Source organism: Gopherus flavomarginatus, chromosome 11 (genome assembly GCF_025201925.1).
Source record: "Gopherus flavomarginatus isolate rGopFla2 chromosome 11, rGopFla2.mat.asm, whole genome shotgun sequence".
In the NCBI taxonomy this organism is placed as follows: domain Eukaryota; kingdom Metazoa; phylum Chordata; order Testudines; family Testudinidae; genus Gopherus; species Gopherus flavomarginatus.
In genome coordinates this window covers 28587498-29740930 of record NC_066627.1, presented here as the reverse complement: position 1 = coordinate 29740930, position 1153433 = coordinate 28587498, and the positions used below count along the sequence as shown (strand labels likewise).

The window sequence follows — 1153433 nt, the reverse complement described above, 5'->3', positions numbered from 1 at the left end:
AATTCCCTGACATTGGTGACTCCTATTTAATTTGTGATCCACTATAGCCACCAGAGATCCTTTTCAGCAGTGCTATCTCCTAGCTAATTATTCTCTATTTTGTATTTGAATGTTTGATTTTTCTGTCTTAACTGACGTACTTTGCACTTGTTTTTATTGAATTTCATCTTCTTGATTTCAGACCAATTCCCTAATTTGTCAAGGTGATTGAGAATTCTAATCCTGTCCTCCAAAGTGCTTGCAACCCCTCCCGTCTTGGTGTCATCTGCAGATTTCATAAGTATACTCTCCACCTCATTATCCAAGTCATTAATGATTAAGAGTGCGTGTCTCTTTCTGATCCACAGATAACAGCAGTCCATAAGAGTATAAAATGTATTCAGAAATCATATTTATTCAAAGTGGAGTCAAAAATTGTATCCCAAATTGTTTGAAGTGATCTTTAATGGCAGCTTCTCGGCATGATGCCGAGTTTCAATTTATGGTAACATTTCTTTTGAGAGCATGTCTCTGTCCTGAATGACTTTGTGCTGATTACATTGAAGCAGCAAATTATATTTGTCCAGAGCTCAAAACTTCCAGCTATTAGTACTCCTTGTAGATTATGATTACTTTTTGTAAATCAAGGTTTGAGACTGTACTTTCAATCTATTTTTTTTGTCCATCAGCTTTTCCCTTGCAGAAAATCTTGCTGGAAAGTATTCTGGGATATACTTCTGAACCCCCAGAAAGAGGAAAGGGAAGGCAAACACAGGTTTACAGACAGTGTCATCAAATGGCAGCATGGTGCAAGCATAAGAGGGAAGAACGTAGTGGCTCCCGTGCTATTTGCCAAGCCTAAAGCAGGTAAGGGAAGAGGCACTTTCCTGCGGCAACCAAAGGGATTGCAGTCTTGCAACAAGGTCAACAGAAGCACTCACTGCCTTTGGCTACAACACTATCAAATGGATAAGAGTATGGGGCCCCAGAGGTAAAGCTTCAGTATGGGGCCCCAGAGGTAAAGCTTCAGGTAATCAGGGAGTTCTTCATTGTCTTCACAGTGGTCTTTCCATGGCAAGCAGATGAGCACGCTCCGAATCTACTGTTGCCACTTCATGGCTCTGAATATATGGCGCCCATTGGGAATTTGCAACCAGGCAAAATTCTTTGAGAAGTGCTCTGTGGTAGACAGCATGCTCAAGTGATACTTATGAAGAAGACAGGACAACCTCCCACCCTGAACTCGAGAGATCCTCAGCAGAGCCAGTAAATGAGGTGAAATAGGAACCATTCCCAAACCAGAAATTAAAATGTAGTCATTTTGAGGTTCACCTCATGTTCATTAGAAAGAAGATATACCCAAGTTCTGCTAGTTTAATACTGGTGCTGTTTCTGTGCTCTTTCTAATTTCAGTGCCCTCTTTGATCTTATCTATATTAGCTTCTCTTTCAAGTCCAAATACAGCACAAACAGGAATCTCATTGCCCATGTGAGTTACACAATACGGGACAAAGCACATGCGCTCACCAGGTATTCTTTAGGCTGCTATCACCTTTGCATTGCTAACAGAGTTATCATTAGGGCAAAGGTCAGTGGCTTTTGATTCCAAGAGACCCTTGCTTCTAATGCAAAATCCCTACCCGCAACAGTAAGATGCTCCTATTCCAGTGGTTTTCAACTTTTTTTCATTTGCAGACCCCTAAAAAGTTTCAAATGGAGGTGCAGATCCCTTTGGAAATCTTATACATTGTTTGCAGAACCCACGGGTCCACGGACCACAAGCTGAAAACCACAGTCCTATTTTAAGGCACTGAGTGTTAGTGAGATGGGCTAGGTATAAGAATGAGCACAGGCAACACAGTAAAATCCCTCTGTGAGGGATTGTAGATGATTTGTGCACTACTCCAGCCAAGACTCCTGTGATCTCTCCATCTAGGAGGTGAGCCGTTCAAGGAAGCTTATGGCTGGCAGAGCCGGTAACAGCTCTGCTAAACTTTCTCTGCTGAAGAATTACTATTATGCATCAGTGAATGAGTGACTGCTTAGCGTGTAATTACTTCTCCCCAAAAGGTGAAAATGCTGGAAAGGTCTTAAATAGTTTTGAGGCACTGTGCAGCACCATCGTTCTTTAAAAAGACTGCAGCTAAAGAAGTAAGTTATTTTGAAATAAAAAGAAGCATAAGAACAAAATGAGGTAACAGTTTAATGCACCATTCTTTAGCCTCTGGAGATGTGGATTCAAACTTTGCTTGGGTAACTCACAGGAAAATCTGATCATCTCAGTTTATTCGCTTGTGGCCAGTTAATGGTCTCTGATCAGGAGGCCCCTAGGACAGGAATAGCAGGGATATTATAGGAATAAATGGTAAGTGGACCAGATCTGCTGCTGCTGTAAATCAGGATTACTCTAGCACTGGCTGCAAGAGAGCGATGCCATTGTACACCAGTGAGGAACTGGCTCAGGTGTGTTTTAAATAGCTCAGAAGAGAAAGCTTGTATTTAACATAGCTTGAGCAAGTATTATTTCTTCCTCATTTTGCGGGAGCATTAAACACAAAGCTTTGTACTTCATGCTCTCATTCTGTGTCATATTTAACAGACTGGAGAATAAGTTACTATTTGCTGCCCACCAGCCTCCTGCAATGCACCATTCTTTTCTGACTGCCAGTTTGGGCAACTTTAATATTTTAAAATCATAAAACACCATCTGCTTCCCACAAAAAAATGGACAAATCTTGGGTCAGTTCCTCAGTAGCTGGAAACTGGCAAAGCTCCATTGACCTCAACAGAGCTGCAGCCCCATATGATCAGTGTCTACATTATTATTATTTATGTTCCAGTAGCACCAAGAATCCAGGGCTCCCTTGTGCTAGGTACCGTGCAAACTCAACAAAGGCAGTCGCTGCCCTAAATAGCTGATGTTTGCTGGTTCTGAGTAGGTTAAATTGCCTAGAAGCATTGTTGCAGTAAATTCCCAAAAGTTGCACAATGTTCCTAGCTTTTGTGAGATTATTGGGTATCTCATGATATTTGGTATTTTATTTAAAGTCCCAGCTTCTGGAGTCATGTGATTACAAGAGAATGGGAACATAGGACATTGTGCTGGAAGGGACTTCTTGATTCCTGAAGTCCAGTCTCTTGTTGTCACAGAAAACTCCATCATATAATCCCATTCATAAATTTATCAAGCTCCCTGTTATAGACCCTCCCTCTTCTGAGGGTTAGAAACCTAATTCTCATTTCCAGCCTAAATGTATTCCTGGCCAGTTTATCCCCATTTGTTTCTGTGCCAACATTGTCCTTTAACTCTTCTCTCTCTCTAGTATGTTTATGTAACCCATACACCTTCTGGGTGTGGTGTTCTGTCCCATCTAGTGGCATCGAGACCACTGAGAGAGAGAGAAAGAGAGTGTTAAATAAGTCTGCTCTACAGCCTTTGCTAACAGGCAGTTGGCTTTTAGCTCGTGGTAGAGGTTCATACACTAAGCTCCAGAGGTCCCTGGTTAGATCTGGCCCGCTGACAACCAGGGTCTGTTGACATTACATTTATAGACAGCAATCTCAGGCTCTTTAAAATAAACCCAAACTCCTAAATTGTTATTGTTAGCCCACAATAATGGGTGTGGATTGAAGCTTGAGAACATCATACCTAAAGGCTCCAAAACCAGAAGACCTATTGCCATGAACGTGAGTGCTTAAAGCCAAGGACATGCTTACGTGCTTTGTTGGATGGAGGCACAAATCAGAAGAAAATCAGGCCAAATAATCAAAAATATGTTCCCAACCAATTTCGTCTGTCATTTGACGGCTAAGTTAGTCAGGGCTTGCTTTTGTATTTTTTTATTTATACAGTTCAATAGAGGGAAAAATAATGTTCACTAAACTAATTACATGTTGGATTTCCCTCCAACAATCAGTGAATACATTATTTTTGAGTAGTTTTTGTATTCATTTGAGCAGCGGAGCTTGGGACAAAGGCTGTTCTTATGAGATTTCAGCAACAAAGATGTTTGGCTAGTTGAGGTTAGGGCTGAAAAAGCATCTATACTTTTGGCTGAACCTGTGGACTTTGATGGTTACCACCAGTAGTAACAATTACCTCTCTCAGGCCAATGTAAATGAACGGTGAGAGCACAAATGGAGTTGTTACTGCTGACACTTATGTTGAAAGGCTTCTTTTATCAGCCCCTCTCTTCCCTCTGCAGCAAACTTTGTCAATGAAGGTCACTTTCACAACCACACCAAATGCAGCATTTGCAAACCTGTCATGAGGAAGACTAGACAGATGATAGCTCTATTAGACTGACGTATGACATTCTTCTAGGCCAGGGGTAGGCAACCGATGGCACACGTGCTGAAGGTGGCACACAAGCTGATTTTCAGTGGCACTCACACTGCCCGGGTCCTGGCCACAGGTCCGGGGGGCTCTGCATTTTAATTTAATTTTAAATGATGCTTCTTAAACATTTTAAAAAATGTATTTGCTTTAGATACAACAATAGTTTAGTTATATATTAAAGACTTAGAGAGAGAGACCTTCTAAAAAAGTTAAAATGTGTTACTGACACGCAAAACCTTAAATTAGAGTGAATAAATGAAAACTCGGCACACCACTTCTGAAAGGGTGCCGACCCCTGTTCTAGGCAAAGATAAATGTACTTTTAAAGTTGTTTAACGTTAAAGGCATGCTTGCCTTGAATGAACAAGATGCTTGGGTGCTTCAGGATATGAGGTGCATGTACCTACTCTAACCCACTGAAACTCTCTATCAAGTTCAGGCCATTTCTGATCAGGATCCATGGACTCCTCTCCCCACAGTCCTACTATGGTACACCACCTGTGAAGATCCAGCAGCTTTGGTTTTCTCTTTGCTTGACCACTTCTAGGATGCTCTTTACATTCCATGCCTGGTAATCCTAGGGCACAATAGTCAAAATAACAATGCTGATGCTTTGCTTTTACTCATTTGAATTTAAATTTAAGTGGATGCTGCCCCAGAGCTGAGCTGATGTCTTCAAAGGTGTGAGGGCACAAAGGGGTTTAACACAGGAAGAGGTTTCTGGAAGAAAATCCCTCAAAAGTTAAGCTGAGTTTTGGTGGAAGGGCCAAGCTTTTAGAAAATGGAGCCAAACTTCCGAGTGTTGCCTACTTCTATCATCACCAAATTGACCTTCCATTGCAAACAAATACTGATAACAATTGATCATTGCTTGAAAGTCAGTTACAGTTCAGTTAAACCATAAACTCATAGACTTTAAGGTCAGAAGGGACCATCATGATCATCTAGTTTACCTGCACATTGAAGGCCAGAGAACCTTACCCACCCACTCCTGTAATAAACCCCTAACCTCTGTCTGAGTTACTGAAATCCTCAAATTATGATTCAAAAACTTCAAGTTACAGAGAATCTGCCATTTACATCAGTTTAAACATGCAAGTTACCCCTGCCCCGTGCTGCAGAGGAAGGTGACCCCCTCAACCACATGACCCTTAAAACCTCCCAGAATGACTGCAAAACTGTCAAGAAAAGTAATAATAAAGGCTACACTTGCCTGGCTTAAATTGAAAATTTGATGAGCACCCCTACTGTTTTCTACAGTTACATGTGTATTAAGTGACAGCCACATATCCCTTTAGAAATGAAACACAGACACCTGCCACATATTTTGTAGGGGTTTAGCAACCCTGAAGGCCTCTTTAAAAATGAGAAATTAGCAATTTGAGGACCACAGTCTTCTTGTAGCCTCTTAGTTTCTACTCCCCTGCCCCCGCCGCGGGCCTTTTGTCTTCATGTTTGAAACCATATTTCACAGGCTATTAAAGTTTTTCTGTGGGGGCTTGGTTGGATGGGATAGTTGCAGACTCTGTGAGAGATCTGTATCTTTCCTTCCTGATCAAAGATGAAGCCAGCACCTCAAGAGTAAGCTGTGGAGTATAATAGCCTGCAAAGGTCAGAGTGGAATCTAAGTGTTGGAATCAGAATGGCCCCAGCTGAGTCTGAAATCAGCATCCTGTGGCCTGTGCTTGTCATGAAACTTTCAGGTCATTTTTTATTTGCTTTGAATCCACCAGGAATCAGATTCATAACTGAGCTATTGAGGGTATCTCAGAATGGAGTTGGGGAAACCCATTAAGACCAAACATTAACGTTTAATAGCTGCACAATGGCTTTGCATAACACACTTTAAGGTCTTTTAACTATGCAGGAAAAACCACTAGGTTTAGTTTTCCTCTATGGTACTGAAGCATTAACTGTTTTTGTTGCATGAAATGCATATAACACAGATATGTTAGATTTCAAAGGCATTGTGTCTGAGATGGACCAGACAAAGGGGTGGGGCAATGTAAAGGTTTTATTAGCACTTCTTTAGCAAGATCTTTATGGCTTTGCCAATCACAGCTGAAGTGCTAACCCCACATTTCTGCTGGTAAAATGTTCATACTACTCACCATCATCATAAGTTCAGTAAATGCCACATGATAAACAACAGTTACAGGACTGTTTCGGAGAGCTATACAAAATGTTAAGACTATTTATTTTGTCTCCCTTCCTGTAAGGTGTCTTTATCATGGGCTGAATTGTAACCCAGTGTAAATCAATGTAGCTCAACTTGCTGAGGAGCTCATGAATCCAGTTCTGCAGGTCTCAGAGAAAGCCATGTAAGCCTCATGAAATTACCCAACATAGCTTTTCTATATATAAAAAGATCACAACTTTAGCATTCTGGGCTAGAAATGAGTGTCAGTCTCAATAGTTCAAAACTCTTCAGCCAGATTCCCCAGCTGCTCCAATGAAGTCAAAGGAGCTACATTAACTCACACTTGCTGAGAATCTGGCTCACTATTTCTAGCCCTTTGGGGAGAAGGAAAATTATTTTTAACAGGTGACAGATGTTGATGGGGTTTGAAATGTTGGGATAAACTCTGGGGAGAGAGAGATGAGTAAACTGAGGGCAGGTGAAGTGGTCACAGCTGCATAATAAATACATTGACCACATGATTCCACAATTCACAACACGGGGGCAATGACCAAATGTTGGGAACCAGGTTAGAGCTCCCAGTTGAGGTGAAGTGGGATTAGACAGAGTTGCAAGGGATGTTCTCGGTGCCCAGATCTGTCTGGTCAGAGCTCCAGCCAGGGTGGAGGGACCGTGCACTCTGACTACAACTGACTGGGCTGGATGGTGCACCTCTTGGGAAATGAGGAACTCCACTTGTGCATCAACAGAGAAGTCATCAGTCATACTGCCATTATAGCACTGCCCAGCATGCGGGAAGTTGGATGGTGTGCGCCATTCAGCTGTAGGTGTGGGCTTCTGGATTTGCACCTGGGGATGGAATGCTTTGGTGGATGGTCTAAAGTGAGGAATGCCAGTGAACCAAAGTGCTAGTAACATCTTATGGTTGGTGGTCCTTGCAGTTAGGCCAGATAAACTGCCTACTATTTATGCCACCTTGTTCTGGTGTGGGTGGGAAAGAGAATTAAGGCAGAACCCCATCCGAATGAGTTAACTTGCCCTTGAACTCTGTTAATAAAGCTGACGCCAATCAGCGTGTGAGCGGGTGGCACTATCTACCTTGTACACAGAGATATACTAACGAATCTACACTGCACTTCAGCAGCAGAAAAGTGTGTGGCTTTCCAATTACTGCTGCCCTTTATGTGTTTTGTTCCTTATGCATTAATTTAGATGAGCTCAGAGATGTTGGATTAGCCTTGAAAATAGTGTAATGAATGCAGGTTAATTTAGTTAGGTTCAGTATTTGTGATTCACCAGCTCTATTTTGTACTGTGTTTCTTGATCATTGAATGTGTGTCTTGAGTTTCAGTTTATCGTTATATCTATTTTATGATATTTTTAGTATGGAAGATAGTTATGACTCCAAGAATAGAATTGTCCTATACCCCAAATAAATACACACACGTGTGTCCATCTATATTATGTGTATATAATAAGAATCATTTCATACAACACTGAAATATAGACTCATTTCTGGGGTGAAGCAACACAACCGTATCACAGCCTAAAGCAACACTACACACAGTTGAATCCAAGAAGCAGAGCTGGATATTTGTACTTACAAACCCCTTGGCCCTGAGACCACTGGTTTGGAGGGGACATGAAATGTAAAGAAGAACCTCAGTTTTTTATTCTAAACTCATTTCATTCTAAGCCTTTCAAACTTTATTTTGCAAAGTTTGTCTTGGAAATGTAAATTGATATAAATCAATGTAAAACCCATCCCTAGGAATAAGCTACTTCTGAAGCAGGAGGTTGGGAACTAAAAAAAATGTTCCCTCCTCCCCACACACATATATCGAGTTTTGGGGCTAAAGGAGTCTGTAAAGTTTGGGCTGTATCCCGAAGCATTTTGTCAGTAACCCAGTATTGCCAACCCCGAGCATTCAAAAATCATGACTCTCAAAATCATAAGCGTGGCTTAAAAGTTATGAGATTTTTTAAAAAAATGGCTTGTGATGTATGGCCAGAGAGGTAATGGTTGTGTTTTTGTGTATTTACATATGTATGAGTAGGGTCAGCAAAATGTAATCCTCAGTTTCTGTCTATGCTGTATGTATTCTGATAGTTCGGAGATCAAAAGCACATCCCAGCATTTAAATGAATTGTAAACATGGAATATCTTGGTATTCATCTCTCTTTGAAATGTAATGTGAATGGTGAAGGAACAAGCAAATTGCCTTATGTTAATTTGTATAGCTAAATACTGATGGGGGACCTCCTTCAAAGTCATGCTAATTACCATTTGTTCCCCCGAGGAACTCCAATTTATCAAAAAGACATGGAATTGTATAAAACATCCTTGGTCCTGATTCTGTCATATCAGATCTGCTTGAGGCTTCATACAGGGTAATCTTATGTCATAAGGACTGAGATCCCAGTCCTAAACTGGAACACCCTGTAATGACGTTAGGCTAAAAACCTATGGACCATTTCTGCTATGAATCTGAACCTTAATTAATTGAACTTATGTCTGTATGTATTATTGATCTTTTAACCATACTCTCTCTCTGGTTTTTTAATAAATTTTAGTTTAATTACTAGGAATTGGCTGTAAGCGTGTATCTAGGTAAGATCTGGACTATTCTGTAACCTGGGAGGTAATGTGTCCCATCATTTGGGGTTGGTGGAACCTCTTCTTTTATATGATGAAATAAGATTTCAGAAATCATCATATTTGACTTAGGTACCTGGATGGAACTGTGTTGTTTGGACTTCTGAGTAACCAGTGAGGTAATAAAGAAGCTGTTTTATGCTGGTTTGGTGAATCTAAGTATTGGAATATCCACCAGCTTTTGGGGGATTGTCTGCCCCATTCTTTGCAGTTCACCTGAATTGAGTGACCACAGCTGGCCCCCACTGGGACCCCGGTCATACGGCTTCTTTTCCTTTGTCTTCTTGTTTCTGAGACAGTAGGATGCACTCGGGTCATGTTTTCATGGTCTTTTTCTTCCCACCATCACATGCCACCAGAAGCTGGGGCTTTATGAGAAACATTAACCATCATGAGAGCTGGCAACCAAGCTAAACCACTAACACTGTGACCATTTGCACATGGATGGTCACTGCACACTGGGACACAGAAGGTCACAGACAGGACGTGCTATAACTTGAGAGGAAGAAATGTCAGTGGTGGGGAAACAAGTGCAGTGGAACTAAATAAATCTATGCCTACATCTCAGCTGCATGAATGTGAGCACACATACTTTTTGGCTGCAATTTTGCCTACTGCTTTATAAAATGTATACCCCCAAATGCATGAAAGCTACATGGTGCCTTTGACCCACCCATAGATCTTGCAACTCCCATTGGTATCAACGGGAGATGTGTATTTAGCTCAAAAGTTACATGTGGGGTAAAAGCAGGGCCGGTTTTAGGACCTGCAGGGCCTGATTGGAATACCCGGCAGTGGTCTGGGTCTTTGGCGGCACTTCGGCGGCAGGGGATCCTTCCCTCGCTCTGGGTCTTTCGCGGACCCCCCCGCTGCTGAAATGCCACCGAAGACCCAGAGCAAGAGAAGGACCCCCTGCCGCCGAAATGCCACTGAAGACCCAGAGTGAGGGAAGGACCCCCCCACTGCCGAAGTGCCGCGGAACATGCAGACCGCCGCCGGGTGAGTAAAAAAAAATTGAAAATTAAAAAGGTGCTTAAAGTGTGGGGCCCTCTGAGGTGCGGGGCCCAATTCCAGTGAATTGGGCAATCGGCCTAAAGCCAGCCCTGGCTAAAAGTCTCTGGGTGGAGAAGAGGATGTTAATTTAGGAAAGACCTATGTCCCCCATTTCTAATTTTAGCACAGCTAACAGTCACCAGCCTTGAGTTATTCCTCACATCTCCAACAGCCACACTTCCAGGACATATTGCTATTTTGATAGAACCTCTGGACATGAGTCTAGGAGAAAATTCTCTCCGGCATTAACACTCTTACCTTATCTTACTCAGTATCGGTAATCGGTAGATGGAGGATGAAAGCTTAATAATTTTGAAAATAGAATTTTAAATTCGCTTTTCGCTTTACTTTAAGTTTGTTTTCCTTAATTTCCATTTCTTGGAGGGAGTTGCTGTATTTCTAGGTTACAGTTTGTCATGTCCTGAAATACTTTGCCTAATGTAGAATGACACTCAGTGGAGGAATTTATGAAAGGAAAAAGAAGAGACTTCAGGAACTGTAAATTGCTCTCTATGGAGTTTTGAGTGACTGAAATTTGCTAGGATCCTTTGAAGGTTATGTACATTTCCTAGTTGAATTGAAGTGGTTTCCAGACTTGCATAGTGAGTAATTTATTTAACAGAATCAGTCTTGCAAAATGACATAATCCTAAAGCCAAATCCTGCAGATCCTTGCTCTTGATGTCATTGAGAGACCTGGGGAAGTTTTATCTGAGTGATGACTGCAGAATCTGCCCTAGGAGATGCTTGAATAAATGAAGTTGCTTTTGGCTCTCACTGGGCTCAGCCATTCTTCTGTTGATGACAGCCATTCTCTAACCTATTCCTAGTGAAAGGTCTCCTTATTACCACACGTGAAATGACATGCTGAATGATAATCCAGAATGGGAACCATGCCAAGTACCTGCAGTCAAACCCCACAAAACTCACCCGATATCTGGCTTTTAGAAGCACACAATGGAGAGCGAACATTTCAAGAGAACCTGGACTCAGTTTCAACTGGGCTAGGTCCCTAAAACCAGTCTGACTCTCAGTTCTTGGCCCATAATGGGAAGAGCACAGGATGATGCCTGAATTGTGCAAGTGCTTCCTTAGGTGGGCATGGTCTTTGTATTAAACCTTGAATAATGGATCCTTGCACACTTTGCAGGCTTCTTGCACTTTGAGGGCTGTGGGTATATTTGTAGTCTCTACGCAAAACCTCGTACAGCTCAGTGCTTTCATTTGAGTTTAGTTTAAACTAGAAACTCAAAGAGAAATTTATGCACCGAGCAGCCACATGTTAAGAACATAAGAACTGGGTCCCCCCTTAGTCGTCTCTTTTTTAAGCTGAAAAGTCCCAGTTTTGTTGATCTCTCCTCATATGGAAGCTGTTCCACACCCCTACTCATTTTTGTTGCCCTTTTCTGTACTGTTTCCATTTTCAATACTTTTTTTTTGAGATGTGGGGATTAGATCTGAATGCAGTTTTCAAGATGTGGGTGTACCATGGATTTATATAAAGGCAATTATATTTTCTGTTCTTATTATCTATCCTTTTCCTAATGATTCCCAACATTCTGTTAGCTTTTCTAACTGCTGCTGCACATTGAGTGGATGTTTTCAGAGAACTATCCACAATGACTCCAAGGTCTCTTTCTTGAGTAGTAACAGCTAATTTAAACCCTCATCATTTTATATGTATAGTTGGGATTATGTTTTTCAACGTGCATTATTTTGTGTTTATCAGCATTAAAGTTCATCTGCCATTTTGTTGCCCAGTCACCCAGTTTTGTGAGATTCCTTTGTAAAACTTCACAGTCTGCTTTGGACTTAACTGTCTAAAGTAGTTTTGTATCATCTGCAAATTTTGCTGCCTCACTGTTTAGCCCTTTTCCAAGATCATTCATGAGTATGTTGGTCATTACTGGTCCCAGTATAGACCCCTGGAGGACACCACTATTTACCTCTTTCCATTCTGAAAATTGATCATTTATTCCTCCCCTTTGTTTCCTGTCTTTTAACCAATTCCTAGCCATGAGACCTCCCCTCTTATCCCAAACTCAAGAACCAGTTTAGCCACCCCTTTGAGAACTGAAATTGCTGTACCTCACTCAGCAGCCACCAGATCCTGTTTTAGCCAGTGGAAGTTGGTAACAAGAGAGAGAAACTCTCAGCCAAGTTTATCTCCCTATTTGTCTTACTGCTACGACTGACCTGTCATTACTCAGAGGTTCTTTATCACCGACAATGAGGTAGTGTCTCCAACTGGTGGGTCAGGTTATGCTCTGATGGTCCCAAATAAACCTATTTTTCATTTGAAACCTTGACCCAGCTGCCCAGCAGGTCTGCACTGGAGGTTGATCAATGATCTACCCCTTTTGTTTTGTGATGTGAAACCATCCTGACTCTTTCAAGGCCAAGTAGAAAAATGTTTCAGCCTGGCTGGGGGAGGAACTGGAAGATATGGCTAGAGTTTATACACTACTGGGCTAGTGGCCGTCTTGGTGCTATGCGTCACTAAAATGCAAGAGGCATAAATTTGATTCCGGTGTCTGGACTCTGAGCTGAGGCAGTGGGTGCAACATAGGGTAAGCTGGGAAAATGAAACACCACTCCTGAGAGCCTCTAAGAGCCAGCACATCCCCACTTGCAAGCACTGAGTCTGTGTGTAACAAAGGAAACCCTTTTTTTTACTGAAAGGGACCCAGCATTAATTTGGGGAATAACCGCAACCATAATCCAAAAGCATGTCACCATAAGCAAGCGCCTTTCCTACAAGATGCTGGGCAGTGCTCTTTGCCTCAGTTTCCTGCTTTGCAGTGTGAAAGTCTGAGGAAGGAATGGCCCTTTACCACATCACTCCCCTTTCCCTCTGCTCCCTCCCATTCACAATGTGTTGTTCTTGGTCAGTGAGGACCCAGAGTTTAGAGGAGCATTCATGTGGTTTCACTTCCCACTCGTAAAAGGGGCAGGGGAGCATGTGAGCCATCTCTCTGCTATGGCCGCCACCTCTGCAATTGGCTCACTGCTGCTCTCTCTGTCGCTGCATGCCACCGTACTCTTGCTTTCACAAGTCCAGATTGTTTTGCTCTGCAGCAACCCCTCTGGCAGGTCAAAGAACAGCCCTAATGGATCACAATGGGAGTCACACCAATTCTAAATCAGCTGGAGGCACGTTCACTCCCAGCTACGCCTCCATGGTATAAGTCAGAGAGCTCTTGACAGAGAATGCTTGAGGCAAGGGGCCACATTTTCCAAAGAGCCTCTTAAAAGGCAGCAACTAGAAAATGTTCCTGTGCACCCATTTGCATGTGCAAGCTCACTGTATCAGCACTTACGTGCACAGTTTCCTAATTTTGCATATGTTGGTGTCTGTTTGCATGTAACTTGATCAAACAGACAGATTTTTTGGCATGCATACATTGCAGACAGAGTTTAAGAGGAGGCTTCTTTAGATACCTGAGGCCTTAATTTCTCAATCTGCCTCTTATCTATAGTGCAGCTTGATCATATGATGCAAACCTAATAAGGTATCAAGGAGGATGGGATGCAGTCTCTCACACCCTCTGCCCCTCGGATTGAGAGGCACAAGGCCATCTTTGCTAGGTACAGCTTCTGGGATTTGTTTCAAATGTTTCTGTGGCTCCAACTTAAACTTTGAAGTGTCAATTTCCTAATACTAAAATATTGCTAGGATGTGGCGTGTGTGTGGGTGAAGTTCTCAGAAATGTAACCTTTAAAATGTATTGGCTTTTCTTCCTGGAGAACACAATGAATCCACAGTTACTTATTTTTAAATGAATAGCCTGGTAAAACGAAAGACATCTTGACTCAAACCATTTTTTAAAATTACTCACAGAGATGTCAAGGGTGACTATTGACAAGCAATGCTGGAGAGATGCTTGCTTCATTCACATTTCACTAGTTTTGTGAGTTGAGTAGGTGAAGGATAAAGAAAGATTAATAGAGATGATTTTGGCAGATTAGTTAATGAGACATTTAACTTCCCTTCTCTCGCCCCCTTCCTTTGGATCTTGCAAGCAGTTCTTTGCAAGGACTTTTCTGCCAGTTCTTTGCAAGTTACAATTCTGAGCTGTGAAGAGAACTGGATTCATATGGCAGAGAGCAAATCTTCATAAGAGTCACTGTGTTTCTACACCTGTCATTTTTGTGGGCCAATAATTAATGCCATGCGGGATTTGAAAACAAATGTTATAGTTAGGAAAATAATTGTTGGTGAGGTTTGTTCATTTCAAGCAGCATTTGCTCTATGCCCCAGCACTCATACCAGGGATAGCTCTTCTCCTGACATAGCTCTTGTGAAATCCGCCTAAGGCATTGTTCAGAGGAGATGGGTTTTTATATATGTTCTTCATCTTGACAGTGAACGGCCTTTACTGCACAAACCCTACAATTAAATGGAAAAGAAAAGACCTTACATGACGTTTGTATCTTTTAACTTAAAACACAACTGTACTATGTGTGCCTATTAACATTTTTTCTGCTGCAGCTACTTGCGAATTCAAGTAGTTTTTGGCTTAAGACCCTAATCTGGCCCAGCAGAGAAGCAAACATGCTGTTACAATATATAACAGCCCTCTGCTTTGTGCCACTTTTCCCTCCCTCTGCGAATACATGCTATGATCACTCATTAAAGAACAGGATTTTGATATGCTAATTTCTAGTATCATTAACTATACCCACTGGTCCTTGATCACCCAGCTTTTTCTTTTGCAAGGTTCAACTTGTCTGACCTAATCATGCACTTTATCCAGCAGCCTCCTGAGGCCAATGAATCAGGGTAGTATGAAGACAAGAAGATAGTCAGTATTAACCAACCACCAGCCACAAAGAGGGTGATAGCATCCATGCCCACAACAAAAGGAACCTTGTTATACAATGATGCAGACTAAGACCTGAAAATGGTTTAAAAGGACATTGTCAAGAAGTGATGTTTCTGGCCCTAATTCTGATCTCATTTATGCCACTTTCACTTCAGTGTCTCTCTACTGACTTCGGTGGAGTTGCACCTGATTTATGCCAGCATAGGTGAAACCAGAATCGGGCCTTCTAGGTTTTTTCCTCCATTGTTTGAGATGACTATTCAGAACTTCAGAAGATTATGCTCTCAGTGATACAGGTGTAAAGCCAGAGTAATTCCATTAATGTCGATGGAGTTAGTCCTGGGATTTAAAAGCATAGTCGCGATGGAGTGGGCAGAAAATGGGTCTGGGTGCCAGGAAAACTGGGACATGTTCCTGACTCAGTCACCGACTTATTATGTAATATTTGGCAAGTTATTTACAGATACGTTTTCTAATGTAGCCACTGATTTGGAATGCCTGACTTGAAATAGTTTGGACCTGATTTGCAGAAGTGCTGAGCAACTGCAGCTCTCAGGTATTTCAGATGGAGCTATGAATGCTTAGCTGGCCACTCAAAAACAGTGGCTTCCTCTCCGAGGCATCACCAATGGCTGTGTAGGATGCTACAACAAGTTTGACTCAGCTTCTCCGTTTCATGCCATCAGTCATTTAACTGTGTGTCTCCCAATTTCTTGTTATGACCCTGGCCCCCTTGACGGGGCCCTTATTAGTCTCTGCCCTTTGAAACTAGATTGGCAGACAATACCGAAAACGCAAGTTTCAAGTATCTGGCTTTCAGAATTCGCGCAAGTGTGTAAATGGAGGACAGAATTAGAGCTAGGACAATAAATGCCTGGCTCAGATGGAGAGAGAGAAGCGGTATAGTATGTAACAGGAGGATATCAATAAGATTAAAAGGGAAAATCTATAAAATTGTGGTCTGCCCAGGTATGATGTATGGGGCTGTGTTGGGCAACTGAGAAGAAACAGGAGTAAGTGATCTGTTCCATGGAAATGCGAATGCTGACATGGATGAGTGGTGTAAGCAAGAAAGACAACATGCAGAATTGGTCTGTTAGAGACATTCTCAAGCTAAATACCCCTAACGGAAAGAATGAGGGAGTGCAGGCTCAGATATTCGGTCATGTGATGCATGGTCCTGACAACTCTGTGAGTAAGAGAGTCCAACAGATCAAGACTGAAGGAAAAAGGCAGAAGTGGCCGTGAGCCTCTGAGCATGGGTCAACAGACATGGGCTTGTGGGGCTTGTGCCATGGAGCTAAACCTAGCTAAGGAGATGGTGCTTTTCATTAGTGGCTCATGCTGGAGCTCGGGCTCTGAAGCCCACTGCCTTCCCTAGGTTTCAGAGCCTGTGCTCCAGCCTGAGCCGCAATTTCCACACAGCTGCACCATTGGACGAGCCCCAGTCTGTCAACCTGGTCTCAGGGACCTACTGCCAGGGGCTGTGTGGACATACCGAGAGAGGCCAACCCAAGAGGAAGTGGTGGGATGTCATGTTAACATGTGGTGTGAAAGAGGACAGGGCATTGAACAAAACACTTTGGAGGGAGAGGATTTGTAGAGTGGACCCCATTTGATGGGATTAATACAAAGAATTAGAGCCGGCCGGGAATTTTCCAGTGAAACATTTTTTCCCTCAAACCAAAAACAATCAATAATGGTCAAAATTAAAACCCGATTTTCCAGAATTATTGAAATGAAATATTTTGATTGACTGAAAACTTCACATACTTTTGGATTTTCAGTTCACACAAATTTTCAATCTCAAGAATTTTCACAGCTCAGGAAAATCATTTCCTGCCCAGTTCTATCACTAGTTTAATCATATGGCAAGCTCCCAATCATTTCCCCAACTTACTTTTAGGAGGGTCACAAGCTCAAATTATTTTGGGTAGTGCTGGTTGCAGCCAGCATTCAGATAACTGAATCAAAGAATGAGCTCTGACTATCTCATACAGTAGCATAGAAATGATTTATGCATCTTGTTAAATCCATCCATATTTGGCCAGACATGCAGATCTACATATCCACACTGAGATCAAGTGCAGCAGACATGCAGGTCTATATATCCACACTGCCTGGGGGATGACAAAATGCTAGTGGATTAACAGCTAAGCACAGGTGCCACGCTCAGCTCTTTAGACACTTATGCTTCTCCGAGGTTTGGAGATGTGCATGTTAGACCTGAGAGCAGAATTTGGTCCTCTGACATAAAGACACTTTTACAGAGTCACAAAGATGCACACAGAGGCTTATATCATCCCTTCTGCTGGGTGGGGTGCAGACAACGAAAGGATCAGAGATCCCTTTCAAAGGGACAGGAGTCAAGGCAACGGTATCTTCCTTCCCTCTAAACCCAAGGATGCTCCTCTCTAAGGGTACTGCATGATCAAATCTCCAGGGAATGTGACTGCACCTCATGGCAACATCCCACAGTGGAATTATGGGGAAATTCCTTTGGGAGTAACTTCCAGAGAGTCCTGTGATTTTTGCATCCTTAGAAGTGAGCAGGATGGGGTTAGGCAATGGCATTAAGTAGAAGGCTACAGCTTCCTGCTTCCTAAGAAAGCCATGTTGCTAAAGTTGACAAGACATCAGCAGTAGCACAGAAGGGCTGTCCATTTATCTGGATGCATGGGCCACACTCTGAGATCTATAGGATCTCACCACAATTCTAGATAAATGTTTATGGCTGGAGGACCTAGCCCCTTATCCCTCTCTCTAGTCTTTCCAGTCCCCTTCCTTTCCAGGGTGAAGATGCCTTAAAGATGGCATGCATTGCAACTTCCACAATGGCTAGTATAACCCTACCTCTCCTGCAGGATTTTCTTCTGGAATGGGATGATCTTGCCCAGAATTCCCAGGCAAAATAACATTATTGAGAATGGTTTCAGAGTTGTAGCTGTGTTAGTCTATATAATCAAAAACAACAAGGAGTCCTTGTGGTATCTTAGAGTATGTCTATACTATCTGCCAGATCGACAGGTAGTGATCGATCTTTTGGGGATCGATTTATCGCATCTAGTGTAGATGCGATAAAATTGATCCCTGATCACTCTGCCATCGACTCCGGAACTCCACCGTGTGCGAGAGGTGGAAGAGGAGTTGACGGGGGAGCGGCAGTGGTTGACTGCTGCCATCCTCACAGCCAGGTAAATCGACCTAAGATAAGCGGACTTCAGCTACGCTATTTGCGTAGCTGAAGTTGTGTATCTTAGGTTGACTCCCCCCACAATGGTAGACTTAGCCTTAAAGACTAACAAATTTATTTGGGCATAAGCTTTTGTGGGCTAAAACGCACTTCATCAGATGCATGGAGTGGAAAATACAGTAGAAAGGTATAAATGCAAATTAGCCACCTTGATTACATTGAACTCATTAGCAATACAAAAGTGGTTTTCCTCCCTTCTTGTCAACTGTTGAGAATAGCCCACTTCCACCTTAGTTGAATTGGCTCGTTAGCACTGACCCTCCACTTGGTAAGGCAACTCCCATCTTTTCATATGCTGTGTATATTTATACCTCTCTACTATATTTTCCACTCCGCACACCTGATGAAGTGGGTTTTAGCTCACGAAAGTTTATGCCCAAATAAATTTGTTAGTCTCTAAGGTGCCACAAGGACTCCTCGTTATTATTGAGAATGTAGCCCTTAGGGTTCTGTATAAATAATGGCTGCTTAGATTTCTTTCTTTATATCTCCTTTTAGACCCTAAAACAAAAAAGTTCAAATTCAGAAGTATTTGCGAAAACAATGACAGCCATGTCTTAAAGCAAATCAAAATTGAGACCTAAACTGTTTTGCAGAGTGTGTGAGTGAAAGCTAGAATATTGTACTTGCTTATTTCTCCTAATTCTAAAGATGCTCCAATCATGGCCTTCAGTCACATGTACACACACCACAAAACCACATCTACATCCAATGGAACCAAGATCAATCAATAAAAACAAGGAATCGGACCCCACAGGCCCTCCAGGCACCATCTCAGGCAGTGCTGAGAAGATAGATGTTGCAATGTTCACGGAAGGTCATAAACCCAAGTCTGTCAGACCAAGTGGAGAAGTGAATTCCAGAATCAAGGCCTGACCTGCCACCAGCCCTGCAGAGTTTTATCTGAATACTGTCAAGTGAGAATATGCCAGCTGATCTCATCTAGCAGATTGGATCATTGGAAACCATAGGACAGAGGTTGTCTCTAAGATATCAGTCTCCAACCAGACTGACTCAGGCCAATCTTCTCACACAGTGTGTGTATACAGTGTTTAGCACAATATGTCCTTGATCCCAGATTGGGGCATTTAGGCCCTAGTAGAATCATAGATCATAGAATCATAGATTATTAGGGTTGGAAGGGACCTCAGGAGATCATCTAGTCCAACCCCCTGCTCAAAGCAGGACCAATCCCCAAATGGCCCTCTCAAGGATTGAACTCACAACCCTGGGTTTAGCAGGCCAATGCTCAAACCACTGACAATACAAATAAATAATAACAGGACTTTGTTAGTCAAACTACCTTTAGTTGCCCCTTGAACCTAATTAGAAGTCAGTGCAGTTTTTGGAGTAGAGCTGTAATGTGTTTCATGCATTAAATATCATTAAGCAAACACATAGCCAAATGGTACTCTAGCTAAATGTCTGAGTCGTCTTCAAAAGGTAACCCAGTGCAATGAACATTGAGGTAATCCATTCTGGAGGCGAAAAAGAGCTGGATAATATTAAATGTGCTTTTCTACAATGCTCCAGAAAATAGCTATTTTCTTATTTCACAATACAGAACACCAAAGATAAAGCCACTGGAAAAGGCACTTTAAACATTCAAGGAGTAATCTTTCTCAATTTACTATTTATATAGTTGATCTTTTTGATTGAAAATTTCTCCTCCAAAAAACCTGCATTGTGCATCAGAATATTGCTTTCACTTACCTTTCAGGTTGTTTGAACACTGTCATCTATTTTAGTAACAACAAGCTATACATCGGGTGGATTGGTTTTTGTCATTTTTCATTTAAAATCAGCATAAATCTTTACTGTTTACCGAAGTTCCTTGCTTCACTCCCTTTGTTGCATATGCTTACCATCTGGCTGTAACCAAAACCATTTTTTGGCTACTGTCTACAAATAACACCATTCCAAATATAAAATACACCATGCCTCAAAAATAGATAAATATATATAAATAAAATAAAATAAAATAAATGAGATTCTAATGAACTGGAAGATTTCCTGGGAAAATGAACATATCTTTCAGATAGCCATGACTCAACTGAAGAAAAGAGAAATCCATAGAGGGAATATATACTATTGTTACATGAGATAGTGTGAAAAGTACGGTAGGCAATAGATTTGAAGCAGTTATGAATGGAGTGAGTTTTAATGACTGCAAAACACCAGGGGCCATAATCTCAACTACACCGGAGAAGTATTCAGTACAGCTCGGGAATGAGGTGTAAAGGTCGGTTTCTGATCCCTGAGAGTTCTAAAGTGTTGAAGGCTGGAATGTCATGGCCTTGGTAATGCTGTGCAGGCTGATCAGTGCTTCTGTCCTTGGAGCTCCAATGTTATCAGTATTAGCAGATAGTGCAGCCTGCTAATTCAGCAGACCTTGATGTTACTTGTAAAGAAAAAAAAAAACCCAGGCACAATTTGGTGACAAAGGCACTTGGCCAGGTTTATTGCCTTCAAGGCACAGTCTTACAGGTGCACACGAGTGCCCAGTGGCAAGGAGTGGCTCAGGAATTTCTGCTGTCCCCTCGGCCACACAAAGGATCAAGGTGGGGTATCCTGACATTTATAGATTGAGACAAATAACTGGAATAAACAACTTATGTACTACCTTATGTGTTTCATGACATCTGTTTGTTTCCTCCCCTTTTTCCTGATATCTGGGATGAAATGTTCCTATTCATTATTCTGTCAAACCATCTTATCTTGTACTAGATTGGGGTGTACCTGTACAAGCCTTCTGAAAGGTATTTATGCAAATATTTAGTGTGTTATTTTGCCAAGACCAGGCCTACTCTCATTCATAGCCTTTGGTTCAGACCTCAGGTCTTGCAGCAGGCCCAGTGCTCCAGGTACTCTCCACTATACTGAGCTAGTTCCAATCATTTGCATAATGTAGAGCAGCCTCTTGACTGCTCTGTGTTATGCCAACTGCCAACAAGCCCCAGGAACTATTTCAGATTAGAGTGCAAGGGCCTTTAATGACGTCCCATCTTACCTTGCCTCATGACCCACACTGAGACAGGGGATGGCCTAGTGGCTGCCATTTAAGACAGGTTAATATCTGCTTTGTGCTATCACCATGGTCTTAGATTCCATTTGTTTAGGTCAGCTCACAATTTGTGGGTGTGAGCATTATCTAGTAGTTAGAGCATGGGCTTTTTTTTGGGTGTGTGTGTGCAGAGAGATCTGTCCGCTGTGTATCACCTTTTTGCCATTAGAGCAGCACAAAGGGGTCACAAGAATCTGGACTGACATCCACACAGCTGGGCTAGAAATGGAAAAAGAACAAGCCCTCTCTCATGAGATCTGCAATAACATCTTGCTTGAAACTGGGCCAGAAAACCTTAGAGAAAAGTCTTCTGGTGTTTGGCAAATAGAGAAGTTCACACTATGAGATAAGAAATGTTATTTTAAAGCTTATAACAAGGTATTATAAAGAATTACAAACTAGAGCTATATATTTATGTAGCTTAGTGTTATTTTAACTCACTTTGATCAATGCCGGGCTCCTATCTAATGTATTAAAAATTCTATCAAAGATAGTGCTTATTCAGTGTGAATCTCACTTAGAAATAGATCTTCAGGTGATACATTCATGATGAGCTCTTTTAAAGAGGGTCCAATATATCTCTCAAAGACGTTTGGGGAAAAATGCTTTGAGGTGATACCATGCTGCATCAATAGCTAAATATCATGAGCTTAATCTCATATTACAGTACAAGTCAAGCATTGTGTTGGTTTTATAAAATGCCACGATTTTATATGAAATGACAAAAAGATCTCAATGAAATTTGGAATGGGTCCAGCCAGGGCAGATAAAAATAAGAGAAATCTTCGCAGGAAATTGGAATGAAACCTGAACTGAACTTTTCCTGTGTTTCTATAAAATGTTAACCACTTCTCTCCGTAACTTTTATTGTTTGTAGAGCTCTGTACTTATAGATTCCAGCTGGAACTGGTAGCTGAAGTATTTACACACAGCAAAAAAGCCTATTCTTGTGGTGTCTCCAGAGTCATTTTGCAGACCTAGGAGATTGGGATAATCCAGAGAAACATCTACCATTTGAGTGCTTAGTCAAACTGGACCTCCAAACATCTGAGCTTTGCAATCATTTATAGCCAAGACACTAAGACTGAAAGATGCAATTTTTACTCTCTCTTCAAAACCAGCCAAGGCAAAGCACACACAGGATTGGTCTGTTTTTTAAAAGAGGCAGTGCTATTTGTACAACATCATGCTTCTCTGTGGGTCACCAGTGGTAGGCTCAAACCTGCAGTCACTGGATATTAATGCATGAGCCTCTACTGCATGAGGTGTGTTAGCCACACCTGTAGCAAGCTCATGAATTTCTATAGGACCTAGCAGAAGCGGACAGAGAGCTATACTGAGCTGGTGAGGGGCTTACATGTATAGAACACAAGGATATTTTTGATAGGTGTTATAGATAATCACATAGCCAAATGCATATATGTTGGGAGTATTTGGAGAAGAAATAATCCAGCATTTGGAAAACAAATGGTTAAAACTCTGTGCATTTACTGATTGATAACGAAAGAAGATGCCAAATCTGGGACAGAGCTGTATCTAAAAGCACAGTCTAGGAGTAACTCTGGGAGCCATTGTGCCTTACAGAAAATTCTCTGATGAACAATCCCTCCCCTGCTCCCTTTTTGTTCTGGGGTGGAATAGCTGGGGGAAATAAATTAACTGAAAAGATACAGTTTTCTAATTGACCAACTAGAAAGGTCCGACCCAGATTGACAGGTCCTGTAGTTGATTACCATTGTGTACAATCTGCACACTTAGTGGTATGCAGAATGCTTTGGATGGGAGATGTTAGGGTGGACCAAACTCACTCACTGGTTTACCTAGGTGGTATCTAGACAGCAAGGGCTGCTTAGGGTTGTCAGTTATGGCTGGACATCTTCCTGGAGGTTTCATCACATGACATAATCTTTAATTAAAGATTACTCTTTAATTCCTGGACTCTCCAGGATAATCCTGGAGGGTTGGCCTAACCGTAGCTTCACACCAGATGTGTTTGCAAGATTCAGGTAGGATTTATTCAGCCAATCAGTGGGAATTTTAGCCCCTTGCTCAACCAAGTAAAACAAAGGCACACTCTTGCTCTCTACATGCAAGACTCTTTGCATACCTGCATCCTACTGTCGTTCTGTTGCCATCTGTGCCTTTCACTGAAACCCACCACAGAGTGAGGCAAAGAAGTTGTTTTGCAAGAAAAAACATCTCCCATCCAAAGCATTCTGCATACCACTAAGTGTGCACCTTGTACACAATGGTAATCAACTACAGGACCTGTCAAGCTGGATCGGACCTTTCTAGTTGGTCAATTAGATTTGAATGAAAGAATTATTTTCTCAATACCTTGCATTGTTAAAAAAAGCAATGGCGTAATTAATAACACATTCATCAGTCCTGCTGGTAATTGTTTTCAAAGAACAAATAGAAAGAAAAATGATTACTTTTAAAATGTTCAACCACATTTCAGGCATAGGTCACAAACCAAATGAGGTTGGTGATCTCAGTCCAGTCCCGGCCTGTGGACATTCATCCCCCACCCAGTGTTGCTGTGCAGCTCAGGAGAAACTCAGGACAGGGATGGCGGCAGGGTTCTTTGTGAGTCAGAATGGAAACGCATCAGAGAAGTGCGGGGGAAGCTCACGCAATGCCAGGCTGTTGTCAGCACTTAAAACTACTCTCTGGAGCATCAAAATGTACTCTATTTGAAAAGAAAAATGAACAAAAGACAGAGAATAAATAAAAAAAAATTGTTGCTTGAGCTTGCAGTTTGGTAATCCCCTTCCTTGCGACAGCAGCCATCAAAAACAGATTTATACAGAATTATGATGGGGTGGGCAGACCCCTCTCTGGATCTGGCAAGGAACTGGTTAAAACCCTGCCATGAGCAACAAGTGGCACAAGTCACTGCTCACCTATACCTTGTCTGCCATTATCCTCTCATGCACAGGCACTGACATTTTGTTTTTGCTCATGAGTGCTTTTAGCCTTCCAGTTTCACTGTGTACCATGCACGTGCTCCTCCCACCTACATGTGGCTTATGGGTGCTAAGTACCCCCTATTTTTTCTCAGTGGGGACTTGAACCCCAGAGCACCCATGGAGTCGGTGCCTATGCTCTCATGCGTATTGTTGAAAATTATTTACATTAGAAATGCCATCATGAAGAGAGAGTCATTCACACTTAGGGAAATAATCCTGCTGCACTTCCTCTGCTGGAATAATTGTCTTGTGTTTGTCCACTCATGGCACCCTGCATTAGGACCAGGGCAGATTGAGAGGTATCCCATTTTCTATTGGTGTAAATGGCCATGCATGCCAGAGATGCAGTGGAATGAGAAACATTGGGATGGGGTGGAAAGATTATGGGGTTATGAATCTCAACATGTCCAAGCTCAAAAAATGACTTTATGCTTTTGATCATAACATTATGACATGGCCCTGATGCACTGTGGTGCAACATAATGATTTTTCATAGACTCAAAAAGAATTTCAGGCCCTTTATAAGATTAGCGCCATCCTGGCAAAAAATTTGGGAAAGGGTGCAAGCTAGACTATAACAAGTAAGCCCCATCTGTTTCCAGATTATGAAGACTCTGCCTGAAGGAGGCTTTACTGTGGCTGAACAAAATCTTTACACTTTGGAGGTTTGGACTTGAACTGGGCAAAATGTTTAGCAAAAAATTTTTCATCTGAAAATGCAGATTTGGCAACACCGAGACATTTAATGAATTCATCTTAGTTTTGCCAGGTTGGTCATGTAAACAATTCCAAAAGAGTCAGAAAAATGCTTAGTTTCAACGTTATTAAAACAATGTTACTATTATTTATTTCAAATAACTTTTTTGTTTTGAAATTTCCTTCAATTTTATTTCTAAAAATTAAAAAATGTAAAAAATGCTCAAAATTGAAACAAAATATTTCCTCTTGGGTTGTATAAAATGTTTCATTTAACCCCAATTTTTTATTAACCAAAAACATGAAAAAAATAGTTCTTGGGTCAACACACAATGAATTTTTAAAAATAAATGTCAGAATTGCTAGCAAACTAAAAAATCAGTTATTCACAGCGCTCTAGTTTGGACTAGAAAGCCTTAAAGGGCCAGGATATATTGTACACTGTTTTCATTCAAGTCTTTTTGACCTCACTCAGGAGTCAATAAAACATCCTTTAAACTAGCATAGTCTTCTAACAACTGATTATTCTTGTAAGAGGAGATTTTGTTTTCTGAATCTTTTAAACAGATCTATTTGTTCCCCAGGGGGTTCATGTTGCATATTATTCCAGCTTGCAGATTTATTTTATTGTTGTATTCTGCGATGATAACTTAAAAAGGCTTCATTGTATTTCTATAAATGTCAAGTTTTGCATTCAGGGCAGGTACTGAATAGAAAAATCTGTTCCTGCAGTGAGGTTTTATAATTAGGAAACTCTAATAAGATATTGAATAATGTTTAGTGCAGCAGTCAAGAAACCTTTTGCACTGTAATAACTACAACTTTATTGAATATCCAAGCATATCAATATTAGACAACCATGCAGTGCATGCCACTAGATGGTGCTCTTGTTTTATATTATCTGTCCACAGACACAGCATAGGTATAGCTTCACAATTCATAAATTCCTTATTTGTGAGAGAGCCTTCCAAAAGGCAACACCGGTGATACATAAGTATTTTATGACCCATTACAGATGTCTGCATGCAGCTACCCTACTAATCCTTGTGGACCGCCAGTGAATTGTGATGTCATCTGGAAGATACTAATGCTCTGAGTCTTTATAGGGCAGACACATCAACTTTTCCACAGCTGTTATTACATTAATAGAAAGCTCCATCTCCTGGAAATGATAGTCTAGGAAACTACAGTGCGCACACAAAAAAATGTAAAACTAAATTACACCTATAAAACACTGCATTTAGCTCTGTATGAGAGATACCATTACCTCTTGCCAGGGGTGAAGGTGTCTGCTGTCAAAGCATTTGCTATCCCCTTGGATCGATAGACGTGTGTCACAACAGCCTTGCACAATTCTGCACAGTTCAAACAACTAGCTACTTCAGCAAGCAGATAAAATAGCATTCAGTTTGATTTTATTATCATCATTGAAATAAATGTCAAGCTGCTCTGTGAATTTCCATGATAATTTTGCAAGGCTGCTGCAAAATGACTGATCAGTCAGCAATCTTTATTCAACTGCTTGTTATACACTTTCACCACTAGATTGCACCTTTGCCATGCACACATGCCCATGCTTGCCTGCTCTGTCTGTCTCTCTCTCTTACATACACAGTACAGTAATTTTGTGTCCAGCTAAATATGGGCATTCCATTTTTGCAGGGGAAGGGATGACTACACTGCTAAGCACTGATGCCTTCATTCATCTACTCACGGGGTCTAACAACATATTTTAAGTTACACCAATTACAGCTTGTGGCTTTGGGGCCCAGTTTTGCGAGATGCTGTGAGTCTTCTATTCTGACCTCACAGGAGACCTCACCACTTTGCAGGATTGATCTGTGAAACAACTACTATTCCTAAGGGTCAAATGTATAGGTGAACTCTGCCCAAGGGGCCCAATCCAACACCCACTAGCTGAGAATTAGATGGGGCCTTTCACAATAGCATGTACTGACAAAGGTCCAAGTGAATGAATGATTCTTGTTGAATCAAGAAGCAGGCATTTAGAATCCAATTATATTCTGTGATAAAGTCCTGGTTTAATGTGTGTGTATATATATAAAATATATGAGCAAAACTGGTATCATAATGTGCCTGTCTGGCTGAGCATTAAAAGGATTAAAGAAAAAAAAAGAAAAAGAAAGCTTCTGCATTTTCCCCTGTACTAATTGAATTTCTGTCCATAACATTTACAGACTTAAAGAAGCGACTGCATAATTACCATTTTTTCCTCGATTTTTTTCTTCTCTCTATTTAAAACTCATTGTATTGTGTCATTTTATAGAAGCTGGGAATAAATCTTTTGTCAACTCCATTGCATTATTATGCAAAGTACACAAAAAGCATTGGAATAAAACAATCCAAGAGAAACTGAATGCTGTTTCTTTCAGAGGCTTCCCAGTCTACCTCATTAGAAAGCTTCCAAGTTTGCTAACATGAACCCTTTTTCAGAGACAGGTCCTCATCCTCTACCATTGATCTTAAAGATTGTACTGTAGGATGCTAATGTCTGCTGGAGGGATGTGTATTTCCTTAGAGAAGAGAGGCTTGATGATGTACCCATTAATTACACTGGTCTACAATTTTTGAGAAGTCGTCTGCTTCAGAGATAAAATGTGATATTTATTATGTATTTTGATGTGCTGAATTAAAATACGACAATTAAAACAACTGATTGGCTACTGTTTCTAAGATATTTAAGTTTTTACATTTTATGTCTGTGTATATTGTGTAGATAGTAGAGTTTTAATCATAAATTGTAAACCTAGGTCTTTTCATGTGTTTATGGTTGCTTTACATGATAATAGTTCACCTGTCCTGTTTATGTAACACTTTAAAAATCAGCAAAAGGGTTATATAAATAAAATGTATTATGAAACAAAAGGCAAAAAACTATTATGTACATAGTTTAGTCCTATTCAGTGTCTACTCGGCGCTTCTTGGCTTGTCTCTTGTATTCATTAAATGGAGCATCTCTTGTCACTGTCCGGCAATAGTCTGCAAGCATTGATGGGCTCCATTTGCCCTGATAGCCTGCCAGGAGATTTCACTGCTGTAATCTGGAGCCCAACAGCTCTGCCTTACTCTTGGGTAGTTCCAAATCCCTGACAAGGTCATTCAGTTCACCTTGTGTTATGAGGTGTGGTTCAGAGGAGGAGGATGGGAGAAAATATGGGTCCCGTGACATTGATGGTTCAGGATCAGAAGTTTCATCCTCTTCCTCTTCCTCATCTGACTCAAGTGAGAATGATTCTGGTGCATCAGGAACTCAGTCCTGGGTTAGGGGTTGTTATAAAATTGGATGGGCTGGGTTCTGTGGCCTGCCTTGTGCAGAAGGTCAGACTAGATGATCATATTGGTCCCTTCTGACCTATGAGTCTATGAGTCTATGAACCGGCAGTCCTTCTCCGTGGGGTACTGGGTGTATAGCTGATGGAATGTTTGGATAATGCACAGTCCACTTTTTCTTTGACATACTTTTCCCAACTAGAGGCACCATACAGAAGTAACAATTGCTGGTATGATCTGTTGGCTTTCTCCAAATCATTGGCACTGCAAAAGGCATAGATTTCCTTTTCCTGTTCAACCACTGGCGAAGATTTGTTGCACAAGTGTTGCAGCATATGTGTGGAGCCCACCTCTTGTCCTGATCTCCAATTTTGCAGCCAAAATAAAGGTGATAGGCTTTCTTAACCATAGTGGTTAGACTGTGCTTTTGTGATGCAAAAGTCACTTCACCACAGACATAGCAGAAGTTATCTGCACTGTTCACACAAGTACGAGGCATCTCTGCTCACTTTGGCTAAACAGAAATGTGTCCCTTTGCAAAATCAAACACTGACAAGTAAGAGAGCATGACACTGTATGATTTCTAGAGCTGATATAGGGCAATTTGTTTAGCAGAGTGATGTAAGCTTCATTATGATTGCATCATCCATGACTTCTAGGAATAACATGACGCAATTCATATCATGTATGACGCAATACCAGCTTCAGATTGCATCATTCATTGTTTTGCCTCAAAAGCAAGTACTGTCCAAACCCAGTCATAGATTTATTCATAGATCCAGTCAAAGATGTATTTTAGTCATTTCTGGTTTAAATTGAGATCCCTTCCCTTTATAACTCACTTATCCTCCGCCATTCCCAAGTCAAGGGTCGTATATACTGACCCAATAGCATATCTTGAAAACTAGAGCCAATCAACAATTTTAAGCATCATTTTTGTTCTGAGTGACCCAGAATTAGTAAAGTTGGACTACATTTATTTCAGAAGCATTTTGGCTGTAGAGCAGTGTTATCATTTTAGAATTGAGCATGAAGGAGTTTCTGAGCTCTGTCAAGATTACTTGGCACAAAGAGAGAGGTCAATTTCAAATAAACACTCCTCAGGGTAAGCTATAAGGGTTCCAAGAAAGATAGTTTGGTAAAAATACATGTACCGAAATATTTTTACAGAATGAAACTCTATAGGTATCCAGGAACCATTCAGTTCCTTCAGAAATCTAGGCATTGACATAGATTGGAACTAATTTGATTGGCTTTGAATGAAAGCTGAGATCTGGAAGGTCAGACCTGCTCTACACCTAAAACTTAGGTCACCCTAGCTACCATACTCAGAGGTGTGAAAAACTCACACCCCTGAGAGACATAGGAAGCAAATCTAAGCCCCAGCATAGATACAGCTAGGTGGACGGAAGAATTATTCTGATGACCTAGCTACTGCTTCTCAAGGGGGTGGATTAACTATGGTCAGGGAAAATCCCCTTCTGTCTCTGTAGCAAATGTCTGTACTAAGGGCTTGTATTCACATACCACACTACAGTAGCTACTGTAGTACTTCCATGAAGATGCTTCTTTATTGATGAGAGAGCGTCTCCCATTGGTATAGTTAATTCACCTCCCCAAGAGGCAGTTGACCAGAGAAGCTCTCTGGTTGACATAGCACTGTCTACTTGGTGGGTTAGGTCAGTATAATTATGTTGCTCAGGGATGTGGATTTTTCATACACCTAAGTGATGTAGTTATACCAATACAGGTCTGTAGTGTAGACATGGCCTAGGGCGCTACAGTAGCACAGCTGCAGTGGCGTAGCTGTGTCACAGCACTGTCTGTAGTGTAGACAAGCCTTTAGGCATTATCCCTAACTCATAGTGCTCTGTACTGAAGAAGCAAAACCAAGAATTTTTAAACTAAACATGAAGTGCAAAGAGCTTATGTAAATACATTAGAGTGTGAATTTACTCATAACAGAGGCTTGTTAACATGGTTGGAGTAGGGCATCGTGCTGCCAATGTATCAGCGGGATGGAGTTAACCAACTTAATTAGGTTGTGCAAAGTACAAAGAAAGGTTTTAAGAGAGAGCGAGGCTGCTTGGCAGACCTTCTGCAAGATGACGTAAGGCAGCTGGTAGAAAAGCCTAGCCACCCCCTGGAAGATTGATGGAAAGTTGTTTGTTTTTTGTTTGCTTGCTGTCAGGTGCTGCAATGGGCTCACCAATTGGCAAGAAAGTGCTGGAGCTCAGGTGGACCCACCATCAACACTGCTTTCACCTTCTGGGTTTTTTTTTTCCTTTTGTGAAAAATTTCCCTTTCCTTTGGGGAAAAAAATTCTCAGCTATGCTTTTAAAAAGGTTACCAGCAAGAGGTCACCAGCATCTGAACAGTTATGTTCTAGCTCCCATTTTCTATCCCATAGATTTGCAACCTGAGTGATCACAAAAAGGTGCCAAGGAATTGCAACTACCCTGTCCTTCCTATATTGCTAACAGGGAGAGAAAGCCTAGTATGGAAGAGGTTGAGAACCACTACACTATTCCTCACTGCGCCTGTTCTTAAACAGTTTTGCTCAGTTCCTTAAAACCAAGTCCTCTCCAAATACCATGTGCACCCCGTAAACCACTGTAGGACTGGTGCTGAACAACTCCCCTGATGCAGCCTGGATACAGATACGAAAGGATTCTCATTGTCCGTGGACTGGTGGTAACACGTGGTTGGAAGTGGGTTCATGGCAGTCTAGGGTATTTATTATTAGATCTATTATTGATGGCGATGATTGTGCTTCTGTGCCATGTTTTGGTGCCGAAGCACTGTAGGGTATGTAGGGAAGCAAACAGCCAAGAGTATAAGGTTTTCAGATGGCCAGGAATAGCACCCTGGTTTGAGGCAAGGACAGGCAATGAACAAGCCCACAGAAGGGAAAGGGGAAAGGAACTTGGCTCTGTCATATGGGTAAGGAGTAAAACGAGAGAAATGGGAGGCAGTCCCTGATTTTGCATCCCACATACCAATATGGGAACATTGCATATGATTTTCATGATTATCTGAAAACACATTAAAAACAATATTGGACACCATCCAACAACCTATCCATACAGCCAGTGCAAACACACAATAAACAAGACAGTGGCTGCTGATACTGTATGTGCAATGATGGGCCCAGTTCTGGGGGCCTACACAAGGCAGAACTTTCCATTTTTTTTTCAACTAAAACATTTGGTGTGTTAAAGTAATTGGGTTCTCAGTGACTCATTGTATCACAATCACTGACATGTCTTTTACATCAAGATGGCCCTGAACCAACCTGCATGAGCTTCAAGGAAGTTCTGACCCCATTTGAAGCCCGTCTCTACACAGACTAATATAATTACTAAACCAAAAATCCTGCCACTCCATTGTCTTGGAGGAAGGTCAGAGGGATGGACATGCTATTAATATGGACACAAAGACATTCTTATTTAGATGATTTTTGCAGCCGCTTGTTTCCATGGGAAAATTTGCACCCACATTTTTTTTGCACCCACACAATGACTTCTGGGCACACATCTGAGTGTTTGCACCTCCGACAATCCAAACTGAACTCTGAAGCAGGTAGTAATAAAGGGCCAGACTGTGAGGGGCAGTGCATGAGTGACTCATCCAGGAGGCATCTGCAGAAGCTCTGCACCTGAGACAGGTCCAGTGCTTCTGATAGCTCAGGGGAAGCATTTCTCCTTGGGCAACACAGTACCACTGCTGGCATTAGCCGCATGGAGTACTTGTGCTGCACACGCAGATGGCAAGAACTGGGATTATGCCCAATCACTGTGCAGAAACACAAAGTGGGGAAGGGTTATGGCACATTTTCCATCTCCTCTCCCTGTGAGCACCACATGCATTCTTACCCAATAAGTGAACACACTGGATATTCATGACTCCAGCCACAGAGGTGAGGTGGAGCCAAACCATGAAGTGGACTTTGCCAAGATCCACTAATGGCAGCTGCTGGTACTGGTGTATAATCCTAGCTGGAGGTATGTGTAGGAAGCAGAGATGCTGGTGCCATTGTTTCTACGGAACTGACTTTCACCTTACTTGCCTCTACTGTCTTCTGTTCTTAAACCATGGAACTCTAGCTATACATAGACTCCGTCCCTACCTGTGTGGTGCTGCTTCGTCCATTGCTTAAGAAAACTCAGAAGGACCTTGAAACCTGAAGAGTTTGCTGCCTTGTTTTCTAAATACTACCTCTGCCGCTTTGCCCAGTCTTTCTAGTTATACCTCCACTCAGCCACTCATCCAAAGCCACACCTCCCTTGTCTTCATTCACACCCTTAATAAATAGTATTTTACAATTACTGTAGCACCATTGGCTAAGGAACCTCAAATTAGATTAATTAAACACCAACCTTAAGCCTCACATCATTATAATAATACATGCCACTTCTAGTCTATAAAGCTTTCCATCTGAGGATCTCATAAGGACTTTAGAGACATTCTTTTAGCCTACCAATGCCCCTGTGAGGTGGGTAATTACTATTTACCCCACGTTACCTGCAGAAAACTGAGGCACAGAGACATTAAGTGACTTGCATAAGGTCACAGGTTATTTGATGCTGAGCTAGGACTAAAAGGACAGATTCTCAGTTGGTGTAAATGGAGTCATCTGAGGATCTAGCCCAGAGCCCAAGTCTCCCAAGCCCAAGTCTCCCAAGCCCAAGTCCTGGGTTTTAACCACATGCTGTAAAACAGTGGCTTTCAACCTGTGGTCCACGCACCTCTGGGGGTCTGCAGACTACACTTAAGATTTCCAAAGGGGTCCACACCACCATCTGAAATTTTTTAGGGGTCCGCAAATGAAAAAAGGTTGAAAACCACTGCTGTAAAACATTAATGAATTACGCCTGATTACGCACTCCTGTGTATTAGGAAAAACACTCCAATATTTGTTGCTATTTATTATGTAGCCCACTGGTACAGCTGTGTATGGGGGGGTATACAAACGCTGTGTGCATCAGGAATGGGTTACTGGGCTGCTCAAGGCTCAGTCAGACCCACCCCGTACACCTGAAGTGGGTATCCAACTGCGAGGGAGAAGCTAAAAAGGGACAGTTCAGCTCAGTTGGTATTTGGCTGGGAGGCAGCTCTCATTGTGGGAGTGCTGGTTGGCTGGGAGCAGCATCTGAGGAAGATTACTGCATATCAGAACCTCCTTGAGAGAGGAGAGTCTGCTGAAGACTGAGCCCAGGAGGGATGAAAAATTGTTTATTGTGGAGTGTCTGGAAAGGATAGAACACTTGTGATCTTGATGGAGGGCTAAGTCACACTGATCCAGAAGGTGTTGGAAGCTGGATGGATCAACTGAAGACCAAGAAGGGAAACAGAGGCAGAACCACTGCTACCAAAAAGCAGGAGTACAGGGAAAGTGGGTGGCCACTGAATGGTTGTGAACATTTGTTCAGATTCCAAAGGGCTGTTTGGTTTGACTATGTTCATACTCCTTTCATTCACTATTTCAGACAGATTTGTTTGGAGACTAGCTATTGGTCACGTGAATGGCAGTAGGTGCAGGAGACAAAAGTGTATTTGTTACTGCCAGTCGTTCAATTGTTTTTCACCATAATTCTCCTGTTAACACATTTTCAATCATCTGATCCAGGAGCAGAAATAATACCTGTTCCTTCAGTGACAGCTTGCACATTCCATACGACTAGCGAACAATCAAAATGAACATCTCCTGGACAACCCATAGGTGGAGAAGTTATTTATCCCAAATGTTCAGTGACTAGTACAGCTTGTTGGAAAGAGTTAGTTCAGGTCTGTGGGAAATTTCAAGTTCAAAAAGTTTCATTCCAAATTGGAAAGAGAGCCAAAATTTTGAAAATTTTCACAAAATGAAAATTCCTAATTTTGTTTGATTTGGAACAATATAAAGGTTTTGTTTGCTAATATTAAATAATAAAAAAGTCAAAATGAAATAAATTGAATCAGTAAAAGTTGAAATGTGACATTTTTACCTTATCAAAATCAGTCAGTTGAAAGAATTCATTTTGATTTTTTTCCCATTGAAAACTGTTGAAATAGACACGTTCCTGTTTGATTTTGACAACTGCATTTTCCAACTGAAAACTGTTCCATTAAAAAATTGTTGACCGGATTTAGTGAAGACTTACAAGTTCTGGGCCCAATCCTGTTCTCAGTTACATCAGTTTTGCACCAGTAGAACCCCATTCATGTAACTGGAGTTACTCCTTATCTACACCAGTATGAATTCATAATCAGGCCCAGTGACTTGAAGAAATTCAGGTTTGTTTCCTGAACAGGAAAAAGTGATACATTCATTGGATAATTTATTCACCATGAATTATTCAACCTGCTCTTGTTATTGCTTTGCCATATGGGTTTGTGTTATACAGTATATTTGATTTTATCATACAGTCCTTGAAATTAGGTAGGAAAAAGACCTAGCTCAAACCCACCATCCAGTGTGAGATTATTTTTGACACTATATAGAGTGCCAGATTCTCAACTGGTGTAAATCAGCACAACTCCATTGATACTAGTATAGTAATTTAAGGTCTGTATCTTATAAACATTTCCCACTGAAAGCAAGAAGAAAAGCCTAGCATATTGATGGCCATAACTTTATTAGTTCTGCATATTTGTATTTTAGCTGAGGATTTTTGCTTCAACAGAGGAAGTTATTTTAAGTGTAGAAAAAAATATACTTTGTATTCATGTTACTGAAGAAGTAAGAAATGCAGACCAATTTTGGGATCTCTCTGTGCATTTGAGGTGTGAGATGACACTGCAGAGTTTATTTTTGCCTAATAAAAATTAATGGCCAGAGCCTTAGCTTGTGTAAATCAGCTTCAGTGGAACTCTGCTGATGTGCCTAAGTGTTTTCCATAATGAGCTCTTTCTGAGCCCAGGCTTGCTAATGGAGGTGGAAATTATATACCAGTGTATGTGAATGCTCACAATCAAACGTGGCTATAAGGAAGGCAACCTTTTGTATTTAAAAATACGATATTTATTGCAATTAGTGCATCTTCCAAGTTGTTGCTAATTAGCTGTAGTGCTTAGTGTGCAGCTGATTGAGGAAGCATCAGTGAAGGCTGCATGAGCGGAGCAAAGCAGAGGCTTCGTTAGGTAAGTTTCTCTCTGTCTCATTCTTACCTGGTGGTAGCAGGGCGGTGACAGCAGCTCAGAAGGTGAAGTCTATGCTCCAGGGAAAGAGGAAAAATGTCTCCCTCAAAGGGAAATGAAACAAGAAGACTATAGAAACACAGGTCAAATCCTGAAGTCCATCCTTAGGCCAAACTCCTGTTGACTGAATAAAGACCAAATGATTTGGCCCCCAACAAGTAGGGTTACCAGATAACAACTGTGAAAAAACAGGACAGGGTGAGCGGTAATAGGTGCCTATATAAGAAAAAGTCCAAAAAACAGGACGGTCACTTTAAAAACGGGACATCTGGTCACCCTAACAATAAATAAATACTTTCCTTTGAACCTGTCTTCTGGCCTAAATGAATCACTTAACATTATGGAAACCCAAGAAAGTAGCTTCAGAAATACTGTTTATAGTAAACAGGTGGGTTAAGTGAGAACTAACGCAAACCAAACTGCAGGGTTTTTTTTATTTTTGTTTTTTGTTTTAAATCCTCGTTTTGCTTTTTGCAGCTGCCTCTGCCACTAAAAGGCCATTTTCGAGGTGTTCTGGAGTCCACTAGATGCAGGAAGCATGTTCTCATGAGTTTGCAGATTCAAGAGCTTTGTGTCATGCAGACCAGATGCAGGCTTTTGTGTATAAGTTGAAAAGCACTGAGTTAGCGTAAGAAATGTATGTAGGATAAGAAGGAAGAAGGGAGGTCTTACACCACCACCAAGAATAGGAAGACTATTGCAGCTTTCTCAGCTGTTACAGACTGACAATGTACTGTCATTGCTACAAATGATGGTAGTTATCCATAGATTTGGTTAAGTGCAGCTTGTAGCACTGTGATCTTTCTACACAATGTAGACACTCTAATGGAGAGTCATCTTTAGTAGGTGACCTTTCATGAATAAACAGCTAAGCACTATGCTGTCAGGTCTTGATAGTTTCTGGGGTTTGCACTTCCCCTTGGATTTCATCAGGGGCCTTAAGACGTGGGAGCTATCCAATAAGCAAAAAAAATCAAGCTGTCTCCATCACTCAAACAGTCAAGCCAGCCTGCTTTGTTCACTTGCATCCCATATACATTTGTTATTTGAATTGCACACATAATCCTAACATCTTGGTGAATCATTTCTTCCAGCTTTTTTTTTAAGCTAATGAGAGAGATTTCTTCATTCCTTATTCAGTTTCAAAAGCAAGGAAGATTCATTGAACTCAGGCAGATTCTGGAAATTTACTAATGAAGATCTTTACACAGGGTATTTCAGAGGAGCAGACATTTGCCAGTTTAAAAACCAGGCCCTATGATGTGAAGGAAACAGCTGCCCCTGATCTTCTTATTCTGGTTTTGTTCAACTTGTTTGAAGTCTGTAATGAGGGACAGTCACTTCATAAAACTGATCTAATGGGAACTTTGATCTCCGTTAGGAACTAGTGCTCAGTGAAGAAGGAATCAGTATCAATAACACACTTCATGTTAATTTCACATTAGCGATGTAAAAATGATGATTTACCATTCCCTTCCACCCCATTTAGCCCGTTTTTCAACAAACTCACCAGTTCATATGAATTAGTGTCAAGTGCCTGTTGTTGTCGCCAACGTTCTCTTAATAAATTGCATGTCTGTTGATATTTAAGATAAAATATAGAGACTGGCATCTGGTTTCTTGCATCTCAGTAGCAACTCACTGCAATGTCTTATGTCAGAAGGATGCCAACAACTACTTGTTCCTCCAGGCAGAAGAGATGGGGAACATCACTAGTATGATGTCCAGGAGCAGTTTATCCTGCAGGATGCCTGAACAGGTGCGGGGTCAGGGGCTTGAGCAGTACCTAGAAATGCTTATTCTGAAATACCAGTTCAGGAGAGCAATGAGAGGCTGTAGGGGTGGGGAATGTGGAAAGACTGGAGAAGAGCAAGAGGAAAAATGCAGACTCCTTTGAAGATCACCTGCCCTACTTGTAGTGATCACGTCTCATCTCCTATCTCATTTTGTGTCATCTCCATGCCTCCCCTTTTATGACCATGATGGGGAAGATGCTACACTTTCCCCCATATTCAGAAAGCTGCTAGCTTCAACTTGCTGGAAATCATTATCCCACTCATATGGTCCCCTTCTCACTTGCTCATTTAATAAAAAAAAATGAATTCTATAGCCATTGTGGGACAAGATTTTTCATCAGCCTCAAGCTGGATGATACTTTTGTGTTCACAACTCCCAGCGTCCTAAAAAGTGAGCAGACACCATTTTCTGAGTGCAAAATCTGCATTAGTCTATCCAAATGGCAAAGAGTAGAAAATAAACCTTACAGGAAGAGTACAAACTTCTTTCAAGAAATCTTGATCCTCCACTAGCTATTAAAACATGCTTGAAACTTCATCACAATGTGCAATCATTAGAGCATTACCCTATGACTACATTAAAATCTTCCTGTGCAATAGATCTGCTCCATGTGTGTGTGATCAGGCACATATTTGCTGATGTTACTGACAAAATCAAACTTTTATTACTTTTTTTTGATTTCCCTTATTCCACCAGAGCCAATACAGCTATGGGTGAGTGAGCTGAATTCTATTCTAGTGTATTCCTCATCCACAGAACTGTCACAGCTGAAGTTCTGATCTCAGAGCTTTCATGACCGAGTCAGAAATAATACAGCTTGGTTTTCAGATCCTAGGGTGAGTCTGCAGCAGTGAAAAATAGAAAAATACTATCTTTTGTATGTGCAAACTGAGCAAATGTGATAGGCAGAGCTTCACAAGCAATAAACACAGGACCCCCTTGCCCCTCCCAAATCCATTTTTACAAAGTCGCTTTTCAGAGTAGAACTGCACTTTCAGTGATTTTTATAATTTTGAATCATTTCATTACTTTCATAGCTTCCTGAGTAAATGTATACAAAAAAGAAATATGAGTGTTTAATGTTTTGCAAGCTGCTGCCAGGTGTACTCTTTTACAGTCCATTGCAGTGGAAATTGGAAGATTGTTTTTTCACCTCGGGGCAAAAATAAGTAAATCTGGCACAAACTGTAATATATGGGAGGGAGAAAATGGTTTCTTTAAAAAAACAGTAAAGTAGCACATAAAAATAAACAGTTGTTTCAAAACACAACATTGCCGCAGCAGATTTTATTCTTTGTTCCATCAAGGTGCAACCCTTGGTGTATTTCCTGCTGATCTGTTATTCCTGATAAATTATTGAGACAGAAAAGATATGTTCTCCTCCCAACTAGCTCAGGCGAATCATTAAGTGCATAAAAGCCTTTCTACTATTATATCTGAACCTGAAATCATCTTTGAAAAACCAGTGTGGCAGATCTGCTTTTAACACAGATTTTATATGATTTGCATTCTTTCTGGTCCTCTCTTGGGTTTGGGGAATTTTTCTCATTGTTCGTAGGGGCTTTTTTGGTTGGTTGTTTTTAGAGTGTGTTGAATTATTGAAAAAACAATCAAATATTTATTATATAATCAATATTACGTTTGGGTACATTGCTGCTTATTTTGTACATCGACAGAAAGAACTGCACGGTCTGCAGTATACTGAGATGAGGCTGATGGTGATGTAATCAGCTGGGAATTGGATGATGAGATGGTCACAGGCTGGACAACAATTATCCTTTCAGGTTTGAGAGTATTTAACCTGATTGGGAAGAGCTGGCTCCTTTGCTTCCGAGTAAACAGAGTTAGAGCAAAGGATGCAGATGCGCTGGGCTCAAGGCATACCTTGTAGCTCAAATGGTCTTGTGCCAGACTAAGCTATGTTACCACTAGAAGAGATGTAGGGAATGCCTTCTGACACAGATGTACTTAGCACTGTTACCACTAGCATAGACAGATGAGATTGCATCACAGAAGGTATTTCTTAAGTTGTTACTTTCCCCGCTGCACAAAAATATATATGCACACAGGTGAACTACATAGAACATGTGACAGGCAGTGGGGTGTATTATTGAAATAGAACCAAATTCCTTTTTTAAATCTGTCTTTAAACAAGAACTATGTAGAAAAAAAGAGGTCTGGAGACTTAGGAAGTAACAGAATTAAAATCAAGTAAGGGAATCCTTGGGAAATTTAAAATACATACAAAATGAGATAATCTAGATTATATGCATTTTAGGATGTTAAGGAAATTAACACAGGAATTCACTGACTAGACTAATTTCTGAGATAAAAACCATGGGTATCTGGGGAGATACAGGAAGAATGGAAAAGACTGGCACCAATCTTCAGAAAAACAGAAGAAGAGTGATCTTGTGAACTACCATCCCATAAATGTAACTTCTAAGGGTATGTCTACATTATGAAATTATGTCGATTTTATAGAAGTCAATCTTTAGAAAGCAATTTTATACAGTCAATAGAGTATGTCCCCACTAAACGCATCAAGTCGGAGGAGTGCAGCCTCAATACCATGGATAGCATCAACTCATGGAGCAGTGCACTGTTGGTAGCTATCCCACAGTCCCCGCAGTCTCTGCTGGGGGGGAGTTCTGGGTTAAACTCCCAATGATTAATGTAGCAAAAATATTGTTGCGGGTCGTTTTGGGTACATGTCATCAGTCTCCCCTCCCTCCCTCCCTCTCTATGTGAAAGCAATGGCAAACAATCATTTTACGCCTTTTTTTTCTGGGTTACCCATGCAGACACCATAGCACAGCAAGCATGGAGCCTGCTCAGCTAACCACTGCTGTTGAGAGCATAGTAAACACCTCCCGCATTATCCTGCAATATGTGCAGAACCTGGCTAGGAGCCACCAGCATGAGGATGATGAGGACATGGACACAGACTTTCCTGAAAGCCCAGGATGTGACAATTGGAACATCATGGTGGCAATGGGGCAGGTTGATACAGTGGAAAGCCTATTCTGGGCCGGGCAAACAAGGACAGCCTGGTGGGACTGCATAGTGTTGCAGGTATGGGATGATTCCTAGTGGCTGTGAAACTTTTGCACGCGTAAGGCCACTTTCCTGGAAATTTGTGAATTGCTTTTTCCTGCCCTGAAGTTCAGGAATACCAAGATGAGAGCTGCCCTGACAGTTGAGAAGCAAATGGCGATAGCTCTGTGGAAGCTTGTAATGCCTGACTGCTACTGGTCTGTCAGGAATCAATTTGGAGTGGGCAAATCTACTGTCGGGGCTGCTGTGATCCAAGTAGCCAAGGCAATCACTAACCTTCTGCTGGCAAGGGTAGTGACTCTGGGAAATGTGCAGGTCACTTGGATGGCTTTGCTGCAATGGGATTCCCTAACTGTGGTGGGGTGATAGACGGAACGCATTACCTATCTTGGCACTGGACCACCTTGCCAACCAGTATGTAAACTGCAAGGGACACTTCTCAATGGTGCTGCAAGCACTGGTGGATCACAAAGGATGTTTCACCAACATCAACGTGGGATGGCCGGGAAAAGTGCATGTCACTCCCATCTTTAGCAACTCTGGGCTGTTTGAACAGCTGCAAGAAGGGACTTACTTCCCAGACCAGAAAATTACTGTTGGGGATTTTGAAATGCCAGTAGTTATCCTTGGAGACTCAGCCTACCCCTTGCTTCTATGGCTCATGAAGCCATAAACAGGCATCCTGGACAGTAGTAAGGAGCAGTTCAACTATAGGCTGACAAGTGCATAATGGTGGTAGAAAGTGCATTTGGACATTTAAAAGCTCGCTGGCGCTGTTTTCTGACTAGATTAGACCTCAGCGCTACCAATATTCCCATTGTTATTGCTGCTTACTGCGTGCTCCATAATATCTATGAGAGTAAGGGGGAGATGTTTATGGCAGGGCGGGAGGCTGAGGCAAATTGCCTGGCTGCTGATTTTGAGCAGCCAGACACCAGGGTGATTAGAAGAGCACAGCCAGGCACGCTGTGCATCAGAGAGGCTTTGAAAACCAGTTTCATGACTGGCCAGGCTACAGTATGACAGTTGTGTGTGTTTCTCCTTGATGCAAACCTGCCCCCTTTGTTGATTTTAATTCCTTTTAAGCCAACACTCCTCCCCTCTTCGATCACAGCTGGCAAAGGAAATAAAGTCATTACTGTTTTGAAACCATGCATTCTTTATTAATTAAAAAACAGTGAGATAACTAACAAGATAGCCTGGGTGGGGTGGGGGAAAAGGGGAAGAGGGAAGGACAAGGCCACATTGCTTATTGTAGCCACACTACAAATCAAAACTGTTTAAATGACAGCCTTCTGTTGCTTGGGCCATCCTCTGGAGTGGAGTGGCTGGGAGCCCAGAGCCTCCTCCCCAGCCCGTGTTCTTGGGCGTCTGGGTGAGGAGACTATGGAACTTGGGGAGGAGGGCAGGCAGTTATAAAGTGGATGCAATGGTGGTCTGTGCTCTTGTTGCCTTTCCTGCAGCTCCACCAGACACCTGATCATGTCCGTTTGCTCCCTCATTAGCCTCAGCAGCGTCTCTTGTCTCTTCTCATCATGCTCACTGTATGCTTTCCTGGCCTCTGTCACTGTATGCCTCCATGCATTCAGCTGTGCCCTATCAGTGGGGGAGGACTGCATGAGCTCGGAAAACATGTCATCGTGAGTGTGTTTTTTTCACCTTCTAATCTGCGACAACCTCTGGGACGGATATGATAGGGGGAGCATAGAAACATTTGCACCTGTGGGGGGATAAAAAGGGAGAGCAGAATTTAAGAAGATACATTTCTGAGAACAACAGGGAGACTCTTTCACAGTGAATCAAGCAATTCACAGCAGACAGCACATGTGCTTTAGGTACAAGATTGCATTTTGCCTCTTATTTTGAGCACCTGCTGGTATGGTGACACATCACACATGGCTAGGCAACAGAATTTGGTTTCCAGGCACACATGGTAAGCCAAAGGGTACACGGGGTTGGCTTCTTCTGCCTTCATAACATGTGGGAATGGTTTCAAACTGCAGCTCCCTCCTTTCCCATAGCAAGCAATGCTGGTTGGGGTTGCAATTTAAAAGGAGGGGCTGCGGTTTTCGGGTGGATGTGCAGCACACCCCTCCCCCCATCCCACCGTGGGGCTATTCTCAGGGATGGTCCCTTTTAGCCAAGGGCAAACAGCCCAGCATGAACAGGGTCCTTTTACTGTTCCCTTACAAAAATTCCCCTATTTCAACCAGGTGACCATGAATGATATCACTTTCCTGAGGCTAACACAAAGATATAGACAGAATGTTGCTAGAATGTGACCAAAACCCAGGACCATTTGCTGCCATGCTTTGTACTGCAATGATTCCAGACTACTTGCTACTGGCTTGGTGTGGTAAAGTGTCCTACCGTGCAGGACGAAATAAGGCAGCCTTCTCCAGAAATCTTCTGCAAAGGCTTTCAGAGTACCTCCAGGAGAGCTCCATGGAGATGTCCCTGGAGGATTCCCGCTCCATCCCCAGACACATTAACAGACTTTTCCAGTAGCTGTACTGGCTGCAAATGCAACCCAAGTCTTCAGGGCAAATCAGACATTAAACACAATTGCTTTTAAACCCTATAGTGTAATTACAAGTGTGCACTCACCAGAGGTGCCTTCTCTGGCTTCAGGGTCCGGCAACCCACCTTGGGAGGGTATTGACTCCGAGGTGATGAAAAGGTCCTGGCTGCCAGGGAGAACAGATTCTCTGCTTGCCTGCTGTGCATTCTCTTCCTTCTCCTCCTCCACCACCTTTTCCTCATGCACAAAATCCTCCTCCATGTTGTGTGAGACTCCCCCCTTGCAGGTGTCCACAGACAGTGGTGAGGTAGTGGTAGCGTCCCCCTGTAGGATGCCATGAAGCTGATCATAGAAGCAGCATGAATGGGGCTCTGACCCAGAGCAACCATTTGCCTCCTTTGTCTTCTGGTAGGCTTGCCTGAGCTCCTTAACTTTCACGCGGCACTGCTGTGTGTCCCTGTTGTAGTCTCTCTCCACCATGCCCTGTGCGATTTTGGCATGTGTATTAGCATTTCTTCTTTTTGATTGGAGTTTGGCCTGCACAAATTCTTCTCCCCATACAGCAATCAGATCCAGTGTCTCTCGTTTGGTCCATGCTGGAGCTCGTTTGCAATTCTGGAACAGCATGGTCACCTGTTCTGCTGAGCTCGCCACGCTGACCAAAGAGAAAATGAAATTCAAAATTTCCCAAAGCTTTTTCTGTGTACCTGGCTAGTGCATCGGAATTGAAAGTGGTGTCCAGAGCGTCACATTGGAGCATTCTGGGATAGCTCCTGGAGGCCAATACCATTGAATTGCATCCACACAACCCCAAATTCGACCCAGCAAGTTGATTTTAGCGCTACTTCCCTCCCTGGGGAGGAGTACAGCAGTCGATTTTAAGACCCTTTTGGTCGACAGAATGGGGTTGGGTTGTGTAGACGTATTGCTTATAAAATCAACCTAACGCAGCTAAATTCGACCTAACCTTGTAGTGTAGACCAAATTGAAACAAATATTAAGAGATAAAAATCTCTTTAAACTGGGTGGCTTTGTAATTCTATTTTAATAAGTATTGGGTTTGTCTGGAAAATTGTTTTTTTGTACAAAAGTTAGTAGCTGAAGGGACTGTGATGGGTGTAGTCTTACGTGCATTTTAGAAAAGCATTTGATGCAGTATCTCATGAAATCTTAATCTCAAAATGAATTAAAACTGCCTTTGATATGAACACTGTAACATAGACTGAAAGTTGACTCAAGGCCCCTAAAAATAATAATGATACATGGCAACATGTTGAACTGCGGGAAGTGGTGTTTAGTGGGACAACGTAGGGCTGAGTAATTTCAGCCTAGCCATCTTTATTAGTGATGTAGAAGAACGCGTGAACAGCATGTGAATGACACTACATTGGGAGATGCCATGAACTCCAGTGGTGGCAGAGATACAGAGGGATTTGGAGACATTAGAAGAGTGGGCTGAAAACGACAAAATGAGATTCAGCTGTGGAAAAATGAGAGCTGACACAACTGGGACCTCATCTGACTTCCACATGTCAACAATAACTGAGTGGCAATGTGCACTGTCAGGTAGTGGATTACATCAAATCAGGAGACCTGGCTTCTTGTCCAGGCTGTGCCGCTGACTTGCTGTATAACTGCCAGCAAAGTCACTTTGCTTCTCCTGTTCCTGTTTCCGTTTGTACCCTTGTCTAGATAGAGTACAAGCTCCTTGTGACAGGCAGTCTCCCTAACTCTGTATACATGCAGTGCCTAGTACAATGGAACCCTGAACTCGGCAGTAGCACAAGATGATGATGAAGGTTGGGCCTGATGCACCACACCAACAATCTAGCACTCTGAGGCATATGTAATGCAGCCCTCATTTCTGCCAATCATTTTAGGGTCAAATTGAGTGAGTACAACTAGATTTAAGTCAGTGGAGCAACACCTGTTTAAACCGAGATTGACTTTAGCCCCTATACTGTATTTTTAAGTACACACCGGGCATGAAGGAGTATGAACGGGTAATAGTTCATGCATGAGAATATATTTGCTGCTTTTTATTGACTTGTTTTAGATATGCTCCCCATTTAGTTGTTACATATATGAGAGTGAGCTTACTTGTGTGACTCCCTAATAGATCCTGGGGGGGAATGATGTCCCTATTTATGCCTTGGAGTCAGATTGGCACTTATTCATTTGCCTTCTGGAAAAACCAAACTATCCTCCCCTTTGGCAGAATCCAAACCAGATGGGAATAGAGCCAGCAGTAACTTGCCTCATAAATATGAAGTATGGACCAAGGTGTGAAAAGGTACCAGGGAGTTATATTATAAAGCAGTGCTGTTGTTCTGGGATTTGGGTTTTTTTTTTTTTAATAAGCCCACTGCACTAATAAATCTGTACCTGAGATAGAGTCATCCATTTCAGGGTTAGAAGAGAAAAGACATTTCAGGGAGTTCTGGGGTGAACAGAAATAGCACAGTTCAGTACAAATAAGACAGAGGTGAGCATCAATTATGCTCAAAGGAGATTGACTTGAAAGATGTTGTTCATTTGTACAATTCACAAGGAAGTTCCACCCCTCCCCTGCTGCCTAGCAGGTTCATATATGTTGAAGAGTCTGTATGTGCACAGCTGCTTCCTTGTCCACACACAATGTGTCTATTGACAAACGCTGACCTTTCAACGGCAGCTACTATATGTGAGGCCATGATCTGGGTCATATACCAGGAAATGACAGTCAGAGAGAGATGCTGTCGTGCTCACCAGTGCTTTTCACTGCTCCATTTCCACCAGAGGGGAGGAGTAACCGAACTCACAATGCACTATACAGAGCTAGGCCTCAGCTCATGCCACCCACCCTTCCCTCTTTTGACTGAATATTGTCAGCTGCCACAGCCCCCAGTCCCACATACCACTGACTGATGTGGGGACTCTTTGGCACAGCCCTCACAACAAGGCTTTGATAGGGCAGAGAATGCAAGGCTCCAGGCAATGGAAGAGTGGAGGTTTACTTGCTTTCCTTCACACAGAAAATAGCTGCATGTTGAAGACCCCTTGGAATTTGTCCATAGCCAAAAAAGGCTCATCTCCATGCCAAGAAGGACCACTTGTGGAGGTTACCGGAATGACTATCCCCAACAGGCAGCATGAGATTCATAGCTTGGCCAGAAGGGGCCACTTAAATGGAATTCCACCATTAGAACCACATGTAAAGCACTGAGGCTATCCTCTCTAATGTTCCTGGTCTGAGCTCCCCAGCTGACGGAGCTCTCCTTTCCCACAATCAACCCCCTATCTCATACATCACCACATGTGAGTACTAGGCTACTTGTCTGGTGCTGAATGTGCTTTATCTTACTGCATCATAAACCATGGCTAGACACAGCTGTAGTTTCCTGCTCCAGCAACTTTTATGGAATCTCTCATTTTGGTGCCTTGTTCTAAATTGTAAATGGCTGCATGTCCCCATTGCTCATTAGCAGGCCAAGAGGAACGGCTTTTATAGACCGATGTGTTGAACAAATGAAAGACGTCAAGGAAACTTAAAAACACATCCAGCAAATTTACAGTGTGAACATTAAACATACTTTTATAAAGTGCAGCTTTATTTTTTGGATCCACATTCCTGTGACAGCAGGAAGTAGGGTTATCAAAATATACTGGCTAAATGAGAACATTTAACAGTGTCAGGTTTATTGGCCGCATCTCAATGACAATGCAAAGCACACTGGGTATTTTTGCAGACTGTCATGCAGTTTCCAGTTTCTCTCTCTAACATGGAGTTTATGAAGCAAATAAACATTTTCCTTTGCTTGTCCTGTGGAGACTAGATAGCTTCATTTTGATTTATTATACTCTCCTAGAAAGGGAAGCTAATTGCTAAAGATTTCAGAGCTCGGAGCAAGGGGTTGTCAAGGTGAAGTGTTTGAACATCATGGAAAGATCCCTCTGTATTTCACATCAGAGCTTCAAAGCAACTGAAAAAGAGCTGGGTTCTACAGTATCCCACTCCCAGTTTTCACAAGACTAAGTGTATGGCTCTGGAACTGGTGGAAACTGACCTGACCTCTGTCATGTGATATGGTATCACCAGCAAGCCTGACCATTGCTATATGACAAGGGAATGGAAATAAACAAGTCTTGTATCAGCATTCCTGCATGTCCTGCCTTTATTACACACAAGACTAAGGACATGTGGGGAGACAACACTGTAGGAATGTTTACTCAGTTCTTGACCAAACAGGACTGTGAAGGGGCAGAGAGGTCCCACATCAGCAATGAGGAGGTTAAGGAGGCCTACAGGTTCCTCACTGGCAATGGAAGGGTGAGAGAAAGCCTGTGGACCCTGTTGATCCCACCCATTACACCTGCAGCCAATGTCAGGCTTTCAGTGGGCCTACCCCAGTTCAGCGCTAATCGGGAGAATGATGAGCTCTGCTTCTCTTGGTGGGAGACAAGCCTGGTTACAGCCATGAGATGGGTAGGATTGAAGGGCACTTTGGCCAGAGGACCATGATTATATTGGATCTTGTTGGAACAGAGACATATCAGCAGACACCTGCCACTCTCTGACTTGTGCCCAGCAACCCAGGTACATGATGAATTTAGGAAAGCTGCTTGTTCTTTAATATAGTGTGGGCTCGATTGAATCACCTACGGGAGGACTTCAAATATGGACCTACCTAAACAGCGTCTAACAAGGTTTGGTTGCTCACTGTGGACAAGGCCAGCTGGTGCTAGAACTAGAGCTGTGTGAAATTTTTCTTCTGAAACTTTTTTCAGGCAAAAAACACACATTTGGGAACAACTGAAACATTTCACAAATTTGCATTGATTTGGGTGAATTGTTTCAGTTAAAAAAATTCTGAAGAAATCTATGTTTTGATTTTTTCAGTTATAAATGACTTCTCATTTAGAAGTTTCTGTTTTTTATTAAATTATTAAGTTTTTAGAAAATGCTTGAAATCACACCAAAATGTTTTTTGTTCATCCCAAAACTATTTTCCAACTTTTCAATTTGCCCCCATATTTTGTTTTCAGGTGAATCCAAAATGAAAGTTTTTTTATTTTTACAGACTTGCCAGTTAATTAAAATACTCATTATTCTCACCCCTCTACTTAAAACCACCCTTTCTACAAACCAAAGGCTTTTTATGTAGCAGTGACAACTGCAGTTCAGGTGTCCCTCCCCAATACTCCACCTTTATACCTCAACTCTGAGCTGAAAGGGATGAAAGATTAGGCATGGTGTGGTCAGTTATTGATCAATCTATTGATATTGCCAAAAAGGGAGCAAACTTAGTTAGCTGGATTTATGTTTTGAAGACTTATTTGCTAGCACAGTAAGATTTTTCCTCTCTGTAAACAGAGCTGGAAACCTGATTTTCCTGGGGGGAAATGGCTTTGCTGTCAGGGCCACGTTTTTCTAATTAGTGGATAAAAGTGTGCAAGCAATTGCCTGGCAGTCCGGGGCACCACCCAGTAATTCAACTTCAAAACTCAGGATCAGATCTGGTAAGGTCTATCACCCACCTCCTTTGACTCACCCAACTCCAGCCCCTAAACCCTTACTCTTCCCCCCCAGGATCTACCCCAATCTCTTCCCTCTTCCAGGGTCTCCTCCCCACAAACACCTTGATTCCACTTCACATCCCAAGCCCTAATTCCCACCTTTCACCCTTCTTGTGGTCCTCCACCAGCCCATAATTCTAGTTACACTCCTGCCCCAGAAAACAGAAGACCACAATAGGCTGCAGCTTTGCTGTTCTAGTTAGCTCACAAAGCTGCTACTATTTGGTATAATTTTGGGAAACCTTTCTAAAAATTCTTTAGATTCTCTCCTTCCCCTGCCACTTGAGACGCCAAGTGGCACCCCTGCTGACAGTTAGTATGACTGCATAATTAAATTGGGTAATGGCATATGCAACTGGCCATGAAGTACATAATTGTCCCCATTTTCCCATGCAATCACAGTAACTGCATGTGCAAACTAGGCAGAAGTGTGTCTATGAATTAGCAATTGTGCATAACCAGCAGTTTAAAACACCATGACCTAATTTCTCTAAGGGTCTAACACTGGTCTGGAGGTCATGAATGTATGGAACAGCACCACTAGGTTTGTGGTTATGAAGATGGTGGGCTTTAAATGGAAGAAAATATTTTTGGCAGAAGTTGTCTATCAAAGAGCAGTAGTGAGCAGAAGGACTGCAGGGCTGGAAAATTTTTTGATGACCTGGAGCCAGGCACTCATGCTATGATGATGAGTTTGATATAAAGGTCCAGATCAGGGAGAAGATACTGGGTTGCCTTTACATATCAAGGCTTCTGAGAAATGGTAAGAGCACCTCAGCCATGTAAGCATGCAGGATTCCATTACATTTGATATTTCCTTAGACCAAACAGAAGGCCATACTGCCTGATACAGAGCCCTTGATTAATTTCCCCTAACAGTGCTTAACAACTTTTCAATGAGGATTACATTTTGACATTGAACACAAACAGGTAAGTCTAGTTATTCGGCCATAACACAGGCCCTGATTCCACAAAGGGGTTAAGCACATGCTTACTTTGCATTCAAGTCCTTGGGTTTACTCATGTGCATAACTGCTGTGCAAAGCAGGTCCGTAGGCAGGAGGGCTACAAGAATGGCAGAAGCAGGGGAAGTTTGCCTTTCTTGAAACTCTAGAACATTTTAAAAAATATGGGGTTTCACAAAACTTTTTGACATTTTACAAGAGGCTTTTCCCCCTCCAACAATTATTTTTCCAAAGTACACTTATTTTTTTTTAAAGGGCCCATTTCTGGCAGGCTTTGTTTTGCAGATGTAACCTTTCTTCAGAGAGTATATGATCATACCAAACATCACCTCTACAGAATCTGTGCCTTTGACTGTATGTATCGTTATCTCCTTTTGTCTCTCTAGAGCTGTAAGGAGCTAATACAGCCACTTAAACCACTGAATAGTTTAACTACAGAAAACATCAAATATGTCTGCTTCATGCATAAAAGGAATAGGCACCATTTTCTTTGCAAGAAAGCACGTTTTATGGCACCCAAAAAAAAAAAAACAGGTAGATGCTCTGGATTCACTCCATAAGGTGGCAAGTTGTAGCCTTGTGCTGTTTGAAAATGCATTACTCACATTCACACCAACACTTTGCTGCTAGGGCAAGAAGAAAACATTTGGCTGCTGGCCCAGCTGGCAAAGCCCCATTAGCTGAGGGTAAAGCAGTGGGTGGAATTGCGTCTCTGGAAAGCAGCTCCCCCCACATCCTTGGTGCAAAGCCAGCTCTGAAGTATAATATATTAGATTGTTCTGTGTTTTCCATTTTTATTTGTAAAATATATATCAAATCTGGGCATGTTTTCTCTGTTTATTTTCCAAACATTAAAACCAGGATGAAATTGGGTTAAAAAATCAGGAAAAATCGAGGAAAACAGAAAAACAAAAAACTTTTCATAATATACACATTTTACTACAGTAGAATTGAAACTTTTTTTAATGTATAAAGGTATTTTTTGTCTCTCTCTGAGCTAGCAGTTTGCGTAGCACTCTCATAATTTTCTTCAAAGTATCCTCACTCATGTTGAGCCTATTGCAGTCTTGGAGGTAGTCCAACTTTGAAACTAAGCACTTTGCATTGGTGGATCCAGGGGGTACACTCAAAGTTTGCTGTGCCACTTTGCTGAACTTGGGAAGTGTGTTTTCATAACTGTTCCAAAAAGCCAGAACATTAGTTTCACATTGTCACAGTTAAACATGTTCATGTAAGTAATAAATTCCCCTTTCAGATTTGAAATTTCATCTTTAATGGCAAACGGTTGAAACACTGTGATATAATGGTCATAGTCTGCTGCAAAATTCACTTTGAGGACGGGGTGCAACACATGGGTGACATTCCAAAAAGAATCTTTGGCACCAAATGCTTGGGGTTCAGATTATGGGCCATGGTCATCTCTCATGTCTTGCTGAGCATTGTGTTGAAGGTTTTAATGCTTTTTTGGTTCCCTTGTGTGGCAGACTTGGAAGAATTTCCAGAAACAGCTGGGTTTTCTTGCTGTATGTTTCTTCTGCAGCTTTTGTGCTCCATTCAGCTGAGATTTTGGTTGTCAGGAGCCGGTAAACATCTGTATTGGCAAACATGTTGGCAGTAGCTGAAGAAAACTCCAGTATTTTCTATGTGTCGCACAGTGATTCCAAGTTTTCAGCAATGAATGTTACCTTGGTGCACAGAATCTGGCAGTCATTTTGGTTATTTGCCAGTCTCTTCAGAGTTTCTGCTTTAGAACCGACAAACTCAGGATGATCTAGGAGACGCATTAGCATAGTCCACGCATTATTTACATGACAGGCAATGAAGTACAAGCTCATTCACTGATGTGGCACAACAAGGTTAGGTAATCGGCAGTCAGCTCTGCACTCATCTCACACTGTGTAAAACCAAGTCTTCAACTTGCTTGTATGCTTGAAAATGGCCCTGAATCCCGTAATGCAAAATTTCACATCTTTTATTGCTTCTATCGCAGTAGCTGCTGACAGCACAACGTTAAATCAGATGAGCAAGACAAGCAGTATGTAGCAGCTCCAATTCCTGATTGAGTTTAATCTCCTGTGCAAACTTAGCCATGTAGGAAGCAGCATCCATGTTAGTTGTGGCCACATTTTCCCAAGCTCATTGGTACATCTCAAACATGTCAATTATTGCTGTGTCAACAAAATGTGTGTCAGTAGAGGGGGTGAATGTCACAGCAGCTCAAAACAATGCAGGTTTATTCCAAAAATGAAAACAAAAGGCCAAGAATCAGATGGTCCAAAGCATCAGGAGACTGGTCAAAAATCAGAGTAGACACTACATTTCCATAACATTGTTCTGTCTGTTTAGATCAGGGATCGGCAACCTTTGGCACGCGGCCCATCAGGGACATCTGCTGGCAGGCTGGGATGGTTTGTTTACCTGCTCTGTCCGCAGGTTTGACCGATCGCAGCTCCCACTGGCCATGGTTTGCTGTTCCAGGCCAATGGGGGCTGCAGGAAGTAGTGGCCAGCACATCTCTCGGCCCATGCCACTTCCTGCAGCCCCCATTGGCCTGGAATACTAAACCTGTGGATGCTGCAGGTAAACAAACTGTCCTGGCCTGCCAGCGGATTTCCCTGATGCCAAAGGTTGCTGATCCCTGGTTTAGATACTAATGACTCATCGTTTTCTCTCAGATACTTACAAGTGAAGTTGTCTGCAGTAGGAATGGTTTTTGTTACTGAACAGTATTGCCGCATAAAGTCACCAATAGGTCCCTCTGCAATTAACAGTGGTTGCCCGATAAAACAAAGAACGCACAAATTCATTGACACAATTGTGCTGTGTCCGTTCTTTCATTAAAGTCCCAGTGAAAGCTTCTGATATTAACCATTTATCTCAAAGCTCACTTTTTTATTTAAGGGATTGTCTACACTGGCAATTATCAGCCCTGCAACTTTCTCACTCAGGGGAGTGAAAAAACACCCCTCTGAGTGCAGCAAATTGCAGTACTGTAAAGCGCCAGTGAGGTGGTTTTTTTAGAGCGCTGGGAGAGTCGCAACCACACCAGGTATGTTAAAGTGTACTCAGCTGCCCATTACTAATTAGCTCAAGGAAAGCCACCTGGAGCACCTAATTGCTCCCATGTGTAGTTCAGAGGGTCAGCATGGGCCATGATCATTCTAGAAGGGTCAGTGGCTCCTTGACATAATCATAGACTACAGTCAATCACTTCTGAATATCTGCAGCTCCCTACCTATAGGCTGCGTGGCCATCCTTCCCTGTCAATCTCTGAGGGAGACCACGCCTCCTTACTGTCACCTACCTGTAATGGTGAGCTCAAAAGGAGGGAATTAGTTGCACCTAGTGCTTCAGCCCTCCTGCTGGGCAGAGCAGTACATCAGTCTATGAGCCCTGGGCCCTCAGTCAGGGTGGGCCGGCAAACAGTTAGCAAGCTCTGGCCTGCAATCAGGACAGAGTGGTTAAGCAATCTATTAGTCCCGGGCCCTAGGTCAGAGCAGGGAAGCAAACAGTAAGCTCTAGCAAGGGTGAGTGCCCATACACTCTAGGGGCTGAGGTTGGGGTGAGCCCCAGCAGAGTTCAGGGGCTCAAGTAGGATACCACAGGCCTCCTGGCCTAAGACGGGGGTGCTGCCAGCCCAAGGGTGAGGTGGCAGGGAGTAGGGGGACATGGGCCCACCCGACTTCATTGCATCCCAGCCCAGGGCCCTAACAGTGGTGGATCGGCCCGCTAGTGCATCAGCAGGGATCCGCTCACAATGCGCTGACCTAGGATCAGGCCAGCACTTAACCAGAGAGTCATCTATTTCCTCTGGGCTACTTCCTACATCCCTGGGTTTTGGTACCTAGTCTATAACATGGGGATCCTCTAGCTTCTTGGGGAGATCTGGCCAGTCCTCAGCATGGCGGGGCTCTTCTGCAGGTTCCAGCAGCCGATAGGATGCATCTGACTCCCTTGGCAGTTCCAGCCCACCTGAGCTGCAGGGCCTACCTTTTCTACTTCTGATTCCTGTCCTGCCCTCCCACATCTGGCAGGGCAGGCATGATTTTCCTGGTTCTACTCACCAAGGTCTGTGTTGTGGTCCCTTCCTGTCAACCTCTGAGATAGGCCACACCTTCTCGCTACACAACCCCTTCCTCAATTCATTCATAAAATATACCTTGGTAGTAACCTTGCAATTCTCATTTCTGTTTGCATATGCAAAACCTTGCACTTCAGCTGATCAAGTAGCAGAAAAAAGTTGTTTGAATAGCTTTTGTTTAATATATTGTTTGATTAATAGTAGTGAAATTTACCAAATAGTATAGTCTCTGAGTATTATTCAATCAGCTGTAGAGCTGGAGAGATAAAATATGATTAACTTTCAGATAATGATTCAACAAAGAGCTATGAAATTCAGCTGATAGTGTTCTCCAAATGTGACTCAAGTAGCTCCAATATGCACATGTGACACCAGTGATTAGTTGTTCAGCCACTAGTTTAAATTTTGTCCCCCTGTGCCCTCAAGACACAAAGCTGCCCAGTCCCCAGGTTGGAAGATTCATAGTTTGGAGATCCAGGCATAGTTTAGCTAACTGCATCTCATTTATTTTTTAATATGTTCTACAAGTATGATAGTCATACTTCAAAGTTCCAAAACTCAATTTACAACCAGCAGCATATATAGTTTTCAATCTCTATGCTCCCATGTAACCCAATCATAACTCTTAAGTGCATCACGTTCAGGGACATAGACTTATTTTAGTCCTACAGTTACATGCTACACAAATTGGATGTCCCTTCACTTATTGCTGAAAACTATTTACATCAGAAACAATTCTGAAGCTGAGTTTATAGAAAATTCATACTAATCCCACAGCGTTTCAAGTTTCCTGCATGACTATTTTTGACTCACAAAAGTGACTCTGCCCCCTTGATCCTCCTCCAAGGTTCTCCAGCTCTGCTACAAGAGAGATTGTGGGCAATTGTATTAGCTGCATTGAAAGACTATGCAGGAACCTAGCACCCATAATATATTGGTTCCTCCAATGAATGAGTTCACAAGAGAGACAAAAAGACTAAGGGGAAAAGCAGAAAATGCTTGTTTTACCTCTGCCTGTAGATCAGCCACCTGAACTCTGCAATGCAGCCATTAGTCAAAAACCTTACAGGCATCACTGATGGCTGTGGAACAGGGATATGATCTAACATTGTGCATCCCAACTTCTCCTTGACCTTGACAAACAGTTATGGGAGAGCTATTCTATGTGCCACAGGATCTGGGCTTTGCCCTGCAGCCAACACAATAATCGTAAATATTTTGTCTGTCTCATCTTCCTGGGAGACAGCCAGAATGAAGCTCAAGTTCTGACCGACTCACTCACCTCTAATAGTCACTGCTATAACTTCCAGATTGCTATGCAGATAAAGATACACTTGGCTTTGTGTTACATTTCCACTACACAGTCTACATCCTGCCATATGGGTCCCAACAGAACACTACTACTTCCTCCAGTGTTCTTTAAGTCCCTATACTGCAAACCCCTTGATGTGCATTTACTCTACAGTACTTTTTGTTCCTATTTTCTTTGTCTAGTTTCTTTTGCATTAGCATACAGACAACTTCGAAACTTCTCAACTGACCTATTTTCTACTCAGTTTTTTCCTAGCCTTATTTCCTGAGTTATTTCCCTCATCATTTCCCCCCTCCTTAGGCCTTTTGTTCTCAGTTTATTCATTCCTCTCTGTCCATCCATATGCTTATTTCATGCACTGTTTCCTTCCCCTCTTGTTGCTTCTAGAAACACTCCCCCTAATCTGTTTGCTCTTCCTACCCATCCATTTATTTTTAAACTCTCCCTGTCAGCTCTGTTTGACAGCACTACATGGCATGCCTTCTGGTTATAGGCAGGCCCTACCAACAATTTCAAAGAGACATCCTTTGATCAACATACCTTTCCTCATTCCCAGCCTTTATAAAGCAGCACCCTATGATGCTCAGGATATACAGCTAATCCAAATCTATTTGCAAAGCATGGAAACATATAGGTGCAAAATGTGAGCTCAAGTGTGCATACAATTTGCTCATGCAATTACAAAAATTGTGCATACAAAATGTGGACTATTTTTTGGTATACCATTAACCTGCAGAAAGATATCCAAGTTTTCAGACAAGCATTGTAAAGTGGAGGGCCCAAAATCCCATTACTACTAAACAAGACTGAGGCTGCCTCTTACTAAAAGCTGACTCCTTAAGGAGTGAGGTTTTGTTGCAGAAGACCATCTAGATTGAGGCATTCTACCATGGTCCACACTATCCACTGGATCAGAGATGAGCCAAATACCAGGTTCATATCAGAGATGGAGAAGCAGAGCTATGAAGCAAAGAAGTGAGAATGGCATCAGGAATCTTGCCCCTCTCAGTACTGACATCACTGTACATGCACGACCCATAATATATTTTAGCAATAAGACAATTTTCAATGCATTTGGCTCCAATAAGCATCTAAATGTCCAGATATTTATCCAAAACTCTTCAGCCAGATGGAAGATTTGTTTTGATCATGAGGTGATGATCTAGGTCTGTCTTTACAATTTTATCTGATACTGTTTGTCCATCACTCATTGTCTTCCAAATCCGATGACCAAAGAGATACCTGGACACTTACTCTTCACTGAGCATCCAGAGAATGATTAACAGTTACAGACCAGACCACAATGACTATGACTCTCAGGCCCTTCAGGAAGGAGTATAAAAGATATCTCACCTACCTTGTCTCTCTAATATCCTGGGACCAATATGACGACAACAACACTGCATAGAAGAAAACAGTGGCAGAGATACTGATAAATAAATCCAATGTAATTTGTAAAGCCTAGATAATATGATGATGGGCATCATATAAGAACATGAAATTATTATTATTATTATTATAGTAGCATCCAGGGGCCCAACTGTACAAATACATAACAAAAAGCCTATTTCTCCCTGCCCTGAGGAGCCAATCTAAGCAAGTAGAAAAGAAGGAAGGAAGGAAGGAAGGAAGGAAAGATAGGAAAGATATACGAAGGTAGTAGAATAACATGCAGCCTGGCTACAACTCCCAGATATCAGGGGATGTGACATAGAGGCCTATTGGTGGTTCACTATTCTGTGTCAGCAACTCTTGCCAGGCCTGACATACTCACTACACCTAACACACTGTTGTCATGACATATACCCAAAAGGTGGCCTCTAATATAGTCATTGGAAAACTAATAACTCACTGCTCATTAATATTCTTGTGTGACATATATATGGGGTGCATGCAAAGGACTAGAATGTTCTATGCTGATAAAGTATGTTCTTAAAAATGTGTTTGCCAAGCCATCCATAAGCTCAGTCTGTCCTAGACAAAGGAACATATATTTGCTTATTTGACCAGCCTAGTCGTCAAGCAGAGACAACGAAGGCACATTTCCATGCCAGGTAAACAAAGCCATCAGGAGAGCTAGTGGGGAAAGATGACCACCTAACTATCTTGACAGGGGATGGAGATTGCCCCCTCAGGAAGCCTTCCTGCCTCTTGAAGCAGGGTCAATGAACTTTGGGAAGACATAAGTGAGAGAAAAAGCCATTTTGGCATCCATCACTTGAAAAAGTCAAAGAGCCAGAACTCTTGATATCACAGAACACTGAATCCTTCAACCAAGGGGGTTGAAGTCTCTGGGAACTGAGTTTAGGTGAGAAACCTGCTTAGAGAAAGATTGTAATGAGAGTAAATTAATTTTTCATTTTAGAAGCATATTTTTACTTTTGTTTGCTTGTCAACCCTTATCTTTATTCCTTATTACTTAATATCACTTAATTCTATGTCCTTTTGTTAAATAAACTTGTTTTACTCTTACTATAAACCATTTCAGTGCTGTGGTTGAAATAGGAGTGAATGTCAAACTCCAGTTAAATTATTAAGCTATGGTGTGTTGTCTCTTTAAAGGAGCAATGAACTTCTGTGAGTGTGATATCTCTGGGGAACTCTGGGGTTCGCTGTTTGTTACCTGCAAGGCAAGGTTTGGACTGGCAAAGTCTTGAGGAATTTGCTGGCAGGGCAGACAAGGTGGTGTGTCAGGGTTTTGTCACATGGCTTAGCAGTAGCAAAACTCTTACTTGCTGAGGCTGAGAGGGTAACACAGTAACACACAATTCTGGGCCCCCCAGCTGATTGTCACAGAGGCCCACTAAAAATAAATATAGAAGTGAATAGGCAATGGGATGGGGGAAGAGGTATGAATCCCACATGTGAGTCACATATGTATCCCTATAAGATATGCACTTCTCTGGTGGATGATTACCTCCAGCACAGCTGATTTTTAAACACAACCACCTTTTTAATTGCCTTAGTCTTCATTTACTCTGAATCCTGCAGCAGACATCATTAGGGCATAAACAAGGCCTCACTTGCTCAAGGCTAGTCTGCACTAGTATGTTGCTCAGAACAGACCCACTTTGACTATATTAATGTGCACTAGGGAACTTTTAGTGGTGCCAGTTAGTGTGCAACATGCTAGTATGGACTAAAATTTATACCCCTGTGATCTAGACTAAAGTATTGTGTAGACAAGCCCTTAGTCTAGGCCAGAGGGTCTCAAACTGGGGTTCGGGACCCCTGAGGGGGTCACGAGGTTATTACATGGGGGAGTCACAAGTGGCCAGCCTCCACCCCAGATCCCACTTTGCCTCTGGCATTTATAGTGGTGTTAAATATATTAAAAATGTTTTTAATGTATAAGGGAGGTTGCACTCAGAGGTTTGCTGTGTGAAAGGGGTCACCAATACAAAAGTTTGAGAACCACTGGTCTAGGCTAGGCTGCTCTTTGCATGTCATCTTTGCTGTTAAGCCCCATAAGATTTCCCTCTCTTGAGTTCCATTTGGAGGGACTTATTGGATTGACTCCTTTTGCATGCTCCTTCAACTGCCCAATGGCACTCCTACTATAGCAGACAGACATTTTGCCTTCATTTTTAATGCAAGTATCAAATATTTCTATCTTCTTTTCTGGGTAACTTTGGAGATAAGGGATTGCTGTTGAATCTTGGCATTTGTTACAGATTCATTCCATTTAATAGCTAATATTTTTCTAAGGAATTTGCTTTCTAAGTAATGTTGGTCTGTAAATTTGGTGGATTTCCAGCTTTCGCATCAGTATGTCAAGGTGGAAATAACATCTCAGTTGAAGATTTGTAGTTTAGTCTTTGAGTTGGAGACTTTCAATTACACCGTCTCATTTAAACTAGTAAATGCAGATGCTGCCTTGCAAATTCATGACATTATTGCTGGATATCCCCATTGGCGTGCACGTTGCTGCCAAAGTATGTATTTGGTTCACTTCATGTATTCCTTTGCCTTCCAAAGTAATGCTTGAGTTGTCACTTGCTGGGGTTTTCACTAGATTATTTTTTATAGCCTCCTTCACTTTGTTTGTGATGTGAGGTGTTATGATGGTGAGTTCTGGATGTTAAGTTTCTTTGCCAAAGTTAATAGTTCCTTGTGGTGTTGTTCTGTTTAGCACCTCTTGGAAGTGTTCTACCCATCACTCTTTGTTCTTTCTGTTAGTCTTTCCTTGTTTATCCTTGACAGACATCTGGCTGGTGTAAATGTGCAAAGACCTTCTTGAGCCAATAAAGTGTTTTACTATCACCACTTTCAGCAGCCACTTAGGCTTCTTTGGTGATGTTATCTCGTATTTTTTCTCATCACTTGGCATGCTGCTTGTTTACTGTTTTGTTCTTTGTTTTATACATATTGTTTGTTGCTTTTTTCGTTGTTTCTGAGGAGTTAATGCATGTTTTGTTGTGTTTTCTTTCTTTCACACAGTTCTATCTCTCCTCACTTACACAGACTTTAAGTTTGCTTTTCTGGAAACCAGCTACAGTTGTTCTGGTGTCATACAGCTAATGCCATGATGTATAAATGTTGTCCTCTTGTGGGGTATCTAAGTCTTGCAGTACCTGAAATCTGTTCTTCAGTACAATTTGAAATTGCTGCTGTAATGTCTTGTCTTTTGGCCTTTTGTTGTCAATTTTCTTGGTGCTTTTGGCGGTTTTGCTTTTCTTGAGTTTAATTTGCCACACAAATCATGGTTGCCTCCAATATCAGCTCCGCTTTATGCTCCGATATCCTGAGATGCTGATCTAAATTTCCACCCAATACCTAAGTGGTCAATCTGGTTCCTGGTGACTCCATTGGCAGAAGCTGTAACTTCATGAATATCTTTGTGTGGAAATAGTGTTCCACCAATTATGAGCCCTGACACCAGCCACAGTTCTACCAGCCTTTCACTGTTCTGAGTTTGGGAACCAAGGTGGTGCTTGCCCATTGCTTTCTTTACTCCATTGTTGTCATCCCCAGTCTTGGCACTGAAATCCCCCATCACTCAGCGGGAGTCATGCTTAGGAATAGCCTCAGAGTTTGTAGGCAGCTGTAGAATTTACCTTTGATCTCATCATTGTAGTGTCTCTTGGTGCATAACTTGGTATAATTGTCATTATTGTCATGTATCATCTTTGAAACCTAGCTCAGAGCTATGGCTGTTAATTGGGTTCTAGTCTGTGAGCTATTTTTCTGAAATATTTAAGAGTTATCATACTAGAATATTGTGCTAATAGCAAATTAATCCATACAACAGAAAACAGATTTCAGACTCAGTACAAACTTTGGGGTAAATATTCATCCTATGAACGAAATCTCTCTGGCAAGGGGAGAGGTAAGTGCACTCCCAGAGCAGCAGTATCAGGAGACATCATGTCTTTGTATGTCTCCTGTGAACCAGGGGAGTAACATGAGCAGTAGATCTTGTGATACTTGTGAAAAGGCATAGCCAGTGCTGTGACACTGGTGTAGCAGGGCCATTGTCTCCACTTAAACACATCCCTTCTGAGCTCAAAGCAGAGCTATCTGACATCCTTCCTGATTCTGTTCCCTAGTCCCTGGTGATCCACTGTGGCCTGTGCAAATCTAGCACAGCGGTATAGGCATAATTTGGCCCTTCAATATTTACCCTGCCTTAGCAGTTGAATGATTGATGCACAGCCTCGTTTCATAAGCCTGTGAAAGTGTTTTCAATAAAATACAACTTTGTTATAATTTACAGATTGTTTGTGACCTGTTTAGTGCTTAACATAATCTAGTCCCATCCAATCAATCACAGCTAAACACTCTGAATCAAGTCCAATTGGCTTCAAGTAAAAACTTTGAAATAAAAAGAAACACTTGCAAGGAGAAACAGTGTCCTAAATTCATTGTAAAACATATTAATAAGAAACTGCACAGGGTAAATGTATTGGTAACAATATATGTGCCTTTTCAACGTTAAGGGTAAAATTCAGCCTTGTAGAGAGGGCCAGTACAAGGGTTTAAGTGGGCTTTATGCTGGCCCTCCAGACGAGGATGAATATCACTCTGCATCACTAGTTCAAATCAAATTCACAGTAGTAGCCAATGAAAGCGGCTACTCAGCTAACAATTGTTTTGTTGGCCTATGTGTAGCAAGCTGTTTGCCTCCATCCAGTTCCAAAGCACAGAACCTCACCATATAGCACACTGTTTTGCAGTCTTAGGAGAAGGCCAGATAGAGAACCATCCACTGACCCTTCAAGATAGCCGCTCAGAACTGTAAAGGTACTTTGGCTGGGCAGCAGGGAAAGGATGTGCATAGTAGGTTCCTGTGCTGCACCTATTCTGCTGATAGAGGATTTCCATTTCCTGTATGGTAGATCGAGCACTTTTCCCCATCACTGAATTATCATTAAAGAAATACACATCAGCTGAAGCTGCTTATGCAGAGTCTGCCCTTACTTGGCTATTACTATCTACCTCACATCCACAAAACCTATTTATAGTGTACAAGGGATACATTTTATTCCTGTGCATCAGAGAGCACAGTGCAAAGCAGAACAGAACAAGAAGCCGTCCCACAAGAAGTGCTGATTTAATTCAGTTTTTCTACACTGAGGAGTGGCCGGAGGGAACCGCAGAGATGTACTCCAAGAACACACCATTGATTTGAACAATGCACATTAACGGTTGTCCAGTGCTGAAGCACTTTGTGGAAGCCATCCTGCCATGGTAATGAGCACCTCTGAATTTAGCCAAGTGTATTTAGTTTTCAGAAGAGTAGCGTAAGTCATCTTTATTGAATATAAATATAATTTAGTTTTAACATATTGCTCTGTGCTTGCGTTATTATCTTCAGTGGGCTTGAAGAAATAAATTAGACGGAAGCCTTTATATTTGACCTGTGACATCAATACACACCATGGACAGATTCCAAAATCTTATCATCTTTGGCAGGGCTATTAAATTATAATAGTGAACAAACCTCTTAAGAAATGAAAAATGCTTTTGGAGCTTTGACCTTTACATTTCTATTCACAAAGAGTCCAGTGCAAATGGGAAATGCTGATCAAAATCCAGTTACTTTAATCTACCCGGGTGTCCTTTCTGCAGAAGAAAAGAACAAAATGTATCTTCTTGCCTATGAGCCCTTTGAATCTCAACACTGTCTCCCTGGCACAGTGAGATTTGGGGTTGGAAAGGCGCTGCTGCTTTCTTTAAAGGGAGGCCATGTGAAATGAGCAAGAATCACAGAATTTGTAAAAAATCCTGGAAATAAGCGCATAACTTGGACAAATCCAGATATCTGTTGTTTTTTTCACAAGTGTTCTGTGTTAACAGATATGTAGAGATACATGCACAAGTCTTAAAATGTTGCAGAAAAAACATCTACCCCAGTTTTTTCTTCAAAATGAATTGAAGCACTTTCTGTGTGAGTTGGATTTAGCTGAAATTGGTATTTTATACATTTTTAAGCCAGTGTGTTTAGATCTTGGTTGTTTTCTCACTTCTCCCACCACAGCTTCTGTCTTCACATTATCATTTTTCCTTTTCAAAAAATTGCACATCATCCTCTGTGCAACATGTTGCAATGTTCTGAAGCCTGTGAAGTCACAAGGGGAATTAGATGAGGAACAGAGGACAGAGTGTGGAAACTAGATCTTGAGGTTATATATCAGCTGGAGTGGAGGGCATAAAGAAAGATCTATCTAGGAAAATATGCCAGTGTACTGAAAATGGTTTTTGGCACTTAGTGATTCTGCATCTATTTTTCTACCCCCGCTCCAAACAGGCGTTAAAATATTTAGCTGCTTGTGCACTAGTGGAAGGGACAAATCCATTTTCACTCCTTTACAGGAAGCAGAACAGACATCACACTCCATGCTGTCTCTATAACACTTTCTGGAATAGGGCTGGAAATGATTTTATCTCATCAACACTAGTGTACCAGCTAAGCTTGTTGTCAACATCATTTTTTAACAAAGCAAGACTCTATTGCTGACAATTATTTTCAGCATTAGACAATTTTACTAGTGTAGATGGACCTGAAAAGCAGAGGTGAAACTTAAGTTCATAAGTGCAACTGGACAGAGTCACACTCTAACTTCATCATCCCCTCTTAAGTCTTAGGCCTGGTCTACATTACGATTTTAGGTTGAATTTACCAGGGTTACCTCCATTAAAGCCTGGACCCATCCACACGATGAAGCCCTTTTTTTCGACTTAAAGGGCTCTTTAAATTGATTTCTTTACTTCATCTCCGATGAGGGGCTGAAATTGGCCTTGCCAGGTCGAATTTGGGGTAGTGTGGATGCAATTCGACAGTATTGGCCTCTGGGAGCTATCCCAGAGTGCTCCATTGTGACTGCTCTGGACAGCACTCTCAACTCTGATGCACTGGCCAGGTAGACTCACGAACTTTTGAATTTCATTTCCTGTTTTACCAGTGTGGCGAGCTGATCAGCACAGGTGACCATGTAGAACTCATGCAGAGCTCATCATCATGCTGTGCACATTGCTGGGGCACATTGCCCGGCCCGTATTTTGTGAGAAGTCTATGTCCATGTCTATGTCTTTATCACTCTTGTCACTGCACTGTTATTGCCTCCTTGCCTGGTTTTGCTTTTGTAGCTTCTGGTTCTGCACTGAAAAAAGGCGCGAAACAATTGCCTGCGGTTGCCCTGATGGAGGGAAGGGCGACTGACGACATGGCTTACAGGGAATTAAAATCAACAAAAGGGGTGGCTTTGCATCAAGGAGAAACACAAACAACTGTCATACAGAATGACTCTTCAAGGATTGAACTCAAAACCCTGGGTTTAGCAGGCAGTTGATTTCACAAAACAAATCGGGTCAGTTTCTTGTTTTGATCCATTCCATCTATTTTTTACATGTTAGGCTGGCAGCAGAAAGTGCAGTACAACTGCTAGCCTTCGTCACCTCTTGGGTGCTCGGCAAAAGATGCTGCTTTAGGATTGCTAGCCATCGTCATCTGCTGGGTGTTCGGCAGACGATGCTGCTTTACGAGTGCTAGCCATCGTCATCTCCTGGGTGCTCGGCAGAAAATAGGAATGACCTGGCTGAGTCACTCCCATGTCTGCACAGGTGCCCTGAGGTCAGCTAAAAAGAGCACCCAGGAGTACAACAATGATAGCTACCAATCATAATGCACCGTCTGCTGCCAAAAGGCAATGAGCTGCTGCTATGTAGCAATGCAGTCCCAAGTCTGCCAGCACCCAGGAGACGTACGGTGACGGTGAGCTGAGCGGTCTCCATGCTTGCCATAGTATGGCGTCTGCACAGGTAACCCAGGAAAAAAGGTGCAAAACCATTGTCCTTCGTTGCTTTCAAGATGGGAGGGAGGGAGGGTGGGGGGGCCTGAAGACATGTACCCAGAACCACCCGAGACACTGTTTTTGCCCCATCAGGCATTGGGATCTCAACTCAGAATTCCAATGGGCAGCGGAGACTGTGGGAACTCTGGGATAGCTACCCACAGCTACCCACAGTGCAATGCTCCGGAAGTCGACGTTAGCCTTAGTACTGTGGACGCAGTCCGCCGACTTAATGCACTTAGACCATTTTGTGTGGGGACACACTCAATCAACTGATTAAAAACTATTTCTAAAAAACTGACTTCTATAAATTCAACCTAATTTCGTACTGTAGACATACCCTCAGTTATACAGTAACTCCTACAGCAGAGCTCCCCAAACTTTATACTGTGCCCTCTCTACTCCTTCAGGGATTAATGTTCCATGCATGCCCCTTTCCCGCACTAAGAAATAGTATTTCTGCAGATGCCTGGGAGCCCACCCTGGCCATACCCCGCTTCTCTCCAGCTCACAAGCATGCCCTGCCCACACATGCTCTGGGTGGGCAGCCCCACAGACTTCTGAGTGCCAAGTTGTGCCCCTCTCCTTGGGCTTCTGCCCCAGGACTCCCCACAATCACTCACAGGGTGCAGGCTTCTCAGGTCCCGGCACGATCACCAGCATTCATGTGCTGGAGCCTGTGCAGGCAGGGAGGTTCTACCTCTCGAAAGAAGCACATGCAGATCAGCCTCTGGAGAGGAAGGCAAGCTAGACCAGGGCTGTTCTCAACTCCTGTGCAGGAAGAGGTCACATTCCCTGGCTCCTTAGCTCTCCCTACTCCTTATTCTTTCACCCCAGCCGTAATAGCAGAAGTTGGAGCCAGATCCTCAGCTAGGGAGAGGAATTTTTATTTTCTCAACACCATTTTGAAGAAAGAAAAAATTCTTAACCAGTCTGGTCTTTGCACCTCTTAATAACCTTGTCACTCCTGCCCCCAGGATGAACACCACAGTTTGAAAACCAATGACCTAGATAATGAAGAGGAATTTCTGGATAGTGTAAGATGCCTTATGAGAGTAATGAGAGTGGGGCACACTGAACAACAATGTCCTCCTATAGCCTAACCTAATCCCATGTTACTTTTTAGTTGGAGGAAGTCCTGACATTTAAAGAAAGGAAATACAATTTAGGTGTTTGCCATTAAAGGTCAAGTTTTCAGCAAGCTTCCATCACTGCAGCACAAAAACTTGGGGGCACAAAAATTTTGGATGTGCAAGAGCCCCCATATTGACATGTGCAGACCAAGTAATTGCATGCACTGATGCTTTGACTGGAACTCTGTATGTCTAATGGGTAAGTGTGGGCATACATACTCATGTAAGAGCTTGTGTTTGTAAATTAATATGTCCTCATACACCACAGATACAACTGAGGAGGCTTCGTATAAATCAGGGGTCTGCAACCTTTCACAAGCGCTGTGCCGAATCTTCATTTATTCACTCTAATTTAAGTTTTCGCGTGCCAGTAATACATTTTAACGTTTTTAGGTCTCTTTCTATAAATCTATAATATATAACTAAACTATTGTTGTATGCAAAGTAAATAAGGTTTTTTAAATGTTTAAGAAGTTTCATTTAAAATTAAATTAAAATGCTGAGTCCCCAGACTGGTGGCCAGGACTCGGGCAGTGTAAGTGCCACTGAAAATCAGTTCCCGTGCCGCCTTCGGCACCTGCGCCATAGGTTGCCTACCCCTAATATAAATATTTGCCCATAAAATATGGGCAGCAAATGGTTAACAGGTGCAAGCCTTGTCTGTGAGCCAGACAGTCAAAATAAAGCACCCCTGCTGCATGAAAAGTCTAATGTATGTTAATTGAATGCCAATTGATTAAATATATTCATTGCGGTTTCACATCTAGGTCATAAGTAATGTATCTATCACATACTTGTTAAACCTCATTAAATAATTGCCAAGTGATATTTAATATGCAACAAGAACCCCCTGAAATCCAACTAAAATGTATTCTTACATCCATTTTGGACAGTTCATGTTCTTCAGCTGATTCACTTAGCCTAAGAAATAAAAAGTCAATGAAAATATTAAATGTGATTTTTTTAGCAGAGCTGCATGGAATAGAAAATTCTGTTGCACTGAGTACAAGATACTCCACTAAGTCTGGTAACCAATATATATAATATCTTCACATATATTCACCTGATACTATGCTGAGAACAGGGATGAATCATTAACAAGCCTTTCTCAGAAACATGGGGTCAGAGTTCTACAGGACTGGAGGGAGAAAATTAGTGCTTGGCCAGAGGGAATAACTAGAAGATTTTTAGAAGAGGCAGGTTACTGGAGTCTGAAACTTTCCTTTTATTTTCAGAGGTGAAAAATCTTTGCTAACCATCTGATCTTGTGCCAACAGATAGAGAATGCCTTCCCTCTGCTTGTCCATTTTGAATAATTGATAATACTTTGCACTTACAGGGTCTTGAGTGAAAAATGGCAAGACATCCTATCAACATTAAATAAAGGCTGACAGCACCCGTGTGAGGTAGCTACTTGACAATATATATTTTTTCCCATATAAGGAGGAGTGAGTAAAACTGAGGCACAAATAGTTTAAGGGTATGTCTACATGGAAAAAAACCCGAACACTCACTCACGCACCCTATGATGAGTTTCAGAGTCTGGCTCAACTGACTCAGTGTTGTGCTATGGGCTAAAAATAGCTGTGTAGTCATTCCCGCTCAGGTAGGAACCCAGGGTCTCAGACCCCCCCTCCCTGGGTTTCACTGCTGAGGAGACTGGAGAGTGCTCAGAAGCGAGTGAACTATACTAGTTTACTTTAAGGATAATGTGGGGCTAGACCCCTCTGCCCCAGCCCAAAGGGACCTGAGGTCACTGACGTCCTCAAGCGGGCAGTACTGCAGGCGAGCCACTTTAGATTGTTTGGCCTGTAGGGACCATGCCCCAAACTGAAGGGTAATAGATAGGAAGTAGTCCAGGGCAGTAGACTTAAACTTTCTGCTGGGAGGACCCTTCCAGTGCTAATTCTCACAGGGCCCTGGCCTGGGACCTGGTGGAGAGGGAGGGCCTGGGTCTCCCTATCCCCTTCAGGGCTGAGGCACTGATATGGGTGGAGGCCAGAAGATTCCTGGCCTAAAGTCAGGAACCAAGCACCTCTGCCACCCGGTCAGGTGGCTTGAAGTCAGGTGTGCTAACCTCTAGGCTGGCTGGCCCTCGGAGCACCCTCTCATGGGCTCATTACAACAGCCATTAACTCTCCTTTGTCCTACGACTGTAGAAGTGTTAACTGATCACTCCTCATTGAATGGTCGCTTACCATTCGTGTTAACTCCTTATGCAGCTAGCTGTGACACTGAAAACCTTTCCCAGGTCTGGTCTACACTACAGAGTTAGGTCGATGTAAGGTAGCTTACATTCACCTCCATGATAGGCACAGAGTCAAGGTCAATATAGTTAGGTCGATGCAGTGTCAGTGTAGACACTGCATTGCTTATGTCAACTGTTACTGCCCCACACTGACAGTACAATCAATACAAGTACTCCTGGTGAAGACACATGCCTTTGACACAAGGAGCAAAGTGTAGGCACGCACAAGCCATGTAATTACTATGGCAACGGTATACCAATGTAAGTTAGGTTGACCTAGTTTGGTAGTGTAGACATGGCCCCAGACCTGCAGAAGAACTTTGTGTAAGCTCAAAAGCTTCACAGAGGTTGATCAATAAAATATATTACCTTACATACCTGGTCTCTCTAATATCCTGGGACCAACTCTGCTACAACATTGCAAGGAATAATTATTGTATGTCTACAATAGTAATTAATATGCCCACTCTCCATAAAAAGAGCTGCAGTGAATCCTTAGTTCACAGAAGTTAGGAACCCTTAATTCAGAGATAATATATCTATTCCTCTGTAAATCCAAGTCACATTTTTACCTATTGCCTTTAGAATTTCTCTTTTGGTGGTCATTTGCTGTACATCACAAAGCCGAGTTTGGACAGCAAATGCCTTTACTACAAAGACAGAAGAAATAGCTCTCTTGTTCTCTTCAGGCTTGTCCACAGAAGTTATTGCAGTTTCTCTGCCTCATTTAGTAAAGCCCGAGAGGGAAGGTAAAAAAAATACAACTTCTTATGAAATAGTAAATAAAACAGGATGGAAATTTATTTCTGTCACTTTACTGGCAAAAGAAATCATAGATAAATGAGGTTACAGTGATGGGAAGTAGGAACGTGGGTAAGGGAAGGCAAAAAATTCTCTTCTAGACTGAAGAATGAGTATGGGACTTTAAAAAAATGTGTTAAAATGGTAGCTTCATAACACTCCAGAGATGGGCTAAACAGGTACAGCTTTGGTCAAGCAATTTCAGACACCTGGAGCTTTTTGGTGCTCACTTGTCTTCCCAAGCATTGAGCACTATGGCTCCTAGCCTGCAAGCTGCAACCCATGGGCAGAACACTGCAATGACACAGAGCCCCACTGACCCTGGGGGTGGGGATCTATTTCCTGGTGGAGGTGGTACAATGGCAAAGGAAGCACCCGTTCTTAGCTCTCAAATGGGGAGGGGTCTATTTAGAGGAATAATGATTGTTATCAAAATGATCAGCTGTTATCCTATTGGCAGGCTAAAATGAATGGGTGACTAGCTCTAGAGCTGGGCAAATACAACAAAAGAAGATTTTACAAACATTCATTCAGAAGAGGGAAGAGTGGAAATTGTCCATGAGCTATTCACCATGGCTACCTATAGGTTGAACTATGTTCACTTAAGCCATTACTTAGTGTTGAACAATAGACCCCATTCTCCTCTTACCTCAGAGGGACTTCACTGTAGTCATAGTTCAGAGAGTGGTTAAGTGACAAAACAAAGGGTAAGGAAAAGGTCAATAGTGGGATGCCCGAAGGATCTGTACTAGAACCGGTGCATTGTTAACCCACTTTTCTAGATTATTAATACATGTTCAAGTGGCCAAAGGAACAATTATTTGGATTGTTACTGGTAGATTCACACAGTAAAGAACTTAAGTAGTTGTAGAAAATGCTTCTGAAATGGACAGTATGATGACAGAACAAATCCAGTGTAGATAAATTCACGGTGATGCACAGTGACGGGAACAAACGAATGACTTGAAAAACTCATACAGATTGTTAGTTTCTAAATTAACTGTAACCACAAAGGAAGAGATCTAGGCATCACTGCCAGCAGCTTAACGAAATATCTATTCAGTGTGCAGTGGTGGTCAAGAAAAAGAGCAAACAAGATGTTAAGTTTTATTAGGAAAGGGTTAGACATAATTCAGAAAATATTACATCTCATCATGTACATTGTGTTCAGTTCTGATCACTCCCATTTTAAAAAAGGATATAGCAGAAATAAAAAATGGTCTGGGGAAGGTCAATGAAAATGATTAGAGGCATGAAAAACTGCAGTCTAAGGAGAGATTAAAAAGATTAGAACTAGGTATCTTAGAATGAAAGGAATAAGTGGTGACAATAGACAGGTATATAAAATAATGAACAGTTTAAAGATGGTAAGTCAACAGCTGCTATTACTAGACCAAGGGACATAACATGAAATTAAAAAGCAACTAGTTTAGAACTGACATACAGAAATTCTACAACACAACTAACTTGTGTGTAGTGGGCAGTTACCCCACTCCCTGAGAATTTAGGCTGCAGCAGGCCAGTGGACCTGTGCAGATGAACAGCCAATAAGAAAAGGGCTTATTGGGAGCCAATCAGGGCCCAGATTGGAGGTAGCTAATCAGGGCCAGGCTCAGCTATATATAAAGGCTGCCCAGAACAGCAGCAGGCAGTCTGTCCCAGGCCTTTGAGAGGGGAATATCTCTCTAGAGTGGGGAGACTAGCACCAGGAACAGCGCAGTGCTGGGAAGGCTGGGGGGAGCCGAAAGGAACTCCAGCCAGGTGTCTGTCAGGCTGCAGACCTAGCTGGTGTGAGGGGCCAAAGAGGAAGCAGCCCAGGGATGTGGACAGACAGAGGGAGAAAAGGAGGGCAGGATGGCTGCCACTAGAGGGTCCCTGGGTTGGGACCCAGAGTAGTGGGCAGGCTTGGGGTCCCCCCCTGCCTTACACCCAGCTGATGGGAGTGGCTGTCTGGGGCTGCACCAACCCCCTGCCAAGAGGGGGGTGACTTTGGGGGTGCAGTCACCCACATTGGCCAGCGTGTAGAGAGGCAGCTGATTGAACTCCCCCTTCCCCCGTCCAGCACAGCAGTATTCAACAAAAGATTGTACTTTTAGGTAGTGTTGCAAACTCTCAAGATTTTATCCCAAGTGTTGCAATTTTTGATGCATTTCTTAAAGCCCAGCTTCTGGAATCAAGATATTACATCACAATCTCAGCCATCATTTAAAACAAAAAATAAGTTCATAACCCTCCTGGTTGCAGATAAAATGTTGAAAATGTGAAGCAAGTGCAACCTAAAGGCTCATAGACCAGAAGGCAAATTAAAAAAAAAAACCAAATTATTTTTCAAAAATAAAACATTTTTTGGAGCCTGCCTCAGGATCTTGGAATAATACAGGGTGACAATACTGTTTATATAAATAACATCCACAGTTACATTGGGTATGGTACAAAAAAAAATGGATACAGGATATAAATCCTCAGTGCTTCATGGCCTGAGCCAATTACTAACTGGCCAAGGTTAGGAAGAAACTTCCCATAAAGACACATGAGTCCATTAATAGGTTTTGAAGCTGTGAGTACTGGGTAGTTTCAGAGACAAGACAAGACACAAAATGGATTCTAGGTCTGACACCCTGTTTGTTTCTAAGGTGAGGTTGTATTTTCTTCTTTTTCCTTTTCTTTCTTCTGACCAAAGGACCAGTGTAGGCTGCTCCCTCAGCCCAGGAAGGAGAGCAGGCTGTGGTGAGTGACACCACATCCCAAGTCTGCTTCAGGACACTTTTTCTCAGATCTTCATCTTTTATGTCTTCCAAATAATACAAATTTAGCACACCAATCATCCTGTCCTCAATGTCCCCTGCAGCTTTTTTTTCCAGTCTTCCTACAGGTCATCTTCCTGGGACTCACCCTGTGCCAGAGCCAGTCAGTTTCTTGTAGCTCTGCAGCCCAGCTGAGCTACTTGATAGCTTTTATAAGGACTTAATCCATCAGTGATCAGTCTCAGCTGAGAGGTAGCTAATCCATCAGAAGTGAGGCTGGGTCCACCTCCCCTTAAAGAGTCAGCCACCCTGTGATAACCAGAGCCTTTTCCTAATAAATGAACAGGAGCAGGATCTGATTTTTTTTTTATTTCAAAATACTAGTATTGGCTGTATCTGCAGTTCTTGCCCTTCTAAGTTTTACTTAAAAACCCCCCAGTGTCTGACAGTGGCATTTTCATTTGTGCTTGGCTTGTTGCCCAAATTACCCTAAGCCATCCATCCATCCTTGCACATAAAGGAAAGAATCACTGTCTGGAAATTACTGCACATGGGCCAAATTCAGAGGCAACATAAGCATGGCTTAAGTTATATATCTGTAAACCTTTTCTATTCAGTTTCTCATTGTGCCAAGCAGGTGGAAGAGCAGGAGGTGAGGCAGGAAAAAAAATCAAGAGGAGAGTGAAGGATCTGATAGGCCCATCTTCCATCTGTTCAATCCCATTCTTGTGCCTGCGCTTTGCCGGTGCAAACATCTGTGAGCACATTGACCCCTAATATTTGCATATATATAGAATTGATACATACAAAGCCATAGGAGCCAATATATTCTGAAGGTACAAGTTCTAAGACCTGAATGCACTAGGGAGACCAGATGTCTTGATTTTAGATGGACAGTCCCGATATTCGGGTTTTGTCTTACATAGGCACCTATTACCACCCACCTGTCCCCATTTTTCACACTTGCTCTCTGGTCACCCTAGCATGTGCACATGTATAGCAATTTCTACAGCAGACTGCAAAGTTCATGAGACAGAATGGGTTTCTCAAATTGTGTGTGCTCACTTATGGAGAGCAGGTAGAAATACACAAGTCAGCTTTCTGCTGGATCGCTTAGTCCTCGCCCCACAGTGACTGTTTCTGTTCCACTCAGTCATGTCTTCTTCTTCTTTAACATGCAAATTACACTCACCAGGACTTACTGATGCATAACTTTGGTGCTGATACCACTACCAGTGTGAGATAAACAGAACCATGCTGACCTTATAAAAAGTTAAATATATAAACTACATCTGAGTTTGTCTTCATGTTCCCACTATTCCCAGTATTATAGATGTACCGACCTGGCCCTGTTTGTATATTTATAAAGTAACTTCTATAGCATTGTAGCAGCAACACTCCAGGCTGTGCATTTCCAGAGAATTGTTGTATTTGGATGGTTAATCACTTGGCCTTTGGCCTCTTGCCTTACAATTCCATTTGACGTGTCCTATAATTCCTACTTGGAGAGCTTTATTACTTAATTATGCTACCAGGGACTGCAATCTAACATGCCAGCAGTCTCTCCTGACCACACCCACCTCATACACTCAGCAACAAATTCTTCCTTTCAATCAAGTTATTCAGCAAATTTGCAAAGCAAAGCAAAGAACTGCAGAACTTTGTGTTTTGATCAATGTTATAACTGTTGACTGTTTTCAAAAAATCATTCCTCTCCTCCTCATCCCATATTCTTCTCCAACTATTCTCGTTTCAGAGTGTTTAATTTCAGACTTTTCTAAACTACATAGTCACATTTCCCCACACTGGCACAAAACAGCTTACTCGCCTCATCCTTTTTAATGTGTCACCTACAAACAAAGCAGGAGGCAACCAGAAAAGCTGTTGGCTTGTTTGAACATCTGCCTGATACTTCTTAGGCTGCTTACAGAACACTATGAGCTGCCGAACTTTTTCCTCTGATAGAGCAGCCACTAACCCTCTTTATGAAAGTGAGAGCAGCCCCGAGGGTGCACTGATTTATGGCACCTTCCCAAGAGCTCCATAATCCAGAGAAACCCAGAATCTCAGCAGTATGAATCCCCTTTCTACCTCCAACACCCCCTCTGCACCAGGGCTTGAAAAGATCCATATAAGTGTAAGCAGTGTCAGGATGAGCTCTACCCTGACATCTGGTGGAAAGAATTTCAGAGAGTGTATTTGCATAGGCACGCCTATCCCATCCCAGGCTGCCGAGCTGTGGGACTGCTTTGTGACAGAAATGACTCAACCTCAGTTGAGTGGTACTTGCTAGACAAGGGACATGGGTTCCAAAACCCAGTGAACTGAGAGAGGCTGGGGACAGGTATCTGTGCCTGGTGGGGCAGTCTCCTTGTGGAGCCAGAAGCACCAGTTCCACCCCCTCCTTTCTCCACTGTGGAATGTCAGAGTTGATTTTTTTTTATTCCCTCAAGAATTTAGATACAGGTTACTGAGCTGAACCCACTTTGGGCTAATGGTGCACTAGCACTGGGGCTCCCCTACAAAGAGCTGAGATCACTAAGAGTTGAAATCACTAAAGAGCTGAAATTACTGAGCTGAGAGCACTGAGTACTGTGTCAACTAGTGGGGGAGCCTGAAGCTATACTGTGGAACAGAGCAGCTGGCGGAGTGGAGCAGTTTGTGGAGATGGCTGGAGCGGATCACGGGACAGCTGGTGGAGCGGAGAGGCTGGCAGAGCGGAGTAGCTGTGGGACAGGTGGAGCGGCCCACAGAGCGAGCAGAGCCGAGCAGTTTGCAGGGAGAACTGGAGCAGCTCATGGAGCAGAGCAGCTGGTGGAGCGGAGCAGTTTGTGAGGACGACTGGAGGAGCAGCGTGGTGCGGCTGGTAAAGCGGAGCAGTTCGTGAAGAAGGCGGAAGCAGAACCCACGGAGAGGCAGGGCAGTTGGCCCCGGACCACGTAAGGTGCCCCTTTCTACCCAGGCTGGGGGGAGGAACCTCTACAGATAAACTCTCGAACTCTGGGATGGCATTGACCAGAGACTTTTGGGGTTGTTGGACTTTGGAGTGATTGGACTTAAAACCCTAAGAGGAAAAAGGACATTGCCAAACGTACTTGGAGGTGGGTTTTTGTTTATGGTTTGTGTTATAACCCTGTTTGTGGTGTTTCTCCAATGGGATGCCGCATTGATTCCTTCCTTTATTAAAAAGATTTTGCTACATTCAGACTCCGTGCTTGCGAGAGGGGAAGTATTGCCTCCTAGAGGTGCCCAGGGGTGTGTGGTATGTAAGTGTCCCAGGTCACTGGGTGAGGGCTCAAGCCGGTTATGCATTGTGTTACTGAAACGGAACCCCTGGATACTGAACCCGGCCCTTGTTGCTGCCAACTCAGAGGGGCAGAAGGGTTACATAAGAAACTATGCTTCCCCGAAGGGAATTGTCCCCCTGGCCCTTTGCAGTATTAGGGGCTGGGGCAGGAGACAGAATTAGTTCCCTGATGTTCAGTATTGAGCACTATTTGCTGTGTACTCTTTGGGTCTGATTTCCTCCTGATTTACACCAATGAAACCGAGAAGTGACATCAAAGGTGTTTCATGAATGTAAAACTAGCATAAGAGGGAATCAGGCCTTCTATCCTTTATCTCAGCAGCTATCTAAAGGTTTCTATAGTGCTGTAAGAACTATCATCCATATTAAGGATCAGCTCTTTCAAGGGCAGGATTAAAAATGACCAGACTGTTTGGTCTCCTAACTTTAGATGACTCATCCAACCGTTGCCTTGAATTTCAGCAGGAAATTTGGATTCTGGCCTTCCCCCTTGAACTATCCAGTAGCAAGCAATCTTTCTCCCCCCGAATGCCATCTGGGCTTTCAATTAAGTTTTCCTTGTAGACCATTGCAGGGATTTTACTAGTGGGGAAGTGGAAGAGTCCTCTGGAAATTTGTTTATTTAGTGTTTCTGAAGAGTGACCATTTCGCACAGAACCATGCTGACAAGGACACAAAAGCACAAGATCTGAGTTTTCATGCCCCATTCACATTGGAGTTTTCTTCCCGCTGACTTCATTGGTATTGCATATAGGTACTGTACTGTATCCTCAAGATGCTTCCAAGGAACATCAGGGCATCTCTCTTAGTTAGACAGCTCCTTGGGTTCCCCAAAATATCCCTTCATTTCTCCTGAAACCCTCGCTTATGTACTGAACAGATGCTGACTAATGCAAAAAGTAGGAGAAGTGGTCTGTGTGCATTATTTCTCTTCATCAGGGCATCTGCATTGAGAGATTGTTGGTCTGGAGGGATCAAGTTCTATTCTTACAGGGTGGAAGTCCACTCAACTTAATAGAACCAGTGTGAAAAATTTATAAAGGAGAAAGCTTCTGTTTAGTCCCATGGTGATTCTCTGCAGCAATCTGTAGATACTCATGTGACTGCTGGACAAAAGTAAATGTATCTGAACAAAGGCCATGAGTTGAAAAAGTGCTTTGTAGACAAACCGGGGGCCCTTTAATTACTTCTTGTGAATTTTAGCATCTCCGAGAGGCAATACTGAATGGTAGCCAGATCCAGGGATCGTGCACGCAGATGGCGCACCACTTCTTTCCCCGTCTATTCCTAGCCTGCACTTCTCTGAGCACTATTCAACAGGATGTGGAGATAGTTTTCAGTGAGACCAGTAGGGGGAAAAATCTAATGTCTTTAAAAATTAGCTGTAGGTAATTGTGAGACCAGAAACACAAATATGCATTAACCCTAATTATATGGTTATCCCATTGGTCTCACTATAGCATAGAGTAAAGGCTGTTTGGGTGCTTAACTGTGCATTTCTGTACCTTAATGTGTTTGTGTTTCTTTGAAGTTTTATTTTAACTCTAAATTGCCTAGGGTTATAATGCTTATTTTGGGAATAATTACATCTCTGTAATGTCTTTTACCTTAAATTACTGATATGTACTCAACCTTAACATAGTATAGACTCCCAGATAACTGAGGACTTCAGTGAAAGACATTTATTTGCATGACAGTATATGAGAGAAATATGCCTGCCAGTTAGATTATTTTGAAGTTTTGGCTTATTTCATTTGTTTAAAATAAGATACGAGACAGCTGTGTTGTGGGATAGAAACACAGCTTGGGTGAAGGCTCACAAATCACAAGGCTGACTCAGGGAAGCTGGCAACACATCAGTAATGATGTACATGAGCTACACATGATGGGTTTACAACAAAATATTTAATCATCCTCGGTCTGTCTGGCAAAAGGATAGCAGTTAAATCAATGCCTATCCAATTATTCCTGGACACATCACCAGCTCTTTTCTATATCACTATAATCAGTTAATGACAAAAAAAAACCCACGAGAGATTGGTTTCTCTCATTTGTGTATTGATGCACTTCGTGTGAGCAGCACATTATGCACACTGCATTGTGCATCTTACTTGAAAACACAGGAATGTGTAGTTCCTAACTGTGCTCCATTTCTTAGGCTAAATAACAAGCATGTTTGGTGGAATTCCAAAGAGCTTCTTCAAATTAGTTATAGTCTGTGCTGAGAAACCAATTAGTCCAAGGTTTGGAATGTTCTGTTAGATTGCAACACTTGCTAGATTGGGATCATAGTGCACTGCCTGGACAAAAAGGTGTACGTTTTTATTATTCTGTAGTGGAGCAATAGAATGTATTCAAACAAAAAAGGCAGGATAGAAAAAGCCAATTCTGTCCAAATGCCGACTTCCATCTTAATGTCACATCAAATGGAAAGAAATACAGGAAAGGAGACTCGAAGATGAGGTTTGCCCATCACCAGAGGATATAAGATAGAAACAGGAATGGACTCTTCTTTGATTTAATGTATCCCCAAGGTCATAAATGCAACTGTAACAGTCAATACCAATCAGATTAGTGTAATGTATGATTCAGTGATTATGATGGTGAATTTGTATATCAACTGTGAGGCAGCTGTGATCCTCCTGAACTGCTACTTGGGGCTGACACACAGCTGAGGCAGTTATACAAAAGCTCTAGCTAACGCTTCCCATGTCACCTATGTATAATTACATCTTTTTATTCTGTGTACATGGATACATACTTGAATATAATTGTTCTGCAACTGAATAATCATCCCGGTTGTTGACTTCAAAGCATTTTAAATGGTAATAATAAAAGGAATGTTTTTTATTTGATGATCCCAAACGCTTTACAATACTACCTAATTTGGTCTTACTGCAGAATAGCTCATGTATAGGTATCACTTTGCCCACTGATGGAAATGGAGCTGTCTGCACAATGCAACATAGCAGCTGTGTAATGGGTAAAAAAATGCATAGTTAATATTTTCTTCAATTAACAGCCTTCTCTCTTCTTCAAAAAGGGTCCATGACTACCTTCCATTTCCACCCCCTTCACATTGTTTCATTTTTCAGTGTTATTCAAGAAATTATTTGGTGACTAGTTCCTCATTTTTTCCTTGGGCTTTTAGGAAATAAATGGAGGCTGGAGATATTTAAGTGTATATGGGAAATCCTTTCAAATAAGCAGTACAATCTAGCAGAATATATATGGAATAGAAGCCTAGAGATGGGTGCCTGTCAGTAGGGTTACCAGCCCTCCCAGTTTTGCTGGGAGTCTCCTGGAGGTTACCGAATGCAAACTGGGAGATTTTAGCCTGCTAAAAGTCCAGTGGTGCAGCGGGGCTAAGGCAGGCTCCCTACCTGCCGTGGCACCGCACTTCTCCCAGAAGTGGTGAGCTTGTCCCTGCAGTTCCTGGAGGGTACAGGGGTCTCTGCACACTGCCCCTGCTCTGAGTGCTGTCTCCACAGCTCCCATTGGCCGGGAACTGTGGCCAGCAGGAATTGTGGGGGTGGTGCCTATGGGCAGGGGCAGTGTGCGGGGTCTCCTGCCCTCCCCAGGGGACACAGGGGCGTGTTGGCTGCTTCCATAAGTGGCAAACGGAAAAGGCAGCACATGGAGCCCCTTGGCCCCGCTTACATCCTTGGTCTCAGAGTCTTCCTAGTAGGAGCCTTTCACACCCTCTGCAACCTCCCCTAATTCCTGTACCCCCACCTGCTTTCTGGAAGCTTCTTGCTGCTCTTTATAAGGCAACCACCCTAATCTCTCCCAAGTGTGGCTCATTCTGTATTCAGCATTGGCTAGTCCCAGCTCTCCCAGCCTTAAGGGGTGAGTCACCCTGTTACAGTGCCTATAGATTTTTTTTAATGGAATACATACATTGTTAATGGGCAGCTCACTGAGTATTCCCTATCCAAGATTCAACCTATATGTTTTAGTTTTGATTGGACATATAGGGCACATGGTATTGTTTCCATTTCCTGATTGGATGTCTATGAGCTCAAAATTAACTTTTCATGAATGTTGCTGCCAATACATTTGCTAGATTATTCGGAGAAAGTGGACACATGAGGTGCATGAGGTTGGCAAAGCAAATTCAACGCATCTTGGTGGACTTTTGTCTTAATTATTTGTGCATACTATAGCTATAGGCCAATGGATAATAGCCTAATCATAATGCCCTGCAATACCAAGTTGGAGGCCTGTGTTTAATTCTTGATTCTTCAGTTTGTCCAAGGGATAATGAGACATTAGAGTGTTGTAAAGGGAACATTGTGCATTTTGGAGCAGGAGGTAATGCCTTGAATCCCTCACTGACCTATTGCTGAACATTAAAGAACAGCATTGATGGGCTCTGAAGGGGAATTCCATGCATCCCTGTTCAGTCAAAAGCATGGTGGCTTCAACACAGGACTTGAGGAGGTGGGGGAATGGGGGGAATGTGATAAGAGGATCCACAGGGCTCTAAAAAGACACAAAGTACTTGAAGATTCTAGGGTGGAATTTAATGTACAACTGACCAACACATGACATGTATGAATAGATGAGCTGATCTGCTGTATACAGTCTGATATGGAAGAGTATTATGGTAATGCACATAGAGTGGATGAGACTTGGGAGGGGGGTTATTCCTATTAAAAGGAACTTGCTAGGTTATTGGTTTTATTACATTTAAAAGAGCAGACACATCAAATCTTTATAGCGTCTGGTCCGAGTTTGCTCCATAGTAAATCATTTTATACAGTGACTCACAAAACCTTTCTTGAAACTAACTCAGTTTAACTGGCTTGGATATGGGCTGTCTCTTATGAACTGAAAAGTGCCAGAAAGACCATAAATATTGGACAATACCATATCTTGTTAAGGGAAGCTGTCCATAGGGGTGTTTCTGAGACTTTTTCAGGTCCAGTCTTATTTAACAGCATCATTAATGATCTGGAAAAAAAGATAAACTGCACATTAGCATCATCTGTGAATTTAATTAAATTGGAAGGTGTTGCAAACATCAATGAAGACAAAGAAATAGCTATGAGGGGAACTTGAGTGGTTAGAAGTATGACAAAAATAGCTAAATGAGATTCACCTGGAAGACTATGCATGATGATATATATAAAATCCAGGACAGAGACTCAGTGGGAACAGCTGATGCTGAAAGAGCAATCTGATTGATATTGAAAACTCAATCATTTTACAAGGCAGCATAGCATCAAGCCAAAGTGCTTTAGGTTGGAATGTGCAGACACATTGTAATGGACAAAGGAAGCAAGTCTCGTCCAGAAGATACTGGTGAAGTTGTGCCTAGAATACCACATTCAGCTCTGACCATCTCAATACCAGGAATATATTGACAAATTGAAGGGAATTCAGAGAGCAGCAACAGAAATTAAGAGCTTTTCTCATAAACACGGGTAGAAACTACATTGGAATAACTTTTCTATGTCACAAATGAAGTGGGGGAGTGGAGAATATGGTAACTGTCAACTAGTATTTGGACAATGTAAACATGAAGGCGGGACAGGATTTGTTTGGGGGAATCTACAGAATGCTAACTAGCAGTAATGGGAAAACACTGGCTGAACATCAGGATCAGTGTTCCAATAGTCAGATCCATTAGTTCTGTGGAATGGGCTCTCAAGAAAAGGGGTGAGTAATTTTAGAATTGTATAGACAAAGAACTGGAGAATATATTATGCTGTAGAGAACACTGCAGAGGATAGAATCCCTCTAGCTCTAGATACACTGTTTGTAAGGGCAGAGTTTTTGCCAGGAATTTAAATTAGGGTGTGTGTATTCAAAAATAGAGGGGATGGGGTGAAGACCAATGAGTGGTGAGACCGTTAGGGTGAAGGGGGGCTGTATGGCACCATAGTAAACACTGAAAAAAGTTTCCAGCCATTTTATTAGATTTAACTCATGTTTTTAAATCATCACACAAATTAAAGCGGGCTACAAAAGCCTACTAAGAAGCACTATATCTACATCCTTCTTGGTTTCTTGTTATAATTTTGCACAACTCTGTTGATGAGCATTCATTTTTGGTGGCTTCTCGTGTGTCCAGTACTTCCAGTCCTTCATGGTATGCTCATGATCAGGCAGAAGGCGACTTCTTTCAGAATACAAAATTCTATTCAATGAGGGGGAAAAAATGCTCAATTGTAGCAGTTGTGACTGGGAGCAGAAAGAGTGAATTCCTACTTCTTTCATCCCAGGAAACAGCACGAAAAATGAATCAAGCCACTAGTGATGATAAAGAAGAAGTTGAAGTCAAATCTTTGTATGATATTCCACTCTATATTCAAATTCTCTATTTTGTCCTGATCACATGGCAGCCCCATTGCATGCAGTGCCTCACTTCACTCAACTGTTAGTGTTTTATAAGACAGGCATCTGTAAAAGCTATGTAGAGGCTGAGTAGAATCCAAAAGTTGCTGTTGTAGAGATGTAAGAATCAAGTCTGTGTGCTCTACTTTTTCAGCTGGCTTAGCGAACATTTCTTGTCCTCTTCATTTAAGGAGTTAATACAAGTGCCCTAATTAGTCAACTTCTGAACGTAAAGCTTTGCTTCTTCCAGTATGTTTTCAATGGATATCCCTCTGATTGATTCAAGTGTAGCTTCTGTTGCTGCACAGAGATCTACTACTGTTGTAGCAGATGCCTGGATGGCTTTGTTTAATGACTCAAGTGGTTTCAACGGTAGACTTACAAGAGAGAATGGTGATTGTCTTCTCTGAACTTGATAGCAAAAGTATTCCATCAGCCTCACTACTTAGATCCATCCCATCTTGATAGATACTTTCCAAAGCCAATAATAATGGTTCCAGTAATTTGAAGACGACAGGCAAGGATCGCTCATGAGAATGCCAGCAGGTTTTCCCTGGTTGGACTAATTTGAACTTCAGTCCCAGTGTATCTTCTATATTTTTCAAGATGTTCAGTCCTTTTGGACTCTTTTTAAAAAAAGAGTACAATGAAGACATTAAATTTATAGCTTTTTAAATGCCTTTTGAAGATTCTGCAGTTAGTACTAGTGCTAGTTGGAGTAGATGGCCTCTGCTGTGTATTGGAGAGATTAGCATTACACTTTTCTCTGAGCAAAGCTTGTACTCCACAATGTCTTCCAGAGTAGTTTGCAGCTCCATCAAATGCACAAGCAGCCATCTCTCTGGGGTTCAATTTACAAGCATTTAACTCTAAGAGGTGAGTTGTCAGAGATGCAGCCGATGTGTCACCTATAACTTGAACATCTAGAAATTCATCTACTGGCCTATCACCAATATCAAGATAACATATGCAGTGACTTAATGCTTGACACCCAGTTGCATCGGTGCATTCATCAACCAAGTATGCACATTTTCTGAATGCGGTGAGAGAGTTCTTTATTTTTTCAACTGCTGAATCTTTCACTGTTGCACTGCATGCTTCTAACCAGTCAGTTGAGTTTCTTGCAGAAAGATAGTGAGCATTTGCTGGTCTTGGTTGGAACCAGAGTCCAACTTCAGGATTAACAAATGACACTGCATTTAACATTGGCCTCCAGTTTGTAGTGTATGGTATCTCTTTCTCAAAGAGAAGGTATGATGTGACAGTCCTGTGTATTTGAATAAACTGTGTTGTGTCTCCAGCATTTTTAACAGCCTCATTAAGTACTTCTAAAATTGGCTTTGACAATGATTGGCTTATAAGGCTTGCAGCATGTCGATGTAGTCCAGAGGATTGATGTTTTGCAGTCATTTCACATAGTTTGTCAGCATTAGCTTGGCTGGTTTGTCTGGTAAACCAAGCTCTTCCACTTTTACTACATAAATCCATGGTATGCTCACATCTTGAATACTGCGTGCAGTTCTGGTCACCCCATCTGAAAAAAGATATGTTGGAGTTGGAAAAGGTACAGAGAAGGGCAACTAAAATGATTAGGGATATGGAACAGCTTCCATATGAGGAGAGATTTAAATGACTGGGACTTTTCAGCTTGGAAAAAAGAGGACTAAAAGAGGGGATTTGATAAGAGGTCCTATAAAATCTTGACTGGTGTGGAGAAAGTGAATAAGCTCCTTCACATAAAACAAGAACTGGGGTAATCAAATGAAATGAATAGGCAGCAGGTTTAAAACAAACAAAAGGAAGTACTTCTTCACACAACATACAGTAACCTGTGGAACTTTTTACCAGGGGATGTTGTGAAGGTCAAAACCAGAACTCCGTTAAAAAAAAAACTAGATACGTTCATGGAAGATGTGTCCAACAATGGCTATTAGCCAGGATGGGCAGAGATGATTTTAAAAAAATGCTCATATTCCTCTCATCTTAATTTTAAATAAGAACATAAGAATGGTCAGACCAGTAGTCCATCTTGCCCAGTATTCTGTCTTTTGACAGTAGCCAATAGCAGATGCTTCAAAAGTAATGAACAGAACAGGGCAAACATCAAGTTATCCATCCCCTGTGAACCACTCTGAGCATCTGGCAGTTAGAGGCTTAGGGATACCCAGAGCATGGGGTTGCATCCCTGACCATCTTGGGTAATAGCCAACGATGGACGTATCCTCCATGATATTATCTAATGCTTTTTTGAATTCAGTTATAGTTTTGGCCTTCACAACATTCCTCTGGCAATGAGTTCCACAGGTTGGCTGTACATTTTGCAAATAAATACTTCCTTTTGTTTTCAGCCTGCTGCCTATTAATTTAATTGGGTGACCCCTGGTTCTTGTGTTATGGGAAGGGGTAAATAACACTTCCTTATTCACTTTCTCCACACTATTCAGGATTTTATGCACCTCTATCATACTCCCCTCTGTCGTCTCTTTTCCAAGCTGAATAGTGCCAGTCTTTTTAACTTTCCCTCATATGGAAACTGTTCCATACCCTTAATTTTTGTTGCCCTTCTCTGTACCTTTTCCATGTCTAATACATCTTTTTTTAAGATGGGGTCACCAGAACTGCATGTAGTATTCCAGTCATGGACATATCATGGATTTATATATTGGCATTATATTTTCTTATTTCTGTCCCTTTCCTAATGCTTCCTAACATTGTTAGCTTTTTTGACTGTTGCTGCACATTGAGCAGATGTTTGCACAGTATGATCCACAATGACTCCAAGATCTCTTTCCTGAGTGGTAAAAGCTAATTTAGACCATCTTTTATATGTATAGTTGGGATTATGGTTTCAATGTGCATTACTTTGCATTTATCAATATTGAATTTCATCTGCCATTTTGTTGCCGTCACCCAGTTTTGTGAGATCCCTTTGTTGCAGTCTGCTTTGGACTTGAGTAATTTTGTATCATCTGCCAACTTTGCCACCTCACTTTTTACCCCTTTTCCCAGATCATTTATGACTATGTTGAACTGCACTGAATGTTAGCATGTTTTTGTTCTATAGACCTCATGAAAGCAGTGAGTCTGAAGAATCTGAATAATAAAAGTAGAGTGGATTGAGATTGGAAGCGTATTCCCCATAAACAAGGCAGCAAATGAAAATATCAAAATGAGACTGAGAAAAGGTACAACTAGTAGCAGGAAGTGAATGAGGAAGAACACTATCAACGCCATGCTCTTAGAGATTCTGTTTGCCAGAATCTGGGAGTGGACAACAGGGAATGGATCATTCAATAAGTACCATGTTCTGTTAATTCCCTTTGAAGCACCTGGTTTTGGCCACTGTCGGAAGACAGAGTACTGGGCTAGAAGGACTATTGGTCTGATCCAATATGGCCATTCTTATGTAAAAATTAATTATAATAAAAATGTTTAGTACAGAAACTCCCAACACCAGCCAAAATTGAGCATTTGGGCAACACAGCTCTGTCTGCTGGATACCTGGGCAGAGTAGGTAAGTTCATGTAAATACAGTCTGGTCCTGAAGCCTTCCCTCACCCCCGGCTTATCACTGTGAAGAGAGAACTCATTCAGACCTTGCTCATAAATCACAATTTTAAATTATTAGGTTGGCCAACATTGCCAAAACTAATGTGCCAACATTGTCAGAAAAAACAGCTGTGTGAAGAGGTTAGTCTTTGTTCATACTTTTCAAAGCTATTATACTTTTTCAGGTACAAGTATTTTATCATACACAGAAAATGCTTTTAAAGTGTGTATTAATGTTTCAATTTCAATTCAAATTTCCAACCAATGACTAAACTGGCAACAGTGCATGTAACTAGTTGACCACTGAGAGAGTGTTGGGGGAATTTGGTGGGGGGAAGGGGAGAGTGTAGGGAAATCCCTGTGTAGGGGTGAGAATGAAGTTGTTCTGGAATAAAATGCCTTGAATGCGTGATGGAGTGTGCTCCCCACACTCACTTGAAGGGACTAATGTAGGCCAGATGGACCAATTAACCTATTAGGCTGCAAACTGGGGAATATTTAGGCTGAGAGAAGAGCCCTAGTTAAGGGGAGCTCACCTGTGCAGGAAGAGGTGGGGCTTCTATAAAACCAGGGAGCTGCTAACAGAAAGGCCACTGCAGTTAGTTTCCTGGGGCTGAGAGAGAAAGGGAGTTAGTTCCAAGAGGAGAGGTTTGTCTAGCAGACCTGAGAGATAAGGGTTTAGCTAGAAGGGTGGAGAATGTGAGCTGGTAGGAAGGTTTGCGCTAGTACATACCTTGACTGCTAGAGATGAGTCCTCTGGACTGTATCCCAGAGTAGAGGATGGGCCTATGTTCCCTGACCAGCCACTGAGTGAGTGGTGCAATCTGAACAGTGAATTTGGAGGCTGGCCAGGGCTAGATGTTCTAGTCATTGAGGGAGTGACCCAGCCAGGGTAGTGGACTAAGGACTGCTTGGGACAGTGAGGAAGAAATTGATAGTACCCCAGAAGGGGAGGACTCTTATGACTTGGCCAGAGAGCTAAGCCACAAAGATGAGGCGTGGCAATTCCTGAGGTGCAAGAGAGGGGCTGCAGACTGAGAAAGCAAGATAATGGACTGAGGAACTCCAAGAAGAAAGTGTCTGGGTGAAAGAGCTAATCCCCAGAGCATTCAGGAGGAAACACCCTCTAGCAGTGAGTAGAGACCCCTGTGATAGACTGTAAGACAGTTTCCCTATATACTGTTTTTTTTTTTTTACTTTATACAAACCAGGACAGCATCTAATCTTCCAATCCTGCTCCCCTTCCCTCCCCATCCCACCTATGCCTCACCCCATTAGAGGTGAGCTCTGTGTGATGCAGGGTGTGCACTGTCCCCAGACATCAATCGCTGCTTGCTTGTCCAGAGAGACTGCACTGGTTCCCATGATTGTAGGCTGGACTTGCAGTTCTATCATACAGAAGTGGCTGGCAGCTGGTAAAACTGTGTGCAGACAATCATATGGCTTACACAGTTCTTGCACTGTGCTGAAAGATTAAAAAGGTTAATTAATATCATGTACAGGAGCCAGATTCAATCCCTATTGTATCTCCCCATTCACTTTATTACGTTTACTTTATTCCTGCTCTGTTGCTGTACCTTTGTGCCCTCTGCTGTGTGTACCAAATCTTATTGACATTTTAATATTAAATTATTATGACAAGAAGATATTCCATTTGCTAAGTAATTTGTTTTATTCAGCAGAAAACTGGAAGCTGCAGAAAAACCATTATAAAAGATTAAGATAGTGGAGTAATACTGACTGATACAATATACATTATTATTTTGTCGGCAGCACACCCAGCTCTCCTACTAAAATTTTAAGTGATAAAGCCAACAAGTTAGACAATTAAATCTTTGAGACCGAAAATAGTATTAACCACAAAAAATTAAGATTCAGGCACAGTTAGAAGTTGTGGGAAAACATGTGCCAGAGAAACCGGAACAAGACTCATGAGGGGAATGGCAAAAAACTAGTGGCCAAATTGTGATTTCAATTAAACTAGTGTATATTCAGAATGATTCCAGTCAAGATAAATCATGTGAGTTATTTCTGGTTCCCGCCAATGTAACCAACAGCTGCAGTTGGCCTATTGAATCTATAATTTCACTGGCAGAAATGTAGCTGGATTCGTAGTGGCCAGCGTGACCTGTGATGATATTATTTAATATTTGCAGTACTGTAGTGCCTAAGAGCCCTAATCATGAGATTGTTTTATTGGTTCAACTGAACAAATGTCCACAGAGCAGCAGCAGCACAGGAATTCTACACAGGATCACATCAGTAGTTCATTTAGTACCAAATCTGGGCTAACCGTAGCTAGTACTAGAAGTGCTTACCAGGAATAGGTAAAAGTAACCCTTCTGTTAAGTCTGTCACACTGTACCCAATGGAACAATTTCTTCTCCTTAGTCCGTATTAGAGGTTGCCTTATGCCCTGAGACATTGTCCATCAGTGCCACAGTTGATATTGACTTGCCCACCTTTGTTCTCAGTCTAAACAGTGAGACCAACAGACTGGATCATGCAGCCTAACCCACACTCCCTTTCTCCACAGTGGTCACTTAAAAAGAAGTTCAGGCCCCCTGGCAATGCAGCCAGAAACTGGAGAAACTGATGCTGTCATTAGAGTGTGAGCTCTTTGGGCAAGGGGTCATCTTTCTGTGCACTGTTTGTACAGCACCTAGCACAATAAGATCCTGATCCGTGAGTGGGGCTGCAATACAAATAATAAATTGCCCGTGATGTTCATCAGCACGGAGTTCTCATTAGTAAGGATAAACTGGCTATGGCATTTGTTTTCCTTTTAAGATTGTGAGTAGCAGGCTTGGTAACCCTCACTGATTCTAAAGCCCCACATTGTCTTTATGAGGGTCTGGAGCTTTTTCTATTTAAGATGAGTCAGGATAAAAGCTATCCCTTAGTTATCATGCATTCCACTAATTAAAGGGGAATAGAAATGACAGGAATGAGTAACTCTGCAAGTGACTGGTCATAAATACATTTAACTATGAATTCAGGGCCAAATTTGGAGGTCCTTACTCAAAATTCCCGCTGGCTTGGGCACTTCACCCAGATTAAAGGACTGTACAGTTTGACTTCATTTCAAATTTCATTTTTGATCTTTTGCAATTAGTGACTCTCAAGTGAGTGCAAACATACCTTTTTTAAACAAAAAATGTCTTTAAATCATATAGTTTGCAAGACAGAAGTAGCAAAAGATGTTGTCTAAAGGACAATTCATAATAAACAAGTTTTATCCAAAAGTTACCCTTCACTAGACTAAAATGGAATAGCTTTAGTCTAGTGATACTGTGTAGTTAATAACACTTAAATATAGTTCCTTATACTCCCCCCCTCATTATTTAATCCCCTTCACTCTGATTGGTTCTGAGGATCTGCAGTGTATACAATTATGAAAATAGAATGCCTCTCATGTGTACAAGTGATCTCCTCAATGCGGAGGTTCTCAACCATCTTATATCTTTCACAGTCACACACAGTTGTAAAACTTCCATTTTAATTTGGATACCTGTCCATCTGGTGGTGATTCCAACCTCTCTGCATCTGTGTAGAGACAGCTGCCATTTTTCTACTCCATTGCTGCAGCTGGGAAGATTTTCACGCACTGTGCACAGATGAAGACTTGATTTTTGCCCGTGTGTGTGTTTTTCTTGTATGTAATCTGAATGATTGTTTCTGAAGAGTCCTAACCTTCAGTAACTTCAAAGGAAGTTTGAGGGAGCTCAGCACTAGAGCTGGTTGGGAATTTTTGTCCCTTTTTTTTTTTTAAATTAGAAAATGCTAGTTCATCAAAACCAGAACCTTTTGAAGAAACATCTCTTTCCTTGGGATAGTTTCTCAGGCTCAGGATGGAATTTTGAGAGAGGAGACACCAGAGTAGCCAAGATGCAGAGATGGGACTTGAATCTTTCTCCCCCACATAAGCCCTCCAACCACTGGGCTATCAGCTATTTTGGGGGGAAGATAAGCTCTCTGCGTCTCATTTTTTCAACACTTTTTTGTGAATTTCTTGGTTTTTGTGCCAGTGTGAGGCTTGAAATTTTGTTTTAATTCCAATTTTTAATGGAACAGAATTACTGTTTTCAGGCTAGCTCTTTTTTCTAAATAAAACAGCTTTGCTTTTAGGTGCACAAATATGCGTTTAGTTGCTTAACTCTTGATAGTCAAGGTTAAAGCTATTGGCCGATATTTTTGTTTTCATAAAAGATTCAAGGTGTTGATTTGTTTGTAGCCACTACAGCCTGCTTATGAAGTGGACATGTAGATGGTTTTGAAATTCCACTCAAACATATTGAAAGCAGTAAAAATAATAATTCATGTATAGTACTTGCACCTAAGGATCCCCAAACATTTCACAAACGCACACTAAGTCTCTGTGCCACCTTGTAAGATGGGTGTTCTGATCCCTGTTTCATAGCCAGGGAAACAGTGCAAACCAGAGAAGTGACTTGCCCATGCAGTCAGCAAAAGCAGAATCAGGAAAACAACCCAAAATCCTTGCCCCTTGGTCCCTGGCATTGACCCACATTCCCTCATCCAGCAAAGAAGCATCTGTTAAAGATTATGCTCTAGCTGTAAGTAAAGCTCTTGCTTTTGGTAATGTTTTGCCTGTTTCTAGAGCTAATGCAAGCTCGTAGCTATTTGAGAAATAAAGAGCTACTGAACGTGGTTGTTAGAGAATGGATGGATTACTATTAAGCTTATGATCCTGCAGTGACACTGCCAACGTCCGCAGCTACAGTTTCCTTTAAGATATACTAATTTTTGTATAAAGAATAATTAGTAAAATATTGTTTCCTTCTGGCACATTAACCTAAAAAAGCTATAAGAATTGCAATTTAAACATATGTAACTCTTTCACCACGGTGTCTCTTGAGAGACAGGTTTGCTATTGGCTTTCTGGAGTGAAGCAAGCAGCAGAATCACTCTTGATTTTCACAGCACATTTGTAAGCTTATCTTAGACACAGAATTCTTTGTTCGAATGGACTTGAGGATGCACAAGAGAAGGGGCTATTTTACACCTTTTTTTAAACTGGCAGAGGAGTTGCCTTTACAGGGGTCTGATTGGCATGCAAGACTGGAAATGGAATACTGGAAGTTTTCCATCTCTATCAATGGTGTGAATCCAGGAGAAATTGGAAGAGGCGGAGGGCCAGGCTCTCAGCTGGTGTAATCGTGGAAATCAATGCTACAAGAGCTGAGGATATGGCTCTGAGGTTAGCCATCATTTGATGATTGTTAGCTGGCTCCAATACAGTGAGTTGGTGGTCTGAGCTCAACTTCTGTTCACATTTTTTCTTTTTTTTGTTCAGAAAGGCACCATCATGACTGATACTCTTATTAGCCATCTCAACGTGGCCAAGGACTGAATGGGTCATGGAGGCAAACTAACCTTTCATCTCTGAAGGTAGTTCTACCTGTCAGGATTGATGAAGGCAAGGCAGCAAGAGGAAATCTTTCACTCTGCTGCTTGTCTCCAGAGCTTGCTGGCCATCATAAGTACTAAAAATGTGTAAATATAAAAGCAGATGTAGGAGAGAAACCCTGGAGAGTTAACATCTCTTGGCACCAGGAATTGGTGCACTAATTCACATGAATGGGATACCATTCACAGAGCTGCATACAAAAAGCTTTCCAAAGTGCACAAGTGAGAATACATTGACTTTGTTTCTAGATGTATGTAACTATACTATTAAACAGCTTATATCTTATCCTAGTAAATAACTATTTTAAAGCAAGCAACTTAACACTTCTATTGCAGTAGCACCGAGAACCAGGTAAAGGCTTAATAATGCTGGGCATCTACAAACCTACAGTGAATGAGTATCTTAAGTCCAAAGAGCCTACAGTCTAGAAGACAAGACATAATAGGTGGATGAAACAAACAGGTGGGTGGAGGGTAAGGAGGACAGGGTAACAAAAATATTTTTGTCATGGACTATATGCACAACTCATAGCTAATCAGTAGCAGTAATCACAACTTGTTACCTGCCTAGCAGCAGGACTGGCTCTAGGCACCAGCAAACCAAGCATGTTCTTGAGGCAGCACAATTCCAAGAATGGCATTCTGGCCACCTGTGTCTATTTTATTTTTATTTTTATTTTTTTTTTACTTTGCTAGTTCTCTCAGAGCTTGGGGCAGCAAAAAACCTAGAGCCGGCCCTGCCTAGCAGTTATCATATGTCAGTTTTATGTATGCTTCATGGTAGGAGAGCTTTAAGGAAGGATGGTGGTGGTCTTGTGGAGTTGCTTTTCACCACATGTAAATTGATATATTTTCTGCTAGTCCTTTCAATACACTCTTGCAGAAGCCACCACCCTCTTTCTTCCTGAACTTGTGGTATAAGGTGTGAGAGCATTGCTGTGTTGCTGCTTATATCCTGAGCAGTTTGGTTAGATGTGATGTGTTGCTTTGTGCAAAACCTTCTGTGAAATGTATACATTTGAGTTGGGAGATGTGATTCCCAGCTCATGTGGATGTGTGTGTGCTAGCCCTATTCAAACTAGCATGCTAAAAATAGCAATGTAGCCAAAGTAGCCTGGGTGGTGGCTTGGGTTAGCCACCCAAGTACATATTCAAGGGATCTGGGCGGCAGCTGCAACCTGTCCTATCCCAACTACACTCCTATTTTTAGTTCACTAGCTTGGGCAGAGCTAGCATGGGCATGTCTATGCCAGCTGGGAATCACACCTCCCAGCTAAAATGTAGACATACCTTCTGTTGCTTTGTCATGAGACTGTAAAGCCTATGTAGCCAATCCATAGGAACATAATGAAGTGAATGTTTTAGATGATCTGAGCCATGTGGAAGATAAATTGTATACTAGAAATTAGCATGAGCTGCAAAGTTCAGAGCCTGATCTGGACATGAATTTTTCTAATCTGAGATGGCATTCAAGATCTAGTGGCTTGTTAAAGATGAGTGCTGTTCTGGATCTGAAAGAGTAGGGGTTATCAGGTTGGGCCCAGCTCAGCTAAACCCTCTAAGAAAGTCTTTAAATACAAAGCACAAGCGCCACAAGTACAGGAAACAGACTAGCTCAATAACCTACAAAGATGACATTTCCTGGGTCAAATGATGGGTACATTTCCTACAAGGAGTGAGATCTTGCATGGGTCCCAGGAACCTGGTCTTCATCCCATTCACAAAGCTTCCATTACTTTAATGAGCACAGGAGTGGGCCCAGTATGTGCTACTTACAGTTATCACATCTGCCTGGTTCTTGATTAGTGACACAATGGATGGGTGTAACAAAACTCATTTAAAGGACTCATGGTGGGTTAGAAATTAATGCTCATCTGTGGTAGTGTGTCTGGCAGGGATATTTTGTTCAAGACTTGTGTGGAAATGTTTCCACCACAGTCAACGAGTCATGCTTGGCTATCTCCAGAATTTATCCTCCCAGGGCTATGAATGGAGCCAAAGTGTCTGACTGGCTGAAGTCAGGTTCCAAGCATATATTTATTAGGGTGACCAGATGGCAACTGTGAAAAATCAGGACAGAGGGTGGGGTAATTGGAGCCTATTAAGAAAAAGACCCAAAAATTGGGACTGTCCCTATAACGTTAGGGTGACCAGATGTCCAAATTTTAATGTGATGAAGAATTTTCTGTTTTCTGATATGTCAGCAAGAAAAAAGGGGCTTCTATTAACAGTAATTAATGTTTATCTAGGAAATATGAAATGGTGATAATGACTATTATGACATGTTGCCCCTCTTTCCAGGGTGCCATCTGATGTATTGGGGTACCACTAAGCCCACCTGTTCCACCAGCCTGGGCTCCCTTACACTGTCCAGCTGAACCAGGGCCTCAAGCCTCCTCAAGCACACACAGGTAGAGACAACCAGCTGCAGAAAGACACAAACACTGAAATCAGCTCTGCACGGGAAGACTCAGCTAGGGAATTGCCCAGCACTCAACTACATACCCCCTCTGGGGTGTAAACCCAAAATGGTATTCTTATGCTGCACAGAAAACTGTACGGTGTAAGCTCATGAAATTAGGGCCAAGTGCATGTGTGCCAGCCCTCTGTAAGGGATAAGGTATAGCCCCATGACCCCTAGAAGAGCATGTGGAGATTGTGCCTGACTGAGGCACAATATCTCATAGGGCTTCCCAAAGTACAAGCAGGGGTGCACAATCTGCTCTCACTACCAACTTGGTGGTTCCATCCACTGCAAAGGTGTCTGGGGCCAGGATCTCATCTCCTCCACTCCCTTTCTGGTATCTTGGTCCCTGGGTGTAGAAGGGGCAAGCCACCCTTACATATCTGAGCCGAAGGACTGCTATTGCGGGCGACTCTTGTGTAACCAGGCAAGTGATGGGTTTGATTCTTATGCAGCATTCCTGTGATTGTGCAAGGACCATTCAGAGTCTGGCACTGTAATGAGAATCCCTCAGTATTTATACACCCCTAACTGAGTCAGCAAGGATGGTGTTTGTGATGGTTTGGATCACAGAAACCCCCTTGGGGCTGCCAGGTGCTGTGCCAAGACTACTTCTGCCCCTGCTTTCCCTGCCATCTTGGGACTCCAGAACCCTGCCTGGTTGTGCCAGACAGGCTTGCCAGCCACAAACAGAGACCGAGGTCTGAACCACGTCCCACAAACTGCAGGCTTAACTGAAAGCAGCTTAAGACATGTTCCTGTCTCTACAGTCAGATTCCCAACTCCTAATGGGGTCCAACCCCCAAATAAATCCATTTTACCCTATATAAAGCTTATGCAGGGTAAACTCATACATTGTTCGCCCTCTATAACACTGATAGGGAGAGATGCAGGGCTGTTTGCCTGCCACCCCCCCCCCCAGTATTAATACATACTCTGGGTTAATTAATAAGTAAAAAGTGATTTTATTAAATATAAAAAGTAGGGTTTAAGTGGTTCCAAGTACTAATAGACAGAACAAAGTGAATTACCAAGCCAAATAAAATAAAACACGCAAGTCTACACATAATACAGTAAGACAATGATTATAGATGAAAACCTCACCTCCAGAAATGTTTCAATAAGCTTCTATCACAGACTGGATGCCTTCCTACTCTGGGCACAATCCTTTCCCCTGGTACAGCCCTTGTTCCAGCTCAGGTGGTAGCTAGGGGATTTCTCATGATTGCTGCCACTTTGTTCTGTTCCACCCACTTATATCTCTTTTGCATAAGGCAGGAATCCTTTGTCCCTCTCTGGGTTCCGAACCCGCCTTCGAAATGGAAAAGCACCAGGTTAAAGATGGATTCCAGTTCAGGTGACATGATCACATGTTGCTGTAAGGCTTCACTACCCACTTGCCAGTACATACGTATACAGGAAGACTTACAAGTAAAACAGCCATCTACCAACACTTGTCCTGGTTAATGGGAGCCATCAAGATTCTAAACCACCATTAATGACTCTCACTTTGCATAATTACAATAGGCCCACAGAGTTGTATTTCATATTTCTAGTTTCATATACAAGAATGCTACATTCATACAAATAGGATGAACACAGTCAGTAGATTATAAGCTTTGTAATGATACCTTACAAGAGACCTTTTGCATGAAGCATATCCCAGTTACATTATATTCACACTCATTAGCATATTTTCATAAAATCATATAGAGTGCAACGTCACAGTGTTCATATGGAATAAACAAATCCTTACAGCTAACAAGTTAATGAGAAGTTACATAGGGTGAAAGGGATTCAACAGGTGACCCAGTCTGGCTGGCAGCAGTGGGGCCCAAGTACTGAGTGATGGACACATTTAATATGGTTGTGAGGTATGGGACATTATGTGCTGTATTAATAGTTGCTTCATTTTTATTGATCTCTCAAGCCTCATCCTTGGCAAAAAAAAAATGTCTACGGCAGAGTAAACAATATCCTAACAGCCTTATCTTAATTGAACATTAAGGATATTCATGCAGCCAGCTCACGGCTTTGGCTAGTTCAACATTTTGGATAGTGTAAATCCTCACATTATTGTGATTAGCATTATTCTTAGGGTGGACTTTTTATAATTAGCTCTTTATTTCTTTAACTGTATTTCTTCCTGTATAAGTGAGACGCATCGATGATATTTTTTCATCCTCTGGACAGGTGACCTAAACTCCCTCAGATTTCTATCTCACCTTCAACAACCACCACCATGAAACTTTAGAACACTCCCATACAAGTATCAACTTCATAGACATCAGCATCAGCAAGGAACCCTACAACTTGATATAGTCAAAAATCCCATGGATCCTTATACTCACACAGATCCAATAACCACCCCAAACACACCAAGAAATCTGTTATCTACAGCCAGGATCTCATACCACAGAATATGCTGCAAGAAGAAAGTTGGGGACATACACCTTAAGTCACTTAAAACTGCCTTCACCAAACAAGAATGGTACACCAGAGAAGTAGATCGCATCATGGAACGGGCCACCCAAATATCCCGACAGGACCTAAATAGACATAAATAACGCTGCACCCTAGTTTTCACCTACCTTCCCATCCACAATGGAACCCATATGCAGTATCGTTAAACAATTGCAGCTCACACTGAAAGAACTTTTTTTTTTGAGCTTCCTCTTTTGGCCTTCAAAGAATACCCCCCTATCCTGAAACTCATCATCCAAAGCAAGCTCCTCACAGACCAGGACCAACCAACTCAAAGTGGCACCAGCACCTGGCAGAACAACAGATATAAAACCTGTAGCCAATCTCTACTCCTATGATGATCAACACACCTTTCAAGATCCGTGGGTATCACACATGCCTATCACAGCATGTAATGGCCTCATCCAGTGAACTAAATGCCCCAATAACAACTCTGTGGGTGAAACAAGTCAATCTCTACACTCTCTCAAATGAGCTCTCACGGAAAAATGATTAAAGACAACAACACCCTGTCACTTGTGGGAGAACATGTTTCACAAAGCGATCACTTTGTATCTGACCTCTCTGTCCTCATCCTCTAGGGAAACCTGCACAACACTTTCAAAAGATGAGCCTGGGAGCTTAAATTAATAACTGCTAGACGCTAAAAAATCATGGACTGAACAAAGACCTTGGATTTATGGCTTATTACAACAAACTGTAACCCACTAATTGCACATTCTCCCCAGCTTTTTTTCTCCTTAGTCTCTCTCTAGTCATAGGGGGAAACTGGCCACTTCACTTTGAATGCTACCTGGAAATATATGCTAACTACCTATGCTAAACAAGCTGCTTCATCTTATATTTAGCTGTGACACTGAGTGCATTTCCCAGATCCGAATAAGAGCTTCGTGTAAGCTCGAAAGCTTGTGTGTCACCAGCAGAAGTTGGTCCAATAAAAGATATTGCCTCATTCACCTTCCTTATAAACATACTCTGCTTTCTTATGTGGCTTCTAAAAACTTGAAACTGTCATGGACTCACAGGGCTATGTAAGCCCCTACCACATTCTAATACACTCCCACTGTGCTGTCGGGGTGACTTTCTGTAGGCCATTTCTCTATGCCAATTACTTAGGCTTAGCAGCTTCCTGGTTTATTAATCTTCCCCTTTCCTCTTGCCAGATCCATTCAGACATCAGATATCCAGTTTGTCATGTCATAGGTGTCCCTATGGTAGTGATTTGTGATTTGAGCTTTACAAAAATATATACTGACGGCAGCATTACTGTAAAAGTCTATTTTTTTCGTCCTGCATGTTTGCCCCAAGGGCAATTTATAGAGCTGTTTTTTGTCCACTTCCTCCCTCCCACACATGGTGGAAATAATATGATACCTTAGATTGTGCCATTTATACGTCCACACCCAAAGAAAATGACAGAATCTTGGAAGTTACATTCCCTTCTGGTTCTTTGGGTCATTCTACAGAGGAGCTACACCAAGAATCTTTTCAGGATGTGGGCTGTCCAGGATGAAGTTAAAGCCCAATATAATACTCTCCTTGTTGCCATAGATGTTGACTAGGCTCATACTTTTTTAGTGTTTTATCAAAGCACTGGAGGTCATATTTTTTCCAACTTTGTGCTGAAGCTGTGCACAATAAATCCTGTATGTTCTTGCACAAGCAACTATATATACAAAAATGCATGTATGCACACAGAGCAGGTAGTAACATGATACTCAGGATTCCAGAATTGGACTCTAATTATACAGATGTGGATTTGACATACACTGTTGCCTCTGTTGCACATGAATGGGCATAGGATTGTGGGCACAACTTAGATTGCAAAGGGGGTATTGTGCTCCCAGGATCTGTGCATGAAGAACATGCTCTGCTGCAAAAGGGGGTTGGCAGGGCCAGCTACCCTTTCCTGTAGACCTCATGGAGGCCTCTGCTAGTCTGTGGAGCCATATATGCATGTGGACTTGTGGGGATTAGGGGTGCACTGACTGGGAAAAGGGAGGGAGCTATGGAGGATGAACATAGTTTCTCCTGCTATGTCCAGTAAAGGTTCCCAGGAAAGGCTATTCATCCTGGTGCCTATCATCTTAGATATCTCTTCTTCTGCTCCAGGGGCAGGGATTCCTCTTTCAGGAACATCCAGAGACACCTGGAGCCAGAAGAGGCTTTGGTCTCATGGCTCCATCTGAGCTGCAGTGCCATGGGCACAGAGCCTCTGTGTGGATGGCTCTGGGCTTCCAGGGATCCTCCAAGTGTGAGGACAGGCTCACTCATTCTGCGTATGGCAAACTGTACCCCACATCTACTTACCCAATCCTCTCCCATTATATTATTATTATTCCCAGACTCTTCTTGCATTTCCTTTCCTGTCATTATTGCTAAACACAATAATCTTACTTGTATCTCATGTCTTTTAAAGCGTTTTACATAATATTACACAGAGGAATTGCTGGCAGCTTTCCTCTCCAACAGTGTAGGAAGTTCTGTCTAAGAACACGGTGAGAACTCCCTTTTCTTTTTATATCCAGGTAGAGAAGGCAAGAGCTTTTTTTTTTTTTTTTTAAAGTGAAATTTAGCATTGGTAAATTTCATAATGCCAAAAGGTACAAACACTTTGAAGTAGGTTATAAATAGAGAGAACTGGTATACTGCAGGCAGCAATGCCCTAAGTGTCTTTATACTGTTCCAACCCACCCAGTTCTGAAGGGACCATCTTTAGAGTACAAAGGCTAGCTCATTATCCATATTCATTTAATCCTTCTTTACCCACTGTGGCTGCCAATGCATGCAGAATGTTAACATTGGGTTGAGCATTCACAAGAGGTCATTGCACATTAGTAAGATGTCCTTGCACGCACAGGTCACAAGAGAGTTTATTCTTCACCTTGGGTGAGCACTGAGTATTCCTACATGGCAGAGCAGAGCTTTATTAGGATGCCCCATACCATGATTTGTCATTGTATTTTCATTTGGAAAGATGGGGTGGGTGAGGGAGGATTGTTTAATTTTTCTTGCATTAAAGCCAGTAAAGGAAAAAAGCAGTGGAAACCTCTGAGAAAATTGCACTACTAATCATATTTTCGTAAGCAACCTTCTGTACCATTACAGTCACACAGTATATTCATAATTTGGTTTATATGAGCAACAGTTTAAGTTGAAGAAAATTGGTTTCCTTTTCAAAATGTCATGTTTCTCATTTTCTCTCAAATCTCAGGCTGTTTCAAGCTCTTATCAGCCTTTAAATCACTGGAAAACATACTCCGTAATTAAAATGCTGTAAATCCTCATGAATCAATTTAAGTTTTTTGATTTGTAATAAGACACATTTAAATAAAGCTGAATGCTTGCTAAAATATGAGACGATAAACACAAGTGCAGAGTAAGGAGAAGATGGGGAGGTGGTACAGATCTGAGAACCAGGAATTTCTCTAAGTGACATATTTCTATGCACCCCCACATATGAAGTGTTATCCCTTCTGGTTGGAGATCCTCTGAATCTGAAAGCTTCGCTATTATCCTACTGCTTTTAGCTCCTTCCTTCTGGGAATCATGCACGGCAGCTTTCTGACTGGAGAAAATTAGATGAGGACTGTTTAAGTATGTCCTCAGAACCAGTTCATGCTTCTCCTCATTCAGCTAAAGGTCATCTGATGCCATTATGACACAGGGGCATGTAGAGATGTCCATCTACAAGAGGGCTGTGCCTCAGAAAGTGTCCAGCTTGGAGCTACATTTTATGCAAAGATTCTGCCCTCTGCCCCATCTCTTAGTAACAAGTGCTCCTCACCGAAGTGGTCAGGTCTGCTGGCAGGTCCTGGAATGAGGTGGACATGACGCTCAACCTTCTTGCCTCCCCTCTTGAGCCCTTCGGAACAGTTAGAGGTCCTACGGCTTCCTTCCAGGCATCCAGTGGAGTGTAGGGACTGCAATTGTTCCTGATATCGTTCACCCTTCCTCTTCTGCACTCACATAAAGGACAGATACTAACGTCAAGTGTCCAGAGGTTCTCATTGAGAGGAAAGGCCTGTTTTAAAAGATTTTAAAGCTCCTATTCAGGGGCACAGTGTTGTACCCATGACATTTCTACAGCAGAGGGCTAGGACTTTATGCAATAACCAGCACACTACTGAGAGGCACCATATAATTTCTTCAGTAATGATCTGATCAGGGAGATAATAGGACTAATGAAATTTTCAGATACTGAACTGGAAGAAATTGCCAACACCACTGAGTCCAGGAAATTACAAAGCTTGAGAGAGCAGCTGCGTTGCCCCCAAAATACTTGCCAGATATACAGCATTTTTCATCCATACATCTCATAATCCTTTAAAAAGGCGATGGTGCATCTTTTTGCCCATTACATCTATGGGATAGCGTCTGTGTATCTCATAGTGACAAGAAGTCAGTGACAGTGCCACAAATACAATTAATTTCTCCTTGACTCCCAGTCAGGGCCGGCTCTAGCCATTTCGCCGCCCCAAGCACGGCGGCATGCCATGGGGGGCACTCTGTTGCTCGCCGGTCCCACGGCTCCGGTGGACCTCCCGCAGGCGTCCCTGCGGAGGGTCCACTGGTCCCGCGGCTCCGGTGGAGCATCCACAGGCACGCCTGCGGAGGGTCCACTGGAGCCGCCTGCCGCCCTCCCGGCGAATGGCAGAGCACCCCCAGTGGCATGCCGCCCCAAGCACTTGCTTGGCGTGCTGGGGCCTGGAGCCGGCCCTGCTCCCAGTCTAGTGTCCTATCCGCTGGGCCATGCTGCCTCAAAAGGAATTTATTTAGAAAATCACCCTCTCAAAATTGGGCTGATTGCAGAAAAGTTAGGGCAGGTAGCAAAATTTCCAAGATACAACATGGCAGCTAAGTGAGTTTCTACAGTGAGCGAAGGTAGTGGTGGGTTCTGCAAGGATCCTTGCAGAAAAAGAAAATGGGTCACCACTTTAGAGGGGAAACTGAACTGCAGAATAGTGAGTGCTAGGCTCAAAGGATCTTCTACCATCAATCCTGAGTGACCCGATTAGAGCTTGACAGGTCGATCCAGAGATCCAAGCACTAATCAGGAGGCTCATTGCAAAGACACAGTTGCAGTAGTCAGTGAGCCTTGTCATGGCCGCATGGGGAGCAAGGGGAAGGCATAATAGAGGTACCTCTTTCCCACAGAAATAGAATGGAGGGATGGGAAAGACATGAGGGAAGAGGGGGCCCCTATAAAACAAGAATGAGGTAGAATGGATAGATTCACTCTCTTAGTAATTTGGGCAGAATAGGACATGAAGGTGGTATCCCCTGGTATCCCCCAGTGTGTAGTATTCACACCCTCCTCCTATGAGCCAGAAAAGCAATGGGCAGTACCTCAGCATCTGATTATCTGGGCAAGGATTAGTATCTGACATCACACTTCCCAGCAGTCAGGAAGGTGGCAGTCAGAATTCCCTGGGAGGGAGGTAATCACATGACTACTCCTCCCATGCGACACATTATTTTAGACTGATGACAGCTGAGACCCATGCAGTACACCTCTTCCCCAACCCCTGCCTCTCAGGCTGACACATGGCAGCACCTATGAGAAGGCCTTGGGGACAGAGCTGTAGCAAATATTTGTAAGGTTTGGGTAGTGATAGAGTAATTAATCTGAGGAGATGAGAGATGAGTCAGCATTAGTCTGAGCACTCAGAGGTTGAGGTAGGGTGGCCAGATGTCCCGATTTTATAGGGGCAGTCCTGATAGTCAGGACTTTGTCTTATATAGGGGCCTATTACCCTCCCACCCCACCCTGGTCCCGATTTTTCACACTTGCTATCTGTTCACCTTAGAGATCTTTAAAATCTGACAGAGCTGGGGTCTCTATTCAATCTTAATCCACCCTTGATGTTTTTGAGTGGACTAGCTGTGTGGGAGGTGTTACAGGTCGCTTGACTAAGGGAGTTAGTTACATGTTGTACAAACAACAGTGTAATTAAATTTTGCTGCTGTAATGGGGTGGAGACTGATCCAGTGATCAGACCATGGACTGAGGAGAGCTGGGTTCAGGTCCCAGCTCTGCCATAGTTTAGTGGTGTGACCTTGAGCAAATCACTTAGCCTTTCTTTGCCCAAGTTTACTGACTTCAAAATAGGGATAAAAGGACTTCTGAACCTCCCAAGGGTGTAGGGAGGATAAAAACACTAGGGACTGTGAGGTGCTCAGATCCAGATACTCAAAGGCATTAAGTTAGGACTCTAAATACCTTTGAGGCTCTGGACTCTAGAGACTGCGCTAATGGGTGCCATAGGTACATAACGATTCTCAGATTAAAAAGCTGTTTATTTGTAAACATTTATTACTATGAGAGGTAGACCCAAGGTATATAGGTTCTAAACTTCTCCAAAGCTTGGTGGTATTTGGTCTGGGGTCTGGGTTTGGTCCCAGCTGTAATTATGAGAATAGGATGATGATTTCATAGCTTTTGAAAACCATTGCCAACAAACTGCTGATACTTAGGAGCTCCTCTATGCCATATTGGTCTACAATTCACTTCCCTTAATCTACAATATGTAATATGAAACAAAGATGATTTTAGAGGTGTTACAGAAGTCCATCACACCACTTATCCAATTATTGGAAATGATATTTAGATTTATTCATCCTGTGTAGCTGCTTTCAGACTTATATCTGATAGAATAAGCGAAAATAAATTAAAATTAAGCCAAAGAAAAATAAAACTGAAAGAAACTCAGCCCTGATCTGCAGAAAAATATTTATTCCATATAATCATAGGTGTAGAGAGCTGCCTCTGAGGCAGGTATAGTAACAGGAAGGATATGAGGGTCATGCAAGATGCAACCAAAATATAAAGATGCCACCCTTGAGGGAAATGAAACAATATTTCCAAAAGTGTCTCTCCATGAAAAGCCTCAGGGCTTTTCACTTATCCCTAGCTCACCCCTCTCAAATTTTCTGGGTTGGCAGAACCAGAGCCCAGAATAAAAGCCCATGGAGATTCTAGTCCTTCTTGGAGGTAGATTTCTAAAAAAAAAACCCAAAACCAAAACCCCACACCTATAAAAGGGAAATGCAGGATACTGAGGATAAGGGAATATTAAAGCTAAACTTCATATGAAAGAAATTGAATTTTCCTGGAAAGGAATGGAGACCAGGATCCTTTAATGTTTCTATTAAACTGCAATAAAGTCCTGTCCTCCCAGGTTACAGGAAGTTGACAGACTCTCTGCATATGGATTTCTCTTCTCCCGCCAGCACTAGACTGGATGAAAACCCAACAGTGCATTCTGTTAAGGAGCTTATTCATACAATTAGGTTTAATTGTCAGCCGTTTGGATACTTAAAATGAAAACAAAACCTGGCTCCATTTCTGAGCCTTAGATACACCTGCAGCCTGGGAAGTTTCGGATGGGTTTTAAAATTAGAATCTTGGTGGTGTTAAAATGCCACAATAGCTTACAAAAACACAAATGCTACAGAAGCACTGAGCACTTTACAACTAGATCTAGGAACCCAATCAGCAGCCAGTCTATATAGCCCATTGATTCTTTTAAACAGTAGAAAGGTTCCCCGATTTGAGAGTTCAGTAAATGCACCTAATTCCATCTCCCCAACTGAGATTGGCAATGCGGTCCTTTTTGCAGCTCACCTGAAAGCATGCATCTTCAATACTACATGTTGATTGCAGGCTTCAGAAAACTTCCTTGGGATGAATACACATACTATATACATATGGATAAACATTTTAGACTGAAATATATTAAATTTTGCAAAGATCACCAGATTGTTATATAGATAAGGTATAATGCAATGCTCATTTCAGTGGCAGTATAGAGAATACTAAAAGTACTGAGCTACATAGCAATTGATGAAGAGAAAACTAAAAACTATTTAAAGGGAAATATATATACGTGTATATATTACATATACATAGGCTTGGAAGGATTTGACTTTCATCAGTAAAAGCTGATAAATGTTGATTTCACCATGCACACACAAACCAATAAATGAACATTTCCAATGATGATGATTGGAATTTACAGATCGTCGAAGTACGAAAAAAGCTGCTTGAGAACTTCTTAGAATTAGAATCCAGCGATTTAGACCAGTGGTTCTCAAAGCTGGTCCACCGCTTGTTCAGGGAAAGCCCCTGGCAAGCCGAGCCAGTTTGTTTACCTGCCTCGTCCTCAGGTTCGGCCAATTGCTGCTCCAACTGGCTGCTGTTCACTGCTCCAGGCCAATGGGGGCCGTGGGAAGGGATGCCAGCACATCCCTTGACCCGCATTGCTTCCTGCAGCCCCTGTTGGCCTGAGACGGCGAACCATGGCCAGTGGGAGCCATAATCGTCTGAAACTGCGGTTGCCGCAGGTCAAGAAACCGGCTCGGCCTACCAGGGCTTTTCCCTGAACAAACAGTGGACCGGCTTTGAGAACACTGATTTAGGCTTTTGAATTAGGTTTGTTACAAGTGGACTAGTGAATGAATAGTAAAAACAGATATGATCTGTTGATTTAAGGCTATTTACTTTGTATATTTTGAAATGTGATGTTGACAATTTATATTTTAATAATTTATAAAGCTTTAGCTTTTTTGAATCTCAACATCTAGTCTCATTAAATAATTGTCTGATCCCCCTATAATTTCCCTCAACTGTGAAAATTTAAATTGATACGCACTGAAAAAATGCCTTAAACAAACACTGATGTTATCTGCCAACACTGTTTTTTAAAAATTGAATTCTACCACACCTACATATACAAGAGCAAGCGTGCCCTGGCTGTGATGTGAGAAGAAGGTGTTTTTAATATACATTTGGGATGACTGCATTACTCAAGTGGTTTCTCCATTAGTAATTTAATACACATTTCATACAATCCTCAGTTTTACTGTTGCTTCCTCTGTCACACGTAGTTCTCACACTGAAGTGACTGAACACTTGAGAATATCAATCCAACACCCCTCAATTCGTCTTAGAAAGGCACCAAAACAATTCAGTGTTTTCAGTTCTTTTGAAACCATTTTCTCCCCAGGATTTCTAGTGCCTTTGGAAGGTGTTTGACTGACAGCACTGATTACTTAAATCTTTTATCTATAGAGGAGGAACAGCATGGACAATAACAGTGCCAGCTTCCATCGCACACAAACAACCCTACTTCAGGGTGTCTCAACTCTGATAATAGCATCTGTCCAAAAGGAAAGGCAAGTTCAAGCTCCTCGCTGATCTATTTATTTAGGGCTAGATTGTGACCCCCCCCCCTTGCTCAAAACTGGTGAGCATTGACTCACGATCAGTACCATTGACGTCAATGAAACTATTCATGTAAGCAAGAACCTCACAGCCTGGGCCTTAGCCTTCTATACTGGGCATCAAATGATGGGTTTACGATGTGGATGCCTGTGGGACTGAGACTGCTAAACTCATTGCATCTAACAGGAAATGTAGTGTTTAAACGTATGCTGTAACAATCACTGAATAGATTCAGTCCCCTTTTAGAAACAAAATTTCAAGAATAAGAAAAAATTTCAGCTGAGCTTTACCTGCCAATGATTGTACTGCCAGCTCATTTGGTAGAGTAATTAACTATCAAGCAGAAATAATTATAATAATTATGGGACATTTGAGATTCCTCTTCATTTGCCTTCATGAAATATAGGTTACATAAATGAATTTCTTTCATACGGAAGAGGGCACAGTGTAGTTAGAAAATAGGAAATTCTAGCCATTCTAATTTTAGTCTGATCACAGAAGTAGGCAGCATAGGGCAATACTGCAGTATTTCCTATGCCACTGTGTGATAAGGTTAGTGCTGGGAAAAGGTTGTATTCTGATGGCAACCACTCTTAGTTGCAGTGGCATGATACCTAGGTATAAATGGATTTTGTCTTACCCCATACCTGTACTTGCTTCAGTAGAAAAGATGAAGACTGTGCACTACATGGTAGTCTTGGTCACAGATGCTTGCAGTGGAATGCTGCTATGAACGCAGACAGCGGGATTTTGGGTTGCTTTAAGAAGCTTTGTGAGGTAGTGTAAATGAGGTGTGTGGGAGGGTGGGATAGGGGGAGGAGATTAACAAATCCTGTACAAAGCACTAACAAGAGCAAACAACATTATTATGTTCATTAGTGAACTCCTCCAGACCAGGAAGATGTCAAACCAGAGGGGATTCAAAGAAAAGCACTAGAAGTAGTTGAGACTGGAGGGACTGATATACATGAAAAGTTTTAAAATAAGTAAATTCAATCACGATGAAGGCCCCAAATTCAGCAGATCGCTTAAGCATGTATGTAAGTCCCATTGGCTTCAGTGGGACCACATGTGTTTGAAGTTAAGAATACATGTAAGCACTTGCAGGAGTGGAGTTTTAGAAAAGGAATACAACTTTCTGTGACTATTTGGAGAAGGTGAGGCTGATGTGGAAAACAGGCCTTTTACTGTGCTCCAAAGACATTACCAGGAGTTGTAATGGAATGAATCAAAAAGTGTAATACAAAGGTATAATGGAACAAAGGAAAAGTTTGATCAGGAAGAGCTTCTTGACACTGAAATCTACTAGCTAGTAGAACAGAGCTCCAAGAGTTAAAAATAAAAACTTATTCATGTGAGTGAGTACAAACTGGACAGAACCAAGCACTGGAACAATTCCGAGCTGTGTGGGTGAGAATAGAGAGGAGAGCTAAGGTCACCCCACAGGTAACCTTTTTCTCTTGATCCATGATTCTGTATCATATATGATATTTTTTGCTGTGACACAAGCCGACCTAAATCTTCCCTTTCTGGCCATCCCCAGTCACTGCTCAGATTGGCCGTGCTACTGATCAACTCCAGCTATGACTTGCCCCAGTTGCCCTTTCCACTGGAAAGAAGCGAGTAGCTCATGCTTCTGGGAGCAGTGCATCTTCAAAGCAGAAAACGTGGGCACGGAAGTCTAAAAAAAAGTTGCAAGTCAAGTTGAGCCCAATTCCAAGAGAACAACCTAATAAAGAAAAGTGAATAATACCTACCAAGAGGCCAGCACTTGTGTTAATTCACTGACTTGTTTACTTTTCTCCAAGAGAAGCTCCTGGATCCCATTATTATGCAAGGGAGGCTCAGGTGGCCTTTTATTTGTTTATTCCCAATAGCCCCCATTATACTGAGGCCTGGTGGTTTTGTGCATATGTCAGGCTAACAGTGCTGCCATTATTCCCTTGAATGTCTGGGTTTATTGAATCCTCCACGGGATTCAAGCAGCGGAGAAGATAACAAAAAGATCCATTTCCTACAGGTAGAAGAATAAATGCATTTAAAATGAGTCTAGCATCACCACAAAAGTATTAATTCTGGCAGAATTTATCCCTGCACCAAATATAATGAAAAAGGAATCAGAAAGTATCAATGAGAAAGCAAATTAAAGTAACCAGCTACAGTTAATATACAAGCTCAGCTGCCCTATTTTTAATGCTTTTTCTCCTATTCAGTTTCAAATGCACATAATTAATTATTGCATTTAATCTATGTTTTCCCTCCAGAGCTCACGCCAGGAGAAGGGGAAAAAGTATATGGCTTCCTGTCACACACAATCTCTAGGTGCATGTGCCATAACATAGCTAGTAATTAAGATGTAATTGGAAAGAAATTAATTGCTATAGGTGTGTAATTAGCACTGCCATTGATTAGGTATAGTCAAAAATCACTGTCTATACATGAGATATTGATTGCTACTCTTTTTTTGTAAATGTAATTGTAATTATAGCTTTGCATTGCTAGGTCTTTTAATTGCTGTAAATTTCCAGTTGAAGCAAGAGATTAAATCTTTGTACAAATTTTAAAATGCCTGAAATAAGGAGAAGTGTGACACCATCACTTTCATTTGTTGCTATGAAGGTTTTAAATAGAATACTAAGTAATGTCACACTGTTTCCTTGATCAGATCATAGCTGCTGTGCTGTAATCCCCAAATCACAATCATATGAGCATAGCACTTACTGGACTTGAGAACATTTTTCCAAAGGACCTCCAGAAACAAGCTTGTATATTAATGCAGTGCAGCCCCAATACTGAGACAGCTGTGCTACTGCAAAGCCAAAAATGCTGCTAGTGAGCGATTGTGCCCATTCTAACAAGTGCACATGCAGCTACATCTTAAAAAGTCCTTTTGAAAATCTGACCATATAGGGCTGTAATTTCAGCAGGGGGTGCTTGTGGCATCAGAAAGGGTGACTTACTCCTTTTAAGGAAATACTGAGAATTATAGTGTGCAGACAATACACACACACACACACTGATTGCATCATGCTTAATTAAAACAATTTCCCTGTCTGACTCTTCCTCAACTCTTCCCCCCCCCCCAGCCTTTTCCTATTTAGTGCACACAGTTTTGGTCCTTTTATTACCTTCTCACCCTTTATAACTAACTTAAAGACTAAACAATAAGAGCAGTTGGGAATTCGGTGGCTTCGTAATGGGCTATGGAGTTTTACAAGAGGTCATGTGACTTGTCCAAGGTCACATCAAGTCAGTGGTAGGGCTGAGAATAAAATCAACGGGCCCCATTCTCCAACTGCAGGATAAACCGCAATGGGAGTTACACGGACCCTGCAGTACGAGGAGCAGTCCCTGTGAGTCCTGGGTCACAGTCCCTTGCTCTAAACTTTAGCTTGGACTTTCTCTCTTATCACCAGTTACAGCATGAAAGATGAACTTCAAGAACCCTCTTGTCCCTATAGGTCTTCTCTCCAGGTCAGAGATGAAGCATACCAGTGGGGCTAGGTGGGGAAGTTTGCACTGATGCCATCTGTGCTGTACCTATTCTGTGGATAAACAGATTTCAATCTCCAGCGCTGCTAATCCACGGATCAATTCCGTTTTACCAAAAACTGAAACAGAAAAAATGTCAAAACTTATTTTCTATAAGCATGTTGCAGCTTCCCAGGCATTATAATGGACTTCAGTTATTAAACTGGATAGAAGCTTGTTTCCACCTCATCCTGCTTAAGACCATGGTTCCATCAACCCAAGCTGGACTGAACTCCAGATACAAATAGGAAGGGAGTTAGAGAGATAAGGTGGGTGACGTAATATCTTTTATTGGCCCAATTTCTGCTGGTGAGAGAGCTGAGCTTTCAAGCTTACACTGAGCTCCTCTTCAGGTCACCATTGAGCTCTCCTGCAGGCTACAACAACACTGCATAGAACTAATAGGAAGGATGGAGGGTTTCTGGAGCTGTTTCTTCACCCCTCATCAGCAAATTTAGAATAAAGTTTGAACTCATCGCTTTCAGCTCTGTGAGTTGCCATGGTTGCAGCAAAGACATTCTAAATGTGGGAGATTATATAATCAGTCAGAATGACTATTTATACAAAAAGTTTAATTTAAACAAAAAAAAAAGTCTGCTGAACAGTACATGATACTTTGTCACTTTCCATTCTAGCACAGGGAAGCTGCTGTACCATTGCTGGTGTTATATCACAGCACCAGCATATTTGCTCTTCAGATCATATTTATAATACATCCAAAGCCTTAAAAAGCCTTGACAAAGGTAACTGACCTATGCATGTAAACAAGATAGAGGTGTAATACTTTTTTTATTGATGACAATTTTATTTTACCTGGATGAGCAATGTATATGTTAGAACGTCAATATCTCTCCTATGGGCAGCCATGAGACTATAACTTCAGCATCCTTTAGACTTTAAAAACTTTCCAGAAAGGGTCTCATTCTCTGTATAGATCATCCTATGAAATTCTGTAGAAGAGACTAATATATCTTCTATATAATTTAGGAGGTATTAAATTATTTATAGGTGGTGATGCTGTAGTATCTAGTAGATGAGATTCTCTATAGGTGATAACTTCATTTCTTCTATAGGATTTCATAGGAGAGTTGAGAAACCCTACAGGAAAGCTCTCATTGTCTGTCAAGAGTATAGATCAGAGTCTGTGTTGTGCCTGAAGGAGAACAGCACAGGGCTGAAATGCAGAAGAAAAGTGGCTTTAAGCCAACTTTGCACCTTCCCACCTCTGGGCTGCTCTAAGGTATTCCCAGGACTGCCTGTGGCTAGCAATACAAGCCAGAATGGCTCTAGCAGCATGTGCCACAGCCCTGCCTCTCAGGGTATGTCTATCCTGACATTAAACACCTGGAGCTGGCCTGTGCCAGCTGACTTGGGCTAACAGGCTCAGGCTAAGGGGCTGTTTGATTGTGGTGTCACCATTTGTGCTTGTGCTGGAGCCTGGGCTGTAGGGCCCTGTGAGGGGAAGGTCCCAGAGCTTGAGCTGCAGTCCAAGTCTGAGTGGCAACACTTCAGTTAAATAGCCCCTTAGCCTGAGCCCTCTGAGCTCAACTCAGCTAGCAGAGACCAGGCACGGGTGTCCAATTGTGGCCAGGTCTTGAAGGTAACATAGGGCTGACAATGGCAGTTCAATACAATGGCAGTTCAATTGGTAGAATTCTCTGCTACCCCTTATACCCATCACAGCAACCTCGGGGCTCATGTGAGAAGCCCTCCCTGTAGATTGTCCCTAGTAATTTGTACAAAATCCTTTTGCTTTCATCCTTATTCCAAGTTCTACAGGGTATTTCTCCATAAGGGTTAGCTGTTAACCAGTTCCTTGCCAGGGAGACATAAAAGATTTTACCTCTGAGAAGTGCAGAGTGCCTAGATCTTTGCCAAGTGTAACGAGGCTTGTTTTCCTGTAGCTTGTTCCCTCACATGGCCTTATCAGTAACCATCGCAGGCTAGAGAGCCCCAAACAAATTGCTTTCATGCTTTTACAGTATAGAATGGGTGTTCCCACATTAACTCTTGAATGCCTATGGTTTGGAGGGCGGGGATAGCATTCTTCTTGTAAGCATTAGCACGGACTCTTGGGACTTTCTGCCCCGTGGCAACAAGCATTTGGAGCAACTCAACCAAGTTGACATTAGTTCTTGGCATCAATCAATGGAATCATTAGTTTGAACAGTGGGGTGTTTTTCTCTCCCCTGCCTTCCAGTTTCTGTGATGATAAACCTTCAGCAGAGCTACAGTTCTGCACTAAGTGACAAAGAGAAATGGGCTGCATAACTGTGGGTAGCAAGGACAGAGGAAAATGTTTGTTGCAGGCACAAAAACTATATTAAAAAATGCTAAGCTTGTGTAAGGAAATTCAGTTAGAGGAGAGAGATGCATAGCACAATACCTCTCTACCCAACAGGCCATGGAGGAGAGAGCGCCTCATTGCACCCTTTACTGAATTGCCAGTCTTTTATTACCTCATATCACATCCCAAATGCTTGGAGATTGACGTTAGAGTGTGAATGGTTTTTTCTTTTAGTTGAGTTGGGCTAAAAAGCTGGTGTTTGGACTCTGGTTCCAGTATTCAGAGCAAACTTGTGCTGAGATTCAGATGAAGCATCAACGGCACCACACTTCTCATGTGATATTTCTGCTACCTTCTACAGCTTTTGAAATTTATCTGGGGAACAGACGCTGAGGGTTTTGAATGGTGGAAGGACGGTCAGATTGGCAATTCCAGTTCAGGCCCATTTCTAGGTTAGTTTTGTAAATAGCAAGCAGCCAGGACAAATTCTCTGAAGAGAATTAGTACAGCCCATCCTGGATGCTTAAAAATGGAAATTTTGGGGGTGATCAAGATTCAGGTGCATGCCATGACTTTCTTTAACAAGATTGTGATGGGGTGCATAGGCCCCCTTAATTGGTTGGCAGGGAGAGGGTTAACTTTCTCGCAGGGAATGAAAACATCACAGTTGCCTGCCGTTACTGCAGGGATTGCTGGGGATTCCAGCTACAGAGAGTTACTAAATCTCAAGCAGAAAGAGGAGTGAGCGTTGGGTAGCCACTCCCTGTGGTTTGGGCCATTCTAAGGGTTAGGTCCTCTGTCATAAACAGATAGCTAAGGGTTAATGTCTCTTTCACCTGAAGCACCTGACCAGAGGACCAATCAGGAAACCGGATTTTTTCAACTTTGGGTGGAGGGAATTGTGTGTCTGAGTCTTTTGTCGCCTGCCTGCTTTCTCTGAGCTTTGGAGAAGTAGTTCTACTTTCTAATCTTCTGTTTCTAAGTGTAAGGACAAAGAGATCAGATAGTAAGTTATATGGTTTCTTTTCTTTGGTATTTGCATGAATATAAGTGCTGGAGTGCTTTGATTTGTATTCTTTTTGAATAAGGCTGTTTATTCAATATTCTTTTAAGCAATCGACCCTGTATTGTATCATCTTAATACAGAGAGACCATTTGTATTTTTCTTTCTTTTTATATAAAGCTTTCTTTTAAGACCTGTTGGAGTTTTTCTTTACTTCAGGGAAATTGAGTCTGTACTCACCAGGGAATTGGTGGGAGGAAGAAATCGGGGAGATCTGTGTGTTGGATTTGCTAGCCTGATTTTGCATTCCCTCTGGGGGAATAGGAAAGTACTATTTGTTTCCAGGATTGGAAACAGAGAGGGGGAGTCCCTCTGTGTAGTTTCACAGAGCTTGTGTCTGTGTATCTCTCCAGGAGCACCTGGAGGGGGGAAGGGAAAAAGGAGTATTTCCCTTTGTTGTGAGACTCAAGGGATTTGGGTCTTGGGGTCCCCAGGGAAGGTTTTTCAGGGGGACCAGAGTGCCCCAAAACACTCTAATTTTTTGGGTGGTGGCAGCAAGTACCAGGTCCAAGCTGGTAACTAAGCTTGGAGGTTTTCATGCTAACCCCCATATTTTGGACGCTAAGGTCCAAATCTGGGACTAAGGTTATGTCATGAGTGGCAGCAGGTGGGATATAGACAGAATCCAGAAGCCAGTAGGAATATTATATTTTTCTTTTCTCTGCTAAGGGCTTTTTACTAAGGGCTTTTTAGCAGAGAGAGAAACAGTTGGTTTTAAAAGGGAACCAGAGAGAATTTTTTTTTCTGCTCTCTCTGGCAGTTTGTGGCTTGCATGTTAAGCGAGAAGCCATTACCAAACTGTTAAGGGTCTTTTGTCATGCAATAGCCCTCCCATTAGGAGGCAAGTACCAGCAGTTATATGCATGCAAATAAAGTGGTTTTTCTGGTTTCCTTTCATTGAACATTAGCTAGAGAGAGAAAAGGAAAAAAGCACTGTTGCTAGGCAGACTTCAGGAGGCAACAGAACCTGCAGTTCAGAAGATAAACACCGGAGGGCACCCCAACACAAGAAAACAGGAACCATGACTTCTAAGGCAAAAATTGAGGCTGAAGAACAAATCAAAGAAGCTGAACACAGGCGACAGATGGAGATGAAAGAAAAGGAAGAAAGCATGAAACTGGCAGCCTTCCAAAGAGAACAGGCAGCCCAAGAGGCAGCACACAAGAGAAAACTAGAAGAAGAAGAGGTAGCCTACCGAAGGAAACAAGCAGAAGAAGAGTTGGCCCACAGAAGGAAGCAAGAAGAAGAGGAGGCGGCCCACCACCGAGAAATGGAAAAACAACAAAAAGAAATGGAAAAACAACAAAAAGAGAATGAAGAGAAGGAAAAACAGAGAAAACATGAACTGGACTTGGCAAAAGCTGGGCTGCCTGTGCCAGCCAACCCTAACAACCCGGCGCCAAATATTGCTCCACAGCACAGGAAATTTCCCACCTACAAGGCAGGTGATGACACCGAGGCCTTCTTGGAAAATTTTGAAAGAGCCTGTCTTGGGTACAACATCCCCGAAGACCAGTACATGGTAGAATTGAGGTCACAGCTCAGTGGACCTTTAGCAGAGGTGGCAGCTGAAATGCCTAAGCTGCAAATGAATGACTATAAACTTTTTCAAACCAAGGCCAGATACAGAATGGGGATAACCCCAGATCATGCCCTTCGGCGCTTCAGAACCCAAAAGTGGAAACCAGAGGTGTCATTTCCCAAACACGCCTACTACATTGCAAAAAACTATGAGGCCTGGATAACAGGAAACAACATTCAAACCTTGGAAGAACTGAACCTCCTAATACAAATGGAGCAGTTCTTGGATGGTGTTCCTGAAGACATCACACGGTACATACTAGATGGAAATCCCAAAGATATCGCTGAGGCGGGGGAGATTGGAGCCAAATGGATGGAACTGGCAGAAAGCAAGAAAGCTACTGTCAAGGGGAACGATTACCCCAGGGGGCACACAGACCATAAACCCTACAACCGAGGACAGCCAAAGACCCCACATACCACCCAAGTAAAGCCACAGATACCCTACCCTTCAACCTCACCAGTCTCCAGTAACTCACCTCGGCCCAGTGACCCATCAGATGGAAGATGCTTTAAGTGTAATGAACTGGGACATATCAAGGCCAAGTGTCCCAAGAACACCATGCGAGTGCAATTCATTACACCACCATCACACCAAAGATCCCCAGGCCCGGATGCCTCTCAAATACCCTTGGAGCGAAGGGAAAATTTGAGAGTGGGCGGAAAGAAGGTTACTGCGTGGAGAGACACGGGGGCACAAGTGTCAGCTATCCACCAATCCTTCGTTGACCCCAAATTCATCAACCCAAAGGCCAAAGTTACAATTTACCCCTTCATGTCACAAGCTGTAGACTTGCCTACAGCTCAACTGCCTGTCCAGTACAAAGGCTGGTCAGGAATGTGGACTTTTGCAGTCTATGACAATTATCCTATCCCCATGCTACTGGGGGAAGACTTGGCCAACCAGGTGAGGCGGGCCAAGAGAGTGGGAATGGTTACACGTAGCCAAACCAGGCAAGCTTCCAGACCCATTCCTGTTCCTGAGCCGTCCACAGACGCCCCGTCTGTGTTACCAGAGACCCAGACAGAGGTAGTGGATCCAGATTCCATGCCAACCACTGAAACAGCCACAGCATCTCCAGTCCCAGGCCCGGAACTGGAACAGCAACCAGCCCCAGCAAGTGCAACCACATCTTCAAACTCAACGCCAGAGGGCGCCAGCGAGCCAGAACTGGCAGAAGCACAAGACAGCCATACCCAAAAGGCTCAGCCAGAGCCTGAAATAGCCTCAGGTGCACCAGCGGAGAGCGGTACACCAGCAACGGAAACAACCCCATCACCTACATCGCTTCCAGAGGGACCAAGCCCAAGTCCACAGTCTGAGGAAGAACTGGTGACCCCAGCCTCAAGGGAACAGTTCCAGACTGAGCAGGAAGCAGATGACAGCCTTCAGAAAGCTTGGGCGGCGGCACGGAGCACCCCACCGCCTCTCAGCTCTTCTAATCGATCCCGGTTTGTTATAAACCAAGGACTTTTATACAAGGAAATTCTTTCTGGTGGACACCGGGAAGAATGGCAGCCGCAAAAACAGTTGGTGGTTCCAACTAAGTACCGGGGGAAGCTCTTAAGCTTAGCCCATGATCATCCCAGTGGCCATGCTGGGGTGAACAGAACCAAAGACCGGTTGGGGAAGTCCTTCCACTGGGAGGGGATGGGCAAGGACGTTGCCAAGTATGTCCGGTCTTGTGAGGTATGCCAAAGAGTGGGAAAGCCTCAAGACCAGGTCAAGGCCCCTCTCCAGCCACTCCCCATAATTGAGGTCCCATTTCAGCGAGTAGCTGTGGATATTCTGGGCCCTTTCCCAAAAAAGACGCCCAGAGGAAAGCAGTACGTACTGACTTTAGTGGACTTTGCTACCCGATGGCCAGAAGCAGTAGCTCTAGGCAACACCAGGGCTAACACTGTGTGCCTGGCCCTAACAGACATCTTTGCCAGGGTAGGTTGGCCCTCTGACATCCTTACAGATTCAGGGTCTAATTTCCTGGCAGGGACCATGGAAAAACTGTGGGAAACTCATGGGGTGAATCACTTGGTTGCCACCCCGTACCACCATCAAACCAATGGCCTGGTGGAAAGGTTCAATGGAACTTTGGGGGCCATGATACGAAAATTCATCAACGAATTCTCCAATAATTGGGACCTAGTGTTGCAGCAGTTGCTGTTTGCGTACAGGGCTGTACCACATCCCAGTTTAGGGTTTTCACCATTTGAACTTGTGTATGGTCACGAGGTTAAGGGGCCATTACAGTTGGTGAAGCAGCAATGGGAGGGGTTTACGCCTTCTCCAGGAACTAACATTCTGGACTTTGTAAGCAACCTACAAAGCACCCTCCGACACTCTTTAGCCCTTGCTAAAGAGAACCTAAAGGATGCTCAAGAAGAGCAAAAGGCCTGGTATGACAGACATGCCAGAGATCGGTCCTTCAAGGTAGGAGACCAGGTTATGGTCTTGAAGGCACAACAGGCCCATAAGATGGAAGCATCATGGGAAGGGCCATTCACGGTCCAAGAGCGCCTGGGAGCTGTAAACTACCTCATAGCATTTCCCAATTCCTCACTAAAGCCTAAAGTGTACCATGTTAATTCTCTCAAGCCTTTTTATCCCAGAGACTTACAGGTTTGTCAGTTTACAGTCCAGGGAGATGATGCTGAGTGGCCTGACGGTGTCTACTACGACGGGAAAAAAAGACGGTGGCGTGGAAGAGGTGAACCTCTCAACCACCCTGGAACGTCTGCAGCGGCAACAAATCAAGGAGCTGTGCACTAGCTTCGCCCCATTGTTCTCAGCCACCCCAGGACGGACTGAACGGGCATACCACTCCATTGATACAGGTAATGCTCACCCAATCAGAACCCCACCCTACCGAGTGTCTCCTCATGCCCAAGCTGCTATAGAACGGGAGATCCAGAACATGCTACAGATGGGTATAATCCGCTCATCTACCAGTGCATGGGCATCTCCAGTGGTTCTGGTACCCAAACCAGATGGGGAAATACGCTTTTGCGTGAACTACCGTAAGCTAAATGCTGTAACTCGTCCGGACAACTATCCAATGCCACGTACCGATGAGCTATTGGAGAAGTTGGGACGTGCCCAGTTCCTCTCTACAATAGACTTAACCAAGGGGTACTGGCAAGTACCGCTAGATGAACCTGCCAAGGAGAGGTCAGCATTCGTCACCCATGCGGGGGTGTATGAATTCAATGTCCTTCCTTTCGGCCTTCGAAATGCACCCGCCACCTTCCAGAGGCTGGTAGATGGTCTACTAGCTGGACTGGAAGAATTTGCAGTTGCCTACCTCGATTATGTGGCCATTTTTTCAGACTCCTGGCCCGAACACCTACTACACCTGGAAAAGGTCTTTGAGCGCATCAGGCAGGCAGGACTAACTGTTAAGGCCAAAAAGTGTCAAATAGGCCAAAACAGAGTGACTTACCTGGGGCACCAGGTGGGTCGAGGAACCATAAACCCCCTACAGGCCAAGGTGGATGCTATCCAAAAGTGGCCTGTCCCACGGTCCAAGAAGCAGGTCCAATCCTTCTTAGGCTTGGCCGGATACTACAGGCGATTTGTACCCCACTACAGCCAAATCGCTGCCCCACTTGACCGAACCTGACCAAAAAGACCCAGCCAAATGCAGTTAAGTGGACTGATGAGTGTCAAAAGGCCTTTACCCAACTTAAGGCAACGCTCATGTCGGACCCTGTGCTCAGGGCCCCAGGACTTTGACAAGCCATTCCTAGTAACCACAGATGCATCTGAGCGTGGTATAGGAGCAGTGCTCATGCAGGAAGCAACAGATCACAACTTCCATCCTGTCGTGTTTCTCAGCAAGAAACTGTCTGAGAGGGAAAGTCACTGGTCAGTCAGTGAAAAGGAATGCTATGCCATTGTGTACGCCCTGGAAAAGCTACGCCCATATGTTTGGGGACGGCGGTTCCAACTACAAACTGACCATGCTGCACTAAAGTGGCTTCATACTGCCAAGGGGAACAACAAGAAACTTCTTCGTTGGAGTTTAGCTCTCCAAGATTTTGATTTTGAAATTCAACACATCACAGGAGCTTCTAACAAAGTAGCTGATGCACTCTCCCATGAGAGTTTCCCATAATTCAGTAGTTAAAAAGTGTTCTTAAAATGTAGAAGTCTGTTAGTTATATACTTAGGAGTATATGTAAAGGTGTATGTGTTGTATTAATCTGTTTATTTTCAAGTTCTAGAAGGAAATCGCCGCCAGTGAGCTTCCCCACTGTCTGCAATTTGGGGGGCGTGTCATAAACAGATAGCTAAGGGTTAATGTCTCTTTCACCTGAAGCACCTGACCAGAGGACCCATCAGGAAACCGGATTTTTTCAACTTTGGGTGGAGGGAATTGTGTGTCTGAGTCTTTTGTCGCCTGCCTGCTTTCTCTGAGCTTTGGAGAAGTAGTTCTACTTTCTAATCTTCTGTTTCTAAGTGTAAGGACAAAGAGATCAGATAGTAAGTTATATGGTTTCTTTTCTTTGGTATTTACATGAATATAAGTGCTGGAGTGCTTTGATTTGTATTCTTTTTGAATAAGGCTGTTTATTCAATATTCTTTTAAGCAATCGACCCTGTATTGTATCATCTTAATACAGAGAGACCATTTGTATTTTTCTTTCTTTTTATATAAAGCTTTCTTTTAAGACCTGTTGGAGTTTTTCTTTACTTCAGGGAAATTGAGTCTGTACTCACCAGGGAATTGGTGGGAGGAAGAAATCGGGGAGATCTGTGTGTTGGATTTGCTAGCCTGATTTTGCATTCCCTCTGGGGGAATAGGAAAGTACTATTTGTTTCCAGGATTGGAAACAGAGAGGGGGAGTCCCTCTGTGTAGTTTCACAGAGCTTGTGTCTGTGTATCTCTCCAGGAGCACCTGGAGGGGGGAGGGAAAAAGGAGTATTTCCCTTTGTTGTGAGACTCAAGGGATTTGGGTCTTGGGGTCCCCAGGGAAGGTTTTTCAGGGGGACCAGAGTGCCCCAAAACACTCTAATTTTTTGGGTGGTTGCAGCAAGTACCAGGTCCAAGCTGGTAACTAAGCTTGGAGGTTTTCATGCTAACCCCCATATTTTGGACGCTAAGGTCCAAATCTGGGACTAAGGTTATGTCATTCTCCTCATAGACACAGGGGAAAACTGGGGCACAAGGAAACTCCACATGAACAAGGACTGTGAAAGCCTGTTGAATTTCATGTTAGTTTTGTCCGTGGAATGCCATGTTCCCTTATTTGCACTCAAATCCTGGCATGTTTGTCCCTTATCTGGACATGGCTCACCTTACCTGCCATATGAATCAAAAGAAAGAGGCCTGCAACTTTTTTTCTTTTTTAAATGAAGTCCATTTTGCCTTTTGTGAGCATAAAGAGGAGAAGAGGGTTATATTTAGAATTCCCAAGCCGACTGGGCAGATTCTGTTCCAGTTTTCTAAAATAAAAATCCCTCCTGAGCAGACACCTTGTTTCTTCCCAAAGCAAGTTTCCACAGCTCTGTTATAAATCTCAGAAAATAGGAAAGCTGGCCCCTCAGCTATGGTTTCATGTCGGCTATTGGCACTACAAGGCAAATGGTGATTAATGATATGTTTTCCCATACACAGAGCAGCCACATACTTACTGTCTGAAACACTCATTTTAAAGCAAGGGATGTACAATAGCAACAGAACGAGTATCTCTCTAGGAGGGCACAATGTGTGCATCTCCTCTGTAGCAGGCTGCAAGCAACGCAGAGGTCAAAAGGGCTGCAGTGTGTAGACAGGCAGAGATGTTGGAAGTTTAAAGGAGCAGTACACAGAAAACAAAATAATCAGTTTCAAGCTACTGGGACATGTGACTTTGTTAAATCTTTGGCTATTTCTGTTTTCTATTGAGACAAATAGCTTTTAATGCTAGTATCACAGTCCCATCAGCTCTTTCCCAATCACCTATAACCTTCTTGCTAGACTGAAGACAGGAATCAATTGTAATTAATACGAAAAGGACTCCTAAGTATGGTTACTGGACATGAGAAGGCCTTTTCCCTAGCCACCCCTCTAGCTTTGAGTCTTCCTAAATCTTGGCCTGGACTCAGTCAAAGAAGGGACTCTGACTGCATTACACCCTAAAATCCAGTTTTACATGGGGATTGTCCTCCCCTACACCAGCAGCCTCTGCTCCCCACATCTGTTCCACCGCTGCACCTCCCAAACAACTCCTGTTCCCCCACCATCCTGATTTATGTATTGGGAATCTATTCACTGCAAAAACAGATGTGTTCGTAACTCAGGTTAGCTAACTTGGGTTAAAATAGCTGGGAAGACACAGCAATTTGGCTTTTAAATCAGTTTAGCATCAACCCCTGGCTCACCAAAGGCTTTAACTCAAGCTGCTGACCTGAGTTAAAGGACAATTTGCTGTGTCTTCCCAGCTATTCAAACCCAAGTTGCCTAACTCTAGTTCATTAAGAACACAATTTGTCTTCCCGTGGAGACATATTCATAGAGAGATTTCTCCTCATTTTCCCTGCCCCCAGGCATAGTTTCCATTGCTGCCCCTCTAAGCCACTATCCACCATTTAAAACAGCAGCTGCAGACCTAGGAGTGGGAAACAACTTTAAAAACCTTGGTTTAAAAAACAAGTAGGGAGGGAACTGTCTGCTTTCTAAGAAGTATTACACACATTATCTAACCCCCTCCCAACTGTACTCCGGCCTTCAACACAGAAAGGCAGAAAACTAGTTGCCAGATGATTGACAGGTCCACTGCAAATGAGAGCTGGTAGCCTGGCCATACCATGATTTTAGTTAGTTCCTTATTGTGTTATGAACTGGTGCTATACATGTTAAGTTAATCTCATCTAGATCATTCCTTCCCATGCAGAAGCTCTCATGTATTCACTCCTCTGCCTAGGTGTTAATTACTCTCTGCAAACCGTCATCATTTAAGCACATTCTCTTCCTGCGGCTCTGCCTGTTTGAGGTGTGATGCTGTGGCTCTTTCACGTGGTATACTAAAGCTTACAGTTGTGCTTGGTGGAGCTACAGCCTCACACTCGCTCTGTGAAAAGCACAGCCAGGGTAAGCTCAGTCCAAGATCAAAGTAAGATTTTTTTTCTGACTGACAAGGGCTTGCAAATGTCTCAGCACCTGAAAAATCAAGCTGTGCTTGTTCTGCTTAATACATCATCATTAACCTTCACCAACAATAAAACAGAGGCTCCATTTTAGCTGACATGGTGTCAATTTAGTTGCTGTAATGGATGTGAGCTTCTATGTCCATCCACCAAGAGCAGCCTTCTATCAACTGGGGAAAAAAATGAAATTCTGGGAGCAGAACCCAGCTGACAGCTAAGCCAGTGATGTATGAGGCAGAAGAGAATGCAGCTTGCTCCTGCACAGCTCTATTGATTCTACAACTTTGACTAGGCAGACAGTAAAACCAACCTGAAAGGACTCAGAGGAGCTCAGGGGTTCAGGTGTGATTTAAAGCCACAGTCCATGCCTCTATAGCGGCTAGCGGCAGAGCTCATGCAGATCAGTTCTTGAGCTCAGAGACCTGCAAGTACTCCCAGAGTACTCCCCCCATGGCACCAGGGTTCAAGGTGAGGAGGGCTCCTTGCACTTTCTCTCCCATGCACTTGCATGTAGGGCCAGACTTGAGCAAGTCCCTATGGAATCAATAGCTGCAGTAGCCACGTTGCTATTGTTATCACCTCCCGTCACTGGGCATATGAAAGACTTGATCGGTCTGCAGGAATGTGCTGTCCATTATCCACCTCCTACTGTTTAATTTGTACTCTTCTCTAACTGAGGAATCAGAGGTTTCAGGAATAAAGCTATCTATCAGGAGTGCTCTCCGATGTACTGATCCCATGCTCAGGGATGTAATATGCATCCTAGGGTACATCTTCACTACCCGCTGTATCGGAGGGTAGCAATCGATTGCTCGGGGATCAATATATCGCGTCTCATCTAGACGCAATATATCGATCCCCAAACGTGCTTATATCGATTCCGTAACTCCACCAACCTGAACGGAGTTGCGGAATCGACAGGGGGAGCCATGGACATCGATCCCAGGCCGTGAGGACAGTGAGTAATTCGATCTTAGATTCTTCGACTTCAGCTACGTTATTCACGTAGCTGAAGTTGCGTATCTAAGATTGATTTTCCCTTGTAGTGTAGACCAGCCCCTATAGTTGTTTCCTTTTTTCTTTTTCAGTATTTATACAATGAAGTACAATTAAAACAGTATAAAAACAATCATTTAGAGTGCCAGATTCTAGCTGGCACCTGACAGAGTCAATACCACCAGTCCTCAAACAAGCACACTACATGCTGCAGCCAGAATCTGTCCATACTATCATAGAGACTAAGATAGTACATCGTCTAAGCCCAATAATGTCCCTTTCATGTTCTATTTCTGCTTGAGCAGGGATGGCTGTCAAGGTGAGAACATAAAGGTCATTGACCAGTCAGGGCAGCCCTCTATATCAGTGATATTCAGGCTCATGAGCCAAAAGTGGCTTTTTAATGTGTTTCCTGCAGCGCTTTACAGCACATATTAAAACACCATGTTATTTAATTATTAAGAAATTAATTATAATAATTATTCAATGTTAACCAATCAGGCTGCTTTTACTATGCTATTAACCAATTGTAGTTGATAAAATAACAATCCTTAGCCAATCATTTTGCTGTGAGAATAATATATAATCTATATAAAGAGTAAATGAATCAGTGAATTCACGCTACTGTGGCTCTTTTGAGTAATGTTGATCGCTAATTTGGTTGCTGAACCACTGAGGGCTGAGTATCACTGTTCTATATAATATTTAGCTTTAGTATAGCATGCTCAGCCACAGACTTCAGTGTTTTTTAAAATAGGGAAAGAGTCTTTATCCTCCAGGAGTGGGGAAACGAAGGCATGGGACTTACCCAACATCACATAGCAGATCAAAGCAAGTGTTGGAGACTGCACCTGGATCCTGCTCTGTTGGTCCTATCTGCCAGGCAATGTTGCCAAACAGTTTAAAATAGGCTGAAATGTGTTGTTATAGACTAGCTATTGAAAAGTGCAGAAATGCTGTTTGTTTAGGAACAAACTGCAAAGAGAAAAAGTGATATTAATGTAATAGATGGTTTGCTACAAATTGCACACCATGTTCTAGCATTTAATGTGTTCACATTGCAGTGGTCATTACCTCAATCTTAACTGACTGTTGAAAGCAAATACTTCCAAGAGTAACATTTCAGACCTGTACCAGCACATTTTGTTTTCTACACAATAATGATACCCTGAATGACTGCTTCCATAGCTGTCTTCTCCAGAATGATGTTACAAGAATATATTGGATTCTTGTGTGCATCTCTGCTGCTGTCTGATTGTGTACTTCTGGTTCCAAATGAGGTGTGTGTGGTTGAGCGGTCAGTTCATAACTGTGGTGTTCATAACTCTAAGGTTCTACTGTATATACACAGACATCTTTCACAGAATACTTTCTTAACATCCTGAACTATTTACACAGACAGCCTTACATTTTATTTTCTTCATATTTTCTACTGTTCTTTGGTAGCCAAATTTCATCTTCCACCCCCCTCAGATTCTTCTTTCTGGTGCAAAAAGCACTTCTGTAGCCCAGAACTCCAATACATGACTGCTATGTTAAAGTCCCAACCTGGCACGAGTTGCAGGGATCTCACAACATGAAGTAAGTGGGGCGAAGATCCTTTGGCAGCCTTGAGGGATTTAGGTGGGTTTTTTTAACTTTTGTTTGTTCACTTTAATATAGATTTCAGGCCACTTCCTTTAAAAGCCCTTTCAGAGGCTTAAAAGAATTGGACTGTACAATAGAAATAATCTTCATTTATTTACAGACCCATTGCTCCTGGGGAAAAAAAGCTCAAAGAGAGTCCAGTTCACCTGAGTCATGGGGCTACAATTCAAGGAATGTAGTGCTAAAAAGGCAAGTTGCACTGGATTAGACAGATATAGATGAAGCGTTAACCTTAAACCAAGGGGTCTATTCCTGTCTCTGGTACTGAAGCATGAGGGTGGCCCTTAGCCCCTACACTGTCTTGTGTTTTCCTGTGTTTCTCAATTATTTATGTGGATCTAGGCAATACACTACAACCAAGTCAGGAAATTAACCTGATCTCCACCGGTTCTCTACAGCCTTTGTGTGGCTTCAGAATGCCATCTTTCAAGTACAAGTACCTAGAGAGACAAGGTGGGAGAGGTCAGATCTTTTATTAGACCAACTTCTGTTGGTGAGAGAGACCAGCTTTTGAGCTTACAGAGCTCTTCTTCAGGTCTCGAAAGCTGCATGCTCAAAAGTTGGTCTCTCTCACCAACAGAAGTTGATCCAATAAAAGATATGACCTCACCCACCTTGTCTCTCTAATATCCTGGGACCAACACGGCCACAACAACGTTGCATATAAGGACAAGTACTGACATTCTACTGGAATGCCAGACTCTCAAAAGTCAAGTCCCAGGTTCCTGGGGGCAGACTTTTTCCCCGATATGCACCGTGTACAATGAGCAGCACAGAAGCTGTTCAGTTGTGTTTCTCGAAGACTATAAGCTAATTTCCAACCCAGAATTGCATCTACTTCCCCACCAATTGAGTTTGGATCCATATTTATTTTGATTTCCCACCACAGACCCTAGATGAACAAAGAGACAACAAAATCACTCATTCCTTTTGGGCACCACCCCTTGTTCAATAGCTGACCCTGATGTCTATTCACATTTCAAGAGCCACATTTTCTAAGGGTATGTCTACACTGGCAGAGTTACATCACCGACAGTTACAGCACCGCTCAGAGAGCACTGAAGAGAAACTGCTGTAATGTGTTCACACTGTCAGCTGCCTGAGCAATAGCAGCACTTGCAGCAGTATTCAGAGCGATGCACTCTGGGCAGCTATCCCACAGAACATCTCTTCCTCTTCTGCTGCTAAGAGTTGTGGGAAGGCGGAGGGGATTGTGGGGCATTCTGCGTCCTGTCTCAGTGCCCCATGATGCATTGCTTCGCATCCCAGCAATCCCCATGCTTCCGTCTGCATTTGGTGCCATCTTTCAATGGTTTGTGTACTGCGTGCTCCACCTCTTCAGTCTGCAGGAATGGATCCCACACTGTTGACCAATATGTTGCTTGCTCTCAGTAACATGTCATGAGTGGAAGTGGAGTTATTCCTTAAACTACAAAGGAAAGAGGAGTTCGACATTGATCTCACCATACATAATAGCTATGACACAAGATTGCTTGTGGCATTCACGGAGGTGCTGACCACAGTGAAGCTGCTTTTGGGCTCGGGAAACAAGCACTGAGTGGTGGGATCACATCGTGATGCATGTCTGGGATGACGAACTGCAGAACTTTTGGATGAGGAAAGCCACTTTCATGGGACTGTATGATGAGCTCATCCCAGCCCTGCGGGGCAGGGACATTAGAATGAGACCTGCTTTGTTGCTGGACAAGAGTGGCGATTACACTGTGGCCAGGGCTATTAGAGGGGTGCAGCGTGGGGCCAGGGCTATTAGAGGGGTGCAGCATGGGGCCATAAGGATCAGGGATGCCTTGAGGCAGCAATTTGCAGCTGAAATCCACTAATATTTGTTGCTATGCTTGGGAGTGCAGTGCTTGTAATGCTAGGAGATGTTTGTGATTAGTGCAGATGCTGCACTATGAAGGTTTAAGAAAATTGCCTCTTGCTTTGCAGGACTGTTTGCTTTCTATTAATGGAATAAAGATTGCTTTTAAATCAAAACAATTCTTTTATTAAAAAACTACAAAAAATACATCATCACTGTGGGGGATGGGGGAAGGGAGGGTCCCTGGAGGAGGTGAGGACTTGGGATGGTTAAAGATTTGTGTATGTCCAGGTATCATATGCAACCTTGTCCTTTGGAGTATAGTGCAGTGAGTATTGTACTTCAGCAGGGCTAAACTGCAGAGGGACGGGTGTTGAGTGCAGTGGGTACTGGGAGTCCCCAGGGCTGGACTGTGACAGGGCAGGAGTGGAATGCAGCGGGTACAGACTGGATCCAGGAGGTTGATAAGAGTGTGTTGGCAGTGTCTGGGGGACACATGGGAAAGAGTTTTGCAACAGCGGCTGCAGAGGAGGGTGGGTGTGGAGCTGCTCGGTTTGCAGTGCCAGTAGTGCCTGGAGCATGTCCATAACATTTAAGAGCTGCTCCATGGCTTCATTCTGACATGTCACGTTCTCCTTTTGGTCCCTCTTCTCGCTGTCCCGCTACTCCTTCAATTCTTGTTTTTCGGCCATGGAGAGCACCATGACATCACGCAGAAAGTCCTCTTTAGTTCTTCATGGCCACTTTCTAATTCTGCGCAGCTGTTCAGCCAGTGATAACAAAGAGGCTGGGCTCCAAAGGTCATATCTGTGAAGCCAAACTGCAGCATTTTACAAAAGCAGTATTGTTTGCAACACACAGACCACTGATTCAGTCATTTAAAACACAGCCACGATTCACATACTTGTTGCTAACTGGCTGACTCCAGGCAAGGTCACATGAGCTACAAGCCCCCCCAAATGGTGAGTAGCCGCAGGGGCAGGGGAAATCAGTGTTCCAGGACCGTACTGTACACAGGGCATGTGGCTCTTGTGGGGAGCCAGCACTGTAGGGGGTGGACTTATAATCATTACTGTCCCCCCATTTTCCACAGGCTGTGTTCATTATGGAAGATATCTTGCAGCTGAGGGTGAGCAGGGAATCAAGGGAGGGTCTTCTCCAAGACTGTGTCTTCCGTTCTGGCCCTTATGTGGCTCCTCTGTGTGCAGCAATGGTACCCTCGCCAGTGACGGCAGAGTGGTGCAGGAAAGTTATCCTTAATGGGGAAAGAAACAAAGCAGCTCTGCCAAAGAACCTGCAGCAGCGAATTGCCCAGTATCTCCATGAGAGTTTCGTGGAGATCTCTGAGGCAGATTCCCGTGAAGTGAGGAACATCCCGTTCCACTGCTCAGACTAGGCATGTGGTGGTACGTGCATCATGCAGACACAAGTCTGCTTTCTGCAACCCTCCTGCCCCCAACAACTCACTTCAGCAATTCCCAGAAACAAAGCCACTTACCAGGAGCCTACTCTCCTGTTTGCTCTTCGCCAAGATCCAATAGCTGTGACTGGTAAGCCTCCTCCAGGGTAGAGAAGAGCTCCTGGCTGCATGCATCTCTGACCTCTGAGTCATCCTCTGCCTCTGGGTCTCCCTCCCCCTCCCCCTCCTCATCCAAGATTTCCTTGTCCTGGCTCGGTCCACCCTTGATTGGCATGCAAGCCACCAAAATATCTATAGTGGCCTTCACAGTAGAGATGGGGTAGCCACCGAGTATCGCGTCCAGCTCATTGTAGAACCGGCAGCTTGTGGGTGCAGCACTGGAGCAGCGATCTGCCTCCCATGCCTTGCAGTAGGTGGTCTGCAGCTCCTTCACTTTGACCCTGCACTGCAGTGTGTCCCGGTCATGGCCCCTTTCTATCATGCATTGTGAAGTCTGTCCTACAGCTGGAGCGCAGCTGAGACTGAACATCCTCCTCTCCCCATATGCTGATGAAGTCAAGCAGCTCGGCATCGCTCCAAGCTGAGGATCACTTGGTGCATGGAACATGTATGGTCACCTGGAAAGATGCATTGAGAGCACTGCATGCTTCAGCAAGCAAACAGGAAGAGGACTTTTAAAATTCCCAAAGAATTTAAAGAGTGTGGCTCACGGTTGGTCACCTGAGGGCAGGGCAGTAGAGTTCAAATTGATGACCGTGGAGGTGAGAACAGGCATTGTGGGATACCTCCTGGAGGCCAATCACAGCATTGTAATTGACCAGGGTGTCTACAATGGCACCGCGGCGCTCTAGCCCCAGCACAGAAAGCTGTATGCCTTTCAGGGTGTTTTTTTTAACAGTGCTGCAGCTGTGCAGTTTCTGTGCACTAAGTGGGCTGGCAGTGTGTACACCTCGGGAGTTACACTGCAGAAAGCTGCTTTACTGCACAGAAACTTGCCAGTGTAGACAAGGCCTAAGCGTATAAAGAGGCCCCTGCACTCTGTATTTGTGGATAAGTAGTAGGTGTTGCTGTCTCTTGTGATTATGTAACAGGACTTCCAATGTTCCTTAAAGCTCCAGCTCTTAGAGTCACTGGATTAGGTGAGAATCTTGACTTTCATTTAAAAAAGTTTCTGGTCTGCAGAGTTGCAGGGAAAGGCTTATAAATATGACACTTAAAGTCTCAAAAGCCAGGAATGAGGAACCCCCACCCCACAACAATGTAGTAGTTTTAAAAATTATGATTTTTAGGACAATCTCATGGCTTTTGCAAATTGACATGATTTGGAAGTTGGGAGTTGGCTATAATGCCACGGCACTGTATATATGCCACCAGGTTATGTTTGCAACTGTGAAATTTTTGCTTGCAGATTCCTTACATCCACACCCATTGAACACATGAAAAAGTGCCTCTCAGTTGTTTATTCTGCACAAAACTCATTGACAGTTTGCAATGGTACATTCTTGGGCTCAGGGTGCTTAAGTTACGGTAGGGAAAGAAAATCAATGGACCAATTCTCAGCCTCTGAGAACTTGCTAACAAAGTTATCACCTGATGACAGCAGATGTAATTAGGTTGTATAACTACATGCCCCTATTAACTCACCTGCAGGTTGGACTAATAAAATGAAGGAGAAAGGGGAAAAAAGGGTAGAAGGCAAGTAATCATTTCAGGCATGTGCAGTATCTCTCATGTAGTATTCAATACTTGGTGCTTCTATAGCGCCTTTCATTCGAGGGAAACAATGTATTTGCAAACGTTGCTGAAAAAAGCCTCTCAACATCCTGTGAGGTATTTAAATTGTGACAAAATGTCCCCCCACTGGATGGACTCAGAACTGCTTAACTTATGCATCAGAGGCTTGATGCTACCAACAGCTAATGTGGCATCTTTTCTGGCTCTAGTAGAACAGGAAGATCCATGTCCTGGTCCCACTGGCACTTTGGAATTTCCACGGCATGCAGCATTAACCTCACATCCATATAGCCTGAGGTAGCCATGTCACACTTAAAGGGTTAACTGCACCTTTATCCAACCCTGTGTGGTCTGCTCCAAAAATGCCCAGTCAGGTCTTGAGACTCCTGCTGTCACCTAACTTTGTGTAGGGACCCTTGTCTCACTGTCTTCTGACTGGGGGTTTTATGGCTGCCTAGCTCCCTGCCTTACACTGTAATATCTCGAGCAAGCCAGTCTGCTGTAAGGCGAGCAGCTGTGCCTTGCTTTCTCTCAAAGGGCTTCGAACAGTATAGTGCCGCCAGTTACAAGTTACCACACAGCTCTTCCTAAGCAAGCACATTTATTCTTAAGGTAAAAGCATTCCAGAGAAAACATATAAAAACAATAAACAGATTTAAACACACTCTAAAGGTACCAGAAGTCACCCATTAATCTTACGGGTTGCTAGTAGGCCAAAGTCTTTCCAGGCCTTCCATAAGGGTGATGGCTCCCCTTGGACAGAAGGTCCTGTTGATGTGCTGGATCAGAAAGAAGGCCCTGATTCAGTTTGAAACAAGCTTTTTATATCAAAACTCCTTCCATTATCTGCAGGGTCTTTGGAAAATCTGATTTGAACCAATACATGCAAGCTTCCTCGGGGTGGTATCTCTCTGCAGGTGTTTACAAACTGTACACCATGTTCTAGTATTTAATGTGTTCACAGGTTTTGTTTTCTGGAGGAGTTGTGGTAATTCTCCCCTCTAGAGTTGCATACAATCCCTGGTGCACAATGATAAATAAACTCAGCACAATATGGTCCTCAAAGCTGTTGAATGGGATTGCAATAGCTGTTATAAGCCACAGATTTGTTGTAATATTACCCCCCGTTTTATAGCTGTGTTAACTAGCAAAAGATTTGCCAGTACTTAGAATTTGACTCAGTGGCAGAGGTGAGGAATTGAACCTCTGATTCTTGACTCTGAGTATCCACTTTTCTCTTACTGTAGGTTATTAAATATTTTGAAGTCCTCAGTACTCCATTTGCAAAGGGTTAAGCAAATATCAGCCCTCTGGTGATAACTGGGCCTACATATTTACTTTAATTTTCAGCTAAATTGTAGAAAGTATATAAAAGTTTGTAAAATGTTACTTTCCATTAACGTTTGCTATTCTTGGTTATTGTAAGTCAAATTGCTTTCAGTAATGAATTTTATAAGCAAGTGCAAAATACCTAGACAAAGATACTTAATTAGTCCAAACAAAGGGACTACGATGAACTACTTCGAGGACTATGTTGAAATCATGCTAAGTAAAAACAGATATAGAACTGGAAATTAATGAACCAAAACTGATGTGTCGACATGTCATTATCTGATTAAAATATGACCATGTAGATCATTGTTGCTACCACTATTATTTAATTGCACCAAATCTTGTACTAAGTATGTCAAGTAAGGTGTCTATGGAAAGGTTATGATTTGCTGAATATGATTATCCTATTTGTATGCATGCATCATTTTAGTATTTGAAGTTGTGAGTATTGGCTCTATACCTGTATTTCAAAGGTGTTTGTTTCTGGGTAACAGCCACAAGGTATTTAGCCTGCACATCTTGAAGGAACTGTTCAAGTTGAATGGCCCATGAAGGAACACTTAACTCACAATGGACAATGGAAGACACCCATCCACACCGGATGGACTTTCATGTGAATGTTCTAACTAGAGTGTGAGTGGTGGCCCCTGCTATGACTCAGCTGAGCATGTAAGAGCATGTGACAAGACCATGTGACACTAAACTGCATCTTGTTACCTGTATTTTTCCACAAGCTGTGCGGAGGGTTTTGTTTGAAACACGGAGTTTCCCTCAGAAGGCCCTGGAAACAGCTCCATTTTGCCTCTTTGCCGCTCAAACTCTGGACTATGAACTTATACCAATGGGAGCATTTTAACCAAGGGACTGAGGACCTCCCAATGATTTGGGAGCAACCAGAGACTTAACACGCCAGCAGTTTATACTATCACGGCTACAAGCTTGATCCAAGAACTGTGCAATTACTGTATGTATTTGATTCCTTTAACTCATTTTAATCTTTCTTTCTTTTTCTTTCTTTCTTTCTTTCTTTCTTTCTTTGTATAAACCTTTAGAGTTTAGATACTAAAGGATTGGCAACTGTGTGATTATTGGGTAAGATCTCAGTTGTATATTAACCTGGGTATGTGGCTGGTTCTTTGGGATCAGAAAAACCCGTTGGTTGATGAAATCGAGGGATGTGATCATTCCCCTCTATTCGACATTGGTGAGGCCTCATCTGGAGAACTGTGTCCAGTTTTGGGCCCCACACTACAAGAAGGACGTGGAAAAATTGGAGACAGTCCAGTGGAGCGCAACAAAAATGATTAAGGGGCTGGAGCACATGGCTTATGAGGAGAGGCTGAGGGAACTGGGATTGTTTAGTCTGCAGAAGAGAAGAACGAGGGGGGATTTGATAGCTGCTTTCAACTACCTGAAAGGTAGTTCCAAAGAGGATGGATCTAGACTGTTCTCAGTGGTACTAGATGACAGAATAAGGAGTAATGGTCTCAAGTTGCAGTGGGAGAGGTTTGGGTTGGATATTAGGAAAAACTTTCTCACTAGGAGGGTGGTAAAGCACTGGAATGGGTTACCTAGGGCGGTGGTGGAATCTCCTTCCTTAAAGGTTTTTAAGGTCGGGCTTAACAAAGCCCTGGTTGGGATGATTTAGTAAGGGTTTGGTCCTGCTTTGATCAAGGGGGTTGACTAGATGACTTCCTGAGGTCCCTTCCAACCCTGATATTCCATGATTCTATGAAATTGGTTTTAAATAACCACTCACCATTAAGTTTAGTGGTTTTGGTGGTGATACAAGGACTGGAATACCTGAGGAGAGTGCATTTCTGACTTCTTGTTAGCCAGTGTGGTGAGACATAAGTTTACTTTAGTTGCTGGATTGGTATATCTCATGGAAGAATAACCACCAGCTTTGAGTATCAGAGGGGTAGCCGTGTTAGTCTGGATCTGTAAAAGCAGCAAAGAGTCCTGTGGTACCTTATAGACTAACAGACGTATTGGAGCATGAGTTTTTGTGGGTGAATACATGCATGCATCCGACAAAATGGGTATTCACCCACAAAAGCTCATGCTCCAATATGTCCACCAGCTTTGAGGTGTATCTGCCCTATTTTTCAACAGTTTTGTCCTGAATTTGGTATTCTCGGTTGTGACCCACTGAGGCACGGTGACAGTTACTAGGTCTGATTGGAGAACAAAATAAGGGGGGATGGGCTATTCTACTCATCACTCCTTCTTTGGGTCCTTGAAGAAACTTGGTGGTGGTGGTGGGAAATATAGAAAGAACAGATAAAGGCTACTGAAGCAAGTTTCACCATCATGGCTGCACCCCCACTGTCTCTTGGAAGCCCAGGCTTTTGTCACCCTAATCCCCAAAAATGTCGTAACCAGATTGAGCCAGAAAGAGGGACCCAAATGACATCACCACCTCTGCTGGCTCCATCTGAATCCCAAACACCAGCGGGGATGAAATGGGATTGCAGCAAAATTGACAGCTCCAGCCCATTTCAACCAACTTCTTTTCTTTTTCCCCCAAAGGTCAGTTTTTACCATCTTTGATACCATCTAAAAGACTGTCAAACAAAGGGTGCTCCTTCTCAACGTCTCTCCAGCCACAAGGAAAGGGAACAAAAAATGTTGTTAAAATGATAGCCTTACTTACTACTTTACATTTCAAAAGCTTAAACAGTTTTCCCTTCTTTTCTGTATCTTTAATAAAAGATTTAAAGGATTTTTAATGGTGTATTTGCCATGGTACTAAGGAGGCTGAGGTCTCCATATACCAAACCATAGACTTTGTTTAACACTATTTAATATTGGACAGTGACTAGGTTATGTTAACACCTTTGGCCCATATATTTCCTTTAAATTAACATAACAGCCTCCTCCTATTATGAATTGGTTCTATTTTCTTATGCCCCATCTATTAATGAAGCACCATGTCTGTTACTTTTCTGTTGATGTCAGCTTCATATACAACATATTCCAGAGAAGCACCTTTTTCTTCATCACTGTCAAGTTCTGCCCGTTCATATCTCGGCAACTGAATTTCATAATTCTTAACTCTTTTCTCTCATGTCTAGAGCTTTTTCCCTCAAACATATCTTGCACATTTCGCTGCAGTGTTTTGATTTATTAACATTTAGTGCTTCTAGTGTGTGACATTACAGTCTATATGATTTTATAAAAATATGCTAATAAGTCTATTTATATAAAGGTAACACTCTTGTATCTGAAACTAGAAATATGAAATATAACTCTGAGGCCTATTGTAATTATGCAAAGTGTGGGCCGTTAATGGTGGTTTGGAATCTTGATGACTCCCGTTAGCCAGGACAGTTGACTGACTGTTTGCAGGCAGGCCTTCCTGTGAGTCAGGCTGGGAGGAATGAAGACTTGGGGTCTTACAGTGACAAGTGATCATGTCATCTGAACTGGAATCCATCTTTAACCTGGTGCTTTTCCAGTGAGGAGGGGTGGGAACCCAGAGGGACAAAGGATTCCCATCTTATGCAAAAGATATATAAGGGGTGGAACAGAAGGAGGAGAGGAAAGCCATCATGAAGAATCTCCTAGCTACCACCTTAGCTGTAACAAGAGCTGTACCAGGGGAAAAAATTGTGCCCAGGTGTGGAAGGGGTCCAGTCTGAGGAAAAAACTTACTGAAGCATCTCTGAGGGTGAGATTATCTGTATTCAGTTTGATTAGACATAGATTTGCACATTTTATTTTATTCTGCTTGCTGACTTCCTTTGTTCTGTCTGTTACTACTTGGAACCACTTAAATCCTACTTTCTGTATTTAATGAAATCACTTTTTACTTATTAATTCACTCACAGTATATATTAATACCTGGGGGAACAAGCAACTGTGCATATCTCTCTAACAGTGTTATAGAAGGTGAACAATTTATGAGTTTACCCTGCATAAGCTTTATACAGGATAAAATGGATTTATTTGGGTTTAGACCCCATTGGGAGTTGGGCATCTGAGTGAGACAGGAACACTTCTGTGAGCTGTTTTCAAGTAAACCTGCAGCTTTGGGGCAAGTAATTCACACCCTGGGTCTTTGTTGGAGCAGATGGGAGTGTGGGGTGTTGGGGTCCTGAGCTGGCAGGGAAGGCAGGAGCAGAGGTTGTCATAAACAGACAGCTAAGGGTTAATGTCTCTTTCACCTATAAAGGGTTAACAAACAGTGACCTGCAAACACCTGACCAGAGGACCAATCAGGAGACAAAATACTTTCAAATCTCGTGGAGGGAAGCCTTTGTTTGTGGGTTTTGGGTTTGGCTTTGTTCTCTCTGGGTCCTGGACGGGACTAGAGGTGCAACCAGGTTTCTGCCAATCTCCATGCTACAGTCTCTTATCTATTCAGAATTGTAAGTAAGAAAAGGAGGTCATAGTCTTTTAATTTGTTTTTTTTTTTCCATTTGCATATGTGTACTTGCTGGAAGTAGCTTAAATTGTGTTTCTGCTGGAGAAAGTTTCTTTCTATTGTTTATAGTTAAAAGACCCTGTAACTTTTTACCATCTAAAGTGCAAAGATAAACCTTTTACTTTTTTCTTTCTTTTTTATTAAAAGTTTTGCTTTTAAGACCTGTGTGATTTTTTTCTCCTAGTTAAGGTTCAAGGGAATTGGTGGGGAGAAGGGAAGGATAAATTTTCTCTTTGTGTTAGATTCACGCAGCTTGAATCTGTACGGCCTCTGGGTGAGGGGGAAGGTAACACTCCTCTCAGTGTGGAGATTCAAGAAGTTGAATCAGGTGATCTCCTAGTGTTCCCAGGGCGGGAAGGATCTGGGAGGAAGAAGGGAGGGGGAAGGGAATGGTTTATTTCCCTTTGTTGTGAGACTCAAGGAATTTGGGTCTTGGGACCCCCAGGGAAGGTTTTTGGGGGAGACCAGAGTCTATCAGGCGCTCTACTCTAAGTCCTGATTGGTGGCAGCCTATCAGATCTAAGCTGGTAATTAAGCTTAGGGGAATTCATGCTAGTACCCATATTTTGGACGCTAAGGTCCAGAATTGGGAATTATACTTGACAGAGGTAGTCTTGGCACATCAGGTGGCAGCTTCCAGGGGGTTTCTGTGATCCAACCCGTCACATAGTGTTTTACCAATTAAAAGCATTTTACAAACACTAACTGACTCTCACACCACAATTGTGACGTGCATGATCATCCCCATCTTACAAAGAAGGGGAATGAGGCTAAAATTTGCGGTAGTGGGCTGTAATTTTGGGTGTTTCAATTTCTGGGTTTGTAACTTGGAACACCTACAGTCTGATTTTCAGAGGTGCTAAGTACAGACAACTTTAATCAGATCTGGGGGTATTTTGTTCTTCCGGAAAAGAGAGATTTCAAGCTGGGCACCCAGACCTGAGGTACCCCAAATTAATTTATTCTTATGACTTGGCCAAGTCCATACTTTGTGCCAGAGCCAGGATTTGAACTCCGGTACTCCTTGTTATCAAACCCAAACACTACCCACTTTTAATATAATAGTTACTTTGCCGTTATAGAATAACTTTATGCAAAAATCTCATTAACTATCACACTCTACTTTCTGACTTTCATTTATATTTTCTTATTGTTACCAGTTCTCCACAGAAACTCACTAACGTTTCAGCTGGGGTATGCTCATGTGCCCTGAAAAGTTAGATTGTTTCCTAGTATTGTCTGTATTGCATTATGGGATCCTGTAGTTCAGTTTATAATATCTCATATTTTCCTTCACTATTTTTTCCCAGATTCTCTGGGAGAGAAATTCTACTTCTTATTCATTTTATTAGTAGGTTTATTTCAGTGCAAAATAAGGCTCAGTTTCCCCAGTGGAAAAAAAAATCCTTTGCTTGTAGTGGAACAAGATAGTTCAGATACCTATTAGCCAAGAGACATTAGAAAGGTTGTTAATGTTCCTTTTTTTCAGGAGGAAAAATCCTCAAACTTGTTTGTAAAAAAACAAAACAAAATCTCAGCCATTGTACAACTCACAATGACACTAGTCTTTTGGGTTATTATTGTAGAATGTTATTTTATTAAGGGAATAGTTGCGAGGAGAATCAGGGAGTTTTGGGTGAAGGGATGGTCTTACAGAGAGCTAGAGAGGGCATCTTGGGAGTTTCAATGTTAGTGAGCAGTAGTGGATTGGGAATTTGAGGAAAAGGGAACTATTAGTGCAAGCAGAGAAGCAATAGGAATATCAAGTCTGTGGCATTATTTTGTCAGAAAGGAATTCTGCACCAAATGGAGCCTTACCCTTCACAATGCCCTCTGCCATAACTGGGGGCTTCTTTCCATATTGATTTCTTTCACTTGCCTTACAAGTGTCTGACCATCTAAGATACAACCTCTGCAGCTGTCTGTATTTTTCCTGAGACCACTGAGCTCTTTTGTACAACTGCAGAGCACGCTCTTCATCTAGCACATTCTCATTCTTACTTCCTGCTCTCACCATGGATCCCCACTAACTCCTCTTCTGAGTCCTGTCTGTCTCTCAACATCAGAGGTGGTTTGACAACTATATTTTGCTTAAATTCAAGGCACTTCTTTACAAGCCTATGTCTTTGAAAAAGCATTCATTGAGCAAACCATGGAGTCTCGAAAGCAACCTGCCCAAGCCCAACCACTCTCTTCTTTGAGTTAAAGTTGTGATGTTATAAAGTAGATCTCATGTATAGAGAACTGAATGTAACTTTTGTCTCTGCCTTGGCTCCCAAGAGCTCTTAATACAGTGCAATTTCCTTTCATTCAAAAGCTTTCTCCGAGGTGGTGCATGCTTTACCCAGAGTGAGCTTCTGTGCATTCTTCTTCCTCAATACTTCATTAATCACACAGAGGAGGTCTGTTGTGGAGAATCCTGACTGAAAAAGTCTGCCTGTGCCTATTCTCCTGTTTGATCCAAAGTGGGAGTTAATGGCTCAGTGTCTTTTTAGGGGTGTGTGTGTGTGGGGAGGAAATCTACAAAATTCAGCTCAGATTGCAATTGTTGACTCTGCAGATTCAGTAGACTAAGAGCTTTAGCCTGTGTTTTTCAACTGTTTTATTAATAGTTTTTCATTGTCTGCTTCTGGCAACCTTCGCTCTTACTTAAAGAAGTGGCTTAGAGATGTCAAACTCTGACACTTGAACAGTCACTTATTTTATAAATTTTAGGCCCAGATTTTCAAGTTTACAGGTGAGCAATTGCACATACACAGGCCCTGATCCTGCTGACAGCTATATATGCTTAACTTTATTCTTGTGAGTAGTCCCACATGAGCAAAATTAAGCATATACATAACTGTTTGAAGGATTAGGGCCATGCTTATAATGAAATGCACAACTGCTGTGATGGACATGGCTAAATAGCTACTTAGCACATCTAATTACCCATATTTTTTTAATTGCAAGTACAAAAGGTGTAAACACAATTGTGTGTACTTCTGAGGGTTTTATTTTATATTTTTCTGCATTGATAAAGATTGACCTTCTGCACACACAAAAATTTGCTTTGTGTGAAACTTAGAGACCACATGTAAAGATTTACACCTTTCATTTCCAAGTATCCAAAAGCAAATTACAAGACAGATACATCACCTATGAGATGTTTGCACTTTCATCCTTGCGTTGGTAGTTTCCTTTTCATGCCACTGAAGATGTTACATCCCAGAGTTGGTTGCACTTTACCACATGCAAGATTTGAATGGAGTAGCACTGTAGCATTTAGTTGTCAGAGATATGGGCCTTATCCTATTGATGAAAGTGTCATATGTCAGGGCCGCCAGAAAGAGAGAATCTGAAGATTCTGGGTGAGGGGAGTTGCATTAAAAAGAAGAGGGAACTAAGAATGTGGAGAGGCAGCCATAGGTTAAGAAAGGAAAGAAGGCATCAGCTGGAAGAAGGGGAGTGGGAGAAAGCCTGTGTGTAGCTCTTGACCCCAAAGTAAGAGACTATAAACATGCCTACTAGTTATTCCTGTGCCTTCGCCTAACTGATGCGGTAGAGAGGCATTAACGCCAACCCCAAGTGTTCAAAAAATCTTGAGTAAGGCCTCAAAAAATAAAGTGCTAGATTTAGTCAAGAGATATTTAAAAATAAATTTTGGTTTCTTTTTGGTTTTTGAGTTTGTAGAGTTCATGTTTTCAAGCTTTTCTCCACAGAGGGCTACAAACTTAACATGAAACCTGAGAGTCTTATGTAATCGCATGATTCCAAGAACTGGGCAATAAAAAACAAACAACCCCTTCCTCCCCCTCTAAAGCCCCCCCCCCCAATATCGTGACATGGTATCAGATAATAAAAATTGGCAATTCTGGAAAGGTGGCCATGGGGTGGGTGTACCACCAATTCTAATGGGAATAACCTACTAGGATTACCATGTTAGTTGGATACGTTTCTTCTGTCGATCTGTTTTATAGTGGGTCCATAATATCGGCATCAGAAGAAGGGCCCTGCCTCTCGAAATCATATTCACAGCTCTGACACCTTTACTGCCAGTAGAGTTGAGTGTTTTTCACATTCTCAGGAGACGATAAGTTTTGGATACATAGACAGAAGATCTCACACTAGGACCAGGCAGAAAGTCATAAACACTGCAATAGAACATATGTACACTTTCATTCCTGCTGACAGAGAAAGAAAAACTGGTTTATGACTCCAGTTCTCAGAAAAAGCGGGCTGGGCTGGGCCAGTGGCCAGGACCCTGGCAGGCTTCAGCGTGCCATTAAAAATCCTGCCCGGCCCAGCCTGCTCTTCTCTGCCCCCCACCCACTGCTCTCTCCTGTGAGGGCAGAAGCTTGGTCCTGCCACCTGCTGCTGCAGTGCAGCTTCTACTGGCAGCCAAGCTCCCTCCTCCCCTGCCTCTTCCCCCAGCATGCTGGGTTCCTGCCCCTCTTCCTCTCCCTCCCTGTGGCTGAACAGCTGATGGCCCTGGAGAGGGAGGGGGGAAGCAGAGCCGGAACCACAGCCACAACGTGCTCACTGCTTCAGAGAAGAGGCGGGGACGGGGCCTTGGGGAAGAACGGTGGAATCAAGGCATATCCCCTTAAGCCCCCTGTTATGAGCCACTCAAGACAAGGGGCTGGGAGCATCCCCATGACTCCAGTCCACATCCCCTTGCCCTGACCCCTGAACCCCCCACTCCCCGAGCCCTCTGTCCTGAGCCCTGCACCCCCCCCCAGGCCCCTGCCATGACCCCTGAATGGTGAATGGAACCCCAGGCTGGCAGCAGGCTGAGTGGGCCAGTGGCATAAGATCAGCATTGAAATTTAATCTTAAATAAAGCTTCTTAAACATTTTGAAAACCTTGTTTACTTTACATACAACAATAGTTTAGTTATATAATATATCGACTTATAGAGAGAGACCTTTTAAAAAACGTTAAAATGTATTACTGGCACGCGAAACCTTAAATTAAAGTGAATAAATGAAGGCTTGGCACACCACTTCTGAAAGGATGCCGGCCCCTGGACTAGATAATCACAGTGGTCCCCTTCTGACTTTGGAATCTATGATGAACTGTGGAGACCTTTAGAAGTAAATTCAAAGAGACTGCACATGCAAACATAGCCAATTGACTGGTGGTTAGGGTAGTCCTGAAGGATGTAACTGGCTTGGGTTCAAGTCTCTACTCTGTCTGATTCAATGCAGGAACTATAGTCTGCATGCCTATAACCTTGAGGTATAGAATCAGTCTCTCTAGCTCAATGACCGTTTAATTATTTATACAAAGTGAAACCCCTCCAACAGGAGCTCTTTCTTCCCCAATCCTGGACCTGAGGAGTCTTGACAAAACTTTGGGTGAACCAGGAACGTTCCCACGCAGTTTCAGTTTTGATGCATCAGCATTTTCTGACAAAAAGTTCATCGAAAAAATTCCCAACTAGCTCCAGTGTTGGGGAGAATTAGTGTTTGAGGTGTTCATGTTAAGGAGATAAGGGCCATAGAGGAATATATAATGACCAGTCTCATGTCAATTATAGAATGCTCCCATCCAGTGCTTGCTATTTTAGCTTGCCACCTTATAACCACAAGGGACTAAAGCTGTCTCATTTGGAAGTTATCTACTTATTTTATAAGGCACTGGCAGCAACAGTAAGGTGGAGAACACTGCACCATAAAGGCAAATTCCATAAGGCTTTCCCTCAAGTTATAGAGACAAACTATGCAAAGTCACTTAGTATCTGCATCTATGAAGCAATTGCCAGTGAGCACCCTTCAACTTTGATACATGTGGTCACTGTGTTTAAAGTGATGCCATTGAGCCTGAAGGAGGATGGCCAGGTGTCCAGTTTTTGACTGGAAAGTCCGGTCAAAAACGGGACCGGACAGTGCCCAGTCAGATCTACTGACTGGACACCCAAAGTCCAGTTACTGTGGACAGGGAAAGCAGGGAGGTGCTGGGTCATCACCCACACCAATGCCTACTCAACCAGGGCCGCCTCCAACCTACATTGGCCGTTGCAGCTCCTAGCCCTGGTGAAGCAGGTGAGTCCCTCCTAACTCGGGCAGGGTGGGGTGGGGCATAGGGGAAAAGCAGCGAGTGATGGGGACATGAGGGGCAGAGAAGTGAACAGGGGGCAGGGTCTTGGGGGAAGAGGCAGGGGAGGGGCAGGGCCTTGGGGGGAAGAGACAGGGCGGGGAGATAACAGCATTCCTGCTGGAGTGTCGAGTTTTTAAAATATTACAAAGTTGTCAAGCTAGCCTGAAGTCTGGTTCAACACAGCTTACTTGACCCTGGCTGGTGCATAGTTATCTCAGTCTTTGAAATGCTCATTGTCAGACCAAAATTTCTAGAATGAAGGTATCTTTGTCTGCAAATGCTGCGCTGAGTGGCTTATAAGTGCAGCAGTACTCTGCACGCACCCACTAGTCCCAGAGCTGTGCACACACACCAGTCAAGGATAAGGATGCACAAACAAAGATGTTTTGGAATGATAGGGCATCTGTACACATTGCGACTTGCTTAAGCAAAAAAGAACCTTGTCCGTTTTGTCTTTGTTCAGAACGGAAGGGAGAGAACAACTGTTTGCCAAGAGGCAAAAGACAGAATTAGCATAGTCAGGGGGAAATATTCTTGCATCTGAGCTTTAAACACAATGGCAATTACATCCTTGCTTTCATCAGTGGTTATAGAGATAACAGTGAAGAGCCACTAAAATGATGAAAGGGCTGAGAAATTTATGAGGAAATACTGAAAGAGTCAAATATGTACAGTATAGCTGGTCTCATGGATAACTAAGGGCCTGATCCAATGCCCGTTCAAGACAATGGAAATCTTCCCTTTGACTGAGGCACAGGGTCAAACCTTATGGGGGGGAAATATGATAACACTGTCCAAGATTTTCAAGGGAGTAAATGCCACAAAGGGGAGTTGTTTAGCATGGTAAAAGGGGATATATCTAGAAATAGTAATATTACATTAAAATAGGATTTTTCCCTAAGCCATAAGAGGGTGTCGGACAGATAAGAGGCTGTAGCTGAGGCAGCATAAGTATACATGCTACAAATAAAAGAATTGTACTTTGTTAAATAATTTGTAAAGGTTGTCAGTGTACTAGCAACAATTCTGTTTACGTACGTGCTGGAGTTTTTTAAATTCCAAATTGTCTCTGAACTAGAAGAGAAAGGGTTGAAGTTAGTAGGGAATTTAAAAACCACTGAAGTCAATCGTGTCTGGAAGTTTTCAGCTGCATATCAAATTTCAACACCATCATGTTTTTCCTATTGGGTTGCAGATTAGCCTCAGGGGAAGCCTCTTCACTTGGAATATTTAAGATTGGACAGGTCAGAGAATTAGAAGGTAGTGTGGAGAAGAACGGTACACAAGGGTATGGATTAGATGACCTAATAGAGCTTTCACTGAGGTTGTGGGCAAAATTAACTCAGGACCTGTGACAGCTTCTGGCAAAAGGTTCCGTGTGGCAGAAAGCCAGAGATACAGAGACGTTAAGTGATTTGTCCAGTGCTGCAAAAAGTGAAATTCACCCTAGTGCAGGCCTTCAGCACTAGGGTGAATTTAATCCTGTGCAACAAGGCACATATGGCAGATAAACCTAGTGAAGAAGTGGCAGAATTGGAAAATAACCTCTCTCTTTTTACCACAGTCCAGTTCTCTAGCTACGAAAGATCTCTGAGTGGCAGAGTCTGTCTAAACATTTAATATCCTTTTAACTGTTAGCAACATATAATTTGAATGGCCTGACAATCAGTGTTGGAAGCAGCTATTTGCATGATGGGAAACAAGCTAGTGCCGCTTCTGTCTACTCAGCAGGAAGTTTTTATGATGTTCCATCCCAGGTCATCAATTTAGTATCCTGCACTTAGATACCCTGCAAATAAAGAGACATGTAAATTTGATTTAGCTTCTGGGTGTAGGATACATGTAAGTGTCAAGCCTTCTAAGAAAATTCCAAGGGGGGTTGTTTATTTTTGGTAAATGCATTCAATCTCCAACCTTTGAGATCATGGAATAAGGAAGATGAAGTGGTAAAGCCAGTGAGATGCATATTGGCAAATGCGCTAGAAATTTCATAAAGTCCGTCAATATAGGCTATTAGTCCCAAATCAGATTTGATCCATCAAAAGAGATGTCAGAAAAAAGAAATGCAGAGCTTGCTGATTTTTAAGCACAGAATATTTACCCCAAACATCCATCTCAACATGCAAGATAGAGACTGAAGTACTGTCACTATTTCAGCTGTCATTTTTCAATGACACATGTCACTAAATTAGTTAATAAATATAAGCCAAATTCACCCCTGACTCTAATGGCATTATGCTAGGTTTGAATTTAACCCATGGTTCATACTAAAGAAATTCTGCTGTGGAGGTAGAATACCCCTTCACTAGCCTCACCCAAGCAAAGTGTATTACAGGTACAGTTAAAAACACACGAGGTATGTGTAAGCAGAGTCAGGATGAGCTCTACCCTGACATCTGGTGGTGAATTATGGCAAGTGCGGAAAAGAATTTCAGGGGCTGATCGTGTTTGCATAGGCACACCCACCCCGCTTGGCATAGCCCATGGCAGCCTGGGATGGTTGCTTTGGCAGCTGTGGGATCCCCAGTTTCTTTGTTGTTGGGGCGGGAGGAGTGGAGTGTTGTCACCCTGATTGTGTGGATGAGGAACTGTGAAACTGCTTTGTGACAGGGAGTCTCACCATCAACTGAGTGGCACTCGCTAGACAAGGGAGTGGGCTCCTTGTGTGAGCCAGAGGCACTAATTGCACCTCCTCTTTTCTCCACTGTTGAATATCTGAGCTGATTTTTGATTCCTTTAAGAATGTAAGTTACAGTTACTGAGCTGAACTCACTTTGGGCTAATGGTGCACTGGCACTGGGGCTCCCCTACTATGAGCTGAAATCACTAAACAGCTGTGCTAACTACTGGGGGAGCCTGAAGCTATATTGCGGAGCAGAGTAGCTGGCAGAGCAGAGCAGTTTGTAGGACAGTTGGAGTGCCCACGGAGCGAGCGGAGCTGAGCAATTTGAGGGGATGGCTGGAGCGGATCACAGGATGGCTGGTGGAGCAGAGCAGCTGGCAGGGCGGAGCAGTTTGTGGGACAGTTGGAGCAGCCCATGGAGCGAGCGGAGCCGAGCAGTTTGTGGGGAAGGAGGAAACAGAACCCCACAGAGAGGTAGGGCAGTTGGCCCTGGACCATGTAAGGTGCCCCTTTCTACCCAGGATGGCGGGGGAGAGGGGAAACCCCTGCAGATAGACTCTTGAACTCTGGGACTGCACTGACCCGGGACAGAGATTTTTGGGTTGTGGGACTTTTGAGACTGTGGGTGATTTTGGGGTTGCTGGACTCAAGAGCCCAGGGAAAAGGACACGGCCTAGTTGAGGTGTTTTCCCAATTTAATGCTGTGTTGTTTATCTCATGTTCTTAAACATTTTCTGCTACACTGAGACTCTGTGCTTGCGTGAGGGGAAATATTGCCTCTTTGAGGCGCCTAACGATGTGTGTGTAAGATTTTCCCAGGTCACTGGGTGGAGGCTCAAGCTGGTTTGCATTATGTTGTAGGGAAGGGACCCCTATGTATTAAACCCGGCCCTTGCTGCTATCAGTTCGACCTGCAGAAGGGTTACATATGCAAAAGCACCATTATCGGGACTCTCTGTTCTTATCCTCCTACGCAGTTCTCTGTATCCCCATTAAGATTATTTTGGCTGGGGGTGGAAGTGTGACTTAGTGCCTGGTTGTGATGTATAATATATTAACTGGTGAGAACTTTCAGACAGTTATACAGATGACAACAAAGGGGGACCTGGACTACAAGCCCAGTCCTTCATCTGCAGGAACACAGGCCTCTATCACACAAGGTTAAAGGGAAATTCTTGTGGCTCCTAGTAGATCATATTTTGTCTGTGCACTCACCATTAGAGGGCAACATCTCTTAGCCATTCATTCACAAGTCAGTAACACCCTTACCAGCCTTCCTCCCCCTGCTCCAGCTCTGGCCTGCAATGATTCCCCTACAGAATAGCTTCTTCCATGCATTTAGAGCAGTCAGAATCAAGGATGAACACTTATTTCCTGTGCTCTCTTTTTTTGGCTACAGCCTCTGGAGTGCACACTTGCAGCCTGAATTACTCTGAACTTTAAGTATTTGTGTAGGGATTGCTGTATTAATTTAGATGGAATAAATGGCCCAAAGGCATTAGCATAACCCAGTCACTGTCCGACATTAAACAGTGTTAAACATGGTTCAAGATTTGATATACAGGGACCCAGGGCTGGCTGCAGGCACCAGCTTATCAAGCAGGTGCTTGGGGCGGCCACTTCGGAGCGGGACAGCACTTTCACGTGTTTGACGGCAATTCGGAGGAGGGTCCCTCACTCCTGCTCGGAGTGAAGGATCACCTGCTGAATTGCTGCAGATCACAATCACTGCTTTTTTGTTTTTTGGCTGCTTGGGGCGGCAAAACCCTTGGAGCCAGCCCTGCAGACACCTCAGCCTGCTTGGTACATTATGGCAAACACACCATTAAAAATCCTTTTTATTAAAGATACAGAAAAGAGGGGGAAACAGTTGAAATATTTGCAGTGTAACATACTAAATATGGCATTTATTTTAACTTTCCTTGTTTGCTTTCTTTTTAGCTAGGGAATGTTTTAGAAGGAAAAACCCTTTGTGTGATGGGGTCTTAGATGGTATCAAAGACAGTAATAACTGTCCTGTTGGGGAAAAGAGAAGAAGTGAGTTGAGATGAGCTGGGGCTCTTGTTCTTGGTGCTGCTGAAGTCTGATCCTGTTTCATGTCAGGTGGTAGTAGGGATTCAGCTGGAGCTGGTAGGATGGTGATATTGTCTGGATCCTCTTTGGCCTGGTCTGGTCAGCACATCTCTCAGGATCAGGATGACGAACACCCGGAGTCATAGGAGGCTAGGGGTAGCAGCCATGATGGCGAAGCTTGTTCCATTACTTTCCATCTGTTCTTTAAGGACCCTGTAGTGGGGCAACTGCCCCACTTCAGTAAAGAGGGGTAAAAAGCAGCCCCGGAGAGGACTGCGGCTGGGGAAAGGTTAGGCTGATTGGGAAAGGAGCCACAGCTGGTCCTATAAAAGGGCTGTGACCCAGGTGCTCAAAAACAGTCTCTTTCTAGCTTCTGAGATAGAAGGACCTGGCTGCCTAGGAGCTGAGAGGGTACCTGAACTGGAGCAGTGCTGGGGAAGGGCAGAGGGATCGGGGGGCTTCAGCCTGATAAAACCCCAGGCTGCAGGCCTTGCTAAAAATAAGCCTCTGATGGTGTGGTTGGGTCCTGTGATGGTGTTGCTAGAGCATCTGAAGAAGTGGGGTTTTTACCCACGAAAGCTTATGCACAAATAAATCTGCTAGTCTTTAAGGTGCTACTGGACTCCTCATTGTTTTTGTGGATACAGACTAACATGGCTACCCCTCTGATAGCTGTATACAGACACTGTGCTCTCAATAGAGAAATATCAGTGTGTGTCCAACACAACAAAGCGCTGAAGGACTTTGCCACAGGGAACTTAGCCAGCATGCTAAGAAACTTCTTCAGCATATGCATAGTTTACTGTATATAAGACACTATATAGATACACACATTTGTTCTACTTTGCAGGGAAGGAAAGCTAATAACTGATGGTATCATGAAAGCTGAGATATTTAATGCCTATTGCTTCAGTCTTCACTAAAGAGGTTAAGGATGGCCAGAAAACTTGACTATGAGGAAAATTAAAAAAATAGGCATGTTTAGTCTTGAGAAAAGAAGACTGAGGGACATCTGATAAGTCTTCAAATATGTTAAAGGCACTTACAAAAAGGATGAGGTCCACAGGGATCAATTGTTCTCCATGTCCACTGAAGGTGTGACAAAAAGTTATGGGCTTCATCTGCAGCAAGGGAGAGTTAGGTAAGATATTAGGAAAAGCTTTCTAACTATAAAGGTAACTTAAACTCTGGAAAAGGCTTCCAATGGAGGTTATGGAATCCCAATCACTGAAGGTTTTTAAGAACAGGTTGGAGTAATATCTATCAGGGATGGTCTAGGAATAATTGGTCCTGTTTGAGCACTGGGAGCTGGGCTAAATGACCTCTTGAGTTCCCTTCCAGTCCTGTATTTCTGTGACTCTATATAGAGCCTTGAGATTTCCCTTGTATTTGGCATGCTGTAGTCAGAACTCAGAGCAGTGGGGAATGGATCTTTGTCTCTGTCTTTTGTAAGAGTTTATTAAAATAAGATGCTTTCCATAAATCAGTTTTTACTTTCTGTAAGCCCAGCACCTTTACCACTGTGAAGGGAAAGCAGGCACTTTGGAACTTAGAACCTGGCTCAGGAAAAAGTGAGATCCATTTTCTGGGGTGTCATTCTACCTTTTTAGTCCCCTGTGAACTAGGGTAGTACCTAAAGGTGTCCTTCAGCAATTCATACGCTCAAATAAATTTGTTAGTCTCTAAGGTGCCACAAGTACTCCTGTTCATTTTTTTTTTAAATGGGATTGTGGAGTGCAATAGATCACAGTACCCAACCACAGCTATTAATCAGGCTGCAGCACTGGGGGAGCAGTAGCACTCTGCAATTCTGAGCTCCATGTCTGCCAGGCCACCAGCTGAAATCATGCCATGGAACACTCTAGATGCTTTTTTGAGTCGGTCAGATATCACTATGGAGACCCTCACTTCCATTGTCAGAGATGTTAAGTTATTTTCTTGCTTGGGTAAAGATTCCCCCATAGAGAGGATATTCCTCTTGTCAATGGAAAGGACCATGTTTATTCCAAGAAACAAAACAAAATAAGACTTCTCACCTGCAGAATTTCTGATGACATACAAGAGTTGTTTGTTAAGCCTGGCTATGATCCATGCTTTGCCACATGCAAACAGTCAGTTTTGCAGACTCTTGAGATAGTTTTCACACTAATCAGAAGCCCACAGCCTGTTAGCTTAAGCTCAGTTCCCTCGCCTACATATTAGTAATAACATTACTATGTAACAAGATGCACTTTCTGGTTCCTGAAGAAGAAAAGAGATCACTTCAAATCCACTTCCTCTACTCCATATATCAGAGAAGGGCTGTTAAAGCATCTGCTTGAGAAAGAGGAGCAGAGAATGACTTTGGGAAGGACAGCCTTCACTGAGGGTCATAGGCTTGGGTAGAATGCCAAGCTGGAAAAACGTGTTTGATGCTCATGATCATTTTTCATTTTTTGTTATAAACATGATTTCTTAAGGAAGTTGCTTTCCTGGTGGCAGCTCTTCTCTGCTGCCTCTTCATCACTTTAGTCCCATATGATACTGCAGGTGCTTAATTTTTGCATGCAAATATTATGACTACAGGCAGCAGTTGTATGCAAATGAGGTTTGTGTACATGTAAAGACACTAATTATGCAGTTTTGAAAGTTAGCACATGAACAGAAAGGTTTGTATTATCACACGTATATATTTGTGTAGTACTGGATATAACTGGGCAACAGGGCTGAAAGGGCATGTCAAAGGATTCTAAGTAGAACTTGGGAAAGGGAAAAGGGAACTTTGTGTGATTGAAAATGCATCCATAGATTTGAAAACTAGGACCTAGGAATGTAGCAATATGTACCTGTGATGAACCCATTTAAATGAAAACTAATCATAAATATCACCAATCCACCTTTTTGCAAATGACATTATTGCACTCCCTGATCCATAGAGCTGACATTAATACATATTTATACTATTGCTTAATGAATAACTGATTAAGGAATACAGCTGCCAAGTGAATGCATTTGTTGCTAATCAAATGGTACTATTAAGACAGATAATCAGACCTATTAGAATTTATTCATTCAGCAGATAAACCTTTATACCACAGTCTGTTAATACAATGTATAGTACAAATAAAATTAATCTGAAAAAGCCAAGTCCTGAGTTTGTCAGAGCTTTGCTAAGGTAAATAGTTTGCCCAGGGATAGAATTCACGTCTGGGCAAAATCCTACAGTTCTTACAGATGACCAGTAAACACTGTCCACTACTTAAGTCCTAGCTTAAAGGTGAATTTCACCCTAAAAGAATGCTCAAGACAAGAATGTATAAGGCTGTGCAGTGGAGATTTCACTGGGGTATATAATTGCCCATCTCATTTGCTAGTGTACTTAATTCAGCTTTATATATTACAATGTTAAGTAGGTTGTTGGGGGTGGGGTGTACATTTTGTGATGTATTAATTCTAGAACTCCTATTCGGAAGAATTATCTGGTATTTACTGTTTCTAGGCCATTTTGCCCAAAGAAAATCTAACAGCAAAATTGGTCTAATAGCTTTTTTAAAGGATTACAGCAGGCTGGAAATGACAGGGTAGCCTTTTGAATAACTGCAAAATTGTGTTTACGAGGGACCTACAAAATATTCATAATAACATTCAAGAGCCTTGAAATGTTATAAGGCTCGCTTTGATTTTAATTTTGCAAAAATTTACTTTTTTTCTCTCAAGAACAGGACCATTTGCATGCAAGCCTTAGTGTGTAGCATTTTGAAATTCACAGCTGAAATATTGTTCTGATGAAGATTCATTTTCACATCGAGACATGAAGCATTTATGACTGCTTCATATGGCTGCAAACCATCATTTATGAAAGTTTTACACAGTGGAAATATGGGGGCCATGAAATAGTCTATAATGAAAGGGCAAGAATTTTTCTCCAAAAGGCCCTGATTCAGCAAGGTACATAAGCATGTGTGTAACTAATTGCTTCAGTGGGACTATTCCCATGCTTAAGTACCTTGCTGAATCGGGGTAATTTGGTGAAAAATTCAGCGTTTGCACACAGCCAAGTGTTAAGGGTTTTAAACTCAACATGTATCTCTTTATGCAACAGTCCCTGTTCCCTTGCATAAACTATTGAATCAGGCAGAGGGGCCACTTTGGCTCCTACTCATCTCATACTCTTTCACCTGATATGTATTTTCTGATGGGAATAAAGGGAAATATTTATGCTTCAGAGTGTATTCACTGAACATGTCAGAATAAAGAAGCCGCTGCTGAGTTTACTTGCATCTGTCAAGCAGGACGAAAAACAGAAGGGAAAAAAAAGAAGATATCTGCTTTTGAGAGTTTCAAGTTTGTGACTGATCAGTGCAAGATCTCAGCTGACAGGGGATTTGAGTGGCTTTGCTCTCTACTTTGCATCCACTTAGCCAGTACCCACTCCACCAACCAAGTGTGTGACTAGGGATGGAGAAGGGCACGAGTGGATGAAGCCTTGACTTCTCTTCTCTCTGTCTGTGGGGCTCAGCAGGTGAAAGAGAGGGCAGGAAAATTCAGATCCTTCCAGTGAAGGGTTGCAGTGAATTGCTTACCCCCAGTGTAAATAGGGGAAGGAATCCTGACTATCAGTTCTTTCCCACGGCTGCTCCAGGCATAAAACAGCAGGGCCACACCTGTTCCACGCAACAGAATATGAAGGCTTAATCAAGCTCACCATGAACTGCATTTTATCATGCACTTTGACCCCCTCACCTGAAATCTGCCCATTAATCCCTTGCTGCTGGATTAGTTCTAAGAAACCTCAGAGCAGCTTCAAAGACCTGCTTGGGAAATGTCTTCTCCATGTGCCCTCCCCAGACTGAAAATTTCCCTGAAATTATACTGGGTCTGAAGCACAGGATGAAAAGGTTTTAATCCTAGCTCAATGATAGGTTTAATGTCCAATATCACACATCTTATAAGGGGTAGAAGTGGGAGCATTATCCCATTGGCAAGTTAAGGTTCCAAGATTCCCAGGGGGCCACACTAGTATTTGCCCTGGTGTGGCATGATGTATCAGACCCTTAAAAATCTCAACACGATTCTGTAATGAAAAACTATTCGGAAGGATTTTTAAAGTGGGATCAACTTATTTTCCCAATCCCCCACAGATCTGTACTATTGGACTCTCAGTAACTAAGGGAATCTCTTTGTGGGTAAAGGGATAGGAAATATATTGTAACCCCCAGCTGAATATCCAGCCAGCAGAAGGCTCCATAATGCTGAGAGAACAGGGAAAAAGGAAGTAATGTCCTGCAGTCATACAGACCATGCTCAGGAGAGAGCCAGAGGTTGCCTGAGCAATAGGCCAGAAACAGCCACCTGGGAGCTGGTTGCAGAGGGAGGGCTGGATAGCAGGCAGCCTGGAAGCCGGGACTGAAAGCCAGGTGGGGAAGCAGCCTTTTGCTGGCAGAAAGCAAGCAGTAGGACACAGAGGAGCAGACCAAGGAGGCCCCACAGGATGCTGTTACCCTTACACTTTGTACTGGCCTGTCCTTAGGAGTTATGAATCCTTGGCTTGAGCTTTTCTGTAATTACTGAAGCAACTGTGCCTACGACATTTGCACCTTTTACTTCCTGGCCACCCGACTACAACAATCATGTGTTACCATAATTTAATGGAATTTTTATCATGAGCTTGCCCACCCCTGCCTTCTACAGGATTGAATCAGAACTGCTCACTTGTGTGTCATAATGGCTACCAGGGCCAAGCTAATGTGTGGCATGGTCCTGAATCTCTTGCCTCACTTTTCTGACAGCCTTGAAAGGAAGAAAATGCAAGTTGTTGCCTGGAGAATTTTCAGATTACACTATGTTGGCTCCAGCTCCAAGTACAGCTGCTCGTGTGCTCAGCAGGGGGGCTGTGCAGGCTGTATGCTGCACCAGAAGCATGGTGGCAGGGACACTAAGGGCAGGTCAGCCATCTTCCCTGTGCTCTGAACGCTCTCCATCCTAGCACCCACCAATTTGAAGCTGCCAGGGAGAGGAGGTGGTGATTGCAGCCAGTTACTTCAGGGCCTTACCAATCGAGAGGTGAAACAGAATGGGACACAATGGGCAATGGGGCAGGAGTACAGGCAGGGGGTAGGTTGGTTTGCCTTGATCGTTTACTCTTCAGCCTTATCACTCTTGAGTGCACATGTGCTCTCCCCCACACTCTCTCTCTATGATCCCCCTTGAGCTGCTGGGGATGCTCCCAGTGGTCACTCCCCAGTTGCAGTTTAGCTCAGTTATTCTACTCCTGAATAAGCTCTGTGCACAGAAACAAGACACTTTGCAATGAGACAAATGGACAAGATAAGTCTTTCACATTCTAGCTGTTCATTAATCTCTGCACCTGTTTCCTGTAGCACACATGAAGGAGGTGCCTACGGCAGGTCAGGACACTCTTCCCCATTAGCAGTAGAAGGCTTATGACACACAAGAGAGCAGTTCTGGTTCAACCCTGTAGAAGGCAGGCGTGGGCACTATCATGAGAACAATTCCATTACTTAACGGCAACACATTATTGCTTCCCCCTGATTCTCCCCAGTGAAATATTTCGTTTTTCAGGTTCAGTTGCTGAAAACCAAAATGTGTCCAGTTGCTGAAAACCTGAACGTCTGTCCTGACAAAATCCCAGAAGTTTAACAAATATGGATTCCTCTGTTCCCTCCCCCCACCCCCAACTTTCAGCTTTTTGTCAGTCATTTTTCATTTTAAAAATTGACTGGCTCCATTTGGTTTGAGTACAGTGTGGCCTAATGGGAAGAGGTTTGGGTACCGATGCTTCAGCTCAAGTGTCACTGGTGGAACAGGAAGACCTGCATTCTGAAGGTGTTGGGAAAGGGGCAGAGGTTTTTGTTCTTTAGAGAAGCTGGCAGAGGTTGAAAGAGAAAACACACAGAAACAAGCAGAGGAGTGAAAAACAGCACTAAAGAGGTTATACATAGTTTTTAAATGTCTGAGCAAACAAGCTGTACTTATATCGTTAGGTTATGTAACACCAAGATATCATTACCCTCGGCCTCTCTCCTTTCCATTGGTTATGTCCACTTGTGCTGTCTTAAAGTAAATGCAAGCCCTTTGGGTCAGAGACTGCCTCTTGCTGTAGGTTTGTACAACACCTAGTACCATGAGGGGCAGATCCAAATAGAGCCTCTGGCTGCTACTGTAATACAATTTCAGGCTCCACGATCCAGTATGCTAGAGTCAATTTTCTTATAGATTAGTGTTCTAGTTTTTCAGGAGAATATATGCAATTAGAGAAGATTAATAGTTTCAGTTCAATTTTCAGTTTCATTTTAGCTCAATCATTTGTAATCAGCAGGTCTCATTGTGCAGGATCATTACAACTGTCAGGTTACTGGATGAGCATAGATTTGTAATAACTCTCACACTCCTGGTCTGAGCAAATAGGTGCAGTTTTGCCTCCCTGGAGCCTACAGAATGTATTTCAATTGGCTGTCTCCCATGGAGGAGAAACATGCAAGATAGGGCCTACAAAACTGCATAAGTAGCAACTTTGTGTAAGTTATTAAATCCAAAATGATGATCAGCACAGCTTTAGCAAAATGACTAAAACAAATGCACCATCTAAACAGTTTGCTCTGCTCTGCATTGACGCTCCTAACTTGAAATGAATCTCTCTAGACCTGAAGGCTATTTAGAAACAGCTGATGGTGCCTATAATGAGGCTTCCAATCTTAGTCTCCAAACTGAAATTAAACATATTTTTTGACATGTTGACATTAATTTGAACTGTTGTAGCTGCTAAAAGGGTTTATTTTTCAAGCATTTTTAATAGAATTTCATGGGAGAGGGTCTCTCCAGTTTCGGAAGAGCTAGAGAGGGGCTGCTGAGCAGCCGTCATGGCAAAGGTTAATTTGCAATTGCTTTTCTTGTCAGAACTTTTCGTGAATTGCATTGCTACTTGCAAACTGGATATTGCAATAGCTGATACTACACTGAGAGATGGAGGGCTGGCTAATGCACTAGCTTTTCATTTTTGGAGAGCAATGTTCAAATCCTGTTCAGCTCAAAAGCAAATGAATGTAATGCTTTCATCCTAGTCCCTACATTACACATTTAGGCTTGTTAAAAAAGTCATTGCAGAAAGTGCAGTTTCTGCTACAGGTATTTTTAAACTCAAGGTAGAATAAAAGTGTTTGGCGTATTAACACAACTGCCCATATTTGTAGTGTTTTGTTCTAGCCAGTCCCTGACAGAAATGATTGCAAAATTCATCAATATAAAGTAACTAGAATACAGTGGTGGATGCAGCCACGAGCAATTCAGCAGCTGCGAACTAGGGTTCTAGCTTGCTAACAGCACTATTTACTTGGTTCTACAAAAGGCCGGCACCAGCCGACCAAGCACGTGCTTGGGGCGGCACCTTGGGGCAGGGCAGGGCGGCGCTCAGGTGTGGATGTGTTGTTGTGCGTTTGGTTTTTTGGGGGCGGCAAAAAAGTGAGAGCCGGCCCTGGTTCTACAGTATGCTGGTGGGGCAGTTCATGGATGGATCCTGGATCCAGGGGAACTGAGTACTAGTAAATCTTCCAGTGTTATCTGAAATTCCACTTTGGCAGAGATTGGGTTGGAAAATATCCCACCAAGTGTTACGACCAGAGGATGGGCATCCCCTGCACTGAGCGGAGGCCAGTCTCACAGATGATCCCTGTTTGGCAGCACGAAGAGGGTGGGTGCAGCTAGATCACGAGATAGGGTCAGCAGATGCTCTGCTGTTTAGGTCTTCTGGATCTGGCTCCTGCAGCAGGGTTGCCAAGGGTTACTTCAGTTAGGGAGCTAGAGTAACCTCAGTGAAGTGGTTCCACAGCCAATCCATACTCTGGGGAGTTTGCCTCCCTGCCCTCAGAAGATGCCCAGCCCACTGCTTGGGATGGAAGTGGAGTCTTGGGGTCTTGATCTGATATGACTCACTCAGGCAGTTCAATAGTCAACAGCCAGACTCTGACATTTTTCCATTGATGAGTTTCATAAGTTACATGCTACTGTTTTTGCTCCCTGACAGGCGTAACTTACCAGCACTCTTGGGTTATAAGACAAACCTATCTTTCTCAAGCAACTGCTTAACTGATTAACCATACAACCTACCTTAGGGTTCCTTTAATTTTGATTGCTTGATGAAAGAAAAGGGCTCAAGATTTGAAATTAGTTTTATACCAAGCAGCAGAGACCACCCCCCCAAAGCAAATACAGTACAGTACTGTGTTAAACGTAAATTAAGAAAAAGGAAAGCAGCATTTTTCTTCCGCATAGTACAGTTTCAAAGCTGTATTAAGTCAATGTTCAGTTGTAAACTTTTGAAAGAACAACCATAACATTTTGTTCAGAGTTACAAACATTTCAGAGTTATGAACAACCTCCATTCCTGAGGTGTTTGCCCCTGGTCTGACCCTTGGTCCTGACTGCTGTTTTGGGATCCTGACACGTATTCAGTTTTAAAGCTACTTTGCAACCATCTTGATTGGAACCTCTTCCAAAGACACTAACAGTAACTCTGTGACAATCTTTAGAGCCCATACACAAGCATGTACGCTTCCTTACTAATTAGGAACTCAGTTTCAGGAAGTGGTCAGTTGATTCATTTGGGTAATCACTCAAGAAAAAATCTGTGTGCCCCATGTCACCAGATGTTTGCTCAGCTATTGCTCACAGCAGGAGCTGACATTGCAAACACAGGAGGAGCCAAGGATGGACATGACTATAGTCTCTTCCTGGGGCACTAATGGTAACCCAAATTGCTGGTAAATAGAAAGAGACAGTTATCTCAGGTTGGCACCTTTAAGTACTTGATGTCACCCAGTAGGACTCCCAAGGAGCCAGCCCAGGACCTCAGTCTTCTACCTTCTGGGTATCTTTGTTTTCTGGAAATGATGTGTTGAAGAAGACAGGCTGCTTTATCCTATTCCTGCTATGTGGTCCAACTTGGTTCCTCTTCTTGGAGGTGATGGCATGGACCAGTCAGATGGTGACTCATACCTTTGAAGTGTCCAACTGTAAGGATAAGGCCTTTGTCTGCAGCCATATTGTAAAGCCTAATACCTAAGGCCTTCGTCTGCAGTCAGATTAAAAGAGCAGCCAAGCAGCAGCCATTGGCTGAGAAGCAGGAAGTCACATCCTCACATTCCATCTAAATTACATTAAAACAATGTAATATCAGGCTGTTAAGAAGCAGACCCTGTCCTAATGGCACCCACTATCACTAGGTAATCAAACAGATCTTAAGATGATTAAAGAAAACTGTCAAGAAATCACTTATCAATAGTTGTGGTTGTGAAATCCTCATTTCTTTATTGTTTTGTCATTATGATTCTCACTTCCCTATTGTTTATCAGTATGTTCTCTGTCAGGTTCTTTAATTGTTTCTGTCTGCTGTAAAATTAATTTTGCTAGGTATAAGTTAATTAGGGTAGTGGCATATAATTGGTTAGAGAATTATGTTAGGATTGGTTAGATAGATTTCAACCAATGATTGCTTAAGGTATAGCTAAGCAGGACTCAAGTTTCACTATATAAACTTGGGTCCAATAAGGAGAACAGTTGGGAAGAGAAGGAGAAGGAGGAAAGTCCTGGAAGAAGAACTCACTCCTAAGATCAGAGCTGTTAAGAATCCTCCGCACGACTATGATGTGCAGCAACTAGGACCCAGAGGAGACCAGCCTTGCCTGGCCAACAATTGGTTAAGGACTGGATGAGTAACCAAATAAAAAGGTGATTGAGCTAGTCAGCTGAGGACAATTAAAAGAGAAGGGAAGAGGCAAAATAGGGAGGGGAAGGCCAGAGAAACCCAGGCTCTTAGGAACATGAGATCTTGCATCCTATGTCTATGGAGAAGGTAAAAGACTTATGCAGTGGGATAGATGAGGAGTTTTATAGCACACTGTAAATAAAGCATGTGGTGTATGTGTGGACTGTTTGCAGAGAGGAATGCAGGATGAGGAAGGCTGCCCTGTGCACCCTCCATACTCTTTGATGCTCTTTAAGCTTGTTTTAACAGTCCATTTATATAACGCAAAGTTGCTGCAAGAACTGTTTTCTCCAGCAGGCCAGAACAGCTGTAAAATCTTCCATTTCTGTTCTTCTTGCTTTAACAACAATGGTGCAACCTTGGTATATATGGCTGAGTTGAGTCTGCATGTTAACCGAACACTCTGACTCTTTTCACTCTGTTGTCAAGTGTCCTTAGAAACATGTATTTAGTTTCAGTTCCTTTTATTTACTGCTGCTTTCAGATCAAGTGAATTTCACTAACTTGATATGATAAGCATGTTTGATTGCAAACATTGACTTTACTACTTCACTTTAGCACTTAAACTAAAAGAAATCAATATGAACAGACCGCCTTTCTTTCCTAACAGGATTACCCATGGTTCGGATTTTTATTCTGTTAGACCTCTGTTTTATCTCTTCTAAAAAGCCTTGATGACTGGGCAATTCTCAAATACTAACAGTTCATAATTGTAGGGCGTTAGTTACTACAACTACGTGAACTCCAAATACCATTGTAAAATCTGCAGTTCAGCTTTGCTTCCAGCAATCAAGCATTTGCAGTTAAAACTCACTTTTCATTAGTATTTGTGCCAGTACGTGTCAGTGGGATGCAAAAATGGCTGCGTACGTGGCTGAATTACATTTGTCTTAAATTTGAATATTTGTGGAATGTTGGTTTGACTTTCTCATGGGTCTAATAATGGCAGATAATTGGGGGGTTTTTTTATTAGCAGTGCATAGCACTAAAGTTGAAGGGGAAAGAGGGACTGAAACAGAAGGGTTCTACCCTAGACCTCTCACCTGCGCCCATGTGGAGCGCCATTGATTTCAATCTGAATCCACCCATGTGCAGGCATCTGCTTATGCAGATCAGATTGCAGATTTGGGGCATTTACTATTTGCCTGGTGTAGCAGGGTGGATCCCTGCTCCTGCCCAGAAGGGGTTAAAAAACAGCCCTGAAAGGGGGCTGTGGCTGGGGAAAGCAGCCTTTAGGCTGCTTTGATTGGGGAAGTGGTTGCAGCTGGGGTCACGCCCCAAACAGGGCCTTATAGGAGGGCCAAGGAAGCCAGAAGAAAACAGTCTCTCTCTGACTGGAGAGGGAGACAGGCCTGGCTGCTTGGGAACTCACCCAGGGGACCTAGAGGAAGGCAGGGCTGGGGAAAGGCCTTAGGAGCGGGGAAGCCCTAAGCCAGCAACTCCCCAGGCTGTAGGGCCTAGTTCTAGGCCTCCTAGGTACTGGGCTTATAGAGGGGCAGCCAGAGGGTGGGTAAAGGCAGCCAGTCCAAACCCCGTTGCCTATGATGAGTGGCTGATACTGCAGTCTGCCCCAGTGAACGGGGGCTAGATGGAGACTGGGCAGTAGCCATCTACTGAGGCAAAGTGGGGATAGAGGGTGGGGGTCCCCTGGGAAGGGGAAACCCTCAGAGAAAGGGGTGACTGCTTGGGCGCTGCACTCCATGTAAAAGGGCACCGGGTCCAGGGAGGGACTCAGGGCTAGAGGACAGGCAGATCACCGGCCTGCAGAGGGCGCTCCGGGCTGGAAACGGAGCTAATTCCCCGAAGACACCAGCAGGGGGCGCCGCAGGGGTGAGTCAGCCAGTTTACACCTGGGTTGAAATTTCAGACTGGCTCAAAATTCTCTAGCTAGAGTAGCAGCAGATTAGAGACTGCTTAGACCAATCATCTTTATGGTCAGAGTGATGCAGGGTGCCGCTCTGACAGCTCTTGACACAATATAAGAATGGATTTATGCGAATGGGATTTGGCTCTTATTTTTGAAGTGTAAATTTCACCAAGTGAGGATTTTTAATCATATACAGTTCAGCACATGTTCAATAGCTTAACTATTCAATTCTTTAGATTTTTTTTTTTATAGGTTAGATCACTAGATACTCTGCATAAGTTAAGCAATACCCCATGCTTCAATTAAAACCAGTCACTTATTTATAGGAGCCCCAATACTCCCACAAAACAAACACACCAGATGACAATAAAACTCTACGTCAAATTCCCCTGTGTCTCCATCCCATCAACCTAGCTGATATTCTAGTGTATCTGTATTCTCAGACTTTACACCATAATCTAATTCTGAAAAAGAAAAACAGTCGTCTTGACCAAAGCATAGATGGATGAGCTTTGATCCACTCCATAGGTGGATGTGATTCACGCCTATACATATTGTAAAACCTAACACTGTTGAACAGGGTTCCCCAAGACACCATCTCTCTCTTTATGAGGGAGGGACTGATCTGACAGCATTTAGGTAATCTGCTGATGTTCAAGGGGGCAATTCTGCAGCAAGGCAAGAAGTATGTCAGGAGATCAAAGCCCAAGTAGCAGTTTTCCTTGACGCTTTCAACAGCCCCAGCCCCATTAAGGCTGCTAGGATTTTCTGGGAGTACTTGTAGCCAGTAGTCCTATTCCCTTCTATACAGAGGCAGATGCTTAGGAGGCACTCTTCCTACATGGGTAGGTCGGGTGCTATTTTGTGGGGAAAGGAAGGGCATAGGGCTCCAATCATTCCCTGTAGGGTACCCTTGAAAGAGGAGGGTGCACAAGTCTGTATACTTAATACGGAACTCTGGGATGGGGTGGATCTTGATCCTGCCTGTCCCCCATTCTGGCAGTAGGGATCCCCCTGTTCTACTCTCCTTCGCCCCATAGCTTCCCCATAGCTGTATCCTCCTCCTCATACTGTTGTTGACCTTGCTTACCTCCTCTTAACAGCAATGCTAGTGCAACTTAGCTCTGTTGGTGCACCATGTCCCTTTTGGGATTGAAGGCTTTCAGATGGCAGATCAATGTGGAGTTGTGCAGCTGGGAGCCAGGTCTGATACTAGCTTTTTTGAAGGGAGACGGCCTCAAACCCCTTCCTTTCTAACAGTTCCCTTTCCTGCTTCATCAGCCCCAAGACACCCTGAGAGTGTAATTTCGGGCTAGTAATACAAAGAATGATTCATATAATATCCTGCATTTCTAACAGTATTCATTATCCCCAAACACTTTACAAACATCACATACTCCTCTCCAGCTATATGCTGGAATCACTTAACCAATTAGTGATATACAGCCACCTCCATGTGGAATGGAACAGCTGGTCATTAGTGCATGACAACACTATATAAGGCCAGAAGGGACCATTATGATCATCTCATCTGGCCTCCTGCATAACAGGCCATAGGTTTCACCAAGTGACAGGACACCAAGAATGCCATGTTCAATTAGCCCTAAACAGGAATTTGTGGAGAGGGAACGTGGTTGGCCAAGAGACAACTTAGGCAGGATTTCAGGGTTTACGCCTCTGCTTTGGCAGCAAAAATGCTGCAAGCGTCGCTGCTCTTTCATTAAATGCTGCGAACAACTGAACTGTTTAGCTGTGCTCAGGACAACAGGTAATGCAGCATCTACCACTTTCTTGGTACTGCTTGGTTCAGTACTCAGAGCAGCAGCATCTACTAAATCATCCGCACCGCTTGTGATTTTTATGCCAAGGCTCTCAAACTTTTATGTTTTACCAAGTACCGAGCTTGATGCTGAGCTTGATTCCCCTCAGTTTTCATGAGACCGGCTGGGATGGTCCCGGGCAACTAGACTATGAATTGTTCTACCCCACCTTACTGCCACACAAGCTCTGTCATGGCCTTTTCACATGCTGTATGTTTCTCTGCCCTTCCCTGTGTTCCCTGCATAACATTAATACGCTGGGCAGAGTAGAATGCATTATGGCTTGGTGTCCAGATGTTAGGTCAAACCTGCAAGACTAGCAGCAGAAGAGAGGTGGGGGAGAAATAACCATCCTTCTCCTGGCCAGGAAATTGAATAAACATGACTGGGAAGTGATAAGAAGAGAAATGAAAATAGATGCAACACAAATTGTCATTTTGCAAAATGACTTTTCAACAGGGGACTGCTCTGAATACATAGTGACACTGTGCAGATGATTCTTGGCCTGTTAAATAACAGTTTTTTCTTTATATTTATTGCTCTTGAGTTGAGCATGACAGTTTTATTGCTTTCAAACTGGCACATTATGAAAAGAAAGTAAATAGGTCTATGGAATCATGGCCACTGTATTCCTGCTTAGGGGGAAAACAGTCTTTCGGTTTGCCACATCTGAAAAGAAAAGACAGTTCTCACTCAGTGTTTTAGGGCAGTTCTCCGTCCCCCCTCCACCTTAAACAGTCTGGATTTGTTTTGCTTGTACAATTAGGCAATCACAGTTGATCAGATTTGCATCAACTGCATTATATCTTCTAAAAGCTAACTCAATTGATGGACAAAGGAGGGAACAGCCTGTTTATTTGTAGAAGCTGAAAAATATTCTGCCTATGCCATATACGCTGAAAAAGTATATTCGAGTTGGCCTTTTATTTTAAATTCTTTGAGAGTAGATATATGGCTAAGGCACTTGACATTATAATAGAGTTCAAGCTTCTGCTATTTTCTATTATCCTTGGGACAAAAGCAAACAAAATCCCTTATATGGCATCATGTAAGAATGTATTCCTCTGAAGTAATTGTGTGCATTTCTTGTATGTACCCCCCTACCCCTCCAACCTATACAAATTAGAAGAACAATTGCCAAGGTTTCTATGGCATTTATTTAGACCAAGCCATTTCTTTCCTGACAAATAAATGCAATTATGGTCACAGCAGCATTGCAGAGGACTCATGTTACCTTCTTATTTACTTTGTTACAAATCTCTCAAGAACAGATAACACTATCTCCTTTTATTGGTTGTGATTTGAATTTAATGAGTTGGTTTTCCCTCACTTCCTGTCGGTCAGTTAAGAGCAGAAGTGATTTTTTTCCGCCTCGATATATACTTGCCCTCAATTTTTTCTTTAATCTCCAGCTGTGAACTTCTTACAGCCAGTATTTCTTGGTAGGCCAATGAGTGCAAACAATATCCCTGTGATGGAAGTAGCTGGTAATGCTGCCAATCTAAAGAAGTGGAATCTCACAAAGCCAATACTTATCCATCATCTTACCAGTGGCTGAGTAGCACAGCTAGTTTGTGGATAAAAAGCCATTTCTAGTTCCAGTGTGCCCTTTCCAACAACACAGTACTTCTGAGTCAATCCTCTGAAAGTCTTGTAGAACTAGGATGGAATTACCTGCACGAAATACAGCAGCCAAGAGTGTGGGGGACTTGCTGAGTAATAATAGCAAGACTGTTTTCCCATCTGTGTTACTAATAGTCAACAAATTTAATTGATGAAAACCCTACCCCAGCTTTTAAAGCTAGATGATAGTCTGTAAGAGGCGAAGGTTTTCTCAGTAGCTACCTAGTTATGCAGATATTTGAACATGTTCCCTGTTCTACACAGCTTCTCCTTTCTTCACAGGTCATTGCAAGTCTATACACGCAGCCCACATAACTAGAACGGGTGGGCAGAATGAAACATGTTTGAAAGCAAGCTTCTGTGGGCCAGGTGGCACCATGGGTCAGTGTTCTTCTGTTTTATCTCTGGAGTCCTAGGTTCAAATCAGGGGCGGCTCCAGGTATTTTGCCGCCCCAAGCACAGCTGGCAGGCTGCCTTCGGCGCCTTGCCTGCGGGAGGTCCCTGGTCCCGCGGATTCAGCGGCACGCCTGCGGGAGGTCAGCCAAGCCCGTGGGACCCAGTGGACCGTCCGCAGGCATATCGCTGAAGGCAACCTGCCTGCCTCCCTCGCGGCATCCGGCAGAGCATCCCCCATGGCTTGCTGCCCCAGGCACGCGCTTGGCGTGCAGGTGCCTGGAGCCGCCCCTGGTTCAAATGCTACTCTGGTCTCAATTAAAAATGATTTGGTGGATCTTATCCTCATCTCTAGCTGGGTACTTGCTCACACCCCTGAATAAGCTGGTACAACTGGCAGGCTGTACTCAGAAGAGGTTTGCAGGGCTTAGCTGGTAGATGTGTGTCTCAGACCACTGACAAAATGCCCTATGTGAGAGATACATGCAGGAAGGCAACATTTCTGCAGGGTACATTACTAGCTACACACTGCCTGGTTTGAATGGGGATCTTGGTCTCATTTTCATAGATACCAGATCTATTGTGACAAAGAGCAAGCATTTCTCTTGTGTCAGAAGAGGAAAAACCAATCCAAATAATAGCAGTCAGCTCAGGGGTCTCTTTCCAGTAGATTGTGAAAAAAGGCCATGTTGCCACACTTGTAAATATGAGTGAGAATACTATTTATTTGTATTCTGGAAGCCCCTGTAATGGATTGGGATCCCATTGTTCTAGGTGCTGTACAAAGACAGAACAAAAAGACAGTCCCTGCTGCAAATAGCCTGTGATCTAAGTATAAAAGACAGGAGGTGACAGATGGGTATGGACAGGTTGACCGGAGAGTGCAATGAGACAATATTGATCAGCAATTGTCTCAGTGCACCAGCAGCCCAATCAGGGTCAAATTTTCTGTAGACCTCATGGGAGAGGAGAGTTTTAAGGAGGGCAATGAGTTAGTTTAGAGGTGAGGGGCAGTATATAGTGCTAACCAGCTTGTTTCAAAGTTTTGGTGCCTCTCAGTTTGCTGTCTTTCAATAACATTTGAGTTTATTTTCAGTCAAGAAGGAAAGAGAGCTCATTTTCCTTATCTCCTGACACATTACTTTCAATTATTTAAAACACTGGGTTTGCTTAAGAAAGGATGATGCTGTAGCCAAAGATATTACTTGAATAAGGATTTTGTCCTTTGTCTCACTGCATTAGTTGATTTTAAAGAGTATAGGAAACTTCACCTTGCGCTTTGCAAGGGCTAATGCAGGCTCATTTTACTGCTTTTTATGCTATGACTTTTCTAACCTCTATTGCTATTTCTTGGCTTTAAAAATATTACAGTATTACCAGCCCCAAAAAGTCATGAAAGGCCCCCAAATAATGAGATTGATGGGATGTTTTAGAAAGTAATTTTTTTTTCTTTTATGTGCTTCCTGGTTTGAGCCTTTTGGATGCATTTGGGATGCATTTCCAAGGACTCCTCAGCAATCATCAGGGCTAGAATCTTTTACAATGAAAGCTTACATTCTCATGCAGTCTGTCTCCAGGAACTGGGGATTTAAGTCAAATACCCATTATCACGGGGCTCGATAAAATCGAGACGGTTGGTACCATAAAATTATTTCCAGCTAGAAGTGAGATTCAGCATAGGTTTACACCAGTGTAGGGCTCCATGAAGAATAGACCATCAATAGTGGGAAGAAGTAAAGCAATTGCAATCCCCTTCTGCTTGTGGGGAGATTTAAGAGTCCAGGGATGCTCAAAGGGTAGGGGGCCTAACCAGCAAGGACATGGCCATGTCAGCTGGGGGATGTGCCAAATTAGAACATCCTTTCATCAGCCTCTGCTGTGGGCTTCTATGAAACTGCAGGTGAAAACTAAAGTTTGTACCACATCTGGCAGTAATAGCTTACAGTGACTCTACTCTAGGTCATGATGGACCTTGGTGGTGTGGAAAGGTGCAATTTGCATCTCCCCGAGCGACTACTAGAGAATCTGTTCCCAGATTTGCAGCTGTGTGGTATCAAAATAATGAATTAGTCGGTTCCTCTTGTTATCTTTGCAAGCACTTATTGGGGAAAGCGCTTCTGTCCCCAGAGAAAGGATCATCCTGCTCTGCATAGGTCAGGCTGGGCAGGAGCAATTTAGAATTTCAGTCACATTGATGGAATCACAAGAGATCAAATCCAACAGCTTGCTGAAGGGATGCAGGGAAAATGCAAAAGCAACAGAAGACGATCTGTTTCAGAATCCTTATCTATTTTCAGACCTGCTAGACAGGAAACATTCCAGGATAGAATTCTTCTCCCCTACATACTACAGCTGCCATGGATTCATGGAGAGAGATTGCGGATGTGAGAAGAAGCACAAAGAACAGAGTCCTAAAAGCCCATCATCCTTTCCTGCTGCTAGCTAGTGAATATGTTCTACAGACTTCTAGACACTAGCCATCCCTGTTTCAGCATGAGACTCTTTTTTTTTAGATCATTTTCAGCCACCTGTATTGCTGGATCTTTTTAGTTGTAGATTCAGTGCAATAGTAAGGGTGATGGTCTATAAATATTACTCAGGGGTAGAGTTTGACCCTGAGCAAGCTGACATTTATTTGGAATATTTTACAAAAAAGAAAAGTGGATTAAAGCTATTGGGTGGGAATATTGCAGGCCTTTACCTCAGCAAAGAGTTAATCTGAAGGGAGGAAAAGGGAATGTTGCCATTATTTCCGATGTCCTCCTTACCCGTTGCATGTCCTGGTTTTGATACCAGTGACCACAGTGTTGCCAACTCACAACTTTAAAAAAAGACACCAAATTATTGTGAGACTCGCCATAAAGATCCAATTCCCAGAGTTTTGTGACAGTGAGAATTTCAGCTTGTATTTGAAGAAATACCGTAAGTTTCTACCCTCTTAGTAATGGAGAAAAACTGGAAAACGTGACTTGTGTACATCCTAAAGGTTTAAAAACCTGAAGGTAAATAAACTCAGTGTTTTTCTTTGTGTGTGTTTGTGTTTTAAGTTTTCTCACAATTTTTTGTGAAATCTGACCCATGATTTTTTAATGCTTGCAGTTGGCAAAATAATTGATCATACACCAGTAAAAACAAATAACACAACTTTTATCAATCTTATCATTACGCTTATTCCAAAACTAGTACACAATCCACATGCTTGTATTGCAGCAATTGTCTTGAGGTTTTCAGTCTAACAAGGGGAGAGAAACAGTGGGGAGGAGATGCGGATTTTTGTTGAAACCTGTGCCTCTCCATGTGTGCAGAGAGTGCGGCAGGACACTTAAAAGGGTCCTGAGGCATAGAATGGAGAGAGTGGTCGGGGTGAGAAAGAGGGTGATAACTACTGGGCATGCTCAGTTTCTGTTTCTGAAACTGCAGGGGGTTTCCAGTAAGGGTAACCAGTGTAGCAGGGATATAAATATAGAACAAGTTGGAGACAAACCTGCGGACTCAGCAGCTGAACAATTCAAGACTAAGGTGTATATGTGCAGTGAGAGCTGTGTCCCAGAGCCTGTGCTAATTTGGATACAGGTTACACACTCCTTTTTTTACTGGATGCTGAGGAGATGGCAAAGTATTGACTCTGGGACCAGAACTGATGCTATCTGTAAGGCTCTTCAAACTGCTTTCACTGAGGAGGCTCTAAGGGGCTTGGAGGCGAAACTATTGAACTGCCACTCTCTTCTGCATCTGAGTCCAGGTGACACACATGCATTTTTGATGCCATGCTGCAGGGACTGAGGTCCTATCTCTGAAGATCAGAGAGGGGTGTAATTGTATGGATGCTAAGATATACTTTGCACTGAAAGTTATGTAATAGCAACCAAATGAGAAAAGCTATATGGGAAAACACAGTGTTGCCACATGAGCATTTACAATAAGTTTTCCCAAGTATTCCAAGTGCTGGCTGCAGATGTTTGTGTAACTGTAAGATGTTATTCCATAAGAAATTGTATGGCACCTCTCTTGGTGGCTTAACTCTCGGTAATACTACTTTTTTCAAGTCTGGAAAGGGCTGAGCCCTGGGCTTCTCCGATTCAAGTCTATGCTTCAACAGAGAATAGGCTGAGGTGCATTAAAACGGGGAGTGTATTAGTTATACGTTATTTACATTACCTTTTCACCCTGCAAACTCATTGTGTGCCCACTCAGACTTGCATCAAAATACAATTACAGCCAATTTAGTTACTTTGCTTCCAGTTTCCACGTAGACAAGGTCATATCAAAGTGAGAGAAGTATATTGCTGAAATGTGTAGTATTGGAGCCTATAGCAGTTCTACACCAGCATAACTAAATTGATGTCACTGGAGTTACTGCTGATTTATGCCCGTGTAAAAAAGGGTGGATAATCAGGCTTCAAGTTTAACCAGTAGGGCCTGGACAATAAGTTTGCTGTCTGAGCATTGAGTATAGGAATCTACATCCTGACCCTACAGGGAGATGGACTTAGTGATGCAGTAGATGTTCTCCATGTCTGCTATAATTTTATGTTCCAAGCTAAGAGCCAAATGCTCCTCCCATTTATGTAGTCGGTATTCCTCTATAAGACCATTATGTTGCTGTAATTTGATGAGTTCAGTACTGCTTATAGTGGAGTCTAGAGCAAAAGCTTGGAGAATCACAGGCTAATAGCTTCTGCAGATCTGCTACGGATATTAAACTTACACCTGTCTGAGAGTGGATTTGCCTTCTGCAGGGCAGTAGATCTGTGGTAAGAATACTAAAACTGAAGGAGGTAAAATCCTCTTAACTCCGTCTGCAAGGGGAGTGTTCTTCATGGCCAGCTCAGTGATCCAGCAAAGAAGGAGATTATCTCCACAACCCCTACCCTTGCAATACCCGATGGGATATCTGTGTCCTAGGGAGCACACTAAAACACAGACCTAGTTGTAGTCTGCTGTTATGCAGTAGGAAGACAGAGTCTCCTTACACATGCTCTCTTATGCACCTGTGAAGCAGCCTGATGCTATCAAATCCAACTATAAATGTGACTAGAGGGAAATGTGTGGCAGCTTATCATTATTGTGGGCAACTGTTTGAGAGATTTTAACTTTAACAACTATTAATACTGCAACAACTCCAGCCGGTCAGTGGGAGCGGCAGGTGCTCAGCACTTCTGGAAGTCAGGCCATTTAAAGCTCTTGAAGGACCTGATCTGAAGCTCACTGAAGTCTGAGCCAGTCTTTCCACTGATTTCAATGAGCCAGAATCTGTAGCAAGAAAGATACAGAACTTTACAGAAAAGACGCACCAATCAGATAGCTGTGAGCCAATAAAACTGCAAAGGAAAAAGGTAAACAAAAACCTAATGGCATGTCATTTGCATTGCCAAAATTATCACTGATTAATAGACTTGAGGATGCAGCAAATGCCCAGCAGTGTCAGAAACAGACTGAGAAGCTTCAGACACATTTTGGATGTGCTTGCTAGTGAGAAACCTAAAACCAAGTCATATTATTGCTACAATGTGGGTGAAGTGGTAAGTGACACTGAGGATTCATTGCCCAACTAAATTCTGGCAGGTATGGTCCCCTGGAGAAAGCCCTTAGTGTTTTGGCTGACCACTTCGCTCTCAAAAGCACTATATGGAATTTGGATCATTTATCTTCATGCAATCAAGACAGGCCCCAGATGAGACATTAAATGATTTTTATGCCGAAATAGGCCAAGAAGCACTGGCATGCAATTTTTCTGACTTGGATCTTGAGAGCAAACCACTAATTGTGCAGTATTAATCAAATAAGCTCTGCAGCAAAGCTCTTAACAAGCCACATGGGGCAGACTTTTCAGCAGTAGTTGGGCATTGGATTCTCTGGTTTGCTACGGCCACTCTGCACCAGTGGCAGAAGTTGAAGCAGCAGAGGGCCTATTTTGACATCCAAAGGGGAGGGGCTACCAAGGATCACTAAGCCACAGCCAATTCCCTGCAACCACCATGTGCCACTATGTCTGTGTGAAGAAGCATATCCTGAAAGTGACAGAGCCATGGGCCCTGCGAGTGGTGAGCTGCATACAGTCTGAGTACGCTAACTGGCACACAAACTTCCAGTCAGAGTAGACTAGACCTCATGAAGTCAAATTTGGGTTAGAAAATATTTGCTGACAGTATAGCGGGACTGTATCCCCCACCACCTGGGATGATACTCATTTTATCCAACAATTTTGGGAGAGAGTCAAGTGTGCTGAGGAAAACCACATCATGGCACAATGCCTAATCTAGAGGTTAGAATTCAAACCAAGACAGGAAAACTAACATCCATTCATCAGGAACTAACCAGATGCACAGACATCAGGCTTGAACTCCTAGCTGGTTAGGCAACGGCTGTAAGAGATGGTGATACTCACTCTGAGGGAGCTTTTAGCACCTACAGCTTTGGAAGAGCTAGCCTGCAATCAGAACAGTACAGGCAGCAGAAGAGACTTCTATTTCTCTAAGCTTACTAGCAGCATTATGTGAAATATGCTCATGTCAAAGAATGAATAAGTAGTGAGTAGGGCTGGCTAGGAAACAAGATTTCTGTTTCAGATTTTTTTGAAGCAGATCTTTTTGAAGTTTTTTCTTGTTAAGAGAGAGCGATTCCCTCTCCTCTCCCCCAAAAAATCCAATAACCCAAGGGTTAGGGTACTCTGTTGGGATGTGGGAGACCCAAGTTCAAGTCCTTTACCCTAGATCAAGCAGAATAGGGAGTTGGGCCCGGGTTTCCCACATCCTTGTGAGTACTTTCTTCAAAAACAGGTACATTTCTGCTAAAAACTTTGGTTTTGATAAATCAACATTTTCTGACAATTTTGTCCAAAAAAATTCACAGGCAGCTCTTGTAGTAAGGCTTTGAAGAGAAGATAGCAGAAGCCAGACTTCAAGCAGTTGCAGAGAACAGAAAAAATAGAAGGATGCACAAAAGAACAGAGTAAGGAGATGCTAAAACAATTCATGTATGCAGTGTTGTTTGTAGCCATGTCCATCCCAGGATATTAGACAGTGACTTTCCCAGACTTAACAAAGAGCTCTGTATAAGCTCAAAAGCTTGCTTCTCTCACCAACAGAAGTTGGTCCAGTAGAAGACATTTCCTCACCTAACTTCTCTCTTTAGAACATTCAGACACTCAAGATCTTATCCTGGTGCTAATGAGTATTAACTCTGTTGAGGTCCATGGAATTACACGGGGATAAGTGAGAAGAGATCAGATCCTCAGAATCACGCAAAGATCTTGTGGCAAACAAAAATGAAACGTCTGCAGGAAGAACTCTGGTTATGCACTATCAAGTACAGCAGAGAAGAAAGAGGACCAGAAAGACGATATCCTGTCACAAACATTCAAGGACAGAGGTAAACAAAACCAGCTAGTTTTTTCAATAAGAAAAGGTTGCATAAAATGAGTGAAATCCCTGCACATCTGCTGATGTTAGAGCATAGCAAATGATAGCCGGCCACAGGAAACCTTTTAAAGCAATCTCCTTAATAAGTTGATGGGGAATTTTTTTCTTTTAAGCAGAAAACTTAGATTTTTCTGTGAGGAGGATGGTGGTGGTGGTCAATTTCTTGGGGCGTAGGGGAAAAGGAAAGATTTTCCAACCAGCTCTATTAAGGTTTTCAGCTAAAAATTGAGTTTGTCATCCAAAACAAAAGTCGGAGGGAAAGCAGACACTTCCCATGAAAACTTTTGTTCAATCAAAACCTCAGTTTTGGGCGTACTGAATGTTAGAACATTTTTTACCTGTCGTACTCTTAATGGTCTTTCAGAAAGAAACCAGAGTCTCTTGATTGTGACAAGAGGTAAGGCAAATAAAAGTGCTGAAAGAGAAGCTTCAGAACTGGCATGGTGACAGTTTTTATGGTAAAACTAGCATAAATTATCCCTTGGTGTTTGGAGTACTGGAAGAGGGATGCAATGAGTGAGCCTTTTTAAGACCACTAATCTATTTTAACCTAGAATCCCACCAGAGCTGATAGTGGAGTCTTGTGAGAAGACAAAACTCCACTACACACTGTGTATGGTTGAAAGCCCACCATGTGACCAGCTGCATAAGTTTTGTTACAATATCCAAGTAAAACATGAAAATTTTGACATCTTCTTGCCTTTCCACGCTTTACAAAATTTGTTTTTGAGTTTCAAGAATAGGTTCATACAAGACACTGAAAGTTTTGCTCAAAACTTGACTGGTTGTTTTGTTTTCATATTCAAATCCAAAACTAAGGTCAGCATAGCTTGGGTTCCCTTGCCCAGAGCTTGTGCAGCGCTAGTCACTTTTAGTAACAGCAAAATGTCGTGGCTGGACAGCTGTCTATTGTGCACTTGTATGAACCTCATTATTTTATAAGAGTTTTGGATCTCTCTTGATAACTTAGTAAAGTGGGGTTTGTACACAACAGTTTGAAGCTCTCAGTTTGTGGGAGATTTCCAAGAACAATCAGTTATTTCTTGGTCCCTGTTCCACTTGAGATGCTGAGAACAAATATCCTTTAAGTATTTGCTCTTCTAGTCATGGCTGAAAAAACATGGAGATTTATGTAAATAATGTGCCAAAAAAGCTAATTATACTTTTTCAATTTAAAAAAAAACCCTAGTACCTCCCTCTGCTTTATGGGCAAAGTTTTGGGCCAGTTCCTAGTGGGATTTGAACCTGAATGTATCTGAGATTACAGTTTAGCACATAAGAAGCAACATTGTTAGGAAGAAACTTAGCATGGACTCATTGAGCCAAATTCAATCGAAGTTGTGCTGGAGAGGAAAAAATAGCCTAAGAAGTAAAACAAGGACCAATAGGCCTAAAGTGCAGATATAAGTTATCATATATAAAAATAGCACCATATTGCTTACCTGATTTGCTTCCTAAGCTCAAATCTCCTCCCATTCTATGATGTAAGCAACTCCTGTTAATCTGAGTAAATATTATTTGCAGCCTGTCTAGCTGTGAGGGTGAGGAAGAGATAACTGAGCACCCGGTGTGCTCTCCTGATAACACCTACTCGCTACAGTGATGAAACTAAGCTGTTCATCAGTAAAGCCAATACAGTTAGTGTGTGGGAACCTATCAAATAACGGATGTTTCTTACCCCACTCTGTTTACTTTTGCAGTATTAGGCATAGACTAATAAAACCCACGAATACAGAGACAAATGCAACTAGTGGCAAATGGCTGTTCATTAAAGTCCTCCAAATAGGGTGGCCTTAAATAAATGGAGACATTCAGTCTGAGACCATGAAATGTACAGAAACTTCCCTACTTTCCACAGAGTTGATGCTCTGACTCATGAGACCATTTCCAGACGAGCTCAAAAAATAATTTGCTGTGCATTTCATTCCCCCGCCCCGGTAAGTTGTCTAACAGAATACAAGTCATTTATTATGGGGTCGCAATAGCGAGGTCATAAATTATCAGAATTTTCTGTTTTTTACAGGTCTGTACCTGAGTGTCTGACCTTTTTTTCAGAACCCTGCTTTGTAAACATTGTAAAGAATTTGAACAGAATTTCAGCTAATTATTGTGTGGAGAAAGAATCCCAGCTTGTTTTTATTAAGAAATTTGGGAAAACTAAAATGCTGGAAAAGCCCGATATTTTTTTTTCAGTGCAGTGCACATTTACTGCGACCTGAGCAGTAGCATTGTAACATCATAGATAATCAGCCACTCATCACTCACTCACTTCAGTTCATTTGCATATTTGAGGACGGTCACTGTTGCCTGATTGTCATGGCATTGACTGCTTTTGATAACCGATTTCCTTCAGACTACCATAACATTAAAACAAAGATAGGGTCATGGGAAGCAATGCAATGAAAACAGACAGAGGTTAGATAAGCTCCTGCTGTGCTCCTTTGGGTTTGTCCTGTGATAAACTGCACTGTTTTTCCCCAAAGGATAATTGTTTTACTTTCCTCAAAACAAGATTACATTAAATTAAGATACAAAATTCTAGCTCCTTTTCATGTATATTTTATATGCTTCTGATATCAAGGATTATGGCTTTCTGAATATTTACCTTAATAATTGTTTTAATTTCCTGCTTTTATATTAAGTCCCTACTCAGTTTTCTGTTACATGATTTTTTTAAAGTCATTTAGAACTTGCAGTAAAAGTGAAGTTACATTTTCAGATGTTTTTGTTTGAATACAGTTTACTTTAGTACTTGCAATATATTGTTCAACATGACACAGAGTGGTGAAATACAGAGATTCTGCTTCACAAAGATGATGATGGCACTAAAGTATATGTTGAAGATAACAGTAGCGCACACACAAAATATTTTTTATATTTAAAAAATCCAAATGAAATTCACAATAAACTTTGTTTAACGTTTAACGTTAGCTAACGTACACTCTCATCCATAAACAATACAAAGTTAGGGATTAAAATGTTGTGAAATCAAGCACTCTCGAATTAGAAAATGCAGGATGAACATAGCCCATTCCCTCTGAAGCATCTGGCACCAGCCACTGTCAGGAGACAGGATATTGGGCTAGATGTACCATTGGTCTGACCTAATATCGCCATTCTTATGTTAAATTTAATTCAGACAGTTTCTGTATTATGATACTGCCTTTAATGATATGATCCCATAATCTTTTTTTTTACCACGAGACCCTTACCTCTTTCAGTGCACAGGACTGATCTGCTCTTGGGATGAGTCAGGGTTGTATATAGAAGGAATTGATTTTTATGCCTCATTTATTGCACAAGTTGGATGGTTTGTAGTGGATGAGGAAGGGGATGGTAGGAAGAGAAAGGATGATCTTGTACAGGGGTCGGCAACCTTTCAGAAGTGGTGTGCCGAGTCTTCATTTATTCACTCTAATTTAAGGTTTCGAGTGCCAGTAATACATTTTAACATTTTTAGATGGTCTCTCTCTATAAGTGTATAATATATAACTAAACTATTGTTGTATGTAAAGTAAATAAGGTTTTAAAAAAGTTTAAGAAGCTTCACTTAAAAGTAAATTAAAATGCAGAGCCCCCCCTCCAGACCCAAAGCCAGGACCTGGGCAGTGTGAATGCCACTGAAAATCAGCTTGCGTGCCACCTTCAGCACGCATGCCATAGGTTGCCTACCCCTGGTCTTGTAGTTAGGGCATTTGAATGGATTCAGTCCCTGCTTCTATCATCAAGCTACTGCTGGGCAAGTCGTTTTCACCAGACTTTTCACAGGTAGACCCTTCACCATAATACATGCACACAAGAGGACTGAATTAGGTTTGTGGATGGGCAACATTTAGTCCGATATTTCCTAACTTGTGAGTGATTGGTTGGGTTTTTTGTTTGTTTGTTTTTTTCCCCCCCCCTCAACTTTTTTATTCTTCAGAATCACTAAATTTGTATTATTTATGTATAATATATAATATCAGCTCATTTATTCTTGTGGATTTGTATGAGGAGATCTTGGCAAACCAATAAAGTCCCTGAAACCACTATTGCTCATTGCTAAAAGTAGCCAAGTCAGCAGGCCATAAATTGGCTATGCAGCGCCCTTAGCTTAACCAAGGCAAGAGGGGAGGGGGTTTTGGGTGCCACAGACAGGGCAGCTTGACCTCGCATCCTTCCTGCTAAGAATGTTGAAATTGCTGATATATGTATTTTAGAAAAACAGGAGGCTTGTCTATAATGTCCCCTTAGGAATGTGTCTGTCCGGGTCCCAAGGCATTCACACTCTGGAAAAAAAAAACCATCTGGTAATTGATGACCATAAGAAAACCTCTTGCTTGACCTTTAAAAACTGCTTGCTTAGCAAGTTTTCTTTAAGTGATATGTCATTGTATTACTAATGTATAAATAAGGGGGTAAAGTTTGAGGTAGGTGGACTCTTCAGGAAGGTTTCTTCAGGGACACTCCCTCTGGACACATCTTGGGGTCCCCACTGGCAGATTGAAGTTTGACCAATGGAGGCCTGTTGCTGTGCCACTCGAGAGCCACACTCAGCTTCAGTAATTATCGAGGGTTGGAGGTATTTTACTAACCTGTTGCAGACGTGTGTAAGTGCTTGAGACTAAGTAAAGTTTAGCTTTAAGTGAAACAACTCCTGTGTCGCCCTGTTTGTGCCAGCCATATATCGGTCAGACAGCCGTATCTCCCTTGATTTATTTCCTGACACCACCTGGCACAGAGTAAAAGTTACCAAGAGCTTTGGGTTGAAAGAACAGATTGAGAGTGCTTGTTTTTTAGGGCTAGTTTATTGAAAGAGTTTAAATGTGACAATAGATCAGCTGTTTGGCAGGGTTATCAAAATATTCATTTCTTGATCTGATATTTGCTAAATATTGATCTTTCTTGATGTTATGGCGGCAGTAGTTTACATTATCCACTATGGAAACAGAAATGACATCACGTCATTTTATGTAATAGAATAATACAACAATATGAACAGTGACTTTTAAAATCCAATTCACTTTTGAAGTGACTAGATCAGTAGACTTATGTCTTCTCTCATTCATTCATACTGAAAGTAATCAAAGCTGCTTTGGCACTCACTTTCTTTTTATGTTGAAGTTTAAAACAGTTTTGGAGTGTAATTTACAGCACAGCTCCTATGCTCTATTCCAGTCTGAAATAATTAAGAAATTATTATGGTCAATATGATGGTACTATGATTGAATGCATTTCAGTGGCTAGTTGCATTAGTGATTCTTTAAGGATTAGAAGCCTGATGAAATACATAGATCAGGGCTATGATTTAATCTTTTTCTTATAAAAAAATCTTAGGGTAATAAACCTCAGAAACAAAATCATTTTGACAAACCTGTCTAGCTCTCATATTGTGTTAAGTTTGAGACCATTATCTATGGGACACTGCTGTGATATTGGGGATGGTTGAAAAGGCACCTCTATATCTGAAAGTTTAAGGCTTGGAACTGAGTAAGAAACTTTTCCTCTTTGTTTGTTAGAGTGTATCCCAAATGTACTAATTTCAGTAAATCTACCTGTTAACAAGTCAATTGAATCATCTGAGAATCTCTTTTATGAAGTCAGTGTACATCTGTCTCAGCCACTGTACTGAAAAGGATTAAATTTGTGACTATCTACCAGCTCTCACAATGGAATTACAGTATGCATCAGCACTCTTTTTCAAAAGAAACCAGAAAGTGGTATTAGCAATAGAACTGAATTTGGGGTGAGGTATGAGGAGTGGAATCTTATGTCAGTGGCTGAGAAAGATCTTTAAAGCAGGTCTTTAATTAGGTCAGAAGAAATAGCCTTATCATTTCTAAGTTTCCTTCTTGAATCTGTCCAAGACTGGTAGCAATTGAAAGTTCTCATCTGATAGCTTTTTTCGGTGGCCTGTGTGAAATGAGTTGGTGGTCTCAGTCCAGTTCCTAATGGAGAGGTAGCTGCTACATACTGATAAAGTCTTATGACCTCCTCTGGTGGCTTGGAAGATAAATCAACTAACAGAGTTATCCCTTTAGCTCAGGAATTAAGTGGTCTGAGCCATGGTGCTGCAAGTACAGGGTATGTACCTTGATAATGAGCCATGTGAAGAGTCATTAAATCAGTGGTACAAACCTGCTGTAATGTTTGTTATTAATTCACACTCTTATTGGTAGCCTCTTTTGAAGCTAAGGTACAGAAACAAAAGTGCCTTTTCCTACCCAAGAGGATCCTTCTGAGGCATGATGAGGACACTGGTAATGAGTGGTAGAGCACCTCTTGTAACTCTGCCTATGTTGGCTGCCCTCTGGATATTGGGGTTCATTTTCCAGAGCTGTCTGGCAACTTTAACCAGTATTTAACTTGCCAACACTGTTAGTCGGGGGAACTTGCTACCAAAAGGAAAAGGAAGCAGTATCTGTCCCAAAGGATTGAATTTCTAAAAACTCAAGACAACTTTCTCATGATGGTTTGTCTGGGGCTGGAGCCAGACTCTCACTTGATTGAGAAACTCCTGCCCTCTTGGGAATTTCAGATGTGCCTGCGGGGAAACCCTCCCTGAATGGCTGCCTTCCTCACTGTCCTGGCTTCTGGGGAAGAGACCCCATCAGAGTTGCTGCAGGAAACAGGCAGAGATCTCTCCCCTCCCCTCAGGAACAGACACCATTGTCACAGGGAGAGAGGAGGTAGCAGAGGGAGGCTTGGGAAAGGGAAGAGAGGGGCGAAGAGGCCCTGGAGATGACCCCCAGCCACATCACCAGCTGAATGGGGAAGAAGGTAACCCTGCTGCAGGAAAAAATAATCTTTACATGCCCTTTACCTGGCACAGTTTACTTTTGCTTTGTGTTGATAGAGTCACAGCTCTGCCAGCTCCATATCCTTGCTCCTCCACCTGTGTATGTGTGGTGAGAAAGCATAGCAGCCTCACAGGTCTGCCTCCCTACCAGGTTGTAACCCATGCTATGGACACATATGGTAAGCCATGATCTTACCTCATAATAAGGAACACTTACAGAAAAGAAAATAGACAGTAGGCCCTAATCTATTGTTACTCAAGTAATTAATTGTCAAGATTCTACTGACTTCATCTGCAATAAGTTTGGACCAACAATCTAATGATTCTGAAGTAGAGCTGGGCACATAATGGATTTTCTCAGTTCATTTGCAGTTCTGGAGGGAAAAAAAGTTTTGGAGCTAACCACCACCCCCCCCGCCCATTCAGAAAATCAAAGTCTGGCGAGGGGAACTGTTTCGGGTTGAATGAACCCTTCCATTCAAACTGAAACAAAATGTTATTTTGAGAGTGTAATTTCTAACAGAAAAAACAATTTTTTTAAAATATAAAGCTTATTGTTAAAAAAAACGATAGGGGTGGATGTGGAGTAGTTTGTGTTTTATCTGGAACTAGTCAACAAAAGACACTGAAATGTTCTGGTGTAAGCCAATTCTGCCTTTTTTTTTTCTCCAAAAAGTATTCGGTGAAAACTTTATGCCCAGCTCCAGCCAAAATTGATAAATAAAAAAAATTATAATCTGCAGAAAACTCTATTGAGCCAAAACACAATCAAACATTGAAAACATACACTGATATGAGAGAGAGAGCACACCAAGCAATTGCTGTATGGTATAATATATCCACACAGGAAAGCAAATATTGCACTGTGCACAACATACTGCAACATTAGGAGCTTGCAAGTTTTCTATTTCCCAGAAGCAGAGAGACAGTTAAATTTTACAAATAGCTACATAAGGAAAATAAGAGATGGAATTAGGTTCTCATCAAATCTTCCTCTGAGCCTTGCACAGCGTTCCTCTTTTGGCCCTCCATTTGACTTTCCTATTGGCACCAATGAATTGCTTTGAATGGTTGTAAAAAGAGAAGTGCCCCTTGGACAGAAAATGTAATCTTGCCAAAGATAATATGGACACACAATTTAAGGGGAACATAATCAGTTTTTTACAGTTAAGTCTCTTCCTGAGTTTTTGTAGCTCTAGAAATATCAGAAAAGATAGGTAGCAGGAACTTGGGGGAAGGGAGGGAATATACTCTTTCACTACCTCATTTTCCCATAGTGGCTACTTTTAAAGGATCTGGACTCTTAGTGGGTATGTGAGAAGGCTGAATACATCTTCAAGGCAGTTGAAATTTATTTCCTAATGGCAGTAATAAGACTTTTTAGACTTTCCTATGGTGAGACCTAGCACCTGGAAGCTGGCAGCTGTTCTCACATTTCTGTCTTCCTGGGTAGTAGTTTTACCTTTTATCACTTCACATTTTAAGACTGTGGAGCTACCAAATATAGTCTGTAACATTTGAGTGTCCCTGGGGAATTTCAAATGGTCTTATTCACTATGCATGTCTGAAGTGTGCTTTAAATAAAGCAGACAAGGAACATATGAATCAATTTTTACCTCCAGCATCTGGATGGCTTGTAGAACGGACCCCACTTAGATATCAGTGTCTTCAGAAAGCCCTGAAGTTGACTGTCTCTTCCAGGGAACTGTGGGAGTATTTGAATATGCCACCTTATTATTAACTTGCTGTTGTTACTTTGACTCTACAAGAGGCTGCTAATGCAGTCTCATCTTACCTTTCTCCTAAGGGTTCAGGCTTATGTGGAGCACTTGGATATTATGGTAATGAAGTCCATCAAAGTACCTGGACCAGTAGATGATGGGATCAGCTTCTAACAGGCTCCAGCTGGCTTTCTTAGAGGTACCCCTTAGGAAAGAATAGCATCAGGTGTCAGAAATCAGCCTCAGCAAGCTCAGAGCTTTATTAATAAATGACAAATCCACTGTTAAGAAAGCGCACAGAAGGGGCAACACACAAGAGTGATAAGCAAACAGCAGGTGAGTTGATATAGACAGAGAGAGATTTAAATAGCATTAACCTAAGCAAATGGAAAAAAAAGCTTGTTTACATAGAGTGGGAGCCTACCAGTAAAATCAGACAAAAAGGCCAGCTTCCACCAAGCACTGAGGGGCAGATCCTTGGCTCCTCGTAAGTCCCTTCTGTGCCATTGCAGTGGTGCAAAGGAGACTTGAAGCTGCTTTATAACAGATTCCCCAAGCAGGACACAGGGCTGATGTTAACTGCCCTCGAGCTGCCCCAACTAGCATCCTATGTCCCTGGTCTAAGGGCATTCCTGTGTGGACTGGAGGGTGGGGGAAATTGTGCTGAGATGAGAGGGTACATGGCCAGAGTGCAATGGTGGATAGCAGAGCAGCTTGTCCAACGCTTCTGAAGTCGGGCCGGTATTCCAGCTAAGCTGCTTGATGCACTGATCCAAGAAAAAACACTTCTAGGGAAGTAATTCTGATTTTTGTTGCCATCCACTATGGCACCACATGCTGGTTTGAAATGCAGATCTGTAGTAAGTCACATCATAACTCTGGAAAGTGGAGATGTCATAGGCTGGCCCCACCTAGAGCATCATCTTGCAGCAGGCTGCAGCATGACTGCTACATCTGCCTCTGTTTTCCCTTGGAGAGTCCCCAATAATTCCACCACAAGCTTTCTTGCCTTCATAATACCCCTCCTTGGGGTTCATTTATTACCAAAACATAATGTAAAGAGCTCAAAACATCATCCCCAACATAAAGTCTATTTATCACCCCTGTGCATATAGCTCTTAAAATCCCAGAATATCAAGTTCCTCAGTGCTCCATGCTCCATTGTCTTCCACTAGCCCTGGCTTTTCGCTGGTCCTCTGCCAGGACAGCATCCCAAGTTCTACCAGCTAGATTACAATCCTGGGGGGGAACTGCTGGTCTCTCTGTTAAGAGATCATCCTCACCAAGGGAGCATCCACCACTCTACGTGCCCTCTAACTGTTCCCCTGGGTCCAGTGCTCTAATGTGGAGATGACAGCAGATAAATCCCTCTGCTGTTCCCCTGCCTTCAGCCCTTTCCAATCCTTCGCTGCACCTCCGAAGTCAGACAACCCCCTCTGCTGCTCTCCTGCCTTCCCCAGGAACTTCCTACAGCTTCCTTTGGGAAATCCTCCGGTCTCCTGGCCTCTGGCAGCTCTGACCTGCCAATCTCCTGACTTTCTCCTCTGCCGCTCCTGACTGACCAGACAGGTCTCACCTCCCTTTTTCCTGACTGACTCTGGCAACCCAGAACTGGGTCTCCCTTCGCTCGGGAGAACAGTTGGAGTGAACCACTGGCCCTGCTCCCTCTTAAAGGGCCAGTGTCACCTAGTAACACGACGGTTACCTTTGCCAGCTGTTATGAGTCTGTAAGTGTGGTTCAATGTGGTGCACACTGACTTCAGTGCACAGTTCAGAGAGGAAAATTGAAGGCATGCCATGCTCTGATGGGTTTTTTTCTTCTTCACCAGCGATTGAAAAAGTTTTCTGCATTGATTGATGTCTCTATTCTGAAATATTGATTGGATGTGTTTAAAACAGTCAAATAAAATGAAGTAGCATTGGGTTTGGTACAGATTGAAAAATTTATCTCTGTGATCAGATCACACTGCATTTTCTCTACTGTTTTGGTTTGACCTGGCATTTAAAACCCCTTTAAGTTCCTTGGCTAAAAGGCCAGAGCACATAGGCCAGATGTGTTCCTGGAAGTCTTTAAACAAACTATCACATGTGGCAGGAAATAGGCATCTCAGAGACCCTTCCATGATCAGAGGTGAAGCTGTCAGCGGAGAAAGGGATGTTGCCTCAAGAAAGTGGGGATCAAATGTTCCTGGAGAATAAAAATGACCACCGTTTCCTGAGAAATGTATCCTGTTTACAGAGCTCTTAATCTTTACCTTCACTCACACTCCTGAAATAATGTGTGTAACTTAAAGGAGGTGCCATTCCTAATGAAAGAGTTCCTGGGGAATTTGGTGAATAATAGTAACACTTCCCCGTATACTAATACCAGGGCTATGATATAAAAGCATTTCACAAATATGAGAGAATTAGGACTCAGAACATCCCTGTGAGAGGTATTATACTTGCTCTACAGATGGGCAAATTGAGGCATAAAAAGGTTAAATGACTTGTCCAAGCTGGACTGTTAATGAAGAGGTGCCTTTTAAATAGGGTTACCACCTTTGAAGTGTAGCCTCCCCCCAAAAAACCCAACACCCATCCTTGCACAAGGCAAGCGTGCTGTAACCCACCCTCCAACCACAAAGCAACTGTGCAACCTCCCCACTCCTTCAAAAGCCATTTATAATATGTAGAGAGAGAACACCTATAGATAAGCTTGATAACATCATAGATAACAAATGGGCATTTGTTTTAGAAGCCCATTTTGCCAGTGAGTCTTTGTAGCCTGTTTTGTTTAGCCAGTTATCATCGAATGTGCAGTTTCTGATGTGAGGTTTTTTTTATAGAGTGTAGTAGGGTCACTTGCGCCATCGCCCATGTCTTCCATTATTTAATATGCCTTGCACATCTCCTCACTCTTGCATGATTCAAAGCCTCTCTCACACACATGCATGATGTGCTTGCGTGTTGGTGATTAGACAGCTGCTGTATTTTCAACAGTTTTGATGTGTTATCGCTTAAAGTATGAAAGTGGAAACAGTGCAGCCTCTTTAGCTATACACAGAAACTTTTAATATTAGATATCCCAGTGTATTATGATAATAAATCAAATCTTTTGACCCATGTAAAAAAACCTGGCAGATTAAATTATTTGTCTGGCAACTGGCAAATCCATAAAAAACCCAGCCAGGTGGTAACCCTACTCATAAAGTCCTGGCCCTTGAAGGCACGGAATTTCTGGGAGTTGTGGTCCCCAGGTGGGTGAGACTGTAGAATGACCCAGGAGAGGAGTGAAGCAGAAAAAAGAACCTGGGGCAATGCTCCATGGGTGTAGGTAGGAAGTTGGTACCAGTTTCTGTTTAGTGGCTTCAAACTGGGGCTTGCAGCAAGGTATCTTGCCTTTAGTCCCCATATCAACAAGGGGAAGACTGGGGCAGACCTATAAGCTGGTGGGCTGCAAAGGACTATCAACTGACCCTGCTTGGCCCATTGAAAAAACTCTCTAGCTTAGGAAGAGCAAATTGTTTCCCCAGTTGACACAGGGCTGCTCAAATTGTTGAGCTGGGGTAGAGCGGATGAGTGCTGCTGAGAGAGGTAGTGTGGACACCTCTGCATCAAGAGGTTCAAAGAGACTTCTGGAATCCAAAGAGAGGAAACACTGTTAAGCTCAGACCTCACTGGCCGGCTTTGCTTTTTTTGTCAAAGGTTTGGATCTGTGTTTGCATTGTGTTGACCTTGAACAGGAAGGACACTTACAGAGGTTTGGCTGCAAGGCTAAACCCCAAATCACCAAGCCATTGGCAGATACTTCAGACCACTAACTAAAGAAGGGGAAAGTGAGACAGCAGTGCCAGAAAGATAAGAACCTGTTGCAGTCAGTTACTGGCACAGAACAATGGAGAACTGATTCCCATTTCCTGGCTGTTAATATTTAACCTATGGAATCCTTCTATAGTATTGAGGCACTAGATACAGAAATAAGATTCATATAGCAAATTGTCCTCAAAGAAACCTACTTTCTTGATTCAGCTGCTGTTACTTAGTGGGTTAGAATGCATGTTGCTCTTTTTTTCTATTCTGGCACACCAGACCACAGCATCTGCAGAAGGCTAACCCTTAGAAGCATATGTTGGTACCTGTAATAGAAAGAAACAGGAAAAAAAAGTGCTTTTTTTTTTTATGAAGCCTGAACTCTCTGCTTCAATAGCCTCTCTAGTTCAGTCAGGCTTGAAACATATAGGCACGATGGAAAGGCAGGAGTCTGCACTGCTGCTATTCCTCTGCTGTGACTCAGAAGACTCCAGGGCTGCCAGTCTGATGCCATCTACCATTATTACTAACTCCACTCTGAAAACGCAATGAAATATTTTTGGCAAACATTTCATGTGAACACCAAAAGTTGCTAACAGTTATGAATTTTGATAAGGGAGGAATCCAGGATGAAGGAGTGGGGTGCAGGACTCTGTCTATGCATACATGTAACAAACGGAAAGGTACAGCTTGTTGATGGAGCACCACAAATCATTATTCACACCCAGTGTTTTTTATACTAGATGGGATAGGTACTAGACAGCTAGGTGACTGGACTGCTGACCTTCTTATCCCTCATTTGAGAAATGGGCACAACAGCAGAAATGGTCACAGGATGCTGAGCTTCTGCTGCATAAATGCTGAGGCACACCCAGGATTTACTTACAAAAGGATGGATGTCTGGCATGCGTCTGACGAAGTGGGTATTCACTCACGAAGGCTTATGCTCCAATACACCTGTTAGTCTATAAGGTGCCACAGGACTCATTGTTGCTTTTTACGGATCCAGACTAACACGGCTACCCCTCTGATACTTTACAAAAGGAGTAACTGATCCTGTGCCATTGCAAAATGATTGTTTCTTGTGTACAAATTTAAGTATAGTCGGGAATTGCAGGTAAGTGAAAAGTTTGTCATCAATAGCATATTCATCATGGTAAACACTGCTACTCTTGCAAATAGTGCCTGGAATCTCTTATGGCCACTGACATGATCTCTCATTTGAAAGACTGCCAGTAGCACATTGCCTCTTCATGTAATGCTAGGCTATCACTTCAGTACTGACTCCAGGGGAAGAATGTCCAACGCTATGGTAATTCCGATAGCACCTAAGAGTTCCTTTTAAGATCTTATCTTAGCCTTGACCTGCCTACCAGTGATTAACCTGCACATTGAGGGATCACAACATGTGGTGGCATGGCTGCACTTTATGTTAAAGAACAGAATTACTCTTCTCTAGTTACTTAGCATGTCGTGTAGCTTGACTAATCTTTCTATGGCAGCCAATACAGTAAATACAGCATTTCATTCCTCAGTGTGTGAAATAATTGAAGATTTGCCTTTAAGATTAGCTTCTTTGCTACAACAACATGTAATGTTTTTCTTTCTAATGGCCATGATGTCCTTGGAATGGATCTTCTAGAATAAACAAGGATCTGAAATTAATCAGCTGAAAAAAGTAAGATCTCCTGCAAACCTTTTAAAAGGAGTAGTCCATCAGTCCAGCTTTGGGGTGGATTTGTAAGACAGCAGAGGTGACTATCTGCAATAAGGGTATCTATATGTGCAATAGTCCATTATATTCAAAGATGACTTTAAATATGTCTGAATGTTGGCACAATAGTGACGATTCCTGATAGGTTAATTTATCCCATTACAGAGTGTGCACTAGGCTCTAAGCCTTTCTTGAGCCCCACCTCAGGACTTTGAATAGGACAGTGATCTCAAGCTTAACATAGCTGTATTCACAGAATGTTCCTGGAAACCATCAGTGGTCAGAACCTTGATTTTATACCACCTGCTAGCTACAGATTAAAAAAAAATTATCAAATACAACTTCATTTAATCAGCAACGTGGTTGTTCCTAATAGGCAAGTATAGGATATAAACTGGACACTGGGAAGTTTAGACTTGAAATTAGATGAAGGTTTCTAACCATTAGAGGAGTGAAGTTCTGGAACAGCCTTTCAAGGGGAGTAGTGGGGGCAAAAGACATATCTGGATTTAAGACTAAGCTTGATAAGTTTATGGAGGGGATGGTATGATGAGATAGCCTAATTCTGGCTATTAATTTGGCAATTGATCTTTGATTACACTGGTCTACAATTTTTGAGAAGTCGTCTGCTTCAGAGATAAAATGTGATATTTATTATGTATTTTGATGTGTTGAATTCAAATATGACAATTAAAACAACTGATTGGCTACTGTTTCTAAGATATTTAAGTTTTTACATTTCATGTCTATGTATATTGTGTAGATAGTAGAGTTTTAATCATAAATTGTAAACCTAGGTCTTTTCATTTGTTTATGGTTGTTTTACATGATAATAGTTCACCTGTCCTGTTTATGTAACACTTTAAAAATTAGCAAAAGGGTTATATAAATAAAATGTATTATGAAACAAAAGGCAAAAACTATTATGTACATAGGTTAGTCCTATTCAGTGTCTACTGGATGCTTCTTGGCTTGTCTCTTGTATTCATTAAATGGAGCATCACTTGTCACTGTCCAGCAATAGTCTGCAAGCATTGATGGGCTCCATTTGCCCTGACAGCCTGCCAGGAGATTCCACTGCTGTAGTGTGGAGCCCAACAGCTCTACCTTACTCTTGGGTAGTTCCAAATCCCTGACAAGGTCATTCAGTTCACCTTGTGTTATGAGGTGTGCTTCAGAGGAGGAAGATGGGAGAAAATGTGGGTCCTGTGACATTGATGGTTCAGGACCAGAAGTTTCATCCTCTTCCTCTTCCTCGTCTGACTCAAGTGAGAATGATTCTGGTGCATCAGGAACCGGCAGTCCTTCTCTGTGGGGTATTGGGCGTATAGCTGATGGAATGTTTGGATAATGCACAGTCCACTTTTTCTTCTTTGACACACCTTTCCCAACTGGAGGCACCATGCAGAAGTAACAATTGCTGGTAGGATCTGTTGGCTCTCTCCAAATCATTGGCACTGCAAAAGGCATAGATTTCCTTTTCCTGTTCAACCACTGGCAAAGATTTGTTGCACAAGTGTTGCAGCATATGTGTGGGGCCCACCTCTTGTCCTGATCTCCAATTTTGCAGCCAAAAGAAAGGTGATAGGCTTTCTTAACCATAGTGGTTAGACTGCGCTTTTGTGATGCAAAAGTCACTTCACCACAAACATAGCAGAAGTTATCTGCACTGTTCACACAAGTACGAGGCATCTCTGCTCACTTTGGCTAAACAGAAATGTGTCCCTTTGCAAAATCAAACACTGACAAGTAAGAGAGCATGACACTGTATGATTTCTAGAGCTGATATAGGGCAAGTTGTTCAGCAGAGTGATGTAAGCTTCGTTATTGCATCATCCATGACTTCTAGGAATAACATGATGCAATTCATATCATGTGTGACGCAATACCAGCTTCAGATTGCATCATTCATTGTTTTGCCTCAAAAGCAAGTACTGTCCAAACCCAGTCATAGATTTATTCATAGATCCAGTCAAAGATGTATTTTAGTCATTTCTGGTTTAAACTGAGATCCCTTCCCTTTATAACTCACTTATCCTCCGCCATTCCCAAGTCAAGGGTCATATATACTGACCAAAGAGCATATCTTGAAAACTAGAGCCAATCAACAATTTAAAGCATCATTTTTGTTCTGAGTGACCCAGAATTAATAAAGTTGGACTACATTTATTTCAGAAGCATTTTGGCTGTAGAGCAGTGTTATCAGCAGGTAAGTATGCCCAGAGGTCTGTGATGGGATGTTAGATGGGGTGGGATCTGAGTTACTACAGAGAATTCTTTCCGGGGTGCTGGCTGGTGAGTCTTGCCCACATGCTCAGGGTTTAACTGATCGCCATATTTGGGGTCAGGAAGGAAATTTCCTCCAGGGCAGATGGGCAGAGGCTCTGGAGGTTTTTCGCCTTCCTCTGCAGCATGGGGCACAGGTCACTTGCTGGAGGATTCTCTGCAGCTTGAGGTCTTCAAACCACAATCTGAGGACTTCAATAACTCAGACATAGGTTAGGGGTTTGTTACAAGAGTGGATGGGTGAGATTCTGTGGCCTGCATTATGCAGGAGGTCAGACTAGATGATCATAATGGTCCCTTCTGACCTTAAAGTCTATGAGTCTATAGTCTGCAGGCAGCAATGAGTGACTGTCCCTCTTCTGCACTGACAGTCGAATGACTGGCTCTACACGGCTTATTTGCACTAACATATTGTTATTGTAATAGGACATTGTCACTAAAAACTCGTTCTTTAAAATAAATAGTTTGTCTTCACTGCAGCTTTAACTTCCGATAACTTAGCACTTAAATAGTTGCAATTTTTTATCCAAGGCCCTCAACACAATTTACAGATACTAAAAGTAGTCCTTCAGCACTGGACAGGGGAAAGTAGTATAAACATTTGACAGGAGGGTAAACTGAGGCAGGTATTAGCATCTATTACTTGTCCTGTCTCTGGCTCCTTGTGGCCTTAAACAAACTAAGCATCCTGGCTGACACCTTGACCTCTGCTCACTCCATTTTCCCAGGCTAAATAGCAAGGTGGCCCTGTTCTTGACAGTGGGTTGGATTTAATAAAAATGATCTATAGGTGTGAGGAGCACCTGAATGGGCTGCATGCCTTGAAACTTCCTCCAAAGCCCTTGTGACAATGTTTTATGGATATGATCCCTTAAATATAGTGGGTTTAATACACCTACATGGATAAATTAACAAATATGGATGAGGACTAAAGACTCATAATAAATTTGCAGAAGTGACTGATCCAGGCACAATAGATTTTTCTTTATCCAGTACAAACAATACAGTGTTAAGGCCAATGTTCGCTGTCTTGGAGTTAATGTTAAATATGCAGCCACCACTCTGATTATTAAGGAATCTGTTTTTATTCAGCAGTATTGTGTAAATGCTTGAGCTCCCGTTGGCAAAGGGGTGGGGTGGGGAAAGCAGCGTAATCCAGGTCAAGAGCTTTCTTGTTAAGTGCACTCCTTTACTTTTGTCATAATGAGAGGCAAACTGGCACATGCAGGTATGTTGAGTGCTTCAGTTACTCTTCAGATTCAAGTTGCCTGGAAAGAAAGTGATTATAGCAGACAGAAATGTTCATCATCAATAGCTTCCTGTAGTGTGCAAATCTCCTGTTGGACTATTTGGTTGCATGGAGTGGAAAGTGTTTAGTTTTCCCCTCAGTTATGCAGCATCAAGTCACACAGGGGAAAGCGGCTACTCTATGTTCAGATCAGATGGATGTTGTTCAAACCTCTACAGAGTTAGGCCTTGTCTACACAAAAAAGTCAAGATGCCCCAGCTCTATCACTCGAGGTGTGAAAAATCTGATTTACCCATATGAAAACATCAGAAGGGAGCACACACACACAAGGGAAAATGAGTCGCGGGTCCACTGTATACAGCAGTCTGGTACCCCTTGTCATAACCTATTCCCAGATTTGGACCTTAGCGTCCAAAATATGGCGGTTAGCATGAAAACCTCCAAGCTTAGTTACCAGCTTGGACCTGGTAAAAAACCATATAAATCACCATCTTATCTTTTGTACTTACAACTGGGAATCAGAAGATTAGAAAAGCAGGAGGAAAAATCCTCTCATAGCCGAGAGAGTACAGGCAGAAGACAAGGAACAAAAGACTCATACACAAACTTCCCTCCACCCAGATTTGAAAAAGTCTTGTTTCCTGATTTGTCCTCTGGTCAGATGTTTCAGATTACTCCTTTCCAGGTAAAAGAACATTAACACTTAGCTATCTGTTTATGACACGCCCCCCAAATTGCAGACAGTGGGGAAGCTCACCGGCGGCGCTTTCCTCCTAGAACTTTAAAAGAAACAGATTAATACAACACATGCACCTTTACATATACCACTAAGTATATAACTAACAGACTTCTACATTTTAAGAACACTTTTTAACTACTGGATTCTGGGAAACTCTCACGGGAGAGTGCATCAGCTACTTTGTTAGAAGCTCCTGAGATGTGCTGAATTTCAAAATCAAAATCCTGGAGAGCTAAACTCCAATGAAGAAGTTTCTTGTTGTTCCCCTTGGCAGTATGAAGCCACTTTAGTGCAGCATGGTCAGTTTGTAGCTGGAACCGCCGTCCCCAAACATATGGGCGTAGCTTTTCCAGGGCGTACACAATGGCATAGCATTCCTTTTCACTGACTGACCAGTGACTTTCCCTCTCAGACAGTTTCTTGCTGAGAAACACGACAGGATGGAAGTTGTGATCCGTTGCTTCCTGCATGAGAACTGCTCCTATACCACGCTCAGATGCATCTGTGGTTACTAGGAATGGCTTGTCAAAGTCCGGGGCCCTGAGCACAGGGTCAGACATGAGCGTTGCCTTAAGTTGGGTAAAGGCCTTTTGACACTCATCAGTCCACTTAACTGCATTTGGCTGGGTCTTTTTGGTCAGGTCGGTCAGTGGGGCAGCGATTTGGCTGTAGTGTGGTACAAATCGCCTGTAGTACCCGGCCAAGCCTAAGAAGGATTGGACCTGTTTCTTTGACCTTGGGACAGGCCACTTTTGGATAGCATCCACCTTGGCCTGTAGGGGGTTTATGGTTCCTTGACCCACCTAGTGCCCCAGGTAAGTCACTCTGTTTTGGCCTATTTGACACTTTTTGGCCTTAACAGTTAGTCCAGCCTGCCTGATGTGCTCAAAGACCTTTTCCAGGTGTAGTAGGTGTTCGGGCCAGGAGTCTGAAAAAATGGCCACATCATCGAGGTAGGCAACTGCATATTCACCCAGTCCTGCTAGTAGACCATCTACCGGCCTCTGGAAGGTGGCGGGTGCGTTTCGAAGCCCGAAAGGAAGGACATTAAATACATACACCCCCGCATGGGTGACGAATGCTGACCTCTCCTTGGCAGGTTCATCTAGCGGTACTTGCCAGTACCCCTTGGTTAAGTCTATTGTAGAGATGAACTGGGCACGTCCCAACTTCTCCAATAGCTCATCGGTGCGTGGCATTGGATAGTTACTGCATTTAGCTGACGGTAGTCCACGCAAAAGCGTATTTCCCCATCTGGCTTGGGTACCAGAACCACTGGAGATGCCCCTGCACTGGTAGATGAGCGGATTATAACCATCTGTAGCATGTTCTGGATCTCCCGTTCTATAGCAGCTTGAGCATGAGGAGACACTTGGTAGGGTGGGGTTCTAATGGGATGAGCATTACCTGTGTCAATGGAGTGGTATGCCCGTTCAGTCCGTCCTGGGGTGGCTGAGAACAATGGGGCGAAGCTAGTGCACAGCTCCTTGATTTGTCGCCACTGCAGACATTCCAGGGTGGTTGAGAGGTTCACCTCTTCCACGCCACCGTCTTTTTTGCCTTCGTAGTAGACACCGTCAGGCCACTCAGCATCATCTCCCTGGACTGTAAACTGACAAACCTGTAAGTCTCTGGAATAGAAAGGCTTGAGAGAATTAACATGGTACACTTTAGGCTTTAGTGAGGAACTGGGAAATGCTATGAGGTAGTTCACAGTTCACTGTTCCCAGGGGCTCTTGGACCGTGAATGGCCCTTCCCATGATGCTTCCATCTTATGGGCCTGTTGCGCCTTCAAGACCATAACCTGGTCTCCTACCTTGAAGGAACGTTCTCTGGTATGTTTGTCATACCAGGCCTTTTGCTCTTCCTGAGCATCCTTTAGGTTTTCTTTAGCAAGGGCTAAAGAGTGTCGGAGGGTGCTTTGTAGGTTGCTTACAAAGTCCAGAATGTTAGTTCCTGGAGAAGGCGTAAACCCCTCCCATTGCTGCTTCACCAACTGTAATGGCCCCTTAACCTCGTGGCCATACACAAGCTCAAATGGTGAAAACCCTAAACTGGGATGTGGTACAGCCCTGAAGGCAAACAGCAACTGCTGCAACACTGGGTCCCAATTATTGGAGTGTTCGTTGACGAATTTACGTATCATGGCCCCCAAAGTTCCATTAAACCTTTCCACCAGGCCATTGGTTTGATGGTGGTACGGGGTGGCAACCAAGTGGTTCACTCCATGAGTTTCCCACAGTTTTTGCATGGTCCCTGCCAGGAAATTAGATCCTGAATCTGTAAGGATGTCGGAGGGCCACCTACCCTGGCAAAAATGTCTGTTAGGGCCAGGCACACAGTGTTAGCCCTGGTGTTGCCTAGAGCTACTGCTTCCGGCCATCGGATAGTAAAGTCCACAAAAGTCAGTACGTACTGCTTTCCTCTGGGTGTCTTTTTTGGGAAAGGACCCAGAATATCCACAGCTACTCGCTGAAATGGGACCTCAATTATGGGGAGTGGCTGGAGAGGGGCCTTGACCTGGTCTTGGGTCTTTCCCACTCTTTGGCATACCTCACAAGACCGGACATACTTGGCAACGTCCTTGCCCATCCCCTCCCAGTGGAAGGACTTCCCCAACCGGTCCTTGGTTCTGTTCACCCCAGCATGGCCACTGGGATGATCATGGGCTAAGCTTAAGAGCTTCCCCCGGTACTTAGTTGGAACCACCAACTGTTTTTGTGGCTGCCATTCTTCCCGGTGTCCACCAGAAAGAATCTCCTTGTATAAAAGTCCTTAGTTTATAACAAATCGGGATCGATTAGAAGATCTGAGAGGCGGTGGGGTGCTCCGTGCCGCCGCCCAAGCTTTCTGAAGGCTGTCATCTGCTTCCTGCTCAGTCTGGAACTGTTCCCTTGAGACTGTGGACTTGGATTTGGTCCCTCTGGAAGCGATGTAGATGATGAGGTTGTTTCCGTTGCTGGTGAACCGCTCTCCACTGGTGCACCTGAGGGTATTTCAGGCTCTGGCTGAGCCTTTTGGGTATGGCTGTCTGTTGCTTCTGCCAGTTCTGGCTCGCTGGCGCCCTCTGGCGTTGAGTTTGAAGATGTGGTTGCAATTGCTGGTGCTGGTTGCTGTTCCAGTTCCGGGCCTGGGACTGGAGGTGCTGTGGCTGTTTCAGTGGTTGGCATGGAATCTGGGACCACTACCTCTGTCTGGGTCTCTGGTAACACAGACGGGGCGTCTGTGGATGGCTCAGGAACAGGAATGGGTCTGGAAGCTTGCCTGGTTTGGCTACATGTAACCATTCCCAATCTCTTGGCCCGCTTCACCTGGTTGGCCAAGTCTTCCCCCAGTAGCATGGGGATGGGATAGTTGTCATAGACTGCAAAAGTCCACATTCCTGACCAGCCTTTGTACTGGACAGGCAGTTCAGCTGTAGGCAAGTCTACAGCTTGTGACATGAAGGGGTAAATTGTCACTTGGGCCTTTGGGTTGATGAATTTGGGGTCTAAGAAGGATTGGTAGATAGCTGACACTTGTGCCCCCGTGTCTCTCCACGCAGTAACCTTCTTTCCGCCCACTCTCAAATTTTCCCTTCGCTCCAAGGGTATTTAAGAGGCATCTGGGCCTGGGGATCTTTTGGGTGATGGTGGTGTAATGAACTGCACTCGGTTGGCGGTCTTTGGGCAGTTGGCCTTGATATGTCCCAGTTCATTACACTTGAAGCATCTTCCATCTGACTGGTCATTGGGTCGAGGTGGGTTATTGGAGACTGGTGAGGTGGAAGAATAGTGTGTCTGTGGCTTTCCTTGGGTTGTAGGTGGGGTCTTTGGTTGCCCTTGGTTGTAGGTTTTATTGTCGGTGTGCCCTCTGGGGTATTCATTCCCCTTGACAGTAGCTTTCTTGCTTTCTGCCACTTCCATCCATCTGGCTCCAATCTCCCCCGCCTCGGTGAGATTTTTGGGTTTTCCATCTTGTATGTACCGTGTTATGTCCTCAGGGACACCATCCAAGAACTGCTCCATTTGTATGAGGAGGTGCAGTTCTTCCAAGGATTTAACATTGTGTCCTGATATCCAGGCCTCATAATTTTTCCCAACGTAGTAGGCATGTTTGGGAAATGACACATCTGGTTTCCACTTTTGGGTTCTGAAATGCCGACGGGCATGATCCAGGGTTATCCCCATTCTGTATCTGGCCTTGATTTGAAAAAGTTTATAGTTGTTCATGTTCTCCTTAGGCATTTCAGCTGCCACCTCTGCTAAAGGTCCACTGACCTGTGGCCTCAATTCTACCATGTACTGGTCTTCAGGGATGCTGTACCCAAGACAGGCTCTTTCAAAATTTTCCAAGAAGGCCTCGGTGTCATCACCTGCCTTGTAGGTGGGAAATTTCCTGTGCTGTGGAACAAGTACTGGAGAAGGGTTGTTAGGATTGGCAGGTTTTGTTGCTTAGCCTTTTCTAATTCCATGGCCTGTCGGTGGGTCTCCCTCTGGAGTTCTATCTGTCTTCTGTAGGCTGCCTCTTCTTCTTCTTGTTTCCTGTGGTGGGCTACATTTTTGGCATCTTGTTCTTTTTGTAGCCTTTCCATCTCTTGTTTGTGAGTTGCCTCATCTCTGGCCATTTGTGTTCTTAGCAGTTCTATCTGTTTTTCCATTGCTTCCAGCTGTACTGCATCTGGTTTTCGTGACATCCTGTTTTCTTGTGTTGGGGTGCCCTCCGGTGTTTATCTTCTGAACTGCAGGTTCTCTGCTGCCTCCTGGGGTCTGCCTAGCAACAGTGCCTTTTTCCCTTTCTTCCTCTAGCTAATCTTTTAAATGTAAAGTAAACCAGAAAAACCACTTTATTTGCATGTGTATTGCTGGATACTTGTCTCACAATGGGAGTACTATTGTGTGACAATAGACCCTTAATAGTTCCTTAATGGTTCCTTGCTTAATATGCAAGCCACAACTGCCAGAGAGAGCAGAAAAAAAATTCTCTCTGGTTCCTTTTAAAACCAAACCCTCTCTGCTAAAAAGCCCCTAACAGAGAAAAGAAAAATATAATATTCCTACTGGCTTCTGGATTCTATCTATCTCACCACTGCACACCATGTCATAACCTTTTCCCAGATTTGGACCTTAGCGTCCAAAATATGGGGGTTAGCATGAAAACCTCCAAGCTTAGTTACCAGCTTGGACCTGGTAAAGCTGCCACCACCCAAAAAATTAGAGTGTTTTGGGGCACTCTGGTCCCCTCAAAAAGCTTCCCTGGGGACCCCAAGACCCAAATTCCTTGAGTCTCACAAAAAAGGGGAATAAACCATTTCCCTTCCCTTCTCCCCTACAGGTGTTCCCTCCCTGGGTTCCTGGAGAGATACACAGAAGCAAGCTCCGTGAGTCTAAACAGAGGGACGCCACCCTCCCTGTTTCCAGTCCTGGAAACACAAGTACTTCCCTCTTCACCCAGAGGGTATGCAAAGTCAGGCTTGTAAATCTAACACACACAGATTTCCCCCTGACTTCTTCCTCCCACCAATTCCCTGGTGAGCTACAGACTCAATTCCCTGGAGTTCCCCACCAAAGAAAAACTCCAACAGGTCTTAAAAAGAAAGCTTTATATACAAAGAAACAAAAAAAAAACATAAAAATGGTCTCTCTGTATTAAGGTGACAAATACAGGGTCAATTGCTTAAAAGAATATTGAATAAACAGCCTTATTAAAAAAGAATACAATTCAAAGCACTCCAGCAACTACACACATGTAAATACAAAAAAACCCAAACCTATCTTTGTACTTACAACTTGGAAACAGAAGTTTAGAAAAGCAGGAGACAGAAATCCTCTCACAGCCGAGAGAGAGTACAGGCAGAAGGCAAGAACAAAGGACTCACACACAAACTTCCCTCCACCCAGATTTGAAAAAGTCTTGTTTCCTGATTGGTCCTCTGGTCAGGTGTTTCAGGTTACTCCTTTCCAGCTAAAAGAACATTAACCCTTAGCTATCTGTTCATGACACCCCTACAATAGGCTAAACTGACACTTCGATCAAGCCCCACCCCAAAAATTGGGGTGTGCTTGGTTCTGGATCTGAGTTTTACGGCGTGGGTCCATTTTAAAAAAGTCCTTTTTACTTCCTTTGGGGGGTTATCTATGTTCTCTGTGTTGCAATCATTGAGGTTGCACATTTGGTAGCAATTCACAATAGCAGGAGATAGAGCTATTCAAAATGGTCGCAATGACATTTAAAATCAGGTGAAATTGACTCCACTTCCTTGTTACAGCTAGAGACCAAGGCCCCACTCCTGAAAACAATAAGCATGTGCTTAACTTTATTTACATTAGTGGTTCTGATCTCAGGGGCACTACTTGGCTCACTTGTATAGGAGCAGGAATTAGGTGATAAACTTGTGTCAGAGACTGGGACATGGGTAGTCATGCCTAGTGGTAGGGATTGGAGCAGGAGTCAGCCAGGATTAGGAGCCCAGGATCAGAAATTAGAGCTAAGAGTCAAAAGCAGGTTACCTGGGAGTGAGGCAAGGCAGAAGCAGAGCAAGAAACAAGCAAGCATAGAAACTAATACAACCATGGGCAAATGCTTTGATTAGCCAGCCCCCTGCTGCTGGTCTTAAGAGCAGGTCTGCTGATCCCCCTCAGCCAGTTGGGTGGTCTGACCAATCAGGTGATTCTGCAGCAAGTCTTCAGTTGTGCACTAGGGAGGTGGAGCTAGCTGGTCCGAGGCTCAGCTGCAAACCCTGATTCCTGACCCATGAATGCTCTCAACCTTGTGTGCAGTTTAACTTAGTCTCAACATGTAATAATCAATTAGATGATTTAGAGTGAAGCACCCATAGTGTACTGTGTAAGACAGACATGTTCCCTGCCTCAAGGAACACACAACCTGAGTAAGATCCTACAGGATTTGAAAGAACTCTTCTTGTCCTGGCTGTCAGCTAGCAGCACTGTGTCACACCTCACCCAGACAGACTAGATACACATTCTTCATATGTAGTACAGTAATAATGATCTTGTTGTAAGGAGCCCTGTGACAAATTGTATTTATCATGCACTGTTGACTGCCTCACTAGCATTCCACTGCCCAGTAATCCATTTCCACACAAGCCATCTGTAACCTTCCAGAATATTTAGTTAGGTGTGTATTGTTGGACACCTACAAATTCTATGGGTGCAAAAATTGCCTATGTCAATTGCTCCCATGAAATGGAGCTTGGTTTCTGAAAATGTAGGCCTGAGAGCATAAAATAAACAATCTGAACACCCCAGAACATTTTTGGGGGGGTGGGTTGAAATTCAAATGTACCGAGAGTCCATGTCATCTCATTCTAGGGTTCATCTAGGTCAAGGTTTCTCAAACAGGGGTCGCCACTTGTGTAGGGAAAGCCCCTGGTGGGTCAGGTCGGTGTGTTTACCTGCCCCGTCTGCAGGTCCATTTCATCAGAAAGTTCCCGACCACCTCTAGGATCTACAGCCTTATTGCACACTGCTTACCCTCCCCTCTTCTGTGGGCCTCCTCTTTTGTACTGAACTGTTGATCTTTCTCAGATGTTCCCAAGCTATAAGTTATGGACTACTGGTGGTCCACGAAATGTTTGCTGATGGGATGTGGAGGGTTGCATGACCACATGATACTGATTCCTTTCTTCCAGGGGTGATCAGTACCACTGGGAGTGGGAGGGAATGTGCCCCCATGAATCTCTAAGTTAAATATGCTCCACACTATCCAAAGTTTGGGAACCCCAATCAAGCTGTCTTCTGTACAGTAATTGGAACTAAATAACTGAGAGGGTTGTGGGAACTGTGCATGAGCCTTGTGGGCACAAGGGAATTATCCAGAGTGAAAAATATTTTGACCTGTTGGTGCTTTCCAAAAGGCAAAAAATATTTTCAGAAGTACATTTATAAGTCAGATACTAATCCTCCTTGGAGGGGAAGGTTCATTTGTATGAAAGAGGGACACATGCTCTAAATTTTGCAGTGATAAATGCATTACAAATGGGACTAAATGGCTGGTAAGATTATTCTCCCATCCCCCCTCAGTTTGAACGCTGTTAAGTACATGTCTACTTTTTCACACCAGTTCGTTAGTGTGCTGCCTCCTTCTGACTGCTCAGAGGGCAAGGGAACCTGTCATGATTTCTAATGATATCTCACATGATTAGAAAAAAATTACTTATTTGGGATACATATGTTAAATGGAGAAATAACACATTAGTGTTTCTAAAGATGTGAAATCATCAGGAAAGATCCAGTGATCAACCTATTCCTCTCTATCTTTTGTATAGTATATTTTTACATAAAGGGCACTCTAAAGAAATATTAGTACCGTAGTCAGGTTTTACACTGGAGCAAGCAATTGGAAACTTTTATATATTCCATTGCCATTTTCAATTAAAGGTAAGTTTCTTTCTGACTACCTCTGCCCATGGGGGAAAAGAGATTTACTATAACAAGATACTAGGAATCTTGTTTAATCTAATTAGACTTCCTTTAAAAAAAGCAAGAAAAAGTCTTTCTGTAGCATTAAAAAGAACTAAAAATGAAAATAGAACTATAGACCAAATTCAACGTTAGTGTAATGACATGTCACTTCACTGATGTCAAAGGAATTTCACCAAGGCTAAATTAGTCCCTCTGTCTTGTATCCAGCAGTACCTCCAATTAGTTATTGAGGAAGCAGTTGCAATTTCCCTACACTACACGAGGCTGCTAAATGTCTAGATCACTGGGCTACCAAAGCTGAGATGAAGGTAGAGGAATTAGAATTGGGCTGTCTGAAGTAGGACTGAGTGCCGCCATTAGTACTGTATTATGGCAGTGTCTAGAAGCCCTAATCAGGAGTGGGGTCCTGTAATCCAGGGCATTGTACAAGCAAAGACATTCCTGGATAGGCAAATGTATCTAAGGGCTTGTCTACTCTATCTGCTGGATCAGTGGGCAGCGATTGATCCAGCGAGGGTCGATTTATCGCATCTAGTAGCAACTGCTGAGTGCTCTCCCGTTGACTCTGGTATTCCACCAGAACAAGAAGCACAAGCGGAGTCGATGGGAGAGTGTCAGCTGTCAACTTACCGCAGTGAAGACACCGTGGTAAGTAGATCTAAGTACATTGACTTCAGCTGTGCTATTCATGTAGCTGAAGTTGCATATCTTAGATCGACCCTGCGTGGTAGTGTAGACAAGCCCTAAGTTTGATTTGTCTCTGCATAGGTGTATGGTGTTTAGATCTATATTGAATGCCTTCTATACAATGTTATGTCTCTTCTATTGTTTTCTGCTAAGGGTACGTCCAGACTACCCACTGGATCGGTGGGTAGCGATCGATCTATCGGGGATTGATATATCCAGTCTCATCTAGACATGGTATATCAATCCCTGAATATGCTCCCATTGATTCCGGAACTCCACCAGGGCGAGCGGCAGAAGCGGAGTCGATGGGGGAGCTGCGGCCATCAATCACGCGCTATGAGGATGGGAGGCAAGTCGAAATAAGATATGTGGACTTCAGCTACGCTATTCCCATAGCTGAAGTTGTGTATCTTACATTGATACCCACCCCCACCCGTGTAGACCAGGCATAAGTCTAATCAACAGTGTAATAGAATGCTAAGCTATATTATACTGTTCAGCCACTAGGTTATGCTGTGTGTAACATACCTCATTTAAGCTAACCTCAGCCTTGCCTGGCAGTACATTAAAAGATCTCATACTGAACACATCTGGCATATACTTCCCAGAGAAGGCAGCTCTGTAATCAGTCCATATCAAGTACAGAAGCCTGATGTGCCAGTAACAGTCCTTCAACTTATTGTGTACAAGGCATACATGACATGGTGTCAGGAGTAAACTAGTGCCAGAGAACAACAGAAACTGAAGGAACAAAGGAACAAAATCTGCAGGATATCATCAATATGTCACTCTTCAATGCCCCAATGAAAGTCAGCTTTGACAAATCTTCATAAGCAACAGATTGAAAGCCGTACTTTGCAAGATTTCAAATGGCTATATAACTCCATAAGGAAACTTAAGATATATAGGTATGCTTCTTCATTTATCCTATGGGATCCATGCAGAGTGTATCTTTAAATCCTTTTACTGAAGTCAGTCCCAAAGATGACCATGAAAAGGTTCTGACTACTTTTTATCTCTGAGTAATGTTGTTTTTGAAAATGTCTGTTTTCAGTGGAGAATTCAAAAAGACCAGGGGGAAATGTGAAATATTTCTAAGAACTCTGCATGCATTGACTGAAAACTGAGATAATTTTTTTTTGTTTTGGAACTGCAAAACATGAAGATATCAGAGACAGGTTGGTTATTGGGTAATCTTTGACAGCAGCTACAATTAAAAACAGATTTAATCCTACACCCAGCTATTCAAGTAGCACAGCAGTCTGATCAGGTGAGACAGCAAAACCAGGAGCAACTTGTCAAACTTGAAAAACAAGAAACTAACTTAGAAGCTGTTAACAGACATAGTATGAATGCTACTAGCCATTACCATAAAACCTCTGAAGCCAGAAGAGAGAACTCCTAGGCTAAAAGGGACAAATTCCAGTCAAATATCAAAATCTTTCAGTCTAAATTTACAAGGTTTGGAAAAACTCATCGTGAAAGAGATGTGTGTCCAGTCAAAGGTGAAAGGTGTACTAAATGCACAAAATATGCACATTATTGCAGCTGTTTGCCACAGCAAAGCAGCCAAGGAATTGACTCATATTACAGACAATCAAGAGCCATTGATTCTGAGATCATCACGTGTGATGAGACAGAGCCTACTTGAACAGAGAAACTGAATATTCATGGAAAGACACAAACAACTGAGAAAAATAGAATCTATACATTTCAGGTGACTGAATCAAAGACCAACAAGCTTCTGAGCTGCAGTGTGCTGCACTATATGCTGAATCATACAGTGTACGAAGACCTCCACCAGACAGACCTTGGATGTGATTAGCTGCAGATTTATGCAAACTCAGAAGACATATTTACTTGATCATAATGGATGATTTTTCTGGGAAATAGTGAACTTGAAAGACATAACATGTCTGACGAAGTGAGAATATTCTGTAATTTTATTTAGTCCTGGTGGCTTTTGGGGTAGACTAAGAGACAGAGGTGTGAGTGTCACCTAGTTTTCTGGACCTTAATCCCCATGTCAATGAAGCATCTGAGAAAACAATGGCAAATCCAATTTCCCAGATGTTGACACTTAGCAACCAACAACCCAGAGGGATATGGACTTTACCACTTCTCCTTGGAGAAATGCTGTTCAGTCTCCCTAACTCGAGAACAAAGGACTGGGAAGGTATGAAGTGGGGGAAATATGGCTGCTGCAAGGAGGTGGGGCTCTCGCCTGGAATCAGATGAAGGGGCAGATACTGCTTAAACCAAAGGGTTTGCTACAGCTTGGCTGGGCTCTTGGCTAACCAGAATGGACTCTCTAAATCAGTAGTTTTCAAATGGTGGTATGTGTACCCCTAGGGGGTATGCAAGAAAAATTCTGTAATGGCAGACAGCACGCTTTATTTAGTAAGACTTGGCAATCTAATCATAGCTATATTAGATGGGAGTATGCAGTAGGCCACATTATTTGGAAAGGGGTACGCAGCCTAAAAAGTTTGAAAACCACTGTTCTATACTACCCTAAGAAATTCCTATGCTATGTTCCAGTTAACTAATAAACCTACTGTTTTGACAACGCTGTCCTAGTGTCACTGCAAATGCTTGGCAAGGTGCATTAATCCCAGAACAGTGGACAAGTCTCCATTAGGAGTCTGCCAAAGATGGACTCACTGAGCAGAGTTCAAGGTTTGAAGCAGGAGTGCTGCAGGCCCAGAGGTCCAGCCTAAGGAGGGGATGAAGCCATATGAATTACCCTGGAGGAAAAGTGAGACCCCTAGGGCATCTGGCACACTGATGGGGTTTCTCCTAGGAACTGTTCCAAAGTAAGGGCCATAGCACCGATCCTGTGGATCTGTGATAACATGTTGCAGTGTTATCAAGAAGCTGAAGCTCACTTGGTATTCTAGAACAACTAGTGATGGACAATGGACCACAATTCATTGCAGCAGAAATTGGCATTCTGAATTAAATATGATTTTGATCATATTACTAGCATCCCACAAGTGAATGGAGAGGGTCAGAGAGCTGTGCAGGCAGCTGAGAAAATCTTACAGCAGGAAGATTCATTCCTTTCTCTTCTGAGTTACAGATCAATACCAACAGCAGCTACAGGATATGTCCAGCACAACTCCTGATGGGAAGACAATTCAAAATTACTGTTCTGACTCAGATTCTTTTCCAATCTCCAAGTGGTCAGACATGAAGAAAGTAGCCAAATTGGCACAAATAAGGCCCAAAGAGCTTATGAACACTTTTACAACAGATGACACTCGGAGAACTGCTGCGTCTAGAACTTGGTGACAGTGTTTGTGTCAAAATGGTTTGTGAAAAAAGATGGACAACTTCATCTGTTATAAAGAAAAATTAATCACCCAAATCATATGTGAGCAAGACATACAGTGGAGAGTTTGACAGAAACCATCTACATCTACAGTTTTTTCCTCTGAAAGAACAATCAACAGAGCAAACTCTACAGATGGCAGATGAGGAACAAGAAGAAGACTCAAGGATGCCAGCCACAGCCAGTTGTTGCAATTAATGGACATCCAGATGACCAAGTTGCTACATGGTCAGGTTGTGTAATTAGAAAACTAGTACAAGCCAGAGACACTTAAGAGACCAAACTGTACTTTTCAGGGCTGATTCCTCACTCTGGCACTTCAAGTGCAGAAGGTGGGGGCCCGCAAGCACTTTAAAAATTAATACTGGCCACTCTAGGCTGGTATTAAACTCCCAAGGTCATAGCTTCTCTCTGACCTTGGATGAGTAAATGCTGCCACCACCCAAGTGCAAAGAACCCCGCCTCCCCCTTTGAGAACTCAGGAAGGAACACTTGGGAATTCCTTCCCGTGGGGTACCCTCAAGCCTTTCACCCCACCTCTGGGGAAGAGCTGAGAAAAAAACAAAGGAAATCAACTGTTGCCGCCAGCTAATTAAACAGCATATGCACAGACCTCTTAGGGATACAAAAATCCAATCCTGTTCTTCAAAAAGGTAAACTTTATTAAAAACTAAAAGAAAGGAAATATATTTGGAACTTAGGCTTTTGCTAGATTTTAAAAGAGCAATTCCAGAAATGAAGCACCCAAAATAGCTTTCTTGTGGGTTCAGCTTAAAGGTTACAAGCAAACAAAAGCATCTGGGGTTAGCACAGAGGAGTCCACAAGCCAAGAAATAAACAGAAATAAACCTAATCGTGTCTTTCTAAACATTCCCTGTCCCAATGAATCCTTCTAGGTATGGACGATGAATTTTCATACCTGGTCCAAACTTTACACAGCATTTCAGCTGCCCCCCTCCCACTTCTCTTCAGCCTAGAGAGAGCAACAGAGAGACAAAGCGAAAGCCTTTTCCCCATTTTAAAAAGTTCTATCCTTTCCATTGGCTCTTTTGATCAGGTTCCTACTCCCTTTTCTTTGCCAGGGGGCTTTTTAACCCTTTACAGGTAAAGAAAGCAGCCACCAAGAGGGAATTTAGAGCTACCTGTCTGGCTATGTGTCCATAAAAGGGAGCTCCCCCCTTCATTTATCACAGTACTGAACTTCAAAAATAGTATGATAGTGAACATTTGTAAATGAGTGAGATGTAATGAAGTGCTAAATTGTATTATGTTATTTAGCCACTTGGTGGCACTGTAGGTATCATAACTTCTTTAAGTTATCCTCAGCCATACCTGACAGTACATTAAAAGATCTTATACTGAGCACACCTGATATGTGTCTATATCTCTGAGAAAGAAGGTCTGTATTCAGTCTGTATCTGTTAGTAGCAGTCCTCCACCTACCACATACAAGGTGTAATGACAAACTGTGGGGGGGGGGGGGGGAATACTTTTAGTATATTAAAACTGGAAAGATTTAAAAAGTAATGATCACTTACCAGGGGGAAATCTAAAGCTCTTTGAAGTCAGTAGGAGACCTTCAGCTGACTTTAATGCGATCAGCATCCATCCCAACATCACAAACTGGACTGTGAGCTAAAAACTGAGTAACTACCCACATTATTTGTCCAATGTTAATACGCTAAAATAGTAGGAGGCTCTCCTATTTCTATGTCTGGTCTCTAGATAGATAATGCTCATGTGATTGTCAAAGTTTTAATTATAAATGATAATGTATCGTGTTTCTTTAGCAACGGAATCAGGCTATAATGCTGGTGGTGGAATACATACTCTGAATTATATGGATTGTATTTCAGCATCTCTTGTTTGTAATTATTAGGGCAGCTCAGTACTGGAGTACACCAATCCCCTAAGGTACCAATAATGTGTCATCTGAAGGCAGGGACTGTAGCTGCTTCAGCAGCTAGGCCTTTTAGGTGCTAATCCTGGTGGGTCCCAATAACACAGGGGTTCTCAAACTGGGGGTTGGGACCCCTCAGTGGGTCGCAAGGTTATTACATGGAGGGTCACGAGCTGTCAACCTCCACCCCAAACCCCACTTTGCCTCCAGCATTTATAATGGTGTTAAATATATTTTAAAAAGTGTTTTAATTTATAAGGAGGGGTTGCACTCAGAGACTTGCTATGTGAAAAGGATCACCAGTAAAAAAAAGTTTGAGAGCCTCTGCAATAACAACTCAGACACATGGCTAAGGGAAAGGGCCTTTTACTAGGGCTGGCAGGAAAGGGAGAGATTGGGGTTGGGAAGGAATTTCCCCCAGGTCAGGCTAGCAGTGACCTAGGGTGGGGACTGGTGTTGTCTTTCTCTGCAGTATGTGGGCGTCGGTCACTTGCCAGGTTTATCTGCATATATCTCACTTAATCATTTCCCTGCCATAACAGAGGCCTTAGGTGCTGGTGTATCACATCCCCTCCTACTCCCTTTTGCTGTGGCACATGTAAAGTCTCCTGTGGACTTTAATACTTTGGTCTTATTTTGGTTGTTGGATTTAGTGTGCGGGTGCGGGGTAGGTTGCTGGCCTGTGATACAGGAAGTCAGACTGGATGATCTGGTGAGTCCTTCTGGCCTTCAACTCTTGATAAATACCACTGATACAGAGATTTAAACTGTTACGATGAGAAATAGTGGTTCTTGGACCCCTGGAGCAGTTCAGTTGAGGTTTAGGCTTTGCAGGCCTTGTGCATGGTGTCCCCTTTCCATCTCAGTCTCTATTCAAGCTAATAGGAGCTTGCGAGTTTCCAGGCCAGGCTCAGTTTGGGTTTCTGGAGTTGAGTACTTAGACTACATCTACACTTGGAGCTGAGAGTGTGATTCCCAGCTTGCACAGACATACTCGCACTAGCTGGCATCGAGCTAGCTCTCTAAAAATAGCAGTGTAGCCATGGCGACATGGGCAAGCTGCCCCGAGTACGTACCCACAAGACCATAGACTCATAGACTTATAGACTCATAGGTCAGAAGGGACCAATCTGATCATCTAGTCTGACCTCCTGCACAAGGCAGGCCACAGAACCCCACCCATCCAATTTTATACAACCCCTATCCCAGGACCGAGTTATTGAAATCCTCAAAAATGGTTTGAAGACCTCAAGCTGCAGAGACACCACCAGCAAGCGACCCGTGCCCCACGCTGCAGGGGAAGGCGAAAAACCTCCAGGGCACCTGCCAATCCGCCCTGGAGGAAAATTCCTTCCCGACCCCAAATATGGCGATCAGCTAAACCCTGAGCATGTGGGCAAGAGTCACCAGCCAGCACCCAAGAAGGAGTTCTCCGCAGCAACTCAGTACCCATCGCATGCAACATCTCCCCGCAGACCATTGAGCAGACCTGTCTGGTGGTAATTCAAGATCAATTGCCCAAATTGACGATCCTATCATAACATCCCCTCCATATACTTATCAAGCTTTGTCTTAAAGCCAGGAAAGTCTTTTGCCCCTACTACTTCCCTCGGAAGGCTATTCCAGAACTTCACTCCCCTAATGGTCAGAAACCTTCGTCTAATTTCAAGTCTAAACTTCCTAATATCCAGTTTATACCCATTCGTCCTCGTGGCTACATTAGTACTAAACTTAAATAATTCCTCTCCCTCCCTAACGTTAACCCCCTTGATATATTTATATAGGGCGAGCATATCCCCCCTCAGCCTTCTTTTGGCCAGGCTAAACAAGCCAAGCTCTTTGAGTCTCCTTTCATAAGGCAGTTTTTCCATTCCTCGGATCATCCTCGTAACCCGTCTCTGAACCTGTTCCAGTTTGAATTCATCCTTCTTGAACATGGGGCACCAGAACTGCACACAGTATTCCAGATGGGGTCTCACCAACGCCGTATACAACGGTACTAACACCTCCTTATCCTTGCAGGAAATACCCCGCCTGATGCATCCCAAAATCGCATTTGCTTTTTTAACAGCCGTATCACATTGGCGACTCATAGTCATCCTGCTATCAACCAGTACCCCAAGGTCCTTCTCTTCCTCCGTCGCTTCCAACTGATGCGCCCCCAACGTATATCCAAAATTCTTATTATTAATTCCTAAATGCATGACCTTGCACTTTTCACTATTGTATTTCATCCTATTTCTATTACTCCAGTTTACAAGGTGGTTCAGATCTTCTTGAATAGTATCCCTGTCCTTCTCCGTGTTAGCAATACCCCCCAGCTTCGTGTCATCCGCGAACTTTATTAGCACATTCCCGCTCTTTGTGCCAAGGTCAGTAATAAAAAGGTTAAATAAGATCGGTCCCAAGACCAATCCTTGAGGGACTCCACTGGTGACCTCCTTCCAGTCCGACAGTTCACCTTTCAATACGACCCTCTGGAGTCTCCCCTTTAACCAGTTCCTTATCCACCTTACAACTTTCATATTCACTCCCAGCTTTTCCAATTTAACTAACAGCTCCCCGTGCGGAACCGTGTCGAACGCCTTACTGAAATCTAGGTAAATTATATCTACCGCATTTCCTTTATCTAAGTAATCCGTCACCTTCTCAAAGAAGGAGATCAGATTGGTTTGGCACGATCTACCGTTAGTAAATCCATGTTGCAGTTCGTCCCAATTACCATTGACCTCTATGTCCTTAACTACTTTCTCCCTTAAAATTTTTTCCAAGACCTTACATACTACAGACGTCAAGCTAACAGGCCTATAATTACCCGGATCACTCTTTTTCCCTTTCTTAAAAATAGGAACTACATTAGCAATCCTCCAGTCATACGGCACAACACCCGAGATTATCGATTGCTTAAAAATTCTCGCTAACGGGCTCGCAATTTCACGCGCCAGTTCCTTTAATATCCTCGGGTGGAGATTGTCCGGGCCCTCCGACTTCGACCCATCAAGCTGTTCAAGTACGGCCTCTACCTCAGTTGCAGTAATATCCACTTCCATATCCACATTCCCGTTTATCATCCATCCATCATCGCAAGGTTCCTCACTAGTCTTATTAAAAACCGAGGCAAAGTACTTGTTTAGATGTTGGGCCATGCCTAGGTTATCCTTAACCTCCATTCCATCCTCAGTGTATAGCAGCCCCACTTCTTCTTTCTTTGTTTTCTTCTTATTTATGTGGCTGTAGAACCTTTTACTATTGGTTTTGATTCCCTTTGCAAGTTCCAGTTCAATGCGGCTTTTAGCCTTCCTCACTTTATCCCTACATGTTCTGACCTCAGCAAGGTAGCTTTCTTTACTGATCCTGCCTTCCTTCCACTCCCTGTAAGCTTTCTGCTTTTGTCTAATCCCCTCTCTGAGTTGCTTGCTCATCCAGTTTGGCCTGCAACTCCTGCCCATGGTTCTTTTCCCCTTTCTCGGGATGCAGGCTTCCGACAGTCTCCGCAGCTGCGACTTAAAGTAATTCCAGGCCTCCTCCGCATTTAAATCCACTAATTCCTCCGTCCAATCCACTTCCCTAACTAATTTCCTTAACTCTTTAAAATTAGCCCTCGAGAAGTCAAAAACCCTAATCGCAGATCTACATTTGTTTATCCTTCCATCTAGTTTGAACTGAATCAGCTCATGATCACTCGAACCAAGGTTGTCCCCTACCACTATTTCTTCTAGGAGGTCCTCACTGCTCACCAACACCAAGTCTAGAATGGCATCCCCTCTCGTAGGTGCTTCAACTACTTGATGAAGAAATCCATCCGCTATCACATCCAGAAAAATCCGACCCCTATTATTCGTGCAAGTACTCGTCCTCCAGTCTATGTCCGGGAAGTTGAAGTCCCCCATAATCACACATTTCCCCTTTGTGTTTACTTCATTAAAGACATTAAAGAGGTCTCTATCCATATCCCAATCCGATCCCGGCGGTCTGTAGCACACCCCAAGCACTATCTCAGGGGAAGCTCTAGTTGCTTTTTTACCCAGCGTGATTTTTGCCCAGACGGACTCCGTGTTATCCATTCCATCGCATCTTATTTCGCTACATTTAATTTCATCATTGATGTACAAGGCTACTCCCCCACCTTTGCCTTTCTTCCTGTCTTTTCTGAACAGCACATAGCCTTCAATACCCGTGCTCCAGTCATGAGTACTATTCCACCAGGTTTCGGTAATCCCTATAATATCCGGCTTGACTTCCCGCACGAGTAACTCCAGTTCCTTCATCTTGTTACCTAGGCTCCTCGCATTAGTGTACAAACCTTTTAATTTTCGGCGTTTGGCGTCAGTGACATTCTTTCCCCCGTCGTGCACAAACTGTCTGCCACCAGCATCACCCGTTACTCTGGTTTCTACTCCACTATTCCTCCTTGGATCAAATCTTGGGGCCACAAGGGTATCCCCGCTCACTTTGTTTACTTCCCTCTCCAGGTTATGTTCTGGCGTGGAGATCTCCCGAACATTTCCCAACCATCTCCCCCAACTTTCTAGTTTAAAGCCCTCTTGATGAGGTCGGCGAGCCTCCATCCTAGAATCCTATTTCCCTCCTTGCTGAGATGAAGTCCATCCTGAGCAAACAGTCGTCTATCCGTAAATGCGTCCCAGTGACCGTACATACCAAAGCCCTCCTTATAACACCACTCCCTGAGCCATCTGTTGATCGCCATAATCTTGTCCCTCCTTCGTCGCCCCGCTCTAGGAACCGGCAGAATCCCACTGAAGATCACCTGAGCCTCGATGTCTTTAAGCCTCTTCCCCAGTCTGAAATAGTCCTCCTTGATACTGTCCAGTGAGTAACTAGCTGTATCGTTCGTTCCCACATGAAGGATAATCAATGGATTTTTTCCCGCTCCCGCTAAGATCGTATTCAGGCTCAAGTCCACATCCTGTATCTTAGCCCCCGGCAGACAGCACACTCTTCTGTTCTCCCGATCCGGTCTAGTTACAGGCCTGTCTACTCTTCTCAGTAGAGAGTCTCCAATCACGTAGACTTGCCTTTTCCTGGTGACAATGCGATTCTCCGGTCTATCCCCCACAGCAGCTGGCCGTGATTCCTCCCGATTTGTATTCGACCTCACAATCCTCCTAGGGCTCGTACTTGATGTCGCCTCCACTGACTGCTCCCCTCCATCTGCAGGACTAGCTGCTTGCCTCTTCTTCCTTGCCGTAACTCCTTCAGCAGCCCGCTGTGTTCCATCTTCATTTCCCAACTCAGCAAACCTATTCCTGAGTTCTATTTGTCCATCGCTGGCCCGTCTTATCCTTTGTCTGGTTCTCCTAGTGACATGCTTCCACCGTCCACTTTCCTCACCCAGCAGTCCCTCCTCAGAATCCTTAGGTCCTGCTTTTGTCCGCACGCCTGAGCTTGTCCCCTGTGCCTCATCATGTCTGTGTTCCATCATCTGCTCAAATCCCCTTCTAAACTCAGCCAGAGTTTCCACTTGCATCTCCAGTCCCCTTACCTTTTCCTCCAGCAGCTCTATGAGACGGCACTTCATGCAGATGAAACTCCTTTCAGGTGCTCCTTCTAGGACCATGTACATGCCGCAGCTGCCGCACCCAGTCATCCTCAGTGTGTCTGCACCTGCTGCCTCTGCCTCCATCGTAGCGGTGCAACTCTGTGCCTGGCAATCCACGCCTCACACCGCACCGCAGGCCACCGACCAGCGCAGGGCTGCCTCTTCCCTGGTCTGCCTTCCCGGTTCCTCTGCCTTGCTCTCCCCTGTAACCTCCCCCTGGAAACTCCCACTGAAACTCCCCTGTTAGCCGCTCTGTTCGCTGGCTCCTGTGCCGCTGCCTGAGTGCCTGGCTCCTTATATAGGACCCCTAATCAGGTAAGCCCCGCCCCCAACTCAGGGCTCAGCCTCGCTCTCAGCACACAGCCCCTAGCAGCCTGCACACACACTCACTCACACACAAACACCAGACGCGTTTGTACTCAGGGTGGCTAGTCCGTGTCACCGTTAGCTGCTACTCATGCTACCGTGGCCACACTACTCGGTTTAGCAAAGAAGCTCAGTGAGAGCTAGCATCAGTGTGTCTGCTGATGCTCCAAGTGCAGACGTAGCCTTAGTTCATGGCAAGGTGGAGTGTAAATCTACCCCACACTAGCCTGCCTGCACCATCCCACGTTGAAATTGGAACAAATAAAAGTGCACTAGGGAACTTCTAGTGCATGGCAGCAGGGTCCACACAGAAACGTAGTTAAGGCAGGCTACTGTGGAGAAGACTCATACCCCAACTTGCCACAAACTAAGTGTTCCTGTAGATAAGTGCTTAGTGTCTCTCACTGATGCTCCTTTGCACTGGCTCTCTGCCTTGTTGCTGCTGCTACCCCATAAACCACACACACAGCTGCACCCAGCTGCTGTAACATCCGTCAGTCACAACCTGTTCCACATGTGACTGTGTATGCAGTTTCTTGGGGTTTTTTCTGCCTCTGGCTTCTCTGCAGTTCCTGGCTAGCTATGCGGCTGCTGCTTTTCCAAACGTGCCCTAGTCGTGCCCTGGTTGAGGACCCTTCCTTCTACTTGGCCAAGGGCAAAGGAGAGAGCAGTGAGGCCCTGGCTGACAGGAAAGTTAGGCCCTGCTTAGCAGATCCATCCCACTCTGATGGACACACAGAGCTCACTCACGGCGGCAGCAAAGGCTTTTCCAATTTTAACTGCTCAGAGTGGTGGGCTGTTTGGGGAATCTGACCTCATTAACTGCTGCAGAGCTATGTCTTCCTCTGCAGCATTGTCCGCCTTTTCAATTAGAATTTAGGCTGATATGCCCGGTGGAGTTTTTGCATGTTTCCTACTAGTTAAGAGGGTATAGTTACCTACACTTGAGGATTAATTCCTGGTGATGGACATAAGGAAAATGCCCTTATGGCTTGTTAGACTTTTTCAGAGACTTTATTGCTCTTGCCTAATATTTTGACGTGTGTGTTTCTTACTCTTAGAATTCCAAGAGGTGTGACTGGCTCATGGCTACTTGCTTGAGCAGTAATGATATTCTGCTTGGCACCATACAATAGACAGACAGTTCTTGTGCTGAAGACTGTATAGTCAAAGCAGACCCAGAAGATGGGACACCCTGGGAAGCCGAAGAGGGACGGCTGATGGGCAGGGTCTGTCTTTGAGGTAACAATCGACTCTTTTGTGGGCATTGCAAAAGAGATGAGAATTTGAGGACTTAATCAGAGGTTGCTAGTAGAGCTGGGGTGGTTTAAATAGCCTATTCACTCACAAGTGTTGTTTCGGCTCAACCAAAACTAGTCACAAATGCTGGTCAAATTCAGCAAAAATATGAAAAAATATTATTATTATTTAAATCTACAAGTTTGATTTTTACATTTTCATAACAAAATGTTTTGGCTCTTCATCTTGAAATAATGTTTCATTTTGAAACAGCTGGGTTTATGTAAAAAAAAACCCCAAAGCTACAAAAACATCTGGAAACTAAAGAGAAGGTTATGTGTGCATTCAAGCTGGAGGTGTAATTTCCAGCTCTAGTAGGTGTCCATGTGTTAGCTTTATTCAAGTTACTGCCCTAAAAATAGAAGTGTAGCCACCCCAAGTACAATCCCACATGGGAGTCTAGGTACTTACTTGGGCAGCTAGCCCATCCTGCTGTCTGCACCTCTGCAGCTACCCTGCAAAGGTAGTGCACACATACCTACCCGCGTTGGGTTTTCTTTGGTTGTTTGCCCCAAATGAAAATGTTACCTGGCTCAATTCACATTGGAGACACAGGTAGACAAGTGAAAAAACATTCCTTTGTCTAGGACAGGCTGGGCTTATGCAAAGAAAAAATAATACAATAGGTTTTTTAGTTTGTTATAGAATTTAATCACACCTGTAATACTTCCATTAGAGAGTTAAGAATATAAGAGGTCCCAATTGGATGCTTTTTCTGAGGGACCCTAAATTTCAACCCTCAGAAATATGCATTCCTCTAAAGATATTAGTCCCAATTCTCTCCTGGGTTAAGGCTGCTGCGTGCCATTCTGTCAGGGTAAACACAGCCCTAAAGCTGGGGAAGCCAGCCACGGAGGAAGACCCCAGTGGAGGGGATCCTTTGACATAGATTGTGGAAAGTGAGCTAGAGAAGGTGATGTGGCTGTGGCCAGACTGTATCCAGGCTAAACCTGGCCGTCATAATGGTCATTTGGGATCATTGGAGCTGGTCTAATTTAATAAGGCCTTCAGGCCGTGCTAAATTATGCCAGGGACTAGATCATTTTTCAGCTAGCCTACAACAAAGGTAGTGCAGTAGCAGAATCCTTGCACCTTTTTGCTGAGTTGAGTAGAGTGTGCCTCTGTGACAGCTAAAGATCTGGGCCATTGCTTGGCTGACTTGTTCCCATTACCCTAGCCCTGTTTCCTGTATCATTTGATGTGAGTACTGAATGCTTCTTTAAAGTGACTCTAGCAACCTTTGTTGTACACTGCAGACAGACACCAGGTGTTATTTGAATGGATCTCTATACTTGATTTGCACTTGGACTAGTGCTGTTCCTGCATCCTGCCAGAGGGCGGCACAGGGCCACTGAGATCTTTCTAGTACCCTTGAAACCAGGCATGAATGAGATCTCCATTCCTAGTATTTATTAGTGTGCTCTATTCCAGAATATTTTATAGCTTTTCCATCAGATATGTTTCAAATGATTCTGCTTCAGCCAAACAAATTGTCCAGGCTTAATTTCCGAGAAATCATTGTCAAAATTGCTGAACCAGTTTAATTCTAAAGCATATATTTATACGGAGCTGCGCAAATCACATCACCAAGTAAGATTACAAATGGGAGGGAGAAAAAAATTTAATCAGAAATGAGATTAGATTTGAAAACGTAGTGTTAGTGATTGCTGCCGAGGCTCAGAGAGGCTGTAAAGTCATATATTTTGTTAGCAGGTCTCAGAATAGTTAGCTTGAGGAAGCTCCAAAGAGCACATATGCCCTTGTGCTGAGGGTGGGAGAATGAGGAGGTGGCTGAATACTGGGATGTTGTTATTTCTAGCAAGATGCTGATAAAATTTGTGTCGTGGAGTGAAGCAGAGGCAAGAGCAAGGGAATGACTCAAGGTGTATTCTGGGGACAAGTTGGAAAATAGGATGCGATGGAGGGGGAAGAGTTAATTCATTTTAAGTTATGTGCCTGCATCTGGTGCTTGGGTGGAAAATGGACTCTCTCCTCTTTTTATTAGTGAGTAGACTCCTGGCAAATGTGCCTCCAGGGTGACCAGCAGCAGGCCCTGCTTTCTGAACTGATGACTCTCCTCCAGGGCCGGCTTCAGGCCACAGCGCGCCAAGCAAGTGCTTGGGGCAGCACGCAGCGGGGGACGCTCTGCCGGTTGCTGGGAGGGCGGCAGGCAGCTCCAGGGGACCTGCCGCAGGCAAGGCTGCGGACGGTCCACTAGTCCCGTGGCTCCGGTGGACCTCCCGCAGACATGCCTGTGGCAGCTCCACCGGAGCCACGGAACCAGCTGACCGTCCACAGAAACGCCTGCAGGAGGTCCACCAGAGCCGCGAGACCGGCGAGTGGCAGAGTGCCCCCCGCAGCGTGCTGCCGTGCTTGGAGCGGCAAAATTGCTAGAGCCGGCCCTGCTCTCCTCTGAGGGACAGGTGGCCTGCAGTAATAAAAGGAAAAGGGAGGTCTTAGCAAAAGGGTGTTTCACTACGCTTTTTTCAAGAAGAGTAGGTATACTTCAGTCCTGGCTAAATTCCAATAGTAAATCTGATCTATACCTAAAAGTCCCCAGGCAGTTTCAGTTGGACAGAGTCTTCTCCTTGACTTTCTGCTCTCAGCTGTTAATAACTTACACTATGGCAGCACCCTCAGTTGCATTTTGGAACCCTGTGTGGCTGGGCGGTGTACAAATGCATAGGAGCCCAAGGTCTCCTGCACATTGACCAGCCTGTATGGAGGAGGATGGTTGGCCTGATGCAGGAAGTGGGAGGGGACCTGCCCCCACGCTGATGTCGGGTGCTGTGGAGCAGCTAGGAATTAAGGAATTCATGTAAATGTGCTGCCCACTCTCACATCCTCCAAGGTTTATGATGCATCATGGAAAGATACAATAACAGCTCATAATGGAGAACTGAGCAGACTTTTTTCCTAAACACTTCCAAGCCAACGTCTAATTGATGTAAGCAGCAGAGGGGGAAGCAAGGCAGAGTAGCATGTCCTCTGACTATAGATGATTCGTGTGTGCTTGATGGGGCACTCATCTCCTTCACAGTGCAACTCTAAAGTCAATTATTGCTAAAGTTTTAAGGTAGGGTGCATAGCATTGGTTCTGATGTACCATATATACTTTCTCTGCAGCCATAAAGAAGCTATACTGTCCACACACACACAAAGGAAAAATTAAAATGTTAACGGAAAATCTGAAGTGCTATTGCTTCTTAGTAAAGTGAGTAGCTGTATGTTGATTGGAAGGGGAGATTTCTTCCATTGCATGAGAATGGACCCTTTCCCACCTGTTGCCTTTGGCTCCCAGAAATAACACCACAGAAAGGTAGAACCAAATTCATCCCTATTTTCCACAGAGTTATAGCTGGTAGGAATTTGATGTCTAAGTGTGCAATATTGTGAAAGAGTGTCTACCCCACACAGGACTGAGCAGGGATAAGGTGCCAGGTAGGCCAGTTAATGCCACAGGCTGCATCTGGAGCAGGAGCCAGGGAGCGGGAGATTAATTAGGAACAGGTTCACCTGTGCAGAAACTGGCAGGGCCTATAAAGCCAGGTAGCAAGCTACAGACTGGGCTGCTTCTGAGAAAAGGGCAGTCACTCCTTGGAAGATGGAGGAGCCTTGGGGGGGCTGCTGGGAAAGGCTGAAGGAAAGCAGTCAGCAGTCACTCCCTGGGAGGAGGGTTTTGGAGCTAGGACACCCAGAGAGAGAAGGGGAACCAGGTGTGGTAAGCAGGGGTGAGGGCTAAGAGAGAAAAGCCCAGAACTGCTGAGCTGAGGGTCCCTGGACTGGAACCTGGAATAAAAGGTGGGCCTGGGTTCCCCTGCCAGCCACTGAGGGAGTGGTATGAAGGGGCAGTGGAAGGGAAGATTGCCTAGGACTGCAAAGGTGAGGGAATTGTGCTCCCTCGGAAGGAGGAACATAGAGTGAGCTGGATGGAGGGCTTAGTCACAAAGAGGACACTGTGGTTCCTGGGATGAGAGAGGAGCAGCAGATGAGTCAGAGTGTCGGTGTGCAAACATGGGTGGAGGTGTTGGCCATAAGAGCTAATCCCCACAGTGACCAAGAGGAGGTGCCAGACTGGTGGGACATGGAGCACCCCAGGACAAATGCAATTAAAAATCAGGCAGGAGTGAAATACCTGGCCTACTAGCATTGGGTGTATATACTAATTGGTCATCCAAATCATTAAAAATTATGCTTTGTGTCATGCTGCTAATCACTTAACAGGAAGGACATTTATCCAGTTGCCTTCTTCCAATCCGCTGTCTCCAGGAATATAGTGATGAAAAGAGGAGGAGTGAGACAAATCTTGTTAAGATGCTCTGGGGCTCTTGCTTTCTTGGATCCTCTGCCTGTTCCCCCTAAACATTTTATTTTTAAAAATGACTTTTACCCCAGATCACTTTTTCAATTACAAACAAACAGCACCATTGAGATGCATCCACCAACCAGTAGCCAGCCAGCTCTACAGAAGGACAGGAAATTTTGGCCAAGGATACCAAGATAAACCCTTATCTTTACAAAAATAAAACTAATACTTGGACCTCAAAGAATTCTACCAAGCAGGGTAAGAATAGTTATACCTATATTACAGATAGGCAAACTAAGGCACAAGGAGATGGAAGTGACTTGCCAAAGGCCACACCAAAAAATTACTGGTTGTCTGGTCAGGTCTCCTGATTTCCAGATCAGTTCACTCGATCAAGTATCAAGGGATCTTCAAAATGCACACAGAACAGATAACCGCTCTTTTAAAACCTTATTAGGCAGACTCCAGCTCATGAAATTATATGGAGCTCTGCTAATTTACCTTACAAGGAAGAAGTGCTGAATTGACGTGATGGGAATTGAATCTGTGGTTCCACAGAGACTAGCTATTTGAAAGCTAGATGGCTGGGCCACGCAGCTAACATAACATAGTCTGTTCTGCAGATGAGTCACCACCAGTATCCTGCAAAGAGATGTGCTCTTGTGGCACAGAGTTCCCACTTATTTTTGTCAGGCAGCCAGAATGAGATTATTTTAAAGGCCCAAGAGACTGGACTCTGGGGTTTGTCATCAGTGTTGCTGTGTTTGTTTGGCAGCCAGCCACTAGCGCTGAAACTACAGGGTTCCTCAGCTGGTGTTCTTCAGACGAATTAAACAGCAGGCAATGATAGAGAAAGTAGAAGCAGCAGTATCAGGTAGGTGCCCCTCTGATTCTGGTTTGCTTGGTGAACCAGAAGATCCTACAGAGCCTTATGACAGTGGAAGTAGCTGTGATCAGCTCTGTTGAGACAGTTTCCCCCCTCCCCCTTCCCCCCACCCCTTTCCTATTATGTTTGAGATGGGAACTGGGCTGTGTTCCAGACCTGTAGCCTGTGGCAATGGGCTGAGGAGATAAGAATTCACTGAAATATAAACACAACAAAGTGTGTAGGAAAAATTGAAATGACAAACTTCTTAAAGTGGAACTTTCATAATTGGAAACACTTCAAACTGTATCGTCTTTTCAGATAAATCCAGTCACTTTCCACACTCCTTTCCTATCTTCTCTTGGCATGTCTGCACTTATCAAAGATGTTTGTTTAAAAGCAAAAGTTTTCTTCTTCCTCAGCAAGTCCTTTCATTTTACTTGATTTTTTTCAGGAAAGTCTTAGAGCCAAACTTACAAACACAGTCACTAAGTATCCAGACTTCTGCGTGCAGATGGCACCTGAGTTAGTTACTTAGAGCTCCCTTCTAAAATGTTTGCACGTCATGCAAGTTGTTACCACTCCTATTGCACCATACATCTGCATGGTGTTTTACAGGCAAATGCCTTACTGTCCATATTTATGGTAACTGTATATGCATACATTAAATATGCAATTGTACTCATTTAAAAATGTGTTTGCACTGTTGTAGGCGTGTTGGTCCCAGCCTGTTAGAGAGACAAGGTGGGTGAGGTCATATCTTTTATTGGACCAACTTCTGCTGGTGAGAGACCAACTTTTGAGCATGCAGCTTTCGAGACCTGAAGAAGAGCTCTGTAAGCCCAAAAGCTAGTCTCTCTCACCAACAGAAGTTGGTCCAAGAAAAGATACTATCTCACCAATCTTGCATTAAAAGTTTGGCATTTAGATACCTCACTTGCACATACAAATACTATTTGCAACTGCAGATTTGGGATTTTGCACATGCACATTATTTTGCATCTACAACAGCATGTTAAAGGTTCAATTGGTTGAGCCTTGAAAATTTCAGTGCTGAAAATGTGGTGTCACAACTGCTTCTAGGCCAACACTTTCACATCTACGGTGAACAGAGAATTGGCTAGGTAAATGGTGAGCTGAGATCTCTGCTTATTTTATAAAAATTTGTTTGCTTTCTGTCTCCCTCCTTTCCCATCCCTCCAATTTGTTTCTCTTCCAGCTATTTTGTCATAACCTAGATTGTGGGCTCTATGGGACAGAGATTGCACAAGGTGCTGCACACAATGCAGCAGACAATGAGGATCTGATTTTTGACTAACACCTGCAGCCATGTAATAGCAACAGCAATGGTGACTTCATTGCTAGGTACTTCGTGTTATAGGTATTTCTATGATGATCTATAGTGCTCATCAACACAATGAGGTAGGGAAATATGCCCATTTTACAGATGGTGAAACTGTGTTGAAGGTAAGAATATACCTGAACACTTGCTTGAAACTGGAACCCCATGTTTTAGAGATTTTAAAAGACTCTTCTCCTTCCAGGTGGGACCAGAACTAGATGAGTTGACACGCCACAAGGCACTGGCCATGGGAGATATCTGGCCAGTACAGAACTGTCTAAAAATCTCACAGGATCTTCTCCTGAAACTTCCAGCCTGAGTTATATAGTTTAAATAAGCTTCAGGTAACATCCCCTACTCTTACAGGCCATATTGTCCAGTGACTTATGTAGAGGAACTGGAATTCAAGATCTGTGTTCTTCTACTGACCCTGACATTCACTTGTCATGTGGCTACGAGCAAGTCACTTAGGACTAGATTCACAAAGACATTTCAGTATGGGGACACTCAGCATCACCATGCCTAACTTTTGGGTGCCTAGGAAATGACTGTGATTCACAAAGCCTGAGTCTGGTGCCTAGGCTTCCTGTACAATGAATGGGAAGAGAAAGGTGCTGCAGAACGGGAATCACAACCACCAGCACGCTAGGTAGTTCGTTGCCTAAGCTAGCCAATGGGAGGTGCCAACTTGCGGGGATAAGTGCTAAGTCCCACCCCTCTCTTGGAGATAACTTCCTAAGTCTGGGCTTCTCCCCTTCAGATGCGGAGGAGGACTTGAGCTGGAGGTCTTCCACGTCCTCTAGGCTAAAAGTTATGAGGGAGGTGGTCCTCTCCCTCCTGCAGCTTTTTATGTAAGATCATCTATAGGGGCCTGAACTGGTAGGCAAGTCTGAGCATGCTTACCGGATCCGGTGAGTTAGGCAGATGAACACTTATCTTTCCCAAGTTCATTAATCAATCTGGGGCATAGAGGTCTGGGTGCCTGGAGTAGGGCTACAGCACACACATGTAGAGGCAGAAACATGCATCCGACGAAGTGGGTATTCACCCACGAAAGCTCATGCTCCAATACATCTGTTAGTCTATAAGGTGCCACAGGACTCTTTGCTGCTTTTACAGATCCAGACTAACACATCTACCCCTCTGATACTTGATCAGCACCATGGGAACTTTTACTGCAAATATGGAAGTGCAAAGTGAGTTTGGGGACTTCTAGCATTTAGTGGCAACTGAGCTGGGCTTTCGTGAATCCCGGAGGTGCCTAAAGTGGCAGTGAGGCACCTAAGCTCTTTTGTGAATCTAGCCCTTAACCTCTCCATGCCTCAAATTTTCAATCTATCAAATAGGGTGGGTGGGTGACAATTTATCCACCTTTAACTATCTAAACTCTTTGTGGCTTATCCATACCTACTAACTACCCCTTTTTTCCAGGTGTCCTGTACTGGAGAGAGCAAGCTTGTTCATACCGAAGTACCTCTTAAATATATTTTTTAAGTCTGGGAGTAGTTCATGTAATAAATATTCTCCCCTCCGCCATATGCTTCTCCTTCAGGACTGGTTCAGATAAGCATCTCTGAAAACTACAGAACTCCATTAGGGCGGTGGGTGCAGCAGGACACAGATAACAGAGTACTTGCCCTAGTCAAACATTGGAGATCCATATCCCTTAACTGGGATGTATTCATACGTCAGTTACCTCATTGCTGTTCCCTTGCATACCACCACATAGTGTTCAGTGGGATCAGAGGTGGTTGAGATGATTCACGTGCTCAAGAACATGTATAATACACACCAACCAATGTTCTGTTGCTGGGGGGTGGGGGGAACGGGAGGAAAGAGGTGTGAATGTGTGTATTTGCTTGATCATGCTGATTTGATGGAACACCATCAGCCTGACAGAGTTCTTTATGACAAGTCAATAGCTGGAATAGATTCAGTAAATTTTCCAAGCCCTGTTGCCAAGAACACATTATATACTCATCTATTGTTAGACTCCCCAGGTTGTAAGTATTGCCAATTGTGCAAAGCAGGTGACCCTGTGTAGTTCTGTAATGTCATTCCATGCTGTTGCGATTTACAAATAGCAGATGTAAGTGGTAATATCTGTTAGAGATACAATGCAATTTTTGCTTTTATATCAGAAGAATAATAAATTTGACGTCCATTAAAGGCTCTGTTACATATATACCTTGCCATTGTAGAGCAGGAAGGCACCTTATTTAAAGTGTACAGAAATCATACAGCCCAGGTTCAGTAGACTCAGCCACATTTTTGTTGGGAGAGAAATGACAGGGTGAAATAATCCTGACATTTTATGAGTGAATAGACGGTAATAAATGTATGTTATAACAAGAGCACACTGATACTCTTCTCCTCTTGCTGACATTCAGTGATGCTTTGAAGACAGCAGAAAGCTTTGCTTTGAATCCCAAGCATATCAAAATTAGATAATTTTTAAAAAAAAGCCTCCAAATATACCTTATCCTCAAGCGGTTTTTATTAAGGATGCTAATTGCCCAGACCTTGACTAATTCGGGCTGTGCTCTGCTGCCGGATTAGTCTCCTTTGCATCTTCTGAAGTAAAGCAAGGCAAAAATTAAAGCAGAAGATGTAAGTACTCCTTTAGTGCTTTATATTGCAAATGCCATTGGAAATCTGATATAGCCTCAAGTCATGGCATGGATGGATATTTACATATAATAGTGTTTGTAACTGTATGCTCATATTTGTACCTATGTATGTTTGAGTCCATAGACACAGAACACATGTTTATATAAAACATAGATGTATACTGAGACGTTGCACTCCATATGATTCTGTGAAAATATGCTAATGAGTGTGAATATAATGTAACTGGAATGTGCTTCCTGCAAAAGGTCTCTTGTAAGGTATCATTACAAAGCTTATAATTTACTGAGTGTGGTCATCCGATTTGTATGAATGTATCATTCTTGTATCTGAAACTAGAAATATGAAATATAACTCTGAGGTCCTACTGTAATTATGCAAAGCATGGGCCATTAATGGTGGTTTGGAATCTTGATGGCTCCCATCAACTAGGACAACTGACTTTAGAGGGCTTTGTTTACTTGCAAGCCTTCTTGTGAGTCAGGCTGGGAAGAATGAAGGCTTGGGGGTCTCGAAGGACATGTGACCATGTCACCTGGTACTGGAATCCATCTTAAACTTGGGACTTTTCCATTTAGAAGGAGGGGTGGGGATCCAGAGAGACAAAAGATTCCCACCTTATGTCAAAGGAGGTGGAATAGAACACAGGGGGCTGCAGTCATGAGAAATCTCCTAGCTACCACCTGAGCTGGAACAAGGACTGTACCATGGAAAGGATTGGGCCCAGACTAGAAAGAAGTCTACTCTGTGAAAGAAGCTTATTGGAACATCTCTGAGGGTAAGATTTCGTATGTATTCAGTTTCCTACTGTATTAGGCTTAGACTTGCATGTTTTATTTTATTTTGCTCGGTAATTTACTGTATTCTATCTGTTATTACTTGGAACCACTTAAATCCTACTTTTTATATTTAATGAAATCAGTTTTTCCTTATTAATTAACCTAGCTCAAGTAATTCCTGGGGGAGCAAACAGCTATGCATATCTCTCTATCAGTGTTATAGAGGGTGGACAATTTATGAGTTTACCCTATATAAGCTTTATACAGAGTAAAATGGATTTATTTGGGGTTTGGACCCCATTGGGAACTGGGTATCTTGGTGCTCGAGACGGGAGCACTTCTTAAGCTCTTTTTCAGCCTTGGGGGACTTGGTTCAGACCTGGGTCTGTGTTTGCAGCAGGCTAGCGTATCTGGCTCAAAAAGACAGGGTACTGAAGTCCCAAGCTGGCAGGGAAAACAGGCTCAGAGGTGGTCACAATACATCAGGTGGCTGTCCTGGGGCGGGGGGGGGGGGGTTGTGACCCAACCTGTCACATATACAATTTATCTTTATGCCATACTGCAGCTTTGTATATCTCTCACATACAGATATCCATTATTCATATGTTTATATATGGCGGGAGGGGTAGCCGTGTTAGTGTGGATCCACATGCATCCGACAAAGTGAGTATTCACCCACGAAAGCTCACGCTCCAATACATCTGTTAGTCTATAAGGTACCACAGGATTCTTTGCTGTTTTTATACAGTACATAGCTAACATAGGCATCAGTGTACCTTTCAGTCTTACTACACTATATACATCTAAGTGTGTAAATAAACCAACATAACCACTCTCTGATGTATGAATATGCAGTGTCATCAATATGTACATGATATGTATATACTGGCAATTCTAGAATACACAAACTGCTTACTTGTGTGTAAAGTATATGTATGTGAACCACGGACAAAAGGCACTCTGAAGTGTAAGTGACTCTTGTCAGATATTTTTCTTGCTTTATTTCCTTAAGGTAGCCTTCAGCCTCTACTTTTAATGTCTTTGATTAGTGTCTTGCATTTCTATATCTAATGTTTTAATATAGAAGATTCATTTTCAGTTGATATTTCTCAGCCTTAAACCAAACCTAGTCACCATATAAACTTTCCTGTAATCCTACATCTTCGATTTTGGATCTGTTTCACATAATTTATTAAATGTTTCTTTGGAGAATAACCCTGACTACCAGACTCTTTTCAATTGCATTAGCCTTTAATGGAGGAGGAAGTATCCTAGAAATCTTCAGCTGAAAACAGTCTCTTATTACCTCATGCAAATAATCCAGACCTGGATTCTGGAAAACCTTACAGTCACGGACATTATAGAGATTACTAACTACTAACATATTGCTGGCCATGAATTTTACCCAAGTTTAGCTCTTCGTTGTTCTTTAAATGATTATTTAAGTGGATAGTTTTTGAAAGATGACATGATTCCAGAGAATGTACTATATATTATAAAGTTTTGCAATTTATATTTCAATTTTAATTCTGCTCTAAGCTCTATCAATTTAACTGGTGGCATATCTTGCTACTTTTTTATGGAAAAGGTACTAATTAAAGATACAGCACAAATTCAATTCATTGTCCGCTGATCTGCACTAACTTTGCTGGGCACCCACAGCATCTAATCTGGATTCCATAGGCAATTTTGTCTCCATACTGCTTGGATCAATGCCAGCTGTGGCACTTTTTATTTCCTGCAATCCTCAAAGGCATGTTTGTCTTCTCTTACTATTGCAGTACACTGAGGCATCTCACCCACTTTCGCATCCTGGTGGCTTTGGGGAAAGGTCTGCAGGGAAGGAAATTCTGCTGTGTGATACATAATGCTGGATATAACAGAGGGTAGAAATGATATGAAGACGAAGATGTGAAAGGCCCTTAATATCCTGCCCTTGCAGGAGGATGGATTTGTAGCCCCCTGCATTAGAGGACAAATACACTTTCATCTTGTCTAAAAGCTCAGACATCCTCACAAGTTAGGACGCAGGTGAATTATCGAAGAATAATTATCCTTCTCCTCCTCCAATTCAGCAGCATATAGGAGAGTGTCTTACAAGCTTCAGGACATGATAGGCTGTTTAAAGGAAATATGGGCTCCTTATATTGCTTGCTCAGGCACAGTGAGAGCACACTGAGTTGATTTATTCTGAAGGGATTGTGAGGAAGATAAAAATATTAATGTTGTGCTTATTTGTACGGCCTCTGTGCATGTGTGCGGAGTGAGTGACTCATGAGAATGGAGAGCTGTCAATCTGATATTCTATAGTAGGTCCAGTGGGACAAGTTTTCAGCCCAGCCCTAACAACTCACCCATTTATGCAGGTGCAAATTTGCTCCTGCAGCTTGTCATTTTAGTCCCTGATTTGCTGATAGACATAAATGACTGAGAGGATATAGAGATATGGGTGTGCCCCTAGAGAGATCCCAAAGCCATGATGCACCCTGCCTCTTGAGTGCCTATAGCCAAATGGTGAATTTTGGGGGGGAGCTTTTGAGTGAGTGCAGGATCACCATCTCTGCTGGGATGGACTCGTGTATAGTTGAGCTTGGTTATCTTCAGATCCATAAGAGGCCGAGCTACTGCGAGGAGAGTTCTGCTCTGTGTATACTCAATAATTATACTGTAGTTGGTTCTGTTTGGTATTGCTAAACAATCTCCATGGAGGAATTGTCCTTCAGGACAGATGGACATTGGTATATTGGTTTTATGGCTGCAGAAGAACCCTACAGAAATAAACCTGGAAGCAGAGAGGCCTCCCTAACTCTGTGTTTCTGCATTTGTGCATGCCCTGGTTCTACCATAGTGACCTAGAGGGTATGACAACAGGTACCATTTTTTTTAGTCAAATAATTTATTTTTATGGGTGCAAATGGTTCAGTGTCACCTAGTTCATCTTCAGCTGGAGAGGCAGGTCATGGCTTCTAATATGTATTAACTGAAACCATTTTTCAAGGAATATCCACCTGCTTTAATTGCCAAAACACACTTCTAAAAAATACCAATCTTAGATCAAACTTACTTCTGCCACTAAAGAACCATGCAGGAAAAGGGTTCACAATTCTTGAGCATGAACACTCATGCGCAATCGACAGCTTTCTCATGTGTAAACGCCATTCATGCATGTAAGCTGACCAGCACACAAAGGACAAAATCCATGTGTGAACACCCAATGTCATAGGTGCACAGAGGCCACATTTTGCAAACATGGTACTTAATGCAGAAAGTATCAACGAGTGTGTTTTATCAGCTTCACAAAAAAGATGAAACGTGATCCTTTATCAGCAGCACAGTCTGTTGATGGCAAAAGATTGAAACAACTGCTCATCTACAAGCTGAGAACAAACCTTGTGTAGTATCACAGCTGAGGGATGAGGGGCGAGAGGAGAAGTTGTTGTAGATCTGAGGCATAATTCCATTAGGAGCACATTTTTACCCACTGAAATCTACTCCTGTTATAATGATCCCCTTCCTCAGTCCTGCTCAGAAAGGATAAGTGTTTAGGGAATGAAGGAACATGAATGGACATCTCTGAAATAATCCTTTGAGAAATTAATTAGTCAGTGTTTGTAATTCACTTGAGCCACTCTCAGATGAAAGGTGCCATGGAAGAGTAAAATATTACTATAGGAAATACCCTGAACGGAAAATATTGTATGTATAAATGACTGATTTACATTGATTTACATATGATTTGTTCCTTGTTTATTTAGTTTAAAGGCTGTTTAAACCAAAATTTAAAAATCACTTTACATAATGTGTAAATTAGAGCTGACCAAACTATGCACTGAGAATAATTTATCCAATTAATTAAGTCCTTCCCTTCCCTTCCCCTGTTCACGGGTTATTTGTGAACAGACATTGGACTTTACAAATGTATCCATTCTTCATAATTAGCTGAACACCTTGGGAAAGATCCTCAGTTGGTTTAAATGTGTGTGGTTCCAGTGATGTCAATAGAGCAACACAGTTAATACCAGCTCAGGATCGGTCTCTTTCTGCAAATAATTTTCAGCCTCTGGGTTTGAAAACTCTTATTCCATCTCTTTGCCACTGGTTATTTACAAAGTGTGATTAGTTATCTAAGCCACTTGGTATTCTTCTGGCTCCTAGAGATTAGTCAATAACTAGAGGTGTTTTCTGGAATGGCTGAGGATGTCAGATGAGAAGGCCTGTGGAAAGGCAGAGGTCCAGAGTCAGGTGTTGCCTGGATTGAACCTCAAGATGGGGAATGAGCTTTTGAGTTTGGATCTCTGATTACTGCCCTCTTACTTCTGGTGAGTCAGCCCTAGTTTACCCAGGATTAGTTATCTACTCGTGGCAGAGGAATAAGTTTCATTAGAGATAGGAATGAAACAAAAATGACTGTCACCGTGGAGCAGCAGCAATTGTACATAGAATCTCAGAGTTGGAAGGGACCTCAGGAGGTCATCTAGTCCAACCCCTGCTCAAAGCAGGGCTAATTCCCAGACAGATTTTTGCCTCAGATCCCTAAATAGCCCCCTCAAGGATTGAATTTACAACCCTGCATTTAGCAGGCCAATGCTCAAACTACTGAGATATCCCTCCCCGCAAGATTGATGTTATAGAAGCCTAATTTTCAAACCCCACTTTCAGTTTCCCTTAATAAACATTGCATGTCTCATCCCAGGGCATGATATCAGGTTTGGAAAATGTCTAGAAAGCAGTTTTAAGACCTCCTTTGGGCCATTCCCCCGCTGCACTAGAAACTGGGTTCCATATGTTAGTTGCTCAAGACTGTAATTAATATAGTTCAAAATAACAAATTAACAAAGACTATTTATACTTAAATAAACCTACAGCACAATGTAATCAGCACTTTCCATAATACCAAACATATCAATCATTCCAGTTCTGTTCATAAAAATACCACCAACACATGCGCACTGACAAATATGTGCAACTGACACCTACCTCAGTATTCCAAGAAATATACAAAATCAACAGTGCACATCCAAAACTATATTTATATTACAGGAGACGATGAGGTGAGAGGTGGGTGGATGGTGCAAGTGTGGTGTGGTGATAGTTGGGGATAAAGAATATGCTTACTCCTTAGGGCTTCTCCAGTGGGAGAGGAAGGGGAGAAAATACTCATTCCTTATCTCTGCAAGATGGCTATTGTCCTTTCAATCTGGTTGTCACTTTCTGTGCATTAAGACTCCCCTCTTTGGAATTATACACTTAATCTATGTGGTCCTTGCCCGCATTTTCTCACACTGTGCGAGTATAAACCCAAGCATCTTTGAGCCAAACATTTGCCCTCCCAAGATGCTAGTAAAACTCTGTTGCTTTGGGATTTTGTAACTCTTCCTTTAAGTGATGGCAGGGAAATTCGGTGAAATACTTTTCATGTGAATAAAAATGTGGGTAAAATGGTAACATTAGTGAATGCAATATACTGTTCAGACCTGCAAGATTTTGATGGGGGAAGTGGTCTTTCATAACAGGTCTATATCACTTTAAAAACTAAAAGTGAAGCTGGATTATGCCAGGACGAATATAGAGGGGTTTGGTGTTCCTTTATATTGGTGTAAACAAGGAGTAGATCCATTGACATAATCAGGGTAAACTGGTATAAGGGAGACAAGACCGAAGCAGAGAAAGAGGGTGATATATGTGGTGCCAAAGTATAGTCACAAAGTTCAGAACCTGATTCAGGATCAGAACTTTTTCAAAGTTTGAAACTGTTATGAGCTAAACCAAAACCACATCCTCACAAGTGGACTTAGCTGTGAATTTTGGATCTAAATCTCCCTGGTGTTTTTAAGCATATTTAGATCCAGAGTTCTACTCCATCGCTACTAAACCATGTTTCTCTCTAATTAATAGATTCATAGAATTTAAAGACAGAAGGGACCCTTAAATAATCTAATCTGATCTCCTGTATATCACAGGCCATTACATTTCACCCAGTTGTCCTCATTTTGAGCCCCATAACTTGTATATGGCTAGAACATATCTTCCAGAAAGTCATCCGATATTGATTAGCTCGTTCCAGAGATTAATCATTCTCACTGTTAAAAATTATTATTTCTAACTTGAATTTGTCAGCTTTCAGTTTCCAGCCATTGGTTCTTGCTATGCTTTTCTGCACTATGAGTCTTTTAGTACTGGTATTTTTCTCCCTGTGTAGGTACTTATACCCCATAATAAAGTCACCACTCAATCTTCTTTTTATAAGCTAAACAGACTGAGCTATTTGTCTCTCACTGTATAAGGCATTTTCTCCATCCCTCAAATCATTTTTGTTGCTCCTTTCCTGCACGCCTTCCACTTTTTTCAATATCCTTTTTAAAATGTGCAGACCAGACCTGGGTGCAATATTCCAATATCTGTCTCACTAATGCTGTATGCAGAGATGACATCCTCTCTCTGCTCTACTCACTCCTCCCCTGTTTATGTATCCAACAATTCCATTAGGTCTTTTTGTCATGGTATTAGTGTGCATTCATGTTCAGTTGCTTGTCCACTATAACCCCTAGATCCTTTGCCACAATTGCTTTCCAGGACGCAGTCCCCTGCATTTCTTCTATCTCATTGTGTAACTTTGCATTTGACTATATTCGGTTGCATTTAGTTTGAATGGGCCCAGCTTACCAAGTGATCCCTCTGATGACTGCCCTGTCCTCATAATTAATTATCACTCCACCAGTCTTTATACCACCCATGAATTTTCTTAGCAGTGTATTTATATTTACTTCCAAATCACTAATGAAAATGATGAATAGCATTGGACCTAATATCCATCCCTGCAGAACCTCACTAAGGAAGAAAACCCTTTGATGATGATTCCTGATTAATGATTACTTTTTAAGATCTGTCAGTTAGCCAGTTCTTAATGCACTTAATGTCTGATTTACTGATACTGTGTAGCGCCAATTTTTAAATCAATGTTGTGCAATACCAAGTCAAATGCCTTACAGAGTTCTAAGTATATTGCATCTACTCAATTACCTTTATCAACCAAACTTGTAATCTCCTCAAAGAATGAAATCAGGTTTATTTGACAAGACCTATTTTCCATAAAGCCACATTAATTATATTCTTATCGTCTAATTCTTTTTTCAGTTGAATCCCCTACCAGCTTTTCCATTATCTTGTTTAGGACTGATGTCAGTCTAACCAGTCTGTAGTTACCCGGATCATCTTGCTTGTCCTTTTTGAATACTGGCACAACAGTAACACTCTTTCAATCTTCTGGAATTTCCCTGTGTCATGGCTACAGGGAAACCTGCACTACAGACCCCTTTTACTCCCTTTTGAATACACCCCTTAGATGATCAGACTGGCTTCCTGCACCTCATTCTGCGTGAAACCATGTAATCTTAGACTGGATCTCTGCCCTCATTCTAGGTGGAATCATATGGTCTAACCACTCTTAGACTGGATCTCTGGGCACCCTCCACCCCTTTTCCCAGCCATGTTATCACAACAGGTCCAAATGTGTTGCATACCTGAAAACCCTTTCATGCCAGGGTTTTGTGACCAGTGAACTGTTTAAAATGACTCCAAAAAACAGCATCTTCAAAACAACATATTATTTATTCATTTCCCTAAAGGTGCAAAGCCCATATAGCAATGGGTAAAAACAATAAAAAGCCTAGATGCATAAGTCTAACTCTTTCTTGCCAGCTCTTGTAAGTTCCCCTTAGCCAGCCAACCCCCACCTCTGTCTGGCATGAGTGTCATGTTCACAGCATCCTCTATCTGTCTCTGTGTATCACTGCATGCCCCATATTCATAAAAATAAGATAGATATTTCCCAGTTTGTCACATCCTGGCATTATAAGGTTTATTAATTCAGATCAGCAGACTAGATAGCACCTCAGCCAACTGATTATCTCTAGTAGATGTTTAGCATTCTGGCAGGGTGGACTAGATCCGGTGGCCCTCCGCTGGAGGCTTTGTGGCCCAGCGTCACCCTGCCCCAGAATAGAGTAGAGAGAAGTTCTCGAGGCAGCCTAGAGTGGCTGCAGAGGAGTGGCCAATCAGAGGGGCTGCTGGAGTAATCAATAAGGGGCCAGAAGTGCCAGATAAAAGGTAAGCCATGGAGCAGAGCCTTCAGTTGATGTGTGGAGCTCAAGGCATGAAGACTGAGTGACTGGCTGGCTGGAAGAGCACCAGTACCACAGGCAGCTCACTGTGGAGCACTCACTGCAGGTAGGACTGATGCCAGGGAAAGTTGCTGAAGACCCGTGGAAGGGGAAGCAGAGGACGAAGGAGGGACAGAGCCAGAAGTTGGGGGCGGAGGTGCACTCACAAGAGGTGGGTGCTGATCCCATTACAAGCATCCTCTTTGGTTATTAATGGACTGGAAAGTATTTAATCGTCCTCATGTGATAAGAGCACATCATCCTGCTTCTTTCCAAAAAAGAAATATTTATTGAACACTGCTGCCTCTTTTACATCATTATTAACAATTTTACCATTTCCATCTAGTAATGGACCTGTACCACTGCTGGGATTTATTTGTTCCTAATACACTTTTTAAAAAGTCCTCAGTCCTGCCAGCCATGTCTTTTGCTTCCCTTACCAATTTTCTATACTTAAGCAATATAAAGTAGATGTTATCTGTTTTTCATAATTTTTTTCACTTGTTCCATTGCTTTTTTATTTCTAATTTCTGTCTACACTGAAGAAGATGGACTTGTATGCAAAGTTCTCCTCTTTCTTGAATAATTTACGGTGTAACCATGTGAAGGAAGCTAATGAAGTCACTCATATGGGAGGGCAAGCAGGATGTGGCCCAGTATCTATAAAGTATTTGTACACTTAAGAGCTAAATATTGATAGGCACCATTGAAAATTTTACTCAGTATCTGCAGTAATATGTGACCTAGGAATTTAAGGCTGGGATTTTGAAAGGAGACTAAGGGAGTTAGATGCCGAACTCCCATTGGAATTTAATGGACATTAGATGCTTAACTCCTTTGAAAAACTTGTCCTAAGTCCTATTTCTGGGTTCTATTCTCAGTTCTGCCACTGACTCCTAGTGTGATCTAGGAGAAGGAACTTAACTTCTGACTGTCCCAGTTGTAGGGGAAGTACAGTATAGCTGCCCATACCTTGTGCAGCTTATTTCATTAATATTCCTAAAGTGCTTTGAGATCCTTGAATTTGGGATGCTACATGAGTATAAAGTATTGCCCTAGATAACTAGGATTTTTGCCCTCCATAGGAAGTGGCTCTATAAATGGACTAGTGGGAAGGAATCTCTTCCGCTGGCGGAGGCAGTGGGAACTGTGTGAAATATTCCTCAGCAGGAAGCCACTCTTACACCTATTACTGTAAGTTTGCAATGTTCCCAGCTGGGAGATCCCTGATTATACAGCTTTTGGATGTTGTGCTTTTACAACTTCACTTGCCAAGCTATCGATTTTTACCGCAGAGACATAACAACAGGTTTATTTTTGGCTTTAACTAAAAGCAATTACTGCAGCTACCAAAACACTGTGCACTGAAATTCAAACATTCTACTTCAGCATTTGTGAGCCAAATTCATCTCCGGTGTAGCTGAAGTCAGTGGAGTTACACCACAGGTGAGTTTGACTATGTACAGTGGATGCCTGGTACCTGCTTTTGTGAGAGAAGGGGTGGGATGTTCTGCCCTGGGTGTGCACTGTAGCTCATACTTATTGCTTAGGAGATTCCAGCAACCGCATGTGTCTCTCATCCAGGGTGTCACATTTACAGGGCTCGATGCATCTCTGTCCTCTTCCTGCTCTCTCCAAATGTACCTACTCAGATGCTGGGCTTTGTAGTTTTACCTAGCCTGAGATGGAATTCTGCAGTTCTTCCACTCTTGGACAAGGCCCTGGGTTACAGTACCTTGCGTACCAACCCTGCTTACCCAGCAGGTCCAGTTCTGACACTTGTGGTTCTTCCCTTTGGGAGTCTGTGAGCAGTGGTGTACAGTGACAAAGCAGTCTTCCTAAACAGTGTATCATTTCCTTTAACAGTAGGAACAAAACATTTAGAAAAGGAAGGATTTTAAAACAGTCTACATGTCTGTCTATCTTGCCTAAAGGGTCAGCCTCGCCTGATGGTCATTTAGGCAGGTCTAACTTCTTCAGAACCCTCCAGTGGGGTGTGATGTGTAAAAGTGGGTTCCCCGAACGAGAGAGAGAGAAACACCTTTTTACCCCTGATGTAGTGCTTTTGATCTTGCATTCCCAGGCCTTTTCCTGTCCCTTCACAACTCATCTCTTTATACAGAACAGGTTTCAGAGTGGTAGCCATGTTAGTCATGTACATTGGCCAAACCGGACAGTCTCTACACAAAAGAATAAATGGACACAAATCAGATATCAAGAATTAAAACATTCAAAAAACAGTTGAAGAACACTTCAACCTCCCTGGTCACTCAATTACAGACCTAAAAGTCGCAATACTCCAACAAAAAAACTTCAAAAACAGACTCCAACAAGAAACTGCAGAACTAGAATTAATTTGCAAACTGGACACCATTAAATTAGGCTTGAATAAAGACTGGGAGTGGATGAGTCATTACACAAACTAAAAACTATTTCCCCATGTTAATTTCCCCCTTCTGTTACTCACACCTTGTCAACTGTTTGAAATGGGCCATCCTGATTATCTCTGCAAAAGTTTTTTTTCTCCTGCTGATAATAGCCCACCTTAATCAATTAGTCTCATTAGAGTTGATATGACAACACCCATTTTTTCATGTTCTCTGTGCATATATATCTTTCTACTGTATTTTCCACTGCATGCATCTGATGAAGTGGGCTTTAGCCCACGAAAGCTTATGCTCAAATAAATTTGTTAGTCTCTAAGGTGCCTCAAGTACTTCTCATTCTTTTTGCTTTACAGAGAAGTAACTTATCTGAAGCCATTCTCTTTCCTTCCTGCTTGTTTTTCCTTACAGCCCCCTCTTAAACTATCCCAATATATTCATACAGCAAACTATCTCAATAACGAGGTCAATGTCCAGTATTAATAAATGATTATGGAACAGCTCCAATTGCCAATGATTCTTAAACGTCTTCATAATGTGGGCAACCTCTTCAAAAAGAAATTGTCTTCTGGACACTTCTCGTCCCATTAGCAATCACACGGACAACTTATTCATAGTACTCTATGATTTCTGTGGCAACTACAGCAGTCGCTTACATGGAAAACTGTTGCTATATATTTTTATCTGTCTTAATTAACTGTAGCTGTTTTGGAAGGAAGGAAGGATGAGAGCCAGCACCCTGTGTCCAGCTGGCCCTCTGTGGAAAGCCAGCAAGTGCTGTGGGCCTCAGGTACTAAAATTATCTTCTGCGGGTTCTCACACTGCACATATCACTATAGCATCTGCATTCTTCTCTGGTGCATTAAGGACAGTTTGCTCATGAAGTAAATGCATGAGAAGATAAGCATACCCAGCATGCATTCGTGCCCCTTTCTTTTTCCTTAGGCATCCAGTATGCAAGCATGTCCTTGCTCTGCTAGCACTTTGTAGGCAAATAGATATATTTTTCCACAGGCAGTTTCACTTCGCAAATGACCACCCAGGATATTCATGATATAGACTTCCTTTAATTGCAAGCTTCCTGCCCCCACCACACTTTGTTTAATCCCATCCTTTCTTATCCTAAAGCAGCTGTGGGTGCTGCACTTACCCTGCAGCCTTGAAAGAGGCTATTCCAGATTCGTCTAAGCAAACAGCCTTCTGCACAAGTCATGGTCTCTTCTGGTATCTCTGTGACACTAGCTGTTGTATCCAACTTTCCCAGCCCTCTCGAATCCAAAACGTAAGAACTTGGAGGTCTCCCTTATCAAGATGGCATCATGTGAGGCTGGCCCTGATTCTTTCCCCCCTTCCCATCTCACTGTTGGCATATCTGAGGTGGGACTGCTTCTAGAAAATACAGCAAGTAAAAGGAATTACCCTACTCCTCACCTCCTGTTGCTGCTCTTATACTTGCCTGGATGTTTGCAGGCAACACTTGGATCATTTTGTAAAGGAGATGAGAATGTGACCTATGCAGTTCACAGTTTTCTTGATGATGGCACTGGTTTATGGTACCGAATTGACAACTCTCGTGACTTTATTGTGATGTTTGCAGTGTTTGGTATCTTTGTTAAAGCCCCAGCTCCTGGGATCATGTGATGACACCTGGATCTGAGCGTGCTTGCTTGCTTTCTGTACACTTCTAGCTCAATCCAGAAGAAATCACATTGATCTTAAAATCATTTTAATAATAATCTCACCATTTGGAGGCCTGGCATGATTTTTGAAGGCTTGGAATTGGCACTACTGAGGGTATGTGTTTTTTGGAGTGTGTGTGTGTGTGCGCGCATGGGTATGTCTGATACACTAGTCTGTAGTGTTCTTGCCCATGATGGCAGGAAGCCTGAAAGGATGTATCATTTTTTCTACTTCTGATGGCTACTTATGGAGATTAAATGATAGCACTGTCACTTTTTGGATCAAAGTATCAGTGGTCAAATCCAAGATGGGGACACATTCTGTATCCTAGTGTCCCATTAGGGATCCATTCCAATCTCATTGGTATCACTGGCAATACTCCCATTAACTTTTCTAGTGCAGACTCAAGCCATATGTGGTTTGAACTGCAGAGTAGCCTGAGGCTACACACAGGAATGTACACATTGCTAATGTTTGTTGGAAGTCTTGAGAATTCATCCAACTTTATTTGCTGACATTATTAAACAAACTGATTGAAGACTGCATTTGTGACTGTTCCAGCTTATCGTTTCATTAAATATTCTTGTTTGCTGGCAGTTATCTGAGAAATAGCAAATTTTAAGCAATTGTTTATTTGCAGGAACCAAATTTTGAACTTGGCAGCGAGTATTCATACCTGCTGTGTGATTCAAATTATGTCCATCCGATCCAGGAATAAACACACCTATGACCTCTACGCAATTAAAATTAACCAACGGAGTTGAACTTCAGATAGCCAAGACTCACAACAAGCTGCTCTCAAACAACCTGCAGAACTGTTATTGACAGAACTCACTCACTGAATAATTTAAAAGAACAAAATCCTGAAAATGGTCAGTTGCTCATGGACAATTCAAACTGAGGCAGAATATTTCAAGTTAGCTTGGCTCTGCTGGTCTTACGGCTTCAGAAGAAGAGAGAACTATAAGTGTGGTCAGTGGTTTGTGTGGGATTCTGGATTGGGAGAGAATTAATAGCACTGAAATAACTGCAGTTGTCATGCTTTCATTCTAAGCACAATCTCATGGAATGGGGCACTGAGAGATCTTGGGAATATTTTCAGGTCTGCCACATACTTCATTGGTGACCTTAGGCAAGTCACTTAACCCCCCCGTTTCCCCATGTAGCGGGGTGGTCCCCTGCTCCTGCCTTGAAGGGCTTAAAGCAGCCCAGGAGGAGGGCTGTGGCTGGGGCAAGAAGCCTGGGCTGATTGGGGAAAGTAGGCTCACCTGGGGCCATGCCCCAATCAGGCCCAACTGGCCCCTATAAGAGGCTGTGAGCCAGAAGCCCAAAAAGTCTCCCTCTGCCTGTAGAGGGAGAAGGGCCTGGCTGCAGGGAGCTAGAGACAGGATACCTGAGTGGAGCAGGGCTGGCAAAGGCAGAGGAGCTGGGGCGCTCCAGCCTGGAAAGCCCCAGGCTGTGGCCTAGCACAAGGCCAACAGGTACTGGGGGTTGCAGAGGGCAGCCCAGGGGTAGGCCAAGGCAGCAGGTCCAGACCCAACCTTGCCAGTGATGAGTAGGCTAATACTTCTGTCTGCCCCAGGGCATGGGGGCTAGACGATGACTGGCAGTAGCCTGATACTGAGGCCAGGTGGGGATAGTGAGTGGGGGTTCCCCTGGGTAAAAGGGCACCTGATCCAGGGAGGGACATGAGGCCAGAGGACAGGTGGATCACCGGCCTGCAGAGGGTGCTTTGGAGCTGGAACCGAGCTAATGCCCAGAAGTAACCGCAGGAGGCGCTGCAGGGGTGAGTCCGCTCCTCTATACCCCACCTTTGAGAAAGAGATAATAGTACTGTTCTCTCCCAGGCAGGGTTATGGTGAACATAAGGGCATTAATGTATGTCAAGGGCTTAAGTTCAGAGGAAGGTGCTATATTAGTGCAAAAGACAGGTAGGTGGATATGCAAGGTAGGATGCTGAAAGAGAATTTGAATGCTTTGTTTAAAAAGGGGAAAGTGTAATGGTCACACCATCTAGTGGCTGGAGGCCTGAGAGAAGAGATCAGCTGCTGCTACAGAGAGCACATACAATGTATTTTCTATTAAGACTGATGCTTTTGGATACAAAGATCTCTACTATGGTCCCAGTAGGAGATTGAATCTTCACAAACCCTTTGAAAGCACAGCTACTTAGTAACTTCCCCAGCTAAAATCTCTGCTTCCAACTTCCAACTGCTCAATTTTATTTTTAAAAAATGACCCTATGCAAATGATACAGAAATTTCACCAGTAGCTGAGATTCACATCAAATTCCTGTGGCTAATTACATAGGCTTTTTGCTAAAAGTTCTGATTAGGAATCATTCATATGTCCTTAGAGGTCTCCGAAACATTTAGTATTCATGGTAAATATATTACTGTGTGTCATGAAAGAATAACTTTAAAGCAAAGCCTGGTCAGCTGTTTAATAATTTACTGATCATGATAGCTAGGAGAATAGCTAATAACTAACGAGACTGGCTTTCAAATAGAAAATGAATTCAGGTAAGAGGAGTTTGGGTTTTTTAAATGAATCATAATTAAAATTAGAGAAACATTTGGTTATTATGGCAGTTCTGGATTGCTTTACAAGCACTTCCAAAGCTAAAGACTTTTTGTGTGATTATTTAGGAAACTGTATAGCCCAACTCACTTATTACACAACTCAGATTTAATATGAGCAATTCTCTTTCAATATTTGTATGGAGTCAGCCCTAAACCAAGTATGTTTCACAACTATTTCTTGGCCAAGTGAAGTGAGGTCTAACATGAAACTCAGTGGCATTTATCTGTGTGTCTCTAATGTGAGAACTTTTGAAAACTGTCTGATCAATTCCAAATTGCAGAGCATGTCCCATGCATTGGTGGGAAGAATCCAATTGATTCTGGTAATAATTAGAGAACTGAAGAGGCTGGATTTCCACACAGTGACTATAGGGTGCTGCAGAAACATTGTAACATCAGAGGTAATTCAGCCAGTCATCATGCCCTCCCTCCACTTTTATTTGCATACTTCAGTTCCATTGGTTGAAATGAGTCAGCAAATGAAACTGCAGGTCAGGACTGAGATGCTTTGACAGACTTGGTGGAGAGGCCCACAGGCATTCAGTGTTAGAATAGCAGTGGTTGCTTTAGATCAGGGGCTATGTTGGCTGAGTGCGATTGAGGAGGAAGATTTGCTCTGTGGCTCCCTCCATACTATGTCAGGCTCAGGCAATATCACTTTACCTTTGCTCAGTCAAAACCATCAACTCATCTAAACAGGCCCATTTGGTACTGCAGGTAGATAGATTCATTTGCCTGCAGCACAAATGGGCACTGTCAGCGAGGGAGATGACCAAGTGTCAGAGGGCGACTGCCCCTTTAAGGGGAGCAAAGGTCAGCCTACCTCAATTCCATGGTGTGTCCCTTTAAGGTTCCCAGGACTTTTAGAGCCGACAAAGGTCTAGGGAAGGTGTTTGCCCTTTTGACCCAAGCGGCTAATCAAAAATTCCAATCTAGTAGGTTGTTCCCATTAGGAAGAGAAATTGGTGATTGGCATTTCGTTGTTTTGTTTATTTACAAAGAATATACAAAGTTCTGTATCTCTGAACTGAAACCAGACACCTCTGTGTTCTTGGGGAACCAGGGTGCAGTATCCAGCCTGACTCATGAAAGACACCCCGCCCCCCAGCCTCTGCTTAAACCAAAACCCATCAGAGAAAAAAAAACTTGCAGAGAGCAGTGAAGGGCATTGGGAGACACACCTAGACCCCTCCTGACAAGGGTGACAAGATTAAGACATCTCCATTAGCATACAGAATGGAGAGCAGAGACAACTCCCTTTGCCTCATCTGCATGAAAGATGGGACAGAAAGACATCTCAATTACATACAGAATGGAGAACCAAGAATCACATTGAATTCTGGGACCAGAAAAAGCAGGGAAGCACTGCATCATGGGAATCTCTGCTCCAGATGCTAATGAACCTATGTCTGCACACACCCAGCTCATCAGACCAATTCTAGTAATGAATCCTTAACTGATATCCAAATAGTGAAGCAGCCTAGTTGCATTGTGAGCTCCCTGGAAGAAAACACCACCCATAGCCAAGAGTGATCAGCTCCTTTTGCCTAGCCTAAAGAAAACCCTTGAGTTATCAGCTTACCTATAAACAAATCTATTGTTCTCCCTTGAACAATTGTATTTTCTCTACAAAAATCCCTACTCACCCTCCAGTCAGTGTTTTAATGCTTAGATCCAAACCCTGCATCAGTTCCACTGGGACTCCATACTCTCCTGACTGATCATGCTGGGGACTCTGCCTGCCTCCTGCCCTCAGGACCTCGGCTACCAGGAAACCCCGACCAGTTCAAGCTTCAGGGAACGGTGAGATCCCCTTCTCTCTCTCTCTTCATTTTTCCTTTCTACCTTAGGTATTAACCTTTAATAATCAAGTATCAGAGGGGTAGCCGTGTTAGTCTGGATCTGTAAAAGCAGCAAAGAATCCTGTGGCACCTTATAGACTAACAGATGTTCTGGAGCATGAGCTTTCTTGGGTGGAGCATGCATTTCGTGGACATGCATCCAACGAAGTGGGTATTCACCCACGAAAGCTCATGCTCCAAAATGTCTGTTAGTCTATAAGGTGCCACAGGATTCTTTGCAACCTTTAATAATGTATGTTATGTTGGTTTAGCCTCCTTGTGTAGTTATCACTAGTATTCAATAAATAACTTGTATGGTTAAGCTGGTTGCTTCTCTCTCTCTTGCTGAACCTTACTCTTTTGTGTTTTTAGCTTCCTCCATTTACTCTGCATCAACACTTCTTTTACCTTAGCTAAAGATCCCTGCAGCACCCAGAATACTGTGGGGTTTGCTCATCAAGTAGGTTAGTGCCAGTACAATTGTGTTGTGAAGGTGGGGATAGGGACATGCTGAATCTGGTACACATAAGAGTAACAGCTTGAAAGTGCTGCTTGACCCAGTCCATGGAGCCCAGGGGCATATAAGGAGAGTTAGCATGAAAGTGCTGTTTCATCCAGCCCAGTGAGTCCAGGGACATATAAGGGGTCAGCTTGACAGCGCTGATTGACCCGGTCCGCTCAGACTTGCCCTGTTAATGTATGTGTGGGTGGGTGTGTGCTCATCCGGTTTTGGAGCTGGAAAAACCTAGCCCTGGGGAACCTAGGTCCTGCAGGATAGCTCCATTGGGAGGGGACTTGCAGAAGGAGGAAGTAGGGCTCCATATGAAAACACAAGTGACACAAGCAGTACATTGATAGAATTACAGAATCCCCTTTCCCAGAAAAGTAACCCGAATAAATGAGCATTCCCCAAAGTAACGGGCAAATCTGGTAACAGAACACAGAATTAATCAAACAGTGGGAAACAGCTTCTTTTGCTTACAGGCCCAAGCTGCTTGTCAGCCAGCATCCTTAACTCAAAAACCTCTCCCTGGATTCTTCCAGGGTCAAACACTGTGCTTTCAGCTGCTCCTTTGGGCTGTCTGTGTGGCTTTCTTGCTCTGCCCCTGAGTGTCTGTCTGGTCTGTCTCTGTTTCTGTGTGTTTTCCCTATATGCACACCCCTCAGCAAACCCTCCTCCCACCCACTCAGTCCAAAACTTCAGGATGGGTTCACAACCCCTTTTGTCTTAGCTGGGGGGCTTAGAATGAACTTAACCTGACAGTTATGGTAATTGAAGGGTGCATTCACATCCAGGGTCAGAGGTTTGTGGACCCATGCAGTCACCAGTTCCTCTCAGCATAACTCAAGGGCAGAAGCAGGTGTTGGAATGGCTCAGGAGCCATTGGGCAAACTGCTACAAACCAGGGCACAAAACCCAAACTGGTTGTGAGTTCTGAACTGAGATTTCACCAACCAAGTTTCAAGTGTGAACTCCTCAAGCTCTATTACAGCCTTTACAGAGTCACAGACAGAACTCTTGGGCATTTCAGACTATTTTGCCACCCAGGCTATCCAGTCTTTGTGATAGATGGTCCCTGATCCCCAAAATCACAATATTCAGGTTACTCCTAGACCCAAAGGGCTATTCACTTACCTCAGGTCAATTGCACCTTAGATCCTATACCAAAGACAACACATGTAGCCAATCCTATAATAAAATGACCAAAGATTTATTAACTAAGAAAAAGAAATGTGAATTGTTTACAAGGTTAAAGCAGATAAACACACATACACACACATGAGTTATAACCTTAGGTTCCAAAATGCAAGAGAGGCTGATATATCGAGCTTGTTTATTACATCCTGTAGGGGTAAGCCAGTCTACGAAGCTGGGGATCCCTTGCTTATGCTTAGAAATCTTGCCCTCCCGAAGTCCAAATAGCACAGAAATCCAGTTTCTTCCTGTCCTGGATTTTTATTCCCTTCCCTCAGAGTTCAGGCTGATGGGATGAATCCACATGCGCCCTTCTTCATGGGTATGGGGGGAACAATTAACAAAGTCTTTGTTCTTTGAAGTTTCACAATAGTTTGTTTGGTTTCAGCGGGCCTTCTTGGTGGGCAGGACCTAACCCCTTCTGTAGGAAGCCAGCATTTTACATCAATTAATGCTCCTTTCTTGTTTGTTTGACTTAAACATTTACAGAGGTTTATAATGCAAACATTCAATATAACCTTATACTATGGGTTACAGATGTTATAAGTGAGATTACTACATGCAGCATCCTACATGCATTTCATAAAGTCTGAACATATTCTTATAAACCTAACATCTATTTTAACAATGCTTACACACAAGTGAGTCAGACCTGTTTCCAGCTACAAATTTTTCAGTTTTCTAGGGGGCCTTGGCGTGAGCTGGCACCTGGTCTGCTAGAGTCATACCCACACAAGGGGGAATTCTGGTGTGAGAGTAAGTCATTGAAAGGAAGACAGAAGGAACAGAGAGCAAGCTGCCTGCAGAGCTACCTCAAGCCACAGAGCAGCAGCCAGAGAGGCTCTGGGGCAGCACCCATTGACACGAAGGCAGGGCAGAAGGCTTAGCGTTTAAGATTAGGGTTGTTGGAGGGAGTAAATGATGATTGGCTAAGTTGCCTTTGATGTCAAAATGCTGCTACTCAAGCTCCTCTGTCTGTAGCATCAAATGGGCACTGTCGAGCGGAAGTTGTTAATAAGAAGCTGATAAAACAATAAAGAGAAGAAGGAAAGTGGGTTAGATGACTTGACAGTAATGTAGTAGGAAGAGGGCCTGAAACATAAGCCCATGAATCAGAGGCCTGGTATGAGGCCTGAGGCCTGGGCTAAAGTAGTCAAAAATTTGCTGATATAAAGCAAAGTTAAGTTGTGAGGAAGAGGCAGGCCCTGCTCACAGAATTTGGCAAGCATAGGGCTGATACTGCACAAACACATATTCCTAAGAGGTGCTTGGCATAAAGCACTCATGCAAGCACATTCCAGAAGGGTGGTACCAGAACACCCTGATAAACACATTCCCCAAAGATAGCAGGAAAATTCTGACACATCTTAAGGATAAGGTCAGGATAACAGCATGATGAATAAAGATGTTTTTGATTGAACCTACAACCTACGAAGCAATGGGTGGCTCCCTAACACGTCAGAGGGTGGCACCCTGATATGTCCAGGGTGATACGTAACTTGTTTGTATCGGTATATAAAGATGTAGCTCAGAGAGAGTGTCTTTGTCCATATGAGGGAGCAGTGGAAAGTCCTGCCACTGACTGAGCTGCATCCATTGTCACGGGCATACATGTGCTAGTGTATCTGTAACCATTGAGCCAGGGCATTAGCACTGTGCTCCGTTAGCAATAAACCTGGCCAGATGCCATCACTACTAAACCAAGTCTGATGGTCTTATTGGGCAGTTTGATCAGAGCCTGCTGTACAGGCTATCTGGCCAGAGCCAGTGCAGCACGCAGCCGAACATCTAACCACAAGTAACTGTGCCAGAATCCTGCAAAATTGCTACAGAGGACTGAATTTCTGCCCCTCCCACCAGCTGCCAACTCTGCCTGCCTAAGCAATAAAATATCTGATTCTCTAGTCCTCACAGGAAAATATGGCCCTATTGGAATTTAAGAACACTGAAGTATCTTGTAAGCATATCGCTAAATAATTCTTAAAAGGGCGGGTAAAGGGGGGAAGCAAATAACAATAATGCTGATGCATATGGTACTCTACAATTGCAAAGTGATGTATAAAGAGTATCTTGATCCTGTATAGAATATCAGTGTCTGTCAGAAGGGATCTCAGGAGGTCATCTAGTCCAACCCCCTGCTCAGAGCAGGACCAATCCCCAACTATTTTTTTTGCTCCAGATCCCTAAATGGCCCCCCTCAAGGATTGGGCTCACAACCCTGGGTTTAGCAGGCCAATGCTCAAACCACTGAACTATCCCTCTGAGGTCCTATATTAATATATAATAAGAAAAACAAATATTTCATACCATGATGTCTACTTACAATAGAATCTACAGGGAAATTTACATCAGCTTTGAGAGTCTCTCCTTAAAAATAGATCTTCTGGGATCTGGCAAGTCCCTTATAAGCATTCCCATAGGCTCCTGCACTTTCTTGAATGTGTATGTAATGTATGTGATACATTAGTCATAATTCACTGACAAACTGTCATTCTGGGGTTGGTATTTAGCAAGCTGTATAGTGGAGAAGACTTGAATCTCCTGTGAAGAGTCAACTATGCCTTCCTTATGTAGAGCCAAAAAGACTTAAGTATAAGGGATGTTTTAGAAATAGGCGAATCACCTAGAATAAAATAAAAGGTGACATGGGCCCTCACAATACATTTGAACAAGAATGTTTTAGATTTAAAAGGTGGGGTGTTTTGTTTGTTTGTTTGTTTTTTTCATTTCACTAATGTCTTGGGGCTTGCGTTTGACCACTGCATTTCTTTTTTCCAGGCAAATCTAAAAAGTAGTACAAAAATGTTGAACTTGTTTACATGATATTTCCAGAGTGTCTGGAAACAGGAAGAAAGCCTGCTTTTGTATCTGAAAAACTGATCTCAAAAACTTGCAAGAGTATTGGACACATTAAGGTAAGATTCAGAAGATCATCCAAAGTCTGTCTGGTGCTTCTCTGAACCATTCCAGTAAACTTTGATTTTGTGAATTTGGTAACTTGTGAATGTTAATGCAATTTTTTGTGACCTACAATGTGCAGATATTACAATTTATCTTGAGTACCATCTACTGGTAGTTTTAATTCTTATCAGAACTGGAAATGTGTGAACTACGCCATACAGATGCCTTATCTGGAAGTTAGATGTGTGCTCAAAGAGTGAAAAATAAACTGTTGTTCACAGTTAGCTGCAAACCTCTAGGTTTTTGTCTTTCTTTTCCTTATATGAATGAGAATAAGATCTTCAACTACAGTAGGTAGGACTAAAATTACCAGGATTCTTAATTCTCTTGCCTCAAAGAATGAAAAGGGGAGTAAGCTGGAAAATCCCCAATGACCTAGAGTTAACAATGAGATTCCCTATAGGGGTCTGGTCTGACAATCCTTAGGTCCTTGCGATCCTATATTTCTCCTGCTTCCTACTAAACGTCTGCCATATATAAACATGTTCTGATGTTGTCCTCCTAGTATTTGGCTTGTAGGAATGAGGACTTGGAGGAAGCTTTGCTGGTGCAATGGAGTACAAGTTGTAAGCACTGCATTAATGTGCAGCTGGTACCAGGCAGGAAGGATTCATCCTAGAAAAGGCTGGTGCTCCTCGTTCTTGTGTCCTACAGTGGTCTGCCAGATCCTGCAGATTTGAGCAGCTCTTTCCTATTTTGGGACCTTATTGCCCCCTTCACCATGATATCTGAGTGCATCACACTGTTTAATGTAGTTGTCCTCACAGCCAATCTTTGTGATAGGGGAACACCATTCCCATTTTACAGATGGGGAAACTGAGGCAGAGAGACTCATGTGACACTACACCCCATATTCTTCATAGAAATATTGTTAAGATATGAATATGGCATAACTTAGATATATTTTATGCAGGATGGGTCATGTAAGGTATCATTGGAAAGGTTGTAATTTGCTGAATGTGATTATCCAATTTGTATACATATATCATTTCTGTATCTGAAGTTAGGAATACTGACTATGTAACAATTACAATTGTGTGTGTACTTGGCGAACACCCACCACACAGTAGGCAAACAGCCTAAATGGGCCATTTAAGAAAGACCGTAGAACTTTGAAGATGCTAATTCCCCACCTTCCTGGAAGCTTTCTGGGTTGTTGCTTTGACACTGCAGGGTCATCTGATGATGTCACCTGTTAACGGAAGTACCACCTTGGACAATGTTGGTATTTTTCCGCTGGAAACAAAGGATTCCTGCCTTATGAAAATCCTGCTTAAGGCTGGGAAATGAGTCAATCAGGGCTCTTTTCCATTGCCTCCTCGCCCAAGAATGAAGACTGCTGAAAGCACCTGAGGAGACAAAGGAACTAAGCTGGAGAAAGGCAAGCGCTGACTCCAGGCTGAGACAGGGGTCTAGTCTGTAAAGAGAAATAACTGGAACTCTAAGCTGCAGAAACTCTGAAACCTGCCTAAAATGACATTTAAGGTGAGAAAATTACATTTTGTAACCTGTTTCTTTAATGAATTAAACTTAGGTTGCGTGTTTTATTTTATTTGCTCAGTAATCTGCTTTGTTCTGTTTGCTATTCCTTATCATCACTTAAAATGTACCTTTTGTAGTTAATAAACTTATTTCTTCTTTATATCAAAACCCAGCTTGTGCAATTCATATCTGGGGTTGGAGGGAAGCTGTGCATATCTCCCTCCACATTGAGGGAAGGAGCAATTTTTATGAGCTTACACTGTACAGCTCTCTCTATACATTGCGAGACAATATAATTTTGGGTTTACACCCCAAAGGAGATGTGCACGTGAGTGCTGGCTAAAGTCCTGAGGTGAATCCTTCCACACAGAGCTGATTTCAGTCTGTTTCTGGAGGTGGGTGTGGCCTTACCTGTGTGTGTGTTAGAGAAGGCTTGAGGACCTGGCACAGCAAGGATAGAGTGAGGAAGCCCAGGCTGCTGGAACAGATGGGCTCAGAGGAACCCCAGAACATCTGGTGGCACCCTGAAAGGCCAACCCATCACAACTAAGACCCAGATCAGAAAGTTAGGAGACTAAATACCTTTGAGGATGTGGGCCTCAATGACTTGCTAAAGGTCAGTCTGTGGTGCAGAAGACAACCTAAACTTGTTTTTTCAAATCCCAGGTTAGCATCCTAAATGCTGTACCATCCTTATGTGGATGACCTCTGCCTATGGGCATGTCCTCTCTGGCTGCACACCTGGGGTCACCACAAACCTGGGTAGAAAGTGGCATAACCCTGTACTAAACCAACCCATTCTGAGTTCCTGATGTTTGATTGTTATTGTTGTGGCAGAGTTTGATATCAATTCACCGTCTGTACTCTACATAAAGCATTCAGATCAATAATTTTAGGCAGACAAAATTACTCTGAACTTTTTGGGCTCACAAAATTCTTTTGAGCAGCTGCAGTCTACAATTCCGAGAACAGCTATTTCTCCCAATTGTTCCACTACCCGCAGAACGTTGTGATAGTTCATGTCCAGAAATGTCAAGCATGGCTTAGAAGGAAATGCATCTTTCTAAGAGTTTGTGGTTGATAGAGAAGCTGCTAACAGCCCACACTGTTTTGGGATTGTATCTTCACTGTACTAAGTCTTCAGCCGCAGTTGATCAGGCTGAAGCACGGAGATGTAATTTCTCCTTAGGATTCCTGATGCAACAAGTGACTGAGGAGGAACCAGATCCTACCATGTTTGCTGAGCATTCCCGTGAGCATATGGCATTGTGCTGCCCATCTATCACCTCACAAGTGCAATGGTAGGAGGACCAGAGAGGGGACAGGATGAATGAACTATGAAGAACACAGGCACAAAGGAGTGCTTGGGCTGATGAGGAGGATCAGATATTCAAGAGAGAGTCTACTATTCTACTCCTAAACAGGTGACTTCAGCATGCTGAGCTGCCACTGAATGTAAAAGGCCATCAGCCGTTTTAGTGAAAGCCATTTGACAATGAGTTGAAATGAAAAAATGAATGGCTGACTTATTTAGTACCATATGATATAATAAAGCTGAATAATTTTACCACTGCCAATAGCATTTGTACTTACATGATCTGAGATAAGAATAATCAAATCACATGCTTCAGGGCATAAACTGATCACCTGAGAGGCTTGGAGAAATTTATTCCCTTTTTCCAGCTACAGCATAGCACATTAGGTGCATTATGGAGAGTTTCTACCTTCCTCTAAAGCAATGCTGAGCAGTTGCCAAGGGTAGATACTGAACTAGATGGGACAAATGGTCTGACCCAGTCATGCTAATCCTATTGCTCTAGTATGGGCCTAAGCTTTCTAATAGTAGAGTAAGTCAGGGCCTTAGATGGAAAACAATTGCCAAGACAAAAATGTTGAATCTGAACAACAGACCCTTTTAATGATGGAAAAATGAGACAAAAGTCTCTGATCCATATACATCTAGAAGTGTGCATTAACCGATATATCTACCAGTAGGGACCCACACAGGAATTCTGCTTTAGCTCCTAGGTAGCTAGGTCAGAATTCCTAGTTTTGAGATTGCCGTTCATATATGAGATGAAATCCATGTATAAAGGATTAGAAAATCTGCCTTATAGTGACAGACTCGAGGAGCTCAATCTAGTTGGTTTAACAAAGAGAAGGTTGAATGACTTGGTTACAGTCTATATGTATCTACTTGGGGAACAAATATTTAATAATGGGCTCTTCAATCTAGCAGCGACAGCTAGAACACAATCCAGTGGCTAGAAGTTGAAATAGACAAATTCAGACTGGATATAAGGCATAAAATGCTAACAGTGAGAATGATTAAGCATTGTAGCAATCTACCCAGGGTCAGGGTGGATCTTTCATGACTGATCATTTTAAAATCAAGAGTGGATGTTTTTCTAAAAGATCTGCTCTAGGAATTATGTTGGAGAAGTTATATGGCCTGTGTTATACAGGGCAGCCTAGTTGATGACAACTGGCCCTTCTGGCCTTGGAACCTATGAATATTTCCTCAGCTACCTGTTCTATTACATTGATACCAATACAGGTAAAGTTATTTTCAGCCTTCTCTCTGTGGTCTCAGTGATTCAATTTTGGGGGCAGTAGTGGTGTGAGGCAGACAGTGAGCAAACCAGCTTCATTACCTAGGGGTCACCATTCCTTTTGGTTAAGGTCAAAGTTACCATGCATCCCAGTTTAACCCAGATAGTCCCTATTTCACATATGGTGACTCAGAAGCTTCTTTCAGAACACCTGAAATGTTGGGAGCTTACAGAGTAATAATCTACATTTTTTATAACTACAAAATATCTGTTCAAGAACTGCTATATTGAGCAGAACTTGCTCAACGGTCACCAGAAACCTAGCGTCCGATGGGATGAAGTTCAGTGATGCACAGTGCTTGGAGTAAAATATCAGATGTGAAGAAGCAATCAAAGCTGTTGCTGACTTCCTCAACTCTTGCTCGGTGTTTTGTAAGGAAGTAATCTGAACTGTAAAAATGTCTCCATAGCACATGAAGGTGAGATTGTAGCATGGATAAGCATACCCACATTAATTTACTCTAGCTAGCATGGGTACCAATAGTAATGAAAAGGTTGTGATATGGATTTTAGTGCAGGCTAGCAACTTGAGTACGTACCTGGGGTCCCCATTGAACCAGATAGTTCATGCTGTCATGTCTTCACTACTATTTTTACCTGCCCTAGCTAAATTAAATCTAGCGTGGGTATGCCTACCACACTACGATCTCACCTTTATCTATGTACCCTAAGTTCCTGTGAAAAAAATCCTCCATGCAAAGAGATATGCACATGGCGGTGGTAAGTCAGAAGATGGTAGCAATGATACCAACATGAATTTTTTAAAAGTGTTTTTAAATGAATACTTTATGTCATGGTTTTTGAGTTTGAAAATATGCTCTTCTGAATAATTTTTTGACGTTAGCTTAAGTGGAAACACTTATGGAGTGGTGCATTTTTTTTCCCCTTTGCTTTTGCTAGTGTCACAGAACCACAAAGCTATGCAAGAGTAGATTGTTTTGTGCATCATCAAAAACATTAACCAAATTCCAGATGCAAAAATCTTTATTATTTGTTAAGATGCATGAACCTACTTAACATTCTGATCCCAAGATAAGTTTGTATGTGTCTGTGTATGGGATACCTGAACAATATTTCTCTACTTAGATCAAATTTTATCTGGAAATACTTGCGGGGCAATCACAGAACCCCTCAATGCTGTATGCACAGAGCCAGTATGCAGGAAGACCCTCTTTAAAGTCTTGAATTCACCACCTAAGAGAGAATTTAGATTCTGACACTTTGATTACTACCACTGAGTATTTTGCAACTAGCTAACTTAATTCTGGTTTGCCATGCATTACTGTTTATCTGTCCCTACATACAGTATTAATCTATTGCTATTTCTGCTACACAGCATTGTCCAAGAGTAATGACTAGATCTGAGTTATTTGGCATTCCATGTAAAGAGGCACTGTGTTACTCTAAAAGTGAACTTGTATTTCTGAATGATTGATGGTTGATTATTAACTCTGCCCTTCCCCCCCAAAAGGAACTTGTTAATGAAAATGATGCATAAAAGATCAATGCAATACGTCTGACATTTATTAATGATTTCATCTCAGATTAAAAGAGACAGCTGGTATCTGTATTTATGCACATAGCTGCAAATACGCTGACAACTGTGTGGGAGTGGAAGACAGAGAAGCAACGACTTAGAAGGGTGGTGGTTGCAGGCAGCTGGTCAGAGGTCTTCTCCCTATTGATATTCACACTGTTGGCTCCCTATCAACTGTGTAATAGTGAGCTTTTCCTTTATATGGTGTGTGTATGTGTGCGTATAAACAGCTTAGCCTTTGAGATGCCTTGGAGAGTCTGAAGCCAATACTACATGGGGACCAGGATTTTCTGAATTTATTTTTAAGTTTAAAAAAAAAGGGAAAATAACTGTAATAAAAGCAAGTAGGAGTTTGGAATGTTACAACTGATGCAAGGAAGATGGTGCTGGGTTTAAACTCCCCAAAGAATATGCACAGGTAACATGCTAAACACAAGTGTGAAGAGACTCAACTTACAATTTATACGTCAGAAATTGTAGTGTGCTCTGAACTCTTGCAGTATGAGGGGACGTCTGCCTACACCCCCCCCCCACCGCCAAAAAAAAATATCTAGTAACCTAGTTAAAAAAGAGACACTGGATGCAATATAGTGCAAAAATGAAAAATACAAGCTGTATCTATCTCTTTCAGTGCAAATAGAATGATACGGAGGATTCCACATCCTGAATCAGACAATGGTTAGAGGTCCAGTATACTGCCTTCAATGAATGCTACATGCATCAGTGGAAGATGAAAACCTCTCTTTAAACACCTGATCCAGTTTGCATTGTAAAGTAGGGACAGAATTCCGTTTTGGCATCTGGAGTTTTGCCATGAGATCTGATTATCCTCTTACTAGGCAAAACCCAACCCTGTGATGTACTAGTTAAGGAACAGATAGGGAAGCCTTTCCCCTTTCTCTTGGCCATATAAAGTAATCAGCAGGGTGTCTCTCTAATGCTGAAAATTATTAGGAAAAGGAACCATGTCTTACAGTGGCTGGGAAACCAGTGTCCAGTCCCCTCCGCCAGCCAGTTTGCACACATGTTGCTGCTGTACATCTGTTTGTAACACACAGTATTTCGGATGAGATGAACAGACTTAGACTTTTGCAGACTTTAAAAAAAATATCAAATGTGTCATGCAGACACATTTCAGGCAATGGGTTGCTTGCTAAATGTAGTGTCTGCCATGGATATTTTCTGTTACCTACACTCTGTGATAGTCCCTTCAATCACCTGGCATTGTTTCTGTTCCCTGAGCATGCTCAAAGTGTGGGTGAGTAAGTTATGAAAAGAAGAGTGCCATCACATCCCTGGGACTTAGCTTCTCATGGAAAAGGCGGGAGCCATTTGTGGAGTCAAGGGGGGTTAAGCCAACAGGATCAGGAATATTTTAAGGGCTTATTTTTAATCTTTTCCTTTCTGAGCTACTTGAGCAATCTCTTGCCTGAGCCATTGCTGCTAGAAAAGTTAGGCTAATGTAATATATTCTGACATGATAGGGTCAGATTTAAAACTACTATTTTGGGGGTCATATTCACAAAATAATTGCATATAGCATGTGTGATCTCAGCTGGTAAGGGTGAAGCCAGAGCATTGCCTGGCTTTTTAAATTTCCTGTATGGTAGGTCATGACCCTAACTGCACAGGATACAGTTGCATATCCTTATCTGTCTTGATGTTTTAGTCAGCATTAGCGACAGGACTCTGCCCTGGGGCATGGGAACATGACCTTTCACCTTGCGCTTTAGTGGTAAGCACTGAGGTAGATCATCAGCTGGTGTAAACTGCTGCAGTTCCATTGACTCTAATGGAGCTATGCCACTTTGCACTAGCTTTTGATCAGTTCCTATGTTCCATTACATAGTAGACATTGGTGTGCAAATACATTTACTAAATTCACTTACCTCCAATATCCTTTCACATGTTACTATGGAACATAACTTCCAGAATATTTGCCAAAAGAAAGAGGGAAGTGATACAACCTACCAGTAGACTCGTAGACTTTAATTTCTGAAGGGACCATTATGATCATCTAGTCTGACCTCCTGCACAATGCAGGCCACAGAATCTCACCCACCCTCCTGTAATAAACCCCTAACCTATGTCTGAACTATTGAAGTCCTCAAATAATGGTTTAAAGACTTCAAAGTGCAGAGAATCCGCCAGCAAGTGACCCATGCCCCACGCTGCAGAGGAGGGCGAAAAACCCCTGGGGCCTCTGCCAATCTTCCTGTGAGGAAAATTCCCTCCCAACCCCAAATATGGCGATCAGCTAAACCCTGAGCATGTGGGCAAGACTCACCAGCCAGACACCCAGGAAAGAATTATCTGCAGTAACTCAGATACCATCCCATCTGACATCCCATTACAGGCCACTGGGCATATTTACCACTAATAGTCAAAGATCAATTAATTGCCGAAATTAGGCTATCCCATCATACCATCCCCTCCATAGACTTATCAAGCTTAGTCTTGAAGCTAGTAAAAGTGGCAGTCAGGTAAATTCGATGCTTTGAAGCGGTATTTTCTAAAGAGTTCAGGGATGGATTTTCAAATGCTAGGCACTGATAGACCCTTGAAGAACTCTGTGTAAGCTTGGAAGTTTGTGTCTCTCACCAACAGAAATCGGTCCAATAAATGATATTACCTCACTCACCTTGTCCCCTGGCACTGATAGAGACACCTAAACTAAGGGTCAGTTTTTCCAAAAGTGCTGAGCATGTTGCAGGTCCCAGTTTGTGCTCCTCTGAAAATTTGGCCCTACCTATGGTTGCTGAACTCTACTGAAAATTGGCTCTATAGTCATCTGTCGACTTCCATCTTGTGCGAACATTGTGCCAGTCCTTCCCCAGGAGAAGGGGACAGGAGCATGATAGAAGCATGAGTGTCGTGATGGGGAAGAAAAAGACTTAAAGGAGGAGGAAGGGCTCCTTGAACTAATATATAAACCCTATAACATGCTCTCTATGTGGTTTTCCTAGTGCTGCAGATACCCAGAATCAGCAAGGAGGCTACTTCTGCTGCTGTCAGAGTTCATAAATATTAATTTTTGGACCTTAATTTGTGCATGAAGACTTGGTCATATAAAATTCAATCATTGCCCGGATGCAGGGCACATGTCAATCAATTGTACTTTGTATTGCTATAGAACAGACACACAGGGGCAGTGTGAAGCAGATTGGATAAAGGATGGTGAATGTGTCCGCACCATTTCAGTGAGGGAGGGGAGGGGTCTGTCAAACCTTAGTCCCAGATTTGGACCTTAGCGTCCAAAATATGGGGGTTAGCATGAAAACCTCCAAGCTTAGTTACCAGCTTGGACCTGGTTCTTGCTGCCACCACCCAAAAAATTAGAGTGTTTTGGGGCACTCTGGTCCCCCTGAAAAACCTTCCCTGGGGACCCCAAGACCCAAACCCCTTGAGTCTCACAACAAAGGGAAATAATCCTTTTTCCCTTCCCCCCTCCAGGTGCTCCTGGAGAGATACACAGAAGCAACCTCCGTGAATCTAAGCAGAGGGAATCCACCCTCTGTAATTCCAGTCCTGGAAACACAAGCACTTTCCTCTTCACCCAGAGGGAATGCAAAGTCAGGCGAACAAATCCAACACACACAGACCTCCCTCTGACTTCTTCCTCCCACCAATTCCCTGGTGAGTACAGACTCAATTTCCCTGAAGTTTCCCAGTAAAGAAAACTCCAACAGATCTTAAAAAGAAAGCTTTATATAAAAAGAAAGAAAAAAATACATACAAATGGTCTCTCTGTATTAAGGTGACAAATACAGGGTCAATTGCTTAAAAGAATATTGAATAAACAGCCTTATTCAAAAAGAATACAAATTAAAGCACTCCAGCAACTATAGACATGTAAATACATGATCTCTGTACTCACAACTTGGAAACAGAAGATTAGAGAGCAGGAAATAGAAATCACTCCTCATAGCTGAGAGAAAAGCAGGCAGAAAAAGACTCAGACACAAACTCCCTCCACCCAGAGTTGAAAAAATCCTGTCTTCTGATTGGTTCTTTGGTCAGGTGTTCAGATTACTTCTTTCCAGGTGAAAGAGATGTTAACCCTTAGCTATCTGTTTATGACAGGGTCAGGAGAGGAAATAAAGACATTTTGAGTGACTTCTTCTCATTCATCTCTTTACAAGTTCCATGGACCAAGACACTCAAGGGAAAAGCGAATGAGAGGAGAAAAGGTCTTCCACCGACCTGGAACTTGTGAAAGTTGAGTTCAAATCCTCATTTTCTTCCAAACTTCCTGTGTGACTTGGAACAAGCTATTTATGCACCATTCAGGGACTTCAATGGCACTAACCACATGCTTAGTTCAACACTTGTTCATGGAATCTGGGCCTTAATCTCTCTCTGGGTCTCAGTGCCCCATCTGGAAGGTGGAAATAATACTTCCTTTGTTTGTTTTGTCATGTTAGACTGTAAGATCTCTGGGACAGGAACTGTCCCTTACTGGGCATATCTACAGCACCTACTGCAATAGGGTCTTGATCTTGGTTTCAGCGTTTGGCTGCTATTGTAATACTAACAATATGGATCTGTCAATAAACTGCCTATTTCTTCAGCCTATCAGCCTTCTTTAACTTTTAAAACAATTATCTGAAAAGGTGGTATTACTGAAAACAATGTTTTTAACCATAAACTCTGGATGTCTTTAATGAAACACTGTCAAGTTTGCCAAATGAAGGTTTGTTTTTTTTTAAATTCTAAAGCACGAGACCCATAAAAATGTAACCTACTGAAAAATTCCAATGAGCATAACTATTCTTAAATGAACAAATGTTCCCTTGCAGCACTAATGAACCTAAAAGTGAAACTGACATCATGGAGTGTTTTCTTTAAAATGAGGAAAATGCAGAAAGTAAACAGCCTAAGCAATAACAAGAAAATTGGAGTTTTAAGATTTTCCTACTTAATCTAAAACTGCATTAGTGCTGGACAAATATGCCTGACAATATCTGAAATGGTCTCTGTAAAAAACATTTTCTAAATTATGTGGAAGTTTTGCATTTATTCAGCTACAACTGTACATAGACAATCACTACAATTATTTAAAATCCACTTTACTTCCTTCATGTAGGGGTTTTGCAGCCTCAGAATAGTAGCATGACAAGTAGAACCACAGTGCTTCTTAAGTAGGTCTTTATTAAGGAAAATATCTGTTGCTACTGGCAAACAGATTTCCACACAACGACTTCCAGCTTTGTCTTCCTTGCTTACTAAGCACCACACTCTGTTTTAAGCTCTGTGCAGCTGATAATGGCCGAATAATATATGGCAAGAAAACAATCATTACAAGGAGAAAGAGTTGGAGGTGAAGTTTGAGCTAGAGTGGGCTGGCTGCATCTCTTATTGCACAAAGAGGTATGGTAATAGGAGAAGAGATGGCCTGGGAGAAAGAGAAAAGTACTGTCTACTCCCTGGGGAACTCCCGATGTCTCTTCCTCATTTAAAGCCAAGCTCTGGGCCAAGGAGCTCCTCTTCCCCTGGATGCTGCTGCTATGGCTCTTCTTGCTGCTTTTCATCGTCCCACTACTGCTCTTAGTGCAGATGCTGCTCCCTCTCAGGCTGGAAGGCTTTCCCCATCAGCCTCTCCAGTTTCTGTGGTACTGAGGTGTCCACTCTATTCTCATCAGGAAGGTGGCTCACCAGCCTTTCACAGTAGTTCTGGCCCCTACCTCCCAGCATCTACCTATCTGTTAAAGCCATGAGTTTGGAAACTAAATTATGGGGTGTCTTAATTTGGACATACATATGCATTCACTTCACTTACAGCATGCTAGGAAATCCTCTAGTTCCTTGTTCCTCCTCCCTCCCAAAACCCCACTACTTCTGACCTTGAATCTATCCCCCATTCCACTCCCAGTACTCTTTGAACTGGTGCCCCCAGGGATCCTTCCCCCACAACCACCTCTCCATCTCTGTTTCCCATGTTCTCCCTTCAGATTCTTCTCTTTGCTTTATGTGCACCTTTGAATTCCAAGTCAAGGGCAGCGTACCATTTTCCTGGATCCAGGGAAGGGATAATCAGTGCCCAGTGTGCCATGCAGAACTTCATTGCCTTGAGCTATTTGTTGAGCGTCTGGCAGGGGCGGCTCTAGGAATTTTGCCTCCCCAAGCACGGCAGGCAGGTGCGGGAGGTCCGCAGAAGCCGTGGGACCAGCGGACCCTCCGCAGGCAAGCCGCCGAGGGCAGCCTGCCTGCCGCCCTTGTGGCGCCCGCAGAGCGCCCCCGGCGGCTTGCTGCCCCAAGCACGAGCTTGGCGTGCTGGGGCCTGGAGCAGCCCCTGGCATCTGGAGGTGGAGGGTGAGTCTGAGACCTGCCCTGGCTTTGGTATCTGAAAGTATCAGGAATAAAGCTTGCACCAACTAGCGGAAGGGGATATGGGGAATTCTGCCAATGAGTTACATTTGCAAATAGTCCCTGCCTGCCTTTTTGCCATCTTGCTTTGTAGCAATGGAGGGCTCTCTACTTCACTCCCACTGTGAAGCCTTCTTCAATAAAGGCAGGATTTTCCCCTTTCTGTGCCCACAGCTTCCAGTATGAGTCCTCATGTAATTGTGCAGAAGCCTTTTAAACCCCAGATCCAGTATGTGACTCTCTCAGCCACCTGCTCTGAGTTCCTTACTATACCCTGCTGTGTCAGTTATGTCCTTTGAGTTGTTTAAAAGTTCACTGGTATCAATTCAATTGTTCGCTCCCTTTGTTCTCTTTTGGGATGGGGCAAAAAAGAAAAGATCGTTTCCAGCTGTGCTCCCCTGGGAAGATCCGGTACAATTAGCTAAAGCTATTGTGCCCTGTGTGCATTAATGTGTGTTGTTAATCCAGGTCCCTGGCTAAATGTCTGCAACCCTCCCAGAAAGGTGGCATGCAAGTGAATGGGGGTGAGGAGAGGAGGCTACATAGAAATGTCACTACTGATGCAATTCTACCCCCTACTGGTTATCCATGGAGTGGTACAGCCGCTTGATTAAAAGAGCTGTGTCAGACTAAAGAGAAAACAGGTTGTTCAGTAGGGGGAAACCAGAGAGGGGGATAGAGGACCTGGGGAGGGGGTCAGCTGAACAATTAACAGCATTCTGAGAATCAGCGTGGAAGCAGAGCTCGACTGAACCTGGAGTGTTTTGACTCCATGCGCACACACAGGCACCACAAGGCAAAACACTGGAGTTTCTCTGGAAAGTTCAGTGACCGTCCAAAACAATCTCCTGTCGAGTTCGTGATAAAACAGTCACTTCACGACGGGCGAGACTCATCGCTTTCATTTGCTTTGCCAAGCCCAGATCGGATGGAGGGTCAATAGCCACATGTGTTTTAGGTCTCGTCTCCGCCGATGCAGGGTATCGGGGGAGGGAAGGAGACACCTACTTTTTTCATTTAAAAAATGAAAGGCGACTGGGGGAGGTAATTTGCAGAGTCATGTGGAAGCAGAGTCATCGTTTTAATTGCGTATGTGTGTGTGTGTAAAGCTCGTGTGTGCAGCAGTACGTGGTATGATTAGGGATTTAGCAGCCAAGTCTATCCTAAGTTAAGTGAATAATGATGAAAATTACTGTTTCCAGCTGAAAATGTCTGTGAGGCATTCATAAGAGCTGATCGAATAATGGACCCCCTGAACCCTGCAGTTTGGCTCACGCTTCTCGCCCTAGCAGGGGGTCTCCTCTTCACTTCCCATCTCAGGGCTGGCTTCACGGTTAACCACAGTCCCAGTTCTTTTGCTCATGGGAGATATTTTGCATTGACCCCCAGAAACAATGCACGAGCTGGAAACCTAATTTGCTTGCAACATGTTGCCCCTAAGTCCCTGCAAATAGGACACAGCTGAGCAGCAAAATGGATCAAACAGTTTGATTCAGGAAAAATACCCTCCGATTTCTCCTGCTCTGTATTTATTGTTGTCAATTCCTAACCCCGGTTTGGTGCAGGAGTTTTGCTGTTCCTTCAGGGCAGAAGGTTCTTAATTACACTGATTTCCCTGTGGGTAACCCTGGACCAAAGCCTGGAGTGCAGAATGGGTGTAGCTAGCCGAGGTCGTTTGAAGTCTGGTTAGTGACGGTGTGGAGGAGATGTCTGAGAAGAGGAGAGGAAGCGGCAGGCTTTAAGACTCAGGGGAAATCTCTCGTCTCTGTCTCTCTCCCCCTCCCCCTGCTCTCCCTCCCCCTTCTTCAATCAGTTTGTGCTACTCATCAGATCAGGATAGCAGCTTCAACGTGGAGATACATCTCCAACTCTCTGATGTACCAATGCAGGGGATATTTGCCAGGCACACAGAGAGACAGCTGCACTGCTACAGCGGGAAGGGAATGTGAACTCAAATAAAGAATGAACCGGATTGCCACTATTGTGTTTCTGGTGCAGCTGTTACAAAAAGCAGAGGGGCAGGTCTTCCCAGGTGAGTTCATCCATTCTTCACTTGTTCTATAGGCAGCTCTCGTGAAGGCTTTCAACTTAACCGGGGGCAGGGAGTGAGCCCGCGATGAAGGGGTGGCAATGCGCTGCAATGTGTGTGCTGGGGGCTGGATTGTGTGTGGACATTCTGTCCGGGGTTAAGTTTGCCTTTTTGCAGTGATTTGCTTGCTTTGCTTTGATCTTCGCGTGCATCTTCTCGGTGTGATGGGTTAAATACAAGAGCTGGAAGAGCGCTGGATGCAATGTATTGAATTATGTGGGATCTGCTCTACCCTTTCTTCTACCCTTTTCCATCTCGAGCTTTTCTTCTAAAGGATCCTGGGCTGCAAAGACTAGATTTGTCTCTTCAAAGCCCAGTGGATGGCAAGGAAAAGAGCAATCTTATGAAAAGTCCTTTAGAATGAGGGTTGTCTTCAAAGTCATAATACTGCCTCAGCACTAACTCGCTCTTTAAAGGGTTTATTTCGTTTGCTTGCCTCCACGGGAGATGTAGGTTTTATATACATGTGTATTCTCTCTCTCTCGGGGAGGGGTATGTTTCTTTAAAAGTTGTGGCTGGTGTGAAATGAAAGCTCCCCTTTCATGCTTGGAGTCAAGACAGTTGAGTCCTTTTTATAGTAAACAGTTGTTTTGAATCAAAGGCAAGGGTGAGCCTTGGGGGAAACGTGCCCCCCTCGTTGCAAGGCACTATACGGTACCTTTAAACCAAAGTCGGGCAACACTTTTTAGAAGTTCAATGGCAGCTTTGCTCCCTGCCCTGCAGAGTTTGGATAACTTTCTCTGGCTGGCTGAGGTACTTGGACTTCTTCTTTCACACTTATGAGGGATGTCGGTTATTTGAATCTGTAGGGAGAGTGTTTTAGAGCAGAGACTGTGTGTAGCCTAATAGTAGCTATCTATCTCTTCCCCTTTCCCTAGTTCCTTAGGTACACCAGGAATTCCTTCAAGGTGATAGGTGTCCATTGAGCTAGTTTTCTGCCTCTTTCTCCCTTTTGCAGGTGGATCAAAAGGGGAGGGGTGATTTCTACTTTCCCTGGTGATGTTGAATCAAAATTCTTTGGCTTCAGTTAGCAAATCTTTAGAACAGACGCACACACCCTGCCCCTCACCCCGTATTTAATCTTTAAGATGAGTAAAGACAACTTCCCTGCTCCTAATTGCCTGTGTGGACTGGAGATGATACATCTCACCCATTGAGGCTTGGCTATTTGCATTCCAACCCTTCAGCAGGGGTGCCCAGGACGCGGAGGATTAGTACTCCTTACATGGTGAGGAATTAAGATGCTAAGGGAGATCAAATGACTTCTATCCGGCTGCTTTAAGATATACATTTTGGGCAGCTCAGCAAATGGGGCCGCTGCAATCAGACCCATGTGTAAAGCTGAAATAAAGGTGGTTTTTTTTTCCCATTGCGAAATCGTTTTAAAGAAAGTTTGGGGTGAGTCGGTAGAAGAGCTCCCATTCAGCTCTGTGAGGTACAGGAGCAAATCAATCCCATGCTGTTTAATAACAAATGTATATTTAGATTGCTAGGCAACGGTCCATGTTATCAGATTTATTAAAAACCACTGGGAAATGTAACCCGGCTAAATAGCTCCTTTCATGAGTAAAACTATATATGGAGCTGATGGTATTTTTTCTGTTTTTGAAATACCCATTTTTAATGACTGTTCTGAATGTGATTTCAGGATATATAGGATTGGGGTTGACATAAACTGGGGCTAAACCCTAGGCTTGCGTTCCCCTTTGAATCACTTAGCTCGCATGCTTAGAAAAAAAAGATTTTCGTGGAAGGGAGACGTAGGTATTGGAGCGAATCCATGATACCGTAAAAGGCGCAGAGCAAATGGCTAATCCTTTCCAAGCCAGGATGGAAATATTCCATTATCATTGTTAGCTAAGTGGGGAAGCTAGTGTTTGATCTGCCTGATTGTTAATGTCAACTTTCACCTCCCACTTTAATGCCTGCCTTGCTGTTCGGAATGAGAAAATGATCTTATTTACACATAGAAATATGACAGCCGAGTCACTTCCATGAATGAGGTTATATGGAAAGTGTTGCTTCTTTTTTGATTACATTTAGCGGCTGAGTTCTTAATGCCCTGTAACCAATTTGCACAGCTAATATTCTGAGAATAAAAGCAAATGTGCAGAATGTCCACGCACCCTGCCCCTCTGTTGGATTTCAATTAAGGATCAAGTTGTGGGAAAGATTCCGGTTGTTGTATCCAGCGCACTTCTGCCGTCTTCCATCAGATGGTGCTGTCTTCATAACTATTCGGATGCAAATACCGCTTGACTACTAGCTGATGGAACGATTTTTTAATGCTTAATGTGTTTATTCAGCAGCCTTTTGTTAAACATTCTGAACAGTCATTGTGCGAGAAATGGGCTGCTTTTGTTTGTTTTTTCTGTATGGGAACACATGTAAAAAGGGGGAAGCCAAGAGTTCAGTGTTCAAGGCAAAACAACATTGAATCCCTTCCTGTCGTGCCGACTTACTTTCCCATGCTGCACCATAAAACTTAGTATCAGAAATACTGGTGGAAATATAACACATGGTTACTGGTTTCCTGCTTGTCCACTTGTTTGATACTGGGGGGCGTTTAAAATCCCTTTGTTGGCCCTTCTCCTTAATACAGTTGTTGGGTTGCTCTATTTGTAGCATTTTTCCTCCGCTTCTCTCACCAATTATTTTTAGTTGCACACAGTTTCGAACACATTCTTTTATTTATAACACTGCAGATCTGCTCTTGGGGTTTTAACCTCTCTTCTTGCTATAGGTTCCAAATCTAATTAATTCTACCTGCTTTTCACTAGAATACACAGCAGTAAAATCCCAAGTGTATGCTGATCCTCATTTCAGAAGATAAGGGACTTTCCTTATGGGGAAATACTTTCCCGTAAAATACCTGTGTGTGCACGGCACGTTTTCTTCTTCTTTTTGACATATGGAATTATCCCTACAACTGTCTTGTGCTCTTTGATATACTCTTCTTATTGCGTGTGGAACCCTGCAGATTTACAACCTTGAAATAACAACATTCAGGGAAAAACTGGGATAGTAGGTTGCATGGGGATTGTTCCCCTGAACACAATGGCCACATTAGTTTGACACTATTGTTTCTCTTGATGGCAATCTTGATTATATCACAGACGTCCTACCTTTTAGCTTGCTTTGCTATAGTGGAGCTCTTGAGCATTTGGACCTGTGTGAGGTGGATGTTTGCAAAGATTGATGTCAGATCATAAAACAAAAACAACAAATGTTGTATTAGAACATGGTGTACGTGGGGAAAGTGAAAAGGGGGGAGGCTGGAGAGAGATTTAGGGGTGATTAATTCATTTACTAGCAGATATGTAAGCAGATTAGTAAATTGACAGCGAAAAATGGATTTTACAGCATAAGCTACTCTGTGTGGCAATTGTTAACAATGTAGCCATTTAACTCACTAATCACTTCCCGCTCCCCCTGGGGAACTGTTAGCAGCACAGTTCAACTTTATTTTCCTTCCTGGCTGGCTTGATTTCTCTCCCCCCACGCCCCAAATAAATGAACAATTTATATTAAAGAAGGTACTTTTTCCACAGCCACAATGAAAAATCTTTGTGTGGTAAAGCCCAGCTAGTTCTCAACCTCCACATCAGAACCTATTGTTTCTTTTGGAAATGCCTAACATCATCTACACCCCACTCCAGCCTGTTTCATTCATCTTAAATTTTAATTGTAGAATCCTGCAGTTTCCTCCTTGTATAGTCCCAAATCCCTACGGTTTACAGTAATGTTATGGGAATGGTTTTGGACAATTACTGTAGATCTGTTCAGTCTACTTAGCCTTGAAGGATTATTCCCTAGATCAGTATCTCTTCATAATTTTCCTTGTATTGTCTTTCAACGCTCATTATTTTTATTTTATTATTTATTATAATTATTAGGAATGTAATGAACCATTTGCTTTGCTGCTGTGGTTATTTTATTATCTCATTAATAAAGAGATAATGAAAAGAACAATTGGTGAGTGTTGCTTTTTGAGCTGAATAGGATGCACTGAATATAGGGAAGAGTGTGGTTTTATATGGCTCTGGATACTGATGTTTGAACATTTTAACCCTAGGGGCTAAGTAAACACCTTTAACTCTGTTTGAAGTCAGCATAACTTGGCATTTCTGAATATCCGGCAAAAGGTGTCTAAAATCAAGCACCCAAGATCTGAGGTGATTTGAATTAATTATCTCTGGGATTATTCACTCATCTGAAAAATAAGAGTGATACTTGCCAATGATACTCCAGAAAGAGGTGTTCTGAGATCTGATCAATATTCCAATACCTTCTGTGATCTGTGGCTGAAAGGAGGTTAGGGAGTGTGTATGCTTATGCAAAGTATTTGTACTATCTATAATAGGAAGCAAAGTGATGCATTTCCCTGTAATTCTTTGGATGCAAGCAGCTCCAAAACTGCTGCCTCAACTTTCTGTAATCAAGTGGTTTGAAACCTTGCATGTCAGCATAACTGCAGATGAAGACTTTCTTACTGAAAATTTGAAGAAGAGAGCCAGTTTCTCAACCCATGGAAGTCTGCACACAACTGAAGGTCTGGTCTGGATTGCACAATGTGAGATTTCCTTCATATTTTTAATGCTGGCTTGGAAGCTGTGAGTTTCACCTCCATGAAGTGTACAGCTCTTATATTGAATATGTTTGGCATTAGCTGACCTTCAGTTGTAATTCCAGACTAGACTGCAGTGTGTCCTGATTTTACTGTACATCATAGCATTGATACTGGGCAGCACAGATTGGTTCAAGTCCTCCAGTTTAAATAAGCCAAAGAATTCCTTTTCCCATTGAAGCATTCTTCTCCACCAGTTCTATAGCCTTTGCTAAACTTTCCCTGTGGTAGCCTCTGGCAGCACATCTCATCACCATTTAAACTCTACTTGGGTAGAATTTCACCTGGTTGGCACCTGCTCCTTTCAAGACAACATTACTTTTCGGTTTATGCATCCTCAGCCTTTCTGGATATAGACCTTCATTTTCTAAATGCCATTCACCCTCCACCTCCTTGGTCACTCCCTTGAAACATTGTAGAGCCCATACTCTCACTGGTGAAGACTGACTTACATGGTGAATGGGTCTGTGCCCATGAGTAAGGGCATCACAATCTGTCCCTGTGTCAGGGTGTAATTATATGTGTGGTGTAAGTCTATGATAAACTGCTGCTGTTCATTATTGCAAACTCTCAAGATTGTTTCTTCATGGTAATGAGACAACTCCTCTGTCTTAATCAGACCATACATCTTTTAATCAGCCCCACTTGTTTTTTATGTCTGATCAATGCATGCTATCTATCATATTGTTCTGAAATATTGGATAGACTACGGTCTGGCTCTCGGGGCATTATGCATTTTAGAAGAGAGATTATGATGAATCACTTAAGGTATTTAAAGTCCTTTGGAAGGTCTGAGGCACTAAAGAAGTAAAGTGTTATTTATTATCTAGCATTGCACTGGGGAACCAGAAAAGCAAGAGCAGCATGGACCTTTATGCACCTGTGAGGAAGGCTTAGCAAGCAGAGAGGCAGAAAACCCCAACAAGAATGAGCCTATTTGACACCCGGTCTCCTGCTTTTCTCATTCTTTTTTAATTAGTCCCTATAAATTAATTCAGGGCCAGCCACTTGGTTTCTTGTTTACTGCTGGGACTGTGGGCTTGGGACTTCAAGTAGAATCCAGATGAATTGTCTCACAGTTCAGAATGGTGCAGTGGTTATAAAATGACTGAGCTTCTGAACTAGTGCACGGATTATAAGGAGGTAGAGTCTGGCTCTATCCCTTGGTATTTTGAATTCCATCTTCCAGAAGGGCTGTGGAATTTGATGGCTGATGATGTGCGTGGCATGCACAGTCCAGTGAGGCTGCCTGAACGGCCTACAGTTCCTGGCTGAATAAAGATGTCCGAGGACATTGCTTTGAGCGTTACTTTTCGTAAAGAGATCCCATGCTTTGTACTTTGCTGTCAGATGAAATTTCTTCAGATCTGACTTCACAAAGGAAACAGTGGAGTTTACCATGGCTGCTTCTCGTTAACAGGCTTGTCATGATCTTGGATTCACACCAAGATAGTGACGATATGTAAAATCTCAGGGAAGAGCTCCTGGCTGCAAGTGAGTTGGCTGCAACTCATGCTTTTAAAGGTGTACATGGATCAAAGGCAAATTGCTAGCCTGCCTGCCCTCCATAATGTTGTAAAGCAAAGCTTACTGTAGTGTTATCTTGGGCCCTGATCCTTCTCTCCTCTCCTTGAAGTTGTGGGGGGAGGGAAGAGGGAAATTCCAGTAATTTCAAGGGGAGCAGGCCTCTGAATGGAACTTTGGATATCTTTGCTGGAATTTCATGCTTTTGACTCTTGCAATCCCACAGGGTTAGGATTTGTTATTTAATTGCCTCATGTCACAATTCACCAGAATTAAAGCCAGGCACTCTGGTAATGCCAGCAGAAGACCCACAGATGTGCAAACAGGGCAGCTATATTTTGCACATTGATGTTCAGGGTTGTCTCATTAGTCAAAGCGGTGGCATTATTAACACTTTTTTCATTATTAAAGGAAAGGATGAAAAGGGTGAACTCTCATAGGGAGTGTTTGAATGGTTGAGTCACCTCGCGGAGGCAAGAGGAGAGGGGATTGAAGTAACTGACATCTCGTAGACGTATGTTGGATTGGAATCACAGCAGCATTCACTATGTGAGCAAAGAGAGTGTTCCCATTAGCCAGATGGGAAATTGTTCCCCATGACACTTCATTTCTTCAGGACACAGATTTTCTGTCAACATTCACCCACTTACATGGTAACAGCATAGAGTTTATTTTGTTTTTTCGATATGGTTTGACATGAATTAAATGTTTTGATAAGAGTAATTATTACTTTCAAAGTTGTTTTGGAGGCCCTGTGACAGAGAGTCATGTACACTTGACACATCTGTTGTTCAAAAAAATCACTTGCTTCTTACTTTGAATCAAGGTATACAACCATCACTAAAGCCTAAAATATATTCTGTAGTTAGATGGTATCTGAATGTACTAATCTGGCAAGTGGAGTTGCTACCTTCCTCTCAACACAGCATGTGTACGTGCATATCCCCACCCCATCCACAATAAGTTAATGCCCAAAAGTTTCCTTGCTGTGGGTTTCATTTTGCTGCTTAAGAACAATGGAGCACAAACATTACCTTAAACTGGCTATTTTTAGGTTTTGCAGGAAAGCCTTCCTGACTTATTCATGAGCCTCTTTTGTATGACTCTCCAAATCAAATCGGTGGTTGGATCTAATGAGACCTACCTGCTCTTCTTGACAGGCTAGCCTAGTATCTCCCCCCTGCCCCCCTCCCAAGTCCTAGAATGTGAAGTAATGACATTACCATGTGATCGTCCCTCTCTTTTACAGCAAGAGCTGAGTGAACATTCATAGCAAATAATTTATTTGGTATACATCTCCTCTTTTCCTGTGCATGAAAGGTGGTAGAACTACAAGTGTGAACAATGGGTACTGGGCTAGATGAACAATTAGTTTGACCCAGCGTGGCCATTGTTATGTTCTTGTTCATTGATGCAGTTCTAACAAATATTCAAAATGTTTAGATGCATGCTTAAAAACAATACTGTGGGACGCAGTATTGATGCTATTTGGAGGTTTGTCAGCATCTAAACAAGATCTCCCACTTTTTGAGATTTACATAAGTCAGATGCTGTCTGTACTGATGAGAGGCACTGAAAGACTGGAGAAAAGCAAACATGGTACCAATTTTCGAAAATGAAAGAAGATTGATGCTCACAATTAACATCTCATAAAACTAACTTCTATCCTTAGCAGAATAATACTGAGAGGGGGAAAAAAAAATTCAATGCTTTATTGTGCGAGGTACCCAGTTCTGCTGTGAGATGCTGACTGTACCCTTAGCTCTCACTGACTTCAATATAAATTTTGGGTACCTGCCACCTTGCAAGATTGAGCCCCTTGAGAGTATTAGCAATAAGCAGTGTGGGGTTTGAATAAATCCTTGTAAAGCAAGCCTGATTGTCTACTTTTTTTGTTTTAAGGTACAAAGGCAGCACAATAGGTGTATTTGAATTTTAGTGAAGAATTTGATTCTTTTCCCCCATAACAATATTTTCAATTGTGTGAAGCTGTCTATTGGAATGTTGCAAAGAATACACATAGGTCCAGGTCCTATGTATCATCTTCGTTAATGCTCTGGAAGAAGTAAACAGCATGTTTCATTAATTTTGCCAGATACCTAACTGGGAGGGTTGCAAACACTAATGAAGATGGAGAAATAATAACAAGGTGCCTAGAGAGGTTGGAATCATAGATAGAAAATAACTAAATTAGCTCCAGCTGGGGGAAATGAAAATTACTGTAATGTATCCATGGGAAACACACACTTATATTCAATGTGTGGGTGGGAACCTGAAAGGTGTTAGTGCTGGAACTTAGATGTGAGAGTGCACAGCAATTTAGACATGACTATGCAATTCAATTTAGCTGCAAAAAGCAGCCTGTACAGTTTTAAGCTACATACCCAAGAGGGAAAAATAATCCTCCACTATGTGATGGTTGTGTCACTGCCCCTGAAAACATTGCCTTCAGCACTGGGAACCATGTTACCATAATGAAATTGACAAATTAGAAGCTCTGAGTATGTCAAAATGATCAGGGGGCTAGACTTTTGAGGAAAGAGTAAAAGAACTAACTGTTTAACCTGGCTAAGTAATAGCAGAGGGTGGGATGGAGGGGGAATAACTTGGCAAATATTTGAAAGATCTGAACACCAAGGAGAGAGAGAATAATTATTTAATAGGCATGTAGAGTAACGGGATAACATAAACAAGGGAAAATTTAGGCTGAGCATCAGGAAAATCTTGACACTGAGGTGGGTAAGGCTGAGGTAGTGGCAACCCCATGGCTTTGGACATTTAACTTTAGATTGTTTGAAAGAGTAGAATATGTAAAACAGGGAACAATTCTGTCCTTACTGGGGAATTAGACTGAAATATCTGCAATAACAAACCAGCATGGTTGAACCATGAATAGAGAAGGCAAATTTAATGAAGAACTCTTCAGTGTCATTCTTACAATTAAGGGGGATTAGGAACAGCAAGAAATATGCTATTTTGTTAACAAATATGATGATGAACAACACCTTCCTGCTGTCATTTCAACTGTTTTAATTCACCTGATCTGAAGTCCACAGAGGGGACAGTGGGAGTGTGTCCTCTGACATCAGTAGATTTTGCATCAGGCCAACAATTTCCTCTGTTTATCCACTCATGCACTATGTATCCTACATACACAGACTATGTTAAGGGAACATGTACACCCTTAATTCAGACCCCTTATGCATATGCATTATTACAATATCCTCTTAATTACATGAGTACATAGTATTTTTTCCCACAAGCCCCCTGCCTCATTCAGTGCATTGGATGGACCTACTGTAGCGATGAATCAGGGTTGTGTAGTGAAGGAGGCTATTGTCTTTAAGACCCATTTCATTTGTTGCAAAACATGGAAGCTGTGTAGTGAATGCGGCGATGATGGCAGGAAGAGAATGGAGAGTCCTTGTGTGATGCCTGGCAAGTCACTTAAACGAAACTTTCCATGAGTGGTCATTAATTGCGTGTTCCTCATTTTCTGGGTGCCTGGTTTGATACCTTAGGAGCTGATTTGCAGAAGTGCTGAGTGCTCACAGCTGTAAGTGAAGTCAGTGGGAGCTGCGTTTGAACATATAAATGCTATATAATGCAAAGTCTTCTGAGGAAACCAAGGGGCCTCAAATTGGGGATCCAAAATTAGTGGACAGTTTTGACTTTCGTTTCTTTATGCCTCAATTCCCAGTCTGTAAAATGGGGATGGTAATGCCCCTCTCCTCAGAGGAGTGTCATGCAATTAAATTAGTGAATGCCTGTGAAGCAAGCACCCAAGAAAAACCCAGGAAGAAACGAATTATTCTGTCCTCAGAGCTGGATTTGAATGGTTTGTGGTATATAAGACATAAAATCCCACATTAAACAATGAGGATAAAACAGGATATTGAATTGCTGCTCTTTCAATGAGAACAGTCCATCCTGTACACTGAATGAGCAGGGCTCCTGTGGAAAAACTAGCAAGTGAGCATGTATTTAAGTACTGTATTAATGCCTACACATGTGGTGGGGATGGGGCAGGGGGTGGTTTAATTAAGATGACATACGAAATCTTAATTCTGGCATTTCCTAATTTTTGAGTGCTCAACTTTGCAGCTTTAACTTTCTTTTAACATAGTGTGTTTTTTTTGTTTTTTGTTTATTTATAAATATATTTATAATATGATACAGAAAGATCCTGTTTGTTCGTTTTTAACTAAGAATTTTCTACATGACACCTCATAGTGTGACCGTTTTTATATCCTTTGCCAACATCTTGCATGCAATTAATGTCATCCTGTGTTTGTTCACCTTCGCTGCAATTGTAGAAAGCTGTAGGGAAAAAACAGGGCTACTGCAATTAAATTGAGCAATTGATTATTCAAATCCCATTAAAGAACAAAAAAGAAGCAAGAAAACGGATTGTGTTTGTTTCATCGGCTAATTCAAGGGGACTCAGGTCTTCAGAAAACTAACTCTAATTCTATTCCTTTTCTGTTATTGTTTTGAGCATTTAAATTATTGCCACAGTAAGGAGTGCAAATAATGAGTTATTTCCAAACTTGTTCTTTCATTTTATATCCTCAGGCTCCCAATTCATTTCCTTTGTTCTCTTATTCTCTTTTACGACCAATATGTAATATCCATCCCTTCCTCCCCCATCCAGTGTGTTTTGTGTAATGCCCGTTGATTGCTACCATGTTATGTTCTAGAAAGGAGCTGTGTTATAGCAGCAGTGGGGTGTGCCTGGTACTCTTATCACATGCACCTACTAAATATACAAATAAGTCCATGTCCTAGGGCCATAAAGGTGGTTGAATTTATTTAAGTATCCCTTCAAATTCTTCTGTTCGCTACAACAATAGCAGCGGGGCTGGGGTTGGGGGCGGGAAGAGCAGAATGGATCCGAATTCAACAATTAAAGCATTTGTTTGTAACTTTTTTTTTTTCCAAGCAAGATCTACTGCTCATGGGAAAGAAAATTTCTAGTGACTCCTTCACTAAAACCGTATTTGTTCAGATACTGGGCTGTATTGTACCTCCTTTGTGCCACACTGTCAGTTCAAAGCGGCATTAAAGCTGGCATGACTAGCCATGGGAGGATCGTTCCAGTGTAGGGGGAGCCTCTGATGTTGTCGAATTGCTGTAACAGCTCTTACGCTGCTTCACTACTCCTTGTTGGACATTAGCTGCCACAGTTGCTTCTTGGAGTTTTGGGAAGATTTGTTACAAGTTAGAGAACTCTCTAGTGAAGATGTGGGCCAGTAATTTTGGTAACTTGTCTGATGCTTGCGATAGAGTAGATCACTAAGGGTATGTCTACACTGCACTAAAACATCTGCAGCTGGCCTGTGTCAGCTGACTCAGGCTGTGAGGCTTAAAAATTGTGGTGTAGATGTTCAGGCATGGGTACAAGCCTGGGCTCTGGAACCCTGCCAGGCTGTGTTGCATGTAGATTTTTAACTCTTACTGGTACAGTACTGAACCCCCGCCCCCACCTCGCCTCAAAAAAATGTTCTGGGAATGTTCACAAAAAAATGTTCCCTGTCCTCCGGTGGGGCTGTACAGACTTCAGACAGGAGACGTAGCTGTGTGGAAGGGCTAGGGGGCGGGGCTGGTGGTGGTACAGCTGTGTCAAAGGAGCTGCCTGCATGGGGCGCTGGCTCCTGGGAGCAGCGGCCCCACGCTCTGTTCCTTTCACTGCTGGGGTTCCCAGGAGAACCCTGCAGTTCAGTGGATACTGATTTCTATCCACGGATATCCGCATCTGCAGGTATAAATTTGTATCTGTGCAGGGTTTTGCAATTAATTCTTGAAAATCTGTGTCTCTGGTATGCTGTACCAGCAATAAATGTCTTAATGGTATGGAGTACCTGATGTACCAGTTTACTTGCACCACTGCTGCCATGTGGGAGGTCCCAGAGCCCAGGCTCCAGCTCAAGTCGGAATGTCTATACTGCAACTTTATAGCCTTGTAGACTGAGCCTCCATGAGCCTGGGTCAGTTAGCACAGGCCAGCTGCCAGGTGTGTTGTGGTGTAGGCATACTAAGGGATTCAAGGAATTGCAGTGGGTTAATGCAGCCTCACCTCTGCAGATCTGGATTCAGCTATGATTTAGGTCACAACAGAAATAAAGGGTGTGGTGTTCTGGAGATTTGTCCACATCAGAACAATGACAATGCAACAACATCCATTCCTATATGCTTGATTGTCTTTCCATTCTGGAGGCCCAGGGTTGGAACAAAGAATGGTGGTGACTGAGAGGTACTAGTAGTCTTACTCTGTGCCTTTGAGAGACGAAGGAATGGAATAGCGTGGGGAAACGCAAGTTAGGATAAGTGAAATTTGGGGCATTTATAGGGTTCTTGACCTTGACCCTCCCCCCCCCCTTTAGTCTCATTATGAATACCTTTGTTTAATTTTAACAGAATAAATATTGACTTGCTTCTGCTGTATTAAAATATTGTGCACCATTAACACCTCTCTCTTTTAGACCAATTGCCTTAATTCCAAAGAGATCCTGGGGGAAGAAGGTAGCGTTTACACCAATATTATATATCACAACTAATAAAGTTCAAGCACATTATCTATGATATATGTAATTACATGGGGGACAACGATTAAAGAGTAATACATTCCAGATGAACATGAATCAAGATTCCTCTTCACCTCCCTTTTCCCAAGTCTCACTTTACAGTACTTCCCCATTAATTAGTCTTTCAGAATTAAGTCTATTACATCCTTCTCTGTGTTTCCAGTTTACTTAGGAGGATCAAAGATTTCTCTGACTTATAGTGCTTGGGTTTTGTAATCTCACGGGTGAAAATGAAACCTGGTCTTTTTTAGCTGTTTTTTCAGGTTTTGAAAGAGCAACCTATTGAACATGGCATATACAAACTGGGTGAGAAGCATGCTTCTTCATAAGACTTCCTGTTTAAAGGAGTTTCCACACGGTGTGAAGCAAACCACAGTTGCATATAGGTAAGCAATGTTTAGAATTGGAAGCCCAGGTTTCTGCCAATCTCATCACCTTCAGCAAGTAAATCTTTTTGCACCTTGGTTTAGCCTTTTGGAAATAGGATATATATTGCTGGGACATTGTTTTTATTCTCCAACAGTGGTAAATGCTGGTTCTTCAGAAGAAGTTACAGGTCTCTGCTGATGTCCATGGGCACAGATCCAATGAAATCAATGGCGCTGAATCCATTGACACTAGTAGAAAATTTGGCTCATGAGACCCACATAGTGCATCTAATCGTGCCATATTTTGTGATGATGTGGGGTTTTTTTCCTCATCTCAGCTGGTGATCAACTTATACATTGAAGCATGAAGGTCCTGTAACTCTGTCTTGGTGCTAGCATGGGCTGGAAGTTGTCTGCCCCAAAATGGTATCCATAAAACTATAGAGAACTGGGAGGGATGTTTGGGGCTCGTCCTGGAATTTGAGGGTAGTCTGTGTGTTTACAGAGCTTACTTTAGGAACGTGCCAATAGTGCATGCACACATGGCTCCCTCTTGTCTCTGTGGCCCTCAGAAGGCCAAAGTATCTGAGGTCAGAGTGATAATGATGTCTGTCAGCTCTTGCCTTTCAGACAGGTGGGAGATGGAAGGGAGGAAAACAGCAATAGCCACATTGGGAGCCACTGGGGGAGCAGTGGCAACTTCACAGGAAGCCTCATAGAGTGGGGAGCAGTGGAAACCTCTTAAGGAGGGGGGTGTCATAACATTTTTCCCATATTTTGGACGCTAAGGTCCAGATCTGGGTGTTAGCATGAAAACCTCCAAGCTCAGTTACCAGCTTGGACCTGATAACGCTGCCACCAGCCAGGGATTTTATACAGTGCCTAGCTCACTGTGGTCTCCCCAAAACCTTCCCTGGGGGACCCCAAGACTCAGATTTCTTGAGTCTCACAACAAAGGGGAATAAACCATCTCCCTTCCCCCTCCTCCCCTCCAGGTGTTCCGTCCCTGGGTTCCTGGAGAGAGATACAGAAGCAAGCTCCGTGAATCTAAACAGAGGGACTCCACCCTCCCTGTTTCCAGTCCTGGAAAACACAAGTACCGAGATAGCTAATCTCTCTTCCCCCTTTCACCCAGAGGGTATGCAAAGTCAGGCTTAGTAAATCTAACACAAAGAGATTTTCCCCCCTGACTTCTTCCTCCCACCAATTCCCTGGTGAGCTGCAGACTCAATTCCCTGGAGTCCCCACTAAAGAAAAAACTCCAACAGGTCTTAAAAAGAAAGCTTTATAAAAAGAAAGAAAAGGACATAAAAATGGTCTCTCTCTATTAAGGTGACAAATACAGGGTCAATTGCTTAAAAGAAAAATGAATAAACAGCCTTATTCAAAAAGAATACAATTCAAAACATTCCAGCAACTACACACATGTAAATACAAAAGAAAACAATATAAACCTTATTGTCTTACTATTTTTGTACTTACAACTTGGAAACAGAAGATTAGAAAGCCAGGAGACAGAAAGATCACTCTCAGAGCCGAGAGGGTCAGACACAAGACAAAGGACAAAGAACTCACACCCAAAACCTCCTTCCACCCAGATTTGAAAAAGTCTTGTTTCCTGATCGGTCCTCTGGTCAGGTGTTTCAGGTTACTCCTTTCCAGGTGAAAGAGACATTAACCCTTAGCTATCTGTTTATGACAGGGGGTGAGCACAGGAGCTTCACTGAGGGAACTTTATGGGGTGGCAGACTTGAGCATAAGTGTTTTGGGTGGGGAAGTGGAGGAGGGGGACTGAAGGAAATGAAGCTCTCCCATCCCCAAGAGGGGATTCTTGCACTTCCTCTAACAATGTTAGACAGGCCTTGGCTACACTGGCACTTTACAGCGCTGCATCTTTCTCACTCAGGGGTGTGAAAAAAACACCCCTCTGAGTGCTGCAAGATACAGCGCTGTAAAGCACCAGTGTAAACAGTGCCACAGCACTGGGAGCGCGGCTCCCAGCGCTGCAAGCTAAACCCCATGAGGATGTGAAGTACGTACAGCGCTGGGAGAACTCTCTCCCAGCGCTGGCGCTGCGACTACACTCACACTTCAAAGCGCTGTCGCGGCAGCGCTCCCGCGGCAGCGCTTTGAAGTTTCGAGTGTAGCCATACCCTGAGTTCTTATGTGTAGGACCCTGAACTGAGTGTGTTGTGTAGATGCATTCCCTCCCTCCCTCCCTCCCTTGGTGCAGAACTGTAATTCGCTCTGTGAGGCTGGGCTGTATATGGCAACTGCTGCCTGCAGGAACAAGTTGAGTACAGGCTCATGCTGATTTTGCAACATGGCTATATGCCCATGCTGGGGACACAGTTTGGGTAGGTGCTGGAGTCCATCTCATCCCAAGGATGATGTTTAGCAGGCAGCAGATATGTGCTGGTAGAGCAGATTTTGACTTTCAATAGGTTTGCAAGATGTCCTTTTAAGAAGGACGCTTTGATTGCAAGCACACGAATAGTGGTAAATGGAAGTTTTGAAAGGCTGTTGAGAATGGATTTTAAGGTGAGACCATGCCTTTAATTTGTGCCTAACATACTTCTACACTGCAGCCGAGAAAAAGGTTAATGCATTTCTTCTGGACATTGGGGCACTTTTATAATGGACCAAGGTTATTCTTCTGTTTTGTCAAAAAATAAACAGAAATTTGTGTGCTTTACCATCTACCGCTTTATTCAGAGACACTCCCCTTCAGCTCTCCGAATAAATGAAGTGTTAGTCTGACATCTGACCTGCCTCCTTTCCTCTCCTCCTCCAAATAACTATGTGGCTCCTGTTATCTCTATATTTCCATCATCTATATTTTATGTGGCGTGATAGAGATGCCTATAATTAAAGTTGGCTAGTGCCTTCTATAAGTACAGATCGCTAACGCTTGTAAAGATAGCTATTTCTCTCAGGGTTGTTGGTAATAGAATATTTATATTTTATCTACACACACACACACACACACACACACACTACTTTTTTTTTTCCCTGTAGATCAATTGATCATGTATATTTAGTCAATATAAAATATATATATTTTTTCTCCTGGATTATAGTTGGAGACAATCGATGTGCAGGACACTAATTCCCAGATGTTTCATGTCTTGCTAGATTTCAGTGTGTATTGTCAAATTTTTGGCTTTGCTGAGCAAATTGGCATATTCTATTAGCTCAAACTGATTTACTGTCTCGGAGCCGTCCGCTTGGCACAAAAAGGTAATATTCAGTGTGTCTGTGGGGATTATGTTAACATCTCCGGAAAAATACATTCCGTTTTTTGGTGGTGGAAATAAATGGGAAGGAAAAACCATTTATTACTGAAATGCTGACATTTCTAGTCAATGTTAGTTCAGAGACCATAGGACAGACTTTCAAGAGAGCTGGGCACTCCCAGTGTGGGGGAGATTTTCAAAAGAGCTGAGTTTTTTTGAAAATCTTACTCAGTTATGGATGCTCAACTCTCTTACCAATCTAGAGCTTAGTGTCCAGGTGGCTTTTGTTGGTGGAACTACATTGCAGATACATATGTGGAAATTCTGCAAACAGAAAAATTTAATCAACGATCTCAGCTGGTCTGTGGAATGTTGAATTACTTAGTGTTGGCTGCCGTTCAGCTTCTTCACCATACTCTTTTATTGAAAGTGCTTCTACAAGGCAGAGGAGGTTATTTGCTACATACAAGGGAAAAATTGTAGAAAAACGGTTTTGCTATAGTATTGCTGGGGGTTACCTTTTTTTATTTTATTTGCTCATGACCTAGAAACAGTGGAGGATCTTTTAAAGGGGAAAAGAAGCATGTTCTTTCAGTCCCAGATTTAGAATTAACGAGGGGAAAACTTAGAAAGTGTAAATTACTCCATATTACCTATTGGCTGTCAATCCAAGACCATCTCTCCTCATCCCAGATCCAGCTTCCATATAATTGCATTTGACTGCACCTTGTTCTATTCATGTGTGACTTCATTTGTACTTTTGGTTCCCAGTACTTTTTTTTTCTATTACATATTGTCTTTAATTGAAACCAGCTTTATTCTCTGAAATATCTGAGTATCTTCCAGTTCTCGTCTGCTTCCCCTGCTTGATACTATTTTATTACATTTAGATTTGCTAAACTACAATCCTGCGAGCCGTGGTCTGCACAGAACACATTTAGTAATAGCTTTTGCTATGCACACTGAACAGTGGGAAGAAAATCTATTTGAAGACCGGCCAGGCATTGGCCTAGCTTCACTGCTGCTACTATGGCAAGCATTGGGATCTGTACCGGTGATGCTTCTCTTTTGTTGATGAGTGGGGTTGGGTGCCTCTGTGCAGGTCTGAATATATAGGAGCTGTCATATAATATCACATCAGCGGTCCATCTAGTCCAAAATCCTGCCTGTGAAAGTGGTCAGTATTGAATGCTTTCGAGCAGTTTCTCTCAATCTTTTTTTTTTTTTATACCTGAAGCCAGCTTGCTGCCTTCCTAAACTGTGTCAGGGACATGGACCAGCCATTGAGAAACACTGCTTTAGAGGAAAGTGCAAGAAACCCTTAAGAAATTTTCTCACTGAAGTTAACAGAATATTCCAGGGCTTCCCAGAGTGGGGGGCAAGTGGGGCAATTTGCCCCAGGCTCTGCAGGGGTCCCCTCGAGAATATTGTATTCTATAGAATTGCAACTTTTTTTATGGAAGGGGCCCCCAAAATTGCTTTGCCCCAGGCCCCCTGAATCCTCTGGGCAGCCCTGGAATATTCTAGCTACAGTGCTACTCCTTCATTTGTGGAGCCTACCACACATTTATAAGTGTTCTGCAGGTGTTTGGTTTGTCACTTTTCCCTATATGTGATCAAGGATCCTGGCTAGCCTGCTTCCAGTACTTTGGAAGAATTTAACAGAACATCACAAGTTTTGTTCCTCACCCAAGTTTGAAGCATCTCCAAACCAGAGCTAAGCAAACTAGTCACTGTCAATTATTTATGCAATGAGTTTTGCCTTTTCTTTCTGTTCACTATTCATCTCCAAGCAGACTTTTAAATATTTTTTACAAAATAATTTCTATTTGTAATTGTTCGCCAAAAAGATTATGTAAACAAATTTCAGCCTGTGGGTTGTTTGCAAGCAGTTAACTCTGACCCTTTTGGGGTGCTGTAGTTATCTTAGTCACATGCTATTGTTTCTGCTCACTAATTGGATGACTAAGAACTATTAAACAAAGCTCTTACTTGTGGGCAAATACTCTTGTTCACCTGTGAATATGGATACTTGTAGAAATAAGTCATTCTGAAAACACTTAAGCAAGCCAAAACTTGCTCTAGGCCAGCTAGTAGAAATAGGTCTGGACATGGTCAAAACCAACAGGAGTTGGAAATGTCAATAAATGTTTGCGATCACCATGTCACAGCTTGCACCTAGCTCTAGCCCAGATGTTGGATACTCTCTATTTGTAACACTCTCCCCTTTCTATCACTCGTCGGATCAGAAAGCATCTTATCAGTATTTCCCAAACTAGGGTAGCTCCGGATTAGTCTAGGAGAAGCACAAAGCAGAAGAGAACATTGCATAGGCCTGGGTCTGTCCCTCTTCAGTGCAAGTATACATCTTGGACCATGGGTAAAGCAGGAGGTGGCTCTTTAAACACTATCCACCTTCTGTCCCTGATTGCGTTGGAGGCCTTAATGAAGGTGGCCACAGAAGTATTTCATCTGTACACGGCTGCAGGATCAGCTAGCAACCCATAGGCCCAAGCTGCTTCAGTTTTCTTTCATGGCTCTCTGCTCCCCTGGAAGAGCATGTGTTTGCTTCTCCATGCAGCCACCAATGGTGAGTGGTTTGTAGCTTCTTCCTGCATGGGGAAAATGGATGGGGCAACCACAAAACAAAGGATTAAATATTAGAAAGAGGAAATTGAGAAAAGCTGAGCAGAGGTAGAGAAGTACAGGAGAGAGTAAGTGAACAAGAAAATAATGATGGCAGCAGCTGAAGTAGGGCATAAGATGGGGAGACACTGACCCACCAGTCCATCTGAAAGGTTGGAAACCACGGCCGTACACTTTGGGCTGTGTGCTTTCATAAAGGGCCAGGAAAGGAATGGCCTTTATATCCCTAAGAAATTGGAAGAGGGCTGGGACTAGCATTTCTTAACTGTGCTGCTTGATGACTTGCTGTTCCATAGCTAATTTAAGACCTCCTCCTTCAAAGATTTGGTGGTGCAAGCAGCACTTGTACAGACTTTAAAAGAAATGTTTTCCTCAGTTGAAAACTGCTGTGCTGAGCATCTCACTTTTCCCTAAATGAATTTTGAAAGCTGCCCTGGTTTGGCACCTCCTGTCCAAGCGGTGTGTTTGGGTGGGAGGCAGATGTCGTCCTCGTTGATAAATGGACTGAGACTGAATTTATCTGTAAAGCCACTGCAGCGAATCCTAAATCTGGTGGTTGGTAGAGAGGGAGGAGGTAGCAGGGAAACAGGAAAGGTTGTAAAAATGAGAGAGAAGGCAAAAAGCCAAAGGGAAACTAAATGTATTGGATGCACTGGATTGGATAATTGAGAACTGGAGAGCTATTTATTTGTGGTCTTGCCATTTTACTTTGTGATGCTGATTGTTACTAGGAAGGGACACAAGTTGTGATTGCCATTATATTAGGAGGAGGATAGTGCATGTCTTGCATCCAGTCTAAACATAAATTTGAGGTGTGTCTCAATTTTAACAGAGTAGAGGTAGAGAGTCAGTGCAAAGAATACACCTGGGGTGAAATTTTGACCCCATTGTAGTCAATAGGAATTTTGCCATAGACTTCAATAGGAACAGGGTACGCCTATACTACCCCTATCGACCCAGATTGGTGGGTAATGTTCGATGTATCGGGGATCGATTTTATTGCATCTCATCTAGATGCAATAAATCGATTCCCAAATCGATGCCCGTACTCCACCTCAGCAGGAGGAGTAAGTGGAGTCGACGGGGGAGCCACGGCGGTCACCTCACCACGAGGACAGCCAGATAAGTCAAACTAAGATACTTCGACTTCAGCTATGCGAATAGCATAGCAGAAGTTGCGTATCTTAGTTCGAACCCTCCCGCTAGTGTAGCCCAGGCCTCAAAGTGCTTTATACAGTACCACCTCCAAGGGATAGCTTTCCAAAGTATGGTGGTAGCTAATTCATCAGCTTTTAAAAGAAGGATTTACCACAGACTCTTCTTGTCTTTTTTCCTCCTTCTGGTAGGTTTATTTCCTATAGTTGTTGCAAAAGGTAGAGGAAAGTCTATCTTGTGTTTTATCCACACAAGGTGTTGCAGCTTACTATGGCAGCATTCTTGAAAGCCAAATTCTGTAAGAATTATGTAGCAGTGTGATAGCAGGTGATTATAATGGACTATATCTTTTTTGCTTATAGGTCAGTGTGTCTGAGATTCCAGTTGTAAAATTACTTTAAATTATTTTTGCCCCTTTTTAATAAGAAGCCCAGAGATACAGTACTTTTGTTTAATGACCCCTGACCTCTGGTAATGCCCCTTTCCTGATATTTATTAGGGGCTCATGTACATTCTCTGCAGTTCAGACTACGGGGATATGAATAGAAGTGCACACCAAAGTACTGTGCTGTAACTCCTCCCTCTGGATGCTGCAGGTGCACACGAAAAGATTCCTAGTTGTCTTCTTCTAACAGGGTAGTCCTGTTCAAACAGTAGTCTGAACTCAGGGGCAGTGTAGACATACTCTAAATCTGTTTAGCAATTGATATAAATTGCTGCAACAATCTTGTGTGCACATGATCATTTTAGTTGGAGTGACTTATATCTAGAGCCTGTTGGAGAAATGTTGGCTGAACCATATTCTGTCAATTGCAGAGCTTAGTGAAATCAAATTGATTTCACTGGAATTTCATATTGGAAGAAAATGGGAGGGGGGAGGGAGGAGAGGCATTCCAATGATCTTGAAGCATCTCATTGAAATCTCATTCCAAAAAGTTTGAGCTATTTAACTTTGAAATGACTTTTGTATTATGTTTATATACAATCCAAAATAAAAAGTTAACATGAAAATGAAACTGTTTTGTCAAAATGAAATGGCTTGATTGACCTAAAACAATTTTTTCTTTTCCAGAATTTCCCTTTGCATGGAATTTTGAAATTTTTGGGTTTTGTTCCGAATAGAACAAAGCCAGATTTTGAAATCTCAAAATCCTTTGCAAAAGGTAACTTCTGCTTAGCTCTGCTTATCTCAAGTTAGCTTAACTTGATAAGGAGTTCAAATCAGAGTGCCCACAGAAGGGCTTGCACTGATTTAACTATATCGGTGTCTACACCAATTGAGTTAAATGGTACAATTTTCACATGCAGCTAAGGCATTAGATTTCTAGGGCTAAATTTTCAAAAGCACTCCTTAATTTTGTCTCCAACATTTTCAAGTGCATTTACTGCATGTCCAAAGCCTGAGAATGGGTAACTGGGCATGCAGATTGTTAAGCTGGTGATGTTACAGTTAACTGCTTTATGCATGCTAAATGGATATATTTGCACAAGCAAACAGACATATTTGTAAGTATGGCAGGTGCAAATTAAAATGACCTTTTGAAAGCATGCCCTTGGAAGGGGGAAATAGCCCCATAATAATAATAAAGAGCAGCACCCTATTTTTCAGATGCCTCAGTGGGTTTGGGGGCGGGCAGACTGAACTGGAAACAAACTGGGCTTTAAAGACAACTTGGTTGTGAATTTTGGGTTGTTTCCTGAGACATCGCTCATCTCCTCCCCCCCCCCCGCATTCTTATCTCTTACCCAAAAAGAAATTTTTTCAAATTCTGTGCAGAAAATCAAAAGTAGCAACTTTTAGTTTCTTTTTGTTGCTTGAGGATAGTATTCCACACTAATGAGCTTCTGCATAAAAAATATCGATCCCCTTGCTCAGAAAACAAGGCCACAATTAAAAGAAACACCCTGTAGCCTATTATGTGCTTCATCTTTCTCATTCCCCTCCTTTCCCAAAAGCCAGAAGTGATTTGAACCAAATTTTCATTTTATTTTAATGTAATGAAATTTTAAACTGCTTGGACTGTTCAGGATCCCCAGAATCAACTATATTTTCTTTAGCTTTTTTAAAATCCCCTTTGTCTTTGTTAATTTAGGAAAGAGAAAGCAAAGCTGTGATTCTGTGTGTGTACATAGTGTAATGCAGAACTGATTGTTGTGTTGAATGGGGATGAAAGGTAGGGAAGGCATTGAAGCCCCTGGGAGGTTCTTAAGAGGTCATTTTAGTTCTAATGGAGTTTTTTTAATTGATTAAAGACCTCTTAAGTAAGCTCAATGACTGCATTTTGAATTCCTTTTATTATTAATTATTAAAGGTAAATTACAGCGCTTGAGAGGCTGTGGAGAGAGGATAATTTAATGAAATAGACCAGTATCAATTTGGGCAAGGTAATTATTTAAGGAGGTTGGGACACTTAGAGCATTCATTTAAAGTCAATTAATTAAACTGAAATCTGCCTTGGCCTGTCTTGCCCTTTTGCTATTGCTTGAAAATAAAACCCAAGTGGAATTTTGGGCGGGGTCAGCTAGTCTCATAGGAAGTGCTGGCCTGTCTCAGTTTGACTCATTTAAAGGTCTTACCTTTTTAGTTGCTGGGATGTTCAAGGGTTTGATCCAAAGCTCCGGCTGACTTGCATGAGCACAATCGGTGTGGATGCTACTACACCATTTGCGGCTTTGGTTAACATAGATGAGTCCTAGTAGTTTTTTTGTTTTGTTTTGTTTTTCCAATCACTCTTTCAGGGTCTTCTATCATGAGCCTGATGTCTTTGTTTAGAGACAGCAGCTGGAATTGTTATTAACAGCTGAACAGGTCACCCATGTGCTTCTCAATGTAAAGGTCCCCAGTTCAACTCCTAGCAAGAGATGCCTTGTAGTGTGTTGATTTGTGATTCCTCGTGCTCTGTCAATATTTGTTTTTTATTTTTCATCTGTTGGATTATCGGCTTTCTAAGAAAAATAAAGATTTGTTCTTCCACATGTGTGTTGTGAGAGCGGCTGTGATTGTTTTTTTCAATCAAGCACCCTAAATGCATTCAACTGTGCTTTTCAATTCTTTTGATGATACTTTTTGTATATTAAATACCAATGTATTACTAAGTGTTTGGATTTTGACAGGAGGGATGGATTAAAGTGTGGGTGTTTCTACCACGTATCTTGTGATTTAGGCCCTGATTCTGCAAAGATTTAAGTATATGCTTAACTCTAACCATAAGAGCAATTTCATAGGTGTCAGTGTGTCATCTGCCGGTTGTAAAGTTATGCATGTGCTTAAGTATTTGAAGGGCCTGAGGTTTATTTGGCAGCCACGATAATCCTATTTAGGCTATATTCATATTCATTGCAAAAATGAAAAACTGTCAATATCTCTTGCTAACTACTATGGCAAAGAACTGATTATCCTGCACTGCTTCCATCCCCACATGTGCACAATAACAAACACCCACTGAGCTATGACCCTTTTCAGCTCTAAACTAGATGAAACAGATGTGTTCTACAGGCTGCCAGACTTGGACTGTAGTGGGCCTCACAATGACTTTATTTGGCTCTGTTAAAGTGCCTATCTAAGTCTGTAGGCATTTTACCATTTTTAAAATATATAATACACTGCATCAGTTGTGAATTGTTCTGACTGCCCAAACCTTAACATGATATTTACCCACCTCCATAAATAAGCCCTAAATTGACCACGATAAAAATCTTTAACCCTTTCTCTCCTCCAAATTGCTGGGCATTGATGCTGGTGGTGATGATAGAGACTGAATTCCAGAGCGGTGAGGTGCATGTATGTGTATATCCAACCTCTGTTACATGAAGCTCCATATCCAAAACAGTGTCAGCCCTTCAGGACCAGTATTGGGCTTCTTTGGGGGGGGGGGGGTGGGAGGGAGACAAAAGGAGCCTTTCTTTCCATTTGTTACCCCTATAATACTCAGGGTCTGACAAAATCACAGACCCCATGGACTGCTGAGCACATGGACTACTCTATTCTAGTGCCTCCTTGAGTGTAAATCACCACAAAGCAGCTGTGAACGTGGAGAAGAGAGCCAATACTACTAACGGGAGAGTGGTGCGTAAACACTCCTCTTATCTGTCTGGGAGCTCCATGATGGTTTCTTGCCTCTCTGAGGCACAACCCTTCTCACAGCTTTCCTAGGGGTATTATATTTTTGCCTGGCCCCAAATACAGGCCAGTGTCTGCAAGGCACAGTCAGGCTCTCAATGTCTATTAACTGATGAAGTTGCAGCAGAATTATCAGAACATGTCCCCTGTGTCATTTAGATACCCTAGGCCATGCTGTGTAGAATATTACTGTATATTTACTATTAGGGCTTGTCTTCACTACCATGCTACATGTAGTGTGTCTAATGAAGATGTGCTATGTCGACAGGAGACCACTTTCCCATTGACATAGCTTCCGCCTCTTGTTGAGGAGGAGTGATTGTCAGTGAGAGAGCATGGTGTAAACAGTGCTTTAAGTAGATGTAACTTACATCACCCTGGAGTGTGTGTTTTCACACCCCCGAGCATCGTAAATAACATCGACCTAAGCGGTAGCGTAGACAAGCCCATAGGAACACAGATTCAGCAGTTGATTAGTGTGTGTATGTATGTGTGCATGTTTGTATATATCACATTTAAATAAAGAATTAATGTCAGGTAATAACTTACCTTACTGATTCTGAGGATGCAAGATCTACTTTATATGGAGCCCATCACTGTGTCTCTGGACACTTTACAAATGTTTACAAATGACGTCAATTATGCTGGGCCCAAAGGCCCAGAAATAGCAGCTGCTCCAGTAACAGAAAGAAAAAAAGAGAATCCAACATGGAAGATCTGTCAGGACAAGCGTAACCACAATGAAATAACACAGACAGAAAGGCCGTACCTTGGCAGCTACAAACAGTCTTCCCCCAATGTTAAGAATTTCCCTAAAATGAATATGAGAAATTTTGGGGTTGCTCTGGGGCTTATGGGTCATGTTTGTCCTGAGGAACTCTAGATGTTCTTAATATAAATACCACAAAAGGGAATGGGAACTAAGCAGCCAGGACCCAAGCAGGCACTGCCTCCCTCAGCAGGTTGCCTTTTACCTGTAGTTGTCTTCTGGGTTTAGGGGGCAGTGGAGGTATGCATAGGTACACATCATGTTTGGAAGGGCACTTGCTGTCACAAGTCACTGAGAGCTTGAATCAACTGGATTTTCCAATCTATGCAGCTGTACAAAATCAGAACTTTTTCTCTTATTTGCAGATTATCAGTCTTGCCCCTTAGAAAATAGGGCCAAGATTAAAAGAAGCATGCCGTAGCCAGTGAAAAATATCTTTGAGTACTCAGTGGATACAAGTGAGTTCCAGGACTTCTTGTTTTTTAAATGGTGCAAGTGCTCAAGATGCTTCTACTACCCCACAGCTATTTTGCCCACAGCGAACTTCTCAGTTTGTACCTCTGGAGTAGCTACTACTGTGTAGTTCTTGAGGATGATGTTCACCAAGTGAAGAGTTGCTTTTCAGTCCAGGACAAGACCACGGCCTGGAGGGACACAATTGTTCTCCAGACTTGGGATAAACAGTTGTGGCTACATACTTCAGAATGGAGAAAGCATTTCTGTATATCTGCCTTGGAGTACAGCACAAGAATAGGTTTAATGAAAATTACAGCCCAAACACCGTGGCATAGTTAGGGGAGATACAGCACTGTTGGTATTTTCACTGCTGTTAATCTCAGTGGTTCCATTTTCTAGTGTAAACACAGCTTTGAGTCCAGTAGTCTGAAGATACCACATTTCATCCCCTTTTGGGCATTGGTTATTTGCTTAGAGCAGTTGTCACCATGCCTCTGTGGGTCACAACTGAGAATACCAAATTCAGGACAAGCTGCTGGGAAATAGAGCAGACACGCCTCAAAGCTGGTGGTTAATCTCTCATGAGATATACCAATCCAGCAAAAGTAAACTTCTGTCTCACCTCATTGGCTAACAAGAAGTCAGAAATGCAACCTCCTTAGGTATTCCAGTCCTGGATTCAGCACCCAGACACTAGATTTAATAAGTGGTTATTTAAAACCAATTTAATCAAACAAAAGGTTGTTCTGATCCCGAAGGACTAGCCACAAACCCAAGTCAATATATAACTCGGATCTTGCCCAGTAATCATGCTGTTGCCAAACCTTTAGTATCTAAAATCTAACAGTTAATTTAAAAAAGAAAAAAAGGTGAGAGTTAAAATTGGTTAAGTAATCAAATACATACAATCAAGGCAATGTTCTTGGATCAGGCTTATATCAGTGATGAAATACATTGCTGGCTTGTTAAGTCTCTGATTGCTTCCAAATCATTAGAAGGTCCTCAGTCCTTTGGTTAGAATGTTCCCATTAGTATAAGTTCATAGTCCAGAGGTTTGAGCAGGAAAGAGACAAAATGGAGATGTTTCCAGAGCCTTTGATAACTTCTGCGAAGTGAAGGAAAAATCATTGTTCTCACTGTGGAAAATGACAGGTAACAAGATGGTGTTTGGAGTCACATGGCAAGTCATATGTCCATGCATGCTTCACTTAGACATAGTAGAAGCCACCCACCCTACTCCAGTTAGAACATTCACAGGAAAGTCCATTCAGTGTAGATAGGCATCTTCCATTGTAAATTAAGTGTGTGTTGATGGGTCATTCAACTTGAATAGTTTCTTTACAATGTGCTGGCTAAACACCTTGTTGGTGTTACCACTGGAGCAAACATTTGAAATACAGGTACATGGTTAATAATCATAACTTCAGATACAAGAATGATACGTGTATATACAAATAGCATAATATTCAGCAATCATAACCCCTTGGGTGGCAGGCCAGTCCTCGCCCACAGGCAACCTGCCAACCTGAAACATATTCTCACCAACAACTGCACACCGCACCATAGGAACTCTAGCTCAGGAACCAATCCATGCAACAAACCTCGTTGCCAACTCTGCCCACATATCTACACCAGCGACACCATCACAGGACCTAACCAGATCAGCCATACCATCACCGGTTCATTCATCTGCACGTCCACCAATGTAATATACACCATCATATGCCAGCAATGCCCCTCTGCTATGTACATCGGCCAAACTGGACAGTCGCTATGGAAAAGGATAAACGGACACAAATCAGATATTAGGAATGGCAATATACAAAAACCTGTAGGAGAACACTTCAACCTCCCCAGCCACACTATAGCAGATCTTAAGATGGCCATCCTGCAGCAAAAAAACTTCAGGACCAGACTTCAAAGAGAAACTGCTGAGCTTCAGTTCATCTGCAAATTTGACACCATCAGCTCAGGATTAAACAAAGACTGTGAATGGCTTGCCAACTACAAAACCAGTTTCTCCTCACTTGGTTTTCGCACCTCAACTGCTAGAACAGGGCCTCATCCTCCCTGATTGAACTACCTCATTATCTTTAGCTTGCCTGCATATATATACTGCCCCTGGAAATTTCCACTACATGCGTCTGAGGAAGTGGGTATTCACCCACGAAAGCTCATGCTCCAAAACGTCTGTTAGTCTATAAGGTGCCACAGGATTCTTTGCTGCTCTAACCCCTCCATAGACACCTTACTTGACATACTTTGCACAAGATTTGTTGCAATTATATAACAGTGGTAGCAGCAGTGACGTATATGGTCATATTTTAATCCGATAACATCACAGCAGTCAAGAACAGGCATGCCCTTGTTTTATGTTTAGCATGTGTAGATGTTAACGGGAGCGATGCAGGAGTCTCTGCTGGAATAGGAAAATGGGGCCTTGGAAGCATAAAAGGCAGCTTCCCAGAGGCAAAGTTGGAGATGTTAATACAGATGATGGCCTCCATTTTTAACAATGTGAATTCAGGCTGCTGCTGAGATGGAGGCGTTTTTAATTCACTTCCCAATATAGGGAATCCATTGCTACAGAAAACCTAATTTGTTCAGAGAACATAGCAAATCTTGTTTAGACACATTTTGCTTTGAGTAGCGGATGAGAACTTTCTTTTTGTAGTTTTGGACGAAACTTTAGTGCCTTTAAAAGACTGAGCTCTCTCAATAGAGCCAAGGAGAAGGTGAAAAAGGGCAGTGTACTTAGACTGTGATATAATTTCTGCCTCAGTGCTCTATTTATTCACCATAATGCAGCCCTGTGTTTCATGGAGAGCTGGGTTCAAATCTAAGTCTCTTAGCCTGCATTAGTTACCTACTGAATATGTAAAAACTAGTCCACAGGGTAACGTAACATTGGTGATCGTCCTCCAAACAATATCAACAGCCTTATTTTAGCATATAGGGTAGTTTTTACACATCCATTAGGCAAGCAGTGCAGGGCAAGAGATGCATTACTCTTAAAAAATTTAATGTAGATTTTAACCCAGCTCTTCACAGAAGAAAGAAGTAGTGCTTTAACAATCTGACTCCATTAAGCACCTATATCCTTGGCCTCTCAGCCAAAATCTAGTTTGTACAATCACATTCTGCTTGCACACATTCTGTTTTTTTGATCAGATACGGTATTCCTCCTCAATCACTGTCCTACATTGGTGCAGCGTAGGTTGTGCATTGTTAACTGCTGTTTTCCGCCCTAGATGTGGCTGCATTTTAGTAGAGGCTGAACTGCTTCTATTGTGGCATGTTTTGTAAAATGCTTTGAGATATTTTGAGATAACTATTTAAAAATTGCCTGTCAGTTTTTAGTCTAATTACATCACAGACCTAATCAAATGTGTAACTGCTGCGCCAAAACTTCAGCTTTTAATAGGTTTATTCCTTTGATAAATTTGACATTTGTTTTTTTCATGGCATGTAGCGAAGGCCCTAAATTTTAATTTATATATTTAAGGTTTTGTAAAAACCAATACTGATAAAACTGTTTTCCATGATTGTAAAAATGCATTCAATGGTAATATTTCTCCCCAACTCCCAAGTTAGGCATTAAGCTTAAATTTAATTTAAGCATTAGCCCAAACACTGCACCTTTTATGTGAGCATTTGAAAGATGACTTGCTTCACTTTTGCAGTAAGGGCTTGTATTTGACTTAATATCTTGACTTCATGATAATTTGGCCATTGTAGGATTAGCCTCCTCTTGCTTCCCTTGGAAGCAATAAGCCTTTTGCCACTGACTTTAATGGGAAGTAGGCCAGTGCATAAATGCAGAACACCTGTTCCCTGATGTGTATCTATACTTATGAGAATATCAGTATCTTAAGGACTGCCTTCCTTTTGCTCCCCACTCTCCTCATTAATGTGAACAGAAGGTACTGTAATAACTAAAATTAGCAAGATTTAGTGAAAGGATTTTATCCTTTTCATGAAAAGATTTGCAGCCTCCTGGTCATACCCAGCAATCTCGCAGAGATTTATCTTAATAGGAAAAAAGCAAAATGTTCTCTCTGTCCCAGCTGGACTCCTACAAAACAATGAAAGAGGTGAGAATATGCCCCCAACTATCTCTGCTTCTGAAATCTACTTCTTTTAGAGGTTCACTGTCTCTTGTATTGTACCTGCTGGGGCACTGTAGGTATATTTTACAACTTAGATTGTAAGGTCCTTGGGCTGGGGCAAAGACTGGCTCTACACTTATCTTCAGTGTGACAGGCTCACCCAGGTAGAGAAATAGCAGGAAGTATTGTAAGTGATAATTGCTTTCTGTAAGTTTTCAGAGCAACAGTGTGACGAGTGCTCCTGGTTTGTGATGTGGTTAACTAATTTCATTTCAGTTTGGTAGGAACTACTGGCCGCCTCCTTTTGTATAAAATGTTTCTGGGTTTATTTCTTTGTCAGGTGACCTTTTCAAAAAGCCTTAAAATTGTACTACTTCTCTGAAGGGCCCATCCTTCGGGGTGCCGTGTACCCTAAACTTCTACTGACTTGTACCCTTGGATTGACTTCCATGAGAGTTTTGGAAGTGCCCAAGATTTCCCAGAAAGTGCTCAGCACCTAATGGAATCAGGCTGCAGTTAAATCCAGTAAAAACATATTGCTTTAAAAGGGAAGATTTTCTCAGGTTGCAGTCTGAAAATTGACAGGGCTGAGAGTACTTGTCACCATTTTTTTTTTTAAAGTGAGATCTTGATATAATCAGAGAAGTCAATCTGTCCTCTAGAACCTTGGTACCCAGAGACTGGCGTTCCAATCTCACTTGCTGTCTTGCTTCTTGAATGAGCAGGGCAGCATTTCTGGGTAAAGCTCATCTGTGCAGAGAGAGAGATTTCTCATGGGTAGATAGGGGAGGGGTGCGGCTGGTCATAGAGCTGTGGAACAAACTCTTACAGGAACTGAGGAACATCACAGACCTGACTAACTTCTGCTGCAAGTGCAAGGCAGGCTTATTCAACCTACCTTCTCTAATATAAAGATCCTTAAAAAAATCCCCCCAAATGAAACCCTAACAAAACAGAACACACTGCTGTATGCACAATTCTCTCCCTGGGGAGAAGCTGAGAGAGAACAAATCTTGCATAAGACATTAGTCACATCACTTAATGCACTATTGGAGGTGTAACGAGGCGGTGTGGCTCCCCTCCTCATCTGGGAGGGTCGAGCCCCTCAATCATCCATAGGGGCAGGGCCTCTAAGCGGAAGTCCCGCCCCCCCAGAGGGTCAAGCGGCGACCTGGAAGGATAAAAGCCGGCCCTCAGCCCTCAGTTGGGGGCCAGCCACCGTCAGGAGCAGACCTGTCTGCGGGAGCTCCTGACTGGGAAGCTGCTGAGGCCGCAGGCCGGTGTCCGGACTGGCCAGAACTTCCCCATACAACGAGGAGCTGCCGGAGCCGCCCCGCCCCTGTTGCGGCCCTGAGGAGCCCCCGGAACAGGCCTGGCCGGACTTCCCAGAAGAGCTGCTGGACCTGCTGCCCAGCCCTGGCCGTGAGGAGCCGATGTGATGGGATGTCCCCGAAGCAGGTCCCATGAACCAGGTAGGCTCGGAGGGGGATACTGGAAGTAGCCTGGGAGCAGCCGACCCGAGTCAGGCTGCAGATCTCCCAATGCCCATGGCAGTGTGTTGCAGTCAGGATCCCCACTGACCACCTGCAGCGGTGATCACCGCTACTAGGGCCCCGGGCTGGAACGCAGTGGAGTGGGTGGGCCTGCGTTCCACCTGCCACCCGTAGCCGGGTGGCAGATTCCCCCTCTTCCCGGCCGAAGAGGCTAGAGCTGTTTATAACTGTGTTTGGTGCCCCACCCAAACCAAGGGCTGGGCCCCCTCTGACTTTGCCACTGCTCTGCCCTGCTCCAAAGGGCCAGAGCTGCTATAACTGTGTAACTGGTGCCCTGCCCGAACCAAGAGCTGGGCCCCCTTTGCCTGTGCCACTGCTCGGCCCTGTCCCAAATGGCCCGAGCAACCCGCACTCCTGCCAGCCCGCCCTGAACCAAAGGGCCGGAGCTGGGATAACTGTGTATTGTTACTCAGCCCCGCAGCAGAGGGTCTGAGCCCCGAACTGACTGTATATTGTTGCTCAGCCTTGCAGCAGGCAGCCTGAGCTCCTAATTAACTGTGTGTTGGTGCCCACCCGAACCAAGGGCCGGGGCCCCGTTGACTGTGCCACTGGCCGGCCCTATTCACAGGGAGCGACTACCCGCGCGGTGAGCAACAGTGCCGAGAACCAAGACCCGCAGGCGACAAGTCGAGGCCGGTGTGGCTCCCCTCATCCGGGAGGGTCGAGCCCCGGCGAGTCTCGCTTACAGAGGGTACTCAGACACTATGGTGATGCAGGCAGGGCATTATAAGAACCTATATAGAATATAATTGCTGAGAGGGGTGACGTACAGTATTTATATTTATAAACCCGTGGAAAGATCTCTTCTAGACTGTGGGGAATGCCCTTATTTGGGTTCACAAAGGAGCTTTGCTTGAGTGTCCCTGGCTTTATGAGGTTTGTGGATGAAGATGGTTTGTAAGACAGTGGGAGGTGGACAGAGCTTTATGAAAGGAGGAGGAAGCATCCCTCCTTTCCACATGTTCTGCTTCGGATCCTGGATTTTACAGTCTAAGTAGTCTTGTGGGGTATAGGATAGAGTTGAAAGGTAGCTATGTAACATCTGGTGAAAACTTTTAACCTATCGTACACTGGCCAAACGTAAGGCAGGGATGGCTGTGCTAGAAGTGATTCAGCTGTATGCATTGTGACAGACCCAGGCCAGTGAGGTACAGGAGTCTGGTAGAGGGCAAATATACTGGTCACTGGCTGAGTAGTTTTCTGTTCCCTGAGTGACCAGAGCAGGGGCTGCACTAGAGTAATCAGGAACCTGCTAGAAACAATTAAGGCAGACAGGCTGATTAGATCACCTGCAGCCAATCAAGGCAGGCTAATCAGGGCACCTGGGTTTAAAAAGGAACTCACTCCAGTCAGGCTGAGGGAGAGCAAGAGGAGAGGAAGTGTGTGTGAGGAGCTGGGAGCAAGAAGTGCAAGGAGCTGAGAGTGAAAGGGTGTGCTGCTGGAGGGCTAAGGAGTACAAGCGTTATCAGACACCAGGAGGAAGGTCCTGTGGTGAGGATAAAGAAGGTGTTTGGAGGAGGCCATGGGGAAGTAGCCCAGGGAGTTGTAGCTGTCATGCAGCTGTTACAGGAGGCACTATAGACAGCTGCAATCCACAGGGCCCTGGGCTGGAACCCGGAGTAGAGGGTGGGCCCGGGTTCCCCTCAAACCTCCCAACTCCTGATCAGACACAGGAGGAGTTGACCCAGACTGTGGGGAAGATCACTGAGGTGAGCAAATCTGCCAATAAGCTCAGGATCCATCAAGGTAGAGGAGGAACTTTGTCACAGCATGTATACAGCTGAGGCACAAATGGGATCCAGGTAGGCTAGCTCTGATTGTTCTGACTGTTTATATTGTAGTCTCTACATTAAACATGGTAAACTAACATAATCTGCACACCTTTTTGCACTGAGGGACACTTTATGGCACCACAGACAACTTGATCAACAGAACGAGAAATGTGAAGAGATCAATAACTGTAGACAATTCTTCTGATCCACGCAGAGGCAAAGCACTAATTGTTTGTTTAAGAAGAAGAGTATGGACACAGCAGTCGAGAGATGCTCTGCTTATGCACGTTAGATAATAAAGTAACCTGAAATGTCTTTTGCCTGAATCAAAGGCAAACAGTAAATCAACAAACTGTGGCATGAATCCCCTCTGAAGGAGGAGGCTGTGAAGCATGCAAATGAATATCGGAGTCATGCAAAATAAGCTGTCTACACAAGAGATAATAAAACCGGTGATCTTAATCAATCAAAGAAATGAAGTGTCTTCAATCTCCATTGTGTACTTGGCTTGCAAGATATCACATAGGAACCAGGAATGTCAGAGCATGACAGTGAGCGGGGGTGGGGGGCATCTCCGCTAGTGCTGGGGCCATCTCAGAAGCATTGGCAGTTGAATGCAGACAAGTGCCTTACATTTTGGATGCTTATCAGGGCTACTTGGGCCTCTGATGTCTGCAAAATTCCATTAGAGGCTTTCTCCTGATGTTTGTGGTACGTGATGCTTCTTGTCAGGCTAGAGATACTACATGAGAGAGGCTATTTTCATAGGCTGTCATCATCCTGCCACTAAATCGGAGAATTTTGTAGTTCACTTAAGCAGAAGCAAGATCAGGTCCAATACTGTGACATTTCCATTTCCAGCTGGAAGTGGAGCACGATAGAAGAGGACCGGAAGCAAATGCAGCTAACTGAAATTGTGTGTGAACATCTTAACATTTTTTGGTGTTTTGGTTTAGTTTTGCAGTTGGTTCTAGTCATCTTAGATCAAAATTAGTTTGCCTGTCCCACAAAGAGCACAAATGCTTTGTCCCAGCCAAACGAACATGTCAAAGTCTACTCTCAATGGGGATGTGAAGTAGAGGGACTCACAAAACAAACCGATATTACAGGATCCAAACACCTGCCTTTAAAAAAAGCAGGCAAGGGCAATATGAATGAAGTTGATGCTTATGAAAGAAGTCACAGCACCTGCTCTTACGTGACGTTAAGGCACCGCCTATGCCAGAGCTAACAGTCCTATGCTCTCATGCCAGTGCAACTAAATTCTGACCTGCAGCATCCTCTGGGCCTCTGCTCAGTTAAACTGCATGGCATATTTTGTGGTGTGGACTGACATCCAGGAGGAGTTAGAATAAGCCCAACCTACTTATTTCCCTTTTTTGGGAAACAAAATTTGAACCCAGGTCTCTAGGCATCAGTACTGATCACTATTGGATCTTGGCTATAACTTTATCCCACTGCACCCATTATAGTTAGATGTTGATGGTTAACGATCAAGTTCCATGTATACATTTGTGACTTTTAATGTTACTATTTTGGTTTACTTTAATTTTGAGGGCTTTTTGGAGACAGAGTCTAGGTAATCCCATCATGCCTACCTAAACTGCCTCTGCAACTTGACTTGAAATATGGTATTTTTACTTCCATATCTGTATAGTCATGTAGCGTTACTGTGCACAAAACCAGCGGGTTTCCACTCCAGAGGCAGCTGTGCTTCTGTGATGGTCAAAGTGATTCTTATGTATGTGGCATATTTCTAGAGCTCTTTGTTATCCTCTGCAATGAAAAACTCTATACATATATATTACTGTACTGTTATGTAGGTGTGTTATGCAGGCACTATGTGTGTCTAATAGTATGACGCACTCAACCATATACTGCAGCCTTGGCAAAACATTCTACTTGCCCAATTGCTGAAGGCTAATGTGTTGTTTTAAATAAAGCAAGAAAATAGGTATTTTCATTATCATCACCCATGGAAAAGACAGTTGAGTAGATTTTGTTTGCGTTAACAATTTTTTGTGACATTTTGCATGGCATACTCAACAAAACTTGAATAAGTGGAAGGCTTGTCTACGTAGAAGTCTGGTACAGACTTGAGGATTTGGTCCACAGTATATAAGCATGTGCAGTTGTGTATTTACAGATATGAATGTGTATAATACTAGTGTGCAGAAAAAAACGTTCCCAGATAGTTAAGTTTAGTGCTGTATGATCTCACTCTGCATTTAAATGATTAGCTGTCAAAATTGATGATGTAGAGACAGGCTGCAGTGTAATAAAAATGTTGTTGAAATTAAAACACTAGCAGGATTCAGCATGAGTCATTCTATAAATAACTTATTATGAAAGGTACAAAGATGTTTCTCTTAGCAAATTTAAAATAATCATTAGAATCCTTCAACAGATTGATGTTAATTGGATTGAGAATTAAACAGCTTTGTATGAGTGCAAAGTTAATTAATAGCTCATTACTTTTTTAATAAGGCAAATTCATTTGGAAATAAAAGAGATGCCATGGTTTTTATCACAGATTAGATGTTAGATTGGGAATATTACTAGTTTTGTCATGGGGTGAGAGTAGTTTTTAACTAAAACTCATAAGGAGCGGACAGTGTCAAGGGAGACTAGAATAACCTCATCTCATCCAAACCCTCAAGGACACAGTGATGGGGGAGCACATGTTCCTTAACACCATGTTTTGTTGATGGTGAATTTAGCACTTATGAAAGTGATACACCGAAGAAGGCTGTGTGCATCTCCAAAAGCCGGAAGTTTTGTGGCAGGTAAACTGAAAAACAGATGCTTTCCCAAAACCCCATCCTGTTTGTTCAGTGCAAGTTCTTCTTTCTCCTTCCTTGACCAATTGTTGTGCCCCTTCCCTGTATTTCTAATACAGATAACACATTGTTGTCCCAACTCTCCTACCTAACAGGTCCTCTCATTGCCTGCTCCCTCTTCCCTCAGGAGTGCCTGATGGGAGATTTGGGAAGAGAAAGATGGGGATGGGGTTTGGTCTGAGATTTGGACTAAGCATCAAATCTTGGTTGGCATTTTTGCTCAGTTGACCCTCTCCTAAAGCTTCTGGCATTAATTGATGTCAAGCGGACTGCAAGGGGAGGCTCTGTGCAAGCATATCCCATATAACTTTTTAAACGCACTTCTGTCCTAACCTGTGCAGTTCCTACTAATCGAGTTCTGGACTTCTCTAGGGAGAAATTGATCAAATAGGGAAATAGTCTTGTGACATGGAGAAATGCCACCAATGGCTTAGGTATCCAAAAGTGAATGATTGTTGTGTTAACAATTGCACTTCCTACCTACTATAGATCAGACTTCTTCTCAGTATTGTATGGGCTATGAGTTTTATTCAAGACACACAACCAACCCATACTCCCTAAAAGATGGGCATTTGCTTTGTGATGCAGAGATCTTAATATGCATGTAACATCTATTAACTGGAGATGAGTGTCACAGTTACAGGGAACTTCATCTTTTTCCCCTCTCCATGGTCCACTCCAAGAGGGTCCAGTCAGGTCTCCAGCTTTCACCTGTCTCTAGGTAAGGACCATTGTTCCTCTCCCTGCTGACCAAGGTTTAAGGCTGCATAGCTCCCTGCCTTACACTGTGATATCTCCAGCAAGCCCGTCTATTGAAAGGTGAGCACCTGTCCTTTGCTTTCTCTCCAAGAAAAAGTATATTATCAGCAGTTAGAAATTGCCACCCAGCTCTTAGTATCGTCGGCGATCCCTTGAGGTCAAGGTTAATCTCTTTCACAGGTTTTATTTTTCATTGGTCCTTCGGTGACTGAGGAGTCCAATCCTTGAGCCAGAGGCTGGTTGGCAGACATTGCAGGTGGTGGTGGTGGAAGACAGGGTTGGTCCGCAATTGCTGCATGACCATTGTCTTTCCTTTCTGTTCTGTTTTTGTGACCAGGGCAAGGTGATTTTCCTCAAAAATGGACATTCCCTCTCTGACAAGTCTTCGCCAGTTACCTCCTATCTTGGGGTTCTGTCTCTGTGTGTGTGTGTTGTGAACGTCACATCTCTTGATGTTTATCCTGAGCGTGTCTTTAAAGCATTTCTTTTGGCCTCCCCATTTCCTTTCTCCTTTGGTGAGTTGAGCATACAGCAATTGTTTTGGTAAGCGTAAATCAGGGGTACACATACAGTGCCTGCCCCACCTCAACTGGTGCTGGATAATCAGGGCCTCAACACTGAAGATGTTGGCCTCTGTGAGGACACTGACATTAGTGTGATGATCCTCCCACTTTATGTTGAGGATCTTCTGAAGAAAGTGCTGGTGCTGGCTTTCCAGGTTTTTGAGGTGTTTTCTATAGGTCACACAAGTCTCACAGCCATAGAGAAGAGTTGGGATTACTACTGCTTTATAAACTAAAAGTCTAGTATGTGTTCTGATGTTGTGATTGTTAAACTCCCAAAGGCTCAGTTTAAAGTCAGCCTTTTCATACCAAAAGCCGTTTCTTTGTTTGAATCTTTGGAAAACCCAGTTTGGGAATAGTATATGCAAATATCTGCAGGGGGTGGTATCTCTCTAGAATTTAATCTGTTACCTTAATTTTCCCCTCCATCCACCTTTTGTTTTTTCTGGTTCCTGGAGGAGCTGTAGTAACCCTTCCCCATGGAGTACAAAATAGTTGTACCTGAACCATTCATAAATGTAATACAATGGCCCCCCAAGATACTGTGTGGGGTTGCAATATTTCTGAATGTCTCCATCCCAGAATCCTGGATCTGACCAACTCCAAGCTGTGGGTTGTTTTGCACGATCTAGTTTTTAAGGCAACTAATAATAACTAGTACATTTTAACTACTTTTTAATTCCGCCATAGCAGAGATGAGTATATACTATCTAGCCTGGTGCCAAATGTCTTTTCATATGGGCAAAGTATTTTTTTGGTGGGGAGAGGAACCAGAAACATCTGGATATTTCATTTCATGAGTGTCTTCGTTCTCTTCTCTGGTTGTAGTTAGCAAAGCTAGTTTCCAGTCACGTTGAAAGATGAGTAGTGCTTTGTATAATTCACTAATATTATTTGTTTTTAAAATCCATTTTAATTCTCTCTTTCCCCTAGCGAAGTCACAGATACAATCACCATCTGCTTTCTTCTTCCTATTTTTTCTAGATTCTAAGAAATACAATACGCACAGAACCCAACCAAGTGAAAACTCCATTATGATGGTCATAAAGAAACTATTAACCTCATGTCATCTTTGAGAGAAAGGAAATCCCCTTATGTCATCTTAATGTAGACTGCCCTACTGTCTCTTACTTCATGGGTTTCATCTACATAGTAGGAGCAACCAATCAGTTACAAAGTTACTCTTCACAAATAATAAGTAGAAGTGGGCCGAGAGAGTGGCTATGGGTGCCCTGTTGGAGAATAGCACATATTTGGGTTCCAAGTTGATTGAGGCAGGAGAAGGGTTCTTGATCGTTGTATTTTGAGCATTCTTCTTGATGGCCAGTATACAGAATGGCACTGGCATCTGCCTTTGAGAGCACTGTCCCCTGGTTTTCCACGGGCTATGGCTTTTGGAAGAAGTGAGGCGATTCAGTGGTGATGAATTAGAAGTGTTGGTGAAGGGTTGCAGGCCTAACATCTTTAAAGAGCAGTAGGAGTCTAGGTGGAGAATAAGAAGCAGTGGCCGAAGAAACAAAAATCCTATTTTCATGCAAAAGTCTCAAGTAAAAACAAGAAAAGACATGCCCAAACAGAAAGAGATGCAGCTCTGTCCCTGTATCGACTCTTGCCTCATTGAAATCTCTAGAAAGACCGTGGACCTTTCATGCTTAGAGTCCTATCAGCTGATAAACATGAGACACTATGTTTAAAATACTTTTGTCATCTGCACTATTCAGGATTTCCTCTGCCACGGATTTACTGCCTCCCAGAGTGAATCAATTTGTCCAGTGACCTCATAGCTCCCTAGTGACCAGCAATTTGAACTTCAAACCTTGGCACTCAAAAACCCCTCAGACAGAACATACAAAGGAAACTTACAAAAAATACTCCTGAGATCTGGAGTTTAGTAGTTTAAAAGTGCTTAAAAACTCCCAAGACTTTCTTCTTTAAAAAAAAAAAAAAAAAAAAAACTCAGGAAAAGTGCCTGAAGCAAGAGCTCAGTGACGTGGAATATAGTTTTCATACTTTCCTTTCCAAAGGAGGACATTCACGCCTTTGGACTTTCCTATACTGGTCTGAGGCCTGCAGCACAAACCAGTCAGTATTAGAGGTGACCCTGATTTGAGACTCTTGAGTGTAGCTGCATCAGAAATCTTAGCTGGATTCGCTTCCCAGTTTGATTCAGTATCATCACAGGCTACTAATCAGCATTGATTTCAATGGCAGCCAGGTTATAGGGAGGGTGATATGGCTTGAAGATCCAGATTCCTCCAGACTGGTGCTCAGTCCCTCAAGTTTAAACCACCCCTGCAAACACAGTGTGTCCTTAACACCTTGAACTCTCTGAAATCCTTCATGACTTTATCCCCCGCCACATAGTGGCCTGAGGAGCTGTTATATCCTGATGTGATAATCCACAGGACTAATTGCCCTCTAATGTGGCTCCATTTTTACCCATTAATTTGTTGTTTTACTTCACGGGTGGAGAAAGAAAATAGTTCAGAGAATTGAGATGCACCTTCAGGTATGACTGTCCAATTAGAGCAGGGAGGATTACAGCTTGGTATTAAAAGTGAATGTATCCCTGATTGGTGCTTGAGGCAATGGCAAAGCAAGCACCAAGGAGCTGGGTAATGCATTTCTTGCTGCTTTAAGAGAGACAGTAAGGGGATCAAGATCATTTGAAGATTCAGATCTGGGCTTCAGTTAAATAATTTGCTTATCGCCATGAGACTTGCAAACAAAACAGAATAAATCCTTTTGATTGGATGGTCCCATTCCAAGGTGCAGGGGTGGGATTTAAAGGAGTTTAAACTGAAAGTATTAGTTTGTGAATGAAATCATTTAGGGGTGGAGTCTTGGGTCTGGAAAAATGATGGCCTTAAAATGGCCAGAGATAGCCACCGGAGAATTTCCCTTGTATGGGGAAACTCTGCTGTTAGAAAGCTGGTCTACTGTTTCCTATGCCAGCTGTACCCCCTGCCCTAGTGCCAAGAGTGGGTAGGGGTTGTCAGGTATTCTGGAGGTGGGCTGTACATGATGGTGTGGAGTTCTACTATGCCTGATCCTCCATTGGCATAAGATCAATGGTCTTTACACCAGTGATGGAAGTTAGATTAGGTCTCTGCTGCTTTGATGTCTGCCAGGGCCAGGTGGCTAAGAAAATGCAACAGGAAATTTCTGGTCCATTGGCTCCTGGCTGGCATGGCACTTGAGAGCATGCAGCATCCTTTTGGGAAGTGTTTGGCATGCCATGGGAACTAACCTTCTCCTCCTAGGAAACCAGGTGCTGTTTTAAGCAGAAATGAAAGTGACCTTTGTCCTGTTTCACTTTCTGATCTGAGGCCTTGAAGGGAAGAAGGAAGCTAGACTCTGCCTAGGCAAGTTAACAAGTAAAGTAACTCTGATTGGCAGGAAAGTTGGAAAATACCTATGGGGGTGACCAGTCTGCTTCTGTGAAGTCTCCCAGTATTGACTCATCATTGGAGAAGCAGCCTGATGAGCTGCAATCCAAGTAGTCTGTCAATTTAGGGTCTGAGAGAGACCTTCCCTTATGGCATCTTAAAGGGCAAGATGATTACCTAAATAAGCAAAATATTGTGGTGTCAACCCTCACAAATAAACCATTTTCGTAAGGTTTTTTTGTTTCTCTTGCATTTTGTAATTGAGTTTAAACTGTGTTCTAAGAGCAATACGTCAATCCCTACATATGCAAAACTCCCATGTGTTTCAACAGGGCTAGAGACTGAAAATAGGGTGTGAGAAAATGTTGTCCTATAAGTGTAAATCACTTTAGTTGCATGTGCTGGTTTTTAAATGGGAAAATTGATGTATCCTATTTGAAAGTAGCATCTAGTGTTTTCCATTCTATGACTGCTGTACCCCATGGAACCTGTTGGACACCAACTATATGACGTGTGTGCAGGCTCACTCTCATAATATACATTTTGTGTTGGTGCAGATACTGCAATATCTATTTCATTCCTTTTATTTGGGAGAATTTCATTTTCCAAATGGTATTTCAACTTTTCAAGAGAAATTGGTAAAGAATTTGTAATGTGTCTCTGTGCCCAAAGCAAAGCATCTTTTAAGATGATGAATAACTGGGAAGATGAAATTTGCACCCTCTGCAGACTCTTCCGCCCACGTATCTCCAGCTGCACATAAATCTAGGCATATCTTCTCCCGCTCCAGCCTTGCTTCAGGATGATTTGGTAGCTTTACCCTTTTTAGAAATGCTTTAAAGCAATCCTATTTTATATCTGTGAATGTAGCCAAAACAAGGTTTGGTCATTAGGTAAAAGTTTTGCCCTTTCTGTGTCTCTGACTACTTTTTTCACACATTGTCAAGGTCCATTCACAACTCCAGGGATTTATAATCTACCGTTGAAAAGGAAGACCTAAAACTGTTGCTACTGTTGTCACATACACAGATGAAAAACTCAATGAATTTAAACTAGGGCTGTGTCCTTACTTCACATCACAGGGGGAGTTACAGGGGATGGGATCAAGTGTCGCTTTAACTTTGATTTCTCTAGTTTATTTTGTGTCACAAAGCAGATGCTATTTAAATGTACATTTTATTTATGGCAAATGACTTTTTTCTTTTAAAGCAATAGTTTACAAAAGAAAGTAAAGAATAATAATTAGTGATGGATAATAATAGTTATCAGAGTTTCAACTTGGATAAGCAACCAAAAGTTCAAAGTTTAAATACTTTTCCAAAGGTTAGCCCAATCTCTCAGGACTGCAAAATAGGACTGAATCAGTAGGAGTAAATAACATTGGAAGTTGCCCCATGGCCCTTTCACAGACATTATTACAAGTTCTAGTGAACGAACTATCTAGGCAGTTAAACGTTGGAAATGTTTATCATCAGTTATGATGCTTTTGTTTTAGAAGAGGAGTATGCTGCCAGTAAAGATGCCCTCTGTCTGAGCTGCTATCCTCTTCTGATTATCACTGTGCAAGCAATAAAATGGTACATAGTGTCCAAACATTCTAGAGTAGACATGATTGTCAGCAGTATGTCCGCGAGTGCTTGCAGGATTGAGCCAGAAGGTAACAATGGAGGGTGAAAGTTGTAGAATGGCATGCAAGCAAAAGAAACTGTCAGTTCCATAATATGTGTTCTAAGATCTGTTTTGTTGCGACGAGGGTGAGGGTTGATAGGCCCTGTGGAAGATTAAAACAAGTTGTATTTTCAAAGGGAATTAAATGGCTTAGAAGAGGGAGAGAGGCAGTTTGCCTCAAGTAAATACTTTTTTAGGTTTGGTTAGATACCAGCTTAAACATTTTCAAAAGATAAATTATTCAGCTGCTTAGCATACGTACTTTGGGATGTTTCAGATGCATATTTTAGTCTATATATTATTTACCTGATAAGTCACAACAGTTTAATAAGCATTTCAAAAACAAGTGCTATGGCTGCTCTTCCTGCACACAAGAGACTGTGTTTACTCTTTGAAAACACTTCTGGTTTTGTCTAATATATATTTGTTAGGCTCTTTTTTAAAGTATGGATTGTTTTTTAAAGGGAAAACAACCCAATTGGTACCATACAGATAATCAAAGACTTCACTGTCCAGACTAACAGGTATGGCTTGGGCACTTCTCATTGCCTTGCCAATATGTCTCAGACATGAACTGGAGAAACCATTTCTACGGCCGAGTGGGGCATTAAGTCTATCAAATCCTTGGCCTCCCTACTGAAGCTTACCAGCAAATGTGGCGGATTTTGTCCTGTGGACCCTTGTCCACTAGAAACTCAGCTGAGACCGTCAACACTTCTCATGTAGGTCACCCATCAGCCCTTGGATGGCAGTAACTAATGTCCTGAGTTGGATATGAGCCTGAGATGAAAGACTACAAAACCACTCGGGGGAGGGATAGCTCAGTGGTTTGAGCCTTGGCCTGCTAAACTGAGGGTTGAGAGTTCAATCCTTGAGGGGGCCTTTAGGAAACTGGGGTAAAAATCTGCCTGGGGATTGGCCCTGCTTTGAGCAGGGGGTTGGACTAGATGACCTCCTGAGGTCCCTTCCAACCCTGATATTCTATGATTCACTGCTAATCTTCTGATAATATCTACATATTTAAGGTACTTACATGGCTCCATCCCTGTAGTAGCTGAGCAACTCACAATCTTTTCAAAGTATTTATCCTCACAGCACCCTGTGAAGTGAGAATTACTATCCCCATCTGAACTAAACCACAGAGAAACTAAGTGACCTGCCCAAGGTCTCACAGGAAGCTTGATGCAGAACAGGGACTTGAACCCAGGTCTCTCAAGTCCTAGGCTAATGCCCTTATCACTGGACCATCCTTCCTCAAGGTGTCTGAATTAAGGATCTTTGATCTGAGAAACCTATGTATAAAGAGTTCCTTGTTTATGGCTTATTGTCTGGCTTCTACTTTCTGTCTGTATAGAACAACAGACCTGCATGTTCGAAAGTCCTCACAAATTCTTGTAGGGGGAAGCAGAGGGGATTTCTATTTGTACTTTTTTTTAAGTTACATTTTACAATGAAATACTCCAGTCATTTTCACTTCTGTTTTGGGGGGAAGGAGGAATATGGCAGTTCAGCTGTTTCTCCTTCTAAACATCTGCAAGCGAATTTCTGGTTTGTGTTCCGTTCTTGATGACATTAGTCCCTGTGCAGAGGGCTAGTGCAAAGCATCTGCACCACCCGAGACCTCAAGCCATGGTGTAAGTGGGACAGTAGTGATGCACAGGTTTTGCATAGGGTGAATTTCATGCAAAGAGAAGAATTGTTCATGATATTATTCATGTTTGGCATTAGCACATCTTGAGTATCAAAAAGGCATTATGGTCTCCATTATGGACAGTGGCAGCTCTCAGTGAAAACTGTAGGTGGACACTATAACTTTGCAAATGTCCATTACCTTGCGCACTTTCAGAAGTGCTTGCGGTTGCTGGCAGACTGTTCGTTAAGTCCTGCTACTGTTGCTACTTTGGAGTTGCTTACTGAACGTGAACATTTTATACTGTGCAATGAGGGCCACTGGACCAGCTGCGGTACATGGATGCTTCACATGGAAGAGCTATTGTGTTCCGTTCTTATTTTTCTGAATGGGGCAGTGCCCAAGTGGTGACAGAGCCTCAATGATTGTGGGCCAAACCCCGGACACATTGAAATTTAAGATAATGGATAAGAGAATTACTTGATATACGTTTTACTTTGCTCCCTTAGTGTGTGTGGGGGGGGAGTGCTTTTCCTCCTTAAGAATGTCACTCTGAAGGAAAACCCAGCCAAGCTCTTGCATGATACGGTACAGCAAATTTGCATAACTGAGTTTTATAAAACTTCTGTAAAATGGGGGGCTGTTTTGGAAAAGCTGGCATAAAGTTGGCCATAGCAAAGCAATTGGTCTTGTCCAGGCATTGAGGATGCTTGTAAAGAATTACTTATCCTTTCACAGGCTTTCCCTTTTCAATTTATCCTCAAAAATGTTTGCCATTTGGTGTAACAGGCCCTCATGCCTTCAGTCGTACAACCCTTCTCCTGTGTGATTTTTGTTTTAAAATGCATTTGGGCGTTCAAAGCTGAGAACAAAACAGATGCTAATTTATCCAGTCTGGAAGGGGAACTGCCTCCCTCCCTCTTCTCCAACACTGAATTCCCCACACTGCTGTCTATGCCTGAGTGAACATGTGCATTTATACATATTTAGTGCCACTGACAAGATGGCTAACCTGTGTTTGATGAAACTTTGACATTCTCTCTGCCCTCCGCAGACATCTGGTTCCTTCTAGGGCATTGGATGATTTAGGGATTTGAGCTACCTTGTCTCTGCATCTGGAGTAGCTCCATTGCAATTCAGGCAGGTGCAGCCAAGGCTCCCTGCATTTTTACAAATAGGAACTACACAGCTGAGTGGCACAAACAGGCCAATTGATATAAGGCAGCTCACAGCAGGGCAGTGGTGGTGGGAGTGCTTAATGGTGTCGTCTTATGGAAACTATTTATTTCCGCACAGAGCAGGTCTGACCACCTCGTTATAGGACGGCTGATTTATTTATTTTTTTTTTTCACATGGACTTTCTCAGGGTGGTTGCTGCAAAGCTTGTTTCAGCTTTGTATCTAGTTTCCAAAGGGTAATCTCTTGCAGCAACTAGAACACCTGCTGTGATCTTGTTCTGCAAAACGCCAAGTTCCTTTATATGTCACTGAACAATGAAGGTATCCTCAGCAGCCCTCGCTGTTCCAATAATGGGAGCAGTAAAAGGGAAATGTGTGTGCAGTGTTGGGATTCCCAGGGGAGGTTCAGTTTTATGGAGTGTGTGTCTGAGGGGGGCATACAGGTGCTAAGTAGATCTTGAATCCCGAGCTGCATTTCTGAGAAAACCCAGCTTACCTCTAACTAGGCCCAGACCCCTTGGTTCTCTCCTGTAACCTTTGAGGAGGCAGGAGCTAACCCAGAAGTAAATGCTGTGCTTAGCAATGAACCAAAACTATGATCTGAGTAGAGACAAACCTTTCAATCAGTAATGATGGCAATTCAGGGGGGCCCTCTGGGAAGTCACCCCTACCCACCACTAGCAATAGCACAGTGCACCCAGAGCCAGATATCTAAACATATAGGTGAATACTCTCTAAAACAATCAGAGTCCAAACAGCCCCCCCAGCCGGTCTCTCAGTCCCAAACAAGCCAGCTTCTGCCCCTCGTGCCTGGTGCTTGAGCATGGTGCAAGCTTAGCAATTGATCTTTGATTATCAGCAAGTAAGTATGCCCAGTGGTCTGTGATGGGATTTTAGATGGGGTGGGATCTGAGTTACTACAGAGAATTCTTTCCTGGGTGCTGGCTGGTGAGTCTTGCCCACATGCTCAGGGTTTAACTGATCGCCATATTTGGGGTCGGGAAGGAATTTTCCTCCAGGGCAGATTGGCAGAGGCCTTGGAAGTTTTTTGCCTTCCTCTGCAGCATGGGGCACGGGTCACTTGCTGGAGTATTCTCTGTAGTTTGAGGTCTTCAAACCACAATTTGAGGACTTCAGCAACTCAGACGTAGGTTAGGGATTTGTTCCAGGAGTGGGTGGGTGAGATTCTGTGACCTGCATCGTGCAGGAGGTCAGACTAGATGATCATAATGGTCCCTTCTGTCCCTTAAAGTCTGAGTCTATGGGCAGGGGAATCAGTTTCTGCTGCATTATTTGGCAACTGTCACTGGGCTAGTCAGGACTCCTCTGCTCCATCAAGGATGCTCCTGTCACCTGGCTGAGACTGTGCCCTGCGGCTGCTCCGCTAACCCCAGATTCCTGCTGACCTTGGTCCTGCTGCTTCCAGCCATAGCAATGTTCCAGCTTCACCATGTGTGTCCTTTGCCTTGCCTTGCCCCAGTCAGTGAGGGCCAGCTTCCATTTCTGCCCCATTCCCCCATCAGTCATGGCTCCTGTGGGGAGAGCTGATCCTTCCACACTGTGGCTACTGAACATGTGTAAGGAAGATATTTTTTTCATGCAAATGTTCAACCTTTTAAACAACAGAAGTCTCATCAAGATGGACTGGTGTGCTTTGGCCATCTTGATCAGCTTGGCTCATTTTCCACTGTGCAGGGGAGGAAGGGATGGTCTTGTAATTAAGACTCTGGGCAGGGAGACAGAAGGTTTAGATTCTATAACTGGTTCTGACACTGACATGCCACATACTTTTTGGGTAGTCACTCGTCCCCTAATTTTCAGCAGTGACCTTTAATGTGAGTCTCTTTTCTCAATGCTCAACTTTGGTCACAGGTAGCCTGATGCAGAGGTTTATCTAGAACTAATGTAAGACGACAAAATGTGAAACTTTTTTTTTTTGTTAAAATTTGGAGGTTTTTATATGTTTCCAGACAGGCTTTAGGGTTTTTTGCTGACTTAACCTGACAATGTAGGGGTTCAGCCCTCTGAAGCTCAGGCTCTAAGGCCAACATATTTGGATTGGCTTTTGCTCCGGCATTTGGATGCCTATTTTCATGGAATCCCAGGGTTGGAAGGGACCTCAGGTGATCATCTAGTCCAACCCTCTGCTCAAAGCAGGACCAATCCCCAGATCCCTAAATGGCCCTTTCAAGGATTGAGCTTAAAACCCTGGGTTTAGCAGGCCAATGCTCAAACCACTGAGCTATCACTTCCTCGCCCCTTTTTTAATAGAGAAAAGAAGAAACATTCCTTAAGCCAAACTTTACATACTTGGGAGGGAGGGCAGTGATCAAACATGGACAATTTCAGCCCAAAATATGAATATTTAGGACACTTCAAGCACATGGAAATGGGTTTCCAACTGAAATTCTTTTGCAACCTTATCTGTAGCAGATGTTCAGAAGCCTACTCAGTAGAAGATCAACCTTTAGTGTGATGTTTGCTGTAGTAGTAGTAAGAAATATTAGTAATGCCATCTTCTACAGTTATGGAGCACACAGTCTCAATCGGAGAAGCCACTTTGATGAAAAAATCTTTGCTTAAAAAAGGCCCCAGTAAAGTGCAATTCTCTTGTATTTAGATTTATTTCACATTGGCCCCAATCTTGCAAATACTTGTGCACTTTAGTACGGAGAGTGGTCCCATGAAATTAATGGGGCTGCTCATGATAGCAAAATTAAGTGTGTGCGTAAATGTTTATAGGACACTGGGACATCCCCAGGTCCTAAGACCAGTCAGCCACAGCTTTTGTCCTTCAGCAGAATTTGTAGTGTAGTAAATAGACTAAAGTCTGGGAAGTTAGATAGACTAATTGAGTCAGTTGCTGGGGATGCTGTGTCTTCTCTCACGCGAGAGTGTGTTGCTGCTTCTTTTGTTTGCCCCTTTTTTTTAACTGTAAACAAATTTCATCTGGAATTTTGGCAGCCAAAATATAAATAAATTAAAGATTATACTTATTTTAAAAATACTACTTATCTTTCTCCATCTATTGCTGTCTTAGAGTAAACTAAATTTATGAGGTTTATAGCCTTACAGTTCTAAAGCATCGATAATATTTCCCTTGCAAGACAAAAGTAGGGCAGAGCTTACTGTGTGTGTTGTGTGTGTGCGTGCGTGCATGTGTCTTGTGGATAGAGGGAAATGAAATCTTCACATTTTCAAACTGTTCTGTTGTGTTCTTCTGAACTGAGAAAAATCCAAAGGACTATTTATGCCCCTTCCATACCTTATTACTGCAAAATTATATGTACTGTATATTTTGTAGCTGAGGAAATAAGTTGTACTTTCTATATAATAAACAAAATAGAAATGTGACAACTTATAATGGCTTTTTCATTAAGTACTTTTGGGCTTGCTTCATCTGTATAGTTCTTTGCAGTGCTTTCCCCTCTTTTGCCATGTTCCTGACACTGGTACTGCTTAAACATTTCTTTAGGTCGATCTCTTTGTTTTTCTTCAGCTGCAGCATTGTGTAATTTGGATGCATCTGTTCAGTTCCTTTGCGACCTCCTCAGAGCTGTCGCTACAGCTGTGGAAGTGTGTGAAAATAGATCGACTCTTAAAGAAAATACGTGGGTTAAGATAGAGAGAGCCAAGTGCTCTTCAATTTAATTAACCAATTTGGGGCCTGATTCAACAAAGTACCGAGCACCTTCAAATCCCAGATATTTCACTGGGAATTGAAAGAGCTCACCATATGCTAGGGTCAAGCCCTTAAACAGCCAATGCCTTGCATGTTGTTTTTTTTGTGGAGGGGCCAGGCTTTTCCTTCCTGAATCTATATTTTCTCTGTGTGTGGGTTTGTCTGTCAGTCTCTATATGGAAGGATGACCTAATAAGTAAGTTGCTAGCCTTGGACTTGTGGGAGCTGGGATCAGTTCCCTGATCTGTCATAGATTCCTTTTGTGACCTTGGGCACGTGTTTCTGTGCCTGAGTTTCCCCACCTATAAAATCACTTCCCTACCTGAGTAGGAGTGTGGTGAAGATAAGTACAGTAAAGATTGTGAAGCACTCCGACACTACAGTAATGCAGGATCATGCACGTCCCTTGGATAGATGCTGTATTCCATGTGTGGGGCATTGGCTAGTCCCATGAGGGACAGGACTCGGAGGGACTGAGTATATTATCTTTCACTTGTGATGTACACTAGAATAATTGAGATCAGGACCATGCTCTTGGAGATTGGGCTGTTGCCAGCCTAGAAGCTTCAGCTCCAGAGATCTGTGCCTGAAATGGCAACTCTATGCCAGTGGAAAGAGACATGAGCAGTTGATAGGTGTATAAATACACAGGCTCCCCTCTTCTTATTGGAGTGTCACTGTGTTTTGAAGTAAAAAGTGTATTTATAAAATTAGTGCAATGGCAGGGAAAAGCTATTTATTTATTAAGGCAGACCCCAGTGTTAACTTTCTCAGGTTTTATAAAATATTCCTGCACCCAAAGGCACAGTCATGGTTAATTGCATTTTTGTACCTGTGCAGGTGAGAGAGAAAATAAACACACTCTACACTATAAAGTGAATGTGAGAGCCCTCCCCTTTGTGAGAAGCCGTCAGAACTACTGACAGACAGATCCGAGTGGTGTTCCACTGCTCTAGCAGTTACGCTGGGAAGTGCCTTTTTCCAGGGTCCTGGAAAACTGATACAATAGGGGTCTCTAGCACATTGGACTATTCCTTCATTGAGAAAACAGCAAGACACAGAATTCAGGCTGGCTGTAAGTTTTCACAGGGCCTCGTGCAAAATAACATAAGGTATTTATTCCCCACCTATGACTGGGCTCCCCCAACTTGTGTGTATGCATTACTTTGCCGCTTACCACCAACACTCTTACTTGCCTCTGCTCAGGCTGTTGCGATTGCCCAGCAATACTTGTCTGAGGTGAGGGCCAAGTGGCAGAACTGAATTATAACTTACCAAATTGGGGAAGTCACTGACTGGCTCACACTGGAGTCTAGACACTATGCCTAGATATTACAGTGATTGGTACTTTGGAAACATTTGGTAGGTCCTCAGCTCTGGCCTAGGCAAGCACCTGTTGGAGAGAGCAAGGGGATTTTAAATTACCTTTGTGATATCTTGATCTAGGGGGCCTGCAAGCCATCTGCCCAGCAACTGGTGTAAAGTAGAGCAGCCTTGGGGCAGCTCTAAATTATGCCCAGCTCTCTCTGGCCCTCATGAAGTCCTCTAGCAGTGAGAGATTACCTGCATTTGCCCCCAGGAACACCCACCACCTGCTAACTAAGACTCTCTACAAATCTTATTTTAAGCACCTTTCATCCAAAGAATCGCCAAAAACTTTACAAACTGCTGCATATATTTGTGAAGCTCACTTCTCCAAGCATCACTGAAGTAGGAGCTATCTGAGTGAAACATAGCTCCTGTTTTGGCTGCCTAGAGCAGCACTACCCAACTAACTAGGACAAGCAGATATGAACATGATAGCATAACTGAAACCATGGGGGGAGGGGGGACTTAAGAGGATTGTATGTAGGGTTGGCACTGTCTGGGTTTAACCCGGTCAGTGTGACTTTTGGCTTGTGTGTCAGGGTGCCATTTAGTGTGGCCAGGGGCCCAGTTTTCAACTGGAAAGTCCAGTAAAAAAGGGCACCTGGCAACCCTAACAAACCAAAAGTCTAGTTACCTCAGGGCAGAGGGAGGCACCAGGTCATTAACTTGTGCCAACTCCTCCTCAGTCAGGGCCGCTTCCTACCTGCAGGCAGGCTTCTTGAGATGATCCATTGAGTGATAGAGGAGAGAAGGAGAGGAGCCATTAATAGGTCTTAGGGGGGAAAGGTGAGGCAGGGCCTTGGGGCAAAGAGGCAGGGCAAGGGCAGGTTACTAACAATTAGGTGTCAGCCCTCCTTGTATGTAACTATTCAAATGAATTCAGCAAGGACTGACTTTGTGGCTAACATCACTACTTTCCCAAAAGGAGAAATAAAGGATATTTTAATGGCTTCAAGTGATTAGGACCCCTGCCTTGCCACTCATCTGAAGTATGATGGTTCGGTCGTTTTAATTATGTGTTGCCTTATGACTGCCTTTTACAATCTGCTTTCAAACTGCCTGCCCCAGCCATTGTGTTGGCTAAATGTGCCCTTCCATATTCCCTTCTGTCTCGAGGCCCTCATTCCCACAGGCTGCATGTCTATGCAGTCGTGTTAGCTGGGTGGCCTATGCTTACTGCATAGTGTGGGTGAGCGTGGTTGCGAGTTCCAGAATTAAGTACTAATTAAGTTCCTGGACACGAATCACTTCACAAACTCCACTTAAAGGATTTGTCTAATTGACTGAGGAAATAGTTTGAAATGGAAGAACATTTCTTTTCATTAGTCTTCAAATGAAGTGCAAATTATAGAACTTTGAAGCCTCCATATTTCCTAAAGATAAAAGCTTGAAAAAAAATTGGGAGCTGAACTTTGTTTCAAATTGGAAACAAATGCATTTTTACGTGGGGAGGGGAAAAGTTTGGGCAATTTTCTGCATGGATAATTTGAAAGTGGTTTAGTGAAGGCGGGCTTTCACAATTCAAAGTCACAGCCTGGAGAGTTTTTCTTTTTTCTTATTCTTTTTATGGAGATGGGCCTGACTGGGGAAGGGGGAAAAGAAACTCTCTGGACTCAGTAGACACCTTGGGAACTGAGCTGAGATTTGCAACCCTGGGGCTCTGCCCTCCTTTCCATGGTTGTGGGAGGGCCCTTTGCAGGGGATCTGTTGTGATACCAGTGTGGGGTGGTGGGTTTAGTGTGCAGGGCCACTGTTTATAGGCCAGTAGAAGAGCTAAATCGAATAGATGATGGGTATGTAACCCGTGTGTGGCAACATGTCATACAAGCTGGAGAGTGGCCAGATATGGGTCGGCTGCTGAAAGGGTGGGGGCAGGACCATCAGCTGCTGTACTATTCCTGCCCCCCTGTTATCTTTCCCTCTCAGACATTGGAGAAGCATAGAAGACCCTCCGAAAGTTACTCATGTCATGGGGTTAAAGTAGTCTCCTTAGAGTTGCCTCATAGTCACTCTGCTACCTGGAATATGGGTGAGTTTCCCCCACCACCTTTTCATACCTCTTACATGTCTTCCCAGTCCCCATCCTAGTTATGTGTGTTGGGGTACTGGGTTCTGGACTTGACCGCTAATATAAATTCAGGATAGTCCTGGCAGCTTTGTTGTGTAGTACTATCTGCCCTGTGCTTTGGGGGCAGGTGTGTGCACAGGTTTCCTTCCATGTGGGCAACTTGCCAAGAATCAGAGAACCATATCTAAATTTCATATATGTTCACCTAGATACTTTCCCTCGGATTAGAATTCTCTGTGTGCTTTCCCTCGGGTTATCTGTGTGCTTTTACATTATTAGAGCACCATCAGTGCTCTTTGCAAGATATATGAGGCAAGATCCTTGTAATGTACATATTCCATAATGTGGTGGACATCAGGTAAGAAAAAGACACCACACTCAGTGGGTTCTCTTGTTAAGTTGTTTAATGTACTGGCTTGTACACTATTCAAATGGTAATTGACCTTGTGCTATATATTCAGTATTACACCTGTTAATAATAAAGCACTTTTGATTAAAGGCACTGTACAAACAAATAGAATGCTTCATAAAGCAACACAGAACTAGCACACTGAGGTTTATAAATGAATCCTATTTGTACAAAATGAATGAGCAACAGGTGCATTTTTAAGCTTCCTACAGTATTTACCTTTTCTCTCACATTTTGGCCATTGCACACTGAAAGAGTCTCATGAAACTGTTCTATCACAAAAGTATAATCAAGCCAAGCAGTGTGCAGGACTGAGCCTTGTTCATGAAGCTTTTTCTTAGCCCCAGGATGAGATTAACGGTCCTGATCACAGGAGTAAAACCATAAAACCTTTAAATGAAAACCTGAGACCAAGGAGTGTGGTGAGGGAAGATACAGAGACCTCCTCTTGGAAGAATGAACTTTGAAGAGGAGTGAGCACCCTAAAAACTATTAATCCTTCTGAGGAAAGAGATCCAATAATATATATTAAAATATTTTGGGTCAAAATATCCATTGATGTAACTCAGCTGATTTTTGTGGAGTGACTTCAGGGCTTAATTTGGCCATATACCTCTATCTCCCCATGATGTGCACTACAATAGGGAGGCTTACTTGTGGACTGGAGAGCCTGGGGCTAAGCTGGTCCCAGTTATGGGATGACCCCTACCTGAGTGGGATCAGGTGATGCCCATGTGAAAAGAGCAGAAAGTACTGTAGAGTGACCTCTGGCCATGAGGGGGCACCCAGGTTGCAGCCAGCTGTATTACATGCGCACACAGATCTAGTACATACCTTAATAATATATTTTGAAAATACCATTCTTTGTGATAACCCCTCTTTCCCTTGTCCCCCTTCCCCTTCCCTGTGTCATGCTCACAAAGAATAAACTCAAACAAGAGAAGTCTGACATGTAAACTTTGGTCCATACAATAGGAGATGATCTGTGCTGGTGGGCAGGGGTATACGCTTTCCCATTCCAAGACCATACTGCACAAATGACAGAGTGAAGCTCTGTGAAAATAAGTATTTTGCCACCTTCTGACTATATCCCATTCCTGGCTTGAGATGCCATGTGCAGAGCATCCCAGGTACAAACATTGTTTTTTCACCTAAAGTGAGTATGTTATTTGGGTAACTGTAAAGATAATGATTTTTTGCACCTTTAAACTTCCACAAGGAGCAGTATGTTTGTTTGATTAAATCCCCCAGACTCTGGAAAATCTGCATCCACCTTGGTAAAAGCCAGACTATCTGGTTACTGTATTGGTGCATCCATTCCATACAAGTTATATTTCTGTACAGTGCCGTAATATGGTGCTGCATATGGAGTACATTTGTAACCTATAGCTAAAACTCTCGGGGGAGGATATAAATCCTATGGGGTTTTTCTCTAGAAAATGATATAAATTGACACACTGATCATCTTTAACTTGCTACTCACAGCAGCTGGAAACCTCAGCTGGTCTGACTTCACTGAACAATGCCAATATGACAAGCACAGGTGATGTGGGAGCCTTCTGAGTGGCACTGGTATTTTATAGAGGGAGGATCCCTTTGAAGTAGACTTGAACTTGGGGCTAGGAGGTGAGTCTGGTAATCAGCTTACAGAATAGCTTACAGAACCCAGGGCCTCCGAACAAATAAGTGCAGAAGCTGAAGATGGAGTATCATACTGCGCTTTCCAGCAACATTTGTTATCCTCCAAAGAGTATGAAGCCCTCCTCCTGACTCTGGGCCCCATAATGCAACATGTTCATGGGCACACAGCATTGCACCAGCTCTCATGTATTGCCTTAAAGCAAAGATGAAAGGTACTTCCCATGGAGAACAGGGCTGCAATATTTGACTTGGCACAGATAAAAGGGAATGCTTTGTTCTTTCCCCACACTGTGTGGTGCTGCTTTTTCTTGAAGAATGGTCAAGGAACCGAGCTGTTCAAAACAAGATCTTGGGAAAGGAAAAGCAATAGGGCCTGACTCACACTGCGTTTATACTGGTTTCACAGCACTGCTACTTCTTTGATTTCAATGGTGTTGCTGCTTCTGGTTTACGCCAGTTGCAATGGAGATCAGAATTAGGCCAATATGTTGTAAATCTAAAGTATATACTCAGTATGCGTCTTGTGATTTACTGTTAATTCTGTTGAGATTAAACATGATTTCAGTACTCTGATTCTAGGACTTCCCTTTTGTGATAATGACTTGCATTTATTAACTGCCTTGTATCCAAGAACTGGGTATGCCCATTCACTATCTGTGGGTGAACTTCATTTCCACTGTCAGCTGGTGCAACTCTTTCAGTTTCTGCTGAGATCAATCCGTTTGCATCAACACTGATTTAGTGCATGCATGAGCACACACATCTATCATATAAAAATATACACCATATCTATACAGGTGATAGCCATGTGATACATTTAACCAGGGCCACCCAGAGGATTCAGGGGATCTGGGACAAAGCAGGAGAGTGGACATGTACTCACCGGGCAGCACTCTTGAGTCAGCGGTGTGGCAGCCGGTCCTTCACTCGCTCTGTGTCTTCGGCAGCACTGAAGGACCTGCCACCGAAGACCCGGAGCGACTGGAGGGCCCCTCGCCACCGAAATGCTGCCAAAGACCTGGACCGCTGTCGGGTAAGGAAAGGGATTCTTGGCCAGGGCTTGTGGGGCCAGGGCCTGGGGCAAATTGCCTCACTTGCGTGTGCCGCCCCCCCCGCTCCTGCCGGCCCTGCATTTAACATATGCCTGTTTAGTGTGGCTCATAGCAGTGCAATTCATCACAAGTTGTGACCTACTCCCAGGGACCTATTCTAATATTCCAAATCCCTGAACAGCTCCAGGCAGCTGCCATTTAACAACAACAACAACAACAAAATTCCTCCTCCTTCAGTCCCCCCAAAAATGGAATCTCCCTTGAATTACACCTAGCCTGGGACAAGCAAGATTCAATCCTGGGCCAATGACAGCTTTGGCAGAGATGATGATGTTACCCAGATTTGATATCCACATTTTAGGATTCTGTAGAGCTAGAAACAGCACAAGGGGGAGTCCTAGCTTCCTAACAGAACACCGCACTTCATTCTAGCTCTGAAAGGGCCTGAGATACCGGATTTGAAAGTTTTGTCACCACTTCACCCATCAGTGACATAAAGTCACCCTGGGATGTAACATGGCAGCTATTCACCGGTGCCTCGTAATCCTAGTGCTAGAAGCTTTGTGATATATTTTGCAAGTCCCTTTGTACCCATTCCAAATGGGAAAGAGGGCCTCCAGTTTTTCACTTCTAGAGATTTTAGATTATGATCTGGTCTGGGTCACAAGTGAGGCCTTTGATTAATGTTGCCACATTTCTCTAGCTGCATTGCTGGGTTACTCTTCAGACTAGATGTGACATAGCTGCTACAGGAGATTATGGATGCTCTGTAGAGAGATGCAAGGGAGTAGCCTTTTGGTATGCACGTCTCAAATTGCAAGTAACGCCTTGTCTGGAGCAGGTTGCATATTGCATGTTGAGATGAAGATTTGTGGGCAGTTTTGTGATAGACTAACAATCTGAAAACCAGCAGGGGAAGAACTCCATAGCTTGGGGATCAGCTTAATGCTACGACCCTGGGCATTGGAGCCTGACCTTCCTAAAGGCATTATCCTTCCTCTCCTATGCAGCTACTCATATAGTCCTTCCCCATAGCAGCTGAGGACAAAGTTGTGTTGGACTTGACTTAACTCATTCACCAGGAACCAGATAGTGTCACTGCATCCTGCCCTAGGGGTTTTATTAGGTACAGTGAAATAAAATAGAGTAAAGGAATGTTAAGGCTGAATATTAAGGGAAGAGCTGTCTGTGTTGAGACCTAGATGTGGTGGACTAGTCTTCCAAGGGATGTGTGGGGGAAATCCTATTTCCTGAGTCATTTAACACTGAAGTGGTCAGAGCACTACAATATATTCTGTAGGGAAAACTCTGAACATGGACAGAGATGGATTCTCAGTTTCCGGCATGTGTAATGTCTTTTGGTTTATCCATCTCTCAAAATGAAATGGATACCCCAGATCCCAAATATCCTTACGAGTCTTTGCTTAGTCCCTGCACACGTACAACCCCCCCTGACATTACAGCAGGGCTGTGGAAGAGAAGCCCAAATGATAAACTTTTGAAGAGCTATTGATGGTCTTTTGGAGCTGTAACTTCCAAATAAAAAGTTGATGTTCAGGTTGAGTTTTTATTTATTTTTCATGTGAATTTAACTGACGCCAAACTCTTGTGTTCCTGAGAAGTAACAGATGATATGAAATGCCTGGGTCTTTCCATTCTATCCAATAAATATGCTATGGGTGTCTTAGGGCCTTTTCCAGCCTTGAGAGAGCAGCTGTTAGTCCTCTGTAGTGCCATGAAAATGTAACATCGATATGAGTACTAATTGTTTGTTTGTTTTATTTACAATTGGGCAAAAATTAGTAAGTTTTCATCCTATGATGATCCTATTCAGAGAGAGAAAACTGCTCTCAGAGGAACTCTTAAAGAAATAACTACTCCGTGCATTTTTGTTTCTTCTCTCATCATGCAGTCTTTAAAATATATGATCATATAACTCTGGATAATGTGACATGTCATTGAACCACTAACATACTGTAATAAGGGAAAGTAAGTACCATTTTAAAATCCTTGGATGTCTATATGCAATATTGTGTACTTATATTGTGAGACTTCAAATGAAAGTATGAATGCAGAGGAGGGGCAGAGTTAAGTTTGGGCATCTGGAGAATTTCTTATTGGTCCAAAGTGTATATTTCAGCATTGTGACATTACCCAGGGTACAATCTGGACTGATGAACAGCTGTGTCCCCTCAATTCTCCAATCTAGGGTGCTTCTAACACTGCTTCCTTGTCAGAGCAACCACTCCTGGTCTGCTTACACTCAGCCTCCATCATGCAAGCTGCTCCCGGTTATATTGTATGAGTAATATAGCTAGCCACCATTGAATTACACTGAAGAGTAACACCAGCACAATCCCAGTCCCTGACTTTCCCCCAGAAATGTACATCTTGTACTGCCCAGCTCTCTCCTGGACAATACAAGCTCATACAAAGACTGTCATTTTATTAATAGAAAATGATATGCACAAATCCTGTGATCCCAAGTGAAGTTTCCGAAACACTTCAGTCCAAACACACTGGTTTAGATAAAACAATAAAACCAGTTTATTAATGACAAAAGTTAGATTTTAAGTGACTACAAGTAATAAGCCATAAAAGTCAGAACGTTACAAGAAATTAAAAGTAAAATGCAACTAATGCCTAATTTAACAAGCTAAGTCAAGCCAAAGCAAAGATGTCTCACCACATGTTTCAGCAGTCTTACTGACTGAACTTCTTTCGGTCAGGATCCCTCCCCTAGTTCAAAGCTGTTTGTTTTGTTCTTCAGGTGTTGTAGTTGCCCTGGGTAGAGAGACTGGAGGAATAATTTGGAGCATCTCCTCTCTCCTCTTATCGTTCTTTCTCTTCTTTTGAGAATCTTCTCGAGCTGATCTCTAGAGATTAAAAGCTTTGTGAATGGGAATCCCCAGATGTTTTTGTCAAGATGTAGATTTTCACCCACATCCTCCCTCCTGCCAAAGAATGGCACCGTAACCAGGTGATGGTCATTTGATTTTGTTGACAGCTGCTGAGGCGTTGACTAACCTTTTGTCTCTGGGGAATTGGTTTGTGGCTGCTCCCCACAGACTTGGAACATGTCTTAGTAGTAACATACAGAAGAATCTTGGAACTTTACATGCAGCGTTGACACACACATTTTACCAGGAAATTAATGATCAGCAAATTGAGTTTTCAAATGAAACCTCACAAGGCATACGTTGAACAAAATTTATCATAGTCTTTGTAAAAAGGGATGAACATAAGGGTACAGACTGTCACAAGCATCCAAAAGGCCCACAGTGGGGCCAGCTCATGTGACTTTATCACAAGTTGCATGATATTTCATCATTTTTCTTAATTATATGGCTCCAAGAGCCATGGTTTTATTTGAGAATATCTGCTTTTATAGTTTTTTTTTTTTTTCTAAGCAAGTTTCTAGACCTAATGGTTGTGGAGAACAAAGCTTGAAAACATTACTCCTAAAGGTTTTCAAAACAGAAGACATATAGACATTTAAAAATAAATAAATTAAATAAAATGTTTTAGACTGTAAGTTCTTTGGGGGCAGGAATTATTATGCTCTCTGGACAGTGCTCAGCTCCATGGGGCCTGACCAGGTGGAGGTCTCTGGGTTCTACCACAGTATAACTGTTAACACATTTTAAAATTTAATATTTAAGATAATCTCATTATTTTGAAGTGGGCTCACTCATGCTGTTTGAACACTTGGGGTTGGGAATATAGGGGTCTGTCTCAGTATAATAGAGAATAGGTGCCTTAAATTCAGCGACCTTTGCTGATTCAATTGTAGGCAATGTGGAAAAATTAGGCCTTTAGACTGATTGATTGTGACAGGAGTTCTGGAATCCTCTGGTGCCTATCTTTCCCTCACTCCCCTTGCGTCTAGGGTTGCCAACTGTCTAATCGCACAAACCCAAACACTCTTGCCCCACCCCTTCTCCAAGGCCCTGCCCCACTTACTCCAGCCCCCCTCCCTCCATCACTCGCTCTCCCCCACCCTCCCTCACTTTCAGTGGGCAGGGGGTTGGGGTGCAGGAGGGAGTGTGGGCTCTGGGAGGGGGTTTGGGTGTGGGAGCAGGCTTCAGGCTGAGCCTGGGACAGGGGGTTTGGGTATGGGAGGGGGTGTGGAGTGCGGGCTCTGGGAGGGAGTTTGGATGCAGGAGGGGGCTGGGGCAGAGGGTTAGGTTGCGGGAAGGGGTTCAGTGTGCAGGCTCTGGCTGGGTGGCACTTACCTTGGGTAACTCACAGAAGCAGCAGCATGTCTAACAGCAGCTCCTAGACTCAGGGGTGGCCAGGCGGCTCTACGTGGCGTGTGCTGCCCTTGCCTAGGACCCACTGCCAGACATGCTGGCTGCTTCTGGGAGTGGTGCGGAACCAGTGCAGGTAGGGGGCCTGCTTTAGCCCTGCTGCGCCACTGGACTTTTAGCAGACTAAAATATCCTAGATTGGCTTCCATCATCTCCAAGAGATCAAGCGCAATTCTGGGAGGGTTGGTAACCCTACATGTGTTGGCTTCAATGGGAGTTAATTATACTTTGTGAGTGGGAAGAATCAGGCACCAGAAGTTCAAATAATCGTAACAATTAGATTGTAGACATGTACCTATAATTATATAATATTCAAAGGCAAACTGCATAAAGATGGAATTCAGGTTGAATGCATGTATCAGTAACTTAGAGGTAAAACCCCATAAGGATGTAATTATTCTGACACCATGTATTACAAACCCTGGAAATTCAGAGTTAAGGTTGCACTTGAAAGAAATCCAGAAACGTTAAGGTGAAGAAATGCACAATTGCTGCACTGTAATGTTAAGTTCCTGGTGCCGTGTGTCTCATCAGTATAAGGCGAGATGAAAGAAACGCTAATGTTCCTTTACCGAAATGCTCAACAGTCACTCTGTGTTCCAGCTTCTGCCCACTGATTGGCTAGATTGTTGCAAACAAACACTGCTTGTCTCCAAGCCATATTTTAAAGGGTAGCACTGGAAGCTCTCCTGACTTCTGGTAGCTGTGAGGAAATTGCAGTGAATTGCTTTCAGTTCCATTCAGACAGAGATAGGTTCTATAGGTGGTGCTTCATGTTCTGCCCTGGGGGCCTGGGTATGCAATTGCAGCAGGTTATGAATGGCCTTTTGTTGATGTTACAATCTCCTTACATGGAGTCTGTCCAGTTAATAAGACATAATTGCACACTTTGTTCTTGTATAGCTTCATGGCAGAAACTCAGTCCTTATTCAACACATCCTTTCTGTTTCCTTAGAAGCTCAAATCTTGTTTTTTCTTCTTTCTTATAATACAAAGAAGCTCTCCCTTTCTTTGGATCTACAACCAGAATGAGACAACTATAATGCAAAAACTACTGTGAGGTTGGAAATGGGTGTATTCAGTTTACAGAATTTACTTTAATCTTGCAAGGATTGGGTTAAGTACAAGGGAAAAAAATTGTTTAAAAATATTTGTACTTACAGTATGCACTACAGCACTTACGTTTTGCAGTAGCATAAAAATGTGACCATAATATTCCCACAGAGAAGCTGTTGTTTACTGTACATACAGTCAGAACATACAATGTAGGTGGCCGTATACCTACACAGATGCAACTGTTAATCACCTAACCCATGTACAGGAACATAACATGCGACCTTCTGCTTTAGAAACACAGGCCTCTGCAATGTGAACTAAAGGAGACTCTCCATTAGTTGCTAGTAGTTTTAAAGTTTATGATGCTGTCTTTGTATGCCTGTAGCCACTGACAATCTCATTGATCAGACCTGATTCAATGTGGCGTTAACACCATGAAGTGTGTGGCCCTGTGTAGGAATTGGAGGACCAATGCGTGTAGCAAGATGCACTGTAATAAAGTTCCAAGTTTAGAGGCTCTTTAAGTCTGGAGACTGTCTATTGTTCTCTGCCTCCGAACATAACATCAGAAGAGCTTCAGATCCCTTTCTGCAACATGTGAGTACAGACAATTAAAAAAAATAAAACAAAAACCACCCCATCATACTGTGAGGAGAGGTAAGTTAGTGGGAGTTTTGAAAATCAAGAAAGATTTCACCGATGGTAAAAACAAACAAAATATGAGAGATGAATCCAAGAAGCTTCACAGAGTTCAGAATTTTATAGAGGAGTTACAAAATAAGACTGTTAACATCCACAACTCCCTTTGCATTCCCAGCTCCATGATGTGCCCTGATACCCTTGGTGGGGAAAGTCAAAGAAGAATAGAAGATGCGGGGATTATTTCTGACTGGTATGAAGTAACAGTCTAGTAGCAAAATTCTCTTTTTGGTATGAACTGCAAACAACTTAATTAAAAAGAATGCATGGAGAAACACGCATGCTTCCTGCAGTCGACAAGATGTTAGTTTTACAATTTGGAGGCCAGAGTAGTCTAAAAGTTAGATTCCAAAGCAGGTTTCTAGCAAGTTTCTTCTGAAAAAAAAAAATTGTATAACTAACTATACTCTTCACCCTGGTTACAGGGCATTGCTTTAATCTGCTCCTATTTGGCATATCTTTAAACCCAGAGTGTTTTCAAAAGAAGATACGTTTTATTGTATCTGGTTTGTCTGGAGTCCTTGCCATGCAGATGGGAGGTGGAGAAAAGAAGATTGAACATGATGAATTATTATGTGTGGTTCTGAGATGCTTCCAATAAACTGACTTCACCCTGAAATGAGAGGGAAAAAAATTGGGAAGGAGCTGATAATATCTGTAAGGAATAGACTTACCAACAGCAGATGCAGGCTGATCCAGATGAACTAAAGGGGCTGCTGCTATACTTGGGCACCAGGACATTTCCAGTTGAACACCATTCGTTTAACAAAGTTAAAAGCATTGAGATCTTTTAAATGGTCATAATAAGTGCATCCTGTGGAGTCTACAACAGAAAATCTTTGAGAAGAAAAAACTGTTGTCTCCACCTGTTTTGACTCAGTACACTCTCCAACAAGAGTGGCAACTGGTGGATCTTCATTTTGGCTTAGGAGCATTGTTTCTACAGAGCAACCAGTAGGAAACCAGATACCTGTTGCTTTTATAGCAAGAAGACTTGCAGAACAGAGCTATGGCCCAGAGGAAGTTGTAGCAGTGAGTTGAGTCTGTGAATGACTAAGGACATTTAGTTTAGGCTTCTTTTAAAATGGAAACAGACCATAAGCATATAGTGATGGCCCTCTTGCGTTCATATTCAGCAAATGGTGGCATTTCCCACTGCCACTCCCTCCTGAGAGACACAGGTTCTAATTGTCTGTTGCAATTTTCTTTCAAAGTCAAACACATCCCAGAAAAGGCACTTATAGCAGCAGCAGGCATTGGATCCAGAGCCTTGAATGAACTTTTCATTATCCTTGAGAGAGAGAGAGAGAGAGAGAGAAATCAAGGTCTACAACGACTTTGTGTAGACAGCAATTCCAGCATCAGCCAGACAACTTCAGCAAAGTAGAGATGCACAACTAAAGAGCCTTGCCCGAAATCTGACTCTATCCTGTTTGGCAGAGTCAGATAAAAGAAGAAACCTGGTACCATATAGGATTCTGGTAGTGATCAGATCAGTATCATGACAAATACTCCTATTATGAACAGGAACTATGTGCAGAAATATAGAAGTAACACTTCCTACTGCTCCCTATAGCTGCAGCCTGTGACTGTTCTGTCCTGGGCTTCCTTGCTTTTCCCCCAGCAGTAAGTGTGTCCCAGGAAACTGAAGACTGCATCTAGAGTTCACAGGATGTGTGGCATCTCTACCCATCCTAACTTATTCTGTAGCATAGCAGCTACAGGGCCTGTCAGTTGAGCTCAAGCTGTAGAGACTTATGCTTCTATCAGTTCAATTGCTTTGTCAGCCAAGATACAGCCATCACAAGAACGCCGCTTGGAAGACTGGTAATTCTGATTAAAATACATGATAGTTAGAAAAGGGGCTATCTATATTCAAGCACTGAAGAGAAATCGGTTTAAACAGTTTTGAGAGCAAGACTTCATTGAAGCTGAAAATATCCAAAAAAGCCTTCGATCCTCCACCTGCTATAGAAATTTAGGAAGCATTGTAATGAGGACTGGAACAAAAGTCTAGAGGAGGGAATGCTGGATTCAAGGGGTTTCTTTCCTAGTAACCTGGTGCTGAGCCCATTGTTCTCCCTCACTACCAAGGGAAGGGATAGCAATAGTACACAGGCCAGCAGAGCTGGCTGCACTGTATGAGTTGAGGACTTGGATATGTGCAGTCTCATTTCTCTTACTACAGGGTGAAGCAGCTTGCCTAGCTGATGCTTGTGACTTTTATAAGACAGGACATTAACCCTGAGGCCACACGTTATTGTTAACAAAGACAAGGAGCCAATGTAATTGAAATACATTCCCAAGAGCACAGTGTGTTCAAATAAATGGCATCTAATAACACATAACATGCTTAAGCATAGCATGACCTTGATCTTCACTCCAAGCAAGCTTGCCTGCCCTATGGTGGTTCACCGTATTCCTTACTAGCCTCTCTTTCAGTCTCTCTTCCTATTGGCTTTTTAAACATCCTCTCTAATTAGCATACACTTAACATAGAGAATAACATTCTCATTATAGTGCTGTAGCTGTGCATAGCACCTTATAGACTGAAAAAGACATGCTGCTACCCAGAGCAGCTTGCAATCCAAGTGACCATTAACAATGAACTCTTGAACATGCTTTTGGCAAGATGGCCCACAGAGTATTTGCCATCACTGAGAAAGGTGAGGGCTCAGTGGTCAGAATGGAAAAATGACATTGCCCAGAATAGAGTAAAAGAGAGAGTACGGTAGGATCAGCCTTTACATGGGACTAGGTTGAGCAAAAGAGCCCACATAGTGTACCTGCGTCAGGTAGATTGCTAATTATGGTACTAAAGTGTGTGTGAGAGAGAGAGAGACCCACAATCAAATCTGGCAAAATAAATCCAGTCATTCTTCCAAAGTGATGTCTTGTCTTGCCTTCATTAGAGCTGTCATATTTCCTAGTTGACTGGGAGCTGGTTGGTTTTTAAAGGGGAGCTTAAAAAATATTTTACCCAAGCAGACATGACAGCCAGGCAATGAGTTATTGAAGCATTTAGACAGCCAAAACAAAAGAGATGTGATCTTCCTGTCTGACACAGAGAAATGGCACTGCCTGGTATGAAAGCAGCTTGGCAACGTATAAAGACATAAAACCCTTGGTGTCAATGATATCAGCTTAAAGAACTAGTGCTGGCTTTTCCAGACCGTGGAAATCGCTAGTAGATGCAGTTTTTCAGAAGGCTTATGTCAGGGGACTGTAAAGAAGTAATCTGTTTTGAATAAGCAGTTTTTGGATGGTCTCATAATGGCTGCACACCTGCGAAATGTTCTCTGTGTGCATATTGGAAGCTAGTCTGCCAATGCTGTTTACAGCGAGTGATTCAACCCATGTTAGGAACTATCAGGAACACCTTGAATACTGTGTCCAGTTCTGGTTGCCCCCCTCTCAGAAAAAGGTATATTGAAATTGGAAAAGGTTCAGAGAAGGGCAACAAAGATGATCAAGTGTATGGAACGGCTTCCGTATGAGGAAAGACTAAAACTAGGGCTGATCAGCTTAGAAAAGAGATGACTAAGGGGTGGATGTGGTAAAGTCTATAAAATCATTAATGGTGTGGAAAAGACTAATAGATCCGTGTTACTTAGCTTTCACTGTAATACAAAAAATGGGGATCTTCCAATGAAATTAATTGGCAGCAGGTTTAATACAAACAAGAGCAAATACTTTTTCTCACAATGCACAATTAACCAGTGTAACTTATTTACATGGGATTTGGTGATGGCTAAAAATATAACTGGGTTCAGAAAAGAACTGGATAAATTCATGAAGGATAGGTCCATTAATGGCTATTAGCCAGGATGGTCAGGGGTATAACACCGTGCTCGAGGTGATCCTAAAGATGAATCACTCCAGGTGCCCTGTTGTATACCCTCTCCCTGAATCTCTAGTACTGGCCACTGTAGGACACAGGTTGCTGGGCTAGATGGACTATTTGTCTGGTTTAGTATGGCAGTTCGTGTATTCTCTCTTTGGTGGTGATTGCGGAAAAGGGGGAAAACTTCATTTTAAGAATAGCTTTATGATCTTTTAGTGTTATGGGCTATGGGGCTGTAGGCCTGGCAAACTGGATTTTAATATCTATCAGAGGAATGGATTAAATCATCTAATACTACTTTCCCATCTCTAATAGCTATCATCCCAAAATGTTTCGTAAACACCTTTGTTTACAGTGGTTACCATTTTTTAAAAAATCAACAGTTATCAACAATTAACACATTATATTATAAGCTCTTCAGGATGAAGACAGTATTTTACTATGTTTTTGTACAGTGCCTAGCATAATGGGGCTCCAGTCTTGGTTGAGGTTTTTAGATGCTAACATAACACACGCAAATAATGACAATAGTCACATTATTCTTTACACTCAAGTGGATAATAATTAGGGGTATCTCATGAAATTTATTGCAAAACAATCTTTTTTTAAATAATAAGACCACCGTACAGCACATTCTTTAAAATAACTTGCAGACTGTATAAACTTAGCACTGAAGATTATCAGTTAATTTATTTCTTCTTCCTACTTAAATATGCAAAGTTGCTAAAGACTGTCTTTGCCTTAAATATCCCTGGGCTTCTTTTGTCCTAATTTATTCCATATTTTCAATTAGGCTGAAGGTTGTCAGAAGAGAAAGTTACATCTATCTCTCTCTGCTCTGTTTTGGAGTAAAACAGACTCTTTTTTTCCCCTAGATCAGATAAAAGCCCCTATGGTGGCATGGCAAATCCCATAGGTTCTCATCTCACAGTTCTTACCCTGCTGAAGTCAGTGGAAGTTTTGCCTTAGTAGCAGGATCAATCTCTGAGTAACGGGATGCATGAAGGGGCCCAGAGGGGTTAGCCACAGATGATCATGGGTATTTGGAATCCTGGGTTGTTTAGATTTTTCAAGCAACAGAAAATACAATACCGAACCTGAGAGGGGCGAAATGAAAGAAGGAAGAGAAGAATAGAATACTGGGGCTTGATTCCACTTGCTCATGCCAGTAACTCCACTGGAATCAGTGCGGTTAAACTGGTGTAAGTGAGCACAGAATGAGGTCCTTGCTATCGAGAGATCCCTTCAGCTCCCAGAAAGCCTGCTAAAAAACTCCAGTACAAGGAAACTGTTTGTTTTGCATTCAGGGAACTGAAGGAAGGATCAGTTTAAGGCACTAAGCCTGTCTTGGCCTTCAGATGTAACCCTACTGTGCATTATTTCAGGTTCACAACTCCTTCATTATTGTTTAATCTTCTGTTTGAGTTGTAACTCTCTGGGAGATGAGGATTCATTCGAATTCTTGAAAAATCCTCATGGCTGATTCATTGTCACCCACACTAGCTATTGATGAATTAATTATAAGCTGAGATAATGGATAAGAACAGTGTGAAATGCAGGGATAGAGTCCCTACAGAGGGCGGGGGAGGGGAGGGAAGAAAGGGGACAAGAAGTAAATGAAGACTGATGTAAGATCTAGTCAGAAGTACAGGCCTATGTTAATTCCTCGATAGATATATTATTTCTTTGATTGAGTAGATCCCTAGTTCCCAATCCTACATTGTACTAAGTGCTCCCTTCAAGGCGTGGAGCGTCCTCGGTTCTCAGTGACTTCCAGGTGATGATACTCAGCCCTTAGCTGTTGATAAATGTCCAGTCATTGGAGAGCCAAGAAACTGCCTCTTCACAAGGGGCTGACTTTTTTCATTCTGCAGGCTGACTCTCATGATGTGTCTCTTGATATCTCTTCAGTTGCAGATATTGCCCTAATTTATATAGGTAAAGCATTCCTGTGAGATGCTAAGTGGCCTGAACTCTGTGATATGAGCAGGATTTGAGGATACTCAGCACTGCACAGAAATACTCGGCATCTTGCAGAATCAGGCCTATAGGGAGCACAGAACAGATACAAAGGCCAACATTTTCCAACAGGGCCACTGACTCCGAGTGCCTCACTTTTCAGGCACCCAACTTGAGATTTTTAGAAAGACTGAGCGCTTTCGACTCCAGCTGAAGTCAGAGGGAGTGTCGGGTCCTTGGAAAATCAGAGATGCAGTCTAAAAACTGGGCACTTAAAATTAGCAGCTACTTTTGGAAAATTTGTTCACAAGAGATTTGTGGAGAGGAGAATTTAGCCTTAAATTTAGTAGGCTTAACATTTTTGTGGGTATTTTTTTTTGTGTTGTTCCAGAGTGACTGTGAATGTCTTTTGTTTATATAAGCAGCAAGTGGGTTTCAGATCCTGGTGGGTCATGTATTATAACAAACTACCAAACATCTATATTCAACCTTTAAAAATTAATTACCGCATGTAGTATTTACTATGTGAAGGCAGGGTACTTGCATGGTAATCACTGCAGAGTAAATATATCTGTCTTTGGTGTACAATAAATTAATAACACTTGCTGAGCTAGCTGCCTGCTGTACTTAGTTATTGTTGCAGAGGCTGATTTTTTTTATTTATGTTTTAGAGGTGGTGTTATCAGGGTATCCTGGGACTGCAACTGGAGTTGTGAGGACTCAACACTGCTGAAAATTAGGCCTGCAGTATCTAGAATTTAATAAACAGGTGTATATATATTTTCCCTCCTCACTGAGGAGGTGCTGAATTCAGGAAGCCGGGATTAGAGCAAAGCCCCTTTTGCAATCCCCTGCTCCATCAGATGGGGAGAGAAGCAGAGAACACAAATCTCCAGCTTGGGCCTTTGGTGCCAGGTTTTTTGACAGTTTAGTCATGACTCATAAATTCAACCGTTCTGATAAATAATTTACTGTGAGGACTCAGAGTCTAGCCTTGCTGCTCTGAAAGGGCGTGCTGCCTGGATTAAATTCTGAACATGTCACCGGAGGCACAAATAATCTCTCCCCTCTCTTCCTCCCTCCTGCCATTCTATTTTGAATACAGCAGACATCCGGTTTTCCAGATGTCAGAGCATGAGCCTTTACCATCTCTCTGTCCAGTCAGTGGTCACACTACATCTTTGTCTGTCAAAGTGACAGCAAGAGGCAGCTAGTGTGAGGAGCTTGCTGATTACTACTGTTCTTAGATCTTGGGAAGAAGAGGAAAAAACCTTGCTCCTGTCTTTTCAGTGATTTATATTTCTCTGTGCTGTCGTCTTCACTGACAGGGCCTGAAAGAGAAATGGACAAACTGCGATGGTCCACAAACAAGGACCTCTATTTCCTCTATTTTGCAATTTCTCTCTCCCTCCAACCATTCCTCCTCCCTCCCCCCGCCCACATTTCTACTCCTAAATATCGTCAGAGGTGCAGTTGAGAATGCCTTTAATGCTTTGCTGGCCAGGCTTGCGTGGGACTGTGAAACTTTGATGGTATTAATTAATATCATTAAGATGATATTGCCTCATCATTTTTAATGTTAAGCCTAAGGTAATAGTTAATGGTGCTGACTGTATTTTCATAAAATTACTTGTAGTAATTAAGGAAGAAATGCAGAGTGTGTGGGGAGTTCAGATGTGGAAAGCTACAAAGAAATCCAAACCTAGCTTCAGTGCAATGGCTCCGTTGGTGGGTTTTTTTGTTTGTTTGTTTTTTGGTTGATCATCCTCTTCATCTCCATGATCTTCATCCTTGGTCATGTGGTTTGATAAGTCTGTGCATTAGTGTTCTCCAGCTCTTACACCTTAGCCCAAGAGACCAATTCTGCACTTAAAGTACACAGGTGTTGCTCCCATCAACTCTCAGGCAGTAGCATTGATGTAACTGAGCACAGAATGGGCCTGTAGGTGTTCAAAAAAAAAAAAGAACAGAATGGGTCTGATTCCCCCTGCTCAAAGAACAATTAACCCTAACTTGTTTGCAGTATTTTGTGGTGGTGGTGAACAACACAAAAATCTGAGGATTGGTTTTCCATTCCCATCCCTCTTTCCCAGGAATGCTCTTATTTGCATACAGCTGCTAATACAAGTGTGTGGGGGAAATGTCCCCCAGACTTGCCAGAGATAGTGTATCATTCCTTTTTGGATCCATAATAAGAATGGAAACTCAGATATGAGCTGTGGCATGAGATGGGAGGGAGGGGGCAAATTTTTGGCCTGAATCACATTTGAAATTATTTATGGAGCTATTTGCTTCTGGTCTTCCTCTCGCTATTCCTGTGATTAAAAATTGGGTCATTGTAAAGATTGGATCATCACTTACTCTTTAACACTGATCCCCATTCCTTCTACAGTCAGCTGCTATAATTTTGCAGACTCCTAGACTGATCAAAGGGTGAATGGCATTGTCACACTGTACACATTGGCCAACAGGCAGCATATTTTCCTTTCCATATCATTTTCCTACCAACAATGGCAAGGCATCCTTGTTAGCAGCCATGCACACATCACTACCTTATCTATCTAGGTTGGATGTTACTGTGCCCATGATTTCTTGTGCCACCTGCTCTGTATGGGGAATAGTGGCTTCACTTTGGGTCGCAGTGCTACAGGGCAGCATGTACTGAAAAACCAGAAAGCATTTTTCCAAAGCCCTTGTTTATCCTGGGTCTGATCCTCTTCTTGCTTATGGTGGAGTAAATCAGGAATAACTCAAGTCAATGGCATTAAGCTGGTATAAGTGCATATCTGACTCATATATTTCTCTGCTGTGAAGCCTCTTTTTTTCGCACTGGAAAGATCTATATGAAGTGAAGGAAGATGGGTAGAAAAAAGAAGGTTCTCCAATTTGAATCAGGATAGTTAATACCAAGCAACGAGGCCAGTGGAGATGGAAAGAGTCATATTCCCATTTATTTCAGTCCACACCCCAAATATTAATGCAAGTATCGCCACCTACTCCTTACCCCAAAGCTGGAGCTCTAACCATCCTGCTTCATTTCAATGCTGGTGCCTCATAACAGAAGATGCACCTCTCCCAAAGTGATCTCTGCTCATTTGTGGGCACATAAGTTTAGGAAAGGAACATAAGGTCTCCCATGCCAGATTAAACCATTGCTTTCTCCAGTCCAGTATCTTGACCGAGTGTGACCAGTATTTGAGGATATGAAGAGAGGCAAACAAACCTCAGTAAAAATGAGTCAGTTGTATAATACTGTATGTTCCTATATATATATATATATAAAGTTCCTAACTGTCAGGGTAGTTAAACACTGAAATAGATTGCCTAGGGAAGTTGTGGAATCTCCATCTCTGGAGATATTTAAGAGTAGGTTGGATAGATGTCTATTAGGGATGGTCTAGACAATATTTGGTCCTGCCATGAGGGCAGGGGACTGGACTCGATGACCTCTCGAGGTCCCTTCCAGTCCTGAAGTCTATGAGTCTATGTGCTTGGTATATGTTGTCCTGACTCCTCTTATAATCATCAGGCCCTAAATGATGTCTCTTAGTATTTAATTGGAGGATATGGCACAGTCTCCACTGGTAGACACCACTCAGAGTTTCTCGGGCATTTAGCTTAATTTGGGAAGTGCGAGATACTACTGAGCAAGGAAGGGGTAGTTGTGCCTTTTGGATCTCCCCTCTTTTTAAAGTAGGATGTCTGCTTCAGAAAAACAAACTTCTTAACAAACTCCAGTAGCTGGTAGACAAGGTCCTTGGGAAGAAAAATCTAAGGGAAAAATGTTTTCAGGAGAACTTGCAGTTTCTCAAGGACACAATATTAAAGGTGCAACTGCAAACTATTTGAATGCAAAGGAAATATAAGAATAGTAAGAGGCCAATATGGTTCCATCAAGAGCTCTTTATTGACCTGAAAATAAAAATTAATCTTGCAAAAGTGTAAATGTGGGTGAATTGCTAAAGACAAGTACAAACAAATAGTACATGCGTGTATGGGGACAAAATCAGAAAGGCTAAGGCACAAAATGAGTTACACATAGCAAGGGACATGAAAGACAAGGTTCTATAAGTACAATAAAAGCTTTTTTAAATCTGGCATGTTGGGGGAATAGAGAGTGCCGGTAAGTGGAAAAATTCCAGTTAACTAAGAGGGAGGGAGTGTGGGTATGGGAGGGGGTGCAGGGTTGGGGTGTGGGAGGGGGTGTGGGGAGCAGACTCTGGAAGGGAGTTTGGGGTGGGAAGGGGCTCGAGGCAGGGGGTTGAGGCATGGGAGGGGTTTTGGAATGCCAGATCCAGGGGGCACTCACCTCACGCTGCTTCCCGCAAGTCGCGACCTGTCCCTGCTGCTCCTAGGTGGATGCGCAGCAGACAGCTCTGTGTACTGCCCCCACCCTGTCCCGAGCACTGGCTCCACAGCTCCCATTGGCTGGGAATCATGGCCAATGGGAGCTGCGGAGGCAGCTCCTGTGGGTGGAGGCAGCACACACAGTTGCCTGCGGCGCCTCTGTCTAGGAGCAGAAGGGACAGGTTGCCACTTGTTGGGAGTTGCCTGAGATGAGTGCCCCCTAGATCTCACACCCCAAACCCACTCCTGCACCCAAACTCTCTCCCAGAGACTGTGTCCCACACCCCCCGACATGGCTGTTCCTCCGCCTAGAAGCAGCAGAGACATGCCGCTGCTTCCAGGGAGCCACACGGAGCCAGGTAGGGAGCCTGCACTAACTGAACTATAAACTGGACTTCCTATGAAGATTAGAAAAGCTGGTTTATAGCTTTCTGGTTGGTACAGGGCCGGATAACACAAACTTACTGTAAATTGGAAGCAACAAAATGATGAAGGAAAGTGTAGAGGTTCTTTATTTAGGGAGGAAAAGAGATCGTAACAGACATCTAGAAGGCAGATGTGTTTAATGCCTATTTTGCTTGTCTTCACTAAAAAAGGTAAATTGTGACCACATACTTACCTCAGTTAAGGTTAACAACAAGGAAGAAGGCCAACAGCAAGACAAAATAGGGAAAACGGGTAAAAGAAAATTTTAATAAGTTAAATGTATTCAAGTTGGCATGGTCTGATAAAATTCATTTAAAGGTGTGGAAGCAATCTTGAAACCATTAGCAATTATCTTTGAGAATTTATGAAGGATTTGTGAGGTTCCAGAAGACTGGAAAAGGACCAACATAATTCCTGTCTTTAAAAAAGGGGAACGAAGAGAACCCGGGGAGTTGTAAACTAGTCAGCTTTACTTCAATCCTGGAAAGATAGTGGAACAAATGATTAAATAATCAGCTTGTAAGCACCTTGAGGATAATCGGGCGGTAAGTAATAGCCAATGTGGATTTGTCAAGAGCAAGTCATGTCACATCAACTTAATTTTCTTCTTTGACAGGGTTACTGGCCTTAGGGATTGGAGGAAGCTGTAGAAGTAATATATCTTGATTTTTATAAGGCTAGTACCATTCTCGTAAGCAACCATGGGAAATGTGGTCTGGATGAAATTACTATAAGGTAGGTGCAAAACTACATTTAAGAAGGAAAAATCAAATGCACAGCTACAAAATGGGGAATAACTGGCTTGGCAGTAGTACTGCTGGAAAGGAGTTGAAGGTTAAAGTGGATCACAACTTGAATGTGTCAACCATGTGATGCTGTTATGAAAAAGACTAATGTTGTTTTAGGAGTGTTGTGTATAAGACATAGGAGGTAATTGTCCCACTCTACTCAGCACTAGTGAGGCCTCAGCTGGAGTATTGTGTCCAATTCTGGGCACCAGACTTTAAGAAGTAGGTGGACAAATTTGAGAGAGTCCAGAGGAGAGCAACAAAAATATAAAAGGTTTAGGAAAACTGACCTATGAGGAAACGTTTTTTAAAAAAAAAAACAAAAACCACAACCCAACTCTGGGCAAGTTTAGTTGTGAGAAGATGACTGAAGAGGGACCTGATAATATTAAAATATGCTAAGAGCTGTTATAAAGAGGATGGTGATCAATTGTTCTCCATATCCACTGAAGGTAGGACAAGAAATAATAGGTTTAATCTTCAGCAAAAGAGATTCGTATTAGAGATTGGGGAAAAACTATCTAATCATAAGGATAGTTAAGCACTGGAATAAACTTCCAAGGGATGTTGTGGAATCCATCTCTTTAGAAGTTTTAAGAACAGGCTACATAAATACTTGTCAGGGATGGTCTAAATATATTTGGTCCTGCATCACTGGCGGGGGCTAGACTAGGTCCCTTACATCCATAATTTTTTACGATCCTGTTCCCTGGATTCCATGGGAATTATAAGCCTGCAGTGTTGTATATCTCCTGTCCTCATTTCCTTTCAGCTTCCATTGTTCCCCATATTACATCACTGTGTACAGTAATAACTTTGAAAACTGCAATGGTTAAACAATATACTTACTCTGGAGGCTTTCTGGGTCAAGAATTTTCAATGCTTTTGTCATAAACAGATAGTTAAGGGTTAATGTCTCTTTTACCTGTAAAGGGTTAAGAAGCTCAGTAAACCTGGCTGACACCTGACCAGAGGACCAATAGGGGGACAAAATACTTTCAAATCTTGGTGGAGGGAAGTCTTTGTTTTTGCTCTTTGTTTTGGGTGGTGTTCGCTCTCGGGACTGAGAGGGATGGGACATCAATCCAGGCTCTCCAAATCTTTCTGAATCAGTCTCTCATGTTTCAAACTTTTAAGTAATTAGCCAGGCAAGGCGTGTTAGTCTTATGTTTGTTTTCTCAACTTGTAAATGTTTCTTTTAGCTGGAAGGATTTTTACCTCTGTTTGCTGTAACTTTGAACCTAGGGCTAGTGGGGGGTGGTCCCTCTGGTCTTTAGGAATCTGACTACCCTGTAAAGCATTTTCCATCCTGATTTTACAGAGATGATTTTTATCTTTCTTTAATTAAAAACTTTATTTTTTAAGAATCTGATTTTTTTCTTCATTTTAAGATCCAGGGGGATTGGGTCTGGACTCACCAGGGATTGGTGGGGGGAAAGGAGGGGGGATGCTTAATTCCTCCTTGTTTTAAGATCCAAGGGGTTTGAATCCGTGTTCACCAGGGAAGTGGTGAAGCCTCTCAAGGCAACCCAGGGAGGGGAAAGTTTTGGGGGGACAGAAAGTGCCCCAGACACTGTAATTCTGGGGGGTGGCAGTGTTACCAGATCTAAGCTAGTAATTAAGCTTAAAGGGTCCATGCAGGTCCCCACATTTGTACCCTAAAGTTCAGAGTGGGGAAAAAACCTTGACAGCTCTGGAATGAGATTGCTCTTTTATCCTTCTGTAACAGGAAGGAGAAACAGGATGCACCTGCCCAACCTTGAGAGAAACTGCACTCGTTGAATATTCAAACCTTGTCTCTTTGCTTTGTTTTGGAATCATTTATTGGTATTTACAGATTCATCAGATGTTCTCACTGTCTGCTTCAGCACTGACAGTTTTTGGAAGAGAGGGCAAAGAAGACAATGAAAGGCTTCATGTTGTCCTGCTTGGTGCACATCAACCAAAACATGAACCAATATAATCACCAGAAAGGACATGGTCATTCAAAAGCAGCTTCCAAAATACAAGTAGTGACTGAGTGCCTGGGATAAACCACACTGATAATGCCAAAACTCAGGGCAGACCACAAGAAGTTGAGCAGACAATCCTCAGATCTGGTGTTTTATTCTATAATTAGATTCACCACACCGATAACAAGAGTTTCTGCTATACCACACGAGTGAACCAGAAGCCAAACACAGTCCCCTTTAGGCATTCCAGCCCTAGGCTCCCATCCAGGTAACCCAATCTAATATAGCAAGAGGTTATTGAAAATCCATTTCACCATATGTGAGGTTCTTTCTAATCCCAAAGGATCAGGAACATATCCCCAGGTCACTATGAATCTCAGATCTTACCCAAATATTACGCTGTCAGCCAATCCTTAATAACTGATGAAAGATTTATTAATGAAAGAAAAGGAGAGTTATAAATGGTTAATAGATCATATACCTACAAATGATTGTAAAGTCCTTGTATCAGGTTTGAAGCAGTGATGGAATAGACTGCTGGCTTGTGAAGTGTCTCTGGTAACTTCCAAAAGATTGGAAGGTCTTCAGTCCATAGTTCAAGATGCTCCTTTTAGTTGTAAATCCACAGTCCAGAGCAGGAAAAGAGGCAAAATGGAGATGTTTCAGGTGTCTTTTTACATTTTCTGCCATATACATAGAAATGTACTATCCCAAACAAAGCCCACTGCCCCTGTCTGTGGAAAGTTACTGGCCAAGAGAGAATCCAGGGTCACATGAGTATATCATATGCCCCTATGTGTTTTGCCAAATCACAGGGGATGGCTATTGGTTCCTTGCTGTCTGAGGCATCTGCAGGAAGACCTACTGGGAGGGATGAGTTTCTTCAAGAGTCCATTGTGAGAGTGGAGTGTGACTGATAGGCTGTCAGCACATAGCTGTCTAGCCCTAATGAAAATTCTCTCTGGTGGGTGTCACTCAGGGATACAACACAGGTTTAAGATATAAGTACATAGCCAATATTCATAACTTCAGATACAAAGATGATACATGGATTTAACCAGGATAATCATACTTGATAGATTGTAACTTTTCCATTGACACCTTATATGATACACTTTTTACAAGATTTACAGTAATTGTATAACCATGGTGTCATCTTTAATCAAACAGTGTCACCCAAGTTACTTTACAGTTGTTATACTAGAGCTGGTCAGGGATTTTCTGTCAGAATGTTTTCTGGTGGAAAATGCAGTTTTTGCTCATTCAAATTGTTTGTTGGGGAAAATCTTAATTTTGCTAAAATCTTAAAATGAAATTTAGGTTGGTTCAACCCATATTGGAATATTTCATTGTGTTGAACTGACGTGAAACATTTAGTTTTGAATCAGTTCAATAAGGCAATTAAATTGTATTTATCTAACAGTTTGTTGTCTTATGGGAGTTGTAATTCAGGCCTCTATTTTCCCCTATGGGCTGAGCTCCAGGGAGGATTACATCTGCCATAATGCAATGTGTATTTCCCTGTGGTCAAGCTTTTCATAGAAGTCACACAAGTGTCAGTCATTATGGGAGATGTTGTCTGCCCAGGAAGCCTGACCAACAGAGGAGAATGGGGCATCAAGCTCCAAAACTACAAGTCCCATGAGGTAATGTGCCACAATGGGGAAATGCAGTTTTAATGTTGAATTGACATGAAACAAAGCATTCTGAGTCAGTTTAACAACCCCAAGTCAAATATTTTGATTTTTGGGAATGTTTAAATGTTTCCTTTTTCAAAATCTCAAAAGGTTTTGATTCTTACAAATTAGTGGGTTTTTTTGGAAATTCAGTTTTTCATCCTGGCTTGGATGAAAACCAATTTTGAAATATTTAAATTTCCCATGGGATGGAAATTCCAAATTTCAATCAGTCCTACTTATAACCTAGCAGAAAATGCCCTCATCTTTGTCTGTCTGTTATAAATAAACCCACATGGTTAGTGAGAAAAGTAAACTAGAGATGAGTGGCCCCTTATTAAATGTTGGTCCCACATAAATAATTAGGGGACAAACTCCGGCTTTTTTTTTCTTTTTTTTTTTTTTTAAAAGAGCCTCTTCCTTTTCAAACAGAAACTAAGTCTGAACATTGATCTGCATTTCTTTCAGAGCTTACTAACTTTCCCTTTTATTATCAGGAGTAATATGAGGAGAAGGCACCAGATTGAGAGGCACAAGAAGTGGGTTCTGTTACCAGCTCTGCTAGTTATGCTATTTGACTTTGGTCATGCTACTTCTTCATTTCCCTCCTCTCTGAAATGGGATGATAGTACTTACCTCAGAGGAGTGCTAATTTGTTAATCTTTCTAAAGTTCTTTGAAATCTGCAAAAGGAGATGCTGTTGAAGTAGAAGGAATGCTAGTGAAGTGTATTTGTTTCGGGTGGGATTTTGAAAAAGATTTAACAGTGGCTTATTTCTGTTTCACTTTAAGAAGATAGCAAAACTCCCATTGACTTTAATGAGACTGGAATTCAGTGTATTTTGAGCTTTTTAAAAAATCCCACCCCTAATGTCTATTAGATACACAATAAAATGTAATCTTTAACAAATAAGACAAGTGGAAGGGAAAAGCATTTTCATCTCAAGTTTCTAAGAGTATTTCACACAGTAGAGGGTAAGGAATAATTGACAGTGTCCCTTTAGGTTATTGAGTTGGCTTAGACATCAAATACACAGATGGGTCAGACTGGGTCAGGAAAATGCTGTCTAGGCATATTGGGAATAGTTTTAACATTCATTGCACTGATCGCAAAGTCACATCTCCTGAAATTAACATAAAGGTAGAAAGCTGACCCAGACAGTCTCTTTTCACAGTCAGTGAGTCAATAGGTGAGTCAATAGCAAGGTGTCTGACACACCACCTCTGTCAGGTTTAAGCATGGCGATGGGATCTGTGAAGAGACAGATATGACTAATATTGCCGTGCTCCCTGCTCCACATCTTGTCACACCCCCAGTTGCCTGGGGAATGGCCAAAGCCTTTGCCACAAGGCCAGGAAAAGTTCTGATTAGATTCCCCCTCCCATCCCCCTGAAATGAATGATGCAGATGGCATAGGTTGTAAATTAAGAGCCCATTGCCATCTCTTCTGATTACAGGTGAGTCTCATCTTACGCTGGGGTTATATTCTACTGTTAGTGTGTAAAACGAAAATCGCATATAGTCAAAATTACATTGAGTGTAATGACGGGTACAGTGTTAAATTGTTGTTTTTCTCTTGTTTTTGCTGACCGTGCAAAGCTGAATTCACGCATGTTAAATGCGCTTAAGAGGAGACTCGGCTGTATTGCAGCTGGGGATGAGATATGGAGACTTGTGTCTTTAAATTCAAAGTCTCTGTCTTGACTCTAGACTAGCTTGGTAACATCTGAAAGTCATTACAATCTGACAGCTCTCTGGTGTCCTATGCAAGAATTATTTATTGACTCATTTATTTTGATTTTAAAAAGTGCACCTGTTCAATGCTCTGTTGTTCTGGCTTGCATTCTGTTGATAGTGACCTGTGGTGCATTAAACCATGTAACCGTGAATTCTTTGCTTTTGTGCATATTGCACCTTTAAATTGCTAAGAACTCTGCTGTTTGTCGAAACAAGCAACTGTTTTGAGAGGCACAGTATCTGCATCTTATTACAAGTGGGAGAGAGAAGTACTGGTGCTCTTGCAACCCACTGGACAATGTGCATTGCAGATCTCTTGCTGTGCCCAATCAGCAGAGGATGTGAGTTTGTTACAGCCCTAACTAGGGAGCTGTGGTTCTTTAGCTCCAGTTGTAGCAGTCCGTTCTCTTAGCTCTGGACATCTCCAATTCAAGTCCTAGTGTTTCATCCATGATGGTGACTCTCTTATGGAGAATTTACTTCATTTATATTTGTGCTTCTCCTTTCATCTGAAACTTATCATTTTATATTGAAAGTAAAGCTTTGTTCCTTGCGTATGGTAACCAAACACAGACAAGTGGCCATATCATATCAATTGGCACTAATTGGCAGTGTCAAGGGAGATGTCGTCATAGACTGAAAAGACCAGAGAGAGTGAACTCCAATGTAAGTTTAACCCCAGCTGCAGGTCACAGTTGAGACACATTGGTGAAGCTCCATGGAGGAGCTTGTATTGCCCTTTACATTTCACGCCTTTTCAGCACATAAGTAGAGGATGTTAGTGCTTAGGTTTGTCAGTGTCATCACAGCACCTTCCATCAGCACTAATTCATCTTGAGCAAAAATAGCCTGATATAGTTTTGTGTGTTTGCCTGTTGGATGCATTGTAAGTGTGGGTCATGTATAGTGAATAAATTTGGACAGGCCAGGATGATACTTATGCTAAACTGGCTGGCTTCAGCCTTGTCTTTGCTCATTATGGGTGTTGCCTTGCTGACTTCTCCTTATGTGAATGTGCTTAATAATGTTTACAGCTGTTGTCTAGGACCAAGGTGAAGAGTTGTTCACGGAATGTACTGAGTTGAAGGCTATTACGTAGATAACTTCCTTTTATCATTACAACGGACACACAAAAGATATGGCCAAAAAGTCTCTTTGGGAAAAACAGGAAAGCCCCTGCATTGAGTAAGGGATGAAAGGCCTGCGCAGTCGTCATAAACCAGTTTTGAAAAAGATGGAACGTGCAAATAGAGTGGGCAGCAAAAGTTAAGTAAACTGAAGCATGTGCATACTATATGGATTAGGTAAAACTTAATGCTGAATGTTGATTGGATGGTTATACAATGTGAAACGTGTGTGTATGTCAGAGTGTAAGGGGATAGTTAGACCCCTGTAGGAGAAACCTATTGTGACCTGCCTATGCATCAGGAGAAGGTAACTGATCACTATCTCTGCATATATCAGCCATTCATTGCTTTTATAGTAATAGTAACTGCAAGGCCATATTTTTAGTTCTAGTAAAGGTTTAAATTAATAAACCTAAATATCTGAGCCCCAAGTGTGCAGTAAATCTCACTCAACATTTCTGAGAGGCCTGAAGTACAGATGCTCATTTCATTGGTAGCACATGACAGAATGTCATGATGAAGTCCTTAATACAAAATAAAGATGATGGGCCAAATCCTGGGGTAACTGTGTAAGATGGCTTTAAAAGTAATACAGTGATAAGTGGGGGCAAAAGAATCTAAACAACTGTAACTGACACACTAAGTTGTTAAATGAATGTGTCTCAAGGTCATAGTCATGTTAAAAGTTAGCATGGATGTTCATTCCACAGACACCTACCTCACGATTTTCACTATACTATTAATGATCAGTGTTGTTAGTTTACTCCATATTTTTGCTTTTGGAAGGAGGGTAGGGTGAGGAACTCTACAGAACTAGTGAAAAACAGCAAAGAGTCCTGTGGCACCTTGTAGACTAACAGATGTATTGGAGCATGACCTTTCTTGGATGAATACCCACTTCGTCGGATGTGTGTATGAAGTGGGTATTCATACATGAAACCTCCTACTCCAATATGTCTGTTAGTCTATGAGGTGCCATAGGACTTTTTGCTGCTTTTACAGATCTAGACTAACACGGCTACCCCTCTGATAGTGGAAAAACAGTCTTCCAAGTTCAGAAAAATTTTCCCCAGAAGCTTTCTCAGGAATTCTATAAATAGATTAAATCTGTTTAAAATATTCAAAACAAAAGTAAAAGCTCTTTCTCTTCTCTGAAAGTACTGCATAAATAAACCCAGAGTGTTGCAGAGCTGTGACATTGCTAAGAGATTTTAATGTATTATCTTTGTAACCTTTATGAGCTGTCATCAACTGAGGAGCACTTATTCCCAAGGCATTATCTGTACAGTTCTTGAGGGCAAAAAAAGAAAATGAGGGAAAAATACAAAATAAGCCTAATCAGGATAAAGAGGAATATGTTAGATGAGTTATTGAATAAGTGCTGGAGCTGCCAGAAGTTTACTATTAAGGGGAATATACCCAAATGTAATGCATGTTTATTTTTAAGGAACCCTGCAACCTGTTTTATTCTACAGTGCCGTACATACTGTACAGTACATATGCAGCATCTTGCTCTTCATCAAAAATAGTCCATAACAGAACCTCCTTTTAATACATTGTGACTTTTTTCATATTAATTTTTGGTATGGTCCTAAAGTTTAAATTTCCTCTGCTGAGTTGTCCTCTCTTGACCCCTCCCAGGCCTGTCAATTTTTCAGATGAATTTAGTGCTCATTAAATGTGGTAGATTGAAGCCCTGGAGACAGACAGACTGAAGGATCTGTTTGTCTGCATAACAGGTACAGCAGGGACAGAAGAAGTGTTCTTCCCCACTGGACCAGTGTTACATCCACCCTGACCTGGGTCATCCACGGCTGACCTGCTGTAATTGTGTTTAGTTGATTGTTCTGTCTAGTGATTTGCATGATGGCACAGAACAGGCAAAGTGTTTGTCACCTTCAGAACTGAACCAGGAACATTCTAAGAGTTTCTCTTTTTTTGTTTGCATGTACAACTTGCATGCTCAAAGCTAGCATTTGAGTGTAGAAATGGGCAGCGGCATGTGCAGTTAGGTAACACTAGAGCATCCAGTTTACTCTAACAAATTCTTGTTGTTATGCACAAATGTTGGTTATTCCCACTGGATAAATGCAGACCTATTTGGTGCTTGCAAAAAACAGAGACCCTTTAAACTATGGCCATGTATGTTATGCCACTTCACTGATCAACAGGTTGCTGTTTTATTTATTACTTGCTGTCTTGTCAATTGTATCTTAACCCAGGGATTCACAAACTGTGGGCCATGGCCCAAAAGTGGGCTGTGAAACAGTCCCAAGCAGTCCGACAGCACAGTCATGGGTGGCTTGGGGGGGGGTGGCATTGCAAAACATACAGCAATGTAGTGTCAGCCAGCAATGGCCCTGCCCAGGGCCGGAGGAGCCCAGCGCCCCTGGAAGGTGCCAGAGGGTGAAGCAGAGCTACTGGGTGGGTGGTGAGTGAGAAGGTGGTGGCTCTCAGGGTGGCTGGAAGGTTCACAACTTTTCCTGCTTCAAGTGGCTGCACCCCACAATTCATGGCTGTTGGGCCCTGTGATGACCCTCCCCCATTCGCCCAGGAACCAGTGCTCACTAGTGTTGCTCTGTTTCTGCCTGGGCAATACCATGATCAGGACCACCTCTGCCTAGGACTGTGTGGCCCCTGAGCCCTTCCCTCATTCCTGGGCAGGGTGTGCTTGGATAATGGGTGGCTGATTGGGGCAGGGCCACCAGGTGAAGAGCTCAAGACACTCAGTGGGCTGCTGAGGTGAAGGGTGTCAGTGGGGGCTGGCTGTTCACCCTCTTGCTGTCCCTGATCCCTGCTGAGGTGAGGAGCCATTCATGCCCGTATTACCCTGACAGATATGTGGCAGCTTGGCAGCAACTTGCCTGATTTTCCCATTTGATCAGCCTGAGGGGGACGATAGCTTACCTGCCTGGTGGGCAAGGTGGGAGGGGGCACTATGAAACTGTACACTTTTTAGAGGTTTGGCTCCCCCCCCCCCAAACAACTTGAGTTATGTCCCCCTCCCTTCTAGGCAGACCCCCCTCTCTTATCCTCAGTCTCCCCTCCTGGAAAGCAGTGGAAATAGTGGGCTGGAGAGCCCATTGCTGCTGCACAGGTGGGCCTCAGGGGAAAACATTTGGGAACCTTTGGGAAATTAACCTCCAAGTTCCAGGAGCCAAGAACAGCAACATCAGTAGCATCTAGCTGTAGGAAAAATAGACCCAATGCAGAAACATAGTATTTGCCATAATACTTCTAATACGCTAGAAGTCAATTGTGCAAAATAATTCTTCCCTAACCCTTCAGTGATCACTTTCTTCCCAAAACCATGAATAGACTTTTCTCAGTTTATAGAACTATAAAATTTGATGGCCATAACGTTATCCAACCCAGCCAAGGTATTAGACACAACCAATTATTTCACTTGATAGATTCACTTATTCTCTAGAAGGTACAGCTACTACTTTAATATCTGATAAAAGTACTTAGCACTTATAGCACTTTACATCTTCAAAGCCCTGTAAAAACATTAATATGAAAGCCACTAAGGATGGAAAATAAATGAAGTACATACAAACTTTTACTTAGAAGGGTAAAAAGCCTTTCATGGGCTAATGGAAAGTTAGGCTTATTTACTCAGTGCATCTTTTATGACAGCATAAGTTTGTCCCACACAAACAATTTGTAGGAAAGTCTTTTCAAATAAGCAGAGATCCATGGATCAAACCTCTTTTTTCCCCTTTGGAAGTATTTGCAGGCTCTTTTCTGGTTGGTCATCCTATACATGCTAACTCATTGTCAGTGCCATTAAAATTTAATCTGATGGGGCAGGTGCCTATTTTGGAGAGTTCCAGCTGTAACTAACAGAAACCAGAACTCAGTTCTTATCATTCCATCAAAGGCCTTTGTTACTGAAGAAAGGATAAGAATTGTGAGGCTGCTTGCATTTTTAACGTTCAATGTCAAAAGGAGGAGGCAGATGATGTTTCTCAATTACTCGCAGATTATCCATCACAGTGGCCTGGCAGAGAGTTACATAATCTCCTTCTGGACCACTCTCTGTCATGAATCAGTTACTTCAGAGACCGTTGCCTTGGCATCATCTCAGAAAGTGAGAGAGGCTGAGCTAGAGATCTCAGAATAAGTCTGGAAGTTCACTTCATTCCAGTGAACAACAAGTGCTGAACCAGTGTCCTCATAAAGGTCCTCCTTGAAAAGCCAAGCACCTCACAGAAGTCTTGGACTTTGCAAGCACCTAATAGTTCATAAATGCTGATCCAATGATGTCCTGATGGCCTGTACCTTGACATATACCAAGCAAGCTAAGGAGCTGATCTAGTCCTCTCGCAAAGACATGTCCCATGACAGAAGCACATTGTGTGAACTGTGCATACAGTTACAGGATCCAAAGAGACATCACTAGCCGGCTAAATCTAGGGGTTTTACTTGTAGCGGTCTCCATGACCAATAGTCTCCATCAGCTAGTTTATTTGCTTCTCTCCTGTTTGCAGGTCTCCTCATTGTCTTACAGAATGGCAGTTTTATAAATTCTTCACGGCACTAAAGGCTAATATACCCATCCAGGTGTTTTTACCTTGCACACCACTATGATAGATCATAATTTCTCTGCCTTGACCATAAATCATGTGTGGGCCAGTTTTCTAATTCTTGTTGGTACAGACCCGGAATTTGAGGGTATAGGGTTTAGTTTGGGGGATGGAGGCTAAGTTCATGTGTGGTGGTAGGTTACATTGGTATTGCAGCTTAATAAGCACTATAGGCAAATAGTCCCTGCCCCATCAATCTTCCCTACCTATCTTCCATGGAGTTTTGAGCCATACCAAGTGTAATGTTGCGTTGTGTGTGATACATCTGAGAATGCCAAACTCAGAATAGACTGATACAGATAGGACAGACACACCCAAAACTGGTGGTTATTCTAATATTAGATTCACCAAAGCAGTAACGAGTGAGCTCTTGTGTCACCACACTGGTTAACAAGCAGTCACAACACAGTCTCCCTTAGGCAATCCAGTCCTTCTCACCACCTAGACACTTGGTCTTTATGATGAGAGGTTATTGAAAACCAGAGTTGTCATATGTAAACTTCTTCCAATCCCAAAGGATCAGCCACTTCCCTAAGTCAATGTATAACTCAGATCTTACCCCAAAATCATGCTTGTAACTAAAAGCTAAAGATCTAATTATATAAAAAGAAGAGAGTCATTAAACAGTTAAGAAATCTTATACATTACAATTGATTTGTAGAGTTTTTGGGTCAGGAGCATAGCAGTGGTGTTAAATCTGCTAGCTTTCAAAAAGTCTCTCTGGAAACTTCCCAAGATTGGAAGGTCCACAGTCCATTGTTCAAAATGCTCCTTTTAGTTAGAAATCCACAGTCCAGAGGATTGAAGCAGTAATGAGGCAAAGCAGTGATATCACAGCTTGCAATTTATAGTTCAACTCATGTGCATGGAAAGTTACTGGCCAAGATGAAGTTTTAGGTCTCATGTCATCATCGTATGTCCTTACATGTTTTGCTGAATTACAGGGGTAGCCATTGGCTGCACATTGTCTGAGGCATCTGTAGGAAAAGCTCCCTGAAGAGCAGGTTTCCTTTCAGTGGCCCATCATTACATGGATGGCCTGTCCACCAGTGATAGTTAGTCTGAAAGTAAATTTGGATGGAGGGATAGGGGGTGGGGTGTCACCCAGGACAGTGTTTTGAGATACAAATATATAGCTAATATTCATAACTTTAGATTCAAAGGTGATATATGCATGTAAACAGGATTATCATACTTAGCAGGGTACAACTTTTCCATGATATCTTACATGACATATTTTTGTATCCATTTTAGTAAAACTTTGTAATACATCTGAGGAAGTGGGTATTCACCCACGAAAGCTCATGCTCCAAAACGTCTGTTAGTCTATAAGGTGCCACAGGATTCTTTGCTGCTTTTATAATATTGGTGATACATTAATATGTACAGTATCTGGTTATCATTCCTTCTATGCAGGGTCACATCAAGTGCACTATCAACACTTTAACTAATAGGCCTTATTTAGTAAGAAACATAGGCTTTTCCCTAACAGCACTCATAAGTTAATCACCACAGCCTAAATTTGGTTGTCCCTTCATCCTCCCACACACACTGTCATTCACAGAAATAGCTTCTAGCAATGTCTTGGGAATTCTAGAATGGCCAGAGCTATCCAATGTAGTATTATGTAAAGAGGCAAAGGGGTTAGAGAGGATATGGAGAGAGACGCAAGCTGTGCAAAGTCCATAAGGTGGGGATCTGTAAGCTCTGTCCATCTCTGGCCACACCACTTTTGTTAACAGCAAGTCACAGAGAATGAAAATGTTGCACCAACTAGATTAATTAACTGATATCAAGGGATCTTGCCACCTGTGCAAACTTTTAAGAGCAAGGACCCTATATTTTTAGCCAATTCCTTATCACTTTTTACCTGGTGCCCATTCAAAGGTGTTATTTAATCCAAAGGATTTCACAGGAGTTAAATTAATGCCAACAAATCCTCCTGTGGATGACTCCTGTTCATGAATGCTGTCAGCCATGTTGCTTCACACCAACTGAGTTCCTGAGCCATTTTTCACAGCTAAAGGTGGCCATGTTTAAAAGTGAATCAAGGAGGGTCAGGACATGCAGCTTTAAATCCATGGCCTGTGAACCTGAGAGCACCAATACTACACACTGTTATTATCAATACACCCTGTTTTGCTGCCTTTGACTATCGGGGTCACTCTTCCCAGCCTACTTAAGGTGTTCAAATACTCCATGATCCAGAAAGGAACTGAAAAGTCTCTTCTCTTCCCAAATGCAACATATGCTGAATTCCTCATAGGTTTGTTTAGTTAAAAAAACAAAAAACAAAATACAAATTAACTCATTAATCTTTCTTTAGTAAATACCCCTGTAAAAGCAGCAAATTTCATATTCACACATAGTTTCATTATTATGGTAATGACTTTCAATTTATAACTAATTAATGCTGCTCAGTACCTAACATACCCTTTATTAGCAGTAGCAAGTAGAGAATTGCTGAGTGTATGGTTGTTGCTGGTCCTAGTATTGACAGATGAACTACCTGGCAGCAGCTGTTTTGGGGGGGGGAGGGGTAAAATGGGGGGATTGTCACATTTAGGGCTCTTCTAACCTGCAATGGATATAGCGAGTCTCATGTTGCTGTGATTTGTAGGGACGAATGTGGGTAGCACGAATGTCTGGTAGTAATTAAGAAGAGTAACAAAATCTAATAGAGTGATCTGAATTGGAAAGGGGCATGTGGAATGATGAGGTTGAAAGGAAGGTGGGTGGGAAAGAGGAGGAAATAGGATAATTCCATGCATAGACGCTCTTTGATCTTGGGTATAATTCAAAGCGGCCTAGTCCCACTGCAAGTGGCATTAGATAAGAGCATCATATTCCCAGGGTGGATTTTACTGGCACTACAAAGTAATTAGCTTTTGCCTGTTTGTAATGTGAACATAAACAGGTACCCATAAATTAATTAAATAAAGATCCCTGTCTTCCTCCTATATTAATTAGGGATTCATCTCCCTCCTGGATCAATTATAGGCTCATCTGCCACTGGATTAGCTGAGGGGGTTTTCTTTTCTTCTTTTTTTCATCACTGAGATGTGCTTGAACTGAAATGTCTGGCACTGAGTGTAGCTCAAAAGGCTTTGAGACCCACTTTCATTCAAGTGACAATCAGACATTTGGAAGATTATTATTTAAGGGCCGGATGGTTCCTTCGAGGAACCAGCTGGTGTTGAGGGGCCTTCATGCTGCCCTATGGAGATATGCAGGAGACATTTGCATTGGGGACATGCAGTTGCTCCCCAGAGAGCAGAAAGTGGACATGCTTTGTCAACACTTGGAGGGTGAATGCCCATCTCTACTGGCTGGAGTAGAATGGAAATCCAGTCTATAGCCACATTGGCATGGCTTGTGTCTCTGCAAGATTGCAGGGAGCAATCATGCTCTCAGGAGAGCTCAGAGACTGTAATTGTACCTGTGTGCTGGGCGACAGGACAGGAAGATTTCATAAACTTGTCTCTTCACCCCTGCACACCTGGAGAAAGTTGGGCAAACTTGGCTCTAATGGTCTCTTGGCCACACTAAACTGGGTCAGAAATCTCCCATGAAAAGACTTTTCTGAGATTTTTCACTACTTGCTAATCATTTTTCAGCTGGGCAATCAAGGCTGTACATGCTTCTGCAGATATGACTTGTTGAGAAGTATCATGATTTCATTTGATTTGCTTTACTTACTTGCCAGCATATTCTTGGCTGTCTTTGCTGTAGTCAATTGCTGTACTTCTAATGTTGTTTCCTGATACATTTTGTTAGAGTTCCTAACTGTGACTGTCCCTGTACAGTTTTGTGGCTGGAAAAACAACTTTAATCTTACACTAGTGGATTGTGTCATCTTGTATGTTTTCAAATACCAGCAGTGGTTTGGGATGGGAATTGTCCCAAACAACCAGGAGGAATAAAATGATGAAGGAAGAGAGGGGAAGTGGATTAAATAATTGACTAAAGGCCTCCTGGATGTAACATAGGTTTTGACTCCCCCCCCCCCATGGCTACTCTTGGTAGGTGGAGACAAAGGAGGAAACATTGAGGGCAAAGCAGAGAAGAAAGAGAATGGTAAAAAAGAGATGTGTCAAATCACTGTTCTGCAACAAAATGGCTATTTGTTCACATGCCGTGTTGAGAACCACTTGCTGTTGGTCACCTCTTGGGGTAAATGGAAATTCATCTGGGGGAACTGATTGCTGTATTGATGTGCCTTGGCCATTTGTTTGCAGGTGGCTGCTCTTGCTCTGTTATTTCAAAGGCTGTGCTGCAGGTGTCAGTAATAACACCATTCCTTTTTTAGGGCTGTAATAATAGGCTAGTAGCCATTAAAACACTCAGTGGACTACACACTAGCTTCGTAATAATTCACTAGAAGGAGCAAGCATGGCTCAGCGAGAATTGATGGATAGGTGAGAATTGATGGATAGGTGCTTAGTGTGATTTCCTGGCATGTACCTTGTTTTCAAGTGTCAGAGCCTGACAGTAAGACTACAGAATGGGGCTCCTGTAATGGCTTTCTGAAATGCTTCTCTCTCGCGTGTGCACTTTCCCAACCAGTCACAAGATGGGGGATTATGGAATTACTGGGAAGTGGTGTGATTAATCTGGCTGGAAGGACGGCTAGGGAACTGATATAATCCTTGGTGTTTGATGTGGGGGATGCATGGATTAGAGGCCTTGGGGAAAACAGAAAGGGAATCAGAGTGGATGGCTCATTGGCCTCGTAATACCCCCCACACTCTTGACCTCAAATGCACAGTCCTTGATTTTAGTTGCTCCTTCAGTCGAAATGATGATGCTCAATAGTGATTCGTGTTGCTCTTAACTTTACAGCTTGTGCCATGTAACACTAATGTAAAGTGTGTGGTGGTCTCCTCTAGAGGCTGATCTACATAGAGAATTATAGCCTGCTACCGATGCATCTTAATAGATTTACTCTTTTAGCATAAATAGTAGAGGTCTGTGCTATGATGCTGCAGGTCCTGTATTTAAATTAGGGCTGTCAATTTAATTGTAGTTAACTCAAGCAAGTAACACAAAATAAATTAACTAGATTAAAAAAAGTCACAATTAATCACAGTTTTAATCTCACTGTTAATAGAATACCAATTTAAATTTTATTATAAACATTTTGGGATTTTTTCTACATTTTCAAATATATTGATTTCAATAACAACACAGCATACAAAGTGTACAATGCTCACTTTTTACATTACATGCCATGCAAACGCCTGTTCTCACTTTCAGGTGACGTTGTAAATAAGAAGCGGGCAGCATTATCTCCCATAAATGTAAACAAACTTGTTTGTTTTACCGATTTGGCTGAAAAAGTAGGACTGAGTGGACTTGTTGACTCTAAAGTTTTACTTTCTTTTGTTTTTGAGTGCAGTTCCATAAAAAATAAATAAATTCCACATTTGTAAGTTGTATTTTCACGATAGAGATTTCACTACAGTACTTATTTGAGGTGAATGAAAAATACTATTTCTTTTCTTTTTTACAGTGCAAATATTTATAATAAAAATAATATAAAGTGAGCACGGTACACTTTGTATTCTATATTGTAATTGAAAACAATGTATTTGAAATAAATAAATTTAAATTGCTATTCTATTATTGTCTTGCCATGTTTATTACACTGTTATTGATCACTGTAATAACCTTAGTCCCAGATTTGGACCTTAGCGTCCAAAATATGGGGGTTAGCATGAAAACCTCCAAGCTTAGTTACCAGCTTGGACCTGGTACCTGCTGCCACCACCCAAAAAATTAGAGTGTTTTGGGGCACTCTGGTCCCTCTGAAAAACCTTCCCTGGGGACCCCAAGACCCAAATCCCTTGAGTCTCACAACAAAGGGAAATAATCCTTTTTCCCTTCCCCCCTCCAGATGCTCCTGGAGAGATACACAGACACAAGCTCTGTGAAACTACACAGAGAGACTCCCCCTCTCTGTTCCCAATCCTGGAAACAAAAAGTACTTTCCTATTCCCCCAGAGGGAATGCAAAATCAGGCTAGCAATCCAACACACAGATCTCCCCGATTTCTTCCTCCCACCAATTCCCTGGTGAGTACAGACTCAATTTCCCTGAAGTAAAGAAAAACTCCAACAGGTCTTAAAAGAAAGCTTTATATAAAAAGGAAGAAAAATACAAATGGGCTCTCTGTATTAAGATGATACAACACAGGGTCAATTGCTTAAAAGAATATTGAATAAACAGCCTTATTCAAAAAGAATACAAATCAAAGCCCTCCAGCACTTATATTCATGCAAATACCAAAGAAAAGAAACCATAGAACTTACTATCTGATCTCTTTGTCCTTACACTTAGAAACAGAAGACTAGAAAGTAGAACTACTTCTCCAAAGCTCAGAGAAAGCAGGCAGACAGACACAAAGACTTAGACACAAACTTCCCTCCACCCAAAGTTGAAAAAATCCGGTTTCCTGATTGGTCCTCTGGTCAGGTGCTTCAGGTGAAAGAGACATTAACCCTTAGCTATCTGTTTATGACACGCCCCCCAAATTGCAGACAGTGGGGAAGCTCACTGGCGGCGATTTCCTTCTAGAACTTGAAAATAAACAGATTAATACAACACATACACCTTTACATATACTCCTAAGTATATAACTAACAGACTTCTACATTTTAAGAACACTTCTTAACTACTGAATTCTGGGAAACTCTCACGGGAGAGTGCATCAGCTACTTTGTTAGAAGCTCCTGTGATGTGTTGAATTTCAAAATCAAAATCTTGGAGAGCTAAACTCCAACGAAGAAGTTTCTTGTTGTTCCCCTTGGCAGTATGAAGCCACTTTAGTGCAGCATGGTCAGTTTGTAGTTGGAACCGCCGTCCCCAAACATATGGGCGTAGCTTTTCCAGGGCGTATACAATGGCATAGCATTCCTTTTCACTGACTGACCAGTGACTTTCCCTCTCAGACAGTTTCTTGCTGAGAAACACGACAGGATGGAAGTTGTGATCTGTTGCTTCCTGCATGAGCACTGCTCCTATACCACGCTCAGATGCATCTGTGGTTACTAGGAATGGCTTGTCAAAATCCGGGGCCCTGAGCACAGGGTCAGACATGAGCGTTGCCTTAAGTTGGGTAAAGGCCTTTTGACACTCATCAGTCCACTTAACGGCATTTGGCTGGGTCTTTTTGGTCAGGTCGGTCAGTGGGGCAGCGATTTGGCTGTAGTGTGGTACAAATCGCCTGTAGTATCCGGCCAAGCCTAAGAAGGATTGGACCTGCTTCTTGGACCGTGGGACAGGCCACTTTTGGATAGCATCCACCTTGGCCTGTAGGGGGTTTATGGTTCCTCGACCCACCTGGTGCCCCAGGTAAGTCACTCTGTTTTGGCCTATTTGACACTTTTTGGCCTTAACAGTTAGTCCGGCCTGCCTGATGCGCTCAAAGACCTTTTCCAGGTGTAGTAGGTGTTCGGGCCAGGAGTCTGAAAAAATGGCCACATCATCGAGGTAGGCAACTGCAAATTCTCCCAGTCCAGCTAGTAGACCATCTACCAGCCTCTGGAAGGTGGCGGGTGCATTTCGAAGGCCGAAAGGAAGGACATTGAATTCATACACCCCCGCATGGGTGACGAATGCTGACCTCTCCTTGGCAGGTTCATCTAGCGGTACTTGCCAGTACCCCTTGGTTAAGTCTATTGTAGAGATGAACTGGGCACGTCCCAACTTTTCCAATAGCTCATCAGTACGTGGCATTGGATAGTTGTCCGGACGAGTTACAGCATTTAGCTTACGGTAGTCCACGCAAAAGCGTATTTCCCCATCGGGTTTGGGTACCAGAACCACTGGAGATGCCCATGCACTGGTAGATGAGCGGATTATACCCATCTGTAGCATGTTCTGGATCTCCCGTTCTATAGCAGCTTGGGCATGAGGAGACACTCGGTAGGGTGGGGTTCTGATTGGGTGAGCATTACCTGTATCAATGTAGTGGTATGCCCGTTCAGTCCGTCCTGGGGTGGCTGAGAACAATGGGGCGAAGCTAGTGCACAGCTCCTTGATTTGTTGCCGCTGCAGACGTTCTAGGGTGGTTGAGAGGTTCACCTCTTCCACGCCACCGTCTTTTTTCCCGTCGTAGTAGACACCGTCAGGCCACTCAGCATCATCTCCCTGGACTGTAAACTGACAAACCTGTAAGTCTCTGGAATAGAAAGGCTTGAGAGAATTAACATGGTACACTTTAGGCTTTAGTGAGGAATTGGGAAATGCTATGAGGTAGTTTACAGCTCCCAGGCGCTCTTGGACCGTGAATGGCCCTTCCCATGATGCTTCCATCTTATGGGCCTGTTGCGCCTTCAAGACCATAACCTGGTCTCCTACCTTGAAGGACCGATCTCTGGCATGTCTGTCATACCAGGCCTTTTGCTCTTCTTGAGCATCCTTTAGGTTCTCTCTAGCAAGGGCTAAAGAGTGTCGGAGGGTGCTTTGTAGGTTGCTTACAAAGTCCAGAATGTTAGTTCCTGGAGAAGGCGTAAACCCCTCCCATTGCTGCTTCACCAACTGTAATGGCCCCTTAACCTCGTGACCATACACAAGTTCAAACGGTGAAAACCCTAAACTGGGATGTGGTACAGCCCTGTAGGCAAACAGCAACTGCTGCAACACTAGGTCCCAATTATTGGAGAATTCGTTGATGAATTTTCGTATCATGGCCCCCAAAGTTCCATTGAACCTTTCCACCAGGCCATTGGTTTGATGGTGGTACGGGGTGGCAACCAAGTGATTCACCCCATGAGTTTCCCACAGTTTTTCCATGGTCCCTGCCAGGAAATTAGACCCTGAATCTGTAAGGATGTCAGAGGGCCAACCTACCCTGGCAAAGATGTCTGTTAGGGCCAGGCACACAGTGTTAGCCCTGGTGTTGCCTAGAGCGACTGCTTCTGGCAATCGGGTAGCAAAGTCCACTAAAGTCAGTACGTACTGCTTTCCTCTGGGCGTCTTTTTTGGGAAAGGGCCCAGAATATCCACAGCTACTCGCTGAAATGGGACCTCAATTATGGGGAGTGGCTGGAGAGGGGCCTTGACCTGGTCTTGGGGCTTTCCCACTCTTTGGCATACCTCACAAGACCGGACATACTTGGCAACGTCCTTGCCCATCCCCTCCCAGTGGAAGGACTTCCCCAACCGGTCCTTGGTTCTGTTCACCCCAGCATGGCCACTGGGATGATCATGGGCTAAGCTTAAGAGCTTCCCCCGGTACTTAGTTGGAACCACCAACTGTTTTTGCGGCTGCCATTCTTCCCGGTGTCCACCAGAAAGAATTTCCTTGTATAAAAGTCCTTGGTCTATAACAAACTGGGATCGATTAGAAGAGCTGAGAGGCGGTGGGGTGCTCCGTGCCGCCGCCCATGCTTTCTGAAGGCTGTCATCTGCTTCCTGCTCAGTCTGGATCTGTTCCCTTGAGGCTGGGGTCACCAGTTCTTCCTCTGGAAGCGATGTAGGTGATGGGGTTGTTTCCGTTGCTGGTGAACCGCTCTCCGCTGGTGCACCTGAGGGTATTTCAGGCTCTGGCTGAGCCTTTTGGGTATGGCTGTCTGTTGCTTCTGCCAGTTTTGGCTCGCTGGCGCCCTCTGGCGTTGAGTTTGAAGATGGGGTTGCAATGGCTGGTGCTGGTTGCTGTTCCAGTTCCGGGCCTGGGACTGGAGGTGCTGTGGCTGTTTCAGTGGTTGGCATGGAATCCGGGTCCACTACCTCTGTCTGGGTCTCTGGTAACACAGACGGGGCCTCTGTGGACGGCTCAGGAACAGGAATGGGTCTGGAAGCTTGCCTGGTTTGGCTACGTGTAACCATTCCCACTCTCTTGGCCCGCTTCACCTGGTTGGCCAAGTCTTCCCCCAGTAGCATGGGGATAGGATAATTGTCATAGACTGCAAAAGTCCACATTCCTGACCAGCCTTTGTACTGGACAGGCAGTTGAGCTGTAGGCAAGTCTACAGCTTGTGACATGAAGGGGTAAATTGTAACTTTGGCCTTTGGGTTGATGAATTTGGGGTCAACGAAGGATTGGTGGATAGCTGACACTTGTGCCCCCGTGTCTCTCCACGCAGTAACCTTCTTTCCGCCCACTCTCAAATTTTCCCTTCGCTCCAAGGGTATTTGAGAGGCATCCGGGCCTGGGGATCTTTGGGGTGATGGTGGTGTAATGAATTGCACTCGCATGGTGTTCTTGGGACAGTTGGCCTTGATATGTCCCAGTTCATTACACTTAAAGCATCTTCCATCTGATGGGTCACTGGGCCGAGGTGAGTTACTGGAGACTGGTGAGGTTGAAGGGTAGGGTATCTGTGGCTTTACTTGGGTGGTATGTGGGGTCTTTGGCTGTCCTCGGTTGTAGGGTTTATGGTCTGTGTGCCCCCTGGGGTAATCGTTCCCCTTGACAGTAGCTTTCTTGCTTTCTGCCAGTTCCATCCATTTGGCTCCAATCTCCCCCGCCTCAGCGATATCTTTGGGATATCCATCTTGTATGTACCGTGTGATGTCTTCAGGAACACCATCCAAGAACTGCTCCATTTGTATGAGGAGGTTTAGTTCTTCCAAGGTTTGAATGTTGTTTCCTGTTATCCAGACCTCATAGTTTTTTGCAATGTAGTAGGCGTGTTTGGGAAATGACACCTCGGGTTTCCACTTTTGGGTTCTGAAGCGCCGACGGGCATGATCTGGGGTTATCCCCATTCGGTATCTGGCCTTGGTTTGAAAAAGTTTATAGTCATTCATTTGCAGCTTAGGCATTTCAGCTGCCACCTCTGCTAAAGGTCCACTGAGCTGTGACCTCAATTCTACCATGTACTGGTCTTCGGGGATGTTGTACCCAAGACAGGCTCTTTCAAAATTTTCCAAGAAGGCCTCGGTGTCATCACCTGCCTTGTAGGTGGGAAATTTCCTGTGCTGTGGAGCAATATTTGGCGCCGGGTTGTTAGGGTTGGCTGGCACATGCAGCCCAGCTTTTGCCAACTCCAGTTCATGTTTTCTCTGTTTTTCCTTCTCTTCATTCTCTTTTTGTTGCTTTTCCATTTCTCGGCGGTGGGCCAACTCTTCTTCTGCTTGTTTCCTTCGGTAGGCCACCTCTTCTTCTTCTAGTTTTCTTTTGTGTGCTGCCTCCTTGGCTGCCTCTTTGGCTGCCTGTTCTCTTTGGTAGGCTGCCTGTTCTCTTTGGTAGGCTGCCTCTTTGATCTGTTCTTCTCTTTCTTTCATCTCCATCTCTTTTTGTTTTATTTCCAGTTGTCGCCTGTGTTCAGCTTCTTTGATTTGTTCTTCGGCGTCAATTTTTGCCTTAGAAGTCATGGTTCCTGTTTTCTTGTGTTGGGGTGCCCTCCGGTGTTTATCTTCTGAACTGCAGGCTCTGTTCCCTCCTGGAGTCTGCCTAGCAACAGTGCTTTTTTCCTTTTCTCTCTCTAGCTAATGTTCAATGAAGGGAAACCAGAAAAACCACTTTATTTGCATGCATATAAGTGCTGGTACTTGCCTCCTAATGGGAGGGCTATTGCATGACAAAAGACCCTCACAGTCTCTTAATGGCTTCTCGCTTAACATGCAAGCCACAAACTGCCAGAGAGAGCAGAAAAAAAAATTCTCTCTGGTTCCCTTTTAAAACCAACTGTTTCTCTCTGCTAAAAAGCCCTTAGCAGAGAAAAGAAAAATATAATATTCCTACTGGCTTCTGGATTCTGTCTATAACCCACCCACTGCCACCATGTAATAACCTTAGTCCCAGATTTGGACCTTAGCGTCCAAAATATGGGGGTTAGCATGAAAACCTCCAAGCTTAGTTACCAGCTTGGACCTGGTACCTGCTGCCACCACCCAAAAAATTAGAGTGTTTTGGGGCACTCTGGTCCCTCTGAAAAACCTTCCCTGGGGACCCCAAGACCCAAATCCCTTGAGTCTCACAACAAAGGGAAATAATCCTTTTTCCCTTCCCCCCTCCAGATGCTCCTGGAGAGATACACAGACACAAGCTCTGTGAAACTACACAGAGAGACTCCCCCCTCTCTGTTCCCAATCCTGGAAACAAAAAGTACTTTCCTATTCCCCCAGAGGGAATGCAAAATCAGGCTAGCAATCCAACACACAGATCTCCCCGATTTCTTCCTCCCACCAATTCCCTGGTGAGTACAGACTCAATTTCCCTGAAGTAAAGAAAAACTCCAACAGGTCTTAAAAGAAAGCTTTATATAAAAAGGAAGAAAAATACAAATGGGCTCTCTGTATTAAGATGATACAACACAGGGTCAATTGCTTAAAAGAATATTGAATAAACAGCCTTATTCAAAAAGAATACAAATCAAAGCCCTCCAGCACTTATATTCATGCAAATACCAAAGAAAAGAAACCATAGAACTTACTATCTGATCTCTTTGTCCTTACACTTAGAAACAGAAGACTAGAAAGTAGAACTACTTCTCCAAAGCTCAGAGAAAGCAGGCAGACAGACACAAAGACTTAGACACAAACTTCCCTCCACCCAAAGTTGAAAAAATCCGGTTTCCTGATTGGTCCTCTGGTCAGGTGCTTCAGGTGAAAGAGACATTAACCCTTAGCTATCTGTTTATGACAATCACAACTATTTTTTATTTCACAATTAATTGTGATTTTTTTTTAAATCATCAAACACACCTAATTCAAATCCTACTGAAGATCTTTAGAGGGGGGAGATTGAAATTTGCACTGAAAAGTTACATCGTCACAACACTCCCTAAACTCCCATAGTGCTGTCCCAGCAAGCCCCTAGGCTGATAGCAAAGCCTGGCAAATCAGAGAAATATAGGGCTGGAAGGGACCTTGAGAAGTCAGCAACTCCAGCCCCCTGTGCTGAGGCAGGACCAAATTAACCTACACTACTATCCGTGACAGATGTTGGTCCAGCTGTTTTTTTTTTAAACTTCTTCATGTGACTAGTATTCCAGAACCTCCCTTGGAAGCCTATTCCAGAGCTTAACTACCTTTATAACTCCGTTTTTTTCTAATATATAACCTAAATCTTCCAGATTAAGGCCATTACTACTTGTCCTACCTTCAGTGGACATGGAGAACAATTGATTACTATCCTCTTTTGTAACAGCCCTTACCATAGACTCATAGAAGTGTAGGACTGGAAGGGACCTCAGTAGGTCATCTAGTCCAGTCCCCTGAACTTAGGCAGGACTAAGTAATAACTAGACCATTCCTCAGGTGTTTGTCTAATCTGTTCTTAAAAACCTCCAATGACAGAGATTCCACAGCCTCCCGAGGCAATTTGTTCCAGTGCTTAACTACCCTGACAAGAAGTTTTTCCTAATGTCCAGCCTAAACCGCCCTTGCTGCAATTTAAGTCCTTTGCTTCTTGTCCTGTTCTCAGAGGTTAATGAGAACAATTTTTCACCTTCTTCCTTGTAACAACCTTTTATGTACTTGAAAACTGTTATCAGGTCTACCCCTTAATCATTTTTTCTCAAGAATGAACATGCCCAGTTTTTTAACCTTTCCTCCTAGCTCAGGGTTCTGGCAGTCAGGAGGCCAGAGTTGTAATCTCAGCTCTGGCAGGTAACTCTCTGAAGTTTGAGAGTTTGACTTTGATTTGATTCAAGTTGGGGTGCATCCATCAGATTGCTCCCCCTCTTTCATCTTTGAGTTTGATTTAGTCTTGATAAATTTGGGCTAGAGACACAAAAGATCTGATGCCTGGTGATGCTCAGGATCACCGTGCCTCATTTTTAGGCACCTAGAAAATCAAACTGATTCACAAAGCCTGAGTTTGGTGCTTAGGCTTCCTATCCAGAGAAGGGGGAGTGAGACAGGTGCCCCAGAATGGGAATCCCAAAAGCCAGCATGTGACCCAGCTCTTTGCCTAAGCTAGACAATGGGATGCCAAGGTGCACTGTCTGTCAAGGTGCCTATCCTGAGTCGAGGCTCCAGGGAGATACCTCTCTTTGCTTGGGATACCCAGCTCTAAATCCTCTCTTGGGGTTGGGCGCCTATGCTATTCTAGCAGCAGCAGCTCTTGTTCCCTCAGTTTTTGGCCCAGTGATTAGAGTGCTCATGTGGGAAACCCCTGGTTCAAGTCCTTTCTGCACCTCAGTGGGAGAAGCCATTTGGACAGGGATCTGCTCCATCTCAGCTGAATGTCCTAACCACTGGGCTATGGCATATTCTGACCTGGGGTTCCTTTGGCCTCTCCTTTTGAAGCAACTCCACCGTGAATGAATAAATGAAAGAATCACTGGGCCAGAATGAATGAGTACGAGAATCACTCTGCAGCCTGGTGGTTGGAGCACTCACCTAGGAGGTGGGACACCCAGGAGCTGGTCCCCCTCCTCCCATAATTTTTGAAAAACATTTATCCACAGGGCAACAGCTTCAACAGGAGAGATTGAAGAAGCCCACATCGGAATAGCCCAGTAGTTAGAGCACTCCCCTGAGAGGTGGCAGATCCCTCTTACAATCTCTTCTCTCCCTCAGATGGAGGGGGGACAGGAACCAGTCATCTCCGACATCCCAGGTGCATACCCTATCCTCTTGGCTAAATGCTGAGGGAGCTCCTCTACCCCCACCTTTTTCCCACACAACCACTTTGTGTTAGTTTGTCTATAGGGGATTGACCTGATAGGCAAGCTCTGAGCATGCTTAACTGGATCAGGTCCCGCAGGTTAGTTAGATGGAGGGACACGTACCTTTCCTGGTTTGTGCAACACTCTGGGTCTTGGGCATCTGGACCCGTGGCCTGGGGCTGCAGTGTGCATGCATAGAGACAGAAACATAGGCACCTAGGGAACTCTTCCTGCCAAAATATAGGCACCAAGTGAGTTTTGGCTCCTACACATTTCAGTGGCAGCTGAAGCCTTGTGAGGCCTGATTTTGGGACTTAGGCATCTAAAGTGAGAGTGAACATAGCCCGTTGTCACTATTTTTCACTTGCTATTGAGGAGGGGGGAAGGGGAAAGGACTCTAAGTTGCAGGCTGAAAACTTTTAACAGAATGTCCTAAAGGAAGGCCAGGTTCCAGGACTACTGACCTGGATGTGGTGTCTCTCTTTAAGGCACCGTGTTTCAAATAGAGGAGGTTTCTTTTTCACACAATAAGATACAGAATTGGATGTATTGAAGTGGACACAATTAACATATCTGTTCTTACCGCAGTGTGTAGATCCAACTATCTGTTCCTATGCTCTCTTCTGATGGAAAATCACAGCATCTGAACTTGTGCACGTCAGAGATTGTGGAACAAATTCAGTTGTCAAAATGAAAGTGCTAATTGAGTGAACTTACTGGAAGCCATCTCTGAAGAGTCTGCAATTATACTCAGCAAAGGAATCCTACTTAGGAAGGACATAGCCAAGGATGAATAGGCCAGAAATTTGACTTATTTTTACAGGGAGAGTGGTCCCATCATAATGCTTTTTTTTCTTAAACTTGAAGAGTTTCACTAGGTACATCTTTAAAATAGATTTCTTAATGCAAGTTGTATATTAGGATAAATGTCAGTTCAGCTGAAGTGTTGGTGTTCTTATCACTGTGTCATTTAACCCAGCTTATAGGCAGTCTTGACTGCACTGTGGTAGAAGTGAATGTGCCCTTTTTGTGGTAGTGCTACCACTGGTATAACAACAAGAATGGGAGAATTTTACAAAAGCTGAGTGTGAGCCAGGCACAAGATTGTGTGGCCAGGCACAACCTTGCAGTAGGGAAACGGGAAGTCAATGAGGTTGCTGCTCCTTCTCTTTTGTTGAGAAACCGCAAATGTTCATTTTTTTTTACTTGTGACCCGCTGTAATGAAGACGTGAACCTAGGTATCCCAAGGTATAATGGCTATCAGGTTTAGGCCACTGTGTCACCCATTTCCTGTGTGGCTGTATCTTGCAACATTTTTATCTTCTTTATCACAAGGAATGTGAACAGGAACTTCTAGATCCCTATACACATACAAAGTGCTGCTGTCCTGGACTGATCTCTGGGAGTTTTTGAGTTCACATTTGGAGTCGATGCTTGGCCAAGTTCTTATCTCCAGGAATTAATCTAACAAATCAGTTTCTGCAGGCTCCTTAGCCATTTGCTGCCTCACAGTGTAATTGTGCATGATTCTCCCTCATTAGATAGCAATATTTACCTCTGGGAAATGGGGCTTTGAAACACAAGATGAATTAAATTGAAACTTTGGCAAATGTCACTGCATTTAGCAGCTCTGAAATAAGAGCTCTTTTCTCCGCAACTAGGAGTGCATGTAAGTAATGGGAAACATCTGGGCTTTGTGTCATAGGCTTGATGCTGTGAATTACATCAGGAGGAAATGGCAGATTTGGCTGCAAGGATTTGAGGGAGGAAAGAGTTTGTTTCAATAAGAATTAAATAGAGTTTAATAGCTGAGTTGCAGTGTACCATACAGGAGCTGCATAGCACTAGCTGAGTGCTTTTGAGATGTGAAGAAGGTACTTTGGCAGGAAGATATAATAATGCCTGTTTGCAAGTCCAGGCAGGCACCTGAAGTTGTGTTTTAAGGTGTACACATCTGTGATTCTGACTCCTACATGACCAATGAGCTCATCTGTGCATGAACTCAGGAAGAAATCTCCAATTTTAAACCTTCAGGACACGGTTATAGTCCTTTTCTCTACCCCAGCAATGGAATAATAAAACCTTAGTACTTGGAGGGGGAGGAAGGGAATTCCCCCTCCTCTAAAGTTTTTTGTAAAAGTCCTTGCTCTGCTCACCCCATGGCCTAGTCATTTTTTTTCTTTTTTTTTTTTTTGGCTGTCTCTGTATATTTCTCCTGCTTGACACACTGGGTTCCCATCTCCAGAGTTCAGGCCTGACAAGTTAATGAACCGTTTGAGCTCCAGTAACCAACTATCTCTGTTTAAGCTGAATAATGCAAGCCACAGCTGTCTGTGTTCCTGTAATCAGCACAGATTGGGTGGGGAACTGGAGAAGTTAAACTTATTGAAATGAACAGGCCTAGCTTGTCAGCAGAAGGCTTGTAAGACTGATGGGTTTATGTACAAGAGTGTGACTGATAGTTTTTATATTCCAGTCTGTTAATACCTCTCTTCACCCTGAGCTGTTGTCTGGAACAGTGCTGGGGCTGTGGGCACCAGAGGGAGAATGGGACATGGAAAGAGGAGGAAATTTCCTCTGGGAGTCTAATAGCTGCTCTGCGTTAGCGCTTCATATGTAGCTCTTGTAATGTTGGTTTTTATTTTATTTTATTCCAACCCTGATATTTTTTTCCTGTCTTCCAGAGTTACCACATTTATCTAGGTGGGGAGAAATAAAAGCAGATGGGCCATGGGTGAGCCCCTTTACAACTTAAAAAAAAACTTACTGCTATAGCTGATGGGTGGATGTAGCGGGAAATACACTTTAAAAAAAGCAAGGCTACATGGAGACAGGAGGTTTGAAGTGCAGCCTCCAAATTGGGGAGCCGCAAATATTCCATTTTGACTATCAGCAGCGTGGTGTCTGTTCTCTGCCTCGAAACTGCGTGTTGTGGAACAGGTGCATGGGGTGTCCTGTCTAGAGGAAGCTGAACTCCGGTACAAACTTAATACTGTTTATTAGCAGAGTTAAAGTACGTAACAGCACGGGCATCCAGCGTACCATGCTGTACTCTGTCATTGCTGGGGATCTCAACATGGCTGTGGTCCTAGAGAAGCACCCCACTACAGAGGATTGGCCTTAAGGACTTATGGATAATGCATAAACATGTGCAAAAGTCTTCCTGATGGACAATGCAGTCATTGATATGCAAGTCTGCTGTGCACTTGGAGTGCTCTCAATTTTTTTTTTTTAAGTCACTGGTACTAAATCTTTCAATTTAATCAAGGCAGAGATTTAGCTTCTGATTCCTATGGCTGGGTGTTTAATCACATGTCTACTTCCCAATTAGAGAATCGCAACAGGATGCGCAAGCCCTTTGGAAACCCAAGTGGAGAACTCTCCTGGTCCAGAAACTCCTTCACTGTCTCTGATGACCCTATCCCCAAAGATGGGGAGGGGGAAAGAAGCCACCTGCAGAGGTTAATTAGACTCAACTGCTTCCCTCCCTCTGCTCTGATTATGTGAGAAGGGAAGGCAGTTGGGCTTGTGGCTTTCTTGAGGAGAAGGAGTGTTGGGGAGAGAGACTGAGGAAGAAGACAGGTTTGTGTAGCTGGGTTACTTACTACTGGGGCAAATAATTCTGGTTTCTTATGTCTTTTATTCTTTATTTAGAGTTGAGGAAAACTGGGAATAGATTTTCTGAGCCATGCTCCAGCATCTGTGAGACCTTATTTATTTGCAAAGCTGAGGTTGCTGTAAAGCATCTAAATAAAAACCAACCATGGAAAGGGATGTTTTACCTCTTATTCGTGGTAACATTTCATCTCATTGATCCATTCCCCATCTTCACTCTGATCAGAACATTTCTAATTTGGGCAGACAAAGAACTGCAAGCTGCACTAACAAAACTTTCAGCTTCAGGCGCAATAGCTTGTCTGTCAGCCTGTAGATAAGTCACCTCAAGTCTTGTCATCTCACTTTTGCTTTCATGTATAGTACATAAAATTAACCAGGCAAATACTGTATTAGTATTAGTCACTGAACTGCCCTTGTGGGTCAGCAGACATCTCCATTTTGCTTTCAGTCTCTCAAAAACTCTCTCTACTGGTATCAGCCACTCTCACTACCCTGCTTAGTTGAAGCCTAAGTGTGGTGCAAGGAGGCACTGTATAGTAGAAGAGGTTGGAGTTTGGATGGATATAAAATCTAGGCTCTGGCTACAACTTCTACCAATTGACATGGTTTCATTGAAGTCAATGGACCTATGCTGGTTTATAACAGCTGGTCTTTAAAGAACAGTGACAGTTTTCATGATAACTGAGTTGATGGATTTAATGCTTTGGCCAAATTTCAGTGTGAGTAAATAAATTTTTGCAACTGTAGGGTCCTGATCCCTGAGGTGCCTGATTCTTAAATGCCCTCAATACTCACTGAAGTCAATGGGATTCAAAGCACTCACCTTTTTGCAGGGACTGCTCAGCACTTCACAGGATCAAGCTTAATATCCCCGCTGTTGATATGACAATCTTCTTCACTTCTTATCCTAAGCTGCTGTGGACTGTTAATAGATCATTTTAGAAAGCACTCTGGGATCCTTTCAGGTGAAAAGCATTATGAGCGTGTACCACAATTGTAATGTAATATTTTACTGACGCAAGAAGAAAGCATAATTTGAAATTGAGATTTGAAGTGAGCCAGTGTCCACGAGGGATCCAGCATGCTTCAATAAATCAGCTTAAATATCTGAATATTCTGAAGCTCTCACTTCGTTTGTTACACTCATTTTAACGCTCTTCCAGGCCAATGTGCATTATTATGTTTCTTGCATTTTAGATGCAAAGCAGCCTGTTTTAAATACAAATTAGTCTGAACACAATCCTCTTACCTTTTTTAAAATTTTTAAAGCCCGGATTTGGAGTTTAGGCTCATTAATATTCACAAACACTGCTTAGTTAAGCCTGCTTTAATTTCTCTGTGTGCTTTGTAAACATGGATTACAGTGATGTTTGAATCTGCATGCCAGATTTTTGAGTATTGTGTAAATTCTGGTCATTATCATGGAAAAATAAATAACTAAAAAATGCTTAATACCCACCTCACTTCCCCCACCCCCAACCTTTCCCCAAGCTCCTAGGTTTCATTATGGCATCGTGGGAATGTTTAATACCATTTTAGCAGGTGGGATTTCCGATTTCACTGTGCAGAGATATTTCTTGGTCTTGGAATCCCAAAGGAGGAGGAAGCGTTTTGGTCTCCAGGTAAGGCCTTTGGCAGGTTTTAATGATAGGGGAATGAAACCTTTTCAATATGGAAAGTGAAGCTAGCCTTGGTTGTTGAATCTTCCACTAAACTCTGACACTTGTAGGTATTCATTACCAACTTCAATTACCCTGGCTAAAAATGTAGCAGCCTTTTCTAATTACATTCTGATCCCAGAGGTCGTCTTTCAGCAAACACCTTTAGTCACAGCCAGTGTCTGGATGCAGACTCAGGTAAGCATTACAGACCGATAATCCGTAGTTCTTTTTCTGTTTAATTTTCAGTGAGTTGAGCGTTCCTGACAAGTGGCAGATTAAACAATCCTAGAGACTGCAGTCCAATATTTATCCTTAGAAAATCAACAGCTTGGGCAGCTGGAGCACTGAGTCTGGGAGCTGCCCTGATGATGTGCCTCAGACCAGGCCTGCTAAGTAAATCACCATGAAATAACTCTTCGGTCTTTGATTTCTCTCTTATGCTGCCAGCTGTGAAGTTGGGTATTTGCCTGCTAGGAGTGGGACTGAGATTACTGGCTCATTTCAGATAGGCACCGCCTCCAGATAGTGACCAAAAGCTATTACTGTTGATAGGTGACCATAAGTCCCATTTTGGCCCAGATTATCCCTTTTTTTTAAGCCCTGTACCAGCCGTCATGACTTTTGGCAAAGGTGGGCATTTGTCCTGTTTGCTCTTGCCCACATGATCAGTAGGGAAGAGCAAATGGGACAAATGCCCACTTTTAATTAAAAAAAAAAAAAAGAGAGGAGTGTGCAGGAATGTGTGGCGGGTTAGCAGAAATGCCAGCGTTCCAGCAAATGAGGGCAGGCAGGGTTCAAATGACAGCCTCAAGAGTGGGGTCTCGGATGAGCAGCTGGGACCAGCCCTGCAGAAGGGGTGGGGAGTGGCTCGGGCCAGCCCCGTGCGGTGTGCAGTTTCCCCTTTGGGAAATATGGTCACCCTAACTATTGATTCAGGCTGATCTGAACTCCTGATTGAAAGGTGTGAGGCTCTGTATCCATTTTTTTACTTCTTATAACCATCTGGGCTCCCAAGCCATAGCTTCAAGGAAGAACCATTTGTTTTTGACACTGGCTCACACGTTGACCTGCAGAATTTCTTCCAAGTCAGATGTGTGCATGGCTTTAGTAATTCTGGCTTTTAGGCTTATGGTTAGTTTCCCATGTTCTGTCTCCTTTTTGCTAGAGATGTGGAGGCCCTAGTATTGCATTTTATTCTTGGCTGGAAAGACAGTCCATGCCATTGCTAGTTTCCACAGGATTGGTCAGGAGACAGCTCTTTGAGGTTGAGCCACTCAGTAAACAGCCTTGCATTCTCTGATATAGCCAATATTTGTGATAGATTTCTGTATCTTGGGAGTGTAGCATCTAGGAGACTCCCATAACCAGGTCAGCTGATGCTGAATAAACAGCAGAATCGGAACAGTTAATTTCACTGGAACCAGACCAGATGGGCACCGTCTCGATTCCTTCCTCCCCATTGATGTCTTCCAGCATGGTTGTTATTCCAGTCAATAGTTCCCCAGCTGCATCACCGCCCATGACCTACTAATAGACTCTCTACCTTCTCTGTGTCTTTCTAACAAACTTGTAGCACTCTCTGCTGCTGACCCTTCAGTAGGTTTTCTCTCTCTCTCCTCTTCATGACCAACCTGAGTATAAAAACCAAATCATGGGGCTTAACCAAAGAGCATTGTAAATGTTAATTCTACAGTGGTAGGACCCAGTAGAGGGACTATTGGCATTGCTTGCCCTTGAAATGAGATCTTCATGGAGAATTTGGGAGGACAGTGACAGGAGAGCCATGGCATTGTGAAGAGTGAGCAGCAGGGAGCTACTTATACTCCAGCTCGAGAAAGGTTTGGATAAGTCCTTAGGGCCACATCCTGACCTGGCATAAGCTGATGTTCCTCCATTACTGTCATTGGAGCTGTGTTGATTTGCAGCAGAGGAGAAATCTGGCTTTGAAACTTCTAGATGCTTATGTGAACCTCTGTGCCCTTTGGAATTCACTTCTATGAGTCGTCAAAAACACTAAGCCTGCTACTAGACAGAATTCTGTACATTAAAAAATAACTCTCAGCCAGTGGTATGAGAGAGTTCTTGTTCTTTCTCACTGAATGTCTCAGATGTATAAAATTGCACATTCCCCTAACAGCTTTGACAAGACAGCTCCTGTACCCCTTAATTTCATGCATTTCCTGATTTATCTGTCAGCTACATTTCAATTTAGCTAGCAGAGGTAAGGAACAAACCTGTAAAACAAGCCTAGCATCTTCACAGACGATATTATTATGCCAGCATAATAATAAGCATCCATGTTTGTTTTGTAATATGCTTTCAGAAAATAGTTGTGTATGTATATCTATATATAGATACATGTGCACACATAATGTGTAATTTTTCTAGCAATCAAGTATGGCAGCTGGTGCATTTAGACAATAGAAAACAATTCATAAGAATATATGAATTGCAGACCAGTAGTTCTAGTGCAGTATCCCGTCACTGAGATTGACCAGCGTCAGATTCATCACAGGAACACGTAAGAAACTCTGCCAATAGGGGAGGTTTCTGCCTGGCCTTTGTAAGTTAGAGATTGGTTAATGATTGTCCTGAAGCATCTGTGTGTATATATCTTTGAAACTTCTTAAAAATCCTATTTAATGGAACTATGGATTTTCTCATTATCCATGTAAGTATCTAATCCTGTTTAGAATCAATGGCAGTATTCAGTCTTTGTTCATATTCTGATTTAATAAATCATTGGGAATGGGGAAAAAAGCAATACCAGTTTATTTGAAGTGCATCTGCTCAGCATTAAGGCTTCCAAGTTTTTGCATTAAGGGATGCTCTCTCAAGATTGGTAAAGCAAACATTTAGCCTGCTTTAAAAGTGAGGATAACTTGCATGCAGGGTTCTGATCATAACTTCATAGTTTTAAAGACAAAGAGTGAACACAAATAATTGACTTGTTGTAAAATAAGCCATGCACCAGTTAAACCCTAAGTGGCATGAAATTTGTTTCTCTAATTGCAGATGTCCTGCCATCTAGGAAATGGTGGTTGGGTGTTTTTTTGCTCACCCTGTCCACTTTGTTACTCTGAACAAATACAGTTACAATGAATCCTGCTCCCTAGGGATTCCTGGAATACTCGAATTCTTGTAAATTTCAATGCAATGTCTGTTCATGTGAATGAAGAATGTGGACACAAGTGGTGCACCTTGAGACCAATATTTCTGGTTATGTCCCTTAACAGATTTCCTTTTAAAGTGATTTGTTTTTTGCTACTGGAAAATAATTGCCAATTTCTTCACTGGAGTCGTCACTGAGACCCTAATCCTGGAAGCCACTGTGCAGAGGCAGACCTTCTGTGCCTGCATTGAGACCCACTGACTGCAATAGGGCCCTGTGGGCTACCCACGTGTTGCAGCTTTATGATCAGGGCCTAAATATGGAAAACAAAATACAACATCGAAAGGCAAATTCCCCATCTCTGATTATACAAAAACTCAGCCTCTCGAAGCTAGTCCCTGAGGGGTGACCATTGTGTGCTGATCAGTGACCAGTGACTCAAGGTGTATAAAGGAAAGAGTGAATTATTCATGATGGTTCTAGTTCTGCATCTGAGTTAGTTATGAACAAATAACCATGGGGAAAACCCAGTTTTGGGTTTTGTAGGGTTGACGCTCACCAGAGCCTGAGGCTGGAGTTAGGGTGACTTTGAGCAAGCTCTTCAGTGTGTATGTAGGTTCTTTTTTTGGTTTTTAATAGTTTTCCCCTGTAATGCGTTCACCTTAAAGATAAATGTGCTTGCTCATGAAGAGCTGCGTGGTAACTTGTAGCTGCAGGCCATTATGGGTTTGTAACCTCTGCAGTGAAAGCAAAGGGCAGATGCAGTCTGGCTTGCTGGAGATATCACAGTGTAGGCAGAGAGCTGTGCAGCCTGAAAAATCCCTGATCAGGAGGGAGAGATCTGTGGGTCTCTGCCTAAGAGAGGTGATGGCTGGGGAGCTGGGACTCTAGAGTGGGTGTCCTTGTGGGACCACGGAAGATAATTCAGGCACAGTTTCCATGAACTGCAACACTTACTTACAATCTAATTTCCCAGTCCTACAAACACTTATAACTTAACTTTAAACATGTGAGTAACCCCATTGCCTTCGATAAGATTACTTACATGCTTAAAGTTAAGAGTGTGAATAAGTGTTTGCAGGCCGGGGGTGGATGCCTGCTGCTGTTGATTGAACTCTAAGGCTTTGATGCTGCATTCTCACATGAGTGATTTCTGATGATATAGTCATCGAATATTGTGAAAGAGAAAATAAAGTTCATGGAAAATGATTCCTATGGTTTTTATGGGATCACTGGCCATTCAGTCGCTCAGATAAGTAGGCTGTAATGCTGAACACAGTTTGCTTTTGAAACAATGATAGACCCTCCATATCCTCCCTCAGCTAAAGAAGATAAGAACTGCTCAGTTAAGAAACACTTAACAGTGGTTCTGCCAGGGCTTTTCTGGCAAAGTAGGACAGTAATTTCAGAACCAGACATTTGAGAGAACCCATTTTACTTATGACAAACTGCCCCCCCCCCGTTATCTTAAGAAACACTCTTTTCCTTGAACCTACTTATATACATTTATGCAAAACTCTTATTTTGAAAGTTGTAGTCCCCAACCATCCTGATCCAGTTTGCTTGATTCACATCTTGCAGCTTTAAACTAATGATGTCCCTTAAGGTGGCCAGGCTTCCTAAACGCTGTCATCGGAGCAGTATTTCTGCTCATGAATTCGCCTTATCGGGGATTATCAAACCCTGAGCAGGCTGCACTGGAGATGAGAATGTTGCCTGGATGGAGGGGAAGTTGAAAGGTGTGAGATTGAAGTGATTAATTTTTTCATGAGAGAGTCACAGAATCATAAGACTGAAAGGCCCTCGAGAGATCATCTAGGCCAGTCCCCTGCACTCATGGCAGGACTAAGTATTATCTAAACCATCCCTGACAGGTGTTTGTCTAACTTGCTCTTAAAAATCTCCATTATTGGAGATTCCACAATCTCTCTAGGCAATGTATTCCAGTGCTTACCTACACTTTCAAGAAGTTTTCCCTAAAGTCCAGCCTAAACTGCCCTTGCTGCAATTTAAGCCCATTGCTTTTTGTCCTATCCTCAGAAGTTAACAAGAGCAATTTTTCTCTCTCCTCTTTGTAGCAACCTTTTACGTACTTGAAAACTATTATCATGTCCCCTCTCAATCTTCTTGTCTCCAGACTAAACAAACCCAGTTTTTTCAATCTTCCCTCATAGGTCACATTTTCTAGACCTTTAATCATATATGCTGCTCTCCTCTGGACTTTCTCCAGTTTGTCCACATCTTTCCTGAAATGTGGCACCCAGAACTGGACACAATACTCTAACTGTGACCATATGAACGCAGAATAGAGCAGAAGAATTACTTCTCATGTCTTGCTTACAAGACTCCTACAAATACATCCCAGAATGATTTTTGCATATTTTTTTGGCAACAGTGTAACACTGTTGACTCTCATTTAGCTTGTGATCTGCTATGCCCCTCTCCACTCCTCCACCCCCATCCCTTTCTGCAGTACTCCTTCCTAGGCAGTCATTTCCCATTTTGTAGATGTGCAACTGATTTGTTCCTGAGTGGAGTATTTTGCATTTGCCCTTTTGAATTTCACCCTATTTACTTCAGACCATTTCTCCAACTTCAACAGAAGTTGGTCCGATAAAAGATATGACCTCACCCACCTTGTCTCTCTAATATCCTGTTACCAACATGTCTACAACAACACTGCACAAACAATATTAGCAGAGTTATTCCTTGTCAATATGTTCCTAGTTATCAGTGTCACTCCAGTCAATCAGTTGACCCCAGTTATTGCTTCATTAACATTTCCTTTTCAAACAGGGTGATCAGATGTCCTGATTTTATAGGGACAGTCCTGATTTTTGGGTCTCTTTCGTATATAGGCTCCTATTACCCCTCCACCCGCATCCCGATTTTTCACATTTGTTGTCTGGTCACTCTATTTTCAAATGGCTGTCTTTCTCCTCCCAAGTTTTCTCACTAATACTCTACTCCCAAGGAATCACTTATTTCTTTTCCTCTTCCCTCTAATAATTGGAGATATATCAATCTCCTAGAACTGGAAAGGACCTTGAAAGGTCATCAAGTCCAGTCCCCTGCCTTCAAGAGTTTTTTTTGCCCTGATCCCTAAGTGGCCCCCCTCAAGGACTGAACTCCCAACCCTGGGTTTAGCAGGCCAATGCTCAAACCACTGAGCTATCCCTTCCCCCCGTAGTACCATTCTATTTACCCATCATTTCTGTTAGCTATGAACCTTTGTCTCAGGTTTTTAAAACTCCCCCTGCCCTTCTCTGTACCTGTTCAAGACTCCAACAAATTTCTTATTTTCTAGGTTTTACCAAACTCTGAGTATTTGCACTGATGGCCATTGAAACTGTCTTTCCAAGTCCCTGTGACTTTCCTAATATTTCTATCAAGAAAATGGATTTATGTCTTTGCCAAGCTTGTTGTTTTTAAACCTCAATATTTTGTTTTATGATTTCACGTGGATTCACACAAGGCATTGTGCTCAGCAGATTATCCTCTCTTTTTTTAATGCCCAAAATGTTTATAAGTTGACAAATGGATTTGGGCACCAGAATAGTCACTATGAATTCATAGTTTAAGGCAAGAAGGGATGAGTAGATCTAACCAGACCTCCTGCATATCACAGGCCTTAGTCCTACTTACATGTACTTCACAGAAATCTTGTTTTCACCCAGTTTACCCCTTCACTGAGCCCAAAAATGTGTTTGACTAAAACACAATCTGGGTTTGGCTAAAGCCTATCTTTCAGAAAGGCATCCTGTTCTGATGTGAAGATATCAAAAAATGGAGAATCCACCGCTTCCCTTGGTAGTTTGTTGCAGTAATCACCCTCATGGTTAAAAAAAAAAGTAAAAAAAAAAATTGTGCTTTACTTCTAATTTGAAATTGTCTGACATTCCAGTGAGCAGCAGCTGTGGACTTGACAGAATAGTGTTTCATGAACTTTCCCTGAGGTGTTTGTAATAGCATTTAACATCTGTGGACCACTCCAGGTTGCCAAGATCTTACAAGCACACAGTGAGAGAGTGTGTATGTAACGCATACGCCATTTTTGTACCAGAGTTGATGAGTTGCATGACGATGGGGTTTTTTATAACATGGATATTTTCGTATCCCAGTAGATAGCAATCTTACTATGCCTTAGAAAATAAGAATGAACACTTTTTATGGTTCCCCTTCTCTGATCTTTCTTTGCCCAAGCATCCAGTTGTGTATGTGTGTAAATATACTAATGTTGTTTGTTGCACCTTTCACTGCCTTTTCCATTCTGACTGACTGACTCAGCATCAGGCTATCATTCTGTGCTATGGCCCGGAAAAAGCGATTGGAGAAGTAGCACTAGACTCAGGCAAACGCTATGTGCACCTGTGGGTCCTAGAATGGAGGGACATAATTGAGCACTGATGGAATGTCAATTGAAAAGCTCATTACAGAATTATTGACTTAATAAATGCAAAATCTGCAGTTGAGTGGCTTTGGGGGATCCTTTGGATTGTGCATTAATTGTGTTAGACGCTAAAGCGGGTAAAATACTGGAAAAACTTCTGTGATAACAAAGTTGTTCATTTCAAACACGTTTGTACTACTTTTTAAATTCATGCACAGTTTTTTTTTCTCGTGTGCAGTTTGAGGGACAGGTTGCTCTTCATATGACTGCCAAAATTTGGAGGCAGTAAAGGAGATTTTGGCAAGATTATTCACTTATCCTTTTTTCCATATGGTGGGGCTGGGAAATGCCCAGCAGAGCTACTGAGGAAAGCCTGTTAGTGCTGAAGGAAGGCAGTGAAGTGTTCACAACTCCTGTATTCTTTTTTGTAAGCAGCATCAGAAGTTGCAGGAGACCCGGCAAGCTGGAGAAAAGAGCACCCTGAGCCAAGTTCTGGGGGAGATGAGTCAGCAGACCAGATGAGTGAAAAATGGTGCAAAAAATTAGTCTCATTTTTCTTTAATTGAAATATTGGGGGGAAATATTTTGATCAGTTTAGACAGCAGTGCTGGGGAGAAAGACAGGCCTGAACAGAGTGAGGGTGTATGTGTATGTAATATGTTACAGAGTGATGTTTTGTTTTTATTTTCACAAAGTACAATAAGCACCTTATTCATGGGTGGCGAAACAGATTGATTCATATCATCATGATTATTGAAGAGAACATCTACGCTGCAGTCAGGAGGTGTGATTGCAGCAGGTGTGGCCAGACCCAAGCTAGCTTTAATCAGGCTACCTTGGGTACCAATGGTAGGAAAGCTGCAACAACATGGACATCAGCACAAACTAGCCACCTGAGTAAATTCCCGAGGTCCCAAGTGCAGCTGCACAACCCGTTCTGAGGCCTGTGCTGCTGTGGTTTCAATGCTATTCGTACTCATGCTTGTTTGTTTAATGCTAGCTCAGGTATGCCATCACGTGCTACCCATACACGCCTTGGCAGTGTAGCTATACCCTAGAAAGAAAAGGCAAGTTCTATGCCTACCTGCATGGTGGAACACTGACCAAGGTATAGGGGCCACAGCCTTGGTTGGGGCATTTGCATCCTGCTGTAATACAAATAATATCTTGAGGAAGAGATGGGAGAGGGTAATGTTTCCCCAAACCTTTGAAAGCTGAGCCTCCAATTCATGAAAGCAAAGCTACGGGGTTGTCTTCACAGTGAGTGTTAACTCAAGTGATCTACGCCCCTCTAGAGAGAGCCTACCTCGAGTGAGAGCGGCCAAACTGCAAAACAATATTCAAGCTGCAGAGCATTTGTATAAGCAGGCCAGAGTAACTATGTCCCCACTGCATTACCAGCTTCAGTTTCAGCAGCTGTCACGCTTCACCTCCCACCCCCTGACAATGGTTAAGTTTAAAGCATTACTTAATTTGACTTCTATCAGAGGGGTAGTCGTGTTAGTCTGGATCTGTAAAAGCGGCAAAGAGTTCTGTGGCACCTTGTAGACTAACAGACGTATTGGAGCATGAGCTTTCGTGGGTGAATACCCACTTCGTCAGATGCATGTTGGATTAATTTGACTTGTGTGTGGACAGGAGTCAGGTTAGGGGCAACGCATGTTGTACCTTGAGCAAACACTGCAGTGAAGACAAACCTGACGGTGCCCCTCCACAATCCTGCCATGTGCTACTAGGGTATACCTACAATGCATTGTAAACCTGGATCTGCAGGGCATGGGTTTCTGGACTGTTTCCAAGCCTGTCCTTGTGTGTCCACGTTGCATTGTAATCCTGGGCTCACAATTGTGGGACTCAAGTCTCACAGCTGTGCTAACAAGTCCATACTGCACTACCCAGATCTTCTGACTCAGGTCTGCAGGTTGACATGCATCTACACTGCCAAATTACAGCACTTTGGATCGGGAACACAGCGGAACTCAAGCTTTGATCCACTCCCCTAGCAGGGTTGTAGGATCTGGACTGCGAGTGATGCTGACTTGAGTCAGACTTATTTGTGTGTGAATGGAAGAGAGGCTTTGGCTCAAATCTGATTTAGAGCCCAGAATTTATGTGCAGTGTAGACATACCCTTAAAGGCTAACCTGACGTGAGTAGTCTCTAGAGTAGATTGTATAGAGGTTCACAGAAGTTAAGGCCAGAAGGGGCCATTGATTTCAATGGGAGTTAGGAACCTAGGTTCTTTTGAAAATCCCACTAGGTGCCATCTATATCTTTAGACAACTAGCTCTCTGTAAAAATCTGACCCTTGGCTTTTCTGTGCTTCAGTTTCTCATTTGTCTCATTTTCTGGTGCCATCTATATCTTTAGACAACTAGCTCTCTGTAAAAATCTGACCCTTGGCTTTTCTGTGCTTCAGTTTCTCATTTGTCTCATTTTCTGTGCTTCAGTTTCTCATTTCTCATATCTCAGGGATAACGGCACTTCCTTACCTCACAGAAGTGTTTGTAGGATAAAGAAAGTGTGAGATGCTGAAATACTACTGTAATGGGGGGGCACTTGATGGAGCGGTTCACAATTCAGAGCTATTGTTTCAGGCTCTTTGCAGACTCAAGCAGTCATCATTGCATTGGTCATACTTTGGGCCATATTTTCAAGATTTTTTTTCTGCAACCATCACAGCTAGAATCTTATTCATTTTTTTAAAATGAGAGTTGAGATTCTGGAGAGAAATTGAGAGTCTGTTTTTGCCACCCCTTCTGGGAGTGGACATGCCTCCCATTTTGTGAAACACTGGTATAGAGAATGTTTTAGAGGGATGGAGTCATCCTAGGAAAATACTCACAGGGTATAGAGCAGTTGGGCTTATTTTGTTTCATGGGAATGTATCTGTCACCATATCCTGCCCCACTGAAGTCATTGGGGGTTTGCCACAAACTTTACTGGGGACAGGTTTGGAGGAATAGTAAGTAAAATCACCTAGTCCATTGAAGAGTTGCATGTCTGTCTGTACTCTGTATATGTCAACATTGTATTGTGCTAGTATCTTGTCGTATCTGACATCCCCTGAGATGGGCTTCTCACTGTCCCACTAAAATAATTGGGAGCCAGAGGGAGGTTCCCTCAATATCACAGACAAACTCAGTAATGGTCATTAGCTGCCTCTGTCTGTCATTTTGTTTGTGCATGAGACAGAATCTCTCTGTATTTTGTGTATGGGTGACAGCTGTGTATCTTATGTTACTGGCCTTCTCAGGAAATATTCTGGACCATTCCTACATTAACTCCTTCTTGATACTACCTGAAGCGGAAGTATATTTTTCAAACATTTGAAAGCATTTCTCTTTGTTGGATATCAGCCCATAATGTGTTTAAGTTGAAGTTGTGTTGAAGCTATCATCTTTATTTATATTTCACCTGTCAGTCAAATCAACATCCTTAATCTACTTGCCCATAGGAGGCAGAAAAAGGAATCAAATTGCTTATGCGTAGGTGTTACTGACTTGATTGGCACATATAATGGAAACAGACAGGTGGTGTTCTTTTTCTGATAAAGAACTTTGCCAGTATGATCTCAGGTAGTTCACAGAACGATGTAATTTCCTCTTTCAAAGGGCACACACCCCATCAGATTTTATTTATTTTGTCGTTGTTATTGTCAGAAGCAACAGGAAGGCTGGCTCCTTTTAAAATACTTCAGGAGCAGATGCTGCGGTTGCTATTTCAGTTGTCAGTCTTCCTGGTACTATCGTTGTAATGACACAGTTGACTTCTCTGGGAACTAAAAGGATGAGGTCTTTTCTGGAAAAGAAAATTTTCGTGTGGCCTAGAGGTTAGATCATATTACAGATATGAAAGAATGAATGCTTATTTGCTAGTAATCTTAAGAAACAAAAGAAACTTCTTTTTAAAATCTTTATCTCCCTGTTGACTCGTTTAAGACTTAAATGTGACAGTGATGAGTGCTACTGAAAACACTCAAATAGAGTGGAAACTAGGAAAAGAACACAGAGTGAAAATTGAACGTCTGGAGAATAGTTATAGTATGCCTTTCAACAGCCCTTCCTGTGCACCGAATGGAAATAGCAACCAAAGGTAGGATTTTCAAAAGCACCTAATACTGTCCTACTGAAATCAAGGATAAAACTCCCATTGGTCTTACTGAGAGGAGAGTCAAGCCAGTGATGAGCACTTTGAAAATCCCAGCCTGAAGGTCTCTGGGTATATGGAGAAAGGAAATTTAAGTCCCTTGTTTTTATAGTGGTTCACTTTATTCAAAGCCATAGCATCCATTTCTCAATCCATCATATAGGCAACCAATTCTACAATGTTCTTCCTCTATCTGAAATCAATACCTGGCACAGATTTCTTATACAGAAGGTTCATTCTGAACTTCATTATTCTTCTTATTACATTCTTAAAAGATCACTGTTATTCCTTATGTATCCAATATTATACCACAGAATAGGCACACAAATACGAAGAGTTGATTGTAAGACGGAACTTTTTTGAGTAGTGAAACCTAGACTGCCCATTCTCAAAGTGTGGTCAATGAAGAACAGTCTGTTCACATGGCATGATCTCTCTTCTTATTTTCATCTGCTAAACTACATTAACTAATAGAAAAGTGTTCAGCGGATTTTTCACTAACACTGCCTTTCTGGTCCAGTATTGGATTAACTGACTGGGGTTCAATTCCTGGCTTCCTGTGTTGTCTTGAGGAAGTCAGGCCCAGATTTTGAAAGGTATTTAAGCTTTGCTCTGCTCAGTGTTGCAATGACTAGCAGATTTAGGAGCTTAAATCTAATTTTCAAAATGGATTTAAGCACTCGAGTCTAAATTCTATCCACAGCCAAAGTGCCCATTAGGAGTTTGGTGCTTCTGAAAATCCCACTAAGTGCTTAAATGCATCTTTAGACACCTAAATACCTTTAAATTTGGTCTTTATTCTCTCTTTACCCCAGTCCCCCATCTGTAAAATGAGCATAATAGCACTTCCTCTGCCCCTCAAGGCATGTTGTGATGATAAATATATAGTGTAAGGCACCCAGGTACTAAGGTAATGGGAGCCATATAAATACCTACATATCATCAATAGATTCTGTGTATGCAATGGCTGCAAGCTGCCAGAGGAATGTGACAAGGTAGCCTTCACAATTAGGAACTGGAGAAGGGTCTATGAGACAATATCTGTCATAAACAGATAGTTAAGTGTTAATATCTCTTTTACCTGTAAAGGGTTAAACAGGGAACCAAACACCCGACCAGGGGACCAATCAGGAGACAAGATGCTTTCAAATCTCGGTGGAGGGAAGCCTTTGTTTGTGTTTTTTGGGTTTTGCTTGGGTCTCTCTGGGCTCTGAGAGTGACCACACGTACCTACAGGCTCTCTAATCTTCTATTCCAATTTTGTAAGTACAAAGGTAAAAAGGCGGTACAGTCTTTTTATTTGTTTTCCTTTATTTGCAAATGTGTAGTTTGCTGGAAGTATTTTAAATTGTATTTTGCTGGGGGGGGAGGCTTCTTTCTAGTTTCTATAAGCTGACAGACCCTGTAACTTTTTACCATCTAAATTGCAGAGATAAACTTTTACCTTTTTTCTTTCTTTTTATTAAAAGCTTTGCTTTAAGACCTGTCTGATTTTTTTTCTCCTAGTTAAGGCTCAAAGGAACTGAGTCTGTGTACACCAGGGAATTGGTGGGGAGAAGGGAAAGAGAGCAGGGGGGAGAAGGGAAAAGTGAATTTCCTCTTTGTTTTAGATTCACGGAGTTTGAATCTGGGTTGCCTCTGGGTGAAGGGAAAAGAGGAGAGGGGAAGGTATTCCTCTCTGTGTGGTGATTCAAGGAGTTTGAATCATGGTGATCTCCTAGTGTACCCAGGGCGGAAAGGAGCTGGGAGGAAGAAAGGAGGGGGAAGGGAAATGGTTTATTCCCCTTTGTTGTGAGACTCAAGGAATTTGGGTCTTGGGATCCCCAGGGAAGGTTTTGGGGGAGACCAGAGTTTATCAGGCACTCTACTCTAAGTCCTGATTGGTGGCAGCACTACAGGATCTAAGCTGGTAATTAAGCTTAGGGGAATTCATGCTAGTACCCATATTTTGGACGCTAAGGTTCAGAATTGGGAATTATATTATGACAATATCTCATTAGAATGTGCTATGGAAAAGTTTGACAGTCCTCTGCTCTAGGCAATCCTTGTGTTAGTCCAGCTTCTGTTGCTTCCACTGTCTTGAGTAGAAAGACTAAGGCCCTGACCCTGTGCTGAAAACTGCATGCAGCTACACCACCTGTGCTTGAGTGGATCCGTCCCTATAGTAACAGAGGTAGAGGTAGATACAACTCCAATCATATCCTTTATGAAGCTGCAATCCTTTCAATGATGTCCAGTGGTTTAAGCTGACCTTTTAAGGTGCGGTTTGTAACTTTACATTCCCTCAAAAAAATCCTTTCCAAAATTATTGTTTCTAGAATGAAGTTGCAGAACGTTAAAAATATCAGCAACATGATAAACATGAACATCCTCTTCCATAGGCCTCCAGTCAGCCAATCTCCATGAGTGCTTTGAAAGTAGGAAGAAGGTGACTTATTCAGGCTGTGAAAATGCAGACCAAGAAGTAGGAGGCAGAAGCTAGGGAACCGAGCTGCTAATGGCAGGAGAAAGAAGATTGCGTAGTTGGGGCCCAATCCAATTCCCGTTGAAGTTAGTGGGAATCTTCATGCTGACTTGAGTGGAATTTTTGAATCACGTCTTTACACAAGGGATTATTTTCAAGAAGATGCTATAAAATTCCAGTTAATATGGGGTCTGATTTACTGTTCAACTTGCTCCCAGCGAGTAGTTCCATGTGCATTCCCGGGACTACTTGCATAGGCGAGATGAGCAGAATGAGTCTTCTAATCTTTTGAGAGTATTTGCACTCCAAGGCTGTCTTAATACACTAGGATGATTCCCATAAATGTGAAGCTGGAAAAAAGACATCAGTCTTTGATGGCTTGGGCTGTTAGTGAACCCCAACTGATTATACTTCTCCATCCTCTTATGCTAAGTTTTTAATGGCTTGGTTTTGTTTCCGCAAATTTTACATGAATGTCTTAGAAGGTAAACCAAACATTGTTTGATAACTTTATGGATTCTTTTTTACAAGTTTGAGGATGTGTGTCAGAAATCAAAGATGACCATGAGCACACTCAGAGGCTTGCTATGTGAAAGGGGTCACCAGTAAAAAAGTTTGAGAAGCACTGAACTAGACTATCATCAGCCCTTTTACACTCTTTCTATGTTGGTAAATTTCTCCTATCAACCCACAATGCCTTTACTATACTGTGTCTTCTAGTATGTTCTTACTATAAACCCACACTTCAGATTTCTTCCATTATTCCTGCATTTTCATTTTTTTACAGGCTTCCTGATCATCACAAATCCGCCTTAGCTTAGTGTATTGTGAATATAGAAAACTTTTTTTTAATGCTTCTGGATCAGTACAAACATAATTGTGTTTATCTATTTAATGAAAAAACAGCTTTAACACACATTAAATATGAGAAATCAAACATTTAGAAAATGCAATATTAAGGCTGAACAGTAAATTCTGCATTTAGTGATACTCCAGTAGTCACCTACTGTTGACAATCCCTCCCCCGCCTCCCTTGTGATCTGATCAGCTCACTAAATGACTTTTCTTTGAACACTGCTACAAGCAGTTCTACTTTATTTCCTTCCCATATTACTGTTCTGACTATGAGTCTGACCATGTAATGAACTCTGCATGAGCAGATCTCTGCACCTGAGTGGAGTCTCATGGGTGTGAATGGGGATTCATTCACTGTGGGATCACGGTCTCTGCTGGGAACTTTCTTTGACGGGACACTCTCATATGCTCCAGGTTCTAGAAGACTTTGGAAATACAAGCAATCTATTGGCACAGATTAGATTCACCTACCGCATCCTATAAGAAATGAAAAAATTGACCTTACACAGCACTGTCCCTTCTTTTTGAACACATTTCCTGCTCTTCCTGTGCTGACATCAGTGTTCTTTTCACTATGGTTAAGTGTGCAGCTGTAATAAACTCTCAAGTAAAACAGGACACACCAGCTGCTGCTCAGCGATGAACTTTTCAGTGGATTTTTTTTAACAGAGAAACTGACTTAAGATGACTGTTGCCAGACCATAAATTTTAATCTAGGCCAGCATTTCTCAAACTGGGATCTGCAGAGGTACTCCAGGGGGTTCCTGGGAGCCTGCTGATCAACCCCCTGCCTCTCTCAACTTCTCCCCCTCCCTCCCATGTCCGGCAGTGAGAGGGAGAGGGAAGAACGGTGACAGGGTGTGCTTAGGCAAGGGGGCAGAATCATGGCCATGGCTGCCGTCCCTGCTGATCAATTCCTCCCAATGCCTCCTGCATGCTGGGGAACAGCGGTTCAGCAGTGTGCAGGAGGTGCAGGGAGGGAGAGGAGGAACGAGGATGGGGCACACTTGGGGGAAGGGGTGGGAAGAGAAAGAGGAGGGGGAGCGTGTGGGGTGGCGCAGGGGCAGGAAGAGGTGGGTGGGGTTGGGGCCTTTGGGGGAAGGGGAGAGGAGGAGGAGGGGGGAGGGGTGGTGCAGGGGCAGGAAGAGGTGTGTGGGGTTGGGGCCATAGGGGAAGGGAAGAGGAGGAGGAGGGGGAGGAGTAGTGTAGGGGCAGAAAGACGTGGGTGAGGTTGGGGTCTTGGGGGAAGGGGTGGAATAGGGGCAGGGCTTGGGGCTGAGCTGGGGGACTCTGAGGTCTGAAAAATTTTAAATCAAAATGGGGGTCCTCAGCTTGCTTAAGTTTGGGAATGGCTGATCTAGATTAAGTGCATCATTTTATACTCTGAAAAGCCAAATAGAATCCTAATACTTAACAGAATTGAACTGAATATATAGCTCTCGTATTGGTTTTAGAAAGCTGGTGAATACCCAAACAGTTAAAAATAATTTCAAAACAACAGACCGATATTTTGCAGATGGACTCACAAAATCCTAACCAGCCACTGCTGATCCATAAATGCAAGAGCTGTCAAGGGTTGAGTTGAATGTTTAGTACAGCTGTATGTGTGTGTATAGTCTAAAATATGTGTCAAGGAGCAGAGAGGTCTTACGAGATGTTACTGGGATCTCAGGCTCATGCAGGTGTTCTAGATTTTGGTGATAAAATGTACTCAGCTATTCTGGGAATGGGAAAAGGGAGACTACCAGGAAGAAGACTATTGTCCAAACCCAGGGCTTCGCATCTGGGTGAGAAACCCTGCACGGTAGAATATTGTGGGAGTGGTGGTGTGTGAGATAGGTTGGATCACAGAAACCCCCTTGGGACTGCCACCTTATGTGCTGGGACTACCTCTGAGCCTGTTTTCCCTGCCAGCTTGGGACTCCAGTACCTTGACTTGTTTGATCCAGACATGCTAGCCTGCTGCAAACACAGATCCAAGTCTGAACCATGTTCCCCACAAGTTGCAGGCTTAACTGAAAACAGCTTAAGAAGTGCTCCTGTCTCCAGCACTCAGATACCCAATCCCAATGGGGTCCAAGCCCCAAATAAATCTGTATAAAACTTATAAGGGTAAACTCATAAATTGTTCACCCTCTATAACACTGATAGAGAGAGATACACAGCAGTTTGTCTCTCTCCACCCCCAGGTATTAATACATAATCTGTGAATCAATAAGTAAAAAGTGATTTTAGTAATACAAAAAGTAGGATTTAAGTGGTTCCAAGTAATAACAGACAGAACAAAGTAAATTACCAAGCAAAATAAAACAAAAACACACAGATCTAAGCCTAATACAGTAGGAAGCTAAATGCAGGTAAATCTCACCCTCAGAGATGTTCCAATAAGCTTCTTTGACAGACTAGTCTCCTTCCTAGCCTGGGCTCAATCCTTTCCCCTGGTATAGTCCTTGTTCCAGCTCAGTTGGTAGCTAAGAGATTTCTCATGACTGCAGCCCCCTTTATTCTGTTCCACCCCCTTATATATCTTTTGCACAAGGCAGGAATCCTTTGTCCCACTTTGGGTTCCCACTCCTTCTTCTAAATAGAAAAGCATCAGGTTAAAGATGGATTCCAGTTCAGGTGACATGATCACATGCCACTGTAAGACTTCCTGTATACCTGTGTGCTGGCAAGTGGGTAATGAAGACCTTACAAGTAAAACAGCCATCTGCAGTCACTTGTCCTGGTTAACGGGAGTCATCAAAATTCCAAACCATTAACAGCCCACACTTTGCATTATTACAATAGGACCTCATAGTTATATTTCATATTTCTAGTTTCAGATACAAGAATGATACATTTATACAAATAGGATGAACACACTCAATATATCATAACCTTTGCAAAGACACGTTAAGTGGTATATCTAGCATAAAACATATTCCAGTTATAGCATATTTACACTCATAAGCATATTTCTATAAAGCATTATGGGGTGCAACGTCACACTGTGTTTGTGTTGCAGTACTGCCCAGGACTCCATTATGCTAGGCACTGTACAAAGACAAAACAAAAAGAGGGCCCTTGCCCCAAGGAGCTTACAATCCAAGTAGAAGACAACAGGTAGATGCAGACAGATGGGTGACACAAGGAAATAATAAGTAGTATTGGTCAATATTACATCTTAGTGTGTTTTTTCTGTGACTGAGATAACAAGTTCTCCCTATCCCAGAGGATCTTGCAGGAGGCTGTCCTTTTTCTGCTTAACTGCTTAAGCAATGCATATGTGTGAATGAGTTTAAGATGCAGTGAGTGATGGGAAAAGTGCATGAAATTCTGTAATGTTCCCTGTGAAATTCCTATTTCATTTATCCGGCTTCTCTCTCTCTCAAGACTATGAATTTTATCTTTTATGAAGACAAAGTGTTTCTGTACAGGTTTGGGGAAAACAATAGGCCATGCCTGCCCTAAGATGTTTGTCTGGAAAGCTGTCCCTTTAACTGCAGATGCTTGTCTCTTCTGCCTTATAGTCAAGGTTAAGCAGCTACTGAAAATCCCAGGGCTTCCCTGACTGTGAATGAATGTATCCGTACTTTCTGTGTGGGGTATATATTTTCCCTTGCTGTCACAGGCATGCCACTTCCTGCTTGATGTATAGCAAAGCTCCGGATGGTTATAGTGGGAGAAGGAGAGGAGGACAGGGAGGGATAGAGAGGACAGAAAACCAAAAGCAGCTAAAGTTCTCCTATTTCACATACCAGTTCTCTTCTTTGGGGAGAGCAGCACATTTTAAAATGTGCAATATGATATTCTTCTTATAACCATGTGAGCAGAATGCCATGTCACTGGTCCCGCTGCCATTTGACTGGTCCCATCCTCAAAATGGAATTCTATTTTGTTGTCACCATTAATAAGGTATTAGTTAGAGATGGGTGAAGTGGCTTGGAGGGGGAAAATAACCCTGTTCCCTCTACATGTATAATCACTCTACCCCGAACATGTTCCACATTCTTTAAACAAACCTTTATGAAGTCAATAAGCTGTTTAGGTATCTGCTGTGACCCATTTCCCTCCTACAATTATTTAAATTTTTTGGCTCTGCCTTTGCCCACTTCTGTGCCCCAAAGCCAAAATGCTCCAAGGCAAATTCACAAATAATACAAAAATATCTGTGGTGAAGGTGTTTCCTGGATTTGGGAGAACCTATCTCATAAAATTACCAGCTAAACTTCTGACTCAATAAATATGTTTGCCAGATTCAGACACTTAGCCAGTGACAGTCCCCTCAGGGAGGCTGGACTCAATTGTGTTTATTTCCAGAAGGTCACCTCAGTTTGACAAATCTCTTGATTTGATTTCAAGCTTTCCAAGGTGGGGTACTTCTGTCTCATGGATCTTTTGAAGACAAATACATTAGACATTGTGAGGCACTTAAATACTATGGGAACAGGGACCAGATAAGTACCTCAACTGAAGAATGACACAAAGGGGTTTCTCCAGCTTGTGGAGCAGTTGTCTCAGCAGAAAATCCTCCTTTCCATATATTACAGGTGATAGAAGATTGCTTTTAACAGTGTCTTGGAGCCAAATTCTTCTCTTTAGGTAGACTGGGAGCAAGGTCCAGAGTTACTCTAGAAAAATGGAGTTATTCTGGAGTTGTAACGAAGAGCAGGGTTGATCCCTCCCAATGCACCTTCCATGTGTACAAGAAACGTACACATTTTAGACTTACTGTTGAAGTTTTATGATTCTGTTTTAAAGCAGCCATTTAACACAAGCCAACCATGAGGAAATGAGAGAGTGGCTGCTGTTTTTGTTTGGTTCCTAGGGAAACAGTCCATTGACGTGCAGGGAGAGCACTCGACAGCTCACCTAGAGACTTAGGAGCTCTCTAGTGCAGCATGTCTATAAAACCCCCAATGACTGTATCACAGAGCTATCAAAAATGACTTTCACTTTTCTGGCTGCATTTTTGTCACTCATACTCTTTGAATCAAAGGCCTAGGGACTGAGAGCTGTCTGTATTGCTGCTGCTGCTATATCGCCTTACGTTTCAGTTTGATCTGATGCACTTCCTGTTCCCCTTACACGGATTTCATGTCTGTTAAGGACATGGGGGTAAGTGGAATAGAGTTTGCATAATATAGTGTTCAAAGGATTCTGTATTCTTATCCTTTGTGGTAAAGTTTAGATTTATTGGTGTTTAGAATAATAAATTGTGTATTAAAATAACAATGATAAATGTTGATACAGCAGCTCCCCTTTTAATTTCCTGCACTTTTCTAGGAACCTTAATGTCAAAGAATGCTCTTTCCCTTTGCCACACTGGTTCTTGACCTGAAGACCATTCCCAATTACATTCTCTGCACCTGGATGTTCATTGTTTTCCCCTTGGTTTTCTACACACATGGACAATGTTTCTTTCCAATATTCAACCTCGTTGCATTCTCCCACCTTGGCTAGGGTTCATATTGATATATTTCCCAGGAGCACGATTCCAGGCTTGCTTTGAGATTCAGCTAGCAAGAGGCTCTAACAAAGTGAAGGACTTCCATTTGCACACTCAGGGTAAATGCCCATAGATCCTATGTAAAGCAGCTGAATTAAAATATTTCTCTGCAATATGAGGTGAGCCTTCCTTTCTCTAATCCCCTGGCTCATTTATTCTCCTCTTTGGAGATGTCCTATTTCTCAGTGAGACTCTCTCTAGAACTCCTGTAAATTATGCCTCAGGTGTCAGGGATAGCTAGGATTATGTTAGGACTGTAGTCAGCAAGTTCTGTTGCTTTGGAGAGCACGGGCCCTTCCCTTACCTCTTCTTCTATAGCATGCCCAGAATTCTCTGTTGCTCTGAAGAAGTCTTGAGGAGCAACCAGTCCTGGGCTTTTCTTTATTTCATCACATACAAACAAAAAAGTACAGCAGGAGACCACTGAAGACACAGGTACCTAATGAAACTTTGACAATACCCCACCAATATCACTCTGTGTCTCTGGGACTCAAACCCACCGCCAAATGGATCGTGTGCTGTTCGTGCCTAGAAACCAGGCCATAAATAATTAACAAAATGGATGACCTTTTTTCAAATTTTGGAACTGTCAGTACTACTTATATTGTAATTCTATAGCTGTGGGCTAAAGTGGAGACTAATATTGAGGGAGGACTAGTTACTTTAAACAGCTGCTCAGCAGAATGTTCAAAACTAACTTTTCTCATGACTGGAATTGCTTTTTTACATTGGAATGACCACACACACGACCTATCCTCAGTGTATTATCTCATAATGTCAAACAGCACGTGAGACCATAACTTAGTGCATTTAACTGTGTTCCTTTGACATGTGGTGGTATCTTTGACACTTTCCAAGCTCTAAGTATCCTTCAAGTGGTGTAACTTGTGTTGCTATTCCATTTAATTCTGAATGCCCAGAAATACTGGTTCGCTTTTTATTTTCCCTCTACCTACCCTTTTTTCGGGTGTGATGTAGGGCCTCAAGAAAATGAGGACTCAATAACAGGAGACTCAATAACAGGCTGAGAGGCCACCTATGCAGGTCTGTCAGTACATCTCAGTCACCACCTGCAACACACACTAGTTTCTACTCTCATTTTGGGCTTGATTTATCAAAAATGCTAAGCTCTGATTAAAGTCAATAAGAGCTTCAGGAGCTGATTTCCTTAGGAAATAAAGCTACCTGTGGATGTAGACTGTCCATGGTGCTGAATTGTCTGGGAGTTTTAGACTGCAGACATACATATATATATCTCCAGCAAAGCTAGGAACATCCAACTTATTCTACCTGTGACTTATCTCAGACCTATAGATGAGAGACTAATCCTTTAATAATTTTCTTCGCCTTTTAGCCCTCAGTAAATATGGTTATTTATGTGACGTATGCAAACTCACTGGAGAAATTTTGCTTCAAGATGATGCAGCAGGCATTTTGATTTCTGCTACTTTAAATCCTCCTTTTGAGATGAAGCAGCTCAACATATTGTGCCCTGGAACACAGAAAATATTATGAAGTAGCCACTGGGACATATTTGGGTGAAGACTTTCTGGCTTCAGTAACCATGTAAGGTGTTTTTCTTTTCTTTTCTTTTTCTATTCTCTTTTATTTCAAGGCTTACTGAGTTTTTCAGTCAGTTTAGCCTAAAGCAGAAAATCTATTAATTTAAATTACCCAGTTTGGAAATAGAATCTTGAATAATAATGTTGCCATTTAGAATTGCTTTGATTAACTACATCACCATTTTGAAGTCTGGGATATAAAAAAAATCACTTATTTTGTGATGAGAATTTTAATTATTTTCTATCTCTTTGGGGAAAATGCCGTTAAGTATTGGAGATCTGCCTGTCAGGTTACATGTACCTGGAAATACTCTGACAAAATGCATAGGTGGGATTTAAATATGTTTTTGAGGGAACATTTGTTTACACACTACCCAAAACAACTTCTCATCCTGGAAAAATAATCCAGGTTGAGGTTTCTTTTGGACTATAGAACAGTAGGGTTTAAATATTATGTTCTTTAGATTGTTGCATATTTTATATAAACCTTCCTTTCCAAAGTGCCCTACAAAAATGTATTACATATGAGTTCTTTCACCCCCTACTGTGCTACAGGAACCCCTTGTATTGAAAGCAGTATCCAAACAACAAATAGCAAGTGAGCGAGGGTTAAAGTTGGCCAGGGACACTGGAACAAAGCTGTACTCTTTCAAGATACAGTGTTGATATTTAAGGACAAACTTGAGTCCTTTGCTCAGATTCTTTTTATGCCCATCTTTTTGCATTGGTTATGGAAAAGTTTTACATGCAGTTGAATGCACGTGCATCTTTTTGTCTGGAAATCAAGTGGTAGGGTACCCAACTCCTTGACGTCTGCACAGATGAAGATATTGCATGTAAAAAATGGGCATGTGGCCATTTCTGCATGCATAGACTCTAATGCAGGCTAAAACCAATACGTTAATATCAATGCAGAAGAAGGAGGATGGCTTTTAAGGTCTGAACCGGAAGTCACCCATGTAGTGAACTGCACTGGACTCTCCAACTATTTCAAAAGATTCAGCACTTAAGCTGAATTGGATAAAACTTAAACTTCTGGTTTCTGGAATCTTAGGCATTTCTCATCTAAAGCCATTCCCTCCAGTTTAATGAGATATGTGCTACTTAAAAGTAAAGAACTCATTCACTAAGTGGATTTCATCATCATGTGTGAATGAGAATTGGTGGCATTACACTAAGCTAAGATGGAATTTTTGCATCCTCATTTCCTTGAGATCACTTCCTGTCATTTATATGCAGTTTCTGAAGTTAGAGACCAGAGTGTTCTCTTTTGCCATGTTTTTTTTCTTTTCAATTTTTCTTTTGCTGCCTGTACTGACATTTACAAACTGATGTCATTATCATGATTTTTTTTTTCAGATTTGTCAGTATATGTGACTATAGTAGCACTTCAACAAAGCTGTAAATTTTCATCATCTCCCAAAATGTTTGGAGCAGACTTTTGCTCTGTCTTTCTGTTTTGTCTATTTCCACTGTTTATGTATGTCAATGTGTTTGATCTTTCTTTTTGCTTACCTCTCAGTTCCCATGTTATACCTTTTTATTTAAGTAATTGCATTGGCTACCTGTTTTCATTTAAAGATGATATTTAAACTCTAATCACAATGTTCTTTATTCTACACCTCCCTCTTAACTTGACCCAAACTGCACAGGTTATGAGCTCGCTCATGCCTGACTTGGATCAGACTCTCTTCTTTCTATGTCATCTGTGTTCTGCACTATTTCCAGGAAAGGGCCTTTCTGCATCTGGCACCAAGCTGGTTGAATGACCTTTCTTTGGATCTTCATATACTCTTGTTATTTTTAGGGTCAGATTTGTGACTTTTCAGGAGTCCATATTAGGTGGTTGTCATACGTGTATCAGGTTTGCTGTTCGGCTTGTATAAGTCCCCAGTCTTGCAAGTACTTTGATGTGCATAACTTAACTTCAGTGGGAATATGCACATGAATAAAGTCACATAAAAGATTGTGTTTGCAGGATCAGGCCTACTGCCGATTAATAATTTCCATAGGTAAGAGTTTGTGTGTGTGATGGGTCAGGTTATTTTTATTTGGATTACTGCAGCAGAAGGCCCCAACCAAGATCGAGGCCCCAATGTGCTACACATAATGAGAAACAGTCCATCTCCTGAAGACCTTCCAATCTAAGTAGACAAGACAGATAAAGAGTAAGAGGGGAAACAGAGTAGAATGACTTGCTAAAGGACACAGAGCAGGTCTGGGAATAGAACCCAAGTCTCCTTTGTCCTAGTTGAGTCCCCTAGCCCCTGGACCACGCTGCTTTCTGTGAGAGCTCACTCCCAGGTGAAACTAGAACTGAATTGGTCCTGGATTCTTGTGGGGACATTAGCAGGAATAACCATTTGTGACATGACATTGTTCTGAGGCAACCAACATAATGAAAGGTAGAAAGGATTTCCCCATTTCAGCAGATTGTGCTGCCTGAAGTAAGGTAGCAGGATTGGAGAAGGGGAATAATTTTACACTAAGTGTTACTTCTGCTGATTCTTCTGGAGTTTATCTAGCACTTAGAGAAAATCTAAAAGAAATCTTAAGTGGCAGTCATAGCATCTGCCAGAAAATAACACTGTTCACGAGGCATTCAAGAGGAAAAGCAAATATACTCCATGCTGCATTGTACTGGTGTGGAGTGAAAAGAACTGCAGGAGGCTTGTGGCTGTATCTTTCTGTAGAGTCAATAAGGATCTTTGATAAAAGGAAGGGGTGTGTGTGTATATATAGAAATGTTACAGAATAAAATATTACCTATGGAAGAGGTAATATTCTCCATTCTTTTTTAAAAGAATTGTGGCTTGGGAGATGGATAGCAGCTCAGGCACTGAGGCATGGATTGGAAGGTTTCAGATACAGCATTATTTGCCTCCAGCTGTATAACAGCCAGCGACCAAAGAAGAGTTCAGGGTTACCTTCCACTGAGGATAGCATGCATGCAGGTTATACAAGTCAGCTGGCTCTTACTATAATGAATATTCTTCTCTTTAGACTCATATTGATCTCCAGCTTACACAGACGTTGATTTTATCCTACTTTCATGTATAACTTCTTTACATGAGAAATGCTGCATTAAATTAAACTCTTGGAAAGTGCTATATATTTCAAAGAGAAATTCTTACCATCTTTGTTTTTAGCATTGAGCACTGTTATTGCTTTTCCTCATTTTGGGTCATAAGTAGTAGAGAGAGAGTGCACCTATTGCTGTGGGTTATCTTCTCCATCCCGTGGCCAATACCAGATTGCTCTTTATATATTCTTCAGTGCTTTGTCCAGCCTAGTTTTAAACAACTTAAGCAATGGGGCTTCCACTACTCTCCTTTGGTGAGTCATCCCTTAACTAGAGCCTGATTAAGCCATGTGTGTTGATGAGCCACTTCTGTGCTAGACTCCAGCCAATCTACAAGCCAGGAGCTGGTCTGGTGACTGAGAGCAGGTATGAAAGTCTTCACAGGAAACACAGTAGCTCAGTATGCTCAATATCACTTTGTGGCTTGGAACTCTCCCCTGCCTAAGAGTGGCAACAGATGCCACAAGCCTTGGCCTGCTCCAGCCTTGCTCTTGCTCCAGCCATGTTCCTAGTCCTTGTTCCAACTCCACTCTGAGCTCCTGATCTTTGGCTGTGGCAGCTGTCTGACCACTAGGCCTGACCATTGTCACATTTAAAGCTTGGCAGGTTGAAAACCCCAATGTGACTATAACAGGGTTCAAAAAAGGCCTAGATAAGTTCACAGGGGATAGGTCCATCAATAGCTATTAGCCAGGATGGTGTCCCAAGTCTGTATTTGCCAGAAGCTGAGAATGGGTGACAAGGGATGGATCACTGGATGATTACCTGTTCTGTTCATTCCCTCTGGGGCACCTGGCATTGGCCACTATCAGAAGACAGGATGCTGGGCTGGATGGACCTTTGGTCTGACCCTCTATGGCCGTTCTTATTTCTCACTGTAATCAGCAGCTGTGGCACCAAAGGGGAATCCTGAAGCTTCATTGCCACTGCTTTATCTCTCCCCCTCCCTTTTAAATGCACAGGAGTCTATGAGGGGCCCTTTTGTCCCCTAATTGAAGCAAGAAAGCACTTTTTTTGTTCTGAATTATCTAGCTTTGCTGTCTTAGTCTTCTGCTCCAGGCAAAAGTCTGTGTTATGCTCCATTAAGGACAAGCAACACTTCCTTCCTTCCTCCCTCCCTCCCTCCTTCCTTTGACCCTCCTCCCACCCACATTCAGGAGAAATCAGCAACAAACTTAAATTAGCCTGTTTTGCAACGCTCTACAAATGGCTGGTGACTTGTCAGTTTCCATCCATCAGTGGTTTATATGTTGTGCGAGAGAATTCCAGATACAAAAAAAAAAAATCTGTATTTCCCTATAGTGAATAACATACACATTTAGGGGGAGATTTTCAAATGAATCTAACAGAGGGAAGCGCCCAAATTCTTAACTGCCCGAACTCCCTTAGGTTCTATAGAAAATCTTCCCCTTTGGTTGTACTCTATGGCCTCACCAGGATAAACTGTCTTCCTCTATAACCTTGTCTGCCTTATAAAATGTTACCATAGCTGAACATATCTGTTAGCTGATATGATGCTGACCACATCTTACTGATCAGTGCAGATTAGGACAAATTGTGGTTAGCATCATCTCGGTTAATAAGGGTTAGACCCATTTTAAACATGGAAATGTTTTGTAATGTAGACCAGGCCTAAAGCATCGCAAATGAAAAGGGGTCTCCATGTTTTTTTGCCTGGGGCAGGAGGGAGAGAGAAATAATTATTTAAAGGGCCGGTGGAGGTTGGTGTCCACCCCCACTGATAGCCACAGACTCAAAGTGATCTTATCACGCTCACACTGATAGGGTTGGGCTGGTGCATCAGACCCTTCTTTAAGGGAAATTTCATCACATCAGAGCTGTGAAGTCATGCCAGATCTAAAAACCACCACTCGTATGTAATGCAGCTGGGAGGAAAGCAGTCCTGTTTGGCTGACTGCTGAGAAGGCTTAATTAGCACAATTTCTTTGTCAAGGCTGTTACTGCTTTCTGCACAACACATGCTCCATGCTCTCATAAATCTATTTGCAACAGCAGCATTTGCAGAGCTGGAATTCTACTTCTGATGTCACAGAGCAGAAATTTCTCCGGAAGCAGGTTTCTTCTGCCAAACCTGCAAATAACCACAATACAAGAGGACCAGATTTTCAGGCCATGCTTCTTCCTTTCACTGAGGTCCAGGAGGGCGGTGATGGGCAATCACTCCTTCCCATGAGTCGTCATATGAAGGATCTTGCATGGTTCTTTCTGGGAGGAGAGTTGGGGTAGTAAGCAGAAAATACCAGTAAAACTATGTCTACACCAGGGGAATGTACCACTTTCATCATATGGTATAGCTAAAGTGGTACGACTTGTATACGTAGACAAAGCCTAATTATAACGCTCTATTGAAGCAAACATGGCTTTAAGAGCCTAACTTGAGGGATCTTAGCCGGGTTTGAAAATGTTTGGCTATGATCTGTGTGCCATATATAGCCCAGTGTCTAGTTCCAGTGATTGTTTCATTTGCAGGCATGTATGTGACGTTTCGGGCACACTCATACTACGCATCCTTCTTGATCTCTAGGCACATCTGCATTTTGAAAACCACAACCAGTCCCGAAATCTGAACCATAATAAAAGGCTCCCTCCTCACCTTTCCACACACCCAAGCTTCACAAAAGCAAACCCTCCCTGCTCAGTCCCGCCCACCCAGGAAAAGGTGTAGCAAATGAATAAGCCATTTTGGGGGCAGCTGAACCATAGGAGATGTGAATTCCACGGCTGAGGGCCTTTGCAGGAGAATGGTCGGCACTGTGCCCTTGATGTACACATCCATGGATTGTCAGTTTGATCGCTTTTGCTCATCTCAACAACCAGGTGACAGCCATGGCCGGCCTAAGGGAAAAATGGCACACTAGGTGAACTTGTATTTTGTCCCCTCTGGTCCCTCTGGGTACAGCACCCCCCCATTTCCCCTGGCACCTGTGAGTGCTCCTCATTGCCCCTGGCCCCATGAGCTCCCCAGGCTCCTCACCCCCTTTTCCCCAGCCCCACACTGTGCCCCCTCTACCCCTAACCCCTGCACCTCCCCCCTCCTGTGCTCTTGTGGGGAAACTGACCTGGATCCATGGAGCAGCTGGAATTGTTGCTTGCTCCCCTCCTTGAAAGCTGCACCTTTGTGCACGCATAAGAGGCTGTGGGATGGGGAGCAAAGAGTAATGTCAGAGCTCCCTACATCTAGGTCACTTTCCCCACCTGGGCTGCATAAGGGGAGGACAGGAGAGCAGCAGCCTAGGTGGGGAAAGTGACCTGAATGCATGGAGTGCTTCATATAGCTCCTTGCTCTCCCCACTCACAGCCCCCTAGGGAGATGCGGAGGAACTTTGGAGAAGCAGTGTCTATGCGTCACTGCTTGCCTCCCCACCATGTTCCTCTGTCAGAGGAAGCCAGGAGAAATATGGGTGCTCTATGCGTGCAGCACTCACCTGCCAGCCGGGAGCAGCTTCTGACTCCACGCTGGCAGTGCACACATCTGTGCTGCCGCACGGCACCCCTGAGTGCTCACTCGGGTGGCCCACCCCTAAGACCAGCACTGGTGACAGCATTAGGAGTGAAGCTGGATTCTTCTGTCTCTAACAGACTTCCCTAGGAGTAAGCAAACTGTTTGGCTTAAAATTGAGCCCCTTCCCCCTTTTGGGGAAAAACTTGATTAATTTACAGAAATAAAATGTTCCTACTCAGACCAGGTTTCTGAATCCTGAAAAGTCCCTGAGTTTTGCAAAACCTCAGACTTTGAGGTCTAGCAATCCCTGTTTCATATATAAAACCAGTACCACTTCAAATAAAATGTGTTTTTGTCTGGGGCACCTGGCCAGTGGACCCGAACAGATAACTGTCATGTTCTTGTCATTCTCCAGAGGAATAATTTATCGTTTCTCACCTTCAAAATGCTTTATGATTATTACCTACTGCATGCCCCCCACACACCCCAAGGTACTGTAGGGAAGTAAGAATGATCCTCTTCAATTTACAGACAGAAGAGCTAAATCACAGAGGGGAAGTGTCTTAGAATCATAGGACTGGAAGGGACCTTGAGAGGTCATCTAGTCCAGTCCCCTGCACTCATGGCAGGACTAAGTATTTCTAGACCAGTGGTGGGCAAACCTGTGGCCCGTTGGGGTAATTTGAGAGACAATTTGTTTATATTGACTGTCTACAGGCACAACCATCCATAGCTCCCAGTGTTCCCGGCCAATGGGAGCTGTGGGAAGCAGCAGCCAGCACATACCATGCCTGCAGATGACGCTGATGGGCCGTCTGCAGGTTGCCCGCCACTGATCTAGACCATCCCTGACAAGTGTTTGTCTTAAATCTCCAATGATGGAGATTCCACAACCTCACTATGCAATTTATTCCAGTGCTTAACCCCCCTGACAGTTAAGAACGTTTTCCTAATGTGCAGCTTAAACCACCCTTGCTGCAATTTAACCCCATTGCTTCTTGTTCTATCCTCAGAGGTTAAGAACAACAATTTTTCTCCCTCCTTGTAACAACCTTTTCTGTACTTTAAAACTGCTATCATGTCCCCTCTCAATCTCCTGTGGGCTTCAGATCAGGCCTCAGTTGCCATGTGTGGTATCAAGTTGAGTTTTCATTGTTTGTTTTTCTATTTGTTTTACCTCCCTTTAATTTTTAAGAATCACTGGAATGGTGCAGTGTATGTATGGTTCAGGAATGACTGAGTTGCCTGGTTTTCTGTGAGCATTGAGAGAGGTTTTCTTTGTCCTGACTAGTGGTGATGATGAGAGGAGACTGGTTTTGCTTAGCTGGTTTGTGAGAAGTTCCACTGTTTTGGCTAGCAGTTATAAACTCCCTGCAGACACAGAAACACTATTTATAAAGGAGGAAAACAGACATAAAATATGACAATAGTATCACACTCCAGGATTGTGGGAAGCAATGAATGAAAAACGTATGTAGTTATGCACAGTGCCATCATTCACTTGCTCCGTGATATAGGCCAGGGGTAGGCAACCTATGGCACGTGTGCCGAAGATGGCATGTGAGCTGACTTTCAGTGGCACTCTTACTGCCCGGGTCCTGGCCACCAGTCCGGGGGGCTCTGCGTTTTAATTTAATTTTAAATGAAGCTTCTTAAACATTTAAAAAACCTTATTTACTTTACATACAACAATAGTTTAGTTCTATATTATAGACTTATAGAAAGAGACCTAAAAATGTTAAAATGTATTACTGGCATGCAAAACCTTAAATAAGAGTGATTAAATGAAGATTCGGCACACTACTTCTGAAAGGTTGCCGACCCCTCATATAGGCCTTTGTCTATGAAATGCTAATGAGCGACCTTTGCTAATTTATAAACTTTTACTATTTAATAATAATAAAAAACCCCATAAATGGCGAGCTCTCTATCCCATGAGTGTCCTGAATTGTTCTGTACTATCTTAGTGGCATGGATCCTGGTAGACAGGCACCCTGGCTCTGCATTACAAAAGAGGAACATGGTATTACTGAGAAATGAAGTGAGTTTTTATTAGTGTGGGGAATTCAGGCTACTCCATAAGGATTCTCCAGTAGTGGAGTTGGCCCTTTGTCTTTGCTAGCAGGACACTTTCCTGAAGGTGATGGTTCTAGTCCTGTCCCAGATGTCTCCCTATAAATTAGATGGATACTGTCTGGGCTTTTATTTATAGCTTTAAGTTTCAATAAAATCCCTCTCTCCTGACCAGTTTAGTCCATTTCCATTTGGATGGTATTGATTTACTCCTCCCCTTTTCCGGCTCTTATTCTGTGGCTTACGGAGCACAAGAAAATGTGTCTGAGTTGTTTACTTTACCTTTGTGGCCAGCTTCCTTAAGGAGAGAGCCTTGTCCAGAAATGAGTGTCAGGCCTGCACAAACAAAGTTGATTACTTGTGGGTTTTTGAATGTTTTCCACTACCCCTCTAGAAGTATTTTTGAACAATATTTATAATGTATAGAATTCAGAGGATAGCAGCTCTGTGATGAGCAGTGTCTCTCTTTTTAGGGCTCCCATAGCCATGCCCCTTCTCCATTGCCCTGATATAATGAAATAGCATCAAACTAAACAGCGGGACAGAAGGGGCACCAGGGTTCATGAAAATTGAGAGAAGATAGAAGGATCCCACTGGAGCTTGATTTGCTGATGGGAATTGCACTTAGTAGCTAATGAAGGATTCCGTAGAAAGATGGCAGCATCTGAGAGGAGAGGGTGCTGGAGAAACTATTCTCCCTTTCTCCTGAAATTTGTGTGTATGTCGGGGTGGTTCTCCTTCAGCAGTCTGTTTGGCTACTGTTTGGTTTACATTGGGTAGCCAGCACTGGGTTTGAATTCTGACAACTGGGTTTTATTGTGCTTTGTGGATTTCCTGAACAATAAAAGGGGATTTTCATTGTGGCTTATTGGAACCTCTGCTGACCCGTGGGAGGGAACTGGAACCTGGAACTGGAACCTCTGACATGTCTTCCCTGCAACCTCTTCCTCTATGGCCTTCCTGGCTCTCACCTCAGTCCCCATCCAGTCTATTCAGATTGCTACCACAAAAGACGATGTCTTCGCCTACTATTCTGATCAGATCGGACCTCTCTTCATAATCCCAATTGCCTTCTGCTTCAAACACAAGCTGCCAGGCCCATACCCCAGCTGATATTTTTGCATTCATTTCTCTTCCTTTCTTGTTGCCTACACTATTCCCAAGCTTCCTGCCAACCCCTTAGTCCTTTTCCTGCTTCCTGCATCCTGCTTTTTCTGTATTATCCCATTCACTTACAACTCTGTCCCTAGCCCTGTTAACCAAGCATCGTCCCTGGCCTCATTCAGGTCCCTTCTTCAAACTCCTTTCTTCTGTGCACTGTTGTTACTGATTACACATTGATAAACCAATCCAGTATGAAAAAGCAAGCAAGTGATCTTCTATTCTTTGTTCTACATATCTGAGTTGGAATACACAATGCAACATTGCGAATGGAGGGCACCATCTGTGCACTATTTAGTTCTTCATGAGCTGCTATTTACCACTACTCACTACAAGAACAAAGAGACCGCCACAAAAATTAGAAGGCAATGCATTTAGAACTGATGAAAGGAACATACAATTAGCTTGTGCAATGTCACAAGATATATTTGGGAAAGCGTTTACTAGGACTGAAAGGATTCAACATTTATATGAATATACAGAGTTAAAATATCTAGGATGAAATTCTATATGGAATATAAACCCTTTGTTCTTTAGGACATCAGCCAATCATTCGCTGCTTGGGGTTAGGAACAGACTTCTTCCCCATGGACCTGTTGTTGCATAATTTTCCTTTGCAAGGTTTCCTACACCCTCCTCTGAAGCTGATCCCTGCTGGAGGCAGGATACTGGACTAAATGGTTCACTAGTCTGATACGCTTATTTTAGTTTATTTAAGTACATTAATTAATTGGTCATAAAATTGTGCTTTCATCAGTAGGGAAACATGAGTGATTTACAATCCATTGGAATAATACATCACATGTACTATAGAATTTGATCTAGTTTCTCGCTTTCTGAATGACTCTCTATGGTTACGCTACTTGCATAGCAAAGAGTCCCCGGGGTAGCACTATCCAAAGGGAATTTTTTTAAACTCATTATGACGCGTTTTCCTCTTTGGTCAGCAGCTGGGCGTCTTGCTGATTTTGATGAGGACACATGCCATATATCTATAAAAAACCCTATTCTCACCTCCCTCCCCCTCATTGTCATGGCAGCAAAGGGAGGTTGCTGCTAAGAAGGGGTGAAGGTTACTAAATCCCAGTGCTTATAAATATCAGATGAGACCAGAAGAGTAGGAATTGAAGCTGAGACTAAATAACACAAGGCCCGGCATGTGTACTATGCGCACAACCCTCAAACATCAATCTTTGTACGTTGACAGAATTTAATATTTTTCTTCCGCTTTTTACTACAGTATTTCTGTTTCTATAGAAACCAGGGATTATGCAGGCCAATAAACTACCCTGGAGGGAACTGGAGACAGAACGAAGCTGGTACTGACGGCACCATACAACAAATTTGCATATGATTTTCTAGCTCTGCACTCTAGACTAGGATATTAGGCCTCAGTTCTACAGGTTACTCCATGCAGGTGGTTCCCTGCAATTGAGTAGGGTATCTTAGAAGTGTGGTTATTTCACTGTCTGGGTAACAAGTTCCATTGATTGAGAACTATGTGGCTTGGGATCTAAAGGAAGGTAATTGGTGCTTCTGCTTCGGAGTAAGCTGAGTAAATGGAGGGGGGCAAAAAGCAGTGTCCTGTTAACCCTACGATATTGCACAAATGGTTAGGTCATTGGAGGGACAGAAAGTGGGTGTTCTCTCCTGAAGCATTAACTATTCCATACTATGGATGCAGACTTGGTCACAATTGTCTGATCACTTATAGTAAATCTGATGTTCTTCAGACTGAACCTTTGATCAAAATCTAATAAATTATGCAGGGACATCCATTCCCTGCTAATGTTGCATATTAACATTGTCCTCAGGCCTTAAAGAGTGTAGAAACAGGCTAAACCTAAAAAATTGTGCTCCCCATTCCACCACTGCAGTCATCAGGGTCCCTGACGTTTACATCAGACCTTCAGCCTCCCAAATCAATGGATTCTTGTGTTATCTGTTGAGCTAGGGGAAGGAAAATGGCCACTCATTTTTCCTTCTGATGGTTACTGTAGACAGCCAGTGAGATGCTTTGCTGCTGATGTTGAGGGGAAAACTTTCCATGAGAATGACTTTGTCAGCATTCAGACTGGGTATCACAACTGCCCCAGCAGATCTGGGCTGTCAGCATTGGGATATATTGTCAGATTGTTTTTTTTTTCCCTCTCTCTCTCCTTTGCATGTCTCCCTAGTGGTCTTAGCATTTCTTTCCAGCATCTCATCATCTTCCTGACAGTTCCTTTCAACAGGAGACTGGAAGAAAGGGAGAGGAATTTTAGAATGTGAAATCTACAAATTTTACCCTTGGCTCTCACATTTTATCCTAGAAAGAACATACAGCTCTGCTGTTTGTTTATAGCATGAATGACTAGCTGGGATTTTGCAAGTGGTGTGTTCTTATACTGATGTTGTATTTTCAGACTGTAGTTTCCCCCATGCGATTGGGCGTGGCATCAAAAGTGGAATTTTCTTGTTTGGCTTTTGGTTTTATTGTCCGTGCATTGTGAATGAGGTGTAGAATGCAGTGCCTGGCAGATTAGTCTGCCTGTAGAAAGGAGATTGTGGTTTTGGTAGAAAATGAAAAACATGTCATGTGATCAGGCTTTCCTGCAGGGGAAAGGAGGAAAAAAAACCAATTAGAGAGTGAGATGCAAAGATATGCTCCCAGAAGCAAGATTCAGTAGCAGGTCTGACTAGATGAGCTCACATGGTCTTCACAGCTTCACTACAGCAAAGCTGGCTACATAGCAGCACAGTTGCACCATGCCTCTGTATGTTATGTAGCACTTATCTTTCATTTTTTAGTGAGAGGTGAACCTCAGTTTTATTCTAGCTAAGCACCTGAAGTATTAGTGCAGTACCTGAATCTCTTCAAAGTTGGGCTACAAATTTCATGAGATCAGACTTCCTGGCTCTGGTGGAGCTGTAGATACCTTGAGAACCAAATTCATCAGGTAGAATTGGTTTGTCCATTTCCAGTGGCAGACAAATTCTGAAGGCACAGAGGCCAGTATGAAATGTTTCTAAGTAATACCACCAAATGAATAGAGATGGAGTGGTTGTGGGCAGTGGGGACCAGGGCAAAATCTCCTTACCCAACACTTGTGCAGACTTCATCTGTGAACACTTCTCTGCTACTGTTCTGTTGTCCTGGACCCAGACTAGATTTTTGGGTTCCCTCCAAAACTCGCTAGAGCAGCAGCATCTGGCCCTCTGCTCATTTCTTCCTCTCAGGTGGTGGGGGGAACCTTTAGACTACATATTCTGTCCTAGGAGCATGTTCTCCTAATGCTACATCTACACTACAAGCTATGGGTATGATTTCCAGCTTGCAAATGCGTACTATCACTAGCCCCATGAGAACTAGTGCAAGTATAAATAATAGTATAGCTATGGTAGCACAGGCAGTGGCAGCAAAGGTACGGCTTACCTGTGCTGAGCACAAACCCTCCTCAGCACTATGGGTACATGGTCAGCAACCCTGCTATTGTGGCTACGCAACTGTTAATACGTGCACTAGCTCTTACTGAGGCAGTGCATATCTGTGTATGCAAGCAGGGACTATCCCCTTCCATTTATGCTGCTTCGTCACATAACCATAGTATAAAGGGATAATGATTGACTTGAGCAAATGGTGTAAAACTTTGTGGTGAAGAAAAGAAATGGGAACCTGGTACTTTTCTAATTAGTGCAGGATCAGTTGACCAAATAACCCCTTTCACTGCCCCCCTCCCCACTCCCACATGTTCAGGGTCTTGTGTATGGGTAAAGCTGACTATCATTGCTCTCAAGAGCAAGAGGTCACTGATCCTACAGAAGAGAGACATGCAGAGAAGTTACAGTTCAGTGAGTAAAAGGTGAAACAGTGTCTTAAATATTCACGTACATCTCCACTATGTGCTTGACAGGTCTCATGTGCTTTTTGACCCGTACGCAGCTGGGAAACCCCCTTTGCTGCCGGTTGAAAGTGACATGGTGTTGAAATGGCTGGAATGCCTTTGCAAGCATTAGCTGTCCATGTGAATTTGGGAAACTTGTCTTATAAAAGGTCTTAAACTGCAGCTTTTTTCAAGGTGCAGTATGTGACTTAAATCTCTTGTGGATTACACGGTGAAAGTGACAGGCTAGGAGTGGACCGGATTGCTAAAATAGTGTGCTGCGATGAAGTGCTAAATGCCGCCTTTATCACTAGCCTCTCGAAAAGCCTTCTCTTTAAGCTGCTGAGAGATAAGTGCAGGTTATACCTGGGAAGCTATGATAAACGCTAATTAGGATTTTTTAAAATTTGCTGCTCTGTTTCTAATGCAAGAAGAGGAAAGCAGATTTGTGCTCGTTTAATGGAGGAGACTGCGATGGAGCTAGTAAGCAAAATGCAATATTAGTCTGCCTGCAAGAGGGGGAGAAGTCTTTCCTTGCTTCCTAAAGGAGCCGTCTAAAATGTGCATCTCTCATTAACACAAAAAAAGCTTTGTTTAGTTACAGTTAAGGTTGCATCAGGATGCACTTTGCCCACCTACCTTCTGTAAGGCATGGAAATAACATGGAAAAGTCTCCAGCATTCTTTGCCACCTTCAGTGTTGCCTCCAACACTAAATTAACACACCTTAGGAAGTGCACTCACCTCTGTCTCCAACCCATACCAAAAAGCAAATACTTATGCCAACTTCATCCAATTCACTTCTTTGTGCAAATCCTTGGTGACCTCTGTTACAGTTCAGGGTGGATTGCACCAATGTCCCCTGTCTCGGTCTCTGCATTCCCCGAGCTTTTGACCTCTTTTGGAGCAAAATCCTGTGATTCTCTGACTCTTACACCTAGCCCTGGATTACAGACCTCTGTGTACCTCAGCCTGCCCAATTTAGATTCTGTACCTGCAGGTTTGCCCTCCGAGAGCTTTGATTAGCAGTATATACAGAGTGACCAAGCATTCTTTTCAAGGCAGTATTCTTTGTTGAAAGTTGAAGTGTTCTCTGACTGGTTTTTGAATATTATAATTCTTGACATCTGATTTCTATCCATTTATTCTTTTGTGTAGAGACTGTCCAGTATGGCCAATGTGCATGTACAAAAACCAGTCAACCTTCAACCTTCCTAATCACTCAATTACAGATCTTGGTCTCAATACTCCAACACAAAAACTTTGAAAACAGACTCCAATGAGAAACTGCAGAACTGGAATTAATTTGCAAACTAGACACCATTAAATTAGGCTTGAATAAAGACTGGGAGTGGATGGGTCATTATACAAAGTAAAAACTGTTTCCCCATGCTATTTTCCCCCTACTGTTACGCATACCTTCTTGTCAACTGTTGGAAATGAGCCATCCTGATTATCACTACAAAAGTTTTTTTTCTCCTGCTGATAATAGCTCACTTTAATTAATTACTCTCATTACAGTTGGTATGCCAACACCCATTTTTTCATGTTCTCTGTGTGTATATATATCTTCCTACTGTATTTTGCACTGCATGCATCTGATAAAGTGGGTTTCCGCCCATGAAAGCTCATGCTCAGATAAATTTGTTAGTCTCTAAAGTGCCACAAATACTCTCGTTCTTCTTGCTGATACAAACTAACACGGCTACCACTCTGAAACCTGTTTTCATACAGTACATATTTCCGTAACCCAAACATACTTATCATCATCATTGCAGATCAGTTTCAGAAGAACAACCATTACTGTACAGATAAGTAATCATTTTTTTGTGATCCAGTGGCTTCACTGGAGCTAACAGTATCATTGTTTTAATGTCAGTTACAATTGTGTCTTCTGAAATCCTGGCTTGCAGCCTTAAGTAGTGGCTGATACGTTATCAAGATAATTCCATCACTACCCTTAGTTTGTCTTCAGCAACATTATGCTGACCTAACTCTTAGGCTACAGTTATACTTTGTGATCAGTTGCACTGTTCCTGAGAAGGTTGATATTGTAACAATATTGTTCAAAACTAACATCTTAAATAACTATTGATGCAAGCAGAGTTGCAACTTTTAACAAAAGATCTTTGCTAGGAGTAGACTGGAAGAATCACATATATTTAATTTCATGCTTCAGACTGTCATGATGCTTTATGAAGGGATCCCAAGAAAAAGTACGAGACAATAGAAAAAATCTAGTCAAAAGGCATGTTGAAATAGTCAAAACTGACTTATTTTATCAACACTAACTCCCATAGAAAATTCAGGCAGTTCATAAACCACAATAGGCATTTGCAGTTGATCTTCTAATTCAAAATATCTTTTATAGACCTTTTACACACCGTTAAAATGGAAATCCTGCTCAGCCTCAATTTTTGGCAGTGCTACAACACACTATCGTAAGGAAAGATTTTGTACAAACTGTCCCATCAAATGGTTTACTTTGGTAGAAAGTTTGGCCTTGAGAACAGGAGAACTGGATCAGGGCACAAGCTAATAGAGGAGCATTTGGAAAATTTTCAGCGTTTTGAAATTGACAAGATAGGGAGATTCCAAACTTCTCTCTCTCTCTCTCTCTCTCTCTCTCACATACACACACACAGTAAAAATGGGAGCAGGAATGAATATAATTTTGCTCTAGAATGCTAGGATGGTGCATATGTTCTGTTGCTCAGAACACAAATTGAGATGGTTTAAAAAGCAGCTCCAGGAGCTGACATGTAACATCAACTGTTGTTGTTTATTATTATAGCAGATGCTGAATCCTCTTGATTTTTTTCATAAAAAAAATGAGATATGAACATATTTCTATAGCTTGGTTCCCAAAATCCAAATTACCCACTAATTTCACAATTCTGAATTCTACGCTCAAAATTTCATGCAAAAAGACAATGAGACATCTTTATATTCAAGGTTTTTGAGAACATATTTGCACTCCCACATAGTGGCACTCCTACATTATAATATAATCTATGCACATCAGGTTAGGCACCGAGAAGCCAGGGGTAATATGTGGTCTGAGTCCACCTACTGAAGGTTAATGGAGAACTACACCAGGTTCTGCACCTAAATCTACCTCCGTGTGGTGCAGTCAGGGCACATGGCCAGCTGAAGATGCCAAAGCATTGACAGCTGCAGTTGTTCAGCATCGGGGACGAATTGCCATACCTTTATTAGAGCATAGGTTGCTCTCCTTGAGCATAAGTGGGTATCAGGAGGAGGGAAGCATGAGCTGGCCCACGATGACTGATCTCTTGCTGCTCATCGGGAGACAGGCTCATCCTGCTGATGTCCTGCATATGATTGGGCTGCCTATAGGCACAGAAGCAGCTGATATTGGAATTTCTGCTGCTTCATAACAAGTGAGCACCCACTCTGGCTTTACTATTTTACTGTTGATCTTCCCACTGTAAGATCATCATCTTTCCAGGTTCTAGCATAACATTTCTGTGCAATTTCACGTGTAAACTAGCTTAGACATAGCAAAACTGCAAGAGGCTCTGTAGCTGGATAATTAGGTGACCTACTGGAGATTAGAGACCATCACTATTCCATGCAGCCTTCAGGCCCCATACACTCAGCCACCCAACAACCGCCTCATAGAGGTACCTCATGTTGTCTACTTATGGACAAGAGAATGTTCAATTGCTCCCTCCCTACAGTAAATGGTAGTGCTTGGTTTATGCTGGCATTTCCATCATTGCTACTGATGATGGAGCATGACTGGTGTGATGCTGTGGAGGGTCACCCAGACCAGTAAGAGGTTGTCACCATCTGCCCTGTAATCCTGGGCACATCTGTGCTGATCAGCTTTGTCTCAGAGGCTTGACATCAGTTGTTCACTTTCACAGCACAACAGCATCTCCGTGGCTTTCACTAGCCTGGTCACTACATGCAGGGTGTCACCAACAGTCCTGTAGTGCCAAGTCCCTCTCACTAGACCCTTACAGAAGTTATCTAGTTTGCTGCTTCCAAGGAGACAATGCACACCAGCCTGCTAGATTAGGTGCTGATTTTATCCTTTTATAAAACCAGCTCAGTGGTGTATATTAAAGTAAAACATATTTAATAACAATAAAACCTCAATTTAAGTGATAGGGAGTAGAAGGAACAGGGATAAAGATCGTTACAAACACACACAAGTAAAAATACCCTTCTAAGACTAAAGTCTAATTTAAAAAATGAGAGGTCTTTTGTTCAAATTAGTTTTCTCAACGCAGTTATTACTCTAGCATGGCTGGTCAGGCTTTAGCTAGGATCCAATACAGAGCCAAAAGCATTTGGTTTCTTTGTCTCCTCGGGTGAAGGATGACAAAATTGGCTCCCCCTGCCTCCACTTATATTTTTCCAAAGTTCATTGGTCTCATTTCAAGAGGCAGGAAGGCTTCCTGGGGGTGCAATCTCCATCCCTCATGGAGATTAAGAGGTCATCTTCCCCCACTTGCTTGCGTGATGACTTTGTTTACCTTGAATGCAAATGTGCTTGTTTTTATCTTAGATCCACTGTACTTAATTTACACTGGAGAGACCATCAAGCCTGCAAAACAATAGCCCAGTGTTTCTCAAACTGGGGTTGCTGCTTGTGTAGGGAAAGCCCCTGGCAGGCCGGGCCGGTTTGTTTACCTGCTCCGTCTGCAGTTCTGGCCGATCGTTGCTCCCACTGGCTGCGGTTTGCCGCTGCAGGCCAATGGAAGCTGCTGGAAGCGGCACAGGCCAAGGGACGTACTGGCTGCTGCTTCCAGCAGCTCCCATTGGCCTGCAGTGATGAACTGCGGCCAGTGGGAGCCACAATCAGCCAGACCTGCAGACAAGGCAGGTAAACAAACCGGCCTGGTGTGCCAGGGGCTTTCCCTACACAAGTGGCAACCCCAGTCTGAGAAACACTGCAATAGTCTTTTGTCTAGGACAGGATGTGCTTAGGCACTGGCTGCCAAACACATTTGAGGAACATATTTCCAGCACAAATCTATAATTCTTTATACACTGCCTGGACATATCCCACACTGCTCATGAGTATTATCGCGTGTTACCAGTTTGCACGAGACACACCTTACACAACACCTGTTAGATACAGATTATGATGGCACTGAGTTGTGGCAAATGAATGTGTCAGGCCTGATGAGCGTTATTGTGTGGGGTGCCCTCTGCCAGTTGGCATTCAGGGGCTCCCTGGGTCACAACCAGTAATGTAGGGAATCTTTCGCTAGTGACTGCAGGCTTAAAGGTGAGGTAAATTTGTTAGGCTGAAACTAAGTGCTCTGCTGTCCATAAACTCCAGCACCCTTTTCATTTCAGTTGTGCTGCTTGAGTTTGAGAAACCACCTCCCACTTCAACAGCTGAGGTTATAGGATTGCAAAAATCAACACAGCTGCATGGTTTTCTCTCTACAGAGGTTCAATGTATCCTAATGTTTTCCAATGTACATGCTCCCTCCCTCATTTTTATATGGTTGTGAGTTTGCTTTTAAAACCATTTTTTTTCCTCCCAAGCTTAACTGCATATTTACATGCTGAGCTTGTTTCAAAATTGAGCTGCTTAGTGGAGGAAGAAAAGACTTTTAAGAACATCCTCTAACTGGATGGATTTTTGTACACACTTTCCAACTGAGTTCACCTTTTGCTAGAACTCAATTAGTAATAAGTTTAGGCTGAGAAGTGACTGTTTTGAGTGGATGAAACTGTCATTTCAGAACTGAAAATGTTTTGAAACCTTCTTAGTATTAAAAACCAGTGTGCCCTCCAATATATGTGTGTTACTGATAAAGCTCTTCTTTTTAGGGGCCTGATCCAAAATGCACTGAAGGCAATGGCAAATCAATGGAATTTAAATCAGATTCTTGAATAAGATGTCTAACCTCTAGTCAAACATTGTTTTTCCCTTGAATTACACGATCCACAACCCACTGAAATCAATGGCTGTCCTACAGATGCAGTCTTTCTGTTGACATCAATAGATTGGTGATTCAGTCCTTAAAAATGATTGAGGAGGGTTTCTGTAGCTCTGCTTTTCCTCTGCTGCATCTGCTGTTCCCTGGTGCTTCTGCTTTTCTGTTCTCCTTTCTTAGCGTGCTGGGGCAGCTGCTGCTTTTGTTTTTGGTATATGGCTAAGACAATCTTGCATTAGTGTTATGATCTATATCTAGTCTTTGTGCATATAATAGTACCATGGATATGAATAATTTTCTGTAAAAACCTCAAGAAATACAAACAATAAAAATGCAGAGAATATCAGCTTTGTCAGAATGTTATAGTTTGCAAGAGAGTGACCTTGATAGTCTTTGCTCATACAACTCTTGAATAATGCCAGTGATTGGAGAGAGAGAGAGACTTTTAAAATTACAAGAAAAGTATTCAATTGACAACCTTGGAATAGGTCTGAGCATATACTTTGCAACAAAAGTAGTTGATGAATTTTGTCTTTTTCCTCTGAGTTGTCTACAAAGAGATCACAACATTCTCAATGTTTTTGCTTGAGAATTGGCATATTTGTTCAGCTAAAAATTGTTGCCTGGCCTATATTTCACAAAAGAAGTTTGTATTTGCAATCTTAAATTTTCACCAAGTTGATTAGTCACATGGTATTATTTCCCTGACTGAATAAAAACCAGTACAGCCAGTATTGTAAATTGAATTTTTATTTCAACTGAACATACATTCTGAAACATCCTTTCAGCAAATATTTGTGCATTAGAAATTAACATTTTCTTCTAATGAGCAAAGTGTGCCAGTGATAATAGGGTTAGACAATACCATGCCTGGTATCAGTGAAATTAGAATCAATATTGCTGCCAAGATTTTACACAGTATTTGACACTGTTTGCTTACTTGTTACAGTGGAGAACTCAGAAATGTTTTATTTATTATAAATAACATATGTCCCTCATTACATCTGTTGGATATTACCTTGCCTGAATGCATAGGGCTAGATCAAAAGGGGTTGTTAAAGGAGCCACAAAAGGCAAAACTATGGCCTAGATAAGGAAGTCTCCTCAAACAATAGCCAGGTTTATAACCATGAAAAGTGATTACTCAGCCCTGACTCTGGGCACAGTGCTGTTTGCAAAGGCTGAGACTCTGGAGATCAAAAAGACATTGATCTGTTAAAGGTGCCCCTGGCAGAACAGGAGGGGGGAAGTTGTCAGCTCAGCTGGAAGCTGATATAGAGATACACACAGAGAGTAGGCTTCAGTCTGACCCAGAGACCAAGAAACATGGTCTGCAGGAAGCAGTTTACAGCTTGGTCCTGGAGATAACAGGGCAGACATCAAGGCTAAGCCATGTCTACTTTGCATTTGAGAGGAATGCCAGGCATAGGTAAGACAGTATGTGTGTAGGACTCCGTTACTTTTAAACGGAGTGGTTGGACTGTGCAGGCCCTGTCCCAAAGAGAAGTGGGGACACAGCCTGCTACCTGAAAAGGGGTACACTTGGGGTTCTGGAAAAGGGGTGTCAGAAGGGGCAACCTACCCAGGGACCATGACAGTTACCATGGTGGTAACAGTTTTGCTTTATTAAGTTTTAGTCTTAGTCTCTACAAGTCCTGATGAGCTGCTCTGGGAGGGTGAAGATTTTGCCTGGGTTCTCATTTCTTAATCAGGCAGATCTAAATGCACTGTTGAAATAATTAACAGACAAATATAGAATATGCTGGTTTAACAACAAAAATTGTTCAGATAGTCCTCAGAGAATCCCCAGAATGAAGTCCACAACCATAACACAAGCTCATACTCAGCCTGGTCCTTCTGCCACACACGGAGCTCTCCTTCTGTCCCAGTCTGTCCATCCAAAGCCACTAGACCCAGCCCTTTCTGGCTGGAGCTTGGAACCAGTCTTTTTTTCTTCTATCACTGACACCCAACAGTTTCTGCAGCTCTTTATAAGGAATCTCCCGATCCAACTCAGGGGTATGCACAGGTTCCAGAATTCAGGGCAGCTTTCCTTACCTTGATTATTGGCTCCAAGTCCTGTACTCCTTTCCATCTCCCCAATCCCTGTAGAGATGAAGGTAGATGGTGGCAGGTCCATTTCTTCCACTTTCCAGTAATTGGAGGTTGCAACTGCAGATTGTCTCATCCTCTCCTACCAGAGGGGATGTGGAGAGCTGGTTGGTGTATGCTGTCTTTTCACTCCCAAAGGTGCAGTATGCATTAAAGCCTTTATTCCCATCCATCCTCATGCCATCAGGAGCTGGCCCATTGGACTGAGTGATAGCATCCATTTGCAGATAGTATCTCTGCTAGTTTTTGCTGCTCAGAACTGATGTCGGGAACCTCTCCAAACACATTATGGTGGAGCATTCACAAAGTATATTTTGGAGGGAATCAAGCAGAACTGAGTCTTGGTAGCACTGACCAAACTTACTAGTGTCACTAGAAATATTTAAAGGGTTGCCGTTAGCAGTGAAACCCATCACAGTGGCTTTATGCAAACACATTTTTTAAAAAGTATGTCGATTTAAATGTATTTTGGATGTATCAACAGTAGCAGTGCATGTCGATTTTTACCTCAGTGAGGTACGAAGTTGTGATGCTTACTACTTGGATTTGCTCCAGATTTCTGTGGATAATAGTAAAGTGGGACCAAAGATCATTTTGGGTTGCTTATATTGCCTGCACTACTGGAAAGAGATGTCCCCTACAAGCTACCCACAGGCCATGCTCAGCCTTGCCACTGGTTCTCTTTAGGCTTAAAGAGCTTGAAGCTGTTTGCAAAACAGATGAGAGAAAAGCTGCTGATGTGTATAATTTTTCTTTCTTTTATGCAGACTGGGAAGGTTTCTAGTAGCATTTAGATATTTGTAAAGAGCCCTCTGCTGCTGTGGAGGATTGCCAGAAACAATGCAATTCAGCTGAAAAACAAATTGGAGAATTTCCCCTTAACTTGTGTTTTTCTTTTGCATACAGGCAGAATACACCTGTGCAAACTGCTAAATCCTGAGCAGCACTTTACGATTCTCACAAACCCAGAAATGAGTGTTCCTGGTGCTTTCAGGGATCCTCAGAGCATTTTTTAAACTCTCATGTATTAAGTTTCAAAGCACCTCTTTTACAGGTGGGAAACAGAAGCAGAGAGGCCTTAAGTGATTTAACTGCATGATTATCAAGATTATCCTTCTTCTCAGCAACTTGCTATTTAATCTCTGGTTTTAGCAAACCAAACCATGTCAGAGATGCTGGGTTCAGGGCCGATGCAACCATTTAGGTGACCTAGGCGGTCGCCTAGGGCACTGGCATTTGGGGGGCGCCATTTTCTTCAGCAATGACTGTGGCGGCCGGATCTTCGGCCACCCCAGTCAGCGCCGGCATTTAGGTGGAGGGCACTGGGGCAGGGGAGCGCAGGGAGGGTCGCCTGCAGCAAGTAAGGGTGGGGCGGCACGCAGGGGAACTCCCTGCCCCAGCTCACCCCTGCCCTGCCTCCTCCCCAAGCACGCCGTGGCTTAGGTGCCGCAAGCCTGGGAGGTGGGAGAAGTGAAGCAGCCACGGCGTGCTTGGGGTGCTTGTGCGCGGAGCAGGAGTGAGCTGGAGTGGGGAGGTGCCTCAGAGTGGGGGGTGGGGAGCTGCTGCAGGGGCGTGGGGTGCAAGGTGGAAGTTTTGCCTAGGGCATGAAACATCCTTGCACCGCGGCCCTGGTTGGGTTACTAGTTGATGTCTTCTTTAGAATGCACAGAATGTTTTAGTGAGAGTCTTCCCATACCAAGTGTTTTAGGAATCTTCATTTCTCTTTCATGACTTACTCGTAGTCACTCTGCACTAAGTAATCGACCAAGTCGTGCAAACCCTTGCTGACTTGAGCAGTTGCTACTCACGCACATGAAGATTTGCAGATTGGGAAAATGCAGTCTACAGTCACACTGCAGCTTGGAACACTTTTTCTATTGCAACTTTTATGCAGAATCACAGCAAAGCTTTTGCAAAAAGATTGTGTGGAGAAAAAACACATTTGGGCATGCAGTCGTGCTTGCTTTCTATTTGGCAGTCGCTTGTTAACTTTTATCCCTTGCATAATATAGCAGATGAAACCTCACATAGTATACCTTTCGCAAACAAATAAGCTTCTCGATCATACCCTGGGATAGGTAAGTGTTCTATTTTACACATGGATAATCTAAAGGCCCAGAAAGACTAAAGTGACTTGATCAGAGTTGTACAGCAAGTTAGTGGCAGAACCATTCTCTCCATTCTAGAGGCAGACCATGGCATGGCATTGTTCATACATGCAGTGTTGTGACATTTTGTTTTCTGGGGGAGGAGGGGAAGAAATGTATTCTTTTTACTCTTTACATTACCCTTGCATCATATTTCCTGTGCTTTGGACTGGAGAGACATTGGCTGTACAATAATTCTCTGTAACGCTCTGTATCAATTTCTTCCAGCCCGCTGGGGAAAACTGATGCTATTTAATTTGGAAGATGGTGGTTTAAGGTCACTTGTTTTCCTTCAGAACAATAAAGTTCCTCCTCAGAGAAATTCGTGAATCACAGGATCAACTCCTTGCTCGAGTGCTCCAAGTGTAGGGGAACATTTCTACAGATGCAAAGGCTTCATGTAGTCCAGGAATGTAGGGGAGAGGAGGAGCAACTTGTTTCCATATTGCAGCTGGAGTAATTGTGGGGAGGTGATATGATATTCCTGAGAAGTACAGCTTTCTTAATTTCATGCCGGGGCTGGGAACAGTGCAACAGGTGTGAATGGACAGTGATTATTTCCCAGCACCTCTCTCTCTCCCTCTTTTCTTTCCAACTGATGCTAACAGTTGTAGGTGCCAGTGGCATGAAGTGAGCTCCGCTAGTAATGGCAACAATCCAGATCAGTGTTTTACACTCATTCTATGTCTTTGCATCTCAGTACCACATGATGGATGTCTCTGGGGGTTACTCACTGACAGCAGCTGTTGGTTGAAATTTTTATCGGGCCTTTGGTAATTAAAACTCAAGGATCTTCAGATATTTAAGATCCATTAAAATGAAGTAACAGATGTTTAGATTGGCGCAAGGCAGGGCAGAGGGAGCATGAGAGTTGTAAGTGAGCCAGTGTTGCAATAGGAGCAGAGGATGGTTCTGTTTGAGACAGTGGTATGAATTACCTTCATGAGATTCACACTTGCATAGGATCTTCTCATTACAGCCCCAAATCTAGCCAGTGTCAGTCATCCTCAAATTCACTACAGGAACCCTTTCTGCTGGTTCCAAAGAGGTGCCAGTGGAATTGGTGCAGTGGTATTCTGGGCATTCTTGCAACCAGTTCCTCTACATATGTCAGGTCATTGAGCAAATCCACTTCAGAAGAACGGAGTTCATTCTCCAGCAGCTATCTTCCAAGGGTGGCTCTACCTTTCAAGTTTTACTGGCATAACTGTGTGTGTTGGGGTATGAGTTTTTGCCAATCGTTATGCTCCTAAAAGCTGAATGTAGTTGCAGTTATCAGTATAGCTTATTTCAGTTTTTGAAGTCAATTAAGCTATGCTGGTATAACTGCCTACACAAGGGGGTATTTCTATTTTAATTAAAGTGGCAAAAAGTCCAAGTGTATGTAAGACTTAGGTATTTTTAGTGTGTATAACACAGTGAGGACCAGATTCAGACTGGTGCTTCTGGACTCTTCTAAGATAGACTAAGTGACCGTGGAAGCTAGCACTGCATTGTCCTATGGACCAAGTGTTGGAAACTCCCTTAATACTTTTGTTAGTGTTTATCTGACATGCCTAAAGTACTTTACCAATATCTTTAAGCATCATTAGCCCCATTTTATGGGCAGAGATACTAAGGATATGCAGGAAGTCTTAAGCAGAGCCAGAATAGAACCCAAGTCACCTGAGTCTCAGTTCAGTGCCCGGTATCCTCTCTACTATGCTAGAGCTGTTTGAAGCTGGAACACTTCCTCTACAACTTCTTGTGTAAATAGTTGACATTTCTGATTATTTTGCATCCCTTGACTAGGAATATCAGAAAGTATTGCTGTTGAGCAATGGAATACTGTGTGCGCGTGCGCGGGTGGGGCGAGGAGGGGAGGGACAGCATACAGACAGCATGTGTGGTTGAAGGTTATGGTTCATGTCCATTGACTAAGCTGTATGGTCCAGGACTGGAATAGGGAATTAATGCTGCAGTTCAATCTCTGAGGTGCTTAGACAGCTGTGTGTGGGGAAACTCACAACACAGTGTGCGCCTGGCTTTCTACTACTAAACCACACTTTCCCAGGCATTGAAAGATCAAACTGAAACACCCTCCCCCCTGATTTTAAAGCAACAGCTCACAGAGTAGAAAAAATGCAATTAAACACCAATTTTTAGTAGGGCATGTGCACACTGGGAACATTTGTTCATTTACAGCAGTGACAAAGCCACTGGCCTCAAACTCACTGCAATCTAATTTTTTCCTCTATTAACTGTTTCTGCAGTTGACTCTTTAGCTGAACTTTGCAGCTCCTTTCAATTACATTAAATTCACGGTCGTGATTTTGCAGCTGAGAAATGCCTGCTAGAAAATTGCAGCACACCCAAATGTGGCAGTTCACTGAAGTCTCACAGCTTGGCTTCTGCACTGTATAGGGGTATTTGAGACAGAACAGATGGAGTATGGAAATCCAGGCCTTGGAGAGTGAGGAGCAGTGCATTGTCCCAAGAGCTCCCTCTCAGTGCAGATGTAGTAGGGGAAATGGGGGTTGTATGCTTGTGGGGCTAACAAAGAGAATAAGGGATGATTAAATCATTGTCATTTTAAGTGTCAGCCATAAGGGATCCCATCAAAAGTACATTAATTTAACTCTAAGTTCCAATAAGTCAGGTTAGAGTCATCCCTTCAGAAAATCCACCTAAAGAGTAAAAAGTCTTCTGGTTGAAACCCTGGGATTGAGATCTAAACAAACTACTCCAGTTATGAAAGGGACTGAGCATTATAGCTCAGTTCTATGATCACTGAGTTACCAGTCACCCCTCTTCCTGCCAGATTTAAACAAAGGGAGGAAGATTACCCTTCACTTCCTCTGGCCAGTAGCAAGTGAGAAGAAACCAAAAACCCCACATTAAAAACCAGCCACTATTTAGCTGTTTCCCATTCTTTAACGGAAAGCTCCCTTGCTACCTGTGTTACAGTAGCATGTACCTAATGCCAGACAATACTATACAAATATATATATATAAAAAACTGCACTTTATAAGCTCCTTTCATGTGACCTAAAATTGAGCCTGCTAGCTGCCAGAAGGGTCCTGTGACTACTTCTGATTTCAGAGAAAGTTTTTCCAGAAAAACTGCCCTGAGTTTAGAATAGCCAACTTTCCACTCTGAGACCAGGGAAACTGAAAGGAGGGAAGCAAGAAGTTAATTCTTCAGTGTGCGGCCTGTGGCTGGGTGTTTTTCTGTTGAAGTTTTGTATTAAAACACCCTATTGATTTACATGTAAGGATACATTTAAGTTAGCCTTCAAACATATCTATGTAACATAACATATGGTCAAACATACTCCCTGAGTTTCTGCATTGAGGTAGCTTGCTCCATTCCTCCTGTCTCTACCCTCTTCCTTTGAGGAATTTAACGTAAGCCACTAATCAGAGTTTAGTAGCTGCAAGCTCTAAACACTTGCTGTCATAACTCTCCTACTCAGATCTGAACCTTAGAGTTCAGAACATGAGAAGCTAGCATGAAACCTCCAAACTTAATTACCAACTTGGATCTGATATCGCTGCCACCAGCCAGAATTCCAGTGTCTGGCTCACTCTGGTTTCCTCAAAACCTTCCCTGGGGAACCCCAAGACTCAGATGCCCTGAGTCTCACCACAAAGGGAAATAACCCACTTCCCTTCCCCCTCTTTACCTCCTCCCAGATTTCCCCGCCCTGGGGACCCTAGGAGATTCTCTGCTTCAAGTCTTTGAAACACCACACCGAGAAATCAAATATTTCTCTCCCCTCACCCAGAGGTTATGCAAATTCAGGCTTAGTAAATCTAACACAAAGAAATTCTCTCTTCCCCCCTGTCTTCTTCCTCCCACCAATTCTCTGGTGAGCTGCAGACTCAATCCCCTTGAGCCTCCACTAAAAAAAAAATCCAACAGGTCTTAAAAAGAAAGCTTTATATAAAAAGAAAGAAAAAGACATAAAATGGTCTCTGTATCAAGGTGACAATATACAGGGTTAATTGCTTAAAAGAAAAAATGAATAAACAGCCTTATCCAAAAAGAATACAATTTAACACATTCCAGCAACTACACACATGTAAATACAAAAAAACAATATAAACCTATTGTCTTACTATCCTTGTACTTACAACTTGGAAACAGAAGATTAGAAAGCCTGGAGATAGAGAGAGCACTCTCAGAGCCAAGAGGGTGACCGAACCAGAACAAAGAACTCACACCCAAACTTCCCTCCATCCAGTTTTGAAAATATTTTGTCTCCTGATTGGTCCTCTGGTCAGGTGTTTCAGGTCACTGTTTGTTAACCCTTTTATAGGTGAAAGAGACATTAACCCTTAGCTATCTGTTTATGACACTTGCTCACCTAGACAGACATTGGCCTTTGAAGTGCGTGCATTTGTTTGCATCTGTATAATGCAGGTGCATGTATGTACATCTGAAACTTTGTTTGCGGCAAGGCTGGATATCCAGCTGCATATGTACTCCTGTACACGTTAAATGTGTGCAAATGGCTGTACATTATTTAGAAGCAAATTTACACCATATGTCTCACTCATGTGAGAATGACAGAAGCAGCAAGACAACTTTACTATTTTGGCACCTGTTGGTGGGATGCTTTCCTGTAGTCTGAAGAAACCAGTGGTATATTTTATATAAATGCACAGTTGAGCCTCATAAGGACAGAAATTGATACATCCTTCTATAAGACAGGTGATGTTTCCTAAGAAAAAGTTGGGAAAACTAACCAATATTGAGCATGGAGTTAGAGTTCCTTTGACAGAAGGTGGATGTTTGCTACTTGGAAGAGGGGAAACAAAATCTATGATCTCTGAGGTGTTTCTGTCTCTCTGTCTCTCCTTCCACCCCCACCCCCACGAATGGCTGTTCAGTGCAGCACATTAAACATTTGAGACATAAAGGGAAGGCAGTTTATCCATTAGCTTCTGATTTTTCTTCAACAAAAAAGACCTCCTATTATTGTTTTTCTAGCTCACCTTTAGTGACATTATGGACCTTATTGTCAGCCTACTATTCAATAAGCCTTTTTAAAATCAAGTTTGGGTTGTAACAATTATTTGCTTAGTTATTAGGGGGCACAATGTCATCCTGACATCTGGATGTCTATTTTGAAGAGGTATTAAAATTCTTAAAGGCTTAAATGACATGAATTTTACCCAGTTCTCTGTGAGGGGAAAAGAGATGCCAGTTTGAAGGCCCTGTAGCAAAGCTGCCACTCCAGCATGCTCCCTTATGTCCAGATATAGTTCTGCAACAACTTTTGCTTCAGTTTTCCCCACAGTCCTTTGGCCTTCTCCAGTCATAGCAGTGACTTGGCCCTCTGGCTGGGCCACGTGACAAAGTCCAGCCTCTTTCTAGGGCCTTAGAGCCATTCACCAAAGAATAACAAATGTATATATAAAAATAATCCCCAACCTTCAACCTAGGTAGGCTCAGCTGGCAGCCATCTTGTTGCAAGCCTACCTCCACTGCTCTAGGCTGCCCTCCTGTATAACCACAGACTTCCATGCCTTGATCAGCTCCACAAAGCAGGACTGGCACACTCCGTGCCTCACTCAGGAGTTCAGGCAGGCTACTGCATATCAAGGCTCCTGTCTCCAATCAGGCTTCCAACTCACCACTGGAGAAGCAGCTCTCCTCTGCTTTGTTCTCCTTCCTCCTTCTCAGCCTTCTTTCAAACTGCTGCTTGGAGAGAAGGAACTCCCCGGCTCATCTCTTCTGGTGTGCCCCCTCCAAGTTGACACACTTCTGGTGTGCTCCCTCTTTATGGAACATCCATCTCCCCCCAGCAGGGCTTTGTTTCTAATAATGCCTGGCCCACTTCCATGTGCCATCAGGCAGATTAATTTGTTTTTCAAGTTCATATTAACCCTTTCATGAGGTGTGTAGGATAAGCACCCCACCTCAGGTCCCTTAGTAGTTTGTTAATCTGGGAAGGGTAATACTGCCCTTTAGTGCAGCCATGTGCTTTGCAATGGACAGATTGCAAGGAACAGGGGAGATCAGTTAGATCCATGCATTCGAGATTCCTGTGATGTTACTGGATACCTGGATGTGACACAGCTGATGGACAGTAAATTAAAAATGCATGCACACTTGTCAGCAATTTTCTATGTATTCAGTATTGGTTTGCAGCTAATTCTAACTTTGGTTGTTTAGCTCCACCATTTTAGAATGCTGATGTACCAGTCATGGACTTCACTGTTAAAAGTACATTTCATATTAGATTTTCTTTTACATGGATTCCATCAATGTGCTACATAGCCTTATTACAGTAATGAGGCAACCCTAGGGGGCCATTGTTGGGAATGTAATTGCAGAGCAGAGGCACTCTCATATCTGTGCATAAGCTCTGGCTGGTTATCTGTGATCTCATGCCCCATGGTGTACTATTGCTTTGCGTAGAGCTGGCACAGAAACCTAACACATTGACATTGGTAGATTTGCTTTTCTGTATTTTGGCCTGTATGAGTCATTCAAGTATAGCTTCAAACACTTAGGCATATGTAGCCATTTGATGCACGAAGACAGATATTTTGCCTTTCTTTGCTCTTTTTGAAAGGAGGTTTATTTCCATTTCACAGAAAGTGCCATGAGTAATGTTCCAAAATGTGTGGGGATGAGGTTGTTCTTCTGAAAAGTTAATAAATCCATAGCAATTCTCATAATTTCTCCCCTCCTTTTTGTCTAGCTGGTCCAAAGACTGTCCATATGAAATGCTAGGAAAATATGCTATAAGAAACAATCATACACAAGTGGGATAGATTAGCTGATCTTCCAGGGCTAATTTCTATGGATTTTCAAAAGAGCAGAAGGCCAGAATCATGTACTTAAACTGCAGTTTTTGCACAAGACATGTCTAGCTGTCTATCTGGCCATTTGTGCCTATAAATATCCCATTTGCAAATAGTTACAGTATTTATGCAGGTGCTCCCAGGGAAACCTAGGATAAGACTGCTCTGTTTCCCAGAGATGTATATGCAAACTTGAGGGAAGGCAAAGATGGCTTTAAGTAACTTTTGTGTGCTCTCTCTCTCTCTCTCTCTCTCTCCCCCCCTCTCCTGGATGGGTGCAGATCCAAGGATAATTTACAACAGATACTGATCTGTAGCCCTGAAGGCTTTCCCTCCTCCCACTCTTAGCACTCCCCCACACCAGGGCTTGCAAGCATGGGCATCTGGACAGCATATGTGCAACTCTTCCTCTGCTGGGGAAGCCCCTCCCAGGGCTTGTATAATTTCCATTTGCTGCACCTGTTCACATTTATATAGTGCTCTTTATCTCAGTCAGTCTATAGCTGTCAGCCCTAGCAATAGCTTTTCATTAGTGCAGTAGTATATACTTGTGCAAGTATGGGAGGAATTTGGAGATACTCCTCTGAAAATCATGAAGTCAGCCTTTGGAGGAGTTCCATGTGGAACTGTCCGCCCTAGGGTTCCCTTAAGAAACCAGCATTACAGTTGCCCAGAATTGTCTTAAGTACATTTCAGAGAACTTTTCATGAGAAGTGAAGTGTGCCTTGGTTTATTTGGGGATAGATTTTACAGCCATATCTTCTCACACACTTCACTCCAGAGGATTCCCTCTGTCTCAGAAGGATGAAGGGCTAAGTCAACATGGCTGGCATGCAAAGGTGTAGGTCCAAGAAGCATAGTTTGGGAGAGAAAGGAGAGTTTTAAGTGCAAAGTGGATTTTATCCTGAAAATTTCTAAACACATTTGAGAAAATATGGAAGGGCTTAACCCCTTTTGTAAAAAGAGAAATCAATCTTAGATTAGCAACAAAATTCAGTTTAGAGGCTCTTTAAACTGGGATGCAGTCAATCTGCTGACACTTAACCAATATTGAAGGAACATATTCTAATCCTCAGTATAGTCACTAATACCACACCAGTATCTTTCATTATGAATTTTGTGTTTCCAGGAAACGCACATTTTAATCACAACAATGTAAATTGTTTAAGGAATGCTCCCTATTTCGGGGCTTCCCTTGCAGGTATCTGTGCTACTCTCAGTATCTGTTACCATAGCTCTGGGCTTCTCTCAGTCAGAGAGACCTGTCTCCTCTGCTGTCTCTCCACAACTGAGTTCCTTCATTCTACTTATTGTGGCTAAGCTTTGCCCCGTCTGACCAGGTGCCAGTTAGCTACTCGTGTCCCACATGCAGAGCATGACTAACTGGGTGCATTTGCTACCCTTGCATGTGATAGGGGTTAAGCCTCATTGCAACTGGACGTAGGATTTTTGCTAAAGGTATGTAAATCCTGTTCAGTCTATCATAGATCCTTTGCCCATTTCTACTTGGGTTATGTGACCCTAGCTAGTTTCTAGGAAATTCACTAACTAGATAATGATTGTTTTGAAAAAGGTCCAAGCAAGCTTATTTTCTCTGTGAAGATCTCTGCTTTCAGATAAAGCTTTAATTAAATTAAAGTTAGTAGTAGAAATCTTTCAAATTTACTAATGGAAAATCTGTAATAATTGGAAACAAGATAGGATGGTAACTTATACAGAAATGTAGTCCTGGAATACCAGAGTATATCACAGTTGGGAAGGTGTTATCTAAGGCACCAATGTTGTTAAATGTTGTGCCTGTCAAAAGAGGTTTCCTAAAAATTTAAATAGCTTACCCCTTTTTTGAAAACAGCAAGCATGTTAGCCAGCATGATCTTGAGCTTAATGGACATGAACAGGATTGTAAAAATCTCTCAAGATTCAGTGGAGGCAAAGACAAGCTTGTAATAACCCATCATTAATTAGTTTTATTAGTAACTCATGTCTTCATCACTGAGGTTTCATGTCCACAATAGTTATTTTAAATCTGATCAAATCAGTTGGAGACTTGCCTGAGGAAAGACTTTAGAGCCATTTATCCTGATTATATTTTTCTCATCCTTTCTTCTCTCTCTGTAAACACCATTTCTGTCTGCAAACACATTGGAGATCAAATCCAGTTTAATGATTGCCCAGTTTCATTAAACAGTCCTGATCTTAAACATTATCAGTGTGATACTGCAGTGATTGGTCCCCTTGTCTGGACATTAATATCAAAGTGCACTTTCTAGGAGGGGTGTGTGTGTGTGTGTATAAAACAAAACAAACAAAAAACGAAGGGAAAATTGATCCCTATTTCAAATACACCTAAGGTTATCCTAACCTTGAAGTACAGGACCAAGAGCTATAGCTGGCTTTCGGAAGAGTCCCTGTTATATTGCATTATGGGCTGATAGGAGGGGATGAGCTCTGGAGCCAACTTACTGTAGAATTTTTGCATCCACACTATGGAATAATGTAGGATTAGTAGCTAGGGCTATAGATGGGATTAGATACAATCCAACATGTTTTTAATACATACGGAAATGGGCCCTGAGCAGGAGGGGGAATATGTTTTCACTTGGGCCAAAGCCCAACCTCTTAATTTGGCCAACAGGTTCCTGGTAACCAGCCCCACCTAACATGAGCTGTGTAGAGTCCTAGAGTTAGACCAGTGGTTCCCAAACTTGTTTCACCGCTTGTGCAGGGAAAACCCCTGGCGGGCCAGGTCGGTTTGTTTACCTGCTGCGTCCGCAGATTCAGCTAATCACGGCTGCCAGTGGCCGCAGTTCGCAGCTCCAGGCCAATTGGAGCTTCTGGAAGTGTTACGGGCCGAGGGACGTACTGGTTGCCACTTCCAGCAGCTCCCATTGGCCTGGAGCAGCAAACCTGCGGACACAGCAAGTAAACAAACTGGCCCGGCCTGTCAGGGGCTTTCCCTGCACAAGTGGCGGAACAAGTTTGGGAACCACTGAGTTAGAAGGTACCACAAGGGTCATCTAGTCTAATCCTCTGCCCAGATGCAGGATGACACTTTCAGATTCTTTATAGCTTTTGGTGTAGAGCTAGAGAATAGTGGAGGGGAAGAATCGGAGCAGTGATGTGAGGTTGCAGCAGGGCAGGAGTTGGGAGAATATTCTGCACCCTATGCCAACCTTTGCCACTTAGGGTTGTATTCCCTGGTGAGAGGGTCTGAATAGAGAGGACTAGGCTGTACCGGACAGACTGGGAGTGGATGCAGAGGTAGGGAAGGGACTAACATGAAGCCAGTGCTGCCTCTGGCTGGTTAAATGATTGTCAAGGAGCCAGAGGCAGTGGAAGGGGGTGGGGGAGAGCAGGGCTGTAGAACCTGGGTGCTGTGAGAAATAATTTTAACAGAGGAAATAAATTGCATCAAAACTTCCTCAATGCCGAGTTCAGCTACACTCAAACCTTTGAAAACCAGGAAATGAAGAATCAAGGTACACACCAGCCCCGCAATGCAGCCTTAAAATTGTCCTATTTGAGTAATGTCTCAACTTTGCAATAAGATGCCTGCTAACCTCTGTACCCTTACAGATGCTACAAACCACTCTGGGAACAGATCACATGAGCGCTGTAGGATGAAGTCTGTCCTCATCTTTTCTATGGCTAAACTCAGGGTTAGGTCCAGATGTAGCGAACAGGAGATGCCTGTGCCCCAACCCTGAGCCTGCTCCCCACAAATCACCTAGGACTTGTAAAATGCTACCACCCTTATTAGCCTTGCCCGGAGGCTTCCTCCTGAGACATTTTCTTCGATACTTCACTGACTCCAGACACCAGTAATATATACCACAGAGCCGACAGTCCCGTGACAAGATGATCCCTGTGTGCTGCTACTGACACAACCTACTTGCCACTGAAGTGAGGCCTTGATGGTACGAGTGCATCCTTTGTCATATCAGGGTCCCAGATCTGCCAGGCTGCTCCAGCTGATCCCCCCCCTCCATTCAGTACAGCTACACTAACACAGCAAATGCAGCTGGAGTGCATGCAGATAAATGCTGCAATTCAAATCTGTGGAACAACACAAACAATGGCATCTTCTCATAGTCCCCAATGTCCATTTATGAAACCAGCATAACTGGTTTCCCAGTGGCTATTGCCAACTCCAGGGGAAGAGTTGAGGTTGTGGTGCTGGGGTGGCATGTACCTTTATTTTCATTTCCTAGCATTCAGAGTCTCAGCGTAGCAGAAACCTCAGCACTGGAAGTAAATGGACTTTAATGACTTTGTTAACCTAGAAAGAGGACCATTCCAAAAGAATGATTACTGAGATATATTTTGCCTGATTTTTATTCTAGAGGTTAGAATAACTAATGTATTCACTAAATCAATGTGCATACTTTTCTTGCATTTGAGTGCAGATGAGTTTGTGTCTGCATATATTTTCCTTTCTCCTCCCTATCCTGAGAAAAACTGAAATGGAAAGGAAAAATGTACCATTGAAGCAAAACCCGGGCTGCACAGTTGTCTCTGGGCTAAACTTAACAAAGTATAACTCCCTTACAGTTTTCCAGGTCTCTGTGTTTATTCTCTTTACTCCTTATGCTAACGAGATCAGAATTCCCAGTTAAGTATAGCCTTTCCTTGGTCCATATTCATCTTTTTCACAATTCTGAGAAATATGAATTCTTGTCACAGATGATTGTTTCCACATGCAATTAAATTAAAATTTTAACCCAACTGGGATCTGAGCTTCAGGTTTCTGTTCAGTTATCCTATTTATCTAATCTTAATATAATCCTAAAGGACTCTAATATCGTCATGTGTACCACACTCATCTCTTTGGTATCAGATAAGAGAATGCTCACGTCTCCCACCCCTCAAATGAAATGCTAAAAAGAGTGGGGTTTCCTCATTAACATTTGGCCATTCAGCATTCTTGGATGTGGTATTTCAGTCATTTAGCTTTTAGATTCTTCCCCCATTTCCCTTCAAACCTACCACAGACACTAATACCTTGGCGCTAAGCAAATGTAAGTTCCGCAACTAAGTTACACAACTTACATAGCTAAAGTCAATGTAGTTTATGTTGGCTTAGTGCAGTTTAGACACCGCATAATGTCGGTGAGAGATGCAGTCCTGTCAGCATAGCTTCTGCCTCTTGTGGTGGAGTACTGAAGTCAATGGGAGAGTGCTCTCTCATTGACTTATTGCATCTTCACCAGATCCATTAATGCTCCTGGATTGATTGCAGCAGCGCCGATTTAGCCTGTAGTGAAGACAAGCCTTGAGGCCCAGCTCCTCAAAGGTATTGAGGCTCCCAACTTCCATGAATTTCAGTTAGGCCTTTGGATTTCAATGAAAGTTAAGAGCGTCAGTACTTTTGAGGATCTAATTCTCCCAGTACGGATAATTTACATGCAAAGTTTCAAAGCTGACATTTTAAACTAGGATTAAAAATGGTGATCAGAAAATGTATGAAAAATTGTAGAATCCTAAAATCTTCCTTCAAAAGTCACTTTTTGGACTGAAATTTAGCATTAGAAATTTGAGGCCCAAAAGAAAAAATGCCCTGAAGTAGGGAACTTCAAATGGGAAACTTTTTGCAAGCTGAGCTATATATTTTGCTACCCAGTGTGTGTTGTAATACACATGCAGCATGGACAGAACTGTCATGATCAGTTTCTAAGTGAAGTCTAAGCTGAACATGAATTGTGAATAAGCAAATACATTTAAAAATGTGAATCACTTACTGTAAATTAAAAACCTGAGCAGATAGTGTTGAGTTGTGCAAAACACACCAATTGATGGTTGCTTCTTGTCAGCATAAATGGATGAAGGCAAACATCCTCAAACTCCTTAATGAACTGAACAACAAGATTGCAGCTGTGAAACAGCTGGAATTAGCCTGAAGGTCATGATTGTAAATTACACTGGTCTACAATTTTTGAGAAGTCATCTGGTTCAGAGATAAAATGTGATATTTATTATGTATTTTGATGTGCTGAATTCAAATATGACGATTAAAACAACTGATTGGCTACTGTTTCTAAGATATTTAAGTTTTTACATTTTATGTCTATGTATATTGTGTAGATAGTAGAGTAAACCTAGGTCTTTTCATGTGTTTATGGTTGCTTTACATGATAATAGTTCACCTGTCCTGTTTATGTAACACTTTAAAAATCAGCAAAAGGGTTATATAAATCAAATGTATTATGAAACAAAAGGCAAACTATTATGTATATAGTTTAGTCCTATTCAGTATCTACTCGGCGCTTCTTGGCTTGTCTCTTGTATTCATTAAATGGAGCATCTCTTGTCACTGTCCAGCAATAGTCTGCAAGCATTGATGGGCTCCATTTGCCCTGATAGCCTGCCAGTAGATTCCACTGCTGTAGTCTGGAGCCCAACAGCTCTGCCTTACTCTTGGGTAGTTCCAAATCCCTGACAATGTCATTCAGTTCACCTTGTGTTATGAGGTGTGGTTCAGAGGAGGAGGATGGGAGAAAATGTGGGTCCTGTGACATTGATGGTTCAGGACCAGAAGTTTCATTCTCTTCCTCTTCCTCATCTGACTCAAGTGAGAATGATTCTAGTGCATCAGGAACCAGCAGTCCTTCTCCGTGGGGTACTGGGCGTATAGCTGATGGAATGTTTGGATAATGCACAGTCCACTTTTTCTTCTTTGACACACCTTTCCCAACTGGAGGCACCATGCAGAAGTAACAATTGCTGGTATGATCTGTTGGCTCTCTCCAAATCATTGGCACTGCAAAAGGCATACATTTCCTTTTCCTGTTCAACCACTGGCGAAGATTTGTTGCAAAAGTGTTGCAGCATATGTGTGGGGCCCACCTCTTGTCCTGATCTCCAATTTTGCAGCCAAAATAAAGGCGATAGGCTTTCTTAACCATAGTGGGTAGACTGCGCTTTTGTGATAAAAAAGTCACTTCACCACAACATAGCAGAAGTTATCTGCACTGTTCACACAAGTACGAGGCATCTCTGCTCACTTTGGCTAAACAGAAATGTGTCCCTTTGCAAAATCAAACACTGACAAATAAGAGAGCACGACACCCGTATGATTTCTAGAGCTGATATAGGGTAATTTGTTCAGCAGAGTGATGTAAGCTTTGTTATGATTGCATCATCCATGATTTCTAGGAATAACATGATGCAATTCATATCATGTATGACGCAATACCGGCTTCAGATTGCATCATTCATTGTTTTGCCTAAAAAGCAAGTACTGTCCAAACCCAGTCATAAATTTATTCATAGATCCAGTCAAAGATGTATTTTAGTCATTTGTGGTTTAAATTGAGATCCCTTCCCTTTATAACTCACTTATCCTCCGCCATTCCCAAGTCAAGGGTCATATATACTGACCCAATAGCATATCTTGAAAACTAGAGCCAATCAACAATTTTAAGCATCATTTTCGTTCTCAGTGATCCAGAATTAGTAAAGTTGGACTACATTTATTTCAGAAACATTTTGGCTGTAGAGCAGTGTTACCTGTGATTTTGTCACTGGCCATAGCTAGCTGAGGGCATTTCAAATGGATGGATAGAAGGAACAGAGGGGAACAGAGGAAGCATGATCAAGACTATCTGGGTTTAAGTATGTGTCAGCAAACTGGGCAAAGGTGTAAATTGTTGCATCTTGCTCTGTCCATTGACAATACACCTTCACCCCGATATAACACAACCCGATATAACATGAATTCAGATATAATGCGGTAAAGCAGCGCTCTGGGGGGGGGTGGGGCTGTGCATTCCGGAGGGTCAAAGCAAGTTCTATATAACATGGTTTCACCTATAATGTGATAAGATTTTTTGGCTCTCGAGGACAGCATTATATCAAGGTAGAGGTGTACAAATGTTTCCTCTACAGTTATTGGATTTTTTTTTCTTCCCATTGCAAATTTTGAGATGTCTCTATAGAAGTAATTGAATTTTTCTTAATATTATAGTATGCTTTTTTCCCCTTTTTTTTTTCTCTCAGCTGCTGCCATGCTTTAATATAAAGTTTAGGATAAATTAGCATCCAGGTCTCTTCTGAACATGTGCCATGGATCAAACATTTTAGTGGGAGCTCCATAGTTGGTTGTACTTAAACACTCTCTGTTGCCTATCTGAGCTCACTTGCATATCACAACCAGGGAAGTTTGTTCAACAGGAAAGAAGCTCACTGTATTTTGAAGAGTTCATATCTACTGTTAGATTAGGATCTATTTGTTTGCTCTTGGCACATATTGTAGTTTGTTCGTTTTGCTACTTTCCCCGGAGAATTTACAAACATCCACAACACACAAGTCTGGAGGCCAAAAGTGAGCAGAGCTTTCCATCATTCCCATGTTCATGTCATGCTGCAGAAGAGACCTGGGATCTCAGCTCACCCTACTTCTGCTGTGATCCCCAAACAGCATTCTGAGTAGTGCCATGCAAATGGATGTTATGGGGAAGTTGGAGGCACAAATAATGAAAATACGATGGAACAAATGAGCTAAAAAACAAATGAGCTAAAAAAATCAGGATGCCAAGATAGCAGAGCTTGTCTCTGGCTCCTTTTTGGTCCCTCACTGTCTGACCTGCTGTGACCAGGTGGCATTCTAACTCCCTTAAGCTTTGCAGCGTTTGCTGCAGAGCCTGACCCTTGACCTGCTGCCAGTCCAAATTAGCCAGTGCATGCCCAGAGTCTCTGAAAACAAAACAGCTGGTAAACCAAAATCCTTTCAGGGTTGACTTGTTCTTTGTACATTGAATAAAGATCCTAGCTTACTTGAGAACACTTAAAAATGTGTTTATAAATACCCTTCAGGCTGTACTTAATGTAAATTCAATAGCAAATGTTAGATAAGTACCAGCAATGAGTACAGGAATATTTACAGAGGCTTAACAACCCTGTAATAAATAAATGTACAAACCTATAGCTATAACAGTTGTTAAACTTCAATAAATATATTTTATACAGCCACCCACTAGGATTAGCTTGCAATAACCACTTTATTAAATCGAACAAGATGCAATAAACATCACAACTCAGTGTGTGTTGTTATTAAAAACTAATTGACTAAGAAAATCACATTGTTGATATTCAACAACATGCTGGTTATATTTTTAAACAGGCTTCAGACATTTGACTGGTACGTAGCTAATATTTGACATTTGCATTACTACAGCTAAAACTCAGTCTGTTGAGACTTGTACAGTGCTAGAGCCCTAATGACACCTGCTCTTCTAAATTTATTTATTTTTAAACCCTCAATATTATTCAGAGGATATCAATTTGCAGCATGGAAGTCTTCAGCAGGAAGAATTTAAGGCATTAGGATGGCAACTTAAGTGTGGCTGAGTTATTGGCTGTGTTGCGAGCTGCCATTCACCCAGAGCAATTCAGTCAAGTTCAAGAGAGACTAGGTGGGTTTTAACCTTTCATTGAAAACCACAAGAGAATCCAAATATGTGCTACAGTACAGCAAGTAAATAAACTCACTCCCTTCTCACTCTCTGCTGGGTGATCCAGCAAGACAGACCAGTTGCAGGCAGATAGACTGTAAACAGGAACAAAGATTTGTCTTCACTCCACTAACAGAGAAGCTCTTAACACTCCCTTCTATATGCTAGGCTATTCATGCACTCTGTGACATGCATGTACACAGCATGTCCAGACAGGCCCAACGATGGCTCCCCCTATTGTCTACTGGAGAGCCCCGAGACAGGCCCACACCCTTAGATGTTCCTGTGTCCCCAGAGTGAGACACATTTAAGAGTGTGGGCCTGTATCGAGGCTCTCCAGTAGGAGCAGGTGACAAGGATCATCAAGGATCTTAGATTTTTACTTCCCTTCTGCAAACCTCTGGATCTTTTTGTGAGCAAAAGTACAAAATTGTATTGCTAGCATGGGGAACAGCCATGTTAGTATGGATTTAACTATGCTAATACCGTTGTTTAAACTTCAGGGAATGCTCAGTCTAAGCTAGAGGTTTCCAAAAACCTGAGCAGACAAAGGCTGAGTGGAAGCCTCCTGAAATAAATGGGTGGCTTTTTCTAAAGGCCTCACCACATTGGACTAATGGCTGACTAATTGTTGACATTAATGGGAGCAGAGTTAAGCCCATGCTGTGCACTTTTGAGAGAGCCACAAAGCACTGTGCTTCTCTGCTAAAAAACCTAACTAGATCCCTTGTGAAGCTTTCATGTCAGAAGATAAGACCTCAAAAGAGGAGAACTTGTTTCTACCATGTCTACTGGATTTCCAGAAAAGCCTCCTGGAAATGCCCCCATTTTAAGCAATCAGCTGCATGCTCTTCTCTGAAGCCCCCATGGTAAAGCACAACTAATACAAGAAAGACTGTTTTCCATGTGGGAGCCCTGACTGCATTGCAAGAATACTGCTTTTTAAAGGTGAGAAGAAAGAAGATAGAGATGTGACAGGTTGATGCATATGTTTTGGAATCACTGAAAGTGTTCCGTATGAGAGAATTTATTTTATTCATAATCGAGGGCAATATGAATAAATTAACACCAGGGCGTCTTGTTTAAAGTTCAACAAGGCAATTTTCTTGCTCCTAACTAAAATAAATATAATGTATAGAACCCTCAGAGAGGTAAATATAGCTATGGGAAGTTGGTTTAACAGCAGCCCAACTCAAGGAAATTAGCAAGAATTATAGTTGGGATTTAAATAACAGTGCAGAATGGGCAGCTAGCTCATGTAGCATCATTACACAAAGCGAAAATGAAGAATTACCATAGGAAATATTGGCAAAGATCCCTGTGCACCAGATGCTGTCAAAAAGTCCTTCTGCATTTGGTTGAAAACATCACAAGTATAATGTGGTAAAAAATAATCCTTTCTAGGGTATGTTGCATGGTCAAACCCAAAAGTTTCCACATGTTTAGAGAAGAGCAAAGCTTGGGTGCAGATCTTGTAGGTACAGTGACTGTGCAGCAAACTGCTCTGGTAAGGCCAATACAGTCAAACATTAATTGGCAACTCTATTTAAACATAAAAACTATAAAGTGGATACTGGAGCACGGTCCAGCATTATTCCAAGAAAAATATATACAGTAATATTATAACTAAGGAAAGGATACAGAAATGTAAGGAAAGCAAGACTTATTCTCATAGTTAGGCCATAAGAATAGTAGTAAGCAACTGGTGTAAAGTTTTTTTAAAACCACTATTATTTAACTATCCATTTAGTAAATGCAGAAGTGCCACCTCTTTTAGAGAACAGGTTTGCTAGCTGTAAAATGTTACAGAATCAAATAGAGGCAATGTTAGAAGAATTCTCCGATGTTTTCCAAGACCCAAGATGGCTGAATGGAGGCCACCAGATTGGGATAGACAAGTCAGTAACATTAGTTGTCCATCTACCAAAAAAATGCCATTTGCTTTAATAGTTAAAGTGAAAACTGAACGTAATATGGAAAGATAGGTTCTACCTTTTCAGTAATTCTTCCACTGGGTTATATGGATGTGCATAAATCCCCACATTTAAATAAAGCAATAAGATGTTACCATTGAACCACTAAGGTAGTGACAGCTAAGCTGTCAGAAGCAAAGATATTCTTAGTATTAGAAGCAGGACGTGCATTCTGGCAAGTGAAGTAAGATGAGTCGTGCTCTAAGTTTGTCACTTGGACGTTATACATTTAAACAAATGACATTTAGTATTATGCTCCTGAGGTGTTTGAAAGTAATTTGAGAGATTCTTGATGGATTACTAGGTACTTAAGTTGTAATGGATGATGATTCAATTTGAACTAGGACTCTCAAAGAATACAATGAAAGACCTAGGGAAGCTTTGCAGAGAAAGAGAGTGAGACCCCTAACGGTGAATTGAAGAATTAAAAATTGGTCTAACCAGACATAAACGGAGCATAGTTTAATTGCTTCTTCAAATATAACAATAATAGCTATAAAGTGGATCTACATAGATTTGAGGACGATCAACATTTTGGCAAAATCCATTCCAAATCTGTGGTCAATAAGCTCTCAAGGGAGCTGCTGGAATAGGATCTTGCCTGTCATTGGGAAGACAAAAAACAGGCATTTGAGCAGGTCAACATTGTTTGACAATACACTAGTTTTAAAATAAGATTTAACTAAGCCAGGCACCATATCAGTAGATGCATCATTCACTAGGTCAGGGGTTGGCAGCCTCTGGCACGTGGCTCACCAGGGTAAGCACCTGGCAGGCCAGGCCGGTTTGTTTACCTGCCATGTTGGCAGGTTCGGCCAATCACGGCTTCCACTGGCCACGGTTTGCTGTCTCAGGCCAATGGGGGTGGCAGGAAGCAGCGTGGGCCGAGGGATGTGCTGGCTGTGGCTTCCCGCCACCCACATTGGCATGGGACGGTGAACCACGGCCAGTTGGAGCCGCAATCAGCCCGAACCTGCCAACGCGGCAGTTAAACAAACTTAAGTCCCCTAGTTCCCTTCTGAAAATTTCAGCCTAAATTATGGATGGCTTCCTATTAATAAACCATGCAATAAATGGGTGATTATGACCCATAGCAAATTGCTGGGCATGGAAGACCAGATTTCTGATTGTTGACATCAAACCCTTGTTTGTAAGTGTGGAATGTCATGAATATGCCAATACCTGTGGTATGAGTTTGAGCACATGATTTCCTCATCAAAATAGTCTGAGCAATATGATGGCCAATAGAGTTCTTCTGACAGCAAAAACAACAACAACAAAACCTATTAAATTAAGCTAACTGTGTGACAATAAAAATACATATCTAGCCTGGTGGTAGTTCTACAAACACACCAGGTGAACTGCCTCATCACTGACTCTGGACAGTTGAAGAGTTTTACTTCTTACACTCCCTCAGTCACACAAGCCTACACTCAATATCTGGCTTAAAAAAAAATGAAACAAAGTTTACTAAGGCAGACAGGCAAACCGTGACCAGACTGACAGCTGAGCAACCAGTCCCCCTGAGAACTGGTGATCACAGCCAGGAGCCAGCAAGAGTTATCACTGCCAAAGAAGAGCCATGATCAGACTTTATCATAAGCGAATGGTCAAGGGTATTGGAGAAACCATTGAGATTTACTTCAAACATCACAGTGTACTGGATACCTGGAAAAATAAGTGACTGCTAAATTCATCAAGGAACAAGTAGTGAGGGAGGCAACAGGTATCTGTTTATTTGGGACGATTGTGGACTCCAGAATTGTTGAGATCACCAAATGCAGAGAGATTGGCGACTCCAGCAATGCTTAATTTGCCAAGCCCAAATAACCCAGCCAAAGCTTCAGTATAATTAGCCTAAAATGAACCATTAACGTGGCCAGAAAACCAGCTAGATACCTACAGGACCTAAATAGACAGATCTTGAAACAGAGTTCAAAGTACATCAGAGGATATAAGAATAGATATCTGGTTACTACTAGGGAATTGATTGCTGATATCTATGTTAAGCCTGTGAGCATGCCAGTGAACTAGATGTGTCCACACATCTGAACAGACTCTCATCTGAGTGCTTTTTGCAGCCCACCTGCAGCCCATGTGCTTCCTGAATAGTTATGCCTGGAATTTTCAGAACAGATTAAGGGTGGTTAAGTGCCCAGCTCTCACTATGTCTCACTGGGAACTGGATATCTAACTGCTTTAGGTCCCCTTGAAAATCCCAGCCCCTGGTGTCAAGCTGAGGAGGGCTGGATAGAACTCGTCCATTCTGTATTTAGAGCACTATTTGAGAATAACAACCCCTTTCCCCCCCCTTCCTTAAGTGCTTAGTGTATTCACTGCAGTATCATGATCATCAAGAACTGAGCCTAAACCTATATGAACTGGTCCAGCAACAGCAAAAACAGGTTAGAACCATTTTGAACCAACCTTTGGAAGTTTGCATTATTTTTGGAAATCTTTTTGCATAAATTGTTGCATAAAATACATGGTTTCCTGAAGGTGCTTTGATACCATACAAAAACATGACATGCTCTTACTTAGGGTATTTTTCTAGTGCCAATTTAAAATAAATTTAAAAACAAAACTGCCATTAATGGCCTTAATATTAACCTACTGCTATCTAGATTGTTCTCTCATTTGATAGCTCTTGAGTCGAATTCCCCTTATAAAACTTTTGATTTTAGGGAAATCACTGCTACTATAAATGGCTGCTGCTTCTCTAGCTTGTCGGTAAGATGTCTTTTATCCTCTTCAGGAAGTCGGCAGACCTTCCTTGTCCCTACCTTGACCTGCCTCTACTGAAACTTTTGTTTTGAAATTTTTGTTTTTGAGGGAAAACTCCCACTCACTCCTCCTTATGACCTTCAAAATAGGAGGCAAGAGAGAGTGTTTCACTAAAACAAAATGTTCCTGTTCCATCTCTACAGAACTCCGCATGCCCCATTCTCAGATAGTTGCTCATTAATTTCTTTAAACCTCTTCCCTTAAAAGCCTTGCAGTTTGTTTTAAGCTGTGACTGATGGTACTTTGAATCCAACTATTGCTGACTTTCATTCTCCTTGTGACATTACTCCTCAAGAAATGAAGACTTCCTTTCGGCATCAGCTCAGTAGAGTACGTGTTCGCTCAATCGGTCCATGAAGATAAACTTACTAACAATACTTTATTTACCTGCCAAAAAAAGGTCCATTAGCTGTGATGAGTAAACAAGTAGAATTATGCGAGAACGAGTCGCCAGCCTATTTTAAAATCTTAGCACTGTTTGCAGGAACATAAAATTTTCCTCTCTGACTTTGGTCACAGGTCCATCAAATCTCATATTTTGTCCTTGCAGTGGCCATTATGTGACTTTTTAGAATGAGGTGAGTGCCTGCCCCTGCCCTATAACACACTTGGGGCCTGAACCAAACCCTTTAAAATTCAGTGGAAATCTTTCTATTGACTTCAATGGACTTTGCATCCAGCACTTAGCCTACTGGTCTGACTCTGTACAGTGGTGTCAAAGGGGAAAATAAAACATTAATCCTGACGCCAGCGGTCATAAGTACACTCTCTGGGTTTCTTCTCCCTGAATGGCAGGAGAGGACAATAAGGTCAATTTTCCCATCCCTGGTGGAATCCATCCCCCTTTCTGGATATGGTAAGTCATCTGTGCTCAAGAAAGATATTACTAGAGAGAATACTCTTTTGGGGAACTGGAGATGCAAGTCAGATCGACATTCTGAACATGCCCAAACTTTAGGTATGTTCAGATGTAGGTTTCTGGTACAGGTCCATTTCTTTTTGGAGTATCCTAGAATGCACATGCAGGATTAATTACTCTTAGAGTAGGATACACTGGGCTGTCCTCCAGGGATTTGTCCAATATATGCTCTAAGTGACTTAGGTCAAACACTCTATGCATAGTTCCAAATTCAACTCTTTAAAGCCTCTTCTTTATTCTACAGCCCTATGGCTGTCTATGTTGCATGAAGGATGCTGTATCAAATATCAGTTGTCTAAAGCCCCTGAAGTGAGTCATGGAATAAATTTGTATATATTAAAAATAACAAAAATCTCTTCCAATAGACGTTATTGCTCTAATAGCCCAAGTACATCTCCTCTGGCTCTGTGAACATGAGCATGTTGGGAGGAGAAAAAAATTAATGGTCAAAGAGAACAATCCTATTCTTGTTCTAAAAGTCCTATGGTACATCAGCAGTAGCTCCCTGCTACAGGATTTGCCCCTTCCTCTATCCTCATTCTCTATGCTCTTGCAAAGCTGTGGAGAGCAAAAATCCCATTTTCCTCTAGGGAAAGCTTAACAACTTGTACTCCAGGTAAATTTTTCCCTTTTAGATCTGCTCTGTGCATTCATATACTCCTAATATTTGTTAAAACGGGGAAAATATAAAGTAAATAAGTGTTTATCCCAAGAGGAAAGACCTGAAGCAGGAACAATGAGACTGCTGACACTCTTTTTCTTGCTTGCTTTCTTTCTCCGCTGGGGATGATGCAAATGCTTGATCAAGTGATGCCTGATCCCATGTTGTTCCTGTGTGCAATAAGATGCACTGTAGATCCAATGAGCCTTCCCCTTGTTTTTTTAAATCCCTTTTAAAGGTATTGTTTCTATCTGGTGAGTCCATGACTGACATTGGATGACTTTATAAAACATTCCACTAATTGTATTTGTTAAAAGAAATAAATCAAACACTAATTGAAATGTGCCCTGCTATTATTTTTGCTTAGTGAATTAGATATAATGGCGTGAAGTCCTTTTTATCGTATTTGTGCACTTATTTAAACACCCCCCTGGCACACACATCTGCAAATTCAATTATATATTCAAAGAAAGCATTCAATTTATGCAAGGCTGGTTTACATTTAATCCAGGGGCAAGACTCAGTAACTGATGATAGGTCTGCTCAAAATTAATTAGCATCACTCAGATGAGCAGTAGCATTGTTACAAGCCTGCAGTGTAAAGCAAGGGGTTATTTTAGCCTTCCTGTGTGTGCCATTATTTGCTTCGATATGACCCCTTTTGAATCAGGAAGGCTGTTTCATTGCTTGTTTGGGTTTCTATTTTTGCTAGCAAGTGGTCACTCATTGCACATGTTGCATCTGGCCAAGCTGAAATCATTTCAGTTTCCTTTTCCCCTGTCCCACTTTTGAGCCACAACCTCCAGTGTTACTTTTTAGCTGATTGGAAGAAGGGGCAGGTAGAACCGAAAAGCTGCCTTTGCTCTTCCTGAAAGCCTCATCATTTTTAACACTTGGCATGAGCTTTCTGTCCGCATGTGGATATTTTCACCTTTTGTGAAATTACTTTGTGGGGTTTAGCCCTGTGTCATAGTTAAATTCTAACTTGGGTAATTCTGACTTTCCAAATTCCTCTCTGTGTGGTGAATCTAATATTCTCCACTTTAGCTCTTCACTTGTGGGATTAATTTCACTGTGGCTGTTAGGGAGATGCTCTGTTTCACCTCTGAGCTACTTATACTTCAGTGAAGGGTGACAGTGTGTCTATAGAGGGATCATGCCTGTATGGGGCCTCACAGACCAATGTACTTAGATGTGGCTAGCTGAAGTCCATGTTTAGGTGCTTACACAAATGGCCTGGTTTTCAGAAGTGCTATGTTCAGAACTCCCAATGTCACCTGTATAAATCAGGGCTGAAATTGGTCTGCAGCCTGCATTTCCATGGAAGAGTCCTAATCTGGGCAGAAATTGTTATCCGTTCCCTTCCCCTCACCTTTTCTCTAGGAAACCCAAGCATATTATTCTTTCTGTGGTATAATGCTGAAACCCACCAGCAGGGGGGCTTGTTGCCAGGGGATTTAACCTGCAGATAGTGGGTTGGTGTATAAATTGTGGCGACTCGAAGAACCACTCACGTCAGCACTATGTCTGTCATGCTCATCTAACAGGATTTTTAAAAAAATCATCTTACTCTCTATTATTTTAAATCATGGAAATGTACTATATAATCCTGCATCCAACGAAGTGGGTATTCACCCACGAAAGCTCATGCTCCAATACATTTGTTAGTCTATAAGGTGCCACAGAACTCTTTGCCGCTTGTATAATAGGTTTATTTCTTTTGCTTACAAAACCTCACAAAATAATAATAATAAGAATAAAATGCTTTTATATAGCACTTTTCACCAGTAAACTCAAAGTGTTTTTACAAAGGAATTAAGCATCATTATTCCCATTTTACAGATGGGGAAACTGAAGCAGAGACAAGAAGTGACTCACCCAGCAGACCAAGCCAGGAATAGATCCCAGTCCAGTGTTCCGTCCACTAGGCTACCCTGCCTCCACTCTCCCAGTACATTATTCCAAGCCTCCTTCCTTCCCCCCCCACCCAAGAGGTCTTTTCCTTTAGGACAGGTATTTTGAGGGTCTGATTCTATTCCGAGGATTGACCACATGGAAATTCTTATTCAGAGCTGCTTCTTGTCTGCAGGGGCAGCTCCAGGCCCCAGCACACCAAGTGCATGCTTGGGGCGGTATGCCACATGGGGGGCACTCTGCCAGTCACCGGGAGGGCAGCAGGCAGTTATCCGGTGGACCTCCCGCAGGCATGCCTGCGGAGGGTCCGCTTGTCCCGCGGCTTCGGTGGAGCCACGTGACCAGCGGACCCTCTGCAGGCACGCCTGCAGGAGGTCCACTGGAGCCGCGGGACCGGCAACCAACGGAGTGCCCCCTGCAGCATGCTGCCATGCTTGGGGCGGCGAAATGTCTAAAGCAGCCCCTGCCTCTCTGTAATATCCACCACTGTAGTTACGAAAGTTAGTTTACTGATTTTTGGGGCTATAAAATCAACACCAGTAAGAGAGCGTGAGCTGGACTGTTTTTGACAAAGGCAATGCAGTTACAGAGCTGTCACAGGGGGCATAAGTTGAATGTTTTAAGGTTGTATTGGCATAACTGAGGATATTATTTAGCGTGTGGAATTTTTATTTCAAGTGATTGCATGGGAAGTGAAAGCCAGCTAGATTCCAATCTCAGGTTGAATGTGCAGGGCTGGTAGTTAGAGAAAGACATTTGTACTTGTAAAGAACATATTGAATCTGGACTTACTGAGCTGCAATGAGCATCATGCCACTTTCCAGTCATGGTTCAGAGACTTGAGTTGTAATGTAGTGCCACACACAGAATTCTCTCTTTCAAAAAAAGAAGCCCCCACCTCTAACTTACAGATCTAAACTAGGACTGCCACAGCTATTAAATACTATAGTGTTCTATGGTGACTGGTCCCAACATTTTAGCACCCCTCTCCTCATTCTCTGGCTGCGGGATTGCTCCTTCATCCCTTTCATTCAATGGATTCTCCTTTCCTCCCTTTGGTTCAGTGGGGGTACCAGAAGGCTCTGTCCTTGTTTTCCTCCTCATCTCCCTTTACAAGCCATATCTGAGCAGTTTAGTCACAGAAACAGTTCTATCAAGTTTATGCTGATCATTCACAAAGCTGCTTTTTTTACCTGAAATCTGCCTTCCTCCTTCCAAACCAAAACTACAGTCTGTTTTTCTGACTCCTCTTGGATGTTCAGTCACCAACTGAAATTTAAACGTAAACGGTCAAAGTGGAACCTAGTGATCTTTTGCCCAATAGCCCTCTGCTCTCTCCTCTCTAACATACTGGACCCCACCAACATCTGTCACTCAGATCCATAGTCTTTGCTCCATCTTTGACCGTACCCTGTTTTGATCCATACATACAGCCTGTCCCTGTCTTGCCATTTCTTCCTATGGAAGATCTCCAAGATCCAATCTTTCTTCTCTACCCTTACTGCCAATCTCTAGTCCAAGCCTTGATCTTGCACATTGATTACCGTAATATCTCCTCTGGCCTCTTTGCCTGGAAATTCACCCCATGAAGTCCATTCAAGATGCTTCTATTGCTAAATTAATCTTCCTCGCTCATTGCTTTGACTGTTATCCCATCTTTTCAGATCACTGCAGGAGCATCTGCCTCTTCAAACACAAATGTCTTATCACCCTTACCTATCCAACTAGCACCTTCAAACGTCCTCTCACACTGCTGTTTATGAGTGGAAAAGTTCCTAGTTAATTTCTGAGAAGCCATCACCTTATTCTCCTTGGAGTTCCTCCTCAAAGTTCACCTCTTCCACAATGCATACAGTCAGATACAACCTGATCATGACAAGGCAGTTAGGCAAATTGGAACTATTGCTCCTGTTGAGTAAAACTTGCACACATCATGTTTTGCACCTTCTCCCATCCTCCCTCCCTCAGCTTTCTCATTTGCCTTCTCTACATTCTTTCTTTTTGGATTTTGGGGCAGCAACTGTCTTTTTTTTGTAGTTGTTGTGTGTGTATATATATATTTGTACAGCACCTGATAAAATAGAGTCTATGCTGATTGAGGGATCTAGGCAATATTGAAATAACTGTCTAGCAACACCATTGCTATTTTAAGATTTCAGTCAGCTTGGGCAGTGAAATGAGACCAGTAAGTTTCTCCTTATGCTCCTCTTTTGCTAGCACAGTGCTGCTGTGTTTGAGGTGCCCTATGCTATAGGAGAGTTCTAATTGCTCCCCTTCCCCCATCAGAAAAAAGTAATTGGTTCATATTAGGTTTTGTAGATTTTTTTTTTTATTACAAAACATGTTACCCCTTAAAATACTTTGGTCCTTTAATACAAAATAATGGGTTGATGCTCATTATAGTCTGTCATCGAGATCAGCAAAGATGAAAATCAACAAGATGAAATTCAGGAAAGACAAGTGCAAAGTACTATGCTTAGGAAGGAAAAATCAAGGAAGGAAGGAGTCAGGGAACATCTCTATGTAACTAATTCTCCCAGGCGAGGTAGGGTACAACTGGTGGGTTGTCTTGCAGAACAAGTTTAATATTGTTCTGAATAGCACTGGGTTACTCTACACATCCTCTGAACTACAGAGGTGTCAAAGGAGCACAGCTGACTCGAAGACCTATGTCAGCATAGCAACAGAGCCAGCCTTGCTTGCCTGTGTGGTAGGGAAAGGTGAAGCAGTGCAGAGTCAATGTTACTATGGGTAAGGCCTACAATACCTGGGACGTTCTAATGGGTTCATTGCTGACGCATATTTGGCAGGCCAAGTAGGGCGTGGGTTCCGAGAAGGGGATGTGCATGGGAGCAATATAACTGGGACAAAACAGAGCTCATGCTCCAATACGTCTGTTAGTCTATAAGGTGCCACAGGACTCTCTGCTGCTTTTTTTGGGACAAAATAGTGATTCTCTAATAAGGTGGGAATTCTCCATCAGGACCTCATCAGGGCTGGCCTCTGCTTGACCCTTCTATAGTTGACAGCTGTCAGGCATACGTATCAGGAAGATGCTGCACAACTGTAGCCTTTCCTAACATTCAAATTATTTCCTCTTGCATACCTCTATGAAGATGGGAAGTATGGCTCTTTGTTTACTCGTCATTAAATAGTTTATTTTGCAGCTACATCTAAGCTATTCTCTCCATTATTCTTTCTTGTTGAGGAGTTCACATGTTTTCATATTTTCTTGTTACCTATTCAATGGGAGAATGGTTGGTTGATTTGTACAATGACTGTCCAGCTCTTCTGGTGTATAGGAAGAGAAGAAGCTCAATTGAGAGAGATCTGGGAATTGCTGTAATTAACCAGAACAGATGTAGCATTCCCAGAGAGAGAACCTTGATGAGTGGAAAGATAATATTCTGTTGAATGTGGAGTCCTTCTTGTAGGTATAAATTGCCTATTTGTTCATAGAACTCTAAGGAATGAATAAGCTTTTTGCCTAAATAGAATATATGCTAATTAAAGTCTAAGTGATTATTTTCAGAGTGGTAAGTGATTATTGTGAGTCATGATCTAGAAGCCTCCTCTTCATAAATTCATTCCCAGCATTTCATTTTGCAATGCTGGGTAGTGCTGGTCAAATACCACACACGTTATTTATGTTCAGGCATGACAAGTTCATTCCATTATTCATGGGGGTCTTTTTATTCACAAGTGTTCAGACAGCTGCCAATTTATTTACGACAGTTAGCCAATTCCAAGAATTTTACAGATTGCACTATAAATGATCATTCAGCCAAATGTTTGCACTGGATCATCTGCTATTTGCTTGTTGTTTGTTTGCCATTTTCTGTTTGTTGTTCTCTCATTTTTAAAAAGTTTCAGTCCATCAGGAAGCAGAAATACTTGTGACTTAAATGACAAGTAATAACATGCTGCAAACAACAGAATGCAAATGATCCAAGTGAACAGTTCAAAGAGGAAGGCTGGACTTGTATATATGGCACCAGACTGAGGTTTTGGAGATGTGGGTTCTGTTCCTGGCACTGCCACCTAAGGCTGAGCGTTAAGAGAAGCCCGTTTGCTGAAGCTGTGAGTGTGCCATGTGCCAACAGCTTTATAAGTGAATGCAGAGATCAAAGACAGCATGAAGACACAATACAATAAGAAAACTATATTCTCTATAAAAGATAGAGAAACTGGAAATCAATACTTTATATTATTTTTATTCAAAAGCAAAATTTGAAATGGATTTTTCTGAAGGTTACCCCCGAAAGGAAAGTTAATTCATGCTGTGAGGATGATGAAATGGAGTCTTCTGGTGAAGGAAGCCTCATGCTGGTTTATTCCCCTGCTGATGTTTGTTTAAATGCAAATTGATCTGTTTCCTGTAATCTCTTCCCCTTGCCATGATGCTGAGTGATTATCTCCTCTCCTTGTTGGCCTTATACTCCTATTTACCTTCTGTGTAAATTGCATTCCCATTGTCTCTTAATGTACCTTCAAAATATCTTCCAGAAACCACATTCCTTTGTCTTGGGTGAGGTAACTTTAGCCCTGCGTGGCAGACACACTCTGATAACATAACCTTGAATATGTGTGTAATTTTGGGTTTCTCCTCCATCCGTGATGCAATAATTAAGGCTGAGAATTTGTCACAGAGGTCACAGAAGTCAAGGATTCCGGATTCCTCCACCAGGCGCACTGTCTGCTGCTGGGCCAGTCTCAGGTCCCCACACCTCCACTGCATGACCCCACTGAAGGCGTGGCCAGGCAGCTCTGTGCGCTGCCTCTGCCCAGAGCACTTGCTTTGCAGCTCCCATTGGCCAGGAACCACGCAGAGCTGCCTGGTCACACTTCCATCTAGCAACTGAGCAAGGGGGATGTCGTTGCTTCTGAGGAGCCCCCGCAAGTAAGCGCTGCCCAGAGCCTGCTTCACCCTGTCCAATGCCCCAACCCCCTGCCCCTCCCACACCCAAACTCTGCTGCTGTTGGGGCGAGAGAGGAGGTGCGAAGGCAGGTAGGGAGCCTGTTGGCCACTGCCCTGCCCCCACCCCCCCAGCAACATCAGGGGTCCCGGGCTGTGCACTGCCATCCTCCCCAAGCAGCTGTGCCACCCTCCCCCAGCACCTGCCAGGACCCTGGGCAGTCCCCCGTTCCCCTGCCAAGTTTTATTCACTGGTATTTTTAGTAAAAGTCATGGACAGCGTCATGCGCTGTGATTTTTTGTTTAGTGCCCATGGCCTGTCCCTGACTTTTTTACTAAAAATATCCATGACTGAAACGTAGCCTTAACAATAATATCAGTGATCAGTATGGTGTTAGCTTTCTACTTATATCTTACATGACACCTTCTAGTAGCAGGTTATGACATTAGTGAGTTGGGATACATTGAATGGGTCGGACAAGCTGAAATGCAGTACCAGATAACAGTGAGTCCCTTGCCCTGGGATGCTGTTAAGGTCACAGTATGCTACAGCAAAAAATGTGAAATTTACAATGGTAATACCTTGCTGCAGCAAAGAGGGGATATACCAGGAGTAGGCAACCTATGGCACGTGTGCCGGAGGTGGCACACAAGCTGATTTTCAGTGGCACTCATGCTGCCTGGGTCCTGGCCACTGGTTCTGGGGGCTCTGCATTTTAATTTAATTTTAAATGAAGCTTCTTAAACATTTTAAAAACCTTATTTGCTTTACATACAACAATAGTTTAGTTCTATATTATAGACTTAGAGAAAGAGACCTTCTTAAAAACTTTAACATGTATTACTGGCATGTGAAACCTTAAATTAGAGTGAATAAATGAGGACTCGGCATACCACTTCTGAAAGGTTGCTGACCCCTGTATTATACTGTGCCATGGTAAGGGTTGACTTTAATGGGCTCCCACTACAAATTGTTACTTCTTGGCATTGGGTCAAACAATTGGCTCATCACATCCTTACCTATGGCACTAGAAAGTTGAAAGGTAAGTAAATGTGAGAGATGTAGTCTTGAAATCATCTTTTAATCTTGCACTACTGAATGTTTAAAAGTGTAAATGAAGGGAGGGCTTGAGAGTTTGCACAGTGAAGCCATGGTTAACATTTGCCATATGAATTTCTATTCCTCCCTCCTATCTGAACATCTGGTTTTTAAGCTCTGTAGCAAGGAAACAGTTACTGTGGTTCAGACCTGAATCCTCATGCTCATGCCTGAAATGCCAGACTGTGGTTTAAATTCTTAAGTCATGAGACTGAATCTAAGGTAATAGCCCTAACTAACAGCAGCACAATCGGAGATAGAGAAAATAAGATTTCCCTCCTCAACCCCCCCACCCAAAAAGTGGGTGTTTGATATCCAGAAGTCTTTACTGGATATCCTAAAGCAAATACAGAAATCTAATGTGCCAGACATTCATTTTGCATTTTGTTTTTCCTTCCAGAGTTTATATAAAAGCACTGATGTAAATGAAATAACATAATGAGACAGAAGTAATTAATGGACAGAAATATTTATTCAGCTCTCTTGCCCTCAGGTGGTTGTTCCTTTGATGAACACTACAGTAACTGTGGCTATAGCGTGGCACTGGGGACCAATGGATTTACCTGGGAGCAGCTCAACACCTGGGAAAAGCCAACGATGGATCCTGCTGTCCCGACTGGTATGTATGGAGCATGCAGAACAGGGAAGGCCATTAACAGAGTGTTAGTATTTGGATGGGATTTCCTGTGAGAATTTTTCTACATGTGAGCTTTGTGCTGAATTGTATGGGTTGGAATTCATCCATTTATATGCAACTGGCTTTTGTGTTAAAAGTAACCAAGTAGAGAAATGCATAACAACTAGAAATGGGGAAAAAACTGGGACAACTTGGCAAACATAGACATTTGGCATTATTTTGTCAGACCATGAGCGAAGTGTGTTGGATCCATTTTATTTCAACCCTCACTTGCGGAGAGAGGTGAGTTTCAGAAAAAAAAATGGCCTAGGGTTTGGCCAGTCTTTGGACCTGCTCTGGAGAGATGCAAAGTGCTTTTTTTTTCTGGGTGAAGCCAGGGGAGATGAAAGTGCTGAGCATGTCACTGGAGGTGCTCAACACCTTGCAGGATCGGTCTCTTCGGGAAGTTCAGGGATGTCAGACTTTCTAACAGCTCATTACACTTTAACGTCAGTGCTGTGAACTAGCAATCTGTGGTGTTTGGGTATACAGTATAAAGGTGACAAATGCTGGTTCCCTGTGAAGAATGAACTAATGGGAGAAACTGGACCTGGACCCACCCTGACTAGTCTTGGGTTCCAGGAGACAAATTGTGTTCCAGTATTTGAGAATGCCAGCAGAGATAGAGACTAATAACATAAGTTAATGATTTATTAGTGGGTACAGACATTTAAGTCCGCTGTTTTTCGAGGATATCTAAACTGGAAGTTCTTCTCTGGAAAGTTGTCTGATGCTTCAGCATCATGCCCAGAAGTACGGCTTCCTCTTGGCGGTTAGAATCTGGTAAGCTAGGCTGTCAAATAAGTACTTTCCCAGGTACTAGTGATTTTGGGTGTTCAAATAGACATTTATAAAGGTACCTGATTTTTAGGGAGTGTTCTGCAGCCACCTTCTGAAAATCAGCCATGTTAGAGGTGTAACATTTGACACCCAAAACCACTGGTCATTTTTGATGGTTTTGGTCTCTGATCCATTTTGCCAACACAAGAGTTCGTTGTTTCCACTTATTGCATTGTGTTTTGACAAGGTAAGCATGAGGAAAATGGGCAAAATTAATCCAGAATGATGTCCAATAGGGATTTTTATCCCTGCCGTGATTAGAATGAGGGGGACTACAGCTCCCACTCCTCTGCTAGGGGAAGAGCAAAGTCCCCAACAGCTCTTTCTTTGTTTTGGTACAGTCATAGCGCCTCATCCTGTTTGTCTACTTCAGTCACTGGTGTTGAGGCCAGTTCTCATCTCTGTGCACAGCTATTGCCATTAGAAAGTAAACATGCCATAGCAGCCCCAATGACTGAGCAATTCCTCCGTTGCTTCCAGTTTTCATTTATGCCCTGGTTGCATCTTGTTTTCAGTTTAGATTCAGTACCTGTACAGCACTCACCACACCTGATCTGGGCATGCTACTGTAGTACAAATAAATTGTGATACGAGATACAGCAGTTCTCCCATTCTAACTGCAAGGAAATATTGCTTTATTTGGATATGACTATGCATAATTGTTAGTAAAGTAGTTAGTAACTTTCTCCTGGTAAACATGCTATGCAATCGTGCAAGACCTATTTTCAGTCTGGGACGCTTTGGCACCCAAAGTGGGACATCTTGTTCTGTACTCATGCTGGAAAAGTTGGGCCAAGTATCTCTCTACTTATAGACTTACACACATTGGAGTCCTATTTAAATCCATTTATAGATAACATAACCCTCAACGATGCGTGTGTGTCCATGCACACAAACAAACGAAACCATGGTATTTTTAAGAGCAGAAGAAAAATTAGCACTATACCATTGTATTTTTTGTTACCATGATGGTATTTTAGGCCATATCCTAGCTTTACAGCAGGAGGTACCACATTGTGCAATCTTTGGTGGCATCAGAGTCCATGGGAAGAGTGACTTTTACTAGATGGGTACAAGATTTGTTCATCAATAGTACTTTTTATGTCTGCTTTCATGCGGTGGCAAGGTGTAGCACCACTCTACTCCAGCCTGGATCAGCATTTCCGTGATCAATACTGTTTTTATGTACATTCTGTGTCTGGTTTCCTGAACACCAACACGCCCACTGACTTCAGCTGGAGCTGCGAGTGCTCTTCTCAAACAGATGCTTAATCTATTGTGATTTTTATTTCCGTGCTGAGACTCTGCTACAAGGGTCTCCATCCAAGGACAAGGTAATGGGAGAATTAAGATCCCAGATGTCGGGTGTTTTATTAAATAAATAAATGTTATCTTTTAAAAATCTGACAGAGATAAGTCATGGGCTACCCATCCACTGATTTAGGTAGGACTTCTAGTCCACCTCGCGTTGTAGCAGGAGAGATTATAACAATCTTCCTTAACAGACGGATGCCTAATCAAGCCTTAATATCCCCAGTGAGGGGGATTTTGCTGCCTTTTTGCAACTTGTTCCACTGACTATTTCAGTGTAAAATTTTTCCTACTTCTTAGCCTCAATTTTACATTTTGTGTCACCATCACATTATTTCTTGTTCTGTTCTTGTTGACTAGTGAGATCAGTTGCTGCCCTCTTTATAACCTCCCTTTATGTACTATAGACAGTTAAGCCTTCATTTCTCAGGACTCAATGTGACCCAATCCTTTTTAATCTTTCCTCACACGGTATGTCTTATTTCCCTCCCTATGCCCTCAAGCCTGTTTTCATTGCTCTTGCTTTCCTCTCAGCTCTCTCCAGTGTATGTGATGTCTTTTTGGAGTCGTTGCCCAAAACTGAACCCTGTGTTTACCAGGCATTGATTCAATACTCCATAGGGCAGCACTGGCAGGACAATGGTTTCAACTCTATTCTACATGAATTGGCCACAGAAAACAAGCCTATTCTATTGCTTCTCCTTCTCCTCCAACGCAGGGTGACATGCAGTCTCTGCCCCCCTCCAACTTCCCTCTCCCTTCTTAAGTACTAGTATTGGATGGTGCTCGAGGAATACAGTCCTTGAGCTTATGAGATGCATGTGTACACCTCTGTGTGTGTGTTTCTTAGAGGCAAACATTTCTGTAAGAAAAGTATCCTGCATTATGGTCAGCCAGGCAAAAATAAAAGCCTTTTACCAGACTGTGACACTTGCAGCATTCCCAGCACCTTGGACATGTCTGGCCTAGTAACAGCCAAATCATAATAATAATGAAAGTATTTAACATTTTGTGGGTTCAAAGCGCTTTACAAGCATTAACTAATTAACTCCAGAGGGAACCTAACCAGGGCTGATTAGAGTGGAGTAATTACTTTAATTGTATTATATACGATTCCACTATGAATACAAAATCAATATGGCATGCACTTTTTGCAGCAGTGTCACATTGTTGACACTGATTAAGTGTTAGATTTGCTATTACCCCTGGTTCATTCTGTGGAGCTATTGCATTCTCCTTTGAGTGATTATGCACATATTCATTCCAGTACTGGTGTGTGTGCACCCAATGCACGAGTCAGAGACTTTTGCCAGACGTACCAGTAGGCGGTATGTGCACCAATCTCTTTGTGTGCCCATCTGAGGGCATAAATGGGGCAAGTCTGCCATCTTCCTCTCAGTTCCTTCTCACTGCCTGTTACAAGAGCGGGAGTTCCCCATGGCGTTTGCTTCAATTAGCCAGCATTTCAAATTTCCCTACCAGGACTAAAAATCAGAGGGATTTATGCCTGGAAGTTCACCTTCTGAAAGAGGCATTGCATCCCATGTCAGAACTGAGTCCTGACCATGAGGTAGCAGATTCTGAGTCCATGACAAGCATCCCCCTCCCAACTTCCCACAATTCAAAGTGACAGTTTGATGCTGACAAGCACTTAAAGCCTGGGTCTTCTCCTTTCAAGACTTCCAGTAAGCCCTCTCGTACCTTTTCAAGGCACCACAGACAGCATTCACCAGGCCTGTCTGAGGTTTCACTGTAGACTCAGGCTCCTTTGGGGCTATCAGGACCAGTTTGTTCACCTTTACCAGATACTTCATCATCATTCCAGGCCAATCCAGTCTATTTCAGCATCGCTAGATGAACACTTACCTGTTTTGGTGCTCTCTATATTCTGTGGGCTTTCTTGCTTGCAAGAGATCTTCTGTGTCTTCCCCTACCAGACTCTCCATTGCCACAATCGACTTTGGTTAGGGGAACTTCAATGTCTTCGGCACCGCCTGCATGAGCAGCACCTTTGGCACACTTGTGTTGCTGGCGTCTTTGACATCATCCGCAGTCAGCAGCATGTCTGTGCTCCATCATGCCAGCAGTGCTCACCTCATTGGCATGCTGACTGCTTCAACCTTTGCTTTCTTTGGATCCCTGGGTGTCTCCCATACCCATATCACCTCAGAACCATAAGGCGATCTCTCCTCCCTTTTCTGAAGAAACTTATCTTTCTTCTTTGGACTCTGAAAAGGAGGAATCTGCATGACCTTCATGATCTTTTAAATCCTCTTACAGATCTAGTACCCAGGTTACAGGTCCTAAAGATCACTGTGGGTGTCTCAGACATTGCACTGTCCCCCATGGCCTTATTGGTCTTGGGTTGCGCCACGGCTTTCTAGACCTCCATCACAATTTCAGTCTAGGAGGAGGTTTCCCCCTCGGGTTCAGGGTTCTGCCATCATTCCTCCACCCACTGAATTGGATCCTATGGAGGAAGGAGAAATAATGGAGGAACCCCTAGAGGTTCCCCCCTGTAATTTTATCTTGGACAAGTGAAGCCCTCACCTTAGAATTGACAGCTGCCTTCCAGAGGACTTCAGTGTTTTTCAAGACCTGATGTGGAGAGTGGCCACTTCTCAGCCTGCGCTCTTAGGGTTTGTGCAAGAAAACCTGCACAGCTTCTGTGGTGTTATACAGATCCCTGCCCTGGGAAGGGTTGCCCACCCCATTAGTGAAGCTTTGTTAAAGCCGGTGAAAAGTCTCTGACCCCAACCTCTGTACCACCTATGGCCAAGTAGGTGGACACAAGTTCCTCAGCAGCACTTTGATTTTTAACCAATCGGTTTCTGATTTCTTGGTGATTACAGCTGCTAATGAGTGATCTGAATAGTCTATCCTAAAGCTGCTCCCAAAGTACAAGGCTTACAACAGACTGGATTTACATGGCCAAAATGCATATTCCACCACGGTTTTTCAAAGAAGAGTGGCCAACATCAAGTAGTCTTGTTTAAATATACCTTTTATTAATTTCTTTGCAATTTCTAGACGTGCTGAGAAGAATGTAGGGAACAGTTCCTAGCTCTGGTTTTGGAAGGGCACCTGACAGCGTGAACATCCCTTCTGGCAGCCATTGACGACACCAATACCAGGGAAGGAGAGGAACTGAATTATTTAAGCTCAGTACCAATATGGACACAAGAACAAATGGATATAAACTGGCCATCGGGAAGTTTAGACTTGAAATTAGATGAAGGTTTCTAACCATCAGAGGAGTGAAGTTCTGGAATAGCTTTCCAAGAGGAGCAGTGGAGGCAAAAGACATATCTAGCTTCAAGACTAAGCTTGATAAGTTTATGGAAGGGATGGTATAATGGGATAGCCTAATTTTGGCAATTAATTGATCGTTGTCTATTAGCGGTAAATATTCTCAATGGCCTGTGATGGGACACTAGATAGGGTGGGATCTAAGTTACTACGGATGATTCTTTCCTGGGTGTCTGGCTGGTGAGTCTTGCCCACATGCTAATCACCATATTTGGGGTCGGGAAGGAATTTTCCTCCAGGGTAGATTGGCAGAGGCCCTGGGGTTTTTTTTGCCTTCTTCTGCAGTGTGGGGCATGGGTCACTTGTTGTAGGATTCTCTACACCTTGAAGTCTTTAAATCACAAGCTGAGGACTTCAATAGCTCAGACATAGGTCAGGGGTTTGTTACAGGAGTGGGTGGGTGAGATTTTGTGGCCTGCATTGTGCAGGAGGTCAGACTAGAACAGGGGTTGGCAACCTTTCAGAAGTGGTGTGCCGAGTCTTCATTTATTCACTCTAATTTAAGGTTTCGCGTGCCAGTCATACATTTTAACATTTTTAGAAGGTCTCTTTCTATAAGTCTATAATATACAACTAAACTATTGTTGTATGTAAAGTAAATAAGGTTTTTAAAATGTTTAAGAAGATTCATTTAAAATTAAATTAAAACGCAGAGTCCCCTGGACTGGTGGCCAGGACCCGGGCAGTGTAAGTGCCACTGAAAATCAGCTTGTGTGCCACCTTCGGCATGTGTGCCATAGGTTGCCTGCCCCTGGACTAGAAGATCATAATGGTCCCTTCTGACCTTAAAGTCTATAAGTCTATGATATGACTTTGCATTCAGAGGCCACCACTGTCTTCATGGGCTTGCAGCTGCAACTGCAAAAATGTTTTCATTTATTTTAGTCGCTGCAAAAATAGTAAGCTGTTTTGTTGTCTGTCGCTTCTGCTCCACGCTGGGCTTCATTCATTACGTTAGTGCAGTGTGAGTCCCCCTACAGCAGTGGCAGATGCTTCACCCGAGAGGCAGATTCATCCCCACAGAACAGCACATAGTGTTTGCTGTGCCATCTTCCCCTTTGGATCCTGATGGAGAAGGTAGCTTTAAAGTGAGACTAGGTCTCTGTAGAAATGCTATTATTGGGAGCTGCCTGGAGGATACTCTAATTCGCTTCAGGGCTAGCTTAAGGCAAGCTAGGGTATGGCTACGCTGCAGTTAAAAACCTGCAGCATTGAATCTCGGATCCCAGGTCAGCTGACTCAGGTTTATGGAGTTTGGGCAACGGGGCTAAAACTTGCAGTGAAGATGTTGCAAGGTGTCAGAGCCAGGGCTTCAGCCCAAGCCCAAATGTCTACCCTGAAATTTTAGAGCTCTGCGGCCTGAGAGCCAGAGTCATCTTACTTGGGCCAGCTACACCCATGCTGCAAGTCTTTTACTGCCATGTAGCTGTATACCTAGATACATCATCACATGAGCCCCCTATGCCTCGCACCTCGTTTGGAGCGGCAAAGGCCACCCAAACAAGCTGGTGTGTGGCACAGCCTGCCACTGTTCCTCTTTGTTCAGATTGGACCTCTCTTCTGTGAGAGGTAGAGACCGGAGAAAAAGCTTCCTCCCCTCAGGTGTGGCAAAGATAGGGCAGGGGTACCTTTCTCCTCCCAGAAGGACAATTCTCCCGTTTGAGTGACAATAGATGACTTTCTGGGCTTCCACAGGGAATGCACACATCAGGGCGATCGTCCATTATTGCTGCTTGAGTGATTAATCACCCAGTCTGAACATTCAAATGTGCATTTCACACATGTGATTACATACCATCACATGCATGATTTAGAGCCAGCAGAGAAAATTTTCCTTTGACTTAAACCCCACTGACTTCACTAGCAGTGAGTGAGGTTTAATTTAGGAGAGGGTTTGGCCCACTAAGTCACCATGCGTATCCCCTTGTAGAGAGTCCAATCCATTGGATTCTGATGGAATATACCGTATCTTTTGAAAGCTCCCACCCAGCCCTTCCTGCTGGGGTTATCACTTCACATTGGTGTCCACTGTCAGATGAGGAGGATGTTCTTCAGTGGATGAGAAACTGGTGCTAGGCAAACTAAACACATTGTACCTCTAAGCACAGTTCATGCATTTGTTTTTGCCTTTTTTCTTCAGGCTGGATTGGATGCCAACAGGAGTTCAACACAACATTTGTACTTTTCAAAAGCAATGCAATATAAATTAACATTTTTTCATATCTGAGTGTATTAATTCTTGCTTACAAGGAATTACACAAACAAACTTGTTAAAAGAACAAATTAGAATCCTGCTGTGTATATGATGAATCATGATGCAATTTCTCATCTGCAATGGAGAAAGAAATCTGCCTCAGCTGTCTGTATGTGGTGTGTTTTTTATTATTATTTATCTTTTTCAAGGGAAATTACTCAGTATGAGTCAATTTTCCCCTTACCAAGTAAATAGTTTAGTTTACAGTTTTGATATTGAAATAAAAATTCTCAGCCTTGGAATTCCAAGCTGAATGGGATTTTTCTGGAAGCACACAGCATTCACTAATAAAGGGACAAATTCTCTGCTGAAGTAATTTGGCACAGCTCCATCTAAATGGATGGAATTGTGGCAATTTACTTCAACAGATAATTTGCATTGTACTGTCTGTTACCGGAGTCCCATCACTCTCCCTGAAAACCTTGTTTGTTTTCTCTTAGTGCCCCACCTCCCTTTACTTCCAGCTGGGAATAAAGACAAGTGGCATTTAATTCACAAACATCTTCATTAGCTAACATTAATGGGTTGACTTAAAATTTCCAGAAGGAAAATCCTCTTGTCTCTTCATCCTGTTGTGTTTAAAGCATTACAGACATTCCCAATGAATGCCTGCTGAGCCCTTTGTCTTTTGTACTGTGTGTGCTGCAGTAAGTACAACGGGCCAAATTCACAGCTGGCATTTAAGTCATTGGCAGTGTGCATGTTCCTGCCAGCAGTGAGTTTAGTTCAGTGAGTGTCTGAGAGAATGAGCAAACGTGATTGTGTGCAGTGTTAAAGGCTTTACTGGCATGGATTTCAGATGACCACAGGAGTTTCAATAAAAATTTGTGTGCCAGTTTACCATACATTCTATTTTGCATCTCTTAGAGAAAAGATACCTTTATAATGTTTTTAGATATCTCCCCCTAAATACTGATACTTTATGTATTCTTCACTCTCTAAAGCCAGGTTCTTCTAATATGTAGAGTTCTGTAGTGCAGATCCTAGAGGAAAGGAAAAAAACCCTACAATATATTGTAGAAACAATATTATTTGATTAACTCTCAACCACATTAATGAGATAATATTATACTCAGTGAGCAGATATGTAACCATAACTCATGAATGAGTGTCCCTCCAACTATGCTGTTTTAGGGCATTGCCACTGAGGCATGTGTACACAATTCAGAGAAACAAATTAGCATGAAAGATATTTCTTTATTTAAAAAATATGTGGGGTACATTTGTACAAATGTATTGCACTGTTATCTAATATTTGTAGTAGTTCTGTTTACACGTTTGCGTCTAGTGAGAGATCTTGTATAATAATTGTGGTAACTATGTCTCCTTCACTAAGCAAAAGCTGTTTTTTTAGATAAATGTAATTTGCACATGCTAATGTATTTGTGGGGTAATCCTCAGGAGCATACATGTTACAATAAATCATGGATTAGTGGCTATTCAACTCGCTGCTTTAGGACATTGCATATATTAATTGATAATGCATTGCAGTGACAGTGGTTGCTGCATACAGTCACCCTAAGGTACAAGGTACTCCAGAGAGCTTGGTACCTTAAAATCCAGACTTGTTAAGTCTCGCTGCATCTCTTGCCTAATATTCTTGAAGGGATTTTCTATCTAGATATTGTGCTCCAAACACTGCAGATGCAGGAGACTCTTAAGGGGATTTGCAGTGTTGCACAATTCAAGATGACAAACAAACAGGTACAATATTCTGCTTCTGACCTTATAAAAATGATTTGCTGTTCTGAAAGTGAGTCATCCTGTAATGGCAACGAATTGGATGATAGTGACTTTGTGCTAGATCATGCTGAGAGTTGCTCTGAGAAGTAAGACCATGTTTCCATTGATTGTTCATCAAGTTCATCTTCAATAATGAGGAGCTCTTATTACCAGCACAGTTTCTACGTGGAGTAAATGTATCCTGCAGCCTTCATAGAGTAAGGAGGACATGCGGAGGCAGGAAGCATAGCACTGCAGTACTCGGTGAACTGAGCCAACTTGCCACTGTCCCCAGCATGGACTGTGATTCCATGAGTGGCAAGAGTGGTAGAATGTGGGGTTTGTCTCTGCGAGCGGTTCATTGCAGACCATGCCGGGATGTTATCCATGAACAGTCAGGTGTAAGAGGTGATTCTCAAAAAGATACATTGGTAAAAACATTGGCGCTTTTCCTCACAGAAGACATTTTCCACATTTGTGATGAGAGAGATTTAAAGAGGCAGATTGCATATGCTGAGAATGGAATGACGGCAATCCAGACAAAAACAAGGAATGGAAACTGCTCAACAAAACCAAGGTGAAAGCTTACACTGACCTTCTAATTCTGGCTGATGTGTATCAGGGAATCATAAAGGCCTGGAGGGATTATGGAATCCACACTCAGAAGTCCCTTTCTTCTGGGCAACAATGAGCCTGTAGTTATTCAGACTATCGCTTGGCACCTGCAATTTGACAACAAAAACATGAGAGAATAATGGAGACCATCAGCCAATCTGGCTACATTTTGTGATGTATAGAGAGTGTCTGTACAGCAATTGATAAAGTTTTATACTCCTGGAGCAGACATAACTGTCAATGAGCACCTGGTGCCAAAAATGGACATTGATGTCTAAAACATAGTATATACCAACACGGCAAAATATGGTATCAAGATCTGATGGTGGTGTGATACTGTGACATTGTATCCTCTGAATGGAGAGGTATTCCTTGGAACAACCTACATCACAAAGAGAAATGACAAAGGTGACTGCATTATGAAGGAGATGGTTTAGCCCTGATTTAAGACTGGAAGAAACATGGTTGCGTATACCTTCTTCACCACTATTTAGCTTGCTAAAGATCTACTCATCGAAAAATGTGACCAATGTTGGAATACTGTGATGAAAGAAGTCAGTATGTTCAGTGAGATGCAGCCACATTGAAGCTGAGAAAAATTGTCATCAGTGTTTGGGTATGTGGGCCATTCACCTGGTTTCCTGTGTTCCAAAGAAGGGGAAGTCAGTGGTAATGCTATCAATGATGCATCATGACAAGATTGTAGAAGGAGACAAAAATTCTCCTAATTCTCCACTACAGTGACACTAAAAGTGGTGTCAATAACATGTACCATCCTGCAAGAACGTACTCCTGAGGGGAATGATGAGTAGATGCCCAATGGCTCTTTCCTTCAACATACTTAATGTTGCTGGCATTGCAAGTTGTATTGTCTGAGTCAACAACAATCGTGCTTGGCACCATGTTGACCAAAACAAACAAGGCTCTTGTTCCTTGTCAATCTAGGAAAAAGACTCATAGATGCACATATAAAGAGAAGAATCTTTGATACCCATCATCTCACCAAGCCATCAAAGGAGCACTCAAATCCTTCGGCTACCATCGAAAACCAGCCATCATGGGACCATTTAGCCAACTTGACAGTGGATGTTGTTACATTTTCCCAAGGTCAGCTGACTGGAAGGAACCACAAGCAATGTGGAGAATGCAATGAATCAGTATGCACTGACCATTTCACATTGATACTGTTGTGCAAAAACTGAATATAGGCTCTCACTGAATGATACTTCTGCTAGTTCTTTCAATTTGCTAAAGTTTTTTTTCATCTAAAAACATGAAATAATTGTTCTTGGTTTCTTAATGCATTTGGGATACAAACTTCCCTCACAACACAATTAATGGAACTTTTTTCTTGACACTGGATGAAGGTTAAGGTATTTTATCTCATATATGTGTTAAAAAGCCTATACCAATGGAAGAGGCAATTCCTCATTTTGTTTCTAGGCTGATAGGTTGAGAAATTAGATCTTATATTTTTTACTGGTCCAGGATTGAATATTTTTTCTGGGTCTTGGACCAGTGTAAATTTTAGAACGGAATTCCATAATTTGGGACAAGTGAGAAGTGGTAAATAATTCACTGGTAGTTTGCAGCTATCAAGCACTTTCTTAACTGTATTACCTTCACTCTGCTCAGTGAGCAATCTCATCAGGATTGTTCCAAAACTCTGAGCAGATCTCACCAACCTGTTTTTTTTTTTTTAAATATCACCTGGCACAGTGGTTCTCAAAGCCAGTCCGCTGCTTGTTCAGGGAAAGTCCCTGGTGGGCCGGGCCAATTTGTTCACCTGCCGCGTCCGCAGGTGGCTCCCACTGTCTGCGGTTCGCCACTCCAGGCCAATGGGGGCTGTGGGAAGTGGCACAGGCTGAGGTATGTGCTGACCGCCCTTCTCACAGCCCCCGTTGGCCTGGAGCGGTGAACCGCTGCCAATGAGAGCCACAATTGGCCGAATCCGTGAACACAGCAGGTAAACAAACTGGCCCGGCCTGCCAGGGGCTTTCTCTGAACAAGCGGCAGACCAGCTTTGAGAACCACTGATCTAGCACATGGACATCCCCCTCAACTTATGTGATGTGAGCTGGTCTTTCTGTAGACAGACCAGTGTTCTCTACCCCATACAAGCAAAGGTCTTTTATGCTCTAGTCACACCCCTCCCCTTCTTTTTTGTGTACAATTAAAGATGTTTCAGTTTACTGTTTGTTTTTTAACTTTACAGATTCATGAGTGAGTGTAGTGCTACACAGGGAACATGACGACAGGTTTCAGAGTAGCAGCCATGTTAGTCTGTATCCGCAAAAAGCATAGGAGTACTTGTGGCACCTTAAAGACTAACAAATTTATTTGAGCATAAGCTTTCGTGGGCTACAGCTCACTTCATTGGATACATGCAGTGGAAAATACAGTAGGAAGATTATATATACACAGAGAACATGAAACAATGGGTGTTACCATACACACTCTAACGAGAATGATCAGTTAAGGTGAGCTATTACCAGCAGAGGAGAGAGAAACTTTTTGTAGTGGTAATCAAAATGGTCCAATTGCAGCAGTTGACAAGAAGGTGTGAGGAACAGTGTGTGTGTGGGGGGGGAATAAACATGAGGAAATAGTTTTACTTTGTGTAATGACCCATCCACTCCCAGTCTTTATTCAAGCCTAATCTAATGGTGTCCATTTTGCAAATTAATTCCAATTCAGCAGTCTCTCGTTAGTCTGTTTCTGAAGTTTTTTTGTTATAATATTGCAACTTTTAGGTCTGTAATCGAGTGACCAGGGAGATTGAAGTGTTTTCCAACTGGGTTTTGAATGTTAATTCAAATCAGACTCACCTTAACTGATGACTCTCATTAGAGTATGTATGGTAACACCCATCGTTTCATGTTCTCTGTGTATATATAATCTTCCTACTGTATTTTCCATTGCATGCATCCAATGAAGTGGGCTGTAGCCCACAAAAGTTTATGCTCAAATAAATTTGTTAGTCTCTAAGGTACCACAAGTACTCCTGTTCTTTTTACAGGGAACGTAGGTTTTTTAATGTTATGTCAGGCATTACCAGGTGGCACTCTTACACATACTCTTTCAAGTTTTTCTTAATGTGTGAGCAAGTTTTGATGGTTGGGAAGACAAGCTGTGTTAGTTTTGGATTAGGCAGAGTTGTATTGCAAAGCAGCTTTGGGAGAGGGGCTGCTTTGTGAGCAGCAAGAGAATTTGCTGTATTCCTCAGGCTCTGATTGTCTCAGCTGACCAGAGTTGCCCATGGGAAACCCAGCTTTAGTGTTAGGCTGATATTCCTTTAAGAATAGATTGTCCTGCATGCTCTTTGAACATCTCTTGTCAGAACTGGTGTATCATCAGTAAAACAAATTACATGCAGAGCATTCCCAGATTGTCACTGATTTCCCTTGAACTAAAAAGCCAACATGCAAATCCTCAAACCTCTGCTACTGCCCTGAAGAGCAACACTGGTGTCAGAACTGAACAATGGTGTTAGAGGAAGAGGAAACATCTTCATATGGACCAAGCTTAGATTTATATAGGAGCTAACTTTGCCCAGACCCCTCACTCCCACCAAGTAATACCTTATTCTGCAAATAAGCCAGTTGATATTAAACTATCCACAGAGTAATATAATTCTTGACATGAGTGAGGGTGTTAGACCCTTTAGGGTACATCTACACTGCAATAAAACCCCTCAACACTGACTCTCAGAGCTTGGGTCAGCTGGCTTATGGGTCTCGGGCTGTGGGGCTAAAAGATGCAGCATAGACTTCTGGGCTCGGACTGGCACCTAGACTCTGAGACCCTCCCCCCTCAAGGGTCTTACAGCCTTGGCTCGAGCCTGAGCCCGAACATCTAAATTACAACTTTGAGCCCCATGTGCCCAACTCAGCTTTCCCGGGCCAGCCACAGGTCTTCTACTGTAGTTTAGACATACCCTTATATTTTTTGTGAGTGTCTCATAAGAGCTTCCAGTATTAAAGGCAGACATTTATTACAGAGATGAGATATCAGAAGAGCTGGCCATTAATATTTCAGTGCATTTAAGATGCACTCTGGTGAAGAGGGGGAAATTACATTTGAATTTTCACTAGTTTGCAGTTCTCACACTGACTGTAAAATTAAAATGTCCTCTTACACTCCCTGAAGAGAGGTCAAGGTCAATGACATGTCCTGTGTATACTTCAATGGCACTTTTGTAATTAAGTCATACTTCACCCAGTCTGCCCACTGATAATCTCCCAGAATATGTGGGAGATACAGAGATGTATTGTCAAAGGAATCTGAAAGAAAGACTTCTGGGGAGGTTTTAATGGCCCAGAATGAATTGCTGTCCTCAGGGGTCCATACAAGCACCATATCCTAGCTGTGCTAAATGGTGCATTTGAACTATTGTCAGTCTTTCCTCCTCCTCTGTGAACACTATCAGGAACCCAGCACCCCTGGCTGTGAACATTAACACCTTACCATTATCACTATTAGCCGGACCCTAACACTCTCAGGGGCACTGCTGTAATGACATGACAGGGCTGGGAGAGAAGATATGAAAGCCACACACCCCATATATTCTTCCCTTATGGGTCCAGTCCTTTAAGGTGCCAGTTTCCCTCAAAAAGAACAGGAGTACTTGTGGCACCTTAGAGACTAACAAACTTATTTCAGCATGAGCTTTCATGAGCTACAGCTCACTTCTTCGGATGCATGGAATGGAACACACAGACAGAAGATATTTATACATATAGAGAACATGAAAAGGTGGAAGTACGCATACCAACTGGAAGAGTCCAATCAATTGAGATGAGCTATCATCAGCAGGAGAAAAAAACCCTCAGAATCCATTGACTCCAGTGGGAGCTGAGGGCTTTCAGCACCTCACAGGCTAACCTCTGCACCTCTCTAAAGCAAGCTCCATGAATCTAATAGCAGCTATTTCACTGTCCAATCCCAATGGTCCTTTGAAAGAGCTTGGGTTTGCTGTGTATATATAGAACCAAGAAATGGTGTAATTCAGCCATATAGAGAGGTGTGAACACTTTGGGTTTCTAATTAAATTCTCCATAAATTATTTGGGGTGATGTTGGGTGGGGGGTTGGGATGAGAGAAGCCTTTTGTTTTATTTCCATATGAAGAAATTGTTTTAAGAATCTTCAGCAAAGTAGACTTGATTTGCCACTTTTATTCTAGCACTAAACCTTTGTAACTGCATTGAAATGAATAGGGTTGCTCTGGTATAACACTGAAGCAACATATCAGTGAATGAGGCCCTGTCTTTTAAATACTTATCCCCAAAGTCCCTTTAAAATAGAGATAAAGTTGAGAATAATATTGCCCCTTTGCACACATTAATATATTATAATTCACAACAACAGAAACCTTAGCTGCTGGAAACTCAGGTAATTCACAATTTATTTTGCAATGTTGGTCTCAGTTCTGCCTGTAGACACTTTCGTCTATAATCTGGAGATTTCTCCAGTTACCAAGTTAAGGGCCTGATTTTGATATGAGCTGCATACCCACAACTCCAACTGAAGACAACAGAATCTCAGCACTATTGAAAATGAGTACCCAGGCTTGCATATTTGAATGCATGAATTACTGTGCTATATTCTCTATGTATTTATTTATTATCAAGTCATTTATAGTGTACAGACCAGAGAGGTTTCCTTTCCTGAAGGGATTCTAATCTGATCTGGATGTTGTCCTACATCATCCTGTCTAAGGGAAGTTGAGAGAACTGTTGATGAGAAGGAAGAAAGTGCTGTTGGGGGAAATGGGCCTGAAGGAGGAGTGTGCAAGGCAGACATGGCCTGGTGGATGAGGGCAGTTCACCGTTCGTTGACAAAGCTGTAAAGCACGAGGGCTGGAAAGAGTATAAAGAACAAAAGAGGGAGCAGATGCAAATGAGACTTTAGCTAGAGCAGCAAGAGGAGGACCATTTACTTAGCTAAAACATGTTGGATAGACTTGAAGAGGTAGAGTGGAGAGGCAGGAAGGCCTGGGAGAGGAGAAGGTTATTTGTTCATGCAAGTAATGACTTAGGGAAGGATAAGGGTTTTAGCAATGAGGAACAGGCAGATTCTAGTGATATTGAAGAGGAGGAGTCAACAAGAAGGGGAAGAAAGAGAAAGCATCAAAAGTAACCAGAGGCTGTAACCTCAGAAAATAGAGTCAAGTATCAGAGGGTAGCCGTGTTAGTCTGGATCTGTAAAAGCAGCAAAGAATCCTGTGGCACCTTATAGACTAACAGACGTTTTGGAGCATGAGCTTTCGTGGGTGAATACCCACTTCCTCAGATGCATGTAATGGAAATATCCAGGGGCAGGTATATATATGTGTGTTAGCAAGCAAGCTAGAGATAACGAGGTCAGTTCAATCAGGGAGGATGAGGCCCTGTTCTAGCAGTTGAGGTGTGAAAACCAAGAGAGGAGAAACTGGTTCTGTAATTGGCAAGCCATTCACAGTCTTTGTTCAATCCTGAGCTGATGGTGTCCAATTTGCAGATGAACTGAAGCTCAGCAGTTTCTCTTTGAAGTCTGGTCCTGAAGTTTTTTTGCTGCAGGATGGCCACCTTAAGGTCTGCTATAGTGTGGCCAGGGAGGTTGAAGTGCTCTCCTACAGGTTTTTGTATATTGCCATTCCTAATGTCTGATTTGTGTCCATTTATCCTTTTCCGTAGAGACTGTCCAGTTTGGCCGATGTACATAGCAGAGGGGCATTGCTGGCATATGATGGCGTATATTACATTGGTGGATGTGCAGGTGAATAATATATGCCATCATATGCCAGCAATGCCCCTCTGCTATGTACATCGGCCAAACTGGACAGTCTCTACGGAAAAGGATAAATGGACACAAATCAGACATTAGGAATGGCAATATACAAAAACCTGTAGGAGAGCACTTCAACCTCCCTGGCCACACTATAGCAGACCTTAAGGTGGCCATCCTGCAGCAAAAAAACTTCAGGACCAGACTTCAAAGAGAAACTGCTGAGCTTCAGTTCATCTGCAAATTGGACACCATCAGCTCAGGATTGAACAAAGACTGTGAATGGCTTGCCAATTACAGAACCAGTTTCTCCTCTCTTGGTTTTCACACCTCAACTGCTAGAACAGGGCCTCATCCTCCCTGATTGAACTGACCTCGTTATCTCTAGCTTGCTTGCTAACACACATATATATACCTGCCCCTGGATATTTCCATTACATGCATCTGAGGAAGTGGGTATTCACCCACGAAAGCTCATGCTCCAAAACGTCTGTTAGTCTATAAGGTGCCACAGGATTCTTTGCTGCTTTTTCAGAAAATAGAGAAGTGGATTTGGATAGAGAATACATGTAGGAGGAATAAGCAGCTGAGTTTTGGAGGAGATATCAGTGTTGGAGATACATACCTGACAGAAGGCATGGCTGAAAATAGAGGTCTGGGGGATATCTGTACAACGGTGGTTGCTAAAACAAAGGCAGCAGATCAGGTTTTTGATAAAGTAAAGTGAGGAGAGAATCATGGGGGACGCTAGCAGATAAAGGAGGAGAGGAGGATGAGGAGCCGTGAAAGGAGATGCTGAAGAAACAGTCAGCAGGTTGAGAACCACCAGGAACAGTCATGGAAGGCCAAGGAAGAGAGCATCTGAGGAAGAGAGAGTATTTAACAGAATTGAAAGCAGTAGTTGGACAGAAGTGCAAGGTCCACAAAGTACTCCTTGGTTATAGCTAGGCACCCCATTCATTTCATTGGGTGTTAACTCTGAGCCTAATGACAACACTTGAAGTATCACCATTAGCCACTTCATTGCTTATCATTTTAGCAGATAGGATGGGGAACGGGATGAGTTGAGAGTTGTTGTGGGGAATGAAATGTAAAAGAGGGAAAGTGGAGAGAGAAAAGTTGACAGGACAGGGAGAGTAACAGGCCAGGAATGGTGAGTGTCCTAAAGAGGAGCACATTTTTCCCACTGAGAGATGCTGAATGTGACAATAAAGTACATGCATAGCTAACTTTAGTTACTGCATAAAGACCTTATTCTATTCTTGGCCTCATACAAGGTTCACATTGACATATGTGGGAGATGAGTTTTGGATTACGTAATGTCTTCAATCAGAATTATTTGCTGTAGACCACATGCAAAAGTGGAATTTACCCCTGTACAAGTGTCTGATATCATGGACCAGAAGACAATGCAAGCACCTGTTTCATATCATACATGATCCTGAGAAGTTACTAAGCATGCTTTAAAGCATCATATGAAGCTATCAATGGCACTTTAATATAAAGGAAGGTAACGTTTTCATGTCATCTGGATGAGATCTTCTCTGCTCTGGATCTTTAGTACATTGGAGAAAAACTTAGCTGCATGAGAGAGCCCTATGCTCAGGATATGCTGTGTTATTTTCACTTTTCCACCGATGCCCTTGTGGCTGTCGGTACTCTCTGCAAAACAAGCTTCATGATGTGAGGTTTAAATGTCGTTTCATGAGAGCTATCCAGGAGCAGGGCTTATAGGAAGGAGTGATGAAGACAACTACTTTGCAAATTGCCATCCCTGTGACTTTGGGGACAGAGTGTTGTGGTTTAGAGTCACATTTCTCTTGGCAATGGAAAAAGTGCTGCTGCTGCTTAACTGGCAGTGACAGGATTATTGGCTTCCCAAAGACCAGGGATTCTGGGATAACAGCGCAGGCTGAACAGGACCTGGAAACAGGAATCCACATCCCAGGTTTTGTGGGAGAAACTGGGATTCTTTCAATGTCTACAGTACTTAAATTCACTGCAGTACCTCAAGTCTGTTCGTATCTGTAATATTTATAGCATAACTTGCGCCAAGGATTAAGTAACACGCCTCACCATAAAAGAGTAAAATCTTCCTAGTATGTAGGGGCAAATTTCAACAGCCTTAACAGATAGCGTTTCTATTTAGGAAGCCCATTGAAGTCACTGGAAGCCCACAGAAACCCTTTGACTTCAATGGGAGCTGGATCTGGCCTCGAACAAGAACTCTTTCTTGCAATGGATTGGTTTGATTAATAATGTAGATCTTTTCCCCTCTGGAGATGAGAGATGACCCTGTGACCTGCATCAAAACCACCACTCAATTTGGCAGCATGATGCCAATTAGGACTGGTGTAGTGGCAAGTGCTGTAGTACCTAACTGAGATGCAAGCTTTACACAATATTTATCCTGGCACTATAACTTCCTCACTATAGAATTGATTCAATGTCAACTGAAATCAATGGGAGTCTTCATTGACTTCAAAATGCATTGGATTGGGGTCTGTAACAAGCCCAAAGTTTTCAAACACTCCATTATTTATTTAAAAGGATTCATTTTGGCCTGATTTCTGTGGTACTGAGCACTCTCAGCTCTTTGATTGCACAAGGAAACTGTTCAGAACTCTGAAAAATCAGGTCAGTTGTGAATAGCAAACTAAAATATTTCCTATGCTGGATACTTAGTTTACAAGTCTTCATTGTATTTGTGCATGTTTCTTTTGGGCATATGGAAGATATATTGTTTTAGCAAGACTGTTTTCCAGGAGTTATTGGTATGTGTGGAAAAAAGAGCTTATAGCAACAATGCTCCTATTTCCTCAAGGGAAAAAAAAATTGTATGAGTTTCCTGCAGTAGGCAACCCACCCAGTCCTTAACCGTGCACCCCTTTCATAAGTGTTCTGGAACTGTTGTGGCTATAATCCTCTGAGATGGAGGTTGTAATATAGTAAATTATCACTTATTCTGCAGTCTTGACTAGAAAAATAAATGCAATTATGTGTATGAATGTTGAAAAATGAAGCCAAGTAAAGCAATTCTGTGTATTTGAGTGGAGTTTTCAAATGAAAAACTGTATTCAATGAATTCTAATGGACTCTTTCTCTAGCATATGTTTCATTATGTGATCTTTCTGAATTAAGTGAACAGCTGTAGCAAATGGCACTAGCCAAATGAGAGATGGAATTTAAAGGCAAGGCACATTTTCAGGCTGTGAGCATAGTCCCAAGTGGAGCTGCTGGCTGTGCCTCATTTTCACTGGTTGATTGTTCTGGAGTCTTGTAGCAGTTTGTGTAGAATGTGACTCATACAGAGGGTTGATGTCACAGACCATCACTATTAATTATTTATTTGTATTAGCCTAGCACCTAGATGCCCTAATTATGGCCTCTGACCCCATTGTGCTAGGCACTGTACAAACACAGAACAAAAAGGCTGTCCCTTCCCCAGAGAGGTTACAGTTTAAATCCATGGAAGCAGCATTTTCTTCTGGTCACTTCAGCATTATTTGCAGCTTTGGTGTAGATCTGGTATAGTCTCTCATATATTCCTTTTGCAAGGGATGCTGTGATTAAATGCTTCACGTCCTGCCTGAGTTAGACTAAACAAAACAAACTGTTCAACATCTTTTAAAAGCCAACTTTATATTTTTTGTGAAGTTTGCTCAGAAAAATTATGAACTTCCACTCCTGAAACAAAACCTGGTGACCGTTTATTAGTAGTTTCCTTGCCTTTTGCATACTGGAGATGAAATCATTTTAGCAGAACCAAGTTTAAATATGAGCCAGGTAAGCAGTGTTTTATCCCTGTCTGAACCATTTGGAAACTAGCATAGGTTTAAGACTTTATGCAATGTAATCTTAAAATGGTTTAACTCAGTTTCTGTTAACACAGTTTTATCCCCAATGTAGATAATTCAGGATACTGGGTAATATATGTAAAAGTTTCATATAAAGGTTTGTCTCATATTTCTTATGTGGTATTACTATTGGTTCATTCTATGCATTTCCCACAGATCAGGATTTTGTAATTATTATAGAGATTTTTTCTTTAGTTAATTATAGCTGATAGGGCTGCTTTGAAATGTTTGTACATGTGCAATATGGAGAAAGATTGGTGTGAACATTAGAGGTCTAGTAAAAGTTTCCTTGCAGCTTTGCATTCGTATGTTTCCTCCTCTCCTACTTCACAGCTGTGACTGTGTAGAAACCTCATCCACCACTCCGTGCCTGAAATCACCCTTCATCCTCCACAACACATGATGCCCCTGTTTTGGGAGTCAGTGGTTTCTGCACTCAGCTGCTGGAAATACTCCCTGAGGGCCATAGGAATCCCCACACTGTCTTCCTCACTTTTCAAAATATGCTGGTCACTATGAGGGTAATAGGTCTGTGCCAGCACAATCAGAAGGTTAGAATGGAGCTACTGGAGTAAACGCCAGCATTGTCCTTAATCTGCAGCATACACCATGTAGAATGTACAATGGAGAGAAAGGACCTCCTGGTTCATCCAGGCTCTCTTGCTCAAATGCAGGACTATCCTTGCACTGAGACCCTAACCAAATTCTCCTTGGATCATTGCAGAGACTCCCACTGACTTCTATTGGTGTAGGTTTGGGCCCTGAGCCCATTTGATGTGTTGTCTAGTCTGCTCTTCAACACTTGTAGTATGGACACAGCAATGAAAAAAGCATTCTGGCAAAGCCTGTCGGAGGGTGGGAGGGGAGAACAAAATTAAATTAAAGGCAGGTGCACCTCCTGGAAAGTCTGGATTTAACAGCTGTAATTCTCGCACTTCAGTGTATTTTAAGACGTATCAGAACAAGTGCTTTATACATTGAACATTAGTGTGTTTGGAATTCTGCTACACTGTCCTATATGTGTTCTTTTACCACATTTGTCACCATGGTATCTGAGGCCCAGATCCTCAAAGGCAGAGTCACCCAACTCTCTGATTTCGATGGGATATAAGTGCCAAAATACTGTTTACGGTGTGGGCCCGAGTGCCTTCCAGAGTTACGGTAAGCAAAGTGACTAACATTTCCATTGGGTAATTGCAAATGACAAGTTACCTCCCCTTAAAGTAAACAAATGTGCCCCATAACCCAAAGGATTTACACGTTTGTAGATTCTCTCTTCTGACACACAGGAAAACTGTTATTTTTTTTTCTGTTTCCAATGTCCTACTCACTCTTTTCTCCTTTCTTTCTAAAGTATATCTTGATAACTTTCGTTCTTGTTTTGCATGTCTTCAGTTTTTGTCTCTTAATCTGCACCAGTGATCTGTGCCAGTGACGAGGTGTCAGATGCTAAGTATTGAGAGTCTACACCTAAAACTTAAATCAATTTACCTATGCTGTTCAGAGGTGTGAAAAATTCACCCCCCTGAGAGAGATAGTTAAGCCAACCTAAGTCCTAGTATAGACACCGCTGGGTCCACAGAAGAACCCATTCCTTGGCAGTAATAGAGTGTCTGTACTGCAGCGACACAGCTGTACCTGTGCCACTACAGTGTTGCTAGTGTAGCCATAACCTGAGAAATGAAACTTGATTGCCACACTAGCGTGTGGGCAACAGACATTAGTTTACAATAGTTTTTAAAAGTATTTGGGCTTGTCTACATCACAAAGTTGCAGCGCTGGTGAGGGGGTTACAGCGCTGCAACTTAGGAGGTGTACACATCTGCAGGGCATCACCAGCGCTGCAACTCCCTGTTTGCAGCGCTGGCCGTACTCCCGTTTTGTCTGGTGTAGAGGATCCAGCGCTGGTAATCAAGTGTAGACACTTACCAGCGTTTTTCTTGACCTCCGTGGAATAAGCAGGTATCCCAGCATACCTGAGGAAGCCTCTCTGGTAATCAAGCAGGTCTCCTTCCCCGCGGTTTGCTCCGGTGTTCTCCGAATCCCCCCCCAAGCGAGTCTCCTTCCCCGCGGTTTGCAGGGGGGTTCGGGGAACGCGAGAGCAAACCGCGGGGAAGCAGGTCTCCTTCCCTGTGGTTTGCTCTCGCATTCCCCGAACCCCCAAGCAAGCAGGTCTCCTTCCCCGCGGTGTGCTCTCGCGTTCCCCGAACCCCCGTGCAAGCAGGTCTCCTTCCCCGCGGTTTGCAGGGGGGGTTCGGGGAACGCGAGAGCAAACCGCGGGGAAGGAGACCTGCTTGCACGGAGGGGGATCGGGGAACGCGAGAGCACACCGCGGGGAAGGAGACCTGCTTGCTCGGGGGTTCGGGGAACGCGAGAGCACACCGCGGGGAAGGAGACCTGCTTGCACGGGGGTTCGGGGAACGCGAGAGCACACCGCGGGGAAGGAGACCTGCTTGCACGGAGGGGGATCGGGGAACGCGAGAGCACACCGCGGGGAAGGAGACCTGCTTGCTCGGGGGTTCGGGGAACGCGAGAGCAAACCGGGGAAGGAGACCTGCTTGCACAGGGGTTCGGGGAACGCGAGAGCAAACCGCGGGGAAGGAGACCTGCTTGCACGGGGGTTCGGGGAACGCGAGAGCAAACCGCGGGGAAGGAGACCTGCTTGCACGGAGGGGGATCGGGGAACAGGAGAGCAAACCGCGGGGAAGGAGACCTGCTTGCACGGGGGTTCGGGGAACGTGAGAGCAAACCGCGGGGAAGGAGACCTGCTTGCACGGAGGGGGTTCGGGGAACGCGAGAGCAAACCGCGGGGAAGGAGACCTGCTTGCACGGAGGGGGTTCGGGGAACGCGAGAGCAAACCGCGGGGAAGGAGATCTGCTTGCAGGGGGGTTCGGGGAACACTGGAGCAAACCGGGGAAGGAGACCTGCTTCCCCGCGGTTTGCTCTCGCTTCCCCGAACCCCCCTTGAAGCCGCCCAACAGCGCTGCAGTGTGGCCACATCTAACACCACTTGCAGCGCTGGTTGCTGTAAGTGTGGCCACTCCGCAGCGCTGGCCCTATACAGCTGTACTAATACAGCTGTAACAACCAGCGCTGCAAAATTGTAGATGTAGACATACCCATTGTTTCCACTAAATCCCTTTGTGGATTCTGGGATTGTTGGAGACAGCTCAGAGTTCAGATCATAGAATCATAGGACTGGAAGGGACCTCAAGAGGTCATCTAGTCCAGTGCCCGGCACTCATGGCAGGACTAAGTATTATCTATACTATCCCTGACAGGTGTTTGTCTAACCTGCTCTTAAAAATCTCCAATGATGGAGAGTCCACAACCTCCCTGGGCAATTTATTTCAGTGCTTAAGCACTCTGTCAGTTAGGAAGTTTTTCCTAATGTCCAACCTAAACAGTCCTGGATGCAATTTAAACCCATTGCTTCTTGTCCTATCCTCCAAAGGTTAATGACAATGCTTTTTCTCCCTCCTCCATGTAACAACCTTTTATCTGCTTGAAAACTGTTCTCATGTCCCCTCTCAATCTTTTCTTCTTCAGACTAAACAAACCCAGTTGTTTCAATCTTCCCTCATAGGTCATGTTTTTTAGACCTTTAATCATTTTTGTTGCTCTTCTCTAGACTTTATCCAGTTTATCCACATCTCAAATGTAGTGCCCAGAACTGGACAGAATACTCCAGCTGAAACCTCATCAATGCAGAGGAGAGCAGAAAAATTACTTCTCATGTCTTGCTTAGCATTGCTGCTAACACATCCCACAATGATGTTTGCTTTTTTTGTAACAGTGTCATACTGTTCACTCACATTTAGCTTGTGATCCACTATAACTCCTTCCTAGACAGTTATTTCCTATTTGTATGTGTGAAACTGATTGTTCCTTCCTAAAAGTGGAGCACTTTGTATTTGTCCTTACTGAATTTCATCTTATTTTCTTCAGACCATTTCTCCAGTTTGTCCAGATCATTTTGTATCTTAATCCTATCCTCCAAAACAGTTGCAACCTCTCATATTGAGCAGAACTGGACCCAGAACCGATCTCTTTGAGACCCCACTCAATATGCCCTTCCAGCATGACTGTGAACCACTGATAACTATTCTCTGGGAACGATTTTCCAACTAGTTATGCACCCCCTTATAGTAGCTCCAACTAGGTTGTATTTCCCTAGTTTGTTTAAAAGAAGGTCATGTGAGGCAGTATCAAAAGCCTTACTAAAGTCAAGATATACCACATCTCCCACTTCTCCCCATCCACAAGGCTTGTTACCCTATCAAAGAAAGCTATCAGGTTGGTCTGACATGATTTGTTCTGGACAAATCCATACTGATGGTTACTTATTGTCTTATCTTCCAGGTGTTTGCAAATTGATTGTTTAATTATTTGCTCTATTATTTTTCCAGGTACTGAAGTTAAGATGACTCATCTGTAATTCCCCATGTTGTCCTTATTTCCCTTTTTATAGACTATACTTCCCTTTTCTAATCCCATGGAATCTCTTCCGTCTTCCATGACTTTTGGAAGATAATCACTAGTGGCTCAGATATCGCCTCAATCTGTGCCTTGAGTATTCTAGGATGTATTTCATCAGGCCCCGGTGACTTGAAGACATCTAACTTGTCTAAGTAATTTTAACTAGTTAGATGTCTAACTGCAATATTGCAGTCCATATCAGACATTCCTGACTTCCCCCACTGCCACGTCTATTTTGTTGTTGAAGTTTGTTCTTGTTTAAATGTATAACCTTATGGGATATTTGAAAAAGGCACCACAATCATAAAAAGTGTTTTATGTAAGCCCTTACGAATCAGAATGCCTCATTTTGGAGAACCTGTAGTTATCCAAGATGGAGACTGATGGGGGACAGATTTTTTTAAGGTGTTTAAATTAATCTGTGCTGACTGACTCCACAACCTGGTGAGTGGAGCTCTTATGCCCACAGTCCTCAGTTTCTAAATCACTTTTAAAATGTCTCATGTTGCTCTTAGTCCATTTTATGATTTTATATGGCAGCTGCTATCATTGTGGTATCTAAGCCTAACAACCTTCCCCTCTCCCATTCATGTCTCTGTGTTCTCCTTCAGTCAGCTTTTCCTTTTCTATTCAGCCCTGTTTGCTCCTTCCTCCTCTTTTCCCTATGCCCTTTGCTTCTCATTCCCCATCACTTTATGCCTCAGCTGCTGCCTCTCATTTACTGTACACATCTTCCTTTCTATTTCTTCTGTACATCAGGAACCCAGTTTCTTCCTCTAGTCCACAGGAACTAACAGCTAGCAACCAATGGCCAGATTTTCAAGAGAGCTCAGTGCCTGGATGCCCCATCAGCTCCCATTGGGAAGCCCCATCTCTCCTTCCTTCCTCATACTTCAAGATCCTTTCTGCCTCGTTTCCTCTAACACCTCATTCCCCTCATCTTCACGAGTTCCATCCCTCATAAATCTCTTTCCTACTCATTTCCAAGTCTTTGCTCACCAGTCTCAGGAGAGACATTAAGGGGAGGATAATCATATTTATCTCAAGTTTCCAAGAAATCATAATCTTACCTTTATAGTGCAGCTGCATTGGTGCAGAAGGCATCCTTTAAATGAGTAATAGAACCAGGATTTCAAAGTCAGTTTGCTTGTTTTCATAACATGATCTTAATTCTACAAGGGGGAAGAAAAGATGATTTAATCTAATTTAATTTTGCTCTTTGAGAGAAAAAAAGAGAGATCCCTTGGCCAGCTGCTGCTCTGAGCAAACATTGGAGCATGCAGGCTACAAGATAAGCTTTGAACTTTATCAAATCTCTTGGCCGTGCATGCTAATGAGTGCTGCTGGGAGACTTCTGAAACTTTTGCCCCTGATTGTATTAATTAGTGTGCTGCTTCCCAAGTAGCAAAGCCTTTGAGTGAGCTGTAACTACAAAATTAAATAAGTACAATTACACAGAGGGCCTCCTGCAACCCCACTGCTATTGTATTATAGAGCAATGTGGACTCCAAGGTTACGAGTCTGGCCTAGCTAAGGCTTTATGCAAATGGAAGTAGTTCCAAGGTTTTCTAAAAATCTTGTAGCAGTGGGAAATCTCTTCTGTTCTGTCTGCTTATTTGTAATAGGAGGAGAGAGCTTTGAAAAGAGGGCTTCTGCTCAGTATACAGGAGCCTCTCTCACAAAAGAGAGGTCCTCCAGGCTTGGGGATTCCCTTGGAGCATCAGTCTTCAGGAGACTTTCTCCTGTCGTGATTTCCTTTTGTTTTACAGAGGAATTCTGCCAAAGCCCGTCCCAGTCCCCCTCTCTGGAAAAAGAGGCAGCATATTGTAATTGAATCTAACTGCTGGATGCCAGGGGCTCTTAAGCCAACCACATCTAGGCAAAGCTAGGTCACTTGGGCACACTCCCAGGCCCAGGTGCAGGTCCTCCCTATGTCTGACACCCTTTGGGAGCAGTGGACCCCTGGAGTCTGGCCATCTCTACCCTGGAATCAGTGCCTCAGCTCTCCTGAGCCCCCAGTTGTTTAGACATCAGAGTCCACCTGCCTGTGGAAGCTCTGGTTTCTAGTTCGCTCCTTCAGGGACAATGGCAGGAAAGCAATGAGCACAGGCTTAGCAAAGGAGTTTCTTAAGAAGGCACACTGAAGTGTCTGATTCAGAGTAGCGTTACAAATCTATGGAAAACCACCAACTCTTGAATGCACACCTCTGATTTTACCCACTCTGGGAGTCTTGGGTTTGGTCAGCATCCTTAGGCTAGACCCTTCCTGCCTTATCGCTCCTTAGTCTGGACTTCTTGTGTGTGAGAGTGATTTGGCCCATTTCTCAGCACCACCTTTTAAACTAGTCCGTTCCTTTTGTGCCGATTTGCTTTAGCTGGGAAATCCAGACTCTAGCCCATGTTTTCAGGCTTCAAGAGGGTCATTCAGAATCAACGGTCCTATCAGCAGAAAACCCATTGGTCAGCAGGGAAGAGCCAATCTACCTTGACGCCTTTCATTGTTAGCCCTCTTCAAGCTGTCTCACACCTCAGCATGAGCAGGACAGTGTCCAGAATAGATTGCCCTCGTCAGGGCCGACTCTAGGTTGTTTGCCACCCCAACCAAAAAAAAATTGGCTACCCCCTACCCCAGCCCTGAGCTCTCACCCACCTCACTCCCTGCTGCTCCAGCCCTGGGCTCTCTCTTCCTCCCCCAACCTGCACCCAAACAGTTGCCTTCTGGACATTGGGAATAGACTCTTTTTTTACTCTGATACAGAATTTGAACCAGAGAAAAGGAGAAAAACCTTACTATCAAGGTGAAAAAAATAACATCTTTGCTAGACATTTCCTTCAAATTCATTCATCGATTCCAGGGCCAGAAGGGACCATTGTGATCATCTAATCTGACCACCTGTATAACACAGGCCAGAGACCTTTCATCAAATAATTCCTAGAGCAGTTCATTAATAGAACTGTCAATGATGGTAAATTGTTGCAATAATTAATTACTCTCACTGTTAAAAATATACACCTTATTTCCAGCCTGAATTTGTCTAGCTTCCACTTCTAGCCATTGGATCATGTTATACCATTTTTTACTACACTGAAGAGCCAATTATGAAATATTTGTTCTTCATGTAGGAGATACTTAAACTGTAATCATGTCACCCCTTAAACTTTTCTTTGTTAAGCTAAATAGATTGATATAAGGAATGTTTTTGGTTTTTTTCCAAATCCTTAAATCATTCTCATGCCTCTCTTCTCTGAACCCTCTTTAATTTATCAACATCCTTCTTGAATTGTGGACACCAGAACTGGACACTGTAGTCCAGCGGTGGTTGCACCAGTGCCAAATAGAGGTAAAATAACCTCGCTACTCTTACTTGAGATTCCCCATTTTATGCATCCAAGGGCATTAGCCCTTTTGGCCATAGCATCACACTGGGAACCTGTGTTCAGAAGATTATTCACCACAATCCCCAAATCTTTTTTCAGAGTCACAGCTTCACAGGAGAGAGTCCTCCATCATGTAAGTATGGCCTACATTCTTCGTTCCTAGATGTAGACATTTTACCCCTGTTAAAATGTATGTTGATTGGTTGCAGTGAGTTTGAGCGCAATCTAGATTGCTTGGTAATCTGTGACCTGCGCTCTCCATTATTTACCAGTCCCTGGATTTTGTGTCATCTTCAAACTTCAGATATTATTTTATGATTTCTTCCAAGTCATTAATAAAAGTGTTCTATAGCAAAGGGCCTGGAACCGATCATTGCTGGACCAGACTACAAATACACCCAATCAGTGATGATTCCCCATTTACAATTACATTTAGACCTCTGTTAGTCATCTTTTAATCCATTTAACGTGTGCCACGCTAATTTTATATCTTTCTAGGTTTTTTAATCAAAATGTCATGCGGTATTAAGTCAAATGACTTACAGAGTCTAAGTATATTACATCAATATTATTACCTAGATCAACCAAAATTGCAATTTCAGCAAAAGAAATATTGTTAGTTTGACAGGATCTACTTTGCATAAACTCAGGTTGATTGGCATTAATTATATTACCCTTCTTTTAATTCTTTATTAATTGAGTCCCATATCGGCCGCTGCATTATCTCGCCTGGGACTGATGTCAAGCTGACAAGCCTATAATTGTCCAAGTCATCCTGCTTGCCCTTTTAAATATTGGCACATTAGCTTTCTTCCAGTCTTCTGGAACTTCCCCAGTGTTCCAAGACTTTTTGAAAATCAAGAGTAATGGCCCCGCAAGTTCCTCTGCCACCTTTTAAAACTCTTGCATGCAAGTTATCTGGACCTGCTGATTTAAAAATGTCTATGTGACATTATTGATATAATCTGGGACCATATAGAACATGGTTGCAACCAAGCTCCTGTAGTGGCACCAAATCTTATGTAAAGGGGATCATATAAGGTGTCTAACTCCAGGTTATGGGTTGCTGGTTATGATTATGCTGTCTGTATGCATGTGTCATTTTTTAGTTGAAGTTATGAATATTGGCTCTATACTGTCTGTACTTCAAACTTATGCTATGCTTCTGGGTGACATCCCAGACAAGTTGGTGTTAGCTCTGCCTAGCCTGCTTGATGGCCCATTAAGGGCCATCAGCTATACAATTGACCCATTGAGAGAAGGCAGATATGCCTTGTAACTCAGCAAAGTATGCAGGAACTTGCCCATGTGTCTCCAGACTCCATTTTGCTGTAATTTTCCACAGTAAGAACAAAGAGGTGTTCTTACACATGGAAAAGACTATAAAAGGCTGATACCTCATCTCCATCTTGTCTTCAGTCCTGCTTCTTACCTCTGGAGGGACTTTGCTACAAGCTGAAACTCTGAACAAAGGACTGATGACCCATCCCAGTGGGGGCTGTACTCCAGAAACTTGATTTGAACCTGCAGTTTACTCCATCACTGCTACAGGCCTGAACTAAGAACTTTGCCATTACTGTATGTAATTGATTCCATTTAACCAATTTTAGCTCTCATATCTTTTTCCTTTTACGAATAAACTTTTAGATTTTAGATTCTAAAGGATTGGCAACAGTGTGATTTGTGGGTAAGATCTAATTTGTATATTGACCTGTGTCTGGGGCTTGATTCTTTGGGATTGAGAGAACCTTTTTCTTTTACTGGGGTGTTGGTTTTCATAACCATTGATCCCCATGACGAGTGGCACTGGTGTTGATACTGGGAAACTGGAGTGTGTAAGGGAATTGCTTGTGTGATGTGGGGTGAGACCAAAGTCCTCTTTGTCTGGTTTGGTTTGCCTTAGAGGTGGAAAAGCACCAGCCTTGGGCCGTAACTGCCTTGTTTAAGCAATTTGTCCTGAATTGGCACACTCAGTTGGGTCCTGCCAGAACCGGCTTCGTTACAGTCTCTCTTTGCTGTTTCTTCTTCAAGCATGTGCTCATGTCTATTCCATTCTAGGTGTGTGCATGCCCACATGTGTGGCTGTCAGAGATTTTTGCCTTAGCAGTATCTGTAGGGTTGGCTGTAGTGCCCTCTTGAGTGCCGTGCTCATAGGACGATCTATTAGGCACTGCCAGCCCTCCCAGTTCCTTCTTACTGCCCCTGGTGGTTAGCTGCAGTGCCTTTTTTCCCTTGCTTTGTAAGGGCTAATGGCTCTTCTACTTTGTTTTTCGAGCCTTAAGGCCCTGTAAATTGTTTACTGTAGTTAAGTAGTTAAGTAGTGTTGTTAGAGAGAGAGTCCCTGCTGGGACTCTGCCCCAGGCAGGATGTTCCCCAGTCTCTGAGGCCTTGGCTACACTCACACTTTACAGCGCTGCAACTGGGGTGTGAAAAAACACCCCCCTGGGCGCTGCAAGATACAGCGCTGTAAAGCGTCAGTGTAATCAGGGCAGCAGCGCTGGGAGCGCGGCTCCCAGCGCTGCACGCTACACTCGTAAGGGATGTGGTTTACATGCAGCGCTGGGAGAGCTCTCTCCCAGCGCTGCTGCTCTGACTACACTCACACTTCAAAGCGCTGCCGCAGCGCTGCCGGGGCAGCGCTTTGAAATTCCAGATGTAGCCATACCCTGAGTTTTGAGCCTTGCTCTGACTGTAACAGGCCTATGCCTGTTAGTGACCCCCAGAGCAGCTGCCTCAAATGCTTGGGGGTATCACATGTGACGGAGACTTGTTGCATTTGTAAAAACTTTCATTCCAGAATGCAGAAAGAGCAAGATTTCTGTTTGAGAGCCCTCTTTATGGAGGCTGCTCTTTGCCCGCTGTCCAAGCCTTCCCAGCCAGACTCTGCCCCTAGCACCTTGGCCTTGGTGCTCAGTGCACTCCCAGCACCGGGCTTTACCCAGCAGCACTCCCCTTTTCCGGTGCCCAAGAAGAGGTAGAAGAAGAGTGACTCCCCGGCATCGAGCAAGGAAAGCAAATGACCCTGTTCAGGCCGACAGCCCACACCGGAGCCACATGGGGCTCCATAGCCCGCCAGTGGTCTGCCACCAATTCTAGGGAGCAGTAGGGGTCCCAAACTGGTGGCAGTGCCGATGCCTTCCCAGGCTCTCCGGGTGCCCAGAAAGCAGAGGCCTCTACTGGCGCTGCCAGCACCATGTGTGTTGTCACAGCAAAGGCTCGCAGTGAGGGCAAGCCAGCCATAAAGTCATCATTACTATAGTATGATCCTACTGTACTTCTTTCAGGAATGTGGATGAGAATAAAACACCTTTTTCCTTTTAAAAACTCCAGCTCATTTAGTTAATTGAATTAATCTTCAAGGTGCTGTCTTGATCCATTGCAGGAATAAGCAATGGGAGAGGAAAAAAGGAAAATCTGTAAGTTTCATCAGTAGTCACAAGAGATAGTGGTTTACTAATTGCCCTTTGCTGTTTCCTGACAGTTTGCATCACTTATTAGCAACACAATCTGTCTCGAGACACTAGTGCTCTTTGTATGTAAAGAGGTTGTAACAAGAATGCAATGATAGCAAATAAATTGTCAATAATAAAGATGTTTCCTATGACACCTGGAACTTCTGAATATATTTTTGTCATCAAGCAGACCTTGTATTCCTGCCTCTCTTCCTCACCACATTTTGGATTACAATGTGTACTGAGAAAGGAGATTTTAAGTTCTAATCCATTAGAATAAAATGCAATGTGGAAAAAAGTCTGTAGTGGTACTGGTTGGAACAGAATAGAGTAATGCCACAGGGTAGCTAGTGTCTGAAGATACACTAGGCCCTGAGCAGGTGAGTCCAATCCAGCCCTTTGATGAGGGCTTGACTACATTTGGGCCTACAAAGGTTTGCTGAGCTTAGTTGGAAGGAGGGATTGATTGAGGCAGGTTGTGCTTGGGGAAAGAAAGGAATAGTGGAGTGGAGGTAACTCCAATGGTGTCTCCCCTGTAGCCAGGTGATAGCCTTGAGACTGCTGCAGAGCCAGCCAGAACTGGGAACCTGGCAGAAGCCCCTGATGGGGGGTGGAGCTGAAACCTGAAAGTAAGGACTGAGTTAAAAGATGGGTTGTTTTTTTTTGTTTTCTGGCTTCTGTAAAGAAAATCAATCTCCTTGCAAGACTGGGTGTAGTAGCTTCTATTTTGGAGCTGTGGAGAAGCTAGGTTCGGTGACCAGTAGTGTTGGGTTTTCTTTCTGTCATTTTTCTAGCTCCAGAATATTATTATTTAAAAAAGGCAGTGGTAAAGGCCAGTCATGCCATGAGTGCGTAGGCAGCAGCTGCAGGCTCAGTATTTATTTATACAGTTTAGGACATTAGAACCTGTGTGGTTGCCTTTAGTTAGGGTCTCTGCACCTAGCCTGGGTAAAGATTGGTTGTAATTCTAGCAGCCCTTGTGCTTGATGGAGAACAAGGGTCGCTTCTAACTTGCAACTATAGGATACATCTACCCCAAACGGAAAGGGAAGAGGGCATGATACCTGGAAAGATAACTGGGACAGATTATTAAACAATCTGTTTGTAAGCACCTAGAGGATAATAAGGTTAAACAGAGTAGCTAGCATGGATTTGTCAAAAATAAATCATGCTAAACCAGCTGTTCTCAAACTGTGGGTCGAGGATCCCAAAGTGGGTCGTGACTCTGTTTTAATGGTGTTACCAGAGCTGGTGTTAGACTTGCTGGAGTCCAGTGCTCAGCTGAAGCCAAGCCCCACCATCCAGGGCCGAAGCCTTTGGTATGATACATTCATGATTCCACGGTATTCCAGGGTCACGGGGCTCAGGTGGGCTCAGGCTTCAGTCCCCCCTCCTGGAGTCATGTAGTAAATTTTGTTGTCAGAAAGGGGTAATGGTGCAATGAAGTTTGAGAACCCTTGTGCTAAACTACCCTAATGACAGGGTTACTGGCTAGTTGGGGGAGATGATGAGATTTCAGTAAGGCTCTTGACAGTCCCATATGACATTCTCATAATAAAATGAGGGAAATCAGGTCTAGATGAAATTACTGTAAAGTGGGTGCACAACTGGTGAAAGATTGTATTCAGAGAGTAGTTATCAATGGTTTGTCGAACTAGGAGATCATATCTAGTGGAGTGCTGCAGGGGTCAGTCCTGGCTATGGTACTGTTCAATATTCCCATTAATGATTTGGACAATGAAGTGGAGAGTATGCTTATAAAAATTGTGGATGACACCAAGCTGGGAGGGGTTGCAATTACTTTGGAGGGTGGGATTAGAATTCAAAACCAGCTTGACAAATGGGAAAATTAGTCTGAATTCAACAAGATGAAATTCTATAAAGACAAGTCAAAATACTACACTTATGAAGGAAAAATCAAATCCACAACTACAAAATGGGGAATGGCAGGCTAGGTGACAGTACTGCTGAAGAAGATCTGGGGGTTATAAGAGCTCACAAATTTAATATGAGTCAACCATGTGAAACAACTGCGAAAAGGGCCAGTATCATTGTGAGGCATGTTAACAGAAGTGTTGTATGTAAGACATGGGAGGTAATTGTCCTGATCTGTTTGTTATTGGTGATGCCTCAGCAGGAATATTCTGTCCAATTCTGGGCACCATACTTTAGGAAAGTATGTGTAAATTTGGGGAGTCCAGAGGAGAGCAACAAAAATGATAGGTTTAGAAACTTGACCTATGAGGAAAGCTTAAGAAAACTGGGAATGTTTAGACTGGAGAGAAGAAGACTAAGGTGGGACCCAGTAAGTCTTCAAATATGTTTAAGGGCTGTTATAAAGAGGATGGTGATCAATTATTCTTCATATCCATGGAAGGTAGGACAAGAAATCATGGGCTTAATCCCTTAAGCAAGGGAGATTTAGGTTAGGTATTAGGAAAATCCTTCTAAATATAAGGGCAGTTTAAGCTCTGGAATAGGCTTCCAAGGAAGGTTTTGGAATCCCCATAGGTTGGACAAACACTTGTCAGGGATGGTCTAGGTTTACTGGGTCCTGCCACAATGCATGGGGCTGGACTTGATGTTTTCTCAAGATCCCTTCCAGTCTGACATTTCTATGACTATGCACCACTCCTGCGTTGACTTCTGGAGAGGAAACAACACTCATGGTAGCACCTATCTCCTTTGGGGACACAGCAAGCTGGAAAGTGCCAAAACAATTTCTGTAATCTTGAAGTAGAATTCTTCCCAATCCTTATGCCCCTCGGGACAGTGTGGCTTCACGTCACCCATGTGGTTTGACAAGAACACTAGTCTAAACACCCAATACTGTGGGATTTATAATTTCCACCCTGTCACCCCTCTTCTCCCCAGAGACAAATGGACAAGATCTTAGCTAAGAATATCATGTGTAGTACTTGATTTTTCTCATATTACGTAGGAGGAGGAGCACGGGGCCTGTGACTCCCATCCTGCAATGGAATTTAACTCCGACAGTCCGTAGTGTCAGTATCAGATGAATGCATCACCAGCAGAGGCATGCTGATGTGGCCAAGATTTTTTAGACATAGGTGCCTAAAGGTCAGCTTCTCAATGAGTTTTTTGATTTTCAAGAGTGCTGAGCACCCAACAATTTCAAAGTCTGGGAGTTTCTGGGTGCTCAGCATTTTGTAAAACAGGGCACTTATGTAAAGCTTAAATGTGGCTTGAGGCTTCTATTTTTGCCAGCCTTTGCCTAAAGCTCAGGCTTTAGGAGGGCAAGCGAGATTGACAGAGAAGAGAGAGAAGACAAAACTCACTATCACCGAACTCTGAGAATATTTGCAGCTGGAGTTCTAAGGATATTCTCTGGATTCATTTTGTACACCATGCCAGTTTTGGCGCACAGAGCCAGTAAGGCAAATACGGTATATTTCTTTATCTCTGCACAGAGCCATAGTAGAATGAAATAAATGGAGAAAAAATGTTATAGCTTTATAGCTACGTGGTAAGCCACGGAATGAGTCAGGATGCCAGCCCTACACAGTACCTAACTGAGAAGAGTACAGCAAATTTGTTCTTTGCTATGCAGGTGTCCTTATTACACAAGCAGATACTGTTACGTGTCATAGAGTCGATCTCCAAGTGCTTAGCAGTAAAATCATTATTGCTTTACCCCCCTTTTTTTTGTCCCTTAAGAGTCTGCACACGTTTTCAAACAGAAAAACTTTTACCTGCAATTCTCCAATATATTACCTTATTCAAGGCTCTGAGGACAGCACCCTCTGTTCTGAAGCTATTTTCTCCACTATTAACAGAGACAGAAGAGCCTGTGTTATATATCCCTCCAGACTCCGACCATTCCCAGCATGGCCTCCTAAAAGGTAATAATCCCCTTATTTAATTGTTTCAGTGGGACAGGTTTGCATTACCCCATGTAATAGCCTCTGTTTTTCTTTGAAGTAAAGATGAACTTTTTAAGGTCTCTCTCTTTCTTTTCTGCTTTTAGTTTTCTTGAAAGAAATGTTATGTGAAATTAAAGACAGGAGTTGTGATTTTCCCTGTTTGTTGGTTGGCTGGTGTGTGGATGTTTTTTGGTTTTTTTTTGTTTTTTTGGGGGAGGGGGGCATTCTAGCCTTGGAACCTTAACAATTAGCGTGAATAAATCCAGCTCTTTAAAGTATATGGGCTTTCTTTCCCTGAGACTCTTTCCTTTTCCCCCCATGACTACCTACTCTCTCACAAAGTAGTCGGGAAGGTGCATACAACTGACCCATTTAGCCTAATAGTCGTCATGGTAGCCATAATTCACTTGTGGATGTAGAAAACTGCCCCAGTCCCCTGTGTGTGCGTTTGTGCATGCACACATGTGCCTCGTGTAAAAGCTTTTCATTTTAAAGAGATTCCGTTTGGTGCATTGGAGCCTAGCATCTTATCAGTTTATTTTCCATTAAAAATCACTGAACGTATTGATTGCAAGCAAGTGCAGAAAGTTCTGCCTGTCCTGGTTGTTAATGGCTGAAAGGTGTTACCACAGGGTTCTTTGACTATGTATTGGTTGTCCTACTCTAATTCCTAGCAGGTAAGTGTTGTCATCATAGCTTTGCATGTAAGCAGTTGTATCTTGATCCACAGCTGAGGATGTATCTCTGGGATAATGAGGGAGAAACTCTGCCTTACTGCTGACTGTGCTATAATTAAGCAGAGATCTTTAGTCTTCCTCGCTCTTAGTTCAGCAGCTTTTACTACTTCATAAGATACCACTAAAATATAGATAGCAAAGGGATGCCAGATAGTTTTCCAGCTTTCTTTACCATGATCTCCATTTGCTGTTGCCTGTGATTGCCCACTACCAGTTGTTGTTTTACAGAAGGATTGGGTTATTCATTGTATTTTTTAAAAACTAAAAAGTTTTTAGATCTTCCACTGAAACAGCAAATAGAAGTGACTTTTTTTCATTCTTTTTTTTTTAAACTAGTCCCAGCTGTAAATAACTTTAATTGCCAACCAACATTCAATAAATGCTGGAGGAGGTGATACCCTACATGGAGACTTTAATCCAATCCAAGAGTTTACAGGCTGTGTGGATGCCTTATTTAAGTGACACTCACTGCCTGATCTTAAGGTCATAAAAGCAAGTTATAAAAATCCAGATCTGCAGAGACTGATTTTATTACAGCTAACCTTGTATTCTTGAAAAGTTCTACCTCTGAGTTTATAAGGTTTTCAAAATCGCCTTTAGGAACAAGAGAAATTCTGAGAGCTCAGCTTATAGCAGGTTTTCAGAAGTGTTTGCTTTTCTGTATCTTAATACAACCAGGCTGGCCTAGCTACAAAACATAACTGACAGTTCTCCACTTCCTTGCACCTTTTTGTAGTCATTTGCACTTGTGCAAAGTCAGTGTAAAACACCAGCATAGTAGCCCCGTGCATACATTTTGCACAGGGATAAATGACAACACAAAATGTGAGGCAGTGGAGAATTAGGGTCTACGTGTACAACACAAGAGATCCTCCTTTTGGGAATGACCCTGAGTTACTACAGGCAGTAGAAGTTTTGTTATCAATTCCATTGAGCATAGGATCAGGCACCTAAAGAATAACCATTGTGAATGAGCTGCATGAGGTGTAAGGACATAATGCTCAGATCCTCAAAGGTAGTTAGGTTCCTAACTTTCACTGATTTCAGTGGAAGTTCGGAGCCTACATATCCATGAGGATCTGGGCCTATAGTTTCTTGCCAGTAGAGTTCTATTCTGTGGCCATTTCAATTTTAACATAGTTTAAATATATGTATGTAACTTTAGCGCCCTCGTGGCCAAGATGGAGTCTGCTCTGCAGGCAGCCATGGCCAAGAGAAGGCATGCGCAGGAATGCAGCAGGAGAAATCCCTTCCACCCCAGAGGCACCTGTTCCAATCCCGCCCCCGAGTGAACAGCCCCCCCCCACAGGAAAAGTACAATGGATATAACAAAGGGAGATATTTATTTACAGAGGGATGAGAGGAGAAAAACAACAAGGGGAAATATAGGGGGAGCAGTAGAACAGGGCTGCATTCAAACCAAAGCCCCATGGGCCCAGTGGTAGCACAATCTGAAAGGGCAGACACTGAGCAATGTGTCTGCACACAGTATTCAGGAGTCCTGAGCAAGATTCCAGTCCAGTGCTGAGTCTTGGGTGCTCCTGATCGACTTCGGCACCAGTGAACTCTCCTAAGCAAACCCCTCCGGTGCCCTCTTCTGCAGCTCTCTGCAAAGCCACATAGAGTGACCACCTCCCCACTTAACTAGCTACAGCCTCCTTCCTTGTTCCCAGTGCAGAGTCACAAACCCTAGTACTCACAGCCCCACGCAGCACTGGACAGCCGTGATACTGGATCCAGCTCTGGCCTGTCCTCCTCGGGCGATTCCTCCCTGGCACAGGGCTGCTCCTGGCTCCTGTCCTGGGCTCTCCCCGATCAGCCCTGTCCTGCTCAGGCCTCAGGCAGGTTCTCCCTGCTTCTCTTTTCCAGGGCCTGCCGGCTGCCTCTCCCCCGGAGTTCCAGGGCTGCCCCCTGGCGTTTTTCTCCTTTTTTCTTACTTTCCCCCTCCCCGCTGGGAAAAAGATTTAAAGGGGCCATGCTCTCTAAACCCCAAAGGGGTTACATGTATATATATTTGATGTTTAACCTTTGCAAAGAAACATGTTAAGAATTCCTAATAGTGCTTTGCAATTCTATAATGTTTCCCATCAAAGGAGTACAAATGAATTTACATACAATAATGCTGCAACAGAAAAATTTCATTTTACATAGTCCCCTTCCATCAAGGCACTCAGGTGGCCATGCAAGAGAATAACAGGAAATCCATCATAATAAAATACATCCCTGTACAGTAGAATTACACAAACTAGGGAAGGCATCAGGTTGTTAAAAAGGTAAAGGAACTGAATAAAAAGAGAAGATGGTAAACGTAGGGTCAGCAAAGGCTGAGAAGGGAACAAAGGAGTTTAGAAAATAATTAAATGAATTAGATTTTAAGGGGCAGGCATAGTTCCATGCTTAAAACTTCACAAACAAAACATTTAAGGTTCCTGTTAGTAGGCAGGCTTTTGAGGACGTGGCCAGTCTTTTTGTTCTGTGCTTGTTCAGTGCCTAGCACAACGTGGTCCTAGTCTGTGACTAGGGCTGCTAGCTGCTACAAGAATACAAATATTAAATAACTGGTTTCACATATGCAAGTAATAACAGTATTGTCCTGATTATAGCTGAAGAGACTGAGGAAGGAGGAGGTTAAATAACTTGCCTATGACCCTCACATCTCTTAACTCCTATTGCTGTGGCTAAACATCAAGACCATCCTTCCTAGCATTTACTAGACAAAACTGAAAATAAAAGATTAAGATCTTTTTATTTATTGATGGGAAATTAGTAAGATCATAGAGAGACTGACCACAGCATCAGAGTGCCAGTCATGGAACTCAAATGATACAAAAATTCAAGACAGGAAAAAGCTATGTGGTGAGGATAATTTTACTTAGCACGTTATTTCAGGTTAAGGATTAGCATTTCAGTGTGTGTCAAATTTTCCAGGTTAAGCTGTTGGAGTAACAGCAGATTTTAGTTTGGGGAAGAACTAAATTTGAGTTTGGAATGAGATGAGCTGAGTAACTAAGGAACAGCTGAGATGTACTAGTGAGTCTCCGACTTCGATGGCCTCCGGCAATTAAGTTTCTCACACACATGGAAAATGTGTGGTTGGCCTAGCGACCTGAATGCATTGGCAGCTTTGGATCTGTGATCTGATGGAGTCACTGAGGCAGAGACACCCTGCTAGTGTCAGCAGCAACCCAATTCCAGGGCGCTTGACAAAGCACAACAGGGGCCTCTAGGAAACATCAATAGATAAACAGAATATATCAAATACTAAATTGAGAACAAGGGGATGGACAGTGTGAGGGAAAAGATCACAAGCTGCACTAGTCGGCCTACTGAGGCTTAAATCATTCCCTCAGTCTGACTCCGCTCCGGGCTGTCAGAGAAAATACTACGTACTACAGGATTGGTTATTTCTGCAGTAAAAAACCCCCATTCTCTCTGTTCTTTCCTTAAAGATTTTTTAAACTAAGATCAATACTAATAGGCAAACAAGCATAGCAGTAACAGCCATTAAAAGAGGGAGCATTGGGTAACAGTAAAAAGATCTGTGCAGATGTCAAGTCTGCCTCTATATACCTAGAATAATGGTAATAACAGGCTACATTTCTATAGTGGCTTTCATCTCAAATTATCCCACGATGCTTTGGAAATGGTGCAGTAATAAATAATGAGAATTTCTAAACATCAGAGTGATTTCACAACAAATCCTCGCAGCTACCTTGTAGCATACCTAAGTATTTTCATTCCCATTTAGAGAAGGGGAAACTGAGGCAGGAGAGGCTAAGAGATTTACCCAAGGATATAGGAGTGAAATGGAAGCTAATATACTTCGATAAGTTTGACTTGCTCTTTATATGCCAGTGATTTCTCCTAGAATTCCAAACTTCTGAATGCAGTGGCTATTAAACAAAGACACCAACAACCAAGAAACAGCCTCCAAAATAAGTATATCCCCTGAAATTAACACTAATTTGAGCTGTAGGATGCACAGGACTCAAATGTTAAAATAGGTGGCCATTGTCTTGAATTAGTCCTTTCTTTGCAATGCTTCTATCCTTTATATTTTCAGAAATGTTGTGGCTAGGCGCTTGGTCTCATTTAGTTGTAACTGGTTCAATGAGACACATTTCTTCTACCTGACAGGGGGAAAATCAAGGCATCCTTGTGAGGGTATCTGAGTGACTTGGGGTCAATGGGATGTATGTATAGAGCGGACATGGTTCGTTTCTGGTCTGTATGTGGGGCATGGAGCCTAGGGGTCTCTTACCAAGGGTGAATGGGAGTATTCAGCTCATAGTGGGCGAGGTCATTGTGCTGACTTCCTTCCCCTGCCCCCATGTTCAAACAATAATCCACATTGGCATTTCAACCCAAGTGCACATTGGTTATATACCATACTCCTTTGCTTTTCAAACTCTCTTTTCTGTTTGAATTTTAGTTTCCAGAGCCATAACACAGCATGCTTATGTGAGGGGTAGAGAAGTTCTCTGCTACTCTTTTTAATTCCAAATTGACGGGGCCTGGAGATGGAGTGTGGAGCCTGCAGGCTCTGAAGTTGTCTTCTTTGGAGGCTTTGATCCTCTTCTCCACCTCTCCCCTACCACCTTCAAACAGGAGAGAGAATTTCCCCATAGTAAATCTAAAGATACTGAGTGTGTTTTATTTTCATGTTTACAGTCAGTGCACTTTGAACTAGAGAAATTGGAAGAAAAAATGGATTATTTTGATGGGAATAGAAATTCTAGGAAGCAGAGGATAGGGGATCTGAATATTAAAATCCAAGAGACTGTATAGTCGCCTTCCTCAGTGGGCAAAGGGGAAAGGAATCTAGTGGATCTGGATTAGGAGATCAGGGAAGGAAGACCTCAAACTCAAAAGTATTTAGGCACCTAACTCCCATTGGGAATTACTTCCTGCCTCCGCAATATTGTTTCCCCACTTATCAGATCTTCCATGTTGACTCTGTGGGATTTGAAATGCACGAAGAGGGTGGGGAGGAGAGTAGTTACACTCCATGATATCTATCAGAGTTTCTCCAACTTGTGGAACTTTGGTAGGTAAATTAATGCTGACACCTGTAATATTAACTTACCCATTTCACCACCTGTTCCCTGGAATCTCCCCCGGGTGGCTGTCGCAAGGGAAGCATTTCCTAGGGGATCTTTTCTGTAAAGAGGTAAGGCGGGCTAGGAACTAGTGTAGAGGTCTGGGGCCTCTGTGCAGATGACTCTGCTTTCACGGATACCTAGGGAAAGCTCCTTGCTCTCAGAGCTGATAACCCTATTAATTCTGCATGTGGCAAACTTGCAATGTTTCCTGTCCTCTCCATGTGAGTGGCCTGTGCCAGTGTTGGGCCGCACAATTGGGATGTATGCACTCAATAAATTCTAGGAAATGTGAGCCCTTATTCTGTAAGGTTCTGAGCACCTTCCAGTTCCATCCAAGTCTATAGCAGCAAAGGGCCCATTTACATCGCCGAAGAGACGTAGTCTGTATTAAGCACTAGTACTGTGTACTCTAAATAGGAGTTCCTGAGAAATGAGTACAGCAGTAGTGTGACTGCTTCAGACTATCAAACTACAGCTGAAGGGATTGTTTTGCCACAGACTTGTTGAGAGAAACCCTGGGATAGAGCTCTGCAATAACAGTACTTTGCATTCCCTGCTAAAAGGGAGACTGGCAAGCAAGGAAAAAGGTATAGATGCTAAAGCATGAAAATTGGGTGCATTCATGGGGTTTTTTCTGCTCCCTTGAAAGTCTAAGGCAAAATTTTCATTGATTCCAGTGAGTGAAAGATTAAGCCCATAATCTCTCCAGCTATCAATTCACAGAGATTTTGCTATCTCCAAGGTAAAGCAGATTTTGAAAAAAAGTGATTTATCAAGGGTATAGAAGACATTAATTCCTTGATCTAGTTCAGGTCACTCAATTGTGTCAAAGATTTATGCATTTGAAAAAGGAATTCAAAGGATGAAAGTGGCATTGCTTCCACTTTTCACCCTGCTTAATTGTGGTTTCAGATTTTTCTTGTCCTGATTGTGATGAGGCAGAGGTCAGGGAGCTATCTGATCCAGTTCACAGGGAATGAGACTGATCACGAATCCCTTTCAGTTGATCTGGATGCAATAAAGTCTGTTTAATCCTCTCGTAGTTGTTTAGACTCTGAGTTAGAATTTTTTTTTCTCCTCTTTCTTGTTCTCAACATAGAACACAAGGACTTCACAAGAAGTCTGTTTATAATCCAATATCAATTGCTTTTTCATTTTTGTATAGCTGTATTGTAACATTGAATTTGTCTGTAGCTTTGCTTTAGCACCTTTGAGGAAGTTAGAAAGGAGGTCAAAATTAGACTTGCCTGTTAACATTTCCAACAGTGCTTAAGTGATGTGGGCTCTTAAATCCCATTTTCAAAGGTCACTTAGGTCCTTAAGAATTTAAGGCTCATTGATTGTCAGTCTGCCTTAGGAGCCAAAATCATGTAGGTACTCTTGAAAAAGCTTACCCATAAAGTAGAGATTTACAACCCTATGGAATCTGTGTTGAGGGGCTGAGCACATCCAGTGAGGTGTGGGCATTACAGCAAGAGGGCACTAAAGGTGTTCACCATGTCACAGGCCTAGGATAACAGACAACAACACTGGGATTGAGCTCAGCAAGTTAATTTCAGTAGTTTGATGTAGAAGAGAGCAGTAGATACAAAAGCAAAATATCTGGAGGTAACAACAATGAGTAGATTTCTCCCTCCTCCCCCCCATTAAGTGAATGAGTAAATCAAGCATCAAGTTTGGCTTTAAATCTAGATGGACTCGTTAGGCAACAGAAAATAGAGAAGGAAAATAGCATGATTGAATAACAGAGTATGTGATGGAACATGTAGATATTAAAGAGCAACTAAGCTATTGCATAACGGTGACCACAATCTAACTAGGTGCAGCCTTTTTATTTAAATTGAATGTAGTGATTTTATATTAAACTACAGTGGGTTAAGCTCCTGTTGCTACAGTTTCAAGTGAAAATCACATCTATTGCTTTTCTCAAATTTGGAGACTCCAGGAACACAGGACGAACAAGGATAGAGACCGCAGATACAAACGCAAGTACAAAGTCTTATCTGTACTACACATTTTATTAAAGCAATAAGTAAAGTTACAATCACCCGTACATATATAAATTCTACAAAACAAGATGCAATGACTATTATGATAGTTATAGTCACAGCCTCAAAGATATTCTAGGATAGATCTCTCAACAGATGATCATTGATAGAAGGGTGGTTCCTGCTGGGGTTTCCTGTGGGTCTTCCCTTGGGGCAGTGGTCTCCAAACTTTTCAAGGTCATGTCCCCCCCCCACCCTTGGGGCCAGGAGTGGGGCTATGGCTGGGGGTGGGTTTAGGGGCAGGAGTGGAGCTGCAGCCGGGCTGTGGTAAGGGGCCGGGGCTGAGGGCAGGGCCAGAGCAGACTTGGTAGTAGAGTGGGGCTAGTTGGTGCTCTCTCCCTGCCCCCTATGGGGGCTGGCCCAGGCCCTGCTGTGCTTCCCAAATGTTCCTCCGTGCCCCCGTAGGGAGGCATGCCCCACAGTTTGGGGATCTCTACCTTGAGGTCTTCTCATTTTACCCAGAAAGGAAACCTCTTTTATATTGTTGTTCTGACCACACCTAACACCTTGTGCAAATACGTGAGGGTTTCAGCTCTCTTTTCCTCATCTGTACTTCCATGCCCCATGAATGTTAGGGTGCCCCATATTTTTCATAAGTTGTTTTCTTAGTTCTCCTTCTCATTAGCATGTGTGCACAATCCATGTCCATGGTAACATGCAGTCAAAGCAGAACTTTCCATGATGTTATAATCAGGTCTTTATGGTCTGTTGCAGTCCATTTTTCCGTAACATCACCTATTGTCACATTCTTTCCAGTAGTATTCCAACCTTAACAGCATAGGGTTATGCCTCGGTCACCCATTCCCGTCACACATTTTTAAGCCTATGGCCTAACATGACTAAACTAAACTCTTACAGGCCTCAGCTCATAGGCCTTGTATTTCATTCTGTGCTTTACTTATATGCCTAATAAACACTCATCAATCCTACATACTTGTCAATCTTATACTGCTGTATATGAAGTAGCATGTGAGTTGACCATAACTCTAAATAATACAATGATAAATGGATGATAAAATGAACTAATTGGCTACGTAGGAGTACCAAGAATACTACCCCCTGAGAACAGAGATATTTGTATTGCTATGAAGAGCTATTTTAACATATACATTTATGAAGGGATCCATATGAAGTCTTTAAAATACAGACCTGTAAAAAAAAACTGCAGGGTAGGAGATGATTGTTAGGTGAACTAGTAAAGAACTGACTTTGATATCAAAGACAGTGTCTAAATATACATAGAAGCAGTTTGGAATGAAAGGAGGTGATTACTGTGGTGCCACAAGGAACATTCTGAGGACTGATTGTCCGATTTTTGTAAAGCAATGACTCAGATGAGAAAAATCTGTAGTTAGGTGATGAAAATAGAAAATTCAGATTTCAGGGGACAGGCCGTAAAATCAAAGGAGGAAGAACAAACAAAATAACTTGTGTAGATGAGCAAATGACTTGGACAATTCTAGAGAAAGAAATGTAAGAGAATAAGGCTGTAACAAACAGAAAAGCAAACAAGAGGATACAATCTTAGTTGTACAGTTAAAAAAAATGGTTAATGGAAGGATCTGAGGTCTTCAGTGCATTGCTTAGCACCATTAAAACATAATACATAATCAACATTCTGGAATGAATAAACAGATCTAGCAAACATAAGCTGAAGGATATTATTCTAGGTCTGTCTACAGGGCTGTTGAAGTCACTGTGATAGGTTGTGCTTACTATCATACAGAAGGGCTACTGCAGAAGTAGGGATAGAATGGAATGATTTAGGGTCTTGAGGATCTAAGGTTATTGGGAAGGTTAGGGAACTTCTTCACAGTGGCTTAGGTGGAAGCTGAGAGGACAACCAAAAACATAGGGAAAGTATTCTAAAGAGAGGGTAGAAGTGGTAGCATTTGCACTAGAAAACCAGAACGTGCAATGGGAGAATCCTGGTGACTAAGGACTAATTGTGAGCCCCCTGCACCAAGATGTGAAGATTTGTTTGAGAGACAGATGAAATTCTCTCTCAGCTCCAGCAGTTCTGTGTAGGGTAAGAGGGCTGGAATAGTGTAAACAGCCTCTAAAAACCCTGGATCCAGCTAGGGGAGAATCCTCCCAGGTCATGCATTAAGGAAGACATGAAGACCTCTTGCAAGCCCTGGTGTGGTGGCGCTGCTACCCACAGGTGGGTGGGAAGAGGCTGCTGTGATTTACATAGCTCTGAGAGATTATCCAAGGCTGTGTCTGCACTTTGAGCTGAGATTGCAATTCCCAGATTGAGGAGACATACTCATGGAGTCTGTGCTTGGGGTGGAGGCAGCAAGCAAAGACCCCCTGGACACACCTCCTCTTAGGAGCCACTGCTGGACATGTTGGTGCTTCCGGGAGCGGTGTGGGGCCAGGGCAGGTAGGGAGCCTGCCTTAGCCCCACTGTGCCACTGGATTTCTAGCGGCCTAAAATCTCTCGGATTGGCTTCAGTAGCCTCCAGAAGATAGGGCCTGATTCTGGGAGACTCGCAGCCAATCCAGGAGGGTTGGCAACCCTACCCTGCAGCCACGAGGGCTGACTTAATCCAGGGTGGGGTATGAACTGGTAGCAACCCCAGTTGTCCTGGGAAACTTGGGGAGGGCTGAAGATTCATGTTTGGGACTCTTGTTTACCCTGGAAGGCCCAGGGAGACCATCTTTTAGGGTAACAAAGGCAGTGAGTACATCCTGGTTGTGGATCAGTTTTTTAAATGTCTGTTAGACTTATGCTCACTTACTTCTTGTTATAAGTAATAGGCCAGATCCTCAGCTAGTGTTAATTGGCATAGCTCCACTGACTCCTTTAGATCCATGCCAGCTTACATAAACTGAGGATTCAATCTGTTGTTCTTTAAGAGCATGATTTTGTTGACTGCAACTGTATTTTCACACTCAGGGAAGTTGTTTCCCCAGCTTTGCACCCCTTTATCCATCTTGCTGTTCAGGGGCCATCACTTTCTAAAATACAAGCAAATAATTTAAATGATGATACCACTTCACTTTATAGTACATAACAAACAACCGTTCTAAACATATAAACAACTCTAAACCAACTGTATGACATGGTCAAGCCAAAAAGTAATTAAAGAAAAATAGTTGATTTAAAAAGTGGAGTTAGTGAAATAGTGAGAGGAGGAAAACAAATGCAGTATAAATATTTGTATCAAGTGATTTGACTGTTTCCATTGCCCAAGAGAAATTAATGACTTTAGTGGTCAGCATATGTCCCTGTTTTATTTAGCTTTGTGTAATCTGTTGCTTTGTTAGATTTGTTTCTGTTTAATATCTACATACACTATATGTAATATACAGTGATTGGAACTGATCCTTAAATAATTAATTAAAATTAATTGGGTAGTACTATGTGGACATTCAGAAGACAGTCCATGACTCAATTGTTTGTGGTCAGTGACCCTTTCATAGACTTTAAAGTCAGAAGGGACCATTATGATCATCTAGTCTGACCTCCTGCACAATGCAGGACACAGAATCTCACCCACCCACTCCTGTAACAAAGCCCTAACCTATATCTGAGTTATTGAAGTCCTCAAATCGTGACTTAAAGACCTCAAGGTGCAGAGAATACTCCAGCAAGTGACCTGTGCCCCACGCTACAGAGGAAGGCAAAAAACCTCCAGGGTCTTTGTCAATGTGTCCTGGAGGAAAATTCCTTCCTGACTCCAAATATGGCAATCAGTTAAACCCTGAGCGTGTGGGCAAGGAAGTTAGAAAGTCAGAGGGGGAAAGAGAGTTTCCTTCCCTTTACCCAGAATACTTTTACTCTAAATAGAAGGGTTTATTCATTAAGCACTCAAACATGAGAGTGAATTACTTGGGGCTAGTTTGTGCAACACAGTCTCTTCAGTTGGGCTATTTTTGTTAGAATATCTAATCCTTACTCAGTTTGGTAAGCAGTATTTAGTCCTCACATTGCTGTCATTTATTTATTAAATAATAATACTTTTGCTATAATTTGAGGGACCAGTATTTCTAATTAGCTTCCTGAACTGTGCCCTGAGAATTTGACTGAAAAAATCCACATTGCACAAATGCTCCCTGGAGTGTGCCACAGAGATCTGGGATTTGGGAGCACAACTGAGTGCTCTTGCACATTTGCCATGGACAGTTTAAGAAGTTGCTATGAAAATTTGTTCCAAGTGTGAAAAAGTCTCAAAGGAGTACTGGGACTGTGTTTAAGCAACCTGTGGCGATGGAGTATGTTATAGGGTGAAACCACCAAGTCCCTGTTTGCTTGCACCCCACTGCAGGTGTGTGGAGTTAAATAAGCTAGTATCTTGATTTACTGAGCCACCTGGCCTCTCTGACTTTATATTTTCAATGGAAAATATTTCGTTATTTGGAGCTCTTTGTCCTCCAGATCTGTGTTGCACCAGAAAGTGCACAATAAGATGTCCAAGATAATGACTTGGATGTGTGCTGTACTGGATATGTATATTCAGCTGAGTGTCCTTTTACTTAACTTGTGACTTTTTATTGCTCCAATCAGCGCAGAATTCACTTTTTTGCAATTCTGCACAAAAGGTAGAAATGCGGTGTGTAGTTTCTCTTAATCATCTCATCCATTCAGCCTGTTGAAGCAAGCTATCAAAGGCTGAATCCATTTCCATCGGCAGGAATTAAGTTTCTTTAGGGGTTACGGTTTACCACACACAAGTACGCTATATTGCTTCATTCAGATAAGACTTACATAGATTTAATTGAACTATGTTGCTCTTGGGGTTTCCCTGTGCTGTTTGGTATCATATGTTGTTGGGAACTCAGGCTACAATAAAAAAACCTCCAAACGTTGAGTGGAAAAAGAGTTGCATCAGAAAAATAAAATGTTACATATGAGATGATACATTCTATGAGTTTTTCCAAAAGTGGGAGTTGGAAGTTACTAATTAATCCTTTAGAGCCAGCTGGAATATTGTGGAGGCATTGGTAGATCTCTACCAATGGAAATAAGGTGGAAAGTTAACAGTGATTATAATTTACCACTGGAACAACTTATCAAAGGTTGTGGTGAATTCTCCACCACTGGCAATTTTTAAATCAAGGTTGGATGTTTTTCTAAAACATATTCTCTAGGAATTATTTTTGGGATGTTCTCTGTCCTGTGTTATCCAGGAGATCAGACTAGATGATCATAGTAGTCCTTTCTGACCTTGGAATCTCTGATCTATAGTTAAAGTTGGATTCAGTTTTTCACTTAAAATAGACATGAAATCACGATGACACCATTGTCTCTAAGGGTAGAGATTTAGTCCTGGACTGAGCCATTTGGCTTAGAACTCAAGTAACGTGTACAGTAACTATGCTTCCCTGGGAAAGAAACGTCACCAAGAAGTAAAGCCCTGCTGTAGCAGATAGTGTTCTAAAGTTAACAGAAAATCATCTCCTCTTCAGCATATCTCCTAAAATGAGCAGGAGAGGAGCTAATGCAGGATCAAAGAGACATTAAACTGTTAATAACCCTAGCCTGGAGAGGAAGAGGATGAGCAGACGGCAGTGATCGGACACTGTGAATGCTTCAAGGACTGTGTTTCTTCCAGGCCAGGAGCAGGGGTGTCTGGGTTGAGTAGAATTTACAAGGACTTTCAAGGAAATAAAGTTTAGGTAAGACCTCGGCGAACAGCTCTGTAGTGGGGCGCTGCCCCAAAGCATGTCCTTTTGTGTCTCTGCAGGTGCATTTTGCTCAGCATCCACTCAGGTTCTTTCAGTCAATTTCCCATACCACATTGGTTGAAAACACATATGTCCTTTGTTGAGGGCCTGGTTCATTAACTCTTTCCACAGAGTGTAAACTAACCTCTTTAGCTGCTCAAGTTTATGCCCCCTGTGGGTTAGTATTAAGACTCCTGGTAGGCTTTCCTTGCACCAGCTCTCCTCCCAGAGCTGAGTTTTACTTCTGAGAATCCCTATCTCTTAAAACAGGAATCTCCAGTTTTCCTCCTTGGAGCTAGAGTTGTGACTTAGGCTAGCTGTAGAGCCTCAGACAGGTCTTCCTACTACTGTGTCTCTTCCCTAATTAGGGCTTTCACCTTCCATCTAGGAGAATGCAGCAAACGGACCTTCTGCAGGCATTTCTCCCTAATATAAATGAGGAAGCAACATATATGCTGGTCCCCTTCTCAAAGCTCATTCCAATTGGTTGGGAGAGTGTGGAACATTCCCCCATCCACTCTGTAAGGATCCTGATCATGGGCCTTTAAATAAACCATACTGGGTTTTCCTTCCAAGCACTGCATATTCCTGGGACCGCTTCTGCTCTACCAATGCCTCCTATTTCCTAGGTCCTTCCTTACTTCTAAACTCTTGAAGGGGCCACACTTTGTGGGTGAATAAATAAATTGTGTTTTGAAGAGGCTGTTTGTGAGTCACTTTAATCAGCTACTGGTCATAGGCTCCTGGAGGGAAAATTGTTCACAGGTGCCAGGTGGAGTTGGGCCTATCATATTATTGAGGTAGGTAAATGGGGGGACTGCAACCCAAAGATCTAGTCAGAGTGGTAAGACCACCTGGTTCCATCCAGAGAGATGTGAGGGTAGCAAAACTGGCTACCAGAGGGGTGTACTGAGAGAGATAAAAGGAGTCTAAAGCACAGCTTACCCTGTAGCCTTGACACAGGTAAATGGCTACGAGACTCAAGAACCAGGTAGCTACTGGTTCTCATCTTAATGTCATGTTAGTGTCAGACATTGATGGGGCAGATGCTACAATTTTCAACATGCTATGGGCCAAACTCTCAAAAGGGACCCAAACATGCTCTCCAGTTTTACAAGTACAGTGACTTTCAGGTGTGAATGTTACTTTTCAGAATGTTAGCTGCCTGCTTCAGTGACTTGCAAAAGCACTTGTAGTAGGCCATGTTTTGCGTTTAGGCTGTTAAACATAATTTCAGTGATACCAAGTAATATTTTTATTTACTTCTGCAGGCACTATTGCTGTATACTATCAGCTTCCAGGCATTCCACTGAGTAATATGAACAGGTCTCCTGGCAGGAAGACCTTAGCAGCTCATTGGACTCTCAGATATAGGGTGCACCAGTGCAAAGAGGACAGTATGGAAAGGTTTAAAGGGGTTCTGTAAAGTAGGTTTTAGATCCAACATGTTAACCTATATTAAGGTAGTGGGGAATATTCTCCAAATATGACGTTTTAAAAAGCCAGTCAAAGCACCAGTCTGATCCAGAATTTTTAGTTTAAAAAAAAAAATCCTTAAAGGCAACTTCATATGTGATGTCCAGGCGATACATTTGATGTGCCTTTCTTTTTTGTGCAGCAGCAGTTTACTCCCTGTACATATTAGTCCTAGAGCAGGGCCAGAATCTATGATGGTGTTGATATACAGTCCAAGAAAGAAAGAAAGCCATGCCTATTTCACACATGGAAGCATACTCCTAACTCCTGTGAGCATCTGTTGCAGTTATGGTACACATATGTATAGAAAGAAAAACATATCTAGAGTGTCCACTGTCCAAATATTTCTGTGGCCACTCTTGTGTCAGTGACCCTGCATTTGGCCTGTGTACAGTTTCTGTAATGTTAATCACTTTTGGTGTATATGGAACATCATCAAATTGGGGTGCTGTCAAAGTGTAAATATCAGAACTAGAGATGGGTAGATAGTGGGAAATTATTCACAGCCATTTTTCTTGAGTATGATTACATTTTTTATTTTTTTTTTATTTGGCCCTGATCAAGCAAATAAGGTGCATATTCATGCACATTTGCAACAATGAGTTTATCTTTGCCTGAAGGCTGCATAATGGCTTTTTCTTCAAAAATAATTCCTCTACTTGCGTTTGAATATTAGGATTTGTTATTCATCCTAGAAGTAATTGTTCCTTGCTCATAAAGGTTGCATCATATAATCGGAGGAGGAATTATATTTTGTTACTTAGGTAACCGACACTCACCACCCTGACTAACAGAAACAAACAGTTATTAGCAACCCCTGGGCTGAAACATACAGGATTCAAACTACTACAAATGCCAAATAAATTCACAAATGTCAGTCTGGCATAGTGGATAATTCACAAATGGGGAAAGTCTGCATTTGTTGAATAAACAGTTGGCTATGAGTAGCTTGCCCAGTTCTAGTCACAACACATTCACAATCTTGTATAATTATCTCTTTAAAAAAAATTTTTTTAAACAAATAACCTTTTTTTTGTTTTCATTTAATTGAACAGACAAGTCAGGAATTCAGCTGGCAGTGGCACTCCTCTGCCAGTATTTTACAAGGAATTGAAAGGTTGACCGCTGCTCTGTTTTGTTCAACAGATGGTGTAGCAACAACAACAACAACGAAAAAGGAGATAGTTAATGTCACTGTAGCCATTGACATTGATTCACCAAGATCCTGCTTCCATATGTGCAGATGAAAAGGAGTGCAAAGGATTTGCAAACCAATTCATTACAAGAGTCTGTGGCGCAATATGGCATGGAAAGCCAATCTGGCATGGATAACCGGGCAGACTGCAGACTTTTTAATGCTTAAATGCTTTTCTGTGCAAGTTGTTTCTCTCAGCAGAGAGAATCGATACAGACTGTTCTGACCAGGAAAGAGAGACATAATTTATTCATCTTTCCAGGTGTGGGCTCCTTCTAGCCAAGAACATCAATGCCTCTATAAAATCTGAAGTGGCTATGAGCTATGTTTGTTCTTTGCACTCATTGTGACAAGCAGAAGGATGGAAGGCTGGAGGAAGAAGAAAAGCAGCTGTCAGCAGAGAGCATAGAACTAGCAGGAGTATTCAGGTGGCTGAAGCATTTCTAATGCCTTATCACATGCTTTATGTTGTTATATCAGAGTATTCATCAAGATAGGAGGGTCTAGGGTTTTTGTTTTTTTTTCTCCTTTGAGCTGCATCTGTGGTACAAACCAGACTTGCATTTCGTACCAGCAGAGGGGGCATGATGGCACGGAGCTGGAGGACAGTGTGCTCTGAAGTCTCTGGCGTATGGCTCCAGCCAGTGTAAATTAGAGCAATCACACACTGGTTCTAATTTACAACAGGGGCCACTTTGAGCCCAGGATCGAGCATGGTGGAAAAAGCATTTTGGAAATGCCTTTACCTCTCCACATTCACCAAGTATGAACACAGTGCATGTGAGGATGCAGCCCTAGGTATTGGAGAGGGACCACATTAACATATGACTTGTGTAGGGCAAAATGCTGAGGAACAATCTGGTGTATTAATTTGGTTGGAATAAATAGACTCAAAGAGTTAAAGACCCTATCACTGTACAGGACTACACAGTTCAACATGGTTGGGATTTTGGGTATAGAAACCTTGACCTGCTTAGAATCATAGATTATCAGTGTTGGAAGGGACCTCAGGAGGTCATCTAGTCCAACCCCTGCTCAGAGCAGGACCAATCCCCAACTAAATCATCCCAGCCAGGACTTTGTCAAACTTGACCTTAAAAACCTCTAAGGAAGGAGATTCTACCACCTTCCTAGGTAACCCATTCCAGTACTTCACCACTCACCTAGTGAAAAAGTTTTTCCTAATATCTAACCTAAACCTCCCCCACTGCAACTTGAGACCATTACTCCTTGTTCTGTCATCTGGTACCACTGAGAACAGTCTAGATCTATCCTCTTTGCAACCGCCTTCCAGGTAGTTGAAAGCAGCTATCAAATCCTCCCTGATTCTTCTCTTCTGCAGACTAAACAATCCCAGTTCCTTCAGCCTCTCCTCATAAGTCATGTGCTCTAGCCCTCTAATCACTTTTGTTGCCCTCTGCTGGACTCTTTCCGATTTTTCAACATCCTTCTTGTAGTGTGGGGCCCAAAACTGGACGCAGTACTCCAGATGAGGCCTCACCAATGTCAAATAGAGGGGAATGATCACATCCCTCATTCTGCTGGCAATGCCCCTACTTATACAGCCCAAAATGCTGTTAGCTTTCTTGGCAATAAGAACACACTGTTGACTCACATCCAGCTTCTCGTCCACTGTAACCCCTAGGTCCTTTCCTGCAGAACTGCTGCCTAGCCATGCGGTCCCTCGTCTGTAACAGTGACTGGGATTCTTCCATCCTAAGAGCAGGACTCTGCACTTGTCCTTGTTGAACCTCATCAGATTTCTTTTGGCTCAATCCTCTAATTTGTCTAGGTTCCTCTGTATCCTGTCCCTATCTTCCAGTGTATCTACCACTCCTCCCAGTTTAGTGCCATCTGCAAACTTGCTGAGGGTACAGTCCACACCATCCTCCAAATCATTAATGAAGATATTGAACAAAACTGGCCCCAGGCCTGACCCTTGGGGCACTCTGCTTGATACCGGCTGCCAGCTAGACATGAAGCTTAGCCCCATAACAATTGCCATTAAAAAAATTATTAAAGATACCTTTCAGTAAAGATACACCAAAAGAAGAAAACCTGTTAGAGCATTTAAAATGTAAAGTATTAAGTAAGGCTTTTATTTTAACAATATTCCTTATTCCCTTTAGCTGTAGAATTATGAGAAGGGAAAATCCTCTGTTTGACAGTCTTTTAGATGGTATTAACTGAGATTTTTAGATAAAAATGAAAGTAAGTTGAGATGAACAGGAGCTGTAGTTGATTTGTCTTCAAGAAAATGGGATTGGACTTTAACAACAACAAGACAAACACACACAAGGGAACAAAAATTTAGCAACGAGAGAAAATGTAGATTCTGTGTTTAGTGCTGACCCTTACTGGTAGTTTCCTGCTGGAGAAACTTCGCAACCTGGCAAACTCGTACCAATGTCAGGCTGTTTAGGATATTGCTTTTATCAGCCTTTTTGGTCAAGGACTCATAGCAGTGTTGCAAAATATGCAATCTTGGATGGCTAAGCCAAACCGTTTACTGAACAAGGGAAAAAGAAGAGATAAAAAAGAGAAGAGATCAGGTGACGAAGACACACAAGGGAGGAGGTGACAGCATGAACCCAAGTCTCACATTCTGGGTGCTGTGTGAGACCTAGCCTAACCCAGGAGAAGTGGCACTTTCACTGGTTTCCTCTTTCTGATCCAGTGTGGTCAGGATGCCTTTCAATATAAGGATGGATGGTGTTACGGTGGATCCTGAAGTATTAGAAGATGGTGGCAGACATGATGGTGAAGCTCACTCCCTCCATTCAGCTCATCTCTACCATTTGACCCCCTCCCCCGCAGCAACTTTTTTAAAGACCCCAAAAGGGGTCTTCCCTTCATCGCTCGCTCTGATTTCCGACACACCAATTTTGATTCTTTAATTTTTTATTCTGTTCTTTTATTTACTAGACATGATTTTAGTACAGTCCTTGGGATGTATCGATTAACCTTTTACTTTGGCTTCAGTTTTTTTGTCTGTAACTTTTGCTGATTTTTATAAACAATTTTACATAACTGCTAAATTAGACTTTTGTTACTTTGGACAACTTAGAGCCCAGGTCTCTGTGCAACAAATCCCACATGTGACGTTGGAATTGGTGTATTGATATTCCAGTAGCATCCCTGACCAGGATATTCTATTGCTAATCTAAAGCAGCTTTGTTGCTACTATTCCTAACAGCCCTGTTCCCCAAATATGTAAAAATCCCCATAAAGACAAGACCAACATCTATACCTACACAAACCTTCACTGCAGCACATACTTGGAAAAAAAAAAACCCAATACCAATACTCATACTAATTATTCCTGTAAATTCAACCCTGGGGTAATGTGCTTGGGCAATTCTGACTCTCGAACACTGGTCCTGCCAAACAGTCTCCATTATTGAGGGCACCAAAAATGTACACTGGGTGTAAATGCACATTTAGAGCAACTGTACACTGCATCACCTAGCTTACGGTCAGTGAAGTTCCCGTGAACTGTTGGATGATTTTAGGTGGAAGAGACAGTGTTTTGTGGTGAACGTGTTGTCTGCTTGCTTGCTATTTTTAGGGCATTTACTGACAGGGGAAAGGCTGTTCCCTTAAATGGTGTACCAGCACAATAAACCATCAGGGAAACATCTCTAACTACATATCAGAGGAAAGGAAATGTTGAAGTTTATGGGGATCCAGGTGGCCTTCAGACTCTCTGCTCATTTAAAACATGTTGCAGCAACGAATTGTCCAGTGCTGCATCTTCAGAAAGGTGGCAAATCTATGCTGAATACTCAGTAACTACTCAGTTTCTCTCTCTTAGGAATACCACTCTCTAATTGCACATAAGGGATATAAATCCTCATGTTTCAGATGGTACCATTAGCCACCTGGCTTTAAGAAGAAATGTCTTCCTAAGAGCAGTTTATTCTATGTCTGTTATGAAGTTTCTTGTACTTTCTTTGGAAGTATCAGGGATTGATCATTTCCATTGGTATAATCTGGTATGGCAATTCCTGTGTTACTACATTAATGTAGGTAGAGTGTAACCTTAGCAGCTTTAAATGGAGTAAAAATAATTCTCACCTGGTCTTAATACTCACCCCATCTTTTTCTCATATATGTTGCATTTAAACCTTTGCAGCTTACAGAAGAATAGAGTTGTTATTAGGAGACTTCCCGGAATGGACACCAATGGTGTGTCCTTTAGCTTTGTGACTTATACATTATAATCTGAGGGACTTGCATTGCTAAAATGACAAGCTTTGTGCCTAATGCATAAAATAGTTTTAACATTTCAGGTAACTAAAAGCTCTGTATCTCAGCTTTCCATGTTTGGAGAGGCCCACATCCCCCCAGATGGGGGTACACACTCCTACCAAGTTTGGAAGGTAAGAGTGGAAACTAGAGAACTGTAGGCTCTATTTTTTTTCTGCACGAAAACCTGAACACACTTCAGTTTCCCCCCTAGAAACAGACAGACGTTTAGTTCACTAGAATGCATTGATTCAAAAATATAAGTTGTGAAATGCACTTTTTCAGAGTGATCTTTGTGCAATTTGTCATACATAGTGTCTGTCTTTCAGTGTCTTTACTTCCTCCTTCTTTGAATATGTTGTGGTCCACTTCTGTTTTGATACCAGATACATAAGTAAAGAAACTGGATATTTTTTTGTGTGTGAGCCCTGTAGCTAGAATTTTATAAATCCTTTTAGATTTCCTCTACATTGTATCCTTACGTGCCTATACAGCACCAGGAATATCAGTGGTATTAAATATTAATGTCAGCACAGTTGAGTATAGATTTAGGATTTGATTTGGAAAAATGCACCCTAATTTTGCAAGTGCAAATATGCACTTACAAGTAATTGGTTTATTTTTGCATATATTTTAAGCACAATTGGTGGGATTTTTGCCATCTAATTATCTGATTATGTATATTAATTGGGCACACGGCTGAACCCTATCATTCTCCATGTGCCCCCAATTAACTGAAGGAACAGAAATGTGGAGACAACTGACCACAGCCTCAATTTTTTGTGCTTGCAAAACTAGAGCTGGGTTGAAGACCTCTGCATAATTGAAATAGAATAGAAGCCATATTTAAAGATCTTTCTTGTCCCGCTCTAAATAGCGTTTGTCAAAGGCTTTAGGTCAGTGTGGCTAGAACCACAGGAAGTACACCCCTGCAATCAGTTCTGAGTTCCCAGCATCAGTGCATGTGCATTGTCTGTCTGGCACAGCAGCATTGTTATCCAGGGAAATAGCTACCAGGGCTATTATATTGATAGTGTGACCACCTGACTGCCTAGATATTTATTCTACCTCTTTGTGAAATGTGGTGGAGCTTTCCAATTAGTGGTACTTGTGTTTTCCAGGCTTCCTGAATGTTTGATCTCTAACATTGATATATTTATGAAGTGGACCTGTCATCCTTTTGGGTTCCTAAACCAGATAAACAGCAGTTGGGTTGAGGAAATGTGTTTTACACTGAACAAATACTAAGTGGAAGTATGTAGGAGAAACTAAGTACTCTACTCTAATGACCCAGATAATTCAGATAAGATTGAGGATATACGACTTGGTAGAAACCTGGGTCTTGCATAGTAATTTGATGGGCAAACTGCTGCATGTGGAGTCTAAACCATTCTGCAAACAATGTATCTGTACTCTGCTGTTCCTCCAAATTAGTCCCCCTGATATTAGCTGTGAGACAGGAGAATAAAAGCTGTTTAACAGGAGAAAAATTACCTCTGTCTTCATTCAGTTCCTGGACATTGTGCTGACTAAAAAGTCTGCATGGTTGCTTAAAATAAAATTGTTCTAATGCTGGATCTGAAATTTGTAGGAAGAGATTAGACTATCATAAAAAGTCTGAAGAGATCTGGGAAAATCTTTTTTGGTGCTGTATTTAGAGTGTACAACACTTTAAGATCAAGTCTAATAAGGAAGTCCATGTTGAAAATACAACTCTAGTGAATGTTACCAGCCTTTTTAGTGGAATATTCTGAGCCTTTGCCATACCAAGAAGCAGCATAATTGGATGTGCTCTAAGCATGAGCTGCAAGCAGCGAGTGTTTAAAATGGAACGATGCATTTTAAATGGACTGCCTGTAGGTTTGGAAATTGGATTCTTCCTCACAGTATAAGGAGGCAAATTTACAAAGTAAATTGTGAAAAGGAGCCTGCTCAAATTCCATCCCTCCAGTGGCTTGTATCATGATGCCCCATATGGCAAAAGTAATAAACGAAATGAAGGGAGAAGAGCTTTGGTTTTTTAAATGTAAAAATTACATTTATATCTACAGCCAACAGTGATCCACCCTGGGTAAATCCCCTACCCAACCACTGATAATGTTGTGTTTTTATAGAGCCATTCAGGGGTTATGATTTAGAACATTAATATTTCAATTATACTAGACAAAGCATCTCTCAGCATGTTGTGTATAATATTTCTGAGTGTATTCTGAACAATGTAGCTGATTGCTCACAGAAAGAGAATTTTCCATCCATATACAGAACATCATTGCCTGGTTAGCTATGAGTATTGTATTTGGTTTATTTTATCCACCTTCCTGGGAAGTTCAAAGGATCAATGACCTGGTTCAGGGAGCAGGTTCCTTGTTCCTATGCAGCCTGCCACTTCATAAAATAACTATTCATTGAAGATAGCATGTGTTTCCTTATGTTGTCTTTGTAGGAAGCATTCGAATTGTCCCAAATGCTGGACTGTGTAACCACTGAATCTGACAGGCTGATTGTTAAGGTGGATGTGATACAACATCCTATTATTATTATCCACTCACATGCATTTAGGGCCTGTGTGATGGGTGAGGTGGAATAAAGGCATTATCACAATCAATCTGGAATGATTGCATTCCTCAAGGGCCAAAGCCATGAATCAGCTATGCAGGATATCCCAAACCAGTGCCTATAAAGTGTCTAAGAAACAACACTTTACCATATTCTCAATGTATCACAGATGCTGCAAGGAGTTGAGGGTGGCGGGAGGGGGTAGGAGGAACAACAAAACAAAACATCACCTTTAGGAATTGTTTAGATTTAAATTTTCTAGTTTGGGGTTTATTATACCTTCCTCCACCTGTTAAACCAGGTTCCTTATTCCCCCCAGCAATTCTGGTGCTGACAGAAAGGATCCTGGCCCTAACGTGATGATGTAGCTGGAGTTTTGTTATTAGCAATTAACAAACATGATAAAGTGGACACCATTTAAGAGGTCAACACTAGTCTATTTAGAGTCCTCAGTTAGTTCTCTAAATTGTGTGACTAACAGGAAACACTTGGGTGGACAATCTATGGTTATACAATGGCTAACTCTTTACTGGTGACCAATCTACATGTATCTCTAACCAATTGCCGATCAATAAAATGATTTGAAATGAATGTATTTAATTGAGAGACACTAGCTACATCATGAAATCTCATTGTCTCAAATATACATTCAGTTCTTATCATTTCCTCTGACTTCTTGTCTCCAAGGCTGCCTTGTTGCGTGTGATCAGAAAATGAAAGCAGTGCTAAGTCTGGCTTAAAATATGGATGTGGGACATTCTGAGCTGCTTTCCCTAGGCAAAGGTGGTTCAGGTTAAAGTAACCTGCTGATGCTAGTGTTACCTATCTTCTGCGAAGAGCAGGAAATATTGCTGAACAGAGATATTTGACAAATGCTTTAAAGATTTTGTTTTTTTTAATCTGAATTTTGCTGGATAGCTTTTGCATGAAGAAGTCTCAAGGCTATAATTACTCTGGGGAAATATCAGCAAATCCATCTGTATGATTTACATTTTTTAATTTAAAAAAAGCTATATTTGTGCTACATTATACTTACAAGTTGGGTATCTTTTTTGTTTAATATTTGGTTTGAAATGGAGAGGACAACTTCAAAATGTTAAAGGAACTAATGTCAGCAATTTACAGATTCCATCAGCAATAGTAGAGGTAGGATATTAAAGAAACCCAGCCTCCCTTCACATGTAGGGAGAATGTGGTCTCAGTGTAAATCTGGAGTAACTCCACTGAGGTCCAGTGATTCCAGAACTCTTGCATCTCCAGAACTGGACCGGAAACCTTGTAAACAGGATACCCAATTTTCTGCTTCCACTTCTAGCTGGGACCCAAAATGAAAAGCCAAACAAAATCTTTCCCAACTTGTCAGAGTCCCAATCAGTTGTTTGAATAGGGTTCCAGAAGTGGACAAATATTCAAGATTGGGGAGGTGGGACTTAATTGAGACTAATGATAAATTATTTGTTCCCCTGGTGTTAAATTTACAATAATATGTTACACGAGAGCCTAACTCCAAAATGTGAGTCAGAATATCTTTGGCCATGGGAGCTATCTGCAATGCAGACATGGATTACACAGGTAGCTTCTGATTTTTTTATAACATGATAACAAAACTCCAGATTTGAAAACTTTAATGGGAGTTGAAATCTAATCCCAGTCTAGACTTTACCACTAAGGCTTATCTGTAACACAAGTGTGTGAGTAAATGGAAAGATTGCTGCCAGACATTCAGAAAGTTAGTCATGGTCTGCATGAATTATTAATATTTTCTAATTAATCAGAAACAAAACTTGTAAAATGAACATTAGTTTATTCAAAGAATGTAAAGGATGTGTTTTACTCAAATATAGTTAATCCTGGTGGGGAACACTTGGATTTCTCTCATTTGGCATCGCTCTGGAACTAATGGGAGCTTTATCAGTTGGTTTCAATGAGAGCAGGAGCAGGCTCCGAGAAAGCTGTTCTCTGTGAGTATTTTGGTTTGAGCTCATTCTGTTCAAGCTGTTTATGAACTTGTCTCAAATGCAGCATCTCACAAAATAGTGGGGAAAAGTCTGACGAAATTATTGCTTTCCTTGAGATACGCCCCTGCCCATTCCTTTTTGAATCGGTCATAATTCTGATTCCAAAAACACTACTGAAGTTCTTGAGTTTACCCGTTAGCCATCTTTCATTCTTATCTTTAATTACCTCAAAACCCCACTCAAGTATTCTGTAGTTTAAATTGTTATGAAACATCATAGTTGGAATTATAATGTTTACGCCAGAGCATACAATGAATTTGCATCATCAAATATTTCTTGTCTGATTGTGATTAAAATGTATAACCTCCAAAAGATGTCTAATAACTGTTTATTAAACGACCATGGATTTTAATACAGATAATTAGTGGATTAGAAATGAGTAAGTGTTCAGACAGCGAGCGTCTTACCACTGGCTTCAGTGGAAGCGGAATTGGGCCTGTACAACAACTGTGACCAGGGTTCCAGGGAGGCCACACTGAAATTGCTCAATTAGGACAAACTGCAAAGAATGGGGCAGACAATCCCCAGAACCGATCGTTATTCTAATACTTAGATCCTGCCAAGTTAGTGACAAAACAGCTTCTACAATACCTTACTGGTTACACAGAAGCCAAAGCACAGTTCCCTTAAAGCAACCCAGACTATGGGCTTTAACCCAGACTATGGGCTTTCACCCAGACAACCAAGTCAAATGTAATGAGGATTATTGAAAATCTTGTTTATCATATAAAAGGTTCTACCAACCCCAAAAGATTGGACACATTACCTACCAAATTAATGAATATTCCAGATTTTACCTAAAAACACGCTTACAGCCCCTCCTTTAGTATCTAATAGCTAAAGGTTTATTTATAAAAAGAAAAAGGTGAGAGTTAAAATTGGTTAAAGGAATCAAATACATACAATAATTGCAAACTTCTTGGATCCATCTTGAAGCAGTGATGGCATAACTGGTTGCTAACTGGTTCAGTGTCTGGTTACTCCCAGTTAATTGGAAGGTCCTAAGTCCCTTAGTTAGAATGCTCCCATTAGCATACGTCCATAGTCCAGAAATCGGAGCAGGAAAGAGACAAAATTGAGATATTTCCAGGGCCTTTTATAGCTTCTGCTATGTAGAGGGAAACTCATTGTCCCAAACAAAGCCCTTAGCATAGTTTGTGAAAAAGTACAGACACACAAGATGGAGTTTGTATCACAGGGTATAATCACAAGCCCTTACATGCTTTGATGAGTCAGGGGCCATGTCTACATCTAAAACTTTGCAGCGCTGGTTGTTATAGCTGTATTAGTACAGCTGTATAGGGCCAGCGCTGCAGAGTGTCCACACTTACTGCTAGCAGCGCTGCAAGTGCTGTTAGATGTGGCCACACTGCAGCGCTGTTGGGAGTGATGCATTGTGGGCGGCTATCCCACAGGGCACCTCGTCCCACAGCGGCGCTGGGGCTTGTGGGAAGGGGAAGGAAGTGTGATTGTCCTTCTGCTTCCTGTTCCTGTTCCAACGGCCAGCGTTGCTTTGGTACACATGCGGAGCACTGTGGCAGCATTGTGACTCTAAAGCGGTTTTTTCTGCATTATCTTTCAAGAATGGATCCTCAGGTACTGAATACCTTACTAATGACTATTGCCAGCACATCTCGCCTTACTGTGGATCTAATCCTTAGGCTGCTAAATGTGCGTGTGACTGACATTGAGGAGTCGGACGATGGTACTGAATCGCATCAATATGCAGACAGTACAATGCTAGTGGCAATAACAGACGTGCTCTGCTCCGTGGACCGGCGCGTTTGGGCTCGAGAAACCAGCACTGAGTGGTGGGATCACATCGTCCTGCAATAATGGGATGACGAGCAGTGGCTGCAGAACTTTCGTATGAGGAAAGCCACTTTCATGGGATTTGTGATGATCTCGCCCCCAACCTGTGGCGCATGAACACGAGATTTAGAGATGCCCTTTCTGTGGAGAAGCGGGTGGCTATTGCAATCTGGAAGCTGGCAACTCCAGACTGTTTCCGATCTGTGGCGAACCAGTTCGGAGTGGGAAAGTCCACCGTTGGAATGGTGCTGATGCAAGTTTGCAGGGCCATTAATGGAACACTGACAAGAAGAACCGTGACTCTTGGGAACGTGCAGGACATTTTAGATGGCTTTGCAGAAATGGGCTTCCCTAACTGTGGAGGGGCAGTAGATGGGACGCATATTCCTATTATCTCTCCACCCCACCTGGCATCGGAGTATATTAATCGCAAGGGGTACTTCTCTGTGGTTCTGCAAGCGCTTGTGGATCACCGTGGGCATTTCACTGACATTTACTCTGGATGGCCTGGAAAGGTGCACGATGCACGCATATTTAGGAACAGTGCCCTGTTCAGGAGGCTTAGGGCCGGGACCTTTTTCCCAGATCACAAGATAACAGTAGGGGACGTGGAAATGCCCATCGTGATTCTGGGAGACCCCGCTTACCCATTAATGCCATGGCTCATGAAACCATATACAGGGAAGCTTGACAGGAGCAAGGAACGTTTCAACTACAGGTTGAGCCGCTGTAGAATGACTGTGGAGCGTGCTTTTGGCCGTTTGAAAGCTCCCAGGCGCAGTCTGTTCGGGAAGCTAGATTTGATGGAAAGCAGCATTACCGCAGTTATATCCGCGTGCTGCACCCTCCATAATATTTGTGAAGGGAAGGGTGAAAGGTTCAGTGAGGAATGGACCTCCGAGGTTAGACGTTTGGAGAATGAGTTTGCTCAGCCAGAGAGCAGGGCTAATAGGGAGGCCCAGGAAAGGGCTTCAAGGATTAGGGATGCTATAAGGGAGCAATTTGATGCTGAGAGCCAGCAGTAATGTTTGGTGCATGTGTTGTGCTTTGCTTTACCTTGCTGTGTATAATTAACCATTTCTGTCACCAATAAAACATATGGAAAGAAATACAAACCAAAACCTTTTATTTGTCATACAGTAAAAAACAGGTAAGGGGGTATGGGTGGTTCACAGTACATTCAGAGGTTTTACTATTTCCTATTTTACTCAATTGTAACCGTCTGATGCAACTCACCATTACTTTGCTGCAGAATGATGGGGGTGGAGTGCGCTGGGTAAGAATTAAACATATCTTGGTTACTAGGTGATGTTATAGGTGTTGGGGGCAGCTGATGATAATAAGGAACTGGGTGCTGCATAAAGCTATTTTGAGGATACACAGGGGGACAAGGAACAGTGCTTTGGGAAGCCTGTGGGTTAGCACGGTATATATTTGCCTGCATGGCTACAAGAGACTCAAAAGACTTGGTTTGGCGAGACAGGAGTCTCATCATCTGCCTGGCTATTCTTTTGGCAGACAATTCCTGTCTCCTGCTTTCAGTCAGCCTCCATTCCTGTACACTTTTTCTCCACTCCTCAGTCTTCCTACTTTCCCTGTTGTAGTGGTTCAGAACGGTCTTGATCAGCTCCTCTTTTGATTTCCTAGGATTGCGCCTCAAATTCTGCAATCTACGTGAGGCCGGTGACACAGCTGCATTACTCGAGTTGCCTAGAAAAAATAGAGATAGAGACATGTAATACACAGGGGCATCATTGTTTATTATCAACTTTTGAAGGACATTGGAAACTGTAGGTAGCATCCCTCTCACATACCTCACATAACACTGTAGAGTTCAAGAAAGCTAAGACATGTCTAGCAATGGGGTGAGTACTTTTGCTTAAAATTCTCCCATGTTAGTGGGATGCCTTGGTTCCTGCTCGGAAGGGGGGCCGGGTGAGGAAAAAGCACCCCGCAGGACACGGTTCCCGCTGGGAAGGGGGGGTGGGGGACGGACAGAGCACACCGCAGGGCAGGCTTCCCGCTTGGAAGGGGGGTGGGGGACGGACAGAGCACACCGCAGGGCAGGTTTCCCACTTGGAAGGGGGGGTGGGGGACGGACAGAGCACACCGCAGGACACGGTTCCCGCTTGGAAGGGGGGGGTGGGGGACGGACAGAGCACACCGCAGGGCAGGCTTCCCGCTTGGAAGGGGGGTGGGGGACGGACAGAGCACACCGCAGGGCAGGTTTCACGCTTGGAAGGGGGGATCGGTGAGGAAGAAGCACCCCGCAGGACACGGTTCCCGCTTGGAAGGGGGGGTGGGGGACGGACAGAGCACACCGCAGGGCAGGTTTCATGCTTGGAAGGGGGGATCGGTGAGGAAAAAGTACCCCGCAGGACACGGTTCCCGCTGGGAAGGGGGGGTGGGGGACGGACAGAGCACACCGCAGGGCAGGCTTCCCGCTTGGAAGGGGAGTGGGGGACGGACAGAGCACACCGCAGGGCAGGTTTCCCGCTTGGAAGGGGGGGTGGGGGACGGACAGAGCACACCGCAGGACACGGTTCCCGCTTGGAAGGGGGGGTGGGGGACGGACAGAGCACACCGCAGGGCAGGCTTCCCGCTTGGAAGGGGGGTGGGGGACGGACAGAGCACACCGCAGGGCAGGTTTCACGCTTGGAAGGGGGGATCGGTGAGGAAGAAGCACCCCGCCTGGATGCCTACGTGCTGGGAAGGGCAGGGGGGGGGTGGATTGGGGCAGAGGAAACAGACCGCCTTGCGCTGGGGAGCCGTGCTTCTAGCTACCTGCCCTCAATTATCCCTAAACTATCCACAGGCTTTCATAATGCCAGACATATCACTGCTGCGTGTTACCAAGGAAGAGCGGGAGGGTCTTCTACAGGAATGCAGATACCGCCCTGGCCCCTATGCAGCTCGCCTGTGTGCGGCCATGGTCCCCCCACCCCTCGCTGCACAGTGGATCGGACGAGTTAGCCTGACCGGGACAGGGACCACGCTGGCTCTACCTATAAACTTGTTAAAGCACATTGCCCAAGATCTAGCTGCAACTTTTCAAGAGATTACTCAGGCAGATTACACAGATGTCATAGATCACATCAATGGGCTATTCCACGTTTAGGCATGCATGCAATCAGCCATAACGAAAATCCTGCTATCACAAAGCATTGCAATCTACTTACCACGAGCACGATCCTCAGCTTCCTCATCAACGTCCGCTTCCAGCTGCTGTGACTGGCTAGTCTCCTCAGGACTGGAGAAGAGCTCCTGGCTGCCTGTGTCCTGAGACTCCGGGGTGTCCCCCTCAACGCCAGTAGCATCACTGTATTCATCCTCTACACCATCCCCCACTTCTCCCTGCTCTGAACTCTCCATCGTGCTCCTAGGATTCACGGTGGGGTCACATCCAAGTATGGCATCCAGCTCCTTGTAAAACCTGCAGGTTGTGGGGGCTGCTCCTGAGCATCGGTTTCCCTCACGGGCTTTGCAGTATGCACTCCTCATCTCCTTAATTTTTACTCTGCATTGCAAGGCGTCCCGTTCGTGGCCCCTTCTCAGCATGGACTGCGATATCTGACCATAGGTATCGTAGTTTCTCCTTCTGGAGCGCAGCTGTGTTTGAACAGCCTCATCTCCCCACACACTAATTAGATCCTGCAGCTCTGCATTGGTCCATGCTGGGGCTCGTTTGTTGCATGGAGGCATGGTCGCTGAATGATTGATTGATTAATTGCACTCCACGCCTGACTGAGCAAACAGGAAGGTGATTTTTGAAATTTCCCGGGGCATTTAAAGGAGGGGTCAGGTGAGCACAGGGCAGAGGAGTTTTCTTGATTACCAGAGAGGTATCCTCAGGTATGCTGGGATACCTGCTTATTCCACGGAGGTCAAGAAAAGCGCTGGTAAGTGTCTACATTGCATTACCAGCGCTGGATCACCAGCGCTGGATCCTCTACACCTGAAACAAAACGGGAGTACGGCCAGCGCTGCAAACAGGGAGTTGCAGCGCTGGTGATGCCCTGCAGATGTGTACACTTTCAAAGTTGCAGCGCTGTAACTCCCTCACCAGCGCTGCAACTTTCTGATGTAGACAAGCCCAGGGTAACCATACCCATACTCTGACTAGAATGTCCTCAGGAAGGTCCATCAGGTCTGGATAAGCTTCTTTCATTTTCCATTGTGAATTAAGCGTTCTTTGATGGGCCATTCAACTTGAATAGTCTCTTCACAATGTGCTGGCCAGCCTAGGAGCAAACTGCCTTGTGGGTGTGACCACAAGCAAACATATTTGAAATACAGGTACATAGCCAATATTTAAAACTCCAGATACAAAAATGATACATGCGTACAAATAGGATAATCATATTCAGCATATCATAACTTTTCCAAAGACATCTTACATGACATACATTTTGTACAAGATTTGTTGCAATTATATAACAGTGGTAGCAACGGTGCCTTACATGGTCATATTTTAACTAGATAATGTGACAACAATACAAGGGAATCCACACTGTGATATGAGATTGAGGCCAGGATTAGATGCTTTGTGTGGCTGATCTAGGAAGCACAAGCTTTCTATCCATCTGTGAGCTAAAGAGCCAGAGCTGCATTAGCTGCTTATGTCCTGAAGCTTCATTCAAGGCTGTAGAGAGAGCTGCACCGCAAGAGGGACCTCTTGGGTGAGATTTCATGGCCCATAAAGGGTGATTAATGGGAGTACATTTTAGGGGGAGAGAGACCTGTATTCTAGCCAATAAGTGTCATTTGAAATATGAAAATTCAGTCCAAGTGAAGCTGATACAAGGGGATGTAAGGTGAGCTTGAAACGAGGGCTGAGGTAATATGAGGAGCAAACAAGACCCAAACATAAGGCACTCCTAAGTATATTGGAAACATGAAACCCGCAAGATAATTGGTGGGTCAACAGGACCATCAGGAAATAAGGATCCGTGGGCAAGAATATGGATTCTGAAGGAAAGTGAACTGATTTATTTACATGTTATTCATCCTTGAGAGTATTAGTCCTACCTTGGGGCTACTCTTTTAAGGCTGTCAGGGTGAGGCACTGTCAGACTGAGGTCTCAGGATGTTCTTCTGCAAAAGGAAAATCGTGCTTCTCTAATCTACTGAAATTATTTGAATGTCAGTAACATGGTGGATAGAGAACTGATGGATCTATTTGGACTTCTAGAAAGGCTTTGAAGTCCCTCTCAAAAAGCTATTAAACAAAGTAGTTATGGGGTGAAAGGTAAAATTCTGTTCAGGATTAGAAACTGCTTAAGAGAGAACAAACAGTCAGACAGCAAGTAGTCAAATTTTAATCTGGCAAAAGATTAACAATTGGTGCCATGAAACACCGGCTCCATACTAGGGCTGATGTTTCATATGGTAAACAATGATGTGGAAAAGATAATCAGCAGTGAGGTGGGAAATTTTGCAGCTAATGCCAAATTTCTTAAGAAAGTTTCTCTCCAGTTCCTCAAAGACTAATATCTCTAGTGCAATTAAAAAGCATAAAGGTGTTGATATTGGAAGGAATATGTTGAGCGGCTCGTACACACTGCTAGGTTCTAAATTAACTGCAGCCACTCAGGAAAAAAGATTTATGTGGACAGCTGAGTGAAAACCTCTGTTCAATGCCCAGTGATGTTCAAAAAACAAACAATGTTAGGATTTCTTATAGAGATAGAAAAAAATGGGGCTACTTAATTTGAAAAAGTCTGAGGGAACGTTATAAAAATAGGCAAAATTAACAGTATAGAGAAGGCAAATTGGGTACACCTGTTTATGTATCATACTAAAACAAGGGGATAGACCATGGATCTGAAAAGCTACAGATTTAAAGCCAGCTAAAGAAAATACTTTTTCATGGCACATACATAACTTTGGGAATTTATTTCTCCCAGTTTTCACTGACTAAATGTAGGTAGCAGGATTCAAGAAAGTAATAGACGTATGTAGATAGCAATTGGATAGATGAATGATAATGGATTTATATGATCACTTACAACTGAATAGATTTTAAAAAACAAAAAAAAAGTTAAGGGATATAGATTCATATTTTTAAGGGCTTAAGTCTATTGCTGAAGGACTGTTGTTAGTGGGGGAAAAAACAAACACGATGGCAACATTGGCTTAGTCTCATTTTAAAAAAAGTGATTTTCCTTATCGGGATGAAGAATTGTTAGTACTGATCAGAGCTGGTAAATATGTGAGCAGATACTATAGAAGCTTCTTCCTCTCATGATTTTGCAATACAATTAGCCCTGGCCTGCTTTAGCCTCTGCTTTTGTGGCCCTGGCTTGCTCTTCTGAAGAAATTGCTAGTCCTGTCATGTTGTGAGGTGGCTTGTTCTGCAGACTACTAAAGGTGATGGATGAGAGCTCTGTCTTCCTTGAGCCAAATGCTGTTCTCTGTTACGCTGTTGTAAATTCAGAAAGCACAATTGACTTCAAGGGCGACTGAAATAATGCTTTGGCCCATTTTCACTTTAACTGAGCTCAGCAGAGTTGAGACCCTGATTTGGACACTTTGATGTATAGTCTCCCTCTTCATTTTGAATTTTGGGCCTTTGTTCTGTTCTGTTAAATGTGGTAAAATATCAGTGACCCATAGCTGCAAAATCCTGAATCAGATTTAAGAGGTAAAATCTGTTTCCTTTTATGAGACTTGGCCTGTTATAGTTTCCTTTTGCCATGTTTAATATGCTTTCCTGTCACAAACATAAAAGGTAAGAATCCATCCAGTATTTTGTATAAAGCACATAGAGTGCTCCTGTATGACAGATTTGAGCATTTTGCAAGGATAAGTGGACTCATAAATGTAACTTCTCAAAATAGCATTGTGCCATCAACAAATATGTAAAAATACCTGAGAAATCTGCAATTTTATCATTAAAGTACTTGTTCCATTTTAGTTTGACTTTCTAATGGAGGTCCAGTATATTGACAAAATCTTGGGAACTGAACAAATTGCAGTCCGGCTGTGGTATTTTCCACTGTCACAGGATCTTAAACAACTATAAGGTGAAATTTGCACCACAGTCCACCTCTGGTAGGCATCCGCTATCACTAATGGCCACTTTTGAGGTATTCCTGTACTTCAGAGTACAAATTAGTTCAACCTTTAGGGACAGTGTCAGGTCTAATCTAGCTGCACAACTTCAGTTTTGAATTTGTTTTTATTAAGTGTAAAGTCAGTACTAAGGTAACCATGTTTTCCTGTAACTTTGGGAGGAGAGAGAAATTCTAAGAAACACAGTTTGCGCAACAACTAAACATTCCAGTGCGCTATTGGACACACAAGCATTCTAGAATTCTATTAGTGAACAAGAACCTAAAACTGAATTTGAGTACGAATTGCTTATAAACAGTGAATCTTAATAGCCTTATTTTCATCATTTAAGTTGGGGAAAATGAAAAAGGGAAGCTCAACAAAACAGTGAGCATAGATTTTTAAAATCAACTTTAACCTCAGGAGGTCTTAAAATAGCTTAAGTAATTTGTTTCTTTAACAAAATTTCTTTAAAGGCCCCTTCTTATTAACTAATTCTTTATTGTTAATGACTTGTCATATAAGCTGGATGTTACTATAGCATCTTGTCTTTATATTGAGCTCACCACAGCACTATTTGAGTGTTTTGATTCCAAATGTCCTACAGTTTTCACAGTCTGTATTCTACTGGGTATGTACACAAAGCAATCACTTCACCACCACTGAAATGCTGCCACTTCTGCTGTCAGCTGGTGTTTTCCACCATGGCACTACAAAACAGTGTACGGCAGGTGATACAGATCACCAAAGGCAATAAGTCACTCTTTTGAATCCTCTTTCCAATTAAACATCCAAAAGAAATTACATGTAATTATTATGGAGCTATGGGTTGTCAGAAGCTGTGAAAGGAGACTGAGTCAATACCTATCCATCTCACTTGTGTCAGCCTACCCTTTATGGCCCAGTTTCAACAAAACACTTAAGAATGCTAAGCATGTGAGTAGCCCATTGACTTTAATGGAACTTGTAATGTCTCTAAAGTTAAGGGTGTGCTTATCCGTGTAAGTTCTTTGCAGGATGAGGGCCACAGTTCCAATATTTTGTTTGCTTGATGGTTTCATCACCTGGACAATATTTAAATGTAGTTTTTGTTGTGTGAATTAAAAAAAAACTATTTAGGCAGCATAAAATATTAAGAAAGTGATTGATAAGGCAAATAACTGTTTACCTACTGGAATCAAATAGCAACAAAACTGTACAGGACTTTCATGGTTCAGTATGCACTTTATCCTGTTTTAAAGCACCACTAATCTATAATTAAAGCTACTAAGCTGTTCTGGTCTATTGGGTAGAAAGATACTATTTTTTTTATAATAAGGATACTTTACCTGATAGATTGGAATAGGTCCTTGGCTAATGAAGACATTAGTCTATTATGGAAGCCTCTCTTTAGCACTGTATTTATCAATCTGAAGTAAGGACAGTCGAAGTACAGTTCCTTCGTGACCAGGGTATCATTAACTGCACTTAGTGAGTGCAGCAGAGCTTTATTTAAAAGTTCTTCATTGCTGAGATCGGTAGAATTATTGCTCATTACAGCTCTTTCAGTAACCCCCCTTCTTATTGCTGTGGTATAGAGGAGAGACTTGCAGTGAAGAGAGAGGGAGAGAGTAAAGTCTAGATATTTCTGGTGCCTATGGAAACCTTAGCGTATGCTGCATGGAACCAGTGCCATACTATTAGCTATTTGAGTATTGGAAGCTATTCAGGGAATCGTAGGACTGGAAGGTGCCTTGAGAGGTCTTCTAATTCAGTCCCCTGCACTCAGGCCAGGACTTAGTACTATTGAACCCTCTTCTGAGATTTTTTGGGCTGCAAACTTTGTTTTGCACATCAAGGAATATGTGTGAGGTGGTGAGTGAGAGAAAGAGGAGTGGGGACTGGCCATTAGTGTTGTCCAAACAAATATTATTCTCAGACATGCTCAGATGCATTAGATCTTTTATATGGACAAAGAGGGCAATACTGTACATAGGCATGCATTCCTATTGTTGGACAGGGTTGATATGTGCTGATTAGTGACTCACATTGGCTCTGAACCTGCACTGCTGAAGTCAGAGTGGAATTTTTTTCATTGACTTTGAGTCAGATATTGTACAGATTGAAGTCCTACATCCTTGCAGATACTCAGCACCTGTCAGGATTTTGTGTAGTGCAAGTGACATTCACCCCTCGACAAAGGGCCATCACAAGCCATTTTGGGGATTTAAGTGAGTTATGCATAGTTGTGAGCTGGCCCTCTCTTCAGTGCTGAACTAAACTCTATATGAGTAGATCATCTGAACGAACCCTAATGGAAGCTACACATGTACATTGAGATGAGGCCATTAGTGACATCCTAGGGTATTCACGGAATGGTAGCACACATCAGAGGGCAAGCTCTTCCTGTGCTGAACATCCTAGCTACTTTGCTTCTGCCGTCTTTTACTATGCACCAGAGCTCACCCACGTGCTTCCTGTTACTATTTCTGCCTTTAAACTCCACTTTTATTTTCTTTAGATCTACCCTTCAATGTCATTGATAAAATTATTATCCTTTTAGACCTTGATATTACACATTTGCCTTACACTGCAAATGTCAACCAATAGTGCTGTCTATCCTAGGTAAACACTACTAGAAACACAACCTCTAGCATTGCCTGGATATTATAACAGCAAAAGATAAATACTTACTACTTTTCACTTGAGGATTTCCACACAACACACTTTCTATTTTAGTAAGACTCAGAGCTGTCTCCATCTGAGGTAGAGCCACACTTCCATAGTATATGTAAGAAAACTAGGCTATAGAGATGTAGGGGCTGATCCAGACAGAACCATGTGTGTGCCTGTTTTGTGGGCCCTCACATTGTCGTGTGTGTGTGTGTGTGTGTGTGTGTGTGTGTGAGAGCAGAAAAGCAGGGAAATGTTTTGGATCACACATCACATAAACCACATGCAATAAACAGATAAGAAAAGTTAATAGCACAGAAGTACTTTATATTTCTTTGACTGTAAAGGGTTAACAAGTTCAGTAAGCCTGGCTGTCACCTGACCAGAGGACCAATCAGAGGACAGGAGACTTTCAAATCTTGAGGGAGGGAAGTTTTTGTGCTGTGCTGTTAGTTTTGGTTGTTGTTCACTCTGTGGGCTCAGAGGGGCCAGATGTGCAACCAGGTTTCTCTCCAATCTCCCTGATACAGGGCTCTTATAGATTCAAAATAGTAAGTACTAGGTAGATAAAGCGAGTTAGGCTTATGTTTGTTTTCTTTATTTGCAAATGTGTATTTGGCTGAAAGGAGTTCAAATTGGTATTTTGCTGAAAAGATTTTAATTTGTACTTGTATACTTAGGCTGGGAGGGTATTCCCAGTGTCTATAGCTGAAAGACCCTGTACCTATTCCATTTTAAATTTACAAAGATAATTTTTACTGTTTTTTCTTTCTTTAATTAAAAGCTTTTCTTGTTTAAGAACCTGATTGTTTTTTTATTCTGGTGAGACCCCAGGGGACTGGGTCTGGATTCACCAGGGAATTGGTGGGGAGAAAGGAGGGAAGGGGGAGAGAGAGGCTAAATTCTCTCTGTGTTAGGATTACTTTCTCTCTCAGGGAGAATCTGGGAGGGGTAGAGAGAAGGAGGGAGGAAGGTGAATTTTCCTCTCTGTTTAAAGATTCAAGGAGTTTGAATCACAGTGATCTTCCAGGATAACCCAGGGAGGGGAAGTCTGGGAGAGGCAACGGTGAGGGAAAGGGTTTTCTTTCCTTGTGTTAAGATCCAGAGGGTCTGGGTCTTGGGGGTCCCCGGGCAAGGTTTTGTGGGGACCAGAGTGTACCAGGCACTGGAATTCCTGGTTGGTGGCAGCGCTATGGGTACTAAGCTGGTAATTGAGCTTAGAGGAATTCATGCTGGTACCCCATCTTTTGGACGCTAAGGTTCAGAGTGGGGAATTGTACCATGACACCACATCTTGCAGAAAATCTGTCAATCAAAAATTGAGTCTGGGTCTCCAGGCTGCAAGTCCTATGCCTCAGCCAGACCATTCTGTCATTAAGAATGCCCATGATTTCGCTCTTTTGGAATGGATATTATCTACTTTGTGCTGTCATTGACAATGCTTGGTGTTCCCTTTGGTCACAGTAAGTCATTCCCATCTGAGGAGAGCCTTTGAGAACATCCACATTCTGGATCACAGGAAATCTGTCAAACTCACTTATCTGAATACACATCCTCTTTTGTGTCCCATTGTACACTTCTAGCCAGTGACTGTAATGCTTGTTCTTTCTGTCTGGTTATTCTTGCCCATGGTGCAGACAGACCCCCTGCACTAGACGTTATTTAGTTCAAGACTTAGTGAAGGGAAACTATCAGTTGGGTGGAAACCATTGAAAGATGCTGATAATCCAACAGTATCTGAGGGCCACCATTTTCCAACCCTTGGAAGCCATTTAAAAAAGGAGTATAGTTTAATAATACCTGTGATTTACCTCTGTCTAGTCCTGAGATATCATTGAAAATTTCTGCAGTCAGTTATTGCACGAGCAGCAGAATCTAGCTGAAAAAGTCTATGGCTCACAATTAGGAAACTGGGGAAATCTTCATTCCTAGTTCTGGGTATTGTGTCCCATAATTCTTTGAGTTTATATAATGCAAGAGAGCTGCAGACATTTTTTCCCCCAAAGGACACTGGTGTACAAACTGGAACTAGTACAAATAGTTGTTACAAATTTAATCCTTACTTTCTACAAATATTTAGTTAGATATCTGGTATTTGTATCATAGGGTTGGTAATTTAAGTAATATGGTATCAAGTCCTGCTTCCTGATAGAATTTCTGGAACAGGAGAAAAATGAATAACTCTTTTCATGGTATAAATTTACACAAGAATAATTGTTTTCTAAAATTATGGTACTCCTTAAATTTCGTGTGTGACTCTCTGGAAGTCATCCAAATGAATGAATATGATGCCATGAATCCAAATGAACCGAAGTTGCTGTTTATATGCATGGAAGTGTTTGTGACTCTAGCTTTTTTATTACTTGACTAGTTCAATAAAATGCATGCTTGCCAAATAAAACACATGGGCCAGTTTTTGCCCTAACAATTGACAGGGGAATAGTAACTGTAAGAAATGTCTCAAATAACTTTGAATTTCTGTGTGCACACCTGCCTTCATTCCCCTCAGCCAGAGGGGAGCAGATTTCTGAGGATGTGCACAAGTTCTAAACTGTTTTTTTTACTACACCGTGTAGATTATTTTCATTATCCAATACTATGTGTCGTCATGCTCATCATAGACTGTTTCCTCAATGATGATATTGTAACTGTGTGCCCTACTAAGATATGTGCAAACAACATGGCATTTGAGGCACATACCTAAAAAGGTATGAGTATTTGCCTCAATAACCAGGGCAGGTTAAAATACATGATTGGTTTGCTCTACTTTGGTGTAGAAGAAATGTACTGCAGTTCATACTTTCCTTCACTAGTGTTAACCTCCAGATCATGTCACAAGGTCAATTTGTTCTTCCAGACTTCTTTGTTAGAGGGAAAGAGTGGCTTGATTTGGATGGTGGGAGAATTTTGATGGGAGGCGGCACAGGTGAAATTTGAGTCCATACTGTTTATCAGGTGCATTGAGAGAAATTGGAGACCCCACTCCTCCCATTTCACTTTATTTACACAGATGTGGCAGATGTTTTGAGCTCAGGGCCCCAGTACAATTGTCCTCCTTTCTCCTCCCCTCTCATCATGGACATTGGCCCAAGTTGTTGCTGTTCAATATTTTTACATATGCCCACATGTTGGGAGGAATGTTTTTCTGAATAACAACCTACAACTCTGTTCCCCTTAACCTTACTCTATTTTTCACATTATCCTCAGCCCCCATATTACAAGCCTGCCCCACTATGTTGTGTAAAATTGCCATCAAATTTTAGAATACACTTTCTCCTATACATGTTCCCTTGCAAACCCCACATATGCATATTCATTCTCATCTGTTGATTACGTTGTAATTCCCTGTTAGAATATTTAAAATAACTATCTTTCCAAAAATATTTAACTTTCCTATCCAGTTGGACAAACATAGCTTTTACCCTCATACTTTCTGATCAGATTTGAAATTAGCATTGCTCTTTTTATACCCTTACTTGCACATCGTTGATGCTATTGCTGCAGACCTGTTGGCTACCGATGCCTGACAAAACTTTGTACATGTGTAGGTTCTATTTCAAGTGTTTTGTCTTTTAATTTCACATTGTGGTGTTCTTTTTTCCCCTCTTTGAAATGGTTTGGGGAAAAATTCTGCCCCGGAACATGTGCATAGAGCTTCTGCTGGTTCTACTGGAAGGTACATTCATGTGTTCAGGGATTTAATTTGGCCCTAAGAAGAACCTTACCCAATGGATTATAATAACTTTAAGGTCAGACTTTGCAATCAAGCAATTTCTTAGAATCAGAGAATATCAGGGTTGGAAGGGACCTCAGGAGATCATCTAGTCCAACCCCCTGCTCAAAGCAGGACTAGTCCCTAGACAGATTTTTGCCCCAGTTCCCTAAATGGCCCTCTCAAGGATTAAACTCACAAGCCTGGGTTTAGCAGGCTAATGCTCAAACCACCGAGCTATCCCTCCATCTGTTTATTTTGCACTCATTCTTTATTGACGGCAATATTTTTCACTGCTAAACTGCATGATTGTACAAAACTAGCAGTGAAATGGCATTTAATGGAGGTCTTACTCTAGTGATCACGAGGGGCTGTCAGTGGCTCATTTCTTCAGCTGTCATTTGTCAGAACACAGTCATGTAATCTTAATGAACAGTGTGCAAAGCCATTAAAAACTCAATTACTGCTTTCTTTTTACTGCAGACGTGAGAAAATGCAATCATAAAGTGCTGATGTGTAAACACAATAGCCACCATCTGCTATATAGTAGCATTTCAGGTCTGCAAAGAGGATATACGTTGCAGATGCATCAATAATAGGAAGCTTATCAAGGCATCATTATGCACCAAGGGGGAAATTTTTTTTAAATTTTATGGCCAGCTAGAGAGCACCTCATTGTTTAACTCACCAATTTTCAGTGGTATAGTTGTTAACTATGAAAGAGTGTTTATGTTCACTGTTATTCTAGTGGATTTTTTAAAAATTATTTCATTTACCACCTTCCTTTCCTACTTGTTCCTGACTGATCTGAACATAAGTTCATATTGTGATTTTTTCAGGCCACTAGCAGTAACAGCAAGATATTGTTTAAGATAACCTGTTGATCAAAGAATACTAAATTAAGTTCAAGCTGGTTTAACAAACACTCTTGTGTCTGATAAGTATGAAGACCTGTTCTTTTGCACCACACACAAAACTGTTTCTTAAGCTCTTGGTGTACAGTTCACTACATATTTTTTGTTGCTGTCTTAAGATGTTTAATTTCCCACAAGAAAGTAGAAAACTGGGAGTGTGGGTAGGTATGTTTTTTATTTTCACAACCAAAACCAAAACAAACGCTTGCCAGTTTTACCTAAGGTTAATACCGTTTTTAGTTATGGTTTTTATACCATTGTAGCTGTATGTCTTTCAATGATTTGTTGAACAATGTGGCTTGTATCTCCGACATGTTAGTTCCTTCTATGTTTCTCTGACCTCTGATCAGTGTCGTGTCTCCTAACCATGCATGAGCCCAGGTCACGAAGCTTGAATCCAGGTTTAAACTTCCCCAAATATAGGATTGTTTGAGTGGGATTTTCAAAGGGATTCAGCATTGGCTTCATTCTGCTCTCATTTCCGTCAATGAGAGATTTACTCTCAGGGTGGATATGATTTAAATCATGATTTAAACCATTAGCTCAGCTTAATCATGGATTTCTACATAAAAGTGCATTATTGTTGGTTGCTATAACTTTAACATATATTCTTCACTACTCAGAGATAGATAGAAGTAGGTTTCATTTTTAGAAGATACACACTATACATTTTAAGTGATTTATTTTGAAAACTTTTCAGATTAGTTTTATAGCTATATCAGAAAATGAATGATTGTTTGGTTATTTCATTTACCAAAGGTAATTGAAACAGATAGTTCACCTCCCAATGGCTTTATAAATATCTCCAATTCAACAAGTTATCATTACTATTTGGAGGATTTTCTTGCCATGCTGTTTTAGGAGGAGAACATCACCAGACAGACATTTAAATGGTTTTATTTAACTAAAACAACGTTATGTATTCTGGATTTTTTTCTTCAACAGCAAACATCTAATATTTTAACAAAACAAGCATATAAATTTTTGAATGTAGTCAAACTTTCAAGTTTTTAAAATCAGATTTGTTTTTGTTAAAATTGTTTTTAACTAAAATAGTTAAATGAAATATTAAAAAAAATTAAATTGACCATGTCAGCCAGGTCAACATGAGAAACTTAAAATATTAGTTTTCTGCAGCTAATTCAGTCATCTTACCTTCATTTTCCTGTTTTTTCATAATCTGGAGAAGAAAAACAAGCTTTCCTGCTTTTTCAGGTCCCAAACGATTTCTCAATTTGGAATAAATAAGTCCAAAGGAAGAAAATATTATTTCTACACCAGCAGAAGAAGCTACTGCTGTTAAAAGTGAGATTATCACTTCAACAGTCTCTAAATCCAAGTGCTTAAGTGATTTCCCGCAGTTCACTGGTATGACTTTCTTTAAAACATCATCAGCAAACATATATTTCTTGAATGATTCACCCTTAGCTCTGAAGTTTATTATATCTGGCATTATGGAGGGATGGTTGCTGGATGTCCATGTCATAGCCAACTCCTCTTCTTCAGCAGTTAAGGTTTGACCCCTGTACTGAGAATATTTGCAAGAAAATGAGCTGGAGATAGTGCTTGTCCCATTTGGTTTTTTTGAATGCTTGTAATTTAACTCTGTCATTGACTATTTCTCTTTTTAAGATCTCACTCAGTTCCTTCCAAATTTCAACAGCATCAGCAATAAAACAGCTATTTCCCTGCACTTTGTTCAAGGCTACAGAAATAAGCTTCAGGGTACTCAGCATGTGTATAGCATTTCTCTTAAACCCAATGTTGAGAACTTTGGCTGTGACAGTGCCATCTATTTTTTCATTATTTTGTTCACACACTATCATCAAGTTAGACCAATTCTTGATATACTGCTCAAAACAGTCCACTACTGAGTTCCATCGCACGTCTTGTGGGAGAGTGAGCTTGGTTCCTCCCACCTTTTTCAGAGCTGCTGCTGCAAAGTGGTTTTTATGGAAATATTTTGCATTTTCAACAATATTAGCCTTTATTTCTGGAATACTGAAGTCTATAGGCTAGGAGGTGTATCAAATGAGCACTGCAGCCATATATTATTGGCTTGAGTCTCTCTTCTAAATTTCTTCTCATCTTGGATACATTTGCAGCATTATCTGTGACCAAACTGCATACTAGACATTTTTTTTTTCACAGTTTGTTATAGCTTTTACTGCTACTTTTTGTAAGTATTCTGCTGTGTCTGCATTTCCTGATGTGTCAATTGTGTCTGTAAGGAAGACATTCCCTTCTTTGGTTATCACACAAGCTCATACAACAGGAGCATTGTGGACATTGCTCCACCCATCAAGACTCAGGTTAACAATTCCACTCTCCAGATCTTTTGCACACTGCTCAATTTTTCTTTCATACACTTTATCCAGCAATTTGCCTGTGACATCTGCTCTGTTGGGTGGACTCTATCCTGGTCTTAATGACTGAACCATGTTAATGAAGCTTGGGTTCTCAATCACAAGGAAAGAAGAGTTTTTGCATAAACAAACCAGGCAATTTTTTCATCAATTACCATTTTTTGTAATCTGCTGGTTCTTATCACAAACGTATCTGGTTATTTCAGGATGATGGAGATTTTTTTTCTTTTTGATACAGATGATATACTGTGACTATGTCAAGTATCAGAGGGGTAACCATGTTAGTCTGGATCTGTAAAAGCAGTAAAGCACCTTATAGATGTATTGTATCATGAGCTTTCGTGGTTGAAGACCCACTTCTTCGGATGTGACTATGTGACATACATGATGTGACTGAAACACTGTCTTTGGCAGATAACTCTGAAACTATGGAAAATGATGGTGATCTTGAAGGTAGATAGTCTTCAGAATCCTGTATGTTGAGGACAGATTCTCCTAAACAAAATAAGTCAATGCAGTTATTTAATTATTATTACCATACTGCTCATTTAGTATTACTCATTGCATTCACTGACACTCAGTACTGCTTTAAAAGTGAAATTGTAAAAGGAAGATCTGCCTATTTCAGCTATTTATTTTCTTATCACAACTGCATCTAAAATGATAGTACCACAGAGTAACAACTATGTTTTTTGCTCAAACTTGAGAATTCAAGAATAGTCCAGAAGGAGGACAGGCAGTCCTTAAGAAAAAATATGAAATAAAAAAATTTACCAATCTGAAGATCCTGCATGTTCCGACCTGTTCCTTTTATCATTTTCAGCACAGCTTCCTCCTGAGAAGGAACACTTCTCATGACGTTGTTTCATACGGGTAACGTGGCCTTACGTTTCTTTGTTGCACTGTTTGCATTTTGCACACAAGCCTGTCTTACCCACAGGTAGAGGAACTTCATTAAAATATTCCCAAACTGGGTTTCTTTTACAGACTGCTGACATTATAGGTTTTCCCTTCTAGTGAGAGAATGGTATGGTAGATCTCAAATCAATGAAGGCTACACTCAGAAAGACCTCAAGACTTCTAGAGTATGCTGCTCAAACAGTTTCACTTTTGTTACTACTGTCTGTCCCTCCCTTCTCACATTTATCTCCAGACTTCTGCTCCTTGTCCAGATCTATTCCACCCCCAACCATCTTCTGTTCTTTGAACTTTCTGAAACTTTGCACTTTCAGAGAGAGGTAAGAGATTGACTCTGTGTACACAAATTTGTTGAGAGACAATAGAGTTGAGGTCTGTTATTTCTCTCCTCTATATATTATTTATTTATTATTTATTTATTTGAAAACATTGTTTTGCTGTTAACAAGCATGTTATCTCTGGAGACACAAATCCACAGTTTGAGAACTGCAAACCTAAGCATCTCTGATGGTATCTTCTAGACTGAGCACTGAATCCCATTGGGTGGATAGAAAGACTAACCTAAATAATCTATACAAAAGCCCCTGGAACCTCATAAGATTGGATCTCTAATTCATGAACTATTGGAACACATTTACAAAACTTTTCTTAAACATTACATGAATAGATTGTCTCATACTATAGAATTAGAATTTGTAATCCCTATTCCATGATGAGATATCTTTGAGCTATAATGTATCTTAAGTAAAACTATCTTTAGATAGTTTTTTTTCCTCAAAAAGCATCTGATTTAAATAAAAAAGATTTGATTTTTTTTTAATTATGGATTTTTATCCAGCCTGTTTACTATTACATTTAGTGGGAGCAGAACTGGGTCAACAGTGAACACTTTTTAAAATCCCAGCATTTGACCCTGTGCTTTGGCATGGTCTTCCGATTGTAGAGAGGGATCAGCTGCAAAGTTTGGATTCAGATCTAAAGTTTCTGAAAGTCCAGGGGTGCTTGAATTTGAAGTTTCTTGGGTAACATCCATTTCTATTTCTACCACCTTGAGATGTAGGTTAGAATGGCCCTGAAAGGATCTGCCTGGCACTTTTCTTGTTGCTCGGTGCAATTGTTTTCGCATCTTTACTTACATTGTGGTTGAATTTCCTAATCAAGAGACTTTTTTTTCCCCTTTAGTATAAAAGACTTACTTCCTTCTGTATCCTTGCCTCTCTTGATCCTTTATTGAGAGAGAGAGACTGCGTATGAACGTGGTGGCGTGGGGGCAGAGGGTTTTGTGGGAGAATGTTGCCAGTGTCCGTTGATTATAAATTTATAGCATATGGCTGTTCACTGAGCAGACTTGATCAAAATGTTTATCTGGCTTATCTGGGTGTCTGTCACACGGTTGCAGCATGGTTTAGAAAGGGAAAAGGGAACTTCTATAGGTTAGAACTGAAGTGAGCCTTTCCAAACTCAATCTTCTGTGAACTGCAAAAGGCCAGCAGAGAAATACATTTGTAGCATGACTTGGCAGCAGTATCGGAACTGAGAATGTCAAGAGGGTTGCGTTTGATTAAAAATTATCATGCCTGGCTGCTGAAACACAGATTTTTTTTCCTCCTCTCAATAGTTTTTTTCCAATTTTCCTGCGTGTGCCCACACCGAAAGCCAATTCTTTGAATAGAATCAAACCAAATAACTCCCTTAACGGCTTTCTCATTGCTAATGTGTTTTGTCACCTTGATGCATCTGTGAAGAGACAAGTTTAAAACCAATGTGTCTCAAAATAAAATGCTTGGTGTAGCAAACTGTGGGTTCCTCAACACCTGCTGCTGTGGTTTATATAAGGTAAGCTCCACGGTAAACAAGCTCATTAATCTCTTCTAATCTTGTCCCACCTCCCACTCAGAATTTTCACTCTGAATGCCACTTGTGTCCAGTTCCTCCCACGAGTGGTTTAACTGTCCTTATTGCATTGTTCCTAGCTGGCCTGTCACGGTAACACTCACATGTTTGATTCTTCTGGACTCTGGCAGCCGGGGGTGCTGTTAATGCAGGGGAGTGTGTTTAGAGGCTTACTATGCAGAGATGTTGGGTTGGATCTTATGCTGGGGTAAGGTGGCACAGATCTGCAATGGTGCTACACTGACTTATGGCAACTGGGGACCTCACCTACTGCATCCTTTTATATTGGGTATGTCATAGGAGGAGCCAGGTATGTAAGGGTGTGTACACATTGTGTAGGACTGGTTACTACATGAATATGGCACTACCAAATTCATGGTCCATTTTGGTAAATTTCATGTTCATGGGATTTAAAAAAAATCTTAAATTTCACAGTTTCAGATATTTAAATCTGAAATTTCACAGTTCTGTAACTGTGGGGGTCCCGACCCAAAAAGAGGTTGTGGGGCATTCGCAGGGCTATTTTTGGGAGGTTGTGGCATTGCCACCTTTGCTTCTGTGCGGCTGCTAGTGGTGTCACTGCTTTCAGAGCTGGGTGCCCAGCCAGCAGTGGCTGCTCTCCAGCAGCCCAGCTCTGAAGGCAGCGCAGAAGTAAGGGTAACAATACTGTGACCCACTTACAATTGCCAGATTTCATGGGGGAGTCCATATTTCATGGTCCATGATGAGTTTTTCATGGGCATGAATTTGGTAAGTCCCTATACATGAAACCTGGACCAAAAAGATGTATGCTAATTTTAATACAGAAGCAATATTTTCGTCTCCTGTTATATAAAATGAGATTCACAGAAGAAAATTCAAAAATAAGAACTCTTATAATACTCCAGTGTTAGCAGGCCCAAAATCTACTTGTATCTCTACCTGGTAAGTTTAATATCCATAAAATAGGAGGCTTCAGCTCCATGAAATGAACATTTTGTTTTCTGACTGCTGCGGATTATGTAGAATCATTTACTTTTCTGATACAATTGCTCTGAAAACCCAAAACCAAAACCCCTCTTCTCTTCCCTTCCCCTTTTCCCTTCTTTCTCTTTAGGTTCCTTCATGATGGTGAATAGCTCTGGACGGGCATCTGGGCAGAAAGCTCACTTGCTGTTGCCCACCTTGAAGGAAAATGACACTCACTGCATCGACTTTCACTACTACCTGTCTAGCAGAGACCGCTCCAGCCCTGGCTCGTTGAATGTCTACGTGAAGGTTAACGGTGGACCACAGGGCAACCCCATCTGGAATGTGTCAGGGATTGTTACTGAAGGTTGGGTGAAGGCAGAGCTTGCCATCAGTACATTCTGGCCACACTTTTATCAGGTATGTGTTTGTAATATTTCCTCCACCAAAGATTTGCTCTGTTGCTCTGAGTTTGGGGCTGAGCTATTGTTAGCCAAGGAGGTCGTGAATGTAAGTTCTGAAATAACAATACTTGAGGTTTTTTTCCTGTACAATATTGGAGCAATTGTTACAATATATCATGAGCTCTCACCCCATCACAGGCAAGAAAGCGTTGAAATCCTAGTTAGTCATTCACTTCACCTGGGTGGTAATGAGGTAGTTTTTGTCAGTCAGGGGAGATGGGACTAGGGAAAAATCAGGTAATAACAGGCATCTGGGCCTTACAAATAGGTTGAGAATCAAGCAGAGAGAAGCTTCTGGCTGACTGGCTTGCTCACTCCCGTGAAGGGGTAAGGTGCTAGAGGCCTCAGGAAGACTTGAGCTGGGCAGAGCAATACTCAGTAGCAGAGCTGGAGAAGGGCAAGGGCATGAACACAGGGTCCAGAGGATAGTTAATGAGTCTTTGGGACTACACCTGGACATTTTGTCGCCTTGGTAGTGAGCTGAAATATCCACTTTTCAGCTGGAGAGCTGACTGGCATGTAAAGGCAGATGGCCTAAAGGTGGCACTAGAGGAGAAGAAACTCTGCAACACTGCATGCAGACATGAGGGGAGAGATTGATGGGACCTGCTGGCAAGAGGCAGTTTATTCTAGCTGTCTGACTGAGGGACAGGATTCCTGGATCTTGGTCCTGCCTCTGCTCCTTGGTCTCTTTCTGAATCTTTTTGAGGCAACCTCTCTGCCTTAGTTTCCCCATCTGTAAAATGGGGGTAAACACTTACCTACCCAATTAGTGCTGTGAAACTTTGTTTGCTGATAGCTGATATGCTTTGATATCCTCTTATGAGTGGTGCTTATACAAGTAGAGAGTCTTAGTTTTAGAACTGGGCTTGTGTGTGGTGATTTTGTATGGTGGGAGCCTCCAGGCATCTTGAAGGATGCTGCTTTCTTAAGAACATAAGAATGGCCCTACTGAGTCAGACCAAAGGTCCATCTAGCCCAGTATCCTGTCTTCCAACAGTGGCCACTGCCAGGTGCCCCAGAGGGAATGGACAGAACAGGTAATCATCATCAAGTGATCCATCCTCTGCCGCTCATTCCTAGCTTCTGGCAAACAGAGGCTAGGGACAGCATTCCTGCCCATCCTGGCTAATAGCCATTGATGGACCTATCCATGAATTGATGGACCTATCCTCCATGAATTTCTTCAACACTCTGCTTCTAGAAGGCTTTCAGCTTCTGAAGAGAGGGCTTTATTGAGCCAGTTGGTGGTCAGCACTGATGTATTCTGAAAATAAGGATGTGTAAACCCTTCCACCTGCATTTACCATGGCTCTGCGTAAAAATGGGTAAATGTACATGACATTTATCTAGACATTTAACTATTTGCACATACTTAATCCAGTCTGCCCATGTACCTCAAATGACTGCATGAGCTAGACCGCTTGACATTTGTTCACTCACCTTTGCATTTGGGCGGTTGCTCTGTTTTTGAAAGCTTGGCCCAGATTCCTAATCTGAGTGGGCTCTTCATCCATTTGCTTTTTCTCCTGAGTCCTCCCTTCCCCTGCTGGAGTTACTGAGTTGAACTTAACACCAGCTGCCTGGCATCTAATAGGGTATCTTTGGATCGATATTTGCCATCTTGTAAGCTTGCTAAATAAATTGGAATATGTTTAGAGTAAGGTCTGCTTGTGACACAGTTTTGCCTCCGCTGCCTGGCTGACTCCTTCCCTGAGTCTTAGAGTAACTTCCTCTCTGGTGTCTCAAGCTCTTCTCCCTTTCCCAAAGAGCGAGAACTAGGTCAGAACTACATCCACTGGAACTGCACCAGCCCGCACCAAGATTGATAGTCCTGTTAGTTTAAAAGCCCAGGCCCCTTTCAGATTGGAGGGCATGCTGAATGAAAGTTAGCCCATCTGAATTCCAGTGAGTGCCGATGATGGTGATTTCTGTGGTATGGACACCCGTCCACTGGGAACAGGACTAAGAGCAGCAAACCCCTTGCATCCTGTCCCAGTCCTGGTTTCCGAAAAGAGTAAGAACAGACCCTTCCCAGCAGTCAGCCTCAAATGGGCAGAGAAGGAATTAGCGCTAGGGAAGAATAGTCAAGTTTCTTAAGTCTTAGACTGTGAGGTGCTTCATATACCAATCCTGAACTGAGACTACATGCTTTGACCTTCCAGCATTCCATGCAGATTGTGGACATGACAGTGGGCACTCCTAGCACAAGGAGCTAGCGGACAGTCTCATTCTGCTGCTGTTCAAGTTCCTAATCAATTTCACTCAAATAGGAGCACATAACAGTATCCTAATCGGGATCATGGCCCTTTCATATAGTGCTGAGCACTCATTCAGGAGCATCCCCAGCAGGAGCTACTGTCTTGTTGCCAACATCTGAGTGTATCCAGGGCTACTGGGGGATTTAATGTAGTTTGCCATGATTTTTTGTTTGCTGCCAGCAGGACGTCATCAACCATTAATCAGGGGTTTTTCAGTGACATCAGCGAGTTGCTTGAGTGAAAGATGTTAGAAATGCCGATCAAGTCCAGATGTGGCTGCAATGTCATAATGTTTGTCTCATTCTTAGTCTTTACCAAACGGAGGTTGGGCTTCAGTTAGCTAAGCCAGATTTCACACCAAGAGGACTATTTGTAAGCAGCAGATAAATCATAAATACTCAAGTGCAGGTACACTCTACTCTTCCTGAATGGTTCCCTAGAGGAAGGAGGGAGGTGGGTGGTTCAGAACTATTTAGCTTGAAGAAACTGTTCATCCAAACAAGGGAGGCAGATGTAGAGAGCAGCTGCAGTGCTGTCTGGTGGGGAGTTGGGAGTCAGCTGGCTTTGTGAGATCAGGGATTAGCTGTGCAGTGCAAAGGGACCACTGCAATTTTATTTACGCAGAAGCACTAATATACCACTTTAGGGGCTAAGTGAAGTGAAACTTTATTAGGAATGTGCATGCCATGCTTTGGGCTCTTGCTGACTTTTCCAGGAGAAACTCATTATAGTTGAAGGTTTCAGTTATATTTTACTCCATTAATTTTGCAGCCACCTGTTTACTGCACCATCATGTGGCCTGTTCCAAACTCCTTTCTGTGCACTTTCTTGGACTTAATTCAGTAAATGAGTGCACTTTCTTTTCATGCAGCACACTTTTACTGTTCTATCAGAGGCAAAAAGGAATGGCAAGGAACTGCCCACTACACACTGTAGGAGAGGTACATAAATTGCTGATCAGAGGAACAAATGGGATAGGAATTACAGTAGATAACGTTCCACAGCTGAGTGGACTTTCTTCCCCCACTTTTAATAACTGGAGGGGATTTAAAAAAAAAATCTGAGCCATGGTGACTTCTTCCCTTCCAGCACTTTGGTTCTTGTCCTTTTTTTTCCTGGTGGTTGGTCCTTCCAGATGTTCCCACTCTGCTCAAACTTTCATATTTCTAAGGATGGCTTTTAAACCTGACAGATTCATCAGTCTCTAACTGTACAAACTGTCTCCGTCTGATGGCCTATTAACCAATGGTCATCTCAGGTCTTGCTACATTCAACCAAGACAGTGGAGAATAGATTGAGGGAAATTTGTGTATTTAAAATGACGAAGTGAGAAACTTTGTCCCCATTCACTCTTGTTGGTGACCTCATGGAACACCTGAGGCTATGGGCAAACTGAGCTCAAAGATGGCAGTAATCTGGGTACCTAGATGCCTGGTGGGCTCCTCATCTCCCAATTGTCAGGAAGTGGTACATCTTGATCCTGAGCCATAGAAATATTCCTGGTTTAAAAGCCTTTACATCCTACTGTCAATTTTAATCTAGTAGTGAATGCCAGGGAAATGCAGACTGATTCACTGAGGCCTGGAAGCATGTCCAGTGTTTCACAATGAACTCTTAAGATAGTGTTTCAAAAGTAATGGACAACCAGGAAAATTTGTCTCCACATCAAAACAAAGAATTCGTGTCGGACAAAATGTGGAGGATGTTCTTGATGCACAGATGTGCCTCCGGAGTCATCAGCAGAAACAGTGTTGTGTTATTAGGCTGGGAAATTGGGCCTCTAACTCCTATAGATGCTTTTCAAAATACCACTGTTAAGAAATAAATGTCTAGAAACATCTGCCTTGTGCCTGACCCTCCCAGGAAACTTCAGCTACTCCTCAAAGCTATAGAGCGTCTGGCTATCTGAATACTGGTAACCAACCCAATTTCCTGAGGTCATGTTAGCAATGCTGGGAATCCTGCACAAGATTCACATGAGTTATCCAGTTATAGAGGCATTCTGTTGATATATATATATATATAAAATAAAATAATATGGATGGTGGAGATTTATAATGGCTACGCCATAATTTGTCACACTTGGATTCCCAGCCTGAATAGGTGTTCAGCATAGTGAGGAAAAGCGGTAAGAGGACTGGGAGAGAGTTTATACATGTAATCACTGAATTATTGTGTGCTATAAAGATGAGCTAAGCTCCAGAATGCACCAAGTGCAGTACTGGAGTATGCCAGTAAAAGCTAGTGTGATGTACAGCAAGGAACATTATTGATCTGTGCCTTAAGAAAACAGTTGTAGTACAACAGATGAAGCAGGCTACTTTGCTAAAACAGATACTGTTTGTATAAAGTAGCAGTAACATGTAAGGGTTGTTTGTTGGGAAAGAAATATGAAAAGGCTTGGATTTTACTATTCTCAAAGGTGTTTAAGAAGGTTCCAAAAGTGTAAAGCTTTGCATTTGCTCTGTTTCCCTGTTAAGCTTTGAGCGGTTTGTTAAAATGAAAAACAGTATTAAGGGCCAAAACCTGCAGCTTTCAGAATGAGTAAGGAGTCCCATTGGAGTAAAACATGTCACATATATAGAATTGGGCCTTTAAATTAGCATACATCTCAGCTTCCTCCAGGCCCTGAGCCCCTATTCTCTGCCTCCCAGAAAATCTGGTCTGCTGTCATGGTGCTGGGGTCTAGGTCGGTGCAATGCAAAGGGAGAAGGAAGTTCTGTGAGCTTGGGTTGATGGAAGAAATGAGAGCATGAAGAGTTCAGGGTGGCAAGCAGGCAAAGAGTGAGACGTCTTCTGAAGCAGGCTTGCCTACAACTGTTCTGCAGATTCAGATAATTGAGAGGGGTGGAAAACATGGAGCCGAGAGCAGAATGTGTGGGGCTGATTCTCATCTACTAACTCAGTTAGTAGTGGTTGCCCTGAGCCATCTGTCTCAGTCCAGTATGCCATAAAGGACATTACATTAGACATTGGATAGTCAACAGTAGTGAACAGAAGCTTCTGTGGTCTAGCATTTTTGCCAGCTACTGATAGTTAAGGGCAATGCATAACCCTTCTCAGAAGAGTTCTCTTGAAGGTGAGAAGTCTGGACTCTGAAGAAATTTCCTTGAGTGGAAGTTATGGAAGCTGATAACATGGTTTAAGATGCTTTTTGGGCACACTATTTTCCAACTGAACCTTCCTTCCTTGTGTATTCAAAAATTAAAACAATATTAAGGTTACAGTTTGCAACCTAAGTTTGAAAGGAGCTGCAGCAGTAATTTCTCAGATCATCTTCCTGATTGCTGCAATGTGTTTCTTGAATGACTCGCTCATTTTAAAGAGCGTAAGCAAGAGGTTCCATTACATGCCACTATAGCACTAGAAAGCAAGTAGGTGGCTCATGAAGAACCCTTTCCTTTGTCAAAGCTGCATGTGTAACCCCAGCATGTGGTTTTCTCTCTGATATTCGCCTAACTCTTCAGTAACTGGTTTTACCGATTTATCCTGTTGCTGCTGTACCCTGGGTAGTTTGTTCCTTAACTACTCTCCTATGTATTTTAATTCCATTCCTGACTTTATTCAGTACTTGACCTTTCCTTATCTTAAATTCTTTGCCCCCTTGTTCTTCTATTTCACACAATTTCCAATGCTTTTGCTGAATCTGTTTTTTCAGGACTTTTATTTCAAAAGGTCTAATTTTTGGATGTTCTTGGTATACTAGGAGTAGTACAACTTAGGGTTTTCTTCCATAAAAAAAGGAAGCAGACAAACTTGAGTAGAAATAAAGTTTTGGAAACCCAGATGCAACACAAACCAACCCTATTTGATTACAGAAAGTCCATTGACTATTTGCTTTAATTGACTGTCTTGGGTGCTACCAGTGCATAGAGACCAAATATTGACCAAATGGGGTAGTTTATCTTTCTATCAATAAAAATGTTCTTTATGGGTGAACTTTAGCTCTGTGCCGGGAGCCAGCTGAACGGCCACTGATATTCTGCCTGCATTTTCCTTTATCTTTATTCCAGCCATACCATGCTAAATTTCTCCTTATCCTTATTGTTTGCACCATCCGAATGTTTCCAAGCAGTTCTGTTCTGCCCATTCCCATCCTTTAGCAGTTTATTACACAAATTGCACATACTCAGTTCTTCTCTCTAAAAATTGCATTGGCTTATTTTTCTTTTCTTGAGCTTTTCTCTGAGCTCCTAATCTGTCTGTCCTTCTCTGATAATGAGGTGCCCAAAACTGAGAACAATATTCCAGGAGCAATCTCTGGGTTACAGCAAAAGCCCATTATTGCTCTGCTGTTTAACTTGATGTCTTTGTGTGTGCAGCCCCAGATTGCTTGGGCATGTTCACTGCCATACGGTATAGCACTCTTAAACAGCTCTTCTGAATACATCCTCTCCTCCATGAGGATAGATTTTTTTAAAAAAATTAACATACAACACGTGTAGAGATATTACATATCATATTTTTAGAACAATATTTCATTCTCCATTTCTGTTGGTTTGATTCAGAGAGGGTAGAAACTATCCTGTATAGACTCTTCTTGAAATCCAGCAACTGGAGACTGAGATGCATTGCTGTGATTTTACAGCTGTCTTGCTTGCACAGATATTGTATGCAGGGCCGCCCGGGGAGGGGCAAGTGGGGCAATTTGCCCTGGGCCCCGCAGGGGCCCCGCAAGCCCTGGCCCAGCGGTGGTCTGTGTCTGTGGCAGCATTTTGGCTGTGGGGCCCCTTCAGTGCTGCGGAAGCAACTGAAGGGTCTTCCACCGCCGAAATGCCCCTTGAACCCTGGCCCAGCGGCGGTCCGGGTCTTTGGCAGCATTTCGGCAGCAGGGGGCCCTTCAGTCACTCTAGGTCTTTGGTGGCGTTTCAACAACGGGGGGCCCTTCAGTGCTGCTGAAGACGTGGAGCGACTGAAGATCCCCCCTCCGCCGAAATGCTGCCGAAGACCCGGACCGCCGCCAGGTGAGTACAAGCGCTGCAGATCCCCCGGTTTGCCCCAGACCCCTTGAATCCTCTGGGCAGCCCTGATTGTATGTAAGCCATGCCCCAGCTGTGGGGCATATGAAAGACAAGGTGTCAACTGTGTCCTGTGTCTTAATTGGGACTCTGTACAATTTATGAATTCTGGTTGAAATGGTGATATTGTATTTTGAAAAACTGCTGTATCATGAATGCCTCTATGTTCATGGATCTACCATTGCAGACAGGTTCCATAGCAGGTAGACACACCAGACAGACAATGTGGGTGCTTAGGGCTCAGTGACCCTGTTCAGATGCAAACACTTCGGAACAATGGGTGACCTGAAGCCTTGGAAATCCAGTCCAGTTTATCCCTCAGAAGGGAGCAAGGAGGTTAGGAGCAATGGAAACTTTCCAGGACAAAAGAGGCTCAATGACTAGGAGGGGTTTAAATAGAGAAACACACAGGAACAGGGAAGCCAGACAGGAAGAGGAAACATGGATCAGGAGAGAGCACGGTCCTGCAAGCTGGATGAAGGAATCCATGAGGGAGAGAGGCCGGTCAGTATGGAACAGCCTGAATAAGGCATGGGATGTTCTGTCTGCCTTCCTGGACCCAGATGGTCCCCCAAAGGCTTACAATGGAAGGATGAGCTAGTGAGGCACCATGTGGTTTAAGAGGCTGCTTGCTGTGTATGATCTGTACTTTTGTGCTTTACAGGATGAAGTATAAAAGAACAAATGTGTTAGACTCAGTGCAAGGAGTAAGTGTGTTGACTGCATCATAACTGCTGCATACCCACACAACTCAGAAGTTTCACAGCTTTGGGGTGGAGTTCTGGGAGAGGGTGTGTTTTAAGGATGAGGGAGTCTGAGGGGTCACTTATGTTCCCAGATGGGCTAGGCGGCTGGACAGTGGGTTCCAGTTCCCAGGGTGGGCTTCTAGATCACAGATCTGTGCCCTGAGAGTAAGTCCAGGGACCTCGAGATTGGAGAAGTGGATGGACTCTGTTCAGGATCCAGGGGTTTAAAACAACCCTGGAATCCAGACCACAGAGGGTTGGATTCCCCTCACATCAGTCCTAGTGAGTAGTCATGAGGGGCCACTTAATAGGATCTGTAACGCTCATAGAATATTAGGGTTGGAAGAGACCTCAGGAGGTCCTATCCCCTGCTCAAAGCAGGACCAACACCAACTAAATCATCCCAGACAAGGCTTTGTCAAGCTGGGCCTTAAAAACCTGTAAGGATGGAGATTCCACCATCTCCCTAGGTAACCCATTCCAGTGCTTCACCACCCTCCTAGTGAAATAGTGCTTCCTAATATCCAACCTAGACCTCCCCCACTGCAACTTGAGGCCATTACTTCTTGTTCTGTCATCTGCTACCACTGAGAACAGCCTAGCTCCATCCTCTTTGGAACCCCCCTTCAGGTAGTGGAAGGCTGCTATCAAATCTCCCCTCACTCTACTCTTCTCCAGACTAAATAACACCCTCCACTTCTATTGACTTCCCACAGTGGGCCTCAGATCAGCACAGAATTTCAGCTCAGGTGGGTCTTTATTCCAAATAAAAGACTGACAAAGGGTTCTCTGTTCCTGGTAACAAGGTAAATTAGGTTGTTATAAATCTCTAGCAATTTCTGTACCAAATGGAGTCGAAATTCAATCCAGAACCTAGTTGAGAGAACATCTTGATATGCGTTCACATGCTTGAACAGGTCTTTATTCCGCACCAAGAATGACAGAATCGTAGAATCCTGAATGATTCAAGCACTTGGGTTGGATGGAAGGGGGCAAACGTTAAAATGATTCCTGCAGCTAGTGTTTGTAAGAAAGGCTTTTCTCACTGTGTTTCAGGTGATATTTGAATCCGTGTCTTTGAAGGGACATCCGGGGTACATAGCTGTGGATGAAGTCAGAGTCCTTGCCCATCCATGCAGTAAGCACTCTTTCTTTCTTTAGCCATGTTAATGTGTTATACTAGGCTTTGCAGTCTGAAGAAGCAATTCACCCAGTTCAGTCAGCTCTAAAACATCATCTTTTATTCTTCCAAAATGCTTACAGAGTGAAGGCAATCAGCCTGGAATAAATACATAATTTTGCAAGTCGTGCAACAGGCAGCAAAGCTCTGAATCTACAGCCAGTGCCAAAATGTCTGTTTAAATCTTTCTCTATTATTAAAGCAATATAAAGCTCTGATTGTTTGTTAGCTCTTATTCAGACCATTCAAGGAGGAAGAATGAAAGGTTTTTTGATAGTACAGTTAACTTTTAAAAAGTTCATTTGCACATTAGTGCAGCATTCCCAAATAGCCCAAAGCTATCTTCTTTAACAGACTGTAAATCCACTCAGCAGTTCCATGAAAGTATTTAAAAAATGTGTCATTTTTCAAAACGTTCAATTTACTGTGGACTGGAGACAAGGTGGGTGAGGTAATATCTTTTACTGGACCATCTTGTTGGTGAGAGACACAAGCTTACACAGAGAGTTTAATACAAGTCCATTTCACTGTGCAAGCTGGTTAGTGCTGTATTTGTCCCCCTAGTTTTATCTATATGTGATGTGTGCCATTTGGATTTTTTGACTGGATCTGAACTTTCCCCATGTTTGTGTAGATCCGGGATTTTAGTTTGGCTATTTAAGTGAAATACAGTTTTTAAAAATCCCTTTTTAAAACATTGTAAGAGACTTCATGCCCTTGAATGAGTCTGGCCATGCCTCGTGCTCTTTCCCTTCAGTCAATTCAGTTACCTGAGCTGAGACTCATGCTCTCCTGAGCAATCCTCAGCTGCTCCCAGGCCCTTTAGAGTTTCAATAAATGAAGAATTTGGGATTGAATTGTACTGTTGGGTGACACCTCAGATCTGTTGGTCATGATCTAATGTTGCATATACAGCAGCTGCGGTAGTGTCTTCTATCTGCCCAGTCATACTTGGAAAGGCAGCAAACCATCCACTCCATTTACTGTGCTTTACATCTCTCCGCTCACCAATTCACAGCTCCAGGTGTATTAGTACAGCTGCTACACTTCCTGAAATCATATTGATCATGTGTCTATTTACTGTAACCTCAGTGAGCTGCATACAACAGGGATTAATTACAACTTTTAAACAGTGGCTTCCTACAGTTAACATTTAATGTGATAGACGTCAGGGGACATGAACCAGTTTAATATAACAGGGCAGTTCTGATAACTGAGGTATGGATAATCGCTATTATTACTTTATTATATGTATATTTATGACATGTGCCCATTGTCTATGCCTTTGGGTGCATTTACCTCATTAAGATATAATTACTATCAATATTAACCACATGCTGCAGCTGATTGGCAGCATCCAAACAAATCCCCCAAATGCTGTGCTTACATGGAGTAACACTTTGGCTAATAGCTCTCAGTAGCAAGGAATCTGCTTACCCAGTCATGAGGCATTGACTGGGCAAGAAAGTTATTGGCTGGAAAAAGGGAAAAAGAGGGCACCGGTTCTGGCTGAAATTCAGGAAAGCATTTAAAGTGGTGCCTAATCCCATTAATCCCATTTCTTGAGTATATGTGCAAGTCCCAAATTGAAGTTCAGCACGTCTAAGCATTTTACTGAATAGGGATGATTTCCTGATTTGACACCATTATGTATGAAATCTATGTAGAGAAACAGCAATGCTGCTAATATCACACTTCGCTGATCTGACTCATGTATTAAGCATCAGGTCTTCAAAAATGCACAGCTCCTATTCTCTGTGGGAATTGCTGCCTGCTGAGCAGTTTGGAGAATTTGGCCCTAAAGGCTTAATCACTTTCTGAGCCTTCTATTCCCCTCATATTCTGGAAGCTTATTTGTTGTCCACAACTGACTGCTAAAGCACTTTGTTCCTTGAGAAATGTAGAAAGAAAAAAATTCCTTATAAATATTCAGAAAGAATTGGCCTTCAGCTGCCTCCTTCCGTTTAACTTTAAACAGAGCAGTAGTTACCATGCATCACAACTTGGCTAGTGCCAGTTGACAAATCCTAGGTTCTTAACTGGAGAACTCCCATTCCTTTCAGTAACTGTAGGATCTGACTGCTAGAATTGTATTGATGGAGTTGAGCTTGTGTGGCAACCCTGTTCTCTGGGTTTCCCTAAACCCCTAACTGCAAAAAGCTGGGACTAGACAATGGTGAATGGATCACTCGAAATTGCCCTGTTCTGTTCATTTTCACTGAAATGTCTTGTACTGTCCGAGGTCAGAAGACGGGGTACTGGACTAGATGGACCATTAGTCTGACCCAATATGGCTATCCGTGTGTTTTTAAGTTTTCACACAGCTCAAGCTTAAAAAGGAGACTGATAGCAGTATAAAGTGACCCAAACCATGTGCATCATACCCTGTTTTGAGGGACTTTCTCAACCTGTGTGGTATAGTGTTCCATATAAACTATAAATCCCCTGTAGCCTTTCCTAATGCTTTACCCTTCTACTGCTCAGGGTCACATGCAGAGGTCCAGGAATGAAAGTCACATTGAAATACCAGTGACATGTTATGTGACTTTTATGGCTTTCACTCTCACATTCATTTTACAATAGTTATTGCTCAGAACACTGCTGGGAAACTCGTGCTGAGGAGGGGTTTGACATTATTAGCCCTTATTTTCACCTAATTTTTGCTTTTCTCATAGCTTAAGTGTGGCAGACAAGCTTAAAAATCAGTAGATGTGCAAAGAATTGGCCCCTACTGATTCAAAAAGGGGAAAACTAGATGTCTCAGTTCTCCAGCCACTTCAGCTGTTATAACTTCTGCTGCAGCACATTGTTCACTTGTGCTCAGGCCTCTGTTTCAGGTAACAGGGCTACATAACCCACCTTCAGCCAAAGGCTGGTTTCTCAATAGATTTTGCTAGAACGACTGATCAGCTATAAAGATCATAGGCCTTGGCTACACTGGTGCTTTACAGCGCTGCAACTTTCTTGCTCAGGGGTGTGAAAAAAACACCCCCCAGAGCGCTGTAAGATACAGCGCTGTAAAGCGCCAGCGTAAACAGTGCTGCAGCTCTGGGAGCGCGGCTCCCAGCGCTGCAAGCTAAACCCCATGAGGAGGTGGAGTACGTGCAGTGCTGCGACCACACTCGCACTTGGCAGCGCTTTGAAGTTTCAAGTGTAGCCATACCCTAAGTAGGGATACTTTAGGATAGCTGGTTGGGCTGTTTGCAATCCAAGTGAATGGCAAACACTATATTATACAGTACAGACGTACATACAATGGACCATCTTTTCAACTGGCCTCTGTTAATGTCTGCCAAACTTGTTTGTACCAGCATATGTGCATATAAATAGGTGTCTAGACGCTGTTACCTGTTCTGCATATATAAAGGCTTATAGGTGCCCACACCCTTTTCCAGGTACTTAATGGCAGTTGCCTGGGAATATAGTTGGATATATTCTATGAAATGACATGGCCTATTGAAGGTTTAGTCATAGTAATGTGCACTGATCTGTCATGTTTTTTTTTTAAATCATCCTAAATCTTTTAATAAACTCCGAATACAATTCAAAACAGCACAAGGCCTAGGGATAGATGTAATATATACACCTTGTGCTGGCAACCTGCACAGGTGAATTTCATTTAAAAATGGTCAGCTGGAATATTATAAAGTTCATAGCCTTCTGTGCTCATCTTGTTGTAATGCTTTATTTTCCTCTCAGTTAATTCTCAGGGTACGTCTACACTACGGGATAATTCCGATTTTACATAAACCGGTTTTATAAAACAGATTGTATAAAGTCGAGTGCATGTGGCCACACTAAGCACATTAATTCGGCGGTGTGCGTCCATGGTCCGAGGCTAGCGTCGATTTCCGGAGCGTTGCACTGTGGGTAGCTATTCCGTAGCTATCCCATAGTTCCTGCAGTCTCCCCTGCCCCTTAGAATTCTGGTTTGAGAGCCCAGTGGCTGATGGGGCAAAAATCATTGTCTCGAGTGGTTCTGGGTAAATGTCATCAGTCATTCCTTCCTCCGGGAAAGCAACGGCAGACAATCATTTTGTGCCCTTTTTCCCTGGATTGTCCTGGCAGACGCCATAGCATGGCAACCATGGAGCCCTTTCAGCTTTTCTTTTTTACAGTCACCGTATGTGTACTGGATGCCGCGGACAGAGGCGATACTCCAGCGCTACACAGCAGCATTTATTTGCTTTTGCATGATAGCAGAGATGGTTACCAGTTGTTCTGTACTGTCTGCTGCCAGGGTAATTTGGCAATGAGATGACGGTTATCTGTCCTTCTGTGCTGTCTGCTGCTATCATGGGTGCCCCTGGCTGAGGTCGGCTGGGGGCACAAAAGCAAAACTGGGAATGACTCCCTGAGTCAATCCCTCCTTTATGGTTTCTAAAAATAGTCCTGCCTAGAATTTGGGGCAAGTGTACTAGAGAAGCAGTGTATCAGAGAGTACAGCTGCTCCGTGTCAGATCCTGCAGAAATGATGAGCTACATGCCATTCACGGGGGCTGCCCCTGCAATAACCCCACCTGTTGCTTCCCTCCTCCCCCAACCTTCCTGGGCTATCATGGCAGTGTCCCCCCCATTTGTGTCATGACGTTATAAAGAATGCAGGAATAAGAAACAGTGACTTGTTAGTGAGATAAAATGAGGGAGAGGCAGCCTCCCCGTGCTATAACAGTCCAGGCAGGACATTAAGTGGTGCGGGGGAGAGGAGCCCAGCATCCTGCTGCTATGATAGTCCAGTCAGTACAGAATCTTTTCTTTACACCAGAAAGGGAGGGGGCTGATGGAGCTCAGCCCCCCGTGGCTATGATGAAGACAGTTACCAGCCGTTCTGTACCATCTACTGGGAATGACCAGGAATCATTCCTATTTTTACCGAGGCGCCCCTGAAGCCAGCCAGAAGTATTCAGCAGTTATCAAGCATGTACTGTCTGCCACCAGGGAGGGGAGAGGAGCGGATACTGCTCTTCACTGCTGCAGCATCGCATCTACCAGCAGCATGCAGTAGACATAGGGTGACATTGAAAAAAGTCAAGAAACGATTTCTTTCCCTTTTCTTTCATGTGGGGGGGGAGAGTAAATTGATGAGCTCTTCCCTGAACCACACCGGACAATGTGTTTGATCCTACAGGCATTGGGAGCTCAGCCAAGAATGCAAATACTTTTCGGAGACTGCTGTGGACTGTGGGATAGCTGAAGTCCTCAGTACCCTCTCCCTCCCTCCAGGAGCGTCTGTTTGAGTCTCTGGCTTCCCGTTACGCTTGTCACGCAGCACTGTGTAGCCTGTAGATTTTTTTTTCAAACGCTTTGGCATTTCGTCTTCTGTAATGGAGCTCTGATAGAACAGATTTGTTTCCCCATACAGCGATCACATTCCGTATCTCCCGTACAGTCCATGCTGGAGCTCTTTTTGGATTTGGGACTGCATTGCCACCCGTGCTGATCAGAGCTCCACGCTGGGCAAACAGGAAAGGAAAATCAAAATTTCACGGGGCTTTTCCTGTTTACCTGGCCACTGCATCCGAGCTGAGATTGCTGTCCAGAGTGGTCACAGTGTGCACTGTGGGATACCACCCGGAGACCAATAACATCGATTTGCGGCCACACTAACCCTAATCCAATATGGTAATACCGATTTTAGCGCTACTCCTCTCATTGGGGAGGAGTACAGAAACCGATATAAAGAGCCTTTATATCGATATAAAGGGCCTCGTAGTGTGGATGGGTACAGCGTTAAATCGGTTTAACGCTGCTAAAATCGGTTTAAACGCGTAGTGTAGACCAGGCCTCAGACATGAAACAGCCTAGCTTTGTTGCTTAATTCTAAAAGTCAATGGCCTGTTGTGGTATGTGTGTGCATGGTATGTTTGTTTTGTTTTTGTTGAATGAGGGAATGGACATTTAAAATCAAACAACAAAATGATATAGATCTGAAACGCCAGGGTTTTGCCTCACAGTCAGTGAACCTGAAAAAGCCTTAGGAAAACTTGCTTGTGTCTATCACTCACTGCAAATTCACTATTTGAATGTTTGACCCTTTAAATTGTGACATTTTCCCATTCCACAGAAGAAATTGTTCTTTGCTTATAGCAAACAGTAATGAAACTGTGCTGGTTAGAAATAATTGTGGACTTCTATTTAGAGCTGATACTTAGCGCACTTTCTTATTGTGCCTAAAGGGTTACATGAGCCATCTGGCCTTACCGCATAAGATCAATCTCCCTACATTAAATAATTAAAGAATACTGCTTGGCTTTGCGTTGTGAAGTCACTGTGTCAATGGGGAAGCCTGGCATTGTGTCAGTGGGGAAACCTCTGATCTGCTGAGCCTGGATCTTCCCGTGGCTACATGACACCATCAATTACTGTCACGGTCTACCTGGGTAATACTTTGATTTTTTTTTTTTTATTTAGGAAAAGCGCCTCACTTCCTGCGGCTGCAGAATGTGGAGGTCAACGTGGGACAGAATGCAACATTCCAGTGCATCGCCGGGGGGAAGTGGTCTCAGCACGACAAACTCTGGCTCCAGGTAAAGTGCCATGAAGCTTGGGCTGGTGGTCTTTCCTTCTAACCATCTGTCAGGATTCCTTCCCCATGCTGAACTCTAGGGTACAGATGTGGGGACCTGCATGAAAGCCCCCTAAGCTTATTTCTACCTGCTTAAGTTAAAACTTGGTACACTGCCACCACCAGGTGATTTAACAGGAAACAGGGAAAGGCCCTCTTGGAGTTCCTCTTCCCTCAAAATATCTCCCCAAGCCCTTACACCCCCTTTCCTGGGGAGGATTGAGAATAATATCCTAACCAATTGGTTACAAAGTGATCAAAGACCCAAACCCCTGGGTCTTTGGACTATGGAAAAATCAGTCAGGTTCTTAAAAGAAGGAGTTTATTAAAAAAGAAAATGTAAAAATCATCTCTGTAAAATCAGGATGGAAAATAACTTTACAGGATAATCAGATTCAAAGAGCCCAGAGAAACCCCCTCCAGCCTTAGTTCAAAGTTACAACAAAACAGGGATACTTCCCTCTAGCAAAGGTGAAATTCAAAAGTTGAGAATACAAAGATAAACTAATACGCCTTGCCTGGCTGTTACTTACAAGTTTGAAATATGACAGACTTGTTCAGAAAGATTTGGAGAGCATGGATTGATGTCCAGTCCCTCTTAGTCCCAAGAGCGAACACCACCAAAAACAAAGAGCACAAACAAAAGCCTCCCCTGCAAGATTTGAAAGTATCTTGTCCTCTTATTGGTCCTTTGGGTCAGGTGTCAGCCAGGTTGCCTAAGCTTCTTAACCCTTTCCAGGTAAAAGGATGTTGGTGACTCTGGCCAGGAGGGATTTTACAATATTGTGTACAGGAGGGTTGTTACTCTTCCCTTTATAGTTATGACACCATCCATAGTCAAAATGAGTAGAGGTGAGGAAGAACTGAGGGATAGGGGCAAAATTCCAAACTACTTTGTTGAAGAAGCTGTTTAAAGTTGCAGTTCAGAGTTCAAGGTAATGCTGTGTGGGGCCACCATAGCAAATGTAACAAATCTGTTGCCTTCATAGTAAACCTGTAGCCTGATCCTGCAACCTTTATTCGTATGAGTAGTTCTTATTCACATTAGTCAAAGACTGCATGACTGAGCCCTAATACTAATCTTATTGCTGCCTCTAGGCATTGCCACAACGCTAAGAATAAATAATAATACTGCATCTTTGATCATCTCACTTGCCCTTTGCCCCAGCAGACTCCTCTGAAAGTTATCCTACCAGATCGAATGCCAAAGCTGCTTCAAACACCTGCCATTATAATACATCAATTATAAAAATCAAGAATGTTTCCACCTTGTGTGGAATCATCTCTTCCCTCCCACTCCCCCAAAGCACATTGATCCCAGGCTCAGGACCAGCAGACAAAGCAGTTGGAAAAATGCCCTAAAGGGGCAGCTAGTTATTTTCCTTAGGATGAATACCCAGGTGGTACAAAGCTGGCTACACCTTTTGCTCCAACCCCTCCCCCCACTTGCCAACTCCCCATTGCTCTGTGTTACTACGGGGTTGAGCCAGTCCACAACTGGCTCCAGGATCAGGGAAGCAAAAGGTCTAATTCCTCCATATGTCCTGCAGCATAGCACGGCTTGCCTGCACCAGAAGTCTGGGTACAGTAACAGACTTAAGATCTGAGCTTCACAGCCTATAGGGTTAGAAATGGAAGCTTTAACAAATTGGAAAGAGGAGACTTCCAGCTTCTAATTGAGGGACACTAATTATTTCTAGCCCTCAAAGTGCTCCAATCTTAAAATTACAACTTTTTTTTGTGCATAGAGGCTTTTAAATACTATAATTCTTCTCTTCCTTTAAACTCTGTAGTGTTAAACTACAAAGATCCCAATGAAGCCAATAAAACTTCCTTCTGCTGTATGTACTTCAAATGCACACAGGGTCAAAATCTGCTTTTGTACTTATGTTAAATCTGAGCAAGGCAACTGTACTTAAAAATAAGTTGTACACTGGTGCAACTGAGGTCTGGATTCAGCAAATCACACGTGCAAGGTCCGTCAGTGGCTATTAGACTGAATGGGCAGGGATGGTGTCCCTAGCCTCTCTTTGCCAGAAGCTTGGAATGGGTGAGGGGATGGCTCACTTGATGATTACCTGCTCTGTTCACTCCCTCTGAAGCATCTAGCATTGTCCACTGTTGGAAGATAGGATACTGGGCTAGATGGGCCTTTTGTTTGACCCAGTATAGCTGTTCTCATGCAAGGCTCATTTAAGACAACTGAACTTAAACTTTGCTGCATTAGGGTTTTAAGAGCAAAATTTAGTCCCTATTCGTCATTATTATAAAGCCTACAGAGAAGACTATTACTAGAACCTTCTGCTTCTGCAGACAGGTACGCACCATTGTCAGAATTGCTGTGATATTCGTGATTTATTAACAGAAGGGTTTTGGTAGCCTAAGGAATTAAGTTAAAACTTTTAAAACAAATTTAAATACCAATTTCATTCTAAACATGGGGAAGAGATGGGGATAGGAATCAATTTGTCTAATCCTGTAAAGATGAAAATCAGTATGGGAGAAACTTTTGCATCAGTAAGAAATGTAATGTGTTATACAAAATAACTTAAGTCTCTTTAACTGTGTTGCTGTCACACACCTTCATATCCTAGCAATTCTATTTTGTCTGAATTTTCTTTATGTTGTAATCTAGCCACCCTCTGAGATGTGTAGTTGCTTAAGCATTAGCTTGCTTGGATTCTTGCTGCCAAATGCATCTGCCATTATGGTTAGAGGTGTGGATAAATGTTTCTGACTTAAGTAATGTGCGAATATGCCCACCCGCCCCAGATTCAAGGGTTTGGGGGGAATGCATTTTTATTGCTAGTGAGAAATTGTTTACCACTCTTCAAACTTGGAGCATTTCATGAAAGTAACATCACCCAGAATGTCTGGAATCACCCAGAATCACTGCTGGGAATTGGCAAAATGACACTACATTTTCACAACCTTACTCACATATCTGCCTAGTTCTTTTGCCTACCTCAGCTTCAGTTGTTGTGGAGAATAGGTAATCCAGATTAGCCAAAATGAATGTTAACCAAAATCCAGGAAGGTCTGAACATCTTCAAAAATTGGGAGTGTTCAAAATCTAAATGTGGATCTCAACCCAAATTTTGCAAATGGTCTGTCTTCAGATTAGTCTGAAACAAACTGCCACATCTGAACATCCACAAAGAAAAGGCTATATAATACCTGTTCATTTGTAGTAGTTGCACATGCTAATTAAGCATGCAAATACATTGTATATGAACATCTCTGGAAGTCTGGATCATCTTCCTACCTAGACATTGCTGTATGTATAATGAGTCAAACTGTTAAATGCAATCCAGAAACATACCCGCAAAACTTGAAAGCATATTCAACCCCCCACATCAGTATGTAAGGGTACTAGTGCATGTCAGTGCACACAAACAGGTATCCAGTACATTTTGTGGGTACACATTTGGAGGTTTGTTGGGAACTTGCACCCATGTAAATTCAATCATGGTAGATTCAGGTAAATAAAAAAGTGTAAGTGTTACTATAAAATATAATAACAAAAATTGGTCAGTAGCTTTAAAAAAAGCCATGTTTTACAGCCACATCCTCATCTCTTGTTTTATATTTGGTTTCCCTGGCAGCAGTGGAATGGAAGGGACACCGCATTAATGGTCACCAGGGTGGTCAACCACAGACGATTTTCTGCTACGGTCAGCGTAGCAGACACATCTCAGCGCAGCATCAGCAAATACCGGTGTGTCATTCGCTCAGATGGTGGCTCTGGCGTTTCAAACTATGCGGAATTAATTGTGAAAGGTAGGTGGCAAGAACCCAACAACACATATATCATGCAGTGTGTGTGTGTGTGTGTGTGTGTGTGTGTGTGTGTGTGTGTAGCTATTGTACCTTTTTTCTCCCAAATCGCAGCTGTTCTGCGTGTAATATTTATAATCTTAAATATCTGCCTCCTTCATTAGTTTGTAGCACTTTAAAGTTAAGCAAAATATAGGGTGTAAACTACAGAAGAGTTTCAGTCCTCTTTTTAAAAACTGAATGAAGAAGGGAAACTTTCTCTGGCTACCACCCTGTTTATCAGCCCTTTAATTATGTGTATTATACATAAATATAAACATATATGGAGATATACCTATGTCATGGAACTGGAAGGAACCCTGAAAGGTCATCAAGTCCAAGTCTATCCCTCTGCCTTCTCTAGTAGGAGCAAGTTCTGATTTTGCCCCAGATCCCTAAGTGGCCCCCTCAAGGATTGAATTCACAACCCTGGGTTTAGCAGGCCAATGCTCAAACCACTGAGCTATCTCTCCCCTTAAAATTTATAAATATTTTTAATGATACTTTAATTTTTTCCATGAAACAGTTTAACCACCTCTGGATTGAAGCTTTGTTCCCTAACAGTATTTTATAAGGCACAAATAATCCTGTCAAGGTGTCATAGTGTGTTCTATGCTGCTATGTAAATGGTGTCAGGATGGGCTCTTCTGCTGCCCTGAGGTGCCAAGTGAGCAACCATACTAATTGAGGAGGATTGCAGCTAGGTCTTTGTTCCAGTGCTATCTATTATCACTCCTGTGTCAGTGTGGCTGAAACTGCCCAAGAACATTTTTTTTTGCAACTGCCAAAAAAATAGTCAGCCTTTGCCCAAAAAGCTTGGAACAGGGTAGGTTCAGAGCGCACAGGATTCACTGAGTGAACTGTCATTTATCATGCAAACTTATTTTTTTAACAAAATCCCAAAACATTAATTGTCTATTCGATTTTAACTTACTTTGACGAGGGAAAGGGGGTTTCTAGTCAGGCTCAGATCTTGAGCTGCACCTGAGGAGAGATCAGGAGGGGAGAGTTCAAAGTTGTCTTTAAGTCACCTTTATTGTCCCCTGAATCTGGGTTGATTGCACTGATCTGACCACAGCTACAATATACTACAGATCGACACGTCTTCAGTCTTTGGCAGTGTGTGTAGGAAGGTAAGATGATTGGAAGAGCAAGTTGTAAATACCGATGGATGAAGTGTCCAGCAGAAGAGCTGTTGATAAATTTGTTGCTAGGGTTACACAGGTACTTAGACACCTCGATCATGAGATGGTAGAAGAACTAATAAGGAGAGATAGTTAAGCATTAATAAAGTATTATTTTGTCAAATCTTGCTCCTTTTTTTTTTTTTTAAGCAGGTACATTTTTCAGTGGTTGATTTGAGATTAGCCCCGTGCACCAGTGGTGTTACTTTGGGATTGCATGGATCAGTGCTTCTGAAAGAATCTGACTAATTTTGGTGTGGATAATAACAAATTCTAAATGCGTGCACACAGCTGAAATGAAAGCAAATTGGAATCGCTTAATTCTAAAGAGATGTTTATTGAATTGCAATAATGTACTTGGGTCTACATTAAATTAGTCTGTAATTGAAGTTTTGCTCAATTGACCATCTTGTCTCTAAACTCACTAGATTTGGGCTAATGCTCTGTCTCTCGTTTTTTCTCTTTCACATGCAATCATGTGGTGTTGCTTGAACAAAGAGCAAGATTTAAAAGTTGTTTTTTTCTTCTGGCAAGACTCAATTTACCTCCCTATGAATAAGATTTGTTAGAGTGTTTTGGAGAGGAAAAGAGGAACTCATGTTTCTCTGCAGCATATGCATGTAATCTGATACATACAGAAGGACAGATTCTGGTTTTGAATACATTTACTAATCTCATTGACTAAAATGGGAATGGCCAGCTTTCATCTAAGGAAATAAATTGGCCAATGAAATTAAATAAAACACTCTGTGTGATATAAGAACTCTTGCAATCCCAGGTGTCTAACAAAATTAGAACAACAGTAAAATAGTTGCAATCCTTAGTGATAAGCTTATGAAACAAATGTCTGAGTTTAAAATTATGGCAATAATTTTATACTCAGATGATACTTTTCTTTTACTCATAAAAACTCTTTCTGCAATCCCATCACTGATTATGCTAATACTTTTAGAGATATCCCAGGCTTCTGTATCAGTTGGCGTAAGTCTTGGGTAACTGACAAAACACATACATGCTCTCTTCACAGAAACAAAACAATCGAAGAAGGCTAACATATATCATTCCATTATACATCTTTTATGGAGTGTTGGTTTTTCCATGGGATTAGGGTGCTCTTCTAGTTCTTAACTCAAGGTCTATCACTGTTACACATGTAATATATTGCTAGAATTTAATTGCCTTGTATATTTACTCTGAATGGAATAGAAGCAAAACTAAAGAAAGGTATATGAAGTCAATGGGAGTTTTGCCTGAGTACGGCAAATTTGGTGGTGGTGGGATTATTTTTCCTTGGGTCTTGTACAGCAGAATATGAATAATTTTACAGTGCACAAAATATACATGGCAGAACAGTTTGATACAGATTTCTCCTAAAATCTTAAGGACCTACAAAATTTTGCATACGCTGGTAGCTATGTTGGAAAGACACTTAAACTACATTGTTACCACTTGCCTTAAATAGTGTGAATTTTGGCCAGTTTCATAATATTTCAAATAGTCCGTATGTATTATGTACAGTTAGAACAAAAGTACAGCAAAATACAGCCCAGCTGTCCATGGACTATTGTCGTATGTGCAGTACCAGGAAGACAACTTTCACTCTTTGAGCTTGATCCTGTTTTAAGCACTAAGCAGAGGCATGGAACACTAAACAGAGGTATCACACATGTTCTTAAAGTTAAGCACGTGCTTAGGTGTTTTGCTGTGCTGGGCTCTTTGATTCCATAGATCTATACTTAAGGAACTAAAGAAGCAGCTCTTTTGATACAGGGAGCCTCTGCACGTGAACAAACCAGGACTATTCCATCCAGTAGAGGATGTTCATACATAACATAATGTGTTTTATAAACAGTTGTCACCACTATATGGAAAATACATTACTTTTTTTCTTTGGTTGACTAATTGCTATCAGAATGCTGTTGAGTGTGTGCAGTCTAGAAATGACTTGAGAGGTTCAGGATAAGTATCTTTTGGTTTTTCTTCAGACTGGCAATATTTGTTAGAACAAGGGATGAGAAATCAGGACTCGTGGTTCTATTTTCAGCTCTGTCTGACAAGCGGGGTGGCCTTGTTAACTGCCCCATTAATTTTACTTAGCCTCTGTGTGCCTCAGCTTTAGAGCTGTGTGGAAGCTGGAAGTCTTGTCCGCGTGTATTTAGGCAAGCATATTTTTTGGGTTTGCTCTGTCTGGGTTTGCAGACTTGTTATTCATTTTGTCAGTATCACATTTTAGCTAATTCTGCTGCAAAACCACAAATCGCTATAGGTTTGCTCAAGTCACAAACTACATGAGAAACCCACAGCCAAACCTCTCAAAAAAGTCTGATTAGGGTTATTGGTTACTTTATAAAACACCTTTCAGATCCATTCCAGACTCCTGTATGCAGCTGCGAGTCACTGTACCAAAGGATAGCTTGTACTGCTTTGGTTAGGGTGGAGTGTAGAGTAAATAAGAGTCCCTGGGCAGAAATCTCTAAGCTTTGAGGAAAAGTCGATGGAGTAGTGCTTATCCTCAGTTCAAAAATCAGTATTTCTGAATTGTTACACTCTCCTCTCCTGCACTCCCCCAAAGCCCTATCTATGACTACTTCTCTGGAGTAACTTGGTATGAGGGGCTCAGAACATCTGATAACAGATAATCAGGAAATATTGCAGTGAATGTAGATTAGCTTGCTCTAGCCAATTCTCCTTTGAATGTTGCTCTCTATAAAGTTCCCTCATTATATTGCCTCTGTTTGATGTTAATTGTCTCAATTCACAGGGCATTAATTTCTCCTAAGATCTCTATTCCCCATCTACTAGAACATGTGTAGAGAGGTTTGACAAAGCTCTTTACATACCACCTAGGGTGTTTTCTGGTTCCCCTCCTACTTCCTCTAATTGCTTTTCCAAGGGTTTGGTTAGTCAACACAGACATAGTCTGCAATCTCAGATGTGATATTTGGGACAGCTTTACGTTTATCATTCAGTTATATTTTGAGTTCCCAGGCACTTGGGGCTGATGCCTTCAGTATAGCAAGAAGCCGAGGTGGTTTCTTTTTAGGAGCTTTGCTTGCTGTTTCCTCTCATGCCCTTTTCAGTGGTGCTGCTTGTTACTCTTTAATTCATCTTAAATTTATTAAGTCATCATCAGCCACTCAGAGAAGACTGTACTGATGACCTGAGCCAGTAAGTCTTCTCTGTACAGTACATGCAGGAAAAAAAGAGGCAGAATCAAGAGCTTCTATTGTGAAAAGCATGGCAATTATTTAAACACTTTAAAATAAATCTGTACTCTTATGAAGAGCTGGTTATAGACATAAAATGCACATGCAGGACCACATGACAGAGGAAACTGTCACGGGGGAAAAAGGCAAAGGAAAACCCAAGATAGCTAACAAGCTAGATTTACCAAGAAGTAGCTGTACAAAGTTTGATTACTCCAGGAAATAGAACTAGGGTGTGTCCAGATGCCTGTAATTAACTACTGATCTCTAGCTAAACCTGCCTGGGGGTGGGAGGGATCTAGGGTGCTGGTATAACACAGGCCCAGCTTATTCTAGACACGGCAGGAGGAGAGGGAACTCCAAATTAGGTTGCACTGCTGGAGGAAGAGAAACTGCCCCAGACAACAGACTCAGTCACAGAATATGGGCAGAGAGGAAAAGCAGGTGCTGAATTTGGCAGAGTGTGGGACATAGGCTGGGGTCTGCCTCCTATAAGTACTTTGATCACACTTGGGGGACACTGAGAACTTGTAGGAAAGTGGGACTTCTACTCGTAAAGTAAATCGGTGTAGATGCTGGTAAAATAATGATGCACCTTTTTTAAAGAATTGACCCATCTCTGGGCTTCCTTCCCACCTCCCCTTTCTGTGGTGGTCGAGTCATCCTGGCCATCAGGGAGTAACTGGTAACAGGCCAGATCCTCAGGTGTGGTTGAGCTGTATTTGGAACAGGAACTGAATTGAGGCAGTAGTGAGAGATGGCTGTACACCTTTGTACTGCCCTGATTCATGGAGCTGTCCAGGTAGAGCACCCTAAGGATCCAGGAGTTTGTAATCGATGTAACACAAGGATGCTGTCTATGCTCCATACCTAACCCTGCCCTGATACTGGGGCAGGGAGGGTGGTAATCATTTGTCAGCCATTTGCCAGCCAGGGAATTCCTAGGAAGGTGAATTAAACTGCCTTTGTATGGTCCCCTTGCACTACCAGGGCTGTTCAAAGACACCATACCTGGAGCAATATGTATGATTTCTTTTTAAAGAATATCACTCCCCTCTGTTATTGAGATCTTATTTGTGTTATACCTGAACCTACAAATGTATCATATATAATCATCCTCAAATATTTTCTTGAGATATGCAAACTATAAGCACAACATGCAAGGGTATATGGCATAGAGCAATGCATGCACATGACTGCGGGGCATGCCTGTCCTGGAGGCCAACATGGGTAAATTGTGTAGCACAAAAAAGAAGGCTTAGTGTCCTTGATAAATACAGCGTGCACCATCATCTAGGATGCCCACAAATTTCCAATCATTTTTATATGTAATAAAAGGCTTATATGGAGATAATGGAATTGAAAATAATTCTTCCAAGCACCTATATTTTCAGTTCTTTGGTGAAAGGATAGTTCTGCACCCCAGATATTCAGGTTTAAGATAATCATTACAGCTGGCTTGCTATCCCCATGATTGCACAATAATACAACAGATTAAGAACTGCAAGTGCACCAAGAAAGTAAGATCGGAATCCATGTATCTCAGGGATGACTATGGAAGGGAAATGAGTTATTGAAAAATTTTAAAGCAATGTATTGCACCACTTCTATAGTTTGGAAAACCCAATCCAGTCACCTATAAACCATTCAGATGATGAGGTCAGCCCTGCTCAGGAATACATGCATTTTAAGTTTTAATATTCTTCTTCAAATATTTTTTCTATGAGGCATAATAAAGTTCAGTTATGTAAGTGAAATACATGAAACTTCCTATCTGAGTCACCCAGACTGCAAAAGCTGCTGGCTAGATTTGGATTCATCTGCCTGAGTAAAGCATATTAATCAAGATCTTCAAAATTACCATCTTGGGAACAGGAAAAAGTCTCTTGGGCTGGCACTACCTGCAGTATCAGTTGAGCAGTGATAATGAGGGTTCCCCCTAGGGTTGGCTGCTATCTCTCTCTCTCTCTATATTTTCCTGCATGTGAAATTAGATTCAGTCTTAGAATTTGCATGCTTGGCACCATGAGAAGTGTAGATTTGATATGGTTTGTAATGAGATTGCTTCATCTAACCTCCTCGTGCAGACACAGGTAACGTGTTTTGTGTGAACTGTCTGTAAAGGTTTTGCTGTGTCAGAAATTATTATCACAAATGAGAAGAGCTCTGCTGCTGCTGACTGGCTGAAGAAAGCCACTTCAGCTCATTTATCAGCTTCCTCAATGGATTTGGGGAAATACAGTGCTCACTTCCTTGAGGTCTGGGTCTGACTGCTAATTGCTTAGATTCTTCATTTCACAGACTGTTTTAATGGTCTAGTTAATGGAGTACACAATTTTACTCATTAGATGGGTGTGCGATGGTGTGAAGGGAAAGAAGAGATTTCAGCCTCTCACCATTCTGCCACATTTGAACTTTCTTCCACATGGTTTTTCCTTTCTTTCTTTCCAGCTAATGATTCTACAAACTGGTCTGGGAGGAGAGAATCCGCCATTCTGGACTGAACTGACTTCCCCGGGGGTGATTTAAAGAGCTCGGTGCTCCAGTGGCTGTGGGGAGCCCCGAGCCCTTTAAATCACCGCCAGAGCTCTGGCAGCGGGGCTCGAGCGGGGATTTAAAGGGCCTGGGGCTCCTTGCTGCTTTACCACGTTATATACGAATTCGTATTATATTGGATCGCATTCTGTTGGGGTGGAGGTGTATGTATTACTATTGCCTATTACTGTGTCTAAAATATTGGACCGAGTGGGAGGAATACATGTCAGTTAATTTAATACAATAGGGCAGGAAGGTCTGAAACTGTGTAGAATGGAGTCACGGAAACTCTGGGAGATGCCCAACAGTTTCTTTGTGACCAGGTGAAGAGACTTATCTCCTTGTCCCCCGGCAACCCCATGCTAAGCTGGCTACTCAGGCTTGGGGCAAAGCAGGAATCATGATATTTCCGATCTGATGCAAAGTAGAAATTTCATGAGCCAATTCTTGGGAGATCTTATGCCCAACTCCATTGTTCCAAATAGTGCATGCTGCTCAAAGAAAGCCCAGATGTGTGTCTGCAATTCAGGGTGCTTTACCGTACAAAACCACAACTTTTTCTATCTATCTTTTACAGCCCTCGTCATCAATCTGTGTCTTCCTTTACAGCCTATAGTAGAAATAACATGATTACGTTATATGGCTGTTTGTGCATGTGTAATTTGAGGGAAAGCTAAATCAAATGAGTTTTGTGTTTAGTTATGAATACAGCGATGTCTCTGGATGGTGTCTTTTGCAGGACTGAGTTCCATTGTCTAGTTCCAGCTCTTGAGAGCTATTTCCCACACATCTGAGCTATCCTTGATTGGGTGAGCTTCATTATTCATGTGAAAAGAACAGAAGTACTTGTGGCACCTTAGAGACTAACATTTATTTGAATATAAGCTTTCCTGGGCTACAGCGCACTTCTTTAGATGCATGTGGAAATTTGGGTTATTCGTGTGGAAATCATGGCAGCTGTTTGAGAAATCATGGTCACGGAGGGAGGGGTTTTTCATGTAGCTAGGGCCGTCCATGTGCAGGGTTTTGAATATCAGTGTGTCCCTGGTGTGATGTGTTCACAATGACCTGTGCCGCTAAGAAAATAAGCTGGTGTGTTTTGTACCCATTGGAGCTCTTTCAGGGTGTGGCTTCATTCCTAGATAGGAGTTGCAATAAAGCCTAGAGTGATGGATTTGTGGGATTACTGTGGCAAGGTCTGTCGGATGGGGTGGAGCACAATCTTTTGCCAAGTCAGACATGGAAATGAGATTCTTGGCCACTGTGGCTATTTGGACATCTGATAGCACTGAATGCGAAAGGGCCCCAAAGATACAGACAGACTTAATAAACCTCTTGGCATATGCCTCCAAAAGCAGGGGATGTTAGAGAGAGGCAAGTTATTCCATGCATTTCCTTTGTCCTATTGGCATCACCTTCATCTTGTTTGGACTGAGCTATAGACAGCTGATTTTGATTAGGCATTGAGAAAGCTGGGAGAGGATGCAGGTCACACGATATAAATCCCTAGTTTATGCATTCATGGAGACAGCAGCAAAACTCTGAGGAAAATAAATGGTAAAAAGTCATAAACTTTTTGCTCTGACTAACCTGAGCGAGGATGCCAGTAGGCATGGCAGGACAAGAGAACTTCTGTCAGTTTGGCAAAACAGTTGGTATTTCCAGTTCTCACCCTTGGTTTTCATTTTTTTTTTTTGTTTTTATAATTAAAGCCTTATATTTTAAGGGTAACTTGAGTAGAGTTCAAACCAGACCAGTGGAAACCAAAGTTGGCCAGGTGGGAGATTTCAGACTTCCAATTTTTTTCTGTTACACAATGTGACTTTATCTTTGGAATGGAAGTGTTTGAAAAATACCTTGCCTGGTTTCCATGGAAACTTTGGATGGACACTCACATATTCCTATGAAAATTTAGATTCTGTTAAATCAGCATTTTTTCACTCTTTGCCAGCTGAAAACCTTCCTGGAGTGTGTTGCTCAGAAATGAATTTCAGCAGTATTGTCATTCTTTAAAATATGTCAGGGAGCTTGATTTAATTGCACCTTTCTAATTATTTTTCATTATTTAATGTGGTGGCTTGTTTGCTTCTGATACTGGCAGGGGTGTTGAAATGACACCAGTTGTGGTGTTTTTGTCTTTGGGCTTTAACTAAAAGAAAGAAGACACAGCATGAGATTTAAAATTGCATACATTGTTAAATCATTTAGTTTCATTTGTGTCTGCCTCACTAGTGCTTTTCTAGTCTTGTGAGAATATGCCAAAGTATATGACAAACATCTTCCATCCAGGTATAGAATAGGTGACAGGTATAGAATAGATTGCCAGCACAGGGCTGCAGTCCTTCGAAGTTTAGATAATTAGGGACAGACTTTTTGAGTTTTATCTGTCACTAATCTTGGTATCAGAGAAGGTTCTGCTCTGATTTATGCCAACTTTGCAACAGTTGTGATATGCAACTGCTGGGTGGTAGCCTAACCCATGTGTACTGTTCCTGTAAAGGAAAAGATACCTTATGTGCTTCAGTGCTTTACTGCTGTGAAAAGCTGAAAAATGGCATGTCAGCTGAGAGATCAGATTCCTTCTCTCTGAATGCTGCATTCTGTAGCTGCCTGCTCCCAAGAACGGATCAAGCAGACAAAGCAAGGCAGAAGTGTTAGAGCTGGGGGGGTGGTAGACTTTCTTGCTGGTGTCCCTCCCACATCAGCACAACTTCTTGCTCCAGAATATTTTGATTTGGTCCCCGGTTTATTCTGAATTACAGAGGGGGAGCAGCAAGTTTCTAAAGTGTGCATAAGAAAAATCAGTAAGAGAGACTGGCATAAGACTAAACCAGCTAAACTAAGAATGAATTTACTGTGTAGTGAGCTCTGCAGATCTCATCTGTATGGAGAAAGCAAATGAAATTCCAATCAAATGTTTGCAATACATCTGTTTTTATGAATACAGATCCCACAGGCCTCTATGATTATTGGGGCTTTTAAGAATCCTGCAGTGCTAGACAAAGTGGGTAGAGAGACAATTACTTATACCTATCAGAAGTACACAAGCCACTTCAGCTAAGTGGACTTTCTCCAAAGGCATGTCATTGATTTCAGGAGAACTGAAGTAAGGAGTTTAAAAATAGCTCCTGGAAGGTGGACAGCCTGTTGACTTGAGGAAGGTGCTAATGAGTTCCCTAGATATCTTAGGTCTGACTGAAGTGTTCTGAGCCAAAAGACCTAAGTTTCCCTCTCTGCTGGCAGTGTGTGTGTGGGAGGGTGGGGGGCGGAGGAATGGAGCTGATGAATGCACAGTTGCCCTTCTTGAGGTGAATCAGCTATTTACCCAACTCTGTTTTCCCTTAGGTGCGTAAACCATGATTAGGCTGACCAGATAGCAAGTGTGAAAAATCAGGTCAGGGTTTAGGGGGTAATAGGAGTCTATATAAGAAAAAGCCCCAAATATTGGGACTGTCCCTATAAAATTGGGACATCTGGTCACCCTAATCATGCTACAGGATGGCCAAGAGCCTAGTGCTAGTTCTTTGAAAGCTATCCCTTAGGTCTAGCCCTAGAGAGGATGGTCCCTTTAAGAAATTTCAGGGTCTGTGCTCATTCAGTTGTTGCCTTTTCTAATGCATCTTGGCACACCTAGGATGCTCTGGTAGCCTTCCATTTAAATGCTGATTTAGGCAACCCGCCCTCCATTGTGTGCCCAGCCTTGCATAGTGAATTTTGCATCTCTCAAGGTGACTAACTGGAAAAGACTTGAAATTAGCAGAAATTTGGCTGGATTTGTGCAGATAACTTTGATTTTTTTTTAAAGATAACCCTAGCGATAACTACTTCATAGTTGCTGTCATTCCACTGTAAAGTAGGTATAGAAAATTAGCCCAGTATAGTTTATATTCAGTATCCAGGTATTTTCAGTTCTTTCTCGGAATCTAGCTAAGCTATTATAAATCTATGTTGGTTTCAACCAGTTTAGAAATGTAATAATCATTGCAATAGGTGTCTATCTGCCAGTGGTGAATCTGCCAGATATTCAGATAATGTAAAACAGATACCGATCCATTGACTTCAGTAGAGCTATGTTGATGCACACAGCTGAGAATATAGCTGATAGAGTTGTAGCTTTTAAAATGAGCTTAAAACGACAATGGCCGGGACTGATCCATCTCTGACTCTTTGATAAATCCAGTCCTTGTCAGGAGAATTTCTACCAGTGATACAAAGATTTGCAAAGATGTTTTGCTTCCTGGCACCTTTTGAGAGAGGTTGTCTTATGTTCTCCTTCTCTTCCTATCCTGCAGCATTGTGGTTTGAAAGATGACATCCGTTTAGTGATGGCTGGAACTCAAGAAATTTAGTTTAAAAAGTGCTCAGAAGTTTGGATGTTTCTGTGTTATCCAAGCTATTTTATACTGCAAAACTGAACTGGCAATTGGATGAGAACAGACATCTGTAAGATGTAAGATTTTCTGTTCTTGTTCCAGATGGATTGAAAATATCACAGGGTAAGCCTTTCCCTTGATACTTGAGCCTGTCTTTGGAATAGATTTTTTTTTTTTTTTAAAGACTTTGCAGTTTAACATGAAGCTGTCAGAGACTTTCAGAAATGATGGTTTTCTAGAGATGTGGGGATGCTGCTTACATGACTCAGAATTAGACCTGGGAAAAGATGGAGTTGTGACCATTTCTTGTAATAAAATAAACTGCATTCTATAGTGCCTTTCAGCCAACCATCTCAAAGTGCTTTCAGATAGGTAAGCAGTACAACATCTAGCCTTATAGAGGTTAAGGACAACATTTTTGAAAATGCCCTCTGATTCTGGTGCTTCAATTTCTGAGTGCCCAATTTGAGACAATTTAGGCCTGATTTTTCTGAGGTACGGAGTATGTACAGCTTGTTGGGGCTAACCACAAGTTACCTTGGCCTGTTATTACAGGATGGGCCAGGTGAAGCTAGTAATAAACTAGCTTTAACTGGCCAGGCTGGCTTGCAGCCACTCTGACTAAATAAACAAGTAAAAAAATAAGCAGGGCCCCAAAGTGTTAAGAATAAAAATAAAAAGCAATAGTGTTTCCTGCCAGAGCCTGTTTGTGAATGTATACCCCCCCTAAAAAATAATAATAATAAAAACGACTATAAAAATTGCTTTAAACAAACAGTCTCACCTGCAGACCTTGGCCTTGTGGGTGCCCAGGAGCTCCCCAAGCTGGAGCAGCCCTCAAGGATGCTAGGAGCCCTCAAGGATGAGGCTGGAGGGTCTGGGACTGTCCGTAGCAGAAGGACTGTAAGCATTCATTCTTGCTTACCTGCTTGGTTGCTGGAAAGCACATATTTAGTAATGCGTAAAGGCTGGGAAGCTTATTACACTTTGGCAATAAAATCGGTTACCCTTATACACCTGGTGTGGCTTCATTAAGTGTATCCAAGCCCCACTTTAAGTGACACCGCTTTGATTTACTTACCTGAAGGTAGAGTTCTGAATGTGAGACACCCACACTAGAAATTTGGGGGGGAAATTCTCTCCTGTGTTTTTTTTTTAACTCAGTTGTTTAAAAACCTCTTTTTGATGCACTGTAACCTAAATTTGGGGGCCACGCTTGCCAAAGTCATGCAAGTAGGGTGACCAGATAGAAAGTGTGAAAGTTGTGGCAGTGGCGTAATAGGTGCCTATATAAGAAAAAAACCCTGAATATCGGGACTGTCCCTATAAAATCGGGAATGTGGTCACACTACATACAAGTTAGTGACAGAACTTGGGATTAGCACCCAGAGGTCCTTTCTGCTAGGTCCTTTGTTTAACTTCTAGAAAATGTATATCCCTTCATACCATCTGGGACTATGTGCGTGGTTAACAGTAATAATATTACTATGGTTATTGTGGCTTTGGTTTGTTTTGATGGAAGAGAGTGACTTCCAGTTGCTGAACAGAGTTACTACACTTGACCAATTTGTGGTAATGTGGCTGTTAATTAGTCTTGATGAACTCTGCTACAGTATATTTGTAACACCTAGTGAGTCTTAAAAGAAATTTAGTTTGCAGCTGCTTGGCCTGAGAAATTCCCGGTATCTTCAATGAACACTTTCTTATGCACTGACTGCAATAACCGGCCTAAATGCATAGTGCATACTCTACTGACTCCTTTTTCTTCTGGCATCCTACAATTCAGTTTCCCTGTTGCTTTGTGTTTAAGAGTCTGCAAACAATTAGCACATAAAAGAAGTACTTTGAGGACAAGTAGATCTCTCCATAACCTCTACTTAGCTGAATGATGTGGAAGCCCTCGTAGAAAGCTCAAATAAAATTAGGCACAATTAAACTCATTTGAAAAGAATGGTGGTAGGGCCTGCGTGTGCCATTATGCACTCTGTAGGTGCACGCTGTGAAATGGAGATTTGAAGTGAAACGCAGCGTATGTGAACACTTTCCAAAAGTGCCAGTAGGAGGCACTTGCCTTTCCTTTACTGGTTAGAAGCAATATATGGCCATTTGAAAGTAAATTTTGGCCACCAAAAGATTTAACTTTTGATAGGAATTGGAAATGAGAGTCGTTTGAGTTTTGGGGCGTGTATGAACAGTGACCCACTGATATATGAGGAGTTATTAAACTGAACTGCTGTTTGGTTACAGGAACTTAGACACTGAGGCTGCACTTCTAATCTCAAGAGCTGGCAAGCTTTGGTCAAAGGATGGTGCAGCTTGTAAGCTGCACAAACTAGTCACTGTGCTCAAAACTAAGGAGATTAGCACTGGCAGCTCCAGAATCCCATTAGTTTCAAAGTAAGGAATTAAGAAGATCTGTTGGAGCCTGTCAGATGTGCCACCTACTAGCTGTACAAGAAGCTACTGTCAGAGGCAGATCAAAGTCAGAAGACAGGAATTGGAGCGGAGGGTCAGAGATGGATTACATGGAGTGAGGGAAGGAAGGAGCAGGACTGGGTCCAAGGCTGGAAACCAGGGGGGGGCAGGCTGGGAACAAGCAGGCGCAGGAGCTATCACAATCATGGGCAAACGCTTTGAGCAGCAGGCAAACTGGTGGTGGTGCTGCAGCTGGGCATAAGAGCTGGTCTGCTGACTCTTCACGCCAGTCAGGCAGTGTAGCCAGCCAGGTAACTTACTACAAGTCACTTGTGCTCATAAGGTTTCCTGGAGACTGGCTCTGTTGCAGGCCCTGACTCCTGGCAGAATTTAATTTTCATCTTTTAATAATTTCTATGGATATTATCCTGGTTTATTTTTAAGCTTTTGTTCTCTTTATCAATTTAAATTTTCATAATTGCTGGAAATTGGTGGTGGTAAGGTGTCAAAAATAACTATTTCATGACAGTAGACTATGATTTCAAAACGTTAGAGCTTTTTAACTATTAAAACACAAATTGTCAACCTTGCATGTCAAAATATGCAAAATAAATATCCTTACATTGATCTCTAAGTTCTCAAGCAACATCCTTCTTATTTTGCCGAGCTGCAAATTTATATTGTCAATGGCAATTTTATTTTTGCTGTTGTGTGTATGTACAGTGAACTTGATTTTTACTGATGAAAATCTAATACTTCCATGTCTGAGTACAGAATCATACAAATGTTGGGGCTGGAAGGGACGATGAGAGGTCATCAAGCCTAGATCCCTCATTCTGAGGCAGGACCAAGTAAACCTAGACCATCAGTGATAGGTGTTTGTCAGCCAGCTCTTGATAACCTCCAATGATGGGGATTCCGCAGCCTCCCTTGATAACCTGTCCCATTGCTTAACTATACTTATAGTTAGAAAGATTTTCCTAATATCTAAACTAATTTTTCCTTGCTGCAGGTTAAGCCCATTGATCACCATCTTCTTTGTAAAAACTCTTAACATATTTGAAGACTCTCCCTATTTCCATTGATTTCCTCCCTTTATTATGACTCAGTGGTTTTCCACCTGTTGTCCGTGGACCCCTGGGGCTCTGCAGACTATGTCTAAGATTTCCAAAGAGGTCTGCACCTCCGTTTGCAATTTTGTAGAGGTCCATAAATGAAAAAAGGTTGAAAATCGCTGTTATGAATAATGACTATAGCAGTAGCACCCGGGAACCCCAGTCATAGTCCAGTACCCCACTGTGTTAGGCAACAAACACAGCAGTCCCTGCTTCAAGGAGCTGTACCAATGTGCCAACTCCTCTTTTTCTCCTGTCCTTTTTACCTTTTCTCAAGCCTTCCCCCCACCCAGCTCTCATGTCTCTTTTCTGTTTCCCTTGCACAGCAAGTTCACAGCAGGACACTTTCCATCAGATGGGATGTGTGTATGTGAGGGAGATGCAAATTGCTGCAAGATCTTAGGTACTCTCTTTTTGGATCCCGTAACTCGGTATTAGCATATGCCTGCAGCTAATATTGAGTCTCATGACAGAACACTATTTGAGAATTGTTTGTTGCTCAGCAGGATACAAAGTCAAATTAAATAGAAATAGGCTGGATTTCTAGTTTCCTTAGTTTTCTTCCCTTCCCCACCCCTGCTCCCCAATTTACAGCAGATGCAGAAGAATTTTAAAATCCTTTTTTTTCTTTTGCAGCTTCTGGTGTGGTTTAAATCAGCTGGGTGTTTCTGGTAGCGTCATCAGTTTTTAACAAGCAAGTACAGTGTTGTTTGGTTTGTTAACCTGAGCTGCTCTTTGCTAGTCAGTGGGCTCTCACTGTCTTACCTACTTTTAGGCCTGAGGCTTTCTGAGCACAAAGCACTCTTGTACTTGCATTTCTATCAGGGCCGGCTCCAGGCACCAGCTTAACCAGCAGGTGCTTGGGGCGGCAACTCCGGAGCGGGCAGCACTTTGAGGTATTCAGCGGAGGGTCCCTCACTCCCGCTCGGAGCAAAGGATCTCTCGCTGAATTGCCACAGATTGCGATCGCGGCTTTTTTAAATTTTTTTGGCTGCTTGGGGTGGCAAAACCCCTGGAGCCGGCCCAGATTTCTATCCCTTCCTGCCATCTTTCCACCTTTATTTTTGTTTCTGTCCTGCACCCTCTCTCTTCCCTAAGTCTCATAAAGATCATTCCCTGCTCCACATACAATTCCTTCCCCCATATAAGCAAATGCAGAAGAGTTTCAAACTTAACTCTTTGGCTGATGTCAAGGGTGTGGTGCTAGGGCAGAATCTCCAGGGCTATTGACACTATTTCTATCAAGTGCTGGTTAGACAGTGAGGAGTATGCCATCCAATTTCAGTTTGCCAGTTTGAAGAAGGCCATGTGATAGTGATAACCGTGGCCTTGTGTACTCCTCAGAAAATCGCACCTACATTCTGTTGCGTCGCAGACAAGGAATTCTACAGAAGCTTTAGATACACTCCGTTCTGAAAAATATCTGAATTAAATATGAAAATTCAGAAGTCAATGCAATACCACCCCTGTCTACTACATTAAAGAAAATATACCTTATGCTGCCTCAATTTTCAATCTTTATCATGCTGTATATTTTATATACATGCACAGAACTCTGAAAACTTGTGAAAACTGAATGCACTATTCATTGTGTATTTCCTATTAGTGAAGGACAAGAAGATGTCAAAGGCTTTGTGTATCACATGGAGCATGTCCAAAACATACAAGGCTTACCTCCACCTTCCAGTGTTAGTGTGCACTGAGGGCAATAGGCAGAAAGATCTTCTATGCCTCCCAGATATGCAAGATGGTCACTTGGTCCTATGGCTGCACCTGCCGGAAGTTCTGCAAATTGTGTAAGCATTCGTAGACATTGCATTTGGCAGAAGGGTGTGAGAAAGTTAACTCTAAATACTGTGTGCATATATGGCAACTTCTTTCCCTATTTCTCTCCCTGGAGCCAGATAGGTGATTAAAACCTCAGTGTTAAGATCTGTGGACTGTTCTGTGCAAAAAGAAAACTTACCTGTGCTTACCTGGACATGTTCATTCTTGAAGTAGGAAGGTCCACAAGCTCAACCCACCCTCCATGAAATGATTTTAAATAGGGTCTGAATTTTCACCAGACTTCAGCAGAGATACACTTATAAGCAAGTTAGCACATTGCTTTACATATAACTACTCCGATTAACAGAAAGTACAGTTGTGATCAGCTAATGCGACCAGCTGCATAATACAGACCACAGATTTTCAACCAGTCTTTCCTGCACTAAGCTCAATAACTTGTGAATGCAATAGTGGAGAACCCACTGCACCCTGGGGCAAGTTGTTCCAATGGTTAATTACCAGCAATTAAATATATGTACCTTATTTCCAGTCCAAATATTTCTAACTGCTACATCCAACTGCTGGATCTTGTTATATCTTTGACTGCTAGATTAAACTACCTTCTAGTACTGGATGTCTTCTCCTTGTGTAGGAACTTATATAGACAATGATCTTAATTTTCTCTTTTTTCTTAGACTATGAACTCTTTGGGGCAGATGTATAGAGATTGATTGTGGAGTACAAAGAAACAGTTATACAACATTGTCTATATCAGGGATCGGCAATTTTTGGCCTGCGGCCCATAAGGGAAATCCGCTGGTGGGCTGGGATGGTTTGTTTACCTGCAGCATCTGCAGGTTCTCCCAATCGCATTTCCCACTGGCCGCTGTTCACTGTTCAATGCCAGTGGGGGCTGCAGGAAGTGGTGCCGGCTGAGAGATGTGCCGGCTGCCATTTCCTGCAGCCCCCATTGGCATGGAACAGCAAACCACAGCTAGTGGGAGCTGTGGTCGGCCAAACCTGTGGACGCTACAGGTAAACAATCTGTCCTAGCCCAGCAGGGGATTTCCCTGATGGGACATGTGCCAAAGGTTGACAATCCCTGGTATAAGCAGAGCAAATAAGGTAATGGCAGGAAATGTCATGTTAGTGCCATGAGGTGTTTGGTTTTTTTTGGAGGGGATCTACTAAATGGAAAGGGGGAAAAGGGATGAGGGGAGGGGAGGGGAGGAAAGGGTAGACAAGTCAGGTGTGGAGAGAGGCTATGGTGAAGAGACTGTGAGGGTGGGGGAGGGCTGGAGCAGAGCCAACCATCACAGGTCTCTAAGCAAACATTCTGCAGTTTTCACTGGAATTGCCAGAGGTCCCTGCTTAGGCTGCTTCTGCTTGAACCTGCAGGAGTCTTGCTGTCTGCTCTCTGCCATTCTCCTCCAAGGCCACATGGCAGAAGGAAGGGGAGGCACCACCTAGGTGCCCCCAAAGTGTGGGTGAGGGTTCTGCCCTCCACAGTTCCGGGCCAGGGGGTAAGCTGGGGCAGGGATAGACTTGGCTGGGACCCCTTTTACCTCCTCCCCCAGTGCAGGAATCCCTGCCTTGGCTAGTTCTGGTCCTACTGGCTGGTTTGATTACGTAGTGAGATCCTTTTAAGATTCTGATGTTGAAACACTGTTGCCTGTCCTGTGGAAAGTATCTCAGACTGGACTCTCCAGGGCTATGTGACACTCTTCTATCTATGATTGCCCGCTCTGGTTTTGCCAACCAAGTTATAAGGAGGCTGAAGATACTTTGCTAGGTTCATTCCTTTTCCTGTTAGAAGAAAGGCATTTTGTAGGCAAGCATGGATACATTTTCCAGGTTTCACCTTTCAGCAGTGACTAATGCACAAAGGAAGGAAGTAAAGAGCATGCAGCATATATCCGAAAGGAACATCTTTGTTGCCAAACAGAACCTTCCTGACCTTTTTGTGCAGCACCAACTCCATCTTACTTTATGGCACTTTTCTGCAGAAAGACTTTATTTGCCTGTGTGACAGCTTATCTGGAGTCAATACAATGTCAGCACACATGTCTTAAAAGTTTTTACTGTTCAACAAAAAGGTGCACAGAATGTTTAGGCTGCAGATTAGGGAACCTGTCTCCATTCGTTTGCCAGTTTAAATTCAGCCCTGGCGATAGTAAGTGAACATTTATGTCAGATACCTGTTCAGTGTCCTGTGCAAAATTAGCTGGTCTCTCTAGTTCATAAAAGGAGCCCGCATCACAATTTGCATGAGACATCAGGAATTAACTGGCCATCGAGACTGAATCCTCTTTACAGATTTGAAACATCTTTACAAGGTGTGGAAGCTTGTGCAACTGCTGCCCTTGCTAAACCTGAGAATAAATGGGAGTCTGCTTCTGGAGCCATCTAAAACCTTTCCCCAGCATTAAGCTTCCTAACGAATATAAATGAAACAACATGAATGGAGTGCTGCAGCTTGGGTCTAGTTTAATCCCCAACAAAGTCAGAACTTCTGTCACTCTCATAGTTGTTCCCTAGAACTGCAGCTTGTAGCTCAGCATCTTATCAGTGATCCTCTGCAGTACCTGTATGCCAGGGGAAAAAAATTAGTAGTGGCATACAGGTTTAAATTATTGCTCTGAATGGTTTAAAATTAGGCCTAGAAGTGGCAGGGAGGGGGTGGGTGTTGCTTCATTTGCAGTTCAGTGTGCTGGGATTTAGCTGCAGCAGTTCAAAATTCCTTGAAATATTATTCCCTCCAGACCTGCACATATCAAACTCTGCAGAAATACAGGCACAGAGGGGATTTTATTTTATTTTTTAACATTGGCAACAGCTTAGTCACCAGCAACCAGCAGAATTGATAGCTTGGGCTTAATGTAAAGCAAAGAAATACTGCATGCTTTCAGAATAAATATAACCAGGATGTAACTTGGTGCCAGCTCTCCCACTCCTTGCTTGTTCTTGGCCATAGTGTGTGTGGTAAATTCAGCTTTCCTCTCTTGCCTCCAAGTCTCTAGAATCCCATTTGTGAAATATCAAGACCTATCACTCACCATTACAGCTATCATATCTCTCTCTCTCTCTCTCTCTCTCTCTCTCACACACACACACACACACACACACACACACACACACACACACACACACACACACACACACACACACACACACACACACACACAATATTTGACTTTCTAGCATTTATGACTGCTTCAGTATGCAATCCGTGAGGAAACTCAACAAAATTGATCTTTTGCTGTGGTGCTTTGGATTCTCTTGTGGCTGGGGCACAGTGTAAATTAAGAAGCATGTTTTAAGGCTTAGTTTTAAACTGAAAATAAGCACTTGTACAACCCAGCCAAGGAGGGAGACGGAGAAAGGGCTTTGCGCTCTGAAACGATCTGCAGCACATCCTGAAATACTGCATATATATTTAAAAAAAAAATCCACCAAGGTTTGAGATAATTCAAGTAGGCTAGAAACCCTTTTGGTAACACTTTCATCATGCTGAGCTCATTGTTATATTAGTTTAAGTGCTATTGTATCAACAGGTTGTTGAAAATAGCAGTATCTTTTGGGGAATTTTGCAGAGCTGCAACCTGTAGTATGCTCCTCAGCCATCATTTATCAGTGGCAGATTGACAGAAATTAGGAGTTCCCTAGACATCACAGAGGACATTGGTTCTGCTTCAGCTTATAAAAAGCTGTTTGCTTACAGCCAGGCAAGCTTTAAAATATATGCAACAACAACAGGAGTACTTGTGGCATCTTACAGACTAACACATTTATTTGAGCATTTGTTCCCTTCCTGCCTCCCCCAACAACTTTGTTTGCACATTTCAGATCACTGTGGTTTGAAAAATTGTCCTGAAACCTTGAGAGAACAGGTTGTCTCATGGGATTTATAGTACTTACTAATATTAGTTGGTTTAGAAATACTGCCTTTCATAGTGGTTCTCCCCACAGACCTCTATCCAGAACCTGGAAATAAGAAGGTGCTCAAAACTGGACAAAATGGGAAAAGCCATTAGCCAATGTTTATCCTCACTTCTAAAACTAGGCTAAAGAATAGAAGGTTTGTTTTGGTGCATACTGTCTGAACTGGTTTGCCTAGCGAATGCCTTGAATTTCCTATGGAAAGTACACATGCAAAACCCTGTGGTGGTATGGTGTGTTGCATGACCTTTGAAATGTGGACATACAAAGTATTATCCAGAGGATGGTTTCCCACTATCTGTTACTTGCTCAGTGTTACAATGCCCTAAGGACCCTCAGCACCAACTGAGTTTAGTGAGAATTCAGTCCTCTGCTTTCTGTAGGATCCTAGTCCTTAATGAGCGCTCCCTGCAAGGGAGGAGGGAGGAGCCCTTCTGAGGTATAGCATGTGGGGAGTATCAGTGTCACTGAATAAATGTTTTCAGTTCATGAAAATGCATTAACATCTTCAGCACTTTGTCATGGCTTCAAAAGCAGTTTTGCAATAAGATGTGGTTATGATGGAGCGGATGTCTCTAAGGTACCAGCATGACAAATAAGGGATATTATTGAGGCAAGTAGCTTAGCAATGGATTAGACACTTGTATGCATAAGAATAGCCTCTGCAGTAACTCTGCCAGTAGCTAAGAAAAAAACACAATGGCTGACAATCCTCCCACTTCAGGGCATAAGCTGAACACCACTTGAGACCTTGAATAATATCCCTCTAAGGTATAGCATTGCACAGTTGGCAAGGTACATTATAATTAAATTCTTGTGGGCCTACTTCTAGAGTATCGTGTAGGCTGCTCTTTACTGGTCTTATTCCTCAACCATGGCCTTAAAGGCTACAACATATACTAGTGTGATGTTGGTTGGATCAATGTTGCCCATTTTAATAAGAGAAGTATGACCATTCTGGGGTACAATCCAGACTAGGGAGGGGTTGGGTCACCACCTGCCCTGAACCTGGGGTGCCTCTCAATGCTTTGCTGCTGTAGCTCTCAACCTGGGCCCCTCACAAACAGCATGCAAGTTCATCCTGAATGCCTGTGTGTAACGGGGTGGGCAGACTATGGCCCTGGGGCCACGTTTGGCCCTTCAAGTGTTTTAATCCAGTCCTCGAGCTCCTGCCAGGGAGTGGGGTCAGGGGCTTGCCCCGCTCGACATGTGCCGTGGCTCTGCACGGTTCCCAGAAACAGCGGCATGTCCCCACTCCAGCTCCTACATGTGGGGACAACCAGGGGGTTCCGCACACTGCCCCTGCCCTAAGGGCCACCACTGCAGCTCCCATTGGCTAGGAACTGCGGCCAATGGGAGCTGTAGGGGCAGTGCCTGCAGACCAGGCAGGGTGCAGAGCTGCCTGGCCGCACCTCTACTTAGGAGCCAAAGGGGGGACATGCCTCTGCTTCCAGGAGCTTCTTGAGGTAAGCACCCCCTGGAGCCTGCACCCCTGACCTCCTCCTGCACCCCAACCACCAGCCCCATCCCTGATGCCCCTCCTGCCCTCCAAACCCCTCACTCCCAGCCCTACCCCAGAGCTCATCTCCTCAGCCAGAGCCCTCACAACCCAACCCCCTGCCCCAGCCCTGATCCCCCTCCCACCCTCCGAACCCCTCGATCCCAGCCTGGAGCGCCCTTCTGCACCCCAAGCCCCTCATCCCCAGCCCCACCCCAAAGCTTGCAGCCCTAGCTGGAGTCCTCCCTCCCCCTCACTCCAACCCACTGCACCACCCCAGAGCTCTTTCCAGCATCCTGAACTCCCCATTTCTGACCCCATCCCAGAGCCTGCACCCCCAGCTGGAGCACCCACCCCCTCCTGCATCCCAACTCCCAATTTTGTGAGCATTCATGACCTGCCATACAATTTCCATACCGAGATGTAGCCCTTGGGCCAAAAAGTTTGCCCATCCCTGGTGTATAGCTGCAATCTGCCAGCATGCTCCAGACACACTCTAGTTTCCACCACCCTTGGTTACCACTTGCAGGGTGACCTCAACCCACTTCTAGTCCCAAATTTTCCTCAATAACATGTTTGGCACTGCCCAGTTGTCTCCTGAACAGTTCAGATATTTTAGGTCCATTGCTCCTCCAAAGGGATAAATATTCGACAGTTTTGCTACTTTAAATGAAATTATCTATCAACACAATTTAGTTTAAGCACAACACTGGATAAGTTTGGATTCAAGAATAAAACAAGTTTATTTAACTACAAAGAGAGGTTTAAGTGAGTATAAGTATAAAGCATTTAAGTCTGAAGAGATTACAAGAAAAATAAAGATAAAACACTTTCCAGTAACTAAAACTTAACAAACTAGACTTGGTTCAAGGTAAAATCCCTTACCATGTGTTCCCAGTAACATTGCTGACCAAATTCTCAGGCCAGGATCTGTTCCCAAAGGCTTCTTGTGTCGTCTTAGCTGAGAGAGAGAGAGAGAAATGGATAGGGAGGGAGAACTTGGACTGTTTTTGCCCCTGACATTTATAGTCCAGTCCCTCTTTAAAATGCATTTTCTTGAGGGTTACTCCTAGATAAATACTCCTGCTGTGAGGATGGAGACAAGGAGTCTTGTGGTTAAAGAGGCTTCATACTGTTGTTTGCTGAGATGCAGATCTGTTTGTTCCTGCCCCTCTTCCTTGCCAAAGAATGGCCGCCTGATAGGTGGTGGCGCATCAACTTTGATGACACCTGGCTAGAGGCATCAGCTTGTCCTTTGTCTTTGAGAAACTGGTTTATCCAGACTTGTCTGGTAAACACATTTCAGACCTAATTTCAGCTTAAGTTTATAACTTTACAAATAATATTGCTACACACATTTCATTATGGTATTATTGACCAGTGAGGAGGAGTTTTTCAAATCATACCTCACAAGGCATATTTTGTACAAAAATTGTTACAACAGTATGTAGGGTGTGAATATAGAGGTGCATTTAGGCACAAGAGGAATCCCTGATACATCTCAGTTGTATAGAAATTTAGGAACTGCTACATGTCTGCTCATTCTCTTCCCCATCAGCTGCTCTTTAGAGCAGCCACTTGAGTGACAGGCCATAAAGTTATCCACTCCTCAGCAGGTCTGTCTGCATCTAAGCGTTTTGTCACAGATAAGGTGATAATTTTCCTTGCATCTCTTAAGACTTTGTGGCTCTTGGGTTTCTGCAAGGCACACTTGATTTCTTTCCAGTTTAAACAAACAAAAATACTGTGCATCTTCCTTGTAGAGCTTGAAAATAACCATAATTGGATAATGGAAAGATTGAGTTGCTAGTATCACTCAAAATAGCAGTAGTTTATTTTTAAATATTACAACGCTGGTCCTTCCATGGAACTGCATTGCTGACAGCTGTTGCTTTTGGTTTGTGTATGCATACGTGAACACCTTTTAAAGAGGTAAAGCAGGAGAGCCAATTTATTTAAAGGGACTAAAGGAGGAGGCTAAACACTAAATACTGCTCTTACACCCTGTGCACTTCTATGAAGGTGGAGTTGCATACGTATAACGGAGAAGAATTTGACCCAAACTCTGTACCAAATCTATTTCTTGGGTATGATCTACACTGAAGTTAGGTCAACATAGCCTTAGCACTTATGGATGTGAAATATCCATGCCTCATGGGTACCGTAGCTATACTGACCTAACCCATAATGTAAATAGAGCTAGGTTGACAGGGAATGTTTTTGTTGGCTTAGTTATCAATGCTCAGGGTGGTAGAGTTTCTAAAGTGACAGGAAAACACTTTCCATCATTGTAGGAAGCATCCACCATTGTCGTGCTACAACGCCATAGTTGTGCTGCTGTAGTGACTGTATTGTAAGCATAGTCATATATCTTCCTCCTCTGGCCTCTTGTCTGCTGAACATGTGAGTGTCCTGGATAGCTCTTTCTGTTATGAAGTTAGGATGAAAGTTTGACTCGTTTCTGTATGTGTGTTGTGGGGAGAAGGCTGGATTTACATTTGTGTCCCAAAGGAGCTTTGCATCAGTCTTACTTTTGAGAAGATTCAAAAGAACCTAGGAAGCAATGAGCGAATTAGTCTCTCTGATGGAATAATCATCCATACCTGCATGAATTCCTCTCATCTTCTTCCACCTTTATGGACCTAAATGAACCAGTGGCCACTCAGCCTGGAAATTGCTCCAGTAAATTTTCTTATCCCCATGATGTACATGTAGACAGTCTGGTCTACAGCTTCTGCCTGAAAGCAGAGTTCAGCTTGTCCCCTTTCCTACCATCCCCTGTAGCTGCTGGGCAGTGGATACCAGCTTTGTACATCTTTTGTCCTTGTTTGGAGATGTCTCTGACCTAACTAATCTTTTTTTTTTTTTAATGGGATCTGTCCATAGTGTTTCACATGAGTTAAGTCCAGAGGCAAATTGGAAAGTTATTAAACCTTGTAATGAATACAATTAATTCAGCTCTGTGACACTGCATGGAGAGATAAGAATTCCTGGTTTGAGTCCACAGAAATCTCACTTCTACTGTATTAAAACTTTCAGCAACTTGTCAAAATGTAGGCATGGTATCATTAGAACTAACTTCCACTGACCCTGTTTTAATGAAAACATGACACAGTTACTAGCTGTTTGATTGGTGTCCCATTAGGTCACAACCAGTCACTCCTCTGAGCCAAATCTAGCAGTCTTTAATCAGCTTTCAGCCCTTAGTCTTGAAGACTAAGTTGGGTGCAACCCCCCCACCCCCCGAGGGCACAGAGGAATGTTGGGGGGTGGGGCGGTGTTGTGAGGTGCCAGGCAGCAGGTTTCAGGGACTGACACCCCCCCACCCTGGGTGGCATGGAGGTGGGGTAGGTCAGCCCCAGTTGTGGTTGGGTGGGGGTCAGCCACAGCCACACGGGGCATGGAGCTCCGGTGGTGTCATCCCCAGCCGTGGGAGGCACAGGACTCGGGTGGTCAGCTCCAGCTTCAGGCAGGACAGGGTTCAGGTGTTCAGTCCCAGTCATCGGCATCATGGAGCTTGGTGGGGATCAGTCCAACTGTGGGTAGCAGGGAGCTCAGGTGCTCAGCCCCAGCCATGGATGGTGTTGGGGGGGCTGGCTCTGGCGAGCCCTGCCGGGGAGGAGGGGCAGGGCTCAGCTCAGGTGAGCCCCAGCCATCCTGCTTTTACTTTAGGAAATATGGTCACCCTATCCCATAGAAAGGCAGAACTGTCACTGAAATACTTGAGAAATGTTGAGTTGTGTCTGAGGAAGGACTAAAGATGAACTGCATAAGAGCTTCAGATCACAGCCTTACATATTTTGAAAAATAAAACTAGCATGGACAAAATCCATTTGATTTATGCTGTTGTTTTGATCACTCAGTCCAAAAATCGAGGCTTTTCTTTGTATTCAGTTCCCAATCTGGATTAGTAATGGTTTGGAATTTAGGATTGGTTCAGCTAAGCATACAGAAGTTTGCATGCTGATATGAACATCTTGTATTTGCAGATTGGAAATGGAGTGTGTGTGTGTGTGTTGTGTGTGTGTGTGTGTGTGTGTTGTGTGTTGTGTGGAGGGGGGGATGTATTCTTATAGTGCTTTGGCAATACTGCTTCCAATCCTGGCTCGATCAAGGAAATGTAGACATGTAAAAATGAGGAGGGGGCTTAATGACAGTTGGCATTTTTGGCACACCTTCAAAGTGATTGTTCTTTTGCAACTGCTTCGCACAGCCCTAATATGAGCGCACACAAACATTTCTGGCAGGAATTTGTAAAACAGCTGTTGGGCCTGATCCAAATCCATATCCAATTGAGATTCAGATTAGACTGTAGAAATGAAAGATTTGTTGTGAAAGAATTTCTTTTTGCCTGACTGAAAAAAGTCACAACGCCTGTTAAGTCTAGGAAGAGGCAGGCATGTGAAACTTCCATAGGAGCAGTGTGCCCTTTTGCACACCTTGCTTAGTATAGTGATAGATGTTCATCTGCTAATGGCTATTTAGGAAGGAGCTCCGTGCAGTGCCCAGGCAGCCAGATTATTTTAAGAAATAAAGACAATGAGCTTTTTCCCCCTCTAGTCCCTTGATTTTTTTTTAAGGTTCTCTTCATCAAAGGAGAAACGAACTAGACATGGGAAATGATGAAACTGACTGCAGTAGGCATTTGACAGTCCTGTGTATAAACAGACTGAGTGAAAGAGAGAAATTGGTGGGATTAATCCTGGCTGACATGTAACTATATCAGGCACACAATTTTCATGCAAAAGATATCCAGTTGATTATGTCTTTTTCAAAAACCTACACACCATTATGCTCAGAGGGCTAGAATATGCCTCTCCCTACCATCATGGGACTAGTAAATCCTGCCATCCAAGGGTTAAAGCATAGACTATATAAATGCATTTGTAGATATCCCATGTGTAAAACAAAACATTTATTCCATTACACCGCCGCCTACGCTGATATTTGTTAATTTTCATGAAAAAGTGAACCCAAGGGCCTTTTAGACATTGTCTAATTAAATGATAGTATTTGGAACCCTGAGGCTCATGGTATTAAAGGCTGAGTTGCATTAGGAACGCGCACCTGAAATAGCATTTCAGACAATTGATATGTAAAATGAGTTTTCATGTATTCAGCTCGTTTCTGCAGAAATGAAGCCTGGTTTTCATTATATATATATTATTATACTCATGTTTGAAATCATCAGTAAACTAAGCAGCAACAAAAACCCCGCTGGGTTCAATTTTCAGGAAAATTAACAAATGCAAACTTAATTAGAGGAATAAAATTGGGGAGGGGTGGGGTGAGTAATATTCCAGGAAATATTCATCCAAGAAGGAAGCAAAAATCATTTTTATATAGGGGTCTGATAATGTATTGCAAAGTTAGGCAAGTATGTTTTCTGATCCTTGGATTGCCAGGATGTATTGTAGAGCAGTGGCAATCTAGTCTTCCTTGTATAACTCTTTGCTTTCTTTGTGTGACTCTGATTGCTGATGTAAGTCCCCATATTAATGAAACATACTAATATGAGCTGAGGTAGTGCAAACACTCTATTCAGATTTTACCCTGGCGCTGTCCTACCAGTGCACCTCAGTCCATTTGATCTGCATGTCTGAAGGAGAAGATGCTAATTTTATGAATTAAAGCTGCTTTTGGGTAAGATCTGGACAAATGTCAAAGGACTAAGACTACCTGCCTGACTTTCACATATATCTGAGTGAGCATCTGAACCCTCACCCCTCAATCTTTAGAGGTGAAAAGCAAGCAAATCATTAACACACTGCCTCTGAGATCTGTTGTGTGTGCATCACTTTTGACCAATTAGCATTTCATTTCCTGACTGCAGAAGGAATTGCAAATTCAATTAATCAACAAATGCCTTTCCTGTTCTTTCAAGGGAGCCTTAGGGGGGAGCTGTTTTCACTTAAGTTAAAATTAGATTCATTTCTTTAATAAGGTCAGCTTGAATGTTGAAACAAGGTTTATTTTAATAGAAGACATTATTCTGAATGGTTTAAAAAAGTAACTCATTGAAATTATAGCTTTTCGTTGCTAGATTTTTTGAGGGGGGGGGCAGAGGGAATGATTTAAAATGTACAGTAAACACCATCTGTTCTCTCTTTCGGAAACTTTGGGTTGAGAGTATCTTTAGGAAAACTCAAATACCCATCAAGGGTTTTTTTTAGTAATTAAAAATGAGGAAACGTGTGGAGTTTTTGTCTAATTTTTGGATGATTTGATTGCAGTTAACCAGATGTTAAAAAAACAACAACAATAAATCACTAAGCCTGTAACAAATTATATTATGCATATAACATAGATATGACAAAATATCAGGCTAGAGCTGGTGAATATAAATGAGCTGGAGGCATGACAGCACAGAAAGACAGATCTTAGCACTTAGAGTAACATGCAGACCTTCTATAGTACCTAAAATGAATGAACTTATTCATGAGACAGATTTTATACTGACATTTCAGGCAATTTGTGCATCCTTCTCCTACCTTACTCAGTGCATTCATTGTGCATGTACATATAGCAACAGCCTTGATCCCACAAGTCCCTTGCACACTGTGCACTAGCAAGTTCAGGATTTTTGTGCTCCAGCATGAGTGGGATTGAAGCATAGTCCTCAGTACTGAATGGAAGTTGCAGATCTAATTACAAATGATTTTACACAGCTGGAAATTGGGTGGCCTCTAAAAGCTTGCTAACCTTACCTTAATTAGGTAACTTGAACATCAGAAGTATTCTCTGCACTTCTCCTGCACCTCTGTAGGAAACACTGCCTTTTCAGTAATCAAGGCATCTAACTGCAAATACTTACTTGGTTATCTAAAGCAATTGATATACCCGTAAGGAGCACCACTGTCTACTGAGTGGCACTCCAAGGCGTATTAATGTAGGAATACAATGATAATCATCTGTCATTTCGTCTTTACACCCCATGCTGGTTCAGCAGCCAAAGAGTTAATGAAGCAACTGCCTTCCTGCTCAGCCAGAGCTGATTGGCAGCCCCACAGCAGCTGTGAGGACAAAAAGGCTGCAGGCAAGAGGTGGCTGCCAGGGAGGCAGAGGGATTGCAGAGAGGACCTCGCTGGCAGACAAGCGAGAAGCTTCTGGACAAACCAAAGTTCCAAAGAGGGAGAAGCAGGACAAGAGGCTGGGAAAGCCTACAATGCAGAGAGGTGGGAAGTAGCTCAGGGACTGAGTGAGATGGATGAGATCTGGCTTTTCCAAACAAGGGCCTCAAGGTGGACCTTGGTGGTGTGGGAAGCCCTGGGTTTCCTTAGCTACTCTAGTCAGGGGGATTTGGAGAAGAAGGTCTTAAACCTAGGAGACCTAGAGCTGATTAGCTCCACACCATCCTGAAGGGAACAGAGACTACTGATGACCTGGCCAGGAGGGCTCAGATCATCATAATGCAGAACTGTGTGTGGCAACATAAGAGGATTGGTGCCAGGTTAGTAAAGCTCCCCATCTTGCTAACAGAGTGCTAACAGACAAAGGCTCCCATATTACCACATCTTTTATGTATTTTATGGTAGGCTGATAAAGTCCTGGCCTTGCACTTCTGCTCTTCAATTTAACTTCATCCTGGTAAAATGTGTCTGAGAAGTCAGACTAGCGTGGACAGTCTGCTTCATCATGCAAAGCTACTTATGTACTGAGCTACATGGCATGTAACTCTTGTTCATGAGAGACTTGTAGTATAATTCTAGCCCTTTTTCCTAAGAAGTAGATTAAATGAACTCCAGGAAGTTTAGGGGATAAGGGTCTATCAGGTAAGACCTTTAAAAATGGAGCTCTGTCTGCTCGGCATGAACATTCAAGATCCCATATGTATGTCCCAGCACCCTTTGCTAAAATTTCTTCTCTTTGCTCTGTTGTGCTGAATGCCAGTTGGATGTCTGTCTGCTGCTCCCCACCCCAGAGGTGGCTGCACCTATGTAGTATTGCATGTATATCACAGTTCATAAATTGCTTGAGAATGAGGCTGGCTATACATACAAGACATGAGTTGTTTCTATCAATATTTCATATATCTATATTTTAATTTGCATACCGTACTGGAATTCTTATGCTATCTTATTCTGTTATCCAGTTCTGCCTATGAAATGTTACAAGCATTTCTGAGTGCACATGCGTTAATATAGGAAATCATGAAAGTATAACATAGGCTCCCCCAATTATCCCAGTGGCACTACAATTAGTGCATCTCTACTGGTTTCCCTTTCTTTTTCAATACATGTATAGTCAGTGCAATGCAGTCATCCACTATGACTCTGTAATCTGCCTAGTTCACAGGAAAAGCACATCATCTTCTGTGATTCCATTTCAAAATCTAAATGGAAAATAATAAGAAAAGTACGATTTTTGTAATAAATAAATAAATAAAAATTTTACCTAAGCACTTACCTAACTCTTTGGGAGAGGAAATAAAATACACGCTGACAGCTCTTTCCTTAATGATGTGCATGCATCTATCAAAACATCATCACCAGATGCTCCATTTCCATTGGCATTTGCAAAGTCTCTCTGAAGAGACACAAAGACAGGTAGAAAATTTTATATATATTTAGTTATTTATTTTAGCCAGCCTCCCTCTAGTTATCTGCCATTCCACTTGAAAAGAGTGAGTTCAGCAATCCCTGCTAGGAGCAGCCAGTGAGTCAGGCCTGGCCTACATCTACAGTGTAGGTTGGCCTCGCTATGTGTGAAAAATTTAAACCGATGAAGGCCTGGTGTAGACACCACTAGGTCAACAGGCGAATTCTTCCATTGACCTAGCTATCACATCTTTGCGGGTGAGGTGTTGGGGAGGGAGATGTGTGAATTTACTACAGTGGCAGAAGAAAACACTACCATTGCTGTAGCAAATATCTATACTATGGTACTATGGCATCATATCTACATTACCACAGTTATGCCATTATAGCATATAGTGTAGCTGTATCCTTAGTAAGAACTGGAATATGGGAGCAAGAGGGAATGAAAACTAACAGATTTAAAATGCATAAAGGGAAACCTATTTAAATGTAGCATAATTAACCAGTGGAAATCACTGCTGCAGTATATTATTGAAGCACACAGCTATGTAGTAGTAAACATTGCATTTTTTAAAACCGAGATGGACTGGTCATGGGGACATGGGATGATACATGCATCTCAGACAGTCACATAAATTACTTGCAGTTTTGCTTGCCATTTAGTACTTACTCATTATCAAGCAATGCCCTTCAGCTCCATTGAAGAGTAGGTGTCTGCTTGGTGTCAGCAAATTAGGGGGAAGAGGGTATATGGGACCAATTTTCATTAAAATGGCTCCTCCTTCCCAGCCCCCAACGCCAGTGTCCTCCAGCTCTAGCACTCCTTGTAAGCACCACCATCTCCACTTTAACATGGGCACTGTCTCCTTTCAGTACCCATAACCACCATAGCCATTTCCCTCAACAGACCAGGATCAGCATCTCCCCTCATTGCTCACATCATGAAACCATTACATCCAGTACAAAGCACCATCCAGGGCCAGTGCTTATGATTTATTAACTGTGACTCCACAGTACCTGAGGTGTGCATGACATTTACAGGCAAACAGAAGACTAGGTTCTTGCCCTTAGGTTGAATCTAAATTCCAAACATGTAAACAGAGGCATGACCCTGAGAGCAGCTCAAGGCCAGAGGGCAAGAGGCTTCCCAGTACCCAGCAGTGAACCTCAGCTAGCTTGACTAGCTGAGTATACCCCAATTCACTGTTGTCATAATCTGTATCTAAAATATATCATTGAGGTATCATGTGTGTACTGGTAACATGATGGCCATTAATATTATTGCATGATTTCTGTGTGACTGATATACGAAGAAATATAAATATGTGCTGGAAATGTGTCCTTAAAATGTATTTGGCAAGTATGTTTGGCCTAGGGCAAACTATGTGGCTCCCCTGCCTTGAATGTGTCTCCACTGTAAATTTGAGCAAGGAGAGACAGTGAAAGTACATTTATATCAAAGGTAAAGGTAAACAAAGCCATCAAACTAGCAAATGGGGAAGATAGTTGAGGCCACTTCAACAGTGGGAGGAGACTGCAAAAAATCACATGATGTCAGCTCCCCTTGTGGATGCAGCAAGCTGAGCCCCAAGAGGGCTTCCTGAGTTTGAAAACAAAGATAACATTTTGAGGACCTAAGCAGAGAGAGACAGCCATTTTGTCACCCTTCACCAGAGGAGTCGTAGAAACCAAATGCTTTGAGCACTCTGTGTTGGGTCCTGGCTAAAAAACAGACCAGCCAAGCTGGAAGAATGACTGTGGTGAGAAAAACTTCTTTGAACAAAAGATTCTAGTTTGTTACATTGAGTTTTAGTCTTAGAAGCATATTTTTACTTTTGTTTGCTTGTAACCATTTCTATCCTTATTCCCTGCACTTCAGTGGGTCTCAAACTTTTGTACTGGTGAACCTTTTCACATAGCAAGCCTCTGTGTGTGACCTCTCCCCCTTTTAAATTAAAAACACTTCTTTACATATTTAACGCCATTATAAATGCTGGAGGAAAAGTGGGGTTTAGGGTGGAGGCTAACAGCTCACAACCCCCCATGTAATAACCTTGTGACCCCCTGAGGGATCCCGACCCCCAGTTTGAGAACACCTGCTCTACTTGGTATCACTTAATGGCCTTTATTTTATTAGCCTGCTTTACGTTTACCATAAGGCAGCTCAGTGCTTTGACTAAAGCAGAGGGTTTGTCAACCCCAGTTAAATAAACAAACTGCAGTATGCTGTCTCTTGAAAGGAGTAGTAAACTTGATAAGGTTTTGTGGGTGTAGAGAAAGATATTTTAGGGGGAGAGCTCAGGGCTGGAATGGGTGTTGAGGTCTCCCTGCAAAGAGTAAAAAGATGGTGGAAGCCAAGAGTGTGAGAGCTGCAAGATTGTATATTGGCTGTTGGTGACATGGTTGTGAGCCACAGCAGCATAGCATTTAAGACACACAGAGTTGCAAGGAAGGTGTTGACCGAACTGCTCACTGGCCTAGGTGAACCACAAGCATCACACAAGGAGACTGAGATGGATTAATAAAGTGAGAACAGTAAGAGAAGTGTCCACCTGCACAGTGGCAAAAGGAGGAGGAAGTTGACTGTCTGCTCTGGGAGAGTAGATAGGGCAGGGGAGGGTTGAGAAAGAAGGTAGTTGGGGATCGGGGACTTGATCTCATATGCATTGAAGTCAATGGAAAGGCTGTCATTGGCTTAAATGGGTTTGGATTCAATGTTGCTAGTTCTCATGATTTTATTGTGAGTCGCACAGTATTTGGTGTTTGTGATGCTTCCCTGGAATACGCAGGGCTTTGAGGCACCTCACTACCACCTGCCCATTGCATGAGGAAGCCTTGTCTGTGTCTGCCATGGATCAGCTCCCCAACTCCGACAGCCACAGACAGCACAAGCCCTCCCCTGTAGACCTCGCAGGCACCATTATCACTCTGCAGGTTAGCGATTGGCACAGGCCAACTCTCCACCCTCCAAGCATTCCCTGGTCCATCTTCTCTGGTTCACTGGTCACTCACAGCATTCACTGATTTCCTGCTTCCAAAGAAACATCCCAGCTTACCAGCTACACCTTAATTCACCACTCCACTTAACACAACAGAAAAATGTTTATAGTGCAGTCAGGTATAAGTATATTTAACAAAGCAAAGAGATTCAAGTAGTAGCAAATAGAAGGATTGGAAACAAGTGGTTATATAACATGTATTCTATAGCCTAGACTTCATTAACAAGACTTCATGTCTTGTACAGTCTTGCTCACCCAATATCCATGCAGTACATTTCAGGCAGGCTTGCTGTGACTCTCCTTTCATGAGAAAAGGCAAACCGATAGCGTGCTTTTAAGGGAAGGATTCAGTGTGTCTCTGTGCATTCCCAGGTACACCAGAATAATCCCTTGTAATTTGTAAACAAGATGCTCCCCTGTCTGTTTCTCCCTGTAGATTTCATCTCTTGTAGATTTTGCAATCTCTTAATTTATGACTGACTCAATATGAAAATAGGCTTGTGTTAGGAAACATATAGTAAACAGTATCAGAGGGGTAGCCGTGTTAGTCTGGATCTGTAAAAGCAGCAAAGAATCCTATGGCACCTTATAGACTAACAGACATTTTGGAGCATGAGCTTTCGTGGGTGAACTGACCTCGTTATCTCTAGCTTGCCTGCTAGCATATATATACCTGCCTCTGGAAATTTCCACTACATGCATCTGAGGAAGTAGGTATTCACCCACGAAAGCTCATGCTCCAAAACGTCTGTTAGTCTATAAGGTGCCACAGGATTCTTTGCTGCTTATATAGTAAACAATGGCCGAAACAGGGAGGTAGGTATCATTCACCTCCTGATGACCTGCCTTGAGAAAATAATTTTCGATATAGATATGTAACTCCTTAAATATTATCCATATACACATTTTACAATGATTATGATAACCCAGGGTTTCTCAAACGGGTCACAGCTTGTGTAGGGAAAGCCCCTGGCGGTCCGGGCTGGTGTGTTTACCTGCCTCGTCCGCAGGTCCAGCCGATCGCGTCTCCCACTGGCCGTGGATCACTGCTCCAGGCAAATGGGGGCTGCTGGAAGTGGCATGGGCCGAGGGACTTACTGGCTGCCGCTTCCAGCAGCCCCCATTGGCCTGGAGCAGCGAACCATGGCCAGTGGGAGCTCGACTGGCTGGACCTGCTGATGGGGCAGATAAACACACTGGTCCGGCCCGCCAGGGGCTTTCCCTGCACAAGTGGTAATCCCTGTTTGAGAAACCCTGTGATAACCAGTGGGCTGCTGACTCTCTGTAGAGACCTCAGATGCTGCCCTCTGATTGACTTTTATGCTAATATCCAGCCCAAGAGTTCCCTATTGTGCCCTCTGCCCTTTGGCACAATAGGATTCCTGGGTCACAGTGTTTTTTTCTATTTTAAAGTCCCAGCTGCTGGAAAGAAGAGATTACATGAGAATCTCAGCTTTTATTTTGTAGAAAGGTAGATTTCTGTCTCTCATGGTTTGAGATAAGCTTGAAAAAGTGAAGTGTGTGAACACTAAAGACTCAACCCAGATGTGTAAAGAAAATCTCAAATGTATTTTAAGCCAATTGCCTATTTGTTGGGGAGTCTGACTCATGATTTTTGAACACTTAGGGTTGGCAATACTGTGGCTCAGTACCCTGGAGGGAGAAATCTGCAACTGGGAGGAGGCTTGTCTTCTGGGGCATATCCTTGTCATGTCCTAGCCAGGGCACTGCTTTTTGAAGCCTTCTCTAGGGTCCACCTCTAATAGGAAAAAACATCCCCTGCAATTACCAGCATGTTTCATACAACATTTACTTAAAATGCCTCTCTACTAGGCTTCTACGCTTTCTTGGTAGAGGGGTTAACTTGATGGGCTTCATTGTGTATGAACACCAACATTTGCAGTTACAAGAACATGTTATCCAATAAAATAACAAAGGCCATCTATCCTCCTCCTGAAGGAGTGAGCTGCTCAGATAGGACTAGGTAAAATCGCCTCCCCTGCTCACCCATGTCACACTGTGGTCACACAAATAGGAAGGGGACTATGTTGTCTTCTTACGCAGCTAGCCACCTGCCAAGGTTGGAGGCAGGATCCCAGAATGGATACACAGCTGGGCAATTCCTATTTTACTATACACTGAGTATTGTCTTGGAGAAAAGTAGAGAATGTATGAAAAGCAATGCGTTTTACTTCATACACACCTGTCAGTAGCAAGTTCCAAGGATACCAGTCCTGTTTGTCCATGTCTGCTTACAAAGGAGACAGAGATGCGAACAGAGAGAAATAGGCATCATCAGAACCTAAGCCATGAAGATGAGAAAGTGATTCCCTGTCCAATTACCCTTTATCAAGACAGTTGTTTCTGTTTCCTACATCTCCACCTGGCAATGACATGCCGACTGGCAGGGAGATGCAGACAATATAAAAATGAAATTGTCAGTAATGCACAGCATTTTCTCTCATAGTGTCCACTGAACAGTGAAGACCTTTGCATCTTCCAAAGCCCAGTCAACCTGTTGTCTGTTCCCACCTGCTCTTTCCTTCAACAACCACTGACCTGATCTGGTGTTTACTTTTGCACAGTTTGCCTCTCGGCCTGTCGCTGTCCCTTCCTAATCTCCTGAAAGAATGTTTCAGGTATCTGAATCTTTTTGAATGGATGCATAGGCAGGAACACACATGAGATTTTTATCCTACAGAGAAGAGGAGTTCTGATTTTCTGAATGCCCTCCACAAGCTTCCCTCTACATGTAGTGCTCCTGACGTTCGTTCTTGAGTTTTATACTCCCTTAAGGCACTATGCGCCCTGCCCTGTGAAATTCTACGCCCTTACAAAGCCAATAAGTCAATGGGACTCAAAGGAGCTCAGTTCCTGAGAGGATTGAACCTTAGCTGTAGGAATAGTAATTTCCCTACCTACCAGTATCTAGTCATAAGTTACAGATCACAAGATCAGTACAGATATGCAGAAAATGGTGTTGATATTTAAAGTAGTTTGTGCTGTTGTCATGTATGACATATGGTATGATGTAAGGGGCAGTGACTTTGCTGCACTGAATTTTTTTTTAAAAATAAGATCTTAAAAGAGGACATTTCTGATGCTTCAGCTCTTTGGTCTTTTCTCCCACTTCATTCCTTTAGCCTATTTTCCTGATGGATTGCACAGGAGGTGAGCTCCTGCAGGGAGCATAGAGAGAGCATTAGCTCCTGGGAAGTTTGTTGCTGTTCTCCGTTACCTAGCTCAGACTTGGAAATGTATCATTATAGAGGTTGCACAGAATCCTGTGGCACCTTATAGACTAACAGACGTTTTGGAGCATGAGCTTTCGTGGGTGAATACCCACTTCGTCGGATGCATGTAGTGGAAATTTCCAGGGGCAGGTATATATATGCAAGCAAGCTAGAGATAACGAGGTTAATTCAGTCAGGGAGGATGAGGCCCTGTTCTAGCAGTTGAGGTGTGAAAACCAAGGGAGGAGAAACTGGCTTTGTAGTTGGCAAGCCATTCACAGTCTTTGTTTAATCCTGAGCTGATGGTGTCAAATTTGCAGATGAACTGAAGCTCAGCAGTTTCTCTTTGAAGCCTGGTCCTGAAGCTTTTTTTGCTGCAGGATGGCCACCTTAAGATCTGCTATAGTGATGGTCACATTACCACTACCCTATACCCAAAACCTACGGACCACTGTGCCTACCTTCTTGCCTCCAGCTTCCATCCTGGGCACACCACACGAACCATTGTCTACAGCCAAGCACTGAGGTACAACCGCATCTGCTCTAACCCCTCAGACAGAGACCAGCACCTACAAAATCTCCACCAAGCATTCTCAAAACTACAATACCCGCACGAAGAAATAAGAAAACAGATCAACAAAGCCAGACGTGTACCCAGAAGCCTCCTACTGCAAGACAAACCCAAGAAAGAAACCAACAGGACTCCACAGGCCATCACATACAGTCCCCAGCTAAAACCCCTCCAATGCATCATCAGCGATCTACAACCCATCCTGGACAATGATCCCACACTTTCACAGGCCTTGGGTGGCAGTCCAGTCCTCGCCCACAGACAACCTGCCAACCTGAAGCATATTCTCGCTAGTAACTGCACACTGCACCATAGTAACTCTAGCTCAGGAACCAATCCATGCAACAAACCTCAATGCCAACTCTGCCCACATATCTACACCAGCGACACCATCACAGGACCTAACCAGATCAGCCACACCATCATCGGTTCATTCACCTGCACGTCCACCAATGTAATATACGCCATCATATGCCAGCAATGCCCCTCTGCTATGTACATCAGCCAAACTGGACAGTCTCTACGGAAAAGGATAAACGGACACAAGTCAGATATTAGGAATGGCAATATACAAAAACCTGTAGGAGAACACTTCAGCCTCCCTGGCCACACTATAGCAGATCTTAAGGTGGCCATCCTGCAGCAAAAAAACTTCAGGACCAGGCTTCAAAGAGAAACTGCTGAGCTTCAGTTCATCTGCAAATTTGACACCATCAGCTCAGGATTGAACAAAGACTGTGAATGGCTTGCCAACTACAAAGCCAGTTTCTCCTCCCTTGGTTTTCACACCTCAACTGCTAGAACAGGGCCTCATCCTCCCTGATTGAACTAACCTCGTTATCTCTAGCTTGCTAGCATATATATACCTGCCCCTGGAAATTTCCACTACATGCATCCAGCGAAGTGGGTATTCATCCACGAAAGCTCATGCTCCAAAACGTCTGTCAGTCTATAAGATGCCACAGGATTCTTTGCTGCTTTTACAGATCCAGACTAACACGGCCACTCCTTTGATTATAGAGGTTGCGTGGTTTGCTCTGTGTTCTCCTTCCCCAGAAGCTTTGTTCCCCATTTCATATCTCCACAGGACAGGAATCATTTCTCCTTCCCTCTTTCTACTTGGAGAATTGATACGGTGGGGGTAGGGGGGCTAAAAATTCACAGGTTTGTGAAATGAGCCCTCTGGGCCATCTTGTCTGCTCATAGACAAAAATGTTGAAAACAAACTTTGAATAAAGTTGAACCAAAAAAGTTTCTAACTCTTAAAGGATGGAGGTTCTGAAACAGCTTCCCAATAGCAGTAGTGGGAGCAAACAATTTAACTGAGTTTAAGATGGAGCTTGATAAATTTGTTAATGGGATTATATGATGGGGTTGCCTGCTATAGCAGGGGACTGGACTCAATAATCCAGAAAGGCCCTTCCAGTCCTGTCTGTATATAATTTTACAGGATTTCTCATGACCAAAAGATAGTTCAGGCAGCCTGAACTATCTCTTTGACAGTTACCCTGCTTAGACAAAAGCTCAAGGGAATAACAGGACCTTATACCAAATCTTGAAGGTTAATGGGCAAGGGTGCCTCAGGCTACTGTTTGTGTAAATATATCTATAGTGAATTTCTATGGTGTCCATTGCTATAGTGTCTGGGTCCTTCATATTAAATTAAACAGAGCAGCTATTTCCAGTACCTGTTACTGTTGTTGCCCAATGGCTGTATCTAATGGGTGCTTGCTTTCACTGCCATTCTGGGAATTTAACTGAAAGCCTTCCTAAACCATGTTTTTTCCACTGTGGTATGAAGATGACCAAACTCTGGATAACCACCAGAAGAAGTAACTTTAATGAGTAAGGATCTTCTAACAATCCAGCTGTCTTGCTGGTCCTAGGAAATACTGTCTGAGGCACAGACAGCAGAGTGCCCCAGCCAGTCTTAATTTCCACATAAGGACACAAGGGGAGAAGGACACAGATCATTCAGAGCTTTATAGATCATAATCTACAGCTTGTATTGCATCCCAGAACAAATGGGCAATCAGTGCAGAGTACAGAGCACAAGTTATATAATCCACTTAGGTAGACATTGCACATGATCCATCACCTCTAGGATGGCCTTAAATATATCACATTGGGTAGCATTCTATTCTGAAGTAGAATATGGAGGTACAGTTAATGAAACATGTCCAGTCTGGAGCTCTCTGCTGATCCATGCCTGCCTCTTGGGCAGTCATATATGGAGAAAGCAACTATGGATCACTGCAGCTTCCTGACCATATATGAACAGTAATGGATCCAATAAGACAGGGGAGCTCAACCTTTTTCTTGCTGAGGCCCCCCTAAACATGCTATAAAAATTCCAGGGCCCATTTGGGGGCGGGAAGGGGGAACTAAATCCTGGCAGGGCGGTGGGGAGGAACCCCTGGGCACAGGCATAATTTTACTTCTATTTTGTGGGGGAAAGAGCTGGAAGGGCTTGAGCCAACTCTGCACAGTGAGGTCCAGGGAGGGAGGCTGATGCTTCGGGGATTAGGTGCACTGCTGCGTAGGGGTGGGGTTCCGATACCAAAAACAGCATGGTGAAGTCTAGGTAAGTGAAGCCTCTGCACTGTGACTCTGCATACGGGAAGATGGTGCTCATGAAGGAATTGTGAGTTGGGCTGGGGAGCGTCAGGTGGGCGGAGCAAGGCAAGGCCCCAACCCCATTCGCTGTGGGGAGCTCAAGGGCCACATTAAAAGGCCTGACAGGCCGTATGTGGCCCGTGGGCAGTAGTTTGCCCACCTCGATTTAGCTTTACAAAGAGAAGTTTAATGGGTGACTCAATTACAGTTTGTAAGTATATATGTGGGGAACAAATATTCTCTTTGATCTAGCAGATAAAGGTATAATACAATCTAATGATTTGAAGTTGAAGCTAGACAAATTGGAAGTAAGTCATAAATTTTTATGGTGAGCATAATTAATCATTGAAAAAAATTACCAAGTATTGTGGTGGATTCTCAATCACTGACCATTTTTAAATCAAGATTGAAAGTTTCTCTAAAAGATCTGCTCTAAGGAATTATTTTGGGGAAGTTCTCTGGTCAGTGCTACTCAGGAGGAGAGACTAGATAATTGCAGTAGTCCCATCTGGCCTTAGAATCTATGAACAATTGAGTCTTAGTTCACAGGCACCTTAAGATGGACCATAAAAGCTGATAAATTTGCTTTGAGATAATGTCTCACTGAGACCACTCTCTCTTAGTCCTGGTGAATTTAAAAGCAATATGTGCTTCCCAGAGGCAAGTGAAGTGAAACTTGTTCTGAGCATATAGAGCTGCTGCTGGTTTACCTTAGCCGAAGTAGAGGAGTTTTTTTATTAATAAGGTATTAGGTGTGTAGATTTTCATTACTCTATGCCTTTGATGTCCGGTTAATACTTTTCATCTGGATGATGCTGATGCACCAGCTTAGCATCATAGCTCTGTGTGCTATGATTTCAGAGGGAAAGAGCTGTGTGCAGTTCAGTGATGAATTAATCTAGCCAAATAATTAACTTTATCAGATGGAATTTCATAAAACTGATGCTTTCATGCAGCTATTTCCCTTTCATGTGGCTACTGTAGGTCTCTTGAGGTTGTGTTGATTGAAGAGAGAGATGCTGCTGTTATTAAATGTCGAGGTGGCATTGAACTTAACAAATCAAACAGAAATGTATAAGTTCATAACTTGGCATTCAAGTAAAAACGCTTTACAGACACTTGCAAAGGCCATTGGGTCAAGATGGCTAATTATATATGTTAGCTGATGGAGTATGGTCTGACCAATGAACAGAGTACTGACTTGGATATCTGTGGGAGTGTGCCAAACCAACCTTCTGCTCTCTTCATCCCATGGTGTATTCTGTCAGCAGTCGGACTGTCCATTTGTTTCAAGGCTTGCAAAAACCTTTCTGTGGACTAGATTGGGAAAATGAACTTTGTGTGCCGAGACATGTTAAATTCTATCAGAACATTTATTGCTTGGCTTTCAAGAGGTTGAACTAGGCAACCTAATTGGTCTTTTTCTCCTTATTGTTCAGGCAACCTGAGGCCCAAATTTACTTTTTATCAAATTCAGACTGCTTCCACTGAATTAATTTCAGGCGCAAATCCAAGTCCTGACAACTCAAGCTGCCTGGTTTGTGCCTGTGATTAAAATAGAGGAAGTTGTAGATGTAAAATTTGGAGGTATGAGTTACACTTGCAAAAACAAGGCTGTCCTGAAAAGTTTTGGCCTTTGAGTCCCAATCTCAGTGATCCTTTTGCTATGAGCAAACTGAAAGCAGAGAACTGTGTGAGAACTAAAGATGAATAGTTACAATTAAATTGACTCCATTGGGACCATTTTTAGACATGCTAGAATTGTATTTTGCCTACCTAATTCCCTGCAGTTTCAACTGGCCGTATTCTTCACTTGTCCTGTAATACAGTATATTGTTGAGGTATATTCTGTCTTTGATGTAGTATCTATATTGCACATATGACTGGGGTATCTAAGCATGCACTAAAACTATTATAATATACAGTAGCCTGAGGACTGTAATCCTCCTGCTTTGCCTACTGGTGTGTCAAGACTGTTCTGCCATTTTCAGAAGGTATTGAGGGAAGGCTAATGTTATAAAAAGGATCTTGCATCTAATAGTAAGATCCATGGTTATTCTGATATCTAGTGGAAGGTAAGTCCATAGCTGTGAGCCTGCTGTTCAGAAAATGAAATTTGTGTTCGCTTTATAACTCATGTGTCTGTAGTGGGTGAATTGAATTGTGTGGATTGATCTCCATATTATGCCCTCAGAAGAAAGAAGAAGTCTTCAGTTTGGAAACGACTGTGGAAGTTTTGGGGAGGCAAGATTGAAAGTGTGAGAACATTAAAACACATTTCACACAGCTAATCCTTTGGCCTGACTCTATTGCTGTCCCCAGAATATGTTGAAAAATAGTGACCCTCTAATTGCTTTACCACCCAGACTGCAGGAGAGAATCCAGGTAGGGCAAAAACCCTTCTTTGTGATGGAGTAGTGCCTATTTGCTGCTGTTTGTGTGTTCTCTGTGTCATCCATCATGCCGACATTATAAAATACTAGGCATCCTTCCATTGTAAATACACATTTACTTACAAGATGGTGTGAAGCATTAATGCTGTGGTTGCCCCACGGTAACCAAATGGCTTTACTACGTGTTATCTTGGACCATAAGGACTGTGAACGAAAATGATGCACACTGGTGCCACAGGCAGTCATGAGTGATAAGCTAACATTGCAAACGATAGAATAATGGGTCTTCTGTTAAAATTCTACATGCAGTTTCTTTGGAGTTTACATGCACAATAAATCTCAAAGCGGTTCATATGCATCCCTTAAAAAAAAAGGAAAATGTGTGTGCACCTCTTGTTGCTATTTCAGTCCTTTCTAGTCAACTTTTATTTATATTAATGGGGAATATTTTAATGAGTATAAAGAGGGGATACTCCAGGGTGAATTACAGGCATCTCAGTCAGGATGTCAGATTAGATGGACCGCTGGTCTGTTCTGGTATTGCAGCTCCTATGTTCCTATGTACAGTATATGCACCTGTTGCTGTTTTGTACTGAAGGGAAGGCAACCCATGTCATTTGCTCAGTTATGTGGAAATATAGCAATACTTTGTGTTAAAAAGGAAGCGAGAGCATGATAATTCCATGGCAGATCGTGTTCCAACTAGCAGTTTATCACCAAATGTGTATGTAATAGTTATGAATCATGTGGGTTCACGGTACTCCATGTTTTACTCAAACAACGTTCAATAAAACAGTTATACAGCAGTCAAAATTATCACTGGAGGAAATTCCAGATACAGAAACATGACATGTTAAAGAGCTGTTGATGCCTCTTTAAAAACTTTGGTTTGCAAATGGACTGAATATATTTCAGTCTGCTGCTTTATTTGGTCTTATGTATTTCTCATCACTTGTTAATTATCAAGAACACTTGTAATCAAGCTGACTCTTGGCTTCTGAAGAGTTCTGTTATAGTTACAGGGCTAGCTTGCACCTCTGTTCCCTTTTTGGTCTCTCTGAGGGTACCTCTTCATGTGTCGAGTCTCATGACTTTATCTCTCTGGGGGGATGGAATCACACAATTCTTCCACTCTTAGACCAACCTTAGGCTATAGTATGTTGTGGATCAACCATGCTTAACCAACAAGTCCAACAGGGTTTGGCATCTGCAGTTCAGCCCTTTGAGAGTCTTTGACCAGTGAGGAATACAGTGACCACATAGCCTCCGTAAAAACAAAATATTGTTTAATCTTAGTGGTAGGAATAAAACACTTAGAGAAAAGAATTTTAAAACAGTCTGCTGGCATGTCTGGCTTGCTTAAAGCCCTATCATCCTGTGATGGTAATCCAGGTGGGCCTACCTTCCTCAGACATCCCCAGCAGGTGCCTGTGTCAGTCTGACCAACTCTCCAGCAACCCATTCCCTCCTAGAGACAATGACTTTCTATCCAGCTCTTTGGTGTCTGATCTAGGCTGTTGGACCTGCTTACCCAAACCAGTTTGGTGGGCTCAGCGAGTGTCATGCCAGATCTCTTTGAGCCATGGTTTTCCCATTGTCCTGTAACAACACTCAGGTATTTGCTGAGGGATGTTTTATTTTGAGCCATTATTTTGTCTTCCTGTTTGTTTCTCAGGATTTGCACAAATATAATCACATTATTTATAAATGTATTACAGAGAAGCTCCATGTCTCTCATCAGTTCATCTATTCATGTCCCACTTGCACTCCTGATCATTACAGTATTGCCACAAGAACATTCATGATTGGGGTGCTTGAAATCTGTTTACTCTAGAGTCTAGAGAACCATGCTTTCTGTAGCTGTTTAAACATGACTTTTGCTAGCAGGTTTCTAGCACAACTACCTGGTAGACAGGGATTGGTTTTCCTCTTGAGAACACTGATAGCTAAATTTTTCTGTAGCCTAAATTCATCAAGTTTCTTTTTAATCCTGTCTGGTAGACTGGGGAGCTGTGCTAGGGTTTTACTCAGCAGGAAATGCTTTCAAAGCAAGCACAGTTCACAGTCTGTGAATTATCTCTCTCTCGAGTGGTTCCTATCAATTAGTTCATGTGGGATAAGAAGTTATTGCTATTTCAGGTTACTCAAGAATTGAGGAGCAGACTCATGGCTCATTTGCCTTACTGTGTTATCTTCATTTACTCTGCTGGAATTGACCTGGATTTTGAGCAGTATTTGATAGAGCAGAAGGAGGCACAGAGTTAACTGTTCTTTGAATGTTCGTGAATAAACAAATCACCAGGGCCACAAGGAATCAGCAGCATTGTTTGAAATGTTGAGATCCATTTGAAATCTGAGTGATTTCAGTAGGAACATATCAAGGTTAGAGGGGAGTTTTGACCTCCATGTCTGATACATTATTTGGCAATGAAGCAACTAACTCATTTTTTGCATAAAGTGTATGTGACTGTAAAATGGAAAAAAAATGTTGTGTGGAGTCTGTTTTCAAATCTCTACCAATCTGCACCAGTGGGAGTTCCAAATATACACAACAGTGGGAGAATAGACTCTTATGTGTGTTAATATCTCCAGAGTATGTGCTAAATGTAAAGCTAATACATGTTGCTTTTGGTATTTGTTTTAGAGGATTCAAAGGGCACAAATGTTCAGGGTTCTAAGCCATATCTTCAGTTTAGTAACCCAGCCTCTGCTGTATCTGTCACTACTAACCTTCCTCACTCAGAGACTCCTCAGATACAAGCACAGGGAAATTGAATCTAAGGAAATGCCTGCTGCATTGAGTTGGAAAGCAGAATCCTCATACAGTGATAATCCTTCTTGCAGGGCATGATTCGAAACTTCTGTGCAACCTGATTCATGGAGACAGTTTGTTCATCTTGTCATTTTTGACGTGTCCCTAACCACCAATAAGAACAGCATGTGCTAGATCTCTGGTAGATGCGCAACAAATAACACAAAGGGACCCAAACTATTTAGGGAACTTTCATCCCATTAAGTCAGCACATCAACTTCAATCTGAAAGTGCATTAAAAAACCATGGGCAAGATTCACACCACTAGATGGAGTAATAACGCACTCAACAGTAACCTGTAGGGTGGGCAGAGAAGAGTGCTTTGGCAGAGAAACTGCCAAGCAGGTACCAGGTCAAAAGTACAGAACAAGAGTGTTCAAAGATGTAGTTCCTTTTCCGCTTTCCTATAGTCTGCTTTTCTCTTCCCACTCCGCTCATATCTCTGCATTTCCCTCCCAAACTGGTCTCCCCGTGGGCTGTTTCCATGTGTAATGGTCAATAGGCACATTCCCTTTAAAGATGGAAAGGAAAAGCTTCCTCTAAGACAAGCATGTCCGCCAGTCAAACTTCCTACGATTTCTTCCCCCACTTCTTTGGTGGAGAAATGATCATATATCAAAATTAGTTTCTCCAAGTTTGCGACGGTGTATTCCCACTGCACATTTTCTTAAAATTGCACATTTGTTCTTTGCTTTTACAATACTATTGTTTAATCTTAAAATGCAGTTAGTGGATGGGTTCCAGATGCATGGCTATCACCTCCATTGAAAGCTCTAGAGGTGTTTATTAAAGGGGACCTGACTTGTATAGGGATGAAGAAGATGACCATCTATCAAGCTCTGGTCTCACAAATAATTCTCCCTCCTGCAGAATCCTCTTTGGAATAAGAAGCAATTCACAAGGCAGTGACAGGATTTGGTCTTAACTACTTTGAGCCACTTTCATATTTGATGTAATGCCATGGAAGTAGTTATATCAAAGTGCAATCTGGGTCCCTGATGTTGAATTTTGGCCCCAAGTTAAGCTAATGTGCTTAGTGTGAGCAGAGAAAAAGGAGTGGAACGTTACAGAAAGCTGATACATAACACTGAGTTGTTAAAGCAGGCAGACTTTTGCAGCTATCTGGGCACTGTCAGATGTTTTTAAAGCAGTGCTTTAGTGTGAGGAAATTCAGGGACTATAGGCCTATTCAAGATATGGTCACATAAACCAAAATGGACAGAGAAAGCATTTTAAAAAATGCCTCCTGGATCTGGAGCATGGTGAGGGCTAACAGGGCTGATGCTCAGGTATTCTCCAAATGGCACTTGGAGGCAGAAGTTGTGGAAAGCTTTGGTTTTTCATTGGGGCGAGGGGGAGAACTTGGGGAATTCATGACTGTCTGTCATAAACAGATAAGAAAAGTTAATAGCACAGAAGTACTTTATATCTCTTTGACTGTAAAGGGTTAACAAGTTCAGTAAGCCTGGCTGTCACCTGACCAGAGGACCAATCAGAGGACAGGAGACTTTCAAATCTAGAGGGAGGGAAGTTTTTGTGCTGTGCTGTTAGTTTTGGTTGTTGTTCCCTCTGGGGGCTCAGAGGGTTCAGATGTGCAACCAGGTTTCTCTCCAATCTCCCTGATACAGGTTCTTATAGATTCAAAATAGTGAGTACTAGGTAGATAAAGCGAGTTAGGCTTATGTTTGTTTTCTTTATTTGCAAATGTGTATTTGGTTGGAAGAAGTTCAAATGTGTATTTGGCTGGAAGGAGTTCAAATTGGTATTTTGCTGAAAAGATTTTAATTTGTACTTGTATACTTAGGCTGGGAGGGTGTTCCCAGTGTCTGTAGCTGAAAGACCCTGTAACTATTCCATTTTTTTTAAATTTACAAAGATAATTTTTACTGTTTTTTCTTTCTTTAATTAAAAGCTTTTCTTGTTTAAGAACCTAATTGTTTTTTTAATTCTGGTGAGACCCCAGGGGACTGGGTCTGGATTCACCAGGGAATTGGTGGGGAGAAAGGAGGGAAGAGGGAGAGAGAGGCTGATTTCTGTCTGTGCCAGGATTACTTTCTCTCAGGAAGAGTCTGGGAGGGGGAAAGAGAAGGAGGGAGGAAGGTGAATTGTCCTCTCTGTTTTGTGATTCAAGGAGTTTGAATCACAGTGAACTTCCAGGGTAACCCAGGGAGGGGAAGCCTGGGAGAGGCAATGGTGGGGGAAAGGGTTTACTTTCCTTGTGTTAAGATCCAGAGGGTCTGGGTCTTGGGGGTCCCCGGGCAAGGTTTTGGGGGGACCAGAGTGTACCAGGCACTGAAATTCCTGGTTGGTGGCAGTGCTACAGGTTCTAAGCAGGTAATTGAGCTTAGAGGAATTCATGCTGGTACCCCATCTTTTGGACGCTAAGGTTCAGAGTGGGAAATTGTACCATGACACTGTCAGTGTAAAAATTCAAGTTAAAGAGTAGTTTGGTGTCCTGGCACATTATGGAGAATATTCTCCCTTTTTTTTTCTGTACGCCAAGCTCTCATTTACATTATATTGGAGTAGCATGCATGTCATGATGGGAAATTAGACCCCTGTATATTGGTGAAGCCACCATGTAATTTTAAGACACTCAGCTAGAAAATGTGATTCCATTTGCAGAAGTAACAATCCGAACATTCACTATGCTCTGCTCTTATCAGCTTGCTGATTGTTTACATTGATGTATAAACAATTGGCTAAAGAATAGGCATCCAGAACGATTCAGTATATTTCTAGCTGTGCTGCTTATTTGCTGTCTGCATAATGGGGAAACATAATTAACTGCTGTAAAGTGCTTTTAGATTCCTGGATGAAATGCACTCCATACATGTAAATTATAATGCAAGTAACGTCAGTCTGAGAGTAGATGGGGATGTTCTGGTACATAAGGAATATTAAATGGCCTGGATATTGTACTACTTGGAATCTTTGTTTAGAACTGCTAGCATTTGGGTCCATCTCCACATCCAAGCTTACTGCAAATTTCAGAGGTTTCCCCCAGCTCTCTGTCATTTCCCGCCTCTCATAATATCCTACCTCTAAGAGAAGTTCATTAGGAAGGTCCTCCCCTTTCTCAGGGTCTGGAAGTCGTCAGCCGCTCTTACGTATGTCTGCTCCTGGAGCTTCCCAGTTGGTGTGCAGTGCCCTTTGGGGAAGCGCCAGATAAAACATGATAGGAATAACTTTGATGAATAGTAAGTGCTTGAAAGAAGCTTTGGAGCCCCCTGGTTTAAGCATGGGTTTGGGGTGAGTGGAAGAGCTGTGGTAGATAAAACTGGACTGTAAATCTGCTGGAGACCTGGGTTAGCAAAGGTTTATTGGGTTTTCAATGTTTGTTTTATCCATTCTAATTTAAACAGAAGAAGAATAAGACAGGCAAGGACCTGTCCATACTCCCAATGCTTTAAATTCCAATATAATTTAAGTATCAGGGGGTAGCCATGTTAATCTGTATCCACAAAAACAACAAGGAGTCTGGTGGCATCTGAAGAATTGGGTTTTTTACCCATGAAAGTTTATGCCTAAATAAATCTGTTAGTCTTTAAGGTGCCACCAGACTCCTTGTTGTTTCTGAGTATAATTTAAGAATGGCTTTTGGAAGGCATTGTCCAGGATTCTAGGCAGGCAGCCTCGGTCTCTTGTTTTTTGTTTGCTTTTGTTTCCCTCCACCTCACCACATCAAGGTTTTGAGCTTAATTAGATTCAGCTGCACCTGATTAAGGAATAAATATAGTAGGATTCCAAGGTTTCTCCCCCCCACCTCCCAGTTACCCTCAATTAAGGGAAGTACTCTCAGGCAGGAATAGGAAAACTCAGGAGTCCCTGATGAGGCTTAACATCCCAATCCCCCATGCTACTGTCTGTTTTGGTGGAGCTCATTGTAAGGACACGGTTGTGGAGTATATTGTTTGTGGCACCACCCGAAGGGCCTATGTACCCCCTTCTCAGTCTGTGGACCACTTTTGAGGTCATGGAGAGAAGGACAAGATAAAGGACCCTTCAATTCCAAAACTCCCTGCCTCAAGAAAATCTTAATTGTAAAAACTGTGAGTCATTGAAGGTGAATGAAAGGGGGCTGTGAAAAGTATCAAAGCCTGTTCTTGCCTTCTGCATTGAGCACGTTCCTTGCCCCCATGTAAATATTAGTGTAAGATCTGCAGAGTGACTTCCAGCAGAGACAAGCTCAGCCCAACTCCTGCCAGAAAGGCTCCCTTCTGACTCAGCTGGCAGAGCAGCTTCATACAAACTGAGCGATCCCAACTGGATTCTTGCCCATGACAATGTGAAGGATGCATATGCATGGGTTGTCCTGCCATATCAAAGCTCTGCTAAGTGGTTGCAACTGTGCTGCTGCCTCTTGTAGTGTAGACACACCCGTTAAATTCCTTCAGTGCTGACCCGACGTTCTAGGTACATCATGCTGTCATGTTGCGACTTCAGTGGGCAACCAGAACATCAAAAGATGTTTGCTATGCATCACTATGGCATTAGCACCAACACCACTACTCCTGCTCTTCTCCGTCCTTCAGTGGCTAAATGTGATTAAAGCGGTCTTCTGCAAAAGGGGTCTCCCTCCTTGCAGGGAAAAATCCCGTTGGCTTAAATTTGAGTTTTGTCATTTAACAAATTAAAAAATCCCTAAACCTAAACCTAAACCATCCCCATCCCTAAGGAGGTCATACAGTCTAATAAGGGGAGGCTGGATTCTACTCCCAGCTCTGGTGCTGGCTTGGCTAGGTGACCTTGGGCAACTCACATCACTGCTTTGTGCCTCTGTTTCCCCATCTGTAAAATGGGGATAATGATACCAACCCCCTTTGTAAAGCGCTTTGAGATTTAATTTTGAAAAGTGCCATATAAGAGTTAAGTGGTGGCATTATAATTTATTATTACTTTATTAGTGACGAGAGCAGGGGGCCAGAGTCCTTTTTTGTGACCCTAAGGCCATCCCTTCATTGTTTGTTTTCACGTGTTTCAGATGGGATTATAATACTTGCCTTACCATGGTGTTGTGAGTATGGGTGGCAGGTATAATAGCCCAGGGAAGGTGGTGGGTTTTTGCTTATTATTATGCGCTATGCAGGTTCCGAGGCAGCTGGGGTGGTGGTATCTGCTATTCAGCTTCCTGGGTTCATCAGTAATATCCCTGGATTCTAGCGAGATTACTGATGAACCCAGGAAGCTGAGTAACAGATAACTTCTTCAGCCACCCTGGAACCTGCATGGCACATATCAAATGCACAGCATTCTGCTGGACGTCTGTGGGTCCTGGGAGGTGAAGTGCACTGCCTTTCCCATTCTCTGGTCTGGGGTTCAGGTCGTCCTAGGACTCAGGTTAGTAGACTGGCCAGCCAGAGTGCAGCTGGGACTGGCCTCAGGCTCAGGTTGGTCAGCCAGCACAGCCGGGGCCAGCCCAGGGCTCCTCCAGTGGTGGGGCGGACAGCTTGAGGTTCCCACAGCCTGGGGCTTCTCCAGCCATGGGAGGGGAATGGGGGAGGCTTAGGGCTCATGTGGGGGGAATGAGGCCTCATCTGGAAATGGTGGGGCTGCGGGGCTAGCCTCCCCAAAGTGGGAGTCCTCCTGCCGCCCATGGTTGTGAGGATTAACTAGTCAGTGCATACAGAGTGCTTTGAAAAGCACTGCACGTGTGTATGGTAGTCCTATGGACTGGTACTGTGATATCAGGATGGTGGGTATGTTAGAAAATATTGCCGTTAGCGGTGAGAGCAGAACCAGCAGTGAAATGGTGGGTCTGACACCATTGTGTCTGGAATTTCTTCTGCATTGTTAGCCTTTCATTTTCAGACCCCATTCTAATCATTGTGTCTGTTCCACTGATTTCTCTGCATCTGTTCCCTGTACCCTAGATGGCTGGTTGTAGGGAGGTGGACCGCAGTGCACATTTAATTCCCCACTTTTCCTTAAATGAAATGAAAAATCCTGCCTTAGGCTCTCACTACAAACCTAGCAGGCCGCTTTGGATTAAGTTACTTAATCAATCCAGACAAACCATTCCACGCTGCTCAGAGTAGCTGGTACCTCCAGTCACTGGCCATTTCAGCAGTTTACACACTAGCGATCCTTTTTTCTGCAGATAGGGATGTGCCACAAAGCAAAAGTTGCTAAATAGCCTCTACAGGTGAAGCTATAAAACCTTATCGCCTTCATCCTTTTCCAATTCATAAGCTGGTAGCATAGCAACTGATCAAGCTGCTTGAACTTGAGTTGACCCAAAATTACATGTTTCACAGCTTCTACATTTCCTTTCCTTTTTTTTTTTTTTTAAACCCCCTTTTCTTTTTTCCCGTGCTTGTTGAGTTTGTCATCCATCCCTGTGGGAGATTAGCAGCTTGCTCATGCAGAAAGATGAAATGGATTTAATAACACATTGTAGATGAGCCCAAGCAGTTCATGGAGTTAAGAACATGAGCCATAACTAAAGCTGGGCCAAACTACTTTTTGAGGGGACCTGCCTTTTTGATGGACGGCAAGTGTCATTGGCATTATAAATGTGCACTATGATGTACCAGGTGCAGCCTCACAGAGTAACAGGCTTCCCTAGCCTTAGTCTGACATAGTCTTAGCTGGATATTGCAGACTGATATGATAGATCATTAAAGGATCAAAATTTATAGTGTAGAAGTTTCATAAACTATAATAATCTCCAGTATTCTGAAAGGAGAGAACCAATTTAGAATTCCAAGGGACCAGTTCTGAAGGAGGAAAGGGGAAACTTCTGGTTTGTGTACACTGTTGCAGTAGTTTTTCAAGTGAAAAGACGGCATTTACTCACTGTAGCATATGGGATACTGCCATTCTGTGTATGTTTTTAGATAAATTAAAAACTGGGCTTTCTAATAGCAGTGTTTTCTCCCAGTTGGGCTTTTGTGGCAATTATTTCAAGTCTCAGAAAGGTTTTAAATTGACAATATGCCTTGTTTGACATATCAGAAAGCATCAATATCATCACTAAGGATGAAACACAAAATAATGAAAAATGACTGCCCAGTTCAGGGAAGAAAAGGAAGGGAAAAAAGCATATGGATTTAGGGTGCCCTGTAGAAGGGCAAATCTTTTGCCAAGTGCAGTGGGCCTGGTTGGTTGAGCCATCTTCGCTGAATGTAGCCCAGTGATGTGAAATTTCAAGATCCCATAAGGCATGGGGCTCACAGGTAGTTTAATCAGTGAGACAGTAGATGGCACACTCATGACCCCATTATCTGACAGATGAAAACTTCTTTTCTGTCACTGTGCTCCTTTGAAAAGGCCAGGTTCAATTATGTTAAGTTAGGCAGCATGGGCTAGATTCACAAAGATACTTAGGCAGCTAAGGTCCAAATTTTAGGCTTCATTGCCTTCCACAAAGCTGCCACTTAACTCTGTAGGTGCTTAAACGCACACTGGGCCTAAACTTTCAGGGTAAAAGTGCCACCAGCCCCTAAATTTCTGCCTCTAGGCATGTGCACTGCTGCCTCATTCTAGGTATCCAGACACTTCATTCTCCCTTAGGCCCGAGACTAATAAACTGGGGAAGGAAGGCGGTCACCCATCTATTTTGTGCAGGGCCTGATCCAGTAGGCATGCTTAAAGGCCACCTATCAGATTGGGTTGCATTCAAAAACCATATGAAGATGGCGGTGGTGCCCATCTTAGAACTTTTCACCCAGTGGTTAGAGCACTCACCTGGGATGTGGGAGATCCAGGTTCAAATGCCCCTTTTGTTGGAGCGGGCGAAGGGAGACTTCTCTTCAACTCCTACCCCACAGATGTGTGCTCAGAGTACAGAACTATGGGATTTTCTGATGTGGAGCTCGCTCTCTCCTGTTGAAGCTATTCCATTGCTGATAAATACTTAGTTGTTGGGCCAGAGAGAGAGTGGCTCTGTAGCCTGGTGCTTAGAGTATCTACATGGGAGATGGGAGACCCATGGTCCCATATCCCTGCTCTCATGACTCTAACATTTATGTACAGTGGAACAGCTTCAACAGGAGAGAATGAGGGAGACCCACATCAGAATATCCCATAAGCCAGTGGTTAGGTCTTGTTCAAGTCTTTCTCTCCCTACAACAGAGGAGGAAATTGAATCGGAGTCCCCACATCCCAGTTGAGTTTTCTAACCACTTGACTAAAAGTTGAATAAGATAGATACCATCACCTCTCTTCTCCTTCCTGACTCTCCCCCATGTTTTGTGTGTCATTAGGTGCCTGCCTAAGTCATTCTTACAAAACGCGTCTCAGGCGCCTAAGCTGCCTGACTCCAGAAGAGGGGTTCCTGTCTGTGGATCGCTAAACAGAGCTACACTGCTCCCTGCAGCCTGGATTTAGGCACCAATCTCCATGAGAGTGGTGGGGGTCAGCACACCCACCTCCTGTCAGCATCTCCCATTGACTAGCTTAGGCAGCTCCTCCCCTAGTGTGCTGGTTTTTGTGAATTGCATTCTTGGGCATGCATCTCTTCCCGTGTGTTGTAAGGGACCCTCAGGGTCTAACCCAGACTTTGTGAATCAGTGTTGTTCCTGTGCTTTTTCTAGGCACCTAAAAGTTAGGCACTGCAAGACTGAGGCTATGTCTACACAACAGCACTTACAGTGGTGCACTGATGAAGAGCTCTCCCATCGGCTGAATAACTTCTGCATCTGTGAGAAGCTCTCTCACAAACATAGTGCTGTCCACACCAACGCTTAGGTCGGTATAACTTGTGTTGCTCCGGGGGGTGGATTATTCACACCATGAGTGACATAAATTATACCAAAATAATTTCTTATGTAGGCATAGCCTCAGTATCACAGCAGATGAGACTATGTTGCTCCCATTTGAAGTGTTTTTTTACCGTCAAAGGTGTTTGTGCCTGCATTTTTGTGCATATATAGTAATGTGTCTGCTATTACCCAATATGTACATCTGGGTTGATTATCATTTGCACTCACAGATTGTACATGCATTGCCTAGGCCAGCCCTCCATCACAGGCAAAGACTGGTCATTCTGCAGTGCTCCCAGGCTCAGAGTCCAGGGAATGAGATTTGTTCCAGGATTGGAGGCGCCTGTGTGGTAAAATTTCATGCCAACAGCGAGCCATTGGGGGAGACTGCAATTTTCTTCTTTTAAAGTACAAATCAAGACTCAAAGAAGAGCATTCAGTTCTAATCTGTGTGAGCTCTTGTAATAAGCTTCACAATTAAAGAACAGAATCTTCCATCTAATTCACTTAATTTACACTGGGAAATGAGATAGAATTCTACTAATCCAATTCTATTTCATTCTTTATTAAAGAATGAAAGCATCCTCTGATGCTCCGGTGGGATTCATACTAAAGCTTCTGAGCACAAATAGTATGAAAAGCTAATGAAATAGAATGCCATGGTAATTCTCTCTTTTGCTGTTTGATGCCCTTACATTTTAACCTATAAGACAATTAAAGCAAAAATTGGCAGGAGCTAATGGTTCTGTATTGACTCTTTTTGGTGTCAGGGTGGCTTTGTCAATTTTTGTTTAATAAAATGTTATGAATATAGATGAACTTTCTGCACTTGGTAGTTCTTCCTTCTATGTAACATGGGGAATGCATGTGCTTTCAGTACTGGGTCAAGACGTTTTCTGCTTTGTTGCAGGTTTTGTAAGCATTGCTGTATTGTCTACTTTCAGCATGAGCTGCCTGGTGCCTAAGTGAAACTATGCTCCTTGGTGATTTGGATTAAGCATTGCATCTCAGAGTGGAAATACACCTCTACCCCAATATAATGCGGCCGTGGGGAGCCAAAAATCCCTACTGTGTTATAGGTGAAATGCCATTATATCGGGGTAGCGGTGGCAGGGCTGCAGTGGTGATTTAAAGAGCCCAGGGCTCCAGCCGCGAGGAGCCCCAGACCCTTTAAATCCCCAGTGAGCCCTGCTGCTGGAGCAGGGATCCAGCGGTGATTTAAAGAGCTCCGGGCTCCGGCCACTGCGGGGAGCCTGGGCCCTTTAAATCGCTGGCCGAGCCCCACTGCCACAGCCCCGGGGTAGCGGTGGCAGGGCTCCAGTGGGATTTAAAGGGCCCAGGGCTCCCCGCAGCAGCCAGAGCCCTGGATCCTTGAAAGTGCTGCCGGAGCCCCGCTGCTACCGGGCTATATGCGAATCCGTGTTATATTGGGTTGCGTTATAGCGGGGTAGAGGTGTACCGAGTGGAATGAATGTATTGTTCATTTTTCTTCAGTAGTGTAGTGGAAATGCCCAAATTTCTCATAGGGCTATGCTAAGAGTTCGACCTCTTCAGCGCTGACACTCAATAGATTTACAGTTAGGGCTAAAGTTGCAAACTAATTTACATGCTGGAGGTGTAATTCCCAGATCGAGGAGACAAATCTGCACTAGCTGTGATCCAATAGCCTGTTTAATAGAGTGTAGCGGTTGTGGTATGAGCGGCGGGAGGGGCTAGCTGCCCCTAGTATTGTACCCATCGGAGATGGTAGGCATATGCTTGGGGAGGCCAGCTCCTCCCACCAACATGGCCACTGCTCACGCCACTGGGGCTGCACACTATTTTTAGGGTGCTCATTTGATCAGAGCTAGTGCAGGTGCTTCTCCTTGAGCTGGGAATTACACCACCAGCTTGAAGTATAGTCATATTCTCAGGGGCAAAGTGGGTCAACACAATTCCTTTGTGCTCTCAGTCCCTTACTTGTAAGCACAGAAGGTAACTGCAAGTGAGATCAAGTGGTAGGTATTTATGTACGTGACACCAAATACAGGATTCTGGAGTGCAAAGGGGATGCCCAGATTCATCATGTGCACTGTGGATCCTGAATTTTTGAAAGTTGAGGCATTAGGCATGAATAGCTGAACAAAGGTTACCTATTATATATAGGGGCCCTGCTCTATCCTTACTAATCTTTGGACTTCTTACGACAAAGATGATCAATCCTTCTTGAAATCTTCTCCTTTGCTTTTCACAGCCACCTTCTACGGGCTCTTGTCCTACCTCCCTAATTGTTCCTTCTGCATCTATTTGGCTGGGTCATCTTCTCTGCCCCACTTCCTGTGGGAGTTCCACATGGCTTTCTTTGAACCATTCTTCATCTTCTCTCCCTTTTCTCTAGGTGATCTCATTTGCTAGTGCCACCTCAGCAACCCTCTCTGTGCCAATGACTCACAAATCTACTTCTCCTCAGCTGTCTCCCTCTATTCAATTTTGCATCTCGATCTAACAAATCCTCTTTGGAGATCTTGCAGCAAACTAAAATTTAACATGACCAAAATTTGAACCACTTGTCTTTCCCAACCTCAACACTCCCTGTCATGCCTGGGGTCATCTTTGACTGAGTCCTCTCAAGACCCCTCTCATCCAGTCCATGTTCAGTTATTGATTTTTTTTAAATCCATAACATCTGAGTCCAGTCTTTTTTTCTGTAAGTACTGCTAAAACTCTCATCTAGATCCTTGTTATTTCCTATCTTAACTCCTTCAGCTCCTTCCTTTGTCACACCCTCTAACACAATGATCTTCATCCTGGTCAGTCATTTAGCCTGCTCCCTTTTTTTCTACTGCATCAAATACACTCTTCTACTCCTTAACTTTCTAAAGGCCTTTCTCAGCTTAGCTTACAATCCACTCTTTTGTCTTACCATCTCTCCCGCTGTCTTCTCCATTCCATCAATTCAAGTTTCAATTGCCTGTACTTTAAACAGTTATTGCACAGCTGAATCAACTAAAACATCTATTCTCAAAACCATTGGGAAGAAAATCCTATCCCTAGAAAGCATCAGAACTAGCAATGTTATGCAATTTCTTTTGGTTTTGCTTTTAAAATGTTAAGGAAGGGTTGGTAAAATTAGACATCTGGCAAGCTTCCAGTAGAGGCAGGTGTAAACTATGAAGAATGTCAGACTCAGAAAGTTGGAGGGTCGTATCGTTCGTTCATAGAGCAGGCACAGCGTGGGACCCCTTAGCATAAACTTCTCACACTGCTCATATGTCAGAGCTCTAATCTGTCACAGCCATGTCTAAGGGCAGAAAAGGCATTTTAGTCTCCTTACCCTTTCAGTCTTTGGCCCCTCTGCTGAGACTGCTATTGAGGCTCAGGAGGGCAATTCTGGTAGCTTGTACCAGGGCCACCCAGAGGATTCAGGTGGTGTGGGGCAAAGCAATTTTGGGGGCCCCTTCCATAAAAAAAAAGTTGCAATACTATAGAATACTATATTCTCCTGCGGGCCCCTGAGGCAAATTGTCCCATTTGCCCTCCTTCTGGGCGGCCCTGGCTTGTGCAATGGTGATCCTTCCCCGGTAAGACCAGCTCAATTCACATAGGTCACTGAAACAGCATCCTATGTTACTGGCTTTGCAGTCCTGCCTGTTAACAGGCATCTTCCCTATCTGTTCTCCAAATGCAGTCCATACGCTATGTAAAGTCCAGCCCTTCCTCATTGTCCCTTCCTGGGGTTTGGCTTTAACCAAGAAATCAATAATAAAACACCTTAGTTCAAAATTTCTTCCTCAGCATGGCAGTTTCCCAGGATCCTTCCTTGGGATTGTTCAGCAGACACCCTAGATTTTCTCCCAGAGGCGCTCCCCATTACTTGTATGTCTAGATGGGTTGATGAGGCACTTGCAGTAGTGAGTTGGCAGAACCCTCTTAACCGTGTCCCAGAACAATCAACACTCTCCTTCTGGGTAGGACGTTTAGGCAAATGCTGTCAGAGTGTTACAGATATACTTTTAGGCCAGATTTGAACTTCTGACTTTGAGGCAAAAGGCCCTATAGCAGTCTATTGCTACCTTAATGACCCAGCCCTCTACTGGATGTTGTAAAATCCTTATAGCATATTTTGGGAGATTAAAAGAATTGGAGGCTCAGGCAATCACCCACTTACAAGCCACCTCATATTTATAATGCACACTGCAGAATAGTCTTGTAATTAATGCCAGTATAGTATAAATACTCTGGTTCAGAATTCAGGCTGTTCTTTACTGAGGTGTAAAACCGGGAGCGATAACTTACGTGAATACAGTTCAGACAGCAGTGTGAAACATTAACAGCAGGTTATAGTCGTAAACAGAGTGAATGAAATAGTAAGTGAAATGGTGACAAACTGTTTAAAGGGGGTGGGGAATCAGAATACAGGAGCTTTAACCCATTCTCATTCTTCTTTGAAAAGCAGTTGGCTTTTAAAATCCAAATTAAAGTACATGTGTTCATTGCAGTTCTTCATTTGTAATACACCCTGCAGCTATTGGGAAGGAGGCCATGCAAACATGCTTTGTTCTTTATTATTTATAATACCCTCTGAGAAGCCTGAAATTAAGTTTCCTTACCTCCCAACTCCATCCTTATCCATTTGGCCAACATTGATCAGTTCCGCGGTCTTAAACTAGATATCACAAGCAGAGGCTTGCGATTCCCATTAGCTGGAGAATGCGCAGCAGTGGGTGACGTCTTTGGAAACCCAGATCCTGTTTTTCATATACATGCCTTTGATTGTAAAGAAAACAGGGAAGATAGATAAAGATTCCTCCTGACTTTATTGGTGGAAACTGTGCTGTGTGCATGAGGCAGAGCTGTGCTGGCTGTGTGCTTGTTGTAGGTGTAGAATTTGCTCACTGGCCGTGCAAGGGGCATGCACAACTGATGCTTTTATAAGGGTAGAGCCTCCAAGCTAGTTCAGGGATGTGAGCTGGATAACTTAGCTGGGAGTGATCTGGTGTTCTCAAGTGCTAGGTTGTATTCCTGTCTTGCCACTGCAAAGAGGGATGTAGAGAAGCGTCTCTTGCTGGCATGATTGCACAGCACAGAATAAGGGCGTGATCTGGCTCTTTGGTGATGGATTTGTATAACATAGAGTATTTTTCAAAGTTTTCCATATGGCATCAGTGGCTCTTTATATGTGGACATCTTCAGCTAAAAAAATTAAAGGCAGCAAGAGATCACCTCTTTGCTTGTGCATTACCTGAGATGGACCCGTTATGAACTACAGTAGTAATGAAGATTGAAAAGATTCAGAAGCTTAATTCAGATAAGCACCTGTCATTTAGAATGCTTATCCAGAGACCTTGGGCTGGAAATCTCATGAGTAGCTTTTTCTCCTGGACTCTGACAAGATATTTTCTCCTGCTGATCAGGCAAGAAACACACTGAGAACAGATTTTTTTTTAATATTTCGAGACTTCTGGTCATATATGAAAATGCAGAAGCAAAAAACACCTAAAAAATGCTGATGGTGGCAGGAGGTGGGGGAAGTTATGTGAGCTTCTGGTCTCAGATGTTCTAGTTCTTGTTATTTTTAAAGGTTCAAGTGTATTCTTTTATCTGCACCAGTCCATCCATCGCCAAGAATGGGACAAGCTGAGAAACTTCTGTGCATATTAGTTGTCCCCAGAAGACTGAACAAGGTTCTGTTTTCTCTTGGAGGGGACATTTTCTCTCCTCGCTGGTACTCAGGAGAATTTCATTTTTCATAATTCTGATCTTGCTGCTTTAATCTTTTTTTATAAAAGACAGTCATACAAAACACAGACCAGCTGTTCTTCCCCCGCGTTTCACTACCCTTGGGGCATTTTATGAAAGCTTAAAAAAATATAAAAAACAAAAAAAACCCTCTATAAAAACAGTTTGACAGGTAACATTTTTCACCATATTGTGAGAGTATCAGAAGTATCGAGAGCAGAAGGCTATTGCTTCCAAGACTAATTTTCAAGAGCTGAGTAGTGCACTGACTGTTAAAGTCACTTCTCTCCATTCCCACACGTCCGTCTTAACCAGTTAGTGCTCACAAGAGTTTGACGGGTCAAGTGCCAGAATATTGATTATTTAACTGGGACAAAGGCACTCTTGGATGGTAGCATGGTGCAATGCTCCCAGGGCCCTGTACTGAAAGTTAAGAGGTCTGGATTATCTTCTCAGCTCTTCCTTCATGATCTTTGGAAAGTCATTTAACCTGTTTGCACCTTAGTTTCTTGATTTATAGAATGATGATGTATCTACTCAATTTTGTAAAGCACTTTGGGATATCTACCAATGAGAGGAAGTTGGAGTGAAAGGCCTGTTCTGATGATTCACCCTCCCGAAGGAAACCAGAGTGCCTCCAGAAACACCTCAGAGATAAACTTGTGTTCTGAGAGACCACTCTGACCATCCACTCTGTGGATGGATTGTCGGACTTCACAATCTTCTTCCACAATTGATATGGTGACCTCCCAGTTATCTCCTTCCATCACTTTGTCCTCACATGTCACCTTGGTTTATTGATGATGAGCAACAGATGAAGTGAGAGGGGAGATAGCTGGAGTGCCAGGTGTGGGGTGCCAGGTGCAGATGGTTGACAAAGGTTTCTTTAGATCCTACACCATGGCTACCAAAGGTATTTGAAGCAGGTGAGATCAACATACTCCTTTAGTATGTAAGAGAGTGAAGCTGGCAGAGTTCTCCATGAGGGCTCCTCAGTTTTGGAATTCAGTTCCTAACATCTCCTGCTGCTTTGTGTAAATGGGCCAGCTACCTCCTGAGCATCCATGTGTGGCCTCAGGTCATTCTGCAGGCACCGTACCACAATTTCTCTGTTCTTCAGCTCAGGGCCCCGTAAATCAAACTATCAGAACAACTCTGTTTTGGTGCAGCATGCCCTCCTTTGGGGCTAGATTTATTAACATTAAAGTCAGTTCCAAAATAAAGTTCTCAAAAAGCCCTATCAAGTCCATATTCCCAGTTTATTTCTCCCTTGGGATCTCTCAGGCCTTCCTTGCATGGAGCCCTGTTCCCTGAAGACTCAGGGTTCACTGCTGGAGCCTATTCACTCCTAGTGGACTTGTCTGTTCCTCCCTCTAAGCATCCCCCCCTGTCCTGGAGCTTCCTACCGCTCTCTGTAGAAGAATCAGATCCTCCATACCATACCAGCTGGGCTAATTGTATGGGACTGACTGCTCCAGGCCCCTGACCCTTAAAGGTGCAGGTCATCCCATTACAGTTTGAAATAGTCCATTTTTTGTTTGTTTGTTTACTTATAGGTCATGCTGCAAACTCCATCTATTTGAAACAGACCTTTGGGTAATGTAGTGGTGTGGATTTTCAGGAATCTATAATGGTGAAAATTCCAGTTTTCTGCCTGGATTCTTTTGAGAAGGAAAATTATTTTCATTTTTAATTTTGTCATATGTGCCCAGTTCCTGGAATTAAGTGTTCTTTCATGTTTCATACTTTGAAATAAATATAAACATTAGAGCAATCATTATTGCATCTAATCGGAAATGTTAGTCTCTGTTGGTGTAGACATGCGATAGCTACTGCAAAAAATGATTTTGTCTAATGCAAAAAATGCATGGGAGAGAGAATGGTAGATCATTGAACGCTTTCTGGTGAGCATAACAAAAACAGAGGTAAGAACTTTTAACCAGATCTAACATACAATGCTTTCCTATAGTGCCAGATTGCTGCATTGTATCATTGTACAAAGATGGAGGGCAACAACTGAAATTACTTTCTGTGTCACTGTAGTACTTCAGGACCCCATTGTGATGGGCACATTCATAGATACAGCCCCAAAAAGATTAATGTAAATGGGCAAGACAGAGAGAGAAAAGTATTAACCCCATTCCAGAGATGAGGAACCAGGTTATCCAAGGTCATATAAGAAGTCTGTAGTAGAGCTGGGGCTTCAAACCGGATCTGAGTTACAGTCAATACTTTAACCATAATGCCATCCTTCATCATCCATTGGAAAGAAATGGTCTGTAATGTAAAAGCAGCAAAGAGTCCTGTGGCACCTTACAGACTAACAGATGTATTGGAGCATGAGCTTTCGTGGGTGAAATACCACTTCGTCTAATGTGTGAACATTATGTACAAATGCTCATTAAAGCTGAAGGGCCTTTTTTCACTTGACTCCCCTTCTGTCCTAGGTTTCTCCAGTCATTTTCAACTTCAGATGAAAGCTGCTAACATAGTGGCTGCTCTTAAAAGTTCACTGGCTTGGAAGATTCAACCATTTCTATTAAATTGCCTATTTTAAAGACATGAAATGTTTCTGAAACTGATAGTCTTTTAATCTGGTGAATTTTTAAAGCAAGCATGCTCAAAAAGTTAATATAGAGACAAATTAATGCAAGTGATATCATCTGAGGCATTTCAGTACCAAGTTAGTTCTTCCAATGAAAAGAGTTTTTATGTCCTAGTCTCTCAAACAGCTACTGATCTCAAGCAAGGGACTCTGTTTGTATAGTCGATAATTTAAGAATAAAAATTCACAGCTAACTTTCCAGTTAAATCAGGGTTGAAATAGAATTGATGTCTACCACCAGTCTGCATCCACAGCCTATTATATGACTGTAGACGCTAACATGGAAGTATTTTTCACCCTGTTTGATCCTTCACTGTATTACCTCCTGCCTACAGGGAAATTCATCCCAGTCCCATGACTTTGTAATTTTTTGAGCAATCATAGTCCATGGTAATCACATCTTACTGTTTGCAGCACTGATAGGAGCTCCAGATATGTGCTGGTCTGTTGGATTAAAGCTGCAGAAACATAAGGTCTCTATAGAGAATTGGTATCTGCTAGGATGATATTGTTATAGCTATATATTTCTAGTTATGAAACCTATTGCTCATGGAACTAGTGTTAGGGGAAAATGTACCCTACAGATTATCTCAGTTTGGGAAGTAGTTTAGTGTAATCTATTTTTGCAATTTTATAAATGCTTAGGGTTTACTGGTCTATTCACAGGATTACTCAGCACCTCTTTAAAAGACAATCACATTTGCTATTTCCCAGCCTTCCCACACAGTTTAAAGTGAAATTGTGTATTTATCAGGAGCTTGGCCATTTGATTTTAAAATTCCTTTGGAACTCTGATGTGAATACCATCTGGTCCTAGGGACTTAAACTGATTAAACAGAATCATCCCAAACCACCTCTCTCTCTCTCTCTTTTTTTTTTTTTTTTTTTTTTTTTTTGACACCTCAATCTCTGAAAGTATCAGAGGGGTAGCCATGTTAGTCTGGATCTGTAAAAGCAGCAAAGAGTCCTGTGGCACCTTATAGACTAACAGATGTATTAGCGCATGAGCTTTCGTGGGTGAATATCCGCTTCAACGGATGCATGTCACATCTGACGAAGTGGGTATTCACCATGAAAGCTCATGCTTCAATACGTCTCTTAGTCTATAAGGTGCCACAGGATGCTTTGCTGCTTTTACAATCTCTGAAAGTGCATCATCCTTACCTACCTTCAACCCATTCTCTTCTAGATATCTCTCCAACAATGTTGTAATGAAGACTGATGCAAAGAAAAAATTTAGCCTCTGCAGTGGACATATTCTCTTCAGAACGGCTTTACTCTGGGAGTTAGCAGATCTGCTGATTTCACACTTTTGATATATGTAATGTGTTGTTTTGTTTGTCTCTTTGGCTACTTCTCTTCACATGTTCTCAATTCCATTCTTCTCTTGGCTTCACTTAGGTGGGGTTTCCATTTTCTTAATACATTTTTGGGTCCCTCCTTCATGTTTCTTCCTTCTTTGTCTGCCTTTCTCGATCATTTGGCTAGATTGTGGCTAATTCCCTTACTGGCAGGTTTGCTGGCCCTCAGGGGTTTGCCATTGCGCTTCCCCCATGCTCTGTTGCCCCATACATTAATGCTATTTCAGGCTATGTGGATTTGGTTTGGTTTCTGTTTGAAGATATTTGGTTTTAAAAACACTGTATAGAGAGCTGAGTCTGAATCCTTCACTGTGGGAGATTTGAGATTCTGATACAAATTAGGTTTAATTCTAGATTAGATTTAGATCTAATGGGTCTGGGCCTAATGCCCATTAGAATAGAAAGATGGTCATATTATTAAAGTACTGGCCTGAGATTAAGAGATCTGGGTGGTATTCACAGCTTGGCCATAAGAATCTTCTAATTTTGGGTGAGTCAGATAAACTTCTTGTCCCTCAGTTTCCCCATTTGTAAAATAGGTATCGGTCTGTATAAAATATTTTGACATCTTTGAAAATCTCTCTGGAAGTGCAGTGTTATCTTCAGGCCTGCACTTTTGAGTTATACAACACTCAGATGCTTTGTGATAGTTTCCCTACAGAAAGGTTAAATATTCCTTTTATTTTGTATGTCTTTGCCCTTTCCTTAGTGTCTTTCCATTTTCTCTTTTTAAAGTCTATTAGTCGCTGTGGAAACAATGTCACTGGTATAGGTGAGGCCTAAATTGCATTCCCAAGAGCAGTGTACAGGCAGTTAATATAATAGCATGAAATTCATATAATGCTTTGTGAATTAAAGGAGTTGGATGGATTTTTTTGATGACCTTGTCAAATCAGCTGTCACATTGCAGGGGGTGACGTTTGTCACAACCTGGCCCAGTCCCTGTCTCCAAACAGGTGCCCATCTGTTATGAATGGATCCTACTTGCTTCTAAGTCATCTGGGCCTGGGTATTAACTGGTCACTGTTCCTAGCTCTGGGGGTCTCATGCACATTCCCAGGTGAGACCTCGTGTCTGACTTCTTCTTGGGCAGTAGGATCTTGCAGTCTGGCTGACATAAACCTCAGAGCTACAAGCCTTTCTGAATCCCCCATTGCTTCTGCATGTTCCCACAGTCCCACTTTTCTGTGGGCATGCTGAGCTTCTGATTAAGCCCTTGAAGGACAACATGTTAGGCAAATAAGGAACACAGGCTTAGCAAAGTAATTTCCTAGACATAGGCACTATGGCCTAGATTTTGAAGGTATATAGGTGTTGCAGCACTTAGCATCTCATCACCCAACTTATTTGGGACCTTACATCTCATTTTCTAAAGAGTATGAATCCCATTGGCTGTTGATAGACTTCAGATTCTTAAGTCTATAAATTTCTGTTGAACATGAGATTTAGTCTCCCAAATCAGTTAGGCATCGAGACACTGAGCACAGCAACACCTAAATACCTTTGAAAATCTGGGTGCTTATCAAAGCACACTAGATTTACTTATCTTTGAAAAACAAGTTGATGAACAGCACTCCTCCACTTAAGTCTGAACACATGCCTTCCACGAGTCCTGGGTTTGTTCAGTGTCCTTGGGTGCTAGACAGCCCTTCCTACCTTCTCTTTCTCCTTAAACTGCTCTGTTTTTATTTAATGGTGGTCACCCCTCCTCCTCCTAACTCCAGAGAAACGCCTCATCCCCTGTTGGCTTCAGTGTAGCCCTTCAAAGCTGATAGCCTACCAGAAGAAAACCCATTGTTCTAGTAGGAGAGTCATTCAACACTGATGACCCTTGATTGCTCTGTCACAGCTTCTCAGACATGATCTTTCCACTAGGTGTCAAGCTCCTACTATAAAATGGATGTTCTAATCCACTAAGGATGTTTATAATAAAACATGAAGGTCACACACCCAAACAAAGGTTTTATTATAAAGTAGGGCCCCTGGAATAAAATAGGATTCATAAAAACAAAATAGAGATCACAATTTGACATGGATATATCCTCAATCTGTCACCACTCCGTTTAATAAGCATTTTAAGTCACTGATAAGATCACATAAACATTAATTAGAATCGCCAGCTCATAACAGTATCAGGCAGGCAATTTGTAGTGGTTACAAGTGCAGTTTATTTGCAAAGGTCACAACAAATACATTGCTCCTGCTCCAGGTGCTTGCTCTGATAAATAATGGCTTAATTCTTTAAGGTGAAATATTTTCAATATTTAGGTCCAGAATGATGTTAAGGTCTTGGTCCTCGTCCTATTTAAGGTAATGGGAAAAGCTCCTGTTGCCTTCAGTGGTGCAGGATTGAGGCCAAAATAATTAGTTCAACTAACATTCATTCAAGTTCCTTCAATCTTTAGAATTGAGTTTGACAGTCTTAAGCAGTTTTCATCATTTTCTTGTGATGTTTTGGCACTTCTGCTTCTAGTCAGAACCTGAAAGGGCAGAAATACATGGAAACAAGAAAACATTGGACAACCCTTCCGAAAGGTTTGTGTTGTTCCAGGGTTGAGATGAAAGCGGATGGAGGAGAGCACTGTGGATTTCTTATTCTGATGCAGTTTGCTAATCCTTAGAGTATCTAAACTTGCTTTGAATGTATAGAGGAGATGGAGCTCTACTAATTTAACTGTTCTACCGGTAAATCTTTTTTCTAATCCTCAACCAAATCCCAAAGTAATTTACATAATGTTGCTATTATACTATGTGATACCCAGGAGTTTGGGGCTTAATATTTCATTTGTCTGGTAACTTGGGATGTAACTTGACTTGTAAGATGCCGTCGTCTTTTTTGGCATCAGAAAATAAATCTGTAAGATCGTCTTTTAATTATGGTGCAGAGGGGAAAAATCAATATCAAGCAGTTTGTGATGCTCATATTGTTAATGAAAATCTAGCTACCCCTGGTTTAATTTTTGTTTTTTGAAAATAGATTTGTTGGAGATGTCCCTAATGTAAGCCACTAGCTTTTTGACACACACAAGTTTCTGCCTGGAGTTTGGAGAAAGGGCCAAAAACTAAGTTTGCAAACATTTGTTTGAATTTTAAACAAACTATGTGTCACACTGTTTTGTTTGCTTTTGGGGGATATCTACCACTCCAATTAGAATTGTGATGATAAGAGTTGCTCATTCTTCCAGGGAACAAATAGTGTGATTTCTGTGGTTGATTCCAATGAAGCAACACAGCTCAGACTTTGAATAGCAAGCCACAGAGTAAATAACATTCACGATAAATTTTGTTGAGTAACTTTGAATAATGGATTAATCGGAGAAAATTATCTTACGCTAACAAATCACAAATAGGGCTGGAATTTACTGAATTACTTAGTCATTAGATTATTTGTTCAGCTCTTTATTACTTATTTATGTATCACCATGCTAGTTCTACTTGCTTTACAGACAAGGGCTTGGATGCACAAAAGGAGTTAAACACCTAGAAAATTGCTGTACTTCACAAAGCCAAACTCAGGCACTGAGGCTCCTCTACAATGAATGGGGAGAGACAGGTGCTTTAGTCTGCAAACCACAAAAGCAAATATGCTAGGCAGGGAGCCCTCCTAGGCTAGCTAATGGGAGATGCTGACCAGAAGGGGAAGGTCCATGGACACCTGAGGGTCCACATACTATGTCTGTAAGATTTTCAAAGGGGTCTGCCCCTCCATTTGAAATTTTTAGGGTCCCCAAATGAAAAAAAAGGTTGAAAACCACTGATCTACACCATTTTAACAAGAAACCAGAAGGGAGGAGGAGGACCTCCCTCATAAATTTCAGCCCAGTGGTTAGGGTGCCCATATGTGCTAAACGTTCTGAGGGACATCCTCCTTCTCCCTTCCTTCAGCTGTTTTGTGTGAACTCATCTGAGGGGCCCTACCCAGTAGCTGTGCCCAGAGGGCACCTATAGGATTGGGCCCCGCACATGACTTAGGTGGCCAGATGCCTGTCTTCCCCTGGTTTGTGAATCACTTTGTGGCGTAAGTGGAAGATAGGTATCTGGGTTCCTAGAGGGAGGCAGCAGCACACATGTCCAGAGGCAAAAACATAAGCACTGAGGGAACTTGTACCCTGAAAAGCTGGTGTCAGCTGAGTCTAGGTGCCAGCAGAGTTCAGCAGGAGTTTTGTACATTACAGTGGTCCCCAAACTGGGCTTTAGGGTGTCTACGCAGCAATAAAACATTCATGGCTGGCCCATGTCAGCTCACTCAGGCTTGTGGGGCTATAGAAAATTACCGTGTTGATGTTTGGGCTCGGGCGGTGTGGACATACCCTTAGGTGCCTAAAACAGAGACTTAAGCACCTGACTCCTTTTGTGCATCCAGGCCCAGGTGTCTTGCTAGAGGGTTTTTAATCCAAGGCCCTGATGCTCTTCAGAATTTAAGCTCAGAGTAAATCCCCCTGGGCTAGGAAGGCTTGTCAATGGAGTTGGGTTTTTTTTTCCATCAAAACTTTCAGGTGGTGAATTGCAGGATCTCTTGTGAGTTTGGGTAACCTCCATGCCCCTACAATGAACCTTGTAAATTAAGGAATGGAGGACTACGGTGCTTCCTAAGGTTCAATGGGACACTTCCACACTTGCAGGAATGTTCTGCACACCCCAATGTTTGTTCTCATTCCCCATCGATGCATATGTCTTGAGCTCCTCTGTGGTTTGCAGCCCAAGCATTCATTCCTTTAACTAATCACAGGAGGAAAGCTTATCGTTCTAGTCAATTCAAAAGGGTTTTTAGAGTAACTCTTACAGAAATCTATTTCTAAGACTTAAAAGGCTCTGTGTCACTAACTTCTATAGGACTTCTTTCCTTACGAAAAAAGGTGTCTGCTGTGTCTGTCTCCTTAGCTTCGCAAGCAAAGAGAATTTCTGTGTCCTCTGGGCTGAGTGCAAACCAAATTAGAGGGGTGGAAAACAGACCAGATGTGATTAAAGAAATCGCTTAGAATCTTGCACATTTCAGTTCAGGTTTTCAAAACCACAAGACATACGGTATTCATGTGGCTTCCAATATGCCAGTGTTATGTATACAGGAATAGTACAAAAAAATGAGGCAGGCTGCCAGCCCCCTGTAGACTATTTGAGGATTAAATCAAAGGGTGCTGGAGAGCCATCTTGCTGACTTGCTCTCCTTTTTATCACAGAGGTAATCTGCACCCTTCTGGCTCCTGCCTCCTGGTGATGCTTCTCAGACTTCTTCCAGGCAGTCGTCAAGTCTCACGCAGACTTGGCTTTAGTGCCATCACTCATGAAGTTAAACATATTTTGCTCTGAAAGACCATGGCATCTGTTAATTCATTCTCTTAGTTTCTCTTTTAGCCCCACCATAGCTATAATGTAGTTACATTGAACTTCAGCAGCATTCTATTTGTGTTACTATTAAACAAGCAAAGATCCTTCAGGCATTTAAATACATTTTCGATTGTATTTTTAAAGACATTGTCAACTAATTTGGTCTAAAAATGTATCCGATTTTAAAACTACAGCTTCTTGTTAAAATGGCCTTTTGAATTTCCTAAATACAGTGTTCACCGATAAAAGCATGGTCTTTGCCCACAGCTATACAGTGCCATTTGATTCACTGCATTTTCTCCTCTTAGAGTAGGAAATAACTGTGGGAACAGTGTTGAACTTTTCAAGTTACTGTATTTTATTTTAATAATCACTCTATGGTAAATTACTCAGGAGATGGGTTCTCTATTTTGAGATGAGTACATGGGATGGGCTAAGGTCAGGAGCTGTATTTCGTGAGGGTATTTCTAAATAGATAAAATTTATTTTTCTTTCATATTATGTGGCTCCTCGTTTTCCATAGAAGGGTAGGACTTTCTGCCTCCTGGAGTCTGTTATAGCACCCAGTTAGAAATAAATATATTAAGCCAAATTATGCTCAATTCCATGGAATTCAATCTCATATAAGGTATTGTCAGGTACATATTCGTGAGAAGTGCACCTGAGTAACAGAGCAGAGTTTGGACCAGCCTTTCTGCTGAACATGGTGTTAATACTTAGCTTGACTGGACTGTAACAATACAACACATTTCAAAAGCATCTTCTAATTTTTTGTTGCTTGCAGAACCTCCCACGCCCATTGCGCCCCCTGAACTGCTGGCTGTCGGCGCCACCTATCTGTGGATCAAACCCAACGCCAATTCTATCATCGGAGACGGGCCTATAATACTGAAGGAGGTGGAATACCGTACAACCACTGGAAACTGGGCAGAAACCCACATCGTAGACTCCCCAAATTACAAACTGTGGCACCTGGACCCCGATGTGGAGTATGAGATCAGGGTGCTCCTCACCCGCCCTGGTGAAGGGGGCACAGGGCCCCCTGGGCCTCCACTCACAACAAGAACAAAATGTGCAGGTAGGGGAATCTTATGCTTTATAAACAGCACTGTGGTTTTGGTTTAAATGTTTTGTGACTGATACCTGAACAAGGCTGCATTACAGTGCAAGCTGTATCTAACGCTACTCTTCTTTCTATGCACCAATGAGTTACTGACCCAATAACAGCCAATACTCCCACCCCTCTTTTGATGTAGCTGTATTGTCTGGAGCACTCTTTTTTAATTCAGGATATGGATTGATTGTGGTATGTTTGTTCTCTTACATTCATTTTTCTGTTCAGGTGGCATGTTTTTAATAGGCATAGGCCGCTGTTTAGACATCTACAATGCATTCCCACTCACGGTATTAGTGGGAAACCCAAGAAGATAAGAAGATGACAAGCCAATGATAATCTTTTAAACTAGTTCTCTGAGGGTCACATTGACCCTAAGACAAGCTCATTATCAATGTTTCCATCTCTTAAGTGCATAGTAAATACATACTTTTCCTCTTAAGTAACTTTTGCAGTGTCAGCCACAAACCAGAAAGCTTTCAGCACTTTGTACAAACTTCAGAAATATTTTTACAATGTGTAATTCTGTGATTGTTTCAAAATGTCTTGTTTTGTTTTGGCTTTAATTTCCTTCCCAGCCTTATTTTTTTCTTCAAAACAGTGCAAATCTTCACCCACTAATACCCATATGGCTAGTTTTGCTCTGCATGAAATTTTATGCACAGCTGAATTTATCAACCAGGGCTTTTGACTTACAGAATCAAATCAGTCTTTAAATTCATGGGGACTCCACCATAAAACTTCCTGATGTGGACAAATCTGAGTGAACATACAATTAATTTAGTTGTTTATAGTTAGCAGCTAGACTTTATATTGCATATTATTGGAAAAATCTGACATTTCCTCTTATGGAATTGTGCTATAGTAAAATATGGACTGTCCAAATAATTGAAAAGCTTTCTCACCAACTACCCAGCCAGAAAGTCAGAATCGTTAGCCAGGTTCTTTGACTATTAACCTGGTGCTGAATGAACAATGTACAGTGTAGTATGTTATAATGATTTGTTGTAACTTTGCCTTAATAAAAAAGTTCCAACAAATTAATAGCATTAATGGAAAGTGTTAGAAAGCATGGGGATGGGTATGTTTTTGTCCTCCATTCAAGGAGGCTGAATAACTCCTCTTTTTACCTGTGGCAGCATTTAGTGCTATCTGAATGTTGCAGGATATTGTGCTTCATGTTTGCATGGAGGAATTTTGAGGAAAGGGGGTGGAGGAGACCAGTTCTGTAATCCAGTTTTAACTTTCCTGGTGAAAGATGAGCCTGTACTTAGTGTTCTGAATATGCTGTGTATTTGTCACTTGCAAAGGGAAATCGAGCTTGTTGCACAGCAGTGGAGTGGGTTAGGCATCCCACTGTAAGTTCCTTCCTTCCATACTGCTTTCTTCTCACGGTTTGGATCACATTTCTAGATGTGTCTTGCAATAGTTTAAACAAAGGAGAAAAGTTGATAGAGGATGTATCTCTCTTCCTTCCACTAGGGTAATATAGCAAGTAGACTTTAGTGAGCTCATACAAAATATCTGATTCCAAATATCCATGTTGATGAAGTAAACCAACCAACCTGATGTCTGCAAGGGGGGTTAAAGTATTTTAAGCAGTAACTACATTTAGCCAAATGTTGTCCTATGATTGGATTAAGTCGCTGCATTAGTATTCATCACATACTGCCACAGCATGAGAACCCCCGTCAACCCTCCTTCCCTCTCCGAATGGGGAAGAGTAGGGAGTTGAGTGCAATGTGAAGGAAAAGGGAAGCTTCCTAACCACATTCTGTTCTCTTTGAAATGGGCATGTAAAGCACTTGGCATCTAATGTTTTCTTGAGACAAATCAGCAGTGACATTCATGCAAACTGTGCAGATCTGGCACACAGGTGTTTGATGTTGCATGATATCTGTCAGATAGGCAGATGGTTGGAGGGTTTCCCACAGTTGTTGCACACAGAGGAAAAGAACAAGGATACTTATGCCAGCACTCCAACACAGTATTTCAGCAAGTGGCACTGTGCTCATCCTCTTGCCTTCCTGCAACTCTCTGAACACCAGAATCACTGTCAGATTCTCTAGCCTTCAGCACAAATCACAGTCTGATCGATTGTTTTAAGGGGCTAAGATGGAAACTAGTGTTGCACTGGTAATGATTAAGGTCAAAATTTGAGATTTGGGACCTGTAAACCCAGATTTCTGCCTACAGACACCTGTACACTCAGGAACTGCAACACTCCCAAGGAGGCATACTCCCTCAAGCTTCTGAGCCCCGTAGAGGGAGTGCACATACTACACACCAGTCCTTACAAGGTACAGCATGAGCCCCTGTGTCCAGCCAGCTCCACATGATGGCGAAGAGGGGAAAATGGACAACTCAATCCTGCTTTCTTACTGCTCCCTTTTGCAGTAGTTTATGCCTTCAAGGGGCTACTGAAGGAAACAGTCTCTGTAACTCTCCAACGCAGGAACTGTGATTGTGCCATGGCAGGGCTTGGTTTGCCCTGTAATTTCCTGATTTGTATTTGCAAATAAAAACTTGCACAAATTAGGTGTCTTAAACAATGGGTGCAATCACACTTTTGCAGGAGCAACAAAAAACAGCATCTGCAAACTTGTGCATGTCATCTCTGTAAAGAACACTTGCTTTAAATTAAAGCTTACTTCACTGGAGGAGGAGGAAGGGGCACTAGTGCCACCCCTAAAGATCTCTTGTACTGTGCCCCAGATCACTGGGTTTTCCTTTACTTCGTATGGCATTGACTAACATCACAAATGATGATGTAGATAATCGGACCAATTTGGCTAACCCATGTCACTCTATTTTTTTTTCCAGTTGTAATTTACTAATGAAATCTAACTGTGGAGAAGGTCACTGTGTTAATGTTAATTGTCATACAGAGGTTGTTGAGAGTGATAGTGATGACATTTATACTGTGTCAAAAGCAACAGGTTGGAGAGATTCTAATGATCTAAATGTTACCTCTAAGGAGGGAGGGAAGGTGCTTAGCCAATATCTGAAGATTTTATATAATATCCTCATAATGGCAACTCAGATAATAGACTGGAGAATTTAAATCATTATCCCGATTTTTCATACTGGGTGGTACAACCTCTTCAAATATTTTATTACTAGGATAATTACATCAGACTTATACAGTAAGTCTTTCAAGACTGTTCTGGACAAAGAAGAAAGTGACACCATTTAACTCGATTTTTTTTAAACTAGCTAATGAAAAAAATCAGTTTATGATGGAGCATCCTTTTAGTCATTTGTGTGTGTGTTTTCTGCTCCACTATTTGCAAGGCCATCCCAGCAATGGGAAAACAGCAAACGTTTACACATGTATGTGGCTTTGTTCATGTAAATAGCTTTGTTTTGTGGTCAGGTCCTAAATGACTATGACACAAATGACACAAATATCAAAACTGACTACAGAACTGGTTTCCAAGTGCACCATGTAAACTGAAAAATGATCACTAATATATTTGTTGCAGAAACCATAGGTGGTGGTTGTAAGTATAGTAGATCCACAACTTTCAGAAAGGTGACTCAGTTTGATGGTATCCTGTGAAATAATATCCAGTACCCCTTTGATATAGGCATCTTCTACAGAGATAGGGAAACTGGGCCACAAGATTTTCAGAAGGTAGCCGTCACAGTTGTTTCTGAGACTGTGGATGGTGTATTCTGCACTGCTAAGATTATGGGGCAAGTGATGCTGCTTTTTCACAATCTCCACCCATGCACAGCTTGTTGAAGCCAACAGGAGCTGCAGGTGCTTATTGCCTTTGCTTTGGGCAATATCTTATAGCCTGATTTTCAGTGTCATGCTCAGAGTCAGCTTTATAACTCAGGCTCCCAGTCTTGTTTCTGGACCACTGAATCACTCTTCCCTCCCTCTTCATGTGAAGCTATGGAATATAACTTTCAAAGTTACTATTGTCTAATTTTCTTTACCGCAGGCCTTGCATCCAACTGAAGTGTGACCAAGACTATCTTAGCACGAGTTTAGAAAGTTACTGCACCATAAGACAATTCTTATCAAAATCATCCATGATTTGTCACATTATTGATCAGAGTGAGGGAAAGCTGTTTTCATGGACTTCAGAAAGGTTTTTGATTAAATAAATCCCCTATCAAAAACTGATTATGCAATGTCCTGCTTTAAATAACCATAAAAGAATTTTATTGAAGTGGATAATATCTTATCTAAACTTTCCCAATCAGTATGTATCCATACAAAAAGGTTTAGTATACCACTGATACTGTGGCTGGTTTTCCGCAGGGCAGTCTTTTTAGGATGGCAGCTGCATTTGATAAGTCTAAATTATATTCAAAATAAATTAAGTCCCAGCATGGTTTTTTTACTGACTCTTTACAGGCTGGAAAAAGCCATATGCCCCAAACTCATGGCAAGCACTATCTTGACAAGTGACTGATGGTGTTTTTTGGCCTGTTAGAAAGTGACAACAGGTGAAGTGGGGGCAGCTGAGTGAGCTCAGGCCTGGCAGCAGTAAGCTGTCAGCCAGAGGGAAGGGTTACTTAAGGAGCAGGGCTGGCTTTAGGAACTGCGGGGCCCGATTCGAATACCCGGCAGCGGTCTGGGTCTTTGGCGGCACTTCGGCAGCGAGGATTACTTCACTTGCTCTGGACCCCCTGCTGCCGAAATGCTGCCGAAGACCTGGAGTGAGGTGAGGGACCTCCAGCTGCCGAAGTGCCGCCGAAGACTTGGACCGCCACCAGGTATGTAAAAAAAAATTAAAAAAATAAAAAGGCACCTAAGGCGCGGGGCCTGATTCCAGGGAATCAGCCTAAAGCTGGCCCTGTTAAGGAGAGTGGAGAGACGGGAGCTGAGCTGCCTCTATGTAGGAGCAGAGCCATAACACAGAGCTGCAATTAGAGGAGAACAAGCTGAGTGTCATTGATGTCAGCCACAAAAGCAATGGTTTAGGATCAAAGAACGGGATCAGGGATGAGCGTGCCTATGAAAGGTCTCAGTTGGATCATGTACGTGTTAGTGCTCTGATCAGAGATCTCTGGGCACTGGGTGTGCGCTTTTCAGCAATCCTTGGGTAGCTTGAAGTAGAGCTAGGTAAATATTTCAAAGTTTTTGTTTCACGGGTTTCAAAAGAATGTTTTTTGTTTGAATTTTTTCACCCAAATTTTGCAAACTGAAAATGTGTGGTTTTAAGTTTCCCTGTTTTTGCACTGGAAAGGGGTAGGAAAGAAGAGATGCTCTTTTAGATTTTACTGAGGGGAAAGGGAAACTTATGCCTGTTTAGTTTTCCAGGCACAAGAGCTCTTACAGATGGAGTGGATTGTAAATTCAGATTAATATAAGAACAATGCTAGATTTATAAGACCAAATGAGATTCAGATGCTAAAATCAAGAGAGGGAAATAAAAAAAGCCCCAAGCCCCCAAATTAGTAAGGCCCTACCAAATTCATGGTCCATTTTGGTCAATTTCATGGTCATAGAGTTTTAAAAATAATAAATTTCATGATTTCAGCTTTTTAAATCTGAAATTTCAAGGTGTTGTAATTGTAGGGGTCCTGACCCAAAAAGGAGTTGTGGGTGGGGTGCGGCACTGCTACCCTTACGTCTGCACTGCTGCTGGTGGCGGTGCTGCCTTCAGAGCTGGGCAGGTAGAGAGCAGTGGCTGCTGGTTGGGATCCCAGCTCTGAAGGCAGAGCTGCTGCCAGCAGCAGCACAGAACTAAGGATGGCATGGTATGGTATTGCCACTCTTACTTCTGTGCTGCTACCTGGAGACCTGGGGCCTCAGTAAGCATCTGCCACTCTCCAGCCACCCAGCTCTGAAGGCAGCAGCACAGAAGTAACAGTGGCATGGTATGGTATTGCCACTCTTACTTCTGCACTGCTGCTGGCAGGGCACTGCCTTCAGAGCTGGGGACCCGGCCAACAGCTGCCGCCCTCTGGCCACCCAGCTCTGAAGGCAGCACAGAAGTAGGAGTGGCAATACTGCAATTTTCCTGAAACTCCCTTTTGGAACAGGACCCCCATTTTGAGAAATGATGGTCTTCTCTGTGAATCTGTATAGGATAGGGTAAAAGTACACAAAAGACAGATTTCATGGGAAGAAACCAGATTTCACAATCCGTGATGCATTTTTCATGGCCGTGAATTTGGTAGGGCCCTAAAAATGAGACACTACTGTAGTGATCTTTCACAGGGCCAGCCTGTGAAATGGCATATAGGGGCTTTCAATTCTTTTGATAAGATAATTTAATAAAAGAAACGCTAAAGAGGTCACGTTCAACCTTTCTCTGTCTTCAGCAGATATGGAGACTGGGTGTAACCAGCTGGAGGATGTGAGTTAGCTCCTGGACAATGGAACAATGGCACAGATCAAGAGTTTAAGAAAATGGCAGTTAGTCTTGACCTATTATTGTTGAAATATTACTTCAAAAAATTGTCAAGTTGAAGCAACTGTTACAACTTCAACTGATCTATGCCTGCTGAAGTCTAGTGTGTGTGTATTATACACAGAGTGAAGGGGTGGGGGTGATACTTCACCTGTGTGTATGGACAGGTGGAATTTAACGGCGAAATAGAGTGAAGATCAAAAGTTAGAAGTAGTGTCAATACTGCCCATGTCTCTGATTCTCAGAAATTGAGGCCAGAAGGGACCATCACATCATCTAGTCTGATCTCCTGCGTATCCCAGACCACCAACACCTGAAAACTAAACCCAGCAACTTATATTAGACCAATGTGTTACAGTCTTTGGAAGACTAAACTATTGTGATTCCACAGGCAGAGAATAGGAGGGACTGAGGTGCACCAATGCCTGTGGCCCCTGCAATGGCAGCGGATTGATTAAGTCAGATATACCCAGATGATTCTGGAAAGTGACTCTGCACCCCTTGCCCCAGAGGAAGGTGAAACCTGACCCCAAGGTCACTGCCAATGTGATCTGGGGTAAAATTCCTTCTTGACCCCACATATGGTGATAAATTAGACCCTGAGCATGTGAGCAAATACCAGCCAGCCAAGCACTGGGAGACGGAATGCTTGGGGCCACCTCAGGGCCCTGGCCCTCCCATCCAGTGTCCCATCTCCAGCTATGGCCATCTCTGACGCTTCAGAAGTGTGTGTGGGGGGGAAGCTCACCATAATACACTGGGGTGGGGTGTGAGGCGGGGAGTGTCCCTTGTTGACCCTTGCAGAGTCACTTTGCTAACTTTTGATAGTTTGGAAGTACATTTTCGTATTTTATAAAAACATTTTTCTTTTCTGTGGTTACTGTCACACACAAGGAAAAATGACTGTAATGAACTCATGAAAATGGCTGTAGAGAGAACTATCAAGTGCACAAAAAAGGAGCAAACTGGGAAAACAATTATTTTTCTCTAATCTCTCTGTTACTCATTAGGCATGTGTTGTAACAATAACGGGTTTTAAAAGGGCTTCGGATAGGAGACTTATCTTTCAAGTGGATGGCGTCTCTTTAAAATTTAATGGAAAAAACATTTTATATGTAAAGTTGATGCTAAAATATAAGATTTAGGATCCCTATATTGATATAATTAATATTTGATTTTTCACACATGCACATAAAAGCCTGAAATATTTACTGTAAATAACCACTAGTCAAAAGAGATTATAAGTAGCATATTAAATGATTTTACATGGAACTCTCTGCAGCTGAGACATAAGTGTATTAGTCTAAAATCTCCTTTTAACATTATGCTGTAATCAGAATTGATGGGACTACTTACTGTAGTTACCCGTTCCCCATCTTGCCTGCTCTCTCTCTCTCTCTATATATACCCTTAAGAGTAGATAATTGTAAAATAGGTTCCTATTCAACAGAAACTGATTTTTTGAACCGCATTTTTTTTAATGCATGCTAGTGAATGGAATTTATTACTTGGATTTTTTTTTCTTTCTGATTTGTTGATAAATGTTGGGGGGGGCGGGGGCGTTATGTCTTTAATTTACATAAGAACATCTTTTCTTTGTGCTCAGGCTTGCTGAAACACTTGAAATAAAAGACTGCGTAGTATAATGACAAAGAACTCTTATTTGCAGGTATTATTTTGTCAGCAAGAGGCCCCCAGAGTGAGTGGGCATAGCAGGTGACTTGTTATGTATGGCAGGATGTTGTCTGAGCATTATTTGATGTCTTGGATTGTGCTAAGCCTGTGGGGATGGCAACCACTCTAGTGACTGTCCATTAACTTCAGCATTTTGTTGGTGCTTGAGACTCTGCTTTTGTTCCAGCCCAGTAGCCTCTGGCAAGTGAACTGGAGAGATAAGGCTAAGTAACAGGAATGCTATGCTCCTCATTTTGGACTTTTATCCTCAAATTCTGTGTCTGGGAATTGACAGCTACACTCACCAAAGCGAGGGGCTTCAACCATAACATATCCTCGGGGCTTAGTCCCTTTAAATATCAGAGGATGATTTTCCCCATCAGTGACAAAATTGACCAAACAAGTAATAAACGTTTCCTGATCCTCTCATCTCCTCTTCGCCTTGTTACAAATGGGAAGCAGCGCGCATTCTATTACCAAGCAGGTGACATATCTTCTGGAAGTAAAGTGGCAGCTTTGATGATCAAATGTGCTATGTGCCCTGGAGCGTGTTCTGATGGAATCTTGACAATGGTGCATTTGATCTGGTGCTCTCTTCTTCTCTCCCTCAATCTTTTCACCTCTCTCAGCTCATAAAATTCACATGTCCAAACTACCATGGAAAAATACAAGACCTTGCTGCAATTTATGGCCAGTTAAACTTTGCAGTTTAATAGTTCGTTTTTGATTTTTAAAAAGATACTGCCAAATATCTGTCCAGTTCTCTGCAAGGGAACAAGTGTAGTCAGTTGCCACATCTAGCTGCATTTTGGGGGAAAAGCTGCCTCTTTCAGTAACTGTTGACTGTGAACTAGAATGATAGTGCTGTAAGTGTTTGCTATAGACATCTGCTTGGTGCCAAGTGGAGAGATCTAGCGAAGAGAACAAATGGTGTATTATGTGCAACTGCGAACTCCAAGGAGAATGGAAAGGGAATGAACACAGAAGTTAATTTGCCAGTGGACTGGTTCAGTCACAGGAAGTGATGATATATGGAACTGAATGAATTTGGGAGCAGAAAGGTGAAAGATGGAAATGCAAGCTGAAAGTTCTGTGTAGGATCTGAGTGGCTCTGTCTGAGACCAGAACATGTTAAAGATGCAACCCTGCAAGTTGTGACTCCCTTCAACTCAAGGGAAGTTGAGAGAGCACAGCACATCCTAGGATCAAGCCCTAATTGTGGTGCCATGGAAAGACCATATAATTTACTGTACTGAAACAGATCATTGCTCCATAAAGTCTGATGTTTGTTTCCAACACTGGTCAGTACCAGCTAACTCAAGAGTAAGGCATAGCATGACCAGAATGCCTCTAACCAATTGAGCAGTGAGATGCATATGGCAAGAAAATTTTTTTATCCTGACCCCAGCAGGAGATCAGGTCATGCCCTGAATCATGAGATTTGATCTCTTGTCTTAGCCTGCATAAACACAGTTATTTTTAATATTAGAGTGAGGCTGTCATGATAATGTTTTAGTCTGATTTTTTTTAGAGGAATTTTGTTAATGGTGGATTTAAGTCCCTAAGAATTTTTCTACCAGGATAAGCAGTCTCTAGTTTTCCTCACACACAGGGTTTGATTTTTATTTTATTAGCATGAGATCTATTTATTTATTTTCCACATCAAGCTGCTTCTATTGATTTTGTTAAAATGTTTAATTATATGTAGCATGGTTTAAATTTAGCATTATGTTCTGAGCAGCAAGCTGGTAAGTAATTAGCAGGACACCTTTCATGGAGGCACTGGTGGCTCTCACTGTGGAAATAAACAATGTGTTGCTAACTATTGGCTTTTGTGAACTCCTTTGAGAGAGGAGAACCTGCCTAGTCTCTGCTTTTATACTGTTTGGACAGAAGATGATTATCCTTTTTTATCTTTCTTTACATTCCTTGGCTACTAGCTCCCTTGGCTACTAGCTCCCGAGTGCTGTCTTCAATTTGCATTCCAGAAAGCTGAACATATGGGTGCCCTTTTCTATGCCTATTCAAGGCTGTTAGCTCTGTATTCTTAGTGTGGGGAAAACTAGCTGGAATGTAGTATCTGAGGGTGTGTGCTTTCCTTCCACACCTGCCCCAAGACTCTTTTGTGGTATTTCACAAACTAGTAAAAATATCTTATATTACTGACTCTAGATCCTCAGCTTGTGCAAATCAGCATCATTCCATTCACTTCCATGACGTTACACAGATTTACACCAGCTGAAGACTGGGCCCGTGAACTGTAACTCTTAAATCAGGAAGGTCTTTGTGCCACAGCCACAAATCCAAACCCTGCCAAAAATTTGAATCCATCTCTGGATTTAAGAAGGGCCTGATTCTCCTCTCCTTTCCACTAGTTGTCATGCCATTGACTCCAAGGGAGTATGTTTACTCCTTGTTTATATGGATGCCAGTGATAAGAGAATCAGGCCCAAGTTTCTGCAATGGGCTCAACTCTAACTTGAAACTGTGACTTAATGGGGATTTTTTTTTCCTTTGCATATGTGACACTTCAATTATATGGGTTGTTCCATGTGTAAACAGACAGGAATTCTAATTAGGGGTCTGATTTCCCTTTCTCGTTACATAGTGAAATATACATCATGATTGTTATCTGGAGGTTGTTGCACACATCCAGGTGGTAATCAGACAAACTCTTTGTGTTTGTGTCTCAGATGCAAACCCCCCTTTTTCTTTGGGAGTGGGGAGGGGGCATTGAACAGGTCATGGCATCAGTTTGAAGGCAGAATTTCTCACTTTGTATATGCAGTGCTCTTTTGTAGCTCTCAACCTAGTATATGTTCTTGTGAATGTGGCCCTGAAAATAAAATGTATATAGGACCGGATCCTCAGCTGTTGTAAATTGGCACAACTGAAGTCAACAATTTATGCCGGCTGAAGATATGGCTCATGATTTATAGAAGTCTTTTTATTTATTTATTTATTTATTTTTAAACAGAAGCAGACCAGATGCTTCTTCTCAACTGTCACGCAGTCCCCTGCTAAAAGCAATTTACTCAAATTGCATGGTGTCTTTTTAGTCTTCAGTTAAGTGGCATCTTTCATAAAACTTCATCCTTTATTACCATATTATTATTATTGCTTCTGTTATTTTTTGGGAGTGTCAGATGAGATGTCAGATGAGATGATGTTAGAAGATGTTGTTGCTTTATGCTACCATGAAAAGCTTAACTAGCTGTAGGAGATTGGAGAGTATAATACTATGTATGTGTTTTTGCTAAGCATGAGTTAAGCATTGAACTTTCACACAGGAGCAACTCAAGGAAGAGTTTCTTCTCTATTTTCTATAACTTGTAAGGCACAAACATGCTTAGGGACCCAATCCTTTTGGATTTACACAGGGAAAGCTCTCTTTGAGCTCAATGGAGCTACATAAACAGGATCTTGTCTCTCCCCAGGGCCATCACTTCGTTCCCCTGCCCCTAATGCCCTCTCCATCTGTTCCCTATGCTCTGCCTCCTTCCCCAATGTAATGGAACTACACAGCCCAAGGAAACAGAATCTTTTGCTTACCGACCAATCATAAATACCTAACTCAGTAATTCTTAAAATGGGAGCTCTACTTAAGGACTTGTGACATGGAAATAATTACTACATATTATTTGAAAATTACACTTCAGTCCAAGTATACCTAAAATACTATGCATTTCAGTTTGAAGGATAGAAATAATCAAGTTTTTTCCTCCTTTACTTACAGTGGTCCTGCCCTTATGGCAGGTAGGCCCTATAGAATTTAATACAGCAAAATAGCCTAATGGGCTTTATATTAGGAGCCTCGGGTGTATTTTGAGGCACGTAGTTGAGGGCAGGGGGTTTCATTCCACACATCCTTCCTACAAGAGGTAGTTTTTACTGAGAGGATAAAAGAAAATGATAGATAAGTTAATTTAAAAAATGGCATATTCTGTGGCTTCTGACTTTGAACATCTAATAGATCTTTATTAACTGTCTAGGTTTGCTGTTGTGTTTTGATGCTTTTAGGATTCGTTTCTTTCAGGTACTAATTTAAAAGGACTTTGTATTGTAGATGTCTTGGTTTTGTTCATAGGCATAAATAATTCCAAGTGGTCTGCTCTGCTAGCTGTCTCTATGGTACTCTTACTCTGTTTCAAAGAGTAAGTATGAAAAGTCTTTCCTGTGTGTAATTCTTCCTGGCCCGATCTCAGCTGGTGTATATTGATGTAGTTCTATTGATTTAATGAGAGCTACACCAGTTTACACCAGTTGAGACTCTTCCCCGTGTGTGTTCAGCGCTAATGATAAGAATATTATTATGAAAAAATCAAAAGGCTAAATAGATTTGAAATGACACGTGTTCCTATGAGTACTTGAGAACATCTGAACATATGGTACCCCCGATCCATGAGCATGCGGAGAGAACATCTCTAGTATGGCAAGAAAAAGTGGTGTGGCTGACTGTGACTGTGCTTTGAGATCTTTGGATGGAAGGCATAATGCAAAGTGGTTTTTTTGTTTGTTTTTAATATCAGGGTTGGAAGGGACCTCAGGAGGTCATCTAGTCCAACCCCTGCTTAAAGCAGGACCAATCTCTAGACAGATTTCTTACCCCAGTTCCCTAAATGGCCGCCCTCAAGGATTGAACTATCAACCCTGGTTTTAGCAGGCCAATGCTCAAACCACTGAGCTACCCCTCCTTCCACTTCATTTAGGAAGTGATATTTCAGAAATGACATTTACTTCAGTGCCAGGTAAGTTGATTTGCTGTTGATGAAAGACACTTCCTGTATGCCCTTCTTTGGAGGTAATGAGTGATGTATCCAAGTCCTTTGTATTAGTGCAGATGCTGGATAGGAGGTTAGGGATTGAAAGGAGAGGGACACATAAACATTTCCAGCTCTGCTTTTTCATGGATTCATTTTTTATTTATAATTAAAGAAAAAATGAGTAAGAAAGTCAACTTTCACTGGTTATTATACTATAATGGAATCCAAATCCTATAATATTAGACACCACAGTCTCCTCCTGAGTCCTTTACACACTGTGCTGACAATGTGTGTCTTATCAGAATTTTCACTTTTGTCACCTTTATTTAAAAACAAAAACAAACAAACCAAGAACCCCATATCCTCCCCTCCCCCTCCCAAACAAAAAATCCTGCGGGATTGTCCAACAAATGTCAGAATTTTTAAGCAAAATGATTAACTTATTTTCAAAGTAAAAGCAGCAAAGAATTCTGTGGCACCTTATAGACTAACAGACATTTTGGAGCATGAGCTTTCGTGGGTGAATACCCACTTCGTCAGATGCATGTAGTGGAAATTTCCAGGGGCAGGTATATATATGCAGGCGAGCTACAGATAATGAGGTAGTTCAATCAGGGAGGATGAGGCCCTGTTCTAGCAGTTGAGGTGTGAAAACCAAGGGAGGAGAAACTGGTTTTGTAATTGGCAAGCCATTCACAGTCTTGGTTTAATCCTGAGCTGATGGTGTCAAATTTGCAGATGAACTGAAGCTCAGCAGTTTCTCTTTGAAGTCTGGTCCTGAAGTTTTTTTGCTGCAGGATGGCCACCTTAAGGTCTGCTATAGTGTGGCCAGGGAGGTTGAAGTGTTCTCCTACAGGTTTTTGTATATTGCCATTCCTAATATCTGATTTGTGTCCGTTTATCCTTTTCCGTAGCGACTGTCCAGTTTGGCTGATGTACATAGCAGAGGGGCATTGCTGGTATATGATGGCATATATTACATTGGTGGACGTGCAGGTGAATGAACCGGTGATGGTGTGGCTGATCTGGTTAGGTCCTGTGATGGTGTCGCTGGTGTAGATATGTGGGCAGAGTTGGCATCGAGGTTTGTTGCATGGTTTGGTTCCTGAGCAAGAGTTCCTATGGTGCGGTGTGTAGTTACTGGTGAGAATATGTTTCAGGTTGGCAGGTTGCCTGTGAGCAAGGACTGGCCTGCCACCCAAGGCCTGTGAAAGTGTGGGATCATTGTCCAGGATGGGTTGTAGATCCCTGATGATGCGTTGGAGAGGTTTTAGCTGGGGACTGTATGTGATGGCCAGTGGAGTCCTGTTGGTTTCTTTCTTGGGTTTGTCTTGCTGTAGGAGGCTTCTGGGTACACGTATGGCTCTATTGATCTTGACACCATGCAAGGCACTGCATTTAGCCGCATGGAGTGGAAATCCATGAACCTCATGAAGAAACTTGCACAAATACAGACAGATATTTTCCTTTCCAAATGCAAACGGATGGACATCATACCAAATGGACTAAAGGTAAAAAATCCACTGCTATCTACATACTACACAGATCACAGTGAGAGATTATCCCATACTCTATCAAAGAAACTGACGAACCACCTGATCAGCATCCTATACAGCAAACAGGAAAACATCAAAAAAGAGCTCTCCAATAACCAAACTTCCATACAAACGGACTTCACTAAAATAAGACAGGAGATCTACATTACTCACTTCACCTCTCTACAAAGGAAAAAGGACTGTAAGCTGTCTAAATTTCTACCTGCCTCATGGGGCCACAACCGTGGTACCCCCAACCCACCCAGCAATATCGTCAATCTATCCAACTACACACTCAGCCCAGAAGAAAAGTCTGTCCTATCTCGGGGACTCTTTCTGCCCTGCCACCCCCACCAACATGATACAGTTCTGCGGTGATCTGGAAGCCTACTTTCGCCATCTCCGACTCAAAGAATACTTTCAGGACAACACTGAACAGCGCACTGATACACAGGTACCCTCCCACCAACAGCATAGGAAGAAGAACTCCACATGGACTCCTCCTGAAGGTCGAAATGACAGTCCGGACCTCTACATTGAATGCTTCCACCGACGTACACAGGCAGAAATTGTGGAAAAACAACATCGCTTGCCTCATAACCTAAGTCGTGCAGAACACAATGCCATCCACAGCCTCAGAAACCACCCAGACATTATCATCAAAGAGGCTGATAAAGGAGGTGCTGTTGTCATCATGAACAGGTCTGACTACCAAAATGAGGCTGTGACGAACTGGGAATGTTCTTAATGTTTGCTCTGAATACTGTGTTGGTGCCTCAGTGTCCCCAATGCAGTTCTTAAGTATCTGGCAGAGCAAAGGGCCAGTGCACCTAAATGCCTGGCACTCTGTCTCCTAGCAACTGATGGCCTGGGCCCCTCCTCTGCAAAGGTGCCAGCTGAAGGTGTTGGAGACAAAGGGATCAGGTGACCTCCTGGCCCGGGAAAGGGGCTGAGCAGAGAGGAGGGGCTGGGAGGGGTTGTTAGTCTGGAGCTGGCTGGGGTCAAGGGTGGAGGGCAGACCTGGGGGTCTGGCTCACTGCCCCCCCCAGAATGGACCCAGCCGAGGGGTCCGGTTCGCTGTACCTACAAGCTCTGTTTTAGACCCTGTTCCTGTCATCGAATAAACCTCTGTTTTACTGGCTGGCTAAGAGTCACGTCTGACTGCAAAGTGGGGGTGCAGGACCCGGTGGCTTCCCCAGGACCCCGCTGGGGCGGGCTCGCTGGGGGAAGCGCACGGAGGGGCAGAGGATGCTGAATGCTCCAAGGAGAGACCCAGGAGGTGAAGACGTGTGAGCTTCTTGCCCTGAACAAGTCTGCTCCAAGGGAGAGGAGGCTCCCCAAAGTCCTGCCTGGCTTGGTGGGGGAGCAGTTCCAGAGCATCGCCTGGTGACTCCGTGACAACTGGTGGCAGCGGCGGGACGTACTGCACCCCGTGAATGGCGCTGCTTGCAGTAAGTGACTGGGGAGCAGTAAAACAAAGGAGGGATAATGAGGACCAGGCGTGCTGAAGGCTTAGAGAGGGATGGTTTCAGGGGGCAGTTAACCTCTGGGAGTGTGTGACCAGCGAGAAGGACTGTTGGAGTAACGGGGTCCCCCTGAGAACTGCAGCGAGCGGTCTCAGGGGCGGAGGAGCTTGCCGCTCGACCCTGGGAGAGAGAAGGATTTTGCAGTAGCAGGGTTCCCCTGGGGATTGCAGGAGCAGCCCCAGGGGCAGAGGAGTCTGCAGCTCGACCCTGGCAAAGAGGTGGTGATCACGAGAAGGGCTGGCACACCCGGGGTTCTTCCTGGAAACCATGGGGGAGCCAAGAGCACACAGGCCTGTGAGTCCAGAGCCACTTGGGAACGGTGAAGTGATGGCCTATCACCATCTCCTTGAGAAGGACATTGTGATCCTGTGCACATAAAGAGGGTTACGCATGGGGAAATTCACCAAGGCACAGTTAATCGTGCAGTTGAAGGAGAAGCACCGCTCTGAGGAGCAGATTCCTGGCCCAGATGGGGCTACAAGGGGATCTGAGAGCAGCTGGAGCATCAACCAGGCATCCCCGGGAGTCTGGTCCCCAATCAGACGAGGGTCTTCACGATTGGGTTCCCCATCAGGAGATTGGAGACGGATGGGATGGGAGCAGAGCCCGAGAGAGCGAGAGGACCGTGAGAGAAAGCAAGAGTCCGAGGAACAGCTGCAGGAGAAGCAGCAGCAGCGTGGACTGGTGATGGTGGAGCAGAGAGACATAGGGGGCTGCCCAGGGGTCAGTGGGGAAACACGCCTGCAGGGGCGAGACCCTGGGACAAAGAGAACTGTGGTGGTGCAGCCCCAGATGCTGAGGGACTGTGGGACCTGGGTGAAGTTCCCTGGGGTGAGGCCCCTCGCCCTGCCTATGGCCCAGATCCCTGTGCAGACCCAGGAGGCGTCGGGCTGGCTGGTGGTTGGGGTTCTCCAGGAAATCGGCTGGGAGGCCCTGTTGCGGGGTGACTGTCTCCCCTTGGGACAGGATCCAGGCTCCGCTCCTGTAATGGCCGAGGTTTAAATTCAAATCCAGGGAACCAATTGGCTAGGATGGAAATGGTCAGTGAAAATGCAAATAACCTTGCTGGCAGGGGGGAGGGGCTGCTGGGCTCAGGATACCTGCCTACCTGTAACCAGCCCCCTGGGGCTGAGTGGGAGGGAGAGATGCTCCCCACCCCCCTGCAGACTGGAGAGGGGGCTCACGCTGGCTCTGATGCTGTGACCAGAGCAGAGAGCTCGCTGCCTGCCCCCACTGGGACAGCAAGGGCAGCACTGAGCACGGGGGGAGCTGAGACCCCAGCTGAGTGGGGGGACACCCAGGCAGGGCAGGTCAGCTGCCAAACAGGTTTGCCTGGTCCAGAGGTGCTGCTGGGAAGTGATTACACAGCAGGGAGGGAGCTACCAGGGACAGGGCTCAGGGGGGCTGTGACCTCAGGTCCAGCCAGCGAGAGGGAGCAGGTCCCACTTCCTGCCCCAGCCGCTGAATCCCAGACTGAGCTGCAGAGGGATCCCTCCTTGGAGAAGCTGAGGGAACTTGCTGGCCACAGCACTGCAAACCCCCTTGGGGAAGGTTGCAGGGACAGAGTCCTGCAGGAGAAGGGATTCCTGTACTGGGAATGGGCTCCCCAAGGGGAAGTAGAACTGGGGGGAATCGGGAGGCAGCTGGTGGTACCCCAGAAATCCACAGGGTTCTTCCCGTTCGAGCTGCTGGATGGGAGGAGAGTGAGGGGACCCCTGGACCTGAAGAGGGAGGATTGGATGGAAAAGGGGGATCTCTTCCCTGAGGTGGGAGCCAATCTCCCCATCAGGTGTTCCCCATTCAGAGTCACTGGGAAAGCAGCCCAGAACCTGGAGAGAGAGGTCAAGGACCTGCTGGCTTTAGATGGGATCCAGCCGTTTTACAGCCCATGGGCCTCACCCGTGGGGCTGATCCCCAAGGGAGACAGGATGATCTGGTTTTATGGGGGCTATCAAAAGCTTAAAGCCATCACAGTGTCTGGTGCCGACCCCATGCCTAGGCCTGGGGAGATTCTAAACAAGCAGAGGGCAATGGAGAACTTGGCCCTGGCAGACACTGATAACATGTGCACCTTTAGCCAGACCTGGGAGGAACAGGTGTCCCAGGTGAAGAGGGGGCTGGGCTGCCTCAAGAAGGTGGGACTGACGTTAAAAGCTGGAAAGTGCAAGGGGGGACGGCAGAGGTGTTGTGTCTGGGCCACAAAGTGGGAAGCGGCTGCCCAAGCCCAGAGCTGGCAAAGGCCAAGATGGGGGCTCTTAACCAAAAGAGCCCGAATCACAGACCGGAGGGCTGGGGAAAGACCCAATCCCAGCTTGAACCCCAGGGGTATTGGGGTGGCAAAGGGTGTGGGCTGCATAAACCTTCCCACCTGCGGCCTGCAAGTGCCATCAAGCACACCCGACCTAAGGGAGGGCGTGAGACTGGACTGTCCTGGTGTAACTCACACCAAGGAATGGGAGAGATGCTGGGGCATCCATGGGAACCTTGGTGGGTTCGAACTTCCCCAGGTCACTGGCTGGAGTGACCTCGCTCAGTTCGGTCTCGAAGGGGGGAGAGATGTGACGAACTGGGAATGTTCTTAATGTTTGCTCTGAATACTGTGTTGGTGCCTCAGTGTCCCCAATGCAGTTCTTAAGTATCTGGCAGAGCAAAGGGCCAGTGCACCTAAATGCCTGGCACTCTGTCTCCTAGCAACTGATGGCCTGGGCCCCTCCTCTGCAAAGGTGCCAGCTGAAGGTGTTGGAGACAAAGGGATCAGGTGACCTCCTGGCCCGGGAAAGGGGCTGAGCAGAGAGGAGGGGCTGGGAGGGGTTGTTAGTCTGGAGCTGGCTGGGGTCAAGGGTGGAGGGCAGACCTGGGGGTCTGGCTCACTGCCCCCCCAGAATGGACCCAGCCGAGGGGTCCGGTTCGCTGTACCTACAAGCTCTGTTTTAGACCCTGTTCCTGTCATCGAATAAACCTCTGTTTTACTGGCTGGCTAAAAGTCATGTCTGACTGCAAAGTGGGGGTGCAGGACCCGGTGGCTTCCCCAGGACCCCGCTGGGGCGGGCTCGCTGGGGGAAGCGCACGGAGGGGCAGAGGATGCTGAATGCTCCAAGGAGAGACCCAGGAGGTGAAGACGTGTGAGCTTCTTGCCCTGAACAAGTCTGCTCCAAGGGAGAGGAGGCTCCCCAAAGTCCTGCCTGGCTTGGTGGGGAGCAGTTCCAGAGCATCGCCCGGTGACTCCGTGACAGAGGCTGCCAGACAACTCTCCAACACCAAATTCTACAGGCCACTTCCCTCAGATCCCACTGAGGAATACACTAAGAAACTGCACCATCTACTCAGGACACTCCCTACACTAACACCGGAACAAATCAACATACCCTTAGCGCCCCGACCAGGGTTATTCTGTCTACTACACAAGATCCACAAACTTGGAAATCTTGGACGCCCCATCATCTCGGGCATTGGCACCCTCACTGAAGGACTGTCTGGGTATGTGGACTCTCTACTCAGATCCTATGCCACCAGCACTCCCAGCTATCTCCATGACACCACTGATTTCCTGAGGAAACTACAATGCATTGGTGACCTTCCAGAAAACACCATCCTAGCCACCATGGATGTAGAGGCTCTCTACATGAACATCCCCTACACAGATGGAATACAAGCTGTCAGGAACAGTATCCCTGATGATGCCACAGCACAACTGGCTGCTGAGCTCTGTGCCTTTATCCTCACACACAACTATTTCAAATTTGATGACAATATATACCTCCAGATCAGTGGCACCGCTATGGGCACCCGCATGGCCCCACAATATGCCAATATTTTTATGGCTGACCTGGAACAACGCTTCCTCAGCTCTCGTCCACTCACGCCCCTTCTCTACCTACGCTACATTGATGACATCTTCATCATCTGGACCCATGGGAAGGAGACTCTGGAAAAATTCCACCACGATTTCAACAGCTTCCACCCCAGCATCAACCTCAGCCTGGACCAATCTACATGGGAGGATATACCTCCAGATCAGTGGCACCGCTATGGGCACCCACATGGCCCCGCAATATGCCAATATTTTTATGGCTGACCTGGAACAACGCTTCCTCAGCTCTCGTCCACTCACGCCCCTTCTCTACCTATGCTACATTGATGACGTCTTCATCATCTGGACCCATGGGAAGGAGACTCTGGAAAAATTCCACCACGATTTCAACAGCTTCCACCCCACCATCAACCTCAGCCTGGACCAATCTACACCGGAGTTCCACTTCCTAGACACCACGGTGCAAATAATTGATGGTCACATTACCACCACCCTATACCAAAAACCTACCAAACGCTATGCCTACCTTCATGCCTCCAGCTTCCATGCCGGGCACATCACACGATCCATTGTCTACAGCCAAGTACTGAGGTACAACCGCATCTGCTCTAACCCCTCAGACAGAGACCAACACCTACAAAATCTCCACCAAGCATTTTCAAAACTACAATACGCGAAATAAGGAAACAGATCAATAGAACCAGACGTGTACCCAGAAGCCTCCTACTACAAGACAAACCCAAGAAAGAAACCAACAGGACTCCACTGGCCATCACATACAGTCCCCAGCTAAAACCTCTCCAACACATCATCAGGGATCTACAACCCATCCTGGACAATGATCCCACACTTTCACAGGCCTTGAGTGGAAGACCAGTCCTCACCCACGGGCAATCTGCCAACCTGAAACATATTCTCAGCAGTAACTGCACACCGCACCATAGGAACTCTAGCTCAGGAACAAATCCATGCAACAAACCTTGATGCCAACTCTGCCCACATATCTACACCAGCGACACCATCACAGGACCTAACCATATCAGCCACACCATCACCAGTTCATTCACCTGCACGTCCACCAATGTAATATATGCCAGCAGTGCCCCTCTGCTATGTACATCAGCCAAACTGGACAGTCGCTACGGAAAAGGATAAACGGACACAAATCAGATATTAGGAATGGCAATATACAAAAACCTGTAGGAGAACACTTCAACCTCCCTGGCCACACTATAGCAGACCTTAAGGTGGCCATCCTGCAGCAAAAAAACTTCAGGACCAGACTTCAAAGAGAAACTGCTGAGCTTCAGTTCATCTGCAAATTTGACACCATCAGCTCAGGATTAAACCAAGACTGTGAATGGCTTGCCAATTACAAAACCAGTTTCTCCTCCCTTGGTTTTCACACCTCAACTGCTAGAACAGGGCCTCATCCTCCCTGATTGAACTGCCTCATTATCTGTAGCTCGCCTGCATATATATACCTGCCCCTGGAAATTTCCACTACATGCATCTGACGAAGTGGGTATTCACCCACGAAAGCTCATGCTCCAAAATGTCTGTTAGTCTATAAGATGCCACAGGATTCTTTGCTGCTTTTACAGATCCCCAGACTAACACGGCTTCCCCTCTGATTATTTTCAAAGTGTTACTGCTGAGTTGATAAGGACTATGCCAGTGCCACCATTGCCTCACAATTTCGTTAAAGATCTATTGATCTATTCTAACTGGGTAGGCACCGTTATCATGTAAAAAACGGAGGTGCTGTTTGAACTGTTATTGAGAAAGTAGTGACAAACTGTTTCCCAGGAATGGAAGTCAAGTCGATAAATAGCAAGATATGCTTCAAGTCCCTGCCTTGTCTGATAGGTGAGTTGACCCGGCCATAAGGAATGTGTCTTCAACACGAGGGGATGCGATCTGATTCGCATGCAGGAGCAGGTTTTCATCTCCTTCTCCTGCATGCAGCTTTTCCTGCATGACAGCTGCAGTGTTGCTTCTGTCTCTTCTGTTACGCTGCTGCTATAGTGAGGCCATTCCATGAGTTATTGGGTGAGAAGGGGGCATGAAGTATGATGATGATGATTATTTAAGGTGAGCCGTGTCTGAGTTTGGTCATCGATTATCTGGACTGACTACCCAAGGCAGTTCAACTGTGGACTTGCTATGGTGGAAGAGAGAGAAGTTTTTCATGGGAGCTTTTCCCTGCTGCCCATCCCCCCCTACACACTCTTGTAGGTATTTATGAGCTCAAAGGAATACACAGGATAGTTCCTGCTGAACCTGGTGTTGCCCCTGCTTTAGTCCCCTGCCCTCATGTTTCATCTGCCAAAGAATCCACTGAGCCATGAATATCTCTTTACATTGTGTTCTGAAATGAGTGTTTCTGAACTACTAGCTGTGTTTATACTAGGTGAAAAGTGTGATCCTGGTGAACAAATTACCACTTTAGGGATGAAATTAATCCCATGGGCTTAGTGTAGGAGCCATGAGGGTGGGTTCCGAGGTGGAGGAGTAGAGAGGGGAGAGATGTGATGTGAAAAACACATTCTGTAGCGCCCCCACCCCCGTATTGAAGAGTTGGAATTGGTGGAGGTGGTGTGTGCCAGGAAAGTAGTGGTAGTAGTAACAATGGGGTCCATGAACTGTATGGATCACTGATGCTAAACTCTGCATACAGGAGATGCTATGCACTTTGGTTGCCTCTATTTACAGGCTGCAGTAGAGGAGTGGAATGGCTGCACAGATGATCTGCATCACATTGTGTTCCAGTTTTCTTGGGCAATGTATGGTGGGCTAGGAATTCAGGTGCTTTGTGAAGCTTCTGAATTTTTTTAAACTAATTTGTCTGCAAGATGGTTCAAAATAGAGCCACCTTTAGTGATGAATTTGAGGAGGAATTAAAGGGATTCTCTCTGGTCATTTAAAACACAAAATTTAATTTACTTTAAAATTGTTATATATTGATTACACTTTGGGTTTTTTTCTGTGTAAACGTCATGTTAATAATGAATAAATAAGTTAGAATGAAACAGAAGTTTAATAAAATAAGTTAGAAATTAAATACTGCTCTTAAAGTCTTACTTCCAGGAATTTTGCAACCAATTCAAAAAAAAGTGTGAAGGGCAAAATCACATGATTTTTAAAATACGGATTTGTGAATTTGTTTTTCAGTCAACACACTTACCTGGAGGAAAGTGACAAACACCGCTGTCCAATTTCCTACTTATGTGTTTGTTCCTTTTCATTTTTCCAAAGACAGCTGAAATCTAAATGTCTCTTTCATTTCCAAATGCTTTTTTAATGTGCACAACTCTGCATTAAAAAGCACTCAAATAATAAGAGGCATTTAGGTTTACACACTTAAAGTGCTCAATTTTAAACATTACGAAGAATAAAGTGCACTTTAATTGGCTTTTTGGAAGCTCTAACGTGTAATATCAAAGGCAAGGCATGAGCCAATTTTAAAGGGACACTGTTAAATGCATTTTTGATCACTTTGTTTTAACCCTCCAATGTTTGTAAGACATTTAGGAGCAATTTCTTCTCTTAAGACTTCAGTTGTTTTACATGTTGTCAAATGAATACTTCCCCCCATCCTCCCTTTAGAGCTTGAAATAATGACATGAACGTGGCCTTTTGTTTAATGCCTTTCCCGAATACCCACAGAGTCACTGCCTGGGGAACAATGTACCAGAGTACCAGAGTCACTGCCTGGGGAACAATGGTGTTGATTTTAAAATGCTGCCACAGAAACAGCAGATGGAGCATGAGAGCACAAAATACCAAATACTGTTTTTTGTGTAGGCCTTAAATAAATAGTGCTTGTTTCTTTAATGTCACAGCAACAGGGAGAGTTTTTTCTTTTTTGTAATATCATCACTATTTCTTCTCCAGACAGTTAGCAGCCTGCCGGAGTCCATAAGTTCCTGAAGCACTTAGATTTTTTTGAGTACCATCTTGCAAAGCTCTCCATATACTGTAGTGCAGTGGTTCTCAAACTTGTTCTGCTGCTTGTGCAGGGAAAGCCCTTGGCAGGTCGGTTTATGTACCTTCCGCCAGGGGCGTCTCCAGGCCCCAGCACACCAAGTCTGCTGGTCCCGCGGCTTCGACAGACCTCCCGCAGGCGTGCCCGCTGGTCCCGCAGCTTCGACAGACCCTCCGCAGGCAAGTCGCCGAAGGCAGCCTGCCTGCCATGCTTGGGACAGCAAAATGCCTAGAGCCCCCCCTGCCTGCCGCATCCGCAGGTTCAGTCGATCATGGCTTCCAGTGGGGGGTAATATAATTAATGCCAGTAAATGTGGTTTATGGAAAATAGATCCTATCACACTACTGTATATACTCATTCATAGGCTGAATTTCTTTAGTAAAAAAGGGAAGCATCAGAGAAGGGGGTCAGCTTCTGAACGGTTATAGAGAGGCAGAGGTGGGACACAGCCCCTCTCCCCAACGGAGAGAGCAAGGAGAGACAGCACAGCCAGCAGAGCCAGAAGGGAAGAGGCAGGGCCAGAGTCTCTCCTCTTCTGGCCATGCTGCTCTCCCCCCAGCGTCCAAAGTAGCTGCAGCTCTGGGGCTGGCAGGCTGTGGCTGCGCTGCCTGGCCCCCACTGCCAGAGTGTGCTGTGGCCATGCCGCCCGCCCCGCCCGCCAGAGCATGCTGCAGTTGCTGGAGCAGGCTGCAGCCGTGCTGCCTGGCCCAGCCCGCAGGAGTTGGCTGTGGCCGCACCACCCAGCCTGCTGAAATCTCACCCAGCTCGCCCCAGCTAAGGTGGGAAGGGATGGGAGGTGGAGAGTGTGGGGGTCCAAGGCTACGGGTGGGGTCATGGTCACAGGAGTTACTCACAGGGGTTACTCCCCTGACCCTCAGCTTCTTTCCTTCCCTCCAGTTGCTGTCCTGGCCTGTCAGGGTAAGCTGCTGGTGGGCCAGGACACTTGGTTTACTTAGGTTTACCTCCGTGCCTGCGGATGCTCAACATAAGCAAACCATCTCAGCCTGCCACCGAGTTATTCTGATGGCCCAGGAGCCAAAGTTTGCCAACCCCTGACTTATAGAGTCGGCTTATGAGTGAGTCATAAAAAATTCCCATTTTTACTTATTCATTTTGTGTGGGTCGACATATATACGGTAACTTGATATCTTTTTTTCTTTAATGAGATTACAATTTATGCTGCTAAAGGTAATAGTGTTGATGCAATATACTTAAACTTCTGCAAGGCGTTTGATATGGTACCACATGACATTTTGAGTAAAAAGAACTGGAACAGTATAAAGTTAATATGACACACATTAAATGGATTAAAAACTGGCTACCTGACAGGCCTCAAAAATGTAATTGTTAATCATAGACTCATAGAACTGGAAGGGACCTCAAGAGGTCATCTAGTCCAGTCCTCTGCATTCAAGGCAGGACTAAATATTATCTAGACCATCTCTGACAAGTGTTTGTCCAACCTGCTCTTAAAAATCTCCAGTGATGGAGATTCCACAATGGGGGATCATCATCAAGATTGTGTGTTTCTAGTAGGGTTACACAGGGATCAGTTTCTGTTCTGTGCTATTTAATGTTTTTATCAACCAGCTGGCAGAAAATATAAAATCATCATTGGTTAAAATTTTCAGATGACACAAAGGTTGGAGGAGTGGTAAATAATGAAGAGGACAAGTCAGTGTTACAGAGCGATAAGGGTCTCTGGGTAAACTGGGTGACAGCAAACAATATGTGTTTCACTATAGTCAAATGTCAAGTTATGCATCTAGGAACAAAGAGTGTAGGCCATACTTACAGGATGGGGGCCTTTGGACTGGAATGCAGGGACTCTGGAGAATGATTTTGGTTTCATGTGGGATGATCAGCTAAATGTGAGCTTCCAGTTCGATGCTGTGACCAAGAGGGCTAATGTGATCTTGGGGTGTATAAACAGGGAAATCATGAGGAGGGTCTATTACCTCTGTATTTGGCACTTGTGTGACCACTACTGGAATACTGTGTCCAATTCTGATGTCCACAGTTGAAGAAAGATGTTGATAAATTCGAGATGGTTCAGAGAAGAGCCACAAGAATGATTAAAGGACTAAAAAACCTGCCCTTCCAATGCCAGACTCAAGGAGCTCACCCTGTTTCTTTTAACACAGAGAAAGTGAAGGGGAAACTTGATCACAGTTTATAAGTACCTATTTGAGTAATGAAAAATTGATAATTCAGGGCTCGTTAATCTACCAGAGAAAGAAATACTAAAATCCATTGGCTGGAAGTTGAAGCTAGACAAATTCAAACTGGAAATAAGGTGCAAATTCTTACCAGGCAGGGTAATTAACCATTGGAACAATTTACCAAGGATTGTGGTGGATTGTCGTTCAATGGCAATTTATAAATCAAGACTGGATGTTTTTAGAAAAGATCTGCTCTAGTTCAAACAGAAATTAATTCAGGGAAGTCCTATGTGCTGCGTTATACAGGTCAGACTAGATGATCACAGTGGTCCCTTTTGGTTTTATAATCTATGAAACATTTGGTTCAGTTTTCTTCAGACTGATTATTTGTTAACCTAATACGTGCAGTAGGTCTTTCCAGTTCTGTTATGTTGTTCTTATTGGTCTCATTTCTATAGTGCGTGTTTATTTTTGCACTTATAACATGCTCTCCTGCAAAAGAATCCATAAGCATGGATTCTTATTCCTGGGCAAAATCCTACAGTGGCTAATGGAACTCTGCTTGGGAGTAAGCATCTAGGTTTATGGGTGGTTGTTTTGTGTGTGTGTGTTTTGTTTGTTTGTTTTGTGGCATTGAAGTCATAATATGCCAGTTCAGATAATATTGCTGACCCTCTGTCATATGGGACCCCAATATCATTAGGGCCCTATCCAATGTGGGATAGATTGAAATGCTGGTATACATTTCTGCATGTGCTCCAGAGTTGCATGTAATGATGTATTATTTGCTTTGTGTTGATTGAGAGTCTCTCTCTCTCTCTCTGTGGCCCTGGCTGAGATTCCATCCATTATTCTACTTCACTCCACAAACATTCTCTCACCTCAGGTCTGCATGCAAGACCTTTTCCTTCCTCCTCCTTTCCCTCAACCCCTGTACACACTCATTCTCTCTCCCCTGCTACTGAACAAACAGTGGTTCCCTTTCCCCACCTCCAAATAAATCAGGAATGAGGGAGCTAAATATGTGAACTTTGCAACACCAGGAGTAAATCACATATGGTAAAATATTGTTTTGCATCTAGTGTATGCTGTATTCCTATTTCTGTCCTGATGCTCTTTCCAAGTAGATGTTGGTCCTAATTCGTGCTGTGCATTTGAACCCCTGATAGGCACCTTCTGCCAGTCTTCTCAGTTGTTGTCTATGTAATGCTCAGCCAGGCAATTTGTAGCTTTCTCCTGATCCAGCTGGCAATACACAGCAAATATTTACTTATTCTCACAGAGGAACAAATTTCTCACTGTAAAAGAATTGGAATGGCATTTTCTGCAAACAGGTGTTTCATATATTATCAGTACTTTAAGCTGTAGTTTGTCAGGGACTCATCTGAACCCTCTAAACTCCTTACACTCATTGGTTTACAATTCTAGCATGGCAGCCTGCCTTATGTGACTAGAGCTGGTTCAGTAGTATAAACAACTGTCCATCTTTGTTCATCTGTATGTGTATGCATATGTGTCTAAACTCAACAGATATGTTCAATCGTACTAAAATAGTCTCCAAATCAGATCATGGAGACCCATGCTGAAAGGAATATCGTCTTGGTAAATTACACTGTAGCTTGTGCAAATACACCTGCGTGCTGAAGACATAATCAATAGCTTATTATTTCTGCTTTCCTTCCATGGCAAAGATGTCCCTTTGCCACTAAAACACTTCAGAATCTTGCTATAAATTCTGCTGATAAAAAGGAAATAGAGCATTGCTGTTTAATAAAGCTAACAGTGCGTGCTAAAAGCAGAGTCTGACACGAGAACTTAGTCTCAATGGTCCAGATTCACAAACCCCAGATTTAGGCACTTAAATCCCAGTTTTAGGCTACACTGCAGTTCACAAAACTCCTGCCAAATCCTGTAGGTGCCCAAACCTGTTTGGTACCTAAATTTTCAGGATAAAAGTTCCCTCAGTGCTTATGTTTCTGCCTCTGGATATGCGCAGTGCTGCCTTACTCTTGGGGTCCAGATGCGTCTGGCAAAGTGGGTATTCATCCACAAAAGCTTATGCTCCAATACTTCTGCTAGTCTATAAGGTGCCACGGGACTCTCTGCTGCATTTTACAGAGGAAGATATGTGTTCCTCCACCAGGATCTGATGTTGTAGGTGTGCTCAGAGGTCGCCTCCCAGATTGGTCCCATTCAAAATCTGGCTGTCAGAGGAGGCAGTCACCGTAAAACCTGGCTAGTGTTGTGCAGTTTCTAGCTTTTAGCCCATTGGTTAGAGCACTCATCGGATGTGGATGACCCAAGTTCAATTCTCCCCTCAGGAAGAGGTGGGGAGAAGATTGATCAGGAGTCTCCAACCTCTCAGGAGATGACTCTGACCATAGAGCTATAGGATGTTCTAATGTGCGCTTCCCTTTGCCTCTCCTTTTGAAGCTGGGCCACTTTGGTTACATAATCTAAGAATGATTGGAGAAGGGCAACGGGACCCTGGGTCTTTCAGTTTCCAAGTGGCTACCCTAACCATCTGGCAGAGAGGGAGGCAATGGAACCTGGGTGTCTCATATCTCAGGTGAGTGCTGTTACTACTACAAATTATGACATAGGCATCATCATTAACATCTCCTGCTCCTGTTTTGTGGTGTTAGGTGCTTGCCTAACTCACTCACAAGAGCCACCTGACCTCTGGAGGAGGGGTCCTGGTCTTGAGTCATTAGCAGAGATAGAATCACAGAAGTGTAGGACTGGATGGGACCTCAAGAGGTCTTCTAGTCCAGTCCACTGCACTCAAGGTACTGAGCCATCCCTGACAAGTGTTTCTCTAGCCTGCTTTTAAAAATCTCCAATGACAGAGATTCCATAACCTCCCTGGGGAAATTTATTCCAGTGCTTAACCACCCTGACAGGAAATTTCCCCTACTTTAAGCCATTGCTTCTTGTCCTATCTTCAGAGTTAACAAGAACAATTTTTCTCCCTCCTCTTTCTAACAACCTATATACTTGAAAACTGATATTATGTCTCACCTCAGTCTTCTCTTCTCCAGACTAAACACAAACAACTGTTTCAATCTTTCCTCATAGGTTATGTTTTCTAGACCTTCAATAATTTTTGTTGCTCTCCTCTAGACAGTCTCCAGTTTGTCCACATCTTTCCTGAAATGTGGCACACAGAACTGGAAACACCACTCCAGTTGAGGCCATATCAGCACGAAGTAGAGCAAAATAATTACTTCTCGTGTCTTGCTTACAACACTCTTGCTAATACATCCCAGAATGATGTTTGCTTTTTTTGCAACAGTGTTACACTATTGACTCATATTTAGGTTGTGATCCACTATGACTCCCAGGTCCCTTTTTGCAGTACTTCTTAGGCAGTCATTTCCCATTTTGTATGTGTGCAACTGATTGTTCCTTCCTAAGTGGAGTACTTGGCATTTGTCCATATTGAATTTCATTCTGTTTACTTCACACCGTTTCTCCAGTTTGTCCAGATCAGTTTGAATTTTAATCCTATCCTCCAAAGCAGTTGCAATCCCTGTCAGCTTGGTATTTTTCACAAACTTTAGAAGTGTACTCTCTATGCCATTATCTAAATCATTGATGAAGAGATATTGAACAGAACTGGACCCAGAACGGATCCCTGTGGGACCCCATTTGATATGCCCTTCCAGCTTGACTGTGAACCACTGATAACTATTCTCTGGGAATGTTTTCCAACTAGTTATGCACCCATCTTATTGTAGCTCCATCTAGATTGTATTTCCTTAGTTTGCTTATGAGAAGATCGTGTGAGACAATATCAAAAGCCTTACTAATTTCAAAATATACCACATCTACTGCTTTCCCCCCATCCACAAGGCTTGTTACCCTGTCAAAGAAAGCTGTTAGGTTGGTTTGACATGATTTGCTCCTGAGAAATCCATGCTGACTGTTATGTATCACCTTATTATATTATAGGTGTTTGCAAATTATTTGCTCCATTCTTTCCAGGTACTGAAATTAAGCTGACTGCTCTATAATTCCTTGGCTTGTCTTTTTCCCCTTTTTATAGATTGATACTATATTTGCCCTTTTCCAGTCCTTTGGAATCTTTCCCGTCTTCTATGAGTTTTTGAAGTTAATCACTAATGGCTCAGATATCTCCTCAGATGGGTACCTGTTTCTGTGACAGGGATGGCTTAGTGCATACTCCTCTGATCTACATCCCCCATTGGCTATCTTAGGTGGCTCCCTGCCTAGTATGCTACTTTTTGTGAATCCCATTCTGAGGCTTCTGTGCCTCCCCATTCACTATATAGGGATCTTAGGCTGCTAATTTAGGCTTTGGAATCACTGTGTGTTCCTGTGATTTTTCTAGGCGCCTAAAAGCCAGGTATTGCAATGCTCAGCATCACAACGCCCAAGTATCTTTGTGAATCCAGGCCAATGAACCTACTTCACCCCAAAATGATCTCAAGATCTTCTAAATAAAATCCTGTTTTATTTGGGGAACTTTGTTCCCACCCTGAAGTGGTTTGGAGCTGTGTTCTTTCTTTGCACGTGAGAAAGGTGTGTTTCCTTAAGATAATTTCTTATGCAAAAAGAGTCATTGACTTAAAGCTATGGCCACTCCAGTGCATATAGTCATTAAAAATGAAGGAAAGTCTACTAACATGCTCACTAATATCAGTTCACGTGCTGTAATATTCCTGCGTGCTCAGACTCCACTCCATCATTTCCAACAGACAGCTGTACAATTTTTCTCACTCCTTGTTGTGTCTGTTAAGCTCTTTGGGACAGGAACTGTCGTGACACTTCCCTGGGTACCCAGGGCTGTGGGGCACCTCACTTCCACCTGCCCTTTACATGAGGAAGCCTCGTCTGTGCCTGCTGTGGATCAGCTCCCTGATTCCATCAGCCACGGACAACACAATCCCTCCCCTCTGAGCCCACGTAGGCTCTGCTGTCCCTCTGCAGGTTAACAATAGACACACTCCAACCCTTGAGCTCCCTGAGCATCCACTCAAGTGTGCAACATGTTCCACTGGACACTTTCTGTACTCAGATTCACTGCTCCCAAAGGAACAATACATCTTGGCTTTCAGTTATACCTAAGATCGCTGCTTTGCTTAACAAACAGCTCTCAGATAAGTTTATAGTGAAAACAATTAAAAGTTTATTTAACAAAGGACAGAGATTCAAATAACAGCAAACAGAACAATTAGAAACAAATGGTTAGACATAAAATAAAAGCATAACACATGTAGAGCCTACACTTACTTAATGAGATACTCTCATCTTTGATAAATTATTGTCACATTCACTTTTCAGTCAGGCAGGCTGCGATCCCTTTTTCATGAGACAAGCCACACTATCAGCTTGTCCCCTAGGCCTAGATGATATACCCTGTGTCTCCTTGCGTTTCTCTGATAAACTGGACTAATCCTTTGGTCTTAGTCATAAACAGGACATCCTCCTGCTGTGTGTTCTTTCCTGTAGATTTTGTGATCTCTTGTTGATTTTGCAATCTTGATTAGGTGGCAGCTCAGTATGCAAATAGTTACATTATGAGGTACACAATAATCAGAGAGAGATAAACATGTGTCACCCCCTGCCTGAACAGAACCCGTTCAAGGCATGTCACATCCTGTTGACCTGCCTTTAACTTCAAGGCTTTAAGAATATAATTTCCAATATAGATACAAACTTCTTAAATATTATATGTATGTATGTACATTGCTCAGTGATTGACAACCAGGGCCCTGGGCTCTTGGTAAACACCCTGTACCCTTTGGAGAATTATTGTTCATATACTTAATCAAGGAGATCCCTGTAAAACTCTAGGCCCCTCTGTGCCCTCTGCCTGTTGGCAGAAAGAGGTTCATAAGTCATAATTCTCTCTCCCTTTGTCTCTGTGTATTGTCTAGTCAAGTCAGTCCCTGATTTTCATTTGGGACATTTAGGTGCTACTATAATATAAATAACCAACCATAGGGTTCCTGATAGTTGCCCTCAAAAACACAGCCTGAATTCTGAGCTTATGCTTTTTTAATCTACAAATAGGCGAACATTTTCAGTGAATGCTGCCTAGAGTTTGGCAACTAAATCTGTATTCTGGCATCCATTTCCCTCCTTGACGCTGATCGAGGAAGATACTGGGCACCCCCTGCAGGACATCAAGTGTGTCCTCCCATGTGCAGAATGCCCTCGAATCCCTTTGAAATCAGTGGGAGTTGAGTGCATTCAGCACCTGTCTGGATCTGACACCCATTACTCTCCAAAAGTGATGACATAATCCATTAACATAGAAATGATTGTGATGCATGCTGTAAAATGTAGTGTTCATTTCAAAATTAGCTGTGCAAAATATCTGATCTGGTGCACAATAACCAGTTTGCAAGCTCATGTTGGTTATCTGCACACATAAGTTAAGTGCACACAGCTGCATGTGCCAGAATGAAAATCTGTCCACTAGTCCTGCGCATTTAAAAGGATCAACAGCTAATAGACTGAATAAAGAATAATCTTAATGTAAATATCTTACAGCATACGTAGCTATTTTCATCACTGAAATCTACTCAAATCTGCAAATATTTTACAAAGTCACAAGTGATTTTGAGTGTGTAAGGTTTTTTTCTGCATGCCATACTTGAGGCCCCTTGCAGGACCTTGATTTTAAGAAAAGATTGAGTACTCACTCTCTGAAATTTAGGCCTCTTAAAGATGTCTTAAGCTGGGCATCCCAAAACTGAGTTGCACAAAATCATTAGTCCATTCTGAAAATCATGTCCATTAGCTAATTCATCCTCATTGCACCTCTCTCAGGCAGATTAAGTATCAGCCCCATTTTACAAAGATGGGGAACCTCTGGCTTAATATTGCTGTCATCCTTGCCAGAGCAGAAATTGGCACCTTGTCCTATACTAAAACCATTTTATTATGCCTGATCTTCAGTAGCACTGTAACTGTGCCCAGCTCATTAATTAGAACTACAAGACTGGTTCATTAACTTCTCGTTTGACTTCTGAAAGAGTCCTTTCCTCATCCTTACTTTAAAAGCCATATTTTACCCAAAGTCCATGGACTCTGTCATCTAAGTCTGTATCTCCTTTCCCTTCATTGCTACCATTTGTTGTAAGCAAAAGCCGCTTCCATCATTAGCTGGCTCTGACTCTGGCCCAACTGCTTCATTGCCATTCCTAAGCAAGTGCGTGTGAAGCCGCAGTTCAAAGCACCAGCATGGGAAGTATCAGGTCCCATGCTCTGATTTATAGGGAAGGAAACTATTACTTACTTGCAGATGTGTCGGTCAAGTACAACGATGGAGAAGGAAGGACAAAACCTCATATTGTATATGATGTTTAAATGGGAGTCGTCAAATATGATCACTTCAGACATTGGCTTTGAATGTGTTGAAAGGAGAAAGGGATGCTTTTTAAAGACCAAATACAAGCAGCTTTTAAGAGTTTATGAAACAAATCTTACTTTGTCAGAGCTATGTGATATTCTCCCAGGGTAAGGACACAGTTTACTGGTGGTATATCACTGGCATTATCTCTGTTAAATGTTGTCTTCCTGAAAGGAATCAGAACTGAAATAGGAAAACGTTGCCTGCAGCATTCCATCTGTTCCCATCTGAGAGTGTGAGGACAAGAGTGAGATGTGCAGTATGCCCCTTCCAACACTCCCCTTTGGGTTGCCTAATTAATTGTGTATTCAGAGCACCAGGGCTCTGTCCCTTAAGAATGCACGGGGCAAACCCTGTCCTGCAGGCAGCTGCTACAGTTGCTGCTTGCAGCACAAGGGACACTAGCATCTCCTGGGCAAAATAGGTAACGGCAGGTGGCTCAGACAAAATTGCTGAGCTGCTGGTTGTTTTTGCAAGAGATCTCCAGAAAAAAATTGCACTTTCAATAAGGTTATTAGTGTGGGCAACACTACAATTAGCACAGACTACCTAGAAAGCCTGGCTTTGTAAATGACTGTGGGGGGGAGTGGGAGAGGGGTGGATGGGCATTTGGATGGATTTGTTACCTTAGTTCTGAAACTTTTAGTTTGCCTTCATTAATATGTCCACAAAACATTCAAGGCTATCTATTTGCATAATCAAAAATCTGTTTCCCTGTGTGCAAGCAGACAGTTGCAGACATCTGGGTATTTGCAAACTCAGCTACCTGTTATGTATGCACAAATACAAATGTTTGGGTACTGCATTAATAGAGACTGGTTGAAAATTAGTCTTTAGATCAGTAGCTATATTTAATGGTTTCCTTTCTATTTTGATCTTTTCCAGCACATAACTTGATTTCAAAGTTGTGATACCTTAAGTTGCATTGAAATATGGCAAGGTTTTATGTGACATTTTGTTGCATCCCAGAAGCAAAGCCACATGAATCATGCCAGTCAATGTGGTTTGAAAAGCTGTATATTACAAGGATGGTTGACACAATATATGGGTGCCAAAATGTACCATACTAAGGAGACACTTATAAGTGGAGATTTGACATGAAGTTTCACAACAGCACAGCTTGTTGGCAGCCTTCATGCTATAGTGTATCATCCTTCTTGTATGAAGGCATTATGATATTAATTTGCAGCACTAAATGTAGGAGAATTCTTCTGTAATGCTATTGAGCTCATTGTGGCTATGGTGATGCTGGAATGAATATTTTTGAGAACATCAGTCACACCTTGAAATTGCCTGCTCTCGTTCCTGTTTTCTTTCATAATGTATATTTTTAAACTTGTATTATTTATTTTTGTTATCCTATTTTATTTCTTGTTCGAGTGAAAAAGAAACCTTTGAATTCCAGAGCCATGGTGTTACTTAATTCCTGCTGGAATAAAGTGTGCTCAGCTCCTGCTCCATCTAAGCACAGTTTCAAATCTCAGCTCCCTTTAAGTTCTGTTCCCGAATTCTGCTATGGAGTGTCAGGTCACTTTGACTGGTATAAGATGGGTTTTTAAGCCTTAAAATTCTCCCCATCACTCTAGCAGTTTTAGTATCTGTTGGTAAATAGTAATACCTTTAGTTCTTTCTTTCTGTATATTTGATTTATATATATTAACTATTTGTTAGAATCTTTATCTTCAACAAAGAGGATGTCTGAATTCTAAGGGCTAGAACACTGGTCTTGCCCAATAAGTAACTCTACTTAGGAATTTATTCATTATGCTTTATTTAATAACTCTAGGGCACTTACATGTCTATAAAACTCTAGATATTCTTGGAAACTATCTCCTTATTATTATATATAAAATGCTGATGTAAGCATATCTAGACTTGGGAAACTAATAAGAGATTGGTTTCAGAGAGGTAGCCGTGTTGGTCTGTATCAGCAAAAATGACGAGTCCTTGTGGCACCTTAGAGACTAACAAATTTATTTGGGCATAAGTTTCGTGGGCTAAAACACACTTCATCAGATGCATAAGAGATAAGATAACCATAAGAGATTATTGTTATAGTAGATGTTTTCTGTTGGGGAAATCAACATGGAAGAATGATTATGGTTAAGAAAGACCTTCTGAGAGAGATTAACTTAACGAATTGTTAGTCCTCTCAGCTGTAAATAATCATGCCTTCTCACATGAGTCAGGTATACTGAGACTGTATAGAAATGATATCACAATATATGTTTCTGAGATAATATTCTTGGCAACTAGGTTTCCTTTGTCTGAAACCCTATATAATGATAGCGATATGAAAACTTAGGTTGGGGGAATGAAAACTGCACGTTCCTTCCAGATGCAGGAAAGACACACATCCAGCTCTTAGTCTGACAACAAAGGGTGGTAATGTGTCTATTTATTTCTGTGTTCTGTACAGTGCTGTACTAATCTCTGATTAATAATCTAATATAAATAATTTCAATTTTGACAATCTCGAGTCGTTAACTCAGACATGCAACATCAGAGTGTGTCGTCATTGAAAGTTATTCAGTGTCCGTCATCACCTAAAATAGGTGGGATTTTGGGGCTCCTGGGTTGTAATATTTGCAACAGTCTACAAATATTAATTCAGAAACTTCAGAGGAGGGGGAGAAATGCTACCTGGGATTTAATAAAGAAAAAATGTCTGCAAAACTTGAATTTTAAACAAATTTAACTCCTCTTATTTAAAAGTTTCTGAGCTAAATGTCTGATCAGTGTCACCTGCTTAGAAGTAGGTGGGGAGAAAATTCCCTCCAGCTTCTAGACACTCTCTGACACCACAATAGTGATTGCAGTATAAAAACCTAAACTGGAGACAAGTTGTACCTCCAATGTGTCACTTGGAAATCCCCTCCACATGGGGTGGGGCGTAGGGTGTGTTTACAGTGTAAGCACTTTGGTCCAGGAACATTTATACAGTGCCTAGCACAATGGTGAGCTGATTCCTGATTGAGGCCCGTAGGTGCTTTCTGTGATGAAGTGGGAATTTGTTTATAATATTGTTATGAATATTTTATGTGCCTCAGTTTCCCCCTGTGCTTTGGACTGTTACTCTGTGGGAGAAACAGGATTAAGTCTGCAGACCAAGAGACATAGGTGTGTTTTTGTCACCTGGCTCTGAGCTGACCGAGTGGGTTGTTAAAAGGATTGGCTGAGGTCCACCCAAAACAGTGGAAAGCCCCGATCACCAGAACGTTGACAGCTTGCAATCAACAACTCAGAGGAAGGAGATTTTCCTGCCTCTCAGCAGAGGTTGTGAACCCAGCATGGTACTGCCTGGATAACAAAGAACTGGGAGGTGACCAGCAGAAAGTAATGAATTGGTTTCTGGCATAGGTAGGCTGCTCTCTACTGGGATGGACTAAGGAAGTCAGAAACAAAGGGTACGTCTAGACTAGCATACGTCTAGCGATCGATTTCTCGGGGATCGATATATTTCGTCTCATCTCAACGTGATATATCGATCCCCGAAAGTGCTCCCGTCGACTCCAGAACTCCACCAGCGCGAACGGCGGTAGCGGAGTCGACAGAGGGAGCTGCGGACGTTGATCCTGCGCCGTGAGGACGAGAGGTAAATCGATCTAAGATACTTCGACTTCAGCTACGCTATTCATGTAGCTGAAGTTGCGTATCTTACATCGATTCCCTCTCCTCCCCCCCAGCGTAGACCAGTCCAGAGCCGAAAATAGAGTTCACTGCAGCCTAGCTCGTGAATTGCTCTGGCTTGGCAGGAGTGGACAGTGTTTTAACCTTTAACCAATGCTCTGTCCCTGTTGACTAATAGATCCAACTCTGGTTTGAAAACACTGCTTGGGCATCACTGCAAATACTTGCCGAGGTGCCTGAGTCCCTAAAGAGCGTGCGCATCTCCACTAGGAGTCTCTCTTAGTTGGAGTTGCTGGGCAGAGCTCACAGTGTGAAGCAGGAGTGCTGGAGACCAGACACTCAGTCTAGGAGGCTGTGAGGCTGGGTGGGTTACCCTGAAGCACGAATGGGACCATTTAGGGGTCTGCCCCACTAGAGGGGCCCTCCTGGAGACTGTTTAAAAGCTGTGGTGTAGCACAGATTCTGTGGATCTGTGACACTACCACAATGCAAATAATAAATACACAAACACAGGGGAATAAACACCAAGAATTAAGGGCTTGATCATGCCCCTACGTAGTAGCACCAGCATAGTGGCCAGGACAGTTATTGAGCCTCTTTTCCATTGGGGTTTGCAAACCCAGAGCCATGGAAGAAACCAAGGGTCTGCCCCCCATATGTCATGGCTCTCCAAACCTGCTGGCATCTCTCCACTGCATGTATAAAGGCAAAAGTAGTCTTATCCACTACAAAATTAGTACTCATCTGCACAAAACCATTACATGAGAAGACAGAAGTGGGATTTTCAGAGATCTTGGTGTTGAATTAACTCTGCTCTCACTAAAGCCAGTAGCATCACTCCCATGCAGCCTAAACATTGGCCCTTTGTAGTGTTGTTGAACAAAACTGTTGTTGGAGGTGTGGTTATGACTATAGTTGGTGACATTTATAGACTAAAGATGCAGAATGAAATTAAATGGTGGTGGGGAAATCTGTTACTTGCATATTGATGATGTTACCAGGAGATCTGTTGGTGGAATGGTTGAAATAGAAAATAGTTTGTGAAGAACGGAAGTTGCAGTTAAACTCGGTAGAAATGTTAAGTTTTTAAATTTGTAGATGCATTATGGAAAAGCAAACAGGAATAAAGAGAGTAGGGATTGTTTGTGCAGCGTGTTTTAGTGAACTGTAATACAGGCAATCAGTATCAAGCTGCAGACTTCTATTGGGACTGTACTTCTTTGTGATGTTGATATGCATATTGTTTTGAATCAAATTAGAAGGGAAAGCTAAAATTAGGCTGAGTGGGATGAGGACTGATGGTGAATGAAGAAAGATACTGTAGCAGTGAGGAATGTGATGGATTAAATCACTTTTCATTGCCAGACTGCTTGAAGTAGGGTTCAGGTTTTTGGTTTGGGTTTTTTGTTTGTTTGTTTTTTGTGGGGGGGGGGGCGTGTTTTTATAATATTTTGTATTGTAAAGATTTAAAATCACTTGTCTCTGGTGTTAGCAACATTGACACTGTCTATTGCTTCCATCATAGGTTTACCAACACAAGATTTTATGTGAGTTAGGTAGACGGAAGTTTCATTTTATAAGCAGAAGGACCAATTATGACAGATCTAATATATTTAACAGTTGTCCCTTAGCTGAGGCTTCATGTGCAATTTTATGCTGCAGGGAATGTTTGTGTCTGGGTAATATCCTTCTGCCCATTAAGATAGCATGGAAATACCACTGGTGTATTTTCAGTAGCTTTCACACTGTAACCAGTGCACTGCATTTTGGGTCATTCTAGTCACTGTGGAGTTTCAGATCTGTTGCTATGGGGGCTAAAGCAATGTTGGTAGCAGCAGACAGCAGTGTCTTGTCTCCAAAGCTAAGAATGGATAGGTCAGATTCTCCAGTCTCATTAGATGGGGACATGGATTTAGAACAATGGTTTGCAAGCTATTTTCTTTTGTGAACTGCTAACAAAATTCCGAATGGAGGTGTGGAACCATTTGGGAATTTTAGATGTAGTCTGCAGCCCCCGCAGTGGTCCACATACCACAGGTTAATAACTACTTTTGTATGGTCACAACAACCTTTTGTGGACTCCTTAGACGTAGTCTGCAGACCCCAGGGGTCCCTGGACCACAGGTTTAGAGAGATGGTAATGACAAAAAGGATGGGAAGGGAATCCCTTTTATCTCTAACCCACTTAAACCAGGTAAATCCTTCTCCTGAGATGTATACATTTTCATAACACCCCAGTGAGGCAGGTACAATGGGGTCTGGCATTTACATATATTTGTTGTGGATTTACACTAGTGTAAATGAGCTCAGAATCTGGAAAACAGACTTCTCCTGGTTAGAGATCAAATGTAGCCCTGAAAACATTCGTGTTGCTTCGGGGCCAGGCTTGAGCTCAGCAAGGGTGTCTTGAACACTCAGCCAGAGTGAGCAACAGCTTGTTTAAACTGCCCAGAGTACACACAGATAGCAGTAGGGGGCACCAGAGAGTCACCTGCTTTCATCACTAGCTAGGTGCCTTGTTTCAGAGTAGTAGCCCGTGTTAGTCTGTATCCGCAAAAAGAATAGGAGTACTTGTGGCAGCTTAGAGACTAACAAATGTATTGTAGCGGGCTAAGACCCACTTCATCAGATGCATGTAGTGGAAAATACGGAAGGAAGATCTCTCTCTCTCTCTCTCTCTCTCTCTCTCTCTCTCTCTCTCTCACACACACACACACACACACACACACACACACACACACACACACACACACACACACACACACACACACACACACACACAGAGGAAACATGAAACAATGGGTGTTACCAGACACATTATAAGGAGAGTGATCAGTTAAGGTGAGCTGTTGTCAGCAGGAGAGAAAAATAACTGTTTGTAGTGGTAATGAAAATGGCCCTTTTCCAGCACTTGACAAGGAGATATAAGGAACTGTAGGGAGGGCGGACAGATAAGCATGGGGAAATAGTTTTACTTTGTGTAATGGCCCATCCACTCCCAGTCTTTATTCAAACCTAATTTAATGGTATCCAATTTGCAAATTAATTCCAATTCAGCAGTCTCTTGTTGGAGTCTGTTTTTGAAGTTTTTTTCGTTGTAATATTGCGACTTTTAGGTCTGTAATAGAGTGACCGGGGAGGTTGACGTGTTCTCCAACTGGTTTTTGAAAGTTACAATTCTTAACGTCTGATTTATGTCCATTTATTCTTTTACATAGAGACTGTCTGGTTTGGCCAATGTACATGGCAGAGGGTCATTGCTGGCACATGATGGCATATATCACATTGGTAGATGTGCAGGTGAATGAGCCTCTGATAGTGTGGCTGATGTGATTAGGTCCTATGATGGTATCCCCTGAATAGATATGTGGACAGAATTGGCAATGGGCTTTGTTGCAAGGATAGGTTCCTGGGTTAGTGTTTTTGTTGTGTGGTGCCTTGTGTGTCTCCTTCCCTAGGCTCTTTCCCTCTAGCCAGCACATGGAAGACTACTGACTGTAGGTAGCCTAAGATAAATGCTGAAGCTGCCCTCCGATTCCTGTCTCTTGAGCTGAGAAGTGAACCCCAGGCTCCAGTGTCTGACTAGTGGTAAATGAGTTTATAACCTTGTAGCGCTGAAATTCCAACAGTCATCCTGGAAGGAAGATCCTTTTGTACAGAATGTCTGTGCCCCAGCTGGAGGAGAATGCGACTGAGTGGTGGTAGCTACAGCACTGCCACGGTCCCAGAGGAGGCGGGTGCAAGTGAAGAGAGACTGAAAGATGAGGAGCGAAAGGGAGAAGGAGGAAGTGTGGATGGAAATGGAGAGAGGCTGTGTATGATATAGTTGGGGGCAGGGAGAGATGTGTGAAAGAAGAGGAGTGGGGACAGGTTGGAGGGGGGAAACACAATGTAACACTCTCGCAGGCCCCTTAGTTCCAGAGTCTGTCGCTGGGGTGGATGGATTATCTCTTCTGGGTCCTTTGGCAACTCTAATCCATGCAATGGATGTTAATAGTTGTATAGTACTGAGTTACTGGCCACTGGAATCCCTCGATTTCAGACACTCTCCTCCTCTTTTGGACAGAGAAGGAAATGCTGGGACGTGCTGAGCCCAGGCACCCAGTGCCAGGGCAAGGTTCAGCCCAGAGAGGACAGGGGAAAGTACCATGCAGTCCCCCCACTCCCTGCTGCTGCCCTATCCAGGGCAGGGGGTTCAGGGGAGTACCACTGACTCTAGCTCACTCAGTGTCAAAAGCGGAAAGGAGGTTTATTAAGCGCTCTGTGTTTCATTTGTGTTTAAAGCCAGATGCTAATAGAGAAGGTTAAATGAATAGAAGGAACCTCTTCCCTTTTTCCTTTCCCTCCTCAATTGTGCCTGTAATTGTATATTGCTTATTAAATAGCCAAAGGCCTTTGAAAACTCTCTTCATTTGAGAAAGATGCAAGGCAGAGCTCTTCTTGAAATAATTATAGAAAATGAATGTTGATGCATGTTTTGACTTTGCTGCAAAAGTAATTCTGTCTCTTCTAGTTGAAGTAATTACATTTGTTTCTAAATAGAGCAAAAGAAACGGTAATTGTAAAAAAAAAAAAAAAAGAAACGGCATAGATCTGACTTGTACATTTATATAGTGGCAGATAGATGGGAAGCAAAAACTAATTATTATATTAGTATAGTCATTATGGCATGTTGTACATTCATTCAAGGGAAATTGTACTGTTAAACACATTGTGAATCATGAAAGATTTGCAGTTTATAGAATAGCTTGCCTGATAAGTACTTTTTTAAGCATTGTGATGAATGTGGATATTGCAGCATGTCTTGTTTATTTTGGGTTTGTTGAAGGAGGTCAATGTGTGAATTCACCAGCCTTTTGTTACTTTTACTTTTTTAATTCAGTGTACATGGAAGGAAACATTTTTACCAGTGTTTACCATGGAAGGAAACTAAAGTCATCTCTCTTTCTTTAGTCCTTATTTGAGATGACCAAGAAGGGTAAAATTGTGCTGGCAGCAGTTTGGTGGTATAGGTATTTGTCGACTGCAAAAAGGACTGAAACCACTATGTTGTTTGACATGGGTATTGGATAGTCTTCACATAGCAACAACTTTCAATCACCACCATCCGGGGCTGAATTTGGGAAGGCAAGGTAGAGCTGAAAAACCTTGGGGCCCAGTCCACTAAATCATTAATTTCCCCAAGTGACAATGATTTTATTGATCTGCTTAATCTCCCACGGGCTTAGTTGCACGGTGTCACATATTTGGGCACAGTTTGATTCTAGTGGCCACCTTACAAGACTAGGACACTGTGTTGTTGGCAGTGTTCTGTTTGGAGAAACTTACTTTGTGCCTTACTGCTCAGACTTGCTCTTGTCAGTGTTATTAGTTCCTCTGTGTCTTGATATTCACATGGTCATATGAGATAATCTGGAGGTCCCCCTGGCCTTAAACTTCATCTGTGGGCATTGGAAATCCCCAGATTCGCCTGTATTCTAGTCTTTCAAATGTGCTGAGACTCCTTATGTTCCTGGGTATGTAGGTAAAGCTACAGTGAACTTGCCAGTTATATTCTTCTCCAGCTAGCAGGGTTGCTATCTGTTTACTAAGGCAGAAAACAATGTCTATCAAAATGCAGTGGTCACAAAAATTATTTTGTGCAGTTGTGCATGCCTAAATTAGTAGATCAGAACACTGTAGGAGATCCATGTGCCCTCCTGATAATTTGTAAAGGAATGGTGGCTAAGTCATATGTTCAGCACTGGCTCCCTCATTCCAAAATACTTCTGCCAACCATGGTGTTTAGCAAAGCCTTGATGGGCACAGTGCTGATGGCTCTCAGATGTGCTGGCTACTGAATTTTCCCTTTCTTGCTTCACTGTAGTACCTACTCTTCCTGATTTTTGCCTAGTATCTTGCCATAGTATAGAGACAGAAGTCTGCCTTCTGCTACACTCCATGCAATTCCAGTGACTTCACTGTGGTTGCATTAGGGTGAGAGTGAGGGCAAAATTTGGGCCCTAGCATTTTTTAGTCCCCTGTGACTACTTAACAGTTATGTGGTCTTGCATTATCTAAGGCCAGTCTCCGGAGAAGAAAAAAGACCTTGAACCCCATGTAAGTATGTTGCAAGTGTTGCTCAGATCAAAGGAGAAGTAAACAAATGGGCAGTTCCCTTGACAGTAAAGCAATGATTCTACCATCTTCTGGTTCATCTCTTTTCCTTTTGGAAAGTCTTTAAGGCCTATATTTAATAGTTTTGAAGTCTTTCCCAAAGCATAGGCCTTTAGGGACACATTTTTGAAGAGTGGAAAAATGGTTGCACTCACAAAAATGTGGATGTACCTGTGAGATCCAAACATGGCCCTCGAATAGATGAAGCAAAAGGTGGGGTGAAGCCATATTTGCCCTTCCTATTGGGTGCTGTGCCAAGTGATGCTTAAATACAGAAATTGGACCCATGAAATTTACACATGTAGATTGTTCACCTGCTATTGTGTGTGCAGTTATTGCAATTGTGTGTACAAACTGGTTAACTTTAGGGGTATTTACCTGATTTGTGCACATAACTGTAGTAGCTATGGGTGTGCTTCTCAGGGGTGGCTCTAGACATTTCGCCGCCCCAAGCATGGCGGCATGCTGTGGGGGGCGCTCTGCTGGTCGCCAGTCCCGCAGCTCCGGTGGACCTCCTGCAGGCGTGTCTGTGGAGGGTCCGCTGGTCCTGCAGCTCCACCGAAGCCGCGAGACCAGCGGACCCTCCGCAGGCAAGCCTGCGGGAGGTTCACCGGAGCCGTGGGACCAGCGGACCCTCCGCAGGCATGCCGCCAAAGGCACCCTGCCTGTCACCCTTCCGGCGACCGGCAGAACACCCCCCGCAGCATGCCACCTCAAGCATGCACTTGTCGTGCTGGGGCCTGGAGCCGTCCCTGGTGCTTCTGCAGGAGGATGTTCCTTTGGAAAATGTGGTTCTTACTGTTTAGCTCATCCTCCTGACCTTATAAAATTAGGTAATTCCTGCTGGAGAGCTTGGAGAAACATTCTTGCTAGAAACAATTGCGCTGATGCATCATGTTGTCTTGCCTCACTTTCTACTACCTCTGCTACGTAAATGACAACAGAAGCTTTGTTTGATCAAAGTTAAACCTCTCCTGTTCTTTATATGTCCATGAAATGATCCACTATTAATGGATATGTCAACACAGCAAAGAAAAACCTGTGGCTGGCCTATGCCAACTGATTCGGGCTTGGGGTGCAGAGCTGTTGCATTTCTGTGTAGACTTCCAGGGTCTGGCTGGTTCCCAGACTCTAGGACCCTAATTTGCTGCATAGACATATCCAGGGACATCAAACGTCAGTCATTTCCATATCAACCATCTGTGGCGCTACACATGGAGAGTTAAGATTGGCTGCTGATGGGAATAAACAATGGTATTAGTTAGTTTCTTTGGGCCAAATTCTACCTTGGGATAAACATATATACAGTTCACATCAGATAGCAGAGTTGCCCTCTAAAACACAAATTTGATGTTCCTGAGAATGTTGTTATAAATATAGACATTAAAAGGAAAGAGAAGTACAGAACAGAATATTGTCCTGAATTCATCATGATCCATCTTGACTTTTTTTTCTAATCTTAGCTAACTTTCCAATTTCCTACAAAGGTCACTTAATCTCCTTGTCTTTCTACTGTGTTTTTTCAGTCACCAGGAACTGAGGGGTCACATTAGGACATGAGGAAAAACTTCTTAACTGTCAGGGTGGTTAAGCACTGGAATAAATTACCAAGGGAGTTTGTGGAATCTCCATCTCTGGAGATTTTTTAGAGCAGGTTAGACAAACACCTGTCACGAATCGTCTAGATAATACTTAGTCCTGCCATGAGTGCAGGGGACTGGACTAGATTCCTCTCAAGGTCCCTTCCAGTCCTATCATTCTAAACTGGTGTAAACCAATGTGACTCCATTGACTTCAAGGGGGAGGGATAGCTCAGTGGTTTGAGCATTGGCCTGTTAAACCCAGGGTTGTGAGTTCAAGCCTTGAGGGGGCCACTTAGGGATCTGGAGCAAAAACCAGTATCTGGTCCTGCTAGTGAAAGCAGGGGGCTGGCCTCAATGACCTTTCGAGGTCCCTTCCAGTTCTAGGAGATAGGTATATCTCCAATTATTATTTTTTTATTTTTTATCCAGACTTTTGTCAGTTGTGCATCTGGGTCTTGCACCATCTGGTTTCTGACAGAACTGTGATGTTTGGAAGCCACTGTACCAGCCAAGCCCTCTCAGAGGTCCAGAGAGGCCTAGGCCACTTCCAGATTTTGAGGCCCGTAACCGTAATAAAAATAAAAAATGATGACACAAGAAAACAAAATAAGGCACCAAAAAAAGAGTGAGACATAATTTGAATATTTTATTATTTAACAAATGTTTTTCTAGCATTTTTCTGTGCAAATGCATTAATTATTGAGGAAGAATCTAGCTTTTGTGCAATGTCACAGTTGATATTAAGCATGGCGAGCTCATTCAATGTTCTTGTCCCATAGTTGAATGGTGATAGTTCTTTACCTGCTTCAATGCATTGAAGGTGCTTTCACCTGAAGCCACTGATGCGGGCAAACAGACAAAATACACAATGAATTGTGATATTAGGAAACACCCAAGAAAGTCCAAGTTTGAATATTTCTTGCAGCAATTCCATTGGCAATCCAATTTAAAGCTTGTGGAATATATTCGTTTGAGGAAGATGACCATGTCACTGAGATCTTTTGAGATTTCTTTGTTGTGCTGTTGCAGAAATTGTTCAGCTGCAGAACTGCCAAAGAAACTCAAAAAGGGTACAAATTAGTCGCAGTGACTCAAATCGATGTGTAAGGCCCTTGGGGCATTCTGCTTGATACCGGCTGCCAACTAGACATGGCGCCGTTGATCACTACCCGCTGAGCCTGATGATCTAGCCAGCTTTCTATGCACCTTATAGTCCGTTCATCCAGCCTATACTTTTTTAACTTGCCAGCAAGAATACTGTGGGAGACCGTATCAAAAGCTTTGCTAAAGTCAAGGAATAACACATTCACTGTTTTTCCCTTATCCACATAGATCTCCTCATAGAAGGCAATTAGGTTCGTCAGGCATTACTTGCCCTTGGTGAATCCATGATGACTGTTCCTGATCACTTTCCTCTCCTCTAAGTGCTTCAGAATTGATTCCTTGAGGACCTGCTCCATGATTTTTCCAGGGACTGAGATGAGGCTGACTGGCCTGTAGTTTCCCAGATCCTCCTCCTTCCCTTTTTTAGAGATGGGCACTACATTAGCCTTTTTCCAGTCATCCAGGACCTCCCCCGATCGCCATGATTTTTCAAAGATAATGACCAATGGCTCTGCAATCACATCCGGCAACTCCTTTAGCACCCTCGGATGCAGCGCATCTGGCCTCATGGATTTGTGCTTATCCAGCTTTTCTAAATAGTCCTGAACCACTTCTTTCTCCACAGAGGGCTGGTCACCTCCTCCCTATGCTGTGCTGCCCAGTGCAGCAGTCTGGGAACTGACTTTCTTCGTGAAGACAGAGGCAAAAAAAACATTGAGTACATTAGCTTTTTCCACATCCTCTGTCACTAGGTTGCCACCCTCATTCAGTAAGGGGCCTCCAGGGTGGTCATGTAAAATTACTCAAATTAGTTCCAGAATCAATGTTCTGAGATAGCTTTTTGATTTAACATGCCCTCCAATGGGCACCATATTTTGTTTCCTGGTTGTTCATTCTTCACATGAACTGAGCATTCAAGTAGCCAACAAACCTCTCTACTCCAGAATACCTGCCAACCTTGGGTGGGCTTTTAAACAAACATCTTTGTTAATTTCCAGTGGCATTTTATCTCTCTCAAAGGATTGATCCGTTATACAAGAAGGTTTCCCATCCTTTGTTTTTTGAGAGGTAGAACTAGGGTGACCAGATAGCAAGTGTGAAAAATTGGTATGGGGGTTGGGGGTAATGGGAGCCTATGTAAGAAAAAGCCCTCAAATATCAGGACTGTCCCTATAAAATCGGAACATCTGCTCACGCGAGGTAGAACAATGCTTTAAAAGGCACAAGCGACCTTCCTTCTGTGGGAGAGAGCAAAAGGACAGAGAGGAATTAGTCATTACAGTTTTGGTCAGCATCACTTTTTCCTGAATTAACCAAACATTGTGCAGATTTGCAAACAGCTTGTCCCTTAGTGATTCATGAGGACACTCAATTTCATTTTTCTTCTTGCTTGTTCTGAGGGCTTTAGAAGCCACACAGTGTTGTGAAGATTGTCAAAACGTCATACACAGTCAATGTTAGCTGGGGGGTAGGGAACCACAATGTGAACAAGAGGCTGGAGAAACTGGTATGCTCTTTGTGATGACTAAAAAGGTTGAGATGCCCCTTCTCCAAGACCAGAGGCAACAGAGGATCAACCTGTTTCTCCATTACTCTTCCCTTTGTTCATGTATTTCCAAGTGTAGGAAAGAAAATATAGAGTGTAATTCCTGATGGTACTTGAAAGTGAATATTTAGGGTTGTACAGATAAAAAACCTCATGTTGTAGTTGGCTCCAAGTCATGGTGACCCCACTTAACTAGGTGCCTGGCTGAAATCCCAGTGAGAAATGTAGCAGTAATGCTTCAATGGAGTGTCATACTGGCTTAGAGTGATAACTTTAGCCCCCTGGAGAAATAGGATGTTTCATCCTCCCTTGTCATTACCATCACTGGGGTATGTCACAGATTCTTCCCCCCTACACACACACCTTTCTCATTTTAACAAATACATCCTGGATCTGGACAGTTGTCTTCTCCCATAACCCTTTGGGACTGTTATCCTCATTTATCCATGCCAGCTGAGATGGTAGAGGGGAGAAGTTATTGTGGAAAGAGAAAGTTGCAATCTGATTCTAGGCTTTACAGACAATAAGGCTCAATCAAATGGCTTTGGGGGGGACCTCAAATATATTCCCCCTAGGGCTATTGGCCCCTCTGCCTCTCCTCCACCTCTGTGCTCCAGACACACTAATCGCTCACTCCCCTTTGGGTGCTAGGAAAGGGAAGGGCCCTTGTGATGCCAATACACTGTTGCAAAGGTGACCATTAAATAGTTTCTCTATGCTGCTGTTCTTTAATATTTCTCCATAAAGCTTTGTGTTATACTTTTAACTCTGAGAGCGTGGCACTTCATCTTAACGCCATAAACTCCATTAAGGCACCTTTATAAATCACCCGAGCGATTGCATGGATCCTGTAATGCAGGGTTGTTGCCCAAAACCAGCCATATGAGGAGGAGTGCAGTGATTTTGCTCAATGGGTAGTTGCTTACACCAGACTTAACAAAAAACTCCATTTAGATGAAAAAGGGATCTTCAAAGCTGGCATTTTTCAAGTAAATAACTCTTTAGCTTTGATATGCCTGTTTCTTGTTGCCTTGTCAGGCTTGAGGGAAGACGTATCTTAAATCAAAGTGGACAACTGAGAATAAAAGCACATAAAAGATTACAATAAAAGAAAGGAATCATTGTCATAAAAAACCACAAGACATGGTTTTATATCAGTCACAGCAAGCACCCTTAGGAGTGAATTTCTAACGTGCAGTCTAGACTCAGATGCTTTTGTGAACTTTTATCATTGTTTATTTAAAACTCTTCAGGGCAACATGAAAAATAATAAAAAAAAAAAATCCCCAACCACAGGTTTTCTGTCACCCTGAGTATCAGACTTTAGAACATGGCCATTATGAAAGGAGGAATCTAATTGGTTGATAATAGTTCTGCTGACTGGGCAGGTGCCTATCCTGCATAAACACATGGGACAGGATTCCTTAGCCAAATTCTTTAACTGTGAAATTGACATGATTAATGTTGAAGCAGCACAATAAGTCATTTGAACTAATTCAGTTCTGAAGGTTGCATTAAGAGGTCGATCACGCAAGGGGCTGATCACATTCAATTTTCAGTGACTTCATTGGGAGTTGAGGGCATTCAGCACCTTCCAGAAGTGGAGCTTAGATCAGCCCTTTAGGCACTTGGCTACCAGGCCACAACTAGAAATAGGTAAAACCAGAACTGTCTTTATATATCAGCTGTTTATCAAAACCCATTGCAAATGTGGTTTGGAGCATAGTCCCAGTTAATGTTCTGAGTTGATAGGTCTGTTCGAATAAATGTTTCTAGAATTGGCCCATCTCTAGGATTGTCACTTTTTCAGTGATGTGTTTGAGGCAATTGTTTTGATCTGTTATATGCAGATGCTGCCGCATTGGGAAGCAATGATGTGAAACAATGTTTGATCAGTGCCCAAACCATCATTGCTTAGAAGTTGTTCTCTGCTAGTGTCTCTGTATGGGAAGAATCTCAGGGTACGTCTAGACTACCCGCCGTATTGGCAGGTAGCGATCGATTTCTCGGGGATTAATATATTGCGTCTCATCTAGACGCGATATATTGATCCACGAAAGTGCTCCCATCGACTCCAGAACTCCACCAGCACGGACGGCGGTAGCGGAGTCAACAGGGGGAGCCGTGGACGTCGATCCCGCACCGTGAGGACGAGAGGTAAATTGATCTAAGTAAGATACTTCGACTTCAGCTACGCTATTCACGTAGCTGAAGTTGTGTATCTTAGATCGATTTCCCCCCACCCTGCCAGCATAGACCAGCCCTCAGAGACTCCTCCAAGGCAGCTTTCTACCCACCCATGGCAGCAGTGGAGGTGTGTGTTTTGCCTAACATGCCTGAGTATATTGAGAACAACTGTGTGTCAGTTTCATAACTGAAGAGTGTGTGTGTGGCAAGGGGGGTGATGGGAGCTAACAGAGCAGGGTGAGCACAGAGATCTGTAAACTAAGTAGAGAAACCTTGGAATGACTTCCTCGTGCACCAGGCTTTCTAGCACCTTTGCTGGGACTACTAGGCTATGCTGCTCCTCCCTCATGAATAGAACAAGGGGCAGTATAGATATCCCTTCCCATCTTTTTGGCTTTGTTTCTTTTGCTGCTGAGTTATTCTGAAAATGGCAGGTGTGCACCAAACCATAATGCCCATTGCCCGGTGCAGGGCAATTTGCACTCTTGTGCAGTAGTAACTGTGTGTGTGCATGAGAGAGTGTGTGGGGTTGGAGGAAGGGCTGCTAGCTATTGGAGAGAAAGGGTCTGGTGGTTAGGGACTAACCTAGAACTTGGGAGACCATGGTTCAATTCCTGCCTCCATGACAGAGTTCCTGGATGACCTTGGCCCCTCTGTGCCTTAGTTCCCTCGTTGTCTGTTTTGTGAGGAGAATACCATTGCCCTGCCACCGTGGAGTGCTATTGCATTAAAGACTGTGAAGTGCCAGATACTGTTTTGATGGGGGAGGGATGGCTGTATAAGCACCTGGGCCGAGTAGTTAGCTTTTACCCTGTGCTCTTTGTCAAGGTGTCTAAAGCAATTTCCAAAGGTGAGCAAGTATCCTCATCCCCATTGTACAGCTATGGAAACAGTGACGGAGGGAATAAGTCATGCATAAGAGATCACACTGAGTCTGTGGCAGACCTGTGGATAGACCCCCAGGGGTCTCTGTCAGCTGTACCGTAGTGCTTCCCCAGGCTGGCCCAGGGACTAGGGATAGACATTGCTCAGGCTTTTTCTTCCCCACTCATCTAAGTCACTGAGGCTAGGACTGGAGCTCTAGATCATAACGCTTCGCAGCAGACACCTAACAATAATAATGTGGTACACACAATATGCCATAATGTCTCATACCATGTCATCTGGTTCCATGTGCCACTTGTGTATAGTTGGTTGTTAGAAGGGGTAGGGAAGAGGAACTCATTACTGACACATGTTCTGTTACAGGAATACCTGTTAATCTGATATCCCCCAGGTACAGTGGTAACAGCCATTAGATGTGTCCTCCTCAGGAAATAGAGGCAAAATCCCCTCCTTTGGGAGCAATTGGTTGCGATAATGCAGCCTATTGCAAGGTCTCAGAGAATTCACATGGGATAACTTGTCACTGACATTCTCTCCGGCATACACTAACAATTGAACCTGGGTTTGCAATGCATGAAATGTTTCTTCTGAGACTTGGGTTAATTTTAGTGGCATTTTCTTGATCTATAACAGTCTTTAAATTGAAATGTATACACTGACCTGCAACATACAGTGTACTAAAGATTGACTGGCCTAGGGATGCTTTAAACAGTTGGTCAATTTTAGAAGTAACATTAAGAAACAAAACAGACATATGGAGAGGTAGACTAACAATGCAATAACTTTAAATAAAAAGTTTGCCTTTTTTAATGCCTTGACAATAGCACTTATTAATTCCTGATGCTCAGTTAGTGCTTTTTAACGAGAAGGATCCTGAAATGTTTTACATACTGTAAATTCAATATACGGTTAAACCTGCTATCACTGAAATGCAGCCACCACTGAAGTTGGCACAGCAGCCACATTACACCATTATGAGATGTACCAACATCATACAAGTTAAAAATAAACCCTCCAGCTGAAACTACAGATGGAAATTTAGTTGTAGGTAATTTAGTCCTGACTTTAGTACCCTCACTCCTGTGAAAGATACTACAGCTTCTTGAATGTTTTCAGGTGGTTAGGAATTTAGTTTTAAGTCTCTTCCAGAAGGCTGATTTGTGTATATATGAATTACATATTGTATGTGCAACTGAATTTTATGAATCACAATATACTTTGCCAAATGAGAACTATTCAGAACTTTAGTCAGGTAGCCTGGATGATATATTTTAATCCTGACAAAACCAGTGGCTTACGTGATGCGGGCGCATCTCACTTGACCTCTTTGTACCACAGCCAATGGTGCCAAAAAACTACATGAAATATACCTCCTTCACACCCAAACGGTAGCCGCTGTGTTGGAACTGAATTTTCCTAGATAGTTAGATTACAAAGGAATATAAATGTTTCACTGCCCAGGGCCCTATGGCATGTGCTCAGAGTAGGAGAGTTTGTCAGCAAACAATGCAGCATATTCCAAGAGAGCAGTAAAAGCAATTATCTTCCTTGGCACCCTCACCTTGAAAAACAGCAGTGTTGTGGGGCAGGGAGCTAATTGCTCCATCTGTTGCTTTGCGTCTCTCTGAGGAAAAAAATGCTTTCTGCCACATTGTGTAACATGTGACATGCCCAACATGGAGGGATCTATTCAGGCAGGCTTTGGCTTTGAAGCAGGCAAGAGTGGATGCAAAGTATAAGGTTGGGGAAAGCTAGCTGGCTTCTCTAGGTGCATTTACTATTATTTCATTGGAACTATAATATCCTTAATGATTTTTTGATCTATTGTGCCTACAGTCAAAATTGCATCTTCAAGTAAAGAGTGTCTGTTACATTGAAGGCAGTGATGACTAGCAGTTGCTCAAGTATATGTCCTTATGAGTGCTCCACCATAGGATGTGCATGGATGCCTGTATGCGCTTGGTCAGAGATTTTAACTAGCAGTGTCCACTGATCTGTGCGTGCACATTATACAACTACGTGTTCTAATGTGAGGGTTCTTAGGTGACAACTCACTGCCACCCCAGTTCCTTCTCAATTGATCTCAACTCGAGACTGTTCAGACTGGTGCCTGCTGCTTTCATAGCTCTGTTGTTGTTTTTCTTACTTATTGATATATATTTTTTCATTTTCTCTGTTTAATTTGCTTAATTTTTCCTTTGTTACGCACATTTGCGGTTCTGAGGGGTTTCCCACCATTGAATTCCTCTTTTTTCTGCAGTCAGGGACTCCTGCCCTCTACCATTCTCTCTGGAGCTTTCCTATTCAGGGTATACAAGGACTCTCTGCTTCAAGACTTGTCAGACCTGCTGCAGGACCTTCCCCATCAGCGACAGGCATTCCAGCTACCTCTGCTGCCCTCAAGAGTCCCACATCCCATCTAAGTGCAAGGACTGCACCAGCTTTAAAAGCTGATCTTGCAAGCTAAAGGAGTTGGCGGATGTGATTGCAGAGCCATTGGCCATTATCTTTGAAAAATCATGGCTAATGTTGTGCCCATCTTTAAAAACGGGAAGGAGGATGATCCAGGGAACTATAGGCCAGTCAGCATCACCTCAGTCCCTGGAAAAATTATGGAGCAGGTCCTCAAGGAATCAATTCTGAAGCACTTAAAGGAGAGAAAAGTGATCAGGAACAGTCATCATGGATTCACCAAGGGCAAGTAATGCCTGACTAACCTAACTGCCTTCTATGAGGAGATAATTGGGTTTGTGGATGAGGGGAAAGTAGTGGATGTGTTATTCTTTGACTTTAGCAAAGTTTTTGATACTATCTCCCACAGTATTCTTGCTGGCAAGTTAAAGTAGTATGGGCTGGATGAATGGACTATAAGGTGGATTGAAAGCTGGCTAGATTGTCAGTCTCAACGGGTAGTTATCAATGGCTTCATGTCTAGTTGGCAGCCAGTATCAAGCAGAGTGGCCCAAGGATCGGTCCCGGAGCCGGTTTTGTTCAATATCTTCATTAATGATCTGGAGGATGGCATGGACTGCACCCTCAGCAAATATGCAGTTGACACTAAACTGGGAGGAGTGGTAGATATGCTGGAGGGTAGGGATAGGATACAGAGGGACCCAGACAAATTAGAGGATTGGGCCAAAAGAAATCTGATGAGGTTCAACAAGGACAAGTGCAGAGTCCTCTCTTAGGACTGAAAAATCCCATTCACTGTTACAGACTAGGGACCGAATGGTTAGGAAGCAGTTCTGCAGAAAATGACCTAGGGATTACAGTGGATGAGAAGCTGGATATGAGTCGACAGTGTGCCCTTGTTGCCAAGAAGGCTAATGGCATTTTGAACTGTATAAGTAGGGGCATTGCCAGCAGATCAAGGGACGTGATCATTCCCCTCTATTTGACACTGGTGAGGCCTCATGTGGAGTAGTGTGTCCAGTTTTGGGTCCCACACTGTAAGAAGGATGTTGAAAAATTGGAAAGAGTCCAGCGCAGGGCAACAAAAATGATTAGGGGGTTGGAGCACATGACTTCTGAGGAGAGGCTGAGAGAACTGGGATTGTTTAATCTTCAGAAGACAAGAATGAGTGGGGATTTGATAGCTGCTTTCAACTACCTGAAAGGGGGTTCTAAAGAGGATGGATCTAGACTGTTCTCAGTGGTAGCAGATGACAGAACAAGGAGTAATGGTCTCAAGTTGCAATGGGGGAGGCTTAGGTTGGCTATTAGGAAAAACTTTTTCACTAGGAGGGTGGTGAAGCACTGGAATAGATTACCTAGGGAGGTGGTAGAATCTCCTTCCTTAGAGGTTTTTAAGGTCAGGCTTGACAAAGCCCTGGCTGGTATGATTTATTTGGGAATTGGTCCTGCTTTGAGCAGGGGGTTGGACTAGATGATCTTCTGAGGTTCCTTTCAACCCTGATATTCTATGATTCTAAGCTGAAGAAGGAAAGGCTGAAGTGTCTTCTCATGGAGCACTTTTGGAATCAAAGTTCTTCTGCAGAAAGAGACCTTGTACTTTGGAGAAAGAATCCAAGAAGAACAGGAAGTCATCTTCAAGGTCAGGACTTACGGAGAGCTCGCCTGCCTGGCACAGGTGCTCTTGAGGCTTCCGTGGGCCCTGGTTCTGATGCATTGGCACCCAATTAAGAAAACTCCCAGCTCATGCACCAAAGGGTCGTCTAACAAGCACTGAGGGACTCTGAAGTTGGTACTGGAATATAAGTCCTCCACAGGTAAAAGGACTCTAGAGCTAGGGACTCCTCTAAAATGTCTACTTCAGCATCAGTACCTCATCAATTTCTTGAGCTAGGGACTCCTCTAAAATGTCTACTTCAGCATCAGTACCTCATCAATTTCTTGAGCTAGGGACTCCTCTAAAATGTCTACTTCAGCATCAGTACCTCATCAATTTCTTGAGGTTGCAGCTGCAAGGATCACCTTGATCATACACTGGTACTGTCCTCAGCTCGCCTCCCCAAGGTCCACATGGACTGCACCTCTGTACTGTGCCCAGGCTATTATGGAGCATCCCCACAGGCTCTCTGGTCCCAACTATATTCTTCTCCCTTGAGCACTTTTTCATCTCTTCTAAGGGGCACTGAGCTGGATCCTTCCCTGGTACTGTCTGACTGGTCAGAGCTGAAGCCTCCAGCTGTTGTGTTACACCCCAGCTCAAAATATTGTCTATCATCTGGCTCTCCTTAGGCTCCAGGAACATACGAGTTCCAATGCTGATGTGGGAGACTTCTTTTCTGGATACAGGAGAGGATATGTTCTTGGATTTGGATATCTCTGTCCAGGACTTTGCCTCTTTGACCCTCCCAACATTCTCTGTAGGCATCTTGATGGCAAGACCTGATCTGTAACCAGCAAATGTTCTCACTGTCCCTGGCCAGGAACAACTTGTGGAGTCCTGAGACTTTCCCTTGTGCACCACCACAGTGGGCTTATTGGAACCCTTGGGCCCTAGAAAATGACACTACAGACTGCCGCCAACAAAAACCATGTACCAAAAATCACCTCTAGTACTGCAGTAGCTGTTGGTATGTCAACAACTTCTGATACAGCAGGACCCACCACCTCATGAGGAGACTCCTGGGGAACAAGAGCAGGTAGCTGAGGAGAAGATGCTGCCATCCTCCTACTCACCCCAGGAGGACATCATATCTGTCCTGCCAGCTTATGCCAACAACTTCTGATCCTTTCAGGACCTGATAAAGAGAATTACAGAGTCACCCCAGATTCCCCTAGAAGAAATCCAGGAAATTCAGCATTCTCTGGCAGACACTTTACACTTTTCCCAGAATAAAATTGCTCTATGTATCAGTGAGACAGTACTGTCTCCATACTGTATGATAGAAAGGAGGATTGTTGCCAAGGCTTCTGTGTCAGCTCAATGCAGCTGATACAGCCTCCTGATTGTGGCAACTACAACTGTTTTGTACAGAACCTCCTGGGCTCCAAACATCCAGTCTTCCAAGAGAGGTTCAGAAGACTGTTGAGAATCTCCCTTCTGAAGGGCCAAACCTCTTTGGAAGTGATGCTGACACTTCTCTCTGCAGCCTAGAGGACTCTAGGGCGACTCTGATCCCTCAGCATACACATGCCTGCAGTGAAAAGGCAGTTTAGTAAAATGTTGATAACTCAGCATTGCAGGCCTAGTTAGTGCCATGCTTACACTGCAGAACCCCCCTAAAGAGGACCAGACCTCACAAGAAAGGGCCTTCCTTGACTGTCACATTGCAGTTAGCAGATTCGATCAAATGGCAGTTTTGATGGCCTAGTTGAGGGTTAAGAACCAACCCCATCTCTGCTCAAGAAAGGATGGAAGTTTGGGATGGGTTGTGTACCCCACACCACAGGGTTAATGTGTGTACCCCCACACCTTGACAGGTTTAATGTGGGCCTGAAATGCCAGTTAGGCTACCGGGTGTCACCTCTGAGAGGGAAGGCCAGGGTTAATTGAGAGTGAAGTCCAGCTGGAGAAGGGCTGGGCCAGCTCTACAAAGCCAGGAAGCTGAGAATAGTGGGGTGCTGCAGGGGAAGGAGACTGCAGTCACCCCCTGAGATGAGGGAGGTCAGCAGGGACTTGGAGTACATCCAGGGGGAAAGTAAGCCCTGAGATCCTGAGAGAAGTAAGGAGCCTGGCAAGAGGCTAGGAAGGGTGAAGTAGCTACAGGGAGTAGAATAAGTTCAAGTGGTAAATGGAGAAAGAGGCAAGAAAATAGAGGGACTGGATAGAAAGGAGCCCGGGGAAACAACAGTGGCTGGGCAGACCTGGATTGTTGGTTGTAGGGTCTGTGAGCTGGAGTCTGGTATAATGAGCAGGCCGTTCCCCTGCCAGCCACTAGTGCTAGTGGTGAGTGGGAACCCTGTTACAGGGTCATATTCCCATTCAGACCCCTTTCCATCAGCTTCCATATGTGTGTTATTGCAGGCATTAAGTGACTGCTTTAGCTATCTGTTGTGGAGAATAAAAAGTACCGAGTGTGCATGGGGAATAAGTGTTAAATTGTGAGTTTTGGCATCGATCAAAGAACAAAAGAGGAAGTGTTAAACTGATTACCAATTTTCATATGGCATTTATCTTTAGTTATCTTGTGAGATGGGACAACATCAGAAAGATAATGACATAACAGAGATCTGTCCCGATATACTTTATCTGTCAACAAAAGAATAAGCAAACATCTAATAAATTAAGGCTGCTCTTGTATGCCGAAGGAAGGAAATACATGTTAATTTTATTAGACTGTATAAATAACCTTTTTTTAGAAAAATGTCATAACTATTTGAGGTTTGTTCTATGTAAAATCATTTAAAATATTTCAGGTGTGCATATCAACTTTAAAACTACAGAGCCATCTAGAAATGAGCCCAAGTCCCCAGCATCCAAATATTTGTAAACTTTGGGGTAGCTGAATCACAAACTATACTCATGGCCCTTACCATTATGCTAGATCGATAAATTAGGGTCTGTATTGGAATATCCCTGGTCTTCACAAAGTTCAGATTTGGACTTAGAGTTTGCATCTCTCGCCCTTCTCTAACACCATTAACCTGAAAACATTATAAAGGGAGTTTATAATGAGAATCTGGAGATAATTTTATCCTCTGTTGGTGTAAACTTGTGCAGCTTCGTTGGCTTTAGGGGAGTGGTGCCAATGTACACCAGCAGAAAATTTGGCCGATCATCGTCACATGTTTCATTACTGAAGTTAATTGTAATTCCAGTGAGATTCACCTGGTTTGGATTTCAAGTTTGGATACAATGCCAAATCCTGGGCCAGTTCTGTGGATTAACTCATCAAATGTATATATTTGTGAGGAATCCTGGACCAAATTTCAAGTGACCCTTGCTGACTTTACCCAGACAAGACTTCACTCAGGTTCATATAGAAATTCTGAGAAACCTGAAACTCTGATTAAAACCTAAGTGGATATCTTCCCCCCATTCCCACCCCCCTCCCCCAAAAAAGTTCCCATGAGCCACAGGTTCTATTTATGATTATATTTACTTTTTAATATGTTGTAGTATTTGGATATTTCTATTTCTATTGTTTATTCCAACCAAACTGATATTAATATCAAATAGAACTGAAGTAGGGGGTGGGGGATGGTTTGATTAGGAATCTATGCCCAAACCTTAACCCATCACACTTACACCAAATGGACTTTTGTGAGATTCAAAAATTTTGTGTTAAAGACATTCCCAATATAGTTTCTGTGGCTCCCTTCTGGCTCTCGCATATGATGGGATGTCTGCTCCAGGGATGAGGATGGGGAATTCATTGGTTTGCTGTTCCCCTCCAGCGTCAGGATCTCATCTCACTGGAGATAGTTTGGTCCCTGTGTCAGTCTCTAGAGAGAAAAAGCCAGATCCTTTTGTTACTCATGCAACTACTGCTAGTGAAGTCAATGGGAATGTTTGCCTGAGTAGGTTAACCTCTAATGAAAAATCCTATGTGATTGCATTTTTGTGATGAAAGCAATAGGGCTTTACAGAAATTTGTTCTCTTACAATCTGTAGATTTTAAGAACAGAGTTTCCATTGGCTGTGTTTTTAACTGTCCTATAAAATTTAAATGCAAGGATATAGTTCTCTCTTAAATTCTGGAGCACATCACGGGATATACTGCAATGTATCTGCTGTTAACAATTCTTTGTTGATGTGGTCTATGAGAATTGCCTGGCGGCACAGTGCATCTCTGTAAACTGTACGTGCACATAGAGAGGAATCAAAACCCAAAATAGGTAAACTCCAGTTATCTGGAGCTTTATGTTATCCAAGTTTCATATAGAAGCTGAAATTTATTTTTATGAAACTTTCTTTATCCCTAGATTTAGGATGTCCCCTGAGACATTTGCCCCACCAGGATTTATCTGTACTGCCAAATGTACTGCATCCCAAAAGCTTTTAGTAGCATCATTTTAAATAAATTCCTAAAAACAAAAACCACCTCATAATATTTGCTGTAAAGTCAAACTTACTGCATGTAATCACTATCTGAATAGATGTAAAATGTACACTTAGAAATTCTAATGCATGTGAATACCCTCACAAGCCTATCTGATCTTTGTGAACATGTTTATCTCCCTATCTTAGAGCATTACTTAGCCATGTCTTACACAACCTAACTTACCCAATCTCACAAACTGCCTTAAAGAGTAAAAAAAAAAATAAAAAAAAAATTCATAATTACAAACTCCTAGGCTTTCAAGAGAAGAAGAGAGCTACCTCAGATCTGTGCTTCTCAAGTGCATGTTTGTGGAAAATCAAAGATTGTGTTTTTATTGTATTTGATGGTTTTCTCATACTTGTTTGTGGGTGTGACATAGATATGTCTGAAGGAATATAATGCCAATACCAGATTTTCAGCCCCATAAACCAATGTCCTTCATTTTGCCACAGAATATGAACCTCAGGAGTAATAGTAGGGCAAGTTCTCCCCGCCCCTACTACCTTCTTAATGTGCTTTAGCTTTGCTCTGTGAGACGTCTTCGCTCAAGGTTACAGGGGAGTTTGGTCTCTAGGATCTGTTCCTCTTTGGCCTTCCTCTGATACTGTCAGTAAGAATGCCAAAATAGGCGTGGTGGTAGTGTGGGATTTTAATTGTTGTTCTGTGTTTGTTTTGTTTTTGTTTGTTTCTAGCAGGACCTGGGTGGAAACCACCAAATTCACCTTATGTAGGGAAAAACCATGAGATGGTAACAACTTTCAGTCCCTACTGACTTTGACTAGACTTGAAATGGAACCTTCAGGTGAAAGGTGCTTTATCTAAACCCTTGAGCCATCAAATACCAATATTGACTGGCTTTGAGAGGAGGGACAGCTCAGTATTGTGCACAAGTAAAATCCACTCCTGATATGAAAGGCAATTATTCTGTGGGTGAGAGAACCCCCTGGCATTGCACTCTGTGTGGTTTTGCTGTGCAAAGCAGTGGGTGCACTAGATCCACAGTTCTTTTCATCCCGTGGAAGGAGGCAAATTGGGACTGGTGGGGAGACCAGGGATAGGGCTATTACATCCTCAGGACTTCTCTGGCTGGGGAAGGGGATTCTTTCCCTCTTGGCCAGTCCCGGTGAAAGTACTCAGCATGCAACTAGATATTTTGGCCTTTGTATTGGGGAACAGAATTTGCACCCGACTGCATGAAGCTTGAAAGATTAGGCCATTCTTGTACAACTGAGGTCACTGTATGCAAGCCAAGGGAACACGGTTCATATTTTAAAAACATACTGTCACTGTTTTATTATAGGTGGACACTGGTTAGCAGCCACTTTTCATTTTCTCAGCTAATGCTGAATTCATATTTTTTCCTTGAAGTTCAGGATCAGATTTAAATGGAAAATGAATATGTTGCTGGCTGATAAATAGATGAGAACAAAGGACAGCAGAGGGATAAATAGATTGAATGTGTCAATACAGGCAAATGTACGGCACTGTAATATGAATACAGTGCAGTGATGGAGCTGATAATAGCTGGAATGCACAGGGGAACATGACTAGGAAACTGAGAAGTATTTTTCCCTATTACACATATAAATCTTTAAACTATTGCAGGTTAAGGTTAGAAAATAAAACATTCTCAAGTGTTGCATTTTGTGACAGTGACAATGACAATATAGTGAAACTGTGGGCTGAGGTATATAGGGGCATATGGAAGCCTGAAAACCCTGTAAAATACAGGAATAAAGGTTGAAAGTACTAGAGTTTACCCTCAGACCACCATTTAATGCTGAGGCTGCCTGTTTCTCCCCCCAACCCCGCCGCAATCCCCCTTACTTTTCCTTTCCCTGTGTACTTAGTCCAGGGGTCGGCAGCCTTTCAGAAGCGGTGTGCCAAGTCTTCATTTATTCACTCTAATTTAAGGTTTCGCGTGCCACTAATACATTTTAATGTTTTTAGAAGGTCTCTTTCTATAAGTCTATAATATATAACTAAACTATTGTTGTATGTAAAGTAAATAAGGTTTTTAAAATGTTTAAGAAGCTTCATTTAAAATTAAATTAAAATGCAGAGCCCCTCGGACCAGTGACCAGGACCCGGGCAGTGTGAGTGCCACTGAAAATCAGCTCACGTGCCACCTTCGGTTGTGCCATAGGTTGCCTACCCCTGACTTAGTCTCATGACAGTCCTCCCTCCAATTCTCCAGTACAGAGAACCAATGTGTCAGCTGTGGAGGGTTTGTTGCACTGTGGATATATATCCACTGGGAACTGAATGGAGACCATCACACTTTTCACTAACTGAAGGGCACACTAATGTGTAATATAGAAACATATTTTGGTAACTACATTACTGATTGTAGGTAATCTTGAACATACTATTTTGGTGCCAAAAAGCCCATTACCAATCATCTTCAGCCATCCTGTTCCCCAGAAAAGGGAACAAAACCCAATAATTGAATTTTTTTTTGTTGTTGTTGAGATAGCCAGTATACCAACTGTCCTACAGGTTAGCATTAGAGGTTGATTTACTTTTCCATCTATTCCTTACAGATTGGTGCGGTTTTAAGCAAAGTTTTTTTCCTTTTTTCCAGTATTACACAGTAAATTACCAATTACAGTTAGGTTAGAGATTTTTTTTCTATGAAACTTCTCCTAGCAGTTGCATTTCCAACTGAATTCTGATGAGAAAAGGCACATCACTCAACTTCAGAGGAATTACTGATGGGTAGGAAGAGGAAATGAGAATTGGAAAAGGCTGAATTATTCGAAGTGAGTAACTTGTCTAATGAATTTAGCCCTTTTTTCTGTTGGTAAATTGTCTGCCAACAAACCCTGACTTCTGCAAATGCTGTTGTTTATAAATATTAACTGAAAAGTTTGGATGGACTATTTTCAATTAATGTGTATCTCACTTCCTAAGCAAATATCAAGATCCTGCTGTGTTTGACTTTTTGATAACCCTATGATAAAGGCACTAGGAGGAAATAGAAATTGTATTTCTTTGAGGGATGGTGCTTGCAGTTCAATCCATGCAAATTACTACACGCTTTTCTTTGGTGGTAGTGATTATTTTTATCTGTCTTTCACCATGATGGATAACTCATTTAAACCAAATCTTAGTACATCAAAAAGTGCAACACATAAAACAGAGACAGTTGTTCTTAATGCGATACAAATAAATAACATTCAGTACGCTGTACATCAAAATAATGTGAAACAGAAGCATTATTGAAATGCTTGTGAACTCCCATCATTAGAAACATTTTCCAGTTGGTGTAGGGGACACTCAGCCTCTCATTTGAGTCACTAGATTGTATTCAGTACACATCGGCTGTGAGTGTATGATTTAACCATGTGATTTCTGTTCAGTTTCCAGTGTGAAATAAGTTGGTGGTTTTGCTGCTTTTCCTGTTCAGAGATAACACTAATTGGGTTCTTTTTTGATAGCCTCAGCAAACAGGCCAGGAACTGAATGAGCATGGCTATATAATGTGGACACCTCTAACGGCTGGTCTTCTATTTCAGGGTTGTATTATACTGGAGAGCTCCTACCTGTGCTGTAGCTAGTCTGTGGATCTTTGTGGAATAGGCCTGTAGAATTCAATAGGGATACAACCAATAATGCTATACAGGAATTAATTTAAAAATCTGTAGAATTTAAGAAAGATTTATGCCCATCATAAAGGATTTTTAAGACCATCCAAAAATATTCTACAGCAGGAATAAAAATTCTCCATTAAATTCTATAGGATAATATAAAAATCCTACAGAAAGCATTTAATTTTTTATAGGACTTTTCCCATAAAAGGATAAGTGGAGAAATTTCCAATTATTCGGACCTTTAATCAATATTAAACTTGGTTTTAGAGAGAATAAATGTTAACAGATGTTCTGCAAAGATAAAATGGCAATATACAAAGCATATATCACAGTCAAGGAAGCATTCACAGTTTGAAAGTGTAGAAGAAAATAAATGTGTCAGTAGCAAAAAAAACTATAGGGAAAAACATTCACTAAAATTGCATTTGGGCACCAGAAAAGAACTGTAGGCAGGGTACTGAAGTTTTTGACGGAGATGGTGAAGACATCAAGCATTTGGAATGTGCAATGAAGGGAAAGCCAGCCTCTCTTATTTCTAGAATCAAATAATATGTGACTTCATTTTTTTCCTCAAATGGCCTCAATAAGTTTTACTGGTGTTCCTTATTCAGTAGCAATACAATGACTAGCATTCCACATGGCTACACTCTAGAATGGGGAATAATTCAGAGCATCAGTACCACAATCAGAGACTGCAAAGAGGTAAAGGACAGTTTAAATGCCATCATTGTTCTTTATGGAAGAGAATATCTTCTCATTATATTCCAAAGACTTCTGATCACATTCCCTACTTATTAGGGAGCAGGGGTAGGTCTGAGATGAGGTATTTTTATCTTTTTCTTCCCCACCCTTTAAAGATCTCACTTTAAATATAAAAACCAGAAACTGCATTATAAGCTATACTCAAATTTGAGACTTATATATGTGTATGTGGTTAGGTGAAAATGTCACTGTTAGGGAAGCACCAACCCTTGTGTCTAATTCAGAGGTGGGCAAGCTACGGCTTGCGGGCCACATCCAGCCCACGAGACCCTCCTGCCCAGCCTCATAGCTCCTGGCCCAGGAAGCTAGCCCCCAGCCCCGACCCTCCTGTCCTCCCTCTCCCACTGCATCAGATCGCTCTACCGCAATGCTTTGGGCGGCGGGGCTGCGAGCTTCTGTGGCAGTGCAGCTGCAGAGCCCGGCCTGACCCAGTCTCTGTGCTGCAGCGATGGCGTGGCTGGCTCCATGTAGCGCCGCCAGCCACTGGTGCTCCAGGCTGCGTAGTAATGAGGCGGGGGAGGGGTTGGATAGAGGGCAAAGGATTTGGGGGTGGTGGTCAGGATGTGGGGGTATGGATAGGGGTTGGGGAGGTCAGAGGGTGGGGAACAGGGGGGTTGAATAGGGGCAGGGGTCCCAGAGTGGCAGTCAGGAATGAGAGGAGAGGTTGGATGGAGCGGCAGGGGACAGTCGGGCAGGGGTTCCGGAGGCAGTCAGGGGACAGGGAGAAGGGGTGGTTGGATGAGGCAGGGGTCGCCGGGGGGCGATCAAGAAGGAGGGGGGAGTTGATGGGGTGGTGGGGAGCAGTCAAGGGACAGGGAGAAGGGGTGGTTGGATGGGGCAGGGGTCCGGGGGGGCAGTCAGGAATGGGGGGTGTTGGATGAGGCGGCAGGGGGCAGTCAGGGGCAGAGGTTCCTGGAGAAGCCAGGGGACAGGGAGAAGGGGTGGTTGGATGGGGCAGGAGTCCGGGGGGGATGGATAGTGGGTGGGGGGTCGGGCAACAGTTTCCGAAACCCGATGCGGCCCTCAGGCCAAAAAGTTTGCCCACCTCTGGTCTAATTATATCCCAGTGATCTCTATATTGTGACAATGGAGTATCTTGCACACTAAGAATTTAAACAATGATAGCAGAAAATTTCAGTTTGTTATATTTTAGCTGTTCAGTGGATGCCATCAAAACATTTCTACCAGTGTGAAAGTTTTACTGATTCTAGCAATATTCCCTATTAATGTAAAAAAATGTCAAACAATGAAAACTCTTTCAATTGTGCTCAACGAAAATGCAATTAAAAATAGTCAAGATTCCTTCCAGCTACAAAATGAAGACCTCTTCACATGTGACCTGCAGCAGGTTTTTCTGATTGATAAAGTGTGACCAAAAAAGGCCCATATGTGGATGGAAGATACACGGGTAAACAATACTGTACATTGATAGCGCTGTAGAAAACTGATGTCTAGATGTTTGAAAACTGAAACTGATGGACTTCAAAAAATGCACTTATACCTGTAGCAAGCTGTTTTTGCACGTCTTAAAGAACATTTATGCCACACAACAAGTAATTGTACGACCAAGTGGGTACTTACACACTTATCCCTTTGTTGTATAGACATGACACTTTGGCACACTTGAACATGGTGTTTTGGATGTGCCCTGGTGTGCATGTACACTGTTGCAGATGCAGTGGATGTGCATGTATTTTGTCCTAGGAGTTATCCTTATTTGAAAACTAGGTTCTAAAGGTTGCTTGCTCCTGCGGAAATTCATAACCAGGGATGGGGAGGGATTCTCAAATTCTTTTTCATAGTGAGGTCCACATCATAATAATATTGTATAGAAAACTCACAACCCATTCATGATCACATAGATCAGTGTTTCCCAAACTTGGGAAGCCACTTGTGTAGGGAAAACCCCTGGCGGACCGGCCCGGTTTGTTTACCTGCCGGTTCGCCGCTCCATGCCAATGGGGGCTTTGGGAAGTGGCGCGGGCCGAGGGATGTGTTGGCCTTTGCTTCCAGCAGCTCCCATTGGCCTGGAGCAGTGAACCGCGGCCTGTGGGAGCGGCGATTGGCCGGACCTCCGGACGTGGCAAGTAAACAAACTATCCTGGCCCTCCAGGGGCTTTCCCTAAACAAGTGGTGTCCCAAGTTGATGGAAGAAAAGATCCGAGGACTGGAGATGCAGGTGGAAACTCTGGTTGAGTTTAGAAGGGGGTTCGAGCAGATGATGGAGCACAGACATGAAGACGCTAAAGGGATAAGCTCAGACTTGCAGATGGAAGCAGGACCAAAGAATTCTGAGGGGAGACTGCTGGGTGAGGAAAGTGGACGGTGGAAGCATGTGACTAAGAGAACCAGGCAGAAGAAAAGACGGGCCAGTGAAGGAGAAATAGAGCTCAAAAACAGGTTTGCAGAGTTGGAAAATGAAGAAGGGGCACAGCAGGTGGTCACTGAAGGTGAGAGGGCAAGGAAAAAGAGAAGAGCAGCTAGTCCTACAGGAAGAGGGGAAGAGTCAATGGAGACAACACCAAATAGGAGCCCCAGGAGGATACAGGATGGGTTACGGAGGATTGCAAAGGTGAATGGGAATCGAGAGGACTTGCAGCCAGTGGGAGCAGGGGATAGACCGGAGAATCACACTGTCACCAGGAAAAGGCCGGTCTGTGTGATTGGGAACTCCTTACTGAGAAGAATAAACTGGCCTGTAGCTAGACCTGATCCGGAGAACAGAAGTTGTGCTGTTTGCCGGGTGCTAAGATACGGGATGTGGACCTGAGGCGGAAAAGGATCCTAACAGGAGTGGGAAAGAATCCGTTGATTTTGTCCTTCATGTGAGAACGAATGATACGACTAGATTCTTGCTGGAATGTATCAAGGGAGACTATGCCAGACTGGTGAAGACGCTTAAGGAAATCAAGGCTCAGGTAATCTTCAGTGGGATTCTGCCTGTTCCTAGAGAAGGGCAACAAAGGTGTGACAAGATTATGGCCATCAACAGATGGCTCAGGCAGTGGTGCTATTAAGGAGGTCTTTGGGATGTACTCACTGGGAAACATTCATGGACAGAGGACTGTTCTCTTGGGATGGACTTCACCTGAGTAAGGAAGGAAATAGACTTCTAGGATGGAGGCTCGCCCAACCGATTAAGAGAGCTTTAAGCTAGGAATTTGGGGGAGATGGTTGGGAGAAGTCCAGGTAATCTCCACGCCGGAATTTAACATTGAGAGGGAAGAAAACAAAGTAAGAGAGGATACAACTGTGGGCAGAAGAATGGACATAAGGAGGAAGGGTAGTGTAGATACCAATCTTATTGGTGCTATTGGTAGTAGAATCTCTGTGCCTAACTGGGTAAAGAATGTCAATGAAGCCAAACGGCAAAAATTAAGATGTCTGTACACTAATGCGAAGAGCCTAGGTAACAAAATAGAGGAACTAAAGCTACTGGTGCAGGAAGTGAAACCGGATATTATAGGGATAACAGAAACATGGTGGAATAGTGGTCATAACTGGAGTACAGTATTGAAGGTTATGTGCTGTTTAGGAAAGACAGAAATAAAGGCAAAGGTGGTGGAGTAGCACTATATATCAATGATGAAGTTAACTGTAAAGAAATAAGAAGTGATGGAATAGATAAGACAGAGTCTGTCTGGGCAAAAATCACTCTGGGAAAGAAAGCTACTAGAGCCTCCCCTCAGATAGTGCTTGAGGTGTGCTACAGACCGCCGGGATCTGATTTGGATATGGATAGAGACCTCTTTATAGTTTTTAATGAAGTAAACACTAATGGGAATTGTGTGATCATGGGAGACTTTAACTTCCCAGATATAGACTGGAGGACAAGTGCTAGTAACAATAAAAGGGCTCAGATTTTTCTGGATGTGATAGCTGATGGATTTCTTCACCAAGTAGTTGAAGAACCAACAAGAAGGGATGCCATTTTAGATTTGGTTTTGGTGAGTAGTGAGGACCTCATAGAAGAAATGGTTGTAGGGGACAACCTTGGTTTGAGTGATCATGAGCTAATTCAGTTCAAACTAGATGGAAGGATAAACAAAAATAGATCTGGGACTAGAGATTTTTATTTCAAAAAGGCTAACTTTAAAGAATTAAGGAAATTAGTTAGGGAAGAGGATTGGAATGAAGAACTTGTGGATCTAAAGGCAGAGGAGGCCTGGAATTACTTCAAGTCAAAGTTGCAGAAACTATCAGAAGCCTGCATCCCAAGAAAGGGGAAAAAAACTCATAGGCAGGAGTTGTAGACCAAGCTGGATGAGCAAGCATCTCAGAGAGGTGATTAAGAAAAAGCAGAAAGCCTACAAGGAGTGGAAGATGGGCGGGATTAGCAAGGAAAGCTACCTTATTGAGGTCAGAACATGTAGGGATTAAATGAGAAAGGCTAAAAGGCATGTAGAGTTGGACTTTGCAAAGGGAATTAAAACCAATAGTAAAAGGTTCTATAGCCATATAAATAAGAAGAAAACAAAGAAAGAAGTGGGACCGATAAACACTGAGGGTGGAATGGAGGTTGAGGATAATCTAGGCATGGCCCAATATCTAAATAAATACTTTGCCTCAGTCTTTAATAAGGCTAATGAGGAACTTAGGGATGATGGAAGGATGACAAATGGGAATGAGGATATGGAGGTAGATATTACCACATCCGAAGTAGAAGCCAAACTTGAACAGCTTAATGGGACAAAATCGGAGGGCCCAGATAATCTTAATCCAAGAATATTAAAGGAACTGGCACATGAAATTGCAAGCCCATTAGCAAGAATTTTTAATGAATCAGTAAACTCAGGGGTTGTACTGTACGACAGGAGAATTGCTAATATAGTTCCTATTTTTAAGAAAGGGGAAAAAGGTGATCCAAGTAACTATAGGCCTGTTAGTTTGACATCTGTAGTATGTAAGGGCTTGGAAAAATTTTTGAAGGAGTAAGTCGTTTAGGACATTGAGGTCAATGGTAATTGGGACAAAATACAACATGGTTTTACAAAAGGTAGATTGTGCCAAATGAACCTGATCTCCTTCTTTGAGAAGGTAACAGATTTTTTAGACAAAAGAAATGCAGTGGATCTAATTTACCTCGATTTCAGTAAGGCATTTGACAGGGTTCCACATAGGGAATTATTAGTTAAATTGGAAAAGATGGGGATCAATATGAAAATTGAAAGGTGGATAAGGAACTGGTTAAAGGGGAGACTACAGCGGGTCGTACTGAAAGGTGAACTGTCAGGCTGGAAGGAGGTTACTACTGGAGTTACTCAGGGATCAGTTTTGGGACCAATCTTATTTAACCTTTTTATTACTGACCTTGGCACAAAAAGCGTGAATGTGCTAATAAAGTTCGCGGATAACACGAAGCTGGGGGGTATTGCTAACACAGAGAAGGACCGGGATATCATACAGGAAGATCTGGATGACCTTGTAAACTGGAGTAATAGTAATAGGATGAAATTTAATAGTGAAAAGTGCAAGGTCATGCATTTAGGGATTAATAATAAGAATTTTAGTTATAAATTGGGGACACATCAGTTGGAAGTAACGGAGGAGGAGAAGGACCTCAGAGTATCAGTTGATCACAGGATGACTATGAGCCGCCAATGTGATATGGCTGTTAAAAAAGCTAATGCAGTTTTAGGATGCATCAGGCAAGGTATTTCCAGCAAAGATAAGAAAGTGTTAGTACCGTTGTACAAGGCAATGGTGAGACCTCATTTGGAATACTGTGTGCAGTTCTAGTCTCCCATGTTTAAGAAGGATGAATTCAGATGGGCTACTAGGATGATCCGAGGAATGGAAAACCTGTTTTATGAAAGGAGACTCAAAGAGCTTGGCTTGTTTAGCCTAACCAAAAGAAGGTTGAGGCAGGATATGATTGCTCTTTATAAATATATCAGAGGGATTAATATCAGGGAGGGAGAGGAATTATTTAAGCTTAGTACCAATATGGACACAAGAACAAATGTATATAAACTGGACACTAGGAAACCTGGTCCTGCCATGAGGGCAGGGGACTGGACTCGATGACCTCTCGAGGTCCCTTCCAGTCCTAGAGTCTATGAGTCTATAAGTTTAGACTTGAAATTAGATGAAGGTTTCTAACCATTAGAGGAGTGAAGTTCTGGAACAGCCTTCCAAGGGGAGTAGTGGGGACAAAAGACATATCTGGCTTTAAGACTATGCTTGATAAGTTAATGGAGGGGTTGGTATGATGGGATAGCCTAATTTTGGCAATTAATTTAGCAGTTGATCATTGGTTATCAGCAGGTAAGTATGCCCAGTGGTCTGTGATGGGGTGTGAGATGGGTTGGGATCTGAGTTACTATAGAGAATTCTTTCCTGGGTGCTGTCTGGTGAGTCTTGTCCACATGCTCAGGGTTTAACTGATTGCCATATTTGGGGTCGGGAAGGAATTTTCCTCCAGGGCAGATTGGCAGAGGCCCTGGAGGTTTTTCGCCTTCCTCTGCAGCATGGGGCACGAGTCACTTGCTGGAGGATTCTCTGCAGCTTGAGGTCTTCAAACCACAATCTGAGGACTTCAGTAACTCAGACATAGGTTAGAGGTTTGTTATAGAAGTGGATGGGTGAGACTCTGTGTCCTGCATTGTGCAGGAGGTCAGACTAGATGATCATAATGGTCCCTTCTGACCTTAAAGTCTATGAGTCTAAGTTTGGGAAACACTGATATAGATCATTTCTCCTCCCTCAGCTCCTCCTTTGTATTCACAATCTGACATCCCTGTGGCAACTGCAGCAATTGCTTCCACGATGATACAACAGGACAGCATTCAATAGCCAAGATTTTCAAAAGTGACAAGTGATTTTGTTGGCACCTCACTTTTAAGCTACACAGCTTGAGACATCTTCAGATGGGGTCTGATTTTCCTCTCAAGGACCCAGGGATCTGATTTTCATCTCAAGTTGGACACCCAGAATGGCTAATCACTTTTGAAACTCTTGACCCATATTATTTTTTTAGCTCCTTCTTTCAGTTTGAGCTTAGCAAGGATGTTTTTGAGCAAAACTCAGACTTTTTGATTTTAGCTGTAAACCTTTCATTTTTTTCCCGTAAATATTTCACATAACCATAGTTAGCCCATCAGATACTCATGCTGTCCATTGCCGCTGCTTAGCGGATAGCTGAACTTTATACAAACATGCTAAGGCCATAGCTGTCTTCAAACGTAGATGGACAGCAATGTAGTAATGAAGTACTCCTTATTGTCACACAGTGTTTATATCTCTGCATTTGTGCTGCACTATAGCAGGACTATGTAGATTGGCTGTTTTATCAAGCAGAAATCTAACTGAAGTTTCTGATCCAATGCAGTTTCCAACTATATAGAACAGATGGACTGACATTGTAAAAGTTTTTCTTCATTCCAATATAAGTGTTTAAAAAAATTAACCAAACAATACTGAAGAAACCAAGGGGGGGAATCTATCTATTTTATAGCTGTAGCCTTTGGCAAGAACAATGTATGCTTCTATAAATTCTGTTTGAAACTGTGGAACCTTTCATGTGGTAGCAGTGTTTTAAATTAAACAGTATTATGCTAGAGTATCGAAGCGCAAATAACATGTTCAACATCCCAGAGCAGTGGGGTGCAGTGGGAAGAAGATAGGAAGGTAGCCAGAAGATGGGAAAGCAAGCTCCCTCCATCCTCCCCACCCCTGCACTCCACTCCCCACTAGCGTCCCGGTAGAGAGAAATTAGCAGGCTGCCTGGAATCGCCAGATAATTTGGACATTTGTGCAGCCTTCATTGTGTTTTTGTTTTCCTGTTTTTTTCCCTCCCCAAACTGCAAGGAGAAAACCTGGCTGGAGAAGCTGTGTTTTTAGATGTCTTTGAAGAAATAAAAATATACAACAGAACCTCTAGTGGTATAAACATCAGAGACCAAGCCAAGAAAATCAAAAGATTTCTTTGCTAAGTATATCATACAAGCACTATAGGCTCTCGCTATAACTTTGCTGTTATCCGAACATTAGAATAATAGACTATCAGGGTTGGAAGGGACCTCAGGAGGTCATCTAGTCCAACCCCCTGCTCAAAGCAGGACCAAATCCCAACTAACTCATCCCAGCCAGGGCTTTGTCAAGCCTGACCTTAAAAATCTCTAAGGAAGGAGATTCCACCACCTCCCTAGGTAATCCATTCCAGTACTTCACCACCCTCCAAGTGAAAAAGTTTTTCCTAATAGCCAACCTAACCTCCCACACTGCAACTTGAGACCATTACTCCTTGTTCTGTCATCTGGTACCACTGAGACCAGTCTAGATCCACCCTCTTTGGAACCTCCCTTCAGGTAGTTGAAAGCAGCTATCAAATCCCCCCTCGTTCTTCTCTTCTGCAGACTAAACAATCCCAGTTCTCTCAGGCTCTCCTCATAAGTCATGTGCTCCAGCCTCCTAATCATTATTGTTGCCCTCCACTGGACTCTTTCCAATTTTTCCACATCCTTCTTGTAGTGCGGGGCCCAAAACTGGACAGAGTACTCTAGATGAGGCCTCACCAATGTCAAATAGAGGGGAATGATCATGTCCCTATATCTGCTAGCAATGCCCCTACTTATACAGCCCAAAATGCCGTTAGCCTTCTTACCTGAAGAAACCCTTCTTGTTACTCTTAGCATCTCTTGCTAGCTGCAACTCCAAGTGGGCTTTGGCCTTCCTGATTTCACTCCTGCCTGCCTGAGCAATATTTTTATATCCCTCCCTGGTCATTTGTCCAAGCTTATACTTCTTGTAAGCTTCTTTTTTGTGTTTAAGATCATTAAAGACTCTGCAGTAGAAAACAACTGTTTTCCAGTAGAGTTCTATGCCCCAATCTCACAATATAGTCCTGGCAATCCCTGTCATCTTCTTCTTTTTTTAATCCCCATTTTGTGAGAGTTAGTGCTGCAGCCACCATGCCCTCCAGCTCCAAAGGACTGAAATACGTTGAGGGAGTCATTGCTGTACCTGAATTGGGCAATAGATGTCATTCCCAAGCAATGAGTCTCTACTGGCAGGTTAGCTGGATAGTTCTGTAGGTCTCCCAGATCCAGCTGGACTGGACAGTAGGGGGAAAGGGGGGAAGTATGAAGATTCAGGCCTTGTCTACACTAAAGGGAAAAGTCAATCTAAGCTACGCAATTTGAGTTACATGAATAGCGCAACTCAAATCGACGTAGCTGAGATCTACTTACTGTGAGGTCCACGCTACTGTGGGATCCACGCTACGTTGACTCCCCTAACTCTTCTCGATCAAGTGGAGTACAGGAGTTAACGGGAGAGCGATCAGCAGTTGATTTAGCGGGTCTTCCCTTGACTCGCCTAATCGACCGCTGATGCATTGATTACCGCCTTGTTGATCCTCTGTTAAGTGTAGACAAACCCTCAGTAATGAAATAGCAGCTGCTTTGGATCAGGAGCTATACTGGTTGAGGAGAAGTCAGGCTGGAGATTTACACTGCAGTTCCCATCGTACCTTTGCCCAGTCAGAACAGTTTCAGTTCATCTAAAAAGTGCCTATTTGGTGCTGCAGGTAGAGAAGTTCTTCTGTTCACAGTACTAAATTGGCACTGTTAAGAGGAAGTTGCAGTTGATACAAAACAGCAATGAGAAGAAGGGCAGCTTAGATGATGTAATGATAACATTTAGGTTTAATTGCTACAAGTTCAGGGATGGAGATTGTATTTCTGCCCCTCCTACCACCTGCCATCTCAGGCTGCTTAAGCAATGAACTGTGGGAGCAGCTATTGCTAGTTCTTTTATAAATTAGACAGTTCTCATTTTTTCCCCTTCACCTCACCCTGAAGCCACTCAATCTAGTTAACACCTCTGAAATGGCATTAATGGAGTCAGGGAAGGGGTGATAAACGGAAAGCATAAATTTGTTTATTTCCTTTCTACTCTTGCAATCACCCAGGAATGGCCCATTCCTGTGTTTCCTTTTGTCTAGAAGCAGCCATGTGAGTGCTAGCAGCTTTGTTAGGCTCTCGATCTAGCTATATTTCTCATTGTCTGAATTAGAAAAATCCCATTTCCTCCCTCACCCCAGAAGCTTTTTTCTGTTCCTCGAAAGATTTCATCACTTGCTGCCAAGACAGAGAAGTAATATCCTTTCCCATGGGGTCATAAGTAGTGGAGAGTATTTAAAAGTGATTGATTTGGGGAAAGAGAATAGATTGCTCGAGATTGGCTGCTTCTGCCCAGGCAGAATAATAGGAAATATCTTTCCAAATGAGCTGACGCAGGCTGTAGGATTACTTCACTGGGCTCTCGCTGCTCCTTGCGATGTTTGTGCTGTTTTACAAGCTTTTTTTAATGCTTTTCCTTCCTTGTCTTAAAAGAGTTAGTGAGGAGTAGCCTCATACCAACAGGTGGCATGGCAGATATATCATTTAAAATAGTGTTGTCCGCAGATGAGAATGGCCAGGCAAACCAACCTACACTGGATCTTAATTAGAAGTGCTCATATCACCTAGGGAGCAAACTAGGGCAGTGGCTCTCAAGCTTTCCAGACTCCTGTCCCCCTTTCAGGAGTCAGATTTGTCTTGCATGCCCCAAGTTTCACTGAAAAACAACTTGCTTACAAAACCAGAAATAAAAATATAAAAGTGTCACAGCACATTGTTACCGAAAAATGACTGACTTTCTCATTCGTACCATATTATTGTAAAATAAATCAACTGGAATATAAATATTGTACTTGTGTTTCCGTGTGTAGTCTATAGAGCAGTTCAAACATTTCATTGCATGAAATTTTAGTTTGTACTGACTTCACTAGTGCTGTTTATGTAGCCTGTTGTAAAACTAAGCCAATATTTAGGTGAGTTGATGTACCCCCTGGAAGAACTCTGTGTACCCCTAGGGGTACATGTACCCCTCGTTGAGAACCATTGGACAAGGGCACCAAGGTGTGAGAGGTGTAAAATGTTGAAGTTCCATGCTTTCAAGTACTCTATTCAGTCCTGTGTAGTCTTGTCAGGAGGCTGCTTCCACAATCTTTTAGTCTAAGAATCCCCAGTCTCTGTTCATGCTGGCCAGTATCCCCACCCCTAAAGTTCCTTTCAGCCATCCCAGTGAAGAGTCTTAACCTCCTCCAATGAACCTCGATGAGAATCCTTTCTCCCAGAATTCAATTCCGTTTCTAGGGCAGTAACCTCACATGGATATATCTTCCCACAGTGCTGAAACTCGCTATTGCTAGCTCTGCTGTAAACTACTCTTACCCCCTCTGACCATCTGTGTGTCAAATCAAGGATGACTATCTGTAAAGCTGGAGGTGAGGAATAAGACACTAAATGTTTCTAACTGAAATGTGAATCTGCTGTTGATCAAAGGTGCCATATAAAGAAGCACCTGGCCGAGGAATCTCTTTGGCTTTTCAGAGTATATCATCACATCCTTTCTTTGGTCAGGCCAATACGTATATTTAAAAGAAAGTGGTTATAAAAGGTGTGTGACAAACCTGAGGAACCCCTTAGTGTGATGTGTGACATAGGAGGCAGTTGTCTCATGACCTCAATAAATGTATACTTAGATGCAAGTTTACTTACCATCCCATTTCCAAAGTCTCTGCAGTAGATCATTGTTTGCTGATGTCGCTCATCTTGTTGAAAACACTCACTCCCAATACTAAAAACTGTGTGACTCTGAAGAGCCCCTTGCTAACATGCTGACCTATTATGTAGTTAAAAAGATATTTGATGATGATTACATTGTGTATAGCAGCATAAACATGCTTGGTGCTAAAAGGTGTGTAGGGAAAAGGGCATGCTCTGAATGCAGGCATGATATGAAGATCATGGTAAAATCTGAGATCATGCAAATCTATGGCAAATTGCTTTTCTTTTTTTTTAATAATATGACATGAGCTGAAACATCTAATAATTTAATTCAAATCCATCTGTATGCACTCATCTAGAATCTCCAAATTTATAGCTATATTAATTTGTAATACACTCTTCTTCCTAAACATACATACACACACACCCCATCGGTTTGTGTGTGTATGTATGTACATATGTAAAGGGAGGAGCAGGCAGGATATGGGAATGTTGAACTAAAACCAAATCTTTCCAAACTTATAATTTGCACACTAAAACTTGGCGAATTTGGGGGATGTGTATTCATTTTACAAACAAAGCAGTTTTTGCTGACTGACATTCATGATATATGCAGTGTTCATGATATAGTCAGCAATCATCCCTCAAGAGAGAATTCAGTGATGGATAGCAGCTGGGCTGCTTTTGAGATGGGAAAAAGTCACAGGACCCAGAATAAACTTATTTCTTGTGGAATATTTGTGTGTTTTATCTTTGCCCTGGAGGAGATTCTATATGCTTTTTCTATTGCCAAGTCCCTGTGAACATTCTTCTTTCAGCAAGCAGCCAGAAAGGACAATTTTGCAAGTTAAATTTTGCTACACAAAATTAGAAGAGCGAATTCCCAGTAACAGTCATGAACATGATGCATCTAATTCAGGCACTACTTGTTTAAAAATATACAGTGAATCCATGAGACCATCCAAGGAGTGCTCCAAAGGATGCCTGCTGGGTTATAAACAATGGAGCATGTATCCTAAAGCAATGCAAGAATTACATGTGTAATTGTTGAAAGATCAAACCCTGTGTTATTCATGTCTAACTGCAGTAATTTGAGCTGTTCCAGGAATGAAGTTTTCTTTACACTTACTGCAGTTCATTTAATGAAAACCTTTTTAAAAAAGTTTTTTAAAAATTCCTTGGCTCAAATATTATTATACCTTTTCATTGCTTGAGATAAAATTAAAAATATGTAAGTTAAAAGGATGTTTCAAATGTTTGACTCCTAGGTCTTAATTTACTCCAGTTTGAAAACAGTAATCTTCTACACTCTCTGATCCAGTGCATCTAATGGTGCTTTACTGCCCACAAAGCAAACCCCCTTTTGACTAAACAAGGCAGAGTTGCAAATTCAAGAGTTTCTACAGCTAAAACTCATGACCCAGAGATCTTGAGCTTGTCTCTGATACTCTGCATGGCTAGTGTTTGGAGACCTGACTGATGTATAAAAATGTCAAGAGGTCACTGAGATTCACAGATGATGAGCTGTAAATATCAACAAGGCCCTTTTGTTAAGAGATGACATTTTTATGGGGTGAATGCAAAAAACTGCAATTCTGGAAAAATAAGTAATCCAAGTGTGTAAAAGGATCTCGATGGTAGAATGTGTTAAAAATTAGCATATTATATCTCCTGTTGCATGAAACAGGCTGCAGTAATCCATCTTTGCCATTAGTTTGCATTACAGGAAGTTAAGAAATGCACAAAATAGCAACTCTACTTTAGCCCATCTTATCTCTGCCTTAAGACTACTCTTGTGAAAACTCCCTTCTGGTAGATGCTGTGGCCTATTAGAATTAAAGTAGCGCATTACATTTATTTTTAGTAGGTAAGGATCTACTTAACAAAAAATGAACCCTATTTTTTTTCCTGTATATATGATACCGTGTTGTGTAATTGTTATGGGTAAAGACACAAAGCGACAAACTTCAAACATACTCCACAATTCAACAGTCCAAATAAGATCATAGCTGTTGCCTCCAAAATAAAATAACAGCATCCCTCTTCTGAACACTGCAATTCTATGTATCAAAAGCCTTGAGGGGCAAATAGCTTTGCCTCATGGATAATCAATTTTGGCTATGGCATTTCGGGCATGGGGGGCGGGAGTAGATGATTTCAGCTGAGGACGCTTCAAGCAGTTCACCTCACTTGAAACTGGAAGAGCGAAAGGGGAGTTCAGAGCAAGTATTTTTACCAATTGCAACCAACTGCAGCACCATGGCATGGGGAGAGGTTGCCTAGATCCAAACCATGCAGAACCTTAATTGGCACCTGTGACGATGTGGGGGACCTGATTATGTACAGGTTATGAATTCTGTTGGGAATTGTTGGGTGTCCTTTATGTGTATCTGTGTCAGATTGTACAGTCTTGCCTTCACTGTTGTCCCTTTACCTCCAGGTTGGATTGGAATTCCGAGGGGTGGTTGTACAGGGCTAACAAAGGGTCTTTAATGTCAGTGCTGTTCTATTAAAATGGGACCACCCTAGACAACTTGCTTGCTCCTATCTAGAAGAACAGGCTTATGAGCAGAGAGGTGTCATAGTAATGAAACCACCTGGTGGGAGGTCTGTGTTCATTTAATGAGGCTGATCAAGAGTTCCATGACAGGACACTGGTAGCTTATAAAAGGCCAAAGGCTGTTGTACTCTCTCCCCCTCAAGCTGAATGCAGCCAGTGCAGGAGCCTGATAAGGCAGGAGGGGAAACTCTTTCTACTTGAACACACCAAACCCTCTCCCCCAGACCCTGACAAAAAGGCGAGCTAGAGCAAAGGGCATTGTTCTCATGGACTGTATTGTTTCCTAAATAATCTGTGCTCTTGTGTGCTTATTTCCTGAGTAATTGAGTTAAAGCATTTGCTAAGCCTGTGGTTGTTTGCTTTTGCTGCCTGTCATGGACAGGGATGTGGGCAGTCATGCCTACTGGTCAGAGCTGGAGCAAGGCTGGGAACAAGGCAAGCACAGCAGTGATCGCAGTTGCAGCTAAGGGTTGAGCAGCTCTTGTCTTGATGCTGCTGCTGGGCTTAAGAACACATCTGCTGATTCCTCCAGACAATTGGGTGGTCTGGCCAATTAAGTGATTCTGTTGCAAGCCACCTGAGATTCATCTGAGTCCTCTGTAGCTCACTAGGGAGTAGAACTAGCTGGTCCCAGGCACAGCCTAATTCTTGATGCTGCTATGTGCCCCAAAGAGGTAAATTGTAAAACTAGAAGGCTCACAACTTTGGTGGGATTCTGGGCATTGTGCCAGATCTTCTAATGAGGCTTTGCAGAAAGACCACTTGTGTCAGGGCCTACGTCATTGGACTGTTGGGCCCTCACTATCAAGGGGGAGTGTCAGGCATAAGGTGTACACATGGAGTCATGCCTGGAATCCCAAAGTCAAAGATTGTGACTCAACTCTGCCCAGCCCCAGCAAGCTAAGGGCACACGGGATTCAGTGATTGGATCCCTGAGTGTCCAGTAGGGGGAGCTTAGCCAGATATGGGGCAGCAACCTTGTTAGGAGTCTCAATAGATAAGAGAAGGATAGAACAGCATGGAGACAGAACTGTCTTCTCTCCCCTAGAGGTTCCCTCCGTAGGTCATGTTTGGGGCACGGTAATAAGGCTGCGCAAAGGAAATGTTTTGCTGTTTTTTCCCCATGTGGAATAATACTGTCCCGTTCTGTAGGAAAGTGGCTTTATTTTCCCAAAGCTGTCAATTTTTCGCGTTGAGGATTAAAGCTGTTTCCCTTACTTTGCATGATAGGTCAGATCCTCTGCTTCACGATCTTCAACACAGTGAAGCAGTATTTGTATTGCTATAGCCAGTCAGGACCAGGGCCTCATTGTGCTAGATGCTGTGCAAATGCACTGCAAGGCTCACTCCCTGTCCTCAGGAGCTGACTGAAGGACTGCCGTGATTTGCCTCAGTTGAGCATGTGAATGAAGCTTTCAGTAACTGGAGAATCTGTTTCAGTGCCATGTTGCCTGGGCAGATGTATTCGAGGAATATTCATTCTTTCTCCAATCCATAATGATATAATAATAAAACAAATCTCTTATTTATTTTTTTAAAGGCAGAGCTATCAACTAAACCAGCCAGGAGAAGTCAAATAACTATATAGCAGGAATTCCATAAGGCAGGGAGTCTAGTAATATTTGGAATTCTTCATGGCTACATTTCCTGCATACCAAATGGTAATGTGTTTTATATGGTAAAACCCTTAGAGGAAATCTCTTTGACCTGTTCCAGTCAAATATATAGTATGATGTTTTGAGGGGTTTCTGAAGACACAACATTACTGAGCCTGTTATACCATAGGATTTTTTTTAATGTCCTTTAAATGCAATGTGAAGACACCCCTCTCCCTATTATCTGGCCTACGGATGTTCTAGGAGCAAAAGAAAATGGCTAAAAATTGAATTATCCATCCCCCAGAACTTCCCATGTATCATTTTAGTTTCAGCTGTCATTTCTAGGTACACTTCCATCTTTCAACAGCTATTGTTTAAAAGGTAAATATGCTGTATAGGTAGTGCAGTGAGGTGTACATCTATTTCAATCTCCATCTTTTGGTTGAAATGTAAGAGGTTCTGCCCACCTGTGGTTATTGAAGGTCTCATGGCATTTTTTTGCAGCAACAAAGGAGTTCAGCCTGATGTGCTGGCTAATGTCCTATAATGACAACTACATTGTGTCTGCTTTAATTTCTCTCTCTCTCTACTACATCATCAAAGTTATTAACTTTCTGACACTAAAACTGTTGTGCACAGTTACTGGCAACATTATCTTTGCTGCATGCAGCCTTCTAATGGTGGGTGAGGCCATGTGATCCATAGGTTACAGTTGTGAGTAGTTCTGTAAAGTGCATTGAAATTTTTGGAAAACATTGGAATGTGTGATGTACTGTGAACATGTAGGAAGAGTTAAGTTCTTGCGCTAATTAATTTACAATCTAATATAACAAGCAACATATGAAAGGTGAGAAGGTTAAGGAACTCAGTTGGAATGTGAAACTTGTGCATATGTTGTGTACATTTTTATGTACATTCTTTTTCACCGAACAATAATAATTAAACCCTAAGCTAAATTTTCCAACACCAACAGATAGGAAGATAAACCTGAAAGAGCCTAACATTAGCCACTGGATAATAAATCGCATCTTAAAGTCCTTACTAATTTTTTTTTAAATCACATTGGCAAAGACCCATTCACTTCAGTGGGAGTTTACCCAAAGTAAAGACTGAATAACGACCTCAGAATTTGGCATAGTACAAACAGGTGGAAACATAACTTGACTTTTTTTCCCTCCTCTATGAGATCCGTGAAGCGAGGTTAACTACAGTACACTGAATTATAATTTAATAGCATGAAGAACAGAGTAATAAAAAAGACAAAGGATATTATTTAGCTAAGTAAACTTTTTGGTAGTAATGCTTAGAGATGTGTGTGTTTATGATTAAACACCTAATTAAATATAAGCATCTCACCTTGATAATTAAGCAATAAAGACACATCAAGCAATGAATTTCTGGGTGATTATAGCCTGCCTTGGGTGTTACTATAAGGCATGGGGCCAAAGATTAAATGGTTTAAACCATGTGAGAAATTCATAATTGCCCTGAAATTTATTTCCTGGAGGGTTTAAGAAATAGAACTCATACATAAAAAAAAGACAAGAAAAACAGACAGACCCTGTTAATAGGCATTTTGGCAATATGGCTAGAACAGCACTGGAAGCTCCAGCTGTGCTCCAACTTGTAAAAGCTTGTATATACCTAACAGTGTCAGAAGATTGTGCCAAGCCCTATGCTCCTCTTATCATACCACTCAGATGGGGAGAAATCCCAAGGGAACTAGGCTGTTTCTCAGGGTGATTAAGGAAGGTGACTGGCTCAGCAGATGGCTCAAGATAGAGTCGTGCAAAGTCTGGTGGTCTTAAATTGCAAGCTGTGAGGGTTTGCGGTTTTTTTAAAACCTTTTTCCTGTGGATTCACACTCCCCAGATTTCCTTTGGAGATTTTTGGAAATTCAGCTGAAACCACTGAGTTATCTAGGGGTTCCACCAAAAGTATCGCTCTCCTTGTATAGACTATGAAAATGTATGTACACATTATTTATGTATTTATTGCATCCCTGTCTCTAACTCTTCCTATCACTCTCATCTTCATATATTGTAAGCTCTGGGGCAGAAGCCATATCTTCCAATGGGTTTAATCCTGACTGAGGACTCTGGATGCTACCACAAAGTTATTAAACAATAAAATACTGCAGTTGCTGTTAAATAGTGAAAAAATGTGTTTTTTAATAGCTCCCTCTGTAATTTTATGCATTTCAATTTCAGAAAACATATTTTGCCAGATTCTCCTTTGTCTCATTTCCCATTTCATACCAGTGCATTGATGCCCACAGAGTTACTTGGACGTATAGCCATACACGTGAAAGGGGAAATCGGGCTATTTAGTATAATTTTGTTTTTGAGTTTTTCCTTGTGGTCATGTTTCAAGGTGTTTGCTTTCCTGACTCTCTTTCATATAGAATGAGCTATTTTTGAATTCTAAGGGTATATCTACACTACGAAATTGGGTCAGTTTAATAGAAATTGATTTGATTTGATACAGTTGATTGTGTGTGTCCCCACTAAGCGCATTCAGTCGGCGGTATGCGTCCACACTACCGAGGCTAGCGTCAACTTTCAGAGCGTTGCACTGTGGTAGCTATCCCACAGTTCCCGCAGTCTCTGCTGCCCATTGGAATTCTAGGTTGAGCTCCCAGTACCTGATGGGGCAAAACATTGTCGCGGGTGGTTCTGGGTACATGTCGTCAGGCCCCCCACCCTTCCTCCATAAAAGCAATGGCAAAAAATCATTTCTCGCCTTTTATCCGTGCAGACGAAATACCACGGCAAGCATGGAGCCTGCTCAGCTCACTGTGACCATATGTCTCCTGAGTGCTGTGCAGTGCTACACAGTAGCATCACCCTGCCTTGCCTTGTGGACGGCAGATGGTACAATGTGACTGCTAACCATTGTCATCGTCCCATGGATGCTCCTGGCTGACCTTGGTTAGGTTGGTCAGGGATGCCTGGGCAGACATGGGTGCTCCTGGCTGGCCTCAGTGAGGTCGGTCAGGGGCGCCTGGACAAAAATGGGAATGGCTCTAGATCATTCTCTTCTTTAAGTTTCATCTAATGGAGATTCAGTCCTGTCTGGAATATCATGCCAGGTGAAGGTTTCTGCCTCAGGCTGCTCTCCCAGTTTGCAGCACCGTGCGGTTGCACCTACCCCAGCCTATCCCTTGCTCCCATGGCTCATGAAGCCTGGACAGTAGTAAGGAGCAGTTCAGCTATAGGTTGAGCAAGTGCATAATGGTGGTAGAATGTGCCTTTGGACGTTTAAAAGCTCACTGGCGCAGTTTTCTGACTCGGATAGACCTCAGCAAAACCAATATTCCCATCGTTATTACTGCTTGCTGTGTGCTCCACAATATCTGTGAGAGTAAGGGGGAAACATTTATGGAGGGGTGGGATGTTAAGGCAGATCGCCTGGCCGCTGATTATGCACAGCCAGACACCAGGGCAGTTAGAAGAGCACACCAGGGCGTGCTGTGCATCAGAGAAGCTTTGAAAACCAGTTTCATGACTGGCCAGGCTACTGTGTGAAAGTTCTGTTTGTTTCTCCTCGATGAAAACCCGCCCCCTTGGTTCACTCTACTTCCCTGTAAGCCAACCGCCCTCTCCTCCCCGCTTTGATCTCTATTTGCAGAGGCAATAAATTCATGTTTGTTTCAAATTCATGCATTCTTTATTAATTCATCACACAAATGGAGAGAGAACTGCCAGTGTAGCCTGGGAGTGTTGGGAAAGGAGGGAAGCACAGCGGTAGGGTAGTTGTAGGGGCACCCCCCAGAATGGCATGCAGCTCTTCATACAAGCGGCATGTCTGGGGCTCTGACCTGGAGCGGCCATTTGCCTCTCTGATTCTTTGGTAGGCTTGCCTGAGCTCCTTAAGTTTCACGCGGCACTGCTGTGGGTTCCTGTTATAACCTCTGTCCTTCATGCCTTTGGAGTTTTTTTCAAATATTCCAGCATTTCGTCTTTTGGAACGGAGTTCGGATAGCACAGATTTGTCTCCCCATACAGTGATCAGATCCAGTACCTCCCGTAGGGTCCATGCTGGAGCTCTTTTGCGATTCTGGGACTCCATGGTCACCTGTGCTGATCAGCTCACCATGCTGGCCAAACAGGAAATGAAATTCAAAAGTTTGCGGGGCTTTTCCTGTCTACCTGGCCAGGGCATCGGAGTTGAGAATGCTGTCCAGAGTGGTCACAATGCAGCACTCTGGGATAGCTCCCGGAGGCCAATACCGTCAAATCGTGTCCACACTACCCCAAATTCGACCCAGCAAGGTCTATTTCAACACTAATCCCCTCATCGAAGAGGAGTACTGAAATCGATTTTAAGAGTCCTTTAAGTCAACAAAAACGGCTTCGTCGAGTGGACAGGTGCAGAATTAAATCGATCTAATACTGCTAAATTCGACCTAAACTTGTAGTGTAGACCAGAGCTAAATTCTGATTATTCCTCCATAACACCTTTCTTTTCCTCTCTCAAGTACAAATGCCCATGCTCAATCCCACCTCAATGAGGACTTGATGAGAACTGATGTACAGATGCAGAAGATAGTTTTGCCAGTCATCTAAGATATGATGCCTGTCATCTGTTTGTTTCTGGTTGTATGCAATATAATTTCTCCTGTAGTTGACATTGATAAATGGTGTTGACTGTAGTGTGCTACTCTGATTCCTTTGATGAATGACATGCATCCCATGTTGATTTCTGACTGATGTTAAAGAAATTTGTTCCTTAGAAGTAAGCGGACGATTAACCTCTAAGCAATGGTAATTAGAGTATAGAAAGTGTAGGGGTTCTCCGGTGTGTATCTGTGTCCCTTGGTTTAGCAAGGGTAAAGCTTCATGAATTCTTAGGTTCATATTAGCTGGGTATGGGTATAATACAGACCCATCACCCTGGATGATACTTGCGAAGACTTTATGGGGCAAAGAACAGTGAGCAAAGATATTAGAGATGAGCCAAAACTAGACTCTTTTATGCAAAACTATCTGAACTTTGGTGGGTCAGATAAGATGGAACCTGAATCCACTCAGAGTTTTGATTTTGTAAAAACAAAACCTGAACAATGAGGTTTTGCAAAAACAAAACCATGCTACCTCAGCCCACGTGTAATTCTTAGAATCATAGAAATTCAGGGCTGGAAGGGAATTTAAGAGGTCATCTAGTCGATCCTCCTGAGCTATTGCAGGATTAAGCATACTTAGCCCATCCCTGACAGGTATTTGTCTAACCTGCCCCAGTGATAGGTATTCTACAACCTTCTCGATGTAACTTGTTTCGGTGCTTAACTATCCTTATAGTTAGAATGATTTCCCAACTATCTAACCTGAACTTCCTTTCTGCAAATTTAAGCTGATTACTTCTTGTCCTACCTTTGGTGGACATGAAGAACAACTGATCACCATTGTCTTTAAAACCGCCTTTTATATATTTGAAGCCTGCTATTATGTCCCCCATCAGCCGTCTCTTCTGTAGATTAAACATGCCCAATTTTTTGTTGTTCTGCACTTTGTCCACAACCTTCTCACAGTGTGGTTCCTGGACATCTACACTACAATTAAACAGCCCCGCAGCTCAGGCCCCATGAGCCTGAGTCAGCGGACATAAGCCAGCCGCAGGTGTGTAATTGCAGTGTAGACATACACTAAGTGTCCTTTGTGCCTTTGAAAAAGCTCCCTCTCACGCATGCACCCTCACCTATATGTGCTCTGGGGCTGGAGAACCCAGAGACAAAAAATAGCAGGTGCTCAGCACCCACCAGCAGCCCTGCCATCAGCTTCTTCCCCTCACTGTCCTGCCCACCGGCGGGCTCTGCCAAACAGCTCCTCTCCCTCCTAGCACCTCCTGCCCGCCGCGATCAGCTGTTCAGTGGCATTCAGGAGGTGCTGGAGGGGAAGGGGGAGGAGCAAGGAGGTGTCACAGAGTGTGGGGGAGTCAGGGCCCTGCACCCCCCACTTCCTGCAATTCACCATGACACTCAGCCAGCCAATAAAACAGAAGGTTTATTAGATGACAGGAACACAGTCCAAAGCAGGGCTTGTAGGTACAACCAGGACCCCTCAGCCAGGTCCCTCTGGGAAGCAAGGATCTTAGACCCCGGACTTGGGGCTCCCTGCCTCCTCCCAGCCAGCCCAAAACTGAAACCAAAAACCCCGCCAGCAGGCTCTCTCCCCCTCTTTCTCTCCCCTGCTCCCTTTGTCCAGTTTCCCAAGCAAAGTTATCGACTTGCCCCACCCCCATTCCTGGCTCAGGTTACAGCGAAGTTGGCAACTTTTTAGAAGCGGTGTGCCAAGTCTTCATTTATTCACTCTAATTTAACGTTTCGCGTGCCAGTCATACATTTTAACATGTTTAGAAGGTCTCTTTCTATAAGTCTATAATATATAACTAAACTATTGTTGTATGTAAAGTAAATAAGGTTTTTAAAATGTTTAAGAAGTTTCATTTAAAGTTAAATTAAAACGCAGAGACCCTTGGACTGGTGGCTAGGACCTGGGTAGTGTGACTGCCACTGAAAATCAGCTTGCCTGCTGCCTTCGGCACGTATGCCATAGGTTGTCTACCCCTGGGTTACAGGCTCAGGTACCATCCATCACCTAAAGTCATCCTCTGCTCTCTCATCCCCCATGCAGACAGTCCCAGTAAAACTAAACGTATTCTCAGATCAATCCACCCCGCTCCCTACTGTGTCATAGGGGGTAGGAAGAGGCAGGATGGGAGCTTGGGGGAAGAGGTGGAGTAGGGGCAGGGTCTGGGTAAAAGTGGGAGTTGAGTGTGTCCCCCACTCCCCCCAGGAACTTGGGAAGTCAGTACCTCTGCCCTCACCCATAAGTAAAAATTGTTTGAATCACAGTGTAAGCTTCACGGGGCAAGAAGCAAGTCTTCTACTGTGAATCCTATTTAAATAGCTTTCCAGTTTTGCTTCAATTACATCGCTTCATTTGGAGTGTTCTCTTTACTGAGCATGGAGAGTACCCTGGGGATACTCACATAACATGTTACTTATCCAAGGGACAGTGTTGGTGCTCAGCAAATTGTAATTTATTTTTCAGGATTGTATTTGGTGCTCATTTTCACATTACATGCTTGATATGTTTCTTTCATTTTGAATTTTTCTTCATGTCTGCTCACGAGGCACTTGAGGTACAATTTCTGGCCCTACTAAAGCCTCAGGATGATAGGCTGAGTCTGCAGAAATTTCTAACATTCTGGTTCAAGATTGATTCAGGAAGTAGATATATGTTCTCCATCTCACTATATTGAATCAGTACCTCTTTCTTCAAGATACTGAAAAACTGACAAAGGGAATTTGGAGCGAAAAAATAGATTGCGTCTAATTGACCTCACCTCCAGGATGTTTGTCAGCCACATTTCCTGAGACACTTACATCTAAATTGAAAAATACATAGTAGCAAACAATCTCGCAAAGACAGAAAGTATGGTCTTCATGCCTTAATACTGTAGATTTGTATATCAAATTTCTGGGAACATATGATTAACAGAGCCTTTATCTCAAAATCATATTCTGCAATACTGCTTGATGCCCAGCAGTAAATTTTGAATTGAGCTTTTGTGCTTGCAGATGAGGTGGTTGATAGACCAAATCCTGCTCCTACCAAATTTAGTGGCAAAGCTCCTATTGACATCAGTGGTTGTAGGATTGAACTTAGGATGCACTAGTATTCTAAGTAGGACAATTTGAGGCGCATGGTGGTAGGTAACTACACTTATTGTGTAGGAGACCTTGCAGGTTAACCAGTACAGTTCTGTGTGGTTGTCGTTGGATTAAAAGGTTAAGGGAAATGGGTGGCCAAAAAGGTAAAGAAAAGCAAGCTTTAAAGAGATGGCAGTTTTACAGCAGGCTGAGATTTGGGGGCTATTGATCATGATGTGTGATTGATTTCTTTGGTAACTTCAGTGGCATTCAGAACATTTCTGCTTGAATTATTTGACAGCGCCTGGAAAGATTTTTGAAATTCCCCTTCTCTCCTGCCAAGAATTTACCATCTTAAATCCTATCATCTCTAGTATTATCTACTGTGTCATTGATCACTGAGTGAAGGCCAGTCACAGGTCAGCGGTTACTCATTTACAAATACCATTGCACTCTCTAGAACTGTTGAAATTCTCTTGGATGAATTAGACAATGATCAAAGCTCAATGCCTATACTTGGATTAGAATAGGGAGATCACCAAAATGTGGGCACCAGGATCATCTGAATGGACACAGCCACATGCTCTAACGGAGAGGCTATGTGAGAGATCATGCTTTACATTAACCCCTTTTCTTACATTACAATGGTGAGCTGCTTGTATGGGATGTGTTTTTAAATTTCAGGCCCGTTCAGTGAAGAAATAGACTCAATGTCTTATTTCCCTAATGCATAGTTCTTCTTCGAGTGATTGCTCACATCCATTCCAGTTAGGTGTGTGCGCCGCGCGTGCACGTTCGTCGGAAACTTTTTACCCTAGCAACTCCAGTGGGCCGGCAGGTCGCCCCCTGGAGTGGCGCCGCCATGGCGCCCAATATATATCCCTGCCGGCCCACCCGCTCCTCAGTTCCTTCTTACCGCCGTGTCGGTCGTTGGAACTGTGGAGCGCGGCATAGCTGTCCTCCACGTCCCTAGCTCTCCTTGTTCTCTATCGTTATCTTTATTGTAGTTGTTAATTAGACTGTTAAGTGTAGATAGTAGTAGTTAACTGATAAGTACTTTGTAAATAGTTCTTCGCCGGGGGCTTAGCCCTTCCCGGCACCCGGCACCGGGCTCATGCCTGGTTCGCCGGGCTTCAAGCAGTGTGCGGCCTGCAAGAAGCCCATGCCTACCAGCGACCCCCACGACGCGTGCCTGAAGTGCCTGGGGGAATCGCACAGATCCGACAAGTGCCGCATCTGCAAGGCTTTTAAGCCAAGGACTAAGAAGGAGAGAGATCAAAGACTCCGGACTCTCCTTATGGAGGCGGCACTTGACCCGGCGGCTTCGCAGGCCGTGATGTCGGCGCCGGCACCGGATCGCACCGGCACCGAGAAGACTCCCCGGCACCGACCTTCTCCGGCACCGGGGACAGAGCCTAGGCCGTCGAAGACCATTACTCCGGCCAGGCAGACCCGAGTGGAGCGCCCGGCCTCAACATCGGCCGCGGCGCCGCCGGCACCGTCGACTCCGGGCCCGGCGGGTCCGTCGAGTCCGGTGCCGCCAAGCTCCCCCATGACATCTGGGGTTGAGATAGTGGTGCCATCCACACCAGAGACCTTCGCCTCGGCACGGGACCTCATAGCCATGACCGAGCCCACTCAGCTACCACCCCCGGTACCTCCGGTGCGGGTCGTGTCCAGAGGCAAGCCTATGATGTCGGCACCGTCTCGGGACTCACGTTCTCGATCCAGGTCCCGACGTCACGGTCGCTCCAGATCCCGCCGCCGCTCGCAGTCCCGGCACCGCTCCCCTCAGCGGTACCGGTCGCACTCGCGGCGCCGGTCGACATCGAGACGATCGCGGTCAGACTCCAGCTGCCGTTACCGGCACCGCGATTCCAGGAGCCGATCCAGACATTCGCCGCACCGGTCGACCTCCCGGCGCCGAGCTGGTGGCAGGTCCCGGTCCCGGTCGACCTCCCGGCACCGAACCGGTGGTAGATCCCGATCCCGGCACCGAAGCGCCGCCCGGTACCGGTCCAGATCCCGGCACCGTGACAGAACCCGGTCCCGGTCCCGGCACCGATACGACTCCCGGCACCGGTCCCCGGCACCGAGAAGATCGCCCGCGCCGGGCCATGCGGACCCTTACCATCCAGGGTCCGCCCCGCCATGGCCCTCTAGACAGCCGTCCGTGTCTTCATTAACGGACAGTGGGTACGCGCTGGGCACCGACCGGCAGGCGGCGCTGTTCAGTGAGCCTCCACAGCAGGACCAAGGCCCGCAGCAATGGGGTTTCTGGACACCCTGGGCATATCATCAGGCCCAGGGCCCCCAACAGCTCCCTGCTAGGCCGGCGACTGCGGAGCGCAGGGCACCTGAAGCCTCGCTGTCTCGCCCCCCTCCCTCCCCGGAGGGGGAGGAAGGGTCCAAGCATCAAGACTCCGCTTTGGCTCCTGAGGCAGAGGCGAGGGCCGAGGGAGACCCCCCATTAGACACTCTCTTGCCGGGGGTCTCCTCATCCTCCTCCCCTGATGAAGCGGTGGCTGGGACCTCCTCCAACAGCCCCCCCCCGCTGGACCTCAGGGCGCACCAGGACCTCCTCAGGCGAGTAGCCCAAAATCTGAGTCTGCAAGCCGAGGAGGTCTCGGAGGTAGAGGACCCTATTGTGACCATCCTCTCGGCAGACGCTCCCACCAGGGTCGCCCTGCCGTTCATACGAACCATCCAGGCCAACGCCAACACCATCTGGCAGTCTCCGGCCTCCATTCCTCCCACGGCGAAGGGCGTCGAGAGGAAGTACATGGCTCCTTCTAAGGGATACGAGTACCTCCACGTGCACCCGACTCCGTGTTCCCTGGTGGTCCAATCCGTTAATGATAAAGAGCGTCACGGCCAGGAGGCTCCAGCCCCCAAGTCCAGGGAGGCCAGGCGGATGGATCTCCTCGGCCGTAAGGTGTACTCAGCTGGGGCGCTGCAGCTCAGGGTCTCCAACCAGCAGGCCCTGTTAAGCAGATACGCCTTCAACTCCTGGGCGGCAGCAGATAAATTCAAGGAGCTGCTGCCACAAGATGCTCGTCAGGAGTTTACGGCCATCTTAGAGGAAGGCAAGAAGGTCGCACGCACGTCCTTGCAGGCCTCTTTGGACGCTGCGGATTCGGCTGCCCGTACCCTCGCGTCGGGTGTAACAATGCGTCGCCTCTCCTGGCTGCAGGTTTCCGGCCTCCCGCCGGAGCTCCAGCACACTATACAGGACCTTCCTTTCGAAGGCCAAGGATTATTCTCGGACAAGACAGACCCCAGACTCAAGAGTCTGAAAGACAACCGAGTCATCATGCGGTCACTTGGGATGCACACACCAGTGACGCAACGCAGACCCTTCCGGCCGCAGCAACAACAACAACAGCGCAGGCCGTATTCCCAGTTCCGCCAGCGGCAGGACCTTAACAGGCGCCGCGGCAGGAACGGAAGGCGCAGGCACTCGGGGAACCAAGGGGGGCAAAACCAAGGCTCCTCTAAGCCCCCGCCTGGACCCAAGCCTTCATTTTGAAGGTGCGCCCGAGGGCGCAGTAACAGTTTCCCCAATGGATCCTTTCCCCCCGTTTTCCAACCGCCTTTCGTTTTTCCTCCCAGCGTGGTCCCTAATAACATCAGACCGCTGGGTCTTACGCACGGTGCAGTCGGGATACCGCCTGCAGTTTGTTTCATTTCCTCCTCCCCGCCCCCCTTCCTCGTCCCTCTTCAGGGACCCCTCTCACGAGCAATTCCTTCGGCAGGAGGTGCAGACGCTCCTCGGCAAAGGAGCTATAGAGGCGGTGCCGGAGAACGAGAAAGGCAAGGGGTTTTATTCCCGCTACTTTCTGATCCCCAAGGCCAAGGGCGGCCTCAGGCCTATCCTCGACCTGCGAGAGCTCAACAAGTACCTGGTGAAGTTGAAGTTCCGCATGGTTTCCTTGGGGACCATTATCCCATCCCTGGATCCGGGAGACTGGTACGCCGCCCTCGACATGCAGGACGCGTATTTTCACATTGCTATCTGGCCACCCCACAGACGTTTCCTTCGCTTCGTTGTGGGGTCTCTGCATTACCAATTTGCAGTCCTCCCATTTGGCTTGTCCACGGCCCCGAGAGTGTTTACGAAATGCATGGCAGTTGTTGTGGCGCAGCTTCGGCGCAGTCGTATCCACGTGTTCCCGTATCTGGACGATTGGTTGATTCGGGGCACGTCGGAACAACAAGTCTGCAGCCATGTCCGTGTGATCACCGACATGTTCGCCACTCTGGGCCTCTTGGTGAACACAGACAAGTCCACCCTGGCCCCCACACAAAGGGTGGAATTCATCGGAGCCGTCCTGGACGCCACTGTGGGCAGGGCCTTGCTGCCATTGCAGCGGTTCCAGGCCTTGTCGGCAATCGTGCAACGACTACAGACAGCCCCCCTGACGTCAGTGAGGACGTGTCTAACCCTGTTAGGCCACATGGCGGCCTGTACTTTCGTGACCAATTACGCTCGGCTCCGCATGAGGCCACTCCAGTTGTGGCTCATCAGTCATTACAGGCCGACAAGACAGCCACTAGATATGTTAATCACGATCCCCCAGAGGGTCTTAGATTCTCTCGGCTGGTGGCTGGACCAGTCAGTGTTGTGTGCGGGTCTCCCCTTCCACCCATCTCAGCCCTCGGTGTCCCTAACAACAGATGCCTCAGATCTCGGCTGGGGGGCCCACGCAGGGACCCTGAGGACGCAGGGCCTGTGGTCCCAGGAGGAGGTGGGGCTACACATCAACATGCGGGAGTTGAGAGCAGTCCGTCTTGCTTGTCAAACGTTCTGTCATCAGCTCCAGGGTCGTTGTGTCGCGGTGTTCACCGACAACACGACGACCGTGTATTATATCAACAAGCAGGGCGGCACCAGATCCTCCTCCCTGTGCCACGAGGCGATACGACTCTGGGACTTGTGTGTAGCCCACTCCATTCACCTCATGGCTTCCTTCCTCCCCGGAGTACGGAACACGCTGGCGGATCGATTGAGCAGATCCTTCCTGTCACACGAGTGGTCCCTTCGCCCGGACGTCGCCCTCTCCATCTTCCGGAGGTGGGGTTATCCCCGGGTGGACCTCTTCGCGTCCAAGGGGAACAGGAAGTGCCAAGCGTTCTGCTCCTTTCAGGGTAGGGAACCCGGGTCGATAGCGGATGCCTTCCTCATCCAGTGGTCGACCCACCTGTACTATGCGTTTCCCCCATTCCCGTTGGTCCACAGGGTCCTTCTGAAGGTGCGCAGGGACAGGGCTCACGTGATCATGGTAGCCCCGGCGTGGCCCAGACAGCACTGGTACCCCATGCTGCTGGACCTGACCATAGCCGACCCAGTTCCCCTGCCCCTTCATCCGGACCTGATTACCCAGGAGCACGGGACCCTCTGTCACCCGGACCTGCAGTCGCTGCACCTAGCGGCGTGGCTCCTGCGTGGCTGACTGGCTCTGAGCTGCGCTGTTCCACGCCGGTGAGGGAAGTGCTCTTGGGCAGCAGGAAGCCGTCCACAAGAGCGACATATTTGGCCAAATGGAAGCGATTCTCCTATTGGTGCGTGGAGAGAAATCTCCGCCCTATGGAAGTTTCAGTAGCCGACATCTTAGACTACATTTGGTCCCTCAAAGGGCAAGGTCTGGCCATATCGTCGTTACGAGTCCACCTAGCGGCTATCTCCACCTTTCACCCGGGTGCGGATGGTCACTCTGTTTTTTCCCACCCGACGGTGTCTAGATTCCTTAAGGGGCTGGAACGTTTATACCCTAACGTCCGTCCCCCTGCTCCAACCTGGGATCTTAACCTGGTGTTGTCCCGACTCATGGGGCCCCCCTTTGAGCCGTTAGCTACTTGCTCCCTGCTTTACCTCTCTTGGAAGACGGCCTTTCTAGTAGCTATCACCTCAGCTAGACGGGTGTCGGAACTCCGGGCTCTTGTGGTAGACCCCCCGTACACGGTCTTCCACAAGGACAAGGTGCAGCTGAGACCACACCCTGCTTTTCTCCCCAAGGTGGTCTCAGCCTTCCACGTCAACCAAGAGATATTCCTCCCGGTTTTTTTTCCCAAAACCTCACTCCTCAGGCAGGGAGCAGCAGCTCCACTCGCTTGATGTCCGTAGGGCTCTCGCGTTTTACGTGGAGAGGACTAAGCCCTTCCGCAAATCCCCCCAGCTTTTCGTGGCGGTAGCGGACCGCATGAAGGGGCTTCCTATCTCCTCCCAGAGGCTATCCTCTTGGGTAACGTCCTGCATCAGGACCTGCTATGACTTGGCCCACGTCCCTACGGGCCGTGTGTCTGCGCATTCTACCAGGGCGCAGGCGTCGTCGCTGGCTTTCCTCGCCCGTGTACCCATCCAGGAAATCTGTCGGGCAGCGACCTGGTCATCGGTCCACACCTTTGCTTCCCACTACGCCCTGGTCCAGCAGTCTAGAGAGGATGCGGCCTTCGGATCTGCAGTGCTCCATGCCGCGACTTCTCGCTCCGACCCCACCGCCTAGGTATGGCTTGGGATTCACCTAACTGGAATGGATGTGAGCAATCACTCGAAGAAGAAAAGACGGTTACTCACCTTTGTAACTGTTGTTCTTCGAGATGTGTTGCTCACATCCATTCCACACCCGCCCTCCTTCCCCACTGTCGGAGTCGCCGGCAAGAAGGAACTGAGGAGCGGGTGGGCCGGCAGGGATATATATTGGGCGCCATGGCGGCGCCACTCCAGGGGGCGACCTGCCGGCCCACTGGAGTTGCTAGGGTAAAAAGTTTCCGACGAACGTGCACGCGCGGCGCGCACACCTAACTGGAATGGATGTGAGCAACACATCTCGAAGAACAACAGTTACAAAGGTGAGTAACCGTCTTTTTTCTGGTATGTCTATTTAGTCTTCCACTCATTTCCAATGCAACCATCTCAGCACTATCTGTGTAGTATATATCTGGCCGTGGAACTTTTCATACACCTAAAGAGAGAGCTGTCGCAAACCTATTTCTTGATTTAGACATCTGATATATTCAAGCACACACTTCATTTACATTGTTTAGTCTTTAGCATAATATGTCTAAAGGTTCTGTTATTTGAATGCAAAATAACTCATGAAAGTAGATGGACATAATTGCGTTCACTCTGTATTAAAGTACAAAAGAAAACCTATTCAAAGACTAACACTGTACCACAAATTTCATACAAACGAAACGAAACATATTCTTGCCTGGTTAGGAAGATTTCAGTGTTTGTGTAACTCTGCCTACCATAGCAGGGCAATTATACAGCAGCTAACAACCCAGCCTTGAGGTTTTGTTCTGATCCTATGCATGTGATTGAAAAAGCCGCAAGTATACCTAAGAGCCAGCTGTTTCCTCTTGGGATTATGTAAGGATGTAAATAACTCATCTCTCGCAATCATAAGGACACAGGCAAGTGTTTGCTCATTCAAGAACAGTTCATCTCCAAGGTTACCTACCCCAGAAAAAATGTAGCGCCAACACTAAAATATGTTTAAAATATTGTGTAGGCAGACTAGAGACCTCAGAAAATTGATAAAGGCAAATGCTCCCATTTCTGCCTCCTGTACCTACTTCAGTCCCCTATGCACACTTGTATGCACTCTCCATCCATCCCCTGACTCCCTCCCCTCCAAAAACCCTTACTTTTCCTCCTCCTTGCTCCCATACAGTGAACCTTTCTGTCTCCTGTTTCCATATGGGCAGCCATCTTCCCTGAGTGTAGCTTGGTTTCACTCCAGCTGTGAAAAAATGAGAGAGGCTGGTCATTGTTACCTAGGTCATCCTAAACTTCGTCTTGCACAGGCCAAAGGAAAATGACAGCCATCTTAACTGGGGATAGCCAGTGTCCTCAGTCCTACTGAGAAAAGTGGAAGAGTGCAGACTTTTTGAACAAAGGTAATTTTCCTGGAGTTTCTCTGAAAAAGCTTTTATAAGAATAAATGTGTTTATGTATAGTGTAAAAAATGGCCCTTAATGTCTTTCAAAGTGACCCATTGCACTAGATTATTCACCTCTCTGCCAATTTTTGTATAGACAGACAATGCTGTTTTAAAGTTATCAAGTTGACAGAAATCTGCCCCAGACAAACTCCCACCACATACTAATTTCAGATTCTCCCTATTAAAAATTATAAAGAGAAACCATGGAAAAAGTGTGTAGAAAATTCAGAGGCGATGAAAATTATGTGAAATGTCACACTAAAAGGCCACCTACATGGCCACAGGAATTTATGCTGTATATAAAGCCTGTTTCAGAGCACAACATTAACTATGGAGCACCTCCATATTGAGTGCAAAATCTGACTCATTAAGAATAAAATATCTTCTCAGCTTTAGAGTTGGTACCTCCCAGGATGCACTTTATGGCAAAATAAGGAGACGCATACATTGCCTTTCTCTTCGCTGTACATGCCTTTGTGTTAGTAGAGGTGTTCACTTGGCTATTCAGTAGCCTTCCATCAGCCTGATATTCACATAAAAGGAAACCTCTTCTATTCCCATTTGATTAATAATCAAATTCTGCACTGGGCCCAGAAACTTCCAGTTTCAGGAGAAGAGAAGAATATTGCTGATGGATGAGTTTTCATCCCTTCATTTTGGTTGGCTGTCAGTGATAATCTCCTTGAGCTCTGGTGCTTGTGTGGCTGACTTAACTTGTTTACTGGACCTCTTCTGCCTCGTGCTCTTAGATGGGCTCCCGGAGTACAGGTTATTTATAGTAGCTTCTTCCCAGTGCCAGCCACAAATTTCCTCACATCAATTTTAATGACTTCTTGCTTTCGCTCATCTTTGTGACCTGAACCTAGAACCTTCATTGCTACAACCGTGAGTTACTACTCCATCAGCTGGTAGCTGAGGCAGAATCTTTGCCTGTTATGTGGACCAGCCACTCAAAAAGGTAAATACCCACAACTGGCCACTGTAGATTATATAGGATTCTGGATGGGCTCTAAGAGAACAGGTCTCTCTGTAGTAGCTGCTTTCCCATACTGGCTAACCATTACTGCCATCCCTACTTCTATTGGGCCCATGCACTGTAGGTTATTCTGAGTTGCCATAATATGATTTTGGTCACAGTGTCATTAACTTGAAACAGATGTCATCAAGTTGCAACACTGCTCAGGCCAGGTTGAATTTGGGGCAGCTTAACTGTGACTAGAATGATTATCGTCTCTAGAAGGTATTTGGATTCTCTCAACCCTACATATATCATATTGAGAGAGTACAACCTTTTCCCATTACCTTCTAAGATTTTTTTTTTTACTGTTCTTCGCTTAAGTGAAATTTTAAACTATTTGTATTTTCCTTCTTTGCATTCCATGCTCACACTCTTCTGTTATCTTGGGGTCACTCGTAAATGGTGGGCTTCTGTTTTGTATTATTGTACTTCGATGTATTCAATGTTAAAACTGATTTTAAAAAGATAACTTTTGGAAAAAAAAATCAAATTTCATCCATCAGAGCATCAGACACTGGCCCGATGAGACCTGGTATCTACCTCCCCCATATATATCTCACAACTGGCCCAATACACTGAGTTTTTCACCTTCTTTTGAAACATTAAATAGATGTCACTCCCAAAAAGAAGTTACTGGAAAAATCCAATCTAGTGTGTTGGATGTTACATCCTGTCATTCAGATTCCAAGCCTACCAAATTTGATAGTCCCTTTTATTGTAGGGGTTGATTTTAAGCAGAGTCTTAATGAATTCCAGACACACACATGTGGACAGTGTTTTTCAGGGCATAATTATTATTTAACCCAAAAGTTCTTCCCTGGCAAACTATATTTGTCCACTAACGTATTATATAGTACTTAGATCCTGATCATACAGCCACTTATGCACATGTAAAAGTTTAGTCATGTGAGTAGTCCCATTGAAAGCATGTTCACGGGATCAGGCCCTAAGTGCTGAGCTGGTAAACTGGCTCTGCCTTGTGCTTGTCCATCGCTAACTACCTACAGGATAGGACTCTTTATCCTTCCCAGGTTCTGGGACAGGGACAAATATACACGTACATTTAAAGTAGAACTCTTTCGCAAAGTGCTGTTTCTAAAATGTGAACAGTTGGATGCAAGTCCCCGCTTCTCGAATTTCCATTTATCCTCAATTAGCAAACCTGGATTAACTGGCAGGGCTGGCTTTATATCATAAAGTATAAGCTTGGAAATGCCAAAAATGTGTTCTTATATAAAGGCTGGTATTTCATCTGATGGACTAAGTAACACTGACTTGTGGTTATTTCTTTCTTGGTATTAATTTCCATTTATAGTAGAAGCACCAGACATGTTCCATCCACTGCTGCCGAATACAGCTTTATTTCTCTACTCAAAGCCATCTAAGAAGCTGGCTTTGTCACATCTTGGGTAGGAGGATTAGCTTCAGGAGAATATTAACTCTGTAGCTAATGATTTCTCATGCTTCTCTGTTACTTAGGATTTTTTCCTTCCCTTTCTACTGAAGAAGTACTGCTTACAACACAACATTCACATTGTTGGACTCTGTCAATATAAGACATGCATGCTGCTTCATCCTCTTATTCCTAAAGATGAAAACCTTTTCCCTTTAGGAGAGGAGGGGAAGACTCAATCCTCTTCATTAGCATGCCATGAGATTTGCATATTTTGATAATGTCTTTGTAATGACAGTGTGACTACTACACAAGAGGAAGGTATTCCCTGCTTTGTAGTTTTTCCCAGGGATTCTGACAGGAGGCTGTTGCAGTGTATCAATACTTCCCTTTTATGTCACATTGGTTTAGGTATAAATTAAGTGATAACGTGAATTGAAATGTTCTACAAAGAGAATGTTATGCAGTAAGAGAAATATTTGCAAGTCCATTGTGGCTTAATTACGCCTTATGCCTGTGATGCAGTAGACTTTACTCTTGGACAAACTTGCTCTAGTACTGGTAACAGACTGGTTTATTTAAGAGAAAGAAAGAGTGTCAGCAGACCATACCATTTTTGAGGAGTTATGCTAGAGAGAATATTCTTCTAAGAAAAGAGGTTGTTTTCACTCTAGTTTCCATCTGGAAGGAGTACTAGATGGATCGGCTCCCCCTGTAATGTGCTATTATTGAGACTGACTCTTAAGAATGTACTCCTAACAACCATAGCCTTGTTGCAATATTTGACCCAGGCTTGAGATGTGAATTTGAAGGAATGTTATGCAGGACCGGCTCCAGGTTTTCTGCCGCCCCAAGTGGCCGGGTGGGGGAGCCAATCGTGGCACTTCAGCAGCAGCTCAATCGCGCTGCTCCAGTCTTCGGCGACGGGTCCTTCTCTCCCTCTCTTCCTCTTCGGCAGCACTTTGGCGGCAGCTCAAAGAGGAAGAGAGGGACTGAGGGACCCGCCGTCAAATTCCCACCAAAGACCCGGACGTGCCGCCCCAATAGCAGACGGAGTGCCGCCCCCTTGTATTGGCCACCCCAAGCACCTGCTTCCTTAGCTGGTGCCTGAAGCCGGCCCTGATGTTATGTATTAGCTTTAGAAATCTGGACAAAATAGTTCTGTAAAATGATTTTTCTACATACCGTACTGCAGCGAAGTGACGACTCACCGGTGCGGTGCCTTCTGCTGGTCATCCTGGGAATTAGCTCTTTTCCAGCTCCAGAGTGCCCTCTGCTGGCCATTGGCTCACCTGCCTCAGAGTTATGCCCCAGAAGTGGCTTGCCTTACCTCTGAGTTATGCCCGAGAAGTACCCCCACACTCTGGGTAACCCCTCCCAGGGGAACCCCCCCCCAAACCCACCTTGCCTCAGTGGCTACTGCCAGTTGTCTAGTCCCCACTCACTGGGGCAGACTACAGTTTGTAATGGCCACTCATCATTGGCAAGGGGTTAGGACCAGCTGCCTCTGCCTATCCCCAGACTGCACCTCTTCAGCTCCAGTACCTTTGTAGGCCTTCACCACAGCCTGCAGCCTGGGGTTTTACCAGACTGGAGCTCCCCAGCTTCCTTTGTGCTTCCCCAGCACTGCTCCACCTCAGGTACCTTGCTCCCAGACAGCTAGCCCTTCCCACTCCATGTAGATAAGCCCTAATGTATCACATAGAAAATCTAGATCAAATCTCGAACGGTAACCGTTGAGGTTTTTTCCACTTAAAAAAATAAGTGTGTATATACTACAGGCTGTATACTTGCCACATTCAGGTAGTACATACATTTTTAGTTTAAAGCATAATATTAGAATGAGAATCCTTTATATTAGAGACACAAAGTGGTTGAGGTAATATCTTGTCTCACACCAGGAGAAGTTGGTCCAATAAAAGATATTACCTCTCCCACCTTGTCTCTCTAATATCCTGAGACCAACATGGCTGCAACAACACTGCATACAATCCTTTATATAGCATTCATTAATATCGGGAACGTTGTGCACCAAGTACTTTTGAGTTTTAGATGTACAGTAAACCGCCGTTTGAGGACAATAGCACCAGACTATGCTTCTATACATTGCAATATGTTTCCTTTATCTTTATGTATATTTTCTTAAATTCATAATTTTATTATGGTAATCTGATGGGCAAGATATCACAGTTCTAGACAAATTCATTTCATTTCCCTGGCATTTAATGATATGAAAACTGAGTCTGTGGTGTGGCAACATAAAAACACTTGGCTTATTTTGAGCAACACTTACTAATCCCATTTCCAGTTACCAGTAGAGCCAATGGTTTCACTTAGGGGGTCTCTGTGAACGTTTTCCTAGTTGATCTATGTGGTGCTTGTAGCTCCTAAATTTCACTTTATTTTTTGAGCTTTGCAGCAGAACTACTGAGTTTCATTTGGCATTGCATAAAAAATATTATTGCATAAAATTGTGTAGCATTCAAACTTGAAACCACAAATGGGAACAGATTAACTTGAAACTTGGCTCAGACTCCCATCTCTCAAATCTTATGAAGGCCTTGGTTTGAACTTTGCATTTGTAACAAAACCCCAGGCCAGATGTGTGGTGTGGTTTTCAAAGTTTTAGTTAACAACCTTGGTGTGATTCCATATGTATAACTCCTCATTGACTATACTGTGTCCTAGTAGGTGTTTCAGTTGCCATTTCCATCAGTACATTAATTGTTCATATTATGTGATGTGTTTGGCATTAAAACTGGATCTGATCAGGTATATACAACTTGTTTAAAATAAAAGGAGGGGACATCATTTTATCCCACATATCAATTGTATGAATTTTCTGAAATGTATGAACAAGCCATTTTGCGTTTTCATTATGCATATGTGAAAGAGTGATTTATCTTCCAGGGTGATTATAAAAACTGTTCAGTGGATCATAAAGAAAACTCTACTAGATACCAGTGTGTGTTTGCCTACACATTTCTGCATGCACTTGGAAGAATATAGTATTGTTTTTGCATTGTGTTGATCAGTAATGGTTCTTCAAGTTCAAGGAGAAATGTTTTGGGTACATACCTCTTTCTTCATTGCCCTTCATCCTCCAGCTGCCTTCCGTTTCATTCATGCTCCAGCCACTAGACCATTTTAGCTCCTTCCTATTTAAACAAGAAAAATGTCATTCTTATTCTTCAGCCACCAATAGATGTTATTGGTTAGTGGACACAACATGTGACTACTCAGATCACAACCCTTGGACCAGTTCAAGTTGTGGGGAAAAGATATCACAATATGTGAATTTGCCCTTTCTGTCTGATCTTATATGTTCACCTTCTGAGGATTTGCAAGTCTGTCTGTTTATATTTTATGAATTCTGTCTGAGTTTGCAGCTTGGTAAACACACATACTGAAAGTTCATGATCTCAATTTTGAATGTGAGGGTCAGTTGTTTTCTCTGTGGTCTCTCTTAGCCTCTATATTGGACTGAAATTCCAACGTGTAGTGATATAGGGCTGACAATAGCCAATTATTAAGGACTATTAGAGCCTGAATAGGTCTCACCTGGGAAGAACAAAAGAGTAAATGCATCCTAGGAGAAACCAGTTCTCTCCAGTATCAGAGGGTAGCCGTGTTAGTCTGGATCTGTAAAAGCAGCAAAGAATCCTGTGGCACCTTATAGACTAACAGACGTTTTGGAGCATGAGCTTTCGTGGGTGAATACCCACTTCCTCAGATGCATGTAATGGAAATATCCAGGGGCAGGGATATATATGTGTGCTAGCTTGCTTGCTAGCACACATATATATCCCTGCCCCTGGATATTTCCTTTACATGCATCTGAGGAAGTGGGTATTCACCCACGAAAGCTCATGCTCCAAAACGTCTGTTAGTCTATAAGGTGCCACAGGATTCTTTGCTGCTTTTACAGTTCTCTCCAATGTCCCTCAACAGGAGGTTGGGGATGTGAAGTGTAGAAGTTCCCTAAGCAGAACAGAGAGGTGACTAAGCAGGAGATTATAAAAGGATTCAGAGGAGTCAGACAGAGAGACAGACATGCAAAAAGTTTGGGAAGGGAATGAACCCAGCCAAGGATCAGAGTAGCCAAGCTGGGGGGAAGAAGGCTTCATGTTTCAGCACCCAAGCCATACACTGCCATAGAAGGATGCTGGAAGGCCCCAGATGACCCTGATTTAGCCCAAAGAATGCTCTGGAGTGGTGAGGAAATGGAGGAAGGGAAATGTAGGTGGGTGTATTATTGCATAGGTCGGTGTATTCCTTGTGTGACTAAGGGCAATGGTGCCTGCGAGTCCTGTGTCAAGTCTGTGTGTATTATGTGCCACACCTTATATGCCCCTGAGAGAGCTCATCTATAACTCAGAAGGTGGAATTCTGAGAGGGTGTGGGGGAATCTGAAGGCTCAGCACTCACTGTAGGGGCTAGGCAGGGGTCTGAGCTGACGGTTTCAGGAGGTGGTGCAAGATGGAGGATCTGAGGCCTAAGTATGTGCCCAGTGGCCCCATGACAGTGGCAGTGCTTGGACTCTGTTCAGACTCTGGAGGCTTAAAAGACACAATAACAACAAGGGGTCTGGTGGCACCTTAAAGACTAACAGATTTATTTGGGCATAAGCTTTTGTGGGAAAAAACCTCTGAAGAAGTGAGGTTTTTTACCCACGAAAGCTTATGCCCAAATAAATCTGTTAGTCTTTAAGATGCCACCGGGCTCCTTGTTGTTTTTGTGGATACAGACTAACACAGCTACCCCTGATACTTAAAAGACACAGGGTCCAGTGACTGGATGTCTTTGCGGCAGTCTGGTCAGTGGCCAAGAGGGGACACTTGACTGGACCTGTGACAGGAAGTTGTTAGCGGGTTGGTTACATTTCTTGCTATGGGGAAAAACTTTTCGTTGCCCTGAATGAAGTGGGGGCAGAGGTGTAAGACGAGGAGTGCTAGCTGCATGAATAGTACATGATTCCCCCTGTAGCTTCGAGGCAGCCTGTGGCAGATCCCTTGCTGGCTGCATTTAGCTTATCATTTGAACAGCAGAAACGCATGAAGCCTGCAGACTCCACAGTATTATAAACTAGCCTTGTCATAAACAGATAGCTAAGGGTTAATGTCTCTTTCACCTGAAGCACCTGACCAGAGGACCAATCAGGAAACCGGATTTTTTCAACTTTGGGTGGAGGGAATTGAGTGTCTAAGGTCTTTTGTTTTCTGCCTGCCTGCTTTCTCTGAGCTTTGGAGAAGTAGTTCTACTTTCTAGTCTTCTGTTTCCAAGTGTAAGGACAAAGAGATCAGATAGTAAGTTATATGGTTTCTTTTCTTTGGTATTTGCATGAATATAAGTGCTGGAGTGCTTTGATTTGTATTCTTTTTGAATAAGGCTGTTTATTCAATATTCTTTTAAGCAATTGACCCTGTGTTGTATCATCTTAATACAGAGAGAACATTTGTACTTATTTTTCTTTCTTTTTATATAAAGCTTTCTTTTAAGACCTGTTGGAGTTTTTCTTTACTTCAGGGAAATTGAGTCTGTACTCACCAGGGAATTGGTGGGAGGAAGAAATCAAGGGGAGATTTGTGTGTTGGATTGCTAGCCTGACTTTGCATTCCCTCTGGGGGAATAGGAAAGTACTTTTTGTTTCCAGGATTGGGAACAGAGAGGGAGATTCACTCTGTTTGGATTCACAGAACTTGTGTCTGTGTATCTCTCCAGGAGCACCTGGAGGGGGGAAGGGAAAAAGGATTATTTCCCTTTGTTGTGAGACTCAAGGGATTTGGGTCTTGGGGTCCCCAGGAAAGGTTTTTCAGGGGGACCAGAGTGCCCCAAAACACTCTAATTTTTTGGGTGGTGGCAGCAGGTACCAGGTCCAAGCTGGTAACTAAGCTTGGAGGTTTTCATGCTAACCCCCATATTTTGGACGCTAAGGTCCAAATCTGGGACTAAGGTTATTACATGAGTGGCAGCTGGTGGGAGACAGAATCCAGAAGCCAGTAGAAATATTATATTTTTCTTTTCTCTGCTAAGGGCTTTTTAGCAGAGAGAAGCAGTTGGTTTTAAAAGGGAACCAGAGAGAATTTTTTTTTCTGCTCTCTCTCGCAGTTTGTGGCTTGCATGTTAAGCGAGAAGCCATTAAGAAACTGTTGAGGGTCTTTTGTCATGCAATAGCCCTCCCATTAGGAGGCAAGTACCGGCACTTATATGCATGCAGATAAAGTGGTTTTTCTGGTTTCCCTTCATTGAACATTAGCTAGAGAGAGAAAGGGGAAAAAAGCACTGTTGCTAGGCAGACTTCAGGAGGCAACAGAGAACCTGCAGTTCAGAAGATAAACACCGGAGGGCACCCCAACACAAGAAAACAGGAACCATGACTTCTAAGGCAAAAATTGACGCCGAAGAACAAATCAAAGAAGCTGAACACAGGCGACAGATGGAGATGAAAGAAAAGGAAGAAAGCATCAAACTGGCAGCCTTCCAAAGAGAACAGGCGGCCCAAGAGGCAGCACACAAAAGAAAACTAGAAGAAGAAGAGGTGGCCCACCGCCGAGAAATGGAAAAGCACCAAAAAGAAATGGAAAAACAACAAAAAGAAATGGAAAAACAACAAAAAGAGAATGAAGAGAAGGAAAAACAGAGAAAACATGAACTGGAATTGGCAAAAGCTGGGCTGCATGTGCCAGCCAACCCTAACAACCCGGTGCCAAATATTGCTCCACAGCACAGGAAATTTCCCACCTACAAGGCAGGTGATGACACCGAGGCCTTCTTGGAAAATTTTGAAAGAGCCTGTCTTGGGTACAACATCCCCGAAGACCAGTACATGGTAGAATTGAGGTCACAGCTCAGTGGACCTTTAGCAGAGGTGGCAGCTGAAATGCCTAAGCACCAAATGAATGACTATAAACTTTTTCTAACCAAGGCCAGATACAGGATGGGGATAACCCCAGATCATGCCCGTCGGCGCTTCAGAACCCAAAAGTGGAAACCCGAGGTGTCATTTCCCAAACACGCCTACTACATTGCAAAAAACTATGAGGCCTGGCTAACAGGAAACAACATTCAAACCTTGGAAGAACTGAACCTCCTCATACAAATGGAGCAGTTCTTGGATGGTGTTCCTGAAGACATCACACGGTACATACAAGATGGAAACCCCAAGAATATCGCTGAGGCGGGGGAGATTGAAGCCAAATGGATGGAACTGGCAGAAAGCAAGAAAGCTACTGTCAAGGGAAACGATTACCCCAGGGGGCACACAGACCATAAACCCTACAACCGAGGACAGCCAAAGACCCCACATACCACCCAAGTAAAGCCACAGATACCCTACCCTTCAACCTCACCAGTCTCCAGTAACTCACCTCGGCCCAGTGACCCATCAGATGGAAGATGCTTTAAGTGTAATGAACTGGGACATATCAAGGCCAAGTGTCCCAAGAACACCATGCGAGTGCAATTCATTACACCACCATCACACCAAAGATCCCCAGGCCCGGATGCCTCTCAAATACCCTTGGAGCGAAGGGAAAATTTGAGAGTGGGCGGAAAGAAGGTTACTGCGTGGAGAGACACGGGGGCACAAGTGTCAGCTATCCACCAATCCTTCGTTGACCCCAAATTCATCAACCCAAAGGCCAAAGTTACAATTTACCCCTTCATGTCACAAGCTGTAGACTTGCCTACAGCTCAACTGCCTGTCCAGTACAAAGGCTGGTCAGGAATGTGGACTTTTGCAGTCTATGACAATTATCCTATCCCCATGCTACTGGGGGAAGACTTGGCCAACCAGGTGAGGCGGGCCAAGAGAGTGGGAATGGTTACACGTAGCCAAACCAGGCAAGCTTCCAGACCCATTCCTGTTCCTGAACCGTCCACAGAGGCCCCGTCTGTGTTACCAGAGACCCAAACAGAGGTAGTGGACCCAGATTCCATGCCTACCACTGAAACAGCCACAGCATCTCCAGTCCCAGGCCCGGAACTGGAACAGCAACCAGCACCAGCAAGTGCAACCCCATCTTCAAACTCAACGCCAGAGGGCGCCAGCGAGCCAAAACTGGCAGAAGCAACAGACAGCCATACCCAAAAGGCTCAGCCAGAGCCTGAAATACCCTCAGGTGCACCAGCGGAGAGCGGTTCACCAGCAACGGAAACAACCCCATCACCTACATCGCTTCCAGAGGGACCAAGCCCAAGTCCACAGTCTGAGGAAGAACTGGTGACCCCAGACTCAAGGGAACAGTTCCAGACTGAGCAGGAAGCGGATGACAGCCTTCAGAAAGCTTGGGCGGCGGCACGGAGCACCCCACCGCCTCTCAGCTCTTCTAATCGATCCCGGTTTGTTATAGACCAAGGACTTTTATACAAGGAAATTCTTTCTGGTGGACACCGGGAAAAATGGCAGCCGCAAAAACAGTTGGTGGTTCCAACTAAGTACCGGGGGAAGCTCTTAAGCTTAGCCCATGATCATCCCAGTGGCCATGCTGGGGTGAACAGAACCAAGGACCGGTTGGGGAAGTCCTTCCACTGGGAGGGGATGGGCAAGGACGTTGCCAAGTATGTCCGGTCTTGTGAGGTATGCCAAAGAGTGGGTAAGCCTCAAGACCAGGTCAAGGCCCCTCTCCAGCCACTCCCCATAATTGAGGTCCCATTTCAGCGAGTAGCTGTGGATATTCTGGGCCCTTTCCCAAAAAAGACGCCCAGAGGAAAGCAGTACGTACTGACTTTAGTGGACTTTGCTACCCGATGGCCGGAAGCAGTAGCTCTAGGCAACACCAGGGCTAACACTGTGTGCCTGGCCCTAACAGACATCTTTGCCAGGGTAGGTTGGCCCTCCGACATCCTTACAGATTCAGGGTCTAATTTCCTGGCAGGGACCATGGAAAAACTGTGGGAAACTCATGGGGTGAATCACTTGGTTGCCACCCCATACCACCATCAAACCAATGGCCTGTTGGAAAGGTTCAATGGAACTTTGGGGGCCATGATACGAAAATTCATCAACGAATTCTCCAATAATTGGGACCTAGTGTTGCAGCAGTTGCTGTTTGCCTACAGGGCTGTACCACATCCCAGTTTAGGGTTTTCACCATTTGAACTTGTGTATGGTCACGAGGTTAAGGGGCCATTACAGTTGGTGAAGCAGCAATGGGAGGGGTTTACGCCTTCTCCAGGAACTAACATGCTGGACTTTGTAAGCAACCTACAAAGCACCCTCCGACACTCTTTAGCCCTTGCTAAAGAGAACCTACAGGATGCTCAAGAAGAGCAAAAGGCCTGGTATGACAGACATGCCAGAGATCGGTCCTTCAAGGTAGGAGACCAGGTTATGGTCTTGAAGGCGCAACAGGCCCATAAGATGGAAGCCTCATGGGAAGGGCCATTCACGGTCCAAGAGCGCCTGGGAGCTGTAAACTACCTCGTAGCATTTCCCAATTCCTCACTAAAGCCTAAAGTGTACCATGTTAATTCTCTCAAGCCTTTCTATTCCAGAGACTTACAGGTTTGTCAGTTTACAGTCCAGGGAGAGGATGCTGAGTGGCCTGACGGTGTCTACTACGACGGGAAAAAAGACGGTGGCGTGGAAGAGGTGAACCTCTCAACCACCCTGGAACGTCTGCAGCGGCAACAAATCAAGGAGCTGTGCACTAGCTTCGCCCCATTGTTCTCAGCCACCCCAGGACGGACTGAACGGGCATACCACTCCATTGATACAGGTAATGCTCACCCAATCAGAACCCCACCCTACCGAGTGTCTCCTCATGCCCAAGCCGCTATAGAGCGGGAGATCCAGAACATGCTACAGATGGGTATAATCCGCTCATCTACCAGTGCATGGGCATCTCCAGTGGTTCTGGTACCCAAACCAGATGGGGAAATACGCTTTTGCGTGGACTACCGTAAGCTAAATGCGGTAACTCGTCCGGACAACTATCCAATGCCACGCACCGATGAGCTATTGGAGAAGTTGGGACGGGCCCAGTTCATCTCTACAATAGACTTAACCAAGGGGTACTGGCAAGTACCGCTAGATGAACCTGCCAAGGAGAGGTCAGCATTCGTCACCCATGCGGGGGTGTATGAATTCAATGTCCTTCCTTTTGGCCTTCGTAATGCACCCGCCACCTTCCAAAGGCTGGTAGATGGTCTACTAGCTGGACTGGGAGAATTTGCAGTTGCCTACCTCGATGATGTGGCCATTTTTTCTGACTCCTGGCCCGAACACCTACTACACCTGGAAAAGGTCTTTGAGCGCATCAGGCAGGCAGGACTAACTGTTAAGGCCAAAAAGTGTCAAATAGGCCAAAACAGAGTGACTTACCTGGGGCACCAGGTGGGTCGAGGAACCATAAAACCCCTACAGGCCAAGGTGGATGCTATCCAAAAGTGGCCTGTCCCAAGGTCAAAGAAACAGGTCCAATCCTTCTTAGGCTTGGCCGGATACTACAGGCGATTTGTACCACACTACAGCCAAATCGCTGCCCCACTGACCGACCTGACCAAAAAGACCCAGCCAAATGCAGTTAAGTGGACTGATGAGTGTCAAAAGGCCTTTACCCAACTTAAGGCAACGCTCATGTCTGACCCTGTGCTCAGGGCCCCGGATTTTGACAAGCCATTCCTAGTAACCACAGATGCATCTGAGCGTGGTATAGGAGCAGTGCTCATGCAGGAAGCAACAGCTCACAACTTCCATCCTGTCGTGTTTCTCAGCAAGAAACTGTCTGAGAGGGAAAGTCACTGGTCAGTCAGTGAAAAGGAATGCTATGCCATTGTGTACGCCCTGGAAAAGCTACGCCCATATGTTTGGGGACGGCGGTTCCAACTACAAACTGACCATGCTGCACTAAAGTGGCTTCATACTGCCAAGGGGAACAACAAGAAACTTCTTCGTTGGAGTTTAGCTCTCCAAGATTTTGATTTTGAAATTCAACACATCACAGGAGCTTCTAATAAAGTTGCTGATGCACTCTCGCGTGAGAGTTTCCCATAATTCAGTAGTTAAAAAGTGTTCTTAAAATGTAGAAGTCTGTTAGTTATATACTTAGGAGTATATGTAAAGGTGTATGTGTTGTATTAATCTGTTTATTTTCAAGTTCTAGAAGGAAATCGCCGCCAGTGAGCTTCCCCACTGTCTGCAATTTGGGGGGCGTGTCATAAACAGATAGCTAAGGGTTAATGTCTCTTTCACCTGAAGCACCTGACCAGAGGACCAATCAGGAAACCGGATTTTTTCAACTTTGGGTGGAGGGAATTGAGTGTCTAAGGTCTTTTGTTTTCTGCCTGCCTGCTTTCTCTGAGCTTTGGAGAAGTAGTTCTACTTTCTAGTCTTCTGTTTCCAAGTGTAAGGACAAAGAGATCAGATAGTAAGTTATATGGTTTCTTTTCTTTGGTATTTGCATGAATATAAGTGCTGGAGTGCTTTGATTTGTATTCTTTTTGAATAAGGCTGTTTATTCAATATTCTTTTAAGCAATTGACCCTGTGTTGTATCATCTTAATACAGAGAGAACATTTGTACTTATTTTTCTTTCTTTTTATATAAAGCTTTCTTTTAAGACCTGTTGGAGTTTTTCTTTACTTCAGGGAAATTGAGTCTGTACTCACCAGGGAATTGGTGGGAGGAAGAAATCAAGGGGAGATTTGTGTGTTGGATTGCTAGCCTGACTTTGCATTCCCTCTGGGGGAATAGGAAAGTACTTTTTGTTTCCAGGATTGGGAACAGAGAGGGAGATTCACTCTGTTTGGATTCACAGAACTTGTGTCTGTGTATCTCTCCAGGAGCACCTGGAGGGGGGAAGGGAAAAAGGATTATTTCCCTTTGTTGTGAGACTCAAGGGATTTGGGTCTTGGGGTCCCCAGGAAAGGTTTTTCAGGGGGACCAGAGTGCCCCAAAACACTCTAATTTTTTGGGTGGTGGCAGCAGGTACCAGGTCCAAGCTGGTAACTAAGCTTGGAGGTTTTCATGCTAACCCCCATATTTTGGACGCTAAGGTCCAAATCTGGGACTAAGGTTATTACAAGCCTGCTGAGGGCTGATCACATCTTCTAGTCACTTTCATGAGGCTATGGAAGGTCAGCCAGCCAGAAGTCCACGTACCCCCTTCAGCAACGCTTGAGCACTAAGAAGAGAACCTACCATGCTGCTTCTGTGCAAGGGCAAGATTTCTTATATCTAGTCACCTGCAAGAGCAGCCCATGGCTGAATTTCTGCCTATAGAAATTCGAGCTCCCTGTTCATTTGGGTTTGATTCTTTTGCAAAATGAATAAACCCAAATATTTGAAAATGCAACTCCTAATGTTGTGAATTTTTTTAAAAATTGGAATCTAAATTGCATCTGCAGAAAATACCCATTGATATACTGCATGTAGCAAACTCCGTATTTCCCTGTGCATAGTACATAGTTAGCATTCATATACCCAATACTGGGTTTGTACAATCCAAAGTTTCACATACAATTGTGTTTTATTTGTTTGTTTTTTGTGGGGGCAGATCAGACGCCACTATCCCAATTTTCTCCTCTGTAGGAGAAGAAATTGTCTGTAATTGCATCAGCCAATGAAGAAATTGTGGTAAAATACAGGCCTATTTAGAAAGTTAAGTTTTTTACATTTTTCTGTATCCTGTTTTCAGCTAGTTTCCCTTCACATAATTTCTAAGTAAAATAATTCCCTTTGAGTGATTGACTCTAGGAAACTGGCTGTCATATCCAAAGCATGACACTTGAAATCACATACTAATGGACGTTAAATGTGCTGCTGCAAGTTTTAAAGTGATTTTTTTTATTTTTGTTTTTTTGTTTTTGGTGTTGTGGTATGGCACTATTATTTCTGTGGGTAAAATCTATTATCCCTAGACCCAGTATTCTAAAGTTCAAGAATATTCATGACTGATTTCTACTGCAGTTACATAACTAAAGAAAACCAATGTAGTTTACAGGTTTCAGAGTGGTAGCTATGTTAGTCTTTATCAGCAAAAACAATGAGGAGTTCTTGTGGCAACTTAGAGACTAACAAATTTATTTGGGCATAAGCTTTCGTGGGTTAAAACCCACTTCATCAGATACATGGAGTGAAAAATACAGTAAGCAGTATATATATCAGCACATGAAAAGATGGTAGTTGCCTTACCAAGTGGGGGTCAGTGCGAAGGAGGCCAATTCAATCAAAGTGGAACTGGCCTATTGTCAACAGTTGACAAGAAGGGGTGAATATCAAAAGAGGGAAAATTACTTTTTGCAGTGCTAATGAGGCCAATTAAATCAAGGTGGACATCGCCCACTCCTAACAGTTGACAAGAAGATGTGAGTATCAACAGAGGCTCGCCTTAAGGTCATGATTTTATGTAAGTCTGTTGCTAATGGGAAAAAAATGGTACCATGTAAATAGTGCAATTACAGGAGAAGACTGGCTGCTGTGGGTTTGATTTTTTTCTGTACCCCCTTAAAATCTCCCCTTAAAGTTTCTTTGTCAAACCAACAGATAAATCTCCTTCTTTTGTGTCGTCCAAAAAGAGTTTCTGTTCCTATGTACACAAGTTGTTTGTTCAGCCCTAAGAAGTGACTTACTGCAGCTAAGTAGCCTTAAAGAAACATAAATAGTGGGTCATGTGGTCTGAACACTTTGTGTTATAACAGGTTACTTTGTCTATGTAGATGAGGAAATTCCTAATTATCAAATACGCAAACCGGGACAATCATTTATTTGGCTACAGTGAGGGATTTCTGGACAGTCAGCCTTAACAGATCTATATCATGATGGTGCCAATTGGCACTGTGCCCTAGTGTCGAGGCCGTACTCAAAAAGAGATAATCACATTCTCCTGATCTGCATTCCCCCATACAAGAGTTCTCATTGTGTATAGATGACTGAAGTTTTGTGGAGATTTGCTATACCCCGTTAAACAGTTGCTGCATTTCTCCCCATCCGTGGTTGGAGTTCAGTAGTGGACTATATGATTTTCAGTTCTTTTGATAATCATTTAATACATAATATGTTACTAAAACTTGAGACCCTTTGAATAGGAAGGCATATGATTATATATAAGGTCAGTTTTGAATCTGTAGAATTTATCCCTACATATTTTTGTAATTGAATCCATTTAGTTTGCTGACAAAAAAACCCTAAGACAGTTGTCAGTCCTGCAGAGGCAAATACTTATGGAAGAAACCACTGCATTTAGTCTCAGTTCATTCTTAACAAACTAGATAACTGCATTCTGATTCCAGATGCTGGTGGTCATGATGCATGGAACAGAAAGAAAACAGCTTATTTTTATCTAGTAGGTGGAGCCAGTACGGCTGGCAGTTGGCCAAAACCGCAAAATTTTGTTTTGACTTTTAAGCAAAGTGCAGAAGGTTTTTAGTGGACACTAAATACTGAACAACAAAATGTCATTTCTATAGTCTCTTTCCTGATCACAACCACACTTTAGAGACTCTAATGGGGCTATAGGTCAGTACTGTAAATGATACACACTGCAAAATGTTTACAAGTGGTGTATTAATTGACTAATTGAATCAGCAGTTAGCAAGTGCTCACCTGATTAATGGGGCTGTGGTCAAGTGGTTCTTGCACATTGTCATCTGCTCAGGAATAAATCTGTGCTTTGTTGAGAAGACGTTAATTTCAGCCAAAGGAGTAGGAGAGAGGTAGATTAGCAGTGTGGCGGATGAAGTTTACCCTCTGCTGTTGCTCTCATGCTGCTCTCTTGAAAATCATATCTGTAAAGGATATTATGCAGATTTGAAAGAAAAATTGAAAGATGCGACTTTTTATCTGCTTTTGATATTACATTCAGTTACTTTCATCTCAGAGGATAAAAGTAATTGAACAATAATCTCAAAGAGAGTGAAATATACAAATCAATAAACCGCTCTCACAGGAGAATTTTATTTTGATATGTCTATTGCTACCTAACTCTTCCCAAAGCTGTTGGGATTTCATTAGATGCTCTTGTGCTATTTCACATGGCTGGTGACATCTAGACTAGAGAAAAGGCTGCTATACCCTGAGACTGAATGTCTCAAAACAAGAGCAGCTCTTTCCCGTTTTGCTCTACATGCTACGTTCAGGTTGGGTACTGAGAGTGGTGTGGTGTGTATAATATACATTTGTAGGTCCTGTATGTGTGAATGTGAGGTGTATAAAAATAAAGGGTTAGTACTCCCATTGGAACCAGGGATAATGTAATCCATTATTATGCAAGCTCTGCCATATAGCTTCATTATACCACAGTTTTGACATGCAATGGCACTTGTGTCTTACAATGCTTTGCAGTCCTAGGTTCCCAGTGCACTTCAATCTTGTATTTTAATTACTTGTTTTACAGTCGTGTGTAGATACACCAACCAGTATTAGGGCACCATGGTGTTAGGTGTTGCACATACTCATAGTAAGGCTGTGCCTACACTTATGGTAGTGTATAGATGATAAGGGTTTACTTAGGTGAATAGAGTGACGACACACGAGGACCTTAGGGAATATACTCTACTTTGGGCATGTACAGAGCAATGTACTGTCTACCCATCTATACTGCTATTTTTAGCAGTGTAGTGCTACCCTGCCTCCCCAGTGTTAAGCCTTACACTGTCACGTGTAGCTACACACTGCAGTGTGGACTCAGCCTGCAATGTACTGTGCACATAGCTACACGTACCCTACTCACCACCACCAGTGTAGACAAGGCCAACATATCCCAAGTCCCTGTCCAGGGCCTTAACCACAAGAACATGCTAAACTCAGAAGCTGGCAAATAACCTATTATATTAAGTTCTGTTAAGGTTTCCTGATGATTGCCATTATAAGATCCTGTTTCCAATGGCTTATAACTTGGAGAAACTTTTAACCATTTGGGCTAAAATTTTCCATTCCTTCAGGCTAAATGTTTTTGAAAAATTTCAGCCAAAATCTTTCAGGCCTTTCTGGGAACAAGGCTAGAGACAGATGAGTTCTTCTTCGAGTGATTGCTCATATGCATTCCAGTTAGGTGTGTGCGCGCCGCGTGCACGTTCATCGGAGAAACTTTTACCCTAGCAACCCAGGCGGGTCGGCTGGGCGCCCCCTGGAGTGGCGCCGCTATGGCACCCAATATATATCCTAGCCGACTCGGCCACCCTTCAGTTCCTTCTTACCGCCCGTGTTGGTCGTTGGAACTGTGGAGCGCGGCTTCGCTGACCTCCACACTCCCTAGCAGCTCATTTCGCTATCGTTGTATATAGTAGTTATAGTTGTTATTGTACATATATTGATATATAGTTGTTAGTTAGTCAGTTATCTAGTGTTGTTAGTGTAGTTATTAGTTGTAGTTGAGGGGATCGGGGGTACCCCCTCCCCTTCCCCGCACCGGGAGCCGGAGCTCATGCCCGGCTCATCGGGCTTCAAGCAATGCTCGGCTTGTCACAAGCCCATGCCAGTTGGAGACCCCCGTGACTCCTGCTTGAAGTGCCTCGGGGAGTCGCACTTATCGGCCAAGTGCTCGATCTGTAAGTCTTTTAAGCCGAGAACCAAGAAGGAGCGGGACATTAGATTGAGACAGCTCCTTATGGAAGCGGCCCTGACACCTTCCTCCTCGGCACCGAGCGCAAGTCAGCCGGTGAGCAAGGGCACCGCCACGGCACCGAGTGCTACCACCAAAAAGCCGGCACCGAAACCGGCCCAGAGCCGCTCCCTCTCCCCGAGGCCGAAGGCGGCGAAGGCACAGATCATCTCGCCACCAGCCGCCCCACAATCAGAGCCTGCACAAAAGGCGGATCGCCCGGCACCGATACCTGCCGTGGCACCGTCTAAGCCGGTACCGTTTACTCCAACCCTGCGAGGGCCGTCGAGTCCGGCACCTGGCAGCTCCCCGGTGCATACCGTGGAAGAGCTAGCTTCACCCTCTACCCCGGAGACGTTTGCCGCAGCGAGGGAGCTAATCGCCATCACCGAGGCACTGATGCCCTTACCCCCGGCACCGCCGGTGCGGGTAATATGCTGTATGGGCAAACCGACCCTGACCAGACCAGCTTCAGTCAGTGTGGCAGACTGGCACCGCTCCAGATCGCGGTCCCACGGACGCTCGGCATCGAGGCGCCACTCAGGTTCGCGACGTCGATCCCGGCACCGGTCAGACTCCCGGCACCGATCGCCTCGGCATCGGTCAGACTCCCGGCACCGATCAGACTCCCGGCACCGTTCACCTCGGTACCGCTCACGCTCTCGGCACCGGTCAACGTCCCGAGCATCAACTCGGTACTCCTGGCACCGCTCCAGCTCACAGCACCGCCGTGGGCACCGCACCTCCAGGAGCAGATCTAGACAAAGGCACTCGGGATCCCGGTCGACCTCCCGGCACCGAGCCGGTCGCAGGTCCCGGTCTCGCTCTCAACACCGATACCGACACCGGTCACCACGATCCAGAGGTGTGAGGTCGGTCGGTACCTCGGCACTGACTTTCGCCGCTCCACCGTGGCCATCTAGAGGCACGTCGGCATCCTCCCAGCTGGGTAGCTATTACGAACGGGACCAGGACCCCGAAGTACCGCTGGGAGTGTTCCAAGACCCCCACCCGCAGGACGCGGGTGCCCAACAGTGGGGTTTTTGGACACCCTGGACTTACCATCAGGCCCAGGGTGCCCCCATGCCTCAGACACGTTCTACCACCTCAGAACATCGGGTGCCAGAGACCACTGTTTTCCGCCCCCCCCCCCCCCACCCCGGTGGTTGAGTCGGACAAACAGCCGCCTCCAGACTCCCCGGGTCAACACGAGCAGGAACCAGGCCAAGAACAAGAGACCGCGCAGGATACCCTCATCCCCGGAGTATCCTCCTCCTACTCCTCGCCAGATGAGGCAGTGGCTAGGTCGTCAGCGTCGGGACCCCCACCTATAGACCTCAGGGCCCACCAGGACCTCCTCCGTAGAGTGGCCCTTAATATCAACCTTCCGGTGGAGGAGGTCTCAGAGGTTGAGGACCCGATAGTGAGCATCCTCTCGGCCGATGCTCCTACCCGGGTAGCCCTCCCATTCATAAAGACTATCCAGTCTACCGCCGATAGACTGTGGCAGTCACCAGCCTCCATCCCGCCGACAGCTAAGGGAGTGGAAAGGAAGTACATGGTACCCTCTCGGGGGTACGAGTACCTGTATGTCCACCCTCCTCCCTAGTGGTTCAGTCGGTCAACGACAGGGAACGGCATGGCCAGCAGGCACCGGCCCCCAAATCCAAGGAGGCTAGGCGGATGGACCTCATGGGTCTCAAGGTGTACTCAGCTGGGGCCTTGCAACTCCGTGTGGCCAACCAGCAGGCCCTACTGGGGCGTTATAACTACAACATATGGGCGGAGGTGGGTAAGTTCTCCGAACTGCTACCCCAGGACTCACGCCCGGAATTTAACGCGTTCCTGGAGGAGGGTAAGAAGGTGGCCAGGACCTCCCTCCAGGCCTCCCTCGATGCGGCTGACTCGGCAGCCAGAACCCTGGTGTCCGGAATAACCATGAGGCGCATTTCATGGCTTCAAGCCTCCACACTACCCCCGGAACTACAATATACAGTCCAGGACCTACCCTTTGACGGGAAAGGGTTGTTCTCGGACAAGACGGACTCCAAATTACAAAACTTAAAGGACAATCGAGTCATCATACGCTCGCTGGGGATGCTTACACCTTCCACCCAGCGTAGACCCTTCAGACCCCAAGCACGATGCCCATACTTCCCACCCCGTCAGAGGCAGGACCTCAATAGACGGCGTGGCCGGGGGGGCCGCAGACGCCAATCCAGCTCCCAGGGAGGCCAAAACCAAGGGCCTTCCAAGGCACAGCCGGGCCCCAAGTCCGGCTTTTGAAGATGCGCCCGGGGACGGCATACCAGACTCAAGACAGGATCCTTCCCCTACCTTCTCCAACCGCCTCTCCCACTTCCTCCCAGCGTGGTCCCAGTTAACATCAGACCGTTGGGTGCTATGCACAGTGAAGCACGGATACCATCTGCAATTTGCTTCCTCACCCCCTTCCCGCCCCCCTTCCCAGTCCCTCTTCAGGGACCCCTCTCACAAGCAAACCCTCCTGCAGGAGGTTCGTTCCCTCCTCGCGCTGGGAGCTATAGAGGAAGTACCTCTAGGCGAGAGAGGCAAGGGATTCTACTCCCGATATTTTCTGATCCCCAAATCCAAAGGAGGTCTCAGACCCATCCTAGACCTGCGGGGCCTCAACAAATGGATGCTCAAATTGAAGTTCCGCATGATCTCCCTGGGAACCATTATCCCATCCCTGGATCCTGGAGACTGGTATGCCGCCCTCGACATGAAGGACGCTTACTTCCACATCGCCATCTTTCCACTGCACAGGAAGTAACTTCGTTTCATGGTCAGACATCAGCACTTCCAGTTCGCAGTCCTGCCCTTCGGCCTCTCCACAGCCCCGAGGGTGTTTATCAAGTGCATGGCCGTTGTGGCCGCCCACCTCCGTCGGCAGAAAATCCACGGCTTCCCGTACCTCGACGACTGGCTCCTGAAAGGGTCCTCCCAGTCGCAGGTGCGGCGACATGTCGAGGCCGTTACGGACCTCTTCTCCCAGCTAGGCCTGCTTCTCAATGCCGAGAAATCCAGCCTGGTCCCCACACAGAGGTTATACTTCATAGGCGCGACCCTGGACTCTACTCAGGCCAGGGCCTACTTACCTCAACCTCGCTTCCAGATGATCGTTGTGATCATTCGGAGCTTGCAGGCCTCCCCAATCACCTTGGCTCGCACCTGCCTCACACTTCTAGGGCATATGGCCGCATGCACTTACGTGACAAAGCATGCTAGGCTCCGAATGAGGCCCTTCCAAACGTGGCTTCATTCCGTATTCCGCCTGAGCAGGGACCACCTGGTTGTATTGGTGACGGTCCCCCCTGACCCTCTCCGCTCCCTCGACTGGTGGCTGACCTCATCCCTAGTATGTGCGGGGATGCCGTTCCATCCACAGCAACCGTCGCTGACTCTAACAACCGATGCATCATCCCTGGGGTGGGGGGCCCACCTAGGGGACCTGTGCACCCAGGGCCTCTGGTCGTCCCAAGAGCTGTCACTCCACATAAATGTCCGGGAGCTAAGGGCAGTCCGCCTCGCCTGCCAAGCGTTTCAACGACACCTACACGGCCGTTGTGTTTTCGTACTCACGGACAACACAACGGCCATTTATTATATCAACAAACAGGGGGGAACCTGTTCGTCTCCCCTATGTCAGGAAGCCATTCGACTCTGGGACTTCTGCATAGCCCAGTCGATAGACCTGGTGGCATCCTTCCTCCCAGGGGTCAAGAACACGCTGGCGGACAGACTCAGCCGATCCTTCCTCTGCCACGAATGGTCGATCAGACCGGATGTCATCCATTCCATCTTCCAGAGGTGGGGATTTCCCTGCATAGACCTCTTCGCAACCAAGTCCAACAGGAAGTGCCAGGAGTTTTGCTCCTTTCAAGGTCTCTCTCCCGGGTCGATCACGGACGCATTTCTCCTGCCATGGTCCTGCCACCTCCTGTATGCCTTCCCTCCGTTCCCTCTGGTGCACAAAGTCCTGTTGAAGCTGCGCAGGGACAAAGCGCATCTAATCCTGATCGCACCTGCGTGGCCCAGACAGCACTGGTTCACCGCCTTGCTGGACCTATCTGTGGACCCCCCAATTCCCCTTCCCCTCCACCCACACCTGATCACGCAGGGTCACGGCAGGCTTCGTCACCCCGACCTACGGGCCCTGCACCTCACGGCGTGGCTCCTGCATGGCTGAACATGGCGGAGCTCAGCTGCTCCGCACCAGTCCAACATATACTCCTTAACAGCAGGAAGCCTTCCACTCGCTCAACGTACAGGGCCAAGTGGAAGCGTTTCTCGTGCTGGTGCGCTACTCAAGGGGTGAACCCTACGCAGACTCCAATTCCCACGGTCCTAGACTACCTCTGGTACCTTAAGCAGCAGGGCCTGGCGACTTCCTCCTTAAAGGTACACTTAGCGGCCATATCCGCCTTTCGGCCAGGAGAGGATGGCCGCTCCATATTCTCCCACCCCTTAGTCGCCAGGTTTGTTAAAGGCCTGGAGCGTCTCTACCCCCCGTACGCCACCCTGCTCCTACCTGGGACCTTAACTTGGTCCTGAATAGGCTCACGCTCCCGCCATTCGAGCCACTGGCGACTTGCTCGCTCACGTACCTGTCATGGAAGACGGCCTTCTTGGTGGCCATTACATCGGCCAGATGGGTCTCCGAGCTGAGAGCTCTCACAGTGGATCCACCCTACACCGTCTTCCATAAGGACAAAGTGCACCTGCGACCCCACCCGGCGTTCCTCCCTAAGGTTGTTTCTGCCTTCCATACCAACCAGGACATCTTCCTCCCGGTCTTCTTCCTGAAGCCACACTCTTCCCGGCGGGAGCAGCAGCTACACTCCTTAGATGTACGTAGAGCGCTCACTTTCTACATTGAGCGAACAAAGCCATTTTGGAAGTCCACTCAGCTATTTGTGGCGATCGCAGAATGGATGAGGGGCCAACCTATCTCCTCTCAGAGGATTTCCTCCTGGGTAACTGCATGCATTCGCACATGCTATGACTTAGCTCGTGTCCCCTCTAGCCACCTCACGGCACATTCCACGAGAGCTCAGGCAACGTCGGCAGCCTTCCTGGCGCACGTGCCTATCCAGGAGATATGCCGTGCAGCGACCTGGTCATCGGTCCACACATTCACCACACACTATGCGCTATTCAGACAATCAAGAGATGATGCGGCCTTCGGCGTAGCAGTTTTAAATACCGCCACATCTCACTCCGACCCCACCGCCTAGGTAAGGCTTGGGAATCACCTAACTGGAATGCATATGAGCAATCACTCGAAGAAGAAAAGATGGTTACTCACCTTTGTAACTGTTGTTCTTCGAGATGTGTTGCTCACATCCATTCCACACCCGCCCTCCTTCCCCACTGTCGAAGTAGCCGGCAAGAAGGAACTGAAGGGTGGCCGAGTCGGCTGGGATATATATTGGGCGCCATAGCGGCGCCACTCCAGGGGGCGCCCAGCCGACCCGCCTGGGTTGCTAGGGTAAAAGTTTCTCCGACGAACGTGCACGCGCGGTGCACACACCTAACTGGAATGGATATGAGCAACACATCTCGAAGAACAACAGTTACAAAGGTGAGTAACCGTCTTTTTTATCTATGGGTTTAAAAAAAGACAACACTTTCTTTGAACATGCCTTGAGCCTCTGTGCTTTGGAGCAGGGACTTGAAATTTGGCTTGGGTGGCCTTTGTGTCAGGGATGATGTGCCTTTTGCTATCTCCATGAATATTGACCTGTATTTGGCCAAATTGTAAGCCTGTGAAAAACCACAGTTCACACATGCTCAGGAGAGATTTCTTAGATTTTTATCAGCTACATTTCCTGAAGGTTGTGTCTGCACTGGAAATGCTCCTGCCTAGGGTTGAGCAGGACTTTCCCTGCAATTACAGCTCTGGACTGTTGCACACCTTGCTGTGTCCAGGTCCAGGCACCTGAACTGAAAGCAGGGAACCTTTCTCTCTCTTGCTCTTGATGACACCATCCTGGGCTCAGCCAGTACAAAGGAAGAAGCTGTCAGTTTCAGGTGTGGAGGTGACAAGAGCTAGACCTGCTGAGGTGTGCAGTGGGCGGGAGGAGTTAGACTGGGAGAAGGAGCCTGGGACAAAGGAGGGCAGGAGGCAATGGAGAATATGGGTCTAGTTTTTGAGGTGTGGTAGAGATTTGGACTGGCTGGGCAAGGAAACTAGGAACCGGGCAGGGAAATGGGGTTAGGAACAAGCCAGTAGGTGGGGAAAGATTGAGATCCTACATGGGGGAGATTAAGACTTGCTGGGCAGGGAGACTCAGACTGAAAACCAGTGGTGGAGAAGGGGAGACAGATCTGATGAGGAGCCAGGGTGTAGGTGTAGAACTGGGAATGAGCAGACAAGGATACTTGGAGTCTAAGGGTGGGGAGACTGGGATCCTGAGGGGTGAGGCTAGTACTTGCTGAGAACAGAGACTGTGGTAAGAAGCCAGGAGTGTGGAAGAGCTAGGACTGGAAGACGGACAGCTTGGAGGGGATGTGGTAGACTTTGGCACACTTGGGTGGGGAATGGGCAGAAGAGTCTGTGGCCACTAGAGCACACTCAACTTGACAGCCTAGAATGGACCATAAGATTCACGAGTCTCTCTTTTTCTCTGCTGTCAGCAAATGTTATAAAACCACTGGCAGTATCTCATCTCCCTCTAGTGCTGCTCTGCATAGAGGATGACAACCTACTACTACTATCTCTTATTCCATTAATTTAAGTGGCAATCGCCTTCATTGTACATAACTTATTCTATCCAAGAGCAGGTCCATCTTGTACATTGTATGAGAAACAGGGCCTGTTGAAACAGTGGCATTTGATCATGTAATTAAGGACTATATTATAATGCATACACATGAGAGATATAAATTAAGGTTGCACAGACAATCTTAATTTTGCCATTTCTCAATTTCTGAGTGCTTGACTTTGCAACCATATGAATGTTCTTTTAATGTGTGTGCGATTTTCTGTACCTTGAAGAATAAAGAGCTATGTTCACTCTGCCAGCATTTGAAACTTCCAGCTGTAGAGCGTCCCCACATTTCAAACCTCATTCTACTGCTTGAGATCAACTACAGCCATCTATGGAACAAATGCTGAAGCACCTCTAGTGGGATATTGTTATTTTAATATGTTAAGGCTTTTCTCTGCCCTCCTTCTCCATCACAGTCTGCTCTGAATGCAATGAAATCACAAGCAGCTGGAGGACAACTAGCTTTCAAATTGACCCTTTGCTCTTTTTCCAGGTGAACAGTTGGAAGGAAAAAGAAGTAACTAGGGCCAGATTATTTTCTTTGTATTAATTCATTGATATTTGGAATCGTAACAAAAAAGGAGGAAGTACAAGTCTCTCGGCGGGGGCTGTTTGGACTGCAAGTGAAGGAAGTGAGCTGTGGGGGTAGTCGCTGAAGCATTGGGTCATCATGTCATTTCTCAGAGACCATAGCTTTCCCCACATCTGTTGCACAAAGTGGTTCCTAATCAGAATCTGCTGCTTCCTTCTCTCCCTACAACTTTCAAGACACAGTCATCCATTGGTGCGTGGTGCATCCGTGTGACAGCTGCCTTCTTGAGAAATTTAAAGGCAGAATCTGGATCAGTTCCCTTCACAAGCTTTGCAATATCCCTGGAAATTGTCACAATCTGGACTTGGAGCCCAGAGCATCGCTTAAGCCACTGAGGGGAAAATTAATCTCTTATGCTTTCATTGGTAGGCCTGTCTCATTGACTGATCCTAATGAGGTGGAAATGAGCTCAGCTGCCTAATTCTATTTAAAACATTGGCTGTTTTTGTACATGGATGCTCATCTGCTCCCTTGTAGCCTCATTGCTAAAGCCATGGTAGAACAGAAGCAGGTCACAGTTGCCCAAAACAAAACATGCTACTTTTCTCCAGATTTGATTTCTTTTTATCCAGTAAGAAATGGCCCAGCACCAGAGGCAGTGTTCATCCAGAAAAGCTACACAGACTATAAAGCCCTTGATGTGGAGGAATGGAATCTCCATAGCTTACAACTCATGAGTCTTACTGCTCACTGATTGTACGATAATATGCTAGCTACTGCACTCCAATATAATGGATCAGGTTATCTTCTATCGTTAAGATCACTTCAGTGCTGGGTTGTGTGCGTGCATGTGTGTATGTGTGTGCGTACACGCAACAGTTGTGGCTCCCTAATGCTCTGCCCAGCTTTGTCCCAGTATCAGCCAGTGGTTTCAGAGAGATCTTCTGCCAACTGGAGATAGCCAGCATGCAGTCTATTTAAGTTATGTCCTTCCTGATCCTCCCTGGCCCTTAGGCAAGGTCATTGGGTGGTTAGTAGCTTAGGAGCAGGCTCTCTGCACGCTGGGGAATGAATCCCTAGCTAAGGAGGTAAGTTCCAAGGTACATAAATAAAATACCTTGTGATTTTCTCTCTGTCACAGTGACTGCCCCTTCAAGGGCTGTCAGGGACCAGCCTACCTGTGACAAGCTGCTGGTCAGTAGAAGGAGCCAACTCAGGCCCACCTGGAAGTAATTAAATCTCTAGGTGGCTAGTTGGCAGCCAGTTAGCTAATGAGTCTGATAAAGGGCTACCAGGACGCAGCTGGAGGTTGAGCAGGAAGTTCCAGAGGAGAGGAGTTTCTGGAGGAAGCTGAGCAGGAGAACACTTGAGACCACAGGGCCTGAAAGATGTGCTCTGTGGGATGGGGAACTCCAAAACAGTGGCAGGAAGCCCAGCCTGAGAGGACCTACATGCTGCCCTGGAGAAGAGCTGCAGCTGAGACAGCTCCATAGATCCCTGGCTCCATGGAAAGGTTCTTCCCAGGCAATGGTAAGAGGCTTGTCTCCAGGGAAGGGACCTAAACCAAGAGAGCACTGCTGAAGGGGAGTGCTGAGCCCAGGTGGGAACAAATAAACTGAGACTAACTCTGTCTCCCAGCTAAAGTGCTAGGGTGAAGACTTACTTGTATTTTCATTGGGTCTTTGGTTAAGAGACTAGACCCATCAGAAGGGTCATTGTTCCCTATATAAAGCCTCATTGAACTGATTGATGATAGGGGAAACTGAGGCAGAGTGCCCGGCACTTGGCCAGCTGAGGGTGCTATAGTTAAGGTACACAGCCTGTGATGCTCTTTGTAGGAATGTTGTATAAGAACATAAAAACTGAGCTTCAGTCTGCTTTATAAGGAAAATAAGACTCCTAAGACTCTCTTCCTTCTCCCTCCTCCCCACAAAAATCTATAGAGGTTTTCCCTCTGGTTGTCTCAATTTCCCTTCTCTGCAGCATGCTGACAACTGACTGGTTGCCATTCTCCTCCACAAAAGTGGTTGTATTTCAAGAGTGTGTGTGGGTACACGTGTGTAAATGTCTCCCATTTGGTGTTCTTTACTTGTCACCACTGCTTTTGTGGCCACTGAGTAAAATGTTGCATGTCTTTAGCAAATCAGAGGATGCTGCTTGTATCTGCTTTGCCAGCCAAATGAGCAGCATAACACATCTGGAGGACGGCCACAGGCAAAACACAGGAGACAGAGGGTTAAGAAATGATAAACAGTTACAGCTCCTTATTGTAACAGAGAAGCAGTTGAGATCAGGCAAAAGAAAACAGTCTGATGGAATAATCCTGTTTTAAAAAAACACCTCTGAGTTTGTGAAGCAGGCAATGCAGAATTAATCTGTTAGCTTGCCCGAGATGAAATCAGCTCTACAGTGAGCCTTGTGGAGATTTCATCAGTTTTTCAGCCTTCCTTTAGGAGCAGCGCCTGACTCACTCAGTATGTGAGTCATGCACAAATCCGTGCCTCCTGCTATGTTGAATGTTACACTGTGAACGAACCCAGAGCGTGCCTTGATAATAGAAACTTTCAATAATACATGTGGTGCCACGTGACAGTGGAAAGATTACAGGTATTAAAGGCAATTTAGAATAATTTAGAATCAAGCCATTTTCAGAGCAGGCAATTAATCCAGTTGTATTTTTTTTAAAAAAGCTGCTGCGTTTGAACAAAATATACTTGGGTTAAGAGAGAGACTTGGAATTAAGTGAGACTTTTAAAAAAAATTAAGAATTTTAGCAAGGCTGTTGTAATCCTGCCACTATTGCCTGCATATTCAGATTATATTATGTGCTAGAAACTGTGCTTTTTTCCCCATTCAGGGGGCTCAGTACACTGGAAGGAAGACAAGTTAAAAATCTTTATTCTTTCTCTTACAAAATCACTGTAACTTGTGTTCAATACCCTATAAGTGAGTGGGTCTTTTGGCGGGGGGAGAGTTAATGGGGTAAAAGAAGGCTGGTTAGACACAAGGTGCTGTCTGATGGTAGCTGTTACAGCAGGGTGACTGGGGTGTCACAGCTCCTGGGTTCATTCCCATCTGCTCATGATTTGTTTTGAAACTTAGGCCAATTCACTTAATTGCCTCGTACCTCAGTTTACCCGTTTGTAAAATCGCTATAAACAAGGCTCACCCATTTCTAAGGGATTTTGTTCATCTTAATTGTTGAACATTCATTGATTTGTTTTAAAGTACTTTGAGACCCTTGGATAAAAGGAACTGCTTAAGTAGTGTGGTTGAACAGGACGTAAGGTACATCGGCAAGCTGCTTGCTCAGATTTACCAAGAGATAAATCTGTTCCAAGTAGCTAAGAATTTATGCACCGATGTTAGCCAACTAGAAGACTTTTAACTTGGTTGGAATACAACAATCTTTGTCTCTGATTTTGACATCAGTGTGGCAAAAATTGGCTCTTTCAGAGGTAAAAGAATTGTATACAATGCAAGTAGTAGCCACGTGTTCCAAAGGTTGTATTTGGGCTGTGCACCCAGATGCCCTGGTTTGGATTAGTGTATTGGGTAATTTTTATGCTCACATGTGGCTCTACAGACACACATGGGGTTTGCATGTATGCAGGTTGAGCTGGCTCAAAAGTATGTGTTTAGTTCTGTACTCAGTTTTCTGAGGACTGCCTATTCAAATAAATGCAGCATAAGGAGCACAGTATGATGTAGTAAATGGTCTCAAAGAAGTGCCAAGTCTGGCATTACAACAGTCTCCCAGCATTTTCATTCTCTGGGTATGTCTACATCTACAATTTTGCAGCGCTGGTTGTTACAGCTGTGTTAGTACATCTGTATAGGGCCAGCGCTGCAGAGTGGCCACACTTACAGCAACCAGTGCTGCAAGTGGTGTTAAATGTGGCCACACTGCAGCGCTGTTGGGAGTGGTGCATTGTGGGCGGCTATCCCACAGAGCACCTCGTCCCATATCGGTGCTGTGGCTTGTGGGAAGGGGAAGGAAGTGTGATTGTCTTTCCGCTTCCTGTTCCTGTTCCAACGCCCCGTGGTGCTTTGGTACACATTCGGAGCAGTGTGGCAGCATTGTGATTGTACAGCGCTTTTTCTGCGATTTTTTTTTATAAATGGATCCTGAGCAGCTGACGACCTTATTGATGAATGTTGCCAGCACATCGCGCTTGGCAGTGGAGCTATTCCTTCAGCTGCAGAGTGAGAGTGAGAGCGACAGTGAGAGTGACAGTGATAGTTAGGAGTCAGACGATGATATTGAATCGCCTCACTGTGAAGACAGTACATTGCTTGTGGCAGTAACAGACGTGCTCAGCTCCGTGGACCGGCGTGTTTGGGCTCGGGAAACCAGCACTCAGTGGTGGGATCAAATCGTCCTGCAATCCTGGGATGACGAGCAGTGGCTGCAGAAGTTTCGGATGAGAAAAGCCACTTTCATGGCACTGTGTGCTGAGCTCGCCCCTACCCTGCGGCGCAGGGACACGAGATTTAGAGCTGCCCTGCCTGTGGAGAAGCGGGTGGCTATTGCAATCTGGAAGCTGGCAACTCCAGACTGCTTCAGATCGGTGGCGAACCAGTTTGGAGTGGGAAAGTCTACCGTTGGAATGGTGCTGATGCAAGTTTGCAGGGCCATTAATCGCACCCTGCTAGGAAGAACCGTGACTCTTGGGAACGTGCAGGACATTGTAGATGGCTTTGCAGAAATGGGGTTCCCTAACTGTGAAGGGGCAATAGATGGGACTCATATTCCTATTCTGTCACCACCCCACCTGGCATCAGAGTATGTTAATCGCAAGGGGTATTTCTCCGTGGTTCTGCAAGCGCTTGTGGATCTCCGTGGGCGTTTCACTGACATTTACTCAGAATGGCCTTGAAAGGTGCATGATGCACGCATGTTTCGGAACAGTGCCCTGTTCAGGAGGCTGAGGGTCGGGACTTTTTTCCCAGACCGCAAGATCACAGTAGGGGACGTGGAAATGCCCACTGTGATCCTTGGAGACCCCGCTTACCCCTTAATGCCATGGCTCATGAAACCATATACAGGGAAGCTTGACAGGAGCAAGGACCGGTTCAACTACAGGCTGAGCCGGTGCAGAATGACTGTGGAGTGTGCTTTTGGCCGTTTGAAAGCTCACTGGCGCTGTCTTTATGGGAAGCTAGATTTGATGGAAAGCAGCATCACCGCAGTTATATCCGCGTGCTGCACCCTCCATAATATTTGTGAAGGGAAGGGTGAAAGATTCATTGAGGAATGGACCTCCGAGGTTCGACACCTGGAGGATGAGTTTGCTCAGCCAGAGAGCAGGGCTAATAGGGAGGCCCAGGAAAGGGCTTCAAGGATTAGGGATGCTTTAAGGGAGCAATTTGATGCTGAGAGCCAACAGTAATGTTTGATGCATTTGATGTGCTTTGCTTTACCTTGCTGTGTAATATTTCCCACTTCCAGCAACAATAAAACATAGTGAAAGAAATAGAAAGAAAAAACTTTATTCAACAAACAGTACATAACAGGCAAGGGGGTAGGGGTGGTGGACTGTACATTTACAGGTTTTAATATGTCCTATTTTGATCAATATTCCCTGTCTGCTGCACTTCAGCATTACTATGCTGCAGAACAGTGGGGGTGGAGTGAACAGGGTAAGAATTATAGTTATCAGGGCTGGTAGGTGATCTTATAGGTGTTGGGGGCAGCTGGGGATAATATGGAACTGGCTGCTGGAGAAAGCTGTTTTGTGGAAAGACTGGGGAACAAGGAAGAGGTCTTTGGGAAGGCTGTGGGTTACCATGGTACATATTTGTCTGCATGGCTACAAGAGACTCGAAAGACTCAGTTTGGCGAGACAGGAGGCTTATCATCTGCTTTGTGGTTTTTTTGGCAGACAATTCCTTTCTCCTGCTTTCTGTTTGCCTCCATTCATGTACACTCTTTCTCCAGTCCTGTACACTGCTTCTCCATTCATACGTCTTCTCTCTCCATTCCTCTGTATTCCTACTTTCTCTATTGTAGTGGCTCATAACAGACTTGATCAATTCCTCTTTTGATTTCCTAGGATTCCGTCTCAAGTTCTGCAACCTACGTGAGGCCGGTGATACAGCTGCAGTAGTCAAGGTCCCTAGAAAACAGAGATAGAACCATGTAATACACAGAGGCATCATTGTTTATTATCACAGTTTGAAGGACTTTTGAGAGTTTTGGTAGCATCCTTCTCACATACCTCACATAACACAGAGAGGGCAGGCAAGCTAAGTCATGGCGAGAAATGAGGTGAGTGGTTTTGCCCCGATTTCCCCTTGGGAGTGGGAATTGACCACTGGGTCACTGGGGTTTATCAGCAATGGGTACAGGGGGTAGCTGGTGTCCTGAAGAAGGGACAGTAGTGAACAAGAAGGTGGTGAGCTAGCTGCTTGGGGGGGGGGGGTTTCTTTGGTCCGTGTTCATGCCGTCCTGATGGTGAGGGGGGGTGTGGAAACACGGTGCTGGATGCCTGCTTGGATGGGGGTCGGGGAACACCAGAGCACACCGCGTGGCTGCGTACGTGCTGGGAGGGGGGGTGGGAAACACGGGAGCACACCGCAGGGCTGGGTGCCTGCTTGGATGGGGGTCGGGGAACACCAGAGCACAACGCGGGGAAGGATACCTGCTTGGAGGGGGGTCGGGGAACACCAGAGCACAACGCGGGGAAGGATACCTGCTTGGAGGGGGGGGGTCGGTGAACACCGGAGCACACCGCGGGGCTGGGTGCCTGCTTGGATGGGGGTCGGGGAACACCAGAGCACACCTCGGGGCTGGGTGCCTGCTTGGAGGGGGGGGTTGGTGAACACCGGAGCACACCGCGGGGCTGGGTGCCTGCTTGGATGGGGGTCAGGGAACACCAGAGCACACCTCGGGGCTGGGTGCCTGCTTGGATGGGGGTCGGGGAACACCAGAGCACAACGCGGGGAAGGATACCTGCTTGGAGGGGGGGGTCGGTGAACACCGGAGCACACCGCGGGGCTGGGTGCCTGCTTGGATGGGGGTCGGGGAACACCAGAGCACAACGCGGGGAAGGATACCTGCTTGGAGAGGGGGGTTGGTGAACACCGGAGCACACCGCGGGGCTGGGTGCCTGCTTGGATGGGGGTCGGGGAACACCAGAGCACACCGCGGGGCTGGGTGCCTGCTTGGGGGGGGGGGTGTCGGGGAACACCAGTGCACACCGCGTGGCTGCCTACGTGCTGGGAGGGGGAGTGGGAAACACGGGAGCACACCGCGGGGCTGCCTACGTGCTGGGAGGGGGGTGGGGGGGAAAACAGAGCGCCATGGGCTGGGGAACCGCGAATCTGGCGCCCTGCACTCAATTACCCCTAAACTCTCAACAGGGTTTCCTACTGCCAGACATATCACTGCTGCGTGTTACCTGGGAAGAGAGGGAGGGTCTTCTACAGGAATGTGGATACCGCCCTGGCCCCTATGCAGCTTGCCTGTGTGCAGCCATGGTCCCCCACCCCTCGCTGCACAGTGGATCGGACGAGTTAGCCTGACCGGGACAGGGACCACAGTGGCTCTCCCGATCAATTTGAGAAAGCAAATTGCAAACGCTCTTGCAGAAACATTTCAAGAGATTACCGAGGCAGATTACAGAGACGTGATAGATCAAATCAATGGGCTATTCCACGTTTAGGCATGCATGCAGGCAGCGATAACCAAAATCCTCCTCTCCCAAAACATAGAAATCTACTTACCCCGAGCACGATCCTCAGCTTCCTCCTCAACATCAGCTTCCAGCTGCTGCGACTGGCTAACCTCCTCCAGGCTTGAGAAGAGATCCTGGCTGCATGTGTCCTGGGACTCCGGGGTGTCTCCCTCCATGCCAGTAGCCTCACTGTCTCCGTCCTCTACAACATCCCCCACTGCTCCCTGCTCTGAACTCTCCATCGTGCTCCTAGGATTCGCAGTGGGGTCACACCCAAGTATGGCATCCAGCTCCTTGTAAAAGCGGCAGGTTGTGGGGGCAGCTCCTGAGCAGCGATTTCCCTCACGGGCTTTGCAGTATGCACTCCTCAGCTCTTTAATTTTTACCCTGCACTGCAAGGCGTCCCGTTCATGTCCCCTTCTCATCAAGGACTGCGATATCTGCCCATACGTATCATAATTTCTCCTTCTGGAGCGCAGCTGTGTTTGCACAGCCTCCTCTCCCCAAACACTAATGAGGTCCTGCAGCTCTGCATTGGTCCATGCTGGGGCTCGTTTGGTGCGTGGAGGCATGGTCGCTGAGTGATTGATAGATTAATTGCACTCCACACCTGGCTGAGCAAACAGGAAGGGGATTTTAAAATTTCCGGGGGCATTTAAAGGAGGGGTCAGGTGAGCACAGGGCAGTGGAGTTTGCTTGATTACCAGAGAGGCATCTTCAGGTATGCTGGGATACCTGCTTATGCCACGGAGGTCAACAAAAACGCTGGTGAGTGTCTACACCTGATGACCAGCGCTGGTGATCCAGCGCTGGATCCTCTACACCCGAGGCTCGACCGGGTGTACGGCCAGCGCTGCAAACAGGGAGTTGCAGCGCCGGTAGTGCCGTGCAGGTGTGTACACATCCTAAGTTGCAATGCTGTAACCCCCTCACCAGCGCTGCAACTCTGTAGTGTAGACAAGCCCTCTGTCATTCTTTTTGCTTTGCTTTCCCTTCCAATCACTGATCTATTGTTCCCTGCCCCTGATATTAGAGACAGGACTGACTGCTGTGCTCACTGTATTGAGTAACAGTATGGCACATTCAGCAACAGTTATGACCTCATCAACTACTGGCCTGGCTATGAGGTCTTAAGAGTGAGAGAGAAAGAGAGTGTGAGTGTGCGTGCACACGCTTGGCCTGGTCTAAGGCACAGTGCCAACTGTCCTGTTCTAAGTTTATTCTCTATCAGGTGTATCCAGGTGCACGATCAGATCTGCCGTGCTCTCAGCAGTTAGATAGTGAAGATACATATTGATGTTGGAGACTGATGATATTTCAAAGCAAATAGGCAAAACTGAGCAATGAAGGTGCTTACAGGAAATCTACAGTAAAGGGAAATGTCACAATAGCCTCTGACTCAACACTGGCTAAACAGCGTCTACAGTAATAAGTTAGCAGGGCTCTTCTGTTGTTCCACCCTGTTAGCATGTGTAGGAAGGCTGCAGGGGAGATGATGCTGGATTCTTGCTGACTCTCTGTAGCAAGTGGGGTTAATTAACTCAGCCAGAGAAAAACAGGTGTGGCAGTGGCTCTTGAGTCAGGGATAGACAAGTCTCTGCAGGGAAACCTGAGGAGTAGCTTAGTTTAGGGAGAAAACTTAATCTGAGGTTTATGTTTTTGTTTGTTACCCGCTTGCTGTATTGGTAAGTAGGGGACTTACCGCACTGTGTGTAGACTCTGTTCAGAGCAGAAACTCCACTTGCCATATACATACCCTGAGGAGTGTCCCTGGCGCATTGAAATTCATACTCATTGAAATATATATATGCACACTCATAAAATAATATATTCCTGTCCAGTAAAGTATTATGTTTCAATGTTCTGTTACACAATAAGCTTTTCAATAAAATGATGCATTATTTTCTATCACTGCTAACTGAAAATAACTGACTTCATTTTTTTCCTTTAGAAGTGTTTATTTTTGTGATGAAGGAGTCACATAAGTAATTCATGCAAGAAGCTTTGTAGATTTGTAAGGAGTTGAAATGAAAATCATTTAAAAACAATTCCGTATCCTATTACTAATACCACACCTATAAAAATTGAAACAATGTAATAAAAACAGAAATTCCAACAGTACGTGAAAATGTGCATTCTGATTTGCACAACTGATTTATGAACATAATCATGACCATGTGCAGTTGCAGCAATTCTGAATGAAAATGTCCATTTCTGTTCCCAAGAGGCCACTTGCGTGCACTTTTAGAATTTGTTCAAGTAATTGTGTCTCTGAGATTCAAAAAATCTGGGCTATACTTTCGGTTACTGTGTCTGCTTTCTTTATATTCTTTTCATTGCTTTTTGTTTACATGATGAAACGAGATTGGCAATTACACTTCGAATCTAATCTTGCTCATCTCAGTTAGAACTCAAGATAAAGTCAAGTATCAGAGGGGTAACCGTGTTAGTCTGGATTTGTAAAAGCAGCAAAGAATCCTGTGGCACCTTCTAGACTAACAGACGATTTGGAGCATGAGCTTTCGTGGGTGAATACCCACTTCGTCGGATGCATGTAGTGGAAATTTCCAGGGTCAGGTATATATATGCAAGCAAGAAGGAAGCTAAAGATAACGAGGTTAGTTCAGTCAGGGAGGATGAGGCCCTGTTCTAGCAGTTGAGGTGTGAAAACCAAGGGAGGAGAAACTGGTTTTGTAGCTGGCAAGCCATTCACAGTCTTTGTTTAATCCTGAGCTGATGATGTCAAATTTGCAGATGAACTGAAGCTCAGCAGTTTCTCTTTGAAGTCTGATCCTGAAGTTTTTTTCCTGCAGGATGGACACCTTAAAGTCTGCTATTATGTGGCCAGGGAGGTTGAGGTGTTCTCCTACAGGTTTTTGTATGTTGTCATTCCTAATATCTGATTTCTGTCCATTTATCCTCTTCCATAGAGACTGTCCAGTTTGGCCGATGTACATAGCAGAGGGGCATTGCTGGCATATGATGGCGTATATTACATTGGTGGACGTGCAGGTGAATGAACCGGTGATGGTGTGGCTGATCTGGTTAGGTCCTGTAATGGTGTCGGTGGTGTAGATATGTGGGCAGAGTTGGCATCGAAGTTTGTTGCATGGTTTGGTTCCTGAGCTAGAGTTAGTATGGTGCGCTGTGCAGTTACTGGTGAGAATATGCTTCAGGTTGGCAGGCTATCTGTGGGCGAGGACTGGCCTGCCACCGAAGGCCTATGAAAGTGTGGGATCATTGTCCAGGATGGGTTGTAGGTCCCTGATGATGCGTTGGAGTTGTTTTAGCTGGGGACTGTATGTGATGGCCAGTGGCATCCTATTGGTTTCTTTCTTGGGTTTGTCTTGCAGTAGGAGGCTTCTGGGTACACGTCTGGCTCTGTTGATCTGTTTCCTTATTTCCTCGTGCGAGTATTGTAGTTTTGAGAATGCTTGGTGGAGATTTTGTAGGTGTTGGTCTCTGTCTGAGGGGTTAGAGCAGATGCGGTTGTACCTCAGTGCTTGGCTGTAGACAATGGATCATGTGGTGTGCCAGGGATGGAAGCTGGAGGCATGAAGGTAGGCATTGCGGTCTGTAGGTTTTCGGTATAGAGTGGTGTTAATGTGACCATCACTTTTTTGCACCGTGGTGTCTAAGAAGTGGACGTCCCGCGTAGACTGGTCCAGGCTGAGGTTGATGGTGGGGTGAAGCTATTGAAATCGTGGTGGAATTTTTCCAGAGTCTCCTTCCGATGGGTCCAGATAATGAGGATGTCATCAATGTAGCATAGGTAGAGAAGGGGCGTGAGTGGACGAGAGCTGAGGAAGCGTTGTTCCGGGTCGGCCATAAAAATATTGGCATATTGTGGGGCCATGCAGGTGCCCATAGCGGTGCCACTGATCTGGAGGCATAGATTGTCATCAAATTTGAAATAGTTGTGTGTGAGGATGAAGGCACAGAGCCCAGCAGCCAATTGTGCTGTGGCATCATCAGGGATACTGTTCCTGACAGCTTGTATTTCATCTGTGTGTGGGATGTTTGTGTAGAGAGCCTCTACATCCATGATGGCTAGGATGGTGTTTTCTGAAAGGTCACCAATGCATTGTAGTTTCTTCAGGAAATCAGTGGTGTCACGGAGATAGCTGGGAGTGCTGGTGCATAGGATCTGAGTAGAGAGTATACATATCCAGACAGTCCTTCAGTGAGACTGCCAATGCCTGAGATGATGGGGCATCCAGGATTTTCGGGTTTGTGGATCTTGGGCTGTAGATAAAATAACCCTGGTCGGGGTTCTAAAGGTACGTTGATTTGTTCTGGTGTTAGTGTAGGGAATGTCCTGAGTAGATGGTGCAGTTTCTTAGTGTATTCCTCAGTGGGATCTGAGGGAAGTGGCCTGTAGAATTTGGTATTGGAGAGTTGTCTGGCGGCCTCCTTTTGGTGGTCAGACCTGTTCATGATGACAACAGCACCTCATTTATCAGCCTCTTTGATTATAATGTCAGGGTGGTTTCTGAGGCTGTGGATGGCATTGCGTTCTGCACGACTTAGGGTATGAGGCAAGCAATGTTGTTTTTCCACAATTTCTGCCTGTGCACGTTGGCGGAAGCATTCAGAGTATAGGTCCAGACTGTCATTTCGACCCTCAGGAGGAGTCCATGTGGAGTTCTTCTTCCTGTGCTGTTGGTGGGAGGGTAACTGTGTATCAGTGCACTGTTCAGTGTTGTCCTGAAAGTATTCTTTGAGTTGGAGATGGCGAAAGTAGGCTTCCAGATCGCCGCAGTACTATATCATGTTGGTGGGGGTGACAGGGCAGAAAGAGAGTCCTCAAGATAGGACAGACTTTTCTTCTGGACTGAGTGTGTGGTTGAATAGATTGACGATACTGCTGGGTGGGTTGGGGGTACCACTGTTGTGGCCCCATGTGGCAGGTAGGAGTTTAGACAGCTTACAGTCCTTTTTCCTTTGTAGAGAGATGAAGTGAGTAATGTAGATCTCCTGTCTTATTTTAATGAAGTCTGTTTGTATGGAAGTTTGGTTATTAATGAGTCTCCCAGGGTGGAGAGCTCATTTTTGATGTTTTCCTGTTTGCTGTATAGGATGATGATGATCAGGTGGATGAACCATCACCGGTTCATTCACCTGCATGTCCACCAATGTAATATACGCCATCACATGCCAGCAATGCCCCTCTGCTATGTACATCGGCCAAACTGGACAGTCGCTACGGAAAAGGATAAATGGACACAAATCAGATATTAGGAATGGCAAAATACAAAAACCTGTAAGAGAACACTTCAACCTCCCTGGCCACACAATAGCAGATCTTAAGGTGTCCATCCTGCAGCAAAAAAACTTCAAGATCAGACTTCAAAGAGAAACTGCTGAGCTTCAGTTCATCTGCAAATTTGACACCATCAGCTCAGGATTAAACAAAGACTGTGAATGGCATTCCAACTACAAAACCAGTTTCTCCTCCCTTGGTTCTCACACTTCAACTGCTAGAACAGGGCCTCATCCTCCCTGACTGAACTAACCTCATTATCTCTAGCTTGCTTCTTGCTTGCATATATATACCTGCCCCTGGAAATTTCCACTACATGCATCCGACGAAGTGGGTATTCACCCATGAAAGCTCATGCTCCAAAACGTCTGTTAGTCTATAAGGTGCCACAGGATTCTTTGCTGCTTTTAAAGATAAAGTCACTGGTCTTGAACTCTGTGTCTCCCCATTGGTAATAAAACCAAATATAAATTTGATCTTCCACTCACCATCCTTCCCAGCACACTTCTTTCAAGGGTAATAAGATGGAAATAATAAACATTTACGTCAGTTGAATGGTCACACAATAGAACTGATTCTCCCTTCACATTACTCCAATGTAAATATGGAATAAATCTACTGATCATGATGACTCAAAACCTGTGTAAGTGAGATCAGTATCCAGTCCAGTAAGTGCATTCTATACTAAGGAGGATTTTAATCACAGCAAAGAAATAGTAGTGGGCATTTTTTAGTAGGGATTTGGGGAAAAAATCCTTTATTTTCTAAAATTTGTTCTTATTGTGTGTTAGACTTATAGAAGAACAAGTGTTTTCTCCTTGCAGATTTCACAATGACAAAGAACAAAGCTGTAGCAATAACACAGAGAGCCTACTTAAAAAAAAATGCTTTTCTTTGTTTTTCCAGCGTAATTAAACAGAACAATGATTATGAGTAAGAAACTTCACCATGTACACTGTTTCCACAGCTACCATTTTGATACCTCATTTATTCTTATACATACAAAATGTCTTTAACAAAAGTCATAGGGTTTTTTTATTTCTGACTCCTATCTTGTCCACCCAGTCAATTAGAAGGAGATGGACTAACCTGTCCCCAAACAACGATACATCCAGGGAGAGATCGTAAAGATAAAATATGTTGCAAACATACACATTCTGCTTTTGCTTGCTAGAAATCTACTGGTCTACCTGCTATGTAGTTCCACTTTCATTAACCTCTTTAATCATGTACTTGTATTTGATCATCAAAATGCTTAATAATGTACATTCTGTTCCCAGCCCTGGAATAATACCCAGTTATATGAATCCATGATAGATTATTTTAATAAAATCAGTAATTGCCTTTTATTGTTTTAAATTATGATCTTGACGTTTGTTGAGTAACAATAGTGTCTTAGGTATAGCAGGACTAAAGCTCTTTTTATCGTTATATAACCTAACATAAAGTGGATTTAGCAAATGCTAATGCACATGCTTTTTTTTTAATATAGTGCTTAATTATCATGAAGCTTGTTTATGAGTTAAGATTCAGCAGCTTGGCTAAATATAGAAGTGAGAGTAGAGATGGTCTTGTATGCAAGTACAGGCCTGGCAGTCTGTACATGCTGGATTCTTTTCCTCTCTTACCTGTAGGCTTTGCTTTCTATGTTAGTTTGGTAGGGTGAGTACTAACACGTGGCATTTCAGCCAGTACTTGTGGTAGATGGCTGCAGATGCCCACTGCCCCAGTGGGAGATCTCTGCCGTTGGGAGCTGACTGGAGTACAATGGCACCAGGAACTCTGTCCTTGGTGGTCCCTGCTACTCCCCATGAAAGAGGCTGGAGGAGCTGTCTCTATGCAAGTACTGTTCTACTTGTTGGTCATGACCCTGCCTTCACCCTCCTCACCTATGGAAGGTTAGCCCATCTGTCAGATCTGGCTTCATCCAGCATTTGTACTTGGACAGGTGAGGTCTGGGGTTGAGACAACCTGTGGAGGGATGCTGAGAGTGGATGTTAATTGCACACACACTCCATCCTGCAGAGGAGTCAAAATCCAGGTACTCATCCGTTCTAATCAGTCTGTTTCATGACTTGTCCACCTCCCTGTGATGTATTTTAGTTGACAGGCTTAAACCATTGTAAAGAGATCCCAGGATGGAAGACATCAGAGTATTGATAGCGGGGTGCATATAGGCTCCCTTTCAGTTTTACGCTGAAATTCATTTGAGGTGTTAACTACCCTACAAGGGAAGAAAACTTGTAGAGCTTCTTAAAATGTTTAACAGAGCCTGTGTTATAAATTCATTTCATTAAAACACTGAGGTTCACAAACGTCTAACAAATCTGGGCCTGGTTTCAAATGAATTTAAATTGATTTTTGGTTTTGCTTCCAGATCATGCAAAAGTTGGGGTTTAACATGCTTTTGGCAAGGAACCAGGGGATGCTTGATGGCTTCCGTAGAGTTTTGGTTGTGTTTTGAATGCAGAAATCAAAGTAAAACTTGGGGAACGGGAATAAACCCAGAGAAACCAAAAACTTAAGGAATGTTTTTTATCAACTGTCAAGTTAACAATCCAAGGAGCTCAGTTCCACGCTGACCCGAATGCACACTTGTTAACTCACATATTTCACCTGTAGGTATTCATAAAGGAAATCACATGGCAGGATTCTTCCCTAAAAATACCCTTATAAAGGTCCTATTTTAGTTCTGAGACTTATTCAGACATTATCATAATAGTTAATTGTAGGGAGTTCATTATCAGTAACACATTGTTTGATCAGCAATCAGTTGCCTATCTTTCTGTCTTCTCTCTAAAACCTACTTTCCACTATAATCTCCTTCCTTCAGCCTTTTCCATGATATCTGTTAAGAGCAGCGACAGCCGAACTGGCTTAAAATACTTTTTAAACACAAAATAGGGCTGTGACGTATTATGCCTTGGGGGAGTGCCCTGTAACCACCATATTCCTCATCTGTATATAATTGTTATATTGCTCATAAAACATGCCATGGGAGATATCAGGGAAAAGGTTGATTGGCTGAAAGTCACTGTTCTATCTAAATATGTATATCTTTAGTGCATATGAAGTTATGAGATGGTGTTGTAGGGTTGTCACTTAAACATGCTGTAAATTGGGGAATCAGCCAGATATTAGCTCCCCAGAAGCAACAACAAGGAAAGTAACCAACACCCGGGTGGGATGTCAAACAACCCATCAACAGTGATTGTCCAGCAAGGGAGCTACAATTCAATGACTCGCTTGCATAAGGCCACACCAGAGGAATTGCTCAGCCTTGCCTGGGGACTCAGCAATGCCCCCCAGGCACGTCTGGATTTGTGTTCTCCAAGCGCATGGGATTGAGGGTATAAAACAGAACACAAGGGTCCCATTCTTGGCCTTTCTCCTGCCCCACCTATGCTGCAAGCAACAAGGACACTGAGAAGACTTAAGACCCAACAGAGGAGGCTGACCCAGATTTCAAGGGTGAAATCTGTGTACTGTGAACTACAGTATCACAGTAGGGTGAGAAAAACTTCTTAATCTAGATGTTGCCCAGTCTAACAGTCTCAGGCTGCAGTCTAATAGGATTGAGAGAGTTTAAACAGTGTGCTTTTATTTTATTTTATTTTTATTTTTATTTTGGTAACTAACTCTGACTTTTTGCCTATTATCTATAATCACTTAAAATCTATCTTTTGTAGTCAATACATTTATTTAACTGCTTATCTTTACCAGTGAGTTTGCCAGACATGTTTGATAAGGGTGCTTGCTCAGGTTTCCAAAGGCAGATGTATATCCACTTTCTATTGATGAAGTGGTGAACCAATTAATAAATTTGCACTTCTCATCTAGAGCAGTGCAAGACAGTATATTCCTAAGGTACAGTGCTGGGAGGGATTTGACTGGTGCCTTTCTCTATGTGATTCATGAGTGGTTCTGGGAACATTCATGCAATCTAGCTGGCAGGGGGGCTCCATGTGCAGTTGTGCTGAATAATAACAGGACCTGGAGAGATTTGCTGCTTGTCGGTAGCAAAGCGTTGTCCCACAGTCCCAGGCTGCACCCTGGGGATCCCATCACAAGGCCTAAATCCTATTCCAGCCAAATTCTCTTCTTATGTCTTCCTGCTCTCAGAAGAAGACAGAGCCAAGAGACTACAGTACTATTGAAACATTGTCTATCTCCTTCTGTTTAATCTCGGTTTTGTCTGTCTAATCTATCAAGGCATTTATAACTCATTTTTGCTGTCTCGGCATTAAAATGTGATAGGCAGAGTTTACATGCATTGCCTTGTTTCTTGGATGAGCCAGCAATTGTGCTTTGGCACCGACAGACATGCTGAGCTTCAGGGATGAACACAGTTGTCTGTCAGACTGACATGTCCACATTGTCAGAGAAAGAGAGAGAGAGAGAGACCACTGTCAGTTAGAACCAGCTGTCTGTGATGATTTGTCTTATTGGCTAAGAAATGAACTGTGGAGTTGAATGAACAAACCCCCACCAAACATAGGCCATGCTACTTAGATGCTCTTGCTTTTTGTTTCTCCAGTAGTTTTCAGAGTGGTGGATGGGGTCCCACTTCCATCAGCCCAGGAATATGCCAAAGGGGGCTTTCATTGTCTTAAGGATGTTTGATCTGTTGGAACAGGAATCACTGAAGACTGTGTGGTTTAGTGCATAGGCATGAAATCCAGGAGACCTTTCCTCAGGCACTAACTCACTGGGACCTTGGGCAAATCACTTTACCTCTGTCAGTTTTCCCATCTGTAAAACGAGAATTGTAAAACTTTTTGAGATCTACAAATGAAAAACTCTTTACAGGTTAACTCTTCCATTGTTCACATGGAAATGTTGTACTGTCTCTATTTGGTAACAGAACTATACATTTCATGCAGTTCTCAAGTGTATCAGGTTTTGCAAAACATGCTATCTTTAGAGGTGAACGAGACTGGCCATTGCATAGTGCCACCAAATCAGTGTTCTGCAGATGGGAGAACAAAGCCAGATATCTATAGTATAGTGGAACTGGTATTAGGATCTCCTGACTTCCAGCTTGAGTTTCTCTCTTGCCACTGACTGCTATTTTATGTCTGTGCACCCCCTAGTCCTTATTACCAGTTATGATCATACAAAATCCTAGAAGGCAGGTAATTATTAGTGTTGCCAGTCAAGGAGCTGCTTAGCTTATGTATGGGACCATAGCAGCCTGCACTTGCCTTCAGAATCTGAGTGATGCAAACAGCCCAACATTCATTTCTGTTTACCTCTATTAAAGGGCGTCATAAACGGATAGTTAAGAGTTAATGGAACAGAAGTACTTCATATCTCTTTTGCCTGTAAAGGGTTAACAAGATCAGTGAGCCAGGCTGTCACCTGACCAGAGGACCAATCAGGGGACAGGATACTTTCAGATCTTGAGGGAGGGAAGTTTGTGTGTGTGCTGTTAGTTTTTGGTTGTTGTTCACTCTGGGGGCTCAGAGGGACCAGATGTGCAACCAGGTTTCTCTCCAATCTCTCCAATACAGGCTCTTATAAGGTCAGAATAGTGAGTACTAGGTAGATAAAGCGAGTTAGGCTTATGTTTGTTTTCTTTATTTGCAAATGTGTATTTGGCTGGGAGGAGTTCAAATGTGTATTTGGCTGGAAGGATTTTAATTTATACTTGAATACTTAGGCTGGGAGGGTGTTCCCAGTGTCTATAGCTGAAAGACCCTGTACATATTCCATCTTAAATTTACAAAGATAATTTTTACTGTTTTTCTTTCTTTAATTAAAAGTTTTTCTTGTTTAAGAACCTGATTGTTTTTTTTATTCTGGTGAGACCCCAGGGGGCGGGGCCTGGATTCACCAGGGAATTGGTGGGGAGAAAGGAGGGAAGGGGGAGAGAGGGGCTAATTTCTCTCTGTGTTAGGATTACTGTCTCTCTCAGGGAGAATCTGGGAGGGGAAGAGAGAAGGAGGGGGGAAAGTGCATTTTCCTCTCTGTTTTAAGATTCAAGGAGTTTGAATCACAGTGATCTTCCAGGGTAACCCAGGGAGGGGAAGCCTGGGAGAGGCAACGGTGAGGGAAAGGGTTTTCTTTCCTTGTGTTAAGATCCAGAGGGTCTGGGTCTTGGGGGTCCCCGGGCAAGGTTTTGGGGGGACCAGAGTGTACCAGGCACTGGAATTCCTGGTTCGTGGCAGCGCTACAAGTACTAAGTTGGTAATTAAGCTTAGAGGAATTCATGCTGGTACCCCATTTTTTGGACGCTAAGGTTCAGAGTGGGGAATTATACCATGACAAGGGGCTATAGAGCCCTACTGATTTAATCCCTTTCACATTTTGTAGGACATCTCTGTAAGGGATATCCATCAAGAAGGTAAAACTACACTGTTAATTAGATTTCTTAATATAAGTTGATGACTCTGAAGTTCAGGCTTTCAGTGTCTGCAAGTGAAATCCAGGAAACTTAAGAGCTAGCACTACATTTTGCAGCTAGAACTCTTTCTTCATAATAGAAAATGGACACAGAGGTTAACTGACTCACGCAAGGCCACATTTAAGTTTGTGTCAGTATCCAAGATATTGGATGTAAAATCAGCTCTGCTATGTAGACTGAAGAGTGAAGCTGCCTATGACAGAAAAATGTTTTCTGATCATCAGCCTTGGGGTTACCACCAGGCTGGGAAGGGCAGACATATTCCAATTGGCTAAGCCAGCAATAATATTTAGACTGGCATTATTCTGATGCTTATCTGAAGTGACCTAAATTTCCAGCTTCTAAACGTTTGGAGATGAGGTTAAGTTTTGGTTTGGCGAACACAGTAAATCCTCCTTGATGCTTATGCAGAGCTCATCTGAACTGTTTTAACTGAACAAAGAACGATATACTGCTCTTGAACGCCTAGGGCTCAACAATGCTTATACAGCTTCTCTCTTGCTTTGGTTTCAATTTAGCTGACTAACAAGCTATTTTTCCTGTGCCCTCTGCAGCATTACCCATTTTCCTCTCCCTCTGGAGAGCTGTATTAAGTTACTGACTACATGGGTGAATTTAGTGGCCTCAACTCAACCCCTGTGGAATTGTTTCAGGGTGCTGGTCCTGGGCACCGTTTGCTCAAGAGTCTTCCCTGCATCCTACTCCAAGGCTTGCCCCTTTAAGACTGAGAAGCATGAGTGAAGGAGCAAGTTGACAATGGTCCTGTGACTGCAAGCTGCAAGTAGTGTCTCCAGACATGGAAATCGCCTGCTGTAAAGGAAACTGCCTATCCTTGATAAGAAGAGATTTGGCCTCCAAGGGGCTCTCCATAGTATCCAGGAAGGGCTACATAGTTGGGGAAGGAAGTTATCTCTCAATTTCCCAGCTGACAGGAGACAGAAAAGTGTTTCTTGCTAGGCATTTTGTATTATTTTACACCAGGTGTTGATCCTGCTTTGAGTGGGGGGTTGGACTAGATGACCTCCTGAGGTTTCTTCCAACCCTAATCTTCTATGATATATACCGTCTATTATTTAACATAAACTACCCCGAAGAAAGGGACATGGAACCTGATTTAAGTGCTTTGATGTTATCTGGGCTTCTTTGGCTTACATGAATTTATCCAGAGCAGAAAGCCAGTGACATGCTGTGGGCACAAGTCAGTGTGCTTGGGCTGGTCAGCCTAGTCTGGAATAACAGGGAATGTGAAAGAAGCAAGGGCATTAATCTCCATCCCTCTCTAACACACACGCCCACAAGTTTTTCTTACTCTTTTTCTTTTTTAAGAGAACTTAAACAAAACCCTTGGAAAGCTGCTGCACCTGTCACACTAATTTTTCTTCCCTTTGGGCTCTGTGTCTGTGTAACCTACCACTAGGAAACAGAATTTAATCAGTGGACATCTGCACTGTTAATAAACTCTGCTTCACATCCTCTGTAGGGTCAGGAGACATGGGCAATGGTGCCTCAGAGCAATACGGACACCTTCTGCTTGATGCCGCGTCATTACTGACAGCACCAATTTCTTGCAATTAGGCTCCTGCAGCAGGTAGTTAACCTGAAGGGCAACAAGTGATTGTCTCAGTTTAGCTTTGCTGCTCAGCTCTAGCTTCATATTCAGAACATGGTGTTTTATTTTAAGCTTCTCCTTCCCCCCTTCTTCCACGGGAGGGGTTTAAAGCAGACATCTGCTATTAACAACCTACATCAACCTTCCTATTCCTATGGCTCACCTTGAGCCATTGAAGAGGGAAAGAAATCATATCATCTGCACCACTCAAGAAGGAATGACAAGAACAGCCACCAAAATGGACCATCTATTCATGGTGTCAGCATGAGATACATACTGTGAACATGTCAGATGACACTTACAAGTAGAGAGCAGCTTGCTTCCTGGTCCTTGGACCAAGACCACATCTGAAGATTTGTGGATCAAGCTGTTTTGTTTTCTGGACACTTGTCCAGAGCTAGTGCTTAGAAAAAATTATTAGTCTGGAAAACATTCACAGCAGTCTACCAAAGCATAGGTGACACTGAACTTATTAAAATATTGTTTTCAATCCTTTGTTATTGAATGAATCATTCATTAGCACTTAATTGTTCCACAGTACTTAAATAAAAGTTAGCAATCGTAGCTCTGTTGTGGTTCCCCCTCCGAGTGAATCCCAAAGACTGGATTGCTTTGCTTGGCTTTAAGAGCAGTTACAGTAGCCCGATTATACTTGTTTCTTTGGTATTTTCTCCCTCAAATTTCACAGAGATGTTTGAAGTCCGTGAGAGCATGAAAGCTTCAGTTCATGGAAGTTGTATAAATATATTAATAAATTAGGTAACACCCAGATAGTCAAATTAGATTATGCCGATTGCTATCTTTCTATGTTTGTTTGTTTGTTTTTTCCCTCTGCTCCAATTCAAACATATGGTTAGCAGCCTCTCTTTCAAACACCAAGTGCTAGGTTAATGCTTTATAGGCTTGACATGCTTCATTTGAAAGCTAAGATTTAGGATTTTAGATGGCATGAATCATTTTGCTTCTAGCTGTGGTGGTTTTTGTGATAGCGGCCACTTAAGCCATGTTGAAAAATTAAAGCAAGATCTAATCAGTGTAGCATCATTTTAAGGACTGATATCTTGCAAACACTATGCTAGAAACAAGCGCCCTGTGCCAATGAAATGCCCAGGTTTCTCAGAGGAATTAAGGAAAAGCAAGGAGAGAAATCTTAGCCTCCCAGTAGTTCAAAGCACATGTATAAGCTCAGGTGGTTTGCGAGATCAGACATTAAAACCATCTCTAGTCCTTAGGATCAGGAGGGATTTTTAGCACTGGCCCAGGACACAATATATAGCCGGTCTCAGACCTTGAACCACTGTACTTCTCTATGCCCTGAAAGGGCTCACAAAACATTTGGCATTCCTTTCAGTAGCAAGACAGAGAAGTACAACAGAATGGAGCCATCTCCTTTCAAATTTTGCATTAACATCACTTTGTTCTTCTATGGCCCTTTTCATCTGAGGATTTAGTCACCTCACATACAAACATTAGCTAATTAAAACTTGATCCCTGTGAGGTGGGTACTTTATCTTAAAAAGGGCCAGCTTTTTAAAAAATGACACTTCACTGCATATTCTTCACAATGGTATTATGATAGGATTATGGTGCATTTTGCACAAGATAAGTCATGTGAGGTGTCATTAGAAGAGTCATGATTTGCTGAATATGATTATCCTAGCTGTATGCATGTATAATTTCTGTATCTGAAGTTAGGAATATTGACTATGTATCAATTGCAAAAGTGTTTGCATCTGGGGAACACCCATCAAATAAAATGCAACCAGTCTGGCTGGTTAGTCAATAAACCATTAGGGAGAACAATAGGGAGAATCTTTGAAGATTCTAATCTTCCACCTGCTTGAGAAGCTTTCTGGGATGCTGCTTTTACACTGCAGGGTCATATGATCGTGTCACCTGGTATTGGACACCATCCTGGACTGCTGATATTTTTCCACTGGTAAGGGGCGGGGATCAAACTGGGAAACAAAGGATTCCTACCCTATATAAATCCTATTTAAGGCTGGCGAGTGAGTTAATCTGGCTTAGTTCTTCACTGAATCCCTGCCCAAGATGACGGCTAAAAACACCTAAGACTGAACTGGGGAAGAATTGGACCCAGGCTAGAAAGTGTCTGGCCTGTGAAAGATATCTGGAATTCTAAGCTGCAGGCACTCCAGAGGGGATGTGCACTTGAGTACTGGGCAATTCCCAAACTGAGTCTTCCCACACAGAGCTGATTTCAGTGTTTGTTTTTTTCTGCAACTGGATGTGGCCGGGTGTGTGTATGTGTGAGCTGGAGGAGGCTTGAGGGCCTGGCTCAGCAGGACAGGGTGAGAGAGCCCAGGCTGGTGGAACTGATTGGGTGCAGAGGGACCCCAGTGTATCAAGTGGCATCCCGGAGTGGGGAGTAACCCACCACACCCGCCATATGCAAAAGCTATATAAGGCAGGGAGTGACATCAACTGTGGTTCTTCACTGCCCTGATAAGAGGACTCCTGGAAACTCCTGAGGAACAAAGACTGAACTAGAGGAAGTGCTGGGCCCAGGCTAAAGGGATTTCTATCCTGTGTATGAAACACCTGGGGATTCCAAGCTGTAAAGCAAGTGCAGATCCCTTAAGGATCTGCAGCCTGCTTGTATCATTTCTCAGGGTGAGAATCTAATTCATATACAATCTATCTATATATTAAGCTTAGTTTTCACTTTTGTTTATTTGCTAGGTAATCTGCTTTGATCTGTCTTCTATCCCTTATAATCATTAAAATCTTTTTTTTGTAGTTAATAAACTTGTTTTTGTTTTTAATCTAACCCAGTGAGCTTTGACTGGAGTGGTTGGGGAAAATCTCTGCTTGGTTACCACAAGTGTGCATTGTTCTCTTCACACTAAGGGAGAGGCAAACCAGATATTAAATCCATATACTGTCCAGATTTGACCAGGGCAGGATGGTACAGCTCTGGGGTCCCAGGCTGGGAAGCTGGTGGTTAGAGAGCCTGTGTGTAACTGCGGCTGGGTGTGTCCCTACCTGTATGAATGCTGGTGAAAGTGCAGGCTGGAGGGCTTTGTAATTTGTCACAGCAGTACAGTGCGAGAGGGAGCCCAAGCTGGTGTGTCAGGGGGCTCAATGGTTCCCCACAGGTGGCACCCATCACAGGTACTTTTTTTTTTTTTTTAAAGGGTCAGTTTTTTTAAAACTGAGCAGAAGCTCAGGGCTGTGCACAAAAATGCTGATGTAGTCAAAAGTTTAATCTGTATGCAATAACCATGCGCTGATCCATGTTGTAGCCATCTACCCTTTTGGAAATCAGGCCTTAATAGACTCAACTAAGGTCATACAGGAAATTCATAGGTGAGCTAGGAATGAACTCAGATTTCCCAACTTTCAGCCACATGACTTGACTGCCAGACCGCCCTTCTGCTATGTAATAAACACCCCCCAGGTCAAGTTGGTGAGGGAAGTCTACCAGTGGTAGCCCTACAAGAGACCTGATGAGGTCCTTCACTCCAAGCCTTCCAGCATCGATAGGCAGGGAACATTTGGGAGGCTACTCACTGTCCCGAAGGGGGACAAAGACCAAGCAGATACTTGATCTCAGCCAATAGGGACCATGTCAACTAAATATGGAGCAGAATTATTGGGTCAGAGCCCAAATCCACCACCTCTGTTTCCTCTCCTCTCCTTTCTTCCTTAAATGCTGGGAAGGTGAACAGCATGAATATGAAGCCACCCAGAACATGTCAGTACTGTTGATGGCTTATGGTCGACTGTATCATACATTATTTAATAGACTGTGGGTCATGGGATGTATTAGGATTTGATATCTCCATTCCAAGTCTATAGAAATTAAACTGATTGACTACTCATCTGATGTTTACTGGTGGTAAATTGACTACTGATTGATTAGAAATGCTATCATTTTTCTTGTTTGTTCTCAGCTTGTTCTTGGGGGTGGGGGGGGAAATAATTCATTACCACATTACAAAAAGTGAGTGGAGGTGATGCAATAGATTCCGCTGTGCATGTATACCACTGAACATCTGGTAATAAGACTGCAGCATAGAGAAGTATATTTAAGAAACTGAAACTGCTGAAGGAATAAATAGACAAGAGACTAGGACTGCTGTCCTTTAAGAACAACAAACCATTCCTGGCTTTAAAATGTGTAAAAAAAATGTTTTGTGCTGCAGAGGAAATGAGACTGGAAACAGAAGAGCATTTTCTAAATTATATGGTTTTGGTTCTCTGAGAAATTGCGATTGAGACGGAGAGAAGAGGGTGAGAGAGAATATAAAACCTTCAGTGTTTACTTCAATTCACTGACTTAATTCCAGGCAGGTTTCCTGTTCTCCAAACCTAGAGCTTGAATAGTTGTATTTGTTTTCCCTCCCTCAAGAAACTAAAAGGCCATTTGATGGCCAATACCTACCCCCTGGACAGACTGCAGATAAATCTGAATGCTGCAGTAGCCTCATTTCCTTTTGCTGGACTCAGAAAATAGGAGACAAATCAACTGGAGATTGGGTACCCTAAAAATAGTTGTTAGAAGGACACTGCATGATGCATCATGTAGTGCAGATTGTTAGTAGAGAGAGGTCTCTAAATATGAGTCACAGATTTAGCCTAAACCCTTTATTTTGTGACTTCTCTACCTACTAATGCTACCCTAATGAAAGATTAAGGAAAGGCCTAAGGGCTGCATCTCGGAGAATCTACAGAAAAATGCTAAGTATCTGTTGGAAACTGGGATGGAGATCTCACAGAACTGGGTTTCTGACATTTCTGGTCCTGGTAGGAACTACAAAGTGCAGAGGTGAGCAAGGAAATTAGAGGGAAAGTTTAAGTCAAACTCCAGAACATTTTGTCTGTCAGGTTTGGAGGTGAAAGTCTGGGCGAGGTTACATTAAAATCAGAACCAGTCCTTACCCATTGCACCAATGCATTGACCAAATCTGACACCAGTATACCTGGCACCCCCAAGTTAATTATTCATTCCTTAATATGAATAATGTAAAGACAATAACTGTAATTAAATCACTATTTTAAATTTTATGGTGTTTTTAAATTGCCATCTGCAGCTGCCTGGGTGTCTCCAAGCATGAATGTTTTTGCTTTTGCCTTGCTGTGTTCTGAGGCCTCAAGTCTCCTAGTGATTGTGGGGTCTGAATAAAGGGGGGCGCTGAAGGAAGAACCACCTTTATCTTTTGTTATTTCAATATTCTTTTCCTTTGATGGAGCCTGGAAATCGTGTGCCAGTCTTTGCACTTTCAGGGGCTGGTGTTTTTCACAGACGCATTCTTTTGGTTCTTTTAATTGCCTACGGTGATGATCCACTGTAGAAAAGTTCATTTTTCACATTCTATAAACCCCTGTTGACAAAACATCTATGGTAAGAGTAGGGGTAGGAAGTGATTACTTATGCTGACTGGGATTGAAGATGTTTTTTCTCACATCTTTTCTATTCTAGAAATGTCAGATTAATGGTTGTGTCCCAAATACAGTTTGATTGTTTTATATGCTGCATCCATTTCTGCCTGTGGAGATGTATCCTGTCTGATGATCAGGATTACGATGTTGGAAACAAAATAGTTTGGCTAACATTACATCATATCAACTAGGAATAGAATTAATAGGCTCTTTGTTCCCATCTCTAAACACTAGAGCATCCTTCCTCACATCGAAAGATGAAGGCAATTGCCTAGCCTGATTTTTTTTTAACTTGTGTCTTAAACATTCCCAATGTTTCGCCATTACAAAGCCACACAACAGTGAGATACTGCAGTGATGGATGTTCCATATAGATATTCTAGACTGTTAGGAGCCCATCATTATCTTCAGAAACCCATAACTTTTGAACTGTATAGTTATGGCAGGACCACACACACACAGTCCATTCTCCACTGCCTGCCCCCGTTTCAAAACACTAATATCACTAATGTAAAGGGAAACAACATTTTCTCACTAACAAAAATAACCCAGAAACTTGAGTGAGGAAGCTGTTCTTACACATCACTCCTTGTAAAATCCTCACTGCTAGACAATATCCTTCAGTTAATGAGGCAGAATATCCTAAATGATTGTGCATGGAATCTGAAGTTGGGAGCATTTGATTCTAATCTTGTCTCTAATGCTTGCTGTATGTCCTCAGGCAGGTCAAGAATATCTAAATTTTCCCAAGTTTTCTCTGACTTTTAGGTGCTTCAGTTTTTTGGGGCTCATCTGGTGTTCCTAGCAGCCTGGTTTTTCAGAGGTGTTAAAGAAGAAAAGGAGCAGATAGACAGAGAGGAATTACTACAGGGTGGCAAGTGGCAAAGCAGGGCCGTAGCAACAAAGAACGTGGCCCCCTCCGAACATATGTCCGGGGCCCCTTACAATGCAGAAACTGGAATGCGGTATTTATTTTATACAATATACAGGGTTCATATTATGTATACATAGGCCTACAGTGTACATGTATTCCGTATTTACGCAAAGCAATTCTTTTGAGCCTTGTTCTCCGCAAATTGGTTAATCAATGCGTCATATCCAGAGATCTGGCAATCTTGTTTTCGATTGAGCTAACTGCAAGCGCAGAAAGCCTGTCATCTGTCATGGTTGAGTGCAGGATATTCTTGATCAGTTTCATTCTGCTGAAGCTCCTTTCAGCACCAGAGACAGTAACTGGTGTGGTCAGAAGAATTCTGATGCAAATGCAAAGATTCGGATATCTCTCCTGAAGGCTGTTCTTGTATATGTACATTAAAAAATTGTTTGCCTTGACAAGTCCTCTCTCTCTTTCTCGATGACATAAATAAAACGATTCAATTCCATTATGAGTTCGTTGGCATCAATGTCTCCCATTTTTCTTTCAAAATTTTTGCTGTGATTCTCCAGTTCATTTTCTCTGTGACACTGCTTCAGGCTGTTAGCGTTGTACAGAAATCCAAACAACTTATACCACTCCACGAGTTGGTCGAATCGCGACGAAACAGAAGATATGGCCCGATCAGTGAGAACAAGAAAGAACTGCGATTTGAATTTTTCTTCGGCAGAAAGATGACTCGAATCATCAGCACATTCATAATCAAACATTCTCTTCTTACGTCGCACCCTGGTTTCTGGAAACACCTGCTCAATACCCATATGCTCTGCTATTTCACGTGCATTTGTGACCACAGTTATATCCTGTATTTCGATAGTCTTCCAAAAACTTCATTGTAGCACCGACTTCTGCCTGCAGTACGTCAATTGACACATCTGGTGACTGAATTAATTTGCTGGTTTTATTGACGTGAAATAGTATATCGTACCACATGTACACAGTCAGAACAAAAGGCCACGTAGTAACATGGTCTAAAAGCGCACCGGCTTCTGTTGCTGTATTGCCATCTTTCTTTTCGAGCGCATATTCTCGCAAAGATGACAAAGCATTGCACAATTCTTCAAGGTGATAACGCAATTGCTTCACAGCATCAATTCTCGACTCCCAACGAGTGTCCGATAACCCTTTAACAGATATTGGCATATGTTCTTGAAGTATATCCCAACGTGAAGGTGAAGAAGAAAAGATAACGTATATTCTGTTAATCAGATCGAAAAAGTCAACGGCATATTTCGATGACTTTGCCGCGTCTGAGATCACAAGATTCCAAGTGTGAGCTCCACATAGTACATACAAGGCACGGTCATTTATTTCTAGCATGCGGGCTTGAACTCCTTTATTCTTTCCTCTCATATTTGCGCCGTTATCATAAGCTTGGCCTCTCATGTCAGCCATGTCTATTCCTAAGTTGTCTGCCTTTTCAAGAAACGCTTCCAATAAGCTCTCGCCAGTTGTATTATGAACATTAAGAAAACCAACAAACGCTTCACGAATATTGACACCATCTTCACCGTTGCATTCAACAAAGCGTAACACCACAGACATCTGTTTTTCATGTGACATGTCGGGAGTACAGTCCAAAATAACTGAATAATATTTTGCTATTTTAAGCTGCGCTATGTTGACCTCTTGAATGTTATTGGCAACAAGTTGAATCAGCTCGTTTTGGATCTGTGGACTGAGGTACTGAACATGTGTCTCTGCCTTCTTAATCCTCTGTAAAAGTTCGCTGAGGACAGTATCATACTTTGCAAGCAATTCAAACAGTCCCAAAAAGTTGCCATTCAAAGGATCGCCGAGCTTTTCATTATTTCCTCGAAATGCCAAGTTTCTTTCGGACAAGAAAATAACGACATCAACCTTGCGTTTGACAACATTTCTCCAGAAATCTCTTTCTTTCAGAAAAGCCTGCAATTCGAGTTGGTCAATAGATGTATGGTTTACTATGCCTGACCGAAGGTCAAACCATTTCACCATACAGTCTTGATGACCTTTGCCTGTTTCATGCTGCTGAAGTCTTTTTGACAGTGCTTTCCAAGCAGATGTTCCACGACGTAGCAGTACGTCGCCAGTGCCAAATAATTTACAACAAAAACAAAAAATGGCATCTTTCTGAACTGAGTACATTAACCATGGACGTCTTATTTTCTCGCCATTTGCCATGGTTTGATAGAAATGAGTACTTGTGAATCTCCGTCTTTCCTCATTAAATGGAAATTCGTAACTTTCATTCTGCTGCGGTGGGCCATGTGCAACAATGTCACACACTTGCCTGTCCGATATTATAGACGGCCAATCTCCTGGATCATCAGTCAGTGGTTCAGATTCAGATACTTCTTTCCCGGCAGCAGCTGGAATATCTGTCACAGTCTGTTTGGTAGAACAACTGGCTTCACCTTCGACCTCACTTGAAGCACTTCTGGATACTTCTGGATACGATTCGTCGCTGCTAGCTCTGTCCGTTTCATGTACCTGTACCTGTACGTTGGATTGCAGCGCAAAATACGTTGACAACTTTGGAATTTTCTCAAGTTCCTTCTCGGCATCTTTTGCTGCCTTTCGTTTACTAGCTCCGCTCTTATACATTCTCCTAGACATCACAAAGCACGCTTCTGCATTGGAAACGATAAAAAACTAAACAACTAAATTAATAACATTTATCCGCTGACCGCCATTATGAACGCAAATACACATTCTTTGAATGGGTCCAACTATAATTCGAAACTGACCGACAGACAACTGATGTAGCCAATAGCATTATGATGTATCATAATGACTTCACGGTTTTGTCAGTAAAACCGACATGGATTGTGCAATAGCGTCAATAAATGTCACTTACCTAGTTATACCTTACATTTTTTTTGCCACTTTTAGGGGCCCCCTTCCTTGCGGGGCCCCCTCCGGTCGGAGGGCGCTCGCTACGCCTCTGTGGCAAAGGCCTGCACAAGGTCTAGCAATAAGGAGGCTAAGACATGAAGAGCTGGAACTAGAAATAAGTATCTCTAAATGTAGAAGCATAAGTGCTGGAAGTTGGGATGCTGGGGGTGCTGCTACACCCTCCAATTTGAAGTGGTTTCCATTATATACAGGGTTTACAGTTTGGTTCAATGACTCTCAGCACTCTCACTATACAAATTGTTCCAGTGCCCTTCTGTAGAAGCCTTCACTAAAACTAACTTTGGTGGCAGGAGCAGCAAATGTATTCATTCGCTTTTCTTATGAAAATCGGCGATTGGCTACTAGTCGGCACAAAGCATGAACGCTCAGGTGAGATTCCTCCACACAGTGCTCAGTTAGTTTGCCCAAATCCTTCCTGCCCGTGCCGAGAGTAAAAATAGTCTCTTCCTGTGCGTGCTCACTTTTTCTACCTCTTCCCCTCTCCCCGCGCCGCTTTGAAAGGAGGTATGGTTGTATCACGTGGCTCTTCAGAAGTAAAGATGCTTCATTTACCGAAATCATTTGGAGTGATCTCAGTTTTTTAGGGCTCCATCTCAGGGGAAATGTGTGGAGTTCTCAGCTTGTTACTAATGGCTTTCAAACTCCTGCAGTTTCATATCCAGTTTAGTAAAGCTCTTGGCTGATTGGCAAGACTTCCACCTCCCATGTTTCAACATCCTCTTCACATTCTGGACAGGTTTCCAGGAACACGAGACTGCTTGGCTACAGTGTGGAATTGTCTACCTCCCCCTTTCCCAGTCTATCCTCTTGGAGAGGCCAGCAGCACTTATTAACTTAAAAATAGGAATTGTACCAAATGCCTTGGTAAATAGTAACTAAATGAATAGAGATCACAGACTGGTAGTAAGAGGGAGGGGACTAGTCCAAAGACAGTTCAGGATGAGACCACACTGAACCTAAACCCCATCAGTGTGTTAGGTAGTGCTGTGCTAAGACAGGCATCATCTTTGAGTGAGAAATTCTGTTGAGGGCCTGGCCATTTGTCATTTTAAAATTCTGTATTCCCTTCTTCATAATTGCTTTTAGATCCCAGTGGCCTCACTACATTTGGGTCTAGGTAATTGTTTTGCCTGCCTGTATCTCCCATGATAGTTTCAGCTGGGTATAAGATTTTTTCATTCTCCTCCTCAAATCACACTCTCAGTTGTGTTGCTGTATCCTGGTGACTAGTTACCAGCTTTCACCGCAGAAATAGCTGTTGTTGTTAAATGTAAAGTGTTAAATGTGTTTTCTAGGGAAGGTATTATCTAATGGCTGGAGCAGGAACTAGGTGTCAGTTCTAAAGTTCTGCGGTGGACTGTGTGTGTTTCTGGATAAGCCACTTAAACCTCTCTGTGCCTCTGTTTATTCCTCTTTAAAATGAGGATAAAGCCTCCCTCACAATGTGGGGACTGAGGCTTCATTGTTTGTAAGGAGTCCAGCAACCAGTCATCGAATATGCTATGGAAGTGCCAAGAATAATGGAATACAATCACAATTACTGTCCGAGAGATTTGAAATTCTAAACCATAGTTGCCTGCTGTAAATCACCTAGTTTTAGTGTCCTATTTTTAAAGTGCACACATATTTTAATATATATGAAATGTTCATTCCTGAAGTAGTTATTGACCCATGGTTAATTGTTACAGATTTTGCCATGAGATGTCTCACCGACCATTAGTATATTCACTGCTCTTACATTAGCAGAAGAGGAGATGCTTTGTTTATTGTTCTTCAATTCATAACAAATTCTAGAGGGCATTTCCCGTTTATTTCTCTCTCTCTTTCTTTCTAAAACTATTTTGTGTTCCTTATGACTGTTTTTGTTTTTTTAAAAAGTAGTAGTCTTTCTGTGCTTTGAAATTGAGAGAGGACAGAATTTGTGGGTAAAATATTTTAAATTATGCTCTAATATTAAGTTACAGATGAAAATTATATGCTTTTCACTAATTTGCTCTCCTGCATTCATACATGTGCACTCTTGTAGCATTGATTGAGGGATGATTGATTAAAACTTTAAAATACCATACAATTTTGAGAAATACCCACTCAAAAGTGTGTGTGTGTTTGTATATATAGTATACTTCCCACCTAATGCATCTCAATCATTCACTCATTCATCCCTCAATCTTTGTGTAAAATATAGCTGTATACTCTCACACTCACTTTTTAAAGTGGTCAAAGCTATGTTGTAAACATAAATAGGCAACACCAAGTGAAAATTATTCTTACACATGCATCTTTACCTCAAGCTAAGTGTGTAGAAAAAATAATAAATAAACTTCATTAGGACTTTATATTACCTCTGTCGCTGTGGTATTCATCTCATAAATTGTACTTATATGACCACTTCTCCCTTCAACCAAAAATTAACCTCTGCTGCTGCCTCTATGAGTGTTCCAGATCCATGGGCCCTTTCAAATAGCCACCATTTAAAAAGAGAAAAAAAATTGCCAGAGGAATGTTTCCTATATTCACTCCAAACTTGCACTGGCCTAAGGTACAGAAATATACAGTTCTATACCCATGACATGTTTAAAGTGTGATAACATGTGAATCATTAGGGCTAGAAATGTGGGAAAGGGAGATTCCTAACTGTCCAGTGGGGATACGCAGCAGTTCATTTATTATATAGTATCTATTATAATTTTTTTATAGCATGTATCCATAGCATTAGGTGCTAGTACTGGCTTTGGAAGGTCCTGTTATATTGGACATTAAAATCATGATATTAATGTGTATTTGAAAAAAAAAGTATGAAATTCTAAAACATCACTTTCAATATTTTTCCTCTTTCTCTGAGAAATTTCCCAGGAGTGTGGGATTTAAGATATTAAAGTAGACTGGTTTTACAGATGGAGGAACACAAAAAAATAGCCTCACCCAGTCAATATGTATTTCTAAAATAGCTGTTCTATAAACATGTGGTGCATGAAGAATGTATGATGGTCTAGTGAGATGTTACTCTGATAACTCACTCAAGGCTTTGGCGATAGGACACAGTAGACTAGACCAAGTGTTTGATTGACTCCCAAAAAGAGAGAACAATAGCACTGGTAAGGTGCGGTGGTGTTCCCAAACTCATTCTCATAAACCTCCACACTGTACCCTCATGTTCTCATTCTCTGTGCAGGGAGGATGTGCAGTGGTTAGGGCATTAGCTTAGGAAGTGAGAGAACTGGGTTTAGTTACAGCCCAACCTCAGATCTCTTGGGCAGGACATTTAGTCTCTCTGTGCCTCAGTTCCCTGTCTGCAGAACAGCGATATTAGCACTTTTTACTACCTCATGGGGGTGTTGTGAGGACAAATTCATTAAAGATAGCCAGGCGCTCAGCTACTATAGCAAGTTGGGCCATAAGTACTATAGATAATGCACACTGAGAGATCCATGGGTGCCTGCCTCCTTTAAAGCCTTTTCATTTCTTTTACTTGTTGCACAGATCCAGTCCATGGACCACAGAGTGTGGAAGTTGTTGACATTCGCTCCCGGCAGCTGACCTTGCAATGGGAGCCCTTTGGTTACGCAGTGACCCGTTGCCACAGCTACAACCTAACAGTCCAGTACCAGTATGTGTTTAACCAGCAGAAGTATGAGGCAGAGGAACTCATCCAGACATCCTCACATTATACCTTACGAGGCCTTCGGCCCTTCATGACCATCCGGTTGAGGCTAGCACTTTCTAATCCAGAGGGCAAAATGGAAAGCGAGGAGCTGGTGGTACAGACTGAAGAGGATGGTAAGATTTTTTTTTTTCATGGTTCAAAGTTCTGAGTAACTGTTTGGGGGAAAAATGACTTAGTAAAAATGGCATTGTGGGCTTGGAGGTGATGTCTCGTCTCATCAACTCCATATTAGATTTCCTTGGGATGCAAGTAAAACAGGGATAATATATATTTACCTACTTTTCGTGGCGTAGATAATGTCTGTAAAGCACTGTGAAGCTGCAGGTAATATTCATGTCTGCCAGTCAACAGCAAAGGGCCCAGTTCTGGGAAGTGTTGTGTGCTAAATTCCCAGTGCCCCCCCTCTACACGCCCATCCCCCTGAGACAAACTTCTGATTTTATTTATTGTAGGGGTTAATCTAATAGCTCAAATAGTAGAAATGTGTGATGCAGTGCCAAAGACTCAGCGTTCAAACCCTGCTGATACCTGCGCTTGTTACGAGTTTACATAACAGAATTTTACTGTCTTCCCTTAACCAAAAAAACAAAAACAAACAAACGAAAAACAACACCATAGGAAATTACATACCAAATGTGATGATGAACTTTATTTAGGTTGTAGAGTCAGGCACTCAAGTTAGGAAATTTGAGATTTATGGTTGCGTGTCCAACCTTAATTCTGCCACTTTGTGCATATGCCTTATAATGCAACCTTTAATTAGAGGATCACACGCTGTCTTTTCCACAGGGGTCTGCCCTCATTCAGTGCAGAGGTTGGCGGCGTAGGGGACCAGAATGAAGGTTCCATAGGCAACTACAATTCTGACACATGCAAACTTTTGAGTGCTGAACTTTCCAACCAAAATAGCATTTTAATATAGCTTTTTGTACATAATTTAATTTCCAGAATGCAGCTTTTTCCATAATTCAAGTCACATGGTATCCTAGCATATCATGTACACCTATTATGCTAAATTAATGAGGCCAGATTCTGCCACTCTTGTTCCATAAGAAGTGCTTTGAGGATGTACTATTATTTATTAATATTTGTATTATCATGTCACTTAAGTAGAGTGACCAGATGTCCCCATTTTATAGGGGCAGTCCCAATATTCGGGACTCTTCCTTATATAGGCACCTATTTCCCCCCACATCCTGATTTTTCACACTTGCTATTCAGTCACCCAGGGCATCCCAGGCCCCGAATGTGTGAGGCTTTGTACAAACACAGAATATAAAAGACAAGAAAACGATGACACTATTGGTCAGAATGGGAAGCAGTGGTCTCAGCACACCAGAAACCAATCATTGTCTAGTTTTTTTGTAGGCCTCAGACAAAGGAGAATTTGTCTGGTCAGTGGTGCAGCAAGACTAAGGCAGGCTCCCTGTCAGTTGTGGCTCTGAGCGGCTCCCAGAAGCAGCAGCATGTCCCCCCTTCTGCTCTTAGCCATAGGGGCACCCAGGGGGCACTGCGTGCTGCCTCCACCCCAAGTGCCAGCTCCGGCGCTACCATTGGCCAGGAATTGCAGCCACCTGGCTGCGCCTCCATGTAGAACCATCTTGGGGACATGATACTGCTTCTGCAAGCTGCTTGAGGTAAGCACCACCCAGAGCCTGCACCTCTCACCCCCTCCTATGCCCCAACCCCCTGCCACAGCCCTGATCCCCCTCCCACCATCCGAACCCCTCGATCCCAGTCTGGAGCACCCTCCTACACCCAAACCCCTCATCCTTCGCCTCATGCCACAGCTCAACCCCCAGCTAAAGCACTCACCCCCCCCCCCACACCCCAAGCCCCTTTTCTAGCCCAGAGCCCCTTCCTGCACCCTGAACCCCTCATTTCTGGCCTCAGCCTGGAACCCCCTCCCATACTTTGAACCTCTTGGCTCCACCCCTCAGCCCAGAGCCCCCTCCTGTACCTCAAACCCATCATCCCCGGCCCCACCCCAGAGCCCGCACCCTCAGCCGGAACCCTCACCCACATCCCAACTCACTGCTTCAGCCCGCAGCCCCCTCTCGCACCCTGAATTCCTCATTTCCAGCCTCACCCCGGAGCCCACACCCCTTCCCAACCCCCGAGCCAGCCTGGTGAAAATGAGTGAGCGGCGGGGGGGGTGGTGGAATGAGTGGGGACGGGGCCTCGGAGGAGGGGTGGGGCAAGGGTGTTTGGTTTTGTGCGAGTAGGAAGTTGGCAACCCTAAGCAGGAGTAAACTTTTCAATACTGAATGAATGAGGATAGGTTATGAAGGGCCTTGAAAGTGAAAACAAGCAGCTTATATTTGATACAATAGAAGAGAGAGACTCATAGAATTTAAGGCCAGAAAGGACCATCATGATCATCCATTCTGATCTTCTGCACATCACAGGCCATAGAACTTCACCCACCCACTGTCACTGAATTACTGAAGTCCTCAAATCATGATTTAAAGGCTTTAAATTACAGAGAATCCACCATAAGAGATGGTGCCAGTAAAGGGATTCAAAAAGAAAGATGACATGTCCAAGCGATAGGCTAGGAAAATGATCACTAAATTATTAAGCCTGTCACAGTTCAGGGTCTCGGCACCTGTACTTCCCCTCAGTGGTCAAACAAGGGCACCCACTGTCAGGCTTCTGGATCCCTGAGTTGTCGCCTCTCTTGTGTGGAGAGACATGTCTCTCTGCTTTATGACCAAGCTGAACAGTTCCCTGCCTTCACTGTGTTATTCCCAGCAAAAGATAGACTGCCTAAGTAGACCTGCTTACTTTCTCTTCATAGACTAACAGTGTAAATTCTCACAGGTAAGTTACTACACAGCTTTTTCTGTGCAACCACATTTACTCTTAGGTTAAAAGCGTCACAGAGAAAACAATAAAAGAACCTACCCGCATGCTAATAAGCTTATCAGAGATCACCCCCAAATCTACTGTGGTAATTAGTCTTTTCTGACCCTAGAGAGGGGTCTCTGTTGTGGTCACAAGCTCATAAGAGCCCGAGTTCAGAACTCATGAAAAGTTTAGTCCCTTCTTTGGGGGAGAGAGAGCTCAGTGGTTTGAGCATTGGCCTGCTAAACCCAAGGTTGTGAGTTCAGTCCTTTAGGGGGCCACTTAGGGATCTGGGGCAAAAATCAGTACTTGGTCCTGCTAGTGAAGGCAAGGGGCTGGACTCAATGACCTTTCAAGGTCCCTTCCAGTTCTCAAAGATTGGTATATCTCCAATTATTATTATTATTAGGGGAAGATGTTCTTTGATCTGGAGTTTCCAGGAGCAGGTGATCAGTAGGCTATGGGTTTTCCAGGCATCACTTCAAGAGGCCTCACAAGGACTTCCTAGGAAACCCACTTCACACATTGTCCCAAACAGTTCTTTAAAGTTCCTAGCATTTCCACAAGCTTTCCATTAATCAGTCTCCTTGAAAAATTATACGCAATTCTGCAGTGCCGCATGAACAATTGTATTTTTACTACAGTGGATCCCAAAGGTATTAAACAATTCAATAAGGTTTAACTTAATTCAGTAAGGTTTGTCCAGGTTATTGCAGGAAATTGCCCTCTGTCACAAAGCCATGTTAGCTGAGACTCAAACTAAGAGTCCTTATGAGCTGCAAGCATCCACTCTATCCAATGGAAGCATCATTATAGTATAAGCATTACAGCATATCACACAGGGAAGTCCACAAGATGGCGGACATTTCTGTTAATTCAGCTAAATGATCAGAGTTTTTGTCAGACAGGACTGGGAGAGCATTTGGTTAGTTATCTTTCACAGCATTATAGTTTTCCTTGAGTAGGTGGATTTTTAGTGGCTTTGTAATCATAATGAAAGATAAATCTTAGATTGTTACTTTGCTGGGGAAATCAGCCTTTCCTATCGATAAAGACGAACAGCCCTGGAGTAGCTCTATGTCAGGGTGCAATTTAGCTATCTGTGTAGATTAGAGTTTTACTGTTGTGTGGATAAAAGAGGAGGCTACATTAAATTCTCCACTGGATTTTATTATTCCTTGATGTTGTAACCAGAATGTTAGAATATTGGTGCTATTTAACTTATTCCTCTCCTCTTTTTCCTTGTAGGATTCTGTATAGGGTACATTTCCCTGCACAGACTTGTTAACTCACCATATTTGATGGCACAGTGGTAAATGCACAAGACCTACACTAAAGGAAAATACAAACATCCTGTACTTCAGACTGGTAACCTTAGGGAGATAATATAGTGAGCCCCTAAAAATGAGGGTCTGGTGCCTCTGCCATTGTTTTCTGCAGTGTCTGTGCTAGCCACTTCATGTAGCATCCTAAGATATTGTGCATTCCATCTCTGTTGCTCCTGAACAGAAGTTATGAGCTGTGGTGATGGTCAGTAGGTCTGGGAGATCAGTGGATGGTCAGTGGATCTTTGAAAAGGTATTGGGAGAAGACGAGATGTCGGTGGGGGAGGAGGAGCCCCAGGGCCGGATGGTGGCGTCTGTGAGCCGCGAGGGCGTGGCCGAGCTGGGCTGGTGGACCTCAGGCGGGGACATGAGTCTGGACAAGGTGGGGCCGCAGTGTCACCGGCTGCGGCTCCATGGGGTGCTGCCATCTGACAGGGGGAAGTACCACTGCGCCGTCACCTCCTGGGTCCAGTACTCCGACCACAGCTGGTACAATGCCAGGGCCGTGAAGTCCAACTCTGTCGCCCTGTATCCCTGTGCCTGGACCATGGGCACCCTGTTCATCTCCCTCATCGTGGGCATCGCCAGCGCCCTCTTCACAGGCATCTCCATCCTCGCCACCATAACCTGCTGCTTTATGAGGCAGCTCTGCAAGAGGTGAAGTGCATGGGAGACCAGCCCCAGGACACTACAGGTGCCTGCTCCATCTCACTCTTCTGCCAGCCTTCACTCAAGCCACTGGGCTCCCTTTTTTCCCACCACTTGTGACTTTGACCTCTCACTAGTATGGCCATTTAAACGAGCCAAACTGTGATCAAACCAAACTGGAGATGTCCTAGCCTTTCATGTGATACTGCCAAGAGAGAGTGTGGTGTGAGAAACCTGGTGACCAGATACTACAGTTGTCCGTCTCCCACCAGTTCATTGGACAAGCTGTACAGCTTCTCAATCTGAGCAGCTTAATAGGAAGTTATATCTCACATTTGGATGTGGTTATTGCTACTTAGGTGTGTAATGTAGAAACTAATGTGCCTGCATACCTAGTTGAGTGTCCAGGTGTGGGATTTGGATATATGACTGAAGTGGCTATGGCTGACAATTGGCCTTCCTTTATTTACCCTCTTTATGACATCTTGTACTTAAATCATGACCCCACTAGTCAATAGGCTGCAACCTTGCAATGTGAGCCAATGGGAATCTCTCTCTTACTCTTGAATCCGGCAAATCTTAATCTTCCTTCTGGGGAATCCTCACCACAGCAGAAAGGAGTGGCTCCTGAATGTGTTCTTCATTGCCTGGCTGTCATCGGTAGCTGCATCGCTTGTGCACCAAACTGAAGACAGTTTAATTTTTCTGAAGCCAGAGCTGATCCTCAAATACTGACTGTAGCGAAAAACAAAACAAAATGAGAACACTTCCTGTTGCTGGTACATAAACAAAGATGTCCATCAATTAAAGAAGAGAAAGATATAGCTGTGCAATATCAGTCCTTCATACTGGGCATTTTCTTCCATCATAGCTTCACTCAGTGATTGGAAAGTGCCTGGTTTAATTATATGTCAATGTCCAAAAGACAGGAAGATTGTAGTAGTTAGCATTCTGCCTGTAAATACATTTTAAGATTAAATTATGAAGTGAATAACTTTATTCCTAGAACTCAACCAGAAAGTGAACACAGAGCAAAAGGGGAAGAAAAGGAACCCATTAAACAGTGCCGGCTCCAAGCACCAGATGAGAAAGCACGTGCCTGGAGCAGCACATTGTAAGGGCCAGCATTCCTGCCAATCCTGGGGCAGCCAGCCCAGCCCTGCAGGGACACTGACCCTGGTGGTGAGGGAATGGGGGGCAGGAACTAGCGATCCCCGCTGCTCCTCTTGCCGCCGGGCTCCCCGGGACGTGCCACTCCCTGCCGCCTGCACCAGCCTCCGCCTCCTGTGCCGCTCTGAGCCCAGCCTAGCCGAGTTGCCTTTAAAGGAGTGACTGAGCCACCACCTCCTGCAGCCTCTGGACACCAGAAGGAAGGAGGGTTCTGCGGTGGCCCAGCGGGCCGCGGAGGGAGGGTTTTGCAGTGGCCCAGCGGGCAGCGGTGTCAGGGATGGTTCTGCAGCAGCCCGGCGGGCACCGGAGGGAGGGAGGAAAGATTCAGCGGTGGGCAGCAGAGGGGTGGGCCCCACTGATCCTGGCGCCGTTTGCGCTGTGCTGAGCCCTGCTGCAATGCTTGCCCCGCACGGAGGTGGCAGACCCCAGCCAGCCCTGCCTGTGTCGGCCCCCTCATAGCCTGCCTGGCTGGGAGAGGCACCCCAAGGCCGGAGGGGGGAGCCCCTCTCACCCGGCTGCGAGTGGGCTGCAGTGCCTGGCTGCCCACGGTTGGAGGGAGTGGGCGGGTGCTGCCTTTCATCCCCCTGCGAGCCGCATGACCGCCCTCCACGAATTCCCTGCGGCTGCCGTTTTTGTTTTTGTTTTTTTTTTGTTTTTTGCCTGAGGCGGCAAAAAGGCTAGAGCCGGCCCTGCCATTAAAGAATTGTTTGTGATGATGATGGAAGATTACCTCAGACAGGAAACAGGAGATAAGATAGGGAATAAAATTATCCGAAAGGCTGGGAAGAAGAGAAGAATATTTGGCTTAGCTCATTTATTTACATCTTAAAGGAGGTCTTCATGGCTCAATCCCTAGTTATTTTATGTTGGTTTTGCTGGTACACAAAACAGAACTTTTATGCTATTTTAAACTCAGTGTCATACCAAAACAAATAAAGCATGAATCCTGTTTTATATATATATATATATATATATATATATATAATCTGATGCTTTAAACACAAAGCCATTACACTTTTGAGACAAATGACTCCTACAGAGTATTTAAGCAAATCTTACAGAAACAAATGTTTACTGGTGCTGTCATCGAAGGTTTAAGACAATGTGCTGTTGAAGTAAAGCTTGAAAGGTTAGATCTGTATGTGTTGACCCAGCAACAACAGTAGCGGTGCTTATTGTTGTGCCTCCTGAATTATGGGTCAACTAGTCCAGTAAATAGAGTACCAAACTGGGTTTTGTTCTCAGCTTCATCACTGATTTTCTATGTGACTTAAAGTCATTCAGCTTCCAATTCTGCAATGGATCCATGTGAGCAGTATTGAGATCTAAGCATGTTTATGCCTCAGTTATCGCTTCTGTGAAGTGGGGATAATATTGTTTAATCACTTCTGTAGAGAGGGTTTGGTGAAAGTACTTTGTAAGAGCTAAATATTACTACAGTGGAACCTCAGAGTTAGAAACACCAGTTACAAACTGACCAGTCAATCACAAACCTCATTTGGAAACAGAAGTACTACACCAGGGGTGGGCAAACTATGGCACTCAGGCCAGATCCGGCCCCTCAAGGCTTTGGATCCAGACTGTGGGATTGCCCCCTGTGGCATCGTGGGCCCCGCGCCGCTCTCAGAAGCGGCCGACACCACATCCCTGCGGCCCCTGGGCAGGGGGAGCAGAGGGCTCCGTGCATTGCCCTTGCCTCCAGGCACCAACCCCCGCAGTTCCCATTGGCTTGGAACAGGGAACCACAGCCAATGGGAGCTTCGGGGGAGGTACCTGGAGGCGCGGCAAGGGCAGCACATGTGGAGCCCTCCGCCACTCCCTCAGGGGCTGCAGTGCTTCCTAGAGTGGCACAGGGCCGGGGACAAGGCAGACATGCAGGGAGCCTGCCCTGGCCCCAGTGTGCGCTGCTGCCACCCCGGAGCCGCTTTAGGTAAGTGGCGCCAGGCTGAAGCCCAAACCCCTCCTGCCCCCTGCCCCCCAACTCCCTGCCCTAAGCCCCCTGCCTGCACCTTGCACTCCAACTCTCTGCCTTGAGCCCCCTCGTACAGCTCACACCCCAAGCCCCTACCCTGAGCCCCCTGCCACACCCCGCACCCCTGTGTATCCCAACCCCCTGCCCTGAGTCCCCTTCCGCAGTCTGCACCCCTACTGCACACCTCTCTTGAGCCCCCTCGTGTACTCCACGCCCCTCCGGCACCCCAACCCCCTTCTGAGCCCCCTCATACACCTCACACCCCTCCTGTACCCCTCCACTCTGCACCTCAACCCTCTCCTGAGCCCCCTCATACACCTTGTACCCCTCCTCTACCCCAATCCCTTGCCCTGAGACCCTTCCTGCACACCGCACCCCCTCCCACACCCCGCACTTCCTACTGCACACCAACCCCCTGCCCTGGCCCTCCATACAATTTCCCCACCCAGATGTGGCCCTTGGTCCGAAAAGTTTGCGCACTCCTGTACTACACAGTCAGGAAGCAGCAGAGACAAACAAAACAAAACAAACAAAAACCACAGTACAGTACTGTGTTAAACATAAACTAGTACAAAAATAAAGGGAAAGCAGCATTTTTATTCCACATAGTAAAGTTTCAAAGCTGTATTAAATCAGTGTTCAGTGGTAAACTTTTGAAAGAACAACCATAACATTTTGTTGAGAGTTATGAATATTTCAGAGTTACGAACAACCTTTGAGGTATTTGTAACTCTGAGGTTATATGTATTATTATGGTGTGACACAAGTTGCTATATTTGAGGCTATGTTAAATCATGCACACTTGTTCAATTTATTTTTGTTTAAGAAATGTATTTGTATTGTCTAAATATGTAAAAGGAATGAGGTAAGTTGGAAAATAAAAAATACACATTTAATAACAAAATGAAATATCTATAGATACCTGGATATGTGATAAATGGTACAGTAATAAATGCATAATTTCTTGACAATAGAAGTAGGCAATTTCTTGCATGATCATATTGGGGATGGGAAAACCTGGAGTGTGTGCAGATATACAAACGAAGCACTAGCTGGTAATGCGTTAAGTTGCTTTTTGTATCTTCTATAACCTCTGATTCTATGATAAATACTCTCAGTAAGTTGCCTCTGTCATGCCAGTGGAGCTAGGTATGGTGGATCACTGAAACATTGGAAGATAGCAGCGACTTTACATGAGTGTGTGTTCAGTGTTAATATTCAGTACATGAATTTTCATATTTGGACCCCAAGGTCAAGAATAGACCAATAGTAATGGGTACTAAAACCTTTTTAAATGTTCCTGTTTGACCCAGAGTGTATGTTTTCTCTGCTCTAGAGCACCAGCCATTGCTGGAAGACTTCAGTCTCTTTGAGGAGTCACATGAAACTGTTGTGGAGAGTTACTGACTTTCCACTCTTTTCCTTTATAGTTCCTGGACCTGTTCCCCTAGAATCTATCCAAGGAGGACCCTTTGAAGAAAAGATCTATGTTCAGTGGAAGCCTCCAAATGAGACCAATGGTATCATTACACTCTATGAGGTAAGGAGAACAGATTGCTGTGAAAGAGTATCTACCAGAGGACCTATTCCATGTGTGCGCAAGTGTATTGGTCAGCATAGCCATGATGTTTCAGAGATTTCAGTAGGTGTTTATAGGAGACCTAAATAAAATAGGTGAGAATCTTCATGGTACCTTGCTGCTGCCACTGAAATGTGCGATCTAGTAAATAGCTCCACTTTAAATCACATCCAAATGTGACCCTTGACTATCTCCATTGCCCCACATCCAGATCATCGCAGATTCTGCCATTTATCCTCCACAGCATTTCCAAGATCTCCTTTCCTTCTTTTCTGCCCCTAGAGCAATAATGCTTTCAGGCTTTCATAATCTCCCATCTGGAATACTGCAGCCTCTCCCTTTCTCTGCCATATAGTTTCCTTCCGGTTTTCACAAGATGAAGCCAATAAGCACCTTCCTTATAAAGTAGTCTTACCCTGACAGCCCCCTCATGGAATTTGGTTTAATCCATATGTCTAATAAAAATGTGTTATACAAAGCTTTAGCTATGTCTTCATAATACAATCTTCACTCTGATAGCTTCACTTGTGTGGCATACCTATTCTTTGTCTTCAGGGGGTAAACCATGTTGGGAGAGAGGATATACGTCTTTTGTTTGTGCTGTGCCTAGCCTAATGGGTGGGAACCTATCAAAGGATGTATGCTATTAATCTGAAATCTGGTGTCTCATCTGTAAAGTGATGGGACATCCTATGACAGGAATAACAATATTCTGCAATATCTTGGACAAACCTTACTGAAATCTTACTGAATTGGTTTAGAACTTATTGAAATGAGTTTCATGCCTTTGGAGTACATTTTATTAAAAATTCAATTGTTTATTATGATGAGATTGTATGCAACTACTCTAGGAGGAGCAGGTATGCTAATGTACTTCCTCCAGTTATCAGCCCTTTGAAGCCACCTCTGGAGGATTTTGCATATACTAGTTCAATCTGGATTCTCCAGGGACCAACAGACAAAGAGAGGATTTTTTGATAAATAGCCTGGTTTTCAACATGCTCAGGGCCTTTTGTTCTGATCCAGCAAATTATCAGCAGGTCCATGGAGGACCCCAATCCTTAAGGAAGGGTTGGGAGGACTGATGCTGACCTTGTGGAGATTGGGTAGGAGGTGGGGATCACTCTCTGATAAGATTATTGGCATACTTGTAGGTTCCTTTTACTGTTTTAAATATATTTTTTCCTGTAGTTTGTTTACCTTAAGAATAAAATATTCTTCCTGAGAGAGAACTATGTGCTAACTTATAACTGAGGAAAGTTATGCTATTATTAGAGTTTTGCTGGGAATAACATGCTGAAGGCAGGGAACTGCTCAACCTGGAAATATCTCAGTCAAAAGGGAGAGAGAGAATGATTTTCCACCCAGAGAGATAATGATGAGGCGGAGGGCAGGGAGGGAAATCCTGAGAGTGGGTGCCTCTGGTGACATGAAGGGGAAATATAGATGCAGTTTACCTGGAGCGTGACATATATTTTCCGGAAGTTCTGTGAAAGATGCACTTAGAGTATGGATTTTAAAAGTTAGGCACGCAGATGGAGTAAATGTGCAAATGATCAGAATTGCCCATTTGTACATGCAATTGCTCAGTTTATACATTCATTCATATTAATCACATATGCAAATTAAGGGACAGATTCCTGAATCTTGTTGAGCTTCATTAACCATCTTTCCATTCTACCAGTCCTGGAACCAGCCAGAGACTGTTGCAGCCTTTAGCATTATTGAGAGCCGCCTATAAACTGCTCTGTGTTATAAAGGCCAGACTGAACCCTTAGGGACTATATTGCACTGTAGCTATACCACTTCCCATCCAGGAATGCCCTGTTAGGACAGTTCTCACTGCCTCAGAGAGCAGGATCTGATCTTCTGTGATATGAGGTTGTGCATCTAACCTGTCTGAAAGAAGGCAACTGTGTAACAGACGCTGAACTGACAATCTCGTGACTTAAAGTGCTAACCTGTGAGCAGACACTGCACTGGATGAATGTAGTAATTGTTACCTTTTGGAGCCCGCAAGGCAGAGTTTCTCAAACAGGGGTTGCCGCTTGTGTAGGAAAAGCTCCTGGCGGGCTGGGCCAGGCCAATTTGTTTACCTGCCCCGTCAGCAGGTTCGGCCAATCACGGCTCCCACTGGCTGTGGATCGCTGCTCCGGGCCAATGGGAGCTGCTGGAAGTGGCGCGGGCCGAGGGGCTTACTGGCCCATTTCCAGCAGCTCCCATTGGCCCGGAGCAGCAAACCGCGGCCAGTGGGAGCCACAATTGGCCAAACCTGCAGACAGGGCAGGCAAACCGACCGGCCCGGGCTGCCAGGGGCTTTCCCTACACAAGCAGCGACCCCTGTTTGAGAAACCCTGCCGTAAGGAAAGAAACAGGAACAATTTACAAAATAGTATTAGTAAGGCACTTTAGTAAAAAGGAGGAGTTAATAGCATTCGACTTGTTAAGGTACAATCCAGAGCTGACTTTCACGCCTTGTGATATCCCCTGTTGCAATCCCACTTGCTTTTGGGAAACCAGAAACGTGAGGTGGGATCCCAGCTTTCACTTAAAAAAAGAGAGTAAAGCCTCTTTCCTTGCGAAGATAGTTTTGAAGGCCTAAACGGATGTAACACAGTTGTTAGGGTTGCAAAGAACAGTGGTGCTCTCCATTTCTGCTGCAGGATGTTGAGTGAGCTAAAGAATGAGCACATAGTTTATATAAATAAATCTGTTATGTTGGGGTATATCACAAAGAATTATCCTGCTTATTACTCTAAAATCTTGCTGGCTCTCTTCAGAGTGAGGTGATATAGAGGGACGGGAATCATTTACAGTTTGGTTTCTTTTTTCGCAGTGGAAGAGCGCACAAAATTATTTTGGGGGCAAGCATGCAGATGGTAAACTGTTACACAGCCCAACAGAGTCTATGCAGATTTCCTTCCCATAATATTCCCACTTCCCCTCAGTTCTGACCAGCAGACCACCTGCTCTCTCATCCTAAGGCGGCAGTGCCAGTGATGTCAAACAGGGTTTGTTTTTAGAGTGAACAAACAAAGACTAGTTTGAGATCACCAAACTCTTATACATTGCAGCCAAGTAAGTTCTGTAGTCTGCTGTCCAGAGGTTAAATGTGATTTCATAAACTATTACGTCATCTTGCCTCATGTCTATTAAAAATGTAGATTGAGTTGATACAGTAAAAAGACTGCATATGAAAGATGTTCCTCTTGATAAATGTGTGCCATTTCAGCCAGGTCTGTAACTATAGCAATGCTACCAGATGCCTCTCTAATAAAAACAGATTTCAGACAGCTGGGTGTTACGGTGAGGTTAATGCACTAAGCCTTTCACATCTGGAAATATGATTTTTAGAAGTGACCTAGGTCAAAAAAGAAATTGAGTTTGGTGGCTTCAGCCTAATCTCTGGTGGGGGGGTTGTGTATATTGCCAAACTCCTTCACAATTCTCTGTGACTAACAATCTCCATTCAGACTAAAATAAGCGATAGGGTTGTAGATGGCAATTGAGACACATTGGCAAAACTGTGGGGGCTGGGCAAGATTTCACCTCACCTGTCTAGACTGTAGCTGGACCTAGCCAGTATTATCATCCATTGTTATGAGCGCCAAATGCACCTTTTTAAAGGTACACTACAGGGTCTTACATGCACACAGATGATAAATTGTATAACAGCCCTTGTTTATGCTGCTTAGGAACTGCCCTGGATGGTATCAGTTGCAAATTAATTATTTTCTGAGAACATGATTTTTATATTCACTTTCCTATAGGTTAAATTGGTAAATGACTTTAAAAACCCTCCTTTTAATTCTTAAAGAGACTTGCTGCTAAACACGACCTGTGGGCACAGCTCACTGAAAGGACTTTATTAATCTGAGCTGCTTTTCTGACTGAGCAACTGCGTAGAGAGCAGTGATGCATCATAACAGTGAGTTTGCCTCTTAAGTCAGATCATTTCTTGAATCTCATTGGAGGTGGGCATACACAAATTTCCCTTCCTGATAATGACTCAGTAGGAGGGGTCAAGGTGAATTCCAACTGTTCCTCTTCCTCTGTTCTCTTCAATAAAAGGGAAAGCTAAGCACTGAAACATCCAGAGAATTAAAATGGATGCTTCCTACTGGGTATGAGGGAATTTGCAAACTGACATGGAGGTATTACTTCAGATAGCCTCATCCTCCATAGCCCTCCAAGGCAAGTGCTCTAAGCATGAATCATGCAGTTGGAGCCAGCATGGTGTAGATATTCAGGTGTGCTTCATTTAGTGAGGCGATCCGAATATTCTCAACTGTAGATTTCAGGTCTTGGAACTCCATAACGCAAGAGATCAGTCTAAACCCAGGGCTCTCTGTTTAGAGGGAAAGTGGAGATACATCCTTTCGACAATGCCCATTTAAATAAAGCACAGTTCTTTGCACATATAGATATATGCCTCACCTTGCTGCCTGAGGGAACTAGGTAGCAATTGACCTCTATGCTCCCTAATTGTTTAGTGCCTTTGTGCAAAGGTACCTCCCACCTGTGCATCATCTAGGATCGATAGATCTGCTTAATCTCAAATTCAGCTGTATGGGTAGTTAGTACCCATCAGTTTTGTCTTTAAAATTTCACATCATGAGTGTAGCACTAGTGTAGTTCCATCAGTACAAGCAACAGATGAAGTGCTCTTTCAGGCAGAATTAAGGCATCTTTACCACAGCATTGTCTTGACTTGCTCTCAATGGATTCTGCTGATGCCTTGATTAAAATGTCGGTGGCTGGTCTGTGCTGCTGCTACTTTTGTTTCCTGTCACCAGTGCCCTTGCACTAGCAGTATTGCAGTGGTGGGAGGTTTTGAAGAAATACTGCCAATAACGAAAACATCCCTAATCTATGAACTAGAGTGATTGTGTTTTTAAGAACAAGAAGCGCCTTTCCTAAAAATAGTACCTATTATAAATAAATAAGTTGAGTATTCCACTAACATTCCATTTACTTTACCTCAAGGCAGATTTTTCACATTAAGCCTCTCTGTTACTCTCACAATTGTCTGGCAGACAGGTGTCCATATATCACAAATTGCCATCACAATTTGCACATGCAGATTTCACATGAAGAATTGGGTTAAAATTCGGCAGCAAAATCTCCAGTAAGCAATTTGTTTAGCAGTCAAAAATCATAAGTTTGTAATGACTATGTATAACTTGAAAGAGCTTAAACAGAATGAAAGGACCATAATGAGTCTCTTTGACTATTCGAGTCGCAGCTGATTGACATTTATCCTTCATATTACTCTTGGGGTCTGGCATTGAATGTTAAATAACACACAGCTACAGCTTTGATTTTAAGACTGACTAAAAAAAATACAATAGGTTTGAGAATTGTTTCACTGGATACAGGCACAGCTGGATTTTAAAGAAAGAACCCTATAGAACTGCAAATCAGAATGCAACTAGATTCTATTCTCAGGAAGCAGAAAGCTCCTGTCCAAGGCACTAGGATAGCTCAGGATTGAAATTCTGATTAGCAGGATGCTGAAAATATTAAGACACTAGTTATGTGGAGAGAGAGGCAAAGACATTATAGTATATCTTACAGAAGTTATTAAAGGGTGGTAATGGGTGAGCAGGTAGGCAGTTAATATAATGAGCATGTGAAGAGATGGTAGGTGCAGATATATGGAAACCATAGGGGAGATGCACAGATTGATATAAAAGTAAGTAACAGAATGGAGATTAAGCTCAATGGCTCTATAGCTGGGTTAATGGGTAGCTAGGTATGCAGGTGCGCATAACAGACAGGCTGATTGATAGGTTTTCTTGGAAGTGTTCAGGCAAACAAGAAGAATAATGGATTGTGCTGGTATATTGGTTAGGTAAGAAAAACTTTATAGAGAGGTGTGTGAATGTGACATTAATAAAAGAGGCCGCATTACAGCTGTCTCTCTTATCTTGTTGTGATTGGCAAGATCTAATATAACTGCTTTAAGGATGCCCTCCCTCCGCCCATTTAAAAGCAGCACAGCTGTTCAGTAATTTTACCAGTCCCATGAAAGCTGCTATTCTATATATTGGAAGCTTAAAATGCATGTTAAGAATCAAACTCATTGTGATTAAGCCAATAATATAATAGTTTCTATACAGCGTGGAAGCATCAGTGCAAAGATTGTGTATGAATGTGTATATAAACATTACTGTTGCCCTAAATAAGTGGCAACATCAATCCAGCATTACACAATACAAAGGCTTATGCTGTTGTGGATCAGAGAGACATATGACCTGATTCAAGTTCACTGATCAGTTTTGTGCTAGAGTTTTTATATTTTAGGCTATACATTTATCTCAACCATTCGTTAGTCCGAGCTGTAATAAATAGTGCACACACACAGATCCAATTATTTTGTACAGGCTGTCCAATTTCTGAACTTCAGTACCCTAAAATCAAGCACCTATGCATCCAGTTATTGTTTTTAAGCTATCTAAATGCCTAATGAAACATCCATGTACAGCAGTTTTGGCACCCAACTTTGAAAAGTGTTCCCTTTGTGTATAATGGTCTTCTGGGAATTGTTGATTTTAGAGGTTCACAGTACTTCCTAGGTGGTCAAGAAGGGAAAGAAGAAGAAAGACCCAGCAATCCTCTGTGTAAAATATTCCTCATGTTACTTGACTGAAGATAGAAGGCATTGTTATGATGCATTTAAATCCTAGAGGCATTTAAAGAATATCTACAGTATACTCATCTGCTAAGCTAAAAAAAAATTAAAATATTAAAAAAAAATCTCAGATTGGATAAGTCCATCAACTGAGCCATGTCTAGACGCATTGTCTAAGTAACAAACTATCTCTTAAACCACTACAAGGTGTATTCTTTTTCTGACATATGTTCTTAATTTATTATCAAGTCCTCTATAGGTTGTGTATGGTCCTTAGCGAAAAAATGATTTTGCAACTTCTAACTATCCAGCTTTCTTAGTCACAGTTTTCAAATGCATCAGATCTTTGTATTAGGATGCCTGGAATAAAAGTGTAAGGGGCTTTCAGGCTATTTCAGACTCTTTAATAGGATTTGTGGAGTCTAGTTTCTCTAATCTCAGTGGATTTGAGTTCAAATTGTACTTCAGAGGTTACAGATCTTTTTGTTTGTCATGTAAAATTGTGATCTGCCTTCCATCATCTCTTAAATTGTCAAAGCACCATTTCACCTGAGTCACTTTGCTCAGTTTTTCTCCGCAGGAGAGGTAGTTATATGAAAAAAGCCACTGAATTAGAGGGTCATATATCAGGCCAATGTTTGTGGAATGCATTTCCTGGATTTAAAATAGAGTAGGACTAAATTTCTCCCAAGCTGAGCCCCTGAAACCACAACCCATTATAATACAAAGCATGAGAGCAGTAGAATAAGAACAATGGAATTAAAAAAAACAAAACAGATTTTACCTATCCATTCTTTGAGTTTGTTAAAGTCCCATGGAAAGAAAATTTAGGGGAAAAGGGAATGCAGGACATCTGGCAATTTCTCAAGGAGACAATATTAAAGGCACAACTGGAAACTATCCTGATGTGAAGGAAAGATAGGAAGAATAGAGGCCACTATAGCTCTGTCAGGAGCTCTTTAATGACCTGAAAATCAAAAAGGAATCCTACAAAAAGGGGGAAACATGGTATCATAACCTTAGTCCCACATTTGGACCTTAGCGTCCAAAATATGGGGGTTAGCATGAAAACCTCCAAGCTTAGTTACTAGCTTGGACCTGGTACCTGCTGCCACCACCCAAAAAATTAGAGTGTTTTGGGGCACTCTGGTCCCCCTGAAAAACCTTCCCTGGGACCCCAAGACCCAAATCCCTTGAGTCTCACAACAAAGGAAAATAATCCTTTTTCCCTTCCCCCCTCCAGGTGCTCCTGGAGAGATACACAGACACAAGCTCTGTGAAACTACACAGAGAGACTCCCCCTCTCTGTTCCCAATCCTGGAAACAAAAAGTACTTTCCTATTCCCCCAGAGGGAATGCAAAATCAGGCTAGCAATCCAACACACAGATCTCCCCTTGATTTCTTCCTCCCACCAATTCCCTGGTGAGTACAGACTCAATTTCCCTGAAGTAAAGAAAAACTCCAACAGGTCTTAAAAGAAAGCTTTATATAAAAAGAAAGAAAAATAAGTACAAATGGTCTCTCTGTATTAAGATGATACAATACAGGGTCGATTGCTTAAAAGAATATTGAATAAACAGCCTTATTCAAAAAGAATACAAATCAAAGCACTCCAGCACTTATATTCATGCAAATACCAAAGAAAAGAAACCATAGAACTTACTATCTGATCTCTTTGTCCTTACACTTAGAAACAGAAGACTAGAAAGTAGAAAGTACTTCTCCAAAGCTCAGAGAAAGCAGGCAGACTCACAAAAGACTTAGACACTCAATTCCCTCCACCCAAAGTTGAAAAAATCCGGTTTCCTGATTGGTCCTCTGGTCAGGTGCTTCAGGTGAAAGAGACATTAACCCTTAGCTATCTGTTTATGACACATGGATGAATTGCTAATGAGGAATACAAAAGAATAGCCTAAGCACATTGGGACAAAAAGGCTAAGGCAAAAAATGAGTTACACCTTGCAAGGTACATAAAAGGCAATAAAAAAGAGGTTTTTTAATTACTGATATATTATGAGTAAGAGAAAGATGAAGGAAAGTATAGGTTCTCTACTTAACAGGGAAGGAGAGCTAATAACAGACATTATCAAGAAGGTTGGGGGAACTAATTTTCCTGCTCTACTTGGCACTGGTGAGGCCTCAGTAGATGTACTGAGTCCAGTTCTGGGGGGCACACTTTAGGAAACATGGACAAATTGGAGTCCAGAGGAGAGCAACAAAAATGATAAGAGGTTTAGGAAACCTGACCTTTGAAGAAAAGTTAAAAAATACTCTGAGCATGTTTAATCTTGAGAAAAGAAGGCTGAGGGGGGACCTTATAACAGTCTTCAAATAAATTGATGTCTGTTAATAAAGAGGACTGCGATCAGCTGTTCTCCATGTCTACTAAAGGTAGGACAAAAAATCCTGGAAAACTTGTTTTTCCCTAGAAAACTTGAGGGGAAAAATAGTTTTATCATTTTTGGTTGAGGAAAGCAATTATTTCTCATTCCCCATATCAAATAATAAAAAATTGCAACCATTTTGTGTGCTGCTCTGTAGTTGAAATTGTAGAAAGATTAACATTATCATAAATAGAACCTCAGTGGGGAAGTGGTTTTGGATGTTCCCATGAAAATCTGCAGCAAGGGAGATTTAGATTAGATATTAGGAAAAACTTTTTAACTATAATGGCAGATAAGCACTAGAATGACGTTAGTTCATCCTTTGGGTTCGAAGATGACCATTACATCACTTGATGTCATGACTAGCACATTAATTGTATTTAAGTGAGGGAAAGTTGTGCAAAGACACCTTCAGTCATTCATCCAGGCCTGTCTAAATTCAGTGGCACGACAATGTTGAGACTCTGGAGACAGGTCTGGATGCAGTAGATGGGCCATTAGATCCTACTGCACCCAAGCTGATTTCCTAGGCCATTCACACAGCTGTCACCATCCATCTTCACAGCCGAGGAGTTGAGCATGTCTGCTTGGCCACCTAGTATGCCACAGAGGACTTTTCGGTGGGAGCCAGGTGTAGCTATTCACTCTCATCAACAGTCACAGGTAGTGTTGTCTATTGTTACTTATGATAACAGTGATAGCCTGACCTGTCTTGTAAAGTTTGGAGAGCGCTTCATCTGGAATCTCACCTTAGACCTGTTCGCCAAGGGTGATCCTACCAAGAGTTCAAGACTCCAGACGACATGGTTCTGAGAGTCAGTGGGACACACAATCCTCTCCACAAGGTAAATGGTCCAAGGAGATGAAGCACTGGAATAGACTGTCAAGGGAGGTTGTGGAATCCTCATCTTTAGAGATTTTTAAGAACAGGTTGGACAAGTACCTGCCAGGGATGATTTAGGGAAGGGCGGCCAGCACGTCCCTCAGCCTGCGCCGCTTCCCACAGCTCCCATTGGCCTGGGACAGCAAACTGCAGCCAGTGGGATCTGTGATCGGCCAAACCTGTGGATGCTGCAGGTAAACAAACCATCCCAGCCTGTCAGTGGCTTTCTCTTGCGGACTGTGGGCCAAAGGTTGCTGATCTCTGGTCTAGGTTTATTTGATCCTGCCTCAGTGCAGCAGGGCTTGACTTGATGACTTCTTGAGGTCCTTTCCAGCCCTACGTTTCTGTGGTTAGCTGGTATTATAGCCACAACCAAGGGATCAAATTCATGGTTACGCATGTATTTCTGTTTCCTGATTTTCAACCATTCATCAGTTTTTGGAATGTCATCATTTCAGGCTGACATTTTTCCAGGTCAAGTTTTGTAAGATGTTGTTTTTTCCCCCCCTGGAAAATATGAAGAGGAAAATAGTTTAAATATTTTTGGTTGAGGAAAGCAATTAATGTTCATTCCCCTCATAAAATAAAACAAAAAATTTCAACTATTTTGTATGCTGTTCTACAGTTGAAATTGTAGAAGGATAAAAATTGTGAGAAATAAAACCTCAGTGGGGAAGAGGTTTTGGATGTTCCCATGAAAATCTCTTTTGATCAAGTTATGGTCTCTGTTATATTCTGTGCATGCGTGCTACACGTTGTATGAAGCTTTCTCACTGAACATACTGAGTATTCACTGAAGGAAGTTTATGCTGTGCATACCTGGTTGGCTAATTTATCTTAGCAAGAGGAGCATGAAGGATACATGATTCAGCATCCTAAAACCACAGGAAATTAAGTTTAAGATGGTATGTACAACCTTAAATCTAACCACTTGTATTTATGTATTACAATACAGTAAAACCTATTTCCCTATGCTAATTGTTTTCCCCTACTGTTACTCACACCTTCTTGTCAACTGTTGGAAATGAGCCATCCTGATTATCACTACAAAAGTTTTTTTTTCTCGTGCTGATACCACACCCTCACTGATTACTCTCATTATAGTTAGTGTGGCAACACCCATTTTTTCATGTATTCTGTGTATATATATCTTCCTACTGTATTTTCCACTGCATGCATCCGATGAAGTGGGTTTTAACCCACAAAAGCTCATGCTCAAATAAATTTGTTAGTCTCTAAGGTGCCACAAGTACTGCTCGTTCTTAATGCAGCCTTTGTATGCCAACATACTATTTCTCTAATACATGTAATGTTTTTCTTTGACATTAGATATGTATGGGTAGCATCTTGGACTGTGATATATTATTCTGTCTGAGTCCATGAAACTCAGTTATATGAAGAGTATGTTATACTTAATCTTGCTATGATGGCCGTAATAATGCAGACTAGCCGTGAAAATTTGCAGACGTGTAGTCTGCTTACATTTGCAGCTATGTCAGCTCCAAAGTTGACTGTTTTATCCTCTGAATTGCACTTAAGGTAAGCTTTGTGTATATGTGTATGTAAATTAGCTTTGTAGTTAATTGTTTCATCTGCAGAATTGCATCAAGAAAGAGCTGGGCTGTTGAAAATACATTATTTACTATATGGCTGCCGACTGTGATGTTCAGGGAGTTCTCAGGAAGCAGACTGGTTGGACGCTGCCAATATCCTGGACTCCTCCTAGTCAGGCTTCAGGCCAGAACTTGGAAAATAGATGGTGCTGGTGGCACTGATGAATGATCTTTTCTTGGCAATCGACAAGGGCAATAAATCCAAACAAATTTCTGGACCTCTCTACAGCATTTGTTGCTATTGGCCATAGAATCCTGCTGTCCTGTCCCCAAGATAAAACAAGGGTTAATTAGATTGCTTTCTGGGTGCAGTCTGAGAGCAGCACTTAGATGTGATAAACACCTGCTCTTGCAATTTAATGTCCTTTGCCAGCAGAATCCCACAGGGATCCCAGCTCTCACCCATTATGTTCATTATGTTATCTAGATGAAGCTGATATAATTCCTAGAAATGCCAGTGCATAAATGAAAAAGACTCTTTTGTCACACAGTGGGGATCTTGGTCAGTTTCTCTGCTGCTGCAAAAAGAAGGTTAATGTGTGTGTGTTTTGGTTATCTCTTGCCTCTGAAATAGGGACGCAGGGCTCTGAGGTAACACCAAGCATTCTCTCTCTCTCAGGTGCTTGGGCTGGATGCTTCTTGCTCACATCTTTTGGATCTAACTGATTGCCGTATGTGGGGTGGGAAGTAATTTTTCCCCGGGTTAGATTGGCAGTGGAGGTTGGGGGGAGTTCGCCTTCCTCTGAAGCATGGGGTGCAGGTCACCTGCCAGGCTTATCTGGCTATGTCTCACTTAGTCATTAACCTGCCATTGCCTGGTTCAGGAAAGCATTTAAGCACATGCTCAATGCTGAGGGTGTATGTAAGAGCTTTCCTGAGAAGGTGCAGACCTCTAAGGACTTAGGCATCTGTGTAAACACAACTGACTTCAGTGGGATTTAGTACATGCTTAAAATTAAGCCAATTTTTAATGATACCCTAATTAGGAGCCTTAAAGAACTTTTGAGCAAACTTCAATGCAGTGTATAGAGTTCTTAATCATGTTCCCCTCATTGCTACTTGAAGACGTCCATAACTTGGAAGCAGAGAAATGCAGCTTTGGTCATCTCCTCAATCATTTGTTAATTATGCTCTTTTAAATCTGAAATGCAAACTGATTGATTTGAATAACTAACTTAAATCACTGTAATTGTTTAAAATATGGCAACCAGGTAAACTGCAAGGACTGGCTATAAATGGCATGTAGTGTTTAAAAATAAAATAAAAAAGTTTAAAATGATGAAACTTAAAAAAAAAAAGTGAAGGATGAGCCACTGAGCCCAAGCATTTTTCTGAATTTCTCTCGCTATTGTTCTGTTGAAGCCAGCGGATTTACAGTGATATTCAGTGTAAGAGAAAAGATTTAGGCCCAGCATCTGCAACAGAAAAGAATATTTTAGTGAAATGATTTTGGGAGCTTAATTTTATATTGTGCTCATATGTTTCTTTCTGAGCCAAAGAAAATTTTAAGACGATGTTTGAAAGCTCTATATTCTTCGTTTACGTGCTAGTGTGCAGTTTTAAAAATATCTTTGGCAGCATCTAATCTGTTCATTCATAAACTGATGTACTTCTGCTTCTTCCTGCCAGTGATTTATTCCCTGCGCTGGATAGAATATGGTTTTGGTCCGTTCTTGTTCCTCTTTTGTGTATCTGTTTCTCTCTTCTTGATTCTTAATCCCATTTCTTCTGTCTAATCTTTTTAAAGCACCAATCTGCTGGTGCAGCTATGGTAATATAGATGAAGCTGCTGAGCAGCTTCATATTTGGACCTTGCTGTATGACATCATCCAGTTCCAAAAATAAAGCAGTTGAGTAACATGAAAATAAGCTGCACATATGTATCTCCTTTCCAGAGAGTTATTTTCACTCCATGTAGACTTTAAGGAAAAGTAAAGGAATGATTAAAAAGTGAAAGAAAGGTTGCTACTCTGAGCCAAATATACGAATGGTAAAAATCTACTTTTTGAGGACCATGTAGGGTGACCAGATCACAACACTAAAATATCGGGACACATTGGGGTGCCGTCAACCTGACTCACAGTCCACCCCTGCTCCTCCCAGGCTCCACTCCCACTCTGCCCCAGATCCTGCCCCTTCCCTTCCTCATCCCCCAGTCCCCTGCTGGCTTGCTCCATCCCTCCTCAGTCCCCCACCCACCGCTCGCCTCCTCACCCCCCCTGCACACCTACTCACCACTTGCTCGCCTCTTCACTCTCCCTGCCCGCCACTCACCCCTGTAGCGCTGACTTCCCCTCTGATGGGTGGGTGCTCGCCCACCCCCCACCTCTTCCCACCCCAGCATCTGCCCTCACTCTGCCCCCATTCCATTCCCTTCCCCCAAATCCCTGCCTCTGCCCTGCCTCTTCTCCATCTCCTCCCCTGAGCGCACCATGTCCCCGCTCTTCCCCCCTCCCTCCTGGAAAGTGCTAAGTGCCGGCAAACAACTGTTAGGTGGCGGGAGGCATGGGGGGGGGGTGAGGAGCGGGGATGCGGCGCTTGGGGGAGAGGGGGAGAAGAAGACGACGAAGGAGGAGCTTGGCTGCAATTTTTCCCTGTGGGTGCTCCAATCCTGGAGCACCCACGGAGTCGGCGCCTCCCTCCCGCTCACCTCCTTACCTGAATATCGGAACAAATGGCATCCCGATCGTACATTGATCGGGACGTGGGACAAAGGGTTAAATATTGGGACAGTCCCAATTTTATCAGGACATCTGGTCACCCTAGGACCATGTTCCACAGCTGTGTCATGGTCAGTGGAATTGCAGTCAGAGGGCCCGTGTTTTGGAGCAGCTGTTATTAACAAGACATCAGAGGAACAGGGAATGGGTGGAGTTAGGTTGGAAGGAACTCAGCCAGATGACCAGAGCAGTGCATAGGGTTTAATGAAGTTCCACGTGTTCAACTCAGTCGGAATTCAGTTTCATTCAGAGGTGTTCAGAGTAGCAGCTGTGTTAGTCTGTATCCGCAAAAAAAAACCAGGAGTACTTGTGGCACCTTAGAGACTAACAAATTTATTTCAGCATAAGCTTTCATGGGCTACAGCTCACTTCTTTGGATGCATAGAGTGGAACACACAGGCAGAAAATATTTATACATACAGAGAACATGAAAAGGTGGAAGTACTCATACCAACTGTAAGAGTCCAATCAATTGAGATGAGCTATCATCAGCAGGAAGAAAAAAACCTTTGACGTGATAATCGAGATGACCCATAGAAGGTGTGAGGAGAACTTAACATAGGGAAATAGATTCAATTAGTGTAATGACCCAACCATTCCCAGTCTCTGTCTAAACCTTAGTTAATTGTATCTAATTTGCATATTAATTTGAGTTTAGCAGTCATGAAGGAAAATTCCAGTTGTACTACACAATCAGTACATAAGGAGCTTGCAAGTTTGCAGAACAGGGATATCATAGCACTTGTAGAGGCCAGAACATCCTGGGTAAGTAGCATAGTGGTGGTAAAGAAGTCATCCAGCAAATTATACATCTGCATAGCCCCAAAGCCATTGAACTGGGCATTGATAAGATCTCATCAAATGCAGGCAGTACCTGGTGGAATCTTGCCAGAAGTTTTCAAAGCAAGTCTGTGCTGGGAGGAATGGGTTTTGGCACTTGGATAAGGAGTCCAGCATACTGACAATTTTTGCAACACCATTTGGTTGCTACAGGTGGCTGCACATGCCAGTGGACATAAACCTGGCACCAGAGGTGTTGCAGAAAAGACTAAAAGTGCTGCCTCGGATGACAATAACTGTAGATGATATCTGCATTGTAGGGAAAGGGAGCAATGATACAGAAGCTGAAGGAAACCATGAAGCTTTTCTGACAGAAAACTACAAGCTTTTCTACAGCAATGCTGGGACCAGAACCGAATATAGGAAAAATGCGACTCAAACAGCAGGAGGTGAAATACACTGGATATCTACTCTCAGCAGAAGGAATGAAAGCAGAACACAACCGATCAAGGATGTCAGAGTCATTCCAGCTACTGTGGATTGGACAAGGTTACAGCACGTCATAGCAATGATAAATTTTCTGTCAACTTCTGTCCACACCTGCCTGCAGGAGTGGAATCCCTACGTGAGCTCACAAGGCAAGATGTTGAATGAGGCTGGGCAGGTCCCCCATGGAAAGCATTTGACATGCTGAAATAAATGATAATTAATGTCCCTGTCCTGAAGTACTACCAGCCAGGAGAACCACTGACACTCCAGTGTGATGCATCACAGAAGGATTGGGTGCTACTTTTTTGCAGGAACAGCTGGTTGCTTATGCCAGCAGAGCCCTGTCAGAGACTGAACAAGGGTATACCCAAATAGAAAGAGTTTCTGTCTGTGGTATTTGGAACAGAGGGACTCCATCAAGTTCACCTATGGCCACTCAATAACAGATCAAGCAGCCCACAACCCCCTAGAGACTATCACAGCTATCAAGAGGAGATCAGATATTGTGCAAGATTATTACTGGTGTTAGCTGACACCATGAACAGGACATATAGACTCAGCATGAGTGAGTTTGTGGAAGGGGATCAGGACACAGGGCAGCATGTTAATGGATTCAGTCTCCCAGTTTCAGTAGTAAAGCTGATGGAAATCAAAAAGGCTACGAAAAAGAACACTCAGCTGCAGGCAGCCAACAAAGCAAGACCACTGCAGGGTGGTCAGAAGACAAAACCAAGTACTGGTAGGACCAGAATGATACTTTCAAATTAAAGATGAGCTAAGTGTCCAGGATGGAATAACATTTCAAGGACAGAGAGCTGTTGTCCTTGCCTCATTAAGTAATCATGTTATGCAAAAAATACACGCCTCATACCTAGGCATTGACCGCTATCTTAGGCTCAAGGGTGTGTTTACTGGCTGGGAATAAATACACAACTCCGCTCCCTGATAGAAGGGTGTGACATCTGCCAGTTGTGCGATAACCACCAGCAAAAGGAGACTCAGCTACTATGCGAACTGCTCACCCAATCATAGGAAAAGATGGGAATAGACTTATTTACCTCCAAGGAAAAGCAGTACTTGATTACAGTGGACTACTGTTCAAACATTTGGGTCACTGCCCTGCCTAATACACGAAGCAAGTCACTGCAAACCCACTTTGTGAGATAAGGCATTCCAGACACAGTATTTATGCACAATGAACCCCAGTTTGTCTTGGAAGAATTCAGATAATTTGTATGCAAATAGAAGTTTGACCACTATGCCTCCTCCCCAGCATACCCACAAAGTAATGATCAGGTGGAATCAGCAGTGAAAACAGCAAAGAGACTGTTACACAAGGCTGTTTCTTCTGATTTCAGACCTCTTGTTAGCATACCTCACTACAGGGGTGCCGAAACCTTCCACTATAGGCACTGATGGGACAAAGGACCAAAACTCTACTACCAATGAGGGAGAGGCCTGTTGCATGCAAATGGATGGGGACACCAGCAAGAGGAGAGAGAGGCAGCAATCAGAAAAAGCAGGCAGGTCAACCAAGGAACTACCAGCTCTGAAGGCAGACATTCCTGTGAGGGTTCAGCCATTAAAGAAACACCAGAAGGAACGGACTAATGGAGTCACAAGGGGTGCCGTGGCACCTACATCATACAACACGACTGCATTAAAAGAAGGTTACTATGGTTGCAAAGTAAAAACTCAGTTCAGGAACTGCCAGAATTGAGTTTCCTTAATTTTACTCATCCCCTTGTATGTGTATATTATGGTACATGCAGTGTAGCCATGTCAGTCCCAGGATATTGGAGACACAAGGTAGGTGAAGTAATATATTTTATTGGACCAATTTCTGTTGGTGAGAGAGACACACAGAGCTCTTCTTCAGGTCTGTGAGGCTTGAAAGTGTGTCTCTGCCATCAGAAGTTCGTCCAATAAAGATATTGCCTCACCCATCTTGTGTCTCCACATTATGGCACAGTCTTCAATTACATAACATACTATTTTTCCCATGGGTCTTCTACCTCATTCAGTGCACAAGACTGACATGCTTGAAGTCCCAGTTTCCTCCACCCCCACCTTCCATTTCCAGTCTCTTTGCCCAACCGCTCCCAGTCTGCTACCTCCCCATCTCTCTTACACTCTTTTCCAATTCTAATGCCCATGTCCCTTCTGCCTCAACCCTACGTCTGGCATTTGTCTCCTCTGTATTCAGTTTAGGCAGCTTCCTTACCATACTGCCTGACCCCAGCAAGGGGAATCATTGCGAGCACAGGAGAGAGAGGTTCTCTGCTTTTAGTTCTGATGCCCATCCCTGGCACAGCCTGGAGAAGCTGGGAATTGCAGTTTAAGGGAAAGTCCTGCGCAGCCCCAGGCTGGAGCATGCTCAGTGTGTAAAGACTCTTCAGGGAATTAAGCTGAGAAGCTCTAGCTAGTCTAAAATCACATATGAACTGCATTTTCTTCTTAAGGTTGATAATTTGGCCAAATTTGCATAGATGTTTATACAGACAGCAAAAGGCACATCCCTGACACAAAGCCTAAAAGGCCATCCCTTCCAAAATTTCCTGATCCAAAATGTAGGGGCACTAGAGCTTCTCAAAAAGTTTCCAGAATTTAACATGGGCAAAACAATGTATTTTTCCCTTGCCTCATTCCTGGAAATGGCTGAACCATTTTGGCTGAAATTTTCCAGAAACATTCAGCCTGAGACAGACACCAAGCATGGAAGCTATCAGAGTGAGTTGGTAATGTCTGACAGAGTTATAAGCAACTGAAAACAGTCGTATAATGGGAAGTGTCAGACTACCTTAATAGATGTGGCTGAAACTGTACCTATAAATGTGACACATACATATATTCATAAGCCATATTTCTCCATTTGTTTTGTGATCATAGCAGAGAGCAGTTTACATTCTTAGGGTACTACTCTGCAGCTGGGAGCATGGTTCCCAGCTCAGGTAGACAGACACGCACTAGCTCTGCTCGAGTTAGCAGTGTAGTCAGGGGTACCCGAATACCTATCCAGAGGGTCTAGGTCTGTTTGTACTCAGCCAGTTAGTCAGAGCTGCCCCCGCCCCTTGTTCTCCCTGACTACATTGCTATTTTTAACATGCTAGCTTGAGCAGTGCTAGTGCATCTCTCTTCCTGAGATGAGAAGCACTCTCCCAGCTGCAGTGTAGGTAGTCCCTTATATGGACACAGTTAGTGCCCCTTTGTTTTTGTTTTTAATCCTAACCACTGTTGCTACTTCCAAGTATGAAATGACAAGACAGCTACTCTGCATATTGAGGAGTATTCTCAGCATCAAGGACTGACTGGGGTAGAGTACTGGAGAATGAGTAACCCACTCACTGCTTGTGTCTTATCAAAGCAATTTCTATAGTTGTCATTTTATGTGCTATTAAACTGAACAATGCTGCTCTCCAATAAAATCATTTGGAATAACAGCTCATTAAAAGCACTCTTTAATATATGGCATGCTAATTTAAGTCAATGTAGGTGCAGAGCTTGCATAGCAGAATTGACTATAATGTTTGGAAAGTAGGTAAAATGAAAAAAGGATATTTTATCATTAACAAGCTATTAGTAAATCTAATGAAATCCTTAATGGCTGGAATACATTGCAGAGGAACTCAGTTGTTTTATCTACTTTATTTCCCATCCCCTGCTTCTCTTACATGTTACATTTAGTTTCATGTACAGGAAATGAAAAGAGGAAAATACCCAAGGAAGCATCAATAGGAAAATTATGGCCAAGAATTGAGGAAAAAAGAGAGTGCCCATGGTTCTTACGGGTCTAGGGTCCTTATTCCTGAACTTGGGAAATACTGGGCATAGGACCATGTAGTACCTTCAGTCTCTAGGGATATATCTCCACAGCAAAAATAAAACCTGTGGCAACGAGTCTCAGAGCATGGGTCAACTGGCTTGAACTTGCTGGGTTTGTGCTGTGGGGCTAAAAATAACTGTGTTGATGTTCAGGCTTGGGCTAGAGCCCAGGCTCTGAGACCCTGCCCACCCCTACCCCGCACCAGTTTCAGAGCCACAGCTGCAGCCTGGGTCCAAATGTCTACACTGCTGTTTCTAACCGTGCAGCATGAGCCAGAGTCAGTTGACCCAGGCTCTGAAATTTGCTGCCGCTGGCCCCCTTTTTCCCTCCCCTGTGTTATGTCAAATATTAAGTGTTAATGAGCTCTGTATTTATTATTCTCAGTAGATAGGCCAGGAAGTGATAGACCCCCCTATTCTTGAAGTGGTTTCAGAAGGTTAATCTTGAGATGCATTTTGCGGGGGGACGGAGGGAGAGCATGAAGGCAGGTTGCACTGCTGCCCACGCTATGCCGATTCTATAGCTTAAATAAAGGAATTCACTCTCCAGCGCTGTCAATCTGGCACCTATCATCAGCATTAAATATACTTGCAACAAATTCAGTTAAGAAAAGAATATGACGGTGAGAACACCAGATAAAAATCTTTTGTCTCCCTGCCCTCTGGATATCAGTTATTGGCAGGAGAAAATGTAGGAATAGCAATAACTCTAGCCCAGACTCATCTCCCAGGCCACAAGTACTCTTACTTTTCGGGCCATAAAACATTCTCTGTAGCTCTGAATTGAGGTCCAGTGCTGGCAGGAGGGGATTCACTGACCCGCCAAGTCCTGTTCATTAGAAGATAACTCTTTCAAAAGACTCTCTTTGTGTAACAGTTGGTGCAATTAGCTTCTGTCTTGTACCCGAAAATGTCTGAAACTCTCTGATAAGATTGAAAGTTACATCCATCCCAGCTCCACTTTGAATTCACCTATAGTAGCAATTGTTCCTGGGAAACTCAGGCAGCCAGCAAGCCTTAGAAAAAAGAGCCCTTGGCTTGCTGTGTAATCATGTTTCAATCAGCTTTATAGAATCGTGAAATTGATTGTCCCCCTGATGTTCTGTACACTTTGGAGCAGATACAGTGCTAGACTGGTTAATTCCCTATTTGGCTCCAAGCACACACAATAAAAGAGATTTCTGCTTTCCCTCCCACTGTCAAGAACCGAGGAGGAAGGGAGCTCAAATCGCCTTGAAATCACAATTTGGGAGCCTAGCAGCATCAACCAGCTGTATGCTGTTTTCCTAATCAACCAGCGAAAGTCAGAGTGATTGAGAAGAGGATGCCCAGTCTGCTGGCTGTGCACTGGCGAGTGTAGATGAATGACAAAACCACTGGAGATGACAACCAGCTAATCAAGAGCCATAGAAAATTGTAAGGTCTGACGAGAGAGAGGCAGCTCAAATGTCTTGGTGGTAGTGACCTGTCCTTTGAACCATCTAAGTTTGAGTCCCATGTTTTTTCTCCTAAGCTGGAAACAGCTGGCAGTGCTTTGGAAACAGTATATGTAGACGGAGGAATATTGCTCAACAGGGACATCTGAAGAGGAGCTTATCTTGTCTGCATGAAACTGCCTCAGTTCCCTTAATTTTCTAAGTAGTTTAGCCTTCCAGCAAACTGAAAACTCCACCCAATGTGAGATAAACAAAAGTCCAGAATAAACTTGCCAACAATAATTCCAACAGCTGTTTGTTTTCTCTGTCTGCTCGTGTCCTGTATTGAACTCATCCACCCACTGCATCTGAATGCTTCTGTTCTGGGTCACAGTTTAGTCTGAAGCCTTTCTCCTTTGCTACAACTTCCATCCACCTTTCTACTGTCTCTAAGGACCACAACCTTCTTTCAAGGGTTAGTTCTTGTCCTTTTTCCAGAGTCTGACATCAGTGCCCCTCAATGGTCCCCTAAAGCCATTGGTGAGTTCAATCATCCCCTCTTTCATGAGTTCTAGCCCAGGGACCCTAAACATAATGACTGTCTGTACCAACCACTGATGATCCTTGCTTCACATCCTCTGGGATATTTCCTGTATTCTTCCCTCTCTCTGAAAAGGTCCAGGAAACCCTCCTCTGAGCAGCCACTCAGGTCCCTCTTTCAGGTTTTCTCAACAGGGAAAATCACCACAGTTCCTGCCATCTGTCTGGTCAATACAGGTTAATGGGCTCAAGGTTTGACCTTTCTTTGTGCGAGCTGTCTAATTTTATTTACCTAGATGATACTCTGAATCTGACGTCCATTTTAGGAGAATCTGCTCGTTGTGCCCTAACTAAGCAAATAGTGTTGCTTCCTACATCCAAGATGATCATTTTCCTGGATAATATAAACACCAGATACATGTCTGTTTTGTACCACTTCACTTTGCTCTTTCCCACTCTCCATGGACAGTAAACCAGATTTCCAGCTAAATAAAACTTCTGGCTACTGCACCAGAGCAACAGAGGCAAGAGGCAAGTCCTATCATCCAGCTGATGTGCAATGTTCTATCAGGCTTGATTTGGCCAGGAATAATGAGACATAGCCCTAGGCTATAAATCACACTGACTTGGGAACTGTAGGAACTCATTCTGCTTCGCCTGAGGCAAAGGGTCTGCTCTGCTGTCAGCAAGTTTCTTAGACTCCTGGCCTCCTTGTGATGGTAATCAAGCACCAAGAAAGCTGCTCATGAAAGAGTTTTGAGGAAGTCCCTGGTTGCCTGCTACTAGTTTAACTTCTATAATCCCAGCATCAACACACTCGCAGCAGCAGAGAAAGTGAATCTATTCTTAGTTGCTTTATTGAGAGATTTATACCAAGAAAGGAAGGCATTATAGACCTTTGCAAAAGCCTGCCTAGACTAAGAGAAATCCCCTACAGGTAGAGTAGGTTGCTAATAGTCTTCAAATGAAGAAGTTGTATTGATGAGCTGCAGTCTCTCCTTGTAAATGGATAGCTCGGTGTTTGCTTTGGTTACTCTGTGTTCTTTGGTGGAATAGGAGGGATAATGGGATAACAATGTAAAGACATTTGAAACGTCTAATGGGGAAGCGTGGCATTGATACTTTCTTAAAATATAGAGTCTGAGATAAAAGGAATCCTTGGAGAAGTCTCATTCCCTAAGAAGCAGCAGAGAGCGATGCAATTATCCCCACTACTCTTCTATGTCATGCACCTTTGTGTATTAGAAGCTCTGCTCCACACTGAAAGGACCTCTGCAGGTCTCCAAGACCAGTCTGTTTGCTGAGGCTTAATCTGCAATTCTATCAAAACCAAGTATCTGTGAATGCACTCTTTGATAACATACTTGGGGTACCTGGTCCTTTGCCTGTGATAGGCCATCTGCCTGTGTGAGAAGGACAAAAGTATTTTTCATTTCAGTGGTTGATTCTGAACTATACTGGAGTCAAACATATATCTGTAGTTGCACGTGTCACAGTCCATGGATAACAATCCTTTTCCGCTCACCTCGGGGAATTCTGCATTTCAGTCAATGTAATAGACGGCTGCTACTCCCCGCCCATTTAACAAGGTACCATCCTCTGAATGTACTGCTTATAAATATTTCTGCTTATAAAATGTACTGCTTATAAATACTGCTAACAGCTAAACACACTGCAGTCTGCTACAGCCCATTCTGCCTCTGCTGCCCCTCAAAGAGCTGTCATTTTATTGCGGAAGGTAACAGCTGATGTAGCAGAGCTCTTCTCTAAGGTGGCAATTGTTTTCTCCACCCTTTGCCACCAAAGCAGGCATGCCCCCGGATTAATGTGTAGATGAAGACATGTTGCCTTCTGTTCAATAGCATTTCCTCTCCACACTCAAGTCCCCGGAGTGCACTGTGCTTTTACTGTGTGGGATTCTATTAATATGTAATAACAGTCTTTTGCTTTGAAATGGAGCTTAACTTTGCTGCTGAGAAGACTTAACATTAACAAACCAATTACATTCTCCCAGTGGAGAGGGAAAGAGAAGACCCATGAGATGACCAGCTAACCCCAAAAGATTTGGAGGGTCAGTTGGATTCAGATTTTTATGCAAACATCTTGAATCTCTGTGGATTTTAAATTATACTCAAAATTATGCTCTTTCTGAGATTTCTGGGGCTGTCTGGCTTCATTAAGATTAGATGTACTGTAGGAACACAGTTTGCCATGGTATTTTTGTTACATCCTGTTTTTGAGCTAAAGGGAAATATATGGGTCATTGGCAAAAAGTGCCATTCACCCAAATGTTTTCAGTAACATTGCAGAGGGGAAGGATGATCTAGTAGTTAGGGTGCTAATCTGGATTTTGGGTTCCATTCCATGCTGTGCCGCAAATGTCCTGTGTGACCTTGGGCAACTCCTTTAATCTTTGTTTCACTTCCCTATCTGTAAAATGGGGCTAAAAGCATGTTTCTGCCTCACAGGGATGCTGTGAGGATAAATTCATTAAAGACTGTGAGGCACTCAGATACTGTGGTAATAGAGCTATATAGGTACCCAAGAGAGACTTGGACATAGGTTTTGGTTGGCTTTTAATTTAAATGAGAAACCTGTTTTCCTCACTTAACACCTTCATTACTAATTTCCTACTGTGACTGCTGTACAGTGTTTATCCCTTTCAAGCATTAACACTCCATTACAGAAACAAGGTGGGTGAGGTAATATTTTTTATTGGACCAACTTCTGCTGGTGAGAGAATTTATACACAGCTGCTCTTTAGGTGTGAGAAATGCACTCAGAATGAGAAAGAGGAGAAGGTCTGGGATATGCACATTAACCCACTGCTACAAGCACCCCACCCGCAACAAAACACCTTTCAAGATCCATGGATTCTATGCATGCCTATCACAGCATGTGGTGTACCACACCAGAACAGTAAATACCCCAATAACAACTATGTGGGTGAAACTCGCACAGAAAAATGATAAAAGATGACATCACCTTACCCCTGTGAGTGAATACTTTTCACTGGACGCCCCATCATCTTGGGCATTGGCACTCTCACTGAAGGACTGTCTGGATATATGGACTCTCTACTCAGACCCTATGCCACCAGCACTCCCAGCTATCTCTGTGACACCACTGATTTCATGAGGAAACTACAATGCATTGGTCACCTCCCAGAAAACACCATCCTAGCCACCATGGATGTAGAGGCTCTCTACACAAACATCCCACACACAGATGGAATACAAGCTGTCAGGAACACTATCCCTGATGATGCCACAGCACAACTGGCTGCTGAGCTCTGTGCCTTTATACTTACACACAACTATTTCAAATTTGATGACAATATATATCTCCAGATCAGTGGCACTGCTATGGGCACCCGCATGGCCCCACAATATGCCAATATCTTTATGGCCAACCTGGAACAACGCTTCCTCAGCTCTCGTCCACTCACGCCCCTTCTCTACCTACGCTACATTGATGACATCTTCATCATCTGGACCCATGGGAAGGAGACTCTGGAAAAATTCCACCACGATTTTAACAGCTTCCACCCCACCATCAACCTTAGCCTGGACCAATCTACACGGGAGGTCCACTTTCTTGACACCACGGTGCAAATAAGTGATGGTCACATTAACACCACCCTATATTGAAAACCTACCGACTGCTACGCCTACCTTCATGCCTCCAGCTTCCATCCCGGACACATCACACGATCCATTGTCTACAGCCAAGCACTGAGGTACAACCGCATCTGCTCTAACCCCTCAGACAGAGACCAACACCTACAAAATCTCCACCAAGCATTCTCAAAACTACAATACCCGCACGAGGAAATAAGGAAACAGATCAACAGAGCCAGACGTGTACCCAGAAGCCTCCTACTGCAAGACAAACCCAAGAAAGAAACCAACAGGACTCCACTGGCCATCACATACAGCCCCCAGCTAAAACCCCTCCAACGCATCATCAAGGATCTACAACCCATCCTGGACAACGATCCCACACTTTCACAGGCCTTGGGTGGCAGGCCAGTCCTTGCCCACAGACAACCTGCCAACCTGAAACATATTCTCACCAGTAACTGCACACCGCACCATAATAACTCTAGCTCAGGAACCAATCCATGCAACAAACCTCGATGCCGACTCTGCCCACATATCTACACCAGCGACACCATCACAGGACCTAACCAGATCAGCCACACCATCATTGGTTCATTCACCTGCACATCCACCAATGTAATATACGCCATCATATGCCAGCACTGCCGCTCTGCTATGTACATCGGCCAAACTGGACAGTCTCTACGGAAGAGGATAAATGGACACAAATCAGACATTAGGAATGGCAATATACAAAAAACCTGTAGGAGAGCACTTCAACCTCCCTGGCTACACTATAGCAGACCTTAAGATGGCCATCCTGCAGCAAAAAAACTTCAGGACCAGACTTCAAAGAGAAACTGCTGAGCTTCAGTTCATCTGCAAATTTGACACCATCAGCTCAGGATTGAACAAAGACTGTGAATGGCTTGCCAACTACAGAACCAGTTTCTCCTCTCTTGGTTTTCACACCTCAACTGCTAGAACAGGGCCTCATCCTCCCTGATTGAACTGACCTCGTTATCTCTAGCTTGCTTGCTAGCATATATATACCTCCCCCTGGAAATTTCCACTACATGCATCTGAGGAAGTGGGTATTCACCCACGAAAGCTCATGCTCCAAAACGTCTGTTAGTCTATAAGGTGCCACAGAATTCTTTGCTACTTTTCACAAAGTGAGCATATCTGACCTCTCTGTCCTCGTCCTCAAGAAAACCTGTACAACACCTTCAAAAGATGAGCCTAGGAGCTTAAATTCATAATTTTTCTTGACATTAAAAATTATAGACTGAATGGAGACATTGGATTTATGGCTTATTGCAGCAATCTATAACCCACTAACCCACCCACCACTAGCCCACCCATCGCCAGCTTTTTTTATATGCTCTTTCCCCCTATGACTGGTGAGGTGTTAACTGGCCACTTCAAGTTGAATGATTGCTTGAAATATGTGTATGCTAAGCAATCTGTTCCACCTTTAGCTGTGACACTCTGAGTGCATGCCCCAGACCTGAAGAAGAGCCCTATGTAAGCTCGAAAGTTTTTTTTTCTCTCCAACAGAATTGGGCCCAATAAAAGATTTTATCTTACCCATCTTCTCTTTCTAATATCCTGGCACCAGCAAGGCTACAACAACACTGCACTTAACACTGCACTGGCACTTTTTAGTGCTGTACTAAATACAGGAGGAAGAACAGGAGTACTTGTGGCATCTTAGAGACTAACACATTTATTTGAGCATAAGCTTTCGTGGGCTACAGCCCTCTTCATCAGATGCATAGAATGTAACATATAGTAAGAAATATATATACATACAGAGAATATGAAAAGGTGGAAGTAGCCATACCAACTGTAGGAGGCTAATTAATTAAGATGAGCTATTATCAGCAGGAGAAAAAAAAACTTTTGTAGTGATAATCAAGATGGCCCATTTTAGGCAGTTGACAAGAAGGTGAGAGGATACTTAACACGGGGAAATAGATTCAATATGTATAATGACCCAGCCACTCCCAGTCTCTATTCAAACCCAAGTTAATGGTATCTAGTTTGCATAATACAGGAAGCTGCACCTGAGGTGCATCTTCTCTCAAGCTCCAACTATAGTCAACAGCTGTCAGGTCATTGATCTGTGTTGATATTTGTAGCACAGTCCGTAAATGATTGGGAGTGGGGGAAAAAAGGATAGAAGCAAAACAGAGACAAAGCAAAGCAGGCTACAGAGACCTAAACTAAACAGTAGAGATGAGTGATTTTTTTTTAATGAAGTAGTAAATTTGCCCAAAGATTGCATTTTTCAGGACACCAAAACTATTTGTGAATTCAGGTCAAAATTAACAAATAGTTTTTTGGGGGGATTTTTTTTGGGGGGGGGGATTCAGAAATATCAGAATGGATTGTTTAGAAAATGTTGAAATGAACCAATCTGGCATTTTATTTCAAATCAACGTTTTGTTTCAGAAATGCCATTTTGATGCGACAGCACCAAATAATCAATTATTCACTCCGCTCTACTATGCAGTTTATTCTTGTAGGAGTGGAAGGAGCACTTTCTCTCCAGACTTCTCTGCTCCTTTTTTTAAAAAAATTTGAGTACCAAAAAAATAGGATTTTCATGGCAGATTATTGTTTTATGCTTTGGCACTCAGACCCCCAACCCCTCCTCTTTCCCCTCCTTCCGCGTACAGAGTACTGTCTGTACCATACTCCTAAGAATGTAATGAACATCATCAGAATGGGAACATTTAGCTACATGTTATGTTAGCCTAATTACAGGTACTCAGTCTCTTATTTTGGGAAGCTTGAGGATATGACAACACAGTGAATTAATGTAAAAAATCCTTTACCTTTAAAGCGTTGGGTTGAAATTCTAATTTAGATCATAACGGTCAATTATTTGGTTTCAGTCTAGTTCCATCATGTGGAAAAGTGCCCATCACAGTAACCATTATGTAATCTGGTACACCTGGCTCAGGGCAGGCAATAGCACAGGAATGTAGCACGTCAGGATTGAGATCCATAGGCAGGGTTGTGGAACAAGGTGAAGAGTTGACTAGCTCCTACCGTCCCAATGTCTGACTTTGTTGTGTGCATTCTTTCTCTTACTTCCAAAAGCATAAGGGAACTCTCTACACTTGGAAAGAAGGAAAAGAAAAAAAAACTTATTCTGACTGTGAGGGCTTGGTACAACTTGGCTTCAAAAAAAGAATTAGATAAGTTTCTGGAGGTGATATCCATCAACAGTTATTAACCAAGATGGTCAGGGCCACAACCCCATATTCTGGGGGTCCCTAAACTTCCAATTGCCACATGCTGGGACTGGATGACAGAGGATGGCTCCCTCGATAATTGCCCTGTTCTGTTCATTCCCTTTGAAGCATCTGGCACCAGCCACTGTCACAAGAATGGATACTGGTTTAGATGGACTATTTGTCTGACCCAGTATGGCCATTCTTATGTTCTTATATTTTTACTAATGAAAATGAGAGTGAAGCTTAAAATATCAGGTATCCAAATACTCTTTCAGGGTATTAGTGTGGATATTATTTATCAAGCTTTATGTTCTCATGACCTGAAACCTTGAAAAGCAAGTTAACAAGCTTTTGCTCTGTTGGCTGCTCTTTCTTTTGCTCTAAACTGCATATACTTCTGTCCTAGAAGTGAGTATTTGTTCTGCTTCATTCGTATCCCATACTAAGGAAAGTTGGACTGATTTTGAATATGTGCCATAGCCAGAATGATGTTATAGGAAGCTGGGAATAAGATTCTAGTTGTGTGTGACTCCAGGGCAACTGTTTACTCAAGAATATTATAGCAACCCAAATGTGTTGCAGCTGAAAGTCATTTGCCGGCAGATTGTGGTTGAGATCAGGAGAATAGAGAACAGACTCCACTTTCTGATTCTAACAGGCTCTGAAAACCTAGTTCTGCAAAGCACTGGGCATAGATGATAGATGGCTCCAGGTAGGCCACACTTGGCAGCATTGTGTAACTAAACCCATGTATAATGAATGGACATGAACTGAAAAGTCTGGTGTAACTATGTAAAAATGACTGTGTAAAAATAGCACCTTCACAGAGAGCAGATCAGCTCCCAAAGTAGAAGTGCTCATCTACTTCTTGTAGATAGAAGGAGCAAAAACTTATATTGTTAGCCCTGCAGAGTCAACACAAGTAGAGTTCAGCTCATTTTCTCCTTAATATCTTGTGCTTCCTCAACTATTTGCTATGTATCAATCACTCCTGTCTGGGAAACTTAATTGAAAGCAATGGTACCTGCACAGGAACACTTGGGGCAGAATTTAGCCTACAGAACAATTATTGATATGTGAGAAGAAAGATACCCAGCTTGGACACAGGACAAGTTTGTAAGGCTGGCAGTTTGGAGGGAAAAACAAAACACAAACACTTAGCAGATAATCATCTAGTATAAGTGGCATCGCTCCTCTGACTTCCACGGTGCTGTGTCCATTTACATCAACTGAGCCTCTGGCCCCTCTTGTATTTATCAGCTGTAAAATGATATTATGGAAATTTCATATGGAAATTCTCAAGCCACTAAATATGGAACCACACAATGCCATTTTATTTTTACAATGGCTTATTAGAGTAGAGCCATGCTTCAGTCAGCAGGAGGGAAAAGTGCTTTGAATGTGTTAAAAATAGTGAGAATGAATAGAAAGTTGGCTCAGTAATTGAACTGCACAGCAGGTCTGTATAGCCACGCCACTCCTCATGAGAAATGTCCTCCTGGTTGACACTTCCTTCTGGTTGTTTACGTTATTCCCTTAGAGCTTTCAGTTTAAAATGCTGCAGCTACAATAAAACACAGTGTTGGGGTGGGGGGAGCAATATAAATGTTTATTCCAATTCTGGTTGGTTTGTACAGTGAATTGTATCCTTCATCAAGACCAAGGGAATACATTTTCTTCCTGCCATTTGATCCATGGGATTACCATCTACTAACAGAAATTTGGGATTTTGTTCTCTATGCTGGAGCCCTGTTACCCAATATTATTAATTTGACCTCCCCTGCTCACACCCAACATTTCAGTTCTTTGTTATATTTTACATCTTCTCTAGCCCTATTGATCACAGTTTCTTTGCAAATTGTGTTTTATGTATGGTAGTCTGTACTATTTTGCCATTTGTGAGATTCTTAATCTCTGGCATTTCAGGCTATTTTCCTAATCTTCTCAGAGCAGATGTCTTATAGGTTTATTTAGTTAATTATAAATTGTATTAGGCCATGCATTCTGATAAAGTATCCATAAAAGGAATTTCTTTAAAAAAAATACAGCAATTTTTTTAAAAAGTGGCCTCACATTTGTGCTTGGTTGCTTTTCTAGCATTAACAGTAGTGCACACAGGTGATGATAGATGATGTATACATGCAAGCCTCTTGAATTTTTTTTTTTTTTAGTAGAACACTGAATTTTATGAACAACATGAATGTTCAAAATGTGTGTGGGCAACAAAGTCCAATTTGAGGCTCCTTTTAAACGTTTGGTCCATGGAGAGTAATAATTTATTTGGAGATGCTTGTCCCATATTACATGAGAAGCAGTTGGTGTCTGAATGCTAATAGGAATCAAGTCTCAGATGTAATTTTGCTTAATGAGGATAGCTAAGGAATACCTTATTGTCATTCACATTATTACATAGTTGCTCATTCTGTTTGGGTCAGATCTGCTGATAAGCCAAAACCCCACGTGGATGTCTATTGAAGATCTCCCAGTGATGAGTAATTTAAGAATCGTATAAGTTGAAAGACTAAGGGAATGCCAACTTCTACAATCGGTTGGTCAACAGAACAGTAGAGCCAGATTTAACTTAATGAGAGTAGGAACAAACTGTGAGGCTCCTCTCTTGGAATGGCTGAATGCCGGAGCAGGATTCTTGTTCTCCATAGCTAGGGTTGGCTTGCATTACTTGTACAGGAGGTGACTCTTAGTAGTTGCAGCCTGCTGCCATGTTCCAAAGACTATAACTATAGTGGACACAGCACTGAAAGGAAGACAGGGAATTTTAGGCTAGAAAATGCTGGTATCCCAGAATGATGGATGGTATATGAGTACCGTAAAACCTTTCTGAAGGTAATCTATCTCTGGAGTAGTGAGAATTGTCTAGTTCTATTGCCTAGGTCCATGTGTAGTAGTCAGTGAGTGAACACCCAGCATGAAAGGGCTACAACAGTAAAGAAAAGGCTCTTATCAACCCATGCCTATGTAAGCGGGGGAACGGTCCCGTTATTGTGGAGAACTTTCCTGGCTTCTGCACTATCCCGGTGAAATGGGCTAGTGCAAGGATCTGAGTCTTCGCTCACACTTCCTTTACCCAGAGGCCTCCCTGCCCTCGAGGACTCCTCTTGCACTGTCCTGTCCGGGAGAGTCCTTGTAACCCAAACAAGGATGGGCCCAGAATTCCAGGGGATTTGACCCCCAACCTTGCTGTGGTCACCTAGGACAGGGGCTAGAGTGTCCCCACTCCGGGGTTCTCTCTCCGCACTGGGCACTTGTAATAACCTTAGTCCCAGATTTGGACCTTAGCGTCCAAAATATGGGGGTTAGCATGAAAACCTCCAAGCTTAGTTACCAGCTTGGACCTGGTACCTGCTGCCACCACCCAAAAAATTAGAGTGTTTTGGGGCACTCTGGTCCCCCTGAAAAACCCCTCCTGGGGACCCCAAGACCCAAATCCCTTGAGTCTCACAACAAAGGGAAATAATCCTTTTTCCCTTCCCCCCTCCAGGTGCTCCTGGAGAGATACACAGACACAAGCTCTGTGAATCCAAACAGAGTGAATCTCCCTCTCTGTTCCCAATCCTGGAAACAAAAAGTACTTTCCTATTCCCCCAGAGGGAATGCAAAGTCAGGCTAGCAATCCAACACACAAATTTTCCCGATTCCTTCCTCCCACCAATTCCCTGGTGAGTACAGACTCAATTTCCCTGAAGTAAAGAAAAACTCCAACAGGTCTTAAAAGAAAGCTTTATATAAAAAGAAAGAAAAATAAGTACAAATGTTCTCTCTGTATTAGATGATACAACACAGGGTCAATTGCTTAAAAGAATATTGAATAAACAGCCTTATTCAAAAAGAATACAAATCAAAGCACTCCAGCACTTATATTCATGCAAATACCAAAGAAAAGAAACCATATAACTTACTATCTGATCTCTTTGTCCTTACACTTGGAAACAGAAGACTAGAAAAAAAAGAAACTACTTCTCCAAAGCTCAGAGAAAGCAGGCAGGCAGACAAAGACCTTAGACACTCAAATCCCTCCACCCAAAGTTGAAAAAATCCGGTTTCCTGATTGGTCCTCTGGTCAGGTGCTTCAGGTGAAAGAGACATTAACCCTTAGCTATCTGTTTATGACACGCCCCCCAAATTGCAGACAGTGGGGAAGCTCACTGGCGGCGATTTGCTTCTAGAACTTGAAAATAAGCAGATTAATACAACACATACACCTTTACATATACTCCTAAGTATATAACTAACAGACTTGTACATTTTAAGAACACTTTTTAACGACTGAATTCTGGGAAACTGTCACGGGAGAGTGCATCAGCTACTTTGTTAGAAGCTCCTGTGATGTGTTGAATTTTAAAATTAAAATCTTGGAGAGCTAAACTTCAACAAAGAAGTTTCTTGTTGTTCCCCTTGGCAGTATGAAGCCACTTTAGTGCAGCATGGTCAGTTTGTAGTTGGAACCGCCGTCCCCAAACATATGGGCGTAGCTTTTTCAGGGCGTACACAATGGCATAGCATTTCTTTTCACTGACTGACCAGTGACTTTCCCTCTCCGACAGTTTCTTGCTGAGAAACACGACAGGATGGAAGTTGTGATTTGTTGCTTTCTGCATGAGCACTGCTCCTATACCACGCTCAGATGCATTCGTGGTTACTAGGAATGGCTTGTTAAAGTCCGGGGCCCTGAGCACAGGGTCAGACATGAGCATTGCCTTAAGCTGGGTAAAGGCCTTTTGACACTCATCAGTCCACTTAACTGCATTTGGCTGGGTCTTTTTGGTTAGGTTGGTCAGTGGGGCAGCGATTTGGCTGTAGTGTGGTACAAATCGCCTGTAGTATCCGGCCAAGCCTAAGAAGGATTGGACCTGTTTCTTTGACCTTGGGACAGGCCACTTTTGGATAGCATCCACCTTGGCCTGTAGGGGGTTTATGGTTCCTCGACCCACCTGGTGCCCCAGGTAAGTTACTCTGTTTTGGCCTATTTGACACTTTTTGGCCTTAACAGTTAGTCCTGCCTGCCTGATGCGCTCAAAGACCTTTTCCAGGTGTAGTAGGTGTTCGGGCCAGGAGTTAGAAAAAATGGCCACATCATCGAGGTAGGCAACTGCAAATTCTCCCAGTCCAGCTAGTAGACCATCTACCAGCCTCTGGAAGGTGGCGGGTGCATTTCGAAGGCCGAAAGGAAGGACATTGAATTCATACACCCCCGCATGGGTGACGAATGCTGACCTCTCCTTGGCAGGTTTATCTAGCGGTACTTGCCAGTACCCCTTGGTTAAGTCTATTGTAGAGATGAACTGGGCACGTCCCAACTTTTTCAATAGCTTATCGGTACGTGGCATTGGATAGTTGTTCGGACGAGTTACAGCATTTAGCTTACGGTAGTTCACGCAAAAGCGTATTTCCCCATCTGGTTTGGGTACCAGAACCACTGGAGATGCCCATGCACTGGTAGATGAGCGGATTATACCCATCTGTAGCATGTTCTGGATCTCCCGTTCTATAGCAGCTTGGGCATGAGGAGACACTCGGTAGGGTGGGGTTTTGATTGGGTGAGCATTACCTGTATCAATGGAGTGGTATGCCCGTTCAGTCCGTCCTGGGGTGGCTGAGAACAATGGGGCGAAGCTAGTGCACAGCTCCTTGATTTGTTGCCGCTGCAGACGTTCCAGGGTGGTTGAGAGGTTCACCTCTTCCACGCCACCGTCTTTTTTCCCGTCGTAGTAGACACCGTCAGGCCACTCAGCATCCTCTCCCTGGACTGTAAACTGACAAACCTGTAAGTCTCTGGAATAGAAAGGCTTGAGAGAATTAACATGGTACACTTTAGGCTTTAGTGAGGAATTGGGAAATGCTATGAGGTAGTTTACAGCTCCCAGGCGCTCTTGGACCGTGAAGGGCCCTTTCCATGATGCTTCCATCTTATGGGCCTGTTGCGCCTTCAAGACTATAACCTGGTCTCCTACCTTGAAGGACCGATCTCTGGCATGTCTGTCATACCAGGCCTTTTGCTCTTTTTGAGCATCCTTTAGGTTCTCTTTAGCAAGGGCTAAAGAGTGTCGGAGGGTGCTTTGTAGGTTGCTTACAAAGTTCAGAATGTTAGTTCCTGGAGAAGGCGTAAACCCCTCCCATTGCTGCTTCACCAACTGTAATGGCCCCTTAACCTCGTGACCATACACAAGTTCAAATGGTGAAAACCCTAAACTGGGATGTGGTACAGCCCTGTAGGCAAACAGCAACTGCTGCAACACTAGGTCCCAATTATTGGAGAATTTGTTGATGAATTTTTGTATCATGGCCCCCAAAGTTCCATTGAACCTTTCCACCAGGCCATTGGTTTGATGGTGGTACGGGGTGGCAACCAAGTGATTCACCCCATGAGTTTCCCACAGTTTTTCCATGGTCCCTGCCAGGAAATTAGACCCTGAATCTGTAAGGATGTTAGAGGGCCAACCTACCCTGGCAAAGATGTCTGTTAGGGCCAGGCACACAGTGTTAGCCCTGGTGTTGCCTAGAGCTACTGCTTCTGGCCATTGGGTAGCAAAGTCCACTAAAGTCAGTACGTACTGCTTTCCTCTGGGCGTCTTTTTTGGGAAAGGGCCCAGAATATCCACAGCTACTCGCTGAAATGGGACCTCAATTATGGGGAGTGGCTGGAGAGGGGCCTTGACCTGGTCTTGAGGCTTACCCACTTTTTGGCATACCTCACAAGACCGGACATACTTGGCAACGTTTTTGCCCATCCCCTCCCAGTGGAAGGACTTCCCCAACCGGTCCTTGGTTCGGTTCACCCCAGCATGGCCACTGGGATGATCATGGGCTAAGCTTAAGAGCTTCCCCCGGTACTTAGTTGGAACCACCAACTGTTTTTGCGGCTGCCATTCTTCCCGGTGTCCACCAGAAAGAATTTCCTTGTATAAAAGTCCTTGGTCTATAACAAACTGGGATCGATTAGAAGAGCTGAGAGGCGGTGGGGTGCTCCGTGCCGCCGCCCAAGCTTTCTGAAGGCTGTCATCCGCTTCCTGCTCAGTCTGGAACTGTTCCCTTGAGGCTGGGGTCACCAGTTCTTCCTCAGACTGTGGACTGGGGCTTGGTCCCTCTGGAAGCGATGTAGGTGATGGGGTTGTTTCCGTTGCTGGTGAACCGCTCTCCGCTGGTGCACCTGAGGGTATTTTAGGCTCTGGCTGAGCCTTTTGGGTATGGTTGTCTTTTGCTTCTGCCAGTTCTGGCTCGCTGGCGCCCTCTGGCGTTGAGTTTGAAGATGGGGTTGCACTTGCTGGTGCTGGTTGCTGTTCCAGTTCCGGGCCTGGGACTGGAGATGCTGTGGCTGTTTCAGTGGTAGGCATGGAATCTGGGTCCACTACCTCTGTCTGGGTCTCTGGTAACACAGACGGGGCCTCTGTGGACGGTTCAGGAACAGGAATGGGTCTGGAAGCTTGCCTGGTTTGGCTACGTGTAACCATTCCCACTCTCTTGGCCCGCCTCACCTGGTTGGCCAAGTCTTCCCCCAGTAGCATGGGGATAGGATAATTGTCATAGACTGCAAAAGTCCACATTCCTGACCAGCCTTTGTACTGGACAGGCAGTTGAGCTGTAGGCAAGTCTACAGCTTGTGACATGAAGGGGTAAATTGTAACTTTGGCCTTTGGGTTGATGAATTTGGGGTCAACGAAGGATTGGTGGATAGCTGACACTTGTGCCCCCGTGTCTTTCCACGCAGTAACCTTCTTTCCGCCCACTCTCAAATTTTCCCTTCGCTCCAAGGGTATTTGAGAGGCATCCGGGCCTGGGGATCTTTGGTGTGATGGTGGTGTAATGAATTGCACTCGCATGGTGTTCTTGGGACACTTGGCCTTGATATGTCCCAGTTCATTACACTTAAAGCATCTTCCATCTGATGGGTCACTGGGCCGAGGTGAGTTACTGGAGACTGGTGAGGTTGAAGGGTAGGGTATCTGTGGCTTTACTTGGGTGGTATGTGGGGTCTTTGGCTGTCCTCGGTTGTAGGGTTTATGGTCTGTGTGCCCCCTGGGGTAATCGTTCCCCTTGACAGTAGCTTTCTTGCTTTTTGCCAGTTCCATCCATTTGGCTCCAATCTCCCCCGCCTCAGCGATATTCTTGGGGTTTCCATCTTGTATGTACCGCGTGATGTTTTCAGGAACACCATCCAAGAACTGCTCCATTTGTATGAGGAGGTTCAGTTCTTCCAAGGTTTGAATGTTGTTTCCTGTTAGCCAGGCCTCATAGTTTTTTGCAATGTAGTAGGCGTGTTTGGGAAATGACACCTCTGGTTTCCACTTTTGGGTTCTGAAGCGCCGACGGGCATGATCTGGGGTTATCCCCATCCTGTATCTGGCCTTGGTTAGAAAAAGTTTATAGTCATTCATTTGGTGCTTAGGCATTTCAGCTGCCACCTCTGCTAAAGGTCCACTGAGCTGTGACCTCAATTCTACCATGTACTGGTCTTCGGGAATGCTGTACCCAAGACAGGCTCTTTCAAAATTTTCCAAGAAGGCCTCGGTGTCATCACCTGCCTTGTAGGTGGGAAATTTCCTGGGCTGTGGAGCAATATTTGGCGCCGGGTTGTTAGGGTTGGCTGGCACAGGCAGCCCAGCTTTTGCCAACTCCAGTTCATGTTTTCTCTGTTTTTCCTTCTCTTCATTCTCTTTTTGTTGTTTTTCCATTTCTCGGTGGTGGGCCGACTCTTCTTCTGCTTGTTTCCTTCGGTAGGCCACCTCTTCTTCTTCTTGCTTCCTTCTGTGGGCCAACTCTTCTTCTGCTTGTTTCCTTCGGTAGGCCACCTCTTCTTCTTCTAGTTTTCTTTTGTGTGCTGCCTCCTTGGCTGCCTCTTTGGCTTGTTCTTCTCTTTCTTTCATCTCCATCTCTTTTTGTTTTATTTCCAGTTGTCGCCTGTGTTCAGCTTCTTTGATTTGTTCTTCGGCGTCATTTTTTGCCTTAGAAGTTATGGTTCCTGTTTTCTTGTGTTGGGGTGCCCTCCGGTGTTTATCTTCTGAACTGCAGGCTCTGTTCCCTCCTGGAGTCTGCCTAGCAACAGTGCTTTTTTCCTTTTCTCTCTCTAGCTAATGTTCAATGAAGGGAAACCAGAAAAACCACTTTATTTGCATGCCTATAAGTGCTGGTATGACTCTCAATGGGAGTGCTATTGTGTGACAAAAGACTGTTAATAGTCCTTAACGACTTCTGCTTAACATGCAAGCCACAAACTGCGAGAGAGACCAGAAAAAAAAATTCTCTCTGGTTCCCTTTTAAAACCAACTGCTTCTCTCTGCTAAAAAGCCCTTAGCAGAGAAAAGAAAAATATAATATTTCTACTGGCTTCTGGATTCTGTCTATCTCCCACCAGCTGCACACCATATAATAACCTTAGTCCCAGATTTGGACCTTAGCGTCCAAAATATGGGGGTTAGCATGAAAACCTCCAAGCTTAGTTACCAGCTTGGACCTGGTACCTGCTGCCACCACCCAAAAAATTAGAGTGTTTTGGGGCACTCTGGTCCCCCTGAAAAACCCCTCCTGGGGACCCCAAGACCCAAATCCCTTGAGTCTCACAACAAAGGGAAATAATCCTTTTTCCCTTCCCCCCTCCAGGTGCTCCTGGAGAGATACACAGACACAAGCTCTGTGAATCCAAACAGAGTGAATCTCCCTCTCTGTTCCCAATCCTGGAAACAAAAAGTACTTTCCTATTCCCCCAGAGGGAATGCAAAGTCAGGCTAGCAATCCAACACACAAATTTTCCCGATTCCTTCCTCCCACCAATTCCCTGGTGAGTACAGACTCAATTTCCCTGAAGTAAAGAAAAACTCCAACAGGTCTTAAAAGAAAGCTTTATATAAAAAGAAAGAAAAATAAGTACAAATGTTCTCTCTGTATTAGATGATACAACACAGGGTCAATTGCTTAAAAGAATATTGAATAAACAGCCTTATTCAAAAAGAATACAAATCAAAGCACTCCAGCACTTATATTCATGCAAATACCAAAGAAAAGAAACCATATAACTTACTATCTGATCTCTTTGTCCTTACACTTGGAAACAGAAGACTAGAAAAAAAAGAAACTACTTCTCCAAAGCTCAGAGAAAGCAGGCAGGCAGACAAAGACCTTAGACACTCAAATCCCTCCACCCAAAGTTGAAAAAATCCGGTTTCCTGATTGGTCCTCTGGTCAGGTGCTTCAGGTGAAAGAGACATTAACCCTTAGCTATCTGTTTATGACAGCACTTCCCTGACCTATTGATAATTACATATGATTTAAAGCAAATACAATATATTTAATCAGCAATTAGTTTAAAAAGGAATAAGGAAAAATGGGAAATGATAAAGGAAAACACATCACCCTGCTCTGTGGCAGGGAACATTACAAACAGTCTCTCTGGAACTTCAGGGCAGTTCACAGTCTGTTTCCTGTAGGTCCCAGGCTTCCTTCTCAGGCCCTGGCTGTGCTGCAGGGATGCTGTGGGTTAGACACTTGCTCTGGTGGTGGCCACACACTCTCAGGCTCTAGGTGGCAGGACCCTGTCAGGGTTACAATTCCCCTCCAAGTCTGGCCTGCAGAGCCTCTTGGCTGAGGCGTCTCCCTGTGCTGGGCCCACTGCCCAGGGTCCCCCTCGCTCTCTCCAGCTGCTCACCGCACTCAGTCCACTACTCTGTCTCAGCCCCAGCTCCGCTCTGCCTCCTGCTCCCTGGGCTGCTTCTCTGGCCCCTCTACACGACAGGCCTGCTCTGCAGGCTGCTTCTGTGACTCTGCTCATAGCACTGACCTGCTTCCTGAGCTGCTTTTCTGGCCCCTCTGGCTCTGGTTGCTGCAGCTCTCCTCCCAGGGGATGTCTGCTCTCTCTGGGCTGTGCCTCTGGCTTTGGGGCTGCAGTTCTGCTCCCAGCACAGGGCCGCTTTTCTGGCCCTTCTGGATCTGGCACAGCTCTGTTCCCAAGCTCAGCTTGGGCCCCTGCTCTCCCCTTACCTCGGCCCCACTCTGGCTGAGCCAGGCAATTCCAGCTCACAGGGAGGAGGGGACCCATACTGGCCTCCTTTCTCCTTGATTAGCCTGCCTGCCCTGTCAATCAGGCTGAGCTTTGGCCTCTCCCCACTGTTCCTGGGGACTGTCAGTCTCAGGGTCCTGATTTCTCATTGGCCCTTCCCCTTTCTTTTAGTACTGGCCAAACAAAACATCCCCACTGAATGTTAGTAACTTACACCTATATCAATTATTGATAGTGTTTTATATGGGGAAATACCAGCACCCTTTAGGGCCCAGATGCATACCAGAAGCCTTACAGTGACAGCCATGACACTTGAGTCATTCCACTAACCAGTGCTAAGAATTCTGAGACAAGGGCCCATTGACTAGTTCATGGAACTTCCCATTAGGTGCAGGGGCAGCTAACTAGGAAATTTCTGTGACTAGGGTGACCAGATGTCCCGACTTTATCGGGACAGTCCTGACATTTGGGGCTTTTTTTATATATGGGCTCCTATTACCCCCATCCTGATTTTTCATACTTGCTATCTGGTGACCCTATCTGTGTCACACTGAATCCCCAAATATGCTTGCTTTCATTGCTCAGGAAGTGTGCAATAGCTGAGAAGTAGGGTCAGGTTTTGCCACTAATTTTAAAATACTAGAGGAGAATGACACTTCTTGGGTTATGTTTACATTATAAGTGAGCAGCGTGATTCCCGTGCTCATGTGCATATCCTCATGCTAGGTCTCCTCAAGCTAGTGTGAGTACAAATCGCAGTGTGGCTGCTATAGCATCAGTAGTGGCAATGGAGGTATGGCTGAGTTGTGCCAAGTACAAATAAGCTAGCATGAGTATGTGCACATGAGCAGGGGAATCACACCCCAGCTTCTAATGTAGACATAGCCAGAGTGAGTAACGGTTCAGTTGCCTGCAAGTGAGGTCCCATGACTCTGTTTAGATTATTGTGCTGGTCAGTATTCATATAAAGAAACTATTGCAGGGCAATAACGCTAAATTATTTAAAGTCAATCAGCTGGATTGCATCTGACAGCATAAGGGTGTATGTATATATAAAAAATATATCAAAGCTCATTTCAACTGCTGTGTCTTTAGGCAATGCCTTTCATGCTGCTCGTGTTTTTTCCCAATAAATTACCCTTAATTTGAATCAATAAAATTCTGCCTTTTCCATTACGGTGTGATTACTCTTTTCAGTTCCTCTGTGAATTTATAAACCTGTTTCGCTTTCAAGCCTCCAAATTATTTTAATAAGAGACAGGGCCGGCTCCAGGCCCCAGCACACCAAGCGCGTGCTTGGGGCGGCATGCCGTGGGGGGCGCTCTGCCGCTTTCCGGGAGGGCGGCAGGCGGCTCTGGTGGACCTCCCGCAAGCGTGCCTGTGGAGGGTCCACTGGTCCCGCCACTCTGGTGGAGCATCCACAGGCATGCCTGCAGGAGGTCCACCGGAGCCACGGGGCCAGCGGACCCTCCGCAGCCAAGTCTGCGGGAGATCCACTGGAGCTGCAGGACCGGCGAGCGGCAGAGTGCCCCCTGCGGTGTGCCACCGTGCTTGGGGCGGTGAAATGGCTAGAGCCGGCTCTGATAAGAGATAAGGAGAAGCTGTACAAACCAAGTTCCCCTCATGACTTTTCAGCACACACATCCGTGGGCAAGCAATTTATTACCACCATCTGGCCACCCCGAATGGTTTGCTATGGACCAATAGCAATTTGGCATGTGAAGATCAACCTTTGGGGCCATTGTCATGCATGGTGTGATACCATGGAAAAGGAAATTTGCACTGGGTGATAAAGCTTGCTAATGTTCAGGAAGTTATTGTGCTTTTGCATGCATGGGATTCCCAAAATGGATTAGGCCCCATGTGCCCGTGATTCATACCCTCCCCAGAAGGGCTCAGAGTTTATAAACAAAATGGAGTATTTCTGCACGGTGTTCCAAGGGCTTGTTGATCAGCAGGATACAGATTTACAAACATAAATGCAGAGTGTTCTGAGTGGGTCCACGATGCTAGGGTATTTCAGAACTCAGTTCTATTTAATTTAGTGGAAAATGGACTGTTTGCCCAGTAGCACTATGGACCACAATGGTGCCGACATTGCTTCGGTTATCCTGGGACACCCATCTTACTCTCTGCTTCTCTAGCTAAAGAAGCCATTCACAGCCATTGGACAGAAGAAAGGAGTCATTTAACTACCTTGTAGTGGTTGCAGAATGACAGTGGAGTGTGTGTGTGGCCATTCACAAGGAAGGTGGAGCTGTTTGTGGGATAGGTTGGAAGCAGCAGGAAAAAAATCCTGAACATTGTAGCAACATGTTGTGTTCGGCACAGTATTTGTGAGAGTTAAGGGATAAAACCTTTGTGATGGGTGGGACGCTGAGTCATTTGAGCAGGCAGCAAGGCATCCAATACAAAATACAAATAACCAGGGCAAAATTGTTAGAGATGCCTGTGACACTGGCAGACCAAGTGCCAGCTCATTGAAAGGTCCCCATGCCTCAAAGGAGCCTGGACAAATGCATAGCTGGAATCAGTCTGGCTCACTTGTGTTAGTATTGTTTAAATAGGTAATTGAATTATAAGAATTCAAATGGGTTTAGTGTTTCGATTTTGTTAAATGCTTGTGAGTTACTGAATGCATTAATCTCACTTATAATATCTGCATCCCATATTGTAAGGTAATATCTGAGTGGTTGTATTGTAAGCTTCTCTGAATATGTAAATCACCAGATAGAAAAGAGACATTAACTAGTGTGAGGTTTTTGTCTCCAACAAAATGTATTATGTCCTGCCCAAAAGGAAAAGGTCCATCAATACCAAATGGACTATTGTGGAGTGATAAAGTGAACAAAAGATGTTTGTCATCTCCCCCCCAACCTTGTGAAGATAAGTCATGCAAATAGATTTTTCCCAACCTCTGAGTTTGCAGCTGAGAGCACAAGGGAGGAGGGGGATAAAATCCCCTAACAAGAAGGAGCTGTGTCCCTGTGCTGCTTGGACTCTGAGAGCAAGTTTACCAGCAAGAGGTCCCCAGCTAATTAGCCTCAGTCAACCCTAAAGGACAGACAAAGCTTGCTTATTAGAGAAGCTTTGATCACCTTTTGAAACTTAAGGTTGTAACTCATTTGGGTATCTATATTTTCTTGTTTAATCTTGTAAATAACTCATTTCCTTTTCCTGTTTAATACGTCACTGTATAGTTTATTATGGTGTTAGCTATAAACATTGCCTTTGGTGTGAGATCTAAGGTGCAGTTCACCTAGAGTAAGTGACTGGTCCTTTGGGACTGGGAGCAACCTGACTATTAATGTGATTCTTGATGTAAGAGACCATCTATCACAAAGGTCTGCTCACCTGGGTGGCAAGATAGATCAGAGTACCCAAGGGGACTCTGTGACTTCATGTTTAGGCTGTTGTAGTTAATGAGGAGTTTACATTTGATAATTGGTTGGTGAAATCCAAGTCTAGAACTCAGCCAATTTAAGGGTTTTGCCCTGTTTCCTGACAGTCTGCCCAGAGGTTGGTACTCACACTCTTGAGTCACTGCGGGCAGCTTTACAGTGCCTATTGCTCTAATTTTGAGTCTCAGGCATGAAATTGTGCAGCTGTACATCCAGCTGCTAGCCTGTGGGTGGGGGGTGGCAGGAATTATTTTTGCACTTGGGTGATGTTTGTGGGCAGTAGAAGTGGAATGTTGTGGCAATCCCCATGGCACTGTGTGTCTTTGACTTCATGTATTTGTAAAACCTCATCAACTAGTGCAAACACAATTATTTTCTGTGTAAAGTGGGCCGTTGACTCCTCATGAATGATGTTTTAAAAGTTTTTGTTATTAAATAACCTATAGTGTAACAAACAGAAGTGGACGTTCAACTAAAATGAAACAATGGCTTTTCATTATGACACAGTGTATTTTAAAAATCAATCTGTTCTCTAACTACAAAGAACTTTTTTATTGAACCAGCAGAGATGTGCACTGGTGCAGCTCAGGGTACAACGCGAGAGGGTGGGGGGTTTAAAGGCACAGGTGAGTGTACTTCTGTCCCTTCTGGTTTGTGAGTCTTCTGTTGTGGAGTGCTAAAGCTTGACGTTACCAGAGACAATGGAGGGCTCAAAAGAGCTGCAGTTCTCGGTGCTCTGAGATGGAGTCTGGGAGGGGTGCGGCCTCTGGGAGCAGTACTTCATTCCCAGCTTCCCTAGTCAGTAACCTGCTGTTCAGCGGGGCATTTTGGTTTTGTATTTCCTCCATAAGTTGTCTCTGCATCTCCCTGTCTCTTTGCATATTCTGGCCACAGCAGTGCTTTCCCTGGCAACTGCCACACTGTCCTTTGCCACTGAAATGATCTCCCTGGAAAAGTCTTTCTTAGCTTCCCTCTCAGTGCTCAGATGCTGCCGCCACCTCTCTGCATTTTTCACGTGTTTGGGGGACACTTTGTGGTGATGTCTGCCAACATTTCTTCAGGAGATTTCTAGGTTCTCCCCCTCAGGGTTTGTCATCCATTCTGCTGTTGTTAAGAGCCCCGTCTTTGAGGGTCTGTCCAGTGCAAGTGCCATAGCTGTTGGAGTATTTTAAAAAAATTACAAGTGGTTATTGTTTATATTCTTGGGAGGCTGTGATAGCTTTTTTATTTTAACATACATTTCTGCTTTTACCTCCCCAAGTGTGTTTCCAGTCTTGGGGAACCTGGTAGATGGAAAGTGGTGTGTGCATTGGGATTTTTGTCTGTTGTGCGGCTTTGCCACTGTGCCTTGGAGGTTAGGGGCAGGGCTGCCTGGGGGGTAGGGCAAGTGGGGGGCAATTTGCCCCGGACCCCACAGGGGCCCCCACGAGAGTTTTTCTAGGCCCCTGGAGCAGGGTCCTTCCCTCGCTCCGAGGGCTCCGGAAAACTCTCGCAGGGCTTCTTCTGCTCTGGGTCTTCGGCGGCAATTCGCTGGCAGGGGGTCCTTCCGCTCCGGGACCCACTGCCAAAGTGCCCCGAAGACCCGAGGCCCCCTGAATCCTCTGGCCAGCCCTGGTTAGGGGTGAGGATGCGATTGTGAATTATGTTTCTGGTCTGGCTTTTCAGTTTTTCTGTGCATTGGAGGTACTTATGTGGTGTCAGAGGGGTTAGCAGGATGAATACGGGGGGTGATCTGGAAGGAAAATCCCCTTTACATTCCTCTTAGCTGTCCTGACTTTGAATGACGTTACATTGAGGTGGGTGACGAGGAAGCAGAAAATGGCCTTATTCAAAAAAAGAAAGGGCAGATAAGTGAGATACACTGTGAAGTTATTCACAAAGATGGTGACCCCCTCCCCCCACCAAAAAAAGTGTCGCAGGAGTGGAAAGGTGCTGTGAGCTGGGGGCTGGGAGTGGGTGGCAGAGAATAATATTTTCGTATTTGACTGGCACACGAAGGGGTGTGGTAGACATGGGGGCTATGTCACACTGCTGGCCATCATCTTGTGGTGGCAAGCAATGTTTTGATAGGTGTGGGGGAGGTAGTGACAGTGTTCACCAAGCAGAACAGCTGAGGAAAGGAGAAAGCAAAGTAGGTAGATGGGCACATGCTTTGCTTGGAATGGGCCTAAAAATGGGGTCAGTATTCAAGGCTTTAGCATGAGACACAGGTTGATTTCCCAACCAAAGTAGCTACTGTATTGGAAAGGTTTACATGGCAGGGGGGCAGACAGACAGGGTGGGTGTCATATTCCAGGTGCAAGTCAGACCAGTGAGGGGTTGTATCATGCCTGCTCTGTAACCTTGGGTGCCTCACAATGCTTTGCTGTTGTAGCTCACAACCTGGACTGCTCACAACCAGCCCACCAACGTGCGGGTGACACCTTGAGTATCTGTGTGCTAGACAGCTCTGGTTGAGCAGCTCTGACTCTGGCAGACTGTCTGCAGCCCCATTCTGGTTTCCACCAGCCTGGGTTACTATTTGTAGGGTGACCCTAACATGCTCCCAGTCCAAAATTTTCATGTGCTCTGCAATGTCCAGCCCTCTCCTGGACAGTTCCAAGAAATATCGTTTGTTTGTTCCTCTAAAGATGCAAAAACACATCACAGCTTATTAACTTAATGGTGGGTAAATACACCCTTCCCTTTAAATACAGCACTGAGTTGGTTTATGGTAAAAATTAAAAATAAAACAAATTATCAAGAAAAATATACGTAGTGAGTTCAAGTGTAAGGAATGAAGATAGAAAGAATTATAAGTAAAATAAAATAAAATATGTTTCTGAAAGTTGTCTAAAACTTAATCTAGCAAGTTTTGGTTCAAGACTTTTGTTCAAGATAGCCTTACTCACCCATTGTCTTGTAGCAACAGAGTGACTGACCCTTTCCTCAGTCAGGATCTCTCCCTGGGGCCCAAAGGTGCTGGTGCCTTTGTCTTCATAAGTGCAAGAGATCTTTGCGTAAGCAGGCTTCTCACCTGTAATCAGTTCCAGAGTCTTCAATATCTGCACACACACCCCTTGATTGAAGGACCCATCTTTCTCAGCTTCCAAGAAGTCTGGCTTCTTGTCTGTCTAGTGATAGATGCCAAAGGTGGCTTCTGTTCTTGCTTGTATCTTCTAAAGTTCAATGACCTTGTTTTAGGAGGCAAGAAGCCCTCCTCAGCTTGCTGTGCCCACCAGGAAGCTAAGCTAATGCTGTTCTTCCCTTCCTGTGGACTTCCCATCCCCCCTATATGTAAATTGGGCTTCTGTTGTTTTGATTCTGCCATGCTTAATTTACATAGGAGACAGGAAAATAGCTGACCCCCTCCTGTCTGGGTTGGAATTGTTCCTTCCTTTGTTCGCTCATGCACTTTAAAACACAATATCAATGAGTATTCATAATTCCTCCTATACCATTAATACAGACATTTCACAGTGAAATTAATCACCAGTGTGTCATTTAGCTTTCAGAAACGACCTGACTTTATACACTTTTATAATACAGTGATATTATATACAAGCAGTTGGTTCAGTTTCTTATCACTTGTGGTTCAGCCTCCCTGTCTTTATAGACGAGTAAACCTTTGAAATGCATTCTTCTGAAAAGTAAAACCCAGCCCAAGTTTCTCTCTCCTGCTGGGTGTAGATATCATGCTGTTTTCTCCCCCAGTTGTTGGCTTGATGGATCTGTTTACTGCTTATATGTAAATTGAGGTAAATACACATTCCTTTGTTTAGCATAGGCCCATTTAGCAAGTCCCCCTGACACACCTGGTTTACACACCCTTTAGTTACACGTCCAGTGTATATTCACAGCTCTTAATACCCATCATGTACATACATCACACAAGAATGCTAATGGTCAGTGAGTTATTAGTTTTCAAATAATACCTCTCAATGGATATTTTGTACAAAGATTATTACCATAGTGTGTAGAGGGTGAATACAGGTTTGCTTAGTGTCACAGTGGGTTGATGGAGGGAGGCAGGGACCCCAGCCTCGGAAAGGCTTCTAGATTACATCTGCACACAATGGCTGCAGTCATGGGGCACCCGGAACAGAAGCTAGCACGGCAGCATAACATAATAACAACACAATGCATGTTAAACTGTAAACTATTTTTAAAAGTACTTACCAAGGTTCCCTCCATAGGATTAGTCTCAGATCCAGTCTGTGTTTTTGCTGGGGATTTGGGATTGGCTGCTGCGGGGCAGGAAATAGGCTTGCCTTCTACCTGGCTGACTTCAGAATCCTGAGTCCTGAACAGATCCTGGCTTCCTGGAGAGATGTCTTCACTAGCCTTCTTGCACTCATCCCCAATGAATCTTGCTGGTCATCTCTGGAGGATAGAGGGGAGAAGGGGTCAAGCCAACTCCACAAATGTCTTGGACTGGGTGGTTGTGTAGTTATGTAAAATCCTGTCCAGTTCCTCAAAAAAGGAGCAGGTGACATGTGACCTGCTGGATTTCTTTTTTTTTGTCCCTCATTTTAATGTGGGTACTCCTGAGCTGTTTGTTCTTTATCCAGCACTGTGCAGCATCCCAGTCATAGCCCTTCACACACATCCTCCTAGCTATGTCTACAAAAAGATCTTTATTAAGGGGGCTGGCCACAAGAATGTCCTACATAGATGCTTCTCCTCAGATGGCAATGAGCGCTCAGGTCTTGGTGTGGCTCCAAGTGGCTGCTCGAAGTATGTTGTAGGACTTCTGGGACATTATCACAGATGTGGTGATAAACTGGAGTCCAGGAGTGAATGGACAAAATCTGGGTGTGTACCAGTTTATAAACTGGGGAGGGAACATCTGGTCAACTTGATACGAGAGCAGAGAAGGGCACAGAGGCAAACAAGACTGGTAACCCACAAAGCAGTATGATAGCTACTGGAAGCAGGGGCGACTCCAGGCCCCAGCCTGCCAAGCGCATGCTTGGGGCGGCATGCTCGGGGGGGCGCTCTGCCGGTTGCCGGGAGGGCGGCAGGCAGGGTGCCTTCAGCAGCATGCCTGCGGAGGGTCCGCTGGTCCCGCTGCTCCTGTGGACCTCTCGCAGGCATGCCTGCGGAGGGTCCGTGGATCCCGTGGCTCCACCGAAGCCTGCGGGAGGTCCACCGGAGCTGTGGGACCGACGAGCGGCAGAGTGCCCTCCGGGGCGTGATGCCATGCCTGGGGCGGCGAAATGTCTGGAACTGCCCCTGACTGGAAGACCACCAGTGCAGTGCTCAGGAGCATTGAATGCACACAGACAATAGGACCAGATTAATTTGCTTTGAAACAGAACTCCAAAGTTTGCGATAAATGTAGAGTCAGTGAGCTACAATGAATTGTGTGGTGTGTATGCAAGCATTTTCAAAGTGGATTAACTCAAAAGCTGTGTCATAGGCCCCCCAACCTCGGGTACACAAGCCCTTAGTAGAATCCAAAAATGTCTACCATTTATTAGCTGTTGAATGATCAATGTGAATGGAGTCATTCACATCACAAAAGCTGGGGCTAATTGGAAACTTCTGAGCAGAGAGTGACTGGGTCTTGGAGACTGAACTACCTTATTTCCAGTAGAAGTTGGTCTCTTCAGGTTGTGGCTGATGCACATTGTTGAGGCAGAGTGAGGGAATTTTTGCACTATTTCTTCCTTAATTGTGTCAGAAATGTGGGTAAATAAGAGGACTCTACTCTAGAGGCCAGCGTATTTCAATAGGACAAAAAGCATGACACCATCCCAGGGTAGATTCCAGGTTTGAACACAATCATTATTTGAACTGTGAGAAATTTTAGTTTTCAAGAGTACCTGTGTATCTTATTTATTTAAGGTCAAATGGATTTGTATCCCCTGAGTTTCACATTGAATGAAACCAAAAATTTAAAGCAAAACGAAAATGAAACTCCCATTTTTTGACCTAGTTTAGGATTGAGCCTCCATATGCTTTCAGGTTTAAGCTATAATCAAGGCAGATTCAGAAGATTCAGCTTATGCTGGCTGAAAGTTTTCCAAAATCTTAGAGAACTTTGCAATGAAGCCACTATCGCTCAAGTTCTGAGTCTGAAGGTGACATTGCACAGATTTTAGGCCTGATGAGAGTAGGTCCTTGACACTGAGGACATAAGAACAGTAGTACTGGATCAGACCAATAGTCCATCAAGCCCAATAGCCTGTCTTCTCATAGTGGCCAATGTCAGGCGCTTTGGAGAGAATGAACATGCCAGGCAATCATTGAGTGATCATTCCCCCGTTGTCCACTCCCAGCTTCTGGCAATCAGAGGGTAAGGACACCCTGTGCCCTGATCGTATTGGATAATAGCCATTGTCATAGGACCTTTGTCATTACTCCCAGAAGCACCTTCCATTGGACCATGGCAGCCATCCTGCAGCAGCGTGCGGTAGTTTAGAATTGAGATCAAGCTTTTGGAAGATGTGCTTTTGTATGGTGGGGGACAAAAAGAACCAGAAACAAATCCTGACCCGTCAAGAGCGGGAGAGAACAAATTCTTCAAAGAAAAAGAAAATACTTTTCCTTCAGGGAAGGAAACACATCAGTGCTTCCTTCTCCTGGCTCTCCTATTTTGCTTTGCCATTGAATCCTAATGAGGTATAATTTTCAAAGAACTGCCTAAGCCTTTCAAAATCAGTTTAATTCTGCGATTCCCAGCATGGAAAGCTTAAGCCTACATCCTCAGCAATTGACCTTGTTCGCCTCTTTGCCATTAGAAGTTCAAAATAGTTCGATTCCTCTGGGTTACTCATCAAGGTGATTCTGCTGCTACTATGGCTCTACCACCCACTTTAGATTGTGTCCAGGCCTCTGTTGTTGTGAACAGCATCATATTAGTGCCCCTGAGAAGCCAATTTGTTTTTTCCCCCTTTATCTCTTCTCCCTCCCTCCCCTCCCATGCCCCTCTCGAATAAGGTACAGGATATGGTGCGGAAGAGTTAATTTCAGATATCAGCTTAGTGGAACTTCTCTCTGGAGTTAATGGAGGCCAGGAAATATGCTTGACAGAGTGGGTAGCTTCTACATGTTGTGAGACTGAAGAGTCAAAGGGCAATTTATTAAGGTTTCGCTTTTTGTTTGTAGGGCAAGGAGGGAGCCAATTTGGCACTCAATTTCCTGCTCGTTAGTGCAAGGTAAAGAAGGGGCTGAGGCAAAGATTCGCAACGGGGAGTTAAAAGCATAAACCATAAGGTTATTTTTAACTTTGTTTATGTTTGTGCATCTCGATTATTGTGATGTCTTTTTAATACATTTAATCCAACCTGAAGATCCACAGGAGGAGCATCTCCAAAGAACTCAGCTAAAAGGAGGAGGGATAAGGGTCCTCCACTGAAGATTCCCTGCAATATTCCGAGTTATGTGGAGAAAAATAAAGCAAGAGAAATCTGAAGTGTGTGTTGGTGTGCATTGAACTCACTGAATGTGAGTTAAGGATCTTGGCTGGTGGGAAGTCTTACCACTGGAGATGAAATTAAAAAAAAAAACAAGAGAAAACAGTAATTAATTAAAAATGGAATAGAAAACTTATCTTTCCCTTTTCTTTCTTTTTGATTTGAAGTGCCAAGGTTAACAGATGGAATGGGAGTGCAGTAGTCATACTATACCTGAAATTTTAGCAAAACTTTTGAAGTAGTTGGGAAAATTAATTTTAATTGATCTGGTTGTAAGCGCTATTATGTGGGCTAAAAATTGGCTGTAGAACCATAAAGATAAAATTTGAGTTGAGAGAGGTGTCTTGTGAGGCACTACAGAGAGCAGTTATAGGTCTGTGCTAGGAAGACAAGATGATACAGCCTCCGAAAGCATACTGTGTAAGATATACAACATATGTTGGGTAGGCGAGAGGCATACAATCAAAATGTCATTTTTTTTTTAATGTATGTGACATACGCTCTGGGTCTTATTTCAATAAAAGAAAAATATTATAAAGACTATACCCAATTGCTCCTCTCCATATAGGATGTTCGCTTAATATTTTGATTGAAAGAGAGGGTAAAAAGCAAATGAACTGAATTTTATAAATGACATTCAGGCCAGATTCCCCCACCGATACTGCTGTTTAATAGTCCCTTGCTCCATGACTAGTCCTAGTGGCTTCAGTGGGGCTACTGACAAAGTGAATTACTGCTCAGTATTGGTAAGGGTGACAGAAATTCATCTCTTAGCTGGGAGATGGTATAGAATGTAGTGAAGGCAAAGACCATTAATACAAAGACAGATCCGAAGTGTCAGGAAGTAAAATTAAAGCTTGTGAAATACACCTGGATTCCATGACACACTGCATTGTTCTAGTATGTGTATATGTGTATAGAATGAAGACGACCTGCTGTTCATGTATGGGTGAACAAATCAAGAAAGACTATATGCAAAACTCAGGAAATATTGCGGATGAAAGATGTAGATAAACTTTTCTGCATGACTCAATAATGCTTACATTATAATGCAATCATCTCTATTCAAATTTCAGACAAACTCTTGTATATTTATACATTGGGATAGAAAAATAGAGCACATTGTGGGGAAAAAAATATCCCAGCCTGGCTTGAGAGTTTGTCCACCCATTGTGATACATGCAGCTGCTTGCATGAGCAAAAGTTTTACTGGCTTCTCATTGTCCTGCTCAACAAAGCATTGCATGTATTCCATTTGTTATTGGCTCATTCATAAACGGTTTTCTTCTAATGCAGCCTTCTGTCATTCTAGATCCCTTTCCAGTTCATACTTGTCTGCACAGCACAGCATAATATTGTTGGTAGAAAAATGTTCCTTGAAGACTCCTGTGATGTTGCACCCAATAATGCTTTTTAAAAAATGTTATGAATGTAAATATGACATAACTGGAATAGATTTTGTGCTAGATATGCCATGGGGCTGTCCCTGTGGTACACCTTCACCAGTTTGCTATGTTTCCTTTGTTCAGTTGATTGGCAGCTCCTGTAGTTATCCACCCTGACAGTTACAAGTTGTTTCTAAAACATCCTTAAAGGCGGGGGTGGTCATTTCTGGTTTTCAGGGGCACCCTAGGGGGCACTTTCTGTGGCACTCCTGGATCCACTGTTGTGGATTTCAGATAATCCACACAGACTACCCTTTTCTAAAGCTTCTGGGAGTTCCCCTCTCCAGTCAGCATGCTCAACTGACTGGTTGTGATGCCATGAGTCTCCTGACCCATGCGTTGGTCTCCAATTTCTGCCAAGTTCTCCAGTAGTTTCTGAGGGAGCACAGACTGCCTGGATGAGCCTGGGTCCATATATTTTCATGACAGTTTTGCATGGCTGATATACAGCATTTTCCCCCCCTCCTAGTTTCTCCTACAGTGAAGCTGTTGTACCAAGATGGGGCCAGCCGGAGTATTCTTATTCAGATTAAAACCATGCAAACAGCTAAATAATATTCATGGCTTCAACCTTGTCTCCCTTCATGTAGCTACTCAGGAAAATGTGTTCCATCTTGCTGTAAATACCAATATGTGAGACAGCTCTTAACCACTAAATCCCAAGCAAAGATTTACATATAGAGATTTATTTTCTTCACTCCACATTACCTAGTTGCCAAAGCTGACCATTTCTCTGCTAGAGCAGAAACAAACGTGGCTTGCTTGCTGGGAAAGGCAGTTTGGGAGGGTTTATTTGCTATTCATAGAACAATAAAATAAGGATTTTTACTGTGGCATGAGAAGGAAGTTCTCCTCCTCCTATTTATGACAAGGGTGTGTTTGCGGGTTTGGTTTGGGTTTCTTTGTCTTCCCTTCTCTTACTTAAAGCTGAATTTGAATGGATTGGCTTGCAGTGGTTTTCAAACTCTTTGCAGCCAGCAAGCCTATACTTCAGGGTATTATCCTTAGATGGGAAGTATGTAGGTATAAATTTGTAAAAAAATTGAAAAATGGGGTTGGGAAATTACATAGTCTATTTCAATCCTTCACTTGCTCTGAACAGCTTATTTTCAATCTTTCTTATGGCAAGGAGAACCCAAATATGGCACAGCTTGATGGTATAACTTGAGAGGCAGCTGTACAAACAGCAAACAGAATTATTGTTTTGAGCAGACAGTGCCAGGAAATTATCACTTCTATGCACTTGGCTATTCCATCGTCCTGGGACAAACTCAGCATCAGAACATAATTGTACATGAAGCATTTGTAGATGTTCAACCAGTCAGATTACTTGACGATTAGCAAAATATGCCTAATTTTGCATATTTCAGTCATGGATGCTAGAGATGCCAGTGTTTCATTTTCAGCCTGTGCGTCTGGAAAGGGAAACCTCATTTATCTGAAAGAAATTAGAGCAGGACAAAAGGTTAATGTGAAAATGAGTTTTGGGATAACAGATATCAGTGTGGCAGGCAGTATATGGTCCAAAGAATGGAGTTCCAGACTGAATCAGGAAAACTGTGCTCTATTTCTAGCTCTACCATGGACTTGCTGTGTGAATTTTGGGTAAAGGTTGGGTTTTTACAACAATTTCCACAGGGGCAAAATGGGGATAGTGGTGCTTACCAACCACAGCAAAGTCCTTTGTCTACAGATGAAAGATGCTGTATGGCCCTGATTCAGTCAAAGCACTTAATGCTTTGCTGGATAGCAATGGACTTGGGCTTAAATGCTTTGTTTAGTTGGGGTCTCCTACAGATTATCTTTATTGCTAGCAAGGAAAGCTGTGATACATTTAATCAGATGAAATATGACAAAACCCCACACAATTTATGTTCATTAAAGATCTCCACAGCACTATTTTGGGGAAAAATAGGGAACCTGGCCAAATTCCAATGAGGAATAATTGTGTTCTTCCTATTGAAAAATCCACTGTAGTTGTAACTTTTATGTGAACAAATCTGATGTGTGGTCTTGCTGTACTGTACTGGGCTTGATTCTGTGAGGTACTGAGTGGTGATGAAGGTGTTCTGTACCTTCCAGAGTTGTGCTGTTAAACAAATGCCTCTTTCTGCCTCATGAGGAAACTGCATTTCAGTGATGGGTAGAGGGATTCATTCCTGTGTCATTTTTAAACCAGTTTGTAAAGTTCACTGGAATCCCTCTAGGAATGAGAGCTTCTTTTTCTGACTCAAAATTTGTCACTCTCGGGGATTGTCTCTTAGAGGCCAGGAGTGGGACATGGGGATTGCCTCACCTGACCATTTTGTGTGACAGCCCATTTCAGTACAAGTAAAGGGAACTCTGGCAAAGTGGGCTGATGTTTTAATTCATTTTATAAAATATGCATTATGGGCTTGATGGACTGTGGTTTTACCAGGCATTGCTGTATCATGGGATGTCTAGAGGGACACCTGCCTAGGGGCAGTAGCTGGAGTGATGCTGCCTACTGTGATTGCCTGTAAGGGGAATGTGCCCAAGGACTATGGGGGAGTGGAGGCAGGCAGCCTCTTCCCACTTTAAAGGGGCACAGTCACTGTGTCAGCCCCTGGCTGTTGCAGGAAAAGGGTGGGGTGTCTCTGCTCTACCCCTTTTGGAGTGACTAGCATTGCTCAGAGCACAAGGGGGGCGGGCGGGGGGAAGGCCCCCTGCATCCTCTTCCCATGCTGTGAAAGAGGTCAGAATTTAACTCTATGAATGGAGGTGAAGTAAATAAGGGTTTGTCTACATTAACATTGAGTGCATGGCAAGTTGGGATGTGTGTCTACCCTGCACAAGCCTTCCAGGGGACTAACTGTCCATGTGCACCCTGCTGACACTCGTTAACAGTTTGTTAATGCACTTGGAGCCAGTCTTTTTTGAAATGTCGCTAGATCAGTGGTTCTGAACCCACGGCCCAATCAGCAAACAGCAGTGGCCCATGTGACATCCATGTACTAGATCAAAGCTCACAAATTAACTGTTAATGTATGTCAGCAGGGTGCACATGGACAGTTAGGGCACGGCAGGCTAGAATGGTGTAGATTTACACCCCACTTTGTCGTGGACTAATTGTTCATGCAGAGAAGCACTCAATATTTGCCTGCCTTAGAAGAATATAGGGCTGAGCCCTTCCCCTACCACTCCAGGAATGGAACCTGTGGCTACAGGACCTTGATGTGTGTTAAATCTGATGCGTAGTCCACACCCAGAGCCTTTTGATATCTTATGGTTATTTATAATCCCCTCCCTCCCTCAGTGGGTACACTTCACTTGTTATGATACTAGCCGTGAAGACCTGAGTGTTAAATGTTAGGAGGTGGTATTATGGTGAAGAGAGTGATGCTGTGGGGAGCACAAGGACAGAAGTTATATATAGGAGGAGGTGAGAGCCCAACAAAGAAAATGACACTTATAGCAAAGTGGTGTTAAAATATAATAGGTATGAAATGTGTGTGCATGAGTGTGTACTCTACAGAAAGTTAGGAGGAGAGCTATAATTATCTGCTAAAACTGTTACTTAGCCAGGATGAGATGTGGAATGTATAGCCAAAAGATGTAAAATTCATACAACAAATCGGGATCACAAAAGTTGTGGATCTGTCTCATTAGTTTGTAATCGTTCTTTGCTGTTGAGTTGCAGCTAGCAATTATATTATTTGTTTGCCTAAATCTACTTGATTTTCCTCTCTGCATTACTTTAATCTCCTCCAAAGAGTTTAATAGTCTGTGTCCTGGTGTTTCACCAAGAAAGTGAAGTGTGGAGAAAAGCCATGAGTGAGAATCTGTCTAGTAGATGTGAGTAGGTTTTCATTTCTTAATTAAATGTCAGACTGATGAAGGGTGTTGCAAACAGAAGCTTTCTCTTTTAATCTGGAGAACAGGTAGTGCACAGGCATTGCTTCACAGATATTCCTCATTCTACTGTGCTAATATGCCTTGATCCCGGCCTTTAGGGGGATGTCACTAGGGAAGGAAGGGTAAGTCAGACTCCAGGGCCTAGTCTATTCTCCTGAGATCAGCTAGGGACCAGCTAGTGCTAATTGTGGTGGTGGTCTTTGGGGTGTGGATACCTGTGGATTCGGAACTGATCTAAATCTCCCGGAGTGTGTTCAGTTTTATCTAGCATCTTGTGATAGCACCCCTGCCAAGCCTATTGCTGCCCACTGTGCTGAGGGTCCAGCCTGTAAGAGGAAAGGGAAAGCAGCCCTTTGGGAAATAACTAGTGCTTTTGGGTGGTCTACCATGAAACCTGAAGTTCATTTTGTTCTTAGGAGTGCTTTTCAATGTTGCAAACTCAGCTCAAGTTCTCCAAAAGTGTTGCTAAAGTTCTGGAGTCTTGTGAGATACCCAGCCTGGTTCGTATGCCAGTGTTAACTCTATGACAAAATATATGGATTCATCTGGTTTCATTGTGAATTAGGTGAAGCTCTGAAGTTTTGCCTGCCTCCCACACTTGACTTTATGGTTTCATTGGAACCTGAAATTTGAGTTGAAGGGGGATGTGCAGACAAACTGAATTCAAAGGAAATTCCCCACAAAAGTGATACCACAGAGTTTCATTCAGAGATCTTCAGGAGTCACTTACACCGTTAAATCATGCCACAAGTTAGAGCATGCCCAAGAAATGCTGCATTCCCAATACAGTGACACGTCTAACTTCATGCAAAAGAAAGGAACTATATTTTGTCACCTTCAAGTTCAAGGATTTTTCTCTCAAGCTTCCAAAACTCAATTTATTTTTATTTATTTATATTTGGGGGATGTCACGTAGGGATTGGCTTATAGGATTGATTACAGCATAGAATGGAATATGTGAAGCAAGATTAACAATTAATAGCCTTATTGTTGACTAGGGTCTTCTCAGTTAAGAGGTTTTGCAGAACTTAGGTGAGTTGGCAAGATATAGGTTGTCCTATGTAGAAGGAAGGCTTGGTTAGTTTTTGCAGTCCCTGTGCAACGTAGCACACGTAACTCCATCCAGCTCTCCGCCACTGATATCCAGGTCCCCAAATCTACATGCCTATGACATATGTACCATAAAGAGTCTCCTACCTACATGAACCCAGGCTTAGGCTGTGAAAACCTTCCTACTCACCTGCTTCTAAGACTTTGTGGACACTGACCACATTGCATAGAATGAGAAGCCATGGAGAGGCACTAAAGCATGTAGCATAAGAAAGGGCTTGGGGAAATTATTGATAGTTGTAGTCTGTGAGCACTGGAGTCAGATGTGACCACAAGATTGGAACTGAGGGGAGTGCTCTGCCTGGCAGAGGATAGCTGTGTTGGTGCTGGGCCCTGGAGGGCCCTGCACCTTCATAACTCACATAGCTAAGGTTGCCAATTATCCTTCTGGCAAGATAGAGTTGATTCTGATAGGGAAAAGATTGCACCTGCAGTTGGAAGCAGCAGCATCGTGCAGTTCTCTGGTCAGAAGGGTCTCAGAATGAGAGACACCTCTCTTTAAAGAGAGAGAGAGAGAGAGAGAGAGAGAGAGAAGCTATGACTGTTGTGCAGTTCACTTTGGACTTGTCTACACTGTGGTTTTAAATTGGATCAAAATTTGAAAACACTTGCATACACACAACCCAATCTATCACCGTCTGCTAACTCCATGTTTATCATGAACTCTGCAATCCTCTTCTAAAGTGGACTACATACGCTTGGAATTGAATTAGTTTGATCTATTGTTCATGTGGACACAATTGCTGTGCACCCCTTTTTGCATGCTTCCACTTGCTATCCCACAGTGTTTGCAAATTGACCCATTGCTGGGCTGTGTGTTTACCTGTGGGCCCTCTGAGCTCTTGTGTTGAGTTCCCAGGATGACCCTCCCCCCATTTAAAAGCTGCCACGGAGTCAGATTTTGTCCATTTGCTTCTGGATCCCAGCGTATTGGCATTCTTGCAATACAAGTGCAAACCCACAACATGCTTTGCACAGATGCTTGGAGCAATGCTGAAGCCCTGGATCTCATCACTATCTAGAGAGAGGCATTGGTCCAGGAAGCTTCTGTGGCCAGCCACTGAAATAAAGACCCCTTTGTGGACATTGCAAAGCAGATGCCTGCAAGGTATCATGACTGGGATGCCAACCAATGCCCAGTAAAGAGCAAGCAGCTCAGGGGAAAGTACATTGAAATACGGGGGAAAAGGAGACAATCTGGCTTGGGACATGTGACCTGTATATTTTTTGGATAAGATTCTCCACAATTATAGCACACCCCATCCAAGACACCAGTCAGAGCCTGCACACAACAAAGCAAAATGCCCTAGAATACCCCTTGAGAATTCTGTGCCCTCAGTTCTCAGCAGACTACTGCAGTGTGTTCACACAATGCAAATTGAAAATAGAACAGGTGTTCCATGCACATCCTTTTGGGGTGAATTGTGTACTGCAAATTACCTGATGCATATCAAAAAGCTTTGGAATAACTTCCCCCCCCCATGAAGATATACTCTTCATATGACATCATTAGTGATTTCCTTAGTGTCATTTTCATGTTTCAGTGTTTCTGTTTCTATCAGCTTAATGGCAGGCTACCTGCAGGTGTGTCTGTTTCTCTGTGTGTTGGAGGTATCCAATTTCCAGAGGGGACTGTGGAGGTGAGTCCAGCATTCAGTGCTGGGAGAGGTGTGTGAATGTGTGAGCTAACGAGCTGTTCTATCTGAATTAAAAGGTTGCTTTCTTCCTGTCTGATGCTAGCAGAGTGTGATAGTGAAAGAACTGACACCCTGACAGTCATCAGAGGATCTTTATTCCCTATGCCCCTTCTACAGGGAGTCCATCACCACAACTATTCCACCAGTGCCTCTGCATGTACAATGATATTAAAAACAGTGTATGAACTAGTCCAGTTTCCCGTGTCTTGACTCTTGGTACACATGAGAGAAGTATTTTCAAAAACAGCTACAAGTCAGGAATTGGTTTATTTTCCCCCAACTCAGTAAAGTGAAAGGAAGTCCCTGGAACTTGAGTTTGGATCCTGGCAAGGTCATGTGTGGTAGTCTCCCTAGTCCCAACTCCTCAATTGTCCATGTCACAAGATGTCACTCTTGGGGCATTAATAAAAATTTGCTCCTCACTTTCAGTTCGGTGGTGCTCTCGGAAGTCAAGGAGTCTGTTGTTTTAGTGGGGAACAGAAGGGTTGACTGGGCTGTATTTAAAAAAAAAAAGATGCACATAAAACTTTCAGGAGACATGGGGCATAGTTAATGGATTTACATGGTTCTTCTTCGAGTGATTGCTCACATCCATTCCAGTTAGGTGTGCGCGCCGTGCGTGCACGTTCGTCGGAAACTTTTTACCCTAGCAACTCCAGTGGGCCGGCAGGTCGCCCCCTGGAGTGGCGCCGCCATGGCGCCCAATATATATCCCTGCCGGCCCACCCGCTCCTCAGTTCCTTCTTACCGCCGTGTCGGTCGTTGGAACTGTGGAGCGCGGCATAGCTGTCCTCCACGTCCCTAGCTCTCCTTGTTCTCTATCGTTATCTCTAGCACTATTGTAGTTGTTAATTAGATTGTTAAGTGTAGATAGTAGTAGTTAAGTAGTTTGTAAATAGTTCTTCGCCGGGGGCTTAGCCCTTCCCGGCACCCGGCACCGGGCTCATGCCTGGTTCGCCGGGCTTCAAGCAGTGTGCGGCCTGCAAGAAGCCCATGCCTACCAGCGATCCCCACGACGCGTGCCTGAAGTGCCTGAGGGAATCGCACAGATCCGACAAGTGCCGCATCTGCAAGGCTTTTAAGCCAAGGACAAAGAAGGAGAGGGATCAAAGGCTCCGGACTCTCCTTATGGAGGCGGCACTTGACCCGGCGGCTTCGCAGGCCGTGATCTCGGCGCCGGCACCGGATCGCACCGGCACCGAGAAGACTCCCCGGCACCGACCTTCTCCGGCACCGGGGACAGAGCCTAGGCCGTCGAAGTCTATTACTCCAGCCAGGCAGACCCGACTGGAGCGCCCGGCCACAACATCGGCCGCGGCGCCGCCGGCACCGTCGACTCCGGGCCCGGCGGGTCCGTCGAGTCCGGTGCCGCCAAGCTCCCCCATGACATCTGGGGTTGAGATAGTGGTGCCATCCACACCAGAGACCTTCGCCTCGGCACGGGACCTCATAGCCATGACTGAGCCCACTCAGCTGCCACCCCCGGTACCTCCGGTGCGGGTCGTGTCCAGAGGCAAGCCTATGATGTCGGCACCGTCTCGGGACTCACGTTCTCGATCCAGGTCCCGACGCCACGGTCGCTCCAGATCCCGCCGCCGCTCGCAGTCCCGGCACCGCTCCCCTCAGCGGTACCGGTCGCACTCGCGGCGCCGGTCGACATCAAGACGATCGCGGTCGGTCTCCAGCCGCCGATACCAGCACCGCGATTCCAGGAGCCGATCCAGACATCATTCGCCGCACCGGTCGACCTCCCGGCACCGAGCTGGTGGCAGGTCCCGGTCCCGGTCGACCTCCCGGCACCGAGCTGGTGGCAGGTCCCGATCCCGGCACCGAAGCGGCGCCCGGTACCGGTCCAGATCCCGGCACCGTGACAGAACCCGGTCCCGGTCCCGGCACCGATATGACTCCCGGCACCGGTCCCCGGCACCGAGAAGATCGTCCGTGCCGGCCCGCGCAGACCCTTACCATCCAGGGTCCGCCCCGCCATGGCCCTCTAGACAGCCGTCCGTATCTTCGCTAACGGACAGTGGGTATGCGCTGGGCACTGACCGGCAGGCGGCGCTGTTCAGCGATCCGCCACAGCAGGACCAAGGCCCGCAACAATGGGGATTCTGGACACCCTGGGCATATCATCAGGCCCAGGGCCCCCAACAGCTCCCTGCTAGGCCGGCGACTGCGGAGCGCAGGGCACCTGAAGCCTCGTTGTCTCGCCCCTCTCCCTCCCCGGACGGGGAGGAAGGGTCCAAGCATCAAGACTCCGCTTTGGCTCCTGAGGTAGAGGCGAGGGCCGAAGGAGACCCGCCGTTAGACACTCTCTTGCCGGGGGTCTCCTCATCCTCCTCCCCGGATGAAGCGGTGGCTGGGACCTCCTCCAACAGCCCCCCCCCCGCTGGACCTCAGGGCGCACCAGGACCTCCTCAGGCGAGTAGCTCAAAATCTGAGTCTGCAAGCCGAGGAGGTCTCGGAGATAGAGGATCCAATTGTGACCATCCTCTCGGCAGACGCTCCCACCAGAGTCGCCCTGCCGTTCGTACGAACCATCCAGGCCAACGCCAACACCATCTGGCAGTCTCCGGCCTCCATTCCTCCCACTGCGAAGGGCGTCGAGAGGAAGTACATGGCTCCTTCTAAGGGCTACGAGTACCTCCACGTGCACCCGACTCCGTGTTCCCTGGTGGTCCAATCAGTAAACGATAAAGAGCGTCACGGCCAGGAGGCTCCAGCCCCCAAATCCAGGGAGGCCAGGCGGATGGACCTCCTCGGCCGTAAGGTGTACTCGGCTGGGGCGCTGCAGCTCAGGGTCTCCAACCAGCAGGCCCTGCTGAGCAGATACGCCTTCAACTCCTGGGTGGCAGCAGATAAATTCAAGGAGCTGCTGCCACAAGATGCTCACCAAGAGTTTACGGCCATCTTGGACGAAGGCAAGAAGGTCGCACGCACGTCCTTGCAAGCCTCTTTGGACGCTGCGGACTCGGCTGCCCGTACCCTCGCGTCGGGGGTAACAATGCGTCGCCTCTCCTGGCTGCAGGTTTCTGGCCTTCCGCCGGAGCTCCAGCACACTATACAGGACCTTCCTTTCGAAGGCCAAGGCTTATTCTCGGGCAAGACAGACCCCAGACTCAAGAGTCTGAAAGACAACCGAGTTATCATGCGGTCACTCGGGATGCACACACCAGTGACGCAACGCAGACCCTTCCGGCCGCAGCAACAACAACAACAGCGCAGGCCGTATTCCCAGTTCCGCCAGCGGCAGGACCTTAACAGGCGCCGCGGCAGGAACGGAAGGCGCAGGCACTCGGGGAACCAAGGGGGGCAGAACCAAGGCTCCTCTAAGCCCCCGCCTGGACCTAAGCCTTCATTTTGAAGGTGCGCCCGAGGGCGCAGTAACAGTTTCCCCAATGGATCCTTCCCCCCCGTTTTCCAACTGCCTTTCGTTTTTCCTCCCAGCGTGGTCCCTAATAACATCAGACCGCTGGGTCTTACGCACGGTGCAGTCGGGATACCGCCTGCAGTTTGTTTCATTTCCTCCTCCCCGCCCCCCTTCCTCGTCCCTCTTCAGGGACCCCTCTCACGAGCAATTCCTTCGGCAGGAGGTGCAGACGCTCCTCGGCAAAGGAGCTATAGAGGCGGTGCCGGAGAACGAGAAAGGCAAGGGGTTTTATTCCCGCTACTTCCTGATCCCCAAGGCCAAGGGGGGCCTCAGGCCTATCCTCGACCTGCGAGAGCTCAACAAGTACCTGGTGAAGTTGAAGTTCCGCATGGTATCCTTGGGGACCATTATCCCATCCCTGGATCCGGGAGACTGGTACGCCGCCCTCGACATGCAGGACGCGTATTTTCACATTGCCATCTGGCCACGTCACAGACGTTTCCTTCGCTTCGTTGTGGGGTCTCTTCATTATCAATTTGCAGTCCTCCCATTTGGCTTGTCCACGGCCCCGAGGGTGTTTACGAAATGCATGGCAGTTGTGGTGGCGCAGCTTCGGCGCAGTCGTATCCACGTGTTTCCGTATCTGGACGATTGGTTGATTCGGGGCACGTCGGAACAACAAGTCTGCAGCCATGTCCGCGTGATCACCGACATGTTCGCCACTCTGGGCCTCTTGGTAAACACAGACAAGTCCACCCTGGTTCCCACACAAAGGGTGGAATTCATCGGGGCCGTCCTGGACGCCACTGTAGGCAGGGCCTTGCTGCCATTGCAGCGGTTCCAGGCCTTGTCGGCGATCGTGCAACGGCTGCGGACAGCCCCCTTAACGTCAGTGAGGACATGTCTAACCCTGTTAGGCCACATGGCGGCTTGTACTTTTGTGACCGATTACGCTCGGCTCCGCATGAGGCCTCTCCAGTTGTGGCTCATCAGTCATTACAGGCCGACAAGACAGCCGCTAGATATGTTAATCACAATCCCCCAGAGGGTCTTAGATTCTCTCGGCTGGTGGCTAGACCAGGCAGTGTTATGTGCGGGTCTCCCCTTCCACCCATCTCAGCCCTCGGTGTCCCTAACAACGGATGCCTCAGATCTCGGCTGGGGGGCCCACCTAGGGACCCTGAGGACGCAGGGCCTGTGGTCCCAGGAGGAGGTGGGGCTACACATCAACATGCGGGAGTTGAGAGCGGTCCGTCTTGCTTGTCAAACGTTCTGTCATCAGCTTCAGGGTCGCTGTGTCGCGGTGTTCACCGACAACACGACGACCATGTATTATATCAACAAGCAGGGCGGCACCAGATCCTCCTCCCTGTGCCACGAGGCGATACGACTCTGGGACTTTTGTGTAGCCCACTCCATTCACCTCATGGCTTCCTTCCTCCCCGGAGTACGGAACACGCTGGCGGATCGATTGAGCAGATCCTTCCTGTCCCACGAGTGGTCCCTTCGCCCAGACGTCGCCCTCTCCATCTTCCGGAGGTGGGGTTATCCCCGTGTGGACCTCTTCGCGTCCAAGGGAAACAGGAAGTGCCAAGCGTTCTGCTCCTTTCAGGGCAGGGAGCCCGGGTCGATAGCGGATGCCTTCCTCATCCAGTGGTCGACCCACCTGTACTATGCGTTTCCCCCATTCCCTTTGGTCCACAGGGTCCTTCTGAAGGTGCGCAGGGACAGGGCTCACGTGATCATGGTAGCCCCGGCATGGCCCAGACAGCACTGGTACTCCATGCTGCTGGACCTGACCATAGCCGACCCAGTTCCCCTGCCCCTTCATCCGGACCTGATTACCCAGGAGCACGGGACCCTCTGTCACCCGGACCTGCAGTCGCTGCACCTAGCGGCGTGGCTCCTGCGTGGCTGACTGGCTCTGAGCTGCGCTGTTCCACGCCGGTGAGGGAGGTGCTCTTGGGCAGCAGGAAGCCGTCCACAAGAGCGACATATTTGGCCAAATGGAAGCGCTTCTCCTGTTGGTGCGTGGAGAGAAATCTCCGCCCTATTGGAGTTTCGGTAGCCGACATCTTAGACTACATATGGTCCCTCAAAGGGCAAGGTCTGGCCATATCGTCGTTGCGAGTCCACCTAGCAGCTATCTCCACCTTTCACCCGGGTGCGGATGGTCGCTCTGTTTTTTCTCACCCGACGGTGTCTAGATTCCTTAAGGGGCTGGAACGTTTATACCCTAACGTCCGTCCCCCTGCTCCAACCTGGGATCTTAACCTGGTGTTGTCCCGGCTCATGGGGCCCCCCTTTGAGCCGTTAGCTACTTGCTCCCTGCTTTACCTCTCTTGGAAGACGGCCTTTCTAGTAGCTATCACCTCAGCTAGACGCGTGTCGGAACTCCGGGCTCTTGTGGTAGACCCCCCATATACGGTCTTCCACAAGGACAAGGTGCAGCTGAGACCACACCCTGCTTTTCTCCCCAAGGTGGTCTCAGCCTTCCACATCAACCAAGAGATATTCCTCCCGGTTTTTTTCCCGAAACCTCACTCCTCAGGCAGGGAGCAGCAGCTCCACTCGCTTGATGTCCGTAGGGCTCTCGCGTTCTACGTGGAAAGGACCAAGCCCTTCCGCAAATCCCCCCAGCTTTTCGTGGCAGTAGCGGACCGCATGAAAGGGCTTCCTATCTCCTCCCAGAGGTTGTCCTCTTGGGTAACGTCCTGCATCAGGACCTGCTATGACTTGGCCCATGTCCCTACGGGCCGTGTGACTGCGCATTCTACCAGGGCGCAGGCGTCGTCGCTGGCTTTCCTCGCCCGTGTGCCCATCCAGGAAATCTGTCGGGCAGCGACCTGGTCATCGGTCCACACCTTTGCTTCCCACTACGCCCTGGTCCAGCAGTCAAGAGAGGATGCGGCCTTCGGATCTGCAGTGCTCCATGCCGCGACTTCTCGCTCCGACCCCACCGCCTAGGTATGGCTTGGGATTCACCTAACTGGAATGGATGTGAGCAATCACTCGAAGAAGAAAAGACGGTTACTCACCTTTGTAACTGTTGTTCTTCGAGATGTGTTGCTCACATCCATTCCACACCCGCCCTCCTTCCCCACTGTCGGAGTAGCCGGCAAGAAGGAACCGAGGAGCGGGTGGGCCGGCAGGGATATATATTGGGCGCCATGGCGGCGCCACTCCAGGGGGCGATCTGCCGGCCCACTGGAGTTGCTAGGGTAAAAAGTTTCCGACGAACGTGCACGTGCGGCGCGCACACCTAACTGGAATGGATGTGAGCAACACATCTCGAAGAACAACAGTTCTTCTTCGAGTGATTGCTCATATCCATTCCAGTTAGGTGTGTGCGCCGCGCGTGCACATTCGTCGGAAAACTTTTACCCTAGCAACTCGGTGGGCCGGCAGGTCGCCCCCTAGAGTGGCGCCATCATGGCGCTTGATATATATCCCTGCCGGCCCACCCGCTCCTCAGTTCCTTCTTACCGCCCGTGTCGGTCGTTGGAACAGTGGAGCGCGGCTTAGCTGACCTCCACTTCCCTAGCTACTCGTAGTTCTCGTATATAGTTATACAGTTATAATTCTTTTATATATATATTTGTATTGTTATACGTTTTTTCTCTGCTAACATAGTTAGTTTGATAATTGTTAGCGGGGTTCAGGAAGTAGCCCCTTCCATGAACCCGGTGCCGGAGCCCATGCACGGCTCACCGGGTTTTAAAATGGGCTCGGCCTGCCAGAAGCCGATGCCGAAGGGAGATCCACACGACTCCTGTTTGAAGTGCCTCAGGGAATCACTTGACAGCTAAGTACCCCATTTGCAAGGCTTTTAAGCCGAGAACAAAAAGGAGCGGGACTTTCACTTACCCCTCCACTTTGGGCGCCGAGCGATGATCAAGCGGCTGGCAGAAGCGCCTCCTCGGCACCGGACCCCGCTGGTACTGCCAAGGCCTTTCGGCACCGGCCGTCGCCGGCACCGAAGTCGACTCGGCACCGCTCCCTTCCTCCAAGGTTGAGAGAGCCTACAATTCCTGCTGGTGCCTGACGGCTCCCCGGCACGCGCCGTGGTAGAGCCCCCTGCTCCTGCTGCTTCCGTGCCACCTGCATCGCAGCCAGAGAGCTCGCCTAAGTCGGATGGCCCGACACCGACACCTGCAGAGGCACCGATGACATCGGCACCGTCGATTCCAGTCCCCCAGGGCCATTGAATCCAGTGCCTGACAGCTCCCCGGCACGCGCCGTGGTAGAGCTTACTGCTCCTGCTGCTTCCGTGCCAACTGCACCGCAGCCAGAGAGCTCGTCTAAGTCGGATCGCCCGGCACCGACACCTGCTGAGGCACCAACGACGTCGGCACCGTCGATCCCGGTCGCACAAGGGCCAGAGAATCCGGTGCCTGACGGCTCCCCGGCACGCGCCGTGGTTGAGCTACTGCTCCTGCTGCTTCCGTGCCATCGGCACCGCAGCCAGAGAGCTCGTCTAAGTCGGATCGCCTGGCACCAACACCTGCTGCGGCACCGACGACGTCGGCACCGTCGATCCCGGTCCCACAAGGGCCGTAGAATCCGGTGCCTGACGGCTCCCCGGCACGCGCCGTGGTTGAGCTTTTGCTCCTGCTGCTTCCGTGCCAACGGCACCGCAGCCAGAGAGCTCGTCTAAGTCGGATCGCCTGGCACCAACACCTGCTGCGGCACCGACGACGTCGGCACCGTCGATCCCGGTCCCACAAGGGCCGTAGAATCCGGTGCCTGATGGCTCCCCGGCACACGCCGTGGTTGAGCTACTGCTCCTGCTGCTTCCGTGCCAACGGCACCGCAGCCAGAGAGCTCGTCTAAGTCGGATCGCCCCGCACCGACACTTGCTGCGACACCGACGACGTCGGCACCGTCGATCCCGGTCCCATAAGGGCCGTAGAATCCGGTGCCTGACGGCTCCCCGGCACGCGCCATGGTTGAGCTACTGCTCCTGCTGCTTCCGTGCCAACGGCGCCGCAGCCAGCTCGTCTAAGTCGGATTGCCCGGCACCGACACCTCTGGGGCACCGACAACGTCGGCACCGTCGATTCCAGTCCCACAAGGGCCGTGGAATCAGGTGCCTGACGGCTCCCCGGCGCGCGCCGTGGTTGAGCTTATTGCTCCTGCTGCTTCCGTGCCGACGGCACCGCAGCCAGACAGCTCATCTAACTCGGATCGCCCGGCACCGACGCCCACCGAAGCTCTGACGACCTCGGTACCGTCGAACCCGGTCCCACGAGGGCCGTCGAATCCGGTGCCTGACAGCTCCCAGTATGCACTGTGGTTGAGCCTGCTGTTCCCTCCATGCTGGAGGCATTACCAACGGCGAGGGATCTCATTGCCATGACAGAGTCGATGCTGCCTGACCCCGACACCGCCGGTGCGGGTAATACAGTCTCTTCATGTGACCGTCCTCTGTCAGCACAGCAGAGCGGCACCGTTCATGATCACGGTCCCGCAGACACTCCAGATCCTGTCGGCGTGCCCGACACCACTTGCAGTCCCGGTGCTGTTTTCCTCATCGGTACTAGTCGCACTTGCTGCACCGGTCGGTATCCCATTCGCCGACCCGCTATCGGCACCGTTCCACTCCCGGCACCGCGACAGGTACCTTGACTCCTGTAGCCTCTCCCCGAGCCTCGAGATCTCGGTCGACCTCCAGGCACCATTCTGGTTGCGGGTCTGGATCTCGTTCCAGGTACCGGTACGCATCCCGGTGCCGGTTCCCGGTGCCGAGTTGGGCAAGGTCCGATAGAGTCAGAGACTCTGCCTGTGCCTTCTTTTAGTACCTCCATGGCCATCCGGACACGCATGCGTGTCATCCCACATGCGCAGATCTTATGCTCAGGACCATGATTCTGATATGATGGCCAGCGGGCGCCAGCCCCGAAACCGGCCAAGAGTTCGCTGCCGTCTTGGAGGACGGGGGGAAAAAAAAAAAAAGGTACCCAGAGCATCCCTCCAGGCCTCGTTGGATGCAGCAGACTCTGCAGCCAGGACTCTGGCCTTTGGTGTCGCCATGAGGTGCATCTCATGGCTCCAGGTTAAACCTCCGGCCGGAGCTGCAGTATGCCATTCAGGATTTACCCTTTGTGGTAAAGGCCTTTCGCGGCAAAGACAGCCCCAGGCTGCCAAGCCTAATGGACAATAGGGTCCTAATGCGCTCTCTCAGCATGCATATGCCAGCGACCAAACGCAGGCCTTTCTGCCCCCACCCGCCATACTCTGTGCCTAGCCAGAGACAGGACTTTGGCAAACGGCGAGGCCAAGGCGGTCGCAGACGAACGTCAGGACCCCTAAAGAGCCCAGGTCAAGGTCCCTTGCAATTACCACTGGGACCAAAGACGAACCTTCCAAGGTGCGCCTGAGGGCGGTGTACCAGTCACAGACCGGGATCCCAATCCCGCTTTCTCCTGGCGTGGCCCTAGTTAATTTCAGATCGCTGAATCCTGCGCACGGTGGAGCATAGATACCACCTCTAATTTGTTCCAGCCCTGTCCCCGTTCAGGGACCCCTCTCACGAGCAATTCCTCGTACAAGAGGTGCAGACGCCGATGGACGAAAGGGGCAGGGGGTTTTACTCCCGTTATGCCCTAGTCCCCCACTCGAACGCAGGTCTCAGACCTTCCTAGTCCTGCACGGACTCAACCGGTTTAGGATAAGGTTGAAGTTCTGCACGGTATCCCTGGGAACCATTATTCCATCCTTGCCTCCTGGGGGCTACTATGCCGCCCTGGATATGAAGGACGCGTACTTTCGCAACGCCATCTTCCCTCCGCACAGGAGATACCTCCGCTTTCTAGCTGACTGTCAGTACTTCTGGTTTACGGCCATAGTCGCCGCCGACCTTCGCTGATGTCGGATATGCGTTTTTCCGTATCTGGACGATTCGCTTATCCGAGGAGACTCTGAGACACAAACCACTCAGCGCATGGGCATCGTCACGGTCTTATTCACAGGTCAAGGCCTGATGATTACTATAGAGCAATCCACTCTGGTTCCCACGCAGAGGTTGGACTTCCTAGGAGCTATCTTGGTCTCCTACCTAGCCGGAGCCTGCTTATCACAACTGCGGTTTTAGGCGATGGCAACAATCATCCGAGGTCCGCAGACTTTCCCAACGACCTCGGCTCGTACTTGTCTCAGTCTCCTGGGTCCATGGTTGCCCGTAAGTTGGTAACCAAACAGGCCAAGCTCCGCCTCCGTCCTCTCCAAGTCCGACTCACCTCGGCGTACCACCCGGACAGGGAGCCAATGGTCATGGTAGTCACCGTTCCCTCGAGCACCTTAGGCTCCCTAGAGTGGTGGCTAACTCCCTCCCTGGTGTGGGCAGGGAGGCGGTTTCCTCCGCCCCAGCCCTCACTGCCCCTGACGACGGACGCGTCATCTCTCTGCTCAAGTGCTCACGGTCACCTCCGAGCTTAAGGCTTTTGGTCTTCTCGGGAGCTGGCATTCCACATCAATGCCCCAAAAATGAGAGTAGTCCGCCTGGCGTACCAGGGGTTCCAGCGGCAGCTGCGAGGCCATTGTATCTCGGTGTTTACAGCCAACACAGCGGCCATGTGCTTCATAAGTATCCAGGGAGGTACATGGTCCTCCCCCCCCCCCCCCTTTTTGTCAGGAGGCCATCCATTTCCGGGACTTTTGCATGGCCTACTCGATGGAGCTGGTGACGTCCTTTCTCCCAGGCGTTCGGAATGTCTTGGCGCTTTGACTCAGCAGGTCTTTCCTGTCTTACGAGTGATCACTCTGCCCCATGTGAGGCGTTCTGCTGTCCAGAAGCGGAGATGTTTCCTCGCGTAGACCTGTTCGCTCACCGAGAGAGCAGAAAATACCAGATGTTCTGCTCCTTCCAAGGTCTCTCCTCAGGATCGGTCTTGGACGCATTCCTGATGCCGTGGAAAGGCCAACTCCATTATGCCTTCCCACTGTTCCCACTGGTTCATTAGGTCCTGCTCAAACTCCGCAGGGGCAGAGCGCGCATCATCATGATCACTCCAGAGTGGTCCAGGCAGCACTGATATACCACGTTGCTCGGCCTGTCAATAACAGACCCAATTGCCCTGCCACTCCACACAGACCTCATCACTCAGGGCAACGGCAGGCTTCGTCACTCGGACCTGCAGCCTCTTCGCCTCACGGTGTGGCTGCTGCGTAACTGAGCCGGGTTGACAGGAAGCCTTCCACCTGGTCAACGTACCGGGCCAGGTGGAAGCGTTTCTTCTACAGCTGCAATACACTCGATCTTGCTCCTGCTGAGGTCTCGACCCCCTCTATTTGGCCTACCTCTGGCCTTCAGCGGCAGGTCCTGGCGGTATCATCGCTGAGGATACACTCAGCAGCCATCTCTACCTTCCAGCCAGGCTAAGGTGGACGTTCCGTGTTCTCACGCTCTATGGGTTCGAGATCCCTCAAGGGCTTGGAGAGCTTGCACCCTCGGGTGCGCCGCCAGCCCCAAGCTGGGACCTCAGCCTAGTTTTTAATCAGACTTATGTCTCCCCCAGTCGAGCCGTTCACGACTGGCCCTCTGATATACCCGTCTTGGACGACAAACTTTCCTCGTAGCTGTTACATCGGCCAAACGGGTCTCCGAGCTCAGAGCTCTTACGAGGGTTCCGCCATACACTAGGTTTCACAAAGACAAGGTGCAGTTATGACCGCACCCGGCTTTCCTCCCTAAGGTGGTTTCGGCCTTTCATGTTACCCACAGCTCAACGCAATGGGCACAACCATTGCACTCCTTGGACATCTGTGGAGTGCTCGCATTTATATTGCGCTGCCAGAACCATTTCGTAAGGTGGCCCAGCTCTGTCTCGGTAGCGGGCCAAAGGGAGGGCTTGCTTGTTTTCCTCTCAGAGGATCTCATCTTGGGTGATGGCAGACTTCCGCACTTGTTATGATTTGGCTCGTATTTCCCCAAGCCACATCATCGTGCAGTTTACCAGGGCTCAGGCTTCATCTGCCACCTTGCTGGCTCGTGTTCCTACCCACGAGATCTGTCGCGCAGCTCCATTGGTCCTCGGTCCATACCTTTGCTTCACAGTATGCCCTGGTTCAACAGTCAAGAGATGCTGTAGCCTCTGGTTCAGCAGTTTTCATTCTGCCACATTTCACTCCGACCCCACCGCCTACGTAAGGCTTGGGATTCACCTAACTGGAATGGATATGAGCAATCACTCGAAGAAGAAAAGACGGTTACTCACCTTTGTAACTGTTGTTCTTCGAGATGTGTTGCTCATATCCATTCCACACCCGCCCTCCTTCCCCACTGTCGGAGTAGCCGGCAAGAAGGAACTGAGGAGCGGGTGGGCCGGCAGGGATATATATCAAGCGCCATGATGGCGCCACTCTAGGGGGCGACCTGCCGGCCCACCGAGTTGCTAGGGTAAAAGTTTTCCGACGAATGTGCACGCGCGGCGCACACACCTAACTGGAATGGATATGAGCAACACATCTCGAAGAACAACAGTTACAAAGGTGAGTAACCGTCTTTTACAAAGGTGAGTGACCGTCTTTTCAAATGTGCTACAGCTTCTCAGAAATTGTTACACCGGCTGCCAGTTAAACAGCAGAACTATTTTAAAATTGTACTGTGTATCTACAAAACAATGTTTCATTTAAGGCGGTGATATTTAACAGCTCTGCTTACTGGTTTGCATTTCTGTGTTCAGGAACCGCACTTTGGTGGGAAGCTTAAGATCCTAACAGTTGATATTTAATATGTTTTGAGAAAATATATGCCTTGTAAAATTCTGTTTTCTGGGTTTGTTTAATGTTGTTTAACAAAGGAATTGAAATATAGCACCGGTAATTTTTAGTAAAGGCTAGATGAGTAGAATTTGTGACTGGGCAGGTACATTTTCATGACTGTTTTGCAGAGCTTGTTTGAAAGAGTTCACTGTGTTTTGGTTTTCAGGTAAACTACTAGATGAAATCCCTAAATCTGATTGTGATGGGTTGGGTCACAGAAACTCCCTTGGAGCTGCCAACTGATGTGTCAAGACTACTTCTGTCCCTGCTTTCCCTGCTGGCTTGGGACTCCAGCACCCTATCTTGTTGAGCCAGAAACACCAGTCTGCTCCAACACAGACCCAGGGTCTGAACCACGTGCCCCAAAACTGCAGACTTAACTGAAAGCAACTTAAGAAGTGTTCCTGCCCTTAACACTCAGATGCCCAACTCCCATTGGGAGTCCAAACCCCAAATAAATCTGTTTTATTCTGTATAAAGCTTATACAGGGTGAACTCATAAATTAGCCACCCTCTATAACACTGATAGAGAGATATGCACAGCTGTTTGCTCCCCCAGGTACTAATCACTTACTCTGGGTTTACTAATAAACAAAAGTGATTTTATTAAGTATAAAAAGTAGGATTTAAGTGGTTCCAAGTAATAACAGACAGAACAAAGTAAGTCACCAAGCAAAATAAAGTAAAAACGTGCAAGTCTAAGCCTAATACATTAAGAAACTGTTTACAGGTAAAATCTCACCCGCAGAGATGTTCCAATAAGCTTCTTTCACAGACTATAGTCCTTCCTAGTTTGGGCCCAATTCTTTCCCTGGTACAGTCCTTGTTTGTTCCAGGAGACATCTTAGTTGGAAAGCAGGGGTGTTCTCATGAGTGGCAGCCCCTTTGTTCTGTTCCACCTCCTTTTATAGCTTTGGCACACAGCAGGAATCTTTTGTCTCTCTGGGTCCCACCCCTCCTTCTAAATGGAAAAGCACCAGTTTTAACATGGATTCCAGTATCAGGTGACATGTTCACATGTCCTGTGATACCCCAGCCTCCATTCTTCCAGGATTGGCCTGCACGTACCCAGGAAGATTTGCTAGTAAACAGAGCCATTTACAGGTCATGGATTCTGAAGCACCCTTAATGGCTTCCACATAATATGTTTACATCAGTAATACAAGTTTAAATCTTATTCTCCTAACTCCAGACATAGAAATAATACATGCAAACAAATGGGATGAACACACTCAGTACATCATAAGCTTTGTAATGATACCTTACAAGAGACTTTTTGCATAAAGCATATTCCAGTTACATCATATTCACACTCATAAGTGTATTTCTATAAAACATTATGGAGTGCAACATCACGCCTTGGGTCATGGCTTGACTCTGGCTTGTATCTTCCATCCCTGGGGGGTTCTGGGTCTGAGCCCCAGGTTGTTGAGATTTGTGTATAGACAGAAGGGAGTTTGAACCCTGGGCTTGCATTGCAGTGTAGACATACACAGTGTGTGTTCCAAGCTTTGTACGTGACAAAGTGGATTTGTTTGTTTAGATAAATAGAAGTGTACATGTACAGGGAGCTGCAACTTGGTTCCAAGGGACAGCACTAAGGTTCTAAGGCAATGGGAAGATGGATTATAAAGAATAGCGCACAATAGCATCTAATTTGATTGTACTATACAGAGGAAAACCTTGAATTTTAATTGAAAGCCTACAGATATATCAAGAAAGCACACCACTCATGGGGTCACCGATGATGAAGTCAGATTGCAGGAAAGCATCAAATGTTCCATCGTAAGTCAGCATGTTATGTTTTAAAGCTAGGAATGATAATACTTGCTGTTTCTGTAGCACTTAGTGTTTGAAGGATGGTGCAGACATTAACTAATCTTCACAAAAGTTGTGTGTCATAAGTGGAATAAAAGTGAAAATGCTTTGTATATTCTAAGTAGCTTGTACAGTTTGTAAACAGATTTGGCGTTGTTTGCATGAAATGCATTATAGAAAAGTAAGATAACGTTATAGCCTATCTTCTGTTTGCAACACGAACCCATCACACGTCACACACTTTGAAGTCTCTGATCAGGAAACACCCATGACTGCAATAGCAGGAAGCTGCATGTCATGAGTGAGGTATGCTTCCGAGTTGTATGAGAATAGCCTACTACTGGAGTAGAAGGGTAGGCTGCTGGTGAGGACTGATGTATGCTGGCAGAGCTGTGTAGAGGACCAGGACTGGAACAGAAACTACAGGTGAGATGGAAGATTCTTTGGCATAGCAGCGTAGAGAGCTGAGACTCCAATTGCAGGAGATTTGAGGTGCAGTAGTAGAGCCATGTGGGAAAGTTGTTGTGCAGTGCCTTCCAGCATTATGTCGGACTCTGCTTTAGTGCTAGCATTCTGTCGCTTAGGGCTGGTCCAGACTGGGGGGGGAAATCGATCTTAGATACGCAACTTCAGCTACGTGAATACGTAGCTGAAGTCGAATATCTAAGATCGGATTACTCACCCGTCCAGATGGCACGGGATCGATGTTCGCGGCTCTCCGTGTCGATTCCGGAACTCCGTTGGGGTTGATGGAGTTCCGGAATCGATATAAGCGCGCTCGGGGATCGATATATCGCGTCTAAGATTAGACGCGATATATCGATCCCCGAGCAATCGATTTTAACCCGCCAATACGGCGGGTAGTCTGAACGTGGCCTTACTTTAAAAGACAGAAGTCACATTTCCTAGGACTGAAAAGTTGCTGATCTGCCTGAGGTGAGAGAGGAGTTGTCTCATTCAAATCAAACAGAGCCTTGTTTTCAGAGTTACATTTACCTCACTGCTCACCATTGAGTTTGCTGCTTAAATATCAATATTTAGCCATGATATAATCCTATTCACCCATTGATCTTGAACATTTTAAAAGGTGTGGATCATAATCCCCATTTTACAAATGACAAAACTGAGGTATAAAGAGAAGTGACTTTCCCAGGGTCCCACAACAAATCTGTGGCAGAACTGTGAATAGAAACTGGGCCCTCTGGTTCTCAGTTTCGTGCCTTATATGCATTTCTAACCCACTCCCATAATTCAAGGTTCTTAGTGTAGAAAGCAGAGAAGGATTTAAACCTAACTCAACTGACAATAGGTAGGCAGATGTCGAGCCATATCTACTGATGCTATTATATTTACTTATCATTCAAATAATGTTACCTACAAATTGTGCCCATAGCTCGCCTCTGCAGAAACATATTTGCATTACTATTACCCTGTACTCCCTCTCTATCTTCAGTTTGTTAGGGCAGGGATTGGTTCCTCTGTATGTTTGTACAGAGCTTTGCACAATGCGGCCTTTCCCCTGTGTGTCCTTTAGGTCCTACAGTAATACCAAGAATAATCCCCTTTCCCCACCCCACCCCAAAAAGCTCACACTTCTGAGAAACTTCAGATTCTGATCTGGATCAAAACTTTTTTTGGTAGGGCTTCTCTAATTTGCCTGAACTGCAACCCTGAATCTGAAACAGGCCCTCCCTCTTGAATGCTGCTTACTCCCTACCAAAACTGTGGTGAATGTTGGATTCAACTCTGAATCAGGTTCCAGACTTCACAAGTTGAGTACCTATGTAGTTTGTGTGCCCCCCATGCAAGTCTTCTGTGCAGAATCTAATGAGCAGAATCTGACTTGTAAAGTTCCATAACTTACTTTTTGACTAAAATATTGCTGGAGTTTCATTTGCCTTAAGTATCTGATTTCTTTTGTTGTTTTGTTAATTTTAAAAAATGAAGATTGATGGATTATTGATGAGTAGTCTCTTCTGTTTATCCATAGATGAAGGACACTTGTAGTGCAAGATTCCTCCACTTCTCCTCTGTGGTCTCCCTGCTAATGTTATTGAAAGTCAATACCATCTGATGGAAATGTGATGGTCTGTGGGAATTGAATTGTTGCACTCAGTCAGTGTGCTAAGATCTGTACTGAGCCAACTAACTGAATTCACATAGGATACTGGCTGGCCATCATATGGGCATGATTTTCAGTGACCTAGAGCTGGAAATTTCCTTATCCTATTCCAAATTTCCTGATCCCTGAACTCCTACCCAGCCCCTCAACACCATTCTAAAAATGCTGTTTCTACATTTGATTAGTACAAACACAGCATGCAGGTTCTAAGAGGTTAACAGTCTCTCCTGCTCATAGAAAGAACAGGAGTAGTTGTGGCACCTTAGAGACTAACAAATTTATTTAAGCATAAGCTTTTGTGGGCTAAAACCCACTTCATCGGATGCATGCACTGAAAATACAGTAGGTAGATATATATACACAGAGAACATGAAACAGTGGGTGTTACCATACACACTATAACGAGAGTGATCAGTTAAGGTGAGCTATTACCGGCAGGAGAGGAAAAAAAACCTTTTTGTAGTGGTAATCAAAATGGCCCATTTCCAGCAGAAGAAGGTGTGAGGAACCGTGGGCGGGGGGGGGGGGTATAAACATGGGGAAATAGTTTTACTTTGTGTAATGACCCATCCACTCCCAGTCTTTATTCATGCCTAATTTAATGGTGTCCAATTTTCAAATTAATTCCAATTCAGCAGTCTCTTGTTGGAGTCTGTTTTTGAAGTTTTATTGTTGCTTGTGACTCAAAACTAAACACTGAATGAATACATTTTATTTTTTTAAATTTGCCTCATCTGTAGCAGAGCCAGGGCTATGATCTTTTCCTTAGAACCTAACTATGTTTTACCTAAAGTTCTCTTCCTCTCCCTCTTTGAAAATGTTTTGTTAAGGCAGCTGCAATTGTTCCCTCTGCGCTGCCCCCAAAGGTGAATAAAGTGTTCTGCTTCCATGTGTTTGTGGTTTTTTTAATGACCTTTGTCCTGAGATCTGACTCTGTATAGCCAGCTGCTGGGAAGTAGCAACAAATTAAATTGCAATGTACAATTCCTTGGGAAAATAGTGAGTTTAAATTGAAAATACTGACAAGCTGATTTAATAGAGCTGCTTTTGAGGGTGCCACTCTCCTCAGTTCTTGCTGCTCTATATCATTATGGACCCTGGTGGAATTCACTCGTCTTCTCTGTAATCCAACCTATTCTCTGTGTATCAGCTCTGTCTTTTGTGATTTGCCTCTGTCTAAATAAAAGTGTTGTTTGCTGCTCCTGCATAGTGCCAGTAAGAATTGGTCTCTGTCTATTTTCAAGCCTGTTACAAGATATTCCTTTTTAAACATTATATATTTGTTTTTTCTTCAAAATGCAACATTTTTCTCCTGACATAATACAAGGGACTTAGAATTTTCAAAGCCTTTTTCTGGCAAATCCAGGAATTAGATTCTCGTGAAGACCTTCATAAAACATTGAAGACTTGCTATATTAACATACATTGATTTATTCATAGTGTTTCATTACAAATAAGCAAGAATCCTGTAATATCAGGAAAGGTTAGAGGAGCAGTAGAGTACAGTATATTATATTGACAGTTCAGTTGAAACTGAGTCACCGTTGGATTGAATTTGAAACATAGGGAAGGAATCAGCTGGTAAATAAGTCATGAGTTTTACCTCCAATGTCTTTATATCCACAGACTTGCCACTGGTAGGCATAATGGAACTCAGACAGAATTTCAAAGGTGTGCTTTGGGCTTGTATTTCTCTAAAGGTGTGTTATCACTAGCAATATATGTACTCATGAATATCTGTCTGGATCCATACCTTTCTGCCAACACTCTGAGGTGGAAATCAGGGACAGCACTCATACACAAACCCTCTAAACCAAGGACAAAGCCAGAAAAAAAAAATCAGTCTGAAACAGTCTCAAAAACACAGGCAAAGAGAGGAGGGAATTTGTGTAATGCCTTCACGGTATTTATTTCATGTTCTTAAAAGAATATTCTCTCTGGGTCAAGAATTCTTTCTGTTTTAGAACCTGATCCAAAGCCAACTGAAGTCAATAGAAGGACTCCCATTAACTTCAACTGGCATTCGATCAGGCTACTAGCTGGCAGGAAAAATAATTTATGGGAAATTTTCCCACAAGTCTTTTCACATGACAGGGAGAAGGGTGAGGGGAAGGAATTACACCAGAAATATTCATGAAAATCCTGCTGTCGACTTTAATTTGGCCGAAGAAATTAACAGATTTCTTTAAAAAAAAAAAAAAAAAGTTGTTCATCCACTTCTTAAATCAGTTTATGCTGCACTCTGAGCCTGTTGGTGTAATGGAAGTGAAAAATGAGACCCTCTATTAAGTGAAACTTTGGATGAAAGATCATGCTTGGATCTCCAGCGTCCAAGTAGAAACCCATTCACGGAAGATAATGAAACTGGATCTGGTTTTTTGCCTGACAATCCTGATGTCAGCACAACCACTCTGACTCTATCTGTTCTTTATTTGCAGATTACATACAAAGCTGTTGGGTCCTTGGATCCCAGTGCCGACTTGTCCAGCCAGAGGGGAAAGATCTTCAAACTAAGAAATGAAACTCACCACCTTTTTGTAGGGTTATATCCAGGCACTACCTATTCGTTCACCATCAAAGCCAGCACAGTGAAGGGCTTTGGACCTCCCATCACAACACGTATCGCAACTAAAATTTCAGGTACGGCACTGGGGGAGAAGGGAAGAGGCCTGGCCTTGGTTTGTCCTTTGTAGATCCAAAGTGAGCAAACTAATAAAGCAGGAAAAAACAACTTGGCATAGTATCTCTGTCTGCAGGATAAGATACATCCATAAAGGGTTGTTAGCTTGGATGAAGAATATATATGATCTGCAGTCTGTGTAAATACAGGATGGAAATCTTTGAAGAAAAGCCCCAGTGATCAAAGATGGTTCTAACAAGTTTCAGCAAAGAAAAGAATTCAGGAAGCAGTGACTATTGTCCCACAGGTTCTGATAGATAAGTTATAGAAGTGTGGACTCTTAAAGGGTTCATTTCTAATTACTTGCCTATCCATCTGGACCCAGGCAACATGGTTTTGGGCATCCCAGGTCCAAGTGCCTGATCAATGCCTATAACTGCATATTACTGTATGGGTGTGTTGAGTGCTTAGGCATTTTAAAGTAAGTTTGGAGCAACTGTGTAAATACTATTTGTCTTTTGGATGTAATAAGGGAATTTATGGTTGTATCCCATATTAATAATGATGATGATTTCAATACCATACAAACTCTGTGGGGCAAATTTTTAAAGTGGGGTCCCCCCAGCATCCACATTTGATGGATGTGTGTGAAAATAGTACCTCATAATAAATATCTGATTTGTGGATGCGGACAATGAGTTAGATGACATCATTTGTTCCCCCCCGCAACTGACTATGAGTGTACATTTACACCAGGTGCCTAGTTTTAGAGAATCCTTTGAAAATTTGGTCTTTATATCTTCAAAACGCTCCACAGGGAGTGATAATAGAGCTAGTTAAATAATCAAAAGGATGGAGAGGTCTGAAAAAGGAGAAAGGTAATTGTTTTTCCAAATGGGACTGGAGAAAAGATGGAGAATCCAAGGTAAGTATGTCCAGGAAGGCTGTTAAAGACCGCAAGAGCTGCAGAGAAGAAGGCTCTTGCACCTGCAGAAAAAGAGGAGGCTATTGCTAGATGAGTTTCCGAGGAGGGTAGAGGAATTGGATAGGGAAGAACCAAGTGCTGGATTAGATTTATGGAAAGGTTTTACAATTAAAATGACAGCAGTGGGATAACGTGATATTCACCTGGTTCATTTTTTCACCTCTTTGAGAACAGTGAATAATAGGAATACCTTTGACTTTGCTTTATATCTTTACCCAGCAGAGGAAAGCTTAAGACAAACCTTGAGTGCAGAATTTTAATGTGCAGATGTCCTCAGACAATTGTGATGCCCCAAATCATAGCCAACTGCCTTATAAAACAGTGCACAGCAAGGCATTTTTCTGCTTTGTGTTTAACAAAAAATTTTGAAAGAGGACAATGTTGCCAATGCACTAGACATAAATGAGAGAATAAGCATCAAATAACCATTCCTTCCACTAATCATCAGCAGGGTTTGAACTGCTGACTTTCAGCACAAAAGTGCAGATCTCCATACTTGAGCTAAAGTAGTAACTCCATTAGCTAATATCAGGCACATAGACTGTTTGCCTCCATGTCGACCTACCACTAGAAGGAGACGGTGCACACTCTGCACACTTGTAACATAACAAAGATACAATTGCACACTAATGCTAGTATCTTTCCCTCTCTAATTCCATTTGCTTTTATTTTAGCCTTCTGTGAATATTCAGAAATCAAGTTAGAATAACCTCTGCACTTGACTGCACATGAGCAATCAGCTCAGTCTGTCCTCACAGGCTTCTGAAACATCTGGTTCATAGTAGGTAGGCTCAGAGGCTTTACACAGGCAATACCATAATCACTAACACTAGATCATCACATTGCATGGACACTCGTGTGTTCATAACTTGAAAGCTCTCATTATCCTTGTCAAAAAACCAATGCCCAAGAAGGCAGTGTTCAGGAATAAGGATTTTTGTGTTGAGCTTTTGATTACTAACATGTTTCCACCTATTGTAGTGTTTTTATGGGACTTATTGGTAATTATTTTTAATGACCAGGCATACCTGTCTTGCTGCAACGTGCATGTATATGTTTATAATCATAATCTCTTGGTAACTATTAAGGGCCCAATTCTGCTCCTGCTGAAGTCACTGACAAAACTCCTGTTGACTTCAGTGGGCCCTAAAGTAGTAAACACCAAGCAGTTGTATAGTAATTATGTTACTATTCAGTGGTTGCCAAAAAGCCAACATTTGCCGAGCTATCACTTAGCTTTTTCATATTTTAAGTATAAGGGAAAACTGGTATGTTCCATATACGTGCATGGTAACTAATGCAAATACTGATCACTGAATTACACTCCCTGTTATTGTTACCCAGTACTTCTACCATGTGTGTTTCATTCACCAGTTTTGTCTTGTCTTAAAGTATGATTGTAAACTCTTTGAGGCCAGCATAGTCTTTTACTATGCCTGTAATGCATCTGGCACAATAGGCTGTGCATCTCTAGAAAATATTGAAATACAAATAATACTTCATAGTTAAGGTAATTGTCCTATAATGAGCTTTTTTATTTAAAAGCTTCCTTAATATAGAGTTTCTTATATAAAGATTTCAGAGATTCATTTCCCCCATAAAATCATCACCGTTTTATAGATGGGAAGATGTTAAAGGAATAGGGAAGTTAAGTGACTTGCACAAGGCCTCAAAATAAGTCAGTGGCAGAACTACTAATAGAAACTAGGATCTTAACAGTTTTCAGTTTCTGAGACATCACCAACTTGTAAACAGGCTGATTTGACCTGGAGGTCATGGTAGAAAAATATAGGACCTCCCACAATGCAGTTTTACCATGTCACTTTTTTGAGTTATAGCTGCACTGAGTGGAACTAGGCTATTCATATAACATATTTTCTGCATTTAATCGCTCTATGTTCTTTTTAGCTAAAGGCACTTGCATAAAACCTGGATCTTTGCACCTTATGGGATTCGTCTGCTGCTGCTGCTTGTTCCCCACCCGAAATCCTAATGCTGTTTGTGGTATCTGCACTTCTTCCACAGCAAAAAATGATGTTGTCCCAAACAGGAGTCTGATTTCAAGTGGGGAAGCAAGAAGGGGAGATAAGTAGCAGAAAAACTAACTTATAAGAAAGTCAATATCTTGTTTTCCTGAAAATGTCCCTAGTACTAATTAGTGGGTAGACTTAATACAAAAAATACAGACTATCTAGTTCTCTCTGTGTGTGTGTGTGACAGTACTATAGAGCTGAGTGTGAGATAACCTGGCTAATTCCCACATCTCCCTAAGCATCTTCTGGTCCAAAATTTATCTTACAGCTCACAAATGTTCAGCTTAGCTCAGGTCTAAACAGTGAAAGTTGCATCTCGGGTGTAGGAAGTGTAATCTAGTGATAAATGCTGGAGAATAAGAGTTGGGACTCCCGGCTTCTATCTCAGCTCTACTGTTGACATACTATATGACCTTAAGCCAAGATAAGACTTAACCTCTGTGTGGCTCTCCATGTGAAAATGTAGAAAATGAGGCCATTTTCACAGGAGTGGTGAGGCTTAACTAATTAGAGAGAGATTTTCAAAGCCATCTAGGAAATTTTGAGTCCAATTCCCTTTTTTTTTAAAGGGAAGTGGGTGTCCAAATCTTTTAAACAGCTTTGAAAATTCCACCCTTAATGCTTGTAAAGTATTTCAACATCTCAGATGAAAAATGCTAGCCAGGCTCCAAGAGTGGTTCATGTTATTTTGCCATAGGTCCCAAAACCAAAAACTAGTGGATAATTTACACATTGGTCTCTGTTCTGCCACAGCACCATCTATGCCTGAATACGACACGGACTCCCCCTTGAATGAAACTGACACTACCATCACAGTCATGTTGAAGCCTGCTCAATCCCGTGGAGCACCTGTCAGGTAAAAGGTTCCCTCTTCTCATTTCTCTCTGCTTTTTCTTTCCATGTCCCAAGCCACACACACACCTGTCATTCATGTCTAAGAATGTGGCTGCTCTGGATGCGTGCTCAATAAAAGGTAGCTGTGCTGTAGATTCTACCTCTCAGAACTCTTTACAAATAGCCTCACTTATTTGCATTCTGAAGTTAACCTTAGGAAGAGATTGATGACACAGTGGCACTGGTTATTGACATTACCGTATCCCCTCCAGATATATTTGCAGAGTTGGAGCAACCATATGCAGAATCATGTACTGGGAAGCTGGGTCTTTAGCATCGCCTTGCCAAGGTTAACTAGTAAGAGCGTAGTTGTAAAAAAGGTCTTTTTGTATATTATGATTTTGTAAATAATGCCAGAAATACCCCAAGGACCCTTAAAACTTGTCTATGTCCTAGTTCAGCATCTGGACCCAACTAAACTGCTCATGGCTTCATGTTATAATCTCAACCGCTGCTCCCAGTTCACCAGCTGAGATGAGCACAGATTCTGACCCCAACATCTGAATGAGGTCAGATATCAATGAGGCTTGGCCTATATTCCAGGTCTGCTGTTTTAGGCAAACTGAGATTCTGCTCACAAAGGCATTTGTGGGCAGGAAACCACACTCATGCCCTTGTTCTGGAGCTGTGACATTGCAGACCACATTTCCAGAAATCCCTGAGAAGGAGGAAACTTGCATTGGTGAGATGGGCAATGTTGGAGTTTAGCGTGTGTGTTTGCAAATGGCATATTGCCTTTTTAAAAAGTGTGTTCTTTAAGGGAATTTCATGGTGTCAGCACAGAAGACTGAAGTTTTCTATTTAGCCTTTACTGATGGCAGTAGGACAAACTTCTCTAACTCCCCCACTGCATCATATTCTGGAGAAATCTCATTTAGTTCACTCTCCATGCCTACTTAGTCTTTGCCAAGGTTGCCTAAGATATGAGTTAGTGCTGCTTGTGATGGTGGCTGTTGTGATATTTGCCCAGAAAGAACTGAGCTAAACCCACCAAAACACTTCTCTCAGCCACCCAACTGCCATTAGCTTCCCCTCTCCTCTCAGAACTGCCTTTGATCCGGAGCTCTCACATGCCTGTTGTCATACTATTGAAAATAGACTCCGGGAGTAAAATTCCGAAAATGCCAGTCTCATTTTCTCAAGTGACTTTGGGCCCATAAGTCCCATTGACAGGCTGTTTTGAAAAGCTGATCCCATATCTGCTCCAACATAGCTAAACTCAATCAGTTTGCAAATTCTACAGTTAATTGGTTTAATTAAATGTATTATATGAATCGGTGGTCAAGTCTATAATGAGTAGCAATTTACCCTGACAAACTCTTTGGTACTCCTAAGTGAAAGACCCAGTTAGACTTAGGGCAGATCCTTCTTTATATTTCACTTGTTGATCTGGTCACCACTAACCTTTCCAATTTTCCAGTAGTACCCATTTTAAAGTTCTAACTCTCATTTCTTGTACTCCCAACATGACTAGAATTAAGATCCCATTATCTGAATCCCTTAGAAAGGTTGCTATGCTGGAGGAGAGCGGTAAATGTTCACAGTTTGGGGGGGTTTTATTCAGGGGAACTTTCCTATATTTCGTTTTCCCTCCTGCTGCCTGAAGAGTGTTGCTATTTTGTCTTTTTATTGAACAGCCTTGCAATTTTTTCTAAAGCCCAATTCACTACATTTTTACCACATGCTGTGAATAATGTCTTTTTTTCAGAAAATAAGTCCATTATGAAAATTTTCCCATGGCATTTCTATGAATTTTCAGTCAGGTTTCTATTATATTGTAGTCTCTATTATACATTCATTTGCAATGAGAAAAATATTTACATGCTACACCTAAGTGATAGGCTTACCTGCTGTAGTGACCCTCATTTTCTTGACTTATAGATCGGTGTAAGAAAAGGGGAATGGAGATGAGTACTTGGGGAGATTCTAGCTTTGTATTAACTTTTGGAGGCAGGCTGGGTGTGAGTATCTTTCAGTGCTTAGCCATGTGTACCTCTGTGTGTGTGTTTCCTGCTTGAAAGGTATTTTCAGTACAATAAGGAATTGGAACTTAAAGGAGAGCCATTGTAAGCAATTTTAGAACAAAGACTGTCTCTTCCTGTGTGTATGTACAGCACCTAGCACAGCAGGGCCCTGATCTCATTTGGTGCCCCTATTGTTTATTTGCCTGCCAATAGTGCCTAATCAAATTAAATGCTGCTGTTTAATAATTTGGGGTTTGATTGTGCCAGACTTCTGCATTGGGGTATAAGGATCCTTCCCTTCCTGCACCTGCAGCACAATCACACTCCTGTTGTTTGGAAGGCACAAGGTGCATGCGAAGCTTGTCCAAAGGAGCAGAGTTATGGGCTTACTTCTTCACTAGTCAGTGAGGCAGTCTGAGTGGATCCTGTGCCATGTAGCAGGCTGGCAAGGTGGCTATGCTCGTTGGCTCTCCATTAGGCGTTGTGCCACCTACCCAAGTCACAATGCCTCCTGGAACACCCACCCCTTACCCAGAATGGTCCTTAAAAGCATAACTACCTGGGTTAGGAAGAAACTTCCCCTAAGTGGCGGTAACTCATAATGGTGCATTATGAGGTTCCATTCACCTTCCTCTGAAGCTTCTGGTAACGACTACTTCCAGGGCACAGGAATAGATGATTGATTGGTTGATCCAGTATGATAGTTTTTTACTGCGCCTTTTATATATAGGCCCTTTTCTCCAGGTTTAAACATTTCTATTACAATATTTTTCTATTGTGGCGGTATAAGTAGTAACTACACAGTTATGGTTACAGACATAATCATTCTTATTTTCATTGCCTCTCTGGCTTTTGAGAGGAAGCATATGAGTATATAATTAAAACTAATGCATGCATACAATACAGCCGCATAAATTACTCTGTATTTAAGTCTGTCTGCTGTAGTTTATCTGGGGTATAGACAATACAGTGTAGCATAAAGAGTCATACTTAAGTTATTGCTGTAGGATATTTTAAACAAGGGTTCATTGTATATCAGTTTCATTTAGAATTAAACTAAACTAAACCCAAGCCACTTTCAATATTAGGACGTGATTGATGTCCGGTGTTGCTGTATTTTCCTTCACAGTGAGTAGCTAAAGGGAGGTTGTTTAGCAGGCACAAAAGCTTGAACTTTTCAGTACTCACGATCTGTAGCTAGCAATAACAGAGACAAGGTGCTCTGATACTATGAAATGAGGACACTGTAAAAACTTAGATAATATTTTTGAAGAATTTCTCAAAATGGCAGCAATTATGAAGTATCTGTGTTGCCCTAGAAGCCCAAGCCAGCAGCCTTAAAATGTTGGATCAGTTGAGATCCAGGAGAATCCTTTGAAAATGCTGCCTGCAAACATCTCAGTGACACAAAGTGTCAGGAGTTACAGGAGATAGTGCTACACAAGAAGCGCCGGGCTCCATGCAAAGCTTCTGCTGGTTGGAATTGTATTGGTTTGATCAGCTTTCTGTTTGAAAGGCATCAGTGAAGAAGCAAGAGACTCCTGGGGAAGGAAATGGGGAACATTAAGTCAGCTGAAACCAAAATTAAAAATTCTTCCTCCTAATCTTTAACTCTTGAGTCCTGATGTCACCCCTTTTGGGATTTAACAACAACAACAAAAAAATAATCTTACGGTAATGAGAGGCAAGGAGAAAACCTCTGGGAGCTGCAGCTCAGGGTCGGCAAAGGAACTACTTTTTGTGTTGGTGTTTTCCCTAAGTTTAATGTTGAAGAATGAAACTTTGGCCTGAAAAATATTTGAGTTATGACAGAGTGTCCTTCCTGGGCTGGGCAGCCTACACTACCCCTAGGAGTTGCAGGGTCCTTCCACCTCTATACTTATTTGAACCTCTGCTGAGTAAAGCTGAGTCAATAACTCTTACCGAATAATCTAGCTGACATATTTAGACATTCTATTGGTGAATTTTCCAGGAGCAGCCTATGACTATCTTGATCTCATTCTGTCCTTGAAATTATTCCTAGGAACAGGGACAGTGCAACCATTTAGGCAAACTAGGGCGCCTAATGGTTGGGGGCGCCTAAAAGTCCCTTCAGGCGAGGAGGTGGAGTGGAGGTGAGCTGGGTGGGGGGGCGCACGGGGAGGGCTGCCCGCAGTAACGGGGGGGGACCGCACAGGGGAACCGCTCCCCACCCCAGCTTACCTCCACTCTGCCTTCTCCGCTGAGCACACAGCCTAGCTCTAAGTCTCCTCCAATCAGCGCTGCAAGCCTGGGTGGGGAGGAGAATTAGAGCAGCCCCAGCATGCTCAGTGGAGGAGGTGGAGCTGAGGTGAGCTGGGGCAGGCTACCCAGGCAGGGTTAGCTGCTGGGGGGGGGAAGGGGGAAGTCTCCCCAGGCAGCGTTAGCTGCTAGGGGAGCGGGGGGAAGGGGGGAAGTCTCCCCAGGCAGGGTTAGTTGCCGTGGGGGGGCGGGGTGGAGAGGGGTTAGCTGTCGCGGTATGGGGGGTAGCTGCTGCTGGGGGGGCTCCCCAGGTCGGATGCTGAGTTAGCTGCCATGGGGGGGGGCAGGGTTAGCTGGGTGGGGGTTGCAAGGTGGAAGTTTCGCCTAGGGTGCGAAACTTCCTTGCACCGGCCCTGCCTAGGAATAATTCTACATCTTTGAAATGTCCACAAGAAGTTTCTTCGAGAGTTGGCTGTTTCAAAGTCAAGCGGGGTTGTTAACTTTTGGCTGGAGGCATAGATCGCTTAGTGGTATTTCTCTTCCGTGACTGGGGAACTTGAAAACCTCTCTCAGGCCATATTCCTCTCCCCTGGTCCATGCACCTCTGTCTCTTCTTTGATTCTCAGACCATAACTCCCCGTCACTACTCTTATATTACTTTCTCTTTCAAACCATCCTTTTCTCAGTCCACTCTCTTCTCTCTGTCTCACAGACTCTTGAGAACAGAGGTCTTCAAGTGCTGGTTGGCAAGTGTTGGGGTTAGGATCTTGTTCTGGTAGCTGCTCACTTTCTCTGTTGTTTTTGTCACTGGTGTTCTTTTTCCTCTACCTGTATTTCTAATGCACCGCGTGTATTTCTGTTTTCATGGAACACTGTTTGCAGGCCTGATCAGCTTGATTCTGGCGTGAGGGAAGAATGAAATGAATAAAGAAAGAGGTATAAAGCTAAGAGCTTTACTGGAGTTCTCTTTTTTTATCCCAGTTGGTGGTTTTGGCGCATATATCATGGCAGCTGCACAGCAACCTGTGCTATTCAGTTCATTGCCTTGAGACTTCTTAATGGATTTTTACTGGCTACATGTGAGTTTGTCTGTCCTTTATGTTGATAATGAATTCATTAATTTCATGCAAAAGGGTTGCAATTTATTGTTTTTAAAGTGACAGAGCCCTTGCATAGCTAAACACATTACACTTCTTATAAATGCTTGAAAATAAATAAGAGAATCAAAGATAATTGACACAGCAATGTTTAAATCATGCTCCTAGTAGTCTTGATGACTCAGTTGTGGTACAGCAATAGGCACATACATGCCTTGTCTTACAGAGTTCTGGTTGGCTTTTTGTAAGCTAGTATTCAAACGCAGAGTGTATGCATCACATGACTTAGTTGATGGAGGGGAAATAGTTATCATACTAGATCTATTAGCTTTATATTATCTAATAATAAATAAACATTATCAATTTTGTCCGTATTTATTAACATTTCTCATAATACACCTTAGGAAACGTATTCTGAACTCACGTGTGCTGGGTTTCTCCTGCATAGTGTTCTGCTTAATTTAGGAAAGAGTTTGAGGGTAAACTAACAGGAGGTGTTTTCTGCTAAACACAGGCAAGATTTGTTTGTTTGCTTTTTCTTTAATGTTTTTGTGAATTTGAGTGCTGGTGAAAAGAGTCAGCTGCAGAGACTGATCTCATCTTTGTAACACCAGAAAAGATACAGCACAGGCAGAAGCATTACAAGCTTCCCTGAGCCATCCCATTAATGTGCCTTAACCCTGATGAGTAGAGCTGCAAGCCTTGGTCATAGGCTCCTATCTCTGCTGTTGTCATAATGGGGCTGTTTTTTAAATTATACCAGATGATTTTATCACCAGTAAAAAGATATGTAATTATCAGAATAATTAAATGTCATGCTTCAGGGCACAAGGGGATCACTGTAAGGGTCAGGAAGAACTGTTTAATCCTTTGTGTATATACAGGCTTGGCAGAACTTGATTTTTATTTTTTGTCAGTTCGATGGATAATATTGATGTTTATTTTTAATCACTTGTTTCATTATTTTTCTATTCAATTTTTCACAATTGTGCATGTCATCTCTTCCGTAGGGAGCTATGAATGTGGTTAGAAAATCAGAGTGAGAAGTTAGGAATTTTTATACATACACATAGATAGATAGATAGATATTACAATATTTTAACAATTAAATCAATGGTTCACCACCAGGGTACATGTACCCCTGGGGCTATGCAAAGGTCTTCCAGGAGGTACATCAACTCATCTAGATATTTGCCTAGTTTTACAACAAGCTACATAAAAACAACAAATGAAGTCAGTATAAATTAAAATTTCATACAGACACTGATGTGTTTATACTGCGGTATATACTATACACTGAAGAGTAAGTACAATATTTATATTCCAAGTGATTTATTTTATAATTATATGGCACAAATGAGAAAGTAAGCAATTTTTCAGTAGTATTGTGCTGTGACACTTTTGTATTTTGATGTCTGATTTTGTAAGCTAGTAGTTTTTAAGTGAGGTATAACTTGGGGCAGGGCCGGCTTTAGGAAGCGTGGGGCCCAATTCGAATATTTTCGGCGGGACCTCGGCAGGGATGTCTTAAACAAAAAAACATATAAAAAAAAAAGTTTTTCATTTCTTAGCAACTGGTTCCCTATAAAAGTTCTGATTTAAGGGTTGTGCCACAGTAAGTATTTTTTGTACCAATAGGGATACCGTACATCCGTATTTTCTTCCTGGATGGCGATTTAAGAACCAAAAAGCCTGACATGTCCAGGAAAATACAGATGTATGTTAACCCTACCTAAAGTTCTTTTTTAAAAAGATGGGCCTGAACTAGAAATAAGCTCCGTTTCACATGTGTGGGTCCTCGCCACTCCCTGGAGGTGTGCACATGTGTGGGTCCCAGCTGCTCCCTGCCCCCTCATTGAAGCAGGTGTGCAGGGTTACTGCCCTGAGAACTGCAGGGCACTGCTGGACATGGGGCTAGCTGGAGGTGGGGCAGACTGGAGGTAGGGTCTGGCTGCAGGCAAGGCAAGGCGTGTAGGGCAGGCTGGAGATAGTGGGGTGGGCTGGCTGGCTTCAGGCAGGGTCACGGGGGTGCAGCATAGGTTGGCAGGGCTGGAGACAGGAGTGCGGGACTGACTGGTTTCAGGCATGGGGTTGCGGCAGGGGTTGGCTGGAGACAGGGCAGGGGGTGCAGGCAGGGCAGGGGGTGTGGCAGGGGCTGGCTGGAGACAGGGCAGGGGGTGCGGGGCTAGCTGAAGACAGGGGCTGGCTGCGGGCAGGGCAGGGGGTGTGGGGCTAGCTGAAGACGGGCTGGCTGCAGGCAGGGCAAGAGGTGTGGGGCGCAGGCTGGAGACAGTGGGGTGTGGGGTGGGCTGGCTGGCTTCAGGCAGGGACACAGGGGGTTGCGGCATAGGTTGGCAGGGCTGGAGACAGAGGAGTGCGGGACTGGCTGGCGTCAGGCGGGGAGTGCGGCAGGGATTGGCTGGAGACAGGACAGGGGGTGTGGCAGGGGCTGGCTGGAGACAGGGCAGGGGTTGCGGGGCTAGCTGAAGACAGGGGCTGGCTGCGGGCAGGGCAGGGGGTGCGGGGCTGGCTGGAAACAGGGCAAGGGGTGTGGGGCTGGCTGCAGGCAGGGGCTGATGCTAGGGCTGGCTCTACTGTTTTTGCCTCCCCAAGCAGCGTGACGAATTGCCACCACTGAGGGCGGGGGCAGTCCGTGTGCCGTTAGGGTGGCATGCGCGTTTCCGCGGCGGCAACAATTCAGCAGGACTTCTGTCTTCAGCCAGAAGACAGAAGCTGCGCTGCCATGGACAGCTGAACATAGAAGCTGCTGCCAAATTGCTGCTGCTGTGAAATCACGCATGCCGTCCTAACAAGGCCTGCCCCCGCCATTCGTGGTGGCAATTTGGCACACTGCTTGGGGGCAAAAACACACGGACTGCTGCCCCTTGCAGATTGCTACCCCAAGCACCTGCTTGGAATGTGGGTGCCTGGAGCCGGCTCTGGCTGGTGCGGAGCTGGAGGCAAGGCAGGGGATGCGGGGCTGGCTGGAGACAGGGGCTGGCTGCGGGCAGGGCAGGGGGGGTGTGGGGCTGGTGTGGGCTGAGGGTGCAGCAGGGGCTGGCTGTAGGTAGAGGGTGCAGGTACAGGGGGTACAGCCCCACTCTGTACAGTGGACTGCCCCCTCCTTCTCCTCCCTCTCCCACCAGGGCAGCAGCAGCAGCCCAGGGCTCGGGGGCTATTTAAAGGGCCCGGGGCTCCCCTGCTTCCCCTGCCCCGGTCCTTTAATTAGCCACAGGAGCCCTGGGGAAGCGGCGGGACTCCAGTGGCTATTTAAAGGGCTGAAGCAGTAGAAGCAATGGGAGCCCTGGACTTTTTAAATAGCCCCAGAGCCCTACAGCCCTACCCCAGGGCTCCAGCAGTGGGGTTCTGGTGGCAATTTAAAGGGCCTGTGGGCTGTACAACCTGGGTTAAAATTTCACACTGATGACAAGTGAAATAATTGTGATGCTCTCAAGCCTGGAGGCAAAAATCATTGCAAACAATGGAAGGATTCCTATCGCCTATTGTGGTCCTTTAGCCCTTGGCAGATATTCCCATCTCAGAAATGGTGCATAGGCCTGATACAACAGGCAGATTCTGCTTTAAAGCAAGAAACAGGGCTACAACTAGATATGGGGTGTGGGCTTTATTCTGAGCTACCTTGAGTTCCTCTGACCCCAGGCAGGTGAGAGCGGACACTGTGATAACAGCAGGTGCCCCCTCAATGTCTGTTAGTAGCACATGAATGCAAATGAAAGGGAAGACGAGTAAGCTTTGCTCTGCTCTGTTGTAGATTTTTAAAATGTCAGGACTTGATTATGCCACAGGTCTATAAATTCTGGAAACACGTTAATGCTCCCATGATTAAAATTATAGGGGACATAATTAAAAAAGCATAAACACAACTGAAGAATTCCTAATTCTAGTTTGCTTTGAGGTGTTAATTTCCTCCACAAAGAATGTGTAATTTTTTGGAACCAGTAAAAGGGGGCTGTTCTACCGGTGCGTGGCTGGAGGTGGAATGAGGGGATTATCATAAACACACTCAGACAATACAAAAGGAAGCCTCGGCAGCCATGACACCATTTCAGATGCCTGTCCTCCCTCTGCAGCACATCTTGAGAGCAAAGGGGAGAGTTGGTGGAGAGATGACGAATGAGAAAGGGCTGATTTAATTAAAAGGAGATACTGTACCAGTGAGAAAGTAAAGAGGGGAGAAAATAGGGTAATGCGCAGAAGGTGCAAGCAGAAAAGGCAATATCATGAGTGCTGAGGAAAGAGAACAAAAGGCAATGGATGCGTAGGGAGGGCCACTGGATCAGCCAGAAATGAAGCTGGGTGTGACTTCCCTCAGTGCCAGCCAGCACACATCCCTGAGCAGCTGGAGAAGTTGATATTGGTGCAAGATGCTGTTTCCCTCAAAAGGGTGAATATTCTGTCCTGAGTTCTCCCTTGTGCCAAAATAGGCTGGACATGGCGGGGCCACAATCAAGCACTGGGAGCCAAGTCCGGCTTCCTGCTTTTGAAGTCGCCCTAGTGGTGCGTGTTAGACCAGACTGTGAATGCCTATATGCCAGTTGAGAATTGGCAGAGTGCAGGCATGCACTGTCCTGCCCCCAGTGGTCCTTCTTTGACCCCTGGCACACCCACTCCTGCCAGTGTGTAGGAGCCAGCTACACCAGCTGAGAGCTCCCTACTGCAGGGGAATTCATAGCTGGCCAGCTGCAGCGAGACGGCAGGGTAATTTTGCACTGTCTGGACAGTGCAAAGTGGCCCAAAAGGGGTAGGTAATCTAGCATGATGTTCCCAGCACTCCTAGCCCCCGCACATCCTGGGAAAAATTGGCTGGGATCAGTAAGCCTACAGGATATTTTACCACGGCCTGACAAGGGATTATGCAATTGCAGGGCTTTGACATCATCTGCCTGCTCCTGGTCCAGTTACCAAATGGTGAGAGTCCGTATCTCCTTTATAACTTTGCCCTTTTCAGAAACATGGCTTATGCTGAGCATTGTCAATAGAGGGGCAGGGGATTCAGTGGGCTGTGGAGATGGAACTCCTTCCCTCTCCCAGGTGGTCCCTGCCACTCAGTTTTGAAGCATGTCGATGGGACAATTGTGGGCAGTATCTTACCATATATCTGGCCATGATGTACCTGTTCTGTGGGTAGAAACCTTCATTGTATTATGTTATCGATCTCGTGCTCTTCTCGGGCATTAAGTTAACTAAATTCTTGTAAAATAGTAAATGCTTTTTCACGCAGCTCCAACTCTGTACAGTGGAGAGGGGAAGGAGGAGTGGGAGTTCTTAAATACAGACCAGATTCTCTGCTGCTGTAACGCTGCATTGTTTAACTGAAGCCTTTGGAGCTACCCCAGTTTACGCTGGCTGTCAATAGGGCTCTATGTATCCATACCTTTGCCTATCCCACTGTTTTTATGAAGAGGATTTAAGAGCTTAGGTTCGGCAGCCCCAGAATCGTGCCCCGTCTCTCAAAATACAACCAGGGCCCCTTCTTGTCCTGTGCCTTCCTTAAAGAAAAATACGGCTCCTGTTGTCCTTGAAACTTACTTCTTGTCTTGAAAGAAACCACTGAGCATGCCAACAAGACCCTGGTCAGTGACACCTGCCTAATGCTAAGTGACATTAACAGTTTTTCTTTGCTTTTGTTTATTTGTTTTTGCAGATTAAACAGATGGCAGGTGGTTCAGGAGGGAAAACACACCTCTGAAGCCACTAACATTAGCTCCTGTCATAGTGAAAGCCATATCTGTCTGCAGTCATTATCTTTAATCTGCCAGCATGGAACAACATTGAACTGGAGAGATAGGGACCAAGCTTTCCACTGGGGAATATCAGCTATTATATCTAATATGTGTTGCAAGCCAGGTCAGGCTTATGGATATGGCTAAGACAAAGGAGTGTACAGTTTTGAAATGCCCTCTGTTGGGTTTCTTTCCAGGCAGATTAGATACAGATGAGTAAGCAATTTAAATCACGATGCATATATAATCCAAGTAAAAGAAATATGTTCATAGCTCCCTGCTCAGTCTCCCAACCAGGTTCCTTTCTGGAACCAGCTCATGTTTTCTGAATTTAGGTTTTTCTTTGCCATCCACAGACATTACCCTAGTTATAAGGTCTTCCAAACACAATTTGGAAATGTTGCAGTTGTAAAGTTCTGACTATAACTATCCACCCTGATGAGAGCTCAATCACCAGCTATTGTAAAAATTAGTGATGAGTAAAACACAAGAGATTTGGAGGATTGCTTTAAGAACCCAAATACATGAATGTTTGTTCAGACCCACAGAGTCTGCCAAACGACACTGCGGACGCCATAAAGAGGGGGATGCTTTCCTTGTGAGGTTTCCCATACTTCTTGCTTCCATTTGGGTTGAGGATGCAGCCTTTCCCATGGTGGGTCATTAGTTCCACTGCCTGTCCTCACTGAAACCAGAGGGTGCCAATTTGTTGTAACTCTCAAGAGAAAGAAAAAAGGAAGCATCTGAACTTCCTTAATTCACAAAAAATGTTCAGGGTTTGGGTTTTAGCTTTAGCTGCATGCCATTTTTTTTTTTAATCTGAACCCATCTCTGGAAACAGTGGAACAATAAAATATCCCATAAAAGCAACAGACCATGTCAAGAAGTACGGCTCGATCAAATGCACACACTTAATGGGACAATTTTGAAGGTCATTGACCCTGCTGCTCATGATGCACACAAGGCATCTATCTGCTACATTTAGGTATGATTACTCACATAATGCAGTTAATGGTATTTGGAGGAAAATACCAGTCGGCTATTACTTGTATAGAGAGACAATTTAAGAAAGAGACCGAGCCCTGGCATGTTTTAACTGTGATATTTGGCAAGTTCTCCCATAAGTAGCTACTGCTGGTTATTTTGCCAGGGTTCTAAGGAGAGTCACCTTCATAGTGGTGTGGTGGATGAGCAATACATAAGCAAAAAGAACAGGCGTATTTGTGGCACCCTAGAGACTAACAAATTTATTTCAGCATGAACTTTCATGAGCTACAGCTCACTTCTTCGGATGCATAGAATGCTATGCATCCGAAGAAGTGAGCTGTAGCTCATGAAAGCTCATGCTGAAATAAATGTTAGTCTCTAAGGTGCCACAAGTACTCCTGTTCTTTTTGCGGATACAGACTAACACGGCTGCTACTCTGAAACACGTAGGCAGATTGTTCCAGGTGGATTTTGTGGAAGTCACTGTTTTGCTCTGGAATGTCTCCAGAACGTTGTTTCTCCCTGCCTGTAAAAGACCAGGCAGTCATTATGTGCCCTCCCTTCATCTCCCTGTGGAATATACCCTTGGATAATGTCCAGGGGAAGTTGCACAATCCCACTATATCCCAGCATTTACCTGCTGGTTTTATTGTTAGTGAGTATTGCTCGGTGTACTCAGTCTAGAAGACTCCCAGCTGCATTAGAGAGGCAGTGTTCTCTGGTAGTTGGGGCTGGGATATAGGGGCCGAGAATACTGGGTTCCTTTTCAAATTCCATCAGTGATATACTGCATGATCTTAGGCAAATCACTCGTAACTATAACTTCCCTGTGCCTGACTTTACCCATCCATATAATGGGGATAATACCTATTGTGCCTGGCAGAGGTGCAAGGATTAATTAGCGTGTGTTCTTTTTCTATTCAGGTTCTCTTACTATCTCATGACCCTGGTATGCGAGCACCTTGAGGTCATTGATGAAGGGCAAATTATCACTTCTATTGTAAACACAGAGCAGGTAGTTTTTGACAGATTCCTGCATTTTAGAGAGACAAGGTAGGTGAGGTAATATCTTTTATTGGAGGAACCTGTGTTGGCGAAGGAGACAAGGTTTCAAGCTTACACAGAGCTCTTCTTCAGGTCTGGGAAAGATACTCTTGAGTGTCACCGCTAAATACAAGGGTGGAACAGATAAGGAGTTACCACAATGATACTCAGACCTCAGTAGCTCAGGAGCCAAATTAGTGATCGACATTGCCCAAAAGAGTCACAGTCATGTGAATTCACTGTTTCATTTACTCTGGCCAGTCTAATCTAAATTATTCTTACAGCAGAATGACTGACCAAATATTCTACAATTGGTTAATAAGTTAGACTGATTAATAATTAAATAGCATGATGTTTTAATATAAAGAGTTGCAGGAGACACAATAAAGAGCTACTTGGGGCTCCAAGCCTTGCTCTCAGTATCACTGAGTTTATATGTTGCAAGAGACCATTCAAGGTGAAGTGGACAGTTAACACCTCGTTGTAGGACAGTGGTTACAAATTGTTGTAATGAGCCATAAATCCAGTCTCTTTACTAAGTCAGTGATTTTTTTTGTCTAGCAAAGTTATGAATTTAGGTTTCCAAGCTCGTCTTTTTAAGGTGTAGTGGAGGTTTCCACTGAGGATGGGGACTGAAAGGTCAGATATCTCAGTCTTCTGCTTGGGCAAAATGCTTCCTTTTACATCCCCCTGGCCCTGTACCACCCTCTGTAATAACCTGCTGCCACAGTATGTATTTTGGTGCCAAAAGAAAATTAATGCGGCTGTATTTTTTACATGGAAATGTTTTCTGAAGGTAAACTTTACTCTAACACAATGTATAGTCTATGGCTTGATCCAAAGCCCATTGTGTAATCTATAGGAGTCTTTCCATTGATTTTAAGAGGCTGAAGATCAGGCCCTAAATCACCAAAGGTATCATCAGGGCAGGATGCTAGAGCCCAGCATCCACCTCCCGGAGGAGGGGGGTATTTTAATTTATTAATATATGAGATCCTTGCATTAAAGGTTCTCTGGAAAGGCAGCATATTATGGGTCAAATTTTAAAATATATGAATTTACTACCCTTTAGAGGCATAAATTACACCTGCACATTGTGCAGACATACTTTGTATCCACAAACAGACTGCAAGTGGAAATCTGAATGCCTGAGCCTCTAGCTATCTAATTATAGGTATAGCTAGAGAAGCAAGTACTTGGGAGTTGCACCCACAGTTTGGTTGTAGGCTTACATTTTGCAGATGCAATTTATGTTTAGAAAAGTAAGTTCTTGCTTCCGGCTTTTTGACTCTCATGCATTTAATTCTTGTAGGTCTTTAACAGAAAAAATGCTAACCTTTCTATAGGTTTATTAACCATCCTATAGAATTTATTGGAGCACCCTTCTGTGAAGTTGCATGGGATGGTTAAAAAGCACACTGCAGGATAGATATAATTTGTTACTGAAATCTGTTGGATTTTAGAGTAAATTCTGTATAACCCTGCCACATTCTTACAGAATCCAGTTGGTTTTATCCCGTTACATTCCATCAGACTTTCTACAAGGGGAAAATGTACACCTATGTGTTAAATTGTTAATGGCTATGCAATCAAATTTCCATTGTCTGGATCCCATTGCCCTAACCTTTGTTTTAGTACAAAGCTGCCAAAAGGTTTGCTTTTTGCGGGCTCAGTTATTTGCTTACCCTGTCCCCTGTGCCAGAACCCAGGATTTTATATGTGCTTTAGAAAACCAAAATAAAGATACAGGGCAGAATTTTCAAACGCTGGGGCCTTAATCTCCTGTCCAAATCAATTCTTAATCATAAAATAGGCATGTATATGTTCAAGTGCCAGTCTGAGTATTTATATGCAAGTTTGGACATCACATAAAAGCCCCCTTATTTTGAAAGTTGGGCCACAGTATCAGAGTAAAAAAGGCTCAACCAAACTTAATGTCAGGAGTTAAATGGAAAACAGAGCATCAATAACAAGATTTGTGCAAACTAATACACAAATCGCTGCTACCTAGACACCTTGATTTCTCTGTCAGATTGCAGCAGGGTCATTTTTTTTCTGGCGGTTTCTTTTTTTTTGGCTACTATAACTACTGCAGAGTTTGGAATCTGAGCTGACATATTTAAGCAGTAGCAGGGCAAAATGATTTTAAGGTACAATTATCTGGTGGGCAGGCCTATTACCTGATGATCTATGTTCCATATCTGTCTACAGCCACTTTAACTACACTTCACCATGTGAAATCAACAGTAGATGTTGAGTCATTTCATGGTGCTTCCTGAAGATACCTATGAGCAAATGTTCAAAGCATACCACAAACCAAAATGCCTTTTCAGTTCCCTTAACCTTAAGGGGACCTTAAGAGGAAGGTTCACTAAAAGTTTGTATATTTCAAACAAAAGGACAGAGTTTAGTTCCTGGCCCATTGTGTGCAATCTCATGAATGTTTGATGCCTTCCTCACAAAAGCGACTCTTCAGTGAGCTCTACTGCTGCTTCAGTGCTACCAGCTGGATGAGTCTTTGATTTCTGATAGCATTCCCAGGAGTACCATAATTATGATGTCCACAGAATGGAGACAACAAAGATGAAGATGGTGCTTCCTGCACAGGCATTTCAGCTGGCCCTAATGATGCCATTGTCCATTACCTGGTGAAATTTGGGGAGTGGGAGTGTAGTGATGTGGGGATCTGTCCACTGTGAGGTGACTGACACCATCATCCTCTTTCTTATAGCCCACTAAACAGCTGTTTGGATGGTAATGACTTCTGCATACTGGTAATTTGGACCACAGGTAGAGGTGAAAGTTTCCAGATTCTCTGGCCAATCCTGGGCTCATTCTATCCATCCCAGAATGAAAAAAAAAATCCCTACTGAAGTCAGGACTGCAGAATCAGCTATGTCTACTGCCACCTTTCTTGTCTTGTCCCCTATGGGGAATAATGTTGTTGGAGATAATAAACAGGTGACAGCAATATGCGGCTTTACCTAAGTGGAGAATCCAGCTGGGGAAGACCCTGATTGTTAAAGGGCTCATATCTCAAACTTGCTGCCCCCCTGGCGTTGGCCACTAGATGGTTACCAGGTGCATTCTAGGGATTTTTACCTTTCAGGGAAGCAGCAAGAGTTAGGACACCAGAGTCGATGGACAAGTGTTCTGATGCAATTTGGCAGGTGTTCCGTGACAGCTATTTCCTTTCACCCGATGCCCATCCCAAATCTATCAGAGCCAGACTCAAGCCCTTGTGAATGGCTCTCTTTCTGGACAACTGCTTCCCCAGCTCAGCTCCTCAGTTGTTCTGCATACAATGTGGAAGGAAAGCTAGAGCAGGGAAAGAAGCTTGCCAGAGTGCTAGAGTCCAGAGATCTCACAGTAGTGGGGAGAAACAAGGCTGTGATTTGGAATGACCATCATCCATTCTCATGCTTGCACATCGACTGGAGAACACGTTGTTTAAAAGATTACCTTGTAGATGATGATAAGAGCACATTTTCTCCCTCTGTACACAGTGTTTATACTGTGGCAACCATAATGGCTGGTACTTTTATCAGTGATTTAGAACAGAGATGTCCAAAACTTTAAATCGCTTCTATTAAAGTAAAGTAATGTTTTGTCTGTATAAAACCTGTAAAATTTATCAAGGAATCCAATTTCCACCCCCCCCCCTTTTTAATGAAAGACCTTGCAGTTACACAGCAGCGCAGTTTCGCCTCCCAAAAAGTCAGACCCTTAACTAATGTGCCATGTCTGACAAGCCTCAAGGAGCTCTTTTTGAAGAGCAGAGCTTTTTTGGTATTTGGAAGAACATGTTTTCCCATTGCTTGTTGGGCTTATGGAGATGTCTGGTGAATGAGAATTGGTTGCTCTATGAACAGTGTTGGTTGATACTGACTGAGAACAATGACTATGGTGTGTGTTACTGTCCACCTGGTAACCTGACTAAGAGCCAGTAAATTTCTTGGGGGAGATTTCCTTATGGACTCCTCACCTTCTTCCCTGTACCCCTCTTTCTAAGAGAAACACGCCTTCCTTCCTTATCCTGTATTCTTCATCCAGTCTGTGAACTTGTGAGATTGGACAAGCTGCAAACGGTTGGCCCTGCTAAGTCCTAGGACAGGAGGAACCTCCAAGGAATAATCTGGTGCTGCAGTGTTTTGATGAGTCAGCAAGTGCAGCTCTTTCCACGAGTCAGCACTGCAATAGTGGCATTACGTAGTTCTCATATAACACGTTCTACCAGTAGACCTCCCAGCACTTCGCAAAGCAGGTCAGGTTTATCACCTGCATTTTACGGATGGGTAAACTGAGGCACGGAGAGGCGCTGTCACTTTTCCATGGTCACCCAGAGGCAAGTGGCAGAGCCAGAAATAGAATCTAAGAAATAGATCTCCTGAGTGCCAGTCCTTTGTTTTCTCTGCAAGGCCACACTACTTGCTGTGGACCAGTGCCTTGCCACAGAGCTGGCAGGGCATTGTGCAGCTTGGAGGTGTCATCTACTACATCTCCTGAGTGAAGCAAAGTGGCATAACTGTGTTTGATTTGTGGTATAAACCCAGATGTGCTGGCCAGATTCCAGTGTGGGTGGTTACATAGTCAACCTAAAATTCTCACAGTAGTTTCATTTGGATACAGGATAGCTATTTACGTCCTCTTATTCTGTGTCAGCAGTGATTGCATTTGAGTGGTAGTTGAAGTGATTTGCAAAGTGCCTTTGAATCATTGGAGATTAAAGGTGCTGCATTACCTTCCACTCACCCCAAAAGATAGGGAGCGGACCAAGCCAGCAGAGGACGTTGTTACCCAGCACAACATCTTGCAGCAGAAGGCCCCATAAGGTGGGGAGAACATGGAAAGGAAGTAACATTTAGAGTACATCTACACAGCCGGTGGAAGTGAGTCTCCCAGGTCAGGTCGATAGAGCTAGCTAGTGCTCTAAAAATAGCTGTGTAGACAGCTCTTTGAAGTGGCAGCTCAGGCCTGAAGTCCAGGAAGGGGGGTTGGCTTCAGAGCCTGGCTTCAGAGCCTGAGCCGCAACTTCAAAGCACTGTGTACACAATTATTTTTAGAGCAGTAACGCAAGCCCTGCTGGCCTCAAGATGGGCTAGGAGACTTGCTGCCGTGGGCTGTGTAGATGCATTCTCAGAGGCTAGAGGGGGTCGAGTTCTGTGGCGAGCCAGAGGCTATATATGAGCAGGAGCAGCAGGTTGTGGAAGGAAGACCAGGCAACATGCAGTCAGATAGCCAGGCAAGGAAGGAGCCTGTTTCTGAGAGGGGATCAGTAGGCATGAGGCACAAGACAATGGCACATGGCATAAGGAGAATGCAGAGGAGCCCCACCACAGTCTTGGATAAAATCAATAAGCTGTGGCACAGAAGGGACAGACGTTTGGTCTGCAGGCTGGCACGTGCTTTGCCTCCAGGACGGGGTGGACTGAAGGGAGTTTCAGACACTAACTTGTGGAGCACCATAGCACTCAGGTACCTTATATCCCACTACTGGACTCTGCCACCATGGTCTGGTTAAGAACTATTGAGTCCATCTCTTATTGTAACTGTTCAAGCTATTGTGCACACTTTGTGTCACCCTTCATTTTGCTCTTTGTAGGGGAATAATCCTGTGTTGCTCATTCAGAATGGGAGTGTGTTGAGAGGGTGCATGAAGGTTCTTGGAGTATGTATGGCATGTGGCTCTGAGCAGAGATGACAGTATCTGCCAGTACTGGGGGAGGAGGGCGGAATGAGGGCAGCAGCTTCAACAGATGTTACTGAGTATGCTCAGTTGTTTGAACATGTTCAGTACAAGCCAAACAGCAAATCTGGGAAGGACGTGACCCTTTGTGCCTCCTTCCCCCGCCCCACACACACACGTTGACTCTGCCTCTGAGTTGTTTTGCACCTGGAGTGCTACCGAACACTGGGTTGGTGTACCACCGCATTCACACTGATAACTGTAGTGCTATATATATGTGTCATTCATAGTCTCTCTGTGATCATCTCCTACCAAGTCCATTATTAGGAGCCTTTTCCATAGCTTTTCAGCATTTGTCTGATGGCTTTCTTTCCCATGGGAGTGGTGCTAGGTATCCCCAGAAGTTAGTTGGTGATTAATCTAAATGTGCAGGTTAGCTGTTTGATCTCTCTGGCCTGCTTTATTGGTACCCCCCCCCCCGTGTTTCCTGTGGAAGTGCTGATGCATGTTGCTGTCTTAAAAGTTTTTCAGACTAATCCTTCTGCAACAATAACCCTCTGAAAGCCACTGGAATGATGCTGGCTGTTTCTAATCTTTGCATCCATCTCTCCTGTCTAACTAGACAAAGAACTAGCCTCATGTAGACAGGTGAGGGCAGCATATGTGAATACCCTGACAAAAAGTGAAATGACTGCAGTGGTATCTCTTTCTTTGTCAAATGAGTGAGTAGTATTAAGGAGTCACTATGCCTGTCACAGTTGTAGCAGTGCTGAACTTAAGGCTTTGTTAACTGTTTGTGACAGAAAACAAAGCCGAGCTTATCTGGATGCTGTACAACCCGACTTGGGTCTGCAAAATTATGCTAGAAGCATCAAGAATTGCTGCAAGGTATCACTGAGATCAAGAGATTAATGGGATACAAATTGGGATTAGACTTTTATATATATAGAAAGAATATCCAGAATTGCTTTAATATTCAAACAAAGTGTTGCAAGGGATAGAAACCCACATCATTGGAGTGGAGTCATTGTGGATAGTTCTCTGATGATGTCCACGCAGTGTGCAGCAGCAGTCAAAAAAGCAAACAGGATTTGGGAATCATTAAAAAGGGGATATAGAATGAGATGGAGAATATTTTATTATCCTTATATAAATCCATGGTACGCCCACATCTTGAATACTGTGTATAGATGTGGTCTCCTCATCTCAAAAAAGATATACTGGCATTAGAAAAGGTTCAGAGAAGGGCAACTAAAATGATTAGGGATTTGGAATGGGTCCTATATGAGGAGAGATTAAAGAGGCTAGGACTTCTCAGCTGGGAAAAGAGGAGACTAAGGGGGGATATGATAGAGATATATAAAATCATGAGTGATGTGGAGAAAGTGAATAAGGAAAAGTGATTTACTTGTTCTCATAATATAAGAACTAGGGGCACCAAATGAAATTTAATGGGCAGCAGGTTTAAAACAAAAGGAAGTTCTTCACGCAGCGCACAGTCAACTTGTGGAACTCCTTACCTGAGGAGGTTGTGAAGGCTATGACTAAACAAGGCTTAAAAGAGAACTGGGTAAATTCATGGTGGTTAAGTCTATTAATGGCTATTAGCCAGGATGGGTAAGGAATGGTGTCCCTAGCCTCTGTTTGTCAGAGTGTGGTGATGGATGTCAGGAGAGAGATCACTTGATCGTTACCTGTTAAGTTCATTCCCTCTGGGGTACCTGACATTGGCCACTGTTGGTAGACAGGATACTGGGCTGGATGGACCTTTGGTCTGACCCAGTACGGCCATTCTTATGTTCTTTATGTTCTTTTGTGCATCAATGTGAATGCCAATTTTAGCTATTTGGGGGGTTAGGAGGAGACTCTTCATGGAGGAATTAATGTGAGAGCCTTTCTCCTATTGTTTCAGAAGTTCTGCTCCAGGAAAGAACCCAAAAGAACAGAGGTAGCAGCAAATATATAATATGCACAAGTACATATTATGCCAAATTATGACTCTGTTATTCTATTCAAACTAGTTCATACATCCTTAGCATAAATTGTTTAAAAAGCCATTCATCACCACCACTTTCAACCACCACCATCTCATCTGGTGCATAGTGGGATGAAAGTCCTGGGTACCTCCTACTATACAATTCTATCTTGTGAATTCCCCTAATGCATCTCTCTACCTTTGTTACTGGAGCCTGTTGCTGCAATTACTACAATTCATTGTTCATATTAATTTCACCACATACATGTAATATTTTGTAAGATAATTTTACACATTTTTGCACTGTTTGACCTAAAAGAATCCCAGAGTGCTTTAGAAACAGCATACATAAGACTGAAATCGGTTCTCATTTTCACCAAGGCATATCGGGAGTAAATCCACTGAATTCAGTGGAATTACTGCAGACTAAATTATCAGAATCTGGTCCACAGAGCACCAGCAGAATGCAGCCATTAGTGGGGAGAAGGACCTTTATACTGCATAACTGTGAAGGGGCTCCCACTGAATGGCGTTTTTTCGGTGCTACATTTTCCTGTCTCAGTATTACTTTAGCTTTGCCTTTTGTCTTTCCTTGTTGGTGAGCTTCTTGGTATTCTAACCTTGTCTTCATTTCTCTTTCTCCCTCCCCCATTCCTCTCCCTCCTAGTGTCTATCAGCTTGTTGTCAAGGAAGAGAGGCTGCAGAAAGCACGGAGGGCTGCAGACATCATTGAGTGCTTCTCTGTTCCAGTGAGCTACAAGAATGCCTCCAGCCTTGACTCACCCCATTACTTTGCGGCCGAGCTGAAGCCCATCAATCTGCCCGTCACGCAGCCCTTTACAGTGGGCGACAACAAGACCTACAATGGCTATTGGAATGCTCCACTCTCACCACTGAAAAGTTACAGCATCTACTTTCAGGCTCTCAGCAAAGCGAATGGAGTAAGTGCAGTAAGAACCAAGACTGGATTTGTGCACATATGGCCACCTCCATTCCCCCACCTCCTAAAAATGCACACTTTTTTTCCTTAGAAAGCCTGAGGAAAATTAAACACTTCACTACTAGTCCTCTGCTTTGGCATCTGGTGCATTGTTCCATTGAAAACTGCAAGAGAACATTAAGTTGTACATGGTGCATCTGGTGTTACTGGAGATGTGTTTTACTGAAATACCCCGAACAAAAGGGGCTGGTTATATTTTACTGCAATACGCTCCTTTCTGTGGTGCATTCTTTTCCTTTTAGTTGCACCAACTCCAGGGAAGGGGCTTATAGGACAGACCTACTACTTCCAGATAATCTTCACTTCCAAATTTGTTATTACTGGGGCAGAAATTATGAAACAAGAGAAATGCAAAAAGCTATGAAGGAGGATTAGCCTTTAGTCTTGAATCTGGCAGTTACAGCTGGGATTTTCAGATGAAGCGAAATTTAAGAGGTGCCTCATTCTTTCAATGGGAAATGAGTGTCTTACTCCCTTGCAGCCTTTTGAAAAGCGCAACCTGCATGCCTAGAAATATTTATCCTGTGTTGGGGAAAGGTTGAGAATGGAGAAGACATAGGTACAAAATATTCCTTTCTACTTCCAGCCCCTGAGTACTACCCTTACCATGCTGAAATATTATTTGTATCATAGGAACAAGAGATGGAAAAGGCCTTCTAGTTTATCTTCCAGCTTATTAGCATTTTTTACTGCGTTCTGCCAGTGTCCAATGTATTCTTAGTACTTTTACCAGTGCTCTATTCAGTCGTCTTTTCCATTAATAAATTCATGCAAGATTTTCCTCTGAAAGAGCAAGATAATACTGTACACCAAACCATATTGCAAAAGTAAACTACCTACTTAGGCTTTAGATACCACGTTAAGTATCCATCCAGTATCTTCCCCATTACACTGAAAACACACCCACAGTCACACAAAGTGTTGGGCTTGATTTAATAGACTAGCAAGGCTAATGAGTATTTATAACGTTCCACTTTTACTGTCAGCATTTATCACCATTCCAGCTGCAAGGTATCTGCAGCATAACTTATGAGCAGCAAAACTCTTTAATGTTGTGATGTTTCCTCGCCTTGGCTTTCTCGCCAGCTGATATCTTCTCCTTCCAGCATTATTCATGCAATTCAGTATTAGATTTGCCTTTGTAAAGAAAAGTGAAATATATGTACATGTTTGTGTCTAGTTAGTTACTCCTTGCTTGATAGTTGATTGCTTGTGAATGGGTCCCCAGGGAAAGAAAAGCTTTATTTGCTAAAGTACAAAATAATATGCCATAAATAGATAATATGAATGGAAATGTAGGCTTCACCTGGCATGCTGGATTAATGCAGCAATGTGTGGCTTGTGTTTTTTCCCTGAAACCCTGCAGCTGGAAGGCTTCATATGCTCTGTGTACTCTGAGTTTACAAGCCAATGCAGGGACATGAGGGGTCTGACTTGACTATACAGTATTAATGCATGTCACTGTGTCACCAGGATTATTCTGCACCTTTTGGGTACAGGCAGAAATATATGGGCTGCAGGTGGCACTTACTCACTTAATGAATCTGGGCTTTTAGGTCTAAATATTCAAAAGGTCCATCTTCAAATACATTAGGACTATTCTGTATGTGTAAAATACATTTGCATGCACAGCAAGTAATTTTGATGCAAATTCCCCTTGGAGTATGCAGTTAGTTGCCTCTTGCATGCATACATTTAATTGGCACAGCAGGTGAATGGGTGTTTTCAGGGTGCAACTTAAGGGTGAGCATAGAAAAAAGTGTCCAATAAGTATAAAGTGTGATAGACTGCCCTCTGCTGTGCGCAGCTCCAAAAGCAGAATTTGGATCTTCAGGTGAATATCCACTTTCTTTCTCGTTTCAGGAAAAAGTACTTTGGCCAGATTTTCAAACATTGGCCTGTGTTTTGCAGACACCATTTTTCAAACACCACTAAATATAGGTTCACCATTGTTCCCAGAATTGTTTGCAGGCATGATTTGTTATTTACAGTTGTAAGTACCCAAATGCATCCACAAATCAAGCAGATCATTGACTGTAATGTTATCAGAGACTGCAAATAATTGTAGGTGAAAAATTACACCCTTGGTTATTTATGCCTGCAAAGTTTCAGATGCAATAATAAAAATGTCCCATTTAAGGTAGGGCAAAAAATTGGCCATATGTCACACCTGGATGTGTAAACCTCCCAGTGGGGTATTTTCCACTCATGTTAAATCAAGGTGTTCTATAACCCTATTAATCACTCACAATTTTGAAATGACAAAACATCTTTCCTCACCTGGAACCTTGAATGAGAAATTACCTTTGCCCACTGAACCATACCATCTCCCTCTGGAAACACAGGGACTCTAGTAGGAGTTTAATTTGAAGAAACTTTCTGAATAGAGTCAAAAAGCAGCTTTAGCAGAAGGGGTGCCAATAGAATGGCATTGTTTCCGCTTCACACTCCATGGCGAGCTGTGCTCAGTCGATGTTCTTGTCTGCTCTGTTACCATTAGCCATGATTGTTGTGTTGAAAAGAACATAATTAACAGCTGGATACAAAACAAGTGTGGCAAATTGCAGCAAAATCAGATCATGAGCTTTCCTGCCTTCTGTTGTGTAATGCTGTATTTGTTTTTGTAGAGTTTGAATAAGATCGCCATTGTTCATTGAATTCCTTTCTCTGGGCTGTCACAGGAGGTTTGGTCTATGTGATGGTGCTGCCAGACAAGGATGTCAAAGGAACACGTGGAAAACAGAATAGACTTTGGCTTTGTTGTACAGAACACCTGCTTCCAAACTGTGAATTTCCCTCCAAGTGATTGTCAAAAGCCAGATGCTGAACTGAAACGTGTCAAAGCGTTTTAAGTTAAAAAAAAACAAAAAAACCAAAAACAAAACCAAGCTAGGCTTTTGTGGTCATGGGAGTGTGAGCGCAAGAAGCAATTAACCACTGTTTGTTCCACGGAAATGGTTGCATACATGATATGACACAAGGAGCTGTGGGCAATAAAAAGGAAACTCACATGGTTGGCTCTAGCAGAGCGGCTTCTTTAACACATCGTGTAGAGCCTTCATCTGAAGATCAGAGTTTATTTTCACCTCTGGCTTCAAGGTGTCATTCAGGTAGTTAATTGTTATGTGCTGCGTGACATTGTGCTACTGGCTTCCCAGCATGTTCCTTGCTCTCTATGAAGCATGAGGGAATTTGCCACTTGAAGCCATTCTTTGTCTAGCAATATCATCTGTTCTCACCCTTGAGAAGACACAGGCCCTTTCAGTGTTACCTCGGTCAAAAGATGAGGCCAGTGCAACTGGGCAATATTGTGCTATTGTGACTCTCTATCTCCCCACAACTGTTTCACATAAGGAAACTGCTTTGTCAGAGTTGTTGCTGACTGTCTCCAGCGTCTGAGCCAGCTAATACATCCAAAGGTGGAGACTTTCCTGGCTTCAATCAGTCCTGCCTGACGAGTTTTTATCCAGCATAGAAACAAGAGTTTCTTAGAATGATTTCATGCAGTCACTGTGTTTCACTTCTGAAATACAGAGTTCACTTTAGTTTTTAAACTGCAGAGTTCAATATTCTGGGCCATTCTTCCTCTGAATAGGAGTCTTCATAACTCAATCAGAGATAATATGGGAGACTGTGTTCGCTTGTTACTGCAACCTGATGGTCCAACAAGTGAATGATGTTTTTAGGTCATGAGTGTGAAAAGTAGCACCTCAGCAATCAATGGGAATATCATTTCTGAAGCAATGATGGACTCTGCAGAGTTTCTTATTGATATATTTTTTTTTGCCTTAATGATTTGTACTACATGCATGTTCATGCAATTCTTAATGCTGGATTTCCAGCTGCTGACAGTTCTGATCACAGTATAACATGGTGTTTTACTGCTCTTGGAAGATTTTGGATGTGCAGGCAGAGCTGCCAGCGCTTAATTTGAGAATAAATCCATAAAAGGCCAATGAACTACTTTAAGTCCTATTTTAAGAACTGAAGTGGTGTCTAGGCCTGAAGTGACTCTTCTTCTCAGGGGTGAATTTCAACTTTAAAAAGCTCTACATGCCATAAATAAATCATTCCACTGGCAATATTACTGTATAAAGGGCTTTTCACAACTTGGAATAGTTGTGTCAGAAATGACACGACCCTACTCCAACATATGCTTGTGGGATTTTCAGTACACATTTGCGTCTAATCATGTTTGCTACTTGCAAACCTTGTGCCAACCTTGCATTGGAATATTAGGGTGAGCTCTGGTCAGCCCTTCAGTACAGAGACTGTTTTGCAGCCTCAGTAATCCCTTGTTTTCATACATGGATAACTTTCTGAAATATTGGGGCTGAATCTTTCCTTGGTAGCTTTTTGCCTGAGGATTTATTTATTTATTTATTTATTTATTTATTTAGGTTGAGCAAAATTCCTTAATCGGTGTTCAAGTTATGGGAGAGTGGGAGAAAATATTTTTTTCCAATTGTAAATAACAATAATAAAAAAAATTCCAAGTACTCTTTTATTTAAGTTACATCAAAAATAGCTGAAGTTGGAAAGCTGCAATTTGGGGTGGACCTAATCTTCCTTGAGGACTGGAACTTTGCCTGGATTGGTGAGAGGAATTAAAAATAATTGCCCTGACCTTCCAAAGACTTGTGCACCTGGTTCATTTTACACACAGATGATTCAGTTGGCTTCAATTACAGGTTAAAGTTAAGCACATGTGTAAATCTTTCCAAGATCAGGTCATAAACTGGAAGGATTTAAAAGTTAATTCTCAGCCTGCTCAGTTGGTACCTACTAGTATTTTAGTAGTCTAATGAAGCTCCACCCATTTTCCCCTCTACCTTACTTGACAGGCCTAAGGGCAGCTGCTCTCAGGCTGCTGATTGGGTATTCTACATGAGAGAGATGGTAAATGCCTTATAGACCCAGAGCAAAAACTGGTAATATTAATAGGATGGAAAATATGAGGCTGTAGAGGGGAAAAGACTAGTAGAAACTGTTTGAAGGGGTCTCCATATTTTTTTTACTTTATCTGTAGTCTGTCAATTTTCAGGTGTTAGTTTTTTTTTCTTTTTAAGTAAGTTTTTTGTCTCTTTCTGTTGCAGATACAACTGCCAAATTAAATATATGTCTTGCCCTGGTACCCTTTTCTGCAGAATTGTCCCCATCCAAATAGCAGCAGCCAGTGAAGGCAGAACTTGCCTCTTCATCACCCAGTGCACTTCAGTGAGATGTGAACTTGAAAACCTAAGTGGAATCATTTAAAAGTTCATAGTATTAAGCCATATGAATTATCTTTATCTTTTAAGGGGGTAGGGGTGTGAGAGAGAGAGAGAGAACAAGAAAATAATAAAGCCAAGAAATTCAGAACAATGTTAACTTAATCCAGTTGCACATATGTGCTATAGTATTTTCTTCTTCTTGGTTTTCTGGTTAAAATATGTGTACCTTAATATACTATTGCTTGCATTATAAAATGTCTACAGTAAAATAAACTGGATGTACACACAGCCAAATTAACCCTGCTGTCAGAACCTCAGTTTTGGCACCTCCTGAGTTTGACTAACTTTCCAATCATAATCTTTTCACATTTAAAATAATAAAACTGTACTCTACACACTAAAATATAGGATCTTCCATATGGAGATCACTAAGATCTTTACAAGCATTAATTAAGTTTCACATCACTTCTGTGAGGCTGGAAAGTAGAACTTAACTCCAATTATCTCAATAGTTTAAATAACCGTATCTAGAATACAGAAAACTGAAATTTTAGAAGCTGGCTTTCATTTTTCTGAAACGCTTCATTTTTTTCTGATGTTTCTATTTTGTGATTGTGTGTGTGTGTCCCTTCAGCCATCTGGATAATTGGGGTTTACCTCTGTGTATTCCCATTTTACTGGTGTGTAAACTGAGGGACGGAGGTCTAGAACTATCTGTGGTCACATAAAAAGTTTGGCTGACTAAGCTGTAGAGCTGATCAGAATTTCTTTTATTAAACAAGGAAAATATTAACTTTTTATTGGAAAAAATTTTTGGGGGGGGTTTACAGGAAAGTTTTTGACAGACTCTCAATTCTCTATGGGTAACCGACACTTTTCAGGAAGAAATAGTTTTCTTGAAAATGCAATTTTCTGTCAGAAAGCAACCTAGATGGTAATTTTTTGACCAGTCCTAATCAAGAATACAGACCAAGGATCCTGTCTCCAGACCTTCCGCTTCAATCATTAAAGTATGTTGGACTATAGTTCCGAAGTCTAGATGTCTTGTTTCTGGAGTGATTGCCCTTGCTTTTGGCAATACCGAAGTGTTGTCTTTTAATAAGTGCAATTCGTCTGTGTTAAATATAGCAATTAGCAGATGTAAATGCAAACAGCATACACTATATTCTGTCTTCTCAAATTACCCTGTGCAAGGGATATGCACACGCTCAGACGGGATCATTAACAAGCTTTCCTCTTTGGTTTCTCACCTGTTCTTTTTCTTAACATTGATTAATTTTTCCAGCTGGCTGTTGTTAGCTATCAAGTACAAGGAGCTACAGAAACATACGAAAACATTCAAGACCAAATTTGGGACTTTGTATATTAATTGTGGACTGCCACAATGCTACTTTTCTATCCCATGTCCAACCTCCATCAATGACTTTTCCGGTCCCATTTGCTCAACTTCTAAGTCACAACAAGATTTCATTTTTTATTGTGCCCATTGTTGCAATGAGTGTAGTCTCTGAAAATAAAGCTGTGTTCATTCTACTTCATATTTCATCACTGACAATAAAGATTCTGGAATTGCACAGTAGCTTGCCATTCTAGGTGGTGGTGCATGAGGCATCAATGAATACAGCTCTCCCTTCTGCAGCTATATTGGCTCTGCGGGGCTGACAGTTGTACTATTTGTTGTGGGGTCAGTTAACCAAGCAGATATGACTCAGGGATAAACTCAAGCACAAACTTGTATGGCAGGGTGGAGTTAGGGGTAGGGGCAGTGTGTAGGCGCAATGGGAGTTTTGGGAGGAGTTATCCCTTAGAAAGCACAAGTGTTTCCCATGCAGGTCAACAAGCTGCACCACCCCACAGACTGTTTCATGGGGAAGTGCTATGGCTACATGTGAATCACCACCTTCCTTGCTCTTTGCAGAGCACAAGAACTGTAGTTGTCCCTTGTCTTTGTACAAAGTATGTACGGAGGTGAAGGTTCTTTGCCACCTTCGCACCTTATGGCCATGCGCCTATGCTAGGGCCAAGGATTGTCTGTGCCATGCTTTTTCATAAGAAAGTGCCATTTGAACAAAGTTACTCTTTGAAAATGTGTGTATTGTTACTGTAGGAGGGAGCAAGATACATACTGTCACTTCCAGAACACACATGGTATACATATTAATACAGCATTGTTGCATATGGTAATTTATGCAATATTCATTACACTTGAGACATGTACAAGTTTGTTTAAAGACATAAGTGCTAAGAAAACCCTGCAGCAGATGACTGTCTCACAAAGTCACTCTACTGACCGCAGTAACATGTTAAGATATGTAAGGCAGTCGTGTGTTACGAGCAGAATCTGCCAGTAATGACTGTAGCGTAGAGTGAGGTACTTGGAATGCTGGTATGTATTCAGTGGACATGGGCTAAAAAGGTGGCTTGGTTTTGGTTTCTAGAAAAAACAAACACAGAACTATGGTTAGTTCAGATCTCCCCCCTCCTTCCCCTGCAAATAATCAGAATCCAAGAGGAATCGGATAAAAGGTGTGGGTGTTGTCTCAGCTCTGTACTGAATGACCTGAGATAGTTTGGATTGTGGGTCAATCTGTTTGGTAGAGCTGATCATTTAGCATGCCATTTGTTTCACACACACATCAGATAGTTGTATGTGCAAATAGCTAATTAGATATCTCTGTAGTCATGTGTGTATGGAAATGCCCAATTTGCAGGAATTGTAGCAATTATTATTATTACATCTTTCTTAAGCCAATGTTGATGCATTAACGCTATCATTAGCTGCTGCTTCCATCTGCTCTGTGATGTTGAGTTTGACTGTTCCGCCCTCCCTCCTAAAGGTTTTTAAGGTTTTCTTTGGGCTCCCTCATTTCTTCATTCCTGTTGGTTTTCACTTGACAGCTACATGGGAGAGTGAATCCAGAGCCCATGCCTCAGATACATCAAGCACTTCCTTCTGATTCTAGTGGAAACAAACTGCTGGTTAGTGTTTTCTCAAATCTCTTTTTTGGTGATAGTCTTTGTCCAATGCCCAGAATCTTTCATAGGCACTTATTTTCAAAGGCATCTAGTTTTCTATCTAATGTTTAAATAGCTCTCTAGTTCTTGCGGCCACGTGCTAGCACTGAGATTACATTGGCATTGAAAATTCTCAGTTTTGTTTTGTTACTGTACATCTTTGAGTTCCATGGTTGAGTTTAGTGAATGCTATGGATGCCTATCCTATCCTTGAGGTCTCGGTTGGCTAATATGGGGCTACCCAGGTATATGAACAGTTCTACTTTTTTTATATCTTTACCTACTAATATCATGCTATTTTTGACATACAGGTTTCAGGGATGTTTGTTTTGGCGTAACTGATTTTGGGCCCTTTTTGGCCTGCTGTTTTTGCCAAGGTGTCTGTTTTGTTTGTAGTTTATTTGAGGTGTTGCTCAACAGCACGATATCATACCAAAGTCTAGGTCTTCTAGGTGTTTACCAACTACACATACTATGCCAGTATTTGTGTTGCTAATACACTTCATTATCCAGTCTATGACAGTGTCAAACAACTGCAGAGCTAGAATGCAGCCTTGTTTCATTCCAGTGTCCACATTGAATCACTTTGATGTCTTGTTGTTCATTCTTACAGCTCACTTTTCATTGCTGTACATAGATTTCATGATGATGATAAAGACTTCAGCTGGAATTCCATGAGATTGTGGAGTATTCCACAATGTATGCTTATGCAGGCAGTCAAATGCCTTTTGAAAATCCATAAAATTGATAAGAAAGGAAGCCTGCCATTTTACACATTCTTCTATGATGGTCTTTAATGTGAATATCTGATCTACGCAGGATCTCTTGAGCCTGAATCCAGCCTGTTCTTCTCTAGGTGTTGCATCCACTGCCTCTCTCATCCTATGTAGTATCACACTACAGATGACTTTCACTACAACCAAGAATAGTGTGACACCTCTTCAGTGACTGCAGTTAGTAAGATCACCCTTTTTGGGTATCCTGAGATTTATTCCAGGTCTTCATGGGTTAGGTTGGGGTCTCTGTTTCCCAGACTTCATTGAACAGCTCTGCCAGTTTCATTAGGATGGTAGGGTCAAGAGCTTTTAGCATTTCTGCTGTGATTTGATCATCTCTTGCCATTTTGTTTTTTTCAGCTTCTTGACTGCAGCCTGTACTTCTGACATCTCTGTTCGAGCGATGTTGATATCAAGTTGGTCAGGTTCGCGTATTTCATCAAACTCTGGTGCTGAGGTAGGGCTGGGTCTGTTGAGGACTTCTTTGAAATGCGCTGCCCATCTGTTGTTCTGTTCTACCTGAGTTGTCAGCATTTTTCCATCTTTACTTTTTATTGGCCCATTTCCTGTTTTGAAGTTTCCACACAGGATTTTAGTCACTCAGTAAAGAGCTCTGTGATTTCCTATCATAGCAGCAGCTTCAGCTGCTGGGTCCTCAACATATCTTTGCTTTTCACTGCTTTGTCTGCTTTCTTGTACTCTCCCTTTGCGTTTTTCAATATCTCATTGGTCTTAGCATTCAGGAGTTTTCCGTTCAGTGCTTGTCTTTTATCAATAAGACACCACATCTCTTGGCTTGTCCAATTCTTGCTCTGTGTACTATGACTGCTGCAGTTTGAATCTCATTGTCTCTGAGCACTGCCCATTTTTCTTCAGGTCCAGTCAGTGTCACACCTTCTTCGGCCTCTGGCAGTGCCTCAGCTCTTTTCCTTAGCTCAAGGTTGAATTTCTCATGGTACTCTTTTATTTTCCACTCTGTGCAGTTGATTTTCTTGGCTGCTTTCTGTTTAAAGTTGATCTGTCTCCATTTGAATTTTATGTTGGCAATGCAAAGATTCTGGTCACTGCTGACATCTGCTGCTCAATTAGCCTTTGCCTCTTGGACAGATGACCTGCCTCTTGAGCTGATGCAGATGTGATCAGTCTGTTTTTTGTTTTGCTATCTGGTGAATTCCATGTTTCTTTATGTATGTCTTTATGAGAGAACAGGTGCTTGCAAGAGCTAGATCGGATGCCAAGTGCAATTCAATGAGACTCTTGCCATTTTGGTTAATGATCTCTAACCAGGGCTTCCGCATTGCTCTTTCCCTTCCATGCTAACTGCATTCTACATTAGCATTAAAATCACCTGTCACAAGAAATAAATCCTGTTTTGGTATTCTGTCAAGCATACTGTGTAGGGAGTTATAGAACCTACCTTTATCCTCATTGCTGTGTTCCTCTGTCAGCGCATGTCACTGTTTGATTGACATTGTTATGATTCGGGTTTGGAATGTGGCGCATATAGTGGTTGGTTGATAGGTTTCTGGTTCATAGGTGTTTTTTCCACCAAGTCTGTCATAGTGAGCGTTACTCCCTTTGAGAGTGTGTTGTCACTATGACTTGACTAAATGAGATGTTTGAAGCGCTTCCTATCCTCGTCTGTCAGTCTGCTGTCACTGCTGCCCAGGATTCAAGTCCATAGTTGTCCATCTGCCTCATAATCTGCAAAGTCTTTGCTGTTTGAAACATTGTTCTCACATTCGTGTACCAACTTTGAAATGTTTTCTTGCTCCCGGCTTTAAATTTTCTGGGGTCCTGGCTTCCAGAGACTAGATTTCCCTAGGAAGCTTCATGCAAAATGTGGAGTTGGCAGTACCCTCTGCTGAGCAGCCATTTTTACCAAAATAGTAGCCTGGTTCCATTATTATAATGAAAATGAGAGAGGGTATTTGTTTTTTATAAGGCTACACAGTTAGCCTTGCACTCCATCCTTCCCACTTTACCTGGCTTGGGACCAGCAGCCACATCAAAGTGCAGCAGATGGGGTTAATTGTAGCAATTGTGCATGAAAATTAGGTGTATAATTGCATGCATTTTTGTGTGTGACTGTAGGGATTCTCTGCCTGTTATCAAATTAGGTTGTTAAACTGGTAAAGCCCATTAGTCGATCAACCCACTATGTTCCCTCACACATGCAGCAGAAGAAAAATTGCAAATGTGTTGTCCCTGTAACTTTCTAACAGTTACTTATTGGAGCAACTGTCTACAAATTGATTAGTACAAAGTGTTTAATAGAAAAGGAAGAAGGTGCAAAATTTTCAGAGATGACGTGTAAGGAAAAAGCGACTTTATTATTATTGTGTTTTTAAAACTTGTTCTAAATGAACAAATAACAAAACACCCTGATGATCTCCTATATTTTATTATTTTCAGGAGACCAAAATCAACTGTGTCCGACTGGCGACAAAAGGTATGTGAGACTCTTCCTCCTGGTTGCAAGCTTATGCCGATATGGTGAAAGCTACAATAGTGACACAACTTAATTACAATTATCACTCAAATAGTGGTCCTCATTTAAAGCAGGTGTAGGTTGTCCAGGCAAAATGCCTGTTTCCAAAACCACTTTCCTGTATGTAGGGTCTGATCAAGTTAGCCTCCTAAAACACCAGTGTAGCTGCAGCAGCCCAGGCAGCGGCTTGGGCTAGCTGCCTTAGTGCAAAGGTCCTTGGTATGTATTTAGGTGGTTAGGCCCAGCTGCCCCTGTGATGCTGCAATCACACTGCTATTTTTAGCAAGCAAACTCAATCAGAGCTAGCATGTGTAGGTCTACCCAAGCTGGGATTTACTCCTCCCAGCTGTTTGTTAGACGTATCCACAGAGTCACTTTGAGGGGGGTGGGGTTGTTTCTCTGCCAACATCTGTTGGTGTTTGGGTAGAACAAGAAGCTATACACACGTTTTGCCCAGAATGTGACTGGGGTATCTTCTGAGGTTTAGAAAAGTCTAGATAACTTCATTTTTCAAAAGCCATAATTAATTCTTTCATCTCTGTAGTTCCTAGTTCTGGGACTGGATGTGGAAGTGCTGCATTACTGTGTTTATGGTCCAGCCAAAAGCAGGGAGTAGCACACATCTGGCAAGGAAGCAAGAATTCCTGCTCTTGTAACTTCTGGTTAGGATGGTCTGGTTAGGTTTGGATAGTTTGCAGTAGGTTTAAATAAGCATTTGAAGATTGAGATAGTTTTCCAAATGGATTGTGTTTTATTAGCCCAGCAGGCTATCAAGAGACCCACCAGCTTACTTGTATTCTATCATTCTTGAATGTCTGTGCCCTTTTAGCATGAGAAATCTTGGACGATCTTCACTAATGACAGATATAATAAGAATGGGTAGAGCCACCCAAGACTCTAAAAGTCATTGTCTCATGGTAAACACTGTCCTCAGCACTGTTCTTGGTTGGCATGAATGGAAAAGAGCAGGAATTTATGAAAGTAATGTATAGAGCAAGTGCTCATTTTCTCACTCGTGTGCGCGCATGCTCATTCGCTTTCAGTGGGCGTTACTTCTGATTTACAGGAAAGTGTCTCGTGTCTCCATTATCTTGAAGGTTGCTGTTTTTTGGTGGTCTCTTTTTTTTTCCTTTTTTGTTACATGTACTTTTCAATATGTGCCTTTTTCTTTTTTTTTTTTTTCCTTTGGCATGAAATGCAACTGTACATGTTTGAATGTCTGATCATAAACTAGAGCACTGGAATAAATATATCTATGGAGTAACTTTATGCCATACTGCTTTGGCATATCCAAAGATACAATGTTGACTAGGACACTCACGGATTATGTTTCAGCAGCATTAGTATTCCCAATGGTACAACATTTGTTCATGTCTACAAATGGTACCTCTGCAAATAGCAGGTGAAAAGGAAGATTGCTCAATCTGAGGAAGTTGAGCATACAGCAAAATATTCCCTGTCTGTGATTAAGAATCTTTCTTGTTATAAGGTACCCAAATATCATGAAGCTGTTTCTCCTCCTAGTAGTAACTTTTTACAAGTCAGTAGAACCATGCCACTATACAGCCATCTGTAAGAAGGGAGTCACGCCCCATGTCTGTAAACATATTGCACATCTCTGCTACTAGAGCAATAGCCAGGTGTATTTGCATAACTATAGTTACATTGTGATTAGGGTAAAAAAAAATTCTCTTACATTGGGTAAGATGGCGCCATTCTATCCCATCTTATCTTGAGCATCATCAGCAAAGCTGTCTGCTAATGTGTGACTATGATGTCTTTATAAGAGGCAGAGAGAGTAAAGCTTTCAGATTCCTGGCTGGTCTACCAGCACTGGCAATTAGAAAGTCCACCTTTGACTTGTGTCGTAGAATGGCCACAGTTTGTTTGGGAGCTGATGAGAGAGAATAAATGCGAGACTCTTTAATGTCCTTTTATAGACTCCCTTTTTAGTCTACAGGCCTGATCTTACTTACATATGTTTTACCCCAGAGTAATCCCATCAGCTTCAGTTGAGTTATTCCTGATTTACACTGGTGAAAGTGAGGTTAGAATCAAGACCATTAACTGTGCTTAAGTCTGGCAGATATTCTCTTAAACTGTCATTAACATGAGCAGTAAACTTGAATGTGAGAATAATTAAGCAATAAGACTTGACAGGTAGTGTGTTACTGGGAGATTATAGCACTTTATTGCTGTGAGGCACCAGACAAAAAGCTGAGTAACTTTAATTACTTGAGAAGTTCAACAAACCATTCCATTGTCAGTGTTCCAGCCAGACGGGGAGGGCATTTGCCTTTAAATTCAACTCTCTCAGAAAATTAGACAACCCTTCTTAAACTGTTTTAGTTTAATAAATAAATAAATAGGGGCAGTCAAGATGCTTCACAGCAGACTAGTTTTGCCTAATCATATTATGATGTCATTGAAATCTCTTGTTTAGCATAAAGATGTTCAGACTGGCCCTTCATTTTCATTTCAGCTAAGCTCTGTTCAGGGATTCCTTACTCGGAAAGATGGACTTCTCTAGAGCACTAGCTCCTAAAGGGCAAAGGCAGCTTGTGAATGGGGTGGGTGTGCGGGGATCCAGCCCCTCACCGTCTCACTCACATGCTGTGTTCTGCAGTATGCTCTTCCTGAGCAAGCACAGTGCTCCTTGTTGGGTGAAATTGACCCCAAACAGAGGTCCAGTACAAGGTCTGTGCATCCGTAATGTCCCGAATGGCTTAAGTGGGACTTAAGTGGTGCAAAGGTTTTATGCTAACACACTGCATTGGGATCAGTTTCACCAGTTAGCGCAATCAGCAGCACATTCTCCAAGATACAACTGGTGGAATTCTACTGTGGAAGGCAGAATTTCTAGAGTGTATCTGCCACCTACTTACAGCACTGTCTGGGGAAAGATTTGACCCCTCCCATAAATAGTGGGACCGGGAAGGTTAGACTCTCACTGGGCATTACAGTCAGACTTTGCCATGATGTTGATGATCCATCAGAAAGCTTAGTGCATTTGTCTCATCTCCTGTAACTATTTCATAATTCACTAATATGTTTTAGCTCACTGATTAACACCATTAACCTTATATATCCATGTATTTGCTTTCAGTGGTATTAGCCTCAAATCTCTTACCTCAACCATTCATAAATGTCTCTCCACAGACAGGTTACTCCTCTTTTTAAATTGCTGGGGAAAAAAAGAGAGAGAAAGAAAGAAAATTATAGAAGTGTTAGTCACCTTGGATGATGATTATTAGCATTTAAAAATACGCTTGAAATTAAACCCCAATTTATCAGCTCTCTGCCACACCATTTTAATTTAAAGAGTTTATTTATTCACTTTGCTACTTAGTTTCCTTGATGGCATTCAATTTATTTTATTTATTTTAATTTGATCCATTCTTTTGGAATTAACTGATCTCCCTCCTCCCCAGCACCCAGTGCATATTTATATTGACACTTTCTTTGAGAAAACTGCAACCTCTTCCTGAGAAGAAGAGATTACCTCTTTTACTCTCAGAATGCAATAAATACATTTCAACACCTAATTGTGCCCAAGACAAAGGGCTTGTTAATGGCTCTTCTTGATATTAATATCTTGATATTCATTTCTTTTTTCTTTTAAATGTGAGTTCTTGCAAATTAAAAAAATGCAATTTTAATCATTAAGTGGTACATTTTTTATTTTTATTTTCCTTTTTTTGTCCTTGTGCATGCTGCCTGGGAACAGTTTTCCTTGTTCTTAGCAATACTAGGTAGGCAACAGGTGACCACACGAAACCCGCCTAGCCTCCTGCGCACAGGTGATTATCAGTTCAGGATAAGGAAGATAATTAAAAATTTGAAGGAGTTGAGCAGTTTCTTGATTTTTTTTGTTTCGTATTTTGCATGCATGGGGAACCCAATTTTGAAGTTACTCTATTATTTAAAGGAGGGTTTTCTCTGACATGCCACTCTTTTGCACAGAGGGTGAAATTCACCACTGAGCAGAGGGCCAGCAGAAGTCCAAAGCAACAGTTGTCCTCAAAATAGCACTCAGGTAGGACATAAGTGGTGCACTGATTTCATGTTGGCCCTCTCCAGCTGGTGAATGTCACCTTGAGTGTAGTTGGAGATGTTCTCACATTGCTGCCTGCAGCGCACTCAAAGTGACCATGGCACTTCCTGGTGCTGGGTTAATGCACTCACTTTTTCTTTGGAGACTTGGCTTCCATTACTAAGTAGTGGGCAAGAAAAAAACAAAGACCAGATCCTACAAGCAGTGTGCCAAACTTCCATTGAAATCAGTGGGAGTTTCATAGCACAGAGCTTTGCAGAATCAAACCCTCAAACTGGTGGTCTTAAACTAGTTCATATCACAAAAAATTACCACAGACAGCCACAGGAGAAGCTCAGACCTTAGCATGTGTTTGGCAACCTGATTCTGAATGCATTTTCAGAGCTGTGTGTAATAAACTTCTACCCTCATGCCAGTGTTGTGTCCAGTGCTATCAATGCTTTTTTTGCACCCAGCAACATTTAATTTTATCCAGAAAGTTTAAATGTAGAGGGGGGAAATCCAGTTTCCTTCAACTTAACTTAAAAGACATGGGATTCAATCAATATACAGCGGTGTGACGTGGAGTTATTTGAGTTGAATGAAATCCTCGTAGGGATGTGTTCCACTTTCACTGCTGTAAGGTCATTCTTAAATTGGCTTCATTCCCCTTCCCAAATGAATATTGACTTTGCAAGATGGCAGCTCTGAGAAGATAGAACAGACAGGATACCAAGCTTGGTACCTGAATGCCTTGCAGGCTCAGAAGCATGAAATGCAGAGTGAGGATCTTCAGTCCTTTTCTAGTACATCATCAAGCAAAAGGAATTTTGTCATTCAACAGAAGTAGCTGCCTGGGAGAGTTGAGTGTATATCAATCATGAGAGCTCAGAAATGAACCCAAGTCTTAAAAGTGACCAGTGGAATATTGTGGAAGAAAAATATTTGTTACAAAAATAATGCCAGTGAAAATAGCAATAGAAAGTCAGAGGAAATAAATCCTACTACCCACATAATGGTGTTTCATGAGAAAACTGTTCCTCTAATAGGTTTTGTTCCTTCAACTTCATTTAAGAGAGTCCCATTGTTTTCTTAAATATATTCTGGTTTGGTGGACAGATAATGTATTCTTTAAACAAATCTAATCCCACATCAAGTCTGTTTATTGCATTTTGTCTTTTGATGCACTTGAATGTTATTCTTTTGACAGGTTTATTCCATTCTGTGCTATTTATTTCAAAAAAACTTCATTGCATTGCTTAGGTTAGACACACACAAATGTTTTTCCTTAACATCTCTCCCTTCCAAAAGTTATTTTAAGTATAGGTTCCCGTAGCACCATAATTAAATGTTAATAACAGCAATGCTTACGTCACTCTTTATGAAAAATATTCCCACTGGGAAAAGAAATCAAGCTTCTTAATATTCAGATGTCCATCTGGCTGGTGAGCAGCCTTATTTTCCTCAAATTTTGTAGCTTGATATAACTAAATTGATTTAAAATGTGTATTGTGGAAGGTTTCTGACTCAGTGAGATAATGCACTAACCTTTATTTGTTAGAGAACTCAGTCCAAATGTGGATCAGGCCAGAAATGAAATGAATTAATGACCTCAGCCCACTTCCTAGTGGACATCGATCTGCCCCTTGGCACTTCTACACTGCTTGGTGTGATTGTTGGTCTCTAACCAAGAAAGGCCCCAAGCTGGAACAGCAGGAACAGTGTTGAAAGTCAGGACTGGGATGAATTGGTAGAATTGTGTTGAGGAACCTAGCTTCCAGCTCCATGACAGAATCCTGCCCCCGGCCAGTGCTATGACTCTGTGTCAGGCATTCATTGCACCACTGGCTAAAGGCCACCACTTGGCCCCAAGTATGGGAGTGACTCCACTGAAGAACAGAGAAGGAAGCTAAGAGGCAGCAGGGTATGATGGGTTATCACCATGGAAGCTGAAATCTCCTAAAAGGAAAGTTAGCAGGATGAGTAAGGAAAAAGGTGTGACAGTCAGGCATCAAAACCAGAGAGGAAGGTGCAAGCAGAACCAGGGAAGAGTATGCAGGAGGAAGTGGATGACATCTACCTAGAAAAAACCAGATTGCTGGCCTTTCAATGGTAGGATAGGAGGAAAGGGTTTGTAAGAGAGAGGAGCAGTCTAATGCCATTCAACAGCCTCCTGGTTTTGGCATTGGAGATATAATTCGAGCCAAAGGCAGAACAGCTGCATATGAAGAGCAGCAGAAAGATAATTTGTGAAATAGAGGTCATAGTGATGTCACGTGTTCATAATTTATATATTGTTCCATCAATACATGGGGTTATCAATATTCCTTGGACTTTTCACTATAGGTGAGGATTCTTCAGTGGATGTTCGTGAATTACCATTGCTACTCTACCGTGGATTGCTTTAAAAGGTTATCATTAATATAGTATCATTGTCAATGTCCTGAAATAGAACTTCCAAAGGCGTGACAAACTCAAAGCTGCTGTTAATACATTATGCCTCTGTTTCCTTAAATAGTTTCTCAACTAGCCCACAGTCAGAAACAGATTATTATTAATGCATTACGATTCTCAGTTTCCCTCAGGGACACTGTCTAAAAAAACCCATAATGGCAGTAGAAAGTTTAAGATGATTACAGGAGAGCCAAGTGTGGAGAGGGCCATTAGTAATACCACAACGCAAGTGAATTAAAAGTCTTCAGTTCAGTAGTGTCTGAAAGTATGACTTGAAAGGCCTGGAAATCTTTCACATGATCACCCCATTCTGCCCAAGTAATACAGTGTGGGTAGATACACTCCCTAAAGCAGTTTGTACTATATGTGTCCCTATCATGTTGCCCATGCTGTAGGGTGGACTGCATCCTGCCTTTTGATATGCCTGTTTCAGTGGGTTATGATGAAGAATTTTTATTGGTTCATTGTGTCTCTACTCTCACATGTAACCTGTAAGACCTTTGAATGGTCAGACTGAAAGTTAGCCTTGTTTCACTGTTGTACCAGCCTCTGGCCTTTGCTGAATATTTTGCAGTTTCCTCTGCTAAGCCAGTCAACAGGCGTTTTGATGGTAATTGCGAGGAGAGTAAAAGCAGGTGCTTAAAAAGCACTAATCTTCATTAAGGCATCAATCTTTCAGCTCTGAAACCACAGCTCCTGCATGCAGGGTATCAGATCCTGAAAAAGGGGAAAAAAAAAACAAAACTGTTGTTAAGTCAGAGGCTCCACTGAGCCTAATATGATGGTTAGTGTACCACAAAAGCTGTGATTTTAGGGTTAGACCTAAATGTCCAGTTACGAATGCAATGAGTATACTAACAAAAGCCCACATTAGTGCAATGCAGCATTTTGCTGCATCCACAAATATGGACTTTTACAGACTTAAGTTATGTATGGACATTTTTATGGGCACATGCATTGAGTGTCATATATTCAAATGTGAGTGCTACTCAGTAGTGTAATTTCCGGCTCCATACTGTCATAGCTTTATATTTAAACATACATAATGTATTTTTTCAGAAAATTCCATGTAGGTGCTAGGTTGTGTGCGTTGAAGGTGGAATGCAGAGTCTCATCAATTTACAGTAATGACTGGGAGAGCCATGAATTATTGAATTTTGTGAATTAGCAAATATATGCTGGATTCTGATGCCTTGCTCATGTTGAGCACTAACTTAGGGGAAATTGATGGGAATGCTCAAAGAATAAGGCATTGCTGAGAGGCTGAAATTCAACTCTGTGCCAGTGGGCCAACACAAAGCCTGTGTTAAGTCCCACTTAAGAGCTATTTTGAAGGTTTCATGGGACATAAATAGTGCATAGGATTGTGCTGCCCTCTCTACAGGGGTGAATTCCATGCAGTATGTATAAGGGTATCAAAATCTGTCCCTTACAAGTGAACAAACAAAGAGCAGAAAGCCAAGTATGAGACATCCCAAATAGGCTGGCTGTTAGACAGTCCTAATTAGCGCTTCAGCAGGTGAGTTTTGGTGGATTGTTCCACTTTAAAAAAAAAAAAAAACCTGTCCCGCTAACCTCACTGAGAAGTATGCACTATATTATCCAATAATACAGAGAGAGGAGATGGGGAAATAAAAAACACATATCTTACCTTTTACTTCGGTTATATTCTCCCAGTTTCTGCCACTACCTTGAACGCAGCTGCTCTTCTTTAGTTCTCATTTACAGAATAAGAATATTATTTATTTACCTCATGGGTTATAGTGAAGGTTAATTAGTTGCTATTTGTATAACATATGATGTGTTTATTGTATTGTGATAAGTGTATAATGTTTTCTCATTCATGCTACGCGTACAAGTGGTTCTCATATCCACACCATTAAAAAGCTTGACACTCTTTATAATATACAAAGAGGAGTATGGAAAAGATTAGAATAAGTTTCTACATAAGAGCTCTGATCTGGGCTGTGCTAGTTTGGATCCATGACATCAAAGGCACCGATAAAAATCTTTGAGAGAGATGGAGCGCAAGCAAGCTTGGACACTTGAAAATTCACCTCCTTGTATTTACCTGGATATTCACACCAATTTGTAAATTTGGCCTTGTGGCAATGTGGCCTCCTTCTTATAATTTACAACTAACCTATTAATCCCTCCACATAAGCAAGGAATTATAATGGGGAAATGCTGTCACCATCTTAACTACAGCACCGCTTGCACTCATCCCCATAGGACCTTTTAATAATATCACTCTTACCTGTGATTGTCTGTCCAAGTGAACACAATAACCTTTTCGATCCTTGGGTGTAAAGATCCACTGCTAGCAGAAATTAAATGTTTCTGTTTTGATGGAAGGGGTGAGAGCAAAGAGAAGAGAAGAAAAGTCTCCATGGTAGATTTGCCTGGAATCTCAAGAATCATTGATTTTCTTATTGCTTTTTTTCATTATTCTTGCTCAGTTTAGTAACACTAATCATACTTTCTCGCTGTGTGTTTCTCTTCCACCCACTGATTCCATATGCATCCCTCATCATCCTTTTTACAGAGGCCCGTCTTTCTCCCCTGCATCCTCCTCCAGACACTACCACACCTACAGTGTGCTGCTCCTTTCTCTGCATTTATCATTTGGCTGAAAGTTGTTGGCTCCTGGCAACTGGTTACTCTCTCTCTCCCTTTTAAGCCTTTTGTTTAGGTGAAATTGTAGAGCTGAGTCCTCATTTATGAGGCATTAGGCCTCTGGTATTTATGTCCTTCAATATCTGTTGACAGAAAAGACACTACATTTTTACCTCAAGGAGAGGGTGTTTTTTTGTTTTTCTGTTTTTTTGTTTTTTATAATGAATAGTTCCAGTTCCAGAAATGACCTCTGTGAAATCTCTTTCTGGTTTTAATATATTGTTTTATTTTGTTTCTACTTCATGGAAGGAAAGATCAGCATTTTATGTGCCTTGCTGAAGTCCTCATACTCGGGTACATTGTTGAGGATTATATTTTTATATTTGCAGACCAGTCTTCTCTAACATAACCAGTAAATTCAAGCCTACTAAAACAATGCTTGTGTGTGCTCTCTTATTGATAAACAAATAGATCCTTAGTATAACATGGTTGTTGACAGTCTGTTTCAAGGTAGCCAGCGAAACTAGTCTACACAGGATTTTACTGTTATCATCTTTATTTATAACTAACTATAGATATCTTCTGAGTAAATTGCATAGCCAAATTTTCAGAGGCGCTAAGCAGGTGTACCTCCATTAGAGCTTTAAACTTCAGGATATTAATCCATAGGATAACTTTGGAAACTCTCTTCCAAATCCTAAGAGGCCTTAGTCTCTTGTTGGCCAGTAGCATAACAAACAGCACCTAAATTTATTAGGTTAAGGGTAAAATGTTCAAGTGATTTGGGAACCTATGTCTCTTTTGAAAGTGGTCTTATGTACTTTTGGAAGTGTCATACTCAGTGTACAGTCTATCCATTACTTGCAGCAAATAAAGATATAGCTTTTGTAGCAAGGTGACGACTCACCACTGCGGTGCCTCCTGCTGGTCATCCAGGGAATTAGATTTTCCAGCCTTGGAGTGTCCTCTGCCGGCCGATGTCCCGCTTGCTGCTGGCCCCGTGTCTCTCCTGGACCTTGGTGCCGCTTTACCTTGTGTGCTGTGCCCTGGCAGTACCCCCACAGATCTAGTTTTCCCCTCCCCAGGGAGCCCCCAACCCTCTAACCCCACCTCGCCTCAGTCTAGAGCAGGGGTCTCAAAGTCAAAAGACCACGAGGGCCAATTGAGGACTAGTGCATTGGCCTGAGGGCCGCATAACTGACACTCCCCCTCCCTGCAACCCCAGTACTTGGTTTGGCCTTGCACATGGCCTGCAGCCTGGGGAGTTGCCAGGCGGGAGCTCCCCAGCTCCTCTTGCCTTTCCCCAGCCCTGCTCTGTTGTCTGCACCGTCAGCTCCCGGACAGCTGGGTCCTTCTCCCTCCTGGCTCATAGCCCTTTTATCAGGGACAGCTGAGGTCTGATTGGAGTGTGGCCCAGCTGTGGCTGCTTCCCCAGTCAGCCAAGCTGTTAGCTTGCAGCCCCAGTCCTCTCTCCGGGCTGGCTGTGACCCTTTCAGACCAGGGAGTGGGGGACCACCCCGCTACACTCTACTTAACATAGTAAGGCTTGTCTACACTGGCAAGTTTTGTCTCCAAAAACTGCCTTTTGGCAACAAAACAATGATGGGATACATTGCAATGGGACATTTTGTAGAAAAAAAAAATGCCCAGTTTTGGCAACAAAATGCTTCCACCGCTGCGAGAGACTTTTGTCTTTTCCCCTCCCTTTATTGTTGAATAACAGCCATTGTAGACATCGCGCCTTATTTTTTTTTTATTTTTTTGGTCCCCAGAAAGTGTCCCGCAATTCCCATGCTGCCGCTCTGGTCAGCAGTTTGAACTCCGCTGCCCTGCAGCCAACCCACCCGTCCCCCTTGCAAGCTGTGGGAATTTTAAATTCCATTTCCTGCTTGCTGGCTTCCCAGGTGAGCCTGACTGGCTATCGGACCAAACATGCTCCTGCTCAGACCACCGCTGAGCTTTTGGATCTGATCAATATATGGGGAGAGGAGTCTCTTCAGTCGCAGCTACAAGTGACCCATAGGAATCGGGACACATATGGGCAAATTTCTCGAGGCTTGTGCAAAAAGGGCTATGATCGGGACACACAGCAGTGCAGCGTGAAGATAAAGGAGCTAAGGCAGGTGTACCATAAGGTGCGGGAGGCAAACTATTGCTCAGGTGGTGCACCTAAGACCTGCCGCTTCTATAAGGAGCTGAATGCTATCCTTGATGGTGATCCGACCTCCATGGCCGATAGCCCTGTGGATACTTCAGAGGCAGCAGAAAGAGGGGTAACCCAGAGGCTGAAATTCCAGATGAAGAAGTGGAGCTCCCAGCTGGATCGCCCAGTGGGCAGGCAGCCAGGAACATTTCTCCACTCCAGAAGTGCTCTACGGGGAGCAGGAGAGATGAGCAGATGAGACATTGGGTAAGTTCTGTGGCAGGAAATCAAAAAGTGGGAGGAAGGTAGTGTTTATGGACATTGCCCTGTGTAGCTAATCTGCATGGCCAAGCAGGGTGTCAGTGGACATCGAGATCTGCAGGGAATCCTCCAGAGAGAGGCTCTGGAAAGTTTCCAAGAGCTACTTGTTAATCCTCTGCCGCAGATTCCAAGAGATAGCAGCCTTGTTAGTTCCCACATTGTAGGAAACTGTACCATGCCATTTAGCAGTCACTGGAGCTGGGACCAAAGCAGCACATAGCTGAGCTGCATATAGACCGGGGTGAAAGCCGCAATCATGCAGTAGTTATGCCCTGGTTTCCCTGCTTACCTGCAGCAGTGAAGTATCAAGTCAGCAGGTTGGCCACCTGTGAAAAAGTGTGTGATAATTTTAGAATGCGTTCCCTGCAAATCTGCCTTGCCAGCCGTGACAGTTTTGTCCATAAGCACAACCACCTTCCCCCCGCTCCCGACACTCACCATGATTGGGGTGCTCGCGAAGCTGTGTGCCTGCCTAGAGTCAGTGAGAAAGTGATTGCTGCTAGTTGCAAAAGGCCCTCGTTACTGAAATGTTCAATCGTTTTCTGGACTCTAACAATCCCTCTTCTGTGCATTGTCCACAGCAGCCGAGACATTGTTGAACACACCACACACCCCTGATGACTGGCCTTGGCAGATAAGGATGAAGCCAACACACAGCAAAGACATGGTCAGGGAGGTGTTGCAGCGCAAAGAGAGACAAACCAGGGAACCCAAATAGTGCTGTGAAGCTGCTAGGCAAGTGACAGAGTGGATGATGAAAGTTATGGAGGATCAGACAGAGATGCTCAAGTCTTTGATATAGCTGCAGACTGAGCAGTTCCATGGTCGACCTTCACTGCAGCACATACACATGCACAATTCTTTGCCAACCCCACCCTCCTCTATGACCACACATTCCTTTTCACTTCACAGCACTCCTGAGTTTCCCCATCACTCCACCCCTCTCACAACTTGCACAAGGATAGCTGGAGCTACACACAGTTGTGAGGTGTTACCCTTTTTAACAATAAATAAAGGCTAAGGTATTTAATGATAACAGCATTTTTATTCTGTGTTCTACAAAAGTGAATAGCAATCAATTCACTCACAGGAACAAGCTTCTAAAGCATTTTGTTGCATGGATCTTGGGCCCCAAAATTGTACATGGATGCACCAGGGGAGCAACTTGAAAGCAGACGTGTTAGTGTCCATCATTGTCAAAGTGGTTCCGCAAAGCCTCTCTGATGTTAACAGCAGCTCCTCTGACAGCCCTAGCATCTGGCTGTTCAAACTGTGCAGCCAAGCGCTCTGCCTCAGTTCTCCACACCTGAGCAAACATTTCACCCGTAGATTCACACAGATTATGCAAAGTGCAGCACGTTGGCTATGACCACGGGAATTTTATCCTCAGTAAGGTCTAGCCTGCCATTGAGACACCTCCAGCGAGCTTTCAAACGGCCAAAGGCATATTGGACTACCATGTGGCACCTGCTCAGCCTGTTGTTAAAACGTTCCTTGCTGCTAAGTGCCCTGTGTAAGGTTTCATGAGCCAGGGCTGTAAGGGGTAAGCTGGGTCTCCCAGGATTACTGTGGGCATTTCCACATCTCCCACTGTGATCTTGTGGTCTGGAAAGAAAGTCCCCACCTGCAGCTTTCTGTACAGGCCACTGTTCCTGAAGATGCATGCGTCATGGACCTTTCCAAACTGTCCTGCACTGATGTCCGTGAAACGCCCCCTGTGATCCACAAGTGCCTGCAATACCATGGAGAAGTATCCCTTCCTGTTGATGTGTTCTGAGGCAAGGTAGTCTGGCAATAAAATTGGAATGTGTGTGCCATCAATCACCCTGCCACAGGTAGGGAAACCCATCTCTGCAAAGCCATCCACTATTTCATGCACGTTTCCCACAATCACAGTCCTCCACAGCAGGATGAGATTTATTGCCCTGCACACTTGGAGTAATACAGCCCCAACAGTAGATGTCCCCACTCCAAATTGATTTGCAACTGACTGGTAGCAGTCTGGATTCGCCAGCTTCCACATAGTGATTGCAAAATGCTTCCCTACCAAAAGGGCAGCTCTCATTCTGGTGTCCTTGCGCCGCAGGTCGGGGGCCAGCTCAGCACATAGCTCCAGGAAGGTTGCTTTAAACATCCTAAAGTTCTGTACCCACTGGTCTTCATCCCACACCTGCATGACAATGCAATCCCACCAATCAGTGCTTGTTTCTGTAGCCCAAAAGCAACGGTCTACCATATGCAGCTGCTCTATGAATGCCAAAAGCACTAATAAGTTGCTGCTGTCCATATCACACTTGGGTGTGTGCAATTCATCCTGTCAGTAACTTTGCAAGTAATTCTGCTGCCATGTGCCATGTTCTCACGACAATTAAAGGTGCATAGGAGAGAAGTGTGGGATCCATCCTCTCTCGCTGCAGATGCTGGCGCACATTACAAAGACTGACAGTTGGAAAAATGGCACGAAAGGAAAGCCAGAACAGCGCGAAAGGAAGCCAGAAACCACTGGACGGCTGCGACACAAAGCGGTGCATGACGGCACATTTTGCACATCCCAGGATGCGCCACGCTCTGTTTCTGCCTTCTCACACCTAGCAATACATACCCACACTCCATTGCTCAGGCTGTGGACAATGGTGCCCTGAATGTGGACACGAGCTGTTGACGGAGTAAATGTAGACTCGCTTTGGTGACTTTGCTTCTGTCAATTTTTTTCGTGCCAACATTAGTTTAATTGACAAATCTTGCCAGTGTAGGCAAGCCCTTACTCATGCTAACTCCACAGTTAGCTGAGCTGGTCAGAAAAGAGGGAAGTGAGTTAAACAAAAGTCTTCTTTTTATTTTTATTTTTTTTAAGTCAAGTTTGTTCTGAAGAAAATTCTCTGATGCTATGGTAGCAAGGGTAGCTTTTTGAAAAGAGAAAACTTAGTGTCCCATCTGTGTAGTAAGACATGCGGCATGCCTACCAAAAACTCTTCTCAGCATAAACCTGAGCCTTTTCCGTCCAAACCTATCTTTTTGGATGCCTTCTCCTTTTCATAAGCCATGACAGTCTCTTCTAACTGTTTCCCACTTCTAGTCTGATCAGTGTCCCCTGTGTTGAGAACAGCCCCATAGGGGCTCCAGGGCTTGAGCACCCATGGGTAAAAATTCACAATAAAAAATGGCAGTTCTCCGTACCCCCAACCCCAGCTTGCCTACGCTTCGCCTCCACCTCCTCTCCTGAGCGCATCGCATGCCTGCTTTTTCCCCCTACCTCCCCAGTGCTTGCCGCCGTGAAACAGTTGGTGGGGCTGGGATGGGGATTTGGAGAAGGGGTCCAATAGGGGCAGGGATGGGGCAGAGTTAGGGTAGGGACTTTGGGGCTGGGGGTGAGGGGGTGCGAGCACCCACCGGCGCTGGGGAAAGTTGGCGCCTATGGACAGCCCTGCTTGCTTATAAAACACTCCATGCAGTTGAACAAGCCTTCCTTATGATCCATTTCATTTGCTCACTCTTCTGCACTCATGTAGCAGCAGCCACTTCTCTGTCCTTCCATGCTGTGTAGTTATTGTTGAGGGAAGAGCTTCAGTCCCTCTCAGTATTCCACTGTCGGTTTCGCTTGCACACCATATGCCTGGAGTTGGAGAATTTGAAAGCAGTGGACGCACGTGCCCTGGCTAACCTCATGCCTCTGACCGAGAGAATCAAGTGCAGGGTGGACTGCCTGCCTCTACAGTTCCTTCTCGCTGCTGCATGATCCAAATCAGACCCTTTAGTGTCCTCAGCTTCGGCTTCATTGTACAAAATAAGAATCATCTAGTTTGTAAATAGTTTAACAGTTTTAATAGTTTTTACTATTTAGCATTAGATTAGTATCCTAAGGGGACCTCCCCATCCTGTACCCTGTCCGGGCTCCAAGCTATGCCCACTACTCCAGGCATCAAACTCTGTGCTTCCTGCCCATGATCCTCTCAGTCAGCGATGACCAGAAATGCTGCCTGTACTGCCTTGGGGAAGCTCACATCGTAGTGAGGTGCAATTTCTACCGATCTTTCCTCACCCATACCTGAGAAGGGAAGTAACTTTGTCTCTACAAACACCTCATTGAGAAGGCCATGAGACCTCAATCAGACATAGGCCAGAGAACCCCCACTGTACATTGGCTTGATTCAGTAAGGAGTGCACCTTCTGCTGTGAAGTCAGACTCTGGTGTGGGAGAATCCCCCTCCACAGCTGGGTCTTGTCAGGAAGTTAGGAAGCATTCTCATAAGCATGAGACTAAGTCTTCCTATGAGTCCACTGGTAAACAAGCCCACCAGCTTGGCCCAGGAGGACTTAGTATGTCCTAAGTCCCAGAGGCATGACAAGAAAGTCTATAAGCATTGGGTTCCATCGGTACTGGACCATGTTCCATTGATACCATCATCCCTGGCTCCTCCCAAACTCCAGGAATCCATCAGAACCGACAAAGTCTGATCACTGCCAACTTCTGATTCCACCCTCCTCGCCAGCTTCAAAGGTGGAACTCATCTCACTCTAGGGAGAGTTGAACCTGTTGCTCCTCCCAAAGGACATTTTCACTCTCCTGGATCCGGAATCCCCTCCTCCATGGAGGCCCTCCATTTCCAGGGAGATATCACCTCTGAGACAATTGACTGCTGGAAGTCACTTATCACCCATCCCATACACATCTCCCCTCCAGTGGCACCGATGGCACTGCTGCTGGAACTGGAATCAGCCTTCTCCTCATCAGGAGATTCTGAGGCATCTGATGAACCGCTGTTCCTTTACCCTACATATCCTTCATCACCCAAAAGACCCACACAGGTTTGGGACCAACTTCTGCCTCATCTAACTTGGAGCCACTCATCCCCCATGCCACAGGGGCCTCTGTGATCACCTGTTGACCCCCTCCTACTGGCCATATTGGGGGCATTGGGACTAATACCCCCCTACAGAGTTGATCTGATCTTCCTCTTCTCTAAGGGGATGCTCAGGTCAGCTTCCTGATCTGACAAAGGAGGAGTTACACTATACTCCCAATCCAGTTGTGCCAGAACCAGCAAGACTGCCATCATCATCCCCAGATGAAGCGGTGACTTCTACATCCCCTCCCCACCCCAATGACTTCAGGCAGTCACAGGACCTTCTCTGCAGAGTTACTAGAGAGCTTCAGCTTCCTCTCAAGGAAATCCAAGGCTCCAAGCAAACTCCTAGACATCCTGCATGTTCTGGATCCAACAGAATAGGTCTCCCTGTTAATGAAGTTATACTGGAGCCAGCTAGGACAGTTTGGCACATCCCTGCCACCTGCACTCCTACCTCCAAAGGGGAAGAGAAGTTTTATTACGTGCCGTCCAAGAGTGCAGGATTTTTGTTTTCTCACCCTGCTGCCAATTCACTGGTGGTCCATGCCCCTTCTGAAAGGACTAGACAGCAACATCCCCACTCTGCTTCTGCTGATAAAGACAGAAAATGCCTGGATCTGATGTGAAAAAAAGTCTTCTCATCATCCAGCCTCCAGTTCAGAAGAGCCAATTACCGGGTGCTACTAGCTAACTATGATTTCCTGAATTACGCCAAGTTTGCAGAGTTTGCTGACAGCCTTCCACAACAGGACAGAGCTTGTTTTCAAACTCTGATAGATGAAGGCAAACTGATAACCAGGACGGCCCTCCAATCTGCAGTCAATGCTGCTGATATCTCCTCTAGAGCTATGACTATTGCCATCGTCATGTACAGGGAGTCATGGCTCCATGTTTCAGGGTTCCCTCAAGATGTCCAGAATACCATTGAAGACCTCCCCTTCAATGAATCACACCTCTTCAACCAAAAGACAGACAAGCCCGTTCATACCCTGAAGGATTCCAGGGCTACCCTCCACGTACTGGGTATACACACATCAGCCCCTAAGAGGAAGTTTCATCATCCATTGGCCAAATGTATGGCTCAACAGTTTTTCCAGCAGAGACCCTATGAACCACCACACAAGAAACAGAGGATTCAAAAGCCCTGCTTCCCTACACCCTCTGGAACATGGGAGCTTGAGAGCCACAAAATACTAAGCCCAAAACTTCCCAACTCCCCCACACCATTTGAGGATCATCTAGCACTCTCTTTCAACACCTGGGGTGGATAAGAAAGGACAAGCGCGTGCTGAACATCATCCACTCTGGTTATATGATAGAGTTTTCATCCCTACCTCCCTCCTCCAAAACTCCCCTCACTATCCCTCTTCGGGGACCACTCTAAGAAGAGTATTCTCAAACAAGAAGTGAACTTCTTACTGCAGTGAGGAGCGATAGAACACGTCCCTCCTCAATACCAAGAGAGAGGGTTTTATTTGGCCTACTTCCTGATATTCAGAAAGAAGGGTGGTTGGAGTCCAGTCCTCAGCCTCCACCATCTCAGCCACTTCACACACAAACTCAGACTGCATGGTCATATTGGCACCCATAATTCTATCTTTAGAAAAGAGTATGTGGTTCATGGCTCTTTATATGAAGGATGCCTACTTTCACATTGACATTCATCCCACCCACAGATTCATGGTAGGCACCAACCATCTTCAGTACAGAGTACTCCCCTTCAGAATAGCTGTCACCCCCAGCATCTTTACTGGTCGTAGCGGCCCATATCTGAGGTCATGGTCTCATTGTCCTTCCCTACTTCAATTACTGGCTCCTTGATGCCAAGTCCTGCCAGGAAGCCTACATGCCAACTTCCATGATGCTACACTTCCTCTCTTCACTGGGAATCATGTCTGCACAATCTCTGGACCTCATTAGGGGAACTTTAAATTCTATCACTGCAAGAGCATATCATCCCAATGACAGGTACTAGACCATGCACAATATCATAACTCATGTCACAAAGCAACCTCCATGTACTGGTCAAGACCTGTCTGTTACTCCTAGGTCATATGGCCTCTTGCACCTTCGTCACTCCATTTACAAGATTCCACTTTAATTGCCTTCAAATTTGGCTGCAGTTAATATACTCCCTAAGCTGTCATTCCATGAACCTCATGGTGACAGTTCCAGACAGTTCCCTCCTGTGGCTGACAAATCCTCATCAGGTGTGCGTCGCTGTGCCCTTTCTCCCTTCCTCTCTGGACAGGACCGTTATTACAGATGCTTCCCTATTAGGCTGGGAGCCCACATGAAGAGTCACACAGTACAAGGTGCCTGGATATCAAGAGTCGAGGATGCACATCAATATCCTGGAGCTGCGAGAAATACAGAGGAACGTGAATCCTTTCTTCCATTCATCTATGCTTACAGTGTCCTTATAATGTCAGACAAAGTTATGACTGTCTCTACATCAACAAGCAGAGAGGATCTGCCTCCGTGGGTGCAGAAGCAGTCAGCCTCTGGGACTGGTGTTTGGAACTGGTGTAATCAAAGCACCCTATCGACAGCTTGCCATCCTGGGAAACCAAATGTGCTTGCAGATTCCCTCAGCAGACATTTTGCAGTTGACTATGAGTGTGAACTCCATGATTCGGTACTGCACAATATTTTCATTCTATGGGAGACCCCAACCAGGGATCTGTTTCCCCCACAAGCAGACAGGAAATGTGCTACGTATTGCTCCAGAGGAGCCCTAGATCACTCCTAGAGCAACGCTCTGCCTCTTTGCTTGGACCAGTTCATCTATGCCTTCCCTCTGCTACCACTCCTGCCACAAGTTCTACTCAAAATCTGGCAGGACAGAGCACGAGTCATCTGGATCTCTCCATTTTAGCTCAGACAGTTCTAGTTTCCTAACATCCTATGCGTGTCATCCCGACCACCAATCTTCCTTCTAACGTTCCTTGAGCTCCTGACCCAGTGAAACTGCAAGATCAAGTACCTCGATCTGTGTCCCTCTCTCCACCTCATGGCTTGGTATTTGGATGGACATTATCCTTAGAATGTTCATGCTCCACAGGTGTATGAGAAATCCTCTGTAACATTAGAAAGGACTGTACTAGAAAATGTTACCTAGTTAATTGGAAGCGCTTATCTTTCTGGGCACACCGAAGAGGCATTCTCTCAGAGACTAGATATTCCTCTCCTCTTGGACTATATCCCATCTTTGCAGACATCAGGTTTGTCCATCCGTTCCTTGAAAGTCTACTTGGCAGTGATCAGAGCATACCATCCACCATCTCAGAACTTCTCGGTCTTTGCACATCCACTGATGATAGATTCTGGAAAGACCTAATAAGAACCTTCCCACCTACACAGAAGCCTATTCCCTAGTGGCACACAAAGGCCCCCTTTGAGCCTTTAGCTGCTTGCTTCCATGTCCCTCCTTTCCACAAAGGTTGCTTTCCTTGTAGCCATCACCTCAGCAAGAAGGGTTGGAGAACCTGGAGTGATGATGACAGATGCTCCATATGCTATATTCCATGAAGATAAGATTTCTTTATGAGTACACTGCAAATTCACCCTTAAAGTAGTTTTGAGATTTCACCTTAGCCTATCAGTTGGCTTACCTATGTTGTTGCCAAAACAACACGCTTCTGCAGAGGAACAAAGACTTCACTCCCTCAGTGTTCAGTGAGTCATGGCTTTCTACCTACAGAGAACAAAACCAATCAGGAAACCCCAGAGGCTGTTCATCGCAATAGCAGAAAGAGTCAGATCTCGAAATGGATCTCTGGCTGCATTCTACTCTGCTGTCAGCTTTCAAACCTCTCCCTCCACCATGGGGTAAGAGCTTATTCCGCCAGAGTGGAAGTAGCAACTATGACATCACTTCAGGCAGTACCTCTCCTGGACACCTGTAAAGCGGACATGTGGGGCTCCTTTCACGCATTTACAAGACATTATGCCTTGTTGCAGTACTCTTCTGCCGATGCCTTCTTTGGAATGGTGGTACCCTGCTCAGTCATACCATCTACAACCTCACACCCTCCTCCTACTTAGGTACTGCTTGTCAGTCACACACAGTGGAATGCAATAGGGACCATCACTTGAAGAAGAAGAAGAAGAGGAAGATACTTACCTGTAGCTGGAGGTTCTTTGAGATGTATGGTCCCTATCAATTCAACTTCTCACCTTCCTTCCCCTTTACTTCAGATCTTATCTGATTCACAGTTGGGGAAGGGACTGGAGAGATGGTTGGTCTACCCCGACCTTTATCCTCTCAGTCAGAGGCAAGAGGTGAGCCAGGGCACATGCATGAACCTATGGATTCTGATTTCAAATTCTCCATCTCTGGATGCATGATTCACATACATAACCCACAGTGGAATACAGATAGGGACCACAAATCTCGAAGAACTTTCAGTTACAGGTAAGTAAACCTCCTCTTCTTTTTTGTCTGTCTCTTCATATCTTTCCCTCAAATTTCCCTTTTTAATTCAACTTTGTAACTGGTATTTTAAATATGGAGCATTTAAATGTGGAGCATGGTTGTGTGACAGGCCCTACACAGAGTAAACTTGTATTTTAAATTATTTTGACACCCTTTTCAGCTCCATCCCTTCACTCACTTATCTTCTAAGTGTGTTTTTCATGTGAACCATCACCTCAATTTTTTTACCTGCTGGCTTCTCATTCTCAGTTTTTATTGCTGCCCATAAATTTTCCAAATTAAAATTTTACTTAGTGTTGTCTTTCATGTGATCGGGACATGGGTGGTCATTCTTTGAGGTCTGATCAAGAGTCAAGTCTAGTGGTCCGAACAGGAGTCAAGCATAGGGGTTAGAACAGGAGTCAGTAGCCAGGAATCTGAGCCCAGTGTCATAACTAGAGGGGTCAGAGTCCAGGATTAGAAGTAAAGTCGGAGGTCAGAAATTGGAGCACAGAGTCAGAACCAGGTTACCTGGAGTGGGGCAAAGCTGGGTCCAAGACAGGAGCAAGACTGGGAACAAGCAGGCACAGGAGCTATCACATCCAGGGCAAATGCTTTGAGCCGCTGATGAGCTTGAGAGCCGACCTGGTGACTCTTCCAACCAATCAGGCAGTGTGGCCAATCAGCCAGCCTACTTCAGCTCAGCTCCACTCATTAGGTTTCCCAGAGACTGGTTCTACTGCAGGCCTGATTCCAGACGCTACTTTCACCTCAGGACTTTCAGTCTCTAGCAAGTTGGTGACTCATCTGCCATTCCTGTACCTAGCTTACAACCGGGGCCGGTGCAAGGATATTTTGCGCCCTAGGCGAAAATTCCATCTTGCGCCCCCCCCTCCAAATGCCAGATCAGAGGGGCTGGGCTCAGAGCTGGGGGTCAGGGCTGTTGGGGGGATGGGGTCAGGGGGTTTCCAGCTCAGAGGGACTGGGCTCGGAGCTGGGGGTCAGGGCTGTGGGGGGGATGGGGTCGAGGGGGTTTCCAGCTCAGAGGGACAGGGCTCGGAGCTGGGGGTAAGGGCTGTGGGGGGATGAGGTCGAGGGGCTTTCCAGCTCAGAAGGACTAGGCTCGGAGTTGGGGGTCAGGGCTGTGGGGAGGATGGGGTCAGGGGGGTGCCTGGGGACACTGGGGCAGCTCAGCTCTGCAGGCTGCTGTTCTCTCTAGCTGCCCAGGCACAAGGGGAGCAGGAGAAGGGACCAGCTAAGGACCAAGGGGGCAGGAGCACAGGCACCTGAGGCTGACCCATGGGGAGGCACTTGCTTACCTTGCCCAATGCATGAGCGTTAGGGTCCTCTTTCTTCCTCCGCTCCACCAGACCACTGCTGAGGCTTTTTTCTTCTCCGTGCCCCTCGCTGGGGCTGATGTGGAGGCTGAGCCAGGGGGCAGCCGCGGCTTTCCTCCAGAAGCAAAGCCCTGGTGTTGCACCCCTGTCGCAGTGCCCCTGCCACGTGCCCTAAGCAGAGCTGCACAGCTCTGCCCAGCCGCCGGCGCCCGCGCTGGGCAACAAGAAAAATTGCAGAGGCTGGAGCACCTGCCCTGGGAGGGAGAGGGATTCTGAGCCTCTGCCTGCAGCTCAGGGATTCCCCTGGGTCAGCGCAGCCACCGTCAGCCTGAACCTCTGGGCTGCCGTGGCAGCACGCTGACCCCAGGGGTGCCCTGGGCTGCCGGGCTGCCGCAGCGGCTCCCTGACCCGGGGGGCGCCCTGGGCTGCCGGGCTGCCAGTGGCTCCCTGACCCCGGGGGCGCCCTGGGCTGCCGGGGCTGCCACCCTGACCCCAGGGCGCCCTGGGCTGCCGCGGCTGCGTCCTGACCCCGGAGGTGCCCCGGGCTGCTGGGCTGCCGCGCGGCGGCATGCTGACCCCGGGGGGGCGCCTTGGGCTGCCACGGCTGCGCGCTGATCCCGGGGGCGCCCTGGGCTGCCGGGCTACCGCGGCGGCTCCCTGACGGGGGCGCCCTGGGCTGCCGGGCTGCCACGGCTGCATCCTGACCCCGGGGGTGCCCCGGGCTGCCACGCTGGCACCCTGACCCCAGAGGGCGCCCTGGGCTGCCGCCCTGACCCTGGGGGCGCCCCGGCCTGCCGCGGCGGCGCACTGATCCTGGGGGCGCCTTGGGCTGCTGCGGCGGCACGCCGATCCTGGGGCACCCTGGGCTGCCGGGCTGCCGCGGCGGCTCCCTGACAGGAGTGCCCTGGGCTGCCAGGCTGCAGCAGCTGCGCGCTGACCCTGGGGGCGCCCTGGGATGCTGGCTGCAGGCAGCTGCTGCCACAGGCAGCTCAGACTGCCTCTCCAGCAGCAGCGGTTGCAACCATTTAAAAATTTTTTTGAGGGCGCCGCTTTTTGGCACCCTCAAATCTTGGCGCCCTAGGCAATCGCCTGGTTCGCCTAAATGGTTGCACCGGCCCTGCTTACAACTCCATCATTTCTGCGAACTGCTCAAGTTTTTACTAGTATTCCTTGAAAGGCCATGTGATCTGATGAAATGGGCACAGGACTCAGGAAATCTGAGGTTTAGGTCCTGCTGTCAAATAGTTGTGTGGTCCTGGGCAAGTCTCTGAATGCCTGTGGACCCTATTTCCTGATCTGTAAAATGAGGATAAGAATAATTACTACCTGTCTTGCATAGTTGTTATGATGATTTAATCAGTGTATGAACAGCACTTTGAACTAATAAAGTACTAAGTATTAATTAATAAGTAGGATTTTGGGTATCTCAGGGATACCATGTAAGTTCACACTATTCTGATTCATTAGCATAGATCAAAATCAGGATTTTAAGTCAGCAGTTCAGATTGGAGACATCTGCATTGTATAACAAGAGGTTCATTAAATCTTTTCTGATGCAACTTCCTGTTCTATGAATCCAAGCAGTCTAGTTACTGTTCCTTGTGGACAGAAACTTCTTCAACTCAGAGGCCCAAGAGAAATCTTTTGAAAGATTTAGTTTATAGGAATAAACAATGCAGCTCAGATACAGTAAAACTCATTTTGGATTTTAAAGTTCCTTTTCCCAAAGAATGGATTGTTAATTTACCAGTCAAAACAGTGCCAGCTTTGTTCATGTTCTGAAGCAGAGTATTGAGTTAGAAAGGTCAGATGCTCCAGAGAACCTTAAGAAACTAACAATTCTGTCACAATTTAAGACCAGTTTTCCAATAGTTGCACATTACAGAAAAGCAGAGTCTGATGGGATTTATCTCTTTATGAATTGCAGTAATAATCAAGGATAGATGGATTAGAACCTTCGGTGCCTGTGGGTACGTTACCAAAGACAGCATTGATTGATGACTCACAAACGTGACTTTTGTGGGATGGTCAGGGTCATGGCTTTGGAAAAGAACCCATTCCCCCACTCTGCATTCTTTACATCTCTGTAATGTGATGTAAGCTGTATCTTCTCCTGTTAATGAGCTCCTGGGACCATGAATTTTCTGCACTGCAGATTGCCCATATGCACACCAGTGAGAGGCAGGGTCATTTCATGGGGATAATGCACTAGACTGGGAGTCAGGAGACCTGGTTTCTATTTCTGACTCTGCCACTGATCTATAAGAGCTTGGGCAAGATACTTCACTTTGTGCCTCTGTTTCCTCCTCATTCTTTGTCTTGTCTGTTTAGAAAATAAACTCAGGGCAGATGACTGTTGTAAGATGGGGACTTGATCTCAGCTGTGGCCTTTCAAGACTATAGTAATATAAATAATAAAATAACTCTCTCATGCTCCCCAAACAGACATCTTATTATTCCAGAATCATGCTTTATTTAAGAGAAATAATTTATTGTACCAAACATGGTGGAAATCTCCACTAGGAACTAGAAGCATAGTAACTACTAAACTCATTCTTTCTTGTGATCTCTACACAATGCAGCTCTCCAGAAGGGAAAGTGTGGTCATTTAATAGAGGTGTACAAAATCTTTCAGTTGTTTGGAGTGATATATCTGTGAAACATCCAATTTGAACTATTTTACAAGCTTCCAAACCCATTGATCTTGAAAGGAGAGAAACAAAACCTAACTCAGAAAAGAGGTGGAGTGGAATCCTGAAATCAAGGAGATGCATGCACCCATGGCTGAAAGGCACATGTTTACAGCAGCAACAGTTGTTTTATGAATATATAATATTATTTGCCTTATGGGCCCCATGCTGCTAGAATAAAGATGATGTCGGGCACTAATAGCTGGTTGAATTCCAACTGGCAATACTAGTGGTCATGGGGAATGCCTCCAACAGGAAAACACACACACGCATGACTTCTGATGCAGCAAGAGAACTCTGATCCATTTCAAGTGACTGTTTCCTTGCAATGTTATAGCAATGTGAGGCTTAGGAATTATTGATACTGTCAAATTATTAATTCCAAGACAATTAGCTGAGGCAGGTTGACTCTCTTAACATGACTCAGAGAATTTGCAAAATGCAGCCTCTTCTGAAAAACCAAATGAAAAACAGCTTTTGATGTATCTCCTGAGTGCTTGGAGTAAACTCAACCAATCAGGTAACTAAAAAAAATAGTATGAGACTCAAACTGTATAATCTCCATCACGCGATCTGTCTCAGCCAAGTGCTGAAATTTGATGAATGAAATTTGTAATACCAGTGTCAGAAACTGTCTCAAAATATTTGAGGACATCCAGATGGGGCAAAAACTGTTGTGTCCAATTTCAAACATGTGACAGATGTTCTAACACCATTTTCGAACACCACTATGTTTATGGATATAGTTTGCACTTAAATGAAAACTGATTAGGAGTACTTTTGAGTTTGAAGTCAAACACTTTTGACAGCTCAAGTATTAACCCTCCGCAGCAAGAAAGCTGCACTATTATCACATATTCTGCTCTGTTAGAGAATCAGGATTGTTCAGCTGATGGGATGTTCTGAAACTCTTGGCTAACCTCACTCCAAGACCTGAAGAGACAAAATGCAAATGGAAATTATGTAAATCCTGTTATACATGTTTTATTTTCAATTCCTTATTTTTTTCTATTACTTTTCATACTGAAGGATCTCAAAATGTTTTTCAACTGTATGTACACAGGAATTATTTCTTACACTAATCAACTCTGTTGGAAAGCGCAATAGGATCTTCATAATTGCAAGTGGTGAGGCCCTCAATTTTAATTCTCTTCTGAAATGTGGACACTTCTAAGCACAATATTCCCTGACAATGTGCCGGACTGAAAGTGAAGAATGTCATCTCCTGAGTATGCTTCACTACTTCCTGTAATGGCATAGGTTTTCCTTTAGATAACTGCTCTTATGCCTGTTAAAGTAGATGTGATTACAGCTTCAAAGGCGTATTATAGCATATAACTTATTGATTGATTTATACAGATATATAGGTGGGTCTATGATAACTGCAAAGACTGTCAGAAGACTTTCAAAGGAGCCTCATAATCTCACCTTGAATCTTCAGCATTTCTCTGGCAGATGGCACTATATTTGACAATTTGATATGGCAATACATAAGCTATGTTCAAAATATTGCTACTGTAAATGGATCGCTTTTATAAATGTTTGTTTTCAGACATCAGATGGTTTTTAACTCCTGACATAACATAATAAGGTATTTTAAATAAAAAGAAATAGTATGAGACTCCAACTTTGTGACATCCATCATGCAACCAGTCTCAGCCAAGTGCTGAAATTTGATGAATGAAATTTGAAATACCAGCGTCCAAAACTGTCTCATAATATTTGAGGACATCCAAATGAGGCAAAAAGATGAGAAGTAATTCTTCCACTCTACTCCACACTGACAAGTCCTCAGCTGAAGTATTGTGTCCAGTTCTGAGTGCCACTTTCAGGAAAGATGTTGGCAAACTGGAGAAAGTCTGGAGGAGAGCAACAAAAAAAATATTAAAGATCTAGAAAACTTATGTGGAAAGCTTCAGCTTATGAGAAAAGATTGGAAAAAAATGGGTTTATTTCGTACGGGGAAGAGAAGACTGAGGAGGGGCGTGATGGCAGTTCTCAAGTACATAAAAAGTTGTTACAAGAAGGAGGGTGAAAAATTGTTCTCGTTAACCTCTGAGCATAGGACAAAAAGAAATGGGCTTAAATTGCGGGAAGGGAGGTTTGGGTTGGACAGTAGGAAAAAATTCCTAACTGTCAGGGTAGTTAAACACTGAAAAAAAATTGCCTAGGGAGGTTGTGGACTCTCCGTTATTGTGAGTTTCAGGGATGGTCTAGTTATTACATAGTCCTACCTTGAATACAGGGGACTGGACTAGACCAGGTCCCTTCCAGTCCTACACTTCTATCATTCTGTGAAAAGTCAGCATCACCAATTGGTAACTAGAAAGAGGCTGCGAGGGAAAAGACGTGTTTCTATAAGTGATTCACAGAAACATTCTCAACCTCACCTGGTAGGATGTGTGTGATGGGGAGCAACTCTGGAACAAGGTGACCCCACCCAGCTGCACCTGAAGAGCATTCTCCAGCTAGTGGTGGAACTTATTAGGGAGCCAGATAGCTCCGAATGGGCCTGACAAGGTAGAGAGAAGGCCCTACCCTGAGAGCTCCAGAGAAAGGGCAATGCAGAAACCTCCTGTTGGAGAGGAAGAACCTGTTGACTGAGCCCAGTGGAGCTGAAGGTTCAACTAGTACCTCTTCTCTCACTACTGTGAGACAGACTGCAAGACTTTGACAAGAGAGTGGGTAGTAGGAAGGAGCTCAGGGAGGCAACCATAAGGCACTCTTGTGTACTGGACATTTGATAACCCTCACAGGGTCCTTCAGGGAGATAAGACTGAGTGTTAACTTGGTCAGAGGGTCAAGTCAAGCCCCAATAAAAGACAGACCCCCATCCGGTGTGAAAGTGTCCCAGTAGAAAGACTAGAGGCATGACAAACAAAGATCTAACCCCTAACCACCAGGCAGCACCACCAGCAAGCTCCGTCCATCACAATGTGTCTTGGGGACTCTGTCTAGCGATTGGCCAGTTCGCATTGTTAAGGCAGTATGGGGATGAATTTTAAACAACAACTTTCAAATATAAAAGAAGAAAAACCCCTCCAGGCTACCACAATGTGAAGTAAAGAGAGTTTCACATCAGAACGCTGGTTCTAAACACACTTGAACTTTGGGGGCCAATCTGACACTCTCTGGCTTCACATCAAATTTTAGGCTATTAGCCCATTAGTGTGGAATTTGAAATTTGCATGTGTGTCTGAAAACAAAATGTCTGGAAATTAGTTTTTTCCTTTATTTACTTGTCATTGGTCCATGTTTGCCCTTCAACAGCTGACGAGAACAAAACAGCCTCTTGAAACACCATCTCCTGTTTGTTTTAGGGCCACATCCTCATCCCATTGAAGTCCATCAGTTTGGACAGGGTTTGACCAGTAGGAACTTATTTACATCCTGTGTGTTTTTTATTTGTTTTATTTAGGCAGATGTATCCATTGTGATTCATATTGACCAGTACAACCCTTTAAAGCACATATCAAAATAATAAAATGACAAAAATTAATCAGTGAGACTCCCAACTGTGTCTCAGAAAGTTGATTCAAACACCAACTAGTCTTGGTGAACAGAGAATCCATTCAACCTTCTTAGAAGGTCAGCACACTTGGGCTTTGTCAGACCAATCAGGGAAGCAAACTTCAGAGCCTTCTAATGAGAACAATTTGCTTTCCACCCTTCCTCCCCTTTCCCAACCTATAAGTGTTCAACTTAGAGGGCTGCAAGTATGAGGACTCAGTTGACTTACAGAGAAGATGGCTCATGCAGTCAGGTTGTGATCTTGGTTGTAAATTCATGTAGCCACAATGAAGTCAGATATTCTATCAATAGCTAAATAAATAATAGCAACAATGCAACTGATATCAGCATTTGACCCGTAGTTGCTAAGGCAACCAAGGTTCAAAATGTGACATTACCCAGGATACAATCTGGACTGCAGAACAGCTGTGTCATCTTAATTCTCCAGCCTGGGGTGTCTTTTATGCTGCTATGCTGTCAGAACACCCACTCCTAGCCTGTTCACACAGCCATCAGCATGCAAATTCACTCCCAGAGCACTCTGACCAGTCACTTATTAATTATGTACAGGGTGATATCTGCAAGCTCTTAGTCCCAACCTTGTTCCCCCAGCAATATGTGTCTTTTACTGTCCAACAAACTATTGAACAATGCAAGCTCATAGAAAGACTGTCATTTCATCAAAGGAAAATGATATATGCACCAGCATTGTTATCCCAAAAGGAGTTTCCCACACATTGGTTAATCCAAACACATTGGTTAAAGTAAAGCAATAAGATAAGTATATTAACTGCAGAAAGATAGATTTTAAATGATTACAAGTGATGATGAATAAAAGTCAGGGCTGGTTACAAAAGAAAGAAAAGAGTAATATGCAAGCTAATACTTAACTTAACAAGCTAAGTAAATGTAAAAGCAAAGTCTTTGTCTCACCATATACGCAGTTGTAAATGTCACAGGCTGGGTGTCATTTCAGCCTGGGACCACTCTGTCTTAGTTTAGTTCTTTGAGAGTTGATGCCATGATTAGAGAGACAGGAGGAGGAGAGATGAAGTCAAATGTTTTTCTCCTTCTTTATAATTCAATCTTTTGTGCTAGAAACATCTGTGCTGAGTCATGGTGATGCACAGTCCATTGTGGATGTGAGCTTTGAATCATCCCTGTGATGAACTGTAAATTTCTTATTTACACCTCCCATCTGCTGAAGGATGGTTGCTTAAGTCGGTGATGCCCCTTTAACACAAGTCGGGGGTGCTAGTGTATCTTTGTCTCTGAAAAATTGGTATGCAGGACCCAGAATTACTATGTATTTCAGTAACAATCATACATTAGAATCTTATAACCTCACATATAGTGCCGCTGCACATATTTTGACAGAATAATGATATTCAGCAGATTATGACTTTTCAAATGGTACCTTACAAGGCATAGTTTGTACAAAATTTATCATAGTCTTGTAAAAATGGTGACCATAATAATATAGACTGTCACACAAAACCTTTAGGCTTTCTGGATCAAACTCAACACATTTAAATTTTATCTGGGAGGAAATCAATGCAGTAGCTAGTGAAGTCTACACGACATAGGTGTAATAGGCTTCTCATGAGTAGCACCCCTAAATAATTGAGTAGCCACATTCTACAAAGTGATCAACTATTGGAGGGGAAACAGAACCTTGAAGTCAGACCTTGGCAAGTAAGTGAAAGAGGAAATGCTTTTCAAAGAGTAAGTTTATAAATATATTTTTATTTTTAAATGCCCACGGTGACAAGGTCCCTCACCAAAGGCTCTTACGTAAATTAAGCTGTCATGGGATAAAAGGGAAAGTCCTTTCATGGACTGAGAACTGGTTAAAAGACAGGGAACAAAGGGTAGGAATTAATGGTAAATTCTCAGAATGGTGAGGGATAACTAGTGGTGTTCCCCAGGGGTCAGTCCTAGGACCAATCCTATTCAATTTATTCATAAATGATCTGGAGAAAGGGGTAAATAGTGAGGTGGCAAAGTTTGCAGATGATACTAAACTACTCAAGATAGTTAAGACCAAAGCAGATTGTGAAGAACTTCAAAAAGATCTCACAAAACTAAGTGATTGGGCAACAAAATGGCAAACGAAATTTAATGTGGATAAATGTAAAGTAATGCACATTGGAAAAAATAACCCCAACTATACATTCAATATGATGGGGGCTAATTTAGCTGCAATGAGTCAGGAAAAAGATCTTGGCGTCATCGTGGATAGTTCTCTGAAGATGTCCACGCAGTGTGCAGAGGCAGTCAAAAAAGCAAACAGGATGTTAGGAATCATTAAAAAGGGGATCGAGAATAAGACAGAGAATATCTTATTGCCCTTTTATAAATCCATGGTACGCCCACATCTCGAATACTGTGTACAGATGTGGTCTCCTCACCTCAAAAAAGATATTCTAGCACTAGAAAAGCTTCAGAAAAGGGCAACTAAAATGATTAAGGGTTTGGAGAGGGTCTCATGTGAGGAAAGATTAAAGAGGCTAGGCCTCTTCAGCTTGGAAAAGAGGAGACTAAGGGGGGATATGATAGAGGTATATAAAATCATGAGTGATGTAGAGAAAGTGGATAAGGAAAAGTTATTTACTTATTCCCATAATACAAGAACTAGGAGTCACCAAATGAAATTAATAGGTAGCAGGTTTAAAACAAATAAAAGGAAGTTCTTCTTCACACAGCACACAGTCAACTTGTGGAACTCCTTACCTGAGAAGGTTGTAAAGGCTGGGACTATAACAATATTTAAAAGGGAACTGGATAAATTCATGGTGGCTAAGTCCATAGATGGCTATTAGCCAGGAAGGGTAAAGAATGGTGTCCCTAGCCTCTGTTCATCAGAGGATGGAGATGGATGGCAGGAGAGAGATCACTTGATCATTGCCTGTTAGCTTCACTCCCTCTGGGGCACCTGGCATTGGCCACTGTCGGTAGACAGATACTGGGCTAGATGGACCTTTGGTCTGACCCGGTACGGCCGTTCTTATGTACATTTTCTGTTGAGGTGAAAATTGTGTTGCCTTACCAAAGACAGAAGAACTTATACATGGAACAAAATAGATAATTTGAGGAGGTGAGGGGGTAGTTTTGTGCGTTTGGATTAATGTTTGTTGAATGTGTAATCAGTGTAGTGGCAAATACATATTTGTTCTGACTGCAGAAGAAAAAATGTTGCTACAAAACTATTATGGGGATGCTTCACTGTAAACTTTGTGCTGTTTGCTGTTTCTGTCCCTAAGATTAGCACCTGCAGCTAAACTATGTAGGATTAAAATTATAAGTGCTATTAATTCTCCTGTTTCTGAGTATAAGCCAATTGCTATCTGAAAAAGACATTTTCCCCTATAGCATAATATTGTAAAATTAATCAGGTGTGTTATACCTGGGCTTTACATCTCCCTCTGAAACATCTGGTACTAGCCACTGCTGAAAGCAGTGGATCAGGCTAGATGGACAATTTGTCTGCTGCAATTTGTTTAAATGTATATCATTAGGTTTTAACTATTAAAATCTGATCACTGGGGGATATTTTCTACAAGTTCTAATTTTTATTTCCTTCCTCCCTCCACCTTTTAAGGAGCTTCCACCCAGAATTCCAATGCAGTGGAGCCCGAAAAGCAAGCTGACAACACAGTGAAAATGGCTGGGGTTATAGCTGGCCTTCTGATGTTTGTTATTATCCTCTTAGGAGCTATGCTCACCATCAAAAGGAGGTAAGTCTCTGCTTTGCTTCCATTGTAGAGGTACTGGCTGGGACTGCTTGTATTTTACTAAAACTATTACCTCAGTAGAGATAAAACTCTCCACTTGTGTTCATGTAGTGGAAAGAATATGGGGGGTGGTGGTGGTAGTGGTGGTGATTTATTTGTATCAACGTAGCACCTACAAGCCAGGGCTCCATTGTGCTGGGCACTATACAAACTCAGAACAAAAAGGCAGTCCATGTCCCAAAGACAAGGGACAACAGATGGAGGCAGACGTTTGGAAGAATACAAGGAAACAATGAGATAATATTGGCCAGTCTGACAGACAGTGGTCCCAGCCCATCAGCAGCTTAACCATTGTCAAGTGTTTTGGAGGCATCATGAGAAAAGAGTTTTGAGGAGGGCTTTGAAAGAGGATAATATGTTGGTTTTTTGGATATTTACGGGGAGCTCCTCCCAAATTAAGGACAGCATGGGAGAAAGCACAAAGTGGCTTGTTTGAAAAATTAACTGGGCAATAGAGGCTGACATCATGAGGCAGGAGTCAAGATCTCCAAAGGGACTGAGAGATGATAGATAGGGTAGGAGTAGGCTATGGAAGGCCTTGAAAGTGAATACAAGTAGCTTATATTTGATGTGATAGAAAATGAGGAGCCAGTGGAAGGATGTAAAGAGAGGAGTGACATGGTCAAAGTGACAAACTAGGAAAATCTTTGCAGCACCATATTGAATGGATACCAGTGGGGCAGGGTTGCATTTATCAAGGCCAGAGAGAAAGATGCAAGATGATGGGAGCATGGATAAAGAGTTTTAGCTGTGTGTGTGGATAGAAAAGGCCCTGTCATAGAGATGTTATGCAAAAAGAATCAGCAAGTTGTAGACATAGTCTAGGTGTTTGGACCTAGAGAGAGGGCTAAGCTGAAGAAGGCAGGTAGAATGGAGGCGCTGTCCACAGCAATTGAGAAAGGAGGTAGCAGGGAGAGACAGCAGGGAGATTAGAAGGAAACAGGTTTGGAGGAGGAGATCTATAAGTTGTCAGAATGGATATGGTAGTTGAATTTGCATTCGTAGATGACATTATCCAGAGAGAAGGTTTGAAGAAAGAAGAGGACCAAGGACAGAGTCCTGTGGAATCCCCCACAGAAAACTGGTAGGAGGATGAGGACCCTCCAGAGGACACACTGGAACGATTATAGAGGTAGGGGAGAATCAGGAGAAGACTGAGTCCTGGAAGCCAGTGGAGGACAGGATTTCAAGAAGAGGAGCATAGTCAAGTGTGTTGAAGGTGGCTGACAGGTAAAGAAGTATGGGGACGGAGTATTGATTCTAAGTTTTGGTGAAGAAGATGTCATTAGAAACTGGTGAGAGTGGTTTCAGTGGAGTGCTAGGGGTGGAGACTGAATTGGGAAGGTCTGGGACAGAATTGAAGGGTGAGGAACTTCAGAAAGTGATTATCGACAGCATATTCAGTGATCTTAGTGACTAAAAGGGAGATGGGGCAAGTGGGGGTCATTGGTGGGTTTTTGTAAGTTGGGACAAAGTAAAGCATGTTTGTAGTGTGAGGGGAAAGAGCTAGAGAGAGTGAGAAGTTAGATAGAAGAGTAAGAATGGAGACAAGAATGGGCCCAGGGCCACTGGGACAAGTAAAGAGGTTAGAGGAGGAAAGCAGACAAGAAACGTTTTAGCTTTGAGATTTTGTCCCAGGGAGTTAGAGGGCTATGTGAATCCCACTACAATAGTAAATCTGGTGGAATTGTCTGGTTTTGACTTGTCTGTATGAAGGAGGCTCTTGTGGTTAGAGCATGGACCTATAACCTGGAGTGCTGGGTTCCAGACCAGAGTCTGCAAGTCACTGCACAACCATGGGAAAGTCATTTTCCCTGTCTGAAAAAAAGGGTAAAAATATATCAAAGATTTGTTGAGAGCTTATTTTGTAAAGCATTTTCAGATCCTCAGATGAATGATGCTATATTGTGAAAGTAGTGTTATTAAAATGAAATTTGAGCTGTTTTGCAGTTTGGAATTTTACTCTGTTTTGCACATTTCTTAAACTTGTCATTATTTTACAATTATCCTTCATTGTGCCTTTGGAGAGAGAGAAGATGTGATTTTGCAGATGCATGCGGCATTCCTATATGATTTCTAAATGACTGGCTGTGAAATGTGGCAGAGATTTCAGAAGAAAATTACTTTATTTTATTTTATTTTAATTTTTTTTATGTGAGAGGGTGAGGATGCTGGAGTGGCTTATTCTAGGGTGATTGTTACCTCGCCGAGCGTGATGTGTTTGTGCTTGCTTAGAGACAGCCATTTCCTTTGGAACATGAGTTCAACTGGACAGAGCGTTAAAATCCTGCAGTGGGGAGAAATGATTTCTGAGAGTTTGATTTTGTTCATGTTTGGCTGAAACTGTCTGAAACTGTTGCTGCTGTGGACACAATCAAAGTTTTCAAGCAATTCATTGTATGTGACTGTGTGCTTTCTTTGTGAACCGTTGGTTCTCAAACTTTGAAATAGAGCATAGCTTGTAGCTGGTTTTTCTGTTATCATTTTAAGAGCTCCTACCGTGTAATATACGGATATGATTCAGAAAACAGATAGGACACAGATCTGTTTCGTACCAAGGAGGGATTTTGCATGTGTTGGGGTTTTTTGACAGTTACTTTTCTGATGCTAACTCTACTTTTCAACATGATTGGTGCGGTCAGTTGTTGGCTGCGTACATATTTATTCAGTGTGCTGTCCCAGCTCTGCTCAGATAATGGAGATAGCAGACCTTAATTAAACTGCCTAATAAATTTACAGACTTGTTTTTTTAGCAAAGGCACCTGGCTAGGTTTATTGTTGACGAAGCACAGTAACAGCATCTGGCAGACTACAAAGATATGTAGGCTCGTGACAGTGGACACAGCTTACGTAGTGGTGGGACTTTCCACTGCTCCCTATGCTGGCCAAAGATACTCCCTTTGAGATACATTTTTATACCCCAATAGAAACAAGTTAGTACTGCCCCTTTGATATAGTTAGTTACTGCTCCCTGACATGGCTAGTTATTACCCATTATTTTGTACATGTTGGTTTAATTAAAACATCTTTATTATATATTGTCATTTTAACCTTATCTTTTAAAAGGGATCAGTGTGTTCCTGTTATCCATGGGAAATGTTTTTGTACCATCCTTAATATCAAAATGCTCTGGTACCTTAGTATTGGGATGTGTTTGCATAAGTACTCTGTAACTAGCATTTCTTAGGAATGTGTATTTCTGCAATATCAGCCCTGTTCTTGCCAAATTCTATAAGGAGGTCCTGTCTCAGACCAGGCCTCTAATACAAGGGCTTATATCTCAGTCTCTCTTCCTACTACATTTCTGATCCTAGATGAAACCTGAGCTGCCTGATCCAACACAGCCTTAGTTGGACAGCTACCATTTACATATTTGAGTAGCCCCATTGACTTTGGTGGTCTACGCGCATGAGTGAGAACTACTCATGTGACTGAGAGGATGCAGGGTATAGCACTCATTCCTAGACAGTATTAAAACTTTCCTTCAGCTTATTTGCCCCTTTTTGTAGTGCACACTGCTGAAAAGTCAAAGAAGGGCACACAAAGATATGTCTACAAAAATGCATGTTCATTCATTGCACCCATTGACACATGCAAATAAAATAATACTTGAGCATATAAATTATCTGTTAATTATATCACTACTGAATGCCTTAAAAACTCATTAGCGAGACAAAGTGGGTGATGTAATATTTTTTTGGACCAACTTCTGTTGGGGAGAGATACAAGCTTTGGAGCCACACAAAGCTCTCCTTCAGGTCTAGGAAAGGTGCTCTCAGCATCACAGTAAAATGCAAGGCGGGGCATACTGCTTGGCATAAGTAATTAGCACATATTCAAAAGGTCCGTTAACACCTCTGTAGTCATAGGACAAAAAGAGGGGGTCGGTGGGTTATAGATTATTGTCAGAAGAAGTGGGCTGTAGCCCACGAAAGCTTATGCTCAAATAGATTTGTTAGTCTGTAAGGTGCTACAAGTACTCCTTTTCTTTTTGCGGATACAGACTAACACGGCTTCTACTCTGAAATCCAGTATGTTAGTTCAGTTCATGCTTTTTAGTGTCCAGTAATGAAATTAAGTTCCCAGGCTCATCTTTTGAAAGTGTTGTGCAGGTTTCCTTTGAGGCTGAGGACTAATAGGTCAGATATAGTGTGATTGCTTTGTGAATTGCATTCACGCTCTGGTGATGGGGTTGATTGGTTTTGAACAGGATGTGCCATAACTCAAGTGAGTGCCCTAACCACTGGGCTATGGGATATTCTGATGTGAAGCTCCCTCAATCTCTTCTGTTAAAGCTGTTGCACTTTGGATAAGTAATTTGAGTCATTGGAAAAAGGCGGCTGGATCTCGGCTCTCCCCATCTTGGGTGGGTGCTCTAACCACCAGGCTACAGAGTCATTCTCATGCTTGTGTGCGTGCGTGTGCGCTCTCTCACTCTGAGTCATTCCTCCCACCCCACACTTCTTGCTAAAACAGCATAAGGCCAGTAAGTCTAAAGAGGATTCCTGGATCTGAATCACAAGATAATATAGACACCTTGCTGCAGCCCACGTTTAGGTATCTATATCTGTGTGTCTTAGTGCACACCCCTCTAGATTACATCTTCTACTGGCTAGCTTAGACTGCTCCCCGCCTAGCATGCTAGCTTTTGTTAATTGCATTCTAAGGTGCTTATCTCTCCCTGTTCGTTGTACAGGAGCTTAGGTGCCTGACTCAGACGTTGTGTATTGCAGTTATTTTACCAAATGCCTAAAAGTTAGGCAGTGTGACGCAGTAGTGTCACAATGCCTAATTCTTTTTGTGCATCCCATTCCTGGTTCCTTTCAGCATTGATAGCCTCTCTCATAATTCTGTTGACCTGTGGTGTCTTGTTATTCGTCATATATGTTGCTGTGAAGAAAACAAACACACCTTTCTCCAATTTGTCCACATCTTTCCCAAAGTGTGATGCCCAGAACTGGGCACGATACTCCAGAGGAGGTCTCATCAGTGCTAAGTAGAGTGGAAGAATTAATTCTCGTATTTTGCTTACCATCCCAGAATGATGTTTGCTTTTTTAGCAACAGTATTCCATTATTAACTCTTATTTAGTTTGTGATTTGCTATAAACCCCAGATCCTTTTCTGCAATATTCCTTCCTAGGCAATCATTTCCCATTTTGTATACGTGCAATTGATTATTCCTTCCTAAGTGTAGTACTTTGCATTTGTCCTTATTGAATTTCATCCTGTTTATTTCAGATCATTTCTCCAGTTTGTCAAGATCATATTGAATTCTAATACTGTCCTTCAGAGGGCTTGCTATCTCCCTCAGCTTGATATTGTCTGCAAACTTTATAAGTGTACTCCCTATTCCATTGTCCAAATAATTTATGAAGATATTGTATAGAATTGGATCCAGGACTGATTCTTGCGGGACCTCACCCAATATACCCTTCCAGCTTGACTCTGAACCATTGATAACTACTCTCTGAGTATGGTTTTCCAACCAGTTGTGCTCCCACCTTATCATAGGTTCATCTAGGCTATATTTCTCTAGCTTACTTACGAGAAGGTCATGTGATACAGTCTCAGAAGCCTCACTAAAGTCAAGATATATCACATCTACTGCTCCCCACATCCACAAGACTTGTTACCTTGTCAAATAAGGATATTAGGTTGGTGGGACATGATTTGTTCTTGACAAATCCATGCTGACTGTTACTATTATTGTTGTGCATTTGGTTGACGTGAAAGGTTTGCAGCTCTCTGTGTCTCCAGTGATTTCTTCCTAAAACTGTTGCCCCCAAGGATATAACAGTTATCACCTTATTATCTTCTAGATGCTTACAGGTGGACTGATTATTTGCTCATTATGTTCCCGGTACTGAAGTTAAGATGACTGGTCTATAATTCCCTGGGTTGTCCTTGTTCCCTTTGTATATATAGGTCCTATATTTGACCTTTTCCAGTCCTCTGGGATCTCATCCATCCTCCACAAATTCTCAAAGATAATCATTAATGGCTCAGAGATCTCTTCAGTCTGTTCCTTAGGTATTCTAGGATTTATTTAATCAGACCTGCATGCATGCTCACAAAGAGGTTCCACAGATTAGGATTTCTCCATCATTAACCCTTCAGTCTTTTTTCTGGTCCCTTTCTTGGTCCCAACTTTGTGCCATTTCTTAGGCTGTTCCCTGTGCTTGGTAGAGGCTCACATATCTTTGTTTTCCAACCACCTCATCTCTTCTGTCAACGCCCTCTGTAAAATCCACTTGATCCGTGAAGTTTTCCTGCATTGGTCCACTATTTGGTCTGCATATTTTTAAAAATATCCATGCTGGATTCTTACTCACTGCTGATCTGACCTGTCACTGCTTCTCCAGCTTCCAGCACGAGAGTTTGAGAATATCATTATAGAGGATTATCGGAAGTAGAATTGCAGGAGGTAATTTTATTTCTTTAAAGAAATTGAGCCAGATCCTCAGCTGGTGTAAATCAGCTTGCATCCATCGCCTTCACTGATCGCAGTGGAGCTGTGCTGATCTACGCCATCTGCGGATTTGGTCCATCATCACTGTGTAATCCTCGCTCTTGAATTGTAAGCTGGAGAGCCAGCAAAAGGCTAGGTGACCAAGGAGTAAGAATCCTAAGAAGCAGAGGTAAGTAATTAGTTGCATCCAAGTTAGATTCTAAGCTTTTTCGAAGCAGAAATTGTCATCAACTTTGTTTTGTAAAGTGCTTATGCGTGGTTACTACACCGTATAAATAATAATTCCTTAGTGACCAGGAGGAAACTCAGGGGCTACTTTATAGAGTTAACAGGTTGTTTATGTGGTATGTATATACAGTCACTGGATTATTGTCCTTTTTCACATCCTTTTAGTTGAGGTGAGAAGAGTAGGCAATGTTCGGACCCATACCTGTGTGACAGGTTGGACCCCTTGGGAAGCCACCTGAAGTGCTGAAGATACCACTGAGTCTACCTGTTCTGCCAGCATGGGCCCTCTTTACTCTCTTAAAACCTCCTCTAACACACACACAGGCAGGGCCACCCAGGTGCAGATCAGCTCTGGGAAGACTCAGCAGAAGGGACTTGCTCCAGCACTCAGATGTCCACCTCCCTTGGAGTACAGACGCAAAGGTATATTATGAAATTCGCCTCTTCCCTCAATGTGGAAGGGAGATGTGCACACTTCTTGCCCACCCTCCAGTTAGAAATTGCATAAACTGGGTTATATTGTAAACCAGAAATACATTTATTAACTATAATAGGTGCATTTTAAGTAGTTAAGGAGGAAGCAGACAGAACAAGGCAGATTACTAAGAAAATAAAATGGAGCACACAAACTAAACTTAATACACTAAAGAAACTGGTTATATGGAAAGCCTCACCCTAAATTTGGTTTTAATAATCTTCTTCATAGGCCAGATATCGTTCTAGCCTGGGCCCAGTTCTTTCCCTCAGTTCAGTCTTAGTTGTTTCCAGAAGTCATCTTTGGTGGTGTAGCAGGGGAACACTGACGACCTGGATTACCTCACTCCTACCCTTACATAGGATTTACATAAGGCAGGAGTTCCTTTGTTTCCTAGTTTGACCTCCCTCCTCCCCTCCCCTCACCCCAGCTTCTCATGGAAAAGTACAGAATTCAAGATGGGTTCCAATATCAGGTGACATGGTTACATACCTCTGTAGGGCCCTTGCAGCCATTCTTCACAGGCTAACTCACAGGTTCATAGGAAGACTAAGCTCTTTACAGTCCATTGGCCTTGTTGATGGGCCATCTGCCCTGCCTGGCTTTTCCATTGTTGTACCTGAAGTGTTAACAGTGAGTGTCACCCAAAGTAGCATAGTTGAACTACAGATATATAGTCAATATTCCTAATTTCAGATACAGAAATGATACATGCATACAAATAGGACAATCACATTCAGTAAATCATAACCTTTCCAATGATATCTCACATTAGCCATCTTGCATAAAGTATATCTCAGTTATGTCCTACTCATATCATAAGCATATTTTCATAAGGAATATGGAATGACATATCACAACCTGGTCCATACCTAGAGCCTTGTGCAGATACAAAGTTTGTGTCTGCATCCAAACCTCAAAAATGGTCTGCGGATGCAGATATCCATGGATATAAAGAGGATATCCACAGATTTTCATGGCTCTATTTATACCCTTCTGAGATCCAATTTGGCGATATTTCAGCTATCATGAATGGTGAAATTCTTGCAAGGTGAGCTGTTCTTGTGAGATTTCCACCATTTCATTCTGAAACTTTGCAAGAACAGTGACCACATTCAAATTAGATGCAGAATCAAAAAACTATCCACAATATAGGAATAGACGGGGGATTAGAATCTGGACCTTCTGGAAATTTAAAGGGAGTGGAAATTGAAGTTTCAGTTTCAGGTCACCTCTGCTTCCTACAGCTTGGAAATGAAACTTCTTTCTCTACTCATTTTCCCTCTTTTGGCTGCATACAAATGAAATCATTGTGTTCTGTTTTTCCCTGTGTACCTCTTTGGCTGTGCACCATCATCAACAATGTTGTGAGCCAGCCAGGGTGGGCATAATTCTCTGAGAACAATTGGCTAGTGTATAGGTGACTCTTTTGTCCTTTTTGAGGCAAGAAGAGTGTACAAAAGTGTTTTGGAGCCGCTAGTATACTTTGATCTTCCTTCAAACACACCTCTTATATCAGTTCTGGACTTCTTTTGAATGGACACAACCAGTCATGTCAAATTGAGGTTGAGAGTGGGAGTTCAGGTGGGCAAGTGTCCATTAGAGATGGCATTGAACCTACTCAACAAATTTCACTTGTAAACTAAGGCAGATTGGGACCAGATCTTGTTATGGGGAACACCATACAGGGCCATAGATTGATATGAATATCTTGTGATGTGTGGCTTAAAAAAACAACAGCAGCACACTACACACACACACACACACACCACTGCTGCATAAGTCCTTTCATAACAGATTTCTTCTCTCGTTGTACAAACAAAAACACAAGCAGCTTAACCTCTTTGAATTCTAACCTACTTAAAGGAATCATCTCTCAGCCTGCAGAGGCACTTGTACAAGATAGTCTTGTCTTTCTAGGCAATGATGCAGAAAATAAGTTATTTAAATAGACAAACTTGAGGCACCGCCTTCACATGGAGCTGGAAGATACCACAGTAACATCTGTTCGTAGCTCAGGGCATTACAGGTAATCAGTAATAGACACAATCAATCTGATTTTTTCTGAATGAAGTATTTTGTTAACTGCTGTACAGAGTTGAAGGATGAAGAGAGATTGAGAACCCCGCACTGCCAAAACAAGGACACCTGAATTGTCAAAAGTTACTCCTGGTTCTTATAAACACCTCCAAATTACAATGCTTCTCTGAACCTTATCTACATAGACTTGGACAAAGACCCTGGCCTTCAGTTTGGTTTGGATGTGTTCAAACCCTTTTAGTTTGGCAAATGTGTGAAGCTACCAAACTTGTCTGCATGACTCAGTTAAATACCCGTATTTGAAGTTGAATAACCATACCAAACTAGCTTGAGTTTTCTTCTATAGGGAAAAAATGAATGGTGGGCTTACATGTGTCAATTTAACTCCACAGTCACCCTGGACCAGCTAACATGTTTTTAAATAGGACTGTCTTTGCCTACTCTAGATACTAAGGGCTTGTCTATATAAACATTTAGTTTGCGGTAAGTTGGGGTGTGACTATAACCTACAGTTGCCTGCTGCATACACACTGCCCATGTGGATCCTGCTCACACACATAAACACTTAGTTAATGCACTTTTATCTCATCCTCTTTGAAACCAGAGTAGATCTTTGTCTTTGTCTACACAAGTACTTAAAAACATACTCATTTAAGCCCACTCATTTTCCCAATGTTGACAGACATCTAGTTTGTCCGAACTTCAGAATACAGAACGCCAACATCTGATGCTTTCCCAATATTCTATAGAAGATAGTTTGTTCACTTGTGATGTTAGTTGAATATTGCCTAACATAAAAAGTATAATAAAATAATATGGCTGGTTACTAAATGCTTCTTGAAGCCAGAAAGACTTTGGTGTAACTTTTTATTGTGCAGGTACTTTTTCACTGTTTTGGGCCCCTTAATAGTTTGGATGTTGGCCAGTTCTTATTTTATCTTAATAGTTTTAACTCCTCCAAAATTGTGACTTACATTTCCCTAGAGAGTCAAGAATGTGATGCTCTTCAGTGTTACATGTTTGTGAGGACAGAGCCTCTAGTGACCCCTGGAAGTGTGAGACTGAATAAATAGGATCAGACAGCCTGTCGCTGTCTGCTGTAAATAAATTCCTCAAAGACTTCTTGCGGCAAAATGAAGGTGGGAGGGGGGTTATAAATCTGGAATTAGTTCCTTTTAAGAAAATTAGCTCTTTATTCTGGATTAAGGTTGAAATCTGAAACTAATTAATTAAAACCCAACCGCCTGTTACAATGTGACAAAGACTTGGGTCATGGGAAGGAGCTGCTCAATGGGTATTTGTACATTCAGTGGTGAAACACCCACCTCCCCTTCTGTATCGATGTTTAAGAAAGACATTCTGTGTCTATTATAGGTGAGGCTGGTAGCAGTGCCTATTATTAAGATTGCCTGAAACTTCCCATTATAAGACCCTGTTTCCAGTTGCTTATAACTTTGCCAAACTTTAACCATGTGGCTGAAATTTTCCATGTCAGCTGTCTGCCTCAGGCTGAATTTTTTGGGAAAATTTAAGACAAAATGGTACAGCCATTTCAAGGATTATAGGGGGAAAATATGTTGTTTTGCCAATGTTAAATTATGGTGACCCTTTTTTTGAAAATGTCTAGCATCCCTATGCTTGACCTCCCCTTGAAAATCCACACAAATTTGGCCAAGTTATAATTCCTTGGAAAATCATTTTACCCATGCTTAGCAGAGATTTTCTAGGGCTTTGCAGTTTAAAAATTCCATCCACACTGAGCATGCTCCAGTCTGGATGAGCAGAACTGTCCTTTCAATTACTGCTCTGAGCTACTGCACCAGAACTGAAAGCAGTGCTGCTATCTCTCCTGAGCTCTAAATGCCCCTGCCCCCCATGCTTAACTCAGGCAGCATGGAAGAGAAATTTCTCTGATTTGAATGCAGATGGTGTAATAACCTTAGTCCCAGATTTGGACCTTAGCGTCCAAAATATGGGGGTTAGCATGAAAACCTCCAAGCTTAGTTACCAGCTTGGACCTGGTACCTGCTGCCACCACCCAAAAAATTAGAGTGTTTTGGGGCACTCTGGTCCCTCTGAAAAACCTTCCCTGGGGACCCCAAGACCCAAATCCCTTGAGTCTCACAACCAAGGGAAATAATCCTTTTTCCCTTCCCCCCTCCAGGTGCTCCTGGAGAGATACACAGACACAAGCTCTGTGAAACTACACAGAGGGACTCCCCCTCTCCGTTCCCAATCCTGGAAACAAAAAGTACTTTCCTATTTCCCCAGAGGGAATGCAAAATCAGGCTAGCGATCCAACACACAAATCTCCCCTTGATTTCTTCCTCCCACCAATTCCCTGGTGAGTACAGACTCAATTTCCCTGAAGTAAAGAAAAACTCCAACAGGTCTTAAAAGAAAGCTTTATATAAAAAGAAAGAAAAATAAGTACAAATGTTCTCTCTGTATTAAGATGATACAACACAGGGTCAATTGCTTAAAAGAATATTGAATAAACAGCCTTATTCAAAAAGAATACAAATCAAAGCACTCCAGCACTTATATTCATGCAAATACCAAAGAAAAGAAACCATAGAACTTACTATCTGATCTCTTTGTCCTTACACTTAGAAACAGAAGACTAGAAAAAAGAAACTACTTCTCCAAAGCTCAGAGAAAGCAGGCAGGCAGAAAACAAAAGACCTTAGACACTCAATTCCCTCCACCCAAAGTTGAAAAAATCCGGTTTCCTGATTGGTCCTCTGGTCAGGTGCTTCAGGTGAAAGAGACATTAACCCTTAGCTATCTGTTTATGACAGATGGGACAGGAGATGGACCACTCAGGGTGGGGAATAGATTGAAACAAGAAGCCGGGACGCGGGTTGGGAGGGGGAGAAGACTGGGAATGCTAGCTGCCACTAGGAGGAAAATGGACTGGGAATTGGGGTGGAAGAGATTGGGAGTGGCTGGCCAAGAAGGCTGAGACTAGGAGCAAGAGACAGGAAGCACCATTCTCTCTCTCTCTCTGTGTGTGTGATATTACCTATATAGAGATGGTAAATATGGCTATATCTAGTCCCTAAGAAACACAGACTATGGGATATGCTCTGTTTTAGCTGTCTGACTTTCACTATCAAATGAAAGTTAGGCCAGTCAAACAGCATAACTAAAAGTCTGACCTGACTCCTTCCACCTCCATCTCTGGAGCCAGATGTTCTGCAGTAGGAAGCAGGGATTTAGCATTGCAAAAAGCCCCAAAACCCAGTTCAAGTTAGTCACCATGTTTCAATGACTGGATTTAGGTAGTTAAGAGGTCAGCTGTACTGGATGTTTAAAAGAAAATCCTTGACTGCATTAGATTGGGCTTTACAGAAAATAATTGTGGTTACATCCTCAGTAGGTAAGAAGAAGAGACGGAGCAAATGACATATGGAGAAACTTCTGCACATGAATAGAAACAAAAGGCACCTCCTTGGATTCCAATGCTTTTTTGTAATCTTTAAGTTTTAATCTTTAAGGGGAACTTTAATTTATTCTCCACCTTTCCTTAACCCTGGCTTTTAGAGAGTCACTATGATGATATTAAAAGAAAAGAGAGTTTGGGAGTCCTAGAGATGTGTGGAACGTAGCCAGCCCCAAGCATGCAAAAATAATTATTCAAGCCCTCAAAAATCATTAGGTGGGCTTAAAACTAATGGGCCTTTTAAAAGAAAAATTCTGCCTTCTGGTTTGTCCCACAACCTTCAGGGCTGGAAACTTCTATTTTCTTTTAATGAAAGATGCAATTCTCATGAAATCACACAACTTCAGAAGCTGGGACTTCAAGAAAAACACAAAATATTGCAAGAATCACAATTAAAATCACTAGAGTTGGCAACACTGTGAAAATCACTGTGCACTTCAGTTTTTGGAATATTGCTTTTGGCTTTCATCTGCATGGGTTCTCATTTCCCAGATCTCTCCACATAAGAACATAATGGTCATACTGGCTCAGACTAATGATCCATCTTGCCCAGTATCCTGTCTCTGACAATGGCCCAGAGCTTCAAGGGGAGTTTACAGAACAGGGCAATTATGGAATGATCCATCTCTGTCTTCCCCTCCTGGCTTCTGGCAGTCAGAGGTTTGGAGTTGCCCGGAGCAGGGGTTGTATCTCTAACAATCTTGGTGAAGCCAGTTCTACTTTTATCCATCACAACATCTCACGGCAACACGTTCCACAGGTTAGTTGTGCGTTATATGAAAAAGTATTTCCTCTTATTTGTATTAAACCTGCTGCCTATTAATTTCATTGGGTGACCCCTGGGATTTATATTGTGCCAAAGGGTAAATAAGCCTTCTCTATTCACTTTTTCCACATTATTCATGATTTTATAGACTTCTATCATATTCCCTTTAGTAATCTCTCTTCTAAACTGAACAACCCTAATCTTTTTACTCTTTTTTTTAAATCATTCCATACCCTTGATTATCTTTGTTGCCCTCCTCTGAACTTTTTCCAGTTCACTATATCCTTTCAGAGATGGGTAGGGCCCTACCAAATTCACGGGCCATTTTGATCAATTTGATGGGCAGAGAGTTTTTAAATTGGCCAATTTCACATTTTCAGCTGTTTACATCTGAAATTTCAGTGTTCTAACCCTGGAGGTCCCAACCCAGAAGTGGATCTGATCTCACCACCACCTCGCCCCAGCTGCCATGCAAGGGAAGGACAAGTCCTGTCCTCTCCCAGTCCAGCAGGGGCTCACAGCTAGGAGCCTCCCTAGCCTGGGCACTCCCAGGAGCAGGGGGATATCAGACCCACCTCCAAAAATCTCCTCCAGCTGCAGAAACCTTGGAGGCTGGAGCTTTCTGCAGCAGGGGAGGCACTGGGAGGTGGGTCTGATCTCCCCCGAGAGCGAGGGTGCAGGGGAAGGAAAAGGCCTCTCTCTCCCCAGCTCAGCTGGGACTTGCAGCTAGGAGCCCCCTGACTGGGGTGCTCATAGCAGCAAGGGGGAGATCAGATTTCATAGGGAAGGCCTTATTTCATGGGCCGTGACACATTTTTCACAATCATGAAATTGGTAGGGCCCTAGAGATGAGTCAGCCAGAACAGAACACAGTATTCAAGGTGTGGGCACACCATGGATTAATGTAGTGGTATTGTGATATTTTCAGTCCTATTTTCCTTCCCTTTCCTAATAGTTCCTACCATTCAGGTAGCATTTTTGATTGCTGCTTCCCACTGAGCTGAAGTTTTTAGAGAACTATCCACGGTCACTCCCAGAACTCTTTCTTGAATGGTAACAGCTAATTTAGATCCCTTCATTATATATGTGTAGTTGGGATTATTTTTTTCAGTGTGCATTACTTTGCATTTATCAATCTCGAATTTCATCTGACATTTTGTTGTCCAGTCACCCAGTTTTGTGAGATCTCCCATAACTCTTCATAGTCAGCTTTGGACTTAACTATCTTGAATAATTTTGTATCATCTGCAAACTTTTCTACTTTACTGTATCTTTTAAACAAAACCTTCCCTGTTATCCCATGACTGCTTAGTTTCCTCAAGAGCCCTTGCTAAGCGACCTTCTCAAATGCTTTCTAAAAATCCAAGTACACTGTATCAGCTTGGTCACCCTTATTCATATGCTTGTTGACATCCTCAAATAATTCTAATAACTTGGTGACGCATGACTTCCCATTTCGAAAGCCATGCTGACTTTTCCCCAACAAATCACGTTTGTGTCTGATAATTCTCAAGGTTCTCTTTGATGTTAGGTTCAAATGAACTCAGAATCTCATAATGAAACTCAGTGAAAATGGCTACATTGTCAAAATCATGTGGAACCCTGAATTTCATGTGATTTCCTAAATGAGGCCAGATGTGCTTAGCTATGCATTCCAGAGTCACTCGAAAGGTTTGGGAACCTTTGGGATTCTGGCCTGCATTTTAAGTTTTTAACAAGATCCATTATGAGGCAAAACATGTAGTTTTAATGTAATAATTTTGCACATCTGTAATTAGCTGTACTTCCCCTGAGGAAATCTCTTTGTAGGCAGCAAATTGTACATGAGTGAGAAAATGAAGCAGATCATATTTGCAACAAGAAAAGGAATACCAAATGCATGTGTGATGGTATGCCCAATCTCTGAGCACCAATTACTGTGACTGCATACACAAAATGGGTAATTGTGTATGCAAATGTGACAAATTAACCATGTATATGCCCAGCTACTAGGTTTCCATGTGAAGCCATGATAATTGCATGTGCAGATTAAACATACAATTGTACTTTAATGTCACATGTCTACATTTGGAAAGTCTGTGCCAGGATGGGTAGTGGCCGAAACAACAAAGGTAAAGTTGTAGAGTAAGTTGAAGTTTGTGTTCTTTCATCCCTCCTTTTCTGTTGTGACTCAGCTTGTCACCTGTGATGATCAACATTTCGTGTTTGTCAAGATGCTGTACAGTACTTTGTGTTGCAGTACATTGTGCCATATCTTGTGGCGTAACCTGTGATAAGAAGCTCTTTGCTTCCCCAGTGTTCTCCAGTGGGGAAAACCTCATGCACTATGCTATATGTGTTTGCCATAACACATTTCCTTGTGATGCAATGTATCAAAATCTTCTGAAGCCTGTCATAGAGAATTTGTAATAGGAAATCCTTAGCAATTATCCATGGTTAATTAGTGACATAGAACATTAATGAGTAACTATCTACCCACCATCCTTTTGTGCTACCTTAATCAATAAGCAATTTAGAGTTTCATGAGACTTGATTATTCAATGCTTTGTTTATTCAGACATATAGATATCGAAAAGATGCACAATATTTACTCATCTCATTCTATTTCATATAATATTTAGCTTTTATAAAATGCTTTTCATCCAAAGATCTCAAAGTACTTTACAGAGATAGGTAAGTATCTTCATCCACATTTTTCAGATGAGGAAATTGAGTCACAGAAAGATGAATTGAGTTGTCCAAGGGGACACAGCAAGTCAGCAGCAGAACTGGGAACAGAGCCCAAATCTCCTGACCCCAAATCCAGCATGCTATCCAGTGGGCCATGCTGTTTCTCAGGAAAAACTTGGGAAAAGAAGCAAGTAACTCAATAGAAGTGATGGCACTGAAATACTGTGTACTTTTCAAATAAAGAAGATTTCATATAAGTCTAATTATGGTTTTTTTTTCTTCTTCCCCCCTTTTGGACATTTTCTTCATCTGACTGCCCATCAATGTTTAGAAGAAATGCATATTCCTACTCCTATTACTTGTAAGTACCTAGCTGGAGATGACTTTTCTTGAGCATGCTCATTATAGTGGTACTGGGGGTAGGGTGGGGTGTTTATGTGGTTTTCTCCTTTTTCAGTTGGGGTTTTGTTTTGTTTTTTTACCATTTCACTGATCTTTGTTCTTCAGATAGCCTGCATTTTTATTTCTTCATTTTCATACTATTTTTTCATTGTTTCATGCATTGTACTTACACACGTCTCTTCAGAACAAGTAAGTGTGTGCACAGAAATGTCAGTTTACAATTGCAATGCTCTAAATGCAGGTGTGCAAGTGGAGAGACCTACATTGCCTCCGTTTTGATAGTTCAGTCCTCCGTATCCAGATTCTTCGAAATTCACTTCTAAGAACTGTTGGTTGGAATTGCTTTGTCTTAGGGACAAACTACTTTAAAATATAATAAATTTCCAAGGGGGCCTCCCCTTGTCTTTGTTTACATTTCCGATTTAGGGTATCAGGGTCAGACTTTAAACCAGCAAATATTTCAATCTTAGGCCAGACCTGTAACATACTGGCTTCCAGTCTAGATCATTTGATGTTTACATGGTTCAGATATTTGATCCAAGCCTGCTGCTCAGCCCCAGCGACTACAGTGCACATTGAAGTCAGTTGTTTATGCTAGTGAAAATGGTTCATGCACAGATGCCACACATCCAGGAAATGCCTGTGTGGCAGTTATTGGGTATGTCAAAGGAGTCTCACTTGCAAAAACTATTTGCCTTCTTTGACTTCAGTGAGAGTAAGTTTCTTTGATACATGATCTGAATTTGACCCTCAGGGGCTAAATTCTGCTCTTGGATATTTAGGTGTAAATCCAGAGTAAGAAAAAGGACTCTAGAGCTAATTCAGATGCACACAGGTGTAACTGAGAATAGAATTTGATCCAAAGCATTAAGAATTATGGGCATGGGGGGGCTGCTTAAAGTGGGATTGGGGCTGCTTTATCTTACAACTTCCAGCTAGTTTTAGTCTTTGCTACAGCCTCTCCTTTTCACCGGGTAAGTTACTCACTTAGCATACCTTTAGAGTATTAGAAAAGCACAGGATGCACTATTTTGCTGCTTTCACCTATTTATACCCAATTTGTGATCAACAGACACCACTGCCTATGGATTTGGCCCATGGCCTTCAATGAGATCTGTACCCTCTTACTCCAGACTACATATGACAGAAATTTGCCCATTTCATAAACTGAGTTTTACATATTCAGAAATCATATCAGGGATGTGTTCAGAAACAGGGGAAGTATCAAGCACAGCTGCTGGAACAGCCCCTTGGGCCCATGGTAGCTGGCACAACTTAGAGCAACCTCAAGGTTGCCCTAACTTGCAGCAAGGGCAGAAACAGGCATCAGGAAACTGCAAAGGTAGCTTAGTCCCTGCTCCTGCACCCTCAATTTTCAGCTCCACCAAACAGAGCTTGATGACATCTGAGGATTAAACCTCACATATTAATGTATGGTTGACAGTGTGGCACACAGGAGGTGGAGAGAAAAGTTAGGCTTCTCTCATCCACAACTCAAATCTTAGAACAGTAGGAATGGCTTGAAGCATCATAGACTATCAAGTCAGCATAGACAGCTGTATTAGGCTCCCTTTTGGGGGCTTCAGATCCCCTGAATTTCACTTTTGGTTCAAAATGAAACTTGGCCAAAACAAGGTGGTCTTGTTGTTAATCACCATCATTATTTGAACTGTGCAAAGGGCTTGGAGGATACTTTATAGAAAAAGGCAATGCTTTCTGTGCCTCAAGGCTCATACAGTTGTTAAACCTGGTTTAGAGTTCAAGTTAAAGACACGTGAATGGGTGAGTTTTGCATGGGTACCGAATAGCATCATAAATCAACCAGGGTTTGCGCAATACTGAGCCCAGCCTCTTACAAATCACAACACGTTTTGACAAATTTAGTATGAATTTCATATCTGGATCCCAAACTGACCACGTTTCACCTGTTTCAGGGTTTCATTGCCAATATTCTGTGCCGCTGTAGTGGAGTTGTGTGGGTTCCAAATAATGGTCCCACTACTGGATAACCCTAAACTCACTTCCCTGGATATAGAAGCTGTTGTACTGATAGCACCTTCCAGACTCCAGTAAACCAGAGTTAAGCCCTGGGGATCATCTTTCTTCCAGTAAAATGCTGTGGAATATCTTGGTGCCAAATATATGCACATTTCTCATGGAAATCCATAGCTCCTTTTTAAAGTGAATACAATTGTTATGATACATTTTAATTTTTCTTTTTGACAAATTATCCAAAAGCATGAAAGCAAGTCTTTGGAGGAATAGCTATGGGCTCCAGGTGGACAAGGACTGCCTGAAAGGACTGCACTTCATTTGACTGACTATTTTTCCTCTTGGACAGCTTACGAAGAAAATAGTTTAGAGAAAACAAACAACAACAATTTTTTTTTAATAAAACTGGTTCCTATTCAAGACCTTGTGTGCCAAGTTTTAACCCTGAAGCAAATTTGAATTGGATGAGTTATCACTCCTGAAAAACAGGTTTTCAAATAAATCTGCTGACAGATCCTTAAATTCAACTGCATTGACTGGGTTTCAGAAAAATACATTATTTGTGGTTTCCGTTTCTCGAATTCACCTTTTTGCTGCTTGGAATAATTCTTTTCTTTTTCTTTTAAATCATTGTTTTAACCCTTCCTCAGCTACTTGCCTGAAGTTTCTTTTCACTAAGGGCCTGAATCCACAGCCCACCTCATGCTGGGTAGTACTTCCTCACCAGTGTAGTCTCACTGAAGAACTGATACTTACTGTGAGCTTTTGCAGAATTGGGCCATAAGTGTTGCAATAGCTATTAAAGGCCAGTCTCTGGCCTTGGATTCTAACAGATCTTCTTGCAGTCAACAGCTAAAGAACCTGATTCTGCAAGGTGGCCAAATACCCTCAATTCCCATTGAAGCCAATGATAGTTGAAGGTACTCATTCCTTTTCAGGAGGAACTTTGCATGTCATGGAATAGGGTCCTAGTGAGCTGGGAGGAAAGAGTAACAATAAGGAGAGTCAGAAATGACGCATTCTTTCTTTATGCACCTGAACATTATTACTTCTTATCTGCTGAGTGCTGGCTCTGTGTTAAACTGGGCACCTTATGGTAAACTGGGATTTTTGTATGGCAACAGCTCATTGAAAGACCAGACGGAACAAGTTGAGTGGGATTCTCTGTTGTTCTAAAGGAGAGCCACCTGAGCTGGTGATTAAACAGAGGCCGCTAAGCAGGAGATCTGGGTCTGTTCCACATTCTGCTACTCTGGGTGATCTTGGAAGATTCACTTACTTTTTCTGTATCTCAATTTTCCCTTCTGTCAAATAGTTAGTTATTGCAGATGCTTTGAGATGAATGGACATAAAATAGTATTAACATGTTCTCACCTTTTCATTAGGGGAAGGGAAAGATAAAGGATTGTGAACTCCTGCCTTCTTGATGATTGAATCACTGAATACATCATTGCTACCCACGTGATCCATGCAATATTTCAAAGGAGTTACTCTGGATTTATGTCAGTATACGTTAGAAGAATTTGTCTCAAGGTTCTTATAGCATTGCTAGCTCTGTCACACTGCATATATGTAGTGTTGTTGTTTCTTTTGGTCTTGTTAAATATATAATGTACTGTTGTGCTGTTTGTTTTGAATATATACCCATAACATACCTAAGGGGTGCCATGTGGCTTAGTTAACATTGCATGCAATAGAAGCCCTACATTTTTCATTTCTTTACTTTCTACTGTTTTAGCTAAACAGTTTTAATGTTGCATTGATGTAGGTTTTGTATTTAAAACCAGGCACCTGCTTTAATCATTTATTCATCATACAGTAGTTTTCACTGCATGAACTTTTATAAAGGTTTTATTTATACTCAAACTAGTGAAAAGAATAAAGGTGTTGATTTTGTTGTGTCTTCTTTCCAGTGACTGTAGTGTAGTGTGTTACCTAGATAAGAGCTGCAGGGTGAAAGTTGATTGGCAGTGATGTCATATGAGATAGGAAGTATTTCTTGTGCTAGATGGATGCAGTTGATAATATCACCCAGATAGTGTACTATGATGTTTTCTACAGTTAAAGAGAAACTCAGCAGCAGATAAGTAGCTTTCGTTTCCTCCTGATCCAGAAGAAGTGCCAGGCACCTTCTGCTTGGGGCTGAGCACTTTAAACTCACGTTGTAATTGCATATGTAGGGTAACAACTGCAGTAATTGAGCTAGAAGTGGTTTTCATTTTTTTTTATTTCAAGTAGTGATTCCACTGAAGGCGTTAAGATACATTTTTACCAACAGTTTTGAAAATAACAGTGTTTATGTGCAGAATTTATTTCCAACTTCTGTGGGGCACGTGAAAAGAATTAAAACAACTGCATTTTTGCATGTACTTGTCTATAACACATGCTCACATTTATCTCCATGGATGCAAGGATCTACCTGCACAGGCCAAACTGCAGGATCAGAGTCTTCAGAGAGTAAACTTATTTCCCTTTAGTTTCAGGAAGACCAGGGTCATGATTATGCCATCCTAATAAGGGTAAATAAAATGTTTTCCCAGTCAACAGGTGCCCTGTTTTATTTATTGCATGTTTGTGGGATGTTGGTTTTACACCAGCATTTTGTTCTTTCCAGTATTGCTCATGCACTTGACTGTTTTATAAAGTGGATTCTGTTCTGTTTGTAAATACTTTCAGGGAGCCCAGTGACTAATGAAGTCATTAGCAAATTTGGCCAAGAATCTGATGCAGCATTTGCAAATGACTAGAGATTGTATTTTTTAAAAAGAGCTAAACCCTGAGATCCTTCTGACATAGGGCTACATTCTGCCACCCTTCCTCATGTTGAGTAGTTGAGTAACAGTTTATCGTATGAGTAAGGGAGGCAGAACTGGGCCTTCAGTTTTTGTTCAGTCTTTACTCAGGCAAATTCCCAGTAGTATTATTTCACATTTATATTGTGGTAGCACCTAAAGCAAACATTGGAATTGAGGCCCACTGTGGTAGGCACTACACTGTATGGACACTGTGCAGACACATAATAATGACAGTCCCTACTCTGGAGAATTTATGAACAAGTGGGAGTTTTACCTGAGTAAGGACTAAATGAGCTTTGAGTAATGTAGGTCCCCCAAAAGTGAGTAACTGAAGAATACTGCATATACAAGAACAACTTCTATGTATATTCCAGAGCAGGTATTATCTCTATTCTGTGTTTCTACAGCACCTTATACAATAAAGTCCTAGACTCGATTTAGGCCCTGGGTCAATACCATAATTTTTTTTTGTAAATATTTATAATTTAGTAACTGCATTTGTGTAACTACTGCAATAAATGATGTATGTCCTGCTTACAGTGTAGTGCACACAAATATCTAAGTTTAATTCACATTATGTGACCTTTTGATGTGTTGTCTATTAGATTTTGGGACTTTTAAATTTCTAATCTCCAATTTTTTACACACAGGCATTTGGGAGGTAATTTATTTTTTAGAAGGTGTGTTTTTTTTTCTGGTGGAGAGAGGGTTGAGTGTCCTGGATTTGTGTGCACAGATTGAGTAGTTAGATGTTGAGTGCAAATCATGTAAACTAGGCTTCTATTTACATGTACAAGTGCTGTTCTTATAAGAAGACTCCACCTTTAAGGTGCATAAATAATCCTCCATGCAAAATTGCAGCAAAAACTTAGAAGAGGGTTTGAGGCTTGTGGTAGGTGGTGGCCCCTTGAGACCACAGTTTGTGTTGCTTCCCTTCTCTGGTTCTTGCAGAGTCCTACCGCTGCTCAGGATATATCTGAGTCTCTCCAAACAAAACAAAAATCTTTCTCTTTCCTCGAGGTCAGGGAGGATCTAAGGAAAAAGAAGGCGCTCAGACTCCTGGGCATTCTCTTGGTCACCCCTTTGGGGCCTGTCTTATCTGTAGGCCTTTTAGTGTCCTAATCAGGGTTGGAGTCCATCTTTAGAACTCTACACCTCCTTTTTTGTAACCTCCATTCTGTGCCTGGTTTGGCAGTCTCTGGGACAGCAGAGTCCATGACTGACTCTCTGTTCACTGATCCCACCTTGCAACTAGTTGTCTTGGAAGAACAACAGTTTTTGCCTGGTTGCTACCCCTTCCTCTGGCAGGCTCTCTTTTTTTAAGTTTCTTCTCTCCAGGCAGATCAAGCCCTGCAGTTGTGTCTGGTGTGCGTTAGCTAAGAGCAGCAGAGCTTGTTAGCTTTCTCCTTAATAAGGCAAGGGCATGCCTCCTCACAAAGCTCTGCAAAACTGGAATTAGATCCCACAAACACTGATCACTGGGCATGATGCTTGACTTCAGTGGGGTTACTCATGGTAATAAGCAAAGTGTACCTCTACTTCCATGATCCGGCTTTTAAGCTGGAAATCCTGTGACAAAAATTGTCCTGTAGTATTTCAGCATTTGCACTTCTAATCCCCACCAGAAGCTCAGAACAATGGGAAAACCAAACTAACCCCACTTTTCAAATCTCAAAGTTCAATGTGAGTCTGGATCAAGACTAACAGGGAAGTTTTCGGTTTACTGTAACCAGTTGGACCGTCCCCACTGTCCATCCATTTTGTTCAGGGCAGATAATTTCATTCTGCCTGGTAGGTCCACCTTTGAGCACTATTCCTGTCTCACCTCGCATCATGTACAGTGCACACACATATGCTTTGCCCCATATTTTTTAAACAACTCCTCTCTCCTGAACCTTAAAGAGCAGCCTGATAAACTGCCTTTGTGAATTCTTGTTTTCTTCTTGGCACCTTTCCCTTGCACTTAAAAGTAAAGCAGCCATTAATTCCTTCTTATTGACACTTTGACATTTCAATCACTTCATCACATGTTGAATGTATCAGTCTTTTCCTCCAAGTATCTGTCCAGTTATTTTTTTTCCCCTTTTTCAACTGCATAATGCATGAGACAAAAAGCTTTTTCTCAATGCCTAGTGACAGACTGTGCAGTTTGATGCTGGTTACACATTCTCAACGGCCTGCTGTCCACCCATGATTGACACTAATGTGCTGATAGCATTTCATCTGGATGTTCCAGCAGTTCTGTGTATGGGAAGCTGGTCAGTGAGGAGAGCAGGCACTTTGTCACTGATAGGACCTGTCAGTGATTCAGGGAGATCATTTCAAGAGCTCTGTATTTAGAATCAGAGCATTTTCAGATAAACACTTTTACCGTTGCAAAGACATCTCGACATATTGGCAGATAAGCCACTACCCAGCTGTTGGTTCAGTTACATCCCTCACACTTTAGCTTGTGCTAAAATCATTTGATGTTTTGTAATTCTTTTATTCATTGATTTTGGAGGATAGAGCTAACACTGAAAAGGATCTTGAGAATTTGGAGAATTGAGCTATAGACAACAGAATGAAATTCAACAGAGACAAATGTAAGGTGCTACACTTTGAGAAGGAAAACCAAATGAACAAATACAGAATGGGGGATAACTGGCTTGGCGGCAGCACTGTTGAGAAGGATCTTGGAGCTGTGGTGGATTACATCCTCCACATGAGTCAACAATGCAATGCTGTCGGAGGGGGGGAATGCAATTTTGTGTTGCATTAATAGAGGGATAGCTTGTAAGTCACGGGAGGTCCTGGATAGTCCTTAGCCAGAGTACTGTGTCCAATTTTGGTCAGCATTGTATAAAAAGGATGTAGAAAATTGGAAAGGATCCAGAGGTGAATGACAAAGATTATCAAAGGGATGAAATGCCAGCCATATGAGTAAAGGCTGAAGAACTGGGTATGCTTATTTTGGAAAAGAGGAGATTAATGGAGGACATGACAGCAGTCCTCAAATATTTGAAATCCTGCCATAAAAATGGAGAAAATTGTTTTCTCTTGCCACAGAGGGCAGGAGAAGAGGCAATGAGTTCAAGCTACAGCAGAGCAGATTTAGATTAAATCTCAGGGAAAACTTCCTAACTCTAAGAACAGTGGGACAATAGAACAAATTGCATTGGGAAGTCATGGAAGCTCTTTCACTGGAGGTTTTCAAAAAGAGGCTGGGTAGCCATCTGTCTTGGATGGTTTAGACACAACAAATCCTGCATCTTGGCAGAGGGTTAGCCTAGATGGCTCTTGCAGGCCCCTCTAACCCTATATGATTCTATTGTTCTAATTGCGATAATAGTGAGGACTGACTAGGTCTATTCCTGAGCTGCTATTCTGTCCAGACACACAACCAGGGAAGGTGGTAGCAAGAAGCCCCTCGAAAGTTTAACTTCAAAATCCTCAAAAGAGAACATCTCTCTCTCCTTCCCCTCTCTTCATTTGCTTTGTGAATTTTTGTGCTCTTGATGGGTGGGGGAGGGAGCACCTGTGACCCCCTGGTACGAGCAATACACTACAATTACTAAGGAATTCTTGCCCTTGTTGACTCATCATTTTTAAGCTGTCAAATTTTGTGCAACTTCCCCACCACTGTTCTGCCAATACACTTGTATCCTAATTTGCCGCATCTTTAGCTAAACCACCTCTGTGCTTCCTACGAGGAGAGGTTGCCATTTGCTTGTTCTGCTTCTGTGACTTGAGCTACGTTGGGAACATTAAATATATACCATCCTTTCCTTTTAACTGCTCAAGCCAGTGTTTTAGGGCCCTCTGTGTTTCCTGCACGACAGTGTGGAAGTGCTTTAGATAGGGCTTCTGTCAGCATTCCTTTGGGACCCTGGTTTCCATTGTGCACAGACCGTTCAGAAACACTATTGTTCATTCACTGAAAAGGAAAATGAGTTTGCCGGTTCCAACTCTTTGTAGCTTATTGGCCTGTCTCAAAAGACATCTAGCAGTGGGACTTCTAGGCAGTTATTGCCAGGAATAATTTAATCTGGAGTTAATAAGGAATTCTTGCCCTTATTGACTCACCATTTTTAAGCTTCAATAATGGGAATCGGTAATGGTTCGCCCCAGCAGTCCAGAGTGCTTGTTATTAAAGATTTATGTATTTGGGATTAATGTTTCCCAGTGGGAAATCATAGTTCCTGTTGCCAAACAACTCTCATAGCCATGCACTATTATTAGCAAATCGAAAGGATTAACGTAATTCCATCCCAGGGTTAATAAATCATAAGGTTGATGTTGCTGCAGACAGAGTATAGCAGAATATAGGGTAAAATGATATACCAAAACAGAGGGTTCACATGCCCACATACTACAGTTAGTAAATCCAGCTGTGTGTTAGCATTGCCATATATCACAATAGGCACAGCTTTTAATGTCATTCATTATCAAGATATGAGCTTCCTCATAACAGAGCACTGTAATACTATTTGTCAAGTTACTGTAGAGTGTAAGTGAGAGACTTTATTTTAAGAGTTTGATAGAGCTGGGAATATAGGCTACCTGGGCTGTTCTGGTTCTGCCACTGGCTTGTTGAATGATGTTGGGCAAATCATGCAGCCTCTGTGCCTCAGTTTCTCACTTCTGTAAAATGAAGCTGTATACATCACACAGGTGCTGTGAGGCCTTATTGCGGTAAATGCTTTGCCACTGTGCAGATGACCCAACCGGGCATATCGTTAAAGTTTGAACCCAGGACCTCTAAACGTAAAAGGCTGATTTTCTACTGCCTGAGCTAAAGGAGCACGTATTTGCTTGTAGCCGTAGTAGAAAAGTCTTTGACATGCTCCAACCACTGGAGGAAGACAGACACAGTTTTCCCTTGTGTAGCACAAGAACATACTAAATTGCATTATTCTATGATTGAGCAAAAGTGGAACAAATGATTATGTGATGTACACATTTAAAGAATGAAAAATATATTTCTGTCTGGCGGAGAGGGAGCGATGCTCTTTGTCTAAAACTAGACCTCAACTGGGGGAAAAATCTGTAAATAAAACCCCCACATCTTGATTATTTTATTGTACTGAAAGAGTTACAGGGGTCAAATTGAAGTTTTTCACTACAACCAACATTGCCAATGGTTTGTTGTTTTGATTGTACGCCAGGTGAATAATTACAAAAAATCCAAGGCACTGGCATGAATTTCACAATCCAAAATTTATTCAAAAGTTTGCATTGACCATGACAGATGTCATGAGGGTTATAGTTTCACACAGATCTAAGTTTAGTGTCACTCTTATCCTCTCCCTGCACATGAGTGTATTAACTGGCCTACACAGCATAGACTCATGAGAGAGTCTTGAGCATTTGTGATCCCTTAGTGCAGTAAATGCCACTCAGACTTTATTCCCTGTGAAGTAAACACAGCTAACTGAAACATGTAGCAGAAGATATGGTTCTAAAAGTCAACTGAATGTTTAGTTAGTCAAAAAGAGGGTCCAGGGGAGAGAAATTAGTCAGACACCTTTTTACCATAAGGAAATCAGTTTAGTGAAGAAAAACCTCTTCACACAATAATTTAGTTGTTTGGATTTCTTCTGTAGGGGAAAAAAGAACACTAAAGCCCCTACTTATGGTAATCTTTCTTTCTCTCTTTTATTTTGTTTTATTTGCTTATCTATGGAGCCCATGCAAGCAAAGCTCTTTGCTGGTGCTAGGGATTTGTAGTGCATCTTTTGAAGCTGCTAGTTGTAGAATGTCATGTATTCATTTTTAAATAGTTTTACTCTCTGATATGAATGAAGCATAAAACAGGCAAATGTCAGTGGAAGCTTAGCTGGTAGCTTTCTTCCTTCTCCCTCCTTCTCTTCATTTTCTTATTGTTAGATGTGAGAGCAAGAGAGGGACCTTGTGTTCATGGGTTCTTGGTAATAGTGACCATAATATAATTAAATGTAATATCCCTGTGGCATGAAAAACACCACAGTGGCCCAACACTGTATCATTTAATTTCAGAAAAGGGAACTACACAAAAATGAGGAGGTTAGTTAAACAAAAATTACAGGGTATCGTGCCAAAAGTGAAATCTCTGCAAGCTGCGTGGAAACTTTTTAAAGACACCATAATAGAGGCTCAACTGAAATCTATACCCCAAATTAAAAAAATATAGTAAGAGAACCAGAAAAGAGCCACTGTGGCTAAACAACAAAGTAGAAGAAGCAGTGAGAGGCAAAAAGGCATCCTTTAAAAAGTGGAAGTTAAATCCTAGTGAGGAAAATAGAAAGGAGCATAAACACTGGCAAATGAAGTGTAAAGATACAATTAGGAAGGCCAAAAAAGAATTTGAGGAACAGCTAGCCAAAGACTCAAAAAGTAGTAGCTAATGTTCTTCCAAGTCCATCAGAAGCAGGAAGCCTGCTAAACAGCCAGGGGGTCACTAGATGATCGAGGTGATAGAGGAGCATTCAAGGACGATAGGGCCATTGCAGAGAAACTAAATGAATTCTTTGAATTGGTCTTCATGGCTGAGGATGTGAGGGAGATTTGCAAACCTGAGCCATTCTTTTTAAGTGACAGATCTGAGGAACTGCCCCAGGTATCATTAGAGGAGATTTTGGAACAAATTGATAAATTAAACAGCAATAAGTCACCAGGACCAGATGGTATTCACCCAAGAGTTCTGAAGGAACTCAAATGTGAAATTGCAGAGCTACTAACTGTCGTCTGTAACCTATCATTTAAATCAGCTTTTGTACCAGATGACTGGAGGATAGCTAACGTGATGCCAATTTTTACAAAGGGTTCCAGAGGTGATCCCAGCAATTACAGGCATGTAAGCCTGACTTCAGTACCGGGCAAACTGGTTGAAACTATAATAAACAACAATATTGTCAGACATATAGATGAACATAATTTGTTGAGAAGAGTCAACTTGGTTTTAGTAAAGGGAAATCATGCCTCACCAATCTACTAGAATTCTTTGAGGGGGTCAACAAGCATGTGGACCAAGGGGATCCAGTGGATATAGTGTACTTAGATTTTCAGAAAGCTTTCAACAAGGTCCTTCACCTTAATAAACCTGGCACTTTTCATCTTGGAAAAGAGACAGCTAAAGAGAGATATTATTGAGGTCTATAAAATCATGACTGGTGTAGAGAAAGTAGTTAAGGAAGTGTTGTTTACTACTTCTCATAACACAAGAACTAGGGGTCTCCAAATGAAATTAATAGGCAGCAGGTTTAAAACAAATAAAAGGAAGTTTTTCTTCACACAACGCACAGTCAACCTGTGCAACTCCTTGCCAGAGGATGTTGTGAAGGCCAAGACCATAACAGGGTTCAAAAAAGAACTAGATTAAGTCATGGAGTATAGGTTAATCAATGGCTATTAGCCAGGATGGGCCGAAATGGTGTCCCTATCCTGTTTGCAAGAAGCTGGGAATGACCAACAAGGGATGGATCACTTGATGATTACCCATTCTGTTCATTCCCTCTGGGACAGCTGGCACTGACCACTGTCGGAAGACAGGATACTAGACAAGATGAACTTTTGGTCTGACCCAGTAGGGCCATTCTTATGTTCTTATAGGTTTGTCACTGAGTGTTCAGAGCTGGCGCTAGTTTGCTTTGTGCCGGTGGCTTTGTCATCTCCTTGGACTCAGAAAAGATACAGATACTATGGTAGCATAGACATAGCTGGAGATAGTGATCTTTAAAATGGCTTCTACCTCTCACAGGTCACAGTCTTTAATGTCTGTCTTGTCCTGAGACCATTTCAGGTAAGTACTTAAGTCCAGTACAGGTTCCTTTCCTCCTACCTGGGTGCACAAAGAAACTCCTCCTCTTCCTATTAGACACTAATGTGGACTTCATGTTACGTCCCACTTTTCAGTAGGGACAATCAAAGGGAAATTCCAAACTGAATTTAGGTGCCCACCTAACATGGGTTCTGACAATCCCCTGTCCCCATATGGAACTGCACAAACCATTGCCCCATTTTGATGCCTTCTGTTCTTCCTTGCATGACTGACATCGGTTCCAGAGGCCTTATTAAATTGCCCTTGTAACTATATTGTTGGTTTGAGTAAGATCAGTCTCTCCTTTGCTAGTGTTTACTGTGGGGATGTGTTGTATGTGGTTTCAAAGGCTTAGGTCTCTGCATTTATCACACTCCCTTCAGCTATTTTAAAGCAGAATCTTTCACTTTCTTGCCTTTTGCAATGAGTCCTGTATGTCAGTCCAAGAAGAAAAGGTAAAAAGGATATTTTTTCTCTCTTTTGCTTTGTTGTTAATGAAAGAAACTGACCATGATTTCTCCCCTCTTCAAAACACCTTAAAGGAAACTAGCGAAGAAGCAGAAGGAGACTCAAAGCAGCACTCAGAGAGAGATGGGTCCCGTTGCTACTTCAGACAAGAACACCACCAAACTCAGCGCAGTTCACAATGAAGAAGCTTTTTCTTCCACCTGTCAAGATGTTAATGGATTCAGTAAGTTTAACTTGCTTGCAATGGATACCTCCCTTTTTGAGAGCTGTAGATCCTTAAAAGGATCTGTTTCCTTGGGCACAAGATGTAAGTATTAGAAATGAAAAGGGTACAGTTTATGGCTGGAGTGCTGCTAGAAAGAGGTCTGATGCTCCAATCTGAGATTTCTCTGTGATTGCCCCAAGTTAAATGTCAGACAGGTGGAGAGGACTCCCTCTGACTCTAAATCTACTTGAAAGAATTTACAAGAGATGTTTAAATAATTATACCGCACAATAGATAAGGGGAATGGCTGTTTGGTCTAATGGAATAATTCTTGCTCATGTTGGGATATTGAGATCAAATCCCCAAGTAGACCTTAGAGTGAAACAGTTTTTGCTGCACTAAATTGTTATGTGAGAGAGGCTGATCTTGAAGTTAAGGAAGAGAGTTGGGACTAAGGAGGTCTGCATTTTGCTCTTTTCCTCATTCCATTCCTCAGAAGGGTGCAGTAAACTTTAGTTAGTTGATGTTAGTAAACCACGCCTAGCCATTTAGATGGAAAACTCTATATAGATGCAAAGCATGATAAGCAACCACTTCTCCGAAGCAATAGTTCCAGGTGAAGCCATAGCACATCCAAAACCTCTTGTTCTTAAATCAGTTTTCAAGTTGTGTGTTAGGAATGTCATTTAAAATCTTTGACATTTGGCCTATTAGTTCAGCCACTGAAACTGTCAGATAATTCTTCAGTAACCTTAAGTGGAATGTTTTAGTGGTTTCCCTCTAGTTCTTACAGAACAAGTGTTCATATTACCAACAACAACAAAAAGTCTATGCTTGACACTCTTTTTGCAGTCTCAGACTGAACAGGCTAAAGAGAGAATTCCTCTTCCACCCTCAACTGTGGTCTCTCCAAGGCGGGTCGTATTTGCCTGCACTGCCACTGTCTGCAATATACCTGCAATAAATAGAGGACTTCAGACTCCAAAACTGGCAATGCAGTGATTCTCCAATACTAATATTCACTTGGATATATGACCTGATTTTTCAAAGAAGATGACTACCTCTATCTTACATTGAAGTCAAAGGGTCCTGATGGTGCTGAGCATCTTTGTAAATCAGGCAGGGAGAGTATAACTTGGTGGTAGTCATCTTAGTAAGATGGATAGGAGGGTTGCCAATTAATTGCAGTTAACTCACTCAATTAAGTCAAAAATTAATTGTGATTAGAAAAATTATTTGTGATTAATTGCAGTTTTAATCACACTATTAAACAATAGAATACCAATTGAAATTTATTAAATATTTTGGATGTGTTTCTCCATTCTCATATATATAGTATTCTGTGTTGTAATTGAAATCAAAGTGTATATTTTAATTACAAAAATTTGCACTGTAAAATGATAAATAAAAGAAATAGTATTTTCACTCACACTCATTCACCTCATACAAGTACCATAGTGAAGTCTCTTTGTTGTGAAAGTGCAACTTACAAATGTAGATTTTTTTTTGTTTGTTACATAACTGCACTCAAAAACAAAATAATGTAAAACTTTGGAGTCTACAAATCCACCCAGTCCTACTTCTTGTTCGGCCAATCGCTAAGACAAACAAGTTTGTTTACATTTAGAGGAAATAATGCTGCCCTCTTCTTATTTACAATGTCACCAGAAAGTGAGATCACGCATTTGCATGGCACTTTTGTAGCTGGCATTGAAAGATATTCACGTGCCAGATATGTTAAACATTTGTATGCCCCTTCATGCTTCGGCCACCATTCCAGGGGACATGCTTCCATGCAGATGAAAAAAATAATGTGTTAATTAAATTTGTGACTGAACTCCTTAGGGGAGAATATTATATCCCCTGCTCTGTTTTACCCACATTCAGCATATATTTCATGTTATAGCAGTCTCAGGTGATGACCCAGCACATGTTCATTTTAAGAACACTTTCACTGTAGATTTGACAAAATGTAAAGAAGGTACCAATGTAAGCTTTCCAAAGATAGCTACAGCGCTCAACCTAAGGTTTAAGAATCTGAAGTGCCTTCCAAAATCTGAGAGGGACAAGGTGTGGAGCATGTGGGAACTATAGAACCCGAACTACCAAAAAATGAAAATCAACCTTGTGCTGGTGGCATCTGACTCCGATAATGAAAATGAACATCCATCAGTCTGCATTTGCTTTGGATTGTTATCGAGCAGAACCTGTCATCAGCATGGACGCTTGTCTCCTGGAATGATGGTTGAAGCATGAAGGGAATATAAATCTTTAGCACAGCTGGCATGTAAATATCTTGCCATCCTGACTACAACAGTGCCATGAGAACGCCTGTTCTCACATTCAGGTGACATTGTAAACAAGAAGCGTGCAGCATTATCTCCTGAAAATGTAAACAAACTTCTTTGTCTGAGCATTTGGCTGAACAAGAAGTAGGACTGAGTGGACTTGCAGACTCTAAATTTTACATTGTTTTGTTTTTGAATGCAGTTTTTTTGGTACATAATTCTACATTTGTAAGTTAAACTTTCATGATAAAGAGATGGCACTACAGGACTTGTATTAGGTGAATTGAAAAATACTATTTCTTGAGTTTTTTTACAGTGCAAATACTTGTAATAAAAAATAACTGTAAACTATAAAGTACACTTTGTATTTTGTATTATAATTGAAATCAATGTATTTGAAAATGTAGAAAACATTCAAAAATATTTAAACAAACTGCATTCTATTATTGTTTAACAAATGTCTATCAGGGATGGTCTAGACAGTATTTGGCCCTGCCATGAGGGCAGGGGACTGGACTCGATGACCTCTCGAGGTCCCTTCCAGTCCTAGAGTCTATGAATGCACTTAATCGGGATCAATATTTTTAATCGCACAATTAATCGCGATTAATTTTTTTAATCACTTGATAGCCCTAATGGATAGTATATAAATATTGGAAATTTACCAGTTTTTAATGCTTTCCCCTCAATTGTGAATATTAAAACCTATTTCTGGCCGGCGCATGAGATATAGTAAGAACTGAGTCTGTAATATGGTCTCATCACTTTTGGGTATTTTGAAAAAAACAATTAAAGCTGCGGAATCATTTATCTGTAGAAATGGCTATAGAGAATGCACTGTGACTAATTTTGCAAAGAGCATTCCTAAAGATTTTTATCACTTATAATCACTGAGTCCTTGACTTGTCTGACATCATTGCAAGTTTAGCCAATACCTGTTGTTTGGCACAGTTCCATGTAAATATTGAGCTGGATCTTTTTCCGGACCATCAGAAATAATTATCAGTAAGGGTTCATAATCTCTCAACATTCTTTTTTGCCAAATCTGGGATGCTGAGGCATCCTGGCTCGTTGATAGAGGCAAATTGTGTCCTGTGTAGTTGAGTACCCATGCTAAAGTAGGTAATTTATGGTTCTGGCTCAGATAACATGGATGAGGAAAAAAAATCCTCCTTTCATAAATTGGCTTAGTAGAAGTTAATACTTAAAGACACCTGTAGAAGCCTATACTAAATCATGCTAATTTTGAAGCAGCACAAATAGGATTACTTTGCCATTCTTCCAATAACTAATAGGTTTCAAAACATTGTCTGAGGTTTGAGAGCTGCAGTCTTTTGTACCCCCTCTCTCATGCCCCCTGAAGACATTTTTCTTTTTTCCTCTTTTGCCTAACACGAACAGAAGTGGCTACTAATGCTTTATGGTAGGTAGCCACCCAGCTTGTTTAGAGAAGCCCTGCCCAACAATGTATGTTCAAAATGGAAGGTAGGGGACTTAATTTGCCAAGGAGGATACAAAATCTTCCACCCCATAGACTGTGGAGCCAGGCCAACCTGGGCCCTGGCTTGGACCCAACCATTTTTTGGCCTGCAAAAGCCCAGGTGGAGGCTGGTGATCTTGCAGCAACAAGAAGGGGTGGGACAGGGCAAGGTATTGTTGGGGGAGGCCTCACCTGCACACTGAGGCAACAGCTGATAGCCCAGAATGAGAAGACAGGCCAGCTCCACAGGACAGGAGCTGCTGTAAGGTCAGTGCAGGGCAGTCTTGCTCTCCAAGGCAACTGGAGAAACAACTGAGGCAACACCTGACCCCTTCCCGGGGATGGGGCCTCCCAAGCCATGGGGACAGCACCCAACAAACCCTGAGGGCAAGAGCTGACACCCCCCCATGTCACACTCCTGAGGGCAGGACCCACCCTCCCCCATAAGGCCCTCCCACTTTAAATGGCACTTCTCAGCCCCTGGTTCACTTACCAATATGTTCCTTCACCTACTGCCTCTGGGAGGAAGAACATTTCTATGCACAGTTCCAGTAACTGAGCATGTAAATGGGTAGTTAGGTTTGGAATTGTCCCATCTGTGTCTTCAAATGTGGGGTTTTGCAGATTTGGAGAATGATGGAGACAGCTGGGCAAGTGCTTCTGCTCTTTTCTCCTCCTTTCCTTTAGCCCCAAGTGTCTGCTTGAACTTTGCTTTTGCTTTTGTGAGTTTAAACCAAGTCCTTAATATTCTTTTGATCACAGAGAAAAAAGCCTTGTTAGATTAAATCCATCCCTATGCAACGGCAGGATAGTAACCCACTGGACGTGTCAGCTATTAAACTGATACAACACTCTGCAACACATGCATCTGACGAAGTGGGTATTCACCCACGAAAGCTCATGCTCCGAAACGTTTGTTAGTCTATAAGGTGCCACAGGAGTCTTTGCTGCTGATACAACACTGTAACTTAGCCAACTGTGCCTTCGCTACCACATCTGTGCTCCACACTCTTTTGCCATTACATAGAAATCACAGTGGATTGTCACAACATATCTTGATGCATTTTCCTTAGCAGCCATGGCATTTCACACAGCAGCAAAATGTTTACTTGCTTTTTGAATGCAAGTTTGTATTCGAGGTGGTGCCACCTGATTCAGCCGAACATAGCCGCACTCCTCAGCAAAAGGTACATTTGGCGTAACTTCATTTCTTGGGCTCATCTTCCATCATTCTGTAGAAATGCATGTCTCCCAACAGCAAGTCTTAGTGCTCTAGATACAAGTGTTTTTAAAGCTCCCAGATGATACTTATAAAAGTGGGTTCTCCCTTTAAAGTGTCGGCGTCATACATAAGCGAGAAAGTGCATTTCCTTAAGTATATATCTTCTTGGGGGGAAAACAGCCCTGTGCAGAGGTCCAACACAAGCCCTATGCACTGGTTAGTAGCACATGGTCCCAGAGCAAGGAGACAGGTCAGCTCCACGTGACAGGTGGTGGCCGTCTGGACAGGGCTGAGTTTTGCCCTTGGACAGGGATGTTTTATGTATCCTTGTTATCCAGAATATTTCTGTTTCAATAAGGGCTGTCTCCTGTGGACTGGAAGAGGCAGTGCAGGATCTGCTGAAAGAGCAGCAGAAGATGGGCTATTATTAGATTGCTTACTCCTTGTAGTGTTGTTGCTTAACCATCCAGCCCTTTTGCAGGCGTAGCTCCTGTTGAAATTAATGGGAGGCTTAACTAGGTGAGGCCTTAGAGAACTGACCTGTTTACTCAGCCCCATAGGAGAGCATAAATAAAACTTAGTTGAAAGAAAAAATACAACAGGCTGGACCGAGTGTAGTAGTATTCCAGCAGTTCCAGGTTTATACTGGAATAATACAGAGGTGATTCAGGCCGTTCAGCTTCTATTTATTGCCCAAATGTGTAAAGGAAAGTTTTATGCTAATCCCAGGAAAAGGAACTGATTGAGGCAGTTTATATTTGAGACTGCTCCTTAGTATGAAAGATCATCTTGAAAGTGCCGTTTTCCTCTGTGAGAGACAGCACAAGGTGTCAGCTCAGTGCAGGAGTGCTGCTGAAAAGAAGTGACAAGGAAGAACAGACCTGGTGGGAGCTAAAATTATCCCCTAGCATCTGTGAAGTGTCCAACAAGATGCACGCTGGGTTATTACTGAGAGGGTATCTCATGTAGTCTGGCAGTCCCATCAGTGTGACAGGGCAGGCAGCACATCATCTGAACAATGATATACTAATAATACATCCTTCACAAAGGCACCACTTTTCTGACACTACAATGAAGGAATGTCACAGTATCATAGATTAGGCAGGGCTAGTCCAGACGTGAATGCTACATCATCAGGGCAACCAGCTTGGCCTTGACATCCAGGGACTAGATGACTAAAAAATGAGATATTTGTGTGAAGGCCAACAGTTTGTTAAGGTTTGTTTAACTATTCAAGCATCTAATTTAGGGAGCAAAGTGGCATTCAGTTGAATATCCGGGTTTTGAAACCTATACATCACCCACAAGGAGCATGTAGCAGTACAAAGTGAGAAGCAATGAGCAGGATGGGGGAGCACAGTGGAACCCTGACTTGTGTTAATGATTTCTGGTGTGATCATAAAATCATCCTGTCTAATAGCAAGAGCAAGGCCATGAAAGGAGCATATAGGTAAGTGCCTCAGAGGATGTTAAGGACTATCTTTCATCCCAGGTCTAGTCAGACATGCTTATTCTCTGCTTACACCTCACTTGTGTTTTTCCTTTGTGAACTTATACGGAAGCAGGTCCAAGGGAACTTGAGACATACTGTCAATCAAAGTAGGCTACGACATCAAAATTTAATTCTTGTCTGTGCCCGTATGCAACTTCTACTTCCAGTTGGTTGCATCCTGCTACACAAAACACAGTGACTTACAGGATAATGGAAATTATTTAAAATAAATAAATAAAGCTATGTATTCATGGAAACCATCGTGGAGACAGAAGAATACCCAGAGTGAAGGGGTGCTGGCAAGTTTGATTAGGCCACAATATCAGCTGCCTTTTAATTATTCTGAACATTCTCTGCAAAATCCATATCATTTTTTGGGACAAGATTTTTAAACATCTCTAAACTGGCTGTGAAATTGACCCCCTGTGTAATGGTCCTGTACAAGGTCCACACACCACCTTAGAGGACTTAACAGGATTTAGCTGGTGCATATGCTTTGTGCTGGCCCTCTGCATTGGGTTGAAACTCATCTGGATGAGCTTCGTGAAATATGTACATATCAGTTGTGCCTGTAAAACTCCTCTGGTTGGATAATTGTGCACATAACTCTCTGGTTATGCAAGCGACTGCTTGACTGATTTGTGCCAATGCCCAAGTGTTCCCTGCAGATCTTCCATTGAAAAAGAGTTTTGAAAATCTGGCCTTTTATTGTTTGTTTCCTCCCTCCGCGCCCAAAAGAATTAACCTCCCCTTCTTGCCACTCTGCTCTGTTTCACTGAACATAAATGAGTAAAAGTTTTTGTTAAATTTACTTAAATATTTATTAGGCTTCTATCCGTAGATGTGTAAGTACCTTATGCTGAACTAATGCAAAGGCAGTGTGATCCAGTGATTTTACATAGGCTCCTGGATCTTAGAAAACTTGAGTTCCACTCCCCAGTTTGCTACTGACTTGCTGCATAATCTTAAGAAAGTCACATAAACTTTCTACACCTCAGTTTCTCTTCCATAGAAGTGGATGCTTCCCAGTTAACATATGAGGATGAATAGGGGTAGCAAAATACAGCAGCCAGAGCGCAGGGGTAGGAGTCCGAAAAAAGAGTCATGCATCATATCCTAAAGGTAGCTGGTGAAGAACTTCAGGAGACCAATGTGTGAGACAGTTCACTTACCGCCCATTATGTCAGCTGGTATGTTAAAAGCTGCAGATGTTGATGAACAACACAGCAACAGAAAAGTGTTATATTGAGAAAACTGCAGGTGCTTTCACTGGGTGATGTAATCTGTTTAGTAGGCAATTCTACAAATTCCACCTGAAATTCTCTAGACTAGTGAATACTTATATTCACTCCATGGAAAAATTAAGATGAGTGTTTATAAATTTGTCAGTAATGTTTACTGTGGAGATGTAGAAATTGCATCTGAAATTTACTTTGATGCATATTGAATTGTATCTACTTTTATTGTATTATGGAATTATTTCTATTTAATCTATAGGCATCTTTTTGATGTACTGAGATTTTGTATTTGTTTGTTTCCCATCACAGTGAAAAGGAACTCATTATTTGTCACTATAGGAATAAATGACAGAGGATTACAAAAAAAAATGCCCTTAGAATTGATTGGTTGCCATAAATATTCACATTTAAGCTGACCCATGTATAAGCCAGCTCCATAAATTGACTGTCTAAAAAGTGAGTGTACCACATGAATGCTGATCCCTGCCCCCTTTCTTGATCTGTTTTGATTAGCAAGGAAATGATCTGTTGATCCTTGTCCAGAGAAACTCTTCCCTTGAGCGGGAGAAGATAGGCGCCACTTGTCTCCAGGGAGCCCATCCTCCAGTTGCAGCTAACACCATTTGTGTGCTATTAGATCCGCAGCAGGCATGTGTGATACAGTGTGCACGCTTCCTAGGCTTAGTCCCAAGAGCACATACTCTGTAAGATGCGCACTTAGGGTAGCTGCCTCTTAGCTGCCTCTCTTGCCATCAAGCCGAGGTGCCACTTTAGGGATCTGATGCTAAACCAGCAGCCCCTAGCTTTCCTGCCCTGTTCTACTCCTGGAGAGAGTTCATCTCTTTCCAAAATGTCTCATGTAAACGCTAGTCACCTCTCCATTCTTCTACAGAAAGATTGCCTTCAAATTGTATCTTCCTGTCTTAGTTTATAAGTAATGTATATATCACATATAGCGAGCAGGCTTATTTTAGTATTTGTAGTCCACTCAACTTTGGGTGGCTTATATTTCTGGGAGTTGTTTTTAGGAATCCATCTCTCTGAAACAAAAACAAATGTATTTCTTGTGTAACAACAAATACAACTCTTATTAAAAAAAATAGAATAGTAGTCTACAGTGTTTCCAAATCTTATATGTTACAATAGCAGTACTTCAATGTTTGGGGCCTGTAGTATTATAGTAGTGAAATAAAGTTAATATGCGTGCTCAGATGAACAATTGATTTAATTTTGATAAGCCCTATGTATTCAATATTGCCATGTTCTTTGAGGAACTTTCTCCCTGTTCTGTCTCTCTAAATATATATGTTTCTAAAGTCTTTTCCTTGTGTCTTTCCTACCTAGCATCATCCTCTCCTTGTTCATTTTCTGTCCAAAGCAAAACACTTCAGAGCAAATCTTTGTTGAATTCCTACTACTCAGGTACTAGTGCCAGATTTCATTTTATTTTTCTAGTTTTCTTTGTTTTTTTTACATTTCCCGATATGACATATGGACTGAGTCTTCTGAATGTTGGATACAGCTAACTTTGTTTTCATTTTTTTAATTTGTTTTCTTCGTTGATCTTCTGTTGATTTCCATTGATCCGTGTCGTGTGGGTGACCGGAATTCCATCTCAAAGTATCATCAGACACTGTTCCATCGACTGCGCTGCTAGGTAAGAAGACAGGTATGGTGCACTGTACTCCAGTGGAGGGAAAACATTTACTGCATCTGAAAATGATTCTAAGGGACACTGCCAAATGGTTTAGGCTCCAATAGTACAACCCTCCTTTGGATTGACCACCATTTTGTTATTGCGGAAACTGAAGCAACTCTAAAGTTAAGTGTAGACCTACAACCAAAACAGAAATGTGACTTCCCCTTAGAGCTGCTGTTTGCCATTATTCTGGAATAACGTAATATGGATGTTTAAATAAAAAGTAGACCCAAATCATTGTATATTTCAGTTCCATTCAAAATGCACACAAACATTAAAATTAGTGAAATCTTGGAAAGTGGACAAAATTGATCAGGAAAAAAATTGCATTGTCTTCCTTATTAAAAGGAGAATAAAAGACAAAATTTGAGAACCTGAGGGGTGTCAGGTGCCTCTTTTATGTGTAGGATGTGGCATGATGGGCCAAATTTCCATCTGTTCTCCAATTTTGGAAACCATTTTGGCTCATGTAAGTGGTTGTGTCTACAAAGCTGACACACATGTGCTTTGTATGTGAAGATCAGATCTGAGATCCCCAGCTCATGTGCATAAATGAGTGTTTGCATATTCAAAATTGGTTGAAGCCTGCTTCTTTGGATGCAATCAGTTATGAGTGCAACAGGTTCCATGCAGAAATCAGGAGCTGAGCTTGGGAAAGGGAGACTTTCATACTGAGTACATTGAGAACTGTAAAAGCAAGGAAAAAACTTCTCCTTTTGTAATACATTAGCCTACTCTGTCTGTCATGCACAAAACTCCCATTGGTCAACACTTGGATACCATGGTGCGATACTAAACCTGAAGAAAACTGAGATTAATGTCAATGGGAATTTAGTACAAAACAAGGACTGAATATGCAGTAGAAAGTGCAGATCACAGAGGAGAATTTTGCCTATGTTAAGAGAGTTTGCACTGAGTTAAAGCCAAGGGAAAATGCATAATGGTATTTTTATTTTATGAAAGCAGACTCTATAGGCCAAAGTTTTCAAAATTGGATGTTAGATATTACCTTTCAAATCCCCTGTTTCAGCACCTGAATAAAAGTGACCTTGTAAATGTCAGAGTAGTTGAGTGTGCCATGACTCCTTTTGACTTTAATAGAAATAGTCAGTGCTCAGCACCTCTGAAAATCAAGCCACTTTTATTTAGGTGCCTAAATACCAATCGAAGTAGTCTAGCTTCAGGTATCCAACTCTGAAACTTTCATTCTTTGGAGTTTTAAAAAGAATATGCTGCCCCATCAAATTAACAAAGAGACAGCAGAATGGGCAGAAGAAACTTTTAAGCTGGCTAAAGGAGAAAGAGCTGTTCAGAAACTTATTACAGGTGTACCCTTGAATACAACAGTAGTAATAGCCTACCAGTTTTGGATCTCCCTTGAGGACGCCTGTACTTACTGTCTGTGGAATTTGAAAAAGGCAATTCCCCTGCTATGAATTAGAAAACAGATATGTGGAAGATCAGAATCTACCCAGTGGTATTTATCAGACCTGTCATTTTGGATTATCTGCAGTAACTTTTCCCTTCCAGACACAGTAATCTACTGCAACTGTCTTAAACATTACCCTAAGCAGGTAGCAGCCCAGTAGTTAGACCAGGAAAAAATGACACACAAGCACATGAGTGCCCTGTATTACACGGTAACAGCAAAGGAACAAAAAGAGGCTGGAAGAGACTGTTGCAGTACATACATTTCTCATGCAATCTGTCACAATACTGACTTGGGGAAGAGAAGGTTCTTTTTCCAGCGGGGAATGTGTCCATTTTCCAGTAGGGTTGTATTTCTTAGTTTCCCAAAGACAAAGTGTTGTCTAAGAGAAATCTAAATGTGGATTCATATCACAGCTGTGCTCCCCACACAACGCAAGGCCTATTGCTGCAGTATACTGGGGGGTGCTGTCCACCCTCAGCTCTGCATTTCGCATCTGTCAGAACAGAGGCCCCTATTTTGCTGGAGCTGTTTTCACACCTGTATTCTGGGTAGTGAGCACAGTGGTCTTGTTAGGACGGCTAAATCGCTGTGCAAACTGCACACTTCTTAATTTGAGGCTAAAGAGAAGATTATATATGACCTGATCCAGACTTCCTACAGGAAAAAAAAACAAAGACTTTCAAAATCCCAACGTTTAGAGAAAATCAATAATAATTATTAAGAATCAAATTGATTTTCAGAGATGCTTTGCACCCACAGTTCCAGCTGAAGTTAAGAGCCACAAGTAGTCAACCCCTCTGAAAAGAAAGCCTTTAGCAACTTGCTCAAGGCTGCCTGGTGAGTTGCGGACAAAACCAGAATCACAACCCAGGAGCAGTTCTTCAAGTATGTGTCAGTGTGGTATGCCACAGTAGGTGTGTATGTGCCCCAGGCACATGAGACCATATATTTTTGAATGGTAGTGTCAGGCCAATGCATACACCCTGTGCTACCTTATGCTCCTCTATGAGGGCACAAAAGGTGGGGTGACCACGACCCTCTCACAGTTCCCTCTTACTGCCCATGGCAGCAAGAAGGAAGCTAGTGAATATCCAGTCTGCCATATGATTGCTTTGGCTAAATTTCCCAAAAGCTTATTCCACTTCTCTGAGATACCTCTGAACTACCTTCGTTCATTTATTCTTCCTAGGCAGGTCTGTTCTGATGTTTGTCAAACTAAAAACTGCTTGCAAACCCCTCTGTATAGCTCCCGCTATACAGGTTGTTAGAATGGTGCACTCAAACCCTACAGACTTCAAGCCTTCTCCATCCTGTGATGTACTAATTGCACTGAAAGACAGGTACAGCATATGCCTATTCTTCCTGAGAGAGTCTCATGTCCCAAGCAGTTGCTCGATCTCCCTCTCCTTCTCTGCAAGAACCTGCAACTTGAGACGGGCGACACTGTACCTCCATCTTCTGAGGCAGTGTGTGGAAATAGTATTGGAGCCAGGAGATTTGACCTCAAATTGTCTGTAGAACAAGTGGCACAGAAGCCATCAACACCCCCAAATTTGACATCTCACAAGTTGGATGCAGTAGGCTGAAAAGGGCTGCCCTGCTCCTTATAAATGAGTCATCCTAGACCCAGCAAGAACCTCGTGGCAAATGCCAGACACTATTCCAGCAATAGCTAAATGTGCCAAAACCTGTTACCAGGGAACACTTCCAGATTTGATTAATTTGACTCCCATCCCAACCCTGACTCCCTGGCGGTCTCAACTGCTCAGGAGAAGTCAAGACCCACCAAAAACATACTGAAGGACAAAGATCTCAAAGGCTATGATCTATCTGGAAGAAAGGCATACTAATCAGCCTCGCTCCAATTGGGAATGGCCAGCTGTCAGGCATTGCTGGCAAAATATTACTTTTTGATATGGAATAGGGTGACATCCTTCTTGGCCAAACACCTTCACAGAAACAGAGGAGCTGAAACACATTATAAAAAAAGACCAGCTCATAGCCATCTACAGGCAGTGATGGAGGCCTCTGACACCGAGGCCAAGTCTGTGACCACAGTAGTGGCCATTTGTAGAGTGTCATGGCACCAAGCTTCAGGTATCCCTCCTAAAGTATGAGCCAGGATTGAAGACTTGCCCTTCGAGAAGTCAGAGCAGTTCAGTGAATGGACCGGTAGGGCCCTACATGCATGGAAATATTCCAAAGCAGCCTAGTGCTTTCTGGGGATCTACATTCCTCCACCCTATCGAAGGGCATACCACCCTCAGACATTGCGACATCAGAAACTGCGCACCGCAGGGTACAATGGACAAATGGAGGTACCTGGCCAGGAAATGCCCTGAGTAAAACAAAGGGCATTGATCCCCCTCCACCTTCTGGGATGACCCATCAGCAAATTTGATGGGATGGTGGACAGCTGTATAGAAACCTTTCCACAGGGCATGACCTTGGGAAGCTGCCTCATGCCATACCACCGGGCATTGTCTGTTATAACATCAGAAGATGGCTTCCCACTGAATGTAATGAAAAGGTTACCCTTCTCAGTCTCTTCCCCAGCAACAACAACACTGGTCACAGACACATCGGGGCAGAGTGGAGCCACTTGCAAATGCAAGGTTTATGATCTCTGGACAATCTATAATTACATATGAAAATCTCGGTACTGAGAGCCATCAGACTGGCTTGCATGGCATTCCTACCCATCTTTAAAATGTCACAATGAAGATCCTGATGGTCAACGCATCAGCAAAGCACTATATAGAGAAGCAAGGAGGCACTCAATCATTCCCTCTCTGCCTCTAGGCAATTGATTTCTGGGAATGGCGCCATCAGCATTGAGTCATTCCAATAACTCTGCACCTACCGAGGGTCAACAATTACCCGATAGACTTCCTGAGCAGGAATGTGATAACCAGCCACAAGTGGTCATTGTGGAAATCCATTCTAGAACCAATATTCTGCTGGTGGGGAACTCCCACCGTAAACCTGTTCGCCAGGCTGGACAATACCAGTGCAAGAACTTCTGTTCCAGGGAAAGTGTGAGCCTCAGCTCCCGTCTGGACACCTTTGTGCTTTGTTGGTCTTGAGGACTACTCTGTGCCTTCTACGCAATCCCCCGATCACCAGGATCATGTCCAATATTAGACAGAACAAAATAGCCTCTTAATAGCAGAGGCAATTTTGGCTGTTGGATCACCTACAGGTGTCCAGCCAGCTCTCCATATGCCTTCACACCAGTCCAGACATGTTTTCACAAAACCAGGGTCAAATATTGCACCAGGACCCTCAGTTGTTACGTCTGACAGCCTGGATATTTACTATGAGCAAGCCCAACAGAGATTGATCCCTACAACTCTATCAGATCCTTCTATAGCATTGGAAACCCTCCACCAGGAAGACCTACATCTTGAAGTGGAAAAAAAAATTCCATTTGGGCAATGCAAAACTTTGTGAACTCAGTTGAGATCCCAATACCAAAAATTCTGGATTACATGCTGCTTCTGAAGCATCGGGGTTACCCTTAAGGTCCATCTGGCTGTAATATCCACATGCCATACTCCAATATGGTCACATACGGCCTTTTTACACCTTGCAGTATCAAGATTATTCAAGGGCCTTCTCTGTACTTCCGCTGCAGCCAAAGACTCTACTCTCATTTGGAACCTTAATGTGGTTCTCCTGTTGCTTAAGGAGCCTTCACTGAAAGCATTGTTGGAATGCTTGTGTTATAATCTCACCATCAAGATGGTCTTTCCTGTAGCCATCATGAAGAGTCAAGAGAACCACAAGCTCGCATGGTTGGACCATCATATACATCCTTCCACAGGGATAAAGTGAATTAACGACACCCTAAATTTGTCCCTAAAGTGGTCTCAGAATTCCATCTGAATCAGTCTGTCACCTTAGTAGTCTTCTTTCTGAAGTCCCATATGTTGCCAAAAGAAACAAAACTTTGTATTATGGATGTTGTCCAGGGCCCTGGTTTATTACATCAACAGGACCAAACCTTTCAGATTTTCTCCCTACCTCTTCATGGCCATTTCTGACATCAAAGGGCCAATCTGTCTCATCCCAGGGAATCTCAGTGGATTACACAATTCATTTCCACTTGCTATAAATTGGTTAGCAAACCTGTACCCCCAAATATGAAAGCGCACTCCGGTAGGGTTCAGGAAATGTCTTTGGACTGCTTCAGATATATACCTGTCTCTGATTAGTAAGGCAGCTACATGGAGCACTCCACTGAGCTTTGTGAAACTGTGCACTTGACATGGATGCCAAGTTTGGAAGAGCAGTACTTCAATCTCCATTTGATGGATATAGCTGAACCTCCTCACTCCCACCTTCTGGGGACAATACTGTTTGCCAGTCACCTAGAGTGGGATCCATACTCAAAGTATGGTTACTTATCCTACAGTAACCTTGGTTCTTCGAGAAGTTATAGTCAGTGAGGATCCCACAACCTACCCTCCATCCCTGCTGTTTGGGCTTTGCGTTGCAAGAGAACTGAAGGAATGTCATCGCAGTCCTGCTCTTCATGCCCTTGTCTGGGAGCTTAAAGAGGACAGGGCATATGTGTGGTCCTAATGGACACTGTTACTCAAAAGAGGTTTTTAAGATCAGGCTTGACAAAGCCCTGGCTGGGATGATTTAGTTGGGGATTGGTCCTGCTTTGAGCAGGGGGTTGGACTAGATGACCTCCTGAGGTCCCTTCCAACCCTGAAATTCTATGTTTCTGTGGGGGGAAAAAATCCAGTGGAGCATGCATACCTGGAGTGAGATGAACACTGTTGACACCATATCAAAGAACTACACTTACTATAGGGTAAGTAAGTGTATTTTCCTGACTTCCCAATCCCATTCTCCAGACACTGTACAAAGCTGCATCTGCAAAATAGTTTGATGGTAAAACTGGTTTATGTAAAAATATGGGAGAAAGATCATCAGCCACCCCAGAAACCAATATCCATCACACAGTGCTACCTGCATATTTGTTGGCATATTTGTTCCCATCTGTTACGCTTTCTGCTAATAAATGTGCAGTGTTTGGAATACTAGATGACTCACTAGACTCAGTTGTGACATGATTTGTTATTAGAAAGACACGGGGAATAGAGGTTTTTTTGGCTTCCATCCCACCATTTGCTTGATTAATACTTTTATAATGCATTTCTTTAGCTGCTTAACTTTCTGGTATGAAATATCCCTGGATTCAGGCACTATGCTTGCAAGTGTCTGTGCTGGGAAATTTAATACTTAGCTGAAAGCAAGAGAGGTGGGAGAGGCCTGTGTCCTGGCTGTTTCATTATGGCCCACCTTGGACCACAAAGGCACAGCCCTGATCAGGGCTTGTTTAGAACTGTATTGTGTCAGGGGCTATTTTGGGAGGCATTGCTGCTATCTCCCAGCATTCCCCAGTGAATGGAGGTAGAGGGGTGCAGCATGTTGTTCCCGTTGCACCTAGCTAGCTGCCATTCCTAGTGTGTAGAATGAACTTTGGCCATGGCTCCAATTCCCCCTACTCTTGTCCACACTGCACCCACCCGAGAGGGTGCTAGCCCGAAGCAACCGCAGCCCTCAGGGGAGCACAGGAACTTTAACTCTGCCTTGTCCCTGCACATGGGGAACAAGACAGTGAAAAGGTTCCTTGCACCTATCTTTCCTCCGTGCACTTATGCAGAAACCACATACAATCTGGCCTGTTTTTAAACACGTGGAGAAATTTGCCCTAGTTTTTTGCATTTCTTGGTTGGTGCTGTGCAATTACACACATGCCCTGGGTTTATCTACAGTATATCTCTGAGCAGCTTAAAGGTAAAGATTATGATGATATTGTTTCTTTAGTGAGCTGCATCATCATTGACCTCTTAATCTGAAGGATGGATTATTTTTTATATTTTTAAGCAGTTAGAGGTTTAAAAATTGGTGGCGCACATACTCTTTGTGGCCTCCCAGCAGCAGCCCAATTTACTGAATGTCACTTGCAGTGGAATAAGCAGCTGTGAAATTACCTGCGTTAGGAGGTTGAAGGTTGTTGCTTGATGAGACTCTCTGATGACATTACTGTGAGACTGACTACATGGCCACATGCGGTCAGTGCAGAAGACTTCCTGCTTTAGTGGCTAATGAGGCAATCCAAGGCAGTGGCAAAGTTTTCCTTGGAAATATCAGACAGTTGGGCATGGGGAGATGCAGATGTGTATGGTATTCTGAGGTTCTCAGCGTTTAGCCTCGTTTTACACAAGGCACAGAAATACTGACCTGGTCAGGGCCACACAGTTAATCAGTGGCAGAGCTGGGGCTCGAACTGAAGAGTCCCAGGTCTAAGTCAACTGTAGCAGTGCATTCTCCCTCCTTATTTAAGCACGTATCCCATTTGTTAGTGAAGCTGGGAGAGGAAATGCACAAAAACTTCAGTCAAGGTTAGTATATGCGGTATTAAATATTTGACAGAATGTGGCAGTGGTGTTTTTAAGACCAAGGGGAACTGATTTTCTGCAGCCTTGTTTTTTATCCATCATGAGCCAGCATGGCTAACACATGAGCTGCTGCTCATTGTCTTTCCCACAAAAGAAAGATGAATGAAGGATGTACTTTCCAGACTGCCTCTAACATGGCTAGGAAATCAAACCATGCTTCCAGTTAGCTCATCTCTAATTAATGTGCCCAGTTTGGCTAAATCCATATCATTAGTCAAATGATAATTTTTACTCATGTTTGTCATAGCACCATGCATAGAGCGCATCACCTTCAAGTTAGGTATTTGTCATATACTAAAGCCTATGCACATAAAAAAGTGAGCTAATTTTACTAAGTGCCACCGTATCACTCGCATAATGCCACACCAGTCCTTAAGAGATGTCAAGTAATTGACAACCCTAACTCTAGTAGATAGAGATTGGATATGTGTGTAATTAAATCCATCACAAACCCCACTCAAAATCTAATTTATTTGTGCAACGGAAGTCTTATCACGTTACCCACTTGCCAACATTAAGAGAAAAAATATAAATAGAGATGATTGCATTTATGTAGCCTATCATTTCAGAAACAGAAAGAGCTGGTGGATATTAAAGAAAAAGATTCTAAGCAAACTTCTCTGTATTCAGGACACACATTAGTGCAGTAGGGCTGAAATCATTTGAAGCTTAGTTAGGTTTTCTTGTCTGCAGACACCCTCCGTGTGTATGTTCTTCCTCTATGTGTTATCTCACAGTAACAAAACTAAGTTGTGAACCAAGATAACATTTAAAAAAGAGGAATCTGAGGTTTCTATGCTATAAACTGTTCTGGGTGGACAGGGCTTCTGCCTGTAGCCCTACTGGAATACTTGTTCAGGGATTTTCTCATGCTGAGCAGCTTGTAGGGTTGGGGAGCTAATTTTTCAGGTGCTTCCTATAATGTACATGACATCTGCCAGAGAATTTACCAGCTGTCATGAGGATGACAATTATTTATGTATTTTATTTGTTTAGTTATATAGCAACAAAAGTATGCTGCAGTAAGTATTTTAGTAACAATCAGGCAATAATTTCCTGCCTTTGGGATTACTCATCAGACACTGGAAGATACTTCTATCTTGCGTTTCATTGGTAGAGGGATTTTCATCACATAATATCCTGTTGCAATAACTTTAGTTTGAACCGCATAGAGCTGGAACTCACTGATACTCCAGCTCACATAGGCAAGTTATACTCTGCTACTCCCCAAATGAGAGTGTCATAGTGAATTCATAAACATCTTCCCCTAAATTCTCCTTTATGTTGATCCATTGTTCTTGTGGAGAGTCACATAAAGCACTAGTAAGTGACTCAGACTGGATTCTGAGCTTGTGAGGTGCTGAACACCCTACAGTCCCATTGATTTCTGTGGGAGTTGAGAGCAGTCTGTCTTAGGAGCGTGGTGACAAATTGCTGTAGCCCATGTTAAGTGTAACAATGACAATCAGAAGTGTGAATTTGCAGAGTGAATGTTATTTTTGTTGCTTTTTTCTCGTAATTACGGTGCCATAAGCAATGCTGCACATTTTATTTCTGCAACCTCCAGGAAAAGGAAAGCCTGTCTATAATGCTCTTTGAAGACCCTTTTGGTTGATTGCCCTAGTTAGAGGTGAGAGTTTGCTTGTTACCTCTCCTCCATTCCAGGGCATATCGAATTGTTCATAAAATTGTTGCAAACAGCACATCTTGAGAGGTGGTGTAGGGCCTTGCTTGAGTGCTTCATTAACCATGCTTAGGCTCAGACTTAAGGGGTGATTAGACAGAGAGGGAACAATATGTTTCATATGGCATTATTAGCAGAACATCTGAACATTCGACTCACCTCATACACAGCAATTCATGTGCGTGAAGAAGATTCAAGTTCTTTTTTCTTTTTCCCCCCGCTTGGTACAAAGCAAAATATCTGTGGATGCAGCCATGGACCATTCTAAGTTCACATAAATAACCAGGTCAGCTTCTCCTCCCAGTGGTGGACATGGAATCCACTCAAAGTACTGCAGGCACAGAAAATCCAAATTAGGCCATCTTCACCCCAGTTAGTTCCCACAGCTTGTTCTGAGTGAGCATGGAAAGCTCATCATTGCCTGATGCTAGGAGTATATTGCAGTGTGCTAGGGAACTTCCTGTGTCCAGTAGCAGGGTCCACATGGCTAATTAGTGCATGGCACTCTAGTATGCTGTAGATTTACACCCCTACTTGATGCTCACTAACTCTCCAGCTAGACAAGCCCTTAGGAAATGCATTTCAGTTGAGACAAACACCTTGTAATGTAGTTGTGCACATCACAGAAACCTCTAGTTTAAGACTTCAGCACATTGGTGGCCCAGTCTGGAGGAGGTGATTTAAAAGAGAAGTGGGTAAAAATTATTAATAGAACTGCACATTAGTTTTAAGGCTGCCTCTGAAAGAGGGACATCATAATGTTTTCTAATTGGGGCTGATAAAAATGTTGCATTACTTGTAGGCTCCTCAGAGAAGCCAGTTGTGAAATTGGGTTTATATTAAACCTAATAATGGAAAATTAAGCATAGTATGTCTGTCGGAAATGGCCTGTCATAAAAATAGTCTCCTCTCCATTATGGGACATTAATAGGGAATAGGTAAGGAAAGATGCATTGGGAAAACAAAGCCAGCTAGGAGAATTAATAAGCCTTGAAATTCTCTCTGTTCAGAGTTCTCACATTGTAATTAGTAACAGTATTAGAATTACTGTACTAATGCTTAGATGTTACTCTTCCTTAAATTCCCCATTTATTGATGTTATATGTGTTGGTGGTTTTGCTAAAGCCAAATTCATATTTATTTGTGTGTCGCATGCATGTTGCTTTATTGAAGCCTGGATTTTGAAAAATAACTTAACACCAGTGACTTGGAGGAAGAGAGGCCGGTCACCTATAACTCCAGTAGATTTCAGAATGAGTGGAAGGTGGTCAACATCTCTGACAATTGGATAAGTCAAAACTCCGTAGTGTTTTCTGCAAGAGGAGGAGTGTTCATGCTGCTGCTATAGCCAAAATTCAGCTGGAGCAGTTAATAGTCCATCTCCCTAAAATTACCCTCAAGTTTCAGCTGGATTAGTTTGTTCTCTTTGCCTTCCCCCCCCCCCAAAAGACCGTAGTAGCGCTGCTGACAAGAAATAGCTTCTAGTTTCTAGCCCTTTCCAATAGTGAGCAAGTAATCGCTTTGTATACAATCTCCAGTCACTTTGGGTCATTCTGGATAGAAGAAGATATATATTGGATATGTGAATGTGATGATAGTGGTTAGTAACTAATGCAATGAGCATTAAGAGCCCTAGGAGATCCCTAACGAAGTGCCAAGACAAAGATTCACTTGATCAAATGCTTGAATTAAGTTGGCTCATTTGGAAAGAAACCAGAACTAGCAACTAGATGTTGCATCTAAGCAGAGCTTTTGTAGTTAAATAGAAGAATCCTGGTTGGTGATCATGTGTTGCTAGAAGTGCTTTCTGTTCTGTTGTCTATTAGGAGTATTGTGCCATACAGTTAGGGTTCTGCCTGAATATATGAAGCTACAGTCTTCATTCACCTAGTGCTGGAGATGTTTTCTAAATCCATACCTTTGGAAAAGGTACATTTTTTTCTGATACATTTACATTTCTGAAATATAAGTGCAAGGTAGCCATATTTCTGTGCAGTTTTGTTGTTCTTTCAGATGACATTACATTTCTTAAACTGAAATATATACATTAGGCCTAAACTTTATTTCATAAGTGACTGACAATTTTGGGTTTCCAAACTTCTGGGTGCTCAACTTGAGATGCTGAACCCTCAGTCTCTGAAAATCAGTCCTAGCTATGGTTGAGCACTCAAAAATTACTAGTCACTTTTGAAAACTTTGTTCTTTCCTATGTGCAGGACAGTCATGCTTTGTGAACAGAAGTATATCATTCCAGTGGAGTTGCCATGCAGATTTCATGATTGTAACGTGCATTATTTCTTGAGATATGCTGTTTACTTCTGTCACTGTTATGCCTGTTTGGCTATTCACATCTGTTCCAGTCTCCTTCTGATTGCCTCACTGACTGATCAGGGCCTGCGCTTCCATTTAGGCGACCTAGGTGGTCACCTAGGGTGCCAAGATTTGGGGGGGGGCAGCATTGTGCCACCCTCGGCGGCAATTCGGCGGCGGGGGGTCCTTCCGCGCTCTGAGTCTTCGGCGGCAATTCTGCAGCGGGTCCTTCACTCGCTCCGGGACCCGCCGCTAAAGTGCTCCAAAGACCAGGAGTGCGGAAAGACCCCCTCGCCGCAGAATTGCTGCCTACCGGGAGTGCAGAAGGACCCCCACCAAGGGCACCAAAAACCCTGGCGCCGCTCCTGTGACTGATTACACTACAAATATTTGAGCATGCCTTAGTCTTTCTAGATGGTTTGGGCATGTGTGGTTTTGCGCTTGCTTCTCTTCTTTATTTTACCTGCACTGACCTTTGGGGGGGACGCGTGGTGGGGGGGACAAACAGCACAAGAATGAGACCAGAAATAATGGATAGGTAAAAGCTTGTTTTTTCTCCCTGTCTTTAAAACAGAGAGCAGCCACGGGGAGATGACCCAGCCAACTCTGACCATCCAGACCCATCCGTACAGGAGCTGTGAGCCAGTGGAAATGTCCTACCCCAGGGGGCAGTTCCAACCAGCCATCCGAGTGGCCGACTTGCTACAGCACATCACCCAGATGAAACGAGGACAAGGCTACGGATTTAAAGAGGAGTATGAGGTGATAGGAACATTTTGTTCACAGAAGTAAATAGAGAAGTTGCAGCAACTCTCAAGTCAGGATGGAGGCTCAGGAGTAGAGAGTGATTGTTTTAAGAGGCTTTTTTTATTAATTGAAATAACTGTGATCATGTCCCCCTTTTTGCGTTTCTGTGGCTAGGATTATAACCATATTCCTTTACCTTCTGTAGTGGCTCCAAGCCCACGTCTCTCATAGTGACAGTGATTATTGGGGGCTATCTGCTTCGTAGGTCCATGTAACAGGATTCTAGCATTGTAAGAGGAGATGGAGAACATTTACAAGACCATTGGATCCATTCCTTTGTGAGTGTGGATTATAATTTAGAGTCCAAGGCTACCCTTTCCCCAAAAGAGTGGGTATAGCAGAGACTGAACAGGTGAAACAGGGAAAGAATCAGAGCTCCCTTCTCCCATTATCATTGGTGTAGTATAACTACAGTAATGCAAGCAAAGTCTGGATAAGCAAAGTAAGCTTTTTCTTCTGATTTCTACCCCATTGCAGTCGCAAATGCTTTGTAGCAATTGATCAAATTAAAGCACAAATTCACGAGCTGCATGTGGAACAGTAAACTCAAAGCAAGAGATACTTTTAAAGAATTGCTGGCTTTTCCATTGTGCTATAACCTCTGGCTCAGAAGTGAGAGATAAGAAGCTAGTTATTAAAAAGAGGGCAAAAAACCCAACAGGGTGGTGAGAATTAGAGAACATCGGAGAAAAAGATAGAAAGAAAGATAACAAGAGACCAAGGAGGATATGAAAGAGAACTATGCAGCACCTATTTGGAGAGGAGTAGGAATGAGGAAGAGAAGGAACCAGCACAATCAATCAATGAAATTCAGTTCTGGCAAGCTGTAATGGTAATGAGTGAAATAAACTTTGTGGGATGGCCATAAGGTGATATGTTGTAGCTTCTTTAAAATGATTCATAAATAACAGCAGCTGTGAGAAATGTGCAACTTAATGAAAGCAGTTTATTTTTAAATACTGTGAGTAAGAGTGCATTGGGCATGTAGCACTTGTGCTGGCTTATATTGTTATAAAAAGAATATGGGAATTACCTTTCTGTGCAAGCCAAATAGCCCTGTTTTGATCTGACAACATTATAGACACACAAGGCTGAATGTTTCTAGTTACTATAGGATGGCAGAGAGCAGATAGGGCTCAATAACAAGCATCTCCACTATCCTACATGCTAGGTTGACAATTAATCGATGGGCTTTGCTTAATATTGAAACAATGGGGTCTATTCTCTTATAGGTCCAAAGGGGATTTACTCAAGTAACCCCTTGCCCCCATGAACAGTAATCAAGTTTGCATGTCACTGTCCTGCAGATGCTCCAAAGATTTAGGTCTTGATGCTAAAAGAGAAAATAAACAGTCTCTAGAATGCACGTGGCTCTTGGCACTGGGGTTGGTAATTCTCAGAATAACCTATTAGCATAAAAAATATTAATGCAACTCCAGCTCCACTAGATAGGCCTCTCCCCAGAAAGTGCTAGACATGTGTATATATAATGATAACGATATACTGTAGATTTACATAATCTATTTCACTCCAAGAGATACCACTGGGTATTCTGCAGGTTCACAAACCACATGCAAAATCCTGCCCCGGATTAAAGGGGCACCACTGCTCTGAAATCATCTAGATTTGCTTGATCTGTTAGAGAGAAGAATTTGGCTTTCAGTACACAGTATGTAAGGAATGCTTCACTCACTGCCAAAATGCAGCCACAGCCACCACCACCACCACTACAAAGTTAGGGAGGGTGACTGTATCCTATTGAAGCTACTAAGGGTTATTTCAGATTGACAGAATATATTGTCCTAATTTGGAATTTGGCTGAACAGAAGGCTGACAACTTTATTTTGCAAAAAGCACTCCAATATCTTTAATCGCAAATGGGCTAGACCTCTGTTTTATGCCTCTTCCATATATTGTGTTTTTATATATTATATAGTTTAGTACCTATGTCACCTACAAATACATTTCTCCTTTAAAGAGCTAATTTTCTACCTTACTTTGCCATCAGGTCTCATAAATTACAATCTATTTAGTGATGTGATATCAAATAATTTTACTATTATGAAACATCTCTTTGAGCCAGGATCATCCTTCATCTATGGCAGTCTCTTATCTCTGCAAATTTTCTTCCCATGCTACTGCTGGGAAGTTGAATCACAGATTTATTTTAAAGGTACTTCTCTCCCCCATAAGTTTGTAATAATGGCAAAGTTTTAAGTCAAGTGCGCTGCTAAAACGTACATGCCTGTTAGGTGTGCAAAAAGCAGGATCTGTGTGTGCATTTGGTGTTGTGTGAGCACTCGGTTTACACTTTGAATGCAGGGATTTGTCAGCAAACAAGGAGCAGGTGCATTTTTTTTCACATCTGATATACCTATGGCTCAGTGTTTGACCTGACCCTTCACGAGTGCTGTTGTTATTTAATAAATTTATATGAATAAAATGTGACACTAACAACAGGGATTGATAACATTGGTTAGAATGAGGCACAGTGTGGGCCTGGCATGTTTAAATGTCACTCATTCAACCTTCAGTACCCTTTAGTTCTGACTTGCATCACCCCGATCCTAGTCTAAGCTTCCTATGAGCAAAGAGTGCCAGTGTGGAAGGTGAGGAAGACAGATGGCCAAATTCATTTTCATTTGTGGTTGAGGACAGCATTGATACAGCTCCAGAAGTGAATAGCTTATTGCATACCCATGCTGCACTACTGAGGTATTTTATTTATTTTGGATTTTGTGGCTGGTACTTAAGGCATTTCAGGATGGACTTCTCGCTGCCTATTATTGAGTGTAAAGTCTGGCTTTTATCCCATTCATAAAATCATAGAAGATTAGGGTTGGAAGAGACCGTAGGAGGTCATCTAGTCCAACCCCAACTAAATCATCCCAGCCAGGGCTTTGTCAAGCCCGGCCTTAAAATCCTCTAAGGATGGAGATTTCACCACTCTCTAGGTAACCCATTCCAGTGCTTCCTAGTGAAATAGTTTTTCCTAATATCCAACCTAGACTTTCTCCACTGCAACTTGAGACCATTGCTCCATGTTCTGTCATCTGCCACCACTGAGAACAACCTATCTCCATCCTCTTTTGAACCCTCCCCCCTTCAGGTGAATGAAGACTGCTATCAAATCCCCCCTCACTCTTCTCTTCTGCAGACTAAATAAGCCCAGTTCCCTCAGCCTTTCCTGATAAGTCATGTGCCCCAGCCCTCTAAACATTTTCATTGCCCTCTGCTGGACTCTCTCCAATTTGTTCACAGTCTTTCTGTACTTGGGGCCCAAAACTGGACAGAGTACTCCAGATGTGGCCTCACCTGTGCCACGTAGATGAGAATAATCTGCTGGCAGCACGCCTACTAATGCAGTTCAGTATGCCATTAGTCTTCTTAACAACAAGGGCACACTGTTGACTCATATCTGGCTCCTCGTCCACTGTAATCCCCAGGTCCTTTTCTGCAGAACTGCTGCTTAGCCAGTCGGTCCTCAGCAGTGCGTGGGATTCTTCCGTCCTAAGTGCAATTCATCTAGGTCATTCTGGACCCTATCCCTACCCTCCATCTTATCTACCTCTCCACCATCTTAGTGTCATCCATGAATTTGCTGAGGGTGCAATTAATCCCATCATCCAGATCATAGATAAAGATATTGAATAAAACCACCCCAGGACCGACCGCTGGGTCACTCCACTTGATACTGGCTGCCAACTAGACATTGAGCCATTGATCACTACCTGTTGAGCCTGACAATCTAGCCAGCTTTCTATCCACCTTATAGTCCATTCATCCAATCCGCACTACTTTAACTTACTAGCAAGAATACTGTGGGAGACCTTATCAAAAGCTTTGCTAAAGTCAAGGTATATCACGTCCACCACTTTCCCCATATCCACAGAACCAGTTATCTCATCATAGAAGGCAATCAGGTAAATCCATGACTGCTTCTGATCACCTTCCTCTCCTCCAAGTGCTTCAAATGGATTCCTTGAGGACCTGCTCCATTATTTTTCCAGGGACTGAGGTGAGGCTGACTGGTCTGTAGTTCCCCAGATTCTCCTTCTTCCCTTTTTAAAAGATGGGCACTATATTTGCCTTTCTCCAGTTGTCTGAGACCTCCATGAATTTTCAAAGACAATGGTTCTGCAATCACATTAGCCAGCTCCCTCAGCATCCTTGGATGCGTTGCAACCAGCCCCATGAACTTGTGTATGTCCAACTTTTCTAAATAGTCCTGAACCTCTTCTTTCACCACTGAGGGCTGCGCATTTCCTCCCCATACTGTGTTGCCCAGTGCAGCAGTCTGGAAGCTGACCTTGTCTGTGAAAATTGAAGGGAAAAAAAGCATTGAGTACTTCAGCTTTTTCCACATCATCTGTCACTAGGTTGCCTCCCCTATTCAGTAAGGGTCCCACACTTTCCCTGACCTTCTTTTTGTTTCTAACATATCTGTAGAAACTCTTTTTGTTACCCTTCACATACCTTGCTACAGCTCCAATTGTGCTTTGGCCTTCCTGATTAGACCCCTGCATGCTCTAGAAATATTTTTATACTTCTCCCAACTCATCTGTCCAGGTTTCCACTTCTTGTAAGCTTCCTTTTTGTGTTAGAGCTCACTGATGATTTCTCTGTTAAGCCAAGCTGGTCGCCTGCCATATTTGCTATTCTTTGTGCACATCAGGATGGTTTGTTCCTGCTCCCTCAATAAGTCTTCTTTAAAATACAGCCAGCTCTCCTGGACTCCTTTCCCCCTCATATTAGCCTTCCAGGGGATCCTTCCGATCAGTTCCCTGAGGATGTCAAAGTCTGCTTTTCTGAAGTCCAGGGTCCGTATTCTGCTGCTCTCCTTTCTTCCTTGTGTCAGGATCCTGAACTCGACCATTTCATGGTCACTGATGCCCAGGTTTCCATCCCCTACCAATTCTTCCCTGTTTGTGAGCAGCAGGCCAAAAGGAGCACGGCCCCTAGTTGGTTCCTCCAGCACCTGCACCAGAAAGTTGTCCCTGACACTCTCCAAAAATTACCGCCGAAGTGGGACCCGGAGCGGAAGAACTCCCCGCCGCTGAATTACCACCGAAGACCCGGCTGCACTTCGGCGGCAGGTCCCACTTCGGTGGTAATTCGGCAGCGGGGAGTCCTTCCACCCTGGAGCAGAAGGACCCCTTGCTGGCGAAGACCGGGAGCAGAAGAAGCTCCAGGGGCCCGGGCCCCGTGAGAGTTTTCCGGGGCCCCCGGAGCGAGTGAAGGACCCTGCTCTAGGGCCCCCGAAAAACTCTCATGGGGGCCTCAGTGGGGCCCAGGGCCTGGGGCAAATTGCCCCACTTGCCACCCTCTCTGGGAGGCCCTGCCCCGTCTGTCCTTCCTGAACAGTTTATACCCATCCATGACAGTGCTCCAGTCATGTGAGTTACCCCACCAAGTCTCTGTTATTCCAATCACATCATAGATCCTTGACTGTGCCAGGACTTCCAGTTCTCCCTGCTTGTTTCCCAGGCTTCTTGCATTCATGTACAGGCACCTAAGATAACTAGCCGACTGCCCTACTTTCTCAGTATGAATGAGAAGTCCTCCCCTGTTACATCCTTCTTCTTGTGTTTCCTTCTGGTATCCCACTTCCCCACTTACCTCCGGGCTTAGGTCTCCATCCCCCGGCGAACCTAGTTTAAAGTCCTCCTCACTAGGTTAGCAAACCTACCTGCAAAGATGCTCTTCCCTCTCTTCATTAGGTGGATCCCATCTCTTCCTAACAATCCTTCTTCCTGGAACAGCATCCCATGGTTGAAGAATCCAAATCCCTCTTTCTGACACCACCTGTGCAACCACGCATTTACCTCCACAGTTTAATGGTCCCTATCTGAGCCTTTTCCTTCAACAAGGAGGATGGACGAAAATGAGACTTGCGCCTCAAGCTCCTTTATCCTTCTTCCCAGAGCCACGTAGTCTGCAGTGACCCACTCAAGGTCATTCTTGGTGCCCACATGGAGTATCATTGGTGCCCACATGGAGAAGTAAGAAGGGGTAGCTGTCCAAGGGCTTGATCAGTTCGGCAGACATTCCGTCACATCCTGAATTCTAGCTCCATGCAAGCAGCACGTTTCTGGAGTTTCCAGGTCTGGACGGCAGGTGGATGACACTGTCCCCCTTATGAAGGAGTCTCTGACCACCATCACCTGTCTCCTCCTCTTGGGAGTGGTGGTTGTGGAACCCCCATCCCTAGGACAATGCATCCCATGCCTTCTGATCGATGGGGTCTCCTTCTTGCCTCTTCCCTCAGATGACTCTTCCAGACCACTCTCTGCTGTAGTACTTGTGCGGAGGGCCTGAAAATGGTTTCTTACCTCTATCCGCATTGGGGGTACATGGGTTCTCCTCTTTCTTCTTCTGGAGGTCACATGCTGCCAATTTTCTTCTCCGTTCTGCACTGCCCTCTCTGATTCTTTAGTATGCTGTGCCTGCAGTACCAAACACTGACTTCTATCCAGAAAGTCTTCATTTTCTCTGATGCAGCACTGGGTTGATACTTGGGTCTCTAGTCCTTTAACCTTCTCTTCCAATATGAAGACCAGCTTGCACTTCATGCAGACGAAGTCACTTCTGTACTCTGGGAGAAAGACAAACATGGCACATCCTGTGCAGGTCACAACAGCTGATCGCTCACTATCCGTATTGTCTTCCTTCTAAGAGCCTCTTCAGATGTTGTATTTACTGCTCACAGAAAGCTGAAAGGCAAAAACTCTGTGGGAACTCCCCACCACAGGCAAACTTCCAGGCAAGCTCTCTCTGATGGCTTCTCCTCTGTTCACCTCTCACTCGGTTCACTGTCCTTACTTCCAGCTACAAATTCCATGTACATCTGAGGGAATAGAATCCTTTTGTTATCTATAAATTATATAATAAATTATAAATACTCTTTGTCTCTTAACTGGTAGGGGTCTTATTTACATTTTACAAAAACTTCTGTAGGAAAAGAGCATTGAAAATTAAGACCCACATCTTGTGAACACTGAAATTCTACAAACGACCGGAAAGCGCTTAACTAAATAAACAAGTGCAGAATAGTCACTCTTGAGCATAAAATGAGAAAAAAATAAAGAGCTCGCAACACATAAATAAAACATCTGATTTAAATTTGAATAATTGTTTTGATGTTTTTTAATCATGACTTTTATCTACCCTGCTTTTAATGATAAAATTATTTTGATTTTCAACCTAGCAGAATGAAAACTAGTTGCAAGTTTTTTTATATTGCACCGGTAACAGAAATCCTGTCTCATCTCAGCAGTGCAGAAATGCTTGTTATATAAATAAAATTTCTAGGGTAGAATTTCAGATGTGGTCTCCCTTTTGTGGATGCAGTTTAATTTGTGCCTGTTACTTTTGCACTTCTGTGAGGGTTTATGCCTCTGCTTACCATTCAATGTGGCCTAGTGGCCAGAGACTCTCCCACTCCACTGAGTACCAGCCTCCTGCCCTAACCACAGTGTAGGACCTTGGCCCGGCTCAGTGTGGAGGGTCCTGCCGAAACATGTTGAGGCTTGCCTGGACAAGGTACCAGTCCATCATCCCCCTGGGTCGCTTCCTACTGGCTTGAGTGTTGAGGTCTCCCACGAGTCTCTAGGTTCCCTGTGGGCCTCCGGGTCAGTTGCCTCCCCAGGTTCCTCCTGTGGTAGGGCTTCGAGCCAGCCTGGAGAGGCTTTATATCCCAGCCTTCTGCTTGCAGTGGCTGGTCCTCCTCAGGAGCTTCCCAGTCAGGTCATAGAATCATAGAATATCAGGGTTGGAAGGGACTTCAGGAGGTCATCTAGTCCAACCCCCTGCTCAAAGCAGGACCAATCCCCAGATAGATTTTTGTCCCAGATCCCTAAATGGCCCCCTCAAGGATTGAACTCACAACCCTGGGTTTAGCAGGCCAATGCTCAAACGAATGAGTTATCCCTCCCCTGCAGGTCCTTCCACTGTGGCTGCCAGCCCAGACTGAGCTGGGCTTCCTCCTTGTATACTCCCAGAGCACTTGGAGCATGCCCAGTAAGTATGGGGCGGGACTTCCGCCTTCAGTGCTACTGGCCTGACACTGCTGGGGCTGCTGCGGGGTGGTGCTGCCCCATCACAACTTCCATTTCAGCTGTAGATGCAAATATTAACAGCCACACCTCTGCCTGCCTCATTTCTGATCAGAGATACAGAGGTTAGTGGTACAGTTACTCCAATTTGTTCATCTTGCTAATGAAAAAGCATTTGCACAAATGGTACCCTCAGACAGGGAATCTGTGTCTTCCATTCAAACAGAGATTGATATCTTAGTATAGTGTAAAATAACTCCATGTTCAATGAGAAGAACAGTCATCAGCTTCCTCTTGAATCTTCTGAGGTCGTATCGGGCCAGTGGTTTCTTTCAGCAGAAATCCTCCTCAATTTAAATGGGAAGTTTCATGCTCAAATCAATGGCACGATAGGGTTATTTGAACATAAGAACAGCCATGCTGAGTCAGACCAATGGACCGTCTAGCCCAGTATCCTGTCTTCCAACAGTGGCCACTGGTGGTGCATCAGAGGGAATGAACAGAACAGGTAATCATCAAGTGATCTATCCCCTGTCACCCATTCTCACCTTCTGGCAAACAGGCTAGGGACACTTCAGAGCATGGTTTTGCATCTTTGCCCATCTTGGCCATTGATGGACCTATACTCCATGAACTTATCCCATTCTTTTTTGAACCCTGTTATAGTCTTGGCCTTCACAACATCCTCTGACAAAGAGTTCCATAAGTTGACTGTGCATTGTATGAAGAAATACTTCCTTTTGTTTGTTTTAAACCAGCTGCCTATTAATTTCATTTGGTGAGTCCTAATCCTTGTGTGATATGAATGAGTAAATAACATGTCCTAATTTACTTTCTCCACATTCGTCATGATTTTATAGATCTCTATCATATCCCACCCTTAGTCATCTCTTTTCCAAGCTGAAAAGTTAGTCTTATTAATCTCTCCTCATATGGAAGCAGTCCCATACCCTTAATCATTTTTGTTGCCCTTTTCTGTACCTTTTCCAATTCCAATATATCTTTTTTGAGATGGGGCAACCAGAACTGCACACAGTATTCAAGATGTGGGCGTACCATAGATTTATATCAAGGCAATATGATATTTTCTTTCTTATTATCAATCTCTTTCCTAATGATATGGGTTTTATTGGATCTGACTGCATCCCCTTTGGTTGGACAAGATAGCATCACCCTGGTATAAATATGATGAGGTGGGATTTTTTTTTCTTCTCAAAAGTTTATGATTAAATTGCTAATAACTGTTGCCGTGCTCTGGTCAATCTACTGTAACTAGATCCTAATGTAAAAATAAGGCACTTTTTTCCCTTCACTTCGAAGATGAAAATGAGCCTCCCACACCCACTTTGTTATGCTTATTTATTTGCCCAGGAGATTAGCTGCTATTATGTAGCAACTATCTGTAAAAGGAAATAGAAGTGTGATCAAAGCCCTCACCAATTACTATTATCACCTCTTGCTCCTGGGCTTTTGAATTGGGTCTTGCCTTTGCTGTTGTCAACAGCACTCATAGGTGTGCCTGACATTATCTGTCCTGGAACTCTATGAGAGGAAATTCAGGATCTGCCAGGAAGTCGCTCAGATCACGTTTTATTGCAATGTCTCATTTGTAGATCCTAGTTGTTATGTCTCTCTTCCATCAGCACTCAGACAGAATAATAGACCTGGATGGCTTGTGAAGATGCATTTGAGTTTATTTTCAAATTTGGGCTATTGCAAACCACCCGCGCTAGTGAAGGCAAAATAAAGTCTCCAAGGGTTAAATTAAAAGAACCATTATTTCCTAAGAATCCTAAATAATATAGTTTGTAACACTGCTATTATTCTCTTGGAACTCTGCATTTGCTTACAAGTCATGCTTGGGGATAGCAAAGTGACAGAAAATCTCAGGGGAAGGTATGTAGGCATGTCCGTTTACATTCCCAACACTGAGCAAAGCCAGGATGGGGCTACAGCTGAGAATTCACGTTTGTGGTTTTCTGTCTCAACTGTGAGAAGCTCTGCAAGTGGCACTAAGAGAAGGTTAGTGCCAGCTGTGTCCCAAAAGGGAATGCTGCTCCTGCTTCTCTGAACTGCCCATGCTGAAGTTTCCCTGGCCATGTCTTGAGTGATCATCCCAATTTACAGAGACTTCGAGCCACGAGGGGAAGGTCTGCCTACCTGGCCATGTCCCAGGAGATGTGCCTTTTTCCTGGCTATTTCCATAAGAATCGTCATTTTGGAAAATGGTCCATATGATCATATCCGAAGGGACTCATGTGACCAAGTCGGGGGTGGTTCAAATGTGAGGAGTGGAATGTGGGACCTCCCCCTCCAAGAAACAAATCCCAGGTTTATAACTGTGGCCATGTCCTTTAGCTGTGTGTCTGGGTGTACATTTTATGCAGCATTTGATTCTCAATCCCTATGTAGTACAAAGACAGTGGCTATAATATCCTTCTGTGTGGGCCAGGTGGCAAAGCCTTGTAGGACTTCCTTTAAGAAAACTAGCAGAAGGTTCGTATTGTGTAGTTACTGAAGACTGGCATCCCACTGTTATTAATCCCAGAAATAGGAGAAACCACCTTATGTACTTTCCATTTAAATATCCTACAAGACTGAGTTCTGCATTTCAGCCATCTGGTCTTTCTCAGGGGCATATGTGTGTGAAACCCGCACAGACCCTGCGCTGCAGGGGGAACGTCGCTGACTCTATAAATATGCCGCCAGAAGCAAATGCATTTCCCCATTCCCTTTAGGTTCATACTTGCACAAGGAAATGATTCTTAGCCAGCATAAGCCAAAGGGTGCTAATGGTCTCTGCAGAGCTGGTCCTTTTGCATAATCTGACATGCCTTTTCCTCCTGGAGAACAGCTGGTTGGTTGGTTGAGTACTGAATTATGCATCACCTTTATTTTTGCCCAGCTTTGTCTTGTTAAACCACCTGAAGGCATTGGCCACTCTTTTTATAAACCCTCTTCCACTGTTTATTTTTCAGGCGCTACCCGAGGGGCAGACGGCATCTTGGGATACGGCCAAGGAAGATGAAAACCGCAATAAGAATAGATATGGAAACATCATCTCCTGTAGGTGCAAATTCAAATTAAATTGGGCTTACTGTATGTGTTTGTCAGGATCTGGACAAATGTTCGAGAGCCTAAATAAAGAAAAATGGCTCAAAATGCCCAGCCTTTGAACAGTTCGATTAGTTAGTTGCAGGCTAAGGTTCTTGTTATGATTTCTCTCCCCTCCCCCTCTACCCCCCACTGTGTGTTTCAGATTTTGTACTAAACGGCAAAATCCTGCTGTCAGATTTTCACAGTGGACTGTGATGCCAATAGTCTGTTCTATCTCTACATACACAGAGCTTTCAATACCACAAATGGGAGTTCAAGGGGCAACTAGGAATATCAGAGCAGAGATGTGCATCAGAGAACAGAATTTTTACCTTAGACTAGAAGTTGATAGACTCTAGTCTGTAGATCACTCACTGGTGGTCTCCAGAGAGCTGATTGCTTATATGGAGTAAGCTCTGTTCCTGTTTCCTCCTAAATCACATTGACAGCTAAAATAACATTAAACACTTCCCAATCCTACCTGCTCAAGTAAGCAATTGGTGTAGTTGCTACAGGGATGTTATGAGATAGTAAATGAGATGGGAGATGTGTGAGACCCTCTCTCTCTATCGAGATATGTTCAGCAGCATGGAAGCTATTTTAGAACCCATGTATTAGATCATTGATATAAGAAATTGACCCAGGAACACAAATGGACACTTTTTGAGAGTTCCATTGAAGTCAGGTGAGTCATGCTAGTGCAAATGGGGGGGAAATTAGACACCATGCATTTATACATTTTATGTTGACTAGGGACAAAATACCTTTTTGCAAACATAAAGAATGGTCTTATGGCTAAGCCACTTGAGTCTGACCCATCAGATTTAGAATTCGTTCTTGGATCTGGCCCAGCTTTCTGGGTGACCTGGGAGAAGTCACCATCTGTCTGTATGTCTTAGAGCCCCATTCATAAAATGGGGCTAATAATGCTGCTTATTTCACATCTTTTCTCTGTTTTGACCGTTTAGATTGAGTTCCTACTCTGGAGAATTTACAGTGTTTTACTGTGTGTTCATAGGGTGCCTAGCACAATGCGATGTATAAAATAATAATAATTAGTCAGGATGGGCAAACTGTGCTGGATAAAATAAGATCTTCCTCTGCCTAGACACTTGGTCAATACCCCAACCAAATCTTTTAATTTTATTTAGTTTGAACAAGTTTGACACATTTTGGTTGGTTGGGATTTTTTGCTTTTGTTTTTTTGTTTGGTTTGTCTGTGTTCCAGCTGGACATGGGTTTAACCGGCATAATCTGATGCAGCAACAGAATTAAACAATGGGTCTGAGCCAAAACCCTGGATCTTGATAGTTTCCATCTGCCTGCAGGGAAGATCTAGATTTGGATCCTAAGTTTATGGCTCAGTCTCATGTCTAAACAGAATGAAATCACTAAAACAAATAGAAAAAATGAAAAAAGAAACTGAACTAATTCTGTAGCATTAGGAGCCTGCCTAATCATGAACTGAGATCCACTAATACATTTTGAATATAATTTATTTTCCAGCTTCCATATCTGTGGTGCTAATGATATAAAAACAACAACTCAAGCAACAGGCTATTGGGCATGGTGTAAAATGGTTAGAAACCTTTTGATCTAGAGGAATAATGATGGGATTGAATGTAAATCAGGAATTCCTTAATTTTAATCCCAATTTTGCAACTGATTTACTCTGTGGCATTGGGCAGGTCACTTAACTTCTTTGCTTCTGTTTCTCCATCTGTGAAATGGAGATGGTAGTACTGGAGTGAATGCTTGTCCAGTGTTTTTGAAGAAGAAAGTATCCTGTATTTATAAGTGGTGTATGTAATGAGGAAAATATGTGAGATAATTTTTTCAGGTAGTTTTGAGTAAGCAGAGGACATGACTGAAGATGGAGGACAGAAGCAACTAAGCTATAGTTACTGTTCAATTTAGGACTTGAGAGATCACCAACAAGTACAGCACATAGGAAAAATACACATAGTGAAATCAAACAAGGTGAATGGGAAATGACACAGTGGGGAACTGTCCATAATGTTGCATGCTTGAAGTTAATTACTTGAGATTGTTAAATAGACTCAAATGGAATTATTTAATCAAAGATTAACTATCTGAGATTAGTAGGGCACTATACAGAAATAATAGATACATTCCGACCCTTGATATAAGGTAAAAACCTAGCCTCTGTGTCTCTCTCCTCTGTAAGTGATGAGATTCAAGCAATTAGCACTTGCCCATCTGACTTTCAAATCCCTTGTCTTTTATAGAACATGAGTCAGAGAAACTCTTTTTGTAAAGGAAAATTGCTTTCCTGCGATTAATTCCACTATGTGTCTTGTTCTGTTTTACCTGATTATTTATGGAATTTCTTTTACAGAATTTTTAGGTTACGTGATCAATAAACTAAAGGGAATTTTAATCTGATCATTATTACTGACAGCTGTTACAACCGGCAGTTTTACTGAGTTAAAAACATCTTTCAATGGGTCATTGTTTCATCCATTACAGAACCCATCTGTAATAACAATTATTCCTTATCAGTCACACAGGCCATTACAGAAAACATCTGCCATAACATGAATCCCTTATCAGTCACACTGTTTTGTTTATAACTGACTTCTATAGACTTTATTATCAGTTTAATGAGTCTTTTCCCTGACATGTATAATCCCACAGATTTGGAGGCACCAACCATAATGAAGTAAAGCCCAATACTTGATCACATGAAGTTCGTGAATCCAGGTCACTTACAGGTCAAGAACCAACACTCTGGCCTTAGAATTCAAACACGCTTTTTTCTAATATCATAAAGAGTCTAGCAGAATAGTCAATATGTGAAGGAGTTTAATCTACAATAATAAAATGGATTTAAGGGGTTAATATTTATTAACAGGTACTAACAACTAGGATGAATTGTTGTCTGACAAAGTGTTGTGCTGCCTTTTGGCTATAAATATAAATACAGTAGGAATCAAGAGGGAGGAGGTGATGTTCTTGAATATGGAAATGCAAAATGTAATAAGCTAAGGAAGAGGTGTTTGCAGGGTCTAAAACATTGTAATATAAGTTCAGGTGCAGAGGCAGAGAGGGTGAAAAGGCATGGATAAGAAAAGTGGAGGTAGAGAAGGAGAGGAAGGATGCACATGAGCTTAAGATAAATAACAAGATTGAGTTTTTTCCCCTCAAATACGTATTGAATCAAGAGTCCAGAGGAGGAGACAATAGACCTTCTAAGAGACAGGAAGGAGAGTTTAGTAACAGAAGAGATATGAACAGATAAATGGAATGAAATTCTTTGTCTCACAATTTCTGAGGTGTCTCAGGATGGATGCCATTAAAGGGAAAGAGAGTGTCCAGGGAAGAAAGGAGATATCTGACGAACCTATGGGCCGTTCCAACATCCATTGAAATCAATGGAAGTCTTTGCAGTGACTTGAAGGACTGACCTTATACAAATCCCTCTTGTGCAAAAATGCCTGGAGAGGAGCAAAAAGAGAAACAAAAATTTTGACTCCAGTGGAATCTACATAATTTCCCTGCTGGGACACAGGACCAGGAGAGTATGCACTAGCCAGGAGGCCAGACCAGAAATCAAGCAGAATTCAGGTATCAAAAGGAATCTTTTCTCCCAGACTCAGGGGTCCTGGGCAACAGTGTAGCATCCCCTTCCTTACTCTTCTTGAGCCCAAACCAGGAGCCATGGTGCTATTAGCTGGACTGTGTGATCCCTCTGAGTGTGACTCTAAAAGCACATAGCAGGAGTTAATGATGCTTCCAACAGTTTACAGAATCATAGAATATCAAGATTAGAAGGGACCTCAGGAGGTCATCTAGTCCAACCCCCTGCTCAAATCAGGACCAATCCCCAACTAAATTATCCCACCAGGGCTTTGTCAAGCCTGACCTTAAAAACCTCTAAGGAAGGAGATTCCACCACCTCATTCCAGTGCTTGACCACCCTCCTAGTGAAAAAGATTTTCCTAATATCCAACCTAAACCTCCCCCACTGCAACTTGAGATCATTACTCCTTGTTCTGTCATCTGCTACCACTGAGAACAGTCTAGATCCATCCTCTTTGGAACCCCCTTTCATGTAGTTGAAAGCAGCTATCAAATCCCACCTCACTCTTCTCTTCTGCAGACTAAACAATCCCAGTTCCCTCAGCCTCTCCCCATAAATCATGTGCTCCAGCCCCCTAATCATTTTTGTTGCCCTCCACTGGACTGTCTCCGATTTTTCCATATCCTTCTTGTAGTGTGGGGCCCAAAACTGGACACAATACTCCCAAGGAGGCCTCACCAGTGTTGAATAGAGGAGAATGATCACATCCCTCAATCTGCTGACAATACCCCTACTTATACAGCCAAAATGCCGTTAGCTTTCTTGACAACAAGGGCACACTGTTGACTCATATCCAGCTTCTCGTCCACTGTAACGCCTAGGTCCTTTTCTGAAGAACGGCTGCTTAGCCAGTCGGTCCCTAGTCTGTAGCTGTCCATGGGATTCTTCACTTGTCCTTGTTGAACCTTATCAGATTTCTTTTGGCCCAGTCCTCTAATTTGTCTAGGTCTCTTTGTATCCTATCCCTACCCTCCAGCGAATCTACCACTCCTCCCAGTTTAGTGTCATCTGCAAATGTGCTGAGGGTGCAGTTCCAACTCCAGTATCTGCTGGGACTTTATTCTCCAGCCACATAAAATGAATAGCTCTCATTGATGTCAATGGGAGTTACCCATATGCTGGTTTGGGAGAACCAGGCCCCTGGGAGAGAAGAAAAAGGATTTTCACCACATAGTGTTGCTTCTCTGTTGGTTCTGTCAGCCTGACTGATGATTAATTTCATTGGGAATTATGCCTTAGTGAAGACAAGAGGTCAAGGCTCAGAGAAATGACAGCAGACCTGGAAGTAGAACTCAGGAGTCCTGACTCCCTAAAGGCCAATCATGAGAAGGAGATGTGTCCTCATTGAGTACATGCTACAAAATTCTGAGCAAACAAGGTATCTTGGGAAATGGTGAATGAAACCACTGCACCTTTAACAAACCGCATAACTGTGGTTCAAATGCAATTGCTGGCAAAAGCCAGAGTCTGCACTGATTAGTTTTACAATTTTACTTATTAAAAGGCTACAGATGCCAATTAAGATGCTTTGCTAAATATTTATATTACTGTTTCACTGCTCCAGGAACAGGAACCACAAGTCCCCATGGGAAGGGCATTGAAGGGCTTTCTGATTTTGCTGTAATTTCTGTAAGTGCCTCTGTTGTAACCTCTCACAGTATCACCACTCCGTGAATCACAGCACAGCTTATCCTTACACCCCTTTGGGTAATGATACAGTGTGAGGACTATCTTTCCCGGCTCACTCCTCCTCCTCAGCACTGTGTTAAAACAGGGCACTGACCTTTCTGTACAGATACCAGTAGGTTTTTCTCCCCATCCCAACTCTTGCAGTTGCAAACAGCCCAAACTGCATTGGAAGAGTCAAGTTCCACTGCACATGGGGAAAGGATACAGAGACTCAGCACAGTGGGTCCTGGTTCCCTTGAGTGTTATGAAGCTCTGCTTTGTGGGGCTCCCTGCAACCCAGTACACAGAGGTGTTTTGGGGGAGCCAGGGGAGTTGATTAGAGTTGGGGTCATGTCTTCATAACCACACAGATCCTTCAGCTTTCTTGCTGCAGCAGTGGAATGTGTCTTCTGTGCGGGAATTACTTCAGGCTTGAGGTTTCCTCAATGCTGGGGGAGATATCCTAGCAGAACTCAGTACAGTGCCAAGATACATGGGCTGTGTGTCTGGGTTTAGGATTTAGCCTTTAATGTAAAGATCTGAAAAAGCAAGCAAAGACTGGGGAAATAAATGAAGAGTCCTCTTTGTAGACAGGGACCAGAGAGGACGCAGGAATCTGTTTGCCTGTATATGGACAAATAAAAATGTGCCTAGGGTGATACAATTTAGAATAATTTTGAGGCCTGGGTTTTTAGTCCTCTAAAATGTTTGGGGGTGTGTGGTGTTGAGGTTTTGGTTTATCCCATTATATAGATAAGATAACATGGCAACTGTTGTTGGACTTTTGGTCCAGATTTTCACTGCATCTCCCCCCTAGCCATTCAAAGTCAGGGATGCTGAGATCTGAGACCATCTCTGGGTGATGGGATCGGGGGGAAGAGGGAATGCAGAAGTAAATTGCAACTTGGATCTGTGAGGCAAAAACCCTAACTTGTTTCAAGACTGAGTTTGATAAATTTATGGAGGGGATGGTCTGATAAGACTGCCTACAATGGCATGTAGCCGATCTGCCACTGCTAGCAGCAAATATCTCCAGTGGTTGGTGATAGGATATGACATGGGGAGGGCCTTGAATTACTGCAGCAAATTCTTTCCCATGTTTCTGGCTGGTGGCTTTTGCCCACATGCTCAGGGTCAACTGATTGCGGTATTTGGGGCTGTGAAGGAATTTCCCCCGGGTCAGATCAGCAGAGAGACTGGGATTTTTTTGCCTTCCTCTGCATCATGGGTCACTTGCAGGTTTAAACTAGTGTACAGGTGGATTTTCTGTAACTTTTTAAATCTTTGAATAATGATCTGAGGACTTCAGTAACTTAGCAGAGATTAAGAGTCTATTACAGGAGTGGGAGGGTGAGGTTCTGTGGCCTGTATGTGCAGGAGGTCAGACTAGATGATCATGATGGTGCTTTCTGGCTTTAAAATCTGATAGTCTAAGACAGCACAACAAGTCTTTCCCTCTTCTTTTTCCCTGGGCTGAACGCTGTCCCCAGCATGGAGTGGGACACCTGCTGTCAAAGGGAAATGCTGTTTCTAGTACCCCAGGAGTAATCACAGCTGAGTCAGCCAGAATTCTCCCAGGGTTCCTGCTGCAGTGCAGTCCCTCAAGCCTCCAAAACAGACCAGGACTTGAAAGCCATGATTTGGGCCATAGAAATAGAAAATACAGAACAGAAGGCAAAGAGAATCCTACAGGGAAACTTAAAAAAAAAAGATGTTTTGAAATGTCCTTTGGGACAGAGAAGATTGTGAGGGAACATCATTGAAGTATATAAAATTATGGAAAGTGCAGAAAGGACAGCTTTTGCAACGGCATTTGAGCTACTGTCAAAGAGCACAAATGAAACAAATAATTCAGTCAGAATTTTCTTACATGGAGAAAAACATAGAACTGAGTCAGTACCATGGACAGCAACACAGACAGCTCATAAAAATAAAAACTATATGTCAGGGATGGGTACAGAATAAAAACCCTTCGAAGTCCAAGGAGAAGGAGTGAGCTTAGTTTATGTTCCAGACTTCCTCATTTCCTGTTCCTGGCTACCGTCTTCACCTCACTGAAAATGTTGCCTCATGCCTCTGCATAGCTTCCATTTCATGGAATAACTCTAGTGTCAAAATGAGATGTAGAAATAATCACTGACATTCACAATTATTCAAAAATGGGAATTTTGACACAAGTTTGAAATGATGAATTTGGTGTGCTAGAATGGAATTATTTTCAGTGAAATTCTTGTCACTTCGGAGGTGGTATTAAAACTGGTTTACAGACAAATCTTTGTAATTTTTTCTAGTTGTTAATTCACAAGGGTAGAAGATGATATGGCAAAATAAAATGATAAAAAATGTCATTACAATGGTTCTGAAGTTTCTCACAGCCTTGGATTTTGTAGGCATGAGCTTGCTCTTAAGCAGATGCTCCCACTCAGGCTAAAATGTGTGGTGATTTTGTGATGTGAACTGAATTCACCCACACTCTTTAACTTCCAATTTGAATTTGAGCTTAGCTTGACAGATTAGAGGCTTCTGAGATATTGTGGTCCAGCAATGGAAAGGTCTAAGAATCAGGAGACCCAGGTTCTAATCTCATCTCTAGTACAGACCTGTTATGTGACCTTGGGCAGGTTACCTCATCTCTGTGTGTCTCAGTTTTCCCATTTAAAAAAAAAAGATATTTACCTTCCTTTGTAACGTATTTTAAAATCTATAGATGCTTTATGAGAGAACTAGTGTTACTATTTGTTGTTATAAGTGCATCAGTACACTGTGTACCTTCTCCCATAAGGTACATTCCTAACAGCTTTGCAAAGCATTGGGAAAATCTGATTTAAAAGATAAGTTATTTCATGAACTTTTAATTAGCCAGTTCCCCTAAAAATACGAACTAGATTAAAGGCCCCAGTCCCTCCTGAAAGGTAAGACATCATCAATATTTGCTCCGTTTACTGTATATACAGAGGCTGTCTGTCACACCATTCACCCTATGAGCAAAATATTTCTCCCATGAGAAATAAAATCTCATTTCTATAAAAAGTGCGATGAGATATTATGACTCCGATCCCACAGAAGAAAAACTGAGCTCCCAGTATATTTCAGTTGGTCCAAAAACAGAATTGGACCTCAGCCTAAATGCCTCCTCTGTTTTTAAGTTTTCCTTATTTCATTTCAAATGATTGTTTCTTCATAGCTTAGTTTATGTTACAGATAAAGCAGCATTTTTTTCCTCTTTTTTTTAAAGATTATTCTCTGTGAGAACAAAGGTGTTGCCTTCCTCGGTCCTTCTCCAGGTATAAATGTCTACAAGTGATAGTCTTCTCCTGCCACCACCTTCTTAGACATCTTTTTAGGATAGTCCCTTAGAGGTTCAATTTGTGATTCTTTATAGCTGGGTGGGAACATTTGTTGTTTCTTTTCAATTACATTGTTGCAATAAACTAGACATTCTTAAGGCTCTGATCTCCTTGTGACATCACTATAGAGGAATGTTGTCTTTTTCCCCCCTTATGTCTAAGATCATTTTAATTTCTGTCCCATATAATTCTCACTAGCTTGGCTCCATACCTTGCAAGCAATTCTCTGCAGTAAATTTTGTGTGTTGCCTCCATACATGCAATATAATCTGCTCTCTGGCTATCTTTGTAAATTACTCTTAGCATAAATTCTTTTGTCTGTATAACCATTTGGTTAAGAAAAATTCCCAATGTACTGGTTTAAGTACAGCTAACTTTCCAAGGGCTTGGCTACACTTTCGAGTTACAGCACTATAAAGCAGCCCCAGGTGTCCTCGCTCACTCCACGTCCACACTGGCAAGGCACGTAGAGCACTCTGACTCTGCAGCTACAGCGCTGCCAGTACTCCACCTCAGCGAGTGGAATAACGTTTGCTGCACCCCTGCTGGAGCACCGCAGTGCCAGTGTGAACAAGATGTTGCGTTACTGCACTGTGATCAGCCTCCAGAAACATCCCATAATCCCCTTAAGTCAAGTGGTCACTCTTGTCATTGCTGTGAAATCAGTTGCAGGAATGCAGAAATGCCCTTTCAAACCTCCTTTTCAGAGCTGCTTATCAGCTCTGAGAAAAGCAAACATTTACTGTTTGCTTTAAGTGAGTGAGAGAGAAGCGGGGGGAGGGTGGAAGGGGAGTCTGAACTTACAAGACAGCATGCTGACACTCTCAGCAGCCCAAAAACCCACTCTCTCTCCCCTCACACAAATACTCCCTGTCACATTCTCTCCCCCCGCCCCATTTGAAAGGCATGTTGCAGTCACCTGCATGCTGGGATTGCTACCCATAATGCACTGACCCAATGCCGCTGCAAGTGCTGCAAATGTGGCCAAGCCAGTGCACTTGAAGCTGTCAGTGTGGACAGACTGCAGTGCTTTCCCTACTGCACTCTGTGATGGCAGGTTTAACACGCAGCTCTCTACATCTGCAAGTGTAGCCATGCCCTAAAACTGGGAGCAAGGGGTGCGCCTGCAGAAATACACATGTACTCACTACAGCCACAAAACCCATATCTGTGAACCCAAATCACATAACAAAACTCCTGTCTGCCTGACCTGCATAACCATTTTGAGCACAATTGTGCGGTGTTGTGACCATCACAGTGTGCCTATATTTGCAGGTTCATCCATTGCGTTTGGGTTAAAACACCTGACCCATAAAGTCAAGAGACTATTGGGATTTGTACCTCTCCCATAAGAAATTAATTGCAATACACGTCCATATGCATCTGGGCCCTGGTTTCCAGGACTGATGCACATAAATCTGCCCGTTTATCACCTGAGCCTGTTTCCATTAAAGTCAGTGGCAAAGCATCTCTTGTCTTCAGTGGTGTAGGATCAGGCCTCTAGTTTGCATGTGATTATGTGTTTAATCATGATGATAGTGTTCAAATGACGGGTTAGATATCTGGGGCCAAATTTTCATAAGAGCCCCTAAATTTTTGGTGCCTTAGTCCGTGAGAGCTGATTTGTAGATAGCTAGTTCATAGGAATTAAAGTGAATGGAATCTCTGGATCCTCAGCACCTTTTAAAAAAATCAGACCTAAGGGGTCTAGTGTTGAGCACTCAAAACAGAAGCTATTTTTCAGCAGTTGATCCTTACTTAGGCGTTTCTGTACATAATAACATAGAAGCACTGGAGATGCCAGACCAGATCAGATCAGTGGTACAGCTAGCCCAGTATCTTGTCTCTGACAGCAGCCAGCACCAGTTGCTCCAGAGAAAGGTGCAAGAATCCTCAAGTGCAAAATTCGGGAATAATCCGCCCATGGAGAAGTTTGTTCGTAACTTCAGGCAGAGATTGGTTTATGCTTTTTTGCCCTATCTAAAGTAACTGAATACTGCTAAGCTCTTGGCCTCAGTATGGTCTTATTGCAATGAGATATATAGGTTCATTGTGCTGTGTACATTCCCGTGTAAACAGAATGTTCCTTGGTATCAGTTTTAAATTTTGTATTCTTCAGTTCTATTGAAAACTGAAAAATTTGTTTTTTGAAACAGACAAGGTCAGTAAGGTAATAACTTTTATTGGATCAACTTCTCTTGGTAGAAGGGATAAGCTTTAAAGCTTCACAGAGCTCTTCTCTATATGATGAAAGAGGAAAATAGGAGTGACTGTTCTACCATCTTTATATTCAGTATTTTACATACCTCTGTTGTGACCTCATTTATTTTTCTCTTCTGTAACAATCCTAATCTCAACTCTCACCTCAGTTTCCATAGTCCTGTCAATCCTTGGCCCCCCTCTGAGCAGACCAGGAAAGCTACTGTTTAGTTCTAAGCGTAGTGTTGGCTTTTGTGATCTGGACACTTCCCTAAAAGGATGAAGGCTGAAATCCAGAAAATGAAGAATGTTCATGTTGTGTGTCAAGTATCAGAGGGGTAACCGTATTAGTCTGGATCTGTAAAAGCAGCAAAGAGTCCTGTGGCACCTCATAGACTAACAGACGTATTGGAGCATGAGCTTTCGTGGGTGAATACCCACTTCGTCGGATGCAATGTAGTGCATGTCATGTATAAATCTCGTAACAGATTATATTAACTTCAGTGAATAATGAATGCCTACTATAAATAAAAGGTAACCCCAGGATGTAGAGGTAACACCTTAAATACCAAAAGGAAGTCATAGACAAATTTATGGATAGCACCATGATGGTCTTGATACAGCTGTATGTGTTCAATCAGCCAGTTACAAAAAGCAGCAAGTGGAAAGCTCCGTTACAGTATATCTGCCCACTTGTGTTTTCCACTTCCCTAGGACAGCCATATTCTTCTCCATTTAACCACACATGAAACACTAAGCACTTTTATTTATCTTTAACTTTACTGTTTTTCTTTTCATCTTTCAGATGATCATTCAAGAGTGAGACTGCAGCTGTTGGATGGAGACCCTCACTCAGACTACATAAACGCCAACTACATAGATGTAAGGGCCGTGGACGTACCTTGTGTGACGGAGAACCATATCATCATATCTGCTTGTGGGCTTGGTACTTCTTAGGCTAGCGCTACACTAAGAGCTGGGGGGAGTTTCACATCTTGAGACGACATACTGACCCTAGCTCTTATTGAGCTAGTGGGCTAAAAAGACAATGAAGCCATGTCAGTGTGAGCAGCGGGATGGGCTAACTGCCTTGAGCACACACCTGCGGTCTCTTACAGGCGTGTACTTGGGGCAGCTAGCCCCTCACATCACTCGCACTGCCATGAGTATGTTCTATTTTTAGTGCACCAACTTGATGAGAGCTAGTGGGGATATGTCCGCTTGGGCTGGGGCTCATAGCTCTCAGCTCCAAGTGTAGAAGTACCCTTAGAGAGAGATTCACTGCAAATGTGATAGGGCTGATAAAGTTTATCCCCGCTCTGTGCTGTGTTGGGGAGGGTGGTCTGTCTCTCTCTCTCTCTCTCTCTCTTAGAGCCACCTACTTGCACGAGATTTCTCAGTTTGATAGTTACACACACACACCAGTGGAATATATGTACTGTGGATGCAGAAATCAATATCACCCCTCTCACAATAACATTAATATAGACCTGTGGCTTCTTGATTGTTTACATGGTTGCAGCATGGGAGGCATATACGTGTACTGGTATTTTTTTAAGCAGTAGGAAATATCTTTTTAAACATAGTGTGACAAAGTTCCTCCTCTACCTTGGTGGGTCCTGTGCTTATTGGCGGATTTGCTCACCTCAGTGATCTTCCCCTCTGGTGGAACCCACAGTCTGGGTCAACTCCTCCTGTGTCTGATCAGGAGTTGGGAGGTTTGGGGGGAACCCGGGCCTGCCCTCTACTCCAGGTTCCAGCCCAGGGCCCTGTGGATTGCAGCTGTCTATAGTGCCTCCTGTAACAGCTGCATGACAGCTACAACTCCCTGGGCTACTTCCCCATGGCCTCCTCCAAACATCTTCATTATCCTCACCACAGGACCTTCCTCTTGGTGTCTGATATGCTTGTCCTCCTCAATCCTCAGCAGCACACCCTCTCACTCTCAGCTCCTTACACCTCTTGCTCCTGGCTCCTCACACCCAAAACTCCCTGACTGACTGAGAGACTTTTAACTAGTTCCAGCCAGCCCTTGATTGGCTTCAGATGGCCCAATCAATGTAGCTATCTCCACTGCCGTCTAGAAAGATCTTAATTGGCCCCAGGTGTCTTGATTAACCTGGAGCAACTGCTATTTGGTTACCATGGTACTAGGGATTTGGTTAGCCTGGGGCTAAGGTATCTGTTCCTTACTACTTTACTGTAGCCATCTGGCCTTGCCCCATCACAGTAGCCACCCTCCCAGACACACACGCTGTGGTCAAAGGAACACATATTTTCTTGTGTGCATCTCTTAATCCTTAATAACATTTTTTGAAGAGATCCCTCAATGGAGGAAACTGAAAATATACTTAATCACTGATGATTGAGTCCATTCTGTAGAGGCAGGTGTGTGCATTTCAGACCAGAAGGCACAGGTTTTTGCTTGTTAATTTCTAATATAAGTAATGAAGCAGGTTTCCCAGAGTGCCTCTGGTTTAGCTGCAGGACTTGCTGTTTCTTTGAGAAAATGTGAAAAATGCCTCATTCTTGTTTTCTCTCTGGTACCATCAAATCCATGCTATGAAAACTGCAAACATTTCATGGTAGTTGAATTATTAAAGAGGACTAAAGCAGTTCCTGCCATTTGTAATTCCTCAAAGGGACCCTATGTCTCATGTAGGGTTTCTATATACCCATTAGTGCTAGTGCCTCATTCACAGAACAGCTGATTCTACCCGGAAGAAGTAAAATGCATACCTGTTTGCTCAATCTGACGTATGATTTTTATGGACCTTCCTGATTTGTTTTCCCTTCTCTTATATTTTCCCAGGGATACCACCGGCCTCGTCACTATATTGCAACTCAAGGTAAGTGACAGTCTCCTGCATCTAACTATTTCTTTCAAGACAATGATATGTTAAGCTGATCCAAGAGCCAATCTCAGAGTAAATCTCCTGTGTGTTAATACCTGTAAACTTAGAGTGGTATTCATGCACAGAAAATAAAATCAGGCATATTCCAGTCCACTGCTTGTGAGGATATTTGAAACATACTCAAATGCACAACCGGAGCTAGATTAACACAAAGAACATCTAAACCTATGTGTAGTAGTAAAGTCAATAATGAGTAATTTGTCCAGGAAGAATGAGGTCAGAGTAAGTTGTGCACTGGAATGTGATTGAGGAATTGGTTGTGTATTAAGGTGGGTCAGAATTGAAAGGGAGTTCGTTATGGAGCTGAGGAATCGGAGAATGTGTTTAATTATGATGTTTGCATGGTCAGGCCTGTGGGAGGAGGTTGGTGTGTTTATGACTATATCCATAACTGGTGTCTTCCTGGATTTGCAGTGGACTGAATTGATAGAAAATGTAATTGAGCAGCCTCACCTGTAAATTGGTGAAGATTTTTGTGGGGGATTTTCCCACCACTTGAACATACTAGCAACATGAAGATTCATGTTGTTAGCTATCAACATTGATATCTATTTCTCCATGCTTCCCCTCGATACATCCCAGATGTCCCTACTGCCCTCCCACTCCCTTGTACATCATTACCAGCCACACCCCTTTGCCAGGACCCCTTCTCTCACCACCGGTTATGCTCACTCCCCCCTACTGTGCACCTATGCCACCCCTTGAACTGGTGTGATCCCAGGCCCCTTCCATGTCTATGCAATGATAGATTTTAATGTGTAAAAGCAGACTAGAGATAGGTGTAGGGAGTGCAGCTTTACAGGGAATCTGGAGGGTGGGGCATAGGGACAGTGAGGGTAGACAGAGGATTGGGGTAGGAAACAGGCTTTCACCTGCAATGTATGGGAGAAGGGAGAAGCAAGCTCAGAGAAGCTCCGATCTAATAAACCCACTGTGGTAACTTAACTCCAGAGCCACAGGGGCACATCCATAATGTATTGGATTGATCATATGTATCTATTTGTGTACTGTATATCTCTCTAGTACTTACGATGCATCCATCACCACAGTTTCTGCAGTCCTGGATCCTTAAAATCTCACCCACCCTGCTGGAAAGAGTATCTGTTTTATTAAAGAAGTCAATATTGTTCAGTTGATGTCACTTCGAAGAGCAAGGAAATACCCTGTAAGAAGGGTGGGATTTAACATGAACAGGGCTGTAAGCAAAGAACAGCTGAAATGGATTGCTGACGTTAAATATACCCTTTTAAGATGTCCTTTTTTTTCTCTCTTCTCCTGCCTCAGGTCCTATGCAAGAGACGGTTAAGGATTTCTGGAGAATGATTTGGCAGGAGAATTCTGCAAGTGTTGTCATGGTCACCAACCTGGTGGAAGTTGGCAGGGTAAGGAGCCTATATTCCCAGTGCTCTCCACCACTTCCTCACCAGATGCAGCCAAAATAGCAGCAGATGTAGTAACGTTTTACTGTTCTAAGTATCTTGTAAATATCTCTCACTAACTGCATTTGAAGAACAAGAGACTAGATTAAGCTACTCAGGTTTCTTCTTTAAAACTGTACTGTAATTTTCTTATTTCCTCGCTGCTTCCCCTGATCTCTGATAAGAACCTTTCTCCATCGTGTTTTTGCTTCCTTTAGATGGAAATACATTGGTCCAGATCCTCAGCTGATATAAATCAGTTTAACTCTTGAAGTCAGTGGAGTTAGAACAATTTGTACCAGCTGAGAAACTGACCCTTTTACTGCAGAAACAAAGTAGAGTTCTGTGTAATGTACGTGACTTATTCTTTATCTGCAAAGTTCACATGAGCAAGAATATGGGAGGTTTCTTTAATCTGGTCTCAGTGACTGTTGAAGGATCACTGTATCAATGGCGAATAGCAGAGGTGCTAGGTTCTGAAGGTTCGGACTTTTTCCCCACTCAGGGGCCATGTACAAAGAGAATGGCAGAAACAAGGACCAGGCGTATAAAGAGTCAAGATAGGAGAACTTATCATGGCAACTCTAGGCTTTTAAAGATAACCAAGACGCTAGCAGCTCCAGGGAATGGGTTTGGAAGGTGCCAAGTAGCTGGGTCAGTCAGATAGGCCTAATTGTTTCTGAGGATCCTAGCAAGCCTAACTAAGGCTAAGGTTTACTCTTCCTCAGCAATTCAAAGGGAATATTCCCTATTCAAATTGCATGGCCTTGAAATGTCTTTTCCTTCTCCTTTTCTTAACTCCTTACAATGTCTTCTATCCCACAGTTCCCATCTCTTTCATTCCACCCTTGTCTCCTACCCTGCTCCCCTATGTTCCCTACTTCTCAGCTCCTCTAGCCTCAATGTCCAGGTCTCTCTCCCCACCCCTCTTTTCAATAATTTTACTTGTTTGAGGTTTTAGAAATCCTTCCTTCAGAAAATTTATTTGGGCCACAATGTTGAAAGCATTATCTCCATATCCCACTTCCTCTGGATGCTGGTTCCTTGCATGCTGAAGTAATCTCTTCAGAAATGCCAATTACTACATGGGAAGCTCCTTTCTAGAAACTGCTCATTTACTGACACTGAGGGGCAGACGGCTGACAAAGGAGGGGTTGACCAGATTGAGGCTACCACTGGCATGAGGGTGGTATTTGAGCTGTTAATTTCTCTGCTGTACTGCTGGTGCTTTGTGATTAGAACACACAACAGATGTAGCCACCTGAGTCAGAGCAGCTGCTGTTAGACTTGTTCAGTGTTTCTGTTTCAAGTAGCCACCAGGTTACTGAAGCGCGTTGGTACCGATGGGCAAAACTCAAAAGGTTGGGTCCTGTTTCTGATGAGTACTCAGATATTTGGATGCTGCTCTGAATTGGTCAAAACAATTGTGTCTGCAAAACTGGACTGCGAAATTTGTGAGAACGGACTCACTTACAGTATGTCAGTGCTCCAGATTTCAGTCCCGGTCACAATGTTAGAAATAATTACAAATGTAAAAACATTTTTATGCAGTTAAGTGAACTTCTTTGAATGTTTATTAAAGATCCAGTTTTTGGATTGGACTTGAATTACACAATGCATTATGCCATCCATCCCTACAGTCTATTTTTTCTTCTTGTAGGTGAAATGTGTTAGATACTGGCCAGATGACACAGAGATCTACGGAGATATTAAAGTCACATTAATTGAGACAGAGCCATTGGCAGAGTACGTCATACGTACATTTACTGTACAAAAGGTAAGGAAGTCCCCAGTCAATTTTACTTCAGACATAACATCCCACTTGGGATTTGAAGCATGGTTCCACACAGACATAACCAGGAAGCTTGTAGGTATGGGAGTGTCAAATTTTGACTTGTTTTCTACCTTACTAATCTGATGTGTATGAAGCATCTTCCAAGTTCATATCAGCAATTAGATGGAAGCAAAAATAACTATGGATACAAGTCATAACACTCAAATGTCTAAGTGCATCTATGACTCCAGTAGGTAGATGTTTACATGCCATGAACAGTGACTATAGTTATTCACACTGGCAAATTGCGGGGGTGGGGAGCACCAGTAAAATTAGATCCCAGGCAGGTGTCCTTTTTAAAAACAAATGAAAATAATGATCAGTGCCTAACTATATGTATTTTCAAAAAATCTGCAGTTTAGTGGAAGGTTTTGTTAAGCGGGGGAGAGAGATAGCTCAGTGGTTTGAGCATTGGCCAGCTAAACCCAGGCTTACAAATTCAATCCTTGAGGAGGTCATCTAGGGATCTGGAGCAAAAATCTGGGGATTGGTCCTGCTTTGAGCAGGGGGTTGGACTAGATGACCTCCTAGGGTCCCTTCCAACCCTGATATTCTAAATTGGAAGGTTAAATAACAGACCATTGCAGGTCTTCCCAAATCATACCTCACACACTTGCTAAGTGATTTTAAAGCTTTGTAAGAAAACTACACCATTCATTAAACCTCACATCACAGCTACACTGGAATCTGTTCCAGTTTCTAATGTCCTGATTTCATATTTTATTGAACCACTGAGCTGTTTGGCAAGAAATAACCAAAGGCAGGTCTGACAGATCAAAGGGCTTGGTAATGGAATATGGAACCCTGCACTCTCTGTGCCACAGACCAAAATGTCAGTGACAAAATGGTGTAACTAAGTGGAAGCTCTTTGGCAGCCTGTGTGTGGAATAAACTGGTGGTGTTGGTCCAATTCCTATGGAACAAGTACCTGTATCAGAACAGACAGTAGCTGATGCCCTTGTTGTTCGTAGTCTCACCAGAGGCCAAGGATGGGTATGGAAACAACATAACTACTCTCTCAGCACTAGATGCAGTCCCTCCTTCATAGGGTTGAAATGCATTGATGGGTGATTATAGAATCATAGACTTTAAGGTCAGAAGGGACCATTATAATCATCTTGTCTGACCGCCTGCACAATGCAGGCCACAGAATCTCACCCACCCACTCCTGTATCAAACCTGTGTCTGAGCCACTGAAATCCTCACATCATGGTTTAAGTACTTCAAGGTGCAGAGAATCTTCCAGCAAATGGCCTGTGCCCCGTGCTGCAGAGGAAGATGAAAACCCCCCAGGGCTTCTGCCAATATGCCCTGGAGGAAAATTCCTTCCCCACCCCAAATACGGCAATTAGCTATACTCTGAGCATGTGGGCAAGACTCACCAGCCAGACACCCAGGAAAGAATTCTCTGTAGTAACTCAGATCCCACCCCATCTAACATCCCATCACAAGCCATTGGGCACATTTACCGCTAGTAGTCAAAGATTAATTAATTGCCAAAATTAGGCTATTCCATTATACCATCCCCTCTATAAACTTATCAAGCTTAGTCTTGAAGCCAGATATGTCTTTTGCCCCCACTAATCCCCTTGGAAGGCTGTTCCAGAACTTCACTCCTCTTATGGTTAGAAAGCTTGCTCTTTTGCAGCCTGTGCCTTAACTGCTCTATGGCCTTCACGTTCCAGACCTGTCAGTCATTAGCACTACATTCATTTCATCAGAAAAAAATTAATAGAACAGACTGGAATCTAGAGTGGAAACGAGCTGGGAATTTGTACCACCAGTAGTCTCTCTTCGCAGGTGTGGTTGAGCGAAGGTGCGCTAGCACTGAAGTTACCCCTAACGTTACTGATCAGCTAATTTTAAATTTCATTTAAGACAGTACACTGTGAATGAGAGCTGGTAACCACTTTCATAATCCTCAGGCTTATGTAATACACTTCAGTTGCAGTGGAAGATGTAATCTCTTGATCTTTCACCTTGAAATCTCCAGAAGTGAGAAGTGGTATATGAAATGTAGTTTTATATAATTGTAGTTCAGCCCTCTGAATGGGTAAAGAATGCAGTGAAATATGATGATTGTGACATGAAGGAAGGAAAATAGATGTTGCATTGTCTCCTCAGAAAGGCTACCATGAGATCCGAGAGATTCGGCAGTTCCACTTTACTAGCTGGCCAGACCATGGGGTTCCTTGCTATGCCACAGGCCTCTTGGGCTTTGTTCGGCAGGTGAAGTTTCTCAATCCGCCTGAGACGGGGCCTATAGTTGTACACTGCAGGTATGTAATCTGTCTGTCTACTTCTCTGTCATCGCTCATTTCTCTCCCAGTCAGTTTTCTTACGTTTTTCCTGTTTCTTTCAACCTAGTGACCACCTAGCTACTTTTTGTGTGAACGGTATAGCTTGCCGGCTTTCGAGGTGAACTTGCGCACTGTGGAACAGGTTCTCCATTGTGCAGTGGCTGCTTTATGCTTCATTGCTGCTGTAAACTGGCTCTGGAGCTGGCATCATTGGACCAGGGAGGATCACTCCAATGCCCTGGTACTATAGGGCTCTTAGCCCAGTGCCCTTCATGCTGCTGGTGTAGCAGGGGAAGATGGTGCATGACTGGGATACCCATCCTTGGCTGCAATTTTCACCCTCCTGTGGCAACTGGCATAACTTAGAGCAGCATCAAGTGAGGGGCTCAGGGCGGGCAGAAGGGAACTTTCAACCACCTTTGCACATACACACATGCACCCCAGCTTCTACTTTGTGGTCTTCAGCCATTGCCAAGACTGGGTCCAGGATATCAGTCTTCCTGCTCCCCTGCCCAGTGGGAGATGCCAACTATTGTATATAATTTTTAGCCTTCGCTTAGCCCAGAGCCTGGGAGTTTAATTTCTTTCTGGAAATCTGCCATGTAGCTTCCTAAGAGCAACTTTGACCAAAGTGTACCAGGAACACCTGCTTGTTTAAGAAGAGGGAAGACTCGAACTATCGGATTACATGCTCACTAACTCTGAGCATTATTCCGGTTATTGTTATAATTACGACAAGTATTACAGTAGTCACTAGAGTCCCCAGCTGAGGCTGAGGTCCCCTTGACTGGAAGAGTGAACAAGATTAAATGTGTGAGACAGACAAAGGGCAGGGGTAACAGAGAGGTAATCTGAGTTGGGCAAGGTCATACAGCCAGTCAGTGGCAAAGCCAGAGCCCAGGTCTCCTGACTGACTCCTGTGTGCTATCCACTCACCCATGCTGCCTCTCAGGTACAGCTTCCTGCTGACAGACTTGACAGTCCTGCCCCTTCCCCAAGTTAGAAAATGGTTCCTGGTAAGTATTTGTATTGGGGAACCTAGTTAAGTCCTTGCAGCATAGGAACACTGTTTTTGTTCATTTGGGTCAGACTAGTGGGCCATCAAATCCAGTATGAGTCCAGTGCCAGATGCATTAGAGCAGGGGTGACCAACCTGAACCTGAGAAGTAGCCAGAATTTACCAATGTACATTACCAAAGAGCCACAGTAACACATCAGCAGCTCCCCTCCCCCTGCTCCCAGTGCTTTCTGCCCACTGGCAGCCCTGCCGATCAGCGCTTCCCCCTCCCTCCCCGCACCTCCTGATCAGCTGTTTCGTGGCATGCAGGAGGCGGTGTGCGGGGGGGGGGGGGAGCAAGGGCATGGCAGGCTCAGGGGAGGGGGCGGGAAGGGGTGGAGTGGGGGCAGGGCCTGTTTCAAAGCATTGGTTGAGCAGTGAGCCCCCCCTTCCACGGCACATTGGAAAGTTGGCCCCTGTAGCTCCAATCCCTGAGTCGGTTCCATTTACAAGGAGCCACATATTAACTTCTGAAGAGCCACATGTGGCTCCGGAGCCACAGGTTGGCCACCCCTGCATTACAGAGAGGCACCAGACCTCCAAAATTCACATAACCAGTTACATAATGTCTGACAGGGTGAAAAGTCCCTTTCTCAAGTGTGTGACGATGAGCTGATGTCTTGGTAGCCCCGCATAGTGAGGACAGCTGCAAGTGGTAGTCAAAAAATTATCCTTTTTTTTTTTATTTAAATTGAACTACATTTAATTTTGTATTTTCATTAATATATGCATATAATAGCACTGTGGGCTCCAACCACTGAACAAGAGTTGCCAATATCCCATTACAAGAAAGACATTACCAGAACGGAGAAATAGTATATAGCAGCTGTTTCCCCAGTGGTTCCACTCCAACAAAAGACACAAACATATCTGTTTATAGAAGAAGCATAGATGAAAAGCTAGCAGGTCAGAGAACACAATTGCTGTTCCACGCTTTCCCCTCCAAACCAAATCAATCATAAGCCAGTTACAACTGTTGTCCCATACCTCTTAGGGAGTGCATGTATGAGCCGAGGGGGAAGAGAGAATGAATTCCAAGATTACCCCAAAAAGGGAAATAAATTAATCCCTCTGCCTTTAGCAGACAGGCAGATTTATAATAAAATACAAATAAAACCTCAGGAGCTGGCAGGTAGCTCTTTTCCACAACTCTGGGTTTCTATCTGCTACTTCAGAGTTGTGACCCAGGCCTGGCCTTCGAAAGAGACTGGTCCTTATTCAGCAATGCTGAGAAAGAGGGGAGAGATTTTTCATCCTTCACATTTTAATGAATAAATGCCATTCACTCTCTGTTATTTATCTGCTTTTGAATTTTAATGACTACCTCTAAGTGGTAATTACCAAATTCTCCCTACCAATGCCTTGCTGGATAATATCACTGCTCGATATTTATGGACTGCCAGTGACCTCTAAATATAGAAATGTTATAACTATTTGTTAAAATTTTGAAAAGCGGAGAGATAGAGAGAAGAAATGCCACCTATTCATTAAAATTCTGCAAATGAAAAATATCTTTCCCCTGTTCCGCTCTTGATTAATCTGGCACATTAATTCATGTTCATTCATATCTCTCTGCTTTACAGCACCGTTTGGAGTTTCATACATCAAAAGTTTTCTTGGTTCTAGCTGAGTTTGCCCCTTCCCTCTAGGATAAAGGGGAGAGACTTCCTCCTCTCTTTATCTGTTACACTTAAACAACTCGGATGACTTCCCCAGTGGGAGAGGAGACTCATTGACAACACCATTCATATGAGATGTTTCAAGTCTCGCAAGCAGTGGGGTTTCTAAATTTAAGCACTTGAGTAACCCAAAGCTCCCTTCTCTACAGTCTCATAACCCCCGCCCCGGACTCTCCCCACCCCAGGCCAGTTCTCCATGTACCGAATGTAACTCCCACCAACTAAAATGGGAGAAGGATCTTGCAGGGCCTCCCTTCCAACATGTGCACCTAACTATGGCAGAAGCAGCAAAGAATCCTGTGGCACCTTATAGACTAACAGACGTTTTGGAGCATGAGCTTTCGTGGGTGAATACCCACTTCCTCAGATGCATGTAATGGAAATTTCCAGGGGCAGGTATATATATGCTAGCAAGCAAGCTAGAGATAATGAGGTCAGTTCAATCAGGGAGGATGAGGCCCTGTTCTAGCAGTTGAGGTGTGAAAACCAAGAGAGGAGAAACTGGTTCTGTAATTGGCAAGCCATTCACAGTTAGTCTATAAGGTGCCACAGGATTCTTTGCTGCTTTTACAGATCCAGACTAACACGGCTACCCCTCTGATACTTAACTATGGCAGAGCGCTCTTAAAAGTCACATGGGAAAACCTCTTCCAAAATATATTTTCTGAAGCTGCCTCTAATTACAAGAGTCTGAGTTTCCTCTCTGTCTCAGTTCACAACAGAGTCAGTTGTTCTGTAGCTCAGGTGCTTATGGAAGTATTGTTGAACAGGGCTAGAATATTGTTTTTCGTTGATCTTCCTACTAGTGTCTGAGAAATAGTTTTTCTTCTTACCCCTCTCTCTTTTTCCCTTTCCAAGAAAACCACCTAGCCTCACTCTCCTATGTCTCATGCTGTTTCAGCAACACAGAAGACCAGTCCTTCAGTGCAGAGGGGCAGCTAATGAAGGAAGACAACTGTGCCTGCAATACACAGATGTTTTTTCTCCTCTTGACAGCCCTTCCTCTTCATGGTCTATTGATCAGTGCTTCGTTCTTTTTTGCAGCGCTGGTGCTGGAAGGACAGGGTGCTTTATTGCCATTGACATCATGCTTGACATGGCGGAGAATGAAGGTGTCGTAGACATATTTAACTGTGTGCGAGAGCTACGATCCCAGAGGGTCAATTTGGTACAGACAGAGGTAGGTGCCAGCAGCTATTTTCTCTTGTTTTACAGCCTTCCTGTCAGCCTCTGCTCAGGAGGAGCCTATGAGTGAGTTAGGTCAGTGCCTGTTTCCACCACCAGCTTGTTATATGGAACTCGTTGTAGCTAAACTTGAATAGGCATGTATTAAATGCTCCCATGTACAGGCACATATTGAGTGTACTCAAGGCATGAGGATAAATCATGTATCCAGTTACTCATGTGTTGGTGCCTTGTTCAATTTTTGTCTTGCATTGTATCAAACTATCTCATGAGTCCTGGTGTGTACCAGGTTTCTACATATTGCAGCATGCATTGACCCATCAGAATCCCCATGTCTTATGTTCTTCTATTATACTGCACTTATCATCCTAATATCTGAATCCTTACGTAATGGTCATTTGATATCAATCAATTACACATAGCTAAACAAGTATGTGAAATATACCACAAAATACATTTCCCTAATAAATCCAAAGAATGAAAGAGTCTGATTCAGCAAGCTACCTAAGTACATGCGCATATTTGAAGCACTTACATGGACCCATTGACTTCAGTAGAACTAGTCACTTGATTGAAGTTGGATATGTACTTAATTACCCTGCTGAATCAGGACAATAGAGCATAGAAAAAAGGGGAACAATTATAATTCTGCTGGACTCCATTCCCAGGATATGGTCTCTGTAAAGAACATTCTGTTTATCCCGTGGAAAACCATGCATCTTTCAAATTACCAGTAATCAGAAGTCCATTACAGAAGAGAGAGATGGAACAGAGCTGTTCGTGCATCTTGTTGTTTTTACTGCAGTAGCACCACTAGACTATAATTGCTCCTAAACTATTTGTGGGGTACTGATTTTTTTTCGCTCCATTATGCCTCTGGGGTCCAGAGGCTTCACATTTTATGTTTAAATTTGAAAGGGGTTGTACAAGCTACATTTTTAATGGTGGGCAAAACAGGTTCACTCACAAAATGCTGCTGTGCTCGCAAAAACCTGTAACTGCACATCTTGTGACACATCTGCAAGCAGAATTTCCTAGTTTAAATCCACAAACTGCCCATTTACATGCACAAATGTAGAATTTTATGGGCATAATGAGTACACTTTGAATTTTGTCCTGCTTCAACATTTGTGCGGATGAGGCACTTTCTGCACAAATCTATGGCACAGGGAGCGGTATATGGATCTCTGTCTTTTGTTGCTCACTGGAAACATTGCTGCAGTAGTGTCATCTACTCCTGTCTCTCAGATTATAATAACTGAATTAAGGGATGCAGTCACCCATAAGGAGCAGAGAACTGGTTCTAACTGTAAGATCCAGGTTTTCTTTTTGCATGGTAAAATTATTTTATAAAAAGAACAATACTAACCAGGCCATCTTGGCAGAAGTTGCTCAGGACCAAGACCAGCCTCTCATCAGCAGTAGCACTCAGCAACTGGTGTAGGGAGCTCTTCAAGTTGTATCTTCCACAACATGCATCCATGTGTGCGCGCGCACACACACACACACATTTAAAAATCTGTAGTGAGCACATTTAAACAAAATCAGCACTGACAGTTCCATGTATTCAAGTTTACGGTGAAGTTTTGTGATGTTTGTTTAGAACTGGGTTAATTTGCAATATCTTGTCCCTGTGCTCTGTGCAGGAGCAGTATGTCTTTGTACATGATGCCATTCTAGAGGCATGTCTCTGTGGCAACACAGCAATTCCGGTTTGTGAGTTCCGATCCATATATTACAACATCAGCAGACTGGATCCACAGACAAATACCAGCCAGATAAAAGATGAATTTCAGGTAAGAGCATAGGCCCTTTTCATGTCTGCACCAATAGCAGCTGGTGTTTGGGATATGTGTTTTATCAATTGTTTTATCTTATTTCATGATTGCCAGTATCCCAAAAGCAGGTATAATATTCATTGCTAATATTGCACTTTGCTCCATTTGTGACCCAATCCTAATTTCAACAAATATTGTTGTTCTTACTTTCACTACATAGTTTATGTGAAAAAATGTCAGTTTATGGGTCATTTATTAACTGCTCACTTTGACTCTATGCTGTTCATTAGTGACTGTCCAAGTTGCATGGGAGTCTTTCTCCATCCTGATTGGATGACTGAAATTTCGTACAAAGGAGAATCACAAGCCAGGAGCAGTGCACTTTCCAGTGCAGATTTTCAGGTGGAGAATCATTTGTGCTAAAATGGAATAAACTTTGAGGCTGCACAAACATTTTCACAAATACCTGGTGGCTACTCAGCAACACTGACCCTACAAATAACGGTGGACTGAACATGCTGCTTTTAGTCCCTGGAATATTTGTCAATCACTTTTTGTGTTTTCAGCCAGCTCTAGTTCATGGGAAAGGCAAGTCTTTGAAAAGCTTTTTTGAAAGAAAAGAGGGAGGGAGGGACTTTGGCATTCATTAATTCAGAAGTTATCCTGACTAGCCATTAACAGCAAAGTACAGAACTCTCTACCTGCAGCAAAACTCCACTGCAGTGTAGTGTCTTGACCAGCGCCAACCTACAGTAATAATAGTCTGCACTTTTAAGTGATGGCTACTGTGGTACCAGATTGGAATTACCGATAGATGGTTTTCTTCCTTCCCAGCTCTGAACCCCCTATACACAAAGTGAGACCGTATTCTTTCTATTAATACATGGCATATATTTACCAAGATTTGGATACAGGGAAACTGTCATTTGAATCCCAATGACTGGCAATGCCATTAATGCATCTGATTTTCACAAGTGACCTGTGCTTTGTAAAGCATTTCTGGTTCTGGACACTTTACTTTTAAACAACGACACCACCGTTTGTGCTTATTTTGGCAGGATCCGAGTGAGACAGATTTGTGTCCTGCTCACTTGCTTTACAAGCTGTGGGAGGCTGGCAGCTCCTGTGGGAAGGGAATTCTTTAGTTTGCTTAAGAGCTTCCTTCTCCATCTATTTGTAGAAAGCTGTATTTACAGGACATCACTTATACACAGCATTCTTCTCGGCCCTAATTGTGCGCACTTAGTGAGGAACAGGGAGGGATGCAAAAAATATATATATAAGTAGCTGCCATCTTTATGAACCAGTTGAGGTAGCTATAGATTTTTATTTATTATTAATAATAATTTGTATTTCAATAGCACCCAGAGTTTTCTGGATGGAACCTCACTATCTGAGCACTGTATAAATATATCAAATCATCAGGCCCTGCCTCAAGTAGCTTTAATTGTCTGAATGGGAGTAAGATGCAATGTGGGGATGGGGGAGAGGGCTTGAATACAACGCGGGGGATAGCGGGGGAAGACCATACTAATAACAGGAATACAGGGTTGCAGATATCCTTAGCTGAGTTTACAGTTTGGAGGCTTAAACATATTTATTTGTTTATTGGACAAGTGGAAGAGATACTGATGAATTGCTAACAGGGCTCCTGCTGTGGCATTCATTACTCAGCTTACCAGCGGCAACCTGGCAGAGGTGTGTTTTCATAAGGGATTTGAGATTTCACATTGTTCTTTCTGCCACACCATCTAGAAATGGAAATCCATTGTGGACAGTTGTACAGGCCTGAGTGATCTTTTGAATTTAGGATAAATAGTAACGTTTCATGTAAGTTACTGATGGGATCACAGATTCAGACATCCCTGCATTTTCAGATGATTTGAAGTTCATGGTCCAGATCCTAAGTTTGCTGCAGTAATGTCCCATTGTGGGACAATCCCATCAATCCCATGTCTTCTGGGAGTTTGTCTGATAGTCATAAGGGGGTTTAACTGGGTGAGTATATCAGGCTAATTCAAGAAAAGGTTGTCTGTATGCAAGCAGGAAAAAGAACTGTAGCTTCAGATAGCCATCCACCTACCAACACTTAAGAAAATAGTGCAAAGGGCATCCACTTTGATGTTCTACCCTCAACCCCCTACTGAGCTCACGGGACTAGTTTGTCAGCAGAGGGGAAGGTTGTGAATACAGGTGAATAAAGACACTGTCTAGGTTTCAAAGGACATACTCCCTCCAGCAGGGTGAGAGACAGCTGAGAGGAAAAGACTGACCCCCAGACCCAGACATTAGGGGTGCCTGTGAACGAGACACCTGCTTAGGGTCTCTACCAGAGGATGACAAGACCCTAGCTAATATCCACATGCATGTAGACCTTTTGTTGCTTTAAAATCCTTGTTTGCTTATGTTACGCTTTATTCCTACTATTAAGATAAAACAATATTTTGATTTACAAAGCTGTCCGCTCATTATATTCACCACTGGTGACTGACTGCCGAGGCAAAGAACCACAGGTTCCAAACCCATTTGGACCTGCAGGGAAGACATGCAGGTTCTGAGCCTAGCTGGACCTGTTGGGTAAGCACCAACAAGATACCATAGCCCAAGATGACAGATACGTGTGAGAATCATGATTCCAGCCCCAGGGAAGGTAAAGGCACAAGGCCTGACACCAGTGGGGTACACTCAGGCAGTGGGTCAGAAGTACATCCAGCCCTGTAACCGTGACAGCACCTGTAATCTAAATGAGAGAACAGAAAATTTTCATTAAACCTTGTCTGATGTCTTAGAATTGGATAGTTAATTGTGAAGATGAACATCAGAAGGAGGAAGCTTGCCAAACACGCAGTGGAGCCAGTAGATGACAAAGACATTAAAAGGACACTCAAGGAAGACAAAGCCATTGCAGAGAATTCTTTGCATCAATCTTCACTGCAGGGGATGTTGGGGAGATACCCATGTCAGAACTAGTCTTTTTTGGGTGGAGGGACAAATCTGAAGTACTGCCCCAAATTGATGTGTCAGTGGAAGAGGTTTTAGAACAAATTGATCAGTTAAAAAGTAGTAGGTCACCAGGACCAAATGGTATTCACTCAAGGGTTCTGAAGGAACTCAAATGTGAAATTGCAAAGTCAAAGTCTGAGGTGGATCCAAGCTAAAAATCCTGGTTTTAGACACCTCTGAACTTTGGGGAAGTTTGGCTGTAGATCCAAGCTTAAATAGGTGACCCCAAACTCGCTCTGTAATGGGCCGTTCTAAAGTCCTGCATCCAAACAGCTCCATACTTGGGGAAGCTTCACATCTGGATCTCAGCTTTGTGGGTCTTTTTAGAACTGAAAGTAAAGGCTACAGAGTGTGTTGAGTATCTGTATTTGATGTTTAAAGGCCTCCTTTTTGGAAATAAACTCTAAGAGGCTTTGCCTATACCTCTCTCCCCTCCAATTACAGACCCTCAACATTGTGACGCCGCGTGTTCGACCAGAAGACTGCAGCATTGGCCTCTTACCCAGAAACCATGACAAAAATCGCTGCATGGATGTGCTGCCCTTGGACCGGTGCCTCCCTTTCCTTATCTCTGTAGATGGTGAATCGAGCAACTACATCAACGCTGCACTCATGGATGTAAGCACAACCTACAGGCACTGTTAGCAATGGCAGCAGTCTCAATTTGTGTCAGGTTTGTTAGGCCTCAGTTTGTTTCCATGCTTGTGAGAAATTAGTCAAACACAAGACATGCTTGTTTTTCGGGGCTCCTTTTGCTGCTATCTTGCAGCTAGAGCAGAGCCAGGCTGATTGCCCCATATTCACATAGGCGCCGACTCCATGGGTGCTCCAAGGCTGGGTGCTGAGCACCAACCAGCAGCCAGTTCCTCTCCTCCGCACCAGTGGTGACCTCACCAATCAACTCCTCCCTCCCACTACCTCCTACCCATTGCAATCAGCTGTTCTGCGGTGTGCAGGAGGTTCTGGCGGGGGGGGAGGAGTGGATATGGGATGTGCTTGGGGGAGGGGGTGGAACTGGGCGGGAAGAGGTGGGGGCTTGGGAGAAGGAGTGGGGTGGGAGGGACGAGGCAGAGAGGGGGTGGAGGCTTGAGGGAAAGCATGGGGTGGAGATGGGGCCTGGGGTGGAGCAGGGGGTTGAGCACCATCCAGGCCCGGAGGAAGCCAGTGCCTGTGTATGTTCATACACATGCAGGAATGCATCAGTGGTGCTCCAAGGATATTTTTGGTGTCTTAATGTTTCCTTTATTGGCAGAGATCTTTATTGACCAATAGGCCCATGGAAGAAAAGCCTGGGGTGCTATCATGAAGGGGCAGGCAGTTAGGTGAAGAAGCTGCATAGGAAACAGTATAAAATAAAAGTTACAATGTGCCAGGAGGCCAACAACCCTTTGATCTGAGCGTATAGAGTTAAGAGTATTGGCAGAGGAATCAGATGTGTGTGACATTTCAGAGCCTAAGGGCCTGTGTTAGGTTGTAGTGAACCTGTGTCTGGGGCTAGTTTCCCTCTTCCCCTCACTTTGTTTGCACAGTAGAATCTAGTTGGGCAGGTCACTTCTGTATTGTAAATAATAGTGATGGTTTCCATTTGCTAAGTTACCCCAAAAGAAAAGGACATTGCTATCAGAGTATTTGTAAATCTGACGCAAGGTGAAGAGTTACTAGTTCTTCCAACCAATATAGGGAGTTGGTTTGGGGGTTTGTTTTTGTTTTGGATAGTGATGTTCTTGTCTTTTAAGAGATTACATTTAGAATTTGGCAAATCTGCAGAACCACAACGGGTTTTTCTCTGGTTCTGCAGTTGTCTGATGTCAAAGGCCCCCCATGCCAGCATCTAAACCATAAGAACATCTTGCATTTCTGTGGCACCTTTTGTGCCAGTGCACTGTTTCATGAAAACAAATTGTTTCATCTGCCACTGAAATCAATCCATTCAGGTAATGTTTTTTTCCCTTTCTTTATTTACCACTTTACAGAGAGAGCAAGTCAGTGCTCTTGGGATAAACACAGCTGGAAACAACCAGAATCCCATATCACTAATGGGGGAGATGGACCTTTGGGTGGAATTCCTTCCTTTCTCCACTAGCCTATTGTTTGCAGTCTTGAACACATCATGGATCCTAGTGTCACTGTCTAGAGTGGTTCTGTCAGAATCCAAACAGCAAAAAAAGAAATGAAAAATCTTCTTGTTCACCAGTCTTTATTTCCTTCTTCCAGAATTCAAGCTGATGAGATGAGACTTTTTGCATGTAACCTCTTCAATTTACAGTCTTTGTATTGTGATGTCTCACAATGGCCCATTTAGTTGATAGCAAACTTTTTTTTTAAAGTTGTAGGGCAAAAAACTTAAATGTTACCGTATAGCATATGATAAAGATTATAGGTGAGATTAGCACAGGCAGCAATTTACAAACATTTCATAACGTCTAAATACATGATTATAAGTTCAATCCCCATCTTAACTGTACCAACACACAGGTGAAACAGACTGGTTTCCAGCAATGAATTTGTCAGTGCTCAGCTGAGGCCTAAAGCCTTGGCAAAAACTGGCAACTGGTTTGCCAGTGTCGCACCTAGAATAGCCAATCCATCTCATCTTCCCTTTATATGAGTCACTAGTTCTTTCCATGTGTTGTGAAGCCTGGCAGACTGCCTGCCTTGCTCTAAGGGGAAGGTCACATGATCTCAATGATGCTCATTTTTACTTCTCCCATCAGTCTTTATTATTTTTTTATGTTTTACTATTTTTCCTCTTATCTGAGTTTCAGCATGCTCTGTGTATTATCACAAGGTCACAGCAGCTTTCCTCCAATTGGAGGAGAAAAAAAATCCAATCGTTGGGGTAATGTTGAATGTTTATCATGGTAGAAGGGGTGATGTTATCCTTGGAATGGGTGGCTGATTGAGTTCTGGAGGCACAAACCTCCAACTTCTTTGACAATAAGTATCTATAAGACATGTCACCGTGTTTGAAAATGGACCCAAATCCAGTCTAGTACAGAAGCAGGGGACCAAGCCCAAGTCTCAAACTCAGACCTTTGAGAAGCTGTCACAGTCTTGTGGTTCAAGCAAAGGACTTGGAATCAATAGACCTTCGTCCTACTCCCTGCTCTGCCCCAGGCTTCCTGAATAACTACTCTATGTGCTTCAGCTTCCTCAAATGTGGTTTTTTGCGGGGTTTTTCCCCCCTGCTTTGCCACTCCGGCCATGCCGTTCCCCCCCCCGCCCGCCCGCTTTACCACTCAGGCTTCCCTGCAGGGGTTTTTTGTTTGTTTTTGTTCCCTGCTTTGCCGCTCTGGCTGCCCCCCGCCCACCTCTTTTTTTTTTTTTTTGCTTGAGGTGGCAAAAAAGCCAGAGCCAGCCCTGGCAGCAGCTTCCCCACTGTAGCACTTGGTGAAGACGCTGCCTATGCTGAGGGGAGACCTTCTCCCTTTGGCGTACGTACTCCGTCTCCCTGAGAGGCGGTAGGCAAAATCCTATAGTTTATGGGTTCAGCTGAGCACTGTCTGCTGCCCCCAAAGAGGAATAGTAGTTTGCATTTGTAATCTCCTTTCATCCTGTGATCTCAAAGTACTTAATGAACATCCATTAAGCCTTTCAACACTCTTCAGAGGGAGGGAAGTATTCTAACCATTTTACACGTGTTGAGGTCAAGTGACTCATACAAAAGTCACAGAACAGCATCAGGAAGAGCGCTCCAGAACCCAGTGCTCGGACCACTTCCCCACGTTCCATCCTTGAGAGGATGCTCTCAAATCTGAGGCCTGGTCTACACTACGCGTTTAAACTGAATTTAGCAGCATTAAACCGAATTAACCCTGCACCTGTTCACACAACGAAGCCCTTTATATCGATATAAAGGGCTCTTTAAACTGATTTCTGTACTCCTCCCTGACAAGGGAAGTAGCACTGAAATCGGTATAGCCATGTCGGATTAGGGTTAGTGTGGCCGCAATTCGATGGTATTGGCCTCTGGGCGGTATCCCACAGTGCACCATTGTGACCGCTCTGGAAAGCAGTCTGAATTTGGATGCACTGGCCAGGTAAACAGGAAAAGCCCTGTGAACTTTTGAATTTCATTTCCTGTTTGCCCAGCGTGGAGCTCTGATCAGCACAGGTGGCGATGCAGTCCCAAATCCAAAAAGAGCTCCAGCATGGACCGTACAGGAGATACTGGATCTGATCACTATATGGGGAGACAAATCTGTTCTATCAGATCTCCATTACAGAAGACAAAATGACAAAGCATTTGAAAAAATCTCCAGGCTATGATAGACAGAGGCCACAGCAGGGACTCAGCACAGTGCTGCGTGAGAAGCATGACGGAAAGCCAAAGAATCAAATGGATGCTCATGGAGGGAGGGAGGGAGGGAGGGAGGGGGTACTGAGGACTCCAGCTATCCCACAGTCCCCGCAGTCTCCAAAAAGCATTTGCATTCTTGGCTGAGCTCCCAATGCCTGAAGGGTCAAAAACATTTTCCCTGGTGTTTCAGGGTGTGTGTCATCAATTTACACCCTTTCTCTCCCCCCCCCGAAAGAAAAGGGAAAAAAATCGTTTCTCACCTTTTTTCAGTGTCACCCTATGTCTACTGCATGCCGCTGGTAGACGGGGTGCTGCAGCGCTGAACACCAGCATCCCCTTCCCGGTGGCAGAGGGTGCAAAATGACTGGTATCCATCGTCATCATCAGCCCATAAGTGCTCCTGGCTGGCCTCAGTGAGGTCGGCCGGGGGCGCCTGGGTAAAAATGGGAATGACTCCTGGTCATTCCCAGCAGATGATACAAAAGACTTGGTAACCTTCCTCATCATAGCAGCTGGAGGCTGAGCTCCGTCAGCCCCCCCCTTTCATGTCTAAAGAAAAGATTCTGTACTGCCTGGACTATCATAGCAGCTGGAGGCTGCCTCCCCCTCATTTTATCTCACTAAAAGTCAGTGTTTCTTATTCCTGCATTCTTTATTACTTCATCACACAAATGGGGGGACACTGCCACGGTAGCCCAGGAGGGTTGGGGAAGGAAGGAAGCAGTGGGTGGGGTTGTTGCAGGGGCACCCCCTAGAATGGCATGCAGCTAATCATTTCTGCGGGATCTCTGGGGCTCTGACACGGAGTGGCTGTGCTCTCTGGTTCTCTAGTAGACTTGCCCCATATTCTAGGCAGGACTGACTCTATTTTTAGACAGAACATAAAGAAGGGAATGACCCGGGGAGTCATTCCCATTTTTGTCCACGCGCCCCCGTCCAACCTCAGCGAGGCCAGCCAGGAGCACCCATGACAGAAGCAGACAGTACAAAAGGACTGATAACTGTCATCGCCAATTTCCAAATGCAAACGGTGCAAAATGACTGATAACCATCATCTCATCGCCAATTTACAATGGCAGACAGTGCAATAGGGATGGTAATCGTCTCTGCTACCTTGCAAAGGCAAATGAATGCTGCTGTGTAGCACTGCAGTACCGCCTCTGTCAGCAGCATCCAGTACACATATGGTGAGAGTGACAAAAGGCAAAACAGGCTCCACAGTTGCCATGCTATGGCGTCTGCCAGGGCAGTCCAGGTGAAAAAGAGCGCGAAATGATTGTCTGCCATTGCTTTCACGGAGGAAGGATTGAGTGACGAGATTTACCCAGAATCACCCACGACACTGTTTTTGCCCCATCATGCATTGGGATCTCAACCCAGAATTCCAATGGGCAGAGGAGACTGCGGGAACTATGGGATAGCCATAGGGTAGCTACCCGCAGTGCAACGCTCCGGAAATTGACGCTAGCCTCGGTACATGGACGCACACCGCCAAATTAATGTGCTTAGTGTGGCCGCGTGCACTCGACTTGATACAATCTGTTTTAAAAAACCGTTTTATGTAAAATCGGAATAATCCCATAGTGTAGACATACCTGAATATGCCAACTCTTCAGTTTTCTGCTCCCAGGAAACAAAATCAGAGTGAGGGAGAGCACCCTGACTGGTCTTTAGCAGCTAGTGGCACGAAAAGAAGAAACATTCTGCTTCCAGCAGTTATTGGTCTTCATTTTAATTAATATTATTGTTATTTGCTTACCCCCAAAACATAAATAATTTATTTACATAATTCCTGTTCTTGTGCCACTTCTCTAATGAAATGTGTTTGTTGGGAGCAGTAGGATCCTATTATGAGGTCTTCATTCATTGCACAATGATAACAAGGAAGAGGGGGTGTGATCTGTATAATCTGATTAAATGGCTCAGATTGCATAGCCTTAGCCTTCTAGGTTTAATAATCATCTGAATAAAAGTGGATTGATTTTGTAACTAATCTTATTCTTTTGTTAGAGCCACAAGCAACCCGCTGCCTTTATTGTTACCCAGCACCCTTTACCCAACACCGTACCAGATTTCTGGAGGCTGGTGTTTGATTACAACTGCTCCTCCATAGTGATGCTGAACGAGATGGATGCTGCACAGGTAGGTGGATTTCTAATAGCTCTGTCAAGCAGCCTTATTCACAGATCAAAGGAGCTTCAGGTGTCCCCAGTTGCTATTCAAGAGAGGCAGAAAAGTTGTGAGGCAAAAGGGAAGGTGCATAGAAATGGAGAAACAACTGTAAGTACAATCCAGAGTGAATCTTCACTCGAAACCAGGAGTGCCAGAATGGGCGGGGGGGCAGGAAAGGGGGCAGGAGGCCATGCCCCCCCCCCCACTTTTTAAAGTCAGAGGGTACTTTTTATGGGCTAAGGAAGAGCAATGAGGGGGCGGAGAGGAGCAAGCGGGGGCAGGGTCTTTGGGGGAAGAGGCGACATGGGAGCAGGGCCTCAGGGGCAGTGGGGAGGGGGCCTCAGAGGCAGCATGGCACTAGGGGGCAGGGCCACGGTTCAGGTGCCTGTGGGCCCCTCCCCACACTTTTAGGGTGCTTCCACCACTCCTGCCAAAACTCAAGCTAAACTCTGTGGTTCAGAAGAGCCTAGTTCAATACTTTTACACATTGTTCTTCATCTTCGCCCATTGCTTTCCGCCTGCGACCAGACCTGTAAATGCTAAAACACTGTCAACGAGCCTGATCTTGTGGTATTGCCAGGTGACTGGAAGTAGGATGTATGTGAAATCATATGACAGATCCTTTTTTCTTGAGATCCCCAGTCCAGTTTTGCAGAGTTGGGAAGTTTGGATAATTTGCATGAGATTGTGGAGAAGCACCTGATGTTTTGGATGCTTTAATCAAAGTGAAATACCAAAGCTCTTGAATGATCACTTATTATGAGAAGCTGATTTACAGTGAGCAAAAAGGGAGGAGAGAGGTGGATACTTACTGCACAACTGATTTTTTCTCCTTTTTATATAAATTGTTTATTTGGTTGGCAGACCTAAAATAATTTTCAGTACTAAAGCTTGCAAGGTGAAGAGGGGTTACCCTTGCTGGTGCGTTGGCATTTGCACTCAGTGTCATGATGGGTAGCATCAGAAAGGGAAATTTGTGGGACTGTGCAGGAAATTTGCGGTATGACATTGCTACTTCACGCATTGTAGTTCTTGCTAAACAGCAGAAGTGGCCTCGAGCACTTTGCACTTTATAACTTAATTTTTCATCAGCTCCTCACTCTTTTCAAAATATTTCCCCCCTGAAGGCTGCTGTTATGATGCTGCCTTTATTAGTGCTAATGGAAAAACCAGTCACATTCTCATCAGGGGGATTCTCCAAGCAGAATGAATGATGTGGAATCTGATTCACTTCTGCTCCTCTCTGCATTAAGGTACCTCCAGTTCAGCCTTTCTAAAGACCAAGCTGTTGGTGTGACCAGTTTTCTGAGTCCTAAGTGTCTGAAATCTCAAATACAATTTATCTAGGATCCCTGGTCCTTCAGGACTCGTTCTGTTCTATCTCATTCATCAAACCTGATTTTATGTCCTGGGAATGAATCCAAAGTAGTTTTTAATCTTATTGGTTGCCCAACAAACTGGAAAGAAACAGTCCTGCACATTCTCTGGAAATATGAAACCTCTTTTCCTGGTTATTTAACATTTAGGGTCTGGAAAAATGAAATCCTCCAGCATTAGCACTCCGGTATTTTTGCTGGCCACCTTTCACCAGCAATGCCATATCATGCTTTGTTTTTCCTTGTTGCACTTTAAGGGAAAGGAGAGGAGATCTGGTGATTAATTATGAACTGAAAATTACACTGTCCTGAGATCTGGTGTCTGCCAAACTAAGTCCTGGACCAGTGCCAAAAAAACACTGCTAGCTCAAAGGACAAATGACAGTTTTAAAGTTACACACCTTATAAGCCATCAGCACAAGGAATTAGTTTTATATCACTTAAGAGAGTGAGATTTCTGCAACGAAAAATCAATTGTATCAGGATGTTGCACTCACCATACTAGCTTTGTATGATGTCTGTCCATAGTTATCTAATCTAAGCATTTATGCTACAATCATCACCATATTATCAGAGAGACTAATCATTTTAAAATGTAATTTTGAAGACCAGCATGTGGTATGGTGATGACCTTACAACATCCCAGAACCATTCTGCAGAAGCTTCAGCAATTCTACAGCTATCCTGGCAAGACAGAAACGCCCTTCGCTGATTGAGTTCATAATGCAGGATCCCAGATGAGTGGCAACTTTCATAGCTCCTATATTGAAATGAGGACATCCAACAGTCAATCATTATATATTAATAAAAACAAAACACATAAAAGGTTCAGTTGTGATTTAATCTGAGGTGTGAGATGTGTGATTTTTTAAACCAGTCTGGCTTGTCCCCTTCCTAGATGCTAGTAAACTCAAAATATAAAAAAGTTGGCTGCACAGAGAAATAAAAGTTCCACTTGGGTAGAACTAAGATTAATCTTCTTAGTATTGAGTGTTTCCTCATTAACTCACAACACAAAACCTCTGTGCTTCATATTAAATTCACTCACGGACACTAATCTATTAACACTCCTTTTAAATCTATACTCCTGCAGAAACTTTGTCTGCCAGCCACTTTAAAGGCCAGGGCTTCCATATCCTCTGTAATGCTGGGTTTAGATTACAGTTCCTGAACTGGGTGTGAGGTTAGAAGAAGAAAAGAGGATTGATAGTTTCTTAGCCTGCACGTGACCTACTTTCTATTTGTCTTGCACCCTGACTAGCTCTGCATGCAGTACTGGCCAGAGAAAACGTCCTGTTGTTATGGTCCAATCCAGGTGGAGTTTGTTTCAGCAGACATTGATGAGGATATCATCAATAGGATATTCCGGATCTGCAACATGGCCAGGGTAAGATCGGTGACATCCCAGATGATCCATTTATTCATTCATCGGTCCTGTTCTGTCAAATAGTTGCTCAGACAGACAAGGGGCAGGGGTGCCACCTAATCCCAAGGCCGCGTAAAAAAATCCATTGCAGGATTTTCTTGCCACTGCTACAGGTGGAATCTTGTAGCTGCACCCCTCTCCAGAAGGTAGAAGACTTCTCGGTAAAATCACAAGGTGAATAATGTGAACTGGATTTCTGTCCTTAACTGGAAAGCGTTTTCTGTATGTCCTGGAGGGCATGTTACCTTAATCAACTAGCAGTCAATGTAAAATCATCATTAATTCTATTAGCTAAAGTAGGATATTGTTATCTCCATTCCATCTCTGCCAACCATTTGTGCTGAAGGGTATAGGAGCTCCTATCTCTGAAGTTCAGTGCAGTGCTGCTTGGCTAAACTGTTGGGGTTCCCAGTTGCCACTGTGCCCCTATTAATAAGGAACTGTCACCTTTATAAAATGTTTTCACTCGGCATCCATTAGCCCCAACCCTACAGATGGGAGGAAACAGCCCTAACCATGCTCACAAACCAGGGTTATTTGTATAATGGACCCAATTACAGTTATTGCACTGCTGCAGTGGATAACCTTGATATTTACTGTGTTGTTTCAGTACAGATTTCCCACTCGGTTAGGTACTATCCCCATATTTTCTGTTCCTCTCACTGTTAGAAATGGAGATGCCAACTGGTCTTTGAAAATAATCCCAGTGCCCCATGTATCTGCCTCTGAGTTTGAGTTTATGCAACAGCTTGGTTGTGCCATTAAAGAGGCAATTATGGGTTGGTCTGTGCTACTGGTAAAATCACCATTAGGATCTTATATCTGCTCTTTTCCCCCATTGTTTTTTTTGAATGACTGCTTTGTCTCCTCTCCATATAGTATCACCAACCTCTGAAACAGGCGAGAGGGGAAGAGAATAAATATTTTGTTCATTCTTCCACCATGAGATGACTTTATTCCCGAATAAAAACAGTTATTTTCAGAGCCCCATTTTCTTCCGGGCCTTTTAGCAGTCTCAACTAAAGCCTTTCCAGAAAAAACTTCCTTTTCCTCAAAACCTGAAACCACTCTAATTCTCTGGATTTATTTTTCTTTCTTTGGAAAGAGATGGAGGCCTTGCACCCAGCTGCAGCGTGCTTCCTTCTGGCCTGTAGCCTAGTTGTACTCATTTTGTTGTTGTTAAGTTATACACTGATTTGTAGGAATAATTACTTATTTTGGTGATGTTATGCATCACCAAATGCATATGTAACCTATGACTACTACTCCCTCGCATACCCCTGCTCTTCCTCCCTATCTTTCTGATGGTATAATGGAAGTGGATAACAATTTGTTTTAGCCCCAGGATGGATATCGTATAGTACAGCATTTGCAGTACATTGGCTGGCCAGCATACCGGGACACCCCTCCATCCAAACGCTCCCTCCTGAAGGTGGTCAGACGGCTAGAGAAATGGCAGGAGCAGTACGATGGGAGAGATGGACGCACTGTTGTCCACTGCCTGTAAGTATGGCTGGGAATACTTCCTAACCTATGGTGCAGGACAAAAAGAATTGATTATAGATGTCTACTTCTGTCTGTTCAGAGGCCCCAATCCTGATTGGTGTCTCAATGTGCTATTGTAATACAAATATGATCGGTTACAATTAATTGATTAGATACTGAATAGTTTTGAGCATACATCATAAAGGTGGCAAGACTTTTCCATCATGGTCAATGCAACGTTTATTAGTTAATTCTAATTCTTGTATAACACTTTCCATGTGACTATCTAAAAAAAACCCTGTACAGACTTTAATGAATGAAACCTCACAAGATTACAAGTGACTTCGGTATTATTCCTGTTTTAAAGATGAGAAAACTGAGGCACAGGGAGGTGAAGTGACTTGCCCAAGGCCACTAAGTTTGATTGTGTCTTTCAAGTCACATTCCTATATTCTAATCTCTAAACCGTTGTCTTGCTCATCTTCAAACCCGCTGAAGCTTCCTGCCTGCATGGGGCCTGCACGTGGTACCTCCAGTGATGCATGCTTTTGAATCTGGGAAAGCACTGCCCTTTGCAGGGTGCTTGCCTCCATGTGCCAGTCCCCTGCATCCCTTTATAAACTCCCTCTTTTCTTCCATGTCTAGGAATGGTGGTGGACGCAGTGGCACCTTCTGTGCCATCTGCAGCGTCTGTGAAATGATTCAGCAGCAAAATATCATTGACGTATTCCACATAGTGAAGACGTTACGGAATAACAAATCCAATATGGTGGAGTCACTGGTAAGTGTCCCTCCCTTACACACCTGCATATGATGCAGTGAGTAAAGAACGAGTTTAAAAAAAAAAAGTACTTCAGGGTATTGCCCAATATGAATTAAATTAGATCAGTCAATTAGAGTGAATGATTTCCCTCAGGTGTGTGTGAGAGTTGCAGTAAGGACGTGCATGAAATGATGAATATTCAGTATTATGACTGTATGGGCACATCTTTTTCTTCCAGTGTCTTGGTACCCTTTTTGTCCCCTGCCAGTGCCAGAGAAGTGCAATTGGGTCTATAAGTTATTAAAAGTTTAACTCTTGGAGCCCGATCGTGCCAAGTGGAGTGGAAATGGGAATGAAACAGGATCAGGCTATTAAGAACTCACTGCTACCATTTTACCACTGGCTTTTTCTTTCTCTTTCAGGAACAATATAAATTTGTATACGAGGTTGCACTGGAATACTTGAGTTCATTTTAGCCTAGCAGAGATGGGGGTCTACTGGATTCCAGACCCCCAAGTCTGAAGAACACTTTTTTTCCCCGCACTAAAGGGCAGTAATGGGTGTGGGGAGAGCCAGACTCTCCACACTGAAGCAAGGGTCAGAGAGTACTGACCTCAGTGCCATTGGGAGGAGAAGGTGATCCCTGTGTTTGCTGCTGCCTGCTTTCTATTGGAGCATCTACTGCTTCCTCCTAGCGTACAAATTGGCTAAACAGGAGACGGGCTGGAAGACTGTGCTTTCTAATCTCCTCCAACCTCTTCTCTACCACTTTGGATGTGTATTTTTGCTTTCCTTGATACAAAGGAAAAAAATACTGGAATATTCTATCTTTTAAACAGCTCCTTTTTCTGTTTTCAAATCCCACCCTTTAATTTTTGAATTTCGTGCATCAGCCATTTGGAAAAATGAGAGAACCACAGGGAACACGTGAGACTTTTGGTTACAATTAATCCACCTGATCTATTTTTTTCAAGTGAAAATGCCATCAACAAGAAGTTGAAGTTCTCTTCCCCTTTCCTGTTCTCCCTAGACATAAGACTAGGTGGTGGAATTGGGAAGCTGTTCATGGATTCGCTGCACCAACTACTACACAAGCTTTTCCTTCCAGATCCTGCTTGACTTCCAAGACTGTGCATGAACTGGTTACATCTCTCTGATTCATGTTAGTGTCCTGGCTGGTGAAGCAAATAATAAAAAAATGGGTTTCACAGCCATTTGAGCAAACAAACCCTCCATCAAACCAATTGCATTTGGTTTGTAAATTTGCTATTTTTTTACCACATTTTTCAAGGATTTGCCGGGGTGCAGTGTCTCTTTAAAAAGAAGAGTATAAAGTAGATACCTGTTGATGATGATGATATACTATAGATCATTATTATTTATATCACTGTAGCACTTAGGAGACCTAGTCATGGACCAGTATCCCATTGTGCCAGGTCCAGACACAGAACAGAAAGATAATTCCTTCTTCTGAGTTTACAGTCTAAGCGTATGTCTCCAATGCAGAGTTAATCTGGATTTTTACCTGAGTTTTAGCCCAACCCCTCTCCCCACCATCCACACAGGAAAACCTCAAACCTGATTATGGAAAGGCTTTAGGTGTGGATTAGAATGCAGGTTCCTCTTTAACTCTGTCCAGAACCTGATCACTTTGCAGTGAGAATGCAGGCTAAATCACTCTGATGCCCTGCCCTCCAATGCACTGCCCACAATTCCTCCCTAAGGACGGAAATTCTTCTGCAATAGACTAGGAAAGAATTTTAGAGCACACCTCAGAACAAATAACATGGGAGATGCCTCCAGGCACACACAGGTGAGTGCAGAAACAGTGAGGACACACTAGCACAGATAGGTCTTTGTAGTGGGGATGCTCGCAACTGGGTGTGCAGATCCAGGTGCTGATCACCTGGGTTAACTGTGCATTGTAGACATAGCAACCGTATGATTTTATTTTGGGGATTGACTAAGCTTTCTATGCTGTCTGTACCCAAACTGTTGTACAATCAGACCTAATTGCGTGATTATCTAGCTCTCCAGGCCATGAGATTTCTAAATGGTAACCCATTCAGGCTGTATGAAAGGTTATGCACATTAAACACAAAACTAGTTTGGTATTTTCTGGTTTTGTGAAAAGGTAAGAAAAATGTTTCAGCAGCACAGGAAACTTTACATCACAAGCAAAAAGGTATTTGCTTTGCTCTGCAAAAATTTCTGCATTAAAATTTCCATTAACTCTTTGAAACAAGCCCTGGATATGTGTTGCCCAGTCTTATCTCTTTGTAGCTATAGAAAAGTGTGTTAACTGGTTAATCAGAAAAAGGTTAGATTTTAATCTCAGAGTGTAAATTGATTTAGATGAACCAGATCTTTCAGTATTCAGGATTTTTATTTATTCAGCTATGTATCTTAAGGCAGCAGAGATAAGAGGTGGTTGTCTGCATTTGACTAGATTCTGGGAAAGGCAGGCTTTTTAAAATCTAGACTTTCCATCAAAGCTTGACAGAAGAAAAGAGTTTAATAAAACTGTAACTCCTCATCCCTCAACGGAGTTTTCCCATCCTTTTGTCAGTACCCAGATCCTTCAAACCCAGAGCCTATGGTTGGACCCTCTGTCACACTGATTTTCCACATGTGGAAAGCAGTGTAACTATGTCTAGTTTCAGCTTTCAGTGACTGGATTGCATTATACCTTTGACAACCAAGCAGACAAAAGTGTAACGCAGTCCAATGGCTGGAAGGTGAAGTTAGACAAATTCAGACTGGAAATAAAGTGTACATTTTTAACAGTGAAAGCAATTAACCATTAGAACTATTTACCGAAGGTGTGGTGAGCTTTCCATCGCTGGCCATTTTTAAATCACAATTGGATTTGCTGTAGCTCAAAGAGAATTATTTTGAGGGAAGTTCTGTGGACAGACTAGATGATCACCAGGGCTCTGTCTGGCCTTAGAATCTATGAATCAGCATTCTTTTTTTTTAAAAAAAAAAATATATTACCATGTATCTTAGTTCAGAAGGCACCCCTGAGTAGTTACCACTCGTTAGACTTCCCACGTTAACAAGAGATTTTGGATTTTAGGCTTGTCCTTACAAGTGAGTGTCCTGAAATAAGGTAGCAAGTAAGTCCGATTTTGTCCCAAAGTATCCTGCATGCCGTACAGTACCTGTGTCCACCCACACCCATTCCGTTGTGCCCTTTTTGGACTGGTTCCTTGTATTGTTTGCAACAAAAACACAAGATGATGTTGTGTAACTGTAGAGGAGTGTTTAGTGCGTGTGTGCCATTTTATGAAAACAGAATTTCTCTTTTTGCCATTCATCCATGCAAAGAATCCTGAAAGAATATAAGAAGAGTGGAGAAACTGTTGTGCAGGGAATGCAAAGGCAGGTATGAAAATTAGTGGTTAGATGACAGGTAGCATGTTGTAACTATGTGGTGCAACAAATGTGGTGCTAAATTCCACTTGAATGGAGGAGGAAAGGAAGCACTACATAGCGGGCCAGGATTTTTCTCCAGTTGCAGAAATTAAATTAGGTTATGTCTAAACTGGCACCTTCATTGCTAAAACTTTTGTTGCTGCAGTGTAGAGGATGCCTTAGTGTCAGTTCACTCGGTCCATCAAGTTAAAGGAAATCATTCCCACCCGCCCAAATCCTTTGCAAAGAAAAAGTGCTGTGTGTTTGAATACAATTCACTCATCTTCAGCCAGGGTATTTAAAAAGAATTGCCTTCTGTTCCGTGTGAAAAAACACCCCCCTGAACAACAAAAGTTTTAGCGACGAAAAGCATCTGTGTGGACAGCGCTTCGTCAGTGGGAGTCATGCTCCTGTTGACATGCTACTGCCGCTCCCTGGGGGTAGTTTTGTTTTGTCACCAGGAGAGCTCTCTCCCGGCAATAAAGAGCGGCAACGCAGTGCAACTTACAGTGGCATGACTGCCGCGGCGCAGCCGTGCCATTGTAAGGGTCGCAGTGTAGAGGTTGCCTTAATGTCAGTTCACTCAGTCCATCAAGTTAAAGGAAATCATTCCCACCCGCCCAAATCCTTCGCAAAGAAAAAGTGCTGTGTGTTTGAATACAATTCACTCATCTTCAGCCAGGCTATTTAAAAAGAATTGCCGTCTGTTCCTTGAATTATTCCTGTTTGGGGGCCTTGGCTGTGTGCTTGTTGGTTTGGGGGTTTATTATTATTTTTTTGGTAATCCTTTCATAACATAAGTTTTCTTAGGACCTCATTCACTGCTTACAATCAAGTTAATATCTTGAAAACATCAACTAATATTCAATGTGCACTATAGTTGTACATGGAAATTCACAAGAACGTACTAGCAATTGAGGTCTCTGTCTAAATCAGAAATAGGACACACTGGATAATAGTTCAAACAAAAAGGGGCAGAGAGGTGGGCAATGAGATCTGTCAGTGGCAAAAAGGAAGATAAACAAGAATGTGAGAAGCAGGGGCAGCTCCAGGCTTAGGGATAGCACGAAAGAAAGTGGATAAATAGACAAAAGTAGCAGCTACAAAGGAGGCTTGGGTGGAGAGAAGTAGGTGTCAGACTTGAGAACAGAGCTTATCTGGGAGTAGAGTTGTGTGAGGAACTCAAAGGTTTGAGTTCATTGATTTGGTACTCAACACATGACTCAATCTAAATAGATAAAAGAGGTGACGGGAATTGAGTAGAGGGACAGAGGGAAGAAACAGTACCAGCCAACACATAGCATAAAGTTGCTTATTAAATCCTATTTGAAATAGTGTATGCAGTCCTGGTCACCCTACCATAGGAATGCTATTAATGCCTTAGAGAGTGCAGCACACAGCAAAAAAGATACCACCAGGTTAGAAGAATGAAATATGAGTTGGGTTTATTCTTCTTAGAGGAAAAAATAGAAGCTTTGAAGTGAGCTAACAGAGGCTTTATCAATCCTGAAAAGGATTACTAGTAGTAGGGAGTGGAATTGGCCTTTAGTAAGGCTTTTGATATAGTCCCCAATGACGTTCTCATAAGCAAGCCAGGGAAATGGACTAAACATAACTACTATAGGATGGGTGCATAACTAGCTGAAAGACCATTCTCAAGGAGTAGTCATCAGTGGTTCACTGTCAAACTCTAGTGGGGTGCTGCAAGGATCTGTCCTGGGTCCAGTACTTTCACTGAAGACTTGGATGATGGAGTGGAGGGTATGCTTGTACAATTTTCAGATGTCATCAACCTTGGAGGGGTTACTAGCACTTTGGAGACAAGGATAAGAATCCAAAATTATTTTGATAAATTGGAGAATTGGGCTGAGATCAGCAAGATGAAATCCAATAAAGACAAGTGCCAAAATACTGTATTTAGCAAGGAAAAATCAAATGCACAAATATATAACTGGGGAATAACTAGCAAGGCAACAGCAGTGCAGAAAAGGATCTGGGGGATGTAGTGGATCACAAGTTGAGTCTGTGGCAACAGTGTGATGCTGTTGTGAAAAAGGCAAATGCTATTCTGGGATGTTAGTGTAATACAGGGGTCCCCAACGCGAGAGGCGTCGCCGCCAAAATGCCGCAGAAATTTGGCGGCATTTCGGCGGATGCTCCACCGCCACGGGCGCCAGACGAAAAGGTTGGGAACCACTGGCGTAATATATAAGACACAAGTGGTAATTGTTCTGCTCTGTGTGGCACTGATGAAGCCCCAGCCGGAGTACTGTTCAAGTTATGGGCACCATATTCAGGAAAAATGTGGAGAAATTGGAGATAGTCCAAAGTAAAGCAACAAACTGACAGGACATTTAGAAAGCGTGACTTAAAAGATTGAAAGAATTGGACATGTTCACTTTAGAGAATAGAAGGTTGAGGGGGGGAGGCATCATAAGTCTTCAAATGTGTAAAAGAGGGATGGTGATTGATTGGTTTCCATGTTCACTGAGGGTAGGACAAGAAGTAATTGGCTTTGCAGCAAAGGATTAGGAACATCTTTATCGCTCTAGGGACAGGTAAGCACTGGAACACTTTACTAGGGAGGCTGCGGAATCCCCATCATTTGAGATTTTAAGAACCAGTTAGACACTTACCTGTCAAGGATAGCACAGGCATGCTTAATCCTGACTCCGTGCAGGGATATGGACTAGATGACCTCCTGAGGTCCATTCTAGTCCTACATTTCTATGATTCTTTGAAAAACACTAGAGGAATTTATTTGAGGACTCCATTTTTTCATTTGAAATATAGGAAAATTTGATACTGACAGTATTTCACCAATTCTAATGAGTCTCTATCCTAGTTTACAACCATGCCTCGGTGTTCATAGTGTGTGCTTATGAATGGCACAATACTGGTCTTGGTGATCATCTAAACTTCAAGAAACTGGGAACAATTAAGGAAACAGGAGGAACTACCTCATGCAAAGGATAATTAACACGTGGGATAAATTGCTCAGAGGATACTGAAGCAAAGAATCCAAGGGATAACTAGACAATTTGCTGTAGATGAAAGAGACTAAGGGTTTGTTTAGACGAACAGTTAGTGCACAGCAAGCTGGGGTGTGAATCTACAGTGCAATAGTATGCTATGTGCTAGGTGTCTGTGGCGACCCTGCTACCACACACTAAAAGTTCCCTAGTGCACTTTGATCTACCCTGCTTTGAAGCAGGAGGAGATAAAAGTACAGTAGGGAACTTTTAGTGTGAGGTAGCAGGGTCCACATGAACAGTTAATGCATGATACGCTAGTGATCTGTAACTTTAGGCCTTAGCTTTCCGTGCATTAACTGTTTGTATAGACCAGCCCTGAGTGGTTTGATCATGGGGATTTGGGGGAGGGGGGGGTTAAAAAAAAAGAAGCAGGTGTATAAGAGCAGCAGATCTTCTCATAATTTTTTTACCTTAACATAATATCTTCAAAATTAGATCATGGGCCAGTTATTTATTATTTTCAAATTTATTTTGGGGTGGAACAGTGCACATTATATAATGTATATGGACCTGCGGTGCTAAATGCATGGCAAGTCATGAACAGTTTCGCCATTCGTGGGTGCGTTATCACATCCACATCATTTGTGGGATTCAGCCAAATAACAAGTGTTGTCAAGCTGGCACCACAAAGAGTAGACGCTTGTAGTTCCATTGGACTCACTTTGGAGACCTTTGGACAAATTCTACCTTCAAGTCCTTTAGTGCAAGCCCAGTGGAGTGTAAATGAGGCCAAAATATGGCCCTTGGAGTCTAATTCTATCTTAAGGCCCAACTCCTCCACCTTCACTCACATTCAGTACTACCTCCCACAGGTGAGTAGTCCTGTTGAAGTCTGTGGGACTACTTACAGGAGTAACGTATGTAAATAAGCATGGCAGAACTGAGTCCTTGGGTAGCAAATAAAGGTGATTTTGATTATTTCATTCTTGTCCATAATTTGACGTGACCAGTTGTCTCTGCTCAAGAGAAACTTTGGACTGAACTAACAAGAAGTGCTTCAGTTCATGACTGAAGTGCTTTGGCAGAGTTGTACAGAACAACTATATGGAACATAGTGTCTCCTTGCACAATACCTTGTTCCAGCCATTTTTTTGTGCTCTGCTGGGTATCACTCTAATCAAGTTTTAAGCATTTAAGTTTGTAATATTTACCCCTTGTTCTGTGTGCATGAGCCATTCGGCCAAATAAAAGATTTTCACATCTATAGAAAAGCTGTAGTCTCTGGCTGTTCCCAGTACACCGAGGCATTCTTACGTGTCCCATAACATCGGCACTCAACGTATCTTAGTTCTTTGAGCCATGTATTGTGTGTACATTTGTACATACACAAATGTACACCCATACTAATACAGGGAGATGTGATTTACAGACCAACATTTAATATCTAGCGACAACTAGAAGTGATGATTTATATCTTCAGCTATATAACTGAACCGAAAATAGCAAATGCTCTCACTGTTCCTCACGCACAAACACTCAAAAAGAATGACCAAACAAAACACAGAATGTTACATAGAAATTTTGGGGACTGCCCAGGCCCCTATAAATCTGGTATTTTTAACCCTTCCCAAACATCAATGTTTCATGCTTTTGGAACAGAAGGGGAGGCCTACTATTCTTTCTATTCCAGGAGGCTGAGTGGGGGAAATGAACAACACTGGAAAGAGATGTTTCAATGGAAACTCTCACCATGTTCTTTCTCTGTGTTATTCTCATTCATAACCCTTTACATTATGTGCTGCTGTGTTTATGCTAAGATCAGAAGAATGCAGGTAATACCAAATTCCAATGTTTGAAGCCCCCCTACCCACCGCAGGGCCCAAATGGAGAGGTCAGGACATAGCAGAAGGAAGAGAAGGTTTGGGAGATAATACACCAAGAAACAAATTAAAGAAGGGGTGCTCAAGCTGAGGTCTTTGAAATTTGAAGTATCCTTGTTTGTAAAACCGAGAACATGATCAAATGCTCTCCCAGGCATGCATGTCACCTCTGTATTCATATATGGGATATGGGGGTGGGGACAAGTGAGTTGTCTGCCAGGAAAATATAATTGCCTTGCAATTAATTTAAAGAGATCAGCATTATCTGGTGGTAAAATTCCTGTGCTACAATTACTCTTGATGTTGTCCCTGTGCTACATCCACAGATAGTAGTTCAAACACTGCCAGGGTCATCTCAGAAGCTTGCTGGGGGCCTGCTGTGCTTCTAAGGGTTCTTTCAGTCTCTTTAGTTTGGAACAGATGTGCTGTATGTGAGGGTGTGTGGACGGGGATGACAAGGAGGCAGATGCGCCATCTGATATATGATACTTTGCATAGATGCAAATCTCAGAATGGCCATTGACTGTGCATTAGCCCACTAACGGCTGCCAGAGGGCTTTGGATATTGTGCCTCCTAGAAGATCCTGGAGCATGTGTTAGAATAAAATGCTGTTAGCCTCTCTTCTCCTCCCCCTCACCCCTACAATTCATTAGCCCGGACTGGGTGCCCAGCTAATCAAAAGGTAAACATTAGCCATTCAATATATCAGTGATAGTCACGCTGTTAATTCCCACATATGTTATTTATTTAGATGTTGGTCTTGTACAAATTCCTGACATATATTTAACAAGACACGAGTGTCACCTCTTGAAGTTTTATCTCCAAAAGAACACAGTACTTCTTTCTCCAGGTACAGCACCAGGTTTATTAGCCAGCAGCATCAATGGTGGGCTGGTTCAGTTATTGGGGGTGCTACTGGAAACAACCACCATGCTCTATCTTTTATTAACCTAGAATATCAGAATTTGTCCTGCTCTTCCAGGGTTTTACCAGTTTATACATATATGCTAGAAGAATGTAACATTTTCCATGATTTAAAACAGGAATGTGGGGTAGGTCTATTTTAGATTATAGCATGTTTCAACAGAGAAACTGAATTTGGTCCTCTCAGATGTGAAAACCCATTGAGACCGGAAAGTAAGTTAAGCAAAATAATGTTCTTACCATAAGGCCAAACGTTGGTGCCACTGAAGTTAATGACAAAACCCTTGCTGACATCAAAGGGCCCCTAGTCTTGAGACTTTCTTTGCTGAGGGAGGAGATTTGCCTCTCTCTGTAAAAAGCCTCCATTGTATTTAGTAAACTACAAAGATTAAGCCACAATTTCATGTTAACCAGAACTTTTGGCAGCGCCTTCAGTTTGTAAAAGCCTTGCAGTTCCCAGTTCCCCCTCCTCTGCACCATCTCAAAGCATCTAACAGATTTTCTGATCCACATTACCCTTAATGCATCCTGATCCTCTGGAAACAGAAAAATATGCACTAGATTGAAAGACTTGGATTTACCATTAGGCACAGAGAATTCCAGATGGCTGCATTTGTAATGTAAACTATTAATGTGCAAGGGAATGGGAAGATTCTGCACGAAAATGAATGATAAATGCTGGTGATTGTAGGGGCTTTCCTGGAAGAACAAACGGCTGAAATGGAAAAAAGAATCAAATGCACCAAAATGGGAACCACAAAGCCTCTATAATTCTGGTATTTATAACCATTACCCAACACCCAGCTGTATCATGCTTTTGGAACAGAAGGGGAGGTGCAAATAAAAGTGTGTACTTGCTAGGACCAATTCTGATCTCATGTACGCTGGATTTCCATCAGTTACCAGTGTGAGATCAGAATCAGGTCCTAGGACTATACCGAACATTTGTTTATACTATAGCAGATGTACCTCTAATGTGTAGTACCATGGAGGACTATTTGCTGGTTATATCCATGAGCCAGTGGTTTCTGACTGGAGGCCTTTGAGACGCCGTTTTTCATGTTGAGTTGCAGAAGCGCCCGTGTTTGCAGAATGCAGAGCTAAGCACATGGGAGCACTGCCACCATACAGCATGCTTTTATGAGTTCATCTACTCTAAAAATCACCCCAAAGCAAATGGTGAAGTTAAAAGCTTTGAACAGTATCAAGTGATATCTCTAGTGTGTGCAAAACAGAACCGGCATTACCCTCTCACCCTTCTCAGCCATTCTTACTTCTCCAACACCGATGCTCTCCTTTATGCCAAAAGATTTAGCTGCAGTCTCACTGTGTTCAGCTCATGCAAACTAAATCCACCTCCCCATTGACCTTTTCACCATCCTGCTGAAACCTAAATGTATGAGCCTCACTCAAAGGTTCTTTACTAGATTTGTTGCCACTTGACCCAGCAACGCTGAGGGAACATCTGGGTAAGCAGCATCCTGTATCAGCTGCTAGATTCCTGTTTCAGTGCCCTGGATGCAACTATTTTGCTGGCTGGGAGAAGTGTGGCATGAGAATTAAAATCTCTTTTCTGTTGCAGTTTCCCCGAGTCCTCATGATTATTGTACAGTTTGGATGTTTGATAGATAAAGCACGGTACAATAAAAATGAAAAAAATAAATAAATACAAAAAAACTCAGCACTGTGCATTCAGTGTTTTTTTCCTTTCTGGCTTAAAAGAAGGAAGGTAAATAATGTCAAGTCAATGAATATCAGATATATTTTTTGACTGTACATTACAGTGAAGTGTAATTTTTTTTTACGACTGCGAGTCCATCTTATTTATTCTTGTAAATTTTCCCAGACAATGTTTGTAATATGGGCTGTGTTGCAAATCCATACAATAAAGCTGTGATCCAAGATGAATGGTTTACTAAGAGACTCTTGCATTGGTGCCTCTTTTTGTGGGGGTGAGAGGGCTGGAGTTCTGCCAGCGTATGTGGTGGAAAGATTGTGAAGAAAAGCTAGGAAGGATCATGAGAGACCTGCTTGTTGCAGTGCTGATGGACACATGACTTTGCATGATTGTTAAGGCTCACGACAGAAGCAAAGAGAAGGGTCAACATACCAGCCACCCTTTTCTGGTTAACGTGTTTACATCTGCTGTTAGTTTTGGATCTTGCTTTATAGGAGAAGTCCGTGTTTGTGAAAGTTAGGAACTTGCTAATCACCTGCTGAAGCCAACCAGAGTGTTCCAAAGCTTTCCCATCATTAGCTCACTGTTTGCAATACCTCTTTGCTATTCGAGTTTTCGATCTCTCCTGAATAGCAACTGCTAATACTGTGGTCTTTTTTTTTTTTTCTGGCATCTGCTATGGAATAGAACAGTGGCTCTCAAACTTTTGTACTGATGACCCCTTTTACATAGCAAGCTTCTGAGTGTGACCCCCCCCCTTATGAATTAAAAACACTTTTTAATATATTTAACACCATTAGAAATGCTGGAGGCAAGGTGGGTTTGGGGTGGACAGTTCGTGACCCCCCCCCATGCAATAACCACACGACTCCCTGAAAGGTCCCGACTCCCTGTTTGAGAACCCCTGGAATAGAATGACACCACACAGGCCCGTCCCTAGATATTGTGGTGCCCTATACAGCCCTCCTGTGGGAGGCCCAGGCCTACAGGGGTGGGGTGTGCTTTGGGAGGCAGGAACAGCCAGTGCAGGAAGGCAGCAGGGGGCGGGCTTGTCCCTGCACTCACTGGGCGGTGGGAAGTGAAGCAACCCAGCCCCAGCCTGCTCCACTCTGCTCCCCCAGCTCCCAAGCATGGGAGAAGGAGGGGAAGCACCCTCCAGCATTCACCAGTGGCGCGGCTGGGCGCTGGCGTAATGCAGTGGGCTGGAGCCGGGTCATTCCACTTATGGCCACCTGGTGAGTGCAGGGCGGGCCTGACCTCTGCTGAAGTCCCCTGGGGTGTATTGCTCAGGGGATAGAGTTTGTGGGTGGAAGGGGTGGAGTGAGGGTGGGGGTGAGTCTGGGGCAAAGCAGGGGTTGGAAGGAGTGGAGCAGGGGCAGGGACTGAGGGAAAGGGTTGGGGCATCATTCCTGGACCCTGCTGTTTGCAGCCCATGAGGGGCAGGCTCAGCTGTCCGGGGGATCGGGCTGGCCACTGGAGCTGGATGCAGCACGCAGTTGTGTAGAGCAGCAGGAAATCTGGGACAATTTGGTGCCCCACGTTTCCTGGTGCCCTATGCAGCTGCATAGTTTGCGTATGGGTAGGGATGGCCCTGACACCACAAGAGAACTTTGGAGATAAATAAGACAATGCTTTCAACCATTCTCCAACCAGGTGCAGGCTTATGGTTTTCTGCACTGTAAACCAACAAAACTTAGGGGCTTGCACCTCATTGTATGATTCAGTTAGTCAAAATGGAGGACAAACTATAACTCCCAGACTAGAAAGGACCCACTGTTTTCCAGAATGCAAACAGAACAGTGCACTGTGCATAGCTGTTTTGTATTTCTTGCTGCAACAATATAGAGTTTCAATATCTTGACCTATATAAATTTGCTACAGTTACACAGGGAGGGTTCATGTTAAAATGACTATCACAATAGATTGGAAGAAGGAAACCAAAAAACCCATTTACCACAACTCTGGCTTGAGTTTATGGGAGAAAGCCTTGCTGGAAAAGGCCACTCTGTGCTTGGTGGAGACACCTAGCTGATCATAATGACTGACATTTCATTTAACTCATCCTGTATCTAAGGATCTCAAAATATTTTACAAGCACTGATTATTAACAAATCTTTGTATTTAAATTTAATTAGCCAATAAGGCTATTCAAGGTTCTAGGCATTCTAACATGTTTTGTTAGGAATACAACAAAATCCCATCAGCAGTCAACAAAATCATTCAGACACTCAGCCAGGCAGTCATCTACAAAAAACAAAAACAGAAATCTCCTTTCTATCCCTGTATTACCTATCGACTAGCTTTCACCTGGAGTTATTGGTCCTTTTAAAGGATGATCCCATTTTACAGGTGGGGAAACCGACACACAGATAGGTGAAGCAATTTCCCCACTATACTGGTGGTAGACCTGAAATTAAAACCCACAAATCCTAGCGCCCAGTCAGATGCTCCAAATATTAAGCATGCTGCTGCTTGACATCTGTAGCAGGTGGTGAGATGTCTAACGCAAGAACTAAAAGGCTACAATGAATTTCAAGATTGCTCATTGTCATCCCATTCAGCCATCAGCTGTAGACCTTCCCCCAATGCTAGTGCGTATGATAACCTACGTGTTTATATGGTAACATTTAGAGATCTGTTACATATGGCAGGTACTTGATTCTGAGTTGGGGCTATCATCTTCACAAGAGAAAACAGAGCCTTGAATGTCCGCTATATATATAGCGTAGTGCTGGGTGTGTTTTTTTTTCTAATACTAGATAACTTGACATTGTGTGTGTACGTACAAGGTCAATGATCTCAGCATTCTATCTACCAGCTGTTACATGCAGCAGCTGCTTCTCATGAATTCTTGGGAGTTCCCCATTTGAAGAATCTAATTCTGACAGTTTCAAATGCCAGAATGCTACTCTCTTTTGCCAAACTCTAGATTAACCTCTCTCTCTCTCACTGTGTGTGTGTGTGTGTGTGTGTGTATACAGTGGTTGTGTTTGTGTTGAGAGTGGTTGGCCTTGTGTTATAAGCTTTTCTCTGTATTGAAATAAACACAACTGTAACATCTAAGAAAACAGCTAAATGCTTATAATGGATGTTGCAATACGTTTTTCATTTTCAAGTGATCTTCCCTCCTGCTGATAATAGCCCACTTTAATTGATTTGTCTCATTAGAGTCAGTAAGGCAACCCCCATCTTTTCATGTTCCTTGTATATATACACATCTTCCTACTGTATTTTCCACTCCATGCATCTGATGAAGTGGGTTTTAGCCCATGAAAGCTTATGCCCAAATAAATTTGTTAGTCTCTAAGGTGCCACAAGGACTCCTCTTTCTTTTTGTTGACACAGACTAACATGGCTTCCACTCTGAAACCTTAATATAAAGTGTAACGTTGTGGAGCTTTCCTTCAGCTGAGAGAAATAATGGAAGAGCCTCCTTCAGTACAGATCTCGGTGTTCTCTAAAAGGGTGGTGAGAGAAGGCCCAGGGTGTAAAGAAGACTGACTAACCATGCAGAATATTGTTTTGAAACCAGGCCAACCTAGGAGCTTCTGTTGCCCAAGAGAAACTCATTGACTTCAGTGTGCTCACACCAGGGATGGATTCAGTCCATGGCATTTTATGTGGCATCAGAAGTTTGCACTAAATGGCCCCTCTGTTTTGACTCTCAAGTTTACATGAGTAGTTCTTCAATCCAGATTCAGGCTCTCATCAAGTCTCTATAGGCCCTCTCAAAGAATCTCAGCTCGGGTCTCCATTCCCGCACTAGACCCACATCTGGCTCACGTAGAATCACCACAATTTACAGCCTTAGAAAGTGGAACAATTAAACATGACACTTCAGAAGCTGGCAACTATCTAGACTTTCAGTAGCGTCATAGTGTTAATTACATCACAAGCCACAGGGACCATAACCTAGCACTGTGGAACACTAAGAATAAATAGGATAATGATCTACCCACATCTCTGTATAATGAGACAGCATAATTTCTCTGTTTCATCTAAAGTATTAACAGCCTTATGTTGAGGAGGATGCATCCATTTCACACCACTGCACCAACCAAGTTTGTTTTGTTTTGCCAAATCCTCCTCCTAACAACTGCAGACATGACAAAAATGTCCTTTTTAAGAACCAAGCTACTGGATGGTTTTGTGTGTCAAGGTTTATACAGCTCACGGCACTGACAGTGAAAAAAAGGGGCTGTCTAGCAAAACGCTGCTGACATGCAAAGAACTGAAATTATTGTTTATTTTGGTGCTATGGAGCTATCTAGTGAGAAAAATAGGCTTTGACAGAGGAGGTAATGAACCACCCTAGTTTTGTATGCGTGCGTCCCTGTATATAATTATCCTGCACTGATAAAAATGCTAATATACCTATTATAATACATAAACAGCCTATTTTACACATGTTTGTACGACATATGTGCCATCATAATAAGCAGAACAAATTCCTATGTTCCTCGTGATATAAATTTCAGACTAGATACAGGCCCCCGTCAAAACTAATAACACAAAAAACCCAAACAGCTTTGGTTGTAGATCTAACTGATGTAGCTCATTCTCACTTGCTTTTAGCCTTTCCAGACATGACTAAGCTTGTCCCAAACCAATGGCAATATTATTTGCATAGTAACTAATACATTTCAAAGCAGAGACAGATTGTTTTAGACTCATATACTTCAAAAAATATTTTTCCATGTTTTTTTAACCCCAGTTTTCTGTGGGTCTCTCCCTACGCGCCTCCTGCTGCAATCTGCTGTTTATGAAAAGAAGTTATGGGCCTGATTCACTGCTGCCTCATGCTCCTTGTAGTCATTTGCACAAGAGCAAAAAAATCAGTATAAACTGCATCCTTCCTGATTGGATAGTACATTGCACCAAGGCTCTGCACCTGCAAGCGTTTGCACGCCTGTTTGGCTTTGAGCATGTGAGTAGTCTTAGTAATGTCAATGGGACCTGCTCAAGCTTAAAGTTAAGCATGTGCTTCAGAATTTGCAGGACTGGAACCTAATTTTGCACATGCGCAAATGACTAAACAAGGTGCAACAGAGTGGAGAATCAGGCTGTGTGTGACTATGCTAGTACATGCAAGCTACTAATGTAATACCTATGAATGACACACTGATCGTAGCAGACAGAACAACTTTTAGATAGAATGTTTGACACAGAAGTGTGTTTAGTAATAGGTCAGAATTTTACTCCCTCAGGTCTGGGGAAGAAAGTGTTAACTTTTTTATTTTCAGTGTTATGTTTATTTTGTTGCTTTGGCTGCTGCTAATTCTTGCCTTTAAAATAACGATCCCATTGTGGAGTCAAACTGGGACACTGAATGCAACTTGCTGAATAGTGGCTTGGGATGTAATTTTCTCCACTAACTGGGGAGCACAACTTGATCTGAAAGCAGCATGTATTCCTAGGAATCTAATCATATTTTCATGGTAATAACTCCATCACTGCAGGATGCAATTATTTGCAATTTGCTTCTCCTTCTCTCTCTCATATAGCCTTGTGAAAAGGGTAGCCTTAAGAGTTATCAGTCCCAAAACTTTGAGGGACTGAGAAGAGCATGCTCTGCTTTCTGAACGAAGAGAGAACATTAAACATTTTTAAAATGAAGACACACAGCATGGAGAGCTCAGAATTAAGCATTTGGGTAACATTCTATCCAGTCAGAAAAAAACATGCACTAAAACAAACTTTTTTCAGCAGTTTTGCTGTAATATTTAATGATCTTTGTTTACAATTTCCTCTTTTCCTCACCTACTCCAGGGCACACCGAGTCTACGCAACCCGCTCCCTGATTTCTTAAATTACAATCTCTGCATACTGGGATCCACCAATCTGGTGCTCTGGACAAGGGGGCTATGTCACTCAACTGGATTAAAGTCCTCTTCAGTCTTGCTAGCAGTTGAGCTCACCTCTTTGTGGACAGCAAATTTAAATATTTCTTAGGAAATTTGCTTTGATTTGTGTTTTCTATGCTGGGACGCACATTTGTGTAGTGTGTCTAGTTTGTTTTGTGGTGTCAGCAATGTTAGTGGAGCTCAGGAGCATGTATGTTGGTGCCAAGGAAGGAACATTTATGATGGGCTTAGGAACATTGAAATGGGTACATGAGTGGGATCTGAATAGGGGAGTGTGTGGTATTGCACGGTTAGTAAAGTCTGAACAGCTTTAATTTCTCAGGAATAACTTTATTTTTTAACTCAACTGAAAAGTTGCTCTTTATTTTAACACAGTTATGAGCGAATGTGATGTGTCTCCTCCCCAAGCTTCGCTAGGACACAGCAACTCCAGCTGCCAGCCCCTCCCCTTCATTTTCTCTCTTCATTTACTCACAATTTAACTCAGTTTCTTTTGTGCTCAACACAGGAAATCACAGTCCTAAAGCTATTTTTTAATCCTACTAGGTTCATCCATTTGATGAAGAAAGGTTCTGAAATCAAATAATGCATCATCTAACCCCCCCAACCCCATTTCCCTGGTTAACACTCTTCTTAATTTAGTTGGCTGAGGTCAACCTTAGGTTCTACCTCAACCAGCTAAATTGAAGTAGACAGAATGGACGCTAGGAAAAGGTCATGTTAATCCCAACCTCATCTCAACCTCTCTTCCTAATCTAGACAAATCCTCAGTGACATTTCGTCATGTCTAATAGGTAAAAGAGATCATCCTTGGCTTTTTTCGCACTGGTAGACCAGGGCCTTGTCCAGTTAGACACATTTTATCAATACATATGCAAAGGCAAAGAAGACAACTCACTATGGAAGGGTTGTCGGGGACTCAGCCCCCTGGAGCAAAGTACTCCCTGCTCACTACAGCTATACTGACCAGGTTGGAACAAGAGTGTTTTACCCACTGTTCAATATATAGGCTTGGAAGGATTTGATTTTTATGTCAGTTTCACCATACACACACAAACCTTTGAAAAAATATTTCCATTGATGATCATTGAAATTTACATATAGGCAAAGTTAGAAAAATATTGCTTGAGAACATGTTAGAGTTTGCTTGAAGGCTAAAATTTTGATGTGATGTTGACAGTTCGTGTTTTAACAGTTATAAAGCTTTAACTGTTTGAACCTCAGCATCTACTGTCATTAAAGAATTACTGTCTGGCACTCTATAATTTAAATTGATAATCTAAATAAGTGCCTAAAACCCGTAATTTTGCACAACTGTGAAAATTTAAATAAATAAAAATAAAAAATGCTTACACATAAAAATTGACATCCATTGAAATAGTAAAAAATAAATAAAAATTAAATTCTGCCCAGCCTGTCTATAACAAATATCTATCAAAAGACTGCATGGAAACTGAAATATTGCAGTGCATAATATCACTTTTTAGTGCTATACTTTCACTCCAGTTCTTCTTTCTCCTAACTCTGTATTGCTTATTTTTTTCCTTTGCTTTAAATGTCCTGCCTTCATTTATAATTTCCATTTAAAGAGATAGTCCCATCCCTGGAGTAAACCAAGTTACATTTACATCCAATTAACAAAACTCATTAAGTTCAATCATTTTAAATTTGTAGTAGTTTGTATTTTCCCAGAGCAATCCACCGGGTTGTGAAAGAGGAACATTAGAGTAGGAGTGGGATCGGAGTGAGGTGTTTTTGTGAATGTTGAGGGGAGTCTGTGTGTGGTGAGGAGAGGGTGTGCGTGGGGGGAACATGTATGTTAGATTATATAAACATGTCAGGAAAGGATGTTAAATAAAGAAGTCCACTTCTGAATCTCTGTAAGCCTTTTAAAACCCGTTTACATCTCTGTGCTGTGTAGATAAGGCCATGCTGTTGTGTGAGCTGCCATTCCAGGAGCAAACTTTTGTTATGTACACAGCAGTGGAGCATAAGAATTGTAAAGCTCAGTTTCTTCATCAAGGTGGGATGAAAAATGAAAGGATGAGTTGTGTTGTGTGAGGTTTTAATTACCAGTGGAAAAAGTCAAGAGGCGATAGAGAGCAAGCAAAGAGACTAACAAGGCCAGCCCTCTCTCAGCAACCTGGCTTGTCTACCTAAGATGTCAGCATTAGTTTCCCTCAAATATCCCTCCATTTCAGGACATTATAATTGTTTAATGCCCTTAAGATGTGTAAGGCTGCTTGTTGACAGAATGCTTCCTTCTAGGAAGTGTTAACCTAAACTCTGGGCCTGAAATGACCTTTTCCAACCAACTTGGGGATAAGAATTTACAAGCATAAGCTTGGTGGATTTGTCTTTCTGTTTAGAGATTCCTCCCACCTCTAATCGACATGAACAAGTGACACAGCAGGAGGCCTGAGGGTTCTGACAAACTTTGGTTCAACTGAGCACAGTGACTTTGGGAACTAATCATCTGATTAGAGGGCAAGGGTAAAACAAGATGGGTTAATTCCATCCAAGGAAAACAAACATGAGTTTTAAGATTTTTCATTTCTTCCGATCTTAAACACCCCCCCACACACACACACACCCCTACCTCTTTACCTGCTTATTGCAAAACAGAGAAACTGCATGCAACTTTATAAACCTATAAACAACCTCTTTGTAACTAGGTTCAATTCTGGCTTTGGGTGTAGAGGTATAAACAAGGGAAGAATTTTAGCATAAGAGTTTAGGGTTTTTTTGTTTATTTTTAGCTTGACTAACAGCTGCATTGTTTAATCAAATGGAGATTCAAGTATAACATAGACACTTGGAAAATTATGAGAAATGCACCAACCCAAAGCGTTAAGTTGCCATGAAAGCCACTTGGGAAAAAAATGAGCAAATGTACGAGACTGAGAGAGCCAAGTGCACTGTTAAGAATACATTCCTAGCCCCAAGTGTAGGGACAGTCTAGAACAGGATGGGGAAAGAAGAGGCAGCTCAGGTACAAGAGGTACTATGTTTAGACTGGTCCGACATTCCCTACTGTCACAAGGTCCATAGGAGCTGTGGCAATCAAACCAGGCCCTGAATGGGGAAGGCACAAGTTCCCTCCCCTCTAATCTTGCACCAGCCAGAGTGTCAAACAGGGATGAATGAGGAATGAGATCAAATGAATGAGTTCTTATGTGCCTATAACCTCTGTTGAGAGTCATCTCTGTGGTATTGCTGCCTCACTGTTTCTGACCTGCTGAAAACAATAGGAGAGTCTGTGCCAGGCTGAAGTAACGTATTTCTGAAAATGGTGGTTATTAGCCTGCAAGAGACAGACCACATGATGATCCTGTACTATACCATCCACACAAGAGACATGAACAACATTCATCACATGTGCTGTGAGGAATTTCTCAGCAGCTCACCATGCCTTTGAGTGCATTTTCAGTGCTGCTGAGGTCATTGTCACTGACTGTGGTGTACATTATGCATAGGGTGACCAGATGTCCTGATTTTATAGGGACAGTCCTGATATTTCGGGCTTTTTCTTATATAGGCACCTATTATCCCCCACCCCAGTCCTGCTTTTTTTGCTATCTGGTCACCCTAGTTATCCACCACCACTAATATGGCAAGACTGCTGTTTGTGGGAATTAACCTCTTTTCTCTAGTTTTGAAGTTGAGGGAAATACTTGAGCTAAGCATGGAGGAGAAAGAGAATGGCGATGGGTCCTTTTGTGACTAAATTACAGTGGCAGAGACGGATGTTAAAATGGAATAATAATTATCATCATAATAAAATTGCTGCCCCATACAGGATTTCAATAACTTCAATTTCTTCTCTTTCAGTTCAGCATACAACGTAAATGGTGATTAAAGCAGAAATGTTTCAGGGGCATTTTTGGTTTTTTTTTTTGGTTTGGTTTGGTTTTAAATCTAGACACTAGTACTATACAGGTACAACAATTCTACTTTGTCCAGGAGGCGCTGAGTTTTGGCTACTTATGCCAAAAATGTGTGTCCAACTAATTTCTAACCATCATAATCCTCATTTTAATCCTACTATTATGGTACCTTATGACTGTTTTTGTTTCTACATTCACTTACCAGTGTTGACGTGAAGAACAATTAGAGATGGGAAGATTTGTTTTGCCGGCTTTAGAATTCACTTGTCAATCCTGGTCTGACAAGAGCTGAGGACTGTGCTTAGTAAAAACTAAACAAAAGGTTAAACCCAGCTCAACTTTCTCCTAGCATAGGTGTTCATACTAATACTATCCAGAGGCTAGAGATTCACAGAACTCTGCTAACCCATATCTTGGAAAGTTTTCAGTTTCCTTTTCTGCTTGTGTTAACTTACTTTGTTTTATTGTTGTAAACATGACCCTTTGAGAAGAGAACCTTACTGACACAAACTGCCATTTCTTCTGCTGATTTATTTCACCAATTTGTACCCAAGTTCCAGATTTAGAAGAAAACGTGATATTCTCATTCCATTTGGCTCTCTCAAAACACTAATTCTGAATAGCAGCCTCCTTAGAGACTGTCGTGATGAGAATGATAGTTTGGTTGTGAGAAAAGAGTGACTGGGGTGGGGGGAACCTGATAAGTCTTCAAATGCATTAAGAACTGTTACAAAAGGAGGCGAGGTGCTCAATTGTTCTTCATGTCCATTGAAAGTAGAACAAGAAGTCTTTGGCTTACTCTGTAGCATGGAAGATTTTGGTTAGATATTAGGAAAATTTTCTAACTATAGGAGTGTGACATGCAGTCTATATGGTTTTGTAAAAATTAATAATAAGTGAATACAATGTAACTGAAATATGCTTCATGCAAAAGGTCTCTTGTAAGGTACCATTACAAAGCTTATAATCTACTAAGTGTAATCATCCTATTGTATAAGTGTATCACTCTTGTATCTGAAACTAGAAATATGAAATATAACTCTGAGGGCCTATTGTAATTATGTAAAGGGTGGGCCATTAATGGTGGTTTGGAATCTTGATGACTCCCATTAACCAGGACCATTGTTTGCAAACGGCTGTGTTTCACCTGTAAGTCTTCCTGTTTATGTGTGTGCTGGCAAGTGGGCAATGAAGTCTTGCAGTGACATGTGATCATGCCACCTGAACTGGAATCCATCTTTAACCTGATGCTTTTCCATTGAGAAAGAGGGACAAAGGGATTCTCGCCTTATGCATAAGATATATAAAGGGGTGGAAGAGAACAAGGGGAGAGGAGCCATCATGAAGAATCCCCTAGCTACCACCTAAGCTGGGGCAAGAGCTGTAACAGGGAAATAATTGTGCCCAGGCCCAGAAGGTGACCAGTCGGAGAAAAAACTTACTGAAACATCTCTGAGTGTGAGATTATCTGTATTCAGTTTGATTAGACATAGATTTGCGTGTTTTATTTTATTTTGCTTGGTGAGTTACTTACTTCTGTCTGTTACTACTTGGAATCACTTAAATCCTACTTTCTTTATTTAATAAATTCACTTTTTACTTATTAATTAACTCAGAGTATGTATTAATACCTGGGGGTGCAAACAACTGTGCATGTCTCTCTATCAGTGTTATAGAGGGCGAATAGTTTATGAGTTTACCCTGCATAAGCTTTATACAGGGTAAAACGAATTTATTTGGGTTTAGACCCCATTGCGAGTTGGGCATCAGGGTGTTAAAGACAAGCACACTTCTGTGAGATGTTTACAGGTAAACCTGCAGCTTTAGGGCAAGTAATTCAGACCCTGGGTCTTTGTTGGAGCAGACGGGCGTGTCTGGCTCAGCAAGACGGTGCTGGAGTCCTGAGCCGGCATGAAAAACAGGAGCAGAGGTAGTCTTGGCACATCAGTGGCAGCTCCCAAGGGGGTTTCTGTGATCCAGCCCGTCACAAGGGGCAGTTAAGCGTTGGACCAGGCTTCCAAGGGAGGTTGTGGAATCCCCATGATAGGAGGTTTTTAAGAACAGGTTGGAGAAACACTTGTAAGGGATTATCTTAGTCCTGCTTCAGCAGAGGTGGCTGGACTCGGTGACTTCTCAATGTTCCTTCCATCCTACATGTCAATGACACTCTGATAGAATACTGGGAAATAAATAGGTAGAAAGAATGACTTTCCAACTAAATTCTTTGTTGGAAGTTTCCAATGCATTTGAAATAACCTTTTTGTTTTGAAATTACATTTCCCCTGGAAAAATACTAGCCTAATCTACAGGGAACTAGGAGAGGGGAATGGGAATGTTTTTGCAGAATTCAGTTTTGACTATCAAGCAAAAAAAAAGTTCTAGGTGTGTCTCAAAACCCCAAACAGGCTATTTCCCTTCCATTGACTTCACTTGGAGCACATAGCAAGCTTTTATTCTGGGTGTCATGGAACTGATGCAGTTCTACAAACCTTTTTCCCTGCCAAGTTTGGATGTGAACTGGGGAACTGTAGGGATGTCTACAAAGTCTGTGCATTTTGCAAAATATTCTCATACTGCTCCTCTCAAAAGGCTTACTTCTGCTCTGAATATGCAAGGAAACCTGGTGCTCAAAAAGAAATAATTGCAGCAAAGGGTCCTGTGACACCTTATAGACTAACAGACGTATTGGAGCATGAGCTTTCGTGGGTGAATACCCACTTCATCGGATACATTCACCCACGAAAGCTCATGCTCCAATACGTCTGTTAGTCTATAAGGTGCCACAGAACTCTTTGCTGCTTTTACAGATCCAGACTAACACGGCTACCCCTCTGACACAAAGAAATAATTAGTAACAATAAGCAAGATTCCTCAATTGTTCTTCCTCCACATCTCCCCTGACCTGATGGAAGGTGGGAGCGATCAAAAATAGGTTATAAAATAATTGTGCTCCAAACAGGAGTTTTGTCCCTCTGGGCAATATTTAGTCCCATTTTCAATAGCTCTCCCTCTCTGAGTTTTCAGCTGTTGAGCAAGAGTGTTGAGTGAAAACTACAAGCCATTTGGCACTGGGACACAGTTGGCAGGAGTGTTCACAGAAGCAGCTCACGCACATGGCATGGGCTGCAGCCTGCAGGAATGAAAAATCCCACATGGCCAGTAGCAAACTTGGAGCTCTTCTTTGTGCTCAGGTGGACTGGAGCCATTCTCTGCTGTAGCCAAAAGATTTTGTTTGTTTTAAATCCCTTTTGTGTAATCCTCTCAAGAGTGGCACATACATCCAGGTATTAGGGAGCTCTATATTATAGTATAAACCAGAAAGGATGCGACAGAAAATAGGCTGTAATCTTTATCCATAAACAAAGCACCACACAGGAGTAAAATTAGGGATCTGGTTTAAAACAAAACACAAGCAAACTTAGAGCAATAAGTGAAAGTCTATCAGTAAGTTGGCCAAATGTAAGGATGAGGCGTTAAAAGTTAGAGTCCCTTATCTTCACTTATTGCCCTCCTTCCACCCCTGCAATTTACACTGAGGAGCTTGAAGAAGTGAGAATCTGTAAATGAAGTAGGGTAGGGGCTGCTCTAACTTGCACATTCTTGCACCCCTTCCTGCTGCTGTTGCTGCTATTCTCTTCCAGCCCTGCAGCAAGCAAGGTTCCTTTATATCAGCAAACATACAAATGAGAGCACATAAGTAGATATATGGAAAATGAAAGGTTTGGCTACACAGCAACTTCTAGTGTGGCAAGCCAGAGTGTGAATGTACAGCACCTTAGCCTGCTGTGCATTAAATCACCTTGTGGACCCCGCTGTCACGCACTAGAGGTTCCACAGAGCGCTTTGATTTTAGTGCACAGTAGCAGAGTCCCCTTGACACTCTGGGAAGTGGCAAGTGAGGGCGCTATCGATTAACACCCTGGCTTCCTGCATGCTAAATCACCCTGTAGACAAGCCCTAAATGAATGTAAGGGAATCAAACTTACGTTACTTCCACATCACCACTGAATTTGGTTTGTTTTCTTTCTTCCACACCCTTGCCCAAACCAGGAGCTGCCCTAACACTGCTAGGCAGTCTCTTCTCCATCCCGCCCCAACCCAAAGATGCCATGGTTTGTCCAGATTTACTTTGAGGAGACCCACTTCAGTGGCATTGCTGGACAGGCAGGCAGTCACTGTCTGTCTCGCTGCTTGATGCAGACAGTCAGCTTGTGGAATGCAAGATCACAGTGATGCCATCCTATGACCCTGGAGTTTGGAGGCCTAGATGTGAGTTCATGGATTGGAGTGGAGCCACAACTGGAACTTAGGTGCCTAATCCTGACTCTTAGGTGTCCAAGCACCTTTGTGAATCTGGGCCTAAGCTCTTAGGAGCTGGATCCTGTCATCTTGCTGTTCTGAAGGTGTTTAGCATATCTTTGGATGCTGATTGAAATAATAAGCCACTATTATTCAGGAGTTCAGAGTGATATATTTTTAAATGGTAGGAACACAGTCCTGTTTACAACCTTATCTTTTATTGGCAAAAGTGCTATCTTGTTTTTAATTGCAGTCATTAAGATGTTTGTCTCTTAAGCATCCATCTGTCAATACTATGTTGGCTTTGTCTTTTCTGAGTAAAGTTTTGTGTCATACTTTGCTCAGTTGTGATTAGCTGCAGGGCATTGATTTAATCCCTTTTTAAAAAATAATTCCTTTTCCTTTGCACTTAGGCCATGTCTACATCTAAAATTTTGCAGCGCTGGTTGTTACAGCTGTATTAGTACAGCTGTATAGGGCCAGCGCTGCAGAGTGGCCACACTTACAGCAACCAGCGCTGCAAGTGGTGTTAGATGTGGCCACACTGCAGCGCTGTTGGGCGGCTTCAAGGGGTTTCGGGGAAGGCGAGAGCAAACCGGGGAAGGAGACCAGCTTCGCCGCGGTTTGCTCTCGCGTTCCCCGAACCCCGAACAAGCAGGTCTCCTTCCCTGCGGTTTGCAGGGTGGTTCGCGGAACGCGAGAGCAAACCGCGGCGAAGCTGGTCTCCTTCCCCGGTTTGCTCTCGCGTTCGCCGAACCCCCGAGCAAGCAGGTCTCCTTCCCTGCGGTTTGCAGGGTGGTTCGCGGAACGCGAGAGCAAACCGCGGCGAAGCTGGTTTCCTTCCCCGGTTTGCTCTCGCCTTCCCGGAACCACCCAGCAAACCTCAGGGAAGGAGACCTGCTTGCTCGGGGTTCGGGGAACGCGAGAGCAAGCCGGGGAAGGAGACCAGCTTGATTACCAGAGGCTTCCTCAGGTATGCTGGGATACCTGCTTATTCCACGGAGGTCAAGAAAAGCGCTGGTAAGTGACTACACTTGATTACCAGCGCTGGATCACCAGCGCTGGATCCTCTACACCCGAGACAAAACGGGAGTACGGCCAGCGCTGCAAACAGGGAGTTGCAGCGCTGGTGGTGCCCTGCAGATGTGTACACCTCCTAAGTTGCAGCGCTGTAACTCCCTCACCAGCGCTGCAACTTTCTGATGTAGACAAGAGAATTTTGCATTGCTTTTACATTAATTACAGTAGAACCTCAGAGTTACAAACACCTCTGGAATGGAGGTTGTTTGTAACTCTGAAAAGTTCATAACTCTAAACAAAATACTATGGTGGGTGTTTCAAAAATTTACAATTTAACATTGGCTTAATATAGCTTTGAAACTTTACTGTGCAGAAGAAAAAGGCTGCTTTTAACCATCTTAATTTAAGTGAAACACCACAGAAACAGTTTCCTTATCTTGCCCAATCTTTTAGTGGTTTAACACAGTATTGTACTCTATTTGCCCTTTTAAAAACTATTTATATTATTTATTTTTTGTTTTTGTTGCTGTCTGATTGCCTACTTCCAGTTCCAAGTGAGGTGCGTAGTTGACCGGGTCAGTTCATAACTCTGGTGTTCGTAACTCTGAGGTTCTCCTGTATGTTTGTCTCCTACTTATTTTAAATAGATGCTATTTGCTTGTGGCAGAAAACAATGAAGGTGATCTCTGTCCCAAAAGTAGCCTCACTTGCAGCCAGACGGTTTTGCAAAATACTGCAAAAAGATGATTTGCTAATAGCTAGTTTCACTCACTGTATCAATTATGTTGATTTAATTTATTACTTCCTCATTCTGCAAGAGCAGTCTGCTGACTACTGTATTAGATGATACTTAGATCTATTTAAACTAATATAAAGGGTGACTGATGTATGATCTGTTAGAGTAACATACCCTATGCCACAATTAACAATATTTTCCACATGACACTTATTATTGGCCTTGATCCTACAATAGGATTTACATGGATAGAATCTTGTTTCTGCACAGAGAGCACTTGTAATCAACAGGGTTTTGCACAGGAAAAAGGCTTTGCTCGCGTAGGTCTAATTGCAGAATCGGCGCATAGCTCTATCCTGGAATGTGTCTGGTGATAGAATGCCAAAAGAAATATTCTGTCCATTGGTGAGGTTTCTTACATTTTCAGACATCTACCAGAGTCACAATGACTGTCTTTTTGTTCTCTGTTTGGATAGAGCCTAGCACATGGCTGCACGTACAGCAGTATAAATAATACATAAGAGGTTTTTGAACATTTAGAAAATTATACTAGGAGCTCCAAATTATCTCCAAGAGCACTAACACCATTAAGACTTCCTGCTACTATACAATTTTATCTTTAGGAGTTTAAAGTATCTCCACAAATATTTTCTTTACATGTACGAGCCCCAACTACACTGAAATAACCCTCTTTATCTTTTTTAGGTGTTACATATTTAACTCTGCTCTTATGATAATAACTACTCATTTCTTTGAATTACAGAAGGAATAGACAAGATTATAATGGGCTTCCCTCCCCACCCTTGAGCTGAACTGCAGGTGGATGTCGTTTGAGATAGGATGGAGGAGAGAGAAATGATAGTGTTAGGTGATGCAGCCTATTGCCAGCTGTAGGAGAAACAGGCACAGCTGTGTGAGGGCTTGAGCAGCATTAAAGAATTGTCAAATTTTATGACAATGAGGTTGTCATAAGTCTCACCCCCACTCTGAACTTTAGGGTACAGATGTGGGGACCTGCATGAATACATCTAAGCTTAACTACCAGCTCAGATCTGGTCTCGCTGCCACCATCCAGATTTCTGAGTACCTGGAACACTCTCTTTCCCCCAAAAACCTTCCCCTCCCTGGGTAGCCTTGAGAGACTCCTCCACCAATTCCTTGGTGAGTCCAGATCCAATTCCCTTCGATCTAAAAAAACAGGGAAAAAAATCAATCAAGTTCTTAAGAAGAAGGCTTTTAATTAAAGAAAAGAAAGGTGAAAGAAAGAAGAAAAACCTCTGGGAGACAGCATACTAGCTAATCTCACAGACAATAGATTGAAAACACAGGATGTTCCCCTGGGCAAAAACCGTAATACACACAAGAATACCCAATTTGATAATTCCTCTAATTGCACCAAGACAAATTACAAAAGAAAATAAACATAAACCTATTTATCGCTTTCTAAAACTTACTACTCTGATAAGAGGCTGGTTCCTTGATCTTTTCCACTGGCGCTGAAACTGAAACTCACTCCAAACAAAGGAAACTTCCCTCCTTTCTTTTGAAACATCTTGCTCCTCCATTGGTTCCTCTGGTCAGGTGTCAGCTAGGTTAGGTGAAATTCTTAACCCTTTACAGGTAAAAGAGGCATTAACCCTTAACTATCTGTTTATGACAGAGGTCTTGCAATTTCAACCTGCATTTAGATACACCTGTTGTTATATCATCGATCTAGCCTCCCTTTTATATCTGCCTTCACCTTTGTCAAATATGACTAGCTCTTTTCTCCTTTATTGCATGATTCATTCAGCCCTTTTATCTTTAATTTGACCATTTTAAGTATTTCATAGTCATGTCCAAACATTATTTTGCACAGAAAAATCCAGATTAACATAAAAGCCCATAATTTGAGATTTAATATTCACTGTAATAGCATATCATGTAACTTGTGACAATAATGGTCCTAGACATGATATTAGAGGAGACAGAACTGGTGTCTAAATTCAGTAAAAAGAAAAGATTCCTCTAAATTAGATAAATTCACATCCAGTTGGGGGAATACTCAGTATCATTATTGGAAAAATTAACCCAGTGAAAAGGCATTTAACCTTTGCTGAAAAGCCTTAGGAAATAAAGTAAAAATAAAAAATATAAATTAATAGAATCTAAAGACAAGTTTTGTGCAAATCACATACAGCTTTTAGGCTACAAAATTGTTTGTCCAATGCAATAGGACACCGATCTTGATTGGGATCTCTGGACAATACTGTAATAAAAATACACATTTTTTTTAGAAAGTGACAATATATATTTTAATAAGGGCCAATTAAACTCAACTATTATGATTTTAAAATATTCCTGCTTAAAATTTTAATGTGACAATATGACAACCTCTTTAAGTTTTCTCAAGTATGTTCTAAAAGTAGGAGCTCTTGAGAGCCAGGGATCTGTCAGTGGAAAAAAGTCCAGAGGAGAATGGAAAAATCCAGAGTTGTACCACTTTTTAAAATCACTGCAAGACCTTCCTCTCTGATAAAGCTCATCCACCGTAACAAGAATGAACTTCATGACATCAGCTATGCCTTCTTCTGCACCGTTACCAAACCCCCTCCTCCCCTAAAAAGGTTCCCCAAGCAGAACTTTCTATAAACCAAAAATGGAGAAGAGCCTGAAATCCCATAGGGACTTTGCTTTTGTCAATCTATTTTACATGGAAGGTGGTCAGATTGATACCATGGTGGTGGGCAGCAGAATAAAACCGTAATAGTACAAGTGGTTTCAACGGTTTTATCTCTCCTCAAGGACACTTCATACTAATATTTGAAACTCCTTGATTTGTCTCTCTCCCCCATACCCCTTCAAATATAAATTGTCTAGTAATTAAAAGGTCATTTTGGAGAATTTTGTTTGTAAATTACTGGATCTTGTGAAAACACTCAATTTAAGTGACAAGTTCTTGTCTGTCTATATTTAGCTCTTTATTTTTAGTCTCCTAAAAGAAAGCCTTTTTCCAATTTCTAAAAAGTTGGGATGGGAAAACATGCTACTGTAGAAAATAATTTCCCCCTTTTTATATTTTCCATATTGAAGAAAAAAAGAATTATTTAAAATTATCTATATAAGACAATAAAGGAGACTGAGACAAGACTTATCCGCTGGGGAAAAAATCCCAATGTTTTCTCCCTGGAATCTCAAGATGGTGACACGAGCTGATTCCAATCTATTGCGAACGATGCTTTCCAATAGACTTTTTCAGATCTTTTGGAGCTGGGAACAAATCTTGTATTGCTCCATAGGTAGAGGTGAATTTTGTCTGGGTTTTGCTCAGTTGCACTGTAGGGGTTCGGCTGGGGCTTGTCCCACTTCGGGGAGGCTGGGCACCAGGCCGCCTTACTACTTAGGTCCAATGAATCAGGGAAATGAGCCTGGCTGGGCAGCAAACAGTCAGCATCTCATGTAGGGGCAGCTGGGAACCAGGTCACCTCACTACAGGCACCAAGTCAGTTATGTGGGAAGAGGGCAAATTCCAGTCCTCGCTTCCCACCGGCAGGGACCTAATTCTGGCCCCCGCTCATGCCCCCACACACAAAGATGCTGGATCTCCCTCAACTAGAAAGTCTGCCCTCTTGCTTAGAAACACAGTGCATGTGCATGGGCTACCAGCAGTTGAGTTCTGGGTGCCTTCTCTGAGTTCTTCCATGCAGGAACAAATCCCCTGTGTGACAGGTCACAATACCATTTGGTCCAGCTGTCCTCGCTCTGGATGGAAGGGCAGCCTGGCCAAATTTAGTGGTTCCATGCACCATCTTGCAATGCCACTCACTGAAATGCGACCCAGCCACCCCTCCATCTGAATGGGGGAATGGCTCGGTCAAATTTCAATGGTGTTGAGAACATATGGGTATAGCAACTCTCCGGACCACTCCAGCAGTAGTTGTCCTGATTTAGTATGGGACTGCTGCTTGAAAGTGTAACTGTAAGTAAGTGCCAAAACTCTCATCCTGACAAGACTCACACATGTTTAACTTCAGGCATATGAGCAGTCTCTTTAAAGTCAAAGGGATTATTCCTCTGTATCAAGTTAAGGATGTGGGTAAATCTTTGCAGGATTAGATTTTACAGAAGTATTTTACAGATTTTTAACCCTTCACAGCACAGCACTTTGTGTTCGATTAAACACATAGAAAACAATTCTACATTATTTGACCTATTAACATGAATTAAGTTATAAAGGGAACATTTCACAAATAACATCTAAATGTCTTCATCATTATTCAAATTACTATTTATAGCAGATACTATTTAGATAGGATCAGAGTATATGTCCTTGAGATTTAGTCTAAAACTGCTACACTCTAGAGCAGGGGTAGGCAACCTATGGCACGTGTGCTGAAGGCTGAACGCAAACTGATTTTCAGTGGCACTCACACTGCCCAGGTCCTGGCCACTGGTCCGGGGGGCTCTGCATTTTAAGTTAATTTTAAATGAAGCTTCTTAAACATTTTAAAAACCTTATTTACTTTACATACAACAATAGTTTAGTTATATATTATAGACTTATAGAAAGATACCTTCTAAAAATGTTAAAATGTATGACTGGCACGCGAAACCATAAATTAGAGTGAATAAATGAAGACTCAGCACACCGCTTCTGAAAGGTTGCCAACCCCTGCTCTAAAGCTTCACTTCTAAATAAATATGCCTCTTCACATTTGCTTTGTACGCTTATTACTTTTCAGGTAGTACTAAATCAATCAGAATTTTTCCCTCTTTGCAACCACCTCTTTCCTACGTCTCAACCGGCTTCAACCATTGGTACCTGTTCTCAACCACCACTCCCACCACCTCTGACTGTCTAGAACCCAGAGCTGACACCTGTCTCTTAAGCAGATTTTTCCTACACAGGGAACAATCTGACCCCTTGTTACTACTGTCTGTCTTCCTCTCTCTCACACAGCAGACACATTGATTAAACATTTTTTTTTAAAACAGAGATGGCAAAAACTTCCAAACAAACATTGCCAGTTCCCAAAAACAATACTTTATGAGCATTACTCAGTGGTTGCCATTTAAACTTTGTGATGCTAAGAGCTGGGTGAAACCTTGTGCTAGGTCAAGTAAAACTTTATTCCAACTGATTGTGAACAAGTCCTTCATTTAGAATAGCTAGAATAGACAGTTAAGGGACCACATCTAAAACAAAGCTTAACTGAGCTTGGCCAGAAACTGGCACGAAGTGGGTGGAGGCGAGTATTGTGATGGGGTGCGGGGGGTGGAGCGAGGGACACACTGAAACTGAAGGCAGACAAGAACAGAGAGAGAAGCAGACACAAAAAGCAAGAAAACCTAGCACTAGTATGCGAGTTGGAACAAACAAGAGATGGGGTCTGCTGACCAAAGAGGCTTGGGGTCCTAGGCGCCGACTCCATGAGTGTTCCAGGGCTGGGCACCCACCGGTAGGTCCTCCCGCCCACCACCAGGCCTCGCTGATCAGTGCCTGGGACATCTGGGATGTTCCTGCTGGTCCACCACATGGCTCCTCCCTCTTTGCTGCACCCCCAGAGCTCCGTCTTGTGTCCCCTTGCCCTCCTCTGGGAGGGGAGCAGAAATTGCTGCCCGAGTCAGCACCGCTCCTTCATGTCCCAGCCAAATTCCAGAACACTCTGAGACCCAGCAAAGGTAGGGACCAGGCAAGGCACGAGCAGAGCCAGCTGCTGGTTGGTGCCACAGGTACATGCTCCTTGACCACTTTGCAAGGGTCATAGCAGACCCTGCTGTCAGGAGATTACAGTTGCAGTTTCTGTTTCTTACTGAGCCTACAAGTGAAATAGTTGACTGGTGGGGGGTAGCAGTTAGTTGGAGGAGTCAGGAGAACCTGCTCAGTGCTGTTGCCCAAGGATTCTCAGTATTGCCAAACTCGTGTGTTCAGAAAACATGGGTCGGCCTCCTCTCCCCCCAAAATAGAAATTTTAAAAAATATTTGGGTTATTTTTATTTGTCTCCTTTATTTGTCTGATCATTTAGGGTGCACTTGGGTCACATTTATGAGACGAGGGGTTCCCACAATCATGGGGGCTAAAAATTTCCTTTTTCTTTTTCTTTTCTTGACATGCATGTTTCCCTCCAGCCCCCACTTAAACGGTTGCTTCCAGCAGCTGGGTTTAAGAAAAATACCAAATGTTGTGAGACTTGCCATCCAATTGTGAGATTCTCCTTGTCTTCCCTTCTCTGCTGCCTTTCCTGCCAGCCAATTTAGGTGTCATTCCTCGTTCCTAAACTCATCCCTACCATCGCTCCCTGTCCCTCTGTAATTATGTCTGTGCATAGAATTTTCTTTTAAAGGCAGTATTTAAACTTAGAGCATGTTGGTGTCATTGCATGCTAAAGCAACATTCTGCATGCCACAGGTGGACTCAGCCTCTTGCAGGATCAAGTCTTTTACCTGGAAATCATAATGCTTTTACTCTCAGTATTCTAGATCAGTGGTTCCCAAACTTGCTCAGCTGCTTGTGCAGGGAAAACCCCCGGCGGGCCGGGCCGGTTTATTTACCTGCTGCGTCTGCAGGTTCGTCAGGTCATGGCTCCCAATGGCAGTGGTTCACTGCTCCAGGCCAATGGGAGCTGCTGGAAGCGGTGGTCAGTACATCCCTCAGCCCGTGCAGCTTTCAGGAGCTCCCACTGGCCTGGAGCAGCATACCGCGGCCACTGGGAGCCATGATCAGCTGATGTGGCAGGTAAACAAACCGGCCCGGCCCGCTAGGGGCTTTTCCTGCACAAGCAGCTGAACAAGTTTGGGAACCACTGTTCTAGATCCTTCACTTTATTTTGAGCCTGCTTTAATGCCCAGTGAGCCTACTCTATGGCAAAAATTAGTTGCCTCCTGGTCATAGTTTGAAGTTGGTTTAACATTTTCTGTACAAAAGTGGTTTTCCTATATTCCAGTAATTCTAACAGTCCTCCTTCATTTTCTGGTCTTGAGCTCTTCCTTTTTGTCAGTAAAAATCCCATCGTGGTGCCAAAAACTGACCCTTCATTGGGCAGATCCACTTCTCAGCATTATTGGTTCTTCTGCAGAAAATGTTTTTTTGCATAACTCAGTGGGTCTCAAACGGTGGATCCCTTTCAATCTGCAGCAGACTTGCTGGCAATCTTCAGAGAGCCAGCTGGTTGCATGGTGCTGGTTCCTTCTCCTCGTTCTTCCAGTTGCTAAATCCCAATAAATGACGAATAAAACTACACTGAATACTTTGCTATGAAAGTTGCCAAATGAGATCACAAATTGGTGTGGAGAAGAGCAAAAGGAAAAGGTGGTGTCCGTGGGACAAATCCTTTATTAAGAGCTAGTCCACATTGGCGGGGGGGTGGGGGAGAATGAAGAGTTGCTGGATTCATTTATATTTAAATTCTGCCAAATCAGCTTTGTTTTTCAGTTCTCCCACTAAAGACAGGCACAGCATTATGGGAGCCCTGAATGTCTTGGGGCATCATTGCTGCACTGCTTTGAGATTCCTTCATTTCTGATGTTGCTGAAGATGAGGGTAAGTTGTCTTCAAGGGAACTCAGACTCACTCAACATGCTGAAAGAATATTTTCCACCTCATAATAGTCTTTGATTGTCCTCCAAGTTTTTAATGACTTTCATCTACAGCTCATCCTTCATCATAACACTGCAGAAAAAATAGTGGGGCTTTAAGGGCCTCAACCAAAGCCCACTGGACTCTTCCTACTGCTTTGAATGGACTGGATCAGGCATTACCATGGTGCAGTTTGTGGGTTTGGGACAGACTACCTAGAAACAGATTTTCATGTGGTTCTTGCCCATTCAGTCTCTCCTCTCAAATATAAAAGAGCTTTATTTTAGCAGTGAAAAGAACAAAATTAATGGAACCTGAAATAAAGTGAAGTAGAGAAATAGGAAGAAAACTAACATGTAAAGTTAAGGCTAAATCCAGCAGATCTTAAAGGAGTTTGGCATGAGTGATGACTGAATAATTACTGAGGCACTTAATATATTCACACTCCTGCTTTGGATGGATTAAGCCAGAAAGCACTATTTAAGTGCTGGATTCTGCTGTACCTACTTATGGGGGGAGGAGTACCACCTTACTCCTTGAATCATCCCATTGATTTTAATAGGATTGTTTGCAGATTCAGTTGCTATTTGCTGTGGCTACACTCGAAATTTCAAAGCACTGTGAGTGTGGTCGCAGCACAAGCGCTGGGAGAGAGCTCTCCCAGCGCTGCACGTACTCCACCTCCTCATGGGGATTAGCCTGCAGCGCTGGGAGCTGTATCTTGCAGCGCTCGGGGGGTGTTTTTTTCACACCCCTGAGCTAGAAAGTTTCAGCGCTGTAAAGCGCCAGTGTAGCCAAGGCCTTTGGGTAGCATAATCTCGCTCCAAGCTGTGGTTGCTGCCCATACCTCCATCAGGTTACTTCATTCAACTTGGGCAGCATTAAATATGCACTTCAGTAGTCTGAAACCACTGATTGCTGCACTTCAAAAGAGGAGAACTCTCTTCCTTCCTAGTTCTCTGATGTTGCTCGCAGCTAGCATTGAGACACAGCAGAAAGAAGAAAAGCAATGCAGCATGCTAGCACGTTCAGCCACAGAAGAAAGAGAAAAAGCAACTGAACACACAATCCCCCCTGCCCTTTCCTGCTCCTTCTTCCTCAGGGCTGGAAATCTTTCTGGCGGTATATTTCACAAGATGACATATGTGTGAGCGATTAATGTTGCACTGGAAGCACACTCATCATTCCTGGCAACATATGGCAATTAATCTGTCCTTAAGCGGTTAATTAAGCGCCATTTGTATGCACGCATCAGATTTTACTCACCGAATCAGATGTAATGTCTGTAGGAACCTGTTTGTGTTAGTTCTTATCTCCCTTCCCTTTGTTTGGAAAAGTAAATGATCTCTTACAAAGTCTACATATTTATTTATTTAGTTAGTTCCCTTTAAAGAATAATTATTCTTCAGATATCAAGGTGAAGAGCTTGTCTGTGGACTGCATGAGAACAAAGCTGAGGAGGAAGGATGCTCTTGTTGCTAAGGCATTAGACTGGGATTCAGAAGATTTGGAGTTCAGTTCTTGGCTCTGCTACATACTGAGTATGTAACCTTGGGCAAGTCATGTAATCTATCTTTGCCTTAGTTCCTCTTCTGTTAATTGATGTTAATGATACTTCTCTATCTCAATGGGTTTTGTGTGGATAAATTCATTAATGTTTGTATGGTGCTTATTTGCCATGGTTGTGGGGGACACATAAATACTTAGGTAGATGTATATATGTGTGACAAAGTAATGCATATAGTATAACTCAGATGGTTTTATACAGTCAGCAACATGGGGCAAAGATCTGAAGGATGACATTGTTTGCTAAAAGGTTCTAAAGTCACTATGAGAGAGACAAAGTGCGTGAGGTAATATCTTTTATTGGACCAACTTCTGTATGTGTAAGGTACAAGCTTTCAAAGTACATAGAACTCTTCTTTGGGTCTTCATAGAGCTCATTATGAAATGCATGCAGTTAAAATAACCCTGGCTACTTATGGGTAGACACCCCCCACACACAACCAAACCCCTGAATCCAAACACTGGGGATTTTCAAATGTGAAGCCCACATCCAGATCCAAATTTTACAAATGGCCCTTATTTTTATAATGGGCCAAAATCCTGAATTCCAACATGCCTTAACTTTCGGTTATTTCAAGCTTAGATCTAGACACTGGCTTTTGTCCATCTGTCTTTAAGTGAAAATCACTTCCATGATCTTAATGAATAATCTCATAAATATTTATCTATAATATTCAATTTAACTTGAATGGTCACCTCTGCTCTGGGCATTAAAATATAGCGGGGATGTTGCAGAGCGAAGAATGAAGTATGCTTTGACAAAGCTGAGCAGAAACGTTTGGTCAGCAATGGCTTAGATCATAAATACAACTGCCAGTGCTATTGATTTCTAACGTTCATCAGCACCAATTCACTCAATTTAAGATTTAAAAGATTTCAGTGACTAGTAATTGGAAAAAAAATGCACTATACTAGCCACATGTATTCTTCTCTCTTTTACAGCCCTCACTTATCAGCTCAGAGCTCACAGAGCTGATCCTGGATCCAAGGCACTGTGTGTGAGTCTATTTCACAGAGAGAGAAACACATGCAATTATTGTCACAGATGAAAAGTGCCTCAAACATTTTTTTATTAAGAACCACAGATCCTGCTGAGACAGGGAGGTGGACTGGATGACACAGGAATTGCCACACCAGCAGTTCATCTATGATCATTTGTCTTAGAGTTGTGCCTAAAGGCCCCAGCTGAGATCAAGGCCCTATTATTATGTCAAGCACTGTACTAACATTACATCAACATGGGCCCTACCATGGAGAGCTTGTAATCTAAATCGATAAGGCGGACAGAGTGTGGGAGATAGGAAGTACTATCCTCATTTTGTGCATGGGGAGCTGAAACACAGTGAGGTTTAAGTGGTGTGAACAACGTCTCCCAGCTAGCTTGTGCTATAGCTGGAAACTGGACCCATATCTCTTGTCTCAGTCCACTGCCTTAACCATAAGACTACCCTTCCTCCTTCACTGTCTTTTAGTATCCTATCTCTCATAGTGGCCAGTACAGAATGCTTCAGAATACTTCATAATGGACAATCAGTTAATACACTACTGCAGAAGCTTCATCCTAACAGAATTCTGGAGATCAGAGACAGACAAGATCTATAAAGAGATTTCACTGTGTTTGGTCTCCCCCCAGTGGAAATGGAGAATTCCATTGATCCTGCTGCCGCAGTGTGCTTGCTATCTGGGTTGGTTCGAAGAGTCGAGACTCAAAAGTGCATGTTGTTCTATCGCCTCCAACTTTGGTAAACTACTTGTAAGCCTGTGATAAATGACTAAGCGTGCTGCAATTTTTCACACTTGTCTTGTCTCTGTTTTGTTGTGCTCTAGTAGGATTACTGCATATTCTATCTCTCAGCATCTTGTAAATGATATATCAAGCTTATTGCACACAGTGTTACCTCGGCCTCCTGCATTTTACAAGCTAAATCCAGCGTCAGATAGTTATATGCAACTCTCAGTGGAGTCAATGGGAGTTGCATGTGTGTATCTGAGGGCTGAATTTATCCCATTAACTGTACAGCCTGAGACAAAAAGCTGTCTTACACATCGTTTCAGGCTTTTTTCAGCTCTTACTTTTTGACTGTGTCCTATTAGATTTAATACTTTTCCTTTGAGGTCACTAATGTATTAACTGGGATGGGATTGGTTTGCTTAATCTTTTTTTTTTGAATGCCAATGGAAGGAACAATACCTCTTTCTCCCCTGCCTCTCTGAATCTCATTAACCCACCTAAACTTGATCTCCCTCCCACCAGGATCATCTCATTGTGGTGTATATAGCTGTAAAACCATTTGCTTTCAGTATACTGCACCTTTTACACTTCTGAGAATTCTACCAGTGTAAAAAATATTCCTCAGCCTGCACTGAAGAAATGGTCTGTGCCAGGGATGCTTCCCTGGCTAGGATGTCCCAGATGAGAGGTGTGGGGGGTTCCTGCTGGGAAGAGCAGAGTGGCACACTGGTTGGAAGGGCTGGGGTGGCTATCCAAGGCCAGAGGAACAGAAGAGGACTGACAGAGGGTCCAGGCCTGGCTGAAGGTGCTCGTGTGTGGTATGTGGGGCATCAAGGGATGAGATCTTTTGAGTTTGCTCTCGGTTTGGGACATGGGCTATGTTTGGGACTTTTGTTGGGGACTATTTTAAACCACATTGATGGACAAAAGAATACGGTTGCATAGAGTTACTAGGAACTCTAAAGGGGAAAACTGATGCAGGTGTGTCTGTCATGCCACGTTCTGCTGCAGGAGGGTGGTATGGGTGGATCCAACCCCCCCAATCCTACCCACCCTATGACATCCCCAAAGCAGATAATTTTAAATGCTTATGGTTTGTAAGGCAATCTCATGAATTGAGGGGGATCTCATTCATGATTTCTGAACTTTTGGCGTGTCTTCTGCCCAGACTGAATGTCACAGAGGAATGGTCTGTGAGCGAATCTTGCACCCCCAGAAGCCATGGTGCTGTCTGCTAAGCAGGCAGCCAGATTCCCTCTGTCTTGCTGCTCCCCCTGCTGGGTCTGAGGCGGGGAAAAGCTGCTGGTAGGGGGCAGGCAACCAGAGGCAAAAGATGAGAGGGGCCCAGGCTCCCTCATCCAACAACCAGCTAGTTCCCTCTTCCCAGATACTCCTTTCCACCTAGCCCTTGGTCACCCCTCCAGCTCCTCCATCTACTCCTGGTACCCCCATCGTCCTCCAGTCACCCTTCACAAACTCAGGTGCAATACTGCTAACCCCAAAGGTTTCAAAATCATGTCAAACCCCCCCAACAATCATGAGATTGGCCCATAAAATGGGAGGTTTGCCTTTAGCACTCCCCCCCCCCGACCCCGCGTGTGTGACACTTTCCCAGATTTACTCAGTGAGGTGATTTGGGGCCTGGCTGCAGGAGCTCTTACCCCTACATCTGTCCTCCCACCCAGCAATTAATTCTGCCTCCCCAGCCTTCAAATCAGTCCTGTCTCTGCATCAGTTCTGCCTTCACACCAGTTCTGTCCACCCCCCTCACTCCTCAATCTTTCTACTCCCCACTAAATTCTTTTCCCCCCTAGGCCTGGGAACAGAGGCCTTCTCCCTCTTCTCCCCCTTGTCCCCTTCCCCGGCCCTGTGTTGTGGAGAGGGTTGGGACAGGTGGGAGCAGAGGGGTCCTGAGCTTGCTAGGCTCTCATGCTCTGTCTCTCTCCCATAACCCATTCTGTGAGAATGGCGTCAGGTTGTGAGGGGGTAGGGAGAAGAGAGAGAGTGAGAGAGCTGTGCCAGTTTTCTGCAGCAGCCCTGATTGGCTGCTCTATCCTAGGAGGCGAGGCAGTGGGCAGGCAGGTAATCTGGGGGTGGGTTTCCCTAGGGCTGGAGCTTCTCACAATATGGCCAGCCCTGGTCAAAATCCCATCGCTCCTGAAGAAATCCTGGGAGTTGGCAACAGTGCACTTGTCTCACGCTACCCACCTGGATGCCCCTGTGGGCCTTGCTATTCTCCAGCTTCACCCTGCCATTGAGTTTTCCCCCATTGTCCACTTCCCTCCCATCTACACGCCCCACAAAACCAGCTCTCTTAGTTACTTCCCAGCCACCTCCATCAACCACCATCTTCTGGATTTGTTGATGTGTCAGGGAAGCTGCTGTGGCCTTACTTACCTGGGAATCACCTATTCCTCAGATACCCTCCAGCAACACTCAGCTGCCAGGTTTCATTCAGCTCCACTGCTTGGGGCATGGTCTATTTATTGGTCCTCAGCTGAAGTTCAGGGTCACAGACAAGGATTTACAAACAGACACATTACTAAACCAGTTAATTTGGGGATTTGTAAATAAATGTCACACATGGAGCTGCACAAATCTTTGCAGCTCCATTTCTTAATGTTCTACATGTTAATCTAAAATATGTATCTTACCTATCTAAGGCTCCTGTTAAAGGCCCCTGTTAAAGAGCCCCCTGTCCTGTAGCACCCCAGTGTGGCCCTGCCTCCATTTCTCCTCCTAGAGTCTGTTTAAATGAACTTCACACAGGCTTTTTTTTGGTCCAGGAACACCCCTTTGCCCTGGGTGTAATTTATTGGCAACAATGCTCAAGCCTGGAGCTTCTCTTCTCCCCCGAGCTCTCCAGCCTTCTCCGGCTACAGTGTGTGCTTCCTGGTCCCCAGCCTCCTGCCGCTGAGACCCAAGCCCTTCCCTCTGGTCAAGGGTCTTGCAGGAGACATGTATAATTCCTGCTCACAGCAGCTTTTGCAAAGTCTCTGCCACAGCTTCCTTTGGTTGTTTCCCCTGGAACATCCCCCCCTTTCTCTGTAGCTTCCTGCTGATCTTACAAGAGACACACTTGATCCCTACTCAGGTGTGCCTACATAATAATTAGGGTTGGCTGACCCCAGGTCTCTAGTGCTTAAAGGGACAAGCCACCCTATTACAGCCACCCTTTGCCATAGTGTCTGATCACCTCACCATCTTTAATGTGTTTATCCTCACACCCTCCCTGGTGAGGCCGGGCTATTATGACCATTGAACAGAAGGGGAACTGAGGCAAAGAGAGACTAAGTGACTTGCCTAAGGTCACAAAGGAAGGCGGTGGCAAAAGAAGGAATCAAACCTAGGACTCTCAGGGTACCAGACTAGTAAGAACTGCCCCATCTCTTCCTCACTGCTCAGAGCATGAGTATATGGTTACTTGTCACATATGGAAAAACTTAACACTAAGTGATGGACCAATTTGAAAAGGTTTGTGGATTATATGTGGACAAACGACCCAAACTATCTGAGCCTTTGTGTTGGCAAAATTCAGTGGGAAATCTCACAAGAATTGGATTTTTTTTTAATTGAAATTTCCAGTGCTAATTGCTCCTGATCCAGCCACAGAGATTGTCACATCCTTATGGTGATTCAGCAGTGCCACTTTTAGGCCTGGGTGATAAAAGTACAAATAAGGTGAAAAACAATTTCCAGCCCCGCAAAGAAGTTGAAACTTTACTAAAGGTTCAGTCTAACTTTCTGTAGGTTTCTCGACTAGAGAACCAAACCCTGGTTCTTCAGCTACCCTACAATCATCCCTTGATCTCTTTCATAAAGATGTTTTTCTTCTATTGTCTCTTTGAATGACCTACACTCCAGTTCAGATTTTCATACTGTCTAAATTTTACCCATTTATTTATTTATTTTTTTAAATAATGCTGAGTTTCTCCTTTTACCTCAGTCCTTAGCTATGGCCACTGATAATCCCACTTTATAGTTAATTATGTATTTGTCTACTGTGGAAGGAGAAATGGGGACAAGTTGCCTCCATACATATGTAGATGATCATGAGCTAATAAAGTTACCTGATTCAAGATCCAGCATGATGAGAAATCTCAACCCCCTGTTCCATTAAAGCTAGCATGTAGATGTCACCATTCCCTTTTAGTGCATAGAATATTAAACTCTTTCAAGTATATGTGATTCCAGTGTGCTCTGTAGCCTGGCCCAGAGTGGGCCAGGCTACAGAGGATTAAGGATTTAATCCTTAATAACAATAGAGCTAATAGAGATTCTCGTTAAGCTCAATGACTTGGAGCTGCCATTCTGGAAAAAGTCCTAAATTCTGTTGTCATTTACAACCTAATGACTGTGAAGTTCCATGTACCCATGGAATTGTTACAACTTCCTACCCACCCCTCATGAGCAAAGACGGACTTTCTTTATATACTCCAATTTGCCTTCACCCCACACAGCCTTGTTAATTATTTACAGTCAGAAATGCTAGATCATGGGGAATTGAGATTATATTAAGAAATGCTGGTTATGTCAAAAATATTGATCTTGCATAATTTAAAGCCCTTCTGCACTACTATTCATCTTGCATCTCTTATTTCAGGTCTTTATCCCAAATATGGGCCTTGGCAGGTTGAGAGTCATGTATCTGTCAGAACATTAAAGCCATCTCATTCCTCATTTTTGGCTTCCTTGACCTTGCTTGCTGCACGTCTTATTTTGTTAGAACAGCTCTTCAAAACTTCTGACAAAGTGATGTATTCCTCCTCCTTGATGCCCTTCTTCACTTAATCTACTAGTACTTTAAATGTCTTTTTTACGTTGTAGCAACCCCCTTCATACTTCTCTGGGTGTTTTTCTGTTTGTTTCTCCCCATCCCCAGCCCACCTCTCTGTGGCTGACACTCAAACTCTCTGTCATGCTTAAGCTTCCAGTCTGTCAGTTTCGTCCCTGTGTCACTTTAGTTTCTCAGATAAGGCATTATTATGTTTTCCTGTCTGACTCTTTCTTCGGCTTGGTGCTGGTCCGCTTCCAAAATCCTCCCTCTGACACTTCATCCTTGCAATACTGTGGCAAGTTAGAGTTATTTCAGTGCTCTGGCTGCAGGTGCTGTTGCACAGTATCCTTAGCTAATGACTTCATTTATTTTCCAGTGCTCCTTTCTGGAACTTGCATTACCCTCATTTTGCCCATTTGTCCTATTTTGGAGTATGGGCATATTTTGGATCCCCATTTTTGGGTACAATAAGCTACTGCTGAGCCTGTGGCCTTTTTTTGCCAAGTAAAATTGTTTCACTTTTATGTTCTATGTCTCTGCTTTCAGTGGTGTTGTCTCTTCACAGACTACCCTGGAAGGAAGTCACCAAAGCTATGCTGTTTTTGGCTGGTTAGTTTTTTGCACTTCCTGGTCATTGTACATCACTTAGAAAGAGGTGTGTGGCTTATATGGGACTTCTTTGGCTTCAGAATGGCATATCAGCATCCAGCATGGAAAGTCCTTAAAGGAGGACAGCCTTGGAATGTATCACTGAAATGCACCAAACCTATCCCATTCTCTGGAGCTTTGCTAGCTGGTATAGCAAACCAGAAACTCCCCCCACAGCAAGAAGATGCTCCAAAGGTGAGATGTACAAAATGATTTTTACCTCATTTATTTGTCTCTAGTGCATGAAGGCGCCTTGTAAAAGTGGTTTGTAGCTCGATGCTTTTTCTCTTTTCCATCATTAGTAACTCACAACCTTAGAAACTTCAAAATAATTGGCCCTGACAAGTATCCCTTTCAATTTGTCTCTTCCCTGCTCTTTCTCTGACTTGTCAATTCCAAATCTAAGTACTTTGCAGAAGTGGCCATGCCTCCCTATGTGTGTATAGTGCCTAATAAAATGGGGCCCTGATCCAGATCGGGGCCTGTGAGTGCTTCTGCAGTATGATAACAATGGAAAATCCATTACTTAACCACCATCCTCATCACAGCTTATGTATCCGATGGAGCAGAAGCTAATATGTGGACCCCTGTGTTTATTTTTCTGCCTGTGCATCAACATCACTGATGATGTCTTCTAGAATATGTCCAGCTCAGGCAGTATTGTTTACTGAGCAGTGGGAAGGAGCATACATAGAGGGGTGAATGGGCCATGCAGGTCTTGGTTGGGTGGGCTAGACAAATCATGTGTGGTCTGTTTGAATGCCAAGAGGGCTGGCAGATGCAGAGCTCAAACCCTCACCTTGTGCTCCCTCACCCTAGTTGTGCTTTTCCTGAGCCCTCCTCTCCTCCCCAACAATACCTTTGTCTTCCACATGTGAAGTGGTGGGCTGAACCCAGTTCTTCCCTACATACTTTCCCCCCCTTGGTACACAGCAGGTACAGGGCCAGATTAAGTATGAATTACATATTGCAAAAAAAATTATGAAGTCATCAAACATTTATCTACATACATATTTACATATTTAGTTATGTAAAATTAACAAGTTTATTCTACTCTCACTACACTCAATTCTTCAAACACATACTTCTGCGTAAGCGGTAACACAAGGGATGCTACGCTGTCCTTCTCTTAGGCCTCCTTCCTCCTAGGTAGTTCGGGGCTCATCTGTATGAGGATGAACACTACAACATTCCCCATCCTGCTCACCTCTTCCAACCTTGTCCTTCTATCCTCAGCTCTCCACATGGCACAGTGCACAACCAAGCCCTGCAGGTGTTTCTCTCAAGCTATAGACTCTACGCCATATGCCCTATCTCACTCTGACTGTAGTCTGGGAGGCAGCCAGTTTTTATTATGTAAAAGAAAACCACTCTGGTGTAAAATCCACTGAAGTAAAGGAAGTAGTAGTGGGAAAATTACATTGGGTGGCATTGTATTTTAGGCTGTCTTGCTCTGAAAGCTGCCTCCCAGGGTTCCACTGGCTGAGGACAATGAATTACTGTTTTCACATTGAACCCAAATATTATTTGTCAGATGATACCCAGTTCATGTAGTTAATCTCCAGTGATTCACCACATAGGCCAGTCTGTAACCAAGCTCTTCCACAATTAGAATCATAGAATAGAATCATAGGACTGGAAGGGACCTCAAGAGGTCATCTAGTCTGGTCCCCTGCACTCATGGCAGGACTAAGTATTATCTGTTTTAGAATGTGTGATCATCAGATCTGACCTGAGGTTTTTTAAGCATGAGTTCTGTGTACACCAGCCCCCTATGGTTTGCATTTGTTTGTTTTAAGCTTTCTGTAAGAAAAAGGTAACAGCTAGAGGTGACACATCTTTAGATGGTTGCCAAGCCAGTCATGATATTTAGCACTTCTGTACTATGTTAGCTCTTCAGAATCACTGTACAAACATTAAACAAACTTAATCTAAAGCCTTTCAGCTTTTGAATGACTAGAAGTTGGCAAAACAGAGCTATTCCCTGTTGTGTTCTCTGCCCTCCTGAACAAAAAGACTTCACTGAAAATCAGCATCTTAAAAGAAACATTAAAGATCTTTTTTTCCCTTAAAGTGCTCAGAGTTTAGGGGAGAAAAGTGAATGAGATTCTGCTTATACCGAGTGTGACAAAGCAGAAGGGACCAAAATCTATTCTTGTGAAAAAATCTGTTCTCCCTGAACTCAACAATGCTACTCAGGTGTAACTGTCAGCAGGAATTGGCCTGTGTTCTCATTCCCTTCTCGAATCACACACATTCCAGGCTTACCCAACATTTTCCACTTGGGAAAGAAGTTAGGCCATGGCTACACTGGAGAGTTGCAGCGCTGGTGGTGGGTTTACAGTGCTGCAACTTACTCACCGGCCACACTTGCAAGGCACATACAGCGCTGCATCTCCCTGGCTGCAGCGCTGGCTGTACTCCTGCTCTGCCTGGGGTATAAGGATTGCAGCACTGGTGATGCAGCGCTGCTCCGCCAGTGTAGCCACCAAAAGCGCTGTAATTGGCCTCCGAGGTATTCGGAGGTATCCCAGAATGCCTGTTCAGCCACTCTGCTGTTTTGCTGTGAACTCGGGGCTCCCGGAGCTGCTTATCTAAAAAACAAACACAGCTCGTTTGCTCGAGCAGGGGCAGGCAGGGGGATTCCTTTGGAATGTTCACAGCTAGTGTTTGCTCGAGGAGAGATGCAACACAGAGGGGGGGAGGGGGAGTCCGTTTTGGAGCAGCTGCTTATCTGGTCTGAAGGCTATTTGCATTTAGTGAATAAGAGAGGGGTGGGGGAAGGGGCCAAAACTTTTAAAATGAGTGAAGGTTGGTGCTGTGTATCTTCCAGTCCTTAGAACTTGCAAGGCAGGGAGCTGACACAGTGTCAGCTCCAAAAATCCACTCTCTCTGTCTCCCCCACGCTCCCTGTCACTGTCCACCCCACCCCCATCTTTTGAAAAGCACGTTGCAGCCACTTGAATGCTGTGATAGCTGCCCATAATGCACCACTCCCAACAGCGCTGCAAATGCTGCAAATGTAGCCATACTGCAGCGCTGGTAGTTGTCAGTGTGGCCACACTGCAGCTCTTTCCCTACACAGCTGTACGAAGACAGCTCTAACTCCCAGCACTGTACAGCTATAAGTGTAGCCATACCCTTAGTTTGAGTTGGGTAAGAAAAATTAGGACTAATTTCAGGTTTATTTAGTTTTAAGTTTTTGGAATGAAGCTCAAAAGAAATCAAATGCGAGGCACTTTTATGATGGATTGATCTGCTAGAGAACCAGCAAATGGACAGAACCTGCCTTTAGCCTATTCAGCCAGTCATTCTAAGCCTGCTAAGAAAGTAGATTTAAAATCCTTGAGGGAGAGGGGAGGGAGAAACCTACAATATTGTGTGTTGAGCTTCTTCCAGTGTTTTTGCAACCCCTTAGAAGTACAAAGATGTGTTGGCCTGTGGAACTAGGCTGAGCATAAGGAAAGAACTGGTTCCCTGTGCATCTCAGTACAGAAAAATACATCAAAGATTTCTTTGATGTTTAGTACAGTTCAATACAGTATTGAACACAGTGCATCATACATCTGAAGCCTCTTGATGGAAGGTTCTGTAAAAGTTCAAGTACTGGTAGCCGGAGTGGGATGTTTTGTTTTTCCTACAAATGTGTGGGAATTCATTCCTGATACACGGGAGGGGCAATAGTTCTGGCTGGAGCTGGATAGTGTGTGTGCAGGTTCTGTGCAAGCTTCCAACCCTACTGCTCTGGTACAGCTTCTTCCTCCCGATACCCCTTTGCCCTGCCCCCAAGAACTAACCAGTTGTCCAGAAATGGGACCCAGCACACATAGAAGATGACAATGATGAGCACCAGGACCCAGGAGGCAGCATCATGGAGCTGCCTGCCAGCCTCAGCTAAGGAAAGGGACAGAGGGAGCTTCTTTGCTCCCTGACAGCGGAGCAGAGCTCTGGAGAAATCAGGGTGGTGGGGGGTGGGTGGGCATGACAATGCCTGCTCAAACTACACCCATGGCTGGCATGGGTTCCCATGGTAACTGGATTTTTAGTGCCAGGTCCCCAGTGTTAGTCGGATACCTGGCAGTGTGTTCCTGCGGCGCGAGGTGGTGCAGCAGGCTACCGGCTGAGCTCCTTCCAAGCCACAGGGGGCTGCTTTGCCTTTACTGCTGGTAGGACCACTCCAGCAGAGCTGCTTGAGCAAGCTTGCGCCCCCTCACCCAGCCCCGGCAGAGCCCCTTGCCTGACCATTAGGGCCTGAAAAATAGGAGGGCCTAAGGCTATAGCCCAGGGATGGCCAACCTGTGGCTCCGGAGCCGTCTGCGGCTCTTCAGAAGTTAATATGTGGCTCCTTGTATAGGCACCGACTCTGGGGCTGGAGCTACAGGCACTAATTTTCCCATGTGCCAGTGGTGCTCACTGTTCAACCCCTGGCTCTGCCCCAGGTCCTGACCCCACTTCACCCCTTCCCCCAAGGTTCCTGCCCCTTCCCCAGAGCCTGACATGTCCTCGCTCTTCCCTCTCCCCCCGTCCCCAACCCTGAGCCTCCTGCTCCCTGGGAAATAGCTGATTGTGGTGGATGGGAGGCATGGGGAGGGAGAGGGAGGTGCTGATCGGTGGGGCTGCCAGTGGGTGGGAGGCAGTGGGGGAGGGAACGGGGGAGCTGATAGGGAGGCTGCTGACATATTACTGTGGCTCTTTGGCAGGGTACGTTGGTAAATTCTGGCTCCTCAGGCTCAGGTTGGCCACCCCTGCTATAGCATTATTATTCCTAATGGTTAATCCGGGCCTGAGTGGATATCAGGCAGCCACACTATCTTGCAACTCTGTTGGGCTACCAAGTAAAGAACTGAAGGCAATCATGGATTCTGGAACTCCAGGGAAGCAGGGAGCATGTGATGCTCCCCTTTCCCTACAGGGACCCCAATATTCAAAGGAGGAACTTGGAAATATTCTCACTACAGGCCTACTGCCTTGTTGCTCTGCTGGCTACAGGGGCATAAACACTGCACAATTCTGAGCATGGTTGAGTGGAACCTTCAGTATTTATTTTATCTGATCAGGACCCTGCTGAGGTTTGGATCTGAGCAAGGTTGTGTGAGGTATGAACTGGTGATTATTTGCACCCTGGCCCTTTCCAGAATTGAATCCGCTGCCCTCAGTTCTGCTACTGAATTCAATGGATAGCGCATCCAAGGGAATTGTGATGGGGTGTGTAGGCCCCACACCAGCCCTGAAAGAGTTGATTTAGGACAGGTGGCCTCAATTGGCCAATTAAGCTGCAAAGCGGGAGATATAAGCTGAGTACAGGACTAATTAGAAGGAAGCTTACTTGTAAGGGTACAGGTGGGGCTTCTATAAAGCCAGGAGGCCAGCAACAGTGTGGGAGGTAGCAGAGAGGAAGTCTTCAGTCTCTCTCCCTGAGATAAGGGGAAGGGACCCTTGTGAAAAGGAATAGGAACCCATGAAGAAGGGTTTACTTAGTAGCCCTAAGAGAGAAGGGGTTGACTGGGAAGGCTGAAGAAGTTTAAAGAAGCATGGTAGGAAGTAGTCCAGGGAAGAGAACATTTAAGGTTGGTGAAGACTCAGACCTTAACTGCTTACTCTAGGGCTCTGGACTGGAACTCAGAGTAGAGGGCAGGGCTGGGTTTCCCTGCCATCCGCTGCAGAGTGGTATTGCTTGGGGCAGTGAAAGGGAAGACTGCCTGAGTCACTGTGAGAATGACATAGTCAGGGCAGCGGGTGTGAGCCTGCCTCACACTGTTGGTGGGAGAGACTTGGAAAGACACACACCACCATCCTCCTTCCCCTTCCCCCCTAGAAGGGGAAATCACAGAGTGACCTGGCCTGAGGGCTCAGTCATGAAGCAGCTGTACTGCGACTCTATGAGTGGGAGGAGAGCTGCAATGGTGGAAGAGAAGAACTGAACCCAACAAAGCTAGTCCCCAGAATTGCCAGTAGGGGGCACCAGCCAGTGATGAGTAGAGCACACTGGGACAGGGATACTTGTTGAAACACATACAGTAGCTGACATGTGAGCCTCCAGTTACATCTCTGTTCAGAAGCCTCCAGCCTTGCTCAAAGTGCCTTAGACTCACCTAAGCAGTCCAGCAGTGTGTCCCTGCAACAATTAATGCTATTTACACTTATCCAGAAAGGCAACACATTATTGTTTACACTGCTTCAAAGAGAGAGAGATTTAAAAGCCGTAAGAAACCAAATCTCTCCACCTGCTTGAAAAGCCCAGGAAGGTTGGCTGATTCAGAGAAATAGATGCAAGTTGCTCATTTAACCCAATGTTGTTTTGATCGGGAGCACTATGGGGTCAGGAAACCACACAAGAGCTGATGCGGCTCACGGGGATGGCCATGCACATAGCACCCAGGGGTGTGTCTGAGGTCGGAAGTCACAGCTGTCTTCCCACAAGTTGAGTTCAGAATGCTGGCATGTCCAAGCCACTGCTTGTCGGCAGAGGGCCCCCTCCAAGGAGGTGAGGGAAGGATGAGAACTAAAAAGGATGAGATTTTTCTGTCATGGTTTATCACGTACAGCCACAAAAAACGAAGGGGGAAACAATCACCCGCTGCTCTTTAATGCTGTAATGAAACCCAAATAATTTCATTTTTTCCCTTCATTTTACAACATTAGCTGCAAGTTCCTTAATGAGTCTATTTTATGAAACCTTATTTCAGCATGGGGGAAAGTTATTAATTCTCCTGCAACGGGATTTTATTATTTAATTATAAACAGGTAATGAAGTCTATGTAAAAATTACATTTTTGCTTCACAGTAAAAGCCCATTTCCCCTCCAGGTAAGAACTCCATAAAAAGAAAGAGAGCAGTATGGCAAAGTAATGGCGAAGGCTGCTGTGAAATCAAAGGAAGACCTACATATTAGCAGTGCTGGGTTTACAATGGCACAACTAGTGCCATGGTGCTGGCCCCAGGCTCCAAAGGGGTCCTGGCCCAGCCCGGCCCACTATGCTTGGGCTGCAGTCCAAGGCCCCGCCAGCTCTTTTCTGCCTCCTGCCTCTGTCCTGCAGCCAAGCTCCCCCGTCTCCCGCCTCTTCTCCACCTCCTCCCCTAGAATGCTGCCTTCCCACTCCTCCACCTCTCTCCCAGCACTTCCCCTGCTGCCAAACAGCTGTTTGCCGGTGCTCTGGGAGGGAAGGGAAGGAACGGGATCACAGCACACTTGGGGGAGGAGGTGGAGAAGAGGCGGGGGGACCTTAGGGCAGGGGGTGGAATTGGGGCAGGATGGAGCAAAGTCGGGGCCTCTGCACTCTCCCTACACATACCCTCCCTGCTGTGAGCTGCTCAGGGCAGGAGGCAGGGTGGGGGGCTGAAAGCACCCCCACGACCTCACCCCCAGCTCCCTGTCCTGACTTCTGCACCCCCCTCATACACCCCGACAGCCCCTGCCCTCACCCCTGCACACATACCCAGCACCCCCACACCCTCCACCCTGACTCTCGCACCCACCCCCATCCCCACCATAAGCATCAAACTGGAACTCCTGTACCTCCCCCCCCATTCCCACCTGCACCCCTCGCATCAAATAGGAGCTGTCTCAAGTAAGTGGTCCACACCCCAACCTTCTGCCCAGCCCTGAGCCTCCTCCTGCATCCTAACTCCCAGCCAGAACCTGCATCCCAGCTCGCTCCTGCACCCCCCTCACACGCTCCCTGCCCCCCTCGCTCCTGCACCCCCTCACACACTCCCAGTCCTGACTCCTGCACCCCTCACACACACTCATCCCTGACATCCACATCCATCTCACACACACCCAGCCCCCGCCCTCCCTGACACCTGCAACCCCCTATGCCCCCAGGCCCCTGCTCTCCCTGACTCTTGCACCCCCCACCTGCACCCCTCACACCTAATGGGAGCTGCCCCAGGTAAGTGTTCCACACCCCAACCTCCTGCCCCAACCCTCCTTTACTCTAACTCCTGGCCAGACCCTGCACTCCCAGCCAGGAGCCCCCTTTTGCATCCTAAGTCCTGGCCAGACCCCACACCGCAACATTTTTTTATAAAGCATTCTTATCCAAAGCACTTTACCGTTAGCTAATGGTACAAAAAATATTTGGAAAGATCATTAAGTGGTCTGCCGAGACCCTCAGTAATTTTCAAGTGGTCTGTAGAAAAATACGTTGGCCTACAAAAACAATCAAGGTACCTCACTTTATTTTCATCTACTTCCTATTACTTGGAGGAGGAGGATGAAGGAAAAAAGCATGACAAACAGGGGTAGCAGGGGATAAGAGAGACTGTTCTTTTTCTTGGCTGGGTCCCAAGGTAGGGTCCCAAAAATGAAGCTGAGCACAGGGACCCACCAACTCTAAATCCGCCACTGAGACTGACCCCTCCCCCCAGCTTCCCACGCCACAGCCAGGGGCTGACCCTCCACTCCCTGAGCTCTGCATGCCGCTGTCAGGACAGGGGCTGGCCCCTCCCTCGTTCCAGCTTCTCACACCACAGCCAGGAGCTGGGGCTTGCCCCTAACACATCTAAGCTCCATTCTACTTGGGGCTGGAGCTGACCCCCCCAAGCCCTGCTGCCTGACACCTCACGTTGCCACCTCCCCCCACACACATTCCTCCACACCCCACTAGGGGGGCACACAGGACTTTTTTGGTAAACTGGGCATTTGTTCATTTGCTCTTGCCAACTGATCAGTTGGCAAGAGCAAACAGGATAAATATCCATTTTTGTCAAAAAAGTCAGGATGGCCGGGACAGAGCTTAAAAAGGAAATTATCCTGGCCAGACCGGAATGAATGGTCACCCTATCTCCAGACAAGTGGCTCCTGAGGGAGTCCGGCCAGGGCAGGGAAGGGAATGGACTATTCTGGAATGTCTCTTTCGCTCTCAACCAGAAATTCCATCCTGGCCCCTGAGCAACCATGCCAATTAAAGGTTCATTGAAACTGATACATTTCTATGAAAAGTTTTGGTTTTGATCTATTGAGATTTTTTGGTTCAAAAAACATTTTTAAAAATCCACTAGTTCTAATTGCTACAGCATGGCCCTTTGTGCTGCACTCATCTTCCCAAGACTCTGTATGCTGGGTGTAGAGGAGAGTTGGGACTACCACCGCTTTATAAATAGGGCCCTACCAAATTCATGGCCATGAAAAACACATCACAGACCATGAAATCTGGTCTTTCATGTGCTTTTACCATATACTATACAGATTTAATGGGGAAGACCAGCATTTCTCAAATTGGGGGTCCTAACCCAAAAAGGGAGTTGAAGGGGAGTCACAAGTTTATTTTAGGGAAGTTGCACTATTGTCACCCATACATCTGCGCTGCCTTCAGAACTGGGTGGTCGGGAGAGCGGCGGCTGTTGGCCAGGTGCACAGCTTTGAAGGCAGCAGGGCAGAAGTAAGGGTGGCAATACCATACCATGCTAGCCTTACTTCTGTGCTGCTGCTGGCAGCAGCTCCTCTTTCAGAGCTGGGCACCCGGCCTGGAGCTGCTTCTGTCCAGCTGTCCAGTTCTGAAGGCAGTGCCTCCATCAGTAGCAGCATAGAGGTAAGGGTAGCAGTACCACAACCCTCCTACAATAACCTTGCGACTCCCCCACAACTCCTTTTTGGGTCAGGACCCCTATACTTACAACACTATGAAATTTCAGATTTAAAGAGCTGAAATCATGAAATTTATAATTTTTAAAATCCTATGATCATGAAATTGACCAAAATAGACCGTGACTTTGGTAGGGCTCTGTTTATAAACTAAAAGTCTAGTGTGTGTTCTGATGTTGTGATTGTCAAACACCCAGCAAGACACTCTGCCAAAGGCAAGGCTGGCACAACAGAGTCTGTGCTGAATCTCAACATCTATGGGTATGGCTACACTTGAAATTTCAAAGTGCTGCCGCTGCAGTGCTTTGAAGTGTGTGTGTGGTCAGAGCGCCAGTGCTGAGAGAGAGCTCTCCCAGCACTGCACGTAAACCACATCCCTTACGGGTGTAGCTTGCAGCGCTGTGGCACTGATTACACTGAGGCTTTACAGTGCTGTATCTTGCAGCGCTCAGGGGGGTGTTTTTTCACACCCCGAGCACGAAAGTTGCAGCGCTGTAAAGTGCCAGTGTAGCCATGGCCTCTGTCTGCCCTCTGTAAGAGATGGCTGTCAACATATGCAAATATTCTACATTTTCCTGTTCTTTGTCAATGTAGATCTTCCTAGCTGGGTCTGATGATTGACCAGGGACTAGCTGGTGGAGAGCTTTTGTTTTGCTGATGTTCAGAGTTAGCCCTAGGCTTTTGTAAGCTTCAGAGAAGCAATTAAGGGCTGTTTGTAGATCTTCCTTCGAGTGCGCAACTATAGCACAATCATCATTGGAGTTTGGTTATTGTTGCCAATATTACTTTAGTTCGGGCACGGAGATGAGAAAGGTTGAAGAGGTTGCTGTCAGTCCGATATTGGATGCCAATGCCCTGTGGCAAACGGTCTTGGGTTAGTGTTTTCACAGCTGCTAAGAAAATGGAGAAAAGGGTGGTGTTTTACACCAGTTTGAATGACAAAGGGCTCAGAGGTAGAGCCACTGCACAGAATGGAAGCAGTCATTTGGTCATGGCAGAGTCTTACAATGGTGATAAATTTAGTTAAGCAGCCAAACTTTGACATGATTTTCCACAGAGCCTCATGGTTGACAGATTCGAAGGCTTTGATCAAATCGATAAATACCATATACCGTTCCTGGTGTTGTTGACATATTTCCTTGATCTGCCTGACTGCAAAAATCATGTCGGTGGTGTCACATGATGGTCTGAAGCCGCACTGGGACTCTGGGATTACTACTTCTGCAATAGGAAGCAGGTGATTCAATAAGATTCTAGCAAGAATCTTCCCAGCGATGGAGAGAAGGGCAATGCCTCAATAGTTGCTGATGTTAGCATTACGTAAGTCCACAGAGATTTCTTCAGTGTGCCCGATTTTGCGGAGCAGCAAATGAAGCTTGTTATTGGACTTCTCAGTCATCAAAGGACCCATAAAAAATAAACGCCTGTGAAAGAGATCATCCTCGACCTCGAGGGATCACTGACACACACATGCTGGGTGTACAGCCACTTTCCATCCACCCTGCATCTCAGAGTTGCTGCCCCTCAGGCATGAATTGGGATCGCTGTGTTGAAAATCTGTCTTCTCTCAGGCCTTGTCTACACTAAAGGGAAAAGTCGATCTAAGCTATGCAATTTGAGTTACGTGAACAGCATAACTCAAGTAGACGTAGCTTAGATCTACTTGCCGCAGGGTCCACACTACACAACACTGACCACCGATCACTCTCCCATTGACTCCCCTTACTCTTCTGGATCAGGGGGGGTTAAGGCACCGACGGGAGAGCGATCAGCGGTTGATTTAGCGGGTCTTCATTAGATCCACTAAATTGACCACCGATGCATTGATTGCGGCAGCCTTGATCCTCTGTTAAGTGTAGACAAGCCCTGTCTATTTTTCTCTTTAGAGGAGCTGTAGGCTACATACCAAGCCATCCTTCTGAGTACCACATTAACTGTGAAACCCCTGCATGAGCTGAGAAAGAACAGCTAATGCATTTTTCACACCTCTTGATGTCTTCTGTCTTCTTGTCACCACTCTGCTGTGTGCCTGGCCTGGCACTATGCACTTCCCATGTGGCTGAGTATAATTTACAGCAGATGCTGTGTGTGTGTGCATGTGCGTGAAGAATGAATTATGTCAGAGGCTAGAGGAAGGGTTCAGACTTGAGAACCTCAGTTTTCAAATAAAGTGTGAAAGGAGGAGGAACAAAGACCCTGCAATGCAAAAACATCTTTACAGAGTAGAAATCTCTTCTGCAACAGCAAAGTCCATTTCAGGACTCTTAGGAGTCTAATTCATACTCCTTTCCCCCTTTAAGCTAAGTGCAGTAGTAGAATGATTGAATCCTCTGACTGTCTTGCACTTAGGCCCCTGTTCCAATCCCAGATAAATCCTACATTGGATTTTTATAACCAGCTGCCCACCTTGAAATTAAATGTATCCTGTCTTATGCCCCCTATTACCACCTCCCTATAACTCACTCACCCCAACAAAGTTCAGAGTTGCATGATACTAAGCAAGTACAGGGACTGGACTGACCATGTGAGGAACTGGGGCGTATAGTCTCCCCCTCCTCCAGTCCTATTGCTGAAGGCCAATGTCACTGTCAGAGAGAGACTATCCTCTTTCCATTGTGCCATTGCTGGAGAAAAAGATTAGGCTTTGAGCTGCCAGGTAAGCGAAAGGCCAGGAGCCTGCTTGTCCTTCAAAACATGACCCTGTCCATTTCCATTGTGCTCATTTGTGTGGCTTGTGTGAAGAAGGCTAGTCCTCCCTCCACAAGTGAAATTAGTCTCTTTGATTTTTAGAGAGGAAAGATCTTCTTGTGCTTAAGGGTCTGACTTGGGACTCAGATCTGAATTTGACTTCTGGTTCTGTCACAGACTTCATATGTGATCTTGATCAAGTCACTTACTTAATTGCTCCTTTTCTCTATTCCCTCACCTGTCCCATGGAGTGAAAATAATTCCTTTGTCTGTCTTGTCCATTTAGAGTGTAAACTCTTTGGGGCATGGTATCTCTCTTAGCACATGTATGTACAGCACCTAGCACAATGGGGCCCTGATTTCAGGGAGGGCCTGTAGACAACACCACAATACACATGATGATAATTTGGTCCAAGACAGGAATCCACTCAGGCCACAAAGTGGCTGAATCTAGTTTTTGTTAAGATAGAAGAAGCCTTTCTTGATGTAGCAAAGTTAATTTATAGGTGGTCAATATGCATTCTAATTACATGCTTTTTGCTGGAGGATTGATAGCAAGAGATGAACTGGGTGAAAGGAGTTTGCAGTGGGAGAGTATAATTAGTTTCCACTTGGTTCCCACTGTAAATCATTTATAAACATATACCATCTGTTATAACTTGTCAATATAACTTCTAATAGTTAATGAGATGTCTTTCCATGCTCTGAAGTTAATGCAATAAGAGCAAGTGTGTTTTTTACTCCATGCAGGTCGTTCTTCATTCTTTGTACAAATGCCCTGCCCCCGTATTCTTTTGTAATGCATTTGCTATAAATCTTGACAGTATTATTTTGTTTCTTGACACTAATGCAGCACTAAGCCATTTCCCTACATTGGATGTTATCTATCTCTATTTTTAAAGTGAATCTATTGTCTGAGCAAGGTGCTGGGTTGATAGCCCTAGAGATGGAATCCCTTTTGCTGGCCCGCAGCAAGCCAAACTTCCTCTTCCATTGCTCCAACAGTGTGTGAGGGAACTGAACAGAGAGAACTAGCTCTTAAGTAGAGATAGAAGGTCAGTATGCCCATTCAAACCTTGGCCTGCCCACTGATAATGTCAACACAGGCACCAGGTGCAGTGGCAGTTCTTGTGATTATGGAGAAATGGTTGGAGACCACAGACGTATTTTAAATAGACCAGTTACCAGCTAGAACCATGGTCCTGTGATATATTTCTTGGTTTCTCTCATTTGTCTTTCCTGAATGTATTTTTTGTGAGCTGAGTCTTTTTCTATTTGTATTTTAAACAGCACCAACTAGGTAAAATGCCACTCAGAATTTGTCTGAAGACTTCTCCCAAACATTATTGGTTTAGCTACCTGTGTGTGTATGCAATAAGATGATTTCAGATGTCACTGCATACTTCTGTTTACACTCAAAGGGCGTTTACACAACCAAGGATCTGAAAGTAATTTACAGTGTTAAGGAAAACTTGCATGATCCCCTTTTGAGAGCTGCAGGTCTTAGGGTCCTTGCAGGGGAAATTGAAGCCCAAAAAGTTTAGCTAATCACTTTCCCAAGATCTTATAACAAGCCAATCCAGAACTGGGACAAGAACCCAGAGTTCTGGGTTGAAGTTCTGTTGTTCTAACTGCTAGACTCCTCTTTGCTTTGAGAAGGGCATGGGTGGCGGGTGAGCCCCCCTCCCACACTTCGGGGAGGCTAGCCCACAACCTCACCCCTTCTGCCTGAGGCCCTGCCTCCACAGTCAGAGGAGTCCTGTCCCGCCTGTCTCAGCCACACTGGCTCAATCCCTGGGCTGGCCTGGCCAGCGGCCTGTCCATGCACTGAGTGGAGCACTGGACCGCCAGCTGGAGCAGAGCCCATACCAGCTTCAGGGAAGAGTGGCAGCAAGGGTGGGACCATGGCCTCAGTTAGGAGAGATTTAGCCTCCACTGGCCTTTAATACCCCTCACCCATGGACATTAGCAGGGCCATAGCCTCAGTCAGGAGATGTAGGGTAGTGCCATTGTCCTGGTAATTTCTTCCCTTGAGTATTTGAAAACAAAACACAGCAGAGTTTAATACAGAGCTGTTACCTCCATCAACAAATTTCCTTCCTTTTTGAGAAGGTTTCCCTTGACGGTGTCAGCCTTGGTTAAACTAAAAGAAGTCCATAGAGTGATGCTGCCTTGTACCCTTGCACCTGTTAGAGGAGATAATGGAATGGGATAGTTGGCAGCTTAATGAGCTACCATAGTGGGAGGTTCATTGAGAAAACTCATGATGATTTATATAGAGCGTCTGAGCTGCGTGAAATGCAGGTGCTCTTTATAACTGATATTTCTTCACCACAGCCTTTATTTTCGGGTGAGAAATGGAATCAGCTACCCAAATACATACATAAATCACTTGCGGCAGAAAGCGGAAAATTAACCAAAAGAAAATGGAGCTAAGAGAGAGCTTTTTGAATTAATGTTTTTCTCCCCTTCTAAAAACTGTGACTTTCAAAGACAGGAATGTTTAGCTCAGCCCTACCTCATCTTTATGGAAGTATAAGGATCTCTTTAAACCTTGACTGTCCAGGATGCCTTTTCCAAACAGTTTGTGGCTGTCTATTTAGATGGAGTTGATGTGTAATCTCTCTCACTGGCACACAACTTCTTCCTTCATGATGCTGCTTTTCTTTTTTAAGCAAAGATCTATCATAAACACTTTTAGGGTCTGATCCAAAATCCATTGAAGTCAGTGGGAGTCTTTCCATTGGGGCCAATGAGCTTTGGATCTGACTCTTATTCCTTATTTTAGAACAGGTTTTTTTCCCCCATAAGGATTTCATCTGAAGATCTCAAAGCATGTTTACAAACATAAATGGATCAAGTCTCACAACACTGCCTGTGAAGTAAGACACTATTCTTAGCATTAGCCCCATAGTACAGGGGGTAAACTGAGTCAGAGAGCGGCCAAGTGATTTAACAAGTCTTGTAACAAAGTCCCTGTGTCAACAAAGCACTTAAACACCTGCACAAGTCCTGTGACTTCAACAGAAATTATAGACTTGCTTATTAAGGATATTGCTGAATCAGGGCCAAAATGGAGATATCAGTATTCCCATTTTAACCACTAGCAAAGGATTTCTCTCCTTTCAATACGGTTGCCAACGTTTTGGCAGTGACCAACATTTTTAAAAGTTGGTCACTGAGTTGTATGTATGTAAATTCCAGTGTGTTTGTATAAGGGAGTCACATAGTTGGAACCCTATTTTGGAAAGTACTCATATATTATATTAAACATAAATGGATACAGTATATGCCTTATCCCAACCTGCCCTCCTTCTCCTTTTACTTTTTCTTTGCTTCCCAAGTCTGCAAAAGCATTAGGCTGCTGATCCTCTTTGCAGCTACTTCTCTGGTTCAAAGAAATGTAGATTGGATAGTTCCTTTACTTCAAAGGCTCCAGCAGGCATACAGGAGGAAAGGTACTTCAAATTATTCCTGGGGAATTGTGTTACCAGGAAAATGCTTCAGTATTTCAGAAAACATTTTGCACTGCAAATCTTTCTACCTGCAAAATGTATTTATCTATTTTGATCTTGGCAATTAAGCACCACAAAGGATTTTTATGTTTGTACAGAGTTAAAAATACAATAGCAAAATGTCTTTTGTAGAATAAAGCATTCAAAGATAGATGCTTTTTCTCATTTCCCCCTGACAATGACAAAAGGTGTTCAAGAACCACGCCTCTTACAAAACATGAGACCCCGAGAAACTCTATCCATATGTTCTATTCAGAAGCAAATCTGCTTAGCCAGCATCCACATTCTCTTTCCCTTTCGCCCTCTTCATTATGAAGGGACTTAAGTCCATGCATAGAAACAAAATAATTGGTTCTCTTGAATTCAGCTGTTTCTGCTGCTTTCCACCCGCCACCAAAAGTATGTCTAAAACCCCATAATTTCATAAATATAGAATCTTGCTGTTAACAGTGCGCAGGTTTCTATGCACGTGTAAACTCAGTCATTTTGTTATAGATGTAGAATTGTTGTGGTGGTCTGAAACTGTCATATGAACTCCTGCAGGAACTGCAGGTCATCCCAGACCTCATCCCTTTCCACTCCAAGTGCATAGTGCCCATCTTCGACCTTGCCTTCTCTAACACCAACACATAACAGGCACACTTTATATTAAAAACAAAAGACACGCCCTACCAAAAGAGGATACTCCACTGCACGGGCTTCTCCCGCTGGGGAGGGGAAGAAAGAACAAACAATGTATGACAGTTCTGTAGTCACATTACATAATGCACCACTGGAAGGCACTCAGATACAACAGTGACGAGTAGGGTATAAGAACCTATATAAAATAAAACAGAATTTTCACAGGAGCTGCTCAAAATGTTGCCACTTTATCAGCATGCAGCAGTCAGTAATGTCAATCTCGCTATTTAATATTTTAAAATATAAAGTCAGGCTCAATCTGTGATCTATGGGATGAATCTGGTGCATTGCTCTGGCACTGAAGCTGTGATAACAATATTGCATTTCTATATTCTTTATATTCTTTGGATTTATAAAACAGTCTTTAGACACAACAAATCCTGCATCTTGGTAGGGGGCTTAGACTATATAACTCTTGTGGTCCCTACTAAGCCTATGATTAACAAGAGGCACCTCTCTAAATAACCTAGAAGCCTCTGAAACAGACTTAAAAATACAATACACCACCATTGTATATGATATCTTGCATCTAAGTGGATCCCAAAGCATGTTACAAACTTTTCTAACCGACTACACTCTGAAGTGTTGTCCAATGGCTAGATCAAAGGACTGGCAGTCTAGTTTTTAGGTTCTTTTGTTGATCTTGTCACTGGCCTCTGGCAACTCTCCTAATCATTATAATTCCATTTATCCATGAGAAAAATGGGTATTTTCCGATAGTGTCTGGTCACCATTTAAAATGTCTGTATTTGCCCACTTGTACCACTTAGTGGTACCTGAGATAATCACAATTCTTTCCTGTTCTAAGTAAATCATGGTGGTTGTTGGCACATACTGACTTAATGGTGATTGCTATACTTCAGTGTTGTAAGGCTTTAGACCAGGAGTGGGCAATAATTTTCACAGGGGGAGCTATTTCACGAATGTTGGTAAGTCATCACGGGCCGCACATTTCTACTATATTAATGGAGGGGGTGCAGGGTCTGGGAGGGAGTTTGGTGCAAGAGGGGGCTCTGGGCTGGGGTGCAAGGTGGAGGCTGTGGCCGGTAGGCGCTTACCACAGGCAGCTCCCGGCTAGTGGCACAGCAGGGCTCAGGCAGGCTGCCTGCCTGCCACAGCCCCACACTGCTCCCGGAAACGGCTGCAGCAGTGCTGCTGGCATGTTTCTGTGTGCCCCTTGGAGGTAGGGTGACCAGATGTCCTGATTTTATTGGGACAGTCCCAATTTGGGGGGCTTTTTCTTATATAGGCACCTATTACCCCCCATCCCCATCCCGATTTTTTACATTTGCTATCTGGTCATTATACTTGGAGGGAGGGGGGCAGCAGGTCTTCCTGCGCTGCCTGCACTCACAAGCACTGCCCTCACAGCTCCCATTGGCTGGTTTCCAGCCAATGGAAGCTGTGAGGACAGTGCCAGGGGTGGGGCCAGCGCGCAGAGCCACCTGCCTGAGCACCCCACTGCATCATGGGACTTTTAGTGGCCCGGACTCAGAGATTGCGAGGGGGCAGAGGAGGCAAAACAGAAATGTTAGATGGGCTGGATCTAGCCCGCAGGCTGTATTTTGTCCACCCCGCTTTAGACTATGGCAATTGAGAACCATGGATAGAAGGCTGCATACAAATATGAAGTATTCTTAGATACCATATATTATAAACTGTGATTTCTGATATATGTAAATACTGATTTTACATCCCAATTTCTTCATTGTTCCCTAAATAAGAGATAGCTGCTTGGTTTATGCATGAAAATGCTTGCACCTCAATTTTCCTTAATCAAATCAAATAAAATTAGAAAGTCTGAGAGTTCACCTGGTATTCCTTACACCTGGATGTACTCTAGAATTCATTATGGACCTGATCCAGTCTTTGATGTCAGTGGCAGTGTTATACAGTACTGATCACAATGAACTTTGGTATCTTAAACTTGCTGATTAACCCTCTGATTAATTTTAAATCACCTCTTTTATGTAAAATTTAAAGTGTTTATATCAGGGTATTACCGTGTAGTGTGGTTGTGTTGATTAAATGAAATTCATATCAACAAATTATATTAGTGTACCACATTAAAGCACATACATTTTAATAGCAGGAGCAGATAGCCCAGCAGTATAGTTCCTCCAATTATTCCTCTCCAGCAGAGCTCAGAGAGTAACTGCTCCTACTCTCTGAAGAGCAACACCTGGTGGAATCCATAATATCCTCTCTTCTCTCCCAGTGGTTTCATGTAGATATTGAGGAGCTATTGAGTGCCATAGATTCAGCTGCCAGCAGTGTATTGATGACACTTATCTTATTCTCAACTGATGCAACCACCACTGCTGAAAAGTCAGAAGTCCTACAGAAATTATCTTTAGGATGAAGAGCAGCTGGCTCAAGCTGAACCCAGGCAAGACCACAATCATGTTTGCTGGAAAAGGGAATGCTTCAAGGAGCTGGACATTGCCTCCACCTTCCACTGAAGGCATACAGCCCCTATTCCTCAAAATGGTGTGAATTCTCTGTCTTCTCTTTTCAGGGGTGAAAGTAACTTAAATTTTTTCTGGTGCACAGGGCTTCTGGGCCCCTGGGCAAGGTGGGGGGTGCCTGGCTCCAGACCCCCAGAAAGGGCAGGACCTCGGGCAGAAGGGGAGGGGCCAGTGGCACTGGAACAATTTTTAGGTTGGGGGTGCTGAGCTGTGCACCCCCCCTTGCCTCTATCTGCGACCCTCACCGCACCAGGCTAGGCCCACAGCTGGGGGCGGCTACAGAGCCCCAGACCAGGGCCAGAAGTGGAGACCTGCGGCCAGGACCCTGGGCAGTGGCTGGCAACCCGGGGTCAGCGGCAGAGCCCCCAGTTCTGGGAACCCGGGACCTCAGGCGGCAGCAGAGGGGCCAGCAGCCAGGACCCCAGGCAAGGGGACAGAGGCCTGGACTCTGGGCAGCAGCAGGGCCCCCAGGCTTGGGGTGGTGGTTGGGACCCTGGTGTGGAGGCCACGCTGGGCGCAAAGCCTGGGATACTGCAACATCCTCTGCACCCCTACTTTCCATGCCTATGGAAGGGGCTGGGGGCATCAATTTAAAGAGCCCAGGGCTCTGGCTGCTGGTGTGGTGGCAGCGGTGGCTGGGAACCCCAGACCCTTTTAAATCTCCGGCCCTAGGGGCAGCTGCCCCTTTTCTGCCCCCCTGATGGCGGCTGTGCTGGTACGGTCCTTAAAGTGCTGCTGTGGCAGCACTTTAACATTGGCTAAGTACTGGCCTGTACCCGCAGCCACTTTCTTACTGGTACGCCGTCCTGGCTTACTTTAACATTGGCCTCTTTGACTCCTCACTAAGTTCAGATGTGTTTTTCACCTCCAGCTTCCTACAAAACTTCATCCTTTCCTCCTGGACAAGGACCATGCAGTAATCCATACATTTGTCACCTCCAGGCTGGATTACTGTAACTCCTTGTATCTGAAGCTGAATGTGAAGATGAGGTACAGGATCCAGTGAGTACAGAATCCAGCTGCCCACCTTCTGCATATCTCAGGTCACACTCAAGTCCCTATGTTGGCTCCCAGTCAGCTTCTGATGTCAGTTTCAGGCCCTGGTCCTAACTTTCAAAGCAATTAATGGATCAAGACCCAGCTATGTTAAAGACCAAATTTCAATGTATGAATCCTTGTGACAGCTCCTTTGTACAAGGCAGATCACTAAACAAAGACAAAGCATGGAGAGCTGGGGACAAAGCATTCTCTGCTGCGGTGCCTGAAGCTCGGCATGTAGCTAAAGCTGGACTTTGCACTGTCACAGATGGGCTGCATCTTGCCAGAGTTGAGGGCTCTCCTGCAGCCTTCTGGCCACTCCTGGCTCATCATTTCAGATTTTGCAGAGCCAGGAGTGAGGGTTGGGAGGAAACTTTAACCATGATTCCAGGGACTACTTACGCACCTGGAAACTCTAGGGTTTTTGCAGATAATAACTTGGGTATTAGCTGACAGGAGCTTTGTATCTAATTGTTATATAAAGAAAGAAAAAATATCTACAAACACTAATTAAAGCCACATTTAAAGTTTATATGTAAATTTAGAACAATCAGGAGATAATATGGCAAGATATTCCCAATCCCAAGCCTTGAGGTATCAGTTCTGGAGCTTTAACGGAGATATCAGAAACACATGTTTGATACTTTGTACACTATTTTTAGGAGAGATAAATAAAAATAAATACAATCTGCTTACTTTCTCTAACAGACACACTGTGTTATTGCCATTATCTCCTCTATTTTAGTCAATTATTTTTCACTGAAAACATAATTTTAACATACGTGATTAAGGTTTGTTTTTTTTTCTCTTAAGAAATGGAATGTATTTTTCTAATTATTTTAACATTTATGTTTACTGATCACAATCACATATATGACTCACTAACATTGACTCCATAATTGCTATTAGTATCATAGCTGGAACTGCATTTATTTTCATGCAAATTTTAAGTTATTTTACAGATATAACTAAAAATATTATTTGAAAATAAGTGACCTTCATCTGCAGTATCTATAGTTATGTGTTTAGCTAATGTTTTTTAAACTGGCATTGCTAAAGTGAGTGAAAGCTAAAGTTACATTCTAGGAGGATACAATTATCTGATTGTACCACTTTAAATAATGAATGGCAAAGCACAATACGATGAGTGTGAAAGAGACATTGTGTGAGAGCTCGGGGAGTGTGAGAGCTGGGGGAGTGTGCGCCAGACCGCGTGCCACCCCTTTAAGAAAGCGGCACTCACCGGCCTGAAGGAAAACTCCTTCAGACACAGCAGCAGTCGCCATCCCTCTCTTGGTGAGCCCTGTCCCTCCTCCCCACTACCCGCTGTGCAGAGACGAGGTACACGGGAAGGGGGGCAGAGGACACCCTGACATCAGCGTCCCTCCTGCCCCTGCTCCCTCCCTCCTGTGCACAGCAAATGGGAAGCTCCCAGGAGCAGTTAGCTGGGGTGGCTCCAGGGCAGGAGCCACAGGGTTGCAGGTACCAACAGAGAAGCAGGGGGAGGGGCACCCCTGCTCCGGAGGTGCCCCATTTGTAATGGCGCCCTGGGCTTTTGCCCCCTCCGCCTGTTTCTAAGGCCGGCCCTGTGGTGATACACAGAAGCCTAATGCTCTAGGGGATACTAGGCTTGCTTTATGAAAGTGAAGAATGAAGCCATGGCTTGGAACAATACATGGCTATTTATACTCTAAGGGAACTCCCATTTCTTTTCTTTTCCTGGCTCTTTTTTTAAAGTTTAGGAGCATCTAAAGCAACCTCTTTCCCATCAGCACAGTATATGTTCTCCGTAACATGCTGTATCTGAACTGAATTCAAAATGGAAGCTGCCCCCAGAAAGCAGCAAACTCCAAGAAATGCAAAGGTGCAGGGCATAGAAAACAAAATTAAGAGTTATATACACTGTGCATGGTACTGAACTCTAAATATTAGAATCCAGATTCTTTCATTCTATGTGCGATGGGGTGACTACCCCACGCTCACCCTGCAGGTTTAATGCAGACCAGATGGTCCAATTAACCCGATAGGCAGAGGATTAAGGAGGCTCAGCTGGGCAGGAATCAGTGGGGCCTATAAAGCCCAGGAACTGAAAGGAGAAGGGGCTGCTGGGAAAAGGCAGACACTCCCAGGAGACAGAAAAGAGGGAGTGGAGATTGCAGCAGTGATCTCTCCTGAGACAAGGGAGGAGGCTTTGGGAACCAATGGGCTCAGGAAGAAGAGGGGAGCCAGTGGTAGGAAGAAGCCCAGGGATGGAGTAGTGAGGCCAGAGGGAGAAGGCCCAGATTACTGAGCTGCGGATCCCTGGGCTGGAACCTGGAGTAGAGGATGGGTCTAGTTTCTCCTACCAGCCACTGGGTGAATGGCACTATGGCAGCAACTGAAAGGATTGCTGTCATAAACAGATAGTTAAGGGTTAATGTCTCTTTTACCTGTAAAGGGTTACAAGCAGTGAACCTGGACCACCTGACCAGAGGACCAATCAGAAGACAAGATACTTTCAAATCTCAGTGGAGGGAAGTCTTTGTTTTGTGTTGTTTGTTTGTTGTTCTCTCTGGGTTCTGAGAGTGAGCAGACATACCTACAGGCTCTCTAATTTTCTGTTCAAATAGTAAGTACAAGTAGAAAGGCGGATTAGTGTTTTTAATTGTTTTCTTTATTTGCAAATGTGTATTTTGCTGGAAGGATTTTAATTTGTATTTGTGCTGGGGGGAAGGCTTCTCTCTAGTGTCTATAAGCTGAAAGACCCTGTAACCTTTACCATCTTAATTACAGAGACAACTTTTACTTTTTCCTTTCTTTTATTAAAAGCTTTTCTTTTTAAGACCTGATTGATTTTTTCCCCTTGTTGAGGATCAAGGGAATTGAGTCTGTACTCACCAGGGAATTGGTGGGAGACAGGGAGATAGAAGGGAGGGGGGAAGGTGGAATTCCTCTGTTTTAGATCCACGGAGCTTGAATCTGTATTACCTCTTGGAGAGGGGAAAAGAGGAGGGGGGAAGGTGCATTCCTCTCTGTTTTAAGATTCAAGGAGTTTGAATCACAGTGCTTTTCCAGGGTAACCCAGGGAGGGAAAGCCTGGGAGAAGCAACGGTGGGGGAAAGGGTTTACTTCCCTTGTGTAAGATCCAGGGGGTCTGGGTCTTGGGGTCCTCTGACAAGGTTTTTGGGGGACCAGAGTGTACCAGGCACTGCAAGTTCTGGTTGGTGGCAGCACTACAAGGTCTAAGCTGGTAATTAAGCTTAGGGGAATTCATACTGGTACCCCATCTTTTGGACGCTAAGGTTCAGAGTGGGGGTTATACCATGACAATTGCCTAGGACTATTGAGGGCTAAACCTCATCTGGAAGGGGGAATGTGGACAGTGCCATGGCCTGGAAGGCCAAGCCACAAAAAGGACACTGCAGTTCCTGAGGCTGAGGGAGGAGCAGCAGGCAGATGGAGTGATGGAGGCAGATGGGGGGGCATTGGCCTCGAGCTAATCCCTAGAGTACCAGGAGGAGGCACCAGTCTGGTGGTGACTGGTGCACCCCATGACGCTACACGGGACAGACTCTGACCCCAGTCTCTTGGGGGTGATTCCTGCAGTCTTCAAATTTTGTTATTTTATAGTTTTGTGTTAAATGACTAGAGCTCCTGCAAGGTTTGACGGCCTGTAAAATGAAAGTCTTCCATTTAACCACTGAACAGAATAACCACATTTATTTCCAGTGCCACTTTTTCTGTTTCACTACACTAATACAGCTTAATCTTGACTTGGAGGGAACACTTCTTGAACTGAAACAGCACTTCAGTCTCCATTCCCCATCACCCCTCAGTCTCTTCGCTGAGACTGACAGCAAAGTGGCCATCAATGGTTGTGATTTGGTGATGTGGACACTTGTTCATTAGGAACCGGAGGGAGATCGCCAGCTCACACTTAGATAGAATATTGAACCACCATCATAACCACAACATGTGGGGAGGGTGAAAGGAGAGAAAGGAGTTCAGGTGAGAAGACAATTTCTCAAAGAGAAACTATTAAAGACACAACTACAATCTATCCTGATGTGAAGGAGAGGTAGGAAGAGACCAATATATCTCCATCAGGAGCTCTTTAATGACCTGAAAATCAGGAAGGAATCCTACAAAAAGGAAACATGGATGAATTGCTAAGGAGGTGTACAAAAGAATAACACAAGTATATAGTGACAAAATCAGAAAGGCTAAGGCACAAAATGAGTTACACTAGCAAGGGACATAAAAGGCAATAAGAAGAGGTTTTTAAAATACATTAAGACCAAGGGTACATCTACGCTACCTGCCAGATCAGGGGGTAGCTATCAATCTATTGGGGATCGATTTATCGCATGTAGTGTAGAAGCAATAAATCGATCCCCGATCACTCTTCTGTCAACTGCTGAACTCCAGCTTGGTGAGAGGAGGAAGGAAAGTCAACGGGGGAGCAGCAGCCATTGATCCCACACCACGAGGACACGAAATAAGTAATCCTAAGTCTCTCTAAGATATGTCTACTTCAGCTATGCTATTCTCATATCTTAGACTGATCTCTCCCCCTGTTCCCAGTGTAGACCAGGCCCAAGAGAGATAATAACGGATATGTAGGTCACCTACTTAACAGGAAAGAAAAGCTATTAACTTATGACATCAGGAAGGCTGAGGTATTTAATACCTGTTTTGCTTCAGTCTTCATTAAAAACGTTAATGGTGACCAGATGCTCAACACAATATTAACAACAAGGGGGAAGGAATGCAAGCCAATATAGGGAAAGAACAATTAAAGAATCCGTAGAGAAGTTAGATGTATTCAAGTTGGCAAGATCTGATGAAAGTCATCCTAAGGTACTTAAGGAACTAGCTGCAGCAATCTCAGAACAGTCAGCAATTATCTTCAAGAACTCATGGAGCACGGGTGAGATCCCACAAGACTGGAGAAGGGCAAGCATAGTACCTATCTTTAAAAAGAGAAACACAATCACCCAGAGAAGCAGTCAACCTAGCTTTGTTACCTGGAAAGATACTGGAACAAATTATTAAACAATCAATTTGTAAGCACCTAGGGGAAAATAGGGTTATAAGGAATAGCCAAAATAGATTTATCAAGCACACATCATGCCAAACCAACCTAATTTCCTTCTTTAACAAGGTTACTGGCCTACTGCATAGGGAGAAAGCTGTAGACACGATATATCTTGATTTTAGTATGGCTGTTGGCCTTACTAAAAGGCCCCTATGATATCCTTACAAGCAAACCAGGGAAATGTGGTCTAGATTACTTTACTATGAAGTGAGGGCCCAACTATTTAAAAGACCGTACTCTAAGAGTAGTTATCAATGGCTTACTGCCAAACTGGGTGGTCTTATATTGTGGGTTCCCACCGGGTCAGTCATGCATCTGGTACTAATCAATATTTTCCTTAATGATTTTTAAAATGGAGTGGAGCATGTGCTTATAAAAAGTCCACGTGACATCAGCCTGGGAGGAGTTGCAAGTACTTTGGAGGACAGGACTAGAATTCAAAATGACCATGGAAATTTGGTCTTTCCAACAAGAGGAAATTCAACAAAGATCAGTGTAAAATATAGTAATTAGGAAGAAAAAATCAAATGCTCAACCACAAAATGAAGAATAACTGCCTCTGGGTAGTACTACTGAAAAGGTTCCAGGGGCTATAGTGGATCACAAACTAAATATGAGTCAACAATGTGATGCAGTTTCAAAAACGGCTAATATAAGTCTAGCGAAGGGGTGGGCAAACTTTTTAGCTCGAGGGACACATCGGGGAATAGAAATTGTATGGAGGGCCATGAATGCTCACAAAATTGGGGTTGGGGTGCGGGAGGAAGTGTGGGATCTGGGGTGGAGCTAGGGATTAGGAGTTTGGAGTGTAGGAGGGTGCTATGGGCTGGGACTGAGGGGGTTCGGAGAGTAGGAGGGGGATCAGGACTGGGACAGGGGTGCAGGAAGGGGTGCAGATTCCAGCTGGGGGTGCGAGATCTCGGGTGGGGCTGGGGATGAGATGTTTGGGGTGCAAGAGGGTGCTCTGGGCTGGGATCAAGGGGTTTGGAGAGTGGGAGGGGGATTAGGGCTGGGGCAGAGTGTTGGGATGTGGGGAGAGGCTCGGGGTGCAGGCTCTGAGAGGTGCTTACCTCAAGCAGGTCCCGGAAGCAGTGGCATGTCCCTTCTTCAGCTTCTATGTGGAGGTGTGACCAGGCAGCTCTGCACATTCCCATCCGCAAGCCTGACCCTGCAGCTCCCACTGGAGCACATAGGAGCTGGAGCAGGGCCATGCCACAACTTTCGGGGCTGCATGGTGTGACCCCTGACCCTGCGCCCCGGCTGGAGCGGAGCTGAGCCGTGTGGTGCAGCTCACCGGCCAGCTGAAAACAGCTCGCGGGCTGTGGTTTGCCCACCCCTGGGCTAGAGGATATTAACAAGAGTGTTGTATGTAAGACATGGATGTGATTGTCCTGCTGTACTCAGCACTGGTGAGGTTTCAGCTGGAGTACTATGTCCAGTTGGGCACCACACTTCAAGAAATATGGAGACAAATTAGAGAGAGTCCAGAGGAGAGCAACAAAAATGATACAAGTTTTAGAAAAGCTGACCCATGCGGAAAGGTTAAAAAGACTGGGCACATTTAGTCTTGAAAAAAGAAGACTGAGGGGAGACCTGGTAAGTCTTCAAATATGTTGAGAGCTATTACAAAGAGGAGAGTGATCAACTGTTCTCCATGTCCACTGAAGGTAGGACAAGAAATCATGGGCTTAATTTTCAGCAAAGGACACTTAGGTTAGATATTAGGAAAATCTTTGTAACTCTAAGGGTAGTTAAGCTCTGAAACAGGCTGTTTGTGCCAGGTTGGAACTAAGTCCATGAAGTCCATATGTGAGATTTAGGTAATTGTATAAATGACCTGATATCTGAATGTGATGAACAAATGCCAAAACAAAAGTGACACATGGAGATACTAGACATAAGAATTTGACTCCTACCCCAAATCTCTTTATGCATTAGATTCTGGCCATGTCAGTTTCTGAAGATACAGTGAAGAAAACAGCATTGTATTATACAGTGGGCTTGCATTTAAATGATATGGTCAGAAGGTAAGTATGTAAAAATTATACTTCTTTGTTCAATGTATGTGCTCCCTGTGTATTTTTGAATAATATTAGCTCATTAAACCATACGAAACTTGATATTCAGTCCTATGGAGTGTGAGCTGAATTCAATTCTGCCTCTCATGTGTTACATGACTAATATTATTAGCTGAGGTCTGACTGCATAATCTTTATCACTGGTGGTGATACAGAACCAGGAACAACCCAGCTTGATTTTTCAGAACCCAGAAGAAAGTAACTTGAGGGCCTGATCTAAAGCCCAGTGAAGTTCTTGGGAGTATTTCCATTGACTTTAATGGGCCCTTGGAGAATGAATATAAAACCCTAGAGTGACATTTTTACACTCACTTCTGCTGACTATAGCCACACTTTGCATTTTGTGTATGGGGATGGGGGAAGATAATGCTCTGTAAGGCACCAAAACACAATTAATTCTGAATACCCTTGAGCTTTGAAAAAGTTATATCCAGATCTGGGTGTATTGGCTCAGGTCTAGCTCTAGTTACTGAGTGAGCCCTGCCATATAAAAAGGATCCTGAGGTGTCCTTGAAAGAGGGTCTGTGAATTGGAGGGAACTCTTGCCCATAAGAAGTACGATAGTATTTTCCGTAATAGCAGCAATCACTGAAAATTACGATAGCATTACAATTTAGCTACTTTTATGGCCTCCGTAACTGTACTATCTGAGAACCTCACAAACATTAACATTAACAAATTATTCCCACAACACCCATGTAAAGAAGGAATGTGCTGTTATCCTACAAAAGAGGAGCTGAAACACAGCGAGACTGAGTGAGTGACTTAAGATTGCACAGGGGAATTTGTGAAAAAGCCAGGACTTAAATACAAGTTTCCTGAGAGAGCTGTGGGAACAACTTATTTTTCAGTTTGCTGGTCATTCTGAGACTTAATTTTCAGCGAGCCAAAACATTGTGTGCACATGGGAGGGTGGGGGGATTGTTTTGGAATGAAAAATATGTTTTGTTTTTGTTTTGAGATTTTTAAAAAAATTGCTTTATAAAATTGAAGTAAATTTCCAAATGATGAGTTGTTCCAATTAAAAAAAAAAAGTAAATGTTTTGTTTAAAAAATGTCAAACCAAAATATTTAATTTTGGGAGAGGGGAGAGTATTTTTAGTATTATATGGTTATGTAGGCTTTTTTACACATTTCAGTTTACCTGAATCAGCATTTTTTGGCACCCAAAAAAAAAAAAAAGTTTTAAATGAAAAATGTTCACTCCTGAGTCCCAGCCTGCCTCCTCCTTCCCTATAGTGCAGGGATCGGCAATCTTCGGCACGCAGTGGAAGGCTGGTAGTCATTTGTTGCTGGTTCATACCTACTACAGCAAATTAATATCCTCACCTCTGTGCTGCCCATCATGTTGAGGGAGGGGCCATGGCTCAGCTAATTCCCTGCCCCCTCCACATGCTCCAGGGAAGACATGCCTGCTTATTCCTGTACCCAATTCATCCATGCAGGGTTGTAAAGAGTGCTCTCTTGTGTGTCAAATGTGGAAACACTTTAAGCATACTAGGTACAAATATGAAGATAGTGGAACTGCTTATATGAATAGGTGCTGCTCAACTTGAGTAAGAGTTGTGGATTTGGGCCTTGGCCATGAAAAGATTTCTTACTGGCCTTTCATGCTGTGTAATTTGAGGACATATTTTCCTTAATAAAAATACTTCAGAAAGGTTTGTAAATGAACTTAAAAGGTGCCAAATTGAGAGTCTTATGGGGCACTTCCTCCACAGGTCCTGGCAGCAGTAGGGCAAGCTTCACCACTCTGTGTACCAATGTGTGTCAAGCCTGACATGGAGTGACCATTTCTCAGTTTAAAACAATAGTAGAGTCTCCTATAGCCATTGATTCCTTGGGCCCTCTGCTGGGACTTCCAGCAAAGGTGCCATATGTAATGGTGCTTTTTATGCCTGGGCACTTGGTCTGAGATCTCCAACTGCTGTTATGTAAACCCTTCCACAGCCATCAGCTTGACAAAAAAAGATCGATTTTCAAAAGGGCACATGGGGATTTAACCTTGTGATTCCCACCACTATCGCTGCAAACCACCGTGCTCAATCCTTGTTCACCACTTAAGGAATGCAGCGGGAAATCAATATATCCTAATGACTCCACACATTTGTGCATCTGAGATTTTGCTGGTGCTCTGCAGTGAATCTGCATTCCGATATCCCATTGTACAATTTTTTTCTCCTCAAAGGCCGCATTGCGCACAATTCTCTTTGGGACATAGGGTACTAATCCTTGACGTCCCAGTTCTTTTCACTGGCAGAGAGCACCATCCATCCCATTTTAAAACCATTTGTGATTTAGCTGTTTCCACCTTTGTGTTCCATGTCCCATAGTCTTTACTGCTGGGTATTTATGCACTCATCACACCCATTGATCATGTCGATAATAACTTTATCTTTGGCATGGCAGAGAGTCTCAAGGCACTCATGGTGCTATTGCTTAATGTATCAAACGCAGCAGGCATTCCTTCCTCCACTGACTTTTCGTCCTTTCTGCATGAGCATTTTGTGTGAAAAGTGCTAAGCAACAAAAAAAAAAGGCTCCAGGTCACCTATTTGCCATGTAGCAATACTAACATCCTTGAATGGCACAGTGAGATGATGGCATTCGTTCTGTTTGCTCTCTTCCTGAGCAAACTGACTTGGAGGATGGTCGATGATCTCTCTTTTTCCCCCTGTGACTTTCTCACTGTGGCATTTGGCATGACCAGGGCATGAAGGAAGACGGATGTATCCTCAAAGACTATTGGGAAGGAATTACAGCTTGAATGGTCTGTTCAGGCTGGTATTAATAGCCAGGGGGATAAACCAGGGTTTAGTTTAAAATACTTGGTTGTTGTTGTTTGTTCGTTCTTTGGATGGGGCTCTTGGTATTTACCACACCTCTTCCCTCATCAGCCTACTGAGAATTCACTGTGGTGTTAAAAATGAAGCAGCACAAGTTCACTCCTGTTACAACTCAGTCAAAGCCAGCGGAATTACACCACAGAGGACTTTGGCCCAGCAAGCCTGATCGTCAAATTTTATTTGCTGTATCTGAATTTAGGAGCCCCAAACAGGTACTTGGGCATCGAAGTGCCACTCTGAGTTCTCATCTCCAGAAATTATGCTGGTGCAGGTGGGCCTCTAGATAGATAAATGCAGCAACGGGGGTCCTGACTTAGGCACCCAACTGTGAAAACCGGGCCCACAGACTGGTTTAAAACAAGGTCTGGGTGTTTCAATTTGTGCAAGCTGAGATATGGATAATCAAATCTCCTGATTCAGGATGCCTTTGTCAGATTTTTACTTTAGTGAATGGAAGCCATGCAATCATCCAGTTTTTCCCATCTGTCCTTTGGTGGTGGGACAGGCCATTTACTGAGATAGCCCTGAACTGCTGGAACATAGAGATACTGAGTTTAAACAGTAAAGGCCAAGAAAGCTATTTGTTGATTCCACTGAAACCATATTATAAACTACTTATAAACATACTGTAATCATCTCCCAAACACATCCGTGGTTTAGGATAGAGATAAGTACATTTTAATGCAAAAATCAGTAATGCTATGTAAATTGCTTTAAGGGCAATGAGTCTGCCTTTTTAAAAGCAGTGGCAATGCCAAAAAATACAGACTAACATAATTACCCAGTACACAACATCATGATTTTACTTTCAAAACCAGACACAAAGAAAGGCAGGCATACACAATGCATGAAAAGGAAAAGTGCACAACCAAGAGGAAAATAAAATTAAAAAGAAAGTCGAGAGGAAGGCAAAAAGGCAGAAGGTACAATAATCAACAACAGAAAAGAATGGGTATAAAAGGGAGAAGAGACGATATTATCAGAAACAGGCTGGAGACAATAATATAAAAGAGAGGGGTAGGAGGAGTGGGAAAGGAAATGGTTTTGCATTTGCGCTGGCTTAAAACCAAAACTCTCTGGGCCTGATCCTGTATTTCTTGCTTATCCAGAGCCTGATCCAATATCCACTGAAATCAATGGGAGTCTTTCTTCAGTGCTCAGGGAAGGCTAGATCTGGTGCTAGGGCTGAACATTCTGAACTGTGAGGTCATGTGTATCCTGATCTGAACTTTGCACTTCAGCCTGCATCTTCGGTTTGGGTGATGATTCCAAGTCAGATGAAAATAATTATCTGGTCACCTCCATCCCCCACATGCACGCAGAAGGATCTGTTAAAACTGATTAAAAACAAACACAAATGAACAAATCCCCATGACCCATCCTAATTTCTTAAGAAAAGAACCAGGATCTTTACATGAGAGATAGGATAAGTCTGGCACTGTAGATGCTGATAAAGATTTTGAACAAGGACACACTGCTCATACAGTCTGATAGAGTTGTGAGGTTTCTTTGCACATGTCAGCTTCTAAGAAAGTGCTTAATAAAGATGTCAGACCCTTTTCAGTTTCTGTTTGGGAACAGAAATAGCTAGACAGGGCTGACACTTTGCCAGGCTGGAATGAGACAGGAAGGCTGTATCTTTCATAGACACATGTAGAAAGCTTGGAAATACTTGATTCCTCCAAAATTCCAAGAACCCAGAGCAGAGTGTCAGGGTGTGTAATGAAGTTTACAAACCCAATACTGAACATAAGGAGAGTCGAGTCTTCCCAGCTCACAGGAGACCAGACTGACCACACCCCAGCATAGCTGCCAGAATTAGCAATGATGGAGGCAGGCACTCACAGCTGGTGTCAATAAGGAAAACAAGCCCAGTTATAAGGGCAGTAGAACAGCATGAGATGAGTCCTATGCTAGGCTACCTCTTAGAAGGAAAGAGGGAGATAGAAGATGAGTGGAAGCCCTGGAGTTTTAAGGCTGTTTGACTTCTTTTGGGTTAAGTTGATAGACTGGGCTGTCTTGAGGTGACTAGAGAGAGACCAGTTTAGGAGAAAGCTGAGAGCTCTAGTTGTTCCAGGAGCAACTGACAGGGTGTCACTGTAAAACTGTGATTCAGCCACCAGGACAACCCTGCACAAGAGATTCTTGGGTTGCTCAGGTAAATGAGCCACAACAGGGGTTTTTAGTCTATTTGCATCCTGGGACTGCATATTATTAACCAAGGGCAATACTGTACATGGAGTCTAACATTTATACTCAGTATTGATGTACAGTGCTGCTGTATCCTAGCTTACTGGGAGTTCCTTATAGCCTAGCACTGAGACTTTATGGCAAGGAGCATAAGTTGACTATGAGTTTTATGGATCATGTCTACCCTGTGTGTGCAAATAGCACTGACACAAAAACCCTAGAGTCCTGACCCAGTACATAACATGGCCTCAGTATAAAACTAGGGATGGGTTCTCAGAGGGTGAAGCAGTCCTACTGTTGTTACAAAGTCCTCATGGAGAATCTGGTCTTTATTTCAGCAAAGCACTTAAGTGCATGTGTAGTCCTTTTGACTTCAGTGGCACTACTTGCATGCCTAATGTTAAGCACATGTTGAAGTCAGTTGCTAGATCAAGACCCAGATTCCAACCAGGGCTAATAAACACATTGAGTTTACTGAAACTATACATGCTGGAAGCTAACACACATTGGCGGAAGGGTACTCTCCAGGACATTACAGCTGCTAATTAAACATAGAATATGAAAGATATTAACATCTATGACTTCCTCCTCCCATCACCCAGCACAAATCTCAGGCTAGTAAGCTTCCAGCTTTAGCTGACCTCTGGTTGCACCCCTCCACCCCCATGCCCACACAAATATACAAACAATGTTATTTTTTAGGATACTTTTCATCACAAGCAAAACAGACCCAAGCTTGCCTGTGACTTTGAATTTTAAAAGCTACTTGCTGAAAGCAGAGGGGGAAAGCTGTGTACAGCGCATTGGAAGCAGATCAGCCAGCTAAGTATACATGAGAGGTGCTCTTTGACTCCTGCTTAAGCAGGTGTTTTGTATTATTTTTTCCTCCACCTCTCATTTGATCTCTGTTCTTTTTAGGCACCAGGAGTTAATCGTTTAAACCAAAAGTAAGGAAAATGAGTGGTAGCTGTTCCCGATATTTTTTGTACAACCCCAGGGAAACAGAGCACCAAGGAGACCTACAGAAAGAGCTCCACTTACATGTGTGCAGTGTATCAAGGGTGACATTTTGATTTATTGATACTTGGATTACATCTCTTTGAGCAAAAGGGCCTGTCTCTGCCAGGTGGGACGGAAAGGCAGAGGCAATTACGAGATGTGCGGGGTGCATTGTGTGGAGTGACATTTTGCTTTATAGCTACACGGCATTGTATCACAGAACAAAAGGTTAGAATGCGGCAGGACTGACTCAGGGAACAATTGGATATGACTGAGAATGCAAGGAGCTGCCCTTTCACTAAGCAGACACTAATATGGGGAGATACTGAGATTTCTTTCAAGCTCATTGTCATGGTACAATTCCCCACTCTGAACCTTAGCGTCCAAAAGATGGGGTACCAGCATGAATTCCTCTAAGCTCAATTACCAGCTTAGAACCTGTAGTGCTGCCACCAACCAGGAATTCCAGTGCCTGGTACACTCTGGTCCCCACAAAACCTTGCCTGGGGCCCCCCAAGACCCAGACCCTCTGGATCTTAACACAAGGAAAGTAAACCCTTTCCCTCACCGTCGCCTCTCCCAGGCTTCCCCTCCCTGGGTTACCCTGGAAGATCACTGTGTGATTCAAACTCCTTGAATCTTAAACAGAGAGGAAAATGCACCTTTCCCCCTCCTTCTCTCTCTCCCTCCCAGATTCTCCCTGAGAGAGAAAGTAATCCTGACACAGAGAGAAATCAGCCTCTCTCTCCCTCTTCCCTCCTGTCTTTCCACCAATTCCCTGGTGAATCCAGACCCAGTCCCCTGGGGTTTCACCAGAATAAAAAAACAATTAGGTTCTTAAACAAGAAAAGCTTTTAATTAAAGAAGAAAAAACAGTAAAAATTATCTTTGTAAATCTAAAATGGAATAGGTACAGGGTCTTTCAGTTATAGACACTGGGAATACCCTCCCAGCCTAAGTATACAAGTACAAATTAAAATCTTTTCAGCAAAATACCAGTTTGAACTCCTTTCAGCCAAATGCACATTTGCAAATAAAGAAAACAAACATAAGCCTAACTCGCTTTATCTACCTCGTACTCACTATTCTGGATCTATAAGAAATTGTATCAGGGAGATTGGAGAGAAACCTGGTTGCACATCTGATCCCTCTGGGCCCCCAGAGTGAACAACAACCAAAACTAACAGCACAGCACAAAAACTTCCCTCCCTCAAGATTTGAAAGTCTCCTGTCCTCTGATTGGTCCTCTGGTCAGGTGACAGCCAGGCTTACTGAACTTGTTAACCCTTTACAGTCAAAGAGATATAAAGTACTTCTGTGCTATTAAGTTTTCTTATCTGTTTATGACACTCATGCAACAATGGCATTAATTATCCAGTCCCTGTGTAAGCAGAGTCAGTGGAGATACAGCTTATTCTGATACTGAGGTACTCAGACCATGTCTACATGGGGACACATGAAAGTTAAGACAAATCAACTGATGGTGTGAAGTTTATTACACATAAATTGAAGTGTGTTAAATCCACTGTGTGGATGGTTTCATTCTAGGAGGAAAGTGTTTAGACTTAGATTTTTGATTCTCTCTTCTTCCCTGATTATTAATCTCCAACCTCCAAGTATCCTGGTAGTTAACATGAGGGCTGGCTTGTGGCTGTACCAGCCACTGCCATAGGAGGTGGGGGCAGAGCAACCGTGAGAGGAAGGATGGTCTTTTGGCTAACACATTGGGACACAAAAAGAGCTGGGTTTAGTTCCTTGCTTGGCCATGAACTTCCTGGTGCCCAGAACTGGATACAATACTCCAGCTGAGGCCTGAGTAGAGCAGAAGAATTACTTTTGTATATCTTGCTTACAACACTCTAATACAGTTGCTTTTTTTTTTTTGCAACAGTGTTTCACTGTTGATTCATATTTAGCTTGTGATCCACTATGACCCCCAGATCCTTTTCCGCAGTATTCCTTCCTAGGGAGTCATTTCCCATTTTATATGTGTGCAACTGATTCTCCTTTCCTAAGCAGAGTATTTTGCCCTTATTAAATTTCATCCTATTTACTTCAGACCATTTCTCCAGTTTGTTCAGGTCATTTTGAATTTTAATCCTATCCTCCAAAGCACTTGCAGCCTCTCCGAGCTTGGTATCATCCACAAACTTTGAGTGTACGCTCTATGCCATTATTTAAATCATTGATGAAGATATTGAACAGAACTGGACCCAGAAGTGATCCCTGTGGGATCCCATTCAATATGTCCTTCCAGTTTGACTGTGAAGCACTGATAACTACCTTCTGGGAATGGTTTTCCAACAACTTATGCACTCACCTTATAGTAGTTCCATCTAGGTTGTATTTCCCGAGTTTGTTTACGAGAAGGTCATGTAAGACATTATCAAAAACCTTACTAAAGTCAAGATATACCACATCTACTGCTTCCTCACCCCTGCATCATCCACAAGGCTTGTTACCTTCTCAAAGAAAGCTCTTAGGTTGGTTTGATGTGACTTTGTTTTTGACAAATCCATGCTGACTATTACTTATCACCTTAATATCCTCTAGGTGTCTGCAAATTGATTGCTTAATTACTTGCTCCATTAGCTTTCTGGTTACTGAAGTTAAGCTGACTGGTCTGTAATTCTCTCCAGTTGCCCTTATTATAGATTGGCACCATAGAATATCAGAGTTGGAAGGGACCTCAGGAGGTCATCTAGTCCAACCTCTGCTCAGGGCAGGCCCAATCCCCAATTTTTGGCTTAGATCCCTAAATGGTCCTCTCAAGGATTGAACTCAGAACCCTGGGTTTAGCAAGGCAATGCTCAAACCACTGAGCTATCATATTTGCCCTTTTTCTAGTCCTCTGGAATCTCAACTGTTTCCCATGACTTTTTGAAGCTAATTGCAAATACCTCGGATATCTCCTCAGTCAGCTCCTGTATTTCATCAGGCCCTGGTGACTTGAAAACATCTAACTTCTCTAAGCAATTTTTGTCAGATTGGAATAGAACATCCTCATTCTCCTAGCCTTCACCTAAACTTGGAATTGTAGCACAGGCACTAACAGTAGCAGCGTGGACTAGATGCCCCAGGTATCTATCCATTGGGTCTGGGCAGGTTTTTGCTCAGGGCAGCTAACTTGTGCTACCATTACTGCTGCCTTTACTACTGCAGCTACACTACTGTCTTTAGTGTGCTGGCTTGATGAGAGCTGGCCAGAGTATGGCCAATCAACCTGGGAATTACTGCTAGTTCCAAGTGTGGACATACAGCTAGTGTGGTTCCTGTGACTGGATTTATGAGCCCACCTGTGAAGTGACTCTATGGTGATGCTGCTTGACAGGAATTTAAAATTAGATGGCCTCTTAGAAAGGAATGTCCAGCACGTCCAAAGTGAAGGATGAGTGATTCTTTGTACCATGTACTGACGGGACTGGGCTCCCAGGGATTAAAATGGCAGTGTTCATACTAACAGCCTACTTTGGGTTCTCTTTGAACCTTTCAGCTTCTCTGGAAATAATTTTCAAGGACATTTTGCTTTAGTGTCCGTGAACAGCTGTATCTCTGGGCAAATACGCAAATGTATGTCTTCCTTTGTTGCCACAGTCTGAGTAGTCACCTGAAGCAAGAGGAGGAAGATATGGGGAGGAAAGAACATATAAAGTCCTGTTATATGCTGGTCAAAATTCCAGAGTGCAAATATTTGAGTAACCTGCTGACTAAGTGTGTTGTGTCCTCCTCTAAGAGTTAGTTCAGATAGAGGACAAGAACTTGCTACAGCTGCCAGTGTTACTCCTTTAGCGCAAGTGGTAGGGGCTTGTGATAGTTCCACACTGGTGCCCTGCTGACAACCTATGGTGGAGGTCACTACACTGGAATAGAAAGCAATTTAAATAACACATTGTACTAATTAAAACTTAGCTCCTTCCATGAAGCCTTTCCTATAATCCTCTGAAAAGATGTCACTTGCACATAGATAAATGAATGCAATACAGCCTGCACTGCAACAGTGTTTACTCTTCTGACCCTGGTCCTATGTGCCTAATTATAAGCTAGACTGCAGCTGCCCTTTGCAGCCACACAATGGTGATAGGAGGCAAAAAGAAGCTCTGGTGCCTCCTGGAAGGCTAGATACAGTCTCAGTTCTGGTGCTCTCTGTGCAAGGCTAATGTTAAAACTGATGCTAGTGTAATATACAGGCTTCAAAAATAGGATCAGGTTTCCCTCTAGGGGCAGGCTTAGGGTTGCCAACCCTCCAAGATTGTCCTGGAATCTCCAGGAATTAAAGATTTTATCTTTAATTAAAGATAATGTCATGTGATGAAACCTCCAGGAATTCATCCCACCAAAGTTGCCAACCCTAGGCAGGCCCCAGGGAGGATAAGATTTGATTACTGATGTTACTCCTTTAACTCAAATGATACCAGCTTTTGCTGCTGGAAGTCATGGGTTTGATCCCTATTAACTACTCTATATTTATAGAGGTGGCTTGTTATCCTGGCTTCCGCAAGTGGAGTAGGAAAGGTGCCTTTAATTCATATTGGCCAGCAGAGCAGTAGATATCCTGGAGGCAGGCACTGTGGCTCATGGTCCCAGGGACTCCCTCCATCACTCTGCAGGATATCTTCATACTTCAGCTAACATAAGTAGTGGCTAAGACCACAATGTCATCCTTAGAATACAAATTACTTGGAGCAGGGAGTGTGTCTTGTATAGAACACTGAGCCATGGGTCAGTAGCCCTCAGTGAGCAATGCTTATAGCAGCTTAGTTCAAAGGTCTGACAGAACTTTTCAGAGGGGTGTAATTAGAATGAATTAGTGGCAATTTGGGGAATAGAACCCTGATCTCCGGACTCCTGCTCTAGGACATGCTGCCTTTTCCAGGAATGAAGGTGGCAGCCTCCTCTGGAATTCCCCAAACTGCTTCGATCTCTTTCCATTCCCATGCGGAACAAAAACGCTGACATGCTAGGCAGTAAACTGTGCTTAGATTTCTGCTGATTTGTTTCCAGGCCATTACCTGCCATTGTATTACTCTGTCTTCCCTATGTGAGTATGGAGAGCACAGATGGAATACTTAGGGATTTGGAACAAGGTCACCAAATGGTAACACGGACTAATATCTGTAGAAAGTCAGTCCAGGTGAACACGGAGGCTCCAGCACCAAGCTCCACTCTGTTGTAACAGCTCATGCTTTACTGTCTGATCCTTCTAACAGCAGTAGAATTCTTGGGCTTACAGATAAAGCTGTCTCAATCCTTAAAGCTGAGTTCACGGTTTTCATCTGAAAATCACCTTGAGTAGGTTCAGAAGTACAAAACTGTTCAGGTTAAGCTGATTTTTCTCGTGGTTGATTCTCATTGTGAATCCATTAGCAAGGACTCAGGTTGGTGGCTTCCTAGATGAGGCTTGCCTTGAAGCTGAGTCCCTCACATGCACTGAGTTACTCCAGTCCTATTATTGGAGGAGGACGGCTTTATTTCTGAGAGTTTATTACCCTTCCCACTCTCTGGGTATCCCAAAGACCTTATGCAAGGAGAAAAAAAAAGATTTCTTCTCCCCCTTCCATTTTGTTGCTGTCAATTAAATTGAATTTATGGCATTTTCTCTGTTCTGTAATTATCCCCTGAGATTTATTTCAGATTGTTCAAGAAGCCAATTTGCCTCCAGAAGTTGCTGGCTGCTCAATGGAGTTATTGCTGCAGATTCTGATTTGCTAGGAGAAACAACACATTTCATTTTCTCTTTTTGTTTATATTTATTGAGCCAGGTGAGGGATCCAGGGAAATTACAATCTTGCTTTCCAAGATATATGTGACCAAATTCGTCCTGGACCTGCCAAGTGCAGTGGTCCATTAGGACAAACTTCATCATAGATCACTTACAGCATTAATTAGCCCATGTGCATGTCACATTTGAGAGCTCTCCTGTGGGCCTAGACTGTATAACAAGTAGTTTGCAACAAACTGGAACCAGCAATGGTCAATAGGTGTCTGCTGTTATGAATATGCATGAGGAGTTCAGGTATCTATCTGAGTGCTGTTTACAAATAGGTCAGACCAGAGAAAGATCAAAGCAAGTACATTGAAGTTCAGCATTCATATATTAGGCGGTGAGAGTGAGGGAAGCGGGGTTACAAACTATATGCGGTGCAATCGATCCTGGTAAATCTGGACTTAGTAACATGCTCAGAAGGGATGATATTGTCCTGTAAAAGGACTCAAGCATATTTTTGCTCTATTATTTTAAATGACCTTGTAAAAGTGAGGGACTAATAGAACCAGCCAGTAGTAGGAAAAATGAACCATATCTATCTCCCTTTGAAATCACGGGTGATTTCAATGGGAGCGGGAGTAGGAGTTGGCTCAACGTCAACAGATTTCTGAAAGCTCTCACATACAGTTTGGCAAATAGTGTATTGTGGATTTGCAGTGAGCTCTATTGTTCCACTGTGCCACCTACCCCACTCCTTACAGCTCTGCCAGTGCATCTCTTTCCCACCTTTGTCTGATCCCATTTCCGAAGGAGAGCTGTGCAGACTGCAAAATTTGGATCAGGATCTCATGTTTGTACCACCCCAAAGTATGGGGTCTTCTGATCCAGGAATGTGGGGGTTTGGCCGCTGTAAAGACCAGGGCCCCTTGCAAGATTTAAATTCAATTTTGGGTTGGGATTTTGAACAATCCCACAGTTTGGCTCTTGGGATTTTGGTTCAGGTGCATATGTAATTTCCAGAGGTCAGGCCAATTTAACGCCTTCCCTTATTTCTATGGGTTTTTCTTATTCCACCAGTCCTGTGAAAAGTGAGTTCTTGGTACAGCAGTTCATTGTTGTTCCATCCACTAAATAGGGATCGTCTATTCCGTAGTCTGATTTTGCTCATCATTGCAGAAGTTCCCGTGGTCTCTGTGAAGACTGCAGGCTGGAGCTCTCATTCAGACGTCTCTGCTGTGAAATGAAGACAGATAGTCCTGGAGCCTTGCCATTCCATGTTTGCAGAAGTAATGGGGAGGGTTTTTATTTATTTATTTTTCATACAGGACACAGTGTTACTCAATGGAATTCATGTTGCAAATCAGAACACACCATACACAATACATAGTGTTCACTATAAGAGACCAGCTTAGTTTCTCTCATTATCGTCTGCACTTTTTCTTTGCAGAATGAGGCTTGTGTATTTTTCCTCACATTGGGGAAAATGTAGTCTTTTTGATTTACAGAGGTGTGATGGTGGCAGATCAGGTGCCAGCATTTGCCAATGCTCCTAGACTTCACTAAAAAGTGACAAATGTATAGCCAGAAACCACTTTGGCTCACCTGTGTGTTCACGTTAAAATAGACTTAGGTTTATGAGTTCAGTGTTTGGACTTTATGAAATGCTTGAGATTGGCTGCATTGCATTTATTTCACTTATAACATCATATCCCATGTTATAAGGTACAATTTAAGGGTCTGCTTTGTAACTATAAAAGTGTTTGCTATGAAAGTGGGAACCTCCACAGTCAGGAGAGAAGCATTACCAAGTGTGAAATACTAGTTTACTATGAGAGGTGTCATCTCCTGCCCAACAAAAGAAGGCCTGTAGATGCCAGACAAACCATTGTGGAACACTGGTAGACAAAAGACCTTGTTGATTGCTCCCCCAATACCCATGAAAAACGGACACACACAAACCCTCATCGCAGCACAGCGTTTGAACTCTGGGGAAAGAGAATAAAAATACTTAACCAGAAGGCACTGTATTCCTATTCTGGTTGGACTTCAAGGAGAGGGCAAGACTTCTAAGCATAAGCAAGGGATCCCCAGCTGTTTAGCTTGGGTTAGCCCTATAGGACATGAGGCGCTTGCATGTTACAACAGCTTCTTTACTTTTTGGAATCTAAGACCATAACTAATTTGTGTCTGCATTTACCTGCTTTAACTTTGTAAATAACTCTTGTTTACTTTTCTTGGTTAATAAATCTTTAGTTATTTTATTACAGGACGGTTGTTATTACAAGTGTTGTCTTTGGGGTGTGATCTGAGCTGAAATTCACCTGAAGTAAGTGACTGGTCTTTTGGGACCTGGAGTAAACTGAATATGGTTGTGAATTTTGCTGTAAGGGAACCATCTGTCACAAAGGCAGTCTTTCCTGGGTGGCAAGTTAGACTGGAGTGCCCAGTACAACACTCATGGGATGCTATGCTGTTAGGCACATCAATGAAAGAGGTGGCAAACCAAAGTCCCTTGTATGTGTTTCTGGTGGTGATAACCTAATTGTCTCAGCCAAAGCACTTGTGTTTGGTAAAACAGGTTGTGCTGTCCAAGGCAGAGTGTAAAGTATTACAGAGCACATAATGGCTTCTCTGTTTGCCTGCAGTTAACTGCAGCCATAAGTTCTTATATATATCTTATTTCTCAAGGCACTTTGCTATACCTTGTATCAGAGGGGTAGCTGTGTTAGTCTGGATCTGTAAAAGCAACAAAGAATCCTGTGGCACCTTATAGACTAACAGATGTTTTGGAGCATGAGCTTTCGTTGGTGAATACCCTCTTCGTCAGATGCATGTAGTGGAAATTTCCAGGGGCAGGTATATATATGCAAGCAAGCTAGAGATAATGAGGTTAGTTCAATCAGGGAGGATGAGGCCTGTTCTAGCAGTTGAGGTGTGAAAACCAAGGGAGGAGAAACTGGTTTTGTAGTTGGCAAGCCATTCACAGTCTTTGTTTAATCCTGAGCTGATGGTGTCAAATTTGCAGATGAACTGAAGCTCAGCAGTTTCTCTTTGAAGTCTGGTCCTGAAGTTTTTTTGCTGCAGGATGGACACCTTAAGGTCTGCTATAGTGTGGCCAGGGATGTTGAAGTGTTCTCCTATAGGTTTTTGTATATTGCCATTCCTAATAGCTGATTTGTGTCCATTTATCCTTTTCTGTAGAGACTGTCCAGTTTGGCCGATGTACATAGCAGAGGGGCATTGCTGGCATATGATGGTCTATATTACACTGGTGGACGTGCAGGTGAATGAACTGATGATGGTGTGGCTGATCTGATTAGGTCCTGTGATGGTGTCGCTGGTATAGATATGTGAGCAGAGTTGACATCGAGGTTTGTTGCATGGATTGGTTCCTGAGCTAGAGTTACTATGGTGCGGTGTGCAGTTTCTGGTGAGAATATGTTTCAGGTTGGCAGGTTGTCTGTGGGCGAGGACTGGCCTGCCACCCAAGGCCTGTGAAAGTGTGGGGTCATTGTCCAGGATGGGTTGTAGATCCCTGATGATGTGTTGGAGGGGTTTTAGCTGGGGACTGTATGTGATGGCCAGTGGAGTCTTATTGGTTTCTTTCTTGGGTTTGTCTTGCAGTAGGAGGTTTCTGGGTACACGTCTGGCTCTGTTGATCTGTTTCCTTATTTCCTCGTGCGGGTATTGTAGTTTTGAGAATGCTTGGTGGAGATTTTGTAGGTGTTGGTCTTTGTCTGAGGGGTTAGAGCAGATGTGGTTGTACTTCAGTGCTTGGCTGTAGACAATGGATTGTCTGATGTGCCCAGGATGGAAGCTGGAGGCATGAAGGTAGGCATAGCGGTTGGTAGGTTTTCGGTATAGGGTGGTGTTAATGTGACCATCACTTATTTGCACCGTGGTGTCTAGGAAGTGGACCGCCCGTGTAGATTGGTCCAGGCTGAGGTTGATGGTGGGATGGAAGCTGTTGAAATCGTAGTGGAATTTTTCCAGAGTCTCCTTTCCATGGGTCCATATGATGAAGATGTCATCAATTTAGCGTAGGTAGAGAAGGGGCGTGAGTGGACGAGAGCTGAGGAAGCATTGTTCCAGGTTGGCCATAAAAATATTGGCATATTGTGGGGCCATGAGGGTGTCCATAGCGGTGCCACTGATCTGGAGATATGTATTGTCATCAAATTTGAAATAGTTGTGTGTGAGGATAAAGGCACAGAGCTCAGCAGCCAGTTGTGCTGTGGCATCATCAGGGATACTGTTCCTGAAAGCTTGTATTCCATCTGTGTGTGGGATGTTTGTGTAGAGAGCCTCTATATCCATGGTGGCTGGATGGGGTTTTCCACTACATGCATCTAAAGAAGTGGGTATTCACCCACGAAAGCTCATGCTCCAAAACGTCTGTTAGTCTATAAGGTGCCACAGGATTCTTTGCTGCTATACCTTGGGAAAAAAACGCACAAAATAAAACCAAACACTCTTCTTTTTATAAGCAATTACAATAGTGGTCAGTTAATATGCAGAGACTAAACCCTAGGTTCACCCACCAGCACTTACTTTAGACTGAGCATGAATTCTTAAAGGTGATGTTGGACAGTCCCGTGATCAACACTGCTCTTTCCCTTTTCATGCTTCCTCTCTCTTCTCCTTCTGTGTCTGTGGCATGCTCACTTCTTTCTACCTCTCTCCTTTGTTCTTTTCCTCTTCCACAGTTTTGAAAGTCACTACCATTGTCTTTGAAGTGGAGGAGAATGTGGGGTGTCAGCAGAACAAGGAATCTGACTAGTCAGTGAATGAGGCAGGCTACAAAGGAAACAAGGGCTCACTTTCTGTCTCAAGGTGCTTCATACAAGCTCTGGGGGGAATTCCTCCCTGTAATTTATGGCCGTTTGTTGCTTGCTGCTACTACTGCTTGCTTCCACCAGATGAGTAGCCTCATGAGGAGTTAGCCAGCATACAGACTCTGGGCTTGTCTACATCAGAAAGTTGCAGCGCTGGTGAGGGAGTTACAGCGCTGCAACTTAGGAGGTGTACACATCTGCAGGGCACCACCAGCGCTGCAACTCCCTGTTTGCAGCGCTGGCCGTACTCCCGTTTTGTCTCGGGTGTAGAGGATCCAGCGCTGGTGATCCAGCGCTGGTAATCAAGTATAGTCACTTACCAGCGCTTTTCTTGACCTCCGTGGAATAAGCAGGTATCCCAGCATATCCCACCTGAGGAAGCCTCTGGTAATCAAGCTGGTCTCCTTCCCCGGTTTGCTCTCGCCTTCCCCAAAACCCCTTGAAGCCGCCCAACAGCGCTGCAGTGTGGCCACATCTAACACCACTTGCAGCGCTGGTTGCTGTAAGTGTGGCCACTCTGCAGCGCTGGCCCTATACAGCTGTACTAATACAGCTGTAACAACCAGCGCTGCAAAATTTTAGATGTAGACATGGCCTCTGTCATCCTCCAGTGCTCCAAAGGTTACTTTCACCATTCAAAAATGCTATGCTTGGGGATTTAGTCATCTGGCCAGTCTTTGCTTAACTATCTGTTAATCACAATTCCACACAAGGAAACAAAAAGATTCCCACATCAGATGAGATTGTGGGTGTGGCTCAGACCATAGCCTCCTGCTATCAGAGTGCTTTTTATTTATGTAAATAACATAGCGCTCCCAGTGGGACTGGGGCACATCATAGAGAGAAACAAGAATCAACTTCTCACTTGGAAAGTTTTTTAAAAAGGTATAAATGAGGGCAGCAGGTTTTTCTTTTAGTTGAAGTCCTCCCCATAACAATGAGCTCTGCATCACAATCCACGTTCCAGCTGCCTCTACAAGGAGCTCCATCTTTTGTCATAGACACAATGCTTGTACTGTTAGTGTCTGCTTACGGAAAATGCCTGAGACTCTTCCATGAAAGCATCTTAACTCACAGTTATTCCTGACACTGTCAACAAGATAATTAGCTCTTCTTACATTTCATCTTTTTCTCTGTACTTGCCAATAACTACCAACCATCCTGGAATAGTACCACCTTTGAAATCAGTCAGCACCATACTGGCAGTCTTGAAGCCATTTTTAAGCTGCTCACTTTTATCTTCATTCATATGTTAGACTATGAGCCCAATTCCTTGGTGTTCTGCACTTTGCACAATCACTTACACCAGTGCAGAAGTGGAGATAATAAGAATGGTAGCGTCTGATACTCACTTTGCAGTCACTGCAGAAATACAGTGAACTGGTCCTCTCAGTTAACCCTGTGTCTGGTACACAGAAACGTTTTAATGAATTGTGTGATTGTTCTTTTTGCTCAGAAAAATTTAAAACAAATATGGGCAGAAGACAGCATTGCTTCCTTAAAATAATCAGCAGCAGAGAGTGGCTTCCCATGCTGTGTCATGCAACATGACACTCAAAAACTTACAGAAACAAGATTGTTTGATGTGTGAACAAACTGTGAAAAGGCACTTGACTGGTTCTGGAACTTCCGCAGCTCTCTTGTCAAATGTTCCTTTTGTTGATCGGAGCAAGGCTTCCTAGGTTGTGTTTGAAGTTGACTTTTAACATTGAGTGGTTGGGAATCTAGGCAGGCAGAACAAAAAAAATTCACATTTAAGTATCTACAAGTTATGAAAGTCTCTTCCATAGCCTTGAGCTTTACCTTATTAAGTAAACAGAAATCAAATATTCATGGGCCGATTCTGGCTTCACTCCAGTAGTATATAGGGGCTCGAAATTAGTCATAAGGGGTAGGAAAGAATTTCCCTGGTGCCAAAACAGCATAGGCCTGATGTGAGCAGACCTACACTCTCTCCCTCATATGCTCTGGTGTAGGTGGCACACTGTTTGTGAGACTGTACATGGAAGGAAACATATCAGGGATGCTCAACACTGTGGAGATTCTGGGCCATAACATACATCAGAGTAAGCCCAGGCAAGGCTGTTGTATAGCCATCTGTGATGGGGTATCTACCCCATACAGGTGATGAAAAGATTGTTTCATTTGGGGAGGTGAAGGCATAACTCAAGATGAAGTCCAGCTGGGGAGAGCTGTGGGGTGTTATAAAGAGAGGAAGTTTTGGAGCAGAAGGGGCTGCAGGGATAGAGGTAAAAACTCTGCAGTTACTTTCTTGCCATTGAAGAGTGGAGAGACCTGTAGGGAACAGGAAGGATCTTGTAGGGTGAAGAGGAAGTCCAGGAAGGGAAAATACCTAGAAGAGACAGGATTGGAACAAGCTCCTGTGGCTGACCCTGACACAAGGGTAAGAACCAGATCCTCAGGGAAAAAACCCTGGGAGATGTTACTTGTTACAAAGAGCCGAGGAAGGGACTGGGGAAAGGGTCTGAAGCAAAAAAGGTAGGAAGGAGTCTGTGAATGCAGCAGCAAAATATCTGGCAGAACCTTTGGAACAGGTGCAGAGAAGGGCTACCAGCATGAGGAGCAGGTATCATAGGCCAAGGTAGGCTAAGCCTCCCCTGACCCAAACTGTGATCCTGCCCATGTTGTGCTCTGATGTCCCAAGGTGTGGGGGTCGGGCCAGTGGATCAGCTTGGTGCTCAGGGGGGCCGTCAGCTTGGCCCGGTGCTGGGGCCAGCCCGGTGCTTGGAGGGGGGAGGGACTCCTCTGGCCATGAGGGGGAAGTGTTCGGGGCTCTGGTGAAGAGCGGGGTCCTCAGGCGGAAGTGGAGCGGCTTGCTTCTCCGAAGGGGGGAGGGTTCACCTGCCATCCATGGCTACCAGGATGATCTGAGGAATGGAATACCTACCATATGAGAGAAGACTCGGAGAGTTTGGCTTGTTTAGCCTAACCAAAAGAAGGCTGAGTGGAGATATGATTGCTTTCTATAAATATATCAGAAGGAGAAATACCAGGGAGGGAGAAGAGTTATTTAAGTTAAGTGCCAATGTGAACACAAGAACAAATGGATATAAACTGGCCATCAACAAGTTTAGGCTTGAAATTAGACAAAGATTTCTAATCATCAGAGGAGTGAAGTTCTGGAACAGCCTTCCAAAGGGAGGAGTGGGGGCAAAAAACCTAAGTAGCTTCAAGACTGAGCTTCATAAGTTTATGGAGGGGAGGGTATGATGAGACTGCCTACAATGGCATGTAGCTGATATGCGACTGCTAGCAACAAATATCTCCAACAGCTGGTGATGGGACACTGGATGGAGAGGGCTCTAAATTACTACAGATAATTATTTCGCAGGTGTCTGGCTGGGGGGTCTTGCCCACATACTCAGGATCTAACTGATTTCCATATTTGGGGTCAGGAAGGAATTTCCCCCTGAGTCAGATTGGCAGAAACCCTGTGAGGTTTTCACCTGCCTCTGAAGCATGGGATATGGGTCACTTGCACATTTAAACTAGTGTAAATGGTGGATTTGCTGTAACTTTCAGTCTTTAAACCATGATTTGAGGACTTCAGTAACTAAGTCAGAGGCTAGGGGTCTATTACAGGAGTGGGTGGGTGAAGTTCTTAGCCTGCATATGCAGGAGGCCAGACTAGATGATCATGATGATCCCTTCTGATTTTAAGTCTATGAGGCTGCTAATCCTAGGGTTCCTGGACTGGAACCCCATGTCGAGGGTGGGCCTGGGTTCACCTATCTGCTATGGGGGAAGGTGGTGTGAAGCCCTCCTGACATAAGGGGATTAGAACTATTTAAAACCCTGAAACAAAGATGTAAAGGCCTCTGGGCCCAGAGTCAGGGGATGGACACCTGACACAAGGTCTTGGAATTATTTGTTGGACTCGTTCATTGGACTTTGTTATCCCGGAAGGAGTGGATCTAAAATGTCTGGAAAGCCAAAGAGGCAAGAGCGGGGTGACTATCATCCTTGGGTGCTAGGTTTCTGTCCCCTCTGGTCATCTTCAGCACTTCATTTAGCTGGGAAGCCCCCTTGGAGTCCAAAAAGGGAATACCAGTTTCCTTCAGCCTGACCACTCCCTGTAGCAAACCCATTGTTCTGGGGGGTGGACCTTTTTGACTGGGAAGACAATCCTGGTTGATTACTCTTGTGTTAGACCTGCAGGGAGTTCTCAGGCATTGCAGTACTCTGTCCTTCATCTGTCCTTGACATCTCTAGGTAGGTACAATTGCATACTCAAAAAATAGGTCAGATTCTTCACAGTGGTGGTTACAACATCAGTGGAAGGTCACAGTTTTACAGGTATATATCAAATAATCTCTCACAGCAGCTGAGACCACATAGAGGCCTTGCAGCCAGAGGCTTATAGCAAAGAGGACCCTAAAGGATACTCTTGAGGACACAAAGCCAGCAGCTAGCTCAGGCCCTTTTACTGGACAGGAGCTTGAAGAAGACTACTGCAGACAGAGTGCCCTAGACATTAGGGATTTGTCTTTTGTGCTTTGTCGAGGTCTTGGACCCATGAGAAGGGACTAATGTCTGTGGAAAGCACAACCATGTACAGCTCCGTTGGGGAAGGCATAGGGCCTTGTAGCCTAGCAAACACTATGGCCATGGCTACACTGGCGCTTTACAGCGCTGCAACTTTCGCACTCAGGGGTGTGAAAAAACACCTCCCTGAGCGCTGCAAGATACACCGCTGTAAAGCCTCAGTGTAATCAGTGCCGCAGCGCTGGAAGCGCGGCTCCCAGCGCTGTAAGCTACACCTGTAAGGGATGTGGTTTACATGCAGCGCTGGGAGAGCTCTCTTCCAGCCCTGGCGCTCCGACCACACTCACACTTAAAAGCGCTGCTATGGCAGTGCTGCCGCAGCAGCGCTTTGAAATGTCAAGTGTAGCCATACCCTATGTCTGGAGGAGCTGGGCAGGAAGTGCTGCTGCAGCAGCAGGATGACAACACAAAGGGGCCCTCAGTGAGATACACCACAGCTTCCAGATCCTTCACAATCTTCCCATCCCTCTTTCACAGTGTGTCTGCAGCTCCTCACAGTCCTTGTATCCTGTCTGAACCATAGAGTGGCAGCCATTTTATTTGTGGGCTACAGTGCAAGGGGACAGCCAACTTTTAAGAAAGCCTCACTCCCACATGCAGATAGACTGTAGGAAATCATGGCCATCTTGCTTCCTCTTGACTCAGGGAAAATGAGTAAATTGGTGCCTTTCATTGTTTTTTCATGAGGAAGATAAAAAAAAACACTCTAGAATTGCTAAAGTGGCAAGGAAATCATGACTTGGCAAAACTGAGAAGCTCTGTGACTGGGCACCATCTGCTCCTGTCCCCTTTGGACCACAAGATACCTTCCCTCGTGTATATACCACCAGGCGGTTTATTTACAGTGTTTCACTCCACCATCTTCAACATACTAGTGCAGTCACAGTATTTACAATGCCTTCCAGCTTTACCCCTTCTACAGTTTGGGGGAGAAAAGGTGTCTCTTCCCAGAGAACTCTCTTTTGTCAAGCCCTACTGGCCTTTCTCTCTGTTCTGCTTCTCTCTCCCCCTGACCCCTTCCTGTGCTTGTTACATGACTAATTAGCTCATTAGCTATTCATCCCCAATCTGATGGGTAATTAGGAACTCCTTTCTTTAACAGACCTTTCCTGGGATGGCCTAGTTGATTAAATAGTGACCAGAGTGCTGGTTCTATTGCTTATTCTCAGCACTCTCTCACAAACCCTAACCATCCATTGGACTGTGCCATGGGGCTAAACCAGGAACTACTGTTTTACTTTAACTATAGCTGCTTAAGCCACTGTATCTAGGGCATTTTCAACCTTTCCGTTTTCTGTCAGCCCTAGTGAAGTGCCCAGGCACTTCACTCATGGGTCTGAGTGCTCATGGGGACCCAGCAGAGCAATAGCCTATAGGCCTAATGGCTGGAAAGCCTCCAGTGCTTGCCTCTCTCGTGATATACCAGACATGATACCAAAATGGTTACAAGGTTTGATGTATCAAAGTGCTGAGCAACGGTAATAGTTACAATAGTGAATGATAAGTCAGAGAGTCTGTGGTGGATTGAAGAGATAAGTGCACAAATAATTTTGAATAATGGAGAAATCTGAGAATTAAGTGATCTGTTCACACAATTCATGAACAGGATGAAAGATAAAATTAATCAAACAAATTATTCATTGCAAATTACTCATTCAATTCTACACCCCTCTCCTTTGGTAAAATTGTGGTCTTTAATCACCACAAGTGGTCAGGACATCAGCTGGAATATAGCCCCTCTGCTGAAGGAAGAGTGCCACCTACTGGATTGCCATCACCGTGTACTGACCAGCATCAACCTGGCTTCACTGTTTAGATCTAACATGATGACAGCTCAAGGTGGTCTGGCCCGAAGACAGGTGATGGCCCCTCCCAGATTGCAGAACAGAACTGTAATGGAGCAGAGACCTTTGCTTTCTAAATTCCTGGTAGAGAAGTAGTCATCATGGCAGGATGTGATGTTGGTGGCTGCTGCTTACACCTCTGGTTTCTCTGCTTCTGCTTAGTCTGATGGGTGCATGCAGAATCGATTCATATCTCTACCCTGGGATCATTAGGTTAGCCCACCTCTGCAGCAAGGAAAGAAGGGATTAGTTTGCAAAGACAAGGTCTCTGCCATTTGTGTGAAATATTAACACAATTTGCAGAAGGCGACCTCACTGAATCACTCATGCAGCTGATTCTCTTAGACTGGATGTAGGGCCGTAACTGTGGCAAGATTAATGTGGAGCATCCATCATTCCCATTAATAGATGGCAGTGCTGTGTAGATAGATCGTGTGGTCTGGCTTTAATTACTTTTTAAGGAGGTCCCTGTATGTTTCTTTTCAGCAAAGGGTGGAAATGGAGAATTGAGATTAGAGCTCTAGACTGACTGATTGAAATTGCCCATGGCAACTTTTGTTTACAGATTTTTTCCAACAAGCGCTTATAGTCAAAGAAATAATTGGGAAAGATTCATTGGAATGGCTTCTACCTACAAGAATCTGAGATCTTGCATAGACTTTTTTTTAGTGTTGGGGACGAGCCATTTTTGTCTCCCTAAAGGGGCCTTGAGAATACCCAATATTCTCTCTTGAGACCCTGAAGCACAATTGCACTCAAGAAGGAATGCACAGCCATGTTTTGGAGCCCATAACTACCAGCCCTTAAGTGGCCAGAAGCAGTCACTGTTGAGCAATGTAAAAAACAAACAAATGTATAATATTATTCACCCTTATAGAGCTCTTTATATTTTTAAGTGCTGTACGTTCACTGATTTTTATTTATTTATTTATTTTTAGTACAAAGACCTTGAATCTCTTCTTACTCTGTTTTATGCTGGCATATCCCAAATAACTGTGATGGGTTTAATTTCTGGTATAACTGAATGGGGAATCAGGCCATGCCTTCTTTTGCTGCTGTAAGACTTCACAGTAACCTTGACTTGCCTGTCTGCCACACACAAGACCCATTTCTGCCTTCATATATCAGTACAATTCCCACTAAGAGGGAATTGTTTGTGGATGATTGGCCCCAATGTATATAAGTGTTATATGTCACAACAAAACTAATTAGTCAAGAGAGTGAATTTATGCAGCTACTACCAAGAAAACATTCTGGATAGGACAGGGAATGTGAGTAGGTGAATAAAAAACTATACACACATAAGGCAAGGCCCCTGGCATATAAGGCAGAGAATACAGGAATTCCTGCAAGGCCTACCCTGCTCTCAGGTCTAAGGAAAAGATCAAGGGTCAAATCCAAGTTTCTATCTATAGTACTTACATAGCCACCATGAGTACAGTACCTGACAGCCTCAGAGTCTTCAATATATTTATCCTCCTGTCACCTGTGAAGTAAGGAAGTGCTGTCGTCTGCGTTTTCAGATAAGGAACTGAGGCACAGAGAGACCAAGGGCCAGGTTCACAAAGGACATTTTGGCCTTGCAGTGCCTAACTCCTGGGTGTCCTGCTGCCCAGTGGAATTCACAGCTCTGAGTTAGGCACCCAGGCTACCCATACATTGTGTGAAGAGAATTATGGACATACGCATTACGGCTGGAGCCCAGGTTCTGAAACACGGTGCGGGGGATGGGTCTCAAAGCCTGGGTTCCAACTTGAGCTGGAACATCTACATGTTATTTTTAGCCCCATAGCATGAGTCCTGTGAGCCTAAGTCAGTTTACCTGGGCTCTGAGACTCACAGTCACTTTTTCTTTATTTTGCAGGGTAGATGTACCCTTTAGCACCTAAGAAGAGGATTCTCAGGTGCTAGCAAGCTGAGTGCCAATGCTAGTCAGGAATGAAATGCAGAGGAAAAGGGCAGGAATTAGGGCCCAGATCCCTAAAGGTGCTTAGGAACCTAACTACCATTGATCCGGGTGATAGATGACTGGCTAGAGGTGGTGCTTACCACGGCTTGGGAGTCTTACTTGTGAACACTTTCCTGGAGTTAGGTGCCAAAGCCAGGTCAGGCCTTTCTTTCAGAGAGAGTGAGCACCCTACTCCACCCCATTACAATCAATTGGTCTGGGCACTTGTGTATCCAAAGAAGACCTGTTTTCAAGTCCCTGCTCTGCCTGACTTGGAGCAGAGACTTGAACCCAAATTGCCCATATTCCATGTGAGTGCCCTAACTAGAGCTTGGCAAAAATTAAAAATGCACTTTTTCGGACACTGAGACTTTCCACAAATTCAGGTTGGAGTTGCCAAAAAAACACTTGAAAACAAAAATTTTGGAAATGTCGAAAAGGTTTGTTTTGAAAATGTTGAAACACATCATTTTGTTTCAAATCAGCATCTTCTAAATGAAATATCAGCTTCAAATTGATATTCAAAATGTTTCATTTGACCTGAACAAAATAGTGTCAATATTTTATTTTGACAAGGACAACCAGAAAATAATCAGCTTCGCTTCAAAACTAAGCACATTTTTGTTTTGATTTGGGGTGTGGGTTGGGGGGTTCAGCCACTGAACCAAAAAATCGATTATTTCTCAGCTTTAGCCCTAATCACCAGACTATCGGATATTCTGGGTCACTCCTTCCTCAGTCACTCCTGTCTGAAGCTGTTCTACTTCGTATAATAATCGTTTGTGGAGGAGAGAAAGCATGCAGTCTTATAACCTGGTGGTTATGGAACTCAGCTGAGATATGGCATAGTGAGATTCATTTCCCTGCTCCAATGAACAGTTAATTCTTTATACAAAGTGGAACACACTTTTCTGAGCTCTACACACCCCATGCTGTAAAGGGCTTTGTGTTAAAGGTTTCCGTCTTGCCACATCTCTTAGAGCAGGGGTAGGCAATCTATGGCACACGTGCCGAAGGCGGCACACGAGCTGATTTTTCAGTGGCACTCACACTGCCTGGGTCCTGGCCACTGGTCTGGGGGCCTCTGCATTTTAATTTAATTTGAATGAAGCATCTTAAACATTTAAAAAACCTTATTTACTTTACATACAACAATAGTTTAGTTATATATTATAGACATAGAAAGAGACCTTCTAAAAATGGTAACATGTATTACTGGCACGCGAAACCTTAAATTAGAGTAAATAAATGAAGACTCGGCACATCACTTCTGAAAGGTTGCCAACCCCTGTCTTAGAGAAACACCAATGGTTATTAAAAATGAAAGTCACATTTATTTTTTTATTCTTCATGGTCTCTATTTACATTTCATTCAGTTTGTTCATTGGAAGTAGGTTTCTTCTGATCAGTTTCACTTTCTGGTTCTTATGCGTTAGCCCAGTACTCTAAAATTGGGTTCCAAATCACAATGGAGAATTTTTACATCAAAACAAACACAAATAATATGAAAACTTTTCTGTTGCTCTTGGGCTCTGGAAAATCATTTACAAACTGTATATTTGTGGGCTAAATAAAGCAGTCAGTAGCTCATTTATATTTTCTTTTTTCTAGGTGTGAGACAGTTGGCACTGTGTGCAGTCATAGGGCCAATTTCTGGTCTCATTTAAATCAATGGGAGTTTTGGCATAGATTTCAGTGGAGCTGGGATTTGGCCTCCTCTCATTCTGCAAACTTCAGGCTTTCTGTGATGTTTGTTCAATGCAGCTTTGGTGTATGATCAGGGCTGCTGAGCACTACTGTAATACAAATAATAACAATAAGAATAATGTCCATAGTGTAAATGAACAAGTGGGGCCAATCTGTGCCCTGATTTCCACTCTATGGGATACTGTAGGCTTCAGCTGTATTTAAATTTGCACTGGAAAGTGTAAATACTCAGGTTTGTATCTGCAGTTCAATCACGGGCACAAACTGCCTCTGACATTCACTGTGGAGTGATGAGAATATGATGTTTGAGACTGTGTCCCAGACTGTTGCTTCTGTATATCGAGGGTGAAATCCTGGCTCTGTTGGAGCCAATGACAAAACTGTAATTGACTTCAGTGGGACCAGGATTTCAGTCCCGTCTCTAATCCTGATTAAGTTGCAGATCATACGATCTGTTGATGTAAAATAAGCTGCTGGGAGGGATGTAGCATCAGATGCTGTGATGCGTATGTGAGTGCATGACACACAAGCTGTGCTTTCTGATGTTTAAAAAGGCAGAAAACTATCTAAATCTTTATGAATGGAAGTTAGGGTGTCCAGACAGCAAGTGTGACATTTCAGGACAGGGTGGAAGGTAATATGCACCTATATAAAACAAAGCCCTGAATATTAGGACTGTCCCTATAAAATTGGGACACCTAGTCACAGTAATGGAAGTGCAGTTTGTTCTGCCATGTTCTGGCTTACTTTAACTGCTGGGCGTTGCAAGCTAGGACTATCCTGCAGCGTGGAGGAAGCTTGCATGGTACCTGTCACCTTCAGTGTTCTAACAAGCACAACTCATTATCCATTTGCATGAGCACTGAGATCCAACCCAAAACGAGCATGATAATTACAAGGGGTCATTAAAATTCCTTTCTTCTCCCAGTCATTGAACAAACCCTAAGAGAAGCAGACTTCATACCTGGAAAAAGTGGCATGTTAATGGAGATGCACCCAGCGTAATTACTGTCATCCATCACCTTCTGCTCCTCTGATGTTGACAATGTGCAGCTCAATATTTAAATAAGCCATTTCTCTTCAGAAGCTGAGGGATTAGATGCAGTCAAATTTCTCAGTCTAGCCAGCAAATGATACAAATCCACAGATTAAAAAGGATTTGCTAGAGTGAATTAGATCTGCTATTGCATTGTGGCTTATAAAAAATTCTTTGCTCCCTAGACCATTGCTTGGGGCTATTAGAGAGGGAGAGAGAGAGAATTCTTTCTTATTGGAGGGAAGCAAAATAAAATTAGTTCCCCTTTACTTAATATTGTTGATTTACTTTAAAGGTGCAGTTCCCAAGCCCCATTAGATACCTACTGTATGTTCCTCTGCAAACAATAGGTTTGAAATGAAGCTGACAAAGTTATACAGCTAAGCACAGTTACCTCTGTTTTGCTCCAGCGTTAGCTTTTCAGAAGACTGGCCAGGTTATGTTAAGTGGAAGGAAAACGGTCACTGAAGTCATTTTTAATCTGGATTCACATTTGTATGTAGCTCTTTTCCCCATTTGCTAGCAGGGAACATTTAGCTTTTTCTGGGTTCTCAGTGAGCCATAGGAGGCACTTCGAGAGTAAACAGAAAAGGTTGCACACACATCAAGAAATGGTCACATCAGCACTATTTTGGCAGCTGTAGGAAAGTGTTGGTTGGTTGGCTGGTTTTTGTCCTGCACTGTGACGATGAAAGGTATGTGAATTAGAGCACTGGAGGCTGAAGTTCTCTGACTACAGAACAGGTTCAAAATTGGCAATAACAGTGCACGTGGTGCTCCACCAATATGGACATAGGTAGGAACTGGATCCACTCAGCATTTTTAATGTGTGAGCCTAGTGCTGTTAAGATGACTAGGCTGGAGCCTGAGCAGAAGTCCTGTTCATGACCTTTGACAAGGCATGAGTCTGCAAAAGAGCATCCAGAATTACTGTATGTGATTGGGGCAGAATTATTCCACTTATCTATATTATCCACAGAGTCCATTTCCACCAGTGCTCTGCCTTTTTGTGCATATTCATAATGCTTCCTGTAGAATCTGCACTTGGGGACTTCTTAAAAGAACATTGTTCATGGTCACTAGGTCCAAAAAGTGTCCTGCTTTAGTATCTTACGTGCCTAATTAAATGATTGAGAAATATAAATACTAGATAATAATGCAATAAGCACTTAGTAAATGTATATTGGACCCAATTCTGGTCTGAATGATCCCCCGTACTTCCAGTGATGTTAGTGGAGTGGTGTCACATGCATGCTGGTGTACCTTAGACTGGAATTTGACCCATTATATGCACAGTTTTATATAACAGAATTAGAACTGAAGAAGACTAAAACTAGGAGATAGGAAATGGAGAAAAGTTAGATTTTCTTTTTCCAGCTGAAGTCTGTGAAAAAGACAGAGTCTACAAGGCACACACACACCGAAAGGATGTTCCAGATGGCAGGCTCTGAGGAGAAGGTTTCTCACACCAACACTGGCTACAGTACAGAAAGGGAGGAGGTAAATGTGAATTCCAAGGGCTACAGCCTTGAATCTGAGTGGAAAGTCTCTTTTCCATATCCCCTCTTGGAACGTATGCTCCTCTCTGATATGGTGACATATTCCCTTGAGAAGCAGTCAATGCTTTTTCAAACCAGTGCTGTCTATGCAGCCTCACAAAGGAGCCATATACTCTAATGTTCATTTATTGAAGATTCAACACTGCTTTAAAGCTTTACATTGAAAGAAAACCTGCCTGCTTCCCCGCATCGCTGTTTGGCTTAGCACAGCCTCCTAAAGCACACCCCACTGTGTATAAACAGCAAACTACAGTTGAGACTAAAGATATTACCTTCCATTCCCAGTGATGGCAGCCATCTTGCTAAAAAGAGACCTTCAGCAATATAGAAGAAGCTGGTAGTCAGAGGTTGTAAATTACTTCTCCTTGTGGTTTGTTCATAAACATAAAGTTGTGAAAAAGTGACATCAATCAATGCAAATAAATCCTTTAATTGTTCTGAAAATATCTAAAAGAAAATTATCTGTTCTGTGACTGTTTTGCTGTGATGCCTGGATTGGGTATAAACCCTCATGTTTCGTGGCATGGGGCAACCTCTAATTAATGAGGCATAGGAAAACTTTCCTTATGGCCAGGTTATACCATAACTGCCTACTATAGTTTCTTGCACCTTTTTCTGCAGCAACTGTCACAGGCGGGCTCCTGGACTAAATCACTCACTGGTCTGATTCATTATAGCAATTCTCGTGTTCTTATATGTAGGTGCACCATTATATTCTGCTGGACAATCTGGCAGACCTGCTGCTGTGTATATATTTGCTTCTCTTTGTAGAACAAGTGGCACAGATCCTTTACCTTGCCAGGTAGATGCCTACATGTTTGGAACTACTGGTCAAGTGTCTTATTCCTGAAGCTACTGGTACATGGTTAGCTACCAGTATTGCCTATGTGACCACTGCAGTATTGCCAAAACCCCAAGTGTTCAAAAATCATGAGATTGGCTTGAAAAATGAGAAGTTTTGATTTTTTTTTAATGAATGCTGGGTTCTTTGCTTTCTGAGCCTTTGGAGTACATTTTTACCCTTTTTTCTGCAACAATGAGCCTTAAAGTTACTTTTATTTTAACATGAAGGTGAGATTCTTATGCGATCCTTTGATTCCAGGATCTGGATCTTTAAGAAAAACACCAACTGCTGTAAGATTTGCAACAAAATTGTGAGAATTAGTAACTTTATCACTAAATTATCAGTTCTGCAGTGAGTCAGTCATTTTTCCAGTGGAATTAAGCCTAGATGATTTAGGTATGCATTGTAGTTGGCGTGTGTTTACGTATGGAACTATGGGGAGAATACAAGCAACAATGCCCTTCCATGGCAGATTGCTCTCTGTTAATGCTTCCACAGGCACCAGCCACCCAAAAGGAGATGAGGAGGAAGTGGATAGTGAAATCATAGCTCCACACAAACCTCCTGTTTCTGGCTAGGAGAACAGGTCAGCCACAGAGGAGAGTGCATGGTGCAGCCCTCAGTGGTGCAGCAGCAGGTGAGCACCCTCACCGGGCAGCCCTGGGAACTCTAGGAAGCATTGTGTCTCCTTGAGGCACAGTGCCTTCTGGAGCTCCCTCTAAAGTAAGGCAACTCCATGCAACCCTCAATGTGGGCCAGTGCCTAACAGCCACAAATGAGCATTGTTGTCATGCCAGTCAAATGCCAGAGGAGTAATGTGATTAGACAGTAAATATTTTGTCACAGCATTAAATGATAACATTCATCTTCTGCTATTATTAAATCAGGCTGGAGACCAGTTTTCCATCCCTGGCGCTGGGCTCCCCCACAACTGCTGGGAGTCACGTATTGCTATTATTATTATTGTTATTTTATTTTGCAAGATGGCTGCTACCAGCATTATGCTTCAGGAGGCCAATGGGGATGAATTTCCACCTTGATGCATGTCAGAGAGTGTAGGGGTCGCTGGCGCACACTTTGAGGATTCTTTGCTTAGGAAAATGGCAGCTTTTTCATATTCAGTAACGGGGAAATAGTAGCGAATGTGCACACAGAAATAAATAAATCATTTCCATTTGCTCTGTGCCCTACAGCCCTGGTCATTAATATTATTATTTCCAAGCCTCGTGTGACGCGCTGAACAGAATCATGCTATAAGGTATGTCAAAAGCTGTTTAAAGGCCATATAATTATTGCTTTTGATGAAAAGTTCTTTCAGTAGCAGTTCTGGTTCTTGCAGGTTAAAGAAGGCTTTGCAAACAGACCATCACCCATTCACAGTTAACTCAGTTATTGATGGCACTCCATAAATGTTTAAAAACACTGAAGGAGAAGTAATAAGTAGTTGGTTTGTTTTCTTGACTGCAGCTGCTGCAGGCTTGTGCTTGTTTGTGTACAATTCTTTATTCCACTTAAAACCAGTGGATATATCTTTTTATTTTTTCCTAAACTAGGCTAATTAGATATCGTCTGTGTTTACTTTGGGAGAAGGGAAACTGATTGCTGCTCGGCACTGATAAAAAGCCAGCAGGTCAGAGCCGAACATCAATTCTTAGCTTCTGCATGGACTTCAGTCCCTAGTCAAGATACACCCCTGGAAATTTAGGGGATTGTTCGGCAACAACATGCCCCAGCATATGATTTTTTAAAAGTGCTTTAGCACAGAAGTTTATAATATTTCCTTGAAATCTGTCTGCAGGATCTTTTCTACCCGCTGTGCTTAATTTCAGCAGCTAGAATAATAATTAACATAAACTGTTTGCTCTTTCATTTGTGGGCTTCATAGCATCAATTCTAATTAAATAGCACAGATGTATTGCCTTCCCTTAATAAAAGATTTCCTGGCCCATTCTATTTGTCTGGTTGTCGTATATGGGCATTTATCTCTTTTATCCCTATGGTATCTAAGTGCAATAGCTTTCACAAACTGATCCAAGTTTCCAGAACTTAAAGGTTAGTGTATGGATCCAAAGCTCACATCTAGCTTTCTTTTTTGGTGCCCATTGCGAATGATTCACAAGACACACATTACAACTTTGACCATGGATTTGGAAAGACGCAAAAATAACTTCATGGTCAACAAGAAATATAATTTTGGTGCCATAGGAGCAGCAGGCAATACCACTACATCACTCACAACTTAAAAATAGCCGTCCTTGTGCCTGGTCCTTTTTCCCTTGCAGCAATAGTTTCAGACTCTTCTAATCACTCAGTTTTCTTTAGTGTTGGCTGGCAGGGGCGTCAGCTATCATAACAAATAGGCCTTTCAGTGAAATATATCTCTTCCAGCAGACAGGATTTGTCAAAAACAATAATAATAAAAAAGGCAGCAGAAAGAAAAAATGTTTGCTACATTTCTCCTCAAAGTTACAAAATGTTGACTGCAGTTGTGTTGTTTTATAACTAGCGTTCCCTTCCCTTGTGCCCCAGGGAATTAAAGACCCTGCACACCTTTTATCAGAAGCAAAGAAGATGAATAAAATGCAGGTAATAAATGCTATGGTTTGTAGCAAACACATTCACATGCATATACGAAGAACTGTCAGGGTGGTTAAGCACTGGAATAAATTGCCTAGGGAGGTTGTGGAGTCTTTTCCATTGGAGATTTTTAAGAGCAGGTTAGACAAACACCTGCCAGGGCTGGTCTAGATAATACTTAGTCCTGCCATGAGTGCAGGGGACTGGACTAGATGACCGTTCAATGTCCCTTCCAGTCCTATGATTCTATCTATATGGCTAAATTCTCCTTCGACTTACCTAGTGTACAAGCCCACTGACAAGATGACTGCATGAGATGTGTACCAGCACAGAATTTGGCCTATGCGTTTTGTACGCCCACAGTCACAGACAGACACACATATTAGAGAGGGGCTCGAAAAAATTCCAAGATCCAAACACCCTGAACTTTGGGAAAGACTGGACATGGGGCAGGAACCAAATCCTGAGCAGAACGAGGCCACTGGTGATTGAAGAAGGTTTTGTTGGCAAAGGTTGCTGCAATGGATATTAATAAATTTTTTTTCATGGAAGAAATCAACCGTTATTCGTATTTGTGGGGAAAAGGGAGATGGTGGAGCATGGAAGGGGTGTTGGGGAAGTGGAGACTCTTTTAAAAACTGCTTATTATTTTTTATTTCTCACAAATATTATGTGTTAGACTTTTGTCTATGAAATCCCGTAGTCGGAATCAAGGGAATCTTCACTGAAGTCCATAGAGCTACAATGGTGTAAAACTGGTGTGAGTGAGATGAGAATCATATAGCCTATGTGCCAGTCACTGTGCCAGTCACTATGCCCCACATCTTGCTGCAAGCCTAGCATGCTACATGCCCATCCTATCTTGGATATCAGAATACCACAGTTACCTATTTAATGTAAAAGGATAAAAAATCCTCTAGCTTTCCTCTCAGTGAGAGATGCAGTCCTGATGTAGAGGCATTCCCAAAGAAAGTATGTTATCCTATAAATCACAATAACAAACCTAATCTCAGGTATGAATGTCTGTCATGTGTAAACTGAATCTTGAAGTCAACACCAAGCTACTATATATTTTTCTGGTATATATTGACATGTAATTTTCCTGCCCAAGGAGCATGTTGTTTCTGTTAGTATAAATGCTGAAAATGCTCAATAAAAGAGAGAATTTCAGAAGTGCCCAACAGGTTTAGAAACACAAATCTCCACTGATTTTTCAATGGAATTTTTGTTCCATAGGGCCTTTTGAAAGTCTCCCCCTAAAAACTATTTAAAAACACACAGTCTATAAAGACATCATTTCTACAATGATAAACAGACAATGCTTCCCTCAGACAGCTCCTCATTCAGGGTTTCCTATGGCTGTATCCCATTCCAAGCCTTCTCTCCCAATTTTTTTTCTTTCCTCAATAATGCTCGCACTATTTTGGGGGGGCAGATACATCTAATGTGGTTGAGTTTATGCCATGAGCAGCACTGTAGGAAATGAAGTTGAGGGCATAATACTCTCTGAAAGAACTTGGGTCTTCTATTGCTGCAGGATCTGAGCCTCACAATCCTTAGTGGACTTTATCCCCCACAACTGCTGAAAAATATCATTCCTCTATTACAGATGGGGAGCTGAAGCACATGGTAGATTAGGTGACTTTTCTAAGGTCACAGAAATGTATGGTTGGGCTGGGAATTGAACTTGTGTCCATCCAGTGCCTGGTCTGTTTATGCCATCCATCCTTTCCCCTAGTGACAAAACAGCAAAGATTGTGCCAATATATGGGAATATTCCCAAATATGCTCTGGTATCTGAGGGCTCAAAACAACCTTCTTACCTTCTTTCACATCTTGCAAATTTAATACATATGTAATCCAAGCAACGTTAAGTCATTTTTCTGTGGTAGCACTAAGCCAAGCCAGGCAAAAGAAATTGAGAATAAATAAAGGGTATCACCTGAGTAGCAAAACACCTTGAGCCAAATACTTCAGTTTAGCCCCTTGCTTGAGCTAGTGGTAATGGGTAGAGATATAGCAGAGGTATCTACTTTAACTTAACCATTTCATTTGAAAGCAGAAAATATCTTCTCCTTTAGGGGGAAAATGCAGCTTTTTATTTTTTTTTAGTTTCAATCTATGTGTTTTCTTTCTTTCCTGACACTTCTTGACTTTCCTAGCCACTTAGCTACATTAAATATTCTGTATCAATGCCTTCAATTGAATTCCCTCCGGATGCATTTGGCCCATTATTTTAAGTACCCTCTTTCTTTTTTGGAGTCTGCTGTTGTGTGTGTGCTATAAAGAAAAAAAAGGCTTCATTAGAGTAAACGGTGCCTGATCTAGTCAGCATAGGCCTTTGTATGTGACCGTGGAAAGGAACATGGTGAGAGTTAATTGTGGACTCCAGAGGACTTCACTGTGCCAAAGTTAATTGAAATAAGCAGATCCCAGTGGCCTGAACTAATTTGGTGGAGCTATATTCCTCTTCCTTTTGTATTATACTTTTGCTAGTTTAGCACTCCTCGCTTCCCCACTGTCAGGAAGAGGCACTTACAGCTGCTCTCATCTCCCTAACAACAGCACTTCATAGAGTTAATGTTGGACTCTATGGGACTGAAGAAATAACGTAGCACCATGAGCATGTCAGCCACAGAACTTGCCATCTGCCTGGGGAATTTCACCTCTGTTTAGAGTCAATTCAGCAGAATCTCCCAAGGTGAAATTCCATTTAGGTTAGTGCAGTTCCACTCTAGCAATTATAGTTATGTGTTGAGCACTTTCTTTTATTTCTGTTGGTTGAGTTTCTGTTGTATAGAACAAGACACATTTCTGCTTTTCACCCCGCCGCGGTGACCACAATTGCAGAATGAGAAAGGAAATTGAGATTTAAATTGGGAAACTTTGTTTATAATAAAGCCCTCTAAAACCTTTAGCACTGCCTAAGTCTCTTAAAACTCTGGCTAGAAGTCTCAGAGAATGTTGACAGGACAATTAGAGTATCATAATCTGTGGTCACTTACATTGGTGTAACTCTGGAATAACCTCATTAATGACAATAGATTTATTCTGTTTTTATAGCATTGCAACTGACAGCAGAATCTAGTCCAGTCTCAGTTAATTAGTATTGGCATCAATGGCCAAATAAAGAAGAAAGTAGCAGCAGAAGGGGAAATAGTGCCCTCTAAGTACCAAGTTAAATACAGCTAACCAGAGAATCCATGCATGAAACAGTCCTATTGTCCTCATTGGTTTAACTATTGACTTCTATGGAGCTACTCCTAATTTACACGGATATGAGATCAGAATTGGGCACACTGGGTCTACCAGAAGAACAAGTCAGATTCCATGGCTGATTCAAACCTGAGCTTGCTGGAGAGGATGATCAAATAAGGTGACAATTATCATACAGTTTTTTGGATGCTGACACCTGCTTGTGAGGAACAGGATGGAGACCACTGCTATGTTGTGGTGCAGACAGGAGCACTGAGAAGCATGTTGGGTTCCCAGATATGTCACTGCTTTGTTAAAGATAATCTGGAAGAGACATGGAATCAGCACTGCTCTCACTTAGAGCCAGGGCTGGAGTAAGGCAGTATGGCTCCCTACAAAATGAAGCCTCCATGACTCCATTCCCGTGCCATGATCCTGCTCCCCACCTGAAGCAGCAGTATTCTGAATGGTCCTCACTTCCCAGAGAGATGAAACAATGGCCTGGGGCCTACTTCTTCCTTCTACCCAGGAGTAGCAGCCAGACCCCCTCTCTACTCAAGGGCAGCATCAAAAGCAAGGAAAACTTCCAGTATTTATCCCAGCAGCCAGAATGTATCTGGACCCACTGCACTCTTCTGCGACACACACGGACACCTCTTGGGGTGGTACTGGTGGGGTACCTGGAGCAGTTTGTCTTGCAGTTAACCCCCTGTGGAGATGAATATTGCTCTACACTGAACCTTGTTGCTGTTAGTCCTTCATTCCATCTGCATGGCTGTCACCTCCTTTTGACATTCAGTTGGGATCAGACGAATAGCAAAGGTGATAACTTAAGCAATGAGAGAAAGGAAGGACGGTAGGTACAAAAATCAGAGGGTAGCCGTGTTAGTCTGGATCTGTAAAAGCAGCAAAGAATCCTGTGGCACCTTATAGACTAACAGACGTTTTGGAGCATGAGCTTTCGTGGGTGAATACCCACTTCCTCAGATGCATGTAATGGAAATATCCAGGGGCAGGTATATATATTTGTGCTAGCAAGCAAGCTAGAGATAACGAGGTCAGTTCAATCAGGGAGGATGAGGCCCTGTTCTAGCAGTTGAGGTGTGAAAACCAAGAGAGGAGAAACTGGTTCTGTAATTGGCAAGCCATTCACAGTCTTTGTTCAATCCTGAGCTGATGGTGTCAAATTTGCAGATGAACTGAAGCTCAGCAGTTTCCTTTATCAGCCTCTTTGATGATAATGTCAGGGTGGTTTCTGAGGCTGTGGATGGCATTGCGTTCTGCACGACCTAGGTTGTGAGGGAAGCGATGTTGTTGTTCCACGATTTCTGCCTGTGCACGCCGGCGGAAGCATTCAATGTATAGGTCCAGGCTGTCATTTCGACCCTCAGGAGGAGTCCATGTGGAGTTCTTTTTCTTGTGCTGTTGGTGGGAGGGCACCCGTGTATCAGTGCACTGTTCAGTGTTGTCCTGGAAGTATTCTTTGAGTCGGAGACGGCGAAAGTAGGCTTCCAGATCGCCACAGAACTGTATCATGTTGGTGGGGGTGGCAGGGCAGAAAGAGAGTCCCCGAGATAGGACAGACTTTTCTTCTGGGCTGAGTGTGTAGTTGGATAGATTGGCGATATTGCTGGGTGGGTTAGGGGTACCACTGTTGTGGCCCCATGTGGCAGGTAGGAGTTTAGACAGCCTACAGTCCTTTTTCCTTTGAAGAGAGGTGAAGTGAGGAATGTAGATCTCCTGTCTTATTCTAGTGAAGTCCGTTTGTATAGAAGTTTGGTTATTAATGAGAGTCTCCAGGTTGGAGAGCTCTTTTTTGATGTTTTCCTGTTTGCTGTATAGGATGCTGATCAGGTGGTTCCTCAGTTTTTTTGATAGAGTATGACATAATCTCTCACCGCCGGCGTGCACAGGCAGAAATCGTGGAACAACAACATCGCTTGCCTCACAACCTAAGTCGTGCAGAACGCAATGCCATCCACAGCCTCAGAAACCACCCTGACATTATCATCAAAGAGGCTGATAAAGGAGGTGCCGTTGTCATCATGAACAGGTCTGACTATCAAAAGGAGGCAGCCAGACAACTCTCCAATACCAAATTCTACAGGCCACTTCCCTCAGATCCCACTGAGGAATACACTAAGAAACTACAGCATCTACTCAGGACACTCCCTACACTAACACCAGAAGAAATCAACATACCCCTAGAGCCCCGACCAGGGTTATTCTATCTACTACCCAAGATCCACAAACCCGGAAATCCTGGACGCCCCATCATCTCGGGCATTGGCACTCTCACTGAAGGACTGTCTGGATATATGGACTCTCTACTCAGACCTTATGCCACTAGCACTCCCAGCTATCTCCGCGACACCACTGATTTCCTGAGGAAACTACAATGCATTGGTGACCTCCCAGAAAACACCATCCTAGCCACCATGGATGTAGAGGCTCTCTACACAAACATCCCACACACAGATGGAATACAAGCTGTCAGGAACACTATCCCTGATGATGCCACAGCACAACTGGCTGCTGAGCTCTGTGCCTTTATACTTACACACAACTATTTCAAATTTGATGACAATATATATCTCCAGATCAGTGGCACTGCTATGGGCACCCGCATGGCCCCACAATATGCCAATATCTTCATGGCCGACCTGGAACAACGCTTCCTCAGCTCTCGTCCACTCACACCCCTTCTCTATCTACGCTACATTGATGACATCTTCATCATCTGGACCCATGGGAAGGAGACTCTGGAAAAATTCCACCATGATTTCAACAGCTTCCACCCCACCATCAACCTCAGCCTGGACCAATCTACACAGGAGGTCCACTTTCTTGACACCACGGTGCAAATAAGTGATGGTCACATTAACACCACCCTATATCGAAAACCCACCGACCGCTATGCCTACCTTCATGCCTCCAGCTTCCATCCTGGGCACATCACACGATCCATTGTCTACAGCCAAGCACTGAGGTACAACCGCATCTGCTCTGACCCCTCAGACAGAGACCAACAGCTACAAAATCTCCACCAAGCATTCTCAAAACTACAATACCCGCACGAGGAAATAAGGAAACAGATCAACAGAGCCAGACGTGTACCCAGAAGCCTCCTACTGCAAGACAAACCCAAGAGAGAAACCAACAGGACTCCACTGGCCATCACATACAGCCCCCAGCTAAAACCCCTCCAACGCATCATCAAGGATCTACAACCCATCCTGGACAATGATCCCACACTTTCACAGGCCTTGGGTGGCAGGCCAATCCTTGCCCACAGACAAACTGCCAACCTGAAACATATTCTCACCAGTAACTGCACACCACACCATAATAACTCTAGCTCGGGTACCAATCCATGCAACAAACCTCGATGCCAACTCTGCCCACATATCTACACCAGCGACACCATCACAGGACCTAACCAGATCAGCCACACCATCACTGGTTCATTCACCTGCACATCCACCAATGTAATATACGCCATCATATGCCAGCAATGCCCCTCTGCTATGTACATCGGCCAAACTGGACAGTCTCTACGGAAAAGGATAAATGGACACAAATCAGACATTAGGAATGGCAATATACAAAAACCTGTAGGAGAGCACTTCAACCTCCCTGGCCACACTATAGCAGACCTTAAGGTGGCCATCCTGCAGCAAAAAAACTTCAGGACCAGACTTCAAAGAGAAACTGCTGAGCTTCAGTTCATCTGCAAATTTGACACCATCAGCTCAGGATTGAACAAAGACTGTGAATGGCTTGCCAATTACAGAACCAGTTTCTCCTCTCTTGGTTTTCACACCTCAACTGCTAGAATAGGGCCTCATCCTCCCTGATTGAACTGACCTCGTTATCTCTAGCTTGCTTGCTAGCACAAATATATATACCTGCCCCTGGATATTTCCATTACATGCATCTGAGGAAGTGGGTATTCACCCACGAAAGCTCATGCTCCAAAACGTCTGTTAGTCTATAAGGTGCCACAGGATTCTTTGCTGTAGATACAAAAAGCCATTAGTGATTCACCATAAGCTAGATAGTTCTCAGCCATACTTGAAGTGCACTAGAGAAAAAAATAAAACGTGTGTGTGCGTGTGACCTTCCCCACCTGCTGGCAAACGTAATCCACACAATGTGTAGAGTTAAAATTTATCCCTTCCTGGGGTTTCATTTCATTAACAAAGACATTAACATTGCACCATGATGTTCAGCTCAAAACCTGTCTCTAGGTTTGGCTGCTCATGAAGTTCCTCCCTCAGGACTGCTCATTCCACACTCTAGGTCCTGTTTATCTAGACAGCCACTCCTACCTAGTTACAGAAGGACTAGATTGTTATGGATAAATGTCGGGAAACATTGATTTCACTGTACACAGACCAACAAAATCAAAACAATTGAAAGTATAGATAAGCAAAGTATGAAAAACACAGCTTGAGAACTTAGAGTTTAAAGAACTTTGATTTAAGGATAATTACTTTGTATATTTTGACATGGGATGTTGACAATTTATGTTATAAAGCTTTAACTTTTTGAATCTCTACATCTACTGCCATTAAATAATTGTTGTCTTATCCCCCCACCACTATCTGACTCCACATAATTTCCCACAATTGTGAAAATTTAAATAGATAAAAATAGGGAAAAAACATAAAACCCATAATTTTATGTAACTGTGAACATTTAAATAGATAAAAAATAAAAGCTTAACAATAAATATCAATATTATCAATTGAAATTATATTAAACATCTCATTCTGCCAAGCTTATTTATATCCAGGAGGGCTAATAAATTACTTTGCTCAATGAGTCAGCCATGCACATTTAACTCTGTCCCAGTATGGTCAACATGATAACAGGAAAGATATTTTTTTTAGGCAAATACTGACAGCCTGGTATAGAGTGCAAGAAGTCAACCCATTCACTTTGGCCCTGCTAAGGGACTGGCACTTTCTCAGACCTTGCACTCCTCACATGCAAGAATCCCAGGTCTCTAGTGCCGAAGATAACATTAGAAACCCCATATAGAAGCTCAGTTCTCATAAATATCTGACCTAGTTGTGGGTGCTGAGTATTTGAAAATCTGGCCCTGAGCCCTTGAAAAGCTGAGCCTTTAAGTGTGTAATTTCCATCATTTGAGTCTGAAATTAATTGCTGCTGCATTTGTGTGACCCTGTTAATTGTGAGTGCAAAACTGCAGTCACAAAATAGAAAAGCCTTTTTAAATAACATGCCCTATAAATCTAAAATGTATCACATATAGTATTCCTTAAGGTGAAAGATAAAGGACCATTATCTTGCGTATCTTGTATGTAGAAAAACTAATGTTTATGTGTGAAAATACTGATTTGTGTGCATGGACATTTATACATGTACATTCCTATTTTGCATGCCCAAATGCACAAAATTGATGGTTTGCAGTTTTTGCAAAAGCAGTTCGGAAGGGCTGCTAAAAAATGCGGTGCAATAGGCATGTTTATTGCTTTCATCTGTATTTCTTTTGCACTGAGGGGGCAGGTATTTATCAAATAGTTTCTGCTGAGATGCTGCACACATGCAATTACCTTCCCCTACAGCTTCAAGTTCAATGTAGTTTTGTACCACAGGTAGCTACTTTTAAATATAATTACTTTCTTCTGTAGTGTGTATTGTAAAGGTTCATAGAGAAAGGTGCAGTTACTAATCTAAGACAGTTTCTAAGTCACTGGTTCAGCAGTTCATCCTTATTCATCAAAACATGTTGACTGGAGCAGGGCTTCAGCATTTACCCCAGTGCTTTGCTAAGTAGGCCAAATTATACTTTATGGAAATAGAAAAGATTTACCAGTTTAAAAATGAGACACCCACTATAAATTAAAAAAGAGTAAATCCACTTTCTGAGGTCTGGCAAAGCCTTTCTTTAAAGAAAGAGCTCCAGGAAAATGCAGCCATTGTCTAGGGATGCAGAGTGATTTTTCCAATTTCTGTTCTAGGTGCTTCCCTTGAGTGTAGTGAAAGTGATACTATTGCTGTCCATGGCCCCAGCAAAGGGGTGTGAAAGCTGAAAGAAGCCTGAGTTATACTGAAGATTTCATAGTATAATAGTTGTTAAAGAGGGACCATACTAGATATAAAAATGATTCCACATTTGATCTCAGCAACTGCTCAATAATTGATAGATTTAAGATGATGAGGAAGGACTGCTAGACAGAGATGGTGTTCACCTTTCGAGGAGGGGAAAGACCCTATTTGCACACAGACTGGCTAACCTAGTGAGGAAGGCTTTAAACTAAGTTCGACGGGGACAGGTGAGCAAAGCCCACAGTTAAGTGGGGAACATGAAAATTGGGGAGATGGGTCGGAAACAAGAGGGAGCGTGGGCTATAATGGCAGAGATAAAGGAGGGTCAGGGCAAAACTGGGAGGCAAGATCAAACCAGTATCTTAGATGCCTATACACAAATGCGAGAAGTATGGGTAATAAGCAGGAAGAACTGGAAGTGCTAATAAATAAGTACAACTATGACATTGTTGGCATCACTGAAACTTGGTGGGATAATACACATGATTGGAATATTGGTGTGGATGGGTATAGTTTGCTCAGGAAGGATAGACAGGGGAAAAAGGGAGGAGGTGTTGCCTTATATATTAAAAATGTACACACTTGGACTGAGGTGGAGATGGACATAGGAGACGGAAGTGTTGAGAGTCTCTGGGTTAGGATAAAAGGGGTAAAAAACAAGGGTGATGTTGTGCGAGGAGTCTACTACAGGCCACCTAACCAGGTGGAAGAGGTGGATGAGGCTTTTTTTAAACAACTAACAAAATCATCCAAAGCCCAAGATTTGGTGGTGATGGGGGACTTCAACTGTCCAGATATATGTCGGGAAAATAACACCGTAGGGCACAGACTATCCAATAAGTTCCTGGACTGCATTGCAGACAACTTTTTATTTCAGAAGGTTGAGAAAGTTACTAGGGGGGAAGCTGTTCTAGACTTGATTTTAACAAATAGGAAGGAACTTGTTGAGAATTTGAAAGTAGAAGGAAGCTTGGGTGAAAGTGATCATGAAATCATAGTTTGCAATTCTAAGGAAGGGTAGAAGGGAGTACAGCAAATAGAGACAATGGATTTCAGGAAGGCGGATTTTGGTAAGCTCAGAGAGCTGATAGGTAAGGTCCCATGAGAATCAAGACTGAGGGGAAAAACAACTGAGGAGAGTTGGCAGTTTTTCAAAGGGACACTATTAAGGGCCCAAAAGCAAGCTATTCCGATGGTTAGGAAAGATAAAAAATGTGGCAAAAGACCACCTTGGCTTAACCACGAGCTCTTGCATAACCTACAAAATAAAAAGGAGTCATATAAAAAATGGAAACTAGGTCAGATTACAAAGGATGAATATAGGCAAACAACACAGGAATGCAGGGGCAAGATTAGAAAGGCAAAGATACAAAATGAGCTCAAACTAGCTACGGAAATAAAGGGAAACAGGAAGACTTTTTCTCAATACATTAGAAGCAAGAGGAAGACCAAGGACAGCGTAGGCCCACTGCTCAGTGAGGAGGGAGAAACAGTAACAGGAAACTTGGAAATGGCAGAGATGCTTAATGACTTCTTTGTTTCGGTCTTCACTGAGAAGTCTGAAGGAATGTCTAACATCGTGAATGCTTATGGGAAGAGGGTAGGTTTAGAAGATAAAACAAAAAAAGAGCAAGTTAAAAATCACTTAGAAAAGTTAGATGCCTGCAAGTCACCAGGGCCTGATGAAATGCATCCTAGAATACTCAAGGAGTTAATAGAGGAGGTATCTGAGCCTCTAGCTATTAACTTTGGAATGTCATAGGAGACAGGAGAGATTCCAGAAGACTGGAAAAGGGCAAATATAGTGCCCATCTATAAAAAGGGAAATAAAAACAACCCAGAAAACTACAGACCAGTTAGTTTAACGTCTGTGCCAGGGAAGATAATGGAGCAAGTAATTAAAGAAATCATCTGCAAACACTTGGAAGGTGGTAAGGTGATAGGGAATAGCCAGCATGGATTTGTAAAGAACAAATAGTGTCAAACCAATCTGATAGCTTTCTTTGATAGGATAACGAGTCTTGTGGATAAGGGGGAAGTGGTGGATGTGGTATACCTAGACTTTAGTAAGGCATTTGATACAGTCTCGCATGATATCCTTATAGATAAACTAGGCAAACACAATTTAGATGGGGCTACTATAAGGTGGGTGCATAACTGGCTGGATAACCATACTCAGAAAGTAGTTATTAATGGCTCCCAATCCTGCTGGAAAGGTATAACAAGTGGGGTTCTGCAGGAGTCTGTTTTGGGACCGGCTCTGTTCAATATCTTCATCAACGACTTAGATGTTGGCATAGAAAGTACGCTTATTAAGTTTGCAGATGATACCAAACTGGGAGGGATTGCAACTGCTTTGGAGGACAGGGTCAAAATTCAAAATGATCTGGACAAATTGGAGAAATGGTCTGAGGTAAACCGGATGAAGTTCAATAAAGACAAATGCAAAGTGCTCCACTTAGGAAGGAACAAGCACACATACAGAGTGGGAAGAGACTGTCTAGGAAGGAGTATGGCAGAAAGAGATCTAGGGGTCATAGTGGACCACAAGCTAAATATGAGTCAACAGCGTGATACTGTTGCAAAAAAAGCAAATGTGATTCTGGGACGCATTAACAGGTGTGTTGTAAACAAGACACAAGAAGTCATTCTTCCGCTCTACTCTGCGCTGGTTAGGCCTCAACTGGAGTATTGTGTCCAGTTCTGGGCACCGCATTTCAAGAAAGATGTGGAGAAATTGGAGAGGGTCCAGAGAAGAGCAACAAGAATGATTAAAGGTCTTGAGAACATGACCTATGAAGGAAGGCTGAAAGAATTGAATTTATTTAGTTTGGAAAAGAGAAGTCTGAGAGGGGACATGACAGCAGTTTTCAGGTATCTAAAAGGGTGTCATCAGGAGGAGGGAGAAAATTTGTTCACCTTAGCCTCTAATGATAGAACAAGAGGCAATGGGCTTAAACTGCAGCAAGGGAGATTTAGGTTGGACATTAGGAAAAAGTTCCTAACTTTTAGGGTAGTTAAACACTGGAATAAATTGCCTAGGGAGGTTGTGGAATCTCCATGTCTGGAGATATTTAAAAGTAGGTTAGATAAATGTCTATCAGGGATGGTCTAGACAGTATTTGTTCCTGCCATGAGGGCAGGGAACTGGACTCGATGACCTCTCGAGGTCCCTTCCAGTCCTAGAGTCTATGAATCTATGAATCTATGAAATGCTTTGCTATATATAGAAACATGTTGCTTGATTCTTCCTCCACTTTCACTGGTGTAAATCAGTAGTAAAGTTTTACGAAAACGATCACCTGTAGTTCTGCTTTAAAAATTACTCTCTCAGCAGCAACAGCATGGCCCGTTAGCCATTCCATTAGCCCATATCTCCTTTCCAAAAAGATGTGTTAGAATGTTCACACAATCAAGTTATCATGTCTGAGCATCCTTCAGAGTTAATATGCAATAATATGGCTATCACTTTGTGCCTAATGTTTCATAAAAATGCTGTATATAATGCTATCTTTGTGGCTTCCTATTTCCTTTAATGAAAGGTTGCAGGATTTTTGTTTCCAAATGGTTACTCTACCAATCATGAAAAAAATTATCCAGAAAACTATAGCAAATGCTCAATAATTGTGTATAGGGAGGAGGGAAATGAGCTTTCCTTTGCCTATAGTACTCAAAAGCTCTAATATAATGAATGTGTTATCAACTGCAGTAATCATCAGGTCTCCTTTTGCAATTACATATTATCTCAGTGTTTATATTCAGCATTTCTGCCACCTCTGCCTCCAGCGTGTGGATGTGTAGGGGAGGCCAGGCTTTGGGCAGCCATAGTAAACCCAGTGAGCCATTGACTTCAGTGGAATTGCCCCAGGATGAATTTGCACATTTTTCTTTAATTCAGTGCCTCTATTTTTCCTGTGAAATCTAGCCACATATTGAAAGTGATGTACTAATTTCTTGTGCTAACAGACAAAGACCATATGTGTGCACTGAATTACCTCTGTGCGCATGCCATTATTTCTTAGACATTCAAATGTTTTGCAGACACGATAACTTTTTTGTGCAATGTGTATTGTAAGGGCAAATTAGGTCCCATTTTCTGAAAATTAGGCTCAAGCAGGGCCTGAGTTTCAACTATTTCTGGACCTGGCCTCCCTTTTTGCCTTTGCAATTTTGTGGGCTTGAATAATTGAGGCTTTGCAAATATTTATACTCACTACTTTTCTTATTTGGACATCTGGCCCATAGATAGCAAGTAGGTAGACATGTAAGTGGTTGCTCAGAATTTTCTGGGCACATGAAGAAGGGATTTGAAAATCCATACTGTTAGGTTTAGCCTTCTGTTTTTAGGCAATATAATAATTTTCAAGAGTAGCATGGCCTTTTGTTTATGTTCCTTTAGGGGGACACATGGATTCTGTGTATTCCCCCCTGTATCACTCACAGAGCAAAGCATACTAGAGATTTTTCCTCCCTCTTATATTTCACACATCAGTTAGGTATTCTGGTATGATATTTAAGGTCTGATGGAAACCCATGGCTTAACACGTGACAGGAGGAGGGGTGTGGTCATAGGTACATATAGTGCCTAATTTTTTTCTCTCACAGTTTTACATCAGTGTAAATCCACTGACTTCACTGGAAATAGTCCTCTTTTACACCATTGTAGTTGGACACCATTCAGCAAAGCATAGAAGCATGTGCTTAATATGAAGCATGGGCATCAAACCATCATTATCCAGGAAAGGAATTAAGCACATGCTTCATTTTCAGTGCATGTGCTTTAATCCTAAGCAGAATAAGGATGGAGTCTGGCAGATGCTTAAGTGCTTTTCGAATTGGGACCAAAATGAGAGCAGAATCAGGAATAGGGTGTGCTGGAGCATTCCCTTTTAGTAACTAGACTAGACACAGTGTCGTATCTGCACTTGCCCTGGAAATTCTCAAACCACATCTCATTTCAATAAGTGGAGAAAGGAGCATCAGAGTTATGGGCTAGTGCGTGGGTGAGGTTATTAAATCCCCGTCATTATCTTTTTGAAAATGCCCTACCTTTGATCACATTTCCAAAATGGCTTGGCCTCCAAACTCTAAGTGTATAATGACTTGTCTTTGCCGAATAGTTCTGTCTTTTTGTGCTTTGTGGGGAGTTGGAGATGGACTTGCAAAGATATAAAGACTTTGTGATAAGATATACATACCGCTCCCCAGGATAAAGGCAGGTTTACACTTAAAACGCTGCAGCAGCCTAGCTGCATCTCTGTAGTGCTTCAGTGAAGATGCTATTACGCCAGCAGGAGAACTTCTCCCGTAAGCGTAGTTAATCCACCTCCACAAGAGGCAGTAGCTATGTTGATGGGAGAAGCGCTCCTATTGACATAGCACTATCTACACTGGGGGTTAAGTATAACTGCATCACTCAAAGGTGTGCATTTTTCACACCCATGTGTGACGTCATTATACCAATGGACATTTATAGTGTAGATCTGGCCTAAGAAAGGAAGGGGCTACAAATAGAAGACTGATTTAAAAAAAAAAGACATTATCTTCTATTCTGCAAAGAGAAATTGAGAAACAGACTGTCTTAATTACATAGAGCAGGAAACTCCCTAGTTCTCACATCTGTCAATGCACTTTATTTGTGGCCTATAGCATCCCTGGTTTTCCAGTCCCAAGCTTCCATGCAGCTTGGTCAAGTCACCTCAATTCTGCACTGCATCACCTGCAATTATTCTAATCCTGAGTTCACTCAGCTCTGTCAAATCACCTCACTGCTGACAAGCCACACCCATTGCTCTTTCAAGAGGAGGTGCAGAACTCTCAGCTACAGAAAAGCTTAAGGTCCTGATTCTTCTCTCAGACCTCCAATCAAATACATACCCTTGCAGACATGACAGCCTCGCCTAATATAATCTGAAAGGGTAAGTGCAGCAATAGATCCTACAGTTGTTATTGATATATGCCAGAAAGAATACTCCAGCCTGTTTTACGTGCAATTTCCAATGTGCAAAATTCAGTAGTTTGTGCTGGCTACTTTGTGCAGCTCCAGTGAACCAAAGCAGCTGGAGGGCACCCGTGAATCTGGCCCTCAGTTTTTAAATGCAACACATACGCTATCAAATTGAACTTGCTCCTCTGAACCCTCTGCCTCCTTTATCTTAAACTGGATGCTTATAAACATTGCAGACATTCAGTGGCTCTTTCTTTCATCAGATGCTAGGGGTTGTGCCCTTGTTTCAGATCATCAGGGTAATCACTTAAGCAAGTTTGTGCTGTATTTAAAAATGGGGGACAAAACCTGAGAAGTGCCTAAGGCATGCAGCTCCTGTTAATTTGTGGATTTTTATAAGAGAAGCTGATGGGACGGTGCGTGGGGGCAGAGAGCAGCACTGTCATTGGGGGAATCCAGGTACCTTATGTAGGATTAGGAAAAACAGTATTCAATGGGGTGAGGTTCCTGATATGCAATGGGATGGAGGAGTGAGAGTGGGAATGTCTTGGGTTGATCATATCTGAGGATAAACATCCTTGCTGATCCTTTCTTAGCCCTGCAAGCAGTCTCTGATCTGTGAGATTTATGCTACGCATGATTAGGTCTGAAATGGACAGGAAGCTTTATTGCGAAGCACTGGCATGGTGTTGGAAAGTAAATTGATAAACACGACTTGTTCATTGTCAAGTCGAGTGTTCTTAATTTATAGAAACATTGAGAGCTCCATTACTCAGGTCCGCCCACCCCTACTCTGCATGGCTCCCCCTGCCAATTTATACTTTATTTATGGCAGTACAAAGGATTTACTGGTTCAAAAATGAGACATCTACTATATATATATATATATATATATATATATATATATATATATATATATATATATAAAGAGTAAATTCTTCCACTTCTGAGGTCTGGCAGAGCTTCTCTTTGAAGGGCAATCTCCACAAAAATGCAGCCCATTGTCTGGAGATGCAGAGCAATGTTTTCAATTTTGGTATGAGGTGCCTCTCTTGGGTGTACTGTAAGTGATGCTCTTGCTGCCAACAGCCGCTGTGTGAAAGCTGAAAGAAGAATTCATTACATTTAACATTTCATAGGCCTCTAGTTCTTAAAATGGGGACTTACTGGATATTAAAATGGTTCCACCCTTGTTCTCAGTAAGCACCTGCTTGCTAATAGATAGCATGTTCGACTAGGGGCCTGATTCTAATCTACCACACTGCACCTTGGTGCAGTTCCCTCTTTGGGCGCAATGAGCTCCCCTTGGTACAGCACACACAAACTTCAGCACAAAGCTGGGTCTGCCAGCTCTACAAAATCCCCGCAGACTCACGGGTGGTATTCTGTGGTGGGTTGGAGGTGAGGTGGGGCGAAGGAGGGGTCAGTCATAGGGATTGTGTCAGGGCTAGGAGAAAGCTGGGGTTGAGCTGTGCCTCGTTGATTCTTTGCTACTGCAAGCCCGAGAGTAGCCATGGCAGGATAAGGCACAAGTCAGAGCAGCCTCAGAGCTTGCCTGCACCTTGGACCCCAGCAGCAGGTCAGGAGGAGTGCAAATAGCCTCCTCTCTGTCCTCGTGCTGCTGCAAAGATAAGCGTGACCCACTAAATTTAATGAAGTTACTCTAGATTTATAGCAGTGGAGCTGAGAGCAGAAAATAGCCCATGTGCCTAAGCTGCAGCCACAAAATGTGTATTACTGTGCAGTCAAATATTGGAGGTGTCAAATACACACATGGTTATGTCAGGTGTACTTGCATGTACCGTGCTACTGACACAGCATGTACAGAGCAGCTGTCTTCCAAAGATCTCGGTCTGCCAGAGTCTAGATTTGACAAATGTCAGGACATTCTGCAGAATGCCCTCTTTTCCTGGCTTTTTGGGGAGAGAATTGAGTGTGGAGTGAGCTTTAAGGGTTGATAGGCTGGGATGGTAACTTTATTGGCACAGAACCATCCTGCAACAATTTTTGTCTAATGGTTGTTTCAAATTTTGTACATGAGCTAACATTCTTGTGATTAGCTCATGGTCAAAATCTAAATAACGTGCTTAACAAAGAGAGGAGGGAAAGTAGGATTGTTCTCATTTTAAACCTATGAGGTAAAATCCTAGTCTCTGGGAAGTCAATGGGAGAATTCCAGTTGACCTCCGCAGGGCCAGAATTTTACCTAGAAAAACTCAGGCAACAAAAGCTGGATCTTGATACCCTTATACTGAGCAGTACCTTTCTCTATGGGAAGTCCTGTTCAGAATAAGGTGCTACTCAGCATGAACAAGGCTATTAAAATCCGTCCCTAACGTTCCCTGGGAGTCAGCTTTACTGTGTGGAACAGAACTCTGGCCTCTTGCTTCCCAGTCCCTTTCTCTAAGGAATGGGCAATTCTGCCTCCCAAGCACCCCTTGACACATAACACATTTAGTGGGGGAGTTTATTTGAAAAAGGAGCCCCGAATATCATCTCCCCTCTTTCTCTCGCCAGTCTCCTTCACTCCAAGGTAGACACTTCAGAGGTACTTAGTAGAAGACACTGTCCATGGTAGCTTTGTTGTTCATTATTAAGGGTTACATTTAATTGGTCATGATAATTCTCCTGCTCACATGTCAGTTTTCATTAATCCTGGAATGGAACACGATGCCTGATGCCTTGTATTTGCTCCCTTTCTCCTTCATGTCGCAGAGCATGCTGCACCAAAATGCAGTGCAAATGCTTTCTTGCTTATTTTGTTGTTGCTCTAAATTTAATCAAAGGTTTTTTTCAACTACTCAGAAGTGTTTGTTGTAAGGATTAAGAGGCAAATTCTGCCTCTTTGGCTCACAAGAGTAGCCCATTGAAGAAGAGGGATTTAGTAGGATTTAGCACTAGGTGCCTGCATATTAAAACTAACTGAACAGTTCTAATAACTTTCTGGTTCTGGCTGGATGCAGTGAGATTGCTCAGTGCTGACCAGGTGCATAGAAAGAAGATATATGATTGCTGTTCTGTTGAGAAGCAGTGTTATCTAATGTTTAATATAGAGAAATTACTTCAGCACTCACAGGTTCTGGCCTGGACTCTGCCTCTCACTTACTGTGTGACCTTGGACAAATGACTTAACTTCTCTGTGCCTTGGTTTCTCCTGTATAAATGTATTAGTGTGCTGGGAGGGTTAATTAGCCAGTATGTGCAAAGTGCTGTGAAAGGCACTAGAGCAATGTATCTTATTGTATCATTGGTCATGTAATGTGTGCCATGGAGGGTCTTAGCTAAAGGGGATGAGGCACTGCTTTTGAATCCTGCAGTCCTTGGTGCAAGTCCCAGTACAAGGCTGGATTCCTTGCGTGAACACGACAGGTTCTGGATTACAATGACCGTTTTGATTGAGACCCCTGACCTCTTAGTGTGTGGGTGCTCCTCAGTAATTCATTCTGAGGCTCCTCTTTAAACAAAGATATTCCTTACATGTCCCCAAAAGCCACGTCTTCTGGAAAGCATGTGTGATGTCCCTTCAGATATGATCACAATAACATCATGAGTGTTTGGGAAGCTACTGTTGTTTGAACTCCACCGCCAAGCTCTCTTCACAGTTGCAGGACCGACTTGTTCTCCTTTGCTGTAGCTTTCATATTTCATATTTCAAAGGAGGGCTAGTTCCACTCTCTATGTCATGGACAAACAGGTGCCATTCTCCTAATGGTCTGATTTCACAGACCATATAGCAAATACTTCAGGCACAGATGCTGACTTTGATTTTTCCCGATAGGTGCTCCATCCCTTCCCCAAGATTCCACCCCCAATCCTCCTCTTCTCACCTTCGCTCCGCCTCCTTCACCAAGGCCCCCCCCACCTGCTGCCTGCTGCCCTCCACCAGTGCCTCCCAGCAGCTGCTGAACAGCTGAGTTGTGGCTGGTGGGTGCTTAGCACCCACTATATTTTTTCTTTGGGTGCTTGAGCCCCAGATACCCACAGAGTCTGCCTATGCCTTCATGTACTGTCTCCCTCCCTCTCCAACCTGTAGATTTTTGACACAGTTCAACCACTGTCCCTACCTAGAAGGTCATGCAGTGAAATACAATGAAATCTGACCTCTGGTGGGGGAGCAGGACATGCTATCTGGTTCCCTGTGATACAGAAAAAGAACCAGTCACCCTTTGATGTGCAGAAACAATGGAGAAGAAAAACCATTTCATGCTTTGAAGTGTTTTAGTGGTTTTCTTTTTTTTTTTTCTCTCTTTTTTTGTTTTTTTTTGGCAGCGGAACTAAAACACTGATATCTCTGCATTGGGAGCTCAGGCTTGAGACTGTTCAAAAGCCCAGCGACTGGAGCCGAAATGTACAGGGGTTTGGAGTGTGGGCTGTACATGCTTCTAGGTGTTCAAAGGAGTGAACTTGGTGGCAGTGGAGTTGGAGATAAGCAACACCTCATGTTCGCTTGCCAGTGTGCAAGCGAAACGGAGAGTCAGCAGCTGCTAAACACACTGCCTTTCCATTCCCAGAGCATTTGATGTAAAAATTAAACATCAGCAGCTGTTTGGGAGCGAATAGCTAGCAATTCCTCATCTGACAGAACAGCCCTGGAGGACTAGTAAACGTGAATCTGCTCCATGCAGTGACATTATCAGGCTGATACAGAGCCGAGTAGGGCAGAAGAGGCAGGGACAGGAAACATTATAATTAGGGATTTATTGATTGCATTTTTAAAAAAAATAAATAAAAGGTTTTGCTCAGTGGAAATATGGCCTTCTAGGCAACCATTAGATTAGTCAGCCTGACAGAGGGTTGTGTTCCTTCTCCTGAGTGGAAGAAATCCGATGCTGCATCAGGGGATAGAAAAGCAGGAGGTAGCAGAAGCAGAATTATGTGTATGGAGCTCAGAATTACTTAGCACTGCCTGCCTCAGTCCTCCCTTCCTTAACTGCTTCACCCCCCTTCCAGTCTTTTCCCCCAACCCCCTGGTACAGCGCAGTCAGGTTTGGATCCCAATTTACTTATGTATTTTAATAGCAAATTCAATTTACTTTACTCTACTCCCAATGTTCCACCTGATGATGAGCCCATGCACTGATGAAAATGCATCCACATGCAGACATGGTGGGGTGGAGGTGGTGTACAGCAAGAGGTTTTTACAACTGGACAGAATTAGCTACAGTTTTGGATATTCAGGAAGGCCTGGGAGTCAGTTGTGTTTTTTGCCGCTGGGAGACATACACAGCTTTTAATGCCAGACAGGGGGAATGTACCCGTTCTTTCCTTCCCCTTTTTGGCCAGGGATTCCGATGACTTTACATTTCAGAGACAGGATGGGAGTTGGTTAAATTCCAAATTCTGCACCCCAGCTAACCTTGACAACAGCTATTTACATCAGTCCACCTCTCCACGCCACCCCACCCCACCCCCCAAATATCTGCCACTCTGGCCAATGGTGATGAAGAATCTGGATGACTTTTTTACAAGGGCCGGCAGAGAACAAATTAAAAATAGAGACGTTGAAAGTATCCTCATTGGACTTCACAGTTAACACCCTGCTAAAGAAGAATAAGGCTATTCACACCCTTCGGTGCTCATGTTTCAGTTTGCAGACTCAGGCTGAGGTCACTGGTACATTCCATTCACATATTGAAGTTTTTCTTTGTATCCATGACATAGGCCAAACACGTTCCAGCCTGGGTGTCCTGAACCTGTGCTTAGGCACTGTCATAAATATAAAGGGAAGGGTAACGACCTTTATGTATGCAGTAACATAAAATCCCTCCTAGCCAGAATCACTTCCCTATAAGGGATTAATCAGTTCAATTAACCTAGTTGGCATCTAACCTGAAGGACCAATGGGGAAAGAAGATTTCGTTTGTGCTCTCTTTGTTCCCTCTGGGGAAAGAGAGCAAGACCAAGCAGGTAAATCAGCTCCTAAAAAGATACTAGAAATAATATATATATAATTACAGAAATTGAAAGTAAAGACAAGGAAATGCATTAGATTATCTTTTTGTTTTAGCTTGTGAATTTTCCCTATGCTAAGAGTAGTTTTATTCCTGTTTTTTGTAACTGTGAAATTGAGTTCAGAGGGGAGTTACCTTCCACCCTGATTTTTCAAGTGTGTTCTTTTACTTTTTTCCTTATAATAAAGTCTTCTTTTAAGAACAGGATTGATTTTTAGTGTCCTAAAAACCAAAGGGTTTGGTCTGTGCTCACTTTGTTAACCTATTGGTTAGTATATTATTCTCAACCCTCCCCAGGAAAGGGGGCGAAGAGGCTTGGGGGTATATTTTGGGGAAATAGGGACTCCAAGTGGTCCTTTTGCTGATTCTTGTCTAAATCACTTGGTGGGTGGCAGCAATACTGTCCAAGGACAAGGAAAGGACTTGTGTCTTGGGGAAGTTTTTAACCTATGCTGGTACTTATAAGCTTAGGGGGTCTTTCATGTGAGTCCCCCCAGCGTACAGAGTGGGGAAGAAACCCTGACAGGGACCTCAGTAAAAATGGCCTGATTGCCAGAGGTGCAGAATGCCCACAAACCCCATTGTAATCAATGGGAGCTGCAGGATGTTGGTGGTCTGTGTTAATCACTCTAGAAGATGATTTGTGGTGAAAGAAGAAGCCCTTAGAGCCCATTTTCTCTTCCCTTGTATATGAGGTAGTAGTGGAGTATTTTCTAGCTCAAGCTGTGCATGCCAAAAAGTTCTTCCTGGGATCTCTGTTCACATCCGTGCATCCATGTTCTCTCCCCTGGGTGGTTGTGCTCATGTACTTGATAGGGATCTCCTCAGTCCCCTGGGCAGTTGTGTTCGTGTGCTTCAAGCCTGTTGATGAGTGTGGCTGGCTCCACTCGCATAGTGGATGAGTTCATAAACCTAATCTCTCCTGTTACTGTGTCTTTCCCCTTTCTCTTCTCTGTATCTGTATTCAGCAAATTATCTTCCTTGTCCCCCTTCTTCCCTCCCGCTGTGGGTAACAGAGTTCAGGACACAATCTCTCTCCATCAGCGTATCCCTGGGTTGTTGTGTTCATTACTTTATCTCCATCTCCATTATGAGTATCTCTCTCCCACTTCTAGGTGGCTGTATTAGGTACCAGTGGCCTCTCCGAAGCAAGGCTACTGAAACAAAATAACCCCATCAAAGGATGGTATTTTTTTAATGTTTTGGTTTTATAAGATCTGATTCCCCCTCCCCTCAGATGTTTTGATCAATAGGAGAGTCAATAATTCCTGCCAGATTTTCTGCTCTTCATATGTATGTGTGGGGCCAGATCCTCAGGTGATGTAAATCAGCCTAATTCCACTAAAGTTAAGTTGAGACTCTGGACCTTAGTTAAATTTGTCTTGGGACAAGGTGTTTTGGGGGAAGTGGGTTTGGTTTGTAGGGAAATCATACATTTCTCTGACAGATCTTGGAGGTCCCTCCACTTCCCCCTTCTTATCCACCTCATCCTTTGCCAATGCACAACCAAGAAGAGCAGGTGGTGCAGAGGTGAGGCAGCCTTTGGCACCTGCCAGGAAAAAACGGGTAACTAGGAAAGTTGTAGAGCAGAAAGCCAGCTGACCAATATGCTGGGAGACAAATTCAGAGGTTATGTCAATGGTGACCTAGCGGGGAGGCTGAGAATGGAACAAGAGGAGCAGCCCAAAGGAGCGGGGAAGCATGTGCAACACAAAGCAAGCCCCTCCACTACATTTTTCATTCTCCTGTTGGTTGCTTTCCCTGCTATATCCCCACTCCAAGCTGGTACATCAATTACATCCATTCACAGCATGACACTCTCAATTGGGAACAGATGTCACCATTTATGGGGATTCTGAATTGGTCCCAGGTTAAAGTTGTCAAGAATTAATTCAGAGACACTTAGCTGAGACTTTCCTTCTCTCATGAGTTAGTTGACAGAGCTGGGACCAGCGAAAGTTGCGCTGGATCAGATTTTTCCTAGCACAGGTAGGCAATGGAGAAGAGTATGCAAGGGGCCTACTTGTACCCGTTACATGGCCCCTGTGGCAGAATTGCATTCCTCCACTGACAAAGCACAGTAAAGCCACAGAATCAAAGTCTGATGGGAAAGGAATAGAATGGTGAACTAATGAAAATGTGGGTCATGGAAACTTCTTCAAAAGAACAATGCAACAAACTATAATAATTGCCAGAATGTGAAAGATCCAGTATCTCGTTCATGTGATAACAATTATCAGAAGAACAAGAAATAGCTTGCAATTAACAAACGCCTGGGCAGAAGATTAAGAGGAGGAATGGAAATGGTAACATGGTAATTTTGAACCTATATTTAAAATTATAGGCCCTGGTAGCATCAGGGTAAAAAAAGGGCCAGAACTTCTGATGTAACACTGCCTTTTGTGGCACTCCCTTACTGGTAAATGTTCAAAAATGTGTACACGACTCATGAAAGCATCATGCACTGAAAATGTGAGTGTGTCCTTAATGAATCATGATCCTTGCATTAAACCTTGAGTAACTGATCCCTGTATCATCCATTTAAAGCCTTGGTACTTGAGTTGTTTTGGGATGGTATGAGCTGTTTCACCATTGGGGAAAGAGAATAAGTGTTCCAGGTGTACTGTTAGTGTGGAAAGCATAGGAATCTCTGTTGTAATTTTTTAAGAGGGAGTGCTGCAGTAAATCCCAAACAAGTATTTCGGAAGGCATTTACAGGCGCTCCAGTGAAGCTCGACAAATGTTTCAATCCATTTATCAAAGAACATGCAGTTCTCATTTCAAGGCAGGTGAGGCATGATGATAACTTCTGAGTGAAGAAACTCAGTTTTTATTGAGAGCATTTTTAAGTAAAGCAGCTATCACAGGCTGAAATTGGCACAATATTTGTAAATTTGGTGTTGGTTCTTGGATGATTCCAGACTGGCTTTTTCTAAAGTTATTATTGTTTCTCTCTTGACCCTTCCAACAACTGTTTTTTGTGCAAAGTTAATGGATGCAAGTCACTAAACTGACTTGTGACTGATTTTGCTGTTCATATATTCTTTGCAAGGCAATGGTGCGAAAACACAGAGATTATGGTCTTCACTTTACTCCCATTTGGGCTGCTTCATTGCCACATCAAGTGCTAAACTTTCTCTCTCATAGCTCAGGGGACAGTGGTGAGCATGTAATTGCATAATTTACAAAATGGGGGAAAGCGAGAGAGGGGAAAAAACGTTAAATGATCTCTTCTTCCCAAGCCTTAATGGAAATGAATCTAGGCTGTTAGCTAGCTCAGGAAGGCAATTACAGGGAAATAATCTAAACTGTTACTGAAGCGTTGATGAGGGGCATGCCAAACGTGATGGATGCTGGCTGCTATTTCCAGTTAATAATAAAGCACTTTTTAAAAAGCTTGTGCTGCTTATGTTTGTTCTTTTGTGTGTCTGTTACATGCAGCTTATGGTGTTTGGCCCTGCTTCCTGCTGCTGGAGTAGCTGCAACAGTGCAAGCTCTTTCTTTAGGCAGGCAAAGTCTCTGTAAGCCAGAATTTGCACTGGCACATTTTAGCCCTGTTTCAAGCAGAGTTCAGCTGCATCAGTTCAAATAATAGTTTAAAGCAGCTTTGCTTCCTTACACTAGGAATTGCCTTCATGCAGTGACAAGGCCACTTGGCTGGCCACTTACGGCTGAAATCCCTAGTGTAGACAAGGCCTAAAGATTAAACTTAAAAAATTCACACACTTGGAAAAATGTAACCACTGTTTGTACCAAGCCTCTCCTTTTCCCAATTCTCCCACTCTCTTTGCTGATCTCGCTGCTCAAAGGATGCAGGAGCCAGTTGCAATAAAATAAGAACTGACCCTGAGCTTTTAACAGCAAAAGACACTAACCAACCCTGCTCTATGTTTGCAGTTTGGAAAAGGTAACTCTTTTATTTCTTCCCCACCCTGCGCTTCTTAGTTTCAGCTGAAAGCAGAAGACTGGCTGCTGCAGTGTGTGAGTATAGAGTTATGTAAGTGCTGAAGAGAAAAGACACACAGGTTTTCATAACTAAACAGCCCCTTCACTGTTATAGCTCAGTTACAGAGAAAACATAGGGCCTGGATTTTCACGGACGCTGTGGTTGATTCACACCACCCTGCCAATATAAAGGAGCTTCGCATTGGGTACATTTTAAGGCCTTTCCCACTGACAGAGTGGCACAAAGCAGTGATTCTCAATCTTTTTGGGCTCAAGACCCATTTGTAAACCTCAATGGCCTCAGTAAATAGCTTTAGTGCAAAAACCCACTAGCTTACTAAATATTTCATAACCACGGCATATAATATACACATTACCACACTCAGTAGTAAAGAAGTATACTTTGCGTACCATAGTGGTGGCCTCTGTTCCAGGGGGCTGGCTGGGCTCTGTTTCCTGCTAAGGCATTGTGACCCTGGAGTTGGAGCACTGCTCAGGTTTGTCCCAGCCTCCTTTAAGGAGAGGTGATGGTGGCGGTGGGGGAGTCGGGCCAAATTTGTGAGAGAGGCATTATGATCTGGTGCATACAGCCCCAGTACCACCCACTCAAATTTGGCTTGGCCGGTCCTCCCCATCATGACGACAGGGAGTGGCTGAGCCAAACCTGAGCAGCACTATGATGCTGTGTGCCAGGTCGCAATGCCTGGAACAGGGGGCCCAGCCTACCCAGGCCTATGGGACCAGAACTGCAGGAGCCACCACTGTGGGTTAAATGTGGGGCTGCCTCTGAACCCTGCCCCAGACCCTCCACCAAGGCCTCCCAACCCATCCCCAGAGGCAAGACCTGACTATGCCTCTCCCCCTGGGCCTCCCACATGACCCTTTGACACATTCTAGCAACCCAATTTTGGGTAGCAACCCACAGGTTGAAAAACATTGGTGTAAAGGAGCCTTAATGTGACTGAGAATCAGGCCCAATGACTCTGCATGTGCAGCACACAACTCCTACAAACTCAATCCTCCAGTTTCCTCTTTCCAACTTCTTTTCCCTGATGGCTAACTCCTGTGTGATTATTTCTCCTAACACCAGGCCTTGTCGAACAATTGATTACAAGTAATATTCATTACTGACTAAGCCTCTGTTTGCTTAGTAAATACATCGCAAAGTGATCCAGACTCTCTGAGAATGTGTTAAGTTATTGGTAAGCATTTGCCAATTAGTTCAGAAGAATAATTCTCTGCCCATGCATTGTTTACACACTGTTTGTTTCAATTTGATAATCCTCATTTGTACTATGTGGTTGGTCACCTAGGTCACATCATGTTCTATCTGCTCCATGACTGAATGAATGACTGACTGCAGTAGAACAGGCGCTGATTTAAAAAAGCACTGAAGTATATGCTTAATTAATTATGTGCTATAGTCCCATTAAATTCAATGGGATTTAAGCATATGCTTAGATTAAGTACATGCATAAATGTTTTCCTAAATTAGATCCATAAGAAATAGTGAGTGAAGAACTTACTGATATACATTTTTGGACAAATCACTTATGTTAAAAGCCCTGAAATGTCCAGCTCTGCAAACAATTTTGTGAATACCTACCTGTTTGTCCTAATCCATGTGAATTACAAACGACATGACACAGTGAATCACAGCAAAGTGAACTGGGTGCTTTTATTTACAAATTGATTATTTCTTTCTACTCACATAAATCTAACGTGCACAACACTGGTCCTCTGTCATCGACCAGTGCACTGATCTTGCATTATGTCTGATGCAGCAAACCACAAGAAGCATTGTAAATCTTGCAAGAAAGCCTAGCCATCCAAAATTCATAGTCAAAGATGTTTTCCAGCCCAAAATATTAGAATAACCTCAGACAAGAGAAATAAGAATAAATATTTTAAAACACTTATCAACAAATAAACTGACCAAAACTCCCAAACATCACCTGTTGCAAAGGATTTGGTAATAAATCAGTCTGACGCAGGTTGACAATAAAACATTTTTCCTGCCACATGGGTTTAGGCATATGTATGACTCCTCTCTATCTAATCACTAATAGTTTCCTGGAAATCCACTCGGATGGGCAGGGGGAATTAAAAGAAGAGGCCACTGAGGGCATTTTCACAGGATAGTGAAATTGGCTAGTGAGATAAACTGTTTTCAGAATGAGCAACACCAGCAGTGCATTGAAGACAATTAGAAATACATACTACCCAGAGATTATTGTGAGGTACTGTGCCAGTGGTCACAGGGGTATTGCGTCATTGTGAATGAAAGAAGAAATGTCCATTAAAAAAAGTGTTAAAATGTGGTCCACGCTAGCCCAATTGACATGCTGGTCGGTGAGTCTATGAGAGTCTACACTGATAAGTTGGTGAGATATTATTTGAAACACATATGGGGTCAGAAGCTGGAAGAAATTGTAAATTACACCAAGTTAAACTCCATATTGAATCCCTTTAGACTCCCCTCTGAATTTTCAGTCAGTCCCTGGAGTCACACATTCCCCATCAGCATCTGCTTCCAAAACAAGTACAGTATTTAACAAGCTGGAATAGGGGCTGGCTGGTAATGAGGCCTAGCATCCATGTCTTTCTCAGTGGCTATCATGCATTCTCAGCATAGATAATCATCGACTCCAGTTTTCATTTCCAAGTCATCATTGCTACAAGTGGGGTGGAATAATTGTGCCATTAATGACTGCAATTTTGATTACAGGATGCAATTGTCATTACTGTGGGAAGTCAATCAATGTGTTGTGAGAGGAAACCCGCTGGTGCTTTCCAATGGTCCTTGATTAAAAAGGAAGCTCTTGGCTAGCTCCAAGCAGCAGGAAAGGAAACGGTAAGGATGGAGGTGGGACAGAATAGTCCAGACTTTCAGCCCTAATGGGTTGCACCTCTCTCCTTTACATTAGTTTTATTAAACAACTTCCTCACTTCTTCATTCAAAGGCCCCTTCCCTGCCTCTTAACCTTCCCCAGTTTTCTCCAATGAGCCCATTCCCAGCACAACCTCTTCCTCAAGCTGGGAATGCCTAGGAGTTAGCAGACTGCTCTGAAGGACAGAGGATTTTTTTTCCTGTTTATAACCCACATTCCACTTACATAGGCCTTTTGGCCACTTTCTAAGCACCATTATGTGATGATACGGCAAATAAAAAATTGAAGGTGTCACTGAGACCCAGGGTATAAATAGGTTTAAGCTCAAACTGGATCAGTTTATAAAACATTGTTTTAGTCCAACAAGTCACCATTTTAAGTGAGGGCTTAACCTCAAAATATTCAGCTGCTCAGTTCAGAAAGGTACCCAAAATGTGGACACTTATACAAAATATCTGAAAATTGGGCTGAAAATTTCACAGAAACAGGTGGTCTCCTGATACGTCAGGGCTTTCCCCTTCCATCTCAGACAATATTAGATACTTGTAAGTTAACTTAAGTCTTCCTAACAACAAGACTAGTTTAGCCTGAGTTTAGGATGCTGGTGTGGTTTTTCTTATTTAATTTGAGCCATTTCACTCAGAACTAAACTTACTGAGGTTTGGCGCTGGGTTAGTGGGGGGATTTTTCAAAAGTGCTCAGCCTTTCAAACTTGGGTACCTACAGCGAGTCACCTAAATCTATAATGAGGCATCTAATATGTGGCCTGATTTTTAGAGGTGCCAAGCTTCCATAACTCTCATTAAACTTCAACAGGCAGCACTTCTGGAAATCAGGCCAGGTATTTAGGTACCTAAATATACTTGGTGCCTACTTATATGCATGTATGATCAGCCACATTGGCCTGCCACAAGAAACGGAAGAGCCACAAGGAAAAAGTAAAAGTCTTAATTTCTCATTCAGTTTCATATTACATGAAACATGGCTTGATTAATGATTATAGGTTTCAGCTACTTGCTGCTCTGTGTCCCGTATATCTCACCTCCTTAAATGGGATATGAATACTCATGAATTAGGCCTTCTGGGCCTCTCAGATTGAGCTCAAGGCTTTAGATCTCTCACCTTTACACAAGAACATAGGGCAGGATTTACTGTGTCAGATGAGATCACTGGTATATTTTGATGTACCACTAGTGCAGTGGTTTTCAACCTATTTACCACTGTGGGCACACAGGCAGCTCTCTATGTGTTAAATGAGCCGCATCCATACAGTATATATACTACCTGAGGATGTCACCTGGGCTGCAGCTGTGTGCTGACTGGGCTGCAAATGGCCCACGGACCACAGGCTGAGAATCACTTCACTAGTGCATTGAAATAGGTGTCCTGTCTGTGACAGAGACTAATATTCCATGCTTTAGATATAGAGGACCTCTCTCCAACCCTACATAGTGTATCCAAACAATTTTGTGGAAAATGGATGCCCTCTAGAATAAGGCCAATTCTTTATTTGATGTGAGAGTTAGCTGCTATTTTTATTTTGTTATGGCCAGATTTAAGTGAAGATGTTTTTGGTTTTGGTGACCGGTGCTGTGGAGTTATCACTTTGTTACATTCTTTATTAATGGGCTGAATTTGATGTGTTGCAGGATAGGTGCTATGTAAGAGAGTGTCCTGATGCTGTATCACAGGGATCGGCAACCTTGGGCACGTGGCTCACCAGGGTAAGCACCCTGGCGGGCTGGGCTGGTTTGTTTACCTGCCACGTCGGCAGGTTCGGGCAATCACGGCTCCCACTGGCCATGGTTCGCCGCTCCAGGCCAATGGGGAAGTGGCAGCCAGCATATCCCTCGGCCCGCGCTGCTTCCCACAGCCTCTGCATGGTTCCCAGAAGTGTCAACATGTCCCTGTGGCTCCTAAGCGCAGGGGCAGCCAGGGAGGCTCCGCGCTGTGCCCCCACCCCGAGCACCAGCTCTGCAGTTTCCATTGGCTGGGAACTCCCACCTAGAGCCTGCACCCCTCACCCCCTCCCTCATAAGGAAACCAGAAAAACCACTTTATTTGCATGTATATAGTGCTGGTACTTGCCTCCTAACGGGAGGGCTATTGTGTGACAAAAGACCCTTAACAGTCTGGTAATGGCTTCTTGCTTAACATGCAAGCCACAAACTGCCAGAGAGAGCAGAAAAAAAAATTCTCTTTTAAACCCAAACTGTTTCTCTCTGCTAAAAAGCCCTTAGCAGAGAAGAGAAAAAAAATAATATTCCTACTGGCTTCTGGATTTTGTCTATCCCGTAACCGCTGCCACTCATATCATACCTTTAGTCCCAGATTTGGACCTTAGCGTCCAAAATATGGGGGTTAGCATGAAAACCTCCAAGCTTAGTTACCAGCTTGGAGTTGGTACTTGCTGCCACCACCCAAGAAATTAGAGTGTTTTGGGGCACTCTGGTCCCCCCGAAACCCTTCCCTGGGGACCCCAAGACCCAAACCCTTGAGTCTCACAACAAAGGGAAATAAATCTTTTCCCTTCCCCCCTCCAGGTGCTCCTGGAGAGATAAACAGACACAAGCTCTGTGAATCTAAACAGAGGGAGCCCACCCTGTGTAATTCCAATCCTGGAAACAAAAGCACTTTCCT

The 1153433-nt window shown here is 43.3% G+C and overlaps 3 protein-coding genes and 1 long non-coding RNA gene across 9 annotated transcripts; 1 reads left to right on the top strand and 3 right to left on the bottom strand.

Annotated features, from left to right (window-relative positions):
- Nucleotides 1–247780: 247780 nt before the first annotated feature.
- On the bottom strand, nucleotides 247781–348812 carry LOC127030760 (uncharacterized). Of its 2 annotated transcripts, none has more exons than XR_007768465.1 (2): nucleotides 348694–348812; nucleotides 247781–248044 (listed from the first exon to the last, which is right to left on the bottom strand). It is a non-coding gene; the product is annotated as an uncharacterized LOC127030760 (long non-coding RNA). The 2 variants fall into 2 exon arrangements; XR_007768466.1 differs by lacking the exon at nucleotides 348694–348812 and adding an exon at nucleotides 342622–342645.
- PTPRT (protein tyrosine phosphatase receptor type T) lies at nucleotides 252288–1031160 on the top strand. 5 transcript variants are annotated; one of them, XM_050917252.1, is made up of 33 exons: nucleotides 252288–252488; nucleotides 432920–433045; nucleotides 516441–516712; nucleotides 525838–525919; nucleotides 532373–532488; nucleotides 536132–536306; nucleotides 606034–606327; nucleotides 760749–761045; nucleotides 770325–770434; nucleotides 848049–848250; nucleotides 852002–852104; nucleotides 873527–873800; nucleotides 885279–885315; nucleotides 917324–917459; nucleotides 933943–933972; nucleotides 947120–947268; nucleotides 956315–956392; nucleotides 956592–956627; nucleotides 969149–969336; nucleotides 980414–980501; nucleotides 992155–992231; nucleotides 994162–994198; nucleotides 995549–995646; nucleotides 997343–997459; nucleotides 999641–999795; nucleotides 1003597–1003732; nucleotides 1005384–1005533; nucleotides 1008963–1009136; nucleotides 1014829–1014960; nucleotides 1017628–1017753; nucleotides 1019132–1019295; nucleotides 1019923–1020058; nucleotides 1020463–1031160. In XM_050917252.1, the coding sequence occupies exons 1-33, from the start codon at nucleotides 252419–252421 to the stop codon at nucleotides 1020514–1020516; spliced, it is 4419 nt and encodes a 1472-aa protein (XP_050773209.1). In that variant the 5' UTR covers nucleotides 252288–252418; the 3' UTR covers nucleotides 1020517–1031160. The 5 variants fall into 5 exon arrangements, with proteins under 5 accessions (XP_050773209.1, XP_050773208.1, XP_050773211.1 ...); XM_050917251.1 differs by having other exon boundaries at nucleotides 956592–956639; XM_050917254.1 differs by lacking the exon at nucleotides 933943–933972 and having other exon boundaries at nucleotides 956592–956639.
- On the bottom strand, nucleotides 496946–1046114 carry LOC127030720 (uncharacterized). The gene is made up of 3 exons (XM_050917448.1): nucleotides 1046042–1046114; nucleotides 499016–499791; nucleotides 496946–497546 (listed from the first exon to the last, which is right to left on the bottom strand). Exons 2-3 carry the CDS (start codon nucleotides 499536–499538, stop codon nucleotides 497041–497043), a joined length of 1029 nt encoding a protein of 342 aa, XP_050773405.1. The 5' UTR covers nucleotides 499539–499791; nucleotides 1046042–1046114; the 3' UTR covers nucleotides 496946–497040.
- On the bottom strand, nucleotides 732551–735620 carry LOC127030715 (zinc finger and SCAN domain-containing protein 29-like). Its single transcript, XM_050917440.1, has 2 exons — nucleotides 734802–735620; nucleotides 732551–733192 (listed from the first exon to the last, which is right to left on the bottom strand). Exons 1-2 carry the CDS (start codon nucleotides 735322–735324, stop codon nucleotides 732630–732632), a joined length of 1086 nt encoding a protein of 361 aa, XP_050773397.1. The 5' UTR covers nucleotides 735325–735620; the 3' UTR covers nucleotides 732551–732629.
- Nucleotides 1046115–1153433: the final 107319 nt, after the last annotated feature.

Bases quoted from the DNA above. Each gene is read 5' to 3' on its own strand.
- PTPRT (XM_050917251.1), top strand. From the start codon at position 252,419: ATGAACCGGATTGCCACTATTGTGTTTCTGGTGCAGCTGTTACAAAAA. The intron at 1,003,733-1,005,383 runs GTAGGTGCCAGC...TGCTCTGTGCAG, and splicing joins TCAATTTGGTACAGACAGAG to GAGCAGTATGTCTTTGTACA. The intron at 1,017,754-1,019,131 runs GTAAGATCGGTG...AATTTGTTTTAG, and splicing joins GGATCTGCAACATGGCCAGG to CCCCAGGATGGATATCGTAT.
- LOC127030720 (XM_050917448.1), bottom strand. From the start codon at position 499,538: ATGCCTCCATGCAACAAACGAGCCCCAGCATGGACCAATGCAGAGCTG. The intron at 497,547-499,015 runs GTAAGTAGATTG...TATTTTTTCTAG, and splicing joins AGCTGAGGATCGTGCTCGTG to GCAACTCGAGTAATGCAGCT.
- LOC127030715 (XM_050917440.1), bottom strand. From the start codon at position 735,324: ATGCCTCCACGCACCAAACGAGCCCCAGCATGGACCAATGCAGAGCTG. The intron at 733,193-734,801 runs GTAAGTAGATTT...TCTGTTTTCTAG, and splicing joins AGCTGAGGATCGTGCTCGGG to GGACCTTGACTACTGCAGCT.